The 1153433-nt window shown below is 42.9% G+C and overlaps 3 protein-coding genes, 1 long non-coding RNA gene and 1 pseudogene across 12 annotated transcripts; 2 read left to right on the forward strand and 3 right to left on the reverse strand.

Annotated features, from left to right (window-relative positions):
- Nucleotides 1–98210: 98210 nt before the first annotated feature.
- Nucleotides 98211–254496, reverse strand: LOC130273546 (epidermal growth factor receptor-like). Of its 2 annotated transcripts, XM_056520543.1 has the most exons (23): nucleotides 254379–254383; nucleotides 253309–253422; nucleotides 201958–202109; nucleotides 198043–198229; nucleotides 197834–197959; nucleotides 196744–196809; nucleotides 194917–195035; nucleotides 188684–188822; nucleotides 185916–186020; nucleotides 184416–184506; nucleotides 175082–175140; nucleotides 165975–166126; nucleotides 156772–156955; nucleotides 154894–155019; nucleotides 148205–148270; nucleotides 139163–139281; nucleotides 138924–139047; nucleotides 137166–137282; nucleotides 125182–125314; nucleotides 117154–117227; nucleotides 110285–110375; nucleotides 101717–101910; nucleotides 98211–98384 (listed from the first exon to the last, which is right to left on the reverse strand). In XM_056520543.1, exons 2-23 carry the CDS (start codon nucleotides 253358–253360, stop codon nucleotides 98293–98295), a joined length of 2568 nt encoding a protein of 855 aa, XP_056376518.1. In that variant the 5' UTR covers nucleotides 253361–253422; nucleotides 254379–254383; the 3' UTR covers nucleotides 98211–98292. The 2 variants fall into 2 exon arrangements, with proteins under 2 accessions (XP_056376518.1, XP_056376519.1); XM_056520544.1 differs by lacking the exons at nucleotides 253309–253422; nucleotides 254379–254383 and adding an exon at nucleotides 254388–254496.
- Nucleotides 254497–254593: 97 nt separating this feature from the next.
- Nucleotides 254594–264946, forward strand: SEC61G (SEC61 translocon subunit gamma). Its single transcript, XM_056520545.1, has 4 exons — nucleotides 254594–254725; nucleotides 255891–255989; nucleotides 259583–259685; nucleotides 264803–264946. Exons 2-4 carry the CDS (start codon nucleotides 255896–255898, stop codon nucleotides 264810–264812), a joined length of 207 nt encoding a protein of 68 aa, XP_056376520.1. The 5' UTR covers nucleotides 254594–254725; nucleotides 255891–255895; the 3' UTR covers nucleotides 264813–264946.
- A 9488-nt stretch (nucleotides 264947–274434) lies between these two features.
- On the reverse strand, nucleotides 274435–802754 carry TPK1 (thiamin pyrophosphokinase 1). 8 transcript variants are annotated; one of them, XM_056520549.1, is made up of 11 exons: nucleotides 802603–802754; nucleotides 756723–756784; nucleotides 732829–732921; nucleotides 686918–686992; nucleotides 620696–620765; nucleotides 552990–553062; nucleotides 551497–551592; nucleotides 506062–506208; nucleotides 420198–420309; nucleotides 290554–290654; nucleotides 274939–275072 (listed from the first exon to the last, which is right to left on the reverse strand). In XM_056520549.1, the coding sequence occupies exons 1-10, from the start codon at nucleotides 802722–802724 to the stop codon at nucleotides 290554–290556; spliced, it is 951 nt and encodes a 316-aa protein (XP_056376524.1). In that variant the 5' UTR covers nucleotides 802725–802754; the 3' UTR covers nucleotides 274939–275072. The 8 variants fall into 8 exon arrangements, with proteins under 8 accessions (XP_056376521.1, XP_056376522.1, XP_056376527.1 ...); XM_056520546.1 differs by lacking the exon at nucleotides 290554–290654 and having other exon boundaries at nucleotides 274435–275072; XM_056520547.1 differs by lacking the exons at nucleotides 290554–290654; nucleotides 620696–620765; nucleotides 802603–802754 and adding exons at nucleotides 756911–757010; nucleotides 802454–802544 and having other exon boundaries at nucleotides 274435–275072.
- Nucleotides 370543–374358, forward strand: LOC130273549 (uncharacterized). Its single transcript, XR_008844037.1, has 3 exons — nucleotides 370543–370595; nucleotides 371900–372003; nucleotides 374010–374358. It is a non-coding gene; the product is annotated as an uncharacterized LOC130273549 (long non-coding RNA).
- Nucleotides 802755–1107212: 304458 nt separating the features above from the next.
- Nucleotides 1107213–1107303, reverse strand: LOC130275255 (U2 spliceosomal RNA; annotated as a pseudogene).
- Nucleotides 1107304–1153433: the final 46130 nt, after the last annotated feature.

Here is a 1153433-nt window from a genome sequence, read left to right on the forward strand (position 1 = left end):
AAAATTACAGCTCATGGTGCAAAAAATAAACCATAACACAGCTGCATAAGTGGAAAAATAAAAAAGTTATAGGAGTCAGAACGAGGCACTAAACCAACTTTTTTTTCTTCAAGTTTTCTATTTTTTTTTCTTTTCTTTACAATAAAACAAAACAAAAACTATCAAAGTTTGGTATCATACTGACCCATCGAACAAAGAGAGTATGTCAGATTTAACTTATTGTGAACTCACAGAAAATAATTGCCCACCAAAATTGCGCAATTCCATATTTATTTATTTTTTAATTTTGCCTTACATTCATTTTTTCTGGCTCCGTAATACATTATATGATAAAATAAAGTGTGCCAATCACAGAATAATGAAATAATTACAGATGTACCAAATTATGAACCATGCTAAAATCAAAACAATTCACTGAAGCACTGGTACTAAAACATAACTTTTAATTATAATTAGTTAAGAAACAGATAATACTTCTTATGGTGAAAAAAGGGTAAAATCAAATCATCACAAATGGGGTCAAGAAAAGGAAAAAAGAGAAAACTGCTACACACAAGAGTTTCTCAAGATGATCTTGTGGTAGAGGATCAATAACAAACATTTCCTTGCTATATCCTCCTTCTTGTAATCACATTAAATGGTCAGATTAGCAAGACACATGTCACGATGCCGGCTGGCAGGTAGTGGACCCTCTGTGCCAGAGAGGGATTGGCGTGGACCGTGCTAGTGGACCGGTTCTAAGCCACTACTGGTTTTCACCAGAGCCCGCCGCAAAGCGGGATGGTCTTGCTGCGGCGGTAGTGACCAGGTCGTATCCACTAGCAACGGCTCACCTCTCTGGCTGCTGAAGATAGGCGCGGTACAAGGGAGTAGGCAGAAGCAAGGTCGGACGTAGCAGAAGGTCGGGGCAGGCAGCAAGGATCGTAGTCAGGGGCAACGGCAGAAGGTCTGGAAACACTGGCAAGGGACACACAAGGAACGCTTTCACTGGCACTAAGGCAACAAGATCCGGCAAGGGAGTGCAAGGGAAGTGAGGTAATATAGGGAGTGCACAGGTGATAACTCTAATTGGAACCACTGCGCCAATCAGCGGCGCAGTGGCCCTTTAAATCGCAGAGACCCGGCGCGCGCGCGCCCTAGGGAGCGGGGCCGCGCGCGCCGGGACAGAACAGACGGGGAGCGAGTCAGGTAGGAGAGCCGGGGTGCGCATCGCGAGCGGGCGCTACCCGCATCGCGAATCGCATCCCGGCTAGCAGCAGGATCGCAGCGCCCCGGGTCAGAGGACGTGACCGGGGCGCTGCAGCGGAGGAGGTGAAGCGAGCGCTCCGGGGAGGAGCGGGAACCCGGAGCGCTCGGCGTAACAGTACCCCCCCCCTTGGGTCTCCCCCTCTTCTTGGAGCCTGAGAACCTGAGGAGCAGACTTTTGTCAAGGATGTTGTCCTCAGGTTCCCAGGATCTCTCTTCAGGACCACAACCCTCCCAGTCTACTAAAAAAAAATTTTTTCCTCTGACCTTTTTGGCAGCCAAAATCTCCTTGACCGAGAAGACGTCCGAGGAGCCGGACACAGGAGTGGGAGGAACAGATTTGGGAGAAAAACGGTTGAGGATGAGTGGTTTGAGAAGAGAGACGTGAAAGGCATTAGGGATACGAAGAGAAGGAGGAAGAAGAAGTTTATAAGAGACAGGATTAATTTGACACAGAATTTTGAAAGGACCAAGATAGCGTGGTCCCAACTTGTAGCTAGGGACACGGAAGCGGACATATTTAGCGGAGAGCCATACCTTGTCTCCAGGGGAAAAAACGGGGGGAGCTCTTCTTTTCTTATCCGCGAACCTCTTCATGCGTGAAGAAGCCTGTAAGAGAGAATTTTGGGTCTCTCTCCATATAATGGAAAGGTCACGAGAAATTTCATCCACAGCGGGCAGACCAGAGGGCAAGGGGGTAGGGAGGGGGGGAAGAGGGTGACGGCCGTACACCACGAAAAATGGGGATTTGGAGGAAGATTCAGAGACCCTGAAGTTATACGAGAATTCGGCCCATGGAAGGAGATCTGCCCAGTCATCCTGGCGGGAGGAAACAAAATGTCGCAAATAATCACCCAGGATCTGGTTAATTCTTTCTACTTGTCCATTGGACTGGGGATGATATGCAGAGGAAAAATTTAATTTAATCTTGAGTTGTTTACAGAGAGCTCTCCAGAATTTAGACACGAATTGGACCCCTCTATCCGAGACAATCTGCGTAGGCAACCCGTGAAGACGAAAAATGTGTACAAAAAATTGTTTAGCCAACTGAGGCGCAGAAGGAAGACCAGGAAGAGGAATGAAATGTGCCATTTTGGAGAATCGATCAACGACCACCCAAATAACGGTGTTGCCACGGGAAGGGGGTAAATCAGTAATAAAATCCATACCAATCAGAGACCAAGGCTGTTCGGGGACAGGCAGAGGATGAAGAAACCCAGCGGGCTTCTGGCGAGGAGTCTTATCCCGGGCACAGATAGTGCAGGCTCGCACAAAGTCCCCAACATCCGTCTCCAGAGTCGGCCACCAATAGAAGCGGGAGATGAGTTGCACAGATTTCTTGATGCCCGCATGACCTGCGAGATGGGAGGAGTGACCCCATTTGAGGATTCCGAGGCGTTGGCGTGGGGAAACAAAGGTCTTTCCTGGAGGAGTCTGTCTGATGGAGGCAGGAGAAGTGGAGATCAGGCAGTCGGGTGGAATGATGTGTTGCGGAGGGAGATCAACTTCTGAGGCATCCGAGGAACGAGAGAGAGCATCGGCTCTAATGTTCTTATCGGCAGGACGAAAGTGAATCTCAAAATTAAATCGGGCAAAGAACAGAGACCACCGGGCCTGGCGAGGATTCAGCCGTTGGGCCGACTGGAGGTAGGAGAGGTTCTTGTGGTCGGTGTAGATAATAACAGGAAATCTTGATCCCTCCAGCAGATGCCTCCATTCCTCAAGTGCTAATTTAATGGCTAGAAGCTCTCGATCCCCGATGGAGTAGTTCCTCTCCGCTGGAGAGAAGGTCCTAGAGAAAAAACCACAAGTGACAGCATGCCCGGAAGGATTTTTTTGTAGAAGAACAGCTCCAGCTCCTACTGAGGAGGCATCAACCTCCAATAGGAAGGGTTTGGAAGGGTCAGGTCTAGAGAGCACGGGAGCCGAAGAAAAGGCAGACTTGAGTTGTTTAAAGGAGTCTTCTGCTTGAGGAGGCCAGGACTTGGGATCAGCATTTTTCTTGGTTAAAGCCACGATAGGAGCCACAATGGTAGAAAAATGTGGAATAAATTGCCTGTAATAATTGGCGAACCCCAAAAAGCGTTGGATAGCACGGAGTCCGGAGGGGCGTGGCCAATTTAAGACGGCAGAGAGTTTGTCTGGATCCATCTGTAGTCCCTGGCCAGAGACCAAATATCCTAGAAAAGGAAGAGATTGGCATTCAAACAGACATTTCTCAATTTTGGCATAGAGTTGGTTGTCACGAAGTCTCTGAAGAACCATACGGACATGCCGGCGGTGTTCCTCTAGATTGGCAGAAAAAATTAGGATATCGTCCAGATATACCACAACACAGGAGTATAATAGATCACGAAAAATTTCATTGACAAAGTCTTGGAAGACGGCAGGGGCATTGCACAGTCCAAAGGGCATGACCAGATACTCAAAGTGTCCATCTCTGGTGTTAAATGCCGTTTTCCACTCGTCCCCCTCTCTGATGCGGATGAGGTTATAGGCGCCTCTTAAGTCCAATTTAGTGAAGATGTGGGCACCTTGGAGGCGATCAAAGAGTTCAGAGATGAGGGGTAAGGGGTAGCGGTTCTTAACCGTGATTTTATTAAGACCGCGGTAGTCAATGCAAGGACGTAGGGAGCCATCTTTTTTGGAGACAAAGAAAAATCCGGCTCCGGCAGGAGAGGAGGATTTACGGATAAAGCCCCTTTTTAGATTCTCCTGGACGTATTCGGACATGGCAAGAGTCTCTGGGGCAGAGAGAGGATAAATTCTGCCCCGGGGTGGAGTAGTACCCGGGAGGAGGTCGATAGGGCAATCATAAGGCCTGTGAGGAGGTAGAGTCTCAGCTTGTTTTTTGCAGAACACATCCGCGAAGTCCATATAGGCCTTGGGGAGACCGGTTACTGGAGGAACCACAGAGTTACGGCAAGGGTTACTGGGAACCGGTTTTAGACAGTTCTTAGAACAAGAGGACCCCCAACTCTTGATCTCCCCAGTGGACCAATCCAGGGTTGGGGAATGAAGTTGAAGCCAGGGAAGTCCAAGGAGAATCTCCGAGGTGCAATTGGGGAGGACCAAAAGTTCAATCCTCTCATGATGAGATCCGATGCTCATAAGAAGGGGCTCCGTGCGGAAACGTATGGTACAGTCCAATCTTTCATTATTTACACAATTGATGTAGAGGGGTCTGGCGAGACTGGTCACTGGGATGTTGAACCTGTTGACGAGAGAGGCCAAAATAAAATTTCCTGCAGAACCAGAGTCCAAGAAGGCCACTGTAGAGAAGGAGAAGGCAGAAGCAGACATCCGCACAGGCACAGTAAGACGTGGAGAAGCAGAGTAGACATCAAGGACTGTCTCACTTTTGTGCGGAGTCAGCGTACGTCTTTCCAGGCGAGGAGGACGGATAGGACAATCCCTCAGGAAGTGTTCGGTACTAGCACAGTACAGGCAGAGGTTCTCCATACGGCGTCGTGTCCTCTCTTGAGGTGTCAGGCGAGACCGGTCGACCTGCATAGCCTCCACGGCGGGAGGCACAGGAACAGATTGCAGGGGACCAGAGGAGAGAGGAGCCGAGGAGACGAAACGCCTCGTGCGAACAGAGTCCATATCTTGGCGGAGTTCCTGACGCCTTTCAGAAAAACGCATGTCAATGCGAGTGGCTAGGTGAATAAGTTCATGTAGATTAGCAGGAATTTCTCGTGCGGCCAGAACATCTTTAATGTTGCTGGATAGGCCTTTTTTGAAGGTCGCGCAGAGGGCCTCATTATTCCAGGACAATTCTGAAGCAAGTGTACGGAATTGTACGGCATACTCGCCAACGGAAGAATTACCCTGGACCAGGTTCAACAGGGCAGTCTCAGCAGAAGAGGCTCGGGCAGGTTCCTCAAAGACACTTCGGATTTCCGAGAAGAAGGAGTGTACTGAGGCAGTGACGGGGTCATTGCGGTCCCAGAGCGGTGTGGCCCATGACAGGGCTTTTCCGGACAGAAGACTGACTACGAAAGCCACCTTAGACCTTTCAGTGGGAAACAGGTCCGACATCATCTCCAGATGCAAGGAACATTGGGAAAGGAAGCCACGGCAAAACTTAGAGTCCCCATCAAACTTATCCGGCAAGGATAAGCGTATCCCAGGAGCGGCCACTCGCTGCGGAGGAGGTGCAGGAGCTGGCGGAGGAGATGACTGCTGAAGCTGTGGTAGCAACTGTTGTAGCATAACGGTCAGTTGAGACAGCTGTTGGCCTTGTTGCGCAATCTGTTGTGACTGCTGGGCGACCACCGTGGTGAGGTCAGCGACAACTGGCAGAGGAACTTCAGCGGGATCCATGGCCGGATCTACTGTCACGATGCCGGCTGGCAGGTAGTGGACCCTCTGTGCCAGAGAGGGATTGGCGTGGACCGTGCTAGTGGACCGGTTCTAAGCCACTACTGGTTTTCACCAGAGCCCGCCGCAAAGCGGGATGGTCTTGCTGCGGCGGTAGTGACCAGGTCGTATCCACTAGCAACGGCTCACCTCTCTGGCTGCTGAAGATAGGCGCGGTACAAGGGAGTAGGCAGAAGCAAGGTCGGACGTAGCAGAAGGTCGGGGCAGGCAGCAAGGATCGTAGTCAGGGGCAACGGCAGAAGGTCTGGAAACACTGGCAAGGGACACACAAGGAACGCTTTCACTGGCACTAAGGCAACAAGATCCGGCAAGGGAGTGCAAGGGAAGTGAGGTAATATAGGGAGTGCACAGGTGATAACTCTAATTGGAACCACTGCGCCAATCAGCGGCGCAGTGGCCCTTTAAATCGCAGAGACCCGGCGCGCGCGCGCCCTAGGGAGCGGGGCCGCGCGCGCCGGGACAGAACAGACGGGGAGCGAGTCAGGTAGGAGAGCCGGGGTGCGCATCGCGAGCGGGCGCTACCCGCATCGCGAATCGCATCCCGGCTAGCAGCAGGATCGCAGCGCCCCGGGTCAGAGGACGTGACCGGGGCGCTGCAGCGGAGGAGGTGAAGCGAGCGCTCCGGGGAGGAGCGGGAACCCGGAGCGCTCGGCGTAACAACACATTAGCAAACGTTTCACCCGGTTGGTGACCGGGATCCTCAGGGGATAGGCTGGGACAGCAACAAAATTACAAACAAACTAGAACCAAAATAACGTTGAACCAGGTTATGAAGTTATTATGCAAGATAATTAACTCACAAATTAACCGGTCCAAATGATAATAGATGTATAGAAACAGCTCTATGTAGAGCAATTACAGCACCCCGTGCCCGTGATGTCTGGAGGCAATACACAAGGGGAGATTGTATAAAGACAGGGATTGTACTTGGGAAAGAAACATAATATGTCCATTTCTGTCTGGGCTGGATAGTGAAGAAAATTTAAAGTAAACAACTTTAATTTAATTAATTTAAAGTAAACAAGAGAAGACACCTCCTGTCATTCATGTACAGAAGAAATCCCCTGTAAGTCAGTGGATGTAACTGTAATAATTTATACGTTCTTCAGAGTGTTTGTAGTGCTGATATCTACCACTATATGGTCACTGTATGTGTGAATATAGGCAATTTCTTGGGCAACTTTGTATTGTTAAATGGGCACTGTTAGATATAAAAACTTTTTATATGTTGTAAATCATGGCAAAACAATAGTTTTTCTAATGTACTTCTTTAAAAAAAAATTCATTCATATCTCCTGGCACACTGATGAGTCCCACAGCAGCATGAGCATGTCCAAGGGTCATGGACACGAGATGGCTGATTGACAAGGCTGCAGGAGTCAGTAGAGTGTATAGGGGATAAGTTGTCAGAACGGTAGAACCCCTTTAAGAGTAAAGGCTGGGTTCACAACACGTTTTTGCCATACTGTTTTCAATCAGTTTTTCTAAAGAAAACCGTATGGCAAACAAAACGGATGGAACAGTATGGGAAAAAGTAAACCGTATGCGTTTTTAAACCGTATACTGCTTTTAAAAGTGCATACAGTTCCGTCCGTTTTTATTTAAAAAAACATACTTCTTGGGTGGGGACTTTAGGATGCAAATGCGCATGTGCAAAGAAAAAAACGTATACGGTTTCCCTTATGGAACCGTATACATGTGCATTTCCCATTGACGTTCATGTTAAAAAAGTATGCAGTCGCAGTACGCTTTTTAAACCGGAGACAAAACCGTGGTCAACTACGGTTTTGAGTACGGGAGAAAACCGTATTGCAAGCAAACCGTAGGCAACCGGATGCATCCGGGTGCACACGGTTTTCAATTATTTGTCTATGTCTACGGTTTTCAATACGGTTCCATACGTTTTCAATAATGAAAACGTATACGGGAAACGTACTTGAAAAACGTGGTGTGAACCCACCCTAAGAAGTCCTTAAGGTCAGGGTTAAAGGGGTATTCCAGGAAAAAAAATGTAAAGTTAAAGTTAAACAGATTTGTAAATTACTTCTATTAAAAAAATCTTAATATTCCTAAAAATTATCAGGTGCTGAAGTTGAGTGCTCTCTGCTGACATCGCTGCTTGACTCAGAGAGTACTTAGAAAAGAACAACTCAACTTCAGCAGCTCATAAGTACTGAAAGGATTAAGATTTTTAAATAGAATACACATCTGGATAACTTTCTGGAGCCGGTTGATTATATATATATATATATATATATATATATATATATATATATATATTTATATAAAGATTTTTGCTGGATAACCCCTTTAAATCTTTACGCAGGGTATTTGTAGTTCTTTGTTTAGAAGTCTGTACTGTCATGTGCCATCCTGGTAAGCTTAGCAAAAAATGCTCTAAATCCAAACAGCAAGACAAACATCAGCAACTCTTGCAGACTTTGAGACCCTCTTAAGACAATAAGGCTTGGGAAAGGTAGACTTATATAGGGAGATAATCTAAAAAAAAAAACACTTGTTTGCTAGAAGATTTCAGAGGCTTCTGGTGATCTCCGGAAGGTTAAAGAGGTTATCCACCATGAGGGGACTCTAGTACTTACCTGCCAGACAGTAATTGACATGCTTAGGATCCGTTCTTTCCTGTTGGAGTTCCCTCCCTCCATCTACAAGTCCCATGATCCCTTGATTGTAAGTGTGAGGTCACTTTTCTCCCTTCCCCACATCAGTTACCCCACCCTTTGCAGCAAAGCTGAGCTATAAGTGCTGTTCATGAAACTGCAATTCCCTGCAGCCCTGTGGAGAATGATCTCCTTCCCACATAGCCGTCGCTCCACCCATTGAAAAAGACAGGCTCCCTTTCAACAGTAATGTAATGTCTCAGGCCGCACTACAACCTGGAAAAGGCTGATACAACATTCAATTTGTATGCTGCTAAAAATAAACATTGGGGCAAAGATCACATAAGAGTTGTTAGACCACCACCACACACAGGCACAGATTTCATATGATGAACTACATTAATATACTCCTTTAATTACAGTAGTAGTACTAGAAGTGGCAACACATCAGCCATTATGTAGTAACCATAGAAAAATGCAGTTCAACAACATTACATTGTATTTTATATTCAGTACAATTAATTCAGGTGATGCTGCATACAGGTTTACCAATGGTGCCAACTTATCAACCTTGGAAGAAAGAAGCTGAGTTGGCAATGAAAACTGTGACCCTGTGGTGTTAAGAGGGTCACCAGGCAGAGCATTTACCACTAAGCTATCTCAACCAACACATCTGTGTAAGCTTGCCCTGTGAAAAGAATGAGGTTTAGTAAATTTAGGCTGGTGTTTTTTAACCAAAGTTCTATGAAAACTCTAAGGATACTTGCAACCTGGTTAGAAGTTCTCCAGAACATAGGAAAAGCAAAAGTAGTCATTCTTACAGCTCGCTCACGTTCTCTTCCTCTATGTGGTATGCTTTCTACATCAGACAGATTAATAATCTGAATAGGATTTCCTCAATAAACAGCACCACACATGCCCTCAGGTTGTACGTGGTATTGCAGCTCAGTTCCTTTATGGTCTATTCAGATTGTCTGCTGCATCAAATCTGCACATCAAATCTGCGCAGGATACTGTACATGTGAATAGACCTGTAAAGTGAATGAAGCCGAGCTGTAATATCACACACAATCTGAAGACAGGTGTGGTGCTGTTTATGGAGGAAATACTATTCAGATTATTAATCTGTCTGATGTAATATTTACCAGTAATCAAATTGAAGTGCTGAATTTAGGCCTAACTTTCTCACCCACCTCATCTTTTGATACTGAATTTATTTGCGAGAAAATTGGTTTAAAAAAAATTGTTTAACCGCAAGAAGAATGGATGGAACATACAGGAACTAGAGGCTATTAGAATTTTGTAAGAACTGGAAAGAGTGGATCTGGTGGACACAGAGGAAGGTAAGGGCATTATGCAACTTAAACACAAATCGACCAAATTTGCCCCATTAAATCTGTTTCCGAATGAGGATATTTTCGTGAAGATGGTCACAGATGAATTCCGCAAAATTAATCCATATATTAAGGTTGAAAACCTTACTAAAGAACAAAGAGAGAGAGAGGCTCTTAAATAATTGAAACATATGAAAAATGTACTTTTTAAACCTGTGGATAAAGGGGGCAACATTGTGGTGACACCCCCAACAATAGTAATACATACAAATAGGTGATTATATCCCTATGCCACATTGGGTAAGAGAAGGCTTTGTGCCCTTCCATGTGGCATATGACAGATAGGGCTCACCTAATCAGGGGCTGCCAGTAGATTTCATTATTATACAGGATATAGGTTCGTTTATTTTAACCTTTCTAATCGCCAGTTTTTTTTAATGTATGCTTAATAAAAGGTACATTTTAGGTAGTCAGTCCCATTTAGGACCTTAGTGCTCCAGTCTTTTTGACCTTGGGGCAGTTGTGAATTATTGTTAAAGGTGGTCTTGACTTACCTGGGTTGATTTGTGTTTAGCAACATTGTGGTGTGGCTGGTCCACATGTATGAAAAGGAAGCCCTCAGGATGTTACGCAATACTGAGTGTTATCAAAGATTACAGTATAACCCTCTACATTCCTTTCAGGGAGAATAGAATGATTTGCTGAGGAAAGCTTTAGAGAAGAGCATCATCACACAGGGGATGTGTGAATATCTGACTGTGAAATATTCGAAAATGGCATGTTTATATCTGTTATCAAAAGTGCATAAGGACACCTGGAATCGTCCAGGTCGGCCAATCGTGTAGGGGAATGAGAGCTTATGTCAACCATTAGGTAGGTACCTTGACATGCATCTGAAACCACTGGTTGAAAATCTTCCTTCATACATTTGAGATAGTGGAGATTTGTTGATAAAATTGGAAAACATCTATTTGGAGGAAGATATGTGGCTGGTTACGTGCGACGTCGAAGCACTGTATACATCCATAATTCATCAAGATGGACTGGAGGCTGCTAAATGGTTCCTGATGACCAATTATGGGGATACGTATTTGGTGGAGTTTTTATTTGAAAGCCTGGATTTTGTTTTTAAGACACAACTGTTTTATTTTTAAAAAGTCCCTCTACCTGCAGCTCCAGGGAACGGCAATGGCCCCCATTAAAACAGTTGTGTCTTAAAAAACAAAAGCTTGCAGACCCTCATATGCCGACCTTTTCCTGGGGCTGTGGGAGAGGGACCTGTTTTTACCCCAGACAGTGACACACATCGAGAAAGTACAAATGGGCAACCGTTTTATTGACGATGCTCTATTTATCTGGCAGGGATCGGAAAAGGATCTCTTGGAATTCATGCGGATATTGAATAACAATAACAAGAATATCCGATTGACGGTGAAATACAGCCAACAGATTGTGGATTTTCTGGCTCTCCGGATCTACAAAGATGCCAACAGTTATGTTCAGACGGATTTATTTTGTAAAGAGACATCGGTTAATGCAGTCTTACATGCCACATCATTTCATCCAGTACCCACTAAAAGGGGTATACCTGTCGGACAGTTACTACGTGCACGAAGGGTTTGTTCAGATAACATCTCTTTTTCCAGACAGGCTTTGGATCTAAGCAAGCGTTTTGAAGAGCGTGGATACAGCAAATGCATGATTAAACGGGGATACGATCGAGCAGTTGGCGCAAAACGGGAGGACCTTCTGAAACCCAAAGTTGTGAAGAAAGAAGATTCTCAACAGGTGAGATTTATCACACCATATAACAACAAATGGTAGGAGATGAAAGGGATTTTGTCTAAGTTCTGGCCTATCTTACAGGCAGATATTGTGTTGAAAAAACACATTCCAGATATTCCTTCTATCACGTATAAAAGGGCCAAGAACTTGAGAGACATTCTAATTCATAGTTATCATGAGGGTACTATGGTGAAAAATGTATTTGGATCAAGATGTCCCTAATGGGGGATGCGTGGCATGTACCAACATGGAAAGAGCCACACACTTTCTATCCAGTGATGGTCAAAAAGAATACAAAATAACACAACACATCTCCTGCCACACAGAAGGTGTGATTTATTATGCCATATGCCCATGTAACCTGATGTACGTGGGATTAACATCATCCAAGCTGAGGGTCCGTGTACAGGAGCACATACATGATATTGAAAGAGCCAGAAATGAAGGGGATCCTTCACAACTTAAACCAATACCCAGACACTTTTGGGAGAAACACAATTGCAACACCAGCCTGTTGAAAGTTAAAGGAATAGACAAGGTCTATATTGGGAAAAGGGGAGGAAATTAGAGAAGAAGGCTTGCACAACTGGAGGTTCAATGGATCATGAAAATAGACTGCATCTGCCCTAAAGGCTTGAATGAAGTTTTGAGTTTTGCCCTGTTCCTGTAAGTTCACATATAGGGTATTCCACTTGGTCCCCCCCCCTTCTTTTTTGGTGTACATAAAAAAAAAGTGCTTTTGTTTTTGTTGGGGGTGTTTATTTATTTGGATATATGGGGAGAAAGGGACCCCTATGTGACATATGCAGAACTTTAGTTTCTGTAGTTTTATTATATATTATGTGTTTTTTTTTTATAACTATTTTTATTTTTAGGTGTGGGTGATTGGAATAAAATATTATCCATGGAATAAACTTAAAGAGGTCCGGATTTTTCTACATAACGTCACAATTATTTGTGATCATCTTTCTCTTATGGACATGTCGGTTCATCTGTGGTAGAATTTTATTTTTTATTTTTGGTACACTATTATCCCTTTTTACTATTTTTTGCAAATATATCTTTTTTTTTTTCTTCTTTTTTCAAGTAGTTTAGAAACACTATAGTTTGTGCTCACTTTTATTTGCAGATTTTGTTTGGAGATTTTTCATACAATTTTTCTTTTTGCACGTCATACCATATGTCCCACATTCATATATCCATTTAATTTGTGGAGTATTCACTTATAGTATTGTATTTTTATAGTCTTATTTATTGATTCACAACATTCATCATTCGCACATACACTTCATTTTTCATTGCAGTCTCATTCATATGAATTGTCATTACTATTTCACATACATTATTTTTTTTTTTATACACACCTTTACACTCATCAATATTTTTTATATACACTTTTTTTTATTACACCCCGCATTCATTTATTAATTATTATATTTTTATTTATTTATTATTATATTTATATATACATGTATTTATTATGATTTTGATTTACTTTATTTATATATGCATTTATTTAATTACCTATTTATTTATATTGTTTTAGTAGTGTGCCTCGTTCTAACATCTCTTAATATGGATTATTATGTATATTATGGACATGGAAATGTATGCCCTTATGAACTAGTGTATATATTTCTTGATATTTGGTTGCCCCGTCCATAGTGAGCAATGTAACAGCCAGATATATAGATTGTTCATTAGCACCGCTTCCCCATGACTGCCATCGGACTCAGAACCCGCCCGTTGCATGCGCCAACGGCTCCATGGCAACGCGTCTTTGTGGGGGCTGCGTCGTCATGTGTTCCCGGAGCGCTACGGGATTCACGTGGTGACGTGGCTCTGTGACACCGCGCCAGGAGTCCCTGCACGGTCGCACGAGGCGTGCACAGGTGGAGCACGTGGGGAGGTGATACAGACCTCTATATATAAGGTATAGTTACCCCCACCTCAACACCATGACCCTGCGTAATCAAGCGTAACGTGAAACGTGCATTAGGGAAACGTTCTGTGTGACCCACAGGTAATGTGTGTGGTGCTGGGGGGGGGGGGGGGGGGTATTTACCCTTTTTGGGGGGGGGAGGTGCATAGTCTACCTGGCTTTGCATTTTATTTATTTTTTATTTTATTTTTATTTTTTTACATCTGTCTATAATTTATGGTTGTAGACGTTTTTGTGGCCAAGGGAGTGTGCAATGGATCCCGGCTTACCTTATTGATATTATTATATTCACTGTGGCACTTTTTCTTTGCCAGGAATACTATATTGCAATACACACATATAGCTGTTTTGAACCTTGTGCTCTTACCCTTTTGCACTTTACCCCCAAACATTACCATATCTGGTGTCCCGGGAGGGGGAAAAATTTTTTTTTTTCCATCCAGCTGACTCCACCATTTACCTGTGGGTATTTTTTGCTGTGTTGTTCTGTGCTTTTTTTATGTGTTTTTACTTGTATTGTGCTTTTTTGTGACCTTAATAAAGATTATGTCAGCTTTACATCAATTTAGTCAACCATTTTTTCTGTAGGATATATATTTGCATGGGTAGCCGTTACCGCTTTGGCGAGGTTTTTTGTAGGTGTATTTTATATTCATTACAATTAATTCAGTTGATGCTGTATACAGGTTTACAAATGGTGCCAATTTAAAACCCTTTGAAGGAAGAAGCTGAATTGGCAATGAAAACTGTGACCCTGAGTTGTAAAGAGGGTCACCAGGCAGAGCATTTACCACTAAGCTATCTCAACCAACACATCTGTGTAAGCTTGCCCTGTGAAAAGAATGAGGTTTAGTAAATTTAGGCTGGTGTTTTTTAACCAAAGTTCTATGAAAACTCTAATAATACTTACAACCTGGTTCTCCAGAACACAGGAAAAGCAAAAGTAGTCATTTTTACAGCTCTCACGTTCTCTTCCTCTATATGGTATGCGTCCTTAAAGGTGTTATCCAGGAATACAAACAGAGATCATTTCTACCAAAATAAGCACCAAACCTGCCCTCAGGTTTTGTGGGTTATTGCAGCTCAGTTCCTTTATGGTCTATTCACACGTACAGTATTCTGCGCAGATTTGATGTGCAGGATTTTCTGCTGCAGATTTCAATGAAAACTGAATGCCTGGAGCAGGGTGCAGCCATATGCAGCCATATATTTATAGGATGAAAGATTATATGTGAAGTACAGAAAAGACATGTTTAAATTAAACATGAATAACATTTGTATGTGCAGTTATTAAGCCATAAGTCTATAACATAGGATCTGCAGTAAACCAATAAAGTCTTATACTGACATCTGCTGTTCCCTGGAGAAAACTCCCTTTGTAAGAAATACATTTTTCCACTGTGGTTCATTATTCTTTACTACACAATGTATATTATTCAGTTGGATACACCGCCAACTTTATTTTTTTTATGTCTTGTTATTCTTGGCTTCCAAGGTTGACTGATTTTAAATAATACTAAACACCCATAACTTTTCTTTTTTTTTGGTAACAGTGCTGTGTGGGGATTTTTTTCTTTGCTTGGTATCATTTTAAGGTAGAAACAACTTTTTGATCACTTTGCAATGTGGGGTGTGGGGTTGTGATTGACGAAAGGAGACCCCACCCTCTGTCTAATTGCTCAGATGGCCACTACTAACTACAGCATTTAAAGGGTTATACTGCTGGGATCAGATGTTGCATTGAGTCACATTAGAAGTAAAACGTAAATGAAGTTTATATAAAAAATAAAAATTACTGTTATATTTCTTTTTTGAAATTCAAAGAAAATGCCTACAATCTTCGCAACTTTGGAGCAAAAAATAAGTAGTACAGCTCACTACTTAGGTCAAGGAAATATTAAGGTTAACCGAAAAATTGCACTAATATCCAAAAGTGCATTCAAAATAAAACACTAAAGAACAAAGGGACAATCCTCAGGTATACTAGCTAAGTGCAAAGGGTTAAAGAAGTACTCTGCCGAAAAACAGATAGGGGATGGGGGCGTGGCCATCGTCTCATGGAGTAGGACACATGTGCAGTAAGCTTCGTCTTCCCACTGCATAACCTGCGGTACATAGCCCTGCAAACGCCTGAATTCCCACACCTAATGGGTGACGGAGTCTCAAATTAACTTCTGCAGTCCTCTGGTGGGGAAAACCGATCCTAGGGGCTTGAGTCCTTATCCCTGAGCTTGCTGTCGCCATTGAGGCCTTCTGCTGCATGGTCCTCCTGCTCTCGCCAGCCTGCCTGCACTGACCGGAAAGCACGCGGACCCGGATCCAGACTCTAACGCGTGACATCCACTGTTCAAAGATTTTCATGGGGAATCGGAGAAAACAAAAACAACTGCAGTTCTCTAGAATGTCTAGATCACAATCAGTATCCAGCGTTCATTTTCTCTCAGATACACCTGCACAGTTGAAAGATTCTCCAGTGCAAACCCACAGTGCACCTCCATCTCCTAGAGGAAAACCTTCACCGAAATCATTCCTGACCTTCAGTCCTCTGAGGGTCTTTCAGTGTCTCCATGCAAAGAAAGTGACGATCATCATGAAATGATGACTACCATGGAGTTAACTGGCAACTTACTTGTTGAAATGGATTGTATCTCACATTCCCAATCCACTGATCCCCTCTTACCACCATACTTTTGTTCAAAGACCAAAGAGCAGCCTGATTAAGATGTGGCAGTGGTGACAGCCCCAAAAGAACAAAGATCTCAAAATCGTAATGCCAAAAGAGTCTTACCTAACACTCCAAACTGGAACTTTGAGCCTACATATTACTCCAACTCTCCTTTGCGCAAAATACAAGACTTTTCTTCATGGTCTCCAAGATCATCTGGTTCTGATGGGGGCAATCAACAAGGAGACGAAAACGGTAACCTGAAAACTTCTCTCTTGCATCTCCCAACTATAGAGATATAAAACATCTTCAAATCAGAGATCTCAGCAGTGAGACATGACATTCACATGGTTACTCAAAGAGTCGACACCCTAGAAAATGACCATTTTCACACATATATATCATCCCTTCAGTCTATGGTAGCCGCTCAACATAAAAGCGTTTTCGAATATCAAAGGCATCTAGAAGACCTCAAAAACAGAGGAAGAAGGCTTAACATACGGGTGCGAGGCCTCCCAGAGGCGACCCATGATGAAGACTTAAAATTAACACTTGAAGCTATCTTTAACAAAGTCTTGAGGGAACCACCAAACCATGTGATACAATTTGATAGAGCTCACAGAGCACTTCGCCCCAAAGGCTCCTTATCTTATCTACATGATGTTATATGCTGTGTCACAAGTTATTCATTAAAAGAAGAAATTACGTCAAAGGCTCGGAAACTAAAGAAATAGATTTTGATGGAGCTATCCTTCAACTGATGCCGGACCTATCATGGGTCACCCTACAAAAGAGGAGACTGCTTAAACCACTACTACAAAGAGAATATGACATCATTTCCAGATGGGGCTTTCCTTTCAATCTCACAGCCAAACATAATGGACAGACAGCTACGCTGAAAAATACACAGGATGTGCACACTTTCTGCGAAACGCTGGACATTCCGATTTCTAAACTTCCCAATTGGGAACTGCTCCCACCCCCACCTGCACCTTCCCCTGTCTGGAAAAAAGATGACTCCAAAGAAGAAGAGTGTTCCTCAACTGTCTATTTCTAATCGTTGACGAGAGAGAATTACTGACGACAATGATTAATGTGTTTTCTCATTGCTTAAAGGAGTACTCTAGTCCAGAGTATTCCTGCTCCGTTCTGCCCGGGCTGCAAAATAAATGAAAATGAACCATCACTCACCTCCCTGGGTTCCCACGGAGCACCACTACAGCTGTTCGGTCCTCCGGTGCATCTCCTTCATACTTCCTGGTGTAACGAAGCGTCACATGGCACTCAGCCTATCGCCGGCCGCTGCGATGTTCCACCTCGGCCGGCGATAGGCTGAGCGCCATGTGACGCTTCGTTACACCAGGAAGTATGAAGGAGATACACCGGGGGACCGAACAGCTGTAGTGGCGCTCCGCGGGAACCCAGGGAGGTGAGTGATGGTTCATTTTCATTTATTTTGCAGCCCGGGCAGAACGGAGCAGGAATACTCTGGACTAGAGTACTCCTTTAACTGATCTCCTCACCTGATCCATGATTAATAATTAGTTGAAGTTTTAACAATATGTTTTAGTTGAATACTTGATTTGGCCTATTGCAGGGTTTAAATATTCACTTTGGTTTATTTTCCACTAAGACCGCAAACAATATAGTTTTATTATAAAGTTCTTCCCAGCAGGCAAGAGCTTAGAGCTCTTTAGCAGTTAACTTTATTTCTCCAGTGTAGTCTCCGCTGCATCCCCACATATACTGAGGAATTGACTCTTCCCTTCTAGAGTATCTAGATTTAGGTGCGAGTTGTACTAACAATTCCTCTTGTTACTTGGACGAGGATTATATCCTCTATTTCAATACCTGAGGTATCTCCTCATTATGTTAGTGAGAGTTTGTTTAGATTTTTTGTTACTTTCTTTGATTTATTATGTGTCTAATCTGTCTTTCTTCTCTTCTCTCTCTCATGGTCATCCACCTCACAAGTCTTTTATTTATTACCCTTTGCCTGATCATAGTTTGCCTCAAGATCACACCTATGACTACCTCCCATATCCAGGGATACCCTTCTTACGATATGTCTCACACTACATTTCTCACCGAATCTCCCGTCAGTCGTCATGGTGCGTCTTATGACGTTTAATGTGAAAGGTTTAAATACCGATAATAAACGAAGACTCCTTTTGAAGGAACTCAGCATAGCATTCATACAGGAGACACACCATGACGAGTCTGGCTCATTCAAATTTGCACTCTGGTACTACCTGATTGCCCATGTTGCTACTCTAGACAAGAAAAGGGGAGGAGTGGCTATATTAATATCCCCCCACTGTCCATTTCAGGTAACTTCTACACGGTCAGATCCCACCAAACACAACTATTATGCAAAAGCAAACAAACCCGATTCCCTCTTAGCTTCACAATTTACCTCCCGGTCAACACAAATGACCCCCTTAGCCATTAAAGACGATAATGGACATCTTGTATATTATCCGGACCAGATAGCTAAGCTCTTCCACAATTTTTATTCAACATTATATATTTTACCATCCACAAATACCCCCCTTGTTAATGGAAGTTTCCTTCAAATCCAGGCCTACTTAGATGCATATGGTTTACCAAAAGTAAAACCTGAAGATCTACATAGGCGCAATTCCCAGTTTACTATTGAAGAGATACAAGAAACGATTAGAGATTTGCCTAATGGGAAAACGCTGGGTCCAGACGGTCTCCCATACCTCTATTATAAAACCTTTACTGATATTTTGTCCCCATATTTAGAACGGTCGTTTAATTAATTCTTATCAAATTCCCCCATCCCGTCTACTATGCTAACCTCTTTCATCACTGTCATACCCAAACCAGATAAAGACCCATCAGAATGCACTAACTATAGGCTCATCTCCTTGCTCAATTCTGATTTAAAACTTTTTACCAAACATTTATCTAATAGATTAGGAACTATACTCCCTTATTTAATTAACAAAGATCAGGTTGGTTTTGTGTTAAATAGACAGGCCAGAGATGGTACTCGACAAAACATTGTTTTGATTGATATATTGAAAAAGACTAAGACCCCTGGTATTCTCCTAAGTCTTGATGCCGAAAAAACAATCGACAGACTGCAGTGGCCCTTTTTGATATCGTCTCTACTAGCATATGGCTTTTCGGGTCGCTTCCTTAATGCCATCTCTGGTCTGTATACTTCCCCTTCAGCTCAGATACTTCTAACTCATGCCACATCCCCAACACTTCAAATTAGAAATGGTACACGCCAGGGTTGTCCCCTATCCCCTATATTATTCGTTCCTAATATCGAACCTTTAGCATCATGTATCCGTAATAATCACAATATCCAGGGAATTATGGTTAACTACAGGGAATTTAAAGTTACTCTCTTTGCAGATGACGTGTTCCTATTATTATGTGATCCTCAGACATCTTTACGCAATCTACATAAAACACTTGACACATATAGTGATCTCTCTGGCTATAAAATAAACTCCCATAAAACGGAAGCCCTACCAATTAACCTACAGGAAAGGACCCCCGTGTCCGTAAAACAGTCCTTTCCTTACAAATGGCAGTAAGAATCCCTGACTTATTTAGGGATCCGTCTTACATCGGCCTACAAGAACCTATATAAGTCCAATTTTCCACCCCTTTTACGAGATATAAAAGCGCTCTTAGCTAAGTGGTCCTCTTTGCCTCTCTCCCTGTTCAGGATCTTACCGAAGATCTTATATCTCCTTGAAACATTACCTATACCCATTTCTAAAGAATTGCTGAAGTGGTTCCAATCGGAGATCCTCAAATTTATATGGAAGGGGGTCGACACAGAATCTCTGCCTCGGTACTACCAAAAAATCTATGGTGGTCTTGCGGTCCCTGACCTATACAAGTACTACTTAAGTAGGATCTCTTCTTGGTCTACATTCTTGGCTTACAATATAAGACTGAGGTGGAGAGGTTGTGGGTCTCTCCTATCCACCTGTGGTGTCCCGATACCGTATTACATACAGTACCTTGGTAGGGGTCCCCAAAGTCAGAGTTCCTAGGAACCGTGGGGTACTCAGGTCTAGTCTTCCCCTAGTCACCCCTTAAATAATTAATATAGTAAATAAATGTGTATAGAAAGTGTACTTACCTTGCGCTTGCGTCGCAGGACCTGCGGGTCACGTGACGAGACTATAGTCTCTATGGTAGTTGAAAAGGACCTTTGGAAGTTCATAGGACATGTGATACCCACCATGCTTTGTGAAGCTGATTGACAGATGACGTGGACCAATCCTAAAATGGCCAGCCCATATAAGGGAGCTGCAGCCAATGATCGCTCTCTTGTTCCTGTGCTGCAAAGCAAGCAGCATCTCTTGGGTTGCCGTCATTGAATGAGGTAGGACCTCCGCAACTTTCAACGACAATTACTGGGCCAAAGCCTTGCGGCCTCAGCTGAGTTACACAGTGAGTTCTTCTAAATTCCCCGCAATTATTGGACCCTGGACCTAAACATAACCCTAAATCCACCTATCGTCCTTGGGAAGGGTGGCGATAGGCCAAGTCATACAGCATTTAACCCTCACCCTGGCGTCACGACTGACAAGTGTTAACAGCACCCTTTATAACCTGCACAGCAACATCCCGATCACCATTCACACCCACAAGGCAATAGGGATCGACCGATATGATTTTTTTAGGGCCGATACCGATAATCGGTGGAGGTTAGGGCCGATAGCCGATAACTTATACCGATATAAGTTATCGGCTATTTATTTTGTGATTATCTATTTACTTTTCCATTTTTTTTATTAAACCTATATAAAAAGCATCATACTTGATGTTTCGAAGAATATGTTTTGCTCCTAGAAGGTATTACTAAATAACCAGCTCACCATAGTTAGGATCATTACAATCCTTTATTTACATATACTTCCAAGATATATTATGTTTACTGAACAATGTTTAACCCCTTAAGGACTCAGGGTTTTTCTGTTTTTGCACTTTCATTTTTTCTTCCTTACCTTAAAATCCATATGATGGCTTACTTTTTGCACCACCAATTCTACTTTGTAACGACATCAGTCATTTTACGCAAAAATCTACGGAAAACCAAATAAAATCATTGTGCGACAAAATTTAAGAAAAATTGTAATTTTATAAAGTTAAGGGGCTTATGTTTCTACGCAGTACATTTTCGGCAAAAATGAAACCTTCTCTTTATTCTGTAGGTCCATAAGATTAAAATGGTACCCTACTTATATAGGTTTGATTTTGTCGGACTTCTGGAAAAAATCATAACTACATGCACGAAAATTTATGTTTAAAATTGTCATCTTCTGACCCCTATAACTTTTTTATTATTCCACGTAAGGGGCGTTTTAGGGCTCATTTCTTGCGCCGTGGTCTGAATTTTTTGGCGGTACAATTTTTGTATTGATCAGACTGTTTGATCGCTTATTATTCATTTTTTCATTATATAAAAAGGTACCAAAAATACACTATTTTGGACTTTGACTATTTTTGACGGTGCAGTTTAATTAGCAATATATTTTTATCATTTGGACATTTCCACATGCGGCAATACCACATATGTTTATTTTATTTACACTGTTTTTTTTTAAATGGGAAAAGGGGGGTGATTCAAACTCTTATTAGGGAAGGGGTTAAATGATCTTTATTAACTTTTTTTAAAACTTTTTTTTCAATGTTATAGCCCCCATAGGATAACATTGATCAATGATTCTGCCGCTTGACTGCTCATGCCTGGATCTCAGGCACTGAGCAGTCATTCGGCGATCGGACACACAGGAGGAACTCCTTGTGTGTTCCAGCTGTTTGGGTCGCCACGGCTGTCCCGAACAGGCGACTGAGCTAGTTGAGAGTGGTTTACTTTCACTTTAGATGCGGCGATCAGGTTTGATAATCGCGTCTAAATGGTTAATAGCGTGTGGCACTGCGATCAGTGCCGCTTGCCATTAGCCACAGGTCCCGGCTGTTGTTAGAGGCTTGGCCCAACCTGACCGTGTTACAGAAAGGGAGCGGACTGAGTCCTTAAGTGGTTAAGTGTTACTTATGCTTATCTGATCCTTTTCTCTAGATTTTTTTCTCTTTGTTAATTATACATCTTTGGAGCTCCCTCTTTCCGTTACCCCTTTCATATTTCTTTTTTTCTCCTCCCTTTATTGATCTTAGTTCAATCAATTTCCTTCTCTTCACTCCTTTTTCCTTTCTTTTTTATTGTTTATTTTATATTGCCTAGACTGATTATATTCTGGTTGTATATTTACATGTTGCTTGTAACTGTATCACTTGTAAATTATGTTTTTGTATGTTCCTTTGTGTGGCTAGCAATCTAGTAATTCTCTATGGCGCTTCCAAACATTGCCGCTCATCACTAAACTAAAATTGGGAATGAATGGGGTGCTGACCAGCTTGTTATGCCCAATCCTATGGAATACCCCTTTAAGCCAATGATAATTCAAAACTAAGAATGAATGTGCAATGTGTTGTATTGCTGAGAGGTAACCCCTTAGAATCCATTCTACTGCTGGGCCCAGAGCATCCAAGTACGACCTTGAATATATGGTAAAATTTACACTGTATTAAAAGTTCAAATTAATGTTTCAATATTTTTTTTTCATTCTTAAACTATAATTTTTCTGCACCCTAAAAATGTCTTGTAATGTTACAGATGTCTTTAGTAGTATTATTCATGGTATATAAGATATAACACATGTTTTCGTCCTTTCACATGAAAAGCTGTCAGTGTGATTCACCATAGTTATGTTTTGTTTTAAAGTAAAATGTAATTAGTAAAACATTGGATTGGCTCCACAGTTTTGGCTCATTTCCCAGGGTTTCAAGCCAGAAAGGTTAATATTAGTTGGAGAATAAACCACAGCTGGGGTAGACATGACTTTCCACAAAAAAATGGATAGAATATCAGTTAGATGAAATTGTTTTTCCCTTTTTCTTCTTAAAAAATTATGTCAATAATTATTTTAATGCACATTTTGCTTCATTCTTTTCTCTTAACCAATAACTCTGATGAGATACTTGTACTGTATATGAAACCTTTACCATATTTGTGATTCTGCTATTTATAAAGAGCTTTTCTTCTAATCAAATATATTATGAGAAGAAGGTTATTAAAAGTGTTCCCTCAAGACCAATGGGTTTAGCTTCACTGAACAGGGTTTGGATATATACTATTAAAGGGGTATTCCAGGCCAAAACTTTTTTTTATATATCAACTGGCTCCGGAAAGTTAAACAGATTTGTAAATTACTTCTATTAAAAAATATTTATCCTTCCAATAGTTATTAGCTTCTGAAGTTGAGTTGTTGTTTTCTGTCTAACTGCTCTCTGATGACTCACGTCCCGGGAGCTGTGCATTTCCTATGGGGATATTCTCCCATCATGCACAGCTCCCGGGAAGTGACATCATCATTGAGCAGTTAGACAGAAAACTTCAGAAGCTAATAACTATTGGAAGGATTAAGATTTTTTAATAGAAGTAATTTACAAATCTGTTAAACTTTCCGGAGCCAGTTGAAATATATAAAAAAAAGGTTTTGCCTGGAATACCCCTTTAACAGTATACAGTACAAGAAATTGTAGAGCACTGACCTTCGAAATAATGGAGAAGAAATAGTCCATGATGTCATTTTCTGTAGAAAGCAGAGTTTAGCATTACATCATGTATGCAAACTTCCTGCATTCTACTTTTTAAGCTGTAGAAAAAAACTGGTGTGCCCCAACCAGTAAAAAAAAGATCCTTTCTAAACCTTTGTGGTCTTCTGATGTGACCAACAATCAGGTCTCTTTCTTTTCAAATAAGTTTCCTCCATGTGATAGCCTATGTAGTAACATATTTGTATATCACTTCATTTTCCAAAAGTGACCCGTCTAAAACAGCACGCCAAATATTAGCCTTTAGGTGTGTCACTCCTCTACAATCAGCTTTGCACAGACAAAGCAAGACTGTAAACAACACAAGATCCCTAACCAGGTATCATTATTACCCTTTCTTAATATCTCCACCCTAAAACATAACCTTTTTTTGTGTTCTAGAAACAGTACTGGTATAACCCAAAATTTTTAACACCCGTGTCACCAGTGACTGATAACTATGGTATATCACTGTATCTGCTATTACTTGGGCTAATGGCCTATAGACAAAGAAAATGTGCTTTTACATCATATATTACCATTTTTAAGTGCAGTCCAAACAACAGATGAAAACAATGGACCAGTGAGACAGGCTTATTAAAAGCTCATACTCATAGCCCCCTGACATATTTCGCTCCTCAGAGCTTCATCAGAGGTCTGGACTAATGGCTGTCATTTGGTCTTATATAGCCTCAGTCTGTAACATCCCAGCAACAGGGGAGGAACCCATGCTTCCAATAATATTTCTCGATATATGTCCTTATGTGTTGTTACCAATCATGTTTTGACTTGTTACCATGTCTGCATCCTGGCAGCTCCAATCTCTTATAAAACATTTGATGGATATGTTACCTCACCTAAAGTCTATCAAATGTGTTATGAGTAAAAATGAGCGAACTTACAGTAAATTCGATTTGTCACGAACTTCTCGGCTCGGCGGTTGCTGACTTTTCCTGCATAAATTAGTTCAGCTTTCCGGTACTCCGGTGGGCTGGAAAAGGGGGATACAGTCCTAAGAAAGAGTCTACTAGGACTGTATCCACCTTTAGGAGCTTACTATATATGCTTGAGTAAAGTTTACAAGCTTTTTCAAGGAATCCTTGTGTCCAGAGGTCTCAGTTCTGCACATAGTATATAAGAACCGCTTCACTGTGGGGTCACAGAGGAACGTTGGGTCAGTACACTACTCTGTCACATGACAATAAATATCAGGGGCTACTACATCCAGCATAATCCTCATTATTTGCCTGAGTCGCTACCACATTTCCCTTTACTATAGTATGTGAAGGAGGGTGTCTTAACCCCTTAAGGACGCAGCTCATTGTCACCTTAAGGACGCAGCCCTTTTTCGCAAACCTGACCACTGTCTCTTTATGCATTAACAACTCTGAGATGCTTTTACCGATTATTCTGATTCTGAGATTGTTTTTTGCGTGACATTCTGCTTTATTTTAGTGGTAAATTTTCTACGTTACTTGCATCCTTTCTTGGTGATAAATCCCCAAATTTCCGCTCTCCGCTTGTAAGGAAAATAGATATTCCAATTAAATTTTATATTCATTCACAAATACAATATGTCCACTTTATGTTGGCATCATAAAATGGCCATATTTTAATATAGCAGCAATTTTCTGAATGTTCATGAAAATTGCAAAATCTGAAGGGACAGATGTTACAGAACTACAACTCCCAGCATGCCTGGGCAGTCTAGGCATGCTGAGAGTTGTAGTTTGGCAACATCTGGAGGGCTATCGTTTGGGCACCACTGTAATAGTGGTCTCCAAACTGGGACCCTCCAGATGTTGCAAAACTACAACTCCCAGCATGCCCAGACAGCCTTTGGCTGTCTGGGCATGCTGAGAGTTGCAGTTTGGCAACCACTAGAAGGGCAGCAGTAAATATCGCTTTACTGCCACCTTTCTTCCACCCCCCCCCCACCCCCCACCGTCGCTTCCCTACCAGTGCTGCTGATCTCCACTGTCTCCACCGATGATCGGTGGTCCCCACTTCATCTTCTGCACAGGTACAGACCGCCATCTTCTCCCCCCGTTCTGCCTGACATCCAGGGGTGGGCAGAGTGGGGGGTTTTCCATGGCAATCCCCTGTAGTGTACTGCCATTGGTCAGAACTCATTTCTGACTAATGGCAGGGGATAGAAGGAGATTGCAGCGCTGCAACCTCGCTCCTATCTCTCAGGATGATCAGGGCTGTTGCTGACAGTCCCGATCATCCCTATTTTCTCGGGGATCGGGTCACCAGAGACCCGATCAGCCCGGAATAGGAGAAAATTACATGTCTGAATTGACATGCGATTTTCTCCGATCGCCGACATGGGGGGGTTCTCAGGACCCCCCTCGGCGATGTGCAAGGATGCCTACTGAATGATTTCAGCAGGCAATATGGTCCGGTCCCCAACCGGCTAGCGGCGGGCACTGGAATTCCCACGGGCGTATCCATATGCCCTACGTCCTTAAGGACTCTGAATGCAGGGCGTATGCATACGCCCTATATCCTGAACAGGTTAAATAGACTATAACTTTAAAGGGTACTCCAGTGGATATATATATATATATATATATATTTTTTTTTTTTTTTTTTTTTTTTTTCAAGTCAACTGGTGCCAGAAAGTAAAACAGATTTGTAAATTACTTCTATTAAAATCTTAACCCTTCCAGTACTTATCAACTGCTGTATGCTCCACAGGAGGTTCTTTTCTTTTTGAATTTCTTTTCTGTATGAACAGAGTTCTCTCTGATGACACCTCTGTCCATGTCAGGAACTGTCCGGAGCAGGATAGGTTTGCTATGGGGATTTTCTCCTGCTCTGGAGAGTTCCTGAAATAGACAGAATTGTCAGCAGAGAGCCCTGTGGTCAGACAGAAAAGAAATTCAAATAGAAAAGAAGGTAGGGATCCTCCTCGCGCCCTGCAAGCTGTTCGGGACAACGCAATTTCACCGTGTCAGTCCCAAACAGCACCACTAAGCTGCCGGGAAGCTTTCACTTTCACTTCAAACACAGCGATCAAAGTTGATCGCCGTGTCTGAAGGGTTAATACCGGGCATCACCATGATCAGTGATGTACGGTATTAGCCGCGGGTCCTGGCCATTGATGGCCTCCGGGATCGACCCAATATACCGCGGGGTCACTGCGCATATTTACGTCCTGCGTTGTTAAGGAGTTGAGGATGTATTTAAAGTGTACCTGTCATTAGCAAAAGCTTTTTATATAATGTAGTTAATACCTTTCTATGTATATTTGTAATATACATTAGTTAAAAAATTTATATATTTTTAGGTTAAAAAAAATGATGTCACTGCAGCTATTGCCTGTATGTCTCTATGAGGAGTCCAAATACAGGAAGTGTATAGAGCCCTGCTTGTCCTCAGTGCACAGAGCCCTGCTTGTTTTCAGTGCACAGAGCCCTGCTTGTCCTCACTGCACAGAGCCTTGCTTGTCCTCAGTGTACAGAGCCCTGCTTGTCTTCAGTGCACAAAGCCCTGCTTGTCCTCAATGCACAGAGTCCTGCTGTCCTCAGTGTACAGAGCCCTGCTTGTCCTCAGTGTACAGAGCCCTGCTAGTCTTCAGTGTACAGAGCCCTGCTTGTCCTCAGTGCACAGAGCCCTGCTTGTCCTCACTGCACAGAGCCCTGCTTGTCCTCACTGCACAGAGCCCTGCTTGTCCTCAGTGCACAGAGCCCTGCTGGTCCTTAGTGCACAGAGCCATGCTTGTTCTCAGTGCACAGAGCCATTCTTGTCTACAGTGCACAAAGCCCTGCTTGTCCTCAGTGCACAGGGCCCTGCTTGTCCTCAGTGTACAGAGCCCTGCTTGTCCTCACTGCACAGAGCCCTGCTTGTCCTCAGTGTAAAGAGCCCTGCTTGTCCTTAGTGCACAGAGCCCTGCTTGTCCTCAGTGTACAGAGCCCTGCTTGTCCACACTGCACAGAGCCCTGCTTGTCCTCAGTGCACAGAGCCCTGCTTGTCCTCACTGCACAGAGCCCTGCTTGTCCTCAGTGCACAGAGCCCTGCTTGTCCTCACTGCACAGAGCCCTGCTTGTCCTCACTGCACAGAGCCCTGCTTGTCCTCACTGCACAGAGCCCTGCTGGTCCTTAGTGCACAGAGCCATGCTTGTTCTCAGTGCACAGAGCCATTCTTGTCTACAGTGCACAAAGCCCTGCTTGTCCTCAGTGCACAGGGCCCTGCTTGTCCTCAGTGTAAAGAGCCCTGCTTGTCCTTAGTGCACAGAGCCCTGCTTGTCCTCAGTGTACAGAGCCCTGCTTGTCCACACTGCACAGAGCCCTGCTTGTCCTCAGTGCACAGAGCCCTGCTTGTCCTCACTGCACAGAGCCCTGATTGTCCTCACTGCACAGAGCCCTGCTTGTCCTCAGTGTACAGAGCCCTGCTTGTCCTCAGTGTACAGAGCCCTGCTTGTCCTTACTGCACAGAGCCCTGCTGGTCCACCCACACATCCTGTATTTGCAGGCAATAGCTGCAGGGACAAAAATATCCACATTTTTTAACTAATGTATATTACAAATATATAGATAATTATATTTTCTACATTATATAAAAAGTTTTTGCTAATGACAGATACATTTTAAGTCCTCAAATTTGACAGCTATGTCCAGTAAAAGCAACTAGAAATGTAAATTCAACTCTACACCATACTACAGGCTATAACTTAACAAAGGTACTGGCCTTTTTATTTAGGTGTACTTTAAAACAAGGAACGTGACAGGTTCAGCTCAATAAAATATGTTATCATTTTGATGTCTGTTACTTTAACACATTTTACTATTCTAAAACAAGTCATTTTATATAGTCTTTACTAACAAAGCCTATTTGCAGCTCCGTTCACCTTAAACCTCAAAGTGACATTTTTCTGGAATCAGTTCCATCTGTTCTACCATTACACCACAGGAGCCTATTTCCCAGCCAACTAGACTTTGTATGGCCATAACTATAAACACTGCAGGTCTGCACATGTTAATAACACCTCTAACTATGCTGGCAAAATAAAAGAAAAATAAATGTATATTACAAATAAAACAAAGTTCTCACTTTGCTGAAATTCTGTGCTGCTCCATCAACATCTGTAGTGGTAAACTTTATGCTGAGTAAGCCAAGTTTCCTTTATTTGCTTATTACCTAGAGGACTAACCTTTGGCAAAACAACCCACTATGGCCGTTCAAAAAAGAAATCCAATCTACACAGCATAAATCTAAAATAATGACAAGTTTGGACTGAGGAGGTCTGCATCCTTCCTGGGTGGTCCATGAAAAATAATAAAAATTGTCTTGTTTAGAAAGAATATGCTGAATCTGTAACATATCTATGTATTGTAGCCTTAAGATGCTTAATAATAAAGAACTTTGTATATGTTAACATGCAGTGCAAGAATAAACTTTATCTGTAGACAGTATACTGTACATTGATGAACCATAACATTACAACAACCTTCCTAATAATGTATGGGTCCCCTTCATGCTGCTAAAAAAAAAAGACAATGGACTCCACAAGAATTCTAGCCGGATGCTGCAGGGGATTCTTTAGGTCCTGGAAGATGCAAGGCTCCATGGATCAGGCTTATTTTCCAAACATATCCCACAAATGCTCCATCAGATTTAAAGTTAGGGAATGAGGAATGCAAAGGAATAGTGAACACCTTGAATATTTAGACATGTTCCTCAAACCATTTTTGGACAATTTTGTGTCAGTGTGGCAAAGCACATTAGTCCTTCTATTACTGCATTATGGAATACATTGTCATGAAGAGGTGTTGTAGTTGGTATGCAAAATGTTTAAGTTAGTGGTAGGTGTCAAAATAACTTTAACATCAAAGCAAGGACCCACAGGCTCACTCATCTCCCAACTCATTCTAACAATAGATGGGGGTCTAAACACCCATTAATTGACAATCAAATCTTTTGCCATGTCTCTTTGACTTTAACCCCTTAAGGACATAGCGTTTTTCTGTTTTTGCACTTTAATTTTTTACTCCTTACCTTTTAAAAATCATAACCCTTTCAATTTTGCACCTACAGACCCATATGATGGCGTCACCAAATTTGTAATGACAGTCATTTTACCCAAAAATCTATGGCAAAAAAAAAACAAACATTTGTGGGATAAAATTGAAAAAAAAAAAATTATCGCCATTTTGTAAATTTTGGGGGCTTCCGTTTCTACGCAGAGCATTTTTCAGTAAAAATGACACCTTATCTTTATTCTATAGGTCAATATGATTAAAATGATACCCTACTTATATAGGTTTGATTTTGTTTTACTTGCAAGAAAATTACTATGTTTAAAAATGTCCTCTTCTGACCCCTATAATTTTTTTATATTTCCGCATTTTTTGCAACGTGATCTCAAGTTTGTATCGGTACCATTTGGTATTGGTAATGGTATCGGTATCGCTTTTGTAAACACCAAAATATTTGTGTGGACTACAAACAATGTAAAAACCAATGCGTTTTGCTAACATCTTGAAAAAGACGTTAGCGAAACGCATTGGTTTTTACCTTGTTTGTAGTCCACACAGACATTTTAAATGATATGGAATAAAGTTGGATAATTTTTTACAATCTATCCCTGAGTGCTGGATCTTCTATGGACTGAGAGCTTCTTCTTTCTTGCTGGCTTGAACCTTGGCCACAGAGCGGCTAGGTGTTATGTCCCATGCACCTGGGCCAGGATGATCTTACAAGCGGTTTGCATCAAGTGGGGAGCTGTAAAAACTTTCTCTTGTTTTTTTTTGTGATTACAATATCATCACCACCACCACCATGCCTACTACCGCCAGTCCCAATAGTGCTATACTCAACCACTGCTTCCACCTCCACCACCTCTGCAACTCACTCCAGAGGCTGAGGGTCCTGACACAACTCCTCCTCGTGGCTAATATGATCCTTCTGCTTAGCACTAAGGGGGAAAGCAAAGACAGAGATGATGGAACAGAATGTCTAGGATGGGCATTTCCACTGTGCCATGTAACAGTAGATGATGAAGATTCCACTGACACATGGCTTAATTTCATATCGTCAGACTATACCTTTTCCTGAAATGACCAAGAATGAGTCCAATCCACAAGAGCAATTTTATCCTCCGAAACCACCCAATCCCTGGAAGACAGGGAAGAGAACTTTTGCTTGCTGATGCTGCTGCTACTCCCGCAAGCACCTGGCTGCTGCTGCTACCTGTTCTGGTGTTGGTACTGCCACCAACATACTTACTGGCAGAAGACATGTCAAGGCTGCTCTTTCTTCTACCCTGTCCTTGTCCAACAATACTATTACCATATTTATTTTATTTATGTTAAACCCAGGTCGAAAAGCTATATGTTTGATTAAACCCAGAAAATATGCATAGCTTAAGGTAAGATGCATATTCCATGTTCAATCTCAATGTTTTGAATATGTATTAATGTTAAACCCAGCTGGAAAAACTATATGTTTGAATAAACCCAGAAAATACACGTAACTTGACATAAGATGTCCATTCTGCATTCACTCTCAGTGCTTTCAATTTGTATTCATGTTGAACAAATGCAGAAACACTACAGCCCTCATTTACTAAGCTAAAACCCACTAGTTTTTGTCAGGTTTTTCCAAGTTATTTTGGCGTATAGTGTCTGAGGCTGTCTGAGACATATCTCAGACAGTGTGCGACAGTGTGCACCAGGAGAATCCAACTAATCCGACATTGCATTGTGAAAAGCCGAAAAAGGTCTGTCGCAAAGGGGGCATAAGTCAGACCAAAAAGGGGTGTGGTCACAAACCCACCTATTTACTATTGAATTCAAAGAAAATCCTGTGAATAAATGTCTGGAAATTTCCAACCAGAAATAGCTGGTCAGAAAATGATCCCAACTTGTAAATCTTTGAATCCCCATAGTAAATAAAATGGAATCCTGCAATACATATGCAGGTTAAGAGTTGCCCTTTTTAGGGCAAGTTCCCGATCATTGCCTGATTGAGCAGGGCTAGTACTGGCCATCTGTGAGGATGAGTACAATATAGGAATAGCCCTTATCAAAGTATGTGCCCTTACCCTCCCCCCCCCCCCCCCATCAACTTTGGTCCCTTGTTTTGAGTTGAAGAGGCACACGACTGACAGACATACCTGGCTCTCATTTATGTGGTAAGATGGTTCATATTTGTCTGTCTGGATTGGAGCACAGATGATGAGACATTAAAGCCTGTATGTATATTCGTAATATTGCAAATTGCAATTTAGTTTTTTAAAGACATTAAGTGAAGGTTGTTTTATCTGTATATAGCGTTAGCCATTTGTTGTATGAAATTCTCTTACAATGTGAGAACTAAGTGTTTGTGTTGGTACTTTTGTCTATAAAATTGACAACATGGGTGGAAGTACCCAACCACTATGGCCCTTAGAGCATATTCTCACAGGCAATAGTCATGTGGTTTTTCAAACAGAAACTGTGCCAATTTGTGCAAAAAGAAATATTCGTTTTCACTTTTTTAAAAATCTCCCATTGGGGAACTGCAAAAAACAGAAGGGATATGTCACCTCATTCTGTGTGGGTCAGCTCTGAAGCTTCTATTGAATAAGGGATATCAGTATGGCCCTGCCGTAGAGAATGCCATGGCACAGCACCGCTCACAGGTACTGCTTATATCCTTATTCACAGTAGGACAAAGCTAATATTATATTTTATGGGTCAGACTAACAGCTATAGACACAAGTTGAAGATATTTTTAATTAACACTATCTGCAAACTTACTCCATTTTTATTTTCTATTTTTGGTAGCACTAAAAATATTATGTACTCCAAGGGGGAGTGTCATCCAAACCTGTGCAAAGGAAAAGTTGCCCAGTTGCCCATAGCAACCAGATTGCTTCTTTCATTTTGCAGAGGCCTTGTTAAAAGAAGCGATCTGATTGGCTGCTATGGGGAACTCAGGAACTTTTCCTCTAGACAGGTTATGATAAATCTCCCCAAGTCCTTTTTTCTAGTCTTCCTTCATGTCTAGCTTTTATTTTCATTGACATGGCAGTGCACTTTACCCATTGTCAGCCTCCACGTGGCACATTTTATAGAGATATACCACAGGTTTATAAAAGAAAGAGTGTTGTTAGAAACACAGCTGGGTGAGTTGGTCCTCTAAAAAAAGGTTGTTTACATTGTTACAAAGTCCAACTATAGCTTCTCCACTGTGACTTTCTGTGTGGGCCCTGTAATTCTTGAAGTGAGAGATTACATAACTGCAGCTGTACAAGACACAACAGCAGCCACTAAAAGACAAACACTTCCTATACTATTCATCAGATCTCCTCATGGCGAATGTTTCCTCAGTGACATGCTTAGACAACGCAGTTCATCACGTTTATACAACTGAGGCTGTATAAAATAGGATTTGGGATAGAAGTCATTGTATTGTGTCTCCAGATGCAAAATTAAGGAAGGACATTTTTTATTATATATCCTTTCATTTGTTGTTACTTTTCTTACTTCTCTTCTTTACTTTACTGCTAAACTCTCACTATGGGGAGTTTGGGAGGTTACTGAAGACAGATATATTATTGAGTTCAGTGAGCACCCCTTAGTGTTGTGGGCATTCAGATAACTGCATTTTCTAGCACAATTGATCAAATGCTGTCTGCAGTCTAAAGAGTACATGTCATGATCTTGTTATATTTTATAATCCTCCCAGGTCACTGCCCCCATCATGATAAACCACCCCCTGCCTTTATTTTTATTATTTGTTAGTTTTCTACCTTGATATTGCTCTTTATTTTTTGCTCAGTCAGATTCACACGACTGGGAAGGGGCGTTCCCCAGCAGCCTGTGACGTAATCTGAAGCCATACAGGGGGGAAATTCCAGAGCAGTTCAGTGTGTGAGATGAGCTATGATTGGCTAATGCTGCACAACCCCCCCCCCTCCCCTCAGCACTCCAGACTGCATTTCCTGATCTTGGACTTCTGCCAGGCCAGCAGGAGTCCAAAGTCCGTGCAATAGATGGGTGGGGGGGGGAGGGGTGGAGGAGAATGTCCTCTAAACAAGTAGGGAGACACCTAGTGGCAGCTTTTTTAAACACATATAAAACATTTTAAAAATCTCATTTTTTTTTAAACAAAGTACATTAGAATTTTTTTTTATTTACCATAAGGAGTGCATTAGCCAAAAAAATTTTTATGAGATTGCCCATTTAAAGGAAAACTTTAAATACAACTCATTTTTATGAAAGTGCAGCATCAAATAAAAGTTATGGGCATGGTGACTGAATGCTGTACCCTACAGCTACAAGGTACTGGGAGGGGCTCATGAAGGTTAAGACAGGTTCCCTTTAAGGGATCCAGTGGTTTTCTTGATGTAAAATCTATCACAGGGGTGCTTCTAGGTCTCGAAAAGATCCAGGACATGGGCCATGGGCGTGGCTAAGGGCAGAGCCACAAAAAGGAGGGGCCAAGGGGGTTGGGCCACTCAATGTTGCATGACATACAAAATTTTGCTCCAAGCATAGGGGTCAGAGAGAGGGGTTAGTTTTATTGGCTGTCAGCTGATGGTACTTTAAGCCAGGGAACACAAGCACCAACGAGAAGCATTACAGGCAATGCACGCATGTATTAGGTGAGGCCACTCTATGTTCTAAGCTGAGGTGGGGCTCAGGTGACAGCAGCGGCAGCAGGGGGTTTACATTTTTAACAGGTTCCCTACTTGGCGTGTCAGGCACCCGTGGCGCAGAGCATTACTGAAAATTATTTAAACTATAATAATCAAATATACAAATTGCCAAGTAAGCAGAAAAGCACAAAAGATATTGTAACATAGTAAAACTACAGCTCCCAGCATGGTATAAGCATTGGTAAGGGAATGCTGGAAATTGTTGTTTCTCTAAGCATAACTGCAGAATGTACATTACTTTAGTGCTGATGGGTCACAATTAAGCAGAATACAGTTTGATATTATAGATTCACAGGGGGCACCTTCTCTGAGTCAATCACAGGGGGCGCCTTCTCTGAGTCAATCACAGGGGGCGCCTTCTCTGAGTCAATCACAGGGGGCGCCTTCTCTGAGTCAATCACAGGGGGCGCCTTCTCTGAGTCAATCACAGGGGGCGTCTTCTCTGAGTCAATCACAGGTGGCGTCTTCTCTGAGTCCATCACAGGGGGAGTCTTCTCTGAGTCAATCACAGGGGGCGCCTTCTCTGAGTCAATCACAGGTGGCGTCTTCTCTGAGTCAATCACAGGGGGAGTCTTCTCTGAGTCAATCACAGGGGGAGTCTTCTCTGAGTCAATCACAGGGGGCGTCTTCTCTGAGTCAATCACAGGTGGCGTCTTCTCTGAGTCAATCACAGGGGGAGTCTTCTCTGAGTCAATCACAGGGGGAGTCTTCTCTGAGTCAATCACAGGGGGTGTCTTCTCTGAGTCAATCACAGGGGGAGTGTCTTCTCTGATCGGAGGAGTTCACTTTTTCTTTTCTTCTCTATCTGGCCAATACCATCATAATGACTTCTCCCAACCATGACTAGTCTCCACAGAACCTGCCAGACAAACATTTTAGGCTCCTTTCTCCAGCACAATGCTCACCTCTATACAAACCCCAGCCCCCCCCCCCCCCCGCCCCATTTGTATTTCCCCACAGTAATAATTCCCACATATATAGCTGTAGGCCACTCTGTGCTCCGTATATAGCTGTAGGCCCCTGGGATAAGTACAGTGGTCCCTCAACATATGATATTAATTGGTTCCAGGAGAACCATCATATGTTGAAACCATCATATGTCGAGTACATATGTCTATGTAAAAATGGTAATTGGTTCTGGGGCCTTGGAACCATTGTATGTTGAATACATATCTCTATGGGAAACTGCTAATTGGTTCTGGGATGACCATTGTATGTGGAGTGTATGGGGAGTGTTCAACAAACCAGGGTGCCTCCAGCTGTTGCACAACTACAACTCCCAGCATGCATGTACAGCCATTGACTGTCTGGGCATGCTGGGAGTTATAGTTTTGCAACAGCTGGAGGCACACTGATAGGGAAACATTGATGTATGGGGTGTATAGTGTGTATATGTATTGTATGTGATGTGTGACATCGCATACAGTACTGTACAGTTCTTTAAATACCTTCAGGGGGGACAGAATGTCCTCCATTACGATCCTGCTGACTACAGCTCTATAGGAAAGGAAGGGGAGGGCAGCCAGCAGCTCATTGGATGCCTGCAGCAAGATGCTGCAGGCTATTGGCTATGGCTGCACTGGGGGGGCGGGGCTTACACGGAGCTCACAGTGGAAGCCTGCGTGAGTTAGCAGGACAGCATGTGAGTAACAGGAGGCAGAACGGGGCACACGGGGCACATTAAACAACTATCTGTCAGTTGCTGAAGTTGGCAGCGCTGTCAGATAGCTGTTTGTACGATGGCAGCGACACACAGCAGCATCATATGTCGATGCTGCCTTCAACATACGATGGGCTCTGAGAGGCCATCATATGTTGAAATGATCATATGTCGGGGCCATTATATGTCAGGGGGTCACTGTACTGCCCCCCCCAGCGCTATTATATATCTATACTGACCCCCGCTGCGCATATACTGACCCCCGCTGCGCATATTTATATATATACTGACCCCCCCCAAGCTGCGCATATTAATCTTCATCTTCTCCCTCGCTGCCTGGCTGCCAATGAATGAAAACTCTATTAGCGGGGGAGCGGAGGGCTGCTGCCTGCTCTCGCTGCTAAGAGTTTGTCATTCATAGCGGGCAGCAGCTGCATATCATGCTGTGGGGGTCAGACATATGGATATATGTCTGACCCTCACATCATACATATACAAATACCGGCTCACCTCTATGAATGACAAGTAAGCTATTGGCAGCAGCAGCGCGAGCCTCCCTGCACTGCTTTACTTGTCATTCATAGCGGTGAGCCGGCATTTGTATATGTATGATGTGAGGGTCAGACATATATCCATATGTCTGACCCCCACAGCATGATATGCAGCTGCTGCCCACTATGAATGACAAACTCTTAGCAGCGAAAGCGGGCAGCAGCCCTCCGCTCCCCCGCTAATAGAGTTTTCATTCATTGGCAGCCAGGGAAGGGAGAAGATGAAGATTAATATGCGCAGCTTGGGGGAGGCAGTATATATATATAAATATGCGCAGCGGGGGTCAGTATATGCGCAGCAGGGGTCAGTATAGATATATAATAGCACTAGGGTGGGCAGCACATTTATTCAAGCGCAGCGGCCACTAAGTTTGATACAGCGCAGCAGGGGAAAATATATATAGAAATGCTGGAGGGGCCAGATATATGTACCCCCCCAGCGATTCTATACATCTTTGCCCACCACAGCGCTTCTATATTAAAACCCTGCCAGGGGCCCTGATTGGCTCGTAGGCCCGGCCATTCAGGGCTTCTGGTGGGGAATTTAAAAATGAAAGTTTACTGTACATTGCAGGGGATTGGAACATGCCACCCGTTCCCCTGCTTAATAACATCTGATCGGATCGGGTCTCAGAAGTGAGACACAGTACGATCAATCCCTCAGCCCCTCTACTACTACCCCCAACATGGAACAGACCCTGTTCCATGCTGGGGGTAGCAGGATTCACTCCTTTTTGAGGAATTTACCGACAGCTCAGAGCTGTCAGGTTTCTGTGAAGCTAAACTCACAGGTTTTCCTGTGAGTTTTCTTCACACTCGGAGGGTTTTTTCTCTTTTTGTCGGGAACACGCCCCTTTTGTCTGGAAAAACGCCCCTTTTGTAGGTTTTTTTTTCTCACTCTTAGTTATTTTGATTTTGTCGGGTTGTGCGCCAGATTCTGGCGCAAATTCTGGTGCAAATTCTGGCGCAGACAGAATTCTGGCGCAAAACCCGACAAAAACGGGATCCTGTTAGTAAATGAGGGCCAATGACTCCATCTGCAGAATAGTGAGTCCAGCTCTGGAGTAAGGTTGGGTGTGTCTGTGCTCCTGTGACTTCCAGCAAACTTCCAGAGAAGCAGACTTTTCTTCCTCCCCTCCCCAGGTGTGTGGCAGACTCCTGGGTAGGGGTCTCTGCTATGGAGCCCCGGGAATCCAGGACTTCATTTTGCTCTCCCCGTTCTAGGCCGGAGGGGAGTGTGCGCGAACATGCAATGGCCAGTAGCCAGGATGGGGTCAGAAGATCGACCAGGGCCCACAGCAATGTGGGGCCCCCTCCCCCATCCCCAGCTAGGAGCTGCAAAGCTTCTAGCAAAAGTTCATCCAGGCCAAGAAGCTCATCCAGGCAGAGGAATGGAGTAAAGGCATCTACATCAGTTTCCCCAGAACCCCAGCAATGGGGGGTAAAGGGGCCAAGGGAATCCCTGGCAATATTCACATCCAGAATGCAGGCCAAGATGGCTCAATATGAGGAGCTTGGGAAGCAGCTCAGAGGAATAAGAGCGGATTTAAAATTTGCCCGCTACCAAGTGGATCAGTCATCCAGGGCCAAGAAGGCAGCATTTGCCGCTAAGGTAAAAACATTAAAGAAAAAAGTGGAGGAGATTGTGCGGATGAGGTCTGACATTGTGGAAGGTGCCGGCATTTTCCGTGAGAAATTTGTCCATGGTGCTCGTTTCTCTGGTATGCCGGTCTCTAGAGATGATGATGATGATTGCCAGAGTGAGGAGGAGGAGATGGAGGAAGGTGAAGGAGGTGAGGAGAGCAATGTGAGTGAGGGGGATATGGATACTAATTCTGTGCGTGACACCACTGCTACCCCTGACCCCCCACTTACCCTGAGTGAAGACCGTGTGAACCCGGCTCAGGTGGCCTTACCTACCTCCAGTGAGGATGATGATGATAATGATGATGGCAGTGACTGCAGTCAAGGCAGCGGCTTGGCAGATGGGGGTCTCCTGCGGGCGATTGTAATGCAGGAGTCCCCCACCCGTCTGGAAAACTTCTCTTTTGGAGAGGATTTAGGCCCAGAGGAGGAGAGGAAGAATAAAAAAGCGAAGGGCAGGAAGAGGAAGAAAACGCAAGGACAAGTTAAGTTTGTCTTTTCTTCTTTCCAGCAGTCTGAGTCAGCTGAGAAGCCGATTCAGGATGCTGGATCCCCCAACCTGCCAGACCCCGTTTCTGTAGTGGAGCGGGGCCAGCATGGGGGATACAGTAGTGCACCCAAAATGGCCGCGGGTGCGATAGAAAAAAAAGGGCACCCTCCTGTGAGGGGGGAGGGTGCCCAGGCACCAGAAAATGGTGGCAGATTCCCTTGTTCGGGGGGCGGTACAGGTCCTGGCACTGCAGGGCACTCCCCTGTGAGGGGGGGAGTGTTCGGGCACCGGACCTTGTTGGTTCAGGGGGCGGTCCCCTAGGTGATGCAGTCGGTACCGATCCTGGCACTGTGAAGGAGGAGGTTCCCTGCGCGTCAGCCGCAGTAGGCGGGGCGGGAGTGCATCCGGAGGGACAGCTCCCGTCAAAATCGGCGGCGTGCGATGGGGCGGGGCCACCTATGATGGGGGCGGAGTCTGTGTCTGTGCCCAAAGACACTGGACAGAAGAGCCATGCAGCTCCAATCATTAAGCCAGCAACCCTTATACCTGGAGTAATAGACCCAGCCAGCCCGGCCTGTAACACATCAAGGGAGAGTGTACGCAAGAGTGAAAGTGAGAGCAAAAATGTGAATAAAAATGGTAATGTGCAGGATGTGAGTTATGGCAGTGTGCATGGGAGGAGTTGTAGTAGCAGTATGGATGAAGGGAGCGGAGTGCAAGAGAGGGGTGCAAGCGGGGTTCAAGAGAGGGGTGAAAGCGGGGTGCAAGAGATGGGTGCAAGTGGGGTACAAGAGAGGGGTGTTTGTGAAATACAGGTGAGGAGTGGTAGTGGTATGCAAAAGAGAGGTGTTATGGCTGAGGCTTACATTAGGAACAAGGGTCCTGGTTTGGGGTCTGGTTCTGTTTCGACTGCCCCCCCGGTAGTGGCTGCTTCTCCCAGAAGCTATGCCAGCGTCACTGCCGGGGGATCAGGGGGATCTCCATCTCCATCCGGCTCTGGGGGTCACTTGCAACAGCGCCTCCTGGAGGCTCTACGTAGGGGAGACAGGTCAATCCATGTAGAGGGGAGGGGTGAGGTTGACCTGTCTTTTTGGATAGAAAGACATGGCTTAGGCGCCTTCCGAGAACAAAACGGGGAGGTAGTCTGGTCCCTCCCAACATCCGGGCAGGAAAGTGGCAGTAGGAATGTGGTCCGTTTGGTGTGGAGGGGCGAAGATGCGTGTCCCCCTCGGGGAAAGGTGGTTGAGCTCCTCCTCCAGATGGAATTCAGGGCAAGTGACATCTTTGCCCTGATCCACCCCTACGGTACTTCCGAGTTTGACATCAGCTTCGTTCGACCGGAGGGTTTGGAACTTTTCTGGTCGAACTATGAGGTGGTGAAGAGTGAGCCCGGCTGGCGGGATTTCGCTGTAAAGGCGATATCCCGTCAGAATCTGGCCAAGAAAGTGACCGTATTGACACGTAACGAGTCACTATCTTGCTATGACATCATGACCTGGCTCAACAGATATGGTGATGTGACGGACATGCCGAAAAAGAACTATGACGAACATGGGATCTGGTCTGGGGCCTGGACGTTTTCCGTCAAACTTAAGCGTTCGGGGAGCACTGTTGCCCACATCCCATCAGCTGCTTTTCTTGGGAGAGACAGAATCCAAATTTTCTACCAGGGGCAGCCCAAGGTCTGTCACAGGTGTGGCAGCCCCACTCACTTTAGCGCAGCCTGTACCGTGCAGGTCTGTGCTCTGTGTGGTGGGGTAGGTCATCTTGCCGCATCCTGTAGGCAGATCCGGTGTCATCTGTGTGGTGTCTTAGGACACCCTTTCAGCCGTTGTCCTAGCGCCTTTGCCTGTGCGACGGTCACCTTGGCTGGGGAGAGCAGAAATGTTGCCTCAGCTGGGGAGGGCACGAGTGCGGGAGAAGGTGCAACAGAGTCAGTGAAGAGGAAAAGTCCCGCCAAGCTGAGGCGGGAGGCTAATCGGAGAAGGAGCAGGGAACTGGAGAGTTCCCATGTGGCAGGGGTAGCTTCTGGCCCTGCTCCAGAGGTTAGTCCTGAAACTGCTGAGGCCCTGGGGGAGAATGTGCTGGATGAGGAAATGGGGAGAATCTGTAAAGAAGAGGGCAGCAAGGCCGATCTTTCCGATTCCTCCCACTATGAAAGTGTGGATGAGGAAGGTGAAGAGAGGCCAAAAAAAAAGGGCAGTAAAGGGAGAAAGAAGAGGTCGGAGCCCTCTAGTCCTCGTCCTATGGACCAGGTCCCAAGTGGAAGCTTACCTCCCCCCCCCCCCTCTGATTGATCTGTCTAACCGGTACTCTGTCCTTGATGACAGCTCCCCCTCCATGGAGGGGGGGGTCGAAGATGGGGTGCCTGAAGTGGGGGAGCCTCCGGGGGGAACTGGGCCCTGTCCTGATGGGGCAATTTCCTCAGGGGATGGGGCCAAACCGGAGCCAGGTGGAAATGGGGATTCAAAAATGGACCAATCAGAATCCAAAAAACGGTCCAAAGAGAAAGAAGCCTCCCCATCTGGGGATGAGGGGGTGAAGAAAAAACAGAAATGAGGGGGTTAGGGCCGTCTAACTCAATCACCCATGATGGCGGCACTCCCCCCATTGACGCTGGCATCTATTAACTGTGCCAACATAAAGTCTGATACGGCTAGATTCGCAGCCTTTGATTTTCTCGGCCGTGTTGATGCCGACATTTTCTTTTTACAGGAGACCAGGTTGTTAGATCTAGCCTCCCTGGTAAAAGCCAGGAGAGAGTGGAGGCGTGGCCCCTCCCACTGGTCTCTTGCGGCTGAGCCGTATAGTGGGGTTGCGGTCCTTTTTACCGTTCCTGTTGAATGCAGACGGGTTATTGAGTTAGAAATGGGGAGGTGCCTGATCTTAGATGTCCTCATGAAGGGGCAAGAGCTTCGGCTTATTAACATCTACGCCCCACAAACAAAGTGGGGACGAAAAGATCTCTTTATGAGGATTAAGCCCTTTCTTTTTACAAGCCAACAGGTGATCTTTGGAGGGGATTTCAATACTGTCACGAGATCCCAAGATAGGAGAGGTTCCAATGATCGGTTGGCTTATGATAGCATAGCCCTCAATAGTATAGTTAGGGAAGCTCACCTAGAGGATGCCCACATCCGGAGCCCCTCAGGCCACGCTGGTTTCACCTATCATCGAGGTAGCTGCAGGTCTAGAATAGACAGGTTTTATTTAAAGGAGGAAGCCGTCTCTTCCGCAGTGTCCGTGGTTGAGGTGGAGTTCTCCGATCACTGTATGATTTCTTTTTCCTTGAATGTTTCAGAGACCCCCCGGATGGGTAAAGGTTATTGGAAGCTGAATTCGTCCCTCCTGGAGGAAGCGGAGATAAGACAGTCCTTTGAGGATTTTCTTCAGAGTCAGGTACCTTTACTGGACCTATGTAGTAGTAAGTCAGAGTGGTGGGAGATATTCAAGAAGCGGGTTGCGGGGTTCTTCCGCCAGCTCTCGAGCCTCAGGTCCCTGAACAGGTATCGCCTGTATCAGGGTCTGAGGCGGAAACTCGAGCTTCTCGTCTCGACTGGAGGTAGCCGTGAGGATATCTCCAGAGTGAAGTCCTTGCTGATGAGGTGTCAGTACGATAGGCACGCATCTTTGGTTTTTGAGAGGGATTTTGGGAAGTACCGCTCGCCAGACCCTTACAGAAACTGTAAGATGTCAGTGAGTAGTAAAGTGGTCTCAGGACTGATCGATAGTACGGGATCTCTGAATCGGTCCAGATCAGGGATCTTGGAGGTCGTCAGATCCTTCTACTCACACCTCTTGGGAAGGAAGGATCTAGATCGAGACAGGATGTCGGCTTTCCTGGCTGAAACCATTCCTGAGCCAGGGGTAGACCCCTCTCTTGATGTTTTGGCAGAAGAAATCAGGGAAGAGGAAGTGAGACTGGCTATCGAGGGGCTTGCCCCTAAGAAGTCGCCAGGTCCGGATGGCTTAACATCCGAGTGGTACAGGACCTTTAAGGAGTCTTTAGCTCCCCTCTTGACTGAGGTATTCAATGAGTGTCTCTCCTCGGGCACTCTGCCGAAGTCAATGAGGAGGTCAGCCCTGATTCTTCTCTCAAAGGGTAAAGATCCCAGCCGTATTGAGAATTGGAGACCCATAGCTCTTCTCAATACGGACAGGAAACTTCTGGCCAAGATACTGTTTAATCGGCTGGTGAAGTTTGCACCCCGGCTCCTTTCGGGGGCCCAGCACTGCTCTGTTCCAGGCCGAAGCACCTTGAGTGCTGTCCTTAGTGTCAGGGAGGCAGTGGAGCGGAGTAGTGCAGGTCTCTGGAAGGGGTACTTGCTGTCCCTGGATCAGGCCAAAGCATTTGTTTGGGTGAACCACGAGTACCTCTGGTCCGTCCTCCTGAGATATGGCTTACCGAGTACTTTTGTTAATTGGCTTAAGATCTTGTATGCAGGGGCAGAGAGTTTCCCACTGGTGAACGGTTGGTCTGGCCGCTCTTTTGAGGTGGGGTCCGGAGTCCGTCAGGGTTGTCCCTTGAGCCCGCTTTTATACGTGTTCGCAATCGATCCCTTCATCCGGAGGGTAGATTGTGGGCCGTTGGCGGGAGTCGGGATGAGTCTGGCGGAGCTGGATGTCACCCAGAGAGTGGTGGCGTACGCTGATGATGTCACCATCTTCGTGTCCTCGAGAGAGGAGGTCGATGTGGTGATGTCGTAAGTGGACCGCTACTCGGAGGCATCCGGGTCTAAGATCAACCAGGATAAGTGTGAAAGTCTCTGGCTGGGAGGGGGAGATCCCACGTTTGATCTCCCGGACACCCTTCCAGGGCCCCAAGAGTCAGCAAAACTTCTGGGCATCACATTCGGCCAGGATGATTATCCCACCAAAAACTGGGACGGTAAGCTCCAGGATGCCACTCAGAAGGTGGATCAGTGGAAGGGTTGGTCTATGACCCTCAGGGAAAGGGTACACCTGATCAAATCGTACCTGCTCCCCTTGTTTATCTATCTGGGCAGCGTATGTATCTTGCCAGAGGCTTACTATACTAGGATCTACAGCCTGTTTTTCCAACTGTTATGGGGGAACAGGATGAACCTAGTCAAGAGGGAGGTTACGTACCGCACGAGGAGACTAGGGGGTTTATCTATGGTAAACCCTGTGGTGTTCTTAACGAACACCTTCTTGAAAGCTAACATCTCGAACCTCTGGTCAGAGAGGGCTCCTCCGTGGGTACTCTCCTGCAGGGAGTGGTTTCGGCCTTTCTTCCAGGAATGGGAGACAGGAGGGCAAGTGAAGGACCTCCGTACGCCCCATGGATATCTTCCGGCTTACGCTACCCCGGCTCTGAAGGCGATACGTCGGTGGGGTCTGGGAGTGTGGGAGATCAGGACCCAGTCAAGGAAGTTCCTTGACAAACGGGTTCTGTTGACCCACTTCCAGAAGCCTCTGGCGCTCAGGGACTGCCCAGGTCGGGATCTGAGGGTGGGGTTGTATCTTTTAAACATGAAAAGGATCCCCCAGAAGTTTTGGGACTTGGCCTGGCGCTGCTTTCAGGGGAAGCTATATGTGAGGGACAATTTGAAGTGTAGGAGATCTGATGACCGGGGGTGTCCCCGAGAAGAGTGCGGGAACATGCTGGAAAGCATGGACCATTTCCTGCTTCATTGTCCCTTTAATATAGGGGTCTACAACCGGGTGGGAGCTTCCATCGGCTGGAGTCAACTTGCCGGCCTTACCTATCCGGAATGGGCTTATGGGGCATTCAGGACCCTGGGTGGCCGTGATCGGGGCACTTTATTCTTAGTCAGTTTAGTGGTTAGGTACTACACGTGGAATGCACGGTGTTTAGTGTCTACACAGCGGAAAGTCCTCTCCGAGGTGGAGGTCTGTAGGAACATCACCGGTGACCTTGGGAAGATCAGGTCTTTGGAGTATGGCAGTCTTGGTACCAGTAGGGCTTCTCTCCTATGGAGAGGGTTTTGTTTTGATGTGCCCTAGTTACTAGACCTTTTGGGTAGAGTACCCTGGTTTTGGTTAGGGACAGTGATGTAGGGACAGGGTTAGGGTGATAGTAGGGTCAGTTTATTTTTAGGGATAATGGTAGGGTGAGAGGTAGGGTGCAGTTAGGGAAAGAATGTAATTTCTGTATGTATCAGGATTGCCATCCTTCTTCCTGGTGGTGGGCTAATGCATGTGCACCATAGCTTTTTGTTTTGTTTTCAGACGCTAAAGTTATGTAGGGCTTACAGGCACCGAACTTGGGCCTAAAGTGGTTTGTATTGTTTGTTTTTGTATATTATAAAGCTGGTTATGGTAAAGTTGGTTGGGAGGAGTTCTAGGTTGGGAGGGTGTTTTTGTGGGTGGTGGTGGTTGTTTTTTTTTTTTTTGGTGGACCTGGCATGGGTCAGTTATGGCATGGACATTGAGGACTATGAACTCTATGGACTCTGACCCATGTACAGGAGGGCGGGTGGTGTGGGTGAAGGGACAGTTTAGAGTAGGTTGTTTTATAATATTTGTAGGTGTGTTTTCTGTATATTTATAGGTGTATATAGGTTATATGTATATAGTATGTATATAGTATATATAGTAAATATTATAATTTTGTTCGTTTTATATCTTGGTTTGTGTATTATATAGTGTTTATAGTAGTGATAGATGGCAGTCGAACCATTTTTTTTATTTAATTTTTTTTTTTTTTTTTTTTAGTTAAAGCTAAATATGCTATTTTATTTTTGGTTTTTGCACATTAGGTATGCATGCATGTGAGTGTGTTTGGTTATGTTTGGTGTAGTATTAGTATTTTTAGGAAAAGCTGGGCTGGCCGTTTAGGCAGGATTTTTGTTTTTGAAAAGTTTGGGTTTATGTTATTTCATTTTGTTGTTTTCCATTATGGCAAAGTTGTGCTGGTTCTGTGTTTGTTATGATTTATATTTTTCTAATAAAAGATTTACAGGATATAAGTCAGGGATCAGTACAGGATAAGTAATGTAATATATTTACACAATGACTCCATCTGCAGAATAGTGAGTACAGCTCTGGGGTATAATGCAGGATATAAGTCAGGATCAGTACAGGATAAGTAATGTAATGCCCCCTTTTCCTTAAAAAAAACTGAGCTTTATTTTTGCCCTTGTAAAGTCATAAAGCCCCCTCTGTAGCCGGAAATATGCCCTCTGTAAAGTACAGATGGCATATTACTTGCTACAGAGGGGGCATTTCTACTGTACAGGATGGCATAATGGCCACAGAGGGGGCATGATGACTTTACAGGGGTCATAGGGGCACTGGCTACATAGTTGTCATTATGACTGCAAAGAGGGGGAAATTGGCTACAGAGAGGGCATGCCCACTCTGTAGCCACTATGCCCCCCCTTTGTAGTCATAATGACAACTATGTAAGCAAGAAAGAAAAAGCATTGATAGGAAGAAGCCAGTCCTCCTGGTGAAACGTCGGGCAATAAGGGCCCACGATCCAATACTTCTGTAACCACTGGGTATTTATGTGTAATATTATATTGTTTTATCTCTATGTATGTAACTATTACGTGCACTTGCACTGGTATTATGTAAACTACTATCACCTTGATTTTTTTTAGTGAGCCTTTACTTATGTTCCAGTGTCACGCTGGCTTAGTCTCTTTTATTCCTGTCTTTCAGGAATACTCTCTTGTTGTAATTTTAAAGCTACTTTACTGCTTGTTAATGAAGTTAATATTTTGATAATTTTATCAATGCTTTTTCTTTCTTGCTTACATTATCTGTGTTTAGCGTGGGATTTGTTACATTTTAAGGGAATTGTAGTTTGATTATTATAATGACAACTATGTAGCCAGTGCCCCTATGACCCCTACAGTCATAATGCTCCCTCTGTAGCCACTATGCCCCCTGTACAGTCATTATGCCCCCCCTTGTACAGTCATAATGCCCCTCTGTAGCCACTATGCCCCCTGTACAGTCATTATGCCCCCCCTTGTACAGTCATAATGCCCCTCTGTAGCCACTTTGCCCCCTGTACAGTCATTATGCCCCCCCCCTTGTACAGTTATAATGCCCCCTCTGTAGCCACTATTCCCTCCTGTACATTCATAATGCCCCTTCTGTAGCCACTATGCCAACCTGTACAGTCATTATGCCCACCATGTATAGTCATAATGCCCATTCTGTAGCCACTATGCCCCTGTCCAGTCATAATACCCCCCCTGTAGCCACTAGCCTGGTATCATATGCCCTCTCTACTCATAAGAACCCCTCTTTATACAGTAATCCCTCAAGATGCGATGGCCTCGACATACGTTATTTTCAACATACGATGGCCTCTCAGAGAGGAAGACGCGGGAGAGGAAGACGCGGAGCTGGTGAGGGCTCATTTGCATGGCAGCGGCGGCGTTAACCCCTCACCTCATGGCAGCGGCGGCGTTAACCCCTCACCCCATGGCAGCGGCAGTGTTATCACTGCTGGGGGGTGAGGGGTTAATGCCGCCGCTGCCATTGGGTGAGTGGTCAACTTAAACCTTCTCCCCATGGCAGCGGCAGTGTTAACACCTCACGCAGAGGCAGCGATAAAACTGCCGCTGCGATGAGGTGAAGGGTTAACTTAACCCTTCTCCCCATGGCAGCGGCAGTGTTAACACCTCACGCAGCGGCAGCGATAAAACTGCCGCTGCCATGGGGTGAAGGGTCAAGTTAACCCCTCACCCCATGGCAGCGGTAGCGTTAACCCCCCTCTCTTAAGAGCAGCACAAATCCCCAGGCCTGGCCCATAGCCCTACCAGGCCTGGCCCAAACCCCCACCAGGCCTGGCCCAAAGCCCCACCAGGCCTGGCCCATAGCCCGCCGGGCCTGGCCCATAGCCCCACCGGGCCTGGCCAATAGCCCCACCGGGCCTGGCCCAAAGCCCCACCGGGCCTGGCCCATAGCCCCACCGGGCCTGGCCCATAGCCCCACCTGGCCTGGCCCATAGCCCCACCAGACCTGGCCCATAGCCCCCACCTTTGGGCCTGGCCCAAAGCCCCTACCTTTGGGCCTGGCCCAAAGCCCCTATCTCGGGCCTGGCCCAAACCCCCACCTCGGGCCTGGCCCAAAGCCCCCACCTCAGGCCTGGCCCCTGGTTGAAATTTCATGGACTCAGGAACCAATTACCAGTTTTCATAGAGATATGTACTCAACATATGATGGTCTCGGGGCTCCGGAACCAATTACCCGTTTTCCATAGACATATGTTCTCAACATATGATGGTTTCAAGATATGATGGTCCTCCCGGAACCAATTACCATCATATGTTGAGGGACCACTGTACTTTAATATGCCCCCTCATAGCCAGACACCAGAATAAAACTATCCCCATCATAAAATAGATGGACCTCCAGCTGTTGCAAAACTACAACTCCCAGCATGGAGGCACCCTGGATATCATGCTGGAATTGTAGTTTTGCAACAGCTGGAGGTCCATTCCTTTACTGTGAAGATCAGTGTTTCTTAGTTATTATGTCTCTAGCTGGGAGTTGTAGTTCAGCACCCTGGTGAACATTAGTTACACAGGTTCCTGCCTGCACACTCCATGACTACTCCAGGGCATCTTCAGAGGCTCTTCATGCTCCACTGCTGAACACAGCTGCCATGCCCCGCCTCCTCTCTGCCTCCCTGCAGGTCACATGATGAGCAGTCATGCGATTTGTTCTCCTCCCCTCTCGGCACTGCAGGAAACAGCTGTACAGAAGGTACAGTCCAGGGACTTACAGTAAGGGTTGAAAACCGCTCATCTAGAGATACAGAGCAGTCACTGAGCTGTGTGTGGAGATCTCTGCTTCTTAGTGACTGCCCGACCAAGACCTGCATGACAGCTGACATTCGGGGCACGGGCCCAAAATGTTTTAACCTAGTGGCGCCACTGGCTATGATTAATAAATAGATGTTCGGACTAAGGGCCCTTCCCCATAAATTTTACAAAACCTAACAGTCCATAAGAGAAAATAAAAAGGGGATATCCAAATCAATCAGCATCTGCTTCCTTTGTGAGGCACCCTATCTATATATATAAAACTCAACGTGTGTATATGTGTATGTGTGTATGTGTGTTCCAGCATCACGTCCAAACGGCTAAAGATATTAACATGAAACTTGGCACACATGTTACTTATATGTCAACAACAAGCATAGGATAGGTGATTTATCCCTTACTCACCCCATTTGCCAGGGGCGGGGTTTATGTTTAAAGTCCCATACAAGTCTATGGGAAATATATGTCACTGCATAACTTCCAAACGGCTGGAGATATTTTGATAATACTTGGTCACATGTTACTTATATGTCCACTTAAAATATAGGATAGCTAATTTAACCCTTAACTACCCCCATTTGTGAGGGTCGGGGTTTTTGTTTAATGTCCCATGCAAATCAATGGGAAATGTATGTTCCCACACAACTACTGTACGGCTGGAGATATTTCAATACCTGGTGAACATATTACGGGTCGGGATAGGAGGTCAAAATAGGAGGTCGACATAGGAGGTCGGGATAGGAGGACGGGATAGGAGGTTGGGATAAGAGGACAAGATAGGAGGACGGGATAGGAGGACGGGATAGGAGGACAGGATAGGAGGACGGGATAGGAGGACGCGATAGGAGGACGCGATAGGAGGACGCGATAGGAGGACGCGATAGGAGGACGGGATAGGAGGACGGGATAGGAGGACGGAATAGGAGGACGGGATAGGAGGACGGGATAGGAGGTCGGGATATGACAACAATAAACAATATATGAGGATGGGATATGAAGTCAAAAGCTTCCTCCTTTGTTTATTTTCCTCCCCAACAAGGATTAGGAAGGAAAAACCGGGCAACGCCGGGTACTCAGATAGTTGACCTATAAAAACAATGCTTTTTGGATAGACTATGTCTGTGGTATTGTATGCTTTGGAACACATGACAATATTTTAGCCTCACAGATTCAGTATAAATCAAATAAATGATAAAACCTGTGCATAAAATCAGGGCGCACACAGTTGAGCATGGGCCTATGACAGGATAAAGACAAGACCATGTGGAAGGCCATCAAAATGTTGATCTCTTAAAGAAGATTGTTCCATGCCTGAGTTTGTCTTGTTTTTGTCTAATTCAAAACGGATAAGACAATGCAACTCAGGATTAGGGAGCACCCAAGGATACCAAGACTTTTGGGATTTGGAAGGATATCTTGGGAATGGCGCCACCTAGAAGGGTAAAGTAAAGACTATTTTGATCACAGTCACTTGCACTAACAGGCAGTACCAGCAGGTTAATGCAGGTGATGCTGCTGACAGGTTTCCTTTAAACTAAGCATAGGTCACATGGACAACTTCAGCACAGCTGTTTCACGGCACTTTGTTATGCTTGTAAAAAATGTATCCAAAGATGTCATGTATACAGGCAGAGAGGTCTTCTCACATAGTACAACATAACCGTATGACAGAATTGCTTGTGTTTATGGGTCTTGCAGCACTATGTTCTGCAAGTTTGTCCATTGTCTTTAACCCCTTAAGGACGCAGCCCTTTTTCACCTTAAGGACTGAGCCCTTTTTCGCAATTCTGACCACCATCATTTTACGCATTAATAACTCTAAAACGCTTTTACCGAATATTCTGATTCTGAGAATGTTTTTTCGTGACATATTCTACTTTATTTTGGTGGTATATTTTCGTCGATACTTGCATTCTTTTTTGGTGAAAAATCCAAAAATTTCATAAAAATGTAGAAAATTTAGCATTTTTCTAACTTTGAAGCTCTCTACTTGTAAGGAAAATGGATATTCCAAATAAATGTAATTTTTATTCACAAATGCAATATGTTTACTTTATGTTGGCATCATAAAATGGACATATTTTTACTTTTTGAAAAAATTAGAGGGCTTCAAAGTAGAGCAGCAATTTTCAAACATTTCATGAAAATTGCAAAATCTGAAGGGACAGATGTTACAGAACTACAACTCCCAGCATGCCTGGGCAGTCTAGGCATGCTGAGAGTTGTAGTTTGGCAACATCTGGAGGGCTACCATTTGGGCACCACTGTAACAGTGGTCTCCAAACTGTGACCCTCCAGATGTTGCAAAACTATAACTCCCAGCATGCCCAACTCATTTCTGACTAATGGCAGGGGATAGGAGGAGATCGCAGCACTGCGACCTCGCTCCTATCCCTCTGGATGATCGGGGCTGTCACTGACAGCTCCGATCATTCCTATTTTCCAGGTGATCGGGTCACCAGAGACCCGATCAGCCCGAAATAGCGTAAAATCGCATGTCTGAATTGAAATGCGATTTTCTGAGATCGCCGACATGGGGGGGGGGGGGGGGGGTCTCAGGACCCCCCTCGGCGATGTGCCATGATGCCTGCATCCCGGTCCGGTCCCCAACCGGCTAGCGGCGAGGACCGGAATTCCCACGGGCGTATGCATACGCCCCACGTCCTTAAGGACTCGGGATGCAGGGCGTATGCATACGCCCGGCGTCCTGAAGAAGTTAATGGGACAAACTTGGTGTCATGATGATTTTCGATGTACCACATGCTTTTATGCATAGCAGAAAAATATAAACCAGCTCCCACCCTCTCTCCGGTAACCGTTTGTATGAACCAGGCCACGAGGATTGGCCAAAACAATGTCCATGAAATAAAATGAAGGGTAGTACAGTAGCACAATTCCAGATAAAAATCCATCTTCTTTATTAAGTTAAGCCATAAAAATATGTCAAACCACACAACATAAAAACAATAAGCATCAGGCCTTTTGTTTTGTAATATTTCTGTTATAGGAATATTGGGAATATTGGGGGAGATTTATCAAAACCTGTGTAGAAGAAGAGTGGTGTAGTTGCCCATAGCAACCATTCAGATTGCTTCTCTCATTAAGCGGGCCTCTGAAATATGAAAGAAGTGATCTGATTGGTTGCTATGGGTAACTGCACCACTCTTCTTCTACACAGGTTTTGATAAATCTCCCCCATAGTTCCATCCATCATAATAGGGCACGGTTCACACATAGCATTTTGGTCAGTCTTTTGGTGAAAACCAGATGTGGAACCAACAAAGAGAAAAATTATAATTGAAAGAGTTGCACATTTTTCTGTTTTGGATCAACTCATATTTTTGGCTAAAAATACTGATCAAAATACTGACCGAAATACTATGTGTGAACTCAGCCTAAAGGTTACGTATTGTTTGGCAGATAAGCCTGGTCTTTATATTATTCATGCTCTTCCCTCCTGTTTACTCCTGTTATACTCATTACTGTCTTCCATCTCCTAAGACGTATTACTTTGCCCACAATAGCTAAACCCACTCTCTAATGGGATTTCCAGGGTAAAAGGTTAAAATATATCTTTTTCAACACTAAAAAGGAAAGAAGCTTGAGGTAAGGAAAATATTTATACTCATGTATAAATTGTATAATCTAGAACATATTATTGACCTGCCCCATAACAGATCCCTCATAATAATATTTTAGGGATGTTACTTTGTTCGTACTAACACGCCACTGAACTAATGGATGCCATATATGAAGTAGGCAAATATAACATGTGAATAAACATTCTACATAAAGATAATTATATGGGATTTCTAGATATGTATGTTTCCCCCAAAGGTCATAAATTCAAATAACAATTAGTTTAAAAAAATCTTTCAAACATACTTAAGGGTAGGGTCCCACATAGCGTATATGCTGCATATTCTGCTGCGTATTTTCCTACCCACTGAAATTAATAGATAGCAAAATCATCTGCAGAAAATATGCAGCAGAATATGCAGAGTATATGCTATGTGTAGGGTAGGGTCACACGCGTCATATTTTGCTGCATATTCCCTGGAGCTGATTTTGATACCCATTGATTTCAAAAGGTAGGAAAATACGCAGCAAAATATGGCCCATGTGACCCTACCCTTCTGCTGCATATTTTCTGCATCTGACTTTGCTACCTATTAATTTCAATGGGTGCAGCAGCAAACGCAACAGCAAATATGCAAAAATATGCTGCGTACATGACACGTGTGACCCTACCCTAAAAGCGTAACTGTCATTAAAAAAAGACAGTCCTGAGACCTGCTGCGTCTCTGCCCAACTCATACATTGCATAGACTAATACAGTAAAAGAGTTGGATGTAATTGACAGCCAGGCACTTCACCAGCTTATAACTCTGGACTGAGACCCGGTATGACCCGGTTTGGACGACATGTGAAAAGTTTTTTCAAATGACAGTAACTTTAATCTGTGGGTAAGATCCTGCGATTGGACGTTTGCATATTACGTGCTACAGGCGTTTGGTGGCAGGACTCGTGACAAAGATTACGCCTGTCTCTGCAGTGGTAACACCATAGATGCTGTGGTCAGTCTTCCCTCCATTGGTGATCCTGCAATGCGATCGCAAGGGCCCTAAAGTTGCCATGGCAGCAGGAGGCCAGCTGATGGCAGGCTAAATGTCAGGGTAATACTAACAGTTTTACTGTGCTGCAGTACAGATGTACTGTAGCATAGTATAACAGGTAACAAAAAGTATAAAAATAAAGGTTTTGTTTATAAATAAATAAAGTGTAAAAAAAATCCCTTTCCCAATAAAGCCATGTATTATTACAATAAAAAAAACAAAACAAGAAAACCTATACAAGATAGGTATTGCTATGTTTTCAATGACTTATACAGTACTATAAAACAATAATGTTGATTATCCCACATGGCGAACAGAAAAATAAAAATAAAAAACAACAACAAAAGTGCAAGAATTACTCATTTTGGTACAAAACAGGGAATAAAAATAATATAATATAGTATATCAAAAATGGTCCTAATAGAACATACAGCTCATTCTGCAAAAATAAAATCATGGCTGTCAGAAGTCAGAACACGGCAACACAAAATAGAATGTGATGTGAAACAGAAAAGAACATATAAAGCTACCGGTATATAAATTGGGTTTTGCCATAATCATACCGAATTTCTATTGCACAGTGAACGCCATAAAAAATATTTACAAAGACATCAACAATTTTCCATTTTTTCCCCCCACAAAAAAATGCTGTATGTATCAACAAAAATGTACCACTACTATAAAGTATAATGTGGAGATTTATCAAAACCTGTGCAAAGGAAAAGTTGCTGAGTTGCCCATAGCAGCCAATCAGATTTCTTTTTACATTTTGCAGAGGTGTTGTTAAAAATGAAAGAAGCAAACTGGTTGCTATGGGCAACTGGGCAACTTTTCCTCTGGACAGATTTTGATTAATCTCCCCCAATATGTCAGAATTGCTTTGCCAAGTAAAAGCATGTCAAAGTTATTCCCACTTAACCCCTTAAGGACCAAGGACCTTCTGGAACGTCCCTGCACCCTGGGCTTTAAGGACCAAGGATGTTCCAGAACGTCCTGGTGTTTCTCCGGGCAGAGATCGGAATGGCATTCCTGCTGAAATCCTTCAGCAGGCATGCCATGCAAATGCCAAGGGGGGTCATCACACACCCCCATGTCGGCGATCAGTGCAAATCGTGAGTGAATTTACACTTTCGATTTGCGCCGATTCTGGGTCATACGGGTCTATGGTGACCCGGTTACCCGGAATAGAAGGGGGATCGCGGTTGTCCATGACACCCATGATCCCCCTGTAGAGATTGGAGTGAGGTGGCAGGGGTGCCACCCCTCCTATCCCTGCTATTGGTGGTCTAGACGCGACCACCAATAGCAGATGGGGGGCGGGGGGCTTTACTTTCGGTTTCCCCATTCTGTCCACCCACAATAGGAGGGGCAGGACGGGGAAACCGACAGGCACCGGGCGCCGAAGTCCACTCACCCATCGGTGACGCTAGCGGGCCACGATCGGCGCAAGAAGAGGACGGCGACACAGCTCCCTGGATCCTACGGAAGCCGGTGAGTTACTTAGCAACATCTGGAGGGCTACAGTCTGAGACCACTATAGTGGTCTCTAAACTGTAACCCTCCAGATGTTGCAAAACTACAACTCCCAGCATGCCCAGAGAGCTGTTTAGGCATGCTGGGATTTGCAGTTTTGCAACAGCTGGAGGTCTACAGTTTGAGACCACTGCACAGTGATCTCTATACTGTGCACCTCCAGATCTTCCAAAACTACAACTGATAGCATGCCCACACAGCAGTTTGCTGTCCTGGCATGCTGGGATTTGTAGTTTTGCAACATCTGGAGGTCCACAGTTTGGAGACCACTGTGCAGTGGTCTCTGAACTATAGCTCTCCAGATGTTGCAAAACTGCAAATCCCAGCATGCCCAAACAGCAAACAGCTGTCTCTGCATGCTGGGAGTTGTAGTTGCATACCTCCAGCTATTGCATTACTTCATCTCCCAGCATGCCTTTCGGCGATCAGTACATGCTGGGAGTTGAAGTTATGCAACAGCTGGAGGCACACTGGTTGGAAAATACTGAGTTAGGTAACTGAAGGTTTTCCAACCAGTGTGCCTCCAGCTGTTGCAAAAGTACAACTCACAGCATGCACGGTCTGTCAGTACATGCTGGGAGTTGTAGTTTTGAAACAGCTGGAGGGTCCCCGCTAGGAGTTTGTGCTGCGGCGACAAATTTGCCACAGCCCAAACTTAAAGCAGAAAACTAACTGTAAAACTGCCTGTGTGAATGTACCCTGTACATTCACATGGGGGTCCATGTGAATGTACAGGGTACATTCACACAGGCAGTTTTACAGTTAGTTTTCTGCTTTAAGTTTGGGCTGTGGCAAATTTGTCGCCGCAGCACAAACTCCTAGCGGTAAAAACACTACGCTAACACATAATAAAGGGTAAAACACTACATATACACCCCTTACACTGTCCCCCCAATAAAAATGAAAAATGTATCATACAGCAGTGTTTCCCAAACGGTGCCTCCAGCTGTTGCAAAACAACAACTCCCAGCATTTCCGGACAGCCACTGACTGTCCAGGCATGCTGGGAGTTTAGCAACAGCTGGAGGCACCCTGTTTGGGAATCACTGGCATAATATCCCCCTATGTCCATCCCTATGCAATCCATATGAAGTCCTCAAATGCGCATGGCGCTCTTTCACTTCAGAGCCCTGTCATATTTCAAGGAAACAGTTTAGGGCCACATATGGGGTATTTCCGTACTTGGGAGAAATTGCACTACAAATTTGGGGGGCTTTTTATCCTTTTACCCGGTTATGAAAAGGAAAAGTTGGGGTCTATACCAGCCTGTTGGTATAATTTTATTTTATTTTTTACACTAACATGCTGGTGTTGCCCCTTACTTTTTATATTCTCAAGCGGTAAAAGCAAAAAAAGACCTCCAAATTTGTAACGCAATTTCTCCTGAGTACGGAAATACCACAGATGTGGGCGTAAAATGTCCTACGGACGCAGTCTCAGGAGTGAGAGTGCACTATGTACATTTGAGGTCTAAATAGGTTATTTGCACAGGGGTGGCCGATTTTACAGCGATTCTGACATAAACCCCCCCAAAAAAATACCCACATGTGACCCCATTTTGGAAACTACACCCCTCACGGAATGTAACAAGGGGTATAGTGAGCCTTAACTCCTCACAGGTGTTTTCATACAGACAAATTTTCATTAAAGTTGGATGGGAAAATGAAAAAAAAATGTGCTGGCTCTGCTGGCGCACTACAATGCTTAGAAGAGAAGGAGTGCCATTGGGATTTTGAAGAGAAAATTTGCCCGGAATTGAAGGCCACTTGTGTTTACAAAGCCCCCATAGCACCGGAACAATGGACCCCCCCCCCCCCCACATGTGACCCCATTTTGGAAACTACACCCCTCATGTAATGTAATAAGTTGTGAAACCCCTGTGGGGTAGTAAGGCTCACTTTATTCCTTGTTACATTCCTCAAGGGGTCTAGTTTCCAAAATGGTATGCCATGTGTTTCTTTTTTTTTGCTGTTCTGGCACCATAGGGGCTTCCTAAATGCGACATGCCCCCGAGCAAAATTTGCTCTCAAAAAGCCAAATATGACTTCTTCTCTTCTGAGCATTGTAGTTCGCCCGTAGTGCACTTCAGGTCAACTTATAGGGTGCCTCCATACTCAGAAGAGATGGGGTTACAAATTTTGGGGGGTATTTTCTGCTATTAACCCTTGCAAAAATGTGAAATTTGGGGGGAAACACACATTTTAGTGAAATTTTTTTCTTCTTTTACATATGCAAAAGTCATGAAACCCCTGTGGGGTATTAAGGCTCACTTTATTCCTTGTTACATTCCTCAAGGGGTCTAGTTTCCAAAATGGTATGCCATGTGTTTTTTTTTTTGCTGGTCTGGCACCATAGGGGCTTTCTTAATGCGACATGCCCCCCAAGCAAAATTTGCTCTCAAAAAGCCAAATATGACTCCTTCTCTTCTGAGCATTGTAGTTCGCCCGTAGTGCACTTCAGGTCAACTTATGGGGTACCTCCATACTCAGAAGAGATGGGGTTACAAATTTTGGGTGGTATTGTTCTGCTATTAACCCTTGCAAAAATGTGACATTTTGGGGGAAACACACATTTTAGTGAAAAAAAAAATTTCTTTTACATATGCAAAAGTTGGGAAACACCTGTGGGATATTAAGGCTCACTTAATTCCTTGTTACGTTCCTCAAGGGGTCTAGTTTCCAAAATTTTTTAATTTTTTTTTTTTGCTGTTCTGGCACCATAGGGGCTTCCTAAATGCAACATGCCCCCCAAAAACCATTTCTGAAAAACGTACTCTCCAAAAACCCCTTGTCGCTCCCTCGCTTCTGAGCCCTCTACTGCGCCCGCCGAACAATTTACATAGACATATGAGGTATGTGCTTACTCAAGAGAAATTGGGCTACAAATATAAGTATACATTTTCTCCTTTTACCCCTTGTAAAAATTCAAAAATTGGGTTTACAAGAACATGCGAGTGTAAAAAATTAAGATTGTGAATTTTCTCCTTCACTTTGCTGCTATTCCTGTGAAACACCTAAAGGGTTAAAATGCTGGCTGAATGTAATTTTGAATACTTTGGGGGGTGCAGTTTTTATGATGGGGTCATTTGGGGGGGTATTTCTAATATGAAGACCCTTCAAATCCACTTCAAACCTGAACTGGTCCTTGAAAAATAGTGAGTTTGAAAATTTTGTGAAAAATTGGAAAATTGCTGCTGAACTTTGAAGCCCTCTGATGTCTTCCAAAAGTAAAAACACATCAATTTTATGATTCAAACATAAAGTAGACATATTGGAAATGTGTTTTTTTTGGGGGAATATCCATTTTCCTTACAAGCAGAGAGCTTCAAAGTTAGAAAAATGTAAAAATTTAAATTTTTTCATCAAATTTTGGGATTTTTCACCAAGAAAGGATGCAAGTTACCACAAACATTTACCACCATGTTAAAGTAGAATATGTCACGAAAAAATAATCTCGGAATCAGAATGATAACTAAAAGCATTCCAGAGTTATTAATGTTTAAATTGACAGTGGTCAGATGTTCAAAAAACGCTCTGGTCCTAAGGTGTAAAATGGCCTGGTCCTTAAGGGGTTAAAGAGACACATGCCATGCTCATTAAGGTAAAAACAGACGGCTTCCTTATGGGGATAAAAAAAACATATATTAACCTCTTCAGGACATAGGGCGTATGGATACGCCCTGAATCCCGAGTCCTTAAGGACCGAGGGCGTATCCATACGCCCGTGGGAATTCCGGCCCCCACCGCTAGCCGGTTGGGGACCGGAGCCGGATGCCTGCTGAAATCGTTCAGCAGGCATCCCGGCATATCGCCCAGGGGGGTCATTATGCCCCCTCTAGTCCAGCGATCTGCGGCGATTCCGGGTCAATCGGGTCTCCAGTGACCCGGTGACCCGGAATTACTGGCTGTTCGGGGCCGTCTCTGACGGCCCCGAACAGCCAGAGCCTGCAGGGGTGAGGTGGCACTGGTGCTACCTCACGATCGCCCTGATTCGTCGGCCGGATTACCGGCCGACCAATCAGGGCGCTTGCTGCGGGTGTCACTCCCGCACCCGCTCCGCCCCTCTTCCGGAGGACGTGAGCGGGTGCGGGACGTGCACCCCGGGTGCTGGGGACCCCGATCCCCGGCGCCCCTGTTGGGATCGGGGCCCCAGGAGCAGCTGCGGCTGCGGGACTGACCTGCAGCGTCTGGATCGTTGGAGGTGAGTGACAGCCTCCTGCTGTTGCTTAGCAACAGCTCCCAGCATGCAAAAAGGGCATGCTGGGAGCTGTAGTTATGCAACAGCAGGAGGCAGACCACCACAACTCCCAGCATTCCCTTATGGGCATGCTGGGACTTATGGTTTTGCAACAGCTGGAGGCACATTCTTTCTATGGAAAAGTGTACCTTCAGCTGTTGTCTAACTACAACTCCCAGCTTGCACAAACAGCTAAAGTGCATGCTGGGAGTTGTAGTGGTGCATCTGCTGGTTGCATAACTACAACTCCCAGCATGCCCGTTGGCTGTCGGTGACTGCTGAGAGTTGTAGTTTTGCAACAGCTGAAGGCACACTGGTTGTGAAACTCAGAGTTTTTTTTTACCTAACTCAGTGTTTCACGACCGGTGTGCCTCCAGCTGTTGCAAACTACAACTCTCAGCAGTCACCGTACACCATGCACCGTACATGCTGGGAGTTGTAGTTTTGCAACAGCTGGAGGCACACTGGTTGTGAAACACTAAGTTAGGTCACAAACTCAGTGATACATAACCAGTGTGCCTACAGTTGTTGCAAAACTGCAACTCTCAGCAGTCACCGACAGCCAACGGGCATGCTGGAAGTTGTAGTTATGCAACAGCTGGATGTCCCCCCCCCCAATGTGAACGTACAGGGTACACTCACATGGGCGGAGGATTACAGTAAGTATCTGGCTGCAAATTTGAGCTGCCGCAAACTTTCTGCTGCAGCTCAAATTGCCAGCGAGAAACTACTGTGAACCCCCCGCCCGTGCGACTGTACCCTAAAAACACTACACTACCACAAAAAATAAAATAAAAAGTAAAAAAACACTACATATACACATACCCCTACACAGCCCCCCTCCCCTCCCCAATAAAAATGAAAAACGTCTGGTACGCCACTGTTTCCAGAACGGAGCCTCCAGCTGTTGCAAAACAACTCCCAGTATTGTCGGACAGCCGTTGACTGTCCAGGCATGCTGGGAGTTTTGCAACAGCTGGAGGCACCCTGTTTGGGAATCACTGGTGTAGAATACCCCTATGTCCACCCCTATGCAATCCCTAATTTAGGCCTCAAATGCGCATGGCGCTCTCACTTTGGAGCCCTGTCGTATTTCAAGGCAACAGTTTAGGGTCACATATGGGGTATCGCCGTACTCGGGAGAAATTGTGTTACAAATTTTGGGGGGTATTTACGGCTTTTACCCTTTTTAAAAATGTAAAATTTTTGGGAAAACAAGCATTTTAGGTAAAAAAAAATATTTTTTTTTACATATGTAAAAGTCGTGAAACACCTGTGGGGTATAAAGGTTCACTTAACCCCTTGTTACGTTCCCCGAGGGGTCTAGTTTCCAAAATGGTATGCCATGTGTTTTTTTTTTTTGCTATCCTGGCACCATAGGGGCTTCCTAAATGCGGCATGCCCCCAGAGAAAAATTTGCGTTCAAAAAGCCAAATGTGACTCCTTCTCTTCCGAGACCTGTAGTGCGCCAGCAGAGCACTTTTCACCCCCATATGGGGTGTTTTCTGAATCGGGAGAAATTGGGCTTGAAATTTTTAGGGGTATTTTCTGCTATTACCCTTTTTAAAAATAAAAAATTTTGGGGAAAACAAGCATTTTAGGTAAAAATTTTTTTTTTTTTTTTTACATTTGCAAAAGTCGTGAAACACCTGTGGGGTATTAAGGTTCACTTTATCCCATGTTACATTCCCCGAGGGGTCTAGTTTCCAAAATGGTATGCCATGTGTGTTTTTTTTTTGTCTGTTCTGGCACCATAAGGGCTTCCTAAAGGTAACATGCCCCCCAAAAACCATTTCAGAAAAACGTACTCTCCAAAATCCCCTTGTCGCTCCTTCCCTTCTGAGCCCTCTACTGCGCCCGCCGAACACTTTACATAGACATATGAGGCATGTGCTTACTCGAGAGAAATTGGGCTACAAATACAAGTAAAAATTTTGTCCTTTTACCCCTTGTAAAAATTCAAAAATTGGGTCTACAAGAACATGTGAGTGTAAAAAATTAAGATTGTGAATTTTCTCCTTCACTTTGCTGCTATTCGTGTGAAACACCTAAAGGGTTAAAACGCTGACTGAATGTCATTTTGAATACTTTGGGGGGTGTAGTTTTTATAATGGGGTCATTTATGGGGTATTTCTAATATGAAGACCCTTCAAATCCACTTCAAACCTGAACTGGTCCCTGAAAAATACTGAGTTTGAAAATTTTGTGAAAAATCGGAAAATTGCTGCTGACCGTTGAAGCCCTCTGGTGTCTTCCAAAAGTAAAAACACGTCAATTTTATGATGCAAACATAAAGTAGACATATTGTATATGTGAACCAAAAAAAATGTATTCGTAATATCCATTTTCCTTACAAGCAGAGAGCTTCAAAGTTAGAAAAATGCTAAATTTTCAAATTTTTCATCAAATTTACGGATTTTTCACCAAGAAAGGATGCAAGTATCGACAAAAATTTACCACTATGTTAAAGTAGAAAATGTCACGAAAAAAAATCTCGGAATCAGAATGATAACTAAAAGCATTCCAGAGTTATTAATGTTTAAAGTGACAGTGGTCAGATGTGCAAAAAACGCTACGGTCCTTAAGGCCAAAATGGGCTCCGTTCTGAAGGGGTTAATACATATGTATGTATTAACTAAGGCTAACTGAAATTGTATCCATAGTGACATAACGTTGTCTGTGCCAAAATCTTTGACCAAAAAACCCTTCCAACCCAATCATCACTCCATTTAAAAAAAAAATAATCTGGCCCATTGTTTTTCCAGCCAGCAGTTTTATACCTATACAAAAGTTGGACATAAAAGGGCTGTCTTTTTCCAGTTATTAAGTTCAAAGGAATTTAAAGGGGTTTTGCAGTGAAAAGTAACATCCCCTATACACAGTATAGGGGATAAGTGTCAGATCGCGGGTGGGTCCCACCACTGGGACCCCCCATGATCTCCTAAACGGGACCCTGCTCTCTATGCTGTACTCGGGCATCTCCGCCCCATCCATACAAATGAATGAAGCGTATACCGGCCCCAGCACACGACCCTCTGGAAAAGCCGGGGCTCGTTCTAAAGATAGCAGGGGGTTTCAACGGTCGATAGGGGATAAGTTACTTTTCGCTGTAGTACCCCTTCAATAGAAAAATTGCTAGCTTTGTATTATTTAACAGCTGCTATATTGAAAAAAAGAAATACGTTTTTGGGGAAAAAAAATATAGGACCAAAAAAAACTTTGTGTTAACATGACCTCAAGTGGAAGACATCTGCTGATTGCATTATGTACCAAGCCTGTTTGTTACAGTATCCTGGAGAAAATCCTGCAGTCTGGAAAACAGTAGTGGCTACATTATCTCCTGATAACTTGTGTGGTGTCCCAGCACCAAACGGCTGTCCTGTGGGCTATATTGGGTGTACTGCTCCATTGTCTAACCTGTGATAATGGGATTTATAGTTCTGTCATGTTATGTGTTAATTTATGCTCTGTACCTTTAACCCCTTAAGGACCAAGCCCATTTTGACCTTAAGGACCAGGCAATTTTATTTTTACATTTAGTTTTTTTCCTCCTCGTCTTCTAAAAATCGTAACTCTTTTATATTTTCATCCACAGACTAGTATGAGTGCTTGTTTTTTGCGCGACCAGTTGTCCTGCATAATGACATTGCTAATTGCATAAAATGAATGGCGCAGCCAAAAAAATACTATTTGTGTGGGGAAATTAAAAAGAAAAATGCAATTTTGCAAATTTTGGAAGTTTTTTTTTTTCACGCAATTAAAATGATACCCATGATTACATACTTTTCTATTATTGTTGCGCTTAAAAAAATCACAAACTTTTTAACCAAATGAGTATGTTTAAAATCCTCCTAATTTGACGACCTATAACTTTTAAAATTTTCCATATAAGCGCCGGTATCAGGGCTAATTTTTAGCGCCATGATCTGTACTTTTTATTGATACCACATTTGGGTATATAAACCTTTTATACATTTTTTTATTAATTCTTTTTAATTCTTTTATTGGGGGAAGGGATTTTTCAATTTTTTTTAAACTTTTTTAAAAACTTTTTTTACTTTTATTTTTACACTTAAATAGTTCCCATAGGGGACTATTTATAGCAATCCTTTTATTGCTAATACTGTTCAGTGCTATGCATAGGGCATAGCACTGATCAGTGTTATCGGTCATCTTTTGCTCTGGTCTGCTCGATCTCAAACCAGAACAGAAGACCCGTGGAAAGTGGCGGAGGCAGGTGAGGGGACCTCCATGCGCTGTGCTGGATGATCGGATCGCTGCGGCAGCTCTGCGGTCAATCCGATCATCCATATTTCTGACCGCAGATGCTGTGATCTGTATTGATCACAACATTTGAGGGGTTAATGGCGGACATCCGATCACAGCCAGGGACCAGCCGCGCATGATCCGAGCATCGTTCCGATGCTCGCGGTCATGTACAGGACGTAAATATACGTACTGGTGCGCTAAGTACCGCAGCACCAGGACATAAATTTACGTCCTTGCTACTAATTCTACTGTTCTGCTACTAATCCTAAGGCTGCATTCAACGGCCACTACAACTCCCAGCAAGGTGATAGGCTCCCCGGGTTCCACTCTGAGCATCTCACTGCACAATCTTCTGTATTATGAAAACCTGCTACCTCTATCCTCAGTAAAGAGACAGTTATCCATAACCCGGCATCGGTGTATTTATTATTCCGCACCTGGCCCAGGAGAAGCTGTCGTATCCTCAAACCGTGTAGGTTAACAATGCCCTGGCATCACAAAGTGGTACATCTAACCACCCCGAGTCATATGCCACCATCTGTCTAACTCCTCGTGGCTGCCACACTTGATTACTTTTATAACTCTGGGTTTAGCGTTTTTTTTTCTCATTTATCTTTGGCTATAGTCAGATCAGTACATTGACATTATACATTGACAATCTGTCAATATGCTGACAGTATACCAGCATATACTGTGGCATTCTGACAGTGGGTTCATTGAGTTTAAGGCTACAAAGTGTATTTTCATGCCTATTTTATTTTAAAAAAATGTGCCTGTAAAATTGCTAAAAGTTGTTGTACGTGTTTGCAAAATTAATGTGCCCTATATACGCCTACGGCAAAGTGGTTGACTGTGCACATGGTATTTTAAAAAAATGGTTGTATTTTTTCCAATATCATACATCAGTGACATTTCACTTATTTACACAGATGGAAAGAATATGACCGTTTTTTAAAATACCATGTGCACAGTCAACCACTTTGTCATAGACTTATATAGAGCATATTCACTGTTATTAGCATTATTGTAAATACGGACACAAATTTTCACGTAGACAACTAGACAACTAGTGACTTCTTCCAATCGATTCCCTAAATGTGTACTGCGGGATCTGTTGCACTTTTGCGTGCTGCAAAATGAACATGTATGTTTGGGAAGCGGACAGAATGTAGTCACTTGTCACAACCTTCAGTCTATTAAAAGGGTACTCTGGTGCTCCAGCATGCTGAACATTGCCGGAGGCTGTGATTGTGATGTCATGGCCACCCCCCTTGTGAGGTCATGCCACGCCTCCTACATTCATGTCTATGGGAGGGGTCGTGTCTGCTGACATACCCCTCCCATGGACATGAATGGAGGGGGCGTGACATGACATCACGAGGGGGCATGGCTGTGACATCACAGCTACTGCCGCAGGAACCCGGCGTTTGTTTAGAACGCCAGGTGCTGCAGGAGATCGTGGCGGGACCCCCTGCGATCAGACATCTTATCCCTAAGATGTCTAGTAGTGGAGTCAGTGGCGTACCATGGGGGGGGGCAGCACGCCCCGGGTGCCACTCTCAAGGGGGGTGCCAGGGGCGGACTGACCCGCCACCGCCGCTGCTGAGGTCCGGGACACTCGTCCCAGATCCCCAGCAGTAAGCGCTACATTCTCCTGTATGCGCCATACACGCACATACAGGAGAAGGCGTCCCCTCTGTGTGAGCCGCATCTGAAGCTCACACAGAGGAGACGTGACCTCCGCCCCCACGCAGCACGCAGTACAGGCCCCGGTGACGTCACTCATCAGCGCCTGTACTGTGGAGGGGAGAAGACGCAGGCCCCTGCTGAGGAGATCACTGAGTGGGATATCAGGTGAGCATCCTGCGGATGAGCATCCTGCGGACCTCCAGTTGTTGCAAAACTACAACTCCAAACATGCCCGGACAGCCAACGGCTGTCTGGGCATGCTGGGAGTTGTAGTTTTGCAACAGCTGGAGGTCCCCAGGTTTGAGACCACTGCTGTACGCTGTATACCTATGCCCGGGCTGCAAAAGATACAGAAAATACTCACCCACGTCGGCCGCACGCTGGGGACGGGAACGCCGGACAGCCGTCAGCCTATCACCGGCCAGAGCGATGCTCCGCCCCTGCCAGTGATACGCTGAGCCCACTGTCATGTAAGAAGCTGGCTTCATACATGACAGTGGGCTCAGCCTATCACTGGCCAAGGCGGGGCATCGCTCTGGCCGTTGATAGGCTGACGGCTGTCCGGCGTTCCTGTCCCCATCGTGCGGCCGACGTGGGGGAGTTAAGTTTATTATCTGTATCTTTTGCAGCCCGGGCATAGGTATACAGCGTACAGCAGTGGTCTCAAACCTGCGGACCTCCAGCTGTTGCAAAACTACAACTCCCAGCATGCCCGGACAGTCGTTGGCTGTCCGGGCATGCTGGGAGTTGTAGTTTTGCAACAACTGGAGGTCCGCAGGTTGGAGACCACTGGCGTACAGAGAGTTCCATCGCCGGCTGCCCGGGCATGCTGGGAGTTGTAGTTTTGCAACATCTTGAGGTCTGCAGGTTGGAGACCACTGGTGTACAGTATAGAGTTCCAGCGCCCGGCGGCCCCCAACAAAGAGGAGGAGGGCAGTGCTTGACATATGTGAGTAGTACCCAGCTGGGCTGATCATTAATTGGGGGGAGCAGAACAGTGCTGACAGGTAACATAGGATTAGTTCCCCGATGTGGGGACAGCGCTGTGCTAGGCTGATAATACATTTCCGAGGGGGAGGGGCCCAACCGGTATTGCGGTATGGGGGAAAATTCATATCGTGCAGCCCAAAAAATTTGGTATTCGGTATGAACCGGTATACCGCCCAGCCCTAGATATACCTATGGGAAAGAGGGGGGGGGGTGTAGCTCTGCATATGCCTATGGGAAAGAAGGGGGGGGGGTGTAACTCTGCATATACCTATGGGGAAGAGGGGGAGGGGGGTTTAGCTCTGCATATACCTATGGGAAAGAGGGGGGGTGTAACTCTGCATATATCTATGGGAAAGAGGGGGTTACCTGGCTACTTACCTACCCGCCCTTTTACTGTGCAGGACACCAAGGAGGGAATTATTACAGTTTGTGGGCCTATAGATGGGAAGATTGTGTAGAGGAAGGGAGGGCACTGAAAATATGCAGAGTCTGACATGTTTTTCCTGCAGATGTTAAGAGATCCACATGGCGGTCTTATCCGGACGGAGAAGAAAAGGAAAGAGGACGCCGCTGATCAGAAAAGACGTAATTGTGAGTCCCAAAATGTAACTGTAATCACTTATATGGTATACAGATCCTGTGTACAGCTGATATCTACCGCCATATGGTCCTGTATATAATCACTTATATTGTATACAGATTCTTTATAGTATAGTGGTCTGTATATAGTGGTTTTATTCAGTACAGTATAGCGGTATTATCCAATTATTGTGTGGTGGTATATATTTACTCCTTGTATACCAGTATTATTGGTCATAGAAATTTACCTACGTTAAAGTGTTTCTTACATATATAAATTTTAGTTTATTGTGTGTGGGATTTGGGTGGAATAGGAGCGTGGCAGAAGATTGACGAGCTGCAGGGGCCCTTGCTTTTTTTTTTTGGTCCGGGGCCCCGAGTGTTGTCAGTCCGCTCCTGGGGGGAGGGGAGGGAGGGGTTGTAATTAAGGGGGGGGGGGTGCGTGTGTGTGTGTGGGGGGTGCCAAACAAAGGGTCTGCCCCGGGTGCCAAATGCTCTAGGTACACCCCTGAGTGGAGTTCCCCTTTAAGTAATCATTTTGTTTCTACAACAGAAAAGAACATAAATGTGGCACCACACGATAAGATGCTTGTATTTAAGGCAGGTTAAACTTAAACAAATGATACCTATTAGTCATAGATTTTCTTATACATAATATCAAAAATAAACCAAATTTATTTTTTTTAAAGGACGAAAACCCCAACACTGAGCTCTTTTCCAAATCCCAGCTGTATAAATGTGTTGGCGTCGGCCTACATTCTGTCGTTAGACAAATTATTGGAGCAGGTCAGCACTCCCGATAATTCACCTTATGAAACTGTATAACAAAAGCCTTTTCAGTATTGCTGCTCTTATGCGCACTGAATTACTTGCAGCTGTTTTAAATCAAATACTCCCCCTCTTTCCTTTTTGTCTTCCCTTTCCTGAAAAGTTGGAATGCGTGTGCACTTTATAGAACTCACTGTGTCCTTTTCTGGGTTATTACTTCTCTTTTACACTTGACAGGCAGCGTTTTTTTTTTACATGAACATTATAGAAATTGCTGACGGGGGAGTAATTTGGTGTATGCCATTTGATTCTTCTTCAATGTATGGATAAAGAATGTCGCTGGAAGGAAGTAGGTGAACAAATTGAACATGCCCTGACTTCCTGACCCAGTACATAAACTATGAAACATATTAAAAATGCATAGGAACATGACTAACATTCTAAAGTTATTTGGGGCCTTTCAAGGGGGTTGAGGGATAATCCGCCCTGTCTGCTCCCTTTACCCCTACTACTCGATTGTCTTTTCTAATCTATTTTCTTTACCTGCTATAGAAAAAGTAGGTCTCCCTTATCTCCAAATAAAAAAATCTAATAAACCCAGCTAACATATATAATGAGATTAAAGGGGTACTCCACTGCCCCAGTGTTTGAAACATTTTGTACCGCATGCTGGGTGACCCCCTCAGCCCACACCCAGTGTTCAGAACAACATTTTTTGAACACTGGGGCAGTGTAGTACCCCTTTAATGATCAATGGCAACTACCATATTTTTCGTCCTATAGGACGCACCGGCGTATAAGACGCACCCAATTTTTAGGGGCAAAATCTAAAAAAATAAAGATTTTCAACCTGCGGACCTCCAGATGTTGCAAAACTACAACTCCCAACATCTGGAGGTCCACAGATTGAAGACCACTGCAGGAGGAGGTAATACTCACATGTCCCCGCCACTCCGGACCCGTCACCGCTGCCCTGGATGTCGCTCCATCTCTGTCGCCGTGTCCCCGTCGCTCCTGAACGTCTCTGCTGCCGGCCGGGTAACCTCGCTCTCCGTCGCCGCCATCACGTTGTTACGCACACCGACGCACGTACGCGACGACGTGATGATGAGGAAGGAGAGCGCCGGCCATACAGGGGATCCCTGAACTGAGAAGACACCGAGGAGGCAGGTAAGGTCCCTCCCGGTGTCCTGTAAGCACTAACCCGGCTATTCAGTCGGGTTGTTCGGGACCGCCGCGGTGAAATCGCGGCGGTCCCGAACAGCCCGACTGAACAGCCGGGTTAGTGTCACTTTCCCTTCAGACGCGGCGGTCAGCTTTGATCGCCGCATCTGAAGGGTTAATACAGGGCATCATCGCGATCGGTGATGTCCTTTATTAGCCGCGGGTCCAGGCCGTTGATGGCCGCAGGGACCGCCGTGATAGGGGTGTATTCGCCGTATAAGACGCACCGACTTTTCCCCCCAGTTTTGGGGAAGAAAAAGTGCGTCTTATATGGTGAAAAATACGGTAATATACATGTTTATGAACTCCTCTTTATAATACAGGGTGATTTATAAAGGATGGTGCAGAGAAGTAAAGGCTTGTAATTAAAGGGGTACTCCGCTGCTCAGAGTTTGGAACAAGCTGTTCCGAACGCTGGAGCCGGCGCTGGGAGCTCGTCACGTCATAGCCCCACTATGTTGGTCCAAACGCTGAGCAGCGGAGTACCCCTTTTAACCCCTTGGGGACCGAGCCCATATTGACCTTAAGGACCAGAGCATTTTTTGCACATCTGACCACTGTCACTTAAAGCATTTATAACTCTGGGATGCTTGTATTTATGAATTTGATTCCAAGATTGTTTTTTCGTGACATATTCTACTTTTTGTTAGTGGTAAATTTTCGTTGATACCTGCATAATTTCCAAATTTCCTGAAAAATTTAAACATTTTGTATTTTTATAACGTTGAAGCTCTCTGCTTGTAAGAAAAATAGACATACCAAATACTTTATTTATTGATTCACATATGCAATATGTCTACTTTATGTTGAAAACTGCACCCTCAACGTATTCAAAATGATATTCAGAAAGTTTGTTAACCCTTTAGGTGTTTCACAGGAATAGCAGCAAAGTGAAGGGAAAATTCTAAATCTTCATTTTTAACACAAACATCTTCTTATAGACCCATATTTTTTATTTTTACAAGGGGCAAAAGGAGAAAAAGCCCCCCAAATTTGTAACCCCATTTTTCTCGAGTAAGGAAATACCTCATATATGGATGTAAAGTGCTCTGTGGCTGCACTAGAGGGCTCAGAAGAGAAGGAGCGACAATGGGATTTTGGAGAGCAAATTTTGCTGAACGGGTTTTTGCGGGGCATGTCACATTTAGGAAGCCCGCATGGTACCAGAACAGTGAAAAACACCCCACATGGTATTCTATTAGGGAAACGACACCCCTCAAAGAGCGTAACAAATGGTACAATGAGCCTTAACACCCCACAGGTGTTTGACAACTTTAGGTTTATGTCAGAACCGCTGTAAAATCAGCCACCCCTGTGCAAATCACTAGTTTAGACCTCAAATGTACATAGTGCGCTCTCACTCCTGAACCTCGTTGTGCGCCGCGCAAAGCATTTTATGTCCACATATGGGGTATTTCTGTAATTGGGAGAAATTGTGTTACAAATTTGGGGGGTCTTTTTTTCCTTTTATGAAAATGAAAAGTATGGGGCAACACCAGCATGTTAGTGTAAAAAAAAAAAATTTTTTTACACTAACATAATGGTGTAGACCCCAACATTACCTTTTCATAAGGGTTAAAAGGAGAAAAAGCCACCAAAAATCTGTAGCGCAATTTCTCCCGAATACGGAAATACCCCATGTGTGGCCCTAAACTGTTGCCTTGAAATATGACAGGGCTCCGAAGTGAGAGAGGGCTTTTCATAGGGGTGTACCTGGATGTAAGCATTACACTTGCCTCCTCCACCTAAAATAGTGTATGTCAGTTTTCCCCAAACAGGGTGCCTCCAGCTGTTGCAAAACTCTCAACATGCCTGGACAGTCAATGGCTGTCCGGCAATACTGGGCGTTGTTATTTTGCAACAGCTTGAGGCTCCATTTTGGAAAAACTGATGTACAAGACGTTTTTAATTTTTATTGTAGGGGGGGGGGTCGACAGTGTAAGGGTGTAGTGTATATGTAGTGTTTTAATCTTTATTTAGGGTTAGTATTGTGTAGTGTTTTTAGTGTACATTCACACGGGAGGGGTTTTCAGTGAGTTTCCCACTGCGGCAGAAAATATGCCGCATCTCAAACTTGAAGCGGGAAACTTGCTGTAAACCACCGCCCATGTGAATGTACCCTGTACATTAGCGTGGGGGGGGCAAAACTACAACTCCCAGCATGCACTGACAGACCGTACATGCCGAGAGTTGTAGTTATGCAACAGCTAGAGGCACACTGGTTGGGATTAGGAAACACTGAGTTAGGTAACAGACTACCGCAGTGTTTCCACACCACTGCCTGTTTCCTAACTCAGTGTTTCCCAACCCATGTGCCTCCAGCTGTTGCAAACTGTCAGTGCATGCTGGGTGTTATAGTTTTGCAACAGCTGGAGGCACACAGGTTGGGAAACACTGAGTTAGGAAACAGACAATGTTTCCCAACCAGTGTGCCTCCAGTTGTTGCAATACTACAACTCCCAGCATACCCAGACAGCCGAAGGGCATGTTGGGAGTTGTAGTTATGCAACAACTGGAGGAGAACAGTTTGGAGACCACTGTGTAGTGGTCTCCAAATTGTAGCCCTCCATATGTTGCAAAACTTCAACTCCAAGCATGCCCAGACTTCCCAGGCATGCTGGGAGTTGTAGTTCAGCAACATCTGAAGGGCCAGACATCTGGAGTGCTACAGTTTGGACACCACTGTTTAGTGGTCTCCAAACAGTGCCCTTCCAGATGTTCCAAAACTACAACTCCCAGCATGCCGAGACTGTCCAGGCATGCTGGGAGTTGTAGTTCTGCAACATCTGAAGAGCCAGATGTAACAGAACTACCAGAACTACAACTCTCAGTATGTCTGGACTGTCTAGGCATGCTGAGAGTTGTAGTTTTGCAACATCTGGAAGGACACAGTTTGGGGACCACTGCACAGTGGTCTCCTCCAAACTGTGGCCCTCCAGATGTTGCAAAAATACAACTCCCAGCATTCCTAGACAGCCAAAGGCTGTCTGGGCATGCTGGGAGTTGTAGTTTTGAAACTCTTAGAAGCAGCAGTGAAGATCACTTTACAGCGATCTTCACTGCTACCTCTGATGCCGCTTCCTCCCCTTGCCTGCTGTCCTTTCAGCCGCCGGTCCCTGATTCCCTGCAGGTCGCAGGTAGCTGCCGCTGGTCCCTCCCACATCCACGGCCCCCGAAATATCGCCACCATCTTCCCCCGCTCACCCATACAAATAAAATAAAAATTACAGTCAAATGTTAGAATTTGGAGCTCTAAAGAACCATGTGCCTTTATTATGCACATGAGGGACTCACCCAAAGTAAAACTGTTCTGTGCCATGAGCTGGTGCAAAGTCTATAGTCCATTATTTTACTGTCAATAGTCACCCCTACCTAGACAAGTTAAAGGAATGGCTTATGCCACAGATGTTATAAGTTTGGCAGATCTTCCTTGGTCATTAGAATGCTGCACCACCTCCCTCCCACCCCCCAGCAAGCTCTGAAAAACCTGAGACAACATCACTACACAGTGGAGTCCATATCTTAAGATATCCTGGAACATGTCTGCACAAAACTAGACTTCTTCCTAGACACCTGCCTGGTCACCAATAGGAATCCATTAGAACATTTGTTTTGTGTGTGTGTATATATATATATATATATATATATATATATATATATATATATATATATATACATATATATATATATATATACAATATAAAATTTGTGTTATGTTCTATCGGTTATGAATACTGAGGATAAAATTTTGCACCATCCCTTTTAAATGATTCTGTAAAAATAGGCAAACTGATCATCCAAATAAATCAAGAACAAAGACAATGCAAAACATAAGAAACAAGATAGATGGTTTTCTATCCCCCTAATGTTAGTGCACAACAACCAAAAATCTTTAGAAGAAAAAAGGATTGGATTTAGACTACATTTTGTCTGTCTACACAGTGAGCATAGTCATTTTATTGGTTGGGCATCTCGTACCAATACTACAAAAAAAAGTGGTATCGGTATAAACCATTGTATCAGTAGTTCAAAATGAAAGAGAACAATGATCCAGCTCACATTGCCATGTGTGTTGGGATGACAACTGGTATGAATCCACAACCTTGGTTGCCCCCATTTGCAATGAAGAGATTTTGCAGGTTAACCCCTTAAGGACACAGCTCATTTTCACCTTAAGGACACAGGCCTTTTTTGTAAATCTGACCACTTTAAGCATTAATAACTCTGGGATGCTTTTACTTTTCATTCTGAGTCCGAGATAGTTTTTTCGTGACATATTCTACTTTATGTTAGTGGTAAAATTTTGTCGATATTTGCATCATTTCTTGGTGAAAAATTCCAAAATTTGCTGAAAATTTTGAAAATGTTGCATTTTTTTTTTACTTTGAAACGCTCTGCTTATAAGGAAAATGGACATCCCAAATAAATTATATATTGATTCACATATACAATATGTCTACTTTATGATTACATCATAAAGTTGACATGTTTTAACTTTTGGAAGACATCAGAGGGCTTCACAACATTTTCAAAATCAGAATTTTTCAGGGACCAGTTGAGTTTTGAAGTGGATTTGAGGGGCCTTCATATTAGAAATATCCAACAAATGACCCCATTATAAAAACTACACCCCTCAAAGTATTCAAAATGACATTCAGTAAGTGTGTTAACCCTTTAGGTGTTTCACAGGAATAACAGCAAAGTGAAGGAGAAAATTCAAAATCTTCATTTAATGTGGATGTAAAGTGCTCTGCGGGCGAACTACAATGCCCAGTAGAGAAGGAGCGCCATTGGGATTTTGAAGAGAAAATTTGTCCGGAATTGAAGGCCACATGTGTTTACAAAGCCCCCATAGTGCCAGAACAATGGACCCCCCCCCCACATGTGACCCCATTTTGGAAACTACACCCCTCACTGAATTTAATAAGGGGTGCAGTGAGTATTTACACCCCACTGGCGTTTGACAGATCTTTGGAACAGTGGGCTGATGTTATCCCAAATTTTTCATTTTCGCAAGGGGTAATAGGAAAAAAGACCCCCAAAATGTGTGACACCATTTCTTCTGATTATATAGACACCCCATGTGTGGACGTAAAGTGCTCTGCGGGCGAACTACAATGCTCAGAAGAGAGGAGTGCCATTTGGCTTTCGGAGAGAGAATGTGTCTGGAATTGAAGGCCATGTACATTTACAAAGCGCCCATGGTGCCAGAACAGTGGAACCCCCCACATGTGACCCCATTTTGGAAACTACACCCCTCACAAAATGTAATAAGGTGTACAGTGAGCATTTACACCCCACAGGTGTCTGACAGATTTTTTGAACAGTGGTCCGTGAAAATGAAAAATGTTATTTTTCATTTGCACAGCCCACTGTTCCAAAGATCTGTCGAACACCAGTGGGGTGTAAATACTCACTGCACCCCTTATTACATTCTGTGAGGGGTGTAGTTTCCAAAATGGGGTCACATGTGGGGGGTTTCTGCTGTTCTGGCATCATGGGAGGTTTGTAAATGTACATGGCCCTGACTTCAATTCCAGCAAAATTCTCTCTCCAAAAGTCCAATAACGCTCCTTCTGTTCTGAGACCTGTGGTGCGCCAGCAGAGCACTTAACATCCACATATGGGGTATTTTCTTAACCGGGAGAAATTGAGCTTCAAATTTTGGGGTCCATTTTCTTCTATTACCCCTTGTGAAAATGAAAAATTTGGAGTAACACCATCATTTTAGTGTTAAAAATTTAATTTTCCACTTTCACGTCCAACTTCAACGCAAAGTCGTCAAACACCTGTGAGGTGTTAAGGCTCACTGTACCCCTTGTCACATTCCTTGAGGGGTGTAGTTTCCCAAATAGTATGCTATGTGTTTTTATTTTATTTTATTTTTCGCTGTTCTGGCACCCTGGGGACTTTCTAAAGGCAACATGCCCCCAAAAAACATTTCAGCAAAATTCTCTTTCAAAAAGCCAAATTTAGCTCCTTCTCTTTTAAGCATTGTAGTGCGCCAGCAGAGCACTTAACATCCACATATGGGGCATTTTCTTAATCAGGAGAAATTGGGCTTCAAATTTTGGGGTCCATTTTCTGTTATCCCTTGTAAAAAATAAAAATTAGAGGTAACACCATCATTTTAGTGCTAAAAATCAAATTTTCCATTTTCAATAGTATGCCATGTGGGGGGATTTTTGCTGTTCTGGCACCCTGGGGACTTTCTAAATGCAACATGCCCCCCCCCCCCCCCAAAACCATTTCAGCAAAATTCAATTTTAAAAAGCCAAATTTTGCTCCTTCTCTTCCGAACACTGTAGTGCGCCAGCAGAGCACTTAACGTCCACATATGGGGCGTTTTCTTAATCAGGAGAAATTGGGCTTAAAATTTTGGGGTCCATTTTTTCCTATTATCCCTTGTAAAAAATAAAAATTTGAGGTAACACCATCATTTTAGTGTTAAAAAACTAATTTTCCCTTTTCACGTCCAACTTCAATGCAAAGTCGTCAAACACCTGTGGGGTTTTAAGGCTCACTATACCCCTTGTTACATTCCTTGAGGGGTGCAGTTTCCAAAATAGTATGCCATGAGGGGGGATTTTTGCTGTTCTGGCACCCTGGGGACTTTCTAAATGCAACATGCCCCCCAAAAACCATTTCAGCAAAATTCAATTTTAAAAAGCCAAATTTAGCTCCTTCTCTTCTGAGCACTGTAGTGCGCCAGCAGAGCACTTAACATCCACACATGGGGCGTTTTCTTAATCAGGAGAAATTGGGCTTAAAATTTTGGGGTCCCTTTTCTCCTATTATCCCTTGTAAAAAAAGAAAAATTTGTGGTAACACCATCATTTTAGTGTTAAAAATCTAATTTTCCATTTTCACGTCCAACTTCAATGCGAAGTTGTCAAACACCTGTGGGGTGTTAAGGCTCACTATACCCCTTGTTACGTTCCTTGAGGGGTGTAGTTTCCAAAATAGTATGCCATGTTTTTTTTTTTTGTTTTTTTTTGCTGTTCTGGCACCATGAGGGCTTCCTAAATGCAACATGGCCCCCAAAAACCATGACAGCAAAATTTTTTTCAAAAATTCTACAGTTGCTCTTTCCCTCTTGAGCCATGTTGTGAGCCCACAGAGCACTTTATGTCAACATATGAAGTATTTACATTCTCAAGAGAAATTGGGCTACAAATTTTGAGGGGCTTTTTCTCCTTTTACCACTTTCAAAAATGAAAAAAATGGGGCTACAGAAAAAAATGGGGCTACAAGAACATGTTAGTGTAAAAAACGCAGATTTTGATTCTTCTCCTCCACTTTGCTGCAATTCTTGTGAAAAACCTAAAGGGTTAACACACTTTTTGAATGTCATTTTGAAAACTTTGAGGGGTGTAGTTTCTATAATGTGGTCATTTATGTATGGGGGTATTTCTCACAGAAAGGGCCCTCAAATCCAGTTCAAACTTAACTGGTCCCTGAAAAATTAAGATTTTGAAATTTTCATGAAAATTTAGAAAATTGCTGCTATACTTTGAAGCCCTCTAATGTCTTCAAAAAGTAAAAATAGGTAAATTTTATGATGCCAACATAAAGTAGACATATTGTATTTGTTACGCCGAGCGCTCCGGGTTCCCGCTCCTCCCCGGAGCGCTCGCTTCACCTCCTCCGCTGCAGCGCTCCGGTCACGTCCTCTGACCCGGGGCGCTGCGATCCTGCTGCTAGCCGGGATGCGGTTCGCGATGCGGGTAGCGCCCGCTCGCGATGCGCACCCCGGCTCTCCTACCTGACTCGCTCCCCGTCTGTTCTGTCCCGGCGCGCGCGGCCCCGCTCCCTAGGGCGCGCGCGCGCCGGGTCTCTGCGATTTAAAGGGCCACTGCGCCGCTGATTGGCGCAGTGGTTCCAATTAGAGTTATCACCTGTGCACTCCCTATATTACCTCACTTCCCTTGCACTCCCTTGCCGGATCTTGTTGCCTTAGTGCCAGTGAAAGCGTTCCTTGTGTGTCCCTTGCCAGTGTTTCCAGACCTTCTGCCGTTGCCCTTGACTACGATCCTTGCTGCCTGCCCCGACCTTCTGCTACGTCCGACCTTGCTTCTGCCTACTCCCTTGTACCGCGCCTATCTTCAGCAGCCAGAGAGGTGAGCCGTTGCTAGTGGATACGACCTGGTCACTACCGCCGCAGCAAGACCATCCCGCTTTGCGGCGGGCTCTGGTGAAAACCAGTAGTGGCTTAGAACCGGTCCACTAGCACGGTCCACGCCAATCCCTCTCTGGCACAGAGGGTCCACTACCTGCCAGCCGGCATCGTGACAGTAGATCCGGCCATGGATCCCGCTGAAGTTCCTCTGCCAGTTGTCGCTGACCTCACCACGGTGGTCGCCCAGCAGTCACAACAGATTGCGCAACAAGGCCAACAGCTGTCTCAACTGACCGTTTTGCTACAACAGTTGCTACCACAGCTTCAGCAGTCATCTCCTCCGCCAGCTCCTGCACCTCCTCCGCAGCGAGTGGCCGCTCCTGGGATACGCTTATCCTTGCCGGATAAGTTTGATGGGGACTCTAAGTTTTGCCGTGGCTTCCTTTCCCAATGTTCCCTGCATCTGGAGATGATGTCGGACCTGTTTCCCACTGAAAGGTCTAAGGTGGCTTTCGTAGTCAGTCTTCTGTCCGGAAAAGCCCTGTCATGGGCCACACCGCTCTGGGACCGCAATGACCCCGTCACTGCCTCTGTACACTCCTTCTTCTCGGAAATCCGAAGTGTCTTTGAGGAACCTGCCCGAGCCTCTTCTGCTGAGACTGCCCTGTTGAACCTGGTCCAGGGTAATTCTTCCGTTGGCGAGTATGCCGTACAATTCCGTACACTTGCTTCAGAATTGTCCTGGAATAATGAGGCCCTCTGCGCGACCTTCAAAAAAGGCCTATCCAGCAACATTAAAGATGTTCTGGCCGCACGAGAAATTCCTGCTAATCTACATGAACTTATTCACCTAGCCACTCGCATTGACATGCGTTTTTCTGAAAGGCGTCAGGAACTCCGCCAAGATATGGACTCTGTTCGCACGAGGCGTTTCGTCTCCTCGGCTCCTCTCTCCTCTGGTCCCCTGCAATCTGTTCCTGTGCCTCCCGCCGTGGAGGCTATGCAGGTCGACCGGTCTCGCCTGACACCTCAAGAGAGGACACGACGCCGTATGGAGAACCTCTGCCTGTACTGTGCTAGTACCGAACACTTCCTGAGGGATTGCCCTATCCGTCCTCCCCGCCTGGAAAGACGTACGCTGACTCCGCACAAAGGTGAGACAGTCCTTGATGTCTACTCTGCTTCTCCACGTCTTACTGTGCCTGTGCGGATGTCTGCTTCTGCCTTCTCCTTCTCTACAGTGGCCTTCTTGGACTCTGGTTCTGCAGGAAATTTTATTTTGGCCTCCCTCGTCAACAGGTTCAACATCCCAGTGACCAGTCTCGCCAGACCCCTCTACATCAATTGTGTAAATAATGAAAGATTGGACTGTACCATACGTTTCCGCACGGAGCCCCTTCTTATGAGCATCGGATCTCATCATGAGAGGATTGAACTTTTGGTCCTCCCCAATTGCACCTCGGAGATTCTCCTTGGACTTCCCTGGCTTCAACTTCATTCCCCAACCCTGGATTGGTCCACTGGGGAGATCAAGAGTTGGGGGTCCTCTTGTTCCAAGAACTGTCTAAAACCGGTTCCCAGTAACCCTTGCCGTAACTCTGTGGTTCCTCCAGTAACCGGTCTCCCTAAGGCCTATATGGACTTCGCGGATGTTTTCTGCAAAAAACAAGCTGAGACTCTACCTCCTCACAGGCCTTATGATTGCCCTATCGACCTCCTCCCGGGTACTACTCCACCCCGGGGCAGAATTTATCCTCTCTCTGCCCCAGAGACTCTTGCCATGTCCGAATACGTCCAGGAGAATCTAAAAAGGGGCTTTATCCGTAAATCCTCCTCTCCTGCCGGAGCCGGATTTTTCTTTGTCTCCAAAAAAGATGGCTCCCTACGTCCTTGCATTGACTACCGCGGTCTTAATAAAATCACGGTTAAGAACCGCTACCCCTTACCCCTCATCTCTGAACTCTTTGATCGCCTCCAAGGTGCCCACATCTTCACTAAATTGGACTTAAGAGGCGCCTATAACCTCATCCGCATCAGAGAGGGGGACGAGTGGAAAACGGCATTTAACACCAGAGATGGACACTTTGAGTATCTGGTCATGCCCTTTGGACTGTGCAATGCCCCTGCCGTCTTCCAAGACTTTGTCAATGAAATTTTTCGTGATTTATTATACTCCTGTGTTGTGGTATATCTGGACGATATCCTCAACCGTTTTTCTCCCAAATCTGTTCCTCCCACTCCTGTTTCCGGCTCCTCGGACGTCTTCTCGGTCAAGGAGATTTTGGCTGCCAAAAAGGTCAGAGGAAAAAATTTTTTTTTAGTAGACTGGGAGGGTTGTGGTCCTGAAGAGAGATCCTGGGAACCTGAGGACAACATCCTTGACAAAAGTCTGCTCCTCAGGTTCTCAGGCTCCAAGAAGAGGGGGAGACCCAAGGGGGGGGGTACTGTTACGCCGAGCGCTCCGGGTTCCCGCTCCTCCCCGGAGCGCTCGCTTCACCTCCTCCGCTGCAGCGCTCCGGTCACGTCCTCTGACCCGGGGCGCTGCGATCCTGCTGCTAGCCGGGATGCGGTTCGCGATGCGGGTAGCGCCCGCTCGCGATGCGCACCCCGGCTCTCCTACCTGACTCGCTCCCCGTCTGTTCTGTCCCGGCGCGCGCGGCCCCGCTCCCTAGGGCGCGCGCGCGCCGGGTCTCTGCGATTTAAAGGGCCACTGCGCCGCTGATTGGCGCAGTGGTTCCAATTAGAGTTATCACCTGTGCACTCCCTATATTACCTCACTTCCCTTGCACTCCCTTGCCGGATCTTGTTGCCTTAGTGCCAGTGAAAGCGTTCCTTGTGTGTCCCTTGCCAGTGTTTCCAGACCTTCTGCCGTTGCCCTTGACTACGATCCTTGCTGCCTGCCCCGACCTTCTGCTACGTCCGACCTTGCTTCTGCCTACTCCCTTGTACCGCGCCTATCTTCAGCAGCCAGAGAGGTGAGCCGTTGCTAGTGGATACGACCTGGTCACTACCGCCGCAGCAAGACCATCCCGCTTTGCGGCGGGCTCTGGTGAAAACCAGTAGTGGCTTAGAACCGGTCCACTAGCACGGTCCACGCCAATCCCTCTCTGGCACAGAGGGTCCACTACCTGCCAGCCGGCATCGTGACAGTATTTGTAAATCAATATAACATTTATTTGGAATATCCATTTTCCTTACAAGCAGAGAGTTTCAAAGTTATAAAAAAGCAAAATGTTAAAAATTTTCATGAAATTTTGCGATTTTTTCACCAAGAAAGGATGCAAGTAACGACAACAATTTACCGCTGTTAAAATAGAATAAGTCACGAAAAAACTATCTCGGAATCAGAATAATCGGTAAAAGAATCCCAGAGTTATTAATGCATAAAGTGACAGTGGTCAGAATTGCAAAAAAAAGGGCTCAGTCCTTAAGGTGAAAAGGTGAGTTCTTGTAGACCCAATATTTGAATTTTTACAAGGGGTTAAAGGAGAAAATGTATATGTATGTCTCTCAAGAAAGCACATACCTCATATGTCTATGTAAATTGTTCGGCGGGCGCAGTAGAGGGCTCAGAAGCGAAGGAGCGACAAGGGGATTTTGGAGAGTACGTTTTTCTGAAATGGTTTTTGGAGGGCATGTCGCATTTAGGAAGCCCCTATGGTGCCAGGACAGCAAAAAATACCCACATGGCATACCATTTTGGAAAATAGACCCCTTGAGGAACGTAACAAGGAATAAAGTGAGCCTTAATACCCCACAGGTGTTTCACGACTTTTGCATATGTAAAAAAATTTTTAAAAAATGTCACTAAAATGTGTGTTTCCCCCCAAATTTCACATTTATGCAAGGGTTAATAGCAGAAAATACCCCCCAAAATTTCTCTTCTGAGTATGGAGGTACCCCATAAGTTGACCTGAAGTGCACTACGGTCGAACTACAATGCTCAGAAGAAAAGGAGTCATATTTGTCTTTTTAAGAGCAAATTTTGCTCGAGGGCATGTCGCATTTAGGAAGCCCCTATGATGCCAGGACAGCAAAACAATACCCACATGGCATACCATTTTGGAAACTAGACCCCTTGAGGAATGTAACAAGGGGTACAGTGAGCATTTACCCCCCACTGGTGTCTGTCAGATCTTTGGAACAGTGGGCTGTACAACATTTTTTATTTGCACAGCCCATTGTTCCAAAGATCTGTCACACACCAGTGGGGTGTAAATTCTCACTGCACCCCTCATTACATTCCGTGAGGGGTGTATTTTCCGAAATGGGCTCACATGTGGGGTTTTGTTTTTTTTGCGTTTGTCAAAACCGCTGTAACAATCAGCCACCCCTGTGCAAATCACCTCAAATGTACATGGTGCACTCTCCCTTCTGGGCCTTGTTGTGTGCCCCCAGAGCACTTTGCTCCCACATATGGGGTATCTCCGTAGTCGGGAGAAGTTGCATTACAAATTTTGGGGGGCTTTTTTCCCCTTTTACCTCTTGTCTAAATGAAAAGTATAGGGCAACACCAGCATGTTAGTGTAAAAAATTTATTTTTTTACACTAACATGCTGGTATAGACCCCAACTTCACCTTTTCATAAGGGGTGAAAGGAGAAAAAGATCCCCAAAATTTGTTAGGCAATTTCTCCCGAGTACGGCGACACCACATATGTGACCCTAAACTGTTGCCTTGAAATACGACAGGGCTCCGAAGTGAGAACGCCATGTGCATTTGAGGCCTGAATTAGGGATTTGCATATGGGTATTCTACGCCAGTGATTCCCAAACAGGGTGCCTCCAGCTGTTGCAAAACTCCCAGCATGCCTGGACAGTCAACGGCTGTCCGACAAATCCTGGGAGTTGTTGTTTTGCAACAGCTGGAGGCTCCATTTTGAAAACAGTGGCGTACCAGATGTTTTTCATTTTTATTGGGGAGGAGAGGGGGGCTGTGTAGTGGTATGTGTATATGTAGTGTTTTTTTACTTTTTATTTCATTTTGTGTTAGTGTAAGGTAGTGTAGTGTTTTTAGGGCACAGTCACACGGGCGGGGGATTACAGCTAGTTTCCCGCTGCGAGTTTGAGCTGCCGCGCAAAATTTGCTGCATTGCAAACTTGCAGCATGATACTCACTGTAAGCCCCCTGCCCATGTGAATGTACCCTGTACATTCACGGGGGGGAACCTCCAGCTGTTGCAAAACTACAACTCCCAGCATGCACAGTCTATCAGTGCATGCTGGTAGTTATAGTTTTGCATCAGCTGAAGGCACACGGGTTGGGAAACATTGAGTTAGGAAACAGACAATGTTTCCCAACCAGTGTGCCTCCAGTTGTTGCAAAACCACAACTCCCAAACATTCTCAGGCATGCTGGAAGTAGTAGTTCGGCAACATCTTTAGAGCCAGATGTTGCCGAACTACAACTCCCAGCATGCTTGGAGTTGTAGTTTTGCAAGATCTGGAGGACTACAGTTTGCAGACCACTAATACAGTGGTTCCCAATCTGTGCCCTTCCAGATGTTACAGAACTACAACTCCCAGCATGCCTGGACAGTAAGGGCATGCTGAGGATGTGTAGTTTTGCAACATCTGGAAGGGCACAGTGGTCTCCAAACTGTGGACCTCTAGATGTTGCAAAACTACAACTCCCAGCATGCCCAGATGCCAAGGGCTGGCTGGGCATGCTGGGAGTTGTAGTATACAGGGTCCCAATACAGCAATGCATGTCGCTTTACGGCGACGTGCATTGCTGTAAAGGGCCCGACCACGGCTGAAGAGGAACTCACCTGTCGCCGCCGCCGTCTTCATCGCCGGGATCCGGGTCTTCAGGGACGAGGTAAGTATCGGGGCCGGGCCTCAGCACTCCCCCGTCCCCCGCTGCGTCCTCCGGTCTTCCTCCCGTCCTCTCTGGACTTCCAGGGGCCGGGCAGGGCGGGAGGAAGAACCCCCCCCCCCCCCCCCGGCGATTGGTCGGTTAACTAACCAAAGAATCGCAGGGGATCGGAGGAGGTGGCAGGCTTATCACCTCGCTCCTAGCCTCCAGCATGGTCCTGGCTGTCTGTGACAGCCGGGATCATGCAAAATTACCGGGCGGTCGGGTCCCAGAGACCCGATCAGCCCGGTATCGCCGCAGATCGCAAGGGCGATTTCCCTACATGGCCCCCCTCGGAGTTTGCCCTGGATGCCTGCTGAAGCATTTCAGCAGGCATCCGGTTCCGATCTCTGCCCGGAAGCGGCAGAGACCGGAAAACGCCATGACGTCCTGGGACGTCATTGGTCCTTAAGGCCCAGGGTGCAATGACGTCCCAGGACGTCATTGGTCCTTAAGAGGTTAAGACCCTTGTGTTTTTCTGGTTCCTTTTTCAAGAATAAGCTCAGGGTCCAAAAAGACCTGCTATTCTAAGCTTTAGAGCAGTATATGGTGATACAAAGCTACATATTTTTCCCACAATGAGAATGTCATACAAATAGTAAAATACTTATAAGGGGTACTCCTCCCCTAGATATCTTATCCCCTATCCAAAGAATAGGGGATAAGATGTTTAATAGCAGGGGTCCTGCCGCTGGGGACCCCCGCAATCTTGGCTGCGGCACCCCAGACATCATATGGATTTTTAGGTGCAAAATTGAAAGGGTTAAGATTTTCAAAAGGTAAGGAGGAAAAAACGATTTCTGCAAAAACAGAAAAATGCTTGGTCCATAAGGGGTTAAATATAGCTTATTTCCTTTTGATATTTCTACAAAATTTCCATTTTATTGAATTCAGACTCTACGACAGAATTCTTTCCCTACCAAGGAAATATCTTGTACATTCTAACAGGGAAGCACTTCAGTACCCAGGAGAGATCATGGCTCTAGGGATTATTTTAAACCAAAATCTCTAGAGGAGGCCAGTGGCTGCATGCAGATCATCCTCCATGAACATTTGCTCAAGGTATCATTTAACCTTATCCAGGGCCATATTAAAACATTGGTTGGCAAAGTGTTAATGAGTGGGTTTCCATTTGAACATTTTTAATGTATTCAACTCTATCACAAATATGTGAGTATATGACTGTTTTGGCAGAAAAAGTATATCATACCTGAGCTCCTGGGGTATGACAGGGAATTACGGATTTATTCTCTACTCTAAGTATTGTCATATTGTCATCAGGGTTTTCTGACTTTAAAGGGTACCTCTCATCAAATAAACTTTTGATATATTTTAGATTAATGAATGTTGAATAACTTTCCAATAGCATGTTAATGAAAAATATGCTTCTTTCTATTGTATTTTTCCCGATCAGTCCTGTCAGCAAGCATTTCTGACTCATGCTGGAGTCCTAAACACTCAGAGCTGCCAGCCTGCTTTGTTCACAGCCAAACAGGCTGTGAACAAAGCAGGCTGGCAGCTCTGAGTGTTCTCCTTTGTGAACAAAGCAGACTGGCAGCTCGTAGTGTTTAGGACTCCAGCATGAGTCTGAAATGCTTGCTGCCAGGACTGGTAGGGAGACCCCTAGTGGTCATTTTTCAAAGGGGAAAATTAAATAGAAAGAAGCATATTTTTTAATAACATGCAATTGTAAAGTTATTCTGCATACATTAATCTATAATATATCAAAAGTTTTTTTGATGAGAGGTACCCTTTAACCCCTTAAGGACCAGGCCATTTTACACCTTAGGACCAGAGCGTTTTTTGCACATCTGACCACTGTCACTTTAAACATTAATAACTCTGGAATGCTTTTAGTTATCAATCTGATTCCGAGATTGTTTTTTCGTGACATATTCTACTTTAACATAGTGGTAAAATTTTGGGGTAACTTGCATCCTTTCTTGGTGAAAAATCCCAAAATCCCATTTTTCTAACTTTGAAGCTTTCTGCTTGTAAGGAAAATGGATATTCAAAATATTTTTTTTTAATTCACATTTCCAATATGTCTACTTTATGTTTGCATCATAAAATTGACATGTTTTTACTTTTGAAAGACACCAGAGGGCTTCAAAGTTCAGCAGCACTTTTCCAATTTTTCACAAAATTTTGAACCTCGCTTTTTTTCAGAGACCAGTTCAGGTTTGAAGTGGATTTGAAGGGTCTTCACATTAGAAATACCCCACAAATGACCCCATTATAAAAACTACACCCCCAAAGTATTCAAAATGACAATCAGTAAGTGTTTTAACCCTTTAGGTGTTTCACAGGAATAGCAGCAAAGTGAAGGAGAAAATTCACAATCTTTATTTTTTACACTCGCATGTTCTTGTAAACCCAATTTTCGAATTTTTACAAGGGGTAAAAAGAGAAAATGTATACTTGTATTTGTAGCCCAATTTCTCTTTAGTAAGCACATACCTCATATGTCTATGTAAAGTGTTCGGCGGGCGCAGTAGAGGGCTCAGAAGCGAAGGAGCGACAAGGGGATTTTGGAGAGTACGTTTTTCAGAAATGGTTTTTGGGGGGCATGTTGCATTTAGGAAGCCCCTATGGTGCCAGAACAGCAAAAATAACCCACATGGCATACCATTTTGGAAACTAGACCCCTTGGGGAATGTAACAAGGAATAAAGTGAGCCTTAATACCCCACACGGGTTTCACGACTTTTGCATATGTAAGAAAAAAAATATTTTTTTTCACTAAAATTTGTGTTTCCCCCCAAATTTCACATTTTTGCAAGGGTTAATAGCAGAAAATACCCCCCAAAATGTGTAACCCCATCTCTTCTGAGTATGGAGGTAGCCCATAAGTGGACCTGAAGTGCACTACGGGCGAACTACAATGCTCAGAAGAGGAGGAGCACCATTGAGCTTTTGGTAAGAGAATTCATTTGGAATGGTAGTCAGGGGCCATGTGCATTTACAAAGCCCCCCGTGGTGCCAGAAAAGTGGACCCCCCCACGTGACCCTATTTTGGAAACTACACCCCTCACAGAATTTAATAAGTGGTGCAGTGAGCATTTACACCCCACTGCCGTTTGAAAGATCTTTGGAACAGTTGGCTGTGCAAATGGAAAATTAAATTTTTTTATTTTCACGGATCACTGTTCCAAAAATCTGTCAGGCACCTGTGGGGCGTAAATGCTCACTGTACCCTTTATTACATTACATGAGGGGTGTAGTTTCCAAAATTGGGTCACATATGCGGGGGGGGGGGTCCATTGTTCTGGTACCATGGGGGCTTTGTAAACGCAAGTGGCCTTCAATTCCGGACAAATTTTCTCTTCAAAATCCCAATGGCGCTCCTTCTCTTCTGAGCATTGTAGTGCACCCATAGAGCACTTTATATCCACATACGGGGTATGCTCTTACTCAGAAGAAATTGGGTTACAAATTTTGGGGGGCTTTTTTTTATTTTCCCTTGTGAAAATAAAACATTTAGGGTGACACCAGCATTTAACTGAAAAAATTTTTTTTTTTCATTTTCCCATCCAACTTTAATGAAAATTTGTCAAACACCTGTGGGGTGTTCAGGCTCACTATACCCCTTGTTACGTTCCGTGAGGGGTGTCGTTTCCAAAATGGAGTCACATGTGGGTATTTATTTTTTGGGGTTTATGTCAGAACCGCTGTAAAATCAGCCACCCCTGTGCAAATCACCAATTTATGCCTCAAATGTACATGGTGCACTCTCACTCCTGAGCCTTGTTATGCGCCCGCAGAGCATTTTACGCCCACATATGGGGTATTTCCGTACTCTTTTGGGGGTCTTTTTTTCCTTTTACCTCCTGTGAAAATAAAAAGTAAAGGACAAGTGGACAGTGTAAGGGGGTGTAAATGTAGTGTTTTACTCTTTATTATGTGTTAGTGTAGTGTTTTTAGGGTACGTTCACACTGGCGGGTTTACAGTGATTTTACAGCTAGGAGTTTGCGCTGCGGTGAAAAATTTGCCGCAGCTCATACTTGAAGCAGAAAACTTACTGTAAACCCGCCAGTGTGAATGTACCCTGTACGTTCACATGGGGGGTTCAAACCTCCAGCTGTTTCAAAACTACAACTCCCAGCATGTACTGACAGACCGTGCATGCTGGGAGTTGTACTTTTGCAACAGCTGGAGGCACACTGGTTGGAAAACCTTCAGTTAGGTTCTGTTACCTAACTCAGTATTTTCCAACCAGTGTGCCTCCAGCTGTTGCAAAACTTCAACTCCCAGCATGTACTGATCACCGAAAGGCATGCTTGGAGATGTAGTTATGCAACAGCTGGAGGGATCGAAACTACAACTCCCAGCATGCAGAGACAGCTGTTTGCTGTTTAGGCATGCTGGGAGTTGCAGTTTTGCAACATCTGGAGAGCTATAGTTTAGAGACCACTGCACAGTGGTCTCCAAACTGTGGACCTCCAGATGTTGCAAAACTACAACTCCCAGCATGCCCAGACAGCAAACTGCTGTCTGGGCATGCTGGGAGTTGTAGTTTTGCAAGATCTGGAGGTGCACAGTATAGAGATCACTTTGCAGTGGTCTCAAACTGTAGACCTCCAGCTGTTGCAAAACTGCAACTCTCAGCAAGCCTAAACAGCTCTCTGGGCATGCTGGGAGTTGTAGTTTTGCAACATCTGGAGGGTTACAGTTTAGAGACCACTATAGTGGTCTCAGACTGTAGCCCTCCAGATGTTGCTAAGTAACTCACCGACTTCCGTTGGATCCAGGGAGCTGCATCGCGGTCCTCTTCTTCCGCCGATCGTCGCCCGCTGCCGTCGCCGATGGGTAAGTGGATCTTCGGCGCCGGTCCCTGTCGGTTTCCCCGTCCTGCCCCGCCTATTGTGGGTGGGCAGAACGGGGAAACCGAAAGTAAACCCCTCCGCCCCCGATCTGCTATTGGTGGTCGCGTCTAGACCACCAATAACAGAGATAGGAGGGGTGACAACCCTGCCACCTCACTTCTATCGCTACAGAGGGATCGTGGGTGTCTAGGACACCACGATCCCCCTTCTATTCCAGGTCACCGGGTCACCATAGACCCGTAATGACCCGGAATTGGCGCAAATCGCAAGTGTGAATTCACTTGCGATTTGCGCCGATCGCCGACATGGGGGGGTCTAATGACCCCCCTGGGCATTTGTGCAGGGTGCCTGCTGATAGATATCAGCAGTCACCCCGGCCAGGTCCCCGCCCGGCGCGCGGCGGGGATCGAAATTCCCACGGGCGTACAGGTACGCCCTTGGTCCTTAAGGGGTTAAAGGGGTACTCCAGTGAAAAACAAATGTTTCCAAATCAACTGGTGCCAGAAAGTTATAATTTGTTAATTACTTCTATTTAAAAAATCTTATTCCTTCCAGTACTTATCAGCTGCTGTATACTACAGAGGAAGTTGAGTAGTTCCTTTCTGTCTGACAACAGTGCTCTCTGCTGACACCTCTGTCCATGTCAGGAACTGTAGGAGTAGGAGCAAATCTCCATAGCAAACCTCTCCTGCTCCAGACAGTTCCTGAAACGGACAGAGGTATCAGAAGAGATCACTGTGGTCAGACAGAAAAGAACTACTCAACTTCCTCTGTAGTATACAGCAGCTGATAAGTACTGGAAGGAATAATATTTTTTTTAAATAGAAGTAATTTACAAATCTGTTTAACTTTCTGGCACCAGTTGATTTGGCAATTTTTTTTCCCCACCATTGCATTCCAAAACTTATGTTCTCTACCCATCCATGGAAAACATATATGAATCAGGTGCTATTATATGGTTTTATTGCAGCTACCACTAATGATTATGTGAAGCCATGTTTCAGGTACAGTAACACCCTTCCTTTAGCCCCTTAAAGGGGTACTCCGCCGCTGGACATCTTATCCCCTATCCAAAGGATAGGGGATAAGATGTCAGATCTCCAAGGTCCCGCTGCTGGGGACCCTGGGGATAGCCGCTGCGGCACCCCGCTATCATTACTGCACAGAGCGAGTTCGCTCTGCGCGTAATGATGGGCAATACAGGGGCTGGAGCATCGTTACGTCACGGCTCCGCCCCTCGTGACGTCACGGCACGGCCTCCCCCCCTCAATACAAGTCTATGGGAGGGGGCGTGGCGGTCGTCACGTCCGCTGCCATAGACTTACATTAAGTCTATATCGCCCCTCATTACGCACAGAGCGAACCTGCTCTGTGCAGTAATAATAGCAGGGTGCCACAGCGGCGATCCCCGGGGTCCCCAGCAGCGGGACCATGGCAATCTGACATCTTATCTCCTATCCTTTGGATAGGGGATAAGATGTCTAGGGGTGGAGTACCCCTTTAAGGACTCAGGGTTTTTCTGTTTTTGCATTTAAATGTTTTGCTCATCACCTTCTAAAAATCATAATGCTTTCAATTTTGCACCTAAAAATCCATATTATGGCTTATTTTTGCGCCACCAATTCTACTTTGCAGTGACATTAGTCATTTTACCAAAATATCCACGGTGAAGCTACATGCAGGAAAATGTATACGTTTAAAATTGTCATCTTCTGACCTCTATAACTTTTTTTTTTTTCCGCATACGGGCCGGTATGAGGGCTAATTTTTTGCACCGTGATCTGAATTTTTTATATTTATCGGACTTTTTGATTGCTTTTTATAAATTTTTTTCAAGATATAAAAAGTGACCAAAAATACGCTATTTTGGACTTTGGAATTTTTTTGCGCGTACGCCATTGACTGTGCGGTTTAATGAACCATATATTTTTATAGTTCGGACATTTCCGCACACGGCGATACCACATATTTTTATTTTTATTTACACAGTTTTTTTTTATGGGAAAAGGGGGGTGATTCTTACTTTCATTAGGGAAGGTGTTAAATAATCTTTATTAATTTTCTTTTTACACTTTTTTTCTGCAGTGTTATAGCCCCCCCGGTGGCTATTTCACTGCACATACCGATCTCATACACAAATCATTGCCGCAATTTCACCGCGATGGTCCCGATCAGCCCGACTGAGCTGCCGGGAAGCTTTTACTTTAATTTTAGACGCGGCGATCAACTTTGAATGCCGTGTCTAAAGGGTTAATAGCGTGCGGCACAATGATGGGTGCTGCACGCTATTAGCCATTATCAGGGTCCCGGCTGTCGTTAGCCACCAGGAGCGACCCGGTATGACCCGGTTTTATATATCGGGACCAGGCTCAGCGCTTACAGGTACGCCCTGTGTCCTTAAGAGGTTAATATACATGATCACATAACCACTTAAAGGGGTACTCCGGCCCTAAGGCATCTTATCCCCTATACTCCGGCCCCGTGGTCGTGAGGCTTCAAACAAGGAGCCTCCAGTGCTGCATGCAGCTGAGAAAGGTGGGTGCTGCATGAGAGATTGTGGGGGTTCCCAGCGGTGGGACCCCCACGAACAGACATCTTATCCCCTATCCTCTGGATAGGAGATAAGATGTCTTAGGGCCGGAGTACCCCTTTAATAAATCCACAGTAGTATCCTGTGCAGTTTGAGAACAAATCTTACAATATAATAAAAAAATTGTGGTGTATATCAGAGTTAAGAAAATAAAACACTGAGACACTGATGATATTTTACCTTTCCCTGATCCATGACCCCGTATGCCCATTATCCTTCTTATTTGGACAGAAGGCTTGATGCATGGGTCGCGCTCCAGGAGCATGCTGAGATCACGGCTGCAGCTTCCTCACTCAACCCTACTGCGAACAGGCTTAAAGAAGCAGCAGTAATGTCAGTGTGCTCCTAGAGTGACGTCTGAATAAGGAAGATAACGGACAAGCGGGGCCATGGATTGAGATAGGTAAGTATCATTATCATCAGTGTCCCCTGTACTACCTGCCTGTACCAACAGGTTAGTGTGGTTGACACTGATGACAGATTCCCTGTGCTGAGTTGTTGGCTTATAGGCTGTATACTACTATATATTACATATGGAGGAACAATACATTGCAGAGAAGTGAGACACCAAGTGGCCAATACTTTATGGCTTGGTAAGAAGTAGTTTTTGGTACATGAAGAAATATTTACATTTGTTACATAGGCTATAGAAGGGTTGGAGGAGTGTTTAAACTAGGGACTGGGGGGGAGGGAACCTACAACATAGAGGGGGAAGATAGTGTAGATAGAGAGCTGGGGCTTATTAATGTGCCTGGGGGTGGAGTGGAGGGAGGGGTTAGAATAGTTAATAGGAATAGGCTTCATAGGAAGAAAAAACATACACCATTGAATTGCATGTTGACTAATGCCAGAAGCCTGTCCAATAAAAGAGAGGAACTGGAGTGGTTGATGTCTGAGGAAATTATGACATAGTGGGTATAACAGAGACTTGGTTGGACGATAGCTGTCACTGGGCGGCCAACATACAGGGTTATAGTCTATTCAGGAAGGATCGGACAAAACGGAAATGGAGAGGAGTTTGTCTTTATGTAAAGTCCAGTCTGAAGGCGGCACTGTAGGAGGATATATGGGAGGGAAACGATAATGTGGAGTAATTATGGGTAGAATTATCTATATCTATCTATCTATATATATATATATATATATATATATATATATATATATATATATATATATATAAAACTCAATGGGGGATATTTATCAAAGTTGTCTATGTGCCGCATCAATATAGACCAAACTACAGAGGGTTAGGCTGGTCTATTGTGCACCTAATTTATCAAAAGTCGCACTGCTCTTGATAAATTCTGCGCACAGACTGCATGATCTATGCTTTAGTCTATATTTAAACCTGCTCCTGCATGGTCTGATATTTCGGCGTATTTTCAGCTGATGCAACTTGTCGCTGAAAAGTCGCTTTTGATAAATTCAGCACCAATGCATTTTCCAATGCATTTCCGTCTAAAATAGACTAGAATGCATCATGTTCTAAAAATCCTCTAGGGCAAAAGTTGCAAAAAAGTCGCACATATTTAGACTGCGACTTTTTGTGCGACAAATTTAGAAAGGAACAACCAGTCTAAATCCTTTGATAAATATCCCCCCATGTGTGTGTGTATGTTCCAGCATCACGTCCAAACCGCTACAGATATTAACATGAAACTTGGCACACATGTTACTTATATGTCAACAACAAACATAGGATAGGTGATTTAACCCTTACACACCCCCATTTGCCAGGATCAGGGTTTTTGTTTAAAGTCCCATACAAGTCTATGGGAAATATATGTTACTGCATAACTTCCAAACGGCTGGAGATATTTCAATAATACTTGGTCACATGTTACATATATGTCCACTTAAAATATAGGATAGCTAATTTAACCCTTAACTACCCCCATTTGTGAGGATCGGGGTTTTTTGTTTAAAATCCCATGCAAATAAATGGGAAATGTATGTTCTCACATAACTTCCGTACGGTTGGAGATATTTCAATAATACCTGGTACACATATTACTTATATGTCAAACAAAAAGATATGATTGTTAAATTAACCCTTACCTACACCCTTATATAAAAGATAGGTTTTTGTTTCAAGTCCCGTGCAAGTATATGGGACTTCCAGTACCTTACTCCACAAGCTCCGCTCTGCATCTCCTGGTGAATGTGTCAATCTGGCTTGCAAGCCACACCCCATCTCACAAAGACACGCACACTGTTTAAGCCCCACCCCTTTTATTATCTACCATTTTTGTGCATCGAACTGTCTTGGAAATCACACCCACTCCCACAAAGTCACGTCCCCTTCTATTTTCAGCTTACAATATCTTCATTACAAATCAGTCCCACCTGAGGACAGGATATGAGGATGGGACATAAGGATGGGATATGAGGTCGGGATATGAGGACAGGATATGAGGATGGGATATAAGGATGGTATATGAGATTGGGATATAAAACAGGATATGAGGACAGGATGTGATGACTGGATATGAGGTCAGGATATGAGGACGGGATATGAGGTCGGGATGTGAGGTCGGGATATGAGGAAAAAATATGAGGATTGGATATGAGGATGGGATATAAGGACGGTATATGAGGTCAGGATATGAAGACAAGATGTGAGGATGGGATATGAGGATGGGATATGAGGACGGGATATGAGGCGGGATATGAGGTCGAGATAGGAGGACGGGAAATTAGGTTGAGATAGGATGGGATATGAGGATGTGATATGAGGTCGGGATAGGAGGTCAGGATAAGAGGTTGAGATATGAGGTCGAGATAGGAGGACAGGATAGGAGGTCGGGATATGAGGACAGGATAGGAGGTCGGGATAGGAGGTTGGGATAGGAGGTCGGGATAGGAGGACGGGATATGAGGTCAAGATATGTGGACGGGATAGGAGGTCAGGATATGAGGTCAAGATATGATGACGGGATATGAGGACGGGATGTGAGGTCGGGATATGAGAATGGGATATTTGGTTGGGATATGACAACAATATATGAGGACATGATATGAAGTCAAAAGCTTCCTCCTTTGTTGATTTCCGGGTACTCAGCTAGTAGATATATAAAACTCAATGTGTGTGTATGTGTGTGTGTATGTATGTGTGTATGTTCCAGCATCACGTCCAAATGGCTAGAGATATCAACATGAAACTTGGCACACATGTTACTAATATGTCAACAACAAACATAGGGTAGGTGATTTAACCCTTACTTGCCCCCATTTGTCAGGGTCAGGGTTTTTGTTTCAATTTTTTGCACCGTGATCTGAAGTTTTTAGTGGTACCATTTTTGCATTGATAGGACTTATTGATCGTATTCATTCATTCATTTATTTTTTCATGATATAAAAAGTGACCAAAAATGCACTATTTTCGAATTTGGAATTTTTTTGCGTGTACGCCATTGACCGTGCGGTTTAATTAACAATATATTTTTATAATTTGGACATTTCCACATGCGGTGATACCACATATGTTTATTTTTATTTACACTGTTTTTTTATGGGAAAAGGGGGGGGATTCAAACTTTTATTAGGGAAGGTGTTAAATTATCTTTATTCACTTTTTTTTTTTCACTTTTTTTTTGCTCCCATAGGGACCTATAACACTGCACACACTGATCTTTTAAATTGATCACTGGTTTCTCATAAGAAACCACCGATCGATGATTCTGCCGCTTGACTGCTCATGCCTGGGTCTCAGGCACTAAGCAGTCATTCGGCGATCTGACAGCATGGAGGCAGGTAGGGATCCTCCGGCTGTTATGTAAGCTGTTTGGGATGCTGCGATATCGCCGCGGCGATCCCGAACAGCTCCCTGAGCTAACCGGTATGGTTTTACTTTCACTTTAGATGCGGCGTTTAACTTTGATCAGTGCTGCGCGCTATTAGCCTCGGGTCCCGGTCATTGTTAGAGGCCGGGCCAGACCTGCAATGACGCGGGGCCGGACTCATGACGGGAGCGGACTCATGATGTACCGGTACGTCATGGATCCTTAAGAGGTTAAAAAATATCTTAAATTCTCACTGTAAGATGTATATACCTCATGGGAATAAAAGGGTCAGGAATAAAAGAAAACCAATATGGATCAATAAAATGTTAAGGTGGCAATAAATGACAAAAATAAAGTATCTAAATTACTAAAACAGGATGGCAGTGAAGAAGAATGAAAAATATATAGGCCGACATTTATCATGTGTCTAGAAAAGGCACAAAAAAGGCGCAGGCAGGGTTTATTTGTGCCTTTTTTGTGCTTTTTGGTTTATACATTTCTGCTGATTTTGAGTTGCAATCCACTGATTTTGGCAATACACATGATATGGAAGGGTTTTATGAACTGCGCCTTTTTGTGAAAAGGCACAAAAAAGACGCAAAGCCACTAAAAAGTCTCTAAAACTACACCAGCCCAGACTTAGCTTATCTTTTTGGTGTATGTGAAGAGAGAACTTTCAGAAAATGTGACCTGCACAAAATTTATCAAATTCTCTGTGACCATTTAATAAATTTGGTGCTCCTACACATTACCAGCACACGAAAAAAAGGTGTAGAAAAATGCTTCACTTACACCTACAATGTATGTGTTTTATTTTTTATACCCATACTGTTATGGCCTTTTTTTTGGCAAGTATAGAAATACTGGTATTGTTGCACCACTAGTCGATTATCAACAAAAGATCTGTTTAAACACATTTTTTGGAAAAGAAAACTTTTGTCATGTACAAAGCAATTTTCCTGAACAGCATCACTGCTAGTTAGAAATCTTGCACAAGGACAATGCAACCGCTACTCAATGCATGTGCGCTAATGGTATATAAGGATGGTATATGAGGTTGGGATATAAAACAGGATATGAGGACAGGTTTCTGTCCTCCCTGAGCTCGCCTTAGGACACCTGCGTTACGGTTTGTCAGGTGTACCGCCCCAGTCAAACTCCCCACCTGCGTCCTCAAAAACTGTGCAATTTTCACAGTGCAGATCAGCTCTGAAGGCAGTCGGGAGAATTCACCAAGCAAATACACAATAATGACAGCTTCTCCTGGTGGCCTCTGATCTGAGATGTCAAAATTGTGCATGTGCGGATCAGTTTTTGAGGCTGCAACACATGCGCCAGGCAGCATGTGCAAGAATTCAAGCAAGCAGAGCTACAGAAATTAGAGACTGGTGGAGGCATTTACAAGTAGGACAGGGGCATTATAAGTGAAGGGGCCAAACCTTGCTGAACTTTTGCAGCCCAGGGGAATGCCCCATGGGCTTTTGGAGCTAATTTGCTTGTGAAATAAAATAAAGATATCTCGGACTGGAGGGGTCAATTTTCATCAAGGCATCTATGGAATTAACCCCTTAAGGACCAAGCCCATTTTCACCTTACGGACCAGAGCGTTTTTTGCACATCTGATCACTGTGGCAGTTTTTAAGCATTAATAACTCTGCAATGCTTTTACTTTTCATTCTGATTCCGAGAATATTTTTTCATGACATATTCTACTTTATGGTAGTGGTAAATATTTGTCGATACTTGCAAATTTCTGAAAAAATTTAAAATTTTGCATTTTTCTAACTTTGAAGCTCTCTGCTTGTAAGGAAAATAGACATTCCAAATAAATTATATATTGATTCACATATACAATATGTCTACTTTATGTTTGCATCATAAAGTTGACATGTTTTTACTTTTGGAAGACATCAGAGGGCTTCAAAGTTCAGCAGCAATTTTCCAATTTTTCACAAAATTTTCAAAACCAGAATTTTTCAGGGACCAGTTCAGTTTTGAAGTGGATTTGAAGGGCCTTCCTATTAGAAATACCCCACAAATGACCCCATTATAAAAACTGCACCCCTCAAAGTATTCAAAATGACATTCAGTAAGTGTGAACCCTTTAGATGTTTAACAGGAAGAGCAGCAAAGTGAAGGAGAAATTCAAAATCCTCATTTTTTACACACCCAGTTTATGAATTTTTACAAGGGGTAATAGGAGAAAAAGCCAAATTCGTAACCCAATTTCTCTCGAGTAAAGAAATACTTCATATGTGGATGTCAAGTGTTCGGCGGGCGCAGTAGAGGGCTCAGAAGGGAAGGAGCAACAATGGGATTTTGGAGAGTGAATTTTGCTGAAATGATTTTTGGGGGGCATGTCACATTTAGGCAGCCCCTATGGTGCCAGAACAGCAGAAACCCCCCACATGGCATACTATTTTGCAAACTACACCCCTTAAGGCATGTAACGAGAGGTCCAGTGAGACTTAACACCCCACAGGTGTTTGACGACTTTTTGTTAAAGTCGGATGTGTAAATGAAAAAAATTTTTTTTTTACTAAAGTGGAGTTTTTTTTCCCAAATTCCCAAATTTACAATTTTTACAAAGAGTAATGGGAGAAAATACCCCCCAAAATCTTGCTGAAAAATTTTTCATTTTCACGGACCACTGTTCCAAAAATCTGTCAGACACCTATGGGGCCTAAATGCTCACTGTACCCCTTATTACATTACGTGAGGGGTGTAGTTTCCAAAATGGGGTCACATGTGGGGGGGTCGATTGTTCTGGCACTATGGGGGCTTTGTAAATACACGTGGCCTCCAATTCCGGACAAATTTTCTCTCCAAAAGCCCAATGGCGCTCCTTCTCTTCTGAGCATTGTAGTGCACCCGTAGAGCACTTTACATCCACCTATGGGGTATATTCTTACTCAGAAGAAATGGGGGGCTTTTTTCCTATTTTCCCTTGTGAAAATGAAAAATTTAGGGCAACACCAGCATTTTAGTAAAAAAAAAAGTTTTTTTCACTTTCCATCCAACTTTAATGAAAATTCTTCAAACACCTGTGGGGTATTAAGTCTCACTATACCCCTTACATTACATTCTGTGAGGGGTGCAGTTTCCAAAATGGGGTCACATGTGTGTATTTATTTTTTTGCGCTTATGTCAGAACCGCTGTAAAATCAGCCACCCCTGTGCAAATCACCAATTTAAGCCTCAAATGTACATAGTCCGCTCTCGCTGCTGAGCCTTGTTGTGCACCTGCAGAACATTTTATGCCCACATATGGGGTATTTCCGGACTCAGGAGAAATTGGGTTACAAATTTTGGGGGTCTTTTTTTCCTTTTACCACTTTCCTTTTACCATAAAAAGTATGGGGCAACACCAGCATGTTAGCGTAAATTTTTTTATTTTTTTACACTAACAGGCTGGTGTAGCCCCCAACTTTTCCTTTTCATAAGTGGTAAAAGGAGAAAAAGCCCCCCAAAATTTGTAGTGCAATTTCTCCCGAGTACAGAAATACCCTATATGTGGCCCTAAACTGTTTCCTTGAAATACGACAGGGCTCCGAAGTGAGAGAGGACTACATTAGGGATTGCATAGGGGTGGACATAGGGGTATTCTACGCCAGTGATTCCCAAACAGGGTGCCTCCAGCTGTTGCTAAACTCCCAGCATGCCTGGACAGTCAGTGGCTGTCCAGAAATGCTGGGAGTTGTTGTTTTGCAACAGCTGGAGGCTTTGTTTTGGAAACACTGCCAGACGATACGTTTTTCATTTTTATTGGGGGGGGGGGGACAGTGTAAGGGGGTGTATATGTAGTGTTTTACCCTTTATTATGTGTTTGTGTAGTGTTTTTAGGGTACATTCGCACTGGCGGGTTAAGGTGAGTTTCCCGCTAGGAGTTTGTGCTGTGGCGAAAAATTTGCCGCAGCTCAAACTTGAAGCAGGAAACTCACTGTAAACCCACCTGTGTGAATGTACCCTGTACATGCATGCTGGGAGTTGTACTTTTGCAACAGTTGGAGGCACACTGGTTGGAAAACCTTCAGTTAGGTTCTGTTACCTAACTCAGTATTTTCCAACCAGTGTGCCTCCAGCTGTTCCAAAACTACAACTCCCAGCATGTACTGATCGCCGAAGGGCATTCTGGGAGATGTAGTTATGCAACAGCTTGAGGTACGCAACTACAACTGCCAGCATGCCTAGACAGCTGTTTGCGGTTTGGGCATGCTGGGATTTGCAGTTTTGCAACATCTGGAGGGCTACAGTTTAGAAACCACTGCACAGTGATATCCAAACTGTGGCCCTCCAGCTGTTGCAAAACTACAAATCCCAGCATGCCCAGACAGCCAACTGCTATGTGGGCATGCTAGGAGTTGTAGTTTTGCAAGATCTAGAGGGCCACAGTTTATCGATCACTGCACAGTGATCTCCAAACTGTGACACTCCAGCTGTTGCAAAACTAAAGAGTGCTCTCTGCTGACATCTCTGCTTGTCTCGGGAACTGCACAGTGTAGAAGAGGTTTGCTATGGGGTTTTGCTCCTACTCTGGACAGTTCCCGAGACAGGTGTCATCAGAGAGCACTTAGACAGAAAAGAACAACTTAACTTCAGCAACTCATAAGTACTGAAAGGATTAAGATTTTTTAACAGAAGTCATTTACAAATCTGTTTAACTTTCCAGAGCCAGTTGAGAAATATAAAAAAAGTTTTTTCCTGGAAAACCCCTTTAAGGTAAGAAGATTTATTGTATTTTGCTCTTAGTTTATACACTAAAACCCTGCTGCAAGTCATGCAAATAGGTACCCGGGAAATATTCCGTATTATGACACATTTTATTTTCTATTATGTGAAAAGCACTGAGAAGGTCCAGGTCCCCAGCAACCATCTTCAGAACATGAAGCATCACAAATTTTTCCTTCAGCAACTAGAAAGAAAAGAACATTATTATTATTATTATTATTATTATTAATAATAAAACCCTGAAAAATATTAGTTTTCTTCATAGTTGTAGCACATCTACCAAAATGGCTGTTAACCACAGTAAACTACTGAGCAAGCGGAATATTCATGAGATGGCGCTCCAGCCCACCAGCCAGTCAGTGATTGGCAGTGTTATGTCAGGACTGACATTACTGATGGGTGGACAGGCCGAAGCACCAGCTTGTGAATATTGTGGACTACTGAACATAAGCTTACTCAGCTATGAAGTAAATGAATAAGGCATTTTTTTAGGGTCCCTGTTTATGGTACTGCCGTCTTGCAGACCATAGGAGTAGATCACAGATGATACTGATCAGTGCTATTCATATGCGTAAATAAGCCCTTTTTTCCTATTTTATAAATAAAAGTGTAAAGAAAAATTTACAAACATATTTGGTACCAGCATGTGTGTAAATGCTCAAACTAATAAAATATTGTGTTAATGTAAACATAAAAAAACAGTCCTGTTGCTTTATAGTCACATCACATCCCAAAAAGCCCCGCATACAGAAAAATTTGAAAGTTATAGGGGTCACCATAGAGCAATAAAAAAGTATGAGTACAAGCAGTACAATAATATAAAAGCACGTAAACAAGGGTATCATTTTAATAGTATTGACCCAAAGAATAAATAAAACATGTCCGTTTAAAATTTTAAGTGTCCTGTGTTCTAAAACCCTTCAAAAGTTGTGAAATTTTAATTTTCTTTTCAATTTCCCTGCAAAAATAATATTTTTTTGTTTCGCCATACATAAAAATCAAGCCCTCATATGGGTCTGAAGATGGAAATATAAAACCATTATATCTTTTAGGAGATGAGGAGAAAAAAATTTAAATGCAAAAATGAAATTATCTGTGTTCTTACGGCCAAAACGGGCTGTGTCCTTAAATAATTAAACAAGCTGTTAGTTAGGTTACCACATGTCACCGTAATTTTGACATTAATTTAGACTTAAAAATACTTTAAAACTACTACAATACTTAGCAGTGTTAAACAAGACTTTAGAGCTCACATGTCAGAATGTTCGCACGGAAAATCTCTGTGCGGATATTCTCCTAACTGCAGCCACCGGCATAACATGCCAGTGCTAAGACAGCTCACAAAGGCGCCACCTCCATAGACGGCAATGCATTTTCATCTGGAGTCCGCAGATAGAATAGACATGTCCATTCTCTCTGCGGACACTGGAATTGGAAATTCCACCATGTGCTCAGTGCAGAAGAATGCCTTTGAATTCAATGGGACTTCTGCTGCTGTGAAATCTCCATGCGGAATTCAAATTCTGACGTGTGAACATAGCCTGTAGGTTTGGAGGTTCGCCTAGAAATTATTTGCTGTAAATGGAACTTTTTGATAAAGTTCTGAGAGCCTGGGGAACTGACCTTTTCAAAAGCTCATTCAATAGGGACATAAGGGGTATTCACATCTCAGATATCCATGGCATATCTACAGGATATGTCACAAATGTCTGCTAAATGTAGGTCCCGCCTTTGGGATCTGCGCCTATCTCTAGCATGAGGGCACCATTGCTAGCCTGGTTGCAGTGGCTGAAGGTGGCCAGGATTCCAAAAACAGCCAAGTAGGCAGTTTTATGCAGTTTGCATAACCTAAATAGACGTTAATGAAAGTTGTGTAACCAGGACACCATATACTACTAAAGAGGCCATTGCCCTTAACGAATATCTTTGCCATCAAACTATCTGCCAAATGGATGTAAGGACTCAAGGATTTTAAGGAGAACATGGTTATTGCAAAACTGTACCTGCAGAAGTTAATGCATCACCCTATTTTACATTTCCTTCCTTTCCAACATTTTCTCTACATTTAACCCCTTAAGGACTCAGCCCATTTTGGCCTTAAGGACTCAGACAATTTAATTTTTACGTTTTCATTTTTTCCTCCTCGCCTTCTAAAAATCATAACTCTTTTATATTTTCATCCACAGACTAGTATGAGGGCTTGTTTTTTGCGCGACCAGTTGTCCTTTGTAATGACATAACTCATTATATCATAAAATGTATGGCGCAACCAAAAAACACTATTTTTGTGGGGAAATTAAAACGCAATTTTGCTAATTTTGGAAGGTTTTGTTTTCACGCCGTACAATTTATGGTAAAAATGACATGTGTTCTTTATTCTGAGGGTCAATACGATTAAAATGATACCCACTTTTACATACTTTTCTATTATTGTTGCGCTTAAAAAAAATCACAAACTTTTTAACCAAATTAGTACGTTTATAATCCCTTTATTTTGATGACCTATAACTTTTTTATTTTTCCGTATAAGCGGTGATATGGGGGCTCATTTTTTGCGCCATGATCTGTACTTTTTTTTGATACCACATTTGCATATAAAAAACTTTTAATACATTTTTTATAATTTTTTTTAAATAAAATGTATTAAAAAAGTAGGAATTTTGGACTTTTTTTTTTTTCGTTCACGTCGTTCACCGTACGGGATCATTAACATTTTATTTTAATAGTTCGGACATTTACGCACGCGGCGATACCAAATATGTCTATAAAAAAAATTTTTACGCTTTTTGGGGGTAAAATAGGAAAAAACGGACGTTTTACTTTTTTATTGGGGGAGGGGATTTTTCACTTTTTTTTTACTTTTACTTTTACATTTTTTTACATTTTTTTTTACACTTGAATAGTCCCCATAGGGGACTATTCATAGCAATACCATGATTGCTAATACTGATCTGTTCTATGTATAGGACATAGAACAGATCAGTGTTATCGGCTATCTTCTGCTCTGGTCTGCTCGATCACAGACCAGAGCAGGAGACGCCGGGAGCCGGACGGAGGAAGGAGAGGAGACCTCCGTGCGGCGTTCTGAATGATCGGATCCCCGCAGCAGCGCTGCGGGCGATCCGATCATTCATTCAAATCGCGCACTGCCGCAGATGCCGGGATCTGTATTGATCCCGGCACCTGAGGGGTTAATGGCGGACGCCCGCGAGATCGCTGGCGTCGGCCATTGCCGGCGGATCCCTGGCTGCGATCAGCAGCCGGGATTAGCCGCGCATGACACGGGCATCGCTCCGATGCCCGCGGTTATGCTTAGGACGTAAATGTACGTCCTGGTGCGTTAAGTACCACCGCACCAGGACGTACATTTACGTCCTGCGTCCTTAAGGGGTTAAAAGGAAACAAAACGCACAAGTCATCTTTACTTAAATATATTATAATGTCCTCGGTAAATTTAAATGGAACAAAGAAATATCTTTATTATTATTAAAAGTTCAGCAACAAAATGGCACTTACCACATTCTTCCAGGTTTTTGTTTACTGTTGAAATCCTTTGTTTGTTTGTTCGTAAGATTCTTGTCCAGTTAATGGTGTCAGCATAGCAGAGATCCTTACTTCGTATGGTAACATCTCCATCACTCACTTCTTTAAGAGATTTTAATCCCAATGATGAAATAGATACATTTGTTACAGCAAGTGCGTACCTCCAACTAAAATGCAAAAAGATACTTTTTTGAGACTATAAAATATGTTTTTAGAAACATAGAAGATTGATGTCAGAAAAAGACTCCCTGTTACAATAGAGAAACAGGGAGTCTAACATGTTTATCCTGCAGATGCCAAAGAGATGACGCTTTGGCTGGAAGAAGTCAATATGTTGGTCTGATCCAGAAGGAGAAGAAAAGAAAAGAGGATGCCAGACCAGAAAATATGTTACCTGTGAGAGATATAAATTTATGGGTATGTTCAGGCATGCATATTTTCTGCTGTAGATTTGCTTAAGTAGATTTTGCTGCCCAAATTGTGTGCCACTTCTGCTGCCACACATCCGGTTCTGCAGACAGCAGCCACCGTAGGTCACTTATCTTAAGTAGTCCGCTACGCAGCCTGAGCTGCTAAACAGGCAGCCAGCGCCGTGGCTATTTTAAATAAGTGAGCTGCGGCATAATTTCAATATCCACAGGATAGAAGTTAAGTAGCTAGTCGCGGGGTGTCCGACCGCTGGGTACCCCCGCAATCACTGGGATGGGACCCTGGCGCTCGCAGCGAGGAGCACGAGTCGTCTACCGGTAGACAGCACACGATCCATTCATTTCTATGGGATTGCCATAAAAATCGGCATTCCCATAGCACGCGCTCCTCACTTAGCATCAGGTCCCGCCCCGGTGAACACGGTGGGGGGGGGGGGGGGGGGGGGCAGAGGTTGGACCCTCCACGATCAGCTACTTATCCTCTATCCTGTGGGGTACTCTGCTGGAAAACATTTTTCTTTAAATCAACTGGTGCAAGAAAGTTAAACAGATTTGTAAATAACTTCAATTTAAAAATCGTAATCCTTCCAGTACTTATTAGCTGCTGCATGCTCCACAGGAAGTTATTTTCTTTTTGTATTTCCTGTCTGTCTGACCACAGTGCTCTGTGTTGACACCTCTGTCCATGTCAGGAACTGTCCAGCAGGATAGGTTTGCTATGGGGATTTGCTCCTACTCTGTACAGTTCCTAAAATGGACAGAGGTGTCAGCAGAGAGCACTGTGGTCAGACAGAAAGGAAATCCAAAAAGAAAAGACTGTCCTATGGACCAAACAGCACCTGATAAGTACTGGAAGGATTAAGATTTTTAAATAGAAGTAATTTAAAAATCTGTTTAACTTTCTGGCACCAGTTGATTTAAAAAAAAAAAAATTTAAGGGTATTTCCCACAAATCGAAAAAATGGCCACTTGGCAATCTTCAGACTATTTGCGGCTGGCAGAAATGGCCAGGCACCAAAAACAGCCGAGTTTTCTGTGTTAATCTTTGTGCATTCCTCCCATTGATATTAATAGGTGTTGCGCAAATAGCAAGAGCTATGCTATCTATGTAACTTTCACCTTACCATCTCTCCAACATCAAACAGGCTGAAGTTGACTGAGTGGCCATATTTTTGATTTGTGTGAAAATTAATTTAATTGCAAATGTGCTATGGCTGATTTATTATATTATTATTATAAGAGACGCTGTTAACTCTCATGAATAAGCTGATCTTTGGTATGGTCTTAGGTAACTGAAGGGGCTGCCTATTTAAGATAATCCACCTTTTTTTTTTTCTTTTTTTTTTCCTTTTTTTTTCATAAAAGTGTTTCTCTGCTAAGACTCCAAAGTCAGGTTTATCCTGTGGGTGAACAAGTGTTTATATTTCCTATAAAAGTATTGCATTTAAAGTAAAGCATTAAACTGTCCATTAAAAATTGATAGATTCTCTATGTAATTCTAAATTAGCCAGTGCAGAGAACAGCTATTTTTTAGCAGTACAAAAATAGTTGTTTTACTGAATTGAGACACACGTGGCCATCTCTCCATTTATACTCCACCTTGATGCAGCAGTTAGAGGGGCCCCGCATACACAGTCATGGTCGTAAATGTTGGTACCCCGTAAATTTTTCTAGTAAATGAAGTATTTCTCACAGAAAGGGATCGCAGTAACACATGTTTTGCTATACACATGTTTATTCCCATGTTTATACCAAAAAAGGGAGGAAAAAAAGCAAATTGGGCATAATGTCACACCAAACTCCAAAAATGGGCTGGACAAAATTATTGGCACCCTTAACTTAATATTTGGTTGTACACCCTTTGGAAAAAAATAACTGAAATCAGTCACTTCCTATAACCATCAATAAGCTTCTTACACCTCTCAGCCGGAATGTTGGACCACTCTTCCTTTGCAAACTGCTCCAGGTCTCTCTTATTGCAAGGGCAACTTTTCCCAACAGCAATTTTAAGATCTCTCCACAGGTGTTCAATGGGATCTAAATCTGGACTCATTTCTGGCCACTTCAGAACTCTCCAGCGCTTTGTTGCCATCCATTTCTGGGTGCTTTTTGACATATGTTTGGGGTCATTGTCTTGCTGGAAGACCTAAGATCTCGGACGCAAACTTAACTTTCTGACACTGGGTTGTACAGTGCAACCCAAAATCCATTGGTAATCTTCAGATTTCATGATGCCTTGCACACATTGAAGGCACCCAGTGCCAGAGGCAGCAAAACAGCCCCAAAACATCATTGAACCTCCACCATATTTCACTGTGTTCTTTTCTTTGTAGGCCTCATTCCGTTTTTGGTAAACAGTAGAATGATGTGCTTTACCACAAAGCTCTATTTTGGTCTCATCTGTCCACAAGATGTTTTCCCAGAAAGATTTTGGCTTACTCAAGTTCATTTTGGCATAATGTAGTCTTGCTTTTTTATGTCTCTGTGTCAGCAGTGGGGTCTTCCTGGGTCCCCTGCCATAGCGTTTCATTTTATTTAAATGTTGACAGATAGTTTGCGCTGACACTGATGTTCCCTGAGCCTGCAGGATAGCTTGAATATCTTTGGAACTTGTTTGGGGCTGCTTATCCACCATCCGGACTATCCTACATTGACACCTTTCATCAATTTTTCTCTTCTGCCCAGGCTCAGGGTGATTAGCTACAGTGCCATAGGTTGCAAACGTCTTGATAATGTTGCGCCCTGTGGGCAAAGCCAAATCTAGATCTCTGGAGATGGACTTGTAACCTTGAGATTGTTGATATTTTTCCACAATTTTTGTTCTCAAGTCCTCAGACAGTTCTCTACTCCTCTTTCTGTTGTCCATGCTTAGTGTGGCACACACAGACACACAATGCAAAGACTAAGTGAACTTCTCTCCTTATTATCTGCTTTCATATGTGATTTTTATATTGCCCACACCTGTTACTTGCCCCAGGTCAGTTTAAATATGAGGAGAACCGAAAAGATAGGACTTGCTTAGCCCTTGGCGCCTATTCCTCAAGTAACGATTCCAGACGGTAGTAGTCAATAAAACAACTGGCCTTTATTGGTAAAAAAGATGGGTGCAACACATTGGTTTCGAACCCGGGCCGGGTTCTTCATCAGGCAGCTGCCTGATGAAGAACCCGGCCTGGGTTCGAAACCAATGTGTTGCACCCTTCTTTTTTACCAATAAAGGCCAGTTGTTTTATGGACTACTACCGGCTGGAATCGTTACTTGGGGAATAGGCGCCAAGGGCTAAGCAAGTCCTATCTTTTCGGTTCTCCTCATACTAAAGCTACACCACGACCTGGAGGTCACGGTGAAGGACGCTCAGGCTGCCGCCCGTATTTTCAACTACAAACCCCAGCGAGTCTACAAGCTCATCAAGGTGTTGTGCCCTCAGCACAACGCTACACGGTAAGGTGCAAAAGACACGCCCACACGTCAACCCACCTTATGATTCTCCACTAGGAGTGCATCTCTTCTTTTTTATATATATCTCCTTCAGGTCAGTTTAAAGGAGCATCACATGCTTGAAACAATCTTATTTTTCCACAATTTTGAAAGGGTGCCAATAACTTTGTCCAGACCATTTTTGGAGTTTGGTGTGACATTATGTCCAATTTGCTTTTTTTCCTCCCTTTTTTGGTTTAGTTCCAATACACACAAAGGGAGTAAACATGTGTATAGCAAAACATGTGTTAATGCAATCCTTTTCTGTGAGAAATACTTCATTTTCTAGAAAAATTTCAGGGGTGCCAACATTTACGGCCATGAATGTAGGAGGTCACACCCCAATCAATGATATATATCATATTATGTGGGTGTTGAGACCCTCAAAGTATTGAAGCACCATACCAGTTTAAAAGTAGAAAACTGCTTCAAATTCCTTTTGGATCTATTAATTAAAGAGAACCCGTCAGCTGGAATTTACATTTCAAACTGCTGACACTGTTAAATAGAATGGTGCCTTTGATACTGTCTGTGCTTTCATAATGCAGAAAAATACTTTTAGTCTCTAATGTCAAGTGTCAAAGAGGCATTTACAAGTCCCTGAAGTGCTAAGGGCTCGTGCCCCCCTGGTTTCCCCTCCTATTCCTGTTCCTGCTTGACTGACAGTCAGCTGGAAGCTTAGCCCTGTTTACAAATCACCCAACTGCACACAATTTTCCCTGGAAGCTGAGTCCTGGCTGTCAATCAAGTAGAGACAGGGATGTGAAGGAAAGCCAGGAGGAGTTTCAGCCCTCACCACTTGGGAAAGCCTCTTTGACACTTGGCACCAGAGAATAAAATCATTTTTCTATGTTATGGTAGCCCAGACAGACATATTAACCCCTTTAAGTCCCTTTCAGTCCCAGCTGCTATCAGCAGCCAAGACCCGGCTTAATGCATAAATACACTCAGCGGAGCTGACTGGGATCATCATGAGGAAATCACAATGTCCCGATCAGCTGAGATGGCGGCAGGAGGGCCCTTACCTGCCTCACCAAGACTCCATGCGGCTATTCCATGCATCCACTACTCTCTCAGTAAAGTAATCCTTCCTGATATTACTTTTACACCTTTGCGCCTCTAATTTAAAACTATGTCCTCTTGTGGTAGTTGTTCTTCTTTTAAATATGATCTCCTCCTTTACTATGATGATTCCCTTTATGTATTTAAAAGTCTCTATCATATCACCTCTGTCTCTTCCTTCTTCCAAGCAATACATGTTAAGGTCCTTTAACCTTTCCTGGTAAGTTTTATCCTGCAATCCATGTACTAGTTTAGTAGCTCTTCTCTGAACTCTCTCAAGAGTATCTATATCCTTTTGGAGATCTCTGAACTCTCTCTAGAGTATCTATATCCTTTTGGAGAAACGGCCTCCAGTACTGCGCACAATACTCCAAGTGAGGTCTCACCAGTGTTCTGTACAGCGGCATGAGCACTTCTCTCTTTCTACTGCTTATACCTCTCCCTATACATCCAAGCATTCTGCTAGCATTTCCTGCTGCTCTATTACACTGTCTTTCTACCTTTAAAGGGGTATTCCAGGAAAAAACTTTTTTTATATCAACTGGCTCCAGAATGTTAAACAGATTTGTAAATTACTTCTATTAAAAAATCTTAATCCTTCCAATAATTATCAGCTGCTGAAGTTGAGTTGTTCTTTTCTGTCTGGCAGCAGTGCTCTCTGCTGACATCTCTGCTTGTCTCAGGAACTGCACAGAGTAGGATAGGTTTGCTATTGGGATTTGCTTTTACTCTGGACAGTTCCCGAGACACGTGTCATCAGAGAGCATTTAGACAGAAAAGAGCAACGCAACTTTAACAGCTCATAAGTACTAAAAGGATTAAGATTTTTTAATAGAAGTAATTTACAAATCTAGAAGAGTTGGAGAGGCTCTTGTCTGACTACCCACCAAATAAACCCGGGCTACCTAATTAGACACTTATACCCAAGGTGTCAGATTGTAGTTTGTCTGTAGAAATATATATATTAGGGCTCAGGGTTTGAGACAACTGGACAGGTTGTGTTTAAAGTAATATTTCAATTTATTGATTGTATATAATGTGACAATTGAATATTAGATAAAATGTAAATAGCAGCAACTGCGTCTCACAGGGCCCTTGTGTAGGCGCAGCACCAACTATTAAGAACTATACCATATGTATAGTACAGTATATAAAATATAAAAATATACTTGTAAAAAATTATAAAAGATATAAAATAAGAATATAGAGACCACCATAAACATATATATAGAGAGGGATCTGGATGGGAGAGTCTTAGTCCATCCTCTATGGTAAATAATCTCCTCTCATAAAAAAGTCCTGCTCATATAGACCGATTCTGGTATTGTGGTAACCAATGGCAACCATAAGGTTAGTAACCCATAGCAACCGTTCTGATGAGTCCGGCTATTTAAGCACTTCAACGTTTAAGTAGAAGATAAACTTGATATTTGTAGACAATATTCAACATGAACAGCTAGTGTGCAGTCACTGTTAATATGCATGCATATTTGTATGATACTTTGTATCTCACCGCTCCCGGACACTGATGCGCTGGACTTCACGGGGATGCTGCGATCTCCTCCTGATGCGCTGTGTAATCCTGCAGTGTATTAGCACTGAGTAGCTGTCTTGGTAAGCGGCAGCATCACCGGAGACTCGGCAGTCTCCCACAGTGGTGATGTTGGTAGATGGTGGGTTGCGGGTGGTGTTGTCACAGCGGTTCTGCGGATGCGCACGTACATGTGCCGGTGGCGTCCTCGTGGCAGCGAGGCGCGGATGTCTCCTTCACCGGGTGTCGGGTGATTGACAGTTTATTGTCCGGTATCGGACTGCTATTGACTTAAGCAGGGCAAATATACTGGTGGTCTCAATACCTAGCGACAACACCACCCGCAACCCACCATCTACCAACATCACCACTGTGGGAGACTGCCGAGTCTCCGGTGATGCTGCCGCTTACCAAGACAGCTACTCAGTGCTAATACACTGCAGGATTACACAGCGCATCAGGAGGAGATCGCAGCATCCCCGTGAAGTCCAGCGCATCAGTGTCCGGGAGCGGTGAGATACAAAATATCATACAAATATGCATGCATATTAACAGTGACTGCACACTAGCTGTTCATGTTGAATATTGTCTACAAATATCAAGTTTATCTTCTACTTAAACGTTGAAGTGCTTAAATAGCCGGACTCATCAGAACGGTTGCTACGGGTTACTAACCTTATGGTTGCCATTGGTTACCACAATACCAGAATCGGTCTATATGAGCAGGACTTTTTTATGAGAGGAGATTATTTACCATAGAGGATGGACTAAGACTCTCCCATCCAGATCCCTCTCTATATATATGTTTATGGTGGTCTCTATATTCTTATTTTATATCTTTTATAATTTTTTACAAGTATATTTTTATATTTTATATACTGTACTATACATATGCTATAGTTCTTAATAGTTGGTGCTGCGCCTACACAAGGGCCCTGTGAGACGCAGTTGCTGCTATTTACATTTTATCTAATATTCAATTGTCACATTATATACAATCAATAAATTGAAATATTACTTTAAACACAACCTGTCCAGTTGTCTCAAACCCTGAGCCCTAATATATATATTTCTACAGATAATTTACAAATCTGTTTAACTTTCTGGAGCCAGTTGATATATATATATATATATATATATATATATATATATATTTAAAAAAAAGTTTTTCCTGGATAACCCCATTAAGTCTTCTGAAATAATTACTCCTAAATCCCTTTCCTCAGATACTGAGGTCAGTACAGTGTCAAATATTCTATATTTTGCCTGAGGATTTTTACGCCCCAGGTGCATTATCTTGCACTTATCCACATTAAATTTCAGTTGCCAGAGTTGTGACCATTCTTCTAGTTTGCCTAAACTCTTTTCCATTTGGCGGATCCCTCCAGGAACATCAACCCTGTTACATATCTTTGTGTCATCAGCAAAAAGACATACGTTACCATCAAGACGTTTTGCGATATCACTAATGAAGATATTAAACAAAATTGGTCCCAGTACAGATCCCTGAGGTACCCCACTGGTGACAAGACCTTGCTCTGAATATACTCCATTGACTACAACCCTCTGTTGTCTGTCACTCAGCCACTGCCTAATCCACTCAACAATATGGGAGTCCAAGCTCAATGACTGTAGTTTATTGATAAGTCTTCTATGTGGGAGAGTGTCAAAAGCCTTACTAAAATCTAGATATGCAATCTCTACTGCCCCTCCGACATCTATTATTTTAGTCACCCTGTCAAAAAAATCAATAAGATATGTTTGACATGATCTCCCTGAAGTAAACCCATGTTGTTTTTCATCTTGCAATCCATGAGATTTTAGATGTTCCACAATCCTATCCTTTAGTAGGGTTTCCATTAATTTCCCCACTATTGATGTCAGACTACTATAATAATAAAGACTACTATATTTGATTGTAAAAATTTACATATACACTATATATATATATATATATATATATATATATATATATATATATATATATACATACATATGAAATGTGGCACAAATGGCAAATAACCTATTAGGCAATTACATACCTATGTTTTGGACCACCTCGGATTACTTCAAGATTTTCAAAAATGCTCAGATCAGTGTAATCTTCCGGCCACCACTGAATTAATAAATAACCTGTAACACCAAAGGTTATGTTAAAGTAACCACATATCAATGAACTGTATTGTTAGTCAGCGTCAGATATTATACAGGTTTTGTTTTCACAATTTTGAAAAAAAGAGTACAACAAATTAAACCTACAATCCTACTGGAGGTCATATTCAAAACTATTCACATCAAAAATGCATTATTTCGTGCCAGATATTCAGTGTTTTACATGAGAATTTTCCAAGGTTTACACTAGTCACACCAGTTTTACAAAAGTGGGCGTGGCTATGTAAATATCATGTTTTACAAGGGGTGAGTCCATTTTACATTAAAATTTTCACACAAGCTTTTGCTAGTGTAGAAATAACAGAAATGGTTGTAGATTTTTTCGTTTTTTTCTTTAGTATTTTGGGAAAAGGTGTTATTTAATCAATTATTGTTTTATTTATACAGTTATCGCTTGTCTGGGCACTAGAAATCATGAAATATTACTTGAGATGCTTCTGCCAGAATCTTCCAGGATGTAAAATTTGGCATGAAAATCGGCAATTTTGGACAAAAAAAATCCAAAATTGCAGCAACAAAAAAAAATTGGCGCCAAATTTGACAATTTTTGGCACGAAAAAAAATAAAGTGGCACAAAATTGAACTCTCAAATATTTTCATATTTTCAAAGCAGCACAAGAGACCTTTCAAAATGTAAGGAGAATAAAAAAAGAGTAATTAATATCAGTGTAACAGAAATTACAGTAGTTTTTGAATATCTCTCCCACTGTGTTGATGAAGAGGAAGGCAAAAAACCCTTATGGAGGCCAATGCCAATTGCCCCATTCTAGGGAAGAAATTCCTTCTTGATTCCAAATATGGCAATCAGAATAAATCCCTGGATCAACGTTCCACCTCCAGAAATTTTGTACCAATACATTTTTTATGGAAGGCATCCAGTTCCGTCTTTAAAGGGGTATTCCAGGCAAAAACTTTTTTTTATATATCAACTGGCTCCGGAAAGTTAAACAGATTTGTAAATTACTTCTATTGAAAAATCTTAATCCTTCCAATAGTTATTAGCTTCTGAAGTTTTCTGTCTAACTTCTCAATGATGATGTCACGTCCCGGGAGCTGTGCATGATGGGAGAATATCCCCATAAGAGCTGGACAGCTCCTGGGACGTGAGTCATCAGAAAGCAGTTAGACAGAAAACAGCAACTCAACTTCAGAAGCAAATAACTATTGGAAGGATTTAGATTTTTTAATAGAAGTAATTTACAAATCTGTTTAACTTTCCGGAGCCAGTTGATATATGAAAAACAGTTTTGACCCAGAATACCCCTTTAACTTGTTCAATAAAGCCACTATCACAACATTACGTGGAAGAGAGCTCCAGTCTCACTGCTCTTACAGTGAAAAATACCTGTCTGTGTGAAGGGTGAAAACGTTTTCCTCTAGATGTAGAGGATGCCCCCTTCTCATGGTTATCGGCCTTGTTATAAAGAAAATCACTAGAAAGATCCCTGTACTGTCCATTCATATATTTGTACGTTGTGATCAAATGGTCCCTAAGATGTCTTTTATTCAAAATAAATACCGCGAAGCTTGATAACTCGTCTTGGTCTTGTAATCGCCATACCATTAATAATCTTTGTTGCCCTCCTCTGCACCCTCTCCAGTCATGTCCTTCCTATACACAGGTGCCCAAAATTTTGCACAAATTTCTAAGTGGGGTCTGACTAGTGATATGTATATATGGCAAATCTATGTTCTTTCCATGAGTGTGAATAACTATTTTGATAAATTCAATGACTTTCTAGCCTTAGCAGCAGCTGCCTGGTACAAGTCACTAATGTTGAGTTTAAATGAACTGGTGCCAGAAAGTTAAACAGCTTTGTAAATTATTTCTATTTCCTTCCAGTACTTATTAGCAGCTGTATGCTACAGAGGGAATTATTTTCTTTTTTGAATTTCTTTTTTGCCTTGTCCACAATGCTATCTGCTGACATAGGTTTGCTATGGAGATTTTCTCCTGCTCTGGACAGTTCCTGATACGGGCATCAGGTGTCAGCAGAGAGCACTATGGACAAGACAAAAAAGAAATAAAAAAAGAAACAAATTTCCTCTGTAGCATACAGCTGCTAATAAGTACTGGAAGGACAAATATTTTTTAATACAAGTAATTTACAAATCTGTTTAAGATTTAAGAAAAAAAGTTTTCCACCGGAGTGATTATCCTCCTCTGTGTCGATTAACGTACGCTAAAACACTACAGTCAGATATTTTTTGAGATTCTGTGGTAAACTATCTCTATGCACATTGGGGAAAATTTATCAATATGTTACCCCAGGTTTCTGGCATAACTGGCAAAAAAATTAGCATTAGAAAGAATTGTGATTTTTTTTCTTTCTGTGCCAGGGGCACATGGCTTAATGGCCAGGGGGAACAGCCTCCTGCAGCCTATCAAATGTATCACTGATACTGTTATAAATTGCAGCATGTATTCACAGCTTTCTGCACAGTATTCTGCACATATCTGAAGTGCAGGATTTAAAGCCGCGGATTTCATGCTACATGGTTAAATATAAACTAAATGACTGAGCACAGTTTCAAATCTGCAGCATCAAATATGCGCAGCATACTGTACATGTGAATACACCCTTAAATAGAATTTGCCATCACACCAAACCTTACTAGGGGACAGATTCAATTGCCTCTAGAAAAAACTTCCACCAATCGGTGCTGGGATACAACAAACTTAGATAGAGTAAAACTCAACTTTTAATAATATTCATCAGGTAAAAAACAAATCAAACAACAAATATTCATAATGTAATGTTGTGCATTTGCAGCAATCATAATGTAGACATAAGCACTTGCACACATGAATTCCAATCCACAAATGATTGCATATAGTGCCAAAATACATAGAGTCAGATTTAATGTGATGGATTAGCAGATTAATGGAACAGTATCAGCAGGTGCAGTAATACCTCTGTCCCTGTTCTACCTCCCTTCACCCTGTATTATGACCAAATGTCACTATAGCACTATAGTACTTAATCTGAGTTCACTCTGGCTGTCCAGCATGTAACTGGAGCACTCGTCCTACCTTTTGCCCTCCCTTTGGCTAGAGATATGGCGAGTGCTCCAGTTACATGCTGGACAGCCAGAGTGAACCCCAGATTAAAGGGGTACTTTTTTTTTTTAGGTGTTTATAAGTCAACTGGTGCCAGAAAGTTAAACAGATTTGTAAATTACTTCTATTAAAAAAATCTTTACCCTTCCAGTATCTTTTTAGCAGCTGTATGCTACAGAGAAAATTCTGTTCTTTTTGAATTTCTTTTTTGTCTTGTCCACAGTGCTCTCAGCTGACACCTCTGTCTGTGTCAGGAACTGTCCAGAGCAGCATAGGTTTGTAGTTTCTCCTTCTCTGGACAGTTCCTGATACGGACATTAGGTATCAGCAGAGAGCAGTGTGGACAAGACAAAAAAGAAATAAAAAAAGAACAGAATTTCCTCTGTAGCATACAGCTGCTAAAAAGTACAGGAAGGGTAAAGATTTTTTAAGTGTTTTACTTTTAGATCATCAGGGAGACTTCAGTATGTGTTCCTCTCAGCATACAATGCAGCAATGGCAACAACCCTACGACATCTCCTCCGGTATATGCAGCTAGATATGCCTCTAGTCTAACCCCTATCAGTGTACAAGTGCTTATTCATATATTATGATTGAAGTATATATATGGTTGAGATTTTGATTATTAAAAGTTATGTTTTATTCTATCTAAGTATGTTGTATCCCAGCCCTTTTTGATTTTCAAAATCTGTTATCAGCATCACTCACAATAACCTATTGATATAAGCTTGTAGTGCGGGTGCCAATGATACTTATTGTTTTCTGATCCGGTGTGTTCTTTAGTGTACACAGGGCGTTCCCAAGGCCCGAGTGCATTGTGATGTCCGGCCTAGAACTTCATAGAAAACTCCCACCTTTCCTGTGCTGATCCTCCTCCCCCGTAAAATCTTTCTCACGAGCAGAGAGATTTCACTTCATATCGCAGCCACAGGCAATATAAAATGAAATCTCTCTTCTCACAACAGTTCACAGGGGAGGAGGATCAGCATTGTAGAGAAGTGCGTTTACTCTGAAGATCTATGTTGCACTCGGGCCTTGGGAAAGTCCTGCGTGCACCAAGCTTTTTCATTATCAGGGAATGGAGGCACACATTAGAAACTGTAAATACTATTGTCATCAGCATCACCCACACTACAAGCCTCTACCAATAGGTTAATGCAGGTGATGCTGATGTCAGGTTCACTTTAAATGCCTCAATAGGCTTTTTAAAATACCTACAAAAAGTCCTGCAGAAAAAAATTGTGCTAAACAAAAATTTTTAGAAATATGCCTAATGAAAATTTGATAAACGCATGTGTTGTTGTAACATTCAAAACAGATACTATGAAAAATGTGATAACAACAAATGCAACGTTTTTGTAAACCTACCTAAATTTTCCATATGTTGGATGTATGACAGGCAGGTTTTTCTTTTATTGGAATAGAATAAATTATATTGGTGATATTTGACTTTGAAATGTTACATAACCTTATAGTTTGGAATAACATGTGCCGAGTCCAGAAACAAAAACAATACTGCGAGCCTGTCTTGGGGGATGTACAGCATAGTTGTTGCTTATTAAACCAAGTGCGACAGAACATGTGATTCGTTTTCAGCTCCTGATTTCTTTATGGGGTGGGAGGCACCCAAACATGGGCTAAGCTTTATCAAATCATTTAAAAAATGTCCTACTATGTTATTCATAAGCGGCACACGCAGTAGGTTACTGACAAATGCAATACGCTCTATATTTCCTATAGCACAAATCATGTGGAGCATATCAGTCAGTTGTTCCGGATGCATATGGTCTGTAATGACCAAAATTTTTTAGCTAAGATATAACAGACGGCATGTTATGGGATGTCCATGCGCATAGTCTCAATAACCTTCCCTGTTTGAGTGTAGATAAAAGTAATGCTGTTACATAGAGGGCAGGGGAATCCATAATTCAGTCCAGCTGCATGAGCATACCTAGATCAGCATTCTCAGTATTGTCAATTATACAAGGCAGCCACTGTACTTTCCACTTATACCTGCTCAAAAAAATAAGGGGAACACTTAAGCAACACAATGTAACTCCAAGCCCATCACACTTCTGTGAAATCACACTGTCCACTCAGGAAGCAACACTGACAATCAATTTCACATGCTGTTGTGCAAATGGAACAGACAACAGGTGGAAATTATGGGCAATTAGCAAGATACCCTCAATAAAGGAGTGGTCCTGCAGGTGGTGACCACAGACCACTTCTCAGTTCCTATGCTTCCTGGCTGATGTTTTGGTCACTTTTGAATGCTGGCGGTGCTTTCACTCTAGTGGTAGCATGAGACGGAGTCTACAACACTTGTGTAGTGGCTTAGATAGTGCAGCTCATCTAGGATGGCACATCCATGCGAACTGTGGCAAGAAGATTTGCTCTGTCTGTCAGCATATTGTCCAGAGCATGGAGGCGCTACCAGGAGACAGGCCAATACATCAGGAGACGTGGAGGAGGCCGTAGGAGGGCAACAACCCAGCAGCAGGAGCGCTACCTCCGCCTTTGTGCAACGAGGAGCAGGAGGAGCACTGCCAGAGCCCTGCAAAATGACCTCCAGCAGGCCACAAATGTGCATGTGTCCACTCAAATGGTCAGAAAAAGATTTCATGAGGGTGGTAGGAGGGCCCGACGACCACAGGTTGGGGTTGTGCTTACAGTTCATCACCGTGCAGGACGTTTGGCATGTGCCAGAGAACACCAAGATTGGCAATTTCGCCACTGGCACCCTGTGCTCTTCACCGATGAAAGCAGGTTCACACTGAGCACATGTAACAGATGTGACATAGTCTTGAGATGCTGTGGAGAACATTCTGCTGCCTGCAACATCCTCCAGCATGACCGGTTTGGCGGTGGGTTAGTAATGGTGTGGGTTGGCATTTCTTATGCTTGCCAGAGGTAGCCTGACTGACATTAGGTACTGAGATGAGATCCTCAGACTCCTTGTGAGACCATATGCTGGTGCGGTTGGCCCTGGGTTCCTCCTAATGCAAGACAATGCTAGACCTTATATGGCTGGAGTGTGTCAGTAGTTCCTGCAGGAGGAAGGCATTGATGCTATGAACTGGCCCGCACGTTCCCCAGACCTGAATCCGATTGAGCACATCTGGGACATCATGTCTCGCTCCATCCACCAACGCCATGTTGCACCACAGACTGTCCAGGAGTTGGCAGATGCTTTGGTCCAGGTCTGGGAGGACATCCCTCAGGAGACAACCCGCCACCTCATCAGGAGCATACCCAGGCATTGTAGGGAGGTCATACAGGCACGTGGAGGCCACACACACTTGTTTTAAGGACATTACATCAAAGTTGGATCAGCCTTTAGTGGGGTTTTCCACTTTGATTTTGATTGTGACTCCATATCCAGACCTCCATGGGTTGATACATTTTATTTCCATTGATAATTTTTGTGTGATTTTGTTGTCAGCACATTCAACTATGTAAAGATGAAAGTATTTTATACGATTAGTTCAATCATTCAGATCTAGGATGTGTTATCTTAGTGTTCCCTTTATTTTTTTGAGCAGTGTATGTTTCTTTTAATTTAATTTTTGCCTTTAATGTAATGGCCATCTGTGTATATTTTCCTAGTACATATAAACAAATTACACTTTATAAAATGATTACAATGTACTGAACACTGATCTAGTTTTCTTGTACCTGTTATTTCTCGGATGCTTCTGAAGATGTTCAGTTTTGCTGGATCCATTGCAGTTGTGTTGGTGAACACGTCACTGAAAAATGTTAGTTTTTATGTTAGTTGTTGTTTATAAATGAACCTCTTTCCAACACAGCGATTTTCTATTTTTTTCCATCCCGACCTACCAGGAGCCATGGTTATTCACTTTTCTGTAACTGTATGAGGGCTTGTTTCTAGCAGGGTGAGTTGTAAATGTATTAATATTTATTAAATCTTTCAGGGGGTTACAGAAAAGAACTGCAATCTTCCCATTGTTTTCATGAGTTCTTATGTTATATGAGGGCTACATTATTGCAAGACACGTTATATTTTATTAGAAAAATTATGAAAAACTAAAACAAATAAAATGTAAAATGATGCTTCACCGAGACTAGGATGAGGTATAAAAAAAAAATGTATTTGCTTAAAACGATGCGTTTTGATCCCGAACCAGGATCTTCATCAGGTTTGACATAGATCGGAAAAATCACAGCTTATATGTTGATAAAAGAAGAACTTCTGGGTAACAGGTGAAACCAGGTAAGGAGCCATGTGCAAACAGCCTCCAGGTAAGAATCTGTGTGCAAAAGGCCATATAAACACAGCATTTATAACACAATGGGAGAAACAAATAAAAGAATTAAAAACGTCTCAAAAGTTAAGCTAAAACAAGCTAAAAGCATAGCTACTCGAAACTGTTAGAAATGTGTTTGGAGGGGTGTGGCTTAGTCAAGCAGGTGTGAGCTAGCACCTAGAGAGCCTGGGCATTTGACTTCCGACATGGAGAAGCTGGTCCCCAGACAAAGTTTATGGTGTGCGGCTACAGCGAGTACCCTGTGAACCTTCCATCCCCGGTCTCCAATATCTGGCTACCCTGGCTACCCCGGCTGACTGGGTTTAGAAGTTAGTTGACTGGGATACAGGTCCGGCGTAACAGCAATTTGATCTTGCCTCACCGTAAGAACATAGCTAGCTGTACGAGCCAGAGGAGTAAGGCTGTAGCGTCATCCTGGCGCAGAGGACTCCTGGGAGTAACGGGATCAGCTCATTGAGCGGACGCCGGAGATGCAGAAGGAAGGGAGTTATGCGGTGTCTCGCGATACTCTGGTTTGGAGAGCTTTCTGAGGCCGTGGAGAGATGCAGAGGGAATTGACGGCTTCCACATGAGAATGCGATGGCGGCATGGATGTTTTGGCAATGGTGACAGAGCAGCTGAGGACTGTCCAGGGTGTGGACGAACTCCCTGCAGGTGAACATGGGGCCTGAAACTGTAATGATTGTGACGCAGGGGGAACCAGAGATACAGGCACAGTCCGAGCTGAGCTTGGCCAACCCACCAGCTGGGGGGCAGATGCTTTACAGGAAAGGAGGGAAGGAATGGGTACGGTGGCGAACGCCCAAGAAAGCGTACCCTCTGATTTTCAATTGCTCCTATCTTTAATGCAAGCTCTCCCCTCAAAAAATGTCTTAGACTTTGCAGTTAAGCACATTGAAGAATGCTTGGATAAATGCTTGGATCACTAATATAGAAAATGTAAATTTAGCGGTTAACGCACGCATGGATACAGTGGATGTCTCAATAAATAGGATGACCGAGCGAATAAATCATCTGTCATTATCATTAGATGATCAGGAAAATAGGGGGAGGGGAAATAATGTAAGGATAAGAGGCCTCCCAGAACTGCACTCACAAGATGATCTACACAGACGATCCACGGAGATCTTTAATAGCATCACTAACCGCCCTATAGATTCCTCCTTTGTGATCAAAAGAGTTCATAGAGTGGGAAAGCATAAGAAATCATGACCCCCAGCGGCAAAGGGATGTCCTCTGTCATTTATATTATTTCTCTGATAAGGATACAATTATGTGAGCTTTAAGGCGGTCCAAAACTATACAGTATGAAGGAACGCAAATCAGGATTTTTGCTGACTTTTCGGTCTGTACTTTGCAGATGCGTTGAGGGCTAAATCCCCTTCTGGAAAAGATTAGAGAAAGTGGGGCGATCCATAGATGGGTCATCCAAACTGGCTGGATTGGGACTCCATGATTTGTAAATAAGTGATTAAGGAGCGGGCAATGTTTGATGTTTCGCTGATCTTTGCATCTCTGGTTGGGGAAGGTGATGGGGCTGGTAAGCCGTGTGCTTTATTTTTTTGCACTTCATTGGTGTTTTTGGCTGCAAAAGGGATTGGGGCAGAGTATAAATAAAGTGAGAATATAAGCATAGCTGGGTTGAAGAAAATAGGTATTTCTATTGTAGTGTGTCAGAGGAGGAACGTTCAGTCTCTTCACATGGTTCTCTACACTCCCCCAAGGGTTTTTTCTTCCTTTTTTTTCCCTTTTCCCTTTCTTCTTTACCTTCCAGTCTCTCTCCGGAGGTTCCGCTATAAAGAAAGATGGCTGCAATTATATTGTCCACAGACGCAGAGAAAGCCTTTGACCGGGTGAACTGGGTTTATATGGAGAAAACACTGAGATACCAACGCCATGTTGGTTTTAAATTTTGCATTTTTGCAGGCAGTTTTTATTCTTTTTTGGACTTTAGCGATCCAAAAAAATTATGGAGATACCTTTTTTATAAAAATTTTGTAGGGTACGATAAAAAATTTTATTAAAAAAAAACAGTAGTGATGGAAAAAATTGTATCTAACGAAATGTATGTTTTTTTATTATGAAATGTTTATTAATTTTTAAACAGGGATCAATTTATGTGAGCGGGTAAAGCACTAAAAATGTACCCGACAATAATAAAAATGTAGTGTGTGTGTGTGTTTTTCACTTATTTTTTTAAACATTTTTTAGGCAGTACTACTACTCCCAGCATGGAACGCACTGTTCCATGATGGGAGTAGTAGTACCTGTATTAATAGACAGATCGCCCGCTGCAATCTTTCTGTATAATGTATAGATGCGGCGGCCGCTGTTCTATGGTCCCCTGCCCTGACGTATATTCATATTTCCCGCAGAGAGCTGTGATTGGCCAGATGGTTCCAGCCAATCACAGCTCTCTGTGAGAAATCGGAATGTGTATATATACGGCGTGCAGGGGAACATAGGAGAGCGCCAGCCGCATCCATACATTATATCGGAGGATCACAGCGGGTGTCAGGAGTGATACCTGCAGTGATATTTTCTTAACTACAAGTACTACTACTCCCAACATGGAGCACACTCTGCTCCATGCTGGGAGCTGTAGTACTTGCATGAATAGACAGATCGCAGCGGGTGTCAGAAGTTACACTCGCTGCAATCTGTCTATTAATGCAGGTACTACAGCTCCCAGCATGGAGCAGAGTGTGCTCCATGTTGGGAGTAGGAGTATCTGCATTAATAGACAGATCACAGCGGGTATCACTACTGACACCCGATGTGACCGTCCTGTTTATAGCAGAGATGGAGCGGCTGTATACAGCGCTCGCATCCCTGCTCTGCACTATACTCCGGGCTGGCCACTCATTCATTCATCTTTTCCTCAGAGCTGTGATTGGCTGCAACCGGCCAATCACAGCTCTGGGCGGAAAATATGAATGAGTGATGTGAATAGAATGTCACTCAGAGTACAGAGCAGAGGTGCGAGCGCTGTATAGAGCTGCTCCGCTTCTCTGCTATATAATGGACGATCGCATCGGGTGTCAGACTGATACCCGGGGCGATATGTCTATAGTACAGGTACTACTACTCCCAGCATGGAACAGTGTGTTTCATCCTGGGAGTAGTAGTACTACATAAAAAATAAATAAAAAAAGAGAAAAAAAAGTTAAACACACACAGACTTTACAAAAAAAAATGTATTCAAATTTTGTTATAAAAAAATTAACATTTAGTTAAATACACTTTTACATCCCCACTGCATCCTTTTTTTTTTTTTTTTTTTTTGGTACCCAACTATTTTGTAAAAAAAAAACGCAAAAGGGGCCAAAAACGGCAAATTCCACACAAAGGTAAAAACGCCAGAAAAAACGTCAAAACGCAGGGAAAAACTGTGGCAGTTTTTCTGTTGTTTTTTCTGGCGTTTTTATGCCACAAAAATCGCAGGGCAAAAATCTCAGTGGAGTCCTAGCCTTATAGGCAACTCTGCTTTCCTCCCAAGCCTGGGAGACCCAGAAATGGATTGAATGTGGTTTATTTAGAGTGAGACACCTGAGAAATGACTGCCCACCAACTCTTGGTTAGAAGTGGCAGACATAACCTCGCCGACCCCCTTGGGAGCTTGGAGGGCTGTCCAACTGAAACATTATATGGCTTCCATACCACCGCCAGAATGGTACATGACCAACACTACCAGTTTTGAGGTTATGTGTTTAGCAATAGAGCCTTTGAAACACATGTATATATAAATTGTGTATTTCAGCGAGAGGGGAAAACCTCCCTTCTTTTACTAAGAAATGGAAAAGGGATTTAGATTCCCCTGAAGATTGGTCCAAGATTTTCAAAACAGCACATAGTTCTGTCATTAGTACACACGCCCAAGAAGCCAATTATAAAATCATATCTCATTGGTACAGAGTCCCTAGAGGGAAATACGTAGTGCAAGGAAATAGTGAAGTATTATGTTAACGATGTGGCAAGGCAGAGGGCACCTATCTGCATTTGCTGTGGGAGTGTGAAATTATTGGGGAATTCTGGGGGAATGTTTATAAGATCATTAGCGAGATTACTGGGGTGGGTGTACCATGGTCTCCTGTTTTTGTTTTATTACAACACAACGATATACCACCTTGTGTCGACAGCTAGAGGCTGTTTAACCTTTTTTTGGAGACAAAGGAAGACCCCCTCAGTACCCTTTTGTTTTGCAATAGTGAATGAAGTTATGTATCTTGAAGATTTGAGGCTTTCTAACAGTGTCACAGAGGAGGTTTTCATTAAAATATGGTATGAGTGGAAACAGTACCAAAAGACAACAGAATATATGTTGAGGTTAGGTGGAAGGAACGGATGGGGGAAGGGGATAGAGGAGGGTTATGTTAGATCACTGAGGGGGGGAGAAGGTTGGGGGGAGGGGATATAAACATGAAGGCAGCGTGGAAACAAGTTAGCATTTTTTATTTTTATTATTTTTATTTTTGTTTGTTTTGTGAGTTTGTAAAAAGTAATACTGTGGTTTGGATAAGACGTTACTCTATGTCTAATGGTGGTTTCTTTTCTATTTGAAATTGATTGTATGTGTCTGGGGACGGATCCTATAGGAGTGATAATTGTAGGATTGTCAACTTCAGCATGGGCATTAGCACAATGCCAGGATAGACCATACAGAGGAATGAAATATGAAATTCAATATTTCCTCTGCATGGTCTATCCCAGCATTGTGCTAATGCCCATGCTAAGGTTCACAATCCTATAAATATCACCCCTATAGAATCCATCCCCAAACACATTTCTAACAGGTTCGAGCAGCTTAAATGTAAAGAGTTTTTTTTTGGATCTATAGGTTAGGCACTTTACATCCACAAGGTTTAAATGAATTAACAGAAGTCATACTATAAATAATCTCAGATTTCCAGTTACTACTTATTTTATTTCACTGTTTGCCTGGTCTTCCATTTATTCTGTGATCATCACTCTTATCCATTTGTAGTTAACTGTTGCCCTCTAGTGGCATCATGCCAGCAACGCAGCAGTATCCAATCATATGGGCTCACGCCCTCTAGTGGTGGCTCTAACACAGTTCCGCAAACTGAATGGTGTGATCTGTCAACACAGCGATATACATTCAGGTACCTTGCTATATCTCTCTATATTTGATGGTATTCTTTTATATGTATATATTCATTTCATGTCTTAGCTATGCTTTCAGCTTGTTTTAGCTTAACTTTTGTAATGTTTTTAATTCTTTTATTTGTTGCTCACATTGTGTTTTAAACACTATGTTTATATGGCCTTTTGCACATGGCTTCTTACCTGGTGGCACAAGGCTCCTTACCTGGTTTCACCTGTTACCCGGAAGCTATTCTTTTATCAACATACCAACATATAAGCTGTGATTTTTCCAATGTATGTCATACCTGATGAAGATCCCAGTTCGACATCGAAACGCGTCGTTTAAAGAAAATCTTTTCTACAGCTCATCCTAGTCTCGGTGAAGCGCCATTTTACAGTTTTTTTAAAAGTTTTTTTTAGTTTTTGATATGTTTCTATTGCCGGTCATTGGATTATGTGTACTGGGAATTTCCTGTGGCTGCTTACCGGATATCTTTCTCTACATGTGATGATAGATGTTGTGCTCTGAGCGCAACCCGACTTGGTAAGGGCAACGGCTCACACCTCATATTGCTTTAAGAACATCTTACAGTCCTCACTAGGGGCGCACCTGGGTCTCATTTTCTTTTATTTTACAATAAAAAAAAATATAGATAGATATTATTTGATTAACTGATTATTTGATTAACTGCTATTTCGTTCGTTTGTGGGGAAAAATAAATTTTATCTTTTCAAAGTTTTTTTTTAGTTCATTTATTTTTATTATATGGGTTGTTACATGATTACATTTTTGCACAAGTTACATTTGAGTTTTAACATTAAATGGATAATTGTGATACATACATCCTTTCCTTTGTTTATCTACCTAGATGCCATGGTCTGCATTTTGTGTGTGCCTTGTGCTTACCTGTTTTAGCTGATGTGGCAGGCATGCATTCGTTCCCATTTTGGATGTAAATTCATCACTGACATTGTTCTATAATGATGCCTAAATTTCCTATAAATACTCTGTGCACAAAGATTGGGTGTGGTGATTTATCACTGCAATCGGTCATCTCATCAGGCTGCTGTTGTTAAAGTTTACCCAGGTGAACTCATTAGATTTTAAAGAGAATTGAGATCAGTTCACATTCTGTGCAGTTTTGCATTTTCTTATTCAAGTATGTTTTCTTTTAAGAAATATTGCCAAATTAATTTGACCTACAGTATCTATAATCACAATAGAGGTATAGTATGGTTTAAAGGAAAACGGTCACCTGTTCACCCGCACTATAACCGATACACCGGGTTATAGTGCGTGTGAACAAGAGACCGATGTGGGGTCTCGGACTGCTATACCTACCTGCAGTCTGGAATCTCGATCCCCCAAAGGCCCCCCTTCTTCCTGCGCTCACTTGTGCTCTGAGGCGGTCCTGCCGACTAGATTTAAATATTCTACTGAGAGCTCACGTGACCGGTGATGCGCCAGCGCTTATGAATATTGATCTAGCCGGCGGGTCCACCTCAGAGTGCAAATGAGCGGAGGAAAAAGGGGGACCTTTGGAGGATCGGGGTTCCAGACTGCAGGTAGGTACAGCAGTCCGAGACCCTGCATCGGTCTTCTGTTCACCCGCACTATAACTCGGTGTATCGGGTTATAGTGGGGGGTGAACAGGTGACTGTTTTCATTTAAAGTTCTTTGGCTAATTCCATAGAAATAGCGTACCGGACATTACCTCAGAATGGGGATCTAAGTCGAACATATTAGGTGGCTGGAGCTGTCTATCCCATGAGTAATGACTAAGCTAGGGTGTGCAAAACCTTGAGGATTCAACAAACATGTTTAGGTAAGGCAAATAGGAAAAAGTGCGCTCGGGAAAAGAGATAATAGAAACTTGGCAAAGGTGAGAGGTTAAACAAAGTTACATGTTTATCCCAAAAGTTAAATAAGATTAAATAATAAGGAGATCCGGAGGTCAGGTGGATGTTTTGGGTGAGGTATACATAGAAGAGAGACAAAAAGAAAGGAGTTAATGTTATATTCCACTTTGATCCAGAGTTTCATGGTGGAGGGAAGCAGGACTTTGCAAATTAAAGTGAGCATAGTAGCGATATGGTAAGTATAAAAGTCATGAATCCTGTGTCTCCTTTTTCACTATTGTTACAGAAAATGGATTGTTTTAGCCTAGCTGGGAAATTTTTTCATACAAAATTCCCAGCTAAGGTAGGGAGAGAATTTAGAAAACACTATGGAAGTTTTATAGGTGTAGTTTGCAATGAGTACATTATTGTCTATAGTTAGCAGGAAAGCTACTAACAAATAACTCACCCGTTTATTGAAAATTCTTGGAGGATTATACTTCCTAGTACTGTAGTACAATTTTCAAAATCATCAATATTTGAAGCATTAACTGCAATAGTATTTTTTAAATTTCCATATCCAATTCCAATACATGTTTTTCCTAAAAGACACAAATTCCAACAAAGACAAATAAAAACAGTTTGTCTCTAGCTTTATTACTATAAAATCACACAAAAAAGAAAAAGACAACTGCAATCCTTATTTTATCTTTGATTTGTGCATACAACAACTGACTGGATAACTGGCTTATGCAGATTTTAGTTTACATAGTTAAATAGTTACATAGTACGATGGAAAAAAGACATACGTCCATCATGTTTAACCAAGTTTACGATCTCGTTTCTTATCTTTCTATTAAAGGATGGCTGGGCCATTGTGAAAGTCACACTTTTATCTTTTGTTTCACACTTATAGCCTCATAAATTGTAAGATCTTCTTAGCAGAACCCTTACCTGAATGAAAGTTAGGGAAAGTCTCAAAACATTTGGCAAATTTTGTTACGCAATTATGCCAAAAGCTAAATTTTCTGCACCATAGAAACCTTTTCTTAACAATGCCACATTAAAGGGGTACTCCGCACCTAGACATCTTATCCCCTATCCAAAGGATAGGGGATAAGATGTCAGATCGCCGGGGTCCCGCTGCAGGGGACCCCGGGGATCGCTGCTGCAGCACTCCGCTATCATTACTGTGCAGAGCGAGATCGCTCTGCATGTAATGACGGGCAATACAGGGGCCGGAGCATCGTTACGTCACGGCTCCGCCCCTCGTGACGTCACGGCCCGCCCTCCTCAATACAAGTCTATGGGAGGAGGCGTGGCGGTCATCACGCCCCCTGCCATAGACTTGCATTAAGGGGACGGGCCGTGATGTCATGAGGGGCGGAGCCATGACGTCACGCTGCTCCGGCCCCTGTATCGCCCGTCATTACGCACAGAGCGAACTCGCTCTGTGCTGTAATGATAGCGGGGTGCCGCAGCGGCGATCTCCGGGGTCCCCAGCAGCGGGACCCCGGTGATCGAACATCTTACCACTATCCTTTGGATAGGGGATAAGATGCCAGGGGCGCAGTACCCCTTTAAAGGTAATGTAGACTGAGTAAACAGTGCAAAATGCACCAGATTTTCAAACAGCCTTGGTCACTGTTAAAAATTCATGTAAAATTAGGCAACCTTGTGAATATGCCCCCTAATGTACCTAAATATGCACCACAAAATGACAAAGAACATTTTGAAAAATACCTCAGAGAGATACTTTTTGTCAGTGAGTCATTCAGTACTTTTTAACTTTTTTGTGGAACCTACACCATAAAAACTGTTTCATTTATTCTCCGCATAGTTTTTAGTTTCTGCTTATTATTTTTTTCTAATTTATGGACATGATTATGTGGATTTTTTTTTTTCTGGGGAACAGCAATTTTGCAGATATTTGTTTTACAGCAGGCAACAGGACATAAGAAACCTAGAAATGTAAAATTCTAATGTTGCAATTTTAAAGACCTTGGCTGGTCATGAGTGAATGGAAAGATGGAAAGATGGTCTTGTTTTCACTCACATGCAATTGCTCAATATAGAGGTTGTCTTGATTAGTTTGGGTTCACTCGTCATGTGTAAGTCAGATGACTTTGTCACTTGTGGTGTTTTTTTCCAAGTGTTTCTATTTTTTTCAATAGGACAATGTGAAGTGTTTTAAGAAGTGTTCTCGTGTTTTGGCTGTAAAATGGCAAACAAATGGCAATTTATGGGTCAAAAAATGTTTCTGCTTGTGCTTCAAGATGATGCTGCAACTGGACAGGAATATGTTTTGGATGGTATGGGGACCCCTTGCGGTCTTTTTTATATACTATGATTTCTATCAAAAAGGTTATAAAATGCACAAGGATGATACAGATGCACTTTTAATACAGGAAATGGATAGTGATCCCTAAACTAGGGCTGCTTGCCACATATTCAATTTATGTTAAAAAAAAACAAAAAATAAATAAAAACATGCAGGGTGTGTTTAGGAAAAAGGACATAGAAGAGCTACACAGTTTACTAATATGCATCTATAAAATGTCTGTATTTAAAAACCCATGTTTCATGACCAGGGGCGTTGCTAGGTCTCCAAAAGACCAGGGGCTAGAGCCCATAGCCAAGCTATGCCCCCTAACCACATCCTCAAACACACCTATAACCACACCCTCAGGAATGCCCTATCTACGCCATCAGACATGCCCCTAAGAGAATGCATGAAGCATTATCAGGGATATTACTTCTCCATTCTGGTGATCGGTGGGTGTCCCAGCAGGCAGACCTCACCGATCACCTAGCTATCCCCTATCATGTGGATACGAGATCATTTTAAATGTTGGGAATGGATAAGGGATCATTTAAAATTTGGGAATACCTCTAAGAGCAATAATGTTGCCAGCCGGTCACCTGAGTTTACTGACAGACTGACAACCATCATCATTACCACCACAGACCATATACTGTACTGTGGTGTCGGGTGATGTAATGTGCAAATTAACCTTTTCGTGATGCCAGGGCACGGTTAGCCTATGCACCATCAGTGGTTGAGCCAGCTTCTCCTGTGCCAGGCACAGGGCAACGAATACTCCGACGCAAAGTTATGGATAAACTGACTTTACTGAGGCAGGATAGATGGTAAAATCCATTACAGCTCAGATTAATACAAAGGGAAGTGCAGGGTAAACCTTGGAAGCTTATCGCCTTGCTGGGATTTGTAGTTGATTGTGCTGTATATAACTGACTTGCTGTATGGCAACCCACGCTGGCTTTAGTGACTTGAATGACTGACTTGTATGACTGACTTGGATCCCTGGGACTTTAGTGCTTACGGCTAGGCTTTGACGTTCACCTGGGTGCATGGGATTTGCTTTAGAAGATGCGTGGTTGCAGGATTAGACTTGAGGCCTCCTCAGTACATGACAAAAAGGAACAGGATCCAGCTCCCAAAAAAGGTGATTAAAAGTCCAAAGTTTAATTCATATGTTTAAAAATAGTAGAAACAAAAAAGATAAAAGCATAGCAGAAACGCCAACGCGTTTCAAATAATATGGTCCTTAAAGGGGTACTCTGCCCCTAGACATCTTATCCCCTATATGGGCTGACAAGTCACCTGGTTTACCACATGCACACTCCTCTAATAACAGGTTTAAACAGGCTTAAAGGGGTACTCCGCCCCTTGACATCTTTTCCCCTATCCAAAGGATAGGGGATAAGATGTCAGATCACAGCGGTCCCGCTGCTGGGGATCCCCGCTGCGGCACTGCGCTATCATTACAGCACAGAGCGAGTTCGCTCTACATGTAATGACGTGCAATACAGGGGCCAGAGCATCGTTACGTCATGGCTCCACCCCTCGTGACATCACGGCCCGCCCCTTTCAATACAAGTCTATGGGAGGGGGCATGGCAGTCATCACGCCCCCTCCCATAGACTTGCATTAAGGGGATGGGCCGTGATGTCACGAGGGGCGGAGCCATGACATCACGCTGCTCCGTCCCCCGTATCGCCCGTCATTACGCACAGAGCGAACTCGCTCTGTGCTGTAATAATAGTGGGGTGCCGCAGCGGGGGTCCCGGGGCTCCCCAGCAGTGGGACCGCGGTGATCTGACATCTTATCCCCTATCCTTTTGATAGGGGATAAGATGTCTAGGGGCGGAGTACCCCTTTAAAGCAACAGTTACATAGAAAATGCTAATACATTAACCATAGCATCACATTAATATATATGGAGTCCTGAGTAATGTGGGCCCAAGACGGACACTGAAGGCAACATCTGCCACACAGGATAAGCAGTATGCTATATTCTGTATTGGGTCACCACAGCACCGTATACAGTCTTTAAATAAACACAAGAAGACTGAACTATATAGCACTCACCCGTGGTAAATAAAATAACTGTACTTTATTCAAGCTTCAGTAGTCACATAGCAACGATACACTTAGTGCAGGCAGGGAAAGAAAGTGGCCAAAGCAGCAAGCAGGAGCACAGCAAAGGAATGACAGACTATTTCACATCAGTGAAGCTTCATTTTTACCTTTATGACCAAGCCCCATTTGTCAAATCTGACCTACCGTATATACTCGAGTATAAGCCGACCCGAGTATAAGCCGAGACCCCTAATTTCAACCCAAAATCCCAGGAAAAGTTATTGACTCGAGTATAAGCCTAGGGTGGGAAATACCTCATCCCCCCCTGTCATCATCCAGACCCGTCATTAACATCCTCATCATCATCCCCTTGTCATCATCCCACACATCCCCCCTTCATCATCCCCTTATCATCCCACACATCCCCCCTTCATCATCCCCTTGTCATCATCCCACACATCCCCCCTTCATCATCCCCTTATCATCCCGCACATCCCCCCTTCATCATCCCCTTATCATCCCACACATCCCCCCTTCATCATCCCCTTATCATCCCACACATCCCCCCTTCATCATCCCCTTGTAATCATCCCACACCCCCCCCCTTCATCATCCCCACCCCCCTTCATCATCCCCACACCCCCCCTTCATCATCCTCTTCTCATCATTCGCCCTCAGTGGTCTTCAACCTGCGGACCTCCAGAGGTTTCAAAACTACAACTCCCAGCAAGCCCGGGCAGCCATCGGCTGTCCGGGCTTGCTGGGAGTTGTAGTTTTGAAACCTCCGGAGGTCCGCAGGTTGAAGACCACTGCGGCCTTCAACATCATCCAGCCCCCCTCTCACCCCCTTTAGTTCTGAGTACTCACCTCCGCTCGGCGCTGGTCCGGTCCTGCAGGGCTGTCCGGAGAGGAGGTGGTCCGGTGAGGAGGTGGTCCGGGCTGCTATCTTCACCGGGGGCGCCTCTTCTCCGCGCTTCCGGCCCGGAATAGAGGCGTTGCCTTGACAATGACGCAGAAGTACGTTGGCAATGAACGCACCTCTGCATCGTTGTCACGGCAACGTGACTATTCTGAGGCCGGGCCCGAAGCGCTTAGAAGAGGCCTCCCCGGTGAAGATAGCAGCCCGGAACCAGTATCCCACCGGACCACCTCCTCACCGGACAGTCCTGCAGGACCGGACCAGCGCCGAGCGGAGGAGAGTACTCAGAACTAAAGGGGGTGAGAGGGGGCTGGATGATGTTGAAGGCCGCAGTGGTCTTCAACCTGCGGACCTCCGGAGGTTTCAAAACTACAACTCCCAGCAAGCCCGGACAGCCGATGGCTGCCCGGGCTTGCTGGGAGTTGTAGTTTTGAAACCTCTGGAGGTCCGCAGGTTGAAGACCACTGCGGGTGGGGGAGTTCACTCGAGTATAAGCCGAGGGGGGTGTTTTCAGCACGAAAAATCGTGCTGAAAAACTCGGCTTATACTCGAGTATATACGGTATATCTCTTTAAGTGGTAATAACTTAGAAATGAATTAAATTTTGCTTACCTGAAAATTTCAATTCCTGGAGTCCGTAGGCAGCACAGAATGGGTTAAGTTCGTCCTCCCGAACTTGTCAGAAGAGGTAATTAGCATAAAAAAATTAACAAATTAGCGTAATTAGCCCAATTAACAGACCCCTCCCTCTAGGTATAAATGGACAAACCCACAAACAGACCATAGAGTAGTTATAAAGCAATATTTAATTAGGGTGGGATCCCTGTGCTGCCTACGGACTCCAGGAATTGAAATTTTCAGGTAAGCAAAATTTAATTCATTCCTGGACGTCCTACGGCAGCACAGAATGGGATTTAAGTAGCAGAAAATAATAAAGGGAGGGCATTACTTCTTAAACGCTTCTTCCAACACTGCCTTGCCTAGGGCTGAGCTACTGGAGACGTCCAGACGGTAGTGTTGAATGAATGTGGTTGGCGTTGCCCACGTAGCCGCTCTACAGATCTCCTGAAGTGATACCTGAGAAGCTTCAGCCCAAGATGCCGAGGTTGCCCTGGTAGAATGGGCTTTTAGATCCCTTGGAGGCTCCAGGCCTTGCTTTTGGAAGGAAAAACTGATAGTCTTCTTAATCCAGTTGGCAATAGTGGATTTGGCTGCCTTGGAGCCTTTAGATTTGGCTCCGAACTGCACAAACAAATGTTCCGAGCACCTGAATGATGCTGTTCTAGCAATATATTCTAACACTGTACGTCTGACATCTAACTTGGAGATTTCTTGATGTTCAGCTAGAGCCGGTAGAATAATTTCCTGTTGAAGGTTATGCACAGAATGGACTTTCGGGATAAACCCGGGAAGAGTACGAAGTACTAAGGCATCCCCAAGATCTCTTAGATATGGCTCACGGGAAGAGAGTGCCTGAATCTCACTGACCCTGCGTGCTGAAGCGATAGCCACTAAAAAACAAGTTTTCCACGTGAGAAACTTTATATCAATGGATTGAATTGGGTTCAAAGGGGTCTGATGTGAGGCACTTCAAGACTCTGGAAAGATCCCAAGACGGTATAGGCTTGCTGACTTTCGGGCAAATATTATTTACCCCTTTGAAGAATCTTTTGACCAACGGGTTTCCAGTAAATCTTCCTGCTAGAAAAAAATTTATAGCGGCAAATTGGACTTTCAGAGTGGACTGCTTGAGACCCTTACTGAGTCCGAGCTGAAGAAAGTTCAGAATATCAATAATTGACGGATTATCTCCAGGAAACTTGGACTTGAAGAGACTCCATACTCTGGAGTAACACTTTCTTGTACCTGTTTTGCTTGATTTGTCCAAAGTAGATAAGACCTCACTAGATAGCCCTTTGGACCTAAGCAGGTTCAATTCACCTCCCAAGCAGTCAGATGCAGGGAGTTGAGCTCCTGATGGCAAATCCCCTGCTGGGATAGAAGATCCCTTGTCTTGGGCAGATGCCAGAAACGATTGTGAGATACTTCCATGGCTAGGGAGAACCAAGCCCTCCTGGGCCAATAAGGGAGGATCAGGATCGCTCGAGGGTTCTCCTTTTTGACCTTCAGTAGGGTCCTCTGGATTAGAGCAGGAGGAGGAAACAGATACAGGAACCTCCCCTCCCAGGATAATGACAGACCGTCCAGATGATATGGGTGGTCCAGACAAGAGAGAGAGCAGAACTTCTGCAGCTTGGCATTCCTCCTTGTCGCGAATACATCTATCTCCGGGGTACCGAACCGCTCTTCTAATTGGTTGAAGATCTCCATGCTCAATTCCCATTCGCCTGGATGAAGGGATCTCCGACTGAGAAGATCCGCTTTGACATTCAGGATACCTTGTAGGTGTACTGCCACAAGACTGTTGACGCTGCATTCCGCCCATCTGAAGATCCTGGCACACTCGGACATCAGGGATTGAGACCTGGTTCCCCCCTGTTTGTTCAGATAAAAAACTGTAGGCAGATTGTCTGACCTGACTAGGACATCCTGGTGAAGCAAAACAGGGGTGAAGTGAAGCAGTGCTAAACGCACTGCTCGCAGCTCCTTCATGTTTGAGGACAGCGAATCTTCTTCCTGGGACCAAAGGCCTTGGGTCCAGCGATTGCCAATGCAGGCTCCCCATCCACGAGCTGAAGCATCGGTCGTGATGACAATTTGTTGCGATGGTAGTAACGATTTTCCTTGAGAGAACCTGTTCCGCATGAGCCACCAACGAAGTTCCCTGCGGAGAATTGAAGGAATCGAGACACAGCTTTCCAAATCTGTCTTTGATCTGTTCCAGCATGAGAGAACCCTTGTCTGCAGACTGCGCATATGGGCCTTTGCCCAGGGGACCGCATCTATCGTTGATGTAAGGCTGCCCAGGACTCTCATTGCTTGACGAATAGATACCTTCTTGGATCTTATCAGGAATTTTATCTGATTCCTCAACTTCGTTTCCCTCTCCCGGGAAATGGAGATTTTCATCGCTAGGGAATCTACTATGAACCCTAAAAAAAGAATCTGCTGTGATGGAATCAACTGAGACTTTTCCAGGTTGACTAGGAAGCCATGATTTTGGAGAAAATAAATTATTTCCTTCATGTGATGGGACAAATCTAGGCTGGACCCAGCTCTCACCCACCAGTCGTCCAGGTACGGCACCACCGTGATTCCTTGGAGGCGTAATGCCGCCGAAAGAACCACCACTAGCTTCGTAAACACCCTCGGTGCTGAGCTCAGCCCGAAGGGAAGACACTTGAATTGTAGATGCCATGTTGTGTTGTCTACCATTAATGTGAATCTGAGAAATTTTCTGTATGCCGGATGGATGGGAACATGTAGATAGGCGTCTGACAAATCCAGAGTCGCCATGAAGTCTCCCTGGTTCACCAAAGGAAGTACTGATCTTATAGTTTCCATTTTGAAGTGTTTCTTGATCATGAACTTGTTCAGGTACGTGAGATCCACAACTAATCTCCACTTCCCGCTGGACTTCGGTACTGCGAAAATCCTTGAATAAATCCCGGTGAACCGCTCCTGATGTGGTACCCATTCCACTGCGTTCTTCTCCAGAAAACTCTTGACCAGAGAAATCACATTCTGGTCCTGCTTTGTGTTGAGAAGAAATCTCCCCGGAGGGGAGTAAAGAAGCTCGAGTTTGTAGCCTTTCTGAATCACTGAAAGAACCCACTTGTCCTGTGTCGTATGAGCCCACACTTGAAAAAAATTTTCTAACCTTCCTCCAACCTTGGGGGATGTTAAGGTGGCGTCATAAGGGCTTCCTTTTTTCTGGAGGTTTGCTCTTAGAGGCAGAGCTAGAGTTTGCGCCTCTCCTCTGCCTACCAAACCTAGGCCTATTATACTGGCCTGGCTGAAAATTCCTCCTTTGGAACTTGGGAGACCTCCGCCATTTTGGACGGCCTTTAGATGCATCCCTTTTGGATGTTCCTGGGAAGGCATCGTTGTCATCATTCATGTCTTTGAGGATACTCTTTAGGCTTGGCCCAAAGAGAGATTCTGGGGAAAAAGGTAAGGAGCAGAGGTTATTCTTGGCTGCTACGTCCCCCTTTCCCCATTGCTTGATCCAAAGGGCTCTCCTTATAGAGTTTGATTCAGCCATATTTTGGGCTGATAGACGCAGTGTGTCCAGTGGAGCATCGCACAGGAACTCTGCCGCAGACTTCATGACAGGAATTTTCCTGATGATGTCGTCCCTAGGGACTCCATCCATAAGATCTCTGGATAATTGACTTATCCATATTCGGAGCGCTCTGGCCACCGGAACAGAGGACATCGCTACCTTGGATACTGTTGCAGCAGTAGAAAAAGCTTTTTTAGACAGAGACTCTGCTTTTCTATCCATAGGATTAGCTAGAACAGAAGATTCCTCGGAAGGAAAGTATGACTTCTTGACTAGCTTGGCTACAGGCAAATCCACCTTAGGAGGATTGAACCATGAGGAGGTAGCCTCGGATGACAGCTTGTATACCGCCCTAAAACGGGATCCAACATCTACTCTTTTCTCCGGCTTATCCCAGTTGGCCGTGAACCACTTGGTGATGGCAGGATGAGAGGGTAACACCCTGTCCTTGGAGACAGGAAAGTAATAAAGACTTTCCCTGGGAATTCTCCCCTCTGTGGAACGATCAGTCTCTAATACGTGTTTCACCGATTTTATTAGGGAATGCATGTCATCCTTGTGAAAGATATAGTAATCCTCCGGAGAGTCTTGTGACTCTACAGAGGACCTTGATTCAGATGCCTCAGAGTCTGCAGGAGAGACAGCTCTGTGTTGTATCTTACGCCTTTTTGCTGAGGGACTCTCTCCCGGTAGTATAGTGGATATCCGTTTTTTAAACCACTCAAAGAAGGAGGAAGCCTCATCTCCAAACCTATCATCTTCCACTGGTTGCTGTAGTGAACATCTGCCGCACACATCCCCTTCTGCATCATCTGCTAGAGGCTGGGAACATGATTCACATAGCCTGTGTTTTGCCTTGCTGGACCTTTTACCCCTAGGTGCCTCGTCCGACATCTGTAGACAAAAAAGGGGGGTCAATAGTAAAGCAATTCTGAACTGTATGACCAGACCACAGCATAAACAACCAAGATAGTAGTGACAGTAATTAAACGGGAAGGTACTTCACAGTAACCTAATAGATGCATATCCACAGTATGCTAACCAATCAACTACTATATATACATATTGGCAGTGTGGGAAACTTCACAGTAAACCATGCATACCCAGAAGCAAACAAAAAAACTTACTTTTAATCTCCAGAGCCCTGCTGCCCTAAGCACAGTGTCTACGGCAGCAGGGATGACAAGGAGCAAGTTTATAAGCCTCACATGGCGGGAAACGCAGGCGTCCCGCCCACTCCCCGTGACGCGCAGCTCATTTCCGGACTCCCGCGAATCGCGACTCACTGCACGCGGGAACGCCCCTTGGATCGCGGACCTCTAAGCGCTCCGGAGACCGGAGCTGCGTTGACTCGGAAGCAAACACGCCGAGCCCAGAGCACACCAGACCGGGCAGGCACCGCATGGTAAGCTAAGTACTTCACAGTACCTGCTAGGCTCAAAGTACACATCTTCATGCGAACGGGACTTCACAGTCACCTTAACATAGCGAGAAAAGCGGAGTGCTTCACAGCTTACCCGCATAATCCAGGCCAAAAACCTGTAAAAAAAGAAACAATAGTATATATAAATACAGGAGGGAAAAAAAACCCCTAATACCCCTTCTGAGATCAGAAGAAAAAAACTCTATGGTCTGTTTGTGGGTTTGTCCATTTATACCTAGAGGGAGGGGTCTGTTAATTGGGCTAATTACGCTAATTTGTTAATTTTTTTATGCTAATTACCTCTTCTGACAAGTTCGGGAGGACGAACTTAACCCATTCTGTGCTGCCGTAGGACGTCCAGGAATGCTTTTTCTCCATTTTAGGAACTGTCCAGAGCAGGAGAAAATCCCCATAGCAAACATATGCTGTTCTGGACAGTTCCTAAAATGGACAGCAGAGGTGAGCAGAGAGCACTGTGGTCATGACATCAGAGGAAATGCATTTCTTTTTTTGATTTATCTTTAGTATACAGCCCCTAAAAAGTACTGGAAGGATTAAGATTTTTTAGTAGAAGTAATTTACAAATCTGTTTAACTTTCTGGCACCTGTTGATTTAAAAAAAAAAAAAGTTTTCCACGGGAGTACCCCTTTAAATGGGTTCTCCAGTGGAAATTTTTTTTTTTTTTTAACCAACTGGTGCATGAAAGTTAAACAGATTTGTTAACTACTTCTATTAAAAATCCTAATCCTTCCAAAACTTATCAGCTGCTGTATAATACAGAGGAAATTCTTTTATTTTTGACTTTCTTTTCTGTCTGTCCATGGTGCTCTCTGCTGACATCTCTGTCCGTGTCAGGAACTGTCCAGAGCACGAGAGGTTTGCTATGGGAAATTGTTCCTGCTCTGGACAGTTCCTGACATGGACAAAGGTGTCAGCAGAGAGCACCGTGGACAGACAAAAAAGAAATTAAAAAAGAAATGAACTTCCTCTGTATTATAAAGCAGCTGATAAGTACTGGAAGGATTACAATTTTGTAATAGAAAAATAATTTACAAATCTGTTCAACTTTCTGGCACCAGTTGATTTAAAAAAATGTTTTCCACTGGAGTACCCCTTTAAAGGGGTTATCCAGTAGGAGGGAGGTTGGAAATTATGCCCATTGTGTAGCATATATAACCTCTACTTACCTCCAGCCTAGTGTTTGGCTAATGTTTGGCTGAGCAGCAGTATGACACTTCCTTAGCCCAATAAGTCATACTGAAGCTCAGAAAGAGGATAGTGTCAGGGACCAAAGCAGGACAACAGAGGCACCTTGAGGTAAGTAGAGGTTTATTTTTATTATATACTACACAATGGGAATAGTTCACAAAAACTCTCACACTGTATACCACCATTAAGTACAGGCCTAGTAAATGGAATTGTTATTTGCTGTTCTTTCATTTATATAATTTTTTCCAATTATAAATCATTTTTCAATACAAGTGGGGCTATGAGATCCAGGGATATCATCACCAAACTTATGCTAAAAGACTGTATTTACCTTCTGGACATGGCCCATCACATTTTTTACAGCGTAGTACACCATATTCTTTTACCATATATAAACCTGGACCACATTTGTCAACACAAGTCCCACAATCTGTCACCATATAGTCCACTGCAATAAAAAAAAAAAAGTGTAATGTACGGTAGTTAAAAAAAATAACCTACATAATAAATTATAATTTGACATGCCTCTGTGCATAACATTTGGTTATACTATGGAGGACAAACTAAATATTTAACCAATAGATTCATATTTTAGCTCCTTCTATTGTGATTAGATAAACAATTATAAAAAGAGGTTCCTTCCTTATCATTGGCCTCTTTCTTGTGTCAAATGTTTAATATTTTATGTTGATAATAGTAATATGAAATACCAATATTATTACATAGGTTTGCTACATGTATATGCTGTTAGGAATCCCGGCAGCTGGACAGCAGGTGGTGGATCCTCAGGACCTATGTGGATATAGACGTGAGCCGTGCCAGGGAGCGGAGTCTAAGGTGGTCACCAGAGCCCGCCGCAAAGCGGGATGGTCTTGCTGTGGGAGGCGGCACCAAGATCGCTACTCCTGGCACGACTTGTCCACACAGGTAGCTGGGAGGGTGGCGTGGCACAGAAGGACACTGGCAGGGCGTGGCAGATGACAGAAGGTCAAGGCAGGTACACAGGTACAGGTAGGTAGGGAAACAGGGAGCAGGTACACAGTAGCGAGACACAGGACTTCACTATGGCATAAACAACCAAAGATGTAGCAGGGAAGCAAGGGAGGAGCAGGAATATATGGACCAAGGGACAGGTGTAAACACTTTAATTAATTGGGCACTGTCCCTTTAAGAAACAGAGCTCCGGCACGCGCTCACCCCAGAAGGCGGAGGCACGCGCACCGGAGCTATGAGGATAGGGACACAGTGAGGCAGTGGCTGAGGGGGGGTGAGTGACAGGCTGGGATTCGCATGCAGACGCGTCCCGCGATGCGGATCCCAGCACCGCCGGCAACAGAGACATGACTGTGTCTGGCCGGAGCGCGGCTGTTACATATGCCTTGCATTTTACTTTTTTAGTTCTTTATTAGCTTGTTTTAAAGGGGTACTCCAGTGGAAAAATTTTTTTTTTTTTTTTTAATCAACTGGTGCCAGAAAGTTAAACAGAGTTGTAAATTACTTCTATTAAAAAACCTTAAGCCTTTCAGTACTTATCAGCTGCTGTATGCTCCACGGGAAGTTCTTTTCTTTTTGAATCTCTTTTCTGTCTGACCACGGTGCTCTCTGCTGACACCTCTGTCCATGTCAGGAACTATCCAGAGCAGGAGCAAATCCCCATAACAAACCTATCCTGCTCTGGACATTTCCTGATATGGACAGATGTGTCAGCAGAGAGCACCGTGGTCAGACAGAAAAGAAATTCAAAAAGAATATAACTTCCTCTGTATTCATACACCAGCTGATAAGTATTGGCAGGATTAAGAATTTTAATCAAAGTAATTTACAAATCTGTTTAACTTTGTGGCACCAGTTGATTAAAAAACAAATTTTTTCCACTGGAGTACCCCTTTAAGTATATATTTTGGTGATAAATTTCCTATTATCCTTGTGACGATAAACGTTCTACTTTGTTGAGACATACTAAAGTTCTGCACCTTTTGTTTATAATTATATTGTCACAAATTATGAATATGCTAATAAAAACAGAAAGTCAAGGCACATCCTGTCTAAATAGAGATATCCTGTATAGCACTAAAATACTTTGACTCACCTGGGCATTTTATCACACATGAGTCCCTTCTATTACTTTCCATTGGATAAACATCATTAAGTGTATGAAGAGGAGAGCAGAATTCCAGGCATTTGTCGTGATCATCTCGAACTAATTTGCAAGCCTTTATAGAAAAAAATGATGGCTTATTAGGCATTACTAAATTATTCTGTATCTATGGCCAATCTGGTATATATTTACTGAAAATATAGTCATGTATTTAATATTATTAGCTTTACCAGGCAGTCTGTTTCTTTGGGACCTTTGCAACCTGCTGCACACTTATGGTCACAGCAATCACTTGGCTTCGGTCCCCTGCACCTTCCCGGACAAGTCTGGTCACAAACAAGCTTTGTTACTGAAAGAAATATGGTTTGTTTCAGTATTAAAGAAAATATTTTTAGCATTCCAAAATAGTATAGCATACTATAAAGATATATGGATTTTTATCATGCTTCAGTCATTAATACCTAGTTACCCTCAAACCTATATGAAGACAGATGTATGAGACCTGTAAAGAAATCAGGTCATTTCTAATCTACCATATATACTCGAGTATAAGCCCACCCGAATATAAGCCGAGGCCCCTAATTTCACCCCAAAAACCCAGGAAAAGTTATTGAGTCAACTATAAGCCTAGGGTGGGAAATGAATCATCCAGACCCCTGTCATCCTCCCCCCCGTCATCATCCAGACCCCAGTCATCATCCCCCCCTTCATCATCACCGCCTGTCAATCCCTTTATCAGTGGTCTTCAACCTGCGGACCTCCATATATTGCAAAACTACAACTCCCAGCATGCCCGGACAGCCATCGGCTGTCCGGCATGCTGGGAGTTGTAGCTTTGAAACCTCTGGAGGTCCGCAGGTTGAAGAACACTGCGGCCTTTGTCATCATTCAGACACCCCCTTTAGTTTTGTACTCGCCTCCCCTCGGTGGGAAGGAAGGGTGAGCTGGTCCGGGCCATCAATGCTTCAGGGACCGTTCGGTGGGGAGGGTTAGTCGTTCCAGGCTGTCCAATTTAACAAGGGGGGGCCCTCTTCTCCGCGCTCTGGGCCCGGCCCCGGACAAGTGACGTTGCCTTGACGACGACGCACAGGGACGTTCATGGGCGGAGAAGAGGGCCCCCCCTGGTGAAAATGGACAGCCCGGAACAACTAACCCTCCCCACTGGACAGTCCCTGCAACATAGATGGCCCGGACCAGCTCACCCTTCCTTCCCACCGAGGGGAGGTGAGTAGAAAACTAAAGGGGGTGTCTGGATGATGACAAAGGCCGCCGTGGTCTTCAACCTGCGGACCTCCAGATGTTTCAAAACTACAACTCCCAGCATGCCCGGACAGCCGATGGCTGTCCTGGCATGCTGGGAGTCGTAGTTTTGCAACATCTGGAGGTCCGCAGGTTGAAGACCACTGAGAAGGGATTGACAGGCCTGAAGATGGTGGTGTGAGACTACCGAAACGTTGCACTTTTTTTTGCTTGCTAATGATGGAATAAAGCCACCTTTTTTTGCACCAAGACACTTTAGTGTGCTGCATTCTTCTCCGCTGCTATTCAAGTTGGGGCCTCTAACCAAGACCCCTATGACTCCTAGATAGACTTTACAGAAGAAGCAGCACATCCGCCAAGGAATAGTAGCAAAAATTTAAAAAGGTGCTTTTTAAATTTTTGCTACTATTCCTTGGCGGATGTGCTGCTTCTTCTGTAAAGTCTATCTATCTATCTACATACACACACCGTATTTATCGGCGTATAACACGCACTTTTAAAACTTAAATGTAAGGCAAAAAGCCTGCCTGCATGTTATACACCGATATATGTGCTGGTCACTGATCTAAAGTGGCTGACCGTGGCCACTTTAAATCAGTGACCAGCTGCGTCTCCTGCTGGCTCAGACTTCTCCCCGCTCTGCTTTTTATTTTCCTTACCTCCCCCCTTCCTCATAATTCCCCCTTTTCCCCTGCTTTCTTTATTTTTTTTTTTTATTTTCCTTACCTGGCTGTGCTTGCAGGCGATGTCACTTTTCATTTCCTGCAGCCCCCACTAGTCAGAGTGGCCGCAGCGACAGCAGCTTAAGTTCAGCAGCCACTTTAGAATAGTGACCAGGAGATGAAAAGTGACGTCCCTGATGCCGCTCAGAGGAGCCGGCAGAGGACGTCACTCATCTGCTTCCTTGTCTACACAGCCCACAAGACCCACCGCCTGACCTGGCCTGTCGAAGCGCAGCCAGGTAAGGAAAATAAAAAAATAGATAAAAAGCAGGGGAAAAGGGGGAATGATGAGGGAGGGGAAGAATGGCATAGGAGGAACGATAAGGGGGGAATGATGGGGAGGATGATAAGACAGGGGGAAATGATGAAGGAGTGATGTGGCACTGGGGGGGGGGGGGGGGGGGACCGGGAAATCAAAGTTGGGGGGATGATGTGGCATTTAGTCCAAGTCATTTATTTAACATTTATTTTTTTAACTTAAATTTTACTGTAAATATTGGGGTGCGTGTTATACGGCAGTGTGTGTTATATGCCGATAAATATGTTTGTTTTTTATACATATATGTTTATACACACATATATAGATAGATGTATTAAAATGAGTATATATATATATATATATATATATATATATATATTTTATGATTCACCATTATTACTGAAACAATAGGAAAAAAACGTGTTGTTTAAAAAATAAATTGTTCAATAAAACTGAAACAGAATCGCTTGAAAAAGACGAGGCAGGCAAAGGAGAAAACAGCCAGAGAATTTACTCCACTTTCTGAAACTTTATACATGTTTTAAAGTGTAGAGTTTTCATCCCAGAAAATTCACATGATTTCGGAGTGGTTTTCAGAAAAGCTGAGTGATTTTGGATGAAATGTAGGGAACACGCCCCTTTTCCCGAAAACAACGCCCATTTTATAGTTCTTTTTTTCACTCAGAGTGATTCAGATTCAGTCGGGTTTTTTCTGTCGCACATTCTGTCGCACATTCAATGCAACAGAATTTAGGCTCAAAACCAGAGAGAAAAAGTCGGAATCATATTAGTAAATGAGGGCCTATGGGGGTTATTTATCAATAGTTGCTGTGCCTTGTCATATTTTACCCTCCTTTTTTTGCAAGTCCCGAAAACCACATTAGACTGCGTTTTCCAGTCAGGAACGGCCGCCAGAACTCCCGCACTTCTAAACTACGTTCTTCGCTGCTTTTTATCGTGTGTTTCGGTAGGAATTAGTTTGTTAATGAAGCATGTTGGTTTGCAACATGTAATGTTTGTTATGTTAAGCATGTCACTCGCTAATTTGCCTGTTAGCTGTTCTTCCCTAACGACCTTCTTTGCTCTTTTTTTTTTATTTTTTATTATTATAATTTAATATATTTATTTTTTTAAATTATATGACCATTCCACAGTCATCACGTATGTAAATGAGAAACCTAAGATGGTGAAGCCAGCCTAGGACACATCACATTTTCTCAATTGATATGTAACACGATATATATGTATATATATATATATATATATATATATATATATATATATATATATATATTTAGAGATAGATAGAGAGAGAGAGAAAGCTAGATCTACAACTTTCTTAATTGACTAAAATATATTTATCGAGAAATATTAATATATCTCGTAAGAAATAGATGTATATATGTATATTGAAATTTTGATTAATAATTAAACATGGAGAGCAAAAAGAAACTATATTTTACGCTATTTAAAAAGTAATTAGATACATTTGTACCAAAAAAAAAAGATTACATTCTAGGCAATGAAAAAGAAATATACATATATCTGAAACACATATCCCTCAAGTCATGCAAAAACGCCAACCTTTAACATTGCATCTTGCTTAATGGGGTACCTAGAGAGCTTTTTGGTTTGCCAGTTTAGCACAAATAAGGGTTATGTGGAGAGGTTGTGATAGGAGGTCAGGATAGGAAGTCGGGATATGAGGACAGGATATGAGGTTGAGATATGAGGAGGGGATATGAGGATGGGATAGGAGGTGGGGATATGAGGTCGAGATATGAGGTTGAGATATGAGGACAGGATATGGGGATGGGATATGGGGTTGGGATATGACAACAATAAATGGGATGGGATATGAAGTCAAAAGCTTCTTCCTTTGTAGATTTTCCTCCCCAACATGGATTAGGAAGGAAAAACACTGGGTACTCAGCTAGTGGGTAATAACACTCACCTAATCATCTGCTCCTCCTATGCCAATGCTTTGGTATCTCCCTTCTGTCGACACATGGGACCACTGCACTCGTGACCTTAGTGGTCACTAACACCAGGGATTGGCTGAAAAGTTCCCCTGGTCATGTCACCTCACCACTTGAGCCCAATAAACAGGGACTGGTGGGTGACCAAGAAAGCTCCATGAAGGTAACAGGGAAAAGGCAAATGGACACCTATGCATTAACTTTTGTTACTGTTTATTTGCTCCCTAAATGCAAAATAAGAGCGTTACTGTCATTTAAAATAACTTTTTGTGTCGCACAAACATGTCAAAGGTTAAGATCGGTAAGGGTCTTAGGGATGATACCCCCCCCCCCTCAAATTGAAGTGAATTGTACAGTATCCTGTAATTTACCCAACTATCACTAACAATTGGAGTGAGTCTTAGCACTGACTACCCAACCAATAATTTATTTTATTTAGATGACAGTAACACTTTAACTAACTTTCTAATCTGGATCCCTACAAAAGATTTTGAACTATGTGTAGACCTTACAATGATCAGTAGCAGCCTACTGATGCAACATTTTAAATAAGAACTAATCCATATAGGAGTGTAGATAGAAAAGAATGCACAGACAAAGCAGTCTTAAAGGTGTACTCCGGCCCTAAAACATCTTACCCCAATCCAAAGGATAGGGGATAAGATGTCTGACTGCGGGGGTCCCGCTGCTGGGGACCCCCACAATCTCTCATGCAGCACCCCCTATCATCAGCCTCACAGAGCGAAGATCGTTCCGTGTCTGATGACTCGCGGTCACGGGGTTGGCTCTGCCCCCTTTTGACATCATTCCCCCTCCCATAGGCTTGCATTGAGGGGGTGGGACGTGACGTCACAAGGGGGCAGAGCTGTGACATCACGATCGTGAGTCATTAGACACGGAGCAGTCTTCGCTCCGTGAGGCTGATGATAGGGGGTGCTGCATGAAAGATTGTGGGGGTCCCCAGTGGCGGGACAGCCGCGATCAGACATCTTTTCCCCTATCCTTTGTGGCCGGAGTACCCCTTTAAAGGGGTACTTTCCTGGAAAACATTTTTTTTTCTAAATCAACTGGTGCCAAAAAGTTCGGGTGCATGCACACCACGTTTTTGCTAGCCAGTTTCCGTATCAGTTTTTTTTTTTTTAAACGGATAAGCAAAAACCGGACTCAACTATATTAAACTGTGGGCACATAGATCAACCTGTATCCAGTTTGAAACCGTATACGGTTTGAATCGTGATATCTGTTTTCACCCTAAAAAAACATATACGTCTGTCAATGTTCGCCTTGTTTTTAAATAAAGTTTTTCCAGAAAGAACATTCTAGAAGGTGGGTGGTGTTTTCGGCTTGCATTGCGCATGTGCAAAAATAAAAAAACGGAGGGATTAAAACGGATGCAACCGTACACTCATACGGTTTAGTCCGCTTCTCATTGACTTCCATGTTAATAAAAATGTATCCGGTTAGGATACGGTTGGTCAACCGGACCTAAAAACGCTGTATACTCCGGTTGGGAACACGGCTGAAAAACCGGGCCCAACCGTAAAAGTCGCCAAACGGACATAACCGTATGATGCGTTTGCAATACGGTTTGCAATGTTAAGTCAATACATCCGGTTTTCAATACGTTTTAGTACGGTTTTTGAAGGAAAACCGTATACGGGAACTGGATAGCAAAAACGTGGTGTGCATGCACCCTTAAACAGATTTGTAGATTACTTCTATTTAAAAATCTTAATCCTTCCAGTACTTATCCGCTGTTGTATGCTCCACAGGAAGTTGTTTTCTTTTTGCATTTACTTTCTGTCTGACCACAGTGCTCTCTGCTGACACCTCTGTCCATTATAGGAACTGTCCGAAGCAGGATAAGTTTGCAATGGGGATTTGCTCCTACTCTGGACAGTTCCTAAAATGGACAGAGGGGTCAGCAGAGAGCACTGTGGTCAGACAGAAAAGAAATTAAAAAATGTTTTCCAGAGGATTACCCTTTTAAGGGTAGTAGAGGGAGAGACTGCAGGGGCTGTGTATAAGTGTAAAGGGAGAGGAGAGACCCACACTAAACTCTACAAAGATAGTTACACATTCTTCTGAATTTTTGTCAGCACAAGGCATAGATTTTTTATGCGCTGTAGGAAAAACCAGTCCAGGATATATGCTAGTGAAGACAGCAGAAGTCACATACAGAGTGGACTACTGGGTGGTACACACCAACAAGAGAAACGTCTGGAACAGTTTGCATACTGTATATCAGGGGATCCGAAAACAAATTAAGTAATAAATAGTGTAACTTGAAACTTACTACTATTTTCTTCACTCAAGGTACCCAGTAAAAGGCTAAGGGTAGGTTAACACTGTGTTTTTGTCTCTGTCTAATTGTTTCCGTTAAAGTATGTTTAATTTTACTTCATGCAAATATGTAGTCAACTACGTTATGTGTTCGCCAAAATAGTATACGTTAAATTGAAACAAAAACGCTGTATAAACGCACTTTTTTCATTGATTATTTATACATTTGAGGGTTGGTCTGCTGTGCATTTGAGTGCTAAAAAGTAAACGGTTAGGCTAAGTTTCCACTTGGTTTTTTTTCCTGCATTTTTTTGTGTGAAAAAACGCCAGAAAAAACACCAGAAGAAACGCCAGTCCAATTTCCTGCGCCTGATGTTTTTTCTGGTGTTTTTGCATTTGAGTGGAAATTGCATTTTTGGCCCATTTGGCGTTTTTTTCAAAAATTTTTAGGTAGTACTACTACTCCCAGCATGGAACAGACTGTTCCATGATGGGAGTAGTAGTACCTGTGCTAATAGATATATCGACCCGGGTGTCACTCCTGACACACGATGCGATCGTCCTATCTATTGCAGAGATGCGGAGCGGCACTATACAGCGCTCGCATCTCTGCTCTGTACTCTAGCTGGCCAGTGATGTGAATAGAACCTCACTCATTCATATTATCCGCCCAGAGTGGGGATTGGCCGGATGGTTGCAGCCAATCCCCGCTCTAAGAGGGAAATATGAATGAGTGATGTTCTATTCACATCACTGACCGGCCGGAGTATAGTGCAGAGATGCAAGCGCTGTAGAGAGTCGCTCCACATCTCTGCAATAGAGTGGCGCCATCCCGGTCTCTGCCGTGCACTTTCTCTTGTGGGTATCTGTCATGTACTATCTTGTTGCACTGTTATGCTAGATTATGACCTATAGCAATTTATGCATATGGCACTTTAACTATAAAACTATATTGTACCTGATCACTTTAGTGCTCCATATTGCTGCTAATTATATTGTATGTACCTTATACCATACATAATATGCCCACCTACCACCATCGTTAACGGCAGATGTGCCGGTGATGTCACTGTATTTTTTGTGATGCTGTTGTCCCTCCCCTTTTTATTCTTTCTTGAAACCTTATGGTTCTTTTAATGTATACCAATAAAAATGTCTATATTTTATAACAAGTGACTCTATGTGTTTCTGTGGTTAGGTCTATTGATATTAGGAGGTCACATTCCCAGCGCCTTAAAGTGATTAATAAGGATAGTGGAGTGTCAGTTGTATCTGACCTCTCTATTTTTTAGACTATCCTGCTCTAGTGTGTTTTTTGTGTTTTGGTAAGAGGATCTCTGCAATAGATAGGACGATCACATCGTGTATCAGGAGTGACACCCGCTGTGATCTGTCCTCAACTACAGGTATACTTCTACTCCCAACATGGAGCACACTCTGCTCCATGCTGGGAGCTGTAGTATCTGCATTAATAGACAGATTGCAGCGACACCTGTTGCGATCTTTCTACAGAGTGTGCTCCATGTTGGGAGCAGTAGTACCTGCAGTTATGGAAAGATCACGGTGGATATCACTCCTGACACCAGATGTGATCCTCCTGTATAATGTATAGATGTGGGCGGCCGCTCTTCTATGATCCCCTGTACTGACATATATATATATACACCTAATCATATTTCCCACAGAGAGTTGTGATTGGCTGGAACCATCTGGCCAATCACAGCTCTCTGCGGGAAATATGAATTGGTGTATATACTGTATACGGCAGTGCAGGAGACCATAGAAGAGCGGCCGGCCGCATCTATACATTATATAGAAGGATTGTAAAACGGACCCCGGGCGATCTGTCAATTAGTACAGGTACAACTAATCCCGTCATGGAACTGTGTGTACCTAAAAAATAAAAAAAAATTAAGAAAAAAGTGAAAAACACACACACATTACATTTTTATTATTATTGGCTACATTTTTAGTGCCCTGCCTGCCCACATAAATTGATCCCTGTTTAAAAATGTATAAAAATTTTGTTATAAAAAAGATACATTTCGTTAAATACTATTTTTTTCCATTGCTACTGTATCTTTCTTATTACTATTTTTTAATGGTACCCTACGAAATTATATTAAAAAAGGAATCTCCATCACTTTTTTTGGATCGCTAAAGTCTAAAAAAGAATAAAAGCCACCTGCAAAAATGCCAAAGTTTAAACCCACATGGCATTTTTCTTGGCATTTTTTTTACTCCCTTTAACTTCTTTGGAGAAAAATTCCACTATTTCAGGGAAAAAAATGCCATAGGCTCAACATGCTGCGACTATGCAAAACCACCAAGGAGCTGAAAAACACCAAAAAAGAGTGAAAAACGCCAAAAGGATTAAAAAAAAAACCAAACTGAAAAATGCAAAGTGGAAAAAGTATTTAGCATTTTTTCATTGATTTACAGCTATCATCTGGCCGCAGCATTTTTTCAAGGAAAAAACGCCATGGGGCCGTTTTGGTGTTTTTTGGGGTAAAACACAAAAAATTTTTATAAAACAAGTGGAAACTTAGTCTTACATGTGGAAAATGAACCAAAGATGGTCAGTATCTTTTAAACTCAATGACCCTTCTGTCAATTTGTCGTAACATATATGTCGGCATCCCTCTTTGACAAGGTGCTAACATACAGTATGCCCCAAATGTGTTGTCAAATTGTGACATAAAGTGATTGATAACAATTTTTACACTAAAAACACAGAAAAGAAAATCCTCAATATTGTACAGTACTTACATATCTGACAGTTGTCTGGACCAAGGCTCCAACATGAGCCACTGCAAGCCTTGTCACATTCAGAACCTGCAAATTTTGTGAACACTAGTTTTAATTTTTGAGTTCATAAAAAAGTAAGTTATACATAGACTAATACATACAAGTTAAAAAGATATGCATTCATATTGTACAAAGACACATTTTATAAGGTAAACCTCTTTGCTTTCAGTTTTTTTCTATGGTAAACTAAAATGACAATTTCATCCACACTAATATAATTTCAATAATTTATTGGGGCAGATTCATGAAACCCTCGTCTGATATGAATGCTGATGCTCCCGATTGGAGCTTGGTTACTGAACCCGCTTCACATCTCGGTATCGGGAGGGCAGAGTTTATTCATGCTGGATTGCTCATGCATCACTTAACTACTGTCATTTGTCGGCTGCATATGACCTATAACATGGGTCATGTGCTGACGAAGAATGGAAATTTGAAATGTCAAAAAACATAAAATCAACCGCCCAACTAGGATTTGCTTGTTTGTCGGCTCATCGCTGGCTTTATTACACTGGACAATTCTTGGGCTGATAATTGCATTGTGTACTGGTTCCCTCACTCAGCTTCTGCCTTATTGTGGTTAATTATCTTCTTGCACACTTATCTTAATATCTTCTTACACTCAGGTATGTGCTGTTATTTGTCAATGTATGTGTTATACAGGGGTTTCACTAGCTAAAATTACTCTTCGTGCTCTTTATAGAATACAGTTTGACTTCTGGATCATTATGCTCAAAAAGTACATTCTATCTAAAATGCTCAGAACCATTTATACAAAGTGGAAAGTCTACATAAAACAGGGGTCACATCATGTTTTCGATCCTGATGGAAAAATATTTTTTCATTCTTTCTGGGTATATAGTCCACTCATTTTTGCTTGCTCTTGCTGTCCACCTTAGAAGCTGCTCAAGCTCTACTCCGTCTGTACATCTACTAATACTGTACATAATTTTACATATGCGGTCTGACACTAGTTGCTACAGTTTCCAAAGTCCTTTCCATGTTGGTTCTATCCAGTGTTTCCCATTTAGAAAGTAATCTTATCACATTTTCCCTTTTCATGTACATAACCCCACATTTATGTTAAAGGGTACCTCTCATCAAATAAACTTTTGATATATTTTAGATTAATGAATGTTGAATAACTTTCCAATAGCATGTTAATGAAAAATATGCTTCTTTCTATTGTATTTTTCCCAATCAGTCCTGTCAGCAAGCATTTCTGACTCATGCTGGAGTCCTAAACACTCAGAGCTGCCAGCCTGCTTTGTTCACAGCCAAACAGGCTGTGAACAAAGCAGGCTGGCAGCTCTGAGTGTTCTCCTTTGTGAACAAAGCAGACTGGCAGCTCGTAGTGTTTAGGACTCCAGCATGAGTCTGAAATGCTTGCTGCCAGGACTGGTAGGGAGACACCTAGTGGTAATTTCTTCAAAGTGGAAAATTAAATAGACAGAAGCATATTTTTTAATAACATGCAATTGTAAAGTTATTCTGCATACATTAATCTATAATATATCAAAAGTTTTTTTGATGAGAGGTACCCTTTAAAGCTCATTTGCCAGCCAGCCAAAGCCTCCAAGCTATCCAGATCAATGTGTTTCTGTATAATGGTCTAGATTTATCTAGACAGTTATGTCTTAGGTCATTAAAGGGGTATTCTTGGTTTTGGGTTTTTCTCCTGCCTTTGAACCCATGATGCCAAGTTATAATACTGTGCAATATGTTTCTATTACTTCTTTGTCCCATTATAATGGCATGGATCCACACCCAGAAGTGCTCTAGTTTAAGTCTCAAGTTCAAGTCCTTCTTTTCTACTGTTGTTTTTGACCATTCTCAGTATTCCATGTGGCCAGGGACAATATGTCATGGTTTCCAGGGAGTGTGGCTATGTTGCAGTGGGTGGGTGGATAGCAGGATGGAAGGCCTTAGTAAATGAAGCCCATTGTGTTTATGCCTGTGGTCATTCTGTTTATGCCATGATTTTTCCAAAATCATTGCAAAAATAAGATGTTATTTAAACCCCTTAAGGACCACAGGCGTACGGCAGGACCAAGGGCGTACCTGTACGCTTGTGGGAATTCCAGTCCCCGCCGCTCGCCGGGCTGGGCCCGGACTCGGATGCCTGCTGAAATCATTCAGCAGGCACCCTGTGCAAACTCCTTGAGGGGGTCCTGAGAAGGCTTGCGGCGATTCCAGGTCAGTCGGGTCACCAGTGACCCGGAAAAAAAGGGTGATTAGTGCAGTCCGCCTCGGCACCAATTACCCTTGCCCAGCAGGAGTAAATTACCCTTGCCCAGCAGGAGTGCAAATCCCTAATGTAGGCCTCAAATGCGCATGGCGCTCTTTCACTTCAGAGCCCTGTCGTATTTCAAGGCAACAGTTTAGGGCCACATATGGGGTATCTCTGTACTCGGGAGAAATTGCCTAACACATTTTGGGCTTTTTCTCCTTTTACCCCTCATGAAAAGGTAAAGTTGGGGTCTACTCCAGCCTGTTATTGTAAAAAAAAAATTTTCTTACACTAACATTCTGGTGTTGCCCCAAACTTTTCATTTTCACAAGAGGTAAAAGAAAAAAAGACCCCTAAAATTTGTAACACAGAAATACCCCATATGTGGACATAAAATGCTCTGCGGGCACACAACCACTCTCAGGAGTGAGAGCGCACTATGTACATTTAAGGTGATTTGCACAGGGGTGGCTGATCGTTACAGCGGTTCTGACATAAATGCAAAAAAAAAGAATGGCCCCATTTTGAAAACTACACCCCTCACAGAATGTAACAAGGGGTATAGTGACCCTTAAAGGGGTTATCCAGAAAAAAACTTTTTTTTACATATCAACTGGCTCCAGAAAGTTAAACAGATTTGTAAATTACTTCTATTAAAAAAATCTTAATCCTATCAGTACTTATGAGCTGCTGAAGTTGAGTTGTTCTTTTCTGTCTAAGTGCTCTCTGATGACATGTGTCTCGGGAACCGCCCAGTTTAGAAGCAAATCCCCATAGGAAAAATTTTTTGTTTTTTTTAAATTTTTTCACTAAAATGCTGGAATTATCCCAAATTTTTCATTTTCACAAGGGGTAATAGGAAGAAAGCCTCCCAAAATTTGTTACACCATTTCTTCTGAGTATATAAATACCCCATGTGTGGATGTAAACTGCTCTGCGGGCGCACTACAGGGCTCAGAAGAGAAGGAGCGCCATTGGGCCTTTGGAGAGAGAATTTGTCTGGAACTGAAGGCCATGTGCGTTTACAAAGCATGCCATGGTGCCAGAACAGTGCACATTTACACCCCACTGGTGTCTGACAGATTTTTTTGAACAGTGGTCCATGAAAATGAAAAATTTTATTTTTCATTTGCACAGCCCACTGTTCTAAAGATCTGTCAAAAGCCAGTGGGGTGTAAATGCTCACTGCACACCTTATTACATTCCGTGAGGGGTTTAGTTTTCTAAACCACAGAGCGTTTTACATCCACATATGGGCTATTTCCATACTCAGAAGAAATGGGGTTAAAATTTTGGAAGGCTTTTCTCCTGTTACCCCTTGTGAAAATGAAAAATTTGGGGTAACACCAGCATTTTAATGAAAAAAATAAAATTTTTCATTTTCACGTCCAACACCTGTGGGGTGTAAAGACTCACTGTATCCCTTGTTACGTTCCTTGAGGGGTGCTGTTTCCAAAATAGTTGCCTTTTTTTTTTTTTCTGTTATGGCACCATAGAGGCTTCCTAAATGCGACATGCCCCACAAAAACAATTTCAGAAAAATTTGCTTTCAAAAAGCCAAATGTTGCTCCTTCACTTTTGAGCATTGTAGTGCACCCGCAGAGCACTTTACGTCCACATTTGGGGTATTTCCAAACTCAGAACAAATGGGGTTACACATTTTGGGGGGCATTCTCTCCTATTACCTCTTGTAAAAATGGTAGATTTGGGAAAATAACATCATTTTAGTGAAAAAAATTTCTTTAACACATTAAACTTTAATGAAAAGTCATCAAACACCTGTGGGGTGTTAAGGCTCACTGTCCCCCTTGTTACGTTTGTTAAGGGTGTAGTTTCCAAAATAGTATGCCATGTGTTTGTTTTTTTTGCTGTTATGGCCCCATAGGGGCTTCCTAAATGCGACATGCCCCCCTAAAAACCATTTCAGCAAAATTTGCTTTCAAAAAGCCCAATGGCTCTCCTTCTCTTGGGGCTTTCTAACTGCGACATGCCACCCAAAAACCATTTCAGCAAAATTCACTCTCAAAAATCCCATTGTTGCTCCTTCACTTCTGAGCCCTCTACTGCACCCACAGAGCCCTTTACGTTCACATATGAGGTATTTCCTTACTTGAGAGAAATTGGGTTACATATTATGGGGGCTTTTTCTCCTTTTACCTCTTGTAAAAATTCATAAACTGGGTCTACAAGAACATGTATAAAAATTGAGATTTTGAATTTCCTCCTTCACTTTGCTGCTATTCCTGTGAAACACTTGAAGAGTTAACAAACTTTCTGAATGTCATTTTGTATACGTTGAGGGGTGCAGTTTTTATGATGGAGTCATTTATGGGGGAATTCTAATATTGGATAATTGCTGCTGAACTTTAAAGCCCTCAGATGTCTTCCAAAAGTAAAAACATGTCAACTTTATGATGCAAATATAAAGTAGACATATTGTATATGTGAATCAATATATAATTTATTTGGAATATCCATTTCCTTACAAGCAGAGAGCTTCAAAGTTAGAAAAATGCTACATTTTCTAATTTTTCATTACATTTTGGAATTTTTTACCAAGAAATGATGCAAGTATTGATGAAAATTTACCACTATGGTAAAGTAGAATATGCCACGAAAAAACTATCTTGGAATCAAATCCATAAGTAAAAGCATCCCAGAGTTATTAATGCTTAAAGTGACAGTGGTCAGATGTGCAAAAATGCTCTGGTCCTTAAAGGGGTACTCTGCTGCTCGCCCCCTCATGATGTCATGGCCCACCCCCTCAATTATGTCATGCCCCCTCCCATAGACATGCATTGAGGGGGTGGGACGTGACATCATGAGGGGGCGTGGCTAGGACGTCATCTTCATCTTCAAATCTTCATAAAACACTTTAATCATGATTATAGGTCAAAATCACTTTCCCATAACAGCAATATTTCTCTAAAAACATACATTGAAGAAAATGCATTAAAACATCAACTTATGTGAACCCATCTCAACCCACTTATATGTCTAGTAAGTTCACTTGGGTGACCTTGAGCACCAGAACTCATAGAACACCCTGCCAAAAGCCTCAGGATTCATAGGAAATGTAGGCAGCATTATCAAGTCATTTTAGTGAAGGATTTGCAATCACTAAAAACTTATGCTTGACACATTAACTTAAACAAGTAAGCACAAGGCATACAAATAAACTACAATAACTATAAAAGTGAGGGAACATTTTCCAGAGTGCTTCTTTAAAGGGGTAATCCGGTGGAAAACTTTTTTTTTTTAAATCAACTGGTGCCAGAAAGTTAAACAGATTTGTAAATGACTTCTATTAAACATTTTTTTTACCCTTCCAGTACTTTTTAGCAGCTGTATGCTACAGAAGAAATTATTTTATTTTTTAATTTATTTTATCTGAAAAACCCTTAGTTAGCACACAAAGAGTATGGGGAGTGACTATATTAAAACATAACTTTTACTAGATCAAAGTAAAAAATCTAAGATAATAAGTGCTGCATCCAGTGTGGATGACTCCAAATGCAAATACCGGACAAACATAGAAATAATTATCTCAATACTTGTCCACAGTGCTCGATGCTGACACCTGATGCCCGTATCAGGAACTGTCCAAAGCAGGAGCAAATCCTCATATCAAACCTATGCTGCTCTGGACAGTTCCTGACACAGACAGAGGTGTCAGCAGAGAGCACTGTGGACAAGACAAAAAAGATATTCAAAAAGAATAGAATTTTCTCTGTAGCATACAGTTGCTAATAAGTGCTGGAAGGGTAAAGATTTTTTAATAGAATTAATTTACAAATCTGTTTAACTTTCTGGCACCAGTTCATTAAAAAATAAAAAAAGTTTTCCACCGGAGTAATCCCTTTAAAGACCAATAACATTTTCATAAATCAAAATCTACAAGCTTGTCAAGGATTTAAAGGGGTACTGCAGTGAAAAACTATTTTTTTAAATCAACTGGTACTGAAGTTAAACAGATTTGTAAATTACTTCTATTTAAAACTCCTTCCAGTACTTATCAGCTGCTGTATGCTCCACAGGAAGTTGAATAGTTCTCTCCAGTCTGACCACAGTGCTCTCTGCCGACATCTCTGTCAGTTTCAGGAACTGTCCAGAGCAGGAGAGGTTTGCTATGGGGATTTGTTCCTGGTCTGGACAGTTCCTGACATGGACAAAGGTGTCAGCAAAGAGCAATGTGGTCATACTGTAAAGAACCACACACTTTCCTCTATAGTTTACAGCTGCTGATGAGTACTGGAAGGATTAAGATTTTTAAATGGAAGTAATTTACAAATCTGTTTAACTTACTGGCACTTGTTGATTAAAAAAAAAAAAGTTTTTTTACCGGAGTACCCCTTTAACAATGAAACCAAGAAATCATTGAAGAACAAAGTATGAATGATATATTGGTAGAAATACTTACAGTTTGCAGGAGAACTTTTTTGCACAGAAATATTATAGTTTGAGTGAACAATATCTTCCCATTGAATTGTATGTAAGTTGCAAAGTTTAGGATTGTTTCTGATTAGAACTCCACCATGAATGATTTCTGTAAAAAAAAGGAGAAAGTTTGATGTAAAAATATGAAGTATATGATCACTCTAAAAGGCAATGTTTTCCTGAAAGTAAATGTGTTGTTAAAGAGTAAAATAAGCTTGTTATATTTCTTGCCACTCAAGCAGTGATGCTCTGATGCTCCCGATCCTTGCTTACATTCCAGCAGTAATAACCACTGGCCAGAATATGGCTGCAAGAAAGTACAGCATGAATCAATAGAGAAATATTAACTAGAGATGAGCAAATCAAATATGAAGAATCCAAATTCATTACGAATATCATGAAATATTTGATTCGTAACAAATCCGAATATCGCCGCGATTCGTTATAACAAATCGCTTCATGGGCTCCATTATCTGCAGGCTGGGGGGCTAAAATGGTAGATCCACATGTGAGAACATGGAGCAAGGAATTCTGGGAAGGTGGGACGGAAGGATGACCCTGAATCACATGGTGGCATGCAGCCTATCAGCAGCCGGCCAGCCCCTGTGATGTCACAGCCCTATATAATCGGCAGCCCTTGCTGCAGCCAAGCGTTTCAGCGTTTTATTAGAGAGAGAGCAGTGTGTGTGCCACAGAAAAAAAAATAAAAAAAGCTTTACAGCAGTGATTCACCACAGGCCCAAATCAATGCAGAAAAGCAGTGACAGGGGAGAGAGAGAAAGTACACTTTTGGGTGTAGTACACAGCGATTCTGTACTCAGTGGCATAGCTATAGTGGTCGCAAGGGTCGCAATCACGACTGGGCCCGTAGCCTGGGGGGGCCTGCGCGGCCCCCCTGCCACTTCACTATACTATGCTATAGCAACAGGTCCCGGGCCGCTGCCAGCAAGTCGCCCGGGCCCGCCGCTGCAAGCCGATCTGCCTCCGGCTTTCATTCATTGTGCCGACCTGGCGTCCTCAGATGAAATACCTTTCACTGCTGTGCAGAGGCTCCTCCCCCAGCTTACGAGTGGTGCGCGGCCGTACAGAGACGGTGGCTGCGTAATGACGTTCCCAAAATCACAGCAAGGGGGCGTCACTAAGCTCTACGTCATTACGTGGTTGCCGTTTCTGTACCATCATTTGTTGAAACCATCATATGTTGAGGGATCCGTGCAATGTTAAATATAGGAAGGTATACTCACCTGTCCCCACTGCTCCGGACCGTCACCGCTGCCCTGGATGTCGCTGTCCATCGCTGTCGCCGCGTCCCTGTGGTGCCCCGCCGCTCCAGACTGTCTCCGCTGCCCGGGATTGTCATTCCTTATCGCCTTCATCACGTCGCTACGCACGCCGTTCCTATTGGATGACGGGATGGCGTGCACGGCGACGTCATGACGACGATGGAGAGCGTCGGCGATGCAGGGGATCCCGAAGAGGACGGTCCGGAGCACCGGGGACATGTAAGTGATTGTCACCCGACCACACGGGGCACCTTAAACGGCTATCCGGCGGCAGCTGAAGCAGTCTGCACTGCCGGCCAGCCGTTTATGTGATGTCCCCGACATACAAAAGCATCGTATGTTGATGCTGCCTTCAACATGCGATGGCCTCTGAGAGGCCATCATATGTTGAAATTATCGTATATCGGGGCCATCGTAGGTTGGGAGGGGTCACTGTATGCGGAAAGTCCCCACTGAGATTTTCCATGTGGACATTCCATCGTGTTAATATAGCCTAAAGGCTAGAGCTGGAACTGCTGTGGTAGGCCACCTTAATTACAAGTGTTACCCTTGCAGGGACTAGATAACAGAAATATTACCTTGTAATTGTCGCATTGGAAGCTCCTCCAGAGCATGGGTCACGTTTACTCCATAATTTGAAAAAATTGTCAGTGCAGCGTTCTGGTACAAGGTTTCTCCTCTAATGATCCGAAGGTTTCCAAGTGGAATCGACTTTGCTGTATTTAGAGCAATGATAACATATCCTCCTACTTCTTGAATATCCTGAAGGGAAAAATTAAGAATAACAAAATTAAAAACTCTTTAAAACCACCTCAATAAAAATACTGAAGAAAATTGAGAGTTGCAATGAGGCGGTCACTCAGCACTCAGTTGATATATGTACATGGACATAAGTGGAGGGACGTCTCAAAAGCTCCTTGTCGATTTGACAGATAAATACATGAGTGAATCCATCACAAGGTTGCCCTTTTGCCTTGTCTTGTTAATGAGGGATCACCATGTACAAAAAACAATGTCATTCTTATACACCACATAACATTGAAAAAGCATTTCCTCCAGTGTTCCCAATAAGCTGGAAGGAGTTAAAATCATCATTATAATGAGGTCAATGCCCATTTACATGGTGGAATATCTGCCTGGAACATTCCGTGTATGGCAGGCGCCAACCCAATCAGTCAGCGCTAGGACCACTTGGAAATGCTCTGTCTCTATAGATGGAAGTGCATTTCCGAGCATTATCTGCAGAAATAATGAACATGTTTATTGTTTCAAAAGAGTGCAGAATTTACATTTTCACAGCAGATGTTTCTCCCACAGAAATTCTGCTGTGCGCACAGCAGGGGCGGACATACGCCTTTGCAGCCAGATCAGCTGCACAGGGGCCCAGCGTGTGAGGGGGCCTGCCGCCCTTTGCAAAGGCGGCGGGCCCCTCACACGATGAACAGTGAGCAGTGGCGCTGCGCCGCCACTGTTCACTGTTCTGAAGCGGCTGCGGCGCATAACAGCGCAGCGGCCGACCTGGATCTGACGAGGGACGAGGCGCAAGTGACGTCCATCTGCAGACCCGTGCAGGGGGACGCCAGCGGCGCCACTCGTCAGGCCACTGCCGGAGAAGAGAAGCGATGCGCAGGCCAGGTAACTGTGTCTGTATGTATGTGTGTCTGTGTATGTGTGTCTGTGTGTTGGGGGGGGTTATGCTACCTAATGTGGGCAATCTATGCTAACTAACATGGGGAAATTGCTACCTAATGTGTGGAAAATTTGCTACCTAATGTGAGGAAACTTTGCTACCTAATGTGAGGAAACTATGCTACATCATGTGAGGAAACCATGTCCCCTAATGTGGGGAAACTATGCTACTTAATGTGAGGAAACTATGCTACCTAATGTGGGGAGACTATGCTACCTAATGTGGGGAAACTATGCTACCTAATCTGAGGAAACTATGCTACCTAATAAGAGGAAACTATTCTACCTAATGTTGGGAAACTGCTGCCTATCTAATGTGGGGAAACTGCTACCTAATGTGGGGAAAATATGCTACCTAATGTGAGGAAACTATGCTACCTAATGTGGGGAAATTATGCTACCTTATGTGGGGAAACTATGCTTCCTAATGTGGGGAAACTATGCTACCTAATGTGGGGAAACTATGCTACCTAATGTGGGGAAACTGCTGCCTACCTAATGTGGGGAAACTATGCTACCTAATGTGAGGAAACTATGCTACCTAATGTGGGGAAACTGCTGCCTACCTAATGTGGGGAAACTATGCTACCTAATGTGAGGAAACTATGCTACCTAATGTGGGAAAACTATGCTTCCTAATGTGGGGAAACTATGCTACCTAATGTGGGGGGCCTGAATCAGCTGCGGCATATGGGGGGCCTTAATAATTAACAACTGGTATTGGGGGGGTCCTCCTGAGCAACTGATATGGGTAGGGGCCTGTCATGTTACACATGCATGGTTTGCCTTTTTATCCTGTGTGTCCCTTCTCTCTTTACTTCATTCTGTCCTCAGTATTGACTCCACCCCTCCCTTCTCTTTTGTTTTTTTGCTTCATCCTTCATCTCAGCCTCATGTGCCTGTTAGCTGCTCACAGCATGATCTTTAGACCTATCCATTTGTTCATCGGTGTATGATCTGCAGAGTTTGGAATAAACTCCATCACAATCTACAAGGTGTCTTTTGAATCAAGTCACTGTCAGCCAGTTCAACTAAGATTGGAGGCTAAGGCTATTCCATCACAAACTGTAAGTTTAAGAGATCACACTTTCAATGCTTAGACTGGAGAGGCAGAACAGGGCCCCCCTAAGCAAGCAACAAATGGGGGTCCATCTGAGTAAGTGACATATGGGGGGGAGTTACTGAACAAGTGACGTATGAGGGGGGGGGGGTGCAGGCACATTTTTTGCATAGGTAGCAGAATCCCATTGAAAACAATGGGAGACTCCTGCAACAGAATTTCCGAGTGGGATTTTTCTGCAGCATTCTGCTAGGAAATTCCGCCATGTGAATGGGACCAAACAGATCTAGTGTCTGCAGGGTATGGAATTTTTAATCTACAGCTAGGTTCACCCTACAGAACAGTGTAAGCGAAATTACCCTCGGAAATTCTAGTGCAGAAGAATCCCATTGCTGTCAATGGGATTCCGCTGCACAGTGCACATTGCAGAGTTTCAGTGGTGGAGTTTCCACTGCTGAATTTCCACCTTTGTAAGAATGATCTCGGTCATTCTTTCGGCAGAATCTGCTGAAATACATTGCCATCTATAGGGACGGCAATATATAGGCAGTTCTAGCGCCGATTGATTTTATGTCCAACTAGGAGGCTCATAATATGCTTTCCAAATTTTTACTACTCGTATAGCAGCAGAATAAAGTAATGAACAGGTGAGAAAAAAAACTTGAAATAAGTGTAACCAAACATGCTATAAAAGGTACAGTCTGCAGGTAACCAATCAGGTGATATAAGGAAGAAAGCCCCTAAAACGCCTCCTTTCCTTACTGCTCGTCTGACAGTTAAGTTATACCTGTTGATATATTAAACTTTGCTAATAAATATAAGGAAATCTATATATTTTCCCACACATATACTATATTACACATTATATTCTAAGTGTATATCATTTCTCCCCTTTCCCCATATTTTCTCCCTTCCATTCCACGTTTCTATTCTCATTTCTTATATATTTTCCATATCTCCGGTCTTGACTTTGGCCAGACTGTGAAATATTTCCATCCTTTTCTACCCTTCTGTTCCCTTCAGTGCCGCGTATTTCTTTCCAAATTGCTCCGCAGCCAGGCCTGGATAAACAGGAGCCGTTTTCCCGGCTGCTCATACTCCACCTGTCTTACCCATCCTCTTCCTTCCAATCAGCTCCACCACCTTTCTTTCCAGCAAGAGGCCGTCCATGGCGCTCACGAGGACATCGTGGTTATCCACGCTCCAGACCACCTACAGGTAAGTCTCCCTCCAGGCTTTCTTTTCTTCCTCCTCTAGGTGGCCGTCTCCGATATTTTTTCCCAATCTGGGCTTCCATTACTTCAGACGCATGAATCCTTCAAACTGTATAAGGTTATATGATAGATTTCCTATCTCCTCCAGTTCAACTCTTCCTTCCCCACAAAATAAAATTCTCCTCTCTAGATCATTTCCTTATATATCAGGAAATCAAGGATCTTGCCAAAAAAAGGGGCGATCATCCAATCTTCCTCCAATATTCAAGGATTTCTCAGCAACATCTTTCTTGTGAAGAAAAAAGAAAGAGGACAAAGACCTGTCATCAACCTACGTCAACTCAACGATTTTGTCCATTACCAACATTTCAAGTTGTAAGGCATCCATCTTTTAAGAGATCTTCTTTTAGAAAATGATTGGATGGTGAAAGTGGGCTAACAGTCCCAATACACCCTGTACACCAACCTTACCTCCAGTTTGTTTGGGAAGACATCAAATGGCAATTCACTTACTTCCCCTTTGGCCTGTCTTCAGCCCCTTGGTGCTTCACCAAACTAATGAAACCAGTAGTTTCCATTTTACAGAGTCGAGGCGTATGCCTCATAATCTACCTGGATGACATTTTGATTACGGCACAATCTCCTGTTCTACTCAGTCGTCACTAGAATTGGACTCTTTCCGTTCTTACCAACCTAGGATTTTCAATCAATCTGAAAAAATCTTTATTGATCCCATCAAAAGAAGTGGAGCTTATGGGATTTATGGTGAATTCACAATCCTCTACAGTCAGCCTTCCTCCCAGGAAATTCTACACCATTCGAAAAGAAATTCGATACATTCTTCTCAAATGGTCAATATCATTGAGAACTATAGCGAAAATAGTAGGACTTCTTTCTGCCTTTATTCAAGTTATTATTCACCTCATGCCATTAATAAAATCATTATTTTCCGTTACAATGTTAGGAAAATCATACATTTTCGGTGCTGGCCTCACTCAGAATCTTCCAGTATTTTTCTGTCCAGAGATTCTGCAGTGTGAACCCAGTCTAAAATTTCCAGAGAACATATCTTAAAAGGAACAGTGATTGGCTCATTGGTCAACATGGGTCAAGAGACTTTCCTCAAGAACAAATATAGATGCCTAAAAACAGTATCCTTAACTATAGATGAAAAACTATAATTTTGACCTCTAGTGTCTCCCATTATTTACTCTTGGCAGGACTCTCATGTGTGATTAAATAGTTAACTTAATCATCCAGCCCCCTTCCACTAAGCCTCATTTGTCTGAGTTTGCAGCATTCTTTCGGCCACCAGCCCAGCGTTCTGAGCATTTATGTTCAGAATGCCGGGTTTGGGCTGCCTTGCTCGTGACTTCTCACCCCTCAATTCATGTCTATAGGAGGGGGCCTGACGGCTTTGGTCGAGCGACATGAATGGAGGGGATGTGACGTGGATAGGGGATAAGATGTCTAGGGGCAGAGTATCCCTTTAAAGGGGTACTCCACTGCTCAGCGTTTGGAACAAACTGTTCCTAACGATGGAGCCGGTGTCGGGAGCTCGTGACATTGTAGCCCCGCAGTGTCTATGCAAGGGGGCGTGAAGGCTGTCTGCAGGGTATGGAATTTTTTAAATCTACGGCTAGGCTCAGGCTAGGTTCACCCTACAGAACAGTGTAAGCACTCGGAAATTCTTGTGCAGAAGAATCCCATTGCTGTCAAAGGAATTCCACTGCACAGTGCATATTGCAGAGTTTCAGCGGTGGAGTTTCCACTGCTGAATTTCCACCATTGAAAGAATAATCTCAATCATTCTTTCGGCAGAATCTGCAGAAATACATTGCCATCTATAGGGACGGCAATGTATAGCTAGTTCTAGCGCCGACTGATTTTCAGTGGGTGCTGGCCTCACTCGGAATCTTCTGGTATTTTTCTGTCCAGAGATTCTGCAGTGTGAACCCAGTCTAAAATTTCCAGAGCACATAGCTTAAAGGGAACCGTGATTGGCTCATTGGTCAACATGTTTCAAGAGACTTTCCTCAAGAACAAATATAGATGCATGAAAAGGAGTATCCTTAACTATAGATGAAAAACTATCATTTTGACCGCTAGTGTCTCCCACTATTTACTCTTGGCAGGACTCTCATGTGTGATTAAATAGTTAACTTAATCATCCAGCCCCCTTCCACTAAGCCTCATTTGTCTGAGTTTACAGCATGTTTGTTATTTTAAAGGGGTACTCAACCCCTAGACATCTTGTTCTTTGGATAGGTGAGAAGATGTCTGATCGTGGGGGGACCCCCCCCGCGATCTCTGGGCCACCACCCCAGCGTTCTAAGCATTTATGTTCAGAATGCCGGGTTTGGGCTTCCGTGCTCGTGACTTCTCACCCCTCAATTCATGTCTATGAATGTGGTCGAGCAACATGAATGGGGGGGGGGGGGTGACGTGGATAGGGGATAAGATGTCTTGAGGCAGAGTATCCCTTTAAAGGGGTACTTCACTGCTCAGAGTTTGGAACAAACTGTTCCTAGCGTTGGAGCCAGCGCGGGGGGCTCATGACGTCACAAGGTCCCGGCGCCAGCTCCAGCGTTAGGAACAGTTTGTTCCAAATGCTGAACAGCGGAGTACCCCTTTAAGGCCACAGGGATTTTTCACTTTTGCACTTTCGGTTCATCACTTTTGTAGGGCAAATTATTTTTCAAAATACACTATTTTGCAAATTTGGGGGCTTCCGTTTCTACACAGTGCCCTTTTCAGTAAAAATGACACATGATATTTTTTTGTAGGTCCATATGATTACAAGAATACCCAATATTGTATTAAGTATTGTATTAAGTATTTTACTAATTCAAATAAATTAAAACTTTTTGTATGAAAATCATGCTTCAAATTGTTCTATTCCAATGCCTATAACACTTTTCCATATACGGGAATGTGTCAGGGCTCATTTTTAGAGCCATGATCTGCAGATTTTATCTGTACCTTTTTTTTTTTTTTTTTTTTATGAGATTTTTTGATCTCTTTTTATTAATTTTCCTATAGTATATGAAGAGACCGGACATTGGTATTTTTTAATGTTTTCATTATTTAATGTTTACCCCATTGACCATGCGGTTTAATTAATGTTATATTTTCATAGTTTGGACATTTATTCACACAGCAATACCACATATGTTTATGTACATTATATTATTTGAATAAAGGGGGAAAAGCAGGGTGATTTAAACTTTTAAGAGGAAAGGGGCTTATTCACATTTATTACCTTTTCTTTTTACATTTTATTAACAATTTTTTACTAACCATGGGGGATTATTACATGAAATCTTTCAATTGCATACACTCAACAATGCTGTGCCACAGCACAGCCTTTTACCAGTGTTATTGGCGCTCCAATGGTGCAGGCTGATTAATCTGTATGCAGTATTGGAGCATTGATCGGACAGAATGGAGGCAAATAAAGAGCCTACGAGCTAAGTGGCAATAGCTTTTCCCGCATTTAGTTGTCGTGATCAACTTTGACCATGGTGTCTATAGGGTAAATGCTGGACCATCGTTGATGTCTGGCATTAGCCGTTGGTTGGGGCTGTTGATAACAGATGAAACCCACCGAGTATGAAGCACGCTCAACAGTGTGAGTAGGTGCATGGTCAATAATCTGCATTTCATAATTTTTACTTTAACCTCTTAAGGACTCAGGCTTACCTGTATGCCCTGCTCCCAGTTCCGTTATTTAAAACGGGTTCACGCCGTGACCCTGCGTCATACCGGGTCGGTCCCGGTAGCTTATGATAGCCGGGACCCTGGGCTAATAGCACGCGGCACCGATCGCTGTGCCACACGCTATTAAACCTTTAGACGCGGCGATCAAAGTTAAAACGCTGCATCCTGGCAGCTCAGTCGGGCTGATCAGGACAATCGCGATAAAATCGCGATGTCCCGATGAGCTAGGACACGAGAGGAGGTCCCCTTACCTTGCTCCGTCACATCTGATTGGGCATTTGATTGCTCCAAGCCAAGGCTACAGGCTTGAGCAATCAACCCCCTATAAGGCTGATCTATGCAAAGCTATGGCTTTGCAGGGATCAGGGTAAAAGATCAGTGTGTGCAGTGTTAATAAAGGTCATTTAACCCCTTCCCTAATAAAAGTTTGAATCACCCCCCTTTTCCAAATTAAAAAAAAACTGTGTAAATTAAAAAAATAAATAAACATATGTGGTATCGCTGTGTGCAGAAATGTCCGAACTATAAAAACATATCATTAATTAAATCGCACGGTCAATGGCGTATGCGCAAAAAATTTCCAAAGTCCAAAATAGTGTATTTTTGGTCACTTTTTATATCATGAAAAAATGAATAAAAAGCAACCAAAAAGTCCAATCAATACAAGAATGGTACCGCTAAAAACAGGGTGCAAAAAATGAGCCCTCATACCGGCCCGTATGCAGAAAAATAAATAAGTCATAGGGGTGAGAAGATGAGAATTTTTAATGTATACATTTTCCCGCATGTAGTTATGATTTTTTTCAGAAGTACGACAAAATCAAACCTATATAGGTAGGGTATCATTTTAATCGTATGGACCTACAGAATAAAGATAAGGTGTAATTTTTACCGAAGAATGCACTGCGTAGAAACGGAAGCCACCAAAAGTTACAAAATGACATTTTTCTTCAATTTTTTTGCATAATGATTTTTTTTTCCGTTTCGCTGTGGATTTTTTGTAAAATGTCACTGCAAAGTAGAATTGGTGGCGCAAAAAATAAGTCATCTTATGGAATTTTAGGTGCAAAATTGAAATCAAAGGTGATGAGGAAAAAATGAAAAAGGAAAAAAACGGAAAAATGCTGAGTCCTTAAGGGGTTAAGACAAAATCAGCTCTCTATGCACTGACTGCCTGGGGAGCATGTTATAGATATGTGATACACAGCTACATACAGTAGACACTAAAGGTCTTAGTAAAGCAAACTTTGTGCTATCTTCACAGAGTGCAGATAAAATCAGTACAGTGGCCCCTCAAAATACGATGGTAATCCGTTCCAAACAGACCATCGTTTGTTGAAACCATCGTATGTTGAGGGATCCGTGCAATGTAAAGTATAGGACAGTGGTCTACAACCTGCTCCAGATGTTGCAAAACTACAACACCCAACATGCCCGGACAGCCGTATAGGAAGTTGTACCCACCTGTCTCCGCCGCTCCGGACCGTCACCGCTCATCACCGCTGCCCTGGATGATGCCGCTCCTATTGGATGACGGGACGGCGTGCGCAGCGACGTGATGACAATGATGGAGAGCGCCGACGATGGAGGGGATCCCGAAGAGGACGCGCCGGAGCCCCGAGGGCAGGTAAGTGATCGTCAGCGGACCACACGGGGCACCGTAAACGGCTATCCGGTGGCAGCTGAAGCAGTCTGCGCTGCCAGATAGCCTTTTATTTGATGGCCGCAACATACAAAAGCATCGTATGTTGGTGCTGCCTTCAACATGCGATGGCCTCTGATGTCGGGGCCATCGTAGGTCAGGGGGGTCCCTGTATTATGCTTTCACATTTTTAAGCCAAGGCTAGGAATAGATCCTATATACAAAAAATAATAGAAGTATTTATGCTTTTTTTTTCTTCTTGTTTCTTTTGCTTTGCTGGTAAAACATTTGTATACTTCTCCTTTTTGCTTTATCTACTTCCAGCTTTTGCTGAAAAGAATTGCATCTAAAACTCCAGTAGCATAAAAAAGCAGTTGAAAATCACACAATACAGTATATAAAGCACCTAGGTCAGATAAGGATAAAGGATACACATTACATTTTGATGATCCAAACCTTAAGAAAAGAGAGGTCGTAATCGTCTCGTAAATGGGTAATTTCTAAATTTCCAAGTACAATGGCACATCCTTGGTACATTTTCTTTAAATAATTGTAATGGTATTCCACTGGACCAAGTTGAGACATACGATTGGCAGTCCCTGAGCAAACTTTTAACAAAAATGCAGAGAGAAATGATTAAAATAAAAAGCAATCACAATCAAAATAGTTTTTCAGTGGTTATGAAAAGTGCAGTATTACTATATATTGACATATACACGTGATACATTCTAACAAGTTGGCAAGAAATCTTAAAGGGTACCTCTCATCAAATAAACTTTTGATATATTTTAGATTAATGAATGTTGAATAACTTTCCAATAGCATGTTAATGAAAAATATGGTTCTTTCTATAGTATTTTTCCCAATCAGTCCTGTCAGCAAGCATTTCTGACTCATGCTGGAGTCCTAAACACTCAGAGCTGCCAGCCTGCTTTGTTCACAGACAAACAGGATGTGAACAAAGCAGGCTGGCAGCTCTGAGTGTTCTCCTTTGTGAACAAAGCAGACTGGCAGCTCGTAGTGTTTAGGACTCCAGCATGAGTCTGAAATGCTTGCTGCCAGGACTGGTAGGGAGACCCCTAGTGGTCATTTCTTCAAAGTGGAAAATTAAATAGAAAGAAGCATATTTTTTAATAACATGCAATTGTGAATTTATTCTGCATACATTAATCTATAATATATCAAAAGTTTTTTTTATGAGAGGTACCCTTTAAGCCCCTAAAGGGGTACTCCTGGTACCAGAAAGTTATACAGATTTGTAAAATACTTCTATTTTAAAATCTTAATCCTTCCAGTACTTATCAGCTGCTGTATACCACAAAGGATAGTTCTTTTCTTTTTTAATTTCCTTTCTGTTTGACTACCGCGCTCTCTGCTGACACCTCTGTCCATGTCAGGAACTGTCCAGAGCAGGATAGATTTGCTATGGGGATTTGCTCCTACTCTGGACAGTTCCTGACATGGACAGAGGTGTCAGCAGAGAGCACTGTGGTAAGATAGAAAATAAATTCAAAAAGAAAAGAACTTCATGTGGAGCATACAGCAGCTGATAAGTACTGAAAGGATTAAGAGGAGTAATTTTTACAAATCTGTTTAACTTTCTGGCACCAGTTGATAAAAAAAATAGTTTTCCACCGGAGAAACCCCTTTAATGCTCTCTTGCCTTCCTGCCGTGTTCTCTCTCTAATACATTAAACAAAAAGATAATCATAATAATAATGATAAGCTTCCCAGAGCTGTAGCTAGCTCCCTTTTTTTTTCCCCCTTCTTTCCCATCTGGCCCAGTACATCATGATAATCTATTCCAGACAAAACTCTTCAGGGTAGAACCTGCAACACAAACATATTAGGCTCAGCACTTTTCCAGCATTATCCTCCTCTTTTCCCCATAAATGACTCCTCCAAACACAATGCCACCAGCCTTCCCACAACGCACAAGGGGGTGATTTATCAAAACCTGTGCAGAGGAAAAGTTGCCCAGTTGTCCATAGCAACCAATCAGCTTGCTTCTTTCATTTTTAACTAGGCCCCTGCCAAATGAAATAAGTAATTTCCTTTGAAATAGCCAAATGAAATAAGCCCTTTTCCTCCCCCTCCCACAAGCACACACAATGCCTCCTGCCTTACCCATATTCCTCCAGCCTTCCCAACACACAATGCCTCCAGCCTCACCCACAAACAATGCCTCCAGCCTTACCCCACACAGTGACAGAGGGGTGTACATGGGAGACAGGGGTGTAGAGGGGTGTACGTGGGTGACAGAGGGGTGTACAGGGGTAACAGGAGTGTAAAGGTATGATAGGGGTGACAAAGGGGTGTAGAGAGGTGTACAGGGGTGACAGAGGGATGTACAGGGGTGACAAGGGGTGTAGAGGGGTGACAGAAGGGAGGGGGTTCAGTACCTGAAGCTGAGTAGGCCTCTGTCAGTGCCGCCCCTGCTCCTTCCCTCTATCCCCATCATTCTGCTGAGGGACCAGGGAGAATCCAGAGCTGCTCCACAGGAGAGGGAGGATACACTAGGATTGGAGCTGCAGCATCACCCGTCCCGGCACTGCACACAGACTTCTCTCCCGCCCGGCCTGCATGCCTGTGATTCACAGGTGTGCAGGCCTGGGCAGGAAAATCAAAAAATGGTGTCACGATTCGGCTGGCAGGAGGTGGATCCACTGTGCCAGAGAGGGATTGGCGTGGACCGTGCTAGTGGACCGGTTCTAAGTTACTACTGGTTTTCACCAGAGCCCGCCGCAAAGCGGGATGGTCTTGCAGCGGCGGTAGCAACCAGGTCGTATCCACTAGCAACGGCTCAACCTCTCTGACTGCTGAAGATAGGCGCGGTACAAGGGAGTAGACAAGAGCAAGGTCGGACGTAGCAGAAGGTCGGGGCAGGCAGCAAGGATCGTAGTCAGGGGCAACGGCAGGAGGTCTGGAACACAGGCTAGGAACACACTGGGAAACGCTTTCACTGGCACGATGGCAACAAGATCCGGCAAGGAAGGGAAGGGGAAGTGAGGTTAAGTAGGGAAGTGCACAGGTGAATGACTGATTAGACCCACTGCGCCAATCAGCGGCGCAGTGGCCCTTTAAATCGCAGAGACCCGGCGCGCGCGCGCCCTAGGGAGCGGGGCCGCGCGCGCCGGGACAGGACCGACGGAGAGCGAGTCAGGTACGGGAGCCGGGGTGCGCATCACGAGCGGGCGCCACCCGCATCGCGAATCGCATCCCGGCTGGGAGCGGTATCGCAGCGCACCCGGTCAGTAGATCTGACCGGGGCGCTGCAGTAGCGAGGATGTTGCGAGCGCTCCGGGGAGGAGCGGGGACCCGGAGCGCTCGGCGTAACAGTACCCCCCCCCTTGGGTCTCCCCCTCTTGGAGCCTGGGAACCTGAGGAGCAGACTTTTGTCTAGGATGTTGTCCTCAGGTTCCCAGGATCTCTCTTCAGGTCCACAGCCCTCCCAATCAACCAAAAAGAACCTTTTTCCTCTGACCGTCTTGGAGGCCAGTATCTCCTTCACTGAGAAGACGTCAGAAGAACCGGAAACAGGAGTGGGAGAAACAAGCTTGGGAGAGAAACGGTTGATGATGAGTGGTTTAAGAAGAGAGACATGAAAGGCATTAGGAATACGAAGAGAAGGAGGAAGAAGAAGTTTGTAAGAGACAGGATTAATTTGGCACAAGACTTTGAAAGGACCAAGATAGCGTGGTCCCAGTTTGTAACTGGGGACACGAAAGCGGACATATTTAGCGGAGAGCCATACCTTGTCTCCGGGAGCAAAAATGGGGGGAGCTCTTCTTTTCTTATCGGCAAACTTTTTCATGCGAGATGAAGCCTGTAAAAGAGAATTTTGGGTCTCTTTCCATATGGTGGAAAGATCACGAGTAACTTCATCTACAGCGGGCAAACCAGAGGACAAGGGAATAGGGAGGGGGGGAAGAGGGTGACGGCCGTACACCACGAAAAATGGGGATTTAGCAGAAGATTCAGAGACTCTAAAGTTGTACGAGAATTCGGCCCAAGGTAGAAGATCTGCCCAGTCATCCTGGCGGAAGGAAACAAAATGCCGTAAATAGTCACCCAGGACCTGGTTAATTCTTTCTACTTGCCCATTGGATTGAGAATGATAAGCAGAAGAGAAGTTTAATTTAATCTTGAGTTATTTACAGAGAGCCCTCCAGAATTTAGACACGAATTGGACACCTCTATCCGAGACAATCTGCGTGGGCAAACCGTGAAGACGAAAAATGTGTACAAAAAATTGTTTTGCCAACTGAGGCGCTGAAGGAAGACCAGGAAGAGGAACAAAATGTGCCATCTTGGAAAATCGATCAACGACCACCCAAACAACAGTGTTGCCACGGGATGGGGGTAGGTCTGTAATAAAGTCCATACCAATCAGAGACCAAGGCTGTTCGGGGACAGGCAGAGGGTGAAGGAGACCAGCAGGCTTCTGGCGAGGAGTCTTATCCCGGGCACAGACAGTACAGGCCCGCACAAAATCAACAACATCTGTTTCCAGAGTCGGCCACCAATAGAAACGAGAGATGAGTTGCAAGGACTTTTTGATGCCCGCATGGCCTGCGAGGTGGGAGGAGTGACCCCATTTGAGAATCCCGAGACGCTGGCGTGGAGAAACAAAGGTCTTCCCTGGAGGAGTTTGCCTGATGGAGGCTGGAGAAGAGGAGATCAGACAGTCAGGAGGAATGATGTGTTGCGGAGAGACCTCTACTTCCGAGGCATCCGAGGAACGAGAGAGAGCATCGGCCCTAATGTTCTTGTCGGCAGGGCGAAAATGAATTTCAAAGTTAAAACGGGCAAAGAACAACGACCACCTGGCCTGGCGAGGATTCAGCCGTTGGGCAGACTGGAGATAGGAGAGATTCTTGTGATCGGTGAAAATGATAACTGGAAATTTTGATCCCTCCAGCAGATGCCTCCATTCCTCAAGTGCCAATTTAATGGCCAGTAGTTCTCGATCCCCGATGGAGTAGTTCCTCTCCGCCGGAGAGAAGGTCCTAGAAAAAAACCCACAAGTAACAGCATGCCCGGAAGAATTTTTTTGTAGAAGGACCGCTCCAGCTCCCACTGAGGAGGCATCAACCTCCAATAGGAAGGGTTTAGATGGGTCAGGTCTGGAGAGCACGGGAGCAGAAGAAAAGGCAGACTTGAGCCGTTTAAATGCGTCTTCCGCTTGAGGAGACCAGGACTTAGGATTGGCATTCTTCTTGGTTAAAGCCACGATAGGAGCCACAATAGTGGAAAAATGTGGAATAAATTGTCTGTAATAATTGGCGAACCCCAAAAAACGTTGGATAGCACGGAGTCCGGAGGGGCGTGGCCAATCTAAGACGGCAGAGAGTTTATCTGGGTCCATTTGTAGTCCCTGGCCAGAGACCAAGTATCCTAGGAAAGGAAGAGATTGACATTGAAACAGACATTTCTCCATTTTGGCATAAAGTTGATTGTCTCGAAGTCTCTGAAGAACCATTCGGACATGCTGGCGATGTTCTTCTAAGTTGGCAGAAAAAATCAGAATATCGTCCAGATACACAACAACACAGGAATATAAGAGATCACGAAAAATTTCATTAACAAAGTCTTGGAAGACGGCAGGGGCGTTGCACAGACCAAAGGGCATGACCAGATACTCAAAGTGTCCATCTCTGGTGTTAAATGAAGTTTTCCATTCGTCCCCCTCCCTGATGCGGATGAGATTATATGCACCCCTTAAGTCCAGTTTGGTAAAGATGTGGGCACCTTGAAGGCGATCAAAGAGTTCAGAGATAAGAGGTAGGGGGTAGCGGTTCTTTACCGTGATTTTATTAAGTCCGCGGTAATCAATGCAAGGACGTAGGGAGCCATCTTTTTTGGACACAAAGAAAAATCCAGCTCCAGCAGGAGAGGAGGATTTGCGGATAAACCCCTTTTTTAAATTTTCCTGGATGTATTCAGACATAGCAAGAGTCTCTGGGGCGGACAGAGGGTAAATTTTGCCCCGGGGTGGAGTAGTGCCCGGGAGGAGGTCAATAGGACAGTCAAAAGGCCTGTGAGGGGGTAAAGTCTCAGCTTGCTTTTTGCAAAATACGTCAGCATAGTCCATATAAGCCTTAGGGAGACCGGTTACAGGAGGAACCACAGGGTCACGGCAGGGAGTACTGGGGACCGGTTTAAGACAGTCCTTGAAACAAGAAGTACCCCAGCTCTTGATCTCTCCTGTGGACCAATCAAGGGTTGGGGAATGGCGTTGAAGCCACGGTAGTCCAAGGAGAATTTCGGAAGTGCAATTGGAGAGGACCAAAAACTCAATTTTTTCGTGATGAGGTCCGATGCACATTAGGAGGGGTTCCGTGCGGTAACGCACGGCACAGTCCAATCTTTCATTGTTAACACAATTGATGTAGAGGGGTCTGGCGAGACTGGTCACAGGGATGTTGAACCTGTTGATGAGAGAGGCCAAAATAAAATTTCCTGCAGATCCGGAATCCAAGAAGGCCTTAGTAGAGAAGGAGAAGGTAGAGGCAGATATCCGCACAGGCACAGTAAGGCGTGGAGAAGCAGAGTTGACATCAAGAACTGTGTCACCTTTGTGCGGAGTCAGCGTATGTCTTTCCAGGCGGGGAGGACAGATAGGACAATCCTTCAGGAAGTGTTCGGTACCGGCACAGTACAGGCAAAGATTCTCCATGCGGCGTCGTGTCCTCTCTTGAGGTGTCAAGCGAGACCGGTCAACTTGCATAGCCTCCACGGCGGGAGGCACAGGAACGGATTGCAGAGGACCAGAGGAGAGAGGAGCCGGGGAGAAAAAACGCCTCGTGCGAACAAAGTCCATATCCTGGCGGAGCTCCTGACGCCTTTCGGAAAAACGCATGTCAATGCGAGTGGCAAGATGAATGAGTTCATGTAGGTTAGCAGGAATTTCTCGTGCGGCCAGAACATCTTTAATGTTGCTGGATAGGCCTTTTTTAAAGGTCGCGCAGAGGGCCTCATTATTCCAGGATAATTCGGAAGCAAGAGTACGGAATTGGATGGCGTACTCGCCAACGGAAGAATTACCCTGGACCAGGTTCAGCAGGGCAGTCTCAGCAGAAGAGGCTCGGGCAGGTTCCTCAAAGACAGTTCGAATTTCCGAGAAGAAGGAGTGTACAGAGGCAGTGACGGGGTCATTGCGGTCCCAGAGCGGTGTGGCCCATGACAGAGCCTTCCCAGACAGAAGGCTGACTACGAAAGCCACCTTAGACCTTTCAGTAGGAAACTGGTCCGACATCATCTCCAAGTGCAGGGAACATTGTGAAAGAAAGCCACGGCAAAACTTAGAGTCCCCATCAAATTTATCCGGCAAAGAAAGTCGTAGGCCGGAAGCGGCCACTCGCTGCGGAGGAGGTGCAGGAGCTGGCGGAGGAGATGATTGCTGAAGCTGTGGTAGTAACTGCCGTAGCATCACGGTCAGTTGAGACAGCTGGTGGCCTTGTTGCGCTATCTGTTGCGACTGCTGGGCGACCACCGTGGTGAGGTCGGCGACAACTGGCAGTGGAACTTCAGCGGGATCCATGGCCGGATCTACTGTCACGATTCGGCTGGCAGGAGGTGGATCCACTGTGCCAGAGAGGGATTGGCGTGGACCGTGCTAGTGGACCGGTTCTAAGTTACTACTGGTTTTCACCAGAGCCCGCCGCAAAGCGGGATGGTCTTGCAGCGGCGGTAGCAACCAGGTCTTATCCACTAGCAACGGCTCAACCTCTCTGACTGCTGAAGATAGGCGCGGTACAAGGGAGTAGACAAGAGCAAGGTCGGACGTAGCAGAAGGTCGGGGCAGGCAGCAAGGATCGTAGTCAGGGGCAACGGCAGGAGGTCTGGAACACAGGCTAGGAACACACTGGGAAACGCTTTCACTGGCACGATGGCAACAAGATCCGGCAAGGAAGGGAAGGGGAAGTGAGGTTAAGTAGGGAAGTGCACAGGTGAATGACTGATTAGACCCACTGCGCCAATCAGCGGCGCAGTGGCCCTTTAAATCGCAGAGACCCGGCGCGCGCGCGCCCTAGGGAGCGGGGCCGCGCGCGCCGGGACAGGACCGACGGAGAGCGAGTCAGGTACAGGAGCCGGGGTGCGCATCGCGAGCGGGCGCCACCCGCATCGCGAATCGCATCCCGGCTGGGAGCGGTATCGCAGTGCACCCGGTCAGTAGATCTGACCGGGGCGCTGCAGTAGCGAGGATGTTGCGAGCGCTCCGGGGAGGAGCGGGGACCCGGAGCGCTCGCCGTAACAAATGGTAGCGCCATATTTCTCACCAGAGTGTCCTGGCACCCCGGTTGTGAACCAATGCCTCAGTTTAATGTGTGCTGGACTTCCTGTGCAAGCAGGTGCAGCAACCAGGGCCAATGCAGCCCTGGCAGCTGCGTCCCCTTGCAACAGCGCACCTGAGGCGATCGCTTCACTCGCCTCATGGGAGCTACAGCCCTGAAGCTTCCCATGCAGCAAAACTCCAAATAAAATAATACAGTCCAGATCCTTGTGGGGTTAGATCTTACCCAGCTGGTGGCATTTAACCCTGGTACACAGATTTCTTAGGTCTTAATAGAACTGTGAACAGAATTCCATCCTAAATGGATTTCAGGCCACAATGCGACCACATTTACTTTCAATACAGCCAGGTGCAGCAGCACAGCATAGTGATCACTGGCCAGCACATGAGTCAATGGACTCGTGTTACTATGACAGTCAGATATGTTAGGATATTTAGTCTCCGTCTTTGAAAGACAATTTAAAAGGAAATTGAAACATTGTGTAACTAAATGCAGTGTAACATAAGTAGAACAAAATTGTTACAAAGTAACCAATGTTTCATGCAGATTTAAAAGGGTTGTACAAATTTAAGGAAAGAAAAGTCAGCTTTTACCCCCAGAAACAGCACAACTCCTTAGGCTCTCGATCACTGCTGTAGTGAAGTAAATGGGTTAAACTACAATATTAAATACAGCCCATGTGCAAGTGTGGTGTTGGGTCTAAGAACAAAAAAGCACCTTTTATAATTCTGGATAACCTCATAATTCTACTATAATGTCTATTTGGAATTTTGTGTTTTAACAAAGGTGTTGCAAGGGTGCAAGAGAGGATTGTGGCAGGGTAATACATTCATCAGTATTTGTCTTAGGCTGGGTTTTCTACTTAGCCGGTTTTTAAAAAGTGTTTGAGCTAAAGCCAGAAGTGGATCCAGCAGAATGGAGAATTTTTTCCTTTATATTTTCCATTCCTTTTGAATATACTTTTCTAAAAAAAAAAAAAAAATTGGCAAGTGAAATCCCAGCCTAAGGAAGTAAATTAATAAGCATACCGCCACCCCCATTACGGAGAATAATTCTGTATCCAGATGATGAGATTCAAAAATATAAGCATCCTTTTTTTTTTTTTTTTCACGATTCACTTAAAATCTGAATCACATCATGAACAAAAATGCAGTGCTAACACTAGAAAAAAGTAAGGAAATAGGTCTGTGCCCCATCACAGTTATTGTTATATTGATTAACAAAATCATGCAATAATTCATGAGGAAAATCACTTCAAGACCTTACCTTTTTTATTACTTATAGCATCCACTTTTGGTTTGTCCAGTTTGGATGTGATATTATAACTGTCATGAAAATATGAATAGTGTTCAAGTTAAGCAATGCATTACAGACTTTAATAGGTAGCAACATAATTTACTAGTAGATTATTAATAAACTGTAACTGTACCCCAAAACCTTATTCTACTGAATGTTTGTAATAAGATGTAGGAATAGGTTATTGAAATGTCATTTTTAATTAATGAATGTATTATTTAATAAATACATTAATTCTCAGGGCTCCAGTAAGCCTGGACCCAGAAGCCTTGGGAGACCATCATGACTGGGTTGGAAAGAGTGGGGGTTGGAAGGGCTTAAAAAAATGAAGGGAAAGGTATTTATGGCACAAAAAAGATTACAGTATAATTCAAGGTAAAAAGGCTCTGAGTGGGACAGAAGTAAGAATACCTACTTACCCAGTGTGTAGACATTTTCCCTGATTTACAAAGAATATAGTGTAGTTTCCTTTGTGAGTTTTAATTCCCTACAAATATTTTTCCATTGTATTTACTAAGGTTTCCCTGCATTTTTGCACTTTTTCCTACATTTTGCTCTTTTTACAACTGCTCTGAGCTGTGGGGTTTTCCACAGCTCAAATCCACCACATTTTCTGTGGAAACCTTAGTAAATATGTTGGGATTTTTGGAAAATGCCGGGGACATGCCCCTTTTCCCAACGACCATACCCCTTTTTCTAGTTTTCTTAGAGAGAGTTAGTCGAGTTTTTAAATTTTTGGCGCAAGGCGCTAAATTCTGGCGTGCAACCTGACAATACAGGTCTGGTTTCCAATAGTAAATCAGGGCCATTATGTCCCTTGACAAGCTGTGGGTCCAGCTTCACGATGAAGCCAACAGCCAGGGTACAGGTTGGCTTCCGGCCCCAATTCAGGGCCTTCTGGAAGGATTTGGCGAGACTTCTGCCTCTGTCTTAACAGAATTCAACCAGCCACATACGATAAGGCTTCCAGAACTCTGGAGACTAGACAAGACCCCCTGGATCTAATGCAGAGTAAGAAGCCCCTGTTGGGACCCTCCAACATGGTTACCAGGTGGGACTGCGACCTTCTGCTGGTTTTGTGATGGGAGAAATCCTGTTAAACTGCGGGACCATTCAGTGATGGTTTAAGCCCCTAACAGATGTGGGATGGCGTTGGAGCGAGAACAGGCTTGGCAGGCTTGTCTAAAGAAATAAATTGGTGGCCTGTTTTGTGAGATGAGGATCTGGAGTGTTCTTCTGGCTAGAGGAGGTTGTGATCAGTGGCCTCTGTCTTGCAGAATGAGTCTGGCCAGAAACCTTTTTAAAGGTAGCACAATGCATTTACGGGGTGGAGTATAGGGTCTGGGGGGAGTTGCCATTGACAGCATGGGGGCACTCAGTCATGGAGGGTCTGGTATCTGCAGTGTTGGTGGAGGGGTCAGTGTGGTGCCAAAGAAGGCAAGTGGGGTAAATAGGTGGGGAAGAGGGGGGGGGGGTGCAGTACACTCTGGTGCTTCTGTTCTCCTTCAGACCCAGGTGACTGATGGAGAAGGACAGTGATCGATGATATGGCGAAGGGGAAAGTGTATGTGTGCTCCAAGGAGCTGCTGAGGGCTCACTTTAGGCAGGAAGTCTTCAAATTGATTTGTATGGTGGAGAATTTTTGCCTAGATAAGTTGAATTGGGATGATAGCCAAAATGAGGATGAGAAAAAGGTATAGAGGATTTTGCCCTATGGTTCAGGTTGTGACCCTGATGAGAGTGGCTCAGCTTTTTTAATGGGGGCTGGGGATTCAGGACAGTCTGTTAGTTGAACAGCAGTGCACAAGGGACTGTGCTTTCTCTTTTAAAAAGGGTGATGTAAATTTGGGGCAAAGTGAAAATTTAAACACGCTTGCTTCTCTTGTGGCAGTAGTCACGGGTCAGACAAATTCTTCAAAGGTAGAAAGTCCAAGAACTGCTGGTAAAGCGGGTGACACCAGTACGGCTGTAAGAGATGGGTCCAAATAAATACCTGGATGGTGCGGCTGGGGGTTTTCAGACCCCGTTTTTACTATCGGCACTACTTGCGGCGCAGGTGGTGACCAGAGAGGCTTTGCAAAGGTGGTGGCTGGACGAATGTCGCTCTGTTCAAGGAGCCACCACTTCCTGATTTGCGGGTTTTCCTGTTGGGGTTAGTGTAAGCCCCAAAAACTGCTAGCACTAACCCTCAATTATTACCCTTGTACCGGCCCCCACAGGGATACTGGGAAGATGGGCGTAGGAATCGGGGGGGGGGGGATGAGGGGGACGGATCCCCCCCAAGGAATTCATGCGGGGGACCAATGTTGAAGAGATCCCCACCACCAGCCGCTGCCACTTTAAAAGCCCAGTGCATGCTGGGAGCTCCCTGCATGCCAAAGAGGAGAAGCTGGCAGGGACAGTCACAGGAGACTTTAGAATGTGGCCAGTATTAAGCTCATGGTAGGTGTTATGGGGGAAGGGGGGTTAACCTGGGCAACCCAAAGGGGGGCCTCCTGGACAGCTTTAGGTCCATACTTCCACTTCCAAATTTTACATAAATCGCATCAATTTTTAGCCAAATCGCTGCAAGCTGCGAATGTGAATGTGGACCTTGACCTGTCCAGGCTGCACAAAGCAGAGGAACTTACATTCTATCTGCTAAGACCTGCAATTACATCATTAGGAAGGTCCTGGCAGATAGAAAAGACAGAGGGGTCTTGAGTACAGAAGGGTCTGGGACACAGAGGGTCTGGAGAGGACAGGAGGGTCTGGGGTACAGAGGGGTCTGGAGCCTACAGAGTAGTCTGGTACAGAGAGTCTGGAGAGGACACAGAGGCCTAGGGTATAGAAGGTTCTAGGGTACATTGGGGTCTGGAGAGGACAAAGGGATCTGATGTACAGAGGGGTCTGGAGAGGACAAAGGGGTCTGGTGTACAGAGGGAACTGGAGAGGACAAAGGGGTCAGGTGTACATAGGGGTCTGGAGTGGACAGATGGGCCTGGAGTGGACAAATGGGCTTGGAGTGGACAAATGGGCCTGGTGTACACAGGGGTCTGGGAGGACAGAGAGGTCTGGGGAGGACAGAGTGGTCTGGGAAGGACAGAGTGGTCTGGAGTACAGAGGTCTGGAGAGGACAGGGGGGTCTATGGTACAAAGGGGTCTGGAGCCTACAGAGCGGTCTAAGGTACAGAGGTCTTGAGAGGACAGAGAGGCCTGGGGTACAGAAGGGTCTGGGGTACAGAGAGGACAAAGGGGTCTGGGGTACAGAGGGGTCTGGAGAGGACAAAGGGGTCTGGTGTACAGAGGAGTCTGGGGTACAGAGTGGTCTGGAGTGGACAGAGTGGTCTGGGAGGACAGAGTGGTCTGGGGAGGACAGAGTGGGTCTGGATTGAACAGATGGGTCTGGGGAGGACAGAAGGGACTAGGGAGATCAGAAGGGTCTGGGGAGGACAGAGGGGTCTGGCACACAGAGGGTCTGGGGTACAGAGGGGTCTGGAGAGGACGGGGGTCTAGAGAGGACGGGGGTCTAAGGTACAAAGGGGTCTGGAGTGTACAGAGCAGTCTAAGGTACAGAGGGTCTAGAGAGGACAGAGAGGCCTAGGATACAGAAGGACCTGGGGTACATAGAGGTCTGGGGTACAGAGGGGTCTGGAGAGGACAAAAGGGTCTGGTGTAAAGAGGGGTCTCGTGTACAGAGTGGTCTGGGGGGGCAGAGTGGTCTGGAGTAGACAGGGGTCTGGTGTAGACAGATGGGTCTGGAGTAGACAGATGGGTCTGGAGTAGACAGATGGGTCTGGGGAGGACCGAGGGGTCTAGGGAGGACCGAGGGGTCTGGGGAGGACAGATGGGTCTGGAGTGTACAAAGTGATCAGGAGAGGACGGAGTCGTCTGGGGATGACAGAGGTCTGGAGAGAACAAATGGATCTAGTGTACAGAGAGGTCTAGGGAGGACACAGTGGTCTGGAGTGTACAGAGTGGTCTGGGGAGGACAGAGTGGTCTGGGGAGGACAGAGTGGTCTGGGGAGGACAGAAGAGTCTGGAGGACAGGTGTCTGAAATTCAGAGAGTTGTGGGAGTACAGAGGGGTTTGGAGAGGACAGGAATCTGGAGGGAACAGAGGGGTCTGGAGAGGACAGAGGGGTCTGGGGGTACAGAGGGTTCTTGGAAGGACAGAGGGGTCTGGGGTACAGAGGGGTCTAGAGAGGACAAAGGGGTCTGGAGTGGACAGAATGGTCTGGAGTGGACAGAGGGGTCTGGGTTACAAAGGGGTCTGGGGAGGACAGAGGGGTCTGGAGAGGACAGGTACCTGCAATACAGTGTTCTGGGGGTACAGAGGTGTCTGGAGAAGATTGAAGGGGTATAAATCAGTCTGAGGTGCAGAAGAGTCTGGGGTACAGAGCAGTTGGAAGTACAGAGGGGGTCTGGAGGAGGACAGGGGGGTCTGGGGCACAGAGCAATCTGGGGGACTCTGATCAGGCAGCAAGACAGGAGCCTCATCTATTTGTATTCCTGGCATGTTGTGAAGATCTCTCCCTGTATAGACAGTAATGGGAGAAGATTTTAGATGCCCAGTAACTGCCAGATGTAGAGCAGGAGCCATGCCCAAACATCTGCCTCACATTCACAGTGCTGCAGCCGCTGTCATGGTCGGAGGATCACTGGCTTTCAGTGGGTACAGCAGTAACGTGCTGGTGCACTGCAACAGTGTGCCCACCCCGCTCAAGACCTGTGTACTCTGGGTGAGTCTACATGGTGAAGGCTGTATCACACAGTACTGATAGGAGATACTAATTGATAGTACCAAAAACAACTATAGATAATTAAGATTCAGGATCAGTACAGGATAAGTAAAGTAATATATGTACACAGTGACCCCACCAGCAGAATAGTGAGTACAGCTCTGGAGTATAATACAGGATATAACTCAGGATCATTACAGTATAAGTAATGTAATGCATATACACAGTGACCTCACCAGCAGAATAGTGATTACAGCTCTGGGAGTATAATACAGGATATAATTCAGGACCAGTACAGGATAAGTAATGTAATGTATGTGCACACTGACCTCACCAGCAGAATAGTGAGTACAGCTCTGGAGTATAATACAGGATATAACTCAGGATCAGTACAAGACAAGTATTGTAATGTATGAACACAGTGATCCCACCAGCAGAATAGTGAGTGCAGCTCTGGAGTATAATACAGGATATAACTCAGGATCAGTGCAGGATAAGTAATGTAATGTATGAACACAGTGATCCCCCCCAGCAGAATAGTGAGTATAGCTATGGAGTATAATACAGGATATAACTCAGGATCAGTGCAGGATTAGTATTGGAATGTATGTACACAGTGACCTCACCAGCAGAATAGTGAGCACAGCTCTGGAGTATAATACAGGATATAACTCAGGATCAGTACAGGATAAGTAATGTAATGTATGTACACCGTGACCTCACCAGCAGAATAGTGAGTATAGCTATGGAGTATAATACAGGATATAACTCAGGATCAGTACAGGATAAGTAATGTAATGTATGTACACAGTGACCTTACCAGCAGAATAGTGAGTATAGCTATGGAGTATAATACAGGATATAACTCAGGATCAGTACAGGATAAGTAATGTAATGTATGTACACAGTGACCTCACCAGCATAATAGTGAGCACAGCTCTGGAGTATAATACAGGATATAACTCAGGATCAGTACAGGATAAGTAATGTATGTACACCGTGACCTCACCAGTAGAATAGTGAGTATAGCTATGGAGTATAATACAGGATATAACTCAGGATCAGTACTGGATAAGTAATGTAATGTATGTACACAGTGACCCCACCAGCAGAATAGTAAGTGCAGCTCTGAAGTATAATACAGGATATAACTTTGGATCAGTAGAGGATAAGCAATGCATGACTTAATGGTGCCTACACAGGCTGTAGAGAGCCTGACCTCCCACAGTCCTGCCTGAATTGCTGTCTCCTGCATTCACTGCTCCCCAATGGTACCTGTAATGGGGAGCCTAAAGCTCAATTTTAAAGGAAAACAGTCATCCTCACTAAACTCAATAAACTGGGTTATAGTGCAGGTGAACAGGAGACTGATGAGGGGACACTGACTCCTTTACGTACCTGCACTCCGGAGATCTGATTCCATCGTCCGTGATTTGTGCACTGGAGATGCGCCCCCCGGCTCATTTTGAATATTCATTGTCACGGGTCACGTGAGCGCTCAGTTGACCCGCGACAAATAATATTTAAATTGAGCCAGCGGGCCCAGCCTCCAGCATGCAATTCACGGAAGATGGAAGCAGATCTCCGGAGTACAGGTACGTAAAGGAGTCAGTGACCCCTCATTGGTCTCCTGTTCACCTGCACTATAACCAAGTGTATTGGGTTGAGTGTGGGTGAACAGGATGACTGTTTTCCTTTAATAGAATCATGTAACATTGAATAATCCCACACCTTTGTAGCTCCACTCTCACATTGCCACACCCACTTAAAATGCTGCCGCCCCCCCCCCCCTCCCCCCCAGATTCGTAGGGGTTTCTATGCCCCTGGGGAAGAGCTAGTACCAACAGGCGCTCCTGGGCCTAGGTTGGGTAAGAAGCTGGCATTATATAGGAGGGCCAATAACAATAGTCCTTATTCAACCTTGTAACGTCAGGCTGTTGCTGCTTGGTTGGTATCTGGCTTAGAATGAAAATTCTTTATGAAAAAACCCATGTGGTTCCCCATATTTTCATTCTCAGCCAGATACCAATCAAGCAGCAACAGTTTTTCAGGCTTAGTAGTGGAATCCTTCTTATAAACGACTTATTGCTGGCCGAGGTGGAACATCGTTGCAAGCGGCAATCAGCTGAATAGCAATGTGAAGCGTTGACCACCAGCAAGCAGGAAAAATACTGGAACACGAATATTGGGGCACCAAAGGTGTGGCAGCAGGGAAATCCAGTTTGTTGTTGTATAAGCTGGTAGCCCCGGGATGGTTGGTCAAAAAAGTTCTAAGCTGGACTACCCCTTTAAAGTGTTACTATTATTTGGAAAACACTTTTGACCTGACACAGACATGTTAAAAGTTTACATCAGTCAAAACCTTAGAGCCAAGACCTCAACTAATCTCTACATATAGAAAGGAAAAGCATGCAGTTGGGCACTTCACTCACCAGCTCGCCATTCAATCTGCCTTATTGCATGAGATGGGCTCCACTGTATGTCTATGCCACCTATCTCTTACAATGAGCCGGACTGAGCAGTGTGCTGTATAGTGAAGTGCACAGATGTGCGTCTTTCTTGGCTGTATCAAAAGATCGGTGGAGGTCTTAGCACTGAGACCCCGACCAATCAAAATGTCTGACATGTCTATGTGGCATGTCAAAAGCTTTTTTTTTTTTTTTTTTTAAATTATAGAAAGGCTTTAACCCTTTAACCGTTGTAATGCCATCACTCACTTTACCATTAAATGTATGGTGCAACCAAAAAAATACTATTTGTGTGGGGAAATTTAAAAAAATGAAATCTTGCAAATTTTGGAAGGTTTCGTTTTTACGCCGTACAATTTACGTTAAAAATGACATGTGTTCTTTATTCTTTTGGTCAATACGATTAAAATGATACCCATGATAATATACTTTTCTATTACTGTTGCGCTAAAAAAAAATCGCAAACTGTTTAACCAAATTAGTACGTTTAAAATCCCCCTATTTTGAAGACCTATAACTTTTTCATTTTTCCGTATAAGCGGCGGTATGAGGGCTCATTTTTTGCACCGTGATCTGTAATTTTTATTGATACCAAATTTGCTTTTATATAAAACGTTTAATATTTTTAATTATTTTTTTTCTGGAATAAAATGTTATAAAAAAAAACAGCTATTTTGGACTTTATTTTTTTTACGTTCACGCCGTTCATCTTACAGTATCATTAACATTTTATTTTAATAGTTGGGATATTTACACACGTGGCGATACCAAATATGTATATAAAATATTTTTTTTACACTTTTTGGGGGTGAAATCGGGAAAATGGGACAATTTACGTTTTTATTGGGGGAGGGGGTTTTTAAAATATTTTTCCTTTTATTTTTTCCTTTTATTTTTACACTTTAATAGTCCCCATAGGGGACTATTTATAGCAATCATTCGATTGCTAATACTGTTCAGTGCTATGCATAGGACATAGCACTGATCAGTATTATCGGTCATCTTCTGCTCTGGTCTGCTCGATCGCAGACCAGAGCAGAAGACCCCAGGAGATGGCCGGAGCAAGGTGAGGGGACCTCTGGCTGCCATGCTCGATAATCGGATCTCCGCGGCAGCGCTGCGGGCGATCCGATCATGCATTCAAAGTACCGCGATGCTGCAGATGCCGTGATCTGTATTGATTAAGGCATCTGAGGGGTTAATGTCGGACATCCGTGCGATCGCGGATGTCTGCCATTACGGGCGGGTCCCTGGCTGCTATCAGCTCTGATGCTCGCGGTTATGCATAGGACGTAAATGTACGTCCTGGTGCGTTAAGTACCAGGTCACCAGGACATACATTTACATCCTGCGTCGTTATGGGGTTATCCAGGAAAAAAACTTTTTTTTTTATATCAATTGGCTCCAGAAAGTTAAACAGATTTGTAAATTACTTCTATTAAAAAATCTTAATCCTTTCAGTGCTTATGAGCTGCTGAAGTTGAGTTGTTCTTTTCTATCTAAGTGCTCTCTGAAGACACGTGTCTCGGGCACCGCCCAGTTTAGAAGCAAATCCCCATAAAACCACTTGTGCAGTTCCCGAGACAAGCAGAGATGTCAGCAGAGAGCACTGTTTCCAGACAGAAAACAACAACTCAACTTCAGCAGCTGATAAATATTGAAAGGATTAAGATTTTTTAATAGAAGTAATTTACAGATCTGTTTAACTTTCTGAAGCTAGTTGATTTAAGAAAAAAAGTTTTTTTCCTGGAATACCCCTTTAAGTCTTGTTAGCAGCTATTAGGACTGATTTGCTATCACATTCTCAATAGATGCTCATTGTAAAAGCACTCAGTGGGTTCTATTACACCAGCTGAATGATAAACTGAATGGGAGTTTGGGGCATTGTTCAAACTCAAGCATTGTATGCTAAGTAAGATGCCACCCAGCCTGATCTGACAAATGTCCATGGTATTACAACCATGTGGTGCCTCTTGTCCAATCAGACTGAGCGAAACTGTAATTACAATTCTTTGGCCAATCTGTATTGTAAGATGCTTCAGAGGAGGTTAATACAAATGGTTTCAGTATAATATTTCTTTCAAATACCATTGGCAAAGGATAATATATCACTTACATCTCTTTTCCAGGTGTTATGATGTATGTATTATGCTTTAGAACATTATTTAGAGATGTTTGTACAGATTCAGTCCAATCCCTTTTTTTATCTAAAAGAGAGAAAAAAGTCTGTTTTATATTAAAGCTTAAGTTATTATTACAGCATAATATTAGAGCTACTAGACTGATAAAATAACATGGCATTATGCCGTTGGGGTGTATGATGCATGTCAGCCAAACTGTATACAGCAGCAGAGAGCATCTACTAAGAGCCCGCATGGAGTGATCTCTGTTACCAGGTACTAAATGTAGAAATTCCACTGTCAACAGCTGACAGCAGCATTCAGTGCACGCCATTGGTAGTTTAGGAGATACAGAGGTTCCCAGCGCTAGCCGATCCATTGTCATGGGAGCCCAAGGCCTTCTAAAGGCTTCGGTGCCTGCCGTGACTGAGCTGGTTTTACACTCTACCATAGACAGGCTGTATTAGCAGATTGCCTATTAAATGGATTAATGCTGTGCTCATTATGGGGTATTACATGTAGTTTGATAGGGCAAAATTTTAATTCGGAAAAAGTAAAAGGGTCGGAAGATTTTCCAAATGCATTATATCTCTACCAGTTACATTACTCCTTTCAGTCAGCTGTCTCTAACAGCTGTCTCTTCGATATACATATTGTGGAATTGTAGCTTTTTTTTTTTTTTTTATTTCACTTCGAAGAATGCCAGCATAAAAACACAAACCTTGACTTACCTACTGAAAGAAAGAGACCGATACTGGCGCCTTGTATATTACCTCAGTAACTTGAGCAAAGGGTTCGGTGGATTACCCAGGAACCATAAGAATGGTCGCTCACATTCAGAAAGAGTAAAGTAAGCCTCTCACCCCAATGATAATGGGGTACTCAATGCTCGAGTCGCTGCTCAGCCTTCTGGGTCACAGGAATAAGTGAACAGCTGTCCTGATGTGAAGATATAGGAATACCAGAAGAATAAGACCCCTGTAGAATGGCGCTGCAGACTCCCAGGTAAGGATGCAAGTAGACCAGGTATTGGTACAAAGGTTCTCAGCAAAACCATTTATTAATAGAAAAATTAAACAAAAAAACAGGTGATGATACGTTTCAGGAGGAGCCCTGTATACTGATCTGAGGAAGGGAGGGCTCCTCCCGAAAAGCGTCATCACCTGTTTTTTATTTTATTTTTCTATTAATAAACGGTTCTGCTGAGAACCTTCGCTCCAATACCTGGTCTACTTGCATCTTACCTGGGAGTCTGCAGTGCCATTCTACATGGGTCTTATTCTTCCGGTATTCCTATATCTTGTGTGTAAGGGCCTGGATGGGATAATGGTGACAAGATTCTTATGTACAAATAGGATCTAATTCTATAAAATTAAGCTATTGCGGCAAATCATTCTGAATGACTCCAATTCAAAAACCTGGCAAATAGATTCTACTATAAACAACTTGATATAAAGTTTTTAAACCATTAGTTTAAATATTGATGTTATATTTACCTTTATCTTGTTGCATGAAATAGTGGGAAACAATATTCCTAACTGCATATGTGCCAATACCACATGACTGTATACACGATCCAGAATCTGATACAATGTAATTATCTAAATAATAATAAAAAAAAGTGTTACAGTAAAAAAACTAAAATGAAGTATACTTTTACTTGTGCATAGAAAGCTATTGAAAGGGAATCTTTCTCATTTTTTGGAGAGCAAGATGCCAAAGCATTTATCTGCACTTATTTTATTATACATGTGCTTACAGTCTATAGGCAAATATGGTAAAATGTAGTTTATAGTAAACAGCTAATGCAAAGGACACTAGGAACTTCATGGTAAATATAAAAATAGCACCCAATTGTGGTGCTGGTTCAGGTGACATTGGCATTGGTGCTGGTTCAGGTTGGCATTGCCAGTCAGGAGCCACACAGCTGCTGTGAGGTGCAACTAGGGAAGCAATTTTGACAGGAATGATCATATAATGCACAGGTCTCTCTCCGGCCGCCACAATCTTGGTTTAGCAACATATGTGGTTATGCTGGCTCCAAAAAAAGGTGGAAAAATTCTGAGTTAGGGTAGGTCACACCTAACATCGCTGCTGCTCCGCAATGTCAGAGTGCACCCGACGACTTGAAGGCCCTCTGTGTGGCTGCTCGTAGTGGTGGATTGCCACTGCGAGCAGGCCAGGGGCTGAGCGAAGCGGGGGAACGGGGGTTGCAGCAGCTGGAGGCACAAAATGGGTCAGGTCACCTGCGGATCTGCAGCGGAAAATATGCTCCGGATCCATTACGTGTAACCCTACCCTTACATGGGTGCTCTGGTGGAAAACAAATGTTTTTAAATCAACTGGTGCCAAAAAGTTAAACAGATTTGTAAATTGTTTCTATTCAAAATCTTAATCCTTGTCCTTCCAGCTGCTGCTGAAAATATGCTGCGGATCCATTACGTGTGACCTTACCCTTAAAGGAGCCCCCGGAGCTCTGGTACACTCCGGTACAGGTGTTCGGTCCCTGGGCTGTATTCTTCTTACTTCCTGTTAGCCCGGCATGTCACACGGAGCTTCAGCCTATCACTGGCCGCAGCGATGTCCCGCCTCTGCTGGTGATAGGCTGAAGCTCCGTGTGACGTGCCGGGCTAACCGGAAGTAAGAAGAATACAGCCCAGGGACCTAACACCTGTACCGGAGTTCCGGGGGCTCGTTGGCAGGTAAGATAAAGTGTGTCTTCTTTTATTTTGCAGCCCGGACGGGATAACATGAAAAAAGTGTGCACCGGAGTACTCCTTTAAAGAGGAACTCTGGTGGGAAAAAAAAATTCAGATCAACTGGTGCAAGAAAGTTAAACAGATTTGTAAATCACTTCTATTTAAAAATCTTAACCCTTCCAGTACTTATCAGCTGCTGTATAATACAGATACACTACAGAGAAAGTTCTTTTCTGTCTTACAACAGTGCTCTCTACTGACACCTCTGTCCGTGTCAGGAACTGTCCAGAGCAGGAGAGGTTTTCTATGGGGAGATGATTCTAATCTGGACAGAGGTGTCAGCAGAGAGCACTGTGGTCAGACTGAAAAGAAATTCACAAATTTCTCTGTTTTATACAGCAGCTAATAAATACTGGAAGGATTAATATTTTTTAATAGAAGTAATTTACAGGCACCAGTTGATTTGAAAACATTTGTTTTCTACTTGTTTCCACCGGACTTCCCCTTTAAGAGGAAGTTGTATATACTTGTATATATAAAGATCTTAATCCTTCCAGTACTTAGCTGCTGTATATAAAAATAGTAATCCTTCTAGTACTAAGCTAGATTATGCTGTATGCTGCAGAGGAAGTTGTATAGTTCTTTACTGTTTTCCACCGGAGTACCCCTTTAAGTATTAGGGGAGAGATTTAGCATTGTTGTCTTCGGAAAGTGAGTTTTGAAGTAATTTTTATTTATTTTTGCTTTGATTTTACTTTTGTGCTACATATTTATCATACTATCACAGGAAGTTAATACACATTGGCCCTCATTTACTATTGGAAACCCGACATGTTTTGTCGGGTTGTGCGCCAGATTCTGTCGCATTGCGCCAGAAATTCTGTCTGCGCCAGATTTTGCGCCAGAATTTGCTCCAGAATTGAAAAAACCCAGACTAACTCTCCATTTTGCTAAGAAAACCCAAAAAAGGGGTGTGGTCTCCGAAAAGGGGCATGTTCCCGACATTTTCACAAAAAAACATCATATTTACTAAGGTTTCCACATAAAATGTGGTGGATTTGAGCTGAGGAAAACCCTACAGATCAGAACATGTGTAAAAAAAGCAAAGTGTAGGGAAAGTGGAAAATGTAGGGAAACACCTTAGTAAATACCGTGGAAAATAAACTGTAGGGAATAAAAACCCACAAAGAAACCTACACAACACTCTTAGTAAATGAGGGCCCTTGTGCACAAAAAAACAATAAATCACTTCCGAACAGTATAATTCCCCCTTTCCTCTGTGACTTTTCTGCTAAAAAAAAGTCCAGTTGAGAAAAAATTTTGCCCCTTTTATATATGTATACACATATCTATTTTTCACGTTTAGTTTTTGATTTTTTTTTTTCACTTTTCACATACAAAACCAGGAGTGGATCTTATACACAGGGGAAAGATAATGGAAAGATCCTGCTTGTCTTTGCATCCAGCATCAAAATCCTGATACAAAATACAGTGCAAATCTGTATGAAGAAGACCTAAACAGGGCATGAGTAGTGCACATATGGAGTGAACAGCTGTTTACTCACGTGGACATTTTTTCACACATGACGACCCATAACTATACTTTTTGGGGGTTCCTTCCAGAAGATTTTGCTTTAAGTTGTATGTATCTGTCAAAGAGCAGCTTTCCAAGCATGTGTTCCCATCACGAAACCTGAGGCAGGCCTTAACAAAAGCAGTGGTAGGTGAGTTATAGGGTATTGAATATAATCATCAGAAAATTATGATTTGTTTAAGTAAATTTTATCAGAAAAAGTATATTATTTTCACCTATTTTATTTATTTAACTTTTAAAGGATGAATATATAATGCTACATAATAGTTTACATGTAATGGAAGTAAAGGTCCTTGAATGGTCAACAAGTTACTAACCTTTGATTGGACCTCAAATATAAGTCCACAGGGGAGTGCACTCTATCCTTAAAGCGCAACTGTCATGACATTTTAGTGTAATAACCTGCACACAGACTTTGTACTGTGTGCAGGTGTTGTGTACAGCAAGTATTTTACCTCATATTTGCAGGATTTCGTGACGCTAACAAGTGCTTTTAATCAAAGCCGTCGGATAGGCATGTCATCCAGCAAGCGCTCGCTCCTCCAGCGAGCACTCGCTCCCGTGCTCTCAGCACCTAGCCCTGCGCAGGTGCACTGAGGATCACGACGGCGGCGGGAGCGAGTACTCGCTGGATGACACGCAGCAGAGCGCACGTTACATTAGTTGAAGGGCGCATGCGCTGGGACCTGTGTGTCAATCACACAGCAATCCCAGCACTGAGATACAAAGTGGGCGTGTTGGTGGGCGTGGCAGCAGCCGGCCATCGCGTACCTCTCACCACGCCTATCTGACCATCAGTGGCTTTGATTAAAAGCACTTTATAGCGTCACGAAAGCCTGCAAATATGAGGTAAAATAATTGCTGTACACAACACCTGCACACAGTACTAAGGCAATGTGCAGGTTATTACACTAGCATTTCATGACAGTTGCGCTATAAAGGGGTGCTCCACTAGCCAGCATGGAACTAAATGCTCCGAACGCTGTTTTCGCGTTGCGGGGGTCGGCCATCATTCCCCCACCCATAGACTTGCATTGAGGGGGAGTGGCCGCGATGTCATGAGGGGGCACGGCCAACATCCGCAGCGCCAAAACAGCATTTTGAACATTAAGTTCCATGCTGGTCAGTGGAGTACCCCTTTAAAACACCAGAGAATGAGCTCTTGCATAAAGTGGAAAACTTCCCTATTGTGTAAGCACCAAATTCTGAGTTCTGAGATCTGGGATCGGCACTCAGTTACTGAGTCTTCACATGGCTCAATAGTCGTGCAGGCGGTGCAGCTCTTTAACCCCTTAAGGACTCAGGGTTTTTCCGTTTTTGCACTTTCGTTTTTTCCTCCTTACCTTTAAAAAATCATAACCCTTTCAATTTTCCACCTAAAAATCCATATTATGGCTTATTTTTTGCGTCGCCAATTCTACTTTGCAGTGACATTAGTCATTTTACCCAAAAATGCACGGCGAAACGGAAAAAAAATCATTGTGCGACAAAATCGAAAAAAAAACGCCATTTTGTAACTTTTGGGGGCTTCCGTTTCTACGCAGTGCATATTTCGGTAACAATTACACCTTATCATTATTCTGTAGGTCCATACAGTTAAAATGATCCCCTACTTATATAGGTTGGATTTTGTCGCACTTCTGGAAAAAATCATAACTACATGCAGGAAAATGTATACTGTTACGCCGAGCGCTCCGGGTCCCCGTTCCTCCCCGGAGCGCTCGCCTCATCCTCGTTGTTGCAGCGCCCCGGTCAGATCCACTGACCGGGTGCGCTGCGGTCCCGCCTCCAGCCGGGATGCGATTCGCGATGCGGGTGGCGCCCGCTCGCGATGCGCACCCCGGTCCCCGTACCTGACTCGCTCTCCGTCGGTCCTGTCCCGGCGCGCGCGGCCCCGCTTCCTAGGGCGCGCGCGCGCCGGGTCTCTGCGATTTAAAGGGCCAGTGCACCAATGATGGTGCCTGGCCCAATCTTCCCAATTAGCTTAATTAGTTTCCACCTGTGCACTCCCTACTTATACCTCACTTCCCCTGCACTCTCTGGCCGGATCTTGTTGCCCTTGTGCCTAGTGAAAGCGTTCCCTTGTTTGTTCCTAGCCGTGTTCCTGACCTCCTGCCGTTGCCCCTGACTACGATCCTTGCTGCCTGCCCCGACCTTCTGCTACGTCCGACCTTGCTTCTGTCTACTCCCTTGTACCGCGCCTATCTTCAGCAGTCAGAGAGGTTGAGCCGTTGCTAGTGGATACGACCTGGTCACTACCGCCGCAGCAAGACCATCCCGCTTTGCGGCGGGCTCTGGTGAAAACCTGTAGTGACTTAGAACCGGTCCACTAGCGCGGTCCTCGCCAATCCCTCTCTGGCACAGAGGATCCACCTCCTACCTGCCAGCCGGCATCGTGACAGTAGATCCGGCCATGGATTCCGCTGAGGTGCCGCTGTCAAGTCTTGCCGACATTTTCACGATGATCACCCAACAAAATCACCAGCTGGCATACTTGTCCTCCGTGAAACAGCAACTGAAGTCACAGTTACAGCAGCTGCTGCCACTGACACAGCAGCTGCAACTGCAACAACCATCTCCTCCGCCGTCTCCTGCAACTCCTCCGCAGCGTCCGGCCATGGATTCCGCTGAGGTGCCGCTGTCAAGTCTTGCCGACATTTCCACGATGATCACCCAACAAAATCACCAGCTGGCATACTTGTCCACCGTGACACAGCAACTGAAGTCACAGTTACAGCAGCTGCAACTGCAACAACCATCTCCTCCGCCGGCTCCTGCAACTCCTCCGCAGCAACCGGCCGCTCCTAACCCCTGCTTGTCCCTGCCGGACAAATTTGATGAGGACTCTAGACTCTGCCGTGGTCTCCTTTCTGGAAAGGCCTTGTCTGGGGCCATACCACTCTGGGACCGCAATGATCCTGCCACAGCCACAGTCCAGTCCTTCTTCGCTGAGGTCCGTGGTGTCTTCGAGGAGCCTGCCCGAGCTTCTTCTGCCGAGACTGCCCTGCTGAACCTGTCCCAGGGTGTTTCTTCCGTTGGCGAGTACGCCATTCAGTTCCGTGCTCTTGCTTCCGAGTTGTCCTGGAATAGTGAGGTTCTCTGCGCGACCTTTAAAAAAGGCCTATCCAGCAACATTAAAGATGTTCTGGCCGCACGAGAAACTCCTGCTAACCTACATGAACTCATTCATCTTGCCACTCGCATTGACATGCGTTCTTCCGGATGGCGTCTGGAGCTCCGCCTGGATATGGACTTTGTTCGCACGAGGCGTTTTTTCTCCCCGGCTCCTCTCTCCTCTGGTCCTCTGCAATCCGTTCCTGTGCTTCCCGCCGCGGAGGCTATGCAAGTTGACCGGTCTCGCTTGACACCTCTAGAGAGGACACCACGCCGCATGGAGAATCTTTGCCTGTACTATGCCGGTACCGAACACTTCCTGAAGGATTGTCCTATCCGTCCTCCCCGCCTGGAAAGACGTACGCTTACTCCGCACAAAGGTGACACAGTTCTTGATGTCAACTCTGCTTCTCCACGCCTTACTGTGCCTGTGCGGATATCTGCCTCTACCTTCTCTACTATGGCCTTCTTGGATTCCGGATCTGCAGGAAATTTTTTTTTGGCCTCTCTTATCAACAGGTTCAACGTCCCTGTGACCAGTCTCGCCAGACCCCTCTACATCAATTGTGTTTACAATGAAAGATTGGACTGTCTCGTGCGTTACCGCACGGAACCCCTCCTAATGTGCATCGGACCTCATCACGGAAAAATTGAGTTTTTTTTCCTCAGGTTCTTTGGCCCCAAGAAGAGGGGGAGACCCAAGGGGGGGGGTACTGTTACGCCGAGCGCTCCGGGTCCCCGTTCCTCCCCGGAGCGCTCGCCTCATCCTCGTTGTTGCAGCGCCCCGGTCAGATCCACTGACCGGGTGCGCTGCGGTCCCGCCTCCAGCCGGGATGCGATTCGCGATGCGGGTGGCGCCCGCTCGCGATGCGCACCCCGGTCCCCGTACCTGACTCGCTCTCCGTCGGTCCTGTCCCGGCGCGCGCGGCCCCGCTTCCTAGGGCGCGCGCGCGCCGGGTCTCTGCGATTTAAAGGGCCAGTGCACCAATGATGGTGCCTGGCCCAATCTTCCCAATTAGCTTAATTAGTTTCCACCTGTGCACTCCCTACTTATACCTCACTTCCCCTGCACTCCCTGGCCGGATCTTGTTGCCCTTGTGCCTAGTGAAAGCGTTCCCTTGTTTGTTCCTAGCCGTGTTCCTGACCTCCTGCCGTTGCCCCTGACTACGATCCTTGCTGCCTGCCCCGACCTTCTGCTACGTCCGACCTTGCTTCTGTCTACTCCCTTGTACCGCGCCTATCTTCAGCAGTCAGAGAGGTTGAGCCGTTGCTAGTGGATACGACCTGGTCACTACCGCCGCAGCAAGACCATCCCGCTTTGCGGCGGGCTCTGGTGAAAACCTGTAGTGACTTAGAACCGGTCCACTAGCGCGGTCCTCGCCAATCCCTCTCTGGCACAGAGGATCCACCTCCTACCTGCCAGCCGGCATCGTGACATATACGTTTAAAAATGTCATCTTCTGACCCCTATAACTTTTTTATTTTTCCACGTACGGGGCGGTATGAGGACTCATTTTTTGCGCCGTGATCTGAAGTTTTTATCGGTATGATTTTTGTTTTGATCTGACTTTTTGATCACTTTTTATTCATTTTTTAATGTTATAAAAAGTTACCAAAATACGCTTTTTTGGACTTTGGAATTTTTTTGCGCGTACGCCATTGACCGTACGGCTTAATTAATGATATATTTTTATAGTTCGGACATTTACGCACGCGGCGATACCACATATGTTTATTTATTTTTTTTTTTACACTGTTTTATTTTTCTTATGGGAAAAGGGGGGTGATTCAAACTTTTATTAGGGAAGGGGTTAAATGACCTTTATTAACACTTTTTTTTTACTTTTTTTTTGCAGTGTTATAGGTCCCATAGGGACCTATAACACTGCACACACTGATCTCTCATCCTGATCACAGGCGTGTATTAACACGCCTGTGATCACTGTTATCGGCGCTTGACTGCTCCTGCCTGGATCTCAGGCACGGAGCAGTCATTCGTCGATCGGACACCGAGGAGGCAGGTAAGAGCCCTCCCGGTGTCCGATCAGCTGTTCGGGATGCCGCGATTTCACTGCGGCGGTCCCGAACAGCCCGACTGAGCAGCCGGGATACTTTCAGTTTCACTTTAGAAGCGGCGGTCAGCTTTGACCGCCGCTTCTAAAGGGTTAATACCGCACATCGCCGCGATTGGCGATGTGTGGTATTAGCCGCGGGTCCCGGCCGTTGATTAGCGCCGGGACCCACGCGATATGATGCGGGATCGCGGCGCGATCCCGCTTCATATCGCGGGAGCCGGCGCAGGACGTAAATATACGTCCTGCGTCGTTAAGGGGTTAAATTCATCATCGTTGTCGACACATCCCCTGTTTACAGAGGCAATGTCTGGCCAATAACAAGATTTTATTGGCAAAACCTAAGATACGATCAGCCTATGAAAACGCATTTTCCTGTTCATAAGCTGATTACTGGCCCTTTTACATAAGCGTTCCTTCAAATGCTTAAAGGGGTACACCGCCTCCTAGATATCTTATCCCCTATCAAAAGGCAGGGGTTGTGACATCACATCCACCCTCACATAGACTTGCATTGAGGGCGCATGGTGTGACCTCACGAGGGGCGTGGCTGTGACATCACGACCCCCACCGCCCGCTCCAAGCGTTCGGAACACAGCGGAGTACCTCTTTAAGAAATATTGTGATGTCCAAACACTACAAATTTCTTTTAACCCTTCCACTGCCACTGATGGAATACTAAGATGTGCCTTTGTGGAGCCAAGTAACAAAAATGGCAGCCTTATCATAGATGTAAGAATGTGTGCTAGTCTTGGGCAGCCTTTTACAGCAGTCACACTGAATGCACTGAGAATCTATACAGCTTGAAAAACATCTGCATGCCGAAACATCATTTTCAGCCCCCTTTCCTTGATCACTGCGGAACAATACAACTCACTTACCAATTTGAAAACCTGTTCAACAAGTGTAGACTAAAAACATTTGTATAGGCGGAAAATTTTACAAACTGTGTATAATATTTATTTACACATTTACAGATAAGTCATTTATGCAGCTTATTTTAATCTTTCTGTATTACCAGGCAGTCTGATTCTTTAGGACCTGTACAGCCAGCTGCACACTGACTATGACAGCAGTCACTGGGATCAGGCCCCCGGCACCGTCCTGAACACTCCTGGGCACAATTGAGTTTTGTGACTGAAAGAAATGAGATAAAATGACTTTTGGAAACACAAAATAAAATATGTGATATGTGAAATGTGATTTTAAGCAAGAAAATACTTTCTCAACAAATTAGGCTACGTGCACACCACCACTGTGCTCCATCCCCTAAGGGTCCGTTTGGTGCCAAAAAAGAAAGCCAAACAGACCCTTTGCACAATGGAAACCAATGGATACTGACGGATTCCATTGACTTAAATGGGTTCCTCGGTGGCTAATATTTTACAGAAGATAAGCGGGGGGGGGGGGGGGGGTGGGTGGGAAGGGCTGGGGGGGGAAATATCGGACATGTAGAATTTGTAGTAGTTGAAACTGGAAGAATAAAATAAAGGGGCTGTAGGATACATAAGTACGAAGCGGAGAAATTAAGAAGCAAAAATTATACTTAGCTCTGGAAGAATTTCTCTACATTTTAAAACATTAATGGGGGTTTCCAGGCTAATAAAAGCCATTAAATTGCTCCTGGAGCAGCACCATAACTGCTCTGGAGTTCCTGACAGAAATACCCAGACAAGATTACTGTACACTGTGTAAGGGTATGTTAACACTACATAATTACCACGGAATTCCTTGAGCGGAATGCTGTGAACGGAATTACGTGCTGTGAACATAAACATCAGTGTGAATGGGTCTTCAACGAGACCCATTCACACTGCGGAACTTCAGCGGCGGACAATTCCGCCGCTGAAATTGTTTTGCGCAAAGAAAGAACATGAAAGCAAGAACAAAGTCCGTGAACACTGCATTGCCGTCAATGGTGACGGCGCAGTGCCGCGCGGTCCTACTGCTGAAGTATTGCGGCGGCTGCCAGAATGGAATCTCCGCAGAGATTCCGTTCATTATCCGTAGTGTGAACATACCCTAAGGGGTTCTGAATTCAAATGCTGGTCTTAGTGGATACATGTCAGAGCAAATGCATGTGACCGGTGGAGCCAGTAAAAGACTGCAGTGTTCCTTGTACAGTATATAGTGACATCATCAGGGCACTTCCTTAAGGGACTTTGGAATGGCAGCAGCTCTAGACTAGGAGTGACAAGAGGTATTATTATAGTGTTTGTTTTTCTCTATCTTTATCTCCTACATCCTAATATTTTTATTAGCCTGAAAAACCCCTTTAAAGGAATACTGTAGTGGAATATAACTTATCCTCTATGCAAAGGATAGAGGATAAGTTATAGATTGCAGGGGTAATACCTATGGAACCCCACGGGATCTCCTGTACGGCGCTGCAACAGTCCGCAGGAAACGCCGTGCCACCCCGCAGGAAGCCGCGGCAGATACCACCCCTCCATGTATTTCTGTGGGATACATGGAGGCGGCATGTCGGCCGCCACGTCATGCGGGGGGCGGAACACCCCCCTTCCCGCGAAATGCCGTAGCCCCATAAGGAGATCGCGGGGGTCCCAACGGTCGGATCCCCCCGCGATCTATAACTTATCCCTGCTCCTTCGGATAGAGGATAAGTAACATTCCACTACAGTATTCCTTTAACAAGTCTAGTACCTATTGGTACCTTTTACTAAAATAGTACTTTTTACTAAAATGGTAGTTTTTGACTTAGTTCAGTAATGCCAATATGGCAATAGTTATCGATCATGCATTTCAGTATTATAATACACATATTGTACATTAGATTTTCCTAAATATTCATGCAGCAAACCGAGAAATATAATAGTGTCCTTACGTATTTGACAGTTTTCTGGACCAGGACCCCAACATGAGCCATTGCAGTTTACATCACATGTAGGACCTGTGGTTTTAAGGAATACTATATGAGATAACACAGAGATACTCACTTGCTCACTACAACACAATGGTCTGTTTTTTTTTTCGAATTTTCCCTATTTGATCACTAAATGCATGCACATCTTTGACCCTAACAGGACACCAGGTGATCCAGCTATTTTTTTTAATTAGTTTCATTTACAACATACAGGCAAACGAACAATGCAATCAGAAAGTTTTAAGACCCTTTCACTTTTTTTACATTTTATTATTTTGCAACCTTATGCAATAAATAAATAAATAAATCAAGCCCCCCCCCCCCATTATTTTGCACTCAATACCAATGATAAAGAAAAAATAAACTAAATGTTGCATTATCATAAGTATTCAGATCTTCCAGCTTTCCAACAACCCTGACCAGAGCATCTTGTTTCTCACAGTCTGAGAGTCCTTTAGATGGTTTTTTTTTATCATTGGGCAGGCTTTCATGTTTCGCACTTGTATTGAGTACAGATTGATGGGGTGGGGGGGGATTTTTTTTTATTTCCCCACATGACATCGACTTAACAAAATATGGAAAAAGTAAAAGGGTTACACCTCCAAAATATTAAAGAGTTATCCAGGAATAGAAAAACAGAGCTAATTTCTTTCAAAACCAGCACCACACCTGCCCTCAAGTTGTGTGTAGTATTACAACTTGGCTCCATTCACTTCAGTGGAACTGTGTTGCAATAAAACACACACAACCTGAGGACATATGTTGTGCTGTTTTTTTAAGATATCAGCTTTGTTTTTCTAAACTTGGATAACCCTTTTAGGTTCAAGAGTTTCAGCCACACCCTCTGCAAACAGTTACATAACATCAAGCAAATCAATGCAATCACCATAGACCAACAGCAGCAGACATATGGGTAGTACAGAAAAGGAATTGGTAACTTGTGGCTTTTTTAAACCCTAGTTCTATACATAGGACAAAAATACCAAATGGTAAAAAATGGATACACATAAACAATGTTACACCTGTATACTTCATTAGTATGAATACATACAATCTGGGAGGGGACTTTGTTTGATGACAATGTCGTTGGCTATATGAACAATGTCTTTCCACTTGATTGTGTCCATATGGCACAATCTATTATTCTTGGCAATGGTAACTCCACCGTGAAGGATTTCTGTTAAAAAGGAAAAAAAATTATATTCAGAAATAAATAATAATAAATATCAATTATATTATAGAGATGTCTTCAAACCGCACCTTTCAGCTGTCTCATTGGGAGCTCCTCCAGACCATTTGCAACTTTATTTTCATTGAAATTGGATGAAATGTAGAGCGCAGAGTTCTTATACAAACTCTTGCCTCTGATAATTCTAAGATTGACTAGTGGAATGGTTTTCACCAAGTTACCAGCAATGAGAACATATCCGTCCACTTCTTGTATTTCCTGCAAACAAATATTAACATCATCCACATGAGGCTAAGTTTTCACTTGTTTTATTTTAGCAAAAATGCCAATAAAAACTCCCATTCTGCCGCATGGTGTTTTTTTTTGTGAAAAAATGCTGCAGCCAGATGTTAGCTGCAAGTCAATAGGGAACTGCAAAATGCCAAATCCACTTGTCAGTTTGGCGTTTTTTTTAATCCTTTTGGCATTTTTAAGCTATTTTTGGCTCCTTGGCAGTTTTTCAAAAACGACCTCTTGTTGAGACTTTGGCGTTTTCCTCCCATAGAAGTCTATGGGAGTGAAAAAAACGCCAAGAAAAACGGTATGTGGGTTTTAACTTTGGCATTTTTGCCGGTGTTTTGTTATTCTTTTTTGGACTTTAGCAATCCAAAAAGGTGATGAAGATACCTTTTTTTGATAAAATTTCGTAGGGTACCATTAAAAAATAATAATAAAAAAGATACAGTAGCGCTCGCATCTCTGCACTATACTCTGGCCAGCCAGTGATGACTCCATACAGTGCTCACATTTCTGCTCTGTAATCCGGCCAGTGATATGAATAGAATTCACATCACTCATTCATATTTCCTGTTGAGAGCGGGGATTGGCTGCAACCATCCGGCCAATCCCCACTCTGGGTGGAAAATATGAATGAGTGATGTGAATTTCTATTCATATGACTTGCCGGAGTACAGAGCAGAAATGTGAGCACTGTATGGAGCCGCTCCGCATCTCTGCAATAGATAGGACGATCGCATTGGGTGACACCCGGAGCGATCTTTCTATTAGTACAGGTACTACTACTCCCACCATGGAACAGTTTGTTCCATGCTGGGAGTAGTAGTACTACCTAAAAATGTAAAAAATTTAGAGAAAAGAAGTGAAACACACCCACACTTTATTAAAAATGTATTCAAATTTTGTTATAAAAAATAAACATTTTGTTAAATACATTTTTTCCCATCCCTACTGCATCCTTACAAAAACTGATACAAAATACCAACCAAAGCAAACGTGTAAAACTAACCTATGGTCATGGGGGTCCTTAGACGACCATAATTTTATACTCTGCTTGACAATGCCAATATCACATGAAAAACAGGAATGCAAATGGTTGAGAAACCTGATGTAAAAGCTTAAGGCTAGGTTCACACTGTGGAATTTTTGGGCAGAATTTCTGCTGGAGATGAAGCCAGTGGCACTAGGTCCCCATAGATGGCAATGCATTTCTGAGAAGATCTCCCAAAAGATCCACCTAGAAATGCATTGCAGTCTATAGGGGCAGCAATGCAGTCTGCTCGGTCCTAGCGCCGCCAGCTCGATTGTCGGCAGAGATTCTGCCCATACATTCTGCAGTGTGAACCCAGCCTAAGGGTACGTTCACACGTCTGGATTTACAGCATATTTTATGCTGAAGATCCGCCGCTGAAGGACCTCTGTATGGTGCCCTTAAATGTGCCTGCTTGGAGCGGCAATACGCCGCTCCGGGCAGACACAGTGCGCGGCGAGACTCGGCGCAGCGACTCGCACATCGCAGTGTGTCTGCTCGTAGCGGCGTATTGCAGCTCCGAGCAGGCACATATAAAGGCAGCATATAGGAGGTCTTTCAGCAGTGGATCCGCAGTGAAATCCGCTGCGAAAATCCGCACGTGTGAACGTACCCTAAGGGTCTATTCACATGGCAGAATTTCCTCCTCAAATGAAAGCCCAATACACTTCTATGTGAGTCCACACTTCCATTTACACTTCTGAAGAATTTCCGCTTGGATTCCGCACCAATTCCGCACAAAATCCACACAAGCGGAATTAGGGCGGATAAGCGGAAATACTGCAGAAGTGTGAATAAACCCTAAGGTCATATTCACACGACAGAATTTCCGCTAGCAGAATTCCGCCTCAAATGAAAGCCCAATAGACTTCTATGGGATTCCACACTTCTGCATGCTGAATTTCTGCATGAATTTCTGCATGCTGAATTTCCTCACGAAATCCACACTGATTCCGCATCAATTTCACACAAAATCCACACAAGCCGGGAAACGGAAGCGGAATTGGTGCGAAAATTCCACCCGTGTGAATATAACCCTAAGGGTTCTTACACACTGAGCATATTCCATGAGGAAAATTTCCTAATGGAATTCTCGAGTGGATTTGTGCCATTTAAAATTGTGCAGAATCATCTTATTTTAAGTGACATACTTAATAAGTCCTATTAAACAAATAGGCTTTCACTGGTGGATTTCGCTGGAAGGAATATCATGTGCATTCTTTCATCAGTACCCAGATCCATGTTTGAGTTCTGCTTCGGAACTTCTGAAAATTATGCAAGGCTCCAGTTCAGAAATTCCTCTTTAACATTCATTGCATAATTTATAGACTCAAGCTGCCATTTTTTTAACTCACAAGTATGGGCCTTTTTTGAATCACAATTCACAATAAATAGAATGAGCAAGATCATTCTTTCAATGGCGGAATTTAAGTGACGGAAGCTCCGCAGCTGGAATTCCGTAGTGTGCGATGTGCAGCGGAATCCCATTGACAGCAAAGGGATTGATAGAATAGAAATTCCGCATAGAAATTCTGTAGTATGAACCCAGCATAACTGTTTGATAATGGTGGGGATATCATTAAATGCTGGACAGGTATAAAATGATCTTGGTTCGTTTGAATACACTCTCCATAGGCATAAAGACATACATTGCATGAAGACAATAACAGACATTATTGTGACATCATCAGAAAAAAACACGGTCTAGAAATAAGAATGGATTGCTATAAACAGTGCAGCATTTATGGTTGCACCCAGGTCCTGAAGAAATAAGAGGCCCATAGGGTCCCTCTGCTGGTATGAGGAGACCAGTACAATACATTACACATGATATAGGCCCTATTACACATTTTTCCTTGGGGCTCAGGAGCCTTAAAGGGGTACTCCTCCCCTAGACATCTTATTCCCTATCCAAAGGATAGTGGATAAGATGTCTGATAGCGGGGGTCCTGCCACTGGGAACCACCGCAATCTCTCCTGCAGCACCCCCTATCATCTGGAGCATGGAACAGGCCTTATGACTGGCGATGCAGGGGCCGGAGGATTGTGACATCATGACCCCGCCCCCTCGTGACATCACGATCCTCCAGCCCCTGCATTGCCAGTCATCAGGCACGGAGAGAAGCTTGCTCCATGCACCAGATGCAGGAGAGATCGCGGGGGTTCTCAGTGGTGGGAACTCCACGATCAGACATCTTATCACCTATGCTTTGGATAGGGGATAAGATGTTTAGGGGTGGAAGTACCCCTTTAAAGTGTCCCTATCATTTTAAAAGGCCTTCGTTCAGAAACCCCTACTGATCAGTAGAATGAGCAAGGGACCAGCTTGCAGCGATCTATGTCCTGCTTCAAAGGACAGCTCTATAGATGATGGAGCAGCAGGACGAAGATTGCTGCGAGCTGGGGAGCGGAGTGTGCAACTACATGCTTCTCTCCACTTGTTCTAGTGATCATTGGGGGTCTCAGCACTAAGACCCCAAACTATCTAAACTTTTGACAAGTCTCTATGACATATCGAACATTTTTTGAAATGATGGACACTTTGAGTTACATCTCTGAACGATCACAGGCACTTTTCAGACATTATCACAAATAGATCATAGCCTAAAAATAAACAGGCCAAGTAGAGGAATAAATGGTTAAAAGTTTAATTTAAACTGATCTGAGTTCAGTCATGTACCTTTAGAAATGACGTATCATGATGAGGTTGTAAATGGGTGATTTCCAGATTTCCCAGTACTATTTCACAGCCATTGTACATTTCTTTAAGCTGAATGTAGTGCTCTTCTGTTGTTCCAAGCCTAACATCATTGTAATTTGTTCCCAAACAGGCTGTAAAACAGTAAAGTAACAGAAGCACAAACATTAAATACAGCATTATCATATTTTTTGGACTAAGATGTACAGGACTTTTTCCCTGTATCAATCAAGCCAGACTGGGAGAAAGGACGTAGCGAGCGTGACTAAAGGATATTGATTTATTACATGCAACAGTGCAAGTCTTTTCATTTTACTGTTGTCTATGACCTTTGGCCAGAGACAATATTTCATAAGTCATATGGTCTACAGGGAGATGTGGCTATGCTGCAAAGGGTGGATAAATAGCAGGGTGGAAGGGATTCACTAAAGTAATATTATCCACCAACCCACTACGGTAATAAAAAAAATCCTTGAATACCCCTTTGAAGGAAGGTGCATGCACTCATTTTTTTCCCCTCAAAAATAATGGTGGAATAACGGACGTTAAAATTTTAACATTGAAGTCTATGGGTGATGGATTTTAACAAATGACATCCATTATTGTCCGTTATTTTTCTGTTCCATTATGATCCGTTATTGCTACTGAGCATGCTCAGTACAGCATCACAACCAGGAAGTCATATAGAAATAAAATAACAAGCTTAAAATAATGGACTATAATGGGCGATAAACGGATGGTACATGTCCATTATTTTTATTTCAAAGTAAAATTTTATTCAAATTTTACATAGAGTTCAGGTTACAGATATCAACGCAAACATAAGTGAAAACAGTACAGGGGAGTCTACTACTCCCCAAGTAGCATAGTAGTATAAGTTATACAAAGCAGTTGTCAATATAGTACATTTGCATCAACCTGGCATGATCCCTTGCCAAGAGGTCTACTGAGGAGGTAATGGAATGTAACGGTAAATCCCTTAGGGAGGAGAACAGCTTAATCCTGGCAGCACTTGATGACAAGGGATCAGGGAGATGATAGTCACCGTGGTGTAATGGGATTAAGGATCAGTAAAGCTCGGGACCAGCAAGAATTGAAATTTAATGGGTCTCGAATTTCCCTCTTTTCGGATTATTCTTTGGAAGTCCAAAAATTGAGAGCCACTTTCAAGGACATGAAAAAAAGACTAAGACAAGCATCTGTTTCATATTCTATGATGTACCCTGCTAGATTAAGAATAGTTGCATCGGGTTCCACGCACTTTTTTGATAATGCAGAGGAAGCCAGCGAATGGCTGCATGATAATATTACTCACCTATCTCCCCGTTAAATATGAGTTATATATCAGACAGGAGGCTCGTATCTTGCATTAATCTTTCTTTATTAATGCCCATAGCAGAAAATTAAACTTTCAGGTTAATGTATTGAAAGAAAAACGTTTTGCAAACTACATCTCCCAGCAGCCCCTTTGAGGACTAGTAGCCAATCATATGCCGATGACCTCTATAAAGGGAACTGCTGTGCCATAACTCCTCCTCTTTCTTTCTGCTCATAGCGACAGATAAGTATTTCTCTTCACACTGTATTCATAAATATAAGTTTCTTCCTTCCTAACATTCGGGGGTACTCTATCGGTATACCCCTGTCCTTATCCCTGCTGGTGACTGCGTTTGCGTTCATCGGCCGGGTGGTACTAAATCCTATTAAATCCTATTAAATTCTATTTTTCTCACGAACACGGCACTTGTTGCACAGTGTCCCCAGTTTTCACCCTCTATTTTTTCCGACGCAGGTCGCCCCACTGACGACCCTGCGCTCCGTTCTTTGTCCCCTTTATTCATTCATACCTTTCTCCCGGCGCCATATTGCGGCGCCATTTTCTCCTTCTCCCTCAGTTCACTGTTCCCGCCGCTCTCGGCCTTCCCGCGTGTCTGACGCGCTCGGAGGGGCAGTCCGTTCTAGGGGCGGCAACCAGCGACCAATCAGAGACCCGGAGTGGCGTAATCTCGCAAGATTTCGTCCCCGGGCTCTCTAGCTCCTCTGTACCTCTCACCACAGCCCTCAGTTCAGCGCTGTCGGTGAGGAGAGTCAGAGCCTGAGCGTTACGGAGCATCTGTGCAGTTATTAACAGGTTTTTTCCTGTCCTCCTGTGCTACTGTTGCCCTACAGGCACCTTCCCTGGCAGGTCTACCCCTTGACCTTCCTCTCAGAACCCTATATATACCACTTAGATATATATATACTTACCTATATATCTTCTGATATGTCTGAGGAGGCCAATACCAGCTCCCTTCCTGGGATGAGCTCCCAATCTGCCCTAGACCCTCGATTCCGAGGAAAGTGACCGATACCCCAACGGTAGATCCCATCCTCGTTAAATACCTTACCAAAAATGGTAAATTTCCAAAAAAGGGCATTGAACGGTCCTTTAGATCAATACAGGACCGTATCCTGGATCTTCTAGGACCTTTGACGAAGATCCTAAATCTTTCTGAGCAGGCCGCTGCATCCAGCCAGCCTGTGGATCTCACCCAACTTAGAGGTTGGGCCCAGAGGGCCATTTGTATGTTAGGAGCCGCAAATACGACTTGCTCGGTCGAAAGACGGAGATCCATTCTCATGCGATTGGACCCTCAACTGTCCCATCTCGCTGAGTCAGAACCAGGTCCCTCTGCTGAGGGCATGCTTTTGGCGATAATCTTATTAAAGATATCAACAAATTTGTGGGTTTATTTACTTCACTGGACAAGGCCTAAACGTCCTTGAAAAAGTCCACTCCCGCAAATAAGGTTTTTGTCAAGGCCAGCAGACATAGGGGCCGCTCTGCCGGCCGATCTAATTATTACAGGCCACCACCCAGAGCTCCAGCTCAATATGCACAGGCTCCTCCATCCTACCAGATTCCTGTGGAGCAACCCGCGCCGTTCTTCCCTCCCAGGGGTAGACCATGGAGAGGACGTGGTGCCCGAGGCTATCCCCGCTCTCGACCATTCACTGGTGAGTACTCCTCTACATATACACTCACAAATCCCAGTGGGGGGCAGACTACAGTCTTTTATCCACGCCTGGTCTGCGATTACGGCAGACTCATGGATCCTCAACACAGTGGCGGGGTACCAAATAGAGCTCCACTCCCTTCCGGTGTTGGGCATAATTCCACCCCCCATACAGTTCTCCGACCTAAACGTTGTTCTCATAGACAACGAATTACAAGATCTCCTGTCCAAACGAGCAGTGATAGAGGTCAATCCAACCTCCACAGGGTTTATCAGCAACCTCTTCTTGGTCAAGAAGAAAGGTGGTGATTCCGCCCGGTCATAAACCTTCGCAATTTGAACCAACACGTAGTGTATCGACACTTTAAGATGGAAGGGATCCACTTCCTACGGGACCTCTTGTGACCGGGGGATTGGCTGATAAAGGTAGACTTGAAAGACGCCTACCTCACCGTGCCCATTCATCCATCATCCCAACAGTTTCTCCGTTTCCTTTGGAGAGGGCGAATGTGGCAATTCACTTGCCTCCCCTTCTGCCTATCGTCCGCCCCATGGTGCTTCACTGAACTTCTGAAGCCCGTGGTAGCATCCCTGCGCAGCAGAGGCGTAAGGATGATCATATATCTGGAAGATCTGCTCATTATAGCTCGGTCCAGAACCCAAGCCATTACCCATATGCATTGGACGGTTTCTTTATTACAGGAATTGGGTTTCCTGATCAACCACGAAAAATCTGTGCTCGACCCGGCTCAGGAAATGGAATTCCTGGAGTTTTTGGTGGATACCCAACAAGCGGTTCTCCGGCTCCCCAAGTCCAAACTAGCCCTTATTCGCAAGGAAATCAGGGCGGTACTCCGCAAGGGTCGCGTTTCACTACGCGTCCTTGCGTGTCTGATGGGCCTCTTATCGGCCTCCATTCAGGCTATATTTCCGGCCCCCCTTCACTATCGGGCCCTTCAGAGACTAAAAACACTACACCTCCGACAAGGCCTCAGATATGCGGACGAGGTACCCCTCTGTCCGGAAGCCAAGGAGGAACTACAGTGGTGGCTGCGTCATGCCGTCGACTGGAATGGCAAGACCATATTCAACTCCAACTCGGACTTCATCATAGAGTCGGATGCGAGCCGACAGGGCTGGGGCGCTCGGTGCGGAGAGTCCTCTACAGGAGGGACGTGGTCCGCAGAGGAATCTCTATTGCACATCAACGCGCTGGAATTGCTGGTGGCATTCTTCGCCATAAAAAGTTTCTTACCACACGCATTCAAATGCTGCGTGTTGTTGCGCATGGACAATGTGACAGCGGTTCAATACGTCAACCGCTTGGGAGGTGCGAGATCCAAAATCCTGGCGGATATCACAAAGGATTTTTGGCACTTCTGTCTTCTCCGCGACATAGTTCCAGTGGCGTACTACATTCCGGGGGTTTCCAACTCAGTGGCAGACTGGAATTCCTGTTACATGATCGATGCCAGCGACTGGAAGCTGGATCGACCAGTATTCCTGGCGTTACAGCGACTCTGGGGTCCATTTCTCTTGGACCTATTCGCTTCACGTCTCAACCACCAACTGCCCCGCTTTTACAGCTCGAGACTGGACCCGGCAGCTTGCGCAGTCGACGCGTTTCGCCAACACTGGCCGGCGGGGACGCATTATGTGTTCCCGCCATTTCCTATGATCTCCAAGCTTCTCCTGGTGGCCGACTCAACCGTGGTTCCCTCTCCTACTGGGGATGGTGATCGATTATCCACGGTTGCTTCCTCCCCTCCAACATCTCCTCACCAATCCAACCAAGGGTCTCCATCCTCTGGTGTTGGAGGGCAACCTGCCTCTCCTGGCGTGGTTGGTTTCGGGGTCTCGGAATCAGATAACGAACTTTCAAAATCAGCTAGAGATCTTCTCGCCCTGGCCTGGGCCTCCGGGACTCGATCGGCTTATCGATCAGCCTGGAGACTCTGGGTTCGTTGGTGTGATCAACGGCAGGTTGCTCCAGTTCACGCCCCTGTATCCATAGTAGTCAACTATTTAGCCGACTCCTTCGAGTCAGGGAAGTCATTTAGTTCCATCAACGTCTACTGGTCGGCCATCTCGGCCTACCATAATCCGGTAGACACTTTACCCGTCGGCAAACATCCCCTGGTTTGTCGACTCTTGAGGGGCATTAAGTTTAAACGACCCCCACGTCCCAAATACCAGGCCACTTGGGACGTCGCCAAGCTACTCGACTTATTTTCCGCATGGGCGGATAATGATGACCTTCCCCTACGGTTATTATCTTTTAAACTGACCGTCCTTTTATGTCTGGTCTCCATTAAACGGGTTTCAGACGTGAAAGCCTTGGATGTATCCAGATGTCAATTCTCACCGGACGGCGTTCAGTTTTTCGGTCGTCCGTAGGACCAAGACCGGGATTCACTCGATCTTTTATCCCTTTTTCCCTGACCACCCTCGACTCTGTGTTGTTCATTGCCTTCAGGCATATGAAGCACAGACAGCGGGGTTGCGGTCTTCGGAGTCCTCTCAACTCCTTATTTCCTATGTCCGACCCCATTTGCCGGTGTCATCGGCGACGTTAGCCCGATGGGTTCGATCCGCCATGGACATGGCAGGGATAGATGTTTCCCTTTTCGGCGCACACTCTTCCAGGGGCGCCATGGCCACTAAGGTAGTTACCTCAGGGGGCTCCCTTGTGGATCTGCTTTTAGCGGCGGACTGGTCATCAGAGACGACTTTTCGCAGATTCTATTTCAGACCGGAGTCTCACGTATCCATGTCGGCCCTTTCTACTGTGAGCTAATTTACTGGTTATACATGTTATTTGTAATGTTTACTGTTGAGCTTTAAACTTGCAAGATACGAGCCTCCTGTCTGATATATAAATCGAGATTTTCCTAGCTTCCGCGACGGAAAATATTAGTTATATGAAGACAGGAGGCGAGTATCTTCCCTCCCAACCCAACCCTATTATGGTGTTCTTTTCTCTTTTCTGGTTTCAGGATACTGAAGAGCGCATGTCTTTGGGTGTCGGCGGATGAGATGTTCCTGTTGTCCCCGTTGGGATGTTGTTTCTTCTGTTCGGTTCTTCGGAGGACGGCAACCCCGTGGCTGCTCTTGCAACGGCGCTCCGGTTCCAGAGGTCCGTCGTCAGGATGTGGAGTCAAGTTGGAGTCTATGTTCGGGTTTCCTGTGTCGGCTATGACGTCGGGTCAAGAAAGAGGAGGAGTTATGGCACAGCAGTTCCCTTTATAGAGGTCATCGGCATATGATTGGCTACTAGTCCTCAAAGGGGCTGCTGGGAGATGTAGTTTGCAAAACGTTTTTCTTTCAATACATTAACCTGAAAGTTTAATTTTCTGCTATGGGCATTAATAAAGAAAGATAAATGCAAGATACTCGCCTCCTGTCTTCATATAACTAATATTTTCCGTCGCGGAAGCTAGGAAAATCTCGATTTATGTCTTTGTAATAGGGAGGAAGGGATAAAGGATTAAAAGTGCTTTAGAGAATAAGGGGTCAGTTATAATAGGAATAGGGATAGAAATAGGAAAGCGGGAAAGAAAATAGCAAGAGGATAATTAACTAAAATTATGTGTATGTTTTATAGACAAAGAATTAAAGAATTATCATGTTGGTGGGATTTGTGGATAATGAGTGGGAAGAATATTTTAGTATTGTTTAGTTGGGAGCAGGAGGGACAAGTAAGATGTTAATCTAACTAGGTACCTACATCATTTAACCTCTTCAGGACATAGGGCGTATGGATACGCCCTGCATTCCGAGTCCTTAAGGACCAAGGGCGTATCCATACGCCCGTGGGAATTCCGGTCCCCACCTCTAGCCGGTTCAGCAGGCATCCCGGCATATCGCCCAGGGGGGTCACTATGCCCCCCAATGTCGGCGATGGCCGCAGATCGCTGGACAATTCAGTCCAGTGATCTGCGGCGATTCCGGATCAATCGGGTCTCCAGTGACCCGGTGACCCGGAATTACTGGCTGATCGGGGCCGTCTCTGACGGCCCCGAACAGCCAGAGCCAGCAGGGGTGAGGTGGCACTGGTGCCACCTCACGATCGCCCTGATTCGTCGTCCGGATTACCGGCCGACCAATCAGGGCGCCTGCTGCGGGTGTCACTCCCGCAACCCGCTCCGCCCCTCTTCCGGGGGACGTGCACCCCGGGTGCTGGGGACCCCGATCCCCGGCGTTAATGTTGGGATCGGGGCCCCAGGAGCAGCGGCGGCAACGACGACGAGGGACTGACCTGCGCGGTGTGGATCGTTGGAGGTGAGTGACAGCCTCCTGCTGTTGCTTAGCAACAGCTCCCAGCATGCAAAAAGGGCATGCTGTGAGCTGTAGTTATGCAACAGCAGGAGGCAGACCACTACAACTCCCAGCATTCCCTTATGGGCATGCTGGGACTTATGGTTTTGCAGCAGCTGGAGGCACATTTTTTCTATGGAAAAGTGTACCTTCAGCTGTTGTATAACTACAACTCCCAGCTTGCACAAACAGCTAAAGTGCATGCTGGGAGTTGTAGTGGTGCATCTGCTGGTTGCATAACTACAACTCCCAGCATGCCCGTTGGCTGTCGGTGACTGCTGAGAGTTGTAGTTTTGCAACAGCTGAAGGCACACTGGTTTTGAAACACTGAGTAAGGTCACAAACTCAGTGATACATAACCAGTGTGCCTACAGCTTTTGCAAAACTAAAACTCTCAGCATGTACAGTCTGTCAGCGCATGCTGGGAGTTGTAGTTTTGCAACAGCTGGATGTCCCCCCCCCAATGTGAATGTACAGGGTACACTCATATGGGCGGAGGTTTACAGCAAGTATCTGGCTGCAAGTTTGAGCTGCGGAAAATTTTCTGCCGCAGCTCAAACTGCCAGCGAGAAACTACTGTGAACCCCCGCCCGTGCGACTGTACCCTAAAAACACTACACTACACTAACACAAAATAAAATAAAAAGTTAAAAACACTACATATACACATACCCCAACACAGCCCCCCTCCCCTCCCCAATAAAAATGAAAGCGTCTGGTACGCCACTGTTTCCAAAACGGAGCCTCCAGCTGTTGCAAAACAACAACTCCCAGTATTGTCGGACAGCCGTTGACTGTCCAGGCATGCTGGGAGTTTTGCAACAGCTGGAGGCACCCTGTTTGGGAATCACTGGCGTAGAATTCCCCTATGTCCACCCCTATGCAAGTCCCTAATTTAGGCCTCAAATGCGCATGGCACTCTCACTTTGGAGCCCTGTCGTATTTCAAGGCAACAGTTAAGGGTCACATATGGGGTATCGCCGTACTCGGGAGAAATTGTGTTACAAATTTTGGGGGGTATTTTCTGCTTTTACCATTTTTAAAAATGTTACATTTTTGGGAAAACAAGCATTTTAGGTAAAAATTATAAAAAAAATTTTTTACATTTGCAAAAGTCGTGAAACACCTGTGGGGTATAAATGCTCACTTTATCCCATGTTACATTCCCCGAGGGGTCTAGTTTCCAAAATGGTATGCCATGTGGGGGGTTTTAGCTGTTCTGGCACCATAAGGGCTTCCTAAATGCAACATGCCCCCCAAAAACCATTTCAGAAAAACGTACTCTCCAAAATCCCCTTGTCGCTCCTTCCATTCTGAGCCCTCTACTGCGCCCGCCGAACACTTTACATAGACATATGAGGTATGTGCTTACTCGAGAGAAATTGGGCTACAAATACACGTAAAAATTTTCTCCTTTTACCCCTTGTAAAAATTCAAAAATTGGGTCTACAAGAAAATGCGAGTGTAAAAAATGAAGATTTTGAATTTTCTCCTTCACTTTGCTGCTATTCATGTGAAACACCTAAAGGGTTAAAACGCTGACTGAATGTCATTTTGAATACTTTGAGGGGTGTAGTTTTTATAATGGGGTCATTTATGGGGTATTTCTAATATGAAGACCCTTCAAATCCACTTCAAACCTGAACTGGTCCCTGAAAAATATCGAGTTTGAAAATTTTGTGAACTTTGAAGCCCTCTGGTGTCTTCCAAAAGTAAAAACTCATCAATTTTATGATGCAAACATAAAGTAGACCTATTGTATATGTGAACCAAAAAAAATTTATTTGTAATATCCATTTTCCTTACAAGCAGAAAGCTTCAAAGTTAGAAAAATGCAAAATTTTCAAATTTTTCATCAAATTTACGGATTTTTCACTAAGAAAGGATGCAAGTATCGACAAAAATTTACCACTTTGTTAAAGTAGAATATGTCACAAAAAAACAATCTCGGAAACAGAATGATAACTAAAAGCATTCCAGAGTTATTAATGTTTAAAGTGACAGTGGTCAGATGTGCAAAAAACGCTCCGGTCCTTAAGGGCAAAATGGGCTTGGTCCTGAAGCGGTTAAGAGAGAGGGGTCAGGTAGGAATAGATACCTCCCACTCTCCTATGTAGGAGAGGTTATTGTTTGGGTTAGGTTGGGGGTTCTCAGCAAAGGTATGATGGATAATTTGAGTTTAGATAGGATGGGAGGAGGAGGGGAGAGGGAAGTGGTTATTGTTGGTTTTTTCAAGGCTTTTTTTTTTCTCTTCTTCTATCTATCCTTGCCATATCTAAATGGAGGCAGTTATATCAATAGTTAGTTGGAACACTAGAGGAATCTTGGATGATATAAAACAAGAGGCTGTTTTTCAATATCTGTCAAAATCACAAGCTTCTATATTTTGTTTACAGAACTGAAGATTGTGCACTTTTATGGTGCACAGGTAATAGGGATATTTCAGCACTGTCCACAACCAAGGTACTTTTACTATTTACCTTGGTTGTGGACAGCGCTGAAATATCCCTATTACCTGTGCACCATAAAAGTGCACAATCTTCAGTTCACGTTCCCTATGCCTAGCCGATGGCGGGATAAGCTGCAGTCCTAGGTGGATGTCCAGGTGGAGTTTCCATCCCAACCTTCCGAAAGGATTACATGCCTGCTAGAGCGTTGTGCCTCTATAGCACAACACCATCTGGTGAGTCTCTCTATTGTTAGGGGCTCACCTTCTTTTGTTTATTGTCCTTCACAGTGAAGCGCTTTTCCATCCTTTTTATTTCAATATTTTGTTTACAGGAAACTCATCTTACCCCTGGTCGTCTGCATACTATTCAGAGACCTTGAATACAAGCGGCATTTCACGCAACTTTTACCAACTTGTCAAGAGGGGTGAGCATTATGATCCACCGGAAGGTACCTTTCTCACTAATTAAGAGGTATGCAGACGACCAGGGGAGATATGTGGGGATAGTGTGTATGATCGGTTCTATGAAAATATTTATAGTAAATGTCTATACCCCCCCCCCCCCCCATATTCACCGGGAGTGTTGCAAAAATGTTTAGCTATAACTCTTTTGCATTCGGAGAATCCTCTGGTGTTGATGGGAGATTTTAATAATATAATAAATTCCTCTATGGATAGATGCTCGCTGCAAAATGAGGAGATAAATTCCAGGCTCACTCCTTTTGGAGTGTTGGTAGATGAAATAGGATGGATAGATCTTTGGAGACATAGATTCCCTGGTCTTAGAGAGTATTCATGCTGTTCATCAACATACTCCTCGCTGTCAAGGATAGATTTGGCTTTGGGGAATGATCTATTACTCCCGTATGTGGAAGAGATTTTTTACGATGTTAGAACAGTTTCAGATCATTCCCCAATGCAACTTAGATTAAAGGCACCAAGGAGAAGTACGGGGGGAACATTTTGGAAACAAAATCCATTTTGGTTAACTAAGGTAGAAAATTTACAGGATATTAGAGATATAAAAGAATATTTTATATTTTATAATAAGAAGGCATCTTTGCAGAATGTATGGGAGGCTGCAAAGGCTTATACTAGAGGAATTTTTTGAAGACTATTGTGAGGGAAAAGCGCAGAATGGCTCTGCATACGGACTCATTGTATGAGGCAGTCCGTCAAGCAGAAAACATTTTTATTGAAAATCCGTCAGGCGGGTCACAGCAGGGTCTGATTAGGTCGCAAGCCGAATTGAGACAACATCTACTGGAGACCGCTACTAACAGGCGGATGATGCAAAACCAAGTGCTATATGCAGAAGGGGAGGCGGCAGGCTATATGTTAGCAAATATAGTTAGAGCACAAGAACCACCATCTAATATATTATCCTTGATAGATGAAAATGGGAGGGAGATTAATAATCATGAAGATATAGTAAAGGTTATGCTAAATTACTATTCAAAGCTGTATGTGTCTAAATTACAGAAAGGACCTGAGCATATAAGGGCATTTTTACAAGGAATAAATCTCCCTAAACTTTCGGCAGAGGATAGGAATATGCTGGAAGCAGAGCTTACTTTAGAGGAACTCGAGCTAGCAGTAAAAGCGACCCCTAACAATAAGTCACCAGGAGTGGATGGAATCCCAATAGAGATATATAAAAAATATGGGGATATTGTATTACCTGAATTGCTAGATCTATTCAAACATGTGTTGGTCGATGGCTCTCTCCCGTTATCAATGCGGCAGGCAATTATCATTGTCATATTGAAGAAGGGGAAAGAGCCTCGAATACCCGCATTATACAGACAAATTTCATTGCTCTGCAATGATGTTAAATTACTAGCAAAAATTCTAGCAACCCGTCTGAATAAAGTAATAACAACACTGATACATAATGATCAAACAAGCTTTATCCCTGCAAGATCGGCTTCAGAAAATATTAGACGTCTTTTTTTGGGTATACAAATTCCTCCGGACTCTCCCAGAGACAGGGCCATATTTTCATTAGATGCAGAAAAAGCATTTGATTCAGTGGAATGGCCCTGTCTCTGGGAGACTCTGGAGGAAATGGGCTTTGGCCCTAAATTCAAATCCAGGATCCAGCTTCTATACAATAATCCATTGGCATGTATTAGAGTAAATGGGCAGGTATCGGCAAATTTTCCTCTGTCTTGTGGTACGAGGCAGGGGTGTCACCTGTCTCCATTGTTGTTTGCCATCATAATGGAGCCTTTGGCTGAATATATTTGCGCAGCTCCGATGATAGAGGGGTTTCAGTATGGGGCATATAAAAATAAGATAGCTCTTTATGCGGACGATGCGCTACTGTTTCTGAACGATATGGGCCCCTCACTGATAAATGCAATAGAGGGAATTTCTTGTTATGGAGAACTCTCGGGGATTGTAATAAACTGGGAAAAATCCTTTTTAATGCCGTTAGACCGGTCAGTTACAAATATTCAGAAACCAAAATATAAATATTGCATGTGTAAAGCAAATTAAATATTTGGGAATTGAAATATCACCAAATGTTCAGGAGTACCAAAATAGGAATATGGTACCTTTGTTAAATCAGTTTAAACGCAAAAGTGCAGCATGGCAGAAGTTGAAACTATCGCCTGTAGGGAGGATTAACCTCATTAAAATGACTTTAATGCCTCAATTATTATATTTACTACACAATGCACCAGTTTGGCTGCCATTTAGTCTCTTCGAGGAAAAACACACAATTTAGGGAATTAATTTGGAATGCCCGTAAACCAAAATTAAAACTAGAGTATCTGCAGCATCCCAAAGAGGAGGGGGGGCTAGCTTTATCCAACACTTGGTGTTATTTTTTAGAAGCCCAGGGTCAATATTTTAGGAAATGGTATAAAGGAGACGATGGGAATACTCTGGTTGAAATGATAAAAAGTACATTAAACGGAGATAAAAACTTAAAGGGGTTCTCCGGTGCTTAAACATCTTATCCCCTATACAAAGGATAGGGGATAAGATGCCTGATCGCGGGAGTCCCCCGCTGGGGACCCCCGGGATCATGCACGCGGCACCCCGTTTGTATTCAGTCCCTGGAGCGTGTTCGCTCCGGGACTGATTACCGGCGACTACAGGGCGCGCGGCGCGTGACGTCACGCCTACGCCGGCGTGTGACGTTACGCTCTGCCCCGCAATGCAAGCCTACGGGAGGGGGCGTGATAGGCTTGCATTGAGGGGCGGAGCGTGACATCACACGCCGGCGCAGGCATGACGTGACACGCCGCCCGCCCTGTAGTCGCCGGTAATCAGTCCCGGAGCGAACACGCTCCGGGGACTCATTACAAACGGGGTGCCGCGTGCATTATCCCGGGGGTCCCCAGCGGCGGGACTCCCGCGATCAGGCATCTTTTCCCGTATCCTTTGGATAGGGGATAAGATGTTTAAGCACCAAAGAACCCCTTTAATATTCTCTTTAGAAACAGGCGAGTTTAGGGAAAAAAAAGTCAACATCTTCCTACTTTTGATTTAATGCACAGGGTATGGAATAGTATAAAGAAGATTAGAGGAGTTGGTCAGGTTAATGAGTACACTCCTATATGGGGGAATGATATACTTAAAGAGTTAGGTAAATTACAAGGTTTTGAAAAATGGGAGAAGGCAGGAGTTAGGATCTTAAAAGATTTAAGGGAAAATTTGCGCTCTTTTTCAGGAGCAGTTTGATGTACCTAGGAATGCCTTTTACCAATATTTACAGTTGAGGCATGCGTTGAATGTTCAACAAAAATATATAAATACCAATATAAGCAATGACATGGCATTGGATTTCATAATAAATGACGAAAGGAAGACAGGATTTATTTAAAAAATGTATCAATTAATAGCTATGAAGGGGTGGGAAAAACAAAAGATACCAGCCTTTTATAAATGGAGGGAAGAGCATGAGGTGTCAATGGATCAATGGAACAACATTCTCAGTAGCGTACCTAATCAGGCAATGGGAGAGGGGGCGAGACTTTCTCAGTTGTACATATTGTATCGGGTGTACCAGACTCCGGCACTGCTAGTTAAAATGGGTTATGCAGAAGTGGCAGAATGTCCTCTGTGTTTATGTCCCTGCGCTGATCTACTTCATATGATGTGGGAATGCACGGTGATAAAAAGATATTGGGAAGAAATTATAGAATATATCTGTGTAATATATGAGTTGAATATTGATAGGGAGGTTAAAATATGTATACTGGGTTATTTGGAGGAATTGCCGATAGAAGATAATAGTAAGCTAGCAGTGGGAAGATTATTATATAATGCAGGGAAGTTGATAGCCCAGCGCTGGAAAAATCAAAAACCTCCATCCCGGATGCACTTTGTACAAAAGATGGAAAAGATAGTTGATTAGGAAAAGGCCATATATATTAAAAGAGGGAATGAAGAAAAATTTTGGTTGATATGGCAGAGATGGATTGATAGAAACTGAAAATAAGAGAGAGAAGTAAAACTAATGTTACGTCGAGCGCTCCGGCTCCTCCGCCTCCTCCGGAGCGCTCGCGGCGTCTTCTGCCCTGCAGAGCTCCGGTCAGCAGCGCTGACCGGAGACGCTGCTCTGTTGTGCCCGGCGGGGATGCGATCCGCCTAGCGGGACGTGCCCACTCGCGGATCGCATCCCGTCCCACTCACCTGTCCCGATCTCCTGCTGGGTCCCGGTGCGCGCGGCCCCACTCTCTAGGGCGCGCGCGCACGGGGCTCTCAGATTTAAAGGGCCAGCGCACCGCTAATTGGTGCCTGGCCCTATCACCCTAATTAGGTTCCATCTGCTCTATGTATATAAAAACCCACTTCCCCTTCCTGTCCTTGCCGGATCTTGATGCCTTAGTGCCCTGAGAAAGCGTTTAGTGTGTTCCCAAGCCTGTGTACCCAGACCTTCTGCTGTTGCCCCTGACTACGACTCTTGCTGCCTGCCCTGACCTTCTGCTACGTCCGACCTTGCTCTTGCCTTGTCCCTGTGTACCGCGCCTGTCTCAGCTGTCAGCGGGGTTGAGTCGCTATCGGGTGGAACGACCTGGGGGTTACTTGCCGCTACAAGTCCATCCCGCTTTGCGGCGGGCTCTGGTGAAAACCAGTAACCCCTTAGATTCCGTTCCCCTGGTACAGCCCACTCCATCACCCCACTGACACAGAGGATCCACCTCCAGTGTCCTCGCTGCATACCAGTCCGGATCCTGACAACTAAAGAATGAGCAGGTGCTAATGTATATTACTATTTTTTATATAAAAACTTTTTTTTTTTCCCAGATCCATCCCTCTTCTAAGTGATAAGTAAATGTTGGGAGAATACTTATGTTTAAATATGTGTGAAAGATAACATGCCTTTTTGTTGAGTTCATGTAAAATGAAAAACTTAAGTAAAATGTAATTATAAAAAAAAAAAGATAAAGGATCATAGGGAGGGGTATAAGGGTAAGTATAGGGTGAGAGAGATAGTAGAAGAGAGAGGGGGGAGGAGCGGGAAAGAGCAAAGAATAAACAGGAGAGAAAGAGAAGGAACCCTTTAAGAAGGAGAATACCTGCGGGCAGGGCGATCCTCAGACCTCCGCGACACGTGGCATCACGTCCTCAGTCAGAACAGCAATGACCGAGGGAGAGTATGAGGTGGGTGTATGAGAGTACCAGGGCAGTGAGTTCCGATGCAAAGGAGAAGGAGCATGTGAGGTCATTGGGTTAGGTGTAATCTAAGGAAGTCCAGGGAGAACAGGAAGGAGTTCCACATATGCCATGTTGCATAATAGCGGGACTGTTGTTTGTAGGTGTCAGCTGTCAGTTCTTCCATCCTATGGACATGTGACACCTCACGTAACCAAGATGTTATGGTAGGTGGAGCAGTGGATTTCCACAGCCTCGGCATAACCGACCTCGCGGCCATCAGGAGGAAGGTGAGTAGCTTAGCCGTGGCCATGGGAATGGAGGGGGGTAGGATGGATAGAAGGGTGACCTCAGGGCTGGGCGTAAGTCAGATCGAGGTAATGTGATAGATAACATCGAGGACCTTCGTCCAGAATGTTAGTAAAGGTGGACAGGTCAGCCAGATATGCAGCAGAGTACCATTAGATGAATTGCATCTCCAACAAGTATCAGGGACACTTGGGTAAAAGGCAGCCAACACGGCAGGAACTCTATACCATCTCGTCAGGATTTTATAATTTGTCTCTCCGGCCTTGCAGGATATGGAAGATTTATGGAATCTAATAAGTGCTTTGCTCCAATCGTCATCCGAGATAGGATGGCCCAGGTTCTTTTCCCAACCAGCTCTGTATGGAAGAGGGTGTACAGTGGTCTCATGTAAAAGAAGACTGTATAAATGACTAATAGTACGTGTTGGAGGACTCAAGGCAATACACAGCTTCTCAAACTGAATCCAAACTTCACACCTTCACAGCTTCACATCCAAGAGAATCATTTTTACAAAAAATACAGAAACGCCCTGCAATTGCACTGACCCCTTGTGCAATTGCAGGGCGTTTTTGAGGAGAGTACCAGGGAGAGCATTGAGGGGGGTATGGTGTGAGAATCAGTGTGAGGGTGCCATAAGAAAGCCATTAGGTCACTGTTTACCACATGACTCTCCAAAGCTACCCATTGTTTGTCAATGTCACGTCGACAGCAGTCTAGCACTCTGGTCAGGACAGCCGCGAGGTAATAAGAAAGGAAGTCAGGGGCCACTAGGCCTACCGCAGTCTTCTTTCGTATGAGCACTTGTCTGGCGAGTCTAGGGTGTTTCCCTGCGCAAATAAAGTTCTTTTGGAGCAAAGAGACTTCTCCAAAGAAGGCACGAGGTAAGTACAGGGGCACGCAGGAGAAGAGATATAGCAGACGGGGGAGTATGTTCATCTTCAAAACGTTAACTCTACCCAGCCAGGAGAAGTCTCTTCGTTCCCATTTCATCAGATCCTGCATTAGGGCGCTCAGTAGAGGAGGGAAGTTGAGACGGTACGCGTCGGATAGCTTCACCGGGACTTGGATTCCTAGATATTTGAGGGAGGAGGACTGCCATTTAAAGGGGTATGATGTACGCAGGTGGGATACCATCGTCAGGGAAAGGGAGATATTAAGTGCCTCACATTTGGATGGATTCACATAGTAGTTGCTATGGAGGGAGTATTGACGGATCGTTTTCATGAGGAACGGGAGAGAGGTGAGGGGGGGAAAGAGATATAGTAGCAAGTCATCCGCAAATGCTGCACATTTGTAATGGCACTTCCCCATAGAGAGGCCCCTGATGTCAGGTTGTTGTCTAATATCTATTAAGAGGTGTTCCATACAGAGTACAAATAAGATCGGGGACAGGGGACACCCCTGGCGAGTGCCATTACAAATATTCAATGGGCGGGACAACCGATCATTAATTCTAAGCTGGGCCTGCGGACGGGTGTATAGGGCCATTATTCGGGACATGTCCATTATTTTGACTCAATGTCCGTCAAAATTGGTCACCAGTTATCATCCCTTGTATTCTGTTATTTCCTAAATTTTTTCATGATGCGTTACTACTGAATAACGGGTGTCAGAATGCAGGAACATAACAGTAGTGTGAATGGGGCCTAACAAGGTAAATATATGAGGCAACAAAGTAGGGTGAAGTCACAGGGGACTGTAGTTAAACTGGGAATAGAAGTCCAGAATAGAAATAGAAGGTTTTTGGCAGAAATAAAAGACAATGGGGGATATTTATCAAAACCTGTCGAGAAGAAAAATTGCTGAGTTGCCCACGGCAACCAATCATATCGCTTCTTTCATTTTGCAGAGACCTTGATAAAAATTAAAGAAGCAATCTGATTGGTTGCTATGGGCAACTCAGCAACTTTTTCTCTGGGCAGGTTTAGATAAATCTTCCCCAATTACCTTTCACAACTGGTGCAGGACACAACAAGATGAGGTACACTTCTAGAACAAATTATCAAAAATACAGGTTGGGATCAAATAGGATATAGTGACTAAACATTTCCTTAATCTCCCAAGCAGATTTCAATTATCCTTTAATAATATGTTAAGTAAAGGCACAATGATAAATAAAAACTTAGGAATGCCTTATTTTATATTTAACCCCTTTCCCCGGCACGCATTTAGTGGAAACCCATTGTTTAAAGGGGGTAAGATTTAACGTCAACACACTCCTTTGATGTTGTGCTGGATCATATAGTGTTATCAGTAAAATAGATTTCCTCCCCCATAGACTTCTCGGCATCCACAAAACTCTATTGCTGACTAAAGTAAAATTAATCTCAGAAGCACATTGAAATATATCTATTATTAAAAAAAATCACAAAATAATAAATATGTAACCGTAACACAACATAAAAAAACATAGATTCTTACCCTTTTTGTCTACTTCAGCATTACAAGACTGATTGATAAACAGCAGAACAATAAGCAAGAGTACAGAAAGCCTCAGGCATTCCAGATCCAAACCAAATGTCTTCATCCTGATCAGTTATAAGGCAATAGGACAAAACTGACCAATAGCTGAGAACCAAAATCAAAATGTTCCCCTTTCTAAACTAAAGTCACAGATGGTAACAACTACAGATTTCCAAAAACTTTACAAGAAACTGTTTTCACCAGTGCGCTAGTGTCTGGTATTTGTGATCATCTGTCCAGCATTTATTCTGATGGCCACCCACTATCAGGACTTCTAAGACACTTCCCACAAATTGCAAAAGTGCCTAGGTGGAAGTACAATGTGAAATGCCAATTTTGTGGGCATAACAAACTAATCTAACCTTTCTTGAAATTAAGTAAACATCAATTTCTTTTATGCTACCACTTGTTTTTCTTCTTTTCCAGCATAGATGAATCACAAAAGTGAACACACATGACAATTATACTGATGTCTCTTTTCGTATTTACATACTTTTTATTAATAAGCACCTAGTAAACACAACTTTAGCAGACTTTAAAAGAGGTACAGTGGTGAAAAACAATTTTTCTTAAATAAACTGGTGCTAGAAAGTTAAACAGATTTGTAAATTACTTCTATTTAAAAATCTTAACCATTCCAGTACTTATCAGCTGCTATATTCTTGTCAGGATTCGGCAGGCTGGAGGTGGATCCTCTGTGTCAGAGAGGGATTGGCGTGGACCGTGTCGGTGGACCGGTTCTAAATTGCTACTGGTTTTCACCAGAGCCCGACGCAAAGCGCGATGGTCTTGCAGCGGCGGTAGCAACTAGGTCGCATCCACCGGCAACGGCTCAACCTCTCTGACTGCTGAGATAGGCGCGGTACAAGGGATTAGACAAGAGCAAGGTCGGACGTAGCAGAAGGTCAGGGCAGGCAGCAAGGATCGTAGTCAGGGGCAACGGCAAGAGGTCTGGAACACTGGCTAGGGATACACAAGGAACGCTTTCACTGGCACGATGGAAACAAGATCCGGCAAGGAAGTGCAGGGGAAATGAGGTAATATAGGGAAGTGCACAGGTGAACACACTAATTAAAAACCATGCGCCAATCAGTGGCGCACCGGCCCTTTAAATCGCAAAGAACCGGCGCGCGCGCGCCCTAGGGAGCGGGGCCACGCACGCCGGGACAGCACAGACGGGGAGCGAGTCTGGTAAACGGGTCAGGATGCGCCCCGCGAGCGGGCGCGTCCCGCATCGCGAATCGCATCCTGGCTAGGGACATTATCGCAGCGCACCCAGTCAGCGGGTCTGACCGGGGCGCTGCGAACAGGAGAACGCTGTGAGCGCTCCGGGGAGAAGCGGGGACCCGGAGCGCTCGGCGTAAAAGTACCCCCCCTTGGGTCTCCCACTCTTTTTAGAACCTGAAAATTTGTAGATAAGGTCCTTGTCAAGGATGTTGTCCTCGGGTAACCATGACCTCTCCTCCGGGCCGCAATTCTCCCAATCTACAAGAATTTCTTTTACCTCTGACCGTCTTGGATGCCAGAATTTCTTTAACCGAGAAGATGTCAGAGGACCCGGAGACAGGAGTAGGAGCAACAACCTTAGGAGAGAAGCGGTTAAGGATAAGTGGTTTAAGGAGAGAGACATGAAAAGGATTAGGAATACGGAGAGAAGGAGGAAGAAGGAGTTTGTAGGAGACAGGGTTGATTTGGCATTTGATTTTAAAAGGTCCAAGATAACGTGGTCCCAGTTTATAACTGGGGACACGGAAGCGGAAATACTTGGCAGAGAGCTACACTTTGTCTCCAGGAAAAGACAGGAGGAGTTCTTCTTTTTTTGTCGGCATGTTTCTTCATCCGGGATGAGGCCTGTATAAGAGATTTTTGAGTCTCTTTCCAGATGGTGGAGAAGTCCCGAGTCACCTCATCAACAGCGGGCAAACCAGAAGGCGTGGGAGTGGGGAGGGGGGGAAGAGGGTGACGGACGTACACCACAAAGAATGGGGATTTAGCGGAGGACTCAGAGACTTTGAAATTGTATGAGAATTCGGCCCATGGTAGGAGATCGGCCCAGTCATCCTGGCGGGAGGAAACAAAATGTTGCAAATAGTCACCAAGAACCTGATTAACTCTCTCCACTTGCCCATTGGATTGGGGATGATAAGAAGATGAGACGCTTAATTTGATGTTAAGCTGATTACAGTGGGCCCTCCAGAATTTCAACACAAATTGAACGCCTCTATCCGAGACGATATGCGTGGGAAGCCCGTGAAGGCGAAAAATGTGCACAAAAAATTGTTTCGCCAACTGTGGCGCAGAAGGAAGACCTTGAAGAGGAATAAAATGTGCCATCTTGGAGAAAAGATCAACGACCACCCAAATAACTGTGTTGCCATGGGATAAAGGTAAGTCTGTAATAAAGTCCATAGCAATCTGAGACCATGGTAGCTCAGGAACAGGCAGAGGATGGAGGAGACCGGCAGGCTTCTGGCGAGGAGTCTTGTCCCGGGCACAGACTGTACAAGCCCGAACAAAATCAGCAACATCTGCTTCCACGGTAGGCCACCAATAAAAATGAGAGATGAGCTGGACGGATTTTTTGACGCCAGCATGGCCGGCGAGGTGTGAGGAGTGTCCCCACCTGAGAATCCTGAGGTGCTGGCGTGGAGGGACGAAGGTCTTTCCAGGAGGAGTTTGTCTGATGGAAGCTGGGGAAGCAGAAATCAGACAGTCAGGAGGAATAATGTGTTGCAGGGAGGCTTCCATTTCAGAGGCATCCGAGGAACGATGGCAGCGGGGCGAAAATGAATCTCAAAGTTAAAACGGGCAAAGAACAATGACCACCTAGCCTGGCGAGGGTTCAGCCGTTGGGCAGACTGAAGATAAGAGAGATTCTTGTGATCAGTGTATATAATAACTGATATTTGGACCCCTCCAGCAGGTGCCTCCATTCCTCGAGGGCCAGTTTTATGGCCAGTAGTTCTCGATCACCAATGGAGTAGTTTTTCTCCGCCGGAGAGAAGGTCCTAGGAAAGAAACCACAAGTAACACCATGTCTGAAAGAATTTTTCTGTAGGAGTACAGCTCCAGCTCCCACCGAGGAGGCGTCTACCTCCAGTGAGAAGGGTTTAGATGGATCAGGTCTGGAGAGTACGGGACCAGAAGAAAAGGAAGTTTTGAGACGGTTGAACGCCTCTTCCGCTTGAGGAGGCCAGGACTTAGGGTTGGCATTTTTCTTGGTTAGGACCACAATTGGGGGCCACAATGGTGGAACAATGTGGAATAAATTGTCTGTAGTAATTGGCAAACCCCAAGAAACGTTGGATAGCTCGGAGTCCGGAGGGGAGTGGCCAATCCAACACGGCTGATAGTTTGTCCGGGTCCATTTGGAGTCCCTGGCCAGAGACTAAATATCCTAGGAAGGGAAGAGATTGGCATTCAAAGAGACATTTCTCCATCTTGGCATATAACTGATTGTCCCGGAGTCTCTGAAGAACCATGCGGACATGCCGGCGGTGTTCTTCTAGGTTAGAAGAAAAAATCAAAATATCGTCCAGGTAGACCACAACACAGGTATATAATAAATCACGAAAAATGTCATTTACAAAGTCCCGGAAGACGGCAGGGGCGTTGCAAAGCCCAAAAGGCATAAGCATATATTCAAAGTGTCCATCTCTGGTGTTAAACGCGGTCTTCCACTCATCCCCTTCCCTGATGCGGATGAGATTATATGCACCTCTTAAATCCAATTTGGTAAAGATGTTGGCGCCATGTAGGCGGTCAAAGAGTTCCGAGATAAGAGGCAGGGGATAGCGTTTTTTTATAGTGATTTTATTAAGACCGCGGTAATCAATGCATGGTCGTAAGGAACCGTCTTTTTTAGAGACAAAGAAGAACCCTGCTCCGGCAGGGGAGGAAGACTTGCGGATAAATCCCCTTTTTAAATTTTCTTGGATGTACTCCATCATGGCTTGTGTTTCCGGAGCAGACAGAGGATAGATTCTGCCCCGGGGTGGAGTAGTATCAGGGAGGAGATCAATAGGACAGTCATAAGGCCTGTGAGGAGGCAAAGTCTCTGCTTGTTTTTTGCAAAAAACATCAGCATAGTCCAGATAGGCCTTGGGGAGACCTGGTATCGGAGGAGCCATAGGGTTTTGACTGGCAGGACTGGGAGCAGACATAAGGCATTTTTTGTGGCAAGAATTACCCCAGTTCTTGATTTCCCCGGTGGTCCAGTCAAGGGTAGGGGAATGGCGTTGAAGCCAAGGTAGTCCAAGAAGAATTTCAAAAGTGCAGTTAGAGAGGACCAGAAATTCAATCTTTTCGTGATGGGGTCCAATGCACATTAAGAGGGGTTCTGTGCGGTAACGCACAGTACAGTCCAATCTTTCACCATTAACAGAGGCGATGTAGAGGGGTCTGGCGAGACTGGTCACTGGGATGTTGAACCTGTTAACGAAAGAGGCCAAAATAAAATTTCCTGCAGATCCGGAATCCAAGAAGGCCACAGCTGAGAAGGAGAAGTTAGAAGAAGAAATCCGCACAGGCACAGTAAGACGTGGAGAAGCAGAGTTCACACCTAGAGCTGTCTCACCTTTGTGCGGAATCGGAGTGCGTCTTTCCTGACGTGGAGGTCGGATAGGACAATCCTTCAAGAAGTGTTCGGTAGTGGCATAGTACAGGCATAGGTTCTCATTGCGGCAGCGTGTCCTCTCTTGAGGTGTCAGGCGAGACCGGTCTACTTGCATAGCCTCCACGGCGGAAGGCACAGGAACAGATTGCAGCGGACCAGAGAAGAGAGGAGCCGGAGAGAGAAACCGCCTTGTGCGAACAAAGTCCATATCCTGGCGGAGCTCCTGACGTCTTTCGGAAAAACGCATGTCAATGCGGGTGGCCAGATGAATAAGTTCATGCAGGTTAGCAGGGATTTCTCGTGCGGCCAGCACATCTTTGATGTTACTGGATAGGCCTTTTTTGAAGGTCGCGCAGAGGGCCTCATTATTCCAGGACAATTCGGAGGCGAGAGTATGGAATTGGATGGTGTACTCGCCTACAGAAGAATTACCCTGGACCAGGTTCAGCAGGGCAGTCTCGGCAGAAGAGGCTCGGGCTGGTTCCTTGAAGACACTTCAAATCTCCGTGAAGAAAGAGTGTACAGAGGCAGTGACAGGATCATTGAGGTCCCAGAGCGGTGTGGCCCATGACAGGGCTTTCCCAGACAGAAGACTGACCACGAAAGCCACCTTTGACCTTTCAGTTGGAAATTGGTCCGACATCATCTCCAAATGCAGGGAACATTGCGAGAGAAAACCACGGCAAAGTTTAGAGTCCCCATCAAACTTGTCCGGCAATGATAAACGGAGGCTGGATGCGGCCACTCGCTGCGGAGGAGGTGCAGGAGCTGGCGGAGGAGATGGTTGCTGAAGCTGTGGTAGAAGCTGCTGTAGCATCACAGTCAGTTGAGACAGCTGGTGGCCTTGTTGCGACTGCTGGGCGACCACCGTGGTAAGGTCAGCGACAACTGGCAGCGGGACCTCAGCGGGATCCATGGTCGGATCTACTGTCAGGATTCGGCAGGCTGGAGGTGGATCCTCTGTGTCAGAGAGGGATTGGTGTGGACCGTGTCGGTGGACCTTTTCTAAGTTGCTACTGGTTTTCACCAGAGCCCGCCGCAAAGCGGGATGGTCTTGCAGCGGCGGTAGCAACCAGGTCGTATCCACCGGCAACGGCTCAACCTCTCTGACTGCTGAGATAGGCGCGGTACAAGGGATTAGAAAAGAGCAAGGTCGGACGTAGCAGAAGGTCAGGGCAGGCAGCAAGGATCGTAGTCAGGGGCAACGGCAAGAGGTCTGGAACACTGGTCAGGGATACACAAGGAACGCTTTCACTGGCACGATGGCAACAAGATCCGGCAAGGAAGTGCAGGGGAAGTGAGGTAATATAGGGAAGTGCACAGGTGAACACACTAATTAAAAACCATGCGCCAATCAGTGGCGCACCGGCCCTTTAAATCTCAAAGAACCGGCGCGCGCGCGCCCTAGGGAGCGGGGCCGCGCATGCCGGGACAGCACAGACGGGGAGCGAGTCTGGTAAGCGGGTTGGGATGCGCAACGCGAGCGGGTGCGTCCCGCATCGCGAATCGCATCCCGGCTAGGGACATTATCGCAGCGCACCCGGTCAGCGGGTCTGACCGGGGCGCTGCGAACAGGAGAACGCTGTGAGCGCTCCGGAGAGGAGCGGGGACCCGGAGCGCTCGGCGTAACAATTCTCCACAGGAAGTTCTCTTCTTTTTAAATTTCTTTTCTGTCTGACCACAGTGCTCTCTGCTGACACCTCTGTCCATGTCAGGAACTGTCCAGAGCAGGGGATTTACTCCTACTCTTGACAGTTCCTGAGACAGACAGAGGTGTCAGCAGAGTACTGTAGTCAGATAGAAAAGAAATTTAAAAAGTAAAGAACTTCCTGTGGAGCATACAGCAGCTGATAAGTACTGGAAGGATTAAGATTTTTTCAATAGAAGTAATTTACAAATCTGTTTAACGTTCTGGCACCAGTTGATTTTAAAAAAAAATATTTTTCACTGGAGTACACCTTTAACTCTCTTTGTAGAGAACGAGTTACTTCATAACCTGTCTCAAAGTGCCAGTGCATTTTCCTGTGTTTTTGCGATTTCTCTGGTGTTTTTACTTTTGTGTGGAAATTGCATTTTTTTATCATTTGGCCATTTTCCTTTGATCATCTAAGATAGCAGTGGTTGTAGTACATAGGCATCTTTTGTAAATTTTGTTGGGTACCACAAGAAAAAAGATGCAGAAGTGGTGCCTGAGGCATGTTGTGATAGTGAGGGAACAAATTCCATATGTACAAAAACAGAATTTTATTTTATGTGGAATATGAGAAAGGCTTTTGCAAGCTGGCAGGGACATCAAAGAGCCACGCAGGGGAGCAATAATGGAAATTTCATACAAAAATGTTATGAATGGTGAATGAATGATGTGTTTGATTTATTTACTTATGAAGAATACATGTTTGTACATATAGGTTGGGTTTTTTGTTTTTGTTGCGTTTATTTATGAATTTATTGTCAGATGTTTTAATTTTAATTATTTTTGCTTAAAACAATTATTTACATGTACTTATTAATTGTTTTATGAATAACAGTAAATAAATAATAAAGTGCATATTAGAAGAAAGAAGAAACGGGAGCGACTCACCCGAGACCCAAAAGGTTTCAGCAAGGTATATTCTTTATTCCATAAAGTGTCGGTGCATATGTAGACCACGGGAGGCAGGTGTTACAGTGGGGGAGCAGCAGACAGCGGCGGGCCACGGTCCGTATCGTGCTATTAAAGCACTTCGTCAGGGGCCTGACGAAGTGCTTTGATAGCATGATACGGACCGTGGCCCGCCGCTGTCTGCTACTCCCCACTGTAATACCTGCCTCCCGTGGTCTACATATGCACCGACACTTTATGGAATAAAGAATATACCTTGCTGAAACCTCTTGGGTCTCGGGTGAGTCGCTCCCGTTTCTTCTTTCTTCTAATATGCACTTTATGGACTATATCGTATTGTGTGAGCACCACCCATAGCAGGCACATTACCTCCTAGCGCAGTCTTATTATAAGACGTTGTGACATCTATCTGTACATACTAGTGCCAAGCTCCACGCTTCTTGTTGAATGGACGTAAATAAATAATAATTTTATAAATAACATTTTGCTTTTCTACATTTGGAATTCGTTCCCTCACTATTATTACATGCTTCAGGCACCACTGCTGCATCTTTTTTTTTTTTTGGTATCCAGCGAAATTACAAAAAAAATTTCATTTTTTGCACTTGCTCAAAAATCACATGGCAAACAACACAAGTAAAACCTTGTTGTTCACCTGTACTTGTCACAAGACTGAAGAAAGCACCTCTAAACTATGTGCAGTTTAACTTTATGGTTCTTTGCATTGTGGGACACTAACACTATCTCCTTTGAGCTGCAATGTGTGAGCCAATTCTTTGTATCAGTGGCGTAGCATGGGGGGAGCCACAAAAAATAGCACACCCTGCTTTTTGATGGTGGAGACCAGTTTAAGTGGCACTGCCATGTTGTATGGTGAATGCCTTCCTTTGGATTCAGGACAGCAGCATCTTTATGGGCCTCATCTACTAAACTGAATCTGACTTTTTTATGGGTTTTTTTTCAGTTGTTTTATTATTATTATTATTATTATTGGGACCTTGATGGACATCAGGCGCCATGGTGCAACAGGATTCCCTGAATATTCCAACAAAACCATCTGAAACCCACCAAAGGGGCATTGTTTCAAATTAGTATACAAACTCCATGGCAAAACAATGAGCTTTTTGTAGGGAGTCTATCAAACAATGAAATGGATGATCGGAAAAGCTCAGATAAACAGCAACTTTAACCACTTATTGTTAATATGTTTCCTGTGTAATGTGTGTAGAACTATATTTTTTTTAACAAATTTCTATGAGTTTATTTTTTTTAATGCTCTAAATTTAAATGTAAAAGAAATGTCATGAAATTGGACCAGATCTATTCCCCATCACTATGTTCACCCAGGTTATGTGTGCCGTTGGGGTGTGACTGAAAGGTAGCGTGTTGTGTAGCCTATGGGTGCTGACTAAGGATAAGCGGTTGCCGATGCCAAGTGCCGGGTAAAGAAATACCTCTAATGCAAGGTTAGGGCAACTACTTGGAATTGCAGACTGATATAACAATGAATACAGTTCAGTTCAAGCGCAGTCTTATTGGAAGAAAGAAGTAGAGAATCATAATGGCTTCATGGCACTATAGGACTTGTAGTCCTTGCTGACTAACTTGTGACTTGACTGGTCTAAACTTGACTTGGACAGACTTAGACTTGACTTGACTAGGCTGATTTGATTGATGACAGAAGAGAAGACAGAGACTTAGAGACAGATCAGATGGCTGCCACCTGCTTAGACTTTCACACATGGGGTTCCAGAGTTATGGCTTACTCTCCAGGGTGAACCTATTTGGTGGTGGTGGTCTCTACTGGTAAGGGTGTCCGGATCTAACCTGTGCATTATGTGTCATTTGACCGTTCCTTACTCTTGGACCATGGCATGGTGAGGTGAGATGCGCCATATTTTGGCCGGTTCTCACCTGAATTTGTGCTAGGGTTACAGGGTCTAGTGGTCTGGTTATGATACTATATTTTTATGCACATTTGTACTTGTATCCTTGTGACCCCTATTGTTGTGTTTTGTGCAGTTATTTGGGTAGTTTTTGGGTATTTATTATGGGTATCATGCCAATATGTATATATAGCTGCTCCCTTTACCCATAGTTTGCATTAAATAACCCTTGATAGTCTCTGCACTAGAATACTCACCTTACATACTGTATGAGACGCCTGTATCTTCTGTCTGTCTCTGTTCCATTTTAATTGTTATTTTATGCATGTATGCACTCTATTAAAGATTGTACACTATTTTTGCAAATATTTTTGTCTCAGTGGTTATGTGATGTGAGTGTTTCCATTTGAGACATATACTTAGTACTTTGTACCAAGTGGCCCTCTTTTTGGTAGTCTATTTGGACTGGAGCTGCCTAAGGATTTCACCTATAGATCACTCCTATGAGAGGGCCAAAAGAACCCTTGGTTTCCCATAAACTTGAAACCTATAAGCTTTATTGAAATACACACATATTTTAAAATCAAGTGTCCGAGTCCACCCTAATAATATAACTGATAAACAACTGTCTCAGTGGTCATCCGACCACTTCAGATCAATGTGTCTCATTTGGATGAGTGTGCCTGCAGGAACACATACTACGTGATAGAGGACTTGGCACTATTTAAAAATATTTCACTCAGCCCTCCTCAACATGTTTCGCCACAAACCAGTGGCTTCTGTCAGGATTCCCACAATCCCATCGCAAGAAGGTCAATGGCCTGTCAGAGGTAGCTCATTATGATTTGTAAATCACAGTGGTCAACATCCGAACTCTCATATAAACGAATTTCAGAAATGTCAGGTCAACCCGTGAGACACTAAGATTCAGCTATTCAGCACATCAGTGACAAAATACACTCCATAGTTCAACCCTTTCTCCCTGGAGGGCTGTACCCCAACCAGTGAGTTCTAGTCTGGCTTTTGCCAGAGCTACATCCCTCCTAGCTCTGCTCCTGCAAGGCAGACATACACCCAGTTTAAAGTGTTCCTTCTAGGTTCAGTTAAGTTCAGACCAGAAGACAGAGACAAAAGCCCCTAGTTAAATGTACCCCCTGGAAAAAGTTCAAGCCACTCCAGTGTCAAAGTTGAGCCTGCGTAAAGTAAGTTACAAGTCCTGTTCCTGTGGCAAGTTACATCACACCTGAGACTGATCTGGGCAGCATGTGCAGTGAGCACAGCATTGTACAGAGTTTGGAAGATTTTGCCCAGAACGTTGTCTTCAGTCCTCATTTTAAAGGTATCGGTTTCCAGTTTCCAGCTCCAAGAAAGAGTATCGCTTAGCCAGAGAAATCTTAACAAGGTTCCCTTTGCATATACTAATCTCTTCAGTGACCTACGGTCGGAGTTAGTGCTTTGTGGTTCCAGCATATGCCCCACATAAAGGGTATTGTACCACAAGCCTGTGAGTAAAAGTACAAGCATTTGCATCACAGTAAGCCAACCTGTGTTAGACTTTTACAGTAGAAAGCACCTAATTGGGACGTACCCTGTCCGCAATTACATCTAGTATCTTCACTTGCACATATGACAAACACACTAGAGACTTTCCAATTAAAATACCTGCTGTAAAAGCAACTCTTAAAGAGACAGTGACCAACTTTTCACTCATCTGCTCAAACAATGTAACATTCGACTCTGTTTATAAAAGACTGTATTTTGCCTTTTTGGTTCTGCACAGTACATTGAGTTTCAAATTGTTTCCACATTATCCAAGTGTCCAATGAATTATTTCTGCTCTTCACACTACCAAAAACAATCCTTTGACGAAACATAGTTGGCCTTAGGCTGGGTTCACATATGGCCGGCATCTGGCATAGGTGAACTCAGCCTAGATCTCGTCACAACTGATGCCATAACTGATGACAACATGCATCAGTTGTCATCAGTTGTATGGCATCCGGTGTCCATTGTTTCTGCGTTCCTCTGTCCGGTGCCTTCCAGCATGTCCAACCAACAGCGGGTCAAAATAGAGACACTGGATGATTGTGAACTGTCCCATTCAAATTATTGGGATCAGTTTTAGCATCAGTTTCCCTCCGGTGCACGCCGGAGGGAAACTATGCCAAACACGGCACATAGTGAACCCAGCCTTACAGAGGACCCTCAGATTAGCCATAGCACCCTGTAACGTGACATCATCACTATCTATCCCTAAGGGACTTCTACACACAGCTAGCCTGCACTACAGCTTCTTTCATCCCCTTGAGCCCAGCAGATAAAAATGCGAGAACCTATGTTCACTCCTAGGTGCTCAACTTCAACGGAGCATGCCAACACAGCAATATACTTTTCTTTCCTTTCTTCCTATTTTTAAAGGGGGCGAAAAGTTCCAGCCTGTTTTGCCATGGTTGGGACTATATTGTAAATACTGCATACATGTGAAACCTGAATGCAGTGACAACATTGTACGGTCATTAGTACCTGCATGTGCGTTTTTGTTGCCCCCCTTCGGTAATTGTAATATAGTCCCAGTTAGGGTGCGTTCACACTGAGGAATTCATGAGGAATAATTTCGGACAGAAAATTGTTGCCTTCTGCCATTTTATCCATCAAGCGGAATTCGAGCGGAATTAAAGTGGAATTCAAGCAGAATTTCCATGCGGAAATGAAGAATAATGAAGGAGGAGGCTATTTAATCTACTTTTCTGAATTCCGCTTGAATTCCACTTGAATTCCGCTTGAAAACGATGTCAGGCAGAATTTTTTTTTTACCATTGACTTCTATGTGATTCTGCTCGCGGATTCCGCTTGAAGAATGTACATGTTCTTTCTTCAAGTGGAAAGGAATTCAGTGTCGGAATTCTGCGGAATTTTCGCAGTGTGAACAGGACAGCAGAAAAAAAACATAAAATTTAATGGGCAGAGGAGATGTGCATTAATTTGGAGCGAAGAATTCAAGAGGAATTACTCAAGTAAATTCCTCTTGAATTACCCAGTGTGAACGCACCCTTACACAGCCTTCCTACTTCAAAAGGAAAGTAAATTGTAACGTTGTGTCAGTACACTCCCCAGAAGTTGAGCGCCAGAGAGCGAGGATAAGTAATAACTTTTTACCTACTGAGACAACCCTTTTTAAAAGTAATATCTGTGAACATTTGCTCCTTAATAAAATCATTCAACAAAGTTTGTCCGATCAGAATGTGCATAAAAAATTGTATAAAAAATTTGGTTTCGAAGTTTGGTGTACATTTGTGGCACATTTGGCCACACCCCCAAGTACATAATGGTCAGACACAAGGGAAAATAATGACAACAGTGTGAAAGCACTCGGCTCAATCCTGAATTATACTAGTACCAAGTCTACAAAAGTCTTTCACTAATGTTATAATGTGACGAAGTCTGGCAAAAAAATATAACCTGCTAGGTAAACTACAGTGACCTTGTGATATGAATAACATGTTGCTTTTAGTAGTAGATGCCAAATGTGGAAACCACAGTGTAGTAACATGAGAGAAAATAGGCATGACCGGATGACTAGTACATTGAGAAATACTTGTCTGGACACCATTGTCGAGTTTCAATGTTATGTGTTTGTTTGGGAGCATCTGTTAATTTATACTTCAGGATAACCTTTAACCCCTTAAGGACAAATGACATACTGAAACGTCATGTGTCTGCTCCCGATCTATAACGCGGGGCTACGGCGTGGCCCCGCGTCATAGCGGGTCGGGCCCGGCCGGGACCCGTGGCTAATAGCGCGCGGCATAGCGCGCGCGTTGAACACCGCGTCTAAAGTGAAAGTGAAACCATGCCGGTTAGCTCAGGGAGCTGTTCGGGATAGCCGCGGTAAAATCGCGGCATCCTGAACAGCTTACAGGACAGCTGGAGGGTCCCTACCTGCCTCCTCGCTGTCTGATCGCCGAATGACTGAGCAGTCAAGCGGCAGAATCATCGATCACTGGTTTCCTATGAGAAACCAGTGATCAATGATAAAGATCAGTGTGTGCAGTGTTATAAGTCCCTATGGGACCTATAACACTGCAAAAAAAAAAAGTAAAAAAAATAAAAGTGGATAAAGATCATTTAACCCCTCCCCTATTAAAAGTTTGAATCAACCCTCTTTTCCCATAAAAAAAAACACAGTGTACATAAAAATAAAAATAAACATATATGGTATCACCGCGTGCGGAAATATCCGAATTATAAAAATATATTGTTCATTAAACCGCACGGTCAATGGTGTACGCGCAAAAAAATTCCAAATTCCAAAATAGTGAATTTTTGGTCACTTTTTATATCATGAAAAAATGAATAAAAAGCGATCAATAAGTCCTATCAATGAAAAATGGTACCGTTAAAAACTTCAGATCACGGCGCAAAAAAATTATCCCTCATACCGCCCCATACACGGAAAAATAAAAAAGTTATAGGGGTCAGAAGATGACAATTTTAAACATATAAATTTTCCTGCATGAAGTTATGATTTTTTCCAGAAGTGCGACAAAATCAAACCTATATAAGTAGGGTATCATTTTAATCGTATGAACCTACAGAATAAAGATAAGGTGTAATTTTTACCGAAAAATTTACTACGTAGAAACGGAAGCCCCAAAAAGTTACAAAACTGCGTTTTTTTTTCAATTTTGTCTCACAATGATTTTTTTTCCGTTTCACCGTAGATTTTTGGGCAAAATGACTAACGTCATTACAAAGTAGAATTGGTGGCACAAAAAATAAGCCATCATATGGATTTTTAGGTGCAAAATTGAAAGTGTTATGATTTTTTAAAGGCAAGGAGCAAAAAACGAAAATGCAAAAACGGAAAAACCTCCGGTCCTTAAGGGGTTAAGGAAGGCTATGTTCACAAAGTGGAAATTCTTTGATTCTGCTTAAATTCCGTTCTGCAATGCTTGCTGTAAAATTGATTGCAGTTTTGCAGAATTTTTGTGGAATTTTTACGGAATTCCTGTGTGCTCAAAACAATGTGTGCTCATTTGACTTCAATTTGCATTGAATTCTGCTAAATTTAAAGACATGTTCAATGTTTTTGCAGAATCCAGAAAGCAGAATTTCCGCTGCGAAAATTCCGCAGTGGAAATTCAGCATCGGGAATTCCGCCGTGTGAATGGGACAGCAGAATCCCTATTCAACACAATGTGCAGTAAATTTTGCTAAATTTCCGAGCAGAATTTCTGTAGCTAATTCCTCTAGGAAAATATGTTGTGTGAACATGGCCTAAAGTTGAATATGTAGGAGCAAGAAGCTACATTTCTTTTTTATTTTTTTTTGTCAATTCTGCTAAATTAAGGTGGAAAATAGATTAAAAAAAACAAAAAACAAGACTAAGTCTGAGTGCAGATAGGAAAAGCCCATGTTTCCATTCTGCCTAGGCTTAAAAAAAGAAAAATAACAAACTTTAACCTTCCGCCATTCCCCTGTTGCCTTGATATCGGTTTCTCGTTTTTTGCGCTGAGCTTATGGCAAATCTACATGTGTTTTGGAGTTTGTTTTTCTGTGTGTGAATGAGGTAAGACGTATGTTTTGGGCAGTAATTCTTGGCCACAGTTATGAATGACTTGGGGCATTATATATAAAGCTCTGTGTCTCTACCTGTACTACCCAAGGAATCTTTTGGGCTAAACATACATACGTGTCTGAAGTGGAGGTCATGGTCTGAAAGTTAGTTTTCATTGTATTTACTAATGGTATGCCTTTTTAGTGGCTAAGGCTAAATACTTTTTGTATACTCTAGTCCTCTAATAGTGTAAAATAGGTCAGCTATGATGACTTATTAAATTTTGACTAATGGGCTGTTAAAGGGGTACTCCGCTGGCTAACTCGCTTTTTAGCCATATTTCTGTGTTGTTTGTGTACTTTTACTGTTACTTTATGGTGTGCACCGCACTGTCTCCGTGCTTCCGTTAGACCCTGGTGTTGTCTGCTTTGTTTATAGCTCTCTGTTTCGACTTCCTTCGTTTGCTATTATGGGACCTACATTTCCCAGCACTAGTTGCATGCACGTTGATTGCGCATGCAACTCCCCTTTGTGTGCTTTTTCTGCACCTCTTGACTTGTCAATCATCTTAGCCTATTGCTTATCCTCACTTTTTTTTTGTAGGGTTCTGACGCTGTTCCGCCTTTCGGTGGATCAAGCACTGTACAGACATCACAAGCCAATGTACTTCTGCACATGCGCAAGCCAGCTTAATGACGTCACAAATGAAGCGGAGCAACAGCACGGACAACCATACTACCCGGCCGAGAAAGTGGGTAAGTGAGTTGTCCAAGTGTGCCTGCATCTGCAACACCACATGATTTAAAGAAGAGCAGCCAATGAAGAGCAAGGCCAAAAAATACCAAACCCTACAGGGAGGAGCACAAGCAAAAAATAATACATATTCAACAGGGAGGTGAGGCAGCAAATGCCCTCAGCAGCATGGCCCATGCCACGTCACAAACCAAAGATGGCGGCAGGATAGCGCAAAAAACGTGGTCGCCAGCAACAAGACAACCAGAAAATGACTCAACTTCTGGAACACACATAAGGTAAGTTTCACAACTAACACATTGCGAACACCACGCCGCACACAGGGTAATGCAGATACACATACCAAACTGCACCTTAGGCTAAAAAGCACAGAAACACCGGAGTACCCTTTTAACATTTACCAATATATAGATTTTTGGGAGTATATGGATAGTAACATAGTTCAAAAGGTTGAAAAAAGACCAGAGTCCATCAAGTTCAACCAATAACCCTAATGAGTCTGTTACGCCGAGCGCTCCGGGTCCCCGTTCCTCCCCGGAGCGCCCGCCTCATCTTCGTTGTTGCAGCGCCCCGGTCAGATCCACTGACCGGGTGCGCTGCGGTCCCGCCTTCAGCCGGGATGCGATTCGCGATGCGGATAGCGCCCGCTCGCGATGCGCACCCCGGCCCCCGTACCTGACTCGCTCTCCCTCGGTCCTGTCCCGGCGCGCGCGGCCCCGCTCCCTAGGGCGCGCGCGCGCCGGGTCTCTGCGATTTAAAGGGCCAGTGCACCAATGATGGTGCCTGGTCCAATCTTCCCAATTAGCTTAATTGGTAATCACCTGTGCACTTCCCTATATTACCTCACTTCCCTTGCACTCCCTTGCCGGATCTTGTTGCACTTGTGCCTAGTGAAAGCGTTCCCTTGTCTGTTCCTAGTCCGTGTTCCTGACCTCCTGCCGTTGCCCCTGACTACGATCCTTGCCGCCTGCCCCCGACCTTCTGCTACGTCCGACCTTGCTTCTGCCTACTCCCTTGTACCGCGCCTATCTTCAGCATCTTCAGCAGCCAGAGAGGTGAGCCGTTGCTAGTGGATACGACCTGGTCACTACCGCCGCAGCAAGACCATCCCGCTTTGCGGCGGGCTCTGGTGAAAACCTGTAGTGGCTTAGAACCGGTCCACTAGCGCGGTCCTCGCCATCCCTCTCTGGCACAGAGGATCCACTACCTGCCAGCCGGCATCGTGACAGTAGATCCGGCCATGGATCCCGCTGAAGTTCCTCTGCCAGTTGTCGCTGACCTCACCACGGTGGCCGCCCAGCAAGCCCGACAGATCGCCCTTCTAACCCGTCAGCTGTCGGAAATGTCCACCATTTCGCACCAACTTCAGTCGCAACTTCTCCAGCAATCTTCTCCTCCGCCAGCTCCTGCACCTCCTCCGCAGCGAGTGGCCACTCCTAGCCTCCGCCTGTCCTTGCCGGACAAATTTAATGGGGACTCTAAGTATTGCCGTGGCTTTCTTTCGCAATGTTCCCAGCACTTGGAGATGATGTCGGACCAGTTTCCTACTGAAAGGTCTAAGGTGGCTTTCGTGTTCTGCCTTCTGTCTGGAAAAGCCCTGTCATGGGCCGCACCGCTCTGGGACCGCAATGACCCCGTCACTGCCTCTGTACACTCCTTCTTCTCGGAAATTCGAAGTGTCTTTGAGGAACCTGCCCGAGCTTCTTCAGCCGAGATTGCCCTGCTGAACCTGGCCCAGGGTGTTTCTTCCGTTGGCGAGTACGCCATTCAGTTCCGTGCTCTTGCTTACGAGTTGTCCTGGAATAGTGAGATTCTCTGCGCGACCTTTAAAAAAGGCCTATCCAGCAACATTAAAGATGTTCTGGCCGCACGAGAGACTCCTGCTGACCTACATGAACTCATTCATCTAGCCACTCGCATTGACATGCGTTCTTCCGGATGGCGTCTGGAGCTCCGCCTGGATATGGACTTTGTTCGCACGAAGCGTTTTTTCTCTCCGGCTCCTCTCTCCTCTGGTCCTCTGCAATCTGTTCCTGTGCTTCCCGCCGCGGAGGCTATGCAAGTTGACCGGTCTTGCTTGACACCTCAAGAGAGGACACGACGCCGCATGGAGAATCTTTGCCTGTACTATGCCGGTACCGAACACTTCCTGAAGGATTGTCCTATCCGTCCTCCCCGCCTGGAAAGACGTACGCTGACTCCGCACAAAGGTGACACAGTTCTTGATGTCAACTCTGCTTCTCCACGCCTTACTGTGCCTGTGCGGATATCTGCCTCTACCTTCTCCTTCTCTACTATGCTCTTCTTGGACTCCGGATCTGCAGGAAAAATTTTTTTGGCCTCTCTCATCAACAGGTTCTACGTTCCTGTGACCAGTCTCGCCAGACCCCTCTACATCTATTGTTTTTACAATAAAAGATTGGACTGTCTCGTACGTTTCCACACAGAACCCCTCCTAATTTGCATCGGACCTCATCACGGAAAAATTGAGTTTGTTTTCCTCAGGTTCTTTGGCCCCAAGAAGAGGGGGAGACCCAAGGGGGGGGGTACTGTTACGCCGAGCGCTCCGGGTCCCCGTTCCTCCCCGGAGCGCCCGCCTCATCTTCGTTGTTGCAGCGCCCCGGTCAGATCCACTGACCGGGTGCGCTGCGGTCCCGCCTTCAGCCGGGATGCGATTCGCGATGCGGATAGCGCCCGCTCGCGATGCGCACCCCGGCCCCCGTACCTGACTCGCTCTCCCTCGGTCCTGTCCCGGCGCGCGCGGCCCCGCTCCCTAGGGCGCGCGCGCGCCGGGTCTCTGCGATTTAAAGGGCCAGTGCACCAATGATGGTGCCTGGTCCAATCTTCCCAATTAGCTTAATTGGTAATCACCTGTGCACTTCCCTATATTACCTCACTTCCCTTGCACTCCCTTGCCGGATCTTGTTGCACTTGTGCCTAGTGAAAGCGTTCCCTTGTCTGTTCCTAGTCCGTGTTCCTGACCTCCTGCCGTTGCCCCTGACTACGATCCTTGCCGCCTGCCCCCGACCTTCTGCTACGTCCGACCTTGCTTCTGCCTACTCCCTTGTACCGCGCCTATCTTCAGCATCTTCAGCAGCCAGAGAGGTGAGCCGTTGCTAGTGGATACGACCTGGTCACTACCGCCGCAGCAAGACCATCCCGCTTTGCGGCGGGCTCTGGTGAAAACCTGTAGTGGCTTAGAACCGGTCCACTAGCGCGGTCCTCGCCATCCCTCTCTGGCACAGAGGATCCACTACCTGCCAGCCGGCATCGTGACAGAGTCCCTACTGAGTTGATCCAGAGGAAGGCAAAAAACTCTCATACTAGAGGTAAAAATTCCTTCCCGACTGCAAATATGGCAGTCAGAATAAATCCCTGGATCAACGTTTTGTCCCTATAAATATAGTATACATAGTACAGTAAATGCCTGTAGCTTGTGGTCTAATAATGGCTCTGATGTAATCCAAGGTGTAACAGTTCACTTTAATGTGCAGTTATTAGCCTCAGTGTGTACTTGGATTTAAAGAGATACTGTTACGTTATGCACTCCAGCCGCACACACTGGCCGTGAGCGCATGGTCCTGTTACCTGCTGCTGCCGGCAGGGCTGGGATTCACATTGCGGGACGCGCCCGCATGCAAATCCCTGCCCATCACTCACCTGCTTCTTCTCCTGCCTCTCTGCTCCGGCGCACGTGTCGCTGGATCTTTGTTGCCCTAAAGAAAGCATTTCTGTATTGCCTTGACGTGTATCATACCCTTGCTCCGTGTCCTGACCTTGCTCCTTTGCCACCTGCCTACTGACCATTTTTTCTGTTCCTGACTACGCTACTGTGCCGCCTGCCCTGACCTCCTGCTATCCAGACCACAAGTTTCCGTATCCCACCTGGGTTTCGAATCTCCTCAGGCGCCTGTGTGGTCGAGCCGTGCCAGGGGTATCGACCTGTGTGCCGCCTGCCGCAGCAAGTCCATCCCGGTTTGTGGCAGGCTCTGGTGAAAACCAGCAGCACCTTAGACTCCGCTCCCTGGTACGGTCCGAGTCATCTACCACACAGGTCCAGCACATCCACTATCATCAGTGTTCCAGTCTACTGAAATGTGAGTGTTACAGATACACAATTTTTTTTTTTTTTTTTTTTTTATTGTCAACTGCATACCTATAATTGGTGATGTTATTATTAACTCCTGGATTTTAACTTCCACTTTTTTAATAGTTTTTTACACGGGTTTAGAAGGTTAAGTTGGTTTTGTACAATATATGGATTTAGTTGGGTTTGTACAATAAAGATGAGCTATTTTATATTATGTCTTTTTGACTGTGTTATTGATTTATGTGTAAAAATGTTGTAGGTGTCATTCCATTTAGCTTATGTCCATGAAAAAGTCTGTATAATGCTATCCCTTGTCCTAGTAAACATGTCTGCATGTGATATGGCCACACAATGTTCAGCACATTGTCCTCTCCTGTCATGTAAATTTGCTAAACATTAACTGTTGTTCAACAAAAAGTACATAGGAAAATATAACTGGGTGAATGACACAAATGGTCTTCTTGAAAATGTCAGATGAGGTAAAATAAATCATTAATTTAGATTTGTTGTAATAAAATACTAAATCTATATATATAAAACTCAATGCGTTTATGTGTGTGTATGTTCCAGCATCATGTCAAAACAGCTAAAGATATTAACATGAAACTTGGCACACATGTTACTAATATGTCAACAACAAACATAGGATAGGTAATTTAACCCTTACTCACCCCCCATTTGCCAGGGTCAGTCCTATACAAGTCTATGGGAAATATATGTTACTGCATAACTTCCAAACGGCTGGAGCTACTTCAACAATACTTGGTCACATGTTACTTATATATCCATTTATAGGATAGTTAATTTAACCCTTAACTACCCCCATCTGTGAGGGTCAGAGTTTTTGTTTAAAGTCTCATGTAAATCTATGGGAAATGTATGTTCTCACATAAATTCTGTATGGCTGGAGATATTTCAATAATACCTGGTACACATATTACTTATAAGTCAAATAAAAATATATGATAGTTAAATTAACCCTTACCTACACCCTTATATAAAGGTGAGTTTTTGTTTCAAGTCCCATGCAAGTATATGGGACTTCTAGTACCTTACTCCACAAGCTCCGCTCTGCATCTCCTGGTGAATGTGTCAGTCCGACTTGCAAGCCACACCCCATCTCACAAAGACACGCCCACTGTTTAAGCACCACCCCTTTTATTCTCTACCCCTTTTGTGCATCAGTCTTGCTTGTAAATCATGCCCAGTCCCACAAAGCCACGTCCTCTTCTATTTTCAGCTTACAATATCTTCATCACAAATCAGTCCCACCTGAGGACAGGATATGAGGAGGGGATATGAGGTCGGGATATGAGGTCAGGATATGAGGTCAGGATATGAGGTCGGGATACAAGGACGGGATATGAAATTGGGATATGAGGACGGGATAGGTGGTTGAGATAGGAGGACGGGATAGGTGGTTGAGATAGGAGGATGGGATAGGTGGTTGAGATAGGAGGACGGGATAGGTGGTTGAGATAGGACAGGATAGGTGGTCGAGATAGGAGGACGAGATAGGAGGTCGGAATAGGAGGACGGGATATGGGGACGAATTTGTGTGAATTATCAATAAAGATTGCACTTTTATCACCACTAGGGTGTATGGTAAATAAGGGTTTTATTGGGTTACCTAAGGGTAGCCTATAAGTTAGTGAGATAGGAGGAAGGGATAGGAAGACGGGATATGAGGACGGGATAGGTGGTCGAGATATTAGGAGGTCGGAATAGGAGGACGGGATATGAGAATGAGATAGGAGGTCGGAATATGAGGACAGGATAGGAGGATCAGGATAGGAGGTCAAGATATGAGGACAGGATGTGACAACAATGTATGAGGACGGGATGATTTTCCTCCCCAACAAGGATTAGGAAGGAAAAACCAGGCAACGCCAGGAACTCAGCTGGTAACAAATAAAAGAGTAAGTAATAAAAACATTTCTTTCTGGTGTATTACTAAAATCATTTAATCACATGTTCTGTCTATTTGAAATTTTCACCAGATGTTGGTGACAACCCAAGTAAAACCGTACATAAAAAGGCACCAAAACAAATAAGCTAAAAAATTTAGTTTATATATAATAATGTGAAATGAAACAGTGAAAAAGTAATGAACCCAGCTTCTGATATTTATTTAATACTTTGTACAAAAGCCTATATTGGTAAGGACAGCTTCTAGATGCCTCCTGTATGAGGAAATTAGACTCCTGCATTGCTCTGGTGTGATTTTGGCTGATTCTTCCCCGTTAGCAGTCTTTAAATCTTGAAGGTTCTGCAGGCCTATTCTATGAATCATGATCTTTTTTTCATAGATTTTCAATGAGATTTAAGTCAAGTGATTGTCTGGGCAATTCTAGCAGCTTTATTTTCTTTCTTTGAAACCATTTAAGAGTTTTCTTGGCTGTGTGTTTGAAAATTGCATGTCAGTAGCACCTTTGGAAATATATTTAGTGAGAAAAATGTAAACATTTTCAATACCTATTTGAGGGATTTTGTTTACCATGGGATGAGTCTGATTTTGCAGTTGAGACCCATTCACTAGCATTCAGCCTGCTATGGGCAACTGCACCACTTTTGCTCCTCACAGGTTTTGATAAATCTACCCCCAATATATAGTGCTAAAATTTCTGCTCAGAGCCAGATTAAGGGAGTCTAGCCCTCATGGAACCCTTAATCCAGTGTATCCAAGCCAGTGTGCCTCCAGATGTTGCAAAACTACAGCCCCCAGCATGCCCAGACAGTCAAAGTTTTGCAACAACTGGGGGCACTCTGGTTGGGAAACACTGTTATATCCTATCAGGGCCCCTAAACATATACGGTCCCTCTACCAACTTTAAACAAACTCCTAGTGTGAGATAAAAGAGGCACCCCTGTTTCTGGAGCTATATACTATTCTATTTACTTCAATGTTGCTTGAGTCTAAAAGATCACGGACACATGTCTCAAGACACACCTTTCCAAGAAAAGAATAATGTATTTGTCTCAGGATTTTTCTCAGTGTAAAAAATAACTTTTCCCGGGACTTTTGCTTTACACAAAAAATCAAGGTGTGTTGAGATAACTTTACTGCAGTGGTCATGAATTTATCATTAGCGATTTTGTCGCACAATTTTTCGCAAAGCCCTAAATTTGTCCCAAATCTACACTAGCCAAGACCTGTCTAAAAAAACTGGCTGTGGACAGCATTTATAAAAATGCGTACATTTTGGCGTAAACAAGTTATGAACTTGAGAAAAAGTCGCAGGGGAGGAACCAAAGTGCTATACTGAAATAACAAACGTGTACTAGCATGATATTTCTCACAGGCCCTACACCACTTAATACATTTTAGTGCAAGTACACATTTCCATCACACAAATGAAAAGGTGTAAAAATATGGTTTAACTACACCACCCTTGAAAAATTCATAATTTAAAGAAGTACTGCAGCCAAAGACAACTTATCCCCTATCCACAGGATCTCCCATACGGGGACCCGGAACTGCCACGGCTCTGCACGGCTAATGCTTGCGTTCTTATCTCTGTTTATACAGTAAATAAGAAGTTAAAACTGGTACTTACTTTCTATGTTCTTATGTCATCTGAAATGGATTGTTTTACCAACATAAGGGGATATATTTAAAAACTACTAACATTTCTGTTACAGCTATAGCAAGCACGTTTTTTTATCCTTACCTTTTCAAAGGTCCTTTTGTGTTGCTTTCAAAATATATGAAAGTTTATTTTTGCACCACTTTTGTTTTCTACATGCCACTTTAGTCCAAGTTAGACACAAAATTGTAAATCTCTAACAATTCTGGTACGAACAAGCTTATCTCACATAATATTTACAGATTTTGCTATTAGACAAGCGACAACCAGGGGCCTAGCTATAGAGGGTGCAGAGGTAGCAGTCGCACTGGGGCCCTGGTGCCTAAGGGGGCACCAAAGTATGTCTGCCCTATAAGAGACCAGTATTATAATTGGCACAAGGGGCCCGGTTGCAGATTTTGCATCGGGGCCCAAAAGCTACAATTTACGCCTCTGGCCACAACTGTGTGGATGAAACATCTCTTTCAAGATTTAGAAATCATTATTGATCATGCTGACTAAAGGGCTAATGACAGTCATCAGCGTGATCGCTAATATCTACCATTAGCGACAGGTCCCCGGCTGCTGATAGAAGCCAGGACCCACAGTCTATGAATTGCGCAGCTCCAGTGCTCGATTCATAGCCTGTAAACCCGTCACAATGTACCTGTACGTCGCTGTGCGCTCACTACCAGGGCACAGTAAATAACACTTTTAAAAAAAGACAAAAAAACAACATAATTGTTGTGATTTTCACACTAGCTAAGAGCTGGTATGATTTTTTTTTTTTTGTGTAAAATAGACCCTCACCCTTTGAAAATGTTGTGTAAAACATGAAATGTACGTCACCATGCCCACTTTTCAAAATGACATGCATAGTGTAAACCTTGAATCATTTTCATGTAAAACCCTTTAAATATTTAGTGGAAACTTTGCGTGAGAAAAAATAGGGTTTTAAATATGTTTCCATAATCAGCTAGTGTGGTGCCATGTTCATATGTAGCAGCCACTCGGCTATGTCAGCTTATGCCCAGCCCATGAAGATTTTGTATGCCTAAAAATGTCCGCTCTGAGTAACAGCTATAAACCAGATGCCAGATATAACAAAGAAAACACACACACACACTGATTCCCCATATAAACATGGCCTTCACTTTACATGTTCTTACACGTTTCTGGCGTGCGTTATATATGACTATGAATTTTGTTTCATGCATCATGTATGTATTTTTAAACAGAGAAGACCATGTTTTCAAGGGAAACCAGTGTGCTGAACTTGTCTTAAATACTTGTCAGTGTGTGGTGCCATAAACATTACATGTGCCCCTACTGCCACCTCATGGTCATTTAAGAAATTCTGGAAATCATTTATTAGTTCAGGTCAGTTTCAAATGTTTCTTAATTCCAGCACATTTCATCTTTGAAGCTCCTTGGCTTGAGTGCTTCATCTGTAACATCCAGGGCCTGATGAGAGCGGGGTGCTGCATGCGAGATTTCGGGGGTCCCCAGTGGCGGGACCCCGCACGATCAGGCAACTTATCCCCTATCCTTTAGATAGGAGATAAGTTGTCAGCACGGTAGTACCCCTTTAATGATAGAAGTATGGTAGGATTCCTGATTGATCTCCTTACTGATAAATGTAGTATCTACAACGACAGAAAGTTTGTTGCATACTTTAAATAGATATTTGATCTCCTTGCCTGCTCTACCTATGTGGCAAAGCAGTTCATGTCCATTAAACAGGGTATGTGAACCGTGGGCGAGTATTCAATTGAGTTTCGTACTCTAGCAGCAGAGGTGGGCTGGAATAATGAAGCACTGCTGGCCATTGCCTATACCATAAAGGATGAGATTGCAATCCTAACACTAGTCTCTGAGAGAGGCCTGCATTTCAGGAGCACCGGTGGAGGTCTCCTGTCAGATTGCTACCTAGGTTTTCATTCCCTCTGGTACCTCTCTCGCCTCCTGGTTCTGAATTGCCTAAATGGGTTGAACCAATGCAGCTCAAGTTGAACTGTCTTTCTTCAATATAGAGGGAATATTAGAGGTGGGAAGGTTTGTATCTTTATTGCGTCAAGTCGGGACATTTGATGAAATCATGCCCAATCTGGCCAGGAAAATACCCAAACCTGAGGTCCTGCCAGGGACAGACCTTGGGTAGGCTTTACTCATCTCCAGTGATCTACATAGATGAACCTATCATTATAATTATCCTCTCATGGGAAAATTTGACTTTGGTCATGAAGGCCCTTTGAAGACAAAGGTGTTGCATGCTATATTGTAGATAATGCCCTTGTAAACAAAAATGCCATTCCCCAGCAGCTTCGACCCTCGCCTCTGGCGACTGAAGTGATTAATAAAGACCTGCACAACCAGTTTACATTACCCATGAGATGGTTCCCTTATCTGTGGTGATAGGGGCTGGCTTTGTCTTTGCCAAGTAGAAGGGTAGCGAATTGGGGCTCTGTACAGATTACATAGGCCTCAATTGCATTATAATAAAAAATACGTAACAGAACTCTTACAGATCTCTTTGACCGCCTCAGGGGAGCTACAGTCTTTACTAGTTTAGATTTAAAGGGCACATACAACCATAAGAATGGTCTGTACGGCAAACTGGAAAAATGGGAATTTCACCAAGCTCGTCACTTTCCTAGGGCATGTAATTTCTGTTGAATGGTTTGTGATGGACCCACAGAAGGTATCAGCAGTATTGCATTATGCCTTATCCTAACAATGTTTACAAAGGTTTTTGGAGTTCACTACTACAGGAAGTTCATATAGGACTTTCCTTGTGAAACCCCTAACTGACAAGACCTGCGAAGATGGCAACCCAAATGTGTTGGCTCTGGTTGTGGTATAACATTTGAAACCCTTAAAACGCCATAGCTTTCCCAAGTAAATAGTCTCCGCCAGAGGGAGCTGGTTTATATTCAAATTATGGCCAAATTAATATCAAGCTGTCCATCTTCTCGGCCTTCCATCTACAATCTAAATTTTTAACCCCTTAAGGACCAAGGGAGTACAGGTACGCCTTTGTTCCCTGGTACTTAAGGACCAAGGGCGTACCAGGCACCCCGCGCAAATGCCCAGGGGGGTCATCAGACCCCCCCATGTCAGCGATCGGCGCAAATCGCAAGCGAATTCACACTTGCGATTTGCGCGATTCCGGGTCATTACGGGTCTATGGTGACCCGGAATATAAGGGGGATCGCGGGTGTCTAAGACACTCACAATCCCCCTGAAGAGATAGGAGTGAGGTGGCAGGGGTGCCATCCCTCCTATCCCTGCTATTGGTGGTCTAGACCAATAGCAGATCGGGGGCGGGGGGGTTAACTTTCGTTTTCCCCATTCAGCCCACCCACAATAGGCAGGGCAGAATGGGGAAACGACAGAGGACCGAACGCCGAAGATCCACTTACCGATCCGGAGGCTGCGGGCGACGATCGGCGTCGGAGATTGGCGGGTGGCGATGTCGTGCAGCAAGCTCCCTGGATCCGACGGGAGTCGGTAAGTTGCCTAGCAACATCTGGAGGGCTGCAGTCCGAGACCATTATATAGTGGTCTCTATACTGTAGCACTCCAGATGTTGCAAAACTACAACTCCCAGCATGCCCAGACAGCTGTTTGGGCATGCTGGGAGTTGTAGTTTTGCAGCATCTGGAGGGCCACAGTTTGCAGTGGTCTCTATACTTTAGCTCTCCAGATGTTGCAAAACTGCAAATCCCAGCATGCTGGGAGTTATAGTTGCGATCCCTCCAGCTGTTGCATAACTACATCTCCCAGCATGCCCTTCGGTGATCAGTACATGCTGGGAGTTGTAGTTTTGCAACAGCTGGAGGCACACTGGTTGGAAAATATTGAGTTAGATAACAGAACCTAACTGAAGGTTTTCCAACCAGTATGCCTCCAGCTGTTGCAAAAGTACAACTCCCAGCATGCACGGTCTGTCAGTACATGCTGGGAGTTGTAGTTTTGAAACAGCTGGAGGTTTGCCCCCCCATGTGAATGTACAGGGTACAGTCACACAGGCAGGCTTACAGTAAGTTTTCTGCTTCAAGTATGAGCTGCGGCAAATTTTTCGCCGCAGCGCAAACTCCTAGCAGGGAACTCACTGTAAACCTCAGCCAGTGTGAATGTACCCTAAAAACACTGCACTAACACATAATAAAGGGTAAAACACTACATATACACCCCCTTACACTGTCCCCCCCCCCAATAAAAATTAAAAACATATTTTACAGCAGTGTTTCCAAAACGGAGTCTACAGTTGTTGCAAAACAACAACTCCCAGCATTTCTGGACAGCCACTGACTGTCCAGGCATGCTGGGAGTTTAGCAACAGCTGGAGGCACCCTGTTTGGGAATCACTGGCGTAGAATACCCCTATGACCACCCCTATGCAATCCCTAATTTAGTCCTCAAATGCGCATGGCACTCTCTCACTTCGGAGCCCTGTCATATTTCAAGGAAACAGTTTAGGGCCACATATGGGGTATTTCCGTACTAGGGAGAAATTACACTGCAAATTTTGCGGGGCTTTTTCTCCTTTTACCCCTTATGAAAAGGAAAATTTTGGGTCTACACCAGCCTGTTAGTGTAAAAAAAATTTTTTTACACTAACATGCTGGTGTTGCCCTTTACTTTTTATTTTCACAAGAGGTAAAAGGAAAAAAAGACCCCCAAAATTTGTAACGCAATTTCTCCTGAGTACGGAAATACCCCATATGTGGGCGTAAAATGCTCTGCGGACGCACAACAGGGCTCAGGAGTGAGAGTGCACTATGTACATTTGAAGGCTAAATTGGTGATTTGCACAGGGGTGGCTGATTTTACAGCGGTTCTGACATAAACGCAAAAAAATTAATACCGACATGTGACCCCATTTTGGAAACTACACCCCTCACGGAATGTAACAAGGGGTATAGTAAGCATTAACACCCCACAGATGTTTGACAAATTTTCGTTAAAGTTGAATGGGAAAATGAAAAAAATATATATTTTTTCACTAAAATGCTGGTGTTACCCTAAAGTTTTCATTTTCACAAGGGAAAATAGGAAAAAAAGCCCCCCAAAATTTGTAACCCCATTTCTTCTGAGTAAGAAAATACCCCATATGTGGATGTAAAGTGCTCGGCGGGCGAACTACAATGCTCAGAACAGAAGGAGCGCCATTGGGATTTTGAAGAGAAAATGTGTCCGGAATTGAAGGCCACATGTGTTTACAAAGCCCCCATGGTGCCAGAACAATGGACCCCGCAACATGTGACCCTATTTTGGAAACTACACCCCTCACGTAATGTAATAAGGGAATGTAATAAGGGGTGCAGTGAGCATTTACGCCCCACAGGTGTCTGACAGATTTTTGGAACAGTGGTCCGTGAAAACCACTGTTCCAAAGATCTGTCAAATGCCAGTGGGGTGTAAATACTCACTGCACCCCTTATTAAATTCTGTGAGGGGTGTAGTTTCCAAAATGGGGTCATATGTGGGGGGGGGGGTCCACTGTTCTGGCACCACGGGGGGCTTTGTAAACGCACATGGCCCCTGACTACCATTCCAAACAAATTCACTCTTCAAAAGCTCAATGGCGCTCCTCCTCTTCTGAGCATTGTAGTTCGACCACAGGGAACTTGACGTCCACACATGGGGTATTTCCATACTCAGAAGAAATGGGGTTACAAATTTTTGGGGGTATTTTGTGCTATTAACCCTTGCAAAAATGTGAAATTTGGGGGGAAACACACATTTTAGTGAATTTTTTTTTTTTTTACATATGCAAAAGTTGTGAAACCCCTGAGGGGTATTAAGGCTCACTTTATTCCTTGTTACGTTCCTCAAGGGGTCTAGTTTCCAAAATGGTATGCCATGTGGAGTTTTTTTGCTGTTCTGGCACCATAGGGACTTCCTAAATGCGACATGTCCCCCGACCGAAATTTGCTCTCAAAAAGCCAAATATGACTCCTTCTCTTTTGAGCATTGTAGTTCGCCGGTAGTGCACTTCAGGTCAACTTATGGGGTACCTTCATACTCAGAAGAGATGGGGTTACAAATTTTGGGGGGTATTTTCTGCTATTAACCCTTGCAAAAATGTGAAATTTGGGGGGAAACACACATTTTAGTGAAAATTTTTTTTTTTAACATAGGCAAAAGTTGTGAAACCCCTGTGGGGTATTAAGGCTCACTTTATTCCTTGTTACGTTCCTCAAGGGGTCTAGTTTCCAAAATGGTATGCCATGTGGAGTTTTTTTGCTGTTCTGGCACCATAGGGGCTTCCTAAATGCAACATGTCCCCCGACCGAAATTTGCTCTCAAAAAGCCAAATATGACTCCTTCTCTTCTGAGCATTTTGTTCGCCCGTAGTGCACTTCAGGTCAACTTATGGGGTACCTTCATACTCAGAAGAGATGGGGTTACAAATTTTGGGGGGTATTTTCTGCTATTAACCCTTGCAAAAATGTGAAATTTGGGGGGGAAACACATTTTAGTGAAAAAAAATGTCTTTTTTTTTTACATATGCAAAAGTCATGAAACACCTGTGGGGTATTAAGATCACTTAATTCCTTGTTACGTTCCTCAAGGGGTCTAGTTTCCAAAATGGTATGCCATGTGGTTTTTTTTTGCTGTTCTGGCACCATAGGGGCTTCCTAAATGCAACATGCCCCCCAAAAACCATTTCAGAAAAACTTACTCTCCAAAATCCCCTTGTCGCTCCTTCGCTTCTGAGCCCTTACTCGAGAGAAATTGGGCTACAAATACAAGTATAAATTTTCTCCTTTTACCCCTTGTAAAAATTCAAAAATTGGGTTTACAAGAACATGCAAGTGTAAAAAATGAAGATTGTGAATTTTCTCCTTCACTTTCAAATCCACTTCAAAACTGAACTGGTCCCTGAAAAATTGTGAGTTTGAAAATTTTGTCAAAAATTGGAAAATTGCTGCTGAACTTTGAAGCCCTCTGATGTCTTCCAAAAGTAAAAACATGTCAATTTTATGATGCAAACATAAAGTAGACATATTGTATATGTGAATAAAAAAATATTTTTTGGGGAATATCCATTTTCCTTACAAGCAGAGAGCTTCAAAGTTAGAAAAATGCAAAATTTTCAAATTTTTCATCAAATTTTGGGATTTTTCACCAAGAAAGGATGCAAGTTACCACAAAAAATTTCCACCATGTTAAAATAGAATATGTCACGAAAAAACAATCTCGGAATCAGAATGATAACTATAAGCATTCCAGAGTTATTAATGTTTAAAGTGACAGTGGTCAGATGTTCAAAAAACGCTCTGGTCCTAAGGTGTAAAATGGCCTGGTCCTGAAGGGGTTAAAGAGTATCCGTCATCAAACCATATTTTATAAACTTACGCAGATTATATTCCCTAACTACTCCTAACACCCCTCCTACCCTTAACCCCTTAAGGACTCAGGGTTTTTCTGTTTTTGCACTTTCGTTTTTTCCTCCTTACCTTTTAAAAATCATAACCCTTTCAATTTTCTACCTAAAAATCCATATTATGGCTTATTTTTTGCATCACCAATTCTACTTTGCAGTGACATCAGTCATTTTGTCCAAAAATTCACGACGAAACGGAAAAAATAATAATTGTGCGACAAAATCGAAGAAAAAACGCCATTTTGTAACTTTTGGGGGCTTCCGTTTCTACGCAGTGCATATTTCGGTAAAAATTACACCTTATCATTATTCTGTAGGTCCATACGGTTAAAATGATACCCTACTTATATAGGTTTGATTTTGTCGCACTTCTGGAAAAAATCATAACTACATGCAGGAAAATTAATACGTTTAAAAATGTCATCTTCTGACCCCTATAACTTTTTTATTTTTCCACGTACAGGGCGGTATGAGGGCTCATTTTTTGCGCCGTGATCTGAAGTTTTTATCTGTACGATTTTTGTTTTGATTGGACTTTTTGATAACTTTTTGTTCATTTTTTAATGGTATAAAAAGTGACCAAAATACGCTTTTTTGGACTTAGGAATTTTTTTGCGCGTACGCCATTGACTGTGCGGTTTAATTAACAATATATTTTAATAGTTCTGACATTTACGCACGCGGCGATACCACACGTTTATTTTTATTTACACTGTTATACTGTTAGGCTCTTCATATCACGGGAGTCGGCGCAGGACGTAAATATACGTCCTGCGTCGTTAAAGGGGTATTCCAGGCAAAAACTTTTTTTTATATATCAACTGGCTCCGGAAAGTTAAACAGATTTGTAAATTACTTCTATTAAAAAATCTTAATCCTTCCAATAGTTATTAGCTTCTGAAGTTTTCTGTCTAACTGCTCAAATGATGATGTCCCGTCCCGGGAGCTGTGCATAATGGGAGAACATCCCCATAGGAGCTGGACAGCTTCCGGGACGTGAGTCATCAGAAAGCAGTTAGACAGAAAACAGCAACTCAACTTCATAAGCTAATAACTATTGGAAGGATTAAGATTTTTTAATAGAAGTAATTTACAAATCTGTTTAACTTTCCGGAGCCAGTTGATACCGTATATACTCGAGTATAAGCCGACCCGAGTATAAGTCGAGACCCCTAATTTCAACACAAATCCCAGGAAAAGTTATTGACTCGAGTATAAGCCTAGGGTGGGAAATACATCATCCCCCCCTGTCATCATCCAGACCCCCGTCATCATCCAGACCCGTCATTAACATCCTCATCATCATCCCCCCCTGTCATCATCCAGACCCCCGTCATCATCCAGACCCGTCATTAACATCCTCATCATCATCACCGCCTGTCATCATCCAGACCCCCATCATCCCCTTGTCATCATCCCACACATCCCCCCTTCATCATCCCCTTGTCATCATCCCACACATCCCCCCTGCATCATCCCCTTGTCATCATCCCACACACACCCCTTCATCATCCCCTTGTCATCATCCCACACATCCCCCCTTCATCATCCCCTTGTCATCATCCCACACCCCCCCTTCATCATCCCCTTGTCATCATCCCACACATCCCCCCTTCATCATCCCCTTGTCATCATCCCACACATCCCCCCTTCATCATCCCCTTATCATCATCCCACACATCCCCCCTTCATCATCCCCTTGTCATCATCCCACACACCCCCCTTCATCATCCCCACCCCCCTCCCCCCTTCATCATCCTCTTGTCATCATCCCACACACCCCCCCCCCCGCCTCCATCATCCTCTTATCATCCGCCCTCAGTGGTCTTCAACCTGCGGACCTCCAGAGGTTTCAAAACTACAACTCCCAGCAAGCCCGGGCAGCCATCGGCTGTCCGGGCTTGCTGGGAGTTGTAGTTTTGAAACCTCCGGAGGTCCGCAGGTTGAAGACCACTGCGGCCTTCGACATCATCCAGCCCCCTCTCACCCCCTTTAGTTCTGAGTACTCACCTCCGCTCGGCGCTGGTCCGATCCTGCAGGGCTGTCCGGAGAGGAGGTGGTCCGGTGGGATAGTGGTTCCGGGCTGCTATCTTCACCGGGGGCTCCTCTTCTCCGCGCTTCCGGCCCGGAATAGAGGCGTTGCCTTGACAATGACGCAGAAGTACGTTGGCAATGAACGCACCTCTGCGTCGTTGTCAAGGCAACGTGACTATTCTGAGGCCGGGCCCGAAGCGCTTAGAAGAGGCCTCCCCGGTGAAGATAGCAGCCCGGAACCACTGTCCCACCGGACCACCTCCTCTCCGGACAGCCCTGCAGGACCGGACCAGCGCCGAGCGGAGGTGAGTACTGTACAGAACTAAAGGGGGGTGAGAGGGGGCTGGATGATGTCGAAGGCCGCAGTGGTCTTCAACCTGCGGACCTCCGGAGGTTTCAAAACTACAACTCCCAGCAAGCCCGGACAGCCGATGGCTGCCCGGGCTTGCTGGGAGTTGTAGTTTTGAAACCTCTGGAGGTCCGCAGGTTGAAGACCACTGCGGGTGGGGGAGTTCACTCGAGTATAAGCCGAGGGGGGTGTTTTCAGCACGAAAAATCGTGCTGAAAAACTCGGCTTATACTCGAGTATATACGGTATATAAAAAAAAGGTTTTTGACTGGAATACCCCTTTAAAAAAAATTCCTGAGCTTTAAAAAGCTCTGTATCATATCTTTCCCCTTGCTCACATTGTGTGATCTCCTGGCAGGAGAAAGTGGGCGTTCCCAGCAGGCGTGACATCACTGAAGCCTGCAAAAGCTGTGCCTCGCCATGCCTCGCATGCACTTCCTGAGTTTGGTCTCCTGCCAGGACGGGAGGAGACAAAACTAACTGTTTGACCTGTGACAGAACAGAGCCACCTAGTGGCCGTTTTTTCAATCACATTAAAAACATATAAAGGTTGAGAATTTTAACAGCAAGTAAATAGCAAAGCGTCTTATAATTACATAACAAACAATATATTAAAACTTTAGTTTGGTGACAGGTATTCTTTAATTGTTTAACCCCTGTTAAACCCCAGCCCATTTTGGCCAATTAAAATATTTGTGTTTCCGTTTTATCTCCCTTGCCGTGCGACCAATTGTACTTTTTAATGCCACCTTTCATTTTACCACAAAATATATGGCAGAATGAAAACATTATAATTTGGGGGGGAGGGGGTTGTTTAATGCAGTGTAGCTGACCTGAAGAATACAGATATCTGAAGAATCAGTTTTACTACACGGTCAATTACATTAACCCCTTCCTGCTATAGAACATACGGGTACGTCCTAGGGAAGAGTGTCATCTATTTGGCCCCCTGCTGGAATTGTTCACCACAGGCCACGGTTAATAGCCTGCATCCAGCACGCTGGGAGTTGTAGTTTTCCAATAACTGTAGACACACTGGGGGAGATTTATCAAAACCTGTCCAGAGGAAGAGTGGTGCAGTTGCCCATAGCAACCAATCAGATTGCTTCTTTCATTTTCCACAGGCCTCTAAAGAGGCCTGTGGAAAATGAAAGAAGCAATCTGATTGGTTGCTATGGGCTACTACACCACTCTTCCTCTGCACAGGTTTTGATAAATCTCCCCCGCTGTTTGGAAAACACTGCATTAAGAATTGTTTTAGAAGACCACCAACTAGGTGACCATTTTATGTAAATTTAGGTGATCGCCTCAAACAGGTTTCACTGAAAACATGTTAACTGAAACACTTCCAGAATATCTAGCGCTATATAAATAAATTAAATAAATAAATAAATATTAATTCATTCACGATATTCACATCCTCCGGCCGAATGCCGACACGCTCTCTAACTTTTCACAAACCAGAACAATAAAGCTGCATAAAAAAAAAAAAAAAAAAAAAGATTTCCAGCGCCAGCTCATCGCCCCTAGACCACGCCCAGAAAACCAAGGAGATGGAAATCTAGGCTAGAGCGTCTACGTTCTTCCTTCCGCATTCTTGTTTCCTCACATCAACGTTCCCTTTCGCTATTGGCCGGAGTGAGCGCGACTTCCGGTGACGTCACGGCTAGAGAAGGAGCAACCCGTATAGTGCGACGTGTCTCAGTTAGCGGCAGTCGGGATACAGAGAAGACGTAGAGGGTCAGTCATCAGCCGGTGAGTATTGTAGACGGGCTGTCTGCGGCTTATGGAAGAATAGGAGCAGTGTAATAGATGTGTGTAGAGCTGAGGAGATACTAGTCCGAGTACATTGTACTGGATCTGAGTCATTTCCTCATAATATATAGGTGACACTGTCTGTTCGTTGAATGTCACCAACATACAATGTGGCGCTGTACAATGCACTCTCATTGGCTCCTATGGGCTAGTTCTGGCTGATAGGATGAAGATGGTCTGAGGTGCTGATCACCTGATCGCTGCAGATAGAGATGAGCGAATTTACAGTAAATTCGATTCGTCACGAACTTCTCGGCTCGGCAGTTGATGACTTTTCCTGCATAAATTAGTTCAGCCTTCAGGTGCTCCGGTGGGCTGGAAAAGGTGGATACATTCCTAGGAAAGAGTCTCCTAGGACTGTATCCACCTTTTCCAGCCCACCGGAGCACCTGAAAGCTGAACTAATTTATGCAGGAAAAGTCAACTGCCGAGCCGAGAAGTTCGTGACGAATCAAATTTACTGTAAGTTTGCTCATCTCTAGCTGCAGACCACCCTGCACTCTGTACTGATGCCTAGGAAGTGTCCGCAGCAGTGATCTGCCAGTCATTGGCTCTATAGGCAGGGACCAGGACCGACAGCAGGGAGTGCGGAGCAGCACTGGCAGGGACTCACACTAGGAGTATGGACTGTGCTGGTTTGTGTAGTACTATGTATACACTGTGATCCTAACCTTAGGGTTTATTCACACGTACAGCATCCTGCGCAGGATTTGAAGCTGCAGATTTGAAGCTGTGTTCAGTCACTTAATTAACATTGAAATCTGTGCATCAAATATGCACAGGACACTATAATTTAAGGTGACTGAGATCTGCCACAAAAGCTGGAACTGTGAATTTGAAATGCATGTGTAATCCGCAGCGGCAAATCTCACCAAAATCAACATGATGTGGTGTAGATTTGCCATTGCTGAAAATCTGCAGGATACATGAGGAATGTGCAGGTAGCCTAAGACCAGCCTGAGAATCCCTGTTCCATGTGTATGGCTCCTGCATTAAGCATAGCACAGTGACTCCTATTTGCTTAGTTTTTATTTAAGGGCATATTATGCCACATGAGCTTTGTGTTACATTTTGTTTTTCAAGTATACATGTTGTATTCTTCCAGACATCATGGACCAGGTAATGCAGTTTGTTGAGCCCAGCCGCCAGTTTGTGAAAGATTCCATCAGACTTGTCAAAAGATGTACTAAGCCAGACAGAAAAGGTAAGTGGTCCTCTCCCCTAATATGCATTACATAAAGGGAGCGTCCTTGAGATGTTGTCTCAGTCAGGTTTACGCATTGACTAATAGTAATAAAGGGGAAATGACCAACGTAATCCTTGGCATGGATCCCTTTCCAACCAGGATCACTGCTTTAGGAAAAGATTCCAGCTTGGGTACTTATAAATATTTGGGTAATGTATATTCTCATTGCATTTTTAGCCATGAGTAAGGTTGCCGGCTAAATGCTGGAGGATGTCATCCCGTCACCATATTGTCATGTCTTTAGATGACATTCAAAGTTAGTGGGGAGGATTTATCAAAACCTGTGTAGAGGAAAGGCGATGCAGTTACTCATAACATGTCAGATCACATTAATTATTCAGAGGCCACGGACGTATATTTACATCCGCAGCCAGCTTCCGTAATGTCAAAAGCGCTCATAAGCCAAGCGTGCTTCATATTTGCTGGGCCTCTGTTGCTATCGGCAACCAGGACCCGCGGCTAATACCAGACATAGCCGATCGGGCTGATGTCCAGTATAAACCCTTTAGACGCTACGATCAAAGTTGATCATGGCGTCTAAACCAGGAGAAATCACTGCGGGTTAGCTGAGCTGTTCGGGACCACCGCTGTGAAATCGTGAAACAGCTGAGAGGACAGCAGGAGGTACCTTACCGTGCTCCATGCAGTCCAATCGGCGTTTGATTGCTCAAAGACTGAGATCCAGGCTGGAGCAATCAAGCACAGATTACACTGATCAATGCTATACTATGGCATAGCATTGAACAGTGTATGTAATCAAAGTATTGCAAGTAATAGTCCCCTGTGGGGGCTATAAAAAAAGCGTAAAAATAGTAAAAAAATACATTTTTAAAAAGTGATTGTGATTTAACCCCTTCCTAAATAAGTTTGAATCACCCCCTTTTCCCATGTAAAAAAAAATAAACGTATGTGGTATCGCCGCATGTCTAAATGTCAATGTAAATGTTAATTAAACCACATGGTCAATGGCGTACACATAAAAAAAAAAATCCAAAGTCCAAAATGTATAAAAGCTATCAAAAATTGGGATCAAAACAATAATGATACTGATAAAAACTTCAGGTCACGGCGCAAAAAATGAGCCATCAAACATCCCTGTATATGGAAAAATAAAACAATTGAAGGGGTCAGAAGATGACAACTTTACAGGGTGCATGTAGTTATAATATAATTTAAGCAGTAAAATAAAATAAAACCTATATAAATAAAATGGACCTACAGAATAATAAGGTGTAATTTTTACCTAAGCGTGCACTGCGTAGAATCGGAAGCCCCAAAAGTTACAAAATGGTTTTTTCTCCCCCCCCCCCCCCCCCCATTTTGCCCCACAAATTGAAAATAAATGATTTTTATTTATGTATGTATTTTTTTTTATCTACAAAACTGAATAGATGGATGAGTTTTGTATTTTCATGCTCCATACTGTAGAACTATATCGTGGGAATTATGCATTTGTCACAATTTGGGGTACTTGTAGGGATGGCTATGGCACAAGTCAAAATTGGCTCTTTCCTTAACACCTCAAGGACACTGATTTTTCATTTTTGCACTTTTGTTTTTTTTTCCTCCTCTCCTTTTGTGGGGTGAAATTGAAGAGAATTCTGGGGCTTCTATGCAGTGCAGATAATGTGTAATTTAATCTTTATTCTGTAGGGCCATATGATTAGTGATACCAAATTTATATAGGTTTTATTTTACTACTTTTTTTTTTTTTTTTTAAAGGGTACCTCTCATCAAATAAACTTTTGATGTATTTTAGATTAATGAATGTTGAATAACTTTCCAATAGCATGTTAATGAAAAATATGCTTCTTTCTATTGTATTTTTCCCGATCAGTCCCATCAGCAAGCATTTCTGACTCATGCTGGAGTCCTAAACACTCAGAGCTGCCAGCCTGCTTTGTTCACAGCCAAACAGGCTGTGAACAAAGCAGGCTGGCAGCTCTGAGTGTTCTCCTTTGTGAACAAAGCAGACTGGCAGCTCGTAGTGTTTAGGACTCCAGCATGAGTCTGAAATGCTTGCTGCCAGGACTGGTAGGGAGACCCCTAGTGGTCATTTCTTCAAAGTGGAAAATTAAATAGAAAGAAGCATATTTTTTAATAACATGCAATTGTAAAGTTATTCTGCATACATGAATCTATAATATATCAAAAGTTTTTTTGATGAGAGGTACCCTTTAAGCAGATTACTATTAAAATTGTCCTCTTCTGACCTCTATTACACTTTTTTTTTTCTATTTATGGAGCTGTCAAGAGGCCTAATTTTGCACTGTGATCTGTAGTTCCTTTCAGTACCATTTTTGTTTGATGGGACTTTCTGATCATGTTTTAGTGTTTATTTTTTTTCTTGTATATGAAGTGACCAAAAATCAGCAATCGTTTACTTTGGTATGTTTTTACGTGTACGGCATTGACCGTGCAGTTTTATTAACGTTATATTTAATAGTTTGGACACTTCCGAATGCAGAAATACCGCATACTTTTTTTGTTTGTTTTCATTTAAATTATTTCTAGAAAAGGAGGGGGGGGGGGGTGATATAAACTTATCTAAACTTAGCTTATTAGAACTTACATTTCTTCACTTATATTTTTTGTTTACATTTTAATCACTATCTTTCTAATGCATACCCTGGACACTGCTCTGCCATAGCACAGCATCAGTCAGTGATATTGGTTCTCCATTACTACAGGCTGTTGAGGCTGCCTGAAGTATTGGAGAACTGATCAGACAAGATGAAGCGCATTAAGGGACCTCTACCTGTCCTCTCAGCTGATTGGGACCCCACAATATTGTGACACTTGGTTCTGATCAGCTCCTTGAGCTAACCTGCAAAGTGTTTTCCCAATTTAGATGCCTTTACACTGGCAACGAAAGGGTTAAAGCCAGGCATAGGCCCTGGATGCTGAAAGCAACCAGAAACCACTGGGTATGAAGGATGCTCAGCTTCAGAGTGCACCTCATACTACAGAAGAGGACTCAGGACTTATCATATGTAACAGGGTTAAGATGTCATCACAAAATAACCTGTTAAATGAATTTTTTGTTCTTCCATTTTAATGTATATTCTAGAACAATCCTAAAATGTTGCAGTTGCCATGATAAGCTGACACTCCCTGTTTTGTACAGATCTCTTTCCAGCAGTTTCCTTCTTATCACGGACTAAATTACAGTGAAAGGTGACAATAGTGTATTTGGAAGACAAGATCTTCACAATGCTCAGATCAGGCTCCAGCTTCCTGTGGAATGACCTTTGCACAGGCCACAGAGCATGCCTAGAACCCTCTCCCATAGAATTGAATAGGGTCAGCTCCAGACCACTGCTAATGTCCATGGGTCCTGCTGTAAAGTAAAGCCTATCTCTTAATACTATAATAAAGAGCTCAGGCAAGATGGCTGTTCCTATAATAATGTACAAAAGATGACAAAAAAATAGAAACAGATTATATATAAATACCATGTTTTAAATATAGGAGCATATTTCAGGCTTGTTGTCTGACAATTTTTGGCTCAGGAGTTCAACACTTTTCCAACCAATTTCTTTTCTTTCCAGAATTTCAGAAGATTGCGATGGCCACTGCGATTGGTTTTGCAATTATGGGATTTATCGGCTTCTTTGTCAAGCTAATCCATATTCCCATCAACAACATTATTGTGTAAGTTATGCTTTTTCACCTTTTAGAAGTTGCATATATTATATAAAGTTACAGGACACCAGTAAAATGAATTTTTGTCAATGTGACTATTGATGGTATCATAAATGTGTGATTGGTGAAGGTCTTTAATCTGTGCTACCCTCTGACCCTGGAAACAGGCGTGCCTGGTCCCATAGTTATAACACCGCATAGACCATGTATGTGTTCATTTCTACAAAGTGCTGTCCAGCTTCCCCTGCATTCAAGTCTTAACTGAGTGTTGCCTTAATCCCATGTCCACCATCCAGAACACAGATAACCTGCCGCACAAACGAGTGGATCCAGAAGAAGCAGTTTAAAAAAATCTTACTTCTGCTGAATTGTCCATGCATACACAGACATGTTTCTTGCTCCTAGGCACCCTTGATCATGGCTGTCATTATTAAGGGTGCCTAGGTGCCAGAAATATGTCAGTGTTCCAGCTACTTTGCAATCTTCTGTATGCATGGACAATTCAGTTAAAGGGGTACTCCGGTGGAAACATTTTTTGTTTTTTTCTTTAAGTCCACTGGTGCCAGAAAGTTAAACAGATTTGTAAACTACTTCTATTAAAAAATCGTAATCCTTCCAGCACTTATCAGCTGCTGTATAATACAGAGGAAGTTCTTTTCTTTTTGAATTTCCTTTCTGTCTGACCACAGTTCTCTTCTGACACCTCTGTCCATTTTAGGAACTGTCCAGAGCAGGAACAATTCCTCATAGCAAACCTCCCCTTCCCCCGGAAAGTTCCTAAAATGTACAGCGGTGTCAGCAGAGAGCACTGTGGTCAGACAGAAAGGAAAAAAAAAAAAAAAAAAAGAACTTCCTGTGGAGCATACAGCAGCTAAGTACTGGAAGCATTAATATTTTTAAATAGAAGTAATTTATGAATCTTATAACAAAAATATTTACCCAAAACCTCAAGGAAAGTGTATACATTTTTTTTAGAATTAATGGAACAGACCGTGCTTCAATTAACAGTTGTATTTATTAAAAATCACAATAATACCGTATATAATCGAGTATAAGCCGACCCCAATATAAGCCGAGGCCCCTAATTTCACCCCAAAATCCCAGGAAACGTTATTGACTCGAGTATAAGCCTAGGGTGGGAAATACATCATCCCCCCCCCCCTGTCATCATCATCACCGCCTGTCATCATCCCCTTGTCATCATCCCACGCCCCCCTTCATCATCCCCTTATCATCCCACACACCCCTTCATCATCCCCTTGTAATCATCCCCTTGTCATCATCCCACACCCCCCTTCATCATCCCCTTGTAATCATCCCCTTGTCATCATCCCACACCCCCCCTTCATCATCCTCTTGTCATCATCCCCCTGTCATCATCCCCTTGTCATCTCTCTGCCCTCAGTGGTCTTCAACCTGCGGACCTCCAGAGGTTTCAAAACTACAACTCCCAGCAAGCCCGGGCAGCCATCGGCTGTCTGGGCTTGCTGGGAGTTGTAGTTTTGAAACCTCTGGAGGTCCGCAGGTTGAAGACCACTGAGGGTGGAGAGTTCACTCGAGTATAAGCCGAGGGGGGTGTTTTCAGCATGAAAAATCGTGCTGAAAAACTCTGCTTATACTCAAGTATATACGGTAATAATAACAAGATCCCCTCACAGGGCCCTATGGGGGGATCTAACAATGTAATAAAAATTATCTAAAATAATTTCTGATGCCATTAATAGGTTATACTGTGCGTTCACTTAATAGATATCATATAGATATATCCGACAATAAATAATTCACTGTAGAATGATGAAAGGTAACAGTTAGTATATAGCAATGTTGCAGAGCTATTTTCCAATGAAGATGGATGGCAATTAATATAAAACAATGTTGCAATATTGTCCTGTAATAAGGGAGATATAGCAGAGTTGCGGTATCCTCTGAACAGATAATGTTATTAGTCCCAGCAGAGTATATGAAGAATAGATAAATGTCTATAGGCTGTTTGCGCTGATAGTTGTCTGCGCTGACTATGGTTATATGTTGCTACCATCACCACCGGCAACATTTAACTTCCATAACCATAGTCAGCGCTTGCCAGCACAGACAATATTAATTGCCATCCATCTTCATTGAAAAATAGCTCTGCAACATTGCTATATACTAACTGTTACCTTTCATCATTCTACAGTGAATTATTTATTGTCGGATATATCTATATGATATCTATTAAGTGAATGCACAATATAACCTATTAGTGGCATCAGAAATTATTTTAGATCATTTTTATTACATTGTTAGATCCCCCCCCCAATAGGGCCCTGTGAGGGGATCTTGTTATTATTATTATTTTATTATTATTGTGATTTTTAATAAATATAACTGTTAATTGAAGCGCGGTCTGTTCCATTAATTCAAAAAAGTGTATACACTTTCCTTGAGGTTTTGGGTAAATATTTTTGTTATAAAATTTCCCCTGCACCTAGGGTATAGGTGCTCACCCAAGTCAACCTCGGATTAGTGTATTAATTGTGAGCTGCACTTATTCATTTTTTTATTTTTTATTTTTCTTTAATTTACGAATCTTTTTAACTTTCTGGCACCAGTTGTTTAAGAAAAAAAAAAAATTCCACTGGAGTACCCTTTAAATGGGCACTGTCACCAACATTTTTTTTTTTTTATATATATAATATGTATATATGTATATGTTGTAGTACTTATGTATTACAACATATCTCTTATATAGTTTTATTTTTAATTTTTTTTATTAAAAGGGTTTTTAAAATCGGCCACTATGGGTCTCCCTCCTAGTGGCCGGCTGCAGCCTGGCATCACGTCACACTGGAATTCGGACCGATGCCGGCCAGGCAATCGGTCCTAATTCATTCAGCCTGCACTCTCTTCCTGCCTGTCAATCAGACATTGGCTGCTTAGATTCGCGTAAAGCTCATGTAAAGCGCATATTCGCATGTAAAGCGCACACTAGTTATCAGTGCCGCGCTGAGGCTCTAATAGAACTGTACATGCCGTTCATGGGGTAAGTCTGATCTGAAGTCTTATTTTACTTTTTCAAAATAGAAAATAATAAATATATTATATTACTTACAATAATAAACATTATAAGTTAGGGCACCTGCTGGGAAAGTCTGCTTCTGGGAGAGCACAACGCAGCAACACAAGAGCTGAAGATCACAACTTTGTAAGTTATAACTAAAAAAAAAAAAATATTTTTGCAGGCAGGGGGTTAGGGATAGATTACCAAAGATGGTGGGAGCTACTCTCTAAAAAATTATTTATATATATATATATACACACACATCCAATGATTCCACAGCTAACAGGAGTTTTTCCAAAAAAGAGGTGGTTTATTCCACTCCCAGTGTTACAAAAATAGTGCTACGTTTCAGCAGCCTCTTGCTGCCATTTTCAAGCATCTATATATATTTTTTTACTGTATCTGCATGATCAACTCAATGTTTGTGCTGCATTGTGTTCACTTCTGTAGGTTTCATAGACATATAAACTAAGCACATTCAACTTGTTTGCTGTGCCATTGGGTATATTGTTTAAACCATTGTTTCCCAATCGGGGTGCCTCCAGCTGTTGCAAAACTACAACTCCCAGCATGCCCAGACAGCCTTCGCTGGGAGTTGTCGTTTTGCAACAGCTGGAGGCACCCTGATTGGGAAACAATGGTTTAAAGACTGAGTAAGCATAAGGCAGGCAAAACCAACACATATTATAACACAAATTACTTTGATGAAACGTGTGACATCTTTCACTTAAAAATATCATCTTGACCAATAACTGCATTGCAGGACGGTATAATACTTGAGGTTTTGCTGCAGTGTAATCACCTGCATGGTACTGTTATGTGTAAATAAAGCTGAATTGCACCATACAATGATTACAAATCATTGTATGTACATAAATATAATGCCACTTTCACTAGATTGAATAGAGGGGATAGTCATTGAAAGCATGTGCATATTTTTTACCCAAGCAGGAAAAATAATAGTAGCAATTAAGTAAAAAATGTTTAAGGTTTTCTGTAAACAAATGTTAACAATGTTCCCATTTACCTGCAGTTGTATAGTTAATGGAAAAGAATTGCATGAAAAGCTATATTTATTTTAATACCAGAAAAATGACAGGTCAAGAATTATTTTAGAATTAGGAAATTGTCAGTCTTTTGCTGCGTATTTGCTGCTGCATATTTTCCTACCCATTGACTTCAATGGTAAAATAAAATATGCAGCAGCAAATATGCCAGGTGGGAACGTACCCATAAGGCTTTATTCAGATCACGTTTTCTGTCCTCTGTGTGTCAGCCTCCTGGCAAAGAGGTATGCTATATAAAAAAGGAAAACTCAAAGATGTCGCCTGATAGTGCCGTTACCTTTGGTGGGGTAATGAGGGGGGGGGGGGGGAAGTTGGAATGCTGCTCACCTTGTGGAGTTGTGCTTAGTTACAGGCACAACTCTGGGATGCGCTTTGATTATTGTGCGGCAAGGTTCCAGGGGCCGCTATCCATTGGCACTGCTGTCAGGCGTTCCTGATGCTGGGCAGGTGATGTGCGGCGAGCTTCCGTGGCTGTCGGCACCACTGGCGGGGGGTCTCGATGCTGGCAGGTGGATGGGAGCTGCTTCCTGTAAGCGCCGCTGGCAGGTGGTTGAGGTGCGGGTGCGGCGGGGTGCCGGGAGCTGCTGCTTTCCGGCACCACTGACCTCAGCTACCCGCCAAAATATGGAAAGTTTGGAGCCCCTACACTGTATACCCGCACTTTTCATTAAATAAATGGACCTGACGAAGAGAGGAATCCCCTCTAGTAACCCATTGTCTAGCATCTCCAGAACCTGTGTAACCATTTGTTGCCCATGTTACTATTGTAATTTGAAAAATAAGTTTACACAGCATCCTTGCCATTTGCTTTATCCCGCACAAAGGTCAGATTTTGGGTCTGTCACTCTCCACGGACACCCACCACCTACTCTCAGCCGACAATTGCATGCATGGAATAGCCGCTACAGAATGGAGAGGTCACGCGCATATGGGCCCCAATGATCAGATATTGCAAAAAAAAGTCCCAGTTTTTAAGTCTCACATGTAGTTGACTAATTCTTCTTTCTTTTCCTTTTCAGTGGCAGCTAGACCTCCCGGATGAAAGAACAGCGGCATGGATTTCTAAATATTGGCAAAGTGTTTTTGGACAAGTACTTTTTTTGTTTTATGTATATTTTTTATTTGGCCTAGTTATTGTAATTAAACACACTAAATTGCTAGTTTTTCTTTGTGTTCTGTTTATTGCACAGTAGGATGGAAACTTCCTTTTTTCCTCTCATACAGATAGTTTAGCTTTGTAATGTTACACATTATTTATTATTTTTAAAGTAAATCATTTATGTAATGGTCCCACTGTGAGGCTGGATTAAGAAAAGTCATGTGCTGGGCTCTACTGTAGAGTACCAGTGTATTTTATACTCATGCTAATATAGTGCTAGCTATTCTGCTTTATAGATGATCCCTGACTAAACCCTACTAAATGAAAAGCAGATGACGTAACATTTAGTGCCAGTACCAACAGAAAATATTTATAAAGGAGTATGCAGCCTCAAGTGTTCCTGGATGCTACACACATGTGGCCAACCTCCAATCCACCAGTAATGCTGTAGAGTAGAATCTGTGTTGGTGTTCCAGTTACTCAAAATATTTAAAAAAATGTATTCAGTGAGCAAAAAATGCCACTGTATAAGTAAGGAATTTTTAGTGAATATTAAACCCTCGATCAGGCCTTGATCGAGGGTTTAATAAACCCTTGACCACCCTTGACCACTTTAGCTCAGCCAGCATTAAACACAACCAGTCCTGCATACACCAAGCAGATATACAAAATAGTGTCACTGCAGATAGTGATTTACAGATATTTATTAGAAAATGTGGAGTTCCTAAATTTAAGGCTAAATACACACAAGCTTTGACCAACTAAAACAAGTCATAGCACCATTAAATAACAAATGTAGCCATGTCTGAGTTTTGTATTTATCACACATCTGAATAAGAAATATTTTATAAGGTAAATGAGCAGCAGTATTCGCATAGGTGGATCCGAATGCAATCCCCTGTTACCAAGCCTCAGCAAAAGAGTGAGCCCTGGGGTCTCCAGTGCAAAGGTATTTGTAGTTTTGCCACAGTAAACATACTGGTTCAGTTGCTTTTTTTTATTTTGGCATTTCCACCAGATATGAGATCTGGTGTCTAACACCTTCTGGTAGATTTTTTTTTTTTTTTAAATGAGGAGTTCTGTTTATCAGTATGTTTTTGGGTATAGTACCACAGTACAAACCCATGCATTGTCCCTTGCCAGACTTAAAAGGGTTGTCTCCTCTCCCCTGATTACCTCTGTGCTACTGTCTGCTCACCCTCCGGGGATATCTGGTGGACAGAGCTGGGGTCAGGCAGATCATCCGGTTCTGTGTCAGATTTCAAGCTAAAGCACTATAGTTGACTGTGATTGCACAAAAAAGAGCTTTGATACAGTTCACCAGTCTTCAGATAGCAGCTTCAGTGATCCACAGCTCCCGGTGTACACAATACACATGACTGTAGTGTGGTGAGATGCAGGACAGGAAGATACCGTATTTATCGGCGTATAACACACACTTTTAAAACTTCAAGGCAAAAAGTCTGCCTGCGTGTTATAAGCCGATAAATCTTTTTGTCACTGATTTGAAGTGGCCGCAGCAGCGTCTGCTTGTTAAGGATTAGCAGCCTGGCCGGGGCCACTTTAAATCAGTGACCAGCACGCGGCTCCCGCTTTGTGTTTTTTTTTTTACATTTTCCTTCCCTTTATTTCCTATTTATTTATGGGTGTAAATGTGGCACAGGGGCTGATAAAAGGGGAGGAATGATGTGGCACTGGAAGGGGGGGACCAAACTGAAGTTCAGGCAAAATCAAAGTTAGAGGGATGATATGGCATCTAGTCTGTCATTCATCTTATATGTATTATTATTATATTTTTTTTGTTACTTAAATTTCTCTATTAAAAAGGGGGTGCATGTTATACACCAGTGCGTGTTATACGCAGATAAATACGGTAGTTCCCAAAGGAGGAAAACTAGCACTTTTTAGAGAAGATTATATTATAATTAATTATAAGCTACAAATTTATACATAAAATTTTATTTATGGGACATTTTATTAAAACAGAAAAAGTTTTTTTTTTTGGCTTTTTTTTTTTTGTTAGCCCTAAAATTATTGGGGCAGTAATATATTAGTGTATATATAAGTCATAGATACTAGATTTATGTGGATAGAACATCTTGAGACTTGTTCTGATTGTCATTGGGCAATTGGCATCAGCCTTATGGGGTGTTTTTTTTTTGCCTTCCTCTGGATCAACACAGTAGGGTTTTAGGTTGAAGTAATGGATTTTTCTTTCAACCTTTACCGGACTTATTTAAAAAATAAAAAAACAGTTCAATAAATAAAAAAGCTTATAACCATGGGTATTTTTTTGGTTTGCACCATACATTTTATGGTAAAATGAAAGATGTCATTACAAAGTACAATTTGTCTAGTAAAACAAGCCCTCACATGGGTCTCTGGATGGAAACATTTAAATTAGGCTAGTTAGGCTTTAACATACCAGAATTTCTGCATGAATTTATAGCCAATACACTTTAATGAAATGAATGGGCATTTCATTTCTGTGGAATTTACTGCAGAAATTCTGCCGTGTGAACAATTTAAAAGGCAAGATGAAAAAAACGAAAATGCCAAAGTTTGCCTCAAGGGGTTAAACGTATTTGAGAAGGGCCTGGATGCCTTTTGAAAAATATGACTTAATTGTTCTATAATTGGAGTCTGGAATTTGTAACCCTAATATGAGGCATTGGATTCAGGGCTTTCTGCCTCTTAAGTTATACATGATCCATTATACTCCATTTTTAAAATGGCAGTTATGTACTTGGCCTCATGGGGTTAGAAGGGCTCAATTTACATTCACAATAAGGCACTATTTGGAGGCACTGCTGTATATTCGGTTTTATCTTCTCTTCCCCCATTATTTCTCATCAATCTTTCTGTGGTAACCATGTTTTTTTTCACCAAGAGAACTGTAACAAACGTAGCACTCACCCTTGTTGAGTCGAAGAAGCTTTATTGGAGAACAAGCATTAATGCGCAGTGATCCGCATCACAGGAAGAGAACAAACAAACAGCCCACTGCTTGCAGGGGGATGATATTCTATTCTCTTCCTGTGATGTGGATCGCTGCGCATTAATGCTTGTTCTCCAATAAAGCTTCTTAGACTCTACAAGGGTGAGTGCTACATTGGTTAGTTATCTCTTGGTGATATATCTACTTACTGCTGCAGTCCATATACGTTTGCACACCCCGGAGTTATTCAGTTTGTGGATCCTCCCCTAAATAACCAATCAACCTTAAAGACAACTCAAAAACGGACCATATATAAAAATAGGTTCTTTATTATGAAAATAATACAAAAAAAAATAAGTTAAAAGCAAGAGGCATGAATGCAGAAAAAGGTGGGGACTAGGGAAAGGAGGGGTATAGAATCAAATATGATGGCTATGTAGCACTAAGTCATAGCCAGCTATACAAAACAAAAATAATACAGTAGTCCCACACAGATGTATATGGCAGGACTAGGTAGAAATATAGATAAGTGCAATTGTGCCAAAAATGCAAAAGAAGTGCGCTGTGACAAATAAATACATATGAGTACATAGGAATGGTCTCCTAAACCAGTGTCAAGCACAATGAGAGATAGCAAAGAGCTGGGAACCAGAAGAAGAGGGCTAAGACTGGCTCGTAGAGATGAGCGAATTTACAGTAAACTCTATTTGTCACGAACTTCTCGGCTCGGCAGTTGATGACTTTTCCTGCATAAATTAGTTCAGCTTTCAGGTGCGCCGGTGGGCTGGAAAGGGTGGATACAGTCCTAGGGAAAGAGTCTCCAGCCCACCGGAGCACCTGAGAGCTGAACTCATTTATGCAGGATAAGTCATCAACTGCCGAGCCGAGAAGTTTGTGACAAATCGAATTTACTGTAAATTCGCTCATCTCTACTGGCTAGTAAACAAATATACCGAGACCCCACTAAACACCTCTGACGCATTTTCCCCTGGGGGCTGTGTCCTAGTTCAAGAGGTGCATAATACATTCAGTGCCGAGTGTGCTTTTATACTTTATTACTGCAACCAAAGTTTTTCCGCCACTTAAGTCTCTAAGAGCTGTATGGAACTAAATAAACCATTTCCTCCCATCCCACATTATGTAAGTAAACAATTAACCTCATACCAGACACTGCAAATGAGCACACAGACAAAAGAACCCCTGAGACAAACTGAGGGCAGCAAAAAAAATGAATATCTAAATACCATACACAGAGCACACAATGGGGAAATAACACTAATATTGTACACAGGTCCTGCTAGAATAATTGCTTTGACAAATGAGTAAAAGCAGAATTTGTAAAGTACACTGGTGCATTCATCTGATTATTTTTTAAACAATATTTAAGGTTTTTCAAATACAACACAGGCAAGAAAGTACAGACAAATCAAGGAGAAACAGTGGATATAAATCTTCATGTTAATTGAAGGCATAGTCCATAAAGTCCAGTCTGAATAATCAAGGATATAACAAAGTGGATAACCACCCGCAATACAAAAAAAAACAGTAAGTTCTAGCAAAAATAACCAGGGAATGCAGAAAGTCATGAAGCCCAAGGGACTAAATACTGAGGCATTTATGTGGAATTCAACTCCCAATCAGACAGTTACAGAGTTTGAAAGTGTGAAGCCACCAGGAGTTAAGAAGCGAACAGGACGACCAGATGTTAAAATAAGACCCATGTTATTTAAGACATCTTCAACAAAGCAGAATTATTCAGGCCATAATTAGATGTGATATCCGGAGTCTTATACCATCTTGAGATAAACTTATATCCATTTTCTTGAATTCTAAGACATCTGGAGGATCTATACAGGCAGGTAAAAAGTGTGTGGTTTTCAACTGAATTAAACGGGTTGGGCGGTATACCGGTTCATACCGCATACTGACATTTTTGTCCTGCACAATATGAATTTTAACCCATACCGCAATACCGGTTGGGCCCCTCCCCCTCGGGAATGAATTAATTAATTATCAGCCCAGTGCTGCACTGTCCCCACATTGGGGAACTAATCACAAGTCACCCACGAGCTCTGCCCCCCAATTATCAGCCCAGCGCTGTCCCCATCGGGGGGGGGGGGGGAAATACTCTCACATCACCCGCAAATGCTGCCCTCCTAGTCCTCCTGTTTGTTGTGGCCGCCAGCGCTGATAATCTATACCAGGGGGTCTAGAACCTGTGGCTGTCCGGGCATGCTGGGAGTTGTAGTTTTGCAACATATGGAGGTCCTCAGGTTGAAGACCACTGCTCTATACTGTGCAGTATCCCTATGCCCAGGCTGCAAAAAATAAACAAAATAAACTTTAACTCACCTCCCGTTGGTTCCGGTACCGGCCTCACCTGCTTCTTGGGGACTGGAACGTCAGCCTATCACCGGCCACAGCGATGTTTTGCCTCGGCCAGTGATAGGCTGTGCCCACTGTCATGTAAGAAGTCGCCCAGAGCTTCTTACATGACAGTGCGCTCAGCCTATCCCCGGCCAGGGCGGGACATCACTGCGGCCGGTGATAGGCTGTCCGACGTTCCTGTGCACAGCGCAAGGCTGACGTCGGAACATGCGTTAGTTTATTTTGTTTACCTTTTGCAGCCTGGGCATAGGGATACCGCACAGTATAGTGTGTCAGCGCCGGTGGCGGCAACGAACAGGAGGACAAGGAGGGCAGCGCTTGCAGGTGACGTGAGTATTTACCTTGATGGGGACAGCGCTGGGCTGATAATTAATTTGGGGGGGGATAGGGGAGGAGGAGGAGGAAATACTGTTCTATACCGTGGAACCGCCAAAAGTTACAAAAATACCGCGATACACACATTTGGTCATACCGCCCAGCCCTAGTTAGGCTCTTTTTTTTTTTGTCACTTTAACGGATGTCCTCGTGACAGGGAGCAATAGGCAACAGCTGGTCCCGGCGGCTCCCATTTACTATTATGGGGGGCCGCCTGGTCACGTTATTTTTTTACAGGAATAGCTGGAGAAAAAGATTCCCCGGGCTCCCCTGACGGCTGTCACAAGGCCGTGTTCTAATGGGATAGAACTACTATGGGTGTGGTGTACATAGAAAATGATCCTGGCCATAAAATTCTATCCTCTCTGTGCTGATTCTATGACTGGCATCAAAGGTGGATCTTGATCTCAGATAGAAATACATATTTCGTGAACAGTTTTAAGGACTGCTTTAAAGGGGTACTCCGCTGCTCAGCATTTGGAACAAATGCTAAATAGACTTGCATTGAGGGGGTGGGGCGTGACGTCATGATGGGGTAGGGCTATGAGCTCCCGACTCCTGGCTTCTGCGTTTGGAACAGTTTGATCCAAACACTGAGCAGCGGAGTACCCCTTTAAGCAGCATACGGAAGTGAAGATCCTCTAAGGTCTTAGAAAGAGTTCAGGTAAAATTTACAAGCAGAAAAACATTTGGCTGATGCAAAGCTATATTCCAGAGGGGATGCTTGTGTGTTTAGAGCATCAACAATCAGGCAAATTTCTTAATTTCTTTCAGTTCGGTCATAACTGAGGTAATTTGATTTGCACAGTTCTTTAAGAATACAATTTGCAAAGTTGACCTCACAAGAGGTTGAGGGGCCTTTATCCTCACTCTCCAGACCTGACACTCACAGATCTTCCTCATCACCACTCAGTTGATCCACTTGTGAGAGTTTAGGGTTTTTGGATGTGGAGTTGTGCTTTTTGAAAAATGTGTCCATGCCTCCCCAAGAAGCAGATCTTTTAGGATAGATATGAACCGTTTCCCAATTTTACCCATTATTTGAAAAAGGTTACAGTACGTAACAAGGTAAACTCGCAGGCAGAAGAAAAAGTCAATGAAAGGTACATGACCCGCAAGATATCAGATCCAGGTCGCAGAAAATATATGCAGTCAGGTGGCAGTCTTGGATCAGGTGGAGAACAGGCATGTAACAGAGAAGAAGAAAGTAAGGCATCATGCATCCAGAAAAATATTGGGCTATGGCCATAAATAGAGGTCCGAGGTTTATACAGAGGAAGGTCACTTTTTAACAGGAGTTGCTTGGTATCACCAAAATGTAAGCACTGGTATAGCTAGCTTACCAATTGAGTAGAAGCCTCCCTAAAGTAGCAGATGGCAAGAGCAAAGTCCAAAAGTTATCAGAAAGCAGCAGGTGCAGCTCTGAATGGAGGTGAAAGGTGGGAAATGTTCAGGTATCAGTATGAAGTTCATATACCGTGCTGGTCCAAGATTGTGCAAGCAATCCAGAGAGCTAGTCAAGATGGCACCGTCTGTCTCACAACAAATAGAGTGCATGCTGAGGGGTCAGTGGATCTCTGGTGTCGCCTGATGGGCAGATGGTGAACAGGACTACTGGTGTGTACACTGTGGAAAGCGGCAAGTGCAGAAATGCAGCAAAAATTAACCCCTTAAAATGTTCATCTTAATGAGAGGAGCAAAATGCTAACAGTATTTAACAGAATAGGGGGAAACACAGAGTGGATTTGGGCAGAGATAGCACTGAGGAGCACTCCAGTTGTAGTATTTTTTTTTTGCCATTCAGGCCAGGTACCCCATCTGATTTTTTTAGGATCACTAATATCAATGTTTGGGGGGGGGGGGGGGGGGGACCTGAGAAACACGGGTCTCACAGAAGGAGAATTATATTGGAAATTATACTGACATTCTCAGTTGTAAACATTGTCCCAAAAGTAAGCAAGGTTGACAGCATTATGTACAGGGGTCCTGGGAAAAAGTGTGGGAACTCAAGGGCTGGTCCTGCAGGACACCTGCTAATGGGTTCCCGAGCATTCCTGCAGGGCTTGAGCCCTGATAATGTACTTGTCCAGCATGTTACTAGGCCAGTCTAGTTATGGGTATTTCATTTCATTATCCAACCGGTCTGCAAAGTGCTTTGATAATCCTAAAGCCCAAGAGAATCTGTCATTTTATCAGCAGGACAGAACACAGTTTATCTGCAACACTAAAAACACTATCACTCACCTGCTACACAGGTTATCAAAGGCAAAGTATTAGCATTAACTATAGACATACAAACTGCTACTATTTTATCATTTGGCAAAAAAATAGTTCACATAAAGATAGGTAATAGCAGTGATAAGGATCCCACCATATACACCAGTGGATTTCTAGGATATGAGAGGATTAATGGAGGAGCTCATGGCCACCCTACACCACACCACTGGTTATCACTGGTCTTTTAATGGTGCGTTCTCACCTGGCATATATGCAGCGTATTTCACGCTGTGCAAAATCTGCAGCAGCAGCGGGAAATACGCTGCGTATCCCTCGCTCACCATACACACAAGGCTTTCCGGCGGCAGCCCTATGTGTTTCAGCCCTATGTGTGATGCCTGAAGAAATACGGGAAGACGTAAGAAACAGCTTTCGTGTGCAGACCACTTTCCCCTGCTAACTCCGTTGCTGCTCCCCGTCTCAGTATCTATGCATGCATGTGGAAAACTGACAAATAGTGAAATCTCCGGTAATGGTGAGTTGCCATTGTTTCATTTCTACGCTATTCATAAGATTTAATAAACTTGACTCCTTTATTCACAGGTCTTTTCAAGATGAAATGTGCCAGATGTATCTAATTGTCTCAGGCTAATTAACAAATCTGGTAAATCTGTAGATTGGTTTAAGTTTAGACAAACTAGGTTTGTATTGGGCTATTTTCTGTGCCGTGTGGCTACTACTAAGATTCTCCTCCCTCTTCTGTTGATTAAAAGCAAAAAAAATCCATTGTCTTCTCTTTGTGACCAATGTTCTGCAAGAGAACTCAATTATAATGTTAGAGACCTAAAAGGACTGTAATGGCAATATGGGAATTAACCCCTTCACGCATTGTCATCTACATGTATGTGATGATGTGAAGAAATTATGCAGAGGGCTCAGGACTTAACACCCCCCCCCCCCCCAGCAGCCCCCACTGGCCACTGAGAATAGCTGACATTGCTGCTATTGACCCTTAAGAGGCTCCTGGGACACGATTGGGGGCAGGAGATCCGTTACCATGGCAGTCAGAGGACTTACCTTGCCTTCCGTCAATCATCTTCTATCTGATATCAATTGGATTCTGCTTGGGATTTCTTTAGAGCTAAAAATCTGTATTGTGCATGGACTCCTATAGTTAGATAGATCTTTGTAAATAGGATGTTGGAGAAACACACATGCATGCAGGTCTAAGGCACAGGATAGGCTGCAGACTGTGCCCATACAGCAGCATTTATGTCACAAGCAGTATGCAAATTTTAACCCATTGCAGGGAAAGGCACAGACGACTAGTTGGTAGTAAGTGTACATAATCTACAGGAAACAGAAAGAGGCCTGTAGAATAGTATGTGACATAAGCAAAACATGCAGACAGTTCATAGTACGTTTTGGCATTGTTACCACGTCTATGGTCTAGGCATATTCTGCCTGACATTCTATTTTTCCAAACCCTACTATAGACAGAAGTGAAATCAAAAGGCGAGAATTCAGATGGGAAACTATAGTTTTCACTTAAAAAACTGGGGAAAAGCCATAAAAAACAAGAATAAAAGACATAAAACAGAAAGGTATAATGAAAAATTAAAGAATTTATTTTGCATACATTCCATTCCAAATGATCACTATTATAAAACATGGCTTAGGCACTTTATAGAAAAATTGTGTTACTGAAAAAGTAAAAAGAAAACATACAATGATGAGTAAAAGTTGTGCACAGTATTACACATGTTCCCACATATCTTGAATACAGTAAAAAAAAAAAAAAAAAAAAAAAAAAGTATATTGTATGATGGAACTTTGGTATAGATGCATCTTTAATTTGACAGGTGGTGTTTTTTATTTTATTTATGTTGTGTTAACGAAATATATAAATTACCTATTAAACCCATGCCATTAAGAATAACTGCAAGTGAATTCCATACCTGTCTGATGTTCTGAGACAAGATATAGACAGACAGATGGATAGGTTGTTAGAGCTTTAAACTAATAAAGTTTGGCCCTTATACGGTTTCTTTTTCTTAAGGACTTTGACAGCTGTATTTGACCTTCTTCACCTACAGTGTTATTCTTAGATGTGATCCTGTTGAGACGTTCAGTACTTGTCTTCAATCATCATTTGTTGTCTTTAAGCCCATGGTCCATATCAGAGGACTGTCTGTTTCCACTGTGACAATGCCAGTGCCATCATAAGTGTTTGATGTGCTGACCAAAGTCCCAAACTTCAACACTCCAGCAGCTGAAAAGTAAGAAATAAGATTGTAACTTTTGGCTTCTCTGAACTTTTAGTGAAGAAAAAAGGTTTTATTCTCTCTACAGAAAACTATTAAATTATCTAACACTTGAAGGGGTACTCCGGCCCTAAAACACCTTATCACCTATCCAAAGGATAGGAGATAAGATGTATGATCGTGGGGGTCCCCCGCAATCTGTCATTGCGCACCCACCTTTGTGAGCTCTCCGCAGCATTGGAGGCTCCAAGTGTGTAATGCGACGACCACGGGGCTGGAGTATCGTGACCACGGACAGAAACCTTTACAATAAAAAAGAGACTGGATTTCCCTTAAATATATTTTATATTTATTTCCATCATATGATGTCACACACTGTATGGTATATACACACCCAAATAACTCAAGGTTAATAAAGAAGTTCTATACTTTTATTATGATAACCATCACATACAAAACAGACATTTAAAAACAATTAAAAGTGTCCTAGACAAGGGACACCACAAGCAAAAGGAGGGCAGACGCTCTCCCTCCTGGAGCACTGTAGATGTTACAATATACAGATCACAAATCCACAGTACATAGTATCAAAGTTGGCAAATAACACTGCCGTCAGGATGGCAAAACACATATGGCAACCCCGTATCTATAGTAAAAGTGTATAAATATCTAATAAGCAGTAATAAAGTGACCGGTGCCTAGGTGTATACGAACACAGTACACAAAGGTCCCATCCTAACACACCAGCAGACATGAATGTATGTCACAGCCAGTACATGGAAGTTCCCCTGAGGAAGTTGCCGTGAGCAACAGAACGCGTGGGGTCATGTTGAGCACAGGCTGATTCTTTCATGTACCACATTGTACTGGCTGTGACATAGATTAATGTCTGCTTGTGTGTTAGGATGGGACCTTTGTGTACTGTGTTCGTATACACCTAGGCACCGGTCACTTTATTACTGCTTATTAGATAGTTATACACTTTTACTATAGATACGGGGTTGCCATATGTGTTTTGCCATCCTCACAGCAGTGTTATTTGCCAACTTTGATACTATGTACTGTGGATTTGTGATCTGTATATTGTAACATCCACCGTGCTCCAGGAGGGAGAGCGTCTGCCCTCCTTTTGCTTGTGATGTACTTTGTCTAGGACACTTTTAATTGTTTTTAAATGTCTGTTTTGTATGTGATGGTTATCATAAAAGTATAGAATTTCTTTATTATCCTTGAGTTAATATTTGGGTGTGTATTTACCGTTTGTGGTGTTGTCTTAATTGGATATAGTATAGTATACATTCTGTTTGCACCCCAGCCTATTAATTATTTCAGCTGAGCCCCCTATATACATTAAATAGTAGTAAATGGTTGATTTAGCGGTTCTCAACAGCTGTCGTACAAACTTCTGTTTGGCTAACAGCTCTCTCCGACTTACCCCATACACATAAATATTCAGCTTGGCCAAAAGTTTATGTAGGGGTGGTAAGCCAATGGCAGCAGCTTATTTCTCCAAAAGCAAAAGGGTCATTGAGTTGCAACACTATAAGCCGATTCTCTTTCCTCTGACATCATCTGTTGAGGCCGTTAGTAGGCCTCCCCTTTACATCAGATAATCACCATTTTAAGCCCACTTTTCCCTAATATGCATAGGAGGACTGCAGCAGTTGCTTGAAGGATAAAGGGGGATATTTATCATTGTTGCTTTGGTAAGCAAGTTCTGAAGTAATTTTTACAGTAAGCAAAACTAAAAAGTCACAGCTGAGACTTTTGTGAGACTTTTTTGCAACTTTTCTAATTTTCTGACGTACGGGAGTTTTGTACTCCTGGTCAGACCGGGAGCAGACTTGCAACTTTTCGAAGGGATTTGCGACTTTTTTTTTTGCCTGTGTGAGTCTTTCGCACATCATAAATTCATGACTACTGCAAAGTGAAAACTGAAATTTGCTTAGGTAAGGCTGTTTGGAACTTTTTGCTTACACACAAAAGTAGCACAAAAAAGTGCTTAGACGCATGTGCGACTTTTTGTGTGTCCAATATATACAGTAGTAACCAAGTTATATCAATTCGTTGTGTGTATGAACAACACCCATACAACAGAGCTCCAGCCTCTCTGTTCAACAGTTCATAATTAGACACACGTGTATAGGGCACAATTCCAGGTGACACGCCGGCAACTAAGACTTAGGTGAGTGTACACATTAATGTTAGTGACTCACTGTTTAGTAGAAAGTTTCTTTCAGATTTATTCAAGTGTTTTCAGGTTATTCGTTTTCTCGCAGGACATCAGGTTAGCAGCAATACATCAAAGCAGCATAGGTGGAAACAAGCTCTGTGCTCCCATCAGTCATGGCCCAACGTTTCAGGGGCAAGCCCCCTTAGTCACTCACCTAAGTCTTAGTTGCCGGCATGTCAGCTGGAATTGTGCCCTATACACGTGTGTCTAATCACGACTTTTTGTGTGCCCAGAGTAAGCAAAAAAAATAAAAAGGCTCTAAATACCTTGATAAATGTCCCCCAAAGGGTTTAGAAAAAAATTCCTTCCAAAAACAATGTCCATAGGCTGTGTCAGCAGACCTTTTCTATTATCACAGATAAGTTGTGTAAGAAACCAAGCCATAAATGTAAGACAGATGCCAGACCCACCTCTCTTGAAAATAAAATGCTAAAAAAACAGCCAGTCTGTTTTATGCATTTTATGTAACACCCATAGATGTTTATAGGAATAGAGCAGTGAGTTATCTATGGGTGTTGTCTGCATCCTGGCCACTGTAAGCAGAATGGACAATGGTGGGTTGGGCGAGGGGCTCCTTATTCTCCAGATACAGTGGGGCAAAAAAGTTCAGCTATGAGAGACATTATGAGAAAAATTAAATCCATAAAATCACATTGTCTGATCTTTAAATAATTTATTTACAAATTATGATGGAAAATAAGTATTTGGTTACCTACAAACAAGCAAGATTTCTGGTTCACACAGACCTGTAACAACTTCTTCTGTAAGAGTCTCCTCTGTCCTCCACTGGTTACCTGTATTAATGGCACCTGTTTGAACTTATCAGTATAAAAGACACCTGTCCACAACCTCAAACAGTCACACTCCAAACTACTATAGCCAAGACCAAAGAGCTGTCAAAGGACACCAGAAACAAAATTGTAGACTTGCACCAGGCTGGGAAGACTGAATCTGCAATAGGCAAGCAGCTTGGTCTGAAGAAATCAACTGTGGGAACAATTATTAGAAAATGGAAGATGTACAAGACCATTGATAATCTCCATCTGGGGCTCCACGCAAGATCTCACCCAGTGGTGTCAAAATGATCACAAGAACAGTGAGTAAAAATCCCCGAACCACACGGGGGGACCTAGTGAATGCCCTGCAGAAAGCTGGGACCAAAGTAACAAAGGCTACCATCAGTAACACACTACGCTGCCAGGGACTCAAATCATACAATGCTAGATGTGTCCCCCTTCTTAAGCCAGTACATGTCCGGACCCATCTGATGTTTGCTAGAGAACATTTGAATGATACAGAAGGGTATTGGAAGAATGTCATATGGTCAGATGAAACCAAAGTAGAACTTTTTGGTAAAAACTTAGCTCGTGTTTGGAGGAGAAAGAATGCTGAATCCAAAGAACACCATGCCCACTGTGAAGCATGGGGGTGGAAACTTTATGCTTTGGGACTGTTTTTCTGCTAAGGGACCAGGACGACTGATCCCTGTAAAGGAAATAATGAATAGGGCCATGTATCGTGAGATTTTGATTGAAAACCTCCTTCCATCAGCAAGGTCATTGAAGATGAAACATGGCTGGGTCTTTCAGCATGACAATGACCCCAAACAAACTGACCGGGCAATGAAGGAGTGGCATTGTGAGAAGCATTTCATGGTCCTAGAGTGGCCTAGCCAGTCTCCAGATCTCAATCCCATAGAAAACCTTTGGAGGGAGTTGAAAGTCTGTGTTGCCCAGCCACAGCCCCAAAACATCACTGCTCTAGAGGAGATCTGCATGGAAGAATGGGCCAAAACACCAGCAAGTGTGTGTGAAAACCTTGTGAAGACTTACAGAAAACATTTGACTTCATTGTCATTGCCAACAAAGGGTATATAACAAAGAATTGAGATTAACTTTTGTTATTGACCAAATACTTATTTTCCATCATAATTTGCTTATTCTTTAAAAAAATCAGACAATGTGATTTTATTGATTTTTTTCTCATGTCTCTCATAGTTGAGGTATACGTATGATGAAAATTACAGGCCTCTCTTGTCTTTTTAAGTGAGAGAACTTGCACAATTGGTGGCTGACTAAATACTTTTTTGCCCCACTGTGGTGTGGGTCTGCCATAAATGTTTGAGATGTGAATACTTCTTTAAAGTATCACATTTGGTACAGAAGACTTCTTCAGCTAATCAACAAAAATCTGCAAGAAAACCAACACCAAACTGGGCGGACTTGATGCTGCAGATTTCCTAAGAAAAAAATAAAACAACTAAAATATATATATTTATTTAAAATCTATACTTGTAGATTTTGCGGGATATCTGGCACTTATCTGCAGTTCTGGTGTTTATTGTGGATTTTCAGCAAGTCAATGGGGAAAATCTGCAACAAATTCACAAACAATCCACCATAGATATTGACATGCTGAGAATTTTAAAAGTCCAAAGGCCAATTTCTGCTTAGAAAAACTTCCACAGCATATGAATCAAATGTAAAACACTTGAAGAGAGGGAGAAGAAGAGCACAAAAAAAAGGTAAATTGCAAAAAATGAAGGAGGCACCATTGTACAAAAATGGATCACCTCCTTAAATAGAAAAATCATCAGGGCATCTTATAGGCATATAAGGCAATTGAGAAATATGTCTCGTCAATGAGCATGTCACTCTTTTTATGTCTTCCCTTATGTCAATTTTTTTATGCTCGAATCTATACATACTAGATTACAGAATGCATTTCAGGTTAGTTTTGTCATATGAACCATGCATGTATCAAATATTTTAACAGATTTTTGTACCATTTCATTTTTTTTTTTTATATCAGCCACTAGGAGGCGCTCAAAGATCTTTATTAGAGAATAGTTGCCCAAGAAATGCTACTGTACACAAAGAAGAGGAGAGAGACAAAAACCAAGTGTGTTCTCATCTCTGTCTCTATACCGTATGGCACCTTGCACATCCACGCAATGACCTCAATGATAGCTCAGTCTGATCCAACAGTTATAGAGAGGAACGTGCTTTGATAAATTCCTGACTTATTTATGAGACTTCTCTGTCCCTAAAGCATTTATTCAGAAATCTCATATCTTGTACAGGGAAACAACTATCCAGCACTTTGAACTGAATACTTTAGATTTCACCGCTCAAAACAACTGCAGCTCAAAGAACCTACAAAGATAATATTAAAGAAAAAGTGTGTTTTTTGTTCCATACAAGCAGAGCCAATACTTTCAGGATTTGTACACAATGGGGGAGATTTATCAAAACCTGTCCAGAGGAAAAGTTACTGAGGTGTCCATAGCAACCAATCAGATTGCTTCTTTCATTTTTCAGAGGCCTTTTCAAAAATGAAAGAAGCGATCTGATTGGTTGTTATGGACACCTCAGCAACTTTTCCTCTGGACAGGTTTTGATGAAGCTCTCCCAATGGGTTTAAAGCTTCAATATGTGCAGTTCCCTGCTTTAATAAAATTGGAGAAAAAATATCAGAGGGCATGGGTCTATTGATCGAGTACGTGAGCTATGGATGGCCATCTCTAAAACTGGTCAACATCAGTCAGCTCTTGACGGCGCCATCTAATAGTCATTCCCAATGTTTTCTAGCATTGTGGTGTGGACAGGGGTATGATGCCTCACGTGTGCTGGACTTGTACCAGGATAAAGGGGGAGATTTATCAAAACCTGTCCAGAGGTAAAGTTACTCTGTTGCCTATAGCAACCAATCAGATTACTTCTTTCATTTTGCAGAGGCCTTGTCAAAAATGAAAGAAGCGATCTGATTGGTTGCTATGGGGGGCAAATGGGCAACTTTTCCTCTCGACAGGTTTTGTTAAATCTCCCCTAAAGTCTTCACAAGCCATAATACACACAGCAGAACCAATTACCAGGTTTCCATACAGTTATGGTCTCAACATCCAATGGTCGTCCTGGAACCAATTCATATTGTAACTTGAGGGAGCACTGTATAATTATCTGTGTTTACAGCAGAAACGAATAAGGAAGTTGTGCAATAGCTAATGCAATCGAGAGAAATAGTGCTTTATGAATGGAGGTTTTGTGAATTGCAAATAACGCACTACCAGTGTGAACTGTGTTTGTTTACAATGTTTACTAACCATTTATTGCTACAATTATGGACATATACTTCAACATTATGCCCTCATATAGAAACATGATTAACAATGAATACAATCAGTTGCATTTTTGTGCAAAAAAATGATGGGGTGTTTAAAGTAATGGTTTGCTGGTGGCACATGCACTGATAATCGGTAGTAACTGACTGTGCCTGGAATTTATTTATTACTGTTCAAGCGATTAATAATCTAGTAAAACCATCATCAAGAATATATCTACGGTGCGACTCACAAGTAAAAAAAAAAAAAATCTGTTGATGGCCGGTGTATTTAACCCCTTAAGGACCAGGCCCATTTTGGCCTTAAGGACCAGAGCGTTTTTTGCACAACTGACCATTGTCACTTTAAGCAATAATAACTCTGGGATGCTTTTACCTTTCATTCTGATTCCGAGATTGTTTTTTGTGACATATTCCACTTTATGTTAGTGATAAAATTTGATCCATACTTGTATCATTTCTTGGTGAAAAATTCAAAAATTTGATGAAAAAATAGAAAATTTTGCATTTTTCTAACTTTGAAGCTCTCTGCTTGTAAGGAAAATAGACATTCCAAATAAATATATATTGATTCACATATACAATATGTCTATTCTATGTTTGCATCATAAAGTTGACATGTTTTTACTTTTGGAAGACAGCAGAGGGCTTCAAAGTTCAGCAGCAATTTTCCAATTTTTCACAAAATTTTCAAAATCAGAATTTTTCAGGGACCAGTTCAGTTTTGAAGTGGATTTGAAGTGCCTTCATATTAGAAATACCCAATAAATGACCCCATTATAAAAACTGCACCCCTCAAAGTATTCAAAATGACATTTAATAAGTGTGTTAACCCTTTAGGCGTTTCACAGGAATAGCAGCAAAGTGAAGGAGAAAATTCTAAATCTTCATGTTTTGTAAACCCAGTTTTCGAATTTTTACAAGGGGTAAAAGGAGAGAAATCTTCCTAAAATTTGTAATCCAATTTCTCTTGAGTAAGAAAATACCTCATATGTGTATGTAAAGTGTTTGGCGGGCACAGTAGAGGGTTCAGAAGGGAAGGAGCGACAATGTGATTTTGGAGAGTGAGTTTTCCTGAAATGGTTTTTGGGGGGCATGTCACATTTTCGAAGCCCATATGGTGCCAGGACAGCAAAAAAAAAACACATGGCATACTATTTTGGAAACTACACCCCTCAAGAAACTTATTAAGGGGTACAATGAGTCTTAACACCCTACAGGTGTTTGACGACTTTTCGTTAAAGTTGGATATGTAAATTATTATTTTTTTCACTAAAATGCTGCTTTTCCCCCAAATTTTACATTTTTACTAGGGGTAATAGTAGAAAATGTCCCCCAAAATTTGTAACCCCATCTCTACTGAGTATGGAAACACCACATATGTGGACGTCAATTGCTCTGCTGGAGCACTACAATGCTCAAAAGAGAAGGAGTCACATTTGGCTTTTGGAAAGCAAATTTTGCTGAAATGGTTTTTGGGGGGCATGTCCCATTTAGGAAACCCCTATGGTGGCAGGACAGCAAAAAAACTCTCACATGGCATACTATTTTGGAAACTACACCCCTCAAGAAACGTAACAAGGGGTCCAGTGAGCCTTAACACCCCACAGGTGTTTGACGACTTTTTGTTAAAGTTAGATGTGCAAATGAATTTTTTTTCACTAAAATGCTGCTTCTCCCCCAAATTTTACATTTTTACAATGGGTAATAGGAGTAAATGACCCCCAAAACTTGTAACCCCATTTCTTCTGAGTATGGAAATACCCCATGTGTGGATGTAAAGTGCTCTACTGGCGCACTACAATGCTCAGAAGAGAAGGAGCGCCATTGAGTTTTCGGAGAGTGAATTTGTTTGGAATGGTAGTCAGGGGCCATGTGTGTTTACAAAGCCCCCCATGGTGCCAGAACAGTGGACCCCCCCCCCACATGTGACCCCATTTTGGAAACTACACCCCTCACATAATTTAATAAGGGGTTCAGTGAGTATTTACACCCCACTGGCGTTTGACAGATCTTTGGAATAGTGGGCTGTGCAAATGAAAAATTTAATTTTTCATTTTCACGGACGACTGTTCCAAAAATCTGTCAGACACCTGTGGGGCGTAAATGCTCACTGTACCCCTTATTACATTACGAGAGGGGTGTAGTTTCCAAAATGGGGTCACAAGTCCATTGCGGTCAATTGTTCTGGCACTATGGGGGCTTTGTAAACACACGTGGCCTTCAATTCCGGACAAATTTTCTCTTCAAAATCCCAATGGCGCTCCTTCTCTTCTGAGCATTGTAGCACGCCAGCAGAGCACTTTACATCCACCTATGGGGTATGTTCTTACTCAGAACAAATAGGGTTACAAATTTTGGGGGGCTTTTTTCCTATTTTCCCTTGTGAAAATGAAAAATTTTGGGTAACACCAGCATTTTAGTGAGAACTTTTTTTATTTTTTTTCATTTTCCCATCCAACTTTAATGAAAATTCGTCAAACACCTGTGGGGTGTTAAGGCTCACTATACCCCCCTTGTTACATTCCGTGAGGGGTGTAGTTTCCAAAATGGGGTCACATGTGGGTATTTATTTTTTTGCGTTTATGTCAGAACCGCTGTAAAATCAGCCACCCCTGTGCAAATCACCAATTTGGGTCTCAAATGTACATAGTGCCCTCTCAATCCTGAGCCTTTTTGTGCGTCCGCAGAGCATTTTACACCCACATATGGGGTATTTCCGTATTCGGGAGAAATTGCTTTACAAATTTTGGGGGTCTTTTTTTGCTTTTACCGCTTGTGAAAATATAAAGTATGGGGCAACATCAGCATGTTAGTGTAAAAAAATTTAAATTTTTACACTAACAGGCTGGTGTAGACCCCAACTTTTCCTTTTCATAAGGAGTAAAAGGAGAAAAAGCCCCCCAAAATTTGTAGTGCAATTTCTCCCGAGTACGGAAATACTTCATATGTGGCCCTATACAGTTTGCTTGAAATACGACAGGGCTTCGAAGTGAGAGAGCACCGTGCGCATTTGAGGACTAAATTAGGGATAGGGGTGGACATAGGGGTATTCTACACCAGTGATTCCCAAACAGGGTGCTTCCAGCTGTTGCTAAACTCCCAGCATGCCTGGACAGTCAGTGGCTGTCCGAAAATGGGAGTTGTTGTTTTGAAACAGCTGGAGGCTCCGTTTTGGAAACACTGCCGTACAATACGTTTTTCATTTTTATTGGGGGGGGGGGGGGCGGGGGAAGTGTAAGGGGGTGTATATGTACTGTTTTACCCTTTATTTTGTGTTAGTGTAGTGTATTGTTTTTAGGGTACATTCGCACTGGCGTGTTAGTGAGTTTCCCACTACGAGTTTGCGATGCGGCGAAAAATTTGCCGCAGTCCCAACCTTGAAGCAGGAAATTTACTGTAAACCTGTCCGTGTGAATGTACCCTGTACGTTCACATGGGGTGGCAAATCTCCAGCTGTTTCAAAACTACAACTCCTAGCATGTACTGACAGACCGTGCATGCTGGGAGTTGTACTTTTGCAACAGCTGGAGGCACACTGGTTGGAAAACCTTCAGTTAGGTTCTGTTACCTAACTCAATATTTTCCAACCAGTGTGCCTCCAGATGTTGCAAAACTACAACTCCCAGCATGTACTGATCACCGAAGGGTATGCTGGGAGATGTAATTATGCAACAGCTGGAGGTACGCAACTACAACTCCCAGCATGCCGAGACAGATGTTTGCTGTTTGGGCATGCTGAGATTTGCAGTTTTGCAACATCTGGAGGGCTACAGTTTATAGACCACTGCACTGTGATCTCCAAACTGCGGTCCTCCAGATGTTGCAAAACTACAAATCCCAGCATGCCCAGACAGCAAACTGCTATGTGGGCATGCCGGGAGTTGGAGTTTTGCAAGATCTAGAGTGTTACAGTATAGAGTTCACTGCAAAGTGATCTCCAAACTGTGGTAAACAAGCTGTTGCAAAACTACAACTCCCAGCATGCCCAAACAGCTGTCTGGACATGCTGGGAGTTGTAGTTTTGCAACATCTGGAGGGCTACAGGTTAGAGACCACCGTATAATGGTCTCAGACTGTAGCCCTCCAGATGTTGCTAGGCAACTCACCGGCTTCTGTACGATCCAGGGAGCCGCATAGCCGTCCTCTTCTGCCGCCTGCTGCCACCGCCGATCGCGTACCGCTGCCATCGCCGACGGGTAAGTGGACTTTGGCGCCGGTCCCTGTCATTTCCCTGTCCTGCCCGGTCTATTGTGGGTGGGCAGAATGGGGAAAGTTAAATTAACCCCGCCCTCCGATCTACTATTGGTCGTCGCTTTTGACGATCAATAGCAGGGATAGGAGAGGTGGCACCTATCCCTTCAGGGGGATCGTGGGTGTCTTAGACAACTGCGATCCCCCTTATATTCCGGGTCACCATAGACCCGTATGACCCGGAATAGGCGCAAATCGCAAGTGTGAATTCACTTGCGATTTGCGCCGATCGCCAACATGGGGGGGGGGTCTGATAACCAACATGGGCATTTGCGCGGGGTGCCTGCTGATCGATATCAGCAGTCACCCCGGTCCGGTCCCAGCCCGGCACGCGGCAGGGACCGAAATTCGCCATGACATACACGCACGTCCTTAAGTACCAGGGAGCTAGGACGTACGCGTACGTCCATGGTCCTTAACAGGTTAATTTATGGTATAATAGTTTATAATAAAAGTTTTAAGGTCCCCTTTATTGCATTAATAGAATTGTTTATATGAGTGGGAAACCATACCAAATAAATACGTGGACAATTATCCTCTAGTTTGCAGCAAACCAAGTACCCCCAAAGTCACTCATTTTACAGAGAACTGAAGATGGAAAAGGAAATGTTCCATTTAAAAAAAAATTAAATGTTTTATCAATAAATTTTATTATATTGTGTTATATTCTTCACCTTGGTTTTAGGTAGGTCCGATTGTCGAGTTACCAAATGTTTGTTCAGTGACTTTGTAATAGGAAGATACTAATTAGGTAATACACCCCCCTAATACGTAGCCCATGGCGCTCAACAACATGCACAATATGAGAAAACATATTTTTACCCTGATCCTTGGGCCTCATTAAAGCCTTTGCAAAGTGGATTAATGTATGAAATATGCGGATTCAGCAGAGATGAGTCTTTACTATTTAGATAAATCCATCTTGTGCACTAATTTATTATCTCCAAGTCTGCAGAGTCAGCAGTAGCAGTCCATGAAGATGTTTTGTCAAATATTATCCAGGTGTAAGCTGCATGCTACAAAACTGCAGGGCAAAGCTACATTAAACATTATGTTGGCTGAAAATGGTTCTACTAAGAATATACATCAGGGCGATAAACCTGGAGAGCTTGCTTCAAAAAATCAGTGCAATTCCCCGTGGCTTATTTTCCAAAAGATAAACTAAGGTTTGTTTCTCCTTGTGCTGATCTAGGCATTTATTACTTCAATATAAGTGTTAAGCCTATAAGGCTGTATTTGTGCGAGGGATGCAAGTATCCTCCACCCCCCCCCCCTGCACTTCTAGGGGGTGGGGTGTTGGGAGTTGTGTGTTGGGGCGGGGGGTAAATAATGCCCCTGCACCTATTGGCCGGGCATATGTGACATTTTGCGGACGCTGTTGGCGGAAATTCAGCGTTCGAATCTCCCACCACTGTCTGGAGCCCTGACAGCCGCTTCCCCTCTCTGAGTCAAGCGTAAGTCGGGTTTAACACTACCAAAAAGAGTTCCCCTTGGGTGTCTCTGGGCACTATTATAATACAACAAAGTTCCTTGGGGAAATAAATCCCCTCAGGGTTACCCCTGACTAAGGACACCCAAAATATTATTAAGACTTAGCTTTTATTTTATCCAAATAATAGAGAAATGGTGCTCAATGGCCACTAGAGGGCAGTGGTGTGTTAAATTTACAGTACTGTGTGTGGAGATTTTAATCTATATTAATTATGCTATGTAGCATGTATAGGTGCATAAATAGTTATATTTTATTTTATTTCAAACGGCAAGCTGGCTAAAAAGCCAATATGTTGCACTTTAATTATACCCTGCATCCAGCATTGGTGTATTTTGGTGTATACCCAGCTATCCGTTTGACTTCCCTATACTAATGGATGAATTCCATATCACAGTACTGAGCTAAAATATCTTCCTCCTGCCTAACGTTTCGCCAATAGATGGCTTTATCAAAAGCACGAGGTACATTCATATTGTACATACACTCAGCACTTAAACGGTACAGGCATTAGTTCATTGTATTAATTATGCAAGGTCCTAGTATGTTATTTTATGCTTTGCTTCGTAGCTCTTACTCGGTGCATACGTGCGTAGCCTTCACAGTAGGTATATGTTCATTATGTGCATATGCTCCTAGCATTCATACAGTTAGGATGTTTATGTTGGGCATTCGGTTGGCTGTATTCGGTGCTTACGGTTAGCATGTTTTATTCTGTGCAAATGCTTATCATTTTTTTCGTGGACATACGATTAGCGTGTTTTACTCATACGGTTCATACAGTTACTTGTGATTGTTCATACGCTCATGGCGTTTATATTGTTCATGCACTTAGTATTTACACTATTTATACGTTCATGGCAACATGCGGTTTCATACGCTCATAGTATTCATACTGTTCATACATTTATGGTTTGTACTGATCACACACTCACGGCATTCATACTGTCATATGTACATGGCATTTATACTGTTCACATGCTCATGGCATTTATACTGTCATACATTTATGGCATTTATGCTGTTTCATACGCTCATGGCATTTATACTGTTTCATACTCTCATGGCATTTATACTGTTCATACTCTCACTGCATTCATACGGTTCTTTCGCTCATAGCATTCCTACTGTCATACGCTCATGGCATTTATACTGTTCACACACTCATAACTTTCATATGGTTCTTACGCTCATGCCATTTATACTGTTCATATGCTCATGCCATTCATACTGTTTATACGCTCTTGGCATGTATACTGTTCATACCTTCATGGCAGTCATACTGTTCTATACTTATAGCAGTCATACTGTTAATACGATCATGGTATTCACACTGTTCATACCGTCTCGTTCATGCATTCATAAAATTTATGCTGCACATACACTCTTTCCGGTTTTGCTGTGGATGCGCTTGTGCGTTGTGCTCATGCGCTCATGGCGTTTGTGCTGTGCATACGCCCATGGCATTTGTGTTCATGTGCTCGTGATGTTTATGCTGTACTTGCACTTGTGGCCTGTGTGCTGGGTATACGCTCTTAGTATTTACTATACACAGTGATCGGCATCTATGCTGTGTAAAATCATATCATTTTACTATACAAACGCTCAAACATTTATACAGCACATGTGCTTATAGTATTTATTTTGCACATGTCCATAGTTTACATGGTACTTTCGCTCGTATCGTTTATACGGTATATTCACTCATCATTTTACAATACTTTCTCGCTTTTATCGGTACATACGCTCTTAGCTTCATACGATACATATTCTTATAACATTGATACTGTTTGCAGGCTTATAGTATTTTATACGGTACATAACTGCATAGCGTTTATTTTGGGCATACATTCATAATATTATACTACATACTTTGAGTATTGATAGCATTTTATGTTATTTTACTGTATATTTACTTATACTGTACATAGGTTCTTAGCTTTCGTATCAGTTATTCGTTCATGACCATTCACTGTGTATGGATAGGTTACATACAGATGTTGATGCTGGAATTACATGCATACGCTTCTTAGGTCCATAACATTTATACGTTAGATAGCACATTTACACTACTATAGCCGGCATGTATTAGATATTTGAAATTGCACATATGTTCCAGTCCTGTTATTATGTCTGTTAGTTTCAGCAGAAATTCTGCCTACTTATTACTTCATGTTATCTCCGGCAGGTATCTATCGGTTTCACTTTTGCCATGATGTCATAAGTAAGTATGTTAAAGATGCATATTCATTTAGTCTGTCAGACTGGTCCTGTTCCAGTGTCGGCTCATTTCTTTCAGAGTAGGCGTGACTATCATAGCTCCTCGGTACTAGGCCTCGATTAATAAGACCGCTAGTTTGCAGAGTCTACTTTCTGTCTCTCAAGTTAAAGTCTAAATATGGGTTTTGTGTTAGTTATTGTGGTATTGGTTTATGATTATGAATGCTGTTATTTATCCTACCAGGTTTACTTTTTGCCCTCTAAAGGCATGCCCTCCGTCATGGTTATGGGCACAAATCTGACCGTTTTGTTATGTTTATGTTTATGCAAACAGGTATGTATGCATCGTGTGAAGCCCCGAACACAAGTGATAAGCCTATCAGGCTGTATTTGTGCGAGGGGCGTAAGTATCCTCCATCCCCCACACTTCTAGGTGGGGTGTTGAGGGTTGTGTGTAGGGGGCGGGGGTATATAATGCCCATGCACCTACTGGCCGGGCGTACGTGACGTTTTGCGGACCCCTCCCAACTCTCCCTTTTTCAATTCATTCATTGTAGGGCATGCCCTCTAAAGGCGTGGCCTCTGTCGCGGTTATGGGCACATATCTGACCGCTTTGTTAAGTTTATGTTTTTGCATACATGTATGTATGCATGCATCGTTATAATCACGAGCACGAGTGTGAAGCCCCGAGCATATATATATATATATATATATATATATATAAATAATTAAATATACATGGTTACAAGGAAACTTTCTCCTCTACTCAAGTTTGGGCCACACACCTGTGAATTCTATATCTGTATACTTAGATACATAGAGTTAATGCTACAGAGGGTGCAGTGGTAGCAGCATCACCAGGCAACTACTAAATGCTGCATAGTTACATAGTTGGTGGAGACCCTGTTGAAATCTTGCACAAGTTTAACCTATATTATTTGTATGGTATGTGAACAGTCTGAACAGAGCCTTTCATTGCCTTGCTGTGTTCTGATGGGAGCTTTATTGCTATATTATTAACATCTGATGGCTGTATTACTTAAATACATTGCAGCAACCACATGCTAAATATACTTTATTAGTGTAAGATTATATTTTGGAGCCTGGAGCCTAACATAACTCCCACCATGCCGGTGTCCATACACCTGACATATGCATGCACCATTGGCTCACCTAAAATGCAACATGCTCATTCCTTCTTTCTTCTTGCATCTGCTGTCTGGAGCAAGCCAAGACACCCCAGAGAACATCAGATACTTGCTTGTTGAGAGTACCTTAAGAATATATTCAAGTGAGAAAGATTTGTTGCAGAACTTTTTACATCTAAATATATTTCCACATATCTGAATGTAGTACTTTCTGTAGCATGAACATAGATTTAAAAAAAAAACTCTAGTGATACACAGAACAATGACAAAAAAATTTTGCAACACATCTGACACATAATAACATATCCTTAGTTACATAGAAGAGTTTTAAAAAAAGGATACATGTCCATCAAGTTCAACCATGGAGGGGAGAAGATGGATTAAGTAAAGGGTATGGGTGCATAAAAGGGAGAAAATGTGGGCAACCATAGACAAGAAGTCTATACTTCTACATAGGCATTATTGTTATTTTGTTCCAGAATGTATCTAAGCCTGTTTTAAACCCCTATCTGTTTTTCCTGTGAGCAGTTCCTGAGGTAAACTGCTCCACGATGCACAGTTTTTATGGTAAAAAAAAGGATTGTCACCTCTGGAGACTGAACTTTTTTTCTCCAGACAGGGGATTGCCCTCTTGTCGTTTTGTAAGGTTAACCCAGAAGAGCTTACCACCATATTTCTTGATCAATTTATATACTTAAATAAGTTGATCACAACCCTCCTAAATGTCTCTTCTCAATACGAAACAAATCCTTTTAATATTTCTTTAGGACAATGATGCTACATCATCCTTCACAGTTTAGTCGTGCGCCTTTTTACCTTTTCTAGCACCAGGGCATCCTATTAATCGGAACCAAAAGCTGATCAGCATATTCCAGATGAGAGAGAACCATCTCTAGGGTTTACAGAAAATGGTCAGGGGGAAAAAAAATCTAGTGAGCAGCAATTGTGTGGACAAAAAATGCCTTGTAGATGTCAGAGCAGACTGGTGGGTAGATGGGCAGACTGGTTTGAGATGACAGAAGGGCAACAGTAACTCAAATAATTACTCGTTTCAACCAAAATGATGCAGAATGCCATCTCAGAATGCAAACATGTCGAACAAGAAAGCAGGAAACTGAGGCAACAATTCACACCGGCTCACAAAAATTGAACAATGGAAGACTTAAGGGACTGGTTTCTTTAACATGACAATGAGTTCACTGTACACAAAGGGCCTCCACAGTCACCAGATCTCAATTTAACAGAGCATCTCTGGGATGTGGCAGAACAGCAAATTAGCAATATGGATGTGCAGTTGGCAAATCTGCAACTAACGCCATCATGTCCATGTGGACCAAAATCTCTGAGGAATATTTCCAGCACATTGTAGAAAGTATGCCACAAAGTAAAGAATGAAGAGACAGTCCATGGCTACCCCACTAACTGCCCAGTAAGTCAGTAGCATGACCCTCTCAAGACTGTCAGTAGCCCTCAGTGTTTCATTTTGCTCCTCCAGAACTCTAAAGTGAGCTTCCAGGTGGGCAACAGGCTCATATACTCCAAAAGCTGTATTCACCCTGGAACTTCTTGGCTCCAGTTGTGTATGAAAAACTCCAATTCTTGCTATTCATTATTCTAATTACAAAAATAGTGAAATGTTACTGAAAAGTGTGTTTTAAATGCCTGCTAAGACAGTCCACTTATACACAGTTCACTTAGAGACAAGCCACTTAGAAGCAATGGGGGAGATTTATCAAAACCTGTGCAGAAGAAAACTTGCCCAGTTGCCCATAGAAACCAATCAGCTTGCTGCTTTGATTTTTATGAAGGCCTATGAAAAATTAAAGAAGCAATCTGATTGGTTGCTATGGGCAACTGGGCAAGTTTTTCTCTGCACAGGTTTTGATAAATCTCCCCCTATGTATCCTTCTTATGGGCAAAAACTGTGCAGCAGTGACTGTTCAGCCACCTAGCTACAGCTTGGAGAGGGGGGGAATTGCTAAGAGTTAAAAATATGGACTGTAAGGCATTGGCTTTAGATTCTCTACAGCCACTGCATATTGGCTATTGCCATGCAACAGTTCAGGACATTCTGGTGAATCTTTAACCCCTTAAGGACCGAGGGTTTTTCCGTTTTTGCATTTTCGTTTTTTTCCTCCTTGCCTTTAAAAAATCATAAATCTTTCAATTTTGCACCTAAAAATCCATATGATGGCTTATTTTTTGCGCCACCAATTCTACTTTGTGATGACGTCAGTTATTTTGCCCAAAAATCTACGGAGAAATGGAAAAAAAAATCGTTGCGAGACAAAATTTAAAAAACCCCCGCTGTTTTGTAACTTTTGGGGGCTTCCGTTTCTACGTAGTAAATTTTTGGGTAAAAATTACACCTTATCATTATTCTGTAGGTCCATATGGTTAAAATGATACCCTACTTATATAGGTTTGATTTTGTCGTACTTTTGGAAAAAATCATAACTACATGCAGGAAAATTAATACGTTTAAAATAGTCATCTTCTGACCCCTATAACTTTTTTTTATTTTTAAGCGTATGGGGCGCTATGAGGGCTCATTTTTTTGCGCCGTGATCTGAAGTTTTTAGCGGTACCATTTTTGCATTGATAGGACTTATTGATCGCTTTTTATAAATTTTTTCATGATATAAAAAGTGACCAAAAATGCACTATTTTGGACTTTGGAATTTTTTTTTCGCGTACGCCATTTACCGTGCGGTTTAATTAACGATATATTTTTATATATGGTGATACCATATATGTTTATTTTTATTTACACTGTGGTTTTTTTTTTATGGGAAAAGGGGGGTGATTCAAACTTTTAATAAGGGAGGGGTTAAATGATCTTTATTCACTGTTTTTTTCCACTTTTTTTTTTGCAGTGTTATAGCTCCCATAGGGACCTATAACACTGCACACACTGATCTTCTACACTGATCACTGGTTTCTCATAGGAAACCAGTGATCGATGATTCTGCCGCTTGACTGCTCATGCCTGGATCTCAGGCACTGAGCATTCATTCAGCAATCAAACAGCGAAGAGGCAGGTAGGGGCCCTCCTGCTGTCCTGTAAGCTGTTCGGGATGCCGCGATTTTTTTTTACACTTTTTTTTTTTTGCAGTGTTATAGCTCCCATAGGGACCTATAACACTGCACACACTGATCTTATACCCTGTTCACTGCAAAGCCATAGCTTTGCAATGATCAGCGTTATCAGCGGTCGATTGCTCAAGGCTTGGAGCAATCAATCGCCGAGGGGGCACGCCGTAGCAGGTAAGAGGACCTCCGCTTGTGTCCCAGCTGATAGGGACACCGCATTTTCACTGCGGTGGTCCCGATCAGCCCCGCTGAGCAGCCTGGCAGCTTTCACTTTCGGTTTAGACGCGGCGCTATTAGCCCCGGGTCCCGGCATCAGATACATGCCGGGACCGACCCGATATGATGCGTGGTCACGGGAGCCGGCCAAGGACGTAAATATAGGTCCTTGGTCGTTAAGGGGTTAAGGATACTTGAAATCTGAGCCACAAGTCACACAACAAATGTACCGTATTTTTCGGGGGGGGGGGGGGGGGGGGGGAGTTGGTGCGTCCTATATGGCAAATACACACCTATCATGGCGGTCCCTGCGGGCATCAACGGCCGGGACACGCGGCTAATACAGGACATCACCGATCGCGGTGATGCCCTGTATTAACCCTTCAGACGCGGCGATCAAAGCTGACCGCTGCGTCTAAGCGAAAGTGACACTAACCCAGCTGCACCGGGAGGGACCTTACCTGCCTCCTCGGTGTCTGCTCCATGCCGGGATCCCCTGCATGGCAAGCGCTCTCCTTCGTCGTCATCGCGCACGCCACCCCGTCATCCAATAGGAGCGGCGTGCGTAGCGTCGTAATGGTGGCGACGGACAGCGAGGATACCCGGCAGCAGAGACATTCCGGAGCGATGGGGACACCCTGGGGACGCGGTGACAGCGGTGGAGGGCGACATCCAGGGCAGCGGTGACGGGTCCGTAGCGGTGGGGACAGGTGAGTACAACTTCCTATACCAGCGGCTGTCTGGGCATGCTGGGAGTTGTAGTTTTGCAACATCTGGAGGTCCACTGGTTGAAGATCACTGTGACCTATACTTTACATTGTATTTTAGATTTTCCTCATTTAAAATTGGGTGCGTCTTATATGCCAGAGCGTCCTATAGGGCGAAAAATCCGGTAATTAAATCCAGACTGAAAAGGACAAAAACCATTCTACTGTTTCAGAGCATTGTAACCTGTTATTTGCTGTGATCTGACGTCGTAAACTTTAACATGACGTTTCTTCTCAAACTCCTTTGAATAATGCAGTATAATTTCATAGTGATAATACAACCGACGATGCTGCTCCTTAGTAAGTCACTTTTCCCTGCTCTCCGCAGTGGAAGCAGAAAATTTGGCTAGTACAAATATGATAAGTGTCTGCAGCATAATCCTGAAATTAGACAGGGTAAGCTTTAATCAAACAGAACTCCATAACAAACAGCTCCATTATGTAGGTCTTAAAAGTAAAAGCCATTTTTACGGTGCACACAGAAATATTGCATTGGCGATAAGCTGGAATAAGATAAGAGAGTGCTGCAGTATTTTTCCCTTTGGTCATGCAAGCCATTACAATTGGGGGAAAAAATGAAGTCTTTTATCAGAAGTGAGTTTGCTGGCAAGTAGTTTGTTATAAGGAGCAGTGCTGTACGTGTGACAGCTCCGGAGAGAAATCCTCATCAGATGACAGCTGATCAAATTCTGACACCGTTCTGAACTGCTGTCAAGAATATGTATATAACATTATCGAACTGCCGGTTCAGATCCTGACTTCATGTTTTCTCAAGATTTCACTACATTTGCTGTTCTTTTTAACAGTTTTTACTACAGAAGAGAATGTCAGATACACAGAACGTTCCATCTGCTGCTTAAGTGATATGACAATCATAGGGCTTAGGGGACCTTCATTATTATTTTATATTTTTAAGCCAAATGTATTAAAATTTGCATTCTGCTACCCAAAATATATAAGGGCAGATTTATCATTATTATAAATTAAGATTATAAATGAGCTACGTCACTGACCTGATAAATGCCTGTGTTGTTACATAAGAAAGGACTATCAGGGAGAAGGTGTCATACAAGTGCTTTACTTCTCGATCACTAAATCTTGCCTTCTGCATGGACATATACAGTATGCCTGTTAAGTCATACCCCTTTAAAAGGCAGAATTTTACGTGATGTAACAGAAACATCTGCAGAGCTGTTAATACAATCCTCTATATCAATAATAAATACGTTAAACAAAAGTGTGCCTAGTACTGAACTTTGGGGGATTTCACTGACAATTACTTTTTTATTTATTTGGCATCACGTTTGCCTTGCACCAGTCCCTCAACAGCTTTCTTCCTTTATCTTTATTTAACTTATATTGAACCATACAGTTCAGCACCGGCCTGGCCTATATCAGTTTCTGCCTCTTCTTTTGTAAATACTGAGCTATAGAACCCATTCAGTAGCTCCAACTTGTCTTGATCACTTTCCCACTACCATTGTTCAGGGATCCTTGTTTTATTTGCATTTATACATTTACAGAATTTTTGGGCTTTGTTTTGTTTTCTTTGGTTACATGTCTTTAACTGTGATTTTTGCTGCTTTTCTTTTTACTGATTTTATTAAACTCTCCGAAATGGTTAGGTTACAGCTGACCCCTCTGATCTGTATTTTTTGTAAATGCTTTTTTGTCATTTTTAATCTGTATCAGCATTTGGCAACAGCTCCTCCCAGTCTACGTTCTGAAGTGTTGCCTTTTTAAAATGACATTTTTTTTGCCCTCCCAACATGTTTTTGTTTTCTACACTTAAGGCCGAAAGTAACTATATTGTGATCGCTATTAAGGTACATTTACACGTACAGGATCTGCTGCATTTTTCGTGCAGCTGATTTTGCTTCCTATTAACTTCAGTGGGTAGCAAAATCAGATCCTGTATGTGTGAACATACCCTTACCAAGGTATTCACAGAGCGTTACATTCCCAGCCAATTCTGCATTGTTAGAAATTATTAGATCCAACAGAGCATCACTTCTGGTTGGGTCCTCCACAAACTGGCCCATAAAAATGTTCTGCAATAAATTAAGACATTTTCTTCCCTTTGCAGGTTTAGCCCAATCAATATCTGGATAGTAAAAATCTCCCATTATCACCACTTAACCTGTCTGCACTGCCTGCTCTATTGGTGTGTGCAGCAGACAGTCAGGGATGTTGGAGGATCTATAGATGTTCACCTTGTAGTAGGGGCAGGATTTATCTACTGCAGGGGAGAGAGCACAAGCCTGAACTATGCACTTTTACCTGAAGCCTGTATGACCCTTCAAGAAGGTTCAAATCTCTGCATGCAAGTAAATTAAAGAAGTATTGTAGTGTCGCCAAAAAAAAATGTATATACTGTTGAGGCTGTAGCAACACCTGCCCACTCAATCACTGGCCAAGACAGTACACCACTGTGGCCTACGATTGGCTGAGAGGGCAGATCCTGTGAAGGAGCTGAACAGGAGCTGTAATGGGAACAGCGGGGGGGGGGGGGGGGGGCGACTGGGTAAGGTAAGTATGGCTTTTTTATTTTGTTTCTCTGTACATTTGCACACACAATACAACTTATATGTGCCAGCTTTGAATAAATTCTGTTGGTTGAGTCAAATATTTGTAGAAAAATTCTTCTATTTCTAGGCATAGCTCAGCAAGATCCTCATATTGTTTTATATGTAATTGTCTTGAAATGAATTACTTACATCCCACCACTGTCTTTAAAACGTCAACTGTAGTTTGAGGTGTATTACTGACAGCACAAAGAAGTAAAATATTTCTCTAAAGCTGGCTATATGAGAAGCATAAGTGAAAGAATTGTAATGGTAATTTTTTCCCCATGTAGAATTAAAGTGTCACTCAAACTAAACTCAATTACACACCCCCCACAATCACCAAGCCCTGCTCCAATTCCAACTCTGCTACATTTGTTATTTAGGAAAAGCAGAGCTACGAGTGCACAGGAGATGACTGAGGCTGAATTGTGTGGATAAAACATAAGTAGGGTTTATAATCTACTTTAGGCATACATTCATACGTCCATAATCTACTGCAGATTCATCTTTTTTGCAGACCCTTTCAAGTCAGTGGGTAACAACATAATCCCCTGGCATAATTGTGCATCAGATATTGTATGCGTGAATTTACCCATAAAGTAGTAAATTTGAGTAGACGTATTAGTCTAGTGATGCAGATGCAAATCATAAAATGTTGCAGTATCTTGTAATACCTTTTTTATTGGACTAACAGCATTTTGTAGAGACAAGCTTTCGGGATTCCTCCCTTTATCAAGTCCAAAGCTTGAGAAAGGGAGACTTGCTTTGGACTTGATAAAAGGGAGGAATCCCGAAAGCTTGTCTCTACAAAATGCTGTTACTCCAATAAAAAAGCCCTTAAAGTAGAGAATTCCAGTTTCTCAAAAAAACTAAATGTAGGGCAAAAATAAACATTAATGGTCATGTTAAATGTAGTTTAGATATGTTTGAGACAGGGACCATTCTGAATGCCTAAAGTTAATTGGGAGTTCACTGGAATATTTAATGGATTTTATATAGGGTCAGAGTGCTCCCTCCCAGATGCGCCAGCAGTGGATCCAGGTCTTAATATGATAATGGAACCATGCTACACCTTGGCTTATTGAGTTTACCAAAGTGACTATAGTGCCTATATTTTGGTGATCTTCAATCAAATATTATATTAAAGGGGCTATGCCTCTATTATAGGGAGCAGCCTGCCACTCAAGCCTTACCTAAAACCCACAGCAGCAGTAAGGAGTGACTTTAGCTTAAAAGGACTTTAATAGCCTTGTGTACTGCTGGGGAAAACTATAACTCAGGATGAGTAAAAAATATTTAAGGTAAGAACTTTTTTTTAATGAAGATTCATTGTATAGTATATGTACATTGTACAACTGAGTTTGACATTTCTTTTTCACCCAAAATCAGTGGACCTTAAGCCATCCAGTCCCCTAAATCGTGGAATACATTTCAAGATGCTGGGTCCACTTTAAAGGGGTACTCCAGTGGAAAGCAATTTTTTTTACATCAACTGGTGTCAGAAAGTTAAAAGAAAGATTTGTAAATGATTTCTATTTAAAAATCTTCATCCTTCCAGTAATTCCAGCTGGAATTTCTTTTCTGTTTGACCACAGTGATCTCTGCTGACACCTCTGTCCATGTTAGGAACTGTCCAGAGCAGGATCGGTTTGCTATGGGGATTTGATCCTACTCTGGACAGTTCTTAAAATGGACAGAGGTGTCAGCAGAGAGCACTGTGGTCAGACAGAAAAGAAATTCAAAAAGAAAAGAACTTCCGGTGGAGCAAACGGCAGCTGATACGTACTAGAAGTATTAAGGTTTTTTAAATAGAAGTAATTTACAAATCTCTCTCCCTTTCTGGCACTAGTTGATTTATAAAAAAAAATTCCAGCAGTGTACCCCTTTAAGGTGTTTTTTTTCCACAATAGACACTATTTACCTAGGTGATGGGTGTCTAATGGGTGTGGGTCCGACAACCAGGGCCCATAATCATTATAAGAATGTAGGTCCCATGCCCGTATCCCCCTCCCTTCGTTGTATGATTGGAGTGGTGGTTACACAAATGTACTGATGCTCCAATTAAAGAATTACTGTCATTTAGAGCAATTTTTACATCTCCTGCAATGAGTGGAAGTGAGCTCTGAGCCAGGTAGTGAAACATGCTTCTGCACTGAGAACCGGACAAATCAAAACTTTTCAATGCTGCTGTGTAATTCGGCACGGAAATTCCATTGTGTAAACAAACCCTTACAGAAAACCACTGAGTAACATATAGGGATTGGTCCACACAAGGTATGGCATCATTTCAAAGGAACGGAAAGGTGGACCCTACCAATGCTCACGTAGGTGTTGATGAGTTCTGTGAGGGCTCAGTTGAGGGTGTTGAAGATAACATAGACCATGAATGTTGAAAAATAAAACTTTTATTAAAGTTTCGTAGTATGGCTGAGGGTCTGTATCTATGTTAGGTTTTTGTCTAGGGTTTAACACTTCCACTGCACCAATTTCACATTTCTACCTATTTGTCTGGTAATGTGCATGCAGTAACATGTTTTATGTTTGTTTGTTTTTTGAGCCCCCATACAAATCCAATTTTCTATTTCTAAATTGATTTATGAGAACATACCTGTACAGACCATTGTCTGACAAGAGTACAGCTGGATTCATGGTCGTCAACAACCTACCTCTATATGGCCTAAATGGACTAGGAAATTGCTAGGCACTGGTAGAGGGCAGCAGCAGGAAGAAGTTTAAATGCCCCCCTCAAATTTTTGGGTGGGCCCCTGACAACATGTATATCTATACTTCATTACTGATTATGTTACTTGTAAACCAAGTGTCCATAAATAGCTTTTTGGTCAAAATCCTATTTTTTCTTTTAAATACATTTTAAATTAAGCCCGAAAATGAAAGGCATTTGGCTGCTAGCTTGACACTTAAGCTTGTGGTCTTCATCTGCTACACGGCTCAGGTTATTAGTGTCAAGTCATTTCTACTCAGAAAAGTCAACAGCTGAAGGTGCATGAAGTCTAAATTACAATCATTTTGGGTTCTGGAGCTTAGATGAAAAAGAAGCTTTTACTCTCAACATCTAATGTAGTTTAACCCACTCAGTCTTTCAAGGACACTGCAGTCATGGGTTCCTTGTGACACTTAATCCATAAATGTGAGCTAGTCTACAAACTGCATTTACAGAGTTTATGGTTTATAGGCAAATGCATGTTTATGACGAATGACTGTCCTTATTTATATTAAAATAACATACATATATTAGCATTTTTAACAAGGGGTTGTACTAGAAAAAAACTGGTCTGCTACTTTCTAGAAACAGCGACACTATTGTACATAGGCTGCCACCGGTGATGCAGTATTAAAGCGGTTTTCCAGGGGTAATTCCTAGTTAGTCTTTCACAAATTAGACTGTCAATAGCTGATCAGAGGGCGCCTATACTCAGCAACAACCCCCCTCAAAGTGAATAGGTGCTAAGTCGGCATGGCAACTATTCAGTATATGAACCTGTAAGCCACGACTCTGTACATTGTTTAAACCCGGGCACGGCAGCTGGGCAAAACAGCTGATTGGTGGGGGTGCCAGTTGTTGGCACCCCGCTAGTCACATATTAATGGCTTATCCTCTGAATAACCCATTATAGAATTATCACTGGAAAACTTTTAATGTAAAGAGGGCTGAGCTGCAATGCCTAACACTACAATAGTGGTTCTGTTTCTGTTATAAAAAATAAAAAAAAAGGACATTCAAAGATGTACTATGGATATTCTTTCTGCGGGTGCTGTACCCACAAAGAGACCCATTCCAGTATTAGGAGATAATCCATAAGAAAAACTGTATTTTGCACAAGATAACAGGAAACATGGTAAAAAGAAATGACATATGAGTATTATATCTGATGACCATTTACATTTTAGTAGAGGGCATACATATCTATAGGAAATATGTTTCTGTTTCTTGGTCCTGCTCAGTTAACACTACATTAAATAAGGCGAATACTTGCACTGTGAATTCTTTTATTCTATATCCTAAAAGAAGCAGAAAATCAGAATTCAAGTTGTTGTGTATCTGTCACATGCCCGACACCAGTGGTAACCAGCAGGCCCCACTGACTTATAATGGGGTCCAGAGGGTTCTATCCTTTTGACAGGTAGAACATTGTACATGTTATATCATTTTCCCCATCAAATTTGACAGGATCTACAACAGAGGCTCTGAGCAAAGCCTCCGAGCAGATGAGAATAGAAGAGGCTAACACTGCTTTCCATGTAAACTCTGAAACAATACCGTACTTATTGTATGCTAACAGTTAAGAGAGTATTCCAACACTTTAAAACATATCCCCTATTGACAGGATAGGGGAGAAGTGTCTGATCACGAGGGGTCCCAGCAGTCAGATATCCCAAGATTCAGAGAACAGGGCCCCAGCTCTTCCCACTGCATGGATTGGAGTGTAAACGCATGCTTCACGCATTGTCTATGGGAGCGCCAAAGATTCTCGAGTGCTGTATGAAGGGGAGGGGGGTGATGGAAAAGTGAGAAGCTTGAAATGTTTGTTTGGTGGGTACTGCAGAGTCATTTTGTGGCTGTAAGAAATCATCATGGGCAGATGGTCAAGAAAACGGAAAGAAAACCACCCTGTTCAGAGAAGATGCCCCCTGTCTCTGGATGTAACTACTCTGTGATCACTTATATGGTCTGTAGTAGTAATAATAGCAAACATGATGCATTTGCATTATGTAGAGATATAATAATACCTTTTGACATATACTGTAATTTGTTAAGGAGCAGTATTTATATTGCCAACATTATTTGAAATATGGCAGGGGTTGCTTTTTTTGAGATTAGCCCTGTTTGCCAAATTGCCAAGAAACTTCTGCTATTACTTATCTAACAACGTAGGTGGGTCCTAAAAGTAATTCTATAAATTTCTACCTGCATTTAACCGCTTAATGCCCATGATGTTCATGTACATCATGGCATCTGTAGGGGAGTAGAGGAAGGCTTAAGAGCTGACCTAAGATCAGAGCTGCAGCTAGCTCCTTTTGCACCCGAGGCAAGCACAGAAGATTGTGCCCCCTCCCCCATTTGGGCTCAGGGCACCGCTCAGAATTTTTTTTTTCCACGGGCCACCCCTACCGAATAATTTTTTAAATATGTTTCTTATGTAGATGACAGAGGGGGTTTACGGGATAACAGAGGGGTGTCAAGGGATGACATAGAGGTTACAAGGGATGACACAGAGGTGTAGAGGAGTGATAGCAGCATGGGGGTGCGCTACCTGAAGCTGAGTTGGCCTCAGTCAGCTCTGCCCCTTCTCCTTCTCTCCATCCACATCATTCTGCTGGGGGGGACCAGAGAATCCATAGTCCACAGCTGCTTCACAGGAGAAGGAGGATCAGAGCTGCAGCACCCCGTCCTGGCAGTGCACACAGACGTTTCTTCCATCCGACCTGCGTGCCTGTGACTCACTCACAGCCCTGCAGGCCCAGCAGCGCCATGAGTGAGTCATAGGGGTGCAGGACAGGATGAAGAATTCAACAACATTTTTGTGTCAGCTTTCCCACTGGAGTGTCCTGGCACCCCTGCGTGGACACCCTGGTTGGGAATCACTGCCAAGTGTAATGTGTGCTGGACTCCCTGTGCTGGACATCTTTAGCCAATGTTCCCCCTTGCAGCAGCACGCCTGAGGCAATCGCCTCAGTGGTCTAATGGAAGCTACTGCCCTGACTAAGATTTACAAACCATTTAAATCCACCACCCTATACTTATGCTGTCAAACTAATAGCCTACCTTAAGCACAATAAGTTCACCAAGACTTTTGCAGACCTAAAAACTTTACTACAGGGGGTGCCTACAAGTAGAATGTCTTCCTGAAGGCCCTGCTCTGATCCCTTCTAGCACAACAGCCATTTCTAGAAAGACTTCTAACAGCTCTGTCAAATCAGTGCTGACAATACCAAACTGTTTAAGGACACACCCCTTTAAAAAGGGGAATGGTAACACCCAGTTGTCAGGTTAAACTTAGTACGAATAACAGAGAAATATATAGTCATGCAGAGTTATCAAGAAAGATGCCCCAGAATTGTTTTTTTAATGGACAATAACACAGACAGGAAAGCTCACATGTCCTTTTTAACGCATACCTGTCATTTCACAGAAAGAAAATAATGTGTATATATGTTACTCTCTAGGTCATGCAAGTCTTTTTTATGTCTAGCTTCTGTATTTGGCTCACAAATCCGTCTGTTCTGATGCTTACTCTGACATCCACAGCTGAGAAAGTGGCATATCGGAGGCAAACCCAGAGCCTACTAACACTCACCACGCATTTACTTCCTTCCTAAATCTGCAGTGCTGTGTGGGGTCTCTTCATCCAATCCCTGCAAGCTGCTCTGTAACTCCTTCCTCTATGTGTTCATGCTGCAGTCTGAGAACAGGAGTGAGCAGAGAGGAGTGGTTGTCTCTCTCCCCCCCCCCCCCCCTTATTTCCTAGAAGTTGTCCATGCCTGTGCTTCAGCTGAGACAAAGATGCTCCTGCAGCTGGAAAGGATTATGTTTTAGACAGCATGGGGACCCCTAGTGGTCTTTTTTGTTTTATAAGCCATGAATTATATAAAAAGGAGATACAATTAGAAAGGTTAATGTTTTGCCAAGATGTACAACATATAAAAAGTTTTTGATTCTGATAGTGCCCATTTGAATGAACAGGAAGCAACCCAGCAAAACAAAGCAGCAATATTATGCACTAAACGGTCAACAACCTGCTAACATACTGTCTGTATATCACAACCACCCTCCATTTAAACCCCTAAATAGGCTCAAAAAGCCTCATTGAAGTTTAAAACTCAGACAACCCTCAGAATCTACATGTTTACAAGAAAATTCTTCTCAGTCCTCATCTCATAGACCTTGTCAAAGCCTTTCAAATCTGGCAATTTTCTTCATTCGGCCTCCCCACTAGCAAAGATTGACATTAAACACAAGAAACGTTACCTAGATTTAAATACCTACCACCCCATTCCATTTCTTAACACCAATATCAATCTGTTTTCTAGTTGGACCCTATCCGTTATGTCCTGGTTAGGCAGGATCCGTCCCACAAAAAAAAAAAACATTCTGCTTATCAATGTCCCCCCATATTTTCTTTGGCTCCTTCAAAGTGCCTCTTACCTTTTATTTAGAATGTAGGATAACTCTGCATTTCACATTATACAGCTCATAAGCCACCATAGCACAACTTACTATTCTACATTTCACAGGAAATTCCCCTCTAGGTCTCCCTAGAGAACCCTGATATATTTTCCTTTCTATCTGACTCTATTGTTGGTCCCTTGAAGATCTTGGCCACCATCTCTACATCCACTAATGTGCCACTTCCTATAGGTAATGGACACAGTTAAAACTTGTAGCAAACTAATTTCCCCACACTTCTAATTTTAACTGCTATGGAATAGTAGATCTAGAGCACTTAACCTATTTTCATGGTGGATGAACACCCTTGAAAACTTTTCACTGAAAGATAAGTATCTAATACCTTCTTCACAAACCTTCAAACATGCAAATTATTCAGTTATGGCCCACGGATATGCCATATTCCATTCAATCGAGATCCAAGCTACACCCCAAATAATTTTATCTACTCTTCTTCAAGCAAAGCATAGACTTCTTGAATTTTATCTTTCTATCGGGTAAACATACAATGGAACATACCAAGAAGAAACTGCATATTTCATACTCAGAGTTCCTTACATACCTGAATAACTTTACAACCAACGGACAGCTTACCCTATTCCAATTTACATTCTTCAACATAAGAAAAATAAAGTACCCCCCCCCCCCCACACACACACAATTCTTTCTCTATCTAGGTTTATAGTTCAGTAACTGCTCATTAAACCTGTTGGTTCCTTTCTGCCACAAATCACAAAAAAAAAAAAAGGATCTCCAAATGCTCTGCTAAAATAACACTGGGCAGAAACAGTCCAACAAACCTTTCGGCTATTTTAAGGGGGAAGAGCAGCCTTCTTTCCAGCATGGGCCCCTCTAAAAATCTCTGCAGAGCCAATCTAGCCCTCAAGCACAGGGCTTGAAGACAAAATAAAGGACCCAATGAACATTTTACAGCATTATAATAATCAGGGGCATGCATACAAGTGAGTGGACTCCACGGCAAGTATTAAAATGGGATTCCTGTTTACAACTGCACACACATTCACCTAAAACAGGAGGACTTGGTGCTTCTTTGCACTAGTTATTACCATGAACTTTAGGCTAATTTTACACACTTGTTTTTAGGTCTTGTGGAGAGGCGACCCATTTATCTAGGTGCCTATTACTCTGTCTTCATAGTTCTGCTTGAGGTTAAACATTGCCCCCCCCCCACACCTTTAAATTTCCATGTCACTGTGAACACTTGCAGTGGTTAGATATTTTTTGATAGGCTGCCATTCCTTTATATGAATGCTATGAAATGAGTTCACTTGAAGTTTTTCTATCCTGATCACCTTACAGAAAGTATGCCCTTTTTCCAGGCAGCTTATCAGATAGGAAATGTGTGCTTTAGAGCCCACAGCATATATGTGTGCCTAGAAACACATTTCATAAAGCGATTTGGACATACTGACAGCTACAATTTATCAACATAAATTACTGTGCTTAGTTGAAGAGCTCTTGTCATCTGACGGTAGTGAACTTTTGAAATTGGCTACTGCCCTCTTCAGTGATTATCTGCCTTATATTTTGCTTTTTTTCCAAGGTGGAGATGTCCACAGATAAAAAGACACCTGGAAAAGACCTTTAGAAGGTAATAATCAGGTTCTTTGTAACTGCAAAGACATTCCTCACATTGCTCAAACAGTACATCTACAAAGTGCGCTGTATTTTCTAAAATGCCCTTTTCCTAGATCAGAGGTAACAGAAAAATAAACCTGTTATCAATAATCAAATCAATAATTCACCAGCAAAGTGCCACCCTCTGACTGACAGGTAAGGGGAGAAAACTCCAGCTTGTTAGATGCAGTGATCTATTTTATGGAACATGGCCATGTAATACTACTTAGGGTATGTTCACATCAGCGCTGTTATAAAGCTCCGTTCACTGATTCCACTAAAATGACGGGACCCGTATGTCAGGTTTTTATTTCAACTAAATCTTGCAAAGTAACAGATATCTAACAGACCCCTGATGGACCCCATTCAAAGTGAATGGAACGATTCAGTTGAGACAACCTCCGTCCCAGCCCCGCTATCAGCTGTTGTAAAGGAGCTCTTCAATGCTAATGTGTACATAGCCTAATGTAGCAGCTTGTTGCCATAAGTGGTAGGCGTGGCATTCGAATATATAACAATGAATGTTAATTTCTGTTTACCTGCAAAATGGTGGGACCATTGAAAATCTATTTGAAGCAACCTTCAGCCTCAGTATAATCTGGAATCTGGGGCCATGTCCTAGATTAAGGGTGTTGGCACTACTTCACCAATGTGCTGTTTTCTATGCACACTAAACTTTATGTAAGTAAAAGGATTACTTGTTTATCCGTTAATGCTAAAACACTGGCCATACATGAGATATTATTGTTTGAGACAAGTTATAAGGGAGCCATGAGTATGTACTCTCCACTTTCCCACTCCTCCCCTTCCCCTCCTTTTTTTCCCCTACTATCAAATATACAGAGCTTTTAGAGAAAGATGTGCCCATTTCTGCTGAATCTGTATGAAATACAGCAGAAAACCCCTGATATGCAGTTGAGAACATACAAAGGTATGGTAAAGGCCAGATACACCTCTATGACAGCCTCAGTACAAAAGAGAACATATAGCCCTGCAAATGAGGCCACATTGAGACAAAAATTGATAGTAGGCGTTTTTAATTTACTAATTAGCATGAATTCTGTCAAGCCCAACAGCAGTCAATAACAACATTGATTATTATGCGGTCTTTATGACTGGCACAGATGGGTACCTTGTTCCTGGCACCAGAAGGGACACTAAAAGGGAATATATAACTCTCTCCCTATAGGAAGAGCTGCTGAATCTAAAAAGGTTTCCATAATATCCACACCATTGCAGAGAACTGACTTGCACACTTTCACCAAGCTTTAGTTGAGTATTTTTACTGTAATAATTTTTTATCTGTACGGCTTGAGAGCTTTAGGGTGGAGGGGACCAAGATGAAAGGGCAATGTGTCCCTACAGAGCCTTTATAATAGTATATAATCCCTGAGAATTGAGTTCCAGTTTACACTATATATACCTTCCTTACCTAGTAAAGTAATAATACAGTGCCTTGCATTTAGTTGCAGACAGTATTGGTTTAAAACATAACTCGTGTCCCAATGGCAGGATATCTGTTTAAATATCCTGAAACTTTGTAGCACAACTTTTGCCCCGGACTACAGCGATCAGGTCATGAATTTGCATGAAGTCCCATGCAAGTCTATGGATCCCCTGGCAAATCTGTATTTTCATTGCTTTAGTCTCGGGCAAGTCTAAAAAGATATCCTGCCGCAGGAATGTGATCGAAGTTACACTTTAAGCCAATGCTGTCCACAATCGTTGAAGACACCGTAGAATTACAGCAGGGTGTCTCACTTACTGGAGGCCTGGAAAAATAAGTTATAACTCCAAGACTAACAAAATTTGCTATAAACCTCTATACCTTAGTCAATGAGAATTAGAAAACTAAATTTTTTAGAGCACTGCTTAACCCGAATAGTGGCAAATACCAGCAAAGAAGATGGAATGGCTAGTCTGAGTGGCTAGCCTGGCTGTTTCACTTGTCACACCATGTCACCATTAAAGTGATGATTTGCTTAAGTCGCGTAGTCAATCGAAGCCTGTGCTGCTCTTGTCTCTATACTGTGCAAGAGTACATGTTCATTGTGCGCACCTATTGGAGAACTGGATCCATTAAATCCTGTATTTTTAAAGAAATTTTAAGTCAGAAAGCCACCAGCAAAGTCGTATATTTGGAAAATAGTACGGAAACTGGAAATGTCTGTATGTTGGTGGACGTGCATGGTGGAGGCAGAGCAACAATGCTGCAGGAAATGGTGTATTTTTTACCTAAACTGACTCAGCAGATGGGGGTATCCAAGAGCATGAAGAGCTGAATAGAGGGCTTGTCTTAATGCATACCAAGAGACTGTGGTAAATGAATTTAAAGGTTCAGATAAAAACAGATTTCCAGTTTCTGTGCCAATTTATTAACACATGACTTTGCTTGTTGCTTTCTGATTTCAAATTTCAAAGTTCTCCAATATGTCTCTATAATGAAGACAGGTTCCTGCACAATAGCAAGATTATGGGCAGCACAATCTCTTATTAACTGCACAACTGAAGCAAAATGTGTGGCATGGTGTGATGAGCAAGACAGCCAGGCTAACCACCCAATCTATCTGTTCCATCTCCTTTGCCAGAGACTGCGGCCGTGTGTATGGCTAGAGTTGGGTTAAGGAGTGCTTGAGAAACATGTTCTGAGGTGCTCCTTATTCTTACTAAGTAAGGTATGGTTTGACCAATTAATATATATATTTAGTATATATTTACTTCTAAAGCTGGAGATACTAGCACTTCATTTTCCCTGGCTTGTTATTTATGACTTGTACACATCTTTATAATAAAGATTCAGTCTGTTCCCCTATTGATAACATCATAGATTTTGTAACAGTGCACCATATTAACATATACAGACATTTGCTTTTTGTGAATATTATTACAGTGTCATGATGTGTTCATAGTACTAGACATATTTTTATGACACCATTTCTTTCCTATAGCCGAACTATGGGTAAACAATGAGCTTCCTTCATGCCGAGGCATCTACTGTATTACTGCCCATAATAGCCATCTTTAAATAAATCTGCATGGGAAGAAGTCATTATAAAGGCTGATGGAAAGGTTGCGGAGGAATTAAAGGAGAATTGATGAGGATCTGCCGGTGATTATCCGTTCAGCTGTTAGCAAGCGGTTTACGAAACACTAATTGCTAATGGGAAAGGAGAGGAAACCTGGAGTCATTATTATTAAATGACTGAGGTGCCCAGAAAAGAACGGTAATTAATAACTGTAATTTGTATTTAAAGAGAAGCGTTCATAATCAAAGATCATCCACTGGCTGCACGCAGAAATGTACCTACCCCTGAGTGGTATCCTGGCAAGGCATTCTGGCAACATACCGCTATTTATCTTGTTACATATAAGTAAATAAGAAGCAAAGTAGTAAATAACTGTACTCATATACAACTATACAGAATGTTAAATGAACTAACCTATAATGTCAGAGCCAAAGTTCTGTAATACCTTATAAAACAAACCTTTGGGACTGAGACAATCATTTATGCCCTAGTTTTATAAATCAGAAACAGTCAATTTTGGCTTAGTTTCTTATAGAGAATGGAAAGGCTCATATGGACGGGAAAAGCAAAAGTTATTAGATTGGAGCAAAAGGTGGAAGTTGCTCATCAGAAGGGTAACTTGTAGCTTCTGGGACCCAATGAAAGATCTGCAACAGGGCCCAAAGTGCTATTTAAAATATTGGTCTCTTATGGTTTAGATGTGCCTTGGGCCCCCTCAGCCACCAGGGCCCGATGTAACTGCTATCTCTGAAAACCTATAGTTACACCCTTTGTGTTCATTTGATGTCCTCAGTACTTTCTATAACTTTCTAACAGAATTTTTGTCATTTAATTCTCCAAGTACATTTAAGGAGACTCTTACCTCCATAATATTCCTTAATGTCCAGGAAATAGATTAAAATCTGTCATTTTTATCTTTCTACTTAATTGCATTCTCATGCTATAAGATCACAAACAGTAGTCTAAATACCGTAGTCCTCTCTATTATATTTCTGAGCAATGTAGTCCTCTCAATGCAGCAATGTGCTTACTTTGCAAGCTCACAATGAGGCAATGAAAAGGAGTAGAAAAATGGAAATGACAGATCTGCATTCATCACCCGATTTACTGATAACATTAGTTTAGGATCGGGCATTTTAAAGGTGTCCCTTGAGGACCTTTCAGATGAAAGTTACAATTATTTATAGATAAATATAAAAGGCATTCACTGTTTAGTTGCATGGGCAACCAGACCACCAATTTAATTGTTGGTTCTACTCCCTTCACTTCTAAACCTCAGATGGGAGACATTGACACACTAACCAAACTATGTGTTTGCCTTCAGTTAAAGGTATAAGTCCAGAGGGCTCCTAACGTATACATCTGACAGAAGGCTACAATACACCCCGTATTTTATGCTGCGGATCCGCCGTGACCTGATCCATAGTGTGCTTCCATCTTTTTTCTAACTGGCATTTCACCCGCAAACACAGGAGTCTAAGTAATCCTCTCCATTATATTGTTGAGCTAAGTAGTCCTCTCTATACATCAGTATGCCTTGTTTGCAGGCTTATAATGGAGGAAAGCAAATGAGATAAAAAGTACAGATTTGGAATCAGTTTCTTTTAACCTATTTACTGATAACTTTAGTTTATGTTTTTTTTTTTTTTTTTTTTTTTTTGTAGGAAAGAGTCCCCTTATACAGATGCCAGTAATGGACACCGAATCCATCACCCCAAGGCTAATGTGGTATTTGTTTAATGAATATGGTTTTAAAAGAATCCCACTGGATGGCATAGAGTGGTCCTACTGTGAAGTATGAAGGGGGCTGGGTTACTTTCTGGAAGTTTTTTGGAGCAGGTTATGTGTTCTCCAACAGGATAATGACCCAAAACACACAGCTAAAAATACACAGTAATGGCTAAGAACAACACTTGGGACTATTCCAAAGTGACCTTCCATGAGCCCTGATCTAAATCCTATTGTACATCTGATGAAGGAGCTGGAACATGCAGTTTGGAGAAGTATCTTGGGGTTGGGCCGATATACCTGTACAGAAGTCTCATTGAGGGTTACAGAAATCTCTGGATTATAGTGACTGCCTCAAATGGTTGTGCAACAAAATATTAAATTCAGGGTAACATCATTTTTGCCCAGGACAGTTTTGTTATTTTCTTTTTCAGGATAATTCTGTTGAACCACAATTCAGAAGCAATGTCTGATTCTCATCAGTTTATTTTCAGTAATTTTTTATTCATTATTACTTTTGTCAATTTCAAGTTATTTCAGGGACCATTGTGGGTTTTTCTGTCTTTATCGGAAGGGTGGCAACAATATTGTCCACATCTGTAACTTTACCTGTTTTATCCACATATCCTAGTACATCATTCCTCAAGATGTGCTGCCTTTCTTGTAGAATCTAAAGTCCCATCCCATGCTGCTGGGTATAAATAATGCTAATAATTACCAGACAATACATCCTTCATGGGATCGGTATGGGGGGGGGGGGGGGGGAGATGATTGATTACAGGTGTCAGGGAATCCAGCTTTACAACATGTAGTTGGCTAATGATTAAAAAACAATCTGTTTTAGCTATCCCTTCTTCATGTACCTGAACAGTGTTGCATTACTATATTCTTAATGAGAACATGAACTTACAAATCTGGAGACCAATCCATAGTAACAGTGGATGTGTCAGAGACATCATTACCATCTTTGTGTTTACGTTTCAGTGTAATGTGGTAGCTATCTTGCTAGGGGCAATACTTGGGCTTAAGAAAAGATATAGGTACATTTCATATTAATCCATGTCTTCACTGGTGCAGTCAGCCATGCTGCAGCCTCTCTCATTCACTCACTCAGCATGTCAGCAAAACAGGAGGCAGCTAGTACGAAAGCTTGCCTTAATGAGAAAATGTAGTAAAATCTCAGAGCCACATGAGATGACATCTGCACCCAAAGATGCAAATGTTTAAGACTCAAAGCAGACATGTCAGCAGTTGTGAGCTATGAAAGCCGCTGACAGCCCTATACAAAAGTCAGGGAGTGTAGTGGAGCCATACCTGTGGTCTTGGTCATGCAAGTTATTGGAGCCCCTGGCCACCACCACAAGAGGTAGGATCTACTTGTTAGGAGCCCAGAGACCTCTATGCTATGACAATGTTCTAGCAGTCATAGCTGGAAGGAGCAGCTGGGAATGCCAGCAATACAGGAGCTCTGTGCACCCAACAAGTAGATTCTACCTCTTGTGCACTTGCAGCAGCATCCCAGGAGCTAAAACAACTGCTTGACTTAATTCTCCTCCTTGACCTCTGTATAGTGCTGTCAATGGTTCCATAGATAAAAACTGCAGACAGGTCCACTTTAAAGTGAACATCTGATGATAGCTCCGGCAGCAGGATATGTGTTTATATTTGAAACTTCATAGCCTGAGACTTTCCTGGAGACACAATTATCAGGAATACTGAATTGTCAGAAATCCAATGCAAGTCTTTGGGTCTTCTGGCAAGTCCAATGCTTGCGGGCATACATCACATCCCAGAAAAATGTAATAAATAAGCAATCAAAATTTCCCATTGACACCAAAATGGTATCACTAAAAATGTATGCATAAAATGGTGTAAAACATGAGCCTTTAACCCCTTAAAGACAATGGAAGTAAATGTACGCACCATGACGCACGTACATGTACATGACGCAGGCACCGGACCGGTGCTCACATCATGCACAGCAGATCCCAGCTGCTGACAGCAGCCAGGGACCGTCCGTTAATGGCGAACATCAGAGATCGCGCTGATGTCCGCCATTAACCCCTCAGATGCCGTGATCAATACAGATCACGGCATCTGCAGCATTGCAGGTGTTTAAATGATCGGATCGCCCGCAGCGCTGCCGGAGGTCCCCTTACCTGCCTCCAGGGGTTTTCTGCTCTGGTCTGAGATCGAGCAGACCAGGGCAGAGGATTGCCGATAACACTGACCAGTGCTATACAAATGCACAGCACTGTTCAGTATATGCAATCCAATGATTGCTATAAATAGTCCCCTATGGGGACTATAAAAATGTAAAAGAAAAATAGTAAAAAAATAGTAATAAAAATTTTAATTGCCCCTTTTACTATTTTATAAAAAAAAAATTAAATTATAAACATAACGCCACATGCATAAATGTCCAAACTAATAAAATATAATGTTAATCATCCTGTATGGTGAACGGCGTAACCCTAAAAAAAAATGTAAAAAAATCCAAAATAGCAGCTTTTTGGTCACATTTTATTCCATCATTTTTTTTAAAGTGATTAAAATTTAATTCAAGCAAAAGTGTTACCGATAAAAACAACAGATCATGATGCAAAAAATGAGCCCTCATACCACCCAGTATACGGAAAAATGATAAAGTTGGTGGTCAAAGTAGGGCAATTTTAAACATACTAATTTTGTTTAAAAAGTTTGAGAATTTTTTTTAAAGCAGTACAATTATAGAAAGCATATAACAAAGCATATAAATTTGCTAAATTGCTGTTTTCTTTTCAATTTCCCCACATAAATAATACTTTTTGGTTGCACCATATATTATATGTTGAAATTAGTGATGACATTACATAGGGAAATTGGTCACGCAAAAAACAAGCCTTATATGGGTCTGTGGATGTACATATAAAAGAGTTATGATTTTTAGAAGGCGAGGAGGAAAAAAACGAAAATGCAAAAATAATATTGGCCTGGTCCTTACGGCCAAAATTGGTTAAACAGCTCTGTAGATGGAAAAGAGAAAATATGGTGATTTAAAGTATTTTCTTTTTGTTTGTTTTAAAATAGTAGATAAAACACAACAACAATTATATAAATTGAACATTGCTGTTATCGTACAGCAAGTCCTTATCTGGCTCTGTATGTGGAAAAATAGGAGAGTTATGACTCTTAAAAATGAAGATCTATGAACAAGGCAAAAATTGCTGACGGGAAAAGGGGTTAAATCTATTGAACGGCACAGTTATGTTGCCTTCTACATATTTTTTTTTTACATGTTTCTCATGTCGGTGATATTTTTTTTATATGTTTTTGGTGAGATTCTTCTTTTTTATTGTATAATTACATTATCTGTGGCTCAGTATATATTGTTGCCACCACATCTTTCTTTAAAGTCTATACCAAAATCTTGTTAAGTCAAAAGAGCATTTTTTTTTCAATTCATTTTACATTTTTAGGGTCAGTGGTTTTTTTCCCCAAAAACACAGAATAGTAAAAGTTTGGAATTTTTCTGGATTCTTTTCAATATGTTTCTTGAGAGGGATTCAAACCCATTTTAGGGTGGTGGCACCTAATATACTTAAAGGGGTACTCCGGTGGAAAACTTTTATTTATTTATTTTTTTAATCAACTGGTGCCATAAAGTTAAACAGATTTGTAAGTTACTTCTATTAAAAAAATCTTCATCCTTCCAGTACTTATTAGCTGCTGAATACTACAAAGGGAATAATTTTCTTTTTGGAACACAGAGCTCTCTGCTGACATCACGAGCACAGTGCTCTCTCCTGACATCTCTGTCAATTTTAAGAACTGTCCAGAGTAGGAGAAAATCTCCATAGCAAACATATGCTGCTCTGAACAGTTCCTAAAATGGACAGAGATGTCAGCAGAGAGCACTGTGGTCATGATGTCAGCAGACAGCTCTGTGTTCCCAAAAGAAAAGAATTTCCTCTGTAGTATACAGCCCCTAAAAAGTACTGGAAGGATTAATATTCTTTAATAGAAGTAATTTACAAATCTGTTTAACTTTCTGGCACCAGTTGATAAAAAAAAAAGTTTTCCACTGGAGTACCCCTTTAATGCTGAGTCTCAACTTCTGTCTATGGTGCTGGGGTGGGAAAAGCTCTCTTGATACCAAAGGCAGTGGTTCTAGAAAGAACTTTCCCTCTAGTACCTGCAGTTCAGGGGGATAGTTTTTAAACTGACAGTTCTCACTCAGATGACCCATGTGTATATCGCAGTGCATGGACCATCTGAACCATGGCAAAACAGTATAGAAAATTTTAAGTAGGAAACCAGTACTTTGGGCAATGAAAATTCTTCTCTTTAAAGAGGTTTTCCATGTAAAACATATGCCTCCCAGTAGACTAAAAGAACAAGCGCCGACATACTTACCTCATCCACTCCCCCGGCACTGCAGCTGCACATCTTTCAGTCCACGCAAGCCGGAAAAAAGGACAGCTGCAGAGGGTGTGGTAAATATGCATTCATTGTTTTAGTCCACAAGGGCCAAGTAAAAGGTTTTCCTGATTAACAGTCAATATTGTGGCTGACAAAAAACAGTTAGCCAACCTTGTTATTTCTTTTATTGGAAGAACAAAACAAGACCCAAATAGGGAATGTAAATTTAATCTCACATAAAGAAACATTGACAGTATGGCTGCATCTATTTCCTCTAGGTAAAAAAACAAAAAAAATTTTTTTTTTTTTTTACAAAATCCATTCTGCTTAATTAAGATTTGTGAGCAGATCTTTGATGGTGTTACGAGAAACAGGTCTAACCTACAGTGCCTTGTAAAGGACATAAATCCTCATCATGAATTGTATTCAATGCATTGGACATATTTTTTCACACACTTAATTGAACTACAGTCGAGTTTTGGGATATAATGCCGTTGTGAATTAGACAGCTCCCTTTCATTGTCTTACAAAATGGCTTTAATCTTTGTCAAAGGTATTCCAGCTTTAAAGAACTGTTCTCACTACGACAAGAAAAGAAAAAAAACTGATAGCTCGACTTCTTGGAAAAACATTACTTTACTATAAAAGGGATAAAGGGATTGTATTTTTCCATTATTACAAGATAATATAATGTGATCTGAATTTGATTCTTATACATTTGATCTATTATCAAATATTTATTCATCTCAGAGAAAGCAAGACATTTTTATTGAGCAACTAGTTTTGTGCAGTAAAGATGAATCACGGCTATCCTCAACTGAAAGTCAAAACGTGAAAAGACTTTTTCTGTCATTGTCCCTCTGAATATTGTGTGCTATCATAAAGAACCAAAATACAGCAATACTACATTATTAGAAAAGTGTAAGCCTCATTTATAAACTGGCTTGTAAAGTGCATCTTTGAGGTTGGGATCATTTATAGCCTCGTATTTTCTCAACATTTTTCTTTTTACTACAGATGTGTAATGTACAGGGTGGACCATTTATATGGATACACCTTAATAAAATGGGAATGTTGGTGATATTAACTTCCTGTTTGTAACACATTAGTATATGTGAGGGGGGAAACTTTTCAAGATGGGTGGTGACCATGGCGGCCATTTTGAAGTCGGCCATTTTGAATCCAACTTTAGTTTTTTCAATAGGAAGAGGGTCATGTGACACATCAAACTTATTGGGAATTTCACAAGAAATACACTGGTGTGCTTGGTTTTAACGTAACTTTATTCTTTCATGAGTTATTTACAAGTTTCTGACCACTTATAAAATGTGTTCAATGTGCTGCCCATTGTGTTGGATTGTCAATGCAACCCTCTTCTCCCACTCTTCACACACTGATAGCAACACCGCAGGAGAAATGCTAGCACAGGCTTCCAGTATCCGTAGTTTCAGGTGCTGCACATCTCGTATCTTCACAGCATAGACAATTGCTTTGCTGTAGTTTACTGGACTTTCCCTTTAAAAGGGACATATTTATTAGATGACCTTATTTAATCCTTCATCTTCCATACTTTATAATCTTTCCTGAAAGTTTTTATTTCATCAAAATCTTTTTGTTAGGTGAGGCCTCCAGAACTGGACACAGTTCTCTGGCTCTTGGCTGGTTATACCTTTCGGTGAGGAGCCATGCTGAATGCAGTACTGACACATTTTTAGGCTGTCGCACTCTTAGATTCCGTCTCCCCAAGTGCATTATTTAAAATTTGGAAACATTGAACTGCAGTCTCCATTGTTTAGACAACTTATTTACTAAAGCTTAATCATTTTCCATACAGAGAGAACAGCAAACAGCAGCTACTACAATTTTTCCATTTCACGGTTTCAATTGATGTAGTAAAAATCTATATCACCAGGTGGCGATCAAGTAGCGGCAAATGCCAATAAACAAAAGCATGAAATGTCTTGTAAGAAAGATTTTACATATATATATATATATATATATATATATATATAGGCATAACAGTAACAATAATGGCTGTAATTGCGATTATGTTATTCATAAACGATTACCCACTTGTATTTTGTTTGATAAGGTCACTCAGTGAAGCACAGGAAATCTTAGAAAGATTCTGCACCCTTGTCAAGTGCTTTCATTAGTCTGACACTGAAGTGTCAACACTTCATCAGGACAATACAGCACATCAACTTTGCGGTGTACAAATCCTCGTATTTAGGAGGGCATTGATTTGTGACCTCTTTCATATAATTTGTACCGTTCAACCTGTGCTTCCACCTTCATTTAACATTTTTTGCTAAGCAAAAAACTCAGCCCATACAGGGATATTATAGAGTAATGAATCGTGAAGGGAGTTTGTTTTTATAAAATGAACAGATATCATATTTTGTAAAGTATGCAGCTCTAAGCAAAAAAAGATCACTAAGACTAAATGAGGTCTCTTTTAAGATAAGCTGAAAGATCGAGGAGAAGGTCTCTCTAGTTATTACTAGAGGAGAAACACTGCTCAAACTAGGGAGAGATGAGAAGATTCTTTCAACACCGATACATTAGAGAACGTCTTGAAATGGAAATGCTAAACCGTGGAGGAGAAGGATGTTAGGAGAGATTTTTGTTTTTCATTTTACTTGGAGACCTGCCATCTGTCATTGTGAATAATATTAAAGGTCTCATGGGCATAAATATTGACCAGTGATGAAAGGACAGCTAACTTCAATGCAGGCAGGCTAGTCAAGTGCCACCATACTTGTATTTGATTCTTCACATTTCTAATCAGCAGATTTTCAATTTAATTAACCCCTTAAGGACCGAGCATTTTTCTGTTTTTTGCACTTTCGTTTCTTCCTCGAAGAAAAAAAAAAACATTTTGTAAATTTGAAGCATTCCGTTTCTACGCAGTACATTTTTGGGTAAAAATGACATCTTCTCTTTATTCTGTTGGTCCATATGATTAAAATGATACCCTACTTATATAGGTTTGATTTTGTTGTACTTCTGGAAAAAATCATAACTACATGCAAAATTAATACATTTAAAATTGTCATTTTTTGACGGCTATAACTTTTTTTTATTTTTCTGCGTACGGGGCGGTATGAGGGCTCATTGTTTGCACCGTGATCTGAAGTTTTTTAGCAGTATTATTTTTGTATTGATCGTACTTGATCACTTTTTATTCATTTTTTTCATTACAGTAACCCCCCGACATGCGATGGCCCCGACATATGATCAAATCGACATACGATGGCCTCTCAGAGGCCATCGCATGTTGATGTCAGCATCGACATACGATGCTTTTATATGTCGGGGCCATCGCATTAACTGCTATCCGACAGCGCAAAATGCTTAAGCTGCTGTCGGATAGCAGTTTAAGCATCCCTGGCAGGTTCGCTTACCTATTCCCGCTGCTCCGGGTTCACTTCGTTATCCTCCGGCATTTTCTGCATCTTCTCCGGGGTCTGGGCCTCGCTTTCCGGCGTCGTTATTACGTCGCTGCACACGCCGTCCCGGCGCTGCAACGTAATAACATCACCAGAAAGCGAGGCCTGGACACCGGAGAAGATGCGGAAAAAGCCAGAGGATCCCGAATGAAGACGCCGGAGCAGCGGGACAGCATCGGGAGTCCCTGGGACAGCATCGGGAGCGGTGAGGATACGGTCCGGAGCGGCGGGGACAGGTGAGTATAACTTCCTATACTTTACATTGCACGAATCCCTCAACATACGATGGATTCGACAAACGATGGGTCGTTTGGAACGAATTACCATCGTATGTTGAGGGACCACTGTATATAAAAAGTGACCAAAAATACGCTACTTTGGACTTTGGAATTTTTTTGCGCGTACGCCATTGGCCATGCGGTTTCATTAATGAACCTTTTTATATTTCAGACATTTACGCATGCGGCGATACCACAAATGTTTATTTTTTCATGGTTACATATTTTTTATATGGAATTTGGGAAAAGGGGTTAATGGGTGTTTTTTAAACTTTTTCTTTAACTTTTTAATTTTTTTTTATAATTTTCTAGGACTTTTAGGAGAAATCATTAGATTCCTCATACAGATTAATGTGGTTTCATAGAACCACATTGATCTGTGTGCTCTGCGCTCAATTGATAAAGCCTGGTCCTGCCAGGCTTTATCATTCTCAGCTCAGGAGCCAGCACGGAAGGGAAGGGAAGCCCTCCGGCTACCTCAGCAGTGGATCGTTCCCCCCCTCCTCCGCGATCATGCTGCAGAGGGACGATCCACCCCACTGGACCACTAGGGATGGTTTAAATGTCCCTTTACACGCCCCTGTCAACTTTGACAGCGGCAATCTAAAGGGTTAATAGCCATCCACAGCAATCGTCGCATGTCGGCTATTAATGCCGGCCCCCAGCTACAAGAATTAGCTGGGGGACGGCCGGTATGACGCGGGCTCGATACAATGGTTACCGTCTGCTCGTCGTTAGAGGGCAACCAGTTAAATTTTATATCTGTTATTAATTTCGAGTTTTTTCTCATTACTTACTACGCAATTGAATGTAACCCATAAACTTGAGTTTGGATAGAGATGAATGTACAAATGCAGGCAAAAAATGTATTTCTGTCAAAGACTAACACTGTGAAAACAACCACAACAACAAAAAACCCTGCTGTCCATCCACATCCTAATGGAAATGGTGGATTATTGTAATGCTGCTGATTGGCATGTGTCCTGGTCCTTACCAGCATCAGGAAACATCCTCTGTGCCATGTATCTCCCGTGCTTCCTGCTCTGGAGTGTTTCCTCCTCTGTCCTCTAGGGTCCGCATGTGAGCACTGGCTGGATCTTATAGAGACAGTGTGCACTCACTAATGGATTATTCTCCAGTCCCTGCCTGGCATCCCCTATATAAATCTGCTCCACCTGTTGCCTGATGGCTCAGCAAGGTTGTGTTTCCTGTATTGCTAAGGTTCCTGAACCCTGTCTTCTGAACCTGAGTTCCTGATCCTGCCTGCACCTGTAGCCATCTTGGCTAGCTGCTCTCACAGTCTCTGCTTAGCTAATATAAACCTGTTTAGCTCTGCTGCTATATTTGGTGTCTGTTTGCCCCATTCTGCCTGCCTGGGTGGCTGCCACTTTTGGCACAGTGGGTCCACACTAATGGGGCATTACAAATTTTACACATTTAAGTGATGTTACTCAGTCTGATGCATCAGAAATATAGGAGATTGTTCTTTTTTATGTCTTAAGTGTGAATCAAGCTAGCACAATGAAAAAGGTTTTAATAGGTATGTTTTTATAGGTATTCCATTATTCTTTATATGGACCTGCCAGTAAAAAGATCTATGAAATAAGATCCCATAATTCGGTTTGGAGCATGGCAAGTCCAGTTGCGCAATGCCTTCTACTATTCTTAATAAAACTCTCATGGACAATTCTTACCGAAGTATGTATTAGTTACCAAAAACTTTACTTTACTATTTATTTCTCGTAATCTTGAGGTAAAAATGTGGAACTGCCTTGTAATTCGCATGTTGAAAACATATAATGGCACAAATGAAAAAATGCTATTTATATGTGCTGCTGCTCAAATCAACTTGGGACTTAGACTCATATAGGTAGTGGAGTATATGTGTACATGCATTTTATTCTGAGTAGACACAAACCGGATAACGTGGCACGTGCTGAGAAGCTGAGGTGTTTTAGCAGCCATGAGCATAAAATAGTAATAAGCATGGAAAGAGTACCTTTTTATTAAGCCTAAAGAGTGGTAAAACTAACTGTTTGATACTGCATTACTTGCTATATTTTGTACAGAGAATTTTGCACTACATGCTTTTCAGGCACTTTTCTTTATTAGGCTATGTCCACAAAGAATATCCACCAATAAAATTCCTGGGCAGATATTAGGCAGACAGCTGACACCAGAAAAACATGCCAGCGAAAGGACAGCTGTCTCCATAGATGGCAACACATATCTGAGCGGATTCCATAGAAAGAATTGACATTTCAATTCTTTCCACAGAGGCCGGAATCAGAATTTCCACAACAGATGTTTCTTCCTTGGGAATTCCACGGTGTGCATGGTGCAGCAGAATTACTTTATAATTTATATTCCTTTAAAAAAAACTCCTGTCTCTGGATCACAAATCCCTCCATTCTGCTGCTCAGTCATTCCGACATCCACTGCTCAGAAATGGGCGTGTCCAAGGCTAGCACTGAGACTGCCATCACTCATGCATGGTGCATGCACTTACTCCGAATCTGCTATGCTGTGTCTCAACCAGTCACTACAGGCTGCTCTGTTTTTATGCTGCAGTCCGATAGACGGGACAGGAGTTAACACATAGGAGTGCTGGTTCTGCCCCCCCCCCCCCCCTTTTAGTATTTTTATCCCAGCCTGTGCTTCAGCTGGGACAAAGATGATGCAGCAGTTGCAGAGATGCTACATGCAGCAGTTGCAGAGATGCTACAGAGATGACCATGTTCAGGATGGTATGGGGACCCCAGTGGTCTTGGGGACCCCAGTGGTCTGGGGACCCAGTGGTCTTTTTTAAGCCATGATTTTTTTCAATTAAATATATTAAAAGGGTTAATGTTTTGCCAAGATTTACTATATATAAATACGTTTTTGAATCTGACAGTGCCCGTTTAAGTTATGTTTAACAAAGCCTGAATATTCAGCAATTAAACATTGTCCTGAGCCATATCTGTGATTTGTGTATTAGCTACAAAGTAAAAACTAAAACAAAAAGCTAAAGTAAACATAATTTTGTTGACAGGGTTGGTAAGAAATGCCATCAACAGTGTTGGCTCTGAACAGCATGCACCCCTTAAGGCACAATGCAGAGAGTCACAACTGCAATGAATGGGGCTTAGTTGTAGTAACTGAATAAGAGGTGGTGGTCCTGGAAAGTTGCACCACTAGTGGCAAGCATGTGATGCCACACTGTATGCATACTGAAAACGTTTGTCCATAAATTCTACAAACTGAATAGCTTTTTGGGTTAAATACAAATTTGCATCTAAATAAAAAAAAATAATTTTGTTAACCGATAGAGTTAAGTAAATGTGGAAACATAAAGCAACTTTCCCAAATTTGACAAAAGCAGCAGTCTAAATCAAGCCTGCTAATGTATGATAAGACATCAGCAGACTATTAACAATAATAATTAGGATACTTAGAAAATAGCTTTTCCTAAAGCCAATTTGAACAATATTTTCCAAAGAAGTTTAAAAATGAAAAGTGGTTTTACTTCCGATCGCGCACGTTCTATTTTGTTCCATTCCTTCTATGCCAGAGGGGTCTGTGTTAATTCACAAAATTAATGACATGGAAAAGCAAATCTACGATGATTCATCACATTAATAAAAAGACATTGAAGGTAATATATCAAGTAAAAAGGCAGGTTTCCTCAAACAGTAGGGGACATTCAGGAAAACTAGGGCAAAGGCAAAAAATGGAGTTTCCTATAACAACTAGTCAGCTGTTGGTCTATAATTTTCAGTGCAAAGTGAAATAATTTGTTGTAGTTATTAACAATATTGACACATAAGAGTTTTTTTTTATTACAGTTATTAATATGTTTAGATATTGCTTTATAGTATTTGTGTAGGAGCACCGTGTGGTTCTTTTCAGTACCTCTCAACACAGCCCATTTTGGCCTTGATGACAATTAAAATGTTAGCATTTTTGTTTTTACTCTTCGCCTTTAAAAAGAGCACAACCCTTTTATTGTACTTTGCAATGACACCTCTCAATTTACCATCAAAAAGTATGGCACAACAAAAAAGTTTTTTTTTTGGGGGGGGGGGGGGGGGGGGGGCCCGAGAGAGATTAAAAAATCCCCTACAATTTTGCAGCTTTTGGGGGTTTTCATTTTTAAGCCATGTACTTTATGGTAAAACTGTTTTCGCTGTTCTCTTTATTCTGTGGGTTAATCTGATTAAAATGATACCTATCATTACATGCTTGTCTGCCCTAGTTTAAAAAACAGTAAAACTTTTTCTAAGTAAATAAGTAAACTTAAAATTTCCCTGTTCTGACCGAGAGCTTATTTTTTTGCGCTGTGACCTGTAGTTTTAATCTGTATTGCTTTAGCGCATATATGACTTTTTGATCATTTTATTTCTATATGTAGCAATCTTCGGATTGCTATTACTGTTCAGTGCTATGCATTGGAATAGCACTGATCAAATATATCAGCGATCCACTTGTACGGCCTGCCAGAAGGCAGACCGTAAAAGAGGATCGCAGCAGAGTGGCACAGAACAGGTGTGGGGACCTCTGGATGCCATTTTCACTCACCATATCCCCACAATCGCACTGTGAGTGGTCTGATGAGTGTCACTTAGCCTGCAACTGCTTTAGAGGCTGTGATGAGCATTTGTCACAGCAAATAAAGGGTTAATGGTGGACATCTGCATATTCGCTGATATCAGCCATTAACAGCAGCTGGGACCCGCCGTGCATGAAGCGAATATAGCTCCTGCGCTCATTTTATGTTCATGAACTAAATGTACGCCATGGTGCTCTAAGTATGTCATGTGTACTCTAGGGGTTAAATATCACTCATTGTTTCCAGGGCTGGTGGTCACAAATGCTAAGCAGCTCAGTCCCACCACCTATGGCCCTGTTGTACATAGTCAGTGGATGGGAATTCCTGGTACTGCAAATGCCGGCCAATCGATAAATGGTACATTTGAAGTGGTACTGTCTCAAACGCTGGACACATTACTCAGAGTATAAGAGGAAATCAAGATAATACCAGGGTCAACCATAACAATTACTTGAGAAGAAAATGTATTCTTTAGTTATTTGGTAGTCAATAGGCTTTGCAGAAGACCCCTTATAGTAGTTATGGTAGAAAGCATACCAACACTCAAGGCTGCATGTTTAAAAAAAAAAATCTCATTTGGTTTTTAGGGATCAGTAGTATTTTTGTGTCCTTTAAGTCACACTAAATGCCTTGCGTACAGGACTTGTCTCCTAACAACAACCCATTTCTCCAATAGTTACTGCATGGGCACCCATGCTTTAAAAAAGCTAAATCTGGATATTGAAGTTGTTACCAGGAACACCTTGAATATGCTACCAAACTACTACTATTCAACCAAGTCTGTATAAACCTCTGCTCTTTTGCTGCTTAATTTGTCCAACCAAAATCTGGACTGTTGTCAAGTATGTTCTTCCTATGATCAGCTGTTGTCAAATGTATGGCAAACCATGGTACATGTGGTAAAGCCCATGTGACAGAGTGGTAGCCACTCTAATTTGGCAGCTTTCTACTCCATATGCTTTAACGAAACATGTGCAGTGGTTGTCTTGATGCAACAATAGGATAAACAAAACATTGTGCAAAGCCCCTTTAAACACTTAAACACTATTATCTGAAGGAGAGTGGGTAAATCGGGCTTACGCTATAACATATTTCCTGAATGCGTATTTTTATATTTTGTATATTAAGATAACTTGTTCCATGCCATAAATTGCTCAATTATGTATTTTTTTCTGGTAAAATATCCTATTTTATAGCTGAGTGACAATTTGTTATTCTTTTCACAGATTTACTTTATATGCTGAGAAAATAGCATGGAAAAACACATTTATTTACTAGTATAGCAAATGCTAAATAAATCAATTAATTTCCAGACTGAAAAACTTTGCAAAACTACTTACTTTATTTAACTCTATTCATAGCCAGGTTAAATCAGAAATTTTTCCTATCCTTTCTATATACGCAAAACTATTCTATGCGTTTTGAAAGACGTCAATATGACAGATCAGATTGGATAAGGACAACAGTCACGCTTTCTTACAGAAAAGAATAGCTGGGAAAACGCTAGGCTATAGACAACACACAACAATTAAGGGTTTTATTTCTATCCCTATTTGTAAAATCCTGGTTTTGTATGAAATAGGAAATACAATATTAAAAATGTCAAAACTGATTGTTGTAAAAGATCCTGAGATAGACCACACATTGAAAAGAGATGAAACAGTGATATATTTTATTCCCTAAGGCGGCAGAATCTATGCAACATGTGGTTATTACTGGGCAACACAGCCAGATGAAATATGAAATGCCAATAAGTGTCAGTGAATGTAAGGTGCAATGCAATAATGGAAAGACAAACTTTTACCTGAAAGGTAACCCCAGTACAACACAATGCAATGAAAAATACATAAAAACATCAGAAGGGCAACAATCAAACAAACACTCTGATGTAATTCACAAAATAATCTGACACTGCTTGGAAGTACATTGGCCCCTCAACATACAATATTAATGGGTTTCAGGATGACCATTGTATGTTAAGTCCATACTGAAAACTGGTTATTGATTCCAGAACCCCTAAAATGTCAACCCAAAATAAGAATACATGAAAAGAAGCACAACAAAGTACAGAAAAACCATATTCTTATTAGTCAGAAGGAGTTTGTGGAAACTTGTTAATCATTTAGAAGTAACAGATGTAAACAGCAGACGAACAACCCTTTTCTTATTTATTGGCTGAAGTCTATTTCACAGGGCTATATAGGTGATTTATAATATGCCCTTAAAGACTGCTTCACAGCTGCAAGAAGAACTACAAATTCCAGCAGGACGTGAAGGTCTGCAGCAGTCAGGGAATACTGGGAAAACAGTAGGAAATGTATTGCCTACAGTATTGTATGTGATGTGTGTCAGTACAGTACAGTACAAATATCTATTTCATCAAGGTATAGTGTCTGGATCTGGGATTTAAAACCTCAAATAAAATCTTCTTTTTTTTGCAGTTAACCCCAACCTCCCTTCTTTCTAGTCAAATCACAATTGTCCTGGCTGAGATATAAGAGGCTTTTTGCAAGGTCCCTGTGTCTGTCTGTGAAGGGTCACTGTTGGTCTTTTTTTCACAAAATAGTTGCTCTGCATGCTAAGAATTGGTATTTTTTCCCCCTTCATAGCAATTATTATAACATCTCTGACAACTAGTGTTCCCTTTGTATCAAATGCAGACATAAAAACATCTGTACTGTGTGAGAACACAAAAAAACATCTTCCTAGTTCTCTGTGAGTTTAACATTGGAAGGAGAAGGTTTTCGGACAGCCCCTACGTCTACCCATGAGGTTCTCTGGTAAGGTCTTGAACGGTGGGAGTCTGACCTCCAGGACCCAGCAAAGAATCAGCAAAATGAGTCTACTGTGGCATTCCTGCAAGCACTGCGCCCCCTTTTTTGTTCATACAGACACAACAATTCCTACAAGCATCCGTACCAGCAGCTTGTCTTATATATTGTCATGTGATGGACAAGGCACAGGAACCATATAGATGACTAATTGTGTCTGTATAAAGGATTGATAGAGGTGCAGTGGCCCCTTTTCTTACTCTTTAATGGGGGGACCTATATCTCAGAACTGAGGATAGGCCATCTGTGTTGAATTCACTTTTACAGACACATTTCTGTTACTCAAAATCAGCTATAACAAATTTCCTCCTTTGGGTTACTGGGTTATTTCAGATTCTATACTCTCTGGAGGTATAGTTTAAATATTATTTAGTACACACAACAGGCTACCTATGTCTGTTATTTATCAACTTGATATTACATCATTATATAACAGCAGGCTCTCTCATACTAATTTGTTTATAAGCCAACAAAATAGTCCACACAAATGATGTGGGTCATTCAATATAACAGTGTGACAAAGGCAACAGAGTCCTGATCTTTAAATAATAAGAGATTTATTGAACACAAAGAATCAATGCTATTTTGACCTGGAGTAGGCCCTTTGTCAGCCAGATGTTGCTTCTTAATGTTTGATACATTTATTAGTATTAAAAAACGATCAGGTCTCTGTTTCCTGGATCACACTGGAAAAAGCGCTGCCAAAAGATCCATTTTGTGCTATACTGAATGACCCATTCTAATACCAGACTAGCACTGTCTAGATCTGGGAGGGTTGAAGCTGCAGGACAGGACCTTGGAATATACTAAACAAGCTTTTGCCCGCGGCTTTGCTCGCATTAAATTTGGGGTAACATAGATCTACTTTTTATGATCCTATAGTAATGAGGCCGCTCTGGGTAAAGTCTACGGGCATCCAAACAACCTGAATTCTTTCCACTTTGATCACGGCGTCTAAAGGAGTTAATGCCGGACATCTGCTGGAACGGCGATGTTCGGCATAAGCCACGGGTCCTGGCTGCTGATAGCAGCCGGGACCGTGCGGGTATGATGCGAGCTCAGCTCCTGAGTTCGCTTCATAACCCTCCTGTGCCGCAACGCCAGGTATACCCGGCGTTCTGCGGCAAGGGGTAATTCATACTAACTTTGAATCCCTGTTTCACCCCTTCAGGGGTGGAATTTTGGAAAACGTTAAAACACATGTTTCTTTATCTCTAATTGTTAGCCTAAAAACAAAGTTTCATGCTTCTAGCTTCAAAAATGACGAACTTCCATACAAACTTTCAACCCCTTTTTCACCCCCTTAAGGGTTAAATTTCAAAAAATCCTTTTATTCCTCGTCTACATCTTAAAAACAACACCTGTGAAAAAAATTCAACTTTCTAGGTCCAAGGGTTTAGGCTGGGTGTTGAAGAGAGAGAGAGAGATAGAGAGAGAGAGATAGAGAGAGATGTCTACACAGGTATTTTGCTCTTAGCGCAACGCCACATGATGAGTGCCAGACTGCTACAGTAAAAGTCTCACTCTTAATTAATGGCTTCACTAGGGGCGCCTGTTCTTTTTCTTCTCTTTATTTATTATATGCAATTGACATGGACATACATGATATTTTTCATTTATACAGCTTGTTAAATCCACAGGTACAAAGTACCGTATATACTCGAGTATAAGCCGACCCGAGTATAAGCCGAGACCCCTAATTTCAACCCAAAATCCCAGGAAAAGTTATTGACTCGAGTATAAGCCTAGGGTGGGAAATACATCATCCCCCCCCTGTCATCATCCAGACCCGTCATTAAAATCCTCATCATCATCACCGCCTGTCATCATCCAGACCCTCATCATCATCACCTGTCATCATCCCCTTGTCATCATCCCCACCCCCTTCATCATCCCCTTGTCATCATCCCCACCCCCCTTCATCATCCCCTTGTAATCATCCCACACCCCCCCTTCATCATCCCCTTGTCATCATCCCCACCCCCCTTCATCATCCCCACCCCCCTTCATCATCCCACACCCCCCCTTCATCATCCTCTTGTCATCATCCCACACCCCCACTTCATCATCCTCTTCTCATCATCCGCCCTCAGTGGTCTTCAACCTGCGGACCTCCAGAGGTTTCAAAACTACAACTCCCAGCAAGCCCGGGCAGCCATCGGCTGTCCGGGCTTGCTGGGAGTTGTAGTTTTGAAACCTCCGGAGGTCCGCAGGTTGAAGACCACTTCGGCCTTCGACATCATCCAGCCCCCTCTCACCCCCTTTAGTTCTGTACAGTACTCGCCTCCGCTCGGCGCTGGTCCGGTGCTGCAGGGCTGTCCGGTGAGTAGGTCGTCCGGTGGGATAGTGGTTCCGGGCTGCTATCTTCACTGGGGGCGCCTCTTCTCCGCGCTTCCAGCCCGGAATAGAGGCGTTGCCTTGACAATGACGCAGAAGTACGTTGGGAATGAACGTACCTCTGCGTCGTTGTCAAGGCAACGTGACTATTCTGGGGCCGGGCCCGAAGCGCTTAGAAGAGGCCTCCCCGGTGAAGATAGCAGCCCGGAACCACTATCCCACCGGACCACCTCCTCTCCGGACAGTCCTGCAGCACCGGACCAGCGCCGAGCGGAGGTGAGTACTGTACAGAACTAAAAGGGGGGTGAGAGGGGGCTGGATGATGTCGAAGGCCGCAGTGGTCTTCAACCTGCGGACCTCCGGAGGTTTCAAAACTACAACTCCCAGCAAGCCCGGACAGCCGATGTCTGCCCGGGCTTGCTGGGAGTTGTAGTTTTGAAACCTCTGGAGGTCCGCAGGTTGAAGACCACTGCGGGTCGAGAGTTCACTCGAGTATAAGCCGAGGGGGGTGTTTTCAGCACGAAAAATCGTGCTGAAAAACTCGGCTTATACTCGAGTATATACGGTAATAGTTTATACTTTACATAATGGAGACCACTGGAAGATCTTACTCTATCCAGTGCCTATCTTACCTGATATAAGCACCAGTAGGAGTAAGAGCCCCTTGCAGTCTACATTATGAAAAACATAAACTATTACATTGTACCTGTGGGCTTGAATAAGGGGGGACAGGAGATCCAGTATTGTATCAATTGTGTAGATTACCGAAGTGTTGAGCATATCAGGTCTCGATTGCATATTTTTATGTTAATAAAAGCAAGAGGGGGAAAAAAGAAAACCAAATAGGCGCATTTAAGTGTAGTTACTTCAAGATGAATGATGATCTCCAGAAGAGTAATATAGACAAAGTGTATATTACAAGCACAACATTGATATTGGCATGCAAATAGATATCCAATCTCAGAGGCTGCCTGTATCTGTCTGTGTCTCGAAAAAGGTAATCCAAGGTAGGAGGTACCAGCGTCCAAGTGGAGCAGCTGGAAAATAGGTAGATACTTGGTAGATAAAGGATAGAATTTGTCTTATCCCCCCCAATAAAACTTACCTTTGCTTCTACCTTGGGCATCTGTTCATCGGGAATATCTGTATCCCTGGCTGGCGCCCTGGCAAGTATCTACCTTTTCTCCAGCTTCTCTGCTGGAACCTTCTACCTTGTATATTGATTTGTTAGGCAGTGACATGCTATCTTAACTTCTTCAACATCTTAGGCTTATTGTACAACTGCGGTGGAGCTCCATTCAAATAGCTCAGTTCACAGAATCCATTGAAATAGCGGGATATGAGCAGAGAAAAAAAATCCTGCTAATCCAGGAAAGTTGGTATCCATTGTGCAATGGAACGTCTGACTGTTTTTATTTGGTCATGAGCGGACTCCAATTGGAGTTGCAGATGTGCACTTGGCCTTATGTAGAATGAATTTTTGATCATCAGTGAATTCCTATTTACAATATTTGACAGGGTTCTGTCATATAATACTAAGCAAAGCATGACACAAATGGCAGCTACACTTAAAATATATATGTATCATTGTTATAAACCTAAAATAGCGATGATTTCATCTAATAAGACTAATCAAATTAAAATGGAAAGAGTTGATTTAATTATTACAGCTCTTATTAAAACATATGCATCCACATTGCAATTGGTGTAGAATTATGCAAGTCATTACCGAGTAATTAGGTTTTTAGCAATAACTGTCAGGAAATGTTTAAACATATGATTAGTATGTAAAAGATTCAGTTAAAGTTATTTGCATATGGAAGCAAGCAATGAATAAAATGGACAATGTGATAAAAAATAATCATCGTACACCCATAACAGTCAAATTCATGTTTTTAATTAGCATATTGATGTGGGTACATACATTAGCATTGCTGGAGCTTATTTGAAGCATACTTGAGACATAAAATGGAATGATTTGTGGCAAGTATCAATAGATTTATGTGTTTATATGCACAAGTTACCATTAGCACATTGGAATAATTTGTATACTAAACGCAAAAAAATTATCTGCCAGGAACAAGATTAAGGTTACCCTGTTTTGAGTTTAATGGGATCTAGTGAACCCCCAGTAGACAAACCAATAAAATGTAAGCTGGTCTTACACATTACATGGGTAGTCCAGGGAAAGAACCTATCTGTGTATGATGTCAAAAAGTATAATAAAGCAACTTACTAAAGTAATGTTATTAGCTATAGTGCACAGATGTTCCATATAAACTGAGATGTCTGGCTTGTAGCTGTAATAGCACGTCATACTCTCCGAATGTAGAGCTGCATCCCTCATCTATTCAGCAGTAATATGAGCTCCCCCTTTATATCATTGATCTTGTTCCGAGCAGACAGGAGGGGAGGGGGAAGCAGGGATGCTCACATTCAGAGAGTGCGATGTAACATTACAAATACCAGCCAGTCAGCTCAGCTTATATGGAACATCAGTGCTTTATGGCTAATAACATTACATTAGTAAGTTGCTTTATTATACATAGGTTGTTTCTTTCATCGGACAATATCTTCAAATAAAAGTTGACCAAACCTACTAATTTTTGCAGCCACTGGCTGCCCATCTAATGTGTATTTATGGTGTCCTTCTAAAACTCTCTTAAAGCAGATGGAAAGGGAGGGAAAGATAAACTGTCTGATCCTTGTGATCTTGGGGAGATATGGCACCACCAGAGCTATCTGGTAGCAGTTTTCTTCAATCTCCCCATTCAGAACACAGGCATGCTTGGTCTGTCATGTCATAGCGACATATCAGAAGTGTTGATTGGTGGGAGGTCTTATTTAAAATGAATGGGCAGCAGCACTCAATAGAAACTTTATTGACTTCCTCTGAATAGTCATACACTGCTAGCACTGTTGTCGGAGAAGAAACACGTGATGCTAAATAAAAGCAAAGGGGCGCAACGCTTAAGTGAGTGATTAATGGGAGTCTCAGTACCCAAACCCCCACCGAATAAAACTTTAGATATGCCACTATGTTCACATCATGATTGCTGTGCATGCTTAGAGTATGCATCTGGAGACACTCCTAGGGCATCCAATGTATGTATGTTTAACTTTTTTTTTTTTTTTTTTTTTACTGTATCAAATAACAAAGCAAACTGCACTTTCCTGTACAATTGGTCATTGCAAAAAAAAAAAAAAAAAAGTGTGGGCCTAAAGATAACATTTGCCACTGTATTTACGGTCAGTGCACAAATCAGGAGATTTCCTAGTTGAACATAGTCCCCAGACATGTTGTTTGCAGAGCATTACCTGCGTGCTTTGGGCAACTATTAATGTGAAATGTACTGCTTTCCTCTTATCAATCAGCAACAAAGAAGTACCATGATGCAGGTAGCGACCTGCTGCAATGTCATAATATAATAGCACACTGCTGAAAACCAAAAGAAATGTGTAAAAAATACATAAAACAGAATAGGCAATTTCTCTTTCTGGAGGTCTGGTAAAAAAAAATTCTAAAGCGCCTCCAGCATAGTCCACAGACTTCTAGTCCTATACTATTGCAGCTCTGTTTTAATTTAACACATTTAAGTGCCTGCTGTGAATGACTGTGTGAAATCTTCCATCACTCTCTAGGAGAAGGCGTTAATGTTGAAAAGGTTATTCCTGAAAAATCAGCTTCTGTCTTTGAAATGTAGAGGATACAAAGCCCATTAGTGTGATGATCAATCCACCGCACACTGGAGAGTTTTCTCCCTTCTAATAAACTTTGGAAGTCTGTAATCTTCACATCTTGTCTATACAAAAGTTTCATTTCTTACATTATAGTTATATGTAAAACTTTCCACATATTTTGATGGATATCCATACAACATCTTCTTGCAGATCTCATTAAAAACACAATCAGCTTTGCCCTAAATAGCTATTCAAGTGGTAAATATATTAAAAGAAGTAGAACAATAACAATTTGCATCCATTGTTAAGTTCCTTGTTTGCCAAAGGTAAAAAGATGAAATAAAGTAATGATTGCAGTTTTGTGACAACAAACCGTAATTGGAAAACGTATTTCATTAGCAGGTATATTAGTGTAATGTTACAGTTAGAAAACTGTCTCCCAATATATTGCTATTTGCAAATATATGTTCATTTCTTCAATTAGTCCTCATGTACACAAGGGTATTTAAGATCCATATCACGCAAATAACCAATTGTGTTGATGCATTTTATTGGCGCCATGCAAACAATTTATCTAAATATAATGATATACAGTATATAGATGGTGGACTCCTCAAAAAAAACAGCATGATATACAGTATGCTAAATATTAGACCATTTTTTCCAGTAGAAGTAATGATTTTCAGACAACTTTACCACAGAACTAATATCTCTATGGTTTAACACGTGACTTATTGTATTGGTCAGTATTTTCACCAAAACAAGAAGTACAAACATTACTAACATGAAGACCAAACAGAGTTCCAAATACTTCCATCAAATTCTATAGAAAGTCTATAAAGCTGTCTCCTGCAGCAAGGTGCTTCTCCCCACTTGTTCTGGCAATCTGTGGGGCAGATGTTAATAAATGATATTAACACTTTAAATGGCCACTGTCAGATACAAAAACTTTTGATATGTTGTAAAGCCCACAAAACCAATAGGTTTTGCATTTGCTTTCATTAGAAAATTTTCAGTATTTCATATTGAAAAAGCCAGTCAAACAACTGTCCCCCTCACCTGCTTGGACACATAGTCCTGCTGTGTCCATGCGTCATCACCTATGTCATGGACACACTTCCTTGATTGACAGCTGTGAGTGCAGGGCTCACAGCTGGAGGAAAAATCCTCCCACTTTCAGCTTGTGTCCCGCTACTGTCAGTGAGGACAAGCTGGGAGTTGTAGTTTTGCTAATGCTAGGGGAGATGTGAGCAGACAGCATACTGAGGAAGGGGGCGGAGACCTGCACAGTGAGGCCACGCCCCCTTCCTTTGAGAGGAATTCAGACTAGTGAGCTAAATTAAAAGTGTAATAAAAAAATAAAGGTGCTAGACACATAAATTGGGATAATGTCCTGAAAAACAAGAATACTGACACTAAATGGGAGACTTAAAAATATCTAAAATTTTCACTGTAAGATGTATATACTTTATGGGAATAAAAGGGTCAGGAATAGAAGAAAACCAATGTGGTTGAATAAAAATGTTAAGGGGGCAATGAATGACAAAAATAAAGCATTTAAACTACTAAAACAGGACGGCAGTGAAGAAGCATTAAAAAGCTATAGAGAAAAATGTAGAATACATAAAAAACAGATAAAAGCCACAAAAATAAAGACAGAAAGACTCATTGCCAAAGTGAGTAAAACTAACCCCAAAATGTTCTTTAACCCCTTAAGGACTCAGACAATTTAATTTTTACGTTTTCATTTTTTCCTCCTCGCCTTCTAAAAATCATAACTCTTTTATATTTTCATCCACAGACTAGTATGAGGGCTTGTTTTTTGAGCGACCAGTTGTCCTTTGTAATGACATCCCTCATATCATAAAATGTATGGCGCAACCAAAAAACACTATTTTTGTGGGGAAATTAAAACGAAAAACACAATTTTGCTAATTTTGGAAGGTTTCTTTTTCACGCCATACAATTTACGGTAAAAATGACGTGTGTTCTTTATTCTGAGGGTCAATACGATTAAAATGATACCCATTATTACATACTTTTCTATTATTATTGCACTTAAAAAAAATCACAAACTTTTTAACCAAATTAGTACGTTTATAATCCCTTTATTTTGATGTCCTCTAACTTTTTTATTTTTCCGTATAAGCGGCGGTATGAGGGCTCATTTTTTGCGCCATGATCTGTACTGTACTTTTTTTTGATACCACATTTACATAATAAAAACTTTTAATACATTTTTTATAATTTTTTTTAATAAAATGTATTAAAAAAGTAGCAATTTTGGACTTTTTTTTTTTTTTTACGTTCACGCCGTTCAAAGTACGGGATCATTATCATTTTATTTTAATAGATCGGACATTTACGCACGCGGCGATACCAAATATGTCTATTAAATTAATTTTTTACGCTTTTTGGGGGTAAAATAGGAAAAAACGGACATTTTACTTTTTTATTGGGGGAGGGGATTTTTCCCTTTTTTTTTTTTTACTTTTACATTTTTTTACACTTGAATAGTCCCCATAGGGGACTATTCATAGCAATACCATGATTGCTAATACTGATCTGTTCTATGTATAGGACATAGAACAGATCAGTGTTATCGGTCATCTTCTGTTCTGGTCTGCTCGATCTCAGACCAGAGCAGGAGACGCCGGGAGCCGGAAGGAGGAAGGTGAGGGGACCTCTGTGCGGTGTTCTGAATGATCGGATCGAGCGGGCGATCCGATCATTCATTGAAATCGCGCACTGCCGCTGATGCCGGGATCTGTATTGATCCCGGCACCTGAGGGGTTAATGGCAACCAGGGACCCGCCAGCAATGGCCGACGCCCGCGATCTCGCGGGCGTCGGCCATTGCCGGCGGGTCCCTGGTTGCGATCAGCAGCCGGGATCAGCCGCGCATGACACGGGCATCGCTCCGATGCCCGCGGTTATGCACAGGACGTAAATGTACGTCCTGGTGCGTTAAGTACCACCGCACCAGGACGTACATTTACGTCCTGCGTCCTTCAGGGGTTAAAGGGGTACTACGGCCCTAATATATCTTATTTCTGGGGACCCCTGCAATCTGTCATTGCGCATCCACCTTTGCGAGCTCTCTGCAGCGCTGGAGGCTCCGAGTGTGTAGCGTGATGACCACGGGGCCGTATGATGTCACGCCCCGACCCCTCAATGCAAGTCTATGGGAGTGGATGTGACGGCCGTCCTGTTCCCATCATTTGGTAAATATTTTTCTTGTTTAGAATGTTAGAAGGTTTATAAGTTTATCAGCAATTTTTCAGATTTTCAAGAAAATTGTAAAATCTGATTTTTCAGGGACCAGTTCAGTTCTCAAGTGGAATTGAGGGGCCTGTATGTTAGATACCCCAATAAATCCCCCCATTTTATAAACAGAACCCCATACAGTACTCAGAATGACATTAAAGAAGTTTATTTACCCTTTAGGTGTTTCATAGAAATAAAAGTAAAGTGGAGGCGGAATTGTAAATGTTTTTTATTTATTTATTTATTTTTACAGATTTTTCATTTTAATCCATTCTCTTTTCTGCAACACAGTAGGTGCTGACAAAGAAATACAACTCAAGATTTATTCCCCAAATTATGATGTACTTCGAAATATCCCATATGTGGCTACATGTCTCTCACACAGACCTCAGACATGAAGGCATGCTGTGTGCATTTTGGGGCATCCTTTTCGTTTAGGATATTTTGTTGGCATCATATAAAATTACAGGGGCCTTGGGGTGCAAAAATATTTTTGGGAGACAAGTTGACGCTTTCATTGGTACCATTATGGGGTACATGTGACACTCTGATCGTTTTTTATTAAATTAAGGTGGTATAAATAAAAAAAATTCTATTCTGTGGTTGTTTTATATTTTTATTTTTTAGGTCGTTCATCATGCGGTATAAATGACATGTTAACGTTACACTACAGGTTGATACGATTACGGCGGTACCAAATCTATATCATTTTTTATATTTTAGTTCATTGATCTCATAAAAGCAATTTTTTTTTTTAAATCATGTTTGTAAATCGCCGTATTCTGTGAGCTGTATTTTTTCACTGAAGCAATTGTGTGAGGACTCTTTTTTTTTGTGGGACATGTTGATGTAATTGGGGGGACTATTTTTGGGGGTGTATTATATACATATATAATTTATTTGAAAAAATGCACTTTTTTTCTTTTATTTTTAAAACATTGTTATTTAATTTTTTTAATTTATTTTGATTGTTTTCACTTTTTTAAAGTTTTTTTTAACTTTTTTTTTACTATTATACCTATAATTCAATGGAGTATACATCTGTACTCCATTGATTTATGCCTATGTCTGTCATTGCTGACCTTAGATTGATCTGTTGCCATGACAACAGAGGCCACTGTCAGGCCATGACAACCATCGGTGCTCTGCTTTCACTTTGCTCCCTCCCTCTGTAACCCAAATAGACGCTGCGGTCATAGTGCCCGCGGGTGGCTTCCTTGGATGTGGCCCCCATCCCCACCGATCGCTTCACACAGTGAAGCAATGGAGGAGAGGGGGAAGGAGGAGACCCCCACCAGATCCCTGCTATTGGTCGGTCTGTACTGTTGGACCAATAGCGGCAATTGCCGACCGGAGACCGCTGCGATTGGTCCCTGTCCGGCTTCAGGGAGGTTCGGCTGTGTAGCACAGCCGAGCTCAATAAACTGTCACAGTGCCCGGTGGCGCTGTGACAGTTTAAAGTTATCAGGTACATGTACGTGGCGATTTGGGAAGTTATCCCTAATCACCACGTACATGTACCTGATTTTGCGTAAAGGGGTTAAGTAATGTAATAGACAGACCTCTATTTTAATATTCAAGGACTCTATAGTGACAGGGTCTGCTCCCCAGGACTGGAGCATAGCAAATGTGGTGCCAATATTTAAAAACGGGTCAAAAAGTGGCCCCGGGAATTATAGGCCTGTCAGTTTAACCTCCGTTTTATGTAAATTGTTTGAGGGTTTTCTAAGAGATACTATTTTGGAATATCTTGATAAAAATAAATGTATGACCCCATATCAGCATGGGTTTATGAGGGATCAGTCCTGTCAAACTAACTTGATCAGATTTTATGAGGAGGTGAGCTCCAGACTGGACCAGGGGGAATCGCTGGATGTCGTATATCTTGATTTTTCAAAAGCATTTGATACGGTGCCACATAAAAGTTTAATGTATAAAATGAGAAGGATTGGGCTGGGGGAGAATGTGTGTAAGTGGGTAAGTAACTGGCTCAGTGATGGGAAACAGAGGGTGGTTATTAACCCCTTAACAACCACGGGCGTAAATGTACGTCCTGGTTTGGCGGGACTTCCCGCACCAGGACGTACATTTACGTTCTGTGTATGACCGCGAGCATTGGAATAGTGCTCGCTTAAAAACGGCAGGTTCCAGCTGCTAGTAGCAGCTGGGGACCCGCCGGTAATGGCCGACATCCGCAATCTCACAGATGTCCGCCATTAACCCCTCAGATGCTGTGATCAATACAGATCACGGCATCTGCGGCAGTGCGGTACTTTGAGTGGATGATCGGATCGCCCGCAGCGCCTCCCCGGCGATCCGATCATCCAGCATGGCGGCCGGAGGTCCCCTCACCTGGCTTCGTCTCCCGGGGTCGTCTGCTCTGGTCTGAGATCGAGCAGAAGATCACCGATAATACTGATCAGTGCTATGTCCTATACATAGTACTGAACAGTATTAGCAATCAAAGGATTGCTATAGATAGTCTCCTATGGGGACATAAAAAGTGTAAAAAAGTTGAAAAATTTAAAAATTAAAAGTAAAAAAAAAAAAAAGTAAATTTTTTTAATAAACATATTTGGTATCTCTGCGTGCGTAAATGTCCGTACTATCAAAATATAATGTTAATTATCCCGTACAGTGAATGGCGTAAACGTAAAAAATTAAAAAAGTGCAGCTTTTTTGTCACATTTTATTTAAAAAAATGTTATAAAAAATGATCTAAAAGTTTTATATATGCAAATGTTGTATCGACAAAAAATACAGATGACGGCGCAAAAAATGAGCCCTCATACCGCCCGATATATGATAAAATTAAAAGTTATAGGTGGTCAAAATAGGGCGATTTTAGATTACTGATTTTGTACAAAAAGTTTTAGATTTTTTTTAAGCGGTACAAAAATATAACAGTATCTAGCCATGGGTATCATTTTAATTGTATTGACCCACAGAATAATGAACATTTTTTACCGTAAAGTGTATAGTGTGAAAAAAAAATACTGCAAAATGTGCGTGTGTTTTTGGGGGGTTTGCCGTACATTTTATGGTAAAATGAGAGCTTTCATTACAAAGTACAATTGGTCATGCAAAAAACAAGCCCTTATATGGGTCTGTAGATGTGTTTGCTCCGGGTCTGATTACTGTCACTACAGCTAAATTTACTGTTAACTAAGACTTCTAAATCCTTTTCCCTGTCAGTCAGTCGTTCCCAAGTGTGCTCCTATTTAATGCATAATCCCAGTCTGGATTTTTCTTCCCCATGTGCATTACCTTACATTTATCAGTGTTTTACCTCATCTGCCACTTCATAGCCCAAACCTCCAACCTATCCAGATCTGTTTGTAATAGTGCACTGTCCTCTATAGTGTTTACCACTTTACAGAGTTCAGTATCATCTTCAAAGATTGATACTTTACTATTGATACTTTACAATGCAGGCCTATGGCTTGCATTGAGGGGGCGGAGAGTGACATCACACGAGGGCGGAGCTGTGACATCACAATGCTCCAGCCCCGTGATAGACAGTAATCAGACCCGGAGCAAACACGCTCCGGGGTCTGATTTTAACGGGGTGCGGCATGCAAGATCACAGGGGTCCCCAGGGGTACCCTTTGGATAGGGGATAATATGTCTAAACGCCGGAGTACCCCTTTAAGGTGAAAATGGACTTGGTCCTTAAGGGGTTAATGGTACTTATTCTGATTGGGTGACTGTTACTAGTGGGGTACCACAGGGGTCAGTCTTGGGCAATATTCTATTTAATATATTCATTAATGATCTTGTAGAGGGGTTGAATAGTAAAGTATCAATCTTTGAAGATGATATTGAACTCTGTAAAGTGGTCAACACAATAGAGGACTGTGCACTGTTACAAATGGATCTTGTTAGGTTGGAGGTTTGGGCTGGGAAGTGGCAGATGAGGTAAAACACTGATAAATGTAAGGTAATGCAAATGGGGAAGAAAAATCCGGGCTGGGATTATGTATTAAATGGGAGCACACTTGGGACAACTGAAATGGAAAAGGATTTAAAAGTCTTAGTTAACAGTAAATTTAGCTGTAGTGACCAGTGTCGAGCAGCTGCTTCCAAGGCAAATAAAATTATGGGGTGCATCAATAGGGGCATAGATGCCCATGACAAGGAAATAATTCTACCGCTGTACAAATCACTAGTCAGACCACACATGGAATACTGTGTACAGTACTGGGCACCAGTGTAAAAGAAAGATATAGTGGAGCTGGAGAGGGTTCAAAGACTGGGAACCAGAGTAATACGGGGAATGGGAGGATTACAGTACCCAGAAAGATTATCAGAATTGGGGTTATTTAGTTTAGAAAAAAGGAGGTTTAGGGGCGACCTAATAACTATGTATAAATATATCAGGGGCCAGTACAGAGATCTCTCCCATGATATATTTATACCCAGGACTGTATCTATAACAAGGGGGCATCCTCTACGTTTAGAGGAAAGACTGTTTCTACACCAGTACAGATGGGGGTTCTTTACTGTAAGAGCAGTGAGACTGTGGAACTCTCTCCCAGAGGAAATGGTCATGGTGAACTCGGAAAAAGAGTTCAAAAGGGGGCTGCATGCATTTTTGGAGAGTAATAACAGTACAGGTTATATATACTAGATCTATAGGGATTTATTCTGACTGCCATATTTGGAGTCGGGAAGGAATTTTTACCTCTAGTATGAGGGTTTTTTGCCTTTCTCTAGATCAACTCATAGGTACTCATTAGGGATACAGGTTGAACTTGATGGACTCTGGTCTTTTTTAAACCTTATGAACTATGTTACTTTTATTCATACCAACTTTTATTTAGACAAATCTGAAGGGAAAAAAGTAATTCTACTTAAGTTTTTATTGTTATTTTCATGACATTTACCAATCAAAATAATAATAAATATAAATAATTAAATGGCAGAGATCAGAAGTCTCTCTAATCTCTACTGTTCTAGCAGGACTGAGCTGTGTAATTAAATCCGTTTCTACACTACTGATCCTATTGGCATAGAATCAGCAGTGATTCCCAACCAGCCCCAGGGTGTCTTATGACCCCACCAGGGGTGCTGCATCATTCCTAGTGGGAAATCAGAAAAATGTTGTAAAGTGTTGCGGAATCTGTTGGCACTATATAATAAAAAAATATTATTATTATTTTAAATCTCTTGCCCGGGACGTCCTGCGGTAAGCATCAGCATCATGGTGATGATGCTTCCCACTGGACCCGGCGTACACAGGACATTGGGCGTGAATCATCTGCGTCACTGAAGCAGATACTGCCAATGACGTTGGATGCTTCCCACGGAGAGGTGCCTTTGTTTAGCTAACTGCTTTCAACAAGGTGGTCCTGGAGGACATTGGTACTGATCACCCTACATATGGCACAAGCGAGAAATAGGCTTTAGTAATTCATTCAGATGGCTGCTAGGGGTTTGGGGGATGGGTTTGGGGACATCTTTTTTATATCAGGGAATATGAAACCATCATAGTCCTTAGGTAGATAAAATAATTTCTTTTTTTATCCTGTTCTTTTTTGGTTTCCAGTTTGGGCATTAAATATTCCCAAGATTTTCCTAAATAAACCTTCTTCAAACCACACCCGAGTAGCCCCAAAAAATATATAACAACTTCAGCAAACAGATAGCTCTTTAAATATTATTTTATTTACCCTGGTAAAAAAAGTGGAAAAGTCTGAAAACTTTCCGAACCAGAGGAACATCACACTGTAGAGATGAAGTAAAAAATTATTTATTTTCTACTATAACAATTTCCATTGGTTTACAAAATTTTTTGGGGAGGAAATCATATGTGTGTATATATATATATATATATATATATATATATATGACCAACATATTTACAATTCTTTTACCATTATCTACTCCGTGTTTGAACAACTGCACTACAAGGTAAAATCTTCTTTTTTGCTTATGTGTACACTGTATAATCTATGACATCCTTACAGTTTGCTTAGGATAAAGCAATTTTCCAAATGTGTAAATCATTTGTTTCATTCGGGTAAAGCCTAAAAGCCATTAAGCTTTAACAGAGAATCAATGTCAATAAATTTGTACCAAAGCTTGCAAGTGTTCAAGATAAAAAGGAGAAAAAAGGTATGCAGGCATACTGGAATTGACTGGAACATAGTCCTAATAGACACATCGAAGTACTTGCTGGGCATGCAATTACTGTAGGTGGGCTGTACAGTGAAATATGGTAGCACTGATAGAATCTGCTTTACAATCAGAAATGTACTGTAAATCACTATGAGATTTCCATGCTTAAAGAGAGCGTATTGTTTACAATATATATTTTTTTCCACTAAAATCAGATTTTTATTTTCTGATTTTTTTTTTACTCAATCTTCCTTACTTTAAAATTGGGGCAGCCATTTTGCCCGTGATGCTAGCACTTAGAGGTATGCTTTAGATCAAGCCCCGTGGGCCCCTGGAACCATGAGACAACAAAGGGCGCTTGGCGCCTGAAAAGATTTTATGTATGTAAAGTTTTTATCAGTTGGAGTCTAAGGATATATTTACACGTTGGAATTCCGCACGGATTCCACATGTGGATTCTGCATGAAATTAAAGCCCAAAAGACTTCAATGGGATTCCTCACTCCCATTCACACTGAATCCACGCAAAATCCACACAAGCCAGAAAGCACCCAAATGAATATGGATGTGGAATTGGTGCAGATGCCTCTCTCCCTGCTCTCTGTGCCAGTGATGAGATAATCCCATAGACTAACATTGTAAGTCTATCACATAGCACAGAGCCAGAGCAGGAAAAGACCGTGTTTAGCAGGTTCTTCTCACGATCTGTCAAGGTGTGAAAACTCTTGGCATGTCTCTACCACATTTCAATCCAATGCACACGGTGTAGGACTGCACCACAATCTGCACCACGAGATAATGGAAGCACAGACAAAACTAGTAGGACTTCAATCAGCAGTTGCTTAAATAAAACAAGTGAAGATTCCAGCACCCAAATACATCTTGTTATGTCCAACAATGCATACAGGAAATAAACAGTTAATAACCAAAACACGCTCTGTATTGTGTTTGTGATATGCACAAATAAAATCACAGTGCCAGGACTTTCTTTCCATATTGGATTTTCTTTGGTACATGTGCACCATCCAAATGTGTGCAGACTCTACCTTTGGAAGAGTGCATGCTTGACAGCCTCAGTGGATGCCCTAAGATAATCGTAACCAGGGGCAACAGGGCAAAACTATGGGGGATTAGTAAGTATATGTATCTCTCGAACAGCACATTTTCAGAAATGCTTGTATACTGAAAATATGTTAAATTTCACATCATGTTTAGACCTTTTTATGTTTATGTTAAAACCTTAAGTCAATTCTGTCACCACAGCAACACTACAAACGGTTTCTTCTATTTTATATTGTCAAATTACTATGATTATAAATTTTCTTTAAAATCCTTGATAAGTAATGGCAAAAATAGCTAAAAAAAAAAAAAAAAAGCTAGTTTCAAAGTCACAAAATCATAAAAATAAAATTACCACTGTTTTAAGGTACTGACTGACTGTAAGGGTAAAGCTTATCTAAAAAGGCTTGCCCCCCCCCCCCCCCCCCAATGCAAAAAGAGTAGTAGCAGAGGTCTGTAATTCAGAAGTAGCCCTTTTACCCTTCCCTCCCCAATATCGTGCATCTGCTGCAGGGCAATGGTAGAACTAATTCTGGTGAGGGAGCAGTGTTATGATGACAGCACCCGGTGGTTTTGTGTATTACCACAAAAGAGTTTCCACATAGAATGGTGAAGGCCGGTCTCCAATGACTCTGTGTGTGGGGAGGGGGGAGGCGGGCGGGGTTGTCAGAGTGGTACCAAGTCGGCGTCACTGTGCACAGAGAAAGAGTAACAAGAAGAAAACAAAACATATGGTCAGCTTTGAAAAAGGGACATAGCAACATATTCCACACGTTATTACTTCATGGTTTTGCCATATTTTGTCCCTCTGGACTGCTTGTGTTTGCAGGTGTACCCAAAGAGCCTATTGAATGCTGCCTAAGGGGAAGAGACATTAAAGGGGTTCTCGAGTGGAAAACAAAATTCTAAACAACTTGTGCCAGAAAGTTAAACCAATTTGTAAATTACTTCTATTTAAAAATCTTAATCCTTCTAGTACTTATCAGCTGCTGTATACTACAGAGGAAGTTCTTTTATTTTTGAATTTCCTTTCTGTCTGACCACAGTGCTCTCTGCTGACACCTATGTCCATGTCAGGAACTGTCCAGGATATGTTTGCTATGGGGATTTGCTCCTACTCTTTACAGTTCCTGACACAGACAGAGGTGTCAGCAGAGAGCACTGCGGTCAGACAGAAAATAAATTCCTCTGTACCATACAACAGCTCATAAGTCCTGAAAGGATTAAGATTTTTAAATAGAAGTAATTTACCAATCTGTTTAACTTTCTGGCACCAGTTGATTAAAAAAAAAAAAAAGTGTAGTTTTCCTTGTGGGTTACGTTTCCAAACAGGTATTTTTCCATGGTATTTACTAACGTTCCCCTATGTTTTGCACTTTTCCCTACGTTTTACTTTTTTCACATGCTCTCATCTGTAGGGATTTCAGGAGCTCAAATCCACCACATTTTATGTGGAAACATTAGTAAATATGTTGGGATTTTTTTTAATGTCAGGTTTTCTGCGACCACGCCCCCTTTTACGGCGATCACACACCTTTTTCAGGTTTTCAACATATAATGGAGAGTTGGTTGTTTTTTTTTAATGCAAATTCTGGAGCAGACAATTGTCGGGTTGTGCACCAAAATGTGTTGCATTGTGCCACAAAAACAGGTTGGGGTTGACAATAGTAAATCAGGACCACAGTGTTGTGCAAAAGTTTAGGTTAGTTGATCTGTAACTAGAGAAGAATGTGTCCGGCACTCAAGAGGTATGCGGTAAAATAAGGTTTGCTTTATTATAATCAAGGACAGACATCACATACAGAGGAGCATGTCTGACCTGCCAATGCTTAATCGTAGACTTGTGTCATTCAGGAGTCTTGAGTCTGTGGTATAACACCAGCATGCTGCCTCTGTAGTCTCCTGGGAGTTGTAGTTCACCAACACCTATATTGTATCTCAGTAGTCTCCTGGGAGTTGTAGTTCACCAACACCTATATTGTATCTCAGTAGTCTCCTGGGAGTTGTAGTTCACCAACACCTATATTGTATCTTAGTAGTCTCCTGGGAGTTGTAGTTCACCAACACCTATATTGTATCTCAGTAGTCTCCTGGGAGTTGTAGTTCACCAACACCTATATTGTATCTTAGTAGTCTCCTGGGAGTTGTAGTTCATACACCAGTGTTTCCCAACCAGGGTGCCTACTAGGGATGTAAGAAAAAATCGATTCTCGCGATAATCGCGATTTTTTCATTTGCCGATACTGAATCGATTCAAAATATTTTTGAATCGATTCTTTTAGGGATGTTGAATTTTTATCTCCTGACGCCCGGAACAGCATGTCCTGGGCATCAGGAGATAAAAGTTCCACATTTGTGGAGCCGGGCAGGCCGGATCTGACACGGCGTCGCTCTGGGTGTATGGAGCGGGCTCCGACTCGTGCCCGCTCCGTATTATGCGACCCCCGGCTGATTTCAGTAGCCGGGGGCCGCCGCTAATAGCCAGCATGCGGCGATCGCCGGGGCTCGTTGGCAGGTAAGATAAAGTGCGTTTTCTTTTATTTTGCAGCCCGGACGGGATAAAATGAGAAAAGTGAGCACCGGAGTACTAGATCGCCGCTGTCAAAGCTGACAGCGGCGTCTATTGGGATCTATGAATGCTCCCAGGTGGGCGATGTATCGGGATATATCGCGATGTATCGTCACCTAGACGGTATCGCAATATATCGGGATATATCGAATCGCCACACTGGTATCGCGATTCGAATCGAATCGCCAAATTCTTGGCGATTCACACCCCTAGTGCCTACTGATGTTGCAAAACTACTACTCCCAGCATGCCCTGGCTGGGAAACACTGACATATACACACATAGCAGGGACTACAACTCCCAGCATGTGTCATTCAGTAATCCCCCCCCCCCCCTCACACATAGAAATCATCCCCAGTATGATATTTATTCCTCTGCAGTCTATACATCCCCATCCCGTTCAGTATGTCCTCTCATCCCCAGTGTCTCCTCACACACAGCAGTCATTATGGAGGTGAGGAGCTCTGCATGTCCCCTCTCCCCTCCCCCGCTCTGTATTTCCCCCGTATTTCTGGCACTCTCCATCCTCTGGGAGGGGGGGGGTGGGGGGTGGGGGGTGAGGGGGCGTGGCTTAAATATTTGCAGACGTGCGGTGAAATGATCAAACCCATGTCTCTGCCCTCCACGTGCGGTGAAAAAAATCAAACCCACGGCTCTGCCCTCGCTCCTCCCCGCTCTGCCCTCGCTCCTCCCCGCTGTAGCTTCGGCACACTTGCTCCTCCCCCTTCTAGCTTCGAAAAACTTCGGAAAGGGGTGGTCTTAATTTTTCACCTCACAATGGCAGCAGTCTTCCTGTCCCTCCCCTTCTCTTCACATGAGTCTCTGCAGTGTGTACAGCCCCTCCCCCCAGGGCTGCCATCAGAAATTTCAGGGCCCCTCACACAGCTCAAGGCGCCCCCCCCCCCCGTTCCATGTAGAGATACACGGAGGGGGTGTGCCGGCCGCAGCCTCCTGCGGGGTACAGACGTCAGCTTCCAGCAAACCGCCCCGGGGCCTGTGCAGGAGATCACGGGGGGCGGGGGGGAGCGTTGTGTCCCAGCGCTTGGACCCCCCTGCGATCTATAACTTATCCCATATCCTTGGATAGGGGATAAGTTATTTTTCACCAAACTACTCCTTTAACAGAGGGGCCTACCCAAACCATATGGAAGCAACTATTAACAGAGGGGCCTACCCAAACTATATAGGGGACTCCATATAGTTTGCATAGGCCCCTCTGTTAATAGTTGCCCCTATAGTTGTGGTAGGCCTGGGCCCCTCTCAGAGAGGCCTACAACTATATGGGGGGAAACCTATTAGCAAAGAGGGGCCTACAACAATTATATGTGCCAGGGCACAATTTGCCACTATATAGATGTTGTACGCTCCTTTCTGCTGTTAACCGTTGCCCCCAATGCTGTATCAATGCACAGCGGCCGTGCGCAGGGGTGTAGCTAGAAACCACAGGGCCCCGATGCAAAAAATGACCCCCCCCCCCCCCAGGGCCCGGGCATTTTATAATAAGCAGCCCATTTTTTTGGTGGGGGTCCGACAGCTGAGACCCCCACCGATCACCTCGGTTGAAGTGGTTCTCCAGCTGTTAGAAAGCTAAAACTCCCATCATGTCTGGAGAGCCTCAGGCAATGGGAGTTGTAGTTTTGTAACAGCTGGAGAGACACAGATTGGACACAGTTTTACCCATCATCACTGCAGAACTTACAAGTGACTACAGCTCTGATGGGACAGTCAGGAGAACACACAATGATATCAGTGACCTGAGTGACGTCTTCTGACTTGAGTGATATCTTCTCTGTTATCTTTTCTTCTTCATCTGGTCCAGAGACCAGGTCTTCCCCCAGCTCCATCTTCTCTGCAGAGTCTGACATCCAGACATCATTGGCTCCTCACTTTGTCAGCAGATCCTCATCCTCTGCATGAAGACAGTAATCATTATAACCCTGCCAGAAAGTGTACCCTAAATAAAATACTGCCCCACACTGTAGCCTGAATATAATCCTGCCACACACTGTACCCTGAATAGAATCCTGCCACACACTGTACCCTGAATAGAATACTGCTATACACTGTACCCAAAATAAAATACTGCCCCACACAGTACCCTGAATATAATCCTGCCCCACACTGTACCCTGAATATAATACTGCCCCACACTGTACCCTGAATATAATCCTGCTATACACTGTACCCTGAATATAATACTGCCCCACAATGTACCCTGAATATAATACTGCCACACACTGTACCCACTAAATATAATCCTGCCCCACACTGTACCCTGAATATAATACTGCCCCACACTGTACCCCTGAATATAATACTGCCTCACACTGTACCCACTAAATATAATCCTGCCCCACACTGTACCCTGAATATAATACTGCCCCACACTGTACCCCTGAATATAATACTGCCTCACACTGTACCCTGAATATAATACTGCCATACATCCATACACATCATATACACATATACACCCCCTCTTATCCTCTGTGTCCTCATCACTCCTCATCACCCCCCCCTGCACCACTCATCACCCCCCCCTGCACAACTCATCACCCCCCCCCTTCACCACTCATCACCCCCCCCTTCACCACTCATCACCCCCCCCCTTCACCACTCATCACCCCCCCCCTTCACCACTCATCACCCCCCCCCCTTCACCACTCATCACCCCCCCCCCCTTCACCACTCATCACCCCCCCCTTCACCACTCATCACCCCCCCCCTTCACCACTCATCACCCCCCCCCCTTCACCACTCATCACCCCCCCCCCCCTTCACCACTCATCACCCCCCCCCTTCACCACTCATCACCCCCCCCTTCACCACTCATCACCCCCCCCCTTCACCACTCATCACCCCCCCCCCTTCACCACTCATCACCCCCCCCCTTCACCACTCATCACCCCCCCCTTCACCACTCATCACCCCCCCTTCACCACTCATCACCCCCCCCCTTCACCACTCATCACCCCCCCCTGCACCACTCCCCCCTCCCCCCTGCACCACTCCCCCCCTCCCCCTGCACCACTCCCCCCTCTCCCCTGCACCACTCCCCCCCTCTCCCCTGCACCACTCACCCCTCCCCCTGCGCCACTCATCACCCCCCCCCCCGCGCCACTCATCAACCCCCCCACCCCCTGCGCCACTCATCAACCCCCCCCACCCCCTGCGCCACTCATCAACCCCCCCCTGCACCACTCATCAACCCCCCCCTGCACCACTCATCAACCCCCCCCACCCCCTGCACCACTCATCAACCCCCCCCACCCCCTGCACCACTCATCACCCCCCCCTTCACCACTCATCACCCCCCCTGCACCACTCCCCCCTCCCCCCTGCACCACTCCCCCCTCCCCCTGCACCACTCCCCCCTCTCCCCTGCACCACTCACCCCTCCCCCTGCGCCACTCATCACCCCCCCCCCGCGCCACTCATCACCCCCCCCCCCGCGCCACTCATCAACCCCCCCACCCCCTGCGCCACTCATCAACCCCCCCCACCCCCCTGCGCCACTCATCAACCCCCCCCTGCACCACTCATCAACCCCCCCCTGCACCACTCATCAACCCCCCCCCCACCCCCTGCACCACTCATCAACCCCCCCCACCCCCTGCACCACTCATCAACCCCCCCCCACCCCCTGTCCGGCTCTGCCATAATTCTTAAGGGGCCCACGCCCTAGAAATAAATGTGCGGGCCCCCTGGACTATGAGGCCCAGTCATAGTCCTTGCGGGCACCCAGCGGTCAGTGAGTGACAGTCGCAGTCACTCACTGACAAGCAGGGCCGCCATCAGGGGGGTGACAAGCCATAAAAAAAAAGTCCAGGGACGTCCGGGCCCCCTGAAGCTCCGGGCCCCATACAAGTGTATGGGTTGTACCCCCCTGATGGCGGCCCTGCCTCCCCCCTCCAAAACGTCCCGGAGTCCAGGACAAAGCAGTGTTCACAGAAGCACTCAATGCATTCCAGGAGGCAGAGGGGCCAGTTCTTTGACTGGCTTTTTCACTATGAAATACTAAAAATTTTCTAATGAAAGCAATTGCAAAACCTATTGGTTTTGCATGCTTTACAACATATCAAAAGTTTTTATATCTGACAGTGCCTATTTAGGAGATAAAGAGTTTTCTCTCTTTTCCTCCTTTGTCACCTTTCAGCTGCCGTGCCTGCTCTGCTGTCTGTCGGCAGCATGAAGAAGAGGGGGATTGCTCTGAGCTCTGTACCGGCCGCAGTGAGGTGTCTGAAAGAGGACAGGGGTCACTGCTACAGACCAGTAAGTCATCTGTATGTTTCTGTGGAATACACTTAGCTCAGCTCCTGGCTCTGACCGCAGCTTTCCTGCCCCAGAGACAGGTTCTGGTCTCTGTCAGTCTATAGATCCCCATAAATGTGTTATCTACAGATTCCCCCATAACAGTGTTCATTCACAGCTCCCCCATAACAGTGTTCATTCACAGCTCCCCTGTAAGTGTGTCATTCACAGCTCTCTATTACAGTGTTCATTCACAGCTCCCCCATAAGTGTGTCATTCACAGCTCCCCATAACAGTGTTCATTCACAGATCCCCATAAGTGTGTCATTCACGGATCCCCCATAAGTGTCTCATTCACAGATCCCCCATAAGTATGTCATTCACAGATCCCCCATAAGTGTGTAATTCACAGATCCCCCATAAGTGTGTAATTCACAGCTCCCCGATAACAGTGTTCATTCACAGCTCCCCCATAAAAGTGTCATTCACAGATCCCCCATAAGTGTGTAATTCACAGATCCCCCTATCTTTATCTAAGGAACCCCCATAACAGTGTGTGATTTCCATATGCAACAAAGGTGTATCATCTTAAGATCCCCCATAAATGCGGGGTCTGTATTATGGTGGAGTTTGATTCTGGGGTCTGTATTATGGTGGGGACTGATTCTGGAGTCTGTATTATGGTGGGGTCTGATTATGGGGTACTATGCAGGGTGGTGATACTGGGGTCTGCATTATGCAGGGCGGTGATACTGGGGTCTGTATTATGCAGGCCGGTGATACTGGGGTCTGTATTATGTGGGGCGGTGATACTGGGGTCTGATTCTGGGTTCTGTATTATGATGGGGGGCTGTATTATGTATAGCAGTGATACTGGGGTCTGTATTATGATGGGGACTGATTCTGGGGTCTGTATTATGCAGGGCAGTGATACTGGGGTCTGTATTATGCAAAGCGGTGATACTGGGGTCTGTATTATTCCGGGGCGGTGATACTGGTGTCTGTATTATGCAGGGCGCTGATACTGGGGTCTAATTCTGGGGTCTGTATTATGCTGGGCGGTGATACTGTGGTCTGATTCTGGGGTCTGTATTATGGTGGGGTCTGATTTTGGGGTCTGAATTAAAATGCATATCCATGCTAAACAAATACTTTTGGCTGTTGTGGGCAATCCCCTCTCTTTGTATTGTCCTCACTGTAAGTTCCTTACAGCAGGGACAATGTATTGGGAACATTCAGAAAAAAAAAACATTTACCCTGTGACAAGCCACAACCCCACTAACTCCACCCACACCCATAATAAAGCCACACCCATATTACCGGCACACCAAGTGACTTAAACATTTTTTTGGGGCACGGCACTACCAAAAGGTTGCCTATCCCTGATATAGTGGCTGAATGACACAGCGTGGAGGTTTTGGCAGCATGAGGAGACCATATAGTTGCTGAATGACACAGCCTGGAGCTGGCAGCAGCATGAGTAGACACTAGGGCTTCACGATTAAAAGATTAATTTTGAAATTTAAATTGAAGATTTATGGTTGCTAGTGCTACCATAAAACGTTTTAGGCCCAGGCCCAGCAGCATCAGTAAACAATATATTGGCTGAATGACACAGCCTGGAGGTGGCTGAATCATGAGGAGACCCTATAGTGGCAGAATGGCACAGCCTGGAGTTGGCTGAAGCATGAGGAGACCATTGAAATTTAAGATTTTTAAATGTAAATTTAAGATTTTTAAATTGAAATGGAGGATCTTGAAATTTTAACTCCCAAGTTTTAGTGTCCCAGGCCCCGGCGTGTGGGTACAAAACAGATACAAAATAGTACACTACTTTGATGTAGGTATGTGGTATGCACTTATGAGGGCAGAAAAATGCACTAAAGTACACAACTAAAGGGGTATTCCAGGCCAAAACTTTTTTTATATATCATATTTTATGGCTCCGGAAAGTTAAACAGATTTGTAAATTACTTCTATTAAAAAATATTAATCTTTCCAATAGTTATTAGCTTCTGAAGTTGAGTTGTTGTTTTCTGTCTAACTGCTCTCTGATGACTCATGTCCCGGGAGATGTGCAGTTCCTATGGGGAAATTCTCCCTTCATGTACAGCTCCCGGGACGTGACATCATCATTGAGCAGTTAGACAGAAAACTTCAGAAGCTAATAACTATTGGAAGGATTAAGATTTTTTAATAGAAGTAATTTACAAATCTGTTTAACTTTCCGGAGCCAGTTGATATATATAAAAAAAGGTTTTGCCTGGAATACCCCTTTAAAGTATCTGAGTACAACACCAGCCGGTGGAGTACTTTTGCCTGTACAGAAGAAAGAAGAAACAGTACAGAAGAAAGGGATATCCAGCGCAGGATCAATGCAACAGGTTCTTTATTATGGATCACATGGAATAGACAGATAACACCAACGCGTTTCGGGTCATGCTGGGCCCTTAGTCATGGCATGACTAAGGGTCCAGCTTGACCCGAAACACGTTGGTGTTCTGTGTATTCCATGTGATCCGTAATAAAAACCTGTTGCATTGATCCTGCACTGGATATCCCTTTCTTCTAACAGGTACAAAATAGTACACTACTTAGATGTATGTATGCGGTATGCACTTATGAGGGCAGAAAAATGCGCTACTGTACGCAAAAAAAAAATGTTTTGTTCACAACACCAGTAGTACACAACAGTGCTGCAGACAATCCCTGTGTACTAAACCCAAAACTGCAAAAAGACTCTCTCTCAAATGCTATTAGGAAAGGACTGTTGGGTATGGATCATACCATCTACAGACTAGTATAACCAGCAGACCAAATGTTGTGGAACAAAGACACAGATTTGCCCTAAAAACTTACCCACTGAAAACCTTTCTGCAGCTGAGGCAACACACAGCTCTCTGCCCCTCTCTGTAATACAATGCTGTTCACAGTGAGAGGTTAATGGCTGCAGTAAGAATTAATTTACGTGCAAAGGTGACTAGGAGGTGAAACGCTGCTGCAAAAAGCTTTTCTGTATAACACACACACAGTAATGTCAGTCCTATCTCTCTGCAGTGTAATGAATGAAATGACGAGCCGGAAAATGGCTGCCGAATATATAGGGCTGTGACATCACAGGGGTGACTGGCTGCTGATAGGCTGCATCCTGCATGTGATACAGGGTCATCCCGCCTACCTGCCTTCCCAGCGTTCCTTGCCCCATATACTGACATGTGGATCTGCCATTTTAGATACCCTGCAGCCTGGACCGCAGTAAATGGAATTTAATGAAGCAACTCGCACAATAGAATTATGGCGATATTTGCATTAGTTGTGAATCTAATTTTTCCTGAAATTCGTAATGAATTTGGGTTAGTCAGTTTCGATTTGCTCATCTCTACCTGCTAACTCAGAGATAAGCCCAGTAACCAACTTATCAGCATGTCTTCTTTCCCCTGCACAGATTACCCTTTAGAGGAAAGGACTTTTTGGATGTTAATAAGCTGGCACGAGGGCTCACGTTGCAGAGAAATTTCTTCACCATGTGTGAGGAGTTAGACACTAGGGAAACTATGCCTGAAAACCTTATAGAGGAAAGTTATAAGGACATTTCATGTACTAAATTTGGTGATCAGAATAATTGTAATAATATAGTCTACAAAAGGAGAATGAGGGATTTTGTGATGTATTACATGCTTCGTACCGCTCCACCAACCCTGGGTTCTATCCTGTGGCTTCCCGATTGGAGGCGCTGGATAGATTCCTTTGGGAGGGATTTGGTTCAATTACATGAAATAAAGCTTATGATAATTTAAACAAAGATGAAAGAACTGCACTAAAAGAGTTATGTGACAATGAATATATCAGTATACGGAATGCAGACAAGGGACGCAACATCATTGAATTGGATTCGGGGTTATACAAAAAACTAAATAGTGACATTTTGTCAGATGTAAAAACTTACCTTAAATTAGGGGGTGATCCCACTAGGGCCTTTCAGAGTAATTTGAAAAAAAAAAAAAAACTATTTAAGGAGGGAGTAGACCTAGGGGCTATTGATAATAAATTGGAAGAATTTTTGTTTTTATCAAACCCCATTATACTAGTGTTCCATTCACTCCCAAAGGTCCACAAGGGCATTTTTCCACCTCCCCTCATACCCATCATGGCTGGGATTGGGTCCCTTGTGGAGCAACTTGGGGAGTGGGTGCAGCCCCTTACTAAAATAACCCCTGCCTTCCTGCAAGACACCAATCATGTGATTAATATCCTGGATAACATGGCATAGAGGGAGGCATTCTCGTAGGCAACCTGCAATTTTGACTATATCCCTCCATTATATGGTCAAAAGGACTAGAGGCTCTCTCCCTTTATCTGGATAGATTTAGCAATTACTCCCCTGGTCTGAAGGAATTCATCACCATCACCACAGAATTTTTGTTACACCACAATTATTTTATGTTCGTGGGAGATTTCTTTCTTCAGACCAGGGGAGCTTCCATGGGGCAAAGTACTCCCCCTCATATTAATGTTTCATTGGGAAAAACTGTTTATTTTTACCCCTGACAACCCATTCTATGATGATATCCACTGGACCGGCCAATTTATCAAAGATCTGTTAATAATCTGGAAGGGGATGTTGCGTTTTTTACAGTTTGTATAGTACATTGGTGAAAACTATCTGAATCTGGGTTTCACGTCTAATTTTAATAAGACTAGAATAAATTTTCATGACATTACATTATATAGTAATGGAACCTAGATTGAAATTGTCCCATATAGAAAAGAGACAGCTACTAACTCTGTGTTACTAGCCTCTTCGTGTCACCGAAACATGTGCTTACACAAGATACTGTTTGGGGAAATGTGTTGCCTAAAGAGAAATTGCTCAAGTGACGAGCACTTTAAAATAGCAATTGAGGAGTTGACCAATAGGTTTAGAGCTAGAGGATACACGGAGGGCGTCTGAATAAAAGCTTGTAAGAAGGTAGGAAAAATAGATCGAACAGAACTAGTAACCTACTCGAGGAGACAAAACAGGGGAGGACAGTTGCAGGACACTGATGATAAAAAAAGAAAAAAAAAAAAGAGTAAAAAATAAAAAGAGAAAACCTTATTTTTTTTGTGACCCCATATAGTGTACAATATAATCAGATTAAACACATTATAAAAAAAGTACACGCCCGTTTTGGAAACAGATCCCATCCTTAAAGGGGTTTTCCAGGATTTTTTTTTATTTGACTATGCTACAGGGGCTGTAAAGTTAGTGTAGTTCATAATATAGTGTCTGTACATGTGTGTGACGGTTTTCTCACAATTCTTCTGTGATTTTCACCCCACTATTTATTTTTAACAGCATACAGAATGACTGTTGTCTCAGATTTTTCCCAGCTTGCAATGCGGCCGAGACCTGACTCACTAGTCAGCTGATGACAGAGCCTGTCTGCTTCAACGGGTGGAGGGATCGCTTGGTGGGAGAGAGATCAACCTCCAACTAATGCAACAGCTGTAGGCACCCTGATTGAAAACCACAGGTTTTTTGTTTCAATGGGTGGGGTGGCTGATGTGTGGGAGGGAGGAAAATGGAATTGTGGGATTTGTAGTCAAAAAAAGAAAAGTCAAACAGGAAATACAAGTTCACAAAAAGCTAGCCACAGTGTTATGGTAATCTCATGACATAGCCATTTAGCCCCAAGACAAGCGCAGATCCTTCCTAAGCAAGTCCATTACTGCCTGCCAGGTACGTACTAAAATCACCTTATGATGGATAACCCCTTTAAGGAAATAGTTTGAATAACCCCTTTAAGGAAACTTTGTTCCATTCTATCCCCAAGCCTGTTCTCAAGTAATGGTAACAAAGAGAGGAAATAGAACTGGCTGGATATGGTGGGTAATTGGAAATGTTGCCATATGAGATGCCTGACATGCAACTTTAAGGATGTCACCAGGAACATGGTTTCTTGCCATACAGGTAGCAGCTATCCCATACGGGAATACATCAACTGCAATTCAAAATCAATAGTTTTTGTAGCTACCTGTTTGGGATACAAACTTTAATATGTGGTGTGCACAAGTAACTCCTTAAAGATTTGTTTTAGAAAACATGTTGCGGATGCCAAGAATAATATTGTAAGCATTTTTATGCTCTTGAGGCACATCAGGGACACCCACGCAGGTAATGTCAGTCACTTGCGGGTATCAGGCATCGAAAAAGTTAAATTGGGAATCCATAAATCTAAGGAGAAAATTGTACAACAGGGAAACATATTTGATGTTCCTCCTGGATACTAGGTACCCCCTAGGTCTTAATAGAAGGTTGGATATGATAATGACATGCCCCTAGAATTTCATGTTGCTAATAATGCTTAACAACATGTAGCATATCTCTTTGATGTACTATTGGTCCTTTTCTATGTTTGTTTCCTTTTATTCCATTATTTTTCCTAGTACCCAATTTTTTTAAATGATAATAAAGGGGATCTGTATGTTGCAGTTCACATGATGTAGAGTTCATGTCATTCGTGTTATTAAATACTCCAAGTTGTTTTTTATATATATATATATATATATATATATATATATATATATATATAAATATATATATATGTTAATTGCAAATTTGAACAGCTACAAAGGAAAAAGCAACCGGTACCTCCGTTTCAGGTTTTCCTATTGCCTTGTAATTTTAAATTGATGATGTAATGGGTCTTGTGACCCTATTTCCATGTATTTTAAGAGTGTGATTTGGAATGCATGTAAATCTACGATTAAGCACAGGCAGGTGCAAAACGCATCAGACATGCTCCTCTGTATGTGACTTCTGTCCTTGATTATAATAAAGCAAACCTTATTTTACCGCATACCTCTTGAGTGCCGGACACATTCTTCTCTATGTACCCAGACTAAGCCAGGGGCGGGACAGGCGTGTCCACAGCACAGGTGGGCTGGAATCGGCACCACGAGAGAGCCGCACATTCTACTTTATCTGTAACTGTTCAGTAAAGTTTACTGGTTCAGAACAGTTTTCTGCTAAAATTGTTGGTACTAAAGATGAGAGAATCAAATCTGACAAAGTCGAATTCATTCCGAATTTCATGAAAACTTCGATTCGGACTGAATCCGAACTTCAACTCTCTATTCGAAATAACAAATTTCTTCAACACCCCTGCAATCGTCCTGTATAATGTATAGATGTTAGCGGTCGCATCTCTGCAATAGATAGGACTATCGCAGCACGTGTCAGGAGTGACACTTGATGTGATCTGTCCTCAACTGCAGGTACTACTGCTCCCAACATGGAGCACACTCTGCATTAATAGACAGATTGCTGCGAGTGTCACTTCTGACACTCAATGCGATCGTCCTGTATAATGTACAGTTGCGGGCGGGTGGCTGCTCTTCTCTGGTCCCACTGTAGTATGAGTATATGCCATGTATATACCTATTATTCATATTTCCAGCAGAAAGCTGTGAGTGGCTGGAACCATCTGGCCAATCACAGCTCTCTGCGGGAAATATGAATGCGAGCGCAGGAGAAAGCCTCTGCATCTCTGCAATAGAAAGGACAATCGCATCGGGTGTCAGGAGTGATATTGTCACGCGCTGCGCTCCGGCCGTGAGCGTAGTGTCCCGGGGTCCCCATCTGTCGGTGGGGCTGGGATTTGCATCGCGGGACGCGCCCGCATGTGAATCCGAGCCCATCACTTATCCTGCTCTGCTGCCACTGTAACGCAGCTCCGCCGTGCTCGTCCCAGTCTCCTAGGGCGCGCACGGCGGAGCTCTGAAATTTAAAGGGCCAGTGCGCCCGCATTGACCTTCTGCTACGTTGACTACGCCTCTGCCTCATCCACCTTTACCTCGCCTTGCACAGTTACCTGTGTGGTCGAGCCGTATTGGGGGTAGAGACCTGGGTGTCGCCTGCCGCAGCAAATCCATCCTGCTTTGCGGCGGGCTCTGGTGAAGACCAGCAGCACCTTAGACTCCGCTCCCCGATACAGTCCGAGTCATCAGCCACACAGGTAGAGGATCAACATCCTGTTCCAGACCGCCCGCATCCAGGTGAGTGTCAGATATCTGCTGTGATCTGTCTATTAGTACAGGTACTACAGCTCCCATCATAGAACAGTCTGTTCCATGCTGGGAGTAGTAGTACTACCTAAAACATTTTTTAAATGGTATAATAATAGAGAAAAAAAAGTGACACACACATACACACTTTATTAAACACAATATTAAAATATATTGCTAATAAAAAAAAAGTAAAAATTATAAAAATATATAATTTTTTAATTTAAATGGCCCCTTTCTACATTTCTATTATTGTTGGCTACATTTTTAGGTCCATGCCCACCCACATGAATTGATCCCTGTTTAAAAATTAACATTATCATTTATTTTTTTGGTGGCTTTATAATTTTTTATACACCCAAGAATGGAGTCTACATTTTAAGCTGCTTTCACACTAGGAGTATTCATCCGTTATTAAACATCCACTTTCTGTATTGTATAATAAAAAAAATGGATGTATAATAACGGATGAAATAGCGGGTGCGAACGGCTGAATAATGACTGTCAAAATAACGGGCATATTCATCCGTTGAGACCCGTTATAACATCGTCATGTGCCGTTATTTTATGGCTGTTTTAATACCTCTGCCTACAGACTCCTGCAGCCGGGACTACTACTACCATCATTGAACAGACTTATTTCCATGATGGGAATAGTAGTTCCCCGGCTGTGGGAGTCTGCCGGTGGCTGGGGAGGCTACATTAGTGTTTCTACTACTACCCCTATCATGGAACAGACTCTTTTCCTTGATTGGGGCTGTAGAACATGGGCATGCTGTATTGGTCACACTTGGTCTCATTTCTGAAACCCGATGCAATCAGAAATGATTAAACAGGGGAGCGGGTGGCATGCTCCGCTCCCCTGCAATGTATGGTGTATTTTTACTTTCACTTTTAATTTCCACGCCTGGAGCCCTGAATGGCTGCCACCGAGAAGCCATTCAGGGCTCCTGGCGGGGTTTTCAAACTATTAATTTGACCCCCAAATATATGCCCCCCATGCATATTTATAAAAATTAATTGGCCCCAGTGTGTTTATAAAAATTAATTGGCCCCAGTGTGTTTATGATAATTCATTGGCCCCAGTGTGCTTATCCTTATTCCCCCCCCCCCCTTCCCTCAATGTCCTTATTTCCTCTCCGGAAGCAGGACATGTTGGAAACCAGTGGTGGTGAATGAATGAAGCCGGCATGTCCGCCGGGACATGTCTATTCCCTGCTGTATGGAGATGAGCAGCAGAGAATAGACATGTCCTGGTGGTGTGCTGATTGCGCTAGGAGCAGGGCAGCAGCGAGGACATCTTGGGCAGCGGCGGTGAATGAATGAAGCCTACATGCGGGACATGTCTGCTTCATCCATTCACCGCCGCCGGTTCCCAACAAATCCCGCTGCTGCCCTGCTACAAGAAGATGAGGAGCAGGAGGGGAAATAAGGACACTGGGGGGGGGGGGGGGAAGGAGAAGCACACTGGGGCCAATGAATTATTATAAACACACCGGGGCCAATGAATTATTATAAACACACTGGGGCCAATTAATTATTATAAATATACATGGGCTCCTCAGTGGCGGCCATTCAGTGCTCCTGGCGGGGAATTTAAAAGTGAAAGTAAAAATACACCGTACATCACAGGGGAGCGGGACATGCCGCCCGCTCCCCTGTTTAATAACTTCTGATCGCATCCGTTTCTGAAATGAGATCCAGTGCGATCAATCCCTCAGCCCATGTACTACAACCCCCATCATGGAACAGAGTCTGTTCCATGATGGGGGTAGTAGTACAAACACTAATGTAGCCTCCCCAGCCACCGGCAAACTCCCGCAGCTGAGGAACTACTACTCCCATCATGGAAACCAGTCTGTTCCATGATGGGAGTAAAAGTAGTCCCGGCTGCAGGAGTCTGTAGGAAGAGGTGTTATAACAGCCATAAAATAACAGTACATGACGGATGTTATAATTGGTCTTAACGGATGAATATGCCCGTTATTTTGACGAACATTATTCAGCCGTTTGCATCCGTTATTTCATCCGTTATTATACATCCATTTTTTAATTATACAATACAGAAAACTGATGTTTAATAATAATGGATGAATACTCAGTGTGAAAGCAGCCTAAAATGTAGACTCCATTCTTGGGTGTCTAAAAAATTATAAAAAAAATTTAATGTTACTTTTTAAAGAGGGATCAATTTATGTGGGAGGGCAGGTACCTAAAAATGTAGCCGACAATAATAAAAATGTAGAAAGGGTCCATTTAAATGTAAAATATATATATTATAATTAATTTTTTACATTTGTTTTTTAAAAGTAATTTTAACCCCTTAAGGACCAAGCCCATTTTCACCCAATTTTATTTTAGTGTTTTTGTTTTTTCCTCCTCGACTTCTAAAATCCATAACTCTTTTATATTTCCGTCTACAGGCCCATATAAGGGCTTGTTTTTTGCGTGACCAATTGTACTTTGTAATGTAACCTCTCATTTTACCATAAAATGTACGGTGAATCCCCCCCAAAAAATTTTAGGGAGGAAATTTAAATGAAAATCACAATTTTGAACATTTTGGAAGGTTTCGTTTTCACACTGTACACTTTATGGTAGAAATGACATGTATTCTTTATTCTGTGGGTCAATGCGATTAAAATGATACCCATGGCTAGATACTTTTATATATATATATATTTTTTATAACAATACTTTTTATTGAAAAGATTTTCATATACAAAAAGTAAAACACAATATACTAAGAACATAGAAGGAAGTGAGACACCTCTCATTATATTTTTGTACCGCTTAAAAAATATCTAAAACTTTTTGTACAAAATCAGTAATCTAAAACTGCCCTATTTTGACCACCTATAACTTTTTCATTTTTCCGTATATAGGGCGGTATGAGGGCTAATTTTTTGCGCCGTCATCTGTACTTTTTATTGATACACATTTGCATATGTAAAACTTTTAGATAATTTTTTATAAAAATTTTTTGGAATAAAATGTGATTAAAAAAAAGCAGCATTTTTGGACTTGTTTATTTTTTATGTTTACGCCGTTCACCATACAGGATCATTAACATCATATTTTGATAGATCAGACATTTACACATGCGGGGATACCAAATATGTTTATTAAAAAAATTACGCTTTTTGGGGGTAAAATGTGAAAAACTGACAATTTTCATTTTTACTGGGGGAGAGGATTTTTCACTTTTTTTTACTTTTTATTTTTAAAATTTTCAACTTTTTTTTTAACACTTTTAATTGCTAATACTGTTCAGTGCTATGCATAGGACATAGCACTGATCAGTATTATCCGCTATCTCCTGCTCTGGTCTGCTCGATCTCAGACCAGAGCGGGAGACGCCGGGAGACGGACGGAGGCAGGTGAGGGGACTTCCGTCCTCAATTACAGATGACCGGATCGCCGCGGCAGCGTTGCGTGCAATCCGATCATCTATTTTAACGTGCGCATTGCCACAGATGACGTGATCTGTACTGATCACGGCATCTGAGGGGTTAATGGCGGACATCCGCACGATCGCCCACGATAGCAGCCGAAGCCTGCTGTGTATGACGTGAGCACCACTCCGATGCTCGCAGTCATGCACCGGACGTAAATGTACGTCCTGGTGCGCTAAGTACCGCCAAACCAAGACATACATTTACGTCCATGGCCGTTAAGGGGTTATTATTGTGTTTAATAAAGTTTGTGCGTATGTGTGTTTCACTTTTTTTCTCTTTTTTTTTTAAATTTTTTAGGTAGTACTACTACTCCCAGCATGGAACAGATTGTTCTATGATGGGAGCTGTAGTACCTGTACTAATAGTAAGATCACAGCAGGCGTAACTCCTGACACCCCATGCGATCGACCTATCTATTGCAGAGATGTAGCGGCTTTCTCCTCCGCTCGCATGTCTGCACTATACTCCGGCCGGTCAGGGATGTGAATAGAATTCACATCACTTATTCATATTTCCCGCAGAGAGCTGTGATTGGCCAGATGGTTCCAACCACTCACAGCACTCTGAGGGAAATATGAATAATAGGTATATATACGGCATATACTCATACTACAGTGCGACCAGAGAAGAGCGGCTAGCCGCCCGCATCTATACATTATACAAGACGATCACATCGGGTGTCAGAAGTAACACCCGCCGCGATCTGTCTATTATTGCAGGTACTACAGCTCCCAGCATGGAGCAGAGTGTGCTACATGTTGGGAGCAGTTGTACCTGCAGTTAAGGACAGATCATAGCAGGTGTCACTCCTGACACCCGATGCGATAGTCCTATCTAGATGCGAGAAAGCCGCCCGCATCTATACATTATACAGGACGATCACAGCGGGTGTTAGGAGTTGCACCCGGGGCGATCTGTCTATTGGCACAGGTACTACTACTCCCATCATGGAACAGTTTGTTCCATGCTGGGAGTAGTAGTATTACCTAAAAAAAATGTAATAGAGAAAAAAAGTGAAACACACACACTTTATTAAACACATCATTAAATACATTACTAATAAAAATGTGCAGAGAATTTATTCAGATCATATCATTAAAAAAAAAAATTTTATGAATCGGCCGAATCGAATTTTTAAAAATTCGCTCAGCTCTAGTGGCTACCAGCTAAACAAGGTTTACTTCTGAAGCAATTTGCAATTTTGGTATGCTAGAGTAAGAAGGAGGGGAAGCAATATGCTTCCTTTTATTTTTCACTATTATGATTGCACTGATAGATTAGTGGCAATATTTATAGTGTTCCTTTAAATCTGTTCATGCTAAATTTTAATTTACTGCACTTTAACTTTCATGTTTTAGTGACATCTCACTATTTATAAATGGAGTCAGAGCATTTTAGATAATAAACAAAAATCTGAGCCACAGTGGTATTTGACTAACAAGGCAAACATTCTTCAAGCCTAAGGAGGTGAACTCCCTCATCATTTGTATAGCTCATAAATTAATGAGTAATACCTGTCAAAAAGATAGATTCTTAGCTGAGCAAATTCAGCTTATGATGGCGTATAATGATAAACTCATGGAATGTGTCATCAGTTGTTCATCAGTTACAATTACAATTAGCATCCATTTATCTTATGCCAATCTGTGCTGGAGTTTTACGGCTTAAAAACACTTAACGACTGAAAAGAGATTGAGGAACATAATCAAGAGAATCCAAGAAGAAACTAAAATAGTAAAACATTAATATATCACAAGTTAATAAGAAATGTGTAAGGAAGATGTCAGTGCAGATATAAGACCTTCCTGTTACTAAGGAGGAAATACAGCCTATTTCTGCATTATTTAAAATCAAGGCAACGGCACACACAGATTTGAATATTTATGTAAGATTTATGCCAAAATTCTGTCCAATTATTTAGGCTCAGCACAGAGAAGGTCAATAAACATGCAATTAGAAAAGTAAATATTAGATATTTTTCCCAATTTTTATTGAAATGTAAATTTGTACTAATTTCCCAAAATTGATAAGTAGAAACTTACAGCTGAATACAGTAAAATCTCTACAGAAGACTGTCTCTTATAGAAGAACTCTCCCCACAAAGACATAATGATTTTTCTATGACTGATTTGCAGTTATATTATTGTCTTATTTCACTGGTAAACCTAGCCTCTCTGCTGTTGGAGACAGGTTTAGAAAAGGATCCTTCCCTACACATTCTTACATTAACGTATATCAAAATATTCAAAAAATAAACCCACTCCTCTGTTTTAAGACATGAGTTTGATAGACAGGACAGGAGTGAGCACAGAGAAGTGCTAGTCCCACCCTCACTTAATCGAATTTGTCCATTCCTGTACTTCAGCTGGGACAAAATGATGCTGCAGCCAGACAGGATTATGTTCTGGATGGTATGGGGACCCCTAGTGGTCTTTTTTTTTTTTTTTTTAAACATGATTTATATAAAAATTATTTTTTTTATGAAGTACAGTATTAGAAAGGGTAAAGTTTTGCCAAGATGTTCAACATATAAAAAGTTTTTGTATCAGACAGTGCCCATTTAAAAACGTGATTGGGGATTTTATGTCAAGCCAAAATTTCCTCCAAAAGAGGGATCAAAAGGGGTTCTCCACCATAAGGTGATTTTAGTACTTACCTGCCATACAGTAATGGACATGCTTAGGAAGGATCCGTGCTTGTCTTAGAGCTAAATGGCTATGTTGTGAGATTACCATGTGATTTTTTTTTTTAATTGGCTATTTTCTATTGGAAATCCCACCATCAAACTATAAGTTCCATAATCCTCTGTTTGTAAATGTGAGGTCACTTTTCTTCCTCCCACACATCAGCCACCCCACTGAAACACAGCTGTGCTGCCTTCTATGCCTTGCTGTGAACAATAGACCAGTGTTTTCTAACCAGGGTGCCTCCAGCTGTTGCAAAATTACAATTCACTAGTGATGTAATGTATCGGGTCACTCTGCAACCTGGGAAAAACAAAGTCATTTTGTATGCTGTTAAAGATAAACACTGTGGCAAAGATCACATAAGAATTGCGAGACTACCATCGCACACAGGTACAGACAGTATATCATGAACTGCACTAACTTTACAGCCCCTGTAACAGTCAAATAAAAAATAAAAATCCTGTAATACCCCTTTAAACCCTTAAGGACCAAGACCATTTTTACCTTAAAGGGGTACTCCGGCGCTAAGACATCTTATCCTCTATCCAAAGGATAGGGGATAAGTTGCCTGATCGCGGGAGTCCTACCGCTGGGGACCCCCGTGATCTTCCACGCCGCACCCCGTTAGAATCAGTCCCCGGAGCGTTTGCTCCGGGTCTGATTACTGGCGATCATGGGGACGGAGCATAGTGACGTCACGGCTCCGCCCCTGTGTGACGCCATGCTCCGCCCCCTCAATGCAAGCCTATGGAAGGGGGCGTGACAGCGGTCACGCCCCCTCCAATAGACTTGCATTGAGGGGGCGGAGCATCACGTCACACGGGGCAGAGCCGTGACGTCACTATGCTCCGTCCTCGTGGTCAAGATGGACTCAGCCTGAGGACCTCCAGCGGTTCAGGAAGCCGCTAAAGGTGGGTGCTACATGGTAGATCCCGGGGGTCCCCAGCAGCAGGACCCCGGCAATCTGACATCTTATCCCCTATCCTTTGGATAGGGGATAAGATGTCTAGGGGCGGAGTAACCCTTTAAGGACCAGAGTATTTTTTGCACATCTGACCACTGTCACTTTAAGCATTAATAACTCTGGGATGCTTTTATTTATAAATTTGATTCCAAGAATGTTTTTTCGTGACATATTCTACTTTATCATAGTGGTCAATTTTCATTGATACTTACATCATTTCTTGGCGAAGAATTTGAAAATTTCATGAAAAATTTTAAAATGTAGCATTTTTCTAACTTTGAAGCTCTCTGCTTGTAAGGAAAATAGACATACTAAATAAATTATATATTGATTCACTTATATCATATGTCTACTTAATGTTGGTATCATAAAGTTGACATATTTTTAGTTTTTCTAGACATCAGAGGGCTTCAAAGTATAGCAGCAATTTTCAAATTTTTCACGAAATTTTCAAAATCGGAGATTTTCAGGGACCAGTTACCGTATTTATCGGGGTATACCACGCACCGGCCTATAACACGCACCCTTATTTTACCAAGGATATTTGGGTAAAAAAAGCTTTTTACCCAAATATCCTTGGTAAAATGAGGGTGCGTGTGTGTGCATACCCCGATACACTGTTTCTTACCCCGCAGAAGCCCCCAGGAAAGGCAGGGGGAGAGAGGCCGTCGTTGCCCGCTTCTCTCCCCCTGCCTTTCCAGGGGTCTAGAGCCCTGCTGCCGCCGCTTCTCTCCCCCTGGCTATCGGCGCCGCTGCCCCCTCTCTCCCCGTCTATAGGTGCCGCTGCCCCGTTGCCTCCCCCATCCCCGGTTGTTGTTACCTGTTTCCAGGGTCGGGTCCGCGCTGCTTCAGGCCTCCGGTGTGGCGTCCCCTGCGTCGTTGCTATGCGCTGCGAGACACAATGACGAGTGACGTCACTCGTCATTACGCCGCGCAGCGCATAGCAACGACACAGGGGACGCATACCGGAGGCCTGAAGCAGCGCGGACCCGACCCCGGCAACAGGTAATTATACAACCGGGGATGGGGGAGGCAACGGGGCAGTGGCGCCGGCAATGGGTGCCGCTGCCCCTTCTCTCCCCCTGTCTGTCGGCGCCGCTGTCCCATTGCCGGCGCTGCTTCTCTCCCCCTGGCTATCGGCACCGATAGCAAGTGTGAGAGAAGGGGCAGCGGCACCGATAGACAGGGGGAGAGAAGGGGCAGCGGCGCCGATAGAAGGGGGAGAGAAGCGGCGGCAGCAGGGACCCCAGGACAGGCAGGGGCAGAGAAGCCGGCAGCGCTGGCGGTCTCTGCACCTGAAAAAGCCGCTGCAGTTCATTGATTTAAAGCTCCCGCTTTAAATCATTGAACTGCAGTGGCTTATCGGCGTATAACGCAGGTAGACTTTAGGCTAAAAATTTTAGCCTAAAAAATGCGTGTTTACGCCGATAAATACGGTAAGTTTTGAAGTGGATTTGAAGGGCCTTCATATAAGAAATACCCCATAAATGCCCCATTATAGAAACTGCACCCCTCAAAGTATTCAAAATGACATTGAGAAAGTTTATTAACCCTTTAGATGTTTCACAGGAATAGCAGCAAAGTGAAGGAGAAAATTCAAAATCTTCCTTTTTTTTTACACTCGCATGATCTTGTAGACCCATTTTTTGAATTGTTCCCAAGGGGTAATAGGAGAAAAAGCCCCCCAAAATTTGTAACCCAATTTCTCTCGAGTAAGGAAATACCTCATATGTGGATGTAAAGTGCTCTGTGGGTGCACTACAGGGCTCAGAAGGGAAGGAGAGACAATGGGATTTTGGAGAGCGAATTTTGCTAAAATGGTTTTTGGGGGGCATGTTGCATTTAGGAAGCCCCTATGGTGCTAGAACAGCAAATAAAAAAAAAAATAAAAAAAAGGAAACCCCACATGGCATACTATTTTGAAAACTTCACGCCTCAAGGAATGTAACAAGGGGTATAGTGAGCCTTAACACCCCACAGGTGTTTGACATTGGATGTGTAAATAAAAAAAATAATTTCACTAACATGCTGTTTACCAAATTTTGCATTTTTACAAGAGGTAATAGGAGAAAATGCCCCCCAAAATTTGTAACCCCATTTCTTCTGAGTACGGACATACCCCCTCTGTGGACGTAGAGTGCATTGCAGGCAAACTACAATGCTCAGAAGAGAAGGAGCCACATTTGGCTTTCAGAAAGCAAATTTTGCTGAAATGGTTTTTGGGGGCATGTCACATTTAGGAAGCCCCTATGGTGCCAGAACAGCAAAAATTACCCAACATGGCATACTATTTTGGAAACTACACCCCTCAAGGAACATAACAAGGGGTACAGTGAACCTTTACACCCCACAGGTGTTTGACGACTTTTCGTTAAAGTTGGACATGAAAATGAAATATTTGATTTTTTCACTAAAATGCTGGTGTTACCCCAATTTGTTTTTATTTTCACAAGGGGTAATAGGAGAAAAAGACCCTCAAGACTTGTAACCCAATTTCTTCTGAGCATGGAAATACCCCATATGTGGATGTAAAAAGCTCTGCGGGTGCACTACAGGGCTCAGAAGAGAAGGAGCGCTATTGGGCTTTTGGAGAGAAAATTTGGTTGGAATGGAAGTCGGGGGCCATGTGTGTTTACTAAGCACCCATGCTGCCAGAACAGTGGACCCCCACATGTGACCCTATTTCGGAAACTACACCCCTCATGGAATGTAATAAGGGGTGTTGTGAGCATTTACACCCCACTGGCGTTTGACAGGTCTTTGGAACAATGGGCTGTGCAAATGACAGTGACAGTTGGCTGTGCAAATTTTTCATTTTTATAGACCAATGTTTAAAAAAATCTGTCAGACACCAGTGGGGTGTAAATGCTCACTGCACCCCTTGTTACATTACGTGAGGGGTGTAGTTTCCAAAATGGGGTCACACGTGGGGGGGGGTCCACTGTTCTGGCACAATGGGGGCTTTGAAAACACACATGGCCTTCAATTCCAGACAAATTCTCTCTCCAAAAACCCAATGGCGTTTTAGTGAAAAAAATCAAATTTTTCATTTTCACGTCCAACTTCAACGAAAATTCGTCAAACACCTGTGGGGTGCTAAGGCTCCCTATGCCCCTTGTTAAGTTCTGTGAGGGATGTTGTTTCCAAAATGGGGTCACATCTGGGTGTTTTCTTTTATTTGCGTTTATGTTAGAACCGCTGTAACGATCAGCCAACCCTGTGCAAATCACCTCAAATGCACATAGTGCGCTCTCACTCCTGAACCATGTTGTTCGCCCGCAGAGCATTTTACGTCCACATCTGGGGTATTTCCAGACTCAGGAGAAATTGGTTTACAAACTTTGGGGGTCTTTTTTTCCTTTTACCTCTTGTAAAAATGAATAGTATTGGGCAACAACAGCATGTTAGTGTAAAAAAAAAAAAAAATTTACACTAACATGCTGATGTAGACCCCAACTTTTCCATTTCATAAGGGGTAAAAGCCCCCCCGCAATTCCTCCTGAGTACAGAAATATGTGGCCCTGTCCTGCTCAAGGTGATCCGATAAAACTTGCTTTTATTGAAAATTCACATAAATTCCACAAGACTAGAAACAGGAAACCTCTGATGCGTTTCACGGAATACAGCTCTTAGTCATATGACTAAGCGCTGTATTGCGTGAAACGCGTCAGGGGTTTCCTGTTTCTATGTCTTGTGGAATCTATGTGAATTTTCAATTAAGGCCAGTTTTATCGGATCACCTTCAGCTGGACAGCAATTTTTTTTGGTATAACATACAAAGCTAAAATTTTTCAAGAAGTTATCTTTTTCTAATCCTGGATAACACCAATTCCTACAGAAGAAATTTTTAACATCTGTAATTCTTCCCCAGCATAAAATCAGCAAAGGAAACATGCCACGGCCTAGGCTGGGTTCACACCACGTTTTGTTAAATACGGCTCCCGTAGACGGTCGGGAGGAGGGGGGCGGGGCTTAATCGCGGCGCCCGCACTCAGCCGTATTCGGGAACCGTATTTAATGTATGTCTATGAGCCGACCGGAGTGAACCGCAGCCTCCGGTCGGCTTCGTTTTCGGCTGTATGCGGTTTCCCGACCGAAGGCAAAAACGTGGTCGACCACGTTTTTGTCTGCGGTCGGGAAACCGCATACGGCCGAAAACGAAGCTGACCGGAGGCTGCGGTTCACTCCAGTCGGCTCATAGACATACATTAAATATGGTTCCCGAATACGGCTGGGTGCGGGCGCTGCGATTAAGCCCCGCCCCCTCCTCCCAACCGTATACGGGAGCCGTATTTAACAAACCGTGGTGTGAACCCAGCCTTCAACTTGCAGTGAAAAACTTGCTACAAACTTGCTCATGTGAACATACTCTTATAGTTTGTCTATAAGAAACTCCCCAAAATTACAACAGGTATCCCTGAGTAAAGATTGTGATCCATTGCGTATTATATTGTTCTGTAGGAGTCCCCACCTTCATAAACTGATACTGATATTACTCACATCCCCCACATATTCCATTTGGCTCTGTACGGCCCTCCAGTCTTCTCTCCTCTTGGAGAAGGAAGTAAAGAGAAGACCAGGGGTCCGGCCAAATTTAAATCTTCTTATACTTCCATATCCTTCTGGTAAACACTGGAATGACTGGTGGGAAATTAAAAGTGTTCGCCCCTTAACTGATTTTTTTAAGCGTATTTGTCACACTTAAATGATTCAGATCATCAAACTTTAATATTACACAGAGATTGCCCAAGTAATCATTTTATTTATTATGGGAAAAAGCTATCTGAACCTTCATGGCTCTACGTGAAAAAGTTATTGCCCCTAAACATATTAGGGGGAATTTATCAAAACCTATGCAAAGGAAACATGGAGTAGTTGCCCACAGCAACCAGATTACTTCTTTCAGTTTTAAAAAGGCCTCTGAAAAATGAAATGAAATAAGCAATCTGATAGGTTGCTTTGAGCAACTGCACAACGCTTCCTATGCACAGGTTTTAATAAATCCCCCCCCCCCCCCCCCCCCCCAATAACTGGTTGTGCCACCCACAGCAGCAACAATTGCAATCAAGCATTTGTAATAACTGGCAATGAGACTTTCCCATGGCATTGAAGGAATTTTGTCCCACTCTTCGCCCACTGCTTTGCAAGCAGGAATGGCCCTAAAGGCCTCCTCAACATTGTACAAATCTTATCTGCAGCTACAGGAAACCAATGGTGAAGGTGGCTGCTTCTAAAGGGGAATCTAGGTTATAGCATTCAAAGGTTACATTTTTCTCCCTACACTGTGGATGTTTGATCAATACATAAACAGTAAAGCTGTTTGTGTAGTACTTATTTAGTTAGATTATTATTGTGACTTGGGTGAAAAATAGAATGTATTGGCAGATAAGGACCATTCGGCCCATACAGTCTTCCCAATATTTGGCATACTATAAATATTCCCTGGCCTTATCTTAAATAAAGGATAGCCTTTAAGCCTGTCCCATTTGCATCTAAATGAAATATGCAACTATATATATATATATATATATATATATATATATATATATATGTGTATATTGTTTGGATATGTGTAATGTGGAGTTCATACTTTTTTTTCCCTTTATCATCCTTTATCTTGGCATTTGCTTTAAACACCATGCATGTGCCAGGTATGACTGCCACACACAAAGCAAAATGCCCCCGGTAAGGACTGGGGATGCAGCAGTGAAAAAATGGTTGAGGGGGTCAGCTGTTTCATATAACAGCCATAGCTAGATAGCAGTTTAGGGGCAGTTTAATACTTGTAAAGCTGGCAACAGTTCAAGGTTAGTTTAACAGTTGAACACCTGGCAACAGCTGAAAGTCTAGTAGGTTAGCAGATGGCAATAGCTCTAAGTCATTTCAGAGACTTAAAATCGATATATGATATTGTAAATGATTTATGTGGATTACAAGCATCATAAAAAACATGGTTAAACACTCATTAAATGTTTTATTTGTGCAGGTATAGGTTGGCTTTCAGCATTATACTTTTGCCCATTTATGAAACACATCTGTCGTACCACGGCAATGTTATATAAGAAGCGTTCTGCTCTGGACTATAACTAGGATGATAGCTGCAGGCTTTGGGAATTTATTGTTTAAAGACAGCATAAACAATGTTGTAGTGATACAACACAAGAATACATATAACAGTTGGCTGTAACTTTTTATAAACAGCCAATAGCCTTGACAAATTTCCCTACACAACAGTAGATCTATGATTATGGAAATATTGCAATGATGGCAATGGGATGCCTGAATGTACACTGGTAATAACAAATGTCAAAATGTTCTGAAAAGCATAAAAGAGAGAAAAAAGTTTCCCGATAGTAAAAGAAATCTTCAGCTCACCTCCCACTGGTCTTGCACGGATTCTCAGCCTGGCCTGGCCTGGCACGTATTGTAGAGAAGATATTCTGGATCTAGCAATTCCATAAAACATCAAAATTTATTCGTAATCCAAAACATTGAAATCTTGCAAAAAGCATGCGCTCGAAACGCGTCCATGTTTCAGTGTATCACTGACTAGGTGGTGTGCAGTAAGTCCTTGTTTGCAAGATTTTAATTTTTTTTTAATTGCGAATACATTTTGATGTTTTATGGAATTGCTGGATCCAGAATATCTTTTTTCTCTAAAAAAGTTTCCCACCATAATTATCCATTATTGACTTTTTCAGAACATATGCCAGCTGGATGCCATTCACATATAAAGAAATACTGTGCCATGTCTTTCTACGGAATTTCTGCCTGCAATTCCGCTTTGAAATGGCAGTCAGAAATTCTGCTTACTAAAACGTACAAGCTAGTCAATAGGTTTTCCGTTCACCAATCCAGTTCGTAATCTTTGAAGCAGAATTTATGAACAGAATTTTTTTTTCAAATTTCTGCCTGAAGAATGGTGGTGATCAATTTTTCAGGCGGATCTACTCGTGGAAGATAGCTGTCTATTGGGGACAGCAATGTCCGGACGGTCCTAACGCTGACTGATTCAGTCAGAATTGGCCGCATTTCCGCCTGGAGATTCCATAGTGTGAACCCTGAGTCGAGACGGTGATCTATCGCCTATTATATTGCTCTGTGGGAGTCCTCACCTTCATAAACTGATACTGATATTACTCACATTCTGCTTGTAGGTGTCCCTGGAGAAAAATCTAGCACGCTTCAATATTTTAATGTCATACAAAGCCTATTGAATATCATCTATGTGGAGGAGCCACTGAGAAGTTTAATATTCCAGGTAACCATGGATGTCAATATTCAGTTGCTCTTGCAGGAAAAAATGTGAAGATGACAATATAAACTTTTTATAAAATAAGCTTCCAAATGTGCTCTAAAAAGGAGGCAAAAGGTAAATTTAAGGCAGTAACAAATACAAATATTACGACAAAGCATGTAAATCCTTTTTATTATTTATATACATACATATATATATATATTTGTAAAAAAAACAAAAGATCACTAGTTGATTTGTATGTACAAAACTAAATAACCATTTATTTCCACACCCGTCCGTACACATTTGTTAACATGTGGTCACTAATTACACGCTTTTGGATTCTCAGCAGTCAGTAGGTGGCGCTGTCTGCCAGCCAATACACATCAACCATATTTTCTTCAAAGTTAATGTGCAGTGTACATGTCCACTTCACTTAAAGAAATCCGCTCTTTCTTTTAAATTAGAGTTTACCCTGCAGTACTAATCTTTTAACACCGCACCGGCGAGTACATTTAATTTGCAATTTAATTACTCTGTTCTCTATGTGTTGCACAAATGCTGCATATCTATTTATTGCACTCCTTTTTATGAGCTCACTGCTGGTAGCTTTCAGGTACTTAAATTTATTTGAGAATTTAATGTCGTATTAAGCAGGAGGCTTTGTGAGTTTGCCTTGTCCTTATGAAGCGTTATTAAAACAATGCTCAGATTGGATACTAGTCACATCCTCTTCAGAGGAGTCTACATAAGTATATACTTCTTATTACAGTAATTGTTCTAGTTTTCCCTGAACTATCACATGCTGAAGTCTTCCTTATATTATGTTCAATTCGAATGCATTTTCTGTGGATATTCTCTGCCCCAGAGAAAAACGCACTAAAATTGTGCAGATTTTATTGTGGATTTGTTGCAGATTTTGATGGGAATGCTAAAAATAAAATACAAATACAATCAACAGGTTTAACACCTTCCATTGATCACTTAGCAGCAGATCCACAGCTGCTACACATTAAAATCTGCGATCATTTTGTTGTGGATTTATTGAAGATTTTGACTCTCTCATTAAAGGCAATGGGGAAAACGCGAAACAAATCTGTGACTGTGACACATAACTTTACAGACTATGGAATTAAAACTGGATATATTTTGCTGCTACTGCAGAAAAGAAAATCCTGATATATCAGGATGGAAAATATGCAGCATATTTGTTACCCTTACCCTGATGATAGGTCACAGTCTGCAGATTTGTTGTATTTGTTTGAATCCATTGAAAGTCTGCAGAAACAACCAGACTACGGGTGGGGTCACACTACATTTTGAAGATATGGTCACCGGATCCGGCTGCGGGGAGTGAAAACTGGGCGCTCCCGTATCTGAGGTGGACCCGGCCCCGTATCTCATTTAAATGAGATGAGCAGAGTCGGACAGTGACTCCGGTCGGCTCATTTTTGCCCTGTATCCGGTTTTGTGACCAGACCTAAAACCGCGGCATACCAAGGTCTTAGATCCGGTCACAAAACCAGAAGGTAGTGTGAACCCACCCTAATATTTATGGAATATCTTAAATGAATCTGCTACGTGTGAACGTACACTTACTTATGTGGTAGCCACAGGAACGATGAGCGCTATGCTGCAGGCTAGCTGGAAGTAGTAGTCATTTAACTGTTAAGTCACGTGGCATAGCCCTTGTGACCTTTTGTCAAATGAGTTGTACCCATAATGCAAAGTGCAGGAATGACACCTCTGGACAGTAGGATTCTGTGAAACAAGTTTAACAACTTAACTGAACTTCTTTGTGCAAATCCAATATAATGCAGTTGTTTTGGTACAACTTTGAATGTTAACGGCTTTTTGAGAGCCAGGGAAACGGATATTTGGTCACCGTCTCTTTTAAACACAGCTTTTTAAAGCAAATCTACAGAATTTTGCAATCTTTCGGCCCTTTTTAGCACATGTTTAGCAAATATTCACAGTTAAATATGTTCTCAGTCCACTTTACTGATACGATTTATGATTATCTTTTACAGGTTGGTTTACTGTGGTGAAAAATGTAGACTTTATTAACACAACTCTGGTTTGTGACACATTACCCGTAGGGACAAGAGCAGAAAAATCTCAAAGTGACAGCCAAGTAGTACCAACTAAGAGATTAATGTATTACAGGGAGACCCTTGATCAGCCTTATTCTCTCTGTTAAAAAACAATAAACTCCTTCTTGAAGATGAAGAACTTGAGCACTTTATCCTCACAGCGTGGACAGGAAAATAAACAGTGACTTGATTTTAGAGAGGATTTCACCTAGTGATAACACATGTGGTCTAGGTGTATGTATGTGTAGCAAGAGCAGAAGCTAGGAAATATAAACACTTTTCTGACAAAAGCAGGGAAAGGCCAGCCCTAGACTACTACCAACAGGTTTTGGGCCCACCCCTTCTCCTGGGAGAGGAAGGTTGGACTAGGGACTTCTCGCACAACCAATGGTTGTTAGTATATCTATAGTGATCCATAGCAGCTCTATAACCTGCACATAAATACCATTATAAACATAAAGCTAATATAGGTGTAAAAATACAGTATATGTATAGAAATACAACATAGGTATATATTATTTTGAATCACTTACAGTTTTCTGCCAATAGCAGCAGGACAGACTGGTCGGCTGAAGGTCGGTTATAGGGCATATTCTGTTGGAATGATGGTATAGAAATATAAACCACACAATGATAATACTATCCCTACAATCGCCCTACCTAACAGTTTAGGATGAGCCCCCACTTCAAGCGTTGGCTGTCTGCTGAATGGCCCTATGTTGCCCTATTCAATAATAGGAATAATCCCTAATGATGATGCATCACCACTTACAGACTAAAGATAAAATACAGTGCAATAAATGTGCTCAAAAGACAATATTGATAATAACAAAAGGTAAAAACATAGACTTCCTCTACGTGTTTCCCCCCATTTTAAATGTTTTTGGGGTTCTTCAGGAGGGAGTAAAATAGATACAGAGTTAAATGCTATGTGAGGAACTAATAGAAAAAATTATCTAACAGAATCTTTCCATAGCTGAGGTGCACATAGATGCCGGGACGCACTGCATCTATGTGCACCTCAGCTATGGAGACAAAGTGTGCATACCCGAAACGCGTCCACACTGATTTATGGTTGTTGTTTGCTGGCCGAATCCCGCTTGCATGCGGTTTTATGGGATCCGAATAAACAGAATTTCATTGGTACCACTGGCTACATACTTTATCTCTATATATTCAATATTTGTCAATATATTTTTGTGCCCTGATACACACACCAACAGACTTAATTGGTGGTCTCATTGGTCATAAATATTATTATTAAAGGATCTAAATAAGTTATATTTTAAAGGGGTATTGTGCCACATATTTATGTAAAAACTTATCCCCTATCTCAAGGATTGGGGATAAGTGTTAGATCGCGGGGTGTCCGACCGCTGTGCCCCCCCCCCCCTCCGTGATGTTTGCATCATAAAGTTGACATGTTTCCACTTTTTGAAGACATCAGAGAGCTTCAAAGTATAGCAGCAATTTTCCAATTGCTGTTTCACAGGAATAGCAGCAAAATGGAGGAGAAAAATCTAAATCTCAATTTTTTACACTTACATATTATTTTTTCATTTTTACATGGGGGAAAAGCCCCCCCCCCCTCCAAAACTTGTAATTAATGTTCTCTTGAGTAAGGAAATACCTCATATGTGGATGTAAAGTGCTCTGTAGGTGCACTAGAGGGCTCAGAAGGGAAGGAGCGACAATGGCATTTTGGAAAACAAATTTTACTAAAATTGTTTTTGGGGAGCATGTCGCATTTAGGAGGCCCCCATGATGCCAGAACAGTAACCCCCACCCCCGCCACAGGGCACCCAATTTTGGAAACTACACCCCCCTAAAGGAACGTAGTAAGGGGTAAATTATTTATAATTATATTATTTCTTTATACCCCACAGGTGATTGACGAACTTTCGTTAAAGTGGGATGTAAAAAATGAAAAATTATATTTTTAAAACTAAAATGCTGTTACCCCAAACTTTTTATTTTCACAAGGAGTAATAGGAGAAAATGCCCCCCAAAATTTGTACCCCCCATTTCTCTCAAGTAAAGAAATACTTCATATGCGGATGTAAAGTGCTCTGTGGGTGCACTAGGGGGCTCAGAAGGGAAGGAGCGACATTGGGCTTTTGGAGAGCGAATTTTGCTGAAATGGGTTTTGGGGGGCATGGCGCATTTAGGAAGCCCCCATGATGCCAGAACAGTACCCCACAGGTGATTGACTATCTTTCATTAAAGTGGGACGTAAAAATAAAAAAATATTTTTTCAATAAAATGCTGGTGTTACCCCAAATTTTTAATTTTCACTCAATTTGTAACCCCATTTCTTCTGAGTATGGAAATACCCCATATGTGGATATAAAGTGCTCTGCGGGCAAACTACAATGCTCAGAAGAGAAGGAGCGCCATTGGGCTTTTGGAGATAGAATTTGGTTGGAATGGAAGTCAGGGGCCATGTGCGTTTACAGCCCCCATGGTGCCAGAACAGTGGACCCCCACATGTGACCCCATTTTGGAAACTACACCTCTCACGGAATGTAATAAGGGGTGCAGTGAGCATTTACACCCCACTGGCGTTTGACAGATCTTTGGAACAGTGGGCTGTGCAAATGAAAAATTACATTTTTCATTTTTACGGATGACTGTTCAAAAACAGACACCTGTGACTGACTGTCAGACACCTGTGGTGTGTAAATGCTTAGCTTACCCCTTGTTTTTTCCGTGAGGGGTGTAGTTTCCAAAATGGGGTCACATGTGGGGGGGGGGGGTCCACTGTTCTGGCACCATGGGGCTTTGTAAACGCACATGGCCTTCAATTCCAGCCTAATTCTCTCTCCAAAAGCCCAATGGTGCTCCTTCTTTTCTGAGCCCTGTAGTGTGCCCGCAGAGCACTTTAGATCCACATATGGGGTATTTCCTTTGGTGTTACAAATTTTGGGAGGCTTTTTTCCTATTACCCCTTGTGAAAAATTTGGGGTAACACCAGCATCTGAGGGAGGGGGGGGACATTTTTATTTTCACGTCCAACTTTAACGAAAATTCGTAAAAGACCTGTGGGGTGTTAAGGCTCACTATACACCTCGTTACTTTCCTTGAGGGGTGTAGTTTCCAAAATGGGGTCACATGTGGGTGTTTTTTTATTTATTTTTGCGTTCATGTCAGAACAGCTGCAACTATCAGCCACCCATGTGCAAATCACCAATTTAGGCCTCAAATGTACATGGCGCTCTCTCACTCCTTAGCCCTGTTGCGCGTTCGCAGAGCATTTTACATCCACATATGGGTTTTCAGAAATTGTGTTACGAATTTCGGGGGTCTTTTTTTCCTTTCACCTCTTGTGAAAATGAAAAGTATAGGGCAACACCAGTATGTTAGTGTAAACATTTTTATTTTTATTTTTTTACACTAATATGCTGGTGTAGCCCCTAACTTTTCCTTTTCATAAGGGGTAAAAGGAGAAAAATCCCCCCAAAATTTGTAACACAATTTCTCCTGAGTACGGAAATACCCCATATGTGGCACTAAACTGTTGCCTTGAAATACATAGAAACATAGAATGTGTCGGCACATGAGAGAGTGCCATGCGCATTTGAGGCCTTAATTAGGAATTTGCAATAGGGGCGTACCTGGATAGAAGGATGGCGCTTATCTCCACCAAAACCCTACGGCAGTGTTTCCCAAACAGGGTGTCTCCAGCTGCTGCAAAACTCCCAGCGTGCCAGGACAGTCAATGGCTGTCCGGCAATACTGGGAGTTGTTGTTTTGCAAAAGCTGGAGGCTCTGTTTACAAAACACTGCCGTATGAGACATTTTTCCTTTTTATTGGGGGGGGGGGGGGGGGGGACGTGTAAGGGTGTGTATGTAGGGTTTTACTTTTTATTTTGTGTTAGTGTTGTGTAGTGTAGTGTTTTTAGGGTACATTCACACAGGCGGGGGTTCACAGTGAGTTTTCTGCTGTTTGAGCTGCGGCAGAAAATTTGCTGCAACTAAAACTTGTAGAAGGAAACCCACGGTAAACCCCCGCCCATGTGAATGTACTCCTGCTTATCAAACCTTCAGCTGTTGCAAAACTACAATTCCCAGAATGCACTGACAGACCGTACATGCTGGAAGTTGTAGTTTTGCAACAGCTGTAGGCACACTGGTGGGGAACCACTAAGTTAGAAAACAGACTCTAGCTCAGTGATTCCATCCCGTGTGCCTCCAGCTGTTGCAAAATGACAACTCCCAGTATGTACGATCTGTCAGTGCATTCTGTGCGTTGTAGTTTTGCATCAGCTGAAGTCACACGGGTTGGAATCACTGAGTTAGGAAACAGACTCTAGCTCAGTGTTTCCCAACCAGTGTGCTTACAGCTGTTGCAAAACTACAACTCCCAGCATGCACTGACAGTTGAAATGCATGCTAGGAGTTGTAGTTATGCAACAACTGGAGAAGAACAGTTTAGAAACCGCAAAGTAGTGGTCTCCAAACTGTAGCCCTCCAGATGTTGTAAAACTACAACTCCAAGCATGCCCAGACTGTCCAGGCATGCTGGTAGTTGTAGTCCTGCAATATCTGAAGGGACAGATATTGCAGAACTACACCGCCCAGCATCCCTGACTGCATGCTGGGAATTGTAGTTTTGCAACATTTGGAGGGCTACAGTTTGGAGAGCACCGTATAGTGGTTTCCAAACTGTGCCACTTCACATGTTGCAAAACTACAACTCCCAGCATGCCCAGAGTCAGTGCATGCTGAAAGTTGCAAGAACTTTTGGAAGGCCACAGTGAAGATCACTTACCCTTACCAGCAATCTTCACTGCTGCCTCTTCCACCGCCACACTTTCCAGCCTGCCTCCTCCTGCTGCCGCCCAATGTCTCTGCCGCCGCTGATCTGGTAAGCCGGCCATGCTCCCTCGACCTCGCCATACTTCCCTGACTTCAATCGGTGGGCAGAGTGGGGGAAATGAACTTTAACGCCTCCCACCCCCAACTGCCATTGGTCGGTTAGTCCTGACTGACCAATGGCAGGGGACAGGAAGAGGTGGCTCCCCTGCCACCTCACTCCTATCCTTTAGGATGGTTGGCGCTGTCTCGGACAGCTCCGATCACTCTTATGTTCTGGGCGATCGGGTCACCAGTGACCCGTTAACCCAGAATCGCCGCAAATCGCCGGTCTGAATTGATCAACGATTTTCGGTGATCGCATAGATATCAGCAGTCATCCCAGTCCGATCACCACCCGGCGAGTGGTGGTGATCGGAAATACAGAGGGCATAAAGGTACGCCCTCCTTCCTTAAGTACCAGGAGGCATGGGCGTACCTGTACGTCCTCCGTCCCCAACAGATTAAAGTACAGGAGTACCAATTTAATAATATGCATGTTAGAGTAATGTAGAAAGGCAAATACATTGAAATACATAAATATTGCGGTTTATTATAGTGATTAAGCAATCCTAGTCGAAAAATCTGTCGGAAATGGCAATAATAGGTTAATGAGGCACACATTGCAAAATATCTGTGATGATCAGATTTAACTCACTTCTGAAGGAATTTCTGATCATTTAAATATCAGTTACATGCCCTACCATAGAAATGAACTAATGGTAGGATCATATTGATAAAAGCAATTGAGCCTCCTTGATTTATTCAGTTTAGTAAAAATCTCTCCTGCTTATCAAGTGTTCCGATTCCTAGAAGAAGTTTGGAAATAGACTCTGGACCAGTGTTTCCCAACCAGGGTGCCTAAAGATGTTGCAAAACTACAACTCTCAGCATACCTGGACAGCCTTTGGCTGTCCAGGCATTCTGGGAGTTGTAGTTTTGCAACACCTGGAGGCCCCCTGGTTGGGAAACACTGCTCTGGACTGTCTCACTTCAGACTTCTCAGAGGAATCGGAACATATGATAAGCACAAGGGGTGGGGGGGGGAGATTCATCAAGACCTGTGCAGAGAAAAAGTTGAACAGTCGCCCATTGCAACCAATCCGATTGCTTCTTTAATTTTTCAGAAGCCTTTTCAAAAATGAAAGAAGCGATCTGATTGGTTGCTTTGGGCAACTGGTCAACTTTTCCTCTGCACAGAGTTTGATAAATCTTCTGAAATGACATTTTTAAAACTAAATGTAGTTACATAGCTTGTAAGGCTAATAGAATCCAGCCTAATACCCAATAATGTTGATTCAGAGGAAAGCAGAACACTCCCATGAGGTAGAAGCTAAATTTTTTCATTTTAGGGAGAAAAATTATTTCCTGGCTCCAATCTGGCTGATTTATTAGATTCGGGCGTTGTGAATCTTACTATATATTTGCTCTTTTCTAATTATCACAGACAAAGCCTCAAACATGGGATCTACAAGAGATGTCAAAGAGATGATTTGTCAAGTGAACGACCATTCTTAGTCATAGTGCTAACATTTATCACTACATGTACAGGCACCTTTTCATATTATTATTATGGCATTGTGCCTGCTGAGGAGGTTGTTTTATGCAACTGGAATACAAAATTTGGTGCAGTGGAGGTAAAGGCTCGGTAAAAGTAAGGCTCGGTAAAAACCAACAGGGAGAGCTCTTTGGGACAAGAATGAGACATCTAGGTTATAGCTCCTAGTCAGGAGAAGTGTCATGCTAAAGCCTGGAGAGGCCATATAAAGGAATGGCTCCTGCTTCTGGAGTTGTTGTATTTCGCGTGATGCTGAGGTCTCTTGACCTCTGAATGGACATTGGTGAAAGTGTGTCAGGTAACACATGTAAGGTTGGTGTTCTGCTAAGTGGTTGGTAAGATGCCACTTGTATAGTGAGGGAAACTAAATGTTAGCTATAGGCCAGATGGCCAGAGTTTACTTTAAGGACTGTTATGTGTTATGTGATCTGGGTGCTGTGGATTGAAGAATAAAGCCGTGGCAAGTCTCAAACATTTCCTATAGTGTTGTGGACATCATCACTACCAAGAAGATGTAGACCACTGTCAGCTATTGAGCCCCAAGATTAATAAAAATAATATTATGGCCCATATTTATCAAACTGTGTGAGAGAAAAAAGTGGAATGATTTTCCCACAACCAATCACAGCTCAGCTAACGAGCTCTGGTAAAGTGAAAGCTGAGCTGTGATTGGTTGTTGTAGGAAAAATCACTTTATTTTTTCTCTCACACAGTTTTGAATCAATGTTCAGAAATAAAGATATCTGATATATTCCATACAAATAGTAATGGCAGATAGGTATACTTAACCTCTTAATGACCAAGCCCATTTTCACCTCAAGGACCAGGCCAATTTTATTTTTGCGTTTTTGTTTTTTCCTCCTCGCCTTCTAAAATCCATAACTCCTTTATATTTCCATGTAAAGACCCATATAAGGGCTTGTTTTTTGTGTGACCAATTGTACTTTGTAAGGAAACCTCTCTTTTTACCATAAAATGTACGGCGAACCCAAATAAAACATTTTTAGGGAAGAAATTTTAATGAAAACCAAAATTTTGCACATTTTGGAGGGTTTTGTTTTCACACTGTACACTTTACTGTAAAAATTATAGGTGTTCTTTATTCTGTGGGTCAATATGATTAAAATGATACCCATGGCTAGATACTTTTATATTTTTGTACCGCTTAAAAAAAATCGAAAACTTTTTGTACAAAATCAGTAATCTAAAATCGCCCTATATTGACCACCTATAACTTTTACATTTTTCCGTATATAGGGCGGTATGAGGGCTCATATTTTGCGCCGTCATCTGTACTTTTTATTGATACACATTTGCAATAATAAAACTTTTAGATCATTTTTTTATAAATTTTTTTTGAATAAAATGTGACAAAAAAGCAAGATTTGTGGACTTTTTAAATTTTTTACGTTTACGCCATTCACCGTACGGGATAATTAACATTATATTTTGATAGTTTGGATATTTACGCACGCGGCGATACCAAATATGTTTATTAAAAAAAAAAATTTTACGCTTTTTGGGGGCAAAATGGGAAAAACTGACAATTTTCATTTTTATTGGGGGAGGGGATTTTTTACTTTTTTTTTTACTTTTTATTTTTACATTTTACACTTTTTTTTACACTTTTTATGTCCCCATAGGGGACTATTTATAGCACTCGTTTGATTGCTAATACTGTGCAGTGCTATGTATAGGACACAGCACTGCTCAGTATTATCGGTCATCTTCTGCTCTGGTCTGCTCGATCTCAGACCAGAGCAGAAGACCCCGGGAGACAGCCGGAGCTAGGTAAGGGGACCTCCGGCTGTCATGCTGGATGACCGGATCCCCGCGGCAGCGCTGCGGAAGATCCGATCATCCAATCAAAGTGCCACAATGCCGCAGATGCCGTGATCTGTATTGATCACGGCATCGGAGGGGTTAATGGCGGACATCCGCGCGATCGCGGATGTCGGCCATTACCGGCGGGTCCCCGGCTGCTGCTAGCAGCCGGAACCTGCCGTGTATGACGCAAGCACCCTTCTGATGCTCACGGTCATACACAGGACGTAAATGTACGTCCTGGTGCGGGAAGTCCCGCTGAACCAGGACGTACATTTACGTCCGTGGTCGTTAAGGGGTTAAAAATCTTCAGCTTACGTGATAAAATATATGTACAGTGGTCCCTCACGTTACAATATTAATCGGTTCCAGGATGACCATTGTATGTTGAGACCCTAACTCTATGGAAAACTGGTAATTGGTTCTGAAGCCATCAAGATGTCATCCAAAGGAAAAGGTGAGGATTAAAGAAAAATAAGTAGACAACTAATATAGATAAAGCAAGTCCTTACATTTAAAAGTAAGAAAGAGCTGCTGGACACTGTCTATGTCAATGTTTCCCAACAAGGGTGCCTCCAGCTGTTGCAAAACTACAACTCCCAGCATGCCTGGACAGCCGTTGGCTGTCCGGGCATCCTGGGAGTTGTAGTTTTGCAACAGCTGGAGGCACCCTGGTTGGGAAACAATGGTTTATATAGAGGACAGGAGCTTCTTCAGGGTCCTATACAGTACACACAGTGTCCCAAATGGAGCCACCCTTACTTGTTGTTCAAGGGAGCAGCTAACCCTGGCACAGGTAAGGAGTAGTACAGAACTTGTAGTTCCTCCCTCTACTGTAGGGGGCGCTACCAGACAGCCGTTCAGTGCATGTACTTCAGTAATAGAGTTGATTTACCAGTAAAATGCCCATTCTGATTGGTCAGTTCCTCCAGTTGTGACACGTTTCACAGATCTGGACTGTTTGTACATTGTATGTTGAGTCTGGTTTCAAGTTACAATGGTCCAGAAAAGACCATTGTATGTTGAAACTATTGTATGTTGAGGCCATTGTAAGTTGAGGGATCACTGTACTAAATGAGACTATCATGTACAGCACACAGCCCAGCAAGGAGGTTCGAGCTGGCATACAATCCCCTGTATTGAAACAGAAATCAGGGCCTTTATGTAAACTACAGCCAAATCCCTTTTCCTTGGCAGGCAGTGACACAGGATGCCAAGATCATTACCTGTCACACATATTCAATTAACATCTATTTTTATTTTCTTCTAGCTCGAAAAAATTATAACAGTCAAGACAGACAACATACTATACTATATCAATATTAACTATATATACTAACATAGTATTACTAAAGAAGATAAGCACTTGGTTGCTGAGCAGTTATTGTTACTATAATGAAAAGCAAAGAGGCTATACAGTAAGATACATAACGTTTTTCATTGTATACTCAAAGTATTGCATTTTTACATAACAAACCCAGAAATCTTTACAACAAAAAAATAACTCTAGTTGTAAAACATTTATGGGGGACATGTCCAGAGTCCAGTATAGTCTTCCGGAGAGCTGCATAGGCTAGGGGGCACAATATACAGTTTTACAGTATTTGCGGCTTTATAAGCAAAAAGTTTTATAGATGTTTCCCCGCCCACATATCAATCAATATGTGCGAGAAAAAAAATTGGGAAACCAATGACAGCTGAGCTGTCAACATGCCCTGGCTTAGCTGTGATTGGTTGTTATGGGGAAAATCCTCTCACTTTTTATGTTCCACATTTTGATAAATGTGGGCCAATATATGTGTTTATTTACAGTAAGAGCTTCCAGGGATTGGAATATCTAAATAAAAAGGCTAACTACCAAACTATAAAGGAATCTTCTTTATCCTCCGTAGGTTCTCTTTAACCTATTTATGACTGGGCTGTTTTTGTAGCTTTCATTTCCATTTTTTATTCTATGCATTCCAAGAGTCAAAATCACGTGTGAGGTGAAGCAGAATGAACAAAACAAAAACAATACTTCAAAATGTATATTTTTGACAAAATGTGTAAGGAGGATCATGTTAGATCTATCCTGTGGGTCAGTACTAGAGATGAGTGAAGTTACAGTGATTCGATTCATCACGAAACTCGCGGCTCGGCAGTTTCTGACTTTATCCTGTATAAATGAGTTCAGCCTTCAGGTGCTCCGATGGGCTGGAAAAGGTGGATACATTCCTAGGAGAGAGTCTCCAGCCCACCGGAGCACCTAAAAGCTGAACTCATTTATGCAGGATAAAGTCATCAACTGCCGAGCCGCGAGGTTTGTGACAAATCAAATCACTGTAACTTCGCTCATCTGTAGTCAGTACCCCACACCAATTATTACACTAAAACCCAATTACTAGAGTTTTTTTTTTTTTTATGTTTTAGTACTTTAGTTTTTTGTTGGTACCTTTTTTGGATAGATGGGACTCTTAGATTTATTTTTATTCCACTTTTTTGGGACATGAAGTGACTGACATATTTATATGACTTTTTTGCACAATTTTGTTTTCTTTATTTGAAAAATGCCATGGCAACTGATTGGCAGCCATGAACACTGAGCGGTAAACCGCTAATAGGCAAAGGGGGCGTTTGGAGTGGGTAGAGGAGATGGGGGGCAGGCTTTGGACAGTTAATCAGGCATATGAAAGGTCCAGTATTGGATGTCACTCTCACTATGAGTCACATCATCTAGGGGGTTAAGATGCTGGGAATAAACTTGAAGAAGATATCTTGTGATAAGCAATTTATCCCCTACCCTGTGGAAAAATGGGAATACATTTTTGATCGCAGGAGTCAGACTGCTGAGAATCCTGAAAGGGGCCCCGTCTTGGCCCTGGATGAGCTTCTGTGTGTGACGTTTGGCACACAGCAGGTCAGCTGATACAAACACGCCCCCCTATATTCATCACTACGGGAGAGGCAGAGACACAGGAACGCTGTGAGCTCCTGAACCTGCTCTATATTAGGCCTGGTTCACATCACGTTATCTCCCATACGGGAGCGCATCGGACAGAGGGGAGCTAAAACCTTGCTCTCCCGTATGCCTTTCTATGCGCTCCCGTATGTAATTCATTTCAATGAACCGGCCGGAGTGAAGCGTTCGGTCCGGTTGGCTCATTTTTGTGCTGTATGCGCCTTTTCCCCGGACCTAAAACTGTGGTCAACCACGGTTTTAGGTCCGGTTGTAAAAGCGCATACAGTGCAAAAATGAGCCGACCGGACCAAACGTTTCACTCCGGCTGGCTCATTGAAAATAATTACATATTGAAAGGCATACGGGAGCGCAAGGTTTTAGCTCCCCCCCTGTCGGATGCGCTCCCGTATGGGAGAAAACGTGATGTCAACCCAGCCTTATTCCCGCAAACTTTTGATATACCTGTATGTTGGAATGTGGGCAGGTGTTTCCCAATATAGGAAGTGATAGCATATCACTATGAAAAAACGCTGTTACCACAGCCCCATTGCTGGCAACCAACTTTGTAGAAAATTGGCGCACAGCCCCATCCACTGGAATAGCTGAGCTACAGCTCCCTGCATAGTGAACTTTGTTTAAGGGATCAGTGGGGTCTTTGAGGTCGACTCCCAAAAATGAGAAAGTTATGGTATATTATAGTGAAATGTTATATCGTCATAACATGGCACTACTCATTCAAAATTTTCCTGGTCCCATGAGTTCAATGTCAAGAGGATAATAAAACACAATAATACATTTTAAGTATGAAACAAGTAATCATGATAATAAATAGAACAATACATTTAACCCATTCTTTTACTCCAATATTAGACATTACAGAATATATATTTTTATGCAGCATGTTTTACATGCAAATGATACAATCATGTTAATAGTAAACAAACATTACATTTTCTGCTTATTTGTGACTCACAAATTAGTGACATTACTAAATATTTGGGACAACTTTTTATCTAAATACTCATCACTTAGGTACTATCATATATGGAGTAATTGTCTAAAAGTGAACACAAGATCACTTAAGGTAGCGGAAGAGATGCAGAGATTTCCCTAGGCTGTATTGGAGACAAACAATGTGTACACCACAGTCCTGTAAGGCTCGCTCATACAGATTTAGAGAAAACGTCACTCCTCGGAATCTGTTCTGTTCTAATGTTCCTCATGGGCTTTTATCCACCACTCCTGTTATTTGTGGTGCAATAAATTGACATTCCCAATAGAGTCATTTCGAATAAACTAAGCCACAAAGGGTAACTAAATTCACAGAAGGGTTTGTGTCCTGCCACCAACTGCAGGTTCCAGACTGTAAGTCATCAAATTACAACTCAGGAAAAATAAAGTTTCTTGTTCAAAATAAGAGAATTATATTAAACCATCTGGAAAATACACAGTTCCTAGACTACTATACTGTTCTAAATATATATTATACATATATTTCAATAGTCAAATAGGCAAATTGTACATGTATATATATATTTTGCCTAGAAGATTTCTTTAATTTGGTGAACAGCTCAAATTTTTTTTTTTTTTTACTTTTTAACCACTTAAGGACACCGCACATTTTGGCCTTAAAGGGGTACTCCGGTGCTTAGACATCTTATCCCCTATCCAAAGGATAGGGGATAAGATGCCTGATCGCGGGAGTCCCGCCGCTGGGGAATGATTACAAACGGGGTGCCGCATGCAAGATCACGGGGCTCCCCAGTGGCGGGACTCCCGCGATCAGGCATCTTATCCCCTATCCTTTGGATAGGGGATAAGATGTCTAAGCACCGGAGTACCCATTTAAGGACCCGGACAATTTTCATTTTTGCATTTTCGTTTTTACCTTCTCTCCTTTTAAATCCATAACTCTTATTTTTTAACCTACAGATCCATATGAGGGCTTGATTTTTGTGCAGACAATTGTGCTTTGTAATTACATCTTTCAATTTACCATAATATGTACGGCACATCCGAAAAAATATTATTTGCTGGCCGAAATTTAGAAGAAAACTGCAATTTTTATATTGTGGGGTCTGGTTTTTACACAGTGCACTTTATGCTAAAAATGATACATTATCTTTATTCTGTAGGTTAATGCGATTAAAATGATACCCAATTTATATCGTTTTTCTATTAATGTTAACTTTTTTAAACAAAATTGGTATGCATAACATTTTCTGACCCATAGAACCTTTTAATTTTTCAGTATAAAGGGATGTATGAAGGCTAATTTTTTGCGCCATGATCTGTAGTTTTTATCGGTACCATTTTTGTTTTGAGAGAACTTTCTGATCGCTTTTTATAATTTTTTTTACAATATATGATGTGATTAAATGTAACATCTGCTCTCTGGCCAGACACACTGGCCGTGAGCGCTCTCTTGTCATGTCTCCGCCCGCATGCGAATCCCAGCTTGTCACTCACCTCCCTGGTCTTTCTGTTTACGTAGCCCCGGTGTGTGTGCCCCCGCCTCCTAGGGCGTGCACTCGCTGGAGCTCTTACATTTAAAGAGCCAGTACTCATTTAAGTGTCTACACCTGCACCTTGTTTTTAAGTATGAGCACCTCCCTTTGTTCCCTGCCAGATCTTTGTTGCCGCGTGCCCTAGTGAAAGCATACTGTGTTCCTGATATCCATGTTCCTGATCCTTGTTCCATTACCTGACCCTACACCTGTGCCACCTGCTCTGACCTACTGCTACGGACCAACCTGTTTGGATGAGTCGTCCCAGGGGTAGCAACCTGGGTGCCGCCTGCTGCAGCAAGACCATCCCGCTTTGCGGGGGGCTCTGGTGAAGAGCAGCGACACCATAGACTCCGCTCCCTGGCACGGCTCACGTCATCATCCACACAGGCCCAGAGGATCCACCACCTGCTGTGACCCTTACAGTAAGATCCGGCCATGGATCCCGCTGGGGTGCCTTTGGCAGATGTCTCGGATCTTTCCACCGTCGTGGCACAACAGTCGCAGCAGTTAGCCAGTCAGGCTCAACAACTGAATCAACTCTCAGCCATGGTACAACAGCTTCTTGCCGCTCAGCAGCAACAACAGCAGCAGCCACCTGTTCCTGAGCCTCCTCCTGTGCCTGCAGCTTCTCTTGGGACCAAGCTTCGTTTGCCTTCTAAGTATGACAGAGATCCTGAGCTGTATAGAGGCTTTGTGACACAGTGTTCTATCCATCTAGGGCTCATATCAGATCTGTTCCAGACTAAGCGTGCTAAAGTGCCGTTTGTGGTCAGTCTACTGTCTGGAAAAGCTTTAGCCTGGACTAATCCTCTCTGGGATCGTAGAGATACGGTCTCTTAAACTGTTGACCTTCCTTGCAGAGTTCCGCAATGCTTTTGAAGAACCCGTGCAAGCTTTCTCTGCCGAGACAGCTCTTCTGAACCTCTGCCAAGGGAACTCCTCTGTTGGCGACTACACAGTTCAATTGCGCACTCTTGCCTCTGAAATGGCTTGGAACGACGAGGCCTTGTGTGCTGCCTTTAAAAAAAGGGCTTTCCTCTAGAATCAAGGATGCTCTCGCTGCACGAGATTCTCCGACTAACCTGAACGAACTTATCCATTTAGCCACTCAAATAGATGTGCGTTTTGCCAAGAGGCAGGAGGAGCTTCCTTTGGAAAAAGAACCTGCCCGAATACGGCGATTACCTCGTCTGGCACCCGTGTTCCATCATCCACTCACACGTCTTGTCAAGCCCTTCTACATTTCCGCACTGAACCCCTCGTCATGCATGTAGGGGATTTGCATAAGGAAAGAATTTAGTTTTATGTGCTACCACATTGTACTTTGGAGCTTCTTCTTGATCTTGCTTGGCTTCAACATCATTCTCCACAACTTGACTGGAAATCTGGTGAAATCACATGCTGGGGACAATATTGCCAAGATCACTGTCTTGTGCCTCCTCTTAGGCCTGCTAATAATAGCTTCAGAGCTGACGCTCTTTCCAGATCCTCAGACGTCGGAGGATTGGACTCCACGACAAGGCATAATGTTCCTCTTGTGATATCTTCTGTGCCTGTTAAACTCAGACGTAAAGTCTTGAATTGGGGATATTCTTCTTTGCCAGTAAGTCACCTTAGAAGACTGAAGACTTCGGGGCGTGGCCTGGCTGCCGAGGCGCATGGTCGCAAGTCTGTAGAGCTTCAACAAAAAGGGCTTTCCTCTAGAATCAAGGATGCTCTCGCTGCACGAGATTCTCCGAGATTCTCCGACTAACCTGAGCGAACTTATCCATTTAGCCACTCAAATTGATGTGCGTTTTGCTGAGAGGCAGGAGGAGCTTCCTTTGGAAAAAGAACCTGCCCGAACACGGCGATTACCTCGTCTGGCACCCGTGTTCCATCATCCACTCCTACTGTCTTCTTTGCCTCCTGCCAAAGATGCTATGGAATTGGGACGTTTTCGCTTAACACAGCAGGAAAGATCCCGTCGACGCAATGAGAATTTATGCCTATAATGTGCCAGTCTGGAGCACTTTCTCAAAGACTTTTCTGTACATCCCCGCGTCTGGGAGAATGCTCTCATCTTGGACAAGTAGGAGTTGCATCCCTTGATGTGAATATTACCTCTCCTTGCTTGACCACCCCGGTTCAAGTGTTTACCTCTGCCAAGACGTCTTTCATCGCTTCTGCTTTTTTGGACTACGGTTCCTCAGGAAACTTCATTGGTGCCTCCCAGGTCCATAAACACCGTCTTTCAGTGACACGTCTTGTCAAGCCCGTCTACATTTCCGCTCTGAACACCTCGTCATGCATGTAGGGGATTTGCATAAGGAAAAAATGTTGTTTTATGTGCTACCACATTGTACTTCGGAGCTTCTTCTTGATCTTGCTTGGCTTCAACATCATTCTCCACAACTTGACTGGAAATCTGGTGAAATCACATGCTGGGGACAATATTGCCAAGATCACTGTCTTGTGCCTCCTCTTAGGCCTGCTAATAATAGCTTCAGAGCTGACACTCTTTCCAGATCCTCAGACGTCGGAGGATTGGACTCCACGACAAGGCATAATGTTCCTCTTGTGATATCTTCTGTGTCTGTTAAACTCAGACGTAAAGTCTTGAATTGGGGATATTCTTCTTTGCCAGTAAGTCACCTTAGAAGACTGAAGACTTCGGGGCGTGGCCTGGCTGCCGAGGCGCATGGTCGCAAGTCTGTAGAGCTTCAACAAAAAGGGCTTTCCTCTAGAATCAAGGATGCTCTCGCTGCACGAGATTCTCCGAGATTCTCCGACTAACCTGAGCGAACTTATCCATTTAGCCACTCAAATTGATGTGCGTTTTGCCGAGAGGCAGGAGGAGCTTCCTTTGGAAAAAGAACCTGCCCGAACACGGCGATTACCTCGTCTGGCACCCGTGTTCCATCATCCACTCCTACTGTCTTCTTTGCCTCCTGCCAAAGATGCTATGGAATTGGGACGTTTTCGCTTAACACAGCAGGAAAGATCCCGTCGACGCAATGAGAATTTATGCCTATAATGTGCCAGTCTGGAGCACTTTCTCAAAGACTTTTCTGTACATCCCCGCGTCTGGGAGAATGCTCTCATCTTGGACAAGTAGGAGTTGCATCCCTTGATGTGAATATTACCTCTCCTTGCTTGACCACCCCGGTTCAAGTGTTTACCTCTGCCAAGACGTCTTTCATCGCTTCTGCTTTTTTGGACTACGGTTCCTCAGGAAACTTCATTGGTGCCTCCCAGGTCCATAAACACCGTCTTTCAGTGACACGTCTTGTCAAGCCCGTCTACATTTCCGCTCTGAACACCTCGTCATGCATGTAGGGGATTTGCATAAGGAAAAAATGTTGTTTTATGTGCTACCACATTGTACTTCGGAGCTTCTTCTTGATCTTGCTTGGCTTCAACATCATTCTCCACAACTTGACTGGAAATCTGGTGAAATCACATGCTGGGGACAATATTGCCAAGATCACTGTCTTGTGCCTCCTCTTAGGCCTGCTAATAATAGCTTCAGAGCTGACACTCTTTCCAGATCCTCAGACGTCGGAGGATTGGACTCCACGACAAGGCATAATGTTCCTCTTGTGATATCTTCTGTGTCTGTTAAACTCAGACGTAAAGTCTTGAATTGGGGATATTCTTCTTTGCCAGTTGGTCACCTTAGAAGACAGAAGACTCGGGGGCGTGGCCTGGCTGCCGAGGCGCATGGTCGCAAGTCTGTAGAGCTCCGTGCAACAGCCTGCTTTTAGTGACCTATCCGCAGCATTTACCTGCTCATCTTTACCCCACTGAGTGCCCTACCATACCTGACAATGCCGGTGACCAGGAGGAGGCAGAATCGCCGGTGTTTTCTGGCCAAATTTAGCTTTGTGCCGCGCGCGGCCTTGCTCCAAGATGGCGTTGTCGGAGCCTGCTCTCACTCACCTGCTACGCAGCGCTCTCCCCAAAGCAGGGATTGCAGTGCTTCTCCTACCAGCCGACAGCATAGGAGATCCTCCTCCGACCCGACTCGGCACAGATCTACCCTGCAGACCCCAGCGGAGGATGACACCAGAACTCTCCTCACACAAGTATCTGCACCGGTCCACACCACAGAGCGCCAGCTCGTCCACGGCTGGTCGCAGCAACCCTACACACAGCACAGTGAGCTACAGCGCTGACTCTCTCCTGCAGGGACCTGCTGAAGAGGTGAGGTACAAAGACTCAGCCCGTAATGACTCTGACCAGGACACTAACCTGTTGGCTGACATACCTGTAGCGGACAGGTCCTTGACTAATACCGCATGAGGAATATGCTGCTTTTATTGCGCACCATGTTTTTGAAAGATATAAAAAGCATTGTATGTCCACTGCAAACCTCTATTCAGGACATTGGCACTAGAGTGGACCATGTAGAGCAGAAATTTGGGGAATTTGCCAAGTCACATAATGAGCTGATAGACCTACATTACATGGCTGAAGATGAGATCACTACTTTAAAGTCTAAGGTCGGGGACCTTGAGGACTGCAGCCGTAGAAATAACATCAAGCTGCAAGGAGTACCAGAATCTGTTGCGCCACAAGAAATCCCTGACTATGTTCGCAAACTTACCCAACATGTCCTGCCTGATTGCTCCCCAAAGGACCTAATCATTGATGGGGCACACCGGGTCCCCCGCCCCAGACACTTAGAAGACACAGTGCCAAGGGATATACTAGCCCGTGTACATTTTTTTCATACCAAAGAACGCTTGATGGACCATGCTAGACGTAATAGTGGTCTCCCCGCTCCATTCCACAGAGTGACTATCTACACTGACCTTTCTGCGGCTACACTACAGGCCCGTAGAGCTCTAATGCCAATCACAACAGCTTTAAGGGCTGGAAAAGTTATGTACAGATGGGGCTTCCCGGTTCGCCTCCTTATTAAACGCGATAACGCTATTCATGTGGTCAAAACTGTTGAAGAAGGGACTGAACTGCTTGCAAAGTGGAACATTCCTCTACTTACACCTGACTCTCAAGATCCGCCAGGGAGGCCTAAACCCACACGTTCTCCTACTGCTGCCATGGATTGGGCAACTACATGAAGAGAGCGGTGACTTATTGCTTGCTGAGGTGCGGGCTCTGATGTTGCTGCCATGATGCCCGGCTACAGAGTGGACTCTAACCCCCACTCCTTGAGGGGTGCTGCGTGCTTGCACGTGCCATCCTTTTTCTTCTTTGTCATGTTAATTGTGTTTTTGAGTTCTTTGTTTGTTTCTGCACTTTTTCCACTAATTATCAAGATCCCTTTTGCAATGTCCAACTACATATGACGGGTGCACGCTGGCTGGGAGGTGCACTCCGTCCCTCTTATATCTATACCTACTGGTTTCATAGTTATCATCTGAACACAGTGCCAAGATAGTAATTAATATTGCTAGCATCAATGTGAACGGCCTTAATGCGCCCCACAAAAGGTCTTATTTATGGAAGGAAACACAGGTACTAAAATGTGACATATTATACCTTCAGGAAACTCATTTACTCTCCAAAGATGCTTTTCGTTTGAAACACCACTCTTATTCTAATTTTTTCCATTCTCACTATAGTACGAAGTCTAGAGGGGTAACCATTGCAGTGAAAAATACAGTTGCCTTTACCATGCAGGAAGTTATCTTGGACTAAAACCAATTACCAATAGTCTCTTGATATGCTCCAAACTCAGGGCAAGCCAAATTTTTTAAACGTTTACTCCGAGTGGCTCGCAGATCTCCTTGGGGTGCTCTCATACTGTGTGGGGATTTCAACTCTGTATCTGATCCCTCTTTAGACTCTTCCTCTCAACACAGACACTCTAACCTATCTCTCTCATCTCTTCTCTGTGAACACGACCTCTATGATATATGGCGCATACAACATGACACAGAGCGAGATTACACTTTTTTGTCGGGTGTATATAATACATACTCACGCATTGACTTGTTTGCTATAGATAGGTCCCTCCTTACCGTAGCTATTGCCTCAACTATCGAGACAAATAAATGGTCTGATCATGCAGCTTTAACATTACAACTAAAAGACAGCGCTTCCTCCCCACCCTCTTACTCCTGGCGTAGTAACCCTCTACTTTGATCCCATCCACATTACTCTCACCGCTTAAAGAGAGATATCACTGAATATTTTTTACTTAAAGGGTAGCTCCCACCATCCTATTTTTTTTTTGTCCCTGCCTATTGCCAATCTATCCCTAACCCCCTACCTGCTTTTAATTTTTCTTTTTACTATATTAAAAATAACTTTTTGTCTGCCTGGTAGTGTGCTCACTACCAGGCAGACTTCCCCAAAAGGCACCACGTCACTGATGCCTGCTGGGGACAACACTTCCGCCCTTAGTTTATCTACACAGGGAGCCGACTTCCGCCCTTAGTTCTCCTGACAGGGTGCCTCCAGCTGTTTCACCACTACAACTCCCAGCTTGCCCTGACATCTATAGGCTGTCAGGGCATGCTGGGAGTTGTAGTAGTGAAACAGCTGTAGGCACCCTGTGTAGATAAACTATAAGTTAGTGCCATGCGGCGCTACGGCGCTACCCCGTTCCCTCCGTCAAAGCCCCCCCCCCCCATACCCCGTTCCCTCCATCAGAACCCCCCCCCCCCCGCCCGCCCGCATACCCCGTTCCCTCCATGGCCTACCCCGTTCCCTCTTACTTACAGATACTGCAGAGTCCGGCAGCGGGCGTGCAGGGGCAGCAGCGGCGACGACACGTGCGGGAGGAGTGGCCTCCCAGCCAGTGGCCGAGGAGCTAACGCGCTCGCTCCCGCCTGTCTGACTGACAGGCAGGGAGTGAGAGCAGCCTAAATGAAAAAGGACTGATTGCCAGGCCAAAATCAGTCCTTTTTCAGGTGTGACGTCACGCTAAATAACTAAATAGATATATCAGCTCACCCATAAATCCACATAGACAGATATCGTTCCTCTCAGTACATCTCAGGTTGGAAGCTCCGGGCTAACACTGAAGCCATGTCTCCAGGTGGACTCATCAGAAAAAGGTAAGGTGAAAAAGTCCGGCTCCCATATGAGTAAAAAATATAAATTTTATTGATCCATTGTAAAATCCAAAAACACAAAAATGGATTAAAAGTACATATGCACAGAAGGAAACACCTCCGACGCGTTTCGACTTAACAAGTCTTAGTCATGGAGATAACTATTATAATACATGTTGCACCTTTTATACCTGGATTACAAATGACCTGTTCTATGGATAAAGCCAGGGCACGCCCAACCCCATTCAGAGGGGAGGTGACTATTCAGGTGTGAGCATACTTAGAAAATCGAATAAAGAACCAGATATACTCTAACTAAATAAAGAAAAAAAGAAAAGTAAATGTACAAAATATATATATATAAATGTAAGTATGCAAAATATATAAATTATACTCAATATATATATAGCTAAGATCATGCCTATAATTGAGACCAACTGAGAAGCGTGTATCAAGGCATAAAATCCAAAACGCTTCCCGTCTGAATAGTGTCCTTTCCAGTCACCACCTCTCCGGGGTTGAGGCACCCTTTCCAAGCCAGTAAGCTCAATATCAGGAACGACACCTGCATGTTTTTCAAGAAAATGTTTAGAAGACCCTGACATGGATCGATTACCGACTCTTTGGTTATCAGATATATTAAGGTGTTCCTGAATGCGAATTTTTAATTTACGACTAGTACACCCAATGTACTTTAAATTGCATGTTTTACACACCAAGCTGTATATCACATGATGGGTTTGACAACTGATAAAACTCTTTAAGCCATATGTTTTGTTATTGACACAGGATGAGAAGTTGGAGCTGTTGGACATATATTTACATATTTTACATCTGTTATGTCCACATTGATAAATGCCTTTGACTGTAAGCCAGGTATCTTTATTATGTTTAGAGGTTATATCACTGGGTGAAAGTTGCTGATGTAAAGATCGTGCCTTTTTAGGCATGACTCTGATATCTTGGCTGACAATGTGCGACATAGTGGAATCATAGTGTAAAACCGGTAGATGTTTAAATATTTTTTTGATGTTATAAAATTGATTAGAAAAAGCTGTGGTGAAAGTAGGTAAATTATTGCTATTTTTAGCTGAATTACGTCACGCCATTATTACTATTTTCAGCTGAATTACGTGACGTCACGCCAGGCTGGAGTCGGCCACTAGGAGGGAGACCCCTAGTGGCCGGTTTTCAAATGTAAATTACACCATGTTAATAAAAAAAATAAAAAATTATGAAACTATATTAGAGATATGTTGTAGTACATATGTACTACAACATATATATAAAAAAAAAAAGTTGGTGACAGTGCACATTTAACGTCAACTCTATAGCCGATCCTATCACGCTTTGGAATTGCCACAAGGCGGTAATTAGGGGGTTATGCATCAAATATAGCTCCACTATTAAAAAACAACGAGAAGCAAAACTTGCGACCATTATTACACAACTTTGCTTAGTTGAGCAAGCAAATAAATCCAACCCCTCTTTAGCTTTAGCCGACCAGGTTGCTGCATGTAGAAGAGATCTCAGATGTCTCTTGCTTGACTAATATGAAAAGTCGTATTGAAAACTCAGAGCTACATATTACTCTCAAAATGACAAAGCGGGCAAGCTACTGGCAAACCGCTTGAAAAAAAGACAAGCAAAAGCACGTATTTCGTATCTTCATCATCCTGTAACTAATACTAAACTCTACACCCCAGCAGACATAGCCAATGGCTTTCAAACCTTCTATGCTCAACTATATAACTTACAGAACTCTGTCTCATCCCCTCCTGATCTTGATTCCCTCACTTCCTCCATTTTATCTACACTTAACCTTCCCTCCCTGTCTCCATTAGTTCCCTATCCCCAGATAAAGCCCCCGGCCCAGACGGCTTTGTAAATTCTTATTTTAAACAGTTCCAAACAATTCTTTCCCCCCCATCTAGCCGCTATGTGCCAATCCGCCATATCCACGGGTTCTTTCCCACCTGAGAACCTGCAAGCTACTAAAACAACACTACCTAAGCCAGGTAAATCCCCAGATCGTCCTCAAAACTTCCGTCCTATTTCGCTATTGAACCAGGACGTAAAAATATTTGCAAAACTCATTGCTTCCCGCATAGCCCTGGTGCTTCCAACACTTGTGAGTTCGGACCAATCAGGCTTTGTGGCCGGCAGGCAAGCTTCGGACAATACTAGGAGACTCCTTAATATCTTATTTCATCTAGAACATACCCATGTTCCAGCATTATTATTAGCCCTAGACGCCGAGAAGGCGTTTGACCGCCTTAGGTGGTCGTATGCCTTCTAAGTGCTCGTTCACATGGGATTCAAGGGTGCAATCTTTAGGGCGCTAACATAATTGTATTCCTGCCCCTCCGCAAGAGTTTTGGCGAACGGCTCCTTCTCTGACTCCTTTAATATCACGAATGGCTCCAGACAAGGCTGCCTGCTCTCCCATTAATTTACACTTTATCAATGGAGCCGCTTGCCCAAGCAATCAGACTTAATCCTTCCATTAAAGGAATAACAATAGAAGAGACAACCCACATGGTCTCCCTATATGCGGATGATGTTATACTGTCCCTCGCAGAACCACTGACTTCTATCCCAGCAGTTATGGACACAATAAAATCTTTTGGCACTCTTTCCCATTACCATCTTAATGTGATGAAAACCCAAGCCTTGCCAATTGATCTACCTACCCACTGGGTGGAAGACCTAAAACAATAATATGCTTTTGAATGGAAAACGGATTTGTTACAATATTTGAGCATACAATTATCGCACCCTTTTAACACTTTAAAGGGTAGCTCCCACCATCCTCTTTTTTTTTCTTCTGTCCCTGCCTATTGCCCATCTATCCCTAACCCCCTCCCTGCCTTTATTTTTTTTTTTATTATCTTAAAAATGGCATTTTGTCTGCCTGGTAGAGTGCTCAGTACCAGGCAGACTTCCCCAGCAGGCACGTCACTGATGCCTGCTGGGAGCCGACTTCCGCCCTTAGTTCTCCTGACAGGGTGCCTCCAGCTGTTTAACCACTACAACTCCCAGCATGCCCTGACATCTATTTGCTGTCAGGGCATGCTGGGAGTTGTAGTGGTGAAACAACTGGAGGCACCCTGTGTTGGAAGACACCCAGCCCCCGACCAATATCGCCCCCCCTCACCTGTGCCGGACCATGAGCGGGGGTCCGTAGCAAGCAACAAGCGCGTGCCCGGCTTCCTGTCATGCCCGTACACTCTGGAAACTGTCTCTATGTTTCTGGAGGAAAGTCCTCCAGAACCATAGAGAGAGTTACCAGAGTGTAGAAGCATGACAGGAAGCCGGGCACACGCTTGTTGCTCAGAGTGTGATGGGCCCTCCTGTAAATGGCGCCCCCCTCTCTGTATAACGCGCTCCCGGTAATGACAGGACACAGCAGTGACGAGGCGGCGTATCCCCACAGGAGCCACGGCTGTAAGGAGAGGTAAGAGCCATGTTCCTCCCTGCTGCAGGGAGAATATGCAGCAGGGAGGCGGCCAGTGTGTGAGTCCAGGGAGCCAATGCGTAGCCCTGGATTTCACTGTGCTCGCTCTTGCCTGTTTGATTGACAGGCGGGAGCGAGCACCGCAGTGACTGGAATTTCGACTCATTTGCCAGGCTCAAATAAGACGAAATTCTGTTGTGACGTCACTGCCGAATGCATTCGGCCACTAGGAGGGCGACCCATAGTGGCCGAATTTAAAAGTGATTTTAAACTGGTTTAAAATCACTTTTTTAAATTAAACTATATTAGAGATATGTTGTAGTACTTAAGTACTACAACATATACATTTTTTTATTTCATGACAGTGCCCATTTAAGTATAAACAACTATATTCCGTTATTGGCAGCTGTAACAGCGGAAGCTAACACCCTGGGAACATCTGAGATCTCATGGGTTGGCAGGATCGCTACTCTTAAAATGTTTCTCATGCCCCGATTTCTGTACCTGTTTAGAACGTTACCCATTTCTCTTCCGTCTTCTTTCTTTAAAGCTTCACAGAAACTCCTCTCTTCTTTTGTATGGGCCGGGAAGCACCCAAGGATATCTGCCAAGCTACTCACAAAGGACAGGCGTATGGGTGGATTGGGAATGCCTGATTTAAAATGTTATTATATAGCAACGTTAGTTTCTATGTTGAGGCATTGGTGGTGCAATAAGAGGAACCTGCCTTGGTTGGAGATGAAGGTATTGTCTGTGAACCGGTATAGGCTGAGAGATATATTATGTTTACCATTTTGGAACCTACCAGTCCTCACAATCAGCAACTTATTAGTAAAAGCTTCACTTGAGGCCTGGAATTTCTACGTACATAACTGTTCAAATGATGGGAGTATGTTACTGTCACCTCAATTACCTCTATCACTTATACAAGCAGTCATACCAGATCTAAATCTCAAGTTATGGATAGAAAAGGGTCTTATATATACTCACCTGCTATATGACAATAATCAACTACTATCCTTTCAGACGCTCAGTGAGAAATATCATATACAGAAGCACGACTTCTTTAAATATTTACAAATCAGACATTTTCTCCAGCACACTTCACCTAGCTCAAGATCTATTGATGGCTCTGCATTAAAATTACTCTCAATGTCTCCTAAGGGGTTGAAGGTATTTTATGGCTCATTACTGCACACATCCACCTTTACGAAATCCTACCCAATGAGATTATGGGAGAGAGAGATAGGGAAACAGTTTACACCTGAAGAATGGAAATATGCCTTTCACCATACATACAAAGCATTTCAATGTGCCTCACATGTAGACTATATGCTTAAAACAGTACTCAGATGGTATTTTACCCATGACTGTCTCTCGGTGATGTACCCTGGGGTTTCTCATCTCTGCCAGGGGCACACTATTACATGTTTTGTGGTCATGTCCAGTCACACTACCTTTCTGGCTTGTCTGTAAATCATTACTGATATCCGTACTTGGCTCTCACATTCCTTGGCATCCGCAATCTGTGTTATTGTTTTTGGAATTAGGGACCCTCCTGCATGCCACACGAGAACTGTTCAGTATTATTAAATCAATGAACTGCAGTGGCTTTGCAGGTGCAGAGACCACCACCGCTGCCGGATTCTCTGCCCCTGCCTGTCCTGGGGTCTAGTGCCCTGCTGCCGGCCCTTCTCTCCCCCTGGCTATCGGTGCTGCTGCCCGTTCTCTCCCCCTGACTATCGGTGCCGGCGCCCCATTGCCGGCGCCGATAGCCAGGGGGAGAGAAGCGGCGCCGGCAATGGGGCAGCGGCGCCGACAGACAGGGGGAGAGAAGGGGCAGCGGCACCCAATGCCGGCGCCGCTGCCCCGTTGCCTCCCCCATCCCAGGTTGTATAATTACCTGTTGTCGGGGTCGGGTCCGCGCTGCTTCAGGCCTCCGGTGTGCGTCCCCTGCGTCGTTGCTATGCGCTGCGAGACGCAATGACGTCAATCGTCATTGCGCCGCGCAGTGCATAGCAACGACGCATGGCACGCACACCGGAGGCCTGAAGCAGCGCGGACCCGACCCCGGCAACAGGTAATTATACAACCGGGGATGGGGGGGCAGCGGCGCCGGCAATGGGTGCCGCTGCCCCTTCTCTCCCCCTGGCTATCGGCGCCGGCAATGGGGCGCCGGCACCGATAGTCAGGGGGAGACAACGGGCAGTGGCACCGATAGCCAGGGGGGAGAGAAGGGCCGGCAGCAGGGCTCTAGACCCCAGGAAAGGCAGGGGGAGAGAAGCGGGCAGCGACGGCCCCTCTCCCCCTGCCTTTCCTGGGGGTGTATCGGGGTATACACATGCACACACACGCACCCTCATTTTACCAAGGATATTTGGGTAAAAAACTTTTTTTACCCAAATATCCTTGGTAAAATGAGGGTGCGTGTTATAGGCCGGTGCGTGGTATACCCCGATAAATACGGTATATGATCTACAAGGACAAAGCCTTTCCTTATCTAAGTGCACTAAACATTGCCAGTGAAATTAATATAAAATGTAGAAATACTAACAGCAGGTAGACTGGTCATGGAGAAATTGCTTTTGATAAGTGCATATGAACTTACTTGTACTTCGGGTTACAGTAAGTGCTCTTTAAAATTCTTTTATTTATTAAAACATAAACCTCACCTCATTACAGCAAACCACAAGTTAAATGGCCATAATTCCTTTTTGAAGGGCTCAAAGGGCATCATGGTTTTTTTGATGTGACATACAGAAAGACTCATTTTATGAACAATAATTTGGAACTGCCTTTTGAACATACCTTTTGAAATTCGGCATCTTACAAACAGAATTAATTATACATTTGAAGAATATATCATTGTACATAATGGCACGGATTAATCCATCTACCTAAAACCCAAACTGTCTGGGTTTTCCCATAGCAGCCAATCATAGCTCAGCTTTTAGATATAAAACTTGAGCTGTGATCGGTTTCTATGGGAAAACCAGACAGTTTGGGCTTCAGGAAGATTGATAATTTCAGCACACGTGTTAATATTTTTTACTTATATAGCACATTCCCTCAGAGGGTATGTTAATACAAATTGCAAATAGATGGAAGCAGGGCAACCACACAACACACTTGCAAATACCAAAAATAATATACAAACAATTCTTGCAAATTCAGATACCCCCAGAACTGAAAATTAATTATAACTCAAAGAAAAGGATTGCAGTAACACGTTTTGCTACACACATTTACTGAAATCAGTTGCTTCCTATAACCATCAATAAGCTTCTTACACCTCTCAGCCGGAAAGTTGGACCACTCTTCCTTTGCAAACTGCTCCAGGTCTCTCTTATTGGAAGGGCGCCTTTTCCCAACAGCAATTTTAAGATCTCTCCACAGGTGTTCAATGGCATTTAGATCAGGACTCATTGCTGGCCACTTCACTTCAACTATCCAGCGCTTTGTTGCCAACCATTTCTGGGTGCTTTTTGATGTATGTTTGGGGTCATTGTCCTACTGGAAGACCCAATATCTCAGACATAAGCCCAGCTTTCTGACACTGGGCTGTACAGTATGACCCAAAATCACTTGGTAATCCTCAGATTTCATGATACCTTGCACACATTCAATGCACCCAGTGCCAAAGGCAGCAAAACAACCCCAAAACATCATTAAACCTCAACTATATTTCACTGTAGGTACTGCGTTCTTTTCTTTGTAGGCCTCATAACGTTTTCGGTAAACAGTAGATGATGTGCTTTACCAAAAAGCTCTATCTTGGTCTCATCTGTTCACAAAACATTTTCCCAGAAGGATTTTGGCTTACTCAAGTTCATTTTGGCAAAATGTAGTTTTGCCTTTTTATGTCTCTGTGTCAGCGGTGGGGTCCTCCTGGGTCTCCTGCCATAGCATTTCATTTTATTTAAATGTCGACGGATAGTTCACGCTGGCACTGATGCTCCCTGAGCCTACAGGACAGCTTGAATATCTTTGGAACTTGTTTGGGGCTGCTTATCAACTATCTGGACTATCCTGCATTAGCACCTTTCATCAATTTTTCTCTTCCATCTACACCCAGGGAGATTAGCTACAGTGCCATGGGTTGCAAACTTCTTGATAATGTTGCACACTGTGGACAAAGGCAAATCTAGATCTCTGGAGATGGACTTGTAACCTTGAGATTGTTGATATTTTTCCACAATTTTGGTACTCAACTCCTCAGACAGTTCTCTTCTCTTTCTGTTGTCCATACTTAGTGTGGCACACACAAACACACAATGCAAAGACTAAGTGAACTTCTCTCCTTTCTAATCTGCTTTCAGGTGTGATTTTTATATTGCCCACACCAGTTTCTTGCCCCAGGTGAGTTTAAAGGATTATCACATGTTTGAAACAATATTATTTTTCCACAATTTTGAAAGGGTGCCAATAATTTTGTCCAGCCCATTTTTGGAGTTTGGTGTGACATTATGTCAAATTTGCTTTTTTTCCTCCCTTTTTTGGTTTAGTTACATTACACAGCGGCAAGAGGAAGTGCGTGTTCATGCATGAAACGTCACGTCCCGCACACCTACCGCCTCGCCAGCACCCCCTGACCTGTTTGTGTTCCTGTGATTTTATGGAAAAATAAAGAAAGTTTTACCGGTGAGTGCCGTCATTCATTTTCTTCCACGCTACTGTTGCATCTTCTACATGGACTGAGCACCACCTGCATACTTGCAGCTTACGTTGTCTGGGTCATTTGGATATATTCTGGTCTGTCCCGCAGTATTATCCGAGATTTCAGCAGTGCCGGCTCACCTGTTATTCTATTCAGACATGGAAATAAACATGTGTATAGCAAAACATGTATTACTGCAATCCTTTTCTGTGAGAAATACTTCATTTTCTACAAAAATTTCAGGGGTGCCAACATTTATGGCCATGACTGTATTATGACTGTGAGGTTGATCCAAATAGTAGGGGCAGTCAACAATATGCCAAATTACTTACAAATTACCCTTTTGCCTACTTTTGGACCACCAAACAAGACAGTGAATAGGCTGGTCCTCATGAAGCTTTACTGATTGGTATATTTTCTACTGCTGTTTAGAATTCTATGAGTGATTAGTCCACTCTGACTACAAACAGTTGTCAGGTTCTATCAGAAGAAGCTCTCCAAAAAGTTGCCATGCATCCTAGCTGTTGACTGAACGGTTGACTGATAGCTACTCAACCTCAACCTCCATACTCATGCATGATTGGCTTGGCAGAGCATATATGTGTACCCATTAGGGAGAAAGAAATAAGGCTCTACCAGATACCTTTTATGAGCACCGCACCGCACCCCGCCCCCATTGCCTCCCCTATCCCCGGTTTTACAATTACCTGTTCCCGGGGTCTGGGGCCCGCGCTACTTCTGGCTCCTGCTGCGTCCTGCGTTACGCTGTGCAGTGCGGTGACGTCCTCAACGTGACGTCACCGTCAGTGCGCACAGTGACAGCGCAGGACGGGAGCCAGAAGTAACGCGGACCTCGGACCCCGGGAACAGGTAATTATAAAAACGGGGATAGGGGAGGCAATGGGGCAGCGGCGGTGGGGGCGGTGTGCGGTGCGGGGGTAGGGGGGATAGCGGCGGTGCAGTGCGAGGGTAGGGGGGATAGCTGGGGGGCAGCGGCGGTGGTTGGGAGGACCCCTGGACAGGCAGGGGGAGAGAAGCGGGTGGCGGCAGTGGTCTCTGATTCAGCCAAAGCCGCTGCTGTTCATTGATTTAAAGCGCCCACTTTAAATCAATGATCTGCAGCGGCTTCTTGGGGGGGTGGAGAAATAGCCGATAACTTATACCGGAATATTGGTATAAGTTATCGGCTATCGGCCTGAAAGGCCACAGATTACCGGAATCGGCCCTAAAAAAATTATATCGGTCGATCACTAGTCTGCTGCCCTCCGGAAGGTGCATGCGCAGCGAAGCGCGTTGCATTCTGGTCAATAAATCCTCATTTATCCATTCACTTGTCTGTTCGATCAGCGCCCCTGAGCCGGGTTCTTCTGAAGCCAACTATCTATTAACAGACTTCTAGGCTGGGCTCACACCACTGAATTTCCAAGTAGAATTCCGTTTTGAAATTCTGCTTTGCATTTTCTGTTGGGATTCTACTGCCCCTCCCACACAATGGAATTGTGGTACTTTTCAACATCGAAAGCCCTCTGCAGAAAGAATGATCCTGTTAAACCGATTCCGTTGGCGCTGGCCGGAGATTCTGTGGTACAGAATAACCCAGCCTTATACAGGGCAATATCCTAACAGGTCGATTATTGCCCTGTGTAACGGTGTGTTCACATGTTTAGGTTTTTAATTACAATTATTAAAAACAAAGCCAGGAATGATTTAAAAAAAAACAAGAGGTCCCAGATTTTTTCTTTATTTGTGACCTCAATTAATGATGCATTCTTGTCTGGGTATTCAATCATTGCAATAAAAAACCTGAATGTGTGAACAAACACTAAAACATCCATTGATCAGCTGATGAATGAGCAATGACTCTTGGTAATCATGGGATGTACAGTTGATTTAGGGGCCAAATAGAGAATTTAGTTTTTGTGGCCTTGGCCGTACAACCATTGAGGCTCCTTAAAATTGTACTCTGGTAAAAAATATATATTTTTTAAATCAACTGGTGCCAAAAAGTTAAACAGATTTGTAAATTACTTCTATTTCAAAATCTTAATCCTTCCAGTAATTATCAGCTGCTGTATACAACAGAGGAAGTTATTTTCTTTTTGAATTTATTTTCTGTCTGACCACAGTGCTCTCTGCTGACACCTCTTTCCATGTTAGGAACTGTCTGGAGAATGAGAGGTTGGCTATAGGGATTTTCTCTTGTTCGGGGCATTTCCTAACACGAATAGAGGTGTCAGCAGAGAGCCCTGTGGTCAGACAGAAAATAAATTCAAAAAGAAAAGAACTTCGTGTTGAGCATACATCAGCTGATAAGTACAGGAAGGATTAAGATTTTTTTTTAAATAGAAGTGATTTACAAATCTGTATAACTTTCTGGCACTAGTTGATTGAAATAAAATTGTTTTCCAGCAGAGTACCCCTTTAAATAAGTGCTGAAAGAACCTTACCATGGCAGACAACAATCTCATACAGCAGGGGAGAGTTATAGTATGTAGTATGTCCAACAAAGCGGTTTTCTGTGATGAGGCAGGAATTACACAAGCAGGGAGGAGTAGAGTGTTTTATGTAAAGTGAAAAGAGAATCTCTGCTTGATTTTTGTTAAACAGACTACTAGAAAAAAAATGACAAAATCATCGGACACAATTTAACTAAAACAACTAAACCCCTTCACCCCTTATGTCTGTGCTGAAACAACAGACAAAAGATGACTGAAAGCTGTACTTATTTTTTTTCCCAATGATCTAACTCCATATGTCTATATCTGTATCTCAGGTTCAATTTGACAATAGCACCTTTTCTTCACAAATAGAATTACTCTTTAGAACTTTTCGTACAATTAGAAATTCATCTTAAAATGTGTGGAAAAGACATAAATATAATTCCTCAAATGACCTGTCTTACTCATCATTTTAGACTTAACTTAAGGAGTAATAATTCACTTGACACCTTCGAGCACTTCATACTTTAGGGTTCTGGAAATGTTTTTGGCATCCTGACATATCACATTTGTTATGGCTGATTCTGGGCAACGGAAAAGGAAAACAATCAAAGTATATTTACAGGAGAAATGACAAATGAGTATGCATAGAGAGGTCAATTATTCATTGACTTCAGCTATGTCAGGATCATTTCTATATTTTCTATATGCCTGTCTCCCTGCTTGTCAGAATAAGCTGATTTACCATTTTTCATCTGTTGAGGATGAGTGATGGGAAATAATTATGCTTATAGAATGAAGAGTGTACTTTGGTGTATACTGGCTGATCCCGACTCTGTAGATTGGACAGATCTATTTGTTCTTTACATAACATTGCAGAAACCCTTGCACCAGTATATGGAGCTGTTCAACTATTTATTGCCCATATTCTGGCACACAACTTACATTTTATTGTGCAATAAGAAGTCTTTCATGATAAACTTAATTACAAGTATTTTTAATTTTGGATAACCTACTAGCAATCTTCCATCCCAATTGTTATATGGTGCTATATAGTTTGCAATTCCGTGTAAAATTCTGTGTACATACACTCCATAGACCATGTAACTGCATATAGACAAACATCATCCTGCCATGAACAAAGTTGAAAAAGGCTTCAGAAACACATATTCTAATTCTTTTTAACCCTGGAGTGTATGTGATTTGAATAGCCCTGTCTAGTTCTAATATAGTTATAATGCGATAACAGGAAAAAAACCAGGGAGACTCTGGTTACTGCTTCTGTGTTAGATGATAAGAACGTAAAAGGGTCCTGCTCTGTCACATACAAGTCTGATACTTCCAGAAGATGAAGGAATAATTCTGCCAAACAATGACCAAAATTTAGCCGGATAGTGCCAAAACTATACCCCTATAGTGCAAGATTAAAACCAGTGACTGAATTAATACTGCTTTGCACATACTTTTGCAGCAGTTGCAGCATTTCTGTAGTTGTACACAATATAAACTGACCAAGAAACCCCAGTTTTCCCTCAAGGCTGAACCAGTCACTGGCCATTTTCCCTGCCATAAACAATAATAATATTTTGCATGAAAAGGTATAAGTGACTTTATATTTTTTCCACAACACGGAAATGAAAGGCATTCTGTGGCTCCATTTAAGAATGATGTCCTCTTTGTCCATGAAATGCAAGATGGTAGTGGCCAAAATTTATACAAATGACTGCTTCCTTGCCTGCCCAAGGCTGCTTTCACTTGTATGCAGGTACTGAGAAGTTGCAGAATGCTTTCAGCACATGGGCAGATAAAGGCAGTGGAATCTTCCACATCTGCACATGTGCTTAACATGTTCAGCTACTATTCCATACCATCTCAGGTGCAGTGTGGAAAAGCCATCACATGGATAAGTCCTCTTGTGGACTTGGCGGACATCAATATTCTGTGTTTAACTGTGATCTGTGTATTAAGCCACTCATAAATGTGCTATTTATACAATCTGATCAACTCCTTTAATTATGTAAAGGTAGGTGCTCATTCCCATAATGGTTAGTCTGTGTAATGCAGGAAAGCACCGGTCCTCCAGAGTGACAAACACTATTTGTAATCACGTCTCCATTGTGGTCAAGAAATGAACATTATCAACAGAGGACCTCACTCAATTGAGGAGTTTTCTGATCACAACTTATTGATGACATTTTCTCAGGATAGGGCATTAATATCAGATTGAAGGGGTGCCAACATACAGCAGTCCCACAGATCAGCAATTTGTTTAGGCTAGGTTCACACGGTCGTTTGCATCTGACCCGTTAAGGACCCTGAAACAGGTCGGATACAAATGGCTACTACCGGTTCATGACAGACCCCATTCACTTGCATGGGGTCTGTTGGTGACCCGGTAATTTTACAGGATTTTAGCGGAGAAATTCCGCTAAACTCCCGTCCTTTTGGCTGGATTGCTGACGGAACTCTGAATAGTTTGACGGCAATGTGATCAAAGCCTTAAGCAGCAGTTCTGGCATATGAAGCATATGCACAGTGATTGGAGCCTAAAGTGGACAGCTCCTTGCATTGTGTAGTGGCCATGCTGGGTTACTGCAGGTCAGTTCTTATTAAAGTGGATTGGAGCTGAGCTGAAGTAACCAAGCAAGGCCCCTACACAGATAACAGAGCTATCTGTCTCCAGCCCTGTTTCTCTGTTTAAGCCAGAATGGCAGCAGGGGCAAACAGCATAATGGCAGGGTGCCATTTGTGGGCCCCCCAATAATCTGATATTGATGATCTACCCTCAATATAGGTCATCAAACCTCTTTAACCCAAAAAGGGTATTTAAAAATTGGATACAAAGTCGACTGTTACAAAAGTGAATCTGTCCTTTGATAGTGACACAATAAACAGTACAATTCTTTGAAAGTTATATGAGGGTGGACAAATTAGATCCCAAAGTAATATGAAATGATAAAATACTTAAAAAAGACAAGAAGAACATTTTCTTGCGGAGAAGCAGCAGGCTTAGCTCATAAACCACAGTGAGTTAAAAACCAAATGACTGCACAATGCAGCTGAATGTGTGGCATGATGGGAAATCTCATAATAAAGTTAAACCATGATGTGCCCAAAGAGGTTTTCACTGATATATTTCTGGATTACAATGATAATCTTTTTCTGTTGCATACAATTTTGTGTATAAATTTAATCACTTCGCTTCCCGTACTAGATGATATAGACATATTTTATTTTGACTAACCCATTAACAATATGCCAGGCCAGCGGCTAGTGAGTTTATAAAATTCATAGTTAAATCTGTCACAATGAGAACTTCTGAATAGTCTGTCTGAATGATCAATCACAGGAAATGCTAGACTTGTGCAGAAGAATAAAGGAAGGAGGTCATGATCATAACCACATCTATATAGAAAATACATTATGACTAGGTTTTATACAATTTAATATGGAGCCCTCATATAAGAAACTTCAAATAAATGTTGATTACATAGCATTACCTCGCATGGGTACAAGAGCTTATGTAGGTATTTGTCAAGAGAACAAGGGACAAATGGAATTTTACTGAAATATCACAGTTAAGCCTTGAAATAAGTTTAAGAGAGGTTCAATCTGTGTATACTGTTTAATTCGACATATTGGAGGTATACCATAAAAACTAACAGCAATCAAAGTAAACAAAAAATAAGAGTTTATGCAAAACAATTTTGATTTACACCACTAGCAAAGAGCTGCTAAATTATAGTCAATGCAGGCCACAAAAATTATTTTGTAGCCCACCCAAAAATTCAGACAGCCCATATTTTCTAATAGAGCAAGAAGGCAATTTTTTCGTAATCCATCAGTGGAGGACAAATTATCTCTTCTTCTAAAACCATCCACGCTATCTAGTATGATCCCTTTTGTTACAATTATACAAGAATTCATTTTTTGAAGAATTTTTTAAATAATTTTTTTCTAGGTTTACTTTCCACGCTAATGAAGTAGAACCAAATAAGCTTACTACTTAAAAGGCTATTCCAGGAATTTTTTTTATTTGACTATGCTGCAGGGGCTGTAAAGTTAGTGTAGTTCATAATATAGTGTATGTACCTGTGTGTGATGGTTTTGTTATTTTCTTATGTTATTTTCACACAAATATTTATTTTAACTGTTGTCTCCCATTTTTCCCAGGTTGCAATACGGCCGAGACCTGACTCATTAGTCAGCTGATGACAGGGAGCCTGTCTGCTTCAATGGGTGGAGCGATCGCTTGGTGGGAGAGAGATCAATCTGCAACTAATGCAACAGCTGTAGGCACCCTGATTGAAAAAAACAGGTCTTTTGAATGGATGCAGCTCACTTATGTTTCAATGGGTGGGGTGGCTGATGTGTGGGAGGGAGGAAAATTGAATTATGGAATTAAACTCAAACAGGAAATACCAGTTCACAAAAAGCTAGCCACAGTGTTATGGTAATCTCACAACATAGCCATTTAGCCCAAGACAAGCGCAGATCCTTCCTAAGCATGTCCATTACTGTCTGCCAGGTACGTACTAAAATCCCCTTATGGTGGATAACCTCTTTAAAGAAATGTTCTAAATTTTCCCAGCAATACAAAATCTGTAACCATTACAGCAAAAGAGTAACACCTACATATAACACTGTGTGTACCAAAAGCATGTTTTATGAAGAATGCAAAGTATAGTTAAGAAAGGAAAATGTTTTGAGAAATAGGCCTTTTTATAGTATGATTTTTCTTTCTTTTAGAAAATCAGTAAATTTTGGGAACACTGTTTAATTTGGATAGTGTCATTTGACAAAAGCATCATTACGGCACATTTCTATGATCAGATTTTTTTTTATGGCGTTTTTGAAGACAAAGCCAAATTTACAGATTTAAAGGGGTACTCCGGTGGAATTTTTTTTTTAAATCAACTAGTGCCAGAAAGTTAAACAGATTTGTAAATTACTTTGATTTAAAAATCTTAATCCTTTCAATACCAGCTACTGTATTCTACCGAGGAAGTTCTTTTCTTTTTGAATTTATTTTCTATCTGACCACAGTGCTCTCTGATGACACATCTGTCCATTTCAGGAACTGTCCAGAGCAGTTCCTGACATGGAGAGAGGGGTCAGCAGAGAGCACAGTGTTCAGCTGATATGTACTTGAAGGATTAAGATTTTTGTATAGAAGTCATTTACAATTCTGTTTAACTTTCTGGCACCAGTTGATTTAAAATAATGTTTTCCACTTTAGTACCCCTATAATAAGCGGAAATGTCTCATTATTTCGTTTTTACCTGTACTTCATTTACGATTCATTCCAGCATTAAAAACCTTAACATGAAAACACACCCTGCCTCCAGGACAGTTTTTTCTGGATATTGTCAGGTTGTCAATATGAATCATAAGCCCCACATAACTTATTTAAAGATACACTAACTCATTTGTGTGAGTGATCTCTTAAAACTACATTTAATCTATTAAAGTCTATGGGCCTGTTGGCAACACGTCAGGCTGTAGGTCAAATTACATCCAAATGTAAGACCAGAAAAGGGATGTGAATGGGACCTAATTCTGTTTTATGAAACTTTAATCAGTTTGAAAGACACTGTTGCTTTTAGGTGACAAAATATGGCAAACTGGATTACCAGGGCAACTACACCTTTAAGAAAAGTTATTTTGCTTTACTACATCAACTATATGAAACCCAAAGTACATTTATTGAAATGTATAATGTAATTTATAAAAAGTACATAAACAATGTAGTATACAATGCAAACTTTGCATTGAACAAGTTAGTATGTAAATTGCTAGAAGAGTATACAGCTCAAGTCCAAGGTCTCTGCATCATGTTAAACAATGACAGAAAATCTGAATTGTAGAATGAGAACAACTACCTCAGTGTTGTCAGTGTCTTTGACATTATGTTATAAGACAGTAATCAAAGTGCAGAATAGCAACTTGGAATTCCTTACCCTATGCAGTCTTTTTAAATTTCATCTAAATGTTACCTAGTTTGTATGTTCAAATGGTTCTTGAGAGGGACAAATTACCATAGTTAATATTGCTATAAAAATATGCAAAATATCACACTATATAAAAAAAATAAAAAAAATAATTTCCCTGCATAAGTAATTGGAAAAATTTCTTCTACCACAAAAACATTTTTTATTGTGCAACTGTAAGTGTGGTAGTGCCAGCTGGTGTCACTATGTGTCTTCTACTGATGTGACCATTTTCACTTCTGATCTGCCCTACTGATCAGCTAAAGGGTTGCGCTTAACCCCTTAAGGACGCAGGACGTAAATGTACGTCCTGGTGAGGTGGTACTTAACGCACCAGGACGTACATTTACGTCCTGTGCATAACCGCGGGCATCGGAGCGATGCCCGTGTCATGCGCGGCTGATCCCGGCCGCTGATCGCAGCCAGGGACCCGCCGGCAATGGCCGACGCCCGCGATCTCGCGGGCGTCTGCCATTAACCCCTCAGGTGCCGGGATCAATACAGATCCCGGCATCTGTGGCAGTGCGCGATTTGAATGAATGATCGGATCGCCCGCAGCGCTGCTGCGGGGATCCGATCATTCATAACGCCGCACGGAGGTCCCCTCTCCTTCCTCCGTCCGGCTCCCGGCGTCTCCTGCTCTGGTCTGTGATCGAGCAGACCAGAGCAGAAGATCGCCGATAACACTGATCTGTTCTATGTCCTATACATAGAACAGATCAGTATTAGCAATCATGGTATTGCTATGAATAGTCCCCTATGGGGACTATTCAAGTGTAAAAAAAAATGTAAAAAAATGTAAAAGTAAAAAAAAAGTGAAAAATCCCCTCCCCCAATAAAAAAGTGAAACGTCCGTTTTTTCCTATTTTACCCCTAAAAAGCGTAAAAAAATTTTTATAGACATATTTGGTATCGCCGCGTGCGTAAATGTCCAAACTATTAAAATAAAGTGTTAATGATCCCGTACGGTGAACGGCGTGAACGAAAAAAAAAAAAGTCCAAAATTCCTACTTTTTTAATACATTTTATTAAAAAAAAATTATAAAAAATGTATTAAAAGTTTTTTATATGCAAATGTGGTATCAAAAAAAAGTACAGATCATGGCGCAAAAACTGAGGCCTCATACCGCCGCTTATACAGAAAAATAAAAAAGTTAGAGGTCATCAAAATAAAGGGATTATAAACGTACTACCGTATATACTCGAGTATAAGCCGACCCGAGTATAAGCCGAGACCCCTAATTTCAACCCAAAATCCCAGGAAAAGTTATTGACTCGAGTATAAGCCTAGGGTGGGAAATACATCATCCCCCCCTGTCATCATCCAGACCCGTCATTAACATCCTCATCATCATTACCGCCTGTCATCATCCAGACCCTCATCATCATCACCTGTCATCATCCCCTTGTCATCATCCCACACATCCCCCCTTCATCATCCCCTTGTCATCATCCCCACCCCCCTTCATCATCCCCTTGTAATCATCCCACACCCCCCCTTCATCATCCCCTTGTCATCATCCCCACCCCCCTTCATCCTCCCACACCCCCCCTTCATCATCCTCTTGTCATCATCCCACACCCCCCCTTCATCATCCTCTTCTCATCATCCGCCCTCATTGTCTTCAACCTGCGGACCTCCAGAGGTTTCAAAACTACAACTCCCAGCAAGCCTGGGCAGCCATCGGCTGTCCGGGCTTGCTGGGAGTTGTAGTTTTGAAACCTCCGGAGGTCCGCAGGTTGCAGACCACTGCGGCCTTCGACATCATCCAGCCCCCTCTCACCCCCTTTAGTTCTGTACAGTACTCGCCTCTGCTCGGCGCTGGTCCGGTGCTGCAGGGCTGTCCGGTGAGTAGGTCATCCGGTGGGATAGTGGTTCCGGGCTGCTATCTTCACTGGGGGCGCCTCTTCTCCGCGCTTCCGGCCCGGAATAGAGGCGTTGCCTTGACAATGACGCAGAAGTACGTTGGCAATGAACGTACCTCTGCGTCGTTGTCAAGGCAACGTGACTATTCTGGGGCCGGGCCCGAAGCGCTTAGAAGAGGTCTCCCTGGTGAAGATAGCAGCCCGGAACCACTATCCCACCGGACCACCTCCTCTCCGGACAGTCCTGCAGCACCGGACCAGCGCCGAGCGGAGGTGAGTACTGTACAGAACTAAAAGGGGGGTGAGAGGGGGCTGGATGATGTCGAAGGCCGCAGTGGTCTTCAACCTGCGGACCTCCGGAGGTTTCAAAACTACAACTCCCAGCAAGCCCGGACAGCCGATGGGGGGTGTTTTCAGCACGAAAAATCGTGCTGAAAAACTCGGCTTATACTCCAGTATATACGGTAATTTGGTTAAAAAGTTTGTGATTTTTTTTAAGCGCAACAATAATATAAAAGTATGTAATAATGGGTATCATCATTTTAATCGTATTGACCCTCAGAATAAAGCACACACGTCATTTTTACCATAAATTGTACGGCGTGAAAACGAAACCTTCCAAAATTAGCAAAATTGCGTTTTTCGTTTTAATTTCCCCACAAAAATAGTGTTTTTTGGTTGCGCTATACATTTTATGATATAATGAGTGATGTCATAACAAAGGACAACTGGTCGCGCAAAAAACAAGCCCTCATACTAGTCTGTGGATGAAAATATAAAAGAGTTATGATTTTTAGAAGGCGAGGAGGAAACAATGAAAATGTAAACATTTCATTGCCTGAGTCCTTAAGGCCAAAATGGGCTGAGTCCTGAAGGGGTTAAATAGGATTGAGCTGCTAGGAGAAGTAGTACTAGGCATAGCCATTACCAAATGTACAAAGTTATGTCTGGTATGGCAAACCATGCCATGAAGAGGTACCCTGCCCTTTAGAACAAGGGTTAACACTCCACCAGGATCTGGAGCTATACCAGTGCATACTTCTTCCCATGATCCTCATCAGATTGTTGCCAAAAAAAAGCTAAAAATTAAAGGGGTACTCCGGTGGACAACTTTTATTTTTTTTATATAAATGAACTGGTGCTAGAAAGTTAAACACATTTGTAAATTACTTCTATTAAAAAATCTTAATCCTTTTAGTACTTTTTATCAGCTGTATGGTACAAAGGAAATTCTTTACTTTTTGAATTTCTTTTTTTGTGTTGTCCACAGTGCTCTCTGCTGACACCTCTGTCCATGTCAGGAACTGTCCAGAGCAGCATAGGTTTGCTATGGAGATTTTCTCCTGCTCTGGACAGTTCCTGATATGGGCATCAGGTGTCAGAAGAGAGCACTGTGGACAACACAAAAAAAAGATTTTCCTCTGTAGCAAACAGCTGCTAAAAAAGTACTGAAAGGATTAAGATTTTTTTAATAGAAGTAATTTACACATCTGTTTAACTTTCTGGCACCAGTTCCTTTAAAAAAAAAGTATTCCACTGGAGTACCCCTTTAAGTACTCAGATAACCTGCACCCAAAAGTATTGCATTATAGGAAACCTTCATATGTAATGCAAAATGAAACCCATTCATTCTATATTATGCAACTTCATTAGGTTATTTAGCATTAAATTCTGGCTTGTGAAGAATATGCACACAATTGTCACTCATGGTCTCACTCATAGACAGTAATAGGCCTTAGTTCTACTAACCACTAAGCATTTATAACTAGAATTGGCTGCCTCATACCTATGATTCTGTATTATATATCATTTTGAGACCACAGATATTGCTCAAATAAAGTGTGGCCTGCAAGTCAATGTTAAGAGATATAAAAAAAAACATATCATGGGAGAGTCCATAGTCTTGCTTTAAATGATAGAAAGGATTTGAATTCACATTATTTATGAATCTGTCAAGAGTATATTACACATTGTGAGCTACAAATGTAGTGATATGGGCTGTGAAGTTCATAATGGATAGAGTTTAGGTTCCAGGATTCATATCTTGGATAAGATATCTTGTCCATTACTCAGGGACCCCTTTAGCTTAGACATTACAGCAAAATATTGAACACCCAGTAGACAAACCACCCTCTATATGAAAACAACAAATATTGTAAAAGAAGATATAAACCAATTGACAACCTCTTGATCAATAAATAAACAGGATAAATGTGAGCTAGGTAAATTATAAAAAGCTGTAAAAAGCTTTTCCAGGTCTTGAAAATAGAAGTGTAACTTATACATTCCGGCGTCTTGAAAACATGCTGCTCTTCACACCTGCCCGCGCTTCCAGCTGACTGGACACTTTCTTATTTCAGGGTCTCATTAACACAGAGAAAGTATCTTTCCAGATACCTGGTGTTATCTCGGCATTTCTCCTGACACCTTACAATGCATACGTGGAAGAAAACCACAATTCTGTATGATGGCTTCAAAACCAACACAAAATGAAAAACAAAAAAAAGGTCATACGAATAAATTTGAGAAAAATATGTTACATATTTGTTATAAACGTTTCAAGTAAAAAAATTTTGACCTGTGTAAGAAAAATTAAATAACATTATTATTATTATTTTTTTTTTAGAAATGTTGGAGCTGGTCCAAAGGATTAACCCCTTAAGGACCCAGACAATTTTTTGTGTAGGGCCCGTCCATTTTTCGCACATCTGACCACTGTCACTTTAAGCATTAATAACTCTGGGATGCTTTAACTTTTCATTCTGATTCCGAGAAAGTTTTTTCGTGACATATACTACTTTATATTAAGTACTTTGAAACCCTCTGGTTTCTTCCAAAAGTAAAAAAAAAAGTAGACATATTGTATATGTGAACCAAAAAAAATGTATTTTGAATATACATTTTCCGTACAAGCAGAGAGCTTCAAAGTTAGAAAAATGCTAAATTTTTATTTTTTTGATCAAATTTGGGGATTTTTCACCAGGAAAGGATGCAAGTTACCACAAAATTTTACCACTATGTTAAAGTAGAATATGTCACAAAAAATCAGAATCAGAATGATAACTAAAAGCATTCCAGAGTTATTAATGTTTAAAGTGACAGTGGTCAGATGTTCCAAAAATGCTCTGGTCCTTAAGGCGAAAAAGGGCTCAGTCCTTAAGGGTTTAAAAAGTAGAATTGGTGGCGCAAAAATAAGCCATCAAATGGATTTTTAGATACACAATTGAAAAGGTTATGATTTTTAAAATGTAAAGAGGAAAAAACAAAAACGCAAAAACGGAAATACGCTATGTCCTTAAGGGGTTAACTTTCTGGCACCAGTTGATAAAAAAAAAAAAAAGTTTTCCACCGGAGTACCCCTTTAAAGGAAAAGTTCACTTTTATTCACATATTCGTCTGAAAATAAATACAAAGTCTAGATAGCCCAAAGTTTCTGTAAGTAAAAAATAAAAATGTCACATTATTACTGTGATGTTGAATATCAATAAAAGATGAAGCGTCAAGTTCAGTATTTCATTTAGAGAAAAGGCACTGATAAGAATTGCCATGTTTTATAGTACTGCTGTGTTTTAATGGGGAGATTCCACTCCTTGGGTCACACACTGAGATTGTTTTACTGATATGAATGAGAACTGCGGGTGGTATAAAAAGTGGAAGCAATGAAAAATGCAAGAAGAACAGAGCAAGTGGGAACAAACTGTGCCTATGATCTGCCGTGCTTTTTATGCATGGTAAATAACAATTATCCCCATCAAGCCAAATGTAGTCAATATAAATACAACATTTAGAGTAAAATGTTGGAAAACACATAAAGCAGCAGATAAGAGCTCAGCCTATTGCATTTCCATTCAAACTGTCTAATAAGTATGAGTTATTAAAACAACAAGCATATATAGCAGACAATGATACAAAAGCCTCCAATATAAAAGCAGTTTTCCCATCTGTCTGATAGGTAGAGGGCTCAGGGGTAAAATCTCAACATTTTGGAAAATTATAGCATATTCTGTATATGCCATACATACATGTCAGAGAGATGGGGAAACTTCTTTAAAAGGGTTTGTGGTGTCCCGGTACTGTATTGAATACCGTACCTAGTGTAGAGGTCCCCAAAGTCATAGTAACTACGTTCAGGTAGGGTTCCTCAGGTGGAACAGCCCCTAGTCGCCTCTCCTCAAGTCTATCTCTAATGCTAATATATGTATATATTTAATAATTATATATATTTTATAGTAATGTATAGTGCTTACCTTGTTCAGCGTCGCAGGACCTTCGGTCATGTGACCATGCTAATAACCTTGTAGGAAGTGCCAAGGGGCAACTCAGCTCACTCACCACACCGTAATATAGTCCTGGGCTTCATAGGGAGAGAGCAGTCTGGAGCACGAACACACAGGCCGCTTCCCGTTAATGGCATATGGAAAGAAGGTGAGAAGTTCAGCTCGCTGACCAGAAAATTAAAACGTAACCTTTACTATGGACGGTAAAAATCCATGAGGACAAAAATAACTAAAAACATCGCGCCAACGCGTTTCGGGCTACAGATGAGATCATGATTAAGGGCTCATCTGTAGCCCGAAACGCGTCGGCGCGATGTTTTTATTCTTCATTTAGTTATTTTTGTCCGCATGGATTTTTACCGTCCATAGTAAAGGTTACGTTTAAATTTTTTGGTCAGCGAGCTGAACTTCTCACCTTCTTTCCATATGCTAATAACCTCTATGGTATGTTGGAGGACCTTAGGAGGTCCTTGGGTCACATGTTACCCACAAATCTCTGTAATGGTGCTTGACATCAGTATGGACCAATTAGCGTTAGTCCAGCCCCTGCCCATATAAGGAAGCTGCATCCAATTATCGCTCTCTTGGGTTGCTGCTCCCGAGGATGCAGGACTAACAGGACGGTGCTACGCAACTTTCAAAGACACGCTAGGCCTAAAAAACCTGCCGGCCTCAGCTGAACCAAAACCGTGAGTTCAAATCTAACTCCCTGCTAATGCTAGCGTGACTACTGGACCGCAACTAATTCCCCTAAATCCAGTGGAACAACGCACCATACTCAAAAGACTCTAAATGCTAAAGTCCCAACCTTTGTCAATCTCCAAGGAAAGCCGTTGTTATGCTTAGAGACTGTTCTGTTATTGATGCTTGCAGAAAACCTTCAGTAAAAGTTAAAGGGGTACTCCAGTGAAAACATTTTTTTCTTTTAAATCAACTGGTGGCAGGAAGTTAAACATATCTGTAAATTACTTCTATTAAAAAATCTTAATCCTTCCTGTACTTACTAGCTGCTGAATACTACAGAGGAAATTCTTTTCTTTTTGGAATGCTCTCTGATGACATCACGAGCACAGTTCTCTCTGCTGATGTTATAATAATAATAATGCTTTATTTATTGTTGTCCTTAGTGGGACTTGAACCCAAGTCCCCAGCACTGCAAGGCAGCAGTGCTAACCACTGAGCCACCATGCTGCCCTTAGCATACATCTGCTATGCATGGTTGCTAAAATGGACAGAGATGTCAGCAGAGAGCACTGTGCTCGTGATGTCATCAGTGTTCCAAAAAGAAAGGAATTTCCTCTGTAGCATTCAGCAGCTAATAAGTACAGGAAGGATTAAGATTTTTTAATAGAAGTAATTTACAAATATGTTTAACTTTCTGACACCCCTTTAATACTGTTTCAGAAAACTCTCCGGTTGTGGACAATCTATTATTATCTACCTCCCTATCGCTCTTGGGAAGGGTGGCACTAGGACAAGCATTACTGAGGAACCCTCACCCTGGCGTCACGAATAGCAAGGGTTAACAAGCACCCTTTAGTAACCGCACAGACTAACTAATAATAAGTGTCTGATTGGTGAGGGTCAGAGTGGTGGTCAAGTATGCACACTGCTGATCCGTTTGAACTCTGTGGGAGTGCTGAAGACCACTGAGCAGCAATGCAAATACCCCACTAGACACAGGGGGTTAGTCATTGTGAGATATTCCCTTAAAGTATTAGCATAACCTCTCTTTGTCAATATGGGAAACACCTCCCTCACTTGCCATTGCTAGTTTATGGTTGTATAGGCAACATCTACATTTACTAAACAATATAACCAATTTCTTAAACGTGACCCTTCCTGCAGAGGTCAATCTCCTCGAATGAATTCTGGTTCAAAATTGTAGAAAATACACATATATTAGTATGTGATGGTTTTAGAAGGAATGTATAAAGATTAGAAGCCTGAGCTTAGGACTAAAACAAGCTAATTTATCTTCCACATACAAATTCAATACCCTGTATGGTGAATAGTAAGTATATGTCTCCTGCAATTGCATCTAAGTGTTTCCACCAGGGTCCCTGACATGTAACAAATCAACAGTGATAAATCACAGTACAAAGTGTTCTCCCGCTGTATAGATGAATGATTAATATGAATAGCTTCCATAGAGTTTATAGAAAGTGAAGTGATCACATGTGAAGCCATCCGAGGTTACCTGTATAACAAGTTTTGTATTGTCTATAAGTTATTATTTTTAGTATAAAACAGTAACATAAAATATGTTACGAACAAAACAATTATTGTTATTAGCCTTTTAAACAAGAAGGGAGGGCAGTTTTCAGCCATATGAAAGGTTAGAATTGTTGTTCTAGAGTCACACATTTTTTAAAGTAAAAATATGAGTATTGGGTAAGTTTCTGACTATGGATTTGGCTTTCCTTTAAGATAGCATGCAATATAGACACTTAAGGGGACATTTATATTGTATACCACACCTTTACAAAGCTCCATTTTCAGCTCACTGCATTTACTAAGAGGCGCACACCACTTAGTAAATCTAGTGGCTCTGTGACTGTCCATCGTGCCATGTACAAAAAGCTAAATTTTTGCACAAAATCTGCAACCTTGAGCAAATACTCTGCTGCCGTACCTCAGTAAATGTCCTCCTAAGGTTAAAGTTGGTTACCAGCCCATTTAAATAATGTCTTGTTTAACCTTATGCAATAGAGGTATATTTACTGACTTAAAAATGAAATTTACTCACAGAGATTCCATTTCAGGCCACTTGTAGTTACACAATTGCAGGGTGATCCCACAGGAATAAGACCACACCATTTTCCTTCTTTTCCTGTTGCTACGTGTAACTTGTGCTTACCCTGTAGAAGATAGAAAAGTAAAAGATTACCTTAAATAATGAAGTGGTAACACATTACAAACATTACAAAATGTATTTTTGTTACAGTTTTGAGATCCTTTATAAAGGCACATTCACACGCACATTTTCTGTTGCAGATCTGCTGTAGCAGATTTTGATATCCATTGAAATAAATGGGCAGCAAAATCTGCAGCAGCAAATCTGCACATGTGAAGGTACCCTAAGGGTACGTTCACACGAGCGGTTCCACAGCGTACTTTACGCTGCGGATCCGCTGCTGAAAGACCCTCTGTATTCTGCCTTCACATGTTCCTGCTCATAGCAGCAGTACGCCACTACGTGCAGACACACTGAAACGATGTGCAAGTCGCCGCGCATGCGCGGTGTACTCGCACACATCGCGGCCACTCCCCCTGCTCATTAAGCCAGACAGAGAGCTGCCACGATGTGCAAGTACAGTGGTTCCTCAACATATGATATTAATTAGTTCCAGGAGAACCATCATATGTTGAAACCATCATATGTCGAGTATATATGTCTATGTAAAAATGGTAATTGCTTCTGGGGCCTCGGAACCATTGTATGTTGAATACATATCTCTATGGGAAACTGCTAATTGGTTCTGGGATGACCATTGTATGTGGAGTATATGGGGAGTGTTTAACAAACCAGGGTGCCTCCAGCTGTTGCACAACTACAACTCCCAGCATGTATGTACAGCCATTGACTGTCTGGGCATGCTGAGAGTTATAGTTTTGCAACAGCTGGAGGCACACTCATAGGGAAACATTGATGTATGGGGTGTATAGTGTGTATATGTATTGTATGTGATGTGTGACATCGCATACAGTACTGTACAGTTCTTTAAATACCTTCAGGGGGGACAGAATGTCCTCCATTACGATCCTGCTGACTACAGCTCTATAGGAAAGGAAGGGGAGGGCAGCCAGCAGCTCATTGGATGCCTGCAGCAAGATGCTGCAGGCTATTGGCTATGGCTTCACTGGGGGGGCGGGGCTTACACGGAGCTCACAGTGGAAGCCTGCGTGAGTTAGCAGGACAGCATGTGAGTAACAGGATGCAGAACGGGGCACACGGGGCAAATTAAACAACTATCTGTCAGTTGCTGAAGTTGTCAGCGCTGTCATATAGCTGTTTGTATGATGGCCCCCGACACACAGCAGCATCATATGTCGATGCTGCCTTCAACATACGATGGGCTCTGAGAGGCCATCATATGTTGAAATGATCATATGTCGGGGCCATCATAAGTCGGGGGGTCACTGTATACTGCACATGCGCGCGGTGACTTGCACATCGCACTGTGCTCGTAGCGGCGTATTGCCGCTCCGAGCAGGCACATGTAAAGGCAAAATACAGAGGGTCCTTCAGCGGTGGATCCGCAGCGAAATCCGCAGCGAAAATCCGCTCGTGTGAACGTACGCTTAAGGTGTATTCACACGTACAGTATACTGCACAGATTTGATGCGCAGGACTTTATGTTGCAGATTTCAATATAAACTAAATGACTGAACACAGGTTTAAATCCTGCGCATCAAATCTGCACAGGATACTTTACATGTGAGGGTAGGGTCACATGTGCAGATTTTCTGCTGCACATATTTGCTGTAGCAGATTTTGCTACCCATACAAATCTGGCAGGGCAGCATATCTGCAGCAAAAATATTCACATGTCAACGTACCCGTAAGGCTCGTTCACACAAGCGCATTTCATTTCAAACTTGCAGCGGGTTTCCCAGTGCGAGTGTGGAAGGGGTGGGCTCTCCGTGGGCTTTCAAGAGCTGAATTTCAGCAGTGGAATCTGTGCTGTGGAAAATCCACCACAGACCCCATCGACTTCAATGGAGTTTGCGGCGGATTTTCTGCCCACCCCTTTCAAACTCGCAGTGGGAAACCTGCTGCAAGTTTGAAACAAAATACTTCTGCTCCCAGTTCCTTGCCTGTTGTCTCTTCAGCCAGCTTCTGAGACAGTAGTCAGTGGCAGAGCTTAAACACTGCTATGGCCAATGGTTAGCTGAGTGGGCAGGTCCTGCTCCAAACACTTGTCTCAGAAGCAGGTATAAGTATGCAGTGGGACCAGCAGAGGACCAGGGGTAGTTATAGCTTTTTGTTTCTTATTTCATGCTCTTAGCACTACATACACCCCTTTAACAAATTTATCTCTTCTAGTTGACCTTTCTATAAACCACTACAACACTAATCTAGGTTGTCAATTTTTTTTCTCCAGGTTTACTTAATGTATAAACAAAATCACGTCTTCTTCATTCTATTAAAGCAGTGTGAACAAGAATGATGAAGGACGAGGAGGCAGCATTCAGTGTAAATCATCCATTTATTCATCCATGGCAACACTTCAGCTCTGGTGACTTACTCAAGCAAGTGTTATAGTATAGATGCAAGGATAAAATAGGTGGCAGTGTAATAACATCCCACACTCCTCTCATTAATGCATTTTGTGTTAAAACAATGCATAAACTGCATCTCAGGATATACAATATGAAATATATAAATATGTAAATATACAGTGTTAATGTACAGTACTTCATTAAGGAATGTGCCAATTAGAGACGAGTAAATCGAAGCAGACAAACCTGAATTCGTTACGAATTTCAGGATTTATTCGATTGGCAACGAATGCGAATATTGCCGCGATTCTATCGCGCATTTTACAGCGTTCCAGGCTCCAGGAAACCTAAAAAGGCGGATCCACATGTCAGTACATGGGGCAGGGGATGCTGGGAATGCGAGGCGGGAAGCAAGGTAGGCGGGATAACCCTGAATCCCATGCAGGATTTTTTTATTTTTATTTATATAGCGCCAACAGATTCCGCAGCACTTACAATTATGGGGTACAAACAAAGACAAGTATCAGACATAATATTACACAATAACTATTCAAGAGGTGTAGGGATATGTTGGGGATATGTTGAGGCCAATTAGAGAATGTTATAGGCCTGTCTGAAGAGATGTGTTTTTAGGCCACGTTTGAAACTATGGATGTTGTTGCCGAGTTTGAGGGATGACTCGACAGCATGCAGCCTATCAGCATTCATTGACCCCTGTGATGTCACAGCCCTATATAATGGGCAGCCATTTTGCGGCTGCTCATTTCATGCCAAATACACTGCAGAGATAGGACGGACTGCGTGTTTGTGTGTGTTACACAGAGACGCTGAATTGATTATACCGCAGCGTTCCACTGCCAACTGCTAGTCACATCAGCGTTGTGGACAGAGAGAAGTGCAGTGCTTATTGTCACTGAGAAGGATTTTGACGCCAGCCATTAAGTTCCCAGTTACCTCATTCAGCATTTTATCAGAGAGGGGCAGATAGCTTTTCATTGCCTCATACATATATATATATATATATATATATATATATATATATATATATATCAAGAAGCTGCCTGAACTTTATGAACCTTATCACAGGAGGCAGGAATGATTTTTCAGCGCAATTCTGTATATTTTTTCCACAAGAAATCATCTGCTGCTTATACTAGTCTGTAGACGGTATAAAAACCAGTTCACACCATTCTTTACACTCTGTGACAGAGTGCAATTTAGGGTTGAATCCCCCCTTTTTTTTGAGGTTCTGCACTATTGTGTCCTGCTGCTGTGCAAAAATACATTTTCTCAGTGGACTGTAGTGCATTTGTCTGCCCTCATACGTGCATACCACATGCCAACATCAAAACAGTCTACTATTTTGTACCTGTAGATCTGTAACAAGTCTAGATACTGGGAAAGTCCAGGCAAAAGTAATCACCGGCTGTTTTACGAAAATACGTTTTCCAAGTGTACTGTAGCACATTTTTCTGCCCTCATACATGCAAACCACATACATACATCTAAGTAGTGCACTTTTTTGTACCTGTTAATCTGTAACAAGCCTACATACAGTGAAAGGCCAGGGAAAACTAATCACTGGCTGCTGTTTCATGAAAATGCGTTTTCCAAGTGTACTGTAGCACATTTTATTTGCCCTCATACATGCATACCACATACCTACATCTAAGTAGTCTACCATATTGTACGTGTTAATCTGTCAAGGGCCTACATACTGTGAAAGTCCAAGCAATAGTACTCAACGGCTGGTGTTTTACAAAAAATACAGAGTCTTTAATGTGTATTGTAGCGCATTTTTCTGCCCTCCTAAGTGTATACTGCATACATACATCAAAGTAGTGTACTATTTTGTACCTGTTAATCTGTCAAGGGCCTACATACTGTGAAAGGATAGCCAAAAGTAATCACGGGCTGATGTTTTACAAAAATACAGAGTTTTTAATGCGTATTGTAGCGCATTTTTCTGCCCTCATCAGTGCATACCGCATATGTATATCTAAGTAGTGTACTATTTTGTTAATCTGTCATGGGCCTAGATACTGTGAAAGGACAGCCAATACCACACACCTGCTGCTGTTCTAGACAAATACTCCCCTCATATACGCAATAAGTATGTCAGAAAGAGTATTGCCAGGATGTGCACAGAAGAGTGGCAGAGGCCTAAATTCATCAAGGGCAGCTAGAGGTCACAGCAGAGTAGGGGTGTGTGCCAGCCGGAGTCGCAGTGAGGTCTGAGCTGCCGGTGTCATCTAGCAGTCGTGTTGTGACCAGCAACCCAGCAGCCGTGATTGATCGGTTCACTCGGTCATCCACTTCATCTCAAGTGACATTCAACTTCCCCAGTCAACAGTCGGTGGGTTCCTCACACTCAACCCTCCGTTGGCATGGCCCTCATGCTGCTGCTGCCACCTCCAGGCTCTGCCATTGTGCTGCTCTATGGTCTCCTCATGCTAATGCTAATGCTACCACCTCCAGGCACGGTCATTGTGCTGCCACATGGTCTCCTCATGCTGATGCTGCCACCTCCAGGCTTTATAATTGTGCTGCTCTATGGTCTCCTCATGCTGATGCTACCACCTCCAGGCTCTCTCATTGTGCTGCCATGGATACTGCTAAACATAATTAAGGTGCTGGTCCCAAGTTTCAGAAATCCCTTGCATTAGGGTCCCTTTCAGGACTCCTGATGCCACCTCCAGGCTGTGCCATTCAGCCACTATATGGTATCCTCATGCTTCAGCCACCTCCAGGCTGGTCTCCATATATTGACTGTGTATTGTAGGAAACATGTGGCTATCCTTGAGTTACTCTCCCAGCATTATTGCCATGTTGATATCAGACCAGTAATAAAAGGAATATTGCCAAGGACTAGCAGAAACAGGAAACTGTGGATACTGACCACCGGCTGTTGGAATTGACTGACTATCCCAGGTGGTAGGTTTACCATTTTGAAGTTTCTCAGTTCCAGAAGGCTTTAAGTCGTTCATTCTTTGTTGTGGTTCTTCAGTTGCAGAATTAAGTTGTATCATGTTTTCCTGGTCCTCCGATGAGCTAATGTCACTGGAACACACAATACTCATATTGTCATCTAATGAAGGATCCTTTTCTTCAGAGAACGCATCTATCATTTTATTATTTTGAATGTCAGGTGGTATTCTGAAAACTTTTGTGAAGCACTGGGGTTTCCTCATGCTTCAGCCAGCTCCAGGCTGTGCCATTCAGACACTATATGGTCTCCTTCTACTGCTGCCACCTCCAGGCTCTGTCATTGTGCTGACATGTGATATGGAACTCCTTGTTAGATTAGGTCCTTTGTACCCACACGCCGGGGCCCGGGCCACTAAAACTTGGGAGTTAAAAGTTCCATTTCAAAATCCTCAATTTCAAAATCTTAGATTTCTATTTAAAATTCTTGTATTTCAATGGTCTCCTCATGCTTCAGCCACCTTCAGGCTGTACCATTCAGACACTATATTGGCTCCTTATGCTTTCCCCACCTCCAGGCTGTGTAATTCAGCCAATATATCATTTTCTGATGCTACTGGGACATTAACTCCAAATATGTTCTGGTAGCACTAGCTAACATAAATGCTTAATTGAGATTCAAGATTGATCTTTCAATGTAAGGGGTTATGAAAACCATCTGGTGTACTGCTGATGCCTGCTCCTGACTGCTCCTGTCTCTTTCAGGAATTACATGGCTTACTGATGCTTCTGGGCTTGGGCCTACATTTTTGGATGTTTAGCATGAGCTAAATACATGCTTAATAGAAATTTCAAGATTGATCTTTCAATGTAAGGGGTTATGAAACCCTCTTGGGTACTGCTGATGCCTGCTCCTGACTGTGTTTCAGGAACCACTTGGCTTATTGATGCTTCTGGGCTTGGGCCTTACATTTTTGGATGTTTTGCACTAGCTTACATACATGCTTAATTGAGATTTCAACATTGATCTTTCAATCTTAGGGTTTATGAAATCCTCTTGTGTACTGCTGATGTCTTTTCTTGACTGTGTCTTTCAGGAACTACTTGGCTTACTGATGCTTCTGGGCTTGGGCCTTACATTTTTTGATGGTAGCACTACCTAACATGCATCTTCAATAGAGATTTCAACATTCACCTTTAAATTTTAGGGGTTGTGAACCCCTCTTGTGTACTCATGCTGCTTCCTGCTCCACTCTTTAAGCCCGTTGGTCCTGTGACAGTGTGCGACTCCGCCTCCTCATCCTCCATTGTGTCCTCAGCCTCCACTGCCCAGACAAGTCTCAGTGGCCCTTCAGCATACCATGTGTGCATGGTTTGCCTTGGTGAAAAGTGTTGGAAACAATGGCTGGTCAGGGCAATGGAGACGTTGAGCCTACATCTCACAGCCGCATGAGCCCTGGGGGGGCTTGTTAGATTTGGCCCTTTGTACCCACACGACGGGGTCGTGGGCACTAAAACCTAGGAGTTAAAAGTTCAATTTCAAAATTATTGATTTAAATTTCAAAATCTTAAATTTAAATAAAAAAAATCATACATTTCAATGGTTTCCTCATGCTTCAGCCAACTCCAGGCTGTGTCATTCAGGCAATATATGGTTTACTGATTCCGCTGCTTGGCCTGGGTCTGGGAATAAAAATTTTGTTATGGTAGGTAGCACCAGCTATCCAAAACCTTCATTTAAAATTTGAAAAATTCTTGTGTTTTTTTCTTGGGGATTATGAAGCCCTGGTGTGTACTCATGCTTCGGCCAACTCCAGGCTGTGTCATTCAGGCAATATATGGTTTACTGATACCGCTGCTGGGCCTGGGAATAAAAAATTTGTTATGGTAGGTAGCACTAGCTATCCAAAATCTTTGGCTTAAATTTCTGAATTCATCTTTAAATCTTAGGGATTGTGAAGGCCTAGTGTCTACTCATGCAGCTGCCAACACCTCCACGCTGTGTCATTCAGCCACTATATGGTCTCCTCATGCTGCCAACACCTCCACGCTGTGTCATTCAGCCACTATATGGTCTCCTCATGCTGCCAACACCTCCACGCTGTGTCCTTCAGCCACTATATGGTCTCCTTATGCTTCAGCCTCATCCAAGCTGTGTCATTCAGCCACTATATGGTCTCCTCATGCTGTCAACACCTCCACGTTGTGTCATTCAGCCACTATATGGTCTCCTCATACTGCCAAAACCTCCACGCTGTGTCATTCAGCCACTATATGGTCTCCTCATACTGATGTCACCTCCAGGCTCTGTCATTGTGTCGCTCTGCGGCAGTGATTCTAAAAGCGATAATAAGCGATGGTAATCTGCATGTTATTCTGAATAACAGTATTATTTCACTACCCCAGCACACTCCATATGCATGTTAGAACATAGCAAAGTGTTCTATACCCCTATTGAGGCTCCCTGTAGGCCAGAAATAGCAGTTTTTAATACAGATTCGCTGCAAATAAATTCGGATCAAAATTAATTTTTTCAAAAAATTTGGCGAATCGTCAGAATCCAATTTTTTTAAAGTTCGCTCATCTCTAGTGCCAATAAATATAATGTCTTCATGATTATGTTTTCATTAATAAGCATAGGTTAATGAATATAACAAAAACACTAAATTAAAACACAAGGAAAGAGCACAGTACAAGATCATGATCAACTTGTTGAGTCACGAAAACATCACTGCTCATGGTTCTAGGTTGTTTATACAAATCACATTAACATTGTAACCAGGGCTGTGGAGTCGGAGTCTGAGTTGGAGTCGAGGAGTTGGGCGAAATTTTGGGTACCTGGAGTCGGCAAACAATGCACCGACTCAGACTCGGACTCCTACTAAATTTAGATTGGAATAAAAAAAAGCAAGTTTAAATCTCCCAATTCACAAAAGGTTATAATTAATGACTTCTCTACTGTAAGAATAAAGACCAATGCATGCAGTGCCTCACGTAACCGCAAAACGAACACGTTAAGTGACCATGCTTTTCATGTGCTTCACTATATGGCATGCAACGCACAATTAGGACCGGCAACACTTATACTTTCCATAGTGTTGTATTCTGCTGTTACAGGGAACCCACGGGTAACCTAGCCTCTCACTGATAAGGGATTAAATAAATATGTTTTTTGCAGGACTAGAGACACTTGTATAATTGAAGGGAATGGAGGGTCAATAGTTTAAGACTGAAGCTGTAAACCGTTGGAAAAACTGCTGCCATTTAGTTAAGGCTATAAAAATTTGTAAACTCCGATTGTTACCTTAAAGGGGTACTCCGGTGGAAAACATTTTTTTCAATCAACTGGTGCCAGAAAGTTAAACAGATTTATAAATTACTTCTATTAAAAAATCTTAATCCTTCCAGTACTTATTAGCTGCTGAATACTACAGAGGAAATTCTTTTCTTTTTGGAACACAGAGCTCTCTGCTGACATCACGAGCCCAGTGCTCTCTGCTGACATCTCTGTCCATTTTAGAAACTGTCTAACTGAGCAGCATGTGTTTGCTATGGGGATTTTCTCCTACTCTGGACAGTTCTTAAAATGGACAGAGATGTCAGCAGAAAGCACTGTGCTCGTGATTCAGAAGAGAGCTCTGTGTTGCAAAAAGAAAAGTATTTCCTCTGTAATATTCAGCAGCTGATAAGCACTGTAAGGATTAAGATTGATTTAAAAAAAAAAAAAAGTTTTCCACCGGAGTACCCCTTTAAACTTTAAACATGACTATGGGATTCTACTAGGGAAATAATGTTTTATAATAAATGCCCCTTCCTGGATCCTCCCACTGCCCTATCTTCAGCAGCAGATCAGAACACAAAAAGGAGAAGGCAGCAGCTTCTGCCCAACTACCTCTCTCTGCTAGAAGAGCTTAGAAGAACTTGGTGGAACAGCTTCTTGGATTAAACTGTAAGTGTTTATAAATACATTCGCATATTAATACAGAGAAGTCGGAGTCGGAAGTAAAAAAAAAACTCTGGAGTTGGAGTCGGAACATTTATCTACCGACTCCACAGCCCTGATTGTAACTGTGGCTTGTGTGTTTTTGGAATCCCGGCCGCTGCATCCAGTCAGGACAGGGCCAGGGGACAGCAGTCATGTGATCAATAACTGCATGACATAACTGTAGCAAACATAAAACCATATACTTTTCTCGTAACATTTTGAAATTTGCGGCACTCTGAGATTGATGGCTACAACATGTCAACCCACCATTGTTATGATTCAAACCTCTAAAAGCAGTTAAGAAATGACTATTGTTTTAACAACATTTCTGCATTCACAAGCTTATCAAGCAGAGGTTTGCAGGGGTTGCAATTGCTTTGAATATAAGGCTTTACATTTGTCATCTAGAAATAAATTGATTCTTATCTCCAGACTCACCTGTTGAGCCACAATCTCTCCAACAGCATTAGTTTCAGATGTGGAATCAAACAGTCACATTTAAAAACTGTGCTGGCTCTTGACCAGGGAAATTGCTGTTTAAATAGGCAATTTCCGACATGCTTTTGCTTTTAGATTCAACTTTTACAAACCAGTGCGATAGAACTGATTCCAAGTACAAAAGGGATTATTTATAAGAGTCATGGTGCTGTATAACTGGGGAGAATCTAAATTTGATTGATGAAAAGAATTCCCACAACTGCTTCCAAGTAACTCCAGTTCCTCAGTAATAATAACTTAAAGCTCACCTCCTCTAACAAATTGCTTATCTACGGTTTCTTTTCTACACTAATTTTGAATTGGTTTCTTTCAATGTGGTAAAAATACTAAGTTGAATAACGGCTAAAATTCCACTCAACTTTCAAGGTTTATTATATATTGACCAAAAGAAATCATGTCAATTGATAAAATATTAGCGTCATGTGCTTATGGCAGAGAATGGTTCAAATAAGGCTGCTTTAACACCTTTGCCTTGTGATACCATGTTAAAGGGGTATTTCAGCTTTAGAAATGTTTATCCCCTATCCAAAGGATAGGGGATAAGATGTCTGATAGCAGGGGGGCCGCTGCTGGGACCCCCCGCGATCTCCCTGCAGCACCCTCATTATGTGCGGAGCAGCATCTCCAGGCTTGGAAACCGGAAGTTTTCAGGACTGGAGACGTGACATAACGCCATGCCCCCCTCGTGATGTCACATCACGCCCCCTCCATTCATGTCTATGGCCGTTACACCCCCTCCCGTAGACATGAATGGAGGGGGCATGACGTGACGTCAAGAGGGGGGGGGGGTGGCGTTACGTCACGTCTCCAGTTCCGAAAACTTCCGGTTTCCAAGCCTGGAGACGCAGCTCCGCACATAATGCGGGTGTTGCAGGGAGATCGTGGGGGGTCCCAGCAGCAGCCCCCCGCTATCAGACATCTTCTCTTCTATCCTTTGGATAATTTTGTCCAGAAGTTTGTACCATTCCATACAGCAAAAAACAAAAAACAAACTGAAAATACGAACAGAAATAGCCCAAACAGAAGACAAAATTACACTTTTTGTTTGGTTTCCATCGGGTTATTACCATATGCGTCATCTCCGGCAATAATCAGATAATAATTTCAAATAATTTTGCACAGTTTTTTTTTTTTTTCGTTTAAATTTTCCCCACAGCTTTTTCTAAATCAACACAAAATTGCAACAAACATGTTGTCATATTTTACTACTAATTTGTTTCACCCCTGTGTCAAGTTGCAACACTGCAAAGTGAGAATGAAATTCCTATCTTGTATATAAGGGTACGTTCACACGAGCGGATCCCTAGCACGTATTACGCTGCAGATCCATCGCTAGAGGACTGCTGTATGCTGCCTTTACAGGTGCCTGCTCGGAGCGGCAATCCACCGCTACAAGCAGACACACTGCGATGTGCGAGTCGCCGCGAGAATGCACAGTATACTCACACATCGCGGCTGCTCTCGGCCTAGCTCAAGGAGCAGGGGGAGCGGCCGCGATGTGTGTGAGTACACCGTGCAAGCGCAGCAACTCGCACATCGCAGCAGTGTCTGCTCGTAGTGGAGTATTGACGCTCCGAGCAGGCACATCGAAAGGCAGTGGCGGATCTGCAGCATAAAATATGCTGTGGATCCCTCGTGTGAACGTACCTTAATTGTGGCTGCCATTAACAGAAGTTTTAAATAATAATAAAAACATTGTTAAAGAGAAACTGACAGAAGCATTACCTGCACTATCCTGCTGGTACAGACTTCAGCCAATGTGTATGCGGCTTCTGAGTGCACTTTGAAAGCAACGCATGCACAGTGATGCTCCGGGCTGGTTGTGCTGGAGATCTCACTGGATGGGCATAGGATTTCACAGCATGTAGGGGCTACATGCTTTTAGGCAGTTTGATGAATATTTATTTAGGGGGTGTTATCTAGGGACCAGTTGGACAACCGTTCCAGTGTTAGGGAACTGTAATGACTCATCCGTGTTTGAATCAAAGGGTTAAACTTTCCTAGGTTCTGGCTTGGTTTGGTTGCTGTGGCTAAACCCTAGCCAATAAGAGGCTGTGGACAGTTGACATAGAAACATAGAATGTGTCGGGAGATAAGAACCATTTGGCCCATCTAGTCTGCCCAATAATCTGAATCCTATAAATAGTCCCTGGCAATATCTTATATGGAGAATAGACTTATGCTTATCCCATGCATGTTTAAACTCCTTCACTGTATTTGCAGCGACCATCTCTGCAGGAAGGCTATTCCATGCATTCAATACTCTTTCAGTAAAGTAATACTTCCTGATATTACTTTTAAACCTTTGCCCCTCTAATTTAAAACTATGTCCTCTTGTGGTAGTTTTTCTTCTTTTAAATATGCTCTCCTCCATTACCGTGTTGACTAATGCTGTGCTCTATCTGATTCCACACCTGTGTAGCCAGCTATTTAAACCTTCCATGTGCCTCCAGAGTTTGCCAGTAAAAGAGGTTTTCTTCTGCAGCTAGCATTCTGTTTGTCATTCAGCTTTCTAGTTTTTTACTTTGGCGCTGTATCTCTGGACTTTCCCCTTGCTTTCTGATTCGGTTTCTATTTGCACCTCTTGATTTAGACTGGCTTGAGATTGTGATTTGTCTGTTTTTTGTCTGTCTTCCCTTGTACTGTCAGTGTTAGTCTTTCCTGTATTGTTAGAGTGCCTGTATTGTTAGAGGCTGAAGCACCATGCATCTAGACAGGCAGGGACCGTCTTCGTGGTTGTGAATCCCTTATTTATGACAGGAAGGGAAAGAGGGCGTGGACAAGTTCAGGGCTTCACCTTCTCTCTGCCCAAGTGCACCAAGTGAGCTTATTTGCATATTATTATTTTGAGCCATATCTTGGGAATGGAGCAAAAAATAAATAAATAAAAAAAACACAGGTTGAGACCCCATGCGATCAGTAATAGCTGACTGAGGTTCACAACATCAATCTTAACTCAACAGCTGCTCAATGAACTGTATGACTCCATAGAATAAGGCAGTGAAAGAGCTGGATTTCATTGACAGCTGGGGAGTGAAGCGCGGTACTGTGCGTCGGCTATTACTCATGATTGCAGTGGGTCCCAGGACTAAGATTTAACGCAATCTAAACTTTTGACATTGTCCAGAAAAGTTTATAGATGATGCTAAAGCTTTAAATCTACATAAAAGTTGAGTAACTGCACATGATTTGCTTTACTGTTCCTATAATGTTTGAGTTATTTTATTATCTACTTAGTCGTTTTCACAATTTAGCCGGTTCCAGTTGGAAGCAAAATGTAGTTATATTCCACTGTGAGACATATGACCCAACAGCTGCCACAATTCATTGTATACTATTAACATGAACCCAGCAGAATGTGAATGTAGATTTAAACAGAGAATAAAGAAGGAAAGTGTAAAAGTATGTGGTGAGGGTGTGATGAGGGCAGATGGAATTACCCTAGGGGCAGATGGCATTAACCCCTTGAGTTTGTGTTGCCAGGGCGTGGTTTATTTAGCTTGGCGAGGCCCAAGGAGGTGACCAGTGACTTCAGAGACCACAGGGCTTGCTGGGACTTATGGTGGACTTGGACAATTTGATGCAGGGCCACGCTGACTTGAGACAGATTGACTTAACTTACTTGATTGAGACTATGACAGACTTTACCCCATTTGTAGCTTACCAGGTTTTGACTTGGCCCTGGGGGGTAGTGGACTTGTGGATCCGTGGCTGCGTGGTAGACTTTGGGCCTTCTTAGGACACCAGACACTCTCTCCAGACTTGACCTCACTGTAGCTCAGCAAAGACTCAAAGAGCAAGAGGAAGTTCCACCCAGGGTTTATATGGGGAGACTCTGAAGGGGTCACCCTGTAGGTCACATGGTCACTGGTACCTTCCTTGGTTACAATCATATGACAACAGTACTTAAAGACATAGAACAATTATGTACATTGAATTGGATAACACATACATTAATTATTCAGGGCACACAGGTGAAGGGGAGGCCCAGGGGTCACGGAATGGAGTCTGCCTGGCAGGGCAGCAATGGTACAGGGGTGCAACTCCTGTACTGACCCACCACAAGTAACAGTGTTTGGTGCATGGACAGTTACCAATGTATTAAAAATAGAATGTAATATGTCTTTGACAAATTCTCCATTCATGGAAACAACTATTTGCATACACCTTAAATGGGTTATCCACCATAAGGTGATTTTAGTAGCACATACCTGCCAGATCTGGGTATTTCCTGTTGAATTTCGTTCTCTAAATTACACATCCCATAGTTCCATAGTTTGTAAGTATGAGGTCACTTCCCCCCCTCCCACACATCAGCCACCCCACCCCATTGAAACACACCTGTAATACATTCAAAGCAATAAACCAGTGTTTTCTAATCAGGGTGCCTACAGCTGTTACAAAATTGTAATGGAAAAGCAAAGGAGACTCGGCAACTCACCATTTCATGCAAGAATCAGATTCCTTTAATCCAGGAGGTAAGATGGGTAACAGCGAGGGAGGGCAAAAGGGGAGGCAGGGGGTGCGGGTAGGACTACACGGTTTCGTGACGGGCTGCCACTTCTTCAAGCTACATGCACCCTCCCCTTCTTGCATGAAATGGTGAGTTGCCGAGTCACCTTTGCTTTTCCATTACAATTGCATGTATCTCTATACCCGTGGCACCACCTGATTCACCTAGCGCTTGTTCACACACAGTAGTGCCAGACGCTGCATCTTTTACAGCTAGCTGTTACAAAATGATCTCTCATCCACCCAGCGGTCGCGCCATCCATTGAAGCAGGACAGACTCCCTCTGATCACCTGACTAGTGATGTCAGGTCTCAGCCGCACTGCAACCTGGGAAATCTTGAGATCTTAAAATCCTGGAATACCCCTTTAACCACTTGAAGGGGTACTCCGCCCCTAGACATCTTATCCCCTATCCAAAGGATTGGGGATAAGATGTCAGATCGCCGGGGTCCCGCTGCTGGGGACCCCCGGGATTGCCGCTTCGGCACCGCACTATCATTACTGCATAGAGAGAGTTTGCTCTGCACGTAATGATGGGCAATACATGGGCCGGAGCATCGTTACGTCACAGCTCCGCCCCTCGTGATGTCACGGCCCACCCCCTCAATACAAGTCTATGGGAGGGGGCGTGGCGGTCGTCAGGTCCCCTGCCATAGACTTGCATTAAGGGGACGGGCCGTGATGTCACGAGGGGCGGAGGCATGACGTCACGCTGCTCCGTCCCCTGTATCGGCCGTCATTACGCACAGAGCGAACTCGCTCTGTGCAGTAACGATAGCGCGGAGCCACAGTGGCGATCCCGGGGGTCCCCAGCAGCGGGACCCGGTGATCTGACATCTTATTCCCTATTTTTTGGATAGGGGATAAGATGTTTAGGGGTGAAGTACCCCTTTAAGGACACAGCCCATTTTGGCCTTAAGGAAGCAGACAATTTTATTTTTGCATTATATTATAATTTTTTCCTCCTCTCCTTCTAAGTGACGGGTAGGGGATCACAGGGGTTTCTGTTCAAATAAATCTACCATTAGTAATTCCAGGAAATAACAGCTAATTTTTTGCTATGGTGTATATTGTGTCCACAGCATACAGTGTATGCCTCTTATTTGTTTACCATGTTACACTATTTATTGCAAACTGATGTTATGGTGCAGTTTAGCAACATGGAGTTACAGAATCACATTGGCGAATTTTGGAAATTATCCCCCCTGTCCATAATGCTGCTGATAGAGAGATGCTGACAAGATACTGCAACTGAATATGTGCTATGCTACTGAGAATGCTCTGTTTAACTGGTACTTGAGATGGAGAACATTGTTATATGGTTTCCTGGTGGGCTGCAACTACAAGGCTGTTTCCAAGTATTATCTAAGGCAATATTTATGGTGCCAAGAACCACCTCTGAGATTGATAGAGAGTGGCTACAAACGTTCTAAGCAGTAAAGAGGCCACAGTTATACAGAGTGCTGTGGTGAACTGATGAGTAGAGTGGTAGAGAGGGTCCCTGCCCCATGGCACGTGGTTAACTGATGGTCAGGACATGCACCCAGAGCAGTTAGAGCAGAAATATCAGAAAAAGCAGCTGGTATTATAGAGACTGTGGGGGAGATTTATCAAAACCTGTGCAGAGGAAAAGTTGCTGAGTTGCCCATAGCAACCAATCAGATCGCTTCTTTCATTTTGCAGAGGCCTTGTTACAAATGAAAGAAGGGATCTGATTGGTTGCTATGGGCAACTTTTCCTCTGGATAAGTTTTGATAAATCTCGCCCTGTAAGTGTACTGATATACACGACTACATAAATCACTTCTCAAACCATGTAAAAAATAAATAAATAAAATAAGCTCTTTTTGAAAACCATCAATAGTGTGTACTTGTATATGTTATAGAAATAACCAAGCTTAAATATATATTTGTTGAGCAAGCTAACTGTACTGCATGTTTTTTTCTTTTGCTGCGCCAGACACTCTAATGTCAATGCCAAACCCATAACCCTACAATACTCCGATCCCACCACAAAGTTGAAGCACTGACATAGTTTTCAGAATCAGGGAAAATAAGACAGCTGGCATCTAGTTGGTGATCCAGGGGATCCAAGAAGGTTTGACCATAGATACCCCTAAGTTTGGAGAAATTAATGGATAGAGATTGTTCTGTACAGATGTTTAGCTAGGCTGGCTGTGGTACACAGAAATCAGGGTGGGCTCTGGACATTAATGGATCTGGAGGATTCTGGTCCGTGGACTATAGTCAGATTTTAGAAAAGTGGTAGAGACTGAGCACACCTCTGTCAACGTGAGAAGAACTGTGCAATCCCCATGAAGGGTAGAAGAGGGAAGTTGCCAGACTGGGATACACAAATGGTTCAGCAAAATAAAGAACAAAACCCTGGTCTAAGCTGCTAAAATGTTCCAGATAGAGCACTACCTCAAGTTCACAAGAGGAGACCTAGATGTGTCTACAGCTAAGACTTAGCACACATGCAGTGTTTACATAAAAAGAAGGCATATAGGTTAATTAAGCTGGACAGTACATGATAAGTTGTATCTGTCTAAAGGTTCTCAAACAAGTGGGGAAAAATTATTGGGCAATTGCAAATGTTGCAGTGTGACAACAATGTAGAATTTAACATACTGTAGTGAAAGGACTGCATGGTGCCTGGATGCCCAGAGTTACCAGTTCTACTCAACCAAGAGTTTTATCCTATGCTGGGGAATGCCGGACATGGTGAAGACACCAGTCACTACCCAGTTCAAACATACAGACTGCCACTGAGGAATCAGTGAGGGTGAGCTACACGAATCAACAAACTTGGGAGTGTCTTCAAACTGTGCCAATGCTGAGGGTAACTATTACCTTTCCTGCTAGAGGTGGGCAGTCAAAGGGGGCCCAAAATGGTATATGTTAAGAAACTGTTCTGACAGCGTGTTGGTTCATGATCCTGTGACCCTACAGCCAGCACTACAGTTGAGCCCTTATTTACCATGCCTAGAGATCCAACTACTTTTCAGGCATCCGGTTTATTGTTCCTCTCTATCATGATAGAGGTATATTACTTTTCACCTATTAGACAAATCATCTTAATACATGGTATATTAGTCTGTTCTGCCATTCCTGTGTTGTATTATTTTTAAAATTATAGACAGTCCCAAAGTATTATCAAGGTATACATGGCTACCAGGCAGAAAGGACAGAAGAAGTGGCAAGGATGATGTCAATAAGACAAAGTACAATATCACATAAAAGTGAACTCTGGACTAGGGATCAACTGATTATCGGATTGGCCGATATTATCAGCCGATATTCACGATTTTTTAAGTTATTGGTATCGGCATCTAACCTGCCGATAATGTGTCCAGTGCGTGCGCCCCCGATACCTGCTGTTGTGTGGCCCCGCTCCGCTGTCCCGTTCTCCCGATCGCATCATGGCGTACTATGGAGGAGCATGTGACGTGCATGTCACAAGCTCCTCCATAGGACGCCATGATGCGATCGGAGGAATGGGGCAGCGGAGCGGCAACACCCAAGGACAGCCGCAGGCGAGCTGTCTACAAGAGGATGGGGCCTGCTGTCTACAAACGGGGAATATCGGTATAAGTTATCGGCTATCAGCCTGAAAGTTCACAGATTATCGGTATTGGTTCTAATAAATCAATATTGGTCGATCCCTACTCTGTACACACCTAATAAATTAACTTACAAAGAGTTAATCCCACTCTGCTGCAGCACTTCATCACAGCTCAGTATGCATCTTACAACAAAAGGAAAATGCATAGTAAAAGACAATGAAGGAGATTTATCAAGCTCTGTAGTAGATTTCTTTTGTGTAAAAAAGTCGCACTTACAACTTTGCAGTGGTGATGTATTTATCAAATGTGATAGTCACTATTTATGAAGAAAAAAAGTTGCATCTCCATTTAAAAGTCGCATATGTATTCCAGGTCCAACCTGGCTTACAGAAAGTGTATACGTCTGCAGAAAAGGACATTAACACCCACTTTAACAACTGTTCTTGTTCTGCATCATGAAACAAAGCTCCTACATTAATGTTAATTATAGGAAAAATTTATTATATAACTAACAACTAAAAGACACACTGCACACATTGTTAATTTTAGGACACGTACATGCTGGTGTACCCACTAAATGTTAAAATTAATGTTGTGTTAAAATAGAATAAGGCACAAAATTGTGTAAGAATTTTTACATACTACGTAAATAACGCATATGTGGCACTAAAATTTTTCCTTAAAATAAAGAAACATCCATAGTAATACAGCTTAATGCATATTTTGGGGTGGGTACGTACTGAGCCATTTTTTTTTTTTTGTGGCTTCACTATTGTTTATGTGCCTGATGGTGCTGCACTGTCTTCCTTCCTGACATAAACTCCGCCCACCAATGTCACAAAATGCGGGCTCAAAATTAAACAAAAAAGCCTCCAGAGTATGGATATTCATGGTGTGGCATAGTATGTTTTTTTTTTTTATATTTCTGAGGAGGGTGGATGGGTTGTTGCAGGATAGTTGGAGTGCAGCTATTTAGTGCCAGGCAGGCCAGTCAGGGTGTCACCCGATGATGTACGAACCACCTCGCCGTCACTCTCTAGCAACGCTACTGGCAATAAAGGGTAGATAAAGAACTTCGGCTATTAACATAAGGGAAAACTTAAAATATGCTTTTGGAAGCGAGTTTCCTGTGTTTTGCTTACGTGTGATTTATTTATCAAGGTCATGCGACTATTTGATAAATAGGTCGCATGCAAGCAAAAGTAAGTAAAAAAATTGTCATATAAAAGCCATACGTTTGAAAAGAATGATAAATCTCCTTCAATGTGTTTTTTAATACCATTTTTTTAATCAGATAAAGTGAATATATACGCTAACTTGCCACTGTATTAGGTACACCTGTGGGAAGCAGTTGTGTGGACAAAAGTACTTTATGGTGTCAGAAGTAAAAGGAGAATCAGCAAACTGGTTCAAAAAGACGGAAACGCAACAGTAACCCACATAACCACTCCTTACAATCAAAGAAAGCAGATGGCCTACAGAAGTAGAAGACCTCACAGAGTGCCACTTCCTGTGAAGAACAGAAAACTGAAACTTCAATTCACACAGGCTCACCAAAATTGATCAATGGAAGACTGAAAAAGATTGTCTGATCTGATGAGTCTTAATTCCAGCTGCAACACTCAGATGGTAGGGTCAGAATTTGACATAATCAACATGAAAGCATGAAACCTACTTGCCCTGTACCAATTATTCAGGCTGGAGGTGTAATGGTGTGAGGGACATTTTGTTAACACACATTGGGCCCCTTAGTATGAATTGAGCAATGTTCAAACACAGCACCCCGAGTATTGTTGCTGACCAAGTCCATCCCTTTATGACCATAGTGTACCTCTTTTCTGATGTCAAAAGCTCACATCATCTTAAACTGGTTGGTTGAACATGACAATAAATTCACTGTACTCCACTGGCCTTAACAGTCACCAGATCTCAATCCAATAGAGCATCTTTGGAATGTGAAGGAACAGAAGATTCACATCATGGATGTGCAGCCAACAAATCTGCAGCATGATTATCTGTTGGCTATTATTTCTGTCGGTATCGGTTACTGGTTGTTGTAGAAAGTTTTGGATTTATTACTATATTCAATTAAAAGGTGACATTTCTGAAGGTTTGGATTCCCTGTCCCTATGTAAGGAATATGGAGGAGAATTATCAAAACCTGTCAGATTGTTTCTTTTATTTTTCAGAGGCCTTTTCAAAAATGAAAGAAGCGATCTGATTGGTTGCTATGGGCAACTCAGCAACTTTTCCTCTGGACAGGTTTCCCCCTATGAGTGAACTATGTGCTCAAATTTTCAGTAAATTAACTAAAAGGTTTTTGTTTTTTTAACAAAATAGAAACCAGTAAAATTATATTGAATTAGAAAAATAAAATAACATGAGTAATGTACTCCGGCAATTTATAGCGATAACACAATTGCATAGATACGTTTAAAATTACCGGTAGCTATTTTATATGATATACATAATTACATCAATTAATATTTTAACATTTTTAAATGTCATCATAACCTACAGAAAAATACATTATCTGACTTGTTTTTCACATTGTGCTATCCAAGTAGGTTTATAGGTAAAGTTATTTATTTAAAGCCTGTAACCCTGAATACCAATTTTTAGAACTCATTTGCACATGTATTATATCTGATGATTGCAGATCCCCAATAAAGGGTCAATATTATTTAATGAAGCTACTTACACAACCACATTTCCATACGACTGTTTTTGCATTTTTAATACCCTGCATGCTCCATATTTTATAGCTGTATGTGATAAGTATTATAGATCTATATGTGTACCAGTAAAATGAATAAATAATGCCAGCCACAATACAGATGAAAATATGAATGAAGAATTTTATCTTCGGGTTTACAGATCAAAGTATTGGCATTAGGGCACAGAATGCAGTTAAAAGGGTTATAGTAAGAGAACCACGTATAAATGCCCTATAGGTGTACATGTAAGTCATATATATCCATATATTATATGGCACCCATGCATCTGAATTACTGACCTGTCATTTCAATTTTTCCCTGATGTGTCAACTTGAGATTGTACTACTGTGAAGAATATTTCTCTAGAACCATTACATTTTTTGAATGATGCTTGTAAAGTTTTGATTATTCTCGTAACTCTCTACACAACAATGCTGTCACAGTTTTGTTTTCTGGGACAATCTTTTTTGTCCTTTTCCAAAGCTACTTCTGTATTATTTAATGACATATGAAGTGTCAGGACAGAAGGCAAGAGAAAAGGCATTTTGTGCTCTACAGAGTTGCCTTAGGTTGTCACCTGTTTGGGCCAGTGCCAAGCATTTCAGACTCTATAGTCTTGACTGTCATATCAGACTTTGGGGGTTTCAAACTGCCGTAAATAAAATAGGTGAATGGTCTTAGCTGAGTATTTGCAAAATGACAGGTGGAATCACAGATCATAGCACAAGTTTCCACAGTCATTTAACAGTTTTATCTCCATTGGATGCTGGATTGATGCAGAACTACACCTCGTCCTCAAGTGTAAAAATGAAAACATTTGCAAACATATCACTAGGTCACTGTAGCTCTGCGGTGGAAATAAAAAAAAGCTCCACAGGGGAGAAATCAGGCTACCAATTAAGTGCTCCTTTTCCATTTTCTGCTATAGCTTTATGTTTCAGATAAAATAGAAAATGTTACAATGGTGACACTCTCACTGGCACAGTATGTGTTGGTTTACTTCATCTCTGCATGTAAGCGTTTGACTTGCACCAGTATAAGCATCACAGAGAAGCATTGGAAATAATAGTATACTTTTTTTTTTTTTAACCATATTTAGCGTCTCTACTTTCTGATGAACATTAATATAAATTGACATCAAAGGAGTTCTTTATATTATAAAACAGAGTTTATAGATCATTGTTTCCCATATAGTTCATGTTGTTTTGAGCCCCAATCTACATGTGGTTCCCTAGCTGCAGAAACTGTATGTTTTCCACAAACAATCGGCACTTAATACCCGATAACAATCCGTAAGAAAGTTAAAAAAAAATGTTTGCTAATTTAATGAAAAGGTTAAACTAAAATATTTCATTGGCATAAGTATTCAGACCCTTAACATAGTATTAAGTCGAAACACCTTTGGCAGCAATTATAGCCTTGGGAGTATGATACCACAAGGATTGCACACCTGGATTTGGGAATTTTCTGCCATTGGTCTCTGCAGATCATCTTAAGCCCTGTCATTGTGGAAGCCATTTTCCAAACTGTCCAGCAATGTTTAATTTGGTTCAAGGGAGATAGCTCATCCTCCTCTAAAAAAAAACGTATCCCTTTGAAAGCGTGGGATCCGACCGCTGGGACTCCCCTCGATCTCCTGTCCGGGCCCTCCGTTCTTCCTGGGAGTGGCGCATCATGACCCTCCCTCACCCCCCATGGCTTGGTATTTGCTCTGACATGCATTGGTAGACATATCATAGACAAGAAGTAGAGATGATTGGGGGGGGGGGGGGGGGAATTATTATTATTATTATTTTTTTCAATGGAAAAACGAAAATACTGAAGCTTTTTTTTCATTTATTTACTTTACATGCACCCAAAACAAGTCAGGATTTAATATATTCAGTATATTGCCTATATATTGCATTACATAGGGGTAAAACTAAGAACTCATTATTTTATTTGCCTTGGTGGTATTGTAGCTCTCTGGCACTGCATTACAAGTGTATCATTACATTATTTTGTCCGATATTTCACCATTGAATATGTATTGTTAAAAAGTGTTTGTCCAGTTTTTAATCTCCCTACCTTTAGATGTCACTATTTGGTAATCTATGTGCAGAACAAGTCTAAAGCTGTTACGCCGAGCGCTCCGGGTCCCCGCTCCTCCCCGGAGCGCTCGCAACATCCTCGCTACTGCAGCGCCCCGGTCAGATCCACTGACCGGGTGCGCTGCGATACCGCCTCCAGCCGGGATGCGATTCGCGATGCGGGTGGCGCCCGCTCGCGATGCGCACCCCGGCTCCCGTACCTGACTCGCTCTCCGTCGGTCCTGTTCCGGCGTGCGCGGCCCCGCTCCCTAGGGCGCGCGCGCGCCGGGTCTCTGCGATTTAAAGGGCCACTGCGCCCCTGATTGGCGCAGTTGTTCTAATTAGTGTGTTCACCTGTGCACTCCCTATGTATACCTCACTTCCCCTGCACTCCCTCGCCGGATCTTGTTGCCATCGTGCCAGTGAAAGCGTTTCCTTGTGTGTTCCTAGCCTGTGTTCCAGACCTCCTGCCGTTGCCCCTGACTACGATCCTTGCTGCCTGCCTTGACCTTCTGCTACGTCCGACCTTGCTCTTGTCTACTCCCTTGTACCGCGCCTATCTTCAGCAGTCAGAGAGGTTGAGCCGTTGCTAGTGGATACGACCTGGTTACTACCGCCGCTGCAAGACCATCCCGCTTTGCGGCGGGCTCTGGTGAAAACCAGTAGTAACTTAGAACCGGTCCACTAGCACGGTCCACGCCAATCCCTCTCTGGCACAGAGGATCCACCTCTTGCCAGCCGAATCGTGACATTAGATCCGGCCATGGATCCCGCTGAAGTTCCACTGCCAGTTGTCGCCGACCTCACCACGGTGGTCGCCCAGCAGTCACAACAGATAGCGCAACAAGGCCATCAGCTGTCTCAACTGACCGTGATGCTACAGCAGCTACTACCACAGCTTCAGCAATCATCTCCTCCGCCAGCTCCTGCACCTCCTCCGCAGCGAGTGGCCGCTTCCGGCCTACGACTATCCTTGCCGGATAAATTTGATGGGGACTCTAAGTTTTGCCGTGGCTTTCTTTCACAATGTTCCTTGCACTTGGAGATGATGTCGGACCAGTTTCCTACTGAAAGGTCTAAGGTGGCTTTCGTAGTCAGCCTTCTGTCTGGGAAAGCTCTGTCATGGGCCACACCGCTCTGGGACCGCAATGACCCCGTCACTGCCTCTGTACACTCCTTCTTCTCGGAAATTCGAAGTGTCTTTGAGGAACCTGCCCGAGCCTCTTCTGCTGAGACTGCCCTGCTGAACCTGGTCCAGGGTAATTCTTCCGTTGGCGAGTACGCCATACAATTCCGTACTCTTGCTTCTGAACTATCCTGGAATAATGAGGCCCTCTGCGCGACCTTTAAAAAAGGCCTATCCAGCAACATTAAAGATGTTCTGGCCGCACGAGAAATTCCTGCTAACCTGCATGAACTCATTCATCTAGCCACTCGCATTGACATGCGTTTTTCCGAAAGGCGTCAGGAGCTCCGCCAGGATATGGACTTTGTTCGCACGAGGCGTTTTTTCTCCCCGGCTCCTCTCTCCTCTGCAATCCGTTCCTGTGCCTCCCGCCGTGGAGGCTATGCAAGTTGACCGGTCTCACTTGACACCTCAAGAGAGGACACGACGCCGCATGGAGAATCTTTGCCTGTACTGTGCCGGTACCGAACACTTCCTGAAGGATTGTCCTATCCGTCCTCCCCGCCTGGAAAGACGTACGCTGACTCCGCACAAAGATGAGACAGTTCTTGATGTCAACTCTGCTTCTCCACGCCTTACTGTGCCTGTGCGGATATCTGCCTCTACCTTCTCCTTCTCTACTATGGCCTTCTTGGATTCCGGATCTGCAGGAAATTTTATTTTGGCCTCTCTCATCAACAGGTTCAACATCCCGGTGACCAGTCTCGCCAGACCCCTCTACATCAATTGTGTTAACAATGAAAGATTGGACTGTACCGTACGTTACCGCACGGAGCCCCTCCTAATGTGCATCGGACCTCATCACGAAAAAATTGAGTTTTTGGTCCTCTCCAATTGCACTTCCGAAATTCTCCTTAGACTACCATGGCTTCAACGCCATTCCCCAACCCTTGATTGGTCCACAGGAGAGATCAAGAGCTGGGGTACCTCTTGTTTCAAGGACTGTCTTAAACCGGTGCCCAGTACTCCCTGCCGTGACCCTGTGGTTCCCCCTGTAACCGGTCTCCCTAAGGCTTATTTGGACTATGCTGACGTATTTTGCAAAAAACAAGCTGAGACTTTACCCCCTCACAGGCCTTATGACTGTCCTATTGACCTCCTCCCGGGCACTACTCCACCCCGGGGCAGAATTTATCCTCTGTCCGCCCCAGAGACTCTTGCTATGTCTGAATACATCCAGGAAAATTTAAAAAAGGGGTTTATCCGCAAATCCTCCTCTCCTGCCGGAGCTGGATTCTTCTTTGTGTCCAAAAAAGATGGCTCCCTACGTCCTTGCATTGACTACCGCGGACTTAATAAAATCACGGTAAAGAACCGCTACCCCCTACCTCTTATCTCAGAACTCTTTGATCGCCTTCAAGGTGCCCACATCTTTACCAAACTGGACTTAAGAGGTGCTTATAATCTCATCCGCATCAGGGAGGGGGACGAATGGAAAACTGCATTTAACACTAGAGATGGACACTTTGAGTATCTGGTCATGCCCTTTGGCCTGTGCAACGCCCCTGCCGTCTTCCAAGACTTTGTTAATGAAATTTTTCGTGATCTCTTATATTCCTGTGTTGTTGTGTATCTGGACGATATTCTGATTTTTTCTGCCAACTTAGAAGAACACCGCCAGCATGTCCGCATGGTTCTTCAGAGACTTCGAGACAATCAACTTTATGCCAAAATGGAGAAATGTCTGTTTGAATGTCAATCTCTTCCTTTCCTAGGATACTTGGTCTCTGGACAGGGACTACAAATGGATCCTGATAAACTCTCTGCCGTCTTAGATTGGCCACGCCCCTCCGGACTTCGTGCTATCCAACGTTTTTTGGGGTTCGCCAATTATTACAGACAATTTATTCCACATTTTTCCACTATTGTGGCTCCTATCGTGGCTTTAACCAAGAAGAATGCCAATCCTAAGTCCTGGCCTCCTCAAGCGGAAGACGCATTTAAACGGCTCAAGTCTGCCTTTTCTTCTGCTCCCGTGCTCTCCAGACCTGACCCATCTAAACCCTTCCTATTGGAGGTTGATGCCTCCTCAGTGGGAGCTGGAGCGGTCCTTCTACAAAAATATTCCTCCGGGCATGCTGTTACTTGTGGTTTTTTTTCTAGGACCTTCTCTCCGGCGGAGAGGAACTACTCCATCGGGGATCGAGAGCTACTGGCCATTAAATTAGCACTGGAGGAATGGAGGCATCTGCTGGAGGGATCAAAATTTCCAGTTATCATTTACACCGATCACAAGAATCTCTCCTATCTCCAGTCTGCCCAACGGCTGAATCCTCGCCAGGCCAGGTGGTCTCTGTTCTTTGCCCGTTTTAATTTTGAAATTCATTTTCGCCCTGCCGACAAGAACATTAGGGCCGATGCTCTCTCTCGTTCCTCGGATGCCTCGGAAGTAGAGCTCTCTCCGCAACACATCATTCCTCCTGACTGCCTGATCTCCACTTCTCCAGCCTCCATCAGGCAAACTCCTCCGGGGAAGACCTTCGTTTCTCCACGCCAACGCCTCGGAATCCTCAAATGGGGTCACTCCTCCCATCTCGCTGGCCATGCGGGCATCAAAAAGTCCTTGCAACTCATCTCTCGTTTCTATTGGTGGCCGACTCTGGAGACGGATGTTGTTGATTTTGTGCGGGCCTGCACTGTCTGTGCCCGGGATAAGACTCCTCGCCAGAAGCCTGCTGGTCTCCTTCATCCTCTGCCTGTCCCCGAACAGCCTTGGTCTCTGATTGGTATGGACTTTATTACAGACTTACCCCCATCCCGTGGCAACACTGTTGTTTGGGTGGTCGTTGATCGATTTTCCAAGATGGCACATTTTATTCCTCTTCCTGGTCTTCCTTCAGCGCCTCAGTTGGCAAAACAATTTTTTGTACACATTTTTCGTCTTCACGGTTTGCCCACGCAGATCGTCTCGGATAGAGGCGTCCAATTCGTGTCAAAATTCTGGAGGGCTCTCTGTAAACAACTCAAGATTAAATTAAACTTCTCTTCTGCTTATCATCCTCAATCCAATGGGCAAGTAGAAAGAATTAACCAGGTCCTGGGTGACTATTTACGGCATTTTGTTTCCTCCCGCCAGGATGACTGGGCAGATCTTCTACCATGGGCCGAATTCTCGTACAACTTCAGAGTCTCTGAATCTTCTTCCAAATCCCCATTTTTCGTGGTGTACGGCCGTCACCCTCTTCCCCCCCTCCCTACTCCCTTGCCCTCTGGTTTGCCCGCTGTGGATGAAGTAACTCGTGATCTTTCCACCATATGGAAAGAGACCCAAAATTCTCTCTTACAGGCTTCATCTCGCATGAAAAAGTTTGCCGATAAGAAAAGAAGAGCTCCCCCCATTTTTTCTCCCGGAGACAAGGTATGGCTCTCCGCTAAATATGTCCGCTTCCGTGTCCCCAGCTACAAATTGGGACCACGCTATCTTGGTCCTTTCAAAATCTTGTGCCAAATTAATCCTGTCTCTTACAAACTTCTTCTTCCTCCTTCTCTTCGTATTCCTAATGCCTTTCATGTCTCTCTTCTTAAACCACTCATCATCTACCGTTTCTCTCCCAAACTTGTTTCTCCCACTCCTGTTTCCGGTTCCTCTGACATCTTCTCCGTAAAGGAGATACTGGCCTCCAAGAAGGTCAGAGGGAAAACTTTGTTTTTGGTTGATTGGGAGGGCTGTGGTCCTGAAGAGAGATCCTGGGAACCTGAGGACAATATCCTAGACAAAAGTCTGGTCCTCAGGTTCTCAGGCTCCAAGAAGAGGGGGAGACCCAAGGGGGGGGTACTGTTACGCCGAGCGCTCCGGGTCCCCGCTCCTCCCCGGAGCGCTCGCAACATCCTCGCTACTGCAGCGCCCCGGTCAGATCCACTGACCGGGTGCGCTGCGATACCGCCTCCAGCCGGGATGCGATTCGCGATGCGGGTGGCGCCCGCTCGCGATGCGCACCCCGGCTCCCGTACCTGACTCGCTCTCCGTCGGTCCTGTCCCGACGCGCGCGGCCCCGCTCCCTAGGGCGCGCGCGCGCCGGGTCTCTGCGATTTAAAGGGCCACTGCGCCCCTGATTGGCGCAGTTGTTCTAATTAGTGTGTTCACCTGTGCACTCCCTATGTATACCTCACTTCCCCTGCACTCCCTCGCCGGATCTTGTTGCCATCGTGCCAGTGAAAGCGTTTCCTTGTGTGTTCCTAGCCTGTGTTCCAGACCTCCTGCCGTTGCCCCTGACTACGATCCTTGCTGCCTGCCCCGACCTTCTGCTACGTCCGACCTTGCTCTTGTCTACTCCCTTGTACCGCGCCTATCTTCAGCAGTCAGAGAGGTTGAGCCGTTGCTAGTGGATACGACCTGGTTACTACCGCCGCTGCAAGACCATCCCGCTTTGCGGCGGGCTCTGGTGAAAACCAGTAGTAACTTAGAACCGGTCCACTAGCACGGTCCACGCCAATCCCTCTCTGGCACAGAGGATCCACCTCTTGCCAGCCGAATCGTGACAAAAGCAGTTTCAGATTTACATCTTAGGCTGCTTTCACACTATAAAAATACCTCCATTATAAAAACCCTGGAAATCGGCCGTAAAACGGCCATTAGAAAATCACATTATAGTCTATGAGATTTTTCCAATAGCCGTTTTAACCCGTCATCGCCCGTTATTAATAACGCCCGTTATTTTGTGACGGGCGATAGTAACGGGAGAAATAGTGCATGCACTATTTCTTCCCTTCATTCGCCAGTCACAAAATAACGGCCGTTATAAATAACAGGCGATAACGGGTTAAAACGTCTATTGGAAAAATCCCATAGACTATAATGGTATTTTCTAACGGCCGATTTCCAGGGTTTTTATAACGGAGGTATTTTTATAGTGTGAAAGCAGCCTTAATCTTAGGCCTAAGAGCTCATCAATAGAGCCAAACCAGCAGCATGTCCATGAGATTTTGTTTCTTGGCTTATGTACAGTCATGGCTGTAAATGTTGGCACCCCTGAAATTGTTCAAGGAAATTAAGTATTTCTCACAGAAAAGGATTTCAGTAACACATCTTTTGCTATACACATGCTTATTCCCTTTGTGTGTATTGGAAAAAAGAGCTAATTGGACATAATGTCACACCAAACTACAAAAATGGGCTGGACAAAACTATTGGCACCCTTAACTTTATATTTGGTTGCACACCCTTTGGAAAAATAACTGAAATCAGTCGCTTCCTAAAACCATCAATAAGCTTCTTACACCTCTCAGCCGGAATGTTGGACCACTCTTCCTTTGCCAACTGCTCCAGGTCTCTCTTATTGGAGGGCGCCTTTTCCCAACACCAATTTTAAGATCTCTCCACAGGTGTTCAATGGAATTTAAATCTGGACTCATTTCTGGCCGCTTCAGAACTCTCCAGCACTTTGTTGCCATCCATTTCTGGGTGCTTTATGACATATGTTTGAGGTCATTGTCCTGTTAGAAGACCCAAGATCTCGGACGCAAACCCAGCTTTCTGACACCGGGCTGTACAGTGCGACCCAAAATCCATTGGTAATCCTCAGATTTCATGATGCCTTGCACACATTCAAGGCACCCAGAGGCAGCAAAACAACCCCAAAACATCATTGAACCGCCACCATATTTCACTATAGGTACTGTGTTACATAGTTAGTACGGTCAAAAAAAGACATATGTCCATCAAGTTGAACCAGGGAATTAAAGGGTAGGGGTGTGGCGCGATATTGGGGAAGGGATGGGATTTTCTTTGTAGGCCTCATTCCGTTTTCTGTAAAAAGTAGAATGATGTGCTTTACCAAAAAGCTCTATCTTGGTCTTATCTGTCCACAAGATGTTTTCCCAGAAGGATTTTGGCTTACTCAAGTTCATTTTGGCTAAATGTAGTCTTGCTTTTTTATGTCTCTGTGTTAGCAGTGGGGTCTCCTGCCATAGCATTTCATTTCATTTAAATGTCGACGGATAGTTCACGCTGACACTGATGCTCCCTGAGCCTTCAGGACAGCTTGAGTATCTTTGGAACTTGTTTGGGGATGCTTATCCACCATCCAGACTATCCTGCGTTGACACCTTTCATCAATTTTTCTCTTCCGTCCACGCACAGGGAGATTAGCTACATTGTCATGGGTTGCAAACTTCTTGATAATGTTGCGCACTGTGGACAAAGGCAAATCTAGATCTCTGGAGATGGACTTGTAACCTTGAGATTGTTGATATTTTCCCCAATTTTGGTTCTCAAGTCCTCAGATAGTTCTCTTCTCCTCTTTCTGTTGTCCATGCTTAGTAGACACACACAGACACAAAGCAAAGACTAAGTGAACTTCTCTCCTTTTTATCTGCTTTCAGGTGTGATTTTTATATTGCCCAAACCTGTTGCTTGCCCCAGGTGAGTTTAAAGGAACATCACACGCTTGAAACAATCTTATTTTTCCACAATTTTGAAAGGGTGCCAATAATTTTGTCCAGCCCATTTTTGGAGTTTGGTGTGATGTTATATCCAATTTGCTTTTTTTCCTCCCTTTTTAGTTTAGTTTCAGTACACACAAAGGGAATACACATGTGTATAGCAAAACATGTATTACTATAATCCTTTTCTGTGAGAAATACTTCATTTTCTTGAAAAATGTCAGGGGTGCCAACACTTTATTGCCACAATTCTCTTTACATTTTTTCCTCAAGGGAAATATGGGATAGCTTTTCTGCCTTTCGTTCAAGATTGTCCGTCCTCTGCTGTCAAGATTAGACCATGATGGGTTAGATGTCAGAAATGATAACAGTTGAGAAGGTTCTAGTCCCTAGAGATGAGCATCTGTTAGCAGTATAAAAGAAGCGACTCCACGCACTGATTTCTCAATTTCGTAATTTCTGATAAAGAAAGCTTAAAATATTATACTATAAAAAGGGGATTTAAAAAAATATTTTAACACAAGGCTTTAACATAACAAAATGTTAAAAAAGTGAAAGGGGAAAACATTACCCTTTTAAAATCTTAAATGTGTTTTGTACCTTGTACATGTTTTTTTTTACTGTAGGTATAACTTTTTAATCTTTCAGTTAAAGATAGGGGATTTATTTAAAGTGTACCTGTACTTTCAAAGCAATGTTAAAAGTCTGAACGGATTTGTTCTATTTAACCCTAAAACTGGTTAAAAAAAAGTGATTTTATTGCTCTCAATGCTGTTACTGAGCACCCCTTAAATGTGCATTTCAAGATCCATAACTTTTTAATTGTTTCAATTGATATAGCTGTATGGGGCTTATTTTCTATGTGATGAGTTATATTTTATTGTCACAATTTTGAGGTACATGTAATTTATTGGCTTTTATTATTATTATTTTTTAAAGTGTACCTTTAAAGCAAGGAATGTGTGTTTATTTTAGTTATCTATTTATTCTTTCCTACCTCTCTGTGCACTATTTAAAAGAAGCTGCTGATTTCCAGGAACAGTACCACCCTCATCCTAAAGTTTGTGTGTGATATTGCAGCTCAGTTCTGTTGACATGAAATAAAAGTTGTAATAACAGACACAACCTGATGAGATTTAGACTGTATCATTGTAAGCTTATCAATTTAAGGAATATGAATATGTCAATGGCATACAAAAGGTGGTATAATGATAAAAATGTATGGTAAAATGAAGGGTATCATTACAAAGTACAAATATTTCCGTAAAAACAAGCCCTCATGTGACTCTGTAGATGGATATGTAATGCAATTGTAATACCCATTGCAATACCCATAGTCTTGTTCATTGTAGTTTTTAGTCTGTTACATTTGTCGGTTTTTAGGATGTATGTACTTTCTGCGTAGTCTGTGGTCACACTGTGAGTCTTTCTTGTATCCATGTTCTGAGTTTTTGCAACAAGACATTCCCCTTGGTGGGACTCTGGGTAATTGAGCTTTAGTAACAAGATATCCCTGTGATCCTTGGGGGATTGAGTTTTAGTAGCAAGACATTCCCGTGTTTCCTGGAGGGGCTCTGGGGGATTGAGTTTATATTCCTTCTTTAATAACAATCAATGTAGAAAAGAGACTCGGCAACTCACCGTTTCTGCAAATCAACTTCTCTTAATTCCGAGGAAAGCGGTGTACACATCAAAGCAAGGGAGGGCTGGACAAGAGGCAGGGTATGCGGGTAGGACTGCACAGTTTCGTGCCGACCTGGCACTTCTTCTGGCTACTTGCACACTGACTCCACCTGAGATAGCTGCTAATAAGGCAGGTGAGGCAAAGGGGAGGGACAGATAACAGATACACAGGGGGAGGTACAAAAGATCCACAAAAGGTATACACAACATGTTTCATGACAAAGAACTCCTATAAAAATACACTCAAATCATTTCTATCGTTGAGGCCAGCCGGCCCTAAGGCACATAACTTGAGAATCCATCGGGATTCTTTTTGCAAGAGTGTCCAATGTCTATCCCCGCCTTGTCGCAATACATTAACTGTTTCCAAACCAGCGAACTTTATGCACTTTCCGATGCCCCTGTGGACTTCACGCATGTGACTAATGAAACGAGGAGCACCACGGCCAGTGATGAGAGACCGCAGGTACTTACTACATAGGTACTTACTACATAGGTAAGACGAAAAGATCTCTTTATTAAAGTCCACAGGGGCAAATCAGAGCATACACCACGAAGGTGGTTTGGCAGGTTATGAGACACGGAATTACATGTTATACCCCTCCTATGAATATTACTCTGCTGTTCACATTCAAAGAGCAAAAGGAACAATTACCGCAGGGTTTATTGGTTTCTTGTTTCAGTTCTAACATTCTATGCTTCATGTTGATTCCTTCACCTACTGTCACGTTCTTTCTACAGGCGATTAGCAGCTTTTGGCTAGTAACATCTTTTAGGTCCGGGTCGGATTCCAATATGTACCAATGTTTGAGCAAAGCCTTGTGTATAACATTGTTCATGCTGGTGTTTGTAAAGGAAAACGTGGAACACAGTACATTGGAGCCAGGATTTTTTCTTTTATGGTAACGGAGTTGGTTTCTAGGGACAATGGCAGCTTTCTCATATGCAGTTTCTACGACTTTATTCGGGTATGCCCTCTGTAATAACCTTTTTTCAGGTTTTCTGCTTGAGGTGCATCATTTTTAAGTTTGAGGCGCAGAAACTGCGAATAAGGGATGCCGTTTTTGCAATGGTCAGGGTGAGAGCTCGTATAAGGCTGGGTCCACACTACGTTTTGTCCCATACGGGAGCGCATACGGCAGGAGGGAGCTAAAACCTCGCGCTCCCGTATGTCACCGTATGCGCTCCCGTATGTCATTCACTTCAATGAGCCGACCGGAGTGAAACGTTCGGTCCGGTCGGCTCATTTTTGCGCCGTATGCGCTTTTACAACCGGACCTAAAACCGTGGTTGACCACGGTTTTAGGTCCGGTTGTAAAAGCGCATACGGCGCAAAAATGAGCCGACCGGACCGAACGTTTCACTCCGGTCGGCTCATTGAAGTGAATGACATACGGGAGCGCATACGGTGACATACGGGAGCGCGAGGTTTTAGCTCCCTCCTGCCGTATGCGCTCCCGTATGGGACAAAACGTAGTGTGAACCCACCCTAATGCAGGAGGGCATTTTTTTAAGTGGGTTTACGAAAGTTGGAGGTGACCAAAGTGTTATTTATGGCCTCAATGGTGACATCTAAAAACTCAATAGAATGTCCACCAAAAAAGTAAGTGAATAACATATTCTCTTGATTCTGCTCATTAAGGTACTGAACAAACTGTTGGAATGTCTGTTCAGTACCCTCCCAGATCACTAACACATCATCAACATAGCGAAGAAAACATTTAATGTGTTTAATAAAGGGATTATGATCTGAAAAGATCCATTTCCTTTTAAAGACTGCAACAAACAGGTTGGCACACATTCAGGAGACCGGCATGCCCATCGCAGTGCTGGTCTCCTGCCGATACCACCTGTTCTCAAATCTGAATGTATTATGTCCCAAGATGAACCTCAAAGCATCAGAAACAAAATCCGTACAGAGCAGAGATTTTTCGGTGCTCCTGAGGACCTCAGTGACAGCCTGCACACCCGCATCATGTGGGATACGGGTGTACAGGCTCTAAATGTCCAGAGAGGCTAACTGTAAACCGTCCTGCCACATAATGCTATAAAGGCGTTGAAGCAAATCCCCAGTGTCTTTCACATAAGTGGGAGTATGTGGCAGGATAGGGTGTTGTAGCCAATCCACATACTGTGACAGGGATTCAGTCGCAGAGCCGATCCCTGCGACGATCGGTCTACCCGGGGGTTGGCTCTGCGACTTGTGAATCTTAGGAAGACAATACCAAGCAGGAAATCTGGGAAACTCGGGGATCAATTTTTCAGCATTTTTTCGAGATAAAAAAAACCCTCTCTGTGTAGCTGCGTACACGCAATCTAAGTTGATTTATAGTATCCCATTTAGGGTTATTGGCAAGGGGGGAATAAACTATCCTATTGTTAAGCTGTCTAAGAGCCTCTTCCTGGTAGTGTTGCTGAGACATCACCACCGTGGCACCTCCCTTGTCTGCTTTACAAATCTTGAGATCGCTTCTGCTCTCAAGCCATGCTAGGGCTTGTAGTTCCCCTTTGGGCAGATTGTCCATCTTTTTGGGGTAAATCAAGGACTCCACTGGAGATCAGGAGGAACAAACCTTGAAGAATTACCTCCTCTAAAAGTGGAGTTCTGCGCATCGGGGTCAGTGCTAGGATTAAACCCTGCCTCAGTCAGTTCACTCAGATCTACCAGAACCTGTCTATCCAAATCATTCAGATTTTCTACCAGGCTAAACCCTAATTGACCTATTTTGGCCAGGCTCTCTCCCTCTAAAACAACAAATCCCTCTGTAGGCCTGTGGTTGCTGAAGAATTTATGAAGGTTTCAATTCCTTTGAAAAGTTCAATCTGGAACTGCACGGGATTGAATGACTCAGAGAGACCCAGGTTTAGACCCTTTGAAAGGAGAGATACAACGCTGGATGGTAAGGGGACTTGCGAGATGTTAATCACAATAGTCTCTGTTATTGGTCTCTCCAGGTAACAGTCTTTCTTTTTCTGTAAGGCCCTCTCCGTGGTTCTCGCCCTCTTGCAGCCACCTCTCCTGGTCCTCTTTCTAAGGGGATTGCAAGTTCACCCTGTGATGGAGGATCACTCTTGGGGCCTGCGTCATCTGAATGACTGAGTCCGTCGGGATTCTTTTTGTTCACTGGTTTGGAAACAGTTAATGTATTGAGACAAGGCAGGGACATCGGACGCTCTTGCAAAAAGAATCCCGATGGATTCTCAAGTTTTGTGCCTTGGGGCTGGCTGGCCTCAACGATAGGAATGATTTGAGTCTATTTTTATAGGAGCTCTTTCTCATGAGACGTATTGTGTATACCTTTTGTTGATCTGTTGTACCTCCCCCTGTGTATCTGTTACCTGTCCCTCCCTTTTGCCACACCTGCCTTATTAGCAGCTAGCTCAGGTGGAGTAAGTGTGCAAGTAGCCAGAAGAAGTGCCAGGTCGGCACGGAACTGTGCAGTCCCACCCGCACCCCTGCCTCTTGTCTAGCCCTCCCTTGCTTTGATGTGTACACCGCTTTCCTCAGAATAAAGAGAAGTTGATTTGCAGAGGCGGTGAGTTGCAGAGTCTCTTTTCTACATTGATTGCTATACCTGGACTGGTTATACTCGCAGCACCACTTACCTGCATGCACGGATCCTGGGCAATATACTAGTTTATTCACATAGTGGCTTGGTGATACTGGTGGTGCCAGACGCTTGACTCTTTTGCTGTATATTATATATCTTCTTGTTGTGGAGTTTAGCTTTGTATATTCCTGTTTGTTTCTGGAGTCTATGCAGACTCATCCGTTTCCCAGTCTTTTGTTCTGGACCTTATCTGTTTGTTAGTTATCTCTGTCCAGTGGGAACAGTGCTCTATATTTATATCCTGTTTGGTTGATCTGATCTTTGTCCTTTGTACTTATATCTGTTTTATGAATAGCTTCCTATGTTCTTGATCAGCTTGCCTGTTTATAGTCTGTTTGAGTGTTTGGGCAAATAGGCAGGGAGTGTAATTAGGGACAGCTTAGGGCTCACTCTCCCTGTCCTCCCAGACGGTCATGACAGCAATCCTAAAGAGCAATCCTGGGGAGAGGGTCTGTATTCAGGGGAAGTACTTGCCTAACACATCCCTGCTGATCCTGTACAAATGTTTTAGTGGGCCCTTGCCAGTCTTTGTCCTTCACGTTCCAGCAGTGATTAGCTGCATTGGTCACAAATTTGTATCCATACGTCTTAGCTGGGGCAGCTAGAACAGTGACCCACCAGGGACTGGAGGATAGCCGCCACAGGAGTGGCAAAACAAGTCAGGTGAGTAAAAAAGTCAGGCGAGTATTGCTTCTTTTGTTATTTTATGCCATGGCACAGATGGACAGGAGTTAAAGGGATACTCCAGGGAATTAAACCCAAAACCCATCCTTTCCCTCTCCTCATTCTATTTACTTGTTTAAATAGCATTCATTGGCTATATAAAGCAGTTTCCCCACTTTGGATGTCACATGCATGCATGAAGTGAGGGAATGACATTGACACTATCTCTATCCAAATGCCTCTCTGAAAGTAGCCCTCCACCATCCTGAGACACACAAATTACATAGTTTCTGACCTGCACTGATGAGTCATGCTTCCCTTAGTGCTGAGAACTGGAAGGTGTGTGCAGCCTCAGCCAATCAGACACTTAATCTCTCTGCTGCTGCTCAGAGCAGGAGGATGGGGCCTGGCAGAACAGAGGTGCTTTGATTGCTGGGAGATATAGGCAAGAGGAGAGAAGGATGGCAAAGTATACCAGGCACCCAGAAAAGACAACAGAGGCTAAAAGGAGCCATGCATAGCAGGCAAGATGGTTTACAGGGAACATATCAAGGAAATGTGGTGGCTTTGGAGCTTTTTTTATTTTAATTTTTTTGTATATGTACTTCCCTGGAATACTCCTTTAAAGCCAGAGGCTGGGTCAATAGCTTGGTAAACAGAGTACACACAAGCAAGGGTAAAATAATCAGTAATAGAAATTTTATCCAGACACTTGATGAAGGAAATCAGTGCAGCACAGGCTAAACAGCCACAAGATGGGAATATTGCAAAGATGAAGGTGTAGAGGTAGTAAAAGGAAGCTAACACTCAAAAATACAAATACAAAAGGGTCATAGGAACAAAAAATACTCTTTGTAGAAATAACCACATGGTCTATCTGGCCTTCCCTTATATTATTTCCTTTTTATTTTAGTTTAAATTTACTAACCCCCCCTGTTTGTGGCACACATTTTCTACTTTTTCAGTAAAATAATATTTCCTTTTTTTTTCTTTTTAAACAGTTTATATTATTTTCAAAAACAGGATAATACAATCTAGAGATACAATGAAATAGACATTGGTGGCACAGTTGCAATAAGTATGTAAACATCAGACAAATTGACATAAAAGCTATAATTATTGACTGACTTGCTACAGGAGTACATGTCAAGGAATCTCTAGAAAATGTCAGAAAAAAAAGTTCCAGTACATAATGAAGGAGTACTAGTACACCTCAAGAGACATAATCAATCTTAAAAATAACTAGCTAATTAACTGATAAATGGATAGACACCGCACTGATCTCCATTCTGGTAATGCAATTCCTTGTATATTTCCTTTTATTTCTCCTAAAAATAACCTCCGATTATGTCCACTTGTATTTGAACATTTCTGAGGGTTGAACTTAGTGCACCGAGAATGAATGAAGTCCTGGGTGCACACACATTGTGTGCACCACTCATTCCGGGGGACAATTTTGTAATTTTTCCTCAGGATTGTTGAAGGTCCCAGTGGTTGAATCTCCCATCAATCAAGCATGGTATCCATTAGATGTTCAACATTGGGTATATCCCTTTAAATAAGAAGATGTAAGGCTAGGTATACACTACGGAATTTCTGCCTGCAATTCCGCTTTGAAATTGCAGGCAGAAATTCTGCTTACTAAATTGTATAGTATAGTGAATGGGTTTTCCGTTCACAAATTCACACATTGGAAACCGAATTAGTGAACGGAAAATCCGCTTTAAAATGTCTGCCTGAAGAATGGCATTCTTCAGGAGAAAATACTCGCGGAACACATTGCAGTCTATTGGGGACTGCAATGTCCGCGCGGTCTTAGTGTCGACTGATTCAGTCAGCGCTGGCCTCACTCTGAATATCTAGATGGAAATTTTCAGTCTGGACATTCCGCAGTCTGAACCTAGCCTTGAGGACAGGTTTAACGTACACACACACAGCCAGTATTAAGAACATAGAGAGCCTATTCTCTTTATGGTTAAGCCTTGGAGGAGGAAATAGAATGGGGCAGTCAGGAAAAGAGAGTGGAGCATGGACAGTCAGCCTGTGATGCTGAGTACTTGGAGTGACAGTACACTGGCGGCTGTTGTTACATTTGTTTTCCCTTATTTGCGCCTTTGCTCATTTTATTTCATATTGTTAGGAAAAACATGGCTGCCTTCTTTCTCAAACAGTAACACTCATGTCCATGTGTTTGGTGCTTGATAAGGCAGCTCACGTCTATTAAAGTAAATACCACACACAACCTGTAGGCAGGGGTGTAAGTGTTTTTGTAAGAAATCAAGGGTTTCCATCGGCTGGACCCGCAGTCTTTACGTTACTTTTCCCAAAATATTCTACCCAAATGGCAAAGCTAACTGGGAGAACCATCAGCTTTAACAGGTCGGGCAGACAAGGAATTCTGTGTTCTTAGCGTGCTTCTATATATGGCTGCAGTACTCAATGTATAAGTCTATAAAAATAACTATACTAGGCTACCTTCATACCATTCTGTTATACAACTGAGCAATTTTTTTTATTAATATAGCAAAAATGAACAAAAAGAAAGCCTACAGAGCTGTCTGGTTCTAAAAGTCTTATATTCAAAGGCAGAATATTTTTGCATTGCTTCTAAATAACTTACCGTTCCACGTCTGTTCAGTTCACACATGTCGCAATGATATTTTATGCCAGGCATCATTAATACCACTTATAACAACTGTCATCCTAGGAGGCAGAAGTGTCTGTCTTCATAAAATCCCTTGAAGTGCTGCTTTTGACCTCCGAAAATACGCCATTCATTATCTAGACTATTATTTCAAAGGCTACCCTACCCCCTGGGACTGTCATGTCAAATTACATCGCTGGAATGATATTTAGAAAAGAGAGATATTTGTTCCCCTAAAAGAAAGTGTGGCTTCCCGTGGACAAGTATTTTTTATTTCTAAAGGATCTTGTCAGCTTTAGTGACAAAAAGTCCTGACACTTTCATTTAAGTGCTTATAGAAGCTTTTCCACAAAATTTAACTCAAAAGGAAAAGTCTGGAGTAAGAATAGAGGTAAAATTCTAGAATGAGTTTCTGCAAATACGCCATGAATTTTAGTGTTTCACTTTCCATCAAAATACAGAGTAATAAAGCAATAGAAACAAAGTGAATGGAAATGCGCCACAAGGATAGGCATGCATTTTAACTGGATCATTTGCAGCATTTGAAAATTGAACCTGATGTTTGTCAGTTATGAATCTCAACCTGAAAAAGGAGAAGAAATAACACACTCTTTGTTATCCTGACTACAGGAACTTCTATGGTATAAGTCTCTGGTGTAGGATATTTGTGTTTCGAGAAACTATTGCAAAGGGAATGATAAATAGTATTATACATGTAAGAATCAACCCCTGCATGTATTAAATAGTTCACACTAAGACACTATGCTTTCCACTTAAATAGTCATGTTATATTTATAGGTAGTCACTAAAAAGGCAGTAAGAGCAAGGAGGCAATATACACATTAAGGCTGACACTCCATGAAAACATAGCAGTCACATATGTATAGTTATAACAGAAGGCTGCATTCAGCACGAATTTGGAGTCCTGCTGGTTGTCTACTGAAAAGAAGACATAGGAAGGTCGCCAATTAATATCAATTGGAGGTGGAAAGGCTTTGTAAGGGAAATGGTTTCTCTTAAAATTAGAGGACCTATTGCAATGGTTGCCATCAAAGAGACCAACTGTGACCACTATGTCAGCAGGACCTGCATTCTTAAATAGCGTTGTCTATTTAAGCCTTTTAAATACTGAGTTCAAGCATACATCTTTTGTAAAGACATCCATGTACCCCCAATGCTCATTCAGTCAAAAGCTATGACCCCCCAATTCACATGCAGGCTTGGCTTAGTGAGTAAGCCACTGCCAGGCACTTCTTCAAGTGGCTTATCTCCAGGGAGGACAAGATGACTGAGTTAAAGTTCAATAAGCCCAATTCTTTTTTTCTAGGATATCTCTGCCAGGGAAGAGCTGTCAGGCCACCATACATATAAGAAACTCAGCTGGTATAAAAGTGTATTTTGGGTTACAGTCAAATAACTCTATTTTATTCTAATCACAGAGCTGAGAGGGAAGTGGGACATCACCAAAAGCTGGCAGAGTGTAGTGTGAACCATAAGATCTGACATGCTGCTTGGGGAGAGCGAGGGAGGTAAGTATGCAGTCTTTTACAGGGATGTGGAAATCCTATTGCCCGATACAACTAGTTTTGGGCACCGGGCAGGTGAATTTTTTTTTATAGATTTAGCCCTGTATCGGGCAAGCAGGGACAGACCGACTTCCCCCTTATTTTTCTTTAATGCCGGTGTGAGGCGCAGGAGTGGATGCAAGTCTGCACCTCACGCTGGCGCTCAGGGTGTATGGAGGGGGCGGTGGCGGCCCCCAGCTGATTTCAGTAGCCGGGGACGGCTGCTCAGAGAACCCCTACCCCCCCCCCCCCCCCAAGAGGGCTAAGAGCAGACGCTGCGCACGCACAAGTCTGCTCTTAGCCCCTGAGGTGCCGGTGTGAGGTGAGATTTCTGAACCAGCCCCGTGCAGTGCAGTCTGTCCTCCTTCACACACACAAATCCTCCCCAGCCCCGTGCAGTGCATGCTCTCCCCTCCCCCCCTGCTGTGTTTTCCCCGTGCAAACTTGCAGCCTCTCCATGGTAGATGAGGTCCTGTGGAGACAGAGCAGGAGGAGGGGATGGTGCTGTATGTGGGGGAGGGGAGGAGCTGTGTACCGAGCTGTGTTCGTCATCGCTCTCCCCCTGCTTCTTGTGTAATGTAGAGTGGGGTGTGTGAAGCTCAGGTGAGGAGGCCGAGCATGCAGGCGGCGGGAAGGGTGTTTGTATATGTATGTAATGTATAATTAGGGGGGGGGGAATCAGCGGCGGGTGTATGTATGATGTGTGCATATGTATGGTGTGAATGTATGTATGATGTGTGTGTGTGATGTCTGTGTATATATGATGTGTGTATGATGTCTGTGTATATATGATGTGTGTATGATGTCTGTGTATATATGATGTGTGTATGATGTCTGTGTATATATGATGTGTGTATGATGTCTGTGTATATATGATGTGTGTATGATGTCTGTGTATATATGATGTGTGCATGATGTCTGTGTATATATGATGTGTGCATGATGTCTGTGTATATATGATGTGTGCATGATGTCTGTATGTATGATGTGTGTATGATGTCTGTGTATGTATGATGTGTGTATGATGTCTGTGTATATATGATGTGTATATGATGTGTGTGTGATGTCTGTGTATATATGATGTGTATATGATGTGTGTGTGATGTCTGTGTATATGTGATGTGTGTATGATGTCTGTGTATATATGATGTGTGTATGATGTCTGTGTATATATGATGTGTGTATGATTGTGTATATATGATGTGTGTATGATGTCTGTGTATATATGATGTGTGTATGATGTCTGTGTATATATGATGTGTGTATGATTGTGTATATATGATGTGTGTATGATGTCTGTGTATGTGTGTATGTAATGTATGATGGGGGCAGCGGTGGGTGTATGTATGATGTGTGCATATGTATGGTGTGAGTGTATATGTGATGTGTGTATGTAATGTATGATGGGGCAGCGGCGGGTGTATGTATGATATATGTATGATGTGTGCATATGTATGGTGTGAGTGTATATGTGATGTGTGTATGTATTGTATGATGGGGGCAGCGGCGGGTGTATGTATGATGTGTCTGTATGTATGATGTATGTATATAATATAGGGGGGCAGTGGCCCGGTATATGTATATTTGTATGTATGATATGTGTATGCATGTATGTTTTGTACAGGGGCAGACTGACAAGTGCTGCCGCCAGTTGTGCTATCTAATTTTTTTTATTTATTTTTAGTGTCTTCTGGCCACCTGCACTAAATTGCACCCCCAGAATCCCGCCCCCTTCATACTCGCCCGCCGGCCAAGAGCCCCACGGATGCACGCAAACACGCCCGAACCAAAACTACAACTCCCAGCATGTTGCACCATAACCTAAACTGTAGAACTATAAAGTGTAACATGCTGGGAGTTGTAGTTTTGGTTCGGGTCAGCTGCAGAGCCATAGGCTGCATCAGGGCATGCTGGGTGTTGTAGTTACTAACTGCAATTCCCAGTATTCCTTGACGCAGACTAAGGCTCTGCAGCTGACACGGACCAAAACTACAACTCCCAGCATGTTACACAATAACCTTAACTGTACTACTATACAGTGCAACATGCTGCAACACCCACACAACCATAGGCTGTATCAGGGCATGCTGGGTGTTGTAGTTATCTAGTAACTAAATGAAACTTCCAGCATTTTCTGACACATAAATTAGAGTAAATAAAATGCACCCCATAAACTGCAGAACACCCCCCCCCAGTAACACAGCAGCGTTCAGTGTTTTCCAATCAAAAGACTCCATATATAAGTCCCTAAGAAGACTGAAAAATAGTGATTAAAATATTTAAAAAGTGCGTATATATGTGAATAAGCCCCTTTCCTAATAAAAGTTCTGATAATACATGGTTCCGATAAAAACTACAGATCACGGCACATAAGATTACCCTCATACATCCCTGTATATGGGAAAATTGGAGTTATAAGGGTCAGATGGGGGGGGGCTTGCCTCGGGTGTAAAAGGAGCTAGCTACAGCTCTCCCGCCGCTAATAGCCTGGCATGCTGCGATCTAAGTTGACAGCAGTGTCTAAAGGGATCTTATATCCATCCCTGGTGGTCTAGTGGGGGGGATCGTACCATTTTGGTTGAAATTATTTCATCTACCAGGACAAGGGGATTTTCATGAAGGACAAGTAGATTGTGTTCCGCTTTAGTCCCTTGGACAAGTAGTTTTTTTTCTTTTTTTCCACACCCCTGCTTTTAATTGTTTTAATAAAAGGGAAGGCATAAACTAAACCTTAACATTTCCCTGGAAAATCTTTATAATAAAGGCTTACAGGCATAAATGTGTAAATATTTATATCTACAATATTATTAAAAATATTTGTATATGGATATTGGGGGACATTTATCATTGTTTGCTTTGGTAAGCGAGTTCTGTAGGCATTTTTTTTTTGCTATGGGTTTGCTTATGTGTGACATTTATTATTGAAAATTTGGCTCACATAAGCAAAAACCAATAAAATCCCTTTGGAATACATTTTTTCTTAGTACACGTAAGCAAAAAAAAAAAAAAAATGTGTGTGTGTTTATTACATTTTTTACCACTTTTTTCCCCTAAATGTACTAACCCATTTTTTTTTCTTTTCATTTCAGATCTGTGGGCTACTACAGATTTTGTGGACTATGATGATCAGTGTTTTTTTTTTGTTGCGGGAGTGTGGGAGTGTTTTTGGAATAAAAGTTTTTTAAATGTGCTTTTTTATTTATTTACTTTACAGGCTTACTAGTGCGCCCCTGAGTAAATTTATTGTAACCCACCTTCAAATTTCTCGCCCTCACCGCATGACTACAACTCCCAGCATGCCCTTACAGTAAGGACATAATGGGAGTTGTAGTTATGCAGCAGGGCTGGGGGGGGATGTGCAAGCAGGTGACAAGCTTGTCACCTGCCCCCACTGAATGACTACAACAACTAGCATGCCCTTACAGTAAGGACATGCTGGGAGCTGCAGTCATGCGGCCCGCCCATCTAACACCGTGCCACACAACTACAATTCCCAGCATGTCCTTACAGTAAGGACATGCTGGGAGTTGAAGTAGTGTTGTGTGGGTGGGAGAGGTCACCCTCCTGTACGTCTCCTACCCACTCGTCCCACCGTGCCTGTGAAAATGAAAGTAAAAAAAGTCACACAAAAAGTCTCACCTGCGACTTTTTGTGCAACTTTTTGAAAATGCTGTCATAGGCAAGTTTGTAAGCCAGGTCTGATCTTGCGACCTTTTGAAGGGGGTTTGCGACTTTTATTTGCTTACGTGCAACTTTCGCAAGGATAAATCCTGGACCACTGCAAAGTAAAAACTGAACATTGCTTAGGGAGGGCAAATTGGTATTTTTTGCTTACCCACAAAAGTCGCACAAAAAATTGCTTAGGCGCACGTGCGGCTTTTTGTGCGACTTTTGTAAGCAAAAAAAGCTGCTTAAATCCCTTAAGAAATCTCCTTCATTGAGTATAATGGTTTTAGCGTAGTTATTTGTTTTAACAGGAGTACATTCAGGAAAACAGAAAGGCAAACTTTAGGGAATGGCATTTACCAAGCTAAATCCCTGATATTGTATTTATTAATATTCTTTTCTATGTGTTTGGCTGCAGTACAGCTATTGCTTGAGTACAAGTACAATGTCAGGTTTTCACATTGTGATTTATTACTTGCAGCTAGTGGCAAAATAGCATTGTCTTATAGACTGTTTACTTCTATTAGCTCAGATCAATATTTGCTCATGAACCATTCTATTTGTGTGTTTCTTTCTCCTTCTGTTTAATATGTACTGATCTTTTGTCCCATTAAAAACTGCTGCTCAATATAAGATTTCAATCACTTTCATAAACTAGCTAAGCTTGTTTTCATGAATATATATATATATATATATATATATATATATATATATATATATATTTTCTTGTTATTTACATAGTGGCAACACATTTCACTAGACTGTATGGAGAATGCACTGGCTTCTGTCCCAATAGGGTTTACTATCTGCATATCCTATTTCAATCACATACAGTTTAGGACTAATTTAATAGGATAGTTCCTGATTCCTTAATAAATACACATGCTCTAATTCGTCTTATATCGTATTGTTTAGCTAATCCCGTCTAACAAGAGATGTTCCTAATAATTGGAGAATGACCAATGTACCCATCCACAAGAAGGGTATAAAAAAAGCTAGTAACTACAGGCAAGCAAGCTTGCCATCTCTAATAGTAAAGTACAGAGTTGTTACACCTAAACTAGCAGGAGTTTAATGAGGGCAGATCATGTTAGATTAACCTCGTTATTTTCAGTACACATCAGTAATAGTAATCAGCAAAGCCTATGGTTCCACATAAAGAGCTGATAGATAACTTACAGAGAATTGGACCTAATCCTGGATAGTTCAGTGCATTTGCAGTTGGTGGAAGAATAGATATTAGATGGATGTTGTTAATGATATGTATTCTAAGCCAAGACTGGTTAAAAGTCGTGACACACTAAGGTCTGTTCTGGGTCCTATTCTTTTTAATATGTTTGTAAGTAACATAGAAGAAGGTTTGGGAGGTAGGGTTTACCTGTTTGTCATTGACTTAAAAGTGATTTCTGACAGACTCAAAATGAGTCAACAGTGTAGCCAAGCAGTAGAGAAAAGGGGGGTGAATGCTTGGGTGTATAGCTAAAGGTATAACCAGTTAAAAGGGAGACTGTAATCCAGCTGTATAGAGATCTAGTGAGACACATCTGGTATACTATGTTTAATTGTGGAGACTTTCCCTGCACAATAACATTAAATACTCACTCGATCACACTCCAGCAAAATGGTATCTGTTTTAATCTCCAGGTACTTTTGTAGCACAATACGACAGAAATCAGGATACAGATTTGCCAGAAGTCCCATGAAAGTCTATGGGATATCCGGCAAATCCGTATCCTGACTGCTGTCATCTCGGGCAAGTCTCAGGCCATGAAGTTGATGGGATATTTAAATGGATATCCTGCCACCAGAGTGTGATTGGAGTTGCTTTTTAAACTATAAAATAGAGAGGGTCCAAAGATGAGCTACAAAAATCGTGGAAGGTGCATACAAATTATCAGGAAAGACTAAAAAGTGGTTTTCTAGTATTAACAACATAGCTGCTTACTTAAAAAAAAAAAACAGCCCAACAGCTGTCCTCAGTTTGTGGGTGTTATTATACTCTGCTCCATTTACTTACATAGAACTGAGCAATAATAACACACACAAATAGAGATCAGGTATGAGGTTGCTTTTGGAAGAAAGCAATCCACTGTTCAGGCAATCAGAGAGCTTTTCTCTCCCTCCATGGCTGCCGATCTTCTGTCTGGAGCAGGCTCTACCGATAGAGTACAGAACACATAGATCAATGCAGTTCTATAGAACTGCATTGATTTGTATAAGGAATCTAATAATTCCTTATAAAAGTCACCTAAGGGCACTAATGAAGTGTAAAAGACATAATCGAATAAGGATTTTACACATATGTGGTGGCCCAGTACGGGAGATGTTACCCCGTACACTTGCTGCCCTGTCAGGCAGCCTCCTTCAGTGTCCCAGGGCCCCTTGCACCTGTTTCCCCCTGTACATATGTTCTGCAGTGTATTGTATTATAAAATGTGTTGTATCTTTAAGAGTTATGTCATGTGATTGTTACCCAGGAGGTACCAGTGACCAGGTGATTCCAAGAGTGACCTATGGGCTCCCTGCTAGTCTCCCCCATATAAGCCCTGGGTGGAGCTAGCTTCTCTATTCTGGCTCTCTTGGAGCTTAGAGCTCTTGCTTCCTGCTGAGGTCCAGTGCAGTCATGCCTAGTGTGTGTGTCCAGAATGTTGGAGGCCTCAAAGTGAAGTCCTGCAGCCACCATCAATTCAAGTAAGCTAAAGTCACAGCTTTATGAGTCAAGTCAAGTCAGTCCCTGTCATCTGTCAAGTCAGCGTGGTCTGCATTCAATTGTCCAGTCCTACTACAAGTCCCAGCATGCCCTTAAGGTCTCTGCATCACTGGTCACCTCCGTGGGTCTGGCTGAACTGTATAGACTTTACCAACTGTCTCCCCTCAGTAAAGCTTTCGTTGTCCGTAACTTGGCGTCAGAGTCTTTATTGCCCGGTGCCTAGCCCAGGATCCCGTGGTATACCTTCGGGTGGTTTTAGGCTAAACCACGCTGGTGTCACAAATACAAGGGGTTAATGCCATCTGCCCCTAGGGTAACAACATCTGCCCTCATCACACCCCAATATCACATATACATTACACCTCTTACAAAAATACCTCATACTAAAAAGCTTAAATAACCACAATTTTCCATAGGAAAAAATATGTTAATATATATATATACACTGCTCAAAAAAATTAAGGGAACACTAAGATAACACATCCTAGATCTGAATGAGTGAACTAATTGTATGAAATACTTTCGTCTTTACATCGTATTGAATGTGCGGACAACAAAATCACACAAAAATTATCAATGGATTTATCAACCCATTCAAAATCAAAATGGAAAACCACACTACAGACTGATCTAACTTTGATGTAATGCCCTTAAAACAAGTCAAAGTGAGGCTCAGTAGTGTGTGTGGTCTCCACGTGCCTGTATGACCTCCCTACAATGCCTGTACATGCACCTGATGAGGTGACTCCTGAGGGATGTCCTCCCAGACCTGGACTAAAGCATCCGCCAACTCCTGGACAGTCTGTGGTGCAACGTGCCGTTGGTGGATGGAGCGAGACATGATGTCCCAGATGTGCTCAATCGGATTCAGGTCTGGGGAACGGGTGGGCCAGTCCATAGCATCAATGTCTTTCTCTTGCAGGAACTGCTGACATACTTCAGCCACATGAGGTCTAGCATTGTCTTGCATTAGGAGGAACCCTGGGCCAACCGCACCAGCATATGGTCTCACAAGGGATCTGAGGATCTCATCTCTGTACCTAATGGCAGTCAGGCTACCTCTGGCAAGCACGTGGAGGGCTGTGTGGCCCCCCAAAGAAATGCCACCCCATATCATTACTGACCCACCGCCAAACCGGTCATGCTGGAGGATGTTGCAGGCAGCAGAACTTTCTCCAAGGCATCTCCAATCTCTGTCACCTCTGCCACATGGGCTCAATGTGAACCTGCTTTCATCTGTGAAGAGTGGCCAATTTGCCAATCTTGGTGTTCTCTGGCAAATGCCAAACATCCTGCACGGTGATGGGCTGTAAGTCCAACCCCCACCTGTGGACGTCGGGCCCTCATACCACCCTCATGGAGTCTGTTTTTGACCGTTTAAGTACACACATGCACATTTGTGGCCTGCTGGAGGTCATTGGGAAGGGCTCTGGCAGTGCTTCTCCTGCTCCTCCTTGCACAAAGGCAGAGGTAGCGGTCCTGCTGCTGGGTTGTTGTCTACCTACGGCCTCCTCCATGTCTCCTGATGTACTGGCCTGTCTCCTGGTAGCTCCTCCATGCTCTGGACACTATGCTGACAGACACAGCAAACCTTCGTGCCACAGCTCGCATTGATGTGCCATCCTGGATGAGCTGCACTACCGGAGCAACTTGTATGGGTTATAGATTCCGTCTCATGCTACCACTAGAGTGAAAGCACTGCCAGCATCGAAAAAGTGACCAAAACATCATCCAGAAAACATAGGAACTGAGACTTGGTCTGTGGTCACCCCCTTCAGAACCACTCCTGTTTTGGGGGTGTCTTGCTAATTGCCTATAATTTCCACCTGTTGTCTGTTCCATTTGCACAAAAGCATGTGAAATTGATTGTCAATCAGTGTTGCTTCCTGAGTGGACAGTGTGGTTTCACAGAAGTGTGATTGACTTGGAGTTATATGGTGGTGTTTAGGTGTTCCCTTTATTTTTTTGAGCAGTGTATTATATATACAGTCATGGTTGTAAATGTTGGCACCCCTGAAATTTTTCTAGAAAATGAAGTATTTCTCACAGAAAAGGATTGCAGTAACACATGTTTTGCTATACACATGTTTATTCCCTTTGTGTGTATTGGAACTAAACCAAAAAAGGGAGGAAAAAAAGCAAATTGGACATAATGTCAAACCAAACTCCAAAAATGGGCTGGACAAAATTATTGGCACCCTTTCAAAATTGTGGATAAATAAGATTGTTTCAAGCATGTGATGCTCCTTTAAACTCACCTGGGGCATGTAACAGGTGTGGGCAATATAAAAATCACACCTGAAAGCAGATAAAAAGAAGAGAAGTTCACTTAGACTTTGCATTGTGTGTCTGTGTGTGCCACGCTAAGTATGAAATAAAAAAGAGAACAAGGATGCGCTCCATAGTGTGACACCGAGGGATAAAATAGGTAACGCAATGTGTGAATTGCGCTTACCAAAGGAGGTTGTACTGCGTCCAAGTACAACCATGGATAAAGGTGCAATACAGGGCGGTCTCTGAAGCTACTCCACGCCGATAAAATCCAAATAAAACCAATTTCTCCAAGAAACAGGGCGGGATGAAGAGGAGCGCTGAGACCAGGTACTAAGGTAAAAAGATTTATTTCCCACAATGCAACGCAGCGTTTCGCGGTGACCCGCTTCCTCAGGCATCAGCATGGACAACAGAAAGAGGAGAAGAGAACTGTCTGTGGACTTGAGAGCCAAAATTGTGGAAAAATATCAACAATCTCAAGGTTACAAGTCCATCTCCAGAGATCTAGATTTGCCTTTGTCCACAGTGCGCAACATTATCAAGAAGTCTGCAACCCATGGCACTGTAGCTAATCTCTCTGGGCGTGGACAGAAGAGAAAAATTGATGAAAGGTGTCAACGCAGGATAGCCCGGATGGTGGATAAGCAGCCCCAAACAAGTTCCAAAGATATTCAAGTTGTCCTGCAGGCTCAGGGAGCATCAGTGTCAGCGCAAACTATCCGTCCACATTTAAATGAAATGAAACTGTAGGAGACCCAGGAGGACCCCACTTCTGACACAAATACATAAAAAAGCAAGACTACATTTTACCAAAATGAACTTGAGTAAGCCAAAATCCTTCTGGAAAAATGTCTTGAGGACAAATGAGACCAAGATAGAGCTTTTTGGTAAAGCACATCCTTCTACTGTTTATCGAAAACGGAATGAGGCCTACAAAGAAAAGAACACAGTACCTACAGTGAAATATGGTGGAGGTTCAATGATGTTTTGGGGTAGTTTTGCTGCCTCTGGCACTGGGTGCCTTGAATGTGTGCAAGGTATCATGAAATCGGAGGATCACCAATGGATTTTGGGTCGCACTGTACAGCCCAGTGTCAGAAAGCTGGGTTTGCGTCCGAGATCTTGGGTCTTCCAGCAGGACAATGACCCCAAACATAAATCAAAAAGCACCCAGAAATAGATGGCAACAAAGCGCTGGAGAGTTCTGAAGTGGCCAGCAATGATTACAGATCTAAATCCCATTGAACACCTGTGGAGATCTTAAAATTGCTGTTGGGAAAAGGTGCCCTTCCAATAAGAGAGACCTGGAGCAGTTTGCAAAGGAAGAGTGGTCCAACATTCCGGCTGAGAGGTGTAAGAAGCTTATTAATGGATATAGGAAGCCACTGTTTTCAGTTATTTTTTCTAAAGGGTGTGTAACCAAATATTAAGTTAAGGGTGCCAATAATTTTGTCCAGCCCATTTTTGGAGTTTGGGGTGACATTATGTCCAGTTTGCTTTTTTTCCTCCCTTTTTTGGTTTAGTTCCTATACACACAACTGGAATAAACATGTGGACCGCATGGTAAAAGACAAACTATGAAGGAAGTAATTACAAAGTACAATTAGTTCCTCAAAAAACCAAGTCCTCACATGAGGGTGTAAATGAAAAAATAGAAGAGTGATGGCTGAAAAGGTGAGGTGGAAAAAGCAAAAGTGCGAAAATAAAAATTGTCCCATTCCTTAAAGGATAAGGAGAGTCACTTTTGCACTCTTTAATTAGATGCCAGATATCCAGCAGGCACTCAAGTGCCCTTGGCTTACAGCATTAACCCCTTACCCCCCTCCCCCCACAGTTGGCATATGGTTAAAAGGAAACAGTAATCAGTTTCACCTGCACTAACCTGTTGGGACATGTGTGTAGTGTGGGCGACACTGATAACTATACTAAGTCTGGTGTTGGAACGAGGAAGATAACAGCCCAATGAGACTACCGAACAATGACAGGAAAGTGTCACCTGCATTATACACCTGTACCAACAGGCTAGTGTGGGTGAAACTGATGTCAGTTTCCCTGTAAAAAAAAAAAAAAAATTATCTGAATTAGATTGCTTGTACAGAAGGCACATGGATTTCTGAAACAAGACTGCACCACAAAGTATGAATACTTCTTTCATTGGCTGTGATTTCTTCAGGAATGCTTGCCTTTTCATTACAAATGGCACATTCATGATGCCCTCCCTTTACCTAATAAACATTTTTAGTGCTATCTGTCTCTCTCTCTCTCTGTAAATACGATGAAGGTACATAACATGGCCTAAAACTGTATTGTATCTATTTTGTAACCCTTCATAAGCATGTTTATCACTATTTTACACAATAAATGTAATAGTATTTGTAAAAATAATATTATAGTTGCACGATATACACCTATACACTCATCATTCACACAGAACACAAAAGTCTCTTTACAGGCTTTTGAGCTACGGATTCGTGCTACTTACTATGGGCAGCATTATTGGTAATGTGCATTCACTTCAATTGAATAGTTTTTGCCTACAGTGCAGACTATGTGTTGAAGACATTAGAGGAAACAGTTTTTATCACACATGAACAAGAAAAAAGGTCATTGTTCACATAATTTTTATAGTCTTTAAAATTGAATTTGATATTTCACATGTCTATGAACAGGAATCACTCAGAAACCACCTTAGGCTCTTATTTTGCCTCCCCATTTCCAACTCACATCAGCAAGGTTTTATGAAGGTCAAGAGCAATGAGTATCATCATCCCTATTCCATTAACAGCTCCACTGAGAGCATTTTCTCTAAATGAATTCAACGTCACAACACTAAATGCATGTTTTCTTCAACCAAATAGAATTATTTTCTTATTAGGCTGCACTTGTAAGATGTATTTCAAGAAATATTGAAGATTAAAATTACAGATTTGTCTAGGCAAAATGACACCCATGGCCCATTACTATAGATATACAATTTAATAGTAGCCGTTAAAGGGGACTTTTCAGCTCAGTGGAAACCCTGCAGTATTTTGCACTGAAAGCTACAACTGCAAATCCACATAAAATTATGTGGATTTTGGTGAAGAGTTGCCACTATAGATGCTAACATTGTTTAAGCAGACCACACAATGTAAGCCCTTAAAGGAGAACTCCAATGCTCTAAATTAATACCATAATGTAGCCTAGACTCCTACCTTTCCAAAGATATCATTTCCACGCAAATTGGTTGAGCCGTTCGTCTGCTATGCCCGTCCAAAAATTCTGTCACTTCCGGGTACAGTGCATATGGAGTGTAGCGTAAAAGACTACATCTCCCATAATGCATTAGTTTAATTTCCTGTCCGCTCCTGCCTTCCCCCTGATTTATCGGCCAGCGGCGATGATGACGTGCGCAAGCACACATCTATACATCTATAACGTAGATTGGCCAGCAGCATTTTCTGAGCTAAGCCTATGGCAGGTGAGTAAAGCCGAATAAATGAATAGATTAGCGTGGGGGGAGTAGCCGACTCCGGGCTAGGAGGTCGGCAGAGCCCGCGCTGACTCATGGGAGATATGAGTCACCGGGCTAAGATGGCAACGGAGCGCTGAAAAAAGAAGTCGAGCGTCATCAGAAGACTGAAAACTACAGAGCTTTCGGTGAGCAACACAGAAAGAAGAAGAGGACCGGGATGCTTACCATATGGACAGTGTAAGTCCATTACAATGTTATATATCCTTCTTTAATGCTTTTTTTCCACAGGTAAAATTTTCCTCCGGAGTAGTCCTTTAAAGATTAAAGCCATGCTGGAAAACAAGATTTGCCAGCATGACTTCTATTTAGATAGATGTAAATATGTACCTATAGGGTCACAAAGCACAAATGATTACATTTCGAAACCTCAACTGTTCAATGGGACACAACCCTTTCTGGCACTGGTACTGTAGAAATCAAGACCCTACATAGGCCTTAGTCTCTGTCTACACATTGTTCAACTGTGTACCTTACCCCCCATACTATTAAGGCTAGGTTTACAACTTAGTTGGAGGCTCGCAGAGAAGGGCGGTCTGCTGGATGACAGACACCAACAGAGCTCGATAAATTACTTTAATGGGAACTGTTGAGTTTCATCTCACAGATGTTTCACACATCAAAATGATGTTCAAAAAACTATACCTGAACATAGATTTTAAACATTTTTTAGCTTTTTAGATAACTTTTATTCAGGTTTTTGTTTCATAGAGCATTTTTTATTGGCAATTTGTGGCATGTGTTATGTGTGATTTATGCAATTCAAGTCATTTAATATAGGCCATAAATGCATAACAAGGTGCGTAAAAGAGCTATATGGACTTAATATCAACATGAAGACTGTGCAGTATTTTCCACTGTATTTTGAAGTAGTTTAATGAGAAATAAACTAAAATGAGAAATGCCGGAGGGGGGAAAAATTTTGTTTTCAAATCAAGTGGTGCCAAAAAGTTATACAGATTTGTAAATTACTTCTATTTAAAAATCTTAAGCCTTCAAGTACTTGTCAACTGGTATATGTTACAGAGAAAGTTGTGTAGTTCTTCCCAGTCTGACCACAGTGCTCCCTGTTGCCATCTCTGTCCGTGTTAGGACCTGTACAAAGCAGGGGAGGTTTGCAATGTAGGTAGATTTGCTCATGCTCTGGGCAGTTTCTGACTCGGACCGAGGTGGCAGCAGCGATCACTGTGGTCAGACTGGATAGCACTACACAACTTCCTCTGTAGTATACATCAGCTGATAAGTACTGAAAGGCTTAAGATTAAGGCTTAGAAATTATTTACAAATCTGAATAATTTACTGACACCAGATGATTTGACATTTTTTTCCCTCCCGAGTACCCCTTTAAGGATGTAAATTAGGTTTATACATTTAAAAACAAAACTGTGCGAACATAGCCTTACAGAGTTTTGAGCAATTCTGTTTATTTCTGCAGACTACAGCAGCTGCACTACACGGATACTAGACAGCCCAACCTAATTTCCTGCACCATATGTCATGGCACATGTTTTTAACGGTTTGGTGGATACATTTATCAAAAAATGTGCAAGGAAAATTTGATCGGTTGCCTATAGCAAGCAATGAGATTGCTTCTTTAATTTTTGAAAAAGGTCTCTGAAAAATATGATTGGTTGCTATGGGCAACTGGTCAACTTTACCTCTGCACAGGTTTTGATGAATCTCCGGCTTTTTGTATACTGAAATATGACCTCCAGTCACATATATTTTACATTTTACTTTATTGAAATTAAATAAAAGTGCAAGTAAAATAAACAGGAACAATAAGATTGTAAAATAAATAAATACGTACCATAATAAAAACAGTATTAGAGTGCATTCACACTATGTTTTGAACATACGGCTGCTAATTTTAGCACTGTATCCGTTTTATAGCCTGACTGAAAACTGCGGAAGACCACGGTTTTCAGTCCGGCAACAAAAATCGGATACAGTGCAAAAATGAACCAACCAGAGTTTCAATCTGATTCCAGTCGGCTCATTTAAATGAATGTGATGTGGCACGGGTCTGGGAGGGACCCGTTTTTAAATTTCCCCGCAGGATCCTGCAGCCATATGCCCAAAATGTAGTGTGAATGTAGCCTTAGGGGGCTGACCTGGGCAGTATGAGGGCTTGGTGGTTTAAATCTGACCTCATTCGAGTAGCATCTGCATAGAGTATGTATCTTCTGGATATGTTTGTGCTTCCTCCCAAACTCAAACACATTTTAATGGGTTAATTTAAAATTTAATTTTAGCCTCAGTGGGGCAGGAGCAAAGTAATGACAATCTCTGTGGAATATGTCAGTGCTATATAAATGAATAAAATGTATAATATTTGACTTAAATATATGGTGTTATAATACACTCTTGGGAATGTGTTTTCTATAACAAAACACTTTAGTTTCCCCCATCAGAAGACTGAAATAAAATATTTTATACATACTGCAGCCTGGTCCCAGGCAGCCAGGTTTTCCTTCTTTTTTTTATGACATTTCACAAATATTCACTGATGGGCTAATACATCTGTGGAAAATGGAGAGGCTCTTATTAAAATGGCACCCACCATAACATTCTGTAATGAATGTAACTGCTGAACAGTGGGGATTTATACAGGAAGCTACATTAGCTGTGCCTGCCTTTGCTGCATGTCATAGAATATGACAGAATCAAGGAGAGATCCTATCAGTGAAGATATAAAGCTTTCCCAAAGTCCATCAGATGTCTGCATCTTCATGCAAATTTCCATCAGCTTACACAAAGTAATTTAAAGGGGTACTCCGCTGTTAGACATCTTATCCTCTATCCAAAGGATAGGGGATAAGATGTCTGATCGCGGAGGGGCGGCCGCTGTGGACCCCGCGGTCCCCCCTGCCGCAGCCCAGAGCTAAGTTTTCTCCGAGGCTGATGATGGGTAGTGCGGGGGACGGGGGATCGTGACAGCCCCGCCGCCTCATGACGTCACGTCCGTCCCCTCAATGCAAGTTTATGGAAGGGGCATCACGCCCCCTCCCATAGACTTGTATTGAGGGGGCGGGGCATGATGTCATGAGGGGGCGGGCCGTGAAATCTTGACGCTTCATCCCCTGCACCCTGCTGAGGTATCGGGCTGCTGAGGTTTCGGGCTGCTGCAGGGGGGGATCCTTTGGGTAGGGGATAAGATGTCTGACAGCGGAGTACCCCTTTAAAGCTTTGCTGAACAGTCCTCATCATATGCAAGAAGAAGCAATATTTTCTAAATGTATTGATACAAAATTGTGTTGTTTCCTTCCAGTATAAGATTTATGCATATTTTCCATTTTTCATGTGCACAGGCAGCTGGTGTATATATATATATATATATATATATATATATATATAAATATATAAATAAATAAAAATACTTACCTTTCTTCCTCCCCTTCTGCCACCACAGAGGCCCATTGCTGATGCACAGCACCTCAAGGATTGGCATCTTCACAACACATTATCCGCTCAGCCAGTCAGTAGCTGAGGTGGCGGCACCAACTATAGTGGGACACTTAATCCTCATATGCAATACTTTCTAACTGTACTGTATAAGATGTATGCATATCCTTCTATTTTTAATAGTTTGGCAACAGTTTAAAACACAACTGACCAAAAGTGTCTAAAAAAATCTCTTTGTTGTCCATAGCGACCAATCAGAGCTTAGCTTTAATTTTTAAAACTGCTCTGCTAATATGACAGCAGTGCTGTATTTGGTTGCATCGGGCAACAAAGACAGCTTTGCGAAGCCCCCTACAAAACCTACATTTTGTGTGAGCTCGCTCCTGTCACTTTTCTCCCAAAGAGCTCGAATTATAATTCAATTGACAGGGTCAATTTCATAAAACAGTGAAGTTGTGCTGTGAAGCTCTGTCTATAAAGGGAACATGGCTGCAATATGGAGCCACCAAAACGAATGAAAGCCCCATACATCAGTTGGGGGTGGGAATGTATGATATGTTCTGTTCTGTCTCGCAACCTGCATTTTATTTTACAGCTAACACTACAACAAGTGTCCAGGAGGCAGGCTCTTCATGTCAGGAGCACAAAGTTTTCCAGTAATTTCCTCTTAGCCCTAAGCAGGGCAGGACTAGGCCAAGAATAGGCCCTGGCATATTAAACTAAGCATCCCATTTTAATAATTTTTTTAAAACAAAATTTAAAAAAATGTCAAATATAATATACTGAATGATGTTGTCTGTTATATTTAGCATGTTAATCACGGTTATTAATTATTTGAGGTAACTCATCTGTATTAGTATAGGATAAGTCATGTAATGTATGTACACGGTGACACCACCAGCAGAATAGTGGGTGCAGCTCTGGACTGAGATCCTGAGTTACCACTCTGATTTGCTTCAGTAAAATTGTACAGTGGCTTACAGTATCACATCAGTACCACATAAAGATATGATTTTACATCTCATTCACATATTTTCTCAAAACCTGACTTGAGGTTTGCTAAGTGTGCAAGTGTTAAAATCCCCACACGGCCCTGGCCAGACAACACCTCATTGTTACAGCGGCTGTGGAGTTATCCTCTAAGTCTGCTGGCTCTGCTCCTTTATTAAAATGATACCCAATTTATACAGGTTTTATTTTACTTTACTACTTAAAATTATTATTTTTTTAATTTTTGAACTTTTTGAACAATGATATGTTTTAATTTGTCCTTTTCTCCTTTTCTGACCCCTATAATTTTCTGTATATGGGGATGTAAGAGGGCTCATTATTTACGCCCTGATCTGTAGTTTTTTTTTAATATTAAATAGTATGTGTTTATTGTCATTTTATAAAAATCATAACCGAAAACAAAAAGATTTAAAAAAGTACACCTTGTGAGAGAACATACAGGCAGTAAAATAAACTGTAGAACATCTGAACAAAATAATGCATGTGTCTGTCAAACAATACAAAAGAGAGCAAGGTACTGAAGTAGAGAGACAAAAAGAAAGAAGAAAAAAAATAGGAACACCGGTGAGTACATTCTTAATAATATGATTGGAATGAGAGAAGATAGATAGAGAGGAAAATATAGAAGGGAGTAGAAGGAGAAGGAAGGTAATGGATAAGAGGAAAGAGAGAAAAGGATGAGTAGGCTGAAGGAGAAGGAGTTACCTTGCAGATTGGAGTGACATCACTGGCCATGTGGGTAGTCTCAATCTGAGAATTAGAGTGGCAATGGCAGGTTAAAGGGAAAAATAATAAGCTATCCTCCGTCCATACAAAATTAGTCCTCAAGATATGGGGGGAGATTTATCAAAGTTGTCTATTTCCTGCATCAATATAGACTAACCTACAGAGGGTTAGGCTGGTCTATTGTGCGCTTAATTTATCAAAAGTCGCAAGGCTCTTGATAAATTCTGCGCACAGACTTTGGGATCTATGGTTTAGACTGTATTTAAACCTGCTTCAGCATGGTCTGACATTTCAGCGTACTTTCGACCAGTCGCTATTGATAAATTCATTGCCAATGCATTTTTCAGTCTAAAATAGGCTAGAATGCATTATGTTCTAAAAATGCTCTAAAGCAAAAGTCGCAAAAAAGTTGCACATATTAAGACTTTCTATGCGACAAATTTAGATGGGAAAAAACAGTCTCAAAATCAGGGGAAGCCATAAAAGTTAACCAGGGAGCCCAAATAGCGTGGAATTTGTCAAGTTAAGGCCTGGAATCCACTAGGAGTTCGTCTATGCGACAAACATGGGAGACCTCGCTAAGCCAGGATGAGAAAGGGGGGGGGGGGGGCGGTTTGTAGACTTCCAGAGTCAAAGGATTACTGCTCTGGCAGCTATCAGCGGGAGCGGGATCTGCCACCCATTGCAATCCTAATAGCCTTCAGAGGAGCAGGTGCAGAAACCAGGAAAAACGTCAAGGACGTGGAGGCGCGATCCGTTTGAGAGTATAAGACATGAAATGACATGGGCTCCGACACATGATTACGTGTTGCGATGTGGTGTTAAAAGAAGAGTGCAATACAATGCACGTAATATAAGCTTGATAAAATAAGATTTCTGTATATACTTAAAAAATAAAAATAATGATTGAACGGGACTAAAAAAGTTAAAAGGTCTGCATAGAATAATATACAGGGTGGGCCATTTATATGGATACACCATAATAAAATGGGAATGGTTGGTGTTATTAACTTCCTGTTTGGGGCACATTAGTGTATGTGAGGGGGGAACTTTTCAAGATGGGTGATGACCATGGTGGCCATTTTGAAGTTGGCCATTTTGAATCCAACTTTTGTTTTTTCAATAGGAAGAGGGTCATGTGACACATCATACTTATTGGGAATTTCACAAGAAAAACAATGATGTGCTTGGTTTTAACGTAACTTTATTCTTTCATGAGTTATTTACAAGTTTCTGACCACTTATAAAATGTGTTCAATGTGCTGCCCATTGTGTTGGATTGTCAATGCAACCCTCTTCTCCCACTCTTCACACACTGATAGCAACACTACAGGAGAAATGCAAGCACAGGCTTCCAGTATCCATAGTTTCAGGTGCTGCACATCTTGTATCTTCACAGCATAGACAATTGCCTTCAGATGACCCCAAAGCTAAAAGTCTAAGGGGGTCAGATCGGGAGACCTTGGGGGCCATTCAACTGGCCCACGATGACCAATCCACTTTCCAGGAAACTGCTCTTCTAGGACTGCTCGGACCTGACACCCATAATATGGTGGTGCACCATCTTGGTGGAAAAACTCAGGGAACGTGCCAGTTTCAGTGCATAAAGAGGGAAACACATTATCATGTAGCAATTTCGCATATCCAGTGGCCTTAAGGTTTCCACTATCTTTGTTCCCCATATACCACACCATACCATCAATTTTAGTGTTCAAACAATCTTGGAGGGATCTATCCAATGTGGGTTAGTGTCAGACCAATAGCGGTGGTTTTGTTTGTTAACTTCACCATTCACATAAAAGTTTACCTCATCACTGAACAAAATCATCTGCGTAAACTGAGGGTCCTGTTCCAATTTTTGTTTTGCCCATTCTGCAGCACCTGAAACTACGGATACTGGAAGCCTGTGCTAGCATTTCTCCTGCAGTGTTGCTATCAGTGTGTGAAGAGTGGGAGAAGAGGGTTCCATTGACAATCCAACACAATGGGCAGCACATTGCATTTTATAAGTGGTCAGAAACTTGTAAATAACTCATGAAAGAATAAAGTAACGTTAAAACCAAGCACATAATTGTTTTTCTTGTGAAATTCCCAATAAGTTTGATGTGTCACATGACCCTCTTCCTATTGAAAAAACAAAAGTTGGATTCAAAATGGCCAACTTCAAAATGGCCGCCATGGTCACCACCTATCTTGAAAAATTTCCCCCCTCACATGTACTAATGTGCCACAAACAGGAAGTTAATATCACCAACCATTCACATTTTATTAAGGTGTATCCATATAAATGGCCCACCCTGTACAGTGTTGTAATAGATCGGGCTTATATAAATAAGCAGTGGATAACTAACAATAAAACCACTGAAACAAATAAATCGTGAAGGAATGCAATGTTATCCCATTTCTGTGTGAGTATTGTTATTCAAATAAAGTTCTTAGACAGAGGGTTACCAGTATGTTACTGCTGGCATTCTGTATGATAAGCTTTCTCTGCTTTTCTGTGCGCGCCCACGGCTGCAGAATTCCATGCGTACGGTGTCCATTTTAGGACATCGTCAGTCGTCAGACATAACTCGTCCTCCGTCAGGTGAAACTACGTCCTGCCTCCTCCCTCAGACCAATCGCTGTCAGTCGTCAGCCGCAACTCTGTCCTCCGTCATGTGAAACAGCGTCCCGCCTCCTCCATCACACCAATCGCCGTCCTCCTTCAGCCACAACTTCATCCTCCCTCATCCAAAACTCCGTCGTCCAAAACGCCTTCATGCCTCAGACTATCCTCGCTCAGATGCCACTTCCTGCCGCATAGCAGAGCTGACACTTCACAGCATGTATAGCAGAGTCGAAACTGTGAAACTTGCACGTGTGTACTACAGACACTACATGTACTACAGAGTCTGTATAGCAAAGCCAACATTGAATAGCATGTACAGCAGAACCCGTATAGCAGAGTGCCGACACTGACTCGGCTCTGCTAAATGGCAGGACAGTTTTTCGTCGAGGGATGACAGAGTTTCGGATGAGAGACTTTAGGATGACGGAGATTGACCCGAGGGAGGAGGCAGGACGCCATTTCACCTGACGGAAGAGGGAGTTACGCCTAATGACTGACGATGTCCTAAAATTTAAACTGTGCATGCGCACTGCTGTGGGAAACTGAGGGAAACTGGGATTTTTCAAATTTTTTCACTTAAAAAAAATGTTTTTACTTTTTTTTTATTTGATTTTTACACTTTAAAGGAGATATCCTATCCTAAGGATTGGGGATAAGTTTCAGATCGCGGGGGGTCCGACCGCTGGGGCCCCCAGCGATCTCCTGTACGGGGCCCTGACAGCCTGCGGGAAGGGGGTGCTGCTTTCGGCAATCTCCGGCTCTGCCATAGAGTTGTATTGAGGGGGCGTTTCGGCCGCCGCTTCGTGCGGTGATCAACACGCGCTATCTGGCCAGCGAGCCGGGGCCCCGTACAGAGAGATCACCGGGGGCCCCAGCGGTCGCCCCCAGCGATCTAAAACTTGACCCCTATCCTTAGGATAGGGGATACGTTTTCACCACTGGACTGCCCCTTTAATAGTCCCCATAGGGGACTATTTATAGCAATCATTTGACTGCTAATACTGTCCAGTGCTATGCATAGGGTATAACACTGATCAGTATTATCGGCAATCTTCTGCTCTGGTCTGCTCGATCTCAGACCAGAGCAGGAGACGCCGGGAGATGGACGGAGGCAGGTGAGGGGACCTCCGTCCACCATTATGGATGATCGTATCCCCGCTGCAGGCGATCCGATCATACATTTTAATGACCGCACTCCCGCAGATGCTGTGTTCTGTATTGATCATGGCATCTGAGGGGTTATTGACAGACATCCGCACGATCGCGGATGTTGGCCATTACCGGCGGGTCCCTGGCTGCTATCAGCAGCCGGGACCTGCCGTGCATGACCCGAGCATCGCTCCAATGCTCCCGGTTATGTACAGTATGTACACTTACGTCCTGCGACGTAAAAGGGTTAAGATTGAAAAACTGTTTGCATGTGGTGGTGAGGGACTTGAGATATATTTGAAAAGTCGTCCGGTCAATAATAACTGGACTGATACATGGGTTCATACATGATCCAAACATTCGTTATGGTCAAATGGGTATAAGGTGTTCATCTTATAGATCCAGTATGATTCACGTTTGTATAATTTTTAAAATCTATCATCCTTATCTTTGGAAATTTGTTCCAGTGCTGTGACTCTGAAATCTTGGAAGTTGCGATTATGTCTTTCCAATGTGTGTCGCGACATGCTGTGTTTAGTGAACTGGTGAACAACATTATATCTATGGCCGTTAATTCTGTTTCTCAGTTGCTGGGTAATGCGGCCGATGTACTGTAGTGAACATGTGCATTCAATTTAATGGATGACAAATGATGAACTGCATTCCATCTCGGTCTTGATCTGGAACTTTTTGGTTGCCAATGAAGGTATTGACACCATTGTTAATATGTTTGCACAATTTACAGGTTTTGTTTAGACACTTGAAGCAACCTTTTTTTGACTTCATTGTTATTTTTGGTTGTTTTGAGATTCTTTTTAAACGGCTTGGAGCTACGTTCCCTTTAATTGTCCTTGTTCTTCTGTATGTGAATCCAGGTTTCTCCGGTAGTATTTACTTGAGGATAGGATCGTGCTTGAGGATATTCCAATGTTCATTAATAGTATATCGGATGGACTTTAACCCTGCTGAATAGTCTGTAATGAAATTGAATTTGAAATCAACCGAATCCTTTTCTTTTGTACTGTTGCCATTATTTGATAGGCGAGATGTTAAAGCTTTTTTTGTAGGCTGTTTTTATGATAGTTTGTGGGTAGACCTTTTCTCTGAGTCTTCTTGTTACAATCTTGCTTTGTAGTTTGAAATCGGAAGTTTTCAAACTACAAAGCAAAAATGGCCTTAAAGTAGGTTTTATTAATAATGGTGGTGTTCTCAGATGTTAGCTCTGAATCCAAGTATTCCATATTATTGCTATCACACTTTCCAGACAGGGTTAAAGGAGTTATCCAGGAAAAACTTTTTTTTATACATACATGGCTGCAGAAAGTTAAACAGATTTGTAAATTACTTCTATTAAAAAAAATCTTAATCCTTTCAATACTTATGAGCTGCTGAAGTTGAGTTGTTATTTGGGGCTAAGTGCTCTCTGATGACACCTGTCTCAGGAACTGTCCGGAGTAGAAGCAAATCACTATAGCAAACCTCTTCTACTCTGTACAGTTCCAGAGACAAGCAGAGATGTCAGCAGAGAGCACTATTGCCAGACAGAAAAGAATAACAACTTCAGCACCTAATAATTATTGGAAGGATTAAGATTTTTTAATAGAAGTAATTTACAAATCTGTTTTAAAAAAAAGTTTTTTTCCTGTAATACCCATATATTGTTATTGTTTCGGTAGCTTGTAAACTTGGTGAATTCCTCTTATGATCCATCCCATATAAAGCACAAGTCATCAATGTATCTCTTGTATAGAATGATGCATTGAATCCAAGGATGTTTACTGTAAATGTATTCATTTTCATATGTCCCCATGTACAAATTTGTGAAGGCTGGGGCGAACCACTTCCCTATCGCGGTTCTTGTTGTCTGGAGGAAGATCTTCTGTTCAAACCTGAAATAGTTATGGGATAATATGAAAGCAATACTGTCAGCAATTAAATTTGTCTGTTCAGAAATGACCTCAATGCTACGTTGATGCGGTATATTGGAATATAGTGCAGACACATCCAGTGTTGCCCATTTATAATGGGGGTCTACATGTGAGTGGACCTAATAGATGTATTAGGCTTGATGTGTCTTTGAGGTATGAAGCTAGCTCAACTACATACTTTTGTAGGAGAAAGTCAACGTAGTTGGATAGGTTGCTAGTAATGGAAATGATTCAGGATATAACTGGGCATCCGGGAAGGTTGATTATTAACAACAGTATTAACAACGGTGTCATACTTTCATTAGCAACCAAAGAAGAAAAAAGTTCCAGATCAAGACCAAGATGGACTGCGGTTCAACATTCATCATCCCATTTAATTTAATTGAATGCCCATGTTCACTACAGTACATCGGCCACACTACCCAGCAACTGAGAAACAGAATTAACGGCCATAGATATAATGTTGTACACCAGTTCACTAAACACAGTATGTCGCAACACACATTGGAAAGACATAATAGCAACTTCCAAGATTTGAGTTACAGCACTGGAACAAATTTCTGAAGATCCAGATGATAGATTTGAAAAAGTATGCAAACGTGAATCATACTTACAGTCATGGCCGTAAATGTTGGCAGCCCTGAAATTTTTAAAGAAAATGAAGTATTTCTCACAGAAAAGGATTGCAGTAACACTTGTTTTGCTATAAACATTTTTATTCCCTTTGTGTGTATTGTAACTAAACCAAAAAATGGAGGAAAAAAAGCAAATTGGACATAGTGTCACACCAAACTCCAAAAATGGGCTGGTTTTGAGCATGTGGTGCTCCTTTAAACTCCCCTGGGACAAGTAACAGGTGTGGGCAATATAAAAACCATACCTGAAAGCAAATAAAAAGGAGAGAAGTTCACTTAGTATTTGCATTGTGTGTCTGTGTGCGCCACACTAAGCATGGACAACAGAAAGAGAAGAGAACTGTCTGAGGACTTGAGAACCAAAATTGTGGAAACATATCAACAATCTCAAGGTTACAAGTCCATCTCCAGAGATCTAGATTGGCCTTTGACCACAGTGCGCAACATTATCAAAAAGTTTGCAACCCATGGAACTGTAGCTAATCTCCCTGGGCATGGATGGAAGAGAAAAATTTATGAAAGGTGTCAACGCAGGATAGTCCGGATGGTGGATAAGAAGCCCCAAACAAGTTCCAAAGATATTCAAGCTGTCCTGCAGGTCCAGGGAGCATCAGTGCCAGTGCGAACTATCGGTCAACATTTTAATGAAATTAAACGCTATGGCAGGAGACCCAGGAGACCCCACTGCTGACATAGAGACATAAAAAAAGCAAGACTACATTTTGGCAAAATGAACTTGAGTAAGCCAAAATCATTCTGGGAAAACGTTTTGTGGACAGATAAGAACAAGATAAAGCACATCATTCTACTGTTTAACGAAAATGGAATAAGGCCTACAAAGAAAAGAAGACAGTACCTACAGTGAAATATCATGGAGGTTCAATTATGTTGTGGTGTTGTTTTGCTGCCTTTGGCACTGTGTGCCTTGTATGTGTGCAAGGCATCATGAAATCTAAGGATTACCAACGGATTTTGGGTCGCACTGTACAGCCCAGTGTCAGAAAGCTGGGTTTGCGTCCGAAATCTTGGGTCTACCAGCAGGACAATGACCCAAAACATATGTCAAAAAGCACCCAGAAATGGATGGCAACGAAGCTCTGGAGAGTTCTGAAGTGGCCAGCAAGGAGTCCAGATCTAAATCCCATTGAACAACTGTAGAGAGATCCTAAAAATGCTGTAGGGAAAAGGCACCCCTCCAATAAGAGAGACCTGGAGCAGTTTGCAAAGGAAGAGTGGTCCAACATTCCAGCTGAGAGGTGTAAGAAGCTTATTGATGGATATAGGAAGCGACTGATTTTAGTAATTTTTTTCCAAAGGGTGTGCAACCAAATATTAAGTTATGGGTGCCAATAATTTTGTCCAGCCCATTTTTGAGTATGGTGTGATGTCCAATTTGCTTTTTTTCCTCCCTTTTTTTAGTTTAGTTCCAATACACACAAAGGGAATAAACATGTGTTCATCAGAACATGTGCTGCCTGTAATAAATGTAATATATCACAACATCTAGAGGCATGTTAATATTCCTTCTATCCGGCTTATTGCAATACAAATATTATAAATATTATACTGGTCCTGATAATATACAGGATATTTTTCTATAATATAAAATACAATCTGCTAAACATCAAGTTACAGAAGTTGTTCATCCTATCTTCATGTATAATTCATATAAACAAATAAACATCATGGCTTTACCTTCCATCTATATCTGAATATCCAATAACCACACTATCCTGTTATCAGTCCGGTTACTATTGACCGGACAACTTTTCAAGTTGTCTCAAGTCACTCACCACCACATACAAACAGTTTTTCGAACTTAAAGTTCTTACCAGTCTTTCAGAAAAATGCTTTTATTTGTTTCTATGCATTACACACTGTGCCACACATTATTCACCTATGCCCAAATACCTACCCTAAATCCTTGTCATAAGACTTTTTGAAATCATTCTCTTTACACACTGCATGCGCATACAGCATTCAAGATATCAGAATACCAACTTTTTTCTACTGCGCACGCGCACAGCCAGTACGCACTGTCATAGTCCCACAGTTTCCCACAGCAGTGCATGCGCACAGAAAAGCAGCGAAAGCTTACCATACAGAATGCCAGCAGGAACATACCAATAATCCTCCATCTAAGAACTTTATTTGAAATAACAATACTCACACAGAAACAGGATAACATTGCATTCCTTCACGATTTTTAAAGTTTCAGTGGTTTTATTGTTTATTGTCCACTGCGGATCTTTTTATTAAATAAAATTACATTACAGCACTGTATATTATTCTATGCAGACCTTTTAACTTTTTTAGTCCTGTTCAATCATTATTTTTTAAGCATATACAGAAATCTTATATTTTATCAAGCTTGTATTACGTGTATTGTTCTGTTCTTTTAACACCAAATTGCAATGCGTAATCGTGTGTTGTAACCCATGTCATCAATATGCGCATTTTAGGAGTAGTACGTCATTCAGACAGGGTGGCTTTTTCCATCACGCCCCCTCCCCTCCTCACGCCCTTCTTATGTATAAATTGTGTTTGTGTTCACTATGTTTTAGAAGCCATTGTATCTTTGATAAAGAGACGTAGGTCGCGTCTGGTGTTGGCAAAAATGAAAAAAGTTATATCTCATAACTGAATTGAGTGTCTTATACTCCACGCCTCCAAATCCCTGACCTTTTTCCTGGTCTCTGCACCTGCTCTTCTGAAATCTTCCTGATCAGCGTGGATAGCCCATGAAATGATCCCCGGGCGGCTGCACCGTTTTTCCACATTGGATTACGTTTTTATGGTAGTTGTGTATCACACACAACTCCAAAAGGTGAGTGAACATTCACTCACCATTTGTACTTTCATGTGAAAATATATACACTGCTCAAAAAAAATAAAGGGAACACTTGAACAACACAATGTAACTCCAAGTCAATCACACTTCTGTGAAATCACACTGTCCACTCAGGAAGCAACACTGATTGACAATCAATTTCACATGCTGTTGTGCTAATGGAACAGACAACAGGTGGAAATTATAGGCAATTAACAAGACACCCCCAATACAGGAGTGGTTCTGCAGGTGGTGACACCCCTTCTCAGTTTCTATGCTTCCTGGCTGATGATTTGGTCACTTTTAAATGCTGGCGGTGCTTTCACTCTATTGGTAGCATGAGACAGAGTCTACAATCCACACAAGCGGTTCAGGTAGTACAGCTCATCCAGGATGGCACATCAATGCGAACTGTGCCAAGAAGGTTTACTGTGTCTGTCAGCGTAGTGTCCAGAGGATGGAGGCGCTACCAGGAGACAGGCCAGTACATCAGGAGATGTGGAGGAGGCCGTAATAGGGCAACAACCCAGCAGCAGGACCGCTACTTCTGCCTTTGTGTAAGGAAGAGCAGGGGAAGCACTGCCAGAGCCCTTCCAAATGACCTCCAGCAGGCCACAAATGTGCATGTGTCCACTCAAAAGGTCAGAAACAGACTCCATGAGGGCCTGACCACCACAGGTGGGGGTTGTGCTTACAGCTTAACACCATGCAGGACGTTTGGCATTTGCCAGAGAACACCTGTGCTCTTTACAGATGAAAGCAGGTTCACACTGAGCATATGTGACAGAGTCTGGAGATGCTGTGGAGAACGTTCTGCTGCCTGAAACATCCTCTAGCATGACCGGTTTGGTGGTGGGTCAGTAATGGTGGGGCGTGGCATTACTTTGGGGGGCTGCACAACCATCCATGTGCTTGCCAGTGGTAACCTGACTGCCATTAGGTACCAAGATGAGATCCTCATACCCCTTGTGAGACCATATGCTTGTGCAGTTGGGTCCCTGGGTTCCTCCTAATGCAAGACAATGCTAGAGTGTGCAAGCAGTTCCTGCAAGAGGAAGGCATTGATGCTATGGACTGGCCCGCCCGTTCCGCAGACCTGAATCAGATTGAGCACATCTGGGACATCATGTCTCGTGCCATCCACCAACGCCATGTTGCACCACAGACTGTCCAGGAGTTAGTCGGGGTCTGGGAGTACATCCCTCAGGAGACCATCCGCCACCTCATCAGGAGAATGCCCAGGCATTGTAGGGAGGTCACACGGGCACGTGGAGGCCACACACACTGACGAGCCTCGTTTTGACTTGTTTTAAGGACATTACATCAAAGTTGGATCAGCCTGTAGTGTGGTTTTCCACTTTGATTTTGAGTGTGACTCCATATCCAGACCTCCATGGGTTGATAAATTTGATTTCCATTGATCATTTTTGAGTGATTTTGGTGTCAGCACATTCAACTATGTAAAGACAAAAGTATTTCATAAGATTAGTTCATTCATTCAGATCTAGTATGTGTTATCTTCGTATTCCCTTTATTTTTTTTAGCAGTGTATATTGTTCAAAATGCACTGTCCCAAGGGAAGCTCTGCTCTCAGTTTTTTCTGAACTGGAATCTTAATAGCCTGTTAAAGCTGTGGCCCGGTGGGAGCTCTCACAGAGAGCTCTCTCCTGATCTGTAGTTTTTATCAGTAGAATTTTTTTCAAAGATATGAAGTGACCACAAGTGTTTATTTTTGTTTACAGTATTTTATTTCAAAAATGGGAAAAGGGTGGTTGATTCAAACTTGTAATAGGGAAAGCGTTAAAGGGGTACTCTGGTGGAAAACTTTTTTTTTTTTTTAAATAAATTGGTGCCAGAAAGTTAAACAGTAAATTACTTCTATTAAAATGTTTTTGTCCTTCTAGTACATATTAGCAGCTGTATTCTACAGAGGAAATTATTTTATTTTTGAATTTCTTTTTTTGTCTTGTCTACAGTGCTCTCTGCTGACACCTGATGCCCGTATCAGGAACTGTCCAGAGCAGGAGAAAATCCCCATAGCAAACCTGTGCTGCTCTGAACAGTTCCTGACATGGACAGAGGTGACATCATTTCCTCTGTAGCATACAGCTGCTAATAAGTACTGGAAGGATTAAGCTTTTTAAATAGAAGTAATTTACAAATCTGTTAAACTGTCTGGCACCAGTTCATTTAAAAAAAAAAAAAAAAAGTTTTCCACTGGAGTACCACTTTAATCCACATTTATAAAAAAAAAAAAAATCAGTCATCATAGGGGCTATTAGATGCAATCTTTAGATTGCCTACACTGTTCAAAGCTGTGCCATAGCATAGCATTGATCAGTGTTATCAGCGATCCATTGCTCCAGGCTTCCATGACTTCCTGGAGCACCGATCGCAAAGCAAGGAGGCAGATTGGTACCCCACAATTGCGATCCGTTGGTCCCGATCAGCCCAGTAAGCTAGGCGTGATATAAATTACCTGCATTTAGACTCCAGGATCAACTTTGCGGCGTCTAAAGGGTTGCTAAGCTGCTGAGCGTGCTTCATATGGCCGGAGTAGGCGCAGGGCGTTCATGTACGTCCTGCGTCCTTACTATAAGTGGTCAAGCTGATGCATTATGTAAAATGAAACATATTTAAAATGTACAAGCATTTCTGAAAATGTCCTGTTTGAGAGATATAAGGTCACTTACTGTATCCCCCATGTGCCTGCTTTCTTTTGATAACTGTTGCCCCTGGTTATGACCCACTGAGATGGATCACACATGCTCCTATCAACTGCAGTCTCTTTAAGGTAATGGCAGTTGGTCTCCTCTGAACTTTATAGAAAAATCTCTCAGAAGACAGCTTTGTTGGATTTCAGTTAATCACAGAGCAGCACCTTCCAAATAGAACTCACAGGAGGTAATATTGTCATATCTGTGATGTCATAATCATTTTCCACCAGAGGGCAGCACTGAGTATACATAGCTGTGCACGGCTGCTCCTGCTCATTCTTCATCACGGAGGACAGAGCCACAGCCAAGATCAGGATCAGAATCCAAGGGAGAAGCAGTGTTTTCCACCCAGTGTGCCTCCAGCTGATGCAAAACTACAACTCCCAGAATGCCTGAACAGCATTTGGCTGTCTTGACCTGCTGGGAGTTTTAATTTTGCAACATCTGGAGGCACTCTAGTTGGAAAACACTGCTATAAGGGTTAGTATATGTGAAGTAAGATAGAGGTAGCAAAAGTAGGAGCCTGGAGAAGCAGATTCATACACATAACTGGTAAGTATAGAATTCAAATAGGTTTTTGTTGCCGTTTCCTGTGCTTGATAAGTTTGTGCTCATTCCTACAATAAATATGATAATATATATATATATATATATATATATATATATATATATATATATATATATATATATATTTTGCTTTAATATCTTCGATATACTGTACTGTTAGGATGTGGAATTAAGGTGCCGGATCAACTGTCTCAGACTGTAATTGACAGACAAAATACCTTGCTTTTAAAGGGGTACTCTGGTAGAAAACAAATGTTTTCAAATCAACTAGAGACAGAAAGTTAAACAGTAAATTACTTATTTAAAAAACCACAGTGCTCTCTGTTAACACCTCTGTCCATGTCAGGAACTGTCCTGAGTAGAAGCAAATTCCCATAGGAAATGTCTTCTGCTCCGGACATTAGGAGAAGGTAATGTGACTTATAATCACAATTGAGGTGTTTAATGAAGATGTATATCTACTATATATCATGATCTCATAGAGACAGCATATAGACCTGTGAGTTGAGGGATCTGAGCTAGTAGGTGATGATGATATCCTGTAGTCCACAGGAAGTCAGACTTTGACATCCTGTTGTAACCATTAGGCCCTGGAAGATTAAGCAAGTCAGACTTGTGATCAAATGACCAAACTAGAGTAATAAAACACATGAATGCAGCTGTGCTGCAATAAAACAAATGGCACAAAACAAACAAACAAAAAAAAAAAACCCTGGGATTTCTTCTTTAAGCCGTGGCAAACAATTATGTTTATAGGGAGGTCAGGAGAGATAGCAGTCACTGAATAAGTAGAAAAGCGTATAGCCACCTTTGGGCACCCTGCCATATTTCGACAGAGGCAGCAATGAGATTCATAGTCCATACAGTTCCACCAGTAAACAAATCGCCAGTCCCCAGCAGTTGTAGACATTAAATTGTCATTTTAGTTTAGTATAGCTTATAAATATCATGAATTAATCCATGTACATAGAATGTTACTCTGTCTTGTACATCCATTTATCATTACTTGCTGAAAGGATCTCTCCTACATTGTACTTGACATCTTGAATTGACATAAGTATAAAAGACAATTGCCATCAGATTTGTGGCTTCAAGCAAGGTCAGCTGTTACATGACTCCTGTTCTTATAACAAAAACGATAAAAAACGGGGTTCTAAAAGTTAATAATGTTTCATATCACATTACTTTCAATTTAATACACTTCCGCTCCACTTTACAATTCATTATTTTCCTAATAACACCCCAGGCTTTTAAAGGAAATGAAGTTGCTGTCATTCCTATGCCAAAATTTATAAAAGCTGATAGTTTAAGTACAACTGTAGTAAAGTCAACTCCTACATTTCTGTATTAGAACCTGGCATGGGGAGAGCTAAATTCAGTTTAGTATAATGTAAAAGATAAGCCTCATTACCTCCTGGACATCTTCTCATTTCTTGGTCATAAATCCTATTACCTTGTATTACAAACTGCCATAAAAATCAGAGATAAAATATAATTTATGCTCAGTGTACAGAAGCTGTTTCTTGACTCCAGAGAAGCAGGGTACCAGAAAATGAGAAAGTATGTATGCAAACCCAAAGCTATTTATATTGACTGAGCATGTACGACATGAGAAACAAAGTAGGGAGGGCTGCACATTTTTAAGCCAGGAACAAAAATTAAAAAATTGATCCTGTAAAGGTGACTTAGACACATGATTCAAAGAGCTTAGTTACATGCCGAACGTGTCTCATAGCCACATAGAAGTACTGGACAAATAACAGTTCATGCTCGCGCTCTGATCATTTCTTGAACATCATACTTCAGAGTCTGGAATTGATTTTTAAACCAATTACCGTATTTTTCGCCCTATAGGACGCACCGGCATATAAGACGCACCCAATTTATAGGTGCAAAATCTAAAAAAATAAAGATTTTGAACCCAATAGTGGTCTTCAACCTGCGGACCTCTAGATGTTGCAAAACTACAACTCCCAGCATGCCCGGACAGCCGTTGGCTGTCCGGGCATGCTGGGAGTTGTAGTTTTGCAACATCTGGAGGTCCGCAGATTGAAGACCACTGCATAGGAGGTAATACTCACGTGTCCCCGCCGCTCCGGACCCGTCACCGCTGCCCTGGATGTCGCTCTATCGCTGTCGCCGTGTCCCTGTCGCTCTGGAACGTCTCTGCTGCCGGCCGGGTAACCTCGCTCTTCGTCGCCGCCATCACGTCGTTACGCACACCGACGCACGTACGTGACGACGAGGAAGGAGAGCGCCGGCCATACAGGGGATCCCTGAACGGAGAAGACACCGAGGAGGCAGGTAAGGTCCCTCCCGGTGTCCTGTAAGCACTAACCCGGCTATTCAGTCGGGCTGTTCGGGACCCCCGCGGTGAAATCACGGCGGTCCCGAACAGCCCGACTGAACAGCCGGGTTAGTGTCACTTTCCCTTCAGACGCGGCGGTCAGCTTTGATCGCCGCGTCTGAAAGGTTAATACAGGGCATCACCGCGATCGGTGATGTCCTGTATTAGCCGCGGGTCCCGGCCGTTGATGGCCGCAGGGACCGCCGCGATAGGTGTGTATTCGCCGTATAAGACGCACCAACTTTTTCCCCCCCCTTTTGGGGAAGAAAAAGTGCGTCTTATACGGCGAAAAATACGGTATGTCTCTGACCTCAATGCAGATTTAAGATTAACCCCTTAAAGAGATACTCTGGTGAAAAATAGTTTTTTTTATACCAACTGGCTTCAGAAAGTTAAAGGGATACTCTAGAGGGAAAACATGTTTTTTTTTTTAAATCATCTGGTGCCAGAAAGTTAAACAGATTTGTAAATGACTTCTATTTAAAAATCTTAATCCTTCCAGTACTTTTTAGCTGCTGTATGCTCCACAGGAAGTTGAGTTGTTCTTTTCTGTCTGACCACAGTGCTCTCTGCTAACACCTCTGTACATGTCAGGAACTGTCAAGCGCAGGATAGGTTTGTTATGGGGATTTTCTCCTACTCTGGACAGTTCCTGACACAGACGGAGGTGTCAGCAGAGAGCACTGTGATCAGAAAGAAAAGAAATTAAAAAAGAAAAGAAATTCCTTTGTAGCATACAGAAGCTGATAGGTACTGGAAGGATTACTTTTTCTAAATAAAATTTATTTACAATTCTGTTTACCTTGTTTTCCACCGGAGTACCCCATTAACCTATTTGTAAATTACTTCTATAAACAAAATCTTAACCCTTCCAGTACTTATCAGCTGCTGTATGTGCCACAGGAAGTTGAGTTGTTCTTTTCTGTCTGACCACAAGTGCTCTCTGCTGACGCCTCTGTCTATGTTAAAGTAGGATCAAATCCCCATGGCAAACCTCTCCTGCTCCGGACAGTTCCTGACATGGACAGAGGTGTCAGCAGAGAGCACTGTGATGAAATAGAAAAGAACAACTCAACGTCCTCTGTAGTATACAGCAGCTGATAAGTAGTGGAAGGATTAATATTTTTTAATAGAATTAATTTACAAATCTGTTTAACTTTCTGGCACCAGTTGATTTGAAAAAAAAAAATACTTTCCATCGGAGTACTCCTTTAACCCCTTAAGGACCAAGGACATACCGGTACGTCCTTGGTCCTGCTCTTCTGATATAACGCGGGGTTACACAGTAACCCCGCGTCATATCATGGCGGGCCCGGCGTCATAGTGAAGCCGGGACCCGCCTCTAATAGCGCGCAGCGCCGATCGCGGCGCCGCGCGCTATTAACCCTTTAGCCGCGCGCTCAAAGCTGAGCCGCGCGGCTAAAAGTGAAAGTGAAAGTTCCCGGCTAGCTCAGTCGGGCTGTTCGGGATAGCCGCGGCTAATCGCGGCATCCCGAACAGCTGACAGGACAGCGGGAGGGCCCCTTCCTGCCTCCTCGCTGTCCGATTGCCGAATGACTGCTCAGTGGCTGAGATCCAGGCATGAGCAGTCATCCGGCAGAATCGTTGATCACTGGTTTCTTATGAGAAACCAGTGATCAACATAGAAGATCAGTGTGTGCAGTGTTATAGGTCCCTATGGGACCTATAACACTGCAAAAAAAAAGTGAAAAAAAAAAGTGAATAAAGATCATTTAACTCCTCCCCTATTAAAAGTTTGAATCACCCCCCTTTTCCAATAAAAAAAAAAACACAGTGTAAATAAAAATAAAAATAAACATATGTGGTATCACCGCGTGCGGAAATGTCCGAATTATAAAAATATATCATTAATTAAACCGCTCGGTCAATGGCGTGCGCGCAAAAAAATTCCAAAGTCCAAAATAGTGCATTTTTGGTCACTTTTTATATCATTTATGATCAATAAGTCCTATCAATGCAAAAATGGTACCGTTAAAAACTTCAGATCACGGCGCAAAAAATGAGCCCTCATACCGCCCCATACACGGAAAAATAAAAAAGTTATAGGGGTCAGAAGATGACAATTTTAAACGTATTAATTTTCCTGCATGTAGTTATCATTTTTTCCAGAAGTCCGACAAAATCAAACCTATATAAGTAGGGTATCATTTTAATCGTATGGACCTACAGAATACATATCAGGTGTCATTTTTACCGAAAAATGTACTACGTAGAAACGGAAGCCCCCAAAAGTTACAAAACAGCGTTTTTTTTTCAATTTTGTCGCACAATGATTTTTTTTCCCGCTTCACCATAGATTTTTGGGCAAAATGACTGACGTCATTACAAAGTAGAATTGGTGGCGCAAAAAATAAGCCATCATATGGATTTTTAGGTGTAAATTTGAGTTATGATTTTTTAAAGGCAAGGAGCAAAAAACGAAAATGCAAAAACGGAAAAACCTCCGATCCTTAAGGGGTTAAGGACAAAGGGATATTTTTAATTTTGCACTTTAATTTTTTTCCTCCTTGCCTTCTAATAGCCATAACACTTTACATTTTCCACCTACAGCCCCATATAAGGACTTTTTTTTTTAGTGACACTAATTGAACTTTGCAATTGTCTTGCTCATTTTACTAGCAAAATCTACAGTGAAAGATTTATAACTTTTGGGGGCTTATGTTTTTAAATGCAATTTTCTGTAAAAATGACATTATCTTTATTCTGTAGGTACATACAATTAAACAGATTTTATTTTACTTTACTTGTATTCGTTCCGGGGCCGAATTGGAGAATGGGCGGAGCTTCCCGAAGTCACTGCTGCTGCTTCTCTGCTGGGTCCCGCTGCTGGCAAACAACAGCGGTGACATCGGGAAGCTCTGTCCATGCCCATGCGATCCACCCGCCTATGTTATCCACCCCACCAGACCACAAGGCACTGTTTAAAGTTCTCTTCAGATGCCGCTGTCAGCTTTGACAGAAGCAATCTAAAGGATAAATAGCTGGCTGCAGCGATCCCTGCCTGCAGGTTATTAGCAGCAGCCCCCAGTTAGGGGGTCACCGGGTATAATGGACTAGATCCGTCATGTGTCGCGAAGTGGTAAATTTAATATAGGTAAATAAGGCTGATTGCCAGACAAATAATGTTTAGGTCAAAACTGTAATATTTATGGGCAGCTTAAAAAGTAAACATTGTTTGAGGTAACATTTCAAAATAAACTGGCATATAAACGTGGTTAATAACAGAATTTACAATGTATTTGGAAAGCTTTCAGACCGTTTCACTTTTTTCACATACAGGTAAAATGCAACTTAAAAGTTGAAACTAACATTGGAGAGAGACTCATTACATGCAAAGCAAGATAGTTCAAGCCGTGATTTGTCATAATTGTGATGATTATGGCTGACAGCTCATGAAAACCCCAAAGCCCCCCCCCCCCTCCCTAATTACTATGATTTGGGGAGCCATGTCATCTGCCGATGTTGGTTCACTGTGCTTCATTAAGTCATTAAGTCCAGGGTCAACACATCTGTCTACCAGGAGATTTTGGGGCGCTTCCTTTCCTTTTAAGTTGCAATAATGAAATACAATGAACTTTTGCACGATATTCTACTTTTTCGAGTTTCACCTGTATTGTTTTCCTTCATCATTTTGCATTCAACGACCCATAATGACTATAAGTGAAAGCAATGTTAGAAATCTTTGCTAATATATTGAAACTGAAAAGTACTTAGTGGAAGCCCCTTTGGTATGGATTACAGCCTCTATTTTTCCAAAATCTTGGTTTTATCCCATCAGCTTGTTCTATTCTGAAAGACTTTTAGGTGCTTTCTTTGCAAACTCCAGGTTGGTTTTCATGTATCTTTTACTGAGTAGAGGATTCTTTAAGGTCATTAATGCCAGATTAGTGGATGTTTCTCCCATCTGTACACAGGATCTTTGGAGCTCAGCCAGAGTCGTTTTTGGTTCTTGGTCACCTCTCTTACTTAAAGGAGTACTGCAGCCATAGACAACTTATCCCCTTACCCGCAGGATAGGGGATAAGTGTCTGATCGAGGGGGGTCAGAACATTGGGGACCCGGCACTGCTGCGGCTCTGCGTGGCTAATGTTCGTGTCGTTGACCTCAGTAAAAGGCTGACAGACACGCTCCCTCCAATTAGCTCTATGGGAGAGGTGGGATGCACGAACGCGGTATCTCCACCTCTCCCATAGAGATACATGGAAGGGACGTGTCGGTCAGTGCCAAGTAGGCAGTGAAACCTTGATTTTGTAGTCCATATAAAAACTAATTTTACAGCTTTTGCCTGGAGCTGCACTTTGAAGATTTTCTATAGTAGTTATACAATACCTTTATCCCCTTCTCTGTTTGGCAAACGTATGAGAACATGATTACAAGTATTGCATTGTAGACGGATACATCCCTGCCCTGACTCCATGCCAATACTTGACTAATGGATGTCTAATGTATGTAATGCTTAAGTCTTCATTTTAAGAGAATATTTGTTAGCAGATCAGTTTTCCTATGAGTCAATGATCTAGATTTTCTATCAATCTTTTATTAAATGAAAGTAGTTTTGAAAATATTGTGTTGCCTTTCAAATGGAATGAAATTTCTTAGCTATGTCTGCTATCATCGATCATGTGTACATGTGAACTGTGGAATGTTTGTGCCAGCGTACCAGCCTTAGGTATCTATGGCTCATTAGTCCCTCAGCCTGAACATACAAGGTTAACTTTTAAAGAAATAGGTTTCAACATACGAGATTTATTAAGCTGGTAAATTGCGTGGATTGTACCAGTTCCACTGGTAAATGACAGTCCAGGAAACAAAATTCAAGGTGAGGTTAATAACACGTTTTCTAAAATTTCCAATATTATAGAAATGAACAAGAACATTATGACGCTTATTTTTTTCCATTCAAGTAAAAAATCAATACAATTTAAAGAGGTATTCCAGGCAAAACCTTTTTTTTATATATCAACTGGCTCCGGAAAGTTAAACAGATTTGTAAATTACTTCTATTAAAAAATCTTAATCCTTCCAATAGTTATTAGCTTCTGAAGTTTTCTGTCTAACTGCTCAATGATGATGTCACGTCCCGGGAGCTGTGCATGATGGGAGAATATCCCCATAGGAACTGCACAGCTCCCAGGACGTGAGTCATCATCAGCAGTTAGACAGAAAACAACAACTCAACTTCAGAAGCTAATAACTATTGGAAGGATTAAGATTTTTTAATAGAAGTCATTTACAAATCTGTTTAAGCCAGTTGATATATAAAAAAAGTTTTGGCCTGGAATACCCCTTTAAGCATTTTGGTCATTCTTGAAATAAGCTGTTTAGAATTTTTTTGGCATGAAGAAAATATTTTCATAAGAGTTAGAACCAACGGTTTAGTAGTTCCATAGTAATACCAGGAAAGAAGGAAACCACTATAGACTGCATAATTTTGTGTGTGGTCAATGTTATTCATCATATTGGTTCCCACACAGTAAAAAAAAAAAAGGAAAGAACAAAAGGGAACCTCTAAAACTTTACTTTTACTGTGCACATCTAAAATTTACAAAATTATCAAATAGAAATAGTAGAAAAATAGAAAAATATATTACATTAAATAGCCGCCATCAGTATAAACCAGAAACTAATTATAAATATATGTTACTATACAGCGATCATCTCTGCCAGAAGCGAGGTTAATTTACTGTAGCGCAACTATTGTGCCTCACTCTTTCATGCCAGAGATGACCCTTTTCACATATACTCATCAGAGTACACTCAAACTGCCAACAATTCACTGCAAGCAGGCAGTCCAACCGTATGCAGTTATAGGTTACTCTCTAAAGCAGCTGTATCCTCTTAGATCCATGTTCACACTATGTCAATATGTATACACTACACTCGGGTGGGTCCACCCACAGTATGCTACAATATAATTAATGGTGGTACTTTTTTTGCTGAATATGCGCCTGTTCACATTACTGAATTCCAATATTGAAATGGTTTTCTCTCAAAAAATCCAGTTTACTGTCCATACAAATTAGAGTCCCTTGATGACCAGGGTGGATGAACTATTAGTTAGAAAGAAAGAACCAACAGAGTCCAGAGTTCACACTACGGCACATCCACGTCCAGACATACAGCCTTCTGTCAGCAAAAAAGATTATTTTCATTGACCAACAGACCAGGTCGTGGTTTTAAGCAGTCCACCAATTTTAACATATGTGGATGTGACTAAAGTCCCAAGATAGTCCTTACATTAAATCATCCATATTGACCAGCGTTTGGAGACAGTTTCCTGTGTACATCAGCACAATATTCTATTCATCAATGCACAGAAAGAAGCCCCATCCAGTGCACTTATAGCCAGTTCACACTCTGCAGTATTAACACTTCACTTGTGTTCACACTCTGCGGTTTTGATAATTCACTTCTATTCAACAGCTATGGCTGTTGTCCATGTTAGAACTGCATTTCACTTCAAGCCAGAGATACACCATCATATTATAGCTTGGATGTATTTATATATAATCGCAGTTAATATAACAGAAGTTCACACTGTGCGGTATATTTCTCCACTGCTTCTACATATAATACATAGCCGCTCATCACATTATCCAAGTTGGTATAGTGGATGAAAGTAGCAGTATAGTGTGACATAGTTTTACCGCATCTATCGTCGAAACATATAGTGTGATCAGGGCTAGATCTGCGGATTTATACTTTCAGTGATATATAGCTGTCATCTCAATGATCAAAGAAATATCTCCCGATGGTAATATACACGTGCTGGTATAGATGTGCTGTTGTGTACACTTATCTGTCTCCGTAGATGCTTTGTGGATCAGATCCAGGCGTCTATCTGATAGTCCATTGCTGCTGATGGCTCCAAATTTCTTACGATATCCATATATTAAGGGTCCAACGCGTTTCAATAGCTCAAAATCTTCAGGGACCTTTTATAAGCTTGGTCTCCTTGTTGTATTACAGTGCATACATAGCACCGTGCATGCGGCTCTGATGGCGGCCGTGCTAAACTAACAAACACTACTAACTAATATACCTACATGCACCTGTTCGTGTAATCCAAGGCTCCAATCAGCGGTATGTCACGTCACAGGGGAGTGACTTACTATGCACATCGCTGATACATTTGGCCAGGGATCAGGAAGCAAGGTGCGCGATCTGTCAGGAGGTAATGTAAAACCTCATACTGTCTTATTGTGTCGGGCAAGGGGGATGTGCAACGCATCTATATATATAGATGCAAATAAATGTAATTTTTATTTTTGTATACGATAGTAAGAACGTCTCAATAGATTTGAATACAGTATTCACCAGCACATACATACATATGCCGTAATGTTTATAACTAGTAACCAGGTGGCTAAACATTAACATATATTGTGACACTTTAGTTTTCCGATTAGAGCAGATAGACTAGGTAGCGAGATATTATAATTAATCTACCTCCCACTTTATATCGCTGGGCTTTATGTTACTCTATAATAGTGGGACTAATCAATAAAACTTGCATAAGATATAAAATCATTGAGGTTTTACACATTCAATCCTGAATGTCCATTCTGCCTCACGCTGAAGCAGGAGCTTATCCCAGCATCCTCCTCTCTTCGGTGGTGCTATGACCTCAATGACTTGTACTCTTAGGCTTTCAGTATTGCTTGAATGAGCCTCGGCGACGTGTTTAGCTACTGGGGTGTCCCTTGAATGTCTGATGTCCCCTAGATGTTCCTGTAATCGTTTTTTCAGGGGCCACACAGTAAAACGGCAATTTTACAGCCCAAAAACTGGCCATATTATACCCAATAAGATCAATTTAACTTGGTGAGATACATTTTCCAGCCAAACTTTGCATGGCTGTATAATGAAGTAAAATGAAGGGGGGGGGGTTGCCTATTGTGCTAAAATGCAGCCCTAGTTTAGTGTATATAATAAATATGGACAAAAATAAATAAATAGCAGAAACATGTCTGCTTGCAAAAGAACGGCTCAAAAGTCAGAAGTTTTCAGACATTTTTGAGAATGAAAAATGAGTCTAAAAAACATTGTTTATATTAAATGTTTAAGTTACTGTGCTCGCCAGTGAAATACTCAACCAAGCTCTAGGAAAATTCCTATATACAATGGCCCATTTGATGGATACTCCATAAATGTGTATTAGGTACAGGTCACACCATGGGGAATTAGGAGATAAAGGGGTTACTACAGCAAGCTCTTTCTGTAACTACAAGAAATTTTTGAAAATGTCTAGGTGTAAGCATGGCCGGGTCTATACCAAATGTTATAAAAATAATGGCAACACAAAATCAGCAAATGCGGATAACAGAACTCCCCTGGCATCATGTTTAATCATGTAAACTGTAACCACCATCTTGCCATTATACCTTAAAAGACATACAATAAAAACACCTAAAATGTCAACTTAACCATAGTAGTCCTTTTTGTGGCACCCATATTGGTTGTCAAATTATACCCATTTTTTTTTTTAGCAGCTGGTAAGCTTTTGTCATTTTGTTATATAAACAACATAGTGACAATTTAGCATTCATTCAAAGGTGACCACTAACATTTGAAAAAGAGGCTTCCACAAGTGAACAGAAAATGGTGATATCTCTGTAGGCCAAAATGATCTGTCTGCTCACTAATTACTAAATCAAAAATCACCCATTAGGAAACAGAAGAACTGAGTATATCCAAATAATCCCAATAGAAACTTAAATAGGCACTGTAAGATACAAAAAAAAAATCATATGTTGTACATCAAAACATTAACCCCTTAAGGACCCGGGGTTTTTCCGTTTTTTGCATTTTCGTTTTTTCCTCCTTACCTTTAAAAAAATCATAACTCTTTCAATTTTGCACCTAAAAATCCATATGATGGCTTATTTTTTGCGCCACCAATTCTACTTTGTAATGACATCAGTCATTTTGACCAAATATCTACGGTGAAACGAAAAAAAAAAATCATTGTGCGACAAAATTTTAAAAAAAATGCCGTTTTGTAACTTTTGGGGGCTTCCGTTTCTACGTAGTAAATTTTTCGGTAAAAATGACACCTTATCTTTATTCTGTAGGTCCATATGATTATAATGATACCCTACTTATATAGGTTTGATTTTGTCGGACTTCTGGAAAAAATCATAACTACATGCAGGAAAATTAATACGTTTAAAATTGTCATCTTCTGACCCCTATAACTTTTTTATTTTTCCGTGTTTGGGGCGGTTTGAGGGCTCATTTTTTGCGCCGTGATCTGAAGTTTTTAACGGTACCATTTTTGCATTGACAGGACTTATTGATCATTTTTAAAATGATATAAAAAGTGACCAAAAATGCACTATTTTGTACTTTGGAATTTTTTTGCGCGCACGCCATTGACCGAGCGGTTTAATTAATGATATATTTTTATAATTCGGACATTTCTGCACGCGGTGATACCATATATGTTTATTTTTATTTACACTGTGTTTTTTTTTTATGGGAAAAGGGGGGTGATTCAAACTTTTAATAGGGGAGGAGTTAAATGATCTTTATTCACTTTTTTTTTTCCACTTTTTTTTTGCAGTGTTATAGGTCCCATAGGGACCTATAACACTGCACACACTGATCTTTATCATTGATCACTGGTTTCTCATAGGAAACCAGAGATCGACGATTCTGCCGCATGACTGCTCATGCCTGGATCTCAGGCACTGAGCAGTCATTCGGCGATCGGACAGCGAGGAGGCAGGTAGGGGCCCTCCCGCTGTCCTGTAAGCTGTTCGGGATGCCGCGATTTCGCCGCGGCTATCCCGAACAGCCCACTGAGTTAACCGGCAACTTTCGCTTTCACTTTTAGCCGCGCGGCTCAGCTCTGAGCGCGCGGCTAAAGGGTTAATAGCGCGCGGCGCCGTGATCGGCGCTGTACGCTATTAGAGGCGGGTCCCGGCTTCACTATGATGCCGGGCCCGCCGTGATATGAGGAGAGCAGGACCAAGGACGTACCGGTACGTCCTTGGTCCTTAAGGGGTTAAAGGGGTACTCCGGTGGAAAACTAATTTTTTTAAATCAACTGGTGCCAGAAATTAAAAACAGATTTGCAAATGACTTCTATTTAAAAATCTTAATCAATCCTTAATCCAGTACGTACCAGCTGCTGTATACTACAGAGGAAGTTCTTTTCTTTTTGAACTTCTTTTCAGTGCTCTCTGCTGACACCTCTGTCCATGTCAGGAATTGTCCAGAGAAGGAGCAAATCCCCATAGCAAACCTATCCTGCTCTGGACAGTTCTTGATACAGACAGAGGTGTCAGAAGAGAGCACTGTGATTAGACTGAAAAGAACTCCAGAAAGAAATACAACTTCCTCTGTAGCATACAGCAGCTGATAAGTACTGTAAGGATTAAGATTTTTCAATAGAAGTAAATATGAAACACAAATATATGTTTAACTTTCTGGCACCAGTTGATTTAAAAAAAATGTGTTTTCCATCGGAGTACCCCTTTAACATTTCCAATACACTTCATAAGAAAATTTTATTTCCTTTTTATAGAAATCATAGCTTATAAAATCATGACTTTGTCCAAGATAAAGCACAGGCTTAGACAAAGTCCAGTAAGTGAGGGTGGGCTAGCACTTCTCTGTATGATAAGACAGGACAGAGCACAGAGGAGTGCTATCAGACAGGAGAGCGCACAGAGGAGTGCTATCAGACAGGAGAGAGCACAGAGGAGTGCTATCAGACAGAAGAGAGCACAGAGGAGTGCTATCACACAGAAGAGAGTGTAGAGGAGTGGTATCAGACAGGAGAGAGCACAGATGAGTGGTATCAGACAGGAGAGAGCGCAGAGGAGTGGTATCAGACAGGAGAGAGCACAGAGGAGTGCTATCAGACAGGAGAGAGCACAGAGGAGTGCTATCAGACAGGAGAGAGAGCACAGAGGAGTGCTATCAGACAGGAGAGAGAGCACAGAGGAGTGCTATCAGACAGGAGAGAGAGCACATAGGAGTACTATCAGACAGGAGAGATCACAGAGGAGTGCTATCAGACAGGAGAGAGCAAAGAGGAGTGGTATCAGACAGGAGAGAGCACTATCCAACAGGAGAGAGCACAGAGGAGTACTATCCGACAGGAAAGAGCACAGAGGAGTGCTATCAGACAGGAGAGAGCACAGAGGAGTGCTATCAGACAGGAGAGAGCACAGATGAGTAATATCCGACAGGAAAGAGCACAGAGGAGTACTATCATACACAAAAGAGTACATAGGAGTGCTATAAGACAGGAGAGAGCACAGTTAAGTGCTAGCCCACCCTCACTTACTAGACTCTGTCCATGCCTGTGTTTTCACCTAAATTTTACATTCTAGGTGAAAATATTCTGTAAGTACAACATTCCTTTCAATAGAGGGAGGAAATAGAAGTCTCTTAAATTTGTGTACACCTCACATATAATTTATAAGAAGCCTCATGCACCAATGAACCTTCAGAATTTTAATCCTCATTCTATAACTTCTTATTGAGTGCCCGCATAAACCAAATTTGCATTATGTATACTATGTACACAAAGTTTAGTGACAAAACTAAGCTTCCTTGAAATAAATTAAGCACCTCAACAGGATCTGTTCTGCATTATTTATTATTTGGAACTGTGAAGCTAGGCACGGTATTTTCCATTTCAAGATATATTTTACGGATGAATGCTGAGTAATAGCAGACACTGTTTGATGCAAGCTTTGCATGTTTTGGTATTACTGCAATTAACAAATACAAATAAAAGGACCTTATTCAGCACTTTAGAGACAAATCTAAACACAAACACACAAAGTGCCTTGTTTCTGGGTATGAATCCAGCCGACGCTGTGGTGCCAGTGACAAACCCCGTGCAGCAACCTCAGTTCAGAGGATCACTTCTCCAAATGATACAAACACCTTTGGGTGGATACTGGCTAGGATATCATTTACACCAAATTTTTAACTGGCTGTCTTCTTTAACTATTTTAAGACCTGAGCAGTTGTTCCTGTTTATGGGAAAACACTTTTTTTTTCTACTGGTAGCATTTATTTTAGTTTTGCCTTTATTTTATTTGCTCTCACAAGGTCATACAAATCTCTGGGGTGCATTTTAACAATACAATATTCTACTTTTCTAACGGGATATGAGGTCGGGATAGGAGGACAAGATATAAGATCGACATAATATGAGGTTGGGATAGGAGGACGGGATAGGAGAACAGGATAGCAGACGGGATAGGAGGACAAGATAGGAGGTCGGCATAAGAGGACGAGATATGAGGACGGAATATGATGACGGGATATGAGGTCAGGACATGAGAAGATGATATGAGGTCGGGATATAAGGACAAGTACTTCCTCCTATGTTGCTTTTCCTCCCTCACAAGAATTAGGTAGGAAAAACCAGACAATGCCGGGTAATCAGTTAGTAAAGCATAAATAAAGGACAACCTAGAACAAGTCTTGGCTTTAAGATAAAATCCAAGCTGTAATCAAAACAGGAAAGTTGATCAGTAATTCCCCTTGTCAAACCGGTGTGTTCCTACACAGTGAGCACTAAATTAAACTAAACTAAACACCTCACGAGTGGTGAAAGGTCTTTTTTAATACAGGTGCAAGTTACAATACAATGTATCACTGTAGATAGAAGCCCCCCGGGATAGATGAGAAGTGTATTTTGCTGCCATATTCAGCTCAAATTGGATTATCTAAATGAATACATTATACAAGCCCTCAGCAGTGGGGAGAAGTACCGTATGTTTGTGTGAGTTCTCATCATTGTATGATGGCAAGCATACCAGTTGAAAATGGTAAAAAAAAATCAAACACCAAATATATTACAAAGTTACAATTTTTAAACACATAAACAAACAATTTTTAAAGTAATTATTCCTGATACATAGTATTCTTGTATGCTTAACAAACAGTACCTTATGAATAAATGAGGTAACCAGGCTAAGTGTACAAATCATATCGTTTTCTTAGCTCTACATAATCCATAGCTAAGCAAAGCTTGACATTAGCCACATCTGACAACAGCCCTTTTAGCACAAGTAAAGTTATAAACTTTGTGAAGCTATCCTAGAATATTTTCCTCATAATAGCTCAAGCTCTCAGCGTATTTGTGTATTTAACTGTACTGAAAGTGACTTGTGCTTTTTGGACAAGATCATTTTTTGGGATGGTTAAAAAACACAAATGTCAAATAAACATCATTAAAACTCTACAATATGACAAAAACGCCTGTAACAATGATTGTCAGGCAAGCTTCGGCTTGGTACTTACAGGCTGCAGAAGATAGATAAGAGATGATTCTTGAATCACTATGACTGGGATGGAGGAGATTTTGACAGCATGATAGAGTGTCTCCACTGAAGCCATAATCTGGTCAAAGCGTCCCCCAAGTCCACCCAACGCAACAATGACATCAACCTTTGGAAGGGAAAAGAAATAATTTAGGATCAACAGAAACTAATAATACCGTATATCTAAAATAACACTATACTTTCCAAATGTGAAATGTACAGAATAGCCCTGTTACAGTAAAAGTCATAGGGCTGGACTATGATTGGTTAAAGACAGATAGACTGATGTGGAGAAATTCATTTAATATTTAGCAGACAAAGGGAGAGCAGCACACCGGAGTAATCAAACTTCAGATAGTGGGTGCAGGCAGTCACAGGGGCCCCGGTCCTGGGTCCAACAAAGTAGACACAACAAGGTTGACTGCAGCACATCAGCATATTCATTTGAAGATGTAACTTTATTCCATAAATACACTGTATTCATGGAATAAAGCTAAAACTTCAACTGAATACGCTGGTGTGCTGCAGTCCGCCTTCTTGTATCTCTGTTGTGAGGAATACAGTATGGAGTATTGCTTTGGTATTTTTTTACATCATTTTTTGTACAGCAGTATTGCTTTACCTTTATGCATGGCTCTACTATATACATGTGTTTATATGTAGTGTATGACGACAATATTTCTCTACTATATATGATGGGGTTATTAACTGTGTAAAAGTAGCATGTGTACTATACATTACCCTATGTATGTATATAGTGGAGGATTTATGTTTGCATTATATGGTACATATCATTTTTGTACTCTTTATTAACTAAAATATTTATATTTGTATTACTTACATATTCTGCAGTTGTGGCAATATTATTATTAGTGTGCAGTATGGCTACATTATGAATGTGCTTTATTGTAAAGCTACTGACTGTGCTATGCTAATGCATGCATCTGTGTGTGCACATGAAACAATTCACAAAACCCTTTTTATGATATATACTTACTGGCCAATTTATTAGGTACACCATGCAAGTACCAGGTATGACCCTCTTTTGCCTTCAGAAATGCCTTCATACTTTTTGGCATACTTTCTGCAAGGTACTGGAAACATTTCTCAGAGCTTTTCGTTCACATAGACATCATAGTATCATGCACTTGCTGCAGATTTGTTGGCTGTACATCCATCATGTGATTCTCCTGTTCTACCACATCCCAAATGTGGTCTATTAGATTGAGATCAGGTAATTGTGGAGGCCATTGGAGTGCAGTGAACTCATTGTCATGGTCTACAAACCAGGTTAAAGGGGTTATGCAGGAAAAAACTTTTTTTTTAAATATATCAACTGGCTCCAGAAAGTTAAAGAGATTTGTAAATTACTTCTATTAAAAAATCTTAATCCTTTCAGTACTTTATGAGCTGCTGAAGTTAAGTTGTTCTTTTCTGTCTAATTGCTCTCTGATGACACGTGTCTCAAGAACCGCCCAGTTTAGAAGCAAATCCCCATAGCAAACCTCTTCTACTCTGTGCAGTTCCCGAGACAAGCAGAGATGTCAGCAGAGAGCACTGTTGCCAGACAGAAAACAATAACTCAATTTCAGCAGCTGATAACTATTGAAAGTATTAAGATTTTTTAATAGAAGTAATTTACAAATCTGTTAAACTTTCTGGAGCCAGTTTTTTTCCTGGAATATCCCTTTAATATAAAGTAAGCTTTGTGACATTGTGCATTATACTGCTGGAATTATCCATCAGAAGATGTGTACACTAGTGGGATGCACATGATCAGAAATAATACTCAGGTCGGCTGTCACATTTAAATGATGCTCAACTGGTACTAAGGGGCCCAAAGTGTGTCAAGAAAATGTCCCCCACACCATTACACTACCAGCCTAAACCGTTTATACAAGGAAGGATGGATCCATACAATCATGCTGTTTATGCCAAACTCTTACCCTACCATCTGAATGTCGCAGTTTCAATAGAGGCCAAGCAACATTCTTTCAGTTTTTGTCTGTCCAATTTTAGTGAGCCTGTGCAAATGGTAGCCTCAGTTTCCTTTTTGTAGCTGACAGGAGTGGCCCCCAATGTGGTCTTCTGCTGTTGTAGTCTATCTGCTCTAAGGTTTGATCTAATGAGCCTTTATTCTGCATATGTTGCAAATGAGACTGTGTTCTGCATATGTTGGGTGTACCTAGTAAATATTTGAGTAACTGTTGCCTGTCGTCTTAAACCAGTCTGCCCATTCTCCTTTGACATCAAAAAGGTGTTTCTGTCCATACAGCTGCAACTCACTGGATATTCTCTCTTTTTTTGGACCATTCTTAGTAAATACTTAGGCCGACATTTATCATTGTCTTTCGACAGTTTTTGTGTCTTGAAAAGCCGCAAAAAAGGCGCAAGCAGGGTTTATTTGCGCCTTTTTTGCGCCTTTTGGTTTACATATTGCTGCTGATTTTGAGCTGCAATCCACTGATTTTGGCAATGCACATGATATGGAAGCGTTTTATCAACTGTGCCTTTTGTGAAAAGGCGCAAAAAAGGCGCAAAGCCACTGAAAAGTCTCTAAAACTACACCAGCCCAGACTTAGCTTAGATTTTTGGTTTATGTGGAGAGAGAAATTTCTGAAAATGTGACCTGTACAAAATGTATCAAATGCTCTATGAGCAGTTAATAAATTTGGTTCTCCTACACATTACCAGCACACAAAAAAGGTGTAGAAAAATGTTTCACTTACACCTACAATGATAAATGCCGGCGATAGAGATGACTGTGATACCAACAACCATGCCACGCTCAAAATCATGTAATTCCATTTCTTCCCGATTCTAATGCTTTGTCTAACCATGTCTACATGCCTAAATGCATTGAATTGCTGCCATGTGATTGACTGATTAGCCACTTGTGATAACAAGCAATTAAACGGACGTATCTAATAAAGTAGCCAGTGAGTATATGTCACACACATATGCATGTTTTGTTACTGTATATGCATGATTATTCCATGTTTTTATTGGATGTTCTTCTAGGTAGTGGGACAATTATCGCTGTGGCTAGTCCTAGACTTTGTATGACAGTAAGTAGCAAGTACGGTAATAGTGATATTTTATCCTGTAGAACTTTCTTTGTTAGAAGTATAGTATTACTGTTAAATGTATAACAATAATTTTCCCCATTTTTTAAATATTGATCAAATATGTATACACAACTTTATTTTATACATACAAGAATCATTGTCCTTCACAAGTCATAACATACATCCTATTTATGAAGTAATTCTGACATTTTATAGTACCTATCCCTGCAAAAATGTGTACTTATAGGTAGACAGTGGCATGGAGACAATAAAAAAATGTAGTGTACAGAAACTAAACATGTTCTAGTTCAACTAGGCTAATCCCAGGATTATTGAATATGGAAGGTTTAATTTAAGGCAAAAATTATATATTTAAAAAAAAAAAAAAAAAAAAAAAGCATGTAACTGTATTCCAACTACCTACATATTGTGAGGGATAAAAATATTTTATAAAGCTCCTTTTTTTTAAACTTTTGATTTAAATATAAAGGGACAAGTTTATCAATGGAAAACTGTCATTGCTGCCCACAGCAAACTGTGCAGCTTTTCTCTTTAACTAGACCTGTGTAAGAAAAAAAGAGTGGGACTCTCATTGGTTGCTATTGTCATTGTAGACAGTTTTGATAAATTAAGTCTATACCCAACACGGTTGACATTATGGCCAACCTTGGTGTGAAAAGAGCCATGTGTGTAATTGTGTGACATTTAGGGAATATGGTCAGAAACAACAAGAACTAGCTTCCCTGACTGCAAGGAACAGTTCTCATACATGCATTATCTTCCCCTCCCTCACCAGGAAAATCACACATAATAATTTACCCATACTATCCAACACATATGAACTCCTCTACTGGACTGATAAAGGCAAATCAATCTAACAGACTGTGGATTATGGTAGGAGCTAGGGATGGGCGGTATACCGGTTCATACCGAATACCAAATTGTTTGGGCTCCACAATATGAATTTTCCCCCATACCGCAATACCGGTTGGGCCCCTCCCCCACGGGAATGTATTATCAGCCTAGCACAGCCCTGTCCCCACATCGGAGAACTAACCCTATGTTACCTGCCAGAGCTGTTCTGCCCCCCCAATTAATGATCAGCCCAGCGGGGTACTACTCACAGATGTCGAGCACTGCCCTCCTCCTCTTTGTTGGGGGCCGCCGGGCGCTGGAACTCACTGTATGCCAGTGGTCTCCAACCTGCGGACCTCCAGCTGTTGCAAAACTACAATCCCAGCATGCCCGGACAGCCAACAGCTGTCCGGGCATGCTGGGAGTTGTAGTTTTGCAACAGCTGGAGGTCCGCAGGTTTGAGACCACTGCTGTATGCTGTATCCCTATGCCAGGGCTGCAAAAGATACAGAAAATAAACTTTTAACTCACCCACCTCGGCCGCATGCTGGGGACGGGGGAGGACAGCCGTCAGCCTATCAACGGCCGGAGCGATGCCCCGCCCCGGTTAGTGATAGGCTGAGCCCACTGTCATGTAAGAAGCCGGCTTTTTACATGACAGTGGACTCAGCCTATCACTGGCTGGGGTGGGGCATCGCTCCGGCCGGTGATAGACTGACGGCGGCCCCCAACAAAGAGGAGGAGGGCATTGCTTGACATCTGTGAGTAGTACCCCACTGGGCTGATCATTAATTGGTGGGTGCAGAACAGCGCTGGTAGGTCACATGATTTGGGGGGTGAAAATACCGTTATATACCGTGGAACCGCCGTAAGTTAAAAAAAATACTGTGATACACATATTTGGTCATACCGCCCAGCCCTAGTAGGAGCCTGTCACCCCATTGGCACGCCCGGGATCAGAAGGAGATGATTGGGTTCCACTGCAGATGGGGGTCTATTAATGGTTGCCAGATCTGTAAAAAAGTTCAAAAAGTTCAATGAAAAGTCAAGCCAACCAAGCCTGCTGTGAAGCAAGATGGCTTAGTCCTGGCTCTGCCAGAAAATGTCTATATCTATTTCCAGGTTGTTAAAGTCTTACCCTGGGTCAGCTCTGGGAAGGCATGGTGATCATGGCACGATGTGGTGTTTCAAAAGGTTTTACCCCAAAATTTTCTCCAGTCTATGATGAGAGGTCATACATCTTTACAGCCTGCTTTTGCTCTGAGAGGGAGAATCGTCTAGCCAGAAGAAGACATAGTGGTGCAAAGACTCTTCTGCCAACACTGGCCAAAAATGGTGCTGTGTGGCTTATACATCAAATCATCTTTATCTTTTGCCCCCTCATAGGGATTGGTCATGCCAGTAACCGTGAGTAAAAGTTTTACAATATATTCACCACAAAGAGACAAGCAGTGAAGTTCCTCCTCAACAGAGATTATTATATTCCACCTGTGTATATCTTCGGTAGCAACACATATTCTAAGACTTCTCTTTTGTATAACAGCTCTATTGGCAACTGAGACAATCACAAGTATCCAACCTAAAGACTGTAACATTACCACCCTGTGCTGTACGGGGTATAGGCCATATTGTTGCGCACAGCGGGCCTCAGCGTTTGGGCACAGACTTCTGACGTCAAGGCAGCAGCACAGTGGTGTATGCATGGAGTGAATATATAAGTTGGTCCCCGTAGCAGTGTAGCCTCTGGGGCCTTAAGCTACCACACTGGTCACACTGTAGCTTAAGGCACCGGTGGCCATACTGCTAGGAGGATCAACTTATCCATCCATCCTGTGCATACCCCACATGCTGCCACTGTTGTCTTCCTTTTATACAGCCCGATGCATTGATGCAATCACTTAACTGAATCATCTCCTAATACTATCCAGGGGACACAGTGGGGGCCTAATACTATAAAAGGGGTCTCAGAGAGAAGCCTAACACCCTAACACTTTACAGGGGTACAGAGGGGATCCTAATAATATCCAGGGAGCCTAATACAATACAAGAAGTACAGAGTGAGTCTAATATAGTATTTGGCACAAATAGGATCTAATACTGTGCAGAGTATATCCAACAGAGAAGGAACCTAATACTATGGAGGTGGCACGAGGTGTTCTAACAATACCAAGCAGACAAAGAGGGGGCACAGAGGAGGCTTAACTATACTGTGGGTGGCAAAAAAGGATCTTACTATAATCTGAGGGCACAAAGTAGGTTGTATAGGGAACAATAAATGGGAAGTCTGTGTAGAGGTGAGAATGGTGCTGGAAAAAAATAGACTAAAAAGTCTGACTGATTCCGCATAGATGACTCATGGCTTGAAGAATGCATCATGGTAGTCTGGGCTGAATGGAAATAAACTGGAAAAGTGAACATCTCCAATCAGAAATGGTGCCCCTGTCAGTTACTGGATGTAACTGTACTGTACTTACATGGTCTGCAGAGTTCCTGTGTAGGACTGGTCACTATATGGGAAAATACTGGCCTGTGTGGTGGGTCTAAGAGACTGATAAAACCTTATGCACTGCGTTGCAGCTGCCATCTTGGAGAGAAAGCTAAGCAGTGAGCAGTGCACAGAGCAACTCACTGTGGAACTTCTGATTCCAGAAAGCTATCATACTACATGCAAATGCAATTTGAGCAATGCATTGTGCAGTAGACTGACCTCAGTGATCTGCATTACTGTGTCCAGTTGCAGTGTGACTGACTGCAGAAATAGCCAATAGAAAGCTATCACACTATAAGACAAAGCAATTTGAGCATAGCATTGTGCAGCCGGTTGATCAGTGTTTTACCTGTATATTCTGGGGTTAACCAAATATAGAGCATTTTTGTAGCTAGGTTTAACAAAAAAATAAAAAATAAACTGCAATCCTAGCGGCAAAAGTTCATTGAGCCTTTTATGCCACGCTACCTGTATTTTCTGGGTTTAAAAAAATATAGGGCACTGCAGCCTGCTGTGCCCTGTCTACAACTACCACCAGTCCACCACCCTTGTTGATGCTACTACCAGCCAGGCCTACACATACACTACACAACCCATAATGCCCAAGAAATATAAAACATTTTGACTTATCATACAAAAGCTATTCCTTCTTCACTTTTTTTGGGACACCAATCCTGTTGCAACTCCCAAATAAGAGAATTTTTGGAACGCTTGTATAAAGCCACACTTGCTTCACTTGCCAGCCACAGAACCTGTTGCTACTCTCAAAAAGGGATCATTTTTAGAACACTTGGAAAAAGTCATTGCCTTTTTAAATACCTTCATGTGCATTTTAAAACCGGCGGGCATCTTTCAACAAAAATTTCTACTTTATGCACCTTTATTTTAGTGTTAAAAAGCATACAAAATCTTATTTGATTTACCCTCATCCCCCTCCCTTCCTAACCCTTTTGACCTGCATAAGTGTCTCTGCATACCTCTAATTGAAAAAAGCTGTACCCCTTTATACCATAATATGTTGTACTTAGGCTCCTTTCACACTATAAGCATTAATCCCTTATTATACATCTATTTTCTGTGTAAAAACGATATGTATAATAATGGATGAAATAAATAACGGGTGCTAACGGCTGAATAATGTCCATCAAAATACGCATCATGCTGGCCAGATGCGCTGCTGTTAGAATACTTTTCATTCATAGTGCTGCGAAGGCATATGATTATAGAAGCACTGTGGGGGCCAGACATATGGATATATCTCTGACCTCTGCAGCGCATCTATACAGACGCAGCTGTAGCGCTATGAATGACAAGTATTCTTTCAGCAGAACACCGCGCCGGCCAGATGCGCTGCTGTAGAATACTTTTCATTCATAGCACTGCCGGGGGCTTATGATAGCGCTGCGGGAGGAAAATGTATACATGTGCTGCGGGGGGAACATATATAAATGCGCTGTGAAGGGCAAGATATATATAGAAGCGCTGTGAGTGCCAGACATATACCCCCAACGATTCTATATATCTTAACCCACCGCAGCACTTCAATTTGAAGTTTAAAAGTGAAAGTAAATACATTGTATATTGCAGGGGAGTGGACCATGCCGCCCGCTCCCCTGTTTAATAACTTCTAATCGCATCGGGTCTCAGAAGTGAGACCCGATGCGATCAGTCCCTTAGCCCCTGTACTACAACCCCCATTATGCACCAGAGTCTGTTCCATGATGGGGGTTGTAGTACAAACACTAATGTAGCCTCCCCAGCCACCGGCAGACTCCTGCAGCCAGGGAATTACTACTCCCATCATAGAAACAAGTCTGTTCCATGATGGGAGTAGTAGTTGTCAATGAGCCCTGCAGGAGTCTGCTGATGTCACCTCTTCTGAGCATGCTCAGAAGTAATAACGGATATTATAAACCAGGTGCAAACGGATGACATAAAGGCTCATCCGTTTGCCATAGACTTCAATGTTAAAAATAACGGCCGTTAATTTACCAGTTTCTTGTGACTGAAAAAAAGTTAGTGCATGTGCCGTTATTTCTTCTGTCACAACTAACGGCCGTTATTCATGACGGGCTATAACGGGTCATAACGGATAATAAAAAAAATCCCATAGACTTGAAGGGGATTTTGTAACGGATGTTCAACATCCATTTTTAAAACTTTTCTAATGGACGTTTATAATGGATCTTTTAACAGATTAATTTTATAGTGTGAAATGGGCCTTACATAGTTTTGACATATTTTAACTCTGCACCTAGATGTTTTACACCCATCTTCACTCACACAGCCCGGTATGTATATAGTTAGGTCCCTCTTTTGTCTATTGTTGATTTGAGGTGCACCTGTTTATTGATTTACTTGCTAAGCCTATTTTTTTCCGTTCCCTCCCCCTACTACTTTCCTCGCCTACTACTTCACTCCTGCCCATACTTATACTCTTTCCCTTACCCTACCCCCTCTCTTCTCTATTTATCTCTTGCCTCCTCCTGCCTCCTCTCCCCTCTCTCCCCTCCCCCCCCCCCTTTTCTCTTCTTTCTCTTTCCTCTTAATCTCCTTACTTAATACTAAAACTCGCTCCTTTACCAGTCTCTCCTCATGAGCCAGTATTGTATGTACCATTTTGCTCTCTCTTTGTTAACTTTGTGTGGAGGCCTGCGTGCTACTCCATATTGTTCATTGCTGCATACTGTAGGCACCTTATTTATGGTCACCTGGTTATTTCTTGTCATGGTTACAAACTTTGTTAAAATTATAAAATGCAATAAAAATAGATTTGTAAACAAACAAAAAAAAACAAAAAAAAGCATACAAAATCTACTAATGCAGTGTTTTTAAACCAGCTGCTAGTTACCATAGGTTACCGCATGTCACCATAACTTTGACATTAACCCCTTAAGGACCAAACATTTTTCTGTTTTTACACTTTCGTTTTTTCCTCCTTACCTTTTAAAAATCATAACCATTTCAATTTTGCACCTAAAAATCCATATGAGGGCTTATTTTTTGTGCCACCAATTCTACCTTGGAATGACATCAGTCATTTTACACAAACATTTATGGCGTAACGGGAAAAAAAATCATTGTGCGACAAAATTGAAGAAAAAACACCATTTTGTAAATTTTGGGGGCTTCTGTTTCTAGGCAGTAAATTTTTCGGTAAAAATGACACTTTATCTTTATTCTGTAGGTCCATATGATTAAAATGATCCCCTACTTATATAGGTTTGATTTCGTTGTACTTCTGGAAAAAATCATAACTACATGCAGGAAAATTTATACATTTAAAATTGTCCTTTTCTGACCCCTATAACTTTTTTATTTTTCCACGTACAGGGTGGTTTGAGGGCTAATTTTTTGCGCCGTGATCTGAAGTTTTAATCGGTACCATTTTTATTTTGATTGGATTGGATGTATATTTTTGATTTCTATTCCTTTTTTTATGGTATGAAAAGTGACCAAAAATACGCTATTTTGGACTTTGGAATTTTTTTGCGTGTACGCCATTGACCGTGCGGTTTAATTAATGATATATTTTTATAGTTCAGACATGTACGCACGCGGGGATACCACATATGTTTATTTTTATTATGGTTACATATTTTTAATATGGAATTTGGGAAAAGGGGGGTGATTTAAACTTTTAATAAGGAAGGGGTTAATGTGTGTGTGTTTAAACTTTTTTTTTTACACTTTTAGTCCCCTTAGGGGACTTTTAGGAGGAATCATTAGATTCCTCATACAGATCATTGTGGTTTCATAAAACCACAATGATCTGTGTGCTCTGCGCTCGATTGATAAAGCCTGGTCCTGCCAGGCTTTATCACTCAGAGAGCCGGAGCCGCCGCAGCAGGAGAGGTAAGCCCTCAGGCTACCTCAGTAGTGGATCGCTCCCCCGCGATCGCGCTGCGGGGTGCGATCCACCCCACTGGACCACCAGGGACTTAATACAGGCACCTTTAGACGCCGCTGTCAACTTTGACAGCGGCGATCTAAAGGGTTAATAGCCAGCCGCGGCGATCGCCGCATGTCGGCTATTAACGCCGGCCCCCAGCTACAGGAATCATCTGGGGGCTGGCCGGTATGACGCGGGCTCGAGTCGGGAGCCCGCGTCATACCCCGGTAATGGCCATTGGACGAGTATAGACGTTCATGGTCGTTATCAGGTTAAATTATTCTTGAAACCACTTTAAAACTACTTGAATACATTCCTAGGCAGCCTATCAGAGTTATTTGGGGCTTTCAAACTCTTAGGCAGTGTTACATACAAGTTTTAAGGGTTACTGTATTGTGGGTTTGTGTAGAACTTATTTGCTGAAAACAAAACTTTTTTGAAAAGTTCTGGAAGCCCAACAGACAAAATTTCTAAAAATTCTGCACAACTCTAATTGCAAGTAACCTGATTTGAAATCATAGACATCTGTTTAACCCCTTAAGGACTCAGCCCATTTGGACCTTAAGGACTAAGACAATTTTATTTTTACGTTTTCGTTTTTTCCTCCTCCCCTTCAAAAAATCATAACTCTTTTATATTTTCATCCACAGACTAGTATGAGGGCTTGTTTTTTGTGCGACCAGTTGTCCGTTGTAATGCCTTCACTCACTTTACCATAAAATGTATGGCGCAATCAAAAAAATACTATTTGTGTGGGGAAATTAAAAAGAAAACCGCAATTTTGCAAATTTTGGAAGGTTTTGTTTTCACGCCGTACAATTTATGGTAAAAATGACGCGTTTTTTATTCTCTGGGTCAATACGATTAAAATGATACCCATGATTATACACTTTTCTATCACTGTTGCACTTAAAAAAAAATCGCAAACTTTTTAACCAACTTAGTATGTTTAAAATTCCCCTATTTTGAAGACCTATAACTTTTTCATTTTTCCGTATAAGTGTTGGTATGAGGGCTCATTTTTTGCGCCGTAATCTGTACTTTTTATTACTACCATATTTGCTTATACAAAACTTTTATTACATTTTTTATTAATTTTTTTTGAATCAAATGTTATAAAAAAGCAGCTATTTTGGACTTTTTTTTTTTGCGTTCACGCCGTTCACCTTACGGGATCATTTACATTTTATTTTTATAGTTTGGATATTTACGCACGCGGCGATACCAAATATGTATATAAAATATTTTTTTTTACACTTTTTGGGGGTAAAATAGGGAAATTGGGACAATTTACGTTTTTATTGGGGGAGGGGGTTTTTCAAATTTTTTTACTTTATTTTTTTTACTTTTATTTTTACACTTTAATAGTCCCCATAGGGAACTATTTAAAGCAATCACTTGATTGCTAATCCTGTTCAGTGCTATGTATAGGACACAGCACTGATCAGGATTATCGGTCATCTTCTGCTCTGGTCTGCGGGAAGGCAGATCAGAGCAGAAGACTCCCGGAAGGCAGCGTAGCCAGGTGAGGGGACCTCCGTCTGACGTGCAGGATGATCGGATCACTGCGGCAGCGCTGTGGGCGATCCGATCACCCTGTTAAGTGACCGCAATGCTGCAGATGCATCTGAGGGGTTAATGGCGGACATCCGCGGGATCGCGGGTGTCCGCCATTATCGGCGGGTCCCTGGCTGCAATCCACAGCTGGGACCTGCCACGCATGATGCTGGCATCGCTCTGATGCCCGCGGTTATGCTCAGCACGTAAATGTACGTCCTGGTGCGTTAAGTACCACATCACCAGGACGTACATTTACGTCCTGCGTCGTTAAGGGGTTAATATCATGGTGTGATTTAAATTGATACAAAGGATAGGGGACATGATGCCTAGGGGCAGAGTACCCATTTAACCCCTTAAGGACTGAACCCTTTTTTGCAATTCTGACCACTGTCACTTTATGCATTAATAACTCTGGGATGCATTTACCGATTTTTTTGATTCTGAGATAGTTTTTTCATGATATATTCTACTTTAACACTGCAGTAAATTTTCGTTATTACTTGCATCCTTTGTTGGTAAAAAAAAAATCCCCAAATTTCATGAAAATTTTGAAAATTTTGCATTTTTTAACTTTGAAACTCTCTGCTTGTAAGGAAAATGGATATTCCAAATAAATTATATATTGAGTCACATATACAATATGTCTACTTTATGTTTGCATCATAAAGTTGACATGTTTTTACTTTTGGAAGACATCAGAGGGCTTCAAAGTTCAGCAGCAATTTTCCAATTTTTTAATTATAAAAACTGCACCCCTCAAAGTATTCAAAATGATATTCAGTAAGTGTGTTAACCCTTTAGGTGTTTCACAGGAATAGCAGCAAAGTGAAGGAGAAAATTAAAAATCTTCATTTTTTACATTTTACATGTTTACAAGGGATAATAGGAGATAATGTTCCCCAAAATGTGTAACCCCATTTCTTCTGAGTATGGAAATACCCCATGTGTGGACGTCAAGTGCACTGCGGGTGCACTACAATGCTCAGAAGAGAAGGAGTCACATTTGGCTTTTGGAAAGCAAATTTTGCTGAAATGGTTTTTGGGGGCATGTCACATTTAGGAAGCCCCTATGGTGCCAGACCAGGAAAAAAAATAAAAAAAAACAACACATGGCATACTATTTTGGAAACTACACCCTTCAAGGAATGTAACAAGGGGTACAGTGAGCCTTAAAGGAGAACTCCAGAATATAAAAACTGGCCCCTATACTGCCGGCAGTAAAAATATAAAGATGTACATACCTTCCTTCGCTCCCCCCGGGGCCTTCGGTAACCGGCTCCGGTCTCCGCCGTGATCCTCTTCCTGGTTGCTGGTGGTCAGCCAATCACCGGCCGCAGCGAAGTCCAGGCTCGGCCGGCGATAGGCTGAGCGGTAGTGTGACGTTTTCGGTCCCAGCAGCAGGTGCCGGAGTAGTTAAGAATTTTGTGTCTTGAAGCGTTCTCACACTGCAGCTCATTTTTTTTTCACTAAAATGCTGGTTTTTCCTCAAATTTTTACATGTTTACAAGAGGTAATAGGAGAAAATGCCCCCCAAAAATTGTAACCCCATTTCTTCCGAGTATGGAAATACCCCATGTGTGGACGTCAAGTGCTCTGCTGGCGCACTACAATGTTCAGGAGAGAAGGAGCACTATTGAGCTTTTGGAGAGAGAATTTGGTTGGAATAGAAGTCGGGGGCCTTGTGCATTTACAAAGCCCACCGTGGTGCCAGAACAAAGGAACCCCCCCCCCCCCCACACACACACACACACACATGTGACCCCATTTTGGAAACTACACCCCTCACAGAATTTAATAAGGGGTGCAGTAAGCATTTACACCCCATTACATTACAATTATTATGTGACACCTAAGGTGCAGAACCTGAAAAATACCACCACCATATTGCAGCAATGTATTTTTAAGGACAAGTATTGGCCCCCACAGTGGTGTCGCTAGTGTTCAATATTGTGGGTGTTGGTTCATTATATACATCTCTTGTATCTGTCGCAGCAGAAAAAGAGAATGGAGACACTTATAATATAAAAATTACATACTTTTATCGGGTATGCATTAAACAATTAATTTAAAATCACATATAGGGAGAAGCATCCACAAAGTGGAGAGACAAAGGCATTGCTCACAGACAGATCCACATTAATAAGTTACATAAGGAAAAGTGACATGGTACATAGTCACACATGTGTGCATTAACAGCACATATATAGGCAAAACAATGCTCTAACTATCAATCAGTACAATGCACACAGTGAAGACAATAACCATACCAAACTGTAACATCCAATTCCTAACAGGGTCTGCTGGAGCAACGCTACCCCAAAGCACGTTTCGGCGAGTCCTTCGTCCTGGGCACCCCCAGGACGAAGGACTCGCCGAAACGTGCGATAGTTAGAGCATTGTTTTGCCTATATATGTGCTGTTAATGCACACATGTGTGACTATGCACCATGTCACTTTTCCTTATGTAACTTACTAATGTGGATCTGTCTGTTAGCAATGCCTTTGTCTCTCCCCTTTGTGGATGTTTCTCCCTATATGTGATTTTAAATTAATTTTTTAATGCATACCCAATAAAAGTATGTAATTTTTATATTATAAGTGTCTCCATTCTCTTTTTCTGCTGCTCCATTCTCTTTTTCTGCAGTGAAAAGTAAAAATATTTGAGCCGAATGAAGCGTATGCAAAAACTGCCATACAAGGATACAAACTGCCATACAAGGATAACTAGTTCCTCCTTATGGGTTTATCATGCTTTACCTATACAGAGAGGATCCGTATTTACAGGACACAAGGCATTACAGTTGATGAAAGTGGACAATTTGATGAAAGACTGTCGCCTGGAAAAATTCACTGCTTCCACAATAATGCACACCACAAAACCAACCCACACAAACAATGACACCACCTGAGAAAGGCAGAAAGGAAACAAAGCTCAAATGCCACTAACATGGTAATATGCATGAGCCAAAACCTATACTGTGTAGGGACAGAAGCGGAAAGCACTGGGGACCAGGCATTTTTTAAAGCCTTTTGCTGGGTAAACTTTTGAAAAACAAATTGGCCCCAGACAACCTCTTTAGCGTTGGGTTCTTACTATTAAAATGAACAACATCTGAGAGCCGTGTTTTCATATCCTCACCATCCCTGGGGGCAGGTGCATCCCCCGGGGATGGTGAGAATAAATATTTTACCCTATATAATGTTTTGCCAAGCGTTATATAGGGTAAAATCTGATGATTGGTTCCCTTTAACCCGATAACGACCATGGACGTCTATACTCGTCCAATGGCCGTTACCGGGGTATGACGCGGGCTCCCGACTCAAGCCCGCGTCATACCGGCCAGCCCCCAGCTGATTCCTGTAGCTGGGGGCCGGCGTTAATAGCCGACATGCGGCGATCGCCGCGGCCGGCTATTAACCCTTTAGATCGCCGCTGGCAGCGGCGTCTAAAGGTGCCTGTATACAGTCCCTGGTGGTCCAGTGGGGTGGATCGCTCCCCCGCAGCGCGATCGCGGGGGAGCGATCCACTACTGAGGTAGCCTGAGGGCTTACCTCTCCTCCTGTGTCGGCTCCGGCTCTCTGAATGATAAAGCCTGGCAGGACCAGGCTTTATCAATCGAGCGCAGAGCACACAGATGAATGGGATTGTATGCAATCCCATTCATCTGTATGAGGAATCAAATGATTCCTCCTAAAAGTCCCCTAAGGGGACTAAAAGTGTAAAAAAAAAAAGTTTAAAAAAAGTTTAAAAACACACACATTAACCCCTTAAGGACTCAGGGTTTTTCCGTTTTTGCACTTTCGTTTTTTCCTCCTTACCTTTTAAAAATCATAACCCTTTCAATTTTCCACCTAAAAATCCATATTATGGCTTCTTTTTTGCGTCGCCAATTCTACTTTGCAGTGACATTAGTCATTTTACCAAAAAATGCACGGCGAAACTGAAAAAAAAATCATTGTGCGACAAAATCGAAAAAAAAATGCCATTTTGTAACTTTTGGGGGCTTCCGTTTCTATGCAGTGCATATTTCGGTAAAAATGACACCTTATCATTATTCTGTAGGTCCATACGGTTAAAATGATACCCTACTTATATAGGTTTGATTTTGTCGCACTTCTGGAAAAAATCATAACTACATGCAGGAAAATTTATACGTTTAAAAATTTCATCTTCTGACCCCTATAACTTTTTTATTTTTCCACGTACGGGGCGGTATGAGGACTCATTTTTTGCGCCGTGATCTGAAGTTTTTATTGGTATGATTTTTGTTTTGATCTGACTTTTTGATCACCTTTTATTCATTTTTTAATGTTATAAAAAGTTACCAAAATACGCTTTTTTGGACTTTGGAATTTGTTTGCGCGTACGCCATTGACCGTACGGCTTAATTAATTATATATTTTTATAGTTCGGACATTTACGCACGCGGCGATACCACATATGTTTATTTTTATTTTTTTTTACACTGTTTTATTTTTTTTATGGGAAAAGGGGGGTGATTCAAACTTTTATAAGGGAAGGGGTTAAATGACCTTTATTAACACTTTTTTTTTACTTTTTTTTGCAGTGTTATAGGTCCCATAGGGACCTATAACACTGCACACACTGATCTCTCATCCTGATCACAGGCGTGTATTAACACGCCTGTGATCAGCATTATCGGCGCTTGACTGCTCCTGCCTGGATCTCAGGCACGGAGCAATCATTCGTCGATCGGACACCGAGGAGGCAGGTAAGAGCCCTCCCGATGTCCGATCAGCTGTTCGGGACGCCGCGATTTCACCGCGGCGGTCCCGAACAGCCCGACTGAGCAGCCGGGATACTTTCAGTTTCACTTTAGAAGCGGCGGTCAGCTTTGACCGCCGCTTCTAAAGGGTTAATACCGCACATCGCCGCGATCGGCGATGTGTGGTATTAGCCGCGGGTCCCGGCCGTTGATTAGCGCCGGGACCCACGCGATATGATGCGGGATCGCGGCGCGATCCCGCTTCATATCGCGGGAGCCGGCGCAGGACGTAAATATACGTCCTGCGTCGTTAAGGGGTTAACCCCTTCTTTATTAAAAGTTTAAATCACCCCCCTTTTCCCAAATTCCATATTAAAAATATGTAACCATAATAAAAATAAACATATGTAGTATCGTCGCGTGCGTAAATGTCTGAACTATAAAAATATATCATTAATTAAACCGCACGGTCAATGGTGTACACGCAAAAAAATTCCAAAGTCCAAAATAGCGTATTTTTGGTCACTTTTCATACCATAAAAAAAGGAATAAAAAGCGATCAAGAAGTCCAATCAAAATAAAAATGGTACCGATTAAAACTTCAGATCATGGCGCAAAAAATGAGCCCTCAAACCGCCCTGTACGTGGAAAAATAAAAAAGTTATAGGGGTCAGAAAAGGACAATTTTAAATGTATAAATTTTCCTGCATGTAGTTATGATTTTTTCCAGAAGTGCGACAAAATCAAACCTATATAAGTAGGGTATCATTTTAATCGTATGGACCTACAGAATAAAGATAAAGTGTAATTTTTACCGAAAAATGTACTGCCTAGAAACAGAAGCCCCCAAAATTTACAAAATGGTGTTTTTTCTTCAATTTTGTCGCACAATGATTTTTTTTTCCGTTTCGCCATAAATGTTTGTGTAAAATGACTCATGTCATTCCAAAGTAGAATTGGTGGCGCAAAAAATAAGCCCTCATATGGATTTTTAGGTGCAAAATTGAAAGGGTTATGATTTTTAAAAGGTGAGGAGGAAAAAACGAAAGTGTAAAAACAGAAAAATGCTTGGTCCTTAAGGGGTTAAAGAGTACCTGTCACCAAACTAAACTTTTAATATATTGTTCTGTATGCTATTATAAGACACTTGGCTATTTAATTCTCAACCTTTATATGTTTTTAATGTGATTGAAAAAACAGCCACTAGGTGGCTCTGTTCTGTTTCCAAACAGTTAATTTGGTCTCCTATCGTGAGCAAGGGGAAACGTATGATACAGATCTTTTTAAAGCTCAGATTTTTATTTTTTTTAGGGCAGGAGGGGTGTTAGATTATATTCACTAACTACTCCTGAGTTAGTTTAGAAAATATGGTTTGATGACAGATAATGTGTCTTTTCTGTGTCATGTTAATAAATGTGTGTTATGTTCTCTTGGTTATGAATACAGAGGCTATCATTTTATACTATCCTTTTTGAATAACCCTGTACAAATCATTGTGAGCTTTCACTGAACGATGATAAAGAGCTAAACACCAAATGTTTTTCATCTTGTTCCTTTTCTGTGGTTCCTCTGCATTAGTCTTATTACATCTCCACCAGAGATCACTGTTTAATACAAATAGATGTTTTTGGTTTCATGCCTTTGACTGCAAAATAGCCAGTTGTGCCCCACAGTTTAATATGATAGCATGTACAAATTACTTTAATGTGAATATGTATTGGAGATTAAATTATTCATTATTTTACTCCTCCTTTATTAAGCGCTTAGTTCTTTTGGACACTATTTAACATATTACGCAGCTTCCACGTTCGTGACATCATGCCACGCCCCCTCCATTAATGTCTATTGGAGGGGGTGTGACGGCCAGTACAGAGCCATCAAGCCTCCTCCCATAGAGGTGAATGGAGGGTGCGTGGCGGCCGGTATCGCCAGTCATCGGGCACGGAGCAAAGTCTGCTCCATGAACTGATTGACTGGGGTGCTGTAGCGGAGATCGTGGGGGTCCCCAGTGGCGGGACCCCCGTCATCTAACATCTTTTCCCCCTATTCTTTGGATAGGGGATAAGATGTTTACAGCGGAGTACCCCTTTAACCCCTTGAGGACTAAGTCCCTTCTGACCTTAAGGACCAGACCATTTTTTGAAAATTTGACCTCTGTCACTTTATGCATTAATAACTCTGGGATGCTTTCACTTATGAATTTGATTCTGAGATTGTTTTTTTGTGACATATTCTACTTTATCTTTGTGGTCATTTTTTGTCAACACTTGCATAAATTCTTGATGAAACCCTCTGCTTATAAGGAAAATACATGCCAAATAAATTATATATTAATTCACATATACAATATGTCTACTTTATGTTTGCATCATAAAGTTGACATGTTTTTACTTTTTGAAGACATCAGAGGGCTTCAAAGTTCAGCAGCAATTTTCCAATTTTTCAAAAAAATTTCTACATCTGAATTTTTCGGGGCCCATTTCAGTTTTGAAGTAAATTTGAGGGTCTTTATGTTACAAATCCCCAATAATGGACCCCATTATGGAAACTGCACCCCTCAAAGTATTCCAAATGACATTCAGAAAGTTTGTTAACCCTTTTAGGTGTTTCACAGGAATAGAAGCAAAGTGGAGAACATTCAAAATCTCCATGTTTTGTACTAAAATGTTCTTGTAGCCCCATTTTTTCTCTCCATTTTTTACAAGGGGTAAGTGGAGAAAATACATTTCTCTCGAGTAAGGAAATACCTCATATGTGGATGTAAAGTGCTCTGTGGGTGCACTAGAGGGCTCAGAAGGGAAGGAGCGACATTGGGCTGTTGGAGAGCGAATTTTGCTGAAATGGTTTTTGGAGAGTATGTCGCATTTAAGAAGCCCCCAGGGTGCCAAAACAGCAAGAAAAACCCACATGGCATACTATTTGGGAAACTATACCACTCAAGGAACGTAACAAGGGCTACAGTGAGCCTAAACACTCCACAGGTGATTTTGTTAAAGTGGGGCGTGAAAACGAAAATTTTAATTTTTTTCACTAAAATGCTAATGTTACCTGAATTTTTTCCATTTTCGCAAGGGTTAATAGGAGAAAATGTCCCCCAAAATGTGTAACCTTATTTCACTTGAGTAAGGAAATACCACATATATGGATGTAAAGTACTGGGTATAGTACTGGGTATACTAGAGGGCTCAGAACGGATGGGGCGATATTGGGCTTCTGGAGAGCGAATTTGGCTGAAATGTTTTTTGGGGGCATGTCGCATTTAGGAAGCCCCTATGGTGCCAGAACCGGAAAAAAAACAAAAAACACATGGCACACTATTTGGAAAACTACACCCCTCAAGGAACGTAACAAGGGGTACAATGAGCATTTACATTCCATTGGCGTTAGACAGATCTTTGGAACAGTGGGCTGTGCAAATCAAAAATTACATTTTTCATTTTCACGGACCACTGCTTAGAAAATCTGTCAGACACCTGTGGGGCGTAACTGCTCACTGCACCCCTTATTACATTACGTGAGGGGTGTAGTTTTCAAAATGGGGTCCAATGTGGGGGATCCACTGTTTTGGCAGCATGGGGGCTTTGTAAACGCACATGGCCTTTAATTCCAGCCAAATTTTATCTCCAAAAACCAAATTTTGCTCCTTCTCCTCTGAGCATTGTAGTGTGCCTGCAGAGAACTTTACATCCACATATTGTTATTACTCAGAAGAAATGGTGTTACAAATTTTGGGGGGCTTTTTATCCTATTACTCCTTGTAAAAATGAAAAATTTGGGGTAACACCAGCATTTTAGTGGGAAAAAAATCAAATGTTTCATTTTCACATCCAACTTTAACGAAAATTCCTCAAACACCTGTGGGGTGTTAAGGCTTACTGCTCCCCTTATTATGTTCCTTGAGAGGTGTAGCTTTCAAAATGGGGTCACATGTTTATGTCAGAACTGCTGCAACTATCAGCCACCCCAGTGCAAATCACCAATTTAGGCCTCAAATGTACATAGTTCGCTCTCACTCCTGAGCCCTGTTGTGTGCCTGCAGAGCACTTTAAGTCCCCATATGGGATATTTCCATACTTATGAGAAATTGTGTTACAAATTTTGGGGGCCCTTTTCTCCTTTTACCTCTAGTGAAAATGAAAAGTATGGGGCAACACCAACATGTTAGTGTAAATAATTTAAAACATGCTGGTTTAGACCCCAACTTTTCCTTTTCATAAGGGGTAAAAGCCCCCCAAAATGTGTAACACAATTTCTCCCCAGTACGGAAATACCAAAACCTCCACCAAAAATATCCTACGGCAGTGTTTCCCAAACAGGGTGCCTACAGCTGTTGCAAAATTCCCAGCATGCCTGGACAGTCAATGGCTGGCAATGCTAGGAGTTGTTGTTTTGCAACAGCTGGAGGCTCTGTTAAAGAAACAGTGTTGTACAAGATGTTTTTCATTACACATTTAACTGTGTAAGGGTGTGTATATATGTAGAGTTTTACTTTTTATTTTTTGTAGTGTAGAGTGGTGTTTTTAGGGTACATTCACATTTAGGGTACATTTACAGCGAGTTTCTCGCTGGGGGTTTAAGCTGTTTAAGCTCAAACTTGAAGCGGGAAACTCACTGTAAACCCCAGCTCGTGGGAATGTACCCTGTGCACATGGGGGGGCAACGCATGGGGGGGCATGCTGAGAGTTGTAGTTTTGCAATATCGAGGGGGGGGGGCAAATGTTGCAAAACTACAACTCCCAGCATGCCAATGGCTGTCTGAGCATGTTGGGAGTTGTAGTTTTTCAAGTTTGAAGATCACTCACCAACGATGAGGCCCACCACCATTCCAATCAGATGGCTTCTTTCATTTTTCAGAGCTCTTTTCATAAATGAAAGAAGCAATGTGATTGGTTGCTATGGGCAATTCAGCAACTTTTCCTCAGGATGGGTTTTGATAAATCTCCCCCTCAGTCTCTACTCTATTGTCTCCCTCATGTCTAAAGCAGTCAGAAAAATTGCCCTCCCATTTGCCATATTGATAGGTCTGCTCACCCATCTGTTGGAGTCCCAATTGGTCGGCTCCATCAACAGGTCCATAGATGGAAAGCATGCGTGCAGTGCTATTTTTCCATCCAAAAAAAAAATAATTATAATAAATTGTCAAAAAGTTTAGCCATAATAACAATCAGTTATCAAAATCTTGAACAGAACACAATTTACACATGACTACACCTTATAAAGTCCTATTACATTTCCATACTGAATGCTAATAAAGTAGGTAGTCACAAAAGCTGTTGACTTTATCTTGGTTTTTAGACAAATTAAAATTGATACTGAAATTTAGCTTTATTAATATTTGAATGGATAAACTAGGGCTTTCTTCAAGTATATTTTTACTCTTCAAAACCCAAAGCACATATGTTTATTTGCATAAACACATTTTAGAAATATGTTTCAATCATACCCAATAATCCAAAGCCTACAGCACATGGATGGTCACCGCATAAGGAACAAAGCCTCACACTCCTAAATCTAGCTATAATGCTTCATGCGATTATTTGAGTCACATAGCCAGATATTAAATAAAAAGACAGTAAATGTGGTCTTTTGTTAAACTAGTAAATCCATGTCATAGTAAAGACGTGATGCTGAGTGTGCTGACAGCTCAGACACAAAGTAAGAAAATCATAAGGGCTTCAAACATGATTAAAATACTTCATGGCCAGCGTGGAACAATGAAGTTCTGTGGTCTACCAGTTTGATGCTTTTAAAGGAAAGAAAAGAGGCCGTATCCAGAGCTGAAAAGGAGAAAAGAAAGTTAATCAGACCTATCTAAAAACAAATGATCTGACAAAAGCAATAATAGTAAAGTACATTTTAATAAGCCGGTAAAATATAACCCCGGTGAATGTAGAAAAGTACAACGAGCGGCCGGAGAATAGGACTGTGAAGTTTTATATCTTTTCCTTGCAATAACAGCACAGAGAAAAAACAAAGAATATGCCTGCTACCTGACAGCTAGTGTAAAATATCCAGTTGGGATCCCCAGTGCCAAGTCGTTTTAAATTTCAATACACGACTAATGAATCATAACTAAATGAAAGGCTGCAATCCCTCCGAAAGAATAATGGTAATGTTTCTCGATGGGACGAAGAAAAAAGACAGGTTGTCATGCAAGTGTAAATGTATAAATTAAAAGCAACTCTGCATACATGTTGTGTGCCTCTTTCTTGCCATTTTAGATCAATAATACAAACAATGCAGCAGAAACCTGTCTATGAAGTACATTATTTTAGCATATAATGAAGCTTAATAATCAAGGACATTGAACAAGAATACATTCAGGAGTCCATATGTCCTACAAGCACAAAATATACCATCCTCTCCCTCTTCACTTGAATAAGAAGGACCTCTTACCAAGCCCTGTATGTAAGCCTGACTCTTATCCCAAGTAAGATCACCCATAATGATTATATTTTGTTGTAATAAGTTACCTTATATTTCATCAATAACCAAGTTCTGCCTGTAAGTCGGACTTCTTTTTTAAGTAAGATCATCTATAATGATCATATTTCACTATAAAAAGGCACTTGATGCATCTTAGATACGTTTATCTAAAAAAGTGAGACCCAATGATACCCACTATAAATCTGTAAATAATTGGGCATATATGAGACCCAATGATACCCACAATAAATCTGTAGAAAATTGGGAATATACGAATAAGATCTATGACTGTTAACAGTGTAAAAGTGAAATATTTATGCAAATAATAGAACAGCAAGACTTGACTAGCAAGTCATAAATAAGATACATCAATAACAGTGTAAAGCATAAATAATCAAGAGTAAGGACATGCAATCAGCATGCCCGGTAAATATAAATATGGTAATATACTGTATGAGATATACTTTACAGTATCATGTTCCCTATAATATCATATATTTGCCAGATATTATAATCATCCTAAATAGGTGGTTATTCTGAATCCTTAATTAACAACAAAAGATACAGGGTCTCTGTTGAAAGTAATTTTTATTGAAGATGGATAATACATTGACAGGCATAAGCAATATAGGTATGTGTGCAAGCGCAGAATAAGTTTTTACACTGATCCAAATTAAAGTCTGCACGCATGCGCAAGTGATGATGCGCATCAGCAAAGAATGACCTTGTACACTTGTATAAGTTCGTGCGTATCCGCGAATGGAAAAGAGGCTATGGTCCGGTCATGTGACACACGTGAAGAGCCAGGAGACGGAATTACTGCGCATGAAGACAGAGTCAGCTTACAGGTGAATAGAGTGACGGGCTAGGAGGGATCCTCATTGGCTGATCTCCGAACAGGTTAAAATAGAGGCAGGACACTGATTGGTTCAGAAGAGAGGAGGGGGTGATTGGCAGGTGAACAGGTGCAGGATGATGACAGCCTGACACCTACCTTATATGAGGACACTAGGCCCACGTGGAGGGATGTTTGCCCATATACCCTCCTGAGGACGGTGTTGAGGCACCGAAACATTAGAGGGGGCAAATTTGGTGGGTTTAATGTGTGTCACAGTTATCCAGGAATAGGGTAAACTACAGTTCCCCATATACTAAGGACTAGGGGTCTATCCCCAATAATGTTTATAACTGGACCTGCGACACTGAAATGTTAACTATTGTCACGTGGTGTACTTTGAAGGTTTTATAGTTTATAAAAGTTATAGTTTAAGGGGTTGTCCCTAAAGGGATCTTGTGCCCCGGGCTTCGTGCCCTGGGTTTTGGAAATTTAGTCTATCTCATGTAATATTTCTTACATGTCTATATTAAACGTATACTTACAAAAATTATACATGTGTGTTTTTACATGTACATTGTGTTTTTTTTCTAAAACCCTACCAGGGTGAAGGGCATACAGGTACGCCCTCACATCCTGGTACTTAAGGATGCCCTGTATGCCCTGGTCCCGTTAACAGGGTTTGAACTGTTTTCACGAGCGGAGAACTCTTTGTAACCGGTGGGTCCCGGTTGCTACGGGCAGCCAGGGCCCACAATTAATGCCGGGCACTGCCAATCAGGCCGATGCCTGGCATTAACCCTTTAGATACCAAGATTAAAGTTGATTGCGGCATCTAAAATGAAGGGTTAACAGTGCCGTTAGCTCAGTGGAGCTTATCGGGACATCCGCCGTGACATCGCGGGTCCCAATCAGCTGAGTGGATGGCGGGAGGGCCCTTACCTACCTCTTTGCAGTCTGATCGGTCTTCTGCTGATCTTGGCCTGCATAGCAGGCTTCAGCAGCAGAGCACCAACAACACTATGGCATAGCAGATATATTTTTGGGGGTTTTGCGGTAGATTTTATTAAATGATTGATGTTATTACAAAGAGCAATTGGTGACGCAAATAACAAGCCCTTATATGGGTCTGCAGGTGCAAAATTGAAAGCATGTTTTAGAAGGGGAGGAGGAAAAAACGAAAGTGCAAACACAAAATATATACTCGCGTGTCATATAGCTGGTGCTCATGGGCTTAACGAAAAACAATTACAATCACCCATGGAGAGTAAAATAGACTACCTCAGGGAGGGACCACAGCCTGTAAAACTTTCCTTCCAAAGGAAAGCCCTTTGGCAAATAGTAAGGGGGAGAAAATATTGAGGTACTAATAAAACATAGCTTTTAATGTATAGATTAAAGCACACTGATTAAACAAAGTGATGTATAAATAGGTGACAGGGCAAATATTTCAGCCCTGTAACTAAGGATAGACACAAGCAAGGCTGTTAAAATTACATGTGTAGAGATTGCCCCACTGATGCAAAAGCCTAATTAAATTGTATGCTGGTAATGAATGATTAAATAGAATTACTATCTCTGCCCAACGCGTTTCAGCACATTGTTACATGTGACCTCATCAGGGGCTGACAGGCATAAAGAAATACAGTCATTACATATAGTAATTAACATCAGGGGTAGCTGATACAGTAGCGAACCCTGAGAAGAGCGTGCTAGATGTCATGCACTAGTACTCTACATAGCATATAGATGACAGGACCCAGACGCAACCTGCAAGGAAACACATAGAAAAAATGGTCCTCAGTATACATATAGTTGCCGTAAAAAATAGGGTACCTGTAAAGCAAAAGAGATAGTTACTCACAGTTCTGGCGTCTATCTGGGATAAATCCTGACGATGTGTGTGTAACCCGCAATGGCGGGGAGCCAAGCATACAAGCCGGCTGCTAGCACACATGTCACAGAAGAACGGCGTCTGACTACTTATCCGCTTCCGGTCTAGGTGGGCGTGGCCCGGCTAACGACGCCGTCTCCATGCCAACGCCAAACAATGGAGAACGAGTCATCCGTCCCGCTGATCTCACGGGGCGGTAGCACGGGCATAATTAACCCCCTCTGACCCGAAGGTAAGCCAGTTACAATGTCTAATAAATAGACTATGAACGAATTTATCTTCATATAGCAGACGCCCAAAAATTACACCTTGGAACAATAGATTAGAACAGGAGGAGGCCTAACCAGACATATATATATATATATATATATATATATATATATATATACTCTATTAGATATTATGTAGTAACGGGACAATGTATTGAATAGCAAATCTGAAACGGATAGTACCATTCCAAACTTAAGAGGGAGTTAACAGGCTAGGAATCAGAGACCAAAAAACACACAGAGAGAGGTTGAGGATATAAATAACAAGAAACAACTCAGATAAATTAAGTGGCAAATATGGGTATTCATACGTGATATCCATATACAGGGTATCCATATACAGGGTGTCCGGAGAGTGGGGGGGGGGTACCCTAGATTGAAAAAAGGGGGGAGGGGGAAGACAGGGGCCTAGTGAGCCTATGGATATGCCTAGACACCCCTATACTATACCCTAAGCATAGGCGGGGTGGCCGCCCTAAAAAGGGCGGTCCCGCTCTGGAACCTAAGCTGGTATACCCTAGTAATCCCTAACTATGGGGTGTACTAGCTAATTGGCTGACTACAGCCACCCCTGGCTACCTAACAAAACACCCCAAAATAAGTACCCTCACGGACCCCCTAAAGAAAACTCCCATAGCAGAGTTGCTCGTTCAATCCTTTAGGTGTGACAGTTTCTAGAGCAAAGATCCAGCGTGCTTCACGCTGTAAAAGAAGCTTGTATAGATCCCCCCCTCTAGGAGAAGGACTCATTTTTTCAACTCCAAAAAATGTGATGCCCTTAGTGTCCCCACCATGTATCTCATTAACGTGCCTGGCCAGGGCAGTCTCTCTCTTATTTCTAACGTCGCCCATGTGCTCGAGCACTCTTCGGCGCAACTCACGGATAGTCTTACCTACGTACATCAAGGTAGATGGGCACATGGCGACATAGACAACCACCCTGGTACTGCAGTTGATGAACTGTTTCATCTTGAATAGTTTATTAGATATTGTGATGGTAACACTTTGTCTTTTTCATATAGGGGCATGCCCGACAGTGACCACACTTGTGGGATCCTGTGATGTTGCTTCTGTCCAACCAGATACTTGGGGGGAAGGGGGGCCAGATGACTATGCGTGACCATGTCACCTATACTTTTCCCTTTTCTGTATGTAATTTGTGGGTAATCTCCGACAAAAGCCCTTTATCTGCCATCAGGTTTAACCTGTAATGCCAAAAGGTCTGTGGAAAACCCCATCTGGAATCTTATCAAATCTGTTTAAGAGACTGCTCTAGTAGAATGGGCACTAAAGCCAGTAGGAGCAGCTTTTCCTATTGAGGTGTAGGCTAACTGAAGGGACTGTTTTGTCTATTGCGCTACTGTACTAGCAGAAGCTGCTTTACCTTTGTTTCCATCCTGAAACTGGAGCAAGACCTGGGGAGATTTCCCCTACTTCTCAGTAATGTGTTAATAATGTAATAGACATCTCATAATGTCTAAACAATGAAAATTTGTCTCTGTCGTTTTTGGAATTATTACAAAATATAACTATCTGTGAAAATCAGATATGAATTTTGGGAGAAAAGATGTATCTGGAGAAATGACCACCTTATCATCCATTATTCTCATATAGGGCACATTTATGGAAAAAGTCTTCATTTCCCCTACTTTTCTGGATGATGTGATGGCTAAAAATAAGCCAACTTGAAGGAAATCCTTTTAATCATCACATCCTGTAGAACAGTGTTTCCCAACCAGGATGCCTCCAGCTGCTGCATGCTGGGAGTTGTAGTTTTTCAAGAGCTGGAGGCACCCTGGTTGGGAAACCACTGATGTAAAAGCTAAATTGGGGATTTTGTAAAACTAGACAGAACCAAAACTAGATTAGGTTTTAGAGTTGGTGTTAACTGGTTTAATAAACCTGATTATCCAGGAGTGTTCCACTAGTTTATAATCAGACAATGCACTAGTCAAAGGACAGAAACTTGGACTTTAATAGTGCTTGGTTTAAGAATTTTATTTAGACCCTCTAGTAAAAATGTCAACAATTTTGGAATCTCAGGTAGCTCTAGAACATACAAAATTTTAAGTAAGTGCTCTAATTTCTATGGTATGTTTTGGATGTTACCCTCTTTCTGCTAGCCAGAAGGGTGGTGATCACCTGGTCCAACAGACCTCTATCAAAATGTTCCTTTCAAGAGCCATGCAGTCATATGTAGGTTGCCCACCTGAACCTGATAGAGAAGGTTTCAAGATTCTAGAAGAATACATGAGAGAACCACTGATATTATGCAAAGCAAGGCAAATCCCAACCTTCGGGGCCAAAAGGGGGCAATAACAATCACTTTTGTGCAAAACATCTCGGGTTTGCAATAGTTAATGAGGGCCAATGTCTGCTTAAAATGTCTGCTACTTGGTTGTGAGAACCCTTCAGGTGAAGAGCAAAGAGGGACTTCAGATGACTTCACTTTGCCAATCTGAATATGTGATGTGAAGTTCTCATTAGGGTGCTCATCCTGGTGCCCTCTTGGTGGTTTATATATGCCACCACTGTCGAGTTGTCTGCCATAACTTTTATTCCTTTCCCCCAGTGATGGAAAAAGAGTGCGACAGGGCATAAAAATGCTTTAAGTTCCCTTACATTCTCGGACTCTAGTAATTCTTACACCACTGTCCCTGAAGTAGCATTAAACCTCTATGAGCTACCCAACCTGTTGAACTTGCATCCGTGGTAAGAAGAAAATCTTCTTTCCCATATGAGGGCTTGTTTTTTGTGCCACCAATTTTACTTGGTAATGACATCAATAATTTCACCACAAAATCTACGGCGAAACCAAAAAAGTAAAATATGTGTGGGGCAAAATAAAAACATTTAAAAAAATTGCCAATTTGAAACTTTTGGCGGCTTCCAATTCTACACAGAGAGAGTTTATCTTTATTCTGTAGGTCCATATGACTAAAATGATACCCCACTTATACCCATTTATTGCGCCGTGATCTCTAGTTTTTATTGGTACCATATTTGTTTTGATGGGACTTTTGGATCACTTTTTATACATTTTGTTTAGGGTATACAAAGTGACCAAAAATGTACAATTCTGGACTTTGGTATTTTGTTTACATATACGCCATTGACTGTGCGGATTAACATTATATTTTTATAGTTCGGACATTTACGCACGCGGCAATATCACAAATGTTTATCTACATATTTGTTTGTTTTTTAAATTGGAAAAAACTTTCTTTTTTTACACCGTATTTTAGTCCCCGTAGGGGACTATTGCATGCACTCTTCAGATAGCATAGCATTGACCAGAGTAATCAGTGCTCGATTGATCCAGGCTGCTGAGGCTTTCTGGTGCATCGAGGCATCGATCGGATGGTGAGGAGGCAGGTAAGGGCTCTCCCGCCGTGCTTTTCACTGCGGTGGTCCCAATCAGCTCATTTTAGATGCCATGATCAACTTTGCCGGACATCACCGCGATCGATGTAATGATCAGAATTAATTAAAGTCCTTTGTGTGGAAACCATTTTACATGGGCAGCCAAAATGAATGTGACCAGTCACAGGTATGTAATATCATGTTGTGCTATCTAGATTGTCCTTAAGCACTGGATTATGCATAGGTACATGTAATTATTAGTGAGCTTTTCCTAGTCTTGAGCTAATTATTATTATTTTTTTTAATAAAAGATCATGGTGTAAATCCCAAAACTAAACACATTGTGACCAAAATCTGCCGTGTTTCATCTTCATCATATGGTCATATGTGTCTTTACATTGCAATGTTTTCTATAGATGGACACGTTTATATAAGTCTTTATTATATACTGCTTTTCTTATCTACTTTAGTTTTTAAAAAGTAAAAGCTAAAATGGATTTCCACTGTGTAATGTGTACTACTGAGCGGCTAAGACCCCTCTGCTTAGATTTATGAGGTCTATCGCAAGGAGATCTATTTAAATTTCTAATCCATCTGGGGAATCAGTCATAGGATACGAGCAGAAGGAGTCCTTTGATTTAATGATGTACACAGCTTTTTATCTCCAAAAATACTAATTAATTAAAGCATCTGTATCATTACCATCCGTCCAGCTGAAGTGATACTGTACAGAACCACCATTTATCATACAGCCACTTTCCCATTATGCCTAAGTGATGATTAAGTGGTGGCAGTACAGGTCAGCATAAGTTAATACCATGTTTTATACATGTGGGCAAAGTATTATTATGCAGTCATATCTTCCCAAAATCTATCAAAGCAAATGTAAAAATTGCCCTTTATTATCTGTAGCATCCTGATAATAAATTTACATCTGCATCCTCAATTTCATTTTTCTGCCCCGTCATAGGAGCAGAAGAACAAACATAACTGGTGAAGCAATTGTGCTCAACAGACCAGATTGACTTATGATGGGGTTCGTTGGGTTCCTCTGTGGTGCCTGTCATTTTGACAGAAAGAATAACATTTCCTGCTGTGCTATAATTCCTATCAAATATTAAACAATCTATGATAGAAGCTCAAAACAGATATTTCAGTGCAGATGTGAACACTGACAAGTAGAGCTGTGGTCAATTCTTAATTATCTCTCCTGTAAATCAGTTAAATGGCATAGCCTGGAGCAGGGGGGGAGGACTTTCTATAGCGCTACAACATACATACTGTATATATTTATAATGGATTAAGAACTTCATGTGGTTATGTGATTGCTTATGTACAGAGGGCGAAGATTCAAAGATGACATTACATTAACAAGGTGAAGGTTCTTTTTTTTGCTGTTCACTGTACAGACAGACTGACATTATTTTGATTCCTCAGTCAGTACAATTAAAGTGATACAGTTCATATTATTTATAGTTTAAAAAAAAAACAAAAAAACAATATGCTTAACCCCTTAAGGACTCAGCCCATTTTGGCCTTAAGGACTCAGACAATAAAATTTTTACGTTTTCATTTTTTCCTCCTCGCCTTCTAAAAATCATAACTCTTTTATATTTTCATCCACAGACTAGTATGAGGGCTTGTTTTTTGCGTGACCAGTTGTCCTTTGTAATGACATCACTCATTATATCATAAAATGTATGGCGCAACCAAAAAACACTATTTTTTGTGGGGAAATTAAAACGAAAAACGCAATTTTGCTAATTTTGGAAGGTTTCGTTTTCACGCCGTACAATTTATGGTAAAAATGACGTGTGTTCTTTATTCTGAGGGTCAATACGATTAAAATGATACCCATTATTACATACTTTTATATTATTGTTGCGCTTAAAAAAAATCACAAACTTTTTAACCAAATTAGTACGTTTATAATCCCTTTATTTTGATGACTGCTAACTTTTTTATTTTTCCATAAAAGCGGCGGTATGGGGGCTCATTTTTTGCGCCATGATCTGTACTTTTTTTTGATACCACATTTGCATATAAAAAACTTTTAATACATTTTTTATAATTTTTTTTAAATAAAATGTATAAAAAAAGTAGGAATTTGGGACTTTTTTTTTCGTTCACGCCGTTCACCGTACGGGATCATTAACATTTTATTTTAATAGTTCGGACATTTACGCACGCGGCGATACCAAATATGTCTATAAAACATTTTTTTACGCTTTTTGGGGGTAAAATAGGAAAAAACGGACGTTTTACTTTTTTATTGGGGGAGGGGATTTTTCACTTTTTTTTTACTTTGACTTTTACATTTTTTTACATTTTTTTTTACACTTGAATAGTCCCCATAGGGGACTATTCATAGCAATACCATGATTGCTAATACTGATCTGTTCTATGTATAGGACATAGAACAGATCAGTGTTATCGGTGATCTTCTGCTCTGGTCTGCTCGATCTCAGACCAGAGCAGGAGACGCCGGGAGCCGGACGGAGGAAGGTGAGGAGACCTCCGTGCGGCATTATGAATGATCGGATCCCCGCAGCAGCGCTGCGGGCGATCCGATCATTCATTCAAATCGCGCACTGCCGCAGATGCCGGGATCTGTATTGATCCCGGCACCTGAGGGGTTAATGGCGGACGCCCGCGAGATCGCGGGCGTCGGCCATTGCCGGCGGGTCCCTGGCTGCGATCAGCGGCCGGGCTCAGCCGCGCATGACACGGCATCGCTCCGATGCCCGCGGTTATGCACAGGACGTAAATGTACGTCCTGGTGCGTTAAGTACCACCTCACCAGGACGTACATTTACGTCCTGCGTCCTTAAGGGGTTAAAATATTCTATAACTTTTTTATTTTTCCACCTATTCTGCCTGTAGAGCAGTGTTAGTGTCAATTCGGCATAGATCAGATTATTTTTTTCTGGCATGTGATGTTACAAAATATAATAAATACATTTTAGTGTTTGTCATTTTGCTAAATCATGCTATACATTAATAGGTCAATTCCACACCAATACCAAATACGTTTATATTTGTTTCATTTTTTCATTTCGAAAATGGGATTATTTTTATTTGTGAGGGTTTACTTATATTTAAAAAAAAATAATTATATATATTTTATATTCTAAGTCCCCCTAGGGGAGTTCTATGGGCAATGATACAAATCAATGGAGTACATATATACTGCATTGATCCATTACATGTATGTTCTATTGGTAGAGCCCTTCATAGGCAGGCTCTATCGATAGCAGAGTCCTGGTAGCAAGAGAGGCCTGGCAAAGGTCTCAAACTACAATGACAGGGAGCAGATCCATACCACTGCCCCATTAATGTCACATAGGGTTTAAATGCTACTGTAAGACAGCTTTTAGCGGTGGCCCTCAGTTGTTAAAAGTAGCAGAATGCAACAGTGTATGGAGTGGGCTTGAGTCCCGAGCCTTCTCCATACACTTTTAATGGCCCCATTATTTACAAACACACATTATGTGCTGTTAAGGGTTTATTATTTTTTTTTTATCTGTAAAATTCAGTTTTACTATCCATGTTTTAAAATAATTAAAATTTTTTGCAGTTTTAATTCTGGCAACCAAGCCTAATATAAACTGATGCTTGATGTTCTGTACAGAAAACGTTTCAGCAGTCTTCTCATTCTCAGATAGCTGAAACATGTTCCAGTATCTGGATTTAATCAGCAGAAAAAAATCCAGGTGATCCATTTTTTATCATTCAGCATTCAGACCCATTACTTGCTTGTTTTTTGTATAAAGTGGAGTGTAGTTTTCTTTATGGGTTTTAATACCCAACAGGTTTTTTCCCCCACAGTATTCACTAATGTTCCCCTACGTTTTGCACTTTTCCCTACATTTTGTTTTTTTACACCTGCTCTGAGCTGTTGGGTTTTCCAGAGCTCAAATACACCACATTTTATTTGAGAACACTAGTAAATATGTTGGGATTATCCGAAAATGTCAGGGACACACCACTTTTTGGCAACTACCCCCCTTTTACCAGCAGCTATGTCCCTTTTTGGGGTTTTCTAAGTAAAATGGAGAGTTTGTCTAATTTGTTTAATTTTTCTGTAGCAAATTCTTAAGCAGACACAAATTGTTTTTTATTTATTTATTTATTTATTTATTTTTTTTTTTGGGGGGGGGGGGGGGGAATGTACAAATATGCAATTAATGGGTTTATTTCTACCACTGTTTAAGCAATACTAATGTTTTCATCCCCCAGCCATTCCACTCACCCCTTGGTTAATATTTACTGCTTCTGCAGCACTTATGATGACTCAACTCCAGGCTCAGCTGCGGAGACTCAACTCAGCAGCAGAAGCAGTGAGTGTTAATGAAGAGGCTGGCGGAACGGCTGGGAGATGGAGAGATTATTATTCCTTTAAGAACATTGCTAGTTTCCAGAATTAGCGTATATACATTTTGATGGATATCACCACAACGTGTGGACAGATTTGGGTAAGAGATGCAGTGTTACAAAGAGGGTCACCCACACTTCAATAGCCATTTATATATGCAATTATCCAACACATTCCCTTAGGTTCAGAAAAAATAACTGTGAGTAGCATGCTGGACGCTGTATACTTATTTCTGTGTTATATTTGCATTTTTGCTTCATGACAAAAAACAAACAAACAAAAAAAAAAACACAAAGAACAGTAGTTCAGGAATGCAGACAATTGGCAAAGAACACAATGTTACTCCATTTGCTTTGTAAATGCTTTGCTTTATAACTTGAGGCAGATATATTCATCCTTGATTTCTTCTTGTATACAAATAAGCAATAAAGCACACATTACGTACAAACAAGTCACAAAGCAGCTAATGAGGAATAACAAATGCAAGAAACAAAGGTTTGCAATATCTTTATGAATCACAGGGAAAAGCCACAAGAATTGTTTCTTGCTTTGATTTATGTATCATGTAAAACAAAAAACAATGTTTTGCCTTGATTTATACAGATCACAGAACATGTGGGGAAATAAACTTTACTAGACAAAGAATACATTGAAGTTCTAAATCACATCTTACAGTGCCTTTCATAGGCTTTTACATTTATATATTGCTTAAAGAAGTGACCATGGGAAATACAATAAGCTAATTAAATAAATATATGCACCACAGTGCAAATAAAGTTTGAGGAGAGCATTAGAATACAAATGACAATAAAGATGAAAAAATACAAAGGGACGACAACGTTTCAAAAATAAATGTAAAACAAAGAACATTTTCCTCCAAGGGATATTATAGAAATCCACAAGTACTGCAGACTGGATGGACTTATGAAAGGGAACCTAACTATTAACTTCACTCACATGTCAACTACATAAGACTACTGTCATTGTCATTAAAGGGTTTGTAAACACAAATAGTTTCCTTTAGAAAATAGCAGAACTACTCAAATTACAATACTGTCAGAATTTTATTTTCCTTACTTCATCAGATTTCATTATGCAACAAAATCTCATGGCACATGGCAGAATTCTTGAGAGGAATACAGAGGAAAAAATCCAGGAAATTCTGTTGCAGCAGACTCCCATTGTTTTCAATGGGATTCTGCTGCACCATGCACACAGCAGAATTTCGACACAGGAAACATCTGGTGCAGAAATTCAAATGATGTCCTCTGCAGATAGAATTGTTGTCCCCTGCTGACACCGCTGTCTGTGCTAGGAACTATCCAGGACAAAAAAAAAGGTTTCCCCTGGGGGTTTGCTCCTGCTCTGGACAGTTTCTGAAACAAACAGAGGTAGAAGGAAGTAACACTGTATTAGATTAAAGAGAAATATATCACATCCCCTAGGGCAATGCTAGTCCTCAAGTACCCCCAACAGTCAGTCCTTAATCCCAAGTGCAGTCCTCAAGTACCCCCAACAGGTCATGTTTTCAGGATTTCCTTAATAATTATGGTCAGTGAATCAGGCATCCCCAAAACTATATTTCCTGTGAAAGGCTAAGGAAATCCTGAATACATAACCTGTTGGGGGTACCTGGGGAACGTGCTTTAGAAACATTGCTCTATGAAGCATAAAGGGATGACAGGTTCCATTTAAAAAAGAAGTTATTTATAAATCTGTATATTGTTTTTACTAGTACTCCTGTAATTCTATATTTAATATAGATAAATACTGAGCCTAATACAGGGCCTGACGGGGCAGTGCTTGATATAAGAGTTTTCTCAATTGTGTTCTTTAAATCCCTGAGTCATTCCCCACTCACAACACAGTAAATCAGTTTTGCTTGGGGCTCCTTTAACCCCTAAAGCAATGGCCACCGTCTTTCGGTAGCAGGCAGTACAGATCCCCAGTCAGTAGCAATGGCCCTCATTTACTATTCTAAACCAGACTTGTTTTGTCGGGTTTTTTTTGCGCATCTTTGTCTGCGACATATCGCAGACATCGTGCGCCAGTCTCCGACACGATGCAACATTTTTTCCCGACGGACCCGATGTGGATTCTCCCAAACCCGAAAAAGGGGCGGAACCCGACATTCCTGAGTTTTCCCACGTATTTATAAAGGTTTCCAACCCGAATTTGTTGAATTGTTGTGGATCTTTTCCCTACAACTCAGAGGAGTTGGAAACCAAAACCAACAAAACCCACGTGCGACAAACAGGATGCGACATAATAATAAATACCAGGGGAAAAAAGCAAGATAGACTTACAACCCGATTTTCTAAGTAAACGAGGGCCAATGTCTCTTTGTGTCACTGAAGTTGAGGGGATTTGTGACTCTCTGTTCTCTCCTGCTCTAAATAATAGATATGAAACTAACAGTTCCAGTTCTTAGAATAGGCCCCCAATCCTGGCAGTTTAACAATGCCCCCTAACTGTCCCACTTTTGGCGGCCTCTGTCCTGCTTTGCAGTGAAAAGCCAATGCAATATCAATATAACTAGCCTAAAATAAAATGAGGCAGCACCAAGCGGCAACGGAGTACCTAAACGGTCTGCCGAATGAGTTGTGAAAGAGTGAAGAGCCATTGGCTTCTTGCCCTGTCAATCTCTCTTGTGACTGCTGGATGCATTATGCAACTGATTCCAGGAGTCTACCTACAGAGTGCAACAATCAAAGCAAAGATGAGTTGTAGCTAGAAGAAATCATCACGACAGTCTGAGCTGGATAGAGAAGAAAAAGGAAAGTGAACAACTCCTAAACTTAGGTTACAGACTCAAAACATTATTGCTGTTAAAGAGGTATTCTTATTCTGCATTTGCAGAGTGTTATATATAGCAGTGGAAGAATATTGAAGAAAAAGGCTGGGAGTGGTAAGAATGTGACAAGGGTGAGGTTAGGGGGTTGGCTAAGGGCACAGCTTGTCCCTCTTTTCTCTTAGCAAAAGCTGGGAGGTATGGTTTAACATTTTGATTGCTATTGTCTGAGACTAGGGAAACCCTCTGCAGTCAGGCCTCCAGATTAGAGATGAGCAAATCGAAGCTGACAAAGTCGAATTCGTTCCGAACTTCATGAAAAATTTGTTTCGGAACAAATCGGAATTTCCCCGCCATTCGTGGTAACGAATCGCTTCATTTACTACATTTTGTGAAGGCCGGGGGGCTAAAATGGCGGCTACACGTGTGAGGACATAGGGCAATGAACTCTGGAAAAATCGGTATCATCCCGAATCAAATGGAGGCATGCAGCCTATCAGCAGCCAGCCAGCCCTGTGATGTCACAGCCCTATATACATTATTCGGCAGCCATTACAGAAGACGTGCATTTTGCTGAGAGAGCATAGACTGTTACTGACAATAGAGATCTGTCTAGTGGCGAATCCATTCACCTCAAGCCCGCACTCATTCTAGCTAGAGAGAGATCAGGCACTGTGTGGTCACTTATCAGCATTACTTTTACTTACAATACAGAGAGATCAGCACAGAGGAAATCCATTGACCTCAAGCCCGCATCACTGCAGGCAGGCAGGGAGAGTTTAGAAGTTGTTTCATAGTCTGTCAATTGAGATCATCACAGGAAGCACTGTGAATCTCCATTCAAAGACTGCAAGCAACCATAGTGCAGGCAGGCAGAGTTCAGAGAGAGAGAGAGAGAGAGAGAGAGAGAGAGAGAGAGAGTGTGCTTTTTTTTTTGTTGCAACCGTACTGGGGTGTATTACTGTAAAAAAGTGAAAAATATATGCACTCTACTCGCAGTACTACTTTTTTTTTCTGGTTAAAGCTAATAGGGGGCAGTAAGTGTAAAAGCACTAGATTGTTACGCTTTTTCTGGTGCAACCGTACTGGGGCATATTAATCTAAAAAAAAGTGAAATATATATGCACTCAGCAGTTCTATGTTTTTTCTGGTTAAAACTAATAGGGGCAGTAAGTGTAAAAGCATTAAAAGACTTGCGCACTAGATTGTTACGCTTATTTCTGGTGCAACCGTACTAGGGTTATATTACTAAAAAAAAAGTCAAATATATACGCACTCCGCTGTTGTACGTGTTTTCTGTTTCATGCGTATAGTGGCCTGTTAGTGTATAAGCAGGGATATATACCGACACATTGAGTGTTCCGCAAGTTTCTATTTCAGCCGTATAGGGGTGTGTTGCTTTATCAAAAGTAAAATATAAACGCACACCACTGTTCTACAAGTATGTCAGTCAGAGAAGTGCCAGGATGTGCACAGTGGAGTGACAGATGCCTAAATTCATCAGGCGCGGGCAGAGGTCGCAGCAGAGTAGGGGCGCATGGCAGCAGGAGTCGCAGCGAGAGCTCCTGGTGTCAGCTAGCACTCATGTCTCAACCAGCAACCATGATTGATTGATTAATTCTGTCATCCACTTCATCCCAAGTGACATCCGACACCCCCCAGTCAACAGTCGGTGGGTTCCTCAGACTCAACCCTAAGTTGGCATGGCCTTCATGCTGCTGCTGCCACCTCCAGGCTCTTTCAATGTGTCTCCTCATGCTGCAACCTCCAGGCTCTCTCATTGTGCCGCCATATGGTCTCCTCATGCTGCTGCTGCCACCTCCAGGCTCTTTCAATGTGTCTCCTCATGCTGCAACCTCCAGGCTCTCTCATTGTGCCGCCATATGGTCTCCTCATGCTGATGCTGCCACCTCCAGGTTCTATTGTGCAGCCATATGATCTCCTCATGCTGATGCTGCCACCTCTAGGCTCTCTCATTGTGCCGCTATATGGTATCCTCATGCTGTTGCCACTTCCAGGCTCTGTCATTGTGCCGCCTTGCGGCCTACATAGGCTGCCGCTGCCTCCAGGCTGTGTCATTGTGCCACCATGTGATCTTCTCATGCTGCACGCACATTAAACTTGTTAAAGGGTACTTATCCAGTATCAGCTGCTGTATACTACAGAGCATATTCTTTTCTTTTTGGATTTCTTTTTTGTCTGTCCACAGTACTCTTTGCTGACACCTCTGTCTATGTCAGGAACATTCCAGAGCAAGAGAGGTTTGCTATGGGGATTTGCTCCTACTCTGGACAGTTCCTAAAATTGACAGCAGTGTCAGCAGAGAGCACTTGTGGTCAGGCAGAACGGAAATTCAAAAGAAAATAACTTCCTGTGTATTATACAGCAGCTGATAACTACTGGAACTACTGGGATTTTTATTTTATTTTTTTATAGAAGTAATTTACAAATATGTGATATTTGCAAGAACAAGTAAAGCACCCGGCACTGCTAATCCAATATGCCAGCCAAAATGTACGGGATGGATAATGCTGCTGTGACCTCAAGGCGGACCTTACTAGCTACGTGGTGGTGCAGACCAAAACAAGCAGGTAACTCAGATCAGTAAGTTTAACGAAGAAAAACAGAAGTCGCACTCACCACCAGAAGCAGTATATAAAGTATTGTCCTTTATTCACACCCGCAGAGTGGAATAATAAAATACAGTCACACACGCGGGAGTGAGAGCAGCCGCTCTCAAGATGCGGGGGCACACCACCAGCGGCAACTAGTTTCGCGTCACAGGCTTGACGCTTCTTCCGGCCAATAAGGTGTACACCTTATTGGCCGGAAGAAGCGTCAAGCCTGTGACGCGAAACTAGTTGCCGCTGGTGGTGTGCCCCTGCATCTTGAGAGCGGCTGCTCTCACTCCCCGCGTGTGTGACCGTATTTTATTATTCCACTCTGCCGGTGTGAATAAAGGACAAGACTTTGTATACTGCTGGTGAGTGCGACTTCTGTTTTTCTTCGTTAAACTTACTGATCTAATTTACATAATCTGTTTAACTTTCTGGCACCAGTTGATTTAAAAGAAAATGTTTTTCAGTGGAGAACCCCCTTAAGATTTTTTAATATACGTAATTTACAAATCTGTTTACCTTTCTGGCACCAGTTCATTTACAAAAAAAAAAGGTTTTCCACCAGACTACCCCTTTAATCTCTTCAAAATCTTCAATTAACATCTCAAAAATCTCTTTAATCTCTTCAATTGTAACGCCATATGGTCTCCTGACTCTGCTTGCCACTTCCAGGTTCTGTCATTGTGCCTCTCTGCGGCCTACATAGACTGTCGCCAACTCCAGACTGTGTCATTATTCCGCCATTTGGTCTCCTCGTACTGCTACAACATCTAGGCTCTATCGTAGTCCCACCCTATGGCCTCGTCATGCTGCTGCCACCTCAAAGCTCTGTCATTGTGACGCCATGTGATTTCCTTGTTATACTGATTTTGTGGTAATAAAGTATTTTTTCAAAGTAAACACTTCAGGCCCCTGGGACACTAAATCATGAGCATCGGGGGGCACAGAGGCAGGGACTAGAAAAGGTGGTAGTTCGCCTCACAGCTCAATTTTAAGATACAAGTACGAGCTTTTTCATTGTTTACACTGCAGCAATTTTACAATATTGGAGCTGGAATTACCACGGCTGCTGGCAAAAGACTTGCCCTCCAATGGGTCCTCAAAAAAGTTTGCTCATACCAATTACCAGGCTATGTCATTGTGCCGCCATGTGATCTCCTCATGCTGCTGGCACATTAAACTTGTTAATCTCTTCAAAATCTACAATTGACATTTAAAAAATATCTTTAATCCCTCCAATTGTGATGCCATATGGCATCCCTACTCTGCTGCCACATCCAGAGTCATTGTGCCGCTCTGCACCAGTGATTCTAATAGCGACATCTGTAATCTGCATGTCGTACTGAATAACATTATTATTTCACTAACTCAACACACTCCCTATGCACATTACGGCAAGGCAAAGCGTTCTACACCCCTATTGAGGCTCTCTGTAGTACAGAAATAGCTGTTTTTAATAAAGATTCATTGCGAATCAATTTAGTTTGAACCAAATTTTTGGGGAAAATTCGGCAAATTGGCCCATCTTTACTCCAGACCTAGAAAGGATCAAAGCGATGTTGGTTCAGTAAGCCTACTGATAGGCTAACTGCAGCCTGTGTCCTAGTGACTTAAAGTATAATTATAATGTATCAGGATTAAAAACCCTACATATTAGGTATCCATATATCCATAATATACAGAATTTTTTTTTATTTTATTTGGGGAAGACAGTAGAAAGAATGCCAAAAACAAATTTTTTATGAACATAGAGCAAAAACAATTATATGTGTAACACAGCACACAGCAATTTATATGTATTTCCTAAACTGCATCAAATGATACAATTTCTGCTGAATAAAACAGGGCCCCATACAGCCACCGCAGTGAAAATACAGTATAGAGTACAGTCATGGCCCAGTATGTTCATAAACGAATCCATATGTCCATATATATGCACGAGGAGTGAGGGTGCTGGCACTACTAACTGTAAGCAAAAATGTCCAAAGAACAACGTTCTGGATGACCCTTAAGGCGTAATGCTCTAAACAAAAAGCACACTTGTGGAGGTGCAAAGCCCAACAATAAAACACATGGCAGAATAGAACAGGCTGCACTCACCAATCCAATTTCTTCAGTGCTTTATTTGCGCATAGTGGGATTACACATAGCAGGTGCTTTCATGAGACTTGAGCAACATATGTTTCTCGCCGATCAGCGCATCATCTGGCTCTCAAATGGATCTTCAGACCAATGCTATATAAATACACAGAACCAATTAACCAATGATTACTGTTCCAGGTTGTTCGTGCTCTTCTTCCGTCCCTGTGCACCTACGTCAGAAACAGAGTTAGGAGTCCGGAAGCCGCCGCGCTTGCCAGATCACGTGATCCGACTCATGTGACCGCCGCTCTGCCCCCGCACGGGGAGGAAAACTCCCCTTGCAGAAAGGCAACGCCAGCGTCACTGAGGGACCGAACACGTGACTGGGGCGCTTAACAACCAGGGACGCCACTCTGTCTAGCTGCGGAGCATATCAGGGAAAGAAAAACAGGAAGACAACCCGCAACAAATTAACCCTTGCATGTCAGAAGGCCAGAATACACTACAAACCAAGTGAAGGGTATAACAAGAGAATATACAAAAAATATAAAAATAGGGGGGGGGGGGGGGGAATATTAATCTAACATAACAAAGAAAAATAGCTGAGACTGTATGAACATTAGAGAAAGACTGACATGTCAGTTTTATCATTTAGACCTGGGAGGCCCATTGCATTCGTACATAAGATCCACTTCGCTTCCTGCTGGAGTAGTGACTTATTTCTATCACCCCCATTATATGGGCAGTTCACCACTTCAAGACCTGTGACTCTTAAGACATTGGCGTCACCCCCATGCGTACTCTGTACATGTTCAATTAAGCAAGGTGATCCTATGCCCGTGCGGACAGACCTAAAATGTTCATGGATTCTTTGATAGAGGCAATGAATAGTCTTAACTATGTAAAATCGTCCGCAGGGGCATAGGATCACATAAACTAGGTACTTGCTCTTACAAGTTAAGAAATTTTGAATCCTATGTTCTATTCCTCCAAGCCTTAGGAATTTGGTTTCAAGATTAAAGGCACAATAGGAACATTGCTTACATTTGAAATTATCCTGCGGGACAGCACTTTCCAACCAGGAACATTTATTTCCTTCTTTGTATTGGTTGGTACCCAAAAGACTAGCCAGGCTTTTGTTTTTACGATAACTAAACAGGGGGCGTTTTACCGCTACTTCATTTAAGTCAGGGTCATTTTCTATGATCCACCAGTGCTTACGAATCGCATTTTGGATAATAGTATCCATGTCTGTATGTTTGAAGGAGAAGACAAACCTTTTATCAATTTTTCAATTTCTCTTCTCCTTCAACAAATCTTCGCTTTTCAGGGTTTTAGCTTTTTCGTAAGCTTTCTGGATGGCATCAACTGGGTAGCCTCGTTCCTTTAATCTGTCAGCCAACTCCTTGGCCTGTCGTTCAAAGGTAATGTCATCGTTGTTGATTCGTTTAATACGAATGAACTGACCATATGGGATGGCCTTTTTGACGTGCGGAGGATGGAAGCTCTGGAAGTGGAGCAGCGAATTTGTAACTGTAGATTTTCTAAAGTTTGAAGTTCTTATTGTGTTGTTTACAATTTCCACTTTTACATCCAGAAATTCCATCTCCTGGCTGCCAAACACATAAGTAAAGTGCATTCCAAAATCTTCATTATTATTTAAATACTCTACAAACTGACTGAATTGGGACTCACTACCCCTCCAGACCACAAAAATATCGTCCATATACCTGATAAAAGTACTGATGAATCTGGCAAAAGGATTCCTATCTGAGAAAATACTTTTTTTTTTTCAAAAACAGCCAAAAAAAAAATTGCAAACGTACAAGCCACGGGCGTCCCCATGGCTGTAACGGAATCTTGCCTGTACCATTTATTGTCGATTCTAAAGTCATTATGGGACAAAATGAAATTGAGCGACTCACAGATGAATTCAGCCAAGGCTGGATCCTTGCCCCATGTCGATGAGGAGCTCGCACACCACCCGGACCCCAAAATACTGGGGGATCCAGGTGTAGAGGCTCTCCACGTCCACAGAGGCAAGGCTACAACCATCCTGCCACACAACATCCTCTAATGCTCGCAGAAATGCTCCTGTATCTTTAAGATACGTTGGGAGGTCCGCTAAAATTGGCCTGAGTAGCCAATCCACATATTTTGAAAGCCCTTCTGTCACTGACCCAATCCCCGAGACAATAGGTCGCCCCGGGGGATGGGTCAGCGACTTGTAGACCTTAGGCAGGTAGTACCAGTATGGTTTTTTAGGAAAGTCAGGAATTAATATTTCAGCTGTTTTAGAGGATATTACCCCTTTTTTACAGAACAGTAATCATTTATGCAGGTGAGCATTAATTGGTTCTGTGTATTTATATAGCATTGTTCTGAATGTCCATTTCAGAGCCAGATGATGCGCTGATCGGCACGAAACATATGTTGCTCAAGTCTCATGAAAGCACTCGCTATGTATAATCCCACTATGCGCAAATAAAGCACTGAAGAAATTGGATCGGTGAGTGCAGCCTGTTCTTTTCTACCATTTGGAATTCAATCCATACGTCCCGTTAAAATGTTTGTCACAACATCAACATAACAATGTAAACAAAAGACTGCCAACTGTGTAATAACTTCTATATATATTATATACCAAGAAGAAAAACCTAAAAATCAAAACCAACCAACCAACCAAATAAAACTCAAAATATTAGGGGTTGGGAATTTAGCAACAGGTTCAGAGCCTTTTTGGGGCTAGAAAAATTGCAGAAAGGTTTCTGTTCGCAAAATGCCCAACTTTTTGCCAAAGTGATTTTGACTAAAATGACTATGGTACACGTTTGGTTTTTCACTTTTCAGTTATTGCTGAGTTATGAAATTCAAGTTTGAAAGACCTGGCTTTCAAAACTGGCTGTGTAGCGAATTTTAAAAAACAGTCCCACATTTTTTATTGCGCAACAGGGTAAAAAGTCTCAGAAAAGTCGCAGGAGAGAAATCATAAAAAGTGGTGTTCTAAAGAAATGTATTGTTTTTTATGCCTACGTGTGCCCAATCTATCAACACTATAACAATATTATGATAAATATGTGGCATGTAGGTCAAAAAAAAAAAATATTTAAAAACTCACAATGATAAATGTCCCTCTAGGACTTTACCGAAAACCAAGGTTATGTTTTGAACCTTTCTGTTTTTCTACTTTTTTTTATTTTAACTCTGTTTCCCCAAAAAATGTATGCCTTTATCTTTCTCTATACTTTCTTTTGCACCGTTCCTTTGAATATTAAAGCCAAAAACTTTAATATGGTGTTACTTTGGTTCTCTAAAGAATCTAGTGTGCTTTAGAGTATAATTTGTGTCTTGTGCATGTTACCATTTAGTGTGGGAATTTTGTTGTTTGAACTACCGTGTGTAGTGGTTTTGGGGTGAAAATTAGTGTGTAAAAGGAGTAACCCTTTACAGTCACAGACCGAGGTCACGGGTGCTGAAAAGACCAGAGAGGGTCGGTACACAGGAACCAATGAACAGTTGTTCATATCCAAAATGAGTGCCATTTTGGTTTGTGAGGTGTGTCACATGCTGACTTTAATGGACCTGCAGCAATTCCTTAGCGGAAAATCTGCAGCAGATTACGTATGTGTGAACGTAACCTAAGACAGCTCAATAAATCTTTTATATGGTGTAAACATGCTGCAGTATTTTTTGCCACGAAATCCACCACAGAAAATCTGCACCAAATCATGTACATGGGGGTCCCTGCGGCAGCTTCTCACCTAGATGGCTTGAGAGATGCATCTCTCCCCATACACTGATAGGAAAAGAAGTGTCCCTCAAGCCGGCTGGGTGGAATGGGTGGAAAGCAACCGCTGGGACCCACCCCGAGGACTAGTTATCCGTGCCCTAGCACCATTTTTTAAATTATGACTACCCTGAAATCCCCGCAGTGTCCTGAAATTGCAATGCCTGCACCAGTTTTCTGCTGTATAAAATCAGGTTTAAGATACATAAAACTGATGACAAGTTAACTTGAATTATTTAAAACAAGACCTCTTTATATTCATAATCCTTATTTTCCTGAAACAGGAAACCAGTGAGCGAAAGTGATCATTTTCATTAGTAAATTGTGTTTTGCACAGGTTTTACTCTGCTTGCACGAGTAACTTTAGATTGATAACTTTAATCACCTGAAGTTTCTTTTCCTGGATTTTGTCTTGCAGAACTGAGAGGCACTTTGTGAAATCGGTAAAGTCTTGGTCTGGTGTTTCTAATAACTCACATCCCTAAAAAAACATATGAAAAGATAAAAACCAAATGTATTAAATCAATACTGTAAGGATCAATACCATCCATAGCATACTAACCAAACCATAGCATAAGCAAAATAAAAAATATACTTTACCACTGAAATTTGAGATATCTTCTCCCAGTGAAATCCAGCTATTTCTTCTCTAGTAAGTGGCATATTATTTTTTTTCATCAGAAATATATACTCAATGAAGACTCAATTTGAAAAGATTATAAAATAGGGAGTCAGAAGGTGGGAGGACAAGAGAAGCTATCCCATAGCAAAACCCAGTGTTATCCCTACCCCACTCAGAGGGGTTATGCCAATGTTCACCATCATTTTTTAACCATTCTTCATATAAAGAGTGTTTTGTTAAAGGGGTATTCCTGTCTAAAAGTGGCATATCACTAGGATATTCTACCCCTTTATGATCAGGACCCTTAATGCTTATGAGTATTATAAAGGTAACAAAGCGCTGGTGTAGCACTGTGTCCCATCACAGTTTTTTCTGATGTAAGTTGGGTTATGAAACACTATTCATGATGTGGCTGGTGTAATGCTTTTTTATATGTATGTTTGTGAATATAAAGGACAGACTATATTGCACTATACATACTCCAAAACAGTAAGAGAAATCTAATTTTCCACTTTAAAAAGAAGTGTCAGCATCCTGAATCACTCACCACATATGCGGAAAGATTTCCAGGTAGGCAGACTTGTCACTCAATAGGAGACAGGGCAGAGAAGAGGAGAGACATGCCAGGCTGGGTCTTTTTAGGGCTTGACACCTCCTCTCTGACTGGTCAGATATAAGGAAAAAAGGTACTGCCTGTATGCATGCCCTGAATGTTAGGGTATGAGTGGCTTAAAAGAACTATAGTGCATCACAGATTCTCTTTAACCCCTTATTGGCCTAGCTAACTAGGTCTATGTACCTCAATGACCATTCCAGAATTGTAACATCTAGAATATGTGACTGTATTAGAGAGGAGCCCAAATTTTTTCATCTAAGGAATTCTGACAATATTTTTTGTTACAATTTGTACTACATCTATGTATCAAAAGTAGGGCATTAGAAATTGTATTTTTATATTTAAAAAGCAAATATGCATAAAATTTGTATAGAAAAAAACTAATTTCTTTCTTTAGCTCTAGGTCTGGGTTTACACAGTTTACAATTCAGCAATATAGTTAATTCCATAATCTGGAAAAAAAAAATCTTATTTTTACAAAAAATCTGATTTTTAACTGCATGCCAAGTTTTGCAGCAATCTGATATTTTTATCTGGGTAAATCATTTTATTTTGCAGTGAGGGTATATGTACCTAACAGATGGGGCCTTTGTTCTAACAGGGTTAAACACTAGTATAAGACATAAGATATAATAAGTACCTTTTGTCTATAGAATTTCTTCACCAAAGGATGTATGGAATCGAAGTCCCCACTTATGAAGTCTGGCAGATACCTAAACAGGAAACACAAACATTGTTTTTTAAATGGAAAAAAACTGTTGTATTATACATAAGAAAAACTATTTAAAAAGTGATTGGCATACTACAGATATTGATTGGTGACCAGTGGGGAACATGTTTTCCCTCAACCCTATCTCTTTGTGATGAACTCATCTAAAATGTCTTCCTTGGGGCATTTAGAGGACTTTTATGTATTCCAGTAAAATCAAAAGCATTTTTGTTCCCATTAAGAGATTATGAAGTGCTTGTTCACATCATGGTTTCAGATAATTTAGTCAAACAAATATCAACAAAATACTGCTGTATATTCATGGAGCAACAATTGACTTCAACAGATCAAATGGACAGACGTCCACAGTGACAATGTCCTGTTTTTTTTTTGAAGGACTCAAAGTAGTGTACATTTAGGAAACAGACCATACGTCAGTGGCAGACTATATTTTCTAATCATGTTAAAGGGGTTATCCACCATAAGGGGATTTTAGTATGTACCTGGCAGACAGTAATGGACATGCTTAGGAAGGATCTGTGCTTGTCTTAGAGCTGAATGGCTATGTTGTGAGATTACCATAACACTGTGGCTAGCTGTTTGTGAACTGGTATTTCCTGTTTGACTTTTTTTTTTTTTTTATACAAATCCCACAATTCCATCTTCCTTCCTTCCACACAACAGCCACCCCACCCATTGAAACATAAATGAGCTGCATCCATTCAAATCAGTGTGGTTTTCAATCAGGGTGCCTACAGCTTTTGCATTAGTTGCAGATTGATCCCTCCACCCATTGAAGCCGACAGGCTCCCTGTCATCAGATAAATAGTGAGTCAGGTCTCGGCTGCATTGCAACCTGGGAAAAATCTTAGACAATAGTCATTTTGTATGCTGTTAAAAATAAAAATTGTGAGAAAACCGTCACACACAGGTACAGACACTATATTATGAACTACACTAACTTTACAGCCCCTGTAGCATAGTCAAATAAAAAAAATCCTGGAATACTCCTTTAATGGGTACCGGTGACATAGCCATAAGGCTAAAGCTATATGACTGTATACATGATGTGGCTGTTAAATTTTCAAATCGCTGAGAAATGGAGAAAAAAAATCTGAGAAATTACAAGTTGAAGTCACAAGCGAATTGCATTGATGTGAACGGTGGTACGATTAAATCCATTATAGATTTTTTTTTGTGACTATGCCATTGCAGTTGCCCTGTGTCACAAGTTACTAAACAACCACATATGAAAAGAATAAGTGAATCTGAATACCCCTGAAATTACATACATTGTCATTCAAAAATGTTTCACGTATAGGGTGCCTGCGTTTTGCATTTCTGTACATTCACAGCAAGTACTCTCCCAAATAAGTACCTTATTTTGTAACATTAATGATCAGCTAGCATGTTTTTATTTTCTGAAAAATTAAGGATACATATTAAATCCTATTTATTCCCAGGTTCAAATTCAGTAATCTGTGACCCTTTGCGATCTTGGGAACTTTAAAGGGGTACTTCCCTGGAAAACATTTTTTTTTTTTAATCAACTGGTGCCAGAAAGTTAAATAAGTTTGTAAATTACTTCTATTTAAAAATCTTAATCCTTCCAGTACTTATCAGCTGCTATATGATCCAGAGGAAGTTCTTTTCAGTTCCAAAAATGGACAGAGGTATCAGCAGAGAGCAGAAAAAAAGGACAAAGGTGGTCAGACAGAAAATAAATTAAAAAAGAAAAGAACTTACTTTTGGGCATACAGCAGCTGATAAGTACTGGAAGGGTTAAGATTTTTAAATAGAAAATAGAAGTAAATTACAAATGTGTTTAACTTTCTGACATCAGTTGATTTAAAAAAAATTTACCCCTTTAAGCCCTTATGGTCAGCTTTTTTTAAACATTCAGGGAAGTATTTTTTTTTGTTTTTTTTGTTTTTTAAACCAAGCTAAACACATGGATGAATGGATGAATACAACATTATGAAGTGAATGCATGGATTAGTCATCTTCAATAAATATATGCTTCATTCTAGCTATTGTAACATAAAGTATATTTACTGTCCCTGTGCTCATACTATTTGGAAGTCATAATTTCGTTCCTGAAAGCTGCTGCTGGCAGGTAAATTTATATTCAGTAAAACTGTAGAAGGATTAGCACAGGAGTACAGCACAAGTCTTTACGTATGTCGTACATACTCCTGCTTTCCATTCAGCTCATCAGCCGAAAAAAAAAAAAAAAAAAAATCACATGAGGCAGCCAAAATATCAGCTACTTAAAATCACAAACTCCACTTATGTCCTATCACTTTGTGTTTCAAGGGTAGAAGAAGAGGAACAAGTGCATGATGTTCCGCATTGTGCTCACAAAGTAAAAGACCCCGTTCCAATTAACAGGTGACTATGTCAGGGAGCTTGCCTGATTTCCATGGCGGAAAATTACAGGTTGTGCATTTTTCAATTATGGAGACTTGTCAGATGAGCCACATATTCTGATTACTGAACCCATGGAACAACAAGCTCATTTCATGTTATTGTATACACGAATCACATAAAAACCACAGCAATTGCTTGATGCAAATGAATACAGGAGGCAGGCAGTGCAAACTACTCTCAGATTGGAGAAGAATTCATTTTATAGATTACCATTGGTTCTATGTATTACATAAATGAGATCATAATTTTGTTTTCACATTTATTTTGTCTGAAAAATAAAATCAAAGAACATTAATAACCACAAACAGGCATAAGTAGTGAAATAATATAGTTTGCTTATCATAATGGATCTCTAGCTATAACATCCGGAATACTATGGTTACCAGATCCCTAGTATAGAGCCTATATTATTCATATGGGGCTGTAAGTATATTTCCCCTAGAAGCTATGCTCTGTAGTTGCAAAACCCAATAGAATAGCTTCAATATGTATGTTGGAATGATATACAAACCTATGTATGTCTCTGTATCAAAACAAAGGCTGGCAGATATATATACAGTGCTTGTAAGAATTGGGATAGTAAGAACCCTAATTCATACATGTGATTAAATCTTAGCCGGTAAAAAATGATTGAGAACAATGAGAAGAGACAGAGGCAAAGGAGGATAAAACCTCTCAGGGGAGGTGGGGCATTTTGAAGCGCAAATTGATCACAAATAGTACAAAAAGGGGAATTGTATTTCAAACATAAATACCAGATTTGGGCAAACCCAACCTGCATATCTGTTAGGATGGAAAATTTTTCACAGAGCGAACATAGTGGTTCCCAAGGGACTCTCTTTATATTAATCCCTTTGACTATTTTAGTCATCTGGCATATTAAATCGTTTTATAGTTTTTTCTTTTTTCTTTTAGACATGATATACCTATTTTACCTAAATCGAAGATGGAAAAAAATATATATAACGACAGCAACGGGGTCTTTATTTTTGTAGCCCAGAACCAATAAATGTCTTCTACATTTTAATAACCTGTCCTTTAAATCATACAAGAACACGAAAAACAGTCAATCAATTGAGGATTACGGATAATCTTCCTGACACCTCAACCACTTAATAATAGCAGTGTTGTACCTTAAATATATTACTAGTAACATTTGTACCACATTTTGCTGAGAAAAATATATAATAAAGTGAATTTAAATAAAATAAATATGATAAATATTACAAGCTCTAATGGGGTTTAATATTAGAAGGAAAGAATTGTCAGGATTAAGGAGAAATTAGTAATTATTGTGGATGGAAAAACACTATCTAGGGACTTTCAATTAACAGACAACAAGCCATACATTTAATTAGAATGGGAAAGCATTTCAAAGCCTACAGTATTTACATAAATAAGATGTAATCCTTATTAACCTGCAGAGAGCTTAATAGCCAATCCACCAATGTCCTGTAGAATACTAATGCATTCATTTTCTTGCTACAAATTCCATTTGGGAACTATTAACAGTAATGTTCACACATCTCAATCACTTTAAGGAAATAATGTTTGTTTTTTATATTAACCACTTGAATACCATTACATATAGTACAAATGAATAAACTTTACATGCATGCTACTGATACTACTCTGTAAGCAATTCAAATATTCTATGACATTTAATCAAAGAAAATCAAATATACTACACCCACAATTATCAAAGCAAAATAAGTATACTAACAAAAGAGTTATAAAATCAATGTAAATAAAATATTTCCAACACTGTCAAAAAAATATAATGAGGCAGTGCAGCTGCTGGAATAATATAGTTGTGCTAATAAATATATTTCAGGAAAACAGGGCCTGTGCAGCATGTTTTTCTTTAAGTCTAAAACCTGTAACCTGGAATTGGACCTGGTTGTTGGTTTTGGGTGGGGGGGGGGAGAGAAGAGTCGGTTTCCACTCTGATATACTGACTTTATTAGGCTCATTAAGGGTCACCTAAGGAGTTCCTTTGAATGCATTGTAAGCCTCTAGAAAAATTATCCTAGTCAGGGGAAAGACATGGAAGTTATGAAGAAATGTTTGCTTGTTTAAAGGTATTGTTTAGTCAGCGAAGGGTCTAACAGTGAGGGACTCTGCATGTGTTTAGTGTGTGATGGTGAAGGCAGAGGTATCTGAAGGGTTATTTAAGTATTCATAAAAAATGATATATTGTGAAGGTCACAGGAAAAAAATGTTAACTTACTTACTCCTGTTGCCCCCATATGTCCTACTATCGGTCCTTCGCTGGACCTGTCTTCTGCCTGTTTCTGAAATGAGAGTTCAGAGCAGGACCCATCTGTTCAGCCTATCACTTGTTGAGATGAGGCACCGCTGCAGCAGGTGATTGGGCTGAGCAGGCAGGTCCTGCTCCGGACTTTCTCTTGAAATCACAGAGCAGACATGAGCAGGAGAGGACCAAGAGAAATCTAACAAACAGGGGCTGCAGCAGGATCTGCAGGGAATGGGAGAGATAATTTTTTTGTGGCCACGAAATAAACCTTTAATCTGTTAAGGACACAGGGCGTACAGGAACGACCTGGTACTTAAGGACACAGGGTGTACCTGTATGCCCGTGGAAATTTCGGTCCCTGCCTGGCGTGCTGAAATCATTCAGGAGGCATCCCATGACAATGCCTAGGGGGTCCTGAATTCACACCGACTATCTGCGGTGATTCCGGTCATGCGGGTCACATGTGACCTGTTGGCTCGGAGTAAGAAGGTGATCGACGATGTACTATACACCAACAATCATCTCCTGTAGCTCTGGGGAGGTGGAGATCCAGTCACCTCCCCACGAGCGCTGCTATTGGTCATCCGACCAATAGCAGCAGGCAGAGGAGGGGTTAATGTCCCCTTCTCTCACTTCTGCTTGCCCACCGAGCTCAGTCAGCGGGCAGAGCTGAGAGAAGGACCCCCCTGTGAAGATCTGTGCCCATCAGGGCTGAAGAAATGCGGTTATTGCAGGGTGAGCTTTAATACAGTGACTGGTAGGATACCAAAAAACAATGCCCCCCCCCCCCCTGGAACCCCTAATAGGTCCTCAAGGGTCTGGCGTAGATTTTTTCAGCGCAGCCCGGGCCCTATTAGGGTTTCAGGTCAGGGCGCTGCATTTGCCCCCCCCCCCCCTTTTTTTTTTTTTGCCCGCAGCATTTTTTTTCATAACTGTGTGTGACTAACAATCACACAGTTATATAAAGTTCACACCAAACACATACACTACACACTTCCCCACCCAGGAATGTCCCCTCACTCTGGGTGTTAGCGGGAAACTCGCTTGGGACTTAGTGCACCCATTTCTGGATAAGGGTTACCACCTTAACGTGGATAACATTTATACCAGCATCCCTCTTGTTCACATCCCTTGCCGCCAGATCCACGTCCACTTGTGGGACCGTGTGGAAGAACCAGAGAGACCTCCCTATAAATTTTGTTCAGACACCTATTCCCAAGGGTGAGTCCCTTGACCTTACCCATGAAAACCTGTTGCTGGTCAGGTATAAGGATAAGAGGGATGTCCTTATGCTTACCAAAATTATGGTAACGGCAGCACCTCTGTCCCTGTGCGAGGTACCACAACAATGGTCCTCAAGCTTGATTGTAATCTGGACTACAATCAGTATATGGGGGGAGTTGATCTCTCTGATCAAGTCCTCAAGCCATACATGGCCACGCGGAAAACACGGGCATGGTACAGGTTGCCATGTACAACTCTTTTGTACTGTCCCAGTACGCTGGCAACACAGGGACATACCTCCAGTTTCAAGAAGAAGTCCTAAAGGCCCTGATCTTTGGCGACCAGGAAAGAGCAGGCTGGAGTTCCCAAGGAACTGGAAATATAGGTGCCAGGATCGTCCCAGGCCAGCACTTTCCAGGTGATGTCCCCCACACTGGAAAGAAGGGATGATCCCAGAAAAAATGCAGAGTATGTCAAGAGGGGGATAAGGAAGGACACCACCACTCAATATGACACTTCCCCCAATCAGGCCTCTGCATTAAAAACTGCTTCAGGGAGTATCACACTTCCATGCAGTACTAAATTGTTCCCTTTTCATTTTAATTTCCAATAATATGACCCCAATGTACCAAGTCCAGAGTACATTCCAAATTTTTACCCCATTAACCACTAAATTGCCACAAAAAAAAACTCTTATAAAAAATAAAAAAATAAAACCTGATAAGACCTCTGGGGGGTATTTTTTCCAAAAATGGGTCATGGGTCACTGAGTCACTATCATCGGGGACTTTTTTATGTTGCCTCAAATGCGCAGCGCTCTCTCCACCTGAGCGGTGTGCGCATTTGAGGAAACAGGTTAGGGATGGCCACACACATCACATTCACAGAATGATGATTCAGAGCATAGGGATTGGGGTGGGCATATTTTTTTGTTTTGGCTATGCTCTGGGTCATCATTCTAGGAACATAACCTATTTTGTCATTTTACAGTCCACTCTACCCCACTTTACTAACTCCGTGTACCCCATGTAACGTTCCTTCAGAGGGGGTCCAGCTGTTCTGGCTCCATAATAGCTCAGTAAATTCTCAAGGCCCCTGACTGCGCTCCTACTCTTCCGAGACCTGGTGTGCACCCGCAGAGCAGTTTACATCCTAATATGAGGTATGTCCTTACTCCAAAGTAATGTATTTACAAATTTACAGTGAAATTTTCTCCTATTACCACTTGTGAAAATGAAAAATTTGGGGTACACCAGCATTTTAGTGTAAAGAAATCAAATTTTTCTTTTTCACATCCCAATTTAATGAACATTTATGAAACACCTGTGGGGTGTTAAGGCTCACTGTACTGCTTATTATGTTCCTTGAGGGGTGTAGTTTCCAAAATAGTATGCCATGTGTTTTTTTTTTTTTTGCTGCTCAGGCACCATAGGGACTTCCTATATTTGACATGCCCCCCAAAAATCATTTCAGCTAAATTTGCTTTCCTAAAGCCAAATGATACTCCTCCTCTTCTGAGCATTGTAGTTAGCCCGCAGTGCACTTGACGTCCACACATGGGGTATTTCCATACTCAGAAGAGATGGGGTTACAAATTTTGCAGGGAGGGGCATTTTCTCCTATTACCCATTGTAAAAATGTAACATTTGGGGGGAACCAGCATTTTAATGAAAAAAATAATTCATTTACGCATCCAATTTTAACAAAAAGTTGTGAAACACCTGTGGGGTGTTAAGGCTCACTGTACCCCTTATTATGTTCCTTGAGGGGTGTAGTTTTCCAAATAGTATGCCATGTGTTTTTTTTGTTTTTGTTTTTTTTGCTGTTCTGGCACCATAGGGGCTTCCTAAATGTGACATGCCCCCCCAAAAACCACTCCCGAAAATGCACTCTCCAAAATCCCATTGTCGCTCCTTACCTTATGAGCCCTCTACTGCGCCCACTAAACACTTTACATACACATGAGGTATTTTCTTTCTCGAGAGAAATTGGGTTACAAATTCGGGAGGGGGGGCTTTTTCCTCCTTTTAACCCTTGTAAAATTTCTAAAACTGTGTCTACATGAACATGCGAGTGTACAAAATGAAGATTTTGAATTTTCTCCTTCACTTTGCTGCTATTCCTGTGAAATACCTAAAGGGTTAACACACTTTCTGAATGTCATTTTGAATGCTTTCAGGGGTGCAGTTTTTATAATGGGGTCATTTATGGGGTATTTCTAATATGAAGGGCCCTCAAATCCACTTCAAAACTGAACTGGTCCCTGAAAAATTCAGAAAGTTGGTAAATTGCTGCTGAACTTTGAAGCCCTCTGATGTCTTCCAAAAGTAAAAACATGTCAACTTTATAATGCCTAATGCCGTAATTGCCCACTGGCCCCTGGTTTTGCTTATCACGCACAGGTTGGTTTGGTGTTAGGTTCCGTGCCACTTAAGAAACCTTAGTCTTCGTGTGCGGGCTCAGGTATATCCTTTATATAAGGAAATACTGGCTAATGTCTCAATTTTAACATCAGTGTTGAGGGTTAGCCAATGTCATTGTTTCCATCTACCACTGTAGTGCACCTAAATTCATGTATTATACAACTTTATGATGCAAATATAAACATATTGTATAGACATATTGTATATGTGAAGCAATATATAATTTATTTGGTATGTATATCTTCCTTATAAGCAGAGAGTTTCAAAATAAAAAAATGCAACATTTTCAAAATTTTATAAAATTTGGGAATTTTTCACCTAGAAATTATACAAGTATCGAAAAAAATTTACCATTGACAAAGTAAAATATGTCACGAAAAAACAATCTCGGAATCAGAATGAAAAGTAAAAGCATTCCAGAGTTAATGTTTAAAGTGACAGTGGTCAGATTAGCAAAAAACGCTCTGGTCCTTAGGTGAAAATGGGTTGTGTCCTTTAGGGGGTTAAAGGAAGGTAGGTATTTTTACCTAATGCCTCCAAATGCATTAAAAATACAAAAATTACACTGCCCAATCACCACAGCTGTCCTTCATTGGGCCAAACAGGCAGTTTCTGCTGGAATAAAATATCACCGGGACCAGGAAAAAGAAGTGAGCAGAAGGGAACAAATGGTATCAGAAGAGCAGCAAAGTGGAGGCGGCAGATGAGTAAAAATGATTTGTTTAAATATTTCGACTGGAGTGGAAGGCATTAGATAAAAATACTTTCCTGCCAGGAAAACTCCCATTTACTAGCAAGGTGATTTCTACATGGCAGCTATAAAAACACACTTTATTATGCATTTTACAATTTTTTGCCTACTGTGTCTTTACCTTCCATGCAACTACCACAAGTTTTTACCATCATTTTATACTGTGAAAAGCTGGTGAGTAGCCACATATCTCCCTGCAGTTAATCAGGGGAAGTCACCCATGTCTCCACCCTAGTTCCCTGGGACAGGAAAACAACCTAAATAGTAAGTCTGGCTCTGAACAGTAACAGAGTCATAGCTCCACCAGTCTCCTGCCCCTATACATTCAATGAAGGTAGGCCAAAAGCATCAACCACAAATTCCAGAGCAAGCTTAAGTTTTTACTGGTGGATCCAGCTGTCATCATTGTCTAAGTGGTGCTTTAAGGAAAGAGCCCTCTAGCACTTGGATCAAGGAGTGGGAATCCTCAGGCCTCTATCCCCATGATGGACTCACGCCTGTGGACCCTCTGCCAGATGCACTAAAGCTAGTGGCGTCTTGGCTTCCCCGGAGTAAACAAAGGTGAAGGGGAGGGATCTTTCGAGTTACCACGGGCTGAAACAGTAAAGACCTTGGTGGTATAAACGACTATTGGAACCCAGTCAGTTAATAAGCTAGCTTTGTGTCTGGCATTCCCAACTAATTTGTCAACCACCTAGCAGCCCCAGAGTAAAGTGAGTGAGTAAGGAAAAGCCAGGGAAGAAACCCCATAGTAGTGCTGGGCGGCATACCGGTTCATACCGAATACCAAAATTTGTGACCCGCGTGCGCTGTTCTGCTTCTCTTCTCCCTCCCCAATGAATTATCAGCCCAGTGCTGGGCTGTCCCCAGGGAACTGTCCATCAGGGAACTAATATGTGACCCGCGAGCGCTGCTTCTCTCCCCCCCCCCCCCCCAAAATAATTATCATTATTGTTGCGCTGTACTGTACTATCCTGAGCCCGGGCTGCAAAAATAAACACAAACTTTAGCTTGCCTTCCTACGTTCCCCTGTTGCTCCAGTACTGGCCTCACGGTCCATCTGCTGCTCTTGCTGCTTCCTGGGGATGGGAACGTCACAGAGCTGTCAGCCTATCATCGGCCGTAGCGATGTCCCGCCTTGGCCGGTGATAGGCTGAGCGCATTGTCATGTAAGGAGCCGGCCTTGTGACGTTCCCATCCCCAGGAAGCAGCATAAGGCTCGCATCGCTGGACCATGAGGCCGGTACCGGAGCAACGGGGGAACGCAGGAAGGTAAGTTAAGGTTTATTGTGTTTAATTTTGCAGCCCGGGCTCAGGATAGTACAGTACAGCGCAGCGGCTGATAATTATTTGGGGGGGGGGGGGAGAGAGAGAAGCAGCGCTTGCGGGTCACATATGATTAGTCCCCCGATGTGGGGGACAGCGCAGCATTGGGCTGATGAATCGGGGGGGGGGGGGGGGGGGAGCAGCGCCCAAGGGTAACATGAGGGGGGGGGGGGGAATACCGTTAAATACAGTGGAACCACCATACTTTAAAAAATACTGTGATACACATTTTTGGTCATACCACCCAGCTCTACCCCATAGGCCTCTGATCAAAAAATCTGAGCAAAGGGCCCAACAGCAGCAAAGTTAAGTCCATACATTTTTTCAAGTTCTCATCTGTCAAATTATATCAGGTCAGTATTAAGTCTAGAGTACTACAAGTCCCATAATCTCTACCAAACTGTGACTATGGCTGCTCACCAAGTTCACTGAGAACTATGTAACCTAACAACTGCATCCTTGCCTTTGTCATCTGAACGTTCACCTGCATACTTTGGACCTGGAACTTTTTCAGTAAAGTTTAAAAGTGGTTATCAACAATCTATGCTTTTGATGATTTTTTTCCTGGTGCTTTGATATCAATGAACACTTTATTTGGAGTTGTGGTAAGTGAACTTTGCCTTCAGGACTACTACCATCAACATCACAATTTACACATGTTTATACCACACTGGCATCACAAACTGACCACCAGCCAGCCAAGTATCCTTAGCACATTAGTCCACATTATACTCCATTCTCTGCCTACCATAAATTAGCACAGTCATAGCAGAAACTATATGGTAACAGTCAAGGATTACCTAACAGTGTCAGTGGTCCATACTAGTTTAGTGTTAGTGGCACATCCTGTCATGCGGCCAAGGAAACCTACGTCTAACTGCTTGAATTTGTGTATGGGGTATTGTGGGTTGACCTTCATAACTGTTTTGTGTATTTACATAACAGCATACACTGAAGTATTCTGAGAGTGTCAGTCAGGCATGGCAACAGTTGTTGATCACACTGGGTCTCCCTGGTAAAACATTATGCGATTTGAATTATTAGCTGGAGAATAAGGCAACATGCAAAGAAATGTATAGATCTAAGTAGAAACTTAGCCTAAAGAATGTATCCCATAAGGCAAAAAGATATGCAATACAGAAAGGGAAACTGGGTTCAGAGAAACAAATTGTAGAAATACATCACTGAGATCTTCCTTGCTTTTAGTTTTAGGTGATTGAAAATGTGCATAAGCCAGAGGGTTTAGTGGACAAGACACGTGTTGAACAGAAAAGCTTTTTGGATTTCAAGATTAGGTAGTAGGTTTTCAAGAGGTTTACATTCATGTGTATTAAGAAATTTTAAGCATTACTATAAGTACTTTGCCATAAAAGGTCTGTTTGTATGCATTTTCTATCACAACAGTTATGGTAAATGTATGGTTGTTTCAAAAAACTTTACAAAAATCAATAGTACAAGCAAATATATTACAGTTATTAGGAAATTGTTTCTTTCTGCCATTATCAGGCTTCCTTTTCTTCACACCTAACTCATAATTCTCTTTGAAAAATATCTAACATCTGCCTTGAGAGAGGAGATGGACTATAACCTCACTGAGGAATCAGTTTACATGCTGCCCAGAGAGGTCAAAGGAGAGGGGAGTAGGAAAGCGGGAATAGTCGGGGATGGTGGCTGGAGAGGCTGACCTAGAACATACGTATGTATTAGACCTCACTCCAGTGCTGGATTCACAGGTTTTACTGCTCTGTAATGCCATTTCTTACTGTTGCCATGTTTTACTGCTCTGTAATGTCATGTCTTACATGCACTTGCTGCATCTGAAAGTGTTTTATAAAGATAACTCCTCTTCTGTGTGTGTGCAGTGTATGGAAGTCATCTTAGAGACTATTTTCCACCTACTAGATCAAGGACAACTGGAAATTAAGAAATGGAGGTCTGCAGAGAAGAAAGCTGGTGACAAAGCTGTACTCAAGTTAAATAAGTGACAGTAATCATGCTGTCTGGGCATGCTGGGAGTTGTAGTTTTGCAACATCTGGAGGGCTACAGTTTAGAGATGACTGTATATTGGTCTCAAACTGTAGCCCTCCAGATGTTGCTAGGCAATTCACCGGCTTCCGTAGGATCCAGGGAGCCTGCCGCATGTCATCGCCGCTGATCGCCGCCCGCTGCCACCGCCGATGGGTAAGTGGATCTTCGGCGCCGGTCCTCCTCTGTTTCTCCATTCTGCCCGGCCTACTGTGGGTGGGCAGAATGGGGAATCTGAAAGTTAACCCCCCCCCCACCTCCGATCTGCTATTGGTCGTCGCTTCTAGATGACCAATAGCAGAGATAGGAGGGGTGGCTCCCCTGCCACCTCACTCCTATCCCTTCAGGGGGATCATGGGTGTCTTGGACAACCCCGAACCCCCTTATTTTCCGGGTCACCATAGACCCGTATGACCTGGAATCGGCGCAAATCGCCGGTGTGACCCCCCCCCCCCCCCCAGGGCATTTGCACAGGGTGCCTGTTGATCGATTTCAGCAGTCAACCCGGTCTGGTCCTCGCCCGGCGGGTACGCCCTTGGTCCTTAAGTACCAGGAAGCAAAGGTGTACCTGTTACAGATTAATGGTACTTATTCTGATTGGGTAACTGTTACTAGTGGGGTATCACAGGGGTCAGTCTTGGGTCCTGTTCTATTTAATATATTCATTAATGACCTTGTAGAGGGGTTGAATAGTAAAGAAGCAATCTTTGCAGATGATACTAAACTCTTTAAAGCGGTAAACACTATAGAGGACAGTGCACTGTTACAAATGGATCTTGATAGATTGGAGGTTTGGGCTGGGAAGTGGCACATGAGGTTCAACACTGATAAATGTAAGGTAATGCACATGGGGAAGAAAAATCTGGGCTGGGATTATGTATTAAATTGGAGAACACTTGGGATGACTGACCTGGAAAAGGACTCTGGAGTAAATTTAGCTGTAGTGAACAGTGTCGGGCAGCTGCTGCCAAGGCAAATAAAATCATGGGGTGCATCAATAGGGACATAGATGCCCATGACAAGGAAATAATTCTACTGCTGTACAAATCACTAGTCAGACCACACCACATTGAATACTGGGCACCAGTGTACAAGAAAGATATAGTGGAGCTGGAGAGGGTTCAAAAACAGGCAAACAGAGTAATACGGGGAATGGGAGGACTACAGTACCCAGAAAGATTATCAGAATTAGGATTATTTAGTTTAGAAAAAAGAAGGCTTAGAGGAGACCTTTATAAATATATCAGGGGACCTTACAGAGATCTCTCCCATGATCTATTCATACCCAGGAATGTATCTATAACAAGGGGGCATCCTCTACGTCTAGAGCAGGGGCCTTAAACTCCCGGCCCGCGGAACAAAATTTTGCGGCCCGCACCAGGGATGTGTAATTTGTATTGCCCGATGCACGAGACATGCAGTTCCGGGCGCTGGGCAGGTGACTTCTTCAGGCATTTAACCCTGCTTCGGGCAAGCAGCGCTAAAAGCCGAAAGACTTCACCCCCACCCTGTCCAATAGAGCCCATTACCTTCACTTACCCCGCCCTCCTCCTGCTAGTCTCCGGTTGGCCGGCTGGCCGGAGTCTCAAGAGGGACGTCACGCGTGTGACGTCCCTCCGCAGACCCGTGCAGGATGAGGTCAATGACGTCACTCGTCAGGCTGCTGCCAGAGAGGAGAAGCACAGCACAGGTGTGTCTGTGTGTGCATGTGTGTGTGTGTCTGTCTGTGTGTGCCTGTGTGTGTGTGTGTCGGGAGGGGGGGGGGGGACACAATGCTAGCTAAAATGGGGAACATGCTACCTTCCTAATGTGGGGAACATTCAACCTTCCTAATGTGGGGAACAAGCTACCTTCCTAATGTGTGGAAACTGCTACCTTCCTAATGTGGGGAACATGGTACCTTCCTAATGTGGGGAAACCGCTACCTTCCTAATGTGGGGAAACTGCTACCTTCCTAATGTGGGGAAACTTCTACCTTCCTAATGTGAGGAAACTGCTACCTTCTTAATGTGGGGAACATGCAACCTTCCTAATGTGGGGAACATGCAACCTTCCTAATGTGGGGAACATGCAACCTTCCTAATGTGGGGAACATGCAACCTTCCTAATGTGGGTAACATGCAACCTTCCTAATGTGGGTAACATGCAACCTTCCTAAAGTGGGGAAACTGCTACCTTTCTAATGTGGGGAAACTGCTGCCTAGCTAATGCCCCCCCCCCCCCCCAGAAGTAGCACCCCCCCATCATCCGTCAGCTCATGCTATTTCCACAGGGGGAATGGGGAGGGGGTTGGCTGTTGGATGATGGGGGGGTGCTACTGCTGGTGGTACTGCTAGTGCATTATGGGGGCATTATATGAGAGGTGCATTATATATGAGGGGCGCATGATGGGGGCATTATATGTAAGGGGCGCATGCAGCCCAGCCTCACCCAGCCGCTAACTCCAGTGGCCCCCAAATAATTTGAGTTTGAGAACCCGGGTCTAGAGGAAAGAAGGTTTCTACACCAGCATAGAGGGAGGGGGGTCTTTAGTGTAAGAGCAGTGAGACTGTGGAATTCTCTGCCAGAGGTGGTCATGGTGAACTCTGTTAAAGAATTTAAAAGGGGTCTGGATGCATTTTTGGAGAATAATAACATTACAGGTTATGGATTCTAGATCTATAGGGACAGAACGTTGATCCAGGGATATATTCTCCATATTTGGAGTCGGGAAGGAATTTTTACCTTGAGTATGAGGTTTTTTTTGCCTTCTGGATCAACTCAGCGGGGACTCATTAGGGTTATAGGTTGAACTTGATGGACTCTGGTCTTTTTTTGACCTTATGAACTATGTTACTATATTTTTATTTCTAAATCTACTACTTTTTCTTCATCAGCTAATGGGAAAAAATACACGATTAAATCTTTCATTAATTGTGATACCACTCACATAATCTACTTGGTAACTTGAAAGCAGTGCAATATACAATATGTTGGATGCACAACAAGAAAGTTTAAAAGACACATCTATGAACATGTCCACAGTTCAGATGGTGCGTTTTCAGTGTCAAGCTCCATTTCAGGTTTGTCTAAGCATATCATTGAAGTCCATAAAGGTGAAACTTCTTGTCTGGAGGTATGCTGCATCAAATGAGTCCATCCGCTATGAAGGTGTGGCGACTGGTCTCAGGCTTTGTTGAGAGGAGAAGCCTTCTGGATACTGGCTATCGATACCAGGTATCCACAGGGCATGAATTTCAGAAACAATATGGCTTATATTTATCATTAACCATATATAATTATATATATATATAACTGTATATTTATTACATATAAATGTTATGTGCATATTGATTTGGTGATGTTTATTTCCAATGGTTTGTTTCGGTCCTGTACTATTGTGAAATGTATGCAACCACCCTGGTCTCCTTCTGGCTGGAAGAAGTTCAGTACAGAGAGGAGGAACAGCCTCTGAATTGTGGGGAACATTGTAGTATATAAAGCCATTTGCAGCTAGCAGATCTCATTCCATGAATAAGAACTGTATAGTTTGAAACGCGTCGGCGTACGTGGGTTTTATCTCACTTGAGCACTTATGTTTTGTTTTTGTCTTTTTGGATTTTAAATATATAGTGAAATAAAGAATATTTTTATATTTTTGTGGAGCTGGAGCACCCTTCCCTCACTTGTTGGATTGCTTCGTTATTAACCAAGGATATGGCTTGGTGTTCCCTTCTGTGCTCCCTGCAATAAAGCCTTTCTCCGTTTGAACACATGTAATTGGTGTGCTGAAGTCTTCTGTTTTTGCCTTTTTTGCAAGGGCTGAATAGTTACAAATGCTCTCCACAAGAGTTTAATACTAGCAGTAAAAGTGTCCATGTATTTCACTCCAATACTGGCAGTGGCAGGCAGACTGGGGTGTTTAATGTGCAATTTGGATCTCTGTGTGAAAAAACTGCAGCTCCAACCCCTATAAAGACATTGGCCCTCATTTACTAAGCGTGGAGTGTCGGTTTGTGTTTTTGCAAGTCCTTTACTCCATTTTTTTTCTGATGCTATTTACTAATCTGTCGCCCAATTTCCCTTTCTGTCATAGGGTTTTTTCTGTCGCACAAAATGTATTCTGTGCGACAGAAAAAAGTCTCTACAAATTTTGACTACATTAATGCTTGTACTACTACCCCCATCACGGAACAGGGTCTGTTCCATGTTGGGGGTAGTAGTAGAGGGGCTGAGGGATTGATCGCATCGGGTCTCACTTCTGAGACCCGATCCGATCAGATGTTATTAAGCAGGGGAGCGGGCGGCATGTTCCAATCCCTTGCAATGTACAGTAAACTTTCATTTTTAAATTCCCCACCAGTCCACCAGGAGCCCTGAATGGCCGGGACCGAGGAGCCAATCAGGGCTCCTGGCAGGGTTTTAATATAGAAGCGCTGGGGTGGGCAAAGATGTATAGAATTGCTGGGGGGGTATATATCTGGCCCCTCCAGCGTTTCTATATATCTTTCCCCCTGTTGCGCTATATCAAACTTCGTGCCCGCTGTGCTTGAATAAATGTGCTGCCCCACCATCGCCATTATATATCTATACTGACCCCCGCTGCGCATTATATATCTATACTGACCCCCGCTGCGCATATTTATATATATACTGACCCCCCCAGCTGCGCATATTAATATTCATATTTTCTCCCTCCCCTGGCTGCCAATGAATGAAAACTCTATTAGCGGCAGAGCGGAAGGCCGCTGCCCGCTCACGCTTCTAAGAGTTTGTCATTCATAGCGGGCAGCAGCTGCATATCATGCTGTGGGGGTCAGACATATATCCATTTTAATATGCACAGCTGGGGGGGGCAGTATATATATATAAATATGCGCAGCAGGGGTCAGTATATGCGCAGCGGGGGTCAGTATAGATATAAAATAGCGCTGGGGGGCAGTACATTTATTCAAGCGCAGCGTGCACTAAGTTTGATATAGTGCAGAAGGGGGAAAGATATATAGAAATGCTGGAGGGGCCAGATATATACTGCCAGGAGCCCTGATTGGCTCATCGGTCACGGCCATTCAGGGCTCCTGGTGGACTGGTGGGGAATTTAACCCCTTAAGGACCCAGCCAATTTTCACTGTAGGGCACTGTCAGTTTAAACATTAATAACTCTGGAAAGCTTTTACCTTTCATTCTGATTCCGAGATAGTTTTTTCGTGACATATTCTACTTTATGTTAGTGGTAAAATTTTGTCGATACTTGCATTATTTCTTGGTGAAAAATTCCAAAATGTGATGAAAAAATTGAAAATTTCGCATTTTTTTAACTTTGAAGCTCTCTGCTTATAAGGAAAATGAATATTCCAAAGAAATGATTTATTGATTCACATATACAATAGGTCTACTTTATGTTTCCATCATAAAGTTGACATGTTTTTACTTTTGGAAGACATCAGAGGGCTTCAAAGTATAGCAGCAATTTTCCAATTTTTCAAAAAATTTTCAAAATCGAAATTTTTCAGGGACCAGTTCTGTTTTGAAGTGGATTTGAAGGGCCTTTTTATTAGAAATACCCCACAAATGACCCCATTATAAAAACTGCACCCCTCAAAGTATTCAAAAGTTTGTTAACCCTTTAGGTGTTTCACAGGAATAGCAGCAAATTGAAGGAGAAAATTCAAAATCTTCATTTTTTACACTGGCATGTTCTTGTAGACCCAGTTATTGAATTTTTACAAGGGGTAAAGGAGAGAAATCTTCCTAAAATGTGTAACCCAATTTCTCTTGAGTAAGAAAATACCTCATATGTGTATGTCAAGTGTTCGGCTGGTTCACTAGAGGGCTCAGAAGGTAAGGAGCGACAGTGGGATTTTGGAGAGTGAGTTTTTCTGAAATGGTTTTTGGGGGGCATGTCACATTTAAGAAGCCCCTATGGTGCCAGAACAGCAAAAAAAAAAAAAACACATGGCATACTATTTTGGAAACTACACCCCTCAAGGCACGTAACAAGGGGTCATGTGAGCCTTAACACCCCACAGGTGTTTGATGACTTTTCGTTAAAGTTGGATGTGAAAATGATTTTTTTTTTTTTTTCACTAAAATGCTAGTTTTCCCTCAAATGTAAAATTTTTTGAAGGGATAATAGGACAAAATTCCCCCCAAAATTTGAAACCCCATCTCTCCTGAGTATGGAAATACCCCATGTGTGGACGTCAAGTGCTCTGCTGGAGCACTACAATGCTCAGAAGAGAAGGAGCACCATTGAGCTTTTGGGAAAAAAATTGTTTGGAAAGGGGCCATGTGCATGTACAAAGCCCCCAGTGGTGCCAGAACAGTGCCCCCCCCCCTCCCCACATGTGACCCTATTTTGGAAACTACACCCCTCACAGAATTTAATAAGGGGTGCAGTGAGTATTTACACCCCATTGGCATTTGACAGATCTTTGGAACAGTGGGCTGTGCAAATGAAAAATTACATTTTTCATTTTCACCGACCACTGTTCCAAAAATCTGTCAGACACCTGTGGGGCGTAAATGCTCACTGTACCCCTTATTACATTACGTGAGGGGTGTAGTTTCCAAAATGGGGTCACATGTGTTTTTTTTTTTTGCGTTTATGTCAGAACCGCTGTAAAATCGGCCACCCCTGTGCAAATCACCAATTTAGGCCTCAAATGTACAAAGTGCGCTCTCACTTCTTAGTCTTGTTGTGTGTCCGCAGAGCATTTTACGCCCATATATGGGGTATTTCTGTACTCAGGAGAAATTGGGTTACAAATTTTGGGGGTCTTTTTTTCCTTTTAACACTTGTGAAAATTAAAAGTATGGGGCAACACCAGCATGTTAGTGTAATTTTTTTTTTACACTAACAAGCTGGTGTAGCCCCCAACTTTTCCTTTTCATAAGGGGTAAAAGGAGAAAAAGACCCCCAAAATCTGTAGTGCAATTTCTCCCGAGTACGGAGATACCCATATGTGGCCCTAAACTTTTTCCTTGAAATACGACAGGGCTCCGAAGTGAGAGAGCGCCATGCACATTTGAGGACTTAATTAGGGATTGCATAGGGGTGGACATAGGGGTATTCTACGCCCGTGATTCCCAAACAGGGTGCCTTCAGCTGTTGCTAAACTCCCTGCATGCCTGGACAGTCAGTGGCTGTCCAAAAATGCTGGGAGTTGTTGTTTTGCAACAGCTGGAGGCTCCGTTTTGGAAACACTGCCATACAATACGTTTTTAATTTCTATTGGGGGGGACAGTGTAAGGGAGTGTATATGTAGTGTTTAACCCTTTATTATGTGTTAGTGTAGTGTAGTGATTTTAGGGTACATTCGCACTGGCGTGTTATGGTGAGTTTCCCGCTAGGAGTTTGCGCTGCGGCGAAAAATTTGCCGCAGCCCAAACTTGAAGCAAGAAACTTACTGTAAACCTGCCCGTGTAAATGTACCCTGTACGTTCACATGGGGGGGCAAACCTCCAGCTGTTTCAAAACTACAACTCCCAGCATGTACTGACAGACCGTGCATGCTGGGAGTTGTAGTTTTGCAACAGCTGGAGGCACACTGGTTGGAAAACCTTCAGTTAGGTTCTGCTATCTAACTCAGTATTTTCCAACCAGTGTGCCTCCAGCTGTTGCAAAACTACAACTCCCAGCATGTACTGATCACCAAAAGGGCATGCTGGGAGATGTAGTTATGCAAACAGCTGGAGGTACGCAACTACAACTCCCAGCATGCCAAGACAGCTGTTTGGGCATGCTGGGATTTGCAGTTTTGCAATATCTGGAGGGCTACAGTTTTAGAGACCACTGCAAAATGATCTCCAAACTGTGACCCTCCAGATGTTGCAAAACTACAAATCCCAGCATGCCCGGACAGCAAACAGCTGTTTGGGCATGCTAGGAGTTGTAGTTTTGCAAGATCTGGAGGGATACAGTTTAGAGACCACTAGATAGTGGACCCAAACTATAGCCCTGCAGCTGTTGCAAAACTACATATTCCAGCATGCCCAAACAGCTGTCTGGGCATGCTGGGAGCTGTAGTTTTGCAACATCTGGAGGGCTACAGTTAGAGACCACTATCTAATGGTCTCAGACTGTACCCTCCAGATGTCGCTAGGCAACTCACCGGCTTCCGTAGGATCCAGCCGCACGACGTCGCCGCCCGCCGATCTCAGTCTCCGCCCGCCGATCTCCGTCGCCCGCAGCCTCCGGATCGGTAAGTGGATCTTCGGCGCCGGTCACTGTCAGGTTTCCCTGTCCTGCCCCACCTGGGTGGGCAGGACGGGGAAAATGAAAGTTACCCCCCCCCCCGCCCCCGATCTGCTATCGGTGGTCGCGTCTAGACCACCAATAGGAGGGATAGGAGGGGTGGCACCCCTGCCACCTCACTCCTATCCCTTCAGGGGGATTGTGGGTGTCATGGACACCCGCGATCCCCCTTCTATTCCGGGTCACCATAGACCCGTAATGACCCGGAATCGTGCATATCACAAGTGTGAATTCACTTGTGATTTGCCGCGATCGCCGACATGGGGGGGTCTGATGACCCCCCCTGGGCCTTTGCACGGGATGCCTGCTGAATGATTTCAGCAGGCATCCCAGTCCGATCCCCGCCCGATGCTCGGCGGGGGCCGGAATTCTCCATGACGTACGCGTACGTCATGGGTCCTTAAGTACCAGGGTGTCATGACGTGTCATGGGTTAAAAATGAAAGTTTACTGTACATTGCAGGGGATTGGAACATGCCGTCCGCTCCCCTGCTTAATAACATCTGATCGGATCGGGTCTCAGAAGTGAGACCCGGTGCGATCAATCCCTCAGCCCCTCTACTACTACCCCCAACATGGAACATACCCTGTTCCATGCTGGGGGTAGCAGGATTCACTCCGTTTTGAGGAATTTACTGACAGCTCTGAGCTGTCAGTTTTCTGTGAAGCAAAACTCACAGATTTTCCTGTGAGTTTTCTTCACACTCGCAGTGTTTTATCTCTTTATGTTGGGAACACGCCCCTTTTGTCGAGAAAAACGCCGCCTTGTTGTTGTTTTTTTTTAACTCTTTTATCACTCATTTTGATTTTGTCGGGTTGTGCGCTAGATTATGGCGCAAATTCTGGCGCAGACAGAATTCTGTCGCAAAACCCGACAAAAAGTGTTGGGATCCTGTTAGTAAATGAGGGCCATTGACTATTTTGTGTACACTCATGTTAATAAAAACAAACATCATACATTGAGTAAAGCAACTACTGAGGGTGGAAACAATTCTTCGTTTTGCTGTGGGGTCCTTTGAAATCTGTGGATACCCCTAACTGCCTCTACTACTCTACTAAGACATTGTATACACGTAAACACACACACACACACATATATATATATATATATATATATATATATATGTGGGTGTGTGTGTGTAATGTGTACACATTATATATGTATATGTAAATTAACAGTTATTATAAAATATTACCAGATTCATTGTTAATGACATGGTTCCAACACACAAGGTCTCATACAAGAATTGAGCTAGCTTGTTCATAATATCAGCCTAAAGCACCTCAAAGTTTTCCTACTGGAGCAGAGGAAATTGCCAAACATGATGAAGAGCTGTGTTTACAAGCCTTTATGAAGCTTGGATTTACTGTGCTCTTCAGTCAATAGAAGACTGAGTACTGACAGATACTTTGCTTATCTTGCATCCAGTGTAAATAAGGAAATGTTTTAAGTCAAATTAAATGCAATATTTTTCAATGATCCATGCAGCTATAATAAGTCCAATAGAATATTTGGAATATTTTTATATTTGTACCCATTAGGAATCAATTTAAATGTTTTAGCACATTCATAAACTTGACAATCATTTACATGCTGAAACTGCCCGACTTTACTAATGTCATTGCTGTAAACTTTTTCTTTATTTTCTTGCAGCACAAAGCAGCAAAAGAACAAAACTAAGAGAATTACCGTATATCATAGCACATTTCTAAAATACAAGATTGATACCACAGCTAAAAAATGACACACTGGAAAAAAAGAGTCTGATGACACATACAGTGGATATAAAAAGTCTACACACCCTTTTAAAATGCCACGTTCTTGTGATGTTAAAGAATGAGGCAAAGATAAATCATGCCAGAGCTTTTAATGTGACTTATAATGTGAGCAATTCAATTGCAAAACAAACTGAACTTTTTGAGGGAAGGCACACACTATAACCTGGTTAAGTGTACACACCCTTAAGCTAATACTTTGTTACAGCATCTTTTGATTTAATTACAACAATAGGTATTTTTTGGGTAGGAGTCAGCATGGCACATCTTGACATGGCAATATATGCCCACTCTTCCGTGCAAAAGCACTCCAAATTTGTCAGATTGTGAGGATATCTCCTGTGCATAGATCACTTCAGATCACCCCACAGAAGTTCAATAGGATTAAAGGGGTACTCCGGTGCTTACACATCTTATCCCCTATCCAAAGGATAGGGTATAAGATGACTGATCACGGGAGTCCCGCAGCTGGGGACGCCCGTGATCATGCACGCGGCACCCCGATTGTAATCAGTCCCTGGAGCGTGACGTCACACGGGGGCAGGGGCGTGACGTCACACGCCGCCGGCCCTGCGGTCGCCGGTAATCAGCGAACACGCTCCGTGGACTGATTACAAACGGGGCTCCACGTGCATGATCCCGGGGGTCCCCAGCGGCGGGACTCCCGCGAGCAGGCATCTTATCCCCTATCCTTTGGATAGGGGAAAAGATGTGTAAGCACCGGAGAACCCCTTTAAGGTCTGGACCATTCTAAAACATTATGAGGGAGATTTATCAAAACCTGTCCAGATCACTCCTTTAATTTTTCAGAGGCCTTTACAAAAGTGAAAGAAGCGATCTGGATGCTATGGGCACCTCAGCAACTTTTTCTCTGGACAGGTTTTGATAAATCTCCCCCTATTTCTTCAGGTGAAGCCATGCTTTTGTGGGGATTTGGATGCATGCTTTGGGTCATTGTCATGCTGAAAGGTGACCTTCCTCTTCAGCTTTCTAATGGACCCTTGAAGGTATTGTGTATCGATTGCAGGGTTATTGGAACTGTTCATAATTCCCTCCACCCTGACTAAGGCCCCAGTTCCAGCTGAAGAAAATCAGTGCAGTGTTTTTGCACCATACATTTTGGAATTTTGGCCCAAACTTGGGTGACTTGAGCTGGGCTTTTACATTTTTATTTTGTAAGAAAGGGTTTCCGTCTTGCCGCCCTTCCCCATAGCCCATTCATATAAGGAATACGGGGGATTGTTGAGGCATGTAGCACATAGCCAGTACTTTCTAGAAATTACTGCAGTTCCTTTAATGTTGCAGAAGGCCTCTTGAATGCCTCTCTGACCAGTGTTGTACTTTTCTTTTCATTAATTTTGGAGGGATATGCAGTTTATGGTAATGTATCTGTTGTGCCAAACTTTCTCCAGTTGTTGATGACTGTCTTTACTGTGTTCCATGGTATATCTGATGCTTTAAAAAATCTTTTATATCCTTCTCCTGACTGATATATTTCAGCAATGAGAGCCCTATGGTGCTCAGAGTGCTGTGAATGCTCTCTGCAGACTATGGCTTTTGTTCAGAGAAACAACTAAGCAAATGTCAGTAAAATTCTACTAGAACAGCTGGACTTTAGGTTGTACCAGTACATGGCACATTGGCAAATCCTTAAGTATTGAGATGAAAAAATATCTCTGGTAAGTCCAAAAAAATTCCTTAGCACACTTAAAAGTGTGTCTTATTAGGTGCTCTGATTCCAGAAGTGTTTTTACTTTATTGCTATGCCATTCCATTCCCATGAAAAGTGGTTTATCTATTTGGTTGACTACCTGATCTTTTCACTGAACAGTCAGAGGGGTGGAAACTTTATTTTCAAAATGTGTTCAGTGCTAGGCTAATGGGGTGTGGTTATGAAGTTTCAACATCTCTCCAATCCTGGCATACACATTGTGCAATAAGGTTTCCACCCATCTGACTATTCACTAAAAAAGTTAAGATATTTAAACAAATAATAAAATCCCTATAACTCTATAACTTTTTTAGACTGACCCCAGGTCCTCTTTAAATTGCAAGCACCAAACTTTAGGCCAATGCAATCTTCAACTTCAGCATGGGGAGACCCAGGCCAAGATGGGCAGTACAGTTGTCGAAACAGCCATCTCATGCTCAGTGCAGTTCTGTGCATGTTCTCGGCACGGTCAAAAAACTTTTGATATGTCATAGCGATATATCAAAAGCTGTGATCATTCAGACCCGTACCACTTGGTAGTCCATGCTGAGAGAAATTTCTCTAAGCTCCTAACCACATGACTGAGATCGTCTCATAATGCAAGTCTTATGGGGACTGCCTCATCTGGTTGCTTGTCTCCGCGCTCATTGCAGTGATGGGTAGTGGTCTGAACACTCTGAGATCCCTAACTGATCAATATTTTAGACATGTCTCCAGGACAGATATACTTTATAGTCACTTTATAGTAACTTATTAAACAGATTTGTAAATTACTTCTATTGAAAAAATCTTTATCCTTTCAGTACTTATGAGTTTCTGAAGTTAAGGTTGTTCTTTTCTGTCTAGAACCACCCAGTTTAGAAGAGGTTTGCTATGGGGATTTGCTTCTAAACTGGGTGGTTCCCGAGACACGTGTCATCAGAGAGCACTTAGACAGAAAAGAACAACCTTAACTTCAGAAGCTCATAAGTACTGAAAGGATTAAGATTTTTTTTAATAGAAGTAATTTACAAATCTGTTCACCTTTCTGGAGCCAGTTGATATATAAAAAAAAAGTTTTTTCCTGGATAACTCCTTTAAGGCTGCTTTAAGAGGTGTCTATGGAAGTACATGTCAAGGGATGTCCTGTCGTGTAAGTTGAACACATACTTTGTGATTAATTCCACTTGGCATCAATCATACACAGGGTTCCATAATAAAAGGACGTATAACGCACAGGCTTTATTTTTTAAACTGTATTCAACTCAATGTCATAGCAGGGAGATTTGTGCTACTGTACCCAATTGGTGTCAAAATGACACACTTTTGCCCTCTTCGGGTGTATGGGGGTTTATGGAGATGATTAACATATTGGCCAGAAGCTATTCCTGCACTTACATTAAGCGGAGCCTACTGAACACCGCTAAACAAAGTGTAATACTAGCCTACCATGCAACATGGTCTACATTAACATCCCCTACTCACACACAGGAGAGCCTCTATATACTCATGTGTGTGAAAGTAGGCTCCTTTTCATTCCCTTGTTCTGCCCTTCCTCTCCTTGTCAAACAATCTCGTTGATCTGTGTAGTATAATCCTCCAATGAGTAGCACTCAGCTAAGCCACTTTGAGGCTGTGACACAGCTGAGGTGTGGCCAAAACCATGCTGCCATATGCTTTACTGCAAACGATTATTTTGAAATTGATTGTTATGGGCCCAGTGGTTTTATGGGTAGAACTACTGTTTTCCTGAAAAACTGTATGCCTCTTAACAATTTAATTAGTTATTGAATTTTTCAGAGATTACCCAGATACGAATAGTTATGAACATCATAGTATCCATTCAGAAGGGAAAAGAGGTATCTAACATGTGGAGAATGTAATTTTCTTTAACAAGACATACTGTATATCACTTTTTATTATGTTTGCATATACTACTGATTTACAAAAAATAAAAATGTTGTGATAAGAGATGCAAGAGAACTAAACTAATTTGTTTACAGGTAGAGTAATAGGTTTAGTAAGGGAGGACAGTTATGATAAAATCAAAACCTCCTGGTACTGTCAGGAATATGCCTGTAAACAGTACTATACGCACTTTAAATACAAGCAGCAGAGTGGCTTCTATGATGTCCTTCCCCAGTCCTCCAGTCCCAGCTGCTGAAAAACACCCCACAGCATGATGCTGCCACCACCAAACTTCACTGTAGAGATGGTTTAGGGAAGGCAATAAGCAGTGTCTGGTTTTCTCCAGGCATGACACCAAAAAAGTTTAATCTTTTATCAGACCAGAGCATCTTGTTTCTCACAGTCTGAAAGCCCTTTATGTGCTTTTTGCCAACTCCAACACCGGTAGGGGGAGTAGTAGAGTGCTTTAGTGAGGTTGACATTTTGGAAATGTATCTATTCTGCACACAGGGTAGAGATTTTAAAATAAACATATGAAGAGTTACAGTGTTGCAGTTACCCATAGCATATTAAAAAAAAGCATCAGAAATTAAAAGAAGCAAGCTGATTGGTTGCTATGGGCAACTGCATCACTCTTCCTCTACACAGATTTTAATACAGTAAAATCTCCCTTAGTGGACACCTACCAATAGGGGACACCTCCCAATAGCGGACAGTTTTAATTCCCCGGCAGAGTCCCATCAGACTTAATGAATTTGCCCCCTACGAATAGGGGACACTCCCAATTGTGGATGCGGACAAACCCAATAGGGGACAAAACACAGCAAATAGGGGACAAAACACATCCAATAGGGAACAAAACACCCCCCAATAGGGGACAACCAGGCTTATGTGCCAGCCCTACCTTGTACAAAGGGCCGCCGTCAGGGGGTACAGCCAATACAGCCAGTAAGAGGCCCAGGCTCCCAAGGGGCCCTAGCCCCCGCTGCACCCCCCTGTAGCAGCCCCAGCACAGAAGCAGTTGAAACTTCTGTACGTCAGCCGGCCACATCCTTCTTTTTATCGTGTTTTATAGGTATATGCACTCTGGAGTGAGTATAGTACAGTATTCGGTCATTTAGAAAGATTTTTGAGCTTTTTTCCCAACACGCAACATATCTCAATAGCGGACACTCTTTATCCCCCTTGAGTGTCCGCTATTGTGAGATTCTACTGTAATTCTTCTCTTAGGAGTTCAATGGGAGAGACCGTTGGGTTCTTGGTCATCTTTCTTACCAAGGCCTTCTCCTTGATGACTTAGTTTGGGTGAGCGGCCAGCTCTAGAAAGAGACCTGGTTGTTCTAAACTTCTACCATTTAAGAATTATGGAGGCCACTGTCGCCTTGGGAACTTTCAGTACAACAGAAATGTTTTGTACCCTTTTCCAAATTTGTGCTTTCATACAATCATGTATATATGTTATGTATATAACTTCTTAGAACCTTATATAGATAGGGATTTGTCTTTCCAAATCATGTCCAATTAATTGAATTTTTCCCATGTGACTTCATTCAAGGTGTAGAAACATCTCCAAGATGATCAAGAGAAATGGGGGGGGGGGGGGGGGGGCTAATTTAAAAGTCATAAAGTACAGAGTCTGAATATTTAGGGTCATGCATTATTTTTGTTTTTCTTTTCAACAAATTAGCAACAAATCCTATTTAAATTTTGTCTTTATGTGTTAATGAGTGCAGATTTATAGGGGAAAACTTGAATTGTTTTAATTTTAACACAAGGCTACAAAATAATAAATGAGAAAAAGTGAAAGCGTCTGAAGACTTTCCAAATGCAGTGTATATTCCTACAGTATATGTAGCAAAAGATTGGTTGACTCTTTTAGCACATCAAACCTTCTTATAACATATGCTGTATAATCTCTGTTCTGTATCTCATCATGTTCTACCATGCTCATCCCTTCCGCGCTCCCCTCCCCCTCCCCCGTGATTTTTTTTAAACCTATATGCTCAAAAATGCTTTTGACTTGATAAAGGGAGGACTCTCGAAAGCTTGTCGCCACAAAATACTGTTAGTCCAATAAAAAAGGTATTACAAGATTCTGCAAAATGTTATGATTTTGCATCAAAAGGACTCTTTTTTTTTTTTTTTTTTTAACATAAGGCCCCCTACACAAAAGTGCAGGGGGTTTAATGTTGCAGCTGTTAAAAAGCAGATTATAATAATATTTTAAGTTCTTTTTAATTCCAAAAACTTTGTATTTGTAAAAACTAATACAGCGGGTGAAATATGTAGTGAACATGTTACCATTTTTCTCTCTAAATATATTTCCACAGGTGCTATCCACATCAAATTTTCACCTGATGTTGGTTATAACCCGCGTAATTCATATATACAAAGATACCAAAACAAACACGCTCAGAAATTAAGTTATGTGTTATGTGAAATGACACAGGGGAAAAGTATTGAACACATGAAGAAGCAGAGATGAAAGAAACCATGGAAAGACAAGACAACAGCTGAACAGTCATTAACCACTTCTCGATATAGGACGTATCCATATGTCCCAGCACCAGACATGTTCGCACACTGGGACGCATGCATACGTCCTAGCAATCTCCTGCACTGCCGCGGGCACACAGCTGGAGTCCCGCCGCAGCTGCCGGGGCTGCGATCGCATTAACCCCATAGATGCCATAATCAATCCTGATCACGCAATGGTGGTGACAGGGGGAGCGCCGCGATATGATCTCGGGTCGCCGTTGGTTGCTATGGCTGCAGGAGGTCAGATGATGACTCCCTGTCTGATTGCTACGGAAGCCTGTGAGATCCAGCCACAGGCTGGATTGCACAGGCTGTACAGTATGCAGCTGATCGGGTCATACTGTGCTGCAGTACAAATGTATTGCAGCATGGTATAACCTGTAAAAAGTGTAAAAAATAAAAAGTTCTTAAATAAAAGTATGAAGTGTAAAAAAAAAAAAAAAGCCCCTTTCCCAATAAAAGCCCTCTATTATCACCAAAAAATATCAGAAACACAAATCATATACATAATAGGTATTGCCACGTCTGTAACAACGTGTACTATAAAATTTTGATGTAAATTATCCCGCACAGTGAACGCCGTAAAAAAAAACTACAAGAAAGGCCAAATTTCGCCAATTTTGGTACAAATAGCGGAATAAAAAAAGATCAAAAGGTAGCATGTATCGCAAAAATAATACTAATAAAAATGACAGCTCATCTCGCAAAACATAAGCCTTTACTTAATGTCGTCGGATGAAAAAAAAAAGTTTTGGCTATTGGAAAGTGAATGGCAGAAAATGAATTTTGCTCAGAAAACTCAAAAGAACATAAAAAGTTATATAAAATGGGTATCGCCATAATTGTACTGACCCACAGAATAAATACAGTCATGGCCGTAAATGTTGGCACCCCTGATATTTTTCTAGAAAATAAAGTATTTCTCACAGAAAAGGATTGCAGTAACACATGTTTTACTATACACGTTTATTCCTTTTGTGTGTATTGGAACTAAACCAAAAAAAGGAAGGGAGGAAAAAGGGAGGAAAAAAAGCAAATTGGACATAATGTCACACCAAACTCCAAAAATAGGCAGGACAAAATTATTGACACCCTTAATATTTGGTTGCACACCCTTTGGAAAAAATAACTGAAATCAGTCGCTTCCTATAACCATCAATAAGCTTCTTACACCTCTCAGTCAGCATGTTGGAACACTCTTCCTTTGCAAACTGCACCAGGCCTCTCTTATTCGAAGAGCGCCTTTTCCCAACAGCAATTTTAAGATCTCTCCACAGGTGTTCAATGAGATTTAGATCTGGACTGTCCATTTTGGGAACTGGAGAAAATCCCCATAGCAAACATATGCTTCTCTGGACAGTTCCTAAAATGGACAGCAGAGGTCAGCAGAGAGCACTGTGGTCAGGACATCACAGGAAATGCATTTCTTTTTGGATTTCTGTTTAGTATACAGCCCCTAAAAAGTACTGGAAGTATTAAGATTTTTTAATAGAAGTGATTTACAAATCTGGAGGCCGGATGAAGCGCATTCCTATGCGTGAAACCGCCGGCAGTCGCCTCTGAGCGCTCCACAACCCATGCCCTCCGTGTTCGAGTCGTGACCCGAGATGGGAGCAGGATTACCTGGACAGAAGCGGTGAGTGCAGGACACCTTTTTTCTTCATTTACTATGATTTACAAATCTGCTTAACTTTCTGGCACCAGTTGATTTAAAAAATAAATAAATAAAAAAATGAAAAATAAAAAAGTTTTCCACGGTAGTACCCCTTTAAGTTTAGTCTTAAGCAGTGGTAATTAATTTATCAACTGAGATTTTTTTGTGAAAAAGCACAGAAAAGTTGCAAAAACCTCTTAGTGTCTAAACTACACCAGCCCAGACTTAGCTTTTTGGTGTATGTGAAGAGTGAAATTTCAGGAAATGAGTACACCCACAAAATGTATCAAATGCCCTGCGGCCATTTAATAAATCTGGTGCTTCTACACATTACCAGCACACAAAAAAAGGTGAAGAAAAATGCTTCACTTACACCTACAATTATTAATCCCCCCCCCCCATCATGCCCCCTCCCATAGACTTGCATTGAGGGGGCGGGGCGTGACATCACGATAATCCGTCCCCGTGGTCGGCAGGCAAAAGACTGAGAAACTCCAGCGCTTCCGGCAATACTTACAGGTGGGTGCTGCATGCTAGATTGCGGGGGTCCCAAGCGGCGGGACCCCCGCAATCAGACATCTTATCCTCTATCCTTTGGATAGAGGATAAGATGTCTTGGGGCCGGATTACCCCTTTAAATTTGGAGGTAGGAACATCATATAATTGAAGGAAGGATGAATAGGCAAATTTACAGAGACATTTTTGACAAAAATCTACTGCCGTCTACCAGGATGATAAAGATGAAACAAGGGCGGACATTTCAACAAGACAATGATCCCAAACACACAGCCAAGGAAACTCTCAAATGGTTTCACAGAAAAAAAATAAAGTTGCTAGAATGGCCCGGCCAATCACCTGACATACATCCCAATGAAAATCTATGTAAAGAACTGAAGATCATGATCCACAGAAGAGGCCCACGGAACCTTTAAGATTTGAAGACTGTGGGGGAGATTTATCAAAACTTGTTCTGAGGAAAAGTTGACCAGTTTCCCATAGTACCCAATCAGATTGCTTCTTTCATTATTGAAAAGGCCCTTTCAAAAATGATATGAAGCAAGCTGATTGGTTGCTATGGGCAACTGGTGGACTTTTCCTCTGCATGTGTTTTGATAAATCTCCCATGGACCAAAATCCCATTAGAGAAATGCATGCGACCAGTTTCTCCATACAGGAGGCGTCTTGAAATGGTCATTACCAACAAAGACTTTTGTAAAAAGTATTAAATATATATCAGTAACTGTGTTCCATACTTTTTCCATTTGTCATTTCACATTATTACACAAAACTTAATTTGTGAGCTTATTTGTTTTTTGGGGCTTTTTGTATGCATGGATTACTGGGGGGATTCCAACATCTGGTGAAAATTTCATATTTACTCAGAAAAATGGAGAAGAGTTCAATACTTATTTCACTGCATATCAACAATTCGATGTATTTCAACAATGGTTACATTACCAGCTCACCATGGCAGAATCTGTCTTAGAAATCTGAACATCACTTGTTGATTAACCCTTCTTTACTACTGTGTGGAAACAGCTTGAAAGCCCTTTGGCACTGGAGATATTAGGAAAGATCACTGCATAACATTTTAATAACACATTTCCTCTGCAGCATAGTAATATACATAATATAGCAGCAGCACGTTGCACTGATTTTTCTCATATGCTGATCATTATCTTTATGTATCAGAATAATAATTTAATACATGCGTCCCTTGAGATGGTTATGATGGCATATATGCTGATCAGGTCTTGTCACTCCAGTTCTATATCCAGGAGGTATACACTAATTTACAATGAAATCCCATAAAATGTATAGCATCCAATGAAATAAAAAGGTACATTTGCAGATTTTCCCATGATCAGAAGGGCAATTCATCACGTGCCATATACTTCACATCTTCTCCTTCATTACTAGTTAATTACATCATAATACCTCTCCTTTGGTTTTAATTAACCTTTCCAGGAGAAGTGACCTTGGGCACCGATATACATTTCAGATTATATTCATCTGACAGGAAACATTTTATCTTATACGGGTGTATAATGAATACAAAGGTAATTCAGAGAGCTTTGCTGTGTGGTTTGAGAATTTTTAAAGGGGTAGTCCAGTGGAAAGCATTTTTTTTTATATCAACTGGTGACAGAAAGTTAGAGGTGTCAGCAGAGAGCACTGAGAACAAGACAAAAAAGAAATTCAAATAGAAAATAATTTCATCTGTAGCATACAGCTGCTAATAAGTACTGGTAGGATTAAGATTTTTAAATCGAAGTAATTTACAAATCTGTTTAACTTTCTGGCACCTGTTCATTTAAAAAAAAAAAAAAAGGAGCTATAACAAAACTCATAACAAGACAGCAATGTAATCTGCCAGCCTAGAAGATCTTTCCTTTGTAGGTTCAGGGGCAAATGTACAGATGGGGGGCACAGTAAACAATCATGGGGACTTTTCTTCTAGGGCAGGTTAAACTGTCATATGCACCAATGCCAATTGAAACCTTAGTATATGTATTGCACTCAAACAGGAATGCAAAAAAGCCATATTTTTGCACAAGGTACTTTTTTGGCTGTAGAAAAGCATGCCTGTTCTTTATCGTACAAATGCCTGGTAGGTGTAGAGCCACATGTCACAGAAGATCAGCAATACACATAAGAGACAGTATAGGTCTAATGTCCAATTCAAGATTGTCAATGTGTCACCTGGAGCTACTACATCTCCTAAGAAGTGATATGGAGCACAAAAACACCTTTTACTGTACCAGCTGCTGTTACTAGCTGACATCATTTAGGCAGGCCATATATATAAAATAATGGTGGAGTTCTGTCTAGAGCAGAAGAGGTTTGCTATAGGGATTTGCTTCTGCCCTGGAAGTTACTGACACTGAAAGATGGCAGCAGAGAGAGAACTGTGATCAGACTGGAAAGAACTCCACAATTTCCTCTGGAGCATACAGCAGCTGATAAGTACTGGAAGGATTAAGATTTAAAAAAAATTGAAATTTACAAATCTGTATAACTTGCTGGTACCATTTAGTTTGAAAACATTTATTTTCCTCCGGAGTACCCCTTTAAAGGCCATACATGCGAATAAAGCCATCCCGAGCCCCCCAATCCTTACAGATGATGTCAGGGAGATTAGGAATGTTGGGTTTTAACGGCCTGACACTTTTGTTTCTAGAGAGACAGACTCTCCATTCAGAAACTATGAACACTTGGTCAAGCCAATTTTTCATGTGAAGGCAGTAAACGGGAGAGGTACCTGTCAAATGTTAAAAACAAAAATTTGGTTACATAGTTTATAAGGTTGAAAAAAGACCAGAGTCCATCAAGTTCAACCTATAACCCTAATGAGTCCCTACTGAGTTGATCCAGAGGAAGGCAAAAAACCCTCATACTAGAGGTGAAAATTCCTTCCCGACTCCAAATATGGTAGTCAGAATAAATCCCTGGATCAACATTCTGTCCCAATAAATCTAGTATACATAACCGGTGATGTTATTACTCTCCAAAAATGCATCCAGGCCCCTTTTGAACTCTTTTGCCGAGTTCACCATGACCCCCTACTCCAGAAGAGAGTTCCACAGTCTCACTGCTTTTACAGTAAAGAACCCCCAGTCTGTGCCGGTGTAGAAACAGTCTTTCCTCAAGATGTAGAGGATGTCCCCTTGTTATGGATACAGTCCTGGGTATAAAAAAGATCATGAGAGAGATCTCTGTAAGGTCCCTGATATATTTATACATAGTTATTAAGTCTCCGCTAAGCCTTCTTTTTTCTAAACTAAATAAACCTAATTCTGATAATCTTTCTGGGTACTGTAGTCCATATATTACTCTGGTTGCCCATCTTTGAACCCTCTCCAGCTCCACTATATCTTTCTTGTACACTGGTGCCCAGTACTGTACACAGTATTCCATGTGTGGTCTGACTAGTGATTTGTAAAGCGCTAGAATTATTTCCTTGTCGTGGGCATCTATGCCCCTTATGATGCACCCCCAGCGGCGGTGGTTGGGAGGACCCCTGGACAGGCAGGGGGAGAGAAGCGGGCGGCAGTGGTCTCTGATTCAGCCAAAGCCGCTGCAGTTCATTGATTTAAAGCACCCACTTTAAATCAATGATCTGCAGTGGCTTCTTGGGGGGTGGAGAAATAGCCGATAACTTATACCGGAATATCGGTATAAGTTATCGGCTATCGGCCTGAAAGGCCACAGATTATCGTATCGGCCCTAAAAAAACGATATTGGTGGATCCCCAATTAATATATATATATATATATATAAAAACCAGATACAGGCGCAGCACTCCAACAAAATAAGTGATTTAATGTCTCATGTCAGCATTACAACGTTTCAGCTCCTCCTGGAGCCTTTTTCAAGCATATATATATATATTAAATAGAATAGGACCCAAAACCACCCTCTGTTTCCTATCACTGAGCCAGTTACTTACCCACTTGCACACATTCTCCCCCAGCCCAGTGGTAATCTGGTTTATAATGCGGTCTACTAAACCTGTTGGATAGATGGAAAGTCCTTGCAGGAGTACACTGGAATATAAAAATACTTTCCTATACAAAAGCCATGTGGTACCATTTTAATAATAATATTTAGCATGCCCTGGAATTATTAACATAATTTTTAAACCTGAGCCCAGGAATTCTATCTATATAATTATCATTACAGAAAGTGGCATGTTATTTTGGAACTATTTGGAAACCCCTTCATTTAGCTACAGTTCTCTTTCAAGTTTGATTTATGATGAAAAACAAGATAAAGTATTTATTGAAAGGAACATTATGTTACTAATGAAGGGTGGATGATGAATGCAAATTAAAGTATATTAAGTGTGCAAATTGTATTTAGTTAATCAAATCTTCAAGGGACATTATAAATGTATAATTTGGGGTAGAATGGTAATACAGTATAAGTATTATTAAAGAAACAAATGTGTGTTAGGGCCTGTTTATTTCACGTTTTGCTCATGTTTAGTGTGTACTTTGGAAAGCTCCCAAAGCTCGCTAAACAGCTAAACATATCCTTTCATTGCCAAAGAACCGAGAAATTCCCTTTGTTGGGAGGTACAAGTGAGTATACATAAAAATAGTTTTTCCTTGCGCCGATGACATCACAAAAGTCAATAGACGGCCTCCTACTCTGCAGAACAGAAAATAGTAACCAGAGTCACACAGTGTTCAGCAAGAACCAAGGCGCTTAAAAAACAAAGTTATCATCTATCTATCCATAATTTTTCTATTTTTTTTGTTGTTGCATATAATGCTTCTTATATGCACCCCATATATATTTTTTTTATTCATTAATTTTTGGGTGGGATTTTAGGCGGATGTTGTAATGGGCTCAAGAAAAAACAATTACTGGTGAGTATAATTAAAGTTTTCCCTTTGCTCTATGCAAGCACCCCTAGAGAATAGACTAGACTAGATTCAGAGCCACAGCCTGTAGCACCTTTTGCCAAAAGAAAGTATGCAAAGCATATATAGCTTCTTTCTACACATGGCACTTTGCTACTTTTATATTTAGCCTTCTTGTATTTAACCTATAAACAATAACACATAATCCAACTTATGTAGAAAATCAGACAGGAACATGCCCCCCTTACCCCATCAGCAGCAGGAGACAGTTGTCACCAGGCTCATATCCAGAGAAGCACAGGTTAGGCCCCTTAACTTAACTTTGTACCAATCCATTTCTTCCTGGTCTTAGATCACCTAATCTACTCTCAACCACTATTGATGGGTCCATAGACCATGCTTATGGATATTTCGAATGGCTTCTGCAACAAGAATCCTTCCCAGCATTTTGTACATACAACAAGTGCAAGTAAGCTCTGCCCCCATGTAGAAGACATCTTGTAGAGAGGAGCACACCAACATACTAATTTTCGTATTTTGAGTTGCAATTTTTTTAAAGTAGTAAAATAAAATAAAACCTTTAGAATTTGGGTATTGTTGTAATTGTATGGACATTCAGAATAAAAATAAGGTGTAATTTTTACCAAAAGTGCATTGGGGGAGATTTATCAAAACCTGTGCAGAGGAAAAGTTGTCCAGTTGACCATAGCAACCAATCACATCGCTTCTTTCATTTTTCACAGGCCTTCATGAAAATGAAAGAAGCAAGCTTATTGGTTGCTATGGGCAACTGGGCAAGTTTTCCTCTGCACAGGTTTTGATAAATCTCCCCCATTGTGTACAACTGGAAGCCCCAAATGTTATAAATTGCGTTTGTTTTGTTCTTTCAATTTTGCCCTCGATATAGATTATTTTATGAAATGATTGATGTCATTACAAGTAAGTACAATTGGTGTTGTAAAAAAGAAGCCCTCATATGGGTCTGTAGTTAGAAAATTGAAAGTGTTATGATTATTAGAAGAGAAGGCCTTATGATGATTAGAGGAGGCGGCCTTAAAGGAAAACTGCAAAGCAAAAACCTCCAAGGAAAGTGGAATTCAGGCGCTGAAGGACCAAACAAGGTCTGGTCCTTCAGCGCCTGAATTCCACTTTCCTTGGAGGTTTTTGTTTTGCATTGCTACACTGGTGGAATGGAAGCAGTGGAGCATTGTTCAACACCCTCACCCAAGTTGTGCTGGCCTATGCACAACTTGTTCTGGTAAGCCCTATTACTACCTAGTGTCTTACATTGATTTGGCGATATTACACCATGGAGCGCTCCTTCTTTGTCTTTTTAAAGGAAAACTGTAAGCCTCTAAACCAAAAACACTGGGTTATAGCTTGAGTGGCCAGTAATCCAACGAGAGGTCACTTACTTAATTTTGTCCAGTAGGTCCTGAGTTATGGGCTACTGAAATCCCGCTGCTCAATTCCCTGAATTACGCACAGGAGGCAGGGTCTCACCGGCTGGCTGCCCCTGCCTCCGTCCGTTAGCTTCTAATGCCACCTCCATAATTAGCATATTCATTTTTGATGACTCTACGTCCTAGTAACGTGTCGCCGGTCACGTGAGCACTGTACTCTGTCGGAAGAGCGTATGTGCCGTAAGAATACATACAGATCTCACTACCTGATGATGTGAAAGCTGTGACTGCTGCAAGCGCTCTGTAGGGCAGCAGTATGCATGTGCTGCTTCCAATGAATATGTTAATTACGGGGGCGGTTTTAGGAGCTGAGGTTAATACTATTTAGTATAAATATTTTTTTCTTTGAGCACTAGGTATATAAGAGCACATAGAATGATAGTTTGGAAGAGGCCAGAAGAAGAGTTAAATTATGTGAAACAGGATGCTGCCTCAGCCTCAGCCTCAGCCACAGCCACAGCCCTGCACCAGCACCACCCCTCCCTGGCATCCAAAAGCCAACATGGTTTGTAAAGATATGCTGTGAACTTCAATTAAGCAAACAAAATGGCAAAATTGTTGGTGAGTGCAATGTTTTCATTCTACATATGAAGATTAAAAATTACGTACAGTACATATGTTACAAATACATATTTTGTTTTTTTAAACATGGTAGTCGAGATTTCAGAGGTCTTCTCATCTGCTTATCCTGAGGAAATATACTTAGAGGAATTGTCATTATCCATCAGGTCATTATGTTCAGTATATAGTGCAGAAAGTTTCTATCAAGTTTGTATGGTACAAAAATGCTGACTGACTGAGGGGGCTCCATTTGTAATGAAAGATATTTTAAACATATAGAACAGTAAAAGGTTATGTTTGCCTTTGTAGCCATTTTTTTTTCTTCTTATAGTTGGAAGCAACTTTGGAATAGGTGTTTGGAATTGTCAATAGTTTTGTTTCTGCAACCCCAGTGGAAAAGTAAGGGGTAAACTTATCCAAGTCAGTGTACGTGAGCAGATGTTAAACATAGGTTTTAAAGTAGTCCACATCAGCAGGTAAGTAAGAGGCCTCAGTCCGATATATAGGAGGGAAAGCAAAGAAACAGACAAGTAACAATATTATAACATCATGAATGAAGGCTCAAGTCTCCCAGCGTGTCCTGATTATAAGTCCCATTATACGCACAGCGAAGAGGTCGGAATATATCCATTATTTCTGGTCTCAAATAGTGACAATACTTAGTATAAATTTTTTCTATATCCACTCTGTCAATACTGAACAGTCATTTGGGGTGAGATATCAGCACAGGGAGTCCAGGGACAGCAGCTAATAGTCCGGAGGCAAAAAGACAACAAAAAGCGACTAACAATGTGAACCATACGTGGAACCTTAAAGGGGTACTCCATTCCTAGACATCTTGCAAAAAAATAGGGGATAAGATGTCTGATCCGATGAGAACCCCCATGATCTCCCCTGCAGCACACCCTGTCATCTGCTGCATGGAGCAAAGTTCACTCTGTGCCTGATGACTCCCCCACCCCCACCTCTATGGGAGGGGCGTGGTGCCGGCACAAGGGGGCAGGGTCATGACATCACAATACCCCAGTCCCTGTATCACCTGTCATCAGGCACTGAGCGAACTTCGCTCCGTGCAGCAGATGACACGGGGTGCTGCAGAAGAGATCTTGAATGAAGAGAGTCAGTCACAGGTGGTTTCAACTGGTGAAACAAAACAGACTGGGGGGGGGGGGGGGGGAGGGTGAAGTGAGATGGATTACTATCTTCCAGTGAGTCTTGGTGTAATTCAAAACCAGTTTCTAATTATAAACTGTGGATGAACATGTCCACACTCCATGCCGAAGATTTTGTTAATGGGGTTAAATTACCCTGAAAAGGCATATGTTTGGATAATAGAGACCTAACAATTCCTGTGCTTCTTTCCAGGTTATTAACAGGTCTTGTAGATGAGAGGGATGCATTACCAAGGGGATTGACATACGTAGAATGTGTTCAATCGTGCTATCAAACTCCACTGAGACACCAGAGCAGTCTCAAACCTAAGGTTGGCATGAAAAGACAACCTCAAATCTAAATAGGCTAGCCAATTGAATCCCTGAACATTAGGAAGATGTAATCACCTATATGCCTTAGAAAGCATAAATTTCTGAAAGGAAATATGCAGGCATTTTCCAGCCCAAATAAACTTGCAAATGCTGGATTAAGAGACTTAACATGAGAGTGTTTTAGCAACAAAGGAAAGGTACAAAAGTGGGGTAAACTCACTAACTTGAGCAGGTGACCACTTTAGTTAATAACGAGGGATAATTTAGAGAGTCCAAAGATTCAGTGGTTTTCCCTATCATAATGTTGAGATAGGTTACGAAGGAGGAGGTCACCTTGATGCCCACGTGACTAATGGATATTAACCAACAAGGCAGAGAAACACCGAGTGGGAGTTGTTCGCTTTTAGATACATTAACTTTATGACCTGAAAAATAGTTAAGTAGATAAGGAATGCTCAAGGTCATCAACAGGTATAATATCACCACATGCATTAACAGGGGTGTGGAAATTTAATAAAAAAACTACTTGCCCACGGGACTAAAATGGAGCAAAATCTACTTTTTTTTTTGCTAATTTTTTCCTCCTCGCCCTATAATAGCCATAACTACCTACTATAATGATACTGTTATGATTCGGCTAGCTGGATGTGGATCCTCTGTGTCAGCGAGGGATTGGCGTGGACCGTGTCGGTGGGCCGGTTCTAGGTTGCTACTGGTTTTCACCAGAGCCCGCCGCAAAGCGGGATGGTCTTGCTGCAGCGGTAGCAACCAGGTCGTATCCACCGGCAACGGCTCAACCTTGCTGACTGTTGAGAAGGCGTGGGACAGAAGGACTAGGCAGAGGCAAGGTCAGACGTAGCAGAAGGTCGGGGCAGGCGGCAAGGTTCGTAGTCAATAGCAATAGCAGAAGGTCTGGAACACAGGCTTTGGACAACACTAAACGCTTTCTCTGGCACAAGGCAACAAGATCCGGCGAGGAAGGGAAGGGGAAGTGAGGTTATATGGACAGGGAGCAGGTGGAAACTAATTAGACTGATTGGGCAAGGCACCAATCACTGGTGCACTGGCCCTTCAAATCTTAGAGAGCTGGCGCGCGCGCGCCCTAGAGAGTGGAGCCACGCGCGCCAGAACATGACAGCCGGGGACCGGGACGGGTAAGTGGCTTGGGATGCGATTCGCGAGCGGGCGCGTCCCGCTATACGAATCGCATCCCCATCGTGAATTTCAGTGCAGCGCTCCCGGTCAGCGGGTCTGACAGGGGAGCTGCAGAGAGGAGAACGCTGAGAATGCTGCGAGCGCTCCGGGGAGGAGCAGGGACCCGGAGCACTCGGCGTAACAGATACCTTTACATTTTTCAAGAACATATTCTTCGAACCAAAAAATTAAAAAAAATGTGTAGTGAAATTGAAATACTAAAACATAATTTAGCAAATTTGGTGGTTTTCTTTTCTATACCATTTACCTTGTGGTTGAGCTAACATGTTGTTTTGATACTTTAGGCCGGCCTGATTACAGAAATACCAGATTTGTATAGTTTCCATCATGTATTACTAATTTAAAAAAAAAAAAAAAAAAATTTTATTGCCATTTTTTGACCCCTGTTTTTTTTGTTGTTTTTTTTTGCATACCAGGCTGTATAAATGCTAATTTTTTGTGCCATAATCTGTTTTTTGTATCGGTACCATTATGGTATTGATCTGACTTTTTAACCGCTTTTCAACTTTTGTTTCTGGGATATGATCAAAATTGCAAAAATACCAAAAATTGTGGTTTGGTATTTTTTTTACATTTATGTCATTTACCGTTTGGGATACATAATATTGTATTTTAATAGTTCGTACAATTATGCATGCAGCGATACTAAATATGTTTATTTTTATTATGTTTACATGTTTTTATATAGGAAAAGGCGGTGATTTGAACTTTTAACATGAAGGGGTTAATGTGTGTCTTTTAAACTTATTTTATTTTTTGTTTTACACTTTATTAGACTTTTAGGCTGAATCATTAGATTCCTCATACAGATCAATAGAGTTCTATTGAACTCCATTGATCTGTGTGCTCTGCGATCCATTGATAGAGCCAAGTCCAGCCAGGCTCTATCAATGACAGCCACATAAACCAGGCAAGCAGAGGTAAGCCAATCGGCTACTTCTATAGTGGATCTTCCCCCCGCCATCACACTGCAGGGGGGGCAATCCACCCCACTAGTCCACCAGGGAGCATTCACACGTCCCTTTAAACGACAGTGTCAGCTTCAATCTAAATGGTTAATAGCCAGCTGCCGCGATCGCCGCATGCTGGTGTATGCCATGCAGAGTATTGAGCGGGGAGGAGTCGGGAGCCGGCTCCATACAGACTGCTGAGGGCAGCCACGCTTGTCAGGTCCGGTCCTGCTTGCCCGAAGCAGGGCTAAGAGCCAGAAAAATTCACCGCTCCGGCGCCTAGAACTGCATGTCTCGGGCATCGGGCGATGGGAATTCCACATCCCTGATTAATGTCCAAACTATTGAAAAATAATGTAAATGAAACTACATGGTGTATGGCATAAACAAACAAAAAATACCAATTTCCATAATTGCTGAAAAAATAAAAAGTTATCAAAGAGTCCAATCAAAACAAAAAAGATACTGATAAAAACTACACATGCAAAAATATTAACCCACATGCAGCCCCATACGTAAAAATAAAAGTGTTACAGGAGTCAGAAGAGAACAGTTTTAAGCAGAAACATTTTCTTATCAAAAGTTATAATTTCTTAAAACTTGTAAAATACCTATATTGTGCTGTTTTGAGCTGCTGCAGTTTTGTTTTGACTGAGGCCTCTATTGCGCCCTGAACATCAGGACCCAAATGTTTTGCCACCTTCATTGCCAAAAGCTTGTAGTCTACATGGAAAGCAGGAGATTTCAGTGGCACAGCCTGGTAGTCACCCGAAGCCTAGGAGCAAACAGGCTGTGCCTCTGTTCCCTTCTCCGGGGAAGGATCCGGCGTCATGTTGGATGAGGCTTTCTGTAAGAACTCAAAGGGTTTACCCTCCCTGAGGTTTGGCTTGGCCTGGTTGCTTGACTACGCCCTAACCAATCTAACAGCTAACCAGGTTGAGACTGCACCTATGTGAGGAAGAGCATTTAAGTCCAGCTCAAGCTGTTTTAGTTGCCAGTGAAAGACTTTGTCTAGTAAACAGCAATCTTATAGTGTCTCTGACTTCAGGTCTTGATCTTTGGCTCGTCTTTTTGACTTCTCTCCTGCTTAGTGTTCTGGTACTCTGCTTACTCCGGTTATCGACCCCAGCTAGTCTTGCCTCGCTTTACTGTATGTTTGTCTAGGTTTATTTCTGTAAGTTTTGTGTGCCTTCAGCTGTTCCCCGACTCCAATTTTATTGTATTTTATTATTTTGACTCTGTCAGTCCCTCCACGTAGTTAGGTAGGGACAGTCCTCGTATTTGTGTACCCGTTGTTTAGGACGGGTACGCAAGTAGGCAGGCACTGAGGGCAAGATTAGGACTGCACTCTATCCCTGCCCAACTTGACACTTGCAGCACTTCATCCACAACGGTATATAAGGGCTTGTTGTTTGTGCGACCTAATAACTTTTTATTTCTTTTTTTTCTGGGATGTGATGTGACTGAAAATTAGCAATTTCGGACTTTGGCATTTTTTACGTTTAGGCCGCTCAACATTATATTTTAATAGATCAGACATTTCTGTACGTGATGATACCAAATATGTTGATTTATTTTATTTATTTGCAAAATAGGAAAAGACGAGAATTTTAGTTTTTATTGGGGGAGTGGCTTATCCACTTCATTGCCGGAAAGGCCTCAGGACATATGGTCTCGATGGAGCGACCAATCAATTATGGGGAAAACATAGGAGGTGAGAGAGTGAGAGATTTGCTGGAAGGACACCAAGAGTGCCTGTCTTAGCAGGCAAAAGAGAGACACCAGTAGAAGACTGAGATGGAGTCCCTGTGTTATGAGGTACAGACTGAGTCCCTGGGCATTGGGGAAGCATGGAAGAAAGAGACTCCAGCTGGATAATATTAGGCTGCAATATGGCACTGCTAGGTGATACAGATTGGGATGCAGAAGTAATCAATGGAGGCTCATGCAGCACAAGTTCTACAGTATGGGAAGGTGTGAGAGCCGGGTTAGTGAGGGAGCTGAGAGGTAGTGCCAGCGTGATACCGCTGCTGAGTCTGAGGGATCGGGAGGAGAAGAGGAACTTAACTGGAGCAGGAGTGGATCCTGCAGTGTCTCCTGGTATGGTGGAGAGTGACCCTGTGTATTCTGCATTGTAGTGTGGTCGGGGCTGGCAGAAGAAGCGCTTCGGTACTGCGCTGCACACTGAGGAGTTGACTGAGGTAAGGAAGATGGCCGAGGCTGCTCTGGACACCGCAGCATTTGTGGCTGTTGCGCAGCTTAGAAAAACCCTGTGACGGGTTGCTGGTGGTCCGGAGGACCATGAGGCCCAGGTGGGAGCTCTTACCCTGGCTTCCTGCCGCAAGTGGGCCAAGCCACGCCCCCGGCACTCAGGATATATATGTACATCCTTTTGGACCAGGTACAGGTATGTTTTGTGGCCCCAACAGGTCTCATCTACCCTAAAGTGGTATGAAGGAAAATTATACCATCCCACAAACTAACAAGCCCACATACTGCATAGATACATCAAAAGAATAATAAGGTTAATGTTTATATTTTAGAAAAGTAGGTAGCATAAAATCCTATATTGCTGCGCATACCTCAAAATGTTGCCACTAAAAAATATTATTATTACTACTGGAGATAACAAGCCTTTAGCCCTTGTTCACATCTGAGTTATAATGACGGAAAATGAACGAAGAAGCAAAATACTGCAGATCAGTTTTTTTTTCTCTGCCTAAACCTGCAAAACAACAGACGCAGATAGAACACCAGGCGAACTCCTTTCAAAGTCAACGGGACTGCAACAGACATGCTTGCGGGCAGGAAGGGACTCTGTGACAGAGCAATGATGCTAGTGTAAACTTAGCCTTATACAGCTATGAAGATCGAAAAATTCAAAAGCTTTGGCTGTTGGAAAGCAACAATAAAAAAGTTGTCCTGGTCCTTAAACTGTTACTCTGAATAAAAACAACATGTCAATTAGACATGTCAAAAGATGATGATCACACTCTGTGATCTTGAGTTATTAACCGAGGAAGCGGGAGGCATTAAGCTCTAATTCTTGGCCAGCCGAGAACTCCGGCATATTTTCTGCATAGTAGAACGGATCTCTCGGCTGGCTGGGGATCAAAGCGCAATGCTGGGCAGGGGATTGTGGGGAGGTCCCAGACCCCCTCCTGTCAGACACTTATCCCCTATCCTGTGGGAAGATTTCAAACTGGGCATTTGGCTACTCAAACCTTTGCACCCTCTTCGGTTTATTCATACTGTCAAACAAAAGATATATATATATATATATATATATATATATATATATATATATATAATATTTTTTATATATGTATAACAATACCAATAAACTTGAATACTTTAAACTTGAAATTGCAACAATAGATTATCTGTAAAGATTATTGCGTGTGAGTGAGTTGAGCTACCAACCATGTAATCAAGCCTCATCCAAGCAATATAAAAATCTTATTAAAAAAAAAAAGCATGAAAAGGTTGAATTCTAGGCAGGCATTAAAAGTATTATTTGTGTAACAGAATCCTCAGAGCACTTTGGATATCTATTTATCTATAGCTGAAAGCTTACTAAATCCATTGCTACTTCATATCCTCTTGTGAAACTAATTTAGGGTGTTGAAATGTGGTGATGGGGAAAATGTAATTCTTTTGCAGTCCATTAAGTTCATGCAGAGAGAAGACATCTGGTATATAGGTGGGAATGGGAAGGAACAGCCTATTATACAATTAGTTAGTGGGAGGTGTCCTCTAGCATCTAAAAGAGTCACAGGAGGTAAGGTCTGGCACCTAAGAGCAGATAGAGGTGTTTTATTAAACAAAAGATTTATAAAGTAAAGCAGTGAAGTTTTAGCTTTAAACCCAAAGACTAGTCAGGTAAAGGAAAATACCAATGTGCAGCATATTATTGCTGTATGACATAAATGGAGGAAAAAAAACAAGGTTGCACATTCATGTCTTATACAACGATCATTTCTTCTAAGCATAGTTATAAAATTAACAGGCTATTAGTGTATGTTTTGATCATGTTGTACTGCTGGATGTTGATCACTACCGCCGCAAAGCCAAGGCCCTAGGGCCCTGCAGCCACAATCATGCTACTCCTAGCCCTTGGCTCTGGGCCACATCACCCCACAGACATGGCGCCAAGGCAACAATGGCCACCACACAGCACTACACCAGTGTGAACATATAGCGTAGCTCAGTCATCATGTGCTCCCAGTCTGATGATTGGAAGACTGCTAGGAAATTGACATTTTTGCAGTCTCCTGCAGATTAAATAGGCCTGGGCTGAGTGGGTGGGACAGAGTGCTGGCCAGGTAAAATGAAGTAACTAAAGGGGATAGAAAAAACAACATGATATAAATGTAGAAAAACAGACAAGGCTGCACATCCACGTCTTGTACATTTGCTTCTTAGCATAATTATAAAACTGACAGGTTGTTAGTGTACATTTTGATCAGTATTGTGGCTGCTCAGCTACTGGGTCGTTCCTCCTATGTGCACTTGTGTCATAGCAATCAGACATGTTATATATATATATATACACACACACACAAACGTGTCTAGGGTGGAGTACCCCTTTAAAAATAAACATTTGTACAAAAATCACGGAAGAATTGCAAGATCAGCCACCAAACACAGGTACAAACACAATATTATGAACTACACTAACTTTAAAATCCCTGTAGCATAACAAAAAAAAAAAAAAAAAAAAAAACGAGTACCCCTTTAATGCAACCCTGCTGCCAATTTCTCTTTAAGAGGTTAGACCCTTAACGACCACTGACGTAAATGTACGTCCTGGTGTTGCAGTACTTAGCGCACCAGGATGTACATTTACGTCCTGTGTATGACTGCTCGCATCGGAGCGATGCTCGCATCGTACACAGCAGGTTCCAGCTGTTAGCAGCAGCCGGGGTCCCGCCGGTAATGGCCGACATCCGCAATCGTGCGGATGTCCGCCATTAACCCCTCAGATGCCGGGATCAGTACAGATCACGGCATCTGAGGCGATGCGCATGTTAAAATAGATGATCGGATCACCTGCAGCGCGGGGATCCGATCATCTGTAATGACGGACAAAGGTCCCCTCATCTGCCTCTGTCCGTCTCCTGGCGTCTCCTGCTCTGATCTGAGATCGAGCAGACAAGAGCAGAAGATAGCAGATAATACTGTTCAGTGCTATGTCCTATGCCTAGCACTGAACAGTATTAGCAATCAAATGATTGCTATAGATAGTTCCCTATGGGGACATAAAGTGTAAAAAAAAGTTGAAAACTATAAGAATAAAAAAAGTGAAAAATCTCCCCCAATAAAAATAGTCCGTTTTTCCCATTTTACCCCAAAAAGCGTAATTTTTTTTTTATAGACATATTTGGTATCGCTGCATGCATAAATGTCCAAAATATCAAAATATAATGTTAACCCCTTAAGGACCAAGGACGTACCGGTACGTCCTTGGTCCTGCTCTTCTGATATAACGCGGGGTTACACAGTAACCCCGCGTCATATCATGGCAGGCCTGGCGTCATAGTGAAGCCGGGACCCGCCTCTAATAGCGCGCAGCGCCGATCGCGGCGCCGCGCGCTATTAACCCTTTAGCCGCGCGCTCAAAGCTGAGCCGCGCGGCTAAAAGTGAAAGTGAAAGTTCCCGGCTAGCTCAGTCGGGCTGTTCGGCATAGCCGCGGCTAATCGCGGCATCCCGAACAGCTGACAGGACAGCGGGAGGGCCCCTTCCTGCCTCCTCGCTGTCCGATCGCCGAATGACTGCTCAGTGCCTGAGATCCAGGCATGAGCAGTCATCCGGCAGAATCGTTGATCAATGGTTTCTTATGAGAAACCAGTGATCAGCATAGAAGATCAGTGTGTGCAGTGTTATAGGTCCCTATGGGACCTATAACACTGCAAAAAAAAAGTGAAAAAAAGTGAATAAAGATCATTTAACTCCTCCCCTATTAAAAGTTTGAATCACCCCCCTTTTCCAATAAAAAAAAAAACACAGTGTAAATAAAAATAAAAATAAACATATGTGGTATTTGGAAATGTCCAAATTATAAAAATATATCATTAATTAAACCGCTTGGTCAATGGCGTGCGCGCAAAAAAATTCCAAAGTCCAAAATAGTGCATTTTTGGTCACTTTTTATATCATTTAAAAATGAATAAAAAGTGATCAATAAGTCCTATCAATGCAAAAATGGTACCGTTAAAAACTTCAGATCACGGCGCAAAAAATGAGCGCTCATACCGCCCCATACACGGAAAAATAAAAAAGTTATAGGGGTCAGAAGATGACAATTTTAAACGTATTAATTTTCCTGCATGTAGTTATGATTTTTTCCAGAAGTCCGACAAAGTCAAACCTATATAAGTAGGGTATCATTTTAATCGTATGGACTTACAGAATACATATCAGGTGTCATTTTTACCGAAAAATGTACTACGTAGAAACGGAAGCCCCCAAAAGTTACAAAACAGCGTTTTTTTTTTTCAATTTTGTCGCACAATGATTTTTTTTCCCGCTTCACCATAGATTTTTGGGCAAAATGACTGACGTTATTACAAAGTGGAATTGGTGGCGCAAAAAATAAGCCATCATATGGATTTTTAGGTGTAAATTTGAAAGAGATATGATTTTTTAAAGGCAAGGAGCAAAAAACGAAAATACGGAAAAACCTCCGGTCCTTAAGGGGTTAAAGGTCCCGTATGGTGAACGTCGCAAACCTAAAAAATGTACAAAAATGCTGCTTTTTTGTCACATTTTATTCCCAAAAAAAAAAAAAATGATCTAAAAGTTTTATATATGCAAATGTGGTATCGATAAAAAGTACAAATGACGGCGCAAAAAATTTGCCCTCATACCGCCCTATATACGGAAAAATTTTAAAGTTATAGGTGGTCAAAATTGGGCGATTTTAGATTACTGATTTTGTACAAAAAGTTTTAGATTTTTTATAAGCGGTACAAAAATATTAAAGTATCTAGCCATGGGTATCATTTTAATTGTATTGACCACTGAATGAAGAACACATGTAATTTTTACCGTAAAGTGGACAGTGTGAAAACGAAACCCTCCAAAATGTGCAAAATTTTGGTTTTAATTGAAATTTCCTCCCCCCCCAAAAAAATTGGGGGGGGGGGGGGGGGGTTCGCCAAACATTTTATGGTAAATTGAGAGGTTTTATTACAAAGTACAATTGTACACGCAAAAAACAAGCCCTTACATGAGTCTGTAGATGGAAATATAAAAGAGTTATGGATTTTAGAAGGCGAGGGGGAAAAATGAAAATGCAAAAATAAAATTGGCCTGGTCCTTAGGGTTAAATGGGCTTGGTCCTTAAAGGACATCTGCAGCGTGATTAATACTTATCCCCTATCCACAGGATAAGGGATAAGTGTTTGATCGTGGGGGGTCCGACCACTGGGACCCCCTATGATCTCCTGTACGGGGCCGCGGCTGTCCCGTGCCGGCGGCGTGCCGGCCGCAGCATGACGTTGCAGCTGGCATGCCTCCTCCATACATCTCTATAGAACTGTATAGGGACGGGGAGGAGACGGGGCGTCACTGTCGACCTCTAAGTCGACGCTACGCGCCTTAGAGCTCACCATGGGAGGGAGATCACGGGGAGTCCCAGCGGTCGGACCCCCTGCAATTAAACACTTATCCCCTATCCTGTGGATAGGGGATAAGTGTCATACCACTGCAGTTGTCCTTTAAGGGGTTAGAGCTAAGTTTGCAATACAAATGAGACAAACATTTTAAATTATTATGTTATCTCTTTACACTACAGTACTAAGATGCCTTTAGAACTAGATATTTGTATGTATTATATTAGGACTTCCCACCTAGTGTTCAGGAGAAACTGTGCTACCTCTTAAATCATTTAAACTTCAAACTCTATTGCTCCCCAACAGAGGGGACAGTGGCTAATTCACAGACAAGAAGTATAACTGTGAGGCTGACAGCAAGAATTCAGTGCTGAAAATTATCTAATCCGCTCTGGAAGGTCAAGACATTTTCACAGTCACGAAATAAATACAATTCCTTTATATTGCTATTAAACAAAAGTAGCATAAAAACTTAAAGCGTACCTGTCAGATCCCACAAAAAAACTAAACTGTTCTATGTTACGCAGTACCTCATCCTGGTCATGTACATTTCATTTTTATGTCTCTTTCAGCAATATTTCACTGAACAATAACATATTACTTGTTCCTCAATGTCTTTTCTATCTTGTCCCTCGCTTGCCTGCACTATGATGACTCCTCCCTCCTCACTCTGCTGACTAACGGCTCTGGGAACGAGCCTGGCAGCCCTGCTCTGTAACCCTTTCTTCTATGGACTTAAGCTGTACACACACACACACACACAAAATGAATATTGAGGATTAATATGGTGAGTGTATAACTTAGATGTTCCTATGTTATTCATGTGTGTCATCCTTAGGCAGTCCTGTAATGCTGAGACTTGTATTTTTGGAATAGTTGGAGGTACAGTGTTTGGATAACTCTCTGTGTGCCTAAATCTTTTGCAAAACTACAACTCCCAGCATGCCCAGACATCCTTTGACTGTCCAGACATGCTTGGAGTTGTAGTTTTGCTACAGATGGAGGCAAATGTTTGGTAAAACTATGTGTTACAGTAGTGTTGCTGCAAAATGTGTTCCTCCTGCAGCCTTTTAGTCAGCCATCTCATGTCCATGACCCTTGGACACACTTATGATGCTGTGGGACTTTTCAGTGTCCCAGGAGGTTTTGGGATCTCTAGTGGTGATGATATTTTCAGAGGTAGTTTTCTTTAAGGAGTACTCCGCCCCTAGACATCTTATCCCCTATCCAAAGGATAGGGGATGAGATGTCAGATCGCCGCGGTCCCGCTGCTGGGGACCCCTGGGATCCCCGCTGCGGCACCCTGCTCTCATTACAGCACAGAGCGAGTTCGCTCTGCATGTAATGACGGGCAGTACAGGGGCCGGAGCATTGTTACGTCACGGCCCGCCCCTTTCAAGACAAGTCTATGGGAGGGGGCGTGGCGGTCGTCACGCCCCCTCCCATAGACTTGCATTAAGGGGACGGGCCGTGATGTCATGAGGGGCGGAGCCATGACGTCACTCTGCTCCGTCCCCCGTATCGCCCGTCATTACGCACAGAGCAAACTCGCTCTGTGCTGTAATGAGAGCGCAGTGCCGCAGCGGGGATCCCAGGGCTCCCCAGCAGTGGGACCGCGGCGATCTGACATCTTATCCCCTATACTTTGGATAGGGGATAAGATGTCTAGGGGCGGAGTACCCCTTTAAGGACCGGTGTTTTTTCCGTTTTTACTCCTTGCCTTTAAAAAAATCATAACTCTTTAAATTTTGCACATAAAATCCATATGATTGCTTATTTTTAGCGCCACCAATTCTACTTTGTAATGACATCAGTCATTTTGCCCAAAAATCTACGGTGAAATGGAAAAAAAAAATCATTGCGAGACAAAATTGAAAAAAAAATGCCGTTTTGTAACTTTTGGGGGCTTCCGTTTCTACGTAGTACATTTTTCGGTAAAAATTACACCTTATCTTTATTCTGTAGGTTCATACGATTAAAATGATACCCTACTTATATAGGTTTGATTAAGTCTTACTTCTGGAAAAAATCATAACTTCATGCCGGAAAATTTATACGTTTAAAATTGTCATCTTCTGCCCCCTATAACTTTTTTATTTTTGCATTGATAGGACTTATAGATCGCTTTTCATTCATTTTTTCATGATATAAAAAGTGACCAAAAATGCACTATTTTGGACTTTGGAATTTTTTTGCGCGCACGCCATTGATCGTGCGGTTTAATCAACAATATATTTTTATAATTCGGACATTTACGCACGCGGCGATACCATATAAGTTTATTTTTATTTACAATGTGTTTTTTTTTTTAATGGGAAAAAAGGGGTGATTGAAACTTTTAATAGGGGAGGGGTTAAATGATCTTTCTTCACTTTTTTTTTGCAGTATTATAGCTCCCATAGGGACCTATAAAATTAAACACACTGATCTATTACATTGATCACTGGTTTCTCATAGGAAACAAGTGATCAATTATTCTGCCGCTTGACTGCTCATGCCTGGATCTCAGGCACTGAGCAGTCATTCGGCGATCGGACAGCGAGGAGGCAGGTAGGGACCCTCCTGCTGTCCTGTAAGCTGTTCGGGATGCCGCGATTTCGCCGTGGCTATCCCGAGCAGCCCACTGAGCTAACCGGCATGGTTTCACTTTCACTTTAGACGTGGCGGTCAACTTTGAACACCGCATCTAAAGGGTTAATAGCGCACGGCACCCCGATCAATGCCGCGCGCTATTAGCCACGGGTCCTGGCCGTTGTTAGAGGCTGGGCCCGACCCGCTATGACACGGGGCCACGCCGTGGCCCTGTGTTATAGATCGGGAGCGGACACATGACGTTCCAGTAGGTCATGTGTCCTTAAGGGGTTAATAAAATGTGAAAAAGCTTTAAAGTAGGAGATTAGAAAAACTATTGTACAACCTATAAAAAGTTTTTATATTTGACAGTGCCCATTTACTCCACTACTACTCCCTGGTTCACCAGCTTATGCATTAGAAAACACCTCTGTATCAAGTAGTCTGTCCATAAGAATATATTTATGTATTGAGAGTTCATCTAGATTTTTTATTTCTGTCTTTTATCCACTTAAGGATGCAGGGCATACTTAAGGACGCAAAGCCAAAATGGGCTGAGTCCTTAAGGGGTTAAAGCTTAGTACATTATAAGCATAATTGTAGTAAATTGTAGTCATCTAAAGAATTTTTAATGTGATGAAAAACTTGGAAACAAATAAAGCAGCCTGCCTTGACACATATGCAAAACAGTGGTTCATTTTTTTGCAAGTTTTTACTGTTTGTTTATAGATGCAATAAAAACTAGCATTGTGCACCTAGACATTCATACCCATAAAGCAATGATCTGCAGCATGGCTTTACAATTATGTGGTAAAGCCTAATAACCTCTATGCAGTTGTGTTGTATAATTATTCATTATTTATAAAAGGGAAAAATTATTCTACAGATTAGCACTTTGGGGAACAATGTAAAATGTAAATTTTTTGGCAGGGTGAAAAGAGAACAAAGGGATTAAAAAAAAAGAAAAGAAGAAGCAGCTATAATATTCTTTTCACGAAAATAACTATACAGTTAAAGTAATTTCAATACTAATTACATTTATATTAAGAACTGAATTGTGAGCTTTAGTTAGCTAGATACAAAAACTAATAGTAAAGAAAAACTAACTTCAGAATAAAGGGATGGCAACATACACTACAGTGTGTCCCTGCTGGATCCATTACAAAGTTCCTAACATAATCAGAAAGTAACTACGGTAGAGACATTTTTAACTCCTTGGGGATGGAGCACATTAAAACCCTAGGGACGGGAGCATTTTTTTGCAATTCTGACCACTGTCACTTTAAGGATTAATAACTCTGGGATGCTTTTACTTTTCATTCTGATTCCGAGATGGTTTTATCGTGACATATTCTACTTCATGTTAGTGGTAAAATTTTTGTCAACACTTGCATCATTTCTTAAAAAAAATAGAAAATTTAGCATTTTTCTAACTTTGAAGCTCTCTGCTTGTAAGGAAAATAGACATTCCAAATAAATGATATATTGATTCGCATATACAATATGTCTACTTTATGTTTGCATCATAAAGTTGCCATGTTTTTACTTTTGGAAGACATCAGAGGGCTTCAAAGTTCAGCAGCAATTTTTCACAAAATTTTCTAAATCAGAATTTTTCAGGGGCCAGTTCAGTTTTGAAGTGGATTTGAAGGGCCTTCATATTAGAAATACCCCATAAATTACCCCATTATAAAAACTGCACCCCTCAAAGTATTCAAAATGACATTCAGAAAGTTTGTTAATCCTTTAGGTGTTTAACAGGAATAGCAGCAAAGTGAAGGAGAAAATTCAAAATCTTCATTTTTTACACTCGCATGTTCTTGTAGACCCAGTTTTTGAATTTTTACAAGGGGTAATAGGAGAAAAAGCCCCCCAAAATTTGTAACCCAATTTCTCTCAAGTAAGGAAATACCTCATATGTGTATGTCAAGTGCTCGGAGGGCGCAGTAGAGGGCACAAAAGGGAAGGAGCAACAATGGGATTTTGGAGAGTGAATTTTTCTGAAATGGTTTTTGAAAGGCATGTCACATTTAGGAAGCCCCTATGGTGCCAGAACAACAAATAAAAAAAAACACATGGCATACTATTTTGGAAACTACACCCCTCAAGGCATGTAACAACGGGTTCCAGGGAGCCTTTACACCCCACAGGTGTTTGACAACTTTTCGTTAAAGTCGGATGTGTAAATGAAAAAAAAAATTGTCCACTAAAGTGCAGTTTTTACCCCCAAATTTACCATTTTTACAAAGGGTAATGGGAGAAAATGCCCCCCAAAATTTGTAACCCCATCTCTTCTGAGTATGGAAATACCCCATTTTAGGGCGTAAATTGCTCTGCGGGCGAATTACAATGCTCAGAATAAAAGGATTCACATTTGGCTTTAGGAAAGCAAATTTTGCTGAAATGGTTTTTGGGTGGCATGTTGCATTTAGGAAGCCCCTATGGTGCCAGAACAGCACAAAATACCCACATGGCATACTATTTTGGAAACTAGACCCCTCAAGGCACCTAACAAGGGGTACAGTGAGCCTTAATACCCCACAGGTGATTGACAAACTATTGTTAAAGTGGGACGTGAAAATGAAAAATGAGAATTTTAACACTGAAATGCTGGTGTTACCCAAAACTTTTCATTTTCACAAGGAGTAATAGGAGAAAATGCCCCACAAAATTTGTAACCCCCATTTATCTCGAGTAAGGAAATACCTCATATGTGTATGTAAAGTGCTCTGTGGGTGAACTAGAGGGCTCAGAAGGGAAGGAGCAACATTGGGCTTTTGGAGAGCGAATTTTGCTGAAATGGTTTTTGGGGGCATGTCGCATTTAGGAAGCCCCCATGATGCCAGAACAATAAAAGAAAAAAAAAAAAACACATGGCATATTATTTTGGAAACTACACCCCTCACAGAACTTAATAAGGGGTGCAGTGAGCATTTATACCCCACTGGCATTTTCTTTATTTTTTTTCTTTAAAAAATATAAAAATGCCCCACTGGCATTTGACAGATCTTTGGAACAGTGGGCTGCGCAAATGAAAAATTACATTTTTCATTTTTACGGACGACTGTTCAAAAAATCTGTCAGACACCTGTGGGGCATAAATGTTCACTGTACCCCTTGTTACATTCCGTGAGGGGTGTAGTTTCCAAAATGGGGTCACATGTGGAGGGGGTCCACTGTTCTGGCCCCATGGGGGCTTTGTATACACACATAGCTTTCTATTCCAGCCTAATTCTCTTTCAAAAAGCCCAATGGCGCTCCTTCTCTTCTGGTCATTGTAGTTCACCTGCAGAGCACTTTACTTCCACATATGGGGTATTTATATACTCAGAAGAATGGGGTTACAAATTTTGGAGGTTTTTTTTCCTATTTCCCCTTGTGAAAATGAAAAATTTTGGGTAACGCCAGCATTTCAGGGAAAAAAATAAAATTTGTAATTTTCATGTCCAACTTTAACGAAAATTTGTCAAAGACCTGAAGGGTGTTAAGGCTCACTATACCCCTTGTTACGTTCCGTGAGGAGTGTAGTTTCGAAATGGGTGTTTTATTTTTATTTTTTTGCATTCATGTCAGAACCGCTGTAACCGATCAGCCACCCCTGTGAAAATCACCAATTTAGGCCTCAAATGTACATGGCGCTCTCTCACTTCTGAGCCATGTAGTTCGTCCGCAGAGCATTTTACGTACACATATGGGGTATTTCCGTACTCAGAAGAAATTGTGTTACAAATTTTCTCATTTTCTCCTTTTACCTCTTGTGAAAATGAAAAGTATGGGGCAACACCAGCATGTTAGTGTAAAAAATGTTTTTTTTTTACACTAACATGCTGGTGTAGCCCCCAACTTTACCTTTTCCTTAGGGGTAAAAGGAGAAAAATCGCCCCAAAATTTGTAGTGCAATTTCTACCAAGTACGGAAATACCCCATATGTGGCCCTAAACTGTTGCCTTGAAATACGACAGGGCTCTGAAGTGAGAGAGCGCCATGCGCATTTGAGGCCTAAATAAGGAATTTGCAATAGGGGCGGACCCGGTTACCTACAGTAAAACCCTACAGCAGTGTTTCCTAAACAGGGTGCCTCCAGTTGTTGCAAGACTCCCAGGCTGCCAGGACAGTCAATGGTTGTCCGGCAATACTGGGAGTTGTGGTTTTGCAACAGCTGGAGGCTCCCTTTAGGAAACACTGCAGTATGAGACGTTTTTCATTTTTATTGGGGGGGGGGGGGGTGACGACGTGTATATGTATTGTTTTACTTTTTATTATTTGTTAGTGTAGTGTTTTCAGGGTACATTCACACAGGCGGGGGTTCACAGTAAGTTTTCTGCTGGGAGTTTGAGCTGCGGCGGAAAATTTGCCGCAGCTCAAACTTGTAGAAGGAAACCCACTGTAAACCCGCCCGTGTGAATGTACCCTATTTGTGCCCAAACCTTCAGCTGTGGAAAAATGACAATTCCCAGAATGCACTGACAGACCGTACATGCTGGGAGTTGTAGTTTTACAACAGCAGTAGGCAGACTTGTGGGGAACCACTGAGTTAGAAAACAGACTCTAGCTCAGTGATTCCAACCAATGTGCCTCCAGCTGTTGCAAAACTGCAACTCCCAACATGTACGGTCTGTCAGTGCATTCTGGGAGTTCTAGTTTTGCAACAGCTGTAGGCACACGGGTTGGAATCGCTGAGTTAGGAAACAGACTCTAGCTCAGTGTTTCCCAACCAGTGTGCCTACAGCTGTTGAAAAACTACAAATCCCAGCATGGCCAGACAGTCAGGGATGCTGGGCGTGTAGTTCTGCAATATCTGGCCCTTCAGATGTTGCAGAACTACAACTCCCAGCATGCCTGGACAATCTGGGCATGCTAGGAGTTGTAGTTATGCAACAACTGGGGAAGAACAGTTTGGAGGCCGCTAAGTAGTGGTCTCCAAACTGTAGCCCTCCAGATGTTGCAAAACTACAACTCCAAGCATGCCCAGTCAGTGCATGCTGAACGTTGTAGTTTTGCAACATCTGGAGGACCACAGTTTAGAGACCACTAAACAGTGGTCTCCAAACTGTGACCCTCCAGATGTTGCAAAACTACAACTCCCAGCATGCATGAATTGTAGTTTTGCAGCTTTTAGAAGGCCACAGAGAAGATCACTTACCGCGATCTTCACTGCAGCCTTTCTGGCCGCCGCACTTTCCGGACGCAGCTCCTTCTGCTGCCGCCGCTGCTCCAGGATGCTGCCTCCGACATTCCGGGTAAGTCGGGCCATGCTCCTCCCTCGCCGCCCGTGTTCCCTTCTGATCGGTGGGCAGAGCAGGGGAAATTAACTCTAACCCCCCCGCCCCCCTCCTGCCATTGGTGGTCAGCCTGACCGACCAATGGCAGGGGTTAGGAGGGGGTGGCAACACTGCCACCTCGCTCCTATCTTTAAGGATAGTCGGAGCTGTCTCTGATCATTCTTATTTTTCAGGCGGTTTTCTCTGAATTGACCAACGATTTGCCACGATCGCTGATTTTTCTGAATTGACCAACGATTTGCCGCGATCGCAAATGCAGAGGGCGTATGGATATGCCCTCCGTCCTTAAGTGACAGGACGTGAGGGCGTATGCATATGCCCTTCGTCCCCAAGGAGTTAAGCATATACTATGTACCGTATATACTCGAGTATTAGCCGTTTAGAATATAAGCCGAGGCTCCTAATTTCACCCCAAAAACCTAAGAAAAGTTATTGACTCGACTATAAGCCTAGGGTGGGAAAAACATCATTCCCCCCATGTTATCATCCAGACCACCGTCATTAACACCCCGTCATCACCCCAGTCATCATCCCCCTCGTCATCATCACCGCCTGTCAATCCCTTCGTCATCATCCAGACCCCCCTTTTGTTTTCTACTCACCTCCCCAATTATTGCTTTCTCGGTGGGAAGGAAGAGTGAGCTAGTCCAGGCCATCCATCTTCGGCCATCTATGCTGCAGGGACCGTCCGGTGGGGAGGGTTAGTCGTTCCGGGCTGTCCATCTTGACCGGGAGGCCCTCTTCTCCGCTCTGGGCCGGGCACGGACTAGTGACTCTGCGTTGACGACAACGCGCAGGGACGTCCGTGCGCAGCAGACATCCGTGACGTCCCTGCACATCAACGTCCTTGCGCGGTGGCGTCAATGCAGAGTCACTAGTTCGGGGCCGGCCCGGAGAAGAGGGCCTCCCGGGGAAGATGGACAACCCGGAACGACTAACCCTCCCTACCAGATGGTCCCTGCAGCATAGATGACCGAAGAAGGATGGCCTGGCCCATCCCCTCACAGCTAAGCCAGAAGCGGTTTTTTTTCACTCAAGTATAAGCCGAGGGGGGCGTTTTCAACACGAAAAATCGTGCTGAAAAACTCGGCTTATACTCGAGTATTTACTGTATACAGATTTTTTTTGGTGTTCTGCAGGACCATGCTTTTTAGTCCTGCAAAAATGCAGAATATATAATCGCTACATTATCCATGAAGGTCTAACTGCTGGGACTCCAATGATCCTCACCCCTCCAGGCCAAAAGCTCTGCAGGGTATAAGAGTATGACAGCACTGCCCCATTCACCTAAGTGGCCAGAAGTGCTGCTGTGCAGAGAATAATCTAAACGTGTTTCCTACAGTTTTTTTTTTTTTTTTTTTCTACCGGGGTAGAGGGGGAGGGGCTTCATATGTTTTAAAGCATAACATTAAGTGATTGAAATATCCCTTCTAAATTCTATCTGAGCTCCTGGGTGTTTGTAGGCAATACCTTACCATTATCTAAGTTCTGGGACAGTTGTATGACCGTTGTCATAGCCTGCAATATTAGCTTTTATGTGATCACTTTCTGACTCACCTGTTAAATTTGATACATCTCCCAGGTCTCCTTGGTAGTCTGTGACATGAGAACACTATACACTGTGAAGCATGATCTGGAATCAGTGACAAAATCTATATTGACAGCTAAGGGTAGGAAAGAGCTGGGTGTGCAGGTTATAACAATCGGGATATGGGTATATTAACCAGCAGGGGTTGTTTGCACTCACCTTAAGTTGTTGTATAAGTCCCTGCCAGTATAAAGAGCGGTCCATCTGATTATTACACAGGAGATGGTTGGTGTAAATTCTTGAATGTAAAATTAGACTAGAGGCTGCACACAACACTAAGGGCCCTATTCGACAAGCACGGATCTCATAGATCAGCACTTACACAGCTCAAGCATTGGGCAGGCAGCGTGAATGATCACTGGATCACTTGTGCGGCCCTCTGCTGCAATCAGCCCCCAGCTGCAGATCCACTACGTACAGGACAAAATGACCCAATTATCTGAATAATAATCTGATTTGCTTGTTTGTTGGCTGATCCTTGGTCCTTTTACTCAGAGCGATATTGGCCTCTTTTGCTGATAATTGCTACATGTAATAGGTCCCTAACTTAAAGGGAACCAATCAGCAGATTCTAATATACATAACACTTGACTAAACTCGTTCTCACCATCCCTGGGGGGGAGGGGGGGGGGGTGTTTTTGCCTCAGGGATGGTGAAGATATTAAGTTATAAAGTCCCCCCTGCCGCCCCACAAGTAGTCCCCTGGGCGTGAACTTCTACTTATCAGCACCCGTAGCCCCGGCCGTGGGGTCCTGTTCCCTTTGTCTTGACTGACGGCTCACGTCACCGGTCTGCTCTGACTATTTAGGGAGCAGAGCAATGACGCAAGTCGTCAATCAAGCTGCTGGGGCAGAGCAATGAAAAGCAATGAGTGCTGGTAAGTAGAAGTCCCCACCCCCTTTTTTAAAGTCCTTAAGGACTGAGGGCGTATGGATATCGATCAGCGGTGGTCCCGGCGGCAGGATACAGCAAGAGGTGAGGCCTGTTCACCTTCTACTGTTGCTTAGCAACAACTTGCAGCATGCACAGCCAAAGGGGTTGTAGTTATGCAACAGCTAGAGGCACATTGGTTGTGAAACCGAGTTTGTTACCTAACTTAGTGTTCTGCAACCAGTGTGCCTCCAGTTGTTGCAAAAATACAACTCCCAGCATGCACTGAGAGACTGTACGTGCTGGGAGTTCTAGTTTTGCAACAGCTGGAGACACACTGGTTGCGAAACACTGAGTTAAGTAACAAACTCTGTGTTTCGCAACCAGTATGCCTCCAGCTGTTGCATAACTACAACTTCCAGCATGTATGGTCTGTCCGTGCATGCTGGGAGTTGAAGTTTTGCAACAGCTGGGTACATTCACACAGGGTACATTCACACAGGCGGGTTTACAGCTAGTTCTGCTGCAAGTTTGAGATGCGGCAAATTTTCCGCCGCAGCTCAAACTTCCAGCGAGAAACTCATTGTAAACCTCCAACCGTGTGAATGTACCCTGAAAACACTACACTACTCTAACACATAATAAAGGGTAAAACACTACATATACACATACTCCCACACAGTCCCTCCCCCCCAATTAAAAAAACAAACAAAAAAACCTATTGTACGGCAGTGTTTCCAAAACAGAGCCTCCAGCTGTTGAAGAACAACTCCTCACAGTATTGCTGGACAGCCACTGACTCTCAAGGCATGCCGGGAGTTTTGCAACAGCTGGAGACACCCTGTTTGGGAAACACTGCCGTAGGGTATTTTTGTGGCAGATTCAAATCCCCAATTTAGTCCTCAAACGCGCATGGTGCTCTCTCACTCCGGAGCCCTGTCGTATTTCAAGGAAAATGTTTAGGGCAACATGTGGGATATCTCCGTACTCGGGAGAAATTGTGTTACAAATTTTGGGGGGATTTTTCTCCTTTTACCCCTTATGAAAAGGTAAAGTTGAGGTCTACACCAGCATGTTAGTGTAAAAGAAAAAATTTTTTTTACAACAACATGCTGGTGTTGCCCCATACTTTTAATTTTCACAGGTGGTAAAAGGAAAAAAAAGACCCCCAAAATTTGTAACACAATTTCTCCCGAGTAAAGAACTACCCCATATGTGGGCGTAAAGTGCTCTGCGGGCGCACAACATGGCACAGAAGTGAGAGCGATCTGTCAAATGCCAGTGGGGTGTAAATGTTCACTGCACCCCTTATTCAATTCTGTGAGGAGTGTAGTTTCCAAAATAGGGTCACATGTGGGGGGGGGGGGTCCACTGTTCTGGGACCATGGGGGCTTTGTAAACGCACATGGCCTCCCACTTCTAATCCAACCAAATTATGTTACCGAAAGCTCAATGGCGCTCTTTCTCTTCTGAGCATTGTAGTTCGCCCGCAGAACACTTTACATACATAATGGGGTTACAAATTTTGGGAGGCTTTTTATCCAATTACCTCTTGTGAAAATGAAAAATTTGGGGGTAAAACCAGCATTTTAGTGAAAAAAAATCAAATTTTTCATTTTCACGTCCAACTTTAGCGGAAATTTGTCAAGCACCTGTGGGGTGTTAAGGCTCACTGTACCCCTTGTTACGTTCCTTGAGGGGTGTAGTTTCCAAAATAGTATGCCATGTGGTTTATTTTTGCTGTTCTGGCACCATAGGGGCTTCATAAATGTGACATGCCCCCCAAAAACCATTTCAGCAAAATTTGCTTTCCAAAAGCCAAATGTGGCTTCTTCTCTTCTGAGCATTGTAGTGTGCCCACAGTGCACTTGACGTCCACACATGGGGTATTTCAATACTCAGAAGACATGGGGCTACACATTTTGGGGGGCATTTTCTCCTATAACCCCTTGTAAAAATGTAAAAGTTGGGGGAAAACAAGCATTTTTGTGAAAAAAAATTATATATTCATTTAGACATCCAACTTTAACGAAAAGTCGTCAAACACCTGTGGGGTGTTAAGGCTCAGCGGACCCCTTGTTACGTTCCTTGAGGGGTTTAGTTCCCAAAATGGTATGCCATGTTTTTTTTGTTTTAGTTTTTCTTCTGAGCCCTCTAGTGCACCCACAGAGCACTTTACATCCACATATGAGGTATTTCCTTACTTGAGAGAAATTGGGTTACAAATTGTGGGGGCTTTTTCTCCCTTTAGCCCTTGTAAAATTTCAAAAACTGGGTCTACAAGAACATGCGAGTGTAAAAAATGAAGATTTTGAATTTTCTCCTTTACCTTGAAGCTATTCCTGTGAAACACACTTTCTGAATGTCATTTTGAATACTTGGGGGTGGGGGTGCAGTTTTTATAATTGGGTCATTTATAGGGTATTTCAAATATGACTGAACTGGTCCCTGAAAAATTCAGATTTTGACAATTTTGTGAAAAATTTGAAAATTGCTGCTGAACTTTGAAGCCCTCTGATGTCTTCCAAAAGTAAAAACAGGTCAACTTTATGATGAAAACATAAAGAAGATATATTGAATATGTGAATCAATATATAAATTTATTTGCAATATCCATTTTCCTTACAGGCAGAGAGTTTCAAAGTTAGAAAAATGCAAAATTTGGGGAATTTTTCACTAAGAAAGGATGCAAGTAACGACGAAAATGTACCACTATGTTAAAGTAGAATATGTCACGAAAAAATAATCACGGAATCAGAATAATTTTTAACAGCATTCCAGAGTTATTAATGCATAAAGTGACAGTGGTCAGAATTGCAAAAAAGGGCTCAGTCCTTAAGGTGTTGAGAAAGGAGAATGATCTTTATCGCCAGATAACAACTGGTTTATTACAAACCATCATTAAACACATTTTAAGTTCTTCCTCAGGTTAGTGCATATACTGTGAGGTCTTTATAATCACTCGAAGAAGAGCTTAGTCAGAGCTTTCAGGTATGCATAACAGAGATTAGAACTCACCGGATATTGTTTTGGATCAGTTTGTTTTAACCCCTTCATGACTCGTTTTTTCCAATCTGACAGGTAATAACTTTGGACTGCTTTTACCTGGCAAAGTGATTTAGAGATAGTTTTTTTTTTTTTAGACATATTGTACTTTATATTAGTGGTTAACTCTAAAATACTGTGAAAAATTTGAAAAATTAGCATTTCTCTATATTTGAAATTCTCTACTTGTAAGAGAAATAGTCAAGCCAAATAAAAGTAATTAATTCACATCCACAATATGTTTACTTAAACCTGGCATCATTTGTTAACCCCTTAATGACCACAGATGTATTTGTACGTCCTGGTGCGACGGTACTTCGCGCACCAGGATGTACATTTACATCCTGTACATGACAGCCACGGAGCGATGATCGGGTCATGCGTGGCAGGTCCCAACTGCTGACAGTAGCCAGGGAACTGCTGGTAATGGCCGAGATCCGTGATCACGTGGATGTATGCCATTAACCCCTCCGATGCCATGATCAATACAGATCACGGCATCTGCAGCAACGCAGCTTTATTGTATGCTGATCCAATTGCCCGTGGCATGACCGCGGGGATCAGATCAGCTAATTGAGGTCCCCTCACCTGCCTCCGCCGCCTTCCCAGCTTCGTTTGCTTTGGTCTAAGATCGAGCAGACCAGAGCAGAACACAGCCAATAATACTGATCAGTGCTATGCCCTATGAATAGCACTAAACAGTATTAGCAATCAACTGATTGCTATAAATAGTCCCCTATGGGGACTATTAAAGTGTAAAAAAAAAAAAGAAGTAAAAAAAGTAAAAAAAAAAAAAATAATTATCAAAAAAATAAATAAAAAGCCCAAAATTGCTGTTTTTTTGTCACATTTTATTCTTTAAAAAGTAATAAAAAAAACTTAATAGATGTTTTATATATACAAATGTGGTATCAAAAACTACGGATCACGTCGCAAAAAATGAGCCCTCATACTGCCGCTTATACAGAAAAATAAAAAAGTTATAAGTCGTCAAAATAGAGTAATTTTAAACATACTAATTTGGTTAAAAAGTTTACGATTTTTTTTTATGCACAACAGTAATAGAAAAGTGTGTTATCATGGGTATCATTTTAATTTTATTGACCCACAGAATAAAGAACACATATAATTTTTACCGTAAATTGTATGGCGTGAAAAAAAAAAAAACTTCCACAATTTATTTTTAATTTCCACACACAAATAGTATTTTTTTGGTTGCGCCATACATTGTATGGTAAAATTAGTGATTTCATTACAAAGGACAACTGGTCGTGCAAAAAACAAGTCCTCATACTAGTTTGAAAATATAAAAGATTTACGATTTTTAGAAGACAAGGAGAAAAAAACTAAAATGCAAAAATAAAATTGGCCTGGTCCTTATAGCGCAACTGTCATGAAGTTTGGGGCATATAAACTAACCATAGTCTGTGTATTGTGTGTAGACTATTAATTCAGAATTACTTTTACCTTCTTTATTCCAGTTGTAATTACCACGAAAACAAACACTTTTCTTTGCAGTCACTGACAGTCGGATAGGCATGGCCAGGGGTTCGGTATGCCCTCCTGCTGCCACGCCTATCCCCTATACCTCAGCGCTGGGACTGCTGTGTGATTGACACAGGTCCCAGTGCATGCACCCCCTTTGATTTTTATGTGTGCGCCGACCGACAGGATTTTACACAGCAAGCGCTGGCTGACATCGCTGCAGGTAAAATGCTAGAGGCAGAGAGCTAGTGAGCTCTGTAGCATTGCACAGGTGCACAGAGATGTGAAACAGCGGGAGCGGGCATTTGGTGGGGAAGCGATAACCGTGCCCAATCTCCTCTTCTTTGAGTGTGCCTGCATTCACTAGAGGCAGAGAGCTCACTCGCTCCCTGCCTCTAGCATTGTACTGGCAGCAATGTCAGACAGCAGGAGCAAGTGCTGGCCAGGGGAGCCAGAGCTTGCTGTGTAAAATCCTGTCGGTCGGCGCACACTTAAAAAGCAAAGGGGGCGCATGCGCTAGGACCTATGTCAATCACACATCGGTCCCAGCGCTGAGGTATAGGAGATAGGACATAGCGAATCCCTGGCCAAGCCTATCCGACTGTCAGTGACTGCAAAGAAAAGTGTTTTTTGTAGTAATTACAACTGGAATAAAGAAGGTAAAGTAATGCTGGATTAATAGTCTACACACGATACACTCGTTCAATGTCCCCAATAACAAATCCGATACCTGCTGCTGCTCCGCTGCCCCTTCTGTCTACAAGGGGGGGGGGGGGTTGGGGCCTTCTGTCTTCAAGGGGGGGTTGGGGCCTGCAGTCTACAAAGGGGGGCCTGCTGTCTACAAGGGGGGCTGCTGTCTACAAGGGGGGGCTGCTGTCTACAAGGGGGGGCTGCTGTCTACAAAGGGGGGCCTGCTCTCTACAAAGGGGGACCTGCTCTCTACAATGGGATGGGGCACTGTCTAGAATGGGGTGGGGCACTGTCTAGAATGGGGTGGGGCACTGTCTACAAGGGGGGCCTGCTGTTTACAAGGGGGGGCCTGCTGTCTACAAGGGGGGCTGCGTTCTACAGGGGGCTGCTACTAATGTCTGCAAGGGTATACTAACTTATATTAAAGGCAATCTTACAGCAGAGTCACCTGCACTAACTCGAATTTAAAGGTATGTCAGATTCCCTTTCAAATAAAAGTACTCTTACTTTGTATCGGCGAGTACTAGAATTAAAGTATCGGTACTCGTACTCGGTCTTAAAAAAAATGATATCGGGACTGTAAATATTGGCATCCCTGAAGTTTTTCTAGAAAAATTTATTTCTCACAGAAAAGGATTGCAAAGGAGTAAAAGCAAACGGGAAATGTCACACCAAACTTCAAAATTGTTGGCACCCTTTTAAAATTGTGGAAAAATAAGATTGTTTCAAGCATGTGATGCTCCTTTAAACTCACCTGGTGCAAGTAACAGGTGTGGGTAATATAAAAATCACACGTGAAAGCAGATAAAAAGGAGAGAAGTTCACTTAGTCTTTTCATTGTGTGTCTGTGTATGCCACACTAAGCATTGACAACAGAAAGAGGAGAAGAGTACTGTTTGAGGACTTAAGAACCAAAATTGTGGAAAAATATCAACAATCTCAAGGTTACAAGTCCATCTCCAGAGATCTAGATTTGCCTTTGACCACAGTGCGCAACATTATCAAGAAGTTTGCAACACATGGCACTGTAGCTAATCTCCCTGGGCGTGGAGAAAAATTTATGAAAGCCCAGTATCAGAAAGCTGGGTTTGCATCCAAGATCTTGGGTCTTCCAGCAGGGCAATGACCCCAAACATATGTCAAAAAGCACCTAGAAATGGATGGCAACAAAGCGCTGGAGAGTTCTGAAGTGGCCAGCAATGAGTCCAGATCTAAATTACATTGAATACCTGTGGAGAGATCTTAAAATTGCAGTAAGGAAAAGCGATTAAAAGATTAAAAAGCACTTTCAACGCATTTCTAGCTCGGTCCGAGCTAGAAACACGTTGAAAGTGCTTTTTAATCTTTTATACCTACCATGATGGAATAAAGAAAACCTTTTATTGGGAGAAGCACCTGGTTTTGGAGAAATTCTTTCCCTTTTTTTTCTACCAAGTTCTATCTCTGTCTGACAACTCCCGTGTAGGATCGGGTGCTCCAAGGCTGCTGACCCGCTATCTGGTGAGCTGTTATAGATGTTATACTCTAAGCATAACACAATCCGGTGAGCATAATATTATTGCCAACATTGCCTGCATTTTTTTTTGTATTAAAAAAGTTTTTATTAAACAAATATGGGAGAACAAACAGCATCCACCACAAGTAGGGTGGTAATAAATCTCCAACTACAGCACTCGCAGAGTTGACAATCACTGGTGAGATCATATAACAATGGTAATGAAAGAAATCTTATACAGTCTACTGCATTAGTATAGGTGCGGAACTATCAGGAGAAATTACACAGCGGGGCAAAAAAGACAGGATTCAATCCCATAAACCAGCAAATGATTATGAAGGAACCCCTTAAGAACTAAAACAAAAAAAAAATACAAAAACCCAGGGGTTAAACTGAAACAGGAGGTACACACAGAAGGTAAGGGTAAAACGAGGAGGGAAGGAGGAGGAAGGAAATAAAATATAAAAAAATAAAAAAACAAGGAGGAGGGGGGGAACTATAGGGAGGGGGGAGGAGTGGGGAGAAGAAAAAGCGGTAAAGAGGACGGAGGGTAGAGAAGAGGAGAGGCTCAGCAAAGCCAATAGGCGGGGGGAGTAGGATTAAGAAAACATTGCCTGCATTTTAATGGTATTTCACTAGGATCGCGCTCCTCCTGTCTTTTTGTCTCTATAGTACTTCCAATAAGAGAGACCTGGAGTACTTTGCAAAGGAAGAATTGATGATTATAGGAAGCGACTGATTTCAGTTATTTTTTCCAAAGGGTGTGCAACCAAATATTAAGTTATGGGTGCCAATAATTTTGTCCAGCTCATTTTTGGAGTTTGGTGTGATATTATGTCCAATTTGCTTCTTTTCTCCCTTTTTTGGTTTAGTTCCAATACACACAAAGGGAACATACATGTGTATAGCAAAACATGTCTTACTACAACCATTTTCTGTGAGAAATACTTTAAAAATATTTAAGGTGTGCTAACATTTACGGCCATGACTGTATATGTGTGTATATATCCTGTGTATATATATATATATATATATATATATATATATACACACACAAATATATATATATATATATATATATATTTATTTTACTTCTGTACAACAGCTCCCCCTAGTGTCTGCCCTGCCAAGCACAAAAAAAAAGTGCAGTAGCAGGTTTCGGACACTTGGGAGAGCTGTTGTACAACTAAACGGCTCATTTACAAAAGGAAAAACTGTGGTCAACCACGGTTTTAGGTCCGGTTGTAAAAGCGCATACGGTGCAAAAATGAGCCGACCGGACCGAACGTTTCACTCCGGCCAGCTCATTGAAATGAATGACATACGGGAGCGCATACGGTGGCATACGGGAGAGCGAGGTTTTAGCTCCCCCCTGCCGTATGCGCTCCCGTATGGGAGAAAACGTACTGTGAACCCACCCTTACTCTGTTATACTGCAGCTTTGTTTACTCAGAGAAGCTACTGTATGTACACACAAGAATAACAAAAGCTCAGACATTCACACATACAAATATGCCTCTGTAACATCTGGAGTTAAACTTTGTCAAGATGTCACTTTTAAAATAATCAATCAAAGTAATGAAATACTAATCATATAAATTTGGTATGCATAGTTACAGAAACATAAACATTAGAATAGGGGAGCAAACAGAAATATTAAATGTGCTTTACTTTACATTGTATAGATATACTATATTGGAAAACTGAAACTTACTCATCTTCTTGCTCAAGTGTTATGTAGTGTAAACGATTTGCTCCTCCATCTGCACAGGCTTTTATAGTTGCTACAAGAAAACAGTATTGCACAGTCAAACATTGCGATTGCAAGAAGAATAAAGCACTTACATATGGGCAAACATTAAAGTGGATTTATCATGAAGAGTTATCCAGTAATATAAAATAACATTCAAAATGCATTTATTCCGACCTCATATCCTGTTCTCCTATCTCAACCTCATATCCCGACCTCCTATCCCGTCCTCACATCCCGACCTCACTCCTCACATCCAGTCCTCAGATGGGACTGATTTGTGATGAAGATATTGTAAGCTGAAAATAGAAAAGGGGCGTGGCTCTGTGGTACTGGGCGTGATTTGCAAGCCAGATCGATGCACAAAAAGGGTAGATAATAAAAGGGGTGTGGATTCACCAGGAGATGCAGAGTGAAGCTTGTGGAGTAAGCTACTGGAAGTCCCATATACTTGCATGGGACTTGAAACAAAACCCATCTTTTATATAAGGGTGTATGTAAGGGTTAATATAACTATCATATCTTTTTATATGACATATAAGTAATATGTGTACCAGGTATTATTGAAATATCTCCAGCTGTATGGAAGTTATGTGGGAACATACATTTCCCATTGATTTGCATGGAACTTTAAAACAAAAACCCTGACCCTCACAAATGGGGTAGTTAAGGGTTAAATTAACTATCCTATATTTTAAGTGGACATTTAAGTAACATGTGACCAAGTATTATCGAAATATCTCCAGCCATTTGGAAGTTATTCAGCAACATATATTTCCCATAGACTTATATGGGACTTTAAACAAAAACCCCAACCCTGGAAAATTGGGGGTGAGAAGGGGTTAAATCACCTATCCTATGCTTGTTGTTGACATATAAGTAACGTGTGGCAAGTTTCAAGTTAATATCTTTAGCCGTTTAGACGTGATGCTGGAACACACACACACACATTGAGTTCTATATATATAGAGATTGTTATTGTTTTAAATTTTGGTACCATCTTACTCTTGGATCTATGGTGTTGTGAGCATGATAGGTATTCTTGAGTAGTTTAGTAAAAGATAACTTATCCCCTATCCAAAGGATAGAGTCGGACCCCCCGCTATCGCCTGAATGGGGCCCCGACAGTCTGCTGGAAGGGGGCGGCTGACACGCCCCCTTCATGTATCCCATCTCGGCTTCCTGTGGGAGTTGGAACGGCTGCCTCTGCAAACTGCTGGGGCCCCATTCAGGAGATTGCAGGGGGTCCCAGCGGTCAGACCCCCTGCGATCTATTACTTATTCTATATCTTTTGGATAGGGGATAAGTTATTTTTCCACTGAACAAAGTTATTTTTCCTTTAAGCAGTTTTGTCTACCAATGCTTACCCCTTCAGATGAGAGCTCCGGCAATCAATATGCTCCAATGGGAGTTATGGTGACTAGATTTACAAACTCTCTGCATGTATATTGGGTAATGTTCTATGTTTGTTTTGCTTATGCAAAATAGACCAAAAATTATAATAATAATTGGAATAGTGGAGTACGTGTGTGCATGTTTTTTGCTCAATGAAGTCTATTTTAACAGCAAACATAGATTCTATTTACCAAATAGTATGCTCCTAAAGTGAAAGACATCCATTGTGGATCTAAGGGACTTTCATGAATTGTGTGATAGCATACAGCACATTCTGAACGATAGAGTTTTATTTATTTATCTGTCTGACTACAGTTCTGCCTCATATCTTCAATTTGTTTGCAGCACACTGTGATTTATAAATTAAACTATAAGTGAAGGGACATTGATACTCCTGCCAGAAGTTCACTGCATTTGATTTTGCACTTAAATCTCAAATGCTTCCACATCCAAGCTGCTCTGAAATGCAACTTTAATAAATCTGTCAAAATAAACATAACCTGTCGTGGATGGGGTTGTATCGTTTTCTTTTTCCTTCATTTTCTCTGAAATGAATTGTGGAGTATAATCAATTGGTCTCTGACAGAATGAAACCAGGCAGACAAATGCATACAACATAGTTTTTAGCGACCTGATAAAAATTTTGTTTACAGTACAATTCTCTGGTCAAAGCTATATCACTTGCTGCACAAACTCAATAAACCACAATCCCTAAGAAAGACATTAACTTAAAGGGGAAATGTCAGTACACAATGTTAAGCAAAGAGAGTAGAATATAAGTCTAAATTCATAAATATATTGTACATTTTTACATTGAATCACTGGTAAATTATTTTTAATGACCGAATGACTTTTAGGGGGCACATCATTGTAAAGTAAAAACAGCTCCTACAGTTTCCACTATCCAGACAGAGATGGGCTCCTTTATTAAACACCCTCCTCTCTGCCCAGACAATTTCCAGGTGCCCAGCAAAAGAAATTTGGAGTCAATGTGCCCATTATGTGTCCTGCCATTGAAAGCCAAACACTGCTGCCTTTGTTAGCAGTGGTGTCATGAACAAGAAATCTGAAGACTGGAACCACGTTATCTTTATTTATTGATCTACAGTCATGGCCGTAAATGTTGGCACCCCTGAAATTTTTCAAGAAAATTAAGTATTTCTCACAGAAAAGGATTGCAGTAACACATATTTTGATATACATGTGTTTATACTCTTTGTGTGTATTGGAACTAAACCAAAAAAGGGAAGAAAAAAAGCTAATTGGACAAATTGGAAATGTCACGCCAAACTCCAAAAAAGGGCTGGACAAAGTTATTGGCACCCTTAACTCAAACTGAAATTAGTCGCTTCCTATAACCATCAATAAGCTTCTTACACCTCTCAGGCGGAATGTTGGACCACTCATCCTTTGCAAACTGCTCCAGGTCTCTCTTATTGGAAGGGCACCTTTTCCCAACAGCAATTTTAAGATCTCTCCACAGGGTTCAATGGGATTTAGATCTGGACTCATTGCTGCCACTACAGAACTCTCCAGTGCATTGTTGCCATCTGTTCTGGGTGTTTTTTGACATACGTTTGGGGTCATTGTCCTGCTTGAAGATCTCGGACACAAACCCAGCTTTCTGACACTGGGCTGTACAGTGTGACCCAAAATCCGTTGGTAATGCTCAGATTTCATGATACCTTGCACACATTCAAGGCACCCAGTGCCAGTGGCAGCGATGCAACCCCAAAACATCATTGAACCTCCACCATATTTCACTGTAGGTACTGTGTTCTTTTCTTTTTAGACCTCATTCCGTTTTCAGTAAACAGCAGAATGATGTGCTTTACCATAAAGCTCTATCTTGGTCTCATCTGTCCACAAGACGTTTTCCCAGAAGGATTTTGGCTTACTCAAGTTCATTTTGGCAAAATGTAGTCTTGTTTCTTTATGTCTCTGTGTAAGCAGTGGGGTCCTCCTGGGTCTCCTGCCATAGCGTTTAATTTCATTTAAATGTCGACGGATAGTTCACATTGACACTGATGCTCCCTGAATCTACAGGGCAGCTTGAATATCTTTGTAACTTGTTTGGGGCTGCTTATCCACCATCTGGACTATCCTGCGTTGACACCTTTCATCAATTTTTCTCTTCTGTCCATGCCCAGTGAGATTATCTACAGTGCCATGGGTTAAAAACTTCTTGATAATGTTGTGCACTGTGGACAAAGGCAAATCTAGATCTCTGGAGATGGATTTGTAATCTTGAGATTGTTGATATTTTTCAACAATTTTCGTCCTCAAGTCCTCAGACAGTTCTTGTCTCCTCTTTCTTTTGGCCATGCTTAGTGTGGCACACAGACACACAATACAAAGACTAAGTGAACTTCTCTCCTTTATATCTGCTTAAAGGTGTGATTTTTATATTGCCCACACCTGTTACTTGCCCCAGGTAAGTTTGAAGGAGCATCACATGCTTGAAACAATCTTCGTTTTCCACAATTTTGAAAGGGTGCCAATAATTTTGTCCAGCCCATTTTTCGAGTTTGGTGTGACATTATATCCAATTTGCTTTTTTTCCTCCTTTTTTAGGTCTATTTCCAATACACACAAAAGGGAATAAACATGTGTATAGCAAAACATGTGTTACTGCAATCCTTTTGTGTAAGAAATACTTCATTTTCTTAAAAAATTTCAGGGGTGCCAACATTTACGGCCATGACTGAAGGTTCAGATTGGGATCAGAAAAAGGTTGGATTTGAGTATGGAGGCCTTGTGGTGAGCACTTCAATCCTGACTTAATATTGATAAAAAAGGAAAAATAAATATTTTGCATGGACATAAGTACAGTATTTAGACCCTTTGCTATGAAATCTGAAATTTAGCTCTGGGGGGCCTCCCATTTCTCTTGATCAACTTTGAGATGTTTCTACACCTTGGTTGGAATATTCTGTGGTATATTCAGTTGATTGGACATTATTTCATTTATGTCCAGAGCAAACATCAGATATGAAAAAGATTTTTTTTTTTTTGCCCTGAGCTGGTCCTGCATCCCAAGTATATGATAACATATATTTCCATATATCTACAGCACAAAAAAAAAAAAGACTAATGTGTAAGCAACAGCCCACCAGAAAAGGGGACAACAGGCTAGGGCACAGACAAGAGGCTCTAGAAGCACCCAGACTCTTGTACTCCAAAGAATGAACTTTTACCAGGTCACTTAGTATGTCCCTAACTACCTCATCGAAAGGGAGGATTTTACACTGCATTGACACTAAACACTATGCATTCCACATGTAGTATATGACCACTAAGCTGATTAGGAATACACTGCTCCAACTCCCAGCCTCTAAGGTTTCTGAATGCCCTATTGGCCTATTCAGAATGAGAGAGACTGGCCAGCCAAGCCAAGCAATGGAAGCACACACCATGTTGTATATCTCTGTATTTAAGGGACAATGAAGCAGAAAATGCTACATGCTTTACAGCATGCCTTCACACTTCACCCGGGTACATAACTGTTCCTCAGAGCTCTTGCACTTTAGATTGTCCCTCACACTTGCTTCCATGGAAGCAGCACCAGGTCAAGTACCAAAACTTTAAGGGGATCCTGATAGAATTCAAAAGTCTCAAACCAACCTCCAGATCCCCACTTGGGCAATCCTTGGGCGCCAATGGCTTCTGAAAAAGGGCAAACAGGACTCTCTTGTCAATCACCCACATCCCCAGTCCCCATCTGCAAATTAGGTCTACTGTGTGTGTTTCCAAAAGTTATGGGAAATAGACTAAGTCCAGAGAGGTTCTGGCAACATGCATACACTGACCAGATATATCAGCAAAGGGAGTAGGAATGTTTTGATCAGGTTTACTCTTTCCTGGAAGGTCAAAGACCCACCCTTTCACTGATCCGCCTTCTAGGTGTCAATCTTAAGCCTGCTGGAAGCTGTAATCACTACCAACTAAGTACTGAGTAAATGAGTAAAGGGTCTAAATATTTATACCATAATACTCTACATGTTGTTAACCCTCTGTGTCACTTACAGAGTTCTTTTTAGCCAGAATCGAGATAATGGAATCGGCCTCGGCTAGATGACAGCTGGCAGAAACAGATCATGAACTCTGGAAGGAGAAGTCACTGCAGAAGGAGCTGGCTGACACCAGATGGCGCTGGTGAGCACATGGACTGGAAACTGGAACAGTTCAGGTGTTTTTAGCAAAATGCAGCAGAGCTGTAAGTGTGCAGGTGAAGTAGAATTAATAGCTCCAACAGCAAGTAGAATGGTCAGGCAGTCCGAATCAATCCAGGAGAGACAAAAAAGGAACAGAGGATAAAGCAGGAACGAAGCCAGGAACAGGCCGAGGCCAATAAACTGGATACAGCAAGTCATATAGCAGGTGCCTAGCTCAAGGTGTAAACACTAGAAGATCAGGCACAGACAAAGTTCAGAGGCTCCTTATATAACAGGAACTAGAGTGTGATTGGTGAGAGGGCTGGATCATGGGTGAGAACGGATCTTCAGAGCAACTGACTTAGTGTGATCTCTGCTGGAGGCCTCAGGAACAGCTGCAGACATCACCGATCTTAGTCTGCAGCGATCAGGATGAGTCGTGCGTGCTGCACGTCCCCAGAAGACGGTGGATTGAGGCACACGTCGGCGGACGCCAACCGCCGGCATTACATATACAATGCAATATTTTAGTTTTTCCTTTTCAATTATATTATCAAGGATTGCTAACATTGTTATTATGGAGTATGGAGTGCAGAATGATGGTGAAAAGTAATTTTTTTTCTTATTTTACCAAAATGCAGCAACATAAAATGTGAAAAACGTGAGAGTCTGAAAAATTTCTAAAACCATTGTATATTATTTATTATTAATAGTGTATTTGTTAATGACAAACTTTACTTCTTTATTAAGGATTCTTTTGATAAAGGTCATTGTTGATGGTAAATATTATTTTCTGTCCTTTAAGTATTTGGTGCTGTCTCTGCTATGTAGCACCTAACACAATACAGTTGTGCGGACTTTACTTCCCATACATGAGTTTGATTTCTCTGTATCATCACCACAGAGGAAATACTGAAATAATGTTGCCTTTATAATAGAGACATGTTTCCCTTTGTAGCAGCCCTTTACTCTGGCTGATAGATAAATTGGCCTGAACTAAGGACACCTCGGTTAAAGGGTTATTCACATATAATAAGAAAGGATTTCAATAAAAGGTAAGAATTTCATAGATAAGATGTGATCAGGCCATTCACAATAGGTGATGGCCAGAGCTCATCCTCCCTGCATAATGAAATTTTTACATGTCCATGTAATAGCTATAAAGATGTAAATGCTCTACAGCTCTAAATGTAATAGAGCAGAGCAATAGCTCATGAAATATGGCTTTCCCCATAATAATGTAGTAAAAATTTACATTTACAATAAGAATGACATAGAAAAAAATGTTTAAGTGTGTCTAATCAGTAATAAAATAGCTGGTGACACACTCCCCACAAATATTTCAAAATGAAAATGTGAATAGTAATTTTATGCAGTCAATGTTAAATAAAGTTGTACATGATCAGTATTTGGAAAGAGTTCATATGAAACTTTAACAAATGTTCCAAGTTATTACTGAAAAAAAGCTAAGTGGATTTTGAAGGATGACAATTATCCTTAAACTTTTTTAATATATCGCATTGTAATGCAGCTTTTTTTCAGAAATGATGCTGTATAAAAAAAATTCATATAAAATTTTAGACAGCACAGTTAAAGGAGAACTCCAGAATATAAAAATTGTCCCCCATACTGCCAGCAGTAAAAAAAATAAAGATGTACATACCTTCCTCTGCTCCCCCGGTGCCTCCGGTAACCGGCTCCGATCTCTGCCGCGATCCTCTTCCTGGTTGTCGGCGATTCATACTGCACTCAGCCAATCCCCGGCCGCAGCAAAGTCACGACTCGGCCGGCGATAGGCTGAGCCTCAGTGTGACGTTTTCAGCCCCGGCAGCAGGTGCCGGTGTAGTGAAGAATTTTGTGTCCTGAAGGGGTCTCACACTGCCGCTCAGCCTATCTATCCCTGGCCGAGTCGGGACTTCCCTGCGGCCGGTGATTGGCTGAGTGTAGTATGACTCACCGACCACCAGCAACCAGGAAGAGGATCGCGGCGGAGACCGGAGCCAGTTACCGGAGGCCCCGGGGGAGCGGAGGAAGGTATGTACATCTTTATTTTTTTTTTACTGCCGGCAGTATGGGGGACAATTTTTATATTCTGGAGTTCTCCTTTAAGATAAAATAAATGAGATAAAAGAACCTGCTTGGAAATGCAATTAAAATCACAATTGATTTGGGCATTATGAACGGAAAACCAAAACATTACAAACTTAATTCAGATAGATGGCTTTATTATTATACATGTAGAGTGGGATAGCTTGTAAAAACTAAATAATCAAAAAAAAATTGTCATACTTTCTCCCCATGTAGCGGCTATAAAATATTGCTGCATGTTTAATAGTGAAGAATGCCCTCTTATGAATAGGAGAAAAAAATTCACACTGCTCATGATCATCAGTAAACCAAAAAATATTATCAAACTTGTAACAGATTGTAATATTTATAAATGCTAGAGCAATTTTGTAACATTTTATTCCAACGAATGGATATTTATCCTGCATGATGTGAAGACTGTCCCATTCACAGACAATATTGAGGTCATATAAAATGTTTTAGCACATGGTGCAGAGAATTAAAACCTTGATTTATAAAGCTTATGTTGCTTTATTTGTACAGCTACATAAGTGTTACATTAAAGGGGTACTCTGATGGAAAACAAATGTATTTAAATCAACTGGTGCCAGAAAGTTACACAGATTTGTAAATTACTTCCATTTATTAATCTTATACCTTTCAGTACTTATCAGCTGCTGTATACTACAGAGAAAGTGGTGTATGTATTTCTTTCCAGTCTGACCAGTCAGGGACGCACGGCATCTATGTGCACCTCAACTATGGAGAGATTTTGTTACATCAGTTTTTCTATCATTTTCTCTCATAGTGTCTAATTTTATATCTATTTCATTCCCTCCTGAAGAACCCCAATAACATCTAACATGGGGGGAAACGCGTAGAGGAAGTCTAGGTTTTACCTTTTGTTATTATCTATATTATTTTGAGCACATTATTGCACTGTATTTTATCTTTAGTTTGTAAGTGGTGATGCATCATCATTAGGGATCCTATCACTGCATAGGGTTACTTAGGGCCATATAGCGGACAGTCAACGGTTGAAGTGGGGGCTCATCCTCCACTGTCAGGTAGGGCAATTGTAGGATTGTATTCTAGGGATAGTAATTGTTATGTGGTTTATATCTTTATACCATCATTCCAACAGAATGCACCCTTCAATCTTCCTAAGTGGACCAGTCTGTCCTGCTATCGTTGGCGGAAAACTGTAAGTGATTTTTCAACCATATATATCTTTGCTGTATCTATAACTATACATGACATTTATATATTATGGTACTCTTACGCAGGTCATCGGATTACTACGTATCATTTTATATAGGTTTCACATATTGATTTGGTACATCTTGACTTGTTTCAGTGATATATCTTGTATTTATTACCTATATGCCCTGATATGCACCATACAGACAAGATTAATGGTCTCATTTGGTCGTATTTTATTGTCTAAGGATTTAAATAAAAGTTACATTTTAAAGGGGTATATAGTTACACGATAAGTTTCCTTACCCTCAATTATAATTTATTCTGGTTAGCTCTTTCCAGTCTGACCATAGTGCTCTCTGCTGACACCTCTGTCCATGTCAGGAACTGTCCAGAGCAGAAGAGGTTTGCTCTTTGCTTCTACCCTGGACAGTTCCTGACATGGACAGAGGTGTCAACAGAAAGCACTATGTTAAGACTGGAAAGAATTACACAACATCCTGTGGAGCACACAGCAGTTTATAGGTACTGAAAGGATTAAGATTTTTAAATAGAAGTAATTTACAAATCTGTGTAACTTTCTGGCACCAGTTGATGTTTTGATTGTTTTCTACCCCTTTAGGCCTTGGTAGACAAAGCCAGAGTGACAGCACTTTCTAAAGAATGGCAACTCCTTTGTTCTATTGATTGGTACATCCCATGTGATGAACCCTCACTCATGACATATCTATGACCTATCCAGAAAAGCCCTCATACATAATATTCAAATAATAGTAATGTTTAATTGTTTGGGGTGACCTGTTTTTTTTTATTATTTAGACGCATTGGTTGTTGTCTAAGGGAAATCTTACACATATTTAATGGAACTAGGGATCTTGAGGAGGTACATTTGTGATTATTTGTGCTTTCTTATGGAGCTTAAAAAAAAAAAAAAATCCAATGGGGATAAAAACTGTTTGTGTGGAAATAGGAAATGCTACATCATTCTTTTGATGCCTCTTCTATATCACTTTCGGCAGAAAGACTGTTTTGTGTGTCTAAGCTCTTTTAAAATGCAAACGTTAACTATCACTAAAATAATATACTGTACAGTTCCTAAGTAGATACCACCATACAATGCTTAAATGAGCACTATCAGATTCAAAAACTTTTTATATGTTGTACATCTTGGCAAAACATTGAAGGAGTACTCCAGGATATGAAAACTTATCTCCAATCCTAAGGATAGGGGACAAGTTTCAGATCGCGGGGGGTCCAACCGATGGGGCTCCCGGCTCTTTGCCGAAATAGCATGTGTCGACCACTGCTTGATGCAGCGGCCAAAATGCCCCTTTAATACATCTCTATAGGCGAGCTGGAGACTGCCGTATGTAGAGCTTTTGCCCTCCCATAGAGATGTAATGAGGGGGCGTGTCAGCCGCCGCGTCATGCAGTGGTTAGGTACGCCCCTTAGCTTGGACAAAGTCATTATTTTATAAGCCAGGATTTCTATAAAAAAGAAATAACATTTCCTTATGAAGTATATTAGAAAGGTTAAGGTCTTGCCAAGATGTAAAACATATAAAGAGTTTTTGTATCTGACAGTGCCCATTTTAATAATAATACTAACATATTGAGAACAAATAAATTAATCTACAACTTCAAAAGAACAAAGGACTTAAGTGTAACTATGCTTTCAAAATAAATTAAAAACCTACCTGGTCTTGTTAATCAACCCTTGAGAGTGGTGACAATGAGATTTTACTAATCTTATTGCTGTTATTTAGCCCCCTCCAAGGTGAACAGTTAGTTCTCAATCTCTCCATTTTAGGGGAGGAGACCAGAGCTGGGTTGTTTGCCAGTGGTACTCATTCTGCTATATCCATTCTTTAACTTTTCTGGCCAATCATAGCTTAAAACATACAACTTGCTACTATTCCATGACACAGTGCTGGTGAACAGGATATACTGGGTTTGAAAGTGATATGTAAGCAGAAATTTTAAGCAGCATAGCAAGGAAGGGGTTATACTAAGCACTTAAGAGGCTAAAGAAGGGAAAGATTACACTGCAGCATTGTGGACATACAGTAGTAGGTACACTGTTATATACAAAAGGGACAGCTGCCCTAAGCTTCATGGGTGATAAATTAATTGTATGCCTTAGTTTGCATTCAGGAACAGTGTAGATCATCTTCAGTAGGAAGACCGCCTCAAACTGCAGTTGCACAGCCCAAGCTCTCTCAAATTCTCTCGCCATCTCCTGTGCACAGTACAGTACATGTAAAGCCCTGCCCCTTTCTCTGTTTTGTCCTAATATAGCTGTTACTAGATGTGATGATGCATTGCTACTATATGTATGGTCTCCCATGACCCTATTTCTGCAGTATTCTCTACTATAATCCCTGAGGAGCTATCTGTACCCACACGGATTAGCGAAACGCGTTGGATTAATGCAATCTCTGTCAAATGCATATGTATATCTTTATCTATGCAACACATACAACTGTGGGTTTGAAACGTGAATACTATTACATACCCCTGGCTACCTTCCTCGGGTTTTGATATTGTTTTGTATTTACCACATGTATGTCTATTCTTAAAACATTTTTAGTGCGTTATATCTAATGTATTATACTTTATATTGGATCTATTGGGCCAATAGCCTTGCTCAACCGCTTCCTGGCGACGCAGTTTTATTGTCCCCTCTGTAGCCTAGGGTGACCAGTAGGTTCCAGTGTAGGCCCAGGTCATTAGGACAGGAGACCTACAGTATCGCAGGGCTATTAGATAGGGATATACCAGTCACGCCTTACTCATCCTCGATCCAATGTATACTATCCAATTGTGTGTATGTAAATAATACTGGCCCTCACCAGTCGCTACACGATTACAGTGTTGTACTTGTAATAAATATATTGCATATGAAATAAGTTGTTCTTGATTTTTGTGATGTTGCCTTAACATATTTCCTCCTACCCTAGACGAGTAACGTCTACACAAGTTACGTCTATGCGCTAGCTGTTACTAGAGACAGATTTTCCCCAACAACAGGTGGTGGAAAGCAGATGCAGAGAAGTGAGTAGCCTAATGGCCAAAACTTTAGAGATCTTTTTCTGGGGTTAGAAATTAAGTGATTTACAAATCATATTGCTGATCAAATTGAGGGAAGTCATGTGTATCAACAAATACCATTTAAGGTAAGGATATTTTATGTGTATCTCCCTGTGAATATCCTGGTCAATGTACTTCAGTGGTGAATAATAAAAAAAAAGTATAAATCCTATCGGCACGGGTTTATGAGGCGGGTTTATGATGGCTGCACAAGGAATGCTTTTTCTTTCACACGCAGAAGAAAATGACTGAGGTCCACTGAGGTTCCTTATGCAAATCTGAATGTTGTACAGCAGTACATAGATTCTAAGCAGTACGGGATTCTAAGTGTGAACCATGATTAAAAAAAAGATCTTGCTGTTAAATGGAACCGTTCATCATTATTATGCTTCCTGAATCATGAGTCATTGGTGGCTTACGTCTATCTAGCCAGCCTTGATCGATAGATCTCTCCTTTTACCCTTTCAATCAAGGCTGGTGGGGCAGGCGGATTCCCCACCAATGACTGATAGTTCAGGCAGCATTAAAATGATCATAGGTTCTCTTTAATTTTTATCCAGAGCATGTAAACAGGGTTATAAATCATCATTCACTTGCATTGAAATCCACACCAAAATCCTCTACAAATCCTTAGTGTGTGAACACAACTGTATTAACAAAAAATAAATAAACTCTTATTTAAACTTACATATCTTTATAAAAAGGCCAATGGACAATTTTACATCTCCAACAGACCAAAAACTGCAATTAAAATATATCTATTGAAAAGTGTAGAAGCCCAGCAAATGCAGAACTGTGCTGATAAGTTACTTCCTGAATAACCATAAACGAAGAAGAAAGTTTATTTTTCTGGTTTTGGTCTCTCATTTACTTTACATTAATTTAGTTTTATCTGTGTGGACTCTAATAACTCTGCTTTCTCTTGCAGAAAATTTCTCTGCCGTATTTTTTTAACAAGTACTTTAATTTTAAGTGCGCTGTTTAATTATTAAAGGACTATTTTTCTAAGAGAAGTCTCAATCACTTCACAAATATAAATCAGTCTTGTACTTGAAAAGAGTATGCAAAGTACAGCGCGCCATGCTCCTGAAAACACATTTTTTGTTGAACAACCACTCCTGGGAATAACAGATATGGTTTGTAATCTTATCTAAATGTGTAATATCTTTGTGTGCTATTCTTTCCCACTCTTTTCCTATAAGGGATGCAAAGATGTGTGAATGTATACAAACTATACATGTATACGATGTATACAAACTCAAGATTTTTTTTTTTTGTATTAACATTATTTCTATTCATTATTACTTTGCTTTTACCAGTATTAACCCTTTAACGACGGGTTATACCAGTATTAACCCCTTAATATGGGGTCGGTCCCGGCAGCTGACAATAGCCAGGACCCGCGGCTAATACCAGACATCACCGATCGCGGTGATGCCGGTATTAACCCTTCAGACTAAAGTTAAAAAAAGCATTCCCAGCAGCTCAGTCGGGCTGATCGGGACCACCGCGGTGTAACCGCAGTGTCCCAATCAGCTGTACAAATACGAGGAGGATCCATACCTGCCTCGTCGCTGTTCTATCACCGAATGACTGCTCTGTGCCTGAGATCCAGGCAGGAGCAGTCGAGCGCCAAAAACACTGATCAATGCTATGGCATAGCATTGATCAGCGTGGGCAATCAGTGTAATGCATGTTATAGTCCCCTATGGGGGCTATAACTTTGCAAAAAAAAAAAATGTAAAAAAAAAGTTAAAGATGACTTAACCCCTTCCCTAATAAAAGTTTGAATCCCCCCCCCACTCTTCCCATAAAAAAACTGTGTAAATAAAAATATAAACATATGTCGTATTGCCGCATGAGTAAATGTCCGAACTATAAAAATATATTGTTAATTAAACCATACAGTCAATGGCGTACACGTAAAAAAAAAATTCCAAAGACCAAAATAGCGTATTTTGGTCACTTTTTATACCATTAAAAAATGAATAAAAAGCGATCAAAAAGTCAGATGAACACAAAAATGTTACCAGTAAAAAATTCAGATCAGGGCACAAATAACAAGTCCTCATATGAGGAAAAATGTATGAAATTTCTAAACGTATTAATTTTCGTGCATGTAGTTATGATGTTTTCCATAAGTAAGTCAAAATCAAACTTATATAAGTAGGGTATCATTTTAATCATATGGACCTACAGAATAAAGCGTTTTTTTGTTTTGTTTTTTCAATTTTGTCACACAATTTTTTTTAAAAATTTTTTTGCCGTAGATTTTTGGCTAAAATGACTGATGTCATTACAAAGTAGAATTGGTGGTGCCATAAAAAAAGCCATCATATGAGTCTGTAGGTGCAAAATTGAAAGGGTTGTGATTTTTAACCCCTTGGGGACGGAGCCCATTATGACCCTAAGGACGGGAGCATTTTTTTCAAATCTGACCTCTATCACTTTAAGTATTAATAACTCTGAGATGCTTTTACTTATAAATTTGATTCCAAGAATGTTTTTTTGTGACCTATTCTTCTTTATGTTAGTGGAAAATTTTCGTTGATATTTGCATAATTTCTTCGTGAAAAATACAAAAATTTAAGAAAAAATGTGCATTTTTCTAACTTTGAAGCACTCTGCTTGTAAGGAAAAGGGACATGTCAAATAAATTACATATTGATTCCTATATACAATATGCTAACTTTATGTTGGTATCATAAAGTTGACATGTTTTTACTTTCTGAAGATATCAGAGGGCTTTAAAGTGGAAGCAATTTTCCAATTTTTCACAAAAATTTCTAAATCAGAATTTTTCAGGGACCATTTCAGTTTTAAAGTGAATATGAAGGTCTTCATGTTAGAAATCCCCTATAATGGACCCCATTATGAAAACTGCACCCCTTAAAGTATTCAAAATGACATTCAAAAAGTTTGTTAACCCTTTAGGTGTTTCACTGGAATAGCAGCAAAATGGAGGAGAAAAATCTAAATCTCCATTTTTTACACTAACAAATTTTTCATTTTCACATGAGGTATAAAAATATTGCATGTGGATATAAACTACAATTCGTAGAAGGAGCGCCATCAGGCTTTTGGAGAGAGAGTTTGGTTGGAATGGAAGTCGGGGGCCATGTGCCTTTACAAAGCCCCATGGGGACAGAACAGTGGACCCCCCCTACATGTGACCCCATTTTGGAAACTACACCTCTCATGGAATGTTATAAGGGGTGCAGTTAGCATTTACACCCCACTGGCGTTTGACAGATCTTTGGAACAGTGGGCTGTGCAAATAAAAAAATAAAATGTTTCCTTTTTATGGACGATGGTGGAGTGTAAATCTGTCAGACACATGTGGGGCGTAAATGCTCACTGCACCCCTTATTACATTCTGTGAGGGGTGCAGTTTCCAAAATGGGGTCACATGTGGGGGTCCACTGTTCTGGCACCATGGGGGCTTTGTAAACACACATGGCCTTCAATTCCAGCCTAATTCTCTCTCGAAAAGCCCAATGGCGCTCCTTCCCTTCTGAGCCCTCTAGTGCACTCACAGAGCACTTTACATCCACATATGAGTTATTTCCTTACTCGAGAGAAAATGAATGACAAGTTTTGGGGTGACTTTTTACCTTTTACACCTTGTAAAAATTAAAAATACGAGGCTACAATAACATGTTAGTGTAAAAAAATTGAGATTTTGATTTTTCTCCTCCATTTTGCTGCCATTCCTGTGAAACACCTAAAGGGTTAAACTTTTTGAATGTCATTTTGAATACTTTGAGGGGTGCAGTTTTCATAATGGGGTCCATTATAGGGGATTTCTAACATAAAGACCTTCATATTCACTTCAAAACTGAACTGGTCCCTGAAAAATTCTGATTTTGCAATTTTTGTTAAAAATTTGAAATTTTTTTTTTTGCGTTCATGTTAGAACTGCTGTAACTTTCAGCCACCTCTGTGCAAATCACCAATTTAGGCCTCAAATGTACATTGCGCTCTATCACTCCTGAGCCCTGTTGTGCATCCGCAGAGCATTTTAAGTCCACATATGGGGTATTTCTGTACTCTGAAAAAATTGCGTTACAAATTTTGGGGGTCTTCTCCTTTTACCTCTTGTGAAAATGAAAAGTATGGGGCAACACCAGCATGTTACTTTCCTTTTCATAAGGGGTAAAAGGAGAAAAATCCCCCCCAAAATGTGTAACGCAATTTCTCCTGAGTACGGAGATACCCCATATGTAGCACTAAACTGTTGCCTTGAAATACGACAGGGCTCCGAAATTAGAGAGTGCCATGGGCATTTGAGGCCTAAATTAGGAATTTGCAATAGGGGCGGACCCGGATACAAGGATGGGGCTAGTCTCCACCAAAACCCTACAGCAGTGTTTCCCAAACAGGGTGCCTCCAGCTGTTGCAAAACTCCCAGCCTGCCAGGACAGTCAATGGCTGTCCGGCAGTACTGTGAGTTGTTGTTTTGGAACAGATGGAGGCTCTGTTCAGGAAATACTGCCATATGGGACATTTTTCATTTTTATTGGGGGGGGGGGGGGGGTGGGACGTGTAAGGGTGTGTATGTAGTGTTTTACTTTTTATTTAGTGTAGGTATAGTGTAGGGTAGTGTAGTGATTTTAGGGTACATTCACACGGGCGGGGGTTTCACAGTGAGTTTTCCACTGGGAGTTTGAGCTGGGGTGGAAAATTTGCCGCAGCTCAAACTTGTACAAAGAAACCCACTGTAAAGTCCCGCCCGTGTGAATGTACCCTGTACATTCACATGGGGAGGCCCAAAACTTAAGCTGTTGCAAAACTAGAATTCCCAGAATGCACTGACAGACCGTACATGCTGGGAGTTGTAGTTTTTCAATAGCTGTAGGCACACTGGTGGGGAACCACTGAGTTAGGAAACAGACTCTAGCTCAGTGATTCCATCCTGAGTTCCTACAGCTGTTGCAAAACTACAACTTCCAGCATGTACCGTCTCTGTTAGTGCATTCTGGGAGTTGTAGTTTTGCAACAGATGGAGGCACACAGGTTGGAATCACTGAGTTAGGAAACAGACTCTAGCTCAGTGTTTCCCAACCAGTGTGCCTACAGCTGTTGCAAAACTACAACTCCCAGCATGCACAGACAGTTGAAATGCATGCTAGGAGTTGCGGTTATGTAACAACTGGGGAAGAACAGTTTGTAGACTGCTAAGTAGTGGTCTCCAAACTATAGCCCTCCAGATGTTGCAAAACTACAACTACAAGCATGCCCAGACTGTCCAGGCATACTAGGAGTTGTAGTTCTGCAACATCAGAATCGCCAGACACTGCAGAACTACACCATCCAGTATCCCTGACTTTCTGGGTATACTGGGAATTGTAGTTTTTGCAACATCTGGAGGGCTACAGTTTGGAGACCAATGTATAGTGGTCTCCAAACTGTCCCACTTCAGATGTTGCAAAACTACAACTCCCAGCATGCCCAGACAGTCAGTGCATGCTGAAAGTTGTAGTTACCAGCGATCTTCACTGCAGCCTCTCCACCACCGCACTTTCCGGCCGCACTCCTCCTGCTGCCGCCCGATGTCTCTGCCACCGCTGCTGCTCCGGTAAGCTGGCCATGCTCCCCCCTCGCCGCACTTGTTTCTCCCCAACTCTGCCCAGACAATTGGATGGCAGAGCGGGGGAAATTAACTTTAACCCCCCTACCCCAACAGCCATTTGTTGATCAGTCCTGATTAACCAATGGCAGGGGATAGGAGGAGGTGGCACCCCTGTCACCTGGCTCCTATCCTTTAGGATGGTCGGAGCTGTCTCTGACAGCTCCGACCACTCTTATTTTCTGGGCAAACAGGTCACCACTGAATTGACCGGCGATTACCGACATGGGGAGGTCTCAGAACCCCCCTAGGCATTCAACAGGATGCCTGCTGATAGATATCAGCAGTCATCCCGGTCCGATCACCGCCCGGCTAGCGGTGGTGTTCGGAAAAACAGAGGGCGTATATATACACCCTCAGTCCTTAAGTGCCAGGATGCGAGGGCGTACCTGTACGCCCTCTGTCCCCAACAGGTTAAAAGGTGAGGAGGAAAAACCAAAAGTACAAAAAGGGGTTAAAAAAAGAAAAGGGATTAAAAAAAAAAAGAAAAAACTAAACACACAATTAGAGAACCCATCATAAAACAAAACACACAATTACTTCTTAAACAGCTGTAAATGTATAGTATATTAATCGTAGCAGGGAACTAAGTTGAGCCTGGCTTGATCTGTAAAGGTTTGTATCCCCGTGTGTGGCTTTTATGGATCTATTTGTTTTTCTTTGTGAGCAGGTTCTTTGTGGTGTGAAACAGCTGTCACACCTGAGACGTCTTGCAGCATCCTGCACATGCTCCCGACACTGGCTGCAAGGGTCCTGCTTGAAACCACATTGCAATAAACAGAAGTTACCTGCAATAAGACGTGGTGAGTGCATCTTTATCGCACTGCGCTATTTGCATTATAGATAGCACCACCTATAGATCAGCATTTACCGTGGTTGAGGTCTGAATTAAGCACTGAAGGGTATTTGCTAAGTCACGCCGGTGGTGCTCGGCATTTCTATATCTACCCTATATCTATAAAAATATTAAGACAGAGAACCCATTAGGTCCAAATAACACGCAACTTTGTGTTCTAAGGGAATTAGGTAACATGATAGATCCTGTTTTATTATAGGGACTCTATAATGATAGAGCATGTTCCACAGGACTGATGGACAGCGATTGTGCAGCCAATATTTATTAAGAGATGAAAACCAGAGGAAACTATAGGCCTTTAAGATTAAAGGGGTATTCCAGCTTTATACATCTTATCCCCTATCCTTTGGAAAGGGGGATAAGATGTAAAAAGCCGTGAATTCCCCTTTAATGAAGCCCTCTGGGATTTTTTATTTTTGCTTTTATAGTGCAGCATAGGCTGTTATTAAAGAATAATCTAGAGGTTCTTGTGTATGCCTTGTGCTAACCTGTTTTATCTGTTGTGGCAGGCATGGGTTTTTAATCATACTTATTTATATTCCCACGCTGAATTTATTTCCTGATGCTGCCTACATTTTTCATAAGTGGGTTGGGGTCAGTTTACAGCATGTGCAGTTTTTATGCAAAGTACACTTTTTCTTAGGTTTGCACTCATCATTCAGGAAGCTGCGCATGGGACGTACTTGGACATTCCAACATGACAATGATCCAAAACACAAGGCCAAGTCGACCTCTCATTGGCTACAGCAAAATAAAGTGAAGGTTCTGGAGTGGTCATCATTGAGACACTCTGGGGAGACCTCAAACATGCAGTTCATGCAAGACAGCCCAAGAATTTAGGGGAACCGGAGGCTTTTTGTCAAGAAGAATGGGCAGCTTTACCATCTGAGAAGATAAGGAGCCTCAACCACAACTACCACAAAAGACTTCAAGCTGTCATTGATGTTAAAGGGGGAAATTCACAGTATTAAGAATTAGGGTATGCAAACTTTTGATCAGGATCATTTGGGTAGTTTGTGTTGCGATAATGATTTAAAAAGAGTAAACACAGTTGTTTGACAATAAATGGCTTCAGCCAACCACTAACCATGAGTGAAAAATGTCTGTGTTATTCATATTCTCTGAACAATAGTTAAGAAATAATAAATTCTGCAAGGGTATGTAAACTTATAAGCACAACTGTATATAACTGGAAGGGGTCTTTGAGCTGCCAGAAGGCATCTAATAGGTGATGATGTACTTGTAGCCCATAGGAGGTCAGTTGACCAGCACAGACCACTTAGTTTGACACATTAAACACTGTGATTTTCTGTGGGTCAGGTTGGTGATCACACAACCCAGTTACAGCAATGAAACTGCACTGGAATATACCAGATGACACTATGGGAATAGATTAGTGCTTCTTTAACCTTTTTGCGTTTCATTTTTTTTTTTTTCTACTCACCTTAACCTACACACTCATATGAGGGCTTGTTTTAGGCAAGACTGACTAATGGTACTTTGTAATGGCATGTTTTATTTTTATCACAAAATCTATGGCAATTACATTTTATTCATTTTTTTTTGTAATATGAAATGACCAAAAATCAGTAATTCAGGACTTTTTTTTCCCATTTTTTGCAATTCACTGTGTGGTTTTACTTCATATTTAAATAGTTTTAGACATTTCCACAGGTGCCGATACCACATATGATCCTATTTATTTACATTATTTTATATGAAAAATGGGAAACGGGGGGGGGATTTAAACTTTTATTTGGGGGTAGGGCTTACTCATATTTATAATTTTTTTTCTATTACAGGCATTCCAATCATACAGACTGCCATGGCTACCTGTATTACTTAAGCACTGATTGGAAAGCACAGCGGAGGGTAAGTGACCTCTTGCAGTCATCCTTGCTGGTTAGGGCCCTGTGATCAGTCACCCTCCTCAAACCCACCAGCCATGGTAATTGTACCTTTTACATCCCTCAAGCAACTTTGATCGCCCCACTGTAGGTTAAAAGATGATGTAATATTTGAGTTATAAACTTATAACTGAGTATTAGTGTGGGTTTAAGAGTGATCAGTACTGTCAAGCTAATCTAAAAAGCTTCTATGAGGAGGTAAATTCTAGACCGGTACAGAACTATCCCAAACTACACTGTTGCCCACCTCTTCACTGAAGACATGTAATTTGATTCTGGTGATGATGTAAGTTGCTCCTTCTACCAAAACTTGTTGCTCCAGCAAGGCAACAGTTAAAGGGGTACTCCGGTGAAAAACTTTTTTTTTTTTTTTTTTTTTTAAATGAACTGGTGCCAGAAAGTTAAACAGATTTGTAAATTACTTCTATTAAAAAATCTTAATCCTTCCTGTACTTATTAGCTGCTGAATACTACAGTGGAAATTATTTTCCGTTTGAAACACAGAGCTGCTGACATCATGAGCACAGTGCTCTCTGCTGACATCTCTGTCCATTTTAGGAACTGTCCAGGGTAAAAGGAAATCCTCATAGCAAACATATGCTGTTTAGGGGCACAAAAGCAATTAAGCATGCTTATTTTCTTACAAGAAGTTAAAGTGTATCTGTCCCATGGCTCAAGCATGGCAAATTAATCAAATGATAAGAAAGCATATATGGCATTAATAAACATGCTGCCTGTATTTCGCCTGTCCGTGTAGTAAAAACCCTGAAGATTAAGGGGGAGATTTATCATTGCTTGCTTTGGTAAGCAGGTTCTGAAGTCATTTTTTTATTTTTTTTTGCTTTAGTTTTGCTTATGTATGGCACATTTATAATATCACAGGGGGATTGATAAATTTGGCTTACATAAGCAAAAACCAATAAATCACTTTTGAATACCATTTTTTTTAGCACACATAAGCAAAAACCAATAACTGACTTCAGAACACCAATTTGCAGCTTTGAAAAAAAGTGATATATATATGTGTGTGTGTGTTTTTTTATTACTTTTTTTACTGTTTTACTAACACTTTTTTTTTTTTTTTTTTTACTTCTCATTTCAGATCAGCGTATCCTGTAGATTACTTTAGATTCGGAGGACTACGGTGACCAGTGTTTTTTTTTTGTTGTTAATAAAATGGTTAACGAGGGCTTGTGGGGGATGGTATTTTTTTTTTATACAATGTTTTTTTAAATGTGTTGTATTTTTTTTCTTTCCTTTACAGGCTTAGTAGTGGAAGCCGTCTTATAGAGGGAATCCATTACTTAGCCGGGCTTAGTGTTAGCCACAAAAACAGCTATCGCTAACCCCCAATTACTACCTCAGTACCCACTGCCACAGGAGTGCCGGGAAGAGCAGGTACCAACAGGCCTGGTGCGTCAAAAATGGCGCTCCTGGGCCTAGGCGGTAAAAGGTTTGCGTTATTTAGGCTAGGGAGGGCTAGTAACAATGGTCCTCGCCCACCCTGGTAACATCAGGCTGTTGCTGCTTGGTTGGTATTTGGTTGAGAATAAAAATAGGGGGGAACTTTATATTTAATTATTTATGCAAAATATATATATATATATATATATATATATATATATAAAAAGAAAAAAATGCATAGGGTTCCCCCTATTTTAATTTTCAGCCAAACAAGCAGCAACAGCCAGACATTATCAGGGTGGGTGAGGACCATTGTTACTGGCCCTCCCCAGCCTAAATAACGCCAGCTTCTTACCGCCATGGTCCATGGGCGCCATTTTTGACGCACCAGTCCTGTTGGTGACGACTCTTCCCGACACCCCTATGGCGGTGGGTACTGGGGTAATAATCAGGGTTAGCGCTAGCTGTTTTTGTGGCTAATGCTAAGCCCAGGCTTTGTAATGGACTCCCTCTATAAGACGGCTTCAACTACAAAGCCTGTAAAGTAAATAAAAAAAAACACAACATGTTTAAAAAAAAATATATATATATAAAAAAAAAAAAAAAAACACTCCCCCATAAGCCCTTGTTAACCATTTTATTAACATTAAACAGAAAGAAAAAGAAAAAGAAAAAAGGTGACGCAGTCCACCGAATCCAAAGTAGTCCACAGGATACACGGATCTGAAATGAGAAAGAAAAAAAAGAAAAGAAAAATAGGATAAAGGGGTTATCCAGGAAAAAACTTTTTTTTATATATCAACTGGCTCCAGAAAGTTAAACAGATTTGTAAATTACTTCTATTAAAAAATCTTAATCCTTTCAGTACTTATGAGCTTCTGAAGTTAATGTTGTTCTTTGCTGTCTAAGTATTCTCTGATGACACGTGTCTCGGGAAGCGCCCAATTTAGAAGAGGTTTGCTATGGGGATTTGCTTCTAAACTGGGCGGTTCCCGAGACACGTGTCATCAGAGAACACTTAGACAGAAAACAACAAACTTAACTTCAGAAGCTCATAAGTACTGAAAGGATTAAGATTTTTTAATAGAAGTAATTTACAAATCTGTTTAACTTTCTGGAGCCAGTTGATATATATAAAAACGTTTTTTCCTGGATAACCCCTTTAATACATTTATTGTACCCCGCCCGCGCATCTCCCAAGCCGCACCACAACTCCGAGCATGCCCTTTGAGTAAGGACATGCTGGGAGTTGTAGTCATGTGGAGCATGAGATGTGCGGGCGAGTGACAAGCTTGTCACCTACCACAACCCCCCCGCTGCAACTCCCAGCATGCTCTTGCAGTAAGTACATGCTGGGAGTTGTAGCTGTGTAGCTGTTACTGTAAGGGTGTGCTGGGAGTTATAGTGCTGCAGGGGGCAGGTGACAAGCTTGTCACCCGCCCCACAACTGCATGCTGGGAGTTGTAGTTGTGGGGCGGGTGACAAGTTGTAGTTGTGCAGCAGAGGGCAGGTGACAATCTGGTGTAGATTCCTGACAAGCTTGTCACCCCACTGCACATCTACAACTCCCAGCATGTCCTTACTGTAAGGACATGCTGGGAGTAGTAGTGGTGCAAGCCAGGGAGACGGGCGGTAATGCCCTCCGCTCCCTGGCCGGCGGTGATCAGAAAATCACTGTGATTTCCTATTTTTCGCTTGGTCCCATGACACGGAACCCGGCGGGAAATTTGAAATGACAGTAAACTCTGCGGCGCCTTAGCAACTGGAGCCCGGCTGACATAACTGCAGATGCCCAGGACTCCCGCAGCCTGACGGGATATGTGCAGGAGCCAACCCTGCCATCTCTCAGCGTGTGCCGCAGCGCTTAAGGATGGCAGGGATGGCTCCTGCACATCTCCCAGCCCATCTGCAGGAGTCCCGGGCAGCTGCAGAGTGATGCCAGCCCGGGCTCCTTTTATCATATAACGGAGCAGCAGACTTTTTCTAGGTACTACTCTAAGATCAAATTTCCTGGCGGGTCCCGTGATTGGCTGCCCGATCCCGGCCAATCAGCGGAGAATGTGAAATTACATTAGTGACTCCAAAATCTCCATTAGAAGACGTATGTTAAAGAAGCCTGGGCTGGCATCACTCTGCAGCCGCCCAGGCTCCATCTGATTCTATCCCTGCTATCCTTACTTAATGACGGGGGAACTGATTTACATCCCCCTTGTCTCCTACCCTCCCGTGCCACGCATCTCCCACCTGCTACAAGACTACATCTCCCAGCATGCCCTCACTATAAGGGCATTCTGGGAGTTGTAGTCTTGCAACAAGTGGCAGACATCTGGGATATGTGCGGCGCGGGTGGGTGGGAGACAAGGTGGGGATGTAAATCAGTGTGATCCGTGATCACGTAGTCAGAAAAGCAGAAACATAAGCAAGGTTCAAGCTTGTCTAGATTCCTGGAGCTTTTTAATCAGATGCGAAAAGTGAAAAAAACGTCTCTGTGAGCAAGATGTCAAGATGAGCGGAGGGATGTAAGCAAAAAAAAAATCTCAAATAAGTGGAGTTGCACCAAAGTTGCGCCAAATATACGGGAAAATAAGCTCTACAAACTTTGATAAATCCGGGCCTAAGTTTATTCAGTTCGGCTCAACAGTTTGAAAGGTGGCCAAGCTGTGGGCTAACAGGTCTCTCCTCACCCGCACCCAGTTTCATCTAGTGTCAGGACTGAAAATCTCATGCAGGGTGGTGGAGAAGAGAGGGGTTACATCCCGTGGCTTTTCAGGACTGAATAAACTTCAGGGTTTTTACTACATGAACAGGTGAAATTCTCGTAGCATGTTTATTAGTGCAATAGATGTTTTCTCATGTGATTAATTTGCCATACTTAAACCAAGTGACAGATGCACTTTAAACATTTTTTTACAAGTATTAAAATAAAAGTAAAGTGCATTGCATAGAAACAAGGCATTTCATATTATTAAGGGGCACAGATATTAAATAAGTTCTACTACTTAAAAAATTATTAGCTAGAGTGCATATGAAATATGTACAGTTCTGTACAATGTACCCAATAGCTGACCTAGAGCAGGTTCAAAGATTGGCAACCAAAATAATACATGAAAGTGGTAGACAACAATTTAAGGGAAAAAAAAGTCTGAAGGGTGACCTATGTCTAATTATATCAAAGGTCAATACAGTGATCTCTCTAATAAGCCATTTATATTCAGGACTGTAGTAATGTTGACCTGCTAAGAATGAAGGGCGTACAGGTACGCCCTTGCGTCCTGGCACTTGAGTTTTGATTTCAGAAAATAAGAATTCTACAAAATTTTAAAAATTCCTGTACAAACAGAGAAGTTTGTTTTCTGTACACATTCAGAGTATATATCAGGAAAGCTGCAGTGCATAAAGCGAGCATATCCACAGGATTCTATACACTAAGCACATGCCAAAAAGATGTCTGTCCTTTGACATATGCTGCGCCAGTATACGTCGGCATATTTTCTTTTCTACCATATGGAAAAGTATGATCTGTTGTGCTTTCCTATACAGATAAAAAAAAAAAAAAAAAGATAAATACGTAATGAGCGGCATGAGTCATTTTATTCCTATACTTCGAGGTTTGCATTGGAGGTATACATTGGGGAACATTCTTCACATACTGTACATCTTGCGCAGAAGCAAAAAAAACTAAAAAAAATGTGAACAGAGCGTAAATAAAACTATGCAATGTTTGGATTTATGTTGACTGTTGTGTCACAAAGCCAACATACCCAGTATGTTTAGCTGAGATTTAGAAGTGCAATTTTAAAGTGGTATTCCAGGCAAAAACATTTTATCCCCCATTCCAAAAGATAGGGGATAAGATGTCTGATCGTGGGGGGCCCGCCGCTGTTCCCCCCCCTCTCCGCAATCTCCCTTCAGCACCCACATTCAATGCGGGAGCTGCGTCTCCAGTTTCGGAAACCTCCAGGTTTCCGGGACTGGGGATGTGACGTCATGTGACTTCATGTCTATGGGAGGGGGCGTGATGGCCGATCAGTGGACGTCATCACGTGCCGCCCCCTCCAATGGACATGAATGGAGGGGGCGTGATATACTGAAAAATTCTAAACAAACAGGGATGTTTCCCTTTAAGGAAACAGAACCTTTTCTGCAATAGCAGTACATTCAGTAACATGGGTAAATTAGTACATTTAAGTGAAAATGTGTATTTTAAACAAATACCTGAAATGTTAAGCCAAATAAACATAATTAAAAAGTAGTGACTTCCAAACATATTGCTTTAATGCTTCAATACATAGTTGTCCAGAAAGTTAATAGCTTGTTGCTATTGCAGTGCAAAATGGCCATTTTCATTCCCGGTTAATTAAGTGAAATTAATTTGTGATTCCTCGCAGTATTTATAGAATGGTTTCCTTAAGACACATTTTTATTTCTCTTGGGATACATTTTAAAGATATCTGGAATGAAGCCAAAATAATCCCAGTTCTAATTTAGCTGCTTAAATAGATGCAAATTAACCTAGCACCTGAAACATTAGATTATTTAGAAGTTCTGATGAAAATGTGGCCATGGAGAAAAAGGATTACAGAGCAGAGTTTAAAGACAGATAAAAAAAATGTGCTCTACATAAATGACCAAGTACAATTCTGCAAATTATCATTAGCTTCCTGATGGACTGCTTCAAAATCCAATGGGGAACGGAAATGTGTTTCTTTATGTACAAAGAAAGACGTATTCACTTAAAGCATTCTGCTTTGAAAAGTTTCTATTCTACAACTATAAGCAGGGCTCTTCTATGGCTTTGCACATCTCTGTTCGCCTCCAACTTCCACTATCTCTCTCCACACAGTCAATTACTTTTTAAAGGGAAACCACAATGTTGTAGAGAAACCAGTCTTTCATAGTTCAACTAAGGCAAAGAGCTTGGAAAAATATACTTTACATAAACAGTTTTTACAAAATGGGACAAGATTTATGTGAGCCACTGTGACCCATAGAAGTAAATGATCACAGTACGTCTATACATACAAGGGTTAAGATGTGTTAAAAGAAATGTGTCAAGATCAACACAAATATAGTGAAAAACATTATTATTATTATTTTTTTTTTAAATCAACTGGTGCTAGAAAGTTAAACAGATTTGTCAATTACTATTTAAAAATTCTAATGCTTCCAGTACTTATCAGCTGCTGTATGCTCCACAGGAAGTGCTTTTCTTTTTGAATTTCCTTTTCTGTCTGACCAAAGTGCTCTCGGCTGACACCTCTGTCTGTCTCAGGAACTGTCCAGAGCAGAATAGGTTTGCTATGGGGACTTGCTCCTTCTCTTGACATTTCCTGAGACAGAGGTGTCAGCAGAGAGCACTGTGGTCAGACAGAAAAGTAGTATAAAAAAGAAAAGAACTTTCTTTGGAACATACAGCAGCTAATAAGTACTGGAAGGGTTTAGATTTTTAAATAGAAGTACCGTATTTATCGGCGTATAACACACACTTTTAAAGCAAAAGGCCTGCCTGCAGGTTATACCCCAATAAATGTTCTGATTTAAAGTGGGCGCAGCGCCGGCTGCTTGTTAAAGATCAGCAGCCCGGCCTTTAAAACAGTGACCAGTGGCACTCCTGCGGGCCCAGACACTTCTCCTGATTTTAATATTTTTCATATTTCCTTACCTGGCTGCGCTCCAGCAGGCTCAGGTAATGTGGCGGGTCTTGTGGGCTGTGTGTATAGTATGACGAGTGATGTCTCCTCCCGGCTCCTCTGCACGGCGTCAGAGACGTCACTCCTCATTTCCTGCAGCCGCTGCGGGTGACTGTTTGAAAGTGGGCGTGGGCAGGATGCTAAACTTAAACAAGCAGCCGACGCTGCGGCCACTCTGACTAGCGGCGGCTGTGGAGAATGAGGAGTGACATCCCTGACGCCGTGCAGAGGATCCGGCAGGAAACGTCACTCGTTATACTATCCACACAGCCCACAAGATGAACAGGGGAGGATTATGAGCAAGGGGGGAAATAATGAGAAGGGGGGGGGGGGAGGAGATGAGGCGGAGGGGGTAATGATTAACAAGAGGGGAATGATGAGTCAGATGGGGGAGAATGATGAGCAGGGGGGGGAGAATGATGAGCAGGGGGGGGAGAATGATGAGCAGGGGGGGAGAATGATGAGCAGGGGGGAGGGAGAATGATGAGCAGGGGGGGGAGAATGATGAGCAGGGGGGGGGAGAATGATGAGCAGGGGGGAGGGAGAATGATGAGCAGGGGGGGGAGAATGATGAGCAGGGGGGGGGAGAATGATGAGCAGGGGGGGGGAGAATGATGAGCAGGGGGGGGGGAGAATGATGAGCGGGGGGGGGAGAATGATGAGCAGGGGGGGGAGAATGATGAGCAGGGGGGGAGAATGATGAGCAGGGGGGGAGAATGATGAGCAGGGGGGGAGAATGATGAGCAGGGGGGGGGAGAATGATGAGCAGGGGGGGGGGAGAATGATGAGCGGGGGGGAGAATGATGAGCGGGGGGGAGAATGATGAGCGGGGGGGGGAGAATGATGAGCAGGGGGGGAGAATGATGAGCAGGGGGGGAGAATGATGAGCAGGGGGGGAGAATGATGAGCAGGGGAGAATGATGAGCAGGAGCTAGGTAAGCATCAGTTATTTGAATGTTTTCCCCTCATCCCAGCACCATATTAAGGGGAATAAACATGAAAAGGGGGGGGGGTGGAACATGAAATAGGTGGGGGATGAGCATTGACACTTACCTCCTTGTAAGAACAGTGAGCAGTGAAGCATAGCTCCTCAATGCTTACTGGAGAGAACAAGGGACTCCTGTGGGGTGTTGTAAAAATGCTTTTGTGTCTATGGCCAGGCTTGGGCCAACATTTTTCACTTTGATCTCCATAGAAAATTTAGCGGTATTAAAGCACTGCAGAGTAAAACCCTACAGCACTAAAGTAATCACTCCTCCTATCCCATCATATCCCGACTGCCTATCTTGACCTCCTATTCCATCCTCCTATGTCCCATCCTCATATCCTGTCCTCAGGTTGGACTGATTTGTGATGAAGATACTGTAAGCTGAAAATAGAAGGGGACGTGGCTTTGTGGGACTGGGCGTAATTTGCAAGCCAGACTGATGCACAAAAAGGGTAGATAATAAAAGGGGTGGGGCTTAAAATGTGGGCAAGTCTTTGTGAGATGGGCTGTGGTTTGCAAGCCGGATTGACACATTCACCAGGAGATGCAGAGCGGAGCTTGTGGAGTAAGTCTGGAAGTCCCATATACTTGCATGGGACTTAAAACAAAAACCCATCTTTTACATAAGGGTGTAGGTAAGGGTTAATTTAACTATCATATCTTTTTATTTGACATATAAGTAATATGTGTACCAGGTATTATTGAAATATCTCCAGCCGTACAGAAGTTATGGGAAGTTTGCATGAGACTTTAAACAAAAACCCAGACCCTCACAAATGGGGGTAGTTAAGGGTTAAATTTACTTTCCTATATTTTAAGTGGATATATAAATAACATGTGACCAAGTATTATGGAAATATCTCCAGCTGTTTGGAAGTTATGCAGTAACATATTTCCCTTAGACTTGTATGAGACTTTAAACAAAAACCCAGACCCTGTCAAATATGGGTAAGTAAGGGTTAAATCACCTATCCTATGTTTGTAGTTGACATATTAACATGTGTGCCAAGTTTCATGTTAATATCTTTAGCCGTTTGGATGTGATGCTGGAACATACACACATACATACAAACACACATACCTTGAGTTTTATATACCGTATTTATCGGCGTATAACACGCAAACATTTTTAGTCTAAAGTCTATCTGCGTGTTATACGCTGATAAGCCACTGCAGTTCAATGATTTAAAGCGGGGGCTTTAAATCAATGAACTGCACCGGCTTTTTAAGGTGCAGAGACCTGCCGTCGCTGCCGGCTTCTCTGCCCCTGCCTGTCCTGGGGTCTAGAGCCCTGCTGCCGCCGCTTCTCTCCCCCTGGCTATCGGTGCCTCATTGCCGGCGCCGATAGCCAGGGGGAGAGAAGCGGCGCCGGCAATGGGGCAGCGGCGCCGATAGACAGGGGGAGAGAAGGGGCAGCGGCACCCATTGCCGGCGCCGCTGCCTCCCCCATCCCCGGTTGTATAATTACCTGTTGCCGGGGCCGGGTCCGCGCTGCTTCTGGCCTCCAGTGTGGCATCCCCTGCGAGACACAATGACAAGTGACGTCACTCGTCATTGCGCCGCGCCATGCAGCGCATAGCAACGACGCGGGGGATGCCACGCCGGCAGCGGCGCCGACAGCCAGGGGGAGAGAAAGGGCAGCGGCGCCGATAGCAGGGGGAGAGAAGCGGCTGCAGCAGGGCTCTAAACCCCAGGAAAGGTAGGGGGAGAGAAGCGGGCAGCGACGGCCTCTCTCCCCCTGCCTTTCCTGGGGGCTTCTGCGGGGTCAGAAACAGTGTATCGGGGTAAACACATGTACACACACGAACCCTCATTTTACCAAGGATATTTGGGTAAAAAACTTTTTTTACCCAAATATCCTTGGTAAAATGAGGGTGCGTGTTATAGGCCGGTGCGTGGTATACCCTGATAAATACGGTATATACACACGGGTGTGGAAATAAAAAATACAAAAAATAGGGACTAAAGGGGAACACAATCTACTTGTCCCTCAAGAAAATCCTCTTGTCCTGATAGATAAAATAATTTCAACCGAAATAGTACGTAAATAATGTCTTTATTAGTTTCTGCACTTAAATTTTTTTCCTCCCCGTCCTATAATAGCCATAACCCTTATTTTTCCATCTACAGACCCATATGAGGCTTGTTTTTGCGGGGAAGTATACTTTGTAATGACACATTTCATTTTTCCATAACTTATGCTCTGAAACAAAAAAAATAATTTTTGTGAGGTGAAATTGAAAAAAAATAAAAATTTTGAGGTTTTCTATTTTTCGTCATTCACCTTGTGGTCAAATTTACATAATATTTTGATACTTTACGTTGGCCTGATTACACCAATACCAATTTTTTTTTCTTTTAACTTTTTAACTTAAAAAAGAAAATACCTGACCCCTATAATATTTAAATTTTTCCGTATACTGGGCTGTATGAGGGCTCATTTTTTGGGCCGTAATATGCTGTTTGTATCGGTATCATTTTGGCATTGATCAGACTTTTTGAATACTTTTACTTAATTTTTTCTGGCATATGATGTTATAAATATAAAAAAGCAATTCTGTGATTTGGTATTTTTTTTTACCTTAACGCCATTTACTGTACGGGATATAAAATGTTATTTTTTAATAGTTCAGTCAATTATGCACGCGCCAATACCAAATATGTTTATTTTTATTATGTTTACATATTTTTTTATGGAAAAGTGGGGTGATATGAACTTTTAGGGTATGTTCACACAGCTGGATTTATTTGCGGGTTTCCCTCTGTGTATTTGAAAGGGGGCGGGCTCTTTTCAGCTGTCCGCAGCAGATTTTCCGAGGCGGAATTTATGGTTCAGAAAATCTGCCGCGAGCCCCATCGAAATCAGAAGGATCTGCGGCGGATTTTCCGCAGCGGACATTCCGCAGCGGAAATTCAGCTGCAGAAAATCTGCTGCGGACAGCAGAGAAGAGACCGCCCCCTTTCAAATATGCAGCAGGAAAACTGCAAATAAATCCGCCCGTGTGAATGTATCTCTAATATGGAAGGGGTTAATGGGTGTTTTTAAACTTTTATTAAACTTTTTTTTTTTTAATACACTTTTTTTTTTTTTAGGAGGAATCATTTAGATTCCTCATACAGATAAATGCATTTGAACTGTGTTCATTTGGTTGAGCCTGTTCAAGGCAGGCTCACTCAAATGCAGATCTATGGGGCAGCCATGGAGGCAGAGGTAAGCCCTCCAGCTAACTCCACAGGAGTACAAGCACAACCCCCCCCCCCCCCGCGCGCGCGCGATCGCGCTGCGGGGGGGGGGGGGGTTGGTCTTTAGCGATCCACCCCACTAGACCAGCAGGGATGTAAAAGATCCCTTTAGACACCACTGTCAACTTTAAGGGTTAATAGCCGGCCGCGGCGATCACCGCACGCTGGGCTGTTAGCTGCACCCCCGGAATCTGAAATCAGCTAGAGCCGCTGAGTATGGAGCGGGCTCGAGTCCGGAGCATGCTCCATACACCCTGGTGCAGACCTTCGTCCCATGCAAGTCTGCGCCCGCTCCTCCCGTCAGTCTGCACTTCATACCGGCGTTATATAAAAAAGTCGGTCCGGCCCTGCTAGCCCGATACAGGGCTAAAGCTATGAAAAATGAACCTGCCCGGCACCCGGAACTACATGTCCCGGGCGTCGGGCAAAAGGATTTCCACATCCCTGTATATATATATTAACCCTTTAGAGGTGTCTAAAGGGATCTTCTACATCCCTGCTGGTCTAGTGGGGTGGATCGCTACCCCCCCCCCCCGCAGCATGATCGCGGCGGGCGATCTCCTGTGGAGTTAGCCAGAGGGCTTACCTCTGCCTCCATGGCTGCCCCCATAGATCTGCATTTAATTGAGCCGCCTGCCTTGAGCAGGCTCAACCAAATGAACACCGTTCAATAGAAATGCATTTATCTGTGTGAGGAATCTAAATGATTCCTCCTAAAAAAGTGTATAAAAAAAAAAAAAGTTTAATAAAAGATTAAAAACACCCATTAACCCCTTCCATATAGGAGATACATTTACACGGGCGGATTTATTTGCAGTTTTCCTGCTGCGTATTTGAAAGGGGGCGGTCTCTTCTCTGCTGTCCGCAGCAGATTTTCTGCGCCGGAATTTCCGCTGCGGAAAACCCGTCGCAGATCCTTCTGATTTCAATGGGGCTTGCGGCGGATTTTCTGAAACGTAAATTCCAACGTCGTAAAATCTGCTGCGGACAGCTGAGAAGAGCCCGCCCCCTTTCAAATACGCAGAGGGAAACCCGCCGACGGGGTCACATTATTCGCTGGCGGGGATCATATAGATGTATACATATAAATGCACTGGCGGGGGTCAGATTTTTATTAATGCATTAGCAGGAGGCATATTATAAATGCGCTGGGGGGCTAGATATATATCGCTCTATGCCCCCCCACCGCCATATATCTTGCCCCCTCCACAACACTTTTAATATACATATATCCCCTCACATTTTCAATTTTAAAAACCCCGCTGAGAGCCCTGATTGGCTCCTTAGTACCGGCCATTAAGGTCTCCCCGCTGGGAATTTAATAATGAAAGTTAAAATACAGGATACATCGCAGGGGAGCGGACCATGCCGCCCGCTCCCCTGCTTAATAATTTCTGATTGCATCAGGTGTCAGAAGTGAGACCCGGTGCGATCAATCCCTCAGCCCCTGTACTACAATCTCCATCCAGAGTCTGTTCCATGATGGGGGTGGTAGTACAAACACTAATGTAACCTCCCCAGCCACCGGCAGACTCCAACAGTGGAGAATTACTACTCCCATCATGGAAGCAAGGCTGTTCCATGATGGGAGTAGTAGTAGTAGTCCCTCAGCACTGCAGGAGTCTGCTGATGTCACCTCTTCTGAGCATGCTCAGTAAAAATAACGTCAGTTATAATAACTGGCATTAACGGGTGTATTTACTAATGTCCCTCGGCCATAGACTTCAATGTTACAAATAACATTTGTTAATTTACCCGTTTCTTGTGAAGGGCGAAAAATTAGTGCACGTCACGTTATTTCTCCCGTCACAACTAACGTCCTTTAGTCATGACGGGCTATAACGGGTAAACGAGAAAACCCACTGACTTGAATGGGGTTGTTCAACAGGCGTTGAATTATTTTTCAAACATACGTTTATTAACGGGTGAACTTCATAGTGTGAAAGCACCCTAACATGTGACCAAGTATTATCGAAATATCTCCAGCCCTTTGGAAGTTATGCAGTAAAATATATTTCCCATAGACTTGTATGGGACTTTAAACAAAAACCCCGCCCCTGGCAAATGGGGGCTAGTAAGGGTTAAATTACCTATCATATGTTTGTTGTTGACATATAAGTAATGTGTGCCAAGTTTCATGTTAATATCTTTAGCCGTTTGGACGTGATGCTGGAACATACACACACACATTGAGTTTTATATACCGTATTTTTCGCTCCATAAGATGCACTTTTTCTCCCCCCAAAAGTGGGAAGGAAATGTCTGTGCGTCCTATGGAGCGAATGTGTGTGCCGATACCCGGTATTTGCATGGTAACTATCGGGGAATTGTTTAATGTCCCCGATACAAAGGCCGATATCTGCTGCAGTGCGGCCGTCAAATGCCCCGCTCCACTGCCCCGTTCTGCCATCCGCATCCCCGTTCTACCGTCCGCATCATGGTGTCCTATGGAGGAACATGTGACACACATGTCACTTCACCTTCTCCCCTGAGCCCAGCGTAAAGGAAGGAGTAGTGATGTGTATGTCCCATGCTTCTCCGTAGGACGCCATGATGCGGATGGCAGAATGGGGATGCGGATGGCAGAACGGGGCAGCGGAGCGGCAACCGCAGGTGAGCAACTACCGTGGCGGCACTGTCTACAAGGGGGGGCCTGCTGTTTCCAAGAGGGCACTGTCTACAAGGGGGGGGGGCTGCTGTTTACAAGGGGGCACTGTCTACAAGGGGGGGGCCTGCTGTTTTTATTTTTATTTTCTCCTCCTCTAAAACCTAGGTGCGTCTTATGGCCAGGTGCGTCTTATAGTGCGAAAAATACGTAAAAAAGATAAGTACATTTATCAAATTTGTTTTTGTGATCTTATTGTCCAGTGAAATGCCCCAGATTTTTATTAGCATTATTCAGTCTGATAAAGCCACTCAAGAATTTGCACAGTGTCTTTTTATTACCAGCCAGAAACATTTCCTCAGCTCATTCTTTTAATATCTCAAATGTTTGACACAAGAAGGCTGTCTTAATCTGGGTCCATTACAGTCAATGAGTCTCCGCTTTGCTGTAAGGGTGAACACTTATGGGCTGTCAGTCACATGCTGGTGTAATGCAGCAGCCAATCAGCACACAATAATTAGAGATTGCTGGCAAACTCATGTGCTAATTGGTTACCGCATTCCAGAAGCATACGTTTTTAACTCAAGTATAACTGCTTATCTCCATTACCTTTCCGGTAAATCAGCAACCCAAATCTGCTATATGTGAACACGGCCCATAGCACATATTTGTAAATTACTTCTATTTAAAAATCTTAATCTTTCTAGTACTTATTAGCTGCTATATGCTCCACAGGAAGTTCTTTGCTTTTTGAATTTTCTTTCTGTCTGACCAAAGTGCTCTCTGTTGCCACCTCTGTCCAGAGCAGGATAGGTCTGCTATGGGGATTTTCTCCTACTCTGGACAGTTCCTAAAATTGACAGAGGTGTCAGCAGAGAGCACTGTGGTCAGACAAAGGAAATTCAAAAAGAAAAGAACTTCCTGTGGAACATACAGCAGCTAATAAGGATACCGACAGCCCACCGGAGAACCACTCACCCAGGCGACATCCAGACCGGCACTACAGACAGCTCTCATCATCCACAGGTCACCGCGGTCTGCTGAGATCGCAACCCGTGAATATTGCTGCCTGCCGAGATCGCTATCTGCCGAGATCGCTATCTGCTGGGAAAGGAGGGTGAGTGGTGCTGTACACTGACACTTTGTATTTCAAAATCGCTACAAAGCTGCTACAACAACTGCTGCTACAATTGCTACTATTTTTAAAACTGCTATTGTAATTTGTATCACTGGACCTCACAGGAGTTCATTCAATACTGAACTGTGAATTCCCTATATAGAACTGTGATTTTCCAATATTGAACTGTGAGTTTCATATATAATATTGGACATCTCTGGAAATATCAACTGCCACCATAGAGACACGTTGCTAACCACTTAAGTGAACATTATTTGACAATTATTGGTGCATTTTTATTTGTTTTGTTTTATCATATTTTTATCTGTATTTTTACCAATTTATCTCTGCAAGGGCCCTGCAGAGTGATTGGCCACTCATCTTTATACTAACATTAATAAATTAAATTGTAATAGATTCACTATCTCTCTCTTCTCTTACTTATATCTACACATCCCCAGTGTTCTTGAGGACTGGTATTTTTATATATATATATATATATATATATATATATATATATATATATATTACACACACATTTCCTAGATTTGATTATGCCTGATTGGGTGAAGGCAACACCTTTAACCTCGAACACTTCTCTCCTATCTCTAAGTGAGCTACACATCCTACCATTTAATTTACAAATCTGTTTAACTTTCTGGCACCAGTTGATTTAAAAAAATGTTTTCCAGTGGAGTACCCCTTTAAAGTATCCTAACTGAAACAAATGATCAGATTAAAAAAATTATTGTGATTGTAGTTTAATTTTGCTCTGCAGAATAAAGATAAGAAAGGTGCCATTTTTACCGAAAAGTGCACTGCGTAGAAACTGAAGCCCCCAAAAGTTCGGAAATGCTGTTTTGTTTTTTTATTTCACCCCATAAATAAGTGATGTCATTACAAAGTACAATTGGTGACACAAAAAACAAGCCCTTATATGGGTCTGTAGGTGCAAAACTGAAAGCGTTATGGTTTTTAGAAGGGGAGGAAGAAAAACGAAAGTGCAAAAATGAAAAATGGCCTGGTCCTTAAAGAGGTACTCCGCTGTAAAACATCTTAAAGAGGATAAGATGTCTATTTGCGGAGGTCCTGCCGCTGGGGACCCCTGTGATCTCCGCTGTGGCACCCCAGTCATCAGTGCACAGAGCATAAATGGAGGGGGCGTGGCGTGAGGTCACGAACACGAAAGCTCCACGCTTCCATCTTCCGGAGGCCGGACCACCGTGATCTTATCACCTATGTAAATGGGGGGGGGGGGGGACATATGTGGTATCACTGCCTGCATAAATGTCCAGACTATAAAAATATAACGTTAATTAAAGGAACCTGTAATGCAATATAACTTATCCCCTATTGGAAGGATCGCGGGGAGCCCCAGTGTTCGGCCCACTGTGACCTATAACTTATCCCCTATCCGAAGAATAGGGGATACGTTATATTGCACTACAGTTCTCCTTTAAACCGCATGGTCAATGGTGTATACGTTAAAAAATACCAATGTCCAAAATTGTGTACTTTGTATACCCTAAAAATTTTTTATAAAAAGCCCCATTAAAACAAAAATGGTACCGATGAAAACTAAAAGGTCACAGGGTAAAAAATTAGCACTCATATAGCCCCGTATACGAAAAAATAAAAAAAGTTATAGGGATCGGAAAAGGACATTTTTAAACATACCACTTTTCGTACAAAAAGTTGTAATTTTTAAAAAGAAGTGAAACAAAATAAAACCTATATAAGTTGGGTATCATTTTAATCGTATGGACCTATATAATAAAGGTGACATTTCTACTGAAAAACGCTCTGCGTAGAATTGTTACCCCCAAAAGTTACAAAAATGTTTTTGTTTTTTCAATTTTGTCCCACAAATATTTTTTGGGGACTTTACTCTAAAATTTCTGGTGAAAATATTGTTGCAAAATTATTAGTGGTGCAAAAAACAAGCCTCATATGGGTCTGTAGCTGGAAAATTGAAAGTTATAAATTTTAGAAGGTGAGGTGGAAAAAACGAAAGTGCAAAAATGGGGTTAAGGGGTTAAGTACTTACGTACAAACACAACCATAGTTTTACTTTTATATAGGGTCATATTTACAGGTTGAGCTGTCTTTGTCTCAGACTGAATATACTGCATAACGGGTCAGAATTTTTTCATCCAGCTCTGTCACAGAGTTGAGCGAACTTATAGTAAATTGGCTTGTAGCGAACCTCATGGCTCGGCCCTTGATTACTTTAGTCTGGTTAGTCTGGTAGGGCTCTGGTTGCCTGGAAAAGTCCGGGATGACAGTTTTAGGTCTCATAGGACTGTATCCATCTTTTCCAGGCAACTGGAGCCCTTGGGATGTTGAACTAATTTATGTAGACTAAAGTAATAAACAGCCAAGCTGCGAGGATCACCCAGAGCCAATTTACTGTAAGTTCGCTCATCTGTAGTCATAAATAAACAGCAAACAATGTATGCATAAGGCCCCTTTCACACTACAGGTATTATCCTGTAAAAACCTCTGGCATTAATCCCATCAAATAGTCCTGAAAACAGCCATCAAAAAATCCCATTCATGTCAATGGGATTTTTTTTACCATCCTTTTGCATCAGGTATGTCAGTTTTTACTAATGTCCTTTATTTTTGCCGGCACAAAAGACTGTGCATGCACTCATTTTTGTTCTGGCAAAAATAAAAGGTGAAATAACATCCGTTAAAATTTAACATTGAAGTCTATGGGAAACGGATGTTCACAAAAAACATCCGTTATCCATTATTGTCCTTTTTTTATGATCTTTTTTTGTATTGAGCATGCTCAGTACAGCATTATAACCAGGAATTCACATGGAAATAAAATAACGGACTATAACGGGCGATAACGGATGGCACATGTCCGTTATTTTGACAGAATGTCAGTTTAAATTGGTCATCGGTTATCATCCATTGTATTCAGTTATTTTATCCATTTTTTCATGACCCGTTATTGCTGAATAAAGGATGTCAGAATGCAGGAACATAACTGTAGTGTGAAAGGGGCCTTACATGTGTATTTTGTTGCACATCCACCATGGATCTCACCCCTGTACCCAAAAAGCGATTAAATGAATCACATATCCACAAATTTACATATTCTGCTCACGCCACTTGGATGAACAAACAACTCTACCACAGTGATCACGAAGTATTAAACTTTACATTTAGGGTGCACATACTCTTATGCAGCCTACTGTAATAGGTGTTTATGAACATGAGTTCAGAAGTGGAGTACCCCTTTACAAGCAAACGTGACACAATGTCCCCCCTATAAGCCATGGTTCATGACAAAATTGTTGGGTAGTTGCATACAACATACAATTAAAATAGTTAGCCAGTCCCATCAAAACAGGTTCTAACAACTTTGCTCATATGTGTATTGACGCCCTTAAAGGGGTACTCCGCCCCTAGACATTTTATCCCCTATCCAAAGGATAGGGGATAAAATGTCAGATCGCTGATCGGGATCGCTGCTGCAGCACCCTGCTATCATTACTGCACAGAGCGAGATTGCTCTGCACGTAATGACAGGCAATACAGGGGCCGGAGCATCGTTATGTCACGGCTCCGCCCCTCGTGACATCACGGCCCGCCCCCGTCAGTACAAGTCTATGGGAGGGAGCGTGGCGATCGCCATGCCCCCTGCCATAGACTTGCATTAAGGGGACGGGCCGTGATGTCATAAGGGGCGGAGCCATGACTTCACGCTGCTCTGGCCCCTGTATCGCCCGTCATTACGCACAGAGCGAACTCGCTCTGCGCAGTAATGATAGCAGGGTGCCGCAGCGGCGATCCCCGGGGTCCCCAGCAGCGGGACCGTGGCGATCTAACATCTTATCCCCTATCCTTTGGATAGAGGATAAGATGCCAGGGGCGGAGTACCCCTTTAAGGAGATTTATCAAAACCTGCCTAGAGGAAAAGTTGCTGAGTTGCCCATAGCAACTAATCAGATCGCTTTTTTCATTTTCAAAAAAGGCCTCTGAAAAATGAAAGAAGCGATCTGATTGGTTGCTATGGGCAACTCAGCAACTTTTCCTCCGGACAGGTTTTGATAAATCTCCCCCTAAGTGTTTTGTTAATGCAAGATTTTAAAACAAGCGCTGGACGTCCAATAGAATAACAAACTAGGTGAACCTATATATTGTAATGGTATTTTTTGAAACGCAGAACAGCAGATCCACAACCAAATTTAGTTTGTAAGCATTGATGGGAACTGAACAAACATCTTTTTTTTTAGAAAAAAATGCAACTTGCAGATAGCACAGGTACTGTTAATGGAAGCTTTGGACTAGGGCATGTAACCAGGTAAGACATACTTTATTAATAAATGTCCTGTTGAGACTTTTTCTTTGACATAATTATAGATTTCTTTGTATAGGTTATTTATAATGGCAAGAAGACTACAGTTTGAACTTTTTATTTAAATTACTTAAATCTGAAAACTCACTTCATTAAACAGAATAAAAAAATGTTGCACACACATTAATATGATAAATTGGTATTTGCAGCCTGTTTTAAATTCACTGTGTTCTGCTGCATCATAATGAATTACAAGACCAGACCTGTAGTGACTAGTTTTAAGTATTTAATTATTAATACATAAAAAGAAATATGACACAGTTGGGCCCAAATCCAACATAAAAGTAATGATAATTTAGGGTTCTTTGTAAAACAACATTAATCAAGCTCAGCAATTTACAAAAATGTAAACTTAGTTTTTTTGTTTTGTTAAAATGTTATCTATTATGATACCAATACCACTTCTGTATGTCAGCCAATACTGTAGAGACTGGTATTCTGTCACTGTGGCAGCGCGGAGACCTAGTGCCCTTGAGTTCGGAGGTGCTGGGAACCAAGAAACCCAAAGTCACTCTACAGTATTCAAATATAGAAAAAAATACGAGGCCGGAAGAAGCGCGCCCTGCACGAAACTTTGCCGGCAGTCACCTCCAGTGTGAGCACTCTGCTACCAGCCTGAAGCCGGGTCCACCTGAGATGCCAGATGAGTCTGTCTGCTGTTACTTCGCGGTGAGTGCGGGTACCTGTTTTTCTATATTTGAGTAGTATATACAGATACACACTGCTCAAAAAATAAAGGGAACACTTAACACAATGTAACTCCAAGTCAATCCCACTTCTGTGAAATCACACTGTTCATTCAGGAAGCAACACTGATTGACTATCAATTTCACATGCTGTTGTGCAAATGAAACAGACAACAGGTGGATATTATATGCAATTAGCAAGACACCCACAATAAAGAAGTGGTTCTTCACATGGTGACCACAGACCACTTCTCAGTTCCTATACTTCCTGGCTGATGTTTTGGTCACTTTTGAATACTGGCAGTGCTTTCACTCTAGTGGTAGCATGAGCCACCCACACAAGTGGCTCAGGTAGTGCAGCTCATTCAAGATGGCAAATCAACGCGAGCTGTGGCAAGAAGGTTTGCTGTGTCTGTCAGCGTAGTGTCCAGAGCATGGAGGCGCTACCAAGAGACAGGCCAGTACATCAGGAGATGTGGAGGAGGTTGTAGGAGGGCAACAACCCAGCAGCAGTACCGCTACCTCTGCCTTTGTGCAAGGAAGAGCAGAAGGAGCACTGCCAGAGCCCTGCAAAATTATCTCCAGCAGGCCACAAATGAGCATGTGTCCATTAAAACGGTCAGAAACAGACTCAATGAGGGTGGTATGAGGGCCCAACATCCACAGGTGGGGGTTGTGATTACAGCCCAACACCGTGCAGGACTTTTGGCATTTGCCAGAGAACACCAAGATTGGCAAATTCAGCACTGGTGCCCTGTGCTCTTCACAGATGAAAACAGGTTCACACTGAGCACATGTGACAGACGTGACAGACTATGGAGACGCAGTGGAGAACGTTCTGCTGCCTGCAACATCCTCCGGAATAACAGGTTTGGCGGTGGGTCAGTAATGGTGTGGGGTCGCATTTCTTTGGGGGGGACGCACAGCCCTCCATGTGCTTGCCAGAGGAAGCCTAACTGCCATTAGGTACCAATGAGAATCTTAGACACCTTGTGAGACCATATGCAGGTGCGGTTTGCCCTGGGTTCCTCAGAATGCAAGACAATGCTAGACCTCATGTTGCTGGAGTGTTTCATCAGTTCCTGCAAGAGGAAGGCGTTGATGCTATGGACTGGCCCGCTCGTTCCCCAGACCTGAATCCGATTGAACACATCTGGGACATTATGTCTTGCTCCATCCACCAATGCCACATTGCACCACAGACTGTCCAGGAGTTGGTGGATGCTTTAGTCCAGGTCTGGGAGGACATCCCTCAGGAGACCATCCACCACCTCATCAAGAGCATGCCCATAGCACTGTAGGGAGGTCATACGGGCACGTGGAGGCCACACACACTACTGAGTCTAATTTTGACTTGTTTTAAGGACATTACATCAAAGTTGGATCAGCCTGAAGTGTGGTTTTCCACTTTGATTTTGAGTGTGACTACATATCCAGACCTCCATGGGTTGATAAATTGGATTTCCATTGATCATTTTTGTGTGATTTTGTTTGTTGTAAGTATTATGGGGCTTTAACAAAAATTTCTACTCCAGACTCACTATTCAATAAATGGTGATGCTTGGTGCACAAATACTAAATTTTTCTATTTGTGAGTAAAATTTATTTAAATTACAGTAACACAAGAATAAAGACCTTCAAGCTTCCGGTTGTAAAGACACTCCCCAGTGTCACTCAGTACCACACAGACTGGTGACCTACTGTAGACCACAAGAGAATCAGCAAAGGTATAGTAGTATGCCATATGGTCTGAAAAGGCATTACCAGCATCCAAGGTGCTGCCTGTACCAGACATAAACAAACAGCAGGTTTTCCTTCACATTCCCTACTATAAGCCTCCACTGTTGTCCAAGCTCAATGGGGGAGATTTATCAAAACCTGTCCAGAGGAAAAGTTGCTGAGTTGCCCATAGCAACCAGATTCTATATTGAAAAGGCCTCTGAAAAATAAAATAAGCAATCTGATTGGTTGCTATGGGCAACTCAGCAATTTTTCCTCTGGACAGGTTTTGATAAATCTCCCCGAATGTGCCTCCCACCTATGCCAATCTTTACCTCACCTGCCAGTGAGTAGGCCTAACCATTTGAAAAGTGCTGCTATAGTATAAGGCCTCCTTATGACTGCTGTAGGGAGAAATATTGGCAATCAATAGGGAGTTGAGAACATCTTTTAGAATCTTGCAATACATTGCACATCTGTATGGTGATAGTATACCGTACTTTAATAATCTGGGCTCAATGCTCCTTCTTAGGCTAGGTTCACACTGTGGAATTTCTGGGCCTAATTTCTGCCGGAGATCGAGTTGGCAGCACTAGGACCGCGTGGATTACATTGCCGTCCCCATAGATGGCAATGCATTTCTGAGCAGATCTCCCAAAAGATCCACCCAGAAATGCATTGCAGTCTATGGGAGCAGCAATGCAGTGTGCTCGGTCCTAGCACCGCCTACTCATTCTCCGGCAGAAATTCTGCCCAGGAATTCTGCAGTGTGAACCTAGCCTTAGAGTTACAGAGGCCTGTGGACAGTGACAAATTCAGTGGTTTAGCAACGTCCTTCTGGAAAAGCTACATTGTATAAAATATGAAACACAAGATGATTTATTTCTCTTTGTACAATAAACACATTTTTATAGATGAATTTTTGGGCCAATGGAAAAAGTTGAACACTGTGCAACCTTCACACTTGGCAACTCTTTTACCAGGCCTAAGGACTTAAGCACCCATCTTTTACTGTGATGCGTGCCCTTCAGCACAAATCAAGATGAATAGAAATTTTACATCCTGCCTTGGCATTCATACTTTGAAATGTGGTCTATAGACATGAAATGATAATTCCTCATGAAATTGAATTTGCTTTATTTAAACTATAACAACATTGGAATGTTTATTTGCTTGTTACATTCATTTAATTTATAGCACTGCTGTATTCCCATTACAGTTTCTCTTACTGTGAAACACTCCAGATGGCTTACAGTTTATAATGCATGCATCCACCACACTGCATTACTGAAAAAATAATTAAACCCTTTGGGACCTGTTAGATAACGCAAAAATAACTACAATAGTGGCTCCACATATGCCTCCATGTGCCACTTGGTTGGTACATTTTAGTTAAAATATTGTATTTGTACAAAATAGCTATACTTTATTAGCATTTTGTGCGGAATTACGGTTAATGATGCACTGTAATTGCTATTGCTAGCAAAGAAGGTGTGGCTTTGGGCGTGTATACACGTCCATGGTTCACGTGGGTGCTGCCCAGTGCACCCACAAGATTGCGGCAGGGACTCTGCTGTAACACACAGCCGGGACCCTGCCGCACTGCCAGGGCCGAAATAAACGACGGTTCCTGCAGTTTAACCCTTACAGCAGCGGTCGGAAGTGACCGCAGGCTGTAAATGTTTTGACAGAGGGAGCTCCCTCTGTCTTCCCTGCAGTACCCTGCTGCGCGATTGTGGGGTTCTGTGTGTGATCGGTGGGCGGGACCCTGCCACACTGCCAGGGCCGAAGTAAACTTCGGTGACGGCAGTTTAACCCTTACAGCCACAGTCTGAAGCGACCACGATGCGTAAGGAGTTTTGACAGAGGGAGGGGGCTCCCTCTGTCTCACTTCTGTAGCACCCCGCAACGATTGTGGGGTGCTGCTACTTACCTGGGCAGCCGGGGGTCTTTACAAGGACCCCCAGGTCTGCTCCGGTTATTACCTGCCAGGACGTGCCAGAGACACGTCCTAATATTCCGCCTGCCAGTGTAAAACTAGCAGGCAGCATATAACTGCAATGTTTTGGAATACTAAGTATTCTAAAGCATTTAAAAAAAAAGTGTAAAAAAAATAAATAAATAAATAAAGAAAAGTGTAAAAACAATGGCTGACATTTATGTGTGCTGGTAATGTGTAGGAGCACCAAATTTATTAAATGGTCACAGAGCATTTGATACATTTTGTGCAGGTACACATTTTCTTTCTTCACATACACCAAAAAGATAAGCTAAGTCTGGGCTGGTGTAGTTTTAGAGACTTTTCAGTGGCTCTGCACCTTTTTTGCGCCTTTTCACAAAAAGGCGCATTTGATAAAACCCTTCCATAGCATGTGTATTGCCAAAATCAGTGTATTACAACTCAAAATCAGCAGAAATGTGCAAACCAAAAAGGCGCAAAAAAGGCGCAAATAAACCCTATAGCGCCTTTTTTGCGCCTTTTGTAGACACAAAAAACAGTCTAAAGACAATGTCAGTCAATAAGTTAAAAAAAAAGTAAAAAATAAAAAATGTAAAAACGTTTAAAAAAATAAAAAATAAAATCACATTAAATAAATATAATGAAAAATATGAATGCATAACGTGCAGGATCATGCTGTGCACATCCGCAGCATATTACATGCTGCGGATGCCCGCCAGCAGTCACAATAATGAGCTCCCTGTAGCTGGGTAGCTTTGAGTGCCACTCATAGCTGCGGATTTACCGCAGCAGTGATCTCGCCATTGTGACTGCCAGGGGCATCTGCAGTGTGAAATATGCTGCGGATGCACTCTTTGTGACCTTACACTGGTCCCGTTCATATTGCATCTCAGCAGTATGTTAGAGGTATCCATCAGTATCACATGAAAAAAAGTGATGCTGATATACTGTAGCAGCTCCATTCATTCAGATCCCTTTTATGACATGACAACGGACACCTATACCATAAAAAAACAGGTGAAAATTCACAAACGGTACATACAATAACAGATATAAAGTAGCAACAGGAAAATAAACTCTCCATAATGTGATCACAGCCCTGCACTGCAAACAACAGAACAAAATCTATTAGGCATTTGTAGGACATCTACAGGTAGAGTGCGACAAAGATCCCAACTGTAAGATAAGTGGATCGGGGACCCAGGCACATATATCACAGGGAGAAGGGAGTCAACAGAATATACAAATGCTATCCTAATAGAGTACAGTGGTAGAGCTAGGCATCCGTTTTTTTGCACCGATGGGAGGAGAGATACGGTGGGCTGAAAAACTTGGAGCAGAAAGAGAAAGAAAAGTGGGGAAAGACAGGTTGAGAGAAGGGAGAAGAGGATAAAGCAAGAGCAGGTTCCGTGTGCAATTGCAATTACTTACCCCATAGGCCGAGTCAGCACAGTCTACCCCCGGATCGGTACCAACAATTGTGAGAGAGTAATATGAAAACTACTAGACACAATGGCAGTACTGGAGCCCCAAGTGCAAGGAATCAAACTCTAGTGAGGACATGAAGATTTTTTTTTTTTTTTTTTTAATGCCCAGTGATGGATATATTGGCCATGAGTGGGTGCTTATTCCCACAACATGACGGATATATCCATCAAGAACTTTAACTGTCACAGACAGCCGCACGTCACTGCTAGCCGACCAAGGACCGATCAGAGTGGTCCCTGGTCCAGCCAATACACTTGTAGGGGTGCGGTATTGTTCTGACAGCTCCGATCCTTTACAGGCATGGGGAGGGGTCTATAATTCATATAACGATGCCCTGAAAGCCAAAGGGGGCTCCTCTTCTTCTTGGTTCTACAGGCGGTCAGGCAACCAGATATGGCCTAAGTAGGGGTACTGCCCTGCCCAGGGTGAACAGCGTGATAAAATATGGGGCGCATTTTACTCCATTTCAAAAGAGACTTACTAAAATGATGTCCCTCAAAGAATTTGTGGGAAAAAAAGCGAATGGCTATTTTTTTCGACTGACTTTGAAATAATTCTAGCCACACAATAAGGGCTCAAAGTACTCACTTTTGCCCTAGGTGAATACTTTGGGGGCCTAGTTTCGAAAATGGGTCACATCCGTGGGTGCAGTATCGTTCTGACAGCTAGAATACTTTGAATAGCGGCCTATAATTTGTATAATGATATCCTGAAAGGCAAATGGTGCTCCTCTCCTTTTGGGTCCCCCCATGTGGCTATGCAACCAAATATGGCCTAAGCGGGGGTATTGCCGAACACGGGACGAACAGCGTAATAAAATATGGGGCACATTTTCTACTTTTCAGATGCAATATGACTATGGCCATATGTCCCACAAATGATGCATTAGTGGGGAAAAAAATAATTTTAATTTTTCCACTGATTTTGTAACCATTCCAGCCACACAAAAAGGACTCAAAGAACTCACTTTTGATCTAGGTGAATACTTGTGGGGGTGTACTTTCTAAAATGGGGTCACTTGTGGGGGTACTGTATGGTTCTGGCAGCTAAAACCCTTTGCAGGCATAAAGTGCGGCCTATAATCCATTAGGCCTAAAATGATGTCTTGAAAGCCAAATGGCGCTCCTCTCCTTCTGGGTCCTACCACGCGGCCAAGGAACCAAATACAGTGGTCCCTCAACATATGATATTAATTGGTTCCAGTAGAACCATCATATGTTGAAATCATCATATGTCGAGTACATATGTCTATGTAAAAATGGTAATTGGTTCTGGGGCCTTGGAACCATTGTATGTTGAATATACATCTCTATGGGAAACTGCTAATTGGTTCTGGGATGACCATTGTATGGGGAGTGTTAAACAAACCAGGGTGCCTCCAGCTGTTGCACAACTACAACTCCCAGCATGCATGTACAGCCATTGACTGTCTGGGCATGCTGGGAGTTATAGTTTTGCAACAGCTGGAGGCACACTCATAGGGAAACATTGATGTATGGGGTGTATAGTGTGTATATGTATTGTATGTGATGTGTGACATCACATACAGTACTGTACAGTTCTTTAAATACCTTCAGGGGGGACAGAATTTCCTCCATTACGATCCTGCCGACTACAGCTCTATAGGAAAGAAAGGGGAGGGCAGCCAGCAGCTCATTGGATGCCTGCAGCAAGATGCTGCAGGCTATTGGCTATGGCTGCACTGGGGGGGGGGGGCTTACACGGGGCTCACAGTGGAAGCCTGCGTTAGCAGGACAGCAGGTGAGTAACAGGAGGCAGAACGGGGCACATTAAACAACTGTCTGTCAGTTACTGAAGTTGTCAGCGCTGTCAGATAGCTGTTTGTACGATGGCCCCGACACACAGCAGCATCATATGTCGATGCTGCCTTCAACATGCAATGAGCTCTGAGAGGCCATCATATGTTGAAATGATCATATGTCGAGGCCATCATAAGTCAGGGGGTCACTGTATGGCCTAAGGGGGGTATTTCCAAACATGGGCCGAGCAGTTCAATAAAATATAGGGTGCATTTATTTCAATATCAGAAGCGATGTACAAAAAAATATGTCCCACAAATTATGCATTTTTGAAAAAAAGCTAATTTCAATTTTTTTACACTGACATTGTAATAATTCCTGCCAAAAAACTATGGTGTTAAAATAGTCACTGTACCCCCTAGGGAATACCTTGAGAGGTCTAGTTTTTTTTTTTAATTGGGTCATTTGGGGGGGGGGGGGGGGGTCCTATGTTCTATCACCTTCAAATTTCTGCAAACCTTGCATAGCACATAAGAAAAAAGATGTACTTTTCAAATTTTCTAACTTTTGAAAATTTCAAGTTAAATTGTTAGGCTTCTAAATCATTTAAAATGTTAATTAAAAACAAAATAAATTCTTTCAAAATAAAGTAGACATCTGAAAGTATATGTTGCATATCTGGTCAGAAAGTATAAATATATGCAACCTATTAGTGTTAAAATAACAAAAAAATATATTTTTTTTTATTTCAAGATTTTTTGCATTGTTAAAAAAAAAAAAAACTACAATTAATATCGTCTTACTTTTACTATGTACATGAAGGTCAACTTGTGACAAAAAAAACTAAGTCAGAATTATTGTGATTGGCAAAACATTACCAGAGTTATTCTCTAATATAAAGTCAGACATCCCCGATTTGAAAAAACAGGCCTGGTCTTTCAGGGATGTACAGGTTTACTAGTATTGGTCCTTAAGGTGTTAACTTTCTGGCACAGTTGATTTAAAAACAAATGTATTCCAGGGGGGTACCCCTTTAAGGGTCGCTAATGCGGTGCATTTCTGCAGAATAAAGGCTGTAGCATTTCCACAGGTAAATATGCAGCTAGGACTTTGAATGTGGAAATGTAAATAAAATTTAAAAAAAACTGCAGTTATAGACTTTGCTGTGGATCTGGAGGCAAAATCGGAAACAATAAAATGTAAAAAAAAATTATTTATTTATTTATTTTGAGTTAGGCTACTACTTCTTTTTAGTGATCATCTGTGGTTGGAATAACTCGTGGTACGTCCCAGCAATATGCAACCAATGTCTGATTAGATTTATTCCTAAAAGTGTTGTCTCATGATTCAGACTTAAAGGGGTACTCCACCCCTATACATCTTATCCCCTATCCAAAAGATAGGGGATAAGATGTCTGATCACGGGGGTCCCGCTGCTGGGAACCACCCGCAATATCTTCTGCAGCTCCCAGTCATCTGATGCACGGAGCAAACTTTGTTCGCTCCGTGCCTGATGACTGGTGATGAGACTGGCTGCCACACCCCCTCCCATAGACTTGCATTGAGGGGGCAGGGCATCACGAGGGGGCAGGGCTGTGACGTCACAAGCCTATGGCCCCTGCATTGCCAGTAATCAGGCACAGAGCGAAGTTCACTCTATGCACCAGATGACAGGGGGTGCTGCAGGAGAGATCTTGGGGGTTCCCAGCAGCAAGACCCCACAATCAGACAGTTTATCCCCTAGGAGTACCACTTTAATCCTCTTTTTTATCCCAGTTTCCAGTTGAAACAGAGCAGTAGTTACACACTTATTAGCTATTTATGGCAGCTACACCAGGCAACAAATGGAGAAGTGGTGCGATGTGCGACTATTGCTCCATTTCAACAGAAGACTTGGGTCCCTGTCCTTGTGTGTGTTGAGGGTGGGGGTGGGGATATGGTGGGGGGAGTTGTTAGCCAAGTCTGGGGGCCCAATCTAGTGGCTAATCAGGCCAATCTAGGTTGCATACAGTGTATATAGATAGATGTGATCCACCTGTAGTGGTTTTGAGCCACCCAGATATTTTAGCTGATTATAGTGTGAGTGGACTGGAGGGCGGTAGCTCTATATTGAATAAGCTATTAAACCCTAGTATTAAGAGGAAAAACAAACATATTTTCCAGAATTTATTAAAAATCATACATTGTGGACCATCCAAGAGCATTCTTATGGTGAAGATTGTGCAATGCCAAGTCAAACTTTTCTTAAATAGGTAGATTTATATGGACAGAAGGTTGATCCAGGGATTTATTCTATTCTATTCTTTATACTTGATGGACTCTGGTCTTTTTTCAACCTTATGAACTATGTTACTATGTTATTATATTTAACCTATAGATGTGTAGCATCATTTCTTTCCACCAAGATGCATTAGGGCTCGTTCACATTAACATCAGTCCCCATTAATTCATGCCCATTCTCAAATCTGTTCAAGCCATTGAATGTATACTGCATGCAACGTCTTTTCTCCACAAAAAAATGGAATAGTAACCTGTGCAAACAGGTGACCAAGGACTGTAAAAACAATATCATTGACTTCAATGGGATCTATTTACAGACGTTATGCAAACATCTTCTATTTTTTTCTCCTTCAAAAAAATCGGAACAGAAAGAAATACATTAAATTTAACATTGAAGTCTATGGCAAATGGATGAGCCTTTAAAGGGGTTATCCAGCATAAGGTGATTTTAGGATCTGCGCTTATCTTGGGGCTAATTGGCTATGTTGTGAGATTACCATAACACTGTGGCTAGCTTTTTATGAACTTTTATTTCCTGTTTTCTTGTTTGCCTACAAATCCCATGATTCCATTTTCCTCCTTCCCACACATCAGCCACCCCACCCATTGAAACATAAATGAGCTGACGACCTGTGGTTTTCAATCAGGGTGCCTCCAGCTGTTGCATTACTTGCAGATTGCTCTCTCCACCCACTGAAGCAGACAGGCTCCCTGTCATCAGCCGACTAGTGAGTCAGGTCTTGACCGCATTGCAAGCTGGGAAAAATCCGAGACCGCAGTCATTTTGTATGCTGTTAAAAATAAATATTGGGGTGAAAATCACATAGGAATTGTGAGAAAACCGTCACACACAGGTAAAGACACTATATTATGAATTACACTAACTTTACAGCCCCTGTAGCATAGTCAAATAAAAAAAATTCCTGGAATACTCCTTTAATGTTATGTTCTACCATCCGTTTGCACCCGGTTTTAAAATCCAATTTTGAACCGTTATTACTTCTGAGCATGCTCAGAAGAGGTGCAAGCAACTAACTCCTGCAGTGCTACGGGACTACTACTCCAATCAGACTTGTTTCCATGATGGGAGTAGTAGTCCCCTGGCTGCGGGAGTCTGTGGGCGGCTGGGGAGAGTACAGTAGTGCTTGTACTACTACCCACATCATGGAACAAAGTCTGCTCCATGTTAGGGGTAGTAGTACAGGAGCCGAGAGATTGATCGCACCATGTTAGGGGTAGTAGTACAGGGGCTGAGAGATTGATCGCACCAGTTCTTACTTCTGAGACCCAATGCGATCATAAGCTATTAAACAGGGGAGTGGGTGGCATGCTCCACTCCCCTGCGATGTATGTACTGTCCGTTACTTTCATTTTCAAATCCCCTGCCGGGAGCCCTGAAAGGCCGGCGCTGAATGGCCATTCACGGCTCTCTGCAGGGTTTTTAAACTCGGGCAGTGGGCTAGACACAATTATACAATCCCCTCTGCTGTCTCCCGATCTCCCTGCTCTCACAGCAGGATATAGCAAACTGTGTCCATGTTGCGAGAGCGCAGAGATAGGGGCAGAGTGGCATGATATCCAGCAAAGTAGGAGAAATGAAGAGAAAGTCCAGCGTGGCAAGTCAAGCAATACTTGGTACTTTATTTAGCAATCAGCCAACATGGAAAACAGGTGACGCGTTTCGGCCACAGTACGTAGCCTTAGTCGTACAATTAACAGACATGGGTGCATGTTATTTATAGAGGAAGGGGATGAAATCTCCACGGGGCTTGGCCTAGGTGCTTAACCCCCTCCCTCCCTAACAAACCAAGATAACAATAAAAACGCAAGGAAGTAATATCTTGCAATGTGAACATGAATGTAAACACCTTGAATATAAAATATATATATATATAAAAAAAGAGAGAAGTTTATATATCAAACAACAAAGTTTTATATGTTATCTTCAATGCTTGAGAGATCGATCTGGATATAGGGTTTAAACGTTCCCTCCATTTTCTCTCTGTCTTTTCCGATATCGCACATGAGCATATAGAAAGAGAATAATAATTTTTTATTACTTGATTTTTATATATATGATTACTTCCTTTTTCTTCAAACTGAATAATATCAGGAAAATATTCCAAATGTCCATGTTGGGAAAAATCCAGGAGTAGTATGCCCATGTGCGCTACTCACAAGAAAGAGAAAAAATGGGAATAAAAAGAAGAAAGAGAGAAAAAGAACATTTTTATCATTATTAGAATAAATTATACAAATAGATATATGTATATATAAAAATGTATACATTTTTAAATTTTATCAGTGGAAAATAAATGGAATAAAATAAAATGAAATAGATGGATAGGAGCACACGTACAATCGGGAGAAATATGAAAAATGAAAAAAGGATATCATGTTTGATCTTATTGATTATGGGGTTAAAGAGGGGCATATTACAGGTAAAGAAGCAGATTATATGAAGGTGTCTGATCCTATTGTGGCTATTTTTCACTCATTTCCAAAAATACATAAAAATGTTTTTCCTCCCCCCATGCGCCCGATTGTAGCGGGCATAGGATCTTTGAATGAAAAATTATGTGAATGGGTGGATTCGAGACTCCAGCTGTTGGTCCCTCTCATGCCCGGCTTCCTCCAGGACACCAGAGATGTTCTGGTTGCCATGGACAACATCGGGTGGAAGCCGGGCATGAGATGGATAACGGCTGACGTCACGTCACTATATTCTGTGATACCTCACGATAAGGCAATTCTTTCTTTGAAATGGTTTCTGACCACCTATGCCCCATACTCCGGTGATCTGCAGGAATACATTATATTAGTGGTTAATTATCTTTTGAAACACAATTTTTTTATGTTTGATAGATGTTATTTCCTGCAGATCACCGGAGCTTCTATGGGAGCCAAGTTCTCACCATCCCTCGCGAACATTTACATGGTGTGGTGGGAAAAAAAGAGTATCTGTTTTCCCATAGCAACATCTTTGCGGACCACATAGTTTGGTATGGCCGGTACATAGACGACCTCCTATTTATTGGGGGGACGTCTATGCCGGCCATACATGAGTTTGGTGCCTTTCTTAATGATAATCCTTATGAATTAAAATTTACTATAAATTGTGAGCATGAGGAGATTTGTTTTCTAGATCTAACACTGAGTGGCAACTTGGAACTAGCTAAAATTATTACCAGGACATTTCGCAAGGAGCTGGCAGCCAATTCTATATTACAAGCCGAGTCATGCCACCCGCCTCATGTAATTTCTAATCTCCCAGTTGGAGAAATGATAAGAGCTAAACGTAATTGTTCCTCGGATACTTTATTTGAAAAAGAGGCGGGAGACATCACTAATCGCTTATTAGCCAGGGGCTATAAAAAATGGACCCTAGAGAAGGCCAAAAATATTGCTAGACTTAAAAATAGAAATACTCTTATCTATGGGGAAAACTCTAGTATTGTCCACAAGAACACCAATAAACTATTGGTTTTCTCTACTACCTATAGTCAAAATTACAGGGCAGTTTGCAACATTGTACATAAATATATTCCCATGATATCTAATGATAATCAATATGCAAAAGTGCTTGAAAACGGGTACAAATGTGTTGCCAGACGAGCCAAAACAATAGGACAATCTGTCTCCCCAAGTCTTTATATTTCCCAAACACTATCTACTAGAACATGGCTTGACACTAATGGCAGTTTTAAATGTGGACATAACAAATGTATTGTTTGTGGCATTATGAAGAACAGTAAAACTTTTACTTCTATGGTTACCAAACAACAATACAATATTAAACATTTTATCAATTGCAATACGGCGAATGTTATATATCTATTAACCTGTGAAAAATGCCATGTACAATATGTGGGTTGTACTTCGAATGCTCTTAAGGTTCGGATTAGAAAGCATCTGTCTGATATCCCACACTTTTTGTCTCGCCATGTCTCTATGGCCACCAAACACTGTGTTGAGAAACACGGGGGAGATTTCTCCTCCCTGTCTCTCCTCGGCATTGAAAAAATTGTTAACCCCATGAGGGGAGGGGGTGTCAGGCAGAAATTATTGGATAGGGAAGTTTTTTGGATAATAGAGCTTCAAACTAGATATCCAAACGGTATGAACCTAAGACAAGATGTTATTCTCCACTATTAGTGTCTTCAATTCATTTAAATTTATTATCTATATTTATATATGTACTATTTTGCATACGTTTTATAGAAGACTTTGAGGGTGGATGAACGTTATATATATATAAATTTTTTGTTTCTCTTAAGAGGTTTTATACTTGAAATTATACCCGTGTCTTATGGGTTCATACCTGCTTTCCCTTTCATTTTTTATTTTCCATTTTTCATATTTCTCCCGATTGTACGTGTGCTCCTATTCATCTATTTCATTTTATTTTATTCCATTTATTTTCCACTGATAAAATGTAAAAATGTATACATTTTTATATATACATATATCTATTTGTATAATTTATTCTAATAATGATAAAAATGTTCCTTTTCTCTCTTTCTTCTTTTTATTCCCATTTTTTCTCTTTCTTGTGAGTAGCGCACATGGGCATACTACTCCTGGATTTTTCCCAACATGGACATTTGGAATATTTTCCTGATATTATTCAGTTTGAAGAAAAAGGAAGAAATCATATATATAAAAATCAAGTAATAAAAAATTATTATTCTCTTTCTATATGCTCATGTGCGATATCGGAAAAGACAGAGAGAAAATGGAGGGAACGTTTAAACCCTATATCCAGATCGATCTCTCAAGCATTGAAGATAACATATAAAACTTTGTTGTTTGATATATAAACTTCTCTCTTTTTTTATATATATATATTTTATATTCAAGGTGTTTACATTCATGTTCACATTGCAAGATATTACTTCCTTGCGTTTTTATTGTTATCTTGGTTTGTTAGGGAGGGAGGGGGTTAAGCACCTGGGCCAAGCCCCGTGGTGATTTCATCCCCTTCCTCTATAAATAACATGCACCCATGTCTGTTAATTGTACGACTAAGGCTACGTACTGTAGCCGAAACGCGTCACCTGTTTTCCATGTTGGCTGATTGCTAAATAAAGTACCAAGTATTGCTTGACTTGCCACGCTGGACTTTCTCTTCATTTCTCCTGCAATTGCTGGACTGGGGTCCGGTCCTGTCCGTGCTGTGGCGAGGGCACCGGGGTGAGCTGTGTCTACTCTGCATTGCTGTATCCAGCAAAGTAGTTGGCTCTGAGCCAGGGGACTTCACACAGCCTCTTGATTCCCAGGGGAGAGTGGAGGATCGCTGCTCCACACAGCTTCAGCTCTGATCACTACGCTATCCCCGCAACTTTGATTGGGGCGGCTAAAATAAAACACAAAAAAAAACTGTCCCGGCAGCTCAGTGGAGCTGATCGGGACTACCAAGGTAAATTCGCGGTGTCCAGATCAGGACAGCTGGAAGGCTCTTACCTGCCTCCTCGCCGTCCAACCGATAACACTGATCAATGTTATGCTATGGCATATGGCATATGTCAGAAGATTGCATGTAATAGTCCTGTATGGGGACTAAAAAATAGTGTGAAAAAACTAACAAAAAAGTTAATGAATGTGAATTAACCCCTTCCCTAATAAAAATTTGAATCATCCTCCTTTTCCCATAAAAAAAATATGTAAACAAAAATAAACAAACATATGTGGTATCGCCACATGCGCAAATGTCCGAACTATAAAAATATCATGTTAATGAAACCACATGGTCAATGGCATTTATGTAAAAAAAAAAAAAAAAAATACCAAAGTCCAGACTTGCGTATTTTTGGTCACTCTGTATACCCTAATTTTTTTTAATAAAAAGCGATAAAGAAGGGGGCGTGGCTTGGCCGTGTGCTGTAATGGCCGCTTGAAAAGACTGCTCCGTGCTGGACCCGCTGTAAATCGAGTTACTAGCCCACTAGCGACGGCAAAAATCTACACAAAGGCACCTCAGCCCACTATGAACAATATGGGCAGAAAGCGGACCAACAAGACGTGCGATTCCGGGTCTCTTAAGCACTTGTTCACGAGGCCCGCTCGACCGCCGGGGGAAGAAACATGGCAACGGCTCCCCTGCGCCTGTCAGTGAAGCCTCTGAAAGCCGGAGATCCCAGATATCGCTGCCGCAGCGGAGACAGGCGTTGGACTCCCCGAAGGTAGGAGCTGCCACTACTATGACCCGGGCTCGGGAACATTGCCTCTTATCTGCTCAGTGGGGCTCGCCGGAGCAGGCTGATGATCCGGACATAGCGGGAGGGGGAAAAGAGGATGATACACTGCCCCTGCCTCCGCACCGCTCCACGTCCTCACCACAATAAGCCCTGTAAAGCAAAAGCCCAGAATGAGCCCTGAGACTGTGACTGATGCCATTCAGGGTGAGGAATCTCTATCATCCTCCCACTTAGATGAAGGGGACTTATTTGCAGCCTACCAAACGACTGATAAGGCGGTTTCCGAGCATGCACTTAAAGACATGCTGCAACTACTTCGGTCCTCACTGCATAAGGACTTCTCATTACTACCGCTCCCTGTGAAATCTTCTGTTGTAGTGCTGGAGGGCAAAGTGTCCCATATTGAATCTAAAATGGCGTCCTATGCAGCAGCACATAACGGATTAGTGGATGCCCACAACGCTCTAGATGATGCTGTCATAGCGGTTCAAGAAAAGATTACTGATGCTGAAGACCGGCGCAATAGAATAAAATTTTGGGGGATCCCGGAGACGATTCCTAATAACCAGCTGGCTAAATATGTCATGGAATTGTCACGCCTTCTTCTCCCTGATTTGGAACATTTTGAATACAGCAAAGATAGGGCCCATAGAGTGGAAAAACCTCAATCCTTACCGGAACATCTCCCACAGGATGTGCTGGCCCGATACACCTTTTATAACACAAAGGACTTGCTGATTCAATATTCTAGGAAACATAAATCCCTGCCTGCATCATATGAGGACATACAGCTGTTCGTTGATCTCTCATCCGCCACTTTACAGGCTAGAAGGAACCTTCACCCGCTGACGGCTGAACTGCGACGCTTTGAGATTCCTTATCGTTGGGGATTTCCAACGAAAATACTGGTACATAGGCAAAACAAGATGCATGTTTTCTCCAATGTGGAAGATGGGGTTGCAGCTTTGAATCTATGGGGATTTCCGGCATAACTTCAACATAGGCCTCCAGTTCGGGGACCCCATTCAAGATCCTCTGGCCCCCCTGCCTGATTTCAGAGACCCTGGAACTTGCCCATTGTGTCCTTTTAAACGAACTCTGCGGGTTCTGCTGTTGACGACCAGTTGTTTCATATCCCACGTACTCCAAATACGGTGTCTTTAACCACTTGACGCCTTGCTGTTACTTATTCATTATTTTTGTAGTACTAACTCTTATTTTCTCTTTTTTCTTGTCTAATTTTTGTTATATTGATACATAGGTCGGCACATTATATAATTGTTGCTAACTTTTTTATCTCATTTTTCGTTTCTGCCAACAGGGAAGCTCTTATCTCTGGTTTTCTCTCCAATCGACATGGGAAATGGGAATCCTACCACTAGACATGGGAATTGAGGTAATGTCTTTAACCCCTTAACCATGAAGGATGTATATTTAAGTCCTCCGCCGCCTCCCGCGATATGCCGCAGGGTCACGCAGTGTCCCCGCGTCATATCGGGTCGGTCCCGGCGGCCATCAATGGCCGGGACCCGCGGCTAATACAGGACATCACCGATCGCGGTGATGCCCTGTATTAACCCTTCAGAAGCGGCGATCAAAGCTGACCGCCCCATATGAAGCAAAAGTGAAAGTATCCCGGCTGCTCAGTCGGGCTGTTCGGGACCGTCGCTGTGAAATCGCAGCGTCCCAAACAGTGTTCAGGACACCGGGAGGGCCCTTACCTGCCTCCTCGGTGTCCGATCGGCGAATGACTGCTCCGTGCCTGAGATCCAGACAGGACCAGTCAAGTGCTGATAACACTGATCACAGGCGTGTTAATACACCCCAGTGATCTGTGTAAAAGATCAGTGTGCGCAGTGTTATAGGTCCCTATGGGAGCTATAACACTGCAAAAAAAAGTAAAAAAGTGTTAATAAAGATAATTTAACCCCTTCACTAACAAATGTTTGAATCACCCCCCTTTTCCCATAAAAAAATAAATAAAAGTGTAAATAAAAATAAACATATGTGGTATCGCCACGTGCGTAAATGTCCGAACTATAAAAATATATTAATTAATTAAACCGCACGGTCAATGGCGTACACGTAAAAAAAAAAATCCAAAGTCCAAAAAAGCTTATTTTTGGTCACTTTTTATACCATTAAAAAATGAATAAAAAGTGATCAAAAAGTCCGATCAAAACAAAAATGGTACCGATAAAAACTTCAGATCACGGCGAAAAAAATTAGCACTCATACCGCCCGGAATGTGGAACAATAAAGTTATAGGGGTCAGAAGAGGACATTTTTAAACGTATACATTTTCCTGCATGTAGTTATGATTTTTTCCAGAAGTACGACAAAATTAAAAATAGAAGGAGAAGGTTCCAGCTCCGCGGAAATCATAATATTGTGAAAAATTAAAAGTCCAAAATTTATTTAGTCCATTTTAAAATCCAAACAAAAAACACCCAGTGCGGATAAAAACACCCTTACGCCGACGCGTTTCGGACTAGTCAGTCCTTAGGCCATGGCCATGACTAAGGACTGACTAGTCCGAAATGCGTCAGAGTAAGGGTGTTTTTATCCGCACTGGGTGTTTTTTGTTTGGATTTTAAAATGGACTAAATAAATTTTGGACTATGATATTTTTCACAATATTATGATTTCCGGGGAGCTGGAACCTTCTCCTTCTATTTCTACTATATCGAGGACAACTGCTCGACTTTTTCCTTGTTCCTGGATAGAGATGACAAAAGTGCTTGACATCAATGCTTCATAAGTGGTGAGCTGTCTATTCTTTTCTTTGACTGTATACGACAAAATTAAACCTGTATAAGTAGGGTATCATTTTAACCGTATGGACCTACACAATAATGATAAGGTGTCATTTTTACCGAAATATGCACTGTGTAGAAACAGAAGCCCCCAAAAAAGTGACAAAATTGTGTTTTTTCTTCCATGTTGTCGCACAATGATTTTTTTTTTCCTGTTTCGCCGTGGATTTTTGGCCAAAATGACTAATGTCATTGCAAAGTTGAATTGGTGACGCAAAAAATAAGCCATAATATAGATTTTTTGGTGGAAAATTGAAAGGATTATGATTTTTTTAAAGGTAAGGAGGAAAAAACAAAAATGCAAAAACTGAAAAACCCTGCGTCCTTAAGGAGTTAAATGTCAATGGACTTAACAGTCCTCAAAAAAGGAATTTTCTGTGGCAGGAGGCTGTGTCGAAGAAAATAGACATTGTGTGTATACAAGAAAAACACCTTTCCTCCAAATCCGCCGGTCTTACGCCACAGACAATATCCTACAATATTCACATCAGGGTTTTCCAAGAAAAAACGGGGAGTGCTCATGGCATCTCTCGATCTCTGTGCAGGTCGTTGACCCCCAGAGCCGCTATATTATAGTTGATTGTGTGGTGTCCCGGTACCGTATCCTATCTGGTACCTGCGTGTGTGGGTCCCCTTAGCCAGAGTCCCTAGGACGTCGGAGTCTCCATTGTCTAGTTCACCCCTGGTCACCTCTCATCCAGATAGTTATTGCACTAATAGTTTATTTAGGATGTATGTAAATATGATTGTATAAATGTCTATAAATAGTTAATTACCTGTATACAGTGTAGCAGGACCTGCGGGTCACGTGGTCAGGTGAACTCTATGGTTTGTAGTTCAAGGACCTTTGGGAGGAAGTCAGGTGATTACCCACCATGCCTTGTAACCGTGAGTAACAGCTGTATGGACCAATCTAAAACGGCTCAGCCCCCTGCCCATATAAGGGAGCTGCAGCCATTAATCGCTCTCTTGTTCCTGGGCAGCCAAGCAGTAAGCTCCTGCGCTCCTGACAAGGAAGGATCTATACCGCTATCTCCCGCAGTGAGTTAAGCCCGAGCCTTGCGGAAACGGCTGATCAAGTCTAAATTGAGAGTGTATCAATCCCTAAGCACTCTGCATGATCACCGGACCTTATCTATCACCTAAATCTGAACGGATCTGCAAATATTACCCTAAATTCAGAGACTATATCTAAAAGTCAAGGTCCGCAACAACTGTCGGTCATTGCACCATATTGATACTGTATTCCTGAGACTGTTATTGTGCATTGGATGTACTGCAAGCCTTTCAGCGAAGTTTGTTCAAGTTCAAGTACCTTGTGGACTTTCAGTCACTTTGGTATATGCACCTATCGTTACTGGGAAGGGTGGCGATAGGCCAGAGAATTACCTCAGCATACTAGCCCTCAGCCTGGCGTCACGAACTATAGGGTTAACATTAACCCCTCATTTACCAAAACAATACCCCCACTACCAACACCCCCCAAGGGCTACCACAATTGCACTATTGACAATATGGAATATACAATTGTGAATCTTTATGCCCCCAATTCCCGCCAGCGTTCATTCATACAGAAGGTTCTTCGTAAAATTGACAGGGTATGTAGGGGGACACTATTAGTCTGTGGCGATTTTAATACAGTGGCCTCACCTGGGATTGATCTCTCTTCTCAGGAAGTGACCAGACCCTTTTATTTATCTGACGTTCTTCCTCACACCGACTTATTTGATATTTGGAGGCTCCAACACGCTTCTGAGAGAGATTATACCCACTGTTCTGCTAGACACCATACTTATTCTAGGCTAGATATGATACTCATAGACAGGCACTTGATTGACAGGGTAGAGAGGTCCCCTATAGGACAGATGATGTGGTCTGACCACGCGCCAGTCTATATTACTTTATCAACCAAACACTCCAACCATAATGATTTTGTATGGAGGGCAAACACCCACATAATTTCTCATACTGAACCTTATCTCTTGAGGAAACACTGAAGGAATACTTTAACCTTAATGCAACGCCTGACATTGGGGCTCAGACCTTGTGGATGGCACACAAGGCGGTGATCCGTGGAAAGTTTATACAATTGGGAGCTTCCTTGAAACAGCGCAGATCTCTAGCGCTTCAGGAGTCTCTTGATAAGATTGCTGTCTTGGACACCATTCAGAAGAAACATTACTCTGCAAATACTGAGCTTCTATTACGTGCTGAACGTACTCAGCTACGTAAATTACTTTTGTATGATTATGGCAGGACACTTAAAAGATCAAAAATGTCCTTTTACATTCAAGATAACAAAGCGGGCACACTTCTTGCCAAAAAATTGAAATCAGCATTCTATAAACAGCGCATTTCTTCACTTAAACACCCTGTGACACAAGAGCAACAGACCGCCCCTCGTCAAATATGAATGCCTTTAAGTCTTACTATGAGACACTCTATAATCTTAGTCTAGACCCTACTTCCCCACAGCCCCAACAGGATTCCATTGATAATTTTCTCTCCTCCCTTCATTTACCTAAATTGTCCTCCCAGCACTCGATGCCCTTAATGCTCCCATCACTAAACAAGAGATATCCAAAGCTGTGAGTTCCTTTCCGACAGGGAAGGCACCTGGCCCAGACGGCCTCCCAAACGAATATTATAAAAGGTTCCTCCCGGTTTTGTTACCACATATCCTGCCGGTGTTTAACATGGCGATGGATACCGGGTCCCTTCCCTCGGAGATGCTCGATGCTTTAATTACCACGATCCCTAAACCGGGCAAGCCCACTGACCAGCCATCTACTTATCACCATCTCTCTCTCCTCAATGGAGACGCTAAGTTGTACGCTAAAATTCTGGCAGCTCGCCTTAAACTCTATTTACCAAAACTGGAGGGCAGGGACCAAGTGGGGTTCACAGTGGGGAGACAGGCACCAGATAATACGTGATCTCTGTACTGCAGCATTGTGAGCTCAAGGGGATCCCTGCGGTCTTTTTGACCTTAGATGCGAGAGAAAGCGTTCGATAGGGTGAACTGGCAGTATACTTTCCCAGCATTGCAGGCATTTGGCTTTAGAGGTTCCATCCTCCCTGCAATCCAAGCCCTGTATTCTAACCCAGTGGCTAGTGTTTTCACTATGGGTGCTAGGTCTGACCGGTTCACCCTGTCGAACGGCACCCGTCAGGGATGCCCCCTGTCCCCATTGATATTCCTACTCACGATAGAACCGCTGGCCCAGGCTATACGGCTTCATACTGATATTACTGGGGTGAAGATAGGCAACACGGAACACAAACTTGCATTGTTTGCAGATGATGTGATACTGACCCTAACCAATCCCATGAAATCCCTGACATCGCTCTTCCACCTTATTGACCACTTTAGCACACTATCGTACTATAAATTAAACGTTTCAAAGTCCCAGTAGGCATCATGCCAGTAGGCATCTCCTCCCCCCTGTTAGCCACCCTACAGCATACTTTCTCCTTGGATTGGCAAAAAGAAAAAATAATGTATTTAGGCATCCACTTAACGAACCCTTCCACATCTCTATTCCAGGCCAATTTTGTCCCACTGTTATCAGTCCTGTCCTCTTCGATTGCAGCTTATTCCAAGCATTTTTTGTCTTGGTTTGGCCAATTAGCGGCTTTTAAGATGATGTTGCTCCCAAAATTATTGTACCTTTCTCGGACCTTACCAATACCCATTCCTAAATCGTTCTCTCTCCACAAACTCCTGGATGGCTTCCTTTGGTCTCAGCGACGTTCTAGAATCCCAAAACGTATTATGACACACAACAGGCAAGTGGGTGGTCTGGGTAGACCTGACAGTGAGGGATGCTATAAGGCTGCTATCTTGGATCAAATGCGCTATTGGTGGACGGGGGAATCTGATAAGCTGTGGGTAGACTTGGAACAGTACTATAGTCCTATGTGCTCTCTAAAGTCTAGAATGCTGGCGGCCCTTACTAAGACAAAAATACCTACCTCTCGACTTTCGGCTATGGAGGAATCGGATAGGGTTTGTCGACTTGCTTTGAAGTCATTCCCCAATCCCATTCCATGTCCGACGGGGTCTATCCCTATGGACTTTCTATCTTTACATATTGATGATCTGGACTTATCGTCCTGGAGAGAGGCTGGCATACACACAGTTACTGACTTACTGAGTGACAGTGGGGCGGTACATTTCCCATCCCTCGCATGCGATTTGGTATTCCCCATAAAGACTTTTATAAGAGCCTGCAAATGGGTCAGCGGGAGGTATTTCCTTCTTTTATGATCTCATAGATAACAAATTCGAATTACAACTTTTTCCATACATGTCAAGGTGGGAAAGGGATCTAAATATGATCATCTCATCTGGAAGACTGGCAATCAGCCCTTCGGCATATTAGATGCACTTTTAAATGCACGGGGCTTCAGGAAGCAATGTTTAAGACCCTACATAGATGGTACTACACACCCTACAGACTCCATAAAATCAATCCTTCTTGTATTGCTGAATGCTGGGGTGGATGCGGGGCTGTGGGGACACTGCTACATACATTATGGGAGTGCCCTGTGCTTATCCTTGTGTGGAAAGGCATTGAATTGGTGATAAATAGATTACTGGGCAGTAACATTGTATTGTCCCCGGATACAGCTCTGCTTCTCCTTCGCTTAAATAAATACCCTCCTCACGCTAGGGCATTAATAGCCCACTTGTGCATGTCTACGAAGTTATGCATCACTAGGAAATGGAAAACACGGATGGCCCTTACTCTGTCCAAAGTACTTACTTATGTTAACCTATCCTGTGAATATGAGAGAATGTTTGCACTCACACAGTCCAGGAACGTGCAATTCCTACGACAATGGGACCACAGCCCTCACTACACTTCTCCTAGATGACTTTTACATTAGACCCTTCTTGGCGGGACTAATTATTGTATGTCTGTCCTTCTATCAGTCCCTTTTTATTTCTTTTTCCCCATCCTACTTTCTCTTCTTGACTATAATTCTTTCCTATTTTTTGTTTTTGATTCCTCAAGAGCTTACCTGTTGGCACTTCTTTTTGATATATGTAGAGACATTATTGGTTGGCACTTATAGATACATTTAGTGACCTTCACAGTTGGCACTTCTTGCTATTGGAGTCGGACTTACCTGTTAGCGCTTCTAGTTCCCTACCAGAATTTATATGTCCAATAGGCCAGATGTTAAAATGTTTAGCTTTTCTACGGTTCCACGACCGTTGATCTATGTTAATTATAGACAGAGGGTTACTGTTAATATGAAGTAATGGGAAATGCTCCACTATACTACCTGCATATAAGTAATGACTACTCAGTTTGTCAACCGTACAATATTACTTCCATATCCTTATATACTCGGTTTTGTAACTCCTCACTGAGTTAAATGTTCATGTCTGTACCTTGTTCCTGGTACTTTCCAGTATGTTTTACTGTATAGCTTTGAATTCTTCGTTATAAAACCAATAAAAAAAGTTAAAATAAAAATAAAAAAGCGATAAAGAAGTCCAATCAAAACAAAAACATTACTGATAAAAACTGCAGATCATGGGCAAAAATGTAGCCTTCATATATCTCACTATACGGAAAAATAAAGTTATACAGGTCAGAAGAGGACATTTTTAAACCTACTAATTTAGGAGCAAAAAGTTATAATTTTTAACAGAAGTAAATAGGGCTGCAGCTAGCGATTATTTTAATCATTGATTAGTAGTCGATTATTTCATCGATTAATTGGAAAAAATAAAAGGGGTTCAGCTGATACTACTTGAAAAACTATGTACAATGGCCATGCTGTACAGGATAATTATTAAAGGAGATGTCCAGCGCAGACTTTTGCTATTCCGTCCTGCCCGGGCTCCAGGGCAACATATGGAGGCAAGTGAAAGTTTGTTTTGTCTTTTTTTGCAGCCCGGGCAGGACGGAATAGAAAAAGTCTGCACCGGACATCTCCTTTAATGATCCTGTACAGAAACCAGTGTAAATTTGATACTGCCGCATGAGTAACTGTCTGAACTATTAAAACAAAATGTTAATGATTCACTAATATTTTAATAGTTCAGACAGCTAGCCATGTGGCAGTATCAAATATGTAAAAAAAAAATATTTTACTTTTTTTTGTATAGCAATAGGAAAAAGGTGAGCTAATTTTTATGGGGGGGGGGGAGCAGTTAATTAAAAAAAATTTATTTTTACTTTTTACTTTGCTCTTTATATATAGCACTCCTATACACATGGGAGTATGTGCAGACTGCAGAGCATTGCACCCGACCCATGTCTGTAGTACAGACTATTTAGTAAAACAGACAGACAGTAGGGAGCAAATGCTCTGCATACACCCCCATGTGTATAGCAGTGTAAATATAATACATACACACTGCTATGCACATAGAGGTCTGTGCAGAGCATTGCACAATATTGTACACAATCTGTACTACCGACACTAGGGTGCAATGCTCTGCACATACCCCCATGTGTATAGCAGTGTGTGTGTACTATATTTACACTGCTATACACATGGGGGTATGTGCAGAGCATTTGCACCCTAGAGTCTGCAGAAGACACTAGGGTGCAATGCTCCCCCCCATGTGTATAGTACACACTATATATTAATCCTGGCCCCACTAAGCTTACTATTGCAGACTCTAATGACAGAGACACACGCCACCCATCTGTCACTATCTCCTTCCTCACCGGGAATATCCGCAGCCCAGCTGACAGCTGCACCCAGCAAGCCCCGCCCCCTGTCACCAAGTCACTGAATCAGCTGTCCATTGCCGCTGGGGTCACTGATGCCCGCTAGTTGCCATGATTGGAGAAGTAGTCCCGAAGCCGTGGCAGCTCCCTGACGGTCTCCAGCAGCTCGGTGTGCAGCTCCTGAGCTGTGAGCAGCAGCTGATCCCGCAGAAAGAGTGCCGCAACCGCGTCCAGCGGCACCCACCCAGGCTCTGGAACTGGGGTCAGGTACTGTTAACTTAAATAGGCTGTGGCGGTTTGGGATTTGCAGGAACTGCAGACACTGCACCCTAACGCCCGCACCGCCTGTTGCAGCCTCATGACTTTGCAACAAATCGTCCGATTATTCGATAACAGTATTCGTCAACAACAAATCCCATTATTGAATTTTATCGATAACATTGATTAATCATTGCAGCCCTAGAAGTAAAACAAAATCAAACCTATATAAGAAGGGTATCATTTTAACTGTATCAACCTACAGAATAAAGATAAGGTGTCATTTTTACAAAAAAAGTGCACTGTACAGAATCGGAAGCCCGCAAACTTTACAAAATGGTTTATCTTTATGTTTGTTTTTTCAATTTTGGCCCACAAATATTTTTTTCCTGGTTTTGCCATAGATTTTGTGGTGAAATAATTGATGGTATTACAAAGTAAAATTGGTGGTGCAAAAAAAAAGTTCTCATATGGGCCTGTAGGTAAAAACAAAGTGTTATGATTATTTAAAGAGGAGGAGAAAAAAAACTAAAGTGCAAAAATGAAAATATGCCTGTTCCTTATGGGGCTAATATAAGGTGTACGCGAACAGTAAATAACTACCTTTGTTCCACAGAGGATGTAAAATATTTTTGTCCAGTGGTTGATTGAGAATAATAAGTCCACATTTCAAGTGATCTGTAAGAAATCAAACAGATTTTAAAACATAAAGAACTGGTCATGACTCAAATGCAAATCAAGAAATTGAATGTACCGGATTTATCGACATATAACACGCATATTTTAGGCTACAATTTTTAGCCTTAAGTCTATCTGCGTGTTATAAGCCGATAAACTGTTTCTGGCCCTGCAGAAGCCGCTGCAGTTCAATAATTTAAAGTGGGTGCTTGAAATCATTGAACTGCAGCGGCTTCTGTGGGGTCAGAGTCCCGCTGCCCGATTCCCTCCCCATCCCCGGTTTTATATTTACATGTGCAGAGGACTGCGCTCCTTCAGGCTCCGACGGCATCCTGCGCTGTCACTTTGCGCTGCGCAATGACGAGTGATGTCCTCAACGCGACGTCACTCGTCAGTGCACGGCGCACAGTGACAGCTCAGGACGCCGCTGGAGCCTGAAGCAGCGTGGTTCCCAGGACATGTAATTATAAAACCAGGGACAGGGAAGGAATCTGGCAACGGCGGCGGTGGGACTCTGGCTTTAAATCACTGAACTGCAGCAGCTTCTGCACAGCCAGGAACAGTTTATCGAGGTATACCCGCACACACACGCACCCTCATTTTAACAAGGATATTTGGGTAAAATACCTTTTTTACCCAAATTTCCTTGGAAAAATGAGGGTGCGTGTTATAGGCCGGTGCACGGTAAGAAAAGACAGGTCAATCACAGTCTCAGAAATATTTCTATAAAACATGTTATAGTATAAATTTACAGTAATACAACACTTAAAAGGGTACTCCGGTGAAAAAGTTTTTTTTTTTTTTAAATCAACTGGTGCCAGAAAGTTAAACAGATTTGTAAATTACTTCTATTAAAAATGATTTTCTTTTTGAAACACAGAACTGTCTGCTGACATCACGAACACAGTGCTCTCTGCTCACATCTCTGTCCATTTTATGAACTGTCCAGAACAGCATGTGTTTGCTATGGGGATTTCCTTTTACCCTGGACAGTTCCTAAAATGGACAGAGATGTCAGCAGAGAGCACTGTGCTCATGATGTCAGCAGACAGCTCTGTGTTTCAAACGGAAAATAATTTCCACTGTAGTATTCAGCAGCTAATAAGTACAGGAAGGATTAAGATTTTTTAATAGAAGTAATTTACAAATCTATTTAACTTTCTGGCACAAGTTGATTTAAAAAAAAAAGTTTTTCACTGGAGTACCCCTTTAATTGGATTTGCAACATTAATTTTAAGCTTCAGCAAAATTTACAGTCTTTTCTTTAAAACAGATGCTTTTTATGGCATTTGTGGTTAACCCCTGGGGCCAGTTTGACATTTTTTTATATCACTTTGTAGCCTCTGATGTAAAGGCCTGCACAGGACTGTTTTTTTCAATTCCGCTCCCAATGATTTTTTGACCAATCCTGCCCAATCCTGCAGGGTGTTTGCTCCACTCCCGCCCGCTCCCGCAACGTGTGTCCAATCCCGCCCGCTCCCGCGGGATCCCAATCCCAATGCAGGCCTCTACTCTGGTGTCCCAATTAGAATTGTGTTTTTATTTTGTTCATACAACCTCTCCAGTTTCCAAGATATACAGATTTTACTATATGGCTAAAAATCTACACAATATCCCCAACAGACAACTGGATGGTAACTTTCTTTTTAAGGGTATGAATATTAGCCTCAAGGGACCTTATTCTTATAAGATTTATATCCACTGAGCTTAAAATTAAAATACCCATGAAAGTAAAGTTAATACCGATATGCAAAGAAAGCCTTCTTCTATAGTGCTATATATATTACAGATTACTTTTCCAGCATAAGTGGATGCAGAGGTTGACTGCCATCCACATGCACAAGACTTTCATCATAGCAACAAAAAGATCCAGCAACCAAAACAACGCAAATACTTCCCAAACACGTTATTTCATCTTCAGGTATGACAAAGGAAAAAGCCACATTCATGCAACACATTTCCAGCAGCTGTGATAAAGAGCTCCAACTCAAAACATGTTGCATGGACATGAATACAGTGGAGTTGAGTTGTAATACTCCACACAACCTAAGAATAAGGGTGGTGCTGTTTTTTTTTTTATCCTGGCTATCGATTAGTTGAGGTTCAAAAACATAAACACTACCCGCATTACAAACTACACCCTTCAAAGGATTCAGCCAAGGGTGAAGTGGGCACTTGACCTCACAGAGGTTTCATAGAATTTATTAGAATTAGGTTATGAGAATAAGAAAAATTGAACTTTACAAAAACATGTAGGTTCACCTTCAAATTTTTCAGATTTGCAAAGAACACAAAATTAAAAAAAAACACTGCTCTTTTGGCACAAGGCAGGTCTAAGAAGGAAATATGTGCCAGTTTGCATTTTTAACACAGATTTTGCTGGAATGTCTTTTGGGCAGCATGCGCATTTGCATCGCAATTTTGGAAACTACACCCCTCAGAGAACTTCGCCAGGGGTGTAGTGAGAATTACAAGCCCACAGGTGTAAATTATTGTTTATTATTACTAAAATTGTTTAAAGGGGTACTGCAGCCAGAATGAACTTATCCCCTATCCACATAATAGGGTATAAGTAGCTGATCACAGAGGGTCCGACTGCTGGGGCCCCCCACGATCTCCTGAACGGGACCCCATGTCGTCTACCTCTAGACTGCATGCTCTTAATTTAAATGAATAGAGTGCATGCTGTCTAGAGGTAGACATCACACGCTCTTGACTGAGCACGGGGTCTCGTTCAGGAGATTGTGGGGGCCCCAGCGGTCAGATCCCCCGCAATAAGCTGCTTATCCACTACCCTGTGGATAGGGGATAAGTTAACTCTTGCTGCAGTAACCCTTTAATGGAGTCTAGAATCAGTAAAATGGGTAATTTTTTCCCCATAAAAGCATTACTCTTGTCCAGATAGTCAAGATAGTCTAGTGTCAAGTGCTAACTCTCCCAACCCTACATTATAATTCTTATATTGCACCTCTCATTTCACTTGGCAGGATTAAAGCGTAAAACTCTGCAACTCCATGCTCCGCCACTAAAGCAAGTGATGTACAGTAGGTAGTACTATAGAATTGCAATACACTTACAATACAAGTCTATAGGACATCTGGCGATTTTGTAAAACGCTCACTTTAGTGGCGGAGAATAGAGTAGACAGGGTTTTTCTTCTATCAATTTACAAGGTTTTCCAGGAGGTGAAAGGTGCGCTTTGAATTCACTTTATTTATTGCTTTTTAAGGACTAAAAAAATCATTCAAAAAAATACTGATATATTTATTTAAAGTCTTAAGGTCTATTAGCCAGTTCAAAAAATTAGGGGCTAGGAATCATCAACTGTAGAATTAGATTTAAATGTGCACTCTCATTCAAAAAATTTTTGCTGTTGCACTCCTTATGGTAAATATACAATCTTTCTAATGTACTTTACTTTAAGGATATTCACGATTTTGGACGTTATCGGTATCGGCAATTACCTTGCTGATAATGCCCCGGCCAGAGACCGCCGCAGACACTGCCCCATTGCCTCCCCCACCCCCAGTTTTATAATTACCTGTTCCCAGGGTCCACGTTACTTCTGGCTCCTGCGGCATCCTGCACTATTGCTGTGCGCTGCGCAATGACGAGTGATGTCCTCAACGTGACGTCACCATCAGTGCGCACAGTGACAGCTCAGGATGCCGCCGCAGCCAGAAGTAGCGCGGACCCCGGGAACAGGTAATTATAACACCGGAGATGGGGGAGGCAGATAAATAGCCGATAACTTATACCAGAATATCTGTATAAGTTATCAGATATCGGCCGCAAAGTTCCTAGATTATCGGTATCGACCCCCCAAAAAAATCTATATTGGTCGATCCCTACTTTGTTTAAAAAAAAAAAAAAGTTTTCTGTTTTATTTGTGTTTAAAAAAGCTGCCACTAGGTGTCTCCATACTTGTCCATAGCACATTTCTCCCAATCTCTTGCACAGACTGTGGAGTCCTGCTGGCCTGGCAGAAGTCCAAAATCAGGAAATGCAGTCTGGAGTCTTGAGAAGGGTGTGTGCAGCCTTAGCCAATCATAGCTCACCTCACACACTGACATGATGTGGGCTGTGTGTAGCAGAGTGATGGAGGAAGTTCTCCCATGTATGGCTTCAGATGATGTCACAGCCAACTAGGTTACGCCCCATCCAGGTCTGTGAATCTGACTCAGGATCAGCAGAAAATACAGAGCAATATCAAGGTAGAAAACTAAAAAATAATAAAAAATAAACACAGGGGGTGGTTTATCATGATAGGGGCAGTGAACTGGGAGGATTATAAAATATGACAAGATCATGAGAGGTTGTATTTAATGCAACCTAACTGAGGAAAGGTTGACACATGCTGATGTATGTGTGAGCCTGAACATAAAAGTGTATTTGAGACGCAAAAGAAAAAAGTCTTACTGCACTGGGACAGCAAAAAACAAAACAAAAAAAAACCATATACTAACCTACCGCGGTTCCTCAGGGGTCCCCTGTAATATTTTCCAAACTCCCGCTAAATGCTCCAGCTGCTACTTCTATAACAATCACCCACTGACTGATGTGGGACACCACTGCAGCTAGTGATTGGCTCTACAGGCCATCACGGATGTCAGAATTAGCGTCCGTAACGTTCAACCAGGGACCAGAAGACATCCCAGGAGGCCTCCTGAGGGCGCAAGATAGGTGAATATATGTTTATTTTTTTTCTGTTTGGTTTTTAATTATAGTATCTTGAATAACCATTTAATTGCCAAGTAAAGTTTTTTGATGGTTTCATGTCTTTTATAAGAATACTGGGTCATACAATGCCGCAGTCTGCCCTCTGGTTTTTACAGAGGGCCCCAAGGAATATCCACCCCTTTTCTATGAAATATCCATAGCAGTTGTTTTTGTATATAAACTGTATGATAAACAATTTATACTGGTGACTTTGTACTTCCTTAATTTCTATTTAATTACCAGGAATTTAATTGGTTTTACACTGTTTTCACATAAGGAAAAATTGCATGGTTTTCTGTATAACAAATACGGTAATTGCAGAGCATTTTGTTCAACTGATTTAAAAGATATTTTTTCAAAGGAAAAAAAACATGTTGAAAGTAATCATTCATTCAGATATGACAGAATGTTTTACACATACTTATCTGTTGTTTTAATATAATTTGTGATAATGTATCCACAGTCAAATATTTCATTTATTTTGGTTTTCACTACCTCATCATTAACACAAGACACACAGAATGGAAGACCTTGTACACTGTGATTAAGAATAAAAGGAAAGACTAACATCTCTTTATTACACTGCTCAAAAAAAATAAAGGAAACACAAACAACACAATGTAACTCCAAGTCAATCACACTTCTGTGAAATCACACTGTCCACTCAGGAAGCAACACTGATTGACAATCAATTTCACATGCGGTTGTGCAAATGGAACAGACAACAAGTGGAAATTATAGGCAATTAGCAAGACACCCCCAATAAAGGAGTGGTTCTGCAGGTGGTGATCACAGAACACAGCTCAGTTCCTATGCTTCCTGGCTGATGTTTTGGTCACTTCTGAATGCTGGCGGTGCTTTCACTCTAGTGCAGTGTTTCGCAAATGCGGTCCTCAAGCACCCCCAACTGGTCATGTTTTCAGGATTTTCTTAGTCTTTCACAGGTGATATAATTATGGTCAGTGAATCAGGCATCACCACAGTTATATCACCTGTAAAAGAAATCCAGAAAACATGACCTGTTAGGGGTGCTTGAGGACCGCGTTTGTGAAACACTGCTCTAGTGGCAGCATGAGACGAAGTCTACAAGCCACACAAGTGGCTCAGGTAACCAATGCAAGCTATGGCCAGAAGGTTTGCTGTGTCTGTCAGCGTAGTGTCCAGAGCATGGAGGCGCTTCCAAGAGACAGACCAGTACATAAGGAGACGTGAAGGAGGCCGTAGGAGGGCAACAACCCAGCATCAGGATTGCTACTTTCGCCTTTGTGCAAGGAGGAGCAGGAGAAACACTGCCAGAGCCCTGCAAAATATGTATGCATCCACTGAAATGGTCAGAAACAGACTCCATGAGGGTGGTATGAGGACCAGACATCCCCAGGTCGGAGTTGTGCTTACAGCCCAACATCGTGCAGGATGTATGGCATTTGCCAGAGAACACCAAGCTTGGCAAATTCGCCCCTGGTGCCCTGTGCTCTTCACAGATGAAAACAGGTTCACACTGAGCACATGTGACATGACAGAGGCTGGAGACGCTGTGGAGAATGTTCTTCTGGCTGCAACATCCTCCAGCATGACCAGTTTGGCGGTGGGTCAGTAATGGTGTGGGGTGGCATTTCTTTGAGGGGGCCGCACAGACCTCCATCTGTTTGCCAGAGGTAGCCTGACTGCCATTAGGTACCGAGATGACATACTCAGACCCTTTGTGAGACCATATGCTGGTGCGGTTTGCCCTGGGTTCCTCCTAATGCAAGACCAAGCTAGAACTCATGTGGCTGGAGTGTATCAGCAGTTCCTGCAAAAGGAAGGCATTGATGCTATGGACTGGTCCGCCAGTTCCCCAGACCTGAATCCGATTGAGCACATCTGGGACATTAGATCTCGCTCCATCCACCAACGCCACGTTGCACCACCTCATCAAGAGCATGCCCAGGCATTGTAGGGAGGTCATATGGGCACGTGGAGGGCACACACACTACTGAACCTCATTTTGACTTGTTTTAAGGACATTACATCAAGTTGGATCAGCCTGTAGTGTGTTTTTCCACTTTGATTTTGATTGTGACTCCATATCCAGACCTCCATGGGTTGATAAATTTGATTTCCATTGATAATTTTTGTGTGATTTTGTTGTCAGTACATTCAACTATGTAAAGACGAAAGTATTTCATACGATTAGTTCATTCATTCAGATCTAGGCTGTGTTATCTTAATTTTTTTGAGCAGTGTACATTGACTCAATGTGCTTTGTGGATTCCAAAGTAGTAGAAAAATATAATATACTTTGAGAATACAGAATACTGCGCACAACACAATAAAATTTTGCATCCCTGTAAAAAAAATTCAAATAAACTTAACTAAATGAAGGAAATGCCCCCTTCCAACCAACCCAAAAATTTGGCAAAATTCTACTGCTGCCGAGATTATGTTTTCTCCGGGGATATCAGTAAGGTTAACATGCCCATAAGTCATCTGTATCTCTATCTCCCTTCTTTGGACTCTGAGTAATATATCTAATACTTGCTGAGTACCCGGCGTTGGCAGGTTTTTCCTTCCTCATCCTTGTTGGGGAGGAAGATCAGCAAAGGAGGAAGCTTTTGACTTCATATCTCATCCCCATATATTGTTGTGATATCCCGACCTCCTATCCCGACCATCCCATCCTCCTATCTTGACCTCCTACAGAAGTTATGTGAGAACATAAATTTCCCATTGATTTGCATGGGACTTTAAACAAAAACCCAGACCCTTACAAATGTCCCACATTGGGGGGGATTCATCAATCTATATAGGAGTAACTAGCTGAGTACCCGGCGTTGCCCAGTTTTTCCTTGTTGGGGAGGAAAATCAACAAAGGAGGAAGCTTTTGACTTCAAATCCCATCCCCATATATTGTTGTCATATCCCGTCCTCCTATCTCGACCATCCCGTCCTCCTATCTTGACCTATCTCGACCTCCCATCCAGTCCTCATATCCCGGTCCGTAATATGTGTACCAGGTATTGAAATATCTCCAGCCGTACAGAAGTTATGTGAGAACATACATTTCCCATTGATTTGCATGAGACTTTAAACAAAAACCCCAACCCTCACAAATTTAGTTAAGGGTTAAATTAACTATACTATATTTTAAGTGGACATATAAGTAACATGTGACCAAGTATTATCAAAATATCTCCAGCCGTTTGGAAGTTATGCTGTAACATATTTCCCATTGACTTGCATGGGACTTTAAACAAAAACCCTGACCCTGGCAAATGGGGGTGAGTAAGGGTTAAATTACCTATCCTATGTTTGTTGTTGACATATAAGTAACATGTGTGCCAATTTCATGTTAATATCTTTAGCCGTTTGGACGTTTTTGTGGAACATACATACATTCATACACACACACACACACACACACACACAGGGGGAGATTTGTTAAAACCTGTGCAGACGAAAACTTGCCCAGTTGCCCATAGCAACCATTCAGATTGCTTCTTTCATTTTTCACAAGCCTTCATAAAAATGAAAGCAGCAAGCTGATTGGTTGCTATGGGCAACTGGGCAAGTTTTCCTCTGCACAGGTTTTGATAAATCTCCCCCCGTGAGTTTTATATATGTATATATATATACACAAAATCTTGCAAAGAGGTCACCCTTCAAGTGTACCGTAGAGCCATTTTTCCTGTATACATCGATTTACGAACTTCGTTTTTTTTTTGGACGCACAAAAAGAACGCAAGTCTCATTTTTTTGCGCAAATATACACCACCTCGGAGGACACGTACCAAAAGTGTCTATTTTCACACAGTAAGGACTGCAACTACCATCATGGACAGACTCTGCCCATGATGGGAGTTATAGTCCAGGGGTTGAGGTGCAGATCGAAGCAGGTCATTATCCAGAGACCCCCTGCGATCCGCATTTATTAACTGTAAAAGCCGGCGGTACATGCAGCTTCACTGGACTGCCGCCGGCTCTTGTATACACTATGTCATAATTCATAATCCCCGCCGCTGGAACACGGGAGCTCTGATTTGTCAATAGCTATTCACCAATCAGAGCTCCCTCTCCCGGAGGGGATTATGAATTATAAGAGCTGTATATAGGAGTCGGCATGCAGAGCAGTGTAGCCGCATGTACCAGCGGCTTGTATAGTTAATAAATGTGGATCGCAGGAGAGTGAACTGCAGTGATCTGCCCTTTGACTACTACTCCTATCATGGGACAGAGTCTGTCCCATGATTGGAGTAGTTGTAGTACCACAGCGCTGCTGAGGGATGGAACTTGCACATCCCCTGGCTGCCGGACTTTTAGGACTACTATTCCCATCATGGACAGACTCTGCCCATGAAGGGAGTTATAGTCCAGGGGCTGAGGTGCAGATCGCACCGGGTCATTCTGCGATCTGCATTTATTAAGATAACAAGCCGGTGGTACATGCGGCTGCAATGCACTGCCCGCCGACTTGTAGATACACTGTCATAATCGCCGGCTTTTTAACTTAAATACGGATCGCATCAGATCATTCGCTGGAGATCTATTACGATCCGCATTTATTAACTAAATTAACGGCCTTACATGCGGCTAACATCACGCTCCCCGACGGCTCCTATATACAGCTGTCCTAAGTCATACTCCCCGCCGGGAGACGGGAGCTCGGATTGGAGAATAGCTATTGACCAATCAGAGCTCCCCTCTCCCGGCGGCGGGGATTATGAATTATGACAGTGTATATACAAGTCGGCGGGCAGCGCGATGTAGCCGCATGTACCGCTGGCTTGTTAACTTGAATGCGGATCGCAGCGAGTCTCTGCAGAATTACCCGGTGCGATCTGCACCTCAGCCCCTGAACTACAACTCCCATCATGGGCAGAGTCTGTCCATGATGGGAGTAGTAGTCCTAAAAGTCCCGCAGCCGGGGGATGTGCAAGTGCCATCCCTCAGCAGTGCTGCGGCACTACAACTACTCCCTTCATGAGACAGACTCTGTCCCATGATAGGAGTAGTAGTCCAAGGGCAGAGGGACAGATCTCTGTTCACATTATGCATTTTGCATAATGGGAACAGAGCCTTTCTGGCAGTGTGTTCCCAAACACGGAGACTCCAGCTGTTGGTTAACTACAGCCCCCATGATGGGAGTTGTAGTTTAGCAACAATTGGAGGCTTCACGTTTAGCAACACGCTGCATTATGTGCGCTCTTCCCAGGGGAGAGCAAAAAAAATGTACTAACCCATATTTCTTGTTTTTCTTTTCTTCTCATTTCAGATACTTGAATGCGGAGGACTACATCAGATTCGGTGCACTGCAACGATGACCAGCGTTTTTTTATTTTTTTATTCAATAATGGTTAACGAGGGATGTGGGGGAGTGTTTTTTTTTTTAAACAACATTTTTTTAGTCTTGTTTTTTATAATTGAATTTTCAGGGTTAGTAGTGGAAGCAGTCTTATAGACAGAATCCATTACTAAGCCAGGGCTTCGCGTTAGCCCAAAAATCAGCTAGCGCTAACCGCCAATTATTACCCTGGTACCCACTGCCACAGGGATGCCAGGAAGAGCCAGTACCAACAGGCCTGGAGCGTCAAAAATGGCGCTCCTGGGCCTAGGCGGTAACAGGCTGGGGTTATTTTGGCTGGAGAGGGCCAGTAACAATGGTCCTCGCCCACCCTGGTAACATCAGGCTGTTGCTGCTTGGTTGGTATCTGGCTGATAATGAAAATAGGGGGAACCCTATGCCAGATACCAACCAAGCAGCAACAGCCTGGCGTTACCAGGGTGGGTGAGGACCTTTGTTACTGGCCCTCCCCAGCCTAAATAACGCTAGCCCATTAAAGTTTAGGCCCAGGAGCGCCATTTTTGACTCTCCGGCCCTGTTGGTACCAGCTCTTCCTGGAACACCTGTGGCGGTGGGTACCGGGGTAATAATTGGGGGTTAGCACTAGCTGTTTTGGGGGCTAACGCTAAGCCCCGGCCTAGTAATAGATTATGTCTACAAGACGCCTTCTACTACTAAGCCTGAAAATTCAATTACAAAAAAACACAACACATTGAAACAAAATTTTATTTTAAAAAAAAAACACTCCCTCACAGCCCTCATTAACCCTTTTATTGACATTTTTTTTAAAACGTTGTTCATCATCGCAATCCACAAAATCTAACATAGTCCTCCGCATTCACTTATCTAAATTTGAAGAAAAAAAAAAAAGTTTTGTACATTTTCACACACCAGCAAAAATGCAAGAAAAAAAACACAAGAAAAACTGACAAAACGGAGGAAAAAGCTGGGACAGTTTTTCTGGCGTTTTTTTTATGATGGACGAAAAACCTCAATGGAATCCTGGCCTCAAAGCAACAGAACAAAATCCATACGTCCACTTTTCCTGTGAGGTAGAGAAGGAGTACACGGTAGAGCCTGACTTAATATCCCATCCCCATATATTGTTGTCATATCCCGACCTCCTATCCCGACCTCCTATCCAGTCGTCCTCTCGACCTCCTATCCCGGGGTTTCGAGACGGGGACGTGACGTCACGCCACGCCCCCTACATTCATTTCTATGGGAGGGGGCGTAACGGCCGCAATGCCCCCTCCCATAGACATGAATGGAGGGGGCGTGGTGTGAAGTCACGTACCCGTCTCGGAAGTCCGGCGGTTTCCGAAACTGCAGACGCAGCTATGCATAGAATGCAGTCTGCTGCAGGGAGATCACGGGAGGTCACAGCAGCGGGCCCCCCGCGATCAGACATCTTATCCCCTATCCTTTCGATAGGGCATAAGATGTTTTTGCATGGAATACCCCCTTTAAAGGACGGAGGGTTTTTCAGTTTTTGCATTTTCATTTTTACCGTCTAAAAATAATACTTTCAATTTTGCACCTAAAAATCCATATGATGGCTTATTTTTTGCACCACCAATTCTACTTTGTAATGACAGTCATTTTACCCAAAAATCTACAGCGAAATGGAAAAAAATTCATTGTACAACAAAAATGGAAAAAACGTCATTTTGTAACTTTTGGGGGCTTTCGTTTCTATGCAGTACATTTTTCCAGTAAAAATGACACCTTATCTTTATTCTGTAGGTTCATACGATTAAAATGATATCCTACTTATGTAGGTTTGATTTTGTATTACTTCTGAAAAAAAATCGTAACTACATGCAGGAAAATGTATACGTTTTAAATTGTCCTCTTCTGACGCCTATAACTTTATTTTTCCACGTACGGGGTGGTATAATGGGCTCATTTATTGCACCGTGATCTGAAGTTTTTAGCGGTACCATTTTGTTTTAATCTGACTTTTTGATCGCTTTTTTTCAATTTTTTTATGGTATAAAAAGTGACCAAAAAGACGCTATTTTGGACTTTGGAATTTTTTTGCGTGTACGTCATTGACCATGTGGTTTAATTAACAATATATTTTAATAGCTCTTAGTTCGGACATTTACGCACGTAGCGATACCACATATTTTTTTTTATTTACACAGTTTTTTTTGTGGGAAAGGGTCAAATGATCTCTATTAACTTTTTTTTGCAGTGTTCTAGCCCCCATAGGGGACTATACCACTGCACACACTGATCTTTTACACTGACCACTGCTTTGCATTGATCAGTGTTATTGGCGGTTAATTGCTCAAGCCTGGATTTCAGACTTCGAGCAATCAATCGACAATCGGACACGCAGGAGGCAGGTAAGCCACCCTCCTGCTGCGTCCTAGCTGATCGGGAGATAGCGATTTTATCTCGACGGTCCCGATCAGCCCGACTGAGCAGCCGGGATGCTTTTACTTTCACTTTTAGATGTGGCGATCAACTTTGATCGCCACGTCTAAAGAGTTAATGCCGGACATCAGCCTGATTGGCGATGTCCGGCATTAGCGTGGGTCCTGGTTGCTTATAGCAACCGGAACCCACCGGGTATGATGCGTGCTCACCTTGTGAGCGTGCATTATATCTGGGAATGCGCATATGGACGTTTATACACATCCATTTGTGCTAAGGGGTTAAGGTTATAGCAGCTGTCTTTAGTAAGGCATGCAGGTATGTCTTTCTCTCTACCCCTGGATGACACACAGTTAGGGGAAAAAATGACATTTATTTGCAAAACAGCAAATTTTATGAGGACAAAATAGTAGGGGGTCTACATAGAACATTGACATTTCTGGTTCTGCTGTGTCTGGGAGATATAATTTCTTTGAAAAATATGATTTGGGGCTGGTGGAATTGGAGAAAAATGCTGTGATAGGTACAGTCCCCTTTTGTCCTCTAGATGGGCACCCATAAGCTCCCTTGTGTTAACAGGCCATGCCCTGACCATCCAAAAATGTGTTTTGCATATCCTGCTCTTATCCAAGCTCCAACACAAGACTGCATTTCCTCTATGGTGGACGATGTTCCATTCATAAAAATTCATTATGTCTTTATGGGCTCACATGTGATCCATAGCTGAACAATGGCTAGATTCAGCATGGAATACCCCTTCTATAAAGCAGAAAGTCAGTTGTGGTAGGTTTCTTTACACCGCTCCACCGATATTACCCTAGTACCCACCGGCACTAGGGGTGCAGGAAAGAGCCAGGTACGGGCAAGCTCAGAGTGTCAAAAAAAAAAAAAAAGCTGCAGGAATGGGCAGTAGCAAATTGGTAATATTAGGCTGGCAACGGACAAAAAAAAAATTGCATTTGCCGTCCTGGTAATGCCAAGCTGCTACTGTTTGGTTTTGTTCCTGGCTGTTTATAGAAAATAGGGGGACCCCAGGTGCAGTTTTCATTTTACCAGAGCTCATTACAATATGAAACTGAGCTCTAATTTGTTGTACAATACATGCTATACAAAAGCATGACAGTTTTGTTGTTAGTATTTTTTAAATTATTTCCCCCATTAGGTTTAATTATAATCCTCCCTTTGACAATAATGGGCCGAATGCTGAGAAATGATTTCTGCATTGACAACAGAAAAAAAAAAAAAAATTATATATATATATATATATATATATATATATATATCATTTTTATTTATTTTTTAAACAAAATGTGTTTAAGATAAAGCCTTGATGGGTTTGTGTTCAATTATTTCCCTTTATTTAAAAAAAAAAAAATCTAATCAAATCGGGTATTTTTGTTTTCACATGAGACATCGACTGTAAATTTCACAAAAATGTGGAGATAAAAAATAAATAAATGCTGAAACTAAGCTAATAATTTGCGGGAACATGTACATTTTTAATGTACCCAAAATTCTCTAATGCCCAGAAGTGAAACATATTTAATAAATCTTTACAATATGTAAAAAAATAGCTTTCTGTTATATATACTTCAGTATGGAAGTGTTAATGCCTAACCTTTATAGAATGCTCATAAAAAGAGCTTTATTTCCATGAATTTATGTTTATCATTGAATTTCCATTATTATTTAGTCATTAGCTTTTGTTCTTTTCTATAAAGACTAAATGCTGGCATATATAAAGTCATTCACATGTATAAATATACTATAACTACAGAAGAATAATGGCATTGTGTTCAGCTATTTTAATTATGTCTAGATGGTGAAAAGCCGGACAGGTAGAGGTGTGAACAGACGTAAGATCTTTATTTATTAGTTATGATGAGCCACAGTACACATCATGTATAATTAAAACAACTACCGCATCTCTATCCCCAAGAAATACAGCAAAACCTGTAAATAATGGCTAGCTATGGGACTACAAGGAATTGGTCTTGTTTTCAGCCTGTCTTTTCAGCCATTTCCTTTAGTCTCAACACTAAAGCTGTCAGACTTAATTAAGAATTATTAAGAACATGTATTTCAGTCCTATAAATCTACATTTGACCAAAGTAACTCGGGCGTCTCTGCGAACATTTCTTTTTAAAGAAGCAATATCTCTTAGTGAAGCCTAATTTAGGTCGTGTTATAAAACTTTATGCTATAAGTGGCTTTATAACTTTTAACACAAAACAAGTCTTGTCAGGGAATAATTCGGATTATATTTCTGGTTTATTACTGTTCTTAAGGTTGACTTTGCTGCATTTATGCTTGTAACATTATTGGACTGTGATCACTCTATCAACCTCATTTACTGTCTTAAAGAGGGCTTATACTGAGATATTAGATTAGAACACGCATCTCCCATTTTAAGCTAAGACAAGAATGAATAGAGGGCTGGTGAGGAGGGAAATTCAGTGCGATTTCTTGGACCAGAATTTTCATGCAGAATTCTGTGCAGAAATTCTGCCATGGGAACATAGCATTATACTGTATGTAGGAGTTTAAAACTTTCTGTATAATTAAAGGGGTACTCAGGTGAAAGTAAACATGCTGCATAAAAGATTGTTATTCATTCCATGTCTGCTCCTCTGCCTGTTGCAATGTTCAGCACAAGGCAGCATGCTGTAAACACACCTAATTCTCCCTAAATAGCCCAATGAAGATATATATACACATATGTGACATAGTGATGTAGGCTATAGGGGTCACCTGGTCAGAGGTGATGACATCAATGAGGGGGTTAGGTTGTCGTTCAGAGACCAAATTCAACCACACCTCCTAAAACCGCAGATGATGATGATGCAGTGTCTTGAGAAAGAGGGAGGAGCCAGAGACAATATCACATTGATAATCAAAGAAGAACACCACAACTTGCTGTCAGTGGTGAATAACCAAAAAATATGATGAAGCCAGTACAATTTGTGATAACGCTATATTAGTAAGTTAAGTATGGAGACAGAACTCCAGCAGCACCGATTAATGCAGGACAGCAGCAAAATTCATAGGGAAAACATGAAAAAAATCCAATCACACACATGAACACAGGATGAGGCATCAAAGGGTACGTGTGCACTCGAAACATGTCACTTACGTCCACCCTCTGTTCAAATGTGTGTCTGTCAGCTGGAAGTAAAGGATATAACAACATTTTGCAGAGCTTTTTTTTCCCCCCTGTTTTCACTATATTAGTAAGTTACATATCTGTGGCCAAAAACAACTTATCCCCTATCCACAGGTTAGGTGATAAGTGTTTGATCATGGGGGGGGGGGGGGGGTCTGACCGCTGGGACCCCCCCGCGATCTCCTGCACAGGGCCTGTGGCCGACACGCCTCCTCCATGTAGCTCTATGGTAGAGGCGGGGAGACAGCGTTCGTGCCTCTCCCATAGAGGTGTATGGGGAGGGGGCGAACAGTCTACATCTCTAGGTCGACACTGCCTATATCAGTGCTCTCACTGAGCGCTAATACGGGGGCCCCGTTCAGGAGATTGCGGGGGGTCCCAGCGGTCGGACCCCCTACAATCAAATAAGTGTTATAACGCTGCAGATGTCCTTTAAAATACAACTTTCTGAAACCGGAACACCCATTTAAGTAAATAAATAAGTTACTGTCCTATGCGAATAAGGCTAGTTTCACACTGCCATTGCTAGGCTCTTTTATTTAACTTTTTTTTTTGCCTTTAACAGCAGTTTGTGGGACAGGGCATAATGTGCAATAACGGGTCCTGATTGATCCCATTTACTATAATGGGGTCCTTCGGGCGCCATTATTTCGAAGCGGGACTAGCAGAAGAAAAAGACGGCGCAAGCAGTAATTTTTCTCCCGCTATTTCCCCGGACTCCCCCGATGGCCGAAACACTGTAGTGTGCCATCAGCAGTGTGAAAGAAGCCTAACCGTACACTACATATCCTTTTCAGATCATTATACTCAATTAGTTACTGATCAGAAATGCCATTATATTTAACCTTTTTTAGTTTAAAGGGAAACCATCACATGAACAAAAATGTCCAATCTGAAGGCACCATGTTATAGAGCTGGATTTCTTTTATACAGCTAATTTTTATCAGTGTAATTGGTGCTAATAAATGGCTATAGGTGAGAGAAAGCAAGGTCTTTGCAACCAGTTCTGTGTTAATTCTCCATTAAAGGGTATGGGTACCTTTGACATGGAAATGTTTTTTCATACATTCGTGGTTTTCTTCAGTTCAAATGATGCACAAAGTTTGAATGTGTAATTTTTGTCATTCTATTTTTACAAAGGGCATATGACATAGGCTATACAGTATTTAGAGTGTAAATACAGAGGAGAGTGCACACAGCAGTCTGCAAGGAGAAAAAGGTGAGTCAGGCAGGTTGTGTATCAGCGTAGATAGAGGTGGGCACCCACGGCAAAATCTGTAGGGGGGTAGGAACGAGAACTCCCACAATCCTCAGCCCTCTTATAGACTATAAAAGGCAAAGCCAATTCAAAACTTAAAGATTTATTCCAGGAATTTATGTTATTTGACTATGCTACAGGGGCTGTAAAGTTAGTGTAGTTCATAATATAGTGTCTGTACCTGTGTGTGACTTTTCTCACAATTCTTCTGTGATTTTCACCCCAATATTTATTTTTAACAGCATACAAAATGACTGTTGTCTCAGATTTTTTCCAGCGTGCAATGCGATGACAGGGAGCCTGTCTGCTTCAATGGGTGGAGTGATCGCTTGGTGGAAGAAAGATCAATCTGCAACTAATGTAACAGTAGGCACCCTGATTGAAAACCACAGGTCTTTTGAATGGATGGAGCTCATTTATGTTTCAATGGGGGTGGCTGATGTATGGGAGGGAGGAAGATGGAATTGTGGGAGGGAGGAAGATGGAATTGTGGGATTTGTAGTCAAGAAAAGAAAAGCCAAACAGGAAATACCAGTTCACAAACAGCTGGCCACAGTGGTAAGGTAATCTCACAACATAGCCATTTAGCCCCAAGACAAGCGCAAATCCTTCCTAAGCATGTCCATTACTGTCTGCCAGGTACATACTAAAATCACCTTATGCTGGATAATCCCTTTAAGCTGTGCTTAAACATCAGCTCTAGTGCAAATAGTATCTAAGACACAGAAAATCCACCAGGAAATCTAACATCCACCATTGGCAAACTTAGAAGGACTGAGAGCATCAATAAAAGTTAATGCTTGTCTCCTTTTAAAATGGCTTAGAACATGACCAGGGATTAATTGCCAAGCCAGATTCTCTCTCAAAAAGTTACTCTTTTGGAGATAGCTTTTAGGGTTACTTTTCCCTTTGTCAGTACGAATTAGGAAAAAAGGAAAGAACTTGCTCTTTGGTACGATCTCCAACAGATGGCATCAAGGGAGCAAGCTGTTGCTGACTGGGAGTGAGCTACTTTGCATATTACAAGGAGACACAAACCCACATGAGAAAACTTTGAAGCTAGGAGAAGGTTGCAAGCTACCTATCAGGGGATCTAAGAAGAATTAATAAAGACTTCCAGTTTAAAAACTTAGCGCACCTTATGAAACTCAGGGTAACCACCAACATAAAATAAAAAATAAAACACTTTTTCCCCAAGTCCATAGATTTTAATATACTACCTTACTGATATTATAAATCTAATAAGGTTATGATTATTTCATAAATTATGGACACATTGGGTTTAGACATAATACAACCTACATGAATCCTTTTGTATACCGTATATACTCGAGTATAAGCCGAGTTTTTCAGCAAGATTTTTCGTGTTGAAAACACCCCCCTCGGCTTATACTCAAGTGAACTCTCCGCCCTCAGGGGTCTTCAACCTGCGGACCTCCAGATGATTCAAAACTACAACTCCCAGCAAGTCTGCTGGGAGCTGTAGTTTTGAAACATCTGGAGGTCCGCAGGTTGAAGACCACTGCCCGGGCCTTCGTCATCATCCAGCCCCCCCTCCCCCCTTTAGTTTTGTACTCACCTCCGCTCGGCGGGACGTTCGGGTGAGCTGGTCCAGGCCATCTGTGCTGCAGGACCGTCAGCTGGGGAGGGATAGTCGTTCCGGGCTGTCCATCTTCACCAGGTGGGCCTCTTCTCCGCGCTTCGCGTCTGGCCCCGGAGTAATGACGTTGCCTTGACGACGACGCACATGGACGTCCCTGTGCGTCGTCGTCAAGGCAACTTCATTATTCCAGGGCCGGGCACGAAGCGCGGAGAAGAGGCCCACCCAGTGAAGATGGACAGCCCGGAACGACTATCCCTCCCCACCGGACGGTCCTGCAGCACAGATGGCCTGGATCAGCTCACCCGAACGTCCCGCCGAGCGGAGGCGAGTACAAAACTAAAGGGGGGAGGGGGGCAGGATGACTACAAAGGCCCTGGCAGTGGTCTTCAACCTGCGGTCCTCAAGATGTTTCAAAACTACAACTCCCAGCATGCCCGGACAGCCGATGGCTGTCCGGGCATGCTGGGAGTTGTCGTTTTTGAACATCTGGAGGTCCGCAGGTTGAAGACCACTGTTAAATCAGACATTGACAAGCGGTGATGATGAAGGGGGTGGTGTGGGATGATGACAGGGTAATGATGAAGGGGGGGATGATGAAGGGGGGATGATGACAGGGTAATGATGAAGGGGGGGATGATGACAGGGTAATGATGGAGGGGGATGATGGAGGGGGGGATGATGACAGGGTAATGATGAAGGGGGGGGATGATGACAGGTGATGATGAGGAGGGTGTTAATGACGGGGGTCTGGATGATGACAGGGGGGATGATGTATTTCCCACTCTAGGCTTATACTCGAGTCAATAACTTTTCCTGGGTTTTTGGGGTGAAATTAGGGGCCTCGGCTTATATTCGGGTCGGCTTATACTCGAGTATATACAGTAATTGACAATATATGTTTATTGCAAATTAACTTGGTGCAAATAAAATGTTTATTATATTTGTATTTTTTGGTGTATTATGTTTCATTGGGTAATGATCAGCTTAGTGAATAGCATTCACTAATCAGATATTTTACCATAGAAAACCAGTATGGCTCACATGCATCTAAGAGAAATCAATGATGTACAAATGAGAAAGTCACGTATGGTTGACAATCTATGTCTGGATTGCATACCTTGAGTAGCCTTTCTAATCAAACAAGTTATCTGAAATGATTAAGTTTTCCATTAAACATCATTGTGCGCTCAGTATCTGGGATGGTAACTTCTGGAGTGGTATTCATATTGACTTGCTCACTAACATGTTTTAATGAGAGCTGCTGAGATAATCAATTGTACGGTTTGATTCAATTAACTAGCGTCCCATCACTTCAGCAGATGGCTCAAACCATTTGACTTTTATGAGGTGTCTTCTATGGAGCATAAAAGTAATTGAAAGAACTTACTGGTACGCACTTGATGTATTCAAACATAAACGAGATAATCTGAAGATGCCTGCTAAATATGGAGATGAATTCAGGCAGCTGTTTTGCAGTATTTTTGGCTGCAGCTTGTGCTTTCGAAAATAAAACAAACAAAAAAAAAATCAATATAGTATTATCATGAAAGAGAGATAAATACCATGATGTATATTAGTTGTATACTGTGCAGCTCACTGCATGTCATGTCTATGGCTGGTCAAATATAGTCTGTTAGCACAGTTTTAGTGTGATCAGTCAGATCTGCAGCAAATACAGCTGACAGATCCTCTACAAACTGCGCCAGGATTTTGCATCAGAATTTCGGTGCATGGCATTGCATCTTACGCCACACAACCTTTTGTGCAAACATTTGTATCATCTTTCAGACTGGAGGTTTTAGTGTGAAACTGTAATAGAATGCCACTCATCCAGATCAGAGATATGAGTGATAAGGGTTGTTGTTTTCTTGTTTTGTTAATTTTTTTATTTTATTAATATGGTACCCTTTAAGTGCATATTCCATATATAAATCCTCCACTCGTAGTTACCACAAGCAGATTTAATGTCAGAATCACAACTATTGACTAGATGCTTCTTGCCTCTATTGTTCCAGGGACCCCCACTGGGTCTATACAGTGATGATGTCACATACATCATACTGTTGACATAGTAGACAATCATTGGCCTCTGCAGACATGTGCCGTACATGCAAGCAAAGACCGCAGAGACTGGTAATAGCTGACACCATTATATTTTATAGAATATTTGACTAAATTGCTTAAGGAAACCTATTTTCAGCTCAACAATGCTTCAAAGCACTAGGAGCATATATTAATGTTTGGCTGAGTTTTAACAGTAACAGTACTGGGATAGATTTCAACACAACTAAAAACCATTGGAATAAATAAAAACCATGACTGCAGGTCTATACTTGTATTCAAATAGTGTGTTATAGCAACCCTTTCCTGTTTTTAGGAAAAGTCACATGAGTGCAGACCCCCGAAACATTGCACTCAGATTGGAGTGGCTGGCAGTGTAAACAACACCTCTAGCTTTAACAAGTAAAGTGCTGTTTGTAAGAAATACCCTGAAAAAGCCATGAACGAAAAAAAGAATTTCTATCAAGAAAACACAAAGGGGTACTCCTGTGGAAAACTTTTTTTTTTTTAAATGAACTGGTGCCAGAAAGTTAAACAGATTTGTAAATTACTTCTATTAAAAAAATCTTAATCCTTTTGGTAATTTTTTGCAGCTGTTTGCTACAGAGAAAATTCTTTACTTTTTGAATTTCTTTTTTGTGTTGTTCACAGTGCTCTCTGCTGACACCTCTGTCCGTGTCAGAAACTGTCCAGAGCAGCATAGGTTTGCTATGGGGATTTTCTCCTGCTCTGGACAGTTCCTGATACGGGCATCAGGTGTCAGCAGAGTACACTGTGGACAACACAAAAAAAAAAATATAAGATTTTCCTCTGTAGCAAACAGCTGCTGAAAGGATAAAGATTTATTTAACAGAAGTAATTTACAAATCTGTTTAACTTTCTGGCACCAGTTCATTTAAAAAAAAAAAAAAGTTTTCCATCGGAGTACCCCTTTAACTGTGAGCTTTATCTACTTACACATAATACTCTTGTCTGAACTATGCCTTAAAGAAATCAGTTTGTGAAAAACAATATATTCTACCAATTGGTTCAAAAGAATGCAGGACAATACTTAAAGGGGTAGTCCAGTGGTGAAAAACTTATCCCCTATCCTAAGGATAGGGGAAAAGTTTCAGATCGCGGAGCAGTTTGACCACTGGGGCCCCCCGCGATCTCTATGTACGGGGCCTCGGCTCACTGGCTAGATAGCGCGTGTTGACAACCGCACAAAGCGGTGGTCAACACGCCCCCTCATACAACTCTATGGCAGAGCGCTCCGGCTCTGCCATAGAGTTGTATAGAGAGGGCGTAACAGCCGCCGCTTCGTGCGGTGGTCAACACGCCCCCGTACAGAAGATCGCGGGGGGGCTCCAGCGGTCGGACCCCCGCAATCTGAAACTTATCCCCTATCTTAAGGATAAGGGATAAGTTTTTCATCACTGGATAGCTCCTTTAAAGGGGAACTCCGATGGAATAAAAAATTTCAAATCAAATGGGGCCAGAAGGTTAAACAGATTTGTAAATTACTTTTATTCACTTTATTTTAGTACTTATCAGCCGCTGTATACCACAGATATACTACAGAGAAATTTGTGAAGTTCTTTCCAGTCTGCTAGTAGTGCTCTCTGCTGACAACTCTGTCCATGTCAGGAACTGACCAGAGTAGGAGAGGTTTGCCATGAGGATTTGCTTCTAATCTGGACAGTTCCTGACCTGGACAGACGTGTCAGCAGAGAGTAATGTTGTCCGACTGGAAAGAACTGCACAATTTTCTCTGTAGCATACAGCAGCTGATAAGTACTGGAAGGATTAATATTTTTATATAGAAGTAATTTACAAATCTGTTTAACTTTCTGGCACCAGTTGATTTTAAAACATTTGTTTTCCACTTGTTTCCAGCGGAGTTCCCCTTCAACATTAATGTCCAATCTCTGAGATAAATGACATTAACTCCTTAAGGACGTAGGGCATACCTGTACGCCCTACGCCCGCTCCCGGTGATTAAAACGGGGTCACGCCGTGACCCCGCATCACACCGGGTCGATCCCGGCTGCTAATCATAGCTGGGCTAACAGCGCGCGGCATCGATCGTTGTGCAGTGCGCTGTTAACCCTTCAGACGCGGAGGTCAAAGTTCACCGCCGTGTCTGAAAACGAAAGTAAACGCTTCTCGGCAGCTCAGTCGGGCTGATCGGGACATCGCGATAAAATCGCCATGTTCCAATAAGCTGGGACACAGGCGGAGGTCTCCTTACCTGACTCCGCGGCGTCCGATCGTCGATTGATTACTCCAAGCCTGAGCTACAGGCTTGAGCAATCAAGCCCCTATCTCACAGATCCGTGCAAAGATATGGCTTTGCAGGGATCAGCATAGGATATCAGTGTGTGCAGTACTATAGCTCCCTAGAGCTATAACACTGCAAAAAAAAAGTGAAAAAAAAAGTTAACAAAGGTCATTTAACGCCTTCCCTAATAAAAGTTTGAATCACCCCCCTTTTCCAATGAAAAAAAACTGTGTAAATAAAAATAAGCATATGTGGTATCGCCGCGTGCGGAAATGTCTGAACTATAAAAATATATTGTTAATTAAATCGCAATGGCATGCGCGCAAAAAATTACAAAGTCCAAAATAGTGTATATTTGGTCACCTTTTTATATCATGCAAAAATGAATAAAAAGTGATCAAAAAGTCCAATCAAAACAAAACACTGTGCAAAAAATGAGCCCTCATACCGGCCTGTACGCAGAAAAATAAAAAAGTTATAGGGGTTAGAAGATGAGAATTTTTAACATATAAATTTTCCTGTATGTAGTTATGATTTTTTTCCGAAGTACGACAATATCCAACCTTTATAAGTAGGGTATCATTTTAACCGTATGGACCTACAGAATAAAGATAAGGTGTTATTTTTACTGAAAAATTAACTGCGTAGAAACGGAAGCCCCCAAAATTTACAAAATGAAATTTTTGTCTTCAATTTTGTCGCACAATGAATTTTTTTTCTGTTTCGCCGTGGATTTTCGAATGGATGGAATAGGAAAAGTCCGTACCGGACATCTCCTTACCTATACCTATAACAATGTCCTATGATTCTGTAGAAAATACTTCTAGAAGGGGTATAATAACAAAGGACATTTCAAATCCATATTACTGCCCATGATGTAGTAATTTATTCCCATACATACCTCTGTCAGCAGTAATCTGAGCAAAAGGCCCTGGTCTAAAATTGTTGTCACCAACAAGCACTTGACTGGCATTTTCACCATAAAAAAAACTTCCAAGAATTCTCCATTTTAAACTGCTAATAATGGTCCAGTTTTTACAGGTTTATTTGATGAACGTTTTTATAGTATATCACAGAGTTGGTTTCTACAGCATCTATGAAAGCAGAATTGGTTCATGTACTGTAATTTCAAAATCATAGATATACTACTAAAGCTCTTTTCACAATATTTTTTATTGACAAGTTTGTTGTATGCAATGAGAAAGTTATTGGCCTGATTTACTAAGAGTGGAGTGTAGTTTTCTATGTGTTTCCAACCCCCCGCCCCTGAACAGATATTTTTCCACGATATTTACTAATGTTTCCCTACATTTTACGCGTTTTCCTATGTTTTGCTTTATTTTTTATTTATTTATTTTTTTTTTTACAACTGCTCTGAACTGACAAGTTTTCCGGAGCTCAAATCCACCTAATTTTCTGTGGAAACCTTACTAAACATGTTGGGAACACACACCCTTTTCGGCTGCCCCACTCCCCTGGACGGGTTTTTGAATTTTTGTCGCAAATTCTGCAGCACATTCTGAAACAGACAATTTGTGACACAATGCGCCAAACTCTGGCGCTCAACCCGACATAACAGATCGGGTTTACAATAGTAAATCAGGACCATTGTGTATATATCAAATGGATCAACAGGCCCCTTTCACTGGACCAAAACCAATAGTGTTTCCCATTAGTTGACGTTTAACCTGTTGGGGACAGAGGGCATATGGATATGCCCTCGCGTCCCGGTACTTAAGGACGGAGGGCGTACCTGTACACCCTCCGTATTTCCGATCACCCCCCACCCCATGTCGGCGATCGCCGCAAATCGCCGGTCAATTCAGACGGGCGATTTGCGGCGATCTGGGCCAATCGGGTGACCCAATCGCCCCGGAAAATAAGAATGATCGGAGCCCACCGATCGAAGTCCGGGACGAGCGGAGGTGGTGGGGGAGCAGGGGGGGGGGTAAGGGGAGCATGGCCAGCTTACCGGACCAGCGGCGGCATCATGGAGGGGCGGCGGCATCATGGAGGAGCGGCGGCATCGGCGGCAGCAGGAGGAGTACGGCCGGAAAGTGCGGCAGTGGAGGAGGCTGCAGTGAAGATCGCTGGTAAGTGATCTTCACTGTGGCCTTCTAAAAGTTGCAAAACTACAACCTCCAACATGCCTACTGTGTAGTGGTCTCTAAACTGTGGTCCTCCAGATGTTGCAAAACTACAACTTTCAGCATGCACTGACTGACTGGGCATGCTGGGAGTTGTAGTTTTGCAACATCTGAAGTGGCACAGTTTGGAGACCACTATACGTGGTCTCCAAACTGTAGCCCTCCAGATGTAGCAAAACTACAATTCCCAGCATGCTCAGACATTAAGGGATGCTGGGCATGTAGTTCTGCAATATCTGACCCTTCATATGTTGCAGAACTACAACTCCCAGCATGCCTGGACAGTCTGGGCATGCTTGGAGTTGTAGTTTTGCAACATCTGCAGGGCTACAGTTTGGAGACCACTGCTTAGCAGTCTCCAAACTATTCTTTCCCAGTTGTTGCATAACAATAAGTGCTAGCATGCCCAGACTGTCCAGGCATGCTCGGAGTTGTAGTTCTGCAACATATGAAGGGCCAGATATTGCAGAACTACATGCCCAGCATCCCTGACTGTCTGGGCATGCTGGTAATTGTAGTTTTGCAACAGCTGGAGGTACACGGGTTGGAATCACTGAGCTAGAGTGCCTATAGCTGTTGCAAAACTACAACTCCCAGCATGTACGGTCTGTCAGTGCATTCTGGAAGTTGAAGTTTTGCCACAGCTGAAGGTTTGGGGTGCCCCACCATGTGAATGTACAGGGTACATTCATACGGACGGGTTTACAGTGGGTTTTTCCTTCTACAAGTTTGAGCTGCGGCAAATTTCCGTCGCAGCTCAAACTCCCAGTGGGAAAGGCACTGTGAACCCCCGCCCGTGTGAATGTAGTCTAAAAACACTACACCAACAAATAATAAAAAGTAAAACACTACATATACACCCCCTTACATGTACCACCCAATAAAAATGGAAAACATCTCATACGGCAGTGTTTCCTAAACAGAGCCTCCAGCTGTTGCAAAACAACAATTCCCAGTATTGTCGGACAGCCATAGACTGTCCTGGCATGCTTGGAGTCTTGCAACAGCTGGTGGCACCCTGTTTGGGAAACATTGCTGTAGGGTTTTGGTGGAGGCAAACCCCATCCTTGTATCCGGGTCACCCCCCCCCCCCCCCCCATTGCAAATTCCTAATTTAGGCCTCAAATGTGCATGGCGCTCTCTTACTTCGGAGCCCTGTTGTATTTCAAGGCAACAGTTTAGGGCCACATATGGGGTATTTCCATACTCAGGAGAAATTGCGTTACAAATTTTGGGAGGATTTTCTCCTTTTACCCCTTATGAAAAGGTAAAGTTGGGGGCTACACCAGTATGTTAGTGTTAAAAAATAAAAATTTTTACACTAACATGCTGGTGTTGCCCCATACTTTTAATTTTCACAAAAGATAAAAGGTGAAAAAGACCCCCAAAATTTCTAACGCAATTTCTTCCATGAATGGAAATACCCCATAGGTGGACGTAAAATGCTCTGCGGATGCACAACAGGGCTCAGGAGTGAGAGTGAACTATGTACATTTGAGGCCTAAATTGGTGATTTGCACAGATGTGGCTGATCGTTACAGCGGTTCTGACATGAACGCAAATAACACCCACATGTGACCCCATTTTGGAAACTACACCCCTCACGGAACGTAACAAGGGGTATAGTGAGCCTTTACACCCCATAGGTCCTAGACAAATTTTTGTTAAAGTTGGATATGAAAATTAAAAATTAGTTTTTTTCTCCTGAAATGCTAATGTTACCCCAAGTTTTTCATTTTCACAAGGGGTAATAGGGAAAAAGCCTCCCTTTGCACAGCCCACTGTTCGAAAGATCTGTCAAATGCCAGTGGGGTGTAAATGCTCCCTGCACCCCTTATTAAATTCTGTGAGGAGTGTAGTTTCCAAAATGGGGTCACATGTGGGGGGGGGGGGGGGTACACTGTTCTGGCACCATGGGGACTTCTTTGTAAATGCAAATGGCCCCCGACTTCCATTCCAACCAAATTCTCTCTCCAAAAGCCCAATGGCGCTCCTTTTCTTCTGAGCATTGTGGTTTCGCCCGCAGAGCACTTTACATCCACATATGGGGAATTTATGTCCAATTTGCTTTTTTTCCTCCTTTTTTGGTTTAGTTCCAATACACACAAAGGGAATAAACATGTGTATAGCAAAACATGTATTACTGCAATCCTTTTCTGTGAGAAATACTTCATTTACTTTACTGAAAAATTTCAGGGGTACCAAAATTTACGCCCATGACCTTATATAAATATACACATAAATAAATAAAAATAAAACTTAACATGTGATGGAGCTAAAAAGGAGAGGATTAGGAAATATCTTGAGATAAAGCAAAACAACATTTGAAAATTAATAGCTTGGAGACTCTGCAGTAAAACATGAAGATCTTGACATTTTCTCATTTATCAGAAAATCTTTTGAGTATGAGCAGAACTATTTTTAATTAAACGGATAGTACTTAAGGCTAATCCTCTACTGGATACCAGTTGTGCAAATAGAAATGGCAAATGCCTGCATCGGAAAACTAAATAAGACAATAAAAAAATCAACAAAGGAAAAGAAGCTGAAGCTTTTATTATCAGTTGGTTGCTTTACGCTTCACTTAAACTTTCAATTGTCAAAAATGTGCAATGGGATAATGAAGGCATTGGTCTATGCTAAAATGTCATGTTTGTTTCAAAAAATAGGGAAAGAAAAAGGAAAAAACTAAATGGTTTGTTAGGGGTTAGCAATTTACACCTTAGGATGCCGAGCTGTTAACAATGGCAGATGTGTGTTGCCCCTACAATAGTATTTGTAAATCCATTTGAGGGTAGGTGCATAGAATCAGGACTTTCTATAGCATAGCTAAGAAAATAAACATTTTAATCCATTTCATCCAGGCATAAAGAGAATGCTTTCTTGACACTGATTTATTTACTAACCATTTTGTTCATCAATGTTATCTGCTGTTTACCACAGCCTATATTAATTCAGCGGCCTCCTGACAACACATCTGTTTCCACTGATAGATGTACAAGGAATCCTAAGACGTTTTCAATTCCCCACAGCATTGCTTGTTAGGGTTTGTTCCAATGTGTACAGGGATGTCGTCATGTTGGTGACTTGGCAGAACAGGTATCCACCAATCACCACAGTTTGATTCTATAACTGGATCGCCATCTGCCAAACTTTTTCATTTTATATTGGTGTTTCCTTACTTTATAGTTTCCTTACTTTTGAGATACCATTTATATTAAAAATAATTACTAACTGAGTGTACACAAAACAGAATGGCCCGATTTACTATGGTAAACATGACATGTTTTGTCGGGTTGTGCGCCAGAATTCTGTCTCATTACACCAGTATTGTGTTATTGAGCCAGAATTCTGTCTGTGCCAGAAATGGAAAAACCCAACCAACTCTCCATTTTACTGAGAAAAAAAATGAAAAAAGGAGCGTGGCTGACGGGGAAAGGGGTGGTCACAGAAAAGGGCGTGATCCAGACATTTTCACAACTCCACAGAAAATGTGGTGGATTTGAGCTGAGGAAAACCCTACAGATCAGAGTATGTAGAAAAAATTGTAGGGAAGAAACCTACACTTCATTCTTAGTAAATCTTGGCCAATGTATCAGAACTGAAGGACACTGACTAAGGGTGTGAGATCCGGCTAGGAATTTTCATGACCCGGCACTCCCGTATGCCAGCTGGACTGGTGTCGAATCTCATTAATTTACATAGAATTTTTGCCCCGTATCCAGTTCTGTGGTCGGAGTAAAAACCTGGGTATGCTACGGATTTCAGTCCGGCCACAAAACGGGGCAAAAATGAGCTGACCGGAGTCACTATCTGACTCGGCTCATTTAAATGAATGAATGAGTTCAGCTGGGATATGGGAGCACCTGGTTTTGAAATTTCCCAGCCTGATCCGGCAGCAGGATCTCACAAACGTGGTGTGAATGCACCCTTAAACACGTTAAAATACATAGTCCAGGATGATGTATTGGGGCAGGATCAAAGCTTCTGAAGCAGGCCAGCGCTCATATGAGGCCAACATCAGCCATATAGATGCTAACTTAAGACAGAGCTTTTTATAGTGCAATAGGAGCACTGTGGCATCTAAAGGGGCATTAGCTGTGGGTCCTGGCTGCTCATAGCATTTGGGACCACACAGATCTAAAGCGCACTTAGCTCCTGAGCAGGTTTCATATAACAGGAGCAGGACTAGGGCATACATTTACGCCGATGTCCTTAAGGGGTTTGAAGGGGTACTCCGCTGCTCAGGGTTTCTACCCCTTTAATTGTAAAGTTCATTAAAGGCCCATTGTTGTGAAAACTGTATTAATGAATTAACTAAATTATACAGTGCATTTTATTTCCTTCATTCAAAAACACTACTCTTAAAGGGGGTCAATAGGCTTTACTATTTTGCCACAGCAAAAAATGTAGGATACCAGGTTTAAATAGTAATAATATATCTACATTTACATATGTGGTTTCTATACAGTATATCTTCAAATCTTCTAAATAAAGGTCACAGCTTGGTGAAGATGTGTTCTGTAAAGTCAAATTTTCCACTAAGCACGTACTGCATATTAAATAGCCTTGTAAAATGCAATGACTACCATTTAATTGAACAGAAGAAATGCATTTGTTTTATGTGGCATTTCAAATTATTAAACTAAGATGTAAGAAGACTAGTGCTTAAGAAATTAAATATGAAGAATCTACCATATTAATATGATTAAAATATATTATTCAAATCTGGAAAATAGGTTCCCTATTTGGCAAGGCAGATGCCCAGACTGTAGCATATTACAGAAAATGATTTCTACCCTACTTTAACCTCTTAAGGACGCAGGGCATACCTGTACACCCTGTGCCGGTCCCGGTATAAAATGCGGGGTCACAGCATGACCCCGCATCATACCGGGTCGGCCCCGGTGGCTAATGACAGCTGGGACCCTGGGCTAATAGCGTGTGGCACCGATCGTTGTGCCGCGAGCTATAACCCTTTAGATGTGCATTCAAACTTGATTGCCGCGTCTAAAATGAAATAAAAGTTGCCCGGCAGCTCAGTCGGGCTGATCTGGACCAACGAGATGACGCAATGTCCCGATCAGCTAGAACGCGAGGTCCTCTTACCTGCATCTGTCACATTTGATCAGCGATTGATTGCTCCAAGCCAATTACACTGATCTTTGCCATGTCAATGCACGGCAATGATCTGTGTATGAGATTGGTATGTGCAGTGAAATAGCCCCCAGTGGGGCTATAACACTGCAAAAAAAAAAAAAAGGAAATTAAGATTATTTAACACCTTCCCTAACAAAAGTTACCTCCCTTTTCCCATTTAAAAAAAAACCCTGTGTGAATAAAAATAAATGTGATATCGCCACGTGTGGAAATGTCCGAATTATAAAAATATATGGTTAATTAAACCGTACGGTCAATGGCGTACATGCAAAAAAATTCCAAAGTCCAAAATAGCGTATTTTTTGGTCACTTTTTATATCATGAAAAAATTAATAAAAAGTGATCAAAAAGTCCGATCAATCTAAAAATGGTACCGATAAAAACTTTAGATCATGGCGCAAACAATGAGCCCTCATACCGGACCGAACGCAGAAAAATAAAAAAAAAGTTATAGGGGTCAGAAGATGAGAATTTTTAACGTATACATTTTCCTGCATGTAGTTGTTATGATTTTTTTTTTTTAGGAGTAGTACAAAATAAACCTATATGAGTAGGGTATCATTTTAACCGCATGGACCTACAGAATAAAGATGAGATGCCATTATTACTGAAAAATGCATTGTTAAAACGGAAGCCCCCAAAAGTTACAAAATTGCTTTTTTTCTTCAATTTTGTCGCACAATGAATTTTTTCCCACTTCCCCGTGGATATTTTGATAAAATGACTAATGTCACTGCAAAGAAGAATTGGTGGCACAAAATATAAGCCAAAAAATTAAATTTTAGGTACAAAATTGAAAGCGTTATAATTTTTAAAAGCTGATGAGGAAAAAATGAAAATGCAAAAACGGAAAAACCCTGCTTTCTTAAGGGGTTAAAGCATAACTGTCATGATGTTTGGGGCATATAATCTAACCACAATCCGTGTATGATGTGTAGAATATGAATCCATGAATCCAGCCTTACTTGTATCGTTCTTATTCCAGCTTTTATTATCCCAAAAAAAGTTTTTACTTGCAGCCACCGACAGTCAGATAGGCGTGGCCTAGGGTTCGCTATGCCCTGTGCCCGCCACGCCTATCCCCTGTACACCAGCATTGGGATCGCTGTGTATTGACACACAGGTCACAGCGTATGCACCCCTGAGCTTTCTTATGTGAGTGCCATCCGACATTAGTTTACTCGCACTGTCTGACGCCTTCGTGCGCCCGGTCAATTCTAGAGGCAGAGGAGTGAACAAGCTCTCTGCCTCTTGTGAATGCAAAAGCACCCAGCGCGTCTCCCAAACAGAGAGGAAAGAAGAGAAGCACTGTTATATATATTATTGTATACTTTTTAAAATAACAGCCCTGGGTGCTTTTGCATTCTGGATGCTCGTTCACTCTCTGCTTCTAGTGTAACCCGGGCGCACAGAGACGCCAGACAGTGTGCGTGAGAGCTCGCTCTGTAAAATAATGTCGGACAGTGCTCAAATAGGCAAGCTAAGCGGCGAATGCGTTGGGACCTGTGTGTCAATCACACAGCAGTCCCAGCGCTGGTGTACAGGGGATAGGCGTGGCGGCCGCGGGGCATATCGAACCCCAGGGCACGCCTATCTGACTGTCGGTGGCTGCAAGTAAAAACTTTTTGGGGGGGGGGGGATAATAAAAGCTAGAATAAAAATGCTACAAGTAAGGCTGGATATATATTCTACACATCATACATGGATTGTGGTTAAATTATATGCCCCAAACCTTATGACAGTTGCGCTTTAAGATTGCAGCTATGTTTCACCTACATCGCTAGAATATGACCCCTGAATCACACCAGTGCTACCTGGACACAATTCTGCTCCATTCTGTACCCCAATAAAACAAATTCATTATTGACCAAAGCATTTTATGGATAAAATGGCCTGTATTGAGTTAAAGGAGAACTCCGGAGTATAAAAATTGTCGCCCATAGTGCCGGCAGTAAAAAAATTAAGATGTACATACCTTCCTCCGCTCCTCCGGGGCCTCCGCCGCCATCCACTTCCTGGTTGCCGGTGGTCGGAAGAATCATACTGCGCTCAGCCAATCACCAGCCGCAGCTAAGTCCGACTCGGCCGGCGATAGGCTGAGCGGCAGTGTGAGAACGCTTCAGGGCACAAAATTCTTCACTACACCGGCACCTGCGGCCGGGGCCGAAAACGTCACACTGCCGCTCAGCCTATTGCCAGCCGAGTCAGGACTTCACTGCAGCCGGTGATTGGCTGAGCGCAGTAAGACTCTCTGACCACCGGCATCCAGGAAGTGGATCACGGCGGAGGCCGGAGCCGGTTACCGAAGGCAGGTATGTACATCTTTATTTTTTTTTACTGCCGGCACTATGGGCGACAATTTTTATATTCCGGAGTTCTCCTTTAACTCTGATCCTGGCCACTGTTGTAGGGTGTCAACTAAAATGCAAACCCATTGTGGACTCCGCTCCATACATTCTTACCAACATTATGATGCACACACACATTAAATCAATGAAGGAGTTCATTATAGTTAATAAAGAGGACTGTTACCAATTTATACCACTTGAAAGGTTGTTCTGTCTGATTTATTTTAGTCTGTGTTCACACTGTGCACCTCTATTATGGTTTTAAAATGTTTTTGTTTTGTTTTTTAGTTTTGATTGGCGAACTCACTGAAAGACATAGGAGTTTACCAACCAATACATAAAATGCATAAAAAATGCAACAAGAACACACAGTGTGAACCCAACTTGTCATTTTGTTGTTAGAGATGTGTGTATATATATATTTTTTTTTTTTTCGTGACAATGGCACCTGTCAAGGTGCTTTTGTGAAGTCCATGCCTTAATGGGTCAGAGCTGTATTGGCAGCATAAGGGGTCATACACAATTGGGCATGTGAGTATAAAATGCTGTACCAATCGGTGTTTAGATAGTTAAGACAGACATATATACAGAATAGCCAAACCATTGGAAGGTTATCTGAAAGTAGAAAAAATAAGTTTTACTTCAGTCTAGTTCATGAAACACAAAGTTTGAAATTTGTGTTCATTTTCAAATTAAGTATTTGAAATCTATGGAACAATAATATTTAATATATATACAGTTTTATCTGTTCAGTCAGAGCCTTGCCATTTAGAAACATGGTTTCTTCAAATTAAGTAGGAAATGATTTTACAAGGTCACAATTTTTGCAGCTTAAAACTATTAGAACCTTAGTGGACACATCAAGTGCTGAGTAATCTGCAGCAAGTCGATATAAATACAAGGCAGTTAATCTGTTTTGGCTCTGGAATTCAAACACTCATGTACCGCACACACACAGAGAAATAACTATAGCCTTATGCCTGAATCACCATATGGTGATTGTCTAATCTCTTATTTAAAGAGCAACTGTCACCATTTTGTACCCCCCAGACCTAAGCCACTATAATATTGTTGATAATCATTGCAATGCAGTCATACCTTTGGCAGCAAGTTTCCATCTTTTATTAGCCAGAAAATCCTTTTATCATGTGGTCAGCAACAGTCGGATAGGTGTGGCCGGTGGTTTGCAATGCTCCACCTCTTTACATCACCTGCATGAATCCTCATAGCAAGCACTCATTACCTCTGCGAGTGCTCGCTCCCTCACCAAAGTGCACCTGTGCAACGCTAGAGACCACCCAGCGAGTCTCTGGCTTGCTCTGAGGGTTCACACTGGTGATGTAAAGCCGGGGCACACATCAAGCATATCAGGGGCACATGCGCTTAGGACCTGTGTGTCACTCACACAGTGGTCCCAGGGCTCACATGCAGGGGATAGGCGTGGCAGAGGTGGGGAATTCCGATCCCCGGCCATACCTACCCGACTCTTGTCTGACCACACAACAAAAATATTTTCTGGCTAATAAAAGATGGAAACGTGCAGCCAAAAGGTGTGACTGCATTGCAATGATTATCAACAATACTATGTTGGCTTAGGTCTGGGGGGGGGGGGGGTACAAAATTGGTGACAGTTGTGCTTTAAGACAAGCCTGGACCATCGCACTGATAGAATAGGCTACTTTTCTTCTCAAGGAGATGCTCTGGCATCCCGAATGTTTGTAAAAGTACACTGTATTGGTATGCCCAAAGGAATCTTGGGCCTGTATACAGTGGTCCCTCAAGTTGCAATATTAATTGGTTCCAGGATGACCACTGTATGTTGAGACCATAACTCTATGGAAACCTGGTAATTGGTTCTAAAGCCCCCAAAATGTCATCCAAAAATAGGAAAAAGTGAGGATAAAAAAAAAAGTAGATAATTAATACAGATATAGCAAGTCCTTACATATAAAAAGTAAGAAAGATCTGCTGGGAGCTGTAAATCACTTTCTATGTAGAGGACAGGAGCTTCTTCAGGGTCCTCTTCAATACACACAGTGTCCCAAAAAAGAGTAACATGGAGCTGTCCTCACCTGGAGCAGGTAACCCTGTCACAGGTAAAGAGTAGTACAGGACATGTAGTACCTCCCTGTACTGTAGGGGGCCCCACCAGACAGGGAGTCAGTGCATGCACTTCAGGAATACAGGGGTTTTACCAGTGAATGGACATTCTGATTGGTCAGTTCTTCCAGCCACTGACACGTTTCACAGATCTGGACTGTCTGTATCATTGTATATTGAGTCTGGTTTAGAGTTAGAATAGTCCAGAAAAGACCACTGTATGTTGAAACTATTGTATGTTGAGGCCATTGTAAGTTGAGTGATCAGTGTAATGTTTTTGAAGTTTACAATGGTGTTGGATCCAATTGATGGCAAAGAATATCAAGCAGGCTGAGAAGACCACAGGTGCCACAGCAGCCATGCATATCAGGCAGGATCAATTATAGGAACCCTATCCAGGTAGTGTGGTGGCTTTGGAGGTTTTATATACTTTCCTGAAGTACCCCTTCAAGCTAACGTTATACCAAAGACTGCTACAGGGATACTACAACTTCCATCCTCCCTGTGAGCACCACATAAGCTATTCGAAATTGATAAGAATGGATGAATACATCTAAAATGGCTTCTTTGCCTTTAGGATGATCCTTAATTTTATTGGATTATCTGCTATCATAGCAATAGAAGTAACGGTCAGAATTTTTTAATTGAATGTGGCAAAGTTTAATGTGTCAGTGGTTTCAGGTTGGAAGCTGATGGGCACAGGTAGAAAACATATGCGTGCCTATCCGCATCCTTTAATCTAGCTTTCAAAATACCTCACTTTCAAATAACTACACACTAGTCTGTGATAACTATATCTGATAAGACAGATCCAGGGATTATTAAACATCGAATATTGATCATATTAACCCATTAAATACTGACAACTGGTTAACTTGCAACTTCATATATGTATAGATACACTTTATCTTAATCTCATATTAAGTAACAGTAATTAATTATATACATTGATTATGTAACTCTTGAGTTCAAGAAACAGCAAAGCGAGCAGTACTACATTGTTTGTAAAAAACAGAGAAACTCTATGGAAATGTAATATTTAATATTTGACAGATGTCGGCTTCCTGACCACTAGTCGCAACTAGTCCATAGGGGACCTCTAGATGAATGCTAGATAAGTAATGAAACATATTAACATATGTAATCAGCTTTTTATAAATCAATTCTACATATACACTCATCAATATTGAAAAAGCAACACCAAGGAGGACAAGCCATAAGGCTATGCAAATCAAGTCCTTCCAGGATTATGGTGTACAGTGGTATAATGTAGTGTACGGTATCTGGACCCCTCTAGTCTTCATTCCAGGTACACTTAAAGCTTGGTCACACATTAATTTGGTTGTGGAACAAGTGGTATGACCATTTCCATTTTTAAACATAAAAGCACCAGGCATCACATTGTTCATGCTACTGTGAGGAGAGGCATGGCCTCAATGTGGTTCCAATGACCTGCAGCATTACTGGACTTGTCTGCCATTGAGCACAACGGGATATTGGTTGTTATCAGTACTGAGGGTAGTAGAAAGATTTGTTGCAATTCTCTTTTAATGTGTTTTTAAGGTATAGTAAAAGAATGGGGGATAGGTAGCTCAACCAAAATTATAGAGATAGATGCCAGACGAGTAATGTAGAATAGTTATGTGTCTCATACAACTTAAACAAATACAAAAAGGGGCACTTTCCTCAAGACTGGTCTAAAATATGTAACCTTGGATTTGTGGTTTATTGCATATAATAGTTCTATATCAATGGAAATAAAATATGCACAGCCTTCATAAGGCTAATATAAGCCTGGTATGGTGACGAATAACAAGGGAGTATCCCTAGGCAGCAGTTATATAGACTATAGGATCCATGTTTATATTTAATGTGGTATGGTATGTTTTTGAGAAAAAAAACTATACTATTGTTAAAGGAGTACCAACGAAAACCTTTTTGTAAGCCACTTTTTTTGCATAGTCTTTTACACCCTCTTGCAATCTCCTTACAAGCACCTCAAAGATCTATTATATATATATATATATATATATATATATATATATATATATATATCTAAAATCAACGAAGAGAATATACTTGAATACATGTTCTGGATCCATGGTAACGGCAAACAATGGAATGTGACAACATTTCATACACGATAGAGGTAGAGGTGATGATGTTAATTACATATATTTCTCAGTAGCACTAGGAATAAAACCAGTGTGTGTAAGAAGCATGAAATGTAATCCATTGCAGCTGTCTAATTTCTCAGCAAGGGAAAAAAAAAAAAAGACAAATTTTTCATAGACACAAAAATTACTCCTTGTGATATGAACTGACCTAGGACCTGCCTTCTGAAGTGAGTCAAAATAATAAATCCTCTTATTTTTATCAATTCTGCACATTTATCTATTTTAAAGAACAATTCTTTTTCATGGCGTTACAGAATGGTACATCAGTGGTAAATGGCTAGCCAGTAGTGAATTCAATAAAACATCTGAGGAGGACAGGCTTTTCTTTTTTTAGTTGAGGATGGATATCTTGCTTTGGCGAGAAAAATAAAGAGATGAAAGAGTAGTTCATTACATCTACAAAGCCTGTTATTGGTTATTATGTTTTCTACAGAGCGCTATAGGGCTGAAACAATTAGACAACATTATTGATTAAAATTAATAATAGAAATCGCGCTCCGATTAGTCGTTGGGCAAAAATGGAGTTAAAAATGTTGGCTCATGATTCTCCATAGCAGTGCGCAGAGAAGGAGGCAGTGCTGGAAGCAGGCCGCAAACTCTATAGACCTCTGGTGCACAATTTAAGGCGGGTGATGTGGCTGTACTGATGCTGGACCCCGGAATGAAGCCAGAGAGCATGACACATGCGGAATACAGTTGCCACACGCCATAGGAATCCAGCAGGACCCATCCTTATGTTCTCTTCTCTGATGGGCTGTCAGCACTGCACTTTACTTAAAGGTATGAGGGAGAAATGATAGATGATAATGGAGGAGATGGAGTCAGATGTGAGAGATGATGATGGAGGTAGAGTCAGTGAGATGTTAGAGATGATAATGGAGGAGTTCAGGAGAGTCCACTCTGGGCTGTAACACAGTTTGCACCACACTGACACGTTATTACATTACATTGGATTTTTTATTAAATTTTTTTATTTAAGAGGTACGTGCTCTCAAGTCACCCAAGTGCAAGTAAAAAGTGCAAGTCCCCCTCAATAAACCAAACCCTTCACCTCCAGGCCACATGGCACCTACAAGGCTCTAGGTACAATATTCCCGTTTGCCGAAGCTACTCACAGGGATGTGGAATTCCTATCACCCGACGCCTGGGACATGCAGTTCCGGGCACCAGGCCGGGGAATTTTTCAGGCCCTTAGCCCTGCTTCGGGCAAGCAGGGCCGGACCTGAAAGCCCCCTGACAAGTGATGCGGCACTCAGAGGGGTGTACGGAGCGGGCTCCGGATCCATGCCTGCTCTATACTCTGTAGCACCCAGCTGTTTTCAGCCGCCACTAATAGCCAGCATGTGGTAATCGCCGCGGCTGGCTACTAACCCTTTAGATGGCCGCTGACAGCGGCGTCTAAAGGGACATGTGAATCCTCCCTGGTGGGCTAATGGGGTGGATCACCCCTCCCCCAGCGATCAAGCAAGGGGGGGGAGGGGGGAGATCCACTATAGAGGTAGCCAGAGGGCTTACCTCTGTTTCCCTGGTGTCCTTGGCTCTGTCATTGACAAAGCCTGGCTGGACTAGGCTCTATAAATGGATCGCAGAGTGCACAGATCAATGGAGTTCAATAGAACTCTACTGATCTGTATGAGGAATCTGATTCCTTCTAAAAGTCTAATAAAGTGTAAAAAAAAAAAGAAGTTTTAACCCCTTAAGGACTGAGGACGTATCAGTACGTCCGGAGTCCTTTCCCTTTCTATAACGCGGGGCCAAGGCTTGGCCCCGCGTCATAGCAGGTCGAGCCCAGCCTCTAACAACGACCGGGACCCGTGGCTAATACCGCACGGCAGTGATCGCGGTGCCACGCGCTATTAACCCTTTAGACGCAGCGTTCAAAGTTGAATGCTGCGTCTAAAGTGAAACCATGCCTGTTAGCTCAGGGAGCTGTTCGGGATCGCCGCGGCGAAATCGCGTCGTCATGAACAACTGTTAGACACGAGGAGGGTCTCCTGGTGTCCGATCGCCGAATGACTGCTCAGTGCCTGAGATCCAGGCACGAGCAGTCAAGTGGCAGAATCATCGATCACTGGTTTCCTATGAGAAACCAGTGATCAATGTAAAAGATCAGTGTGTGCAGTGTTATAGGTCCCTATGGGAGCTATAACACTGCAAAAAAAAGTGGGGGGAAAAAGTGAATAAAGATCATTTAACACCTCCCCTATTAAAAGTTTGAATCACCCCCTTTTCCCATTTAAAAAAAACTGTAAATAAAAATAAGTGGTATCGGCGCATGCAGAAATGTCCGAATTATAAAAATATATCGTTAATGAAACCGTACGGTCAATGGCGTACGCGCAAAAAAATTCAAAAGTCCAAAATAGTGTATTTTTGGTCACTTTTCTTATATCATGAAAAAATGAATAAAAAGTGATCAACAAGTCCGATCAATACAAAAAGGGTACCGCTAAAAACTTCAGATCACGCCGCAAAAAATAAAAAAGTAATAGGGGTCAGAAGATGACAATTTTAAACGTATAAACTTTCCTGCATGTAGTTATGATTTTTTTCAGAAGTACGACAAACTCAAACCGATATAAGTAGGGTATCATTTTAATCGTTTGGACCTACAGAATAAAGAGAATGTGTCATTGTTACCGAAAAATTTACTGCATAGAAACAGAAGCCCCCAAAAGTTACAAAATTACGTTTTTTTTTTCTTTCAATTTTGTCTCACAATGATTTTTTTTTCCATTTCACCGTAGATTTTTGGGTAAAATGACTGATGTCATTACAATGTAAAATTGGTGGAGCAAAAAATAAGCCATCATATGGATTTTTTGGTGTAAAATTGAAAGGGATATGATTTTTTAAAGGTAAGGAGGAAAAAACTAAAGTGCAAAAACGATAAACCCCCTGGTCCTTAAGGGGTTAATGAAAGTTTAAAAGACACACATTAACCCCTACTATGTTAAAAGTTCAAATCATCCCCTTTTCCTATATAAAAACATGTAAACATAATAATAATAAACATATTTAGTAGCGCTGTGTGCGTGATTGCACGAACTATTAAACTATAACATTATGTATCCCGTGCGGTAAATGCCGTAAATGTAAAAAAAAAAAAAAAATAAAATAATACCAAACCACAGAATTGCAATTTTTATTATATCCCAGAAAAAATAGTTAAAAAGAGATTTTAAAAGTCAGATCAGTACCAAAATGGTACTGATACAAGAAACAGATTATGGCACAAAAAATTAGACCTCATATAGCCTGGTATGCAAATTTTTTATAAAAAAAAAAGCTATTAACCCTTTAGATCACCGCTGTCAAAGCTGCCAGCGGCGTCTAAAGGGACATGTGAATGCTCCCTGGTGGGCTAGTGGGGCAATCAATAACAGAGTTAGCCGAAGGGCTTACCTCCACTTCCCTGGTGTCCTTGGCTCTGTCATTGGTAGAGCCAGGCTGGACTAGGCTCTATCAATGGATCGCGGAGCGCACAGATCAATGGAGTTCAATAGAACTCTACTGATCTGTATGAGGAATCTAATGATTCCTTCTAAAAGTCCCCTTAGGGACTAAAAGTGTAAAAAAAGAAAAAATATGTTTTAATAAAAGTTTGAAAGACACATTAACCCCTTCCATATTAAAAGTTTAAATCACCCCCTTTTTCTATATAAAAACATGTAAACATAACAAAAATAAACATATTTGGTATCGCTGCATGTGTAATTGTAATTATGTATTCCGTACATTAAATTACTTAAATGCAAAAAAAAAATATATATATATATACCAAACCACATAATTGCAATTATAATATCCCAGAAAAAAAGTTAAAAGCGATTAAAAAGTCAGATTAATACCAAAATGGTAACGATAGAAAAACCCGATTATGGCACAAAAAATTAGCCTTCATAAAGCCTCGTATGCAAGAAAAAAAGATACAGGGGCCAGAAAATGGCAATTAAAATGTTCAGAAGTTTGAAAAAGTTCAGAATTTTTTTAAATTAGTAGAACATGGCAAACTATACCAATCTGGTATTGCTGTAATCAGGCCGGCCTAAAGTATCAAAATAACATGTTAGCTCAACCACAAGGTAAGTGTCGTAGAAAAGAAAATCCCACCAAATTTGCTAAATTATCTTTTACTATTTCAATTTCACCAATATATATATATTTTTTGTTTTGGAGAAAATGTTATGGAAAAATTAAAAGGTATCATTATAGTAATTAGTTATGGCTATTATAGCGCGAGGAGGAAAACAACGACCGTGTAAAAGCAAAATATGGCCAGGACAAGTGGATCGTCATGAGGGACAAGTACATTTTGCTCTGTTTTCGTCCCGTGGACAAGTAGTATTTTAGTAAATTTCCACACCCCTGTACTCAGGGACTGAATGTGCTCCTGGCAAACAATCGGGCAAAAACCAAGTAGTCACCGAGGAGCAAGTAAAACCGGTTTGTCACCCTTGCCAAAGCAAGGCTGCCCGGGGAATGCCAGGGAGAGGAGAAACCTAATGGCCACACACATCTCCCCTAGACAGGCAGAAGGGACACCCGTAAGGGCTACCACACCCTGACTAATCCTAATGTACAAAACAGAACACAAAACGTGGACACAGTGACAAATAAAAAAGTGGATGTGCGCAGTGTGATACTGCCCAGAAATCCAGACGGATCTATAAAAATTCCTTGAGCCTAGCCAGAAGGCTGGAATACTATGGGTGAGTGCCCAGAAGAGTGAGAGAAAAAGTGCATGCTATGTCCCATCCTTCAAGTGGGGCGACAAATTCCCAAGTGACTTCTGGCACCCTGGGGTCACCACTCCCAGGGCACTTTTGCACCTTGGCTCTTACTCTACCCGTACCTTAAAGGGGTACTCCGGCCCTAAGACATCGTATGCCCTATCCAAAGGATAGGGGATAAGGTGTCTGATCACAGGGATCCTGCTGCTGGGGACCTTCGCTGTCTCGCATGCAGCACCCACCTCTGGGAGCTGCACGCAGCGCTGCAGCCTCAGAGTCTGCTGGGTCACGACTACAGGGGGGAGAGTCGTGACGTACATTTGATGTTCAGGACTTGTAACTGCAGATTAGAAGCTGAGCTCAGTCATTTAGTTTACATTGAAATCTTTGCAGGATACTGTACATGTGAACACACCATAAGGGTACGTTCACACATGCATATTTTCTGCTACAGATTTGAAGTCAATGGGCAACAAATCTGCAGCAAAAATACGCATGTGTGACCGTACCCTAAAGGGGGAAAAACGCTGCAAAAAAATAAAAACGCTCTGCTTTTGTTCACAGATCATGTGTAGTACTGCAACTTAGTCCCATTTATTTTAAAGGTTCTAGGCTGCAATATCAGACACAACCTGTGGACAGGACAACATTTTTTGTGGAGCAAAAATTTTTTGTGAGTCCACAATACAGTAAATCTGACATACTACCTTTATTCTATGGGTAAGGACGATTCCAATGATACCAAATTTAGATAATTTTTGTTTTGTTATAAAGGTAAAAAAAAAATAGAAAAAAAAATAGAAAACTTGAAAAAGAAAAAAATAAAAGTTTGTTTAATGCCATATTCTGACCCCTATAAACTTTTTTCCACCCACGGAGCGAAGTTATTTCTATTAAGTTTTTTCATAATCAGGATCATAATTTATTAGTTCGGACAATTGTATAGTAAATATGTTTTCTTTAATTATTTTTTTTTATTAACAGTGTTTTATTTGAAAAATTGGGGTGATTTGAATTTCTATTAGAGGGATTGTTTTAATTGTTTACAAACATGTTTCACTATTTTTTTAAACACATTCTTATGTTTGATTTAGTTATTTATGGTTTACTTTTCAATCAAATTAAAAAAGCCTTTAAAATAAAAAAATTCAATAAACATTCAACTAATCCATTAAGGACACAACCCATTTTAATTTTAGAATGTTTGTTTTTTTCTCCTTGCCTTCTAAGAGCCATAACTCTTATTTTCCCATCTTCAGACCGATGTGAGGGCTTGTTTTTTGGCGGGACCATTTGTACTTTCTAATCACTTATTTTCTATAAAATGCACAGCAAAACCAAAAAAATATTTAAAATATTACCGGTATGTGTGTGGGAGAGTTGGAAAGAAATGCAATTTTGCGAAATTTTAAGGGTTTTGTTTTCACGCTGTGCACTTTACTGTAAAAATGACATTTGTTTTATTCTGTGGGTCAATAAAATTATGCCCATGTTTACTGTTTTTAAAAAAATTCAACCTTTTTTTTTTTTTCAAAATAAATATGTTTAAAATTGCCCTATTTTAATACCTATATTTTTCAGTAAACCTGGCTGTATGATCGCTTTTTTTGTGCCATGAATAAAAAAAGTTTCTCTTCTTTTTTTTAACACTATTTTTGGTAAACTTTTTTGCAACTAAATTTTTTTTTAACTGGGGAAGGGCCTTATTCACATTTTATCCCCGCAAGAACGGCTGAAAGGCAAGTAAGGAGACCTCTGTACGACATCTTGGCTCATATGATCTCCCCGGGTGTGCCACAGGTGATCAGATGAGCCATCAGAGCTACCGCATTGCCGTGATCTGTATAGAGGTATCTGTATATCTGAGGGGTTAATGGTGGACATCAGAACAATCGCTCATGTCCGCGATTACCGGCTGGTCCCACCGTGCATGAAAATATATCAGCACCTGCACTCCCATCATGTATAGGATGTAAATGTACCAGGGAACCAGCATTTATGTCCAATGTTGTTAAGGGGGTAAAAACTGAGAAACAAAAAACGCACACAAAAAAAATCCCTACCTGTTTCCCGCCCCCCCCCCCCCCCAATTTCTTACCTTTAGTTTACATAATATTGGTGCTTGCATTCAGTACATTTGATTTAGTTTGAGTCATAATAGTCATTTTTTTTTTGTATGCTCACTGCTCCCTCTGATGCCAAAATACTATGAAATATGTAGGCACTGTATTACAGATTTTTGATGGAACATCTAATAAGATATGGTATTTTTAATATTAAGCAGCTCACCAGAGACTGAAAACTAATGAACCACTATATATGTGGTATTAGTAATACCAAATGCTATATTAAACACAATATAGTTGTGTAGTGGGTTTAATAGACCGATTTTTTAATTAAGATATGATAGAGGTCTTTTGACCTATGAAAATTTCCAACAACAAAACATCCTCATAGAGATAACTCTCCTTTCCAGCTGTCATAATCTTTTGCCTTTGCTTGAGGACAGAAGACTATATGATCATACTGTACTATCTGTTGTCCACACAGTGAAGATCAGAGCAGCAGTCCCTTTATTAGATAGGCTGTAAAACATGCAATATCCACATGGGAAAAGCGCCACACATGCAATTCCCCAAAATAGTACAAGTGCCTGGAATGCAATTCCTTTATAGTAAAACGGCAGTGGGAGGTGGAGTGTGCTGGAGGTGCTGAGGGGAGTAGTGCGGTGTGGTGGTCAGTGGTGCGGTTGGGCAGGGGGTGGGTTGGAGTGTCAGGTGTGAGAGAGGAGATCTGCTCTTGGGAGTGTACATACATGCCAGGGACGTTGACAGAAGCCCCACCTCTTTTTAGTACCCATCTCCAGCATTCCAATAGTCTAGAAACGGTTGCACAAACAGAGCCATCACAGATTAGACAGAATAAAATCTGGATTTCAATATAATGAGTTCAATCAATTCTCTGATTTCTATTCGAAGGGAGAAGTTGGTTTTAGTTGAAATGCCAAAAAAAAAAAAAACAACACAACAGATCTGGAGATCACACTGCTTTAGGTCATTCACACATTTTGAAAAAGTGCTGAATCTCACCTGCCATCTGCTATTTCTATAGATAACACACTTGCAACCTCATTCCACTTATTCACACTCTTCATTTACTACCATGAAAAAGCTGATCAAAAAACATTTATGCTACAACTCTATGATTCACAGATGTTGAGTTTGCAAAGTATACTACTAAGATTGGTTTATTTGTATGTTCATTTTTCAGCTGCATTCCTTTGTTCTTAACTTTTTAAGCTCCTTTGGTTTAAAAAAAAAAAAACTTGCGTGCTTTAATATTTTGCATGGTCTATAAAGATGTTTGTTAAAAGAGGGAACAGTAAGAACTATAAAATTGTAATCTAAAACTTTGGGGGTTACAATAAAGAAGTAACATCAGCGCAACAGCAGGAAATTAATTCTGTAGATGGCCTGGAAAAGATGGCTTATAAAGTTAACGAGATATTACTTAAGGCAAGAAAGATACAATTAGACTACACATCAGAGAAGATAAAGCAAACATTTTGCCTAGGAAAAATAATGAAGCTAATTAAAATGAAATGAAAACCAAGCTAAATGAAACTATGGCAGAGGTTACATACTCCAAACCCTAATGCAATTGCTGCTCTGACTATAGTGTGGAAACAAATACAATCTGCAAGAGTTACTAAAATATATAAATTAAGTGTGCGATGGGCCTGAGTATGCCATCACATTATAATTTAAAGAGTACCTATCATAATCTAAACTCTCCCTAATCCACCTCCCCATCTGTCCCTAACTCTATACCTGTGCTTTATTTCATTCAAAATCCCCTATAATTACTTTTATTTTGTAGTCATCGGTAGCTCAGTTCCCTGCCTGTTAGGGGAGGAAGTGGGCCGGGCCCAGCAGGCGCAACATCTTCTGATGCCTGCCAGGGCCGGCTTCTGTCCTTCCTGTATGCTGCAATCCCTCTTGGGAGCACGCATACAGGCTGAGAACACAGCAGGGAAGGCAGCTTCTGTATCTCCTCTATGTTTGGCAATGCACATGCCATACATAGTGGAGGAACGTCGGAGGACAGAGCTGCCGTGCCCTGCAGGAATTGTTCATGGTGAACATGGTGGGTTCAATCAGTGTAATAGGTTATAAACATTTAGCCTGGCTGTGCTGGCTATCTCCTGGCAGTGCTCCTCTCCGCTCCCACTGCACTAAGGTTACGTGCAGCAGGATCTATATTACAGAAGGAAAAGGGGGGGAATGAAGGGGGAAGGGATATGTAAATTAGGTACGCGCCACGTGAGCATGAGCACTGCGCTCGCTCTCTGACTTTTCATATACAGGCAGATAGCGAGCTGTGGATGGACGTGACTTACTGGGATGGGACCACTGCCCGGCAGCAGTGATCCGAATGTGCTCTGCGTGAGGTGGGGAAAAGGCATCCTGTCCTGGACCCAGAAGGGAGACACCTAGTGGACAGCATTGCAAAAGTGAAAAAAAAATTTTTTTTAAACAAATATATTAGAAAGATTTTTATTTACTAGTAATCTATTAGATATTACAAGTTTACTTTAATGAGAGTGCCAATTTAAGTTAGTTAAAGGGGTAGTCCAACGGTGAAAAACTTATCCCCTATCCTAAGGATAGGGGATAAGTTTCAGATCGCAGGGGGGGGCATGATCTCTCTGTACGGGGCCCGGCTCGTTGGCCAGATAGCGTGTGTTGACCACCGCACGAAGCGGCGGCCGACACGCCCCCTCAATACATCGCTATGGCAGAGCCGGAGATTGCTGAAGGCAGCCCTCCGGCTCTGCCATAGAGTTGTATTGAGGGGGCGTGTCAGCCGCCGCTTTGTGCAGTGGTCAACACGCCCTCAACCCCTGTGGGGGCCCCGCTATATGAAACTTATCCCCTATCCTTAGGATAGAGGATAAGTTTTTCACCAATGGACTATTCCTTTTAAGAAAAAATTATGAAAAGTAATATGCAGGCACTGAAATCACAATTTGATACAACAAACCTTCAAATAGAAGCATATTCACCACATTTTTGCAATACAGGTCCTGTATACATTTTCAATTTGAAAACCATATGGAACCGTACGCATTGACTCGCCATTAAAAACCATATGCCAAACGATGCATCCGGTTGCATCTTGTACGGTTTTGTCCATTTTTTTCCTGTACTCAAAACCGTAGCCTACCACGGTTTTTGCGTACGGTTCCATCCGGTTTGCACCAGTTTTTGAATTTGCACAGTTTTTCTTGGAATTTCAATCAGACAAGTGAAACTTTATTTATAATGGAGTGAAAAGTTAAAAACGTATACATTTTTTTCTGAAGCAACCGGACATAATTTTTCAAACCGTGTATGTTTTTTAACCCCTTTAGGACCAGGCCATTTTACACCTTAGGACCAGAGCGTTTTTTTGAACTTCTGACCACTGTCACTTTAAACATTAATAACTCTGGAATGCTTTTAGTTATCATTCTGATTCCGAGACTGTTTTTCGTGACATATTCTACTTTAATATAGTGGTAAAATTTTGTGGTATCTTGCATCCTTTCTTGGTGAAAAATCACAAAATTTGATGAAAAATTAGAAAATTTTGCATTTTTCTAACTTTGAAGCTCTCTGCTTGTAAGGAAAATGGATATTACAAATAATTTTTTTTATTCACATATACAATATGTCCACTTTATGTTTGCATCATAAAATGTACGTGTTTTTACTTTTGGAAGACACCAGAGGGCTTCAAAGTTCAGCAGCAATTTTCCAATTTTTCACAAAATTTCCAAACTCACAATTTTTCAGGGACCAGTTCAGGTTTGAAGTGGATTTGAAGGGTCTTCATCTTAGAAATACCCCACAAATTACCCCATTATAAAAACTGCACCCCCAAAGTATTCTAAATGACATTCAGTAAGTGTTTTAACCCTTTAGGTGTTTCACAGGAATAGCAGCAAAGTGAAGGAGAAAATTCACAATCTTCATTTTTTACACTCGCATGTTCTTGTAGACCCAATTTTAAAATTTTTACAAGGGGTAAAAAGGAGAAAATTTATACTTATATTTGCAGCCCAATTTCTCTCAAGTAAGCACATACCTCATATGTCTATGTAAAGTGTTTGGCGGCCGCAGTAGAGGGCTCAGAAGCGAAGGAGCGACAAGGGGATTTTGGAGAGTATGTTTTTCTGAAATGGTTTTTTGGGGGCATGTTGCATTTAGGAAGACCCTATGGTGCCAGAACAGCAAAAAAAAAAAAAAAAACACATGACATACCATTTTGGAAACTAGACTCCTTGAGGAATGTAACAAGGAATAAAGTGAGCCTTAATACCCCACAGGTGTTTCACGACTTTTGCATATGTAAAAAAAAAATTCACTAAAATGTGTGTTTCCCCCCAAAATTCACATTTTTGCAAGGGTTAATAGCAGAAAATACCCCCCAAAATTTGTAACCCCATCTCTTCTGAGGATGGAGGTACCCCATAAGTTGACCTGAAGTGCACTACGGGCGAACTACAATGCTCAGAAAAGGAGGAGTCATATTTGGCTTTTTGAGAGCAAATTTTGCTCGGGGGGCATGTCGCATTTAGGAAGCCCCTATGGTGCCAGGACAGCAAAATAACCCCAACATGGCATACCATTTTGGAAACTAGACCCCTTGAGGAACGTAACAAGCGGTACAGTGAGCATTTACCCCCCCCCCCCCCCCCCCCCCCCCACTGGTGTCTGTCAGATCTTTGGAACAGTGGGCTGTACAAAATTTTTAATTTGCACAGCACACTGTTCCAAAGATCTGTCAGACACCAGTGGGGTGTAAATTCTCAATGCACCCCTCATTACATTCCATGAGGGGTGTAGTTTCCGAAATGGGGTCACATGTGGGGTTTTGTTTTTTTTGCGTTTGTCAAAACTGCTGTAACAATCAGCCACCCCTGTGCAAATCACCTCAAATGTACATGGCGCACTCTCCCTTCTGGGCCTTGTTGTGCGCCCCCAGAGCACTTTGCGCCCACATATGGGGTATCTCCATAGTCGGGAGAAATTGCATTACAAATTTTTGGGGGCTTTTTTCCCCTTTTACCTCTTGTCAAAATGAAGAGTATGGGGCAACACCAGCATGTTAGTGTAAAATTTTTTTTTTTACACTAACATGCTGGTGTAGACCCCAACTTTACCTTTTCATAAGGGGTTAAAGGAGAAAAAGCCCCCCAAAATTTGTTATGCAATTTCTCCCGAGTACGGCGATACCCTATATGTGACCCTAAACTGTTGCCTTGAAATACGACAGGGCTCCAAAGTGAGAGAGCGCCATGCGCATTTGAGGCCTGAATTAGGGATTTGCATAGGGGTGGATATTGGGAATCACTGGCGTAGAATAACCCTAACAAGGTGCCTCCAGCTGTTGCAAAACTCCCAGCATGCTTGGACAGTCAACGGCTGTCCGGCAATACTGGGAGTTGTTGTTTTGCAACAGCTGGAGGCTCCATTTTGGAAACAGTGGCATACCAGACGTTTTTTATTTTGAGTTAGTGTAATGTAGTGTAGTGTTTTTAGGGTACAGTCACAGGGGCGGGGGATTACAGCGAGTTTCCCACTGCGAGTTTGAGCTGCCGCGCAAAATTTGCTGCATCGCAAACTTGCAGCCTGATACTCACTGTAAGCCCCCTGCCCATGTGAATGTACCCTGTCTATCAGTGCATGCTGGTAGTTATAGTTTTGCTACAACTGGAGGCACACGGGTTGGGAAACACTGAGTTAGGAAACAGACAATGTTTCTCAACCAGTGTGCCTCCAGTTGTTGCAAAACCACAACTCCCAAACATTCTCAGGCATGCTGGGAGAAGTAGTTCGGCAACATCTTTAGAGCCAGATGTTGCCGAACTACAACTCTCAGGCATGCTTGGAGTTGTAGTTTTGCAACATCTGGAGGACTACAGTTTGCAGACCACTAATACAATGGTTCCCAATCTGTGCCCTTCCAGATGTTGCAAAACTACAACTCCAAGTATGCCAAAACTGTCCAGGCATGCTGAGGATGTGTAGTTTTGCAACATCTGGAAGGGCACAGTGGTCCCAAAACTGTGGACCTCCTGATGTTGCAAAACTGCAGCTCCCAGCATGCCCAGACGCCAAGGGCTGTCTGGGCATGCTGGTAGTTTTAGTATACAAGGTCCCATTACAGCAATGCATGTCGCTTTACGGCGACGTGCATTGCTGTAAAGGGCCCGACTGCAGCTGAAGAGGAACTCACCTGTCGCCGCCGCTGCCGCCATCTTCATCGCCGGGATCCGGGTCTTCAGGGACGAGGTAAGTACCGGGGTCGGGCCCCAGCACTCCCCCGTCCCCCACTGCGTCCTCCGGTCTTCCTCCCGTCCTCTCCACACTTCCAGGGGCCTGGCAGGGCGGAAGGAAGTAACCCCCGCCCTACGATTGGTCGGTTAGCTAACCGAGGAATCGCAGGGGATAGGAGGTGGTGGCAGGCTTGCCACCTCGCTCCTATACTCCAGCATGGTCCTGGCTGTCTGAGACAACCGGGATCATGCAAAATTACCGGGCGGTCGGGTCCCAGAGACCCGATCAGCCCGGTATCGCCGCAGATCACAGGGGCTATTTCCCTTGCGATTTGCAGCGATTGCCGACATAGGGGGCTTACATGGCCCCCCTCGGCGTTTGCCCTGGATGCCTGCTGAAGCATTTCAGCAGGCATCCGGTTCCGACCTCTGCCCGGCACGCGGCAGGGACCAGAAAACGCCAAGACGTACGGGGACGTCCTGGGTCCTTAAAGCCCAGGGTGCGGGGACGTTCCCGTACGTCCTGGGTCCTTAAGGGGTTAAAATGCATTTTGTTACATAAAATACACACTTTCTAAGGGTTTCAGATTATTATTTTTTTTATTAGATTCTGCTGAAACAAACCAGAAAAAGTACTTAAAATTGTTCTGGGAGGCTGTAAGGACCAGCTAGGAAATAACATGCTTCCTTTGTTTAAAATAATAAAATCTAGGATTAAAGGGAAACTGACAGCCTGTTCACCCGCACTAAATGCAATAAACTGGTATAAAGTGCAGGTGAACAAGAGTAGAATGAGGGGTCACTTTCTTCCACTGTAAGTGTGATCATCAACGGCCACTGTCTGCTTCATAGAAACTGTCCTATCCATGCTGTCAGTGGTGCTCTGCACTGTGGTACTTGCTTAGCACTGCTGGACTGTTGTAGTTGTGTATTGCAGGGTGGTATTTGTTTGGCAGGAGTAATGTGCGGTAGTAGCATTTGCTGGTGAGGGTTGAGAATTACCATGGATTGGCTGGTGAGGACTTAGTAGAAAAAGTTAGAGAAGCACTGTGTTATAATATAAATGTTTTATGATATATAATTTACTTCTTGGCATTTAGAGAACTAAATGAGTAGCCCGAGAGGGATGAAAGAGGGGGAAAAAAATCTAGGTGTCCCAAGAGAATGCGGAATGGCCATATTGTTTTTAAAATTGTAAAATATTCATGGTGACTTTGGTTTTGAGCAGAGCAAATTGGAAAACATGAACAAAGAATTATTTGTTTCATTTTACTGTGAAGAAAATTTCACAGGTGTCCCCGAAATGTCTTTATGACTGAAGGACTATGGTCAACATGGTCAGATCACTGATGGAAATTATAGTCTGCTACAAATGATTTCATCTGTGAAGAGCTGAATATGTTGCAGAAGTTCAGTAACCTAAAAGCAAAAATGCAAATGAACACAAGGGAGTGTCAACAAACTAGTGAATTTATTTTCAAACATTTGCCAGTGTTAGACAGCAGCAATGATCTCCTGTGGAGTTGTGCTACACTGTAAACAGAAAAGAAGAATTTGCTCAATTTGTACTGCTAATACAGGCACTGCAGGCTTTTTTTTTTCTGCGTACAGATGGAAACATATGGACACTTTGTAAAGATATTTAGTCATCACATAATCTGTTCCAAGTTATATCACCATCAAACTTTACAAAACAAGATTCATTGGGGAAAATGTATCAATAACCAGCACTAGACAGTCAGAGAACTGGTCTATCCTCTGCACCATGCCACAGATTAGTTACTTAAAGCAAAACTGTCATGATGTTTGGGGCATATAATCTAATCACAGTCTATGTATGATGTGTAGAATATGTATCCAGCCTTACTTGTATCATTTTTATTCTAGCTTTTATAATCCCCAAAAACATTTTTACTTGCAGCCACCGACAGTCAGATAAGCGTGGCCTGGGGTTTGCTATGCCACGTGGCCACCACGCCTATCCCCTGTACACCAGTGCTGGGACTGCTGTGTGATTGACACACCGATCCCAGCGCATGCACCCCTTAGCTTTCTTACATTATTACTATACAGCACTCACTCGCACTGTGACGTCTCCGTGCAATACAAGAGTGAACGAGCTCTCTGCCTCTTGTGAATGTAAAAGCACCCAGCGCGTCTCCCAAACAGAGAAGAAAGAAGAGGAGAAGAACGGGTACTGTGTATATACACACACACATATATATATATATATATATATATATATATATATATATATAAATATATATATGTGTGTGTGTGTGTGTGTATATACACCGTACCCGTTCTTCTCCTCTTCTTTCCTCTCTGTTTGGGAGACGCACTGGGTGTTTTTACATTCACAAGAGGCAGAGAGCTTGTTCATTCTCTGCTTCTAGTTGTGCCAGGGCGCACGGAGGCGTCAGTCGTGAGTGCTCCCTCTGTAAAATAATGTCGGTGATGTAAAGTTTACCTCGATCCGTAGAAAACAGAGCGCATGTGCAGCACTACTCTGACAGCGTAGGGTTACGTAGCGTTAGCGTAGCCCTGCGCATGTGCAGTTGTCCGTACCACGCAAGCAGTTTTCTACGATCCATTAGCGTAGGGAGGCTAGCGTAAGTTAGCGCATTTTACGTAGTTAGAGTAGGTAGCGTAGAAGGCAGGGAGAGAGGGAAACCAGCGTAGGGTTAGCGTAGTTTAACATTACTGTAGCATAGCTAGCTTAGCTTGTAACGTAGCTAGCGTAGCTTAGGTTTTATAGTGAAAAGAGGTAGGTTATGGGTTTTAAAAGAGACTACAACTCCCAACATGCCCAGGCATGTTTTACAATGAAGGGACTACAACTCCTAGCATGTCCAGACAGCTACAGGCTGTTCCGGCAGGATGGGAGTTGTAGATTTACACAGGTAGAGAATAGTTAGCGTAGAGTAGTGTTAGCGCAGTTTTAGAGTAGCTAGTGTCGCGTAGTGTTAGCGCAGTCTTAGCATATTAAGTGTAGCATAGTGTTAGCGCAGTTTTAGCGCAGTTAGCTTAGTGTAGTGTTAGCACAGTTTTCAGTTTTAGCGTATTTAGCGTAGTGTAATGTTAGCGCAGTTTTAGCTTCACGTAGTGTTAGCGTAGTTTTAGCATAGTTAGTATAACAGTGTTAGCGCAGTTTTAGCATATTTAGAGTAGCGTAGTTTTAGCTTATTTAGCATAGTGTAGTATTAGCAGTTTCAGCATAGTTACCGTAGCATAGTGTTAGCGCAGTTTTAGCGTAGGGTTAGCGCCGTTTTAGCGTATGCGTAGGGTTAGCGCAGTTTTAGCCTAGTTAGCGTAGCGTAATTAGAGTAGCTTTACACAGGTGTACTGTAGTTAGCATAATGTTAGGCTGGGTTCACATCACGTTTTGTCCCATACGGGAGCGCATACTACAGGGGGGAGCTAAAAACATGCGTTCCCGTATGTAATTCATTTTAATGAGCCGGCTGGAGAGAAACGTTCAGTCGGCTAATTTTTTGCGCCGTATGCGCTTTTTCCCCGGACCGTGGTCGACCACGGTTTTAGGTCCAGTTGTAAAAGCGCATTCGGCGCAAAAATGAGCCGACCAGATCGAACGTTTCACTCCGGTCGGCTCATTGAAATGAATTACATACGAGAGCGCATACGAAGGCATACGGGAGCACATGTTTTTAGCTCCCTCCTGCCGTAAGCGCTCCCGTATGGAATAAAACGTGATGTGAACCCAGCCTTAGTGTAGTATTACACAGGTGTAGTGTAGTTAGCATAGTGTTAGTGTAGTATTACCCAGGTGTAGTGTAGTTAGCATTGTGTTAGAGTATTATTAGGTTGGGTTCACATCACGTTTTTGCCACACTGTTTTCAATCCGTTTTTCTAAAGAAAACCGTATGGCAAAAAACGGATGGAACAGTATGGGAAAAAGTAAAAAGTATGCGTTTTTAAACTGTATACCGTTTTTAAAAGTGCCTACAGTTCTGTTCGTTTTTATAGAAAAAAAACCATACGTTTTTGATAATTTTGTCCATTTTTAATGGGAGGGGTGTTGGATGGGGACTTTAGGATGCAAATGCGCATGTGCAAAGTAAAAACCGTATACGTTTTCCCGTATGGAACTGTATACATGTACATTTCCCATTGACCTCCATGTTAAAACAAATGTATGTGGTTGCAGCACTGTTTTTAAACCGGAGTCAATACCGTGGTTGTGAACCACACATATTTTTTTTTATTTAGTTTTTATTAAAAAAAAAAAAGTGTGTGGTTCCTAGTCTTTTCATTTGCAGCCAGATATCAACCAAACCGCAACAGCCTGACGTCACCAGGGTGGGCATGGACCATTGTTACTGGCCCTCCCCAGCCTAAATAAACTGGCCCTCCCCAGCCTAAATAAAGCCAGCCTGTTACCACCTAGGCCCAAGAGCGACATATTTGGCGCTCCGGGCCTGTTGTGCGCGTTAACGTAGCAGAGCACAATTGCCTCTTCTATGTTAATGTAGTAGAGCACAATGGCCTCTACTACATTAACGTAGCAGAGTGCAATTGCCTCTGCTACTCTTGCAAAACTACAACTCCCATCCTGACTGGATAGCAGTTGGCTCTCTGGGCACACTGGAAGTTTTAGCCCCTTCCCTGTATGACTAAGCTAAGCTACACCCTACGCTACACTCTCTAAACTACCATTTATCTGCCTGTAAAACTAAGTTCGCTATACTACATCTGTATAAAACTACGCTAACACTACACTACACCTGTGCAAAACTGTGCTAACACTACACTACACCAGTATAAAACTGCGCTATCACTACGTTAACTACAATACACCTGTGTAATACTACACTAACACTACCCTAACTATATTACACCTGTATAAAACTTTGCTAACGCTACGCTAACTACACCACACCTGTGTAATCCTACACTAACACTATGCTAACTACACTACACCTGTGTAATACTACATTAACACTATGCTAACTACACTACACCTGTGTAAAGCTACACTAACACTACACCTGTGTAAAGCTACAATAACATTACGCTAACTAAACTACACCTGTGTAAAGCTACAATAACATTACGCTAACTACACTACACCTGTGTAAAGCTACTCCAACTACGCTACGCTAACTAGGCTAAAACTGCGCTAACACTAAATTACGCTAAAACTGTGCTTACACTACGCTAAAACTGCGCTAACACTACACTAATATGAATATGCTAAAACTGTGCTAACACTACACTACTACTAAAACTGGTTATCCAGGGAAAAAATTTTTTTTTTATATATCAACTGGCTCCAGAAAGTTAAAACCGATTTATAAATTACTTCTATTAAAAACATCTTAATCCTTTCAGCACTTATGAGCTGCTGAAGTTGAGTTGTTCTTTTCTGTCTAAGTGCTCTCTGATGACACCTGTCTCGGGAACTGTCCAGAGTAGAAGCAATTCCCTATAGCAAATCTCTTCTACTCTGTGCAGTTCCCGAGACAAGCAGAGATGTCAGCAGAGAGCACTGTTGCCTGACAGAAAAGAACAACTCAACGTCAGCAGCTGATTATTACCGTATTTATCGGCGTATAACACGCACTGACATATAACACGCACCCCCATTTTAACAGGGAAATTTAAGTAAAAATTTTTTTTTTTTTTAAATAAATGACTTTGACTAAATGCCACATCATCCCCCCAACTTCGTTTTCTTCTGCTCCTCAGTTTGGTCCTGTCCCCTCCAGTGCCACATCATTCCTTCCCTTTTATCAGTCCCTGTGCCTCATTTACCCCCTCTCATCACCACCCCCATGTCTCATCATCACCCCATGTCTCATCATTTCCCCGTCATAGACCACCACTAGCCATACAGACATTAAGCATTTAGTGCCTCCCTCCACCATAATTTCCCCGTCTCATCATTCCCCACCCTGTCTCATCATGCCCCCATCATTCCCCCTCATCATTTCCCCCATCTCATCATCCACCCACCCTGTCTCATCATGCCCCCATCATTCCCCCTCATCATTTCCCCCGTCTCATCATCCACCCACCCTGTCTCATCATGTCCCCCTTCATTCCCCCCTCATCATCCCCCCACCCTGTCTCATCATGTCCCCCATCATCCCCCCCACCCTGTCTCATCATGTCTCCCATCATTCCCCCCTCATCATCCCCCCCACCCTGTCTCATCATGTCCCCCATCATTTCCCCCTCATCATCGCCACCCTGTCTCATCATGTCCCCCATCATTCCCCCCCCCCGTCATCATTTCCCCCTGTCTCATCCCCCCCCCCCATCATTCCCCCATCTCATCATCCCCCCCCCCATCATGTTCTCCGGCCAGTGGTCTTCAACCTGCGGACCTGCAGATGTTGCAAAACTACAACTCCCAGCATGCCCGGACGACCAACTGCTGTCCGGGCATGCTGGGAGTTGTAGTTTTACTTCATCTGGAGGTCCGCAGGTTGAAGACCACTCTTCCCCTTTCCTTACTTGTCTGCGCTTCGGCTGTCTTCCGGGCTGCGGGGTCAGTGAAGCAGATGAGTGACGTCCTCTCCCGGCTTCTCTGTGCGGCATCAGGGATGTCACTTTTCGGCGTCGACTACAGGAAATGAAAAGTGACATCACTGAGGCCGCATAGAGAAGCCGGCAGAGGACGTCACTCATCTGCTTCACTGACCGCAGCCCACAAGACCCGCCGCCTGACCTGACCTGACCTGCCGAAGTGCAGCCAGGTAAGGAAAATAAAAAAAACTATGAAAAGCAGGGAAAGGGGGAATGATGAGGGAGAGGGGAGGTAGGGAAAATGAAAAGTAAACCTCACTTGTTTTCTCCCGCACTATCCACAGGTACTGGTGGATAGTGCGGGAAACGCTGATTAAAAGGTAGGGCTCATTTTAATCAGCATCTCCTGCACTATCCACCAGTACCTGTGGATAGTGCGGGAGAAAACAAGTGACAGTGCGGGGAGGAGACGCCGCTGGTCATTAATTTAAAGTGGCCGCGGCCATGCTGTTAATACTTAACAAGCAGCCGCTTTAAATCAGTGACCAGAAGACTTATCGGCGTATAAGACGCAGGCAGACTTTTTGCCTTAAATTTAAGTTTTAAATATGGTATTTTGAAGGATTAAGATTTTTTTAATAGAAGTAATTTATAAATCTGTTTAACTTTCTGGAGCCAGTTGATTTAAAAAAAATTTCAATTCTTGTAGACTCAGTTTTTGAATTTTTACAATGGGTAAAAGGAGAGAAATCAACCTAAAATTTGCAACCAATTTCTCTCGGGTAAGGAAATACCTAATATGTGGATGTTAAGTGCTCTGTGGGGGCACTAGAGGGCTCAGAAGGGAAGGAGCGACAATGGGATTTTGGAGAGAGAGTTTTTCTGAAATGGTTTTTGGGGGCATGTCACATTTCGGAAGCCCCTATGGTGCCAGAACAGCAAAAACAAACAAACAAACAAAAAAAAAAAAACACATGGCATACTATTTTGGAAACTACACCCCTCAAGGACCATAACAAGGCTACAGAGAGCCCTTATATCCACAAATGTTTGACGACTTTTCGTTAAAGTTGGATGTGTAAATAAAAATTTTTTTTCACAAAAATGCTACTTTTAAATTTTTACAAGGGGTAATAGGAGAAAATTTCCCCCAAAATTTGTAACCCCATCTCTTTTGAGTATGGAAATACCCATATGTGGTTGTCAAGAGCACTGCAGACGCTCTACAATGCTCAGAAGAGAAGGAGTCACATTTGGCTTTTGGAAAGTAAATTTTGCTGAAATGCTTTTTGGGTGGCATGTCGCATTTGGGAAGCCCCCCCCCCCCCCCAAAAAAAAAAAAAAAACACACATGGCATACTATTTTGTAAGCTACACCCTTTACACCCCACTTGTGTTTGACAAATTTCCGCTAAATTTGGACGTGAAAATGAAAAATTAGATTTGTTTTCACTAAAATGCTGGTGTTACCCCAAATTTGTCATTTTCACAAGGGGTAATAGAAGAAAATGCCCCCCAAAATTTGTAACATCATTTCGTCGGAGTAAAAAAATACCCCATATGTGGATGTAAAGTGCTCTGTAGGCGGACTACAATGCTCAGAAGAGAAGGAGCGCCACTGAGCTTTTGGAGAGAGAATTTGGTTGGAAAAAAAGTCGGAGGCCAGTTGCGTTTACAAAGCCCCCCTTGGTGCCAGAACAGTGGACCCCCCCCCAACATGTGACCCCATTTTGGAAACTATACCCCTCACAGAATTTAATAAGGGCTGCAGTGAGCATTTACACCCCACTGGCGTCTGACAGATCTTTGGAACAGCGGGCTGTGCAAATGAAATATTTAATTTTCACAGACCACTGTTCCAAAAATCTGTCAGACACCTGTGGGGTGTAAATGCTCACTGCACCCCTTATTAAATTCTGTGTCGCCGCCACTGAAGATGCTACTGCCCCCTGGAGATCTCCGTCAATGCCACTGACTCAGGGACCCTCCACATCAATGCCAGGGACCCCCACCTGCCCCGATGGACAGGTAAGGGACCCCAGAGTTGCCCGATCGCTGCCTGATCACCTTCCAGCAGGCTCGGTGATTGATCGGTCATACGGACTGATCAATCATGCGATCAAGAGGTGACACCCGTGCCATTTCACTCCTGCTGGTAAAGGGTGATAGGTGGCGTCTCGGATCATCCTATCATCCTTTTTTTCTGGGTCAGCAGAGACCTGATTGATTTGGAATCACCGACATGGGGGGGTCTTAGGACCCCCCCAAGGGGTTTGCACGGGATGCCTGCTGAATGATTTCAGCAGACATCCCAGTCCGGTCCCCGCCCAGCGAGCAGCAGGGACCAGAATTCCCATGGGCGTACGCCCTGGTCCATAAGTACCAGGGCATACCTGTACACCCTGGGTCCCTAAATGGTTAAATGGAGATATCCGGTAAAAATAAACGTATCCCCTATCCACAGGGGATCCGAGTGCTGGGACATCAAACACCCCCCTACCCCCAACACATGCTCCCCTCTTCCCCCCCAGCAATAAGCTACTTATCCCCTATCCTGTGGATAAGGGATACATTTAGTATTGCCAAAGTTCTCCTTTAAATAGGCATGATCAAATACAAAACATTTTTGATATGTTGTACATCTTGGCAAAACATTAACTTTTCTAATATACAAATTTTCTTTTCTTTTTATAGAAATCTTGGCTTATGAAATCATGGCTTTGTCCAAGCCAAAGCAAAGGCATGGATGAAGTCCAGTAATGAGAGTGGGCTACCACTCCTCTGTGTTCTCTCCATTCTGATAATACTCCACTGTGCTCTCTCCTGTCCCATCAGACAGAGTACAGAGGAGTGCTAGCCCACCCTCACTTACTGGGCTTTGTCCATGTCTGTGCTTCAACTTGGACAAAGCCATGATTTTATAAGCAATGATTTCTATAAAAAGGAAATAACATTTTCTTATTAAGTATATTAGAAAGGTTCATGTTATTGCCAAGATGTACAACATACTGTATAAAAAGTTTTTGTATCTGACAGTGCCCATTTAACCCGATAACGACCACGGACGAGTATAGATGTCCAGGTTGGCGGCCGTTCCCGCACCTGGACGTCTATACTCGTCCATTATTCTCGTGGGTGCTGCCCAGTGCACCCACGAGATCGCGGCAGGGACTCGGCTGTATCACACAGCCGGGACCCTGCTGCACTGCCAGGACCGAAGTAAACTTCGGTCCCGGCAGTTTTAACCATTACAGCCACGGTCGGAAGTGACCGCGGGCTGTAAGTGTTATGACAGAGGGAGGGAGCTCCCTCTGTCACTCCTGCAGCACCCCGCATCGCGATCGCGGGGTGCTGTGTGTGGCCGCGGCTGGCCGGGACCTGCCGCACTGCCGGGAGTGAAGTTCACTTCACTCCCGGCAGTTTAACCCTTACAGCCGCGGTCAGAAGTGACCGCGCGCTGTAAGGAGTTCTGACAGAGGGAGGGGGCTCCCTCTGTCTCCTCTGCAGCACCCCGCAGCGCGATCGCGGGGTGCTGCTGCATACCTGGGCAGCCGGGGGTCCTACAAAGACCCCCAGGTCTGCCCTGGGTATTGCCTGAAAGGACGTCCTGATATGCTGCCTGCTAGTGAAAACTGGCAGGCAGCATATAACTGCAATGCTTTGGAATACTAAGTATTCCAAAGCATTAAAAAGTGTAAAAATAAATAAATAAATAATTAAATAAAATAAAAAAATTATAAAAATTTTTATATATATATATATATATATATATATATATATATATATATATATTAAAAATACATTTATTAAATGAATCTAATTTAAAAAAAATGTAATATGCTGCGGATGTCCACCATGTGATCCTACACATTATGCAGCAGTCACGGTAATGAGCTCCCTGCTGCGGCTGGGTAGCTTTGTGTGTCGACTCATAGCGGCGGATTTCCCGCCAGCAGTCATGAGCGGACACACTGAGCTACCAAGCCGCAGCAGTGATGGATATATTCGCCATGAGCGGGTGCTTATTCCCATAACATGGCGGATATATCCATCAGGAGCCTTAACTGTCACAGACAGACGCGTTATACCCCCAGCCGACCAAGGACTAATCAGAGTGGTCCCTGGTGCAGCCAATAACTTGTAGGAGTGCGGTATATAAATGGGGTCACTTGTGGGGGTGGGGATACTGTTCTGCCCTGAAAGCCAAATGGCGCTCCTCTCCTTCTGAGTCCTACCACGCGGCCAAGGAACCATATATGGCCAAAGCTGGGGTATTTCCGAACATGGGACAAGCAGCTAAATAAAATATAGGGTGCATTTCTTTCAATATCAGAAGTGATGTACAAAAAATATGCCCCCCAAATGATGCATTTGTGAAAAATTGCAAATTTCGAATTTTTAACACTGACTTTGTAATAATTCCTGCCAAAAAACTATGGTGTTAAAATACTCACTGTACCCCCTAGCGAATACCTTAAGGGGTCTAGTTTTTAAAATGGGGTCATTTGGGGGGGTGTTCCTATGTTCTACTACCTTTTAATTTCTGCAAACCTTGCATAGCACACAAAAAAAGATGTACTTTTCAAATTTTCAAAATTTTCAAAATTTCAAGTTAAATTGTTAGGCTTCTAACTAATTTAAAATGTTAATTAAAAACAAAAAAAATGACGTCAAAATAAAGTAGACATCTGAAAGTATAAGTTTCATAAACTATTTGGTCAGTTTGTATAAATATATGCACCCTATTAGTGTTAAAATAGCAAAAACCGTAATTTTTTGTAAAAATATCATGATTTTTTGCATTATAAAAAAAAACTACAAATTATATCGGCTTACTTTTACTATGTACATGAAGGACAACTTGTGACAAAAAAACAACGCCAGAATTATCGTGATTGGCAAAACATTACCAGAGTTATTCTCTAATAAAGACAGACATCCCCGATTTGAAAAAACAGGCCTGGTCTTTCAGGGGCGTACAGGTTTATTTGTATTGGTCCTTAAGGGGTTAATGCTGTTATGGCACTCAAACTGGTTATCTCCACTTGTTCATCTGAATGATTATTTCTTTATTCCTTGCACAATTATTTATTAAAAATCTTTAAACATAAAATTACATTATAAATGTATATGCCCTAGGACGTATGAATACGTCCTAGTTGCTAACCTGTTAGAGCAACTGGACACATGCATATGTCCTGGCGATATCCTGCTCAGCACGATGAACTGCAGGAGATCGCCGGCAGGCTCCGGCTGTCCATCACAGCCGAGGTCCCACCGGGATTACACCATTTTCGGCAGCTTTACCCCATAGATGCCATGATCAGTCCTGATCACGGAATCTATGAGGTTGACAGGTGGAGGGAGCTCACCCTGTTCACCAACGGCAAACATGGGATCCCGTTTGTTGCCATGGCAGCAGGAGGCAAGCTGATGGCCACCTGACTGCCTAGTACGGCAATCTGTGAGGTCCATACTGAGGTGTATACTGACAGTTATACTGTGCTGCAGTACAGATGTACTGCAGCATAGTATAATCTATAAAAAGTGTTTTTTTTAAATAAATTAATTAAGTGTAAATATAAATAAATAAATGGTCCTTTCCCAATAAAATCCTGTATTAACAAACACCCCCCCCCCCCCCCGCTCCAAATAGGTATTGTCTGTAATGACTTGTACAATAATGACCCGCACAATGAACTTTTGGTCCAAAGCATGGAATAAAACATATCAAAAGGTAGCATGAATCACAAAAATGGTAGCCATAAAAAGCACCGCTTATCCCGCAAAAAATAAGCCCTCACACAATGGCGTTGGACGGGAAATAAAAAAGTAATTGCTGTCAGAACATGACAACACACAAAAAAAAGGATTTTGTTGAGAAAAGGAAAAATAACACAAAAAAGCTATATTAATTGGGTATCACCATGATCATACCGACTCACAGAACAAAAATAGCATTTTTACCATACTGTTAATGTCATAAAAAAAGCAAGAAGTTTTCAGATTTTTCACAATATTTTGAAGTTTTTCACAAAACATGCTGCAAGTATCAACAAAGATTTACCACTAATATAAAGTACAATATGTCATGAAAAAAACAAACAATCTCAGAATCACGTCGCTAAGTAAAAGCATGTCAAAGTTATTACCACTTAGGCTAGGTTCAGACTACGGAATCTCCGGGCAGAAAATTTCCACCCGGAGATTCTGAGTTCTGCCTGCGCCAACTGAATAGGTCGGCGCTAGGACCGCGCGGACACTGCAGTCTCCAATAGACTGCAATGTGTTCCGCGAGGAATTCCGCCTGAAGAAAGAGCACCGCCTTTCTTCAGGTGGAAATTTCTAAGCGGATTTACTTAGCGGATTTTCCGCTTCACAAATTCCGAAGTGTGAATTTATGAACGGAAAACCATTAACTACACTAGACATTTTAGCAAGCGGAATTTCTGACGGAAATTTTACGACTGAATTTCTGTCGGAAATTCCGTAGTCTGAACCTAGCCTTAAAGAGAGACATGCCAGATTTGAAAAATTGGGCTTGGCCATTACAGGGGTACTCCACTGACCATCATTCAAAACATATAGTTCTGAAAGCTGTGTTCGCACGCTGTGGGGGTCGACCACGCCCCCCTCGTTACATCAGGCCACACCCCCTTTAACGTAAAAACAAGCAGCATCTTTAAGGGGTTAAAGGCATGCATGAAATTCAAGAAAAAAAATTACAAAGAAGACAAATGCAACAATATTAAAAAGGGTTATCAGGTAAAAAAAATATATATATATTATATGCCCAGCCTGCCTAGTAAAATAATAAAACCCTTAACTCATCTTTCTCTGCTCCCTTGTAGGCTCCAGTATCAGGACACCCGATCTCCTGATGGTCTCCACTAACAGTCTGCGTCTCGCAGCTTCAGATGGCTTGTCACAGTGCCTCTAAGCCAATCACTGGCTGCAGCGGTGTCCCACCTAAGTCAGTGATTGGCTGGAAGGCACAGTCAGTTCCCCTTGCTGCACATGCTACGATCTGCAGTTCTGGGAAAAGCAGTGTCCACAGCTGCAGATGGGGCTTCCTGAGACCAGAGGCTAGGAGACAGAGAGGGAGGAAGGTTACTAAAAGTTTGTTGTCTTTTTAGGCAGGTATTAGGCTGCTTTCACACTATAAAATTCATCAGTTTTAAAGATCCGTTTGATGTTTCATTATGAAAACCCATTATAGTCTATGGGATTTTTACATTATCCGTTTTAATCCATTATAGACCATTATTAATAATGGACGTTATTTTGTGATGGGAGAATGAACAGAAGAAATAGTGCATGCACTATTTCTCCAGTTGCTATCTTCCGTCACAAAATAACGTCCGTTATTAATAACTGGCTATAACGGGTTAAAACGGATAATAGAAAATCCTATTATAGTCTATGGGATTTTTACAATGGCATATGGGATTTTTTAACGGCCGATTTTCAGGGTTTTCATAACGGAACATCAAACGGATCTTTAAAATGGATGAATTTTATAGAGTGAAAGCAGCCTTAGTAGAAAAACAGTTTCACTGGATAACCCCTTTAGCAACCCCTTGCAATAAAGAGTTTCTTAAATTCACATGTACCCCTTTTTAATTACTGTTTTTTCTTGATGAGAATGTTCTTAGTACACAGACAATGCTTGTTTGAGAAAAAAATAAAAACTTCAAAAGTCTCATTTGAAGTTATTGAGATCACTTAGTTTTATAATTCTAACGTAAATTCACACTAAAACTGATCCACAGAAAAGCTGCTCACTTGACTTAGTGCTGAGGTCCGGTGTCACATGTCTAATTCTTATACTGTATAGGGAAGCTTCTATCATGAATGGTCAGGGCTTCCATTTAGTGGAAATTTGGTCCAAACTGCCATGCAACTACATCAATATGCTATTATTAGAAAAGCTCATCACAGCGATATCACTTCACTAGTAGATGGGCTGGTAGGGTTCCTCATTATTCAGACTTTCATTGACTATTAATCTTTATTATTATTATCTATTTGATGTCCATTTGACCTCATAGACTGGGTCATACAGTAAAGTTTTTAGCTTTGGCTTTCACAAGTGGGTCATGTAAATGTTAGATGCCTTCCCTTCAATCTTGGTGATGAGAGTTGAATCAGGATATTACATGCCAGCACATGTCAAAATTATACAGCAAAACATTATCCCAAAAGTAAAAAAAAAAAAAAAAAAAAATTAACATTCAAAGTCTGATGATTATACAATAAGAATGTACGGTACCCATCCCTGTCGTATTTAAAAAGGAAAAAAAAAAAAACTTTTACATGTCACTGTGGCACAAGTAGTATGTTTTACTTCCCGGCACTCCGTAATCTTTGTCTCGCTGGCTCATAGAGCAGAGAGACAAACATCGCTGAGAGCCAAAGAGTAAAGCACACTCCCGAGCACTTATCCTCACTTGTTCTCCAGACCAGTGGAGGTCTCTGCTCCCTAGAGAGCTACATTCAGAAAAAAATTGTGTCTACTGGACTACGTATTAACATGTTACCCGCAATACGATCCTGTACTCCCTCATTGCTTGTGAATGCAACTCACATAAAAAAGTATATATACTGTATGTTAAATGATTACCTTGGATTAAAAAGTCGCACTAAGGAGTCAGACCGTGTCACATGACCCAACATGGACTGTAAATGAGCACTGATCTCAAAGCACCTATTAAGAGAACCTATTAAAAGGCTCGACCATTGTGCGGGGAGGGCTGCACCAACAATTGCTGGATTGTTACTAGTGACCCTTGCTTACATTATTTGTTGGCCACACATCACAAATCTACAGCTCACGATGGATCTATTTTCCCATGTGCAGACAGACATCAATGCCAAGAGTATGATTTCTCCTTCAGTCTGCTGGGGATTGCACCTCTTTCTGTACACAGATACACAGCTTGTGTAATTCCCCTCTCCCCCGAGCAGATCCAAAACACAAAAATAAAATTTGCCTGGTCCTTAAGGTTAAAATGGGCTTGGTCCTTAAGGGGTTAAACCGCACGATCAATGGCAAAGTCCAAGATAGCGTATTTTTGATCACTTTTTATACCATTAAAAAAAATGTATAAAAAGCGCCTGAACTGTTTTCTGGATAAAAGCCTAGTAGAAAGGTGCAAAAGGAAGACCATAGGGTCAAGGGAAACCAAAACCCCCAAAACTGTATGGATCAACTTCTGCACCTAAGTCCAATAAGCCCAATCAATAGACAGGACCAAAATATGTGGAAAACAGTGCCCAGGCCCACACCGCATCGCCAGCATTGGGGAGGGATGTCAGGATTCAACTTGTAAAGTAGAGCTGGTGTGCGACACCACCCCATGAGAATCTTAAATTGCATATCTTTGTAGTCCGTGCAGATAGAAGCCTTAGAGGCCCGCTCCCAAACTATCCGCCATTGAGGGATAGAAATAGTAGTGTTAAGGGGCTCTTCTCAACGACTCATATAGCGATGGGAGGGAGGAGGACCATCGGAGGGGACAACAAAAAGGAGTAAATACTAGAGAGTAGTCCCTTCGTCTGAGGAACCTTTCAAAGCCTGTTGGTAAAGAGACAGTCAGCGAGCCCTGTCTAGAAGACAAGTAATGACGAAGTTGTATATAGTGGGCTTCCTCAAAGGGAGGGAGACTCCAATGAGCAACCAGCTGGTCAAAGCATAAGAGTGAGCGAGCCCAGCAAAAAAAGACCTCTAGAGCCCCATTCCCTAACCATGCAGGAGGACAAGCCAGGAGAGAAGTCAGGGTAGTAGAGAAAAGATTGCAAAGGAGAGAAAGAGGAAAGAAATCCCTTAGAGCAGTAGGTCCAGATATACCGGGAAAACATCAGTCCCAAAAGGGGGTTTACAGGTGAAGGGAGTGGAAATGTCCACAGGAGGGAGTTCGGATGAATAAGGGCCAGCCACAATTTTTCCAACTTCTTCCATTTACTGAAGGCATTGTAAATAGACCAAGCCACCAGGTGGCATAGATGAGCCGCCCAGTAATATTTAGCCAAGTCCAGAACACCCAGCCCCCGAAAGACTTACTAGCCGGCATAACTGACATAGGGAGTCGAAGTCTGGCATCCCAAATAAACCAGAAAATAGCCGACTGAAAAGAACACAACACAGCTAAGGGGTTCTGCACCAGTAGCATCCAAAAAAAGGCGAAGCAATGCATCCAAAAAAGGAGATATATTGAGACCTTCATTTTTCCATCAAAGCACGCAGCTCACGAAAAAGATGAGGAAAGTTAGTAGAGTACAAAGAAGAATAGCTTGGGGAAAGCGACACACCCAAATACTTAATAGCAGAGGAGGACCATCTAAAGAAGTAGTTAGCCCGCAAAAGAGAGATTAATGAGGGAAGGAGGTTAAGAGGCATGGCTTGAGATTTAGAGATATTGGGGGAGATTTATCAAGACCTGTCCAGAGGAAAAGTTGCCCAGTTGCCCATAGCAACCAATTAGATAGCTTCTTTCATTTTAAACAAGGCCTCTGCAAAATGAAAGAAGCTATCTGATTGGTTGCTATGGGCAACTTTTCCTCTGGACAGGTTTTGATAAATCTCCTCCATTGACCTTATAGCCAGAGACAAGACCATAGGCATGCAAGAGTTTATACAAAGAAGGCAGAGACGGGAGGGGGTTAGTGAGGGTAAGCAAGACATCGTCAGCAGAGAGGCAGATCTTGAAGTCTCTACTGTGAAGGGCTACATCGGAAATGTAACTGGCACCCCTGTCTAGTACCATTATACAAGGGAAAGGTCGAAGAAGACAGAAGAGGACAATTTTAAACGTATTCATTTTTGTGCATGTAGTTATGATTCTTTCCAGTAGTAAGACAAAACAAAACCTACACAAGTAGGGTATCATTTTAATCACATGGACCTACAGAATAAAGAGGTGTCATTTTTACAAAAAAAAAATGCACTGCATAGAAGCTGAAACCCCACAAAAGTTCCAAATGCAATTTTTTCTTCAAATTTGTCGCACTTTTTTTTTATCGTTTCGCCGTAAATTTTTGGGTAAAATGACTGATGTAGTTAAAAAGAAGAATTGGTGGCGCAAAAAAAAAAGCCATAATATGGGTTTGTAGGTGCAAAACTGATGATTGATGATATGATTTTTTAAAAAGGGAAGGAGGAAAAAACGAAAGTGCAAAAAGGAAAAATCCTCTGTCTCCAAGGGGTTAAACAGCAATTTGCATGTATAATGCCATAAGGTATGTAAACAGATAAACGTGCTTTTCTTTTCTTGGAGACTTTCTTTTAATATCTTAACTCTGAAAGGACTTAAGCGTGAAATTTTTTAGAACCAACAACAGTAATTATAAGGTTTCATGCTTCTTTCACAAGTGCTTTAACAAAAGGATAATAAACCTGTAATCCTACTGTAATTTCATACATATTATATCTTTGTGCTTGGAAAAATACCCAATTGTTATTTCAAACAAAATAATTTGCAATAAAAATTTACATTATTATTGTACGTCAAGTATTTTTTTTTTTTTTGTAAGAAAAATAGTTTCTTCTCTAAAGTAGGAAAATAATGAGAATACTTCAGGAGGATTAGGTTTTATTTGTTAAATGGAAGCAATTAACTTTTTATGTTTTTCAAAGTATATTGGCCTAACAGAAAGTAAGGTTTTGAAGAACATCTTTTCATTTTAAGAACATCTTTTCATTTTATTTGTTTCATGGGAATGCCTATTATTCACAACAGATTAAAAAACAAAGGGCTCTTGTGCATGAATTAAGACAGCTGATTTTCCGAAAAGTCATGTCTTTGATTGCCTGCCTTGGTAGGCATGACAACTTCCCAAAGGCAAAATGCTTCTAGTAGAACAAATCATGCAAGTTACCACCTGGGAAATCAATATTTAATGCATGTGCTTCTACAAGAAAGAGGACTTTCACACATAGCTAGCTATCTCTTCCCGTCCAGCTTGGCAAATTCTGTACTTTTTGTGATGAATGTAAAATTACTTTGACCTGCTTTTAAGACTAAGCCACGGTAATATCTGTAGCATGGGATTGGGAGAGTCAAAACTCATCTCGGAGGAAACAACTGACTTTGGAAACAAACCAAGAGTCCTGTTAACTCCCTTGATGGAGGTTACTAAAGAACACTTTTCCCAAAGTAATGAAGTCGAAACAATATGTAAAGAAGAATAAGAGGCATAAATCTAAATAGTCTGTTAAGGAAAGTGTTATAGTAGGAGACCTTGAAACTTTTTAAAAAATAGAATTAGGCTGTTTGAATTAACTTTCCTTTCATGTAACTAGATGAATTACATGTTTAAACAGTATATATTTAGAAGATAGAAGTAGAAGACCGTTTCTTCAGGACAATCTATAATAAAGAATAATTTTTAAGTGCATTTTCTGGAATTGACTAAGCAGCATTAACCCCTTGCCGCAAAACGCAGTTTCTAAACAACGCTGAGGCACGGGAGGGTTATGAAGCAAGCTCAGGAGCTGAGCTCGCATCATACCCGCACGGTCCTGGCTGCCATCACCCGTGGCCAATGCCGGACATCGCTGTTCAGGCAGATGCCCGGCATTAACTCTCTAGATGCGGCATTCAAAGTTGATAAAGAAAAAAAGCTTATAAATGTCACATGTTTGAATCTGCGACTACTAACACTCAGTTTCTCATAATTGCAGATCAGAGCATCTGCAACTGATATAGCACACAGTGGCGCTCAGCCTATCACTGACTGAGGTGGGACACCGCTACTACAAGAAGCAAAGTTTCAGAGGCCGGAGAGCATGGCGATACATTTAAGCAGGGAGGTATATATATAAGAGCTTTTTATTTTATTTGCAAGAATGGACACATAGGTTAAAGGGGTACTACCGTGCTGACAACGTATCCCCTATCTAAAGGATAGGGGATAAGTTGCCTGATCGCGCGGGGTCCCGCCGCTGGGGACCCCCGCGATCTCGCAAACAGCACCCCGCTCTCATCAGGCCCCGGAGCGAACATCGCTTCAGGTTTGATGACTGCCGATCACGGGGCCGGAGTATCGTGACGTCACGGCTCCACCCCATGTGACGTCACGCTCTGCCCCTCAGTGTAAGTCTATGGCAGGGGGCGAGACAGCTGTCTCGCCCCCTGCCCTAGACTTGCATTGAGGGGCAGAGCGTGACGTCACACGGGGGTGGAGCTTTGACGTCACGATCACCGGCCCCGTCATCAGATGCGGAGCGGATTTTCGCTCCGGTGCCTGATGAGAGCGGGGTACTGCGTGTGAGATGGCGGGGGTCCCCAGCGGCGGGACCCTGTGCGATCAGGCAACTTATCCCCTATCATAGTGCCCCTTTGAATAAGCAGATGGATAAATATTTTTTTTTATTTTTTTTTTTATGTCGTTTCTAAAACTTTAAAATTCTGTGTTCAATAGCTCTACAGATCAAGAGTTAATCAATGTAATGTATATTAATGTTTGCACTACTTACCTGATGACTGAAGACAAGCCAGAGGGGTAAACTCTTTCTCCATTTCCAGCTTTATGTTTCCCCTGTAAAATAAACGATAAGCATGGAAGGGTGATTATACAAGAGAGAAATATACCTTCTTAATTAAAAAAAAGAATTGGATTCTGGAAAATTCTGTGCAGAAGAGAGAAAATGATGATTTGTAGTACCAAATGCAGGTTTGTGCAATGTAGACCTTCACTCGGCAGTGACTTCGTGACTTCCAGGTATTCAGTTTGCTTAGCACTGCTATTTTTCACACACTCGAGCCTGTGAAAATAGAATTTGAAGCTACATATCTGTTCTATCTAAAGTTGTAAATGAGGTCTCACCACCAGACAATGAATGTCCAACAGAGAACTGACATCACCTTCAGAAGAACACATCCTGACTAAATATACAGTGATAACAACAGTATGTCACAGTGCATTACCCACTTCATAGTGATCTAAATAATTGGACATTTTCATTTTTCACCTTTTATGTTTTCCATTCAATATCATTATATTATCAAGGTGTTTCTGTATGATTAAAGTGGAGGATGTCAATCAAATACAGCACATTCTCTTCTGGTTTATGCCCTGTTAGACTGAGAAATTGCATTTTAACCCTAACAAAAAAGGCAACACATTCATACATTTTATTTGTACTTTTATTTGTCAATTGTTTCTGTGACAAAATGTAATCCGTGTAGTATTTGGAGGGAAAAAAAAGAACAAAAACAAAACAATATACTCTACACCAGAGATTTCCAAACTTTTCATATTTTTTCGTATTGGTGACTTTTTACAAATGCATTATTTTGCAACACAGTAATTTAGAAGGTCTTTCATCATACTGCCGCCTACTGCGATTAAAACACTTCCACTGTTTCACCTGAATTAAACATACTGGAGGACATTTATCAAGGTATTTAGAGATTTTTTTTATTTTTATTTTTTGCTTACTACAGGCGCACAAAAAGTCACTGGACCTGCCTGGTAGGCATAGCCGCACTTAATAAACTCAGCAAACTCAATTGCATATCCCATGTCTTAAATTTTGTCACATAGGCAAAACATATGAACACTTTTTCAGGCAGCGTCACCTGCGCTATCACCCAGTACCAGAAGGTGGGTATGGGTGACCCTGTTAGTTTACCTTTAAAAAAAAAAATCATATAAAAAGTATCTAAGTGAAAGGTGATAATCTTAAGAAAATCACTAACTTTCTATAGTAAGGGAAATTATCACATTTTTTTCCTAGAAAGGTACAAAAAAGTTTGCTTTTTGGGGGAAATTTATTTATTTATTTATTTTTTTTAAAGGGATACTCTGGTGAAAAACTTTTTTTTTAATTTTTTTATTCAACCCGTGCCAGAACGTTAAAAAAATTTGTAAATAACTTCAATTTAAAAATCTTAACCCTTCCAGTACTTACCAGCTGCTGTATGCCCCACAAGAAGTTATTTTCTTTTTCAATGTCTTTTCTGTCTGACCACACTGCTCTCTGCTGACACCTCTGTCACCTCTGTATCCCCATAGCAAACCTATCCTGCTCTTGACAGTTCCTGAGACTGACCGATGTGTCAGCAGAGAGCACCGTGGTCAGACAAATAAGAAATTGAAATAGAAAAGAACTTCCTGTGGAGCATACAGCATACTGTACTGGAAGGGTTAAGATTTTTACATACATACATATTTACAAATCTGTAGAAATATATATATTAGGGCTCAGGGTTTGAGACAACTGGACAGGTTGTGTTTCAAGTAATATTTCAATTTATTGATTATATATAGTGTGACAATAAAATATTAGATAAAATGTAAATAGCAGCAACTGCGTCTCACAGGGCCCTTGTGCAGGCGCAGCACCAACTATTAAGAACTATAGCATATGTATAGTACAGTATATATAAATATACTTGTAAAAAATTTGTAAAAAATTGTAAAAATTATAAAATATAGAGACCACCATAAACATATATAGAGAGAGGGATCTGGGTGGGAAAGTCTTAGTCCATCCGCTAAGGTCAATAATCTCCTCTCATAAAAAAGTCCTGCTAATATAGACCGATTCTGGTATTGTGGTAACCAATGGCAACCATAAGGTTAGTAACCCGTAGCAACCGTTCAGAGGAGTCCGGCTATTTCAGTACTTCAACGTTTAAGTAGAAGATCTACTTGCTATTTGTAGACAATATTCAACATAAACAGCTAGTGTGCAGTCACTGTTAATATGCATGCATATTTGTATGATACTTTGTATCTCACCGCTCCCGGACACTGATGCGCTGAACTTCACGGGGATGCTGCGATCTCATCCTGTTGCGCTGTGTAATCCCACAGTGTGTTAGCACTGAGTAGCTCTCTTGGCAAGCGACAGCATCACCGGAGACTCGGCCGTCTCCCACAGTGGTGATGTTGGTAGATGGTGGGTTGCGGGTGGTGTTGTCGCAGCGGTTCTGCGGATGCGCACGTACATGTGCCGGTGGCGTCCTCGTGGCAGCGAGGCGGGGATGTCTACTTCACCGGATGTCGGGTAATTGACAGTTTATTATCCGGTATCCGACTGCTATTGACTAAGCAGGGCAAGTATGCTGGTGGTCTCAATAGCAGTCGGATACCGGATAATAAACTGTCAATCACCCGACACCCAGTGAAGGAGACATCCGCGCCTCGCTGCCACGAGGACGCCACCGGCACATGTACGTGCGCATCCGCAGAACCGCTGCGACAACACCACCCGCAACCCACCATCTACCAACATCACCACTGTGGGAGACGGCCGAGTCTCCGGTGATGCTGTCGCTTGCCAAGAGAGCTACTCAGTGCTAACACACTGTGGGATTACACAGCGCAACAGGATGAGATCGCAGCATCCCCGTGAAGTTCAGCGCATCAGTGTCCGGGAGCAGTGAGATACAAAGTATCATACAAATATGCATGCATATTAACAGTGACTGCACACTAGCTGTTCATGTTGAATATTGTCTACAAATAGCAAGTAGATCTTCTACTTAAACGTTGAAGTGCTGAAATAGCCGGACTCATCTGAACGGTTGCTACGGGTTACTAACCTTATGGTTGCCATTGGCTACCACAATACCAGAATCGGTCTATATTAGCAGGACTTTTTTATGAGAGGAGATTATTGACCTTAGCGGATGGACTAAGACTTTCCCACCCAGATCCCTCTCTCTATATATGTTTATGGTGGTCTCTATATTTTATAATTTTTACAATTTTTTACAAATTTTTTACAAGTATATTTATATATTTTATATACTGTACTATACATATGCTATAGTTCTTAATAGTTGGTGCTGCGCCTGCACAAGGGCCCTGTGAGACGCAGTTGCTGCTATTTACATTTTATCTAATATTTTATTGTCACACTATATATAATCAATACATTGAAATATTACTTGAAACACTACCTGTCCAGTTGTCTCAAACCCTGAGCCCTAATATATATATTTCTACAGACAAACTACAATCTGACACCTTGGGTATAGGTGTCTAATTAGGTAGCCCGGGTTTATTTGGTGGGTAGTCAGACAAGAGCCTCTCCAACTCTTCTATAGATTTACAAATCTGTTTAACGTTCTGGCACCAGTAGATTTAAAAAATCTATGGTCAACATCCCTGCTCCTGTACAGTAAGCAACAAAGCTTAATGTCCCAATCTCTAGTCAAATGGAGGCAAGCGGTGATGCTGCACCACTTTTCCTCACTGAGCAGGGGGCTTATTGTGTATGCTTTGCTGCAGCTCAGTATGTATTTCCATAATGCGCTAACTTTAAGCACCACTTAAACTAAATACAGAAACAGGGACTACTGTCAAAGACAATGTATGCCATGCTGCTTAGTGAACATTTAGGCACATTTTTGATAACATTTTAGACTTGCTGCTATGTAAACTTTTGAAATATCTGGAGGACATGTCAAAAGTTTCCTCCATATGTCTCCGGACATTGTACTACTCTCCTTTTGTGAAAACCCCAAAAATAGGCAGTTCTCAAATATGTGTCTTCTTCCGGTTCCTGGTGTCTAAATTGTCCAGGTTCAGGAAAGAAATAAGAGGAAGAAAGCTTCCAACTATCGACAGAGGGATCAGGAATGCTATATCTGAAACTTATCGAAGTCAGGGCTTTGGTTCTCCCATCGGTTTAAAAGCTCATTCCAATAGAACAGTGTCCCCATCTGGGCAGAGAGAGCCTCAGCTTCTATCGAACAGATTTGCAGGGCCGCGGCCTGGTCTAGTCCCAACACATTTATTAAACATTATAGGCTTCAGATTCAGACCACTCTGCAGGCAGTAGTCCATCCCTAATCTCTGAGTTGGTATTACTCCTGGGGTGCTGATATGAAGTTGAGGAGAGAAAACCAGAATAAGTCTCATCAGTAAGGCTGGGTTCACACTACGTTTTGTCCCATACGGGAGCGCATACGGCAGGAGGGAGCTAAAAGCTCGCGCTCCCGTATGTAACCGTATGCGCTCCCGTATGTCATTCATTTCAATGAGCCGACCGGAGTGAAACGTTCGGTCCGGTCGGCTCATTTTTGCGCCGTATGCGCTTTTACAACCGGACCTAAAACCGTGGTTGACCACGGTTTTAGGTCCGTTTGTAAAAGCGCATACGGCGCAAAAATGAGCCGACCGGACCGAACGTTTCACTCCGGTCGGCTCATTGAAATGAATGACATACGGGAGCGCATACAGTTACATACGGGAGCGCGAGCTTTTAGCTCCCTCCTGCCGTATGCGCTCCCGTATGGGACAAAACGTAGTGTGGACCCAGCCGGTTTCTCCGAATCCTCCACGACAGCACCGAGATGATAACGATACTTACATACACCAAATCCGTGGTCCCAATCGCCTGTTATATGCTTCTCATTCGGGCAGTAGGCCTGCTGGTTAAGCCTGCTTACAGTTGGACGGAGGGAAGAAGCAGTATCAGTGATGTCAGCATGCTCCTGAATGGGACCACGGATTGGGGGTAGGTAAGTATCATTATCATCTGTCACCTGCATCAGCCTGTTTCAACAGTTTAGTGTGGGTGACATTGATAACAGATTCCGATTAACTACTCCACAATTCTCTTCCACTTAGATCTTTTTGCTCCAGCAACTAATAAACTTTTTGTAGAGCTGTGTAAATGACCAGCAATTAATACACATCGCCAGTCACTTACACAGTAATTTCTGTGGCACCCTGTGTAAATAGCAGATAATACCATAGGCACTTTGTAAGAGGAGCAGCAACTCGCATCAAATCCAATAAAAGTCCCTGTTAATTGTAGCCCTGTACAGTAAACCAGCAAAATTTTCAGCATTGTCAGCTTACTGTAAAGTAACATTCACTCGGCAAGGTGCTCTGGGCAGTCTATCCGGCCTCTCAGAAGTAAGCCCTAGGCCAGCAGGTACCCCAAAAATGCATGGCCCATGTCTCTTCTGCTGTTTCCATGGCAACCTATGCTAATAGTGTATGGCACCGTGGAAAGTACTCACAGGAGTATGAACCTCAGTCAATACCAGGGGTACCAACTCCTTTGAATGCATGCTGGTAGGTAGCATAGTGCACTTGCAATAGATGTAGTAATACATTTGGCAGAGGCCACTCATAGAGGCTACATGTGTTTAAAGGGGTTATCCAGGATTTTTTTTTATATATATTATATATATATATATATATATATATATATATATTATATAAAAATTTTAACAGTTAAACAGATTTGTAAATGATACTAGAAGTAAACAAGAAACAACAGTGGCACCGATACCTTTGGCCTCCTAAGACCACGAGATGGAGACGGCGTCCCGCTAGACTGGAAATCCACCCTGGCAACGGAGGTGCTAGGACAATAAAGACCGTAGTCACTAAAATGTAGTAAATAAAGAAAAAAGGTGTCCTGCACTCACCGCTTCTATCCAGGTACTCCTGCTCCCATCTCGGGTCACGACTCGAACACGGAAGACATGGGTTGTGGAGCGCTCAGAGGCGACTGCCGGCGGTTTCACGCATAGGAATGCGCTTCATCCGGCCTCGTTAACGTCATCGCGCTGTGCGAATTATAAAGGTGCAGCTGGTGAGTCACATGATTCCAGGTGAACTCTCACCCCGTGTTACATTCAAAAGTGAACGGACCAAAACGCCACATAAGGAAGCAAAAAGCAAGTTAGGTAAGTACATCAATACTAATAGACCTAAATCTGCCCTGAGCAAACAAAAATTTATAAAAAAGGGGAAAAATCTAATTTATCATTTAACCCTAACGGTCCCTGTGCGTCAAGGCGCAGTATCCACCGCGCCTCGGCACGCAGGAGCAGACGACGTCTATCTCCTCCAGAAGGGTGACAAGGGATTGTTTCAAGACCTCCAAATTTTAACGTGGTGCAATTTCCACCATGTATGGATTGCATATGCTGAACAAATCTTGGGGATCCACCTCCTTTTCGAACCGAGTACATATGCTCACGCACTCGGGCCCGGAGTTGTCTCTCGGTTTTTCCAATATAAAAAAATTGGCAACTACAACATAAAAAATATACAACGAAGGTGCTCCGGCAGGTGATGAGGTGTTTTATTTCAAAAACATAACTCCCTAATTTAATAGAAATCGCATTAATGTTGTGAGGGCATTGAGGACAGAAACCGCACTTCTTATTCCCTTTCGGGGCTATACCAGACAACCAAGTCTCCTTGGGATGTGCTTCTCTATTCAACTTCTGACCCTTCAGTAGATCAGCGATAGTCTTGTTTTTTCTGAAGGTAACTATGGGTCTATTTTGTGCTGTATTCACAATGTCTGGATCTGCCATTAGTAGATACCAGTTCTTAGTGATGGCAGATTTGATAACGTGATTCAGAGGGCTGTTTTTAAACGCAAACGTGAATTTTGAATTTTCTTCAGTGGTGGACGGAAAATCTTTTTTCTTATTTTTTGAATCAATAAGTAAATCTTCTCTGTTTTTAATTGCAGCTCTCCTGTAAGCTCGTGCTAATATTTCCTCAGGATACTGACGCTGTCTAAAGCGTGTAAGTAAGTGTCCTGCTTGTTCCTCATAATCAGACTGCTTGCTATTATTTCTTTTTAAACGTAAAAGCTGGCTATACGGAATAGAATTTTTGGTTTCGATAGGGTGGGAGCTCTTATAGTGTAAAAGAGCATTTTTTGCCACTTCTTTCCTATAGCCTTGTGCCAGAAGCTGGTTATTCTCCACATAGAGTTTAAGATCTAAAAATTCGAGACTATCTCCCCCAAACACACTCGTAAATACCATGTTCATAGCATTGACATTTAGATAGGCTACAAAATCCTCAAACACACTTGGAGGCCCATCCCACACCACCAGGATATCATCCATATACCTCCAAAAAGCCCGAATATGCCTTGAAAAAAGATTGGAGGTACTGAAAACATACTCCTGTTCAAACGCGGCTAAAAACAAATTCGCGTATGAACAGGAGGTGGGACTCCCCATTGCGGTTCCGACTTTCTGTCGGAACCATTGATTGTCGAATTGAAAAGTATTATTGTTAAGAATAAACATGAGGGCATCGCAGATAAATTGTACAAAACCGTGTGACTTGTCGGTCCTATTCAGAATGTTTTGAATGGCTTGCACACCCGTAATATGGGGAATACGGGTGTACAACGCCTCTACATCTATAGATGCCAACGAGAAAGAGGGTTCCCAATTAAATTCGTGAATAAACCTTAATACGTCTCCTGTATCTTTAAGATATGTTGGAATGGAGGTAAGGAGGGGTCTAAGGGACCAATCTACATATTTAGATAAGTACTCAGTCACCGAACCCACCCCCGCAACTATAGGTCGTCCAGGGGGGTGGGTGCGGGACTTATGTACCTTAGGTAACAAATACCAATTGGGGTCACTGGGGGTCACAGGTATAAGACGTTCCGCTAATTTCAGATCCAACACTCCAACCTCTACATAGTGGCGAAGGAACGATCTCAACTTCTCTTTAATACGGCTCGTAGGATTCTCCGACAACTTTTCATAGGTATCTATCGCAGACAATTGACGCTGAGCCTCTTGGTTATAATCAACTTTAGACCAAACAACAATACTGCCTCCCTTATCTGCTCTTGAGGTGACAAGATCCTCTCTCTTAACTAACCAATTCAGACCTTCAAATTCATCATTAGATAAGTTACTCAGTGGATGGGGGTAAATGAGTGCCTTCATGTCATTTTTTACTGCCTTCATGAACAAATCAATAGGGCCACCCGGTGCTAAGGGAGGGTTGAATGTGGAGGGGACCCCCCCCAGAAAAGGGGGGGGGAGTCCCCTCCACATCGAACCTGTGTGGCATCATCTGATGCCAAGTCAACTAACATATTCGTAAACTCCATGTCATTAGCATCAAAACCCTTAACAGGGATAAAGCCCAAAGGGCCTATATGGCAAGGTGTATTACAATCAATTAATGCAGGAGGTTTTTTTATGGAGCTGGAAAAAAACTTATTGAGGTTAATTTTACGAACAGCCCTAAATAGATCGACTTCAAAGGAGACAAAATCAAAACCTTCAACTAATCCAAAATTCAGACCTTTAGATAAAGCAGTCAGAGTATTCCGGGGGAGGACAACATCTGTCAGGTTCTCCACCAGAGTCTCCCCTGCTAATCCCTCCAAGTGACCTCCTTGCGTTTCTGTGCCCACTTTCCTCTGAGCGTGCCTCTTTCTGCCCCCCCTTCTGGTCTTCTTTCTAAAGGGGGTTGCTGCGTATAGGAGTTTCCCTGGCTAGAATCTCTATTGCCCTCATCTGAAGCGCTCGTGTCTGATTCAGTGGTCCAGAAGTCTTGGCTTCTGCGACCCTTGAAATTTCTTCTTCTAAATCTTCTACCTGCATTTCTTCTACCATTTTTGTTATTATTGGTACTCCAAGAGAAAACATTATCGTTGTCATAATCGCGCTTATCGCGCACAAATTTGTCACGTTTTACTTCTTTTATCTCAATCTGGAGGAGGGCCATCTTCTTCTCAAGATTTTTTAAAAAAGTGGTTGCTTGGATTTCAGATACTCGTTTACGAAATTCACTTTTAGACCTTTCCAAATCTTCAGTAATTTTAACATAGTCTCTCTGATGTTGTTCCAGGACTATTTCTACCAATTTCAAAGCATGTTGCATATGTGCAGATTTCCAAGCATGCATGAACTCATTACTTTCCAAAAATTGGGACGGAAATTTATAATTCCTTAAACCCCTAGGAGCTCTGCCTGAGTCCACATAAGCCTGCAACGAATTAATAGACCAAAAAGATCTTGCTTCCTTTTCAGTGAGTGAAACAATTCTGTGCTCAAGTGCTCGTGTGCTAATTAGCTGCAATTCATCCTGCAAATTGCAGGATGAAAAAAACGCTCCAGCGTCCTGTCTTCCTGTGTCCGGCATTGGATTACCATCTGTGGAACTATTATCTGTCTCCATAGCTGGTACAAGGCTAGGTAGCGTGCTCAACTTAAGAACATGTGCAGAAAAAATACTAGAAGTAAACAAGAAACAACAGTGGCACCGATACCTTTGGCCTCCTAAGACCACGAGATGGAGACGGCGTCCCGCTAGACTGGAAATCCACCCTGGCAACGGAGGTGCTAGGACAATAAAGACCGTAGTCACTAAAATGTAGTAAATAAAGAAAAAAGGTGTCCTGCACTCACCGCTTCTATCCAGGTACTCCTGCTCCCATCTCGGGTCACGACTCGAACACGGAAGACATGGGTTGTGGAGCGCTCAGAGGCGACTGCCGGCGGTTTCACGCATAGGAATGCGCTTCATCCGGCCTCGTTAACGTCATCGCGCTGTGCGAATTATAAAGGTGCAGCTGGTGAGTCACATGATTCCAGGTGAACTCTCACCCCGTGTTACATTCAAAAGTGAACGGACCAAAACGCCACATAAGGAAGCAAAAAGCAAGTTAGGTAAGTACATCAATACTAATAGACCTAAATCTGCCCTGAGCAAACAAAAATTTATAAAAAAGGGGAAAAATCTAATTTATCATTTAACCCTAACGGTCCCTGTGCGTCAAGGCGCAGTATCCACCGCGCCTCGGCACGCAGGAGCAGACGACGTCTATCTCCTCCAGAAGGGTGACAAGGGATTGTTTCAAGACCTCCAAATTTTAACGTGGTGCAATTTCCACCATGTATGGATTGCATATGCTGAACAAATCTTGGGGATCCACCTCCTTTTCGAACCGAGTACATATGCTCACGCACTCGGGCCCGGAGTTGTCTCTCGGTTTTTCCAATATAAAAAAATTGGCAACTACAACATAAAAAATATACAACGAAGGTGCTCCGGCAGGTGATGAGGTGTTTTATTTCAAAAACATAACTCCCTAATTTAATAGAAATCGCATTAATGTTGTGAGGGCATTGAGGACAGAAACCGCACTTCTTATTCCCTTTCGGGGCTATACCAGACAACCAAGTCTCCTTGGGATGTGCTTCTCTATTCAACTTCTGACCCTTCAGTAGATCAGCGATAGTCTTGTTTTTTCTGAAGGTAACTATGGGTCTATTTTGTGCTGTATTCACAATGTCTGGATCTGCCATTAGTAGATACCAGTTCTTAGTGATGGCAGATTTGATAACGTGATTCAGAGGGCTGTTTTTAAACGCAAACGTGAATTTTGAATTTTCTTCAGTGGTGGACGGAAAATCTTTTTTCTTATTTTTTGAATCAATAAGTAAATCTTCTCTGTTTTTAATTGCAGCTCTCCTGTAAGCTCGTGCTAATATTTCCTCAGGATACTGACGCTGTCTAAAGCGTGTAAGTAAGTGTCCTGCTTGTTCCTCATAATCAGACTGCTTGCTATTATTTCTTATTAAACGTAAAAGCTGGCTATACGGAATAGAATTTTTGGTTTCGATAGGGTGGGAGCTCTTATAGTGTAAAAGAGCATTTTTTGCCACTTCTTTCCTATAGCCTTGTGCCAGAAGCTGGTTATTCTCCACATAGAGTTTAAGATTTCAAGGGTCGCAGAAGCCAAGACTTCTGGACCACTGAATCAGACACGAGCGCTTCAGATGAGGGCAATAGAGATTCTAGCCAGGGAAACTCCTATACGCAGCAACCCCCTTTAGAAAGAAGACCAGAAGGGGGGGCAGAAAGAGGCACGCTCAGAGGAAAGTGGGCACAGAAACGCAAGGAGGTCACTTGGAGGGATTAGCAGGGGAGACTCTGGTGGAGAACCTGACAGATGTTGTCCTCCCCCGGAATACTCTGACTGCTTTATCTAAAGGTCTGAATTTTGGATTAGTTGAAGGTTTTGATTTTGTCTCCTTTGAAGTCGATCTATTTAGGGCTGTTCGTAAAATTAACCTCAATAAGTTTTTTTCCAGCTCCATAAAAAAACCTCCTGCATTAATTGATTGTAATACACCTTGCCATATAGGCCCTTTGGGCTTTATCCCTGTTAAGGGTTTTGATGCTAATGACATGGAGTTTACGAATATGTTAGTTGACTTGGCATCAGATGATGCCACACAGGTTCGATGTGGAGGGGACTCCCCCCCTTTTCTGGGGGGGGTCCCCTCCACATTCAACCCTCCCTTAGCACCGGGTGGCCCTATTGATTTGTTCATGAAGGCAGTAAAAAATGACATGAAGGCACTCATTTACCCCCATCCACTGAGTAACTTATCTAATGATGAATTTGAAGGTCTGAATTGGTTAGTTAAGAGAGAGGATCTTGTCACCTCAAGAGCAGATAAGGGAGGCAGTATTGTTGTTTGGTCTAAAGTTGATTATAACCAAGAGGCTCAGCGTCAATTGTCTGCGATAGATACCTATGAAAAGTTGTCGGAGAATCCTACGAGCCGTATTAAAGAGAAGTTGAGATCGTTCCTTCGCCACTATGTAGAGGTTGGAGTGTTGGATCTGAAATTAGCGGAACGTCTTATACCTGTGACCCCCAGTGACCCCAATTGGTATTTGTTACCTAAGGTACATAAGTCCCGCACCCACCCCCCTGGACGACCTATAGTTGCGGGGGTGGGTTCGGTGACTGAGTACTTATCTAAATATGTAGATTGGTCCCTTAGACCCCTCCTTACCTCCATTCCAACATATCTTAAAGATACAGGAGACGTATTAAGGTTTATTCACGAATTTAATTGGGAACCCTCTTTCTCATTGGCATCTATAGATGTAGAGGCGTTGTACACCCGTATTCCCCATATTACGGGTGTGCAAGCCATTCAAAACATTCTGAATAGGACCGACAAGTCACACGGTTTTGTACAATTTATCTGCGATGCCCTCATGTTTATTCTTAACAATAATACTTTTCAATTCGACAATCAATGGTTCCGACAGAAAGTCGGAACCGCAATGGGGAGTCCCACCTCCTGTTCATACGCGAATTTGTTTTTAGCCGCGTTTGAACAGGAGTATGTTTTCAGTACCTCCAATCTTTTTTCAAGGCATATTCGGGCTTTTTGGAGGTATATGGATGATATCCTGGTGGTGTGGGATGGGCCTCCAAGTGTGTTTGAGGATTTTGTAGCCTATCTAAATGTCAATGCTATGAACATGGTATTTACGAGTGTGTTTGGGGGAGATAGTCTCGAATTTTTAGATCTTAAACTCTATGTGGAGAATAACCAGCTTCTGGCACAAGGCTATAGGAAAGAAGTGGCAAAAAATGCTCTTTTACACTATAAGAGCTCCCACCCTATCGAAACCAAAAATTCTATTCCGTATAGCCAGCTTTTACGTTTAAAAAGAAATAATAGCAAGCAGTCTGATTATGAGGAACAAGCAGGACACTTACTTACACGCTTTAGACAGCGTCAGTATCCTGAGGAAATATTAGCACGAGCTTACAGGAGAGCTGCAATTAAAAACAGAGAAGATTTACTTATTGATTCAAAAAATAAGAAAAAAGATTTTCCGTCCACCACTGAAGAAAATTCAAAATTCACGTTTGCGTTTAAAAACAGCCCTCTGAATCACGTTATCAAATCTGCCGTCACTAAGAACTGGTATCTACTAATGGCAGATCCAGACATTGTGAATACAGCACAAAATAGACCCATAGTTACCTTCAGAAAAAACAAGACTATCGCTGATCTACTGAAGGGTCAGAAGTTGAATAGAGAAGCACATCCCAAGGAGACTTGGTTGTCTGGTATAGCCCCGAAAGGGAATAAGAAGTGCGGTTTCTGTCCTCAATGCCCTCACAACATTAATGCGATTTCTATTAAATTAGGGAGTTATGTTTTTGAAATAAAACACCTCATCACCTGCCGGAGCACCTTCGTTGTATATTTTTTATGTTGTAGTTGCCAATTTTTTTATATTGGAAAAACCGAGAGACAACTCCGGGCCCGAGTGCGTGAGCATATGTACTCGGTTCGAAAAGGAGGTGGATCCCCAAGATTTGTTCAGCATATGCAATCCATACATGGTGGAAATTGCACCACGTTAAAATTTGGAGGTCTTGAAACAATCCCTTGTCACCCTTCTGGAGGAGATAGACGTCGTCTGCTCCTGCGTGCCGAGGCGCGGTGGATACTGCGCCTTGACGCACAGGGACCGTTAGGGTTAAATGATAAATTAGATTTTTCCCCTTTTTTATAAATTTTTGTTTGCTCAGGGCAGATTTAGGTCTATTAGTATTGATGTACTTACCTAACTTGCTTTTTGCTTCCTTATGTGGCGTTTTGGTCCGTTCACTTTTGAATGTAACACGGGGTGAGAGTTCACCTGGAATCATGTGACTCACCAGCTGCACCTTTATAATTCGCACAGCGCGATGACGTTAACGAGGCCGAATGAAGCGCATTCCTATGCGTGAAACCGCCGGCAGTCGCCTCTGAGCGCTCCACAACCCATGTCTTCCGTGTTCGAGTCGTGACCCGAGATGGGAGCAGGAGTACCTGGATAGAAGCGGTGAGTGCAGGACACCTTTTTTCTTTATTTACTAGATTTGTAAATGACTTCTATTAAAAAATCTTAATCCTTTCAGTACTTCTGAGCTGCTGAAGTTGAGTTGCTCTTTTCTAAGTGCTCTCTGATGACACGTGTCTCGGGAACCGCACAGTTTAGAAGCAAATCCCCATAGCAAACCTCTTCTACTCTGTGCAGTTCCCGAGACAAGCAGATGTCAGCAGAGAGCACTGTTGCCAGACAGAAAACAACAACTCAACTTTAGCAGCTGATAATTATTGAAAGGATTAAGATTTTTTAATAGAAGTAATTTACAAATCTGCTTAACTTTCTGGAGCCAGTTGATATATAAAAAAAAAGTTTTTTCCTGGAATACCCCTATAAGTGCTTCCTTCATATTATCCATTTATTTTGCATCAACTTCTGACTTTGTCTCAAAAAAGTAAAAAAAAATAATAATTAAAAAAAAACCTGTGAGTGAATATTTTTGTTGTTTAGCTTTTTTTTTTTTTTTTTTTTACATAAGGGTACAAAAGATGTGATACAAGACTAAAGTATGGCATACAGTTTGGTCTTAAATTCATTGGAGTTGTCATCTACTTTACTGCTGGATGCCCAACTACAGTACTGCAAATCTTTGGGGAGCAAAACTTTGCTCCGTTATTATCTTTTTGGACACCAGGGGAAATCATTGATCTCGACCATCCTGTCTGAATATTGTTCTGCCTTATTCAACAATGCCAAGCTGACTGGCATTTCAATTACTATTTTGCAAAGAATGTCCAACTGTGTTATAAGTCCATCAGTTTCATAAAATGTACAACTGATGTAGACAAGATGGTGAGAAATACCGTACTAAGGGCTAATACCTGACTTTAGACCAGACAAGGTTTGTCACTGTATCCTGTATATAGCCTTGGTTTGTTCTTACTTTCGGCTAGTCACCAAGTATCACCAGTGATAAGGCCAAAAAATAGATGGCTGCTGTACAGATTTGCTCCAATATAAGGGTATGTTCACACTACAGAGATTCAGACTGGCAGCCATCGGCGGCGGAAGGACCGTGCAGCACTGCGCCGTCACCATTGACAGCTATGCAGAACTCGCAGACTTCCGCGCAAAGAATGAACATGTTCTTTCTTTGCGCTGAACAATTTCAGCAACGGAATTGTCCGCCGTTGAAATTCCGCAGTGTGAACGGGTCTCGCGGCAGCGCTGCGGGCGATCCGATCATCCATTACAAGTACCACACTGCCACAGGTGATGTCATTTTACAATTTGTACTCCTTAACCCCTTAAGGACCGACCCATTTTTTACCTCTATGACCAGGCTTTTTTTTTTTATTTGACATGTATCTCTTTAAATGCTAATAACTTTAGAATGCTTTTTCTGAGCACAGCGATTCTGAGATTGTTTTTTCGTGACATTTTGTACTTTATATAACTGGTGCTTTTTTGTTGACACATGAAGCATTTTTTGTGAAAAACTGGAAAATTTCTGGCTTTTTTAAATTATTTTTCTATGGTGTACACTGTGCGGTAAAAGTGATGTTATATTTATTCTGTGGTTCAGTACGATTATGGCGATACCCATTTTATATAGCTTTCTATGTTCTTTTTCCTTTTCTGAGCAAAATTATTTTCCAACAGCCGTAACTGTTTATTTTTCGTCCAACACCATTGAGTAAGGGCTTATTTTTTGCGGGATGAGCTGTACTTTTTATTGGTATCATTTTTGTGCTACGTGCTACCTTTTTATCTTTTTTATTCTGCTATTTGTACCAAATTGGCGAATTTTGAGCTTTTTTTTTAACCTCTTAAGGACCCATGACGTATGCATACGTCATCACACACTGGGTCTTAAGGACCCATGACGTATGCATACGTCATGTCTTTTCCTGGTCTCCGCCGCTCACCCGGCGGAGATCGGAAGCGGATCCCTGCTGAAATCCTTCAGCAGGGATCCAGGCCAAACGCCGAGGGGGGCCATGTAGGGAAATCGCCCTTGTGATCTGCGGCGATACCGGGCTGATCGGGTCTCTGGGACCCGACCGCCCGGTAATTTTGCATGATCCCGGCTGTCACAGCCAGCCAGGACCATGCTAAAGCATAGGAGCGAGGTGGCAAGCCTGCCACCTCCTCCAATCCCCTGCGATTCTTCGGTTAGTTAACCGACCAATCGCAGGGGGGGGGCGGTTACTTCCTCCCACCCTGCCCGGCCCCTGGAAGTCCGGAGAGGACGGGAGGAAGACCGGAGGACGCTGCGGGGGACGGGGGAGTGCTGGGGCCCGGACCCGGTACTTACCTCGTCCCTGAAGACCCGGATCCCGGCGAGGAAGATGGCGGCGGCGGCGACAGGGGAGTAGATCTTCAGCCGCGGTCGGGCTCTTTACAGCAATGCACGTCGCCGTAAAGCGACATGCATTGCTGTAATGGGACCCTGTAAACTACAACTCCCAGTATGCCCAGACAGCTCTTGGCATCTGGGCATGCTGGGAGTTGCAGTTTTGCAATATCTGGAGGTCCACAGTTTTGGGACCACTGTGCCCTTCCAGATGTTGCAAAACTACACATTCTCAGCATGCCCTTACTGTCCAGGCATGCTGGGAGTTGTAGTTCTGTAACATATGGCCCTTCAGATGTTGCAGAACTACAACTCCCAGCATGCCTGGACAGTTTTGGCATACTGGGAGTTGTAGTTTTGCAACATCTGGAAGGGCACAGATTGGGAACCACTGTATTAGTGGTCTGCAAACTGTAGTCCTCCAGATGTTGCAAACTACAACTCCAAGCATGCTGGGAGTTGTAGTTCGGCAACATCTGGCTCTAAAGATGTTGCCGAACTACTACTCCCAGCATGCCTGAGAATGTTTGGGAGTTGTGGTTTTGCAACAACAGGAGGCACACTGGTTGGGAAACATTGTCTGTTTCCTAACTCAGTGTTTCCCAACCCGTGAGCCTCCAGCTGTTGCAAAACTATAACTACCAGCATGCACTGATAGACTGTGCATGCTGGGAGTTGCAGTTTTGCAACAGCTGGAGGTCCCCCCCCTTGTGAATGTACAGGGTACACTCACATGGGCAGGGGCTTACAGTGAGTATCAAGCTGCAAGTTTGCGATGCAGCAAATTTTGCGCGGCAGCTCAAACTCGCAGCGGGAAAATCGCTGTAACCCCCCCTGCCCATGTGACTGTACCCTAAAAACACTAAACTACACTACACTAACACAAAATAAAATAAAAAGTAAAAAACACTACATATACACATACCCCTACACAGCCCCCATCCCCAATAAAAATGAAAAACGTCTGGTACGCCACTGTTTTCAAAATGGAGCCTCCAGCTGTTGCAAAACAACAACTCCCAGTATTGCCGGACAGCTGTCGACTGTCCAAGCATGCTGGGAGTTTTGCAACAGCTGGAGGCACCCTGTTTGGGAATCACTGGCGTAGAATACCCCTATGTCCACCCCTATGCAAATCCCTAATTCAGGCCTCAAATGCGCATGGCGCTCTCACTTCGGAGCCCTGTCGTATTTCAAGGCAACCGTTTAGGGTCACATATGGGGCATCGCCGTACTTGGGAGAAATTGCCTTACAAATTTTGGGGGGCTTTTTCTCCTTTCACCCCTTATGAAAAGGTGAAGTTGGGGTCTACACCAGCATGTTAGTGTAAAAAAATAATTTTTTTACACTAACATGCTGGTGTCGCCCTATACTTTTCATTTTGACAAGAGGTAAAAGGGAAAAAAAGCCCCCCAAAATTTGTAATGCAATTTCTCCCGACTACGGAGATACCCCATATGTGGGCGCAAATTGCTCTGGGGGCGCACAACAAGGCCCAGAAGGGAGAGTGCACCATGTACATTTGAGGTGATATGCACAGGGGTGGCTGATTGTTACAGCGGTTTAGACAAACGCAAAAAAAAAAAACACATGTGACCCCATTTTGGAAACTACACCCCTCACGGAATGTAATGAGGGGTGCAGTGAGAATTTACACCCCACTGGTGTCTGACAGATCTTTGGAACAGTGGGCTGCGCAAATTAAAAATGTTGTACAGCCCACTGTTCCAAAGATCTGACAGACACCAGTGGGGGGTAAATGCTCACTGTACCCCTTGTTACGTTCCTCAAGGGGTCTAGTTTCCAAAATGGTACGCCATGTGGGGGTTATTTTGCTGTTCTGGCACCATTGGGGCTTCCTAAATGCGACATGCCCCCCGAGCAAAATTTGCTCTCAAAAAGCCAAATATGACTCCTTCTCTTCTGAGCATTGTAGTTCGCCCATAGTGCGCTTCAGGTCAACTTATGGGGTACCTCCATACTCAGAAGAGATGGGGGTTACAAATTTTGGTGGGTATTTTCTGCTATTAACCCTTGCAAAAATGTGAAATTTGGGGGGGGGGGGGGGGGAACACACATTTTAGTGAAAAATTATTATAATTTTTTTTACGTATGCAAAAGTCGTGAAACCCCTGTGGGGTATTAAGGCTCACTTTATTCGTTGTTACGTTCCTCAAGGGGTCTAGTTTCCAAAATGGTATGGCATGTGGGTATTTTTTGCTGTCCTGGCACCATAGGGGCTTCCTAAATGTGACATGCCCCCGAGCAAAATTTGCTCTCAAAAAGCCAAATATGACGCCTTCTCTTCTGAGCATTGTAGTGCGCATTGTTGACCTGAAGTGCCCATAGTGCGCTTCAGGTCAACTTATGGGGTACCTCCATACTCAGAAGAGATGGGGTTACAAATTTTGGGGGGTATTTTCTGCTATTAACCCTTGCAAAAATGTGAAATTTGGGGGGAAACACACATTTTATTGAAACTTTTTAAAAAAATGTTTACATATGCAAAAGTCGTGAAACACCTGTGGGGTATTAAGGCACACTTTATTCCTTGTTACGTTCCTCAAGGGGTATAGTTTCCAAAATGGTATGCCATGTGTTTTTTTTTCCTGTTCTGGCACCATAGGGGCTTCCTAAATGCAACATGCCCCCCAAAAACCATTTCAGAAAAACGTACGCTCCAAAATCCCCTTGTTGCTCCTTCCCTTCTGAGCCCTCTACTGCGCCCGCCGAACACTTTACATAGACATATGAGGTATGTCCTTACTCGAGAGAAATTGGGCTACAAATATAAGTATACATTTTCTCCTTTTACCCCTCGTAAAAATTAAAAAATTGGGTCTACAAGAACATGCGAGTGTAAAAAATGAAGATTGTGAATTTTCTCCTTCACTTTGCTGCTATTCCTGTGAAACACCTAAAGGGTTAAAATGCTGATTGAATGTAATTTTGAATACTTTGGGGGGTGCAGTTTTTATAATGGGGTCATTTGTGGGGTATTTCTAAGATGAAGACCCTTCAAATCCACTTCAAACCTGAACTGGTCCCGTAAAAATTGTGATTTTGGAAATTTTGTGAAAAATTGGAAAATTGCTGCTCAACTTTGAAGCCCTCTGGTGTCTTCCAAAAGTAAAAACTCGTCAATTTTATGATGCAAATATAAAGTAGACATATTGTATATGTGAATAAAATAAAATAATATTTGGAATATCCATTTTCATTACAAGCAGAGAGCTTCAAAGTTAGAAAAATGCAAAATTTTCAAATTTTTCATCAAATTTTGGAATTTTTCACCAAGAAAGGATGCAAGTTCAAAAAATTTTTTACCACTAAGTTAAAGTAGAATATGTCACGAAAAACAAATCTCAGAATCAGAATGATAACAAAAAGCATTCCAGAGTTATTAATGTTTAAAGTGACAGTGGTCAGATGTGCAAAAAATGGCCGGGTCCTAAGGTGTAAAATGGCTGGGTCCTTAAGGAGTTAATGGTTTTTTTTTATGGCGTCCACTGTGCGGGATAATTTACATTATAGTTTTATAGTACAAGTCATTACGGACGTGGCAATGCCTATTATGTATAGGATTTGTGTTTTTTATCTTTTTTGGTGATAATACAGGGCTTTTATTGGGAAAGGGGCATTGTTTTTTTTTTTTACACTTCATACTTTTATTGAAGAACTTTATTGAAGAATTTTATTTTTTAACCTCTTCAGGACGCAGGGCGAATCCATACGCCCGTGGGAATTCCGGTCCCCACCGCTAGCCGGTTGGGGACCGGAGCCGGATGCCTGCTGAAATCATTCAGCAGGCATCCCGGCATATCGCCCAGGGGGGTCATTATGCCCCCCCATGTCGGCGATGGTCGCAGATCGCTGGACAATTCAGTCCAGCGATCTGCGGCGATTCCGGGTCAATCGGGTCTCCAGTGACCCGGTATTACTGGCCATAGCCAGCAGGGGTGAGGTGGCACTGGTGCCACCTCACGATCGCCCTGATTCGTCGGCCGGTTTACCGGCCAACCAATCAGGGCGCCTGCTGCGGGTGCCACTCCCGCAACCCGCTCCGCCCCTCTTCCGGAGGTCGTGAGCGGGTGCGGGAAGACGACCCCAGCAGCTGGAGACCCCGATCCCCGGCGTCCCTGTTGGGATCGGGGCTCCAGGAGTGGCGGCGGGACTGACCTGTGCCCGGAGCAGCAGCAGGAGGTGAGTGACAGCCTCCTGCTGTTGCTTAGCAACAGCTCCCAGCATGCAAAAAGGGCATGCTGGAAGCTGTAGTTATGCAACAGCAGGAGGCAGATCACCACAACTCCCAGCATTCCCTTATGGGCATGCTGGGACTTATAGTTTTGCAACAGTTAGAGGCACATTTTTTCTATGGAAAAGTGTACCTTCAGCTATTGTATAACTACAACTCCCAGCTTGCACAAACAGCTAAAGTGCATGCTGGGAGTTGTAGTGGTGCATCTGCTGGTTGTGAAACACTGGTTGTGAAACTCAAGAGTTTTTTTTTACCTAACTCAGTGTTTCACGACCGGTGTGCCTCCAGCTGTTGCAAACTACAACTCGCAGCATGCACCGTATATGCTAGGAGTTGTAGTTTTGCAACAGTTGGAGGCACACTGGTTGTGAAACACTGAGTAAGGTCACAAACTCAGTGATACATAACCAGTGTGCCTACAGCTGTTGCAAAACTAAAACTCTCAGCATGTACAGTCTATCAGCGCATGCTGGGAGTTGTAGTTTTGCAACAGCTGGATGTCTCCCCCCCCCCCCCCCCATTGTGAATGTACAGGGTACACTCACATGGGCGGAGGTTTACAGTAAGTATCCGGCTGCAAGTTTGAGCTGCGGCAAATTTTCTGCCGCAGCTCAAACTGCCAGCGAGAAACTATTGTGAACCCCCGCCCGTGCGACTGTATCCTAAAAACACTACACTACACTACCACAAAATAAAATAAAAAGTAAAAAACATTACATAAACACATACCCCTACACAGCCCCCCTCCCCTCCCTAATAAAAATGAAAAACGTCTGGTACGCCACTGTTTCCAAAACAGAGCCTCCAGCTGTTGCAAAACAACTACTCCCAGTATTACCAGACAGCCACTGACTGTCCAGGCATGCTGGGAGTTTTACAACAGCTGGAGGCACCCTGTTTGGGAATCACTGGCGTAGAATACCCCTATGTCCACCCCTATGCAATCCCTAATTTAGGCCTCAAATGGGCATGGCGCTCTCACTGTCGTATTTCAAGGCAACAGTTTAGGGTCACATATGGGGTATCGCTGTATTCGGGAGAAATCAAGTTACAAATTTTTGGGGGTATTTTCTGCTTTTACCCTTTTTAAAAATGTAAAATTTTTGGGAAAACAAGCATTTTAGGTTAAAAAAAAAATTTTTTCATATGCAAAAGTCGTGAAACACCTGTGGGGTACAAAGGTTCACTTAACCCCTTGTTACGTTCACCGAGGGGTCTAGTTTCCAAAATAGTATGCCATGTGTTTTTTTTTGCGGTCCTAGCACCATAGGGGCTTCCTAAATGCGACATGCCCCCAGAGCAAAATTTTATCTTAAAAAGCCAAATATGACTCCTTCTCTTCTGAGCATTGTAGTTCGCCCGTAGTGCACTTCAGGCCAACTTATGGGGTACCTCCATACTCAGAAGAGATGGGGTTACAAATTTTGGGGAGTATTTTCTGCTATTAACCCTTGCAAAAATGTGATATTTGGGGGGGAAGCACATTTTTGTGAATTTTTATTTATTTATTTTTTTACATATGCAAAAGTCGTGAAACACCTGTGGGGTATCAAGGCTCACTTTATTCCTTGTTACATTCCTCAAGGGGTCTAGTTTCTAAAATGGTATGCCATGTGTTTTTTTTTTTTTTTTGCTGTTCTGGCACCATAGGGGCTTCCTAAATGCAACATGCCCCCCAAAAACCATTTCAGAAAAACGTACTCTCCAAAATCCCCTTGTCGCTCCTTCGCTTCCGAGTCCTCTACTGCGCCCGCCGAACACTTTACATAGACATATGAGGTATGTGCTTACTCGAGGGAAATTGGGCTACAAATATAAGTATAAATTTTCTCCTTTTACCCCTTGTAAAAATTCAAAAATTGGGTCTACAAGAACATGCGAGTGTAAAAAATTAAGATTGTGAATTTTCTCCTTCACTTTGCTGCTATTCCTGTGAAACACCTGAAGGGTTAAAACGCTGACTGAATGTCATTTTGAATACTTTGGGGGGTGCAGTTTTTATAATGGGGTCATTTGTGGGGTATTTCTAAGATGAAGACCCTTCAAATCCACTTCAAACCTGAACTGGTCCCTGAAAAATAGTGAGTTTGGAAATTTTGTGAAAAATTGGAAAATTGCTGCTGAACTTTGAAGCCCTCTGGTGTCTTCCAAAAGTAAAAACACGTCAATTTTATGATGCAAACATAAAGTAGACATATTGTATATGTGAATAAAAAAAAAATATTTGGAATATCCATTTTCCTTACAAGCAGAGAGCTTCAAAGTTAGAAAAATGCACATTTTCAAATTTTTCATCAAATTTGGGGATTTTTCACCAAGAAAGGATGCAAGTTACCACAAAATGTTACCACTATGTTAAAGTAGAATATGTCATGAAAAGCATTCCAGAGTTATTAATGTTTAAAGTGACAGTGGTCAGAATTGCAAAAAACGTCCGAGTCCTTAAGGTGAAAAAGGGCTCAGTCCTTAAGGGGTTAAAGGTTATACTATGCTGCAATACATTTGTACAGCAGCACAGTATAACCTGATGAGCTGCAGACACTACAGCCTGTGCGATCCAGCCTCTGGCTGGATCTCACAGGCTTCTGTAGCAGGCATACAGGAGGTCATGATCTGACCTTCTGCTGCCATAGCAACCAACAGCGACCCACGATTGTATCACGGCGCCGCCGTTGGAGAACAGGGGGAGAGCGCTCCCCCTGTCAACACCATAGATGGCGTGATCAGGATTGATCACGGCATCTATGGGCTAAATGCTGCCGGGACCGGCGCGATCGCGGCTCCGGCAGCTGCGGCGGGACTCCGGCTGTGATTGACAGCCGAGTCCCATCGCCGATCTCCTGCGCTGCCCACGGCAATGCCGGAGATCGCTAGGGCGTATGCATACGTCCAATTGAGCAAATGTGTCGGATGATTAGACTGGATGCATACCTATAGCGGGAAGGGGTTAAAGGGATATTCCAGGAAAAATAAAATATATATATCTCAACTGGCTCCAGAAAGTTAAACAGATTTGTAAATTACTTCTATAAAAAAATCTTAATCCTTTCAATAATTATTAGCTTTTGAAGTTGAGTTGTTCTTTTCTGTCTGGCAACAGTGCTCTCTGCTGACATCTCTGCTTGTCTCGGGAACTGCACAGAGTAGAAGAGGTTTGCTATGGGGATTTGCTTCTAAACTGTGCGGTTCCCGAGACATGTGTCATCAGACAGGACTTAGACAGAAAAGAACAATTCAACTTCAGCAGCTCATAAGTACCGAAAGGATTAAGATTTTTTAATAGAAGTAATATACAAATCTGTTTAACTTTCTGGAGCAAGTTGATCTATATTGATATATAAAAAAAATAAATAAAAAAAAAAAAAAAAAAAAAAAAAAAGTTTTTTAACCCCTTAAGTACCCAGCCATTTTTTGAACATCTGACCACTTTCACTTTAAGCATTAATAACTCTGGGATGCTTTTACCTTTCATTCTGATTCCGAGATTGTTTTTTCGTCACATATTCTACTCTATATTAGTGGTAAAATTTTGTTGATACTTGCATCGTTTCTTGGTGAAAAATTCAAAAAATTTATGAAAAAAATGAAAATTTTGCATTTTTTTTACTTTGAAGCTCTCTGCTTATAAGAAAAATGAATATTCCAAATAAATTATATATTGATTCACATATACAACATGTCTACTTTATGATTGCATCATAAAATTGACATGTTTTTACTTTTGGAAGACACCAGAGGGCTTCAAAGTATAGCAGCAATTTTCCAATTTTTCACAAAATTTTCAAAATCGAAATTTTTCAGGGACCAGTTCTGATTTGAAGTGGATTTGAAGGGCTTTTATATTCGAAATGCCCCACAAATGACCCCATTATAAAAACTGCTCCCCTCAAAGTATTCAAAATGACATTCAAAAGGTTTGTTAACCCTTTAGGTGTTTCACAGGAATAGCAGCAAATTGAAGGAGAAAATTCAAAATCTTCATTTTTTACACTCGCATGTTCTTGTAGACCCATTTTTTTAATTTTTACAAGTGGTAAAAGGAGAGAAATCTTCCTAAAATGTGTAACCCAATTTCTCTCGAGTAAGGAAATACCTCATGTGTGTATGTCAAGTGTTCGGCGGGTGCACTAGAGGGCTCAGAAGGGAAGGAGCGACAGAGGGATTTTGGAGAGTGAGTTTTTCTGAAATGGTTTTTGGGGGCATGTTGCATTTAGGAAGCCCCTATGGTGTCAGGACAGCAAAAAAAAAAAACACATGGCATACTATTTTGGAAATTACACCCCTAAAGGCACGTAACAAGGGCTCCAGTGAGCCTTAACACCCCACAGGGGTTTCACGACTTTTCGTTAAAGTTGGATGTGTAAATGATTTTCTTTTTTTTTCCCACTAAAATTCTAGTTTCCCCCCAAATTTTACATTTTTTACAAGGGGTAATAGGAGAAAATGCCCACCAAAATTCGTAACCCCATCTCTTCTGAGTATGGAAACACCACAAATGTGGTTGTCAAGCACTCTCTTGGCGCACTACAATGCTCAGAAGAGAAGGAGTCCTATTTGGCTTTTACAAATCTAATTTTGCTGAAATGGTTTTGGGGGGGCATGTCCCATTTAGGAAGCCCCTATGGTGCCAGGACAGCAAAAAAAACAAAAACAACATGGCATACTATTTTGAAAACTACACCCCTCAAGAAACGTAACAAGGGGTACAGTGAGCCTTAACACCCTACAGCTGTTTCACGACTTTTCGTTAAAGGTGGATGTGTAAATTATTTTACATTTTTTGGGTGTGGGGGGGGGGGAAGAGTGTGTAGTGAGTGCTTGGTGTAACTATGTATAACGGTGTGTGATTAGTAATCACACACCGTTATGTGAGCAAAAAAAAAAAAAAAAAAAACGCTGCGGCCCCAAAAAAAGGGGGGGGGGGCAAATCGCAGCTCCCTGAACCCCTAATAGGGCCCGGGTCACGCTAGAAAAAGATGAGGCGTACTTTTGAGCCCTATTAGGGGGTCAGGGGGGGGGTTTATTTTTTTAACTTTTTTTTAACTTTTTTTTTTTTACTTTATTTACATGTATTTCCCTACCTTTCCCTCTGCTGATTCTGTCCATGATCTAGGGAATCTTCGGGTCTCCTGAGGCAATCCGATGGGGCAGAGGGGGGGGTCCCTGGCTCCTCTTGCAGCTCTGACCGCTGACTGAACCCAGCTAACGGTCAGCGCTGCAGAGGATGCCGTTTAACCCCTCCCCTGCCGGCGGCTATTGGCTGGACGATCGTCCAGCCAATAGCAGCTCTCTTGAGGGGGTGGCGAAATCGCCACCTCCCCATAGATACAGTAGGTGATAGGGGGTGTATTCTACACCCCCGATCACCTTGTATCTCCAGGTCACACGTGACCCGTAAGACCCGGAATTGCGCAAATTGCAAGTGCGATTTCACTTGCGATTTGCGCCGATCGCCGACATGGGGTGGTCTGATGACCCCCCTCGGCATTTGCGCAGGGTGTCTGCTGATTGATATATGCACTGTCACCCCAGTCCGATCCCTGCCCGGCGCGCGGCAGGGACCGGAATTCCCACGGGCGTACCTGTACGCCCTGGGTCCTTAAGACCCAGGTACAGAAGGCGTATGCATACGCCCTAGGTCCTGTACGGGTTAATGGATAACCCCTTTAACCTTTATGTACGTGGTGCATATCTGATTTCAATATTGACAATGGAAATCGTTGACAATTCCCATTATCGATTCATCGGTTGTTAAAGTGTGGGGCCTCGGTCAGAATGGGGCGTGGCCTAGTAACCGTGTACTTACTACTGTTTGTCCGTGAACGTCCCACTCAGTCTCCCCTTACCCTCCGATGCCTGTGGGTGCCTTTCTAAAGATGCTGCTGGCCTGCAGCATCTGCCCCCTACCTACAACACAGACCGTAACCTTTAGTGCAGACCGCAACCTGGAGTGACATCACAGAAGCCTCCCTTATCAGCCAGTAGCTCCTTTCTCCCTCCTCGTGTGGTGACAGATCTTCCTGATGCAGGGAGGATGGTCATTACAAAGGTCTGTGAACTGCGCCTTCAGCAAGGCTTATAGGTTAACCCTTCAGGTGCTGTCCCTTCTCTTTTCTCCCCATGTGCTGTTTGCTGTTACCCCTTCAAGTGCTGTCCCCACTCTTTTCCCTCTGTTAACTCCTCACATTGCAGTCCCAACTTCCTCCTGTTAACCCTTCCCTGGTACCCTAATCCTATTTCTTTTTTTGTTTGATTAATTGGACCTATAATCGGATCCAGCCCTAATAATCTGTCTGAGGCAGAAATGTGTCAGATTTTTCTTTCAGACATGTAGCAAGCAATCACAGCTCATGTTTCATTTTATGAAAACAATTTGAAACCTGAGCTGTGATTGGTTGATGTCAGACAAAAATCAGCCTCCAAAAGGGACTGATACATCTGTGCCATTGTCTTGTTGGAAGGTGAAACTTCTGAAGCCCACCCTGGATCAGGTTTTCATCAAGAATATCTATGTACTTTCTCTAACCCTGACTATTCTTCCAGTCCTAGTCTCTAAAAAATACCCCCGCAGCATGAGCTGCCACCAACATTCTTCACTGGATGGTATTAGAGGTGATAAGCAGTGATTGGTTTCCTCCAGACATGCACCCCTCACATATTATGCCCCCATCATGCGCCCCTCATATATAATGCCCTCATCATGCATCCCTGACATATAATGCCTTCATCATGCATCCCTCACATATAATTCCCCCACCATGCACCCCTCACATATAATGCCCCCATCATGCACCCCTTACATATAATGCCTCCTGTCCTGTCACCTCAGGGGGCATTTTATGCGAGGAGTACAGCACAGGGGCCCCCCACTGTCATGTGCTCTTCACATATAATGCCCCCTGTGCTTTGCCCCTCACATTAAATATTCCATTTTCTCTGCCCCCCAAGTTTTTAAATCCCTCCCCCCCCTCCTCCTCCTGTACGATGTAGTGCCCCCTGGGCCCTGAGCATACTCGTTTTACTTACAGTATGCGAGCCACGGGAATGGGATCTCCAGGCGCCAACACGATTAGGGGATATCATTAGTTAACGGAGGAGCGGGAGCTTACGGCTTCCGCTCCGGCATGCTAGAATACGGGCCCCCCCCTTGCTACACCACTGTGCAGCAGGCCGCAAAATTTCGTTCCGCGGGCTTGAGACACCTGCTCTACAGAATCCTGTCTCTGAGCTCTACAGTGACCTCTCTCTACCTCATGTCTTGGCTTTTGCTCTAATACACATTTTCTGCTATAAGAACTTATATTGACAAAGACAATAAAGATTAAAAGCCCCACTTAAAGGAAATCTGTCATCAGTGTCATACTTACCTGGTCCCGTTCAGAGTTCTGGTTCTCCCACAATCTTCTGCCATATCTTCTGTTCCTGGGCCGACTTGGAGAATGGGTGGAGCTTAGTGGCATCATCACTTCTGTTTGCTGATAGAGAAGCAGCAGCGGTAACTTAAGTAAGCTCCGCCAATGCTCCAAGTTGGCCCAGGAACGGAAGATAGTTACATAGTTAGAATGGTTGAAAAAAAGACATACGTCCATCAAGTCCAACCAGGGAATTGAAGTGAAGGTTGAAGAGGGAATTGAAGTGAAGATACGGCGGAAGATTGCGAGAGCACAGTAGGGGACCAGGCAAGTATGGTTGTCATTAGTGTCACCTGCACTACCAGTCTGTATTGACAGGTTAGTGAAGGTGACACTGATGACAGATTTCCTTTAAACACCACCTACTTCTTCCAAACTCAGTAGTGCTGCCACCAAAGCAAACATGGATATACACTTACAATTCCCAGTTTCAACCGGTACTTTGGGGAACTAAACTTTTCAGACACTTATCCCCTATTCACAGGATCTTCAGGACAGGTCCGTTCTTACTTACCCATCCTTAGAGGGCTACGTTTTCCATATTCCTGGATGTCGGCAAGTGACGGCCTACTTAGACAATCACTGGCCGCAGCGATGTTCCACATCAGCCAGTGATTGGCTGCGTGGGCCGTCACTTGCCCATGTACAGGAAAGAAGGGGCCTGAGCATGCCGAGGACAGGTGAGTATGATGGGCTAAAGTGGTGAGATCCACCGCAATCAGACACTTATCCCTTATCCTGTGTGAAGGTAATAAGTGTCTGATTAATTAATTCCCCCAGAGTACCCCTTTAAATCTACTTTAAAGTAGTTAAGTAGCTAATAAACAAGAAAACGAAAAGATTACTCAAACTTACAAATTAGCTAAACATTTAGGCAAACTCAATATTAAAAAATAAATCTCTTCAGGAGAGTGTGGTCATTATACTAGACAAAGGCAGGAACTTAGTAAGTGAAGCCCTGTGTGTATAGTGAGCAAGGAATATTCAGCGTTTTTCCCGCTGCAGCCGTAAATTTTGCGCATATACGCCAGTTGGGAACGCACTCTAAAAGAAAAAAACTGCCGCATAAAAAATAAATAAAAAAATGGCCAGGATGGTGCCATTATAATAATACACTTACCTTCTGCCGCTTTTATATCTCTCCCGTCACCAGGCTCCAGTATTTTTTAGGCTTTTGGTGCCTAACACATCAAACTGCACTCGGCTAATTGACGGCCACAGTGATGTCCTGCCTCAGAAAGTGATAGGGTACGTGGCACTGTCATGTAATGGGCCCAGGGAGAAGGCCGGGCTAGTTACATAATACTGCTGCTCAGCCTATCACTGGGTGACAAGTTGGGCACTATAAGCTGGAAGACGACCAGGTAGGATAAGAGCAATTTCAGCAGCATCGGGAAAGTGGTGGAAGATAAGTTAACACCTTAAGGACATAGGGCGTACGAGTATGCCCTGACATCCTGGTAGTTAATTCCCAAGGGCATACAGGTACACCGTGTCCTTTCGGTGCCAGCCGCATGCCCGGCGGGGACCGGACCGGGATGCCTGCTGAAATCATTCAGCAGGCATCCTGTGACAATGCCCAGGGGGGTTCACACCGGCGATCTGCAGCGATTCTGGTCATACAGGTCATATGTGACCCGATGACCCGGAATTAGAAGGTGATCGGCAGTGTACAATTCACCGATAATCTCCTGTAGCTAGGGGGAGGTGGCGATCCTGTCACCTCCCCAGGAGCGCTGCTATTGGTCGGACGATCATCCGACCAATAGCAGCCTGCAGAGGAGGGGTTAATGTCCCCTTCTCTCAGCTCTGCTTGCCTACCGCATTCAGTCAGCAGGTAGAGCTGAAAGAAAGAGCCAGGGACCCCCCCCCCACCTCTGCCGATATCTGTGCCCCTCAGGGGTGAACTGCTGCTGTATAGTGCAGGGTGAGATTCATAGTAAAGAGACAGGTGGGAGGTTAAAAAAAAAAAAATTCCCCCCCACCCAACCCCCTAATAGGTCCTCAAGGTTCCGCCGCACAATTTGCAGCGCAACCTGGGCCCTGCATTTGGCCAAGGTTTATTTTTATTTTTTTATAACGGTGTGGGATTTATAATCCCACACTGTTATATATAAAAGTTACACCAATCACACACACTATACACTTCCCACTTTACGGTATGGCCGTGGCACGAGGAAATGCCTGCATTATGCTGATAATGCGGCATGTACCCCCCCCCCCCCCCCCCGAGGTGATCCTGCCTATGACCAGCTTTACAAAGTGAGGCCGGTCATAGATCACTTTGGGGCCAAATTTTGGGATGCCGAGCTCTCTGTAGATGAATCTCTTATCAGTTTTAAGTGGAGACTCGTCTTCCACCAGTATATTGCCTCGAAGCGGGTGCAGTATGGCGTGAAATTCTACAAACTTTGTGAGAATACCCCCGGGTACACTTACAAGTTTAGAGTATATGAGGGACGAGATTCCCATACTGAACTCCCAGAATGTCCCCCCAATCTGGGTGTTAGCGGGAAACTCGTTTGGGACCTTGTGCACTCATTGCTGGATAAGGGTTACCACGTGTACGTGGGCAACTTTTATACCAGCATCCCTCTGTTCACATCCTTTGCCGCCAGATTCACGTCCGCTTGTGGGACCATGCAAAAGAACCAGAGAGGCCTCCCTCTAAATTTTGTTCAGACACTTGAGAACAAGGGTGAGTCCCGTGCCCTTACCCATGAAAACCTGTTGCTGGTCAAGTATAAGGATAAGAGGGATGTCCTTATGCTGACCACATTTCATGGTAACGGCAGCACCCCTGTCCCTCTGCGAGGTACCACAACAACAGTCCTCAAGCCTGATTGCACTCTGGACTACAATCAGTATATGGGGGGAGTTGACCTCTCTGATCAAGTCCTCAAGCCATACATGGCCATGCGGAAAACATGTGTATGGTAGAGAGTTGCGGTCCACTTGGTACAGGTTGCCATGTACAACTCTTTTGTACTGTCCCAGTATAATGCCAACACAGGGACATTCTTCCAGTTTGAAGAAGAAGTGCTAAAGGCCCTGATCTTTGGCGACCGGGAAAGAGCAGGCCGGAGTTCCTAAGGAACTGGAAATATAGGTGCCAGGATCGTAGCAGGCCAACACTTTCCAGGTGAAGTCCCTGACACTGGAAAGGGACAATCCCAGAAAAAATGCAGAGTGTGTAACAGGAGGGGGATACGAAGGATACCACAACTCAATGTGACACTTGCCCCAATAATCCGGGCCTCTGCATTAAAAACTGCTTCAGGGAGTATCACACTTCCATGCAGTACTAAATTTTCCACTTTCATTTAAATTTTCCATAATTTGACCTCAATGTACCAAGTCCAGAGTACATTCAAATTTTAACCCCATAAACCACTAAACTGCCCAAAAAACTCTTATTCAAAAAAAAAACTGATAAGACCTCTGGGGGTATTTTTTTCTCTGGGTCATGAGCCACTATCATCAGGGACTTTTTTTTTATGTTGCCTCAAATGCACAGCGCTCACTCTCCACCAGAGCGGTGTGCGCATTTGAGGCAACAGGTTAGGGACGGCCACACACATCACATTCCCAGAATGATGATTCAGAGCATAGGGTTTGGGGTGGGCATATTTTTTAGTTTTGGCTATGCTCTGGATCATCATTCTAGGAACATAGCCTATTATTTTACGGCCCGCCGTACCCCGCTTTGGTAACTAAGTGTACCCCATGTAACGCTCCTTGAGGGGGGGGGGTCCCGCTGTTCTGGCTCCAAAGGTTATGTAAATGCTCAAGGACCCTGACTGCACTCCTGCTCTTCCGAGACGTGGAGTGCATCCGCAGAGCAGTTTACGTCCTAATATGAGGTATGTCCTTACTCCAAAGAAATGTATTTGCAAATTTACGGTGACATTTTCTCCTATTACCACTTGTGAAAAAAATCTAATTTTTCATTTTCACATCCCATTTAAATGAACAATTCTCAAACACCTGTGGGGTATTAAGGCTCACTGTACCTCTTGTTACGTTCCTTGAGGGGTGTAGTTTCCTAAATACTATGCCATGTGGTTTTATTTTTGCTGTTCTGGCACCATAGGGGCTTCCTAAATGTGACATGCCCCCCAAAAAAAATTTCAGCAAAAGTTGCTTTCCAAAAGCCAAATGCGACTCCTTTTCTTCTGAGCATTGTAGTGCGCTAGCAGTGCACTTGACGTCCACACATGGGGTATTTCCATACTCAGAAGAGATGGGGTTACAAATTTTGGAGGGGAAATTTTCTCCTATTACCCCTTGTAAAAAATTTTAATTTGGGGGAAAACAGCATTTTAGTGGGAAAAAAAAAATCATTTACACATCCAATTTCAACAAAAAGTCGTCAAACACCTGTGGGGTGTTAAGGATCACTGTACCCCTTGTTACGTTCCTTGAGGGGTATAGTTTCCAAAATAGTATGCCATGTGGATTATTTTTGCTGTTCTGGCACATTAGGGGCTTTCTAAATGTGACATGCCCCCCAAAAACCATTTCAGAAAAACTCACTCTCCAAAATCCCATTGTCTCTCCTTCCCTTCTGAGCCCTCTAGTGCACACGCAGAACACTTTACATCCATATATGAGGTGTTTCCTCAAGAGAAATTGGGTAACAAATTTTGGGGGGCTTTTTCTCCTTTTACCCCTTGTAAAATTTAAAAAACTGGGTCTACAAGAACATGCGAGTGTAAATGAAGATATTGAATTTTCTCCTTCACCTTCCTGCTATTCCTGTGAAACACCTAAAGGTTTAACACACTTACTGAATGTCATTTTGAATACTTTTGGGAGGGGGGGGGCAGTTTTTATAATGGGGTCATTTATGGGGTATTTCTAAAAAGACGACCCCTCAAATCTACTTCAAAACTTGAAAAATTCCGATTTTGAAAATTTTGTGAAAAACTGGAAAATTGCTGCTGAACTTTGAAGCCCTCTGATGTCTTCCAAAAGTAAAAACATGTCAACTTGCAAACACAAAGTAGACATATTGTATATGTGAATCATTATATAATGTATTTGGAATGTCTATTTTCCTTATAAGCAGAGAGTTTCAAAGTAAAAAAAAAAAAAAAAATGCAACATTTTCAAATTTTTCATCAAATTTTGGGATTTTTTACCAAGAAAGGATGCGAGTAATGCTGAAAATTTACCACTATGTTATAGTAGAATATGTCGCAAAAAAACTCTCTTGGAATCAGAATCAATAGTAAAAGCATCTAAGAGTTATTAATGCTTAATATGACAGTGGTCAGGTTTGCAAAAAATGCTCTGGTCCTTAAGGTGAAAATGGACTTGGTCCTTAACCCCTTAAGGACCAAGGACCTACCGGTACGTCCTTGGTCCTGCTCTCCTGATATAACGCGGGGTTACACAGTAACCCCGCGTCATATCACGGCGGGCCCGGCGTCATAGTGAAGCCGGAACCCGCCTCTAATAGCGCGCAGCGCCGATCGCGGCGCCGCGCGCTATTAACCCTTTAGCCGCGCGCTCAGAGCTGAGCGGCTAAAAGTGAAAGTGAAAGTTGTCGGCTAGCTCAGTCGGGCTGTTCGGGATAGCCGTGGCTAATCGCGGCATCCCGAACAGCTTACAGGACAGCAGGAGGGCCCCTACCTGCCTCCTCGCTGTCCGATCGCCGAATGACTGCTCAGTGCCTGAGATCCAGGCATGAGCAGTCATGCGGCAGAATCGTTGATCACTGGTTTCTTATGATGGGACCTATAACACTGCAAAAAAAAAAAAAGTGAATAAAGATCATTTAACTCCTCCCCTATTAAAAGTTTGAATCACCCCCCTTTTCCAATAAAAAAAAAAAACACAGAGTAAATAAAAATAAAAATAAACATATATGGTATCACCGCGTGCGGAAATGTCCGAATTATAAAAATATATCATTAATTAAACTGCTCGGTCAATGGTGTGCGCGCAAAAAAATTCCAAACTCCAAAATAGTGCATTTTTGGTCACTTTTTATATCATTTAAAAATAAATAAAAAGCGATCAATAAGTTCTATCAATGCAAAAATGGTACCGTTAAAAACTTCAGATCACGGCGCAAAAAATGAGCCCTCATACCACCCCATACATGGAAAAATAAAAAAGTTATAGGGGTCAGAAGATGACAATTTTAAACGTATTTATTTTCCTGCATGTAGTTATGATTTTTTCCAGAAGTCCGACAAAATCAAACCTATATAAGTAGGGTATCATTTTAATTGTATGGACCTACAGAATAAAGATAAGGTGTCATTTTTACCGAAAAATGTACTACGTAGAAACGGAAGCCCCCAAAAGTTACAAAACGGCGTTTTTTTTTTTCAATTTTGTCGCACAATGATTTTTTTTTTCCGTTTCACCGTAGATTTATGGGCAAAATGACTGACGTCATTACAAAGTAGAATTGGTGGCGCAAAAAATAAGCCATAATATGGATTTTTAGGTGCAAAATTGAAAGAGTTATGATTTTTTAAAGGCAAGGAGCAAAAAACGAAAATGCAAAAACGGAAAAAAACCCGGTCCTTAAGGGGTTAACCCCTTAATGATGCAGGGTACTTTCGGTTTTTGCATTTTCATTCTTTCCTTATCACCTTCTAAAAATCATAACGCTTTCAATTTTGCACCTAAAAATCCATATGATGGCTTATTTTTTGCTCCACCAATTCTACTTTGCAGTGACATTGGTCATTTTACCCCCAAAATCCACGGCAAAGCGGCAAAAAAAAATTATTGTGCGAGAAAATGGAACAAAAAATGCCATTTTGTAACTTTTGGGGGCTTCCGTTTCTACGCAGTGCATCTTTTGGTAAAAATGACACCTACAGTATTTATTGGTGTATAACACGCATTTTTTAGGCAAAATTTTTTAGCCTAAAGTCTATCTGCGTGTTATATGCAGATAAGCCGATGCAGTTCAATGATTTAAAGCGGGCGCTCGTCATTGCGTAGCGCAGCGCATAGCAACGACGCATAGACGCCACAACGGAGCCAGAAGCAGCGCGGACCCGACCCCAGCAACAGGTAATCATAAAACCGGGGATGGGGGAGGCAATGGGGCAGCGGCGCCGATAGCGAGGGGGAGAGAAGTGGTGGCAGCAGAGCTCTAGACCCCAGGAAAGGCAGGGGGAGAGAAGCGGGCTGCGATGGCCTCTCTCCCCCTGCCTTTCCTGGGGGCTTCTGCGGGGTCAGAAACAATATATCGGGGTATACACATGCACACACACGCACCCTCATTTTACCAAGGATATTTGGGTAAAAAACTTTTTTAACCCAAATATCCTTGGTAAAATGAGAATGCGTGTTATAGGCCGTTGCGTGGTATACCCCGATAAATATCTGACCTCTATAACTTTTTTATTTTTCCGCATATGGGGATGTATGAGGACTCATTTTTTGCGCTGTGATCTGATGCTTTTATCGGTATCATTTTTGTTTTGATTGGACTTTTTGATCGGTTTTATTCACTTTTTATGGTATTAAAAGTGACCAAAAATATGCTATTTTGGACTTTGGAATTTATTTAAATGTACGCCATAGACCGAGCGGTTTCATTACCGACATATTTTTATAGTTCGGACATTTACGCACCCGGCGATACCACATATGTTTATTTTTATTTACACTGTTTATTTTTTCTTATTGGGAAAAGGGGGGGATTCTTACTTTTATTATGGAAGGGGTTAAATGATCTTAACACTTTATTTTCACTTTTTTTTGCAGTGTTATAGCCCCCATAGGAGACTATAACACTGCACACACTGATCTTCTACACTGATCACTGCCAGGCAATAGCCTGGCATTGATCAGTGTTATCGCCACTTGACTGCTCCTGCCTGGATCTCAGGCATGGAGCAGTCATTCGGCAATCGGACAGCGAGCAGGCAGGTAGTGACCCTCCTGCAAGCTGTTCAGGACATCGCGATTTCATCACGGTGGTCCCAAACAGCTCCAATGAGTTAACCGGCAAAGCTTACTTTCACTTTAGACGCGGCAATCAACTTTGATCGCCGCGTCTGAAGGGTTAATACCGGGCATCACTGCAATCGGTGATGTCCGGTATTAGCCGTGGGTCCCGGCCGTTGATGGCCGCCGGGACAAACGCAATATGACACTTGGTCAGCGCGTGACCCCGCGCAGGACGTATGCATACATCCTGTAGTGGGAAGGGGTTAACTCCTTGGGGACGGAGCCCATTGTAACCCTAGGGACGGGAGCATGTTTTGCAATTCTGACCACTGTCACTTTAAGCATTAATAACTCTGGGTTGCTTTTACTTTTCATTCTGATTCCGAGATTGTTTTTCGTGACATATTCAACTTCATGTTAGTGGTAAATTTTTGTCGATACTTGCATCATTTCTTGGTGAAAAATTCCAAAATTTGATGAAAAAATAGAAAGCTCTCTGCTTGTAAGGAAAACAGACATTCCAAATAAATGATATATTGATTCACAAATACAATATGTCTACTTTATGTTTGCATCATAAAGTTGACATGTTTTTACTTTTGGAAGACATCAGAGGGCTTCAAAGTTCAGCAGCAATTTTCCAATTTTTCACAAAATTTTCAAAATCTGAATTTTTCAGGGACCAGTTCAGTTTTGAAGTGGATTTGAAGGGCCTACATATTGGAAATACCCCATAAATGACCCCATTATAAAAACTGCACCCCTCAAAGTATCCAAAATGACATTCAGAAAGTTTGTTTACCTTTTAGGTGTTTCACAGGAATAGCAGCAAAGTGAAGGAGAAAATTTGAAATCTTCATTTTTTACACTCGCATGTTCTTGTAGACCCAGTTTTTTAATTTTTACAAGGGGTAATAGGAGAAAAAGCCCCCCAAAATTTGTAACCCAATTTCTCTCGAGTAAGGAAATACCTCATATGTGTATGTCAACTGTTCGGAGGGCGCAGTAGAGGGCACAGAAGGGAAGGAGCGACAATGGGATTTTGGAGAGTGAATTTTTCTGAAATGGTTTTTGAGGGGCATGTCACATTTAGGAAGCCCCTATGTGCCAGAACAGCAAAAAATAAACAAACAAACACATGGCATACTATTTTGGAAACTACACCCCTCAAGGCACGTAACAAGGGGTCCAGTGAGCCTTAACACCCCACAGGTGTTTGACGACTTTTTGTGAAAGTCAGATATGTAAATGAAAGAAAAAATTTTTCACTAAAGTGCAGTTTTTTCCCCCAAATTTACCATTTTGACAAAGGGTAATGAGAGAAAATGCCCCCCAAAATGTGTAACCCCATCTCTTCTGAGTATGGAAATACCCCATGTTAGGGTGTAAAATGCTCTGCGGGCGAACTACAATGCTAAGAAGAGAAGGAGTCACATTAGGAAAGCAAATTTTACTGAAATGGTTTTTGGGGGGCATGTGGCATTTAGGAAGCCCCTATGGTGCCAGAACAGCACAAAATACCCACATGGAATACTATTTTGGAAACTACACCCCTCAAGGAACGTAACAAGGGGTACAGTGAGCCTTAACCCCTTAAGGACCAGGCCATTTTACACCTTAAGGACCAGAGCGTTTTTTGCAATTCTGACCACTGTCACTTCAAACATTAATAACTATGGAATGCTTTTAGTTATCATTCTGATTCCGAGATTGTTTTTTCGTGACATATTCTACTTTAACTTAGTGGTAAATTTTTATGGTAACTTGCATCCTTTCTTGGTGAAAAATCCCCAAATTTGATGAAAAAAAATGAAAATTTAGCATTTTTCTAACTTTGAAGCTCTCTGCTTGTAAGGAAAATGGATATTCAAAATATATTTTTCTGGGTTCACATATACAATATGTCTACTTTATGTTTGCATCATAAAATTTATGAGTTTTTACTTTTGGAAGACACCAGAGGGCTTCAAAGTTCAGCAGCAATTTTGAAATTTTTCACAAAATTTTCAAACTCACAATTTTTCAGGGACCAGTTCAGTTTTGAAGTGGATTTGAAGGGTCTTCATATTAGAAATACCCCATAAAAGACCCCATTATAAAAACTAGACCCCCCAAAGTATTCAAAATGACATTCAGTAAGTGTATTAACCCTTTAGGTGTTTCACAGGAATAGCAGCAAAGTGAAGGAGAAAATTCACAATCTTCATTTTTTACACTCGCATGTTCTTGTAGACCCAATTTTTGAATTTTTGCAAGGGGTAAAAAGGAGAAAATTTTTACTTGTATTTGTAACCCAATTTCTCTCGAGTAAGGACATACCTCATATGTCTATGTTAATTGTTCAGCGGGCGCAGTTGAGGGCTCAGAAGGGAAGGAGTGACAAATGGTTTTTGGGGGGCATGTCACCTTTAGGAAGCCCGTATGGTGCCAGGACAGCAAAAAAAAAAAAACAAACACATGGCATACCATTTTGGAAACTAGACCCCTCGGGGAATGTAACAAGGGGTAATGTGAACCTTAATACCCTACAGGTGTTTCACGACTTTTGCATATGTGAATAAATTTTTTTTTTTTTACCTAAAATGCTTGGTTTCCCAACATTTTTTCATTTTTAAAAAGGGTAATAGCAGAAAATACCCCTCAAAATTTGAAGCCCAATTTCTCCCGATCAGAAAACACCCAATATGGGGGTGAAAAGTGCTCTGCTGGCGCACTACAGGTCTCAGAAGAGAAGGAGTCACATTTGGCTTTTTGAAAGCAAATTTTGCTCTGGGGGCATGCCGCATTTAGGAAGCCCTTATAGTGCCAGGACAGCAAAAAAAAAAAAAAAAAAACACATGGCATACCATTTTGGAAACTAGACCCCCCGGGAAACGTAACAAGGGGTTAAGTGAACCTTTATACCCCACAGGTGTTTCATGACTTTTGTATATGTCAAAAAAAAGGTTTTTGTTTTTTACCTAAAATGCTTGTTTTCCCAAAAATTTTACATTTTTAAAAATGGTAATTTCAGAAAATACCCCCCAAAATTTGTAACACAATGTCTCCCTAGTACGGCGATACCCCATATGTGACCCTAAACTGTTGCCTTGAAATACGACAGGGCTCCAAAGTGAGAGCGCCATGCGCATTTGAGGCCTAAATTAGGGACTTGCATAGGGGTGGACATAGGGGTATTCTACGCCAGTGATTCCCAAACAGGTTGCCTCCAGCTGTTGTAAAACTCCCAGCATGCCTGGACAGTCAGTGGCTGTCTGGCAATACTGGGAGTAGTTGTTTTGCAACAGCTGGAGGCTCTGTTTTGGAAACAGTGGCGTACCAGACGTTTTTCATTTTTATTGGGGAGGGGGGCTGTGTAGGGGTATGTGTATATGTAGTGTTTTTTACTTTTTATTTTGTGTTAGTGTAGTGTAGTGTTTTTAGGGTACAGTCGTACGGGCGGGGGCAGCTGTTAATAAAGTTGGGATCCATGACGTGTGCCGCGGACGTGTTATTCTTACACCTGAGTTAATCATCTCTTCTGCTGCCGTCCGGACCCTGTTTAAAGTGAGCTTCCGTGTACCTGCAGTACCCTGCATTGTACGGTGAATATGTGGTAGTGCCAGCTATTTTCTCTCTTCGTATTTGGGGGTTCAAAGTAAGTTTTCCTCTGGGAGTTTGAACTGCGGCGGAAAATTAGCTACAGCTCAAACTTGTAGAAGGAAACCCACTGTAAACCCGCCCGTGTGAATGTACCCTGTACATTCACATGGTGGGGGCACCCCAAACCTTCAGCTGTTACAAAACTACAACTCCCAGAATGACACACCGTACATGCTGGGAGTTGTAGTTTTACAACAGCTAGGCACACTGGTGGGGAACCACTGAGTTAGGAAACAGACTCTAGCTCAGTGTTTCCCAACCAGTGTGCCTACAGCTGTTGCAAAACTACAATTCCCAGCATGGCCAGACAGTCAGATATGAAAATCCCCATCGAAAAATATGCTGCTCTGGACAGTTCCTACAATGGACAGAGGTGTCAGCATAGAGCACTGTGGTCGTGACAAAATAAATCCTCCCCAAAAAAGAACTTCCTCTGTAGTATACAGCTGCTAATAAGTACTGGAAGGATTGAGAATTTTTAATAGAAGTAATTTACAAATCTGTTTAACTTGCCACTAGTTGATTTAAAAAAAAATATAAAATAAAATAAATAAAAAAAAAAAAAGAAAAGGAAAAAAAAAAGTTTTCCACCGGAGTACCCCTTTAAAGGAAAACTGTCACTTGTTTTCTCCTGCACTATCCACAGTACTGGTGGATAGTGCGGGGCACGCTGATTTAAATGAGCCCTACCTTGTCCGGATCTGCGCCGCTGTTCTCCCGCAATTGTAGTTTTATTATCTGTTGAAATCTTCCTGTAGCTGGCACGGGCGGGGCTTCGGCGCTTAACCCCTTGGGGACGGAGCCCATTATGACCCTAAGGACGGGAGCATTTTTTGCAAATCTGACCACTGTCACTTTAAGCATTAATAACTCTGGGATGCTTTTACTTATAAATTTGATTCAGAGATTGTTTTTTCGTGACATATTCTACTTTATTGTAGTAGTAAATTTTTGTCGACACTTGCATCATTTCTTGGTGAAAAATTCCAAAATTTGATGAAAAATTTGAAAATTTAGCATTTTTCTAACTTTGAAACTCTCTGCTTGTAAGGAAAATAGACATTCCAAATAAATTATATATTGATTCACATATACAATATGTCTACTTTATATTTGCATCATAAAGTTGACATGTTTTTACTTTTGGAAGACATCAGAGGGCTTCAAAGTTCAACAGCAATTTTCAAACTTTTCACAAAATTTTCAAAACCGGAATTTTTCAGGGACCAGTTCAGTTTTGAAGTGGATTTGAAGGGCCTTCAAATGAGAAATACCCCACAAATGACTCAATTATAAAAGCTGCACCCCTCAAAGTATCCAAAATGACATTCAGTAAGTTTGTTAACCCTTTAGGTGTTTCACAGGAATAGCAGCAAAGTGAAGGAGAAAATTCAAAATCTTCATTTTTTACACTCGCATGTTCTTGTAGACCCAGTTTTTGAATTTTTACAAGTGGTAATAGGAGAACAAGCCCCCCAAAATTTGTAACCCAATTTCATTCGAGTAAGGAAATACCTCATATGTGTATGTCAAGTGTTCAGAGGGCGCAGTAGAGGGCTCAGAAGGGAAGGAGCAACAATGGGATTTTGGAGAGTGAATTTTGCCGAAATGGTTTTTGGGGGGCATGTCACATTTAGGAAGCACCTATGGTGCCAGAACATCAGAAAACCCCACATGGCATACCATTTTGGAAATTACACCCCTCAAGGCATGTAACAAGGGGTCCAGTGAGCCTTAACACCACGCAGGTGTTTGACGACTTTTCCGTTAACATCGGATGTGTAAATGAAGAAAAAAAAATTTCACTAAAGTGCAGTTTTTTCCCCAAATTTACCATTTTTACAAAGGGTTATGGGAGAGAATGCCCCATCTCTTCTGACTATGGAAATGCCCCATGTTAGGACGTAAAATGCTTTGCGGGCGAACTACAATGCTCAGAAGAGAAGGAGCGCCATTGAGCTTTTGGAAAGAGAATTCGTTTGGAATGGTAGTCAGGGGCCCTGTGGTGCCAGAACAGTGGACTCCCCCAAATGTGACCCCCATTTTGGGAAATACACCCCTCACAGAATTTAATAAGGGGTGCAGTGAGTATTTACACCCCACTGGCGTTTGACAGATCTTTGGAACAGTGGACTGTGCAGATGAAAAATAAAACTTTTCATTTTCACGGACTACTGTTCCAAAAATCTGTCAGACACCTGTGGGGCGTAAATGCTCACTGTACCCATTAATACACTACATGAGGGGTGTAGTTTCCAAAATGGGGTCACATGTGGGGGGGGGTCCATTGTTCTGGCGCTATGGGGGCTTTGTAAACTCATGCGGCCTTCAATTCCGTACAAATTTTCTCTTCAAAATCCCAATGGCGCTCCTTCTCTTCTGAGCATTGTAGTTCTCTTGTGAAAATGAAAAATGTAGGATAACACCAGCATCTTAGTGAAAACATTTTTTTTTTTTTTTCAATTTCCCATCCAAATTTAATGAAAATTTGTCAAACACCTGTGGGGTGTTCAGGTGCACTATACCCCTTGTTACGTTCCATGGGGGGTGTAGTTTAATAAATGGGGGTCACATGTGGGTATTTATGTTTTGGCGTTTATGTCAGAACCACTGTAAAATCAGACACCCCTGTGCAAATCACCAATTTAGGCCTCAAATGGACATGGTGAGCTCCTGAGCCTTGTTGTGTGCCCGCAGAGCATTTTACGCCCACATATGGGGTATTTCCGTACTCAGGAGAAATTGCGTTACAAATTTTGGGGGGCTTTTTGGTGTAGCCCCCAACTTTTCCTTTTCATAAGGGGTAAAAGGAGAAAAAGCCCCCCAAAATTTGTAGTGCAATTTCTCCCGAATACGGAAATACCCCGTATGTGGCCCTAAACTGTTTCCTTGAAATACGACAGGGCTCCAAAATGAGAGAGCGCCATGCGCATTTGAGGACTAAATTAGGAATTGCATAGGGGTGGACATAGGGGTATTCTACGCCAGTGATTCCCAAACAGGGTGCCTCCAGCTGTTGCTTAACTCCTAGCATGCCTAGACAGTCAGTGGCTGTCCAGAAATGCTGGGAGCTGTTGTTTTGCAACAGCTGGAGGCTCCGTTTCGGAAACACTACCGTACAATACGTTTTTCATTTTTCTTGGGGGGACAGTGTAAGGGGGTGTATATGTAGTGTTTTACCCTTTATTTTGTGTTATTGTAGTGTTTTTAGGGTACATTTGCACTGGCGTGTTACGGTGAGTTTCCAGCTAGGAGTTTGAGCTGAGGCGAAAAATTTGCCGCAGACCAAACTTGAAGCAGGAAACTTACTGTAAACCTGCCCGTGTGAATGTACCCTGTACGTTCACATGGGGGCAAACCTCCAGCTGTTTCAAAACCACAACTCCCGGCATGTACTGACAGACCGTGCATGCTGGGAGTTGTACTTTTGCAACAGCTGGAGGCACACTGGTTGGAAAACCTTCAGTTAGGTTCTGCTACCCAACTCAGTATTTTCCAACCAGAGTGCCTCCAGCTGTTGCAAAACTACAACTCCCAGCACGTACTAATCGCCGAAGGGCATGCTGAGACAGCTGTTTGGGCATGCTGGGATTTGCAGTTTTGCAACATCTGGAGGGCTACAGATTATAGACCACTGCACAGTGATCTCTATTCTGTGACACTCCAGATGTTGCAAAACTACAAATCCCAGCATACCCAGACAGCAAAGAGCTGTTTGAGCATGCTAGGAGTTGTAGTTTTGCAAGATCTGGAGGGATACAGTTTAGAGACCACTGTATAGTGGTCTCAAACTGCAGCCCTCTAGCTGTTGCAAAACTACATATTCCAGCATGCACTAACAGCTGTCTGGGCATGCTGGGAGTTGTAGTTTTGCAACATCTGGAGGGCTACAGTCTCAGACTGTAGCCCTCCAGATGTTGCTAGGCAACTTACCGACTCCCGTAGGATCCAGGGAGCCGTCCTCTTCTGCCGCATGACGTCGCCGCCCGATCTCCGTCACCGCCCGCCGATCACCGTCGCCTCCGGAAGGGGAAAAAGACCTTCGGCGTTCGGTCCCCTTCGTTTCCCCGTTCTGCCCCGCCTATTGTGGGTGGGCAGGACGGGGAAAACGAAAGTAAACCCCTCCGCCCCCGATCTGCTATTGGTGGTCGCGTCTAGACCACCAATAGCAGGGATAGGAGGGATGGCACCCCTGCCACCTCACTCCTATGCCTTCAGGGGGATCGTAGTTGTCTTAGACAACCGCAATCCCCCTTCTATTCCTGGTCACCGAGTCACCATAGACCCGTAATGGGCGCAAATCGCAAGTGTGAATTCACTTGCGATTTGCGCTAATCGCCGACATGGGGGGGGGTCTAATGACCCCCCCGGGTATCTGCACGGCGGGGACCGGAATTCCCACGAGCGTATGGATACGGCCTGCAGCGGAATTACACTTATCCCCTATCCACAGAATAGGGGATAAGTGTTTGATCGCGGGGGGTCCGACCGCTTGGACCCCCGTCGATCTCCCTAACGGGGCGCCGGCATTAGCGCCCATGGTGACGTAGCATCGACCTAGAGGTCGACGGTGACGCCCCGTCTCCTCCCCGTCCCCATACAGTTCTATGGGGGATGCGGGGAGGCACGAATGCTGCCTCCCCGCCTCTCCCATAGAGATGTATGGAGGAGGCGTACCGGCCGCAATGTCATGCTGCGGCTGGCACGCCCCCTGCACGGGAGAGCCGCGGCCCCGTACAGGAGATCGCCGGGGGCCCCAGCGTTCAGACCCTCCGCGATCAAACACTTATCCCCTATGTTGAGGATAGGGGATAAGTGTTTGTTCGCTGCAGATGTCCTTTAAGTACCAGGACCCAAGGGCGAATGCATACGCCCTTCGTCCCCAACAGGTTAACTGGCACTGACGTCAGCGCCGCTTATGAATATTGATTCCCCCTCCAGCTCTCCCTCTCTTTGCCGCTCGTAACTGGGGGGATGAATATTCCTAAGCGGCGCTGACGTCAGTGCCAGTTAAGCGCCGAAGCCCCGCTCGTGCCAGTTACAGCAAGATTTCAACAGATAAAACTACAATTGCGGGAGAACAGCGGCGCAGATCCGGACAAGGTAGGGCTAATTTTAATCAGCGTCTATCGCACTATCCATCAGTACCTGTGGATAGTGCGGGAGAAAACAAGTGACAGTTTTCCTTTAAAGTTTCATATTTTATTCATGGCAATTCAGACATAATGGAAGTTATTTATTTATTTATTTTTTTTTGCCGTAGTTTTCCTTTAAGGGCTGCAATATTCATTTTAAAAGGAGTACTCCACTGGCCAGCATTCGGAACTATACATTCCGAATGCTGTTTTCTTGCTGCGGAGTCGGCCACACCCATTGTGACATCATGGTCACGCCCCCTCAATGCAACTCAATGAGAGGGGGTGTGAAGACGCTGGCCAGTGGAGTACCCCTTTAAGGCTCATAATGAGGAATCTTCGGCCGGAGATTCCAAGTGCAGTCGGAGCCCACTGATTAAGTCGTTACTAAGACCACATGGACATTGCTGTCCCCATAGATGGCATGCGTTCCACACAGCTTCAGTCCAGAGGATTGCAATATCATCCTTTTGGCACTGGAATTCTGTAGTGTGCACTGTGCAGCAGAATCCCATTGTCATCCACTATATGGAGCTCTGTAAGGAGTCATTACCGGATCTCAACAGACCCATTCAAGTTAATGGGATCCGTTGGTACCCAGTGGAAGAAGTTGTGCTCTGACACATTTTGGGGCCATTCGGTACAAAAAAAAAAAAAAAAAAAAGGTGCGGACCCAGAACAGGACGGAGCACAGCTGCAATGTGAACATCGCCTTTGCCTAATAGTTTGATTCTCTTTGTTGCTTTCATTCCTCATACTGCTCTGGTAAAATGAAAGCTGAGCTCTGATTGGTTAATATGGGCAACAAAGAATCTTACTATAAGACAGCTTGGTAAATATCCCTTATTTTTCATCCTTGGTGGTAAAACTTTCCATCTACACATCCATATAGAGCAGGGGGCCACAACCTATGACTCTCCTGTCCTTACAAAACTACAACTCCCAGCATGTCCTGACAGCCTCAGGTGACCACAAGATGAGAGGACCAGCCATTACAAAGGAATCATTGTACAGTATCAACATATACACAATGGTGAAGGGCAAAACCGCAGATACAAAGCATACAAGTGAAAATACATACATACATGCAACATAGTGACTGGATTAGGACTGTCCTACTATACACATGCTCTCTGGTTAGTGCTTCATAAAGCATAAACCATACGTCACCAGTAAACCTGCCCTATATGTTCTCTCCACACAATACAAGTGTATGTGACCCAGAGAGCAGTACCTGCAGCCGGTATCACGTGTGCAGCCTCCGCTCTTCTGCTCCAACCAGCCCTCACTCACTTCCTTGTACCGTATGTCATCTACATTTCCTGCATCACCGTATAACTTAGAATAGAAGACCATTCTTTCTGTTACTTCATAGTTCTGCTCTAGGACTGCAGTGTATGATAGCATTACTACGGCGTCCAATTTAGGACATTGTCAGTCATAACTCTGTCCCGCGTCAGACGAAATGGCGTCCCGCCCCCTCCCTCAGACCTATCGCTGTCAGTGGTCAGCCGCAACTCCGTCCCCCATCAGGCGAAACAGCGTCCCACCTCCTCCCTCACACCAATCAACGTCATCCTTCAGCCGCAACTCCCTCTTCCAAAACACCATCATGTCTCAGATGATTCCCTCTAATATGCAACTTTCTGCCGCATAGCAGAGCCGACGCTGCACAGCATGTATAGCAGAGTCAAAACTGTGAAATTTGCACATGTACTACAGACACTACATGTGCTAAAGAATCTGTATAGCAGAGCCGACACTGAATATTGTGTACAGCAGAACCCGTAGAGCAGAGCGCCAACCTTGACTCGGCTCTGCTACACGGCAGGAAGGTTTTTTGTCTGAGGGATGACGGAGTTTCGCAAGAGGGAGGAGGGAGTTGCAGCTGACGCCTAACGGAGATTGGTCCTAAAATGGACACCGTACATTACATTATAATTTAGGATTTTCCTAGTTTGACGACGGAAAATATAGATTTTATAAAGACAGGAGGCGAGTATCAAATGCATTATCCTTCTTTATTCAGCCCAATAGCAGAAAGAAATGCAATGTAATGTAATACCAAAAGAAAAAAGGGGGTAGTGCTGGTCACCTAGCAACCATCTACACCCCTTTCTACATTCCACCAATCCCATTCCGACTTGCTCCATATTAACCGAATCCAGCTCCACCTCCTCCTCTTTCTTTATGCAGCTATCCCATCGGAACCAATTTGCAGTCTAGGAGAAGGCCAAAACCGACCGAACAGCAAACACGAATCCCACGGCGGATCCAACCAGCAACGAATTCAGGGACTTGTGTCCACTTGGGAAAACCGCTGGAACACGAACCATCCACCAACCTCCCACGAACAGAGAGGTCCGTCGTCAAACTAGGAAAATCCTAAATTTTATGTCAGACAGGAGGCTCGTATCAAATGCATGTTCAAAGCAATAACAGCAATATCACATAACAAAATATTACAATACTGACATCGAAACATGACTCTCTGGCGAAAGTAAAACGTGCGAAACGTGTTTTCCGAAGACCAGTCTGCTGCCTTCATAATGTCCGACAGGGAGCCTCCCGCCTGAGCCACCTCGGTAGCCATGGCTCCCCTAGAAGAATGAGCTTTAAAGACCGAGACATCAATCCCAGCCAGGATCATCGTTTGGCGAACCCAACGTGACAAGGTTGGAGAAGACACCGGAAGATGCGGAGTACAGAAAGATATGAGAAGCTGAGAAAAAGAGTCCGAACGCAATTGTGACGTCATAAGCTCATATGCTTTAAGACACCGCACTACACACAACTTAGGGTGTCCCAGAAAACTCGGATAGAAAACCGTTCTCAGATCGGTCTTCGTCCGACGCAAAATGGAGAAGAGTACACCTAGGGGTGTAAACTGCCTCCTCGATATATCCAATGCCCGAACATCTGACACGCGTTTGATAGAGATCAAACACAACAACGTGGTCAATTTAAATGATAGAAGTTTAAGAGATAATTCTTCATTATCTTCCCAAGAAGAAAACATACGAAAAACCAGGGATACATCCCAAGTAGACTGATACCTAGGTGCAGGAGGACGCTTAAAGCGAATGCCTCGCAAAAGACGGCACACCAACGGGTGTCTACCTAACGTCCCTCCCTCTATTTGGGAATGACGAGAAGAAATCGCGGACCTATAGACATTAATAGTCCGATAAGCCTTCCCGGAGTCAAAAGCCTCCGACAAAAAATTTAAGACTCCGGACACAGGGGCATGAATGGGATCCATCTGCCGTTGTGAGCACCAATGAACCCATAATCCCCAGGCAGATCTGTAAGCCGCTCTGGTGCCTGGAGCCCATGCATCACGCATGAGGTCTCTAGCTGACTGTGAAATTTCGACACTAAGTCCCGGCATCCCGATATCAGCCAAGCCACCAGCCGCAGCTGACCCGACAAGACTAACGGATGTGCTTCCCCCATTGGGTCCTGCAGAAGTGATGGGAAGACGGGGCAGATCCGTGGACAATCTATGGACATCCCGAGTATCTGGGGAAACCAAGATTGGGTCGGCCACCAGGGGGTGACCAGCACCAGAGTGGACGCCTGGGACTCCGCCTGCCACAAGACCTTGGGGATCATGGCAAACGGGGGAAACGCGTACAGCCTTCCCGGAGGCCACGTTTGTAGAAACGCATCCGTGGCCAGCGCCTCCGGATCCGGTTTCCAACTGAAGAAACGTGGTAATCTCCGATTGAGCCGGGATGCGAACAGATCCAGGTCTAAAGGACCCCACAGGTCCCAAAACATTTGGAAAAACCGAAGGATGTAAGGTCCAGTCGCTGCCGTCCGTCAGATGTCTGGAGTTCCAATCCGCCACGGAATTGGAAACTCCCGGCAGATACTCCGCTACAAGAATAATGTCCTTCTGAAGACAGAAAAGCCAAAACTTTGCTATGTCCGCCAACATCTTGGATCTCGTGCCCCCAAAGCGGTTGATGTACCGCACGGCTGATATGTTGTCCATGCGAAGCAGGATACAACAATTCGACCTGTGGGAGGCAAAACTTTTGACCGCAAAGGAACCTGCCAGAAGTTCCAGGCAGTTGATGTGCAATCGGGACTCCTCCGAGGACCACTTGCCTCCCGTGGAGGACGAACCGCACCGGGCACCCCAACCGGTCAGACTGGCATCTGACTCCACAATCAGATCCGGTTTGGAATTGAATATTGTCCTGCCATTCCAGTCCTGAACATGGCGAAGCCACCACAACAGTTCGTCGCGGGCCTCTCTGGACAGAGGTACTTTGTCTGCATAAGTAAGACCCTCTGCCAACCTCTCGGTCTTCAGCCGTTGTAACGCCCTGTAATGAAGCGGTGCCGGTAGAATCGCCTGAACGGAGGCCGACAATAGTCCCACAATGCGGGCAATCGCCCTCAGTGAAACAAGAACTTTCCTGAGCAGGGACCTTATTTCCTTGCGAAGCAACGTAAGCTTCTTGTCTGGAAGACTCAATATGGCCATAGGGGTATTCACCATGAAACCCAGAAATTCTATGTCTTGTGTGGGAACAAATACGGATTTCTTGTGGTTTATCAAGAACCCCAGCTCTGTGAGAAGGGAACTTGTCCATTCCACGTGCCGAATCACCTGTTGAGGGGATTGAGCCATGATCAATATATCGTCGAGATATATGATAAGTCTCACTCCCCGACTTCTGAGAAGAGCCATAACCGGTCTTAGAAGTTTGGTGAAACACCACGGGGCGGACGAGAGTCCGAATGGGAGACGTGTGAACTCCCACTTTTCGTCGTCCCAGAGGAACTGCAGATACTGCTGGGAAGAAGGGTGAATCGGTACCGTGAGGTACGCGTCCTTTAAATCGATCTTTGCCAGCCAGTCGTCGGGAAGTAGAGAATCCCTGAGTAGATGTATGCCCTCCATCTTGAAGTGGCGATACAACACATTGTCACGATTCGGCTTCCAGGTAGTGGATCCTCTGTGTCAGCGAGGGATTGGCGTGGACCGTGCTAGTGGACCGGTTCTAAGAGGCTACTGGTTTTCACCAGAGCCCGCCGCAAAGCGGGATGGTCTTGCTGCGGCAGTAGCAACCAGGTCGTATCCACTAGCAACGGCTCTACCTCGCTGACTGCTGAGAAGGCGTGGGACAGAAGGACTAGGCAGAGGCAAGGTCAGACGTAGCAGAAGGTCGGGGGCAGGCGGCAAGGTTCGTAGTCAGGATGGGTAGCAGAAGTTCAGGTACACAGGCTTTGGACACACTAAACGCTTTCACTGGCACAAGGCAACAAGATCCGGCAAGGGAGTGCATGGGAGGAGATCAGATATAGCCAGGGAGCAGGTGGAAGCCAATTAAGCTAATTGGGCCAGGCACCAATCATTGGTGCACTGGCCCTTTAAGTCTCAGAGAGCTGGCGCGCGCGCGCCCTAGAGAGCGGAGCCGCGCGCGCCAGCACATGACAGCAGGGGACCGGGACGGGTAAGTGACCTGGGATGCGATTCGCGAGCGGGCGCGTCCCGCTGTGCGAATCGCATCCCCAACGGCCAAGACAGTGCAGCGCTCCCGGTCAGCGGGACTGACCGGGGCGCTGCAGGGAGAAAGACGCCGTGAGCGCTCCGGGGAGGAGCGGGGACCCGGAGCGCTAGGCGTAACAGTACCCCCCCCCTTAGGTCTCCCCTTCTCTTTGTCCAGTAACTGCCTCCCCTGGGATGAGGACACCGGGAAAGAATGGAGGGTTTCCTCAACGGCAGGCAGTACAGCAGGAGTGGGAATGGGGAGGGAGGGCAGAGGGCGAGGCCTGGCACGGGGCAGTGTGACACCAGGACGGGGGCCATGGGGAGGCACAGAGGCTTGCCTGACGGGACTGGGAGGGGGGGAGAGGCACTTCCTGTGGCAGGCAGAGTCCCAGTTCCTGATCTCCCCGGTGGTCCAATCAATGGTGGGGGAATGAAGCCGGAGCCAAGGCAGACCGAGGAGGACCTCAGAGGTACAGTTGGGGAGAATGAAGAACTCAATCCTCTCAAGGTGGGGTCCAATAGACATGAGGAGGGGCTCTGTGCGGTAACGCACGGTGCAGTCCAATCTGGCTCCGTTGACCGCGGAAATGTAGAGCGGCTTGACGAGACGGGTCACCGGGATGCTGAATTTATTAACAAACGACTCCAAAATAAAATTTCCAGAGGCACCGGAGTCCAAGCAGGCCACGGCTGAGAGGGAGGAGTTGGCTGAAGAAGAAATCCGCACGGGTACCGTGAGACGTGGAGGAGCAGACTTGGAACCAAGAGACGCCACACCCACGTGAGCTGGGTGCGTGCGTGCGTTTCCCAGGCGTGGAGGACGGATAGGGCAATCCACCAAGAAATGCTCGGTACTGGCACAGTAAAGACAGAGATTTTCTTCCCTACGGCGATTCCTCTCTTCCTGGGTCAGGCGAGACTTATCCACTTGCATGGCCTCCTCGGCGGGAGGCCCAGGCGTAGATTGCAACGGATACTGTGGGAGAGGTGCCCAGAGATCTAAGTCTTTTTCCTGGCGGAGCTCTTGGTGTCGCTCAGAAAAACGCATGTCAATGCGGGTAGCTAGATGGATGAGTTCTTGCAGATTGGCAGGAATCTCTCGTGCGGCCAGCACATCCTTGATGCGACTGGATAGGCCTTTTTTAAAGGTCGCGCAGAGAGCCTCGTTATTCCATTATAACTCGGAAGCAAGAGTACGAAATTGGATGGCGTACTCGCCCACTGAAGAATTACCCTGGACCAGGTTCAACAGGGCAGTCTCGGCAGAAGAAGCTCGGGCTGGCTCCTCGAAGACACTCCGGAGTTCAGTGAAGAAGGCCTGGACTGTGGCTGTGGCAGGATCATTGCGGTCCCAGAGCGGTGTGGCCCAAGACAAGGCCTTTCCTGAAAGAAGGCTTACTACGAACGCCACCTTAGACCGTTCTGAAGGAAACAAGTCCGACAACATCTCCATATGCAGGGAACACTGAGACAAAAATCCACGGCAGAGTTTAGAGTCGCCATCAAATTTGTCCGGCAGGGACAAGCGGAGGTTAGGAGCGGCCACTCGCTGCGGAGGAGGTGCAGGAGCTGGCGTAGGAGATGGTTGCTGCTGTAGCAGAGGCAGAAGTTGCTGTAACATGGCGGTCAACTGCGACAGCTGCTGTCCTTGTTGGGCAATCTGCTGCGATTGCTGAGCGACCACCGTGGGAAGATCAGCGAGACTTGGCAGCGGCACCTCAGCGGGATCCATGGCCGGATCTACTGTCACAATTCGGCTTCCAGGTAGTGGATCCTCTGTGTCAGCGAGGGATTGGCGTGGACCGTGCTAGTGGACCGGTTCTAAGAGGCTACTGGTTTTCACCAGAGCCCGCCGCAAAGCGGGATGGTCTTGCTGCGGCAGTAGCAACCAGGTCGTATCCACTAGCAACGGCTCTACCTCGCTGACTGCTGAGAAGGCGTGGGACAGAAGGACTAGGCAGAGGCAAGGTCAGACGTAGCAGAAGGTCGGGGGCAGGCGGCAAGGTTCGTAGTCAGGATGGGTAGCAGAAGTTCAGGTACACAGGCTTTGGACACACTAAACGCTTTCACTGGCACAAGGCAACAAGATCCGGCAAGGGAGTGCATGGGAGGAGATCAGATATAGCCAGGGAGCAGGTGGAAGCCAATTAAGCTAATTGGGCCAGGCACCAATCATTGGTGCACTGGCCCTTTAAGTCTCAGAGAGCTGGCGCGCGCGCGCCCTAGAGAGCGGAGCCGCGCGCGCCAGCACATGACAGCAGGGGACCGGGACGGGTAAGTGACCTGGGATGCGATTCGCGAGCGGGCGCGTCCCGCTGTGCGAATCGCATCCCCAACGGCCAAGACAGTGCAGCGCTCCCGGTCAGCGGGACTGACCGGGGCGCTGCAGGGAGAAAGACGCCGTGAGCGCTCCGGGGAGGAGCGGGGACCCGGAGCGCTAGGCGTAACACACATACTCGTTAGATTTATGACGGGCCTGTGGCCTCCATCCTTTTTCTTCACCAGGAAAAGGTTGCTGAGGAAACCCGGCTTGTCCGTAGGTACCCTGGCGATGGCGTTTCTGTTGTGCAGGTCCGCGACCTCCTTGCAGATCAGAGCTCTGTCTGCTACTGAGAAGCAAATTTGTGTCGGCCATCTGGACTGCACAGGTGTGGACACGAGGTCTATCACGTATCCCGAGACCACTTGCAGCACCCATGGGTCTGAAGAAATCATGGACCAATGGTGGGTAAAATACCGCAGCCTGCCCCCCACAGGGGTTGAGCAAGAACTCTGAACAGTACAACCCACCTGTGTACTTGCCTCTGGAGAAACCTCTGGAACTGCCACGTGCCCTCCAGGGCCTTCCTCGGGTCGGATAAAAGGGGTTGGTGGCCACGGGTGCAGGAGCTGCCTGAGGTTGAGGTCTGTCCTGCACATACTGGACGGAGGGTCTAGCATAGGGTCGAGAATAGGCACCCCTGCCGGAAGGTCGACCCTTACCCCTTCCGGCCCTGCCGAAAACCTTAGTCGATTTCTTTAGCGAGGACTGAGCCTTATCCAGGCTGGAGAATAACCCTACGAACTTATTAATGTTCTTGATTAGGGAATCCCCAAACAGAAGGCCCTCAGCGGACGGGCCCAGTTCCTCGGTAGCCAGATGAGTCAGCTGAGGATCAAGACGCATCAGTATAGATCTACGTCTCTCAGCCGACATCGCTGAATTTGCGTTGCCCAGCAGGCACGTGGCCCTCAAGGCCCAGTTCCTGAGGACTCCAGCGTCCACCGATCCGCCTGTCGCCACAGCCTGTTCAGCCAAGTTTAGAATCTTGGTAAGGGGTCCCAAGACATCCAACAACTTGTCCTGCACGGACATGAAGGATCTGTCCAGACCCTTCTTCGGGTTCTTACCCGATTTAAGTAAGTACTTAATAAGTATCGGGTCCAATTCAGGAGTAGCTGCAACCCTGTTGGCCACCGACGGCCGAGGACATTCCGATCTTAGTTTACTACGGTTGCCCCGATCTAAAGGCTTCCGCAGCCACGCCTCCACATATTTAGCCACCTGCGGTAGCGGGGACCATTCTCCAGACCTCGGGTGTTTGATGTCATCAGGGTCGAAAAATGGTACCCCCAGGGAGTCCAATATGGCGTGCGGATTATCTGTAGTAGCAGAGGACCCCGAAGGGTCGCAGTTCGCCTCATCGCCTACCTCCCCTTCTTCGCTGGCGCCAGAAGAGGGTATCGATAATTCATAATCCGCCTCAGACTCCACCTCCGATTCGTCCACATAGGAATCGGGTTTCGTCCGCTTAGCAGAGCGGATAGCCCGGAGATCATGTTCTTCCTCCCGGGTGGAGGGTCTTAACCCCGATTTCGGGTTGGCGCCCACATGTGAAGGGCCGCCTGAGATTTTTTGGCTATCTCCCATCGTCAGTTGTGTTGTGGGAGAGGTCATTTGCTCTGAACAATAGTGGCGTTTTCTGTCAGATTTTCCGGATTTCTGATGCTCAGGAACCGAAATAGGCACGGGTGCCATGGACGGCAGATCCGTGCAGGCCATGAGAGCCTCATGGCGGGATTGAGACACCGCCAGAGAAACAGACTTAGAAATATTTTCATTCATAACCGCCATGGCGGATGTAAGAGCAGAATAAATGGACTGGTGCACTAGTTGCTGAATCTCAGCAGCGGACATAGAGTCAGGCATATGTGCAGGACTGGGGCCATCCCCCAAGGTCACCTCCAACTTTTTGTCAGTCATATTGCCACTGAAGGAGGATAACTACAGTACAGTACGGGTCTGTGAAGAGAGGGAAAAAAGGGGGGAGACCGTAAATAACTGTTCACTGTAAGTAATACACAGTAACTGCAGCCTTGTAGTGCAGACAGGCTGCAGCCCAAGTACACAATTGGTTAATAGAGAAACTGCCCCAGAACCTGAGGAACAGCCGACACAGCTATACAATAGATAGCTGTAATTCGGCTAACCAGCAGGGACACAGCTCTGTCAGCGCATGGAGAGGCGCAGACAGAGGCTGCTGAGACACTCGGGCAGTCCTGCGCAGATCCGTCCGAAATCAGTGATATAAGCACTGAGGAACGGCCGTGTTGCGCGATCTCGCGATACCCTGCGTGCTCACGTGACTCGCTGACACAGCGGGTACGAGAAGCGCGCAGGGAGCGAGAAGAAGGGGCGGAGACGGCCGGCGAAGAAGAACGCCGACGTCACCGCAATGGCGCAGCCAAGACAGGTAGGCGAATTTAACTCAAGAGATAAAAAGCCGCCCGAACACCTGGGAATGGTCGGGAGGGGGAGAAAGAGAAATACAGAGCTAGCGCCAGTAAAGGAGAAAACACAAGATGTAAAAGTACATGTACAGAAAGGAAAACAGAATCCGGCGTATGAAGTATCTACGCCGGAGCACTAAAATAGGAAGAATAGAAAGATTTGAGGGTGGCAGAAGAAGATAGAACCCTTCTAGCCACCAGAAATTAAAAAACAACTAGGAGCATATACTTATCTGATGTTGCCTCTGCTATTGAGCAGAAAGAAAGAGGAGGAGGTGGAGCTGGATTCGGTTAATATGGAGCAAGTCGGAATGGGATTGGTGGAATGTAGAAAGGGGTGTAGATGGTTGCTAGGTGACCAGCACTACCCCCTTTTTTCTTTTGGTATTACATTACATTGCATTTCTTTCTGCTATTGGGCTGAATAAAGAAGGATAATGCATTTGATACGAGCCTCCTGTCTGACATAAAATTGTGTGTTGTTGTTGTTCTTGTTGTTGTGTGTTAACTTTCAATATTGTTATCTTTAGTATTTTTATTGTCTTATATTTAATTGTATCATTATTATTAGCTTTAGTATTATTGTTATTTCGCCCTTTATCTACGGCGAAACAGAAAAAATAATAATTGTGCGACAAAATTGCCATTTTGTAACTTTTGGGGGCTTCCGTTTCTACGCAGTAAATTTTTTGTTTAAAATGACACCTTACCTTTATTCTGTAGGTCCATACGATTAAACTGATACCCTACTTATATAGGTTTGATTTTGCCGTACTTCTGGAAAAAATCATAACTACATGCAGGAAAATTTATACATTTAAAATTGTCATCTTTTGACCTCTATAACTTTTTTATTTTTCCGCGTCCATAGCGGTATGAGGGCACATTTTTTTGCGTGATCTGAAGTTTTTAGCGGTACCATTTTTGTATTGATCTGATTTTTTGATTGCTTTTTATTCATTTTTTTCATGATATAAAAAGTAACTAAAAATACACTATTTTGGACTTTTGAAATTTTTGCGTGTACGCCATTGACCGTGCGGTTTAATTAATGATATATTTTTATAATTCGAACATTTCTGCACATGGCGATACCACATATCTTTATTTTTATTTGCACAGGTTTTTTTTTTTTTATGGGAAATGGAGGTAATTCAAACTTTTATTAGGGAAGGGGTTAAATGATCTTTATTAACTTTTTTTCCCTTTTTTTTTGCAATGTAATAGCCCCGCATAGGGGGCTATAACACTGCACACACTGATCTTTTACATTGATCATTGTTATCCCATAGGATAACATTGATCAATGATTCTGCTGCTTGACTGCTCATACCTGGATCTCAGGCACTGAGCAGTCATTCGGCGATCAGACATGCAGGAGGAAGGTAGGCACCCTCCTTGTGTCCCCCAGCTGTTCGGGATGCCGCGATTTTGCCACGGTAGTCCCGAACAGCCCACTGAGCTATCCGGGGGCTGTTTACTTTCACTTTAGACATGGCAATCAAATTTGAACACAATGTCTAAAGGGTTAATAGCGCGCGGCACTGCGATCAGTGCCGGGCGCTATTAGCCATGGGTCCCAGCCGTTGTTCGAGGCTATGGCTCGACGTTATAGAAAGGGAGCGGACTCTTAAGACTTAAGACTTTTAGTACAAAAGTAGTTTCATGACGTATTATTAGCAGGAAATATTATTTAGATATACAGTGATCCCTCAACGTACAATGGCCTCAACATACAATAGTTTCAACATACAATGGTCTTTTCTGGACCATTTTAACTTGAAACCAGACTCAACATACAATGCTACTGACAGTCTACATCTGCGAAACAAGTCAATGGCTGGAATAACCGACCAATCAGAATGGGCATTTTACTCGTAAAACACCTGTATTCCTGAAGTGCATGCACTGAATTTCTGTCTGGAAGGGCCCTGAAGAAGCTTCTGTCCTCTACATAGACAGTGATTTACAGCTTCCAGCAGCTCTTTCTTGCTTGTATATGTAAGGACATGCTTTATCTGTATTAGTTATCTACTTATTTTTCTTTAATCCTCACTTTTTCCTATTTTGGGATGACATTTTGGGGGCTTCAGAACCAATTACCAGGTTTCCATAGAGTATTGGTCTCAACATACAATGGTTTCAGCAAATGGTCGTCCTGGAAACAATTAATATTGTAACTTGAGGGACCACTGTGTGTGTGTGTGTGTGTATATATATATATATATATATATATATATATATATATATATATGTATATATATATACAAATATAATAGTTAGAGATGAGCGAACTTTTCAAAAATTCAATTCGGCCTATTCGCCGAATTTTCCAAAAAAGTTAGTTTCGATCCAAATCTTTTTCGTGGCGAATCTATATTAAAAAAGGCTATTTCTAGCCTACATACAGCCTCTATAGGGGTATAGAACACTTTGCTGTGTTCTAAAACGCATATGGAGTGTGCTGGATTAGTGAAATAATACTGTTATTCAGAATAACATGCAGATTACCGGAATCACTTTTAGAATCACTGCTGCACAGCAGCCCAATGACAGAGCCTGGTGGTGGCATCAGTTTCAGGAGACCATAAAGTGACTAAATGACATAGCGTGGAGATGTTGGCAGCATGAGGAGACCATTTAGTGGCTCAATGGCACAGTGTGGATGTGTTGGCAGCATGAGGCCACCATATAGTGGCTGAATGACACAGCGTGGAGGTGTTGGCAGCATGAGGACACCATATAGTGGCTGAATGACACAGCATGGACATGTTGGCAGCATGAGGAGACCATATAGTGGCTGAATGACACAGCATGGAGGTGTTGGCAGCATTAGGAGACCATATAGTGGATGAATGGCACAGCCCGGAGTTGCCAGCAGCATGAGTAGGCACTAGGCCTTCACAATCCCTAAGATTAAAAAATGATTTAAGAAATTTAAACCGAAGATTTTGGATAGCGGGTGCTACCTATGAGAAAATTTGAAATTCCCAGACCCAGGCCCCACAGCGGCATCAGTAACCCATATATTGCCTGAATGACACAGCCTGGAATTGGCTGATGCACAAGTACACACCAGGGCTTCACAATCCCCACCAAAAAACAACACAATTTTAGAAATTTTTGAAAAAGATTTTGGATAGAGGGTGCTACCTATGAGAAAACTTGAAATTCCCTGGCCCAGCAGCGCCATCATTTTTTTATTTGAAATTTAAAACAACCTTTGCGTGTCCCAAACCCCAGTGTGTGGGTACGAAGGACCAAATCCAACAAGCCCCCACAGGGCTCATGTGACCGTGAGATTTAGGCCCAATGTCTCCATTGCCCTGCCCGGCCATTGTTTCCAAGACTTCTTGCCAAGGCAAACCATGTGAAGAACAGCGTGACACCGCCATGACCTGCACACATTGTATGCTGAAGGGCCACTGAGACTTGTCCGAGCAACGGAGGCTTAAGACACAGTGGAGGATGTGGAGGCGGAGTAGCACACTGTCACAGGACCAACGGGCTGACAGAGTGTAGCAGAAAGCAGCATTGAGTACACACCAGGGCTTCAGAATCCCAAAGAAAAAACAACCATTTAAAAAAAATAATAAATTAAGAATATTTTGGACAGCGGGTGCTACATATATATTGCCTGAATGACACAGCCTGGAGTTGGCTGATGCATGAGTACACACTAGGGCTTCCTAATCCCTCCAAAAAAAACACAATTGTAGAAATTTATGAAGAAGACTTTTGGATAGCGGGTGCTACCTATGAGAAAATTTGAAATTCCCAGACCCAGGCCCAGCAGTGCCATCAGTAAACCATATATTGCCTGAATGACACAGGCTGGAGTTGGCTGATGCATGAGTATGCACCAAAGCTTCACAATCCCTAATAAAAAAAGACAAACCTTTTTGACGAAAAATTTTCATGAAAATTTAAGACAGCGAGTGCTCTCTATATATTACCAGAATGACGCAGCCTGGAGTTGGCTGCAGCATGAGGAGACCATTGAAATGTGTGATTTTTTTATTAGAAATTTAAATCAAAATTTGTGTCCCATACCCCGCCGTGTGGGTACAAAGGGTCTAATCTCACAAGCACCCACAGGGCTCATGTGGCCGTAAGATGTAGGCGCAACGTCTCCATAGCCGTGACCGGCCATTTTTGTTTTTTGTACCTTTGTTTAAGAACAAGCGCATATGCAAGAGTCCAGAAGACTCTATAATGCAAAACGGTGGACCACCAAAAGACATTCTTCTATAAAATAATTTTTTATGAAATAAGCAGAGTTCATCCCTCTGCGTATTTTTTATGAAAATGTTACTTAAAAAATCACACGCAAGAAGCGTTCAATGGTGTAATGGTTATTATTGTGGAAAATTCAAGTTTATTAATGTGATAATTATCAGAAAATTGGAAAAAAAACACTACCCAAGGGTATTTAATAACCCCATACATTGCACCATAAATGTTGAAATTTAAATTAAGCATGTATGTATGTATTTCAAAAATCCTAAAATTAAAGGACCAAGCCCAGAAGCATCATGAAGTCAAATAGTTCCTGAAAGACACAGGAGCAGTCAGGAGTAGGCATCAGCAGTACCCAAGAGGCTTTAATAACCCCTTACATTGCACGATCCCTCACGAGATCAAGCAATAACAGGTGTGTTATGCCCTCAGATGTCCGGGGCTGCACGCGGACCAGCGTGTGTCTATCTTTCACCAACAGGTGCGGGTAACCCACTGAACCCCGTTCGCGATAGGGATCAGGGATTGCAATTATTTGCCAGGAGAGAAGAATCACAACTAAGTGCGGGTCATAAGCTCGGGTTCATTAAGTCCCTGCCCTTTGTACACACCGCATGTCTCTACTACCAATTGGATGGTTTATTGAGGTCCTCGGATCGGCCCCGGCAGGGTAGTAGAAGGCCCTGGCAGAGCGCCGAGAATTTAAAGATCATTGCTGAAATTTGCATTAAGCATGTATTAACTACTGCTATTAACTAATTCCAAAAATTGAAGGCCCAAGGCCTGAGGCATCAGGGAGGCAAGTAGTTCCTGAAAGACACAGAATGAGTCAGGAGCAGTCATTCGCAGTACCCAAGAGGGTTTCATAACCAACCCCTTACATTTAAAGATCAATGTTGAAATTTGCATTAAGCATGTATTTAGCTACTGCTAGACATCCAAAAATTGAAGGCCCAAGGCCTGAGGCATGAGGGAGGCGAGTAGTTGCTGAAAGACACAGAATGAGTCAGGAGCAGTCATTCTCAGTACCCAAGAGGGTTTCATAACCAACCCCTTACATTTAAAGATCAATGTTGAAATTTGCATTAAGCATGTATTTAGCAACTGCTAAACATCCAAAAATGGAAGACCCAAGGCCTGAGACATCAGGGAGGCAATTATTTCCTGAAAGACACAGAATGAGTCAGGAGCAGTCAGGAGCAGTACCCAAGAGGGTTTCATAACCCCTTACATTTAAAGATCAATGTTGAAATTTGCAATAAGCATGTATTTAGCTACTGCTAAACATCCAAAAATTGAAGGCCCAAGGCCTGAGGCATCAGGGAGGCAAGTAGTTCCTGAAAGACACAGGATGAGTCAGGAGCAGGCATTCGCAGTACCCAGGAGGGTTTCATAACCAACCCCTTACATTTAAAGATCAATGTTGAAATTTGCATTAAGCATGTATTTAGCTACTGCTAAACATCCAAAAATTAAAGGCCCAGGGCCAGAAGCACCCGTGAGGCAAGTGGTTCCTGCAAGACACAGGATCAGTCAGGAGCAGCCATTCGCAGTACCCAAGAGGGTTTCATAACCCCTTACATTTAAAGATCAATGTTGACATTTGCATTATGCATATATTTAGCTACTGCTAAATGTCCAAAAATTAAAGGCCCAAGGCCAGAAGCATCAGTCAGGCAAGTAGTTCCTGAAAGACACAGGATGAGCCAGGAGCAGGCAATGGCAGTACCAAAGAGGGTTTCATAACCGTAATTGATAACCCAAGAGGGTTTCATAACCAACCATAATTGGGAAATGTTGGTGTAGCAGCATGGTCAATCTACTCTGAGGCATCTGGCATTGGTGGCTGGAAATCCTGGCTGATCCATCCCTGATTCATCTTCACAAACGTCAGTCTCTCCACATTTTTAGTGGACAGTTGAGTTCGCCTTGGGGTGACTATGGCCCGGCCGCACTAAACACCCGCTCTGATGGCACACTACTGGCCGGGCAGAACGGCTTTTCCAGGGCAAACTCTGCTAGTTGCGGCCATAAATCAAGTTTGGCTGCCCATAAGTCCAGCGGATCTTCAATGGTTGTTGGCATGGCCATGTCAAGGTATGCCACCACCTGCTGGTTCAGGTCCTGCTCCATGTCTACCTGCTGCTGATGAGTTGCTACACTATGCGGGTGAAGAAAGCTACTCATCAGCGACTGTAGACTCAGGCTTCTGCTGATTGAGCTGGTACTGCTCCTGCCACCCCTCCCCAGCAGCCATGACAGTGGAAGGTGAGCGCAGAGGGCCCCCTGAGTCAGACCTACGAGTGGATGGACCATGTAGCATCAGCCAACTGACTACGTAGAATCTCTCTGTAGTAGGTCAGTTTGTCCTCCGTCTCAGTGGGTGTAAAAAAGGCCCCCATTTTTGGACAGTAGTGAGGGTCTAATAAGGTGGAGATCCAGAAGTCATCCCGCTGACGAATTTTGACAATTAGGGGGTCACTACGCAAGCAACTGAGCATGCATCGTGCCATTTTCGCCAGTGACTCAGAGGGACTACCTGCCTCCATCTCCACTGCATACTGCCACGGTGTGTCTGGGTCCTCTGTCTCACCTTCCTCATAACCCTCCAGCTCCTCTGGCTGTTCCTGCTCCTCCTTTCCTGTCTGATGACTAGAAACACCGGCCATCTCATCCAACCTAAACTGTGCTCTGCTCTGCCCCTCATCATCCTCCTCCTCCAGTTCATCCCCCACAGGGCTCATGTAGCCTTGAGATATAGGCGCAACGTCTCCATTGCCGTGACCAGCCATGGTTTCAATCATTTGTTGTAGGAAATGTAGGAGTGGAATTACGTCGCTCATGGCGTAATCCAGGCGACTCACAAATAATGTGGCTTCCTCAAAGGGCCTCAGCAATTGGCAGGTGTCACGTATGAGCTGCCACTGGTTCACATTGAAGTTACACAGGGGAGTACTCCTATCTGCTTGGATCATCAAGAAATCGGTGATGGCTTTTCTTTGTTCGTATAGACATTCCAACATATGGAGGGTGGAATTCCAACGTGTGGCAACGTCACAAATAAGACTATGTTGTGGGATACCGTTCTGACGCTGCAGCTCAAGAAGGTGTGCTTGGTGGTGTACGAGTGGCTGAAGTGCATGCACAGTTTCCTTGCCATTTTCAGTATGTTTTGCAAATGGGGTGAAGACTTGAGGAAGTGCTTGACAATCAGATTCAACACGTGTGCCATGCAGGCCGCATATTTCACACTTCCTTGTCGCAGCACGGACACGATGTTCTTCCCATTGTCGGTCACCATGGTTCCCATTTCCAGATTTCGTGGAGTAAGCCATACTCGGATTTCTTTACGAATGAACTTTAGCAGTTCCTCCCCAGTGTGACTCCGTTTGCCAAGGCAAACCATGTGAAGAACAGCTTGACACTGCTGTGCCCTACACACATGGTACGATGAAGGGCCACCGAGATTTGGACGTGCAGTGGAGGCCGAGGACACGGTGGAGGATGAGGAGGCGGCGGCGCACACTGTAACAGGACCAACTGCCTGGGAGCGAGAGCGTGGAGGAGGAAGCGGTGTGACCTGTCCAAGTTGCTGTTGTGGCTGTGCAGAAACCACATTTACCCAGTGGGCCGTAAAAGACAAGTATTGTCCCTGCCTGTAGTTACAGCTCCACACGTCGGCGCTGCCGTGCACTTTTGAACACACCGACAGGCTCAAGGACTGGCCCACCTTCTCTTGTACAAACTTACGCAGGACTGGTACTGCCTTCTTCGCAAAGAAATGACGGCTTGGGACTCTCCACCTCGGCTCGACACAAGCCATCAATTCTCTGAAAGGTGCAGAGTCCACCACTTGAAAAGGGAGGGACTGCAACACCAGCAACTTGGACAGGAGCACATTCAACTTCTGCGCTGTTGGATGAGTGGGCGCATACTGTTGTCTCTTGGACATGGCTTCGCTGATGGATTGTTGGCGGAATGGCTGACTAAAAGCGGGAGAAGCAGGAGCGACAGAAGGAGGGTTTGATACACAGCTCCCTTCGGCTGAGGTGGTGGAGCCTTGGCTGGATGAAGGAGAGAGCGGATGGCCACTGGGTGATGCAGCATGCTGGACCACTACATTGGAGCCACGGTTCTCCCAGGTCGCTTTATGGTGGCCAAGCATGTGTTGACGCAGGGCCGTGGTGCCGACATTGGGACCCTGGCCACGCTTCACCTTCTGCCGACAGATCTAGCATGTGGCTACGTGAACCTCCTCCGGATGCCTTATGAAAAACTTCCACACCGCCGAGTAGCTGATTTTCCCACCCGCAGTCTGCACTAATTGACTGCTACTGGCGCTGTCTCCAAGAACCCCTGTTCCCCTACCTCCCGGAAAGGTAGGCTGCCGCGAAGCAGGTGGTCTCCCCCGGGCACGTTTGGCTCCTGAATTTCCACTACTGCCACCATGCTGACTGCCAACCGTGCTAACTTGATGCCATCTGTGAAAAAGCTGAAGTTAAAGAGAGGATGACTTCTACAAATGGATAATGATCCTAAACACACCTCGAAATCCACGGGGGATTACATCAAGAGGCGTAAACTGAAGGTTTTGCCATGGCCTTCACAATCTCCTGACCTCAACATAATTGAATATCTATGGATAGACCTTAACCCCTTGGGGACGGAGCCCATTATGACCCCAAGGACGGGAGCATTTTTTTCAAATCTGACCACTGTCACTTTAAGCATTAATAACTCTGGGATGCTTTTACTTATAAATTTGATTCTGAGATTGTTTTTTCATGACATATTCTACTTTATGGTAGTGGTAAATTTTCATCAATACTTGCATCATTTCTTTGTGAAAAATTAAAAAAATGTGATGAAAAATGTGAAAATGTTGCATTTTTCTAACTTTGAAGCTCTCTGCTTGTAAAGAAAATAGACATTCCAAATAAATGATATATTAATTCTCATATACAATATGTCTACTTTATATTTGCATCATAAAGTTGACATGTTTTTACTTTTGGTAGACATCAGAGGGCTTCAAAGTTCAGCAGCAATTTTCCAATTTTTCACAAAATTTTCAAAATCAGAATTTTTCAGGGACCAGTTCACTTTTGAAATGGATTTGAAGGGCCTTCAAATTAGAAATACCCCACAAATGACCCAATTATAAAAACTGCACCCCTCAAAGTATCCAAAATTACATTCAGTAAGTTTGTTAAACCTTTAGGTGTTTCACAGGAATAGCACCAAAGTGAAGGAGAAAATTCAAAATCTTCATTTTTTAAACTCGCATGTTATTGTAGACCAAGTTTTTGAAATTTTACAAGTGGTAATAGAAGAAAAAGCCCTCCAACATTTTTAACCCAATTTCTCTTGAGTAAGGAAATACCTCATATGTGTAGGTCAAGTGTTCAGGGGGCGCAGTAGAGGGCTCAGAAGGGAAGGAGCAACAATAGGATTTTGGAGAGTGAATTTTTCTGAAATGGTTTTTGGGGGGCATGTCACATTGAGGAAGCACCTATGGTGCCAGAACAGCAGAAAACCCCACATGGCATACCATTTTGGAAACTACGCCCCTCAAGGCACGTAACAAGGGGTCCAGTGAGCCTTAACACCCCGCCGGTGTTTGACGACTTTTCGTTAAAATCGGATGGGTAAATGAAAAAAAAACGTTTTCACTAAAGTGCAGTTTTTTCCCCAAATTTACCATTTTTACAAAGGGTAATGGGAGAAAATGCCCCCCCAAAATGTGTAACCCCATCTCTTCTGAGTATAGAAATACCCCATGTTAGAATGTAAAATGCTCTGCGAGCAAACTACAATGCTCAAAAGAGAAGGAGTGCAATTGAGCTTTTGGAATGAGAATTCGTTTGGAATGGAAGTCGGGGGCCATGTGCGTTTACAAAGCCCCCCAGTGGTGCCAGAACAGTGGACCCCCCACATGTGACCCCATTTTGGAAACTACACCCCTCATGTAATGTATTAATGGGTGCAGTGAGTATTTACACCCCACTGACGTTTGACAGATCTTTGGAACAGTGGGCTGTGCAAATGAAAAAATAAAATTTTTCATTTTCACGGACCACTGTTCCAAAAATCTGTCAGACACCTGTGGGGCGTGAATGCTCACTGCACCCCTTAATATACTACATGAGGGGTGTAGTTTCAAAATTGGGGTCACATGTGGGGGCGGGGTCCATTGTTCTGGCACTATGGGGGCTTTGTACACATGTGGCCTTCAATTTCGGACAAATTTTCTCTTCAAAATCCCAATGGCGCTCCTTCTTTTCTGAGCATTGTAGTTTGCCAGCAGAGCACTTTACATCCACATATGGGGTATTTTCTTACTCAGAAGAAATGGGGTTACAAATTTTTTTTTTTCCTATTTTCCCTTGTGAAAATGAAAAATTTAGGGTAACACTAGCATTTTAGTGAAAACATTTTTTTTTTCATTTTCTCATCCAAATTTAATGAAAATTTGTCAAACACCTGTGGGGTGTTAAGGCTCACTATGCCCCTTGTCACATTCCGTGAGGGGTGTAGTTTCCAAAATGGGGTCACATGATGGTATTTATGTTTTTGCGTTTATGTCAGAACCGCTGTAAAATCAGCCACCCCTGTACAAATCACCAATATAGGCCTCAAATGTACAGGGACCCAGAGCGCTCGCGGCATTCTCCTCTCTGCAGCGCCCCGGTCAGACCCGCTGACCGGGAGCGCTGCACTGACACTGCCGGCGGGGATGCGATTCGCATAGCGGGACGCGCCAGCTCGCGGATCGCATCCCAATCTGCTCACCTGTCCCGGTCCCCGGCTGTCACGTCCTGGCGCTCGCAGCTCCACTCTCTAGGGCGCGCGTCAGCTCTCCAAGATTTAAAGGGCCAGTGCACCACTAATTGGTGCCTGGCCCAATCAGTGTAATTAGCTCCCACCTGCTTCACGCCTTTATAACCTCACTTCCCCTTCCCAGCATTGCCGGATCTTGTTGCCTTGTGCCAGTGAAAGCGTTTTGTGTATGTCCCAAGCCTGTGTTCCAGACCTTCTGCTGTTGCCCCTGACTACGACCCTTGCTGCCTGCCCTGACCTTCTGCTACGTCCGACCTTGCTCTTGCCTTGTCCTTCTGTACCGCGCCTGTCTCAGCAGTCAGAGAGGTTGAGCCGTTACCGGTGGATACGACCTGGTTGCTACCGCCGCAGCAAGACCATCCCGCTTTGCGGCGGGCTCTGGTGAATACCAGTAGCAACTTAGAACCGGTCCACCGGTACAGTCCACGCCAATCCCTCTCTGACACAGAGGATCCACCTCCAGCCTGCCGAATCCTAACATGTACATGGTGCTCTCTCACTCCTGAGCCTTGTTGTGTGCCCGCACACATTTTGGGGGTCTTTTTTTCCTTTTACTGCTTTTGAAAATAAAAAGTATGGGGCAACACCATCATGTTAGTGTAACATTTTTTTATTTTTTTACACTAACAGGCTGGTGTAGCCCCCAACTTTTCCTTTTCATAAGGGGTAAAGGAAGAAAAGAAGAAAAAGCCCCCCAAAATTTGTAGTGCAATTTCTCCCGAGTACGGAAATACCCCATATGCGGCCCTAAACTGTTTCCTTGAAATACGACAGGGCTCTGAAGTGATAGAGCGCCATGCCCATTTGAGGACTAAATTCGGGATTGCATAGGGGTGGACATAGGGTTATTCTATGCCAGTGATTCCCAAACAGGGTACCTCCAGCTGTTGCTAAACTCCCAGCATGCCTGGACAGTCAGTGGCTGTCCAGAAATGCTGGGAGTTGTTGTTTTGCAACAGCTGGAGGCTCCGTTTTGGAAACACTGCCGTACAGTACGTTTTTCATTTTTATTGGGGGGGACAATGTAAGGGGATGTATACGTAGTGTTTTACCCTTTATTATGTGTAAGCGTAGTGTAGTGTAGTGTTTTTAGGGTGCATTCGCACTGGCGAGTTTCCCGCTAGGAGTTTGCGCTGTGGCGAAAAATTTGCCGCAGCCCAAACTTGAAGCAGAAAACTTACTGCAAACCTGCCCGTGTGAATGTACCCTGTACATTCACATGGGTGGGGGGGCAAACCTCCTGCTGTTTCAAAACTACAACTCCCAGCATGTACTGACAGACCGTTCATGCTGGGAGTTGTACTTTTTGCAACAGCTGGAGGCACACTGGTTGGAAAACCTTCAGTTAAGTTCTGTTACCTAACTCAGTGTTTTCCAACCAGTGTGCCTCCAGCTGTTGCAAAACTACAACTCCCAGCATGTACTGACAGACCGTGCATGCTGGGAGTTGTACTTTTGCAACAGCTGGAGGAACACTGGTTGGAAAAACTTCAGTTAGGTTCTGCTACCCAACTCAGTATTTTCCAACCAGTGTGCCTCCAGCTGTTGCAAAACTACAATTCCCAGCATGTTCTGACAGACCGTGCATGCTGGGAGTTGTACTTTTGAAACAGCTGGAGGCACACTGGTTGGAAAACCTTCAGTTAGGTTCTGTTACCTAACTCAGTATTTTCCAACCAGTGTGCCTCCAGCTGTTGCAAAACTACAACTCCCAGCATGTACTGATCGCCAAAGGGCATGCTGGGAGATGTAATTATGCAACAGCTGGAGGTACGCAACTACAACTCCCAGCATGCCAAGACAGCTGTTTGCTGTTTGGGCATGCTGGGATTTGCAGTTTTGCAACATCTGGAGGGCTACAGTTTATAGACAACTGCACAGTGATATCCAAACTGTGACCCTCCTGATGTTGCAAAACTACATATTCCAGCATGCCCAAACACAGTCTGGGCATGCTGGGAGTTGTAGTTTTGCAACATCTGGAGGGCTACAGGTTAGAGACCACTGTATAGTGGTCTCAGACTGTAGCCCTCCAGATGTTGCTAGGCAACTTACCGGCTTCCGTAGGATCCAGGGAGCCGTCCTCTTCTGCTGCACGACATCACCGCCCGCCGATCACCGTCGCCCACTGCCTCAGGATGGGTAAGTGGACTTCGGCGCCCGGTCCTCTTCGTTTTCCCCGTTCTGTGCCGCCTATTGTGGGTGGGCAGGACGGGGAAAATGAAAGTTAACCCCCCCTGCCCCCGATCTGCTATTGGTCATCGCTTCTGATGACCAATATTAGGGATTGGAGGGGTGGCACCCCTGCCTCCTCACTCCTGTCCCATCAGGGGATTCGTAGGTGTCTCAGACAACCGCGATCCCCCTTATATTCCGGGTCACCGGGTCACCATAGACCCGTATGACCCGGAATTGTCGCAAATCGTAAGTGTGAATTCACTTGCGATTTGCACCGATCGCCGACATGGGGGGGTCTGATGACCCCCCCCCCCCCTGGGCATGTGCAGGCACCCCGGTCTGGTCCCCGGTGCGCGTCGGGGACCAAAATTCCACGGGCATATGAATACGCCCTTTGTCCTTAAGTACCAGGACGCAAGGGTGTATGCATACGCCCTTTGTCCCCAACAGGTTAAAAGAGCAGTGCGTGACAGACAGCCCAGAAATCTCAAAGAACTGGAAGACTTTTGTAAGGAAGAATGGGCAAAGATACCTCAAACAAGAATTGAAAGACTCTTGGCTGGCTACAAAAAGCGTTTACAAACTGTGATACTTGCCAAAGGGGGCAGTACAAGATATTTACTCTGCAGGGTTCCCAAACTTTTGCAGACACCATTTTTTTGTTTTCTGTTATTTTCATAGTGTATTTTGAAACTTTTGTTGACATATTACAAGAATGTCTAATCTGTATGATGCCTTTTAGAGATTTTTCCATCTTTTCTTGGCTTCTTTATGTACATTAATACACATTTTTACCTGGGGTGCCCAAACTTTTGATCCCCACTGTATTAGGGCCAGAGTACCCCTTTAACATCCAGTCTAGTCCTGGCCAGATGCCCCTTTAGCCTGCTTAGGCCTCCTTTATTCCTCTCCCTAGCAAGGAGTGTGCAGGCACAGAGGAAAGCCGTGTCAGCAGTCATTTCCTGACTCTGGTTCTCTCTGCAGAGACTCAGATGACATAATGTGGGTACGTAGATGACACAGCCGGTAACTGAATATTACCCCGTTATTACCACCGGGTAAAGGCTCATTTTTTGCAACATGATCTGCAATTTTATTGGTAACACATTAGCATGGATCTGACTTTTTGATCATTTTTCTACTACATTTTTGTCTGGGATGTGATGTGACAAAACCCACCAACAATTCTGGCTTTTATTTATTTGTTTATAGTTCCCCTAGGGAACTTGTGTGAGCAGCCCTTTCATTGTTCATACAGATTAATGCAGTATATATGTTCTGCATTGCTCCATTGCATATGCCATAGGCAGGCTGTATCAGTAGTAGAGTATTGGCATCCATGGATACCTAGCAAAGGCATTGGGCTTCCGTGACAACTCATCAACTCCAAGCTACCAATGTCACATAGGACGGCTATTTGACTCCTTAAGGCAGGGGTCTCAAACTGGTGGCCCTCCAGATGTTGCAAAACTTCAACTCCCAGCATGCCTGGACATGCCCAGACAGCCAGACAGGAATGCTGGGAGTTGAACTTTTGCAACGTCTGGAGGGCCACCAGTTTGGGACCCCAGCCTTAAAGGGATTATCCACCATAAGGTGATTTTAGTATGTACCTGGCAGAGAGTAATGGACATGCTTAGGAAGGATCTGTGCTTGTCTTGGGTATAAATGGCTGTGTTGTGAGATTCCCATAACACTGTGGCAATCTTTTTGTGAACTGGTATTTCCTTTTTTAGTTTTCTTCTTTGCCTACAAATCCCATAATTCCATTTTCCTCCCTCCCACACAACAGCCACCCCACCCATTGAAACATAAATGAGCTGTATCCATTCAAAAGACCTGTGGTTTTCAATCAGGGTGCCTACAGCTGTTGCATTATTTGCAGATTGATCACTCTCCCACCAAGCAGACAGGCTCCCTGTCATCAGCTGACTAGTGAGGTCAGGTCTCCAGCAACCTGGGAAAAATCTGACACAACAGTCATTTTGTATGCTGTTAAAAATAAATATTGGGGGTGAAAATCACAGAAGAATTGTGAGAAAACTGTCACACACAGGTACAGACACTATATTATGAACTATACTAACTTACAGCCCCTGTAGCATAGTCAAATAAAAAAAAATCCTGGAATACCCCCTAAGGGCATAACCCATGAAGACACAGCTAATTTTTATTTTTGCATTTACATTTTTCTAAAAGCTATAACTTTTTTTTCCATTCACAGATCCATATGAGGGTTTATTTTTTGTGGGACCTATTTTAATTTGTAAAGACACCTGTAAGTAGATCAAAACAAAAATATTGTTTTTGTTGTGGAAAATTGCAAAAGAAAAAATGCTATTTTGCTACTTTTGGGTGTTTCATTTTAATACAGTGCACTCTATGGTTAAAATGACATGTTGCATGTACGTTGCATGTCTTCTAAAGGTTAAATGAAAGTCTGAGTTTAAATGGTAATTGCTGGCAGCAGAGATGCTCTATGCCTGCTAGACTTCCTGTTCTGTACTATTACAGACAAGAGAACAGTGAAAGATGACTCTTCAGAGCTCCCATAGAAATGAATGGAGCATGTGCCATCTGCAGCATGCACTCCTCTCTCAGCGCCGAGTCCCATCCTGTGATTGCCAGCTACTTAGGGGATAAGCTCATTTTTGCTGAAGTTCTTCTTTATTGTGATGCACAAAAGCAGTTTTGCAATTAAACTCACAGTACCCCAAACACATTTATACAGTTTGCAGACACTGCAGAGAACTTCTTAGACATAGTAATTGAAAATAGGTACTGGGACACTACATATTCACAATAGCTGATTCTTAGAGCTCAGCATTTCCCTATATGTTAAATCACCCTTGTACAGGTCACGGAGCATGCCCAGACCACTCTGCTATTCTAATGAATGGGCTGTGGGCCAGTCTATTGTGCCTGTGTCCATGGGACTTCCTGTAAAGCCTATCTCTAACTGCTGTTAAAACAGCCCAGGAAAAGATGACTGCCCTCACAATAACGTACAAAAAATACTAACAGAAAAGTTTAGATGAAAGAGCATGTTTCAAAATCTGGTGTCATGTCAGAGGGCCTACTCCGGTGGAAAACTTTTTTTTTTTAATCAACTGGTACCAGAAAGTTAATGTGCACACTGACAATACAGGACATAGTTAATATGCATAGTAACATAACAGTACAGGGTTAAAACACACAGTAATGTCACAGGACAGGGATAATGCATGCAGTGACATTACAGTACAGGGATAATATACAGAGTGATGGCACAGTACAGGGATAATACACAGTAATGTCACAGTACAGAAAATATACAGTGATATCACAGTACAGGGAAAATATATACAGTGATGTCACAGTACAGTGATGCCACAATGCAGAGATACTACACACTGTGATGTCACAGTATAGGGATAATATACAGTGATGTCACAGTACAGGCATAATACACACAGTGATGTCACAGTACAGGGATAGTATACAGTGATGTCACAGTACAGGGCTAATATACAGTGCTGTGTGTTGTCACAGTACAGTGTTAATATGTATAGTGATGTCACAGTACAGGTATAATACCCACAGTGATGTCACACTACAGGGATAATACACACAGTGATGTTCCATATAGGCATAATACACACAGTGGTGTCATAGTACAGGCATAATACACACAGTGGTGTCATAGTACAGGCATAATACACACAGCGGTGTTATAGTACAGGCATAATACACACAGTGATGTCACAGTACAAGGATAGTATACAGTGATGTCTCAGTACAGGGACAATATATAGTGATGTCACAGAACAGAACAGGTACAATACCCACAGTGATGTCACAGTACAGGGTTAATATGTATAGTGATGTTACAGTACAGGTATCATACCCACAGTGTTGTCACAGTACAGGGTTAATATGTATAGTGATGTCACAGTACAGGTATAATACCCACAGTGATGTCACAGTACAGGGTTAATATGCACAGTGATGTCACAGTACAGCATGTACTATGCCACTGTGCATATAGCATGGCATGGCATGGGCCAGGGCACCATATTTACACTTTTAAATTGATAACCTTTACTGACAGACATCCAGTAAAGTTTTTGCTTCATCGGCAGCCACGGAAGATACAGTGGAGACTGGAGCCGGAACTGAGTACAGCCCCCCCAGAAACAGGCACCGGGAGTAGTGAGACAGCACCTCCTTTTTCCTTTTCGTTTCTCTCTGGTGGGCAGCTGAGCCAGGGCAAACGGCATGGTAGATGTTTGTTTTTGGGGAAGGGGTGTCATTGAACAGCTGCTGTGGAATCATTTTGGGCCTAATGAGTGAAAATGGTGGGCGGAAGTCTTTTTGCCACAGTATGCCTAATCTTCATGTGCAGGCTGCTTAGGCAGGCTGTACAAGGAGATTGCCAATAGTACAGTGTTATGTTAGTACTGATAAAAACTACAGATCAAATAGAATCCAACACATAATCAACATCAATTAGAATAAAAAATAGCTTTTAATTGAGATGTACTAAAATTAATATATAAACACAGTACGCATATAGAGCACAAAACATAAAGAGGGTAGAGGTAACAGGTGAAACCCTAATAAATTCCCTACCTAATTCAATTCCTAACAACTAAGTGAAGGACAAGGGTTAGGGAAATAATTACAATATGTACAATTGGTACAAAAATATATCAACCTCTCTGGCCAACGCGTTTCTCTCCCAGGTTGAGGGGAGTTCATCAGGGATGAGAGGATAATATTCACAATTCACTTAGTGCACAACAAATGCAAAATCATATACAAAAGATGCAAAAACCAATAATGACAATAAGTAAATGATAATACATAGGTCCGGGTCCGTCAGTAATAAGTACCGGTCATATATGTGAGTCTGTTAGTGTCTGGTCAAATATATACACATACATTATCATAGCAGTATTACTATGCAATGTTAGTAAAATAATAATAGATTGACTCCAGTGAGAGAGGATGATGTTCTGTTCAAGATACATGCAGATACACTGTGAACAGAAAAAAGTGGTAACAAGTCTGTCAGTATTGGAGTGGCGCTACATTAAAGGGGTCTTTTATTTATAGAGTATGATACCAACAAAAGACTTACCCCCTATGTAGGATGATGGTATTCAATTAAGACCACCAACAGCACACTCTGTTCCTGATATTAAAGCAGATCTCAATTTAACAGACTCCTATGAGATAAATATAATATAATTCACTAAACCCCTCTGGTATTCAAAGAAAACCAAATATATGGTAAAAAGTTATATCAAAAAAGGTTATTGTCAATTCGCTCACCTAAAGGTAATGCCAGTTAGGTATAGGATGTAATGGTATTAGTGTGGTCAGGCACTGATGTACTTCCACAGGGTAGGTCAAGTACTAATAGTCACAATTGGGACCAAAAACCCCATAGGGCAGGTATGGATGGATAACCACTAGATAGAGGTAGTCCAAAAGGTTCAAAAGACGAAATAGATAATAGATAGCCCAGACCTGAATGGATAATCAAACAGAGATGGCATAAGTATACATAAAGTATACAATATAGATGTAAATGAGGGACGGTCCCTGAGTAGTACTAACCTGGTATTTGTGGATGAAAAGCCTGGACCACGTTGGACGCCGGTGTCTGCATAATGACAGACATCGGTGTTTTATACTACCCGCACCGGATATTTCGCCTGCGCCTATCAGCGAGTGGAGCGCATATTGCGTTCCACTTGTATATCCACTTCCGGCATTTCGTAGGGGTTTTTACTACCTCCCCTGCCGGAAGTTAGGTATCGGAGGTGACACGCGAGTGGAGCGCTTATCGCGTTCCACCCGTATTCACCTACAAAGTTCCCAACCGGAAGCGTTTACCCGGGTGGAACGCATTTTGCGTTCCAATTACCGGAAGTAATCGCATATCCAATATCCGGTGCGGGTAGTATAAAACACCGATGTCTGTCATTATGCAGACACCGGCGTCCAACGTGGTCCAGGCTTTTCATCCACAAATACCAGGTTAGTACTACTCAGGGACCGTCCCTCATTTACATCTATATTGTATACTTTATGTATACTTATGCCATCTCTGTTTGATTATCCATTCAGGTCTGGGCTATCTATTATCTATTTCGTCTTTTGAACCTTTTGGACTACCTCTATCTAGTGGTTATCCATCCATACCTGCCCTATGGGGTTTTTGGTCCCAATTGTGACTATTAGTACTTGACCTACCCTGTGGAAGTACATCAGTGCCTGACCACACTAATACCATTACATCCTATACCTAACTGGCATTACCTTTAGGTGAGCGAATTGACAATAACCTTTTTTGATATAACTTTTTACCATATATTTGGTTTTCTTTGAATACCAGAGGGGTTTAGTGAATTATATTATATTTATCTCATAGGAGTCTGTTAAATTGAGATCTGCTTTAATATCAGGAACAGAGTGTGCTGTTGGTGGTCTTAATTGAATACCATCATCCTACATAGGGGGTAAGTCTTTTGTTGGTATCATACTCTATAAATAAAAGACCCCTTTAATGTAGCGCCACTCCAATACTGACAGACTTGTTACCACTTTTTTCTGTTCACAGTGTATCTGCATGTATCTTGAACAGAACATCATCCTCTCTCACTGGAGTCAATCTATTATTATTTTACTAACATTGCATAGTAATACTGCTATGATAATGTATGTGTATATATTTGACCAGACACTAACAGACTCACATATATGACCGGTACTTATTACTGACGGACCCGGACCTATGTATTATCATTTACTTATTGTCATTATTGGTTTTTGCATCTTTTGTATATGATTTTGCATTTGTTGTGCACTAAGTGAATTGTGAATATTATCCTCTCATCCCTGATGAACTCCCCTCAACCTGGGAGAGAAACGCGTTGGCCAGAGAGGTTGATATATTTTTGTACCAATTGTACATATTGTAATTATTTCCCTAACCCTTGTCCTTCACTTAGTTGTTAGGAATTGAATTAGGTAGGGAATTTATTAGGGTTTCACCTGTTACCTCTACCCTCTTTATGTTTTGTGCTCTATATGCGTACTGTGTTTATATATTAATTTTAGTACATCTCAATTAAAAGCTATTTTTTATTCTAATTGATGTTGATTATGTGTTGGATTCTGAAATTGTGACATCAAGGATTATAAAATTATTTACTATGGTGTACTGGATCACCAGAAATATCTTTCCATTCCAGAAGTAGTGATAAGTTACAGATCAAATAGCCCTGAATACGGAAAAAAAAGAAAGTTATAGAGAAGAGGAAAATTTTAAGCATACTAATTTTGTCTGAAAAATATATTTTAAAAAAGCAGTTCAATAATAGTAAAGCATGTAACCATGGGTATTATTTTAATCGTATTGACTCAGAGACTAAAGATAACATGTTTTAATATACAGTGCACTGTGTAAAAACAAAACCTCCCAAAAGCTGCAAAATTGTAGTCAAATGAAGTCAAGGAGGATAAACGAAAAGGCAAAAAAATAAAATTGGCTACGACCTCAAGGCCAAAATCTGCTGTGTACTGCTCCTTATGGACCCCTATCTTACACACACACAGTGCTACCTATCCCCCTATACAAATGTCCATATCTTACATATACTGCTCCCTTTCCCCCTATGTCTTGCTTCCTATGACCTTTCCACCCCCCCATACATTGGTTTCTATACCTTATACCCCCACCCCCATATTTACCCTATTACCTCCTCCTCTTTGCATTTATACAGGACCTTTCAGGATCTGATGATGTCATCACAGGTCCTGAAAGGTCCTTAAAGGTCCAGTAAGAGGGTTTGTGCTGCTTTATGGGCTCTGTGCAGCCCAAACAGCTATGGGGCACCATTCTCATTATTGAACTCTGCCGTATTTGCGCAAAATAGCAACATTTTTGCCACGATTTGTAAATCCCCATGTCCCCCCACACAGGTCATCTGCCCGCTTAGAGAACCTAAGTGATGACATCTGGCTCAGTGGCGTAGCTATAGAGGTCGCAGAGGTCGCCATGGCCATATTTGCATGATGGTCGGCTGTCGCCATCATTACTAAGAGGTCAGAGCTGCTTCCAGACTTTCCCGTCCAGCAGCAGCAGAGACCAGATAAGGGCAGGACAAGGACAGCGCAGCGCATATTGCCCTGTCACCTCTGCCTTGCACTGTTTTGTTTTAAAAAAAAAAGCAGTCCTGGCAGCTCTGCTCCCCACGGGCCCCCTTCTCTGGTGGCGCTGATGGGGCCTCTCTCAGTTCGGTCCCCCGGCCCCATGTAAAGTCAGCCGGGGCAGGAACACTGCCGCTTTAAGAGCAGCAGACGTCGGAAGCACGCAGCTGACGTCACGGTCCCTGCCCCCGCTGCGCAGGAGGAGGAAGACGTCCCGCCGCCTACAGCTGCTGCAGCTTCTCGCAAGGTGAGGAGGTGAACGGGAGCTGAAGAGGGTCAGAGGTGAGAGTGGCTGTGCCGGCACGGCGGGGGGAGCATTTGCTGGCTAGAGAAGGAGGACAGGGGAAGGTTGTAAAGTAACATGGAGGAGGACAGAGAGGGGGGTAAAAAGAACATGGAGGAGGACAGAGGCAGGGGGGGGGGTGTAAAAGTAGCATGGAGAACCGGGGGGGGGGGGGGGGGTTGTACAAGGAATACTGAGGAGGACAGAAGGGGGGGGGGTTGTAAAAGGAGCATGGAGGAGGATAGGGGGGTCTGAAAACTGAAGGGTCTGGAGGAGGACTAAGGAGGCTGGGGGACTTCGCGCTTGTCCACACTGCAGACACTCTGCTGGCGGAATTCTGCTGCAGAAATCCGCTTGCAGCAGAGTCCTATTGTTTTCAATGGGATTCTGCTGCTTTGTGCATACTGTGGAGTCACTGCAGCAGAATTCTGCCGATGGAAATCTGCCCAATGAATGAACATGTTTATTCTGCACATCCTGTGGTCCTAATGCTGATACCTTGGCAGCGCCTGCTGCAAGTGGACATTCTGCTGTGGGCAATGTCTGCAGCGTGGACAAGCCCTTAGAGGTCTAAAGGAGAGGAAAGATGGGTCTCGGGGGACATAGAGGGTCATTTTCAGGGTTATGAAGTCTGGCGAGGTATATTTAGGGGGGCACATTTTGTGGTGGAAGGGCTATATTTAGGAGGCACAGTGTGTGGCAGGATTATATTTAGGGGGTGCAGTGTTTGACAGGGTTATAATAATTATTGTTGTCATACAGAGAAAGAGGATCTGCTGACAAAGTGAGGACCCACTAATTTCCTGCCTTCAGACTCGGCAGAGGAAGATGTAGTCCTGGCTTATGGACCAGATGAAGAAGAAAAGAAAAGGAAAGACAACAGAGAAGACGTCTCCTGTGAGTCAAATCATTGTTTAGTCTGTCTGTTTCCCATCGTTGTTGTAGTCACTTTAAGATTTGCAGGAGTTATTGGTCAAACTATACCCAGATCTGCGGCTCTCCAGCTGTTACAAAACTACAACTACCGTAATGTCTGAAGCTCTCCAGGCATGATGGGAGTTGTAGCTTTGCAACAGCTGGAATGCCGCTTGAACCAAGGTGATTTTAGACTATGCAGCCCATTTTATTTTGGTGGGGGTCCGACTGCTGGGACCCCCACCCAAAAGACATGGGCTGCATAGTCTAATATGCCCGTGCCTATTTTTGTTCCCAGTCCGGCCCTGCTTGCCACATTAAATGAGTGAAGAGTAGTGTTGCTCACGAATATTAGCAATGCGAATTTTATTCGCGAATATCGCATATTCGCGAATATTCGCGAATATAGCACTATATATTCGTAATTACGAATATTCTTTTTTTTTTACTTTATTTTTTTTTTCACAGTATACATCACAGTGATCATCCCTTTCTGCTTCCAGCTTGTGGTGTAAAGAAGGCTCTAATACTACTGTGTGAGACCGGTGTGCGAATTTTCGCATATGCGAAGATTTGCATATGCTGATTTTCGAATATGCGAATTTTTGCTCATGTTAATTTATGTATATGCAAATTTTCGCATATGCGAAAATAAATCGAGAATATTACAAATATGCGAATATTCGCGAATGTATGACGAATATTCGTCCATATATTCGCGAATATTCGCAAATTCGAATATGGCCTATGCCGCTCAACACTAGTGAAGAGGAGGAGCAGGGCACACACGAGCCCCATCCAGGAACCCCTGCCCTTCCTCCTCTAGTGTGTTGTGTGCCCTGCACTTGAGAAGTCAACTGACATGCCTCTTCGTCCAAACCACTACTGGCCAGCCCGCCGCAGCCGATATGGCAGCTTTATCCCTTAAAGGGAACCAATCAGCACATTTTAGTATATATAACGCTTGGCAATGCGTTATATATGCTAAAATCATTATCCTCACAATCCTTGGGGGATGTTTGTGCCCCCAGGGATGGTAAAGATATTAAGCTGTAAAGTCCCCTGGGCGGGAACTTTCACTTAACAGCTCCGTTGGCTGCGGCCGTGGCCCCGCCCCAACGGTTTGAATGACGTCTCGCGTCACCACTCAGCTCCGTCTGCTTTACAACTTAATAACTTTACCAATCACTGGGGGCACAAATGTCACTCGGGGATGGTGTGGATAATGATTTTAGCATATATAATACATTGCCAAGCATTATATATGCTAAAATATGCTGATTGGTTCCCTTTAAGTACACAATATGCTGTAAATATGCGGCGCTGCAGCATGTCACTTCGCACTTAGTGCCGTGTATTTAAGGCTCGGCTATAAAGGGAGGGCAGGAGTTTTAGGGTTAGTAGGGGGCCCAGGGCAATTTTTTGCATCAGGGCCCTGTGGTTTCTAGCTATGCCCCTGATCTGGCTCTAATCCGTAAACAAAATCTAGATGGTACATTTGCTTCAACTTTACTGTAATCTGAACTGAAGCACTAGTCCCAGGTTCTCTTCTCTGAGGTATATACTAAAACTGCTCTTTTTTGGATTTCTCTTTAGTATACAGCCCCTGAAAAGTACTGGAAGGATTAAGATTTTTTAATAGAAGTGATTTACAAACCTGTTTAACTTTCTGACACCAGTTGATTTAAAAAACAAAAGTTTTCCACGTGAGTACCCCTTTAAGCTACCATGCAAACTGCAGATTCCTTGTTCTTTGGATATGTCATAAAACGCCTGCCCCCTCTACCAAAGTCTATGGGTAGGGGGCGCGCCCCCTTCCCATAGACTTTCGTTGAGGGGGTGGGCGCGACGTCACGAGGGGGTGGGCGAGACGTTGCGAGGGGCCGGGGGCATGATGTCACGCCCGGCGGCTGCGAACATGGAAGCCCGCACACAGCGTTCGGAGTAATGAACTTCCGGACGCTGTGAGCGGAGCTCCGAAAGTCAGGGCAGCGCACAACCCCTTTAAAGGAGAACTCCAGAATAGAAAAATTGTCCTCCATTCTGCCGGAAGTAAAAAAAAACAAATAGATACATACCTCCCTTCGCTCCCCCGGTGCCTCCCGTAACCTACTCTGGTCTCCGCCGCGATCCTCTTCCTGGTTGCCGGTGGTGGGCGAGTCATAGTGCACTCAACCAATCACCGGCCGCAGCGAAGTCCTGACTCGGCGGGCGATAGGCTGAGCGGCAGTGTGATGTTTTCGGCCCCGGCAGCAGGTGTATTTGAGGGGCCTTTCTGTGAGAAATACCCCATAAATGACCCCATTATGGAAACTACACCCCTCAAAGTATTCAAAATGACATTCAGAAAGTTTGTTAACACTTTCAGTGTTTCACAAGAATAGCAGCAAAGTGGAGGAGAAAAATCAAAATGTGCATTTTGTACCATAACATGTTCTTGTATCCCCATTTTTTTTTTCATTTTTAAAAGTGGTTTAAGGAGAAAAAGCCCCCCAAAATTTGTAGCCCAATTTCTCTTGAGTATGGAAATACCTCATATGACATAAAGTGCTCTGCGGGCACACAACATGGCTCAAGAGGGAAAGGGAAACTGTGGGATTTTTTAAAACAGATTTTGCTGTCATGGTTTTTGGGGGGCCATGTTGCATTTAGGAACCTCACAGGTGTTATACAACTTTGCTTTGAAGTTGGATGTGAAAATGGAAAATTAGATTTTTAACACTAAAATTATGGTGTTACCCCTAATTTTTATTTTTCACAAGGTGTAATAGGAGAAAATGGACCCCAAAATTTGAAGCCCAATTTCTCCCGATTAAGAAAACACCCCATATGTGGACGTTAAGTGCTCTGCTGGCGCACTACAGGTCTCAGAACAGGAGGAGCGCCATAGGACTTTTGGAGAGAGAATTTTGCTGAAATTGAAGTCGGGGGCCATGTGCATGTACAAACCTCCCATAGTGCGATTTTGGAAACTACACGCCTCACAGAATTTAATAAGGGGTGAAGTGAGCATTTATACCCCACTGGCATTTGACAGATCTTTGGAACAGTGGGCAGTACAAATGAAAAATTAAATTTTTCATTTTCACGGACCACTGTTCAAATAATCTATCAGACATCTGTGGGGTGTAAATGCTCACTGTACCCCTAATTACATTGTGACGGGTGTAGTTTCCAAAATGGGGTCCACTGTTCTGGCACCACAGGGGGGCTTTGTAAACACACATGGCATTAAATTCCAGGCACATTCTCTCTCCAAAAGCCCAATGGCGCTCCTTCTCTTCTGAGCATTGTAGTGCGCCTGTGTCACGATGCCGGCTGGCAGGAGGTGGATCCTCTGTGCCAGAGAGGGATTGGCGTGGACCGTGCTAGTGGACCGGTTCTAAGCTACTACTGGTGTTCACCAGAGCCCGCCGCAAAGCGGGATGGTCTTGCTGCGGCGGTAGTAACCAGGTCGTATCCACTAGCAACGGCTCAACCTCTCTGACTGCTGAAGATAGGCGCGGTACAAGGGAGTAGACAAAAGCAAGGTCGGACGTAGCAGAAGGTCGGGGTAGGCAGCAAGGATCGTAGTCAGGGGCAACGGCAGGAGGTCTGGAACACAGGCTAGGAACACACAAGGGAACGCTTTCACTAGGCACAAGGGCAACAAGATCCGGCGAGGGAGTGCAGGGGAAGTGAGGTATAAATAGGGAGTGCACAGGTGAACACACTGATTAGAACCACTGTGCCAATCAGCGGCGCAGTGGCCCTTTAAATCGCAGAGACCCGGCGCGCGCGCGCCCTAGGGAGCGGGGCCGCGCGCGCCGGGACAGGACCGACGGAGAGCGAGTCAGGTACGGGAGCCGGGGTGCGCATCGCGAGCGGGCGCCACCCGCATCGCGAATCGCATCCCGGCTGGAGGCGGTATCGCAGCGCACCCGGTCAGTGGATCTGACGGGGGCGCTGCAGTAGCGAGAGTGTAGCGAGCGCTCCGGGGAGGAGCGGGGACCCGGAGCGCTCGGCGTAACAGCCTGCAGAGCACTTTATGTGGTGAACCGTAGAGTTGTGGTGTCTGGGGTGTTGTGGTGTTGTAAGTGCAGGGTCTGGTGGTATTAACTCTTAGATGTTGTGATGCCAGGGTGCGGTTTCCTTAGTGTTAATGGTCCTACCGCCAACCGTCCCAGAAACGGCAGGGAAAAGAATGGAATGTCCACACTGATCTTTTACATTGTTCAATGGTTTTTCCTAGGAAACCATTGATCAATGATTCTGCCACTTGACTGCTCATGCCTGGATCTCAGTTACTGAGCAGTCATTCGGCGATCGGACACCAGGAGGCAAGGTAAGGGACCCTCCTGCTGTGTCTCAGCTGTTCGGGATGCCGCGATTTCGCCACGGCGATCCTGAACAGCCCCCTGAGCTAGCCGGCAATGTTTTAGCTTCACTTTAGACACGGCGTTCAACTTTGAATGACGCATCCAAAGGGTTAATAGCTTGCATCACCGCGATCAGTGCCGCTCGCTATTAGCCACGGGTCCTGGCCGTTGTTAGAGGCCGCGCTCGACCCGCTATGATGCGGGGCCATGCCGTGGCCCTGCATTATAGGACGGGAGCTTAAAGGGGTACTCCGGTGTAAAAAAATTTTTTAAATCAACTGGTGACAGAAAGTTAAACAGATTTGTAAATGACTTCTATTAAAAAATCTTTACCTTTCCAGTACTTTTAAGCAGCTGTATGCTACAGAGGAAATTCTTTTCTTTTTTAGTTTCTTTTTTGTCTTGTCCACAGTGCTCTCTGCTGACACCTGATGCCCATATCAGAAACTGTCCAGAGCAGGAGAAAAACCCCATTGCAAATCTATGCAAATCATTACTGGAAGGGTAAAGATTTTTTTAATAGAAGTCATTTACAAATCTGTTTAACTTTCTGACACCAGTTGATTTAAAAAAAAAATGTTTTCCACCCGAATACCCCTTTAACCTATGCCCTGCACCCGGTCCCAGTATAAAACGCTGGGTCACGTCATACCTGGTCGGTCTCGGCGGCTAATGACAGCTGGGACCCTGGGCTAATAGCTTGCGGCACTGATCGTTGTCCCAATCAGCTAGAACACAAGCGGAGGTCCCCTCACCTGCCTCCGTTGCGTCCGATCGGCAATTGATTGCTCCAAGCCTGAAATCCAGACTTGAGCAATTGACTGCCGACTACACTGATCTTTGCAGTGTCAATGCACGGCAATGATCTGTGTATGAGATCGGTATGTGCAGTGAAATAGGCACCAGGGAAGCTATAACACTGCAAAAAAACAAAGTGTAAAAAAAAAAGTTAACAAAGATCGTTTAACACCTTCCCTAATAAAAGTAAGAATCACCCCCCTTTTCCCATAAAAAAAACTGTGTAAATAAAAATAAACATATGTGGTATCGCTTCATGCGGAAATGTCCGAAATATAAAAATATATAATTAATTAAACCGCACGGTCAATGGCGTACGCCCCAAAAAATTCCAAAGTCCAAAATAGTGTATTTTTGGTCACTTTTTATATCATGAAAAATGAATAAAAAGCAATCAAAAAGTCTGATCAAGATAAAAACTTAAAATCACAACACAAAAAATTAGCTCTCATGCCGGCCTTTACACTGAAAAATAAAAAAGAAGATGACAATTTTAAACGTACAAATTTTCCTGCATGTAGTTGTGATTTTTTTTAGAAGTAACACAAAATCAAACCTACATACCGTATATACTCGAGTATAAGCCGAGTTTTTCAGCACGATTTTTCGTGCTGAAAACACCCCCCTCGGCTTATACTCGAGTGAACTCTCCACCCGCAGTGGTCTTCAACCTGCGGACCTCCAGAGGTTTCAAAACTACAACTCCCAGCAAGCCCGGGCAGCCATCGGCTGTCCGGGCTTGCTGGGAATTGTAGTTTTGAAACCTCCGGAGGTCCGCAGGTTAAAGACCACTGCGGCCTTCGACATCATCCAGCCCCCTCTCACCCCCTTTAGTTCTGTACAGTACTCGCCTCCGCTCGGCGCTGGTCCGGTGCTGCAGGACTGTCCGGTGAGGAGGTCGTCCGGTGGGATAGTGGTTCCTGGCTGCTATCTTCACCGGGGAGGCCTCTTTTAAGCGCTTCGGGCCCGGCCCCAGAATAGTCACGTTGCCTTGACGACGACGCAGAGGTACGTTCATTACCAACGTACTTCTGCGTCATCGTCAAGGCAACACCTCTATTCTGGGCCCGAAGCGCGGAGAAGAGGTGCCCCCGGTGAAGATAGCAGCCCGGAACCACTATCCCACCTGACGACCTCCTCTCCGGACAGTCCTGCAGCACCGGACCAGCGCCGAGCGGAGGCGAGTACTGTACAGAACTAAAGGGGGTGGGAGGGGGCTGGATGATGTCGAAGGCCGCAGTGGTCTTTAACCTGCGGACCTCCGGAGGTTTCAAAACTACAATTCCCAGCAAGCCCGGACAGCCGATGGCTGCCCGGGCTTGCTGGGAGTTGTAGTTTTGAAACCTCTGGAGGTCTGCAGGTTGAAGACCACTGTGGGCAGATGATGACAAGAGGATGAATGAAGGGGGGTGTGGGATGATGACAAGAGGATGATGAAGGGGGGTGTGGGATGATGACAAGAGGATGATGAAGGGGGGGTGTGGGATGATGAAGGGGGGGGGGATAATGACAAGGGGATGATGAAGGGGGGGGTGTGGGATGATTACAAGGGGATGATGAAGGGGGGTGGGGATGATGACAAGGGGGGGGTGGGATGATGACAAGGGGATGATGAAGGGGGGTGGGGATGATGACAAGGGGATGATGAAGGGGGGGTGTGGGATGATGACAAGGGGATGATAACAGGTGATGATGATGAGGGTCTGGATGATGACAGGCGGTGATGATGATGAGAATGTTAATGACGGGGTCGGGATGATGACAGGGGAGGATGATGTATTTCCCACCCTAGGCTTATACTCGAGTCAATAACTTTTCCTGGGATTTTGGGTTGAAATTAGGGGCCTCGGCTTATACTCGGGTCGGCTTATACTCGAGTATATACGGTAAGTAGGGTATCATTTTAACCATATGGACCTACAGAATAAAGATGTCATTTTTCTCGGAAAATGTACTGCGTAGAAACGGAAGCCTCCAAAATTTACAAAATGGCATTTTTTCTTCAATTTTGTCGCACAATTAATTTTTTTCCGCTTCGCCGTGGATAGTTTGGTAAAATGTATAATGTCACTTCAAAGTAGAATAGGTGGCATAAAAAATATGCCATAATATGGAATTTTTGTTGCAAAATTGAAAGTGTTATGCAAAAACGGAATAACCATCCGTCCTTAAAGGGGTACTCTGGTGGAAACCTTTTTTTTTTTAAATGAACTGGTGCCAGAAAGTTAAACAGATTTGTAAATTACTTTTGTAAATTATTTCTATTAAAAAATCTTAATCCTTTCAGTACTTTTTAGCAGCTGTTTGCTACAGAGGAAAATCTTTTTTGTGTTGTCCACAGTGCTCTCTGCTGACACCTGATGCCCTTATCAGGAACTGTCCAGAGTAGGAGAAAATCCCCATAGCAAACCTATGCTGCTCTGGACAGTTCCCGACATGGACAGAGGTGTCAGCAGAGAGCACTGTGGACAACACAAAAAAGAAATTCAAAAAGTAAAGAATTTCCTCTGTAGCATACAGCTGCTAAAAAGAACTAAAAGGATTAAGATTTTTTAACCCCTTAAGGACCAAGGACGTACTGGTACGTCCTTGGTCCTGCTCCCCTGATATAACGCGGGGTTACACGGTAACCCCGCATCATATCATGGCGGGCCCGGCGTCATAGTGAAGCTGGGACCCGCCGCTAATAGCGAGCAGCGCCGCGCGCTATTAACCCTTTAGCCGCGCGCTCAGAGCTGAGCCGCGCGGCTAAAACCGAAAGTGAAAGCTGCCGGTTAACTCAGTGGGCTGTTCGGGATAGCCGCGGCGAAATCGCGGCATCCCGAACAGCTTACAGGACAGCGGGAGGGCCCCTACCTGCCTCCTCACTGTCCGATCGCCGAATGACTGCTCAGTGCCTGAGATCCAGGCATGAGCAGTCATGCGGCAGAATTGTCGATCACTGGTTTCCTATGAGAAACCAGTGATCAATGATGAAGATCAGTGTGTGCAGTGTTATAGGTCCCTATGGGACCTATAACACTGCAAAAAAAAAGTGAAAATTAAAGTGAATGAATATCATTTAACCCCTCCCCTATTAAAAGTTTGAATCACCCCCCTTTTCCCATAAAAACCACATTGTAAATAAAAATAAAAATAAACATATATGGTATCACCGCGTGCGGAAATGTCCGAATTATAAAAATATATCATTAATTAAACCGCTCGGTCAATGGCGTGCGCGCAAAAAATTTCCAAAGTCCAAAATAGTGCATTTTTGGTCACTTTTTATATCATTTAAAAATGAATAAAAAGCGATCAATAAGTCCTATCAATCCAAAAATGGTACCGTTAAAAACTTCAGATCACGACACAAAAAATGAGCCCTCATACTGCCCCATACACCGAAAAATAAAAAGTTATAGGGATCAGAAGATGAAAATTTTAAACATATTAATTTTCCTGCATGTAGTTATGATTTTTTCCAGAAGTACGACAAAATCAAACCTATATAAGTAGGGTATCATTTTAATCATATGGACCTACAGAATAAAGATAAGGTGTCATTTTTACCGAAAAATGTACTACGTAGAAACGGAAGCCCCCAAAAGTTACAAAACAGCGTTTTTTTTCAATTTTGTCGCACAATGATTTTTTTCCCGTTTCACCATAGATTTTTGGGCAAAATGACTGACGTCATTACAAATTAGAATTGGTGGCGCAAAAAAAAAGCCATCATATGGATTTTTAGGTGCAAAATTGAAAGAGTTATGATTTTTTAAAGGCAAGGAGCAAAAAACGAAAATGCAAAAACGGAAAACCCCCCGGTCCTTAAGGGGTTATAGAAGTAATTTACAAATCTGCTTAACTTTCTGGCACCAGTTCATTTATAAAAAAAAGAGTTTTCCACCTGAGTACCCCTTTAAGGGGTAAATTGCATTGGTATACTGCTTTGTTAGTTCTCATTTTTGTTCAGGAGTTATGCTTTTCACAAGAACAGCATCTTTGTTAACATTTTCTAACCCTTCGGGAAAAGATATTTTAGTCTAGGATTATTCTTTATATTTATTTTCTACACTTGTTGCAAAGCAATAAGAAATGAAATATTCCACAAAAGGTTACATCAAATCCTCCCGCTATATTAAAGCAAACTTAGAAGCCCTTTCTTCATCAAGCTTCTCATTTCTAAATCGGACCATATGGCTGCAAAGTCTACAGTCATTACAAGATTAAAAATACAATAATGTGCAGACAGAGTTTAAAAGATTTTCACTCCCTTTTTTTTTTATCCAAATTTTACAGCAGCTTGCATCCTGCTCACATTTGCCTGTCTATATTGTCTACTAATCTAACTGCTGGCTCTTTGCATGTTATCAACATCATTTCTAATTATTTGCATCCTCTTGTATTTCCCCAGTTCAAGAACTCATCCTTAGTCCTTACCACTTAGTCCAACACATTCTCCGAAAGTACTTTCACACATAGCTTTGTTCTAAAAAATTTAATTAAAATGTACAATAAAATATAAAATGCACTAGAATCAACCCCCCCCCCCCAAAAAAAAAAGAAACAAAAAAAATAAATAAACAAAAAATGGTTTACCACTTTTTTTTCGTCTGGTGTGTTTTTTCCCCCAAAATAATTCTCTAGAGAACTTAAAAAAATTATATAAAAAATGTACAAAAATATAAATCATTATATTTAAAAAATGCTAACAAATATGCATTTAAAACACCATAAAATATACTACAATTAAAAGAATGCTGACATTTTTACACACATTTTTCATATCCCATAAAAAAGTTTGTTTCTTAGTACTTAATCCTGATTATGTACATATTTTGTATATAATTATTATGTGTCTAGCATCTATATTTCTCTCCCAATTACCTTCTTTCTGTTGCTTATTTGGTTTATCATTCTGTGCTTTGGAGGGGGCGTGTCCCTCACTCTTTATGACTCAGTTTCTTACCGGATCTGACAGTGCCCATTTAAGGAAAGCAAAATACATAAAACATACAGAACAATAAAGTATACCAGCCCCTCCTCTCTTAATATATCCTTTCCTTTGATCCTTTTTTGTCTCCTTTTAAAACCTAGCCATACAAGTGTGCCCACTTTGAACTTTCATTTAGTTTACAATTTCTTAGAAAACCCTATCAAAACAATATCACAATAGACTATCAAGGCACTTAAAAGGCTTTATGTACATTATATTCAATGGGTCGCCACACATAGGGATACAAGGTGTTTACTCTTGGTTGATTGGACATGATTTAGAAAGAGACAGCCCTGTCTATATAAGGTTTTTGACAATGCATACCAGAGAAAAAAAAACAAGCGATTAGAGGGAAAGACATGCCTTTAGAGCTCAGAGAAGGGATTGTGTGGAGGCACACTACATTGTTGCACTGCAAGTTCCCAAAAGCACAGTGATCTCCAAAATTCTTAAATGATAGAAGTTTGGTATAACCTGGACTCTTTCTAGGGTGGGCTGCCCCCCTCTTAATGAGATAATCAAGAGAGAAAATACTTGGTAAGAGAGGTGACCAAGAACCCAATGGTCACTCCGGCTGAGCTCTATAGATCCTGAGTGCAGAAACATCCTATGTGCAGAAACTTCTAGACGGTCATCCAACAGTGCAGCACTCTACTAAGGTTAGCTTTATCGCAGAGTGGCCTGAAAGAAGCCTTTCCTAAGTAAGATACATAAAATTTAACCTACAGTTTGCAAAAAAACATCTAAAGGATCTTCAGGCGGTGAGAAACAAGATTCTCTGATGAAACCAAGATTTATGTTTTCGGCCTCAATTCTAAGTGTCATGTCTGTAGGAAACAAGACACAGCTCATCACCTGCCCAATACCTCCATACAGTAAAGCATGGTGGTAGCAGCATCAAGTTGTGGGGATGTTTTGCAGTGTCTAGGACAAGGAGACTAGTCAGGGTTGAGGGAATGCTGAATGAAAAGTAAACTACAGAGATATTCTTAATGAAAACCTTATCCAGAGTGCTCCTGATCTCAGACTGGGCCGAAAGTTCATCTTCTAACAAGACAATGACCCTAAGCACACAGCCAAGACAACACAGGAGTGGCTTATGGACAAGCCTGTGACAGTCCCTGAACGGCCCAGCCAGAGCTTTGACTTGAACCCAATTGAACATCTGTAGAGAGACCTGAAAAGGGCAGAGCTTGAGAAGAATGGCAGAAAATCCCTAAATCCAGGTGTGTAAACTTTGTGACATCATAAAAAAGTAAAGGAACAGAACATTTATGTCAATGCAACATTTTCGTTTTTCTTTTCAAGAACTTAGCAAAGATTTTAACCCCTTAACCCCTTAAGGACCAGGCCATTTTATACCTTAAGGACCGGAGCGTTTTTTGCAATTCTGACCACTGTCACTTTAAACATTAATAACTCTGGAATGCTTTTAGTTATCATTCTGATTCCGAGATTGTTTTTTCGTGACATATTCTACTTTAACTTAGTGGTAAAATTTTATGGTAACATGCATCCTTTCTTGGTGAAAAATCCCAAAATTTGATGAAAAAAATGAAAATTTTGCATTTTTCTAACTTTGAAGCTCTCTGCTTGTAAGGAAAATGGATACTCAAAATATATTTTTTTGGGGTTCACATATACAATATGTCTACTTTATGTTTGCATCATAAAATTTATGAGTTTTTACTTTTGTAAGACACCAGAGGGCTTCAAAGTTCAGTAGCAATTTTGAAATTTTTCACAAAATTTTCAAACTCACTATTTTTCAGGGACCAGTTGAGTTTTGAAGTGGATTTGAAGGGTCTTCATATTAGAAATACCCCATAAAAGACCTCATTATAAAAACTACACCCCCTAAAGTATTCAAAAAAACATTCAGTAAGTGTATTAACCCTTTAGGTGTTTCACAGGAATAGCAGCAAAGTGAAGGAGAAAATTCAAAATCTTCATTTTTTACACTCGCATGTTCTTGTAGACCCAATTTTTGAATTTTTGCAAGGGATACAAAGGAGAAAATTTTTACTTGTATTTGAAACCCAATTTCTCTCGAGTAAGCACATACCTCATATGTCTATGTTAATTGTTCGGCGGGCGCAGTAGAGGGCTCAGAAGGGAAGGAGCGACAAATGGTTTTTGGGGGGCATGCTGCATTTAGGAAGCCCCTATGGTGCCAGGACAGCAAAAAAAACACATGGCATACCATTTTGGAAACTAGACCCCTCAGGGAACGTAACAAGGGGTAAAGTGAACCTTAATACCCTACAGGTGATTCACGACTTTTGCATATGTAAAAAAAATATATATTTTTTTTACCTAAAATGCTTGGTTTCCCAAAAATTTTACATTTTTAAAAAGGGTAATAGCAGAAAATACCCCCCAAAATTTGAAGCCCAATTTCTCACGATACAGAAAACACCTCGCATGGGGGTGAAAAGTGCTCTGCTGGTGCACTACAGGTCTCAGAAGAGAAGGAGTCACATTTGGCTTTTTGAAAGCAAATTTTGCTCTGGGGGCATGCCGCATTTAGGAAGCCCCTATGGTGCCAGAACAGCAAAAAAAAAAAAACACATGGCATACCATTTTGGAAACTAGACCCCTCGGGGAACGTAACAAGGGGTAACGTGAACCTTAATGCCCTACAGGTGTTTCACGACTTTTGCATATGTAAAAAAAAAATTTTTTTTTACCTAAAATGCTTGTTTTCCCAAAATGTTTACATTTTTAAAAAGGGTAATAGCGGAAAATACCCCCCAAAATTTGAAGCCCAATTTCTCTCGATTCAGAAAACACCCCATATGGGGGTGAAAAGTGCTCTGCTGGCGCACTACAGGTCTCAGAAGAGAAGGAGTAACATTTGGCTTTTTGAAAGCAAATTTTGCTCTGGGGGCATGCCGCATTTAGGAAGCCCCTATGGTGCCAGAACAGCAAAAAAAAAACCACATGGCATACCATTTTGGAAACTAGACCCCTCGGGGAACGTAACAAGGGGTAATGTGAACCTTAATACCCTACAGGTGTTTCACGACTTTTGCATATGTAAAAAAAATATATATTTTTTTTACCTAAAATGCTTGGTTTCCCAAAATTTTTACAATTTTAAAAAGGGTAATAGCAGAAAATACCCCCCAAAATTTGAAGCCCAATTTCTCCCGATTCAGAAAACACCCCATATGGGTGTGAAAAGTGCTCTGCTGGCGCACTACAGGTCTCAGAAGAGAAGGAGTCACATTTGGCTTTTTGAAAGCGAATTTTGCTCTGGGGGCATGCCGCATTTAGGAAGCCCCTATGGTGCCAGGACAGCAAAAAAAAACCACATGGCATACCATTTTGGAAACTAGACCCCTCGGGGAACGTAACAAGGGGTAATTTGAACCTTAATACCCTACAGGTGTTTCACGACTTTTGCATATGTAAAAAAATATATATTTTTTTTACCTAAAATGCTTGTTTTCCCCAAAATTTTACATTTTTTAAAAGGGTAATAGCAGAAAATACCCCCCAAAATTTGAAGCCCAATTTCTCCCGAGTATGGCGATACCCCATATGTGGCCCTAAACTGTTGCCTTGAAATACGACAGGGCTCCAAAGTGAGAGCGCCATGCTCATTTGAGGCCTAAATTAGGGACTTGCATAGGGGTGGACATAGGGGTATTCTACGCCAGTGATTCCCAAATAGGGTGCCTCCAGCTATTGTAAAACTCCCAGCATGCCTGGACAGTCAACGGCTATCTGGCAATACTGGGAGTAGTTGTTTTGCAACAGCTGGAGGCTCCGTTTTGGAAACAGTGGCGTACCAGTCGTTTTTCATTTTTATTGGGGAGGGGGGTTGTATAGGGGTATGTGTATATGTAGTGTTTTTTACTTTTTATTTTATTTTGTGTTAGTGTAGTGTAGTGTTTTTAGGGTACAGTCGCACGGGCGGGGGTTCACAGTAGTTTCTCGCTGGCAGTTTGAGCTACGGCAGAAAATTTGACGCAGCTCAAACTTGCAGCCAGATACTTACTGTAATCCTCCGCCCATGTGAGTGTACCCTGTACGTTCACATTGGGGGGGGGGGGGGAATCCAGCTGTTGCAAAACTACAACTCCCAGCATGTACGGTCTATCAGTGCATGCTGGAAGTTGTAGTTTTGCAACCGCTGGAGGCTCCGTTTTGGAAACAGTGGCGTACCAGACGTTTTTCATTTTTATTGGGGAGGGGAGGGGGGCTGTGTAGGGGTATGTGTATATGTAGTGTTTTTTACTTTTTATTTTATTGTGTGTTAGTGTAGTGTAATGTTTTTAGGGTACAGTCACACGGGCGGGGGGTTCACAGTAGTTTCTCGCTGGCAGTTTGAGCTGCGGCAGAAATTTTGCCGCACCTCAAACTTGCAGCCGGATACTTACTGTAATCCTCCGCCCATGTGAGTGTACCCTGTACGTTCACATTGGGGGGGGGGGGGGGGAAATCCAGCTGTTGCAAAACTACAACTCCCAGCATGTACGGTCTATCAGTGCATGCTGGAAGTTGTAGTTTTGCAACCGCTGGAGGCTCCGTTTTGGAAACAGTGGCGTACCAGACTTTTTTCATTTTTATTGGGGAGGGGAGGGGGGCTGTGTAGGGGTATGTGTATATGTAGTGTTTTTTACTTTTTATTTTATTGTGTGTTAGTGTAGTGTAGTGTTTTTAGGGTACAGTCACACGGGCGGGGGGTTCACAGTAGTTTCTCGCTGGCAGTTTGAGCTGCGGCAGAAATTTTGCCGCACCTCAAACTTGCAGCCGGATACTTACTGTAATCCTCCGCCCATGTGAGTGTACCCTGTACGTTCACATGGGGGGGGGGGGAACATCCAGCTGTTGCAAAACTACAACTCCCAGCATGTACGGTCTATCAGTGCATGCTGGGAGTTGTAGTTTTGCAACAGCTGGAGGCACACTGGTTGTGAAACACCGAGTTTGGTAACAAACTCAGTGTTTTGCAACCAGTGTGCCTTCAGCTGTTGCAAAAGCTACAACCCCCAGCATGACTGCTGAGACACAATTAGCTCCTAGCAGGCTATAACTACCCCTCCCCCTTACTACAATAAATACTTAAATAATAACTGACACAACAACAATTTAACTTTTCCGTGGGTGGGGATCGGCCACAGCTTTATTTATAAAATTACTTATATAAATAACAATTTAACTGTAACAAAGACACCGATTGGCTTCTTACCAACCCGAGAGGTGCTGCCACACCGTCCTGTGTGGAGGTCTACCCCGGGTTGACCCCGCTTTCACCGTCTTCTTACCGCCAAGCTGTGACTTACAATAAACAGATACAAAAAAAAAAAAGGGAGGGAGGGAGGGCAAAACTCCGGGTCCTGGGCAGATTGAGAGGGGAAGGGAGGCACCACAGCTATAAATACCCAGGGGAGGGCCTCTGAAAGCCCGGGAAACTATTAAACCCCTGATTGGTGCACTCCTTCCCCCCCACCCATGGGACATACCACTGTAGCCATTGGCAAGTTTTACAGGCGGGGGAGGGGGCTAAAAACCTTGCCTGTATATTTCTTAACCTCTTACTGCTCACCAGTCAGGGGGCAAGCTAGTTATGCACAGCTTGCCCCTCCAGTACGGACAGCGGAAGGGCATGCTGGGTGTTGTAGTTATGCAACAGCTGGAGGCATACTACTTTGGCTGGGGATGCTGGGGATTGTAGTTATGCAACAGCTGGAGACACACTGGTTTGCTACTTAACTCAGTGTGCCTTCAGCTGTTGCAAAACTACAACTCTCAGCAGTCACCGACAGCCAACGGGCATGCTGGGAGTTGTAGTTATGCAACCACCAGATGCACCACTACAACTCCCAGCATGGACTTTAGCTGATTGTGCAAGCTGGGAGTTGTAGTTACACAACAGCTGAAGGTACACTTTTCCATAGAAAGAATGTGCCTCCAGCTGTTGCAAAACTACAAGTCCCAGCATGCCCATAAGGGCATGCTGGGAGTTGTGGTGGTCTGCCTCCTGCTGTTGCATAACTACAGCTCCCAGCATGCCCTTTTTGCATGCTGGGAGCTGTTGCTAAGCAACAGCAGTAGGCTGTCACTCACCTCCAACGATCCTCGCTGCACCAGGTCAGTCCCTCGTCGTCTCCGCCGCCGCCGCTGCTCCTGGGGCCCCGATCCCAACAGGGGCGCCGGGGATCGGGGTCCCCAGCACCCGGGGTGCACGTCCCGTACCCGCTCACGTCCTCCGGAAGAGGGGCGGAGCGGGTTGCGGGAGTGACACCCGCAGCAGTTGCCCTGATTGGTCGGCCGGTAATCCGGCCGACGAATCAGGGCGATCGTGAGGTGGCACCAGTGCCACCTCACCCCTGCTGGCTCTGGCTGTTCGGGGCCGTCTCTGACGGCCCCGATCAGCCAATAACTCCGGGTCACCGGGTCACTGGAGACCCGATTGACCCGGAATCCGCCGCAGATCGCTCGACTGAATTGTCCAGCGATCTGCGGCCATCGCCGACATGGGGGTCATAATGACCCCCCTGGGCGATATGCCCCGATGCCTGCTGAACGATTTCAGCAGGCATCGGGGACCGGCTCCGCTCCAGATGGTTGCGGGGGGCCGGTAAAACACATGACGTTCTCATACGTCATGTGTCCTTAAGGACTCGGAAATGGAGACGTATGAGAACGTCATGTGTCCTTAAGGGGTTAAGGACTCAGCCCATTTTGGCCTTAAGGACTCAGACAGTTTAATTTTTACGTTTTCATTTTTTCCTCCTCGCCTTCTAAAAATCATAACTCTTTTATATTTTCATTCACAGACTAGTATCAGGGCTTGTTGTCCTATGTAATGACCAGTTGTCCTATGTAATGACATCACTCATTATATCATAAAATGTATGGCGCAACCAAAAAACACTATTTTTGTGGGGAAATTAAAACGAAAAATGCAATTTTGCTAATTTTGGAAGCTTTCGTTTTCACGCCGTACAATTTATGGTAAAAATGACATGTGTTCTTTATTCAGAGGGTCAATACGATTAAAATGATACCCATTATTACATACTTTTATATTATTGTTGCGCTTAAAAAAAATCACAAACTTTTTAACCAAATTAGTACGTTTATAATCCCTTTATTTTGATGACCTCTAACTTTTTTATTTTTCCGTATAAGCGGCGGTATGGGGGCTCATTTTTTGCGCCATGATCTTTACTTTTTTTTGATACCACATTTGCATATAAAAAACTTTTAATTAATTTTTTATAACTTTTTTTAAATAAAATGTATTAAAAAAGTAGGAATTTGGGACTTTTTTTTATTTTTCGTTCACGCCGTTCACCGTACGGGATCATTAACATTTTATTTTAATAGTTCGGACATTTACGCACGCGGCGATACCAAATATGTCTATAAAAAAATTTTTACGCTTTTTGGGGGTAAAATAGGAAAAAACAGACGTTTTACTTTTTTATTGGGGGAGGGGATTTTTCACTTTTTTTTTACTTTGATATTTTTTTACATTTTTTTTTACACTTGAATAGTCCCCATAGGGGACTATTCATAGCAATACCATGATTGCTAATACTGATCTGTTCTATGTATAGGACATAGAACAGATCAGTGTTATCGGCTATCTTCTGCTCTGGTCTGCTCGATCTCAGACCAGAGCAGAAGACGCCGGGAGCCGGACGGAGGAAGGAGAGGGGACCTCCGTGCGGCGTTATGAATGATCGGATCCCCGCAGCAGCGCTGCGGGCGATCCGATCATTCATTCAAATCGCGCACTGCCGCAGATGCCGGGATCTGTATTGATCCCGGCACCTGAGGGGTTAATGGCGGACGCCCGCGAGATCGTGGCTGCGATCAGCAGCCGGGATCAGCCGCGCATGACACGGGCATCGCTCCGATGCCCGCGGTTATGCACAGGACGTCCTGCGTCCTTAAGGGGTTAAACATTCTGTTTATGGGATATTGAGTGGAGAATGAAGGGTGAAAACTTGATTTGTTATTTTATTTAGCACAAGGCTGCAACATAACAAAACAGCATAAAATGTAAAAAAAAAAAAATTTAAATTTTTTACTGCAACAAGAGCCTCCCCCTCTTCCTATAGACAAAATATATTAACATTCTACCTCTTTCCTAGTTAATTAAAAGGAATGTACATAATTAATAAAACATGGCTGCTTTCTTCTAGACCGGCTGCACTCTGACAGGGGCAACTGGTGCTCAGCCCAGGCACTTGCTCACTAAGAAACGAGTTAGTAAGCGAGTAAAAACCTTCCTGTCAGTGAGAGAAGGCCATGATCTCTGTCCCAACGCAGGTGTTGATTAAGTCACTCATCTTGTGGAGGAAGAGCCCAGCCCACAGTACTGCATAACAAGAGTTAAGTATGCATATGCCTACCTATTTACCTTGCTACCTACTTAGCTACCTTGCTAACTACCTATCTGGCTAGCTAACAATCTACCTAAATAGCTGCCTACCTACCTACCTAACTATATACAGTTAAAAGCTGCCTATCAGTGAGAGCAGGCTGTGTCTGTTGCCCCAATGCAGGTGCCGATTAAGTCACTCATCGAGGCCTGCAATGTGAAGAAAAAAGGACACAGCCTGGATGTACTTAGTTAGCTAACAATCTATTTAAATAACTACTTCCCTACCTGGCTACCTACCTATCTACCTGCTAGGCTACCTACCTAGCTATCTACCTACCTGGAAAAATTAAATAAACAGTGGCACACCAGGTGTCAGCAAAAAAAAATGTGATTTATTCCAAAGACGTGTAATTAACGTTTCAGCTGGCTCACCCAGCCATTTTCAAGCAACAAATGACTCACAGTGATACATATATATAGGGTATACAATCATTAGTGTCCAATAAATTAATTTAGTATGTAAACAAAAGCAAAAAGTACATGAATCATAATAAATATACTCATAAAACAGTGTTTAGGATGCACATACACATAGAGTACATGGTCTGGAACACCGATCACGCTCAAATATGGATCCGCATAGACAATATAAAAGTGTATATTATAATTATATAATGGTTGTGCACAGGTGAATATTAAAATCATCATCAACTGGGCGGGGAGATGAGTTCACTCACCAAGAAAATGTACAACAGTGGCCACGAGGACGCCATTGCCAAGGGAGACAGCACACGCCAACAAAGGGGAACCGGAAACAACGACTCCAATAGAGTATCATGTGATCCTGCGTGTCACGCGCCGTGGCGCATGCGCAGGGCCAAGAACATAGACACCGTCAACCATCTTGGTTATGGGCACACCCATACACATACTCGTAGGGAGCACAGCAATCTTCAGTGCGCGATCCAGCGCAAGGTATGGCCAGGTGGAGGGCGGAGCCCCGTCCCCATCTAGCGAACCTGTACCTCCTATTCTCCAAAGCACCAGTATCCCTGATGAGCTGGGTTTCGGGGGCGCTATTTGGCACCATGTGAAGAAGTGCAGCCTCTTTTCTTCTGTGTTCTTCGGGTGGCTTTCATATGCGTTGATGGTTGGGTGATTAGATGTGAATGCGGTTCTTGCTGTAAAGGCGTGTGCTGTTATTTAAATAAAAGTGTATAAATATTTGTGAGTGTATCCCATCTCCAGTGTCCAGTGATCTGAAATAAAATGGAAAAAAAGAATAAATAAAAACAAAGTATATAGTCAAAAATACAGAGGGGTAGCAAGCAGAAGTTGGTCCAATACAGTTATACATTATAAATTTCCTGTGTTACATGAAAATCTACATTAAGGCCAGAGGGTTTTAAAGTATTAAGTTCATAAATCCATTGTAGTTCCTTACGTTTGAGTATAGCCACTCTGTTCCCGCCCCACTTAGGTACCGGTACATGATCTATAAGCATAAATTTTAGATCTTTTTCACTATGTCCAAATTCTACAAAGTGGCTTGGGACTGGTAAATCAGTTCTCTTTTTGCGGATAGAATAACGATGTTGATTCAATCTAGTCTTAGCATCTAATGTAGTCTCACCTACATATATGAGGTTACAGGGACATTGTAGAATATATATTACATGGTTGGAGTTACAGGTAAGATAATAACGGTTATTATACTTTTTACCAGTTCGTGGGTGTGTAAACTCTTTTCCCTTCATCATGTATGTACAATTCACACAAGTGCAGCATGGGTAAGAGCCCTTACTTGCTACTGTCAAGTATCGTTGTTTAGGTTTATTAAGGGAGACATCAGACTTGACTAGTTTATCTTTCAAATTAGTCGCTCTACGGTAAGATAGAAGTGGAGGGTTAGTCATTTCTGGTATATGTGGCAATCCAGTGCTCAAAATCTGCCAGTGTTTCCTCACAATACATGCAATTTTCTGGGACGCGTCAGAATAGGTAGTTACAAAGGCAATTCTATTTTCTTGTTTCTTGTTTGTATTAGTCTGTAGTAGTTTATGTCTGTCTAGATTTCGTACTTTATTTTTACAAGTAGTTAATAAAGATCGTGGATAACCTCTATTTCTAAAGTTAGTACACATGCGATCTAATGCATCATCAATGTTGTCCTCATTACTCACAATTCTTTTAACTCGCATCATCTGACTCGTCGGGAGTGATCGTAACATACTACGTGAGTGTTGACTGTCGTAACGTAATATAGAGTTCACATCTGTCGGTTTTGTGTAGATATCAGTGGTGAGCGTCTTATTATTAACACTAATGGTAGTATCCAAGAATTGTACCTGAGTCGTGGAAAGAGTCAGAGTGAATTCAATGCTGGTAACCAAGGAATTCAGAAATTTGTGGAATGAATGTAGTTGGTCAACTGTGCCAGTCCAAATCAGTAGGATGTCATCTATGTATCTCCACCACTTCAGCACATGGCTGAAGTGGGGAGATACATAGATCATGGTTTCTTCCATATGGGCCACGAACAAGTTGGCGTAAGTGGGCGCCACGTTCGTGCCCATAGCGGTGCCATTTACTTGGATGTAAAATGCGTCGTTAAATACAAAATAGTTTTTAGTCAACACTGTTTCAAGTAATCCCAAAATTAGGGAGCATTGGTCAGGACCCAAGTCATCCCGAATGAAAGACCTTACAGCCTGTACACCCCCATCATGCGGGATGGAGGTATACAGGCTCACAATGTCAAAGGATGCCAATATAGTGCCTTCAGGAATGATAAGTGTGTCAATTTTTGTCAATAAATCCCCAGTGTCTCGAATGTAAGATTTAGCAGTATACACATATGGTCTGAGTATTTTATCTAGAAAGATCGATATATGGCTTGTTAAAGACCCCCGGCCAGACACAATTGGTCTGCCCGGCGGGTCACAGAGGGTCTTGTGTATTTTTGGCAGTAAATATAGTTGTGGAGTCAAATAGCGCCCCCGAAACCCAGCTCATCAGGGATACTGGTGCTTTGGAGAATAGGAGGTACAGGTTCGCTAGATGGGGACGGGGCTCCGCCCTCCACCTGGCCATACCTTGCGCTGGATCGCGCACTGAAGATTGCTGTGCTCCCTACGAGTATGTGTATGGGTGTGCCCATAACCAAGATGGTTGACGGTGTCTATGTTCTTGGCCCTGCGCATGCGCCACGGCGCGTGACACGCAGGATCACATGATACTCTATTGGAGTCGTTGTTTCCGGTTCCCCTTTGTTGGCGTGTGCTGTCTCCCTTGGCAATGGCGTCCTCGTGGCCACTGTTGTACATTTTCTTGGTGAGTGGACTCATCTCCCCGCCCAGTTGATGATGATTTTAATATTCACCTGTGCACAACCATTATATATTTATAATATACACTTTTATATTGTCTATGCGGATCCATATTTGAGCGTGATCGGTGTTCCAGACCATGTACTCTATGTGTATGTGCATCCTAAACACTGTTTTATGAGTATATTTATTATGATTCATGTACTTTTTGCTTTTGTTTACATACTAAATTAATTTATTGGACACTAATGATTGTATACCCTATATATATGTATCACTGTGAGTCATTTGTTGCTTGAAAATGGCTGGGTGAGCCAGCTGAAACGTTGCCTACACGTCTTTGGAATAAATCACATTTTTTTTTGCTGACACCTGGTGTGCCACTGTTTATTTAATTTTTCTGTGTTTGGAGGGGTCCCCAACCTAGACCCGACACAGTAGGCACCCGAGCACTTTTTCTTACCCTGGAGTGCTGCTTTCCTGCTCTATCTATCTACCTACCTGGCTACCTAGTTTTTTGGAGTGGATACCTGGCTACTTAGCTTTCTACGTACCTTGGAAAAAATTACATTTTACAATTTCACTCTAACTTTGATTTATATCTTGCAGCATTTCATTTTTAGACCCATGCAACACAATTCCTTGGGCCAGCCCTGAGGAGTGCATACACAGATTATATGTGAATATGAGCTAATACCTACAACCTGTGGACAGGTGTGGCACTTTTTTCTGTGGAAAGCAGACATGTTTTTCTAATCCAGGACAACCCCTATCAGCAGGACTTCTAGAGAAATGCTTGTTTCAGCACGCCATGTTGTAAATAGACAAACAATGGAACAAGTGTATTCATTCTTATCATCTTAGTTTAGGTGTTCCTTTAAAATGCCACACAAAAGTTGTGTAAAGGAGCCCTGAATGCTTAGCATGCCCAGATTTTAATCTTTGGCTGTGACGACAGCCAGGTCTATTATTAGAATATACTCTTTGAGTACTGATAGTTTTACAGATTCAATTAAAAGGGCATAATCTGGAGCAGAGGGGACCATCACACAAGTTATATGTCAATGAATTTAAAGAACTCTGTATTACACAGTCTTAGGCACGCTGCATGCCATATCCTATAAAGCATATCTCATGCATACCTAATGCACCAATTGTTGTAAAAAAAAAAAGAAAAATGTTAAATGGAGGATTTGAGGATGTGAGTGTGCGTGTGTGTGTGTGTGGGGGGGGGGGGGATGCAGTACCTTAAATTCGGGTGTTGTATTAAAGGGGTACTCCGCCCCTGGCATCTTATCCCCTATCCAAAGGATAGGGGACAAGATGTTAGATCGCCACCGTCCCGCTGCTGGGGACCCCAGGGATCGCCACTGCGGCACCCCGCCATCATTACTACACAGAGCGAGTTCGCTCTGTGCGTAATGACGGGCGATACAGGGGCCGGAGCAGCGTGATGTCATGGCTCCGCCCCTCATGACATCACGGCCCGTCCCCTTAATGCAAGTCTATGGCAGGGGGCGTGACGAATGCCACGCCCCCTCCCATAGACTTGTATTGACGGGGGCGGACATGTGACGTAACGATGCTCCGGCCCCTGTATTGCCCGTCATTACGTGCAGAGCGATCTCGCTCTGAGCAGTAATGATAGCGGGGTGCTGCAGCAGCAATCCCCGGGGTCCCCAGCAGCGGGACCCCGGCGATCTGACATCTTATCCCCTATCCTTTGGATAGGGGATAAGATGTCTAGGGGCGGAGTACCCCTTTAAGCCATGTTGGTGATGTGTATGAAGTCTTCTATGTTCGACAGTGCTCTCTGCTGCCATTTGTGTTTGTGTGGTAACGGGGTGTGATGAGGGCAGATGTTGTTACCCTAGGGGCAGATAGCATTACCCCTTGTATTCGTGATGCCAGGGTGTGGTTTATCCTCGATACCACCCGGAGGTATACTGCTAGATCCTGGTCTAGGCACTGAGGCAATAATTACTACGACGTCAAGTTACGGATAACGTTAGCTTTACTGAGGGTAGACAGATGATAAAGTCTACATAGTTCAGCCAGGGCCCACGGAGGTGACCAGTGACTCAGAGACCTTAAGGGCTTGCTGGGGCTTGTAGTAGATGGGGTCAATATAATGCAGGCCACGTTGACTTGACAAATGATGACTGTGACTGACTTGACTGATGATTGACAATACTGAGACTGTGGCTTACTTGTAGCTGCTTGAGGATGCAGACTGGACTTGAGGCCTCCTATGACTCTTGACACTCTCTAGGACTAAACTTGACCTCAGCAAAGACTTGTAAGGAAAGAGAGAGAGAGCTATGTCCACCCAGGGCTTATATGGGGGAGACTAGCAGGGAGCCCATAGGTCACCCCAAGGATCACCTGGTCACTGGTACCTCCTGAATAACAATCACATGACAAGTCACATAGTAAACAGTCTTAAAGTGGCAATGCTTTCTGAACACATTACATGGTATAATACATTAGAAACATATTTACATGGGGGGACAGATGCAAGGGGGCCCAAAGAAAACTGTTGGAAGGCTGCCTGACAGGGCAGCAGGAGTACGGGGGTAACACCTCTTGTACTGGGCCACCACAAACTCCCCCTCTTAAATACAGCCGTCCTCGGCACCCAGTCCTGGAGGGCAGATGACTAACAGTTTCCACTGAGGCTTAGTAACAGTTCGTGGGGCATATTGGTATAAAATGTACTTCACAGGTCTGGATAGTTAATAACAACAGGGGATGAGTCCATGTAGCACTTTAGAAATGCCCATACATGCTCCTTTGGGAAATAAATTGGTAGACACACAGGATTCATTACACTCTAGACACTGAAACACATAAATTGCGGATTGGGCCACAGGAGGCTATTTACCCAATGCCTTAGCTACTGGGGCCCTTCGGTACTAAAACACTTCTCCCGAGAACTCTATTCATATTTTATACAACACACCATTGTTACCTCTATATACAGCACTTCTGTATCTCTACGTGCTTTACTTAAGTTGCTGGGGAACCCTCTGGCCAGGAGAGCACCCTGTACACAGGGACAGGAAAAATGTTAGATACATATAAACATTTTGACAATATGGACTGGTAATGGACACATTAGATACAGTCCTGACATTTTGACTAACTCATACATACATTATATAGTAACATAGTTCATAAGGTTGAAAAAAAAACAAAGTCCATCAAGTTCAACCTATATCCCTAATGAGTCCCTACTGAGTTGTTCCAGAGGAAGGCAAAAAACCTCATACTCGAGGTAAAAATTCCTTCCCGACTCCATATATAGATTGATACAGACTGACTAAATTAGTTGGACTACGTGTTATACTGTTTTTACTCCATATATCTAGTGTGAAGCTGTCCTTGAGTAGCCCTTTGGGATCACCTCGGGGGAATCTGGAACTCTTGCTTCTTCTGGAGCTCTTGGAACTTCCAAGGCCGCAGCTGGTTCGTCCTCAGCGAACTCAGGAGCTGGTATTAGTTCAGGACTGGTAGGGCTCAGAGTCGCTGGCATCTGCGCTGGAGAGGCTGGAGACAGAGTTGGTTCTCTAGAGAATGGTGTATAGACAGGTGCCAATGGTGACAAGACTTGGACTGGTACAGAGACTAGAGTAGATTGAACCAGTCCCGGTGCTGGTGAGGCACAGAAGATCGCAGGCTGGGTTGAAGAAATCATGGAAAATCCATGGATGGGTTGATTCCCTTGCCTGGAACATACTCTCTTGCAGGTCTAACAGCTGGAGGAGGTGGCGCTGGGAGCAAGGGTAGATCTTCTTTCAGACACAACTTGATTCGATTTCAGTGAACAACTTGCGGTTCATACCCAAGCTTTTGTACCTCGTATACATCATAGCCAGGATAGGGTATGGCCGTCACCGTGTACGGTTCTGTCTCCCAGAGTCTAACTTGTGGGAGACTAACTTGGGAACTTCCGCAGTCAGACATTATCACCCAATTGAAGTGGTTGGGCAGAGGCAAGACGGTTATAATCCTCCTGTTGTCTCTTCTGAACCTCGACCATATTCTTGCTGACAATTTCTTTGGAATCTTCTCTGGTGGTTGTTGAACGGGGCTTGAAGCCCAAATGTTCGGTCTTTAGACAGCTGCCCATGTTGCCCCATCACAAGTAGAAAGGGGTGTATCCTGTAGAACAATGGACTGTGTTATTATAGATCTCCAATAGCTTGGGCAGCAGTCGGGGCCACTCTTCTTGTCTTGACACAAAGGCTGCTCGCAACATGTGGATAAAGACTTGATTGATGCGCTCACAGAGCCCTTTCCCCTAGGGGTGGTAAGCAGTAGTCCGGAGTTTCTTGCAGGCATGGAATTGACACAGCTCTTGAAAGAGTTGACTCCAGACACCCAAGGGTTTGCACCCAATTGGAGTAGAACATCTGGGCCGTTGTCTTGGCTGTGAGGTCTTTAACGGTTACAATGACAACCCATTTAGAGTAGTGATCCACCATGGTGAGAGCATAAGTTTACCCGGACCAGGTAGGAGACAACTTGACATGGTCTAGCGCGAACAACTGGTTAGGCCTTCCACTCTGGATGGAATGGAGGGGTGCTCTTGCGTCCTTGCGTACGTTCTTGGTGACGTTACAGACAGCACCTTCACTGTACCATTTCTCAATGTTGCTCCGCATTCCGATCCAATAGAATCTTTGACTGACAGTAGCTTTGGTCTTGTGGACTCCAAAGTGTCCCGAATGATCATGGAATGTGTTGAGGACCATCGCCATATCTCTTCGGGGAACCAGAATTTGATGAAGTTGATCACCAGAGACCGGATCCAAAGAATTTCAATACAACAGTCCTTTGTGCACAAACAGTTGCTTCCTCTGTCGCCACAGACGTTTCAGCTCGTAGTCACACTGGGCCTGGCGTAGACAGTTGGTACCTTTTCTGACAGAAGGTAGTCCAACAGATCCCCAATGACTTGACTTTCATCCTGAAGAGTCTTCCAGGTGTATAGGTCTTCTTTAACCTTTTCGGACCTGGGTTCACCGTCCATGAGGGTGGTCACAACATTCTGGTTCACAAAATGGGGGCATCTCCACATCTTCCCACACGTCTTTGACAGGGGGTTCTTTGCCAGGGGTCATTCTAGACAGTACGTCGGCATTGACATTTGACTTGCCGCTTCTGTAATTGATGGTGAAACTGTAATTGGCTAATCTTGAAGCCCAACGCTGCTCGATGGCAACTAACTTGGCAGTGTTATTATCCGCGTAGACAGTAAATGGCGTGGCAGCCAAATAGTCTTTGAAATTTTCGGTCACGGCCCACACCAGGGCGAGAAGTTCCGACTTGAATGAGCGGTAATTTGCATCATTCTTCTCTGCTCCTCGCAGGTTATGACTGGAATAGGCAATTACTCGCTCTTGCCCTTCCTAAACTTGGGACAGGCCAGCTCCCATACCTTCAAAACTGGCATCAGTATACAGCCGGAACGGCTGTCTTTTCTTGTAGTCTGGATACGCCAAGATGGGTGGTTCTGTCAGCAGACGTTTGAGAGCTCGAAACGCCATCTCTTGCTCTTCAGCCCATTCAATAGTTAGTTTTCCATTGTAGTTCTTCTACGCCGTATCCCGTAAGAGCTGTGAGGGGTTCTGCATTCTGGGCGAAGTGGAGAATGAAACGGCAGTAGAAGCCGGAAAATGCCAGGAAGCTCCTGACATCTTTCACCGTCCGTGAGGTCAGACACTGGAACGTAGCAGGGGCATTGCACAGCCCAAACGGCATACTTTTAGACTCGAACAGTCCCATGGGTGTCACGAAGGTGGTCTTCTGCCGATCCTCCATGGCCATGGGCACTTACCAATATCCACTGGTTAAATCCAGCGTGGAGAAGTAAGCAGCCGACCTGAGGGCGGTGAGTGACTCCTCGATCCTTGGCAATGGATAAGCGTCCTTGTGTGTGACATTGTTCAATTTCAGAAGTGGATGGTTCCGTCCTTTTTCTTGACTAGGACAAGTGGCACATGGGCTCTGATTTTACTAGCTTATGTCTGCCTCTTTCATGTCGGCCAACATCTTCTTAACAGTCTGATGCATGCAAGACGTGACCGGATGGTGTATTTCCTTGATAGGTGGGCTGTCACCTGTAAGGATTCGGTGCTGGATCATTGAAGTCTGCCCGAAGTCTGTGGGGTGCTTGCTGAAAGCCTCGAGATACCTCTTAGCAACATTGATGATTCCATTGACTTGGTCCCTTGGGATAGTGTCGTCTCCAACCTGGAGTTGCGCCCACCAGGGCTCTGGAGGGCTCACACTGAATCCTTTGGCCACTTGAGCTACATGCTGTCAGCCCACCAGATGATCTGTAACAATGCCTTTTGACTCTAGGAGGTACAGCTGGGCTACAGGAGTGTATTTGGGCAAGACAGTAGCAGAATCAGACAGGTTTACTAACCGCACCCGGACTCTCCCGTTGGTGACAGTGACAAGACTTCTCGCAGCTGGAACTAGAGCAGGGCTTGATAGTCCCTATTGTTGACTCCGGGACGTGCACAACACCAGATGATGGTCTCCGTGTTGGGTTGCAAGGCCACCGACCTGATGTCTTGAACTCGTACTCTGCAGATTTCACCTTGCTTTTTGGCAAACTTCTGCTCCACCAGTAGAACTTTCAAGTGGTGCTGCACAGCCTGCTGGCCTGAAGGGGACATATGGGGAAGAGAGGTATGCAAGGCATCTAACACTTCAGTGAAACTATTCTTCATAATGTTCATCCCCAATATAAAATCAGCAGACTTCTTATCCGTCACAATAGTTACAATCACTCCCGTCCCACTAAGTACATGCTCTCCCAACTGAATGGTTGGCTCCCAGTATCCATGTCTGGGGACTGATTGCCCATTACTTTCACCTACTCGAAAGTTAACATATTCAGGCTCTCACAATAAACTAGCATCCCAATGCTAATAGAAAACTCTTTTAGGTATAGTGGACACTTGTGACCCTGTATCTATCAATGCCTCCAACAGTACACTGTTACGCCGAGCGCTCCGGGTCCCTGCTCCTCCCCGGAGCGCTCACGGCGTCTCTCTCCCTGCAGCGCCCCGGTCGGTCCCGCTGACCGGGAGCGCTGCACTGATATGGCCGTCGGGGATGCGATTCGCACAGCGGGACGCGCCCGCTCGCGAATCGCATCCCAAGTCACTTACCCGTCCCGGTCCCCTGCTGTCATGTGCTGGCGCGCGCGGCTCCGCTCTCTAGGGCGCGCGCGCGCCAGCTCTCTGAGACTTAAAGGGCCAGTGCACCAATGATTGGTGCCTGGCCCAAATAGCTTAATTGGCTTCCACCTGCTCCCTGGCTATATCACATCACTTCCCCTGCACTCCCTTGCCGGATCTTGTTGCCTTGTGCCAGTGAAAGCGTTTAGTGTTGTCCAAGCCTGTGTTACCTGAACTCCTGCTATCCATCTTGACTACGAACCTTGCCGCCTGCCCCGACCTTCTGCTACGTCTGACCTTGCCTCTGCCTAGTCCTTCTGTCCCACGCCTTCTCAGCAGTCAGCGAGGTTGAGCCGTTGCTAGTGGATACGACCTGGTTGCTACTGCCGCAGCAAGACCATCCCGCTTTGCGGCGGGCTCTGGTGAACACCAGTAGCCTCTTAGAACCGGTCCACCAGCACGGTCCACGCCAATCCCTCGCTGACACAGTGGATCCACAACCTGTGAGCCGAATCGTGACAGTAGATCCGGCCATGGATCCCGCTGAGGTGCCGCTGCCAAGTCTCGCTGACCTTCCCACGGTGGTCGCTCAGCAATCGCAGCAGATTGCCCAACAAGGACAGCAGCTGTCGCAGTTGACCGCCATGTTACAGCAACTTCTGCCTCTGCTACAGCAGCAACCATCTCCTCCGCCAGCTCCTGCACCTCCTCCGCAGCGAGTGGCCGCTCCTAGCCTCCGCTTGTCCCTGCCGGACAAATTTGATGGGGACTCCAGACTCTGCCGTGGATTTTTGTCTCAATGTTCCCTGCATATGGAGATGTTGTCGGACTTGTTTCCAACAGAACGGTCTAAGGTGGCGTTCGTAGTGAGTCTTCTTTCAGGAAAGGCCTTGTCTTGGGCCACACCGCTCTGGGACCGCAATGATCCTGCCACAGCCACAGTCCAGTCCTTCTTCGCTGAAGTCCGTAGTGTCTTCGAGGAACCAGCCCGAGCTTCTTCTGCCGAGACTGCCCTGCTGAACCTGGTCCAGGGTAATTCTTCAGTGGGCGAGTACGCCATCCAATTTCGTACTCTTGCTTCCGAATTATCATGGAATAACGAGGCTCTCTGCGCGACCTTTAAAAAAGGCCTATCCAGTAGCATCAAGGATGTGCTGGCCGCACGAGAGATTCCTGCCAACCTGCAAGAACTTATCCATTTGGCCATCCGCATTGACATGTGTTTTTCTGAGAGACATCAGGAGCTCCGCCAGGAAAAAGACTTAGATCTCTGGGCACCTCTCCCACAGCATCCTTTGCAATCTACGCCTGGGCCTCCCGCCGAGGAGGCCATGCAAGTGGATCGGTCTCGCCTGACCCAGGAAGAGAGGAATCGCCGTAGGGAAGAAAATCTTTGTCTGTACTGTGCCAGTACCGAGCATTTCTTGGTGGATTGCCCTATTCGTCCTCCACGTCTGGGAAACGCACGCACACACCCAGCTCACGTGGGTGTGGCGTCTCTTGGTTCAAAGTCTGCTTCTCCACGTCTCACGGTGCCCGTGCGGATTACTCCTTCAGCCAATTCCTCCCTCTCAGCCGCGGCCTGCTTGGACTCTGGTGCCTCTGGGAATTTCATTTTGGAGTCTTTGGTGAATAAGTTCTGCATCCCGGTGACTCGTCTCGTCAAGCCGCTCTACATTTCCGCGGTCAACGGAGTTAGATTGGATTGCACCGTGCGTTACCGCACAAGACCCCTCTTAATGTGCATTGGACTCCACCACGAAAAGATTGAATTTTTCGTCCTCCCCAACTGCACCTCTGAGGTCCTCCTCGGTCTGCCATGGCTCCAGCTTCATTCTCCCACCCTTGACTGGACCACCGGGAGATCAAGAACTGGGACTCTGCTTGCCACAAGAAATGCCTCTCCCCCCCTCCCAGTCCCGTCAGGCAAGCCTCAGTGCCTCCTCATGGCCCCCGTCCTGGTGTCACCCTGCCCCGTGCCAAGCTTCACCCTCTGCCCTCCCTCCCTCCCCATTCCCACTCCTGCTGTACTGCCTGCCGTTGAGGAAACCCTCCATTCTTTCCCAGTGTCCTCGTCCCAGGTAAAGCAGTTGTCGGACAAAAAAAGGGGGAGACCTAAGGGGGGGGTACTGTTACGCCGAGCGCTCCGGGTCCCTGCTCCTCCCCGGAGCGCTCACGGCGTCTCTCTCCCTGAAGCGCCCCGATCGGTCCCGCTGACCGGGAGCGCTGCACTGATATGGCCGTCGGGGATGCGATTCGCACAGCGGGACGCGCCCGCTCGCGAATCGCATCCCAAGTCACTTACCCGTCCCGGTCCCCTGCTGTCATGTGCTGGCGCGCGCGGCTCCGCTCTCTAGGGCGCGCGCGCGCCAGCTCTCTGAGACTTAAAGGGCCAGTGCACCAATGATTGGTGCCTGGCCCAATTAGCTTAATTGGCTTCCACCTGCTCCCTGGCTATATCACATCACTTCCCCTGCACTCCCTTGCCGGATCTTGTTGCCTTGTGCCAGTGAAAGCGTTTAGTGTTGTCCAAGCCTGTGTTACCTGAACTCCTGCTATCCATCTTGACTACGAACCTTGCCGCCTGCCCCGACCTTCTGCTACGTCTGACCTTGCCTCTGCCTAGTCCTTCTGTCCCACGCCTTCTCAGCAGTCAGCGAGGTTGAGCCGTTGCTAGTGGATACGACCTGGTTGCTACTGCCGCAGCAAGACCATCCCGCTTTGCGGCGGGCTCTGGTGAACACCAGTAGCCTCTTAGAACCGGTCCACCAGCACGGTCCACGCCAATCCCTCGCTGACACAGTGGATCCACAACCTGTGAGCCGAATCGTGACATACACCTTCTACATTAACTTTTGCATAGGGGCAGGAGGCGACATAAAGTGAGATTCGTTCAGGGATTGAGACCTGATGACTGTTTTCCTGAGGGCCGGTCTGCGACCTCAGGGGAAATCCGTTTAAATCCCAACACTGCATTTTCCAATGTCCTGAATTATTACAGTAAGTGCAAAAGGGTCTTTGAGTCCCCGAAGGTCTATTGGGTGGAGGAATGCAGTAATTGAAATTGCGGGGAGCAGGAGCAGGGGCAGGTTTCCTAGGCTGGGGTGGTTCACGGTCAGGTGGAGCGGCCGGGGTGGCAAGCTCCTTCACAGCCTTAGTCAGTTGTTCAATGTACTGCCTAACACTGTAAATATGAGACTGCGGTGACTTGCAAAGTGGATGACATTGGCGGCAGGGGCTACTGCTCCTAGTGGCTCTGGAATGGGTGTAAGGAGTGTACAAACTTTCTCTAACTCAGTCCCGGGCTCAATCACTTGGATAGCCAGTATTTTGAATGCAGGGAATGACATGTTGGGGTTTTGGACCACTAACATTCTCAGCTGGGCTTTGGTAAGAGTACAGTAGTGTGGATGGTGCTGAAGAGAGGAGCCTAAAATGTTTGTCTGGCAGATTCTGCAGTGACAAGTCTTGATGAGAAGAAGTCTTTATGATGCCCTGGACAGATGGAGAAGAAAAGTAAAAGTCAACGACTCTGAACAAAGAAGATGTCACCCATGATTCACTGGATGTAACTGTAAGCACTTATATAGTCTGCAGTGCCTGTGCATTGTTGGTATCTTTCTGTATATGATAACTGTATAGTGGATTTTTTCAGTAGCAGTGTGGGGATATTAGTCATTCTGTGGTGGTAGGGATCATGGTGTGGCGGTATTATTTGTCCTTTGTATTATGGTATTTTTGATAACATTGATCTCAGTATACAGGATTTGGTCAGTAACAGTATGATGGTGATACGTATGGGGATAATATTCCTCCTTGTATACTAATAGCAGCAGAAAAAGGGCAAACAGCGGCACTTGAGTGATCTGATGAAAAAAGGTGAGTTTTATTCACACATCCGTCAATACATAAGCACCTTATGTATTAACGGATTTGTGAATAAAAATCACCTTTTTTTATTGGATCACTGGAGTGCCGCTGTTTGCTCTTTTTCTGCTGCTATTGGAGTTAGTGGGACCTAGGTCAGGTCATTGAGCCAGCTGAGCAGGGCCAGTGCAAGGATTTTTGCCACCCTAAGCAAAAGTTAATTTTGCCGCCCCCTTGCCTCCACCCATTGGCTCCACCCTTTGACACGCCCCACCTTACTACTGTGGTGGCACACTGTAACAAACCTCCTCATGTAATCTTTTTAATACTGGGGTGACATAACACGCTGTAGCAAACCTCCTCTCCATGTAATCTCCTTACTACTGGGGTGATGCACTGTAACGAACCTCCTCCTCATGTAATCATATTAAACTGGGGTGACACACTGTAACAAACCTCCTCCTCGTGTAATCTCCTTACTACTGGGGTGATGCTCTGTAACAAACCCCTCATGTAATTACTTTACTACTGGGGTGACACACTGTAACAAACCTCCTTCTCATGTAATCTCCTTTCTACTGGAGTGACAACCTGTAACAAACCTCCTCCTCATGTAATCACCTTACTACTGTGGTGACACACTGAAACAGACCTCCTCCTGTAATCTTCCTACTGCTGGGGTGACGCACTGTAGCAAATCTTCTCCTTATGTAATCTCATTACTACTCGGTTGACACACTTGTAACAAACCTCCTCATGTAATTTTCTTACTACTGGGGTGACACACTGTAACAAACCTCCTTCTCATGTGATTTTCTTACCACTTTGGTGATACACAGTAACAAACCTCCTCATGTAATCTTCTTACTACTGGGGTGGCATGCCATCTCCACTCCAGCTCAGCTCAGCCCCGCCTCCTCCACAACAGGTCCTTCAGCCATCATTTCTTCTATCCTGCACAGCTCAGCTTTGCCCCGACATATGACAAAAATGTTGCAGTATCTTCTAATACCTTTTTTATTGGACTAACAAAATTTTGTAGAGAAAAGTTTTCGGTATTCCTCCCTTTATCAAGTCCAAAGCAAATCTAAGCTCACAAGCAGAAGACACAGGTTACATCCCACAAATATGCAGGGGTTAAGACAATAGATGTGGAGAATTCAGACTAAAATGGGCCATAAATTGTCCTGCTATAGGAACAAGACTAAATAGGTAAGGATGAGAAAAGGGGGGAGGGAGGGGGGAGCAGGGGAGAGACTGGTAATTAAGCAGGACAAAGCCAGATGCAAAAGAGAATCCAATATAGCACAGGTTATAAGAAATTTTGATAATGAGATAAAAAGCTCAAATCCACATTGAGTCCTCTGTTTTTGGAATCAAAAAATAGTATCATTTTAGCTTCAAATGTCTTTCTCTCTTGTGTGTTTTTGAAATTCCCTCTCAGTATCTTTATTGTAAGGTCATGTATGGAGTGGCCTGTTTGGGTAAAATGGTGTCAAACTGGGGTGCAGTAGTCATTTTCTTTATGGCGGTTGATGGAATGTCTGTGTAGATTCATCCTTTCATTGAGTTTCCGGCCGGTTTCAAGCATCCCATGTCACACTTGGTGCATTGTGTCATGTAGACTACATTTGGGGATGTGCAGGAGTATAGTTCCTTAATGTTATATGTCTTGTTGTTGTGGGTGGCTTCCATCTTGGTGCAGATATGTTGGCAGAGTTTACAGCGAGGTTTGGTGGAGGGTTTGGTCCCATTGTCTGTGTCTATTCTTTCTGTAGGTTATTTTCGGCTGACCAGCTTTTGTTGTAAATTGTGTGGTTGTCTGAAGGCCAAGATGGCAGGTTCAGGGAAGATTTCTTTTAGTATCTCATCTTCCGCCAATATTGGCTGCAGGAACTTAATAGTGACGTCACGAACATAAAATAGGTAGGAGAATAGGTAGGGGAAATTTGAAACCCATGGGGACTCTTTCTGGCCACAATAGTAATGGAAAAGTTGTTTCAAGGGGACTAAAACCTGGACTGTGGCATGCCGGAGGGGGATCCATGGCAAAACTCCCAAGGAAAATTACATAGTTGAAGCAGAGTCTTATCTGGCAAGGGAGATACCATGATCACCAAGGTCTGAAGAACTCCCAGCATTGTGGTAGAGACTTTGAGTAGTACAATTGCAGTACTTTTCGTTCTTATTAGAACCGCAATTCTCGAGAGCATACCACCAGAAGATCATCTCCTGAAACTGCCTCGGAACATCTGAAGAAGGAGAAGATCTTGAAGACTGCAGCTCCAGAAGAAGCCGACAAAGAACTTGGAAGAAGGGAATTGGCGGTGAATTCCGGAACTTCAGCAAAGACGAAAGCGGTGCAGAATATCTTGGGAGAAGCTTGCTGCCTCTGGAGAAGATTTGCATAGCTCCTCCCACCGAGAACATATTTGCATAGTTCCTCCCACCCGGGAAAGAAGACTTTGTGAAGACTCTCCATAAGCAGGAAAGAAAGAGGAAAGAGCCTGCTCGAAGAAGCCATAGCCTCAACCAGCAAGTCAACCCAGGAAGCGGTAGGGCAAGGCCTGGAGGTCCAGCACCAACCACAGAAAGCTTTAACCTCCACCAAAGCAAGGCAGAAGGGCAGCAGAACCCCCAACCAAGAAGCTCCAACCCTGGAGCCCTGGATGAGGCAGACTGCTGCCTTGAAGCTGAAGCCAGTGTTCTGCAAGAAGATGCTGGCAGATCAAGGCTTCTCCTCCGCGGACACCTTCGGCATTCAGACCTTCATGTCTGGGATTTTCTACATTACCTCACTACCATCAGCACCTGTAGAAGATACTGGGAGGCGGTAAAACGGCGAGTCCCGAATCCCCTTTCTCTCGCTTTGTGGGCAACTGCCCTATTCAAAGAGAGGAGACGGTCTCAATGCGTGGTCATCAGACTTAACAAGAACCCTGCCTCTCCAGATGGACTACAGCACCTGCCATCAACATTCTCCTTGGGCAACTCCACAGGACTTATCTTCTACCCAGACATGCTGCAGACCTGCAGGAGATGTGACAAGATGGGCCACGAGGGCAAAGACTGTAAAAGGAAGATGCCTGCAGGTTTTGCTGAGTGACAGGTCACACGACCAAGGATTGCCCCAAGAGCAAGACCTGCAACCTCTGCGGACTGGCGGCCCACAGCTACAAGGACTCTCCCCAGAGGGAGAGAACATGGGCATCTGTGGGACATGTATATGGCATCGATTTTAGGAACCGGGAGATGGAAAAAGATGCTTGGTCGATCCTCCTACTTCAAATATGGGCACTGCGTGTGGAATCTAATGTGCCACCAGATAGGAGTGGTGTGTTAAGTAGTACTATTTTTAACAGTTGAATCCCTGTTAGGTCCCCTATCAGGGGACATGTATATGGCTTTCGCTTCATCTGGGGCCCCGCAAGGGTGGGAAAGAAATCCCCGATATCCCCACTCTGAGGCCCTGCTGAGGGCCTCCTTTGCATGTGTCAGCATGCAGCGAACTCTTGTTGAAAAGACTGTCTCAGCAGGCAGGTCAGCGGGTATGGTACCCACTCCTTTCGGATTGGGGCTGCAACCGAGGCTTCGAGAGCGGGCTTGTCAGTGGATGCAATACAGCATATTGGGCGCTTGAGGTCTGGTTGTTATGCGGGGTATGTTTGCCCAGAATTGTTGCTTTAATGTTTTTTCTTTTTCAGATCCTCTGAGAGCCAGTGTTTATTTCCTGGGTCACTCTTACTTCCATCAGGCTGCACAGAGAGCAGATTGTCAGCCTGGCGGTCGATCTTTGGGCTGCAGTGACTGTTACGCCGAGCGCTCCGGGTCCCTGCTACTCCCCGGAGCGCTCGCGGCGTTCTCCTCTATGCAGCGCCCCAGTCGGACCCGCTGACCGGGAGCACTGCACTGACATGCATGATGGGGATGCGATTTGCATAGCGGGACGCGCCCGCTCGCGAATCGCATCCCAAGCCACTTACCCATCCTGGTCCCCGGCTGTCATGTTCTGGCGCGCGCGGCTCCGCTCTCTAGGGCGCGCGTGCGCCAGCTCTCTAAGATTTAAAGGGCCAGTGCACCAGTGATTGGTGCCTGGCCCAATCAGTCTGATTAGCTTCCACCTGCTCCCTGTCCATATAACCTCACTTCCCCTGTACTTCCCTGCCGGATCTTGTTGCCTTAGTGCCTAGAGAAAGCTACTACTGTGTTTACCATTACTGTGTTCCTGACCTCCTGTTATTACTATTGACTACGAACCTTGCCGTCTGCCCCGACCTTCTGCTACGTCTGACCTTGCTTCTGCCTAGTCCTTCTGTCCCACGCCTTCTCAGCAGTCAGCAAGGTTGAGCCGTTGCCGGTGGATATGACCTGGTTGCTACCGCCGCAGCAAGACCATCCCGCTTTGCGGCGGGCTCTGGTGAAAACCAGTAGCAACCCTAGAACCGGTCCACCGACACGGTCAACGCCAATCCCTCGCTGACACAGAGGATCCACATCCAGCTAGCCGAATCATAACAGTAGATCCAGCCATGGATCCCGCTGACGTGCCGCTGCCAAGTATCGCTGACATATCCACGGTGGTCGCCCAGCAATCCCGACTGATCGCCCAACAAGCTCAACAGCTGTCGCACTTGACCACCGTGTTACAGCAACTTCAGTCGCAGCTACAGCAGCTGCAACAGCAGCTACCATCTCCTCCGCCAGCTCCTGCACCTCCTCCGCAACAAGTGGCCGCTCCTAACCTCCGCTTGTCCCTGCCGGACAAATTTGATGGGGACTCTAGACTCTTTCAGATTCACAGAAAAAGCACTAAAACATTAAACTTTAATAATTATCCATTTTAAAACGGATCCATTATAGATCAAGTGGCCAACACACAAAGAAAACTTGAAAAAATATATATATTTCTGCATACAGTCCCAATGATAGGTAATAAATGCAGTCTTACAAAAAATAGTAAAAATACACTCAGAGTATAGCTCAATCTGATAATATGGTATAATGAATACCTACCTAAGGGGTGGGTAAAAAGGTGGTTTTACCCACCCCTTAGGTAGGTATTCATTATACCATATTATCAGATTGAGCTATACTCTGAGTGTATTTTTACTATTTTTTGTAAGACTGCATTTATTACCTATCATTGGGACTGTATGCAGCAATATATATATTTTTTCAAGTTTTCTTTGTGTGTTGGCCACTGGATCCGTTTTAAAATGGATAATTATTAAAGTTTAATGTTTTAGTGTTTTTTCTGTGAATCTGTTTTGAGTACACTAAAATCCTACTATATACGGTGATTTGTGGACTCTAGACTCTGCCGTGGTTTCCTGTCACAATATTCCCTAATTTGGAGATGTTGTCGGACCAATTTCCTACAGAATGGTCGAAGGTGGCTTTCGTGGTTAGTCTCCTGTCTGGGAAGGCTTTGTCATGGGCCACACCGCTCTGGGACTGCGATGATCCTGTCACCGCCACTGTACAGTCCTTCTTCTCTGAGGTTCGCAGTGTCTTCGAGGAACCAGCCCGAGCTTCTTCTGCCAAAACTGCCTTGTTAAACCTGGTCCAGGGTAGTTCTTCTGTAGGCGAATACGCCATCCAATTTTGTACCCTCGCCTCTGAATTATCTTGGAACAACGAGGCTCTCTGCGCGACCTTTAGAAAAGGCCTATCCAGTAACATCAAAGATGTGCTGGCCGCACGAGAGATTCCTGCCAACCTGCATGAACTTATCCATTTGGCCACCCGCATTGACATGCGTTTTTCTGAAAGACACCAGGAACTCCGCCAGGAAAAAGGCCTTGATCCCTGGGCACCTCTCTCATGGTATCCTTTGCAATCTACCCCTGTGCCTCCCGCCGAGGAGGCTATGCAAGTGGATCGGTCTCGCCTGACCCTTGAAGAGAGGTCTCGCCGTAGGGAAAAAAATCTATGTCTGTACTGTGCTAGTACCGAACATTTCTTGGTGGATTGCCCTATTCGTCCTCCATGTCTGGAAAACGCACGCACGCACCCAGCTCACGTGGGTGTGGAGTCTCTTGGTACGAAGTCTGCTTCTCCATGTCTCACTGTGCCCGTGTGGATTTCTCCTTCTTACAACTCCTCCTTCTCAGCCGTGGCCGTCTTGGACTCTGGTTCTTCCGGAAATTTTATTCTGGCCTCTTTGCTTGATAGGTATTGCATCTCGGTGACCCGTCTCGTCAAGCCTCTCTACATTTCTTCGGTCAACGGAGTGAAGTTGCACTGCACTGTGCGTTACTGCACAGAGCCCCTGCTTATGAACATTGGACTGCATCACGAGAAAATTGAATTTTTGGTCTTGCCCAACTGCACCTCTGAAGTCCTCCTCGGTCTGCCATGGCTCCAGCATCATTCTCCCACCCTTGACCGGACCACCGGGGAGATCAAGATTTGGGGTCCTGCTTGCCGCAAGAAATGCCTCACGTCTGCTCCCAGCCCCGTCTGTCGGGCCTCAGTGTTTCCTCCTGTGCCTGGTCTCCCCAAGGCCTATCAGGACTGTGCCGTGCCTCCTCATAGCCCCCGTCCTGGTGACTCTCTGCCCTGTGACATGCTTTTCCCTCTGCACCCCCTCCCCATTCCTTCTGAACTACCTGCCGCTGGTGTAGCTACCCAGGACTTCTTTTTCCAGAAGGAGACTCAAGAGGCGTCCCCTATTTTCTCGTCTCTTTTGAAGGAACAAGGAGACAAAAAGAGGGGGAGACCTAAGGGGGGGGGGGGGGGTTACTGTTACGCCGAGTGCTCTGGGTCCCTGCTCCTCCCCGGAGCGCTCGTGGCGTTCTTCTCTATGCAGCGCCCCGGTCGGACCCGCTGACCGGGAGCGCTGCACTGACATGCATGATGGGGATGCGATTCGCATAGCGGGACGCGCCCGCTCGCGAATCGCATCCTAAGCCACTTACCCGTCCTGGTCCCCGGCTGTCATGTTCTGGCGCGCGTGGCTCCGCTCTCTAGGGTGCGCACGCGCCAGCTCTCTAATATTTAAAGGGCCAGTTCACCAGTGATTGGTGCCTGGCCCAATCAGTCTGATTAGCTTCCACCTGCTCCCTGTCCATATAACCTCACTTCCCCTGCACTTCCCTGCCGGATCTTGTTGCCTTAGTGCCTAGAGAAAGCTACTACTGTGTTTACCATTACTGTGTTCCTGACCTCCTGCTATTACTATTGACTACGAACCTTGCCGCCTGCCCCGAACTTCCGCTACGTCTGACCTTGCATCTGCCTAGTCCTTCTGTCCCATGCCTTCTCAGCAGTCAGCGAGTTTGAGCCGTTGCCGGTGGATATGGCCTGGTTGCTACCGCCGCAGCAAGACCATCCCGCTTTGCGGCAGGCTCTGGTGAAAACCAGTAGCAACCCTAGAACCGGTCCACCGACACGGTCCACGCCAATCCCTCGCTGACACAGAGGATCCACATCCAGCTAGCCGAATCAAAACAGTGACATTGTGACTCACTGGAGAGGTATTCCGGGCATGCGGAGGCCTAGGGTATTGACGGAGGCGGTGGACATCGCAAGGTTAACTCCTACAGGTGTGATTTTGGTGGTTCATGTTGGGGGGAATGACCTTTGTCATTCCCGGGTTCCGGACCTTATTACACTGATGAAGGCTGATGTGGGGAGAATCTCGGTTTTCTTTATGCAACTGATGCTGGTGTGGTCAGAGATTGTTCTGAGGGTTCAATGGCAGGGGGCCCACAATGCCGAAGCCATTGAGCGATCTCACCGGCTGGTGAACTCACGGATGGCTAGGTTTGTGCGCTCCAGAAGTGGTGTAGTTGTTCGCCACTGGGAGCTCGAAGGAGACAACAGGCGTTTTATGATCCCGGACGGGGTCCATCTGAACGATATTGGCCTGGACATATTTTTGTCGGGCCTTCAGGATGGCCTAGAACAGGCACTTTTCCTCCTTAGTGGCGGTCGGAGCACCGTGTAGGTGTACACGGGCTCCTCGGTGGCCTGGTAAGAGAGGAGTTGGAGGAAAAGGTACCGAGGGCACATATGCCCACCAGGAGTCTGGCGGTCGGCATACCGCCTTGGTAAGAGTTTCTGGTTTATGTTGAGGTAAAAGCTGATGTTAAATTTTAACTGCCGTGCAATTTTATATGGTTATGTTGTTTACTTAAAATAAATTTGAGCTGTGACCACTACCCAGCCCAGTTAAAATGGAGAATTGAGTCTGTCGTTTTTGGGGGGAAAGGAGGAGAGGGCTCTTGGTATATAAGGGGAAGTGTGTTCTATGCAGTTGCGGTGTCCCGATACCGTATTGTATACCGTACCTTGTGTGGTGGTCCCCAAAGTCAGAGTTACTTCGTTCCAGTAGCATCCTCCTGGTGGGATAGCCCCTAGTCACTTCTTTCTTATGCAATTCTGTGATGTTTACATGTATAAATAATTGTATATTTAATTAGCTATATAGTGTCACAGGACCTTAGGTCACATGACTCATGTTAATTCTAGTAAGGTGTGTTGAAGGACCTTTTGGAGGTCTCATATGTGGTCACACATATCCGTGCAACATATCCGTGTGATCCGTGCAACTTACAAAGACAAGCTTAGGCCTGAAGCCTGCCAGCCTCAGCCTGAATCTAATCGTGAGTTACGATATCAATCCCCGCTAAAGCTAGTGTGACTGCAGGACCTAAACTCAATCCCCTAAATCCAGCGGAACAGCACTTAATCCTTTTCGAAGTTCAGAGCTCACGAGGTCCCAACCAACTGTCAGGATTGTAATAGACTCTTGTACAAAGACTGTTCCTGTTTAATGTTGCACAAAAGCTGCAGTAAAGGTTCCAACAGTTTTATGAAAACCTCCGGTTGTGGACAATCATTTATTATACCTCCCTATCGTTCTTGGGACAGGTGGCGATAGGACAAGCATATACAGAGGAGCCCTCACCCTGGCGTCACGAGTGATAAGGGTTAAACAAGGGTTAAACAAGCACCCTTTAGTTACACCCCATATACCCTACATCCCCAGGCTACCACATAGCCAAATGTACACTACTGTTACACCAGATATGAGTTGCACTGGTGTGACACTGTGCACTGGCAGGCCCTGAAATGCACTTGTGAAGGAAACTGACTCTTATTATTTCACAGCCAAAGTTATATATTTTTTTTTATGTACACTACTGTTACACCATATATGAGTTGCACTGGTGTGACTTTGTGCCCTTGCAGGCCGTGAAACGCACTTGTGTGAAGGAAACTGCCTGTTATTATTTCACAGTCAAAAAAGTTTTTTCTTTTAAATGTACACTACTGTTACACCATTTATGAGTTGCACTGGTGTGACACTGTGGCCTTTAAGGGCCCTGAAACGCACTTGTGTGAAGGAAACGGACTGTTATTATTTCACAGTCCAAAAAGTTTTTTTTTTTTTTTAAATGCAAGCTATTGTGACACCAGATATGAGTGGTGGCACCCTGGGCAAGTGGGCACAGTATACACTGTGAGCCTGACACACACGCTGGAAGGCAGGCAAATGCAATTAGATTACACAGGGGGGGAAAAAATAATGCAGATTGATGTTCGAGCCTTAAAAAGGGCTTTTTGGGGTGCTGTCCTTACAGCATAGATCAGATGAGTCCTTCAGGACTTTAGTGGACACTGAATACTGTAGTTGATTGAAAGACATTTTTTTTTCCACCAGAGTACCCCTTTAAACCAGTGGTTCCCAACAAGGGTGCCTCCAGCTGTTTCAAAACACATGTGTGAAAGAAACTGACTGCTATATTACTGCTATAGTGAGTGGTGGCACTGGGCAAGTGGGCACAATATACGCTGTGAGCCTGCCACACATGCTACCAGGCAGGCAAATGCAATTAGATTACATAGGGGGAAAAAAAATGCAGACTGATGTTTGAGCCCTAAAAAGGGCTTTTTTTGGGTGCCGTCCTTACAGCAGAGATCAGATTAGTCCTTTAGGACTGTAGTGGACCCTGAATAAACTACCTAGCTATCAATTTCCCTATTAAATCAGGAGCAGGTTCACTATCCCTCCTCTCACTAACCATGCAACTTCAGAATGATTCTAAAATGGAGTCTGTCCAAAAGGTGGGAGGGTCTGGGAGGGAGGGTCTGCTGCTGATTGGCTGGAATGTGTCTGCTGACTGTGAGGTACAGAGTCAAAGTTTACTCAATAATGACGAATAGGGGCGGATCGAACATCGCATTTGTTCGCACGGCGCGGCGGACGCGAACAAGCTATGTTCGCCGGGAACCGTTCGCCGGTGAACAATTCGTGACATCTCTAGTCCTTAATAGATAATTTTGTGTTTTTTTTTTCAAGGGCCGGATGTTTGAATTTCTCAGACAGTGTTTGGAGATGCATGTCTCTGTCATCAGGGTTGGAGAAAATGCGATGGTACCTGGTAGCTTGGCTGTATATGATGCCTTTCTTTGTGTGTGAAGGATGGAAACTGGATTTATGTAGATAGCTGGATCGGTCTGTGGGTTTTGTGTACACAGACGTTTGTAGTGTGTTCCTGTTTATTTTGAAAGTAGTGTTCAGGAAGTTCACACTTTCTGTAGAGAAGTCCATTTTGAGTTTGATAGATGGATTGAATGTGTTAAAGGCATCATGAAACTTTCTGAGTTTTTCTTTTCCTTCTGTCCAAATGATGAAAATATCATCAATGTAACAGTAATATCTGTGGGGTTTGGGAAGTTGTGTGTCTAGAAATCGTTGTTCAAGGTCAGCCATAAATAGGTTGGCGTATTGTGGTGCCATCCTGGTCCCCATTGCAGTGTCCATCATCTTTAGATATATGACGCTGTTGAAGTTGAAAAAGTTGTGTGTTAGGATGAATTCTATGAGTTAAGTGATGAGTCCAGGGCTGTATTTCCGGTTGTGGGTTTAGGATTAGAGGAACAGGGAGCAGGCATCAATTCCATCTCTGTGTGGGATGTTGCTTTACAGGGATTCTACATCAATTGTTAATAATATGGAGTTGTCAGGCAGGTTTGTAATCTGATTGAGTTTGTTAAGAAAGTCAGTGGTGTCCTGTATAAAGCTGCTGGTGTTTTTGACAAAGAGCTGTAATAGGTTTTCTACTAAGTCAGAGATTAGTTCTGTTAATGTGTCCATACCTGTTATTATCCTTCATATAAAATAGGGCCAGGGACTATTGATAGCATTCTGATTATTGGGCAGACTAGATGGGCCAAATGGTTCTAATCTGCCGACACATTCTATTATTGGTCTGCCTCCCAGTTTTGTTGATTTTTGGAAACATGAAGAATGTCCCTGTTATAGGGGTTGTGGATATGAGTGTTTATAATCCTTTCAATGACTCTTTTGGGAAGGATTCAATCAACTTCTTCATAGTGTATTCTTTGATGGGGTCTTCTGTAAGTTTCTTGTAGTATTAAGTGTCTGACAATTGTCTGTTTCCCTCTTTGATGTAATCCTCAGTGTTCATTATCACTACTGCTCGTCCCTTGTCTGTAGGTTTGATTGTTATGGTTTGATTATTCCTTAAGTTTTTGATGGCATCTCTTTCTAGTTTTGAGAGATTGTAGTTGGTTTTATAATGGTGTTGTTTGACCAAGGATGCTGTTCTTAGTCTGAAACTTGCAATGTAGCTGTCCAGTTTGCTGTTGTGTCCTGATGATTGGGTAAAATCAGAATTCTTTTTCTTGATATTGTAATCCAGGGTCGTTGTAGTACTGCCCTCTTTCTTCTTAAAGTACTCTTTTAGTTGTAGTCTCCTAAAGAATACTTCCAAGTCTGAGTATAGTTTGATATCCTCCAGTTTAGTGCTTGGACAGAATGATAGTCCTTTAGACAATTTTCTTTGTTAGATAATGCATATAGCTGCCTAACAAAGAAAATCTTGAAGATCACAAGAAAGGAAACACAGCTTCTCAGTGACATATATCAAAAATCCAATGGCTACAACGCATAACTCACAATATGTCCAAGACCTCTGCAAACGCACCAGCAAAAAACATAGGAATCATCTAATCCACCAACTGTACAAGAAAAGGGAAGACATCAAACATTTAAAACAATCCCTACTTTAGGATTGATGGGAAACGCATCAACACATAGCTGAACAAGTGGAAAAGGATATACAATACTTCAATAGAAAACAGAAAAGAGAACTCTTCATGAAGAAAAATAAGAAACTCAGGAAACTCTCTAAAAATTTCAACCAACACCAGGCAGACAGAGAAACCAGGATCACTACGAGCAAAGGAGTACCTGAAACAACCAATGATCTCACCACCACCCCTGACAACAATTTAACCACTACTCCTGACAACAATATGACCACTACTCCTGACAACAATAGAGACAACACAGGAATTATAAATATTTAAGATTATGAACTATCCAAATCTGAGATATCTTTTCTCTCTAATGGACTATCATTCTGTCCAAGCACTAAACTGGATGACATCAAACTATACTCAGACTTGGAAGTATTCTTTAGGAGACTACAACTAAAAGAGTACTTTCATAAGAAAGAGGACAGTACTACAACAACCCTGGGTTACAATATAGAGAAAAATAATTCTGATTTTACCCCATCACTAGGACGCAACAACAAACTGGACAGCTACATTGCAAGTTTCAGACTAAGAACAGCATGCTTGGTCAAAAAACACCATTATAAAACCAACTACAATCTCTCAAAACTAGAAAAAGGCACCATCAAAAACGTAAGGAATAATCAAACCATAACAATCAAACCAGCAGACAAGGGAGAAGCAGTAGTGATAATGAACACTGAGGATTACATCGAAGAGGGACAAAGATAATTGTCAGACACTACATACTACAAGAAACTGACAGAAGACCCCACCAAAGAATACACTCTGGAATTGAAGAAATTGATCGAATCCTTCCCAAAAGAGTCACAGAAAGGATTAGAGACACTAATATCCACAAACTCTAGAACAGGGACATTCTACATGCTTCCAAAAATCCACAAAACTGGGAACCCAGGCAAACCAATAATAACAGGTATGGACACATTAACAGAACAGATCTCTGGCTTAGAAGAAAACCTATTAAAGCCCTTTGTCAAAAACACCAGCAGCCTCATACAGGAAACCATTGACTTTCTTAACAAACTCAATCAGATTACAAACTTGCCTGACAACTCCATATTATGAACAATGGATGTACAGGGTACAGCAACATCCCACACAGCGATGTAATTGATGCCTGCTCCCTGTTCCTCTCATCCTAAACCCACAACCGGAAATACAACCCTGGAGTCATCACTAAACTCATAGAATTCATCCTAACACACAACTACTTAATCTTCAACAGTGACATATATCTACAGATGATGGGCACTGCAATGGGGACCAGGATGGCACCACTATATGCCAACCTATTCATGGCTGACCTTGAACTACGATTTCTAGACACACAACTTCACAAACCCCACAGATACTACCGTTACATTGATGATATTTTCATCATTTGGACAGAAGGAAAAGAAAAACTCAGAAAGTTTCATGATGCCTTTAACACATTCAATCGATCTATCAAACTCAAAATGGACTTCTCTACAGAAAGTGTGAACTTCCTGGACACTACTGTCACAAAAACAGGAACACACTACAAATATTTGTGCACAGAAAACCCACAGGCCGATCCAGCTATCTACATAAGTCCAGTTTACAGCCTTCACACACAAAGAAAGGCATCATATACAGCTAAGCTACCAGGTACCATCACATCTGATCCAACAGAGACATGCATCTACAAACACTGTCTGAGAAATTCAAACAAAAAGGATACAAACCAAGGATAATCAATAAGCAAATACACTCCGCCCTTCAAACACCACGGGAACACCTGCTACAATACAGAGAGATACAACCATCATCACGCGTACCACTGGTAGCCACATACAATCTGTCCCTTGAAGAAATACGTAAAATTATCTATTAAGGACCTGCAGCCGATATTGGCGAAAGATGAGATGCTAAAAGAAATGTTCCCTGAACCTCCCATCTTGGCCTTCAGACAACCACACAATTTAAAATAAAAGCTGGTCAGCAGAAAATTAGCTACAGAAAGAATAGACACAGACAATGGGACCAAACCCTGCACCAAACCTCGCTGTAAACTCTGCCAACATATCTGCACCAAGATGGAAGCCATTCACAACAACAAGACATATAACATTAGGGGACTATTCTCCTGCACATCCCCAAATGTGGTCTACATGATACAATGCACCAAGTGTGACATGGGATGCTCAACAAAAGGATGAATCTACACAGATATTCCATCAACCGCCTTAAAGAAAATGACTACTGCACCCCAGTTGGACATCATTTTACCCAAACAGGCCACTCCATACATAACCTTAAAATAAAGTTACTGAGAGGGAATTTCAAAAACACAAAAAAGACATTTGAAGCCAAAATTATACTGTTTTTTTATTCCAAAAACAGAGTACCCAATGTGGATTTGAGCTTTTTATCTCATTATCAAAATTTCTTATAACCTGTACTGTACTGTACTGGATTCTATTTTACATCTCACTTTGTCCTGCTTAATTATCGGTCTCTCCCCTGCTCCCCCCTCCCTCTCCCTTTTTCTTATCCTTAACTATTTAGTCTATATTCCTATAGCAGGACAATGTATGGCCCATCTTAGTGTGAATTCTCCACATCTACTGTCTTAACCCCTGCATATTTGTAAGATGTAACCTGTGTCTTCTACTTGTGAGCTTAGATTTGCTTTGGACTTGATAAAGGGAAGAATCCCGAAAGCTTGTCTCTACAAAATTCTGTTAGTCCAATAAAAAAAGATATTACAAGATACTGCAACATTTTTTTGATTTGCATCTGCATCAATGGACTAGTACAGCTACTCAAATTTACTATATATATATATATATATATATATATATATATATATATATATATATATATAAAAATGAGGCCACCTCCGCGTGGTGGATGGGGGACACGTTTTGATCAAAAAGTGTGCTGAGCCTCCAGCTGCTGCTGCTACTTTCTTTTTCTCCGCCGGCGGAGACAAATTTGCGAGCTAAGTGCCTCACTATTTCATAGTTTCACATTTGCATCTATTACACCATAGCTGTATAGCTCTCCATGTTTTAACTGCATTTTCATGTTTCACCTATATCCTTGTGCTGGCAGTGTGCTGCTGCATTCTTCTGTTGCTGTATATCTAGCCTAGTAGCGTGCACCTGTAGGCCAGGTCCATATAATAGTTTGGTATCAACTAAAGTGCTGGCTGACTAATTATTTGTCTGTATTGCACATACGGGGGAGTGGCTACCTCCATGTTGGCCTTGCACCCCACCCACCTCTATCAGGTGTGTATATAAGGTGTCTTGGATGTTCCAGATCCTGCCATGCTTACTGAACTGTTCACACAGAGGCATATTCACAGTGTAGGGTCCGTCCCAAGGAGGCTACCTTATCGCGGTGGGACGGTCCAAGCTATTTGACCGCCGGCGGAGACAAATTTGCGAGCTAAGTGCCTCACTATTTCATAGTTTCACATTTGCATCTATTACACCATAGCTGTATAGCTCTCCATGTTTTAACTGCATTTTCATGTTTCACCTATATCCTTGTGCTGGCAGTGTGCTGCTGCATTCTTCTGTTGCTATATATATATAGCCACGTATAGTAATACGCCTGCACTCGGCGGCCATTGGCTGGTACACTGACAGAATGCTGTGGGGCTGGTATGCAATTATTTCCGGGGCTGGATTTCATCCCCTTGTCTACTTGTGTGTGTCATTTGCAGCCAACTGTTAACTTGAACTCCTGCTTCATCTTCTCCCATCTTCTCTCCATCAGTCAGTTACAGCCCCATGTAGATAAACACTAACATAGCAGTGCCCACAGCATCAAGTGTCACATGATCATGTGATGATAGGTAATAGCTGAAAATATCAGCCTCTTCACTGTGCAAGGTGACATGATGCTGTGATCAAGAGTGCTCGTATTTTTTTTTACAATCATTTTTAAATGCTAGAAAAGTGTATGTGAAGGCGTCTTAATATACACTACAGTAATTTATGGTAACACAGCATACCCATTACCATATATATATATATTTTTCAACAGTGGCATTTTCTTTAAACAGTAACTGAAGCTCTAAATATCCTTATAATTTTATATTATTTACCTGTAGTGTTTGTTAAACACTATAGTAATCTTCAGCACAGTGTGAACCAGTACAAATGTCTGGACACAATCAGTGTGTAGTGACACCATGTGGTAGGTATGTGGAATACAACAAAAGACAAAATGCTAGTTAATCACATTTTTTCTTATTTTGTACATTCTGTATTTGTATGGGGAGAGAAAAGATTTGTATGGGGAGAGAGAAGAAGGATCAAAAAAAGAATGTGTTGTTGGAAAACAGCTCATCTCTCTTGCTTATTAATCACTTTACCAGGCACCTTATGTGTAACTAAAGTGACCCTCTGGTTCACAGTAAAATGTTTACTATATTTGCAAAATACAGAGTTTACATCTGTATTCTCCTTTTCGATCTTGCTTCTGCACTGGCTATGCACAATGCTTTGCTGATCTCAGCACAGCGCTGAGATCAGGGGCAAAACTATAGGGGGTGCAGAGTTAGAAGGCACACATGTTCACACGTCAGAATTTTCGTGCGGAATTCCAATTGGAATGTTGGCACGGAAATTCCGCTGCAGTAGAGTCCCGTTGAATTCAACAGGATTCTGCTGCATTGTGCACACATCTGTGCACCAGGTGTTTCCGGCACGGAAATTCCGTTTTCCGTGTCCGCCAAAACAAATAACCTGTTCATTCTTTCTGAAGACACCGCATGGAATGCATAGCCATCTATGAGATGGCACATTCCTGTGCGGTCCTGCCAGCATGTTATACAGGTGCCTGCAGTTTGTGGAATGTCCGCACGGTCATGGTGTGAACACAGCCTTAGGGGGCCTCAAAGCACATCTTCTCCATAAGATATGAGTATTATAAATCACACATGGAGCCCTGTTGCAGATTTTGCATCGGGGCCCAGAAGCTACAAGCCTCTGGCTGAGATAAAAAAAATATATAGGCATGCTGCTTTGTGTAAAACATGAAAGGAGTGAAACTTAACGCCCAGCATTTTGTGATGTCCCAGTACAGGATGATGTGGCTCCCCTGCAGCATACCCCCATTATGTATATAGGTTTGCCTCATTTAATTTACTGTTGCTTTAATGTTTGTACCACATGATTGTCACCCAAAGGGCTCCAGTGACCAGGTGACCCCCCCCCCAAGGCCTCAAGCCTAAAGTCCTGTAGCCACAAGTCGGTCATCAGTAAGTCAAGTCATCTTATTGTCAGTCACCATCTCTATCAAGTCAAGTCCAGCTGTAGTCACTGTGGCCTGCACTTAAGTCAGTCTAACTACTGCAAGTCCCAGCAAGCCTGCGAGGTCCCCCTGTATCACTGGTCACCTCCCTGGGACATTTGGTTGTACTGCAAAGACTAGATCATCTGTCTTGCCTCAGTAAAGCTGCCATTATCCTTAATCTGGCGTTGGTGTCTTTATTGCCTCTGCCTAACCCAGGATCAGCCCTGCATCTACTCCGCATCTCACACACGGACAGGATACAGGTGTGCGCCATTTACCACAAGCCACAAGTCCTCCCCCCTAGTCTGAACTGTGTCCAAAACTGTCTGTAGAAATCCAATGCTGATGCGCCAGAATTTGCGCTAGAAAAAGTGTACGAGACTGTTGTCATCGCAAACCATTTATTAGCGGCGCCTGTGAAATAGAGGGGGAGGTGAAGGAAAGACTGTTAAGTGTCACTGTGCAGTGTGAGAAGTCAGTACCTGAAATAGTTAGTCTGGTATGGTGTTACCCGCGCATGAGAGCGGTCGCAGCTCCGCCCCATCAGTCCCCAGTTGTCACGCCTCTTCAGTGTTGCGAGGAGAAACTAAGGATCTGCCCTTTATTGCACAGGAGAAGACTTTCCCAACCGGACAAAACAGGAAGTCCCCTGGGCGCAGCCATATTGGAGGTTCTGGAGGCTGTGTCTGGCTCTGCGGTCTATAGTCAAGCACCCACTGAAGCGCAGACTCTGCATAAACCAAAGATCTCCCTCAGCAAGTCTCCGGTACCAGTGGCGAGTCACATTAACCCCCTAGTGCCCAGTAGCGTTATTGGGTACTTGCCACATAGTGGGGGAGGGCCTATCAGTCAAGATTAAGTCACTGCAGCATATTGCCAAGCATCTTAAAGCGGCAGCGCACTCAAAATATCCTAAAGGGCCACCGCACTCAAATAATCTTAAAGTGGCAGCACACTCAATTCATCTTAATGTGACAGCGCACTCAATTCTTCTTAAAGTGACAGCGCACACAAAAAGTCTACAAGATTTCGGCACCTAGCTCTCCAGATCAAGCGACAGTGCCCCCTCATCTCCAGCAGCTGGATCATCTGTTGCCCCAGCGGCTGGAATGCCAACAGTCCTGCCTGCAGTCCACATCAACAACCTGGGTGTTCCAGCTTCAGCACCGGTATTCATGGGGAACCCTGTCCTCCCGACCTATAATGGAGACCTCTTCACTCTGAGGGATTTCAAGGAGAGGATGCAGAGTTTGTTTGTCTTTTATTCTCTCCCTCGTAATCAACGGGTGCAGTTGCTCACAGGACAACTACAGGGATCAGCACTGGAGGAAGTCCGCACCTGGCCCCCCTCCGAGAAGGTGACTGTAGAGCAGATCTTTGAAGGACTCTAGCAGGTATTTGAGTCACACTTGCCATCAGAGGTACATCTCCTGTTGTATTAGAGGCGACAAAAGCCAGGTGAGGCTTTAAGAGCTTATGCCTTAGCCCTACAGAATGCCCTAGAGACTGTCCAAAAACTAGATGGCATAACTCCCGAGCAAGGTAACAAGGTATTGTTGGAAAGATTTATCGATGGGGCTCATAATAAGTGGGACAAACCCAGTTGAGAATGTTAGCAGACCAAAACCCCAGTCTGTCCTTCCCTTCTTTTAAGAGACTGGCTATTCAAGTCATAGAATCTGGGACTGAGTCAGTGGGAGTTTGTGCACCTGCCCCAGAGCCACTAGGTGCGGTAGCTAGGCCAAAACCCCCACCATCACCGTCCCCCGTCCCATTGCCACCTACCTTGCCAGTTACTATAGCCTCAGAGTTACAGAGTGTGAAGCAGGATATCAAACAATTGACTAAGGCTGTGAAGGAACTTGCCAACCGGGCCGCTCCACTTGATCATGAGTCGCCCATGCCTAGGAAACACACTCCTGTTCCCCGCAATTTTAACCCCTTCAATTCTCCACCTAATAGGTCCTCGGGGACTCAAAGACCCTTTTGTACCAATGCGAAAAACCGGGACATTGGAAAATGCAGTGTTGGGATTTAAACAGGTTTCCCCTGAGGACGTGGACTGGCCCTCAGGAAAACAGACATCAGATCCAAACCCTGAACGAACTAAGTCAGGACTCTCACTTTATGTTGCCTCCTGCCCCTATGTAAAGATTTTTGTAGAAAGTGTACAGTTGGAGGCGCTCATAGATACAGGGTTGCAGGGTTGTCTACTATACCTAAAAATTTTTCTATACACACTGGAATGACAGTTTATTGTGTGAACCTGATGATGTTGATTTTAGAGTAGTGGCAGTTAATGGGGAAACCAATACCCAGGCATGGACATTGGAAGCCGACCATTCAGTTGGGAGAACATGTACTCAGAGGGCAGGGAGTGATTGTAACTAATGTGTCTTATAAAGGGTCTGCTGAGTTTACGCTGGGGATGATTATCATGAAAAATTGTTTCTCTGAAATTGTAGATTCCTTGCATGCCTCTCTCCTATACATGTCCCCCTCAGGCCAGCAGGCTGCGCAGCACCACTTGAAAGTTCTAATGACCGAGCAGAAGTTTACCAACCAACAAGGTGAAATCTGTGACCCTACAACACAATACCAAGGTGCCGTGCACATCCTGGAGTAAGCATCAAGAACTATCTATGGGCATATGTTCATGATCCAGCACAGAATTCTCAACGGCGACAGCCCACCTATTAAAGAAAGACACAGTCCGGTCGCGCCAGGCATGTATCAGACTGTCAAGAAGATGCTGGCCGATATTAAAGAGGTGGATGTCATTCAAGAGAGTCAGAGTCCCTGGGTGGTGCCCCTTGTGTTGGTCAAGAAAAAATGGAACTATGCGCTTTTGTGTCAACTACAGGAAGTTGAACAATGTCACCCACAAAGATGCTTATCCTCTACCCAGAATTGAAGAGTCACTTACAGCCCTCGGGTCAGCTGCTTACTTCTCCACTCTGGACTTAACCAGTGGATATTGGCAATTGCCTATGACCGTGGAGGACCGAGAGAAGACTGCCTTTGTGACACCCATGGGACTGTTTGAGTTTAAGAGTATGCCGTTTGGGCTATGTAATGCCCCTGCTACATTCCAGCGTCTGATGGAGCGGTGCCTAGGCCTTCTGAATTTTCAAAGTGTCCTATTGTACCTGGATGATGTCATCGTGTATTTCAAGTCCTACCAGAGCACCTCGGTCATCTGTCAGATGTCTTCCAAGTCTTGATCAAGCATGGGCTGAAGATCAATCCGTCAAAGTGTCATCTGCTTAAACCTCAAGTACACTACCTAGGTCCTATTGTCAGCGCTGAGGGAGTCCAGCCTAATCCTGAGAATGTGGAGATTGTCAAGAACTGGCCTATCCCATGCACAGGGAAAGATGTCAGGAGCTTCCTGGGATTTGCCGTCTACTACCGCTGCTTCATTCCCCACTTTGCTCAGATTGCAGAACCCATCACAGCTCTCTTCAGGGGTAAGGCGAAGGAGAACTACAGTTTATGACTACCTGTTGAATAGGCTGAAGAGCAAGAGACAGCTTTCCGAGCTCTTAAACACCTGTTGACAGAACCACCCATCCTGGCGTATCCAGATTACAGTCAGCCGTTCCGGTTGTATACTGATGACAGCTTTGAAGGTCTGGGAGCAGTCCTGTCCCAAGTCCAAGAAGGGCAAGAGCGAGTGATAGCCTATGCCAGTCGTAACCTGCGAGGAGCAGAGAAGAACAGTGCAAACTACAGCTCCTTCAAGCTGGCACTACTTGCCCCTTGTCTGTCTACACAGATAATAAACAACAACAAAAAACGTGGTCTCAAATGGCTGGAGGTGCTCAACCCCAAATGCAGTTGTGCATTTATACTGGGGGAGCAGATCCTGCCCTTGTAGTCCGTTGCTAGGGGCGATCCCCAGCATAAAAATGCATACAATGGAGGATGCCTGCAGTGGACTACAAGTGCCACAATAGAATCCTACACCAGATAAACGGTGTGGATGTGTAACAATTAGAATAATACAATACAGAAATTTAGGTGCCCCACTGTGGTAGATGTATACAGTGACATTGGCTATCCCTCAACACTGATGTTAAAATTGAGACATTCCCCAGTGTATCCTTATATGAAGGACACACCAGAGCCCGCACACCAACGCCAAGGTTTCTCAGATGGCACGGGACCTAACGCTAACCTACCTGTGCGTGAAAAGCAAAAACCAGGGGCCTGTGGGTAATTACAGCAGCACTAGGCCGACATGCAGCCTGCTCCCAATTACCTCCAGCGTGACTGAGCACACATACAATGGGAGGAGGGAGAGAGGCTACAAGCCCCACCCAAGTTGGCTGATATAGGTGCATGGCCTCACAGGTGCAACCTTAATGCTGCCTGGAAAATGTTCAAGGCGCATTAACATATGGAGTTTACACACCTCCAAGTATAAATTTAAAAAAAAGAAATAAATTGTATTACACAGATAATAACCCTTTGGCCACTCTGAATACTGCCAAATTGGGTGCCATCGAGTAGCAATGGGCCTCCAGATAGGCCAACTACAACTTTACCATCAAGTACAGAAGCGGAAAGTCAAATGTCAATGCCGATGTACTGTCTCGGGTGATCCCCAGCGAAGAACCACCTGTCGAAGACAAGTGGGAAGACGTGGAGATGCCCCCATTTTACCAAAAGTTTGTGAGTCAGAATGTTGTTACCACCTTAGAGAAGGGTGAACCCAGGTCCGAGAAGGTCCAAGAAGACCTATACACTTGGAAGACTCTACAAGACGAAAGTCAAGTCATGGGAGATATGTTGGACTACCTTCTGATGAAAAAGGTACCAACCCATCTACGCCGGGCTCAGTGTGACTACGAGTTTAAGCTTCTGTGGTGACAGAGGAAGCGACTGTTCGTGCACAAGGGACTGTTGTACCGAAATTCTTTGGATCCGGTCTCTGGTTAACGACTTCATCAGATTCTGGCTCCGACGCAACGATGGTCCTCATTGCATACCATGATCAGTCGGAACACTTTGGAATCCACAAGACCAAGGCTACTGTCAGATGAAGGTTCTACTGGATTGGGATGCAGAGCGACATCGAGAAATGGTGCAGTGAGTGTGCAGTCTGCAATGTCTCACCAAGAACGTGCGCAAAGATGAAAAAGCACTCCTCCATTCCATCCAGAGTAAAAGGGCTAACCAGTTGGTCATGCTAGACCATGCCAAGTTGTCTCCTAACTGGTCCGGGTACACTTATGCCCCCACCATGGTGGACCACTACTATAAGTGGGTTGTCGTAGTGCCTGTCAAAGACCTTACAGCCAGAACAGGGCTCAAATGTTCTATTACAATTGAACACGAAGAGTGGCCTCGATTGTTGCCCGAGTTGCTGGAAATTTATAACAATGAAGTCCATTGTTCTACCTGATACACCCCTTTCTAACTGATGATGGGGCGGCATGGGCAAGGACCAGACATTTGGACTACAAGCTCCCTTCAATTACTCTCCAAGCTTCCGTGGAGTGGGTCTCTGACCATCAAAGAAGAATCCAGGAAGCAAAAGAGATTGTCAACAAACAGATGGGTGAGGCTCAGCAAAAGCAACAGCAAGACTATAACCATCATGCCAAACCCCTTCAGTTAGGTGACAAGGTCCCACAAGCTGGATTCCGTGTGGGAAATGGAGCCATACACAATAACGCCCATACCCTACCCAGAAAACTGGGTATGAGCCGCAAGTCGTCCACCATAACCGGGTAAAGTTATGTCCCCATGGATGTCCCCATGTTCTCTCCCAGCCAACCTGCAGTCTTCTGTGTCGTGCCATCCCAGGGGCTGGTGCAACCAACCCTAATCACCTCACCAACTCCAGTTCTGTCACCATTGGCACCAGTCTTCCCACGGTTTCTAGGTCTCCAGTGTCTCTGCCAGCCAGCCCGAGTCCTGATAGTCCAGAACCAGCTCCAACTCTGGAATTGAATCACCAAGAATCCACTACAACGGATATATACACATATCCGTCATATCACAATAGGGCTGTAGCACTAAAGCTCTAACCATAAAACAGTCCACACTAATGTCTCTATAAATTGTCATATGTTTAATGTATTTTCTCTTTTGTCCTTGTGCTCAGGATACTTTCTTGTCCAGAAGGTATACCTGTAACCTGCTATGCATGTTTCAAACAGTCAAAGGTAATAAATGTCCAATAATGTCTAGTCTAAATTATATATCTAGTGTTCTGGGGAGAAGTCTGTCATGCCAAGGGACCCCAGTAGCCAAGGTATTGGGCAAAAAGCCTCCGGCAACCGAATCTGTCAGAATGTATAAAGTCATAGCCCTATATAATGTCCTTGTCATACATAATGTTATTGTCATATTCTTCAGTAGTCTTTATAAGTTCAGAGCATGTATGGAACTTTCATATACAAGGGCTCTTTACATCTACCAGTTCAAGCAAGTTCAGCTTGGATATGGACATTGTGTGTAATGCCCCAGGACTGCATGGAGCCCCTGTGGCCATTTCACTCCTCCGCCCTCCCAGACTGGGCTTCGAGGGTGACTTTATTCAAGGGGGGGTTGTGATATTCCAATATGGGATGATGTAGCCCCGTACTGTCCTCCTTCCCTGTCAGGCAGAGTCTCTGCATGTCCCCCGGGCTCCCCTGCAGCATACCCCCATTATATATATATATAGGTTTCCCTCACTTAATGTACCTTTGCTTTAATGTTTGTACCACATGATTGTGACCCAGAGGGCTACAGTGACCAGGTGACCCCCCAAGTGACCTATGGACTCCCTGCACAGCCCCCCTATATAACAAGGGGAGTGGCTGCAATCTCTCTCTTTTCTGCTGAGGTCCAGTGCAGTAAAGTTGTTCCAGTGTCTGTGTCCAGAGCATTGCAGGCCTCAAGCTTAACCCCTTAACGACTGAGCCCTTTTTTACCTTAAAGACTCGGCCATTTTTTGCAAATCTGACCACTGTCACTTTAAACATTAATAACTCTGGAATGCTTTTAGTTATCATTCTGATTCCGAGATTGTTTTTCGTGACATATTCTACTTTAACATAGTGGTAAAATTTTGTGGTAACTTGCATCCTTTCTTTGTGAAAAATCCCAAAATTTGATGAAAATTTTGAAAATTTTGCATTTTTCTAGCTTTGAAGCTCTCTGCTTGTAAGGAAAATGGATATTCCAAATAATTTTTTTATTCACATATACAATATGTCTACTTTATGTTTGCATCATAAAATTGACGTGTTTTTACTTTTGGAAGACACCAGAGGGCTTCAAAGTTCAGCAGCAATTTTCCAATTTTTCACAAAATTTTGAAACTTGCTTTTTTTCAGGGACCAGTTCAGGTTTGAAGTGGATTTGAAGGGTCTTCATATTAGAAATACCCCATAAATTACCCCATTATAAAAACTGCACCCCCCAGAGTATTCAAAATGACATTCAGTCAGCGTTTTAACCCTTTAGGGGTTTCACAGGAATAGCAGCAAAGTAAAGGAGAAAATTCACAATCTTCATTTTTTACACTCGCATGTTCTTGTAGACCCAATTTTTGAATTTTTGCAAGGGGTAAAAAGGAGAAAATGTTTACTGGTATTTGAAACCCAATTTCTCTCGAGTAAGCATATACCTCATATGTCTATGTTAATTGTTAGGCGGGCGCAGTAGAGGGCTCAGAAGGGAAGGAGCGACAAATGGTTTTTGGGGGGCATGTCACCTTTAGGAAGCCCCTATGGTGCCAGAACAGCAAAAAACCCCACATGGCATATCATTTTGGAAACTAGACCCCTCAGGGAACATAACAAGGGGTAAAGTAAACCTTAATACCCCACAGGTGATTCACGACTTTTGCATATGTAAAAAAAAAAATGCTTGGTTTCCCAAAAGTTTTACATTTTTAAAAAGGGTAATAGCAGAAAATACCCCCCAAGATTTGAAGCCCAATTTCTCCCGATTCAGAAAACACCCCATATGGGGGTGAAAAGTGCTCTGCTGGCGCACTACAGGTCTCAGAAGAAAAGGAGTCACATTTAGCTTTTTTGAAGGAAATTTTGCTCTGGGGGCATGCCGCATGCTAGCGATGGGGACCGGAATTCCCACGGGCGTATGGATACGCCCTGCGTCCTTAAGGACTCGGAATGCAGGGCGTATCCATATGCCCTGCGTCCTTAAGAGGTTAAAGTCCTAAAAGTCGGTCATCAGTAAGCCCCTGCAGCCAAAAGTCGGTCATCAGTAAGTCAAGTCATCTTATTGTCAGTCACCATCTCTATCAAATCAAGTCACCTGTAGTCACTAAAGTCAGTCTAACTACTGCAAGTACCAGCAAGCCTGCGAGGTCCCTCTGTGTCACTGGTCACCTCCCTGGGACATTTGGCTGTGCTGCAAAGACTAGATCACCTGTCTTGCCTCAATAAAGCTGCCGTTATCCTTAATCTGGCGTTGGTGTCTTCATTGCCCCTGCCTAACCAAGGATCAGCGGTATTACCTTCGGGTGGTTAAGGCTAAACCACTCCCTGGCGTCACAACAAGAAAGGGTTAATACCATCTGCCCCTTGTGCCATAACATTTGCCCTGCACCTCACACCCCAACACCACAATTTCATGTCAGTTTTCAGCTTTCATGCAACAGAGTGTACACTGAGAGATGGGAAATAAATCTTTGGCTATATTACAACAAGTGTATTTAGATTGTGAACCATAAAAGCTAGGTTCACAAGAACCGAATCTCCAGCCAGAAATACCACCTTGTAAACATACTCTAAGGTAAGGCCCACTGAAGCAGCTTCCTGTTGCCTATTAAATAGCATTAAAGGGACTAAGCTAAAGAATTGCATGGCGCACTGTGGTGTAACAGCACCAATAGCTGTCCTGTGGCTTCGGACTGCTTCAGGCAGCTTGGCAGCACAAGGTGTTGGGCTCACCAAAGGACTTACCGTATATACTCGAGTATAAGCCGACCCGAGTATAAGCCGAGACCCCTAATTTCAACCCAAAATCCCAGGAAAAGTTATTGACTCGAGTATAAGCCTAGGGTGGGAAATACATCATCCCCCCTGTCATCATCCAGACCCGTCATTAACATCCTCATCATCATCACCGTCTGTCATCATCCAGACCCTAATCATCATCACCTGTCATCATCCCCTTGTCATCATCCCACACATCCCTCCTTCATCATCCCCTTGTCATCATCCCCACCCCCCTTCATCATCCCCTTGTCATCATCCCCACCCCCCTTCATCATCCCCTTGTCATCATCCCCACCCCCCTTCATCATCCCCTTGTCATCATCCCCACCCCCCTTCATAATCCCCTTGTAATCATCCCACACACACCCCTTCATCATCCCCTTGTCATCATCCCCATCCCCCTTCATCATCCCCATCCCCCTTCATCATCCCACCCCCCCCTTCATCATCCTCTTGTCATCATCCCACACCCCCCCTTCATCATCCTCTTCTCATCATCCGCCCTCAGTGGTCTTCAACCTGCGGACCTCCAGAGGCTTCAAAACTACAACTCCCAGCAAGCCCGGGCAGCCATTGGCTGTCCGGGCTTGCTGGGAGTTGTAGTTTTGAAACCTCCGGAGGTCCGCAGGTTGAAGACCACTGCGGCCTTCGACATCATCCAACCCCCTCTCACCCCCTTTAGTTCTGTACAGTACTCACCTCCGCTCGGCGCTGGTCCGGTGCTGCAGGGCTGTCCGGAGAGGAGGTGGTCCGGTGGGATAGTGGTTCCGGGCTGCTATCTTCACCGGGGGCGCCTCTTCTCCGCGCTTCCGGCCCGGAATAGAGGCGTTGCCTTGACAATGACGCAGAAGTACGTTGGCAGTGAACGTACCTCTGCGTTGTTGTCAAGGCAACGTGACTATTCTGGGGCCGGGCCCGAAGCGCTTAGAAGAGGCCTCCCCGGTGAAGATAGCAGCCCGGAACCACTATCCCACCGGACCACCTCCTCTCCGGACAGCCCTGCAGCACCGGACCAGCGCCGAGCGGAGGTGAGTACTGTACAGAACTAAAGGGGGGTGAGAGGGGGCTGGATGATGTCGAAGGCCGCAGTGGTCTTCAACCTGCGGACCTCCGGAGGTTTCAAAACTACAACTCCCAGCAAGCCCGGACAGCCGATGGCTGCCCGGGCTTGCTGGGAGTTGTAGTTTTGAAATCTCTGGAGGTCCGCAGGTTGAAGACCACTGCGGGTGGAGAGTTCACTCGAGTATAAGCCGAGGGGGGTGTTTTCAGCACGAAAAATCGTGCTGAAAAACTCGGCTGATACTCGAGTATATACGGTACTGTTGTATTAATTATGTGCCTATTCTATTGCAAAATAACATATATTTTTCTAAATCAATTATATTCTTGTTATGTGTATAAATGTTTTCCTATGTTACTGTACCTTTTAAATGAGAGCTGTGAACCTCATGTGATCCTGTCTGTCAATGGGAACCCCCAAATTCTCACTCTTATAGTGTAGTGGTGGAGGAGTTACTCCAGTTCCAGTCAGTCTAAGTTTAGTCTGAGACAGTTTGGTTCAGGTGTGCTAAGTGTCGTGTGCTCTGAGGAGAGGCCTAGCTCAAATCTAATCCCAACTGGTTATCCTGCAAGGATTATTCGCATGGTGGAAGTTCATGCCCCTGCGGAGAAGGCTTCTGTACCTTGACAGGACCCTACCTACCAGGATTCATTCTTCCATCTCACAAGTCAGTATTGATCTGTTTGGTGTAATCACCATACAGTAAGTCTCAGCAAGACAACAGGGCTCCCAAGGGGTTGTGCTGCACTCTCTCAGCTAAAGCCAGTTGCACATGTACTACCATCTGCACCCAGCTCAGTAAAGACAGTTATCTGTAACCTCACGTCAGTGTGTTCATTTACTCCCCGAATCTGGCCCACAAGAAGCTGTCCCCAACCTCGGACCGTGTATAGCATAATGGTTCCCTGGCATCAAAAGTGATCAGGTATTTCCACTAACTCCACCCAGTGTCACCAAACCACAATTACTGGTTGATTGTAAAAGAGACATAAGAGGGGTGCTTTATGATGAACTATTGGGGAGCAAGGGGTCAATAAACTGCTCTTGTTCAGTTACCTATGTTGTCTGTGCCTGTTGAATCATACAATATATGGTGTCCCTTTATTTCTGTAACCAGGCCCGTCGCTACAGGACAGGCAAACCAAGCAATTGCTTGGGGCCCCGAGCTGGCTGGGGGCTCCCGAGCACAGCCAGTGCTTGCCCGTCCTGTAGCGATTAACAATCCTGCTCTAGGAGCTTGTGCTCTGGGCCCCAGGCACCCAGTCAAACAAGAGGGCCCCCGAATGTCTGACATTTTTTAAAAATAAACTAATTTGCAGCTTTGGAGTTCTTCTCACCTCACCACAATCACGCTCCCCCCACCCCCGCTGCACTTGGTATCTTCTCTCAGCCTTCAGCCGTCTGAGCAGGAGGAGGGGGAGGGGGGAGGAAAGAGCTGTGAGGAAAAGAGACCGCAGAGGCTGCACTACATGGGGCCTGACTACAGTAGGTGTCCCTGAATATATATATATATATATATATATATATATATATATGTGTGTATAAGCATGTGTGCGAATATATATATATATATATATATATATATATATATATATATATATATATGTATATGTGTGTATGTCTATGTACTGTGCCTGTGTGTGTGTTACTACTGTGGATGACTATATGTAAAGTGCATGTGTGTATCTATACCAGTGTTTCCCAACCAGGGTGCCTCCAGTTGTTGCAAAACTACAACTCCCAGCATGCCCAGACAGTTATAAACAATGCAATTTATATTTCTGAGTCCTAATATTTACCAAGAATTATCTATCAAGCTCACTGATTGGCGCTAGGTGGCACTTGGTGCACTATCATAAAATAATATGCAGTTATAACAGTGCTTCTCAAATAGTGGGGCGCACCCCCCAGGGGGGGCATGAGGCTCCATAAAGGGGGGCTCGTTTGACCTCAGCAAATACTCACCTCGGCGTCCCACACGGCGTCCGTTGCCTAGCAACTCTACAGCTGGAGAGAGGGAGCAGCGCGGCGCGATCACTGGAGATTGTCCCAGCGCAGCCCCAGTAGCAGCCCGACGCGGAGGACCACGTGACCGCCAACGCACGTGACACATGCAGAGGACCCGTGGAGACATACAGGAATCAATACGCCAGTTCCTAGGGCCACTCACAGAGGAGAAAGAGCAGCACACCGGCATGTCATCAAGGCAGAGTCGCAAAGATACATCGGCAGCATCACCAGGTGGGAAAACAAGAGCTGAAGCACAGAAAGAACATAAAGAGCAGGGGTCAAGGAGAGGAGGTAGGACAAACCCAAAATCTGATAATAAAACTGAAAAGGGGAAAAGAAATAGTAACCAGGGGATGGAGGAGGAAAAAGTATACAAACTAGAAGACAGTACCCTGGATCAAAAGGAGGAAGGGGAAGGTGCAAAAAGACGCTCTGCAGGTAAAGTTACTAAGCCCTGAAGGTAACCTAGATAAAAAAGGGCATAATAGCAGGAATGCAGGAGTGGAAGGGATACAAAGCACATTGCAGGAGGATACCAATAATAAGGGCCAATATCCATTACAGGAGTCGCAAGTAGATACGACCCCCCCCCCCCATACAATAGACCACCCCCAGGTTAAGCTAATAAAGCTATTCTTTGTTGTAAATTGATCCACATGTCTTTCTTTTTTTATTCTCATATACGTTAATAAGGATACAGTGTTATGCAGAGGTGTACTTATAACAATTTTATAGACAAATGATACTATTTACAGTCGAGCGGGGGACGCAAATTTTTTTCTTCTTCCTAGGGGGGGGGGGCATGACAGAAAATAAGCACTGTTATAATAAAATATGCAGATTTTTTCAGTAATTATATGTATGAATCATTAGTCAGATATGAACATGTATAGAATATTAATGAAGCATGTATAAGCTTATGTTAGTAATTACATACAGTATAACTACAAGTCGCAAGACGTTAGTAACTAGGTAACATTACAGTATAACATCAGTTAGTTAAGTTAGTTCAATATTATTTCCATGGTATTACTTTGAAAGTGAACTTCATATCAAATTATTTAAAAAATGGGAAAATCTCTTGATGTCTAAAATGGAAGTGACCTGTGTAAACACTCTGTCCACTTCTAACTAATCACACAGCTCAGGTAGGTAAATTTTTAGGTACTGTACAAGATATATAATTTATGGTACTCTAAACTTTAAGAATACTTAAAACAGGGTTCTAAATAAATACATTCATGAGAGAATATTATTTATATCAATTAGCTGGTGAAGGTTAAAAATATAGAATTTGATATATATTTATCATATAAATGCACTGATATACATAGAATACCCCCCCCCCCCTCCGGTCTGATTTATCAAAACCAGTGTAGAGGAAGAGTGGTGCAGATGCCCATAAAAACCAATCAGATTGCTTCTTTCATTTTTAAAAAGGCCTCTGAAAAATCAAAAGAACCACTTTTCCTCTGCACAGGTTTTGATTAATTTTCTCCCATTTGTATGTGACCAGACACATGAGATATCACTTCTGTTCTGGGGAAGAGGCAAAGAAGGGGTTGTCTTAGGTAGTCATTGTCTCGTTACTTTGCAGTCTTATTATGTACATAGATGCACCTCTCCCTGGCGATTCATGACCACACCCCTCAGGTAGCCTCTACAAGTGTAGAGAAGAACTCTCCTTTCCAGAAGAAGTTCAGGTCCTGATTACCATGCCTTTGGTCTGATTATCCTGATACCTTCCTCTCTCTCTTGGGGAAACTTTTATACGAACAAAAAGGTTACTTTTAATACCTTAAATATAAAAATAAGAAGGAATTTGGCCTCAATAGAAAGCTGTCACCATATTTTGTTCATAGCTAGTCTGATTAGGTAAGATGTTTCTAGCTATGACCCACAGAATAATACATTGTTGATATGATTTACAACTATTGGAAATTTGCTATCAGCCCCTTGTTGTTGTGAAACAATGGATGTTTATGGTCAACATGTTATTGTGTTACAGTTTCCTTTAACAAGCTAAATATGTAGAAATAATTGAGAAGATCAACTTATCATAGATATGCCCTTAAGCTAACACAATTAAGACAAAAAATATACACTGCAAGGCCTTGATGTATATGATATGATTTTCTGATTGAATGCTGTTACGTTATGCGCTCCGACCGCACCTGCTGGCCGTGAGCGCATGGTCCCCTTACCTGCTTCTGCCGACGGGGCTGGAACTCGCATTGTGGGACGCGCCCACATGCGAGCTCCAGTCCCTCACTCTCCTTGTGTTTCTCCTGCCTCTGCCTCTCTGCTCCGCGCATGTCCCCGTCCCCTAGGGCGCGCATACGCCGGAGCTTTAATATTTAAAGGGCCAGAATGCACCTGTGGCTTATTTATAAATTCCTCCACTCTCCTCCCTCCCCTGCCGGATCTTTGTTGCCTTGTGTCTTAGAGAAAGCGTTCCTCAGTATTGCCTTGCCATGTATCTGATCCCTTGCTTTGTGACTTTGACTTTGCTCCTCTGCCGCCTGCTACGTCTTGATTACGCTATTATGCCGCCTGCCCTGACCTTCTGCTATCCAGACTATGAGCTGCCTTATCCCTCCTGTGCCTTGCAGCTCCTCAGCCGCCTGTGTGGTCGAGCTTTGCCAGGGGTAGCGACCTGGGCGCCGCCTGCCGCAGCAAGTCCATCCCGCTTTGCAGAGGGCTCTGGTGAAAACCAGCGGCACCTTAGACTCCGCTCCTTGGTACGGTCCGAGTCATCTGCCACACAGGGCCAGCGGATCCACATCCACCGGTGTTCCTGTCTTCTGAAATGTGAGTGTTACAAATGCATTTATGAAGAAAAATAGAATAAGAACACTTTCATGCTTTTCTGAAACTCCACTAAATGTTAGACTAACATTTCAAAGTTTCAAGGCTAGTACTGTGTGTAGCTCATTAAATGCAGTGTGTGAATGTAAAATATATATGTGATGCAAATAAAAATGTAAACATGTTTTTATAGACTATTTTGTAGTCAATGAAATAATTCAGAATTGCTGAACTTTGCATTAACCTGCTTAGACCACATTTAAAGATGGCTTTCGGAGGCAAAATGGAAGATTCATGTCTCTCTGGTTCATTTTAACCTGGACAAAACCCCCAACACACATCACAGCAGACTTAGGGAGGAAGTGAATGCATGATGAATGAAGGCTCAGTGCTTGCCTCAGATATTGCCTTCTTGAGCAGTGAATGTCAGAATAAGTGAGCAGCAGAACAGAGAGATTTTGAGCCAGATACAGAAGCTAGACACATAAAAATATGTAAAGCATCTATATGACTCAGTGAGTAACATATATAAGCATTATGTTTTTCTCTGAAATGACAGGTATGCTTGAAGCCTGTTGTACTCCTTTTGGATCTGACACAAAACTGTGTTTATTGTTATAAAAAAAAAAAAGCCCAAAACACAGATATAAAAAAAAAAAAAGACTAAACAACAGCATAGGCTTAAAGTGGTCTATTTTGGGCAACATATTATACTATAATATATCACATGAGCACAAATCCTTACAGTGTGCAGTACTAAGGGTTGAGAAGGACTGGAAGGTTTTCATTTATGGCCACAAGTATAATTTTATGACATCATAGTGATTCAATGTTGTTGCAGAGTATAAAATGAAAACATCTACAGGGGTGAATGTATTTTATAGGCAGTGTATAACAAATTAGAACTGAGAAACTCTTAATAGAGGGTTTGATGCCAGTCACAAAGCTTGGATCATTGTTGTAATTTTTTTTATTTATTTTTTGGTTTATAAGAAGATGGATTTCAACAATATTGTTGCCTGTTACTGATTTACACAAATGAAGTAAATGAAAACAAGGAGTGTATTTATCTTACATGGAGTTATAGATTATTGCTTCCGTATGAAAAGAATGTATAATCTGGGGGAAAAGAAACATCAATTAACACTTATGATTCATTATTATAATTCCTCTGTTCAGCAAATGATCATTTGTGGAAACTATATACCTTTTATAAAGTTGTTTTTCTAAATTACATTTCAGAGTTTATGTTAGGATGTGGATTATACAGTGTCAGAAGGATGCACAGTAAACCTAAATGTGACAGAAATATGTAGTTCATAAGGCATAAGCCTTCAGATTTAGGGTACGTTCACATGTACAGTTTCTGCTGCATATTTTGCTAAACATTTTCTGCAGACGATTTCGCTTCTTATTGACTTCAATAAGTAGCAAACAGGGATGAGCAAATCGAATCTGAAGAATTCAAATTTGATACGAATTTCAGAAAAAAATTTATTTGCAACAAATGCGAATATCACCGCGAATCACTTAATTAAACTCCATTTAGTGCAGTCCAAGCTCCAGGGGCTGGGCATCTAAAATGGCCACATGTGAGGACATGGGGCAAGGAATCCTGGGAAGGCAGGAACAAGGGTCTGCGGTATGACCCTGAATCACATGCAGCATGCAGCCTATCAGCAGCCAGCCACTCCTGTGATGTTACAGCCCTATATAAACCGCAGCCATCTTGTGGCCAGTCACATTAGCGTTCTATAACAGAGAGAGAGGGACAGACAGCAGTATGTATTGCAAAGAAAAGCATTTTTACAGCAGCTATTCACCTCCCAGTCACATCAGCGTTCTATTGCAGAGAGAGAGAGGGACAGACAGCAGTATGTATTGCACAGAAAAGCATTTTTACAGTAGTGATTCACCTCCCAGTTACATCAGTTTTATATTGCAGAGAGAGAGAGAGACAGAGAGCAGTGTGTTGCAAAGAAAACCTTTTTTATAGCAGTGATTTACTATCAAGCAAAAATCCAGCCTAGAAGCACTGATAGGGAAGGGAAATTGAGAGAGAGAGAGAGTGCAATTTTGGGTGTAGTACACAGCGACTGTGTACTGCAGTACTGGTGTGTACTGTAAAGCTAATAGTAGCCAGCCAGTTAGGGTGAGCAGAGCACTAAAAGCATATTGTCCTCTATTAAGTGTAATCTGTGTGTACATCTAAATGGTGTACCATTTTGTTCGTGTTAAAGTCTTGAGGGCCTAGATACTGTGAAAGGCTAGCCAAAAGTACACACCTGCTGGTGTTGTAGACAAATACTGTTTTTAAGCATACTGGAGCGCATTGCCCTCCTTTCATAAGTGCATACAACATATGTACATCTAAGTGGTGTACCATTTTGTTCCTGTTAAAGTCTTAAGGGCCTAGATACTGTGAAAGACTAGCCAAAAGTGCACACCTTCTGGTGTTGTAGACAAATACTGTTTTTAAGCGTACTGGAGTGCATTGTCCTCCCCTCATAAGTGGTTACCACATATGTACATATAAGTGGCGTACCATTTTGTTACTGTTAAAGTCTTAAAGGTTTAGATAGGTTGAGAAAAGCCAGGCAAAAGTACACACCTGCTGGTGTTGTAGACAAATACTGTTTTAAGTATAGTGGAGCGTATTGTACCCCCCTCATATCACGCACTAAGCATGTCAGGCAGAGAAGTGCCAGGATGTGCACAGAGGAGTGGCAGAGGCCTAAATTCATCAGGCAGAGGTCACAGCAGACTAGGAGCGAGTGGCAACAGGAGTCGCAGCGAGATATCAGCTAGCTGTCGTCATCAATTGGTTAACACGGTCATCCACTTCATCACAAGTGACATCTGAAACCCCGAGCCGGGTGCAGAAGGGGCTTCATCATCATCAGGAGAAGAGGGTTGCAGGTTGCCCGTGAGGCAGCAGCTAAGCAAGCAAGGTGGTAACATGGTTGGCAGTCAGCATGGTGGCAGAAGTGGAAATTCTGCAGCCAAATATGCCCGGGGTAGACCACCTGCTTCGCGGCAGCCTAACTTCCCGGGAGGTAGTGGAACAGGGGTTCCTTGTGTCGGCGGTAGTAGCAGTCAATCAGTGCGGACTGTTGGGAAAATAAGCTACTTGGCGGTGTGGCAGTTTTTCATCAAGCATGCGGAGGATGTTAACCTGCCCACATGCAAGATGTGTCTGCAGAAGTTGAAGCGTGGCCAGGGTCCCAATGTTGGCACCACGGCCCTGCGTCAACATATGCAGCGTCACCATAAAGTGGCCTGGGAGAACCGTGGCTCCGATGTGGTGGTCCAGCCTGCTTCATCACCCAGTGACACACCACTCCCTGTTTCAGCCAGCCAAGGCTCTACCACCTCAGCCGAAGGGACCTGTGTGTCATACCTATCTTCTGTCGCTCCAGATGCTCCTGCTCCTCCTACTTTAAGTCATTCCGCCAGCAATCCATCAGCGAAGCCATGTCCAAGAGATAACAGTATGTGCCCACTCATCCAACGGTGCAGAAGCTGAATGTGCTCCTGTCCAAGTTGCTGGTGCTGCAGTCCCTCCCCTTTTCAAGTGGTGGACTCTGCACCTTTCAGAGAACTGATGGCTTGTGCCTAGCCGAGGTGGAGAGTCCCAAGCTGTCATTTCTTTGTGAAGAAGGCAGTACCAGCCCTGCACAATTTTGTGGAACAGAAGGTGGACCAGTCCTTGAGCCTGTCAGTGTGTACCAAAGTGCATGGCAGTGCCGACGCGTGGAGCTGTAACTACAGTCAGGGACAATACATGTGCTTTATGGCCCACTGGGTCAATGTGGTTCCTGCAAAGCCACAACAGCAACTTGGACAGGTCACACCGCTTCCGCCTCCACGCTCTCAGGCCATTGGTCCTGTGACAGTGTGTAACTCCCCCTCCTTGTCCTCCACCGTGACCTCAGCCTCCACTGCACGGACAAGTCTCAGTGCCCATCCAGCATACCTTTTGTGCAGGGCACGGCGGTGTAACGCTGTTCTTCACATGGTTTGCCTTGGCGAACGGAGTCACACAGAGGAGGAACTGCTAAAAGTCATTCATCAAGAAATCAAATCATGGCTCCAAACTTGAAAACTGGAAATGGGAACCATGGTGACCGACAACGGGTAGAACATCTTGTCTGCGCTGCGTCAAGGAAGCCTGAGATGTGCTCCCTGCAAGGCACACAAGTTCAATCCGCTTGTCAAGTTGTTCCTGAAGTGTTCCCCACATCTGCAAGACATCCTAACAATGGGAAGGAAACTTTGCATGCACTTGAGTCATTCGTACACTGCAAAGCACACCCTCCTTGAGCTGCAGCGTCAGAACGGTATCCCCCAACCTAGTCTGATTTGTGACGTTTCTACTCGTTGGCATTCCACCCTCCATATGTTGGACCTACTATACGAACAGAGAAAAGCTATCACAGATTTCTTGATGATCCAAGCGGATAGGGGGATTCCCTGTGTAACTTCAATGCCAACCAGTGGCAGCTCATATGTGACACCTGCTGTTTGCTCAGGGCCCTTTGAGGAAGCCTCGTTATTAGTCAGTCACCAGGAATACGGGATGAACAATGTTATTCCCCTGCTTCATTTACTATAACACATTTTGGAAACGATGGCTGGTCAGGGCACTGGAGACGTGGCGCCTACATGTTACAGCCACATGAGCCGTGCGGGGACTGAACTGGAGAAGGGGGAGGAGCACAGTGGAGCACAGTTTAGGTTTCGCGAGATGGGCGGTTTTTCTAGTCATCTGACAGGAGAGGAGTAGCAGGAGCAGTCAGAGGAGCTAGAGGGTTATGAGGTAGGCGAGTCACTTGCACAAATGACATGATGCATGGTCACTTGCTTGCGTAGTGACCGCTGAATTGTCCCCATTCGGGTGCGGGATGACTTTTGGCTCTCCACCTTATTGGACCCACGCTACCGAACAAAATTGGGGCCTTTTTTACACCCACTGAGAGGGAGGACAAACTGACCTACTACAGGGACATCCTACATAGTCAGTTTTCCGATGCCTATCGGCGCCATCGTCCATCCTTTCACAGGTTTGAATCGGGGGGTCCCCTGCGCTCCCCTTCCACTGCCATGGCTGCTGGAGAGGGGTGGGGTGGCAGGAGCAGTACCAGCTCCATCAGCAGCAGCCTGAGTCTACAGTCGCTGATGAGAAGCTTTCTTCACCCGCATAGTGAAGCAACTCATCAGCATCAGGTACACATGGAGCAGGACCTAAACCAGCAGGTGGTGGCATACCTTGACATACCCATACCAACACACTTTGAAGATCTGGACTTCTGGGCAGCGAAACTTGATTTGTGGCCGCAACTAGCAGAGTTTGCCCTGGAATAGCTGCCCTGCCCGGCCAGTAGTGTGCCATCAGAGCGGGTGTTTAGTGTGTCGGGGACCACAGCAACCCCAGGGAGAACTCGTCTGTCCACAAAAAATGTGGAGAGACGGACCTTTGTGAAAATGAATCAGACATAGATCAGCCAGGATTTCCACCCACCAATGCCTGATGCCTCTGAGTAGTTTGACCATGGTGCCACACCAACACTTCACAAATATGGATAGTGCAAAACATATATAAGGTGTTCCTCCACATCAGTCCAAAAGTAACTATTGAGGATATGCATTAGCTAAAACTTAACTTTTCTTAGGATAAAACATATTTACCCCCAAATTGTTTTAAATCAAACAAAAGGAAAGGTGTGCAAAAAACACCATGTGCCACCTATACCACAAAGTATTGCTGTAATGCAAAGTCCTCTAAAAGGTGGAAGGGAACAACGTATAGTCCATTGCAACCGGTGGGGGTAAAAACTTCCCCTGCATTATTATGCACTCTTGCATTATTAATTCTCTTCTTGGCAAGTGTTACTCGCCCTAAAAAGGGCGGCCCCACAAAGGAACCTCACCCTATTTCCACCTACAAACACTGCCATTTCACAGGGTTTTTGGTGGAAATAGGAAGAGTTTCCTTTGTGGGGCCGCCCTTTTTAGGGTGAGTAACACTTGCCAAGAAGGGAATTAACCCCTTAAGGACCAAGAATGTATTGGTACGTCCTGAGTCCTCTCCCCTACTATAACACAGGTGGCCCCGTGTCATATCGGGTCGGGCCCGGCCTCTAACAATGGCCGGGACCTGTGGCTAATAGCATGCGGCACTGATCACGGTGCTGCATGCTATTAACCCCTTATATGCTGCGTTCAAAGTTGAATGCCGCTTCTAAAGTAAAATTATACCAATGCCAGTTAGCTCAGGGAGCTGTTCGGGATTGCCGCGATGAATCCGGAACAGCTGTAGAACAGCAGGAGTGTCCCCTTACCTGCCTCCTGTTGTCCGATCGCCAAATGACTGCTCAGTGCCTGAGATCCAGGCATGAGCAGTCTAGTGGCAGAATCATTGATCAATGGTTTCCTATGAGAAATCATTGATGAAGGTAAAAGATCATTATAACCCCTTTCTTAATAAAAGTTTTAATCACCCCCCCTTTTCCCATAAAAAAAACATGGTAAAGAAAAATAAACATATGTGGTATCAACGTGTGTCGAAATGTCCGAATTATAAAAATATATTGTTAATTAAACTGCACTGTCTATGGCAAAAAAATTCCAAAGTCCAAAATAGTGTATTTTTGGTCACTTTTTATAAAATGAAAAAATTAATAAAAATAAAAAGCGATCACAAAGTCTGATCAATACAAAAATGGTACCGCTAAAAACTTCAGATCCCAGCGCCAAAAATGAGCCCTCATACCGCCCCGTACGCAAAAAAATAAAAAAGTTAAAGGGGTCAGAAGATGACAATTTCAAACATATATATTTTCCTGCAAGTAGTTATGATTTTTTCCAGAAGTACGACAAAATCAAAGCTATATAAGTAGGGTATCATTTTAATCGTATGGACCTATAGAATAAAGATAAGGTGTCCTTTTTACCGAAAAATGTACTGCGTAGAAATGGAATCCCCAAAAAATTAAAAAATTGTGTTTTTTCTTCAATTTTGTCGCACAATGATTTTCTTTCCGTTTCGTCGTAGATTTTTGGGTAAAATAACTGATATCATTACAAAGTAGAATCGGTGGTGCAAAAAATAAGCCATCGTATGGATTTTTAGGTGCAAAATTGAAAGAGTTATGATTTTTTAAAGGTAAGGAGGAAAAAATGAAAGTGCAAAAACAGAAAAACCCCTGGTTCTTAAGGGGTTAATAATGCGAGAGCAGGGCCTTACAGGGGAAGTTTTTACCCCCACCGGTTACAATGAGGTCTTTGCATTACATCAATACTTGGTGGTGTCGGTGGCACATGAGGTTTTTACACACCTTTCCTTTTGTGTGATTTAAAGAAATCTTTTGGGTACATCTTTTTTATCCTAAGAATATTATTAAAAGTTCAGTTTTACGTGATGCATATCCTCATTACTTACTTGTGCGCACTAACACTTTTACAAAAGAAACCATTTCTTCTACCTAATAGCCTCAGCTACTATTCTGATCCTACCACCCGCCTGATGCCACACATCTGATGACAAGTTTTTCAGGTACTGGTATTGCCACACATCACCCCACTATGTCACGGGTCACTTTCAGGACTCCAGATGCTGCTGATGCCACCTCCAGGCTGTCTCAGACTGCCGCCATATGTTCTCCTCATGCTGATGCCAGCTCCATGCTGTCTCATTCTGTCACCCTATGTTCTCTTTATGCTGCTGCCACCTCCAGGCTGTCTCATTCTGCAACTATATGGTCTCCTCATGCTTCCGCCACCTCCAGGCTGCATCATTCAGCCACTATATGGTCTCCTCATGCAGCCGCCAACTCCAGGCTGTGACATTCAGCCACTATATGATCTCCTCATGCTGCTGCCAACTCCAGGCTGTGTTATTCAGCCACTTTATGCTCTCCTCTTTCTGCCGCCAACTACAGGCTGTGTCATTCAGCCACTATATGGTCTCCTCATGCTTCCGCCACCTCCAGGTTGTGTCACTGTAGCACCATGTGGTCTCCTCATGCTGCTGGCACATTAAATAAAACTTTTTAGGTTGATCTATTTGAAATCTTCAATTTAACCCCTTAAAGGGGTACTCCCGTGGAAAACTTTTTTTTATTTTTTTTAAATCAACTGGTGTCAGAAAATGTAACAGATTTGTAAATTACTTCTATTAAAAAATCTTAATTCTTGCAATACATTTTATGGGCTGTATACTACAGAGGAAATGCTTTTCTTTTTGGATTTCACTGATGTCACGGCCACAGTGCTCTCTGCTGACCTCTGCTATCCATTTTAGATACTGTCCAGAGTAGCATGTGTTTGCTATGGGGATTTTCTCCTTGTTACGCCGAGCGCTCCGGGTCCCTGCTCCTCCCCGGAGCGCTCACGGCGTCTCTCTCCCTGCAGCGCCCCGGTCAGACCCGCTGACCGGGAGCGCTGCACTGACATTGCCGGCGGGGATGCGATTCGCACAGCGGGACGCGCCCGCTCGCGAATCGCATCCCAAGTCACTTACCCGTCCCGGTCCCCGGCTGTCATGTGCTGGCGCGCGCGGCTCCGCTCTCTAGGGTGCGCGCGCGCCAGCTCTCTGAGACTTAAAGGGCCAGTGCACCAATGATTGGTGCCTGGCCCAATTAGCTTAATTGGCTTCCACCTGCTCCCTGGCTATATCTGCTCACTGCCCCTGCACTCCCTTGCCGGATCTTGTTGCCTTGTGCCAGTGAAAGCGTTTAGTGTTGTCCAAAGCCTGTGTTCCTGAACTCCTGCTATCCATCTTGACTACGAACCTTGCCGCCTGCCCCCGACCTTCTGCTACGTCTGACCTTGCCTCTGCCTAGTCCTTCTGTCCCACGCCTTCTCAGCAGTCAGCGAGGTTGAGCCGTTGCTAGTGGATACGACCTGGTTGCTACTGCCGCAGCAAGACCATCCCGCTTTGCGGCGGGCTCTGGTGAACACCAGTAGCCTCTTAGAACCGGTCCACCAGCACGGTCCACGCCAATCCCTCGCTGACACAGAGGATCCACAACCTGTAAGCCGAATCGTGACAGTAGATCCGGCCATGGATCCCGCTGAGGTGCCGCTGCCAAGTCTCGCTGACCTTACCACGGTGGTCGCTCAGCAATCGCAGCAGATTGCCCAACAAGGACAGCAGCTGTCGCAGTTGACCGCCACGTTACAGCAACTTCTGCCTCTGCTACAGCAGCAACCATCTCCTCCGCCAGCTCCTGCACCTCCTCCGCAGCGAGTGGCCGCTCCTAGCCTCCGCTTGTCCCTGCCGGACAAATTTGATGGGGACTCTAGACTCTGCCGTGGATTTCTGTCTCAATGTTCCCTGCATATGGAGATGTTGTCGGACTTGTTTCCTACAGAACGGTCTAAGGTGGCGTTCGTAGTGAGCCTTCTTTCAGGAAAGGCCTTGTCTTGGGCCACACCGCTCTGGGACCGCAATGATCCTGCCACAGCCACAGTCCAGTCCTTCTTCGCTGAAGTCCGTAGTGTCTTCGAGGAACCAGCCCGAGCTTCTTCTGCCGAGACTGCCCTGCTGAACCTGGTCCAGGGTAATTCTTCAGTGGGCGAGTACGCCATCCAATTTCGTACTCTTGCTTCCGAATTATCATGGAATAACGAGGCTCTCTGCGCGACCTTTAAAAAAGGCCTATCCAGTAGCATCAAGGATGTGCTGGCCGCACGAGAGATTCCTGCCAACCTGCAAGAACTTATCCATTTGGCCACCCGCATTGACATGCGTTTTTCTGAGAGACATCAGGAGCTCCGCCAGGAAAAAGACTTAGATCTCTGGGCACCTCTCCCACAGCATCCTTTGCAGTCTACGCCTGGGCCTCCCGCCGAGGAGGCCATGCAAGTGGATCGGTCTCGCCTGACCCAGGAAGAGAGGAATCGCCGTAGGGAAGAAAATCTTTGTCTGTACTGTGCCAGTACCGAGCATTTCTTGGTGGATTGCCCTATTCGTCCTCCACGTCTGGGAAACGCACGCACGCACCCAGCTCACGTGGGTGTGGCGTCTCTTGGTTCAAAGTCTGCTTCTCCACGTCTTACGGTGCCCGTGCGGATTTCCCCTTCAGCCAACTCCTCCCTCTCAGCCGTGGCCTGCTTGGACTCTGGTGCCTCTGGGAATTTCATTTTGGAGTCTTTGGTGAATAAGTTCTGCATCCCGGTGACCCGTCTCATCAAGCCGCTCTACATTTCCGCGGTCAACGGAGTTAGATTGGATTGCACCGTGCGTTACCGCACAAAACCCCTCTTAATGTGCATTGGACCCCACCACGAAAGGATTGAATTTTTCGTCCTTCCCAACTGCACCTCTGAGATCCTCCTCGGTCTGCCATGGCTCCAGCTTCATTCTACCACCCTTGACTGGACCACCGGGGAAATCAAGAACTGGGACTCTGCTTGCCATAAGAAATGCCTCTCCCCCCCTCCCAGTCCCGTCAGGCAAGCCTCAGTGCCTCCTCGTACACCTGGTCCCCCCAAGGCTTATCTGGACTGTCCCTTGCCTCCTCATGGCCCCCGTCCTGGTGACACCCTGTCCCGTGCCATGTTTCACCCCCTGCCCTCCCTCCCCATTCCCACTCCTGCTGTACGGCCTGCCTTTGAGGAAACCCTCCCGGTGTCCTCATCCCATGGGAAGCAGTTGCCGGACAAAGAAAGGGGGAGACCTAAGGGGGGGGTACTGTTACGCCGAGTGCTCCGGGTCCCTGCTCCTCCCCGGAGCGCTCACGGCGTCTCCCTGCAGCGCCCCCGGTCAGACCCGCTGACCGGGAGCGCTGCACTGACATTGCCGGCGGGGATGCGATTCGCACAGCGGGACGCGCCCGCTCGCGAATCGCATCCCAAGTCACTTACCCGTCCCGGTCCCCGGCTGTCATGTGCTGGCGCGCGCGGCTCCGCTCTCTAGGGCGCACGCGCGCCAGCTCTCTGAGACTTAAAGGGCCAGTGCACCAATGATTGGTGCCTGGCCCAATTAGCTTAATTGGCTTCCACCTGCTCCCTGGCTATATCTGCTCACTGCCCCTGCACTCCCTTGCCGGATCTTGTTGCCTTGTGCCAGTGAAAGCGTTTAGTGTTGTCCAAAGCCTGTGTTCCTGAACTCCTGCTATCCATCTTGACTACGAAACTTGCCTCCTGCCCCCGACCTTCTGCTACGTCTGACCTTGCCTCTGCCTAGTCCTTCTGTCCCACGCCTTCTCAGCAGTCAGCGAGGTTGAGCCGTTGCTAGTGGATACGACCTGGTTGCTACTGCCGCAGCAAGACCATCCCGCTTTGCGGCGGGCTCTGGTGAACACCAGTAGCCTCTTAGAACCGGTCCACCAGCACGGTCCACGCCAATCCCTCGCTGACACAGAGGATCCACAACCTGTAAGCCGAATCGTGACACTCCTGCTCTGGACAGTTCCAAAAATTGACAGCATAGGTCAGCAGAGAGCACTGTGGTCGTGACATCAGAGAAATCCAAAAAGAAAAGCATTTCTTCTGTAGTATACAGCCCCTAAAAAGTACTGGAAGGATTAAGATTTTTTAATAAAAGTAATTAACAAATCTGTTTAACTTTCTGGTACCAGTTGATTTACAAGTATTGGACAAATCAGCACTAGTCCAGCCCCTGCCCATATAAGGGTGCTATAGCCAAATATCGCTCTCTTGGGTTGCTGCTCTCATGGATGCCTGACTATCAGGACGGATCTGCGCAACTTGCAAAGACACGCTAGGCCTGAAAACCTACCGGCCTCAGCTGAACTAAACCGTGGGTTGTAAACTACCCCCTGCTAAAGCTAGCGTGACTACTGGACCACAACTAAATCCCCTAAATCCAGTGGAACAGCACATATCATCTTAAAGACTCTAATGTGCTAAAGTCCCAACCTTTGTCAATCTCCAAAGAACGCATGCATGTACAGCAACTGTTCCGGTTATGGTGGGGCAAGCTGTGCATAACTAGCTTGCCCCCTGACTGGTGAGCAGTAAGGGGTTAAGAAATATACAGGCAATGTTTTAGCCCCCTCCCCCACCTGTAAAACTTGCCAGTGGCTATAGTGGTATGTCCCATGGGTGGGGGGAAGGAGTGCACCAATCAGGGGTTCAATAGTTTCCCGGGCTTTCAGGGGCCCTCCCCTGGGTATTTATAGCTGTGGTGCCTCCCTTCCCCCCTCAATCTGCCCAGGACCCAGAGTTTTGTCTGCTGGTTGGTATGTTACTGCTCCTTATTTATGTCCCGGATGGAGCAGGAGGGTGAAGGCTGGCATGCTCGCTTGTGGCTGAGCTGGCCTCCCCTCCTGTTGCGCCGGTGTTGGGTTCGGGAGGCTGGCGGACCTCTCCTCAGTCCCGCTCTCCTTTCCCCTGTAATCCCTGTGCGGCCTGTCCCACCCGCACCTTTTGCCCTCTTCCCTGCCCCGAGCCCTCTCCCCTGCCTGTACCTTGATCCCTCTCCCCAGGCGTGCTCCTTATGAGCATGCTCTGGTTTCCTTCTTGTCCACCCCCTGTTGTCCCCCCCCCCTGTTGTCCCCCCCCCCCTGTTGTCCCCTTCCCCTGTTGTCCCCTCCGTCTCTGGAGGGGGCGGCCCCTGGGTGGCTGCTGCTGGCTTAACCCCCCTTTTTTCCTGCGCAAATGGACGTTTATTAACGTCCATTTGCGCGTCCCCAGCTGTAATGCGTGCTCCTAAGGCGAGCGCGCATCATAGCCGTGAGTCCCGGTTGCTATTAGCAACCAGGACTCATGCTATGCCGGACATCGCCGATCGGGCAGATGTCCGGCATTGCGTCTTTAGACGTGGCGATCAAGGTTGATCGCCGCGTCTGAAAGTGACATTGCAAGCATCCCGGCTGCTCAGTCGGGCTGATCGGGACCATCGCGATAAAATCGCGATGTCCCGATCAGCTGGGACGCAGCAGGAGGGTCACTCACCTGCCTCCTGCGCGTCCGCTCGTGATTGATTGCTACAAGCCTGAAATTCAGGCTTGAGCAATCGATCGTTGTTAGCACTGATCACTTGCCATGTTCATACATGGCAAGTGATCAGTGTCAGGTTCAGTGAGTGCAGTGTTATAGCTCCCTGTGGGAGCTATGTCAGTGCAAAAAAAAAAATAAAAAAATAAAAAAATTTCAACAGTTAAGTTTAACCCTTTCAATAAAAGTTTGTATGTATATGTGTGTATATATGTATGTATATGTGTGTATATGTATATATATATATATATATATATATATATATATATATATATGTGTGTGTGTGCACATAAATTAAGTACTGTATATTGTAACAAACACACACATATGTGGTATCGCCACGTGCGTACATGTCCGAAGTATAACAATATATCATCAATTAAAGCGCTCCGTCTATGGCGTATGTGCAAAAAAAAAAAAAAAATTTATAAATAAATATATAAAAAAAAAAAAAAAATAAATAAAAAAAGAAAAATAAAATAGTTAATTTAATACATAAAAAAAAAAAAAAAAAAAAAAAAATTAAAAATAATAAAAAAAAAAAGAAATTATTAAATAAATACGATACATAAATAGCTACACATATAAATAATTGAATAAACATATTTCACAGTCCTAATTAGCGTGTTTTTGATCGCTTTTTGTACTGTAAATATGTATAAACAGTGATCTCATCATCTGATCAAAATGACGCTGGTGCCACGTACGACTTCAGATCACGGCGCAAACTGTATGAGCCCTCATATCGTCCCCACTCATTTACCCAGCTCCTTACCCCCACCACACTAGCGCCCCCCCCTTATCTCCCCCTGCTTTTCTAGTGCTCCCCATATCCTTGCAGCCACGGCCCCCCCCGCCTCCCCATCACCCCCCCCCCCCCCTGCTGCCGCTGCTGTCCTTCTTCCTCCTGCCTCTCCAGTGCCCCCCGTGGAGGGGTAGGGAGTGCTCCCCTGATTTCATGTTGCTCTTCCCCCTCTGGGGCCGGATGGGAGCATAGACTTATTCGTCGCCGCTCTCGCTCTGGCCCTGGGAGGCGGCGTTTTTATTTATTTATTTACTTATTTTTTATTTATTTATTTATTTTTGGACCTTCTGCTCACCTGCAGGGAGTAGGTGTTTCGGTTCTTCCCGCAGTGGTTCTCCCTCATCCTCCTCAGCCTCATACAGTGCCTCGGAGTCCTCTACTGTTGGTTTCCCGGCATGGTTTCCAGCACCGTTTCGGGCGGCGGCCGAGTGCCTGCTACCCGGCGGTCTCCAGCGTGCCTTGTCCCATGCCTGCGGCAGTGGTGTAGTGGTCCCTCCAGCTGTTGTGCTTCTCCATCTTCTGGAATTGGTGAGTGTTCTGCTGTGGGGCTTAGCCCCTTCCCCGGTTTGTGTGCTTATGGCTACGTTCTGTTTAGTGTTCGTCCTTTTGTTCCCGTGTGTTTGTTGTGTTTGGGTCTCGGATATGGATGTATGTCTGTTTTGGTCTCTGGTGGTGAGTTGGGTAAGTCTCTTCTTGACGGGGTGCTTTGGTAGGGTTTCATCTTGCGCGGTGTGCACTTGGGTGAGTGGTCTTTTGGCCTTAAACTCTGGGTGGCCGGGGTTTGGCGGACTTCGCTCCCGAGGCTTGTTCCTTATCCTGGATCAATGGTTGCCACCGAGTTACGGTTTTGTTTCTTTTGGTTTTCTCCCCCTTTGTTTGGTTTATCTCTCCATCTTGGTTGTAGTCTCTCTCCGCTGCGACTCCTGTATGTTGTGCTGGGTGCTTTAGCTGATGTGGCGGTGGGTAGATTTTGCTTGAGTCTTCAGTGGGTAGGTTTCGCTTGAGTAGCCGTTTGTCCACCCTTGTGAGTTCTTTTCGTGGTGGTATTCCGGAGGGTGATTCTCCAGTGCTCTACGCTTGTTGGGGTGTGGTTTATTGCTGCAAGGCTGACATGCAACTTTGTGAAGTGTTCCATATTTTGTGCTCGCTTCGGCAGCACGTATGTTATAATTGGAACGATACAGTAAAGATTAGCATGGCTTCCGCATGCCGCGTTGGTGTTGGTCTGCTGCTTTCCTGTGGTTAGGGAGTGATTGCGTTCAATAGTTTAAAAAAATAAATAAAAAAAATAAAAAATAAAAAAATTCTGTTTTTGGTTTCCTCTGAGCTTGTAGGTGCCCTGGTTCCGGTCCTTGCTAATTTACTGAATGTTACACGGGGACTATGGTTCTGGGCGGAGTTTTTTCCTGCAGGTTGTCTCTGGCTGCCGAGGGTGTGTGGTGTCTGTGCCCCTGCATATGTGCCCCGGGTGCGCTAAGGGCTGACGTTTCGGTTGCTTGGGGTTTTTTGTGAGTTGTGCAGTGGACAGGCCTGCTTTCAGTCCCCGGTTGTGGCTCACGTGGAGCTTGCTCTGTTCTCAGATGTGGCTGGTTTGGTTGGTTGTTGGTGTGGTGTTTGGTTTTCCCAGTGGTGCTGCGGGGTGGTTTACCCCTGGGTCTTAGTAGTCGGGGGGTTTCTGCCATGCTTGGGTTTTGTATGCGTTTTTCCCTTGGTATTGGTTGTGGGACTTTGGGTGCTTGCTTCGGCAGCTCATGTTCTAGAATTGTAACGGTACTGTGTGGGTTGGCGTGGACCCTAAAACATGGCCGAGCGGTCTAAGGCGCCAGACTCAAGAGGACTCTTTTGCGCTTGGTTGCGCTCTAATTTGGTGATACTTTTCTTCTTTTCTAGGGTGTGATTTGAGTGATCGTGGTGTGTTGTCGGTCTGACATTCGGGGCGTTGTCTCTGCTATTATCTCTTTTTCGGCTTTCTTCCTGTGCTCGGTTTGTTGCACCCAGTTCTTCGCTGTTTGGAGTTACGAGTTATTTTGGGGCTGTGCTCCTTGGGGTCGGTACTGGGTGTTGATGCTTTGTCCCGTTTTCTCTGGCGGTGGTTCCGGAGGTTGCTCCCTTGGGTGGAGTTGGAAGGTTTGCTTGTGTGGCTGGCCCATGTGTCATTGTGCAGAGTGGTGTATTTCTTGGTCCGCTTTGGTGGGTCCTGCGACTCACGGTAAGGCGCTTGCGAGTGGTTGGTGTTGGTGTGGAGGCCGGGATGTCTACAGCCGAGGAGGGTCCCGGAGGTTCCAAATGGTCTGTGGATAGGGGATTTGTTTTTCATACCTGGAATGCCCCTTGTGGTAACCTTACGAGGCTCTGATGTTTGATTTCCTATTTCGTTTTAATAGGTTGTGTTAACGGACGTTAACTGCTGTGTCACCTCTCTAAGGAGGTTCGAGATTTGGACTGTGTTCTCCGTGAATCCAAATAACATTCTTAGTATGTGACGCTGGGTATCTTCACCTGTTCATGTGAATCACCTGCTAATAAAAAAAAATAAAAAAAAATTGGGTGGCTTTCCCGCTGTGCTGCGATCCAGTGGGGTGCGGTTGCTGCATGGCACATGGCGGGGGTGTTTTCTTTTCTGTTTTGCGGTTGGTGTATACCTAGGGGCTGGGCCCGTGAGTGGGTGGCCTTGCTGTCGGCGACCGGTTTTTCCTATCAGTTTTTGGGTCGCTTGGCGGCGGCTGCGGGTCGGGTTTTTTGGTTGTCGCTTTTGTGTCGTTTTCTCTGATCCGAGGTTTTGCGCTAGCTTTTTTCGGGGCTATGTGGATGGGGCACTTCCTTTCTCCTCGTCCCCTTCCATGGGACTTGGGTGTCTGTGTTTTTGGGCACCTATCTTGTGGTTTCACGGAAAAAATAAAAAAAAATAAATAAATAAATAAATTTTAAAAAAAAAGGCCCGTCGGTCCGAGACTGCTTAGGCGATCGGGGTCACGCAGCTTGTGCTGCATGATGGTCCGCGGATGACTGTTTTTTCCATTGTCCTCCTATTGTTGCCTGGGCGGTGGTGGGGCCCCTCCCCCTTTTTCTTTTGCTCCACGCCCCCGATTATTCAGTTCCAGGTTTTTTGTCTGTTTTGGGTTTTGGCTTTTCTTTGATAGGATGGGGTTTTTGTGAGTTCGGGATTTGCTCTCTTTTTGTATCGGGGCCGGCGGAGGTGGCTGGGTTTCCGGAGAGGGTAGCGCTGTGCATGGGGCGCGGGCGATCTGCATGTTGTGTTGCTATTTTTGCCCAGTTTGATGTTTCCCATATGTGTTTTTGTTTTGAGAGCGGCTTTCCACAAGGTGGTACGAGTGCTGCGGCACTCTTCGCTGTGTGGGCGAGTCTGAGAGTGGAGTTCACACGAGTTATTTAATTTAAAAAAAAATTAAAGTAAAACTAAACAAAATGGTCCTGGCGGCAGGTACCTCTGATTTCCTGGAGAGGAAATGTGTTGGGCGGATTTCCTGGAGAGGAAATGTGTTGAGCGGATTTCCTGGAGAGGAAATGTGTTGAGCGGATTTCCTGGAGAGGAAATGTGTTGTGTGTGTCCGGGGGGCTGAGGTGGCCCCAGGTGTTGGCTATCCAGTATCTCTTGGGTGGGGGTCGGAGCCCAGTGTAGGGCTAACTGGGCTCCTCCGTGGCGGTAAGAAGATGGTGAGAAGACGGTGAAAGCGGGGTCAACCCGGGGTAGACCTCCACACAGGACGGTGTGGCAGCACCTCTCGGGTTGGTAAGAAGCCAATCGGTGTCTTTGTTACAGTTAAATTGTTATTTATATAAGTAATTTTATAAATAAAGCTGTGGCCGATCCCCACCCACGGAAAAGTTAAATTGTTGTTGTGTCAGTTATTATTTAATTAATTAATTATTGTAGTAAGGGGGAGGGGTAGTTATAGCCTGCTAGGAGCTAATTGGGTCTCAACAGTCTGGTGGGGCAAGCTGTGCATAACTAGCTTGCCCCCTGACTGGTGAGCAGTAAGGGGTTAAGAAATATACAGGCAATGTTTTAGCCCCCTCCCCCACCTGTAAAACTTGCCAGTGGCTATAGTGGTATGTCCCATGGGTGGGGGGAAGGAGTGCACCAATCAGGGGTTCAATAGTTTCCCGGGCTTTCAGGGGCCCTCCCCTGGGTATTTATAGCTGTGGTGCCTCCCTTCCCCCCTCAATCTGCCCAGGACCCAGAGTTTTGCCCTCCCTCCCTCCCTTTTTTGTATCTCTGTTTATTGTAAGTCACAGCTTGGCGGTAAGAAGACGGTGAAAGCGGGGTCAACCCGGGGTAGACCTCCACACAGGACGGTGTGGCAGCACCTCTCGGGTTGGTAAGAAGCCAATCGGTGTCTTTGTTACAGTTAAATTATTATTTATATAAGTAATTTTATAAATAAAGCTGTGGCCGATCCCCACCCACGGAAAAGTTAAATTGTTGTTGTGTCAGTTATTATTTAATTAATTAATTATTGTAGTAAGGGGGAGGGGTAGTTATAGCCTGCTAGGAGCTAATTGGGTCTCAACAGTCTGATGCTTACATAAAATCTTCAGTAAAAGTTACAACTGTTTCAGCAAACTCTCCGGTTGTGGACATTCCATTATTATCTACCTCCCTATCGCTCTTGGAAAGGGTGACGGTAGGACAAGCATTACTGAGGAGCCCACACCCTGGCGTCACAAGCACCCTTTAGTCACCGCACAGCTACACTCCCCATACCATACTCCCCCAGGCTATCACAGCAAAGTGTGCAGCAAAATATGCAGTAGATACTGTACGTTTGAACATGTATTTTTGCTAAAATACTGGTAGTAATTTGATGACACATAAACATATTCAGAATATATGAATGTTAGAGACAACCTCTTTTATTGCATTTAATTCATAATATAGACTGCTTTTGTTGCTTTTGTTTCTAATACACATGCCAGAATCACAGTGAGATTAATAGAACCTCTTTATGGCTTTTTTTTTTACTAGATACTATTTTGCACATTGATATTTTAACTTTGGGCAAACTGTTATAGATTTTATAGAATTTTGTGTTGGTTTCTCATGCTGACAAAGCGATGATATAATGCTCGCATGAGGCTGTTTTCCCAAGTAATTTATAAATGTATGTCTATGGACTAAAAACACATTGATTGCATTTTTTAGAACTTTTCTAATGACGTTATAACAAGTAATTTACCAAAGAGGCTGGATTCACATGGTGTGACCAAGGGGAAGCAGCATTCTATTTTGAGTAAGAATATTAACCATTAATTGCTGTGGTTTCTGTGCAGTATCGTTGAAGTTTATAAAAACCATTACCAATGCATAGCATACCTGTAAATTACTTTTAAACTTTTATTTGATTAATTGAGATATAAATAACCCCTTCAATAATTAAGCAATTTTGTTTTGTTTTTCACTGAAACTATCTGAGAGGCATATTTTATTCTCTAGAGCATTGTTTCCCAAGTGTGGTCCTCAAGTCCCCCCAACAGGTCATGTTTTCAGCATTTCCTTAGTCTTTTACAGGTGCTTTAATTTTGGGGATGCCTGATTCACTGACCATAAATATATCACCTGTAAAAGACTAAGGAAATCCAGAAAACATGACCTGTTGGGGGGACTTGAGGACTGCACTTGGGAAACACTGCTTGAGGGATGATTAAATGAGTGAAGAAAGAACTATTCAGGAGTACTTGTAAGGCTGCATTCACACTAGACCAGTCCCGTTCTTCTCCCGTCAAAATTAAAAACGGACTTTAAAAAAACGGACAATAACGGATGCAAATGGATGTTATCCGTTTTTGTTCAGTTAACATCTGCTGACATCACGAGCACAGTGCTCTCTGCTGACATCTCTGTCCATTTTATGAACTGTCAAGAAGAGCATATGTTTGCTATGGGGATTTCCTTTTACCCTGGACAGTTCCTAAAATAGACAGAGATGTCAGCAGAGAGCACTGTGCTCATGATGTCAGCAGACAGCTCTGTGTTTCAAACGGAAAAGAATTTCCACTGTAGTATTCAGCAGCTAATAAGTACAGAAAGGATTAAGATTTTTTAATAGAAGTAATTTACAAATCTGTTTAACTTTCTGGCACCAGTTGATTTTAAAAAAAAAAGTTTTTCACCGGAGTACCCCTTTAAAAGAAAATTGCAAAATCCGATTTTTCAAAGACCAGTTCAGTTCTGAAGTGGAATTGAGGGGCCTGTATGTTAGATACCCCCATAAATCACCCCATTTTATAAACGGCACCCCTTAAAGTAATCAGAATGACATTAAAGAAGTTTATTAACTCATTAGGCGTTTCACAGAAATAAAAGCAAAGTGGAGGAAGAATTAAAAACTTTAATTTTTTTGTAGATTTTTCATTTAATCCATTTTTTTTCTGTAACACAGTAGGTGTTGACAAAGAAATAAAACTCAAGATTTATTCCCTGAATTCTGACGTACTTAGAAATATCCCATATGTGGCCTTTGTGCGCTACGTGTCTCTCACACAGGCCTCAGACATGAAGGCATGCTGTGTGGATTCTGGGGCATCCTTTTAGTCTAGTATATTTTGTTATCATATAAAATTACAGGGGCCTTGGGGTGCAAAAAATATTTTTGGGAGACAAGTTGACGCTTTCATTGGTACCATTCTGGAGTACATGTGACACTGATTGTTTTATAAAATTTTTTATGAGGTGGTATACATATAAAAATAAATGATGTGGTTGTTATTTATTTTTATTTTTTAGGTCGTTTGTCATGCGGTATAAATGACATGTTAACGTTACACTGCAGGTGAATGCAAATACGGCGATACCAAATTTATATACTTTTTTAATATTTTAATTAATTTACTGTATGGCATTAAAACGATTTTAAAAAATAATAATCATGTTTGTAAGTCGCTGCATTCTGTGAGTTGTAATTTTTTTTATTTTTTCTCTGACACAATTGTGTGAGGACTTTTTGCAGGACATGTTGATGTTTTTGGGGGGACTATTTTTGAGGGTGTATTATACACAGATATCATTTATTTTATAATTTTTGATATTTTTTTGCATTTTTTTTCTTTTCTTTTTCAAATTTTTTAATAAATTTTTTTCAAATTTTTTCCACTTTTTTCACAATAATTTTTTTTACTATTATACACATAAACCAATGGAGTACACATCTGTACTTCATTGAATTATACCTATGTCTGTCAGTACTGACAAGCATAGGATAGATCAGTCCCTACCTTAGGTAGGGACTGATCACTCATGTTGCCATGACAACGGAGGCCACTGTCAGTCCTCCGGTTGCCATGGCAATCATCGGCACTCTGCTTTCACTTTGCAGAGTGCCGATCAGTGACAGAGGGAGCTCCCTCCCTCTGTTGACCTAATAGACCCCACAGTCTTAATGACCGCAACGTCTACAGGGTTAACCCAGGATCAGAGCTTAGCTGAGTGTCCATGGGTGGCATCCTCCAATGGGGCCCCCCTTAACACTGATCGCTTCACACAGTGAAGCGACGGAGGAAAGGGGGAAGGAGACCTGCACCAGATCCCTGCTATTTGTCCATCTGTACTGACAGACCAATAGCAGCGATTGCCGGCCGGGGACCACTGTGATTGGTCCCTGGCTGGCTTCAGGGAGGCCCGGCTGTGCAGCACAGCCGAGCTCAATAAGCTGTCACAGCACCCGATGGTACTGTGACAGTTTATACTCATCAGGTACATGTACGTGGTGTTGCGGGAAGTCGTCCCTAATCAACACATACATGTACCTGATTTTGCGGGAAGGAGTTAAGAATTGTTATATTAGAGACTTTCGGTGTGGTCCCATCTATCACCAGGAGCAACGAGAATTTAGCCCAGTTCACTTTAAGTCCTGCAACTTCACCAAACTCATTGACTACATTTATAATTTTAGCTACCATCGTTTTCTGGATTATCGAGAGAGTAAAAGATCATCCGCTTATAACAATACCTTATCATTCACTCACTCTAACCCAAATCCGTGAAACTCCATTGATCTCCTCAGTAGCTCTGCCAGGGGCTCTATATATTGTCACGCCGAGCGAGCGCTCATGGGTCCCACTCCTCTCCCGGAGCGTTCGGCTCCTGTTCTGCGTTCGGCTCCTGTTTGCAGCGCCCCAGTCAGACTCGCTGACCAGGAGCACTGCTGTGTCCCCCGGCGGGACGTGCCTGCCCGCGGGTCGCATCCCGTTCCGTTCACTTGCCCCGTCCTCTCAGTCCCGGTGCGCGCGGCCCCGCTCTCTAGGGCGTGCGCGCGCCGGGTCTCTCAGATTTAAAGGGCCAGTGCACCATTAATTGGTGCCTGGTCCAATCAGTTCCCAATCACTCCCTACACATATAAACCCACTTCCCCTTCCTGTCCTTGTCAGATCTTGTGGCCTTTGTGCCAGTGAAAGTTTTCCCGTGTGCCTATTGCCTGTGTATCCAGACCCTTGCCGTTGCCCCTGACTACGAACCGTTGCCGCCTGCCCTGACCTTCTGCTACGTTCGACCTTGCCTTTGCCTTGCCTTGTCCTTGTGTCCCGCGAACCTCCATTCCACCCTGTCAAAGGCCTTCATTGCGTCCAATGACAGGATGGAACGAAGGGGCCCACCATCTACTTCCAGGTTTGCAAATACCCTTGCAATATTTTCTTGAATTAACCTATCAGGAATAAATCCCAATTGATTTGGGTGAATCAACTTCGGTATGACTTTTATTAACAGACCTCCTAAAATTTTCCCTAATTTAACGTCAACATTTAAGAGGGATATTGATCTAAACGCTGCTGGATCACCTACATTATCCCCTGACTTTTTGGGTATAGGAGTTATATTTGCCTCTAACATTGAGGGAGGAGTGCTCCCATTTTCCAGGATTCATTCAATACAAGTAAAAGTTTAACTAGAAACACCTCCTCCTACTCTTTGTAAATAGCAAAGGACAGTCCGTAGTGTAGTAGTGTTGTCTATAGAGTTGTCTATAGAGTCTAACTAGCCCCTTTATCTAAACAGCCATAAATATCTAAGGAGACAACAAGTATTCTACTCCCAGACTGGCACTTGAATAGAAGTACTTTAGAATACACTGTGGCCTATTTAGAACTAACACAAAAAGACTGACAACATGCTATTAAACATATTAAAAATAGTGATTCATTTTTTGGGGCGTATGATTAGCATGACACTCCATTGTTATGGGGCTATCCAGAAAATCCCTTTGAACCTGGGATATCCTTGGAAGCACCATTTTCCCCATAAGTGTCTCGTACTTACTCTCCAAAAACTATACTTCAGATTTATACAAGTTTGCATAAAAGGAAACAAACCTGTCCCAAATTTGAGAAGGAGATGACGATGTCTGACTATTAACATTTTTAATAATTTTTGCCAACAAACTACCTGGCTTATTACCTTCAATACCTTACCTTCAAAGTAAGCCTTATGTTGATTTTTTTCAAGTTCGTATGATGAGTAAGCCTAATGACTTTCCTTCAGAGAGACATAGTTTGCCTTAGACCCAATCCTGCGCAAACTGAATTTCCTTCCACTCCACCCCTTCTAATAACTTCTTTTCTTTCATCCTGAATTGCCTTTTTTAACATTAATTTTCCTGAATAGTAGTCCCCATCAGGAAGGTCTTCACACTATCCCAAACCATCAATATGCTAGCGGAGGAATTATTCAGTTCCCCAAATTCTTGAATTTGTAGTTTAATTAGATCCTTCCTAAAAACAATAATCAATGAGAGTTAATTGCAAAATTATGGGGTCTACCCAAAATAGATCCACCCAAATCAATCTCAGTGGCCACTAAAAATTGATCAGCAACTGTTTTCTGGTGGTATTTGATTTTTCTAACCATCCTCATTCCTTCCCTATTTCCCAAAACCAAATCTATCCTTGAGATGGTTTGATATGATGTTGAATAGCAAGAGTATTCATCCGATGTTGGGTTAAGCTGATGCCACATATCAAACCATCCCAATTCCTCTAACAACCTTCCCAATGTGGTACTTGAAGCCCTACCCGAGGAGTTAGTGTCCCCCACTCTTTTCCTGTCTGTTGCCTCCTTGAGGACACAGTTAAAGTGCCTCCTTGAGGACACAGTTAAAGCTCCCCAAATAAGCAAGAGCAGATGTTCCCTTCCTTTCAAAAATTCAATCAGCACTAATAGGGGTTGTATCGAAAATGGGGGAAGGATATAAAAGAAGGCCATAACAACTTCATGATTTTTTATTTTACAATATATAAAAATAAACTGGCCCCTTTTGTCAATTTTTCCCTCCAAAATAGTAAATGCAATTGAATTATGTACATAAATGAAGACGCATAAGAGAAACTCGAAAAATGCGAGTGTAAGGTCACCTGTGCCCAATTTCTCTGTAATTTATAATGGTTTTCTACTGTTACATGGGATTCTAATATACATATAACTGCTGGGAGGAAATGTTGAATACGATTAAAAACAGCCATTCTCTTACCTCCGTCCCACATTCCCCTCACATTCCAAACCACTACTTTAATCTTCATCTAAATAGAAAAATAAAACACATACACACAAGAACTCCACGCAGGCATTTCCCTCCCTACCCACCCCCTATCCCATCCTTGTCCTGTCCAAAAACCATAGCCAGGATTCTCAACCTTGTCACTTTATCTGTCTCCCCCCCAACCTTCCCCGCCTCCAAATACAAATATCATTGATACAATATCACAGACCCTCCCCATCCAGCCAATCTCTAGCTTCTTTTGGATCTGTAAAGAAAACCACTTTATCCTTATAAGTTATCTGTAATTTAGCAGGGAAAATTAATGAATATGCAACCTATCCCCCCCCCCCCATTAACTGCTTTTTAATATCTCTAAAGGAGGCCCACTGGATTTGTGTTGACCTGGAAAAATCAGGAAATAATAATATTTTGGGTCCATTATATAAAATCAGTCCAGCTTCTCTGAATTTTCGCAACAAAACATTCACGTTCCACTGAGCATAATATTTTGGCCAGAATAGTCCTTGGCCTAGCACCTGGTACTGGTCTAACAAATGAAAACCGGTGAGCACACTCCAAGTAAAATAGAGGGGAAAATGACTGGGCCCCAAAAGTGTCTATTGTCCATTGGGACAGGAAAGTTCTCATATCCTCCGTTCCAAGGTCCTCTAAGAATCCCAAAAATCTTACAATATTCCTCCTTGTCCGAGCCTCAAATTCTATTATTTTGGATTTTAATTGATCAACTTCTTTACTCCTATCCTCTGAGCTTGTTTTTAGACTGGAGAGATCTTGTTTTATTTCTGGGATTGCTTTCTCCATTTAAACTGTTCTTTCAAGGATGTTAGTAATTTCATCCCGCATGTAGATAGGGATCCAACATGTGTATTCAAATTACCCAACAAAGTATTACATTGCTGGATTTCTTTTAAAATGGTAGATAAGATTACTGGGTTATCTTGTGTAGCTGCTTTCTCCTCCATCCCATCTCCTATCTCCTGTAACACATTATATCTTGACTCCGAGGTTGCAGAAATATTAGGCGGTGTTGTATTCCTATTGCTGTGTGTTTTTAGGGTCGGCGTTTTAAAAAATGTATACATTTTTACCCACTGATCTTTGGGGGATTTGGATCTTCTCTGGTTACTTTTAGGCGGCATGCTGACTAGTCGCCAACTCCAGCATATATAGAGCGCCTGCAATTGAAGAGGAAACAAAGTTTTTATATTTCCCCTCATACTTGTAATACATTTTCCAGTCCCTGTTTAGCTGGGTAGCTTACTCACAGTTAATAGGTCCCGAAGGGAATTGCTCCCACCCAATGTGTATAGGGGAGAGAAAAAGCAGACAGAAAGCAAATCTATGAGGAGAAATGATTCCATGATTATCTGCAGGCTATTCACATAGTGTGGCGTTTTGAGCACAGGGGAGTCAGTATACAGCCCACAATTTAATTATCCACTTTAACATGTCTAACATCTCACATGCAGTCTCTCAGTCCAGCATTACACCCTTTACTCTTTGTGAAGGAATTCCCTTACGTCAGAGAGTTGAGATATTCCTTAGCAGATCCACAATGTAAAGAAGGTAGTCGCACTCACCAGAGAAGATATACTTCCACAGCAGCTTTTATTCCAACGGTGAACAAGTGTTAGAAACACAAATAGATAGTCCGGGATATTCCAAGCGGGGAGCGCGAGCGGCAGCTCAGATGCGGGGCATACCAATGAGGAGGCGACTAGTTTTGCCTCATTAGACGCTTCTTCCGGCCAACAGGTATACGCCTCTCTTCAGTGGTGGCCATGTATTTATATACCGACCATATGTAGTGAACAATTGAAAAATTTATGAATTGTACAAAACATTAAAAAATGCATAAAAATCATTAGTACATAACTTAAAACCACTAAAGAGATACATGACTCACAAAAATGCTGAAAAATCTTGTCTTTCATTCATGCCCAGCGGCCCCATGGCATTAAGTTTAACTATCCAATACGCCTCTCGGCGCATCAGGAAAACATTTTTATCCATGCCAATGGGGACTCTGTCAATTCTCTCTAACTCGGCAAATTTAATGTCCCTACTGTTGCTGCCATGGCATTCAGCCATATGGGCAACAAACCGGGGGGCTCCCTTGCCTGTCCGGAAAGAATATACATGTTCTCTCACTCGGGTACACAATCTCTGTTTCGTTTTTCCCACATAAAATCTCTTACAGGGACACAATAGGCAGTACACGATGTGAGTAGACTTGCATCTGATTAATTGGTTGACAAAAATATTGTGACCACCCAAAGAGAAATTTATCTTCAAATATCAAAAATTGCATCCTCTACAGGGAAAATTACCCTTGGGTGCCAAATTGTTCAACCAATTACCTTTTTGTTCAATTGAATTCCTAGATTTCTTTAGTACATCCCCCACAGTAGTAGATCTTCTAAAAGTGACAATTGGCCTCTCCTCCGTACAATTTATAAGATCTTTATCATTTTGGAGGAGATACCAATTGTCAATAATACTTTTTTTGATGATGTTATTTATCGGAGAGTTAGCAAACGAAAAAACAATCAGTTTTTGTTCACTATTTCTAGTTTTATTCATTCTTCTCTTGGATGCTAATAAATCTCTCCTGTCTCTATTTTTAGTTCTATCAAAAGCCTTAGTAATAATTTCCTGGGGATAACCTCTCTTCTCCAATTTGTGGGTTAATTCTTCTGCCTGGGATAGAAAAGTGTCATTGTTGCTGTTTACTCTTTTAAGCCATAACAATTGGCTATACGGTATGTTATCTTTCACATAAGACGGATGTGAACTTTCATAGTGCAAAAGAGTATTCTTGGCAATAGCCTTTCTATGCCCCTCTGTCTGTAACACACCGCTGTCAACTATCAATTTCACGTCTAAAAATTCTAACTTATTCCCTCCAAAACAACTCCATTATTTTCATTAAGATAGCAGATGAACTCGTTCTCGGTTACATCCCAAATTACCAGGACATCATCCACATATTGTAGAAAATGCTTAATCTGTCTCAAGAAGGGGTTAGAGCTAGAAAAGACGCACTTCTTTTCAAGCATAGTGAGAAAAATATTAGCATAAGTGCAAGATACAGGAGAGCCCATGGCTGTGCCATGGGCCTGCCTGTACCAGTACTCATCATATGGAAAATCGTTATTTTCAAGGACAAAGCATAGGGACTCACAAACAAAATCCCTGAAATCCTGGGACTTTCCTACTTCGAGCAGAAACGCATCTAAGGCTCCTATACCCGCATCATGTGGGATGCGGGAATATAAACTTTCAATATCAATAGATGTTAACTGAAATGAATTCATCCAAGCGAAATTATCAAATGCTTTTAATAATTCGCTAGTATCTTTTAATAAGGATGGTATCCCACTCAGTAGCGGGGTTAATAACCATTCCAAGTAGCTAGAAAGAGGCTGTGTCACAGACTCGATACTAGCCACTATGGGGCGGCCAGTAGGACAATCTAGATTCTTGTGTACTTTTGGAAGTACGTACCATCTAGCGGGCTTAGGACTCTTAAGAATCTATTTCTCTGCTGTCTTAACTGAAATTACTCCTTTTTCTACATGGCATCTAGGGAGGGAGCGGAGGCGATCAGTGGTTTTTACTGTAGGATTATTCTTAAGTTTTATATATACTGTATTATCACCAAGCTGCCGATCAACCTCGGCTTTGTGTGCCTCAGTGCTCCAAACAACCACCGCTCCTCCCTTATCTGCCTTGGTTATTAATAGGTCCTTCCTAGAACCTAACCATTTTAATGCATTAGCCTCTTTTGTAGAAAGATTTTTAATGCTTGAACATCTCTCTTTACAGCCCTATGGAAAAAGTCAATATTACTGCCAGGTATGATGGGCGGACAGAAAGTGGATTTATTGCCCCCCACGGAAAAAGGAGGATGGAGTGTATAAATCATCCCCATCTATATTGGATACTTCCCTATCAAATTCATGTCCATCCATCAACCCACAGAGTATTTCAACACAATCCAGATCCTGAGAGGAAAATTCATGTGCCAAACTAAAACCTAATTTAGAGATACAACAAGGTTTTTCCCCTTCAAGAGGTTTAGAAATTTTAGCTACATCAACACCTTCCTTTTTCATGCTAGTGAAAAATGTATTCAAACTAATTTTGCGTAAGGCCTTATGCAAATCAATATCAAAACGTGTAGAATTGAAACTGTCATGTAACCCAAAGTTCAGTCCTTTAGACAGCACAGAGATACAACTAGAGTCCAAGGGTATGTCAGTTAAATTTATAACATTGTCCTCTATTGTAGGGGTCTCCAGGAGATGTTCTTTCTCTTCTGAGCTCCTGAATTGGCTCCTCTTATTCTTGCCTCTCTCCCTTCTGGTTCTCCGCCTAAAAGGAGACCAGTCGTTTTTGGCTGTTGCCCCTGGCTACGGCCCTGTCCGGGCTCTCCCTCCTCTGATAGGCTAGACTCAGATTCCGTAGTAAGAAAATCAGATGCTTTTTTAGGTTTATCTTTTTTCTTTAAAGCCCGTGTCTGGTCAGCCCTATAATTTCTTTTTTTATATCCACTGGATTTGCCCACATAGTTATTATTTCTCCAAGAGAAAACGCAACCACTTTCAAAGTCATTCTTATCACGTAGATATTTGTCCCTTTTTAACTCCATAATTTCCACTTGTAATATTGCCAGTTTTTTTTCTCAAGAGCAACAATTGAAACATTATATTTATCTTCTATTAAGTGCGTCTTTAATGCGTTTTTCGCTTTACGCAATTCCTCAGCTGTTTTCTCGTATTCGGATACATTCTCTTGGTAAATAATTTGCTGTCATTTTAAGAAATGCTCCAAATATGCCTGTTCCCATGCTGCCACAAAACTACCATCTTCAGCAAATTGGGAAGGAGGTTTTTATGCACGTAATCCTCGGGGCACTCGATCACTTTTAATATAGGCATCTAAAGACTGAACAGTCCAATAAAGACGCATCTCTTTTTCTGCTAGGGAATGCCCACGATATTCCAAGTTTTTAGTACTCAAATTCAATAAAGCATCTTGTGAGTCACATGACGTAAAGTATAACCCCGCGTCAGCTCTACCCTCATGTACTACAGAGTTCGTGGGAAATTCTATGGGAGTTTCCATATCCATCTGGGCAATGGCTCCCAAAGGGTGCTGCGTGCTCATGGTAGATTCAAGCCAAAGTACAACCTTCTAATTCAGAAGAAAACCACAGGAAAACCAGGCACTGCCAAATCCACTTCGTCCATTCCTTAGCAGATGCACTCTGCTTGGCAACCTAGCGTGTGGGCTGCAGCGTTCATGCCAGGGTGCACACAGCCTTCTCCTGTACTCATGTGACCACCGCTCACCTGACCTGCTCAGCCATAGAGATCTCTTGGAACATACCATCTTACATCCACTCAGGGGGAACACTCCTCTGCCAGATCTTCCCTTCTAACCATGCAGCAGACATTCCCAGCCACCGGAGAAGGTAGGAGAAAGCCACAGGACAACTTGTTTGCGCCATTCCGGTGCCTGCAACATTATTACAGAGCCTCTTTCCCTCGAGCACATCTTAACTCTGAGCATCCCCCAGCAAACATCCAGGAGTCCGGCAGCGAGTCCACTCAGACCGGCAAGAGGAGGGGAGGAGGAGGGAGGGGGAGAGCGACCCAAGAGTGCATCCTCATGGCATGATGTCAGCCACCACTGGACAGGTTTTGATAAATTACCCCCAGTATATCAATAATTCAGTCATTATAAAGATTACTATGGTTTGCTGTGAACTTGATAAAGGGTGGCTAACCCGTTTAATAATAATTTTTTTCCCTGGGTCTGTATCATTCCAGTATATATATATAGTCTTTTCAAGACTGTGGCACAATAAAAATAACTTTTTTTGTATTTAATTTTTGTGTCACCACATTCCAAAAGACATAACTTTTTTAGTTGTGTGGGGGATTTTTGTTTTGCAGGATGACTTATGGTTTTCATTGGTATTATTAAGGGGTACAAATAACTTTTGGATCACTTTTTATTCCTTTTTTGAGAGGTGGGAAGAACAAAAGACAGAATGAATGATATGAAAATGTTATAGTGTAGGTTGTTATGGATGCTGGTAAATAAAATTTTTTCCCCATAATAAGTCCTTTTTAACCCCTAGGAACATCAGTAATTTTTTTTAATTTTTGCACTTTTGTTTTTTCCTCCACACCTAATCTATATATAAAATTTTCCACCTATTTACCCATATAAGGACATGTTTTTTGCATCACCAAGTGTACTTTGTAATGACATCATCCATTTTGCCACAAAATCAAAAAGTGAAACAAAAAAAATATATTTGTGGTGCAAAACTGAATTTATATAGATTTTGTTTTATTTTACTGTGTTTAAAAAAATGATAACTTTTCATATGAAAATAGTATGCTAAAAATGGTCCTTGTCTGACTCCTATAACTCTTTTATTTTTCTAAAATAAAGAGAGAAACACAGCCGCACATCCACCATTTGTAAATTGATCTACTTGCTTCTCAGCATAATTTCAAAAACTAACAGGTTGTTAGTATACATTTTGATCAAAAAGTACATGCCCACCTCGCTAGAGTGGGTCCGTAACCTGACACTGGCGTAGCCCCCGGCGACCACGGCCTCCGAGACCCCATGCCTGACGGGGGGAGCAACCCAATGGCCAGGCAGCCCCACTACGGCTCGACCAAGCCCCTGGCTCTGGGCCACTCCACCCCACAGACAAAGCATCACAGAAACAATGGCCGCCACAGAGAACCACACCAGTATGAAACCTACCATGTGCTCACTGCCAGAGGGCTGGGAGAATGGTAGGAGGAAACCCTTATGCAGTTTCCTGCTAATTAAAAACGCCTGGGCCAAATGGGTGGAGTGGAGTGCAGGCTATGGAAGAAGGGAGAGACTACAAATGTACAAAACAAAGAGAGAAACACAGCCGCACATCCACCATTAGTAAATTGATGTACTTGCTTCTCAGCATAATTTCTGTGTTGCACATATGTAGTCTCTCCCTTCTCAGCAATTTATGTAGTCTCTCCCTTCTCAGCAATTTATTTTGAAACATTCGCCCATCTCTAGTAGTGACAAAAAATACGCAATCCTGGACTTTGGTATTTTTTACATCTAGGCCATTGACTGTGTGGATTGGTTAACATTATAATTTACTAGTTTGGACATGTGGCGATACTACATATGTTTATGTTTATTATTGTTTATATTATTTTATTTGAAAAAAATGGGAAAAGAGGGGTGATTCAAACTTTTATTAGGGAAGGGGCTTATTCACATTTATTATCTTTTAAAAAATATATATTTTCCACAATTTTTTTGTCCCCATAGTGAACTTTTACCTGAAATCTTCAGATAGCAAACACTGAACTATACTGTTCGATAGAATAGCATTGATCAGTGTTATTGGTGCTCAAGTACTAAGGCTGCCATGGCTTCCTGCAGTAAAGGAGCGCCTATTGCACAGACAGGAGAAGGGTAGGAAATCTCCTTCTGTGTGCCCAGCTGTTTGGGATCCTGCAGTTTCGTCAAGGTGGTTCCGATCAGCCGTTTTAGATGCCATGATCAATCCTGTGCACCTGGTTCATTATGTATGGTGTACAGGTGTCCAGGGCCATTTAAAAATTGAAGAGGCCATAGCTAATGCTTAAGCACAGCCCCCCTAACAGCTTAATACCAGGGGTTCCAAGAATTGAGCATCCCCAAGCTGATATTGATTGCCTATCTTGGTTAAAGTAAAAGTGGTATTGTGAAAATATTTAAGAATTATTGTACAAATGGTTACGATACTTCCTGGAATTCCCATTTGAAGCCTAGTGGAGGCAATCATTAGTCCTATTCATAGCAAACCTATTGTTTTAATTTAAATTTATTACATCAATATTTTATGCAAAGCTTGATTCTCAGTTAATTATAAGCAGATAAAGAATTATGGGACGTGAGTACATCAAAGTAGAAAGCTGCTTTCTCTACCATACCTGGCCAAGAGGGATCCCATAGTCAAAATTCCAATACTTACTGTATTTATGAAGAGTGTTTTCAGGAAAAATGTATCAATCAAACAAAGTGGGGTGGGAAAAGGCTGACTTGGACCATCCTGGTGACTTTAAATGCTGTTTCTGTTTGTAAAATGCAATTTAACCCTTTAAGGACTCAGCATTTTCCGTTTTTGCATTTTCATTTTTTCCTCATCACCTTCGAAAAATCATAATGCTTTAAATTTATTTTGCACCTAAAAATCCATACTATGGCTTTTTTTTTTTTGCGCCACTAATTCAACTTTGCAGTGACATTAGTCATTTTACCAAAAAATCCACGGCGAAACAGAACAAAAATTAATTGTGCAACAAACTTCCGTTTCTACGCAGTGCATTTTGGGGTAAAAATTACACCTTATCTTTATTGATAAGGTTTGATTTTGTCGTGCATGCATCAAAATTTATACCTTAAAATTCTCATTTTCTGACCCCTATAACTTTTTTATTTTTCCGCGTACGGCCCGGTATGGGGGCTCATTTTTTGTGCCGTGTTGTGAAGTTTTTATCGGTACCATTTTTGTATTGATCGGACGATTTGATCGCATTTTATTCGGACATTTACACTCGTGGCAGTACCACATGTGTTTATTTTTATTTACACATTTTTTTATGGGAAAAGGGGAGTGATTCAAACTTTTATTAGGGAAGGGGTTAAATGACCTTTATTGACTTTTTTTTCACTTTTTTTTTAAAGTGTTATAGCTCCCATAGGGGGCTATAACACTGCACAGACTGATCTTTTACCCTTATCCCTGCAAAGCCATAGCTTTGCATGGATCAGAGAGATAGGGGCTTGATTGCTCAAGCTTGTAACTCAGGCTTGGAGCAAGCAAATGCCGATCGGACGCGACGGAGCAAGGAAAGGGGACCTCCGCTCGCGTCCTAGCTGATCGGGACTATAGCGATTTTATCGCGATAGTGCAGATCAGCCCGACTGAGCTGCCGGGAAACTTTTACTTTAGTTTTGGACGTGGCTATCAACTTTGATCGCCACGCCTGAAGGGTTAATAGCACACGGCACAATGCGCGGCACAACGATTAGCCCAGGGTCCCGGCTATCATTAGCAGCCGGGACTGACCCGGTATGATGCTGGGTTACGGCGTGAACCCGTTTTAAACACCGGGATCGAGCGCAGGGCGTACAGGTATGCCCTGCTTTCTTTAAGAGGTTAAGCATTTCAGAGCAATTTTCTATACAGTTGAAATAAGGCATTCTTATGACAGGTTATCTTTAAATACATCAATATTAATAGTGTCTCTTTTGTGAAAATAGCCTTCACTGTTTTGATAGGTTCAAATCTTTTTCTAGGAAAAAAAGGAAATATTGACCATTATTGTTGCTGTGGGGAACAAAGCCACTTGTTTTCTTACATGACATGGTTAAAGGCAGACCAGAGGACAACTAACCACTCACCCAACAAAATAAAAAGAATCCTACAATTCTTTAATGGAATTTGACTGTTCATAGCATTATTAAAGGGAATCTGTCAGCTGCAATTCACATTCCCTGCTTGATTGACAGTTACCTGCAAGCTTGAGTCCTGATTCCAAATCTCTCTCCTGTGCACAATTTGTAGGCACCAGAATGAGATTTGAACCAGTGTTTTGCGAAACTGAAAATGGAGATCCTTGCTTGCCTGGGTGCTACGCCAGATGTTCATGCCAGGAGAGTCCACAGTTTGAGCTACACCATGGACAAACATGCCCGATCACAGATGTATGATCTTACTCATCTGGTACAAAATTGGCTTGAACCAGAATTCTCTACACCAACGCAGACCGTGGAAAATATCGTAGTGGACCATTACTTCTGGACCCTCCTGGCGGAGCCACAATGGTGGGTTGGACAAGGAGACCCCCCAGACTGCTGAGCAGCTTGTCAACATGGTGGAAAGGTTCATAGCAACCGAGGACTACCTCCATGATGCCCCTGCAGCACCAACACCTTCCAGGACCATCAAACCCGTAAAATCTTTGGATAAGAGAATTCCAGCTGTAGGTGTGTGGAAAAGTGCAAGAGGGAGCAGGGCTCTAGAGTTTGGGTAAGGGCAAAAGACTGATCCTGAACCCCAGTGGCCCCCCATTCCTAGAAAGGACTCCCTGCTAAAGATGCCAAGGACACCCCAGTGCTGGAGGTGCCATGAATGGGTACACATAGCCACCTATTGCCCTCTTTCCCCAGAGCCCATGGGGTGTGATGCTAGCCGGGGACAGTCGTTATTTGCAGAAACTGCATGTGCAGCTGTTCCAGGGCCCGAGACCGAGCCACATGTTTGTATGGTAAAGATAAATGACTGCTCCGTGAAGGCCCTTTTGGACTTGGGTAGCCTGGTATCTTTGGTTCGGCCCAGCCTTGTGGCTAGGGACTATGTGCTGGGCAAACACAAAAGAGTGCTATGCATCCACGGGGATATTGTAGCTTACCCTGTGGCCCCTGTTAAGTTGGTTACGCCATCTGGAACTGTGATCTACGAAGTCAGGGTCGTAAAACGACTTATGTATCCAGTTATATTAGAGATGCGATTTCCCATTGTTCTGGGAGTTGTGGAAAAGGGGAAGTATTTCTGTAGCTGGGGAAGAAACTCTGGCAGAATCTGTACCTCTCCCTGTTAATAATGGAACATGTGAGACAACCATAGGAAACAATGGTACCAATGAGGTGCATAATGGAAATATGGGTCCACCTGAAATGTGTAGCGATGATCTTTTTCCCTTGCAGTTGTTAGCTGGGGAAGAAGAAACTTCCTTACCTGGCCAACAGGTCTTAGATCTAGAAGTGTCTCGGGGTAACTTTGGGACTGAGCAAGGGGGAGACCCCACACTGGGAACTGCACGGGCATATGTCACCGTAGTAAATGGTGTACCACGGGAACCAGAAGCTGACCAGAAATTTCAACATTTTTCCATGAATGGGGATCTCGTGTATCGGATCACTAAAGTTAACAATGAAATTGTGGAACAGCTTCTGGTGCCAAAACCATACAGACGCGTGGTACTGGACATGGCTCATAACCATGTGTTTAGGTGGCATTTGGGGACTAACAATTCACAAGAGAGGGTCCTCCAAAGGTTTTTCTGGCCTGGGGTATATGTAGAAGTAAAAAGGTATTGTGAGTCATGACCCACATGTTAAGTGCCCCAAAACTGCACTTCCATAGCCCCTTGGTGGCACTTCACATAATTGAGGTACCCTTTGATAGAATTACCATGTATCTGGTGGGGCCCATTGTCAAATCTGCAAGGGGACACCAATACGTATTGGTTGTATTGGATTATGTTACTCAGTACCCAGAGGCGGTACCCTTAAGAAACATGGCCTCCAAAAGTATCGCTTGGTAGTTATTTTACATGTTCTTTCGCACAGGGATCCCTAAAGAAATCCTTACTGACCAGGGTACGCCCTTTATGTCAAAGGTCATGAAAGAACTATGCAAGTTGTTTAAAATCACTCACATCTGTACTTCAGTGTACCACCCTCAAACAGACAGGTTAGAAGAGAGGTTTAACAAAACCCTAAAACATATGCTAAAAAAGGTAGTAGAAAGGGATGGCCGGGACTGGGACTGTCTGTTACCCTATCTCATGGTCTCTATCAGGGAGTTGCCCCAGGCATCTACAGGGTTTTTGACCTTTGAGTTAGTCTATGGCTGGCATCCAAGGGGTGTGTTAGATGTTTCTAAAGAAACCTGGGAGACCGAGGTTACCCCATATAACATTGTTATTGAACATGTGGCCCAGATGTAGGACCGAATAGAGATGGTGATGCCTATAGTCAAAGAGCATCTGCAAAGAGCACAGGAAGCCCAAAGCAAAATTTATAACAGGGGAACATTGTAAAAATAAGGGTGCAGCTCACTTCACCTCTCTTATTATTGAGGCTCAGCTAAACAAATACCCAATGGATAAAACAATTAGATAAATAAGCAAATAAGCGAACCTCTAATAAAATATATATTAGGCAATATTTAATATATTTATTGTAAAAAAAAATAAAAAAAAAATAATAATGATAATATTATAATCATACAATAGGAACCTAGATATCTGCAGGGCCCTTGCAGTCTAGTTCCTTTTTTAAGTTAAACAGTATACTTATATTAGTTGAAATATAATGTAAACCAGACAGCACTATAATCCAGTAATGGTATATGTCTGTATATAATATGACCTAAATAGTCTCACCATTAATTGTAAGATGTTCAGTTTTGTATAGTTCAGTATATTAAATATTGCATAATACATATTTTATTACTTAGAGGTTCGCTAATTTGCTTATGTACTAAATTTATAACAGATCTGCTAGGGTGAGGGCCTTCAATCCTGGGGACAGGGTCCTGGTTTTAGTGCCCACCGTTGAAAGTAAGTTTGTAGAAAAGCGGCAGGGTCCTTATGAGGTTGTAGAAAAGGTGAGTGAGTTGAACTACAAGGTCCATCAACCAGTCAGGAGAAAACCCTTCCAGGTTTACCACGTAAGCCTGATCAAGCCATGAAAATATTGCAAGGCTTTGGTGGCCACCCAGACTGGGGTTAAAGATGTGGTGCAACCAGTTCCCCCAGTAACAACAGGTAAGACACTGTCAGCGCACCAGAAGCAGGAGGTGAGGGAGTTCCTGCAGGAAAACAGACGCAAGTTTTCTGACCTACCGGGCCGTACCCACCTAATAAAACACCATATTAAAACTGAGCCTCACAGTAAAGTAAACCTGAAGCCATACAGGATACCAGAAGCACGTAGGGAGGCAGTATCCACTGAGGAGTCTACTAGTGAATGGACAAGTCCCATTGTGCTAATCCCAAAGCCCAATGGGACATGTAGATTCTGCAATGACTTCAGAAAATTAAATGAGGTCTCAAAATTTGATTCATACCCCATGCCCCGGGTAGAAGAACTGATTGAGAGGCTTGGGAGGGTAAGGTACATCACAATACTTGACCTTACAAAGGGTTATTGGCATATACCAATATCTGAGGAGGCTAAAAAGAAGACTGCATTTTCCACCCCAGAAGGCCTGTTCCAGTATGTTGTGATGCCAATTGAGTTACATGGGGCCCCTGCTACATTTCAAAGGCTGATGGACCTGATCTTGAGACCACATCCTGATTATGCCCCTGCTTACCTGGATGATGGGTTCATTTTTTTTGTCGTACTGGAAAAGTCCCCTCTGTAAGGTACAGGCCATGTTAGACTCGATCAGTGATGCGGGCTTAACCATAAACCCTGAGAAATGTGCAGTGGGTCTGGAGGAAGCAAAATACCTGGGTTATATTATTGGTAGAGGGCTGGTTAAACCACAGATCAATAGGGTTGAAGTGAGACGGAACGAATAAACAGGTGAAGGACTTCCTTGGCATAACCGGGTACTACCGTCGGATCGTGCCCAACTTTGCCTCAATTCCTACACCATTGACAGACTTAACAATCAGTCAGTCAGTAATGGTGAAGTGGACGCCAGAGGCAGAAAAGGCTTTTCAGAGCCTAAAGTCTGCCCTGTGTGAACAGCCACCGCTTGTTTCCCCAGATTTCAGTAAACAGTTTCTGGTCCAGACAGATGCATCTGATGCAGGTTTGGGAGCAGTCCTGTCACAAGTGATAAATGGGGAAGAACATCCAGTAATGTATCTGAGTAGGAAACTGACCCCAGCAGAGAAAAATGATGGGTGTCATGCCATCAAGTGGGCATTAGAGTACCTAAAATATTATCTGCTGGGTAGAGAATTTGTGTTGGTGACAAACCATGCTCCTCTAGCCTGGATGAAACAAAATAAAGAGAGAAATACAAGAGTGTCCAGATGGTTTCTCTCCTTACAAAATGTCAATTTTAAAGTGGAACATAGACCGAGAAAATTACAAAGGAATGTGGATGCATTGTCCAGGGTATACTGTAAATGGTCCCTAAAAATCCTCCGACCTCTGGTTTTCAAGAAAAGGGGGGGGGGGGGTGTTAGGGGATATGCAGTAAAGTGTATAGTAAAGTAATGGATGGGGTGTATATCTCATCTGGTTTCCTCAGCCAGGCATGGTAAAGGAAATCCAGAAGGTTATATGCTGCTTTAACAGAGCATAGTTTGCTAGGGCCCTTTTGTTTTACATGGGCTGGATTTCCTGGACTTGAGGACAGGTTGGAAGTGGGAGTGCTCCAGTCCACACCCTTAGTCTGCTATGGGTTTTCCCCTTCTCCAAGGTGTTCTCAGGTGAGGCTTCCTGTGTTGATTGCTGGGGAGGAAGCCTTAAAAAAAAGAGCTTTTATTTGAAGAGCTGAAGGAGAACTGAAATGAGAAGCAGCCACAGCCAGTAATTTAGCTTAAACCTACCAAGTCTGAACCTTCCTCTATGGACAATTTGTGAGCTTGCTTACGGCCAGACTTTAGGCCTACAGTAGGATAGTGAGGTATCCTGATGTTTAGTTAGAGCCAGATAGGCTCTACAATATATATATATATATATATATATATATATATATATATATATATATGTTTAGTTAGAGCCAGATAGGCCCTACAATATATAGCAACGTTTGGGCATGTGGGTTTTGAGATGATCCTATGCACAATCTCTCATAGACTTTCAATAACTGTTGACATGGCCAAATTTTCATGTGTTGTAATCACTGGCCAGGCAGCTCTGGTACCATACACTTTAGACACCTTTAGTTTATTGTGTATGGGCATTGAGAAAATGATGTAATATTTGGTGTAGTGTAACAAATGCCTACCACAAAACATCATAATGTTTTACTTTATATGTTTACTGAAATGCTGGACTACCCATTTAATGCTTGTATACCATTATAAAAATGTCTGCCAGGCACTGAAAAGCACATCATGCAATGCTTTGTTATGAATTGAAAAAGACTGGACAGCACCAGAAAATCAGAATCTATAAAGTGCTATTTCTCCATCAACAAAATTATGTGTGGTCATTGTTGAACATGTTTGAGCATCAATTTATGCCATCAGCAGCATATCCAATTGCCTTTTATGTAGGCCTTGACAGCTGTTAAAAACTGAGAAAAGAAAAGATTATACCGAAATTAGAAATATAGGGCTTGCTATATGTGTGTACAGTTGTCAATTATTTTCAAAGTCTATAATACAAGATACAATTCTACAATAAAGAACTGAAAACCCAATTATTTTCTGTATGACAAATACTTCAGAGGGAAGATGTATACAGGGTGCCTGAAATACAAAGTAATGAACTCTTCTTTCTGAATTAATGAAAGGAAGACTTCGCTTTTATGAAGTTAAGATCACATCCTTGCATATGAATACAGGATGTTGCCCATTTCTTACTGGATAATAAGACATAACCTGATTAAATAGTTTATATTAGTTTATATATAGTGGATAATGTAAGGCTATTTCAACTTATTTGCACATCTAGTCAGCTATGTATACATCTGCTGTACCTAAAAAATCTAGTAGGTCAATTGTCATTAGCAAATCTTCTCCTTGGAAAGGGCTTCCGATTGCTATATGTTTCACAACTTAATTGCTTTACTTTGTTAAACAATAAGCTGTGAAACATGCAGTATACTGAACCAAAATTACTTGGCGGAAAAATGTTAAAAACCAATAGGGGGCATTTATCGTAGAGATACTGGCGAAAATAATTAAAATGTCACATCCTTTTTGGGCAACAAAGGTCCATGCTCAAAAATTATGTGACCTTTTATAATCTCCACCTTGTTAGCCAAGTAGGTGGAACTTACAACAGAGGGGCTGTGGCTTCACACCAAGTGGCTTCACTGAATGTAACAGTTTGAGCTGGCAGAGATTTTAGGGAGAGTGCACAGGTACCCTGGTGTGTAGGGATGTATGTAAAGGCACACAACTCTACATAAATCTTATAAACTTTTGCATGGCAGGGCATTTATTTAGACTGGCAGCAAAGATGCTGGCTTGACAAATGCCCCCCATAGTGTCAATAGTCATAATTAATGTAGCTCAATTGCACCAAAGGTTTTTGGTGCAATTGCACCAAAATTCTGACACATTTGCAATAGTAAGTCTAGGCCACTAAAAACAAAAACAGGCCTTTTTAGGTTAATATGTAATATATTATTTAATACATTATACATTTACAGATACATCTTTCAGCTAATTGTTTATAATTAATCTCCAGTCAAAAACTGAAATGTTTAGAATTTTTTAATTAGCAGCATTTCATTTTTTTCCTTATTCCCTCTTAGAATGTCCTTTGAGTGAAATTTACCTTGACATAATTGCTGGGACGGTACTCTGAGGTCCATTAGGATTGAGGTGTACTGGGTACAATTGATCTTGATCTAAGTCCCAAGTGTTACGTTATGCCCTTCCACAGCCCACATGCTGGCTGTGAGAGTATGGTCCTGTTACCTGCTGCTGCTGGCAGGGCTGGGACTCGCATTGTGGGATGCGCCCGCATGGGAGCCCCAGTCTGTCACTCACCTGGTGCTTCTCCTGTCCCAGCCTCTGCCTCTCTTCTCTGGCGCGCAAGTCCCTGTCCCCTAGGGCGCGTTCGTTCCAAAGCTTTAAGATTTAAAGGACCAGTGCGCTCATTAGTGTAATTCACCTGTGGCTCATTGATAAATTCCCCCACCCTCCTCACTTCCCTGCTGGATCTTTGTTGCCTTGTGCCTGAGAGAAAGCATTCCTGAGAGTTGCCTTACCGTGTATCTGATCCTTTGCTCTGTGACTTGACCTTGCTCCTCTGCTGCCTACCTACTGACCTCCTGCTACGTCCTGACTACGCTACTTTGCCACCTACCTTCTGCTATCCTGACTACGAGCTGCCTTATCCCTCCTGTGCCTCACATCTCCTCAGCCACCTGTGTGGTCGAGCCATGCCAGGGGTTGCGACCTGGGTGCCACCTGCCGCAGCAAGTCCATCCCGCTTTGCGGCGGTCTCCGGTGAAAACCAGCAGCACCTTAGACTCCACTCCCTGGTACGGTTCGAGTCATCTGTCACACAGATCCACATCCACAGGAGTTCCTGTCTTCTAAAACGTGAGTGTTACACCATGAAGGCGATAAAAATATAAGAATGTTTTTAACACATTAACCCCTTAAGGGCTCAGGGTTTTTCCGTTTTTGCACTTTCGTTTTTTCCTCCTCACCTTTTAAAAATCATAACCCTTTCAATTTTCCACCTAAAAATCCATATTATGGCTTATTTTTTGCATCACCAATTCTACTTTCCAGTGACATGAGTCATTTTACCCAAAAATTCACGGCGAAATGGAAAAATAAATCATTGTGCAACAAAATCGAAGAAAAAACGCCATTTTGTAACTTTTGGGGGCTTCCGTTTCTACGCAGTGCATATTTTGGTAAAAATGACACCTTATCATTATTATGTAGGTCCATACGGTTAAAATGATACTTATATAGGTTTGATTTTGTCGTACTTCTGGAAAAAATCATAACTACATGCAGGAAAATGTATATGTTTAAAAATGTCATCTTCTGACCCCTATAACTATTTTATTTTTCCACGTACAGGGCGGTATGAGGGCTAAGTTTTTATCGGTAGGATTTTTGTTTTGATCTGACTTTTTGATCGCTTTTTATAAATTTTTAAATGGTATAAAAAGTGACCAAAATACGCTTTTTTTGGACTTTGGAATTTTTTTACGTGTACGCCATTGACCGTGCGGTTTAATTAACAATATATTTTTATAGTTCGTACATTTACGCACGCGGTAATACCACATAAGTTTATTTTTATTTACACTGTTTTATTTTTTTATGGGAAAAAGGGGGGTGATTCAAACTTTTATTAGGGAAGGGGTTAAATGACCTTTATTAACACTTTTTTAAACTTTTTTTTTGTTATAGGTCCATAGGGACCTATAACACTGCACACACTGATCTCCTATGCTGATCACTGGCGTGTATTAACACGCCTGTGATCAGTGTTATCGGCGCTTGACTGCTCCTGCCTTGATCTCAGGCACGGAGCAGTCATTCGTCGATCGGAAACCGAGGAGGCAGGTAAGGGCCCTCCCGGTATCCTGTAAGCTGTTCGGGAATGCCGCGATTTCACCGCGGCGGTCCCGAACAGCCCGACTGACTAGCCGAGATACTTTCACTTTCGCTTTAGAAGCGGCGGTCAGCTTTGACCGCCGCTTCTAAAGGGTTAATACCGCACATTGCCGCGATCGGCGATGTGTGGTATGAGCCGCGGGTCCCGGCCGTTGATGAGCGCCGGGACCGACGCGATGTGATGCGGGGTCGCAGCGCGACCCCGCTTCATATCGCTGGAGCCAGCACAGGACGTAAATATACGTCCTGCGTCGTTAAGGGGTTAAATTAATAACAAAATTACCTAAATGTCTGAATTATCCAAATGTGTGACTTCAGGAATACGTGTAAAGAACTCTGGGATGCTCCTTTTCCCCCCTCAAATCTGTCCAGAATGCTGGCATAAAAAACAAACTAAACAAACAAAAAAACTGAACTTACTTCCTGCTGCTTCCCTGGTGGTGCCTCCAGTGCTCATTCCCAGCCTCCTTTGCGGTGTCTTCCTACATCTTTAGTTGGTGATAAGCTGAGCGGCATTGTGATAAGGTATAAAGCCCTGGAATCATGAAGAAGACCGAGTCTGGGCTCAGTACATCACACTGCTTCTCAGTCTATCACTGGCCGGGACAGGACATCACTGCAGCCGTCGATTAGCTGAACCAGAGTGTAATGTGTTAACCTCCATAAGCAGAAAGAAGACCACAGCGGAGGCCAGGAACAGTATATTGGAGGTACTGAGGGAGCAGTGGGAGGTAAGCCCAGTCCAAAACTGTAAAGAGGTTGTCATCATTCACATCAGTCCTTAGTGGTGAGTTGCTTTACACTTAGAAATGATGCTTTATGGTTTCTTGGCATCATTTATTTATTGAAATATTGCACATACAGTGATCATGGCTTCTCTCTACAAACTGAGTATCTACTGAGTACTGGCACTGCTGCCTCTGACAGTTGACTCTCTTATCTGCTTGTCATGCTTCCATTAATAAATCTTATTAACACTAACAATTGAAAACACATTCTTCCCATTTAAACAAAAGAAACTAAATAAGAACAAAATTATAATAATAGGAAATTGATACAACCGTGGTAACTAGTCAAAGAGATTCAGATACAGAATTAATAAGGATAAGATGCCTGATTGTTGGGGTTCCGCCGCTGGGGACCCCCGCAATCTTTCATGCAGCACACTGCTATCATCAGCCTCCGGAGAGAACATCGCTCGGGTCTGATGAATCGCGATCACGGGGCCGGACGTCACGGCTCCGCCCCGTGTTACATTATTCCCCGCCCCCTCAATGCAAATCTATGTGAGGGGGCATGGCAGCCACCATGCCCCTCCCATAGGGGGGATAAGATGTCTTAGGGCCGGAGTACCCCTTTAACTCTTTACCAAACTCCTTGTGTAAATTTAATATCACACAGTTACTTTGATATAACTTTGCTTGTTACAGCTTTAAAGTCTCTTTGTGTCGCTAGTAAATGACTTTAAGCATTGCATCTTCTGTCAAAGAAATATTGCATGTGACTTAAAACTTCCCTAGTCCTGTGAATATGTCCTTAAATACACTCAGAATCACATCAACATTGTTTAACAGTCATCACCACATTTTTCAGTTGAGCAGACATTCACCTTTATTCATATTAAGTGCAGGATACTTGTGCAGCTCTCGTTACAGGGATGGATAGGCAGGACGCTGCAAACATTAGGATAGGTGTGACAGCTAATTCACCCACTTGCATGGGCTTCACCATACGGTGTCTGGCAAATACGGGGTCTGATGAAGCCGGCACATGCTTATGAAACAGCTGTCACACCTATCCTAATGTTTGCAGCATCCTGCCTATCCATCCCTGTAACGAGATCCCAGTAACGCCCGCCCCCTCTACCAAAGTCTATGGGAAGGGGGCGTGACAGCGGTCGCGCCCCATTCCCATAGACTTTCGTTGAGGGGGCAGGTGAGATGTCACGAGGGGGCGGGCGAGACGTCACGAAGGGGCCGGGCGTGACGTCATGCCCGGCGGCTGCGAACACGGAAGCCCACACACAGCGTTCGGAGTAATGAACTTCCGAACTGCACAGCGCTGAACCCCTTTAATATAAATAAAGGGAAAAGTCTGCACAACTGAAAGACATGGTGAGTGCTTCCAAGCTTCTTTCATATAGAGATTCTACAAGCGTTTTGTGCATTAACGGATATTCACCTCTACCTGTTATGATAAAGTGGCAAGGAAAGGGTGCATTTCCTTAGCTCACTCTGGAGAAACCTTCTCCTGGGGCCTAAACAATGAGTCAGCAGATCGGGGAGGTCTTCATAAGGAAGAGACCCAGTGTGAGCTAGGCTCTCCCTAGGAAACAGCAGGCTGGCTGTAAGGGGGAGACAGGAGCCCTGTTGAGGAAACACACAGCCGGAGCTGTGAGTGGTCCAAGTACTGGTGTGAACTGTGAGTAACAGGTTGCAGGAGGCACATGTTTTACTGGCTGAGGGTAGCTCACCAGTTAGTAGTCAGGGCATGCTGATACGTGTAGTCAGTGACCAGACCGTCTATGATTTTATTTTGTTCCTGTGTTGTGTTTGTTTTTGTCTGCAACCTGCATAAATAAAGCTGTCGAGGTGCTAGACCTGCGTTATGGAAACGTGTCCTGTGGCAGTGACCAGGACGATCCCAGGGCTATCCCCGAGGTGGAAACCTCACACTGTTCAGATAGTGTATTAACAGCACGGCTACCTCGTTTCCGTATTGGGGAGTTATAGAGGAACTTACTGAGTGAGAGGGTGCCGAGGTTATCCATTTCTCAAAACAATTGCATTGTTTAAAAGTTATTTCTCTATTACAGATAAATGTATTAGTACCACATTTTCTAATTTGTGTGTCTTAGATGGGAATGTAATTTCCACACCACACACACATCTTCTTGTAGGTGGGAGTCAGATGGGTTCTCAGAAGGTTTGTATGTCTTCAGCACATATGTCTTGATTTTACTCTGATATTGCTCCACATCTTTTCTGATATCATACTTGTTTGTGCTCCAGTGTCCAATTTATATTTAATGATGGTTCCATTAGTGTCAGTGTTGATATTGCAGCTTTTTACACTTGTATTTCTATAGCTGACAGTACTCAGATCTCCTCCTGACTGGCCTCACTGCTCTTCATAACTGCATTACATTTGTTTTTGCATTAGTCTGGCAAAATAATTAACACCCTTCAGCCTTCCACATTTAAATAAATGGGACAGGTCAGGAAGAGGTGTATGGAGTAAACTAGGGAGCTAAACCTGCTCCATACACAATGCATGCAGCTGTGATTTTTAGCTAACACTTGCCGGTAATGACGGACATCAGCGATCAGACTCATTCTGGTCACATAACCCCCCGAAATGCTGCCATCAACAGTGACTGCAGCATTTAGGTGGTTGTCTGAAAGGGTGTCCTCTGAAAAAGAAAATCTCCCCACTTCAGCTGGGCAGTAAAAGAGTAAGAGAGGCCCCTAAACCCCTTGGCCTTGGTCTATCCCTAATAGTACCAGTAACCTACCACTGTCTGCTGCTTATGTCTGAGATAAGGTGCTCTCCTTGTTGCAGCCCTGGACCTTGAAGTTCTGTAGGAAAGCAACATCTGTTGACAGTCAGCAGCCACAGCCCACCCGAACACTGAACATTGCTGGGGTACAGCCAAGCCAGCTAGCTTCACAGTGCTGCTGTGGCCAGCCAGCTATCAGAACGGATACAGTGCCATGCAGTCCTCTTTGTCATTGTATCTTGAGGGTGCATGATGTGTATGTGATGTGAGTCTTGGTGATGGGGAGGCAGTGGGCAGGTATAAAAACAGGGCAGGTAATAGGAGTACACTGATAGTGGTAGGTAGTTAACCTGTCATCTGAGTGAAAGACAGTGACTTAACTAAAATGACTGGGCAGATGGTGCCACCTCAAGGATTTGAGAATCTGCTGGCTGTCAGGGGTCCGGACTGGTGTACTGGAAGGACGCGGGAGTGGATCCTCTGTGTCAGTGAGGTGATGGCGTGGGCCGTACCAGGGGAACGGAATCTAAGGGGTTACTGGTATTCACCAGAGCCCGCCGCAAAGCGGGATGGACTTGCTGTGGCAGGTAACCCCCAGGTCGTTCCACCTAATAGCGAATCAACCTCACTGACAGCTGAGACAGGCGCGGCACACAAGGAGTAGGCAAAGCAAGGTCAGATGTAGCAGAAGGTCAAGGCAGGCGGCAAGGTTCCTAGTCAGGGGCAACAGTAAGGGGTCTGGAAACACAGGCTTGGAACACACAGAAACGCTTTCTCAGGGCACAAGGCAACAAGATCCGGCAAGTAGAGGAAGAGGAAGTGGGTTTTTATGGAGAAGGAGGTGATTACACTTGATTGGGCCAGGCACCAATTAATGGTGCACTGGCCCTTTAAATCTTAGTGAGCCGGCGTGTGCCCTAGAGAGTGGGGCCACGCACGCCGGGAAGAGACAGCAGGAGGCGTGTGGAAAGTGACATGGGACGCGATCTGAGAGCGGGCACGTCCCAACCTGCGGATCGTGTCCCCTCCGGCGCTGACCGGAAGCGCTGCATACCGAGGGACGCCGTGAGCGCTCCGGGGAGGCAGCGGGACCTGGAGCGCTCGGCGTTACACTGGCTTATGGCAGATATGGGACATTGGGGGTATTTATAAGTTTGTGTGCTGTGTGGAGGCTTTTTGGGACTGTTTTTAGTTGCAGTGAATTTGATGTACTTGCCTCGAATTTAATAAACAATATTCCTTACATTACACATCTACATTACAAAAAAATAAAAAAAATAAAAAAACACATTGGCCTTGATTTAGTAAGAATGGAGTGTTGTTTTCTTTGTGGGTTTTTATTCCCTACAAGTATTTTTGCACTGTATTTACTAATGTTTCCCTACCTTTTGCTCTATTTTTTGAAAATGTAGGTGACATGCCCCCTTTTCTAAGACCACACACCCTTCCCGGGTGGCCACACCCCCTTTTTTCGGTTTTCTGAGTAAAATGGAGAGTTGGCCGGGTTTTAAAATGCTAGCACACAACCGGACAACACAGGTTGGGTTTACAATAGTAAGTCAGGGCCATTGTAGGTAAAGAAATGTCTGTGAAATAGACAAGTTTGTTGAAACAGACAAGTGCAGTCTTTGGATGGTGAAGCTTCTAGTGGAATTTTTTTTTTTTTTTAAGTTGCAGCTGATGCATTTAATGTCCACTGCATCTGCTCAAAAGAACAATTACTACAAATAGACTGAAAGTATGGATGTTGAAAAAAATTGCAAAAAAAACCCATCTAAAACAAATATGCAACTTTTTACAACACAAAAAAATGCATGTGTATACAGTGCAGAGCTGTTTGTGTAGAGCTATAGATGACTGTGTGTGTGTGTGTGTGTAGCACAGAGAGTACAGGTGTGTGCATATAACAAAATAGAGGGGATTTATGAAGTCCCAGTATGTCTGCTCTAGGCTTAGAAAAGTCACAAACTTTTGTGCAAAGCGCTAGCCTTGAAAAAGGCATGTAACTTTTTTTAACTTCACGCTGCACTCACCAAGTATAATGTTGGCATAATGTCACTCACACAATAAGTCAATGTCTATCCGTGTCAAAAGCCAGGAGTTTTCAAAGTACAAATTTGCTAATATCAGAGAGAAGTCGAGAAAATAAGCCAAAAGTCAAAGATTTGCTCGGAAATTCTGTAGCTTGAACTTAGCCTAAATATTTTTTTTTGTGGTAGGAGACCAAAAGCACCATAGAAAACTTAATGAATTATTCAATTACTGGGAGAACATACAAACTGTATGCAGATGCCAGTAGCTAGATTTAAATCCAGTACCTTGATGCTTACTAACCACTGAGCCTCTGTCACAATGAGACAATACCCATAAAAAATGACTGCACTGCCCCAAATGTATAATTTGACATGTGCTACTAAAAGCCTTTCTATAGTATGCTTTATTTTTTATGCTGAGTGCTGACGGTAGAATAAACAGTACCGCTCCATATGTCAGTCTTTTGTATCTTCAGGATATTAGATAGAAATTAAACATTATCTTTTAATTTAGTTTCAGTTTTCTGCTAAATTATTAGTAAGGTTATTTGGTTTTATGTTCCCTTTAATAAAAATTTGCATTGTCTCATAAAGGGAGAGCAGGACATCCAAAATGGATTTTAAAATGTGATAAGAGAACCGGTAGCTTATGATAACCCAGAGCCAGCAATTATAAGGCATGTGTTATTGTCGTTCGGCTCTCCTCTGTATGTATACAAGTGATGAGAAGTTGATAACTCTGCTGGGAGTGAAAGCAATCAGCATTTTCCATGCTCGCCTATTAATCACAGACCAATTTCTTTACGCGGCAAGCTGAAAGAATTCTTAGGAGATAGGACATATTGTATTTTGTCACTGTTATGTCACTGCACCTAAATCTGGAGAAGTGTAAACAGTTGTAAACTTGTAAAGAAATGGTTTGAAGTATGACTTGTCAGGAAGAGTCAAGCCTTCAAAAAGTACTAAAATGGTGTACTCTACTTTGTTCAATCTTGTTTGGGAAAGAACATATTTTCGGCAGTCTGTGAGAAGTTACTCATTTGGTTCTCTTATAATCTTTTTAATAATGATACCAATTATATATCTTGTAATAGCTGCCCCCGCAGAATGATTTCACAAGCTCATAGCTAAGTTTTATTTATTTTTTTATGTAATGAATTATGTAAGAGTTTTTTTCTTTTCTTTTGAAGAACTTTTTAAAGTTTCCTCAACCTTTGCTTGGCCTCACCTAGTAGAATGAATACCCTAATGAGAGTATTCTAATTTTGGATGAACCCTATTTTTGGGTAGTCCAGTGCTGAAAAACTTATCCCCTATCCTAAGGATAGGGGATAAGTTTCAGATTGCGGGGGGTCCGACTGCTGGAAGGGGGTCTGTTGACCATCACACAAAGTGGCTGCTGACAAACCCCCTCAATACAACTCTATGGCAGAGCCGGAGCGCTGCCTTCAGCAATCTCCGGCTCTACCTTAGAGTTGTATAGAGGGGGCGTGTCAGCCTCCGCTTCATGTCGTGGTCAACACGCCCCCTTCGCGTGGGCTGCCGGGACCCCGTACAGGAGATCGTAGGGTGACCCTTCGCAATCTGAAACCTTCCCTATCCTTAGGATAGGGGATACGTTTTTCAGCACTGGACTACTCCTTTTGGGATTTTTGTTTTTTAGTTTTAGTGTTTTTCTTCTTCATATTTTCATAAACTTCATGTTTTTTCATTAACTGTATTGATGATAACAGAATGAATACTACTTTTTAAGAGCAGTACATAGAAAGAGCTGGAGGAGGCACTGCTACATACCTGAATGAGGAAGTGTGAACTGTAGCTTGTTACCACAGATTTCCGGATCCCTGCTAACTTTTGGTGCTCAATCCTTATAAAGTCCACATCCAAACTGAAGATGAAAAAAGAAGTCTGGATGGCACTCATGTAATAGCAGTCATTCCTTTATTTTAAACAGTCTGGTCAAAGATAGAGCAATGGCCAACGGGCAGTTTCCCCCTCAACAACGTTTAATCATGACCTCTCCGGAGGTTATGATTAACCCCTTAAGGACCCAGGGTTTTTCCGTTTTTGCATTTTGGTTTTTTCCTCCTTACCTTTACAAAAATCATAACTCTTTCCATTTTGCACCTAAAAATCCATATGATGGCTTATTTTTTGCACCACCAATTCTACTTTGTAATGACATCAGTCATTTTACCCAAAAATCTAGGGCGAAACAGAAAAAAAAATCATTGTGAAACAAAATTGAAAAAAAAAACAAAAACATTTTGTAAATTTTGGGGGCTTCCGTTTCTACACAGTACATTTTTCGGTAAAAATGACACCTTATCTTTATTCAGTAGGTCCAAACAATTAAGATGATACCCTACTTATATAGGTTTCATTTTGTCGTACTTCTGGTAAAAATCATAACTACATGCAGGAAAATTTATACCTTTAAAATTGTCATCTTCTGACCCCTATAACTTTTTTTATTTTTCCGCGTATGAAGCGGTTTGAGGGCTCATTTTTTGCACCATGATCTGAAGTTTTTAGCGGTACCATTTTTGCATTGATAGGACTTATTCATTTTTTCTTGATATAAAAAGTGACCAAAAATGCACCATTTTGGATTTTGGAATTTTTTTGCGTGTACGCCATTAACCGTGCGGTTTAACTAGCAATATATTTTTATAATTTGGACATTTCCGCACGCGGCGATACCACATATGTTTATTTTTATTTATACTGTTTTTTTTATGGGAAAAGGGGGGTGATTCAAACTTTTATTAGGGGAGGTGTTAAATGATCTTATTTATTAGGGGAGGTGTTAAGCGTCATGGGTCCTTAAGGGGTTAAAGGGATTATCCAGGAAAAAACTTGTTTATATCTCAACTGAATCCAGAAAGTTAAACAGATTTGTAAATTACTTCTATTAAAAAATCTTAATTCTTTCAGTACTTATGAGCTGCTGAAGTTAAGCTGTTCTTTTCTGTCTAAGTGCTCTCTGATGACACCTCTCTTTTGGGAACTGTCCAGAGTAGAAGAAAATCCCCATAGCAAACCTCTTCTACTCTGTTCCCTAGACAAGCAGAGATGTCAGCAGAGAGCACTGTTGCCAGACAGAAAAGAACAACTCAACTTCAGCAGCTGATAATTATTGGAAGGATTAAGATTTTTTAAAAGAAGTTATTTACATATCTTTTTGGAGCCAGTTTTTTCCTGGAATACCCCTTTAAGTACTGGTGAGTGTGAAATGGCCTGTTGGTCATTGCTGTATCTGTGACCCGGTTGTTTGCAATAAAGATATGGCTGCTTATTACATGAGTGCCAGCCAGACTTATTTTTGTTATCAGTTTGTACTTTTTATGTTCTGTTCTATTGAATGTATTCATAAGTGTTTATGAAGAGAAAAAGAATAAAGGGGAGCACTTATGATCCAGAGACACATCAGAGGTGAAGACTTTGTCTTTATTCAAGGTGCATGCATGTTTCCATAACGCAGGATGCCAAGGTCCAGAGTCAGGTGAAGTGAACAGCCGCTTTTGCGCTAAGGACCAGCGCTTCTTCAGACTATGCCTCTTACGCCACCTGGAGGCAGGTAAATACACCTCTCCTCTCACGCCACGGGAAATGGGCGTTTCCATATAAAAGTTAAAAACAAACAAATAGATAATTCCACTAATAAATAGATGTTCCCACAGAAAAGTCTATAATTTAGACCGAGACCTCCCAGGGCATAAATTTTTAGTATCCATCTCCCTTCTTTCTCTAGAAGGACTTTCTTTACGTCCATGCCAATCACTGGGTTTCAATCCCCATGAAATGAAAGGCCTTTGAATCGCTGTTATGCTCCCCTCGTTCATGAGAGATGAGCCTGGGGAAACCTTTACCTGTTCTATCAAAACAGAAAGAAGGGAGATGGATACTAAAAAGAATGCCCAGGGAGGTCTCGTCTAAATGATAGTCCAGGCATGAGCGTTTTTGTGTAGGAACATCTATGTATTAGTGGAATTATCTATGTGTTTATTTTTAACTTTTATATGGAAATGCCCATCTCCCGTGACATGAGAGGAGAGGTGTATTTAAATACCTCCAGGTGGCGGAAGAGGCATTGTCTGAAATTGTCCTCGGCGTCAGAGCAGCTGTTCACTTCACCTGACTGCGGACCTTGGCATCCTGTGTTATGGAAACATGCATGCACCTTGAATAAAGACAAAGTTTTCACCTCTGATCTGTCTCCAGATCCTAAGTGCTCCCCTTTATTCTTTGTCTCTTTCATACCTGCTTTTATGAACTCTAACAGGGTATGAGCACATTAAGGAGTCAATAGGTGTCTGCAATTGTAGTAGTGCTGCAGCATTCCCTGTTTCGACTGCTGTCATGAACCTGGCTTAGCATAAGGCTATGTTCACACTGAGTAAATCAAGAGTAATTCACGCTGAAAAATTTATGGGCGGGAAATGTTTTTTTTTATTTTTGCGCGGAATTGCGCACGGAATTGCATGCGGAAATGGGGGAGAAAGAAGTGAAGTTTTTTTCAGCCATTTCCACGTGAATTGCGTGCGAATTCCGTGGAAATTGCACCCAAATTCCCCACGAATTCTGCGCGAAAACGATGTCGGGCGGAATTTTTTTTTACCATTGACTTCTATTGATTTCTGCTAGCGGATTCCGCTTGAAGATTGAACATGCTCATTCTTCAAGCGGAACGTAATTCAGCATCGGAATTCCGCTAGCAGAATTTCCGCAGTGTGAACAGGGCAGCGGAAAAAACATTAAAGTCAATGGGCAGAGGAGATGTGCATTAATTTGGAGCAGAGAATTCAAGAGGAATTACTCAAGTAAATTCCTCTTGAATTACTCTGCATGAACGGGCCTTAACAGTGCCGATCTCTGTTTCTACCAAGCGTATTCATAAGTGTGTGTGTGTGTGTGTGATGTGGCAAGCATGGATGCAAGCACAACATTGTTGTTTTGTATGTAGTTGTTTCCATTTGGATGTTCGCCAATACCAGAATGAAATGGAACATTTGTTCGGCTCTGCCAGAAAATGATTCAGTGCTGGCATGTACAATAACCAGATCTATCACTTCGCCACTTCTTTCTGTAGGCTAACATCAAGGACTTTTATCTCCCTGATCGGAATGACACTGGAACAATGGCACCTATTTTTCAGGACATGCTGGACAAAGCTGGACTATCATATCACCTAGACATCTGCCATGTCCCCAATAGAAAGCACTTTAAACATTTATGGTGCATGGATAAAACTTGGACAGATAGTGTGTCTTATAGAGGCTATGATTTTGCACCATTATTTTTGACTCACTCTGTACTACTGGTGTAAATCCTCAATGGAAGCAAAAATGAGATGTAAAGAATACCCTAGACATGCCACTTTAGGGTGGGAATCACGTACTCCAAATATCTGAGGAAACCAGTAGGATAAAGCAGGTGCTGGGAAAAGGATTTTATTACCCTGATAAAGCAGAAGTTCTGCGAAACCCGTTGCATTATGGTTAATAAAATCCCTTTGTACTGAGAAGATTCCCAGCGCCTTGTTACGCCTAGCGCTCCGGGTCCCCGCTCCTCCCCGGAGCGCTTACGGCGTCTCTCTCTCCGCAGCGCCCCGGTCGGTCCCGCTGACCGGGAGCGCTGCACTGTCATGGCCGTCGGGGATGCGATTCGCACAGCGGGACGCGCCCGCTCGCGAATCGCATCCCAGGTCACTTACCCGTCCCGGTCCCCTGCTGTCATGTGCTGGCGCGCGCGGCTCCGCTCTCTAGGGCGCGCGCGCGCCAGCTCCCTGAGACTTAAAGGGCCAGTGCACCAATGATTGGTGTCTGGCCCAATTAGCTTAATTGGCTTCCACCTGCTCCCAGACTATATCTGTTCTCTGTCCCTGCACTCCCCTGCCGGATCTTGTTGCCTTAGAGCCTAGTGAAAGCGTTACTGTGTTTCTCCATACTGTGTATTTGACTTCCTGCTATTCCTTATTGACTACGATTCTTGCTGCCTGCCCCGACCTTCTGCTACGTCCGACCTTGCTTTGTCTACTCCCTTGTACCGCGCCTATCTTCAGCAGTCAGAGAGGTTGAGCCGTTGCTAGTGGATACGACCTGGTCACTACCGCCGCAGCAAGACCATCCCGCTTTGCGGCGGGCTCTGGTGAACACCAGTAGTGACTTAGAACCGGTCCACTAGCACGGTCCACGCCAATCCCTCTCTGGCACAGAGGATCCACCTCCTGCCAGCCGGCATCGTGACAGTAGATCCGGCCATGGATCCCGCTGAAGTTCCTCTGCCAGTTGTCGCCGACCTCACTACACTGGTCGCCCAGCAAGCCCGACAGATCGCCCAACAAGATCACCAGCTGTCGTACTTGACCACCATGACACAGCAACTCCAGTCGCAGCTACAGCAGCTTCAGTCACAGCTACAGCAATTTCAGTCTCAGCTACAGCAGCAACAACCATCTCCTCCGCCAGCTCCTGCACCTCTTCCGCAGCGAGTGGCCACTCCTAGCCTCCGCTTGTCCCTGCCGGACAAATTTGATGGGGACTCTAAGTTTTGCCGTGGCTTTCTTTCACAATGTTCCCTGCACTTGGAGATGATGTCGGACCAGTTTCCTACTGAAAGGTCTAAGGTGGCTTTCGTAGTCAGCCTTCTGTCTGGGAAAGCTCTGTCTTGGGCCACACCGCTCTGGGACCGCAATGACCCCGTCACTGCCTCTGTACACTCCTTCTTCTCGGAAATTCGTAGTGTCTTTGAGGAACCTGCCCGAGCCTCTTCTGCTGAGACTGCCCTGCTGAACCTGGTCCAGGGTAATTCTTCCGTTGGCGAGTACGCCATACAATTCCGTACTCTTGCTTCTGAACTATCCTGGAATAATGAGGCCCTCTGCGCGACCTTTAAAAAAGGCCTATCCAGCAACATTAAAGATGTTCTGGCCGCACGAGAAATTCCTGCTAATCTACATGAACTCATTCATCTTGCCACTCGCATTGACATGCGTTTTTCTGAGAGACATCAAGAGCTCCGCCAGGAAAAAGACTTAGATCTCTGGGCACCTCTCCCACAGTCTCCGTTGCAATCTACGCTTAGGCCTCCCGCCGAGGAGGCCATGCAAGTGGATCGGTCTCGCCTGACCCAGGAAGAGAGGAATCGCCGTAGGGAAGAAAATCTTTGTCTGTACTGTGCCAGTACCGAACATTTCTTGGTGGACTGCCCTATCCGTCCTCCACGTCTGGGAAACGCACGCTCGCACCCAGCTCTCGTGGGTGTGGCGTTTCTTGATGCTAAGTCGGCTTCTCCACGTCTCACGGTGCCCGTACGGATTTCTCCTGCAGCCAACTCCTCCCTCTCAGCCGTGGCCTGCTTGGACTCCGGTGCCTCTGGGAATTTCATTCTGGATTCCTTGGTGAAAAAATTCCGCATCCCGGTGACCCGTCTCGTCAAGCCACTCTACATTTCCGCGGTCAATGGAGTCAGGTTGGATTGCACCGTGCGTTACCGCACGGAGCCCCTCCTAATGTGCATCGGACCTCATCACGAAAAAATTGAGTTTTTGGTCCTCTCCAATTGCACTTCCGAAATTCTCCTTGGACTACCCTGGCTTGAACACCATTCCCCAACCCTGGATTGGTCCACGGGGGAGATCAAGAGCTGGGGTTCCTCTTGTTTCAAGGACTGCCTTAAACCGGTTCCCAGTACTCCCTGCCGTGACCCTGTGGTTCCCCCTGTAACCGGTCTCCCTGAGGTCTTTATGGACTCTGCCTGCCATAAGAAGTGCCTCTCCCCCCCTCCCAGTCCAGTCAGGCAAGCCTCGGTGCCTCCCCATGGCCCCCGTCCTGGTGTCACACTGCCCCGTGCCAGGCCTCGCCCTCTGCCCTCCCTCCCCATTCCCACTCCTGCTGTACTGCCTGCCGTTGAGGAAACCCTCCATTCTTTCCCGGTGTCCTCATCCCAGGGGAGGCAGTTACCGGACAAAGAGAAGGGGAGACCTAAGGGGGGGGGGGGTACTGTTACGCCTAGCGCTCCGGGTCCCCGCTCCTCCCCGGAGCGCTTACGGCGTCTCTCTCTCCGCAGCGCCCCGGTCGGTCCCGCTGACCGGGAGCGCTGCACTGTCATGGCCGTCGGGGATGCGATTCGCACAGCGGGACGCGCCCGCTCGCGAATCGCATCCCAGGTCACTTACCCGTCCCGGTCCCCTGCTGTCATGTGCTGGCGCGCGCGGCTCCGCTCTCTAGGGCGCGCGCGCGCCAGCTCCCTGAGACTTAAAGGGCCAGTGCACCAATGATTGGTGTCTGGCCCAATTAGCTTAATTGGCTTCCACCTGCTCCCAGACTATATCTGTTCTCTGTCCCTGCACTCCCCTGCCGGATCTTGTTGCCTTAGAGCCTAGTGAAAGCGTTACTGTGTTTCTCCATACTGTGTATTTGACCTCCTGCTATTCCTTATTGACTACGATTCTTGCTGCCTGCCCCGACCTTCTGCTACGTCCGACCTTGCTTTGTCTACTCCCTTGTACCGCGCCTATCTTCAGCAGTCAGAGAGGTTGAGCCGTTGCTAGTGGATACGACCTGGTCACTACCGCCGCAGCAAGACCATCCCGCTTTGCGGCGGGCTCTGGTGAACACCAGTAGTGACTTAGAACCGGTCCACTAGCACGGTCCATGCCAATCCCTCTCTGGCACAGAGGATCCACCTCCTGCCAGCCGGCATCGTGACATGCCTGCTTTATCCTAGCGGTTTCCTCTGAGATTTGGAGTATGTGATTTCTGTCTATGTGGTTTGGATCGGCTGCAAGGTTTCTCATGGTTTACGCTGACACCAATGTTGTACTTGGTCGGTGAGCACCAATTCATCCGAAAATATTTTGGATGCAGAAAAAAAAAGCAATTCCATTATTGTAATTTTGAGTTACAGCTGACCCATACTGGTGTTGACGCTATTACAGCCTAACTGTACTGAACCCAAATAGTACAATACTAGAACAGCATTGTGCTGGAAGGAGGTAAAAATGAGGACATCACAAATTTTACCTGGATATATTTAAAACTGTATCAGCATTGTGAGTCTATCAGCATTATAAATTACAGATGATAGGGAGGACAATAAGAAAGCTGGAAAGATTAACGGTTTATTGTATTAATTAAAGTTAATGTATCATCAAAGATGACCTATTGTTTAAATCAAGTCTTTATATAATTTGCTTTGTAAGAAGTTTTGTTGACTTTTCCCCCCTAATTTTCCATTTTCCATTACATTTAAAAATAATCCTGAAATCTTGCAATTTTCACTTTGGCCATTAATAATAAGCTGACACTTGAGTTCTAGGACAGGACGTGATGCGAGGAGGTTGAGAGGCTCCTCCCCCCCCGCTTCCTGCCCCCTCCATGGACCAAACACACGCTGCAGGTCTGGGACACCGCTCCGCTGCGCTGAAAGATGGGATGTGAGTGTGCTGGATGGCGGTGGAGCAGAGGGACCTGATCTGTCACAGCAGTAGCGAGCGGGGAGCAGTGGACTGTGAGAGTAGTTGCCCCAACATGAACAACAGCACACACAGGTGCCGACAACGCTGGGATCTGGAGTGGAGGCTCAGAAGAGGCAGTGAGTGGGAGAAACCCGGATCTGTGCTGTGCTGAGAATGCAGGCAGAGTGAGAGTGTGACCCTGGAGCTACTGGAGGAAGACACACTGAGGAGGCTGATCCATGGTTCCTCTAGGATGGGGGGGGGAGGTTTGGGGGAGCCCTGGGTAATATATTTTTTCCCCCAAATTTTTTTTTTCTCTCAAAAAAAAAATATTTTTTCTCAAAAATTTTTTTTATTATTATTTTTTTTACATTTTTTTCTTTTTTTTTCCTTTTCTCTTCCTTCTCACTACGGTGTTTATTGTGTTCAACTGGACTGTAAGAGAATGACCGTGGATGACTGTTAAGGCTGTGGTATGGAATGTATGAGGACTTAAAATTAAAAGATCAGCGGTAATGGGAGTTATTATGAAGCACGCACCAGGTATAGTCGGGTTAATTGAGACACATTTAACGAGAGAAACAGTAATGATTTTGAAACGTAATGTTTGGGGACATTACCACCATTCTCTTCATACAGCATATTCACGGGGGGTTTCGGTGTTAATCCATAGAAACTTAAATTGGGAATTAATTAGAAAAAGGGTAGATTACGAGGGGAGGTTTGTTTTTTTATATGGGAGACTAGAAAATGTAAGATGTGTATTAGCATTTGTATATATACCCCCACCTTTCTCATCCGCAGTCATTCTTAAATTATTTGATTTTTGTGTGAGTTGTGGAGAATGCCCTGTGTTTGCCATGGGGGATATGAACTGCGTCCTAAATGAGAGGTTAGATAGATGGAGGGCAAGCGGGAGTAAAGGAGAGGTGGGTTGCACCCCCCTGGCAAAAGTATGTAATGAACTGGGACTCAGCGATATTTGGAGGATTTATTACCCTCAAAAGAAAGAATATTCATGTTGGAACAAGACCTGTCAGACTATGTCCAGAATAGATATATGTCTGGGAAATGACTCTAGTTTAAATAAGGGGATAAAAATACATTATTGGGTTAGATGTCTGTCGGACCACGCGGCTCTAGAAGTACTGATAAAAACAGAGGAAGAGGTAAGAGATGGGTTCCAGAAAATTAACCCTCACTGGTTAAATTTGATAGAGAATGCCACAATAGAAAAAAACTTGAGGGAGTTTTTTTGCAAACAACTGGGGCACAGCAAGTTACCTGGTTGTCTGGGAGACCTGTAAAGCTTACCTAAGAGGGTAAATAATAAGAGCAATAAAGTGGAAAAAAAAGAGTTTAAATCAAAAGAGGAGGGCTTAATAAGTAATCTTAGGGATACAGAGAAGGAATATACACAAAATTCATCAGAAGAGAGTAAGGAAAAATTAAATAAGCTACAAAATGAATTTAATGAATATATGTTGGAAAAGAGTAAAAATAAATTGATTTTTCAAGGCCAGCAAAGATTTGTACAGGCAGGGAAGCCTAACAAGTATTTGATGGCAATTGTCTCAAATCAACACACTAAGCAAAGATTTCTGGGATAAGGAATAAAGAAGGAGATTGGTGTATAGAAAAAAAAGGAAATAATAAGGGAATTTAGAGAATATTGTGAGTTATTATATAGATCTGAATATAATAAGGAAAGAAAGGAAATGCTAAATTATTTGGACCAAATGGAACTCCCTAGACTCCCCGAAATGGAAAAACAAACCTTAGATGCTCCATTAACTAGAACTGAATAAAGCGCTAGATCAGATTAGGGGTAATACAACACCTGGAAGCGATGGACTACCCTTTGAAGTATATAGAAGGTTTCGCGGAATTTTGATCTCGGCATTACATAGAGTGATTGAGACCAGCATGGTGACCGGAAATTACCGGACTCAATGCGGGAAGCGGTAATAATATTGATCCTGAAAGAGGGAAAAGATAAAGACGATATGGGGTCGTATAGACCCATATCGTTAATAAATACGGATATCAAGATTTTCGCCAAAGCATCAGCCATTAGATTACAGAGTAATATCACAGATTTCATTCAGGAAGATCAGTGCGGGTTTATCCCAGGAAGAATGACCCAACACAATATATATGGAGTCCTTACGAATATAGATATGGGAAAATTACAGGGTGGGGAATCCCACTACATCCTGTCTTTAGATGCCACTAAGGCTTTCAACAGGGTGGAGTGGGAGTTCTTGTGGGCATTATTAGAAAAATGCGGCTTTGGGAAAACATATATAGACATGATCCGGCTGTTATACTCTGAACCTAAAGCAACAGTGTCGATCAATGGGAAATTATCGGAGCAATTTTCGCTCTCAAGAGGCACCAGACAGGGATGCCCTCTCTCCCCCTTGCTGTTTGCTATGAGCATGGAACCTTTGGCTGTTAAGATCAGAGAGGAGAAGGAGATTGGCGGGTTTGGTGCAAGGGGGAGAGAGGACAAAATATCCTTATATGCAGACGATAGCCTGCTTTTTTTGGAAAAACAGTCGGATCTGACCGGAGTGATGGAGATTATCAAGGAATATGGAAGTTTCTCAGGGTTAGAAATAAACTGGTCCAAATCAGTACTCCTTCATTGGGGGAGAATTATATATTCATAGAGAACGAAATAAAAATATTACAAAAAGACGAGCACTTTAAATAGTTAGGTATACAAATCTCAGGTAAATTAGAAGATCATTATAAATTAAACCTAGAACCCTTAATAAAGAACATGGAAAAGAAAATTAAAATATGGAGCGATTTCAAAATTTCTAAAGCAGACAGAATGATATTAATTAAAACGATTATGTTGCCGAAAATATTATACATATTTAGTGCTTCACCCATTTGGTGTGATGACATTTAAAAAAAAAAAGAATGCTGTCAATCTTCAATGCTTTGATATGGGGCCGAAGAAGGGTGAGGATTAAGATAGAATATTTATGTTTACCCAGAAGAGAAGGGGGAATGGCGTTTCCGGACGTGAAAAAGTATTTTTTAGCCGCCCAATTATACTTTATTAGGGACTGGAGGAGATCTCATATGATTGAGTATTTGATGGAACGATATAGAGGATCATATGATGATATTTACCAGTTACTGGAGTCAGGGCAATTAGAAGAGAAAGGATGAAAAAACTGTATAACAATAGCTGCCTTGAAAAGAACGTGGAAAATGGTAAAAAGGGAGGTGGGAATAACTGGGATATTGGATATAGCCCTCATTTGGGGGGTGAAAATTAAAATGTGTATAAAATATTGTATTCTTTTCTTTTCTGTAATATGTGGTGGTAATAAAAAAAAATTTATAAAAAAATAAGCTGACACTTCCTACATAGTTACATAGTTTGTAAGGTTGAAAAAAGACTAAGAGTCCATCACGTTCAATCTAAAGCCCTACTGTATTGATCCATGGAAGGCAAAAAATAAAAATAAAAAAAACAAGAGACTGATGCCAATTGCCCCATGACAGAGGAAAAGTTCCTTCCCGACTCCAATATGGCGATCAGAATAAATCCCTGGATCAGCATTATATTCACATAGATTTAATATCTATAACCTGTAATATTATATTTCTCTAGAAAAACATCCAGGCCTCTCTTAACCCCTTGGGGACTCAGGGTTTTTCCAGTTTTTGCACTTTTGTTCTTTCCTCCTCACCTTTTAAAAATCATAACCCTTTCAATTTTGCACCTATAAACTCACATGATCGCTTATTATTTGCGCCAACAATTCTACTTTGTAATGACATTAGTCATTTTACCCAAAAATCTAGGGCGAAACCAAAAAAAAAAATCATTGTGTGACAAAATTGAAGAAAAAATGCCATTTTGTAACTTTTGGGGGCTTCAGTTTCTACGCAGTACATTTTTCGGTAAAGATGACAAAATTATCTTTGTTCTGTAGGTCCATACGATTAAAATGATACCCTACTTATATAGATTTGATTTTGTATTACTTCTGAAAAAAGTGGTCCCGATCAGCCCGACTGAGCGGCGGGAATGCTTTATTTTACATTTTAGACGTGGCAATCAACTTTCATTGTCGTGTCTTAAGTGTTAATAGCGTGTGTCACTGCGATCGGTGACACGCGCTATTAGTCCCGGGTCCAGGCTACCGTTAGCCGCCGGGACTGACCCGATATGACACGAGGTTAAAGGGGTACTCCGGTGAAAACCTTTTTTTTTTTTTTTTAATTAACTGGTGCCAGAAAGTTAAACAGATTTTTAAATTACTTCTATTAAAAAATCTTAATCCTTCCTGTACTTATTAGCTTCTGAATACTACAACGGAAATTCTTTTCTTTTTGAAACACAGAGCTGTCTGCTGACATCATGAGCACAGTGCTCTCTGCTGACATCTCTGTCCATTTTAGGAACTGTCCAGAACAGCATATGTTTGCTATGGGGATTTCCTTTTACTCTGGGCAGTTTCTAAAATGGACAGAAATGTCAGCAGAGAGCACTGTGCTCGTGATTCAGCAGACAGCTCTGTGTTTCAAACGAAAAATAATTTCCACTGTAGTATTCAGCAGCTAATAATTACAGGAAGGATTAAGATTTTTTAATAGAAGTAATTTACAAATCTGTTTAACTTTCTGGCACCAGTTGATTAAAAAAAAAAAGTTTTTCACCAGAGTACCCCTTTAAACTGGTTTATTAACCTGTTAAGGACCCAGGACGTATGGTCACGTCCTGGGTCCCGGTCCTGCGATATAACGCGGTGTCACAAGGTGACCCCGCATCATATCGCGGCGGGCCCGGCGCCATAGTGTAGTCGGGACCCGCCGCTAATAGCGCACGGCACTGATTGCGATGCCGCGTGCTATTAACCCTTTAGCCAAGCGCTCAAAGCTAAGCCGCGTGGCTAAAAACGAAAGTGAAAGTTGCCGGTTAGCTCAGGGAGCTGTTCGGGATCGCCGTGGCATGATTGCGGCATCCCGAACAGCTGTAGTACAGGAGGAGGTCTTCTTACCTTCTCCTGCGCTGTCCGATCGCCGAATGAATGCTTCAAGCCTGAGGTCCAGGCTTGAGCATTCAATCGCCGAAAACACTGATTCATCCATTCCTATGGAGATGCATCAATCAGTGTTAAAGATCAGTTAATACAATGTTATAGCCCTATGGGGGCTATAAGATTGCAAAAGAAAAGTGTAAAAAAATCATTAACCCTTTGAATTATCCCTTCCCCTAATAAAAGTTTGAATCACCCGGCATTTCCAAGAATAAAAAAAAAGAGTAAATAAACATATGTGGTATCGCCGCGTGCTGAAATTTCCAAATTATAAAAATATACCACTTTTTAAACCGCACGTTCAATGGCGTACACGCAATAAAATTCCAAAGTCCAAAATAGCGCATTTTTGATCACTTTTTATACCACAAAAAAGTGAATAAAAAGTGATCAAAAAGTCTGATCAGAACAAAGATGGTACCACTAAAAACTTCAGATCACGGCACAAAAAATGAGCCCTCAAAGCGCCCTGAACACAGAAAAATAAAAAAAGTTATAGGGCTCAGAAACTGACAATTTTAAACGTATACATTTTCCTGCATGTATTCATGATTTTATTTTGAAGTGATACAAAATCAAACCTATACAAGTAGGGTATCATTTTAACCATATGGACCTACAGAATAAAGTTAAGGTGTAATATTTGCCGGAAAATGTACTGAGTAAAAACGGAAGACCCCAAAACTTATAAAATAGTGTTTTTTCATCAATTTTGTCGCACATTGATTTTTTTCCCCGTTTCACCGTAGATTTTGGGGTAAAATTACTAATGTCATTACAAAGTAGAATTAGTGTCGGAAAAAAATAAGCCATCATATAGAATTTTAGGTGAAAATTTTAAAGAGTTATGATTTTTTTAAGTTAAGGAGGAAAAATTGAAAATGAAAAAACGGAAAAAGCCCGGGTCCTTAAGGGGTTAAGTCAGACATCACAACATCATGTTGTGTTCCATAGTCTCATTGCTCTAGCAGTAAAGAATCTCTGTCTGTGATGATGGTGAAACCTTCTTTCCTCTATCGGCCTAGATATAAAAAGATCACTAGAAAGTTCTCTGTACTGTCTATTCATATATTTGTGCAGTGTAATCAAATCGCCCATAAGACGTCTTTTCTGTAAACTAAATAACCACAAGCTTGATAACCTGTCTTGGTGCTGTAATCCTCCCATACCATCCATTATCTTTGTCCACCTCCTCTGCATCCTCTCCAGTTCAGCCATGTTCTTCTTATATACAGGTGCCCAAAATTGGACACAATACTCCATATGTATGTATCCATATGCAAATCTGTGCTTTTATCACAAGCCTTTATGCCTTTCATCCCATGACTTTGTTAGCCTTGGCAGCAGCTGCCTGGCACTGGTCACTAAAATTTGAGTTTACTTTGGTAGAAGTTTTACCCAATGTCTTATTATTTAGTACATAATTGTATGTTTTGTTTTTTACTGCCCAAGTGCATAACCTTACATTTATCCCCATTTATCTCTGTTCTGCAGGAAACACCCTTCTGCAGTCTTTTATCATCACAGGCAGAAATACAGTAAAAGGTGACACCAGTAAAACGATAAGGGGGGGGATCAGGCCATTCACAATAGGAGATGGTCCAGAGCTCATCATACCTCTTCACACAGAATCTCCTCTGAACAGGTCCCAAAACATGCATAGAAAACTCTGCCAGGGAGGTCAAAGGGTCAGCTACAGTTTATTGTTTCAAATCTATTGTTACAGTCTATATTCTCTTTACAGTCTTTAAAAATATTTAAAAAAATTCTACAATCAAAATTTTAAACCCCCTTTCCCATTTTTCAGATGAAAAAACCCTAAACCTAAAAATAACAAATTTGATATTGTCACATGCAGAATTGTCTGAACTAATAAAAAATAATGTTGATCCCATACAATGAATGCTGTAAAAAAAATAAAAATGAATCACAAGAGTTGTCTAGGGAGCTGAAAAGGTAGTACCTTTTCTGCTCCCTGGCACTCCACTTCTTCTCCATGCTCATTTAGGAAGTATACTTTCTGGGGGAGGTATTATATCTGGGGCAGGTATTATATCAAAATAATTGAGTGCGGGCAAAACCATGCCCCCATGCAATGCCTAGTAGCCGTACAATGTTGCTTATGGTTCTGTGAGATTGTGCAGCTATTGGACATTGCATACAGCATTGTTTCACCCACATGTTATGATCACTATATGATAGCTGCTCCTCATGTCTCGGAAGGTATACTTCTGAGATGAGCACAGGACACTGGGTGGAGTTTTGGGGTTAAAGGGGTTATCTAGGCATCGAAAAACAGAGATAATTTCTTTCAGACCTCTCCCTGTCTGTCTCCAGGTTGGGTGTGGTTCTTCAGCTCAGTTTCATTGAAGTGAATGAAGCCAAGTTGCAATACCACACCCAAAGTGGAGACAGACAGGAAGTGGTCTTAGAAATAAAATAGGTCTGTTATTCGATTCCTGGATATCCCCTTTAATGAAAGGTAATATCTTTTATGTCCCTCGACAGCCATAACTGCTGATTTTAGTCCTGTGATATACCAGAAATAAAATAAAATAATAAAAAGCAACCTGTCATATCCAACTCATAATAATACTGAGAAAAACTACAGATCACAGTGCAAAAAATATGCTGCTCAGTTTTAGGGGTCAGAAGATTTTTTTTTTTAAGGGAATCTGTCAGCTATGTCATGCTCAGAGGCCATGTGTCAAGAAGACATTGCCAAGCTTAAGCTGCATGCTTTTTCCCTGCCCTGCCCCTTTATGCCTTGACTGACTGACATTCAGGCTTGGTGCCATGTACATCAATCATGCAGGGCAGAGAGGGGTTAAGGAAGGTAGGGGATATGAATGCTACCGCTTGACAATACAGCTTGACAATAGAGCTGACAAGTTCCCTTTAAATGGGCAATGAAACTTAAAGATTTTTTTTTTTAAATGTCTCTGAAACATTTGATCAGTCGATCGGTCGCTAGAATGAGTCGGAAGAAGAGCGTGCTAAATGTAACTTACAATGTAAGTCTATGAGATTTTCTGTCAGCAGTGTTTTGCTCCCAGCTCTATCTTGATTTTTTTTCAATTTCCCCCTTATCCATCTTTCCTTATCCCTCAAAAAGTTATGCAGATACTTTTGTTTTTGTGTGTCTACCGTCTGTATTTTGCTCTCAAATCCCTATGTTCCGCTACTTACTCATTCTGACATCCACTGATCAGGAACGGGCTTGTCCGAGGCAAACACCAAAAACCGCCTTCACTTACACACATTCACTTCCTTCCTGATTCTGCAGTGTTGTCCTGGGTCTTTTCATCCAAGTACTGTAGGCTGCTCTGTAACCTCCTCATCTCTGTTTTCAGACATCTGATAGACAGGACAGGAGTGAACACAGAGGAGCTGTAGTCCCTCCCCCTCTTACGCACATTGTCCCAGTCTATATATATTGGCAGCACAGTGGCTCATCGGTTAGCACTGTTCAAGTGCCATCAAGAACAACATCTGCAAAGAGTTTGTATGTTCTCTCTGTGTTTACATTGGTTTCCTCCCACACTTCAAAACATACTGTTTAGATTGTGAGCCCCAATAGGGACTGAGACCAATTAGAGTGTACGGCGCTTCAGAATCTGTGTGTGCTATAAAAAAATTAAAAAAATATTATTATATAAATCCTATATTGGGAAGACCAGATGGGCTGAATTGTTCTTATCTCCCCACACATTCAATGTTTCTATCATTTCAAAAAATCCTTTGTTTTCAGGATTATTATGAATTCCTTTTGGTGTTCCATCATATCTATCATTGTGAGAACCTAACCCTGTTATTTTGTCAACTAAACCTAGCATGTTGCTATGTCAACCTAAAAATAGGAATTTATACATATTTCTAGATCACAGAGATTCAGGGATTCTAGTGTAACACTTATTTATCAAATATAAATGAACATATACATAAATTTATTCCAAGTCATAAATTCACTTACCAACAAATATCTACAACTAAAACTAAATATAAATCAGGGTTGCAAATAACAATTATTTTCATAATCAATTATTTTTTTGATTTATCAGATAAACATTTAAACCATAACTGGAAGGGTGACATGGTCTTATGCATACCCTGGATTAAAATCTATTTACTTCTATGTGTGAACAATGTATGGCAGATGGAGTACATTGGAGTCTCCTAATGCTGAACTGATCACTTCTATTGCAAATACATTGCATAACACAAGGGCTGGTGCAAGGATTTTTGCTACCCTAGGCAAAACCTCATTCTGCCGCCCCCCTCCCCAAAACCTTGGGGGTGTGGCCCTTGGTATAAAAAACATATATTTGTCCGATGTGTAAACATTGCCCTATGCTATTTTTCCCCATTTGTTTGTAAACAATGCCATACCAGAACTGAACAATACCCCAATACTGAATACAGTGACTGAATAGCAACACCATGTTTGCCTGTATACCAGGAGCGCCATGATCGACAATAGTAGCTGGAAGGGCTGCCATCAGAACTTTTGGTCCCTTACACACTTAGAAGTCAACCATCCTCCCATAGCAGTGGCGCAATTCTGGCACCAGAATCATAGCAGATCATAGACCCTAGAAACCTACAGCGGGGTTTACGACCTGCTTTCAGTACTGGAGTTATGGCCTGCTGGGGGAGATCATGCATGGAGGCCTCTGCTGGATCGGGCAAATTTACAGGTCGGGGTGGAACATCTAATCAAAAGGGCGATTAATCAATAATAATTATTGATTTTCATTGATTTTATCAATTAATCATTGCAGCCCTAATAAAAAGATACAGTCGGGTCCAAAAGAAAAGAATTAGGGCATTAGGAAGTATAGTCATCTCAAGAGTTATTGGCAGATCTATAAATAAAAAGCTTATTGTTTAAAAACAAGGCTGAAGTCAGGTGATTGACTTGGTCATTGGAAAATGTACTTTAAGGGTTTAGTCACACGTACAATTTATCCTGTGCATATCTGATGTGCAGGATTTGAAGAGGTAGATTTTATGCTATAGAATATAATGCAAACTAAATGACTGAGCACAGCTTCAAATTTGCAAGTTCAAATCCTGCACGCCAAATATGTGCAGGATACTATATGTGGTGATACGAAAGTGCAAGGAAATCCTATCACTTTGTGACTCCAGTGCACCGTTAGCGATACGGTCCACACAGTCCGAGGTGGAGACAGCTTCTCCTGGGCCAGACACGGGGAATAAAGGAACACACCGAGATCGGGTTAGGATAACTACCTTTTACTGAGCAGGGTGCAGATGGTATTACACACAGTACGGAGCAGAGTAGATGGGATGCAGTGTAACCCTTGGGAGCCCTGTTGCCTTGCTGGGACTTATAGTGCTTTTCACCCACTTGAATAATACTGACTTGAGATTAGTGACTGTAGATTTTCCATGCAGACAGGGGTTCTTACAAGGTCCAATTACTTTCACCGCCAAGGCTTGACTTTCCGCTGCATGGGAGGAAGACTTGCAGAATGGCGGGGCTGACTTTAGTAGAGATAGTCTTAGGCTTCCACACACAATTTGACCTCCTCTTTACACTCAGACTAAACTACCAACTCCAATTGGGGCAACTCTTCCCCCACTACATTATATACCTGACAATTTAGGGGTTCCAATTGGGCAGGCAGGGTCACCTGGTTTACATTGCTCCTCACTCTTAAAGGCATACTACACAAACAACCTATTATACAGTGAATATGGTAAGCATAATAAAGTACAAAATAAAGTGCATTAACACATTAAATATAACAGACAGCTTCACACTGGACCCAACACATGTGCAGCAGGCATGCCCTACGAGATCTGCAGCCCACAGGACAGCCTTTGGGGCTGGGACACCATATATATATATATATATATATATATATATATATGTGAACAGACCCTATATTTTCTTTTTACGACCACCTGAGTCTCCTAGCCTGGGGAGACAAGATGAATTCATCTAAGCGCAGTTTCTGAAACCCTGTGCAACAAGTTGCTGTAAGACTTTGTTTGATAAGGATGAGGCAAGCTTAGCTGGGTAGTCAGGGACTCATCTTTGTTTACTTAGCGGCTAGGCAAGGTGCTTTTAGATGTCTCAAATGCATTGGATTTATTAAGAAGCGTGCATGACTCAGCAAATCTAGTACATCTGACAGAGCATGGGTTTAACATAAGACCAATATATGAAATTTCGGCCTTAGTAAATCTTCCCTGTGTGTTTATATCTTGTTTTCTGCTATCTGCAGCCTGTGGAATAAAACTGGGAAGGAAGCCCAGTTAAACATGTTTCTGTCTCATATGTCCTCATTTATTGTGTGTTAAGTAGAGTCTTTTGCTTGAGGGTCAATTCACAATGGCCCCTTAAAAGGGTACTCCAATGGAAAACATTTTTTTTTTAATCAACTGATGCTAGAAAGTTAAACAGATTTGTAAATTACTTCAAATTACTATTTCAAAATCTCAATCCTTCCAGTACTTTTCAGCTGCTGTATGTTCCACATGAAGTTCTTTTCATTTTGAATTTCCTTTCTGTCTGACCACAGTGCTCTCTGCTGACACCTCTGTCCATTTTAGGAACTGTTCAGGGATTTCAGAGACAATTTCCCACCCTTGCATAAGGGGGTGGGATAGGGGTAATTCAACTATACTACTTTGTATACTACTGTTAGCTGACATATAAGTAACATGTGTACCAAGTTTCATTGAAATAGTCATTTAGGAAATTATGCATGAACATACATTACCCATAAACTTGTATGGAACGTTAAACAAAAAAAAAAAAAAACCCTCTCACAAATGAGAATAGGTAAGAGTTAATTTAATACTCCTATGTATTTAGTTGACATACGTGTACCAAGTTTCATAATAATATTCCCAGTCATTCGTAAGTGATGCTGGAACACACACACACACACACACGCATGAATACATAGATCCATCCGTTTATATATATATATATATATATATATATATATATATATATACACATACATATATATATGTATGTATGTATGTATGTATATATATTATATATATATATTTATTTACACTGCTCAAAAAAATAAAGGGAACACTAAGGGGGAGATTTATCAGAACCAGTGCAGAGAAAAAGCTGACCAGTTGCCCATAGCAACCAATCACATTTCTTCTTTCATTTTTGAAAAGGCCTCCTCTGCAAAATGAAAGAAGCGATCTGATTGGTTGCAATGGGCAACTGGGCAACTTTTCCTCTGCACTGGTTTTGATAAATCTCCTCCTAAGATAACACCTCTTAGATATGAATGAATAAACTAATCATATGAAATACTTTCGTCGTTACATAGTTCAATGTGCTGACAACAAAATCACACAAAAATTATCAATGGAAATCAAAAGTATCAACATATGGAGGTCTGAATATGGAGTCACACTCAAAATCAAAGTGGAAAACCACACTACAGGCTGATCCAGCTTTGATGTAATGTCCTTAAAACAAGTCAAAATGAGGCTCAGTAGTGTGTGTGGCCTCCACATGCCTGTATGACCTCCCTACAACGCCTGGGCATGCTCCTGATGAGGTGGCAGATGGTCTCCTGATGGATGTCCTCCCAGACCTGGACTAAAGTATCCGCCAACTCCTGGACAGTCTGTGGTGCAACGTGGCGTTGGTGGATGGAGCGAGACATGATGTTCCAGATGTGCTCAATCGGAATCAGATCTGGGGGACAGGTGGGCCAGTCCATAGTATCAATGCCTTCCTCCTGCAGGAGCTGCCGACACACTCCAGCCACATAAGGTCTAGCATTGTCTTGCATTAGGAGGAACCCAGGGCCAACGGCACCAGCATATGGTCTCACAAGGGGTCTGGGGATCTCATCTCGGTACCTAATGTTAGTCAGGCTACCTCTGGCAAGTACATGGAGGGCTGTGCGGACACCCAAAGAAATGCCACCCCACACCATTACTGACCCACCGTCAAACCGGTCATGTTGGAGCATGTTGCAGGCAGCAGAACATTCTCCACGGCGTCTCCAGACTCTGTCACGTCTGTCACATGTTCTCAGTGTGAACCTGCTTTCATCTGTGAAGAGCACAGGGGCTAATTTGCCAATCTTGGTGTTCTCTGGCAAATGCCTAACATCCTGCACAGTGTTGGGCTGTAAGCACAACCCCCACCTGTGGACGTCGGGCCTCATACCACCCTCATGGAATCTGTTTCTGACCATTTGAGTGGACACATGCACATTTGTGGCCTGCTGGAGGTCATTCAGGAGGTCTCCGGGCAGTGTTCCTCCTGTTCCGCCTTGCACAAACCCTTGCTGGGTTGTTTCCCTCGAACAGCCTCCTCCAATTCTCCTGATGTTCTGGCCTGTCTCCTGATAGCGCCTCCATGCTCTGGACACTACGCTGATAGACACAGCAAACCTTCTTGCCACAGCTCGCATTGATGTGTCATTCTGGATGAGCTGCACTACCTGAGCCACTTGTGTGGGTTGTAGTCTCCGTCTCATGCTACCACTAGAGTGAAAGCACTGCCAGCATTCCAAAGTGACCAAAACATCAGCCAGGAAGCATAGGCACTGAGAAGTAGTCTGTGGTCACCACCTGCAGAACCACTTCTTTATTGGGGGTAAATTACTTCTATTTTAAAATCTTGATCCTTCCAGTACTTATAAGCTGCTCTATGCTCCAGAGGAAGTTGTGTAGTTCTTTCCACCCTGACCACAGTGCTCTCTGCTGACACCTCTGTCCATGTCAGGAACTATCCAGAGCAGGGGGGGGGTTTGCTATGGGGATTTTCTCCTGCTCTGAACAGCTTCTGACATAAACAAATGGCTGCATGCACATTCTGACACAGACAAATGGCAAAAACTACACAACTTCCTCTGTATTATACAGCAGCTGATAAGTACTGGAAAGATTAGGATAATTCAATAGAAGTAATTTACAGATCTGTGTAGCTTTCAGGCACCGGTTGATTTGAAAACATTTGTTTTCCACTGGAGTACCCCTTTAACACTGGCTGTTTTGGAGATGACATTAATGTGAACTGTTTGGCAATTCAGTCAACTGTTCATCCAGTAATAAAACACATTGGCTCCATTATCAGCGGGCAGATCTCCATAGGGCACTGTGGCTGGCAATGCTGGGCTTTTATTCACAGCAGTTAGCAGTCTATGCTGCTGAGATATGTACCCACAGGAAGGGCTTAAAGGAGTCTTTGTATCAGTTACAGAATGACACAGGATATATTATTATTATTTAGAACAGCAATTTTCTGTTGCAGTTAGGCAATAACCTTTAATAACAAATGCATACATCAACACTTTATCTGCACATTTGTATCTTTTCCCCTTTGTGACCAGCCTATCAATTTATTCTTACTACCCTCAAAAAATAAACTGATTTAGTAAGCATACGTTTCCGAAGAACATTATGTGCCCCGGCTGTTAAATTATAGAACATATTTACTTTGACAACCTGTTTTTTAAGCAATTGAATATAAATAACTGTACTGTTTAGCCGCAGCCTTGTGTCAGTATGGTACGTCTCTGAAGAATTTCCCCTTTTTCCACCTCTTATAACGACTCTGCCTGATACAGTTTCCTAAATGTAATAGTGTCTTTGAGCCATGGTTGATGCATTTACTAGTAATATATGGAGGCAGCTTAGACTCTGTGCTTTGAGGACTTATTTGTGAATAATACTGCATGTTATAGAAGTTTTTCACTGTGACTGACAAGATTTTTCATTTTCCAGTGAATTACTTTATTCTTATCAAAATTCATGGCCATAATTAAGTATTCATGCAGTGAAAGTGAGATATTTTCCTATACCTTCTGACTCATAATAGCTATAAACATTTAATCAACCTATATCTATCAAAAATAAATTTTGACCATGTATAAAGAAAATATCCTACAACTGATTATATTCCAAGACCTTATTCTCCTTCTTTCCAGTATTAACCTCTTACACTGAATATACTCCATGCAGTGTACCGCCTTTCCAGTATTAACTTCTCAAACTGATGGACTGGTGCTGTAATGTCCAACTATAGGTAAGTATACTATACAAAAATATATACTATGGTGGTGACTTATTAAGATCTGCATTTCATATGCTGGTATTCTGTAAAATCCAGACTATGACAGCTGTACAGCACCCAGTAAATCTGGGCACATCTATGGCGGCCTTGAAGCAGAAATCTTACACTAACTATGAGTTATTATAGATTTGTTCCACAATTTACACTTGCTACTCGAGTAATTTATTGTAAATGCAGTGGGCAGAATGGGCCATCCCCTTTGCACAGAAGCCCAGTCACTTTTTTAAAGGCATAAAGCTTGGTTTTGCGCACAATTTCACAAAATTGCTTTAATACAATACCACCTACAATATGCAGTTAATGGAAATACCATTGGGGAAAGTCAGCATTAGGGTAAGTCTCTTTAGCCTTCCATTGTAGGCACATTTTTGGAGGATCCCTTGGTGTCTCCAGAGCTTTTCAAGATCTCTGTTAAGCAGATACCTGTAAGGATGTTACACATCTAATATGATATCCATTAAACAGATAAATGTTTCTGTAATGGTTCTCTAACCGGACCTAAAACCGTGGTATACCATGGTTTTAGGTCCGGTGGAAAAAACATGCACTGGACAAAAATGAGCTGACCGGAGTCAGCGTTTGACTCTGGTCGGCTCATTGAAATGCATTACATACAGGCCGAATACGGGTGGGATAAGGGAGCGCCCGGTTTCCCCCCCCCCCAGCTGTATATATGGTCCGTATTGCTAAAAACGTTGTGTGAACCCAGCCTTGTGCAACTTTTGAATGAAAAGTGATGTGTTGCAGACAACGCCTATCTGGCTGTTTCTCTGAACTTATCCACCTCAAACTTTCTCTTGTTGGGTTTGTTGAAGACATCCCTCCCAGGGTTTGGCAAGCTAGTGGCCACAATACACCCTGATCTCTGGATAGAACTCACCCCTGGTGCTGCCAAGAAAATTTGTACTATCCCTCACAAACTTTCCAGATTTGTACGGATACAAGTTCCTCAGTTGTTGGTACAGAACTGCAGATATCACCTCTCATTATTCCCTAGCAAACTCTGACTCCTGCTGGAGAGGCATAAAAAGTAGGGGTACATTTTTCCACATCTGGTAGTCCTGTATCCATCTTAGCCCAAAAGTGGTGGAAAGCTATAAATCTTCCATCACCTTTGACATCTGCCAGACATCTATGACCTATACATTGGCTCTCCCCACAGCTTCCTGGGGTGCAGCGCTGGATTGCCAAAATAGATCAGATATGGCTGCAATACTACACACAAACTGAAGAAACAAGTGGTGATGTTTCGGGGATAAATCAACTATGTGTAATAGCTAAGGGTGACAAGGGACAAGTGGGGTACAGGATAGCTGGGTGTTGAAGTCCTGATTATATGTCACATGGCTGGGTCATACAACTAACCCTGTGTTCCCTGGTACCAACTACAATCTTTTGACAAGTAAGCTGTTCCTGTATGCAAAGGGCATGAACCATGACTTGATTGATCTCAGAGTATGCAATATAATTAAAGCACAGTTACAACTTTCTTAGGATATTAGCTGAAACTGTTGTATTGGGACACTACACATGTTTTTCTTATCCTGGATAACCTCTTTAGTGTAATAGACCTGTTCCAACTGCCTCGGTTGGTCAATGGGCTCCTGATAATAAATGCCCATCACTATGATTTTCTTCATAAGGCTCATAAGGATCATGCCTCATATTTGATCGCTGGATCATTTATGCTGATCTAAACATCATCATTGTTGGGCACACTTGCCTTTTTACACAGGTTCATGGACAATAACAAGGATTTTATTGGTTGCACAAAAGATCCGATCAGCTGACAAACAAGCATTTTCTCGTTTGTTGGCTGATCACTGGCCTTTTGATGGTGCGTTCACATGGTCAGGTTTTAATTATCATTATTAAATACAAAGCCAGGAAGAGATCATATCTTCATATCTTTGTATTCAGTTATTGCAATTAAAAACCTGAACGTCTGAACATACCATTAAAGGGCGGATTATTAGAACGAGAGTTCTTAGGTTTGGTCATACAGCCGATAATTGGCCCATGTCATGTGAAAGGCATCATATAACAAAATATCTGAGAGCAGGGACATAGTCTAATAAATGGTCATTTAAAAAACAACAACCACTCAAGGAATGAGCTAGGAAAGCAAATCTTTAATGTTGACAGATAAGGGATGTGAAAGTTTTACTATCTCTAAATTGATGTTTGTTCAGAGACCTGATACCCCAGCTATCTATAGAGCAGATTTTTCAGATGTTGTAACATGATATAAATCCTTGGGACAGATTTAGTCCAGGATTAAGTGTTTTAAAGACTGTCATAAATTTGGATTTCCAGGCCTTTCTATCTTTGAGATTTGAAAATGCCTTTTTAATATAATGTTTATATGTTCCTTGTTGTGTTCTGCACTGCAAATTGCTGTGTGGTGATACATTCTTATTCTTGCTTTAAAGGGGCACTCTGGTGGAAAACTTTTTTAAATAAACTGGTGCCAGAAATTTTAACAGATTTGTAAATTACTTCTATTAAAAAATCTTAATCCTTTCAGTACTTTTTAGCAGCTGTTTGCGACAGAGGAAAATCTTTATTTTTTTAATTAATTTTTTGTGTTGTCCACAGTGCTCTCTGCTGACAACTGACGCTCGTATCAGGGACTGTCCAGAGCAGGAGAAAATCCCCATAGCAAACCTTTGCTGCTCTGGACAGTTCCTGACACGGACAGAGGTGTCAGCGGAGAGCACTGTGGACAACACAAAAAAGAAATTCAAAAAGAAAAGAATTTTCTCTGTAGCATACAGCTGCTGAAAAGTATCAAGAGGATTAAGATTTTTTAATAGAAGTAATTTATAAATGTTTAACTTTCTGGCACCAGTTCATTTAAAAAAATAAAGTTTTCTGGAGTACCCCTTTAAGCTTCTGTCCTTTTTCTCCAATTCAGAGACCTTTGATAGGACAAGTAGTGGACATGATCAGGTTGAAGGAATATAGTAGTCCTGTGGTGTGTTTGTCTGTTCTGATCCCTGGCATATTCATCATAATGGGGTTCCATGGCTCTCCTCTATTTGTGATACATGGGACCAGCTGCACGTTCAAGGTTTTTCATAGTCTCCAGAAGTATTTTCTGTCTTACTTTACAGATGACGTTCACGTCCCACATCTATGCAAGTCTATGGGAGGGGTCATGATGGCCCCCCTCCCATAGACTTGCATTGATGGGGCGTGGCCGTGATGTCACGAGCTTAACGGGAATGTGACATCACAAGACTCTGTTCCACATCACCAGGACCCCCGCAATCAGACATCTTATCCCCTATGCTTTTGATAAAGCATAAGGTGTCTAGGGGCAGAGTATCTCTTTAAGGACCAAGCCCATTTTGGCCTTAAGGACTTGGCCAATTTTATTTTTGCGTTTTAGTTTTTTCCTCCTCACCTTCTAAAAAGCATAACTCTTTTATATTTCCATCCACAGACCCATGTGAGGGCTTTTTTTTTTTTGCGTGACCAATTGTTCTTTGTAATGACATCACTCATTTTACCTTATAATGGACGTCAAACCCCAAGAAATTTTTATTGAAAAGAAAATTGAAATGTTGCTTATTTTGTGTTGTTTTCTTCTCACGCATGTTTTCTTTATTTTGTGGGTCAATACGATTAAAATAATAATAATGTTTACAAACTTTTCTATTATTGTACTGTATTGTACAGCTTTTTTCACAAAATAAATATGTTATGCCCTAATTTGACCACCTATAACTATCGTGTTTTTCCGTCTATGGACTGTATGAGGGCAAATTTTTTGCGCCATGAACTGTAGTTTTTTCTTGGTACCTCTTTGGCATATATGTGACTATTTGATCGCATATATATATATATATATATATATATATATATATATATATATATATATATTGGAATGAGATGTGACCAAAAAATAGCAATTTTACATTGTTTTTACGTTGTTCTCTGTACGGGATCATTAACATTATATTTTTGATAGTTTGGATATTTATGGACATGGCGATACCAGATTTGTTTATTAATTTGATGCTTTTTGGAGGTAAAATGGGAAAAAGAGGGTGATTTACATTTTTATTGGGGGAAGGGATTTTTTACACTTTATTTTTCTGTTACACTTTTTCTGTCACCATAGGGAACTATTTATAGCAATCATCAGATTGCTGATACTGGTTAGTGCTATGTATAGGCGTAGCACTGATCAGTATTATCGGCAATCTTCTTTTCTGGTCTGGGAGAAGAAGATGCCGGAAGGATGGAGGGAGGCAGGTGAGGGGACCTCTGCGCACCATCTTGGATGATCGGATCACTGCCGCAGTGTCGCGGGAGCGATCCGATCATCCTATCAAAGTACCGCATTGCCACAGATGCCATGATCTGTATTGATCACAACATCTCAGGGTTTAATGGCGGACATTAATGCAATCGCAGATGTCTGCCATTACTGCCATTTTTCCCATTTTACCCCAAAATGTGCAAAAAAATAAATGAATAAAAATACTTGGTATTGGCACACGCGCATATGTCTGAACTAACAAAATATACAGTAATGTTAATGATCCTGTACGGTAAATGGAGAAAACGTAAAAAAAATATAAAAATAAATAAAAAGTCAAAAATTGCTGCTTTTTTTGTCACATCATACCCCCCCCCAAAAAAAATGATTAAAAAAATAACAAAAATTCCCATATATATGCAAAAGTGGTACCGATAAAAACTACAGATCACGGCGCAAAAAAAAATTAAAAAGATCCATCATACAGCCTCATATTTGACAACATTTGAAAGTTATAGGTGGTCAAAAAAAGAGTGATTTTAAGCATACTAATTCTGTGAAAAAGTTAGATTTTTTTTTAAAGCAGTATTATAATAGAAAGGTATGTAACCATGGGTATCAATTTAATCGTAATAAAAGCAAACATATCATTTTTATCAATATGTGTACAGCGTGAAAATGAAACTTTGCAAAATTGTGGTTTTCCTTTCAATTTCCCAAAACAAATAATATTTTTTTTGGTTGCACTGTACATTTTATGGTAAAATGAGTGATGTCATTACAATGGAATATTGGTCGCGCAAAAACCAGCCCTCATATAGGTCTATGGATAGAAATATAAAAGAGTTTTTAAAAGGTGAGGAGGAAAAAACGAAAAAGCAAAAATAAAATAAGGCAAAAATTTACTGTGTCCTTAAGGGGTTAAACAAGCAAGGAGTTTACAAGCTAGTGCAGAGAAACAGAAAATAAGCAACTTGATATACAAACTGATGGGGTATTTATGTGCAGCTGAGAAGGGTATGAATGCTGAGACCAGATGTAATTGGCCCAAGGTTGCTGATAGGCCCAAGTGTTGTCAGGCTAAGTTTCCACTTGTTTTTTTTTCCTGTGTTTTTCTGTGTGAAAAAAAAAAAAAAAACGTTAGAAAAAACGCCAGTGCAATTTCCTGCGTCTGACATTTTTCTAACTTTTTTACATTTGAGTGGAAATTGTATTTAACAAAATTTTTATTTTTTATAACAAATTTTGTATTCATTTTTAATAAAGTGTGTGTGTTTTTTTTCTCTATTTTTTTTTAAAATTTTTAGGTAGTACTACTACTCCCAGCATGGAACAGACTGTTCCATAAAGGGAGCTGTAGTACCTGTACAAATAGACATGTCGACCCTCCGGACATCCAATGTAATCGTCCTATCTATTGCAGAGATGCAGAGCGGCTCTATACAGTGCTCACATCTCTGCTCTGTACTCCGGCCGGCCAGTGATGTGAATAGTAATTCACATCACTCCTTTATATGAGTGTGGATTGGCCAGATGGTTGCAGTCAATCACAGCTCTCAGGGAAATACGAATGAGTGATGTTCTATTCACATCACTGGCTGGAGTACAGAGCAGAGATGCGAGCGCTGTATAGAGCCGCTCTAGATCTCTGCAATAGATAGGACAATCACATCGGGTGTCAGGAGTGACACCCACTGTGATCTGTCCTTAACTGCAGGTACTACTACTCAGAACATGGAGCACACTCTGCTCCATGCTGGGAGCTGTAGTACCTGCATTAATAGACAGTTCGCAGCGAGTGTAACTTCTGACACCTGTTGAAATCTGTCTATTAATGCAGGTACTACAGCTCCCAGCATTGAGCAGAGTATGTTCCATGTTTGGAGCAGTACCTGCAGTTAAGGAAAGAACACAGCGGATGTCCTTCCTGACACCTACTATGATCCTTCCGTATAATTTATAGATGCAGCTGGCAGCTCATCTATGGTCCCCTGCACTGCCGTATATATACACATATTCATATTTCCCACAGAAAGTTGTGATTGGCTTGAACCATCTGGCCAATCACAGCTCTCTGCAGGAAATATGAATAGGTGTATTTATACAGCAGTGCAGGGGACCATAAAAGAGCAGCCAGCCGCATCTATAGATTATACAGAAGGATCGCAACAGAACCAGGGCGATCTGTCAATTAGTACAGGTTCTACTTCTCCCATCATGGAACAGTGTGTTCCATGCTGGGAGTAGTAGTACTACCTTAAAAATAAAAAAATAAAAAAAAGGAAAAAAGTGAAACACACACACATACACACACTTCATTTTTATTATTGTCGGCTCCATTTTTTGTGCCCTGCCCTGGTTAAATACTATTTTTTCCATCACTATTGTATCTTTTTTTTATTGTTTTTTTTAATGGTACTCTATGAAGTTTTATTAAAAAAGGTATCTCCATCACTTTTTTGGATCGCTAAAGTCCAAAAAAAATAAAAACGACCTACAAAAACACCAAATTTAAAATCCACATAGCATTTTTCTGGGTGTTTTTTTTACTCCCATAGACCTCCATGGGAGAAAAATGCCACGATTTCAGGAGAAAAAAACGCCATACGCTCAACATGCTGCAACTATGCAAAACCACCAAGGAGCTGAAAAATGGCAAAAAAGAGTGTAAAAACGCTAAAAGGATTAATGGCAAACTGAAAAACGCAAATGTTGCTTTTTTTTTTTATTTATTGATTTACAGCTAACATCTGCCCACAGTGTTTTTTCAATGAAAAAACACCATGGAGGCCGTTTTGGAGTTCTTTTTGGGCAAAATGCAAACTACCGCCCCCCCCCCCCAAAAAAAAATAAAATAAATAAATTATTGGAAACTTAGCCTTACAGCAATGCATAATGCTTCAGCCAAACACAGGAAAATTAACCCTTAAAGGGGTACTCCACTGGAAAACATTTTGTTTTTTTTAAATCAAATGGTGCCAGAAAATTAAACAGATTTGTAAATTTCTTCTATTAAACAATTCTCAATCCTTCCAGTACTTATCAGCTGCTGAATGTTTCAGAGGAAGTTCTTTTCTTTTTTAATTTCCTTTCTGCCTGACCACAGTGCTTTCTGCTGACACCTCTGTCCATTTCAGGAACTGTCCAGAGTAGGAGCAAATCCCCATAGAAAACCTATCCTGCAGCAGAGAGCACTGTGGTCAGGCAGAAAGGAAAATCAAAAAGAAAAGAACTTCCTGTAGATCATAACAGCAGCTGATAAGTACTGAAAGGATTAAGATTTTTTTTTATAGAAGTAATTTACAAATCTATTTAACCTTCTGGCACCAGTTGATTTTAAAAAAAAAAATGTTTTCCAGTGAAGTACCCCTTTAAGTCATAACCAGATTCTATTCATCACAATTACATGTTTAAATAAAACACCAAACATTAGGCATCTATTTAAATATACTACATATATAATTTGATAGTAGACTAAAGTAAGTTATAAAAGATGGCGAGCGTACCCAAAGCTGTCCTGGGCAGCAATATTTGAGAACTGTTTCATTGTGTAAGCAAGACAGGGAATCAAAAAAGTGCTGGCTCCTGCAGTAAGAATAAACTGTCTCGTAGAATCCAGCTGTTATGAAAATACACTCCCCAAAATATTCATATGATGTCTGCATTTAGCTCAAGGCTTTGTTTGTGACTGCTGAAGGTGTCTGTAGGTAGGTTTTATGCAAATAATATCGTTTTATAGACACATTGTGGGCTTGTGAAAAAGCAATCAGCCTCTGAAAGTGAAGATATTACTGGTGTGGGACAATGGGTAAAGAAAGTGTTTCCTACATGTACAGTGCAGAGAAAATATGCAGTTGGATCAGAGAGGCTAGAAAAATATGCAACAGGCATACTAAGTTTATAAAGAAAAAGAAGCTGCCATTTAGGTTCCACCGAGGCTGCTTCAAATGTCTAATTTTACAAAGCAGTAAACAGACACAGCTGGTTGCTTCTATATTTGAAGACAACATTTTTTATATACATATGAGTAAAGATTAATTCTGCTGATCACTTATAGCTGTTTATAAAAGGATAACAGTTGTGATATATTGTGTGATATTTCACTGATACCCCCATGGAAATCCATTGACAAAATAGTTGAGCACTAACCTTAAAGGGGAACTCCAGTGGAAACCTTTTTTTTTTTTTTTTAAATCAACAAGTGCCAGAAAGTTAAACAGATTTGTAAATTACTTCTATTAAAAAATCTTAATCCTTCCAGTACTTTTTAGGGGCTATATGCCACAGAGGAAATGCTTTACTTTTTAGATTTCTCTGATGTCATGACCACAGTGCTCTCTGCTGACCTCTGCTGTCCATTTTAGGAACTGTCCTGAGCAGCATATGTTTGCTATGGGGATTTTCTCCTGCTCTGGACAGGACAGGTGGATGTCACGATTCGGCTTACAGGTAGTGGATCCTCTGTGTCAGCGAGGGATTGGCGTGGACCGTGCTGGTGGACCGGTTCTAAGAGGCTACTGGTGTTCACCAGAGCCCGCCGCAAAGCGGGATGGTCTTGCTGCAGCAGTAGCAACCAGGTCGTATCCACTAGCAACGGCTCAACCTCGCTGACTGCTGAGAAGGCGTGGGACAGAAGGACTAGGCAGAGGCAAGGTCAGACGTAGCAGAAGGTCGGGGCAGGCGGCAAGGTTCGTAGTCAAGATGGATAGCAGGAGTTCAGGTAACACAGGCTTTGGACAACACTAAACGCTTTCACTGGCACAAGGCAACAAGATCCGGCAAGGGAGTGCAGGGGAAGTGATGTGATATAGCCAGGGAGCAGGTGGAAGCCAATTAAGCTAATTGGGCCAGGCACCAATCATTGGTGCACTGGCCCTTTAAGTCTCAGAGAGCTGGCGCGCGGGCGCCCTAGAGAGTGGAGCCGCGCGCGCCAGCACATCACAGCAGGGGACCGGGACGGGTAAGTGACTTGGGATGCGATTCGCGAGCGGGCGCATCCCGCTGTGCGAATCGCATCCCCGACGGCCATATCAGTGCAGCGCTCCCGGTCAGCGGGACCGACCGGGGCGCTGCAGGGAGAGAGACGCCGTGAGCGTAACAGTACCCCCCCCTTAGGTCTCCCCCTTTTTTTGTCCGACAACTGCTTTACCTGGGACGAGGACACCGGGAAAGAATGGAGGGTTTCCTCAACGGCAGGCAGTACAGCAGGAGTGGGAATGGGGAGGGAGGGCAGAGGGTGAAGCTTGGCACGGGGCAGGGTGACACCAGGACGGGGGCCATGAGGAGGCACTGAGGCTTGCCTGACGGGACTGGGAGGGGGGGAGAGGCATTTCTTGTGGCAAGCAGAGTCCCAGTTCTTGATCTCCCCGGTGGTCCAGTCAAGGGTGGGAGAATGAAGCTGGAGCCATGGCAGACCGAGGAGGACCTCAGAGGTGCAGTTGGGGAGGACGAAAATTTCAATCCTTTCGTGGTGGGGTCCAATGCACATTAAGAGGGGTTTTGTGCGGTAACGCACGGTGCAATCCAATCTAACTCCGTTGACCGCGGAAATGTAGAGCGGCTTGACGAGACGAGTCACCGGGATGCAGAACTTATTCACCAAAGACTCCAAAATGAAATTCCCAGAGGCACCAGAGTCCAAGCAGGCCACGGCTGAGAGGGAGGAATTGGCTGAAGGAGAAATCCGCACAGGCACCGTGAGACGTGGAGAAGCAGACTTTGAACCAAGAGACGCCACACCCACGTGAGCTGGGTGCGTGCGTGCGTTTCCCAGACATGGAGGACGAATAGGGCAATCCACCAAGAAATGCTCGGTACTGGCACAGTACAGACAAAGATTTTCTTCCCTACGGCGATTCCTCTCTTCCTGGGTCAGGCGAGACCGATCCACTTGCATGGCCTCCTCGGCGGGAGGCCCAGGCGTAGATTGCAAAGGATGCTGTGGGAGAGGTGCCCAGAGATCTAAGTCTTTTTCCTGGCGGAGCTCCTGATGTCTCTCAGAAAAACGCATGTCAATGCGGGTGGCCAAATGGACAAGTTCTTGCAGGTTGGCAGGAATCTCTCGTGCGGCCAGCACATCCTTGATGCTACTGGATAGGCCTTTTTTAAAGGTCGCGCAGAGAGCCTCGTTATTCCATGATAATTCGGAAGCAAGAGTACGAAATTGGATGGCGTACTCGCCCACTGAAGAATTACCCTGGACCAGGTTCAGCAGGGCAGTCTCGGGAGAAGAAGCTCGGGCTGGTTCCTCGAAGACACTACGGACTTCAGCGAAGAAGGACTGGACTGTGGCTGTGGCAGGATCATTGCGGTCCCAGAGCGGTGTGGCCCAAGACAAGGCCTTTCCTGAAAGAAGGCTCACTACGAACGCCACCTTAGACCGTTCTGTAGGAAACAAGTCCGACAACATCTCCATATGCAGGGAACATTGAGACAGAAATCCACGGCAGTGTCTAGAGTCCCCATCAAATTTGTCCGGCAGGGACAAGCGGAGGCTAGGAGCGGCCACTCGCTGCGGAGGAGGTGCAGGAGCTGGCGGAGGAGATGGTTGCTGCTGTAGCAGAGGCAGAAGTTGCTGCAACGTGGCGGTCAACTGCGACAGCTGCTGTCCTTGTTGGGCAATTTGCTGCGATTGCTGAGCGACCACCGTGGTAAGGTCAGCGAGACTTGGCAGCGGCACCTCAGCGGGATCCATGGCCGGATCTACTGTCACGATTCGGCTTACAGGTAGTGGGTCCTCTGTGTCAGCGAGGGATTGGCGTGGACCGTGCTGGTGGACCGGTTCTAAGAGGCTACTGGTGTTCACCAGAGCCCGCCGCAAAGCGGGATGGTCTTGCTGCGGCAGTAGCAACCAGGTCGTATCCACTAGCAACGGCTCAACCTCGCTGACTGCTGAGAAGGCATGGGACAGAAGGACTAGGCAGAGGCAAGGTCAGACGTAGCAGAAGGTCGGGGCAGGCGGCAAGGTTCGTAGTCAAGATGGATAGCAGGAGTTCAGGTAACACAGGCTTTGGACAACACTAAACGCTTTCACTGGCACAAGGCAACAAGATCCGGCAAGGGAGTGCAGGGGAAGTGATGTGATATAGCCAGGGAGCAGGTGGAAGCCAATTAAGCTAATTGGGCCAGGCACCAATCATTGGTGCACTGGCCCTTTAAGTCTCAGAGAGCTGGCGCGCGCGCGCCCTAGAGAGCGGAGCCGCGCGCGCCAGCACATGACAGCAGGGGACCGGGACGGGTAAGTGACTTGGGATGCGATTCGCGAGCGGGCGCGTCCCCCTGTGCGAATCGCATCCCCGACGGCCATATCAGTGCAGCGCTCCCGGTCAGCGGGACCGACCGGGGCGCTGCAGGGAGAGAGACGCCGTGAGCGCTCCGGGGAGGAGCAGGGACCCGGAGCGCTCGGCGTAACAGTGGAAACATAATTACATAAACACAAGAAAAGTATAAATGCAAATACATTAAACTGTATATTTGCTATGAGTTCATATTGGTCTGTAACAGAATATCAAATAGAGGACTTATGATCCGTGAATCTGGGTGCCTGATTTCTATGCCTTGCATCAATTTATCGGTTTTCCATTTTTTGGGGAAAACTACCGAATCATACCACATCGACAGTGCGACCCACCACTATGGAATACAAGGACATCCATCTAAACAACAGAAAGACACGCTTTCAGCATTCTCTATGTAAACCAGCAACTGTGTCCATGAGAAACTACACCACTAAAGTTACCGTACCAAGCATAAAAAAATCCTTTTGAAGAAATGAAATATCTTTTTCTCAATTTTGAATGTTTATTGAGACCTTAGATTGAGACCCGAGGCCTCTTTTTCAAATAATTTTTCTTTCATTGACAATTGGGAAAATGCACTTGCCCATTGCTCCACTCATTCATTACAATAGTCTCCATTCCAACAGAGGTACCTCCAAACAATCCAGTCATCATCCAGTTAACCGCAGGTTTTCAGACAAACCCATTGGTACATGTACCTTCACAGTATCCAAATCCCACTCTCAAACCACAACCACACCTGCCATAAACACATATCTTCCTACCACCAATCTCACCATAGCTCCAGTACAGTCCCCTATCTCTTCTATTTCCACTTACAAAAACCCCAATAAAAATCCTTCTACCATAAACCCATCTATCCCCACCACCAATCCCACCATAGCTCCAGTACAGTCTCTTTCCTCTTTTATCTCCATTTCTCAACACCCTAACAATAATCCTTCAACTACACCTTTATTCCCACACAGACCCTTTATCTCCTGTGTAGCCAAAATCCATTCTCCTGCTATTGAAGTTTTGTCTCCCCATAACATTACCCTAGACACCTCAGATATCTCTTTGGAGGATTCCCTCCTTGCCCTACATGCCACACCCTCCATAATGGATAACAGATGCTCCTCCGATCCAATGTTTTTTTTATGCCAAAGGGACCATCCATTACATCACCTGATCAAACCCATCCTCTCATGGACATTACGTTTTTTTAAGGCTACCAACACCATCACGTCCCCCTTTCCTCAGCAAGTGGGAATTGTCAATTTGGAGACACACACCCCAAGAACACAAGTTCATCTAGCCCTACCAATAAGACCAAAAAGAAAATTATCAGAAAGAGAGGATGCAGAGGAGGGCAAACAAAAAGAAAAAGAAAAGAAAAAATATTAACACATCTAGATTCTGAACCAAATACTGTTAAAATTTTTAACCTATCCAATCATATTTTAAATGCTGCTGAAAAATCAGTTTTGGATAAGGGCCTATCTTTTTGCCCGACTAATTACAGTAATAACTTTGACCTCTTTCTAGACACTAATAGATTTGTAAGAAAACTAACTATCAAGAGATTTTTCTCCATCAAGGAAACAGAACATAAACTGCATACTGCTACATCTATCTAACAGAGCCACCATTATTAATCCACCTGATATTCCCTTTCCTATCCCCACAAACTTGCGATTCCGATTTTAACTCATACAAAGGTAATCTCCCTTATACATTTTCCACATTAGTATTAACAGACCTTGAACAAATGACCAAGTCCCCCAGTCACCCCATTGCAATAACCACATGTCCAATGAGAAACAGGCATTGAAATCTCTATTCAAAAATAATTCAATCTTAATTAAGCCAGCAGACAAAGGTGGAGGCATTGTTATCATGAATAGAACAGTTTACATCACTGAAGCAGAAAGACTCCTCTTAGACAACACCATTTACAAATCTATGAAATATAATCCCACCACTGAATACGCTGCCATCCTTGAAAAACTAATAACTAAGTTTCGTACCCCTTAGTTATTAGTGTGGTAGCCCTTGGAGGGGATATAATACAGTGGGGGTGTTGCTTCGGTATATGAGGGGTTAATTTAACCCCTATCACTCATGACGCCAGGGTGAGGGTTAATACGCTGAGGTAAATCTTCGGCCTATCGCCATCCTTCCCAGAAACTATAGGTGCGGGCTTAAATGAATGAAGGTCCACAATAGGGATGAACTTGAACTTGCTTAAACTTTACTGAAGTATTTGCGGTACATCCAATTAACAGCAACAGTCTTAGTAATACAGTCTATATACAGCTCAGCAATGATTGACAGATGCTGCGGACCATTGACTTATCCAAGGATTAATAGAATTAGGATTTGTGCAGAGATCTGTCCGGATTTAGGGGTCTGTTTAGGTCCGGTGATCTTGCGAAGTTAACAGGGAATGAGATAACTCACAGTTTTGTATGAATGGCCATTACCGCAAGGCTTAGGCCTAGTCACTGCGGAAGGTAGCTGCGCAGATCCTCCTTCATCAGCAGCCCACGAGGAAAGAGAGTGAGTAATGTCCACCGCTCCCTTATATGGGCAGGGGCGTTTTGGATTGGTCCGTGTCAGCTGTCACTCAAGGTTACAATACATGGTGGGTGCATACGTCACGGGAACCTCCAAAGGTCCTAAAGCAAAACCATAGAGCTTTCTACCTGGTCACATGACCCGCAGGTCCTGCTACGCTGCAAACAGGTACATTAACTAAATATATGCATTTCTTTACCTATAGTAATATAAATATCAAATAGAAATACTATATATGGACTGACTAAGTGAGAGGTGACAAGGGGAAAACTAGACAAGAGGGACCCCGATGTCCTAGGGACTCTGACTATGGGGACCTCTATACAGGTAACGTTTAGGATACGGTACCGGGACGCCACATTAGTTTTTGGAGGATGAACTACATCTTGATCAACTAACCTTCTACTCCAATTTTCTTTCGAAAGTGCACAAAAGCATTGCAAAACCTCCAGGGAGACCTATTATATCTGGGGTAAACTCTTTGACATGTAATCTATCGCATTATGTCCATATTCTCCTTTTGATAAGTTGATTAAAATGATTCTGACTGCCGATCAATCTATATTAATACTTATATATTTATATGCCATTTCTAATGCTGAAAAAATATATTTGCTTGCAACTAAGATGAAGACCTTGGAATGATGCCAGGAGGCCCAAGATGACATTTGAAGATTGTATGGAAGGACAAAGATCTGTGTTTTTTCAGTTTCAGAGTTAAATAGCCGCAAAAGTGAACTTTGGCCAAGAAAAAAATAAATGCTTAAATATGCTAATATATACAGAGATAAAGCTTAAATAACCAATGCAAATGTAACATGATGATTTTGACGTCATAACTAAACCTCCCTTTTTGTCAAATGTAAAAACAATGTACTTCTGTGTAATAAACAGAACTCCTTGAGGCAGCTCCTCAGCCAGTATGCTGAGAAGGAGATATTATACCAACATTCTGTCTGGTGTGTATTCCTTGTGCTGGCACTCAGCGGTATACAGCAGCAGTCACTCACATTTTAAGGTCTTATCTGCACCCATCCTTGACTCTTCCACTTAAATCATATTTTAAAGACACTGCGGACTTCATCCGTGCTATCAAACAGGTACCCTGGGGAAATGACTTTCTATTTGTTACCATGGACATCGCCTCCTTATACACAGTCATCGATCATTCTTTAGGTGTTGATGCCATCAATCATCTTCTATCTCTAGACCCTAGTATGACTCCATCCCAAAAAAACTTTGTTCTTGATGCTATTACGTTCATTCTCAAACAGAATTATTTTTAGTTCAATCAAGTTATCTTTGGGCAACATAGGGGCACCGCAATGGGGACCTACTTTGCCCCCAGCTTTTTGAGGGACTTTTTGAATTAAATATCATTTATAAACATCTATTATTCCACCATTGCCTTTTTTTTTTATAAACATTACATAGACAATATTTTTATCATATGGAAAGGCTCAACTGCTCAGATAGAGACTTTTTTTAAGCAGCACTTAACCATAACAATTGGGGTCTGAATTTCACTCAAACCATCTTTCAAAACAATACAGAATGTTTAGATGTCGTAGTAACCCACACTGCAGATAGACAGATAATCACTAAAACTTTTTTTAAACAAGTAGACAGTTATAGCTACTTGCATTTTAACAGTAATCATTACCACAAATGGCTTTTAAGCATCCCCAGGTAACTTAAAAGGATACGGTGCAACCACTGAGGACTTTAACCACCAAAGCAAGGTAATATAAAAAATCTTTCAGACGGAAAAATACCCCAAATCGCTTATCGATGCATCCACTAAACGAGCCAGTACATGCAGACAAGACGAGTGTTTTAAACCAATAAAATGATGATACAGACTGGCAATGCAATTTTATTACCACATACTCCAAAGACCACTGCAAAATCAAAAAAGTTTTGGAGAAGCACTGGCCTATGTTATTGCAAGATAACCTTTTACACCCCATTTTACCGGATAAACCTAGTGTAACTTTCAGAAAGGCTCACACTTTAAAAAATATCCTTGCACCAAGTTACTTTAAACAACAGAAACAAAAGGTGGTTGCATCTGCTTTATCCTTCTGCACCCCCTCAAAGAAGCTTACAAGTGCGGACATTCTTGTTGTAAATGCTGTGACAATATAATGCACAGAACAACTACATTAATTTCTCAAGTCAGGAAACAAGAATACTCCATTGACACCTTCCTTAACTGTGGTTCTACTTTTGTTATTTATTTAATTGAATGTCTGTGTGGCCTTCAATATATAGGATGCACTTTCCAGAACTTGCGAAACTGCATCAACAAACATAGGAGTTATGTTACATCCAGCTTTTCTTTCCATAGTGTCTCTCGACATGCCACTGTTCATCATAACAGCTGTTTTAAAACATTCATGATCACTCCCATTGAGCATATTCCTGAAGGGCACAATAGATCCGAACAACTAAATCGTAGAGAAAAATACTGGATCTTCAAATTGTGGTGCTTTTCCCCCCTTGACCTAAATTAATATATTGAATGTGCCACATATGTCAGAATATGTACAATATGAAACACAGCAGTCAATATGTTTCACTATGTATTATATTATATCATTGCATTTTAGTCTATTTTCCCTAACCTTTATTATATTTAGAGATGAGAACATTTTACAAAAATTCGATTTGGCCGATTTTCCGAATTTTCCCCCCCAAAATCGCTTCGGTACAAATTTATTCGCGGCGAATGGCCTATTTCTGGCCTACAGAGAGCCTCAATAGGGGTGTAGAACACTTTGTCTTGCTTTAACACGCATAGGGTTGTGTGCTGGGTTAGTGAAATAATACTGTTATTCAGTATGGCATGCAGATCAGAGGCGCCTGGAGGTGGCTGAGGCACCATATAGTGGCTGAATGACACAGTGTGGAGATGGCGGCAGCATGAGGAAACCGCATAGTGGCTGAATGACACAGCCTGGAGTCGGCGGCAGCATGAGGAAACCACATAGTGGCTGAATGACTCAGCCTGGAGTTGGCGACAGCATATAGTGGCTGAATGACACAGCCTGAAGGTGGCGGAAGCATGAGGAGAACATATAGTGCCTGAATGACACAGCGTGGAGGTGGCGGCAGCATGAGGAGAACATATAGTGGCTGAATGACACAGCCTGGAGTTGGTGGCAGCATAAGGAGACCATATAGTGGCTGAATGACACCGTGTGGAGATGGCGGGAGCATGAGGAGACCATATAGTGGCTGAATGACACAGCGTGAAGGTGGCATCAGCATGAGAAGACCATATAATGGCTTAAAGAGGTACTACTGTGGAAAACTTTTTTTTTTTTTTTAAATCAACCGGTGCCAGAAAGTTTAACAGATTTGTAAATTACTTCTATTTAAAAATCTTAATCCTTCCAGTACTTTTCAGGGGCTATATACTACAGAGGAAATGCTTATCTTTTTAGATTTCTCTGATGTCATGACCACAGTGCTTTCTGCTGACCTCTGCTGTCTATTTTAGGTAGTGTCCGGAGAAGCATATGTTTGCTATGAGGATTTTCTCCTGTTCTGGACAGTTCTTAAAATGGACAGCAGAGGTCAGCAGAGAGCACTGTGGTCATGACATCAGACAAATCTAAAAAGATAAGCATTTCCTCTGTAGTATATAGCCCCTAAAAAGTACTGGAAGGATTAAGATTTTTAAATAGAAGTAATTTACAAATCTGTTTAACTTTCTGGCACCAGTTGATTTAAAAAAAAAGTTTTCCACGGTAGTACCCCTTTAATGACACAATGTGGAGGTGGCGACAGCATGAGGAGACCATACAGTGGCTGAATGACACAGCAGGGAGGTGGTGGCGACATGAGGAGAACATATAGTGGCTGAATGACACCGCCTGTAGTTGGCAGCAGCATGAGGAGACCACATAGTGGCTGAATGACACAGCCTGGAGTTGGCGGCAGCATATAGTGGCTGAATGACACAGCTTGGAGTTGGCAGCAGCATGAGGAGACCAAATAGTGGCTGAATCACACAGCCTGGAGTTGGCGGCAGCATGAGGAGAACATATTGTGGCTGAATGACACAGCCTGGAGGTGGTGGAAGCATGAGGAGACCATGTAGTGGCTGAATGATACAGCCTGGAGGTGCCAGCAGTATGAGGAGAACATATGGTGGAGTATGAGATAGCTTGGAGCTGGCATAAGCATGAGGAGCACATATGGTGGCCGAATGAGACAGCCTGGAGCTGGCATCAGCGTGGAGCCTGAAGGCAGCATGAGGAGAACATATTGTGGCTGAATGACACAGCATGGAGTTGGCGGAAGCATGAGGAGACCATATAGTGGCTGAATGATACAGCCCGGAGGTGCCAGCAGTCTGAGGAGAACATATGGTGGAGTATGAGATATCTTGGAGCTGGCATAAGCATGAGGAGCACATATGGTGGCCAAATGAAACAGCCTGGAGGTGGCATCAGCATGAGGAGAACATATGGTGGCAGAATGAGACAGCCTGGAGGTGGCGTCAGCAGCATCAGGAGTCCTGAAAGTGACCTGGTGACATAATGGGGCGGTGGGTGGCAATACCAGTACCCAGTGACGAAGGTGGGTGAAAAAAAGGAGAACTTGGCATCAGATGTGTGACATAATTTCGGTGGCAGGATCAGAATAGTAGCTGAGGCAGGTAGGTAGAAGAAAATGGTCTCTTTTTTAAAAGTGTTGAGGATATGCATTACGTAAAACTTAACTTTCAATAATATTCTTAGGATAAAATATATGTACCCAAATGTTTTTTAAATCAAACAAAAGAAAAGGTGTGCAAAAAACATCATGTGCCACCTACACCACCAAGTATTGATGTGATGCAAAGACCTCTAAAAGGTGGATGGGAACAACGTATGGTTCATTGTAACCAGTGGGAGTAAAAAACTTCCCCTGTAACTTCGCCCCAAAAAAGGCGGCCCCATAGAGGAACCTCTTCCTATTTCCACCGAAAAACCCTGTGAAATAGCAGTCTTTGTAGGTGGAAATAGGGAGAGGTTCCTGCGTGGGGCTGCCCTTTTTAGGGAGAGTAACACTTGCCAAGAAGGGAATTAATAATGCGAGAGTAGGGCTTTACAGGGGAGGTTGTTGCCCCACTGGTTACAATGAACCATACGTTGTTCCCTTCCACCTTTTAGAGGTCTTTGCATCACATCAATACTTGGTGGTGTAGGTGACACATGGTGTTTTTTGCACACCTTTCCTTTTGTTTGAATAAATAAAATGTTGGGTACATGTATTTTATCCTAAGAAAAGTTAAGTTTTAGCTAATGCATATCCTCAACACTTACGTGTGTTCTGATGGCGAGGAATCTCTGTAACTGGGGAGCAGCATCTTAAATATGTTTTGTACTATCCATATTTGTGAAGTGTTGGTACAGCACCATGGTCAATCTACTCTGATGCATCAGGCATTGGTGGATGGCCTGATTAATCTTCACAAAGGTCAGTCTCCATTTTTGGTGGACAGAGGAGTTCTCCTTGGGTTACTGTGGCCCCCGCCACACTAAACACCCGCTCTGATGGCACACTACTGGCCGGGCAGGACAGCTTTTCCAGGGCAAACTGTGCAAGTTACGGCCACCAATAAAGTTTGGCTGCCCAAAACGCCAGTGGATCTTCAAGGTGTGTTGGCATGGTCATGTCAAGGTATGACACCACCTGCTGATTTAGGTCCTGCTCCAGGTCTACATGCTGCTGCTAATGAGTTGCTTCACTATGTGGGTTAATAAAGCTACTCATCAGCGACTGTAGACTCAGGCTGCTGCTGATGGAGCTGGTACTGCTCCTGTCACCCCACCCCTCTAGAGCAGCCATGGCAGTGGAAGGTGAGCGCAGAGGGTCCCCCGAGTCAGACCTTTGAGAGGATGGACGATGGCATAGATAGGTATTGGCCAACTGACTATGTAGGATGTCTCTGTAGTATGTCAGTTTGTTCTCCCTCTCAGTGGGTGTAAAAAAGGCCCCCATTTTGTGCTGGTTGCGAGGGTCCAATAAGGTGAGGAGCCAGAAGTCATCCCGCTGCTGAATGGTGACAATTCTGCGGTCACTACGCAAGCAAGTGAGCATGCATTCTGCCATTTGTGCAAGTGACTCGGAAGAACTCCCTGCCTCCATCTCCACTGCATACTGCCACGGTGTGTCTGGGTCCTCTGTCTCGCCTTCCTCATAACCCTCTAGCTCCTCTGGCTGCTCCTCCTCTCCTGTCAGATGACTAGAAAAAACGCCCATCTCGCGAATCCTTTTCAGTTGTTGTACACACCAGTTCTGCAGCACACAGTCGCTGTGTACTACACCCAAAATTGCACATTCTCTCTCAATCTTACTCCCTTCCCTATAAGTGCTTCTAGGTTTAATTTGGGCTTGAGGTGAATCGCTGCTGTAAAAAAAGCTCTTACGTGCAACACACTGATCTCTGTCCCTCTCTCTATAATAGAACGCTTATGTGAATGGGAGGTGAATCGCTGCTGTAAAAATGCTTTACTGTGCAACACACACTGCTGTCCCTCTCTCTCTGTAATAGAAGGCTGATGTGACTTGCCGCAAGATGGCTGCCGATTATGACATCACAAGGGTGGCTTGCTGCTGATAGGCTGCATGCTGCATGTGAATCAGGGTCATCCCGCCAACCCTTGTTCCCACCTTCCCAGGATTCCTTGTCCCATGTCCTCACATGTAGATTCGCCATTTTAGATTTGCTTGATCAAATCGTGGCAATATTTGGATTCGTTGTGAATAGAATTTTTGTAACAAATTCGGATTCGTCAGATTCGATTCACTCATCCCTAATTAAAACTTAACTTTTATTGTGTTCTATAAAATGTCTTGCATGGAATATAAGTGCTCAGTGCTCAATTACCACTAAGTGGCAAGTTAATGTTGAAACTACGTTCACTGTGCCACATTATATCTCTATGATTATCCTGATACTGTGTCCACTGCGGGACTACATGCATCTCACAGCGTTTATTTTTTATGATTATCCCTGTGATCCAGGTTTGACACTAGTGATGCTCTAGAACATTAACAGGGTAGTCCAGTGCTGAAAAACTTATCCCCTATCCTAAGGATAGGGGATACGTTTCAGATCGCTGGGGGTCCGACCGCTGGGCCCCCCGCAATCTCCTGTACGGGGCCCCGGCTCACTGGGCAGATAGCGAATGTCGACCACTGCACAAAGCTGTGTCAGACACGCCTCCTCAATACATCGCTATGGCAGAGCCGGAGATTGCCGAAGGCAGCGCTCCGGCTCTGTCATAGAGTTGTATTGAGGGGGTGTGTCAGCCGCCGCTTCGTGTGGTGGTCAACACGCCCCCTTCCCGCAGGCTGGGGCCCAATACAGGAGATGGCAGGGGGCCCCAGTGGTCGGACCCCCCGCGATCTGAAACTTATCACCTATCCTTAGGATAGGGGATATGTTTTTCAGCACTGGATATCTCCTTTAACACCATCCTCCCTGACGTTTCGTCAATTTATACTGGCTTTCTCAAAAAATAAATGCTGTGAGATGCATATAGTCCCGCAGTGGATACAGTATCAGGACAATCATAGAGATATAATGTGACACAGTGAATGTAGTTTTAACATTCACTTGCCACCTAGTGGTAAATGAACACTGAGCACATATATTCCATTCAAGACATTTTATAGAACACAATAAAAATTAAGTTTTAACCCCTTAAGGACACAGACCATTTTGGCTTTAAGGACGCAGCCAATTTTATTTTTGCATTTTCGTTTTTTTCTCCTCTCCTTCTAAAATTCATAATTCTTTTATATTTTCACCCACAGACTAGCATGAGGGCTTGTTTTTTTGCGCGACCAGTTGTTCTTTGTAATGGCAGTCATTCACTTTACCATAAAAATGTATGTCAAAATTAAAAAAATACTATTTGTGTTTGGAAATTATAAAAGAAACCCCCAATTTTGCTAGTTTTGGAAGGTTTCGTTCTCACGCTGTACAATTTACGATAAAAATTATATGTTTTCTTTATTCTGTGGGTCAATATGATTAAATTGATACTCATGATTGCATACTTTTCTATTATTGTATTGCTTTAAAAAATCTCAAACTTTTTTCCAAATTAGTGCATTTAACCCCCGACGTACATGTACGGCGCCGCGAAGTGTCACTTGGCGCGCGTCGACGTACATGTACGTCGCGGGGTTCCGGGAGCGCCGTGTCACCGGTAGCGGTGATCGGGCCGGGATGACTGCTGTTATCTAACAGCAGGCATCCCGGCACATCGCCGAGGGGGGTCCTGAGACCCCCTCATGACCGCGATGCGCGCAAATCGCAGGTCAATTCAGACCTGCGATCTGCGCAATTCCGGGTCATACGGGTCACTGGTGACCCGGTGACCCGGAAAATAAGAGGGATCAGGGGTGTTGGAGACACCCTCGATCCCCCTAAAGGGATAGGAGTTTGGTGGCAGGGGTGCCACCCCTCCTATCCCTGCTATTGGTCGGCCGAGCGACCGAACGATAGCAGACCGGGGGAGGGGGGGTTAAAGTTCGGTTCCCCCGCTTTGCCCACCTATCGGTGTCTGGGCAAAACGGCGGAACCGTCCAGGGAAGGTAGGCGCCGAAGGTCCATACCTGGATCCCGGATCCCCGTTCGCGATCCTCCCCCACGTGCAGCGGCGGCGGCAGCAATACTTCCGGGTCCTGCTGGGTGAGTTGTTGCCTAGCAACATCCGGAGGGCCACAGTTTACAGTGGTCTCTAAACCGTGGCCCTCCAGATGTTGCAAAACTACAACTCCCAGCATGCCCAGACAGCTGTTTGCTGTGTGGGCATGCTGGGACTTGTAGTTTTGCAATATTTAGAGGGGTTCAGGTTGTAGATCACTAAGTGGTCTCAAACTGTAGCCCTCCAGATGTTGCAAAACTACAACTCTCAGCATGCCCAGACAGCAGTTTGCTGTCTGGGCATGCTGCGAGTTGTAGTTTTGCAACATCTCGAGGGCCACAGTTTTGAGACCACTGGACAGTGATTTACAACTTGAACCCCTCTAAATCTTGCAAAACTACAACTCCCAGCATTCAGGAACAGCATAAGGCTGTCTTGGCATGCTGGGAGTTGTACTTGCGTGCCTCCAGCCATTGCATAACTACATCTCCCAGCATGCCCTTCCTCAATCAGTACATTCTGGGAGTTGTAGTTTTGCAACAGCTGGAGGCACACTGGTTGGAAAATACTGAGTTAGGTCATAGAACCTAACTCAAGGTTTTCCAGCCAGTGTGCCTCCAGCTGTTGCAAAACTACAACTCCCAGCATGCATGGTCTGTCAGTGCATGCTGGGAGTTGTAGTATTTACCCCCCTCCCGTGTGAATGTACAGGCTACATTCACACTGGCGGCAGATTACAGTGAGTTCCCCGCTACAAATTTGAGCTGCGGGAAATTTTTCGCCGCAGCTCAAACTCCTAGCGGGAGACTCAGTGTAATCTGCCGCCAGTGTGAATGTAACCTAAAAACACTAAACTACACTAACATAAAATAAAGAGTAAAACACTACATATACACACGTACACTGCCCCCCCACCACCCCCCTTCCCCAATAAAAATGAAAAACGTATTGTACGGCAGTGTTTCTAAGATGGAGCCTCCAGCTGTTGCAAAACAAAACCCCCCAGCATTTCTGGACAACAATTGACTGTCCAAGCATGCTGGGAGTTTAGCAACAGCTGGAGGCACCCTGTTTGGGAATCACTGGCATAGAATATCCCTATGTCCACCCCTATGCAAGTCCCTAATTCAGGCCTCAAATGCGAATGGCGCTTTCACTTTGGAGCCCTGTCATACATTAAGGCAACAGAATAGGGTCACATATGGGGTATTGCCGTACTCGGGAGAAATTGCCTAACAAATTTTGGGGGGCTTTTTCTCCTTTTATCCCTTATGAAAAGGAACAGTTGGGGTCTACACCAGCATGTTAGTGTAAAAAAATAATTTTTACACTAACATGCTGGTGTTGCCCTATACTTTTCATTTTCACAAGAGGTAAAAGGGGAAAACTCCCCCCAAAATTTGTAACGCAATTTCTCCCGAGTACGGAGATACCCCATATGTGGGCGCAAAGTGCTCTGGGGGTGCACAACAAGGCCCAGAAGGGAGAGTGCGCCATGTACATTTGAGGTGATTTGCACAGGGGTGGCTGATTGTTACAGCGGTTCTTACAAACGCAAAAAAAAACCACACCCACATGTGACCCCATTTTGGAAACTACACCCCTCACGGAATGTAATAAGGGGTGCAGTGAGAATTTACACTCCACAGGTGTCTGACGGATCTTTGGAACAGTGGTCCGTGAAAATGAAAAATTTTGCACAGCCCACTGTTCCAAAGATCTGTCAGACACCAGTGGGGGGTAAATGCTCACTGTACCCCTTGTTACGTTCCTTAAGGGGTCTAGTTTCCAAAATGGTATGCCATGTGTGGGTTATTTTGTTGTCCTGGCACCATAGGGGCTTCCTAAATGCGACATGCCCCCGAGCAAAATTTGCTCTCAAAAAGCCAAATATGACGCCTTCTCTTCTGAGCATTGTAATTCGCCCGCAGTGCACTTCAGGTCCACTTATGGGGTACCTCCATACTCAGAAGAGATGGGGTTACAAATTTTGGGGGGTCTTTTCTGCTATTAACCCTTGCAAAAATGTGAAATTTGGGGGGAAACACACATTTTAGTGAAAATTTCTCTTTTTTTTACATATGCAAAAGTCGTGAAACACCTGTGGGGTATTAAGGCTCACTTTATTCCTTGTTACGTTCCTCAAGGGGTCTAGTTTCCAAAATGGTATGCCATGTGTTTTTTTTTGCTGTTCTGGCACCATAGGGGCTTCCTAAATGCGACATGCCCCCCAAAAACCATTTCAGAAAAACGTACTCTCTAAAATCCCCTTGTCGCTCCTTCGCTTCTGAGCCCTCTACTGGGCCCGCCGAACACTTTACATAGACATATGAGGTGTGTGCTTACTCGAGAGAAATTGGGCTACAAATATAAGTATACATTTTCTCCTTTTAACCCTTGTAAAAATTCAAAAATTGGGTCTACAAGAACATGCGAGTGTAAAAAATGAAGATTTTGAATTTTCTCCTTCACTTTGCTGCTTTTCCTGTGAAACACCTAAAGGGTTAAAACATTTACTGAATGTCATTTTGAATACTTTCGGGAGTGCAGTTTTTTATAATTGGGTCATTTATGGGGTATTTCTAATATGAAGACCCTTCAAATCCACTTCAAACCTGAAATGGTCCCTGAAAAATTGCGAGTTTGAAAATTTTGTGAAAAATTGGAAAATTGCTGCTGAACTTTGAAGCCCTCTGGTGTCTTCCAAAAGTAAAAACTCGTCAATTTTATGATGCAAACATAAAGTAGACATATTGTATATGTGAATCCCAAAAAAAATTATTTGGAATATCCATTTTCCTTACAAGCAGAGAGCTTCAAAGTTAGAAAAATGCAAAATTTAAAATTTTTTCATCAAATTTTGGGATTTTTCACCAAGAAAGGATGCAAGTTACCATAAAATTTTACCACTATGTTAAAGTAGAATATGTCACGAAAAAACAATCTCAGAATCAGAATGATAACTAAAAGCATTCCAGAGTTATTAATGTTTAAAGTGACAGTGGTCAGATTTGTAAAAAAGGGCTTCGTCCTAGAGGTGAAAATGGGCTCCGTCCTTAAGGGGTTAAGGACCCAGCCCAGGACCCAGCCCATTTTCACCTTAAGGACCCTTATTGAAGAAAAATGAAATATAAAGGTAATAATACATAATAAAATCATATATGGTAAGTAATACAGGGATCCATATATATATATATATATATATATATATATATATATATATATATATATACAAAAATAATTAAGTGTATCATAATAGGTGGTGAGAGTGAAATTCATGTATGTAGGCTATATATTATGTGTAATATGTGAGAAGTATATAAACAAAGCATAATATAAAATATAGTAAAAAATATTATGAAATAATAGGCGTGTAAATTGACGCTATGGTGAGAAAACTTGAAACGCGTATAATGCTATATAAGGTTGTACCAGTATAGTTATTTAGTGTGCTAATAAGTAAATATTTGTGTCCAAGAAATACAAAAAAAGGTTTATATGGAGTAAATAGAAAAAAGGTGTATGTATATAATCCAATATAGCATGATCATATATTACCATGTTTGTCTGTATCATGAATGTCACTGTCAGCTTCTCACCCCGCAGTCCCCACATCAGGGAATGAATGAAATTGTCATCAGCATCGTGCTGTCCCCACATTAGGGAACTAATCATATGTGACAGGCTATCGATGCTCTTCTTCTCCCCCCCCCCCCCAATGAATTGTCATCCGCAGCGCGCTGTCCCCACATTAGGGAACTAATCATATGTGACCCGTGGGCGCTGCTCTGCTTCCTGCCCTTCCACACCCCTCTCCCCACTCCCCAAAGCGATATCCCCACAAGGGTTAAAGGACATCTGTACTGATAAATTTTACATAATCCTGTGCCCGGCTGCAAAAAGAAACAAAATAAACTTTGACTCACCTTCCGGCGTTCCCCTGTTGCTACAATAACGGCCTCACGGTCCTCTGCTGTGATCCTCATGCTGCTTCCTGGGGACGGGAACGTCACAGAGACGTCAGCGTATCACCAGCTGCAGCGATGTCCCGCATCAGCCAGTGATAGACCGGCTCCTTACATGACAGTGAGCTCAGCCTATCACCGGCCAAGGTGGGACATCGCTGTGGCCGGCGATACGCTGATGGCTCTGTGACGTTCCTGTCCCCAGCAAGCATCATGAGGATCGCAGAAGAGGACCATGAGGCAGTACATGATTAGTTCCCTAATGTGGGGACAGCGAGTTGCGGATGACAATTCATTAGGGGGGGGGGAGAAGTAGAGCAGCACCCACAGGTCACATATGATCAGTTCACCCCGCTGACAATTCATTCCTTGATGTGGGGACTGTGGGGTGAGAAGCTGACAGTGAGGGTGGGATGAGTATACTACTGAGCAGGGGGGGGGGAAAGGGAGTGCTAAAGAGGAAAGAAAAAAAATCTGCCCACAAACAGGGCTGGGTAGCAACGCAAAACAAGTTGGGCAGGACACTGAAAGAGGAGACAGGCTACAAGGCATGCTGTAGTTTCTAAAACAAAGGCAAAATGGAAATAGATGCTACACAACATGGACACACTTGTGCAAAGAAAGGAGAAGAAAGACAAACAAAGAGCAAGCACAAGACCAGAGATAACAGGAAAACTCACCTGCAAGGGTAAGTAGAAACTGAAAAAACACATTGGCCACTGGAGTACCAGTTAACACAACATACTGTAGGTGTTGGACAACTTTTCTTTAAAGTTGGATGTGTAAATGATTTTTTTTTTCACAAAAATGCTGGTTTTCCCCCTAATTTTACATTTTTTTTACAAGGGATAATAGGAGAAAATGCCCCCCAAAATTTGTAACTGAAATACTCCATGTGTGGACGTCAAGTGCAGTGTGGGTGCACTACAACGCTCAGAAGAGAAGGAGTCACATTTGGCTTTTGGAAAGCAAATTTGGCTGAATTGGTTTTTGGGGGACATGTCGCATTAAGGAAGCATAAAAAAAAAAACTTGGCATAGTATTTTGGAAACTACACCCCTCAAGGAACGTAACAAGTGGTACAGTGAGCCTTAACACCCCACAGATGTTTGATGACTTTGGATGTGTAAATTATTTATTTTTTCACTAAAATGCATTTTTTCCCCCAAATTTTACATTTTTACAAGGGGTAATAGGAGAATGCCCCCCAAAATTTGTAACCCCATCTCTTCTGAGTATGGAAATGCCCCATGTGTGGATGTCAATTGCACTGCGGGCGCACTACAATGCTTAGAAGAGACGGAGAAATTTGCTAATTTTGCTGAAATGGGGGGGCATGTTGCATTTAGGAAGCCCTTATGGTGCCAGAACAGAGAAAAAAAATGCATGGCATACTAATTTGGAAGCTACACCCCTCAAGGAACATAACAAGCAGTACACTGAGCCTTAACACCCCACAGGCGTTTGATAGATGTTCATTAAAGTGAGATGTAAAAAGGAGATTTTTTTAGACTTACTGTAAAATCTCTTTCTCGAAGGATCCATTGGGGGACACAGACTCTGGGTATATGCTGCAGTCTCTAGGAGGTTGACACTATGGTAACCAAAAAGTCGGCTCCTCCCAGCAGGATATACCCGCCTCCAGGCCACTGAGCAATTCGGTTTAGTCTCAGAGCAATAGGAGGAGACCGACAGGTCAAAGGAAAAAAAACATGAACTGTCCGAAAACCCGAAAAACAATAACTGAACACTCCCTCGGACAGATAACCGAAAAGGAAACCCCAGAAAATGGGCAGGAGCTGTGTCCCCCAATGGATCCTTCGAGAAAGAGATTTTATGGTAAGTCTAAAAAAATCTCCTTTTCTCTATTGGCTTCATTGGGGGACACAGACTCCGGGATGCACAAAAGCTGTCCCTTGGGTGGGCAGAGAATAAAAAGGTCAGGCAGTCGGCTGTACCACCGCCGCCTGCAACACCTTACGGCCCAGACTAGCATCAGCCGATACGAAGGTATGAACCTGATAGAATTTTGAAAAAGTGTGCAAAGACGACCAGGTGGCCGCTTTACAGATCTGCGAGGCCGAGGCCTTGTTTCGGAGAGCCCAGGATGCTCCCACACAGCGGGTGGAATGAGCTAAAACCCTGAAAGGTGGAGTCCTCCCCTTGCAGCGGTAAGCTTACGAAATAGCACATCGGATCCACCGAGAAATGGTGGCCTCAGAAGCAGGCTGTCTCTTCCGATGGCCTTCTGTAAAGATGAAAAAAGAATCGCACTGACGAAAGGAAGAGGTGACAGAAAGATAAGTCCGAACCGCTCGAACCACATCCAATTTGTGAAGCAGGCGCTCCCTGGGATGAGAAGGAGCGGGACAAAAAGACGGAAGGATGATGAGATGATCAGCCAAAACAACTTTAGGCAAGAAAGACGGATCTGGTCCGAAAACAACCTTGTCCTGATGAATTATCAGGAAAGGGGAACGGCAGGAGAGAGCTGCCAGTTCAGAAACTCTCCTAATGGAGGTAATAGCTATAAGAAAAGCCACTTTCCAGGAAAGGAGGCGAAGGGGCAACTCCCTAAGGGGCTCAAAGGGTACGCCCTGGAGAGCGCCTAGAACTAAGTTCAAGTCCCAAGGGGGAGAAGGAGACCGGTAAGAAGGGGCCGCATGTGCCACATCTTGGAGGAAGGTCCGGACATGAGAATTGGAAGCCAGAGGATGCTGAAAAAGAATAGAAAGGGCCGAAACCAGACCCTTAAGGGAGCTGAGAGCCAGCCCTAGTTCCAACTCCGACTGTAAAAAGGAAAGGAGACGGGGCACGGAAAAGGTAACTTGAGAAAAAGAATGAGCTTCGCACCAACGAAAATAAGACCGCCAGGTACGGTGGTAATTTTTTTGCAGAGGAGGGCTTGCGAGCCCTAAGCATGCTGTGAATCACCTGGGAAGAGAAGCCGTGGGCCCTTAGAACCATGGTCTCAACTGCCACGCCGTCAAATGCAGCGACTGTAAATTGGGGTGGCAAAGGGGACCCTGTGAAAGTAGGTCTGGACGAAGAGGAAGGCGGAACAGAATGTCGTCCATAAGCCAGACCACGTCGGCGTACCAAGCCCTTTGAGGCCAGTCTGGAGCCACCAGAATGGCGGGGACTCCTTCCGCCTTGAGCTTCCTCAGAACCCTGGGAAGGAGGGGGAGAGGAGGGAACAGGTAGGGCAGGACAAGGCCCAACCACGGAATCACTAAGGCATCCGCGGCTATAGCCAGGGGGTCCCTTGTCTTTGACACAAACTTCGGAACTTTCCAGTTGTGTCGAGACGTGAAGAGATCCACGTCTGGGGTTCCCCAGAGGTCGCAGGTCTGCGCGAACACCTCCTGAAGAAGAGACCACTCTCCAGGGTCAGCTGAGGACCAACTGAGGAAATCCGCTTACCAATTGAGAACTCCCGGAATGTGAATCGCCAAAATGGTTGGAACCACTACTTCCGCTCAGAGGAGGATCTTTGACACATCGGACATGGCCACTGAGCTGCGAGTGCCGCCCTGCCGATTGATGTATACCACAGCTGTGGCATTGTCCGACTGGACATGGACAGGGTGACCCAGAAGCAGGGACTCCCAATGCTTCAGACACAGATAAATCGCCCTCAGTTCCAGAATGTTTATGGAAAGAAGGGCTACTTGGGGAGGCCAGAGGCCCAGAACTGTCTGATCCCTGAAAACACCCCCCAAGCCTGACAGGCTGGCGTCCTTCGTGACCACCTGCCAGTGGAGGGGGAGGAACGAACGCCCCTGAAGAAGAAGAGGGGAGCGGAGCCACCAAAGCAGGGACTGCATGAAAAGATTGGAATGAAAACCCTGAAATCATTCCCTTGAAGGAACTGGGATAATGACACCCTGGACAAGAAGGGACTGAAGAGCCTTCCAAAATCCCCTCGAGAGCGAGGGAGATCGGGAAGCATGGGACTGGCAAATTCTATCCCGTATCCGTTGGACACCACATCCCTGACCCAGGAGTCCTGAATGTGCGTGGTCCAAACGTCCCGAAAAAACAAAAGACGACCTCCCACCCGAAAAAAGGCTATGGGTGGGGGCGTCCCTTCATGCAGAAGTGGGCTTGCGGTTGCCCACTTTGGCCGCAAAACGGTCGGGCCTGTTGGTGTCCAACTTCCACGAGGGACGGGCCTTGAAAAAGGGAACCTTCTTGTCCCGTGGAGGCGCCTGGTTGGACCCTCTAAAGGACCGAAAGGAAGAAGACTTCCTACGGAAAGAAGTGCTAGATTTGTTTTGAGGTAATAAAGAGCTCTTGCCCCCTGTCGCCTCAGAGATAATCTCATCCAGGCGCTTGCCAAAAAGACGGGAACCCGTAAAAGGAATCTCGGTGAGAGACTTCTTAGATGCAGCTTCCGCGTTCCAAGTTTTAAGCCACATGGAACGACGGAGGGCCACTAAATTACCGGTGGCATCGGCAGCGCAGTGGGCTGAGTGCAAGGAAACAGAACACAGGAAATCTCCAGCTTTAGAACATTGGAGGGCCAGAGCAGACAGTTCTTCCGGGGGAGAACCTGAAAGAATGCCTTGAAGGAGTTGGAATTGCCACACAGAGAGGACCTTAGACACCCAGGTGGAGGCGAAGGCAGGGAGCAGGGAAGAGGTGGGCGGAGCTAACGTCCACCGGGCCAAAAAGATATACTGCGGGACTCCTGTAATGGCGCCCGCTCCGAACCCCGAGCACACACACCGCCTGTAGCGAGACCTGTGCGCCCGGGAACGGAGCGGGCGAAGTGCCGTCGGCAGCCGCGGCGTGTACAGAAGCACACACGCCTAATAATAAAGTGCCCGTATAGACAAAAACACTGCCCCAAGCTCCACTGCCCCCATATAATAAAAAATGACTCCCCCCTGCAGGGAATAGTATCCCCCGGCCAGTCCAGCCTCTGTAGGATAGGGCCAAAAAAAAAGAGGGTCTCCAGCTGTTGCAAGACCTAGGGAGAAAAAGATACTCACCTATGCTGAAGAACTTACCTAAAGAAGTCTTCAGACTGTAGTCTTCAGTCAGCATTTTCACCTGCGGCAAGCCAAGCTCATAGCGAAGCGAACAGGGAGGTAGGGGGACCTGGACAGATGAGGTACAACCCCAAGCGCTGACCATTGGCGAGAGGGGGTTAACAGTACATCCAAGATGCCTTCCACCTCTCGCAATGGGGAAACAGTGAACATGGTGTTCCTGAGTCCCCACCTGAAAACTGAAATAAAAAGGAATAAAGAACTAACACATTCCCTAAACCTAATAAAATAAAAAAATATGAGACTTGGTCTGGAGAATACTCTAAACTTGTAAGTGTACCCGGAGGTACTCTCACAAAGTTTGTAGAGTTTCACACCATACCGCGCCCGCGGTGTCTTTATTAGTGAATAACTCTGGTAGCGTTTTGCCAATCACGATAATTCTGACATTATTTTTTTGTCACAAGTTGTTGTAGTATAAGTAAGCTGATATTTGTAGTTTTTTTTTTTTACAATGCAAAATATCATGAAATTTGTAAAAAAAATTAGGTTGCATATATTTATACTTAGTGACCAAATAGTTTATGAAACTTATACTTTCAGATGTCTACTTTATTTTGACAGCATTTTTTTTGTTTTTAATTAACAGTTTAAATTAATTTGAAAAGTACATCTTTTTTTTTTATGTGCTATGCAAGGTTTGCAGAAATTTGAAGGTGGTAGAACATAGGAACACCCCCCCAAATGACCTCATTTTAAAAACTAGACCCCTCAAGGTATTCACTAGGGGGTTACAGTGAGTATTTTAACACCATAGTTTTTTGGCAGGAATTCTTACAAAATCAGTGTTAAAAATTTGCATATTTTCACAAATGCATCATTTGTGGGGCATATTTTTTGTACATCACTTCTGATTTTGCAAGAAATGCACCCTATATTTTATTAAGCTGCTCGGCCCATGTTTGGAAATACCCCATGCATAGGCCAAATTTGGTTCCTTGTTCGCGTGATAGCACCCAGAAGGAGAGGAGCACTATTTGGCTTTAAGGATGCTGCACTTCATCTTGCAAAGCATTCTAGCTGTCAGAACAATACCGCACCCCCAGATGTGACCCTATTTTCAAAACTACACCCCGTAAAGTATTCACCTAGGGCAAAAGTGAGTACGTTGAGCCCTTAATGTGTGGCTAGAATTATTTCAAAGTCAGTGGAAAAAAATAGCAATTAGCTTTTTTCCCCCACAAATTCTTTATTTGTGGGACATTAATTTGGTACGTCGCTTTTGAAATGGAGGAAATGTGCCCATATTTTATCACCCTGTTTTTCCCGCCCACCTGGGATCACACACAGCACCCCGCGATCACGCTGCGGGGTGCTGCAGGGGTGACAGAGGGAGCTCCCTCCCTCTGTCATAACACTTACAGCCAGCGGGCTGCTTTCACACCATGAAGTTTAGAAGTTTACCCGTTAATAAACGTATGTTATTATGTATTATTAACGGACGTTTAATAACGGGTGAATTAAGGGATGCAAACAAAACATCCGTCATGTATGGACGTTTTTACACCTCTGCCTACAGACTCTCACAGCCAGGACTACTACTACTCCCATCATGGAACAGACTTGCTGCTGTTCCCTGGCTGCGGGAGTCTGCAGAAAGCTGGGGAGGATACATTAGTGTTTGTACTACTACGCCCATCATGTAACATACTCTGTTCTATGATGGGGGTTGTAGTACAGGGGCTGAGGGATTGATCGCACCGGGTCTCACTTCTGACACCCGATGCGATCAGAAGTTGCTAAGCAAGGGAGCGGGCGGCATGTTCCGCAACCCTGCGATCACAGATGTATTTTTTACCTTCATTTTTAATTTTCCCGCGGGGATCCCTGAATGGCCGGTACTGAGGAGCCAATCATGGATCCCCACAGGGTTTTTAAAATGGACAATGTGAGGGGACATATGTATAATAAAAGTGTTGTGTGTGTGTGTGTGTGTGTGTGTGGGGGGGGGGGGGGGGGGCATAGAGCACTATATATCTAGCCCCATTTAGTGCATTAATAAAAATATGACCCCCGCCAGCGCATTTATAAGTATATTTCTATACCCCCTGCCAGTGCATAATGTGACCCCGCCAGCGCATTTGTCCTAATTTTCTATTGCAGCGCCATATGTGACAACCATACCGGTATGGTATCAGAACGAATTCAGCAGCGGCCCGGCCAGATGATCCTGATAGATATACTGTTCATTCATAGAGCCGGCAGCTGTATACGTTTATAGATGTGCTGGGGGGGGCAGACATATAGGTTTATCTGCCCCCCACAGCGCTTCTATATACTTATGCAGCTGCCGCGATATGAATGAATAGTATATCTGTCAGGATCATCAGCGAGCTGCTATATATGACAAGTATAAATGTCAGGAGCGCATCCAGCAGCCGCCCGGCCGATGATCCTGACAGATATACTATTCATTCATAGCGCCAGCGGCGGCATATTTATATAGATGTGCTGGGGAGGCAGACATATAGCATTATCTGCTCACCACAGTGCTTCTATATACATATGCAGCTGCCGCGATATGAATAGTATATCTGTCAGCAGCATCGGCCGAGCGGCTGCTGGATGCGATCTGTTAGATATACTTGTCACATATAGAGCATTTGTGCAGCGCTATATATGACAAGTATAAATGTCAGGAGCGCATCCAGCAGCCGCTCGGCCGATCCTGACAGATATACTATTCATTCAGATAGCGGAAGCTGCATATGTATATAGAAGCGATGTGGGGGTCAGATAACGCTATATGTCTGCCCCCCCAGCTCATCTATATACATATACAGCTGCCGGCGCTATGAATGAATAGTAAATCTATCAGAATCATCTGTTTGGGCCGCTGCTGAATATGTTCTGATACCATACAGTATGCGCTGGCGGGGGGTATAGATATATACTTATAAATGCGCTGGCGGGGGCTAAATATATGGCGCTCTATGCCCCCCCCCATACACACAACACTTTTATTATACATATGTCCCCTCACATTGTCCATTTTAACCCCTTAAGGACTCAGGGTTTTTCAGTTTTTGCACTTTCGTTTTTTCCTCCTTACCTTTTAAAAATCATAATCCTTTCAATTTTCCACCTAAAAATCCATATTATGGCTTATTTTTTGCATCGCCAATTCTAATTTGCAGTGACATTAGTCATTTTACCCAAAAATGCACGGCGAAACGGAAAAAAAAAATCATTGTGCGACAAAATTGAAGAAAAAACGCCATTTTGTAACTTTTGGGGGCTTCCGTTTCTACGCAGTGCATATTTAGGCAAAAATTACACCTTATCATTATTCTGTAGGTCCATACGGTTAAAATGATACCCTACTTATATAGGTTTGATTTTGTCGCACTTCTGGAAAAAATCATAACTACATGCAGGAAAATTTATACGTTTAAAAATGTCATCTTCTTACCCCTATAACTTTTTTATTTTTCCACATACAGGGCGGTATGAGGACTCATTTTTTGTGCCGTGATCTGAAGTTTTTATCGGTATGATTTTTGTTTTGATCGGACTTTTTGATCACTTTTTATTCATTTTTTAATGGTATAAAAAGTGACCAAAAATGCGCTTTTTTGACTTTGGAATTTTTTTGCGCGTACGCCATTGACTGTGCGGTTTAATTAATGATATATTTTTATAGTTCAGACATTTACGCACGCGGCGATACCACATATGTTTATTTATTTATTTTTTTACACTGTTTTATTTTTTTTATGGGAAAAGGGGGGTGATTCAAACTTTTATTAGGGAAGGGGTTAAATGACCTTTACTAACACTTTTTTTCACTTTTTTTTGCAGTGTTTTTACACAGATCACAGGCGTGTATTAACACGCCTGTGATTAGTGTTATCGGCGCTTGACTGCTCCTGCCTGGATCTCAGGCACGGAGCAGTCATTCACCGATCGGACACCGAGGAGGCAGGTAAGGGCCCTCCCGGTGTCCTGCAAGCTGTTCGGGACGCCGCAATTTCACAGCGGCGGTCCCGAACAGCCCAACTGAGCAGCCGGGTCACTTTCACTTTCAATTTAGAAGCGGCGGTCAGCTTTGACCGCCGCTTCTAAAGGTTTAATACCGCACATCGCAGCGATCGGCGATGTTTGGTATTAGCCTCGGGTCCCGGCCGTTGACGAGCGCCGGGACCGACGCGATATGATGCGGGATCGCGGCGCGATCCCGCTTCATATCGCGGGTGCCGGCGCAAAACGTAAATATACGTCCTGCGTCGTTAAGGGGTTAAAAGCCCTGTGGGGATCCCTGATTGGCTCCTCAGTACCGGCCATTCAGGGATCCCCGCTGGGAATTTAAAAATGAAAGTAAAAATACATCGGTGATTGCAGCATGCCGCCCGCTTCCCTGCTTAATAACTTCTGATCGCATCGGGTGTCAGAAGTGAGACCCGGTACGATCAATCCCTCAGCCCCTTTACTACAACCCCCATTATGGAACAGAGTCTGTTCCGCATTATCAGTGTAATGCAGGCATTTCTGAAGGGCCTCGAACCACTTCAGTGTCATGGCCATACTGTAAAGCGGGGTCTGGTAGAGAATGTCCCTGCTCCAGTACTGCCTGACACTTGATTTTTTTGAGTAGGCCCATATGCAACACGAGGCCCCAAAATATACTCATTTCGGCTGCATTAACGGCGTAGCATTCATTCGAATGGGCAATGAACGGTTGGGTGTACAAGTTTGTTTGCTGCTCTATATGATTAACAGTCGTCACTGAAAAAATAACTAAAATATTCTATTTCGGTGTATCCGGCCGTGTCAATCCGGATTCCTGAGTCGCCAACAAACTCAGGAATCGGTGGCTGATATCCCTCTGGGGGTCTCCAGACAGGGGAAGTGTGTAGTGTATGTGCTTGGTGTAACTAATATATAATGGTGTGTCATTAGAAATCACACACTGTTATAAAAAAATAAAAATGATGCGGCCAAAAATAAAATAAATGGGGGCAAAATCCAGCACCCTGAAACCCTAATAGGTCCCAGGTTGCGCTGCAAAAATCTGCAGCGGTCCCTTGAGGACCTATTAGGGGTCGGAATTTTTTTTTTCTTTTTACTTCCTACCTCTCCCTGTACACTGAAACTTGTTCTGCACTACACTACTTTTCTTCAGCCCTGAGGGGCACAGATCTTCACAGAGGGGAGATTCCTGGCTCTTTCTCTCAGCTCTGCCTGCTGACTGAGGTCGGTGAACGAGCAGAGCTGAGAGAACATTAACCCCCTCCTCTGCCTGCTGCTATTGGTCGGACAATCGTCTGGCAACAGGAGGTGATTGGCGGTGTATAGTACACCGATGATCACCTTCTAATTCCGGGTCATCGTGTCACACATGACCCGTATGACCGAAATCGCCACAGATCAGATCACCAGCAATCTCAGGACCCCCCACGGCATTTTCATGAATGATGTCAGCAGGCATCCCATTCCGGTCCCCGCCCGGCATGCGGCGGGGTCCGAAATTCCCAGGGAGCCAGGTACACCCTGGGTCCTTACTTCCCAGGGAGCCAGAGCGTACCTGTACGCCCTAGGTCCTTAAGGGGTTAAAATCCCTCTATTTTGACGACCTATAACTATTTTTTGTTAAAAGTGGCATTATAAGGGCTCAATTCTTGCGCCGTGATCTGTACTTTTTTTTCATACACCATTTGCATATGTGAAACATTTACTTAATTTAAAAAAAAATTGGAATATTATGTGATAAAATATATATATATATATTTTTACATTTATGCCATTCACCGTACGGGATTATGGAACATTATATTTTGATAGTTCGGATATTTATGCACGTGGACATACCAAATATGTTGATTAATTTAAATTTTTATTTTCCATTTTCTGAGGTTAAATGGGAAAAGTGACGATTTACATTTTTTTGGGGGGAGGGGATTTTTCAATTTTTTGTAACTTTTTTTACACTTAGGTAACTATAGGGAACTATTTATAGCAATCACTTGATTGCTAATACTGTTCAGTGCTATGCATAGGGCATAGCATTGATCAGTGTTATCGGCGATAATCTGCCCTGGTCTGCTCGATCTCAGACCAGAGTAGAAGACCCCAGGAGATGGATGGAGGCAGATGAGGGGACCTCCGTCCGCCATTATGGATGATCGGATCCCCGCGGCAGTGCCCCGGGCAATACGATCATCCATTTTAGTGACTGCACTGCCGCAGATGCTATGATCTGTATTAATCACGGCATCTGAGGGGTTAATGGTGCACATCAGCACCATCGCTGATGTGCACCATTACTGGCAGGTCCCTGGCTGCTGATAGCAGCTGGGACATGCCACGCATTACACCAGCACCACTTTGGTGCTCGCAATCATGTACAGGACGTAAATGTACCAGGGCACTAGGTGTGTTAAGTACCAGGGCACCAGGACATCTTATATCATTAAGGGGTTAATGTTATTAGGGTCTTCAGTTCAGGGTTTATCTTTGGGATATATCCCCATTAGTGTTGTTTAAAACATTTAGCCCCAAGACCCTTTGTGGAATTTGTGGGAATAGATCTGTCACATGACAGACACCACTTGCACCCAACAGACCCCTTAACTCATTAGATTCACTGCTATATTTTTTGAAAAAAAATTATGAAATACACAAAATGAAATAGACCCTTCAATGAAGATGTGAAGTTATGGATGAAGCAAAAAGTACACTTTTAACATGGAATCCATAACTGAAGTGATTTTTTTATTCATTTCTATCTTTTGGAATATGAACAGAAAAATGATTGAGGCTTGAGTTTTAAAAGTTAAAATCTACACTTTTACTGCACATAACTTTTACAACTACTCTCTAATAGACCAACTTTTACAACATATCCATTGAATTAGTGTAGTAAACTAATGCTCCATTTCTGGTAGGTTTACTTCTTGGGTCCATTTCTTGGGTCCTATTCTATTTTTTGTGAACAAATAATTAAAGGGGTTATCCAGGAAAAAACTTTTTTTTTTATATATCAACTGGCTCCAAAAAGTTAACAGATTTGTAAATTACTTCTATTAATAAATCTTAATCCTTTCAGTACTTATGAGCTGCTGAAGTTGAGTTGTTCTTTTCTGTCTAAGTGCTCTCTGATGACACCTGTCTCAGGAACTGTCCAGAGAAGACGCAAATCACCATAGCAAACCTCTTCTACTCTGTGCAGTTCCCGAGACAAGCAGAGATGTCAGCAGAAAGCACTGTTGCCAGACAGAAAAGAACAACTCAACTTCAGCAGCTGATAATTATTGGAAGGATTAAGATTTTTTTAATAGAAGTAATTTGCAAATCTGTTTAACTTTCTGGAGCCAGTTGATATAAAAAAAAAAAAAAAAGTTTTTTCCTGGAATACCCCTTTAATTAAACAGGTGTTGCACAAAATCCATTAAATTTCAATTACATTTTATGTGTATTATAATGGACAAAATGTCCAGAATGTCATATCCAATGAATTTAACATGACGTGATTGATGACAATGTTATGGCAGTAAAAATATCCAGCTTATCACCATTTCAGGCTATTACTATTCCCTGCAAAGATCCCTTGTCTGAAACTGACACATACCACTATGTATCCCTTCAAAAAACATGGATCCAGCTTGACGGATAAAACACATTTTTACTTTTATTCGCAAAAAGTTGATACGACAACTTGAACTTGGCCTATGGACCGCCGTGGGCCATGTACAAGCTGGCATTTTAACTTATTTTAAAATAAAGGTAACACAGTGTTTATCAAGTTGGATCCATGTTTTTTTTAAGCATAATGAAGTTGTGCACCACATCTATGCTTTTATTTTTCTTTATATTTTGAGTTTAATGTAAGTTTAAATGATAAAAAAACAGATGATAAATAACAATGGGACTAATAACCCAAGTTACAAGTTTTTGAGTCCATTTTAATATCAGTTCTTTTAACAGGCAAGAAAATGCAGAATACATACATTACATAATGCCTTTTTTTATCGTATTAGAATTTTTTTCTAGGAATTTTTTTGATTAGTAGTTCTACTACAAAACTCATTCAAAGATTAAACCAATGAGATACTATGTGAAACTCTAGTAATTTCTTAAAGGGTTACTCCGGTGGAAAACCTTGTTTTTTTTAAATCAACTGGTGCCAGAAAGTTAAACATATTTGTAAATTACTTCTATTAATATTTGGGATGCTTTAACTTATGAATTTTACTCTGAAATTGTTTATTCGTGACATGTTCTACTTTATGTTAGTGGTAAATTTTTGTGGAAACTTGCATCATTTCTTGTTGAAAAATTCCAAAATTTGTTAAAAAATTTGAAAATGTAATTTTTTTTAATACTTTGAAACTCTTTGCTTACAAGGAAAATGGACATCACAAATAAATGATATATTGATTCACATATACAATATGTATACTTTATGCTTGCATCATAAAGTTGACATGTTTTTACTTTTTGAAGACATTAGAGGGATTTTTAATTTAGCAGCAATTTTCAAATTTTTCATGAAAATTTCAGAATTGGAATTTTTCAGGGACCAGTCCAGTTTCAACGGGAATTTGAGGATCTTTATGTTAGAAATACCCTATAATGGACCCCATTATGAAAACTGCACCCCTTAAAGTATTAAAAATGCCATTCAGAAAGTTTGTTAACCCTTTAGGTGTTTCACAGGAATAGCAGCAAAGTGGAGGAGAAAATTCAAAATCTTAATTTTTTTACACTAACATGTTCTTGTAGACCCATTTTTAAATTTTTTTTACAAGGGGTAATAGGTAAAAATGTACCCCAAAATTTGTAACCCTATTTCTCTTGAGTAAGGAAATACCTTATATGTGTATGTAAAGTGTTCGGCGAGCACAGTAGAGGGCTCAGAAGCGAAGGAGCGACAATGGGATTTTGGTTGTTGGGGGGCATGTCTCATTTAGAAAGCCCCATGGTGCCATAACAGCAAAAAAAAAAAAAAAAAAAAAAAAAACAACACTATTTTGGAAACTACACCCCTCAAGGAACGTAACAAGAGGTATAGTGAGCCTTAACACCCCACAGGTGATTAATGAATTTTCGCTAATTTTTACATGAGAATGAAATTTTTTGTTTTTTTCCCCTAAAATGCTGGTGTTACCTCAAATTTTTCATTTATACAAGGGTAAATAGAAGAAAAATGCCCCCGAAATGTGTAACCCCATTTCTTCTGAGTATGGAAATACCCCATATGTGGATGTAAAGTGCTCTGTGGGCGAACTACAATGCTCAGAAAAGAAGAAGCGCCATTGGGCTTTTGGTGAGAGAATTTGGTTCAAATGGAAGTCGGGGGCCTTGTGCGTTTGCAAAACCCCATGTAATCCCATTTTGGAAACTACACCCCTAACAGAATTTAATAAGGGGTGCAGTGAGCATTTACACCCCACTGGCGTTTGACAGATTTTTTGAACAGTGTGCTGTGCAAATTGAAATTTACATTTTTCATTTCATATGGGGCAAAAGGAGAAAAAGCCCCCCAAGATGTGTTAGGCAATTTCTCCTGAGTACGGAAATACCCCAAATGTGGCCCTAAACTGTTGCCTTGAAATACGACAAGGCTCCGAAGTGAGAGAGCACAATGCGCATTTGAGGCCTCCAGCTGTTACAAAACTCCCAGCATGCCTGGACAGTCAATGGCTATCCGGCAATACTGGGAGTTATTTTGCAACAGCTGGAGGCTACGTTTTGGAAACACTGCTGTATGAGATGTTTTAAATTTTTATTGGGGGGTGGGGGGACAGTGTATATGTGGTGTTTTACCCTTTATTTTGTGTTAGTGTAGTGTAGTGTTTTTAGGGTACATTCACACAGGAAGTTTCCCGCTGGGAGTTTGAGCTGTGGCGGAAAATTTACTGCATCTCAAACTTAAAGCAGGAAACTCGCTGCAAACCCCTGCCTGTGTGAATGTACCCTGTACATTCACATGGGGGGGGTAACCTTCAACTGTTGCATAACTATAACTCCAGCATGCACTGACAGACTGTGCAGACCGTGCATGCTGGGAGTTGTAGTTATGCAACAGCTGGAGGCACACTGGTTGCGAAACACTAAGTTAGGTTACAGACTACCACAGTGTGTCCGCACCAGTGTATGGTCTGTGAATGCATACTGGGAGTAGTAGTTTTGCAACATCTGGCCATTCAGATGTTGCCGAACTACAACGTTCAGCATGCCTGGACAGTCTTGGCATGCTGGGAGTTGTTGTTTTGCAACATCTGGAAGTGCACAGTTTGGAGACCACCCTCCATATGTTGCAAAACTACAACTTACAGCATGCCCAGACAGCCTTTGGGTATCTAGGCATGCTGGGAAATGTAGTTGTGAAACTACCAGGCAGCAGTAAAGATCTTCACTGCTGCCTCTGTCCTGCCACTGCCGCCTGCATTCTGCTGCCTCCAGTCCTGCCCGCCGCTGGTCCCCCGCTGTCTGTCGCCAGGCCCAAGCTGTCTGCCACCAGTTCCCCGCTGTCTGCCGCAGTCCCCCACTGTCTGCCGCTGGTAACCGCTGCCGCCATCTTTGCCCCGCTCTGCCCGGACTTCCAGAGCGGACAGAGCGGGGATCTCAACTTTGACCCCCCTCCTGCCCCTGCCCTGCGATTCTCTGGTCGGTCAGTCCTGACCGGCCAATCGCAGGGGATAGGAGGGGGCACCCCTGCCACCTCCCTCCTATCCTTTAGGATGATTGGGGCTGTCTCTGACAGCTCCGATCATCCCTATTTTCTGGGCTTTTGGGTCACCAGAGACCCAATCAGCCTGGAAAAGACGTGATTTGCCGGTCAGAATTGACCGGTGAATCACTGCGATCGCAGACAAGGGGGGGGGGGGGGGTCCGGGGTCAGGACCCCCTGGGCGATATGCAGGGAGTCCTGTTCTGATCACGGCGTCCGGAGACGCGGTGATCAAGGAACACAGCGCCGTAAATGTACGGCGATGTGCACAAAGTGACACTTTGCAGCACCATACATTTATGGCGCTCATCGTTAAGGGGTTAAGTTGATTACGAGACCAAAAGTTTCCTGTATCAAAATAATTTGAGAACTTTTAGCAGACTACAAACATGTTTTCAGAATGCAATGAAGTGCAGTGAAGCATATACCTATTCAAGCTGACATTTCAATAAGACACAGTATTTTAATAACACACCAATAGTATACCACAAAAATGCAGGATTTTACTAACACATCTATTGATTGCCATTAAAAAAGAAACATTTTGATTATTTTACTTAGATAATTATTTTTTTTATATTATATCTCTTTGTATCATATTACATTGTAAGATCTTGGCTGTTCTTACAGGGAATGTGTCATCAGAATATTACCTATTTTAGTACCATGCCAAGAGAATGTTCAGCACCGCAGTCCACCTCCTTACAGGTAAGCAGAACTAGGGGGTTAACACTGCCAGTATCTGTGCTCCCCTGCTTTATGGATTTTTTCTGTACTACTGATAAAGGAAGTATGTTACAGGACATTTGGTGAATGCCACTTGCTCTTTCTTCGTGATTTTGAAAGAAAAAAACTACCTCTTTCTTCATTTTAAAATAATATCATAGTTATCATTGTTCTTAAAGGAAATATGTCATCAGTTTCACCTGCACTAACCTGTGGGTACAGACAGGTAGGTTACATGACAATGATGACAATGATTCTTACCTGATCTCGTTCCATGCTCTGGTTTACCCACGATCTTCTTTGGTATGTTCTGTTTCAGGGCTGACTTGGAGCATGGGTGGAGATTTAGGACATTGCCGTTGCTGTTTGCTATCAGCAGGACCCAGCAGGGAAGCAGGAGCAGTGACATTACGAAGCTCCGTCCACCATGCTCTAAGTCGGAAGATACCGAAGAAGATAGTGGGAGAACCAGAGCACGGAATGGGATTGTTGTCATCAGTGTCACCTACACTACCTGTCTGTACCGAAAGCTTAGTGCATGTGAAACTGATGACAGATTTCCTTTAATCTAGTGAACCTGACCTGAAATAGTCAAATAGTCACAAGGCAGTTAAATATAAGCTGTGAACAGTTCTGTGCCCTCAAGACTGCACATGGTTGACTGTAAGACTGTAAATATGTCCTCGCCTACAGAGCTACTGGCTCACAGTGGAAGCCCTTATAACAGATATTACTTAACCTCTTAAGGACTTAGGGCGTACCTGTATGCCCTAGGCCCGGTCCCGGTGTGAAAAACGATAGCCGGGACCCTGGGCTAACAGCGTGCGCACCGATCGTTGTGCCGCGCACTGTTAACCCCTCAGACGCGGCGATCAAAGTTGACAACCGCGTCTGAAAACGAAAGTAAACGGTTCCCGGCAGCTCAGTTGGGCTGATCGGGACATCGCAATAAAATCGCGATGTTCCGATCAGCTGGGACGCAGGCAGAGGTCTCCTTACCTCTCTCCGATCGGTGATTGATTGCTCCAAGCCTGAGCTACAGGCTTGAGCAATCGAGCCCCTATCTGACTGATCCCTGCCAAGCTATGGCTTTGCAGGGATCAGCATAGGAGATCCGTGTGTGCAGTGTTATATGTCCCTATGGGAGCTATAACACTGCAAAAAAAAGGTGAAAAAAAAAGTTAACAAAGGTCATTTAACCCCTTCCCTATTAAAAGTTTGAATCACCCCCCTTTTCCCATAAAAAAAACTGTGTAAATAAAAATAAACATATGTGGTATCACCGCGTGCGAAAATGTCCGAACTATAAAAATATATAATTAATTAAATTCCACGGTCAATGGCGTGCGCGCAAAAAAATTCCAAAGTCCAAAATTGTATATTTTTGGTCACTTTTTATATAATGAAAAAAGGAAAAAAAAGCGATCAAAAAGTCTAATCAACACAAAAATGGTACAGATGAAAACTTCAGAACACGGCACAAAAATATAGTCCTCATACCGGCCCGTACGTGGAAAAATAAAAAAGTTATAGGGGTTAGAAGATGAGAATTTTTAACATATAAATTTTCCTGTATGTAGTTATGATTTTTTTCCGAAGTACGACAATATCCAACCTATATAAGTAGGGTATCATTTTAACCTACAGAGTAAATATAAGGTGTTATTTTTTACCGAAAAATGCACTGCGTAGAAACGGAAGCCCCCAAAAATTACAAAATGAAATTTTTTTTCAATTTTGTCACACAATGATTTTTTTTTCCGTTTCGCCGTGGATTTTTGGGTAAAATGACTAATGCCACTGCAAAGTAGAATTGGTGGTGCAAAAAATAAGCCATCATATGGATTTTTAGGTGCAAAATTGAAAGCGTTATGATTTTTAGAAGGGTCCTTAAGTCCTTAAGGGGTTAAAATAAAATCAACCTCTCCCCACAGAGAGCTATAGGGCTGTTAGATACCCTGGTTTATCTTGTAAAAAAGCGATTTTTTTTATATGTAAAATATTAGCGGTGGCAAAGCTTGTACTTTCTAGATACTGGAAAAAGACAGTGATCCCGGGAATGGAGGAACGCTACACACCTTACAATATTGTTATAAGCAGGAAGAGATAATAGCAATCGGGAAAGGCGAGACTACTTCCTTCTATAATAAATGGGCATTATGGATACATTATCTTAGTAAATAAGGGGATTGAATAGTATAGACCCATAACTATATGATAGGGGATAAGATGTCTGATCACGGGGGTCCCGCCGCTGGGGACCCCCCGATCTCTCCTGCAGCACCCCCATTCATGAGCTGCACGGAGTGAAGATCGTTCCGTAGCTGATGACAGCCGATACAGGGGCCGGGGTATCCTGAAGTCACGGCTCCGCCCCCTCGTGACGCACACTCCCCCTCCCTCAATGCAAGTCTATGGGAGGGGGCATGATGGTCATTATGCCCCCGCCCATGGATTTTCATTGAGGGGGCAGGGTGTGAAGTCACAAGGGGACGGACCCCTGTGACCAGACATCTTATCCCCTATCCATTGGATAGGACATAAGATGTCTAGGGGCGGAGTACCCCTTTAATCTAATCTAAAAGTACAGCCACAAACTACATCAATTAAGCAGATAAACTAATAAATAATTGATATAAGCTATTACACGATATAGGGTCAATAACTGGGAAAACCTTTTAATGTTGTGAATAATATAGTACCACTAGATGTAAATCTTTATTTGTTAGTTTCTTTTTTCGTTGATGCCTTTTTGAAGCTTTCGACTCATGTACGATTTAAATTTGATATATATTGTATACAGTCAGTGTATTGGTGATGCAGTGAGTTGGCTTACTTGACTAGTGTACTCGATCTACATTTGAGTAAAATTTTTGTGTTTGTTGTATTGTTTTTTTGCCTGTACCATGAAAACCTAATAAAATTTATTTAAAAAGACACTAAATAGTGCTAGAGAGGTGAGAAACACAAGGCTCCCAGGCTCTCTGCATGGATAGTTTCTCAACCCCTTCTTTCCAACACTCATGTAGGGAAAACTTAGTGCAAAGTGTCCAGGATACTGAGCAAGAAGGGACTTGCCAGATTGTACAACTAGCAGGGCCATTCACCTAGGTGTAGTATGTGTTAACTACTTAACCCCTGAAGGATGGACCCATTTTTTACATTAATGGCCAGGCTCTTTTTTAATTTTTTTTTATTTGACATGTGTCTCTTTAAATGGTAATGACTTTAGAATGCTTTTTCTGAGCGGACCGATTCTGAGATAGTTTGTTCGTGACATATTGTACTTTATATAAGTTGACAGGTGCAGCATTTTTTGTGAAAAACTCCAAAATATTGTGAAAAACTGGAAAATTTCTGGTGTTTTTTTTAATGGTGTACATTCTGCGATAAAAGTGATGTTATATTTATTCTGTGGGTCAGTACGATTATTTCATCTAGCTTTCTATGTTCTTTTTCCATTTCTGAGCAAAATTATTTTTCTGCCATTCATTTTCCAACAGCCATAACTTTTTTTATTTTTTGTCCAATGTCATTGAGTGAGGGCTTATTTTTGTGGGATGAGCTTTACTTTTTATTGGTATCATTGTTGCAATACGTGCTACCTTTTGATCTTTTATATTCCGCTATTTGTACCAAAATTGGAAAACTTTTGATCTTTTTTTTTGTTTGTTTTTACGGTGTTCACCGCGCAGGATAATTTACATTATAGTTTTATAGTGCACGTCATTATGGACATGGCAACACCTTTTATGTATATAATTTGTATTTTTAATGATAATACAAGACTTTTATTGGTAAATGGGCATTTTTTTTACACTTCATTCTTTTATTGAAGAATTTTTTATTTTATTTCTTACACATTTTACAGGTTATACTATGCTGCAATATATTTGTACTGCAGCACAGTATGACCCAATCAACTGCTCTGGCTGGATCTCACAGGCTTCTGTAGCAGGCAGACAGGAAGTCATGATCTGACCTCCTGCTGCCATAGCAACCTACGGTGACCCATGATCATATCCCGGTGCCACTGCTGGAGAACAGGGGGAGCGTGCACCCCTGTCAACACCATAGATGCGTGATCAGGATTGATCAGGATTGATCAGGCATCTTTGGGGTTAATGCTGCTCGGACCGGGAGCACTGTGGTCAAACAGAAAACTATTTCAAAAAGATAAAAACTTCCTCTGGAGCATACAGCAGCTGAAAACTACTGGAAGGGTTAAGATTTTCGTATAGAAGTAATTTACAAATCTGTTTATCTTTCTGGCATAAGTTGATTGTAAAAAAAAAATTCCACAGGAGTACCCCTTTAAGCATATCTCTGAATGCTAAAAGCAGATAAACAAATATGGCTGTCCTTCCAATAATATACAGACATTAGATTTAAAATCATTTACTTCTATGGGAGAGTTTTTTTAGGCAAAAGCCACAGGACTAAATATGGGAAGAGGTGTGCTGTGACCATCACCTATTATAAATAGTGCTTCTGGAACAAGCAGGGTGAAAGCGTAAGGTTGGGGGAGGGGCATGAGACCACTGCCAGGCACAGCTGGATGAGAGATGAGAAATCCAACAATGAGTAAACTTCTGGCAAAATTTAGCTTGCTAGAGATGTTTAGTAAGTCCTATTTTCGGGCCTGGATTTTAACTCCTTGGGGACAGAGCCCATTGTAACCCTAGGGACAGCAGCATTTTTTGCAATTCTAACCACTGTCACTTTAACCATTAATAACTCTGGGATGCTTTTACTTTTCATTCTGATTCCGAGATTATTTTTTCGTGACATATTCTACTTCATGTTAGTGGTAAATTTTTGTCGATACTTGCATAATTTCTTGGTGAAAAATTCCAAAATCTCATGAAAAAATTTAAAATTTAGAATTTTTCTAAATTTGAAGCTCTCTGCTTGTAAGGAAAACAGACATTCCAAATAAATGATATATTGATTCACAAACACAATATGTCTACTTTATGTTTACATCATAAAGTTGAAATGTTTTTACTTTTGGAAGACATCAGAGGGCTTCAAAGTTCAGCAGCAATTTTCCAATTTTTCACAACATTTTCAAAATCAGAATTTTTAAGGGACCAGTTCAGTTTTGAAGTGGATTTGAAGGGCCTTCATATTAGAAATACCCCATAAATGACCCCATTATAAAAACTGCACCCCTCAAAGTATTCAAAATGACATTCAGAAAGTTTGTTAACCCTTTAGGTGTTTCACAGGAATAGCCTTAAGTGAAGGAGAAAATTCAAAATCTTCATTTTTTACACTTGCATGTTCTTGTAGACCCAGTTTATTTTTTATTTTTACAAGGGGTAATAGGAGAAAAAGCCCCCCAAAATTTGTAACCCAATTTCTCTCGAGTAAGGAAATACCTCATATGTGTATGTAAAGTGTTCGGTGGGCGCAGTAGAGGGCACAGAAGAGAAGGAGCAACAGTCGAATTTTGGAGAGTGTATTTTTCTGAAATGGTTTTTGGGGGGCATGTCACATTTAGAAAGCCCCTATGGTGCCAGAACAGCAAAAAACAAAACAAAACACATGGCATACTATTTTGGAAACTACACTCCTCAAGGCACATAACAAGGGGTCCAGTGAGCCTTAACACCCCACAGGTGTTTGATGACTTTTCGAAAAGTGCAGTTTTTTCTCACAAATTTACAATTTTTACAAAGGGTAATGGGAGAAAATGCTACCCCAAAATTTGTAGTGCAATTTCTCCCGAGTACGGAAATACCGTAGTAAACTGTTGCCTTGAAATACGACAGGGCTCTGAAGTGAGAGAGCACCATGCGCATTTGAGGCCTGAATAAGGAATTTGCAATAGGGGCGGACCCGGTTACCTACAGTAAAACCCTACAGCAGTGATTCCCAAACAGGGTGCCTCCAGCTGTTGCAAGACTCCCAGCCTGCCAGGACGACGTGTAAGGGGGTGTATATGTAGTGTTTAACTTTTTATTATTTGTTAGTGTAGTGTAATGTTTTTAGGGTACATTCACACAGGCGGGGGTTCACAGTAAGTTTTCCGCTGGGAGTTTGAGCTGCGGTGAAAAATTTGCCGCAGCTTAAACTTGTAGAAGGAAACCCACTGTAAACTCCCGCCCGTGTGAATGTATCCTGAACATTCACAGGGGGGGGGGGGGCTGTTGTGGCCCTCCAGATGTTGCAAAACTACAACTCCAACCATGCCCAGACTTTTCAGGCATGCTGGGAGTTGTAGTTCTGCAACATATGAAGGGCCAGATATTGCAGAACTACATGCCCAGCATCCCTGACTGTCTGGCCATGCTGGGAGTTGTAGTTTTACAACATCTGGAGGGCTACAGTTTGGAGACCACCTTATAGTGGTCTCCAAACTGTGCCACTTCAGATGTTGCAAAACTACAACTCCCAGCATGCCCAGACAGTCAGTGCATGCTGCAAGTTGTAGTTTTGCAACATCTGGAGGACCACAGTTTAGAGACCACTATACAGTGGTCTCCAAACTGTGACCCTCCAGATGTTGCAAAACTACAACTCCCAGCATGCCCAGGCAGCCTTTGGCTGTGTGGGCATGCTGGGAGTTGTAGTTTTGCAGCTTTTAGAAGGCCACAGAGAAGATCACTTGCCGCGATCTTCACTGCAGCCTTCTGCACGCCGCACTTTCCGGACGCTCCAACTGCTGTAGATGCAGTCGCCGCCGCTGGTCCAGGATGTCTCCACCGGTCCGGGTAAGCCGGACCATGCTCCCCCCTCGCTTATTCCCCCCGCTCTGCACCGACTTCCGATCGGTGGGCAGAGCTGGGGAAATGAACTCTAACCCCCCCGCCCCCCTCCTGCCATTGGTGGTCAGCCTGACCGACCAATGGCAGGGGATAGGAGGGGGTGGCAACACTGCCACCTCGCGCCTATCCTTTAGGATGGTTGGAGCTGTCTCTGACAGCTCCAATCATGCTTATTTTTTGGGAGATCGGACCACCAGTGACCCGATCTCCTAGGCATTGCCACGGGATGCCTGCTGATAGATATCAGCAGTCATCCCGGTCCAATCATCGCACGGCGAGCGGTGGTGATCGGAAATGCAGAGGGCGTAAGGATACGCCCTCCGTCCTTAAGTGACGGGACGCGAGGGCGTATGCATACGCCCTCCGTCCCCAAGGAGTTAAAGGGGTATTCTGGGGAACTAAACCCATAGCCCATCCTCTCCCGCTCACCGACCTATTTATTTGTCTAAATATCATTCATAAGCTATATAGAGCAATTTCCCTCTTTCAGCTGTCACTAACATGCAGGAATTGAAAGAAAATTGGTATAAGCAGATCATTCTTGTCTTTGTGAAAGACCTTAACTAAGAGTATATTATTGTTTGAAAGAGCATTACCCTTTCTCTCTTGGATCGCAATCGATCTTCTGTCCCGCACCCCCTTGCACCCTCCGTGCATGCAGCCGGGCTGGAGGTCATGGAGGTCGTAGAAGTCACCCCTCCCCCCCCCCACACACACAGTGATCAGACATATTTTCCCCATCCTGTTGATAGGGATAACATGTCTAGAACTGGAGTTCCCCTTTCCCCTTTAACAGTGCAAGACAGAACGAATGAAGAATGAACAAAAAAAATCCCGGTCTTTACAATTATACCTATGGTATTGTGTTGATGCTGTTTCCATGTAAGGAAGAGGGAACAGTTTTACCTACTTTGTCAATTATACTAAATCGACAGTTTTCAAGTTTGCCAGACCATGCAAGAAAATAGTCAAAATAATTAACCTAATAAATTAATTTTAAATACAAACCTTATACTATTGTCATTGTCACTATAGGAGAGTGACACTTTTAATACCCTTCATGTCATCCTTTTTTCATTTTATTCCTACTAGTTTAACATAATGCTTACATTTAAACCAACCTTCAATTTTAGCTAATTAGGATAAATAGTCTTGTAAGTTAAGTGTCATTAATCATTATTAAATTTCATTAAAATGCACAAGAAAAGTTTTGACATTTCAGAGTATGTAAGTGCTCATTTGACATCAAATAGATGGGTGAGGTCGTGCCATCGTGGGAGGCATTTGACTTCTTCCACTGGAGAACAATAAATCAGTGAGACAAACTGTAATTAGCTGCCATTTAGTAAACACAAAATATAATTATAATATAATTGGTCATAACTGACCGACACTAGATTAATTACTTTTGTCCTATAGCCTAAATAACCACGCAAAATGACAGAACTGATTAAATGACTAATAATCTCTCAAAATCTGCAAAGGAATGTGATGGGAATTCATATCTTGTTATATTATGTATCAGAATTGGTGTTATTCTTAAAATACCGTATATACTCGAGTATAAGCCGACCCGAGTATAAGCCGAGACCCCTAATTTCAACCCAAAATCCCAGGAAAAGTTATTGACTCGAGTATAAGCCTAGGGTGGGAAATACCTCATCCCCCCCTGTCATCATCCAGACCCGTCATTAACATCCTCATCATCCCCTTGTCATCATCCCACACATCCCCCCTTCATCATCCCCTTGTCATCATCCCACACATCCCCTTATCATCCCACACATCCCCCCTTCATCATCCCCTTGTCATCATCCCACACATCCCCTTATCATCCCACACATCCCCCCTTCATCATCCCCTTGTCATCATCCCACACATCCCCCCTTCATCATCCCCTTGTCATCATCCCACACATCCCCTTATCCCACACATCCCCCCTTCATCATCCCCTTGTCATCATCCCACACATCCCCTTATCCCACACATCCCCCCTTCATCATCCCCTTGTCATCATCCCACACATCCCCTTATCATCCCACACATCCCCCCTTCATCATCCCCTTGTCATCATCCCACACATCCCCTTATCATCCCACACATCCCCCCTTCATCATCCCCTTGTAATCATCCCACATCCCCCCCCTTCATCATCCCCACCCCCCTTCATCATCCCCACACCCCCCCCCCCCCTTCATCATCCTCTTCTCATCATTCGCCCTCAGTGGTCTTCAACCTGCGGACCTCCAGAGGTTTCAAAACTACAACTCCCAGCAAGCCCGGGCAGCCATCGGCTGTCCGGGCTTGCTGGGAGTTGTAGTTTTGAAACCTCCGGAGGTCCGCAGGTTGAAGACCACTGCGGCCTTCAACATGCGGACCTCCAGAGGTTTCAAAACTACAACTCCCAGCAAGCCCGGGCAGCCATCGGCTGTCCGGGCTTGCTGGGAGTTGTAGTTTTGAAACCTCCGGAGGTCCGCAGGTTGAAGACCACTGCGGCCTTCAACATGCGGACCTCCAGAGGTTTCAAAACTACAACTCCCAGCAAGCCCGGGCAGCCATCGGCTGTCCGGGCTTGCTGGGAGTTGTAGTTTTGAAACCTCCGGAGGTCCGCAGGTTGAAGACCACTGCGGCCTTCAACATGCGGACCTCCAGAGGTTTCAAAACTACAACTCCCAGCAAGCCCGGGCAGCCATCGGCTGTCCGGGCTTGCTGGGAGTTGTAGTTTTGAAACCTCCGGAGGTCCGCAGGTTGAAGACCACTGCGGCCTTCAACATCATCCAGCCCCCTCTCACCCCCTTTAGTTCTGAGTACTCACCTCCGCTCGGCGCTGGTCCGGTCCTGCAGGGCTGTCCGGTAAGGAGGTGGTCCGGTGAGGAGGTGGTCCGGGCTGCTATCTTCACCGGGGGCGCCTCTTCTCCGCGCTTCCGGCCCGGAATAGAGCCGTTGCCTTGACAACGACGCATCTGCGTCGTTGTTAAGGCAACGTGACTATTCTGAGGCCGGGCCCGAAGCGCTTAGAAGAGGCCTCCCCGGTGAAGATAGCAGCCCGGACCACCTCCTCACCGGACCACCTCCTTACCGGACAGCCCTGCAGGACCGGACCAGCGCCGAGCGGAGGTGAGTACTCAGAACTAAAGGGGGTGAGAGGGGGCTGGATGATGTTGAAGGCCGCAGTGGTCTTCAACCTGCGGACCTCCGGAGGTTTCAAAACTACAACTCCCAGCAAGCCCGGACAGCCGATGGCTGCCCTGGCTTGCTGGGAGTTGTAGTTTTGAAACCTCTGGAAGTCCGCAGGTTGAAGACCACTGCGGGTGGGGGAGTTCACTCGAGTATATGCCGAGGGGGGTGTTTTCAGCACGAAAAATCGTGCTGAAAAACTCGGCTTATACTCGAGTATATACGGTATGTCTTTACTGAATTTTTGAATTTCCACAGGATTCCTGCCGGACCTCTCATTGATGTAGTTGGATAATGACCTTCATTAGCTTCTGTTTGACTGGACATATAGTTCATGTTTTACATTATAGAAATAGAATGTCTCTGAGCCTGCAGTGACCAACACAAAGGGTCACTGAACACATTTGATGTGTGGAAATTGAACCCAGAGAATTCAGAATTCTTTTTGTTCAGCCTTACTAACTAAATAAATTAATAAAATAAAAATCTATCAATTTTAACCCAGTGTTCACTATTGTTGATCTAGATAAAGTTAAAAAAAAGCAAAAAACAAACAACCTCTATGACATGTTCTCTTTATTCTGTAGATCAATGCTATTAAAATGATACCCAATTTACATAGTATTTCTATTTAAACAAATTCAGTATGCCTAAAATTGTCCTTATCTGACCCTTATAACTTTTTTTATGGTTCTGTATATGGGGATGTATGGGGCCCATTTTTTTTTGCTATGATCTGTAGTTATTGATACCATTTTTGTTTTGATGGGACTTTTTCATTGCTTTTTATAATTTATTTTCCGATACACGATGTGACCAATAAGATGCATTTTACATATACACAGTTTACCATACATGATCATTAGCTTGATATTTAACTAGTTTAGACAATTATGCACACTAAAATACCACATATGTCTATTATTATTATATATTTTTTTTTTGTGTGTGTGTGGGGGGGGGGGGGGGGCTGGGGGTAAAATGGGAATAGAAGGGTAATTTTATTTTTTATTAGAGGAGTGGTTGTTGTTTTTTTGTTTTTTAACCAGCCTGCATCAGTGACTTGGCGATCCGGGGTTCCCATGAGTCCCCTGAGCTTGCCGGCATCTTTGAAATGCTTCTCTCCGTCATTAGCTTTTGCGCTCACTTAGGAGCCACTTTACGCTCCAGGGCATGCATGTACGCCCTGGCGTGTTCAGTACCGGACAATGTGCTAAACAGGTTAAGGTCTCATAATGCAGTACACATTAGAGCAGAAACCAAGCCAAGAAATGGGTCGAAAGAACTGTACGTAAAGCCCAGAGACATATTGTGTAGAGCACAGATCTGGAAAAGGTAAAAAAAAATCTGTTCTACTGAAACACCCCAATAGCACAGTGACCTCCATAATTCTTAAATGGAAGAATTTCAAAATAACCAAGACTCTTTCTGGCCGCCCCACCAAACTAAGTCATCTGGAGAGAAGGACCTTCATAAAAGAGGTGACCAAGAACCCAATGGTCACTAAGTATCCTAAGTATAGATGGGAGAAACTCAAGGGGGTTAACCATCACTGCAGCATTCCATTAATCTGGGCTTTATAATAGTATGGCCAGAAAGAAGCCTAAAACGACTCTTTTTTAAAGGCTTCATCTATAATTCTACAGCTTCTAGAGCTGATGAGAGGAGCCTAATGTCTATGGTGTCTGCTAAGGATGAGCGAATCGAATCTGACAAATCCAAATTCGTTACGAATGTCAGGAAAAATTTGCTTCGCAACAAATCTGAATATCGCCACAATTCGATTGCACAAATCTCTTCATTAAATTCCATTTAGCGCGGTCCAGGCTCCAGGGCATCTAAGATGGTGGCTCCACATGTCAGGACATGGAGCAAGGAACTCTGGGAAGGCGGCAAGCCGAGCAGGCAGGATGACCCTAAATCACATGCAGCATGCAGCCTATCAGCAGCCAGCCACCCCTGTGATGTCACAGCCCTATATAATCGGCAGCCAGCTTGCAGAGAGATAGAGCGAGAGGGACAGAGAGCAGTGTGTGTTGCACAGAAAACCATTTTTACAGCAGCGATTTACCTCAAGCTGTCATACTTATTGTAGGCCCCAACAATGAATTGTCACGATTCGGCTGGCAGGAGGTGGATCCTCTGTGCCAGAGAGGGATTGGCGTGGACCGTGCTAGTGGACCGGTTCTAAGTTACTACTGGTATTCACCAGAGCCCGCCGCAAAGCGGGATGGTCTTGCAGCGGCGGTAGTAACCAGGTCGTATCCACTAGCAACGGCTCAACCTCTCTGACTGCTGAAGATAGGCGCGGTACAAGGGAGTAGACAAGAGCAAGGTCGGACGTAGCAGAAGGTCGGGGCAGGCAGCAAGGATTGTAGTCAGGGGCAACGGCAGGAGGTCTGGAACACAGGCTAGGAACACACAAGGAAACGCTTTCACTGGCACGATGGCAACAAGATCCGGCGAGGGAGTGCAGGGGAAGTGAGGTATACATAGGGAGTGCACAGGTGAACACACTAATTAGAACAACTGCGCCAATCAGGGGCGCAGTAGCCCTTTAAATCGCAGAGACCCGGCGCGCGCGCGCCCTAGGGAGCGGGGCCGCGCGCGCCGGGACAGGACCGACGGAGAGCGAGTCAGGTACGGGAGCCGGGGTGCGCATCGCGAGCGGGCGCCACCCGCATCGCGAATCGCATCCCGGCTGGAGGCGGTATCGCAGCGCACCCGGTCAGTGGATCTGACCGGGGCACTGCAGTAGCGAGGATGTTGCGAGCGCTCCGGGGAGGAGCGGGGACCCGGAGCGCTCGGCGTAACAGTACCCCCCCCTTGGGTCTCCCCCTCTTCTTGGAGCCTGAGAACCTGAGGACCAGACTTTTGTCTAGGATATTGTCCTCAGGTTCCCAGGATCTCTCTTCAGGACCACAGCCCTCCCAGTCAACCAAAAAAAAGGTTTTCCCTCTGACCTTCTTGGAGGCCAGTATCTCCTTTACGGAGAAGATGTCAGAAGAACCGGAAACAGGAGTGGGAGAAACAAGTTTGGGAGAGAAACGGTTGATGATGAGTGGTTTAAGAAGAGAGACATGAAAGGAATTAGGAATACGAAGAGAAGGAGGAAGAAGAAGTTTGTAAGAGACAGGATTAATTTGGCACAAGATTTTGAAAGGACCAAGATAGCGTGGTCCCAATTTGTAGCTGGGGACATGGAAGCGGACATATTTAGCGGAGAGCCATACCTTGTCTCCGGGAGAAAAAATGGGAGGAGCTCTTCTTTTCTTATCAGCAAACTTTTTCATGCGAGATGAAGCCTGTAAGAGAGAATTTTGGGTCTCTTTCCATATGGTGGAAAGATCACGAGTTATTTCATCCACAGCGGGCAAACCAGAGGGCAAGGGAGTAGGGAGGGGGGGAAGAGGGTGACGGCCGTACACCACGAAAAATGGGGATTTGGAAGAAGATTCAGAGACTCTGAAGTTGTACGAGAATTCGGCCCATGGTAGAAGATCTGCCCAGTCATCCTGGCGGGAGGAAACAAAATGCCGTAAATAGTCACCCAGGACCTGGTTAATTCTTTCTACTTGCCCATTGGATTGAGGATGATAAGCAGAAGAGAAGTTTAATTTAATCTTGAGTTGTTTACAGAGAGCCCTCCAGAATTTTGACACGAATTGGACGCCTCTATCCGAGACGATCTGCGTGGGCAAACCGTGAAGACGAAAAATGTGTACAAAAAATTGTTTTGCCAACTGAGGCGCTGAAGGAAGACCAGGAAGAGGAATAAAATGTGCCATCTTGGAAAATCAACGACCACCCAAACAACAGTGTTGCCACGGGATGGGGGTAAGTCTGTAATAAAGTCCATACCAATCAGAGACCAAGGCTGTTCGGGGACAGGCAGAGGATGAAGGAGACCAGCAGGCTTCTGGCGAGGAGTCTTATCCCGGGCACAGACAGTGCAGGCCCGCACAAAATCAACAACATCCGTCTCCAGAGTCGGCCACCAATAGAAACGAGAGATGAGTTGCAAGGACTTTTTGATGCCCGCATGGCCAGCGAGGTGGGAGGAGTGACCCCATTTGAGGATTCCGAGGCGTTGGCGTGGAGAAATGAAGGTCTTCCCTGGAGGAGTTTGCCTGATGGAGGCTGGAGAAGTGGAGATCAGGCAGTCAGGAGGAATGATGTGTTGCGGAGAGAGTTCTACTTCCGAGGCATCCGAGGAACGAGAGAGAGCATCGGCCCTAATGTTCTTGTCGGCAGGGCGAAAGTGAATTTCAAAATTAAAACGGGCAAAGAACAGAGACCACCTGGCCTGGCGAGGATTCAGCCGTTGGGCAGACTGAAGATAGGAGAGATTCTTGTGATCGGTGTAAATGATAACTGGAAATTTTGATCCCTCCAGCAGATGCCTCCATTCCTCAAGTGCTAATTTAATGGCCAGTAGCTCTCTATCCCCGATGGAGTAGTTCCTCTCCGCCGGAGAGAAGGTCCTAGAAAAAAACCCACAAGTAACAGCATGCCCGGAAGAATTTTTTTGTAGAAGGACCGCTCCAGCTCCCACTGAGGAGGCATCAACCTCCAATAGGAAGGGTTTAGATGGGTCAGGTCTGGAGAGCACGGGAGCAGAAGAAAAGGCAGACTTGAGCCGTTTAAATGCGTCTTCCGCTTGAGGAGGCCAGGACTTAGGATTGGCATTCTTCTTGGTTAAAGCCACGATAGGAGCCACAATGGTGGAAAAATGTGGAATAAATTGTCTGTAATAATTGGCGAACCCCAAAAAACGTTGAATAGCACGGAGTCCGGAGGGGCGTGGCCAATCTAAGACGGCAGAGAGTTTATCCGGGTCCATTTGTAGTCCCTGGCCAGAGACCAAGTATCCTAGGAAAGGAAGAGATTGACATTCAAACAGACATTTCTCCATTTTGGCATAAAGTTGATTGTCTCGAAGTCTCTGAAGAACCATGCGGACATGCTGGCGGTGTTCTTCTAAGTTGGCAGAAAAAATCAGAATATCGTCCAGATACACAACAACACAGGAATATAAGAGATCACGAAAAATTTCATTAACAAAGTCTTGGAAGACGGCAGGGGCGTTGCACAGGCCAAAGGGCATGACCAGATACTCAAAGTGTCCATCTCTAGTGTTAAATTCAGTTTTCCATTCGTCCCCCTCCCTGATGCGGATGAGATTATAAGCACCTCTTAAGTCCAGTTTGGTAAAGATGTGGGCACCTTGAAGGCGATCAAAGAGTTCTGAGATAAGAGGTAGGGGGTAGCGGTTCTTTACCGTGATTTTATTAAGTCCGCGGTAGTCAATGCAAGGACGTAGGGAGCCATCTTTTTTGGACACAAAGAAAAATCCAGCTCCGGCAGGAGAGGAGGATTTGCGGATAAACCCCTTTTTTAAATTTTCCTGGATGTATTCAGACATAGCAAGAGTCTCTGGGGCGGACAGAGGATAAATTCTGCCCCGGGGTGGAGTAGTGCCCGGGAGGAGGTCAATAGGACAGTCATAAGGCCTGTGAGGAGGTAAAGTCTCAGCTTGTTTTTTGCAAAATACGTCAGCATAGTCCATATAAGCCTTAGGGAGACCGGTTACAGGAGGAACCACAGGGTCACGGCAGGGAGTACTGGGAACCGGTTTAAGACAGTCCTTGAAACAAGAAGTACCCCAGCTCTTGATCTCTCCTGTGGACCAATCAAGGGTTGGGGAATGGCGTTGAAGCCATGGTAGTCCGAGGAGAATTTCGGAAGTGCAATTGGAGAGGACCAAAAACTCAATTTTTTCGTGATGAGGTCCGATGCACATTAGGAGGGGCTCCGTGCGGTAACGTACGGTACAGTCCAATCTTTCATTGTTAACACAATTGATGTAGAGGGGTCTGGCGAGACTGGTCACCGGGATGTTGAACTTGTTGATGAGAGAGGCCAAAATAAAATTTCCTGCAGATCCGGAATCCAAGAAGGCCATAGTAGAGAAGGAGAAGGTAGAGGCAGATATCCGCACAGGCACAGTAAGACGTGGAGAAGCAGAGTTGACATCAAGGATTGTCTCACCTTTGTGCGGAGTCAGCGTACGTCTTTCCAGGCGGGGAGGACGGATAGGACAATCCTTCAGGAAGTGTTCGGTACCGGCACAGTACAGGCAAAGATTCTCCATGCGGCGTCGTGTCCTCTCTTGAGGTGTCAAGCGAGACCGGTCAACTTGCATAGCCTCCACGGCGGGAGGCACAGGAACGGATTGCAGAGGACCAGAGGAGAGAGGAGCCGGGGAGAAAAAACGCCTTGTGCGAACAAAGTCCATATCCTGGCGGAGCTCCTGACGCCTTTCGGAAAAACGCATGTCAATGCGAGTAGCTAGATGAATGAGTTCATGTAGGTTAGCAGGAATTTCTCGTGCGGCCAGAACATCTTTAATGTTGCTGGATAGGCCTTTTTTAAAGGTTGCGCAGAGGGCCTCATTATTCCAGGAAAGTTCGGAAGCCAGAGTACGGAATTGTATGGCGTACTCGCCAACGGAAGAATTACCCTGGACCAGGTTCAGCAGGGCAGTCTCAGCAGAAGAGGCTCGGGCAGGTTCCTCAAAGACACTTCGAATTTCTGAGAAGAAGGAGTGTACAGAGGCAGTGACGGGGTCATTGCGGTCCCAGAGCGGTGTGGCCCATGACAGGGCTTTCCCAGACAGAAGGCTGACTACGAAAGCCACCTTAGACCTTTCAGTAGGAAACTGGTCCGACATCATCTCCAAGTGCAGGGAACATTGTGAAAGAAAGCCACGGCAAAACTTAGAGTCCCCATCAAATTTATCCGGCAAGGATAGTCGTAGGCCGGAAGCGGCCACTCGCTGCGGAGGAGGTGCAGGAGCTGGCAGAGGAGATGATTGCTGAAGCTGTGGTAGTAGCTGCTGTAGCATCACGGTCAGTTGAGACAGCTGATGGCCTTGTTGCGCTATCTGTTGTGACTGCTGGGCGACCACCGTGGTGAGGTCGGCGACAACTGGCAGTGGAACTTCAGCGGGATCCATGGCCGGATCTACTGTCACGATTCGGCTGGCAGGAGGTGGATCCTCTGTGCCAGAGAGGGATTGGCGTGGACCGTGCTAGTGGACCGGTTCTAAGTTACTACTGGTATTCACCAGAGCCCGCCGCAAAGCGGGATGGTCTTGCAGCGGCGGTAGTAACCAGGTCGTATCCACTAGCAACGGCTCAACCTCTCTGACTGCTGAAGATAGGCGCGGTACAAGGGAGTAGACAAGAGCAAGGTCGGACGTAGCAGAAGGTCGGGGCAGGCAGCAAGGATCGTAGTCAGGGGCAACGGCAGGAGGTCTGGAACACAGGCTAGGAACACACAAGGAAACGCTTTCACTGGCACGATGGCAACAAGATCCGGCGAGGGAGTGCAGGGGAAGTGAGGTATACATAGGGAGTGCACAGGTGAACACACTAATTAGAACAACTGCGCCAATCAGGGGCGCAGTGGCCCTTTAAATCGCAGAGACCCGGCGCGCGCGCGCCCTAGGGAGTGGGGCCGCGCGCGCCGGGACAGGACCGACGGAGAGCGAGTCAGGTACGGGAGCCGGGGTGCGCATCGCGAATCGCATCCCGGCTGGAGGCGGTATCGCAGCGCACCCGGTCAGTGGATCTGACCGGGGCACTGCAGTAGCGAGGATGTTGCGAGCGCTCCGGGGAGGAGCGGGGACCCGGAGAGCTCGGCGTAACATGAATCACTATGTTTAATAGATTAATAGCATGATGTGTCTGACGTGTTGTATTTTCTACAAAAAGTGCCAGTCTGAGAGAATACTTCTTGTCTCCTTAGATATTTATGGCTGTTTAGATAAGACAGATAAGAGGGCTAGTTAGCCAATCTTGTGAATGTTATTCTGACTAACAATTAATTACCTAGATCAGAGAGATTCACAAGTCTGTGTGAAAGAGACCTGCATGGTGTTCTTATCTCTCCAATAAATTTGGATGTCTAGGTAGGCTCCAAGATGTCTATGAGAATCCAGGTTTTAATTACTTATATATGTCAAAAATAATCCCTGAATTTTTGATTATGGCTCCATACGTAAAGTGTGGAATGTGGGTTTAAGACCAGTTATTGACAGTTAACCCTCAATGGTAATGATGCTAATTGCTTATGCAATAGCACCCCCTAGTGTATGGGTAGTTGAAATTACACCGACAGGAAAGGCATTCTGGGTATTATAGTGATGTCATAGTCATTACCATATGTACACGTCCAACCTACATTCATTGGGAAATTCCAATTTAGGTGTGTCTAACTAATTAAAAAGTCTGGTAAACCAGATGTTAGACACTGTGGTAGAGAGAACACAAAGAGACAGGAAAGAAGTCCAACAAGGTGGAAAAGCAATGTGAGATCCCAGCAAGCCAGACTGATCACACTGTACCAGACCAATGGCTATCCATGACGATGAGATGGACCGTTCAATTTTCCTAGGACCAGAAACGAGGTTCTTACATAGACTTGGTAAGAGACACAAAAATGGTATTCCATTTAATTAAGACCAATATTGAAAATGTGGATGGAATTATACCATTTAGATTGGTGAATAAATTAATAAAATAAAATAATCAATTATCTCCATATTGAGATTATAGTTTTAGGATATTGTGAGACTTCATTCTACCCGCAGAAGAATCAAGACTCATAATCTATCAAAGGATTAAATAATCTATCAAAGCATTAAATAATTGCTTAGACATAGTGATAGAATTCCTACTCGCTAACCTAAGTGTCATAAGTATATTTCCCACACAGTAAACTTGTTTCAAGTTCTTCCTTGTAAAATATAGTCCAGCAAGATCATAAAACTCTGCAAATTGTCTCAATAATCTTACCAAGATCATGTATAGAAAATAGTCCATAATAGGGTGAAAGTATGTCATAGTTCTTCCATGTTTACATCCTTAGATGGATTTGCCCATTCTTGGAATCATGCGATTTTTAGTTAATTAGAAAAGGGCAGGGAGTGTATTTAGCATTCCATATTGATGTCTATGATCAGATATTGCCCATATTCATATAATAAGGTTTCCTCTGAACACAGTGCTATGTAACCTTTTTTCTTATGTGATATTCCTAACCCAGTAGCTTTTGTTTTATTGTAAAAAGTTACTTACTACTCACATGTTTTTTTCTACTATAGGTAGTCAATTAACAAGCTTATACTGTATACTAATATATCTAATTGATGTTCATTTGCATATATCATTGTGTTTGTTACTCATTTATGTTTATAACCTTATTAGCAATAAATCTGCATACTTTTATAATACCTGTGTATTATTGTATATTGCAAAACTACATCCTTAAGCATTAATGTCATCCCGTCATAAAATGAACTTGTTGATATCTGGGGAAATAGTCAGACTCAGATGTGACTTGTATTGATTGGCTTTGTCTACAAATCACCAGGTCATAATTTTGATATTTTTAATAATTTTCATAATTTTTATTTTTTATGATTAATATTTTTGGATGCCCATAATTCATAATTGAGTTATTACCATACGATAAAGCCCGAATCCAGCAAAGCAGCACTGATAGGGAAGGGAGAGAGATTGAAAGAGGGGTGTACTACACACCTGCTGCTATTCTAGACAAATACTGTGTTAAGTGTAGTGGAGCGTATTGTACTCCCCTGATAAGTGCACACCACATATGTACATCTACGTGGTGTACCATTTTGTACCTGTTATAGTCCTTAGGGCCTAGTTACTGTGAAAGCCAGCCAAAAGTACACACCTGCTGCTGTTCCAGACAAATACTGTTTTAAGCACAGTGGAGTGTTTTATCCACATACCACGTATGTACATCTACGTAAAAAAAATTTGGGCTCATATATTTTATCCTAAGAATATTATTAAAAGATAAGTTTTATGTAATGATATCCTTAATACTTACTTGGGCAATCTAACAATTTTACAAAAGAGACCGTTTTCTTCTGCCTACCTGCCTCAGCTACTATTCTGAACCTGCCACCCGCCTGATGCCACACATCTGATGCCAAGTTTTCCTTTTTTCACCCACCTTTATCACCGGGTACTGGTAATGCCTCCCACCGCCCCACTCTGTCACCCCACTCTGTTCCTTTTTTCACCCACCTTCATCACCGGGTACTGGTAATGCCTCCCACCGCCCCACTCTTTCCGGACTCCAGAAGCTGCAGATGCCACCTCCAGGCTGTCTCATTCTGCCACCATATGTTCTCCTCATGCTGATGCCAGCTCCAGGTTGTTGCATACTGCCACCATACGTTCTCCTCATGCTGATGCCAGCTCCAGGCTGTCTCATACTGCCACCATCATACTGCCACCATATGTTCTCCTCATGCTGATGCCCCCTCCAGGCTGTCTCATTCTGCCACCATATGTTCTCCTCATGCTGATGCCAGCTCCAGGCTGTCTCATCTTGCCACTATATGGTCTCATATTGCTGCCGCCAACTCCAGGCTGTGTCATCACTCCCACACCATTACATGCCAGCACTCCCAAACCATTACATCTCTTCCGTCATGCTTTACAGTGGAAAATACACATGTAGAAGCCATTTGGTAACATTTTCTGCATTTTACAATGACATGGTGGTTTCCTCTGGAAGATCTGGGGGGTGTTTGGGTGTTACTTACCGAGCGGCAGGAAGAGGCTCCCCCGCACCCGTCCCTCCCGCATCGGCTCCTGGCTCACTCCTTCCCCCATGAAACTCCTGTCCTGGGTGCCTCCAGTTGTTTTACCACTACAACTCCCAGCATGCCCTGACAGCCAATAGATGTCAGGGCATGCTGGGAGTTGTAGTGGTGAAACAGCTGGAGGCACCCTGTTAGGAGAACTAAGGGCGGAAGTGCCGGCCCCAGCACGTGGTGCCTGCTGGGGAAGTCTGCCTTGTAGTGAGCACACTACCAGGCAGACTAAATGCCATTTAAAAAATATTAAAAAAATTAAAATAAAGGCAGGCAGGGTGTTAGGGATAGAAGGGCAATAGGCAGGGGCAGAAAAAAAAATCATGATGGTGGGAGCTACCCTTTAAGATACCTTTTCCAGATTGGCTGACCTTTATGTCCTAAAGTAATAATGGAGTTCACAAGTAGAAGAAGAGTTGGCACTCCTTAGTGATATCCATGTCATATAATGCAGATAGACTTGGGATGTGGTGTCCACAGAGCAACAAGCACTTTTTGGAGGTGAAATAGCCTTCAGCTATAGAATGTCCAAAATTTACCATACAAGTAGAAAACGAATAAGCTGGACTCACCACTTTTTCATCTGTGCTATATTAATGTCAAATGATGGGGGTACATACCGCGGGTGCTTTCACAAGAAGAGTGAAACATAGACGGTATGTACCCCCATGGATGGACATTAATAAAGCACAGATGAAAAAGAAATGGTGAGTGCAGCCTATTCCTTTTTTACTTGTATGGTAAAGTATTAATGGACTGTAATTTCTTTTAGTTAGTGGTTCATAAAATAATGTGGATTAGAACAGTAGTTGGATAGGGTTAGACAATGTATGCAACCAATCTTACCTCTGTGCAATACAACAGATGGTCTTAAACACATTGGAATTAATTAATGTTGGAGTGAGTGAACAATTTTTTCTGCCTTTCTTTTGTGGGGTGGCAACGTGAACAAGCACCAAATACATTATATGGCCACATGAAGTGATACATTTGGGTTTTGAAATAACATTTTAACATACCACTTTGTATGGTTCCACTGTCTGCAGAAGTTTGGAAGCTAGGTGTGGGCTGGTGTTTATTTGCAGCGACTTTTTTACACCAAAAAGAGACTCTTACCCTATTGATTAATTCCCCCATTATAAAGGCATGGAATTCCACAACAAATGTATTATTGACAGGACATGCCTTTTAATTGAAAACCATTGCCCATCTCATGACTGTCTCATGAGGCTGAGAGTATGAAAACTGTTAACAAAACAAAAGGGGATTGTACTGTATGTCACCATCGAAAGCCTTTAACCCCTTAAGGACCAGTGGTTTTTCACTTTTTGCACTTTAATTTTTTCCTCCTTACCTTTTAAAAACTCTTACATTTTTTGCCCCACCAATTCTGCTTTGTAATGACATCAGTAATTTTACCCAAAAATCTAAGACAAAACAGAAAAAAAATCATTGTGGGACAAAATTGAAAAAAAAAACACAATTTTGTAACTTTTGGTGGCTTCCGTTTCCATGAAGTACATTTTTTGGTAAAATTACACCTTTTCTTTATTCCGTAGGTCCATATGATTAAAACAATACCCTACTTATATAGGTTTGATTTTGTCGTACTTCTGGAAAAAATCATAACCACTTGCAGGAAAATGTATACATTTAAAATTGTTATCTTCTGACCCCTATACCTTTTTTTATTTTTCTGCTTATGGTGCAGTATGGGGCCTCATTTTTTGCACCGTGATCTGAAGTTTTTAGCGGTACCATTTTTGGATTGATCAGACTTTTTGATCGCTTTTTATGAATTTTTTCATGATGTAAAAAGTGACCAAAAATACACTATTTTGTACTTTGGAATTTTTTTTGCACGTACGATATTGACTGTGTGGTTTAATTTACAATACATTTTTATAATTTGGACATTTCCGCATGTGGCGATACCACATATGTTTATTTTAATTTTTATTTACACAGTTTTTTCTAAATGGGAAAAGGGAGATGATTCAGCCTTTTATTAGGGAAGGGGTTAAATGATCTTTATTCACTTTTTTTTCACTAGGTAAGGGACCCTCCTGCTGTTCTACAGCTGTTCGGGATGCTGCGATTTCACCGCGGCGATCCCGAACAGCCCGCTGACCTAGCCGGGGGTAGTTTAGTTTCACTTTAGACACGGCAATCAACTTTGAACACTGTGTCTAATGGGTTCATAGCGCGTGGCACCGCGATCAGTGCCGCGCGCTCCTAGCCACGGGTCCCGGCCGTTGCTAGGTGCTGGGCCAGACCCGCTATGACACAGGGCCATGCCGTGGCCCTGCATTATAGAATGGGAGCGGACTCAGGATGTACTGATACATCCCTGGTCCTTAACTGGTTAAAGGGGTTATCCAAGAAAAAACAGGCCCTTCTTTGCAGATAGCAGCAGCGCTGACTGTGTGCGCGCTTCCTGCGCCCGTTCACAGCCAGTGCATGCCTGTGCAAAAGCTGTATCGCATGCAGCGGAGATCGCCTATACTGGATACCGGCACGCTTTATGGCCGGTATCTGGTATGCTGCAAAATTCAGACCAGTCTGTCTGGCTAAAGACAGATGACCCCTAGTGGTGGCTATTTTTGGTTTACATTTCTAGGGAAAATAGATTAAAAAAAAAAATTTATATTGTAAAAAGCCATCATATGACTAGTTCTATAATATATAAAAAGTTTTTAACAATGACAGTGCCTCTTTAACCCCTTAAGGACCAAGGACGTACCGGTACGTCCTTGGTCCTGCTCTCCTGATATAACGCGAGGTTACACAGTAACCCCGCGTCATATCACGGCAGGCCCGGCGTCATAGTGAAGCCGGGACCCGCCTCTAATAGCGGGCAGCGCCAATCGCGGCGCCGCGTGCTATTAACCCTGAGCCGCGCGGCTAAAAGCGAAAGTGAAAGTTGCCGGCTAGCTCAGTCGGGCTGTTCGGAATAGCCGCGGCTAATCGCGGCATCTTGAACAGCTGACAGGACAGCGGGAGGGCCCCTACCTGCCTCCTCGCTGTCCGATCGCGGAATGACTGCTCAGTGCCTGAGATCCAGGCATGAGCAGTCATGCGGCAGAATCGTTGATCACTGGTTTCTTATGAGAAACCAGTGATCAATGATGAAGATCAGTGTGTGCAGTGTTATAGGTCCCTATGGGAGCTATAACACTGCAAAAAAAAGTGAAAAAAAAAGTGAATAAAGATCATTTAACTCCTCCCCTATTAAAAGTTTGAATCACCCCCCTTTTCAAATAAAAAAAAACACAGTGTAAATAAAAATAAAAATAAACATATATGGCATCACCGCGTGTGGAAATGTCCGAATTATAAAAATAGAGTAGAATTTTGGTTCTATTGTGCATCAGTACCATAAATCAAATGTAGCTTACAATGGTGCTGTATGCATGTTAGGTTCTTATTAGACATTTATTTCTTACAGCATCCCTATGGAAGACTAACCCAGTAAAAGGGGTATTCCAGAATTTTTTTTTTATTTGCTTATGCTAGAGGGTCTGTAAAGTTAGTGTAGTTCATAATATAGTGTTTGTACCTGTCTCTAATGGCTGATCTCGTATTCTTATGTGATCTTTGCTCTGGATGAAAATTTTTAATTTTGACTTCTGTATTTCCCAGGATGCAGTGGGGCCAAGATCTGACATTACTAGTCAGGTGATGACAGGGAGCCTGTCTGCTTCAATGGGTGGAACAGCTGGAGGCCCCCGGATTAGAAAGCACCGACCTTTTCATTGAATCTAGCTTGTTTGTTGTTCAATGGGTGGGGTGGCTGATGTGTGGGAGGTAGGAAAGTGGATTTCTGGGATTTGTAGTAAAAAAGAAAACTTCAACAGGAAATAATGAGGTTCACAAAAAGAAAGCCGCAGCTTTATGGTAATCTCACAACACAGCCATTTAACCCAAAAACAAGTGCAGGACCTTCCTAAGCATGCCCATTACTGTCTGGCAGGTAGGTGGTAAAATCACCTTATGGTGGATAACACCTTTAATGTCTTGTTTTGTCAGCCAGGACCCACGGTTAATGCCGGGCACCGCCTATCGGGCGGATGCATGGCATTAAACCTTTAGACGCCACGATCAAAGTTGATTGCGGCATCTAAAATGCTGGTTAACCAGACCACAACGCAAAAAATGAGCCCTACACATTATCGTATACAGAAAAATAAAAATGTAATAGGGGTCAGAACTAGTACTGCATACTTATTTTGGTGCATGTAGTTATAGTTTTTTTTAAAGTAGTAAAATAAAATAAAACCCATATAAATTGGGCATCCTTGTAACCGTATTGACATACAGAATAAAGATAAGGTGTTGTTTTTACTTAAAATTGCACTGTGTAGAAACGGAAGCCCCCAAAAGTTCCAAATTGCTTTTTTTTCTTTTCAATTTCACCCCACAAATAAATGTTTATTTGTTTTGCGGTAGATTTTGTTATGAAATTATTGATGCAATTACAAAGTACAATTGGTGACTCAAAAAACAAGCCCTTATGTGGGTCTGTAAGTGCAAAATTGAAAGTGGTATGATTTTGAGAAGAGTAGAAGGAGAGAAGGAAAGGGCAAAAACAAAAATTGGCCTGGCCCTTAAGGTCAAAATGGGCTTTGTCCTTAAAGGGGTACTCCAGTGGTTAAGATTTTTGGCTATATTGCATCTTCTTTTAACCGCTTAAGGATGCAGCTCATTTTCACCTTAAGGACGCAGCCCTTTTTTGCAATTCTGACCACTGTCACTTTATGCATTTATGCAACTCTAAGATGCTTTTACCGATTATTCTGATTCTGAGATTGTTTTTTCGTGACATATTCTACTTTATTTTAGTGGTAAATTTTTGTTGTTACTTGCATCCTTTCTTGGTGAAAAATCCCCAATTTTCATGAAATTTAGAAAATTTAGCATTTTTCTAACTTTGAAACTCTCTGCTTGTAAGAAAAATGGATATTCTAAATACATTTTATATTGATTCACAAATACAATATGTCTACTTTATGTTAGCATCATAAAATGGACATATTTTTACTTTTTGAAAAAATTAGAGGGCTTCAAAGTATAGCAGCAATTTTCATAATTTTCATGAAAATTGCAAAATCTGAAGGGACAGATGTTACAGAACTGCAACTCCCAGCATGCCTAGGCATGCTGAGAGTTGTAGTTTTGCAACATCTGGAGGGCTACCGTTTGGGCACCACTGTAATAGTGGTCTCCAAACTGTGACCCTCCAGATGTTGCAAAACTACAACCCCCAGCATGTCCAGACAGCCTTTGGCTGTCTGGGCATGCTGGGAGAGGCAGTTTGGCAACCACTAGAAGGGCAGCAGTAAATATCGCTTTACTGCCACCTTCCTTCGCACCCCCCCCCCCCCACCATCGCTTCCCTACCTGCGCCGCTGATCTCCCCTGCTGTTACCAATGAGCGCCTGTCCCCACGGCATCTTCTCTTCAGGCACCGGCTGCCATCTTCTTCCCCTGTTCTGCCCGACATCCAGGCGGGGGGGGGGGGGGCAGAGCGTGGGGTTTCCATGGTAACACCCGTCTTCCACTGCCATTGGTCAGCATTCATTGCTGACTAATGGCAGGGGATAGGAGGAGATTGTAGCACTGCAACCTCGCTCCTATCCCTCAGAATGATCGGGGCTGTCACTGACAGCTCCGATCATCCCTATTTTCCGGGCGATCGGGTCACCAGAGACCCGATCAGCCCGTTAATAGCAGAAAATCGCATGTCTGAATTGACATGCGATTTCCTGCAATCGCCAACATGAGGGGGGGGGGGGGGAAGTCTCAGGACCCGCCTCGGCGATGTGCCGGGATGTCTGCTGAATGATTTCAGCAGGCATCCCGGTCCAGTCCCCAGCCGGCTAGCGGCGGGGACCGGAATTCCCACGGGCGTATCCATACGCCCTACGTCCTTAAGGACTCGGGATGCAGGGCGTATGCATATGCCCTGCGTCCTGAACAGGTTAATGTTCATGTTTTTTACAATTGACATGTATTATATATTTGTGTAGCATGTGTCTTTTTTTCTTCGAAGTGGATCCAGCTATTCCAATAAAACATTGATTTTATTCGTTATTCAACAGCATAAAAATATTTCATGAGTAGCACAGCACACCACCTAGCCAGTGATACACAGCAACATGGATGTGTTTCGAGCGCATGCGAGCTCTTGATCACCATGATGATCAAGAGCGCGTATGTGCTCAAAATGTGTCCATGTTGCTGTGTATCACTGGCTAGGAGGTGTGCTGTGAGAGCTACTCATGAAATATTTGTATGCTGTTGAATAACAAAGAAAATCAATGTTTTATTGGAATTGCTGGATCCACTTCGAATTTCTTCTTATACTGTGTATCAAGCTGGGCCAGGCTTAGGATCCATGCAAGACCAGTGGGAGGTGAGCTGAAGATTACTTTTTTCTTTCATTATTACTTTGTCTTTTTTTCTTACCTGTTTGTGGTCCAGGAAGTTCTGTAGTTCTGTGTTGGATCTCTTACTGTTGTCCACATGTTAGGATTAGGCTGTGGTAAACATGTCAGAGCTTGTTTTTTTCTCTGTTCTTTCAGAACTGCATGAGAGAGATAGGCCACGCCCCCTCATCTCCCCCTCCTGGAGGATACAGGTCTGCATGAGAGAAAGAAGCCAGAGCAGGGGGAGAGAAAGGACATACTTCTGAGGACGCAGGTCTGCACTGAATGAAGACAGAGAAGATAAGAGTGTTATCTGAAGGGGAGGATAACAAAGTGCACGGGCTGGGGATGTATAGACTGCAGGGGAATACATCTCAGACTGGGGATGATTTCTGTGTGTGAAAGGGGGGGGGGCTCATGAATGATACATGCTGGGAGTTGTAGTCCCTGTTATTTGTGTGTGTGATAGTGTTTACAAACCAGTGTGCATCCAGCTGTTGCAAAACTAAAACTCCCAGCATTCCCTGACAGTCTTTGGACATGCTGGGAGTTGTCGTTTTGCAACAGCTTGAGGCACACTGATTGGGAAACACTGGCCTAGCTTATTCAGTATATTACAAACAAAGTGCATTGTTTCCCAACCAGGGTGTCTTCAGCTGTATCAAAACTACAACTCCCAGCATGCCCCCTGGTTGGGATACACTGGTGTATGCCCTATAGAGGTGTGGGGAACTACAACCCCCAGGAGACTACAGAGGCAGCATGCTGGTGTTATACCACAGACTGAAGACTCCTGAATGACACATGCTGGGAGTTGTAGTCCCTTTTGTGTGTGTATGCCAGTGCAGCCCAACCAGGGCTGATTATATTAGTGTGCTGTGTATAAGGGGGTCTACCCGGAAAAATAGTAGGGTGGGCAAAGGGCGGAACAAAAAAGAAAAAAAAAGGAGCTGCCCCAAACCAGCAAGGCATGTGGCATGCTGGGATTTGTAGTTTTCAGCAAAGCAAGAAACAGGAAATAGAAGCAAAGATAGGAAAACAAAGTGGGGGATAAAAAGACAACAAAGAACGGAAATAGAGTAGGCTAAACAACAAGAATAGAAATGAAAAAAATGGGAAAACACGTTGACCACCGGAGTACCCCTTTAAGGAGTTAAGACAATATTGTTATGTATATGATATTTGATAACGAGAAAAAAATTAAACACACTGGCTGAGATTTATCAAACTCCGTGGAAAAGAAGAGTGATGCATATCATGATGGGGCAGTGAACTGGGAGGATTATAAAATTTTACTAAATCATGACAAGTACTCTTTAAAAAAAAGTAAAAGTACGGCTAAAAAATACACGCATTTTCCTATTGTTGTATTGGTGCATTGATCTACTTATAATCAATAAGAGAAAAAAGGTTATAAAAAAAAGAAGTGAAATTGCTACTCTGGAACAGTGTACAATATATCAGAGTCTATATAATTTATGTATCGTTTTAATATGTTATGTTCAGAATTTATGGATTGAGGGCATGGGCTAAAAGCTTAGGGATGCATTCATGAGAGATATCAACATTATGTAATCTTTAGATTCTTATTTTTGATTAACCCCTTAAGGACTCAGGGTTTTTCCGTTTTTGCACTTTCGTTTTTTCCTCCTTACCTTTTAAAAATCATAACCCTTTCAATTTTCCACCTAAAAATCCATATTATGGCTTATTTTTTGAGTCGCCAATTCTACTTTGCAGTGACATTAGTCATTTTACCCAAAAATGCACGGCGAAACGGAAAAAAAAATCATTGTGCGACAAAATCGAAAAAAAAACGCCATTTTGTAACTTTTGGGGGCTTTCGTTTCTACGCAGTGCATATTTCGGTAAAAATTACACCTTATCATTATTCTGTAGGTCCATACGGTTAAAATGATACCCTACTTATATAGGTTTGATATTGTCGCACTTCTGGAAAAAATCATAACTACATGCAGGAAAATTTATACGTTTAAAAATGTCATCTTCTGACCCCTATAACTTTTTTATTTTTCCATGTATGGGGTGGTATGAGGACTCATTTTTTGCGCCGTGATCTGAAGTTTTTATCGGTATGATTTTTGTTTTGATCAGACTTTTTGATCACTTTTTATTCATTTTTTAATGATATAAAAAGTGACCAAAATACGCTTTTTTGGACTTTGGATTTTTTTGCGCGTACGCCATTGACCGTACGGCTTAATTAATTATATATTTTTATAGTTCGGACATTTACGCACGCGGCGATACCACATATGTTTATTTTTTATTTTTTTTACACTGTTTTATTTTTTTTATGGGAAAAGGGGGGTGATTCAAACTTTTATTAGGGAAGGGGTTAAATTACCTTTATTAACACTTTTTTTTTACTTTTTTTTGCAGTGTTATAGGTCCCATAGGGACCTATAACACTGCACACACTGATCTCTAATGCTGATCACTGGCGTGCATAACACGCCTGTGATCAGCATTATCGGCGCTTGACTGCTCCTGCCTGGATCTCAGGCACGGAGCAGTCATTCGTCGATCGGACACCGGGGAGGCAGGTAAGAGCCCTCCCGGTGTCCGATCAGCTGTTCGGGACGCCGCGATTTCACCGCGGCGGTCCCGAACAGCCCGACTGAGCAGCCGGGTCACTTTCACTTTCACTTTAGAAGCGGCGGTCAGCTTTGACCGCCGCTTCTAAAGGGTTAATACCGCACATCGCCGCGATCGGCGATGTGTGGTATTAGCCGCGGGTCCCGGCCGTTGATTAGCGCCGGGACCCACGCAATATGATGCGGGATCGCGGCGCGATCCCGCTTCATATCACGGGAGCCGGCGCAGGACGTAAATATACGTCCTGCGTCGTTAAGGGGTTAAACTTTGCCAGATGGCTAGTAATATGTAACTAGTTGATGTGATGGGGCATGTGTATAAAGAACGCGTTAGAAGTATTTATTTAGTTTGATGGGCTATTCATTTTACAAGAGGAATGATAAATTTAGAGGAAAATGTTGAAAAAAGAAAATCAAGTAAAACTCCTATTAAAAAGGTGTTAATACTGAATTTTTGTTTTACCTTTTGAATTTTGTTGATTTTAGTGCAAGGCTACAATCTAAAAAAAAATATTTTAAACTTTAAGACTATAGATTTTCCAAGTGTACTGTGTGTCCGTTTTTGGCACAAATTGCACCAGGTTTTTGGCGCAGGCAATTCTAATGCTCTTCCTCAGTCCCTTTTGGAATTAAAGCACCAATAATGAACTGTTCTTCCTGTACTTGCCTTTGGCTGACATAAACTTTGTTTATTCCACTTTTAAACAAAACTGAAAGTTTAGTCTATTCACACTAAAATCAGCATAGAAATAAGAATCATATCACATACAAGACGTATATAAAGGATTTTATAAATAAAGCTTCTTTGATTGGATTCTATGCATTTATTTTTTATAGACCTGAGTATTATTGACTCTTTTTTCATGATTAAACCATAAATCTGCTGTGCGATATTCACCTCATTAGACGTGTGATCTGGAATACATTTATATCCTTAGCACAAATAAATAAAATATCATGCTTTATTTAAAACTCATTAGTTAGTGTAAAAAAATAATAATAATTTATCGCTAGGGGTTGACTTTGAAACCCTAGAATAAATCTCCATATGTTATATTACAACAGAAGAATGCAGCAGCACACTGCCAGCACAAGGATATAGGTGCAACATGAATATGCAGTTAAAACATGGAGAGCTATACAGCTATGGTGTAATAGATGCAAATGTGAAACTATGAAATAGTGAGGCACTTAGCTCGCAAATTTGTCTCCGCCGGCGGTCAAATAGCTTGGACCGTCCCACCGCGATAAGGTAGCCTCCTGGGACGGACCCTACACTGTGAATATGCCTCTGTGTGAACAGTTCAGTAAGCATGGCAGGATCTGGAACATCCAAGCCACCTTATATACACACCTGATAGAGGTGGGTGGGGTGCAAGGCCAACATGGAGGTAGCCACTTCCCCGTATGTGCAATACAGACAAAGAATAAGTCAGCCAGCACTTTAGTTGATACCAAACTATTATATGGACCTGGCCTACAGGTGCACGCTACTAGGCTAGATATACAGCAACAGAAGAATGCAGCAGCACACTGCCAGCACAAGGATATAGGTGCAACATGAATATGCAGTTAAAACATGGAGAGCTATACAGCTATCCATGTCGGCCTTGCACCCCACCCACCTCTATCAGGTGTGTATATAAGGTGGCTTGGATGTTCCAGATCCTGCCATGCTTACTGAACTGTTCACACAGAGGCATATTCACAGTGTAGGGTCCGTCCCAGGAGGCTACCTTATCGCGGTGGGACGGTCCAAGCTATTTGACCGCCGGCGGAGACAAATTTGCGAGCTAAGTGCCTCACTATTTCATAGTTTCACATTTGCATCTATTACACCATAGCTGTATAGCTCTCCATGTTTTAACTGCATATTCATGTTGCACCTATATCCTTGTGTTGGCAGTGTGCTGCTGCATTCTTCTGTTGCTGTATATCTAGCCTAGTAGCGTGCACCTGTAGGCCAGGTCCATATAATAGTTTGGTATCAACTAAAGTGCTGGCTGACTTATTCTTTGTCTGTATTGCACATACGGGGGAGTGGCTACCTCCATGTTGGCCTTGCACCCCACCCACCTCTATCAGGTGTGTATATAAGGTGGCTTGGATGTTCCAGATCCTGCCATGCTTACTGAACTGTTCACACAGAGGCATATTCACAGTGTAGGGTCCGTCCCAGGAGGCTACCTTATCGCGGTGGGACGGTCCAAGCTATTTGACCGCAGGCGGAGACAAATTTGCGAGCTAAGTGCCTCACTATTTCATAGATTCACATTTGCATCTATTACACCATAGCTGTATAGCTCTCCATGTTTTAACTGCATATTCATGTTGCACCTATATCCTTGTGCTGGCAGTGTGCTGCTGCATTCTTCTGTTGCTGTATATCTAGCCTAGTAGCGTGCACCTGTAGGCCAGGTCCATATAATAGTTTGGTATCAACTAAAGTGCTGGCTGACTTATTCTTTGTCTGTATTGCACATACGGGGGAGTGGCTACCTCCATGTTGGCCTTGCACCCCACCCACCTCTATCAGGTGTGTATATAAGGTGGCTTGGATGTTCCAGATCCTGCCATGCTTACTGAACTGTTCACACAGAGGCATATTCACAGTGTAGGGTCCGTCCCAGGAGGCTACCTTATCGCGGTGGGACGGTCCAAGCTATTTGACCGCAGGCGGAGACAAATTTGCGAGCTAAGTGCCTCACTATTTCATAGTTTCACATTTGCATCTATTACACCATAGCTGTATAGCTCTCCATGTTTTAACTGCATATTCATGTTGCACCTATATCCTTGTGCTGGCAGTGTGCTGCTGCATTCTTCTGTTGCTGTATATCTAGCCTAGTAGCGTGCACCTGTAGGCCAGGTCCATATAATAGTTTGGTATCAACTAAAGTGCTGGCTGACTTATTCTTTGTCTGTATTGCACATACGGGGGAGTGACTACCTCCATGTTGGCCTTGCACCCCACCCACCTCTATCAGGTGTGTATATAAGGTGGCTTGGATGTTCCAGATCCTGCCATGCTTACTGAACTGTTCACACAGAGGCATATTCACAGTGTAGGGTCCGTCCCAGGAGGCTACCTTATCGCGGTGGGACGGTCCAAGCTATTTGACCGCCGGCGGAGACAAATTTGCGAGCTAAGTGCCTCACTATTTCATAGTTTCACATTTGCATCTATTACACCATAGCTGTATAGCTCTCCATGTTTTAACTGCATATTCATGTTGCACCTATATCCTTGTGTTGGCAGTGTGCTGCTGCATTCTTCTGTTGCTGTATATCTAGCCTAGTAGCGTGCACCTGTAGGCCAGGTCCATATAATAGTTTGGTATCAACTAAAGTGCTGGCTGACTTATTCTTTGTCTGTATTGCACATACGGGGGAGTGGCTACCTCCATGTTGGCCTTGCACCCCACCCACCTCTATCAGGTGTGTATATAAGGTGGCTTGGATGTTCCAGATCCTGCCATGCTTACTGAACTGTTCACACAGAGGCATATTCACAGTGTAGGGTCCGTCCCAGGAGGCTACCTTATCGCGGTGGGACGGTCCAAGCTATTTGACCGCAGGCGGAGACAAATTTGCGAGCTAAGTGCCTCACTATTTCATAGTTTCACATTTGCATCTATTACACCATAGCTGTATAGCTCTCCATGTTTTAACTGCATATTCATGTTGCACCTATATCCTTGTGCTGGCAGTGTGCTGCTGCATTCTTCTGTTGCTGTATATCTAGCCTAGTAGCGTGCACCTGTAGGCCAGGTCCATATAATAGTTTGGTATCAACTAAAGTGCTGGCTGACTTATTCTTTGTCCATATGTTATATTAACTATATAGTTTCTAAAATGCATACCAGATCTGTTTTACATGAACATGCTTTTGATCGTATACATTCTGCATGCTTTTGCATGTTATGGGTTTGGATATTTTGTAGCGGATGTATTGCATAAAGAAAAGACAAGGGTTTGCTTTCATGTTAGCCAGTTGAAGTTTTTTTTTATTTTTCTCAGAGAAAGAAAATATAGCAGTCTTGCAGATCTGATGGCTAACAAAAGTAAATCAAATGATGTTACGTGGCGAGCTTTCAAACCAGCTTAGGGTTCTTCTGCCATGGTATAACACAATATCTGAAGAAATAAAATGTGTACATATATGTATGTATATATGTCTATATATATATATGTGTACATACACAAGCTCCTCCAAGCAAAGGTTTTATTGGAGGCTATTTTCTGAGCTTTCTGGGCACAGCTGAGACAGTCTAGAAACATGGCTTCTAGCAGGCTTATCAACAAACACAAAGGGGAAGATTGTGTAGGGGAAAAGTTGTACAGTTGCCCATAGCAACCAATCAGATTGCTTCTTTCACTTTTCACAGGCCTCTTTAAAAAATGGTTTCTATGGGCAAATGCACCATTGACATGTGTGGCCATTCTGGAGGCCCTGCCCCTAAGAAATTGCATGCAACACCAGGCATTGCCTACGGTGCCCATTTGCTGCGGAAATAACTCTGAGCATATTTTGGCAGTGCCCATTTACCCAGGCTCATTGAATATCCTGAAATCTGAACTCTGTTCTCAGAAGTAATCTATTGCATCACTGCTTTACGACTATTTCCTGGGGATCCCGGAAGCTTGTCAATGTTGGAACCATTATAAAGACATTTTGTGGTTTGACAGCAAACAACTGATCATAAATTCAGAGAGGAGGCCTGTCCAGGACTGCCGCAGGCTGGTCCACAGCCTGCTCAGAGACTATTACATCATGGACAGTCCAGATGTGGAGGAAGAAGGGGATTAACACCCCTTTTCTTCCCCCTTTCCCCTTGTGCATTTTATCCCTCAATAAAGCTTGGAGACTGTAATCTCCCTTCCTCTTCTCTCTTCTTTCCCAACACCCATCCTCTTACTATTTGGTGACTTGTTTCTTCTCTATTTTAAATCATATCTGGGTATACAGACAGACAGTGGAGGGATGCAGTAAAGAATGACTGTTTCATGTATGGCACTTTTTCCGATGTCATCACGTCTACGTGCATATGAATAAGTGATTATGTGCAGTTACAATAACAACATATATACAAAGGGTTAGAACTAGACACAACCTAGAAAGGAATATATTCAGATAACTCCAATCATTCAACCCGATTCATCTGCACGTAGACATGTTGCTTTGAGGCGAAGAACCAACTGTTCTTCACATCTAAGAAGACAAGTATGAATGTCTTCACTTGAGCACAGCCTCTCTACTCTCCATCCAGGCAGTTTTTAAAAGGCTGGTATTGCCTCCATATACTTCTCTTACGTAACTGATTTTCACCTGACAGGCTGCTGCTATGCCTAGAAACCAAACGGTCCCCCGCTGTCACATTACAGGGGTGCTGATCGGACAGATGACAGGTGTCTCTCCTGTTCCAAACCTCTTAAAGGAGTACTCCAGTGCAGCATAACTTATTCCCTATCCAAAGGATAGGGGATAAGTTATAGATCGAGAGGGGTCCGAGCGCTGTGGCCCCCAGGATCTCCTGGATGGGGCCGCGGCAGTCTGCAGGAAGTGCAGTTTTGTCCTCTGCAGACACTCCCCCTACATGCATCATGCGGGGACGGTACGCCCCCTTTCCAGCATAGTGCCGCGGCCCTGTCCAGAAGATCCCAGTGGGCCCCAACGCTCGGAACTCCCTCGATCTAAAACTTATCCCCTATTCTCTGGATAGGGAATAGGTTACGTTTTGCGCTGGAGTACTTCTTTTATTGCGCGATTGCAGCATTTAAGAGGGTAATGACCGGCATAAGTGTAATTGGTAATGTCGGTTTGACGGATAGTTGGCTGCTGATAGCAGAGTTTCTCTTACCATCTATGATGCGAGTGCAGCCCCTGCGCTTGCTTTATAGCCTTACTGCATAATGCACCACTCTGTATCATCTAAGGTTTTAAAAAATAAAACTTTGCAAAAACAAGTTGTTATACTTCAACAGAAAAAGAATAAAAGGAAATGGTGATGGTTTTTGGAAAGCAAATACAATAAAATGAAAATAAACAATAAATAAAATAAGCTCCTTCCTTAAGGGGTTAAAGTACACTGGGGACACTGTCCTTTATTTTTAGTAGCCTACACTTTCTATGTAAGTACAAAATATTTATCTGTGGATATGTTGTCTAGGCTAGCACATAAATGTTTCAGACACATTTCATTAAAATCCCTGTCAATCACACTGACATACCAAAAAATTATATAAGCTTTTTACAGCAGTTCATTAAATTTTTAACATGTTGATATATTTTGCAGTAGTCTGCATTTCTGCAAGTACAAATTCAAGCAATGTGGTCCCTAATGTTTTAGTGGAGCAGGAAAGCGATCTACAACATATAAATTTTAAACAAACTCACATGGTAAGAAGGTTTGTCAAGTTATGACAGATACAGTTTGGAAGCAAAAGGAACATAAATAGGTTTATTTAAATCTCCAGACCAGCTGTTCTTTTGCAGGTAATTTGAAAAAGTGACAGGCATGAGTAAGCATAATAAATTAAATCAAAAATAATGACTTTAGAAGAAGTTTATAGTCACTTGAAGGCCATCAAACAATGCCCCAGGTCTAAGCACATAAACAGATCTGTCAACTCTCTTATTCCTTTGAAAAGTGCCTCTATTCATATCACTTTCTAGAAGTCAACAATAACTTATTTTATATTGCAATACTATATTGTCAATCGGCACAATCCAATTCAAAGTCTAATCTTATGTGGTTTAACTTCACTGAACTCTGAACTGTGAAATGAAATTAAATCCTTAAACAAATCATATGAGAGGGCAGAAATAAATGGTTTTCAGGCTGAAATATTGTTAAACAGCAGTCAAAATAAAAGACATAGTAAAAAAAATTTCTGGAGCATACTAAAATCTTCATTTAAATTTACGTATATTGACAGGTGAATTCACAAACTGATGTCTATACACACTATCTCAAATAATATATAACTTCTTTAGACCGAGGTACTGAGTTGCACTAAACCGAAAGTGCCAATGGGTAAACAAAAACATAAACAGTTAAGACCTCAAGGTATAAACAAAACGATAATTAGGTGATGGTAGATATATCTAACGTAAAAAATAATAAAATGTAGCAGGTATAATGACAAGGGATAATGACCATACAGTGTGAGTTTGGGTATAGTAATAAAATGTAGTATGCCCCTTAGCTGTAAAGTTCCAATAGTGCCTTGAAATAGTTAATATAACATTGGAGTCAGTGGACCAAAGATATATGTGGTCGGCTGTAAATGTCTCCAATAGCAACAGTCTTGAATCCTTCCCTGGAAGGCTCCAAGATTAACAGATGTAGAAATACATTAAATCCAATTCAGAGGATGATTCAATAGGGTAAGTACCTTATACATGAATGAATGATTCCACAGGTTGGCACGGGCTGTTCCCGGCCTCTGGGTAAATGTTACCTGTGGTTTCCGATGAAGCGGCATGCAATAGTGAGGGTGTCGCTGTGTGCAGAGTGTCTGCTTGTCCTGCGGAAAGAAGCTGGCAGGCTCCGGGCAGCGGGATTCAGTCAGTGCAGATATCAGGTGCAGATATCACACTTTGCGGTTGTCTCCTGATATGGAGACTGCAGCGCTTGAGAGACAGTATAGTGTACAAGGCAAACTGTATGCGAAGTTGTGGCAGCAGTAGGATGGCAGTACTGGGCAAATTATGTCCAGACGCGTTTCGGGGAAGTACCCCTTTTTCAATGGCTTGATCAAGCCATTGTAAAAAACGTACTTCCCCGAAACGCGACTGCCCATCATCTGACCTCATGACAAAGGAACGAAACACATGTCGAAGGTGTCAATGTGTAGCACGGGATACCTCCATCATGTCACAGCCTGGTGAGATTTCTTAATAACTTTAACAGGCCTTGCTGCTGTTTTCGATATCAGACAATGCTATTATGCATGACGTGATGTAGGGGCTGTATAGTATTCTGGCGTTCCTCACTTTTTGTCTTTTTAGGGTTAGTGTACTTTAAAGGTGGGGATTTTTTTTTAAAGGGAAGGCTGTTTTCTCTATTGTTTGGTATTACAATAAAGTTTTTTTGATACATGAGAGGTGTCCTTGTAGGTTTTTGTTTATGATTTGGCACCATTTAGTGGCTGCATTATGGGTTTAATATTCTCCGATTTCACCATCTGTTTTTAACCTAGCAGCCTGTGTGACATGTGCACCCCATCCAGTGCCTCGCCAGCCACATGTCCACAGTGAATACACATATAGGGATTTAGTGCTATGGCAAATCTACTGCAAATGGTTTACATTTTAAAGCTGATTTAGATGAGGATTTTTTCATGAGGATTATTGAGGATTCAATCTTTTTAACCCCTTAAGAACGCAGTTTTTTTTCCCGTTTTAGCATTTCCACGTTTTCCTCATCACCTTCTAAAATTCATAATGCTTTCAATTTTGCACATAAAATTCCATATGATGGTTTATTTTTTGCGTCACCAATTCTACTTTGCAGTAACATTAGTCATTTTACCCAAAAATCCACGGCGAAACGGAAAAAAAATTCATTGTGCGACAAAAGTGAAGAAAAAATTTCATTTTGTAACTTTTTGGGGCTTCCGTTTCTATGCAGTGCATTTTTCTGTAAAAATAACACACCTTATATTTATTCTGTAGGTCCATACGATTAAAATGATACCCTACTTATATAGGTTGGATATTGTCGTAATCATAACTACATGCAGGAAAATTTATATGTTAAAAATTATCATCTTCTAACCCCTATAACTTTTTTATTTTTCCGCATACGGGCCGGTATGAGGGCTCATTTTTTGCACCATGTTCTGAAGTTTTTATCGGTACCGTATTTGTATTGATCGGACTTTTTGATCGCTTGTTATTCATTTTTTCATGATATAAAAAGTGACCAAAGATACACTATTTTGGACTTTGGAATTTTTTGCACGCATGCCATTGACCGTGCGATTTAAATAACGATATATTTTTATAGTTCGGACATTTTCACACGCGGCGATACCACATGTTTATTTTTATTTTTATTTACACTGGTTTTTTTTTATGGGAAAAGGGGGGTGATTCAAACTTTTATTAGGGAAGGGGTTAATTTTTTTTCCACTTTTTTTTTGCAGTGCTATAGCTCCCATAGGGAGCTATAGCACTGCATACACTGATCTCCTATGCTGATCCCTGCAAAGCCATAGCTTTGCATGGATCAGTCAGATATGGGCTTGATTGCTCAAGCCTGTAGCTCAGGCTTGGAGCAATGAATCGACGATCGGACGCCGCGGAGTCAGGTAATCCCAGCTGATCGTAACATTGCGATTTTATCGCGATGTCCCGATCAGCCCGACTGAGCTGCCGGGAAGCGTTTACTTTCGTTTTCAGATGCGGCGGTCAACTTTGATCGCCGCGTCTGAAGGGTTAACAGCGCGCGGTGCAACGATCAATGCCGTGCGCTGTTAGCCCAGGGTCCCGGCTATGATTAGCAGCCGGGACCGACCCGGTGTGATGCGGGGTCCTTAAGGAGTTAAAGGGGTACTCCGGTGGAGAACTTTTTTTTTAAATCAGCTGGTGCCAGAAAGTTAAACAGATATGTAAATTACTTCTATTAAAAAATTTTAATCCTTCCAGTACTTATTAGCTGCTGGAATTCTTTTCATTTTGGAACACAGTGCCCTCTGCTGACATCACGAGCACAGTGCTCTCTGCTGACATCTCTGCTGACAGAGCAGCATATGTTTGCTATGGGGATTTTATCCTAATCTGGACAGTTCTTAAAATGTACAGAGATATCAGCAGAGAGCACTGTGGTAAGACAGAAAAGGATTAAGATTTTTTACTGAAAGTAATTTACAAATCTGTTTAACTTTCTGGCACCAGTTGATTTAAAAAAAAAAGTTCCACTGTAGTACCCCTTTAAATATGAAGGAAGAAAATTGCAAGTGTGGACAGTTCTATACCAAAATCTAAATCTGCATGTGAGGGTGTTTACAACCAGTTTTATACGTTTTTTTTTTAGCCTCATATGGTATATATTTTTACCAAAATAAGAAGAGAAATTACACGTCTGTGTTTCGTACCCATTCCTGGTTTTGGTAAAAAAAATTGGGGGAGTTTTATCAAAACCTGTGTAGAGGAAGAGTGGTGCAGTTACCCATGACAGCCAATCAGATTGCTTCTTTCATTTTTCACATGTCTCTTTAACCTCTTCAGGACGCAGGGTGTATGCAAACACCCAGCATCCTGAGTCCTTAAGGACGTAGGGCGTATGGGTACGTCTGTGGGAATTCCGGTCCCTGACACTAGCCGGTCGGGGACTGGACTTGGAAGCCTGCTGAAATCATTCATCAGGTATCCCGGCACTTCGCCAAGGGGGGTCCTGAGACCCCCCCATGTCGGATGATCGCTGGATATATATATCCTGGGTAATACGGGTCTTGGGTGACCCGGAAAATAAGGGGGATCGGGGGTGACCAAGACAACCCCGGTCCCCTGAATAAGTAGGAGTGAGGTGGTAGGAGTGCCACCCCTCCAATCCCTGCTATGGGTCGGTCAGACTGACAAATAGCAGATCGGGCTGGAGGGGTTAAAGTTCGTTTCCCCCGTTCTGCCCACGGTAATCTGGGCAGAACGGGGAAACTAGCGTGACCGGTGGCAGTGGTGGCGGCGATGACGTGAGGTTACCTGGTACAGACTACGGAAGCCAATAAGTAGTTGCCTAGCAATGTCTGGAGGGCTACAAATAGGAGACCACTATACAGTGGTCTCTAAACTGTATCCCTCCAGATGTTGCAAAACTACAACTTCTAGCATGCCCAGACAGCCGTTTGGGCATGCTGGGATTTGTAGTTTTGCAACATCTGGAGGGCCACAGTTTGGAGATCACTGTGAGGTGGTTTCTAAACTGTGGCCCTCTAAATCTTGCAAAACTACAACTCCCAGCATGCACAAACAGCAAAAGGCTGTCTCACCATGCTGGGAGTTGTAGTTGCGTACCTCCAGCTGTTGTATAAATACATCTCCCAGCATGCCCTTCGGCGATCAGCACATGCTGGGAGTTGTAGTTTTGAAACAGCTGGAGGCACACTGGTTGTAACATAACATAACAGAACCTAACTGAAGGTTTTCCAACCAGTGTGCCTCCAGCTGTTGCAAAACTACAACTCCCAGCATGCACGGTCTGTCAGTGCATGCTGGGAGTTGTAGTTTTGTAACAGCTGGAGGTTTGCCTTCCATGTGAATGTACAGGGTACATTCACATGGGGAATTTACAATGATTTTCTTGCTTCAAGTTTGAGCTGTGGCAAGTTTGAGCTATGGCAAGTTTTCTGCTGCGCCGCAAACTCCTAGCGGGAAACTCACTGTAAACCCCCACCAGTGCAAATGTACCCTAAAAACACTACACTACACTACACTAACACATAATAAAGGGTAAAACACTACATATACACCCCCTTATACTGTCCCCCCCCCCAATATAAAGGAAAAACGCATCACACGGCAGTGTTTCCGAAACGGAGCCTCCAGCTGTTGCAAAACAACAACTCCGAGCATTTCCGGATGGCCACTGACTTTCCAGGCATGCTGGGAGTTTAGCAACAGCTGGAGGCGCCCTATTTGGTAATCACTGGTGTAGACTATCCTTATGCAATCCCTAATTTAGTCCTCAAATGCGCATGGCGCTCTCTCACTTCAAAGCCCTGTCATATTTCAAGGAAACAGTTTAGGGCCACATATGGGATATTTCCGTACTCGGGAGCAATTGCATTATGAATTTTGGGGGGCTTTTTCTCCTTTTACCCCCTTATAAACAAGGAAAGTTGGGGGTCTACACCAGTCTAAAATTTACACTAAGATGCTGGTGTTGCCCATACTTTTTATTTTCACAAGAGGTAAAAGGAAGAGAGGAAGAGGAAAAGACCCATAAAATTTGTGTCGCAATTTCTCCTGAGTTCGGAAATACCCCATATGTGGGTGTAAAATACTCTGCGGGCCTACAACATGGCTCAGAAGTGAGAGTGCACTATGTACATTTGAGGCCACAGGGGCGGCTGATTTTACAGCGGTTCTGACATAAACGCAAAAAAATACATATCCACATGTGACCCCATTTTGGAAACAACACGCCTCACGGAACGTAACTAGGGGTATAGTGAGCCTTAATACCCCACAGGTGTTTGACAACTTTTCATTAAAGTTGGATGGGAAAATGATAAAAAAAAAAATTGTAACTAAAATGCTGGTGTTACCCAAAATTTTTCATTTTCACAAGGCAAAATAGGAAAAAGCCCCCCAAAATTTGTAACCCCATTTCTTCGGAGTAAGAACATACCCCATATGTGGATGTAAAGTTCTCTCCTGGCGCACTACAATGCTCAGAAGTGAAGGAGCGCCATTGGACTTTTGGAGAGAAAATCTGTCTGGAATTGAAGGACATGTGTGTTTACAAAGCCCCCATAGTGCCAGAACAATGGACCCCCCCCCCACATGTGACTCCATATTGGAAACTAAACCCCTTACGTAATGTATTAAGGTGTACAGTGAGCATTTACGCCCTACAGGTGTTTTTGGGACAGTGGTCCGTGAAAATGTAAAATGTAATTTTTCATTTGCACAGCCCACTGTTCCAATGGAGTGTAAATGCTCACTGCACCCCTTATTAAATTCTGGGAGGGGTGTAGTTTCCAAAAGGGGGTGGGTCCACTGTTCTGGCACCACGGGGGCTTTGTAAATACACAAGGACCTCGACTTCTACTCCAACCAAATTCTTTCTCTAAAAGCTCAATGTGACTCCTTCTCTTCTGAGCATTGTTACAAATTTTGGGGGCTATTTTCTCATATTATCCTTTGTAAAAATGTAAAATTTGGGGGAAAAACAGCATTTTTGTGAATTTTTTTTTCCTTTACACATCCGAATTTAACAAAAAGTTGTCAAACACCTGTGGGGTGATACGGCTCACCGTACCCCTTTTTACATTCATTGAGGGGTGTGGTTTCAGAAATAGTATGCTATGTGTTTTTTTTTTTATTTTATTTTTTTTCTGTTCTGGCACCATAGGGGCTTCCTAAATGTGACATGCACCCCAAAAACCATTCAGCAGAATTTGCTTTCCAAAAGCCAAATGTGACTCCTTTTCTTCTGAGCATTGTAGTTCGTCAGCAGTGCACTTGATGTCCACACATAGGGAATTTCCATACTCAGAAGAGATGGGGTTACAAATTTTGGGGGACATTTTCTTCTATTACCCCTTGTAAAAATTTAAATTTCATGAAAAAAATAAAAATAAAGCATTTTAGAGAAAAAAAATTATTCATTAACACATCCAACTTTAACGAAAAGTTGTTAAACACCTGGGGCTTGCTAAGGCTCACTGGACCCCTTGATATGTTCCTTGAGGGTTGTAGTTTCCAAAATAGTTTGCCAGTGTTTTTTTTTTGTTTGCTGTTCTGGCACATTAGGGGCTTCCTAAATGTGACATGCCCCCCAAAAACCATTTCAGAAAAACTCACTCTCCAAAATCCCATTGTTGTTTCTTCCATTCTGAGCCCTCTAGTGTACCCACAGAGCACTTGATATATACATATGAGATATTTCCTTACTCGAGAGAAATTGGGTTACAAATTTTTGGGTGATTTCTCTCCTTTTACCCCTAGAAGAACATTTGAGTGTAAAAAAATGAAGATTTTGAATTTTTTCCTTCACTTTGCTGCTATTCATGTGAAACACCTAAAGGGTTAACACACTTACTGAATGTCATTTTGAATACTTTGAGGGGTGAAGTTTTTATAATTTGGTCATTTATGGGGTATTTCTAATATGCGGACCCCTCAAATCCACTTCAAATCTAAACTGGTCCCTGAAAAATTCCGATTTTTAAAATTTTGAGAAAAAATTTAAAATTGCTGCTGAACTTTGAAGCCCTCTGATGTCTTCCAAAAGTAAAAACATGTCAACTTTATGATGCCAACATAAAGTAGACATATTGTATATGTGAATCAATATATAATTTATTTGGGATGTCCATTTTCCTTATAAGCAGAGAGTTTCAAAGTTAAAAAAAAATGTTTAAGAATTTTTCACCAAGAATTGATGCAAGTATCGACGAGAATTTACCACTAACATAAAGTATAATATGTCACGAAAAAACAATCTCTGAATCAGAATGAAAAGTAAAAGCTTTCCAGAGTTATTAATCCTTAAAGTGAAAGTGGTCAGATTTGCAAAAAAGGGCTGCGTCCTTAACCCTTTAAGGACTCAGGGTTTTTCCGTTTTTGCACTTTCGTTTTTTCCTCCTTACCTTTTAAAAATCATAACCCTTTCAATTTCCCACCTAAAAATCCATATTATGGCTTATTTTTTGCGTTGCCAATTCTACTTTGCAGTCACATTAGTCATTTTACCCAAAAATGCACGGAAAAACGGAAAAAAAAATCACTGTGGGACAAAATCGAAGAAAAAACGCCATTTTGTAACTTTTGGGGGCTTCCGTTTCTACGCAGTGCATATTTCGGTAAAAATTACACCTTATCATTATTCTGTAGGTCCATACGGTTAAAATGATACCCTACTTATATAGCTTTGATTTTGTCGCACTTCTAGAAAAAATCATAACTACAGGCAGGAAAATGTATACGTTTAAAAATGTCATCTTCTGACCCCTATAACTTTTTTAGTTTTCCACATACAGGGCGGTATGAGGACACATTTTTTGCGCCGTGATCTGAAATTTTTCTTGGTATGATTTTTGTTTTGATCTGACTTTTTGATCACTTTTTATTCATTTTTTAATGGTATAAAAAGTGACCAAAATACGCTTTTTTGGACTTTGGAATTTTTTTGCGCGTACGCCATTGACCGTGCGGTTTAATTAATGATATATTTTTATAGTTCGGACATTTATGCACGCTGCGATACCACATATGTTTTCTTTTTTTTTTACACTGTTTTATTTTTTTTATGGGAAAACTTTTATTAGGGATTCAAACTTTTATTAGGGAAGGGGTTAAATGACCTTTATTAACACTTTTTTTTTTAAATTTTTTTGCAGTGTTATAGGTCCCATAGGGACCTATAACACTGCACACACTGATCTTTTACACAGATCACAGGCGTGTATTAACATGCCTGTGATCAGTGTTATCGGCGCTTGACTGCTCCTGCCTGGATCTCAGGCACGGAGCAGACATTCGCCGATCGGACACCGAGGAGGCAGGTAAGGGCCCTCCCGGTGTTCGGTCAGCTGTTCGGGACGCCGCGATTTCACCGCGGCGGTCCCGAACAGCCCGACTGAGCAGCCGGGTCACTTTCACTTTAGAAGCGGCAGTCAGCTTTGACCGCCGCTTCTAAAGGGTTAATACCGCACATCGCCACGATCGGCGATGTGTGGTATTAGCCGCGGGTCCCGGCCGTTGATGAGCGCCGGGACCGATGCGATATGATGCGGGATCGCGGCGCGATCCCGCTTCATATCGCGGGAGCCGGCGCAGGACGTTAATACACATCTTGCGTCGTTAAGGGGTTAAGGTAAAAATGAGCTGCGTCCTTAAGGGGTTAAAAATGAAAGAAGCAATCTGATTGGTTACCTTGGGCAACTGCACCACAGTTTCTCTACACAGTTTTTGATAAATCTCCCCCATTGTGTCCAAAATGAAGCTAAAAAAAACCCTCAAAAAGTGTCAACATAGCCTCAGACATGTGCATGTGGACTAAGAATTCAGGGAAATCATGAATTTGTTTTCTTGAATTTGTATGTTATAGGTTTTCTTTACAGTGACACATTGAAGTGGAGTTTACCCCTTAAGGACCAAGCCAACTTAACCTTTTATCCTGCTTCCCTTCTAAAAATCATACCGCTTTCAACTTAGCCACACTACAGACGCATATAAGGGCTATTTTTTTGCGTCACCAATTGTAGTTTGTAATGACAGCAATAATTTACTTACAAAATCTACAGTGAAACAAAAGAAGTTATTTGTGTGTTGAAATTAAAAATCGCTTTTTTGAAATTTGGGGGGCTTCCGTTTCTATGAAGTGCACTTTATTCTGTAGGTCCATACGGTTGCAAGGATACCCAATTTAAGTAGGTTTTATTTTATTTTACTATGTAAACTTTGTATGTTTAAAATTGCCCTATTCTGACCCCTATAACTTTTTTATTTTTTCACATACAGGGTTATATAGGGCTAATTTTTTGAGTCATGATCTGTTGTTTTTATCGGTACCATTTATGTTTTCATAGGACTTTTTGATCACTTTTTATATGGTATATGAAGTGACCAAAAATGCAGTTTTGGACTTTGGTGTTTTTTTTACGTGTATGGCATCGACCTTGCAGTTTAGCTAACCTTATATTTTAATAGTTCTGACATTTGCGCACATGGTGGAATCACATATGATTATTTTTATTTTTGGTTACATTATTTTATTTAATTTACTTTCATTAACTCTTTTTTTGTTTACACTTTTTTTTTTTTTTTTTAGTCCCCATAGCGATTGCATACAGTGTTCAATGCTGAGCTTTGGCTCAGCATTGATCAGTGTTATTGGTGCTCTGCTGCTCTAGCCTGCGGAGCCTGGCCAGAGCTTCAGAGCGCTGATCAGACCAGGAGGCAGATAAGGGCCCTCCCGCCGTCCACTCAGCTGATCAGGACCCACGATTGCGCCACAGATGTCCCGATCAGCTCTGCTGAGCCAAACGGCACCAATAAGCCCCCATTTAGATGCTGCAATCATCTTTTATTGCGGCATCTAAAGGGTTAATGCTGGGCACCGGCCCGATCAGCAATGTCTGACATTAACCGTGGGTCATTGCTGCTAATAGCAACCGGGACCCACCGGGTATGAAGCGCGCTCAGCTTGTCAGTACACTTCAAACCCCGGTAATGGGACCAGGGCATACAGGTATGCCCTTGGTCCTTAAGCACCAGTGATCAAGGGCATATCCATACACTCTTACTCCTAGAGGGTTTAAAGGCATTTGCTGAATAGCTCTTGTTTATTTTCTATAGATTATTGCCAGCTACTAGTCCTATAAAAAAAAAAAAAATAAATAAAAAAAAAATATATATATATATATATATACAAATATGAACAGCACAACCAAAGTCCAAGTGGTTGAAAGAAAATGGGGTGCCCGCATTCCTGGAACCTGGGTCCACCAGTTCCTCAATCCAGACAAGCAAATACGAAGCAGCACTCCACAGGTTGCAAATAAGTGGTGTTTATTCCATCATGTGCATTGACAATGTTTCACCAGTCTCACACTGGCTTTTTCAATTAAATGGTAGTGACAAAGGTGTTAATGCACATGATGGAATAAACACCACTTATTAGCAACCTGTGGAGTGCTGCTTCGTATTTGCTTGTCTATATATATATATATATATATATATATATATATATATATATATACATATATATATATATATATATATATTTATTTATAAATTAGTAGAAGTCCGCAGCACACAATCCGAATGAGTGAAAAAAAGTGAAGTTTATTCCATAAACAGGTGAAAGTTACAGCAACGTTTCAACCAGCTCTCCTGGTCTTTCTCAAGCATGAGACCAGGAGAGCTGGTTGAAACGTCGCTGTAACTTTCACCTGTTTATGGAGTAAACTTCACTTTTTTTCACTCATTCGGATTGTGTGCTGCGGACTTCTACTAATTTATATCACAGATGGACCATTGACCAGGGTCCGGCTCTGCGTGCACCGCTACTCCTTTTTTTTTTGGGTGCTGCTTCCCTTGGATTACTATATATATTGTGGCAGTGTGGCAAGGAAAGGGTGTATTTCCCTTGCTATCTCTGCAGAATGCTCCACCTGTGGCCTGATTAATGAGGTATCAGGAAGGGAAAGTGTGTGTTTTAAAAGGAAAAGAGACAGAATAGTTGGGGCTCTTCCTAGGAGACAGCATGTGGGCTGTAGGGAAGAGACAGAGGCTGCTGAGGAGTACACAGCCCGAGCTATGAGGGGCTCAAAGAGAGTGACATTGTGAGTAGAAGGTTGCAGGGGACATATGTTTAACCGGCTGAGGGAAGCTCAGCGGTTGTTAGTCAGGACAAGCTGATCTGTTTAGTCAGTGACCAGACAGTCTAGGATTTAGTTTTGTTCCTGCTTTTTGTTTATTTCTTACCCTGCAACCTGTCTAATAAAACTGGCAAGGTGCCAGATTTGCATTATAAGCGTTTGTTTGCTTGTTTATTGAGAAGAAACGCATCCTGTGGCGTGGTCAAGGACGATCCCAGAGCTAATCCCCAAGACGGATCATCACATTTTGGTGGAGGATGCGGGCATACACGTTGCTAGGAGCAACCAGTGGTCGAGTTGCAGTGAAGTTGTTGCCAAGAGAAAACTACCGTGCATGGTGCAAGGGTGTACTCTTTCTCAGAGAGGAGACAGTGGGACGAGCCCAGTGTGGAGTACAAGAGCAGGACTGCGCCTGTGGTGAAGTTGTTGCTAGGGGCAACAGATCGCATCAAGCGAGTGGGCACTCTTTCTCAAGTAAGGAGACAGGTGGACGGGCCACCTGCAGAGTGCAGATTACGTTTTGAGACTGTGTATAAAGGCGTTGCTAGGGGCGACGGAAAAATTTTGTTGGCAAGCGGTTGACATTTCGGCAGAGGACTGTGCTGTGTTTGCAAGGTTTGAAGTGTTGCAAGATGGATGTCCTGATAAGTGCTTTGTTGCAGACTGCTGCAGCGCAAGAGGAAGCAAGCTTTGCAGAGTTTGAAAGGATTGCTACACATGAGGCATGGCCCAAGACACACTGGGGAAACTTGGTGTTTGGATTCATTGGAGGAGATGCCCAAAAAGTTCATTGTGAACTGGATCCAAAGATATTACGGGACTATGAGAAAGTCAAGACAGAGATCCTGACTCAAGTGGGAGTAAGCCAAGCTGCAAGACTACAGTGTGCACTGCAGCTTAACAGTGATGCTGGGTTTAAGGTTGCAGAGCTACTTAAAGAGCAAGTGGAGCGATGTTCTGCAGCAGAGAAGCTGGTGAGAGGTGTCCAGCACCAGCCCTTAACTGACTGGATGGCAAGAGATTCTGGTAAGACTGTTCCAGGGGTTATGGGGCCATGTTTAGTGACTATGAGACTGTGCATAAAAATGATGGGACTGTGCATATAAAGGCTGAGTCGGAGGGTGGTGTTTCCCTAGTTGACTGTGTGAACAGTGTTCAAGGTGGTACCAACCTATGTCTAGTTGCAAAATCATGTGAGGGTGGAGAACCCCTCATGAAGACTGATGGGACTGTTCACACTGTGCAGATCGTATTGAAAAAATCTGGTGAACAGAAAATGTTAAATGCAGGACTGGGAGAAAATGTAACAAAACACACTTTGCCTGAGTTAGGTCCTAGTGCTATGAACTGTCTTGTAAATTTTGAACATGTGCAATCTGATAATGTTTTTGTTGAAAAACTTATGTTGATGTGTTCAGATGTAAAGAGTACTGCTGCCACCTCTGATGGGACAAAAGAAAACCTGTGTGAGCTGGAAATAGAAGGTAAAAAGATGACGGTTTTGTTAGACCCTAGATGTGTAATAAGTCTGGTAAAGTCCAGCAGGAGAAAGCCAGACCCCGCTATAGTGTCTATGCAGGCTGGTATTTGGGGTTATAAAACGGTTAATGTCTGTATTTCTACTCCCTATGGTACTATAGATCACAAGGTTGCAATAGAGCCCTCCTTGGAGTATGATGTAGTACTGGGGACGGATTTTCCATTTTTTCAGCAATTATGGGAAGACTGTCGGGTAACTAGAGCAGGTACATCTGATAGGCTCACAACACTTGACTTGCATCACACACTAGTGGAGAGTTACTCAGCAGAGGCTGAGGACGGGGAGTGTCAGCAGTCACTAGATGTAGGTCAGATAGGGGTCTGCCAGACTGCTGGGGGAGCTGAAGACCAGACCCTGAGTCAAGTCCAAGAGGATCCAGCGACTCAAGTGACAAGTGTGCCTCTGACTGAAACAGAATCTTCAGTGAAACCAGAAACGGATCAGGTACAAGAACATGGGTTCCATCCGCCATCTGAAGATGAGCCCAAGGTGGGGCTAGAGTTGCGCGGTCATCTGGAAGAGGTGACTGGAAAAGAAGCTACAGAGATGTCTGTGGATAATGCAGAAGTACTGAAAAGAGTACATGTGGAGCTGGGTGCTGCGCTTACTGTCACAGACAGAGTCCTGAGTGAAGGAGATGTGATGTCTGGACCAGAGATGGATCGTGACCAGGAAGGTCGAACCACTGGACCAGATGTTGTTGCAGACCCAGGAGCGCTAGACCTTTCTGCTGGGCAGCAGAGAGACAGTGTTGAAGTGAAAGAGAAGTCTGCCAGTGAGCAGAGAGACAGTCCAGAGAGACTGTCCAGGAACTACCCTGAAGCCCAAGTGGCCAAGACCCTTGAAAAGGGGGAGACTACTCCTAAAGGTGGAAAAGAGTCTGAATGAGTTGGCTTGAAGGAAGAGACAGGCCAAGCACAGGTGACTGTCAGAGGACAAGAGAATGTCACATGGTCCAGCAGTGAGAGTAAGGAGACCGCTGTAAGTAAGAGATCTCGGAAAAAACGCGCTGGTCTTGGTAAAAAAAGGGAGCAGATCCAGAACCTTGAAGAAACTTTACAGATGGTTTCTGCTAAATTGTCTCAAAAGGAAGAAGTAGTCCATCACCTGACAGAGGAGAAAGAAAAAATGCTTGCAGACTTGAATAAAGAACAGGAAGTGACGCTTCAGCTGCAGAAAGATATGGAGTGCCACAAAAGTGAGTTGGCGGCTCTGCAGGATGAACTGTCCCGCTCCCAGGGTCTTATGACCAGCAAGGAGAGAGAATTGGAGATTCTGGCCAAGCAGATCTCATTCAAGGATGAAGAAGTGAATGTCCTGTGTGGGGCGTATCTGGCTCTACAAAGTGATCACAAGGCTAGGTTGGTAGCCATGGAAGAGTTGGAGAAGGAGAAAGTGGTAATGGCTCATAAGGTGCAGAGCCTGGAGGCGCAGAACGAAACGCATATTAAGTCTCGCGCAGCTGCCTTGGATTCACTGGGTACTCAGCTCTCTGAACAAGAGGCTCAGCTAAAAGTCTATGAGCAGAAAGTGTCCAAGATGGCGCAACTGAATAAAGACAATGAGCAGATGAGAGAACAACTGCTGTCCCTGGAGGATACTGTCAAAAACTTGACAGAATTGCTGGAAAGTGAGAAGAAGAACTCTGCTAAGCTCAAGAGTGAGCAGCAGAAATGTTTAAAGCTGGAAGGGGACATGAAGGTCCTAAAAGAAAGTCGTGACCAAGCTATAGTAGAACTGGCTAACGAGAGGTTAAAAGTGTCTCAGATGGAAACTGAGGCCAAAGCCACAGCCGTCCGTGTAAAAGAAGAAAAACTGCTTGTGGGGCAAAAGCTACTGGAGACAGGGATGCTTTCTCTAAAAAAGGCGGAGTCTGAACAATGGACGCAAGAAACAGTAGAGTCTGAAGACCATGAGAAGAAGCCATATGAAAGTTCCTCTGAAGCTGAGACTGAGGTGAAACCATATGGGAAGTCCTCTGAAGCTGCAGAGCTATTGACATTGCATGGTGAAAATTCTGAGGCAGAGAAGTTCTCTGAGGTAGAAGTTAAACCAGAGATAACTGCAGAAGCTGCAAGTAAAGTCAGTGACACATCTGAAGGTGCAGGTGAAAAACTGGCTAAAGGAGCCAAGAGTTCTCAGCCTAAAAATGAGCCTGTGAAAGTCGGTGTCCCTAAAGAAAGGGCTAATAAGAAAGCAGAGTCCTTAAAAAGAGGTCACTGTGATAGAAGACTGGGTCGTGGTGGAAACCCTGAGAGGCACTGGATTAGAAAACACTGGAAGAAAGTCCGCAGAAGTAGAATTTGGAGAAGAGTCCGTCTCAAGGAGAAGATGGACAGGTGCATTAAAGGGAAGCCTCCTGAAATTGTGGAGGATGACTTAGAAGACCTGCAAATGGGTGATACAGGCTCGGTTGGCCACCAGCAAAGTTCGTGCAATGGTCATACCAGCGACAGAAGAAGACAATGGCTTAGAGCATCTGCCTTGTCCGCACCTAGTGTCCAGAGCACTGCACAGACCAAGATGAAGAACCTGGTGTTGGAAAGGTGTGACATGAATGGAGCTTTTTACAAGGAATTTGTCAAAGGTGACCAAAAGTCTTGTGCTCGGTGGCTGATGAAAGTGCGAATGAAAGAAGGGTGCACCATTGAAGTGGTGCAGATAAAATCTACTGATGAAGGAAGCCAAGTGCCTCAAAACCTGTTGGACGTAGATGTTCAAGGAAAAGGAAAGGCAGTTGGACTCTGCCTTTTGAATACAAGTGCTCCTTCCCGGTGGTCTGAGCAGAGGGGGGGGGGGGGGATATGTGGCAGTGTGGCAAGGAAAGGGTGTATTTCCCTTGCTATCTCTGCAGAATGCTCCACCTGTGGCCTGATTAATGAGGTATCAGGAAGGGAAAGTGTGTGTGTTTTAAAAGGAAAAGAGACAGAATAGTTGGGGCTCTTCCTAGGAGACAGCATGTGGGCTGTAGGGAAGAGACAGAGCCTGCTGAGGAGTACACAGCCCGAGCTATGAGGGGCTCAAAGAGAGTGACATTGTGAGTAGAAGGTTGCAGGGGACATATGTGTAACCGGCTGAGGGAAGCTCAGCGGTTGTTAGTCAGGACAAGCTGATCTGTTTAGTCAGTGACCAGATGGTCTAGGATTTTGTTTTGTTCCTGCTTTTTGTTTATTTCTTACCCTGCAACCTGTCTAATAAAACTGTCAAGGTGCCAGATTTGCATTATAAGCGTTTGTTTGCTTGTTTATTGAGAAGAAACGCATCCTGTGGCGTGGTCAAGGACGATCCCAGAGCTAATCCCCAAGACGGATCATCACAATATTTATATATAAGGTCATGGCCTTAAATGTTGTCATCCATGACATTTTTTAAGAAAATTAAGTATTTCTCACAGGAAAGAATTGCAGTAACACATGTTTTGCTATACATATGTTTATTCCCTTTGTGTGTATTGGAACTAAACCAAAAAAGGGAGGGGAAAAAGCTAATTGAACATAATGTCACACCAAACTCCAAAAATGGGCTGGACAAAATAATTGGCACCCTTAACTTAATATTTGGTTGCACAACCTTTGGAAAAAATAACTGAAATCAGTTGCTTCCTATAACCATCAATAAGCTTCTTACACCTCTTAGCCGGAATGTTGGACCACTCTTCCTTTGCAAACTGCTCCAGGTCTCTCTTATTGGAAGGACGCCTTTTCCCAACAGGAATTTTAAGATCTCTCCACAGGTGTTCAATGGAATTTACATCTGAAATGCAGAGTACTCAACTAGTTGTAAATAAGCACTGTAGATAAGTATTGAGAGAAATATTCAAATCTGCTTTTTCCCTATTTTTCTTCCTTATTTATCAGGTAAAATCTGACACTTAAAAAAAGAGGACCTGTGGCCAACTCCAAAAAATAGTGTTCTTTAAAAAATAATGTTATATTAAAGGGGTGCAAACTGTTCCAAATGCTGGAGCCGGCAGCTCAAGACATCATAAACCTGCCCCCTCATGACATCCGTAACACCCCTCTGATAGACTTGCATTGAGGGGGTGGGGCGTGACATGATGAGGGGGCAGGGCGATGACGTCACGAGCTGCCGGCGCCGACTCCAGCATTGGGAACAGTTTGTTCCAAACGCTGAGCAGAGTACCCCTTTAAACATTGTGTTATAAGTAAATAGCTAAGGGTGCCATGATCACAGTTTTTTTCTTACAGTTTTTGATACTCCATCCTGTTCCTGAGATACATTGATTTATAGTTTGCCTGACAATTTCGGGGAATCAGTCAGAAAAGCGTGAACTTACTTGAATAATCAGGTGATATTTGGGATTATACAGTCAGAGGGTGTGTTTTAGTCAGACACACCCTTTAATATAAAACATTCATGTTCCCTAACCTGTCTATCACCTCGTATTCAAACCCATTAGTACAAACTAATTATTATAATTATTAGACAAACTTGAAACCCACATATCCCGAGAATGGGAGGGTTTATCAGAGAGTGCATAAAGGTGTGTCATCAGGGTACCCTAAGATATTTATTGACCATTAGATCTAATTTTTTGGGGTTGGCCATAGGTTTTGATAGATTTTTGCTTATTGCAACGCACATTTCTGAAATCTGCTCACATAGTAATTTTTTTTTAACTTTGCAGTGGTCATGTATTTATCAAATGCGATAAAAAAAAGTTACAACTCCGTTTAAAAGTCGCATATGTATTCCAGGTCTAAACTGGCTTACAGAAAGTGCATACGTCTGCAGTAAAGACATTAACACCCACTTTAACAACTGTTCTTGTTCTGCATCATGAAACAACGCTACTACATTAATGTTAATTATGGAAAAAAATTAATTATATGACTATTAATTTTAAGGTTGAAAATACACATTGCACACCTTGTTAATTTTAGGACACGTACATGCTGGCGTACATGGGGCATTATATTGACACACACACACACTCACAGACACACACACATTCACACAAGCACTTACTCACTCACACACACACTCACACTCTACTGCAGGATCTTACAAAAACGAAAAATTGCTAGCCCAGCAAACAGCTTACTGTTCGGGCACTGTCACTGATGTGATCTCCCTGTGCTGGCGCGATGATGTGACGTCATTGCGCTTCTCTGCTGTGGATCGCATCCCTGCAGCTCAAATTCTGCGAAAAAAGAGCAAGCAGCATGAGAAAGGTGCCCATAATGTTAGAGCAGAAGCTGACAGCTCCCGTTCCACCATGCTAGAGTACGGGAGTGGGGGCAGCAATCTTGAGTGGGGGGATTGCCCCTCCCCCCCCCTTGATCCGCCACTGTCCCCTCCATTACTGTGCATTATGCTGGCATCCCACCCTCCCCTCTATATTACTATTCCTCATGAAAGCGCAAAACAGTCGGCTAACACAAGTCACACACCCCCCTACACGCTGATAAGACCCTCCCCCCCGCAACATCTCGGGTGGGTAACGTACTTTTGGGAGGGATTCACTATTGTTCATGTGTCTGCTGGAGCTGCGCTGTCTTCCTGTCTTCCTTCCTGAAGTAAACTCCATCTCACATCACAAAATGCGGCCTCAAAATTAAACAAAAAAGCCTACTGATATTCATGGTGCTGCATAGTATGTTTTTAATACTTTATTGCATATACTGATCAATGCTATGTCATAGCGTAGCATTGATCAATGTTATCGGTGCTCTGCTGATCCAGCCTGCTATGCAGGCTGGGAGCCGTAGAAGACCGATCGGAAGGCAATCAGGCAGGTAAGGGCCCTCCCACCGCCCTCTCAGCTGATCATGACATCGTGGTTTCACTGCGATGCTCCCGATCAGCTCCGCTGATCCTTTCGGGATACTTCCACTTTCGGTTTAGAGGCTGCAATCAACTTTTGAATGTGATGTCTAAAGAGTTAATCTCGGGCATCAGCCCGATCGGCAGTGCCCAGCGTTAACCCCGGGTCCTACCTGCTGATAGCAGTCAGGACCCACCTGGTTTGAAGCACGTTCAGCTCATGAGCTTACTTCAAACCCCGGTAATGGGTATTACACCCATATTTTTACTTACTGTGTGGACTGACAGCAACTTTTCTATAGACATTCATTGTACACATTATTAGAAATGCTTTATTAGAAATTATTAAAAATACCAACACATTTTATTTCTGTTTTACAGATACATATTGCTATTCATTTTACATTGTGTGAACATGGCCTTAGGCTAATTTCACAATGCAGTATTTGGCTACTTTGAATTAGTATTTATAAGCCAAAACCAGAAGTGGGTACAAACCGAGAAAAGGGACAAAAAAATGTTTCCTGTAGGTTCCACTTCTTATTTTATCTTACAAACACTGATGGAAAATACTGAGCTAAATACTAGTTATGAAACCAGTCTAAATGAGACTAAAAGGACAATTTTTTGCCCTTGTTGGGTGAATAGCTATGTACTTGTTGGGTGGATACATTTTATGTATATACCAGGAGCTTTTCTAGTGTATATATTAAATACACATTTGTTTCTATGTTAATCAACATTTGTATGGCAGAACAGAGTGGTTGAACTGTATATAGCAGCACATGAAGTTACAGTAAATACTATAGAGCTGACAGCACTCTCTGCACTGCCATATGCCTTCCTACCCTATCATGTAATGGTGGTTTGAGGAGTGATTTTCTCTGTCATATGGCATTTAATTTAATATGCCATTTTTTTTTAAATAAAATAAACTCAGTATGCCTCTTTATAAAATTAGAGGCATACATAAAAAATATATGGGCCCTTAGAATTCCACCTGTGCCATATCATGGCTCCATACAATGTGGAAGTTGAACAGAGCTAAAATGCAAACATCTAATATGTTTTTCTTTTGGATCATGTTTTTTTTGTGGAAATTTGGAACATTGACTAAGGAAAAGGCAAATTTACTACATGTCCGACCCGGATGGCGTGTTGCCAGCTTATTTCAAGTTGAAACAACAATGTCCCTTCACTACCAGCAGTATGTTGAATTAAATATGAGATAAATACAATATATGTCAAACTGAAATATATAGTATTGTTAGTAAGTTGGGTAGGGTACAAATACTCAGAATATATATTGAATTTACAGTTTAGTATGTTTTAAATGTAGCAGTTTAATAGACCATTATAATAAATTTTAGTATAGCTGCAGAATAACATACACACCCAATTTAATGGCATTTCAGGTAACAATATATAGAATGTTACCTCTCATTAAAAAGTATAAATAACTTATTTTTGTCGCCTAGTTTCACAGAATTTTTGAGATATCATCAAAAACCCTTTTAAGATACTTACCAGTGCTTACCTTTCTTATAACAGGTCCAATGTACCATCTGTTTCAGTAGTCAAATCCACTACCAGCTGCTCCTGCATTCTCCGAGGAAATTAGAGCCTCTGACAAACCAGTACTTCAGCATCAGCTAAGAAAGGCAGAACGGCCTGCAAATACAGATGAAGTGGTTACACTAATTCTGGAACCTGTCCAGGAACCCCAATAGACACTACTTGCCAAGCAACGTGCAATATCTTATGTGAAAGATGAAGAGTCCAACTGTGAGCTATCATATGTTTGGTAAATTGAGGAGGTCAGTTTTTGAACTTGTTTGACAAATATGTGTGTTGCATAATGGGAGTCATGTACTGAAAAAACCTTTTAAGTGGGTATATACAGAAAGTATTTATGGCAAAATGTACTCTGGTCTTTCTTGACATGTAATATGTAGGCAAATATCTTTCTTGTAAATATAGTAATACAACATCCAGCACTCTTTAATTACCATCTACAGGCCAGTAGATCAAGACTTACTGTATACCTACTGGAGTCACCAATGTTTAAAATTCATGGTACTTTCCAAGTTCTAGCTGATGTTTAGATGAAAGCAGAATATTATATGCAATAATTTAGATTTTCAGGCTGTCTCTAAGGTGTTTGTAATGCAAACATCACACTTCAGTCTGGTAAACAGTTCGCTGCTCTCTTTGATGCTGGAATCATTATTGTTTAAAGGGGTACTCCGGTGGAAAACAAGTAAAAACAAACGTTTTCAAATCAACTGGAGCCAGAAAATTGTACAGATGTGTAACTTACGTCTATATAAAAATCTTAAGCCTTCCAGTACATTTCAGCTGCTGTATACTACAGAGACAGTTGTGTAGTTCTTTCCAGTTTGATCATAGTGCTCTCTTCTGACACCTTTGTCCTTGTCAGGAACTGTCCTGAGCAGGAGAGGTTTGCTATGGTGATTTGCTATGGTGATTTGCTCATGCTCTGGGCAGTTCCTGACTTGGACAGAGAGCACTATAGTCAGACTGGAAAAAACTACACAACTTCCTGTGTAGTATACAGCAGCTGTTAAGTACTGGAAAGGCTTAAAATGTTTTTAATACAAGTATTTTACAAATTACTATTTAACTTTCTGGCACCAGTTGACTTGAAATAAATGTGTTTTTTACTGGTGTACCTCTTTAATATTCATTAATTAATTAGGATCTTAAAGGGGTATTCACCCCTTAGACATCTTATGAGATAAGATGTCTGATTGCTGGGTCCCACTTGTGCCAGGGGCTTCTCCAGTCTTGGAAACGCTGGGCTTCCCAGATGGAGATGTAATGTCATGCCATGCCCCCTCATGACGTCACGCCACACCCCCTCTATTTATGTGTATGGGAGGGCCCCCCCACATAGACATGAATGGAGGGAGCGTGGCATGACGTCATGTCTCCATCTTAGAAAACCCAGTTTTTCCGAGACTGGAGCAGCACCCGGCACAGAATGCCAGGTGCTGCACGGAGATCGCGGTGGTGGTGTTGGGGGGGGGGGGGAATCCCAGCGGCACGATCAGAAATCTTATTCTCAACATTTGATAACTGCTGGTTGGAATATCATGTAAACTCACATACTGAAATACAATGAATTTATTCAGTTACTTTGCCCTTTAGATTTAACCACAAGTCCAGCTTCTTAGACTTATTCACTTTAGCTCAAAATTTTCTTAAAAAGTGTCTCTAAGAGACAATAACAAAAATGTATATATCAAGTGCCTAAATGCCAGTATGGAAATATATCTTTATCTGTATATCTTCTAACTAATACAGACAATAGAAGAAATTATATCTCCAGGGCCAGATGGATTGCACCCAAGAGTTCTTAGAGAACTATGTTCAGTAATATCTGTACCCCTGTTCATGATATTTAGAGATTCACTGGTGTCTGGTATTGTGCCAAGGGACTGGCGCAAGGCGAATGTGGTGCCAATCTTCAAAAAGGGCTCTAGGTCTTCCCCAGGAAACTATAGACCGGTAAGTTTAACGTGCATTGTGGGTAAATTGTTTGAAGGACTTATAAGGGATTACATACAGGAATACATAGGGGATAATTGTATTATAAGTGATAGCCAGCATGGGTTTACTAAGGATAGAAGTTGTCAAACCAATCTGATTATCTTTTATGAAGAGGTGAGTAGAAGTCTTGACAGAGGAATGGCTGTGGATATAGTGTTTCTGGATTTTGCTAAAGCATTTGATACTGTCCCTCATAGGCATCTGACAGGTAAATTAAGGTCTTTGGGCTTGGAAACTTTAGTTTGTAACTGGATTGAACACTGGCTCATGGATCGTACCCAGAGAGTGGTGGTCAATGATTCGTTCTCTGATTGGTCCCCGGTAATTAGTGGTGTACCCCAAGGTTCTGTACTGGGACCGCTGTTGTTTAATTTATTTATCAATGATATAGAGGATGGCATTAACAGCTCTGTTTCTATCTTTGTAGATGGCACCAAGCTTTGTAGCACGGTACAGTCTATAGAGGATATGTATAGGTTAGAAGATGACTTGGATAGACTAAGTGTCTGGGCATCCACTTGGCAAATGAGGTTCAATGTGGATAAATGTAAAGTTATGCATCTGGGTACTAATAACATGCATGCGTCGTATGTCTTAGGGGGGATTAAACTGGCAGAGTCACTGATAGAGAAGGATCTGGGTGTACTTGTAGATCACAGACTACAGAATAGCATGCAATGTCAGGCTGCTGCTTCCAAGGCCGGCAGGATATTGTCATGTATAAAAAGAGGCATGGACTCGAGGGACAGGGACATAATACTCCCCCTTTATAAAGCATTGGTACGGCCTCACCTGGAATATGCTGTTCAGTTTTGGGCACCAGTCCATAAAAGGGACACTGTGGAGCTGGAAAGGGTGCAGAGACGCGCAACTAAACTAATATGGTGCATGGAACATCTTAGCTATGAGGAGCGATTAAAGGAGTTATAATTGTTTAGTCTTGAGAAGAGACGTTTAAGGGGGGATATGATAAATGTATATAATTATATTAATGGCCCATACAAAAAATATGGAGAAAAACTGTTCCAGGTTAAACCCCCCAAAGGACGAGGCGGCACCGTCTGGAGAAGAAAAAGTTTAGTCTCAAGGGGCGACACGCCTTCTTTACCATCAGAACTGTGAACTTATGGAACAGTCTACCTCAGGAACTGGTCACAGCAGGAAAAATTAACAGCTTTAAAACAGGATTAGATACATTCCTGGAACAAAATGACATTAATGCTTATGAAGAAATATAAAATCCCATCCCTTCCCCAATATCGCGCCACACCCCTACCCTTCAATTCCCTGGTTGAACTTGATGGACATATGTCTTTTTTCAACCGTTCTAACTATGTTACTATGTAATATCGCACTCACCGATACTGCAAACTTAATTCTTTATTTTCGGTTACTCACATGTAGGGAATAGAGATAGACATACAGTGTCGGGGGTGTACAGAAAGGAAGCAATCGCGATTTCGCGCCTGCCGGCACTTCCTCTGACCTCAACACACATCATTACCTCACAAAATTTTGCACATTAATGACAAAACACTTAAACTATTTGTTTTTTTCCATGCTCTCAAGGAACTCTTCGAGTACAGGCTCTTGACGTCCACTGACACAAACCAATATCCTGGCTTACAGATGAAATTCTCCAGTATTTCGATTAACTTGTAAGTATCTTTTATATAGGAAGGGATAGATAGTAAAAGGAGTCTTAACAACCAGTCTAAAAGATAAAAGATATTTATGAGTTACTCGAAATACAGGAGAATTTAATCTGTCAGCCAGGATATCGGTTAGTGTCAGTGGACGTCGAGAGCCTGTACACCCGCATCCATAGGGATGCGGGTGTACAGGCGATCTAAGAGTTCCTTGAGAGCACGGAAAAAAACTAAGAGTTTAAGTGTTTTGTCAGTAATGTGCTAATTTTTTTGCTCAGCAACAGCACTTTCAAATATGAAGATGTATGGTATAGACAGGACATCGGGAACCCGATGGGGACATCGGTGTCCTGTACATATGCCAACTTATTCCTGGCTATCTTTGAAAGGAGATACATGTTCTCTTCACTTAACCCATTTCTGAAATGTATTTAATTATTTGTCCAATTTGTGATGATATTCTAATGATATGGGATGGTAATCAGAAACAATTTAATGAGTTCATACAGTATCTAAATATTATCAATAATATGTTCATAAGCTTCACTAGCTATTTTGGAAATGAAACACTAAAGTTTTTAGATGTAAAAATCATAATTGAGAATGGTAGTATTAAAACAGAAGGGTACAGAAAAACGATAGCAAGGAATACTGTTGTTACGCCGAGCGCTCCGGGTCCCTGCTCCTCCCCGGAGTGCTCGCGGCGTCTCTCTCTCTGCAGCGCCCCGGTCAGACCCGCTGACAAGGAGCGCTGCACTGACATTGCCGGCGGGGATGCGATTCGCATAGCGGGACGCGCCCGCTCGCGAATCGCATCCCAAGTCACTTACCCGTCCCGGTCCCCGGCTGTCATGTTCTGGTGCGCGCGGCTCCGCTCTCTAGGGCGCGTGCGCGCCAGCTCTCTGAGATTTAAAGTGCCAGTGCACCAATGATTGGTGCCTGGCCCAACCAGCCTAATTAGCTTCCACCTGCTCCCTGGCTATATTACCTCACTTCCCCTGCACTTCCTTGCCGGATCTTGTTGCCTTGTGCCAGTGAAAGCGTTTAGTGTTGTCCAAAGCCTGTGTTCCAGATCTACTGCTATCCACATTGACTACGAACCTTGCCACCTGCCCCGACCTTCTGCTACGTCTGACCTTGCCTCTGCCAATCCTTCTGTCCCACACCTTCTCAGCAGTCAGCGAGGTTGAGCCGTTGCCGGTGGATACGACCTGGTTGCTACCGCCGCAGCAAGACCATCCCGCTTTGTGGCGAGCTCTGGTGAAAACCAGTAGCAACTTAGAACCGGTCCACCGACACGGTCCACGCCAATCCCTCGCTGACACAGAGGATCCACCTCCAGCCTGCCGAATCGGGACAACTGTCTTACACAGCTCGCATCCTGATAATGTAAAGACTGGGATACCATACGGACAACTTGTCCGGTAGAAAAGGATAAATAGTGAAGATGATTCATATGTAAGACAGGCACAGGATTTAAAGAACAGACTATTAGAGAGAAAATATCCTAATAAACTAATAGAAGATAGCCAGCAAAAAAATGAATAGAGTTACGAGAAAAGACATCTTGAAATCAAAATTTAAAGATAAAAAAAAGGAAAAAAGGTTTGCTTTTTCATTTCAAAACATCTCAAACAATCAAGCTGTAGCGAGAGCTGTAAGGGAAAATTGGTACATGTTAGGGTGTGACCCAGGTATTAACCCCTTAACGACGCAGGATGTAAATGTACTTCCTGGTAAGGTGGTACTTAACACACCAGGATGTACATTTACGTCCTATACATAACCGCGAGTATCGGAGCGATGCTCGGGTCATGCGTGGCAGGTCCCGGCTGCTGATAGCAGCCAGGGACCCGTCGGTAATGGCCGACATCCGCTATCGGGCGGATGTCCAGCATTAACGCCTCAGATCCCGTGATCAATAGAGTTCATGGCATCTGCGGCAGTGAGGTCAATAAAATGGATGATCCGATCATCCAGAATGGCAGACAGAAGTCCCCTCACCTGCCTCCGCTGCCTTCCATGGGTCTTCTGTTCTGGTCTGGGATCGAGCAGACCAGAGCAAAAGATGACCAATAACACTGATCAGTGCTATGCCTATGCATAGCACTGAACAGTATTAGCAATCAAATGATTGCTATAAATAGTTGCCTATGGGGACTATTCAAGTTTTAAAATAAATGTAAAAAAAGGTAAAAAACAAGTTAAAAAGTGTGAAAAATCCCCTCCCCCAATAAAAATGCAAATTGTCCCATTTTCCCCATTTCACCCACAAAAAGTGTAAAAAAAATAAAAAATGTATAAACATATTTGGTATTGCCGCATGTGTAAATATCCAGTTCACAGTGAACAGCTTGAACGTAAAAAAAAAAAAAAATTCCAAAATGGCTGCTTTTTTTTTTTATAACATATTATTTTAATTTTTTTTATAGAAAATGTATTAAAAGTTTTATATATGCAAATATGGTATCAATAAAAAGTACAGATCATGGCGCAAAATATGAGCCCTCATACCGCCGCTTATACAGAAAAAATGAAAAATAGAAGGATTTGGTTAAAAAGGTTAAGAGGGATTTGGTTACAAATTTGGTTAAAAAGTTTGCGATTTTTTTTAAGCACAACAGTAATAGAAAATTATGTAATCATGAGTATCATTTTAATCATATTGACCCAAAGAATAAAGAACACATGTCAGTTTAACCATAAATTGTATGGTGTGAAAAACCTTCCAAAATGTGTATGTTGATGAAAATATAAAAGAGTTATGATTTTTTAAAGGCGAGGAGGAAAAAACGAAAATATTAAAAATAAAATTGTCTGAGTAAAGGGTTAAAGAAGTAGCGAACAGAAAACCACTAATAACATATAGGAAGAATAGGACCATAGGTGACAAACTGAAAACACTAGAAAATGAAAAAGAAGAATAGCTGCCTGCCAAAAATGGTACCAAAAGGCAATTTTCCTTGTCATAGTTGTAATTTTTGTAAATTCAATATGGGATGCAAAACAACCTGAATTTAGGAGGTAACCAGCTTATGGTAAATCAATTGATAACCTGTAGGGCAGCGTTCGTAATATATGTGGTAGTATGCCCATGTGGATACTACTACATTGGGAAAACAGCCAGGTAACTCTTTATTAGAATCCGAGAACACTTTCATTCTATTAAATCTGGTAAAGGAGAGCCGATGGTTCATATCCCATGTAATAGGAGCACTCGGAGCAGACACGTCTGCGTTGAAATTCGCAAGACTCGAAAGAGTTAACACACCCAAGAAAGGAGGAGACAGGAATAAGATCTAATTGCAAAAAGAAGCCAAACTAATATTGAAACTTGATGCATTGGGACCGATGGGTCTCAATTATAGGAATTACCTCAGCTCATTTTTATAATGTTTTTATATTCACTGTTACTGTTGTAGTAACCAGCACTTACATGGTTAATTGTGTGCAGAAGTATTTATTCACCCCTCAGTGACGTAATGATGTGTGTTGAGGCCAGAGGAAGTGCCGTCAGGCAGGAAATCACGATCGCCTACTTTCTGTACACCCCCACCACTGTATGTCTACCTCTGCTCCCTACATGTGTGTAACCGAAAATAAAGAAATAAGTTTGCAGTATCGGTGAGTGCGATGTCATTTCTTCTACTTGCTGTATTCCATGGACTTGCCAGTTCATATGTCAGCAAACTCATTCCTGCAGGACTAGGATCCCACAACAGTGGAGGGAAGTGTTGATACGTACCTGACTAGAGCAGTGCCGGATTGCATTACACCTGTGCTGATCTTCTAACTAATGTTGATTACACCCCGAACAATTGGTGACAAGTACACTTAAAAAGTATGATTAAATCAATTGATTATATTTCTTAATGTTTTGGTATATAATATATCCATGAAAATTTTAATGTGAAAGCACAACAGTTAATATTAGTATGAATAATTAGTAATGTTGCGAACATAAAATTTTCCGTTCGTGAACGGCGAACGCGAATTTCCGCAAATGTTCGCGAACGGGCAAACCGCCATAGACTTCAATAGGCAGGCGAATTTTAAAACCCATCAGGGACTCTTTCTGGCCACAATAGGGATGGAAACGTTTTTTTCAAGGGGACTAACACCTGGACTGTGGCATGCCGGAAGGGGATCCATGACAAAACTCCCATGGAAAATTACATAGTTGATGCAGAGTCTGGTTTTAATCAATAAAGGGCATAAATCACCTAACATTCCTAAATTGTTTGGAATAACGTGCTTTAAAACATCAGGTATGACGTTGTATCGATCAGGTAGTGTAAGGGTTACGCCCGCTTTGCAGTGACAGATCAAACTCCCCGTTTAACGCACCACAAACAACCGCAAACAGTCCATTTGGATACCAAGCTTGCCATGTCCCTTTCCTTGTCCTCACTGATGTCATTGAAGGTCTCTTCCTCCACCCATCCACGGACAACACCAAGGGTCCCCGAAAGGTGACAACAAGCCCCCTGGGACGCCGGCTGTGTTTGGCCTTCCACCTCCTCAAAGCCACCTTCTTCCTCTGACTCCTCTTCTTCAGACTCCTCTCTCTGCATTGCCTCTCTCTGTGTTATTATAAGGTGTGTTAAGTAGTACTATTCTTATCAGTTTAATCGCTGTTACGTCCCCTATAAGGGGATGTGTATAGGGCATCGATTTTAGGAACCGGGAGATGGAAAAAGATGCTTGGTCGGTCCTCCTACTTCAAATTTGGGGCACTGCGCTTGCAATCTAATGTGCCACCAGATCGGAGTGGTGTGTTAAGTAGTACTATTCCTATCAGTTTAATCCCTGTTACGTCCCTTTCCAACTTGCGATAATTCGGTAACATTTCAGGCACTTTCTGCTTATACCGGGGGTCTAGTAGCGTGGACACCCAGTACAGGTCGTTCTCCTTCAGCCTTTTTATACGAGGGTCCCTCAACAGGCACGACAGCATGAAAGACCCCATTTGCACAAGGTTGGATGCCGAGCTACTCATGACCCGTTCCTCGTCCTCAGTGATATCACTGAAGGTATCTTCTTCCCCCCCAGCCACGTAAAACACCACGGGTACCAGATACTTGACAACGAGCACCCTGGGATACCTGTTGTGGTTGGTCTTCCTCCTCCTCCTCAAAGCCACATTCCTCCTCTGACTCCTCTTCCTCATACTCCTCTTCCAGTGTTGCCGCAGGTCCAGCAAGCGATGCTGATAAGGCTGTTTCTGGTGGTGATGGTGACCAAAACTCTTTCTGTTCCTCATCACGCTCATCTACGGCCTGATCGAGCATTTTTCGCAGGGCACGCTCCAGGAAGAAAACAAATGGTACGATGTCGCTGATGGTGCCTTCTGTGCGACTGACTAGGTTTGTCACCTCCTCAAAAGGATGCATGAGGCTACAGGCATTGCGCATGAGCATCCAGTAATGTGGCATAAAAAATCCCAGCTCCGCAGAGGCTGTTCTAGAACCCCGGTCATACAAATAGTCGTTAATGGCTTTTTCTTGTTGGAGCAGGTGGTCGAACATTAGGAGTGTTGAATTCCAACGTGTCGGGCTGTCGCAAATCAAACTCCTCACTGGCATGTTGTTTTGCCGCTGGATATCTGAAAGTGCGCCATGGCCATGTAGGAACGCCTGTAAGGGCCACACACCTTCCTGGCCTGCTTCAGGACGTCCTGTAAGCCTGGGTTCTTATGTACAAAGCGTTGTGCGATCAGATTACACACACATGTGCCATGCACGGCACATGTGTGAACTTGCCCAAATTCAATGCCACCAACAAATTTCTTCCATTGTCACAAACCACTTTGCCGATCTCCAGTTGGTGCGGAGTCAGCCACCTGTGCGTTCAGGGCGGACAGGAGTGCTTGTGCGGTGTGACTTTCTGCTTTTAGGCATGTCAACCCCAAGACGGCGTGACACTGCCGTATCCGGGATGTGGAATAGTACCTGGGGAGCAGGGGAGGTGCCATTGATGTGGAGCAAGACGCAGCAGCAGAAGAGGACTCAGCCGAGGAGGTTGGGAATTTAATTTTATGCAAAGAAATTTCGGCTGGGTACCTTCCACTGCGGTGTCCCAATAGCTAAAAAATTCTTGTATGGTAAAAGCTGGCGGGCTAAGAGTTCAGACAAGCCAGCTGTCAGATGCCGGGAAAGGGGGTGACTTTGCGACATTGGCTTCTTACGCTCAAACATGTCCTTGACAGACACCTGACTGTGGGCAGATGAGCAGGGACTGCTCAAAGCGAGAGACGGAGTGGCGGATGATTGAGAGGGGGCAAGGAGGACAGCAGTGGTTGACGTGGCTGAAGATGCTGGACCCGGAAGAGGATGGCGGCTTTGAGTTTGTGTGCTGCTTGTACTCATTTGTTGATCCCATAGGCGTTTGTGATGTGTGATCATGTGCCTTCGCAAAGCAGTTGTACCTAGGTGGGTGTTGGACTTCCCATGACTCAGTTTCTTTTGGCACAGGTTGCAAATGGCATTGTTGTTGTCAGAGGCAGACACACAAAAAAATGCCACACTGCTGAGCTCTGCAATGACGGCATTCTGGTGGTGGCAACAGCATGCGTTGATTGGCGTGCTGTCTGGCTGACCCCGGGTGCCGATGCATGCTGTCTGACTGTGCCACTAGCTCCTTGCGACGACCTCCCCCTGCTTCCAACTTGTCTCCTCCTCCTCTCTGTCTCACCATCTGAACTTTTCCTTTGTTCTTCTTCTCTTCTAGCGGGCACCCACGTGACATCCACGGATGCATCGTCATCGTCAACCGCTTCACTTGTATCTGACAACTAAGCAAAGGAAACAGCAGCGGGTACAACATCATCATCATCACACTGTACGTCAATGTGTGTAATGCTGCCTGTCTGAGACATATCCCTGTTATCTACATCCTCTGGCAATAATGGTTGTGATGTGTAAATAACTCCTCTGACAGATCAAGTGAAGCGGCTGTGGTGTTAGTGTTGGTGGTGGCGGCAGATGGGCGAGTGGTAACTTGAGAGGTGCCCAAAGCTAAGCTGGAGGAGGATGGTGCGTCAAGGTTCCGAGCGGAAGCTGTAAAAGATTGGGTGTCCTGTGTTAGCCAGTCAACTATGTCCTCAGAACATTTTGAGTTCAGGGTACGTGGCCTCTGAACACTGGGCATTATTCTAGGGCCAAAGGGAATCACAGCACCATGACCACGACGGCCCCTGCGGGGTGGCCTGCCTCTGCCTGTCATTTTTTTTTGATTAGTGGTACTATGCGTGCAAGCTACTGTGCCAACTGATATGAGTGGCAGTGTGCACTGGCAGAAGTTGGCAGAGTAGATGCTGTAGGCCTGACACACACACTTGCAGACAACTTACAGCTATTCAATCTATTACAGTAAAAAAAAAATGTTTTTTTAAATGTACACTACTGTTATAGCAGATATGAGTTGCACTGGTGTGACACTGTGCCATAGCAGGCCCTGAAATGCACACATGTGAAGGAAACTGACTGCTATTATTTCACAGTCAAATTTCAATTTTTTTTTAATGTACACTATTGTTACACCAGATATGAGTTGCACTGGTGTGACACTGTGCCCTGGCAGGCCCTGAAACGCACATGTGTGAAGGAAACTGACTGCTATTATTTCACAGTCAAATTTCAATTATCTTTTTAATGTACACTACTGTTACATCAGATATGAGTTGCACTGGTGTGACACTGTGCCCTGGCAGGCCATGAAATGCACACGTGTGAAGGAAACTGACTGCTATTATTTCACAGTCAAATTTCAATTTTTTTTTCTTTATGTACACTACTGTTACACCAGATATGAGTTGCACTGGTGTGACACTGTGCCCTGGAAGGCCCTGAAACGCACACGTGTGAAGGAAACTGACTGCTATTTTATTACAGTTAAAAATATAATAAATGCAAGCTATTGTGACACTAGATATGAGTGGTGGCACTGGGTACGTGGGCACAGTATACGCTGTGAGCCTGACACACACGCTGGCAGGCAGGCAACTGCAATTAGATTACACTGGGGGAAAAAAGCAGTCTGATGTTCTAGCCCTGAAAAGGGCTTTTTTGGGTGCTGTCCTTACAGCAGAGATCAGATGAGTTCTTCAGGACTGTAGTGGACACTGAATACACTAGCCTAGCTATCGATTTCCCTATTAAATCAGCAGCAGCTACACTGTCCCTCCTCTCACTAAGAATGCAGCTTCCAAATGAATCTGAAATGGATGCTGTCCAGGAGGTGGGAGGGTCTGCTGCTGATTGGCTGGAATGTGCCTGCTTACTGTGAGGTACAGGGTCAAAGTTTACTCAATGATGACGAATAGGGGGAGGAACGAACATCGCAAATGTTCGCCCGCCGCTGCGAACGCAAACAAACTGTGTTCGCCGGGAACTAATCACCGGTGAACTATTCGGGACATCACTATCAATAATATATGTTTAATAACATGATCTACCTAAAGTACCGTATATACTCGAGTATAAGCCGACCCGAGTATAAGCCGAGACCCCTAATTTCAACCCAAAATCCCAGGAAAAGTTATTGACTCGAGTATAAGCCTTGGGTGGGAAATACCTCATCCCCCCCTGTCATCATCCAGACCCGTCATTAACATCCTCATCATCATCCCCTTGTCATCATCCCACACATCCCCCCTTCATCATCCCCTTATCATCCCACACATCCCCCCTTCATCATCCCCTTGTCATCATCCCACACATCCCCCCTTCATCATCCCCTTATCATCCCGCACATCCCCCCTTCATCATCCCCTTGTAATCATCCCACACATCCCCCCCTTCATCATCCCCTTATCATCCCACACATCCCCCCTTCATCATCCCCTTATCATTCCACACATCCCCCCTTCATCATCCCCTTGTAATCATCCCACACATCCCCCCTTCATCATCCCCTTATCATCCCACACATCCCCCCTTCATCATCCCCTTGTAATCATCCCACACCCCCCCCCCCTTCATCATCCCCACCCCCCTTCATCATCCCCACACCCCCCCCCTTCATCATCCTCTTCTCATCATTCGCCCTCAGTGGTCTTCAACCTGCGGACCTCCAGAGGTTTCAAAACTACAACTCCCAGCAAGCCCGGGCAGCCATCGGCTGTCCGGGCTTGCTGGGAGTTGTAGTTTTGAAACCTCCGGAGGTCCGCAGGTTGAAGACCACTGCGGCCTTCAACATCATCCAGCCCCCTCTCACCCCCTTTAGTTCTGTACAGTACTCACCTCCGCTCGGCGCTGGTCCGGTCCTGCAGGGCTGTCCGGAGAGGAGGTGGTCCGGTGAGGAGGTGGTCCGGGCTGCTATCTTCACCGGGGGCGCCTCTTCTCCGCGCTTCCGGCCCGGAATAGAGGCGTTGCCTTGACAATGACGCAGAAGTACGTTGGCAATGAACGCACCTCTGCGTCGTTGTCACGGCAACGTGACTATTCTGAGGCCGGGCCCGAAGCGCTTAGAAGAGGCCTCCCCGGTGAAGATAGCAGCCCGGAACCAGTATCCCACCGGAACACCTCCTCTCCGGACAGCCCTGCAGCACCGGACCAGCGCCGAGCGGAGGTGAGTACTGTACAGAACTAAAGGGGGTGAGAGGGGGCTGGATGATGTTGAAGGCCGCAGTGGTCTTCAACCTGCGGACCTCCGGAGGTTTCAAAACTACAACTCCCAGCAAGCCCGGACAGCCGATGGCTGCCCGGGCTTGCTGGGAGATGTAGTTTTGAAACCTCTGGAAGTCCGCAGGTTGAAGACCACTGCGGGTGGGGGAGTTCACTCGAGTATAAGCCGAGGGGGGTGTTTTCAGCACGAAAAATCGTGCTGAAAAACTCGGCTTATACTCGAGTATATACGGTAGTCTATTTGTATACATTTATGCAGTTTCCTAAAGTCTTTGTGCAGATTTATAAATGTTATTGTTATTATTGGTGTCCACCAGATATAGATCTGCAGCAAAAGAAGTGAAGGTTAGAAAAAGTTTTATCAGCAAATCACTGAAATGCATCAAGATCCCACATTCTGGGACAATGAAAAATACTTTATCTTTGATGGTGATTTTGTTTAATGTTTTCTAATGCTTTATGTGCAAAGGGATGCTGACTGCATTCATGTATAAAAATGATATGGACTGAATTGGTCTGTGAAGCATTTCTATTGTATGTGGTAGATATAAACTGATTTTACATCTGACCTTTCAGCTCCTTTTCCACATCTCCGAAAATGTTCTCATTAAGTATGCGCTCTTGAAAACTGAAAATACCGTCTTGAAATTTTAAAAAGCAAAAATGTTCTAAAAAGAAAAATGATAATTGCTTCAGGGCTTAATAGGTTTGATATCTTTGTAAGTATGACAGTTATAAAACTGGAAAAGAATACAGTGTTTTGCATGTTCTGACAGGGATTAGTGACGGTAAGCAGCGTTGTTACCTAGAAATAATTAACACGTATTATCTTTTGTTGTACTGCATTATGTTTCCTAGAATCAGTTGGAAAATATTTTGTGTAATTAAAAAAAGGCTTTTTGAAAAATGTTTTGTCATCTTTATGCAATTTCTTGATGTTGATTTCTAATTTTATAAGACAAGTCATCAGGTGGAGGAGTGCTCTGTCCATATTCTCTAAAAATTATAGTTTTTCATATGTCAATTGAATGGCAATGGCATTTTAGTTTTTAAAGAGTACCTGTCATCAAACCATATTTTCTAAACTAAGTCAGATTATATTCCCTAACTACTCCTAACACCCCTCCTGCCCTTAAATTATTTTTTGCCAAGCTCTAAAAAGCTCTGTATCATACCTTTCCCTTGCTCACATTGTGTGAGCTCCCGGCAGGAGAAAGTGGGAGCTCCCAAGCAGGCGCAATGTTGCTGAAGCCTGTGAGAGCTGTACCTCTCCATACCCCCCACACACTTCCTGAGTTTGTTCTCCTGCCAGCCCAGGAGGAGACCAACCTAACTGTTTGATTTGCGCAGGGAACAGAACAGAGCCACCTAGTGGCCGTTTTTTCAATTATATTAAAAACATATAACGTTTGAGAAGTTTAACATCAAGTAAATAGAAAAGTGTCTTATAATTACATTAAGAACAATATATTAAAAGTTTAGTTTGGTGACAGGTACTCTTTAGCCTGTCACCAGGTTCACATTTATTTTAAGATTAAAAAGCATACAAAACCTGCTAGTTGAGTGTGTTTTTAAACAAGCTGACAGCAGCCATGGGTAATTGCATATCTCTCTTACTTTTACATTAACTTTAAAATTACTTGAATACATTCCTAGGTCACCCTAGAAGTGTAATACAGGCATGTTTTGAGACTTATTGCATTGCCAGTTTGTAGAGAAACCGTGTACCGCTAATCAACAATTTTTTGTAAAGTTTGGCGAGCTTGAGTCAAACGTTTAAAAAGTTGGTTCAACTCTAGGGGTTTAAAGTAGAGATGAGCGAACTAAATCCATAGAACCCAATTTGGTCAGAACTTTGCTAAAAGTTCTGTTTGGCTAGAACTTAAACTTTTGGTGGTTGGGTTTGACAGAACCTGCTAAAAGAATATCAGCCACATGGCAGAAAGGAGAAGGAGGAAGAATCACATGACCTCAGGGAATCCCATAATACCTTTCAAATAGCTCTCCCAGCTAATCAAGAGACAGTATAGGGATGATGTCACAGCCAATATAAAAGCCTATGCGCATAGCCTCAGCAGCCATTTTAGAGACAGCAGGTGTTGAGTGAAGATCTCTGTGAGAGACAAGAAGCAGTGATAACACAGATAGGAGTAAAACCACAGATGATGATTGTAGTATAACAGCAGAGAGCGTTCTGCATCTGTTCTGTCAGTGCATAATCTTTTTTAAAGTGAAGGATTTTTTTTTGTTTTCCGCTGAATGTCCAGAAGCTGTGCATAAAGGGTTTTATGTCACTTTTGTGAACTTTTTAGAATGGCAAACTCGTTGCTTCACCCCAAAATGGAAATCATTTTTTCCCAGCTTGGAAAAAACCATTCTTGCTTCACTTTAAAAGCACAAGACATGCTGCTACTTCCAAAAAGGGATAATTTATGGACCACTTGGAAAAAGCCCCTGCTTTTTTAAATACCTTTGTGTGCATAGAAACACTGGCAGGCATCTGCTTCCTTAAAGGCACAAGTTATTGGAAACTTAAAAAATCTAAAGTGCACTGTATTTGTAATGATTTTACTGTAGACAGCTGGAAAGTGTGGATCCGCTGACCTGTGTGGATAATGGCTGAACTGCACCAGGGAGTTTACGGTGCCGCTGGTTTTCACCAGAGCCCAGCGGGATGGTCTTGCTGCATCAGGGCGCACCCAGGTCGCTAACCCTGGCACGATCCATCCACACAGGATGCCCAGATGAACTTGGAATGGAGAAGAAGCATAGTCTTACATAGCATGGGTCAGAAGGCTGGCAGCAAAGAAGCGTAGTCAGGTTACAGGCACAGGGTCAGGAGGCAGGTGGCAAAGGAGCAAAGTTGGGTCACAAGCTGGAAGTCAAAACACTAATATGGCACAAACTCAGAAATGCTTTCTCTAGGGCACTAAGCACAAAGATCCAGCAATGGTTAAAGGAAGTGCGGGGTTAAATAGGGTCAAACTACACAAGCACCAATTAATGGTGCGCTGCCCCTTTAAATTTTACAGAGCTGGCGCGTGCTACCTAGGAGGCGGGGGCGAGCGTGCACAGGGACACAGGGAGCACCGCGAGTCCCGGGTCAGGCAGGAACAGAGGAGGGGGAGCACTCATGGCCAGGATGGATGGCTGGAGCGCTGCCCCTAACAGTCTCCCCCTCTTCTTGGGTCTAAGAAAGTCTTGAACCAGACTGCAATCCAAAATATTCTCCCCTGGTTCCCAAGACCTCTCTTCTGAACCAAACCCCTTCCAGTCTACAAGAAAATAATGTTTTCCTCTAATAGTTTTAGTAGCAAGGATCTCCTTAACATCAAAAAGGTCTGAAGAACCAGAGACAGCAACGACTTTTTGAGAGAAACGATTAATGACCAAGCGCTTAAGCAGAGAGACATGGAAGAAATTTTGAATGCAGAGGGAGGAAGCAGACATAACTTGTATGAAACAGGGTTGCTTTTTTGAAGAATCACAAATGGACCCAGGTAACGAGGACCCAACTTGTAACTAGAAATTTTAAAGCACTTGTACTTGTAATGTACTTGGAGGAGAGACAGACCTTGTCACCAGGAGAAAAAGAAGGAGGGGGTCTTCTTCTCTTGTCCTCTTGAGACTTCATTTGGGAGGAAGCGGAAAGTAACGAGTGTCAAGTTTTCTGCCAAATGGACACAAAATCTCTGATTAGGGTCTCCACAGCCGGCACTCCAGAGGAATCAGGTAGAGGAAAAGGTAGACAAGGATGAAGACCATAGACGACAAAAAAGGAGAAGTCTTCGTGGACTTAGAGTCTTTTTGGTTGTAAGAAAATTCAGCCCAAGGCAGAAGATCAACCCAATTGTCCTGCTGGGCAGAAAAAAAAATGTCGCAAGTAGCCCTCCAGGACCTGATTAACTCTCTCCCCTTGCCCATTGGATTGAGGGTGGTAGGCGGAAGAAACGTCCAGATTAATATTTAAATGAGAACAAAGGGCACACCAGAATTTGAAGACAAATTGCAACCCATTATCTGAGACAATGTGGGAAGGAAGACTAAAAATTTGTTAGAGAAAATGTTTGGCCAACTGAGGAGCTGATGGAAGTCCAGGTAAAGAAATAAAATGTGCCATCTTGGAAAACCGATCAACGACCACCCAGATGATGGTATTGTTACCCGAAGGAGGAAGATCTGTGATGAAATCCATAGCTATATGAGTCCAAGGGCATCCGAAATAGGCAAGAGACTGCTGTCACGCCCCCTCCCATAGACATTAATGGAGTGACGTCACATCCCCAGTCCTGGAAATCTGGAGGTTTCCAAAACTGGAGATTCAGCACCCGCATAGAATGCGGGTGCTGCAGGGAGATCGCGGGGGGGTCTCAGCAGCGGGCCCCCCGCGATCAGACACCTTATCCCCTACGCTTTGGATAGGGGATAAAATATTTTTGTCCGGAATACCCCTTTAACCCCTTAAGGACCGAGGGTTTTTCCGTTTTTGGATTTTCATTTTTTCCTCCTTGCCTTTAAAAAATCATAGCTCTTTCAATTTTGCACCTAAAAATCCATACGATGGCTTTTTTTTTGCGCCACCAATTCTACTTTGTAATGACATCAGTCATTATGTCAAAAAATCTATGGCGAAACGGAAAAAAAAATCATTGTGAGACAAAATTGAAAAAAAAAAAACGCTGTTTTGTAACTTTTGGGGGCTTCCGTTTCTATGTAGTAAATTTTTCGGTAAAAATGACACCTTCTGTTTATTCTGTAGGTCCATACGATTAAAATGATACCCTACTTATATAGGTTTGATTTTGTCGTACTTCTGGAAAAAATCATAACTACATGCAGGAAAATTAATACGTTTAAAATTGTCATGTTCTGACCCCTATAACTTTTTTATTTTTGCGCATATGGGGCGGTATGAGGGCTCATTTTTTGTGCCGTGATCTGAAGTTTTTAGCGGTACCATTTTTGCATTGATAGGACTTATTGATTTTGGACTTTGGAATTTTTTTGCACATACGCCATTAACCCTCCAGTTTAATTAATTATATATTTTTATAATTTGGACATTTCCGCACGCGGCGATACCATATATGTTTATTTTTATTTTTATTTACACTGTGTTTTTTTATGGGAAAAGGGGGGTGATTCAAACTTTTAATAGGGAAGGGGTGAAATTATCTTTATTCACTTTTTTTTTGCAGTGTTATAGCTCCCATAGGGACCTATAACACTGCACACACTGATCTTTTACATTGATCACTGGTTTCTCATAGGAAACCAGTGATCGATGATTCTGCCGCTTGACTGCTCATGCCTGGATCTCAGGCACTGAGCAGTCATTCGGCGATCGGACAGCGAGGAGGCAGGTAGGGACCCTCCTGCTGTCATGTAAGCTGTTCAGGATGCCGCGATTTTGCCGCAGCCCACTGAGCTAACTGGCATACTTTCACTTTAGACGCGGCGTTCAACTTTGAACACCGCATCCAAAGGGTTAATAGCGCGCGGCACCGCGATCAATGCCGTGCGCTATTAGCCACGGGTCCCGACCGTTGTTAGAGGCCGGGCCCAACCCGCTATGATGCCGTGGCCCCGTGTTATAGATCGGGAGCGGACACATGACGTACCGATACGTCATGTGTCCTTAAGGGGTTAAGTGAGAAGTCTTGTTTCGAGCACAGGTCATACAAGAACTGACAAAATCTGTGACATCTTGTTTGAAATGAGGCCCCCAATAGTGTCGAGAGATTAACTGGAAAGATTTCTTGATCTCAGACTGACCAGCCAACAACGAGGAGTGTCCCCAATGGAGGACATGATGTTTGAGGTGAGGAGGCAGGAACGTCTTCCCAGGTGGAACTTGAAGAGAAGCTGGAGCTGCAGTAATAAGTGGTGATGAGCAGCAGGGCCCATATTTGAATTTGCGATATTTCACAAATATATTGACGATTATTCGTCCTATGTCCGTGAAATTTGCATATTCACTATGATCATTAACTTTTTTGGGGGCATAAAAATTTGCATGTGAAAAAAAAACAAAAAAGGAAAATTTGCATGGATAATTTGCATAACATTTTTGTCATTACGAATACATAGCACTATATTCTAAATACTCGCAAATCGCGAAGTGCGGATATTCATGATAAAAATTTGCATTACGAATATTCGTGCTCAACACTAATAATAAGGCACTCAGGAGGAATGATATTGCGAGGAGTGAAATCCTGACCAACAACATCAGAGGAACGAGAAAGAGCATTGGCTCTAACATTTTTCTTTGGAGGACAAAAATGAATGAAGAAGTTGAATCAAGAGGAGAAGAGCGACCATCTTGCCTGACGGGGATTCAGGCATTGTGCAGATTGTAGATATAAAAGGTTCTTGTGATCAGTGAAAATGCTGATAGGATGTTTAGAGCCTTCTAAAAGATGACGCCATTCTTCTAAGGCAAGTTTTACGGCGAGGAGTTCCCGGTCACCAATATAAAAGTTTCTCTCCGCAGGAGAAAAGGTGTTGGAAAATAAGTAAGTAATGTTCTTTCCTTTAGAAGACTTTTGGGTAAGAACTGCGCCAGCTCCAACAGAAGATGCGCCTACCTCCAAACAGAATGGTTTTTCAGGATCAGGTCTTGAGAGAAGAGGTGCGGTAGAGAAGATAGATTTCAACTGAGAAAAGACCTCTTCAGCCTTGGGAGACCAATTTTTGCAGTTATTATTCTTTTTGATAAGGGCAACAGTCGGGGAAGTAAAATTTGGAATAAACTGACGGTAGTAGTTGGCATACCCCCAAAAAACTTTGAATTGCCCGAAGACCTGAAGGACGTGGCCAGTCTAAAACAGCAGAAAGCTTAGCAGGATCCATCAGAAGACCTTGATGGGAGATAATGTAACCAATGTAACCCAAGAAAGGAAGGCTCGTTCTCTCAAAGAGACATTTCTCCAGCTTGGCAAATATACGATTCTCCCGTAGAAGCAGTAGGACTTGGCAGACATGAGCATGATAAAGTCTTAAATTGGAAGAGAAGACCAGGATATCATCCAGATAGCCCACCACGCAGGTATACAGTAAAACACGGAAGATGATATTAACTAATTTTTGGAAGATGCTGGAGCATTGCAGAGACCAAATCGCTTCACTAAGTACTCAAAATGGCCATCTCGGGTGTTAAAGGCCGTTTTCCATTCGTCATCTTCACGAATGCAAATTAGATTGTATGCTCCGTGGAGATCCAATTTAGTGAATATTCGGGCTCGATGATCAAAGAGTCCTGAAATCAAGGGCAAACGGTAGCGATTTTTGATTGTAATTTTATTGAGTCCCCTATAATCAATGCAAGGACGCAGAGCACCATCTTTTTTCCCAACAAAGAAGAATCCAGCTCTGGCAGGAGAGGAAGATCTCCTGATGAACCCCTTTTGTAGATTTTCTTGAATATATTTTTCCATAGCATGAGTCTCTGGAACAGACAACTGATAGATTCTTCCCAGAAGAGGTCTAGTTCCTGGTTGAAGATCAATGGGACAATCGTAGGGACAATGTGAAGGAAGAGTCTCTGCTTGTTTTTCGCAGAATACATCAGCAAAGTTACGGTAAGGGGAAGGTATACTCAACTTAACGAGTGGTAATGAGTTTGTCTTTGGCAGAAAGGACTCAAGATAGTGACCATGACAGTAGGTTCCCCAAAGAGAAACCTCTCCAGTATTCCAATCAAATTGACGAGAATGACGCTGAAGCCAAGGAAGTCCTAGAAGATTTTCAGAAGTACAATGTGGTAGCACAAAGAACTGCATCTCTACCTTATGCAACACTCCCACTTGCATAGTAAGCGGTTCAGTACGGTAAAGGACCATGCCCCTGAGGTTTTCTCCGTTAACTGAAGAGATATACAGAAGCTTTTCTAATTTTGGACCAGGGTAGTGTCAATAAAATTTCCCGCAGAACCAGAGTCCAGGAAGGCAGAAGCGAAGAATGAAGACTTAGTAGGAATATGAACTTGAACAGGTATGATAAAACAAGGAGAGGTACTATTCACACCCAGGGATGCCTCTCCTACGTGCCCTAGGTGCCAGCATTTCCCGGACGCTGCGGACACTCTTTAAAGGAAGTGTTCAGGACTGGCAGAATGAAGTTATCACTGCGTCGTCGGGTTCTTTCTTGAGAAGAGAGTCTAATGCGGTCCACCTGCATGGGCTCTTCTGCTTGTGGTGTAAGAGAGAGTTGTAGTGGATGTTCAAAGGTGGAAGCCAAATTGAGAAAATACTGTGACTGAAGTGGTTCTCTCTCACAACGTAGCTCCTCTTGTCTCTGCGAGAACTGAAAGTCACTTCTAGTGGCAAGGTTAATAAGATCAGTCAGGGAGGATGGAAGATTTTGAGCCGCCAAGGCGTCCTTGATCCTACATTGAAGACCCTTTTTAAACGTAGCGCACAAGGCCTCATTATTCTAAGCCAGCTCAGAGGCCAAGATGCGGAATTGAACTGTGTATTCTCCCACCGAAGAATTTCCTTGAGAGAGATTCAGTAAGGCTGTCTCTGCTGAAGATGCCCGAGCTGGTTCCTCAAATACATTACGGAATTCAGTAAGGAAAGTCTGGAGATCTGAGGACAATGGGTCATTGTAGTCCCACAGCGGGGTAGCTCAGGCCAAAGCTTTTCAAGAAAGAAGGTTGATGACAAATGCCAGTTTGGCACTCTCTGAAGGAAACTGGTCCGTTTGAAGTTGTAGGTGCATGGAGCACTGGGTTATGAAGCCCACATAGGTTATGAAGCCTACATCATATTTAGTAGACAGAGACAGACGGATCTTGAAGCCAACTGAAGAATCAGGAGCAGGAACAGCGGAGAGTTCTGCCGGAGGTGGTTGAGGTTGTTGCGAAGCTAGGAGTTGCTGAACCAGAGCGGAAAGCTGGGTCATCTGCTGTGCTTGTTGTTGCAATCTGTGCAGACTGTCAAGCCACAATTGTAGAGAGATCGGCAACACTTGGCAGAGGAACCTGGGCTGAATCCATGGCCGGATCTTACTGTAACGATCTTAATGTAGATGGCTGGAAAGTGGATCCACTGACCTGTGTGGACTATGGCTGAACCTCACCAGGGAGCCAAGTCTAAGGTGCTGCCGCAAAGCGGGATGGTCTTGCTGCGGCAGGCGGCACCCAGGTCACTACAGCTGGCACAATACATCCACACAGGATGCCCAGATGAACTTGACACGGAGAAGAAGCATAGTCGGACATAGCATGGGTCCGAAGGCTGGCAGCCAAGAAGTGTAGTGAGATCACAGGCAGAATGTCAGGAGGAAGCCGGCAAAGAAGCAAAGTCAGGTCACAAGCTGGAGGTCAAAACATGACACAAACTCAGAAACGCTTTCTCTAGTGCACTAAGCACTGCACATTCTGCTCCATGTGGGGAGCTGTAGTACCTGCATTAATAGACAGATCGCAGCCGGTGTCACTTCTGACACTCAATGCGATCGTCTTGTATAATGTATAGATGCGGGCGGCCGGAAGATCTTCTCTGGTCCCACTGCAGTATGAGTATAGGCCGTATACATACCCATCATTCATATTTCCCGCAGAGCTGTGAGTGGCTGGAACCATAGGTGTATATATACGGCAGTGCAGGGGACCATAGAAGAACGGCCGGCCACAGCTGTACATTATACAGGAGAATTGCAACGGGTGTCAGAAGTGACACGGGAGATCTTTCAATTAGTAAAGATACTACTACTCCCTTCATGGTGTTCAGTGTGTTCCATGCTGTGAGTAGTAGTACTACCTAAAAAATGTTTTTTAACAAAAGTGAAAAACACACACACACACTACTTTTTTTTATTATTGTCGGCTACATTTTTAGTGCCCTGCCTGCCCACATAAATTGATCTCTAGAAAAAGTAAAAGGGTGGAGGTACTCGATCTATAAAATGTCAGAGAACTCTTCCCAAAAAGAAGAGAAATGGCAGGTGGCAGGTTCTCAAGGACTACTCTGTATATGTCGTCGTAAATGAGATGGGATATGGAGTGAGTTATTATAAATGATGGTTGTGGATGTGGGTAGATTAGTTAATTTTCATATATTCATAAATAAATGATGGTAGCTAAAATGTATGAGTGTTCTGTTATATGGGTATATTGAGTGGATATATATGTATTGTAGTGGCTGAATGTGTGCGTGTTCTATAATAATCAGGGATAAATGGTAAGTGTATGAAAGGAATGTGTATCTAAAGGGTTAAGGGTCAATGTATAAAAATAGTAGGTAAGCAAGTGTCCAAAGTACAATAGTGATTTATTAGTTATTACACAAAATAATAGCAGTTGAGATGCACGATCCTTGCAATCCCCTCCACTTAAGGTATGAATGAATACTTTACATATAAATAATTTACATATAAAAGGTGGTGCAATAAGCAATGCAATGTATTAAAATGAAGTTCTGTCACTGAGTATTAGTCGATGCAGCATTCCACAACTGGTTAGCTGATGTATGCTGCACGCTCGCAAGCGCTGTAGGTCCGGACAATTCAGCCCACTAGAGAGCACTAAAGTGGAGATGTAATAGAGGTACTAACTGGTAACTTGACATGCAGAAGCAAGTGGATGGCAGGTTAGTATCGCATACAAAACCTGGCTTCTGCATGTCGAGTAACCAGTTAGTATCTCTATTACATTTCCGCTTTAGTGCTCTCTAGTGGGCTGAATTGTGCGGGACTGCAGCGCTTGTGAGCGCGCACTCAATCCCCTTTTCACCATTACAAAATTTTTTTTTTTTTTTAAATTAGGACACATATTTGGTATGGCATATCTGTTACAACAAGTCATCTAATTGTGTGGTACCACTAAAATGATACCACTAAAAACATCAACTTCTCCTGCAAAAAAAAAGCTGTCACACAACTCTGTTACAATTACACAAAGATTAAATTATTTTTAACAAAAAAATGTTTTATTGTGTCAAAGTTTTAACTCTAAGATGACCTGTGGCGTAAATTTACATCGTGGTGCCCTGTGCTCCCTTCATGAACTGCGGGTCCCGACTGCTATCAGCATCTAGGACCTCACAGATAATGGCGGACATCAGTGATGCACGCCATTAGCTCTTAACCTCTTAAGGACAGCGGGCGTATCCATACACTCCCGTTTTAAAGTCCTTAAGGACTGAGGGCGTATGGATACGCCCGTGGGAATTTCCGGTCCCCGCCGCTAGCTGGTTGGGGACCGGACCGGGATGCATGCTGAAATCATTCAGCAGGCATCCCGGCACATCGCCGAGGGGGGTCCTGAAAACCCCCCATGTCGGCAATCGCAGGAAATTGCATGTCAATTCAGATATGCGATTTTCTGCTATTACGGGTTAATCGGGTCTCTGGTGACCCGATCGGCTGGAAAATAGGGATGATCAGAGCTGTCAGTGACAGCCCCGATCATCCTAAGGGATAGGAGCGAGGTTGCAGTGCTGCAACCTCCTCCTATCCCCTGCCATTAGTCAGCACAGTGTACTGACCAATGGCAGTGGAAGACGGGGGGTTGCCAGGATGGTTGCCCACCCCTGGATGTCGGGCAGAACAGGGGAAGAAGATGGCGGCCGGTACCTGAGGAGAAGATGCTGTGGGGACCGCCGATCATCGGTGGCATCAGCGGAGATCAGCGGCGCAGGTAGGGAGGCGACGGTAGGGGGGGGGAAGGAAGGTGTCAGTAAAGCGATATATACTGCTGCCCTTCTAGCGGTTTTGCAACATCTTGAGGGTCACAGTTTTGAGATCACTATTACAGTGGTGCCCAAACAGTAGCCCTCCAGATGTTGCAAAACTACAACTCTCAGCGTGCCTAGACTGCCCAGGCATGCTGGGAGTTGTAGTACTGTAATATCTGTCCCTTCAGATTTTGCAATTTTCATGAAAATTTTGAAAATTGCTGCTATACTTTGAAGCCCTAATTTTTTCAAAAAGTAAAAATATGTCCATTTTATGATGCTAACATAAAGTAGACATTTGTGAATCAATATATAATTTATTTGGAATATCAATTTTCCTCACAAGCAGAAAGTTTCAAATATAGAAAAATGCAACATTTTCAAAATTTTCATGAAATTTGGGGATTTTTCACCAAGAAAGGATGCAAATGGCGAAGAAAATTTACCACTAAAATAAAGTAGAATATGTCACGAAAAAACAATCTCAGAATCAGAATAATCGGTAAAAGAATCTTAGAGTTATTAATGCATAAAGTGACAGTGGTCAGAATTGCAAAAAGGGCTCAGTCCTTAAGGTGAAAAAGGGCTCAGTCCTTAAGGGGTTAAAATGCTGTGACCAATACTAATCATAGCACCTAAAGCAGTTGCAGACTTTATGAGACTCATTAACCAAATTGCGGCAGAAGATGCAGGAGCTCTTGTTACCTGTTTTGTGTTTAAACAGTCAGGAGGTGTGAATATTAAACAATGAAGGGTGTATAAATCACATCCCCTGATTTTATAACCCCATCTATCTACTGATAATCACTCCCATTATTATAATTAAGTTCACACCCATCGGACTGATTCCTTAACTTTCAGACAAACCATAAACCCGGGAACGCGAGGATAAATCAATAAACTGTAAATATTGTTTGATCAGGGTACCCTAAACTATATAATGATAATGTAATCTGATTATTCCAGGTTGGCTTAAGGTCCTCTTCAACAGTTTAATATTTAGCAATTTAAGTAAATCAATAGTAATTTACCTTTTTCTTTACAGAAAATACTTTACAACAAGTATAATACGTACTTTTTATGTTTTGAATTGGAAAGCATGTTTTGTCAACTTAACAATAGAAAAACTTATAAAAGACACAGTATATTTGTATTTTTTATGAAATAATAGAGGTTGTATAAGTGGCATTTTTATTAGCCTTGTAAATGTGTGGATAAATTAGACAAAAGTCTACCCTTATGCTTTGACAACATATAAATATTATGTTCCAGAAACTAATTTACAGGCAAATAACATATTCTTTTCACACCAAAAGGGACCAATCTGAAATAATCAAGTAGAGGCAGAATCACAGTTTTTACATTTCAGCTACAAATATTTTATTGCCTGACTTGCAGATGATACAAATATAACCAAGTTATTGGCACATGAAGAGCAGGAAATAAGCAATATTGCTTTTTAATCCAAGTGCAATTCATCCAAATGGCAAGATCAACATGTTGCAGGTGATTTAGTTATAGAAAACCATCCCAGAATAGGAGGAAAACAGGTAGCACTCACCACTGTTGTAAAATCCAGTTGGTAGCTTACTGCAGGGTAAATACACGGTAATGTGCAGGAGATAAATTGGCATGTAATGAATTGTCCTAGTGTGTTCCGAGGGGTTAAACTCTTCTAGTTGTGGCTTTGTTTGTAACTCATGTGGCCACACCCTAACCTATCTGTGGGTCTGTTTCTTTAGCCATTCAGATAGATATCTTGTGTGACCACACCTGCTCAGCTGCCTATATAAACCTGCAGTGTGCTTGTAGACCTCGCCAGGGAAATAAGTTATTTGCTGTAGTTAGCATTCTGTATTGTATTCTGCTTTTTGATATCTGATTTTTGCTCTTTTTTTCCTGGATTAACCCTTTCTGATTCAGTATCTCTTTGGTTCTCTCGGTTCTGACTTCGGCTTGCTGACATTGATTTATCTATTGGTTTGTTTGTCTAACTCTGTATTGTAAAGTGTGCATTCACCTTTTCTATTTTCTGACTATCCCCTGACCTTTGACTAACTATTTTTGTAGTTTGTTCTTTAGATTCTGAAGTCAAAGCACTTATATAGGCAGGGAGCATCTTCGTGGTTAAGGATCCGTCAGTCTGGGTGGCTACACAAAAGGAAAGGAAAGAGGTTGTGGGCAAGTGCAGGACTTCACCTTTTCCCTGTCCATACGTGACACGGCAATGGCCATTTTGAGGCAATTACTAATAAATTACTATTTGGGAGCAATATAATATAATGGCTTGTATTGTCACTATTTGCAGCCATTAATAATATGCATACTTTATCTGGAGCTCTGTTTCCTTTAACTAGTGAATAGCATTATATCATTACATTGGAAACACGGGTCCCTAGGGCACTGAATGGAAGACAGGACACTTTGTTATATTATCACTGATGTGCATATATTTTTCATCTATAATTTTTTTCTATTATGATAATTAGTTGTCTTCCTTAGGTCTTCTATGTTTCAATAATACTGTGTTTTCTATTATCCTTACTACATTTTCACATTTTGCTTATCCAGCTATGAGTCATTATATTTTATTGCTGTTATATGCCTATACTATCATGAAAGTTTATATCCATTCATTCATTTGTTCCTAACAACTTCAAACTAGTTCTTCTCTGTTTTTATATTTGAATCATGTATCCTACTTGGATTTTTACATATAAAGGGTTAAAATGCCTTGGGACAGGTGTATCCCATTTAACCTGAGCTACTTACCCTATATAACTGAAGAATCTCACTTCCTATGGTGTATGACTAAGGGCGTTATCGCCTGAAACACGTTACCTTCTGTTCACCTTGTGTCTCTGGACTTTTATTCAATAAACAGGACTTTCTTTGCATCATATCCACGCTGGCATTTCTTCTTTTTCATTATATCTATGGTTTCTTTTTAAGAAGTGAATATCTCCAAAATATGGTCTGATTTCATGATTACGAATGGATTGCTCCTTATGTGCTTCATATTTCATATAATGTTTGAATAATATGCAAAGGAATGACACCGGCACCACAGTCAGTGGTTAGCAGTAATTCAAACAATATCGGACAACTTCGATAAATATCGATGGTCACGGTAAATGGCTGTATGGCTCGTGTGTGAATGACTTCAGTTGGTGCTCACATTTGTAAGAGACAGTTCATATAATGCAAATATTACGTATAGAAATTGGAAATAATGGAGCACTCACCCAGGTTTGAAATCTTGAAAAGGTAGTTTTATTTCCACATAAGGATCACATGGCAAGGAGCAGGGTAACGGGGTGCGGACATGAGGCGAGAGATGGACAGACAGGTGGAGGAGCAACAATTGTTTCACGCTGTGTAACGCTTCATCAGGCTCCAGCATGGAGCCCGATGAAGTGCTACACAGCGTGAAACAATTGCTGCTCCTCCACCTGTCTGTCCATCCCTCGCCTCATGTCCGCACCCCGTTACCCCGCTACTTGCCTTGTAATGTGATCCTTATGTGGGAATAAAACTACCTTTTCAGGACTTCAAACCTGGGTGAGTGCTCCATTATTTCCAATTTTCATACGGAATATTTTCATATAATGTAGTTGCTCCACCAATATTTCTGTGGTTTTTTTATGTCATTATTCTTTCTGAATTATATTTCATTTCTCTCTTTTCTGTAAAATTTTTGAAATAAACATAAACAGTATTAAAATATTAAAATAATAATGTGTTTGTTAGTACTTTCGGTTGTTTAGTATTTAACTTATGACCATAAGGCCATGTTCACATGGCAGAATTTATGTCTGTCCGGAAATGTCTGCATCACACAGATTTTAATAAATCTTCCCCAGAGTGTGTGCCTTAAAGGGGTACTCCGGTGAAAAACTATTTTTTTTTTTTTCAGCAACTGGTGCCAGAAAGTTAAACAGATTTGTAAATTACTTCTATTAAAAATCCTAATCCTTCCAGTACTTATTAGCTGCTGAATAATACAGTTGAAATTCTTTTCCATTTGAAACACAGAGCTGTCTACTGAATCATGAGCACAGTGCTCTCTGCTGACATCTCTGTCCATTTTTAGGAACTGTCCAGGGTAAATGGAAATCCCCATAGCAAACATGCTGTTCTGGACAGTTCATAAAATGGACAGAGATGTCAGCAGAGAGCACTGTGCTCGGGATGTCAGCAGACAGCTCTGTGTTTCAAAAAGAAAAGAATTTCCGCTGTAGTATTCAGCAGCTAATAAGTACAGGAAGGATTAAGATTTTTTTTTATAGAAGTAATTTACAAATCTGTTTAACTTTCTGGCACCAGTTGATTTAAAAAAAAAAAAAAAAGTTTTTCACCGGAGTACCCCTTTAAATTTGAAAATATTTCTAAATAACAGAAATTGTTTTAATTCACTATCCTGTTAGTTTTGCTGCCCTATCACTTCAGCCATTCTGAAGGATACCAAAATTACTTCATGAAATAAAATATCAAAGTCAGACGTTGGACAAGAAATGGAAAGTTTAGTATCCTCACGTCTTTAGACAATGTAATGGATGACAAATGTATTTACATTTTTAAAATGTTTTAAATTTATTGTTTTACTGGCAGGCCATAACAATGTCCAATTCCATTATTTGAAAATAAGGTAATATGTCATCATACTGTACTGTAAAGAGAAGATTTAGTTCATTTGATACTTTTTAGATTCTAGTTTTAGATAGTAACCAACTTCTTAGGACATATTTAGAACCACTATTTAGCAGAGTTTAGCTCTATTTATTTTGCCAGCTTTGCACCAATATAGTAAACAATAAAAAATAAATAAAAGACTTTTAAAGCCTCAATCTGTTCTTCAGTGGATAAAATGTCTTGCCTTGGTCAACAAGACAAAAGAACTTGTAAGCAACACATTTTCGAGCATCTGGAACGGAATACGTACAATGATGTTCGGAGCAGCTGAGTCAGGGACTGGCTGTGCAAGCAGCTGTGCAGGTGCTTTTGGGGCTAATTGGCTATTTGACTGCTATTTGATTATTTCTATTTTAAAAACTCTGAGAAATGGTTTTCCCTTTTTATGCTGTAAAACATTATTTTACAAATAGGTATAAACATTCCAAATTTTCTGCAACTTTTACAATTCCTCTCGGAGTTTAATACCACTTTTCTGATAAAAGAGTTTCTAAATGTATTTATGAATTGAAAAATGAGAATTATCCTTAAAAATCTGGAAAACTTACCAAAAAAATATATCTGGCTGTATAACTGATGTGATAATTAGCATTTAATATTTATAGGCCAGTGAACAACCCTATAACTAGTTCATATAGGGTGCGGTATGCTTACTATTTCTGCAATATTATGTATTAGCAAGCCCAGGTTTTCTTTAAGCAACCGTATAGTGAAGAACACCTGGTCAGGGCTGCAAAGCAGAAATTTTCTGAAAAATAATATGTACATATAATTGTCATATAATGGCAAGAAATAGTGTTGCTCCGTATTTGCAGCTTATTCCGAAAAGTCACCTGAAATGACAGGTATGCTGTAATAAATCAGCTGTAGTTGCGTCTGCCTCGCTTATCGTGCTTTAAAATGTACGCCAGATGGGAGCAAATTTTCTGTGCCTAAACAGAGGTGCAGAGCCTTTATAAATTCCCTCCAGTGCGGTTTTTACGCTATTTTCTCCTGCGTTGAAAAGATGTGACAAGTCAGGGTATGTTCACACTACAGTGTGTGAACAGAATCTCCGCTCGCTGAATTCAGCGAGCGGAGATTCAGCCTGGCAGCCGGCGGCGGCGGTAGGACCGCGCGGCACTGAGCCGTCACCATTGACAGCTATGCAGTGCTCGCGGACTTCCGCGCAAAGAATGAACTTGTTCATTCTCTGTGCGGAACAATTTCAGCCGCGGAATTGTCTGCGGAATTCCGTAGTGTGAACATACCCTCAGTTCTTCATTGTGTTTCCACCTGTAAGCAATGAGCTTTTCTCTCTTGAAAGAGGGGGCTCAAAAACTACTTGTGCTTTGTTCTGAAGAGGTTTTTATGTTTTAGGTGCAGAACATTACCACTCAGTAAGACACTGTCACTGTAGCTGTTGTTTGGGGTAGATTTTATTCATGTGGATTATATCGGTGCGAACATGCCCTTAGTTCATATGGGAAAATAATGGTGTAAAACAAACTCCTTAAAATCAGCATGGAATTTGCTGTGTGGTTTTTCATATTGATTTTTATGTGCTTTTTATGTTGCAGAGTGTGTCTACTAAGAGCATATTCTATGACATATTATATACCATATATTGTATGGTGGTATTTTTGGTAACATTGATGCTTACATAGTGGTAAGGTACACTTGTACCTTACTTAAAAAGTAAATGAATGGCTGTCCTTGGCCATGTGATTGGGATTCTATGTTTCATTAGTTTTTTTCTTCCTCGAGGAATGATGTCCCCTTACACTCAGCACAAGATGCTGCAGCCAATATTTTTAAATCAACTGGTGCCAGAAGGTCAAAAAATGTGTAAATTACTTTTAAAAAAATATTCAGCCTTCCAATACTTACCAGCTGCTGTATACTACAGAGGAAGATGTGTAGCTCTTTCCAGTCTCACCACAGGTGTGAAGGAAAAAGGAGGAGAAAAAACAATGGGGCGCTCCCTAGTGTAGTATTTCTAGGATGGAAAGTAAATGGTGCAAATACCCACCACCAGCACCCAAGGTGACGCACTGCATGTAAGGGTGAATAACTCCTTCATATGACATCCAGTAAATCATGGCAACATTTTTTTTCTAATTTTTTTCTTCGGTTCAGACAGAAAAAAACAACTCAACATGCTGCTATACAGTACGGAACCATAGAACACCACGAGGGCCCTATTATTGCTCTGTACAATTGATTGAATGGAGCCATCACATGGTCATGTGAATGACCATAATTTGTATTTTCACAAGGCTAATGGTCAACAAGTAGAAACAGATCAAACCCTCAGGAAAATATAACCTCAACCAAATTGTAATGATGGTAAAATGTACAGACACCATGCCTCCTGATTCTCCCAGCATATCCGTGGTCTGATAGGTGCAGTTAATGCATTCTTTAGCACTGTACCAACCTAGACAACTGAGTGTTCAAGCCTAAATCTGCGCTGTGTGTGGTTGATTGCAATCATATAATTTACCTGATAGAATTGCCTCTAAAGTAAATGTCAGGTTGTAATCAGACTCCTGTAGAGTATAATTGCTGCCAACTACAGTTCACATGAAAAATGAAGGGTATAGTAGGAGACTTTGGAGTCTGAAATACATCCAATAGAGAGTATTAACATCTTCACTATACATGGAAAACCAGCAGTATATTTTACTTTTTAAAGAGCAAAATATACATGTAGAGAGGGCATACAGTATATTTACTCTATTATGTAGCAACATATATTATTAATTAGGTATTAACATCTCAGTTAAAGAGAATGTCTTAAAGTCAGAGTTAAAGTAATGGATCTTAAGGCTGCAAAGTGTGCACCCTTTGTATACTTTCTTTTATTTATGTTGATGCTCAGAAAGATCTTCAAAAAATCACTGCAGTATTATGAGTACGTGGTTTAGGATAGGACTTTTAATCATTTATTGCACAAGCTATTTTGAGCCTCATCGACCAGACTATTGCTGGTGGTTTTATGCATGGGCTGGTCAGTTGAGCATAACTCATTATTTTAGGCTATTATTTTTGAGTGGTTTGTGCTGGTAGTAGATGGCTCTGCATCTGTTATCGCTTTTATACCCTTTTGTAGCTGTCCTCCTAAATACTCTGATTCATTCTATTTATGATTGTATTTGTGTTTATCAAATGTGCTTTGTCTGGTCTGTTTGATCTGCTACATATCTTTACATTTCTGTACCAATGTTTGTCTTGTACCCCCTGTACTCTGCCCACCAATGTCCATTGTGCCTATACTTCTTTTTAGCATGTATTTATGACAAATATGTCTAATAAAGATTTATATATACAGTGTCCCTCAACATACGATGGTAATCCGTTCCAAATGAACCGTTTGTTGAAACCATCGTATGTTGAGGGATGCGTGCAATGTATAGTATAGGAAGCTGTACTCACCTGTCCCCATCGCTGTTGCTGCGTTCCGTGGTGTCCCCGACGCTCGGGACATCTCTGCTTCCCTGGGATACTCGCTCTCCGCTCTCCGTCGCCGTCATCACGTCACTACGCACGCACGCCGCTCCTATTGGATGACGGGACGGCTAGTGCGTGATGTTATGACGACTATGAAGAGCGACAGCGATGGAAGGGACCGTGAAGATGATGCTCCAGAGCCCCGAGTACAGGTAGCAGACCATCACCGGAGCACACGGGGCACCGTAAACGGCTATCCGGCAGCAGCTGAAGCAGTCTGCGCTACCGGATAGCCGTTTATGCGATGTCCCCGACATATAAAAGCATCGTATGTTGATGCTGCCTTCAACATGTCGGGGCCATCGTAGGTCGGGGTGGTCACTGTATATTGTTTTGAATCTCTGTTTGTACATTTCTTTTTGGTGTTGGTAATTTACAGATTTTCAGCAACATATTTTTTCATTGGTTTGTTTGGTGATTATGTTATATTTATATATGTTTTGTACCTTTAAGAGTGGAGCAGTGCAGGCCCATGTGACCCTGTATGCCCAATTGGAATCCCTAAATTCTTGGCAATATAGTGTAGTGGGGAAGGAGTTGCCCCAGCTCATCTCCAGTTGTTCCTGAGCACCAGTGTGGTAAAAGTGTGAGGTGTGTGGAGAAGCTCTAAGGGAAAGCCCAGATCAAATCTATCATTCCAAGTCAACTTGACAACTTATCCAGTCATTCTGTAAGGATCACCAGCACGGTGGAAGTTCATGCCCTGGTGGAGACCTACAAGACCTTGACAGAACCCTATCTACCTGGAAAAATTTTCAATCCTCACTCAAGTCAGTATCAATCTATTGGGTGAAAGCACCACAAGTCCCAGCAAGGCAACAGGACTCCCATGGGCTTACACAGCATCCTCTCCACTCTGCACCATACTGTCTGTGTATCAACATCTGCACCCTGCTCTGTAAAGACAGTTATCCGTAAACTGATGTTGGTGTGTTCCTTTACTCCTAGTGTCTAGACCAGGGGAAGCTGTCTCCAACCTCGGACCCTGTATAGGCTAACGGTGCCCTGGTGTCACAAAGTGATAAGGTATTGCCTAACACCACCCGTGGCACAGCATATCTACAGGTTATTAAAGTCAAAAGTGCAATTTTTTCTCTCAACACTGTGGACTTTTACTTAATAATGAAGCATCCAACTGTCTTGTTACTTTAAATAGATTATATTTATTTATAATGGTGACTGAGATAACAACTAGAGCACTTTTTTTTGTCTTGATCAGTAGTAACCTTTACATTCAGAACAGGTGTTCCTGGGCAAGATACAGCTGGTATGAACTAAATAATTGAAAGAATATTCATCAAAGATACCTCATGGGGAAGTGAAACATATCAAGAGATCTTACCACACCATATTCATTACAGTCCTCTCAATTTGAAAACATCTTTGTGACATATAATTACCTTCTGTTAAAACTATTTTGAATGTACAGTAAGATTTTTTCAAACATGAAAGCATACACTCATTTCCAAGGAAAATAACATTTGCAGAATCATTAAAAGCTCTTTTTTTGGCTGAGCAAAACCTCTTGACACTTATGCTTAAAGATGAAATTATATACTGATGCAGTACTTTGGTATTTATACATGTCACTGTAATAGCTTGCCTACTGATGTTAAGCTATGGCTAAGTATGCATATATATATATATATATATATATATATATATATATATATGAAGTATGCAAAGTAAGTTTCTCATCACACCACCATATAAGGTAACGTGCCCTCTGATCAGCTCTGGCTCTGCTTATAAAGTCTCAGAAGCTGATTGGGATTGATGCCAAGTCATTATTCTCCCCAGAAGGGAAGAGAACCCATCTGCAGACAGCTGTTTCAGGGTGCTTTTTATTTTTTTTATTTTTTTTAAGAGCCGAGGCAAGTGTCTTTATCACCCAAAGTGCAAGAAAAAGTGCAAACGTGTCACACTAAAAAAAAAACGTGCACAAAGGATGTTGTCTATCTCTAAGCCCTTCTCCGACAGGAGAGAGGCCTCCCAACAAACCTACCCTTCACCTCCGGGCCAAAAGGCACCTGCAAGGATCCAGGTTCAATGCCCCTTTTTGCCGAAGATACTAAGGGGCCGAAAAAGCTCCTGGCTTCAACCTAGGCGTTCACTCAGTGAGTTAACACCCAGTGAGTTTCAGCACCTCAGGGTCACCACTCCCCGAGGCACAGAAGTACCTCGGCTCTACACACCTCTGCCTCATGGCGAGACCCGGAGGAAGCAGGTCACATTGGGGCAGCCGTCGAGCTGATTCCTCAGAACGCCCCGGTACACCTGCTCCCTACCATGCAGCACCCATCCCCACCAGCTCCACACTGGCGTCGCCTGCCACCAGCATGAAACTGATAAGAACAGATATTACACTTGATCTTAGCCAAAAGGCCGAGAAGCGATACACCCTGAATGTTACATAGTTACATAGTACGGTTGAAAAAAGACATACGTCCATCAAGTTCAACCAGGGAATTGAGGGGTAGGGGTGTGGCGCGATATTGGGGAAGGGATGGGATTTTATATTTCTTCATAAGCATTAATGTTATTTTGTTCCATGAATGTATCTAACCCTGTTTTAAAGCTATAAATTTTTCCTGCTGTGACCAGTTTCTGAGGTAGACTGTTCCATAAGTTCACAGTTCTGATGGTAAAGAAGGCGTGTCGCCCCTTGAGACTAAACCTTTTCTTCTCCAGACGGAGGGAGTGCCCCCTCGTCCTTTGGGGGGGTTTAACCTGGAACAGTTTTTCTCCATATTTTTTGTATGGGCCATTAATATACTTATATACATTTATCATATCCCCCTTAAACGTCTCTTCTCAAGACTAAACAATTGTAACTCCTTTAATCGCTCCTCATAGCTAAGATGTTCCATGCCCCATATTAGTTTAGTCGCGCGTCTCTGCACCCTTTCCAGCTCCACAGTGTCCGTTTTATGGACTGGTGCCCAAAACTGAACAGCATATTCCAGGTGAGGCCGTACCAATGCTTTATAAAGGGGGATCATTATGTCCCTGTCCCTCGAGTACATGCCTCTTTTTATACATGACAATATCCTGCCGGCCATGGAAGCAGTAGCCTGACATTGCATGCTATTCTGTAGTCTGTGATCTACAAGTACACCCAGATCCTTCTCTACCAGTGACTCTGCCAGTTTAATCCCCCCTAAGACATACAACACATGCAGGTTATTAGTACCCAGATGCATAACTTTACATTTATCCACATTGAACCTCATTTGCCAAGTGGATGCCCAGACTTAGTCTATCCAAGTCATCTTGTAACCTATACACATCCTCTATAGACTTTACTGCGCTACAAAGCTTGGTGTCATCTGCAAAGATAGTAATACAGCTGTTAATGCCATCCTCTATATCATTGATAAATAAATTAAACAACAGCAGGCCCAGTACTGAACCTTGGGGTACACCACTAATAACCGGGGACCAATCAGAGTACGAATCATTGACCACCCCTCTCTGGGTACGATCCATGAGCCAGTGTTCAATCCAGTTACAAACTAACGTTTCCAAACCCAAAGACCTTAACTTACCTGTCAGACATCTATGAGGAACAGTATCAAACGCTTTAGCAAAATCCAGAAACACTATATCCACAGCTATATATGTTATAAGGTCAGATGAAACCAAAGTAGAACTTTGTGGTAAAAACTCAACTCGTTGTGTTTGGAGGAGAAAGAATGCTGAGTTGCATCCAAAGAACACCATACCTACTGTGAAGCATGGGGGTGGAAACAACATGCTTTGGGGCTGTTTTTCTGCTAAGGGACCAGGACAACTGATCCATGTAAAGGAAAGAATGAATGGGGCCATGTATCATGAGATTTTGAGTTAAAACCTCCTTCCATCAGCAAGGGCATTGAAGATGAAACATGTCTGGGTCTTCCAGCATGACAACGATTCGAAACACACCATCCGGGCAACAAAGCAGTGGGTTTCGTAAGAAGCACTTCAAGGTCCTGGAGTGGCCTAGCCAGTCTCCAGATCTCAACCCCATACAAAACCTTTGAAGAGAGTTGAAAGTCTGTGTTGCCCAGCGACAGCCCAAAAACATCACTTCTCTAGAGGAGATCTGCATGGAGGAATGGGCCAATATACCAGCAACAGTGTGTGAAAACCTTGTGAAGACTTACATAAAAAGTTTAACCCCTGTAATTGCCAACAAAGGGTATATAACAAAGTATTGAGATTAACTTTTGTTATTGACCAAATACTTATTTTCCACCATAATTTGCAAATCAATTCTTTAAAAACCAGACAATGTGATTTTTACGGATTATTAGGTATTCCTATGATGAAAATTACAGGTCTATCTCATGTTTTTAAGTGGGAGAACTTGCACAATTGGTGGCTGACTAAATACTTTTTTGCCAGATATATACACCAGTTTGTTTTGCAACTATCTATTTTTTTTTTTACTGAAGCATGTATTTTTTTTTTCTAATGTTTCTATTTTCAGATTGTAACCTTTTTCTTTTCTTTCATTTTGTCTGCTTTGTTCTGTTGACAACCTATAGATACAGATTCCCCCCTACCTTTATACCTTTTTATTTTTGATTCCAACTGAATCCTTTGAATCCAATGAAATCCTTTCAACACAATATCATGACTTGCTATAAGGGAATGAAAAAGGCATTATTTACATAACAATATGTTCACACAGTAAGGGAGTAAGAAAATCTGTCTTTCTCTCAGAATATAGAGAGTTTAGAGAGGGGTTAAGGAAGGACACATTTGTATGCTTTACAACAGTCATGTGGACCATGGAGAACAAAGTTCATGTGTTCTCCCCTGCGATCTCCTGCACAGCACCCTGGCTCTCCCCAGGAAGGGAGCGCATCGACTCCTGCACAAAGCGGTGGCCAACACGCCCCCTCCATGTATCTCTATAGGGGAAGCAGAGACACCCTGACACCTGGCAGAAACAACGCTAAATATCTTGCTCTCTCATAGAGATACATGGAGGGGGCTTGTTGGCACACTTCCTCCCTTCCTGGGGAGAGCCGGGGTGCAATGCAGGAGATTGCAGGGATACTCAGCGATCTAAAGTTTATCTCCTATCCGCTGGATAGTTTTATTACACCACAGTACTCCTTTCACGCAGTGCTGGAAAATAATGGTGACCACACAGAATATTCACATATTGGGCCCAATTTGGACATTTCCAGTTATAGGGGTACTCAATTTTGTAGCCAAAGTTTAGACATAAATGACTGTGTTTTGAGTCATTTTGATGGGACATCACAACATTAAACTCTGTTATACAGGCTGTGCACTCACAGTTTTACATTCAATAAGTTTTTTTCCTATGGAACCAGGTGCGTTCCTGGGTTGGTTTGAAGGGGAACTTACCTCGGCCTTCAAGGTTGTGGTTTCTTCAGTGACGAATAAAAAGAAGCCCAAGTCTTCCAGGGACCATGTTTCCCCGATATCATCTGGGTCTTCTAGCACTGTTACCTTGTCGGATTAAGAGGAAGAGGAGGATATGGAAGACCTGTATTCCTGCAGAAAGAAAAAGGTGCCTAAACTAATTTCTGCGCTGAAGGGAATTTTGGAGTCTATAAAAATGTCTCCATGAAGCTTGCAAACGACTGTGTCTTTTACTTTCCTTCCTGTCAGACAAGGGAACTTCCCTCTCACCAGTTAATTTCTCAATGGTGTGAGAGAGACTGGGATAAGCCGGAGAAGCGCACCGACCCTGGCGCAAAATTCAAGTCGGTTTACAGACTCAACCATGCCTCCTGTTCATCTTGGGAGAATCCTATCTTGGCAGATATTGCCGCTGCTAAGTTGGCAAAGAAGTCTATCTTCCCTTCAGATGATTCCTCCAGGCTTTTTGACCCAATGGAAAGGAAAGCAGATGCCATATATAAGAAGAATTATCTGACAGCCCCTGTTGCAGCCAAGGTGGCTGAATCATCTATCTCAGTGGCAAGAGCATTACGGTTTGGCTCTCTCATCTATCTCAGGATCTTCAAGAAGGCGTTCCAAGGGAGGAAATCTTAAGCAATATGTCGTTCATGAAAACTGCTGCAGATTTCCAATGTGATGCTTCCTTGGATATGCTGAAATTCTTTGCCAGATCCATAGCTTTATCTAATGCCACAAGAAGAGCGCTATGGATTAAGCAGTGGGACGGTGATATTCTGGCTAAATACAATTTTGTACCCTTGCCTTTCCATCCCTCTTCGCTGTTTGGGACATCTTGAAATCCTTCAGTGAAGATAAAGGTAAATAATTTCCTACCTTCAAGCTTTACAGGCGAAGGTTTAGGAAGTTACCTAGAAGGCAGTATTCCTTTCGGAGGTCGAACCAGGGAAGACCAGGGAGCTACTGCAAAAAAGAAGTCTTTCTGAAGAAGGTTGAAGAACCTTGCCACCACCCTTCCAGTGGGTGCCAGGATTCTTCTTTTTGCTGAGACATGGTCTATGACATCCTCAGATGCCTGGGTCACGGCAATTATAAAAAGAGGTTATTCCCTGGAGTTCAGAGATCGACCTCCAGACAGGTTTCTGCTAAGCATAGCTTCCAATCCAGTGATTCTACATCTGGTGAATCAATTTATTTGCAAGAAAGCCCTAGAAGAAGTTCCTCAATCAGTATGGGGCAAAGGGCATTGTTCTCCAGTATGCACGGTCCCCAAGTCAGGAGGCGACTGGAGGCTCATGATAGATCTGGCCTTCTTGAACCAGTACTTTGTCAAGAAAACATTCAAAATGGAGTCTATCCAGTCTGCGGTGTTCAACAACCAGCACAGGGACCATCTAGCCTCCATAGATCTGCAGGATGCGTACCTGCATATCCCGATTCTGAAAAATCATCACAGATTTCTTTGCATAGCAGTCCGGGTTCATCAGAGAATTCGGCATCTTCAGTTCACCGATCTCCCGTTCGTCCCGAGGGTATTCACCAAGATCGTCTCTGTGTTGTCAGCAAGTATCAGGATAATGGGGATCCATATGAGCCCATATCTAGATGACTGGTTGGTGAGAGCACCAACGAATCGGATGCCGGAGACCCATTTTCAGATGACTATGTAAGTTCTGCAGGCTCAAGGGTTCTTAATAAACTGAAAAAAATCCCAACTCATTCCAACTGTTAAGGATGGATCGTGTGGGGGCTTTTTCAAATGTGATTGACCGAGCTGCTATACACTTTGCCAAGTGTCAACACAAAAAGATATACACCACACAGGATATGTTGGTACACACTCTTTCTTGGCTAGAAGCTCTGGTGCTCCCAAAAGAGTACTGCTTTATTCAGGAAGAAACAGTTGGTTTTAACATTGTACAAAGTAGGCGGGTAAATTATGACATCACAATTATCATATTACATTCTGAATGGTTGTTTAAATATTGCGTATAATTGCGTAAAATTCTTGCATATCTAGTGTCCATTAATTTCTTGGAAAAAGTTCTCTGCTCATCATATGTTTTGTCTGAATACTCCTGAGTGGCGCCATTACAAGGTTTCAGTCGAGAGAGACAAACAGATAATATTTTGAGTATAAAGGGTTGAAGGATAAAATATGCGTCATCCTATATGCTGATAAGTCATTTGTGGCGTAACATAGGTCTTTTATCTTGTGAGAGTTCTAGCTTGAGATTTCTTCATCTTTCCACGAAGTCCAATGTTTACCACGAAGTCCAATGTTTATACGTCCTGTATTCATAATCTTCATTCCAATGTTAATCTCAGTCACAGGCAAAGCGATAGGATGAAATGTTTTGCATTTAGCATTTTAGGATCCAAGGTTATTCAGAAAAGTGGTGCATAGTTCAACAAATAGAAATGCATTCAGCATTAGAAATGACATATAAATATATCAGTATTAATATATTTTGATTGACAATTGAAAGAAAATAAAAACTGTTTATGGGTTGAGGGTAGCTTAACAAATATTTGGCATATTGGCATTTTAGTATTAAAACATATTAGTCATTAGAAACATAAGGGTCATCCCTATCACAACCACCCGTCTTACTTACCTTGGATTTATTATAGATTCCAAAGAAATGAAGCTACGGATCTCCAGTAAAAGAAGACTGAACATCACTCAGATGTAAAAAAAATTTCTGTCTCTAAGCAGTTGTTCCATCAGATATGCTATGAGAATCCTTGGTCTCCTTACATCCACTCTGGAAGCAGAACAGTGGGGGAAGTTGCATATCAGATGTCTACAGAATCACATCCTGAAGTCATGGAACAAAGATCAGGACAGTCTGGATTGCCTGATCGACATTCCGCCATCCCTCAAGGAAGACCTTGTCACGAACCGACAAGAGGGGTGGTAGGGTTATCTATAAAAACACTATTTGTCTACACTAGACCAAAAATAATGATTAAAAAATCCCTCTTACACCACCCAATTTAAAGGTATCGCTGCCACCACCTGTCAATTTCAAGCAGACAGGAAGCTATCAATCCAATCTGGATATGCTACAATTCCCAAATATAATCTACTATCCCCAGTAGTTTATAAAAACAGGAAAAAGATTAATCCAAATCTATAATGTAGCCGAACAGATAAGTAAATTTAAGACTATTACTTAGCTCTCTTCAAGGACAATGTGTGTCCGTTTTACCAGACATAAGCGGTACTTAATAAATGAATGATTTATTATGAAAGAAAAATATTCACAGTACATATAAAAATAGATATTAACAAGACAAAGTTTCACCACATGGGAAAAATATAGAATCATTTCTTACAAAAAGTTACAGAGTTCTATTCCATGGGGTCTGGTAGGAAATGGCATCTGGCATCCAAAATTAGATCTTGTCCCCCATGCAAGCGCACCCTAGATAGACAGGTGATCCCTCTATGTTCAGCCCCTGGGCGGGACAAGGAGAAGAGATAGATAGATGTGATACCTTCATGCCCAAAGAATAGGAAATGTTCTCTATCTTCTATTATGGGCAAGGCACCACATAATTTTCTTATATTTGGATTCTCCATCAAATCCTCTTTCATGGGGTACCTGACATGACCCCCTTATTGTGTATGATTTACCCAGTGCATACAGTTCGGGCAGGGATCAATACACAAGGATAATGTGAGGATTCATTTTAAAGGTATTATGATGGAGAATCTACAAGATAGGGGCTGCGGACATACTTCCCTGACCCCCATATTTAATATTGGAAGACATGGCATTTACACAGGGGGAGTATTTCCCAAACCTTCTTTGATCTACTGACATCAGGCCTTGGAGTCTGCTTGGCTGTGAAGGTGTCAAATTTACCATCCAGGCAAGCAGTGTCCAGTATTTAGCACAGTTATGTTAATTGCCCCCAACTGGCCACTGGAAGTCATAGCTTAGACGGTCGTCTCTGGGTAGTTTGATCAATTTAAATGTTTGAAATGTTAAACTAACACAGATAAGTGTGTAATGGAATTTAAAGTTGTGCATACCGATAGAAATCTTGCAGGACATATATCACCAGTAATGAATGACAAGCAATCACAATGCAACATGGATACATATTTTAGCCATTGTATATGACACCTCCCCCCAATAAGAGACGCACTGGGAGGATGCTCACATGCCTCTACCTTGCGTCTTTTGTCAAGTCTTCCACTTGACATGGCACCACAGGTAGGGCTGTAATTCTCCCAAAGCCCAAGCAATTTTTTTCATTGTGTCTATCAATGACAGCATTCTCTGTCCTACTTCATCCATTCTTTCACGAGTATCCCAGCCATACCAATGCTTCTGCAAGAACTGATCGGTATTCATACTCTCTGGCACCTCTCCCATTAAGGTCTGCATGTAGTCCCCAAACCTCAAAACAAACCTGGCCACAGACCTTCTATGGGCACCCAACTTTCCTTCCCACTCCTCTTGAACCGGAGACGAGGTGCCACGCACTCTAAAACCCATAGAGGAATTCAAAGGAGAAGAAGCTAGTGGATTCCAGCGGATCCTCCCTAAAAGCGAAGGGAGGATGCAACAGGAATCGCCCCCCAGTTCTCCCCCTGTGACTCCACAAATGTCCTCCACATTTCTTTCAAGGTCCCCTTAAACCTTTCAATCAAACCATTCATCTGGGGTCGGGATGGTGACCAGATGCTCCACCTGAACCTTTGAGCACAGACTCTTTATCAGATCAAAGTTCAGCTGGAGCCACCAGTCAGTTAGCATTTATTTGGGAAACCCCACACATGTTCAGCAGAGCATTGGTACCTTTGTCCCAGTATTCCTTCTCCTTATGAAGGACTTTGGGATCTGTCTACAGGACCTTCAGGAGTTCTGGGCTCGGTACTACAGAGTCACTACTTGGCTCTAGTTCAGAGTCAGGCTCCTGGCATATTAAGAAGGAGACTAAGGGGGTCTGAGGCTCCCCTGCAGACATCCTTTCTGGATCTGCAGGCTGAGTCAGTCCTGGTCCCAGTTCCTTACTCCTGACAGCATGATGACGGGTGACCTTGGCGACATTCTGCCCCCCCCCCCCATCTCACTCACACTCTCTTGCTGCATACGTATTGGATCTTGAGGCTGGGCTGTTCCTGACACAGACAGACAATCACTCACTATCTGCCCTGCTTCACAGTCAGGTGGCCCTCCCACATTTTCACAGGGCATCTCTGGCATCCCTGGTTCTGGCACAGACTCATTCTGCCCTATCTCCCAGTAGCACTGCCCCTTTCTGGTTTCAAACGGCACCGCACACACCTCTGGTTCTGGCGCAAACACGCTCGGCCCTACCTCCCAGTGACATGGTCCGTTCACACTCTCAGCTGGCACCTAATGCATCTCTGGTTCAGGCACAGACTCATATTCATTCTGCCTTCCCTCCCAGTGACACGGTTCATTTACACAACCACACAGCAGCCCCTGATTCTCTGGTTCTGGCACAAACACGCTCTGCCCTACCTCCCAGTGACATGGTTCGTTCACACTCTCAGCTGGCACCTCATGCATCTCTGGTTCAGGCACAGACTCATATTCATTCTGCCCTCCCTCCCAGGGAAACAACCATGGCACATTCTCACAGGGCATCTTACACAACCCTGCTACTACAATCTCCCCTGGCTCTGGCACAGCCGGGTACACATGCTTCTTCTGGCCCCCTCTCCATAGGGTAGGCCATGTACATCTACACACTCTGCTCTTCCCATAGCAGGACTCCAATGTGGTGGGGTTTGGTCATAGGTATTGTTATCTGGAACATATTGAGATAACAATTTACCTAAGTCAGTACCTAGTAATACATTTGTATGAATGTTATCAGCAACCCCAACCTCTCTGAGACCCTTCCCCACTCCCCAGTCCAAATACACCCGTGCCATTGGCACTGCAGGTCGTACTCCTTCAATTCCTACGACTGCTAAAGTCTTTCCCAGAATAAAATCCTTAGAACTCACCAGCTCTGGACGCACAAGAGTCACATCTGCACTAGTGATAAGCGGCATATGCCATATTCGAATTTGCAATATTTCGCGAATATGAGGACAAATATTCGTCCCATATTCGTGAAATTCGAATATTTGTTATATTTGTGACTTTTATTTGAATTGCGAAATTTTGCTATTGCAAATGTGAAATTAATAGCGAAATTTCGCTCGTCTGCGCATGCGCGCTATAACATCATGCGAGTGACATTGCTAGGGACGTTGCTAAGCTCTGACAACTGTGCTTGCAGAACTCTCATTGACTCACAGGCATAAGTAGGGTGGAATTCCCATGAATATTCGCATTGCGAATATTCGTATTGCGAATATTCGCAATGCATATATTCGCATGCATAAACCTTTCGCCTCACAGTCTCATCCCTGGGTCTTTAACCCTTTAAGGACTGAGCCCTTTTTCACCTTAAGGATTCGGCCATTTTTTGCAATTCTGACCACTGTCACTTTAAACATTAATAACTCTGGAATGCTTTTAGTTATCATTCTGATTCCGAGATTGTTTTTTCGTGACATATTCTACTTTAACATAGTGGTAAAATTTTGTGGTTAATTGCATCCTTTCTTGGTGAAAAATCCCAAAATTTGATGAAAAATTTGAAAATTTAGCATTTTTCTAACTTTAAAGCTTTCTGCTTGTAAGGAAAATGGATATTTCAAATAATTTTTTTTAATTCACATATACAATATGTCTACTTTATGTTTGCATCATAAAATTGACGTGTTTTTACTATTGGAAGACACCAGAGGGCTTCAAAGTTCAGCAGCAATTTTCCAATTTTTCACAAAATTTTGAAACTCGCTTTTTTCAGGGACCAGTTCAGGTTTGAAGTGGATTTGAAGGGTCTTCATATTAGAAATGCCCCACAAATGACCCCATTATAAAAACTAAACCCCCCAAAGTATTCAAAATGATATTCAGTCAGCATTTTAACCCTTTAGGTGTTTCACAGGAATAGCAGCAATATGAAGGAGAAAATTCACAATCTTCATTTTTTACACTCGCATGTTCTTGTAGACCCAATTTTTGAATTTTTGCAAGGAGTAAAAAGGAGAAAATTTTTACTTGTATTTGAAACCCAATTTTTCTCGAGTAAGCACATACCTCATATGTCTATGTTAATTGTTCGGCGGGCGCAGTAGAGGGCTCAGAAGGGAAGGAGCGACAAATGGTTTTTGGGGGGCATGTCACTTTTAGGAAGCCCCTATGGTGCCAGAACAGCAAAAAAACCCACATGGCATACCATTTTGGAAACTAGACCCCTCGGGGAACATAACAAGGGGTAAAGTGAACCTTAATACCCCACAGGTGATTCACGACTTTTGCATATGTAAAAAAAAAAAATGTTTCCCTAAAATGCTTGGTTTCCCAAAAGTTTAACATTTTTAAAAAGGGTAATAGCAGAAAATACCCCCCAATTTCTCCTGATTCAGAAAACACCCCATATGGGGTTGAAAAGTGCTCTGCTGGCGCACTACAGGTCTCAAAAGAGAAGGAGTCACATTTGGTTTTTTTGAAGGAAATTTTGCTCTGGGGGCATGCCGCATTTAGGAAGCCCCTATGGTGCCAGGACAGCAAAAAAAAAAAAAAAAACCACGACATACCATTTTGGAAACTAGACCCCTTGGGGAACGTAACAAGGGGTAAAGTGAACCTTAATACCCCAGAGGGGTTTCACAACTTTTGCATATGTAAAAAAAAAAAAAAATTACCTAAAATGCTTGGTTTCCCAAAAAATTTACATTTTTACAAAGGGTTAAAGCAGAAAATACCCCCCATAAAAAAAATATAAAAAAAAATTCTTACCTAAAATGCTTCTTTTCCCAAAAATTTTACATTTTTAAAAAGGGTTAATGCAGAAAATACCCCCCAAAATTTGTAACACAATTTCTCCCGAGTACGGCGATACCCCATATGTGACCCTGAACTGTTGCCTTGAAATACGACAGGGCTCCAAAGTGAGAGCGCCATGCGCATTTAAGGCCTAAATTAGGGATTGCATAGGGGTATTCTACGCCAGTGATTCCCAAACAGGGGGCTCCAGCTGTTGTACAACTCCCAGCATGCCTGGACAGTCAGTGGCTGTCTGGTAATACTGGGAGTAGTTGTTTTGCAACAGCTGGAGGCTCCGTTTTGGAAACAGTGGTGTACCAGACGTTTTTCATTTTTATTGGGGAGGGGGGCTGTGTAGCGGCATGTGTATGTGTAGTGTTTTTTACTTTTTATTTTATTTTGTGTTAGTGTAGTGTAGTGTTTTTAGGGTACAGTCGCACGGGTGGGGGGTTCACAGTAGTTTCTCGCTGGCAGTTTGAGCTGCGGGAGAAAATGTGCCGCAGCTCAAACTTGCAGCCGGATACTTACTGTAAATCTCCGCCCATGTGAGTGTACCCTGTACATTCACATGGGGGGGGGGGGGGGGGGGACATCCAGCTGTTGCAAAACTACAACTCCCAGCATGTATGGTCTATCAGTGCATGCTGGGAGTTGTAGTTTTGCAACAGCTGGAGGCATACTGGTTGTGAAACACCGAGTTTGGTAACAAACTCAGTGTTTTGCAACCAGTGTGCCTTCAGCTGTTGCAAAAGCTACAACCCCCAGCATGTACGGACAGCGGAAGGGCATGCTGGGTCTTGTAGTTATGCAACAGCTGGAGGCATACTACTTTGGCTGGGGATGCTGGGGATTGTAGTTATGCAACAGCTGGAGACACACTTGTTTGCTACTTAACTCATTTTGCCTTCAGCTGTTGCAAAACTACAACTCTTAGCAGTCACTGACATCCAACGGGCATGCTGGGAGTTGTAGTTATGCAACCAGCAGTTGCACCACTACAACTCCCAGCATGCACTTTAGCTGTTTGTGCAAACTGGGAGTTGTAGTTACACAACAGCTGAAGGTACACTTTTCCATAGAAAAAAATGTGCCTCCAGCTGTTGCAAAACTATAAGTCCCAGCATGCCCATAAGGGCATGCTGGGAGTTGTGGTGGTCTGCCTCCTGCTGTTGCATAACTACAGCTCCCAGCATGCCCTTTTTGCATGCTGGGAGCTGTTGCTAAGCAACAGCAGGAGGCTGTCACTCATCTCCAACGATCCACGCCGCATCAGGTCAGTCCCTCGTCGTCGCCGCCGCAGCTGCTCCTGGGGCCCTGATCCCAACATTCACGCCGGGGATCGGGGTCCCCAGCTCCCGGGGTGCACGTCCCGCACGCGCTCACGTCCTCCGGAAGAGGGGCGGAGCGGGTTGAGGGAGTGACCCCCGCAGCAGGCGCCCTGATTGGTCGGTCGGGAAACCGGCCGACGAATCAGGGCGATCGTGAGGTGGCACCAGTGCCACCTCACCCCTGCTGGCTATGGCTGTTCGGGGCTGTCAGAGACGGCCCCGAACAGCCTGTAATTCCGGGTCACCGAGTTACTGGAGACCCGATTGACCCGGAATCTGCCGCAGATCGCTGGACTGAATTGTCCAGCGATCTGCGGCCATCTCCGACATGGGGGGGTCATCATGACCCCCCTGGGCGATATGCCCCGATGCCTGCTGAACGATTTCAGCAGGCATTGGGCACCGGCTCCCCTCCAGCTAGCGGCGGGGGGCCGGGAATGGACAGGACGTACTCAAACGTCCTGAGTCCTTAAGGACTCGGAAAAGGGGCCGTTTGAGTACGTCCTGCGTCCTTAAGGGGTTAATGAAATTATACAAGCATTGCATTTATCAGTCGAAGGAGATCCCTACAATGTGCTCAGTTTTTAAAACAGTTTGAAAAAAAGACGAATATTCGTATTAGCAAATTTTAATCGCGAAATTCGTAATATTCGCGAATTTGCGAATATGCAATATTTGCGACGAATATTCGAATTGAGAATATCCGTTAGCAACACTAATCTGCACCAGTGTTTCGCAGTCCAACAGTTAATTGGCCATTTACTGTGACTGGTTGCATATTATTCAAATTGGCACTGTCCTTGGCTCGGCAAACAAACAAAACTGAAGGTGTTAAACTTGAGGAAAGCCCCTCAACGGTAGATAGTGTAGGCCTCCTTTTCTCCGGGCATGTAGAACTAATGTGCCCAACTTTATTGCAAACACAGCATCTGCGGTTATCCCCAGGTATAGCCGTGGTACCAGCTCCCACTCTTCTTGATGTAGAAACTGGTGCATAAGAAGGCACAGTAGGCTGGGTGATGGTAGGTCGTGGTGCAGGGGTCCTCCATCCCTTGGTAAATCCTCTGATCCGGTCTGTGGATGTCCGGTTGGCCTTGTGGAAATCTGCCATCTCCCCAGCATCCAGAGCTGTTTTGGGTTCACACTCCAGCAGCCATTCCTGTACGTCTGCTGGACACAGCTGTAAAAACTGCTCCTTGATGATTAGATCTCCAATCCTCTGGTCCACTGTCCAAATGCTGTGGTCAGGTGTCCCACAAGAGCGGTGTAACTCTCGGTGGATTTCTTCAGCAAAGTCCTGAATTTCTTTCGGTACACCTCAGGGGTAAGGTTGTACCGTTTCTGCAGAGCAGCCTTAATGGTATCATAGTCCTGGTCAGATTCTGCTGGTAGCTCTGCAAACGCTTCCAGCGCTGGACCAGGGTGAGGTACTTTGCCCATTGAAATTGGTGGCAGACTTTTTCAAAACTTCGCAGAAAAATATCCAGATCCCCATCTTTGTCCAGGGTTGGAAAGTTCTCTGCAAGGGGTCTGGGTGCAGAAGAGTCTCTCGTGTCAACACTAATAGGGGAGGCAGTTAACCTTTCCAACTCTGCCAGTCTCAGTTCATGTTCTCTGGCCGCCTGCCGCTCCTCTCTTTCTCTCTCAGCCTGGCGTTCTGCGGCTTGGCGGTCTGCGGCCTCTCTTTCTCTCTCAGCCAGGCATTCTGCGGCCTCTCTTTCTCTCTCAGCCTTGTGTTCCTCATATTGGCGGATTAGCTGCAGCCGAACGTTGATATCCGTTGAGTCCACATATTTTAAAACAGTTTGTAAATAACAGTCCAAGAGATCTGTAGATGGTGGTGCTGTGTATCATAGTCCTCCAATGCTTGTATAAGTTCCTCTTTTTTCACGACAGAGAATCAGTCGTTCTCGGCAAAGCTACTCCAGAGCACTCCTGGACTGAGCTTGGTATGCATCCATATTGCAGTTCAGTCAAACAAAAGATAGGACAGAAAAACAAAGAAGGGGGGGGGGGGTCTGTTGTGGTGAAACGTATTCAAATGTACTGAGTTCCGCCTTTGGAAATTGAAGACAATTTGTTTTAGTGCCTGAATTCGCAAATGCCACCAGTTTGTCTATAGGGTTAACTATAAAATCACTAGACATGTGCAATTCATTTCGGCACAAACGTCTAATTTACCAAATGTTACCGTTTTCGGGCATTTGGACCGATCCGAATGCACAAAAACATATTTTGAACATTCCCGAATAGCTACGATAATACGAATAGCAAAATAACTAATGCATTTGTTATTTACCGAATGCATGCGGTAAATAACGAATGCATTCGTTATCCGTAAATGACCGTAAAGAATTCATTCTAATAAAAAAATTATATATTACCTACAAGCCTAGCGGCTACTCCAAAACTCAATTATATACCTACAAAAATTAGCCCAGAAAAAATTAATTTATATAACCAACATCTCTTTATTAATCACAATCAATAACAATAGGTAGAAAAAACCCATAAAAATACCCCCCCTTAAAAATACCCCCCCACACACACACAAAGGCAGGATGTGGGGAACCCAATATATAGATACAATAGAATTATACAGTGTCCCTATCAGCATGCCATCATATAATAATTAGACCAAGTACTGTACCTGTCTGTAGCATGCTGAACACGTCCCCACGTTCCTACCACCTCGACACGTGTTTCGGGCAATCCCTTTCTCAAGAGGGCTATTTCTCACAGAGAGCTGTAATTGGCTGGAACCATCTGGCCAATCACAGCTCTTTGTGAGAAATAGGAATATGTGTATATATACGGCTATGCAGGGGACCATAGGAGAGAGGCCGCCGCATCCATACATTATACGGGAGCATCACAGCGGGTGTCATAGTGATCTTTCCATAACTACAAGTACTACTACTCCCAACATGGAGTACACTCTGCTCCATGCTGGGAGCTGTAGTACCTGCATTAATAGACAGATCGCAGCGGGTGTCAGAAGTTACGCTCGCTGCGATATGTCTATTGATGCAGGTACTACTGCTCCCAGCATGGAGCAGAGTGTACTCCATGTTGGTAGTAGTAGTACCTGCAGTAAGGGACAGATCACTGCAGATGTCACTCCTCCTGACACCCGCTGCAATCCTCCTGATGTGAATGTCGGGATCAGCTGTCCTCAAGGCTACAGAGACGGGAGAACAGCTGATGCTGAGCCGTAGGTATACATCATGTACCTACAGCCCAGTGCCCAGCAAGAACTTACAGTGAGCCTGCAATGTGTACACATTGCTGGCTCATTTAAGCCAGCAAGGAAAGAGTTAACTTACACTGCTGGACAGTGTAGGTTAACCCTTTGGGCGGTCTAAACTATATACAGCAATCTATAGATATCTGTATATAGTGTATACAGAAGACGAAGTCCGCTTACTTCCCTCGAGCAGGTCCGTGTAGATCCGCCCCCTAGTGATGACGTAATTAGGGGGCGGAGCTACAGACAGGATTCAGACTAATCTGAAGCTATGTTCACATTGTCCATTTTAGATAATGGGAACAGATCCTTCTGCCAGTGTCTACCCAGACAGGGAGACTCCAGCTGTTGCTAAACTACAACTCCCAGCATGCCCAGACAGCCAAAGGCTGTCTGGGCATGCTGGGAATTGTAGTTTTGCACCAATTGGTGGCTCCCTGTTTGGGTAGACATTGCATCATGGGTGCTCTCCCCAGCGAACAGCGCCAAAAATGTCATAACCAATTTTTTGTGTTTTTTTTTCTTCTCGTTTCAGATCCGTGTATGCAGAGGATTACGGCGGATGATTTTTTTTTTCTTTTAATAAAATGGTTAACGAGGGCTGTGGGGGAGTGTTTTTTTTTTAAATAAAAAATTTTTTCCAATGTGTTGTGTTTTTTCTTATTGAATTTTCAGGCTTAGTAGTGGAAGCCGGTCTTATTGATGGAATCATTACTAAGCCAGGGCTTAGTGCTAGCTCCAAAAACAGGTAGCACTAACCCCCAATTATTACCCCGGTACCCACCGCCACAGGGGTGCCGGGAAGAGCCAGTACCAACAGGCCCAGAGCATCAAAAATGGTGCTCCTGGGCCTAGGCGGTAACAGGCTGGCGTTATTTAGGAGGAGGGCCAGTAACAATGGTCCTCGCCCACCCTGGTAACGTCAGGCTGTTGCTGTTTGGTTGGTATTGTGCTAAGAATAAAAATACAGGGAACCCTAGGCGTTTTTTTTTTTAAATCCTCTTTCTAGGGGTACCTGACATGACCCCCTTATTGTGTATGATTTACCCAGTGCATACAGTACGGGCAGGGATCAATACACAAGGCTCATGTGAGGACTCACTTTAAAGGTAGTATGATGGAGAATCTAACCGTACAAGATAGGGGCTGCGGACATACTTCCCTGACCCCCATATTTAATATTGGAAGACATGGCATTTACACAGGGGGAGTACGTCCCAAACCTTCTTTGATCTACTGACATCAGGCCTTGGAGTCTGCTTGGCTGTGAAGGCATCAAATTTACCATCCAGGCAAACAGTGTCCAGTATTTAGCACAGTTATGTTAATTGCCCCCAACTGGCCACTGGAAGTCATAGCTTAGACGGTCGTCTCTGGGTAGTTTGATCAAACAGGAGGGATTCTTTGAAATGTTAAACTAACACAGATATGTGTGTAATGGAATTAACAGTTGTGCATACCGATAGAAATTTTGCAGGACATATATCACCAGTAATGAATGACAAGCAATCACAACGCAACATGGATACATATTTTAGCCATTGTATATGACAGACCTAACATGGTGGTTGGCTCCAGAGAGGTTTCTCCTTGGCAAGTCTCTGGATTATGTACAGCCGATAGTCCTAACTACGGACACCTCATTTATAGGATGGGGATCTCATGTTCTGGATGCCTGGGTGCAACAGGCCTTGTCTCTCAGAGAAGCAGGACTATTCTCCAACATGAAAGAATTGAGGGTGGAACCAGGAGCAGGGTGCTACAGAGCAGGGTGCTACAGAAGGAATGTGCCCAAATAATGAGCTGGGTGGAATCATCTCTTCTCTCCATATCCGCTGTTCCCATCAAAGGGTCATTGAATGTGAGGGCAGACTGGTTGAGCAGGAACACCATGCTCCCAGGAGAATGGGAATTGAATCCCAGAATCTTCAGTCTACTAACAGCCAAATGGGGCCTGCTACAGTTGGATATGATGGCAACTAGCCAGAACAAGAAGACTCTCTGGTTCTGCTCCCTGATGAAGACAGACAACCCGACCTTCCTGGCCGGTCTATCCATCAGTTGAAGTCAGAAGTTTATCTATGTCTTCCCGCCAATTCCCCTAATCCCCAAAGTTCTGAGGAAGATCCAGAATGAGAAGGCAAACGTCATAGCGATTCTCCCATTCTGGCCAAGCAGGGCCTGGTTTAAAGTCGTGTCCATGCTTTTGAAGGGGGAATTTTGGGAGCTTCCAGTTTGCCAAGATCTCCTCCTTCAGTTGGGAGTGTTCTATCCGGACCTGTCCAGACTGCGCCTAAGAGCATAAAGAGTAAGAGGTCGGCCCTGATCCAGCAAGGTCTTTCGAATGAGGGGATTAACATCTTACTGGAATCCAGAAAAGCTGCGACTAGAAGAATATATTATAGGGAATGGGGTTTGTACTCTAGCTGGTGCTCCAGACAATAAGTTTCGGTGTCTCTTCTCTATTGCAATTCCTTCAAGAAGGTTTTGACAAAAGCACTTAAAGTACAACTGACGGCTATTAACTCTCAGCTGAATGGAGCATTCACGTATATCCCACTGGTTTCCAGATTCTTTAGAGCCATCAGTAAGCTGCGTCCTGCCTACCATGATCCCATCCCTTCCTGGGACTTGCTTCTGGTTCTCAAGTGTCTTGGTGAACAGCCATTTGAACTTATGGATATGGCTTCTATGAAGCTTATCTCCTTTAAAACCATCTTTCTCATTGCCATCACATCGGCCAGGAGGGTCAGCAAGTTGCAAGCATTATCCAGCAAAGAACCCTACTTAAGACTACTTGCTGATGCTGTTGTCCTTCGAACCATGCCAGGGTATTTACCTATAGTTCCTTCGGAATCTAATCTAAATAAAAAAATTGTTCTCCTCTAAGGAAGATAACATGCATCTTCTGCATGTGAAGAGAGCGATCATGATCTATCTGGAGAAGACAGAGAATTTTAGACAGTCAGAAGGACTGTTCCTTCAATTTCAAGGCCCAAACAAGGGGAAGAAGGCGAATAAATCTACCATGGCTAGGTGGTTCCACTTATTTAAAATGTGCTACTCCATAGCTCGTTCTACAAGATCTATGGCAGCCTCTTGGGCAGAGAGATATCACATCCCCATGGACCAGATCTCACATCCCCATGGCATCGCCAATGACCCTCACCAAGCACTGCAGGCTGGATGTTGCAGCCTCTCAGGGATCGACCTTCAGCTTGAGTGTCATACAAGGAGTCGGTAGCTGTTGATCCTTTACTCCCCCCCCCCCTTTATTTTTATTTTTCACTGTTGGGATTGACCCATTGTGTGCTGCCACTGATTTACCTTTTCTGAAATTTTCAATTCCTGGAATCCGTGGCAGCACAAGTATACCCACCCAATAAATTTGTCACTGCTGCAAAAAATATGCCTTTCTGTGTGTCTGTGGGGTACTTATAGCCTTAATAGGGAGGTTGGACCCTGGATTATGTTAATTGCTTGTCATATCTTCTGTTCCAGGTTAATGAGAAACCATTAACCCGTTGTGTGCTGCTACTAATTCCAGGAATTGAAAATTTAGGAAAAGGTAAATTTTCCACTTATTTATTATACTGTACATCTGCAGCACAGTATACCTGTCTGGATTACACTTTATTTACTGTATATACTTTTATATTATACTGTACATCTGCAGCACAGTATACCTGTCTGTATTACACTTGATATATATACCTTTATATTATATGATACAACTGCAGCACAGTATACCTGTCTATATTACACTTTATTTATATACTTTTATGTTATACCGCACATCTGCAACACAGTATACCTGTTTGTATTACACTTTATATACTTTTATATTATACAGTACATCTGCAACACAGTATACCTGTCTGTATTATACTTTATTCATATACTTTATATTACACTGTACATCTGCAGCATGTATACCTGTCTGTGTTACACTTTATTTATATACTTTTATATTGTATTGTATAACTGCAGCACAGTATACCTGTTTGCATTACGCTTTATTTATATACTTTTATATTATAAAACATTGACAGACGCAGCTTTCATAATATTGTCAAAACAATATGTCAGGATAAAATAGAACATAGGAAAACAATAACAAACAGTAATCCACTCAAGGAGAGATAATGATATACATATGCGATCAATAAAAAAAAGAAAAAAGAAAGCATATCAGTCGGACATGTATCATGTTTGTAATACCCATGCTCGATTAAAATAAAGAATGCAATGAAATGTGTCACAAGCTTTGAATGTTAATGGTGACTTCATGTTGCCAGATCCCATAGCTAGTACTTTCTCATAAGAATAAGTAGTGTTAATTTTGTGTGTGAGGGTTTCCATGGATGGAACTAGAGCAGTCTTCCTGTGGCCAGCTATTATACAGATAATACAGAAAAGGTCTCTAAACATTATAGGTATACATTTGGCACCCAAAAACCGTAAGACTAAAGAAAGGTTCCAATATAAAGAGAAATGTAATAAACCTTCTATTAAAGCTCTGCAACCATCCCAAAAGGAGGATATTAATGGGCAGGACCATAATATATGATATAGAGACCCCATATGGCCACAACCCCTGCAGCATTGTGAGGAGGAGCTTTAGCAATTTTGTCGGGGGTAAAGTACCAGCGTAGTATGTGTTACGCCTAGCGCTCCGGGTCCCCTCTCCTCCCCGGAGCGCTCACGGCTTCTCTCTCCTCGCAGCGCCCCGGTCGGTCCCGCTGACCGGGAGCGCTGCACTGTCATGGCCGTCGGGGATGCGATTCGCACAGCGGGACGCGCCTGCTCGCGAATCGCATCCCAGGTCACTTACCCGTCCCGGTCCCCTGCTGTCATGTGCTGGCGCGCGCGGCTCCGCTCTCTAGGGCGCGCGCGCGCCAGCTCTCTGAGACTTAAAGGGCCAGTGCACCAATGATTGGTGCCTGGCCCAATTAGCTTAATTGGCTTCCACCTGCTCCCTGGCTTTATCTGATCTCCTCCCCTGCACTCCCTTGCCGGATCTTGTTGCCTTGTGCCAGTGAAAGCGTTTAGTGTGTCCAAAGCCTGTGTACCTGAACTTCTGCTATCCATCCTGACTACGAACCTTGCCGCCTGTCCCCGACCTTCTGCTACGTCTGACCTTGCCTCTGCCTAGTCCTTCTGTCCCACGCCTTCTCAGCAGTCAGCGAGGTAGAGCCGTTGCTAGTGGATACGACCTGGTTGCTACTGCCGCAGCAAGACCATCCCGCTTTGCGGCGGGCTCTGGTGAACACCAGTAGCCTCTTAGAACCGGTCCACTAGCACGGTCCACGCCAATCCCTCGCTGACACAGCGGATCCACAACCCGTAAGCCGAATCGTGACAGTAGATCCGGCCATGGATCCCGCTGAGGTGCCGCTGCCAAGTCTCGCTGACCTTACCACGGTGGTCGCTCAGCAATCGCAGCAAATTGCCCAACAAGGACAGCAGCTGTCGCAGTTGACCGCCACGTTACAGCAACTTCTGCCTCTGCTACAGCAGCAACCATCTCCTCCGCCAGCTCCTGCACCTCCTCCGCAGCGAGTGGCCGCTCCTAGCCTCCGCTTGTCCCTGCCGGACAAATTTGATGGGGACTCTAAACTCTGCCGTGGATTTTTGTCTCAGTGTTCCCTGCATATGGAGATGTTGTCGGACTTGTTTCCTTCAGAACGGTCTAAGGTGGCGTTCGTAGTAAGCCTTCTTTCAGGAAAGGCCTTGTCTTGGGCCACACCGCTCTGGGACCGCAATGATCCTGCCACAGCCACAGTCCAGGCCTTCTTCGCTGAACTCCGGAGTGTCTTCGAGGAGCCAGCCCGAGCTTCTTCTGCCGAGACTGCCCTGTTGAACCTGGTCCAGGGTAATTCTTCAGTGGGCGAGTACGCCATCCAATTTCATACTCTTGCTTCCGAGTTATCATGGAATAACGAGGCTCTCTGCGCGACCTTTAAAAAAGGCCTATCCAGTCGCATCAAGGATGTGCTGGCCGCACGAGAGATTCCTGCCAACCTGCAAGAACTCATCCATTTAGCTACCCGCATTGACATGCGTTTTTCTGAGCGACACCAAGAGCTCCGCCAGGAAAAAGACTTAGATCTCTGGGCACCTCTCCCACAGTATCCGTTGCAATCTATGCCTGGGCCTCCCGCCGAGGAGGCCATGCAAGTGGATAGGTCTCGCCTGACCCAGGAAGAGAGGAATCGCCGTAGGGAAGAAAATCTCTGTCTTTACTGTGCCAGTACCGAGCATTTCTTGGTGGATTGCCCTATCCGTCCTCCACGCACGCACCCAGCTCACGTCGGTGTGGCGTCTCTTGGTTCCAAGTCTGCTCCTCCACGTCTCACGGTGCCCGTGCGGATTTCTTCTTCAGCCAACTCCTCCCTCTCAGCCGTGGCCTGCTTGGACTCCGGTGCCTCTGGAAATTTTATTTTGGAGTCGTTTGTTAATAAATTCCGCATCCTGGTGACCCGTCTTGTCAAGCCGCTCTACATTTCCGCGGTCAATGGAGTCAGACTGGATTGCACCGTGCATTACCGCACAGAACCCCTCCTGATGTGTATTGGACCCCACCACGAGAGGATTGAGCTCTTCGTTCTCCCCAATTGTACCTCTGAGGTCCTCCTCGGTCTGCCGTGGCTCCGGCTTCATTCTCCCACCCTTGATTGGACCACCGGGGAGATCAAGAACTGGGACTCTGCCTGCCTGAGGAAGTGCCTCTCCCCCCCTCCCAGTCCCGTCGGGCAAGCCTCTGTGCCTCCTCATGGCCCCCGTCCTGGTGTCACACTGCCCCGTGCCAGGCTTCGCCCTCTGCCCTCCCTCCCCATTCCCACTCCTGCTGTACTGCCTGCCGTTGAGGAAACCCTCCATTCTTTCCCGGTTTCCTCATCCCAGGGGAGGCAGTTACCGGTCAAAGAAAAGGGGAGACCTAGGGGGGGGGTACTGTTACGCCTAGCGCTCCGGGTCCCCTCTCCTCCCCGGAGCGCTCACGGCGTCTCTCTCCTCGCAGCGCCCCGGTCGGTCCCGCTGACCGGGAGCGCTGCACTGTCATGGCCGTCGGGGATGCGATTCGCACAGCGGGACGCGCCCGCTCGCGAATCGCATCCCAGGTCACTTACCCGTCCCGGTCCCCTGCTGTCATGTGCTGGCGCGCGCGGCTCCGCTCTCTAGGGCGCGCGCGCGCCAGCTCTCTGAGACTTAAAGGGCCAGTGCACCAATGATTGGTGCCTGGCCCAATTAGCTTAATTGGCTTCCACCTGCTCCCTGGCTTTATCTGATCTCCTCCCCTGCACTCCCTTGCCGGATCTTGTTGCCTTGTGCCAGTGAAAGCGTTTAGTGTGTCCAAAGCCTGTGTACCTGAACTTCTGCTATCCATCCTGACTACGAACCTTGCCGCCTGCCCCCGACCTTCTGCTACGTCTGACCTTGCCTCTGCCTAGTCCTTCTGTCCCACGCCTTCTCAGCAGTCAGCGAGGTAGAGCCGTTGCTAGTGGATACGACCTGGTTGCTACTGCCGCAGCAAGACCATCCCGCTTTGCGGCGGGCTCTGGTGAACACCAGTAGCCTCTTAGAACCGGTCCACTAGCACGGTCCACGCCAATCCCTCGCTGACACAGCGGATCCACAACCCGTAAGCCGAATCGTGACAGTATGGTTTTATAAGCAGATTCAATATATGAAGAGCACTGGAAAGCCTGGTGCACTCACTACCTTATATTGTAGCAGAGTGTCATTTCTTTAGTGCTGTCACATGAAAAGATACAATAAAATATTTACAAAAATGTGTGGGGTTTACTTACTTAGGTGAGATACTATGCCGCACCGCGGCGATCCCGAAAGATCCCGTGGTCCTGCGTTATAGAACGGGAGCGGACTCATGATGTACCGGTATGTCATGGGTCCTTAAGAGGTTAAAAACCTGACTGCAAACAGCATTATTAAAAGTCACACATTTTGTAGCACAGCACAAAAAGCCGCAGAGGGGTAACATACAAAGCGGTGTACTGAAGTAAGAATTGTGATCAGCACCAGATTTATTACTTGCCCTGCACCATGTAATAAACCTGGTGCAGGTACAGTTTCCACCACATGAATTAATGGGGTAAAAAGACATTCACCTACACCACTCTTGAATAATACGTCATATGTCAATGAGAAATTGTAATTTTTTTTTATTTTTAATAAATTAGCATTTTTTTAAAATTGTCTATATAGAGAGAAATATACCTGCCACTGCACTGTAGGGTATTAAACGTGCATGGAGTCCTGTAATGACAAAGTAGCAGCGGGTCTGTCCTGTGTATAGGTGGTGGTGCAAGCTTTTTTTCATCCTTATGGGCTAAAAAACCTATAATAGGGGTTGAGAACACAATAAAAAAATCCAAAGTATAAAGTAGGTAAAAGAGAAGCAAGCACACTCACCACATAAGCAGCATAAAACTTGACATTATTGTGAACATCCTGGTAACATACATCAGGAGTGCAGGGGAACGAGAAGGAAGGAGGTAGTCGCGGGCTACAGCACCGTCTCGCGCACAGCGGCGCTTCTTAACCTCTTAAGGACCCAGCCATTTTACACCTTAGGACCCGACCATTTTTTGAACATCTGACCACTGTCACTTTAAACATTAATAACTCTGGAATGCTTTTAGTTATCATTCTGATTCCAAGATAGTTTTTTCGTGACATTTTCTACTTTAACATAGTGGTAAAAAAAAAATTTGTAACTTGCATCCTTTATTGGTGAAAAATTTGAAAATTTTATGAAAAATTTGAAAATTTTGCATTTTTCTAACTTTGAAGCTCTCTGTTTGTAAGGAAAATGTATATTCAGAATATTTAAATTTTTTTTTCACATATACAATATGTCTACTTTATGTTTGCATCATAAAATTGACAAGTTTTTACTTTTGGAAGACACCAGAGGGCTTCAAAGTTCAGCAGCAATTTTCCAATTTTTCACAAAATTTCCAAACTCACAATTTTTCAGGGACCAGTTCAGGTTTGAAGTGGATTTGAAGGGTCTTCCTCTTAGAAATACCCCACAAATGACCCCATTATAAAAATTGCACCCCCCAAAGTATACAAAATGATATTCGGTCAGCCTTTTAACCTTTTAGGTGTTTCACAGGAATAGCAGGAAAGTGAAGGAGAAAATTCACAATCTTTATTTTTTACACTCGCATGTTCTTGTAGACCCAATTTTTGAATTTTTACGAGGGGTAAAAGGAGAAATTGTATACTTATATTTGTAGCCCAATTTCTCTCGAGTAAGCACATACCTCATATGTCTATGTAAAGTGTTCGGTGGGCGCAGTAGAGGGCTCAGAACCGAAGGAGTGACAAGGGGATTTTGGAGAGTACGTTTTTCTGAAATGGTTTTTGGGGGGCATGTTGCATTTAGGAAGCCCCTATGGTGCCAGAACAGCAAAAAAAAAAACATGCCATACCATTTTGGAAACAAGACCCCTTGAGGAACGTAAAAAGGAATTAAGTGAGCCTTAATACCCCACATGTGTTTCACGACTTTTGCATATGTAAAAAAATAAAATAAAATTTCACTAAAATGTGTGATTCCCCCCAAATTTCACATTTTTGCAAGGGTTAATAGCAGAAAATACCCCCCAAAATTTGTAACCCCATCTCTTCTGAGTATGGAGGTACCCCATAAGTTGACCTGAAGTGCACTACGGGCGTACTACAATGCTCAGAAGAGAAGTAGTCATATTTGGCTTTTTGAGAGCAAATTTTGCTCGGGGGCATGTCCCATATAGGAAGCCCCTATGGTGCCAGGACAGCAAAAAATACCCACATGGCATACCATTTTGGAAACTAGACCCCTTGAGGAACGTAACAAGGAATAAAGTGAGCCTTAATACCCCACACGGGTTTCACGACTTTTGCATACGTAAAAAAAAAAAAAATTCATTAAAATGGGTGTTTCCCCCCAAATTTCACATTTTTGCAAGGGTTAATAGCAAAAAATACCCCCCAAAATTTGAAACCCCATCTCTTCTGAGTATGGAGGTACCCCATAAGTTGACCTGAAGTGCACTACGAGCGAACTACAATGCTCAGAAGAGAAGGAGTAATATTTGGCTTTTTGAGAGCAAATTTTGCTCGGGGGGCATGTTGCATTTAGGAAGCCCCTATGGTGCCAGGACAGCAAAATAACCCCCACATGGCATACCATTTTGGAAACTAGACCCCTTGAGGAACATAACAAGGGGTACAGTGAGCATTTACCCCCACTGGTGTCTGTCAGATCTTTGGAACAGTGGTCTGTACAACATTTTTAATTTGCACAGCCCACTGTTCCAAAGATCTGTCAGACACCTGTGGGGTGTAAATTCTCACTGCACCCCTCATTACATTCCGTGAGGTGTGTAGTTTCTGAAATGGGGTCACATGTGGGGTTTAGTTTTTTTCTTTGCGTTTGTCAAAACCGCTGTAACAATCAGCCACCCCTGTGTAAATCACCTCAAATGTACATGGTGCACTCTCCCTTCTGGGCCTTGTTGTGCGCCCCCAGAGCACTTTGCGCCCACATATGGGGTATCTCCGTAGTTGGGAGAAATTGCATTACAAATTATGGGGGGCTTTTTTCCCTTTTACCTCTTGTCAAAATGAAAAGTATAGGGCAACACCAGCATGTTAGTGTAAAAAATTTATTTTTTTACACTAACATGCTGGTGTAGACCCCAACTTCAAGGGGTGAAAGGAGAAAAAGCCCCCCAAAATTTGTTAGGCAATTTCTCCCGAGTACGGCGATACCCCATATGTGACCCTAAACTGTTGCCTTGAAATACGACAGGGCTCCAAAGTGAGAGCGCCATGCGCATTTGAGGCCTAAATGAGGGATTTGCATAGGGGTGGACATAGGGGTATTCTACGCCAGTGATTCCCAAACAGGGTGCCTCCAGCTGTTGAAAAACTCCCAGCATGCTTGGACAGTCAACGGCTGTCCAGCAATACTGGGAGTTGTTGTTTTGCAACAGCTGGAGGCTCCATTTTGGAAACAGTGGCGTACCAGACGTTTTTCATTTTTATTGGGGAGGGGAGGGGGGCTGTGTAGGGGTATGTGTATATGTAGTGTTTTTTACTTTTTATTTTATTTTGTGTTAGTGTAGTGTAGTGTAGTGTTTTTAGGGTACAGTCACATGGGCGGGGGGGTTGCAGCGAGTTTGAGCTGCCGTGCAAAATTTGCTGCATCGCAAACTTGCAGCCTGATACTCACTGTAAGCCCCCTGCCCATGTGAATGTATCCTGTACATTCACAGGGGGGGGGGCCTCCAGCTGTTGCAAAACTACAACTCCCAGCATGCACAGTCTATCAGTGCATGCTGGTAGTTATAGTTTTGCAACAGCTGGAGGCACACGGGTCGGGAAACACTGACTTAGGAAACAGACAATGTTTCCCAACCAGTGTGCCTCCAGTTGTTGCAAAACCACAACTCTCAGCATTCTCAAGCATGCTGGGAGTAGTAGTTCGGCAACATCTTTAGAGCCAGATGTTGCCGAACTACAACTCCCAGCATGCTTGGAGTTGTAGTTTTGTAACATCTGGAGGACTACAGTTTGCAGACCACTAATACAGTGGTTCCCAATCTGTGCCCTTCCAGATGTTGCAAAACTACAACTCCCAGTATGCCAAAACTGTCCAGGCATGCTGGGAGTTGTAGTTCTGCAACATCTGAAGGGCCAGATGTTACAGAACTACAACTCCCAGCATGCCTGGACAGTAAGGGCATGCTGAGGATGTGTAGTTTTGCAACATCTGGAAGGGCACAGTGGTCTCCAAACTGTGGACCTCCAGATGTTGCAAAACTGCAACTTCCTGCATGCCCAGACGCCAAGGGCTGTCTGGGCATGCTGGGAGTTGTAGTTTACAGGGTCCCATTACAGCAATGCATGTCGCTTCACGGCGATGTGCATTGCTGTAAAGGGCCCGACCGCGGCTGAAGATCAACTCACCTGTCGCCGCCGCCGCCGTCTCCGCCGCCGGGATCCGGGTCTTCAGGGATGAGGTAAGTACCGGGGCCGGGCCCCAGCACTCCCCCGTCCCCCGCCGCGTCCTCCGGTCTTCCTCACGTCCTCTCCGGACTTTCAGGGGCCGGGCAGGACGGGAGGAAGTAACTGCCCCCCCTCCTGCGATTGGTCGGTTAACTAACCGACAGATCGCAGGGTATAGGAGGAGGTGGCCGGCTTTCCACCTCGCTCCTAGTCTTCAGCATGGTCCTGGCTGTCTGTGACAGCAGGGATCATGCGAAATTACCGGGCGGTCGGGTCCCAGAGACCCGATCAGGCCGGTATCGCCGCAGATCGCAAGGGCCTACATGGCCCCCCTCGGCGTTTGCCCTGGATGCCTGCTGAAGGATTTCAGCAGGCATCCAGTTCCGATCTCTGCCCGGCGCGCGGCAGAGACCGGAAAACGCCAGGGCGTATGGATACGCCCTGGGTCCTTAAGGCCCAGGGTGTGAGGGCGTATCCATACGCCTTGGGTCCTTAAGAGGTTAAGGCCCCTACTACATCACAGGTAAGAAGGTGTGCTTAAAAAGGACCCCGGCGGATGTGTTACCATGGATACATGTACACAACCTCCGTTACACCGGGCGAATGCTGCCCGCAGTGGATACTAGAAAAAATATATATACAGCTGGACAGACAAATCCTATTAAAAACAAATTCAAACAGAGACAGCAAGACTGAAGGAGGCTTAAAGGATATGAAAAATAATAAAACAAGGAAAAACTACAAAAAGACGCCCATCTCCTTTCAGTCATTAAGACCTAACGGGCCTGTTGCATTTAAACGTAGAATCCAATAAGCCTCCTTCTGTAATAGTTGTAAATCTATGTCACTAAATCTCACAGGAGCTTCTATCCTTTCTAGAGCAGCAAATTTAAGTGTCTCGGGGCGACCACCATGACATTCTTTCATGTGCTTGATAAATCTAGGTGCCCCTGAACCTGTGCGTAGTGATCGGAGATGTTCTCGGACTCGGTGAAAAAGGGGTCTGATGGTTTTCCCTATATAGTAAAATCCGCAGCCACAGGTAAGAGAGTGTACTGTTTATTTAGATCTACAGGTGATAAACTGGTTAACTTTGATGGTATGCTCGCCTAATTTAATGATGTCACTTTTCATATTGTATTGGCAAAAGGAGCAAGAACCGCAGGCATAATTACCTTTCGGCCTTGCATCTCTTAACCAATTAGTGGTATCTGATTTATTTTCTTGCTTTCTTTTGATATAATTCTGCAGGGTTTTGTTCCATTTATACGTTATTATCGGTTGGTTTTCTGTGACCTCTTTAAGGTCCTCATCTCTTTCTAACATGAACCAGTTGTTTAAAATCGCTTGTTTAATTTTGTGGTTCATAGGGGAATTCTGAAACGAAAAAACGCACCTATTATTTTTTCTCTTTTTATTTTTGGTTCTCAATAATTCATAATGTGGGATTTGATCCACTCTTGATTTCACTTTATTCACAACCTCAGATGGATAGCCTCTTTCCAAAAACCGTTCAGCCAGCTCAGACACCTGAACATCGTACAAGTCAGAACTGTTGTTAAGTCGCTTTAGGCGACGGAACTGGTTGAACGGTATACTATCTTTCATTTGCTTGGGGTGTGAGGAGTCATAATGCAGCAGAGAATTCTTGGAAATTGGTTTCCTGAAACCAGACATAGTAACTTGGTTCTGGGTGATCTTAATCTACACATCGAGAAATTCCAATTGTAGTCCACCAAAATTAGAAGTGAATAACATATTCACATTGTTAGACATATTAAAATATGCTACAAAATCATTGAATTGACTCTCAGTCCCCTCCCATATTATGAGGACATCATCCACATATCTATGGAAGGATTTAATGTGGCGTACGAACAGATTCCTCGATGTGAAGACAAAATAGCTTTAGAAAATGGCCAGGAAGATGTTAGCGTAACAGCAAGAAATGGGCGTGCCCATGGCTGTGCCACTTAATTGCTTGAACCACTGTTCTAAGTATGTAAAATGATTATTGTTGAGAATAAATTCAACTGACTCAGAAATGAAATTTATAAACTCAGTGGATTTTTCTGTGGACTGTAAAAACCAATGGAGAGCCTGTATACCCGCATCATGAGGGATGCGGGTATACAGGCTCTCAATGTCGATAGAGACCAGGGCGTACCCATCCTGCCAGTGAAAATCAACAAGAAACGTGAGTAAATCCCCTATATCTTTTAGATACGAGGGGATATGGGGCAGCAGGTGGGCCAGGAGCCAATCAACGTAGCTGGACAGATAAGCAGTGGGGGAATCAATTCCAGCCACAATTGGACGTCCTGGGGGGGGGGGATTAGAAGGTTTATGCACTTTTGGTAGTATATACCAATGGGGTTTACTAGGGTTAGATTATAAAAATTTATGGAGCAGGGACCTCAATTTTTCTAGAGTTTTCAGTGTAGGATTTTTTGGCAACTTAGAGTAAACCTGCTCATTTCCTAACTGTTTTAGTACCTCGTTATTGTAGTCTGCCTTCCACCACAGGACAACCGCGCCCCCTTTATCCGCTTTTCATATTACTATATCATTTCTATTTAGAAGCACGTCCAGTGCCTTTTTCTAATGGATAGGGAGGTTCGGTTGGACTGATGGATATATCAACGCTTTAACGTCTTTACAGGCTGCTTTATAGCACAGGTCAATACTACTGCCCTGAGCAATAGGTTGATTGAAGTGGGAGAGATTGCCCCCTATGAACGGGTTCTTAACATCTGAGACATGTATATCTATCCCTGTATCTCCAGCTAGTTCAGCCAATTCCTTAAGACACCTCTCTTCCTGTTCATTAAACTCAGAGACTACCCTGAAACCCAGTGAGCCCATTGTACATTTTTCTTCCCCCTCCAGGTACTTCTGTTCTACTTGATTTTTATTTGTTTTCATACATGCAAAATAAATTTCAAGTGAATCTTGCGAATTGCTTTAAAAAAATCAATTTCAAACAAAGAATAATTGAAATTCTCCACCAGCCCAAAATTCAAACCCCTGCTTAGTGCCTGTTCACACACTTTAGACAAAACAGTGTCCGTTAGGTTGACCAAAATGTTATTGACGCCTATTGACGCCAATTGACTGTCTTTCTCTTGGTGGCTGGTTTCTTGGTTACTCGAATGCTTTCTTCTCCGACCCCTCCTGACGGTTTTCCTAAAGGGACCCCTTCAGGTATGTCGGATTGCTTCAAGCCAGGACCTTGGCTAAGATCTGAGCCGCTTGATTCCGACTGAATTTCGGTGAATTTTGCTTTCTTACGATTGAAACTCCTGTTCACATAAGGCTTCCGAGGTTTTCTAGGAGGTCGATTTTTATTGTAAGAGAAGAATTGTGCCGCATCAAAGTCAGTTTTGTCCCTGATGAACTTATCTTTGTTTAACATCCTTGATAACGGTTTGCAAATTAGTGAGCTTCTTTTCCAGTGTTTGAAGAAAGGTATTCAATGGTTGCTCTGGGAGACGCCTTCTAAGCTCGCATTTAGCTCGTCAAATCTCAACTGTTACTTTAGCATATTCCTCTTTATTTTTCTCGAGGACAAGCTCTTGTAACTTCAGCGAATGCTGCAAGTGCAGGTCATCCCATCTCACAAGGAATTCCTTATCTTCAGTAAATTGTGACAGAGGTTTATAGACTTTTAACCCCCTTGGCATGCGGTTCTTATCGCTATACACCTGCAGGGAATTAACGGTCCAGTAAAGACGAATCTCCTTTTCAGCGAGCGAGGTAATCTTGTGCTCCAGAGTCTTAACACTCATCACCTGGAGTAAGTCCTGCGTCTCACATGATGTAAAGAAAACCTCCACATCCGTCCTCCCTGCACTCTCTGCTGTGTCAATCTCTAAAGAGTTAACATCCATGTCCATCTTGAACCATGTAACCCTCAGTAAGCGTGCACAAGGTAAAGAGTCCAGAGCAAACAGAGTCTATATAGAGAGATATATACCTGGCACTGCGCTGTAGAGTATTAAATGTGCATTGAGTTCTGTAATGACAATGTAGCAGCGGGTCTGTCCTGTGTATAGGCGGTGGTGCAAGCATGTGAAGGCAGCAGACAAATCCAAAGTATAAAGTAGGTAAAAGAGAAACCAGCGCACTCACCACATAAGCAGCATAAAACTTGATTTTATTGCGAACATCCAGGTAACAGACATCAGGAGTGCAGGGGAACTAAATTCAATTTAGTAACAAAGATTTAGTGATAAAGATTTACAACTATTACAGAAGGAGGAGATGTTTAAATGCAACATGCCCGTTAGGTCTTAATGACCGAAAAGAGATGGGCGTCTTTTTGTAGTTTTTCCTTGTTTTGTCATATTTCATATCCTTTAAGCCTCCTTCAGTCTTGTTGTCTCTGTTTGAATTTGTTTTTAATAGGATTTGTCTGTCCCGCTGTGTATATATATTTTTTTATTATCCACTGCAGGCAGCATTCGCCTGGTGTAAAGGAGGTTGTGTACATGTATCCATGGTAATACATCAGCCGGGGTCCTTTTTAAGCACACCTGCTTACCTGTGATGTAGTAGGGGCCTTAAGAAGTGGCGCTGAGCACGAGACGGTGCTGTAGCCCACGACTACCTCCTTCCTTCCCGTTCCCCTGCACTCCAGATGTCTTTTACCTGGATGTTCGCAATAAAGTCAAGTTTTATGCTGCTTATGTGGTGAGTGCGCTTGTTTCTCTTTTACCTACTTTATACTTAGGTATTTTTTTATTGTGTTCTCATCCCCTATTATAGGGTTTTCAGCACATAAGGATGAAAAAAAAACTTATTATTTTTTTTATTTTAGCACAAGACTGCAATGCTGTATCAGAACTATTGTGGCTTCATGACAGTAAAGACTACACGGCATAATGTATTTATATACTTTGTATTCCCTGGGGTGACAGTCAATCATAAGAGCAGTAATTGTTTCACGCACATTATTCCCATGTTCCAGACGTGGAGTAAACCCTTTAAGGTGTAGAGTAAGTTTTTGGTTACTTTAGCAGCTAGAATAACTAATGAAAATAATTTGGATTCACACAATAGACAACTAAAGTGTCCCACAGACGCCAGGAGTCACTAGGAGCCAACATGGTGCTGATCCTCTTGAAAAAAAAACAATTGTAGATAAAATCAAAGTAAAATGGTGATTCGCACTTACCAGTATAATAATAGAAAATATTATTTAAAGGAGTACTCCACTACATCAGCGTTTTAAACGTTTTGTTCTGAATGCTGGGTGCAGTCTGCGGGGGTCGTGACATCACGGCCACCCCCCTTGTGACATCACATCACGCCCCCCCCTCAGTGCAAGTCTGTGAGAGGGGGCATGGTGGCTCCTACAGACATGCATTGAGAGGGCGTGGTGTGACAGCATGAGGGGCATGGCCGTGATGTCACAACCCCCCCCCCTCCCCCCCGCAGCCCGCACTCAGCGTTCGGAACAAAATGTACTGAATGCTGGGGCAGTGGCGTACCCCTTATTTCAGGATAAAACCAGGTACAGCATATGGGTGCAACCATCAATCAAACGGATGGCCAGGGTCACAAAAAGTTTACAGCTGTTTTGCATATCTGGTACATTTAGCCACTTGAGAAATATGAATCTCATCTTTGAATTAATTGTCAGATAGTTTGTGTGGTGCAGAGAAAAATTCAGAATAAGTTTTAATAATCTTAGGCTTTTATATTAGGCAGAAAGGTCTTATATTGCCTGATTTTGCTTCATATGACAACATGTTTTAGTTGTAAATTGTATAATCGGTGCAAGGGAGAATTTTTTACTTAGCATTTGTAACGGTCTTAATGTAGATAGCTGGAAAGCTGATCCGCTGACCTGTGTGGGCAATGGCTGAACCGCACAAGGGAGCGGAGTCTAAGGTGCCGCTGGTTTTCACCATAGCCCGCTGCAAAGCGGGATTATCTTGCTGCGGCAGGTGGCACCCAGGTTGCTACCCCTGGCACAATCCATCCACAAAGGATGCCCATATGAACTTGGCACGGAGAAGAAGCATAGTCAGAAGTAGCTCGGGTCAGAAGGCTGGCAGCAAAGTAGCGTAGTCAGGTCACAGGCACAAGGTCAGGAGGCAGGTGGCAAAGGAGCAAGGTCGGGTCACAGGCACAAGGTCAGGAGGCAGGTGGCAAAGGAGCAAAGTCAGGTCACAAGCTGGAGGTCAAAACACTAATATGGCACAAACTCAGAAATGCTTTCTCTAGGGCACTAAGCACAAAGATCCGGCAAGGTTTAAGGGAAATGCGGGGTTGAATAGGGTCAAATTACACAAGCACCAATTAATGGTGCGCTGGCCCTTTAAATTTTACAGAGCCGGAAAAGTGGACGCTCCGGAGCCACCGGGGGCACAAGATGGGGAGCACTGACGGCCGGACGGAACGCCCAGAGCGTTGCCCCTAGCAAGACCCGGGACACACGTGCAGGTGCGTCCTGCACTGCGAGTCCCGGGTCGGGCAGGAACAGAGGAGGGGGAGCGCTCACGGCCAGGATGGATGGCCGGAGCACTGCCCCTAGCATCATTATTAACATGTCATGTTTTGATATAATCACCATATAATATTTTTGTGGTTTTAGACGCAAATGTGTTGGAATAGGTAGAGCACATACATTTTACATTTTGCTCATTTTGTATTAGTAAAATAAGAAATATGTCTTATCTTACATTTTTATTTTTTTCTCTTATTGTGGAGTAGATGATATGAACCGGAAAATATTAAAAATGCATTTTTGAGGTGGAAATATGGGATTACTTGTATTTCACAAGTTATAAAAGAAAGTGTAATAAAGACTTTTGAGGAATTACATATTGAATTTGCAGTGGGTAAAGAAGATTATTATTATTTGCAGCTTAGTCGAGCAGTAAATAAGCAATTGGAGGGATTGCACATTAAATTAAATAATCTATTTTAATAGAGACACTGTTCTCATTGAGATATGAGGAGAAAGTCATTTCTAAATTATACAAGTTAGTGTTAGATGCAAAAACTATGAACAGAATTTTGCATCTAAGTGGCAAAAATCTATCTCTGATTTTAATCAATGTAGTAACTAAAGGTCTTCAAAGCAACATACAGTGCATACAGTGTCGCAGTAATATATGATGCACTTACTTTATTATACACCAAAGAGATTGAATACATTTAAAGGTGACAAAATATATGAATGCGCAAGTTGTTTTAGTCACAATGTCAAAACATGGTTCCCATGTTTTCAAGCTGTCTAAAGCTTTAACGTACTGGGGATGTATTATTGATATTTTCTACTCTACCTATCATAATAATATACCATGGGATATTAAGAACTATATTGAAAAGTGAAGAAGAGTTACTTACTTAAATGTTTTTAATCAACTAGTGCCAGAAAGTTAAACATATCAACTGGTGCCAGAAAGTTAAACATATTTGTAAATTACTTCTATTAAAAAATCTTAATCCTTACAGTACTTATCAGTTGTTATATAATGTACAAGTGTGGGAGCTCTACGTAAAATATAAGAGACCTAAACCGAGGATACTGTGTTGCACATACCCATGTGCCAAATAGATACTGATTGAAAAAAATGAAAAAATAGCAGTCCTACTAGGCTAGGAAGAAAATGTAGAAAATTTAGAATGAGGCAGAATAAATAGAGATAAATAAGACCGCAAGGAATTGTCTGCTAATAAGATATAAAATATAATTACATTTATTGAATAATACTGTGAGGTCTGGGGCAGGGCCCTTGCCGCAGACTGCTCACTAAAATAGAAAGGTAAAAGTTAGTTATAAACATTTAAAACATGATGTTAAAATAATATTGCACTTAAACAGTGGGACAATGGTGGGGGTTTTTAGTCCAATGTGTGTAATAGGATACGTCCAATAAACAGTTTTTTCAGCGCTGGAGGCTCGCAGTTACAAGCCCACTGAGTTTACTTGTATGCGCAATATCGCTAAAGATCTATCCTCTATACCCCATCGGAACGGGGACAAAGGACAAGAGGGAAAATAGATCAAAGTCACGCACTTAGTGCCACTTACCGGCTCTGGCGAAAGCAGTCATTTGCGCATAGCAGCGCTTAACCATAATCCGGATTGATGCTTCTCAGCCCCGGCAGCACGTCGAAGGTGTAGGAGAGGTGAAGATGTCTGGTACAGATGGTTATTGCGTAGTCCGCTGGAGCGTGTGGCAGCGCTGGAGGTCTTTGGTGTGGGATCCTCTCTACCCTGATGGCGTGGGGAGAGGGCAGTAAAAGACCAATAGTGGTGGACAAATAATCCAAATAGTCCCAACTTCTTGTGCAAAGGCAGTCGTGGACCAGACGCGTTTCGGGGAGCAGCGTCCCCTTGTTCAATGGTGGATATGCAAAGACTGTAATTGGACATATCCTGTTACATACATTGGACTATAAACCCCCACCATTGTCCCACCGTTTAAGTGCAAGACTATTTTAACATAATGTTTTAAATGTTTATAACTAACTTTTACCATTCTATTTTAGTGAGCTGTCTGCGGCAAGGGCCCTGCCCCAGACCTCACAGTATTATTCAATAAATGTAATTATATTTTCTTATCTTATTATCAGACACTTCCTTTCTTTCTTATTTATCTCTATTTATTCTGCCTTATTCAAAATTTTCTAAATTTTCTACCTAGCCTAGTAGGACTGCTATTTTTGCATTTTTAAATCACTTATCAGTTTTTGTTATGATCCACAGTAAGTTCTCCTCTTTTTGAATTTCCTTTCTGTCTGACCACAGTGCTCTCTGCTGACACCACTGTCCATTTTAGGAACTGTCCAGATCAAGAGAGGTTTTCTATGGGGATTAGCTCCTACTCTTGACAGTTCCTAAAATGAACAGGTGTCAGCAGAAAGCATTGTGGTCAGGCAGAAAGGAAATTAAAAAAGATAAGAACTTACTGTGAATCATAAGAACAACTGATAAGTACTGGAAGGATTAAACATTTTTAATAGAAGTAATTTACAAATCTGTTTAACTTTCTGGCACTAGTTGATTAAAAAAATAAATATATATATATATATATATATATATATATATATATATATATATATATATATATAAAAAATAGGTAAGATTTATTATTATACAGTGAGAAGAAAGGTATTACCTTTCCTTGCTCCCCTGCAGTTTACTTCTGGCTTGCTGTCATCTCAACCAATACCTTCTAAGCCGGCCTAAGGCTGAGATAGCAGAGCAGTAATATGATGTTGCCTTACATTGCTCTTACTGTGCCTTACTTAACGTACAAGTTGTCATCAGATTATCTAAGCACAGCCTCAGGCTTTAGGATTGCATCTTTAAGAGATAATTTTTCAGGAGAGAACCCCTTGAAAAAACTGCCAATTTTCGTTATTGCATTTTTATTTTTTTCCTCATTGACGTCTAAAAGTCATTTTAATTTTACATCTAAAGAGCCATATAAGGGTTGTTTTTTGTAGGAATAATTGTACTTTGTAATAAAAAACAAACGTAGTTTTTATTGGCACTGTAACACTCTATGGGTGTGGACCCATTGTGCCACAAGTGGCAGATGGACAGAAGAGCAGAATGAAGTAAACTGACACTATAGAGCAGATGTCAGACACATCAGAGCTGAACAGGTGTTAATAGCAAAAGCTATGAGAACAGCTAGTCATGATTGCTAGAGGTGCAGGTTCCAGGAGATAAGACAGAGGAACACTACAGTAGTCAGGCAATGGTCAGGAGCACCTGATCAGCAGATAACTCAGAGACTTAAGCTGTGAAAGAAACTACACTATTGCTAAGGCATCAGGGAACAAGTGAGGCTTCTTTATATAGGGAGTACCTAGGATTAGAGGGGGAACCATTAGGAAGTGCGCATTTACCCTATAAGTTATTGTGCATTCACACCACATTTTTGCAATACAGATCTCGTATACGTTTTCAATGTGAAAACCGCACGGAACCGTATTGAAAACTGTATGCATTGACTCTTGTACGTTTTGTCAGTTTTTTTTTCCTATGCCCAAAACTGTAGTCAGCCATTGTTTTTGGTACTGGTGAAATACCGTATTAAACCATATACTTTTTTTTTTTTACATGGGAGTCAATGGGAACCGTACAGAACCATATGTGCGTATGGTTCCATCTAGTTTTCACCATATGGTTCTTGATTTTGCACAGTTTTTTCTCTTGGAATTTCAATCAAACAAGTGAAACTTTATTCATAATGGAGTGAAAAGTTAAAAACATATACAGTTTTTTCTTAAAAAAAACATGCAACCGGACATTATTTTTTAAAACCATCTACAGTTTCTAACAGGTTAAAATTTGTACACACGTTTTGATACAGTTTGGTACGGATTTAAGGAATCCGTTCTTCATCAAAAACCTGATATGGGAACTGTAGTGCAAAAACGTGGTGTGAATGTCTGTTTTGGGGTCTGTTTAGACACTAGGTGTGTGTCTGAACAGTTTTCTGTGCTATTCTCCATGGCTAGGGAGGAACTTATGCTCTTAGTCTATGGCAGCTAGGGTAGGGTCATGTAAACCTGAGCTCTGCTGGAACTGGTTGCTGGTGATTAGTGCTTTACTCTGACCATAACGGTTTTATCTTGGCCCTTGCTTTTGTCTGTCTTAGTATTTATCTATAGCGAAAGTACAGAAAATTATCCCACTTTAGGTGTTACTTCTCTGGATGGAATTACAGAAGGAATGGTAAAGAATAAAATAGAATTTTTTATTTTACCAATGACTCGTTTTGGGTATATACCCTTCCTCAGATTGGTATAATATGACACGGTTTAAGGGGGATATATACACTGAAAAAAACTATAAAAATAATAGTGCATTCTACTATAGAAAATAATTAAAAATGAAATAAAAACACTAGAAAAAGGAAAATAATTCCAAACGAGGGAAGTCTATCTCCGGATTAGATAGTGGAGTCGAGGCTGGAGCCCCATATGAGTATTCGGGTGATTGACATCTGGATTCTGCGGTGGATGAGAGTGAGGCTTGTAGGACATGGTTTTCCGGCATGCAGACATGGATGATAGATGGAAAAAAGAGGTATTAATAACAGAAAAAATATATACTATTTTATGGCAGATGTGTTTTTTTTTTTTTGTGTGTAATGTTCACACAACATTTGTATCTCTGGTGTCCACATTTATAAACGCCTTTTGGAAGGTTCTTGGGGGAGAAATGATGTGGAGTTAATGGTTTTATTGAGATATTTTGAGTTTTTAAAGTGAATTGGTGCTAAACTTTAACTTTAAAAACTCCAAAAATCTCTATAAAATCATTAACTCCATATATTTTCTCCCCCAAAACCTTCAAAAAGGCATTTATAAATGTGGACACCATAGATGCAAATCTTGTGTGAATATTACACACAAAAAAAACACTTTCTGTTCCCAGATCACCAAACAGGAATTCAAAATTGATTCCTTTTTAAAGTGCGGCTCATTGTTTGTCATATATTTAATTGAATGCCGATGCCGTCTCCAATATATTAGCCGGACTTCCCAATGTCTGAGGAACCGCATAAATAAACATAGGGGCAATGTCACAAACAACTTCCCATTGCATAGTATCTCCCATCATGCGACAATACACCATAACAGTTGTTTTAAAGAACTTACCGTTACCCCCATGGAATCTATCCCAGAAGGCTATAATAGATTTAAAAAATTAAAACGAAGAGATCTTTTAATCATGTTGTTTGACCCCTAGGTTTGAATTAATTCATAGAATGTGCTACTTGAAACACCAGTTGCATATAGAACCACCCGTAGTTATATATTCCTTTATTATTCTAATCTATGATACAATTATATTTGTTATATTTATCCATTTAAATATATATATATATATATATATGTATATATGTGGTAGCTTGGGGGGTGTAGGGTGAAATAGGGTGTGACTGTGCAGTGATGAAAGGGGGTTGCATTAACCCTTAACTGTGGTGATGCCAGGGTACTGGTTCTTCCTCATATATATATATCCTACCGCCACCGGTCCCAGGAACGATAAGGAGGAATAAAGAATTGTCCACAACAAGAATTGTAGTAACCTGGAAATAACTTTACTGCAGATTATATGCAGGTTGAAATCAGCAAACAGTCTATACAGAGGACCGGTACTTAGGCTCCTCACAGGTTGGTTGGGACCTTGTAGGGAATAAGCTTTGAGGCTTGTTTTATGCTGTTCCACTGAATTTAGGGGTTTGATTTAGGTTCAGTAGTCACGTAGGAGTTTAGGAGAGAGTTGGATAAATTCACGGTTAGCAAGATGCTGAAGAGATAGGCTTCAGGCCTAGATTTGTCTTGCAGGTATGCACGGAGCTGTGTTCCCTCTGTTAGTCCGGAACCCAAGAGAGAGATGATTGGAAACAGCGCCCTTATATGGCAAGGGGGCAGGCTCAAAGCTTATTGGATCCCCAAACCTGTCAATCCTATTACAAAGGATTGGGGTATATCAGGTGGCACAATCACGTGACCTGGAAGGTTCTTAACCTTAGCCTAACACATTTACTGTAGATCACATGACCTAAGGTCCTGGAAGTAACCTTCATAAAATAAAATATATACAATATACACATTAAATTAAAGAAGGAAGAGGCGACTAGGGGTTATCCCATTAAGAGACTCCTATCAGGACGAAGGAACTCTGACTATGGGGACTTACGAAACAAGGTACAGGACCATGTCCAGTACCGGGACACTATATATATATATATATATATATATATATATATATATATATATATATTATTATTATTTTTTTCTAGCATGTATTAGCATCCTCTAAATCGTTGAACATAGTCTGATGCTTTCCAAATATTATACTATGTAAATAACCATTAATCAGCCCGTTTGGCTCCAACTCTCTGCCTCTGGTTGCTGACGTACAGCTGTTCTTATTCCCCCATTCAATTCACATATTCACCTTATATTCATGTATCATGTTGCTTGTAGCAACACCAACCTTGCTGCTCTAGGTCCGTTACATCTTGCCATCTATTGGTTGGTAATACACCTTGTAACCCCCTCGTGACTCCCATTCATAAATCGGCTCCACATACCGATATCTAGCTCCGATCGTTCACTCTTATCATTGGCTAGTTTACTCTCTTGAGATCGGGAGCATATTTACTATTAATTCGATAATCAGTAATTATTATTGCCCTTGTCCTAGCGATACCCACATCTGTCTTAAAATAGTACATATTTTTCTGTTATTAATACCTCTTTTTCCCGTCTATCATCCATATCTGCATCCCGGAAAGCTGTGTCCTACAAGCCTTACTCTTAACCACCGCAGAATCCAGATGTCAATCACCCAAATACTCATATGCGGCTTAAGCCTCGACTCCACTATCTATTCCGGAGATAGACTTCCCTCATTTGGAATTATTTTCCTTTTTCTAGTGTTTTTATTTCAATTTTAATTATTTTCTATTTTTCAGTTTTTCACTATAGTAGAATGCACTAATATTTTACTGTCTTGTAGTGCTTTGTATTTTTTACATTATTTATGCTAATTTTTTCAGTGTGTATATCTGTCTTAAACAGTGTTATATTATACCAATCTGAGGAAGGGTGTATACCCAAAACGTGTCATTGGTAAAATGAAAAATGAAATTTTATTCTGAATTGTTCCTTGTGTGATTCCATCCGGAGAAGTAATGCCTAGAGCAGTATCATTTTCTGTACTTTCACTATACTACTTTTGCACGGACCATGGCCTGTCTCCACATCCCTCCAGCACTCCTAGGAATCCACCAGACATCTATACTCACTGCGTTGGATGATATGCACATATATCTTGAGCTCCAGGTGAGCACAATACAACTCTATATACTCAATTGGATATTTGGGATAACGCACTAGGCACCCTGTGTGGTTTTGCTTTTTTGTCTCTTTTATCATTAGTATTTATCTGAGTTTTAACCATGGTTATTATTCCTGGTTATGATATAGATTTTAGTGTGCTTGTTTTAGTACTTTGTCTGATTTTTTGTGTTGTGTTTGTTCCTTGTTGTATATCTTAGTCTGTGCTCACACTGCGTTTTGTCAGTTCTGTTTTGACCTTGGTAGTTCCTGTGACTCCTAGGATAGAATTTCTGAACCTAGGGTTATCTGTCTATCTAGGAGTGAGTGTATCTTGTGTCTGTATCCGTGTTTGCTTGTTTTTAGTATTTCTGTTTCATTCTAGGCCAGTATCCTGATCACATGGTGAGTGTGCCCGCTTGCTAGGAGTCTATTTGGCTTTGGCCAGTTTTGACAGCAGCAACTAAAAAGTTCAATTAGCTGAGATTGCTCCATATCAGATATAAGCAGTGGCCCTTGGCTGCTGGAAGCAGATGGATTCCGCTGGATATGAAGAGGGCTCAAGTCCCGAGCCTGCACCATACACTGTTGATGTCCACAGGACAAGTACACTCATTCTGTGTTATCAACAGTTTAACGTGGTTATGAAGAAAGCAGAAATGGTATGACCTTTCCTCAATCCCCGGATGCTCACTTCTGGCTTACTTTCTTCTGAGCCCAATACCTTCTCACCTATCTTAAAGGGAAGGATGAGGTGGTTAAAGGGGTACTCCGGTGGAAAACATTTTGTTTTTAAATCAACTGGTGCCAGAAAGTTAAACAGATTTGTAAATAACTTCTATTAAAAAATCTTTACCCTTCCAGTACTTTTTAGCAGTTGTATGCTACAGAGGAAATTCTTTTCTTTTCAAATTTCTTTTTTTGTCCACAGTGCTCTCAGCTGACACCTGATGCCCGTATCAGGAACTGTCAAGAGCAGGAGAAAATCACCATTGCAAACCTATGCTGCTCTGGACAGTTCCTGACAAGGAAAGAAGCGTCAGCAGAGAGCACTGTGGACAAGACAAAAAAGAAATGCAAAAAGAAAAGAATTTCCTCTGTAGCATGCAGCTGCTAAAAAGTACTGGAAGGGTAAAGAATTTTTAATAGAAGTAATTTACAAATCTGTTTAACTTTCTGGCACCAGTTGATTTAAAAAAAAAAATGTTTTCCACCGGAGTACCCCTTTAAGTGTTACTTTATTGTGATCGCAGCATGCAGGTAAAACCACACTTTTATGTGATGGCCATTATACAGTATAGCCTAGCCTTGTGTGTACTGAGATTACTAAATATAACAATTCTGATGTTCTACTTTTCTGAAATAGTGGTAGTTATTTGTGTATATGTGGTAATAGATATTCATGTATTTGGTGTTAGAAGAACATTTTTACATTTTATATTCAAAGGAGCTTTTTTTAATGTTATTCTACTAGTTTTCCATGAATACTTATGCAGCCTCCTGCACAGAATTCATCAGGTTGTGACAGGACTTATTTGGAAAAGTTTTGTGCACGTTGTTAGTCGCTGTTCTCTCTAGCGTCCAAATACTGTACATAATGCTAGCCTGAACTTGCCTCGGAAAATCTCATACAGAGTCTGATAATGACTGTTATCTGTTGCTGAATATACTGACTTTATGAGCATTATCAGTGGACAAAGACACTGTGATACTAGGTCAATTGAATATATATCACCATGAAGGGCTTCCTTTAACTTGATCCAAGCAACTTCTGACAGCAATAAATCCAAGGCTTCTTTAAAACCTTATATTTCTGTATTACATACGCTTTCAGTAAAAAAAAAAAAAAAAAAAAAAAAGCTCTAGACATAATCAAAGTCAAGGTCACAAGGTTTAGCAATTAAAATGTAACTTGTTTGGCAGACATGAAAAAAAGATCACACTATAAATCTATAAAAACACCTGTTGCTAAAGGATATTATCACATGAAAATTGCTGCATGCACTATGCATATTGTACAGTACATATAGCTAAATATACATATAAATGTTGCAAGGTGACTCTTTACAAGAATTAATGATTCAAAATGCAATGTTAAAAGCAGCATTAACTATATCCATTATAGGCAAAGGATGCATAAAAGAAAAAGACAAGCTTCTCTAATCTACCTAAAGACAGATGCTTCTGAGAGTAGAGCAATTCAAAGCATAAAACAATTCAGTGCAAAAGTTCTACTTCCTATGATATTTTAATCCATACAACACCCCACAAAAATAAATGTACTGTAGATAGCAAGGAACGTTAGAAAAAAAAAAAAAATCAAAGTCAGGATCAAGTTAAGGCTAATAATCAAAGTCTAAAACAATAGAAATAGTGTAGCTCACTCAACTAGCTGGCTCGAGGTTAACTGGGTAGGTCTATATCCCACAGACCTAAGAACATGTAGGAAATTATATAAATGTTATATACAAAAACCAAGAGACAGTGTAATTAGAATGAAGTGAAATTAGAATAGGAAGAAGGAGATTGAGAAATTGCTGATTATGACGTTTTTTTGGAATATTCAATAGTTAACCTGAATTAAGGTTAGAAACATAAAAAATATAAAAATAAATCACATTTATTAAATTATGATACAATTTATATCAGTGCAGGGCCCTTGCACAAGATGTATTTGGTATGGTAAAAACTGGTATACAGATAGAAAATAATAGGAGTATAATATGATGTAATATAAAATCAGCCACCTTTTGATAAAAGTCAATGAATGAAACAAGAGTCTATGGTAAAAATAAAGTGATGTCCGTGCAGCAATTAAAGTGATGTCCGTGCAGCAGATGTATAGGATTGATAAGCCAGGTTATTCCCAATGATATTGAAAATGTTATCAGGAAACTGTAATAGTCATATAGAGAGAGGTACCTGCAGTCCGCAATGGAGTATGGCTCACGGTCTTAGCACGATGTGCTGCGGTAACGATGTCGGTCGGAGCTGGCACGGAGTGGCATCCGGCCTTGAGGTAGTTTCTCCAGCGGTCCCGGCGGGGTGCAGGCGGGCACGGATTTTGGACAGGTGCCTGGACTTGGAAGTATACTGGCGTCCTCGTGCTGGATTGTGCACGCGACCTCAGTAGTGGTCCAAGGATAGAGGTGCTGAACCATAGATTGCAAAATGTCCCAAAGGTGCTGATAGAAGGTGGGTATAGCTATTAGACAGGGCTATACGCGTTTCAAGACCAGGGGGTCTCATTCTTCAGTAGCCAGAATTATGTAATGGTTAACCAACACAGAGTTCGGGTTTATATGGGCACAAAAGTGTGATGTCACAATTCAAGAGGGATAAAAAATCTAGAAAACAGATATCAACTCTCTCTTCCACTGCCCGGAAGTGAAAGTGGAAGAGAGAGGCAGTGGAAGAGAGAGGTGATTCCAGGTTTTTTATGAATAATGGGCTGACATTTATCATTGTCTTTAGACAGTTTTTTTGTGTCTAGAAAAGGCGCAAAAAAGGCACAAGTAGGGTTTATTTGTGCCTTTTTTGCGCCTTTTGGTTTACACATTTCTGATCATTTTGAGTTGCAATCCACTGATTATGGAAATACACATGATATAGAAGGGTTTTATCAAATGCGCCTTTTTGTGAAAAGGAGCAAAAAATGCGCAAAGCCACTGAAAAGTCTCTAAAACTACACCAGCCCAGACTTAGCTTATCTTTTTGGTGTATGTGAAGAGAGAAATTTCAGAAAATGTTTACCTGCACAAAATTTATCAAATGCTCTGTGCCCATTTAATAAATTTGGTGCTCCTACACATTACCAGCACACAAAAACAGGTGTAAAAAAATGCTTCACTTACACCTACAATGATAAATGCCAGCCATAGTCTATAGCCATGCAGCACAATCCACCTGTAGAGGCAAAAGAGATATTTACCGGCCAAACTGTTGTTTTCAAATCACTCCAGCCGGCATTTATCATTGTAGGTGTAAGTGAAGCATTTTTTTACACCTTTTTTTTTTTGTGTGCTGGTAATGTGTAGGAACACCACATTTATTAAATGGTCACAGAGCATTTGATACATTTTGTGCAGGTCACATTTTCTGAAATTTCTCTCTTCACATACACCAAAAAGATAAGCTAAGTCTGGGCTGGTGTAGTTTTAGAGACTTTTCAGTGGCTTTGCGCCTTTTTTGCTCCTTTTCACAAAAAAGGCGCATTTGATAAAACCCTTCTATATCATGTGTATTGCCAAAATCAGTGGATTACAAATCTAAATCAGCAGAAATTTGTAAATCAAAAGGCGCAAAAAAGGCGCAAATAAACCCTGCTTGTGCCTTTTTTGCTCCATTTCTAGACACCAAAAACTGTCTAAAGACAATGATAAATGTCAGCCTATAATTCATAAATGGACTTTGATACATAAAGCTTTAGGAATGCCAGCACTGCACAGTAATTGCTGGATTATCAAATGCCAGATGACACAATTGTGAAAATTATGACATTGATCTATATGCAGTAGGGCGTTTATTCTATTTTGTATTGACATTTTATACTGTCACATATACTGGTAATCCTTCCACAGGGGCCGTGTGAGAGGACAGTGAACAATATATATTTTATGCAATTATTTTAATAAATTTTCCTACATGTGATTAAAGCCTGATTCCATCAATTATTTTAAATGTTTTTTTTTATATATTTCTCATGTACCAGTAATACCTGGAACTGTCCTTGAGGTTTGGGTGATTGTTTATTTTTTCTGTAGTAGTATTAAAACACCTAGGATATAGGTGTATACCCAAAAACAACCTCGGACAGAATAATTGTGAGCTGCACTTCCA

The sequence above is a fragment of the Hyla sarda genome, chromosome 5, assembly GCF_029499605.1.
Source record: "Hyla sarda isolate aHylSar1 chromosome 5, aHylSar1.hap1, whole genome shotgun sequence".
In the NCBI taxonomy this organism is placed as follows: domain Eukaryota; kingdom Metazoa; phylum Chordata; class Amphibia; order Anura; family Hylidae; genus Hyla; species Hyla sarda.

Coding starts and splice junctions, on each gene's coding strand:
- SEC61G (XM_056520545.1), top strand. CDS start 255,896: ATGGACCAGGTAATGCAGTTTGTTGAGCCCAGCCGCCAGTTTGTGAAA. Junction 255,990..259,582: donor TACTAAGCCAGACAGAAAAG/GTAAGTGGTCCT, acceptor TTTTCTTTCCAG/AATTTCAGAAGATTGCGATG.
- TPK1 (XM_056520546.1), bottom strand. CDS start 802,724: ATGGTCTTCTATTCTAAGTTATACGGTGATGCAGGAAATGTAGATGAC. Junction 686,993..732,828: donor CGGGCAGTGGTCCCATCCCA/GTAAGTCACGTC, acceptor GATTTCTTACAG/ATCACTTGAAATGTGGACTT. Junction 551,593..552,989: donor AGAAATTCTATAGACAAAAG/GTACTTATTATA, acceptor ATGTTTTTTTAG/GGATGTGAGTTATTAGAAAC.
- LOC130273546 (XM_056520543.1), bottom strand. CDS start 253,360: ATGTCACGCCTGCTGGGAACGCCCACTTTCTCCTGCCAGGAGATCACA. Junction 184,507..185,915: donor TTTCATGCAACAAGATAAAG/GTAAATATAACA, acceptor TCTCTCTTTTAG/ATAAAAAAAGGGATTGGACT. Junction 101,911..110,284: donor CGAGGTGGTCCAAAACATAG/GTATGTAATTGC, acceptor TTTGCATTTTAG/TTGGAGGTACGCACTTGCTG.